This window comes from Papio anubis, chromosome 3, assembly GCF_008728515.1.
Source record: "Papio anubis isolate 15944 chromosome 3, Panubis1.0, whole genome shotgun sequence".
Lineage (NCBI taxonomy): Eukaryota > Metazoa > Chordata > Mammalia > Primates > Cercopithecidae > Papio > Papio anubis.
In genome coordinates, this window is record NC_044978.1 from 27,090,660 (window position 1) to 28,162,802 (window position 1,072,143).

General features: G+C 34.3%; 1 protein-coding gene across 5 annotated transcripts; it reads left to right on the forward strand.

The window, feature by feature from the left end:
- The first annotated feature begins 179,485 nt into the window (after positions 1-179,485).
- FSTL5 (follistatin like 5) lies at positions 179,486-974,926 on the forward strand. Of its 5 annotated transcripts, none has more exons than XM_021938124.2 (16): positions 179,487-180,244; positions 232,083-232,224; positions 314,776-314,809; positions 433,113-433,361; positions 579,923-580,119; positions 600,264-600,384; positions 713,152-713,318; positions 770,782-770,902; positions 824,871-825,032; positions 829,182-829,316; positions 855,712-855,738; positions 865,573-865,691; positions 885,417-885,566; positions 907,621-907,728; positions 911,828-911,952; positions 972,379-974,926. In XM_021938124.2, the coding sequence occupies exons 2-16, from the start codon at positions 232,099-232,101 to the stop codon at positions 973,079-973,081; spliced, it is 2,544 nt and encodes an 847-aa protein (XP_021793816.2). In that variant the 5' UTR covers positions 179,487-180,244; positions 232,083-232,098; the 3' UTR covers positions 973,082-974,926. The 5 variants fall into 5 exon arrangements, with proteins under 5 accessions (XP_021793818.2, XP_021793819.2, XP_021793816.2 ...); XM_021938125.2 differs by having other exon boundaries at positions 314,779-314,809; XM_021938126.2 differs by lacking the exon at positions 855,712-855,738 and having other exon boundaries at positions 179,486-180,244.
- The last annotated feature ends 97,217 nt before the right edge of the window (positions 974,927-1,072,143 follow it).

Consider the following 1,072,143-nt stretch of genomic DNA (forward strand, 5'->3'; position numbering starts at 1 on the left):
AAAGTAACTGCTAAATATAATGAAGCTTTTCATTACTTCTAAAATAAATATCAAAAAATAGCAAAAAAGATATACCACCTAAAGAAAAACCCACCTGTATCTCTTTCTCTAACACACACACACACACACATACACACACACACACACACACAGACATGCAATGAATATAAAATAACAGGCATAGTATGTAGAAAATAAAAAGGACCTCAGAAGGCTCTCTTGTCTTCTTTTCACCATCTGAAGATACTAGAAGTCACTGCCTGCAACTTGGAAGAGACCCCTCATCAAAACCCAACCCTGCACCATGCTGGCACCTAGATCTTGCACTTCTAGCCTCCCAGATTGTAAAAAATAAATGATTGTTGTTAAACCACCGAATCTATGGTAATTTGGCATAGGAACCAGAACTAAGACACATGAGAAACATCTATCTAAAAAAAGTGATTCAGAAATGAGAGAGAGGAAGGAAGGAAAGGAAAGTAAGAGGAAAGGAGAAAGAGGAACAACAAGTTATCAGGCAAATGGAAATACTACTAAGCAGACAAGTTTGAAGTCTTTCAGCAAACCAGGAAGCCCTCAGGTCTCGTTACATTAGGCAATAAAGTTTATGTATGATGCAAAATGATACAATTAACAATCAAAATCTATTAGACATAGATAACTTCATAGTAAGTAACATACGAACCACCTTTATACTATAGAACCTAAAGGATACAGAAAGATAAATAGAAAAAAAACACTTGGAACGTTTATCATTCTTTTCAAGTTTGTGTGAAAATAGCTGAAGAGGACAAATAAGTAAGCAAGCATATAGAACATATAATCAATATCAATAAGGTAGATAATATAGAGAAATATCAAATATTACATTCTGATAATAAAGAATATCCCTTTTCATGAGCAAATGAAACATACATGAAATGTACTATATATTAAAATGCAGCAAGAAGGCAAACAAATTTAACAAGATGGAATTTTTGTAAATAATCTCCAATCAGAATGTAATAAAACTAGAAATCAATAACAACATTGAAAAGATTCTTAACATGGAATTTAATTATTTTTATTAGGTTAGGTTTATTGTGGTATAATTAAATACAGTAGAATTGACTTATTTTAGGTATATATTTTCATGAAATTTTTAAATTTTAATTTTGATAAAAGTTAAATTTGATAAAGTCCAATTTATTAAGTTTATCTTCTGTGATTCATATGTTTTGCATCCTAACACCTTTTTGCCTAACCAAAAACTGCAAGAGTATTCTTTTTTTTAATACTTGCAGTCTAACATTTAGGTCTATGAATTCATGTTAATTTTTTAAAGTAATATAATGTATGGGTACAGTGTTATTATTTTTCATATTAACACCCTCATATTTCAGAACCAGTCTTAGAAAAGTCATCCCATTATCCATTGAATAACCTGGACACATTTGTCAAAAATTAGTTAAAGTAATTATACATGTGGGTATATATCTGGTGTGAGTCTCTCTTTGGCTCCTGTCCTTCTTGATCTCTCTTTGATCATGCTTTATAAGCATTAAGACAAAACCAAGTGACACTTTAACACCTTGCTAAGAAATATTTTTAGCTAGATCACTCAGATAAGTGAGTTTTCTACTTTCCACCTTACCATAGGTGACATTGTTGGCAAACATCCTTAACTATATTTAAAAAATCCAATTTCCTACAGTTTCCAGTAAGATTTTTCATACTTTTTTAAGCCCTCATCTGCAGTATTCTCAAAGCTTACAAAATTTTCAGCTTCTTCAAGGATCTTGATGCTTTCACATATACTTCCTTCAAACTCTTTTTGGTTTCTAAATCCACTCCAATATTGCAGGATTTGGATTTCTTTGTTTAGGTATGTGTTTTGTTGCCCTAACACCCACTCCCAGGATAAAAATAACTATTATCTAAAGCTGTGTAAACAAGTGCCTTAAAACATAGTGATTTGAAATAGAAAACATGATTTTTGCATATTGGCAAGTTGAGAGCCAAATCACAAATAAACTCCCATTCATAATTGCTGTAAAAAGAATGAAGTACCTAGGAATAAAGCTAACTAGGGAAGTGAAAGAGCTCTATAAGGAGACTACAAACCGCTGCTGCAAGAAATCAGAGATGACAAAAACAAATGGAAAAACGTTCAATGCTCATGGATAGAAAAATCAATATCATTAAAATGGCCATACTGCTCAGAGCAATTTATGGATTCAATACTATACCTCTTAAACTATCATTGACATTCTTCACAGAACTAGAGAAAACTACTCTAAAATTCATATGGAACAAAAAATGAGCCTGAATGACCTAGGCCATTTTATCCAAAATTTTTCTAAGCAAAAAGAACAAAGCTGGAGGCATCATGCTACCGGACTTCATGTAGTGTAGTAGCTATTATAGTACATGGTTTCAGTAACCAAAAAAGCAGGGTACAGGTACAAAAATAGACAAATAAACCAATGGAACAGAATAGAGAACCCAGAAATAAGACCACACACCTACAACTATCTGATCTTCGACAAAGCTGACGAAAACAAGCAATGAGAAAAGACTCCCTGTTCAGTAAATAATGCTGGGATAACTGGCTAGCCATATGCAGAAGACTGAAACCAAACCCCTGCCTTACACCATGTACAAAAATTAACTCAAGATGGATTAAAGATGCAAAACTCAAAACTATAAAAACCTTGGAAGACAACCTAGGCAATACCATTCAGGACATAGGCATGGGCAAAGATTTTATGAAAAAGATGCCAAAAACCAATTACAACAAAAGCAAAAATTGGTAAATAGAGTCTAATTAAATGAAAGAGCTTCTGCACAGCAAAAGAGACTATCATCAGAGTGAACAGACAAACTACAGAATGGGAGAAAATATTTGCAAATTATGCATCTGAGAAAGGCCTAATATCCAGCATCTATAAAACAAATTATTAAACAAATTTACAATAAAAAGCAACCCCATTAAAAAGTGGGCAAAAGACATGAACAGACTCTTCTCAAAAGCTGACATATATGTGGCCAATGATCATATGAAGAAAAGCTCAATATCATTGATCATTAGAGAAATGCAAATGAAAACCACAATGAGATACCATCTCACACAAAGTCAGAATGGCTACTATTAAAAAGTCAAAAAAACACAGATGTTGGTGAGGTTTTGGAGATAAAAGAATGCTTATACACTGTTGCTGGGGAGTGTAAATTAGTTCAACCATTGTGGAAGACAATGTGGTGATTCCTCAAAGACCTAAAGACAAAAATACCAGTAAACTCGGTAATCCCGTTACTGGGTATATAGCCAAAGGAATATAAATCATTCTGTTATAAAGACACATGCACACTTATGTTCACTGCAGTACTATTCATGATAGCAAGGACATAGAATGAATCTAAATGCCCATCAATGATAGACTGGATAAAGCAAATGTGGTACATGTACACCATAGAATACTATGCAGTCATAAAAAAAAGAGTGAAATCATGTCCTTTGCAGGAACAATGGATGGAGCTCGAGGACATTATCCTTAGCAAACTAACAGGAATAGAAAACTAAATACTGCATGTTCTCACTTGTAAGTCGGGGGTAAATGATGAGAACACATGGACACATGAAATGAAACAACTCACATTGGGACCTGTCAGAGGCTGGAGGGTGAAAGGAGGGAGAGGATCAGGAAAAACAACTCATGACTACTAGGTTTAATACCTGGGTCATGAAACAATCTATACAACACACCCCCGTGGCACAAGTTTACCTATGTAACAAACCTATACTTGTACCCCTGAACTTAAAATAAAAGTTAAAAAAAAATACACGAAGATTTCTGTGGGTCAACTATTTAGAAGAAGCTTACCTGGGTAATTTTGGCTCAGAGTCTCACATCTGGCTGCAGCTAAGCTGTTGATCAGGGCGGCAGTCATCTGAAGGGTAGACTAGGACTGGAGGATTATCTCCCAAGTACTCAACGGTAGTCGGCAGGAAACCTTAGTTTCTTTCCAGCCATGTAGGACTCTCCATGGGTCTGACAGGTCGCTCTCATGACCAGACAGCTGGCTTCCCACAAAGTGAGTGATCTGAGAGAAATAAAGGTGGACGCCATAGTCCCTTTCATGACTTAGTTTTGGAAGTGATACACTGTGACTTCAACCATATTTGTTCATTAAAAATAAGTCATTGAGTCCAGTCCACACTGAAAGGGAAGATGTTAAGCTTCACTTATCAATAGGTACAGCATCAAAGAATTTGTGGACGTATTTCAGATAACTGCAAGGCAGAAGGAATATTTTACATGCACTGCATATATTGAATGCTATGGCAGAGATTTCAGGGATATAACTGATTATAGTGTCATGATCATATAAACAAGAGTTAATTAGTTTACGAGGTGGCAATATTGATGGATACGGGCTTGGAAATTAGGAGATTTTTGTGTTAAGAAATGTAAAAGGATATTAAATAATAAACATTATTTATTGTAATTCAAGTTCTTAAAAAGATTTCAAATCCCTGAGATCATTTCAACTTGTTTGTGTTAGGAAATAGTCAGCTTGTGGCCAAGAGGAATATACATTTTCTCTGTTTCCATATTAGATTTTTCTTAAGTTTAAATGTATTATTGAATAAAAGAGTAAAACACATAGACAATGACATTTCAGAAACAAAATCAGTTGGGATATATAAGGTGTATTTTGATATAAACTGTCTTACACTTCTTCAATAAGTCTATGAACAGTGAAATAAATAAGATTATTATGGTTTGAGCAAAGACTGTACAAACATTTTCCATACATAGGGAAAATAATAATGATGATAGCAGCAAAGATAGCCTAATGTACTGAGCTGAATACTTATGTGCTAAGCACTCTGGTAAGCAGTTTATATGCATTGTCTCATTTAATTATCTCCAAAATCATATGAGATAGATGGAACAAGGAAGAAATTATTTTCCTTAGGAGAATTATGTTCTATATTAATATACATGGATATGAATCCAACTTCTCTGAAGCTTGTGGAAGTACTGGGTTTTCTTACTTACACTGCATCTTCTTATTGAAGTGTTAATTCACTCAAGGTCTGCTGATTATCATGATGATTATTGTTATTATTATTACACATTATCATGCTTTTGCATTCACCAAATCTCCCATGTTTTAAAAACAAACAAACAGTTTTCTCCAGTTTCAGGCCCTTAAAACTGAAACAATTATGCAAAATTTTTATACAATTGAGAACAAATTTTACTTTTCTAGTGCTTGAACTATGTGGTTTATTCATCTCTCTCTAAATTCATATCTAGTTTTCCCAATGTCAATTAATTTTATTGTTCTTATTATTTTTAATTCATTGACTAAAGCTTAGCTGATTTATCTCGAACAATTCCAGTGCAATCTTGAAAATAATGATGTTTTTCAATTATAGAATATATAGCATATATGAAAAAGTTTATAAACTTTAAAACAGTATTCAAATATAAAGCATTATCAAGGCATTATTCTAGTCCTGCTGTGACACAAGTGGGGAAATATGATTTCAATATTATTTTTCTCATGAATGGAAAATATGCATTATTATAGACTTCAGAAAATATTTTAAAAGGATCTCAACAATAAAATATCTACATATTAACATGGTTAACTATATCCAATAAGTTTTTGTTGTTGTTGTTGTTGTTCGAGACGGAGTCTCACTCTGTTGCCCAGGCTAGAGTGCAGTGGCGTGATCTCGGCTCACTCCAAGCTCTGCCTTCCGGGTTCACGCCATTCTCCCGCCTCAGCCTCCAAGTAGCTGGAACTACAGGCGCCCACTACCTCTCTCGGCTAGTTTTTTGTATTTTTAGCAGAGACCGAGTTTCACCGTGTTAGCCAGGATGGTCTCGATCTCCTGACCTCGTGATCCGCCCGCCTCGGCCTCCCAAAGTGCTGGGATTACAGGCGTGAGCCACCGCGCCCAACATATCCAATACGTTTTTAGTTACATCCATATCTAAACACATATTTCCAAATATATACATATATACATACACATTAATATATAACTATTTTAAAAATAAAATCATACAATGTAAAATTATTTCACTTAAGGTTGTTATCTAAAATATTCCCCTGTACCACTAAATATTTTTTCAAAACACAATTTAAAAACCTGTACAGCATTCTTAAAAACATATATACTGCATTTTATTTTATTCTTTTTCTATGGTTGAAATTATAAGTGATGAAACTTGATCACTTTAAACATATTGGAAATATATTTTAAAAGAATTCAAAGGGTTGATATATGAATGTGGTGGGATGTCTTCTTAATATATTCCTCAAGAGAATTCATCAGCCTTCTTTAAGATTGGCCTTCTACATCTCCAAGGTTCTATTTTTCACTTGGAAATGTTTTAATATCTAGCTACCAATTATAATGGCACTATCACTGTACCTGAGGCATTTAATCATACGTGATTCTCCCTTCTTTGCCCAACTATATGTGAATTATCTTGGAGAGAAAAAAATCGTTATTCTCCACGTGGTTGCAGTAAAACTAGTGGAAAAAAAAGTGATATAAAAATCAAGTAGAAAGTCCCTGCGAAGTGCAATAGAAATTGCACCTAGATTTAGGAGATTGGTTTCTACTCCCTGTTGAGAACTCAGATATTTTTGTGCCCTTGGGAAAGTCACTTAAATTTTCTAGACCTTTGACTCCTCAGTTGATAATTTATCTCAAATAGTAATTTTTGACTGTGGAATTTTTAAATGTTTCCTTAGAGGAAATAAATGTCTCAATAGATGCAATCTAATTTGCAGGTGATATGTCTGAAGTCAGGTAAAAAATTATACAAATTAATTCTATATACTTGGCTGAGTTTACCACTGAGGCTTTTATAATTAGAGTCTGAGTTATTTGGGATGATTTATTGTCACATGTGGTTAGAGTTCAGAGCATTTTTCTAAATGTTGTTTTTCTACAATTAACTTTTTTACCCCTCCATTCACCTCAACATATTTGTTGTAAAGTCTATAATAAATCTTAACATTAGTTTTCGTATGAACATTAGATTTATATTTTTATCTCTAAAACGGTCCATGTTATTGGTGAAAAGTGTATTTAAATTAGAAATTGCGTTGGAAAAAATGTATATTGTTGTAACACTCAGGCTCATAAGGATGAGATTTTAAAATTGCTCTGGAAAAAAGCATCTCCTAATATCTGATATTTTCACTTCTCACAAGATATGCTAAGCATGAAGAAGCTCGTTCTGCCAGTGTGGCTTGGAAAAATAAATGGATAAAACTAGCTCAGCTTATTGTGTATGAGCAGTGAAGTGAAAGGGAAACTGTCCTAACAGATATTAAAATATATGAAAAGGCTGTATTACTAAGACTGATATTGACCCTGGAAAAAAACTGAAACCAAAGAAACAGAAATCAAAATCTAACAACCAAAAAAAGACCAACATTAAAAGAAAAAAATTAAATACTCAAAAGTGAGATTAGGGCACTCATTAGGCATCGCATCTAAAAGTTATGTGCTTTACTTCACAATTTAACCAAAATGAATTTGATATGAATCAAAGTCAAAACAAAGCTATTTATGTAACCTAAAATAAAACACCATAATTAATAGAATAAAGTTTAACGTATTTTTATTACTATTCCTACCATATAAAATTTTTTTAGCAAAACATGGAAAATAAAAATCTGCATAGAAAAAATAGCAAACGTGACAGCAAAAGCCACTGTAACCAAAATGCAAGAAAGAAAATAAAGATAAAACAACAAAAACTGAAGAATGCAACTGCATCAAAGCCAGTACCACAGGAAAAGCAGTACTTACTGTCTTTAACAAATAAGGAGATTTTATAAGTCAATATAAAAATTTTACATGGGATAAGAGGGAAATGACATAGAAACTGTACGGATTAGGAAAAAAAGAAAACATACAAAAGGCAAATAAACACATATGATATATTTGACCATTTTCACCTCTTTTGTGATTCTTCACTTGCTTCAGGCCATCTGGATAAATATGTACAGGCTTGGGCTCAGAGACCTGACATATACTATTCACCCAACTTCCCCCAGTGATAAAATCACACAACTATAGTGCAATACCAAAACAAAGAAATGGACATTGATACAATCTGTAGACATTATCCACATTTTAACAGTTTTTATATACACTCAATTGTGTGTGTCTGTCTATAGTTTTATATAATTTTATCACTCAAGGTTCACGTGGCCACCACCACAATAAAAATGCAGAACTATTTAAGCATCAAAAAATAGCCTCCTTGTACCCTATAAAGGGGTACCTTTATAGGAAGAGGTATTATTTTAAAGACATGATTTCATTTACCAAATCAGAACAACACATTCTGCATTACATCTGACATTAACTGAAGCGTGCACTATTTTCTAAAAACCATTTAGTGCTTTCCAGACATTAAGTTTTTTAATACTTATAAAAATCCTATGAAGTAAATATTATACTCCCATTTAACAGTCAGTATATTGATGAGTGAATTGTCAGAATATGTGAGGTCCTGAATTCCTTAACAAACTGTACTATGCTGACTCTCTAAATAATAAATATATTTTAAAAATCCACTTTTGCTATATATTTACCTTTAAAGTTGTCCAGGTGTTGTGTTAATTTTAAATTAAAAGCATTATTTTTCATTACTATTGGTGAAATATTTTCTTATTTATGACTCCTGCCTCCAATCCTACATCATTTAGTAAATTTTTACCCTCAACCCTCCCAATTTTTAAAATAACATATACTTTTAAATGAACAATTACTTTGAAAAATATTAATATACATAATTAATAATTTTATCTATCCTAAAGGTTTTTATAATATTTTAAATTTGTGAAATCAGTTTATAAGACACTAATTTCAGGTTTTACAGTAAAAATTTAACCATCCATTTCCAACAAGCCAGGATTTATGGAAATAACTATAAATCAGGCAATTAAAATGAAATTTTAAGTTATTAAATATGTTAATTACAGAAAGTATTTTTGCCTTTATATAAAGACATTAATTTATAATTTAATGTGGAGAAATTAAAACATATAATTTCAAATGTATTACTGCCATTTATTAGAAATACCATATCTAAGTGAATTTCTTTTCTAAAAAAACCATAAAATAAATGATCTCTCTTGAGAAATGTCTGTTCATATCCTTTGCCCACTTTTTGATGGGGTTGTTTGTTTTTTTCTTGTAAATTTGTTGGAGTTCTTTGTAGGTTCTGGATATTAGCCCTTTGTCAGATGAGTAGATTGCAAAAATTTTCTCCCATTCTGTAGGTTGCCTGTTCACTCTGATGGTAGTTTCTTTTGCTGTGCAGAAGCTCTTTAGTTTAATTAGATCCCATTTGTCAATTTTAGCTTTTGCTGCCGTTGCTTTTGGTGTTTTAGACATGAAGTCTTTGCCCATGCCTATGTCCTGAATGGTACTACCTAGGTTTTCCTCTAGGATTTTTATGGTATTAGGTCTAACATTTAAGTCTCTAATCCATCTTGAATTAATTTTCGTATAAGGAGTAAGGAAAGGATCCAGTTTCAGCTTTCTACTTATGGCTAGCCAATTTTCCCAGCACCATTTATTAAATAGGGAATCCTTTCCCCATTTCTTGTTTTTCTCAGGTTTGTCAAAGATCAGATGGCTGTAGATGTGTGGTATTATTTCTGAGGACTCTGTTCTGTTCCATTGGTCTATATCTCTGTTTTGGTACCAGTACCATGCTGTTTTGGTTACTGTAGCCTTGTAGTATAGTTTGAAGTCAGGTAGCGTGATGCCTCCAGCTTTGTTCTTTTGACTTAGGATTGCCTTGGAGATGCGGGCTCTTTTTTGGTTCCATATGAACTTTAAAGCAGTTTTTTCCAATTCTGTGAAGAAACTCATTGGTAGCTTGATGGGGATGGCATTGAATCTATAAATTACCTTGGGCAGTATGGCCATTTTCACGATATTAATTCTTCCTATCCATGAGCATGGTATGTTCTTCCATTTGTTTGTGTCCTCTTTTATTTCACTGAGCAGTGGTTTGTAGTTCTCCTTGAAGAGGTCCTTTACATCCCTTGTAAGTTGGATTCCTAGGTATTTGATTCTCTTTGAAGCAATTGTGAATGGAAGTTCATTCATGATTTGGCTCTGTGTTTGTCTGTTATTGGTGTATAAGAATGCTTGTGATTTTTGCACATTAATTTGGAAACCATCATTCTTAGCAAACTATCACAAGAACAGAAAACCAAACACCGCATGTTCTCACTCATAGGTGGGAACTGAACAACGAGATCACTTGGACTCAGGAAGGGGAACATCACACACCGGGGCCTATCATGGGGAGGGGGGAGGGGGGAGGGATTGCATGGGGAGTTATACCTGATGTAAATGACGAGTTGATGGGTGCAGCAGACTAACATGGCACAAGTATACATATGTAACAAACCTGCATGTTATGCACATGTACCCTACAACTTAAAGTATAATAATAATAAATAAATTAAAAAAAAAAAAAAAAAGAAAAGGCAAGATCACAAAAAGAATTAAAGTTAATATCAAATATTAAAAAAATAATAATAATAATAATAAATGATCTCTCAAGGGCTAAACTTTAAGTTTCATTATTAGATATTGTTTATGTTGTATTCGAGCATGTACAGCTGATGTGCTGTACTGTGTATTTGGGTTTAAATATGTCACAAGAACTTTGCAATTAGATGTGTTGTGTGTGCCCAGGAGTGATCTTTTATTTTTATTGTTTCTTTTAGGAAATGATGTATGACAGAATGATCTGGGAGTGTTGGGTTCTAATATTGTTTGCTGTAAAATAGGGTTGTTTTGTTTGAAATTCTGATTATTGCCTATCAATTTTATACATAATAAATATATATTTTTGCTATAAATTTGATCTGCTATAAAAAACACTTTCGTTTCTGACTAGAAACTGACTAGAAGCAGTTAATGGGCACCTCTCTCCTGGAGATGAATCGAAACAGCAAGTAAATAATAGTACTTCAAGGAGATCATCTTAAAAAGTACATTGGAATCAACTGGAGAAGTGACAAGAACATGAAAAGCAGAGGAGAGTGAAGCCCGGTAGCCTGCTGAGCTGGGACCACCATGGAGCTCGGAGAGGCTTCCTAATGTGGAGAAGGGGTGAGCGATGAAGAGACCTCTGGAAGTGTCCACACTTCCGCCATGGACATTTACAGTCCCAGACACAGAGTAGACCCCTTGGACCTCACAGGCCTCCAGACCAACAGATAGCTGCTTGGAGACTCTTCAGAGGCACTGCTACAGCCTTTGTTGAACCCCACAGTAGTCTGATTCCTGAGCAACCTGGGGCCAGCTACTGCCACCCTGCCAGGGATGGAGCAAGGAAGCTGGGAGCTTTCATGTGCCACAAAAACAGATACTGCAGCCATTGTATGGAAGAGTACACAGACTACATACCACACAAAGCTCTGCCTCCCCTGTTCCTCACTAAATAATGTCTGCCCACTTCAGCATCAAGTCCCCAGCATAGCCACCTTGCCCCATGTGAGAAGTAGTGCTGTGGGCCTACATTATTCTGAAAGTTCAGCTCCCAGAAGCTGGTGATATACCCTTAGGCTCCCACGGTGCCTGCTGCCACTGCTTCAATTGTCCCTGCCAATCCTGGGCCAAGGAGGGAGTTAGTTGGTAGGCCAGGCACCTAAATGTAGCCCTAACAGCCCAGTGCATTGCCACTTATTCGGGGGGGAGTGAGTGTGAGCAATCCATTTACCTTGCAGCTTCCAGACTCCATAGTTCCAGTTGAGGTGACCCTGACTTTCCCAATGAAAGACCTATAATGCAGCTACCTTGCTCCTACCTGACCATTTCAGCTGTGGCCCAAAGCACTTCTGAGAGCCCAGCCCACATAGGCCTGTTATCACCTGAGTGTTCTGTCATTCTGCCACCAGCTAAGCATTCTGCCTGCCCCTGCCTAAGAGTTCTGTTGGTTACTTGAGGAATAGCCCAACCCTACCTATCAAGCCAGTACCTGAATTCTTGGGCCCTGAGAACAAGTCTACTATCCTGATATTTGTCTAGTCCCTTCAGGACTTGCACATGCTGTTCAGTTGGCCATCTAGGGGCCTGAGAATTGGAGTATCACCTAGCTCAGTCCAAGGTTGCTTGCACCTGATCAGTCTCTGGGGCTTGAGGATGGGCCAACCCAATCAGCTGAAATCACCACACCTGACACCCACCTGCACGTGCCAAAAGGTAGAGCTTCTTCAGTTCTTTACACAAAGTAGCAGTGTTACTTCATTGGAGAACAGGAAGTCACAAATATGCCTGTATGGGGCTGAGTGAAGAGGTCCTTGTCCCAAAATCATTTCTGCAGAGTGCCTCAGGGCAGTCATTTCCTATGGCTCTCATCTACACTGTAGCCTGGAAGTAGACAACAGTGTGTGTCTGAACCAAGAGCCAAAAGTCCTGGGACAAGGGTGTGTTATGAAAACAGATCATGTTCCTGACAATCTAGGATGTGGAGCTGGCACTGCCACCTCAACTTCCACAGAGACCTTAGCACATTTTTTCAGTAGCTTTCCCAGCTGCCCTGTCAGGGTTGGTGACTGTGCTCATCATTTGGGTATTCATATGCAAACCAGGTGGCCCAGCTCTGCAAAACCATCCCTACAACCCCATCACTGAAAATGAAGCTCAGGGCACCAGTCATTCTACTGTCCAGCCTATTATCTGAAAGAACAGAGAGCACCTCATGACTAACAAAGATCTAGTATATATTAATCTGTTTTTTCTATAGCTGGCTGTTACCCACAAGCACCACCTACTAGTTTGTCGGCTGAATAGCACAACCCAATACAAAACTGCCCAACAGACATGCAGGGGGCTATAGAAGCAAAGTCAAAATACTCTATCCAATATACTCTACTCTACAGTCACAACTTTATGGAGGGTTGAAATAAAATAAAATAAAATAAAGTAAAATAAAATAAAATAAGAAGGGAGGAACAAAACCAACCACGTGAATGTAAATTCACCAACAAGAAATGCAAGCCAAATAAAAAGGAACCAGTGTAAGAATTTTTAGCACCATGAAAAATCTGAAAGCTGTGACCCAACTAAAGGACCACAATGGTTCTCTAATAATGAACCTTAATCAAAAAGGAAATTCAAAAATAACAGATAAGGGATTCAAAGTGTGGATTGTAATAAACATCAACAGGGTTCAGGAGAAGTTTCAAAACCAACACAAAGAAACCACAAAAGCAAATCAGGAAATAAAGAGAGAGCTATCTTAAAAACAAACAAACAGAACTTTTGGAAATGAAGAATTCACTTATGAAATTTCAAGGTACAGTTGAAAGCTTTACTGATAGACTAGACTGAGCAGGAGAAAGAATTTTAGAGCTTTAAGACTGATCTCTTAAATTAACCTAGTCAGGAAAACAATAAAAAAAAATTTAAAAAGCAAACAATGCCTTCAAGAAATATGGAATTATATAAAGTAACCAAACCTATGACTTACAGGCATTTCTTGGGGATAAGAAAAAGTAAGACATTTTCAAAACATATGTAAGAGAGTAATGGATGAAGTTTCCTGATCTTGCTAGAGATGTAAACATCAGATATAAGAAATTCAGAAAATACCTGAGAGATACTACGTAATATGAACATTACCAAGGATAATAGTCATCAGACTATCTGATATGGTTTGGCTGTGTCCCCATCTAAATCTCATCTTGAATTTCCACATGTTATAGGAGGGTCCTGGTGGGTGGTAACAGAGTCATGGGGGCAGGTCTTTCCTCTGCTGTTTTCATATAAATAAGTCTCATGAGGTCTGATGGTAATATAAGGGAGAGTTTCCCTGCACAAGCTCTCTCTCTTTGCCAGCTGTCATCCATGTAAGATATGACTTGATTGTCCTTGCCTTCTGCCATGATTGTTAGGCCTTCCCAGTCATGTGAAACTGTAAGTACAATAAGCCTCTTTCTTTTGTAAATTGCCCAGTCTCAGATATGTCTTTATCAGCAGCGTGAAAACAGCCTAATACACTGTGCAAGGTCTACATGAAAGAATAAGTCTTAAAGGAAGCTAGAGAGAAGCAACAATTCTTCTATAAAGAGAATTCCATCAGACTAACAGTGGACTTTTCAGAAGAAGTATCACAAACCAGAAGGGTTTGAGTGCTTATGTTTAGCTTCCTTAAAGAAAAAAAATGTCAGACAAGAATTTTATATCCTGTCAAACTAAGCTTCATAACTGAAGATAAGTAAAGTTTTCCCCAGACAAACCAATGCTAATGGAAGTCGTCATGACTAGACCATCCCTACAAGAAATACTCAAAGGAGTTCTAAACATGGAAACAAAAGGATAATGCTTGCTAGCATAAAAGAATACACAAGTACAAAACTAACAGATCCTATGAAGTAATAACATCACTGAGACTCCAACGCAACTAGCTAACAAAACTATCAAAGTAACAAAACCTCACATATCATTATTAACCCTGAATTTAATGGTCTAAATGCTCAATGTAGTAAACATAGAGTGCCAAATTGGATTAAAAAACAAGACCTAATGATCTGCTGCCTAGAAGAGACCTATCTAATGGCTAAAAAAACTTTACAGATTCAAAGGGATGAATAAAGATATATCATGCAAAAGGAAAACAAAAATGAGCTGAAGTAGCTATTCTTTTATAAAACAAAACAGACTTCAAACCAACAACAGTTAAAAAAAAAAGACAAGACCATTATGTAATGATAAATCTTTCAATACAATAAGAAGATTTAACTATTCTAAATGTATATGAACCCAACACCAGAGCACCTGGATTTATGCACCAAATACTACCAGACTGATGAAAACAAATTGACAGGAATGTAACAGTGGGAGATTTCAGCACACCACTGACAACACTAAACAGGTCATTGAGCCACAAAATCAACAAAGAAAGTCTGGAATTAAAGTGGGCTATAAAACAAATGGGCCCCCAAACTGAAGCAAGTACATTTTTCTCATCTGTGCATGGAACATTCTCAAAAATTGACCATATGCTTGGCCACAAAGCGAGTTTTAAGAAATTAAAAAAACTTAGTCATGCAGTATTTTCTTGGACCATAGTAGAATAAAATTAGAAATCAACAGCAAGATTAACTGTCAAAACAACACAAGTACATGGAAACTAAACAACTTGCTCCTGAATGACTTTTTGGCAAAAAATGAAATAAAATTAATAAAGCAGCAATTTAAAAATAAATTAAATGAATGAAAATAGAGACACAACATACTAAAACTGAGATTCAACAAAAGCAGGGCTAACAGGAAAGTTTATAGCACTAAACACCTACATCGAAATGAAAGAAAGAACTCAAATTAACAATGTTGTGTCATACCTCAACAAACTATAAAAACAAACTATACCCAAATTTAGAAGAAAAAAATAATAAAGATCAGAGCATAACTAAACAAAATTAAAACAAAAAATGATATAAAGGATCAACAAATGAAACAGAAAGTCAAATACTGCACATTCTCATACATGGGGAATAAACAATGAGTACACGTGGACATAAAGATGGAAATAATAGATGTTAAGCATTCCAAAAGAGGGAAGGATGGGAAAGGGATGAGTTGAAAAATTACCTGTTGAGTACCATGTTCAGTATTTGGGTGATGGGTACACTTGAAGCCCAATCCCCACCAGTATGCAATATACTCATGTAACAAACCTGTACGTGTATCTCCTGAAACTAAAATAGAAGCAAACAAACAAAAAATACTTTCAGAATTAGATAGTTTGTGCTTGCTCAGGTAGTAGGTAAATTTTACATAATAGGATACCTTATGTGCTTTCTATTTATATGTACATAAAAATCTGAGATAGTAAAAGAAGAGTCTTAAAACATAGCAAGAAGAGTAGGACTAGAAAATAGTTAGATGATAAATTGTCATCAAGGAAATATAAAATTGATTCTGAATTTGGTTATGTGCTCTAAGAATATGTGAAATTTATAGAACTTTTAGTGCAAAATAATGGGATTGGGGGAAAAAAAATCCTAATTTCTGAAAATCCAAAACTCAATGATGAATAGGAAAATGGCCTTATGACTCTTCAATTCACCTACTAAGAGATGGCCTATTGAGGCCATAATGCTCACAATGTATGTACCCCAAAATATACCTTCCATGTTTGTCAGTTTCACGCATCAACAACTCATGTTTTAAAATGTGACATTTTAGATGAGTTCTGTACTTCACATGCTATCTCCCGTCACTACTCTATACAAGAAAATCAGTAGCCAGAAAAATTATCCTAGATATTGTCCAGATCCAGCAGTCACTTCTGATACCAAATAGTCTATAGTGAACCTAGGATGTTTGAAACTAAACATCTCTACCTAGGTTTCTTACCTTGTAATATTTTGTCACTTCCTAAAGGCAAACACATTAGTTTCCTCCTTTTTCTAGTTTTCTGATATGTTTATCGTCTGTTTGTTGTAACTCTGTATTTTCTAATACAAATCTATTCCTTTTCTACTTACCAGTGAAACAGTAAATATGTACTAAAAATTCATTTAATAATTAATTTGATTAAAGAGCAATTTGTAGAGGATTTATACTTTTTTGTTTTATTTAAGAAATTATATAAAGTAAAAGGAATAGATAATAATATAGTGAGTACCTGCATATTTACCAACCAAGTTAATGATAAAATGTTACAATTATTAGTTGAAGTTTTCTGAATTTTTCTTTCTCTCTCACAAAGGACATCATAAACCTTAATTTAGTTTTTATCATAATTATACACATTTTACACTTAGGATTCCCATGTGTATGAACTATGTAATATGCAATATTGTTTTGAATGCTTTTGAGATATAAATAAACTATGTCACACTCCACTTATAAGTTTGAGATCTTTCCCACCTGTATGTTAAGGTGAGTTCAAATTAATTGTTTTTTTTTATTGTGTAAGTATTTCTTTTATTCATTCTTGTTTTGGTGAACATATAGGTCATTTTCAAATTTTCCCTATTCTGAAATAATTGTTATAATAACAATTTTTATTCTAGCCTGACACGTAAAAAGCTAGAAATCACCATTGTGATTTCAGCAACAAAAGTTGAACAAACTGAAAAATCAACAACTCTTTTCCTGTTGGAGAGGTAGGGTCACAAGGCAAACAATTGCTTCCAAAATTGAAGAAACCAACAGGCAAATGTCATTTTGTGTTCTATTTCTTCCTTTGTCAGTTTGATAAAGAACTTTTACAGTTTTATGAATTATTTTTGAAGAAAATTATCTATTAGACTGAATGATTTTATAACTGGGCAATAAGTTTATCTTGAACTCTAGTTATATTTCTACTCACCATGGTTTTACAGTATGGCATCTTTCCTTTCTTAATTTCTATTTATGCTTTTTCTTTTTTTTTTCTTGATTAATGACTTATAAAGCTTATTTTTTCATTTGTTTCCATGAAACATCTTTTACCTTTGCTGATATTCTGTGTTCTAGCTAGATCTTAGGATTTACTAATTTATAGTCTCAAAAATATTTTCATATATTTTATTTATTTGAATATATCACATTAGAGTTTTAGAAATTGATTAAGCTGCATGCTTAGCTTAGTTCACTAACATACATATTTTTAAATCTTAGCCTTGGGCACTATGCATTTTACTTTCTGTACCAAAGACTTTACTAATCTCACAAATGTTTTGACATTTCATATTACAAATATTCACTTCTGATTATTTTATAAGCTACATCTTTATTACTACTTTGACTCACAAAATATTTAGATGTTTTCAAAGGTCTCAATTATAGAATTTTCTTTTCACTTGTCACATTTTTGTCCTCAAATTCTAATTTAAAGGCATAATTGTAACAAAAGTCTTAGTCTAAAATCTCCAGTTTTAATATATTTTGAGTCCTAGTACATAGTCAATATTTACTAAAGTTGCATGTGCTTGAAAAGCTTGTGTATTTTCTAATTTTGTGATTTAATTTTTTATATTTAACTTTTGGGTGATCAAGTTTGTTTAATTTTTGTTTTTAAAAATGTCTAAATTAAATTTACATTTTTGCTTATTTGATCTATCACTTAAAGAGAGCAGTGTACTGATATCTTTCATTATGAAGGGGAATTTGATTTTTAGTGGTATTTTTTCCTTTGTTACTTTACCTGTTTTGAAACACAAATATTAGTTAACAATATAATTGGTTATCATGTAAAGCTTGATATACCTAAAAATGTTCACTTTTCTTTAACTCTAAATTTGTCTAATGTATCAATTCATGCTCATTTTTGGATTTTGTTTGTTCCCCAACTAAATATTTTTTCTTTTTCTTTCTTTCTTTCTCTTTCTTTCTTTTTTTCTTTTCTTTTTTTTTTTTTTTTTTGAGATGGAGTCTCGCTCTGTTGCCCAGGCTGGAGTGCAGTGGCATGCTCTCGGCTCACCGCAACCTCCGACTCCTAGATTCAAGTAATTCTCCTGCCTCAGCCTCCCAAGTAGCTGGGACTAAAGGTGCCCGCCACCACACCCAGCTAATTTTTGTATTTTTAATAGAGACGGGTTTTCACCATGTTGGCCAGGATGGCCTCGATCTCCTCACCTAGTGATCCACCCACCTCGGCCTCCCAAAGTGCTGGGATTACAGGCATGAGCCACCGTGCCTGGCCAATCTTCTTCCTTATATAGACTAAGTGCACCTAGTAAAATGCATTGCTATTTCTCCCTCTTTTTAAATTTATTCAATTGTAATAATTTTGATCTTTAAGACAGACATTTAGACCATTTCTAGTATAGTTTGTCTCTTGTTATTCTTAGATTTCTTTTGTGCTTTCTGTTTACCTGATTTACCTTTCTGGAAGATATCCATTATCTTTCTCTTAGATTTTACATCTTAAAATATGTATAAGATTTCTATACTTAAAAGTTAATCACAATTTTTTTCTTTCATCTGAGTAAAATACATACCTTAGAATCATTTAAATGAGACCACTCATTGCCATTCAAATGTTAGGGTTTTCCAGCATTGAATTCCAAATTGTTTTGAGTAATTTAGTCATTTTTTATCTTACGTATTATCTGTGTTCAGTTTTCTTCTTCTAGAACATTCTTTAGAAGTTATTTGAACAAAAATACTATTTGTCCAAGCACGCCTTCAGCCCATTTCTTGTAGCTGAATGATACTTTGGTCAATTCAAAATTCCAGTTTGCCAAATTTTCTCAGAACTTTGAAAAACTTTATCTACTACACTCTAACTTCAATATTTTCTCTTTTAAAAGTTTTCTACACTGTATAATAGCAATTATTTGTGTGCCTCTAATTTTATTTTAAATATTTTATTTCTTTTGGATGTTTAGCAGTTTCATTTCAATTTATTTAGATTTGATTTTTTTCTTTATCATATTTGGAATTTATAAAAGTTCCTAGTATCTGGTGATATATGCCAGTTTTCTCCTGAATATTTAATTCCCTGCTCTCTTAAATTTTTCCAATTTTTAATTCCTTTATTTTCTATTTTGAAAAAAAAAGCTTTTATATCTATTTTCTAATGTACAGGAATCATTAAAATAATTTCCTTAATTGTCTCATCAGTTATATCTAAACAGGTGCTTAATGCCTGCATTCATTTTTTGAATTTCAATGATTATATGTTTTATAGGTACAGATTATATGTTTTTTTAATGTCTGGTACTTTTTATAGTATTTTACTTTGTCATGTTTTATATATTACTAACATTTAAAAATTATTTGGTATATTTATCTTTTTCATCTATAGTCAATATTTTTATTTTCTTGACTTTGACATTTATAATTCAGCTATTTCATGTTTACTCTGACTCCCTTTCATAGTGGTATGTTTTCTTGTTCATTTTGTAATTCAGAACTGTGATCTTATATTTTGTTGCTTTAATCTGTGGAAATCCTGTGAGGTCCAGTATAGATGTTTGTTTGCTTCTACCAGGTGATCTAGGGATCAACTGGTTTCTTACTACATTTTTATGTTAATTTGCTAGCTTTTTATTTGATTGATGACATGGGTGATATAATTTGTAATCCAAAACTCATTTGATGATAGGCTCTGTGATTTTGAACTCTTACTAAGACTTTTTTTTTTCTTTTTCTCACTAAGATCTCAGGTCAAGATAGACTTGCTTTAATTCCACTTCCCTTTTCTTTGTAAGCAAGTTTAATTTCTATTCCCTCTTTCACTGACCCAGTAGCTGTTGAGGAGCTTAGCTTTGGTTCAAGTGGTTCCAAAGCATTGTCTTCCATACCTGCATGGCCGTTACATTTTTCACACAGTCCCCAAGAGGCAGTTAAAATATTGTCAAGGATTCACCTCTATAATCTTAGCAGCTTTTTAATTTTTGATCTCTGGAATTTCACTTCTTTAGATATCCTACCATCTAAAATAGTGTTTGCCGTATATTTTTAATAGTTTCTGAAGTGTTTGGATACATTCTTAGCTGATACCTGGATCTCTCCTAATGAATTCACTTGCCTGCCAGTCGCTGTAGCACAAATTTTTATTCATTTTAACATATCTTGATTTAGAGTCACAAGAAAAAAATTCATTCATTTTTCCTTTTTAACCTGCTTCCTAATCACTACTTTTACAACTTCCTATTAAAGCTCTCTTCTTGGAGCCCATCCAACCTTGACAATGAAGCACTATTATTATTAATAATAATATATTCAGTCCCTAATATGAACTTAGGTGAAATTAAGTACGTTGCGCATACTGATTCACTTAATCCTAGGAAATAATTACTATTATTATGTTCATTGCAATAATAAAAAATCTGAGCTATAGAGTAGGTGATAAAATGAGTAAATGATAAATTTAACATTTGAATCTAGAGATCTGTCTTCAGAGCCCAACCTTATGATAACTATCCTACGAGATTTACTACTTCACATTCTACATTTTTTGATCTCCAATATTAATTTGATATTTAGCTTTCCAGTAATCATTTTCCTTTTAAAACCAACTTCTGCCATAATAACATAAATTTCAAAATATACAGGACAACTTCTCAAAAACACTAGAATAGCGTCCATTGACATTTTTTCAATAGCAGTAATTTTTACATCTAATTCACTCTATTACATACCTCAAAAATTCTACTCTGGACCTTAGTTGTTTCCTACATTGCTGCCCCTGGAATAATAAACTTCAAACATATTCTGCTATTCTTTTAGTGCTTTCAATATCTTATCCACAGCAAACCTCACATTTAAGATCAGAGAAACTTTCACAGGGAGAAGACTCATTAACTCTCCTTACCTCAGTTTCCTCATCTGTAAAGTAATGCTCCTTCTCCAAATGTTTTATAACCTAAAAAGGTAGTATGTATAAAACTGTAACATAAACCATAGAGAATGCATCTGATTCTGATTAAATTCCTAAAATGTATTCCGTTAAAGTCCTAAAATGAACTCTGATTAAAGTCCTAAAATGCACTAACTTGTCTTTCTCGTACTTCAGCTCTGCTTCATATTTCTTCTTTCATTGACTAATTCTGCCTGCCATAACTATTTAATTTATGTAATTGTAATCATTTACTTTATGTAATTTACTTGTTTATATTCTGACATTGCTGGCTCTCAGAGAAGTATCACAGTGTTACTGCCTAAAAAGCAATTGTACCAAACGGTTAATGAACGGAAAATGATTATTTGTGAAAATGTTTTTCATACTAGCATGAGAGATTTTATACTTATATGTTCTGTGTTTTACTCACTCTAGTAAATTATTGGAGGCTTTGGGGTTAAAATATAACACTTTATAATTTCCTCCACTTAAAATAATGATAAATAATATCTGGTTGGTATTTTTTGCGGTACATTTGTTTTCAGGAGCATAGTATTGATTTTAAAGTATTTGCCTGTATTTGAGAAAATACCAGTATGGTAAAGCAAGTCTACATTAATAAAACAAATGCCTTTGTATCTAACTCTTTGTATGATATCAAAAAAGACAATCATTTTTTTTATAACAAACATTTGGAAATTTGACAAGTATGAAACACTTGCCTTGCATGACCACTGGTTTTTTTCTTGCAATCAAGTCAAATATTTATAGCAAATATACCTTATAGTTTAAAAATAGTTTTAAATCTTTCTGTTCCTAGCATACAAATACTTGTGTAACATTAATCCTGTAGTTATTTAAATACTTTTTTGTTTTTGTTTTTTTGTTTTTTTGAGACAGGGTCTTGCTCTGCTGCCCAGGCTGGAGTGCAGTGGTGCACTCTCGGCTCACTACAAGCTCTGCCTCCCGGGTTCACACCATTCTCCTGCCTCAGCCTCCCGAGTAGCTGGGACTACAGGTGCCTGCTACCACACCCGGCTAATGTTTTGTATTTTTATAGAGACAGGGTTTCACCATGTTAGCCAGTATGGTCTCGATCTCCTGACCTCATGATCTGCCTGCCTCGGCCTCCCCGAGTGCTGGGATTACAGGCGTGAACCACTATTTAAATACTTTTAAGGAAAATAATCAAATTATACTTTTTTCTTGATTTTTTGTGGCATATTACTGACCTATTTAAAAATTTTGACCCAGATAATCTGTCAGTTTATACTAATTTTGAAAATAAGGATTAGATTTTATAATTGTCAATTACTTATGGTGGGAATTATGAAAGTGTTTTGGATAATAGAAGGAATTATCAGAGGATTTAAGGCTGTAATACTGATGTATTCATTTATCATGGAATTTTATTCTCATTTTTATAAAAGGATATTAGCTGGAGTGCATTGGCATGATCTCGGCACACTGTGGCCTTCATCTCCCAGGCTCAGGTGATTCTCCAACCTCAGCCTTCCAGCAGCTAGGATTACAGATGCATGCCACAACACCCGGCTAATTTTTCTATTTTTAGAAGAGACAGAGTTTTGCTATATTGCCCAGGCTGGTCTTGAACTTCCGGACTTAAGCAATCTGCCCGCCTCAGGCTCCCCAAGTTCTGAGATTATAGGCATGAGCCACTGTTAGTCATTTTTAATCCAAAAAGGAATATTAACATAATGGAAGTTTTGTGCAACATGGAGAAATTGTTTTTATCAATTATCAGGATGCATTTAAATCTACATGTACTCATATTCCAGTTTCAGTCTACTGAATATAACAAGTCATAGCAGAAATTCAGCACTTCCACTCAAATATCCTTTAGACTACTCTACTGGGGCTAGTAACATCAGCATTCCATCTATCTATCCATTTATTTATTTATCTGTGACTCTGGGAAAACATGATTCTTCACTTTCTAGGGGGTTTTATTTTGTGATATGAGATATACTTAGTTGCATATTTTACTTTTCCCAGAGGAAGAAGCTAGACTGATTAAAATCTTGCCTACAGTATTCTCAAGAATGTCATTTTTGGTTTGCTCTTCTCACAGTGTTGTGCACACACCTAAAGAAATACTTGGTGATTGATGTTTTTAAATAAAGTGTGGCTGTTTTCCCCCGTGATTTAAATGTGATAGTTTAATTCTGGTTTGTTTCTGTTGTAACTTAAAATTGGTCCACAAGTAATATTTCATTACTGCTGACATTGGTAACAGCAATGAAGAAGGTAGGATCCAAACTTTTTTGTGTTGTTTTTAATTAATACATTAAACCTAAAGTACCGGGAAGTATATATCCTGTTGCAATACAGTAAACTGTATTCAGATCAGAGTTATATAAAACTGCTAAGCCTGAGTTTACATATTTCTATACATTTTATCTATTTCCATCAAAGTTAGGACAATTTCAGGCTTCCACTGGTTTTCTGATAATGTGATAGAGTGGTATTTAGCCTAATTAGGTCTGTGGTCAGGCAGAGACCCATATTTATAATTACATGTTACGTTGTTACTGAGTTTTATGTTCCTAGCATCGGCTTCTTCAAGGCCCTGCAGATAGTTGCAAGAAAATAATGGTATTTGTTATATATCACAGGACTCATTGCTCTTCACTGGTTCCTTTCTTTAAATTCCTCTCAAGGTTTGGTTTATTTTAGAAATTGAGACAGGGTGTTGTAGAATATTTTATTTATAGATTTATAGTCACGACTTCATTTACCACCTACAGATGAATGACTTTTGTATTTATAACTCCACCCTAGATCCCTCTTCTGAATACGATACCTATATAGCCAATGGCTCCATAAACTTATCTCTAGAATATCTCAATAATTCTAACCAAATTCTATGGCTTCACCATAGCAAAAACTATACCAATGAATCAGGAACACCAAGAGAGTGCTTCTCACCTCAGTGAATGTTTCCTTAGCCAACTGTTTCTCAAGCTAGAAAACTTATAATCTTGATGATGGTCTGCTTATAAAATGAGCTGCCCTCATCAAGTCCACTCTATCACATTTATTAAATGCCTCTGAAATTAATCAACTTTGCTCTCCTTATGGAGAACTAGTTCAAAAGTTTCATCAAGGCAGATCTCCTCTTAATGCTATTAACCTCCTACCTAGTTTAGGACGTTACAACACATATCTTTATGTAACCTCCTAATAGGTTACTGAACATATCATTATCTGTTTTAACCAATATCATCATTACACTCATGCCATAGAGATCAAATGAAAATGTGAATCTGAACACGTCAATGTTCTTCTTTTAACTCTCAAAGCTTTCTCATGACTTACAGAATAAAAATGCAAACCTTTATCTTTATTCAGAACTCTGTATCATGTGGCCAATTTGGGTTTATTTTCCATATGCTCTCCTTTTTTTTTTTTTAATTTACAAAAACCTCTTAGAAATTTCTCAAAAATGCTGTGACCAGTGCAACTTCAAGTCTTTACAAATACATTCTTTACCTCCATGGCTGTAATCTATGGTTTCTCCCTCTGGTAATTTTATCCAGCCTTCAGTTCACAGCTCAAGTGTTGCATCCTCAAATGGGTCTTCACTAAACTTAGGACTGAAGCAGGTGCTCTAGTTACATGGCTACGTAGCTTCCTACGGTTTTTCTTCCTAGCTCTCATCATAGTTTACAATTTAAACTTGGCATTTTTAAATAACTCTGTTTATTATATGTGGCTTTAAATTTTCTGAGACCTGGGATTCTATCTGTTGTATCCACCGTTGAATTTTTGACTCCAATTAATTGCCTAGAATAAACGAATATGTGTTCACTGATAAATATTTTGCCTGAAAAAAATTCTTGAACTGTTATTGCCTTGGAACCTGTTCACAGCTACTTACATGACATAATATTCGTAAAATTAATGACTGCGGTCCTGAAATTAGGCATGTGGACCCCCAAATGACCTACAAAATGATGATTATTAGATTACTCACTTGTGATTGTGCCAGGTCAGAATATAATAAAGTGATTTCCTCTTTTCTCTCATATTGTTTCTTCCTAAAATTGGTGCTTTATCTCTTGTTATATCAGCATAGAACCATATGTGCTTATATGGTTCTGTAAAAGTTATTTTATATCTGATCTATTTCTTCTATTTAATTTTCAAAAGGGAAATACTTTGTTTAAAAAAGAAGAGGGAAAGAAGATGGGGAGTTGAGAAGGAATTTTTTAAAAGCACGCTACAAGTTTTGTATTCTATTACTTGATTAATATTCTTGTGAGATATTCTCCTCGATAATCAGATCCCAAACCAATTTTCTACATGAACTACACAGCAAAGGTCATAAGAAATGTCCTCAAAGCTCTACTCCTATCTCACAGTAGTAAAGGAAGGGCAGTGCATTGTGATGCAGATTTGCTGCAACATTCACCCTAGTTCTCTAGCAGACAGTTTCCAATGAATATCATTATCCTGCTCATAAAAAGAAGCACACCTAGTAATGGGCGAGAAACTACCTACAGTAAGATGAAAAGCCCTCCCAGCTAGGAAACCCAACCACCTGACATTTGAATGTTTGGAAATTACCAACAGGCACAAGGAAGCAAGACAATAAAGATATTAAATTACAGTTTAAGGAATCAGGAAGAGAGAGAGTTTTGTATTACCACTGCGAGGAGTTGAACTGAGCTTGGTATTTAACAAAGATTATAGATGTCAGAGAAATAATAAAATATGGAAGGCTATGGAAATGAGGATACTTTCTAGAAACATTATCAAGAAAGAATCTTAAGGGTCTCTCTCTAAGGAGAATACAGTAAATGAGGCAGTTTCATGTTATTATGGGCTTTCAAAAAAAGTATTGAAGTGAAAATGTATGTATTTTATACCATTTGATGTATATTAGATATTTTGCTAATTATTTTACTTACCGGAACATTATTCTGATATGAAGTCAAGAGTCTCAAAGATAGATTCAAGTTTAATTTGTAAGTGATCCTCAATGAAATGTATTTGTATAATCTAATGTTACTAAATAATAAACTTCAAGGATTTTTAACAAGTAACTTTTGACATCTCAAGGAAAATACAGTTTAGACTTAAAAATCTAGAATCATATAATGTTCTGAAGGATCTTGGTAATCTATTTGACTTAATGAACAATAAACATACAAGAGGCAGACTTACATTTTTTCTATGTAATTTCAAGAGGTACATCAAGATGGCAGTCTATATGTAATATTTTGTTATTGCCAGCATTCATTAGGTTTCTATCATTACACAAGAATATTAATTTTGGAGTCAATATCCTTTATTGATTTTTAAGAAATCAGTGATCACTTATCACTTATTTTAAACTGTAACTCTACTCCTGTCTAAAATAATAGTGTATTATTCCGATATTTAAAATATTACAATCATTTTGGATGACATACTAATTATAAACTGGAAAAAATGTAAAATAAAACTAATTGAGGGCTCTGAAGAAAGAATAAACACCGATTTTGGAGAAAAGTTAAACCTTAAATAAAATCACATGAAATGTGATTTTGGAGAAAAGTTAAACCTTAAATAAAATCACATGAAAAAATCGCATGAATATGTTTCCCGTTTTAGGACACGGGTGACTGGATGTCCTAAATAACAATAGAGTCAAGCTGTATTTCCAACTGGAAGAACCAGAGAAAGGAGCCCGGAGAACCAAGGTCACTAAAATGATCATGAAACCCCGGAAAGGAGAAAGCCCCAAGGAAGAAACTCCAGCAAGTTTGCCCAGATTGTATGCATATGCAGGGTAAACAGAAAACAGTCCGATTTGAGATCTCAGTTGCTACCTACCAAAGTTACAGCAGGATATTTTCTCTACTGTAGATTTCACTAGACAAAAACATCAACTTCCTTCAGAAAAACAGAAAACATTTCAGAATACCCACAATGCAACAGTCACAAAGTTGAGGATGTAATCCCAAATTACCCAACATAAGAAAAGCCAGATAAGTAGAATCATTATCAAGGGGGAAAAAAAATCAACAGACTTCAAAATGACCTATGTTGATGTTATCCAGACGAGGACTTTAAAGGAGATCCTAATATTTGTCATCAAGGAACATAAATTAAATATTGAAAAATATTATCAAAGAAATAGAAACAATTTAAAATATTTTACAATTGAAAATTTTAAATTTAAAAATGAAATTTCTGAAATAAAATCTTTAGAGTCAGAGTGTAATGGGAGAAAGATATGTCAGACAAGAGTTTCAGTAAGTTTGAACATAGATTATTTATGATAATATCCAATCTAAAAACGAGAGAGAAAAATTAATAAAATAGTTGGAGTCCCTGGAACCTGTGAATATTTTGTCTCCTGTAGGTTTTGATTATTGCATTCATTCATTTAATCTATAAATAGGCCACTGAAGGTCAACAAAAAGAAAAATGAGAGAATTGAACAAATTAAATGTTTCTGTAAACAATTGCTGAATATTCCAATATATGAACGAAAACAGACTTACAGACTCAAGAATCTCAATTAAGTCTAAACGGAAATAATTAGGAACATACACACACCTACACACACACACCCCTACACACACACACACACACACACACACATACCCCAACACATAAGGTTAAACTACTAAAAACCAACAATTCTTGAAATCAATTGGAGAAAACAATACATGTTAAATATAAAGAAGCAATGATTCTATTGATCTCTGAGTTCTCTGAAGAAACTACGTAGGCCAAAAGAGAGGGAAAAAACATTTGAAGTTTTTTAAAAAATAAATAAAGTGGAGGCTAGGGGTAGTGGCTCATGCTTATAATCCCAGCACTTTGGGAGGCCGAGGTGGGCAGATCACGAGGTCAGGAGATCGAGATCATCCTGGCAAACACAGTGAAACCCTGTCTCTACCAAAAATACAAAAAAAATTAGCCAGGCGTAGTGGCGGGCGCCTGTAGTCCCAGCTACTTGGGAGGCTGAGGCAGGAGGATGGTGTGAACCCAGGAGGCGGAGCTTGCAGTGAACAGAGATCATGCCACTGCACTCCAGCCTGGGCGACAAAGCGAGACTCCATCTCAAATAAATAAATAAATAAATAAAATGAAATAGGCAAATTTGAATAAAGAATGTCTAAGATAACTTATTGTTACCATACATACACTATGAGAAAAAAAGTTAAACTTCTTGACACTGAATTAATTATTTCAGAGGAAAATTATTATCTTCAGGAATGACCAATGAACATGACTTGTTTTATATATCTATATATACATATATGGAATATATATATAAATATGTATGTAATATATATAAATATACGCATACATATATATGGAATATATATAAAAATATATATATAAAATCTTATGTAGTGAAACTGTAAATAAGACCCAAAGCACTCCAGATGAGATGGACTACCTGTCATTGGTGAAGCCACCCAAATTTACGGAACAGAACCAAGTGGACATGGGGGTGGCATGTTGAGACAAGAGCAGTTGAGCAGTTGCATGACCTTTGTTCTCAGAAAGGCATCTCTGGACAAACTTTCTGCTTTATGCTCCTGGGTCAGAACAGTTCTTGTAACCAAAGCTAAGATAAACCAGCAAGAAATCCCCACTCCCCACAGCAAGTTGTTTGGAAGAAACATCTGACAGCGACCTCTGGTTTGGGACTTGGAAACCACCCAATCAGGGCTCAACTACTGTGACTAATTTGAATCCTTTATTTGCATAAACAGATCTGATTAAGAGCAGTGGTAGAAACTTTCTCTATTTAGGCCAGACTTTGTTCGTTGGAGAGCACACTTTCACTTGTCCTCACCCTCTTCAATCTGCAGATTTTTTTTTTATAGAAAATATGTATCTTCCTTTTTCCTCCAAAACCCACAGAATCTTTTCTTAACAATCCCAACAGAATAAAACACACCTTTTAAAAGTGATAGGTAAATTCAAAAATTGATATGGAAACACATAAACTTACAACTTAAAATCAAGAAAATGAATTTAGAATACAAGAACGAAGTTGGAGAAAAAAACACTACATTTGAGTTTAAGATAGAAAGTTACAGTAATCAAGGCTCTAGGTTCACAGAGGTTTTCTGAAAGGAAGCATATAATAAATACTTTAGATTTTTTTCATCATCTATACAGTCTCTTCACAGTTACTCAATTCTGTCATTGTAGTAGGAAAGCAACATGGACAAATGCATAAACAAATAAGCTTATTTTCTAATACAACTTTATTTATAAAAATTGGCAGCAGACCCAATTTGCCTATGGGCCATAGTTTGCTGCTCTTAAGACTGTGGAATTGACAAAAGTTGGTAAAAAATGTACAGACTCCAGAAGAGACCCACTCATATATAGTCAGCTAATTTTCAACACAGACACTAAAGCAATTCATTGGTAAACATTTGGTAGTAATGTCTCTATGTAGTTATATTTGCTTTTCCTAAGTAATGGTGTTGAATGCCACTTGTCTTTCAAGGACTTTATTGAAATATCTGGTCAGATCTATTTTCTTGGTGAAAATTTAAAGAGTCTGACAAGTCTCTTTACATATTTGATGTAGGTATGGAGCAACTGAAACTCTACACATTGATGGTACGAATGTAAACTATTGACTGTTTTAAAAAATGTTTTGGCAATTTCTTAAAATATTAACTAAAGACCTACTGTATAAGCTAGCAATTTTACACCTAGCTACTTACCCAAGGGACATAGAAAAGCTCTGAAACAAGCACAATGAGGATGAATGTCAAAACCATTACACTGACTGAAAGAAGCCAGATGCATATAAATTTCTAGAAAGTGTGATGTGATCTATAGTGACAGAAGGACAAGCAGTTGCTTATGACTTAGGCTAGAAGGAGGGTGGTTTGCAATGAGAAATAAGGGATTTTTTAGGGGTACAGGACATCCTCTACATCTTGTGTGGTGGTGGTTTTATAGTAGTAAACAAAAGTAAAATTCCTCACATTTTTCATTTTAAGTGGATGTAGCTTCCATAATATTATTTCTATGCAAATATAGTTTAGGAATATGGTAATAATGTAATTTGATGCAACATAGATAAACATTTTTGCAGTTATATCTAAGGTAGTATTTGAAAGAGCTCTTGAGTAGCAATCCAACAATTCATAGTGGAATAAAATTTGTTGTGCTAAAATTGTGAGTCTGGACTTTATTGATATCATTAGTAATAAAGAAGGTCCATTTGTGTAACAGTATGTGTCCAGGAAACAAATTCAGGAAACAAATCTGAGCATAATCTTCCCATGGTATTCACAGGGGATTGGTTCTAGGATACCTCATGATTATCAAAATCCATGGATCCTCAATCCCTTATATAAAATAGTGTAGTATTTGCATATAACCTATGCACATTCTCCTATATATTTTAAATCACTTCTAGATTACTTATACTAGCTAATACAATGTAATAGTCATTACACTGTATTGTTTAGGAAATAATGGCAAGAGAAATAAAGTTTGTCCATGTTTAGTACATATACAACTATCCACATTTTTTCTGAATGCTTTTGACACATAGTTGAATTTATAGATACAGAACCCAGAAATAGAGGTGGTTGACTGTAATTTGGAAAAGGAACATTTAATATAAAGAATATTTAGGTTGTAACAGGAAATTGGACTATTATTAACTAGCAATGTAATTCGTTACAAGGACAAAGAAACTCAAAGTAATACAGCAGTAGCAGTTATACAGAAAGAGCAGTGGGATCTTATAGAACAAGATCTTATAGAACAACAATCTGACGACAAGAATTTTCTGACCTAGATAGACAATAGAGTGTTATGCCAATTGTGTGATTAAAAAACACAGTTCAATTTTATCTTACATGAGAACTTTATCTTAATTGATTAACAGCCAGTCTTAGTTCTTGATGTAGTTTAAATATTTATCCCTTTCAAATCTCATATTAAAGGAAAATAGACTGCTAATACAGTTATTTATTTATAGTATTGCCATAAACAGAAGAGATAGACATTTAATAGCACAACATCTGATTTACAAATTTATGCACAAGTGCCTTGCTTTCTAGTTGTCCTTACTTATAGCTTATTCCGTTCTTATAGGCAGCCTTATATTTCTAGGTTTTTTATATTAGTTTACTCAGACCAAAAATATGTATCACTCTGTTACATGTTATTTTATGTACTAAAGTAGACAAATGGTTTGCTATTCTGGAGTAACAAAATCCTAACTGTCCTCAAGAAATCATCCAATGTAATCTAACATTTTTATATCATACACCTGATTCCGTGACATTTTTCACACACAACTCTAACCTTATTCTGTAATAGTCAAGTCTCCTAGAAGGGCTCCCTATTTCCATTACTCTGTTTTATTTTAAACTATCCTCTCATTTTCTACCTTATGTATGTTTTAGGAATTGTCACTTCATGTGCATCAATATTAATATTTGTCTGAAACATTGGTTAGAGCAGTGAATCGTTAACAATATTATGCCGTACACTCTAAATATTTTTTAATTCAAATGTTAAAAGCTCATTCATTCAATAATCTTTTATATAGAGCTAATTTTCACTTAGATCTGGTCTTAATAATAGCTATTATTTTTCATCTTTAATTTATAAAGTGCACCTATGAAATGCCATCTATAATATCAAGGTGAGTTCTTTAAGAATGAGTTAAAAAAATAATACTAATCTGATCAAACAAAATTGAATCATATATTTCATTAGACAGATAGAGCACTTGTTCATGAATATACTAGAGAATCATCTTGTATGACCTAGAGAATGTCAACAGCAAATATCAGTCAAATAGTAAATAATTATTGGTAAATATGGGAATGTCTTTTGAGTTGAAATTGTTTTTGAGAGTTTCTATGACTTTTCCAATTCCACTAGACCATTAACTAAATTGACCACTTATACATTTAATGCATCTCTGCAAATATATACACTTATTAGCTTAATGACCTAGAAAAAAATCACTTTTTTTTTTCCAATCTTCAATGTTTTCTTCTCTAAGATAAAAAGGTATAGACAGATGTGATGAAAACAAAACAGGTTAGTGTAGGGATGAAACACTCACAAATATTAATTTAAATAATTGCTAGCAATAACCTGTTTTTAGAAACACACTAAGGTTGTTTTCTGTTTTTTGTTTTGAGATGGAGTCTTGTTCTGTCATCCAGGCTGGAGTGCAGTGGCACGATCTGGGCTCACTGCAACCTTGGCCTCCCAGGTTCAAGCAATTCTCCTGCCTCGGCCTCCCAAGTAACTGAGATTACAGGCCTGTGACACCATGCTCAGTTAAGTTTTTTCTTTGTGTGTATATACACACACACACACATATATATTATACATATAATACTAATATATATACTAATATATAATATATAAAATACTAATATATATATACTACTAATATATATAATATATATATACTATATTATATATATAGAGAGAGAGAGAGTAGAAATGGGGTTTCACCATGGTGGCCAGGCTGTTCTCGAACTTCTGACCTCGTGAGCCACCTGCCTCAGCCATTACAGGCATGAACCGCCGCACCCGGACGGGGTTTTTTCTTTTTTTAATGATGATTATTGCAGGTAAAGGCATAGAGAGAAATGGTAAATGAGAGAAATGGTAAATGAGAGATAAATAAGGGCAATTGCAAATGTATCCAAGATTGGTAGAGGTGCAAATAAGAGGAGGTGGGAAAACAATTGGTCTTTAAGAATACATTTTTGATAGTTCTGAGGGAACTGTGGGAGTCAGCTTGAATTGCTCTGGTATTTTGTTAGTTTGTTTTGTATATTTTCTCTGATTTGGAAATAATTATGATTAAAGTCATAGGCATTGAGAAGAGGAGTTAGAAAAATTCCCTAGATATACAAAACGAGGGCTTTATTAAGTTGAGCTAAGAAAACTTTACTTAAGTTTAACCAGTGTATGTCAAAACTTTCAAATCATTGTGAGCATCCATTATCTTAAATACATAGAGTTAAATATCATAGACCTCTTTTTAGATACTTTTCTCTGGAAAATATCCTTCTCCCCTTTTAAAACACGTTATCAATATCATAATTGATATGGAAAAGATGAATAGTTAAAAATCCGTAGATAACTCATAATTCTGTTTTTAGAGAAAAGAATTTTCACATTTATTTCAGTTTCTTTCATATTAAATTGAACTGTTTTTATTTTCAAATTAATACATTCATACTCCTTGCTAGAGCTAAATACCTTGAGTCTTAGTCAGAAATTGCTCTTGGGTGATTTGTTTTATTTTCTTCACTTACTAGTTTGACAGTCAAAGTTTGGAAATTGTATTGGCTTTCATACCTCTTAAACTAATATTCACCCCTTAGAAAATAATTTTCTCCCACTTTCTCTGTATCAGACGGCATGGGACTACTAGGTGGGTCAGATCAAGTGTAATTGAGGCAAGAAAGAAATATTATTGGATAAATCTTGCACATATCATGCTGGGTAGGTATGTACTCAACAGTGGGCAGTAATTAAATCTAGAAAAATGATTAATGAATTTACTAAACAACTATATATAGACAGGCATGCACGTATCAGGTATTTTTCTGGATGCTGGGAATAAACAGGAAATGAAATACACAAAAATTTGTGTCTTTATGATGCCACAAAGGTGTTTTACTTTTATTGTTTTCTAAATCCAGGTTCACAAGGTAACAGGAAATCAAGAGATGGGAAATAGAAAATCTAAGGGAGTTTTAGGAAATTTAAACCAATTTTATGGAGCAAGGGTTTATGCAGGATGGGACAAAGAAAAATCCAACCCAAACAAATATTACAAGGTAAGAATTACTACTAGGCTAAAAATGCTGGAACGAGATAAAAGGGAAATGGGTCCTGTTCAAACAAGGAATAATGAACTGATGGAGAATATGGAATGCTCCATAACCTGTGCCTTGATCTTACTCTCCCTAGGAGGATGATAATTCAGAATAAAGTGTGGCTTACCATTAAGCTTCCTAGACAACTGAAATGGCTATTTGACCAAAGACAAAATCAGCTTGCAATGCTGAAAAGTAGAATAAGACAAGTGATAGACATATTTCTTTTAAGCCAACTTTAAAAAATCAATTATTCTGGACAGTGTCCATTTGAGAGAATAAACTTTTGATTTAATTTTAATAATAATTTTAGAAATTAGCAGAATTTGTCGAATGTAGTTTCTCTATCAAGCTATAAGTGACAGAGTACTAGCATTTATTTCTGCCTTATGTCAGAGAAGTCTAAAAGTACTAAGAAAGCAGAATAATCCCTAAACGATCACAGTTAAAGAAGCTCTGCCTTGGAGGTTTCAAGGTAAGGCAAGATTCACTTTGCCCTTCAGATTGTTTCTTTTGTACAAAAATGACATTTTGGTTGGAATTTGTGTTTGACAGCTCTATAATGTAATTTTCCAGAATGTATTGAAGTGGAACCAAATGTCACTGGCTTCATTCAGTATGTTTTCTGCCTGGTGAAATATACCATTACTATTCTATTTATTTTTACACCCGATGAAAAAATTGATTATTTTGATTTGTGGAGTTCTTTTACACACAATTTTCCAGAAGATAAAGATCATATATTAGCCTCTATACATGCCATAGATTGCACATTAATTGACTTTGACCTTTAAGAAACTGTCTATGTTAATTCTATTTTGGCATTACTTACACTAACAGTCAATAGGTTGTGTATTGGATTAGAGTATGAGTGGATGGTGGGAGAATTCTGTGTAATGATTTAAAGGGTGGTCATGTAAAAGCCATCCGGAAATGTTGAGAATGAAAAAGGCATTTTATAATAGAAAACCAACTCGTGGTTTGATAGTAGAAGTGAAGCTGAGTCAACTACAAGTGCTGATCAAAAACACTACAGTCTTGGACGCATTGCTTCTCGGAAAGAGAAGCGTAGATAAGGGCTAAAGTGTTAGAGCTACGTTAGAGTATTATACAGATTTGCTTTTTTCTAGACAGGAAACTAGCCTGGAAAATAAATGATATATAGGGTTTAAGGTGCTAGAATTAAGAGGCCCAGTCGGGTGCAGTGGCTCACGCCTGTAATCCCAGCACTTTTAGAGGCTAAGGTGGGTGGATCACCTGAGGTCAGGAGTTCAAGACCAGTCTGGGCAACATGGTGAAACTCCATCTCTACTAAAAATACAAAGATTAGCTGGGTGCAGTGGTACGTGCCTGTAATCCCAGCTACTCAGGAGGCTGAGGCAGGAGAATTGCTTAAGCCTGGGAGGCGGAGATTGCAGTGAGCTGAGATTGTGACACAGTGAGACTTCATCTCAAAAAAAAAAAAAGACACCCAGACAAACAGACATGGAGATTTCTATGTGGTTGTTACTGTTGTTTTTTACCACTATCTAAATTGAAATTAAAATTTTAAAGTAAAATATTGCTTAATTTTTTTATCCTATTAATCAAAGTAACATTTGTGACTCTACGGAATCCGTGGCTACTTGGAAAGAGTATTACTAGACACTGTTGTCATTTTTAAATTTTTTAAGAAGACATTTTGCTGCTTATCAATGTTCTATTCATAAAAGGAGGCAAATCCACCTCTTAGCACACAAATTGTAATTTTAATCTATCTACTTATCATACTGAATTTGGGAACTAAATAAAAAAATAAAGAAACTTTCTCTGTATAAAAGAAACTTAAAGTCATACTGTTTGTGATTTTAAATTTATAACTTAATTTCTTATTTGCTTTTGTTTTCCACCAATGCTTTTTGGCATGAAGATAGTCTATGTCAATAAGAAATCAAGATGCTGAAATGGTAGGTGGGTTATGCAATAAAATGCAAATCAAAACAGCAGCATAAAAGGCCATCATATGATATAACTGCTCATTTAACAGAGTGGGAACCCAGACATCAAGTGTTAGGAAAAAGGGTATTGTGAATCAGGTATGTGGGAAATATCCTGTGGACTCAGTCTATACCCATTATTTATAACATTTTTTCCTCTATTTTGCTGCCAGTCTTCAGGAAGCTTAGACACATATAAAAAGCTATTCATAGGAAGCCTGCTACAAATGAAGTAAACATAAACTTCTGGGCTCTGGGTCTTTTTAAAGAGAATAAAAAACAAACATTCATTCACTTTCCTTGAGTCAAAGCTGGCTTTGCTCCCTCCTTCAGACTGTTGTGTTATATGTGAACCGCTATCCCAGCTTGTCCAAACCTGTGAAAGTTACCTGACCTTCCTGCCTTAGCTGTCTCTCCATGGTGCAGCCTCACTCATTTCCAGCAGCTATACCATTTCTGCTTCCTAAAACTGAGTATCTTTGATGTGCCACTGGCAGACTATATTTTTTCAGTTTGATTTTTGACTTGGTTACACTACATCAAATCTACTAAGGCTGTCTTTTCAGTTACCCTGTTATGATCCCAGGACTACAGTCTTTCTCAATTGATTAGTTCTCCTTCTTGCATTCTACAACCTAGAGTAATCTAACTTGGTGATATCTTTTATTAATCAACAGTCTACCTCATGTCATTTCTATGAACATTAAATGAGAATGCAGTTAGGGGCACAGATATCTATTATAGTTATCTTGGTACCAGGAAATATGTTAACACTCTTCCTGTAACATAAAGTTTTATACTAGAACTGTCCATGATAAATCTAATGTGTCACATATGTAACTTTAATTTTTGTTCATAATATTAAAAACATGTACATAAGAAGGTGAAATCCATTTAATGATCTATTTGTCTTAACTAAACACAGTATATCCAAAATATAATTATTTCAGCATTTAATCAATATGAAAAATATAAATGAGCTATTTTACTTATTTTTGCTAAGTCTTCAAATCCACTGTGTTTTTAACACTTATGGAATATCTCAATTCAGAGCAGTATCATTTCAAGTATTTAATATTCACAGGTGGTTTGAGCCTACCATATTAGATAGCACAGCTGCAAAGGTATATGGATCTGAATTTCCTGCTATCACCAAATACTCATTTTTTGAATCACATCACTAAAATGCTATATCTTTTCAAATGACTCTTATCACTCTGAGATGAAAATGTAAGAATTATATCATTACATTCAAAGTTTTACATTGACTGACTCCTGTTAATTTCTTAACTGATCACCTGTCACTTTCCTTTCTGTCTGTATTTCTCCAGGCACACTGCCTTTCTTCCTTCTTTTCAAATATGTTAAATTTTTACCATCTCAATACCTTAACTTACTATTTCCTCGGTTTAGAATACCCTTTCTTCAGATTTTTCTTTTCTTTTTTTTTTTTTTTTACTACTATACTTTAAGTTCTAGGGTACATGTGCACAACATGCAGGTTTGTTACATATGTATACATGAGCCATGTTGGTGTGCTGCGTCCATTAACTCGTCATTTACATTAGGTATATCTCCTAATGCTATCCCTCCCCAGTCCGACCTCCCCTCAGATTTTTCTTTACATAAGTTGCTATACACATTATTCACATCTTTGCTAAAATGTCCAATCGTTACAGAAGATTTTTACAAATTACTTCATCTGTAATATCAAACATCTCTCAGTCCATATCCAATATTCTGTCCTTTCCCACTACTCCCATTAACATTACACGACATAGTTTTTCTTCTTTCTACTGTAATCATCACTGATTTCACATTTTTAAAAAATTATTTTTGTATTTCAGTAGGTTTTTGGGGAACAAGTGGTGTGTGATTACATGAATAAGTTCTTTAGTGGTGATTTCTGAGATTTTGGTGCACTCATCACCCAAGAAGTGTACACTGTATCCAATGCAATCTTTTATCCCTCACCACTTGCACCCTTTCCCCCAGTTCCCAAAGTCCAATGTATCATTCTTGTGCTTTTACATCCTCATAGCTTAACTCTCACATATGAGTGAGAACATACAATGTTTGGCTTCCCTTTCCTGAGTTACTTCACTTAGAATAATAATCTCCAAGTCCATCCAGGTTGCTGTGAACGCCATTTTTTCATTCCTTTTAATGGCTGAGTCATGTTCCACGGTGTGTGTGTGTGTATGTACATACATACAAATATATGTACCTATATACATGTGTATATATGTATATACACATACATATACAGGTATATACTCATACATATATGATGTGATATAAAATATATATTATATATATATCACATTTTCACACACACATACATATATATATCACCTTTTGTTTATCCACTCATTGACTGATGGACATTTGGGCTGATTCCATATTTTTGCAATTCCAAATTGTCCCACTATAAACATGCATGTGCAAGTATCTTTTCTGGTTTTTTTTTTTTTTTTTTTTTGGAGATGGAGTCTCGCTCTGTCACCCAGGCTGGAGTGCAGTGGCCGGATCTCAGCTCACTGCAAGCTCCGCCTCCCGGGTTCACGCCATTCTCCTGCCTCAGCCTCCCGAGTAGCTGGGACTACAGGCGCCCGCCACCACGCCTGGCTAGTGTTTTTGGTATTTTTTTAGTAGAGACGGGGCTTCACTGTGTTAGCCAGGATGGTCTCGATCTCCTAACCTCATGATCCGCCCTTCTCGTCCTCCCAAAGTGCTGGGATTACAGGCTTGAGCCACCGAGCCCGGCCTGTATCTTTTCCATATAATGACTTCTTTTCCTCCCGGTAGTGGGATTGTTGGATCAAACCGTGGATCTACTTTTAGTTCTTTAAGGAGTCTCTACACTGCTTTTCATAGTGGTTGTACTAGTTTACATTCCCATCAGCAGTGTAGAAGTGTTCCCTGTTCACTGTATTCCCACCAACATCTATTACTTTTTGATTTTTTGATTATGGCCATTCTTGCAGGCATGAAGTGGTATCACATTGTGGTTTTGATTTGTATTTCCCTGACAATTAGTGATGCTGGGCATTTTTCCATATGCTTGTTGGCCATTTGCACATCTCCTTTTGAGAATTGTTTATTCCTGTCCTTAGACCACTTTTTGATGGGATTGTTTGTTTTATTTCTTGCTGATTTGTTTGAGTTCTTTGTAGATTCTGGATATTAGTCCTTTTTCAGATGTACAGATTGTGAAGATTTTTTCCCACCCTGTGGGTTGTCTGTTAACTCTGCTGATTATTTCTTTTGCTATGCAGAAGCTTTTTAGTTTAATTAAGTCCCATCTATTTATCATTGTTTTTGTTGCATTTGCTTTTGGGTTCTTGGTCATGATGTCTTTGCTTAAGCCAATGTCTAGAAGGGTTTTTCCAATGTTATCTTCTATAATCTTTATGGTTTCAGACCTTAGATTTAAGTCCTTGATCCATCTTGAGTTGATTGTTGTATAAGGTAAGAGACAAGGATCCCATTTCATTCTTCTACATGTGGCTTGCCAATTATCACAGAATCATTTGTTGAATAGGGTATCCTTTCCGTACTTTATGTTTTTGTTTGCTTTGTCAAATATCCATTGGCTGTAAGTATTTAGCTTTAGTTCTTGGTTCTCTATTCTGTTCCATTGGCCTATATGACTATGTCCTAGACCATACCATCCTATTTTGGTGACTATGGCCTTATAGTTTAGTTTGAAGTTGGGTAGGGTGATGTCTCCAGATTTGTTCTTTTTGCTTAGTCTTGCTTTGGCTATGTGGGCTCTTTTTAAGTTCCATATTAATTTTAGGATTGTTGTTTCTAGTTCTGTGAAGAATTATGGTGATATTTTTATTGGAATTGCATTAAATTTGTATATTGCTTTTGACAGTATGGTCATTTTCACAATATTGAATCTACCCATCCATGAGCATAGGATGTGTTCCCATTTTTTCTTGTCGTCAGTGATTTCTTTCAGCAGTGTTTAGTAGTTTTCCTTGTAGAGGGCTTTCACATCCTTGGCTAGATATATTCCTAAGTGTTTTATTTTATTTTTTGCAGCTATTTAAAAAGGGGTTGCGTTCTTGATTTCATTCTCAGCTTGGCCACTGTTGGTGTAAAGCAGAGCTACTGGTTTGTGTATATTAATTCGTGTCCTGAAATTATTTAATTCCTTTACCATTTCTAGCAGCTTTTTGGTTGAGTCTTTAGGGTTTTCTTGGTATACAATCATATCATCAGCAAACAGCGACAGTTTGACTTCCTCTTTACTGATGCAGATGCCCTTTATTTATTTCTCTTGTCTGATTGTTCTGGCTGGCACTTCCAGTACTATTAGTATGTTGAATAGAAGTGGTAAAAGTAATTCCTTGTCTTGTTCTACTCTCAGGGGGAATGTTTTCACCTTTTCCCTATTCAGTATAATGTTGGCTGTGGGTTTGTCATATAGCTTTTATTGCCTTAAGGTATGTCTCTTCTATGCCAATTTTGCTGAGAGTTTTATATCACAAAGGGATGTTGAATTTTTGCCAAATGCTTTTTCTGTGTCTTTTGAGATGATCGTGTGATTTTTGTTTTTAATTCTGTTTATGTGGCATATCACATTTATTGACTTATGTATGTTAAACCATCCCTGCATCCCTGTTATGAAACTCACTTGATCATGGTTGATTATCTTTTTGATATGCTGTTGGATTTGGTTTGCTAGTATTTTGATGAGAATTTTTGCATCCATGTTCATCAGAGATATTGGTCTGTAGTTTTCTTTTTTTGTTATGTCCTTCCCTGGTTTTAGTATTAGAGTGACACTGGCTTCATAGAATGATTTAGGAAGAATTCTCTCTTTTTCTGTCTTCTGGAATGGTGTCAATAGGATTGCTACCAATTCTTTGAATGTCAGATAGAGTTCAACAGATCTGACTGGTTTTGCACTTTTTTCATTGGCATTTTTTTATTACTATTTCAGTCTCACTGTTTGATATTGGTCAGTTCAGAGTTTCTCTATTTTCCTGGTTTAATCTAGGAGGATTGTGTATTTCCAGGAATTTATCTGTCTCTTCCATGTTTTCTAGTTTATGTCCATAAAGATGTTCATAGAAGCCTTGAGTAATCTTTTGTATCATTGTCGTATCAGTTGTAATATCTCTCATTTGTTTCTAACTAAGCTTATTTGGATCTTCTCTCTTTTCTTGGTTAATCTCACTAATGGTCCATCAACTTTATTTGTGTTTTCAAAGTACTAGCTTTTTATTTTATTTATCTTTTTTATTTTTTTGTTTGTTTGTTTGTTTCAATTTCATTTAGTTCTGCTCTGATCTTCATTATTTCTTTTCTTCTGTGAGTTTGGGTCTGGATTGTTCTTGTTTTTCCAGTTTCACGAAGTGTGGCCTTACATTTCTATTCATGCTCTTTCAGACTTTTTGATGTAGGCATTTATTGCTGTGAAGTTTCTTCTTAGTACTGCCTGTGCTGTATCCCAGGGATTTCAGTTGGTTGTTTCACTATTATTGTTCAGTTCAAAGAATTTTTAAACTTTCATCTTGATTTCATTGTTTACCCAATGATCATAGGAGGAGGTTATTTGGTTTCCATGTATTTGCATGGTTTTAAGGATTCCTTTTGGAGTTGATTTCCAGTTTTTTTCCACTGTGGCCAGAGAGAGTATTTAATATCATTTTAATTTACTTGAATTTACTGAGACTTATTTGGTAGCCTATCATATGGTCTATCTTAAAGAATGTTCTATGTGCTGATAAATAGAAGGTATATTCTGCAGTTGTTGGGTAGAATGTTCTGTAAATATCTGTTAAGGCCATTTGTCGTAGGGTGTTGTTTAAGTTCATTGTTTCTTTGTTGACTTTCTGTCTTGATGACCTGTCTAGTGCTGTCAGTGAAGTATTAAAGTCCCCCACTACTATTGTGTTGCCATCTCTCTCATTTCTTAGGTCTAGTAGTAATTGTTTTGTAAATTTGGGGCTCCAGTGTTAGGTGCATATATATTCTGAATTGTGATATTTTACTGTTGAACTAGTCCTTTTACCATTATATAATGTATCTCTTTGTCTTTTTTTAACTGCTGTTGCTTTAAAGTTAGTTTTGTCTGGTATAAGAATAGCTACTCATGTTCACTTTTGGTGTCTATTTGCATGGAATATCATTTTCCACCCATTTACCTTAAGTTTATGTGAGTCCTTATGTGTTAGGTGAGTCTTGAAGACGGCAGAAACTTGATTGGAGAATTCTTATCCATTCTGCCATTCTGTATCATTTGAGTGGAGCATTTAGGCCATTTACATTCAATGTTAGCATTGAGATTTGAAGTAGGATTCTATTCATTATGCTATTGTTTGCCTGAATACTTTGTTTTATATTTAATTGTGTTATTGTTATATAGGTCCTGTGAGATTTATACTTTAAAGAGGTTCTATTTTTGGTGTATTTTGAGGATTTGCTTCAAGATTTAGAGCTCTTTTAGCAGTTCTTGTGGTGTTGATGGGTAGTGACAATTTATCTCAGCATTTGTCTGGAAAAGACTATCTTTTTTTCACTTATGAAGCTTAGTTTCACTGGATACAAAACTCTTGGCTAATAATTGTTTTATTTAAGGAAGCTAAAAATAGGACCCTGATCCCTTCTAGCTTGTAGGGTTTCTGCTGAGAAATCTGCACTTAATCTGATAGGTTTTCTTTTATAGATTATCTGATGTTTTTGCCTCACAGTTCTTAAGATTCTTTCCTTCATCTTGACTTTAGATAACCTGATGACTATGTGCCTAAGTGATGATGTTCTTGCAATGAATTTCCCAGGTGTTCTTTGAACTTCTTTTATTTGGTTGTCTAGATGTCTAGCAAGGCCAGGAAAGTCTCCTTCAATTATTTCCTTGAATACGTTTTCCAAACTTTTAGATTTCTCTTCTTCCTTGGGAACACAAATTATCCTCAGGTTTGGACATCTAACACAGTCCCAAACTTCTTGGAGACTTCGTTCATTTTTTTTTAAATCTATTTTTTATTTGTCTTTGACACATTGGGTTAATTCAAATGCCTTGTCTTTGAGTTCTGAAGTTTCTTCTTCTGCTTGTTCAATTCTATTGCTGAAACTTTCCAGTACATTTTGCATTTCTCTAAGTGTGTCCTTTATTTCCAGAAGTTGTGATTTTTTAATTTATGCTATCTATTTCACTGAAGAATTTTCCTTTCATATCCTGTATCATGTTTTTGATTCCTTTAAGTTGGACTTCACATGTCTCTGGTGCCTCCTTGATTAGCTTAATAATCAACCTTCTGAATTCTTTTTCTGGTAGTTCAGAGCTTTTTATCTTGGCCTGGATCCATTGTTGGTGAGCTGGTATGATCTTTTGGGGTTGTTAAAGAACCTTGTTTTCTCACATCACCAGAATTGTTTTTCTGGTTCCTTCTTATTTGGGTAGACTAGGTCAGAGGGAAGATCTGGAATTCAAGGGCTGCTGTTCAGGTTCTTTCATCCCACGGCATGCTCCCTTAATGTGGTGCTCTCACGTTACCCCTAGAAATGGAGCTTTCTTAAAGCCAAACTGTTGTGATCGTTTTTGCTCTTCTGAGTCTAGCCACCCAGCAGAGCTACTGGAGTCCTGGCTGGTACTGGGGAGTGTCTGCAAAGAGACCTGCGATGTGATCTATCTTGAGATCTTGTAGCTGTGGATACCAGCATCTTCTCTGGTGGAGGTAGCAGAGGAATGAAGGGCACTCTGTGAGGGTCCTTGGTTTTGTTTGTTTAGTGTACTCGTTTTGTGTTGGTTGGTCTCCAGCCAGGAAGTAGCGTTTTCAAGAACGCATAAGCTGTGGTCCTATAGGCAGGACGCAAACTTGTCCTAGGAACACTTGGTTAAGTATTGAAGTTTCTCAGGCAGTGAGCAAGGACATAGATTTCCTAAGAGATTATGGCCTTTGTCTTCAGCTACCAGGGCAGGTAGAGAAAGACCACAAGATGAGGGCAGGGATAGGCGCGTCTGAGCTCAACCTCTCCTTGGGCAGGGCTTGCTGCGACTGCTATGGGGGATGGAGGTGTTGTTCTGAGTCCAATGGAGTCATATTCCCAGGGGGATTATGGCTGCCTCTGCTGAGTTATACAGGTGGCCAGGGAAGTGGGGGAAAGCTGACAATCACAGGCTTCACACCGCTTCCATACAGCCGGCAGTGCTAACAGCCGAACTCCCTCCCATCATGCCCTCCCAACAGCACTGAGTCTATTTCCAGGAGCCAGTGACCAAGGCTGAGAACTGACTCCAGACCATGAGCCCCTCTGTTGAGAAAGTAAGCAAACTCAGTTTTTCAGCATCTCAGGAAGCCTGAAGTGGTGATCCAGTTCCTTCGAAGGGTCTGTGGATTCTCTTGGCTTTCCTGGTATGTTCCTGTGGTAGTTCTTGGAGCAAAGATGCATGATTTGAGTCTCCACACACTGCTCTGTCCATACAAGCGGGAGCTGCAAGCTAGTCCTGCCTCCTATCTGCCATCTTAACCCCTGATTCCACGTTTTTTAGATTAGAATTTACATTACAGAAATAAAATTATCTGCTTTGTTTACTGGTGAATCCCCAGTACCAGGCATAGCATCTGTCTCACAGTAGGTGCTCAATAATGTTTACAGAGTTGGCGAATGAATTACCCAAACACACACATACACACACACATTCTCACACAATACATACATATATGTAGACACACATATATATCTTTAAAACTGTAATCTTTAACAAGTGAGTTATTTATCTGTAATGCAGGTGAATACACACACACACAACCACAACCACAACCACATGCACAAAAATTACACACAAGTCTGTGGTGTCTGGAAAACTGTCCTAAAAGCACAATGTTCAAAGGTTAAATAAAAAATGAAAATATGCAAAATGTGTAGCTAAGTAGAAACTAGCTAAGTATTAACTTTCTTTCATCACACAATATTATATAGTAGTTTTTAAAAATATGAATGAGGTTATCTATCATTTGTACAAAGTGGTAAACAGTATTTATTTTTCTCACAGATTATTATAAATATTAGAATTTCTGAATCAAAAATGCTAGAGCATGATCTAATTTTTAAAGAATACATTTGACTTTATTACATGTTAACAACTTTTGATACCAGTGTGCTGATGCAGAGCATTTATTTACTTCTTAGGATTTTGTGTTTTCATTTTCTATTTTTCTTTAAGTGCTGAGTTCATTTTTGAAAAACTTTTGCTGAGTTTGCTGAAGAAATTGTATTTCATCCACATCCATGAAAATAAAATGGCCTCCTGTTGTGGTATGGATGGTGAGCACCAGATGCCATTTATTTGCTGTGAGTTTGGATGACACCCCGGCTGGTGTATAGCAACACTGTGGAGTTTTCCATTTGTTCAGTGGTATGGTGTTCAGAGTCCCAAGAAAACAGCAGAATTCAACTAACTTTCTTTCTTTCTTTCTTTCTTTCTTTCTTTCTTCTTTCTTTCTTTCTTTCTTTCTTTCTTTCTTTCTTTTTTTTCTTTTCTTTCTTTTCTTTCTTTCTTTCTCTTTCTTTCTTTCCCTCCCTCCCTCCCTCCCTTCCTTCCTTCCTTCCTTTTTTCTTTTTTGTTTTTTTTTATTTTGAGACAGAGTCTCACTTTGTCACCAGGGCTGGAGTGCAGTTGTATGATCGCAGCTCCCTGCAACCTCTGCCTTCCGGGTTCAAGCAGTTCTCCTGCCTCAGCCTCCTGAGTAGCTGGGATTACAGGTGCCCGCCACCACACCCAGCTAATTTTTTGTATTTTTAGTAGAGATGGGGTTCCACCATGTTGGTTGGGCTGGCCTCAAACTCCTAACTTCGTGATTTGCCCGCCTCGGCTTCCCAAAGAAAGAATTAGACTTTCTAAACAATAAACAACATCAACCTTATTGATTTTATTTTCCCTTAAATTATATTGACTGTTGTGATTCCATAAGATTTATACACTCTTTTCTCTCCCTATTTTTCAGCAACAAATTGCAAAATGCTTTTGTTTGTTCGTTTTTGTTTTGTTTGGTTAAAGCTTGTTATCATGCTGGTGAGGCTATGGAGACTGTCTGGATGGCTTGGAATGGTTTATTGCTTATGGTAAAATTTGCCTGATTTCTTATAGGCAGCTTTTGGAAACCTTTTATTATGCAGTTGTTTACATACTTATAAGTCTATAATTTAAAGACATGTACTTGAAACAAATGTTGTATTTGTTTCATAAGCATCTTCCTACAATCCACTATAAAATTGAAATTAAATATAGAGAATGTTTTAACAATTTTTTAACTCAAAATTTGTCAAACATTTTTAATAGGTCTTTTTTATAAAAAGAAAAAAGGAATTGAAGAACAGGCAGTAGTCCCTTTTAAAATTTATTTGCAAAACCCTTTAACTGCACTGTTGCTATTAGCTGCCTGTTCTAAAATGATAGTATTTTTATTGAAACACAAATAAACTTTTCTGAAGCATTTTATGGAATATAAAGAGACTTTAATTGTCTGACTTGTTTAAATTGGCACTGTTAGATTTATTAATAAAACACACATGGGCCTTTAAAAAAACAAACAAACAACTTTTCTGCTTGAAAGAACACCAATAAGGAAATAAAAATACAAGCCATAAACTAGGAGAAATATTTGCAAGTTGAATATTTGAGAAAATAATTTATCTGGATATTAATAGTAAAAAGATTAATAATACAATTAAAAATTAACCAAATACTTGAACAGGCATTTCACCACAGAAAATATATGTATGTTTGATAAACACTTAAAAAGATGTTCAACATTATTATTCATTAGGGAAATGCACATTATAAGGAAAACAATTACTATTTCATACCACTCAAATGGCAGTAATAACGAGGACAAACAATAACAGGTGTGGTGAAGCCGGGGAAAAGCTGGAACTCATCCGCTTCTTAGGAATGCAACATGGTGCAGCCATTTTGGGAAAGTATTTGACAGTTTTGTAAAAAAATAAAACATGTTTATCATGCCACCCTGTGATCTCACTCCTAGGCATTTGCTCAAGGGAAAAGAAAATATTGTCTGCAGAACTACATACGTACAAGTATTTACAGCCACATTATTGATACTAGCCAAAAGCTGGAAATAATACACTTGTACATCAACTGGTGAATGCATAAACAAAATACATGTACTGGGTTGAATACTGTCTCCTCAAAAATCCGTCTTAATTTGGAAACTTTGAATGTGATTTCATTTGGAAATTGGGTCTTTGCATATGTAATTACTTAAAATGAAGTCATACTCGATTAAAGTAGGCCCTAATCTAACGACTGGTCTCTTTATAAGAAGAGTAAACACAAGAGACACAGAGACAAACAGGAAGAATTGCCATATGATGATGGAGATAGTGATTGGAATGATGCCTTTGCAAGCCAAGGAACGCCCAAGGATTACCAGAAACTAGGAGAAGCTAGGAAGGAGTAAGGAAGGATTTTCCCCTTGGACGATCAAAGAGAGTATGATTCTACTGATGTTATGATTTCAAACATTTAGCTTTCAGAAACTGTGAGAGAATAAAGTTCTGTTTTCTTAAGCCACGAAGTTTTTGGTATATTTTTATGGCAGCCCTAGAAAACTAATAAAACGGAATACAATGGAATGCTATTGAGCATAAGAAGGAATACACTACTGATATATAATAAACCATGGATGATTCCAAAGTATAATGCTAATAGAAGCCAGACTCAAGAGATCATATATTCCATAATTCTATTTACATGAAACATCTGCTGCTAGAGGCAGAAAGAGGATTAGTGTTTTCCCGGGGTTGTCAGTGAGAAGAAGGATTGTCTACAAATGGTCAGCAAAATGTTATCTGATGTAATGGAAATGTTTTCCAACTAGATTGTTCTGATGATTGTACAACTCTGTAAATTTACTAATAAGTGTGGAATAGTATACTAAAATGAGTAAATTTTATTGTGTGTCTATTATACTTTAATAAAATTCTTTTTAATAAAAAGAAAAATGATGTTGTGAAGAAGGGTGATGGAAGCAATTCAAGTGAAATTCTTGTAGCCCTCAAGAATGCAAACATTAGCAATGGATTCAGAAAAAAAAAAGAATATGAAAATCCACACTTTTTATCATGAACATAGTTTCTGGTTTTATTCTTTATCTTTAAAAATACATTTTGTTGGCCAGGCACAGTGGCTCATGCCTGTAATCCCAGCACTTTGGGAGGCCAAGACAGGTGGATCACGAGGTCAGGAGATCGAGACCATCCTGGCTAAGATGGTGAAACCCCATCTCTACTAAAAATACAAAAAATTAGCTGGACATGGTGGCAGGTCCCTGTAGTCCCAGCTACTTGGGAGACTGAGGAAGGAGTACTGCTTTGAACCTGGGAGGTGGAGCTTGCAGTGAGTCGAGATTGTGCCACTGCACTCAAGCCTGAGTGACAGTGCAAGACTCCATCTAAAAAAAAAAACAAAACATATATATATACACACACACACATATAGATATAGTTTTTTATATGCATCCTATAATAGGGTCAATAGATTGGAGAATTATTTAAAAGCAATTACATGTCTGAATCTGCTTATGTGAGCACATAACTTGAATTCCAATGATTTGTATCCCAGATGCTTCAGGTTCCTGTAGTGCATTTAAAAGAATAATGGATATTCTCAAAGCACTTTCATTTCAATAAGCATAATAGAAATAACAAGGTTGTTACAAAGGCCACATTTTGTGCTTCACTTTTACATATTTATTTACTTTTGATTGCAATTATATTTACTTCATGCTGAGACATTTTTTTGGTGATTAAAGTTTCTATATGACATATGCTGTGATTCATAGAAAATTATTAAATTATTACTTGACACATGCTATTGTTCAATAAAAGATATGCTATAGTACCTAATATCTTGTATTAGAATAATGAAACAGAGCTTATGATGGTAAATAATTTGAAATTAGTTTGTTCTCATATTGCTATAAAAACTACCTGAGACTGGGTAATTTATAAGGAAAAGAGGTTTAATTGACTTACAGTTCTGCAGGCTATATAGAAAGCATGGTTGGGAAGCCTCAGGAAACTTACAATCACAGTAGAAAGGAAAAGGGGAAGCAAGCACATTTTCACATGGTGGCAGGAGAGAGAGAGAGAGAGAGCAAAGGGGAAAGTGCTACACAGTTTTAAACAACCAGATCTCCTGAGAACTCTACTACAAAAACAGCAAGGGGGAAGTCTGCCCCCATGATTCAATTCCCCTTCTACCAGGCCCCTCCTGCAACATGTGTGGCTTATAATTCAACGTGAGATTTGAGTTGGGGACACAGAGCCAAACTAGATCAGGAACCATTGGCTCAACTTTTATTTACATATTTCATTTTTCAAAATTTTTCTTACGGAGAAAGAAGAAATTTTTTTCATGAGAAAGAAAGATCTCCCAGAAGTCAAGAGATGTCAGAAGTTATGTATCATTTCTAGTGAGTTTCAATGTAAGTTTGATAATTTTTCTTTAATAGAAATATTTGAAGTTCTTGTTTGTTTGTTTTGTTTCTTGTATTTGATATCTTCTTAATTTAAACCATCTTCTGTATTCTTCAGAGTGTCAGTTAATAACCACAAAAGGAATGATGGTTATCTGTAGAGGTTTTGCTTGCTCCTGATAATACTAAAGGTAGGAATGTCACGGAATCATTTGATACCTATTCATACATTATTTAATACATCAAGTGTGTTGAACATACACAGAAAGAGAATAGAATTGATGAGCAATAAATACAGTACTGGCAACAAACTTGGACAAACAAAATTACAGAATCTGTTTATTAATATATTTTAACTAATAAACATAACTAACAGCATATATGTTTAGTATATACATTTTCAAATGTATGAATGCAAGTAAGGCCCCTGATTAATCTGTATACATAAAACGATTTATAAGCAATCTAAGCAAGACTTATATTATAACACAATTTTTTGGATGAAAACTTGCAGGATACAAACTAAAAATTATATGTTTTCGTGTTCAGTGTTTTATCTTAAAAATGAAAAAACATTATTTTCAGGTACTACCAAATTACTCTTACATATGGTTTTGTGTAGGATTTACATAAAAGATGCAAATATAGGCAGTAAGTTAAACAATATTTAAATATACTTGTGAAAAAATTATGAAATGACTTTTATAGCTTTCAAAACAAAGAGAAATCAAGAGAATATTTTAGCCATTTTTATTATTTTGGACAGAGGCCTTCCATTTATTATATGCTTATTTGCTGAAAAATCTGGAGCATAATAAAATCTGCGACATGTGAGGAGACTGCTCTGAGTGGTAAAAGTAATCACACAACAAGTCAGCTAGACAAACAGAAAGGGGTTCCTTCAGGTTATCAGTGTTAAATATGCAGCATAATTTGCATAAAATCTCAATATCCTTTGCCTTTCGGTCTTGTTTATATGATATGCGGCTGTTCTTCAAAATAGCTTCTTGATTCTTGCTTACTTTTAACAATCATCTTCTTCGAATGCAATCTATAAATTGGACTCAAATACAAATTTCACTCTATCAAGGCATGCCCTTCAACTCTACATTTTAGCTATATTAATACACAATACACATGCCTGTATTAGTCCATTGCAGTAAAAACTCGATTCAGTTTTGTAAAGATATACATTGGCCACATAATATTAATGTGCTGGCACTGTATATGATTATTTTTAGGAAACTCAATTGTATGACAGCATTTTAAGCATTTCAATCAGAATTCATAGTATGAAATAAAATAAACAAGCTTCTATTGTTAAAAAAGTGGTTCCTTAAAAAACATAAACACAGAATTACCATATTATTCAGCAATTCCACTTCTGGGCATGTAGACAAAAGAATTGAAAAAGGGACTAAAACAGATATTTGTACACCCATGTACAGAGTATCTATGCACAATAACCATAAGGTGGAAACAATCCAAATGTCTATTCCCAAATAAAAAGACATACAAAATACGGTATGTACCTACAATTGATTATTATTCAGCCTTAAGAAGCAATACATTTCTAATACATGCTACAACACAGGTAAAACTTGAAGACATTTAAAATAAACAAGACACTAAAAGATATTATGTGATTCCATTTATATGAGATACCCAGAATAATGGAATTCATAGAGACAGAGAGAACAGTGGTTACCAGTGGCTAGAGGGAGGGATATGAGGAGTTATTGTTTAATGGGTACAAAGTGTTAGTGTGCAATTATGAAAAATGTCTGGAAATGTATAGTGGTAATGACTGCACACCAATGAGAATGCACTGCATATCAATGAACCGTATACTTAAAATGGATAAAATGTGACATAATAAGTTATGAATATTTTACAATAATAAAACTTAATTCGTCAACCTGAGTTTGACTTCCTTTTCACGTCCTGCTTCCTGGATCCTCCCTAGGCTAAAATAAGGGATTTTAAAACATGGAACTCAAATAGCATGAAGGAGAGGTTGTTTTATTATAGTTAGGTGCAGGAAAGATTTAAGCTGGAGGTTTCAAAGATTTTAGATAATCTGTACTGTAGCCATGGCTTTGCCCCTTCATTTCCTCCACATGTCTCCCACTATCTAGTCTAAGTAGAACACAGAGTGATCCAAATACTACGTTACAGGCTGGACATGATCGAAACTGGGGTCTTAAAATAGAGCCTAGTCTTGCACAAAAATTTCATAAGAAAGGCCAAACATTCATTACGATATCTACCACATTACCAAACAATTTTTATAATATTAACAGAGTGATTTTTAAAATTTGTAACTCATACTCTATTATATTTAATTTTGAGTAGAACTTAGAGAATATATGTTGCCAGATATGCTTGTAGAATTTTCAATGATTTTTTAAATTTATGAATTATCTCATAATGCAATTTAATGCTGCAGTAGCGAGGGCTGTTTTGCACATAATGGCAACACAATTAAAGAACATTTCATACAACAGTTTCCACACACATAGGAAGGCCGTTTTGTAAAAGCATTCTGTTAATAAAGTAGAAATTAGCTACTCAGGAGGCTGTGGCAGGAGAATCGCTTGAAACCGGGAGGCGGAGGTTGTGATAAGCTAAGATGGCACCACTGCACGCCAACCTGGATGACAGAGCTAGACTCCATCTCAAAAATAAATAAATAAAATAAATAAATAAAATAAAGTAGAAATTAGAAGTCATGTTTTACTTAGAGTAGAAAAATTTAAGGACACTAATATCCGTAGAGAAAGAAAAGTTAATAAAACTACTTGGCAATGTGATTATAGTCTATAAACTGATGATTTGATGTGAAGACAGCATTCGTGTCACTTTACTGGGGACATCAAGGGGCCAGACTTGTTTTTATTCTACCTGGAGAAGAAGAAGGCAAATGACCAGCTGGCATCAAAGAATTTTAACAAGCACTCTTCGTGTGTGTGTGTGTGTGTGTGTGTGTGTACAGGAATTAGAAAGAAAGAGAGACAGTATATTTCTAATTTTATGAAGTTTGGTGTATTCTATTAAAATATATCACTTTAAAACGCACTATGACTTAGAGAGTACTTCCAGAAAAGAAAGTAATCATCATTTCATAATGTCTAAGGTCTCTTCTGGCTCAAAAAGTCTATAACTTCATGTCTTTTAATTGAACAAACTTTATTATTACATCCATATTTATATAACTACAAATATATATATATTTGTATACCATATACAAATACAAATATATATGTATACTTTTTGTATATAGTTTTGTATATTTGTGTATATATATAATTTGTGTGTGTGTGTATATATATATACACACCAACACACTTTGGATTTGATAACAGTTTTATTAATATACTTTTCTAGGTCACTAGGTTAAATCTCTTTTCAATTCCTCAAACATGGTCAAAAGTACAGCCACTATTTTAAGGAGTTTCTCTATAATGACGAAACAAACAAACAAAATACCATAATGAAATGGTTTAAATAAGAAACTTCATTAGACACTGTCAAGGAGACGATGAACTGAGAAAGTTTAAGTAATTAAATAATCACAAATTGTAGTTCATACAAAATAATCATTTGTATACATTTAGATTATGAAAAGTAACTTGAATTTGCATACAATGAAATCATTCATTAAAGTTGATGATATTTAACAAGAAATACCTCATTTGACAATGCTTACACAGTACCATATGACGGCATTCTCTTTCCCACTTATTTTACTACTGTGTGCCTTTGCATTTACTTCAGTTTTTAGAAGCTACAATTTAGAAAATGGTTGAGACACAGTAATGCAGGATCTAAGTAAATTAATTCTAAAGATTGAATTAGTTCTGTATAAAGCTCTTACCATTATTCACTATGTTAGAAATCTAAATCCTCTGCACTTCACTTCCTTAATTTTTTTCTGTTTTTGCTTATTCATGCCATGGAATACATAAGAAAAGTTTTTGAAATAGAGACAACAATTAATCTATTATTGCTTTATCTTGATCATTGTTCTTCTCCCAATCTCTAGCAATTACAATATAGTATGTTATTTATGTTTTGGGACAAAACATAGCAGTAATAAGCTTCATATATTTTAATTTTATTGTTAAGAACCCGAAAGTTAAATAGCAAAAACAAGCACAGCACCTACTCTACAACTGTGTTGTGCAACCCCTTTTCATATGCTTTCTCTTTACACTTGCAAATTGTATAATGCAGCTATAGGTATTTTGATAGCTAACTAAATGTGAAGATGTGTGATTATATCTCAGTTAACTACTACTATTTGATGAATAGTAGTAGTATTTTCTATCATCTAAAATAAGATGAGATTGGTATAATTTGCACTGAAGTACTTTAAATTCTGCCACTTACATACCTGATTTTATGATGCTTACAAAAACATTCTAATTGAAATTTCATATACATACACACACACGCGCACACACACACACACAATCAGCCCAAATACAAACATATATATACATGTGTGTTTGTATGTACCTTAGTATTTATCACTGAATTGAAGGCGTGTTTTTATATATCTCATTAAATGCTGGATCCGTGAAAAGTAAATAATGTTAGTTTGGAAATAAATTTGAAGGCCCTGGATTTTTTATTATTTTAGCCTTTGTCTTTTGTGAAATTACTGTAGAAAAAACATATTGTCAGACTTTTAGAATGTCTTGATCGATGAGAAAAATCTATCATTATTGCTAATTCAGTTCAATAATCTTGGGTTAGACACAGAGACCTTGAGTAATAGTCTAGCCTTCTGAGTTACAATGGAAGGTGAGATGCACATGACCAAGGGTGATGGAATATTAAAATATCCCCTAAAATTAGTCCAAATTCAATAGAATATCTTATATTTCTGACAGCCTATACTTTAACTGTGTTCTTACATCTTGCATTCCCCTATAAGGTTGATCATAAAATATTTAAAGATACAGCTAACATAAGATCATCACACAAAGAAAAGGAGGTGTTTTAAAAAGTGGGGCATCCATCAGGACAGTAACAAATGCATAATATAAATGCAGTATATGAAATGGACCACAGATTTGCCTGTAGTTTTTAGAAATCACAGCAAAATGAGAAACTGAGCAGACTGATAGTGTCCAACGACTGTAAAACATAAACCAAGGTGAGAAATTATCTTTTTCTCAAAGTTACCTACAAAAAAAGATGCTTTTAATTAGCAATGTCTTTAACAGCAGGACTACAATAAATACTGTTGCTTTTCTTCTAACTTCTCTCAATAAAATGTTAAGGAGGTTCATATTTTATTCAATAAAAACTTTTCCAAAGGGCAATCATACACGACGAAATCTGAAACTGTCTGCTAGCCTGGCTAAGTTCTGATGTGGACTTCCAGTTTACATCCATGAAGCATTTCTTCATAACCAGGGCTATTTTTCAAAACTTTCACATCCTTTAACCCACTTTTCTTAGTTTTCTGACCTAACGTTGGTTAAGTCATTCCCGAAGTGCCTTTGGAAAAGTGTCCACATGACTTGGTGATGTCTTCCGACTCCGCCATTTCTCTGGAGAGCAGTGATTGGTCTTAACCAGTCAATGTTCACATTCCTTTAGCTAAGAAGGGAGGTGCAGGAACAGGCATGTTTCCAAAGCAAAGCCCATGAGACTCTACGTGCTCCGAGGCAGAAAGAGTACACGTATTTTTATTGGAATCTCTTAATGTTTCTTAACACTGATCAATCTTAACACTAAGTAGTAATTTAAAAAGCATTTTACACATTTATTTTATGAGTCTGTATTTTTTTCCAGCAGAAGGGTAGACTTTTCTCCTCTTGAAATATCCTTTCTGTTCTACACAGTAGCAAGTTAAAGATTCTTTATAATGCTATTACAAATGTCTTAAGGTTATTCTTAGAAATTTTAACGTTTCCTCTTGTAAATAAGCATTGTGGCAAACAGCATTCTAAGATGATCACAATTATCTTATACTTTGTATAATCCCTTCTCACCTCCTGTGTGGAGCATGTGAGTATGATGAATCGTTACCATCATGATTTTATTACATTATATGGCAAAAGAGAGATTAACCTAGGATAGAAGGCCTGACTGATCAGATGAGCCCTTGAAAAGCAGAGAGTTTTCTCTAGCTGGTCACAGAAGGGGAAGGCAGACATTTGAAGTATCAGGATTTGGCACTGTGTTGCTGGTTTCAAGATGAAATGGCTCCTCAGATAATTATGAGGAACTGAAAATGGTTTCTGGCCAAAAGCCAGGAGGAACAGAGGGACTTCTATAAGTCAACTCCAAGGAACTGAACTCTACTAATAACAGGAATAAGCTTGCACAAGGATCCTGAGCTTTAAATGAGAATGGAGATAGCTGACCTCTTGATTTTGGTCTGAGCAGGGAAGCCAGTCATGCTGTGCTGGACTAACAAAGAAAAGTGCGAACTAATAAGTGGGTATCATCATTAGCCATAAAGTTTGTGTTAATTTGTTATGCAGCAGTAGAAAACTAACACAAGAATGTCCATCCATTTTATCTTTGAAGAGGTGGTTATTTGTTACATATTTCCAGGGACCATTCGTACCCAATTATCTCTCTTAATCACCTTATAATGAGCAAAAACAATTAAATTTCTTTTTCTTTAGATTTTCAGGTACACAAACATATCATCTGCAGATAAGAATGAGTTTGCCACATGTTCTCACTCACATATGGGAGCTAAAAATATTTGATCCCATGAAGGTGAAGAGTAGAATGATGGCTACCAAAGACTCAGGGGAAAGGACTGAAGAGAGATTGGTTGGTGTTAAATTAAACATTATGGTTAGATTATACATTAATCTAATGTTAGATTAAAACATACAGTTAGAAGGAATAAGTTCTAGCGTTCAATATCACAGTAGGGTGACTATAGTTTAAAATATATTGCATACTTCAAAATAGCTAGAAAAGAAGATTCAAAATATTCCAAACATAAAGCAATAATAAATGTTCAAAGTGATAGATATGCTAAATAACAAAGGTTTGATTATTATACATTTTATGCATATATAAAAATATAATACGCACCCCATAGAGATGCGCAATTATCTAACAGTGAAAAACTAATGAGTTTGTCTTTTCATTTTTTCCTCCTGTTTAACCATTTTGACTGTTATTACAAAATAACGTTACCTCATAAAAATAATTACAGGCATTCATATTATAGCAGATACTGTTGTCACAGTATCTATGATAAGCTTTTTTTTCTGGAAGCACCTGAAACTCTGCTTGAGAGCTTTCTCTGGCTGCAGAAATCAGTACAGTAATCGTGCAGAGAAGAACGTTTAAGTATGGGGCATTGTATTATTTTCCTATTGTTTCTATATCAAAATACTTCAAATGTAGTGGCTTAAATAATACAAATATATTATTTTACACTTATGCAGGTCAGAAGTCTGACACAGTCTCACTGTTTTAAAATCAATGTGCTGGCAGTATTATGTTCCTTTCTGGAGACTATGGGGCTAATCTATTTCCTTGCCTTTCCAGTTTCTATGGTTGTCTACATTCCTCAGCTCATGGCCTCTGTGCCCCATCTTCACATCTAGTAAGACTGGATTATGTCCTTATTACATCTCATAACTCTGACCTGACTGTCCTCTTCCACCTGCCTCTACTACTTCTAAGAATCCTGCTAATTGGTTACACTGGACACATCTGCATAATCCAAAATAATCTTCCTAATTTAAAGTAATGTGACTTAATTTCATCTGCAATTTTAATTATTTTTCATATAACTTACAATATTCCCAGATTAGAGGGTTATGACTTGGACTTTTTTTTTTATTGGTTGTGGGGAGCATTATTCTGCCTAGAAGAGGAATATATCCCAGCCTCCTCACCACTTAGATACACAACTCAGAGGTGTAATTTGCTGTCTCTCATAAGGTACAAGTAGGACTGAGCCTCAGTTGCATTTATTCATGTACTCAGTGTTTTCAGATAAGTGTTTAAGATCTTTCTCTTTTTTTCCCCTTTACTGGGATTGAAGGATTTGCCTAAAACGCTTAAGAATAGAAGTGGCTTTAGGAGCTAGAATCTTACAAAGAAATTGTAGAACTAGATTACTTACTCATCAAACGATAATAACAAACCCATTTATTTTATAACTGGGTTGATGATAATCCCTAATATACATAAGCATCACCATTTATTAAGATTTTTGCTTGAGGAGAGGATTAAAGATAAAAGAGGATGCACTGTTTTATGCAGTAGATTGAGAACTTGACAGTTATGGGCGACTTGTAATTATAAGCATTGAGAAATTGTTTGACAGTTGTTAATGGCCAGGTTTTTAAACTTCAAAGGAAGAAAGTAACAGTCTGCAGTCAGCAAACTATCCATCCAGGATGCACTGTGAAAGTTAAAAGGTCATGATGGCACTGTCTAAAATGACACTCATCTCCTGGAGGCAGGTGGGAGACTATGATGGAAATCTGGCCCAGGATCTGATAGTGAAAGTTGTGGAATTATAAAGGAAGCTAAAGTCTAATCTCTGGCAAGATTTTCATGCTAATATCTCATAGAAAAGAAGGAAACTCAGAGACCTAGAATTGGTATTTTGTGGGAAGTGCTTGAGGATCTCGAACTCACAAATTCTCTGAATCTTCTGATTTAGCAGAAATAACTCTTTCCCCCTTGCTAGAGGAAGCCTCTCATTGCCTGAAGACTATGCAAAATTTTCATCTGAGAAAGATGCCTTGCATGATTATGTTTATCCTCTTCAAGATTTTCCACTGCCTTCCTTCATTATTTCTTCATTAATGAAGAATGAAACTTCAGAATCATCAGGCCCCAAAGTACTGTCCCAGTTATAAGAAGAGAAAACCGTTTAAAAAGAGCTTCAGAGTGTGGTTAATAGGTACAGACAGGAACTGCAAGATAATGCCTGGGTAAGAATCTTAATGGGGCTAGACCGGAGAAGCAAGAATGTAAGACTGGAAGAAAGTTTATCAATATGGGACCACTTTCCCATGACTCAAAATTTAACTTATTGGCAAGACCTGAAGTATCTGGAATAACTATTTGAATTTTGGGAAACATGATGGTATACAGTAAATGAGTTGGAGCTGTCAGAACAAAATAGGTGAATAAAATGTCCATCAGTGACAGACTGGATTAAGAAAATGTGGCACATATACAGCATGGAATACTATGCAGCCATAAAAAAGGATGAGTTCATGTCCTTTGTAGGGACATGGATGCAGCTGGAAACCATCATTCTCAGCAAACTATCACAAGAACAGAAAATCAAACACCGCATGTTCTGACTCATAGGTGGGAACTGAACAATGAGATCACTTGGACACAGGAAGGGGAACATCACACACCGGGGCCTATTGTGGGGAGCGGGGAGAGGGGAGGGATAGCCTTAGAAGATATACCTAACGTAAATGACGAGTTAATGGGGGCAACTCACCAACATGGCACATGTATACATATGTAACAAACCTGCAGGTTGTGCACATGTACCCTAGAACATAAAGTATAATAAAAAAAAATAGGTGGATAATTAGGGGTTCAAATGCCTTTGAGGTGTGGCATGTGGAGCAAATTTGTTATGTAAGACGAGAGAACCTAGTGGCTGAGAATGATGTTTAAGATGACCCAGAAAGCACTCCTTCACAACAAGACAAGAAATGCACTAGTAAGGGAGATATTGATATATCTGAGAAACTTAGTGGGGCTGTCCTATTGGGCAAAGATTGATGGTAAGATATACAGCCTGAAATGTGTCTACCTAATGTCTACAAAGATATTAGGATTCTGGGAAAACAGAAGTTAGGGGTCAGTATATAAGCTCACTAGGTGTAAGATGAACTTAATAAAATAATCATCAGCAAGACCAGAATGACAATCATGCAGACTTTAACTATAGGCATTACTGACACAAGCCGAGAGACTATGTTGTTTCTTCTAGTGGCAAAATAGATGGGAATTCAATGAAATTATTGCTTGACATAAACAACCATAAAAGATGACAGGTGAATGAATGTGAGGAAAGTGAATGAAGAGTGAAGGCTGATGTTTAAATGTCATAATAAAAATATCACAATTTATCAAATGTTTTCCAGACTTAAACCGTTTTTCAGCCTAGAATCCATTGATTGAACTGGAACCCAGGTACTTTTGAGGAAATATTAATACAAATATGTCACAGCAAGTATATATAATCACTACTCTTATAAACTATCCCTAAAGGGAGATAAGCCTATTTTTAAGAGTAGCTATCCATTGGGAAAGGAAAATATTCAGAACTTTCATGTATTATCAGATGCAGAATACGCATTGACAATCTTAACAGAGGGACAAAAATAACACGATGCCCCTTCCCTATAAAATCCAGGTGACAGAGTCAATACACACATCGATCTCACCATAGAGCCTATGGGTTTACTGAAACACCTGGCAATTATTTCTCCAGACCCTGATTTTATAATAGGAATATTTATACTTAACAACAGATTTCTTACATGAGTTCCCTGACCTGTGAACTAAAACCTATCACAATAAAAAAAGGCCAATGGAATGGCAAAAACTGCAATTACTTTCTCACCAACCTAATATTTGGCCATAGTAGAGACTTTGATCTTCACAGGTCATTTGACAATGTACCAGAGTTGGCCATCATGAGTTGCATATTGTAAGACACACCATTTCATAAAATAGAGTACAAATAGCATCAATTTCTTGCAAAATGGAATTGGTGTATTCAGAGTAGAAATCAAGCAGGTTCAAAGACATAATTAAGCTTCAGAAATAAGAAGCCCAGATCCCACGATGCCTATCCCTGTTGAACAAATGCCTCTATTCTAGTGGTACCTGTTGTCTTTGTAGAATTTCCTATAACCAGAAAAGGAGAGTTTGGTTCTCAATATACCAAAATGAACTGAAAATGGATTGCTGTTCTTTTATACCCTTCACTCAGTGTTTGGCCCCAAAAGGTTAAGTATGAGGGAAAACTTCTCCAAATCTTTCAGCTACAGTAGGTCATCATATTTATAGGGAGAGAGGAGTAGTCTAGAAGAAGTATGTATGTTAACTACTGATTAGGGGGATGTTGCCTTTTTAGATTGTCAGGGATCCAAAAGCAAAGAGGTCTGGGAGGAGTTTCGAGGATGGACTCATAGAAATTAGCACAAATATAGTAAACTCCTGTGTCACTCATGAGAGTCCATGAGGCATTGCTTTTTCAGCTGTGACAGTAGCTAAGTCCGTTTTCATGCTAGAGAGCCACAGCAAATCCATCACCTTCTGTCGGGACCAGAATCTACTGCTGAGCCTTTGCTGTGGTATCATTTCTTAGGAGACCAATCAGCTCTTGGTGTGAAGTTGATTTTACTATACCTTGTCTATCATGGAGAAAGCAGGGATTCATCTTTACTGGGATATTCTAGATTTAGCTTTTCCTTCTTATTTGGCTTAAGCATTTTATGAAACTCTTAGAGTGTCTTCTTTAATGACAGAATGCTACATAAAAACACTTTGAATAAAGGGAATAAGACAGAGGAAATGTGACAATTGGCTTATGTCATCTGGATTTCTATATATATATGTATATGTATATAATTCCAACTTTTAGATTCAGTGGGTACATATGCAGGATGGTTACCTGGGTATATTGCATAATGCTGAGGTTTGGGGTATGACTGATCCCATCACCCAGGTACTGAGCATAGTACCCAGTAGTTTTTCAATGGTATCATTGCTGGCCCCCACCCCCGCTAGCAGTCCCCAGTTTCTATTATTTTCATCTTTATGTTCATGAGTACCCAGTGTTTAGCTCCCAATTATAAGTGAGAGCATGCGGTATTTGGTTTTCTATTCCTGTGTCAACTTGCTTAGGATAATGGCCTCCAGCTGCATCCATGTTGATGGGTTATTTCATTATTTTTTTTTATGGCTGCATAGTGGTCCATGGTGTATATGTACCACATTTTCTTTATCCAGTCCACCAGTGATGGGTGCCTATGTTTATTCCATATCTTCGCTATCATAAAGAGTTCTGCAATGAATATGCAAGTGCACATGTCTCTTTGGCAGAAAAGTTTATTTTCTTTTGCACGTATACCCAGAAATGGGATTGCTGCATTGAGCAATAGTTCTGTTTTAGGTTCTTTGAGAAATCTTCAAACTGCTTTCCACAGTGACTGAATTAATTTACATTTCCACCAACAGTGTACGGTCATTCCCTTTTCTCCACACACTCGCCAGCACCTGTTGTTTTTCCTTTTTATAATAGCCATTCTGACTGGGGTAAGATGACATCTCATTGTGGTTTTGATTTGCCTCTCTCTGATAATTAGTAATGCTGAGCATTTTTCTCATATGTTTACTGGCTACTGGTATGACTTTTTAAATTTAATTTAACTTCTGGGGTACAAGTGCAGGATACACAGATTTATTACATAGGTAAATGTATGCCATGGTGGTTTGCCACACCTATCAGCCAGTCACCTAGGTATTAAGCCTGGCATGCATTAGCTATTTTTCCTGATACTCTCTCCCCTGCCCCCATTCTCCCCCGTCAGGCTCCAGTGTGTGCTGTTCCCCTCCCTGGGTCTATGTGTTCTCATTGTTTAGCTCCTGCTTATAAGTGAGAACATACCGTGTTTGGTTTTCTGTTTTCACGTCAGTTTGCTGAGGATAATGGCTTCCAGCTTCATCCACGAGAATTTTAACGAGAATTGTTTGTTCATGTTTTTTCCCATTTATGAATGGGGTTATTTGTTTTTTTCTTGCTTAATTGTTTAGGTTCCTTACAGTTTCTAGATATTAGACCTTTTTTGGATGCACGGTTTGTGAATATTTTCTCCCATTTTAGAAAAGTTTGTTCTAATTCTGTGAGAAATCACATTGGTATTTTGATAGGGATTGCACTAAATCTGTAGATTGGGCATTAAGAACCTTTTAATGATATTGATTCTTCCAGTCCATGAGCAGGAAATACTTTCTTCATTTGTTTGTGTCATCTCTTATTTCTTTCAGCAGTGTTTCATATTTCTTCTTTAAAGATCTTTCACATCCTTGGTTAGATATATTTCTAATATTTTATTTTTGTAGCTATTGTGAATGGGATTGCATTCTTGATGTTATTCTCAGCTTGAATGTTATTGGTGTATACAAAGATAAATAAGATCAATAAATTAACAAAGAAAACAAAGAGAAAATCCAAATAAGCATCAGAAATGACAAAGATGACATTATAACCAATTTCACAGACAAACAAAAGGTCCTCAGAAATAACTATGAACCTTCTATGCACACAAACTAGAAAACCTAGAAGAATTGAATAAATTCCTGGTAACATACAATCATCCAAGATTGAATAAGGAATAAAGTGAAACTGAACAGACGAATATCAAGTTAAAAAACTGAAACAGTACTAGAAAACCTACCAACCAAAGAGGGCCCTAGACCAGACTAATTCACAGCCAAATTCTATAAGATGTACAAGGAAGAGTTGGTACCAATTCTACTGAAACAATTCCAAAAATCAAGGCGGGACTACTTTCTATCTTGTTCTAAAGAACCTGTATCACCCAAATACCAAACCTGGCAAGGACACAATAAAGAAAGAAAACTGTAGGCCAGGGGCGGAGCAAGATGGCCCAATAGGAACAGCTCCAGTCTCCAACTCCCAGCACGAGCGACACAGAAGACCGGTGATTTCTGCATTTTCAACTGAGGTACTGGGTTCATCTCACTGGGGAGTGCCGGACGATCGGTGCTGGTCAGCTGCTGCAGCCCGACCAGCGAGAGCTGAAGCAGGGCTAGGCATTGCCTCACCTGGGAAGCGCGAGGGGGAAGGGAATCCCTTTTCCTAGCCAGGGGAACTGAGACACACAACACCTGGAAAATTGGGTAACCCCCACCCCAATACTGCTCTTTAAGCAAACAGGAACACCAGGAGATCATATCCCACACCTGGTCGGAGGGTCCTGACGCCCATCGGCTCTCACAAGCAGCACAGCAGTCCGTGATCTACCGGCAAAGGCAGCAGCTGGTGCTGGGGAGGGCCAGCCATGGCTGGAGGCTTGCGCAGGTAAACAAAGCCGCTGGGAAGCTCCAACTGCGGAGCTCACAGCAGCTCAAGGAAACCCTGCCCGTCTCTGTGCAGACTCCACCTCTGGGGACAGGGCACAGTAAAAATAAATGCAGCAGAAGCTTCCTGCAGACGAAACGCACTCTGTCTGACAGCTTTGAAGAGAGCAGTGGATCTCCCAACACGGAGGCTGATCTGAGAAGAGACAGACTCCCTTGCTCAAGTGGGTCCCTGACCCCGGAGTAGCCTAACTGGGAGACATCCCCACTAGGGGCAGTCTGACACCCCACAACCTCACACAAAGTGGAGTACACCCCTGAGTAGTGAAGCTTCCAAAGCAAGAATCGACAGGTACACCTCTCGCTGTTCAGGAAATATTCTCATCTTCTGCAGCCTCTGCAACAGGGTCTGGAGGACCTCAAGCAATCTCCACAGACCTACAGCTGAGGGTCCTGACTGTTAAAGGAAAACTATCAAACAGGAAGGATACCTACACCAAAACCCCATCAGTACATCACCATCATCAAAGACCAGAGGCAGATAAAACCACAAAGATGGGGAAAAAAAGCAGGCAGAAAAGCTGGAAATCAAAAATAAGAGTACTTCCCCGCAAAGGAGAGCCGAGCTCATCGCCAGCAACGGATCAAAGCTGGATCGAGAATGACTTTGACGAGATGAGAGAAGAAGGCTTCAAGTCCATCAAATTTCAGAGCTAAAAGGAGGAATTCACGCATCTAGCTAAAGAAACTGGGTAAAAAATCTTGGAAAAAAAGGAAGAATTGATGGCCAGAGGTAATCTAATGCAGAGAAGGTCATAAACGAAATGAAAGAGATGAAACCATGACACGAGAAATACGTGACAAATGCACAAGCTTCAGCAAACCACTCATCAACTGGAAGAAAGAGTATCGTTTACTTGAGACTAAACGAATGAAATGTACAGAAGAGAAACCAAAAGAAAAAGAAGAAAGAAAATGAACAAAGCCTGCAAGAAGTATAGGATTATGTAAAAAAAGACCAAATCTTACGTCTGATTGGGGTGCCTGAAAGTGAGGGGAAAATGGAACCAAGTTGGAAAACACTCTTCATTATCATCCAGAGACCAAACCTAGTAGGGCAGGCCAACATTCAAATCCAGGGAAATACAGAGAACGCCACAAAGATACTCCCTTGAGGAGAGCAACCTAAGACACATAATAAGCAGATTCACCAAAGTTGAAACAATGGAAAAATCTTATGGGCAGCCAGAGAGAAAGGTCGGTTACCCACAAAGGGAAGCCCATCAGACTCACAGCAGATCTCTCGGGCAGAAACCTACAAGCCAGAAGAGAGTGGGGACCAAATATTCAACATTCTTAAAGAAAAGAATTTTAAAACCCAGAATTTCATAACATCCGCTAAACTAAGTTTCATAAGTGAAGGAGAAATAAAGAACTTTACAGATAAGCAAATGCTTAGAGATTTTTACCACTAGCCCTACTTGCATAAGAGACCCTGGAAGGAAGCACTAAAATATGAAAGGGAACAACTGGTACCAGCCATTGCAAAACATGCCTAAAATGTAAAGACCATCGAGGCTAGAAACGCATCAACCAATGAGCAAAATAACCAGCACATCATAATGGCAGGATCAAGTTCACACATAACAATCTTAACTCTTTAAATGTAAAATGGACCAAATGCTCCAATTAAAGACACACAGACTGGCAAACTGATAAAGATCAAGATCCATCAGTCTGTTGTATTCAGGAGACTCCATCTCACGCAGAGACAGCGCATAGCCTCAAAATAAAGGGATGGAGGAAGATTTACTAAGCAAATGGAGAACAAAAAAGCTGGGGCTGTAAATACTAGTCTCTGATAAAACACACTTTAAACCATCAAAGATCAAAAAGAGAAAAAAGAAGGCCATTACATAAATGGAAGGGATCAATTCAACAGCAAGAGCCAACTCTCCCAAATATATGCAATCCAATACAGGAGCACCCAGATTCTGCAAAGCAAGTCCTTAGAGACTTCTTACAAAGAGATTCTAGACTCCCATACACAATAATGTGGGAGACTTCAACACTCCACCGTCAATATTAGACAGATCAACGAGACAGAAAGTTAACAAGGATATCCAGGAATTGAACTCATCTCTGCAGCAAGCAGACCTAATAGGACATCTGTAGAACTTCACCCCAAATCAACAGAATATACATTCTTCTCAGCACCACATCGTAGACTTACTCCAAAATTGACCACGAATTGGAAGTAAATCACCCTCAGCAAATGTACAAGAACAGGAAATTATAATAACTCCGTCTCTGAATTGTGCAATCAAACTAGGAACTCAGGACTAAGAAACTCAATCAAAAACCGCTCAACTACATGGAAACGAACAACCTGCCCTGAATGATCAAGTTGGGTACATAAATGAAGGCAGAAATAAAGATGTTCTTTGAAACCAATGAGAACAAAGGATGTAACATACCAGAATCTCTGGGGACACATTTAAAAGCAGTGTGTAGAGGGAAATTTATAGCACTAAATGCCCACAAGAGAAAGCAGGAAAGATTCAAAACTGACACTCTAACATCGCACTAAAAGAAACTTGAGAAGCAAGAGCAACACATCTGAAAGCTAGCAGAAGGCAAGAAATAACTAAGATCGAGCAGAACTGAAGGAGATAGAGACACAAACCCTCCAAACATCAATGAATCCAGGAGTTGGTTTTTGAAAAGATCAACAAAATTGACAGACCACTAGCAAGACTAATAAAGAAGAAAAGAGAGAAGAATCAAATCGATGCAATTAAAAATGATAAAGGGATATCAACAACGGCCCCACAGAAATACAAACTACCATCAGAGAATACTATGTAAACACCTCTACGCAAATAAACTGAAAAATCTAGAAGAAATGGATAATTTCCTGGACACTTACACTCTTCCACCAAATCCAGGAAGAAGCGAACCTGAATAGACCAAATAGCGCTCTGGAAATTGAGGCACACTAATAGCCTACCAACCAAAAAAAAAAAGTCCAGGACCAGATGATTCACAGCTGAATTCAAACAGTGCAAGGAGGGAGCGGCACCATTCCTTCTTGAAACTATTCCAATCAATAGAAAAGAGGGAATCCTCCCTAACTCATTTATGAGGCCAGCATCCTGATACCAAAGCCTGGCAGAGACACAACAAAAAAGAGAATTTTAGACCAATATCCCTGATGAACATCAATGCTAAAAATCCTCAATAAAAAATAATACTGGCAAAACCGGATTCAGCAACACATCAAAAGCTTATCCACCATGATCAAGTGGGCTTCATCCCTGGGATGCAAGTCTGGTTCAACATTCGCAAATCAATAAAATACAATCCAGCATATAAACAGAACCAAAGACAAGAACCACATGATTATCTCAATAGATGCAGAAAAGGCTTTTTGACAAAAATTCAACAGCCCTTTCATGCTAAAAAACGAGCCAATAAATCTTCGGTATTGATGGAACGCACTTTTCAAAATAATAAGAGCTTAGCTTATGACAAACCCACAGCCAATATCATACTGAATGGGCAAAAACTGGAAAAATTCCCTTTGAAAACTGGCAATAAGACAGGGATGCCCCTCTCTCACCACTCCTATTCAACATAGTGTTGGAAGTTCTGGCTAGGGCAGTTAGCAAGCAGAAGGAAATCAAGGGTATCTAGTTAGGAAAAGAAGAAGTCAAATTGTCCCTGCTTGCAGATGACATGATTGTATATTTAGAAAACCCCATTGTCTCAGCCTAAAATCTCCTTAAGCTGATAAGCAATCTCAGCAATGTTCAGGATACAAAATTAATGTGAAAATCACAAGCATTCTTATACACCAGTAATAGACAAACAGAGAGCCAAATCAGGAATGAACTTCCCCATTCGCCACCGCTCGGAAGAGAATAAAATACCTAGGAACCAACTGACAAGGATGTAAAGGACCTCTTCAAGGAGAACTACAAACCACGCTCAGTGAAATAAAAAGAGGACACAAACAAATGGAAGAACATAAATTATTCATGGATAGGAAGAATTAATATCGTGAAATGGCCATACTGCCTAAGCAATTTATAGATTCAATGCCATCCCCATCAAGTTACCAATGAGTTTCTTCACAGAATTGTGAAAACTGCTTTAAAGTTCATATGGAACCAAAAAGACCCGCATCTCCAAGACAACTTCTAAGTCAAAAGAACAAAGCTGGAGGCATCACGCCACCTGACTTCCCAAACTATACTCATATTACAGTAACTAAAACAGCATGGTACTGGTACCAAAACAGAGATAGGACCAATGGAACAGAAGAGAGTCCCTGTGAAATAATACCACACATTCACAGCCATCTGATCTTGGACAAACCTGAGAGAAACAAGAAATGTGGAAAGGATTCCCTATTTAATAAATGGTGCTGGGAAAATTGGCTAGCCATAAGTAGAAAGCTGGAACTGGATCCTTCCCTTACCCTTATACGAAAATTAATTCAAGATGGATTAGAGACTTAAAATGTTAGAACTAATACCATAAAAATCCTAGAGGAAAACCTAGGTAGTACCATTCAGACATAGGCATGGGCAAAGACTCTCCATGTCTAAAACACCAAAAGCAACGGCAAGTAAAAGCGCCAAAATTGACCAATGATCTCTTAACCAAAGAGCTCTGCAATAAGCAAAAAGAAACTACCATCAGAGTGAACAGGCAACCTACAGAATGGGAGAACATTTTTGCAATCTACTCATCTGGACAAAGGGCTAATATCCAGAACCTACAAAGAACTCAAAACAAATTTACAAGAAAAACAAACAACCCCATCAAAAGTGGGCAAGGATATGAACAGACATTTCTCAAAAGAAATATCTCATACAGCCAACAGACACACATGAAAAATGCTCATCATCACTGGCCATCAGAGAAATGCAAATCAAAAACCACAGAGATACCATCTCACACCAGCGCTAGAATGGCAATCATTAAAAAAAGTCAGAAACAACAGGTTCTGAGAGGATGTGAGAAATAGGAACGCTTTTACACTGTTGGTGGATTGTAAACTAGTTCAACCATTATGGAAAACAGTATGGCGATTCCTCAAGGATCTAGAAACTAGATGTACCATATGACCTAGCCATCCCATTACTGGGTATATAAATTCAAAGGATTGATAAATTCATGCTGCTATAAAGACATGCACACGATGTTTATTGCAGCACCATTCACAATAGCAAAGACTTGAATCAACCTGCAAATGTCCATCAAAGGACAGATTGATTAAGAAAATGTGGCACATATACACTCCATGGAATACTATGCAGCCATAAAAGGATGAGTTTGTGTCCTTTGTAGGGACATGGATGCAGCTGGAAACCACTGCCTTGTGCAAACTATCACAAGAACTGAAAACCAAACACCGTGACAGCCCTCACTCATAGGTGGGAACTGGAACAATGAGATCACTTGGACTCGAGGGAAGGGGAACATCACACACTGGGGCCTATCATGGGAGGGGAGGGGGAGGGATTGCATTGGGAGTTATACCTGATGTAAATGACGAGTTGATGGGTGCAGCACAGCAACATGGCACACGTATACATATGTAACAAACCTGCATGTGATGCACATGTACCCTACAACTTAAGGTATAATAATAATAAATAAATTTAAAAAAAAAAGAAAACTATAGGCCAATATTCTTTATGAGTACATACAAAAATCATCAACAAAATACTAGCCAACAAAATCCTATAACATATCAAAAAGATAATTCACTATGATTAAGTAAGTTTTATTCTTGGGATGCAAGGTTTGTTCAATATATACAAATCAATAAATGTGATTCATCACACAAATAGAATTAATTACAAAACTGTATGATCATCTCAATATACAAAGAAAAAGCTTTCAAAAAAATCCAGCATCTCTTCATGATATTAAAAAAAAAAAGTCAATGAACTAGGCATTGAAGGAGCATACCTCTGAATAATAAAAACCTTCTATGACAAACCCACAGCAAACCTCATACTCAACAGGCAAAATCTGAAAGCATTCTCCTTGAGAACTGGAACAAGACAAGAATGCTCACTCTCAACACTTCTATTCAACGTAGTACTGGAAGTGCTAGCCAGGGCAAGCAAAAGAAATAAAAAGTAAACAAATAGGAACAAAAGAAATCAAACTATCTCTCTTTATGTACAATATAATTTTATATCTAGAAAACCCTAAGGATTTCACCAAAAGGCAGCTGGAACTGAGAAACAACTTCAGCAAAGGTTAAGAATATAAAATCAATGTACAAAAATTAATTATTTTTTCATTTAAGTAGACTGCAATTTGCTTCATCTGGAAGATGAAAGCCTGAAGAAACATTCTAATGGACACATAAAGGGGCAGGCAACTGATGCACAAGCGGGTGACACTTTTCATGAATGAGAAGGTGTATATATATATATATAGAGAGAGAGAGAGAGAGAGAATGCCTAGTATATGGTGCTATGAATCCACCAACTAAAATATACTTGACCAGAAAATCATTAAAAGGTAGAATTTTGTGTGGCTCTCTTAAACATCAATCTCAATAACCCACTTAGACAATTTGTACTAGAATCAAATTTATTGAATTATATGTTCTGGATCTTGGAGAGGGGATTAGGAGCTGGGGTATAGAAGCTTCAACCCTGCAACAGAAGTGGTTGCAGAAGGATGGGGTAGAAGGTTGGGGGAGAGTGGTAGAAGCTTTCATTCCTGAAAGGAAGGCGTATTTTATCACTGATATTGCTTAGAAATGCTGGTACATTTTGATAATAAAAGTAGACTAAATGTAGATAGTTTATTATTGTTTTTTAATTCTATACAGTGCACCCTCTTATTGCCTGAACCTAGAAATAAACAAGAGCACTCTACATCCTTCACCTTGGTGCACCATTGGTTAGCAGTAAAGTTTCCACCAAATCTAAAGCTAAGACTACCGCCTGATCATTTTGCAGTTTTTATGCCTATGGACCAGCAAGGATTGAAACCTGTCACTGTAGAGGCAGGAAAAATCAAATGTGAGTTTCATAAGGAGATATTAGTGAGCTCATAATGGGAGCAGAAGGGTGAACTCTAAAATTCAGGGCATTCACTAAGTACATGCCTCCTGGTGTTTTGTGTCCAAGAACAATCATTAACAGGCAAATGAAGCAGCCACATCCTGACAAGCAAACAATAGTCACAGGCCAAATACCTCAGGGATAGAATTCTGGGTTACTTACATGACCAATCTATATTAGAAAAAGTAGTGGTGTGAGTGGAAATCTAAAATGTGTTGTAGAGAAGGGTGTTTATAAGTGCTAGTTTTTGGAAACGACTAGATCAATGGTGTCTATAGCTGTAACTTTTATCTCTTATTCTTCTTTTGTAAGTCTTCTTTTTTTCTTTTTCAACTTTTATTTTAGATTCAGAATGTCCTGGTGCATGTTTGTTACCTGGGTATATTGCACGATGCTGAGGTTTGGGGTATGAATGATCCCAGCCCCCAGGCCCTGAGCACAGTGTCCAACAGTTACTTTTCAACCCTTGGCCCCCACTTTCCTCACTCCCAGTAGTCTCCAGTGCCTATTATTGCCATCTTTATGTTCACAAGTACACAATATTTAGCTCCCATTTATAAGTGAGAATTTGCAGTATTTGGCTTTCTGTTCCTGCATCAATTCACTTAGAATAATGGCCTCCAGCTGCATCCATGTCACTGCAAAGGGCATGATTTTGTTATTCCTTATGGCTGCATAGTGCTCTATGGTGTATATGTACCACATTTTCTTTATCTAATTCACCATTGATGGGCAATTAGGTTGATTCCATGTCTTTGCTATTGTGAATAGTGCTGCAATGAACATGCAAGTGCATATGTCTTTTTGGTAGAATGATTTATTTTCTTTTGGATATACACCCAGGAATAGGATTTCTAGGTCAATTGGTACTTCTGTTTTAGGTTCTTTGAGATATCTCCAACAGCTTTGGTCTGAGCTAATTTGCACTCTCACCAAAAATGTCTAAGTGTTCTCTTTTCTCTGCAGCCTTGCCAGCATCCATTGTTTTTTGACTTTTTAACAATAGCCATTCTGACTGATATGAGATGATATCTCATCGTGATTTTGATTTTCCTCTCTCTGATAATTAGTGATGTTGAGCCTTTTTTTTTTTTTTTCATGTTTGCTGGCTGGTTGCATGTCTTCTTTTGAGAAGTGTCTGTTCATGTTTTTTGCCCATTTTAATTTTTTTTTTTACTTTTTTATGTTCCTTATAGATTCTGCATATTAAAACTTTTTTGGATGCATAGTTTGTAAATATTTTCTCCCATTCTGTAGGTTATCTGTTTACTCTCTTGACAGTTTCTTTTCCTGTGCAGAAGCTTGTTAGTTTAACTATGTCCTACTTGTCAGTTTTTGGTTTTGTTGCAATTACTTTTGAGACTATAGGCATAAATTCTTTCTAAGACTGATGTCCAGAATGCTGTTTCCCAGGTTTTCTTCTAGGATTTTTATGGTTTGAGGTCTTATATTTAAATCTTTAATTCACCTTGAGTTAGGTGGTACACTGTGAACACTAAAGTTTCAGTTTTATTCTTCTGCATATGATTAGCCAGATATCCCAGAACAATTTATGGAATAAGAAGTCCCTTCTTCATTGCTTTGTTTGTTGAGTTTTTTGAAGTTTAGATGGCTTTAAGTGTGGAGCTTTATTTCTGGGTTCTCTATTCTGTTCCATTGGTTGGTATGTCTATTTTTGTGCCTGTACCATGCTGTTTTGGTTACTATAGGTTTGTAGTATAGTTTGACATCGAGTAATGTGATGCCTTGGGCTGTGTTCTTTTTGTCTTAGAACTGCCGATAAATTATTACTGGCTACTGACAGATCAGTGATAGAATAGAATAAACATATTGTGGGGCCAAAAGGGGATCTGAGATATGCAAAGAATGGAATGTAATGGATGATATCAGAACTAAATAGTTTCTTTCATGCCTCTTCTTTTTAATGCAGGCATCTGAGACTTTACACAAAATATTAATCTTGCTACAGGGTACATTTAGATACAGATGGGCCAGCATAAAATTGCCAATGAGTCATTATATTTAAGAGAAGTCCCCAAATAATTAGCCACTAACAGCCCAGAGATGTCCATATTCTAATCCTAGGAAACTGTGAATGTGTTAAGTACATGGCAGGGGGAAATTCAGGGCATCAATTTAAGTTGCTAAGTAGCTGACCTTACAATAAGGAGATTATTCTGAATTATCCAAGTAGGCCAAGGTAATCACAAAAGTACTTTAAGGAGGATGGCAGAAGGGTGAGTGTCCGAGTGATTAGATGTAAACAAAACACTCCTTGCTGCCTTTGGGGGTAGAAGGGGGAGAAAACAAAGAAATGGGGGCAGCCTCAGAAGCTGGAAAAGGTAAGAAATCAATTATCCCCAATAGCATCCCTAATTGGGAACACAATATCTTGATTGTTGTCCATTGAAACCCATTTTGGACATGCAACCTCCAGAACTGTAAGAGAGTACGTTTGTGTTTTCTTTAATCACTAAATTCATGGTAACACATTATGGCAGCAGTAAGAAACTAATACACTCACCCCTTTTGTAGGACGTTTATGTCCTTGGAGTCCCTGTTCTGAGGCACCACTTGTTACCATCCTCGATCCCTGGTGGACTGAACAAAGAGGGGTGAACGTGGGAATAAAGAAAAAGACAAAAGAGTATATTTGGAAGAAGGGGTTGGGGGCACCTTGCCTCTAGTGGATAAGGACCCACACTTTCTACAGCTCTTTGTATTTATTGGTAAAAGAGAGAGCAAGAAGGGGGAGTGGAAGAAGAAGTCAATTGCTCGGTCCAGAGTAGGTTTGCAAGACTGCATTCCTCTAACAATAGGCTTTAGATGTTCCAGTAGAAAACCTCAAGGAGCCTGGCACCAGGGAGTGACTGCCCTCAGCAAACCATCTGGTGGCAGGCGCAGTGTGAGTTTGCCCACATCCTGCATTCATGATAAACAGTTTGCTGTTCGATCATATGGCCTCCAGTGGAATGATGAGTTGGTCATGATCTCTTTGGTCTTTTTGGCTCCCAACAGCATGACAACTTCCAAGGCTTACAAATATCTCCTGTTAGTTCCATTGGGTAAACTTGCTCATTTCCTCACCCTCTATTAGCTCCCTTCTCTTTGCAGCTGTATTTCCATTCTGCACTATCAATGCTTTCCAGGGTTATCTTCTAAATAAACTACTTGCACCTAAACTCATGTCTCACGCATTACTTCTGGAGGAATTCATCGTAAAACACAAGTTTTTATTTTACAGTCCTTAATGGAAATCTTTCTGTTGTTTCACCCTCAGAATGGTGTTGGCTTTGTGGTGTAAGGTTTCTTTGTAACCAAATATATCCTCACTGAAAGGAGGATGTAAGTTTGTAAGGAACCAAATATATCCTCACTGAAACAAATTGTCATTATTTTGTGAGAGGCCCCAATTTGTGGAATTGGCTGAGTGAAAGATTTGTGAGAGAGCAGTCCTGGGAGTTGGTGAAAAACAGGTGGTTAAAATTCGAACTAAATGACTTGAGAATCAAACTGTCTGTCTACCCAGGTGGCAGCCATAGCAGACATGAAAGATAAAATCAAGATATATTGTATTGTCTGCTTATTGTGCCTTTCAGTAAAATGCAATGTGTGTTAAATTTTAGTTGAAGGAAAAGAGACCCAGACTTTGTCAGCAGTTCTCCACAATTTGAAAATCCTAAAAATCATTCAAACAATCTCTAACCATATGGATTAAAAAGTACACTGAAAAATGGGTAGGAATTTGAAGAGTCATCTTTCTGTTACCAGCTCATATCTGTTCCTGAAGTAAAGTGAATAACAGAGAAATTCTCAGACAGCAGATCTACAAAATCTGAAAGAAAATGTCTTGAAAGACATGACAGTGATCACTGTGTTGCTTCCCATTTGGTTTTTTCCTTCCCAAAAGGATCTTTTCACTGCAATCATTATCTTCTCTCTTCAACACAATGAGCAGAGTGTATATTCCAGAGTTAAGAGTGGGGTGTTGATTACACCTGGCATTGATTCATTGGTTGTTATATCTAGTTATTCATCAGTAAATCTATCTATATGTTATGGTAATCATTTTCTGTCAGTCCATTTCTTTTTTTCTGGAAAATCCCTAAAATAGACTATTTTAAAATTTTCTTTGCCTGAAGATGTAGGCTAATCTGAATGTCATCCTGTTTACGTTTATAATTTTAGTTATTTCTGTGGAAGTTTCTGTAATGAATAATGATTCTATCAATAAGAAAAAAGAAAGGTTTGAGGAAGTGGAGGAAAAAGTATGAAATAAACAAAATTAACTTTCCCTAACTGTCATTTACTGTACCACATTTAGCAACTGTAGGAACAATACAACATTAACTCTAGAATAAGATGTCAGAGACAGACAAGAGCTTTTTGGTCAATATACTTTAATACATATTTTATTTTAGAAAAAATTTGTACTACAGAGAGTAGTTGTTCAGTATTATTCTCCGATTCCAATAGATTACAGGATTCTTTGCTGTAGGCAATAATTATTGAAATTTGTTTCCTTCATGTCTTGTAAACACGACTTACTTTACAAGTCTCTTAGTACTAATGAGAACTTTTCTGTTAGAAAATATAAAAACTATAACATAACCTTTTAAATCATATTTTTAAAAGCCTGGAAGATATATGCAACTTTCTATAACAGATATCATTGTTTAGAATATATTTCTGTGAATTACACATTAGATCTGTATAAACACAATTAATTAGTGTTACATATTTTCACATTTTTATGCATTGAATTGAATACTACAGGTGGCATAAAAATGAGGTATTGTAAATAATACCTTTGTTTATCAAGAATCTAATTGTTGCCATTTACTATTGGTCTTAAAACTTGCTTGTAAAAGCTGTTTCATTTTACTATTCCTCAATTAATTAGCTCCTTTAGCTAAAAGCATTTCATGCACAAATAGAACATTACATAAATTCTACACCCCTTTTTTCATTGTTGTTCATAACCCTTTCACTTTCCCAACATTTCCTATTCATGAGCTATTATAGTAATGTCCATTTCTGAAACTGAGAGGCTATAACTTTCACAAAATGATAATATATGTAGTGATATTTAAATACGTATTACAGTATTGTAATAGACACTGGCTATTTTCTAATTAAAATAGAATCTTAATTACTGTTTCACTCTAAGAAAGTGAATTTGTGCAGTGAGATTACTGTCTCTGAAAATTCTAGGTTCTTTAAAAATCTATTGAAGTGACTGTGAAGAGACTGAGACAACCATTATCTTAGCTAGTTTTGTAGGATAGTAGGAGGCACGGCAACTAGCTGAGTGAATTTCTTAAATTTTCTGTCTTAGTTGACAGGTAGAAGAGAAATAAGTAAAATCTACCTTATGGTGATATTATAAGTATTTTTTTAAACAGTATATTTAAATCTCTGAGACATAAAGCCTGGCATGAAATAAGCGGACAAAATTTATTTCTTTAAAAAAAATTTAAATTATTATGGATAGACAATGGTTGTACATATTTATGGAGTACATGTGCTATTTTGATAGACACATGCAATGTGTAATGATCAAATCAGGGTAATTGGGATATTCAATACTTTAGGATACATTACTATTAAGATTATACTATTACATATTCTATATTTTATATAGAATATATATTTATATATTTTATGTAAATATCATTTTCTACCACTATTTATATTATATATAAAATATAATAATATAAATAAATGTTACAGAAAATGATATTGATAAAAACCTCTTGTCCTTTTCTGGCAATAAATATCTATCATGTATTTATGGTGTTATAGAAATTATGTATTTATGTCTAATATTTCATATTATAATATTAAATCAGATATAAATCTGATTATATTACATATGATTTGAGGAAAGAAATGGGTTTGGTTTAATAACATTTAATAATGATGTTTCCATTTAATAATGGGACAAACTGCACATGAAATTAAATTTCTCATATATTTTTGTAGATACTTATCCTAAGAAGTAATTACCTCACCAACAGATTGCTATGAAAAGAAAAAAAAAATCATCATACTTTTTAAAGGACTTTTCAAACTGAAAGCTAATATTAATTTGAAGGATAAAGAATGATAAATACAAGGAAAAATCTATTTTTGCATTTCCAAAAACAAGAAATCAGAGATCTTCAGATGTCCCTGAGTGGTAAAAAATACGGTGTGTGTTTGTGGTGATGGTGTGTGGTTGGGGGTTATCTTTTTTTCAAGATGCTGTTACTTGAAATGTAAGATAGATATTGTTATTTTAAAAAAGTAGGGGAGGGCAGCTGTAAAAATTAGACAGTAATTTTTTTCTTAATTTTTAAGTTCATGAAACCTTTGTGTGAATTAAATATTATATAAAAATCATAAACATAAAATGAGATAAACTTGAGACTCTAATGATTTAAGGCGGGATTGATGTGGTTAGGGAGGAAGCTCCTCTGTCATCTTCTCATCCTTTCTGTCTCCTCTTTTTCCAACTACACATGTCTATCTGCAAACACAGAAACTGGGACATAACTGAAATTAGCTGTTCAGAAAGTAGAATGATTCTGAATTACAGCGAACGTTAGAACAAAAAATAAATAAATTAGTGTAATTTCTGATCACTTTTTCGTAAGGTTCTCTTCCAAATATTTTTACTGTAGTCTACAAGAGAGATTCTGGTCTATTATTGTAAGTCTTGAATGGCTATTTACATCTTTTCAACTTTTCAAACACATACATACACACACACACACACACACACACACACAGGAACACAAATTTTCAGACTTATGCACTCTTGAATTTCTGTCTTGGATTTCTGAGATTATTCTGGCTTGCGTGAGTTAAGAATGTTTGTTAACTGGTAAGTTTTTCAGATCATTATTCTGCCTTAAAGGATAAGGCAATAAATCTTGCCTTCTCATCTTGTATTCCTGAAAAACAAATTATTCTCTTCCTGCGTACACTGTAAATCTCTAATCAGGGACAAATTTTCCTTGTTTCATCTGGATATCTTTGTAGTTCCTTGTTTAGTTTTTAATTACTTGGTGAAATTTCCTCTGAGGATTCCGAAATAGGTTTATATTTTGCATTTTTAAGGCCTACACTTAAAATGAATGATAAAATTGGACTAGGTGGTCTTTAAAATCTATTCTAGTACTAACATTGTATAATTCTGATTTTTAATATTATTTCATTGGAACAGAAAAAATATGTATTACTGTAAACTATACCATAGTTTTTAATGGTTAAAGAAATGTCTTCTCGTGAAATTATACTGTTCATTAATGTGTTTTTAGGGGGACGCCATTCATTTATCTAAGTTCCAAAAGTAGAAAAATATCGCTGCTTAGTATCAATGTTGTTGATCATTATTCGTGAACACCTTTTTGCTCAATCTGATACCCCTAATATAGGATTGGCATCCTACACAGGGGCAAGGAAGAGAAACTCTTTTGCCTGCCTATATTTTTCTTCATTGCTGCAGCCCCATTTGTATTCTAAGGAGTGAAACATTTTGGAAATCCGTATTCCACATTCCCATTTGTACATAAAGGAATTATTTAAAACCCAAGAAGTTAAAACCAGATTCATTTCTGGTGCCTTATAATGTGATACTCCTATTACGTTCAATGTCTAGAGGAATGAAGTAACAGACTGAACAGGAAAGTAGGCACTCAAGCTGTTGAAATTCAAATCTTAGCTTTGCTGTTTTTCCACTCAATAGCTATCTGTGTGTGGACGAGTTACTTATTAACTTTTTGCTCCAATTTTCTTATCCACAAACAGTGATAATGACAAGATCGACTTCAAAGCTTGTGGATTTCTTCCCCCATGAGAAGTAAATTAATTAATATAATGCACGTAGGCAGTTTCCAGGACATAGGAAGCATTCAGTAAATATGCAGCATTAATATCAACCCATTTGCCCTATGGGATTATAAATGTAGATTTTACATGAAAACTGTGCAAAAAAATTACAGCTTTTTTATTTTCTAAACCTAATCTTATTTTTCTCATGTAACGCCCTCACAATCCCCTATTGTAATTGTAATTGTAGGAAAAACAGAAATAAATATATGAATGTGTTGTTTCTTAATTAACTGTAGATATTAATGTTTTCTTAGTCTTTTATGACCTCAGATGGGCTTATTTAAGGAGCTAAATATCTTTAAAATATCAGTTTCCTTTTTTCTCCACAGATTATTTTCTTCTTCTTCCCTCTTCTCTCCCCTTCCCTGAATGGAAGGTGAGTATATGAAGTATTTATTCTGGTAGCAAAGGAGAGAGAGAGAGAGAGATTCTGATTGTGCAGGATTTTGTACTATTATCTTTTGACAAGTGTCTTATCTGTGATCATCTCTCTGAATTGTTAGCTCTAAGGTGCTAAGGTACAACTGTTTCCATCTGGTTTTAGTGCTGTGCTAACACCCACAAGAAGAGACATTGTCTCTTTCTTAGCCCCAGTGTGCCTAGCCATTTACAAGTCCACAGGCATTCAGGACATCTTCACATCCTCATAGAAAGGCAATCTGGAACTCCAGATCCCCTGAACATCATACACAGACTATTTAAAACTTTAATCAATCTTGTGCTTATGCTTACCTGACACATAGAGATTATTAGCACAGCCAACGCCAACACTCTTGGAGAGGCTTTGCAATCATTTCTATGAGTCAGAAAGCAGAAGTGTATTCTCAATATATTTTTTTCTCTATTTCCAAAGTAATCATTTCCAATATTTGCACCCTAGTGGAGTGACCAAGAAGTAGGTTGTTGGTGGTGAAGAAATTGACACCTTTTATTTCTGTAACACCTTTATTTCTTCTTCAGGATGTAACTAATATTTATTTTCCCTTTTTGGAAAGTACTTCTCCGTCATCTAGTCCTTTGTTCTTGGGTTGTTAAGACATAGTTTATATTTAATGGCAGAGTGGCTAATGAAGATGTAAGGATATATCTAAACATAGCTTTAACTTGGTCATAGTTGTCTCTGATACTCAAGATACCTCTGAAATAGTCTTCACTGGGCAATCCTTTTTTATACAGAAGGCACAGTATCCTATTTATTCCATATCACATATGTCTTTGCACTCCATTTGCTTAATTCTGCTCACATTTTCATTGCTATGTCACAAACCTGAGTTGGATCTTAACTATAATATTGCACTCACTCTATTGCCACCAATCCCCCTTACTTCCAATGTCTCTGCCTACTGAACAATGTGTTTATTAACTGACTTAACACCCTATCATGTACAGCAGGGAAAACTGATACAAATGCCAATAAGTGCCAGGCTAGTAACATAAATGAGTGATAAGATCCATGTGATAGAGAATGAGGAATGCACACTTCACCTAACAGAGTAAACATCATACAGCTCCTGCTGAAATATTATGAGAAAACAATGTTACTAGACCTTTTGATTTTTCAAGATTAAGATTGGCATTCTGATTTTTTGAAATAATTTCTAATTCTTAAATATTTGCCATAAATTCAAAAATTGTTGGACACCTTTGGTAAGTCAATGAACTGTCTGTAGCTAAAATTCAACTCAAGGATAAGCAGTTGTCAAAAATCCAATATACAGAAAAAAAGATTTAATCATTTAACCTGCCATTTGATGCATTATTCATTAACTTTGTTTTAATCTATATTTCCCAAACCTATCCATTCCTAATGTATATTCTACACATCATGGTTCAACTCAGTCATTTCCTGTTCTCATAACTACTTGCAGATATATGATATTTATACATATTGATCTTTTTGTCTATAGTGTATTACTCACTGAAGATTTCCTCTAATGTATTAAGATTGATATCAATGATAGTCTCCGTAGCTGTGTTAACCAGCTATTTTTCTGTGTTCCTAAGATAATTTTCTAGAAAGCTCTATTATATAACAGCACTTATTTGAAGAACAATTTAATGTTAACTTCATTGGAGGATGAATACACTTCGAGACAGAAACCTGCTGTATTCATTCATCTTTATTTCCCAACTTTCAAATAACATCATATAGAGAAGAAATGCTTATCCTGATAAAAGGAAGCAGATTCGCTATGATGCTTGAGCATGATAAAGGCATAGAAATACTACCATCCTTAGAGTAAGCCTTAACTTGCCCCACATGCAAATGCTGAGCCCAGGCTTCCCCTGTCCCCTGTGGGATTAGGTTGCAACTTTTGGTAATTTTTCATAATATGTATATATCCCATTGTTTGTTCCCAATGCCAGCACCCTCGTTTAGTCCCCAACTTGTCTCCCTTATTCCAGTCCGCTTTAGCTTCTAACCTCCTCCACAATATTGTCAGATTAATTAATACTATTTGTATCTATCTTGACTCTAAAATTATCTCTAATGAGACTTGAACTCATTGCTTTGTGACCTTGACCTTGGTCCAAGACAGTAGCGTAAAAATCTTACAGATTATGCTCTGCACAAAAGCGTCTGCCTAAAGTGGAGCGGGTAAAAGTGCAGCTTAGAGTGGTCATCTGAGAAGAATAACTTTTGCTAATTCGTCTGTGCAAAAGGGGTACCTTTATCTAACAACATGGGAAAGGGTGCTAATTATTATTTACCTATGGGGTAGGACACAATTATTAAATTTGTATAATGGCATAGCTTGTGCCAACCAGGGGAATCTAGTTTGACAGAATTCCTAGCATTTTTTTTACAGACGAGTATCTAACCTCTTCCCTGCCCCCACCCTCTTTTTTGAGTTATAATTTACGTATAATGAATGGTATACATAGTAAGTTAACAATTCAGTGAGCTCAGAGTCATGGATAAACAACACTTCAAGACATGCAACGTATCTGTCAACTTGGAAAATTCTCTTTTACTTCCTTCTAGTCAATTTCTATCTCCCACAGATAATCACTGTATAAATCAGGGTTCTCTAGAGGGACAGAACTAATGGAGTATGTTTATTTAGGTTTGCATAGGAGAAAGATGTAGACTGGGAGGCTAGGCCAGTCTCTCTTTTCAGATTTTTCTGCCTGCTTATATTCTAGCCTCGCTGGTAGTCCACCCAGATTAAGGGTGGTCTGTCTTTCTCAACCCACTGACTCAAATGTTAATCTCCTTTGGCAACATCCTCACGGACACACCCAAGATCAATACTTTCTATCCTTCAATCCATCACAATCATTATTCTGATTTCTATAGAAAACCTTTACCGGTTATTATTCTTTACTTAAAAATCATATAATATTTATCTTTAGGCTAGCTTCTTTCATTCAGCATATTTCTGAGATTGATCCATGTGGTTTCATTTATTAGAACTCCATTTATTTTGATTGTTGTGTAGTATTTATTGTATGAATATGCTTAAATTTGTTTATCTCTTCTTCTGTAGAAAAATATTTGGGTTGTTTTTAGATTTGGGTTCTTAAAAATAAAGCTGCTATAAACATTTGTGTGTGAGTATGTGAGTCTTTTGTGGACATATATTTTCATTTCTCTTGAGTAAAAACCTAGGAGTATAATCGCTGGAGTACAGAGTAAGTGTGTGTTTGTGTTTTACTATATAAGAATCTGCCCAACAGTTGTTAAGAGTTATTGAATCATTTGATATTCCCACCTACATTGTATCAGAATTGAAGTTCTCCACATGTTTACCAACATTTGACCTCAGTTTTTTCAATATTAGACACACCATGGGAGTGGCCGTGCAATTATGTTTTTAGCAGTCATTTGCCTGATGATTAAAGACATTATACATCGCAATACATTATACATCACAATAGTGTTTTGTAAATTTCAAATTACAAATAATTTATCCCATAAATGGCTTGCCTGTTTTTATGTAGTAACTTTTGATGGTGAGGAGTTTTTAATTAGAATGAGGTAAATTTTTTAAATTTATATTTTATGGTTGGTGCTTTTTATATTCACTCTAAAATATCTTGCCTACACCAAGGCTGAAAAATATTTTCTTAGGTTTTCTACTATAATTTTTATAGTTCCAGTTTTATGTTTAGCATAATGATCCATCTTGAATAAACTTGGTATATAGCGTGAAGCAGAAGTTAAGGTACATGTTTTACATATTTTTATTCGGCTTCTCCAAGAGTTTTTTTGTTTCTTTGATTTCCACTTTGTAGTTGTTGTTGAGAAAACCTTGGCTTTGAATGTGTAAGGCTATTTGGGACATTCTGTTTTGTTCCATTGATCTATGTCTGTTTATGCCAATAATTTACTGTTTTATCTACTGTAGATTCATGATAAGTTCAAATTTGCTACTCCTTAACGAATAGGTTAGGTGTTTTTATCTCTTCACGAATTGAAGTAATTCAGGAATGGAATATCAAACATTGTTCTTACAAACGAGAGCTAAGCTATGAGGATGCAAAGGCTTAAGAATGATACAATAGACTTTGGGGACTCCGGAGAAGCCTGAAAGTGGGGTGAGGAATAAAAGACTACACACAGTGGGTGCAGTATACACTACTCAGATGATAGGTGCACAAAAATCTCAGAAATCACCACTGAAGAACTTTTCCTTGCAACCAAACATCCCCAATAGTATTGAAATAAAAATTAAAATTACAGAAAAATTTAGAGTCAACTGTTAACTTTTATAAAAATAAAACGAAACTGTAGAGATATGATTGTTATTACATTGAATCTATGCATCAATTTGAGGAAAGCTGACCTCTCAATGATAGTTCATAGTCTTTTTCAAGAAAATAGAATATTTCTTAATTTATTTAGATTTTCTTTGATGTCTCTGAGTAGTGTTCAATGATCCATAGTTTTCAATTTTTGAATCTAACGTATTTTGATATACTTATTTATAATCATGTTTCAATTCTACAGTAAATAGTATAACTATATAATACTGTATAAATAGTATTATAATATAAATAGTATTATAGTAAATAGTATAACTATATAATACTGTATAAATAGTAAATAGTATTATAGTAATTTTTAATTAAATTTCAGTTGTTGCTTTAATAGATATCCAATTATTATTGTTGTCATTTTCTTGTTTTTATTATGTTCGTATATTGATCTTATGTGCTGTTACCCAGATAAATGAACTTATTAAGCCAGGAATGGTGGCTCATGCCTGTAATCATACACCTTTGGGAGGCCAATGCAGGAGGACTGCTTGAGCCCAAGAGTTTGAGATTACAGAAAACTGCGACTGCACTACTGCACTCTAGCTTGGATGACAGAGCAAGACCTTGTCTCTAAACAAACAACCAAATAACTTATTAGTTCAAGTAAATTTTTCTTAATTTTTTTCAGGAGGAGTTTTATATATACTCTTATTATCTGTGGATGAAGACAGTCAAAACTTTCTGTGTCTGTGTTTTTAATGTGCTTACTTTTCCCATATTCTATTGATTGAATTTCAGTTTAATGTGGCATGGAAACGGTGGTAACAGACATCTTTGTCTTTTTCCCCTTATAGGGGAGAAAGCATTCTAAAAGTATTCTGTATTTTATAATTAAGTAAGGTGTTGGCATTAGTTTTTGTGTTTTTTTCCTTTAAATGACACTCTTTATCAGATTGAGGATGTGTAGTTTCACCTTGAATGGGTAGCAAAGATTGTATTTTCTGCAGCTATTGAAAAGATCACTTGAATTTTCTCTTACATTTGTTAATGTGATAAATTACAGTGCTTCTCAATTTTAAAACAAACTTTAATTCCAAAGTAGACTCTACTTGGTCATGATATATATCCATTTTTATATATTGCTGAATTTTGTTTTGCTATGTAATTAAGGATTTTTGCCTCCTTGTTTATAAAAAATCTTGACTTATAATTTGTTTCCTCTGGTGTCCTGGTCAGGTTCATACTGCTGTTATATTACCTTCTTAAAATAAGCTTGAAAATTTTCCCTCCTCCTCTATTTTTCAGAGATTTTGTGTAGAATTAGTATTAGTTTTTCCATAAATAGTTAAAATACCACCAATGAAGCCACTTCGGCCTGATATTTTCTTCAAGAAGAACCTTTCTTTTTCTTTTGTTTTTATTTGCTTGCTTGCTTCTTTTAATTTGTAAATTGAATTTATTTTATAAAGCATATCAATTTCAGTCACTTCTTGTGTTCATTTTTATAATTTTGGTTTTCACTGAAATTGCATATTTCATCTAAGTTGTTAAATATGTTGGGATAAGATTGTCCTTAAGGTTCTCTTCTTATTCTTGTGTAACATACAGTGTCTCTAGAAAGATTTCTTCTTTCATTCTTAATATTAGAAAGAGATTTTATTCTATTCCTTAAGTAGCCTTTTCTAGTAGTACATCGGTTTTCTTCACCTTTTTAAAGAATCATCTTTTTGCTTTATTAATTTTTTCTTTGTTTTTCCCTTTTATGTTTCATTGATTTCAACCCTTATCTTCATTTTCTTCCTTCTAATTTCTCTGAGTTGAATTCATTCTTCTTTTCTTCAGAATCTTAAAGTTGAGGCTTAGATAATTAATTTTAGTCTTTTACATTTTTTCTAATATGAGAATTTCATTTAAAACTAAACACTTTCCTTTAAGCTCTGCCTTACTATATTCTATAAATTTTGGTGTTTTTGTTTAACTATCTGTCCACTTTGAAATAATTTCTGTTTTTCCTTGTGATCTTCTCCTTTGACATTTTATTTATAGAGAAGTATGTGGTTAATTTCCAAATACTTTTGGGAATTTTTAAAGATATTTTATTGTGATTGATTTCTAATTAATCGTGTTCTGCTCAGAGAATATGCCCTATAAGAGTTCAACCTTGTAAAATTTATGGAGGGTTATTAAATAGCCTAACATATGGTGTATCTTAAGGAATATGATTGCAGAGTGCACTTGGAAAACATGTATATTCTGTAATTATTGCATGTTATGTTCCATAAATATCAATTAGATTAAGTTTCAGTAGCTAATGTTGTTCAATGTCTACATTTCTACTGAATTTTTTTCTACTCGGTCTATCAATTAATGAGAGAAGGGTGTTAAAAATCTGAAATTGTAATTGTGGATTTACTTATTTCAATCTTTAAGTCTTATAGATATGTGTCCCATTTATTTAGATTTTATGTTATTATTGACATTTATATTAAGGATTATCTCTGCCCAATGGACTACATTTTAATGTTATAAAATTTTCCTCTTTTTTTTTTTTTTTGAGATAAAGTTTTGCTCTGTCGCCCAGCCTGGAGTGCAGTGGTGCTATCTTGGCTCACTGCAACCTCCGCTTCCAGGGTTTAAGCAATTCTCTTGCTTCAGCCTCCCGAGTAGCTGGGACTACAGACGCATGCCATCACACTTGGTTAATTTTTTTGTATTTTTTAGTAGAGACAGGGTTTCACTGTGTTAGCCAGGATGGTCTCGATCTCCTGACCTCATGATCCGCCCACCTTGGCCTCCCAAAGTGCTGGGATTACAGGCGTGAGCCACCGCCTGGCCCCTCTTTAATATGTCTTGTCTTGAAGTCTATTTTGTCTGACATCAACATTATCACACCAGCCTTCTCATGTTTATTGTGAAGGAATATATTTGTCTATAATTGGAAAGTGCTTACCAAAGTGCCTGGTGTGAATGCTATGTAAGTGGGTAAATAAACAAATCCATAATGTCCAATGACAACATTATTCCATATAAAGCAGTCTACATATTAGCTTCTTTATATGCTGTTCTCCCTCATAAAAGCTACTCCCCTTACAATAAGTGCCTTTTACTTCTGTGTTTTTTCTATTACCTTTTTCAATATTATTTTTTTTTTCTGCCTGAGAAGAGGAACTTAGCTTTCCTCTAAGTTCCTATAGCCCCTGCCACCTCTTTCTCATGAAACTTGTAATTTGCTTCCTTATAAAGCAAGTTAGGTTTTATGTTTCTTTATACTCACCATTAGGCCATATGTTGGGCTACACTCATATTTTACTTGTGTCCCTCTTTCCTCATAACAACTTAGGTAAATGCGTTTTGTGCTTTGGATCACTTACAGTTAGAGCTTCTCCTAAGAATTGCTGTTGGCATATGGAGTGGGACAGAATAGCAAAAGGGAACAATATGGCAATGAGTAACTGGACTCAAAGAGTCACCACAGGAGGAAAGGAGCTCTGACAGGACCCACTGCATTTTGCAGAAATTATCTTGGTCGGGCTGACTTGGAATAATTTTGATGGAGTAAGCTGCAAAGAATCAAGTATATGCAGAATCAGGACATGGAAGTTCTGGGGCTTTCTACAACAATTTTCCTGCTTCGTACTACAGCCAGTACTGATAATAATAATAATAATCTCCTATGCAACATATACCATGTACCAGGCCCTTTCTAAGTGGTTCCTATGCATATTAACACTTTAATCTTCATAACGATCCCATTGTTTAGTTTTTATTATTCGCTTCTTAAAGAGGCAGAAACAGAGAGACTGCAATACCAAGTAACTTGCCCCAAAACTGTTAGCTATTAAAATCAAAGTGAGATTTTGAACCAAAGTAATTACACTGTGGAGTAAATATGCATGAGTAGGAGTTATCTTTCTTTGATTTGTCACAAATATAGCAACAACATCTCTAATCCTCTAAACTTTCATGAGTAAGGTAGAGAGAGGTTAGTATTAGAGTTCTGATTTTTCTTGGGAGGCTGAAGCAGGTGGATCATTTGAGGTCAGGTGTTTGAGATCAGCCTGGCCAACATGGTGAAATCCCATCTCTACTAAAAATACAAAAAAATTTAGCGGGCCATGGCAGTGGGCACCTGTAGTCTTAGCTACTTGGGAGGCTGGGGCAGGAGAATCGCTTGACCTGGGAGGCAGACGTTGCAGTGAGCCAAGTTTGTGCCACTGCACTCTAGCCCAGCCTGGGCAACAGAGTGAGACTCCATCTCAAAAAAAAAAAAAATTAAAAATAAGAGTTCTGATTTGTCCTATTAACCTGCCAGTGCCTTCCCTGTGTCTGTATAGAGGAGATACAGCATTAGCCTAGCCTTTGATAACCACTACAAGCACACTTTTTAAGATAAAAGATAAATGACCAATGTAAATGCCATTTATGCATTAAAATTCTACACAGCACAGTATCTACTCATTATCGCAATGACTAATATACCCCAATGTCTTCATGTATATCATAAAACACAATAAAATAGATAATAGATATATCCCCCTTAATAATATTGCTGCAATTTAAATTCCTCTTTAATGACATAAAAAGGGGCACATTTCTGTAAAAGTCAGATTATAGCTCAATAAAGGACTGCATTATTATTTAAAGAAAAATTAATGAGTCATCCAATATAGTGTGTAATAATTTTTCTCATATCTGTTTTTATTTGAATTATTTCTTTCTACTTCAAGAACAAAGCCAGTATATCCTACATGCTCTCAGAGTAGATTTCCACTAGAATAGTAACAAGATATATTTTAACAAATTGTTACTCATAGATAATTTTTCATGATTCTGACATAGGACTCTCCATTACATTTTTAAATGAGCTATTAATGAGAGAAAAAATGTAGTATGATAAAAGTGGGAGTTTTGTGTTATCTATTATTTAACAACAAAAGGCCTTTTAGTTGTATAATATCAAAATCTACCACAAAACAGCTCTCCTAAAATGACAACCTAGTACAATACAACTTAGAGTTACTGCACTTCAAAAGATAAAATAAAAGAAAATGCTCACAAATCCCAAGTATGCTATCCCAGGGCAGACTTCATTCTGTTTATGTCTTAAATGGAACATTAAATGCGTATCTGCAAAAGAAATCCATAGCATTCAATCTAAGTAAAGACATTTTCTGGGAAGCATTATAAAATTGAGTGAAGCCTATTGCTATGAAGTCACCCAGAATGAAATAGCAAACTTTAAATATTGTTATGAAGTTTTTGTTGTAAAGCTTGGCTAATGGAATACAGGAATGTTTTACTGGTATCCCTCTTTCCTTCCTATGTTCCTGCTTATTCCAAGAAATGTTCCTAGTGCCTCATTAAATGCAGAATAAAATAAAGTCACTGACACTTCATTTCTAAATTTTAAGAATAGCTAAGTGTTTATAAATGCATTGGTAGCCATAGAAACATAGATAGTGTAAATATTTCTGCTTTATTTCTAAGTTCTGAAACTGAATATTACCTTTACTAGAACTAGAAATTAAACAAAATATATAGGTAGCAGCAAAATAATATACAACCTTGAAATTATTCTTTGGAGTATAATTGCTTGTGATTTGAAAACAAAGTAGGACTAATCATTCTCAAGGTCTAAGCAATTTTTAGACCTGATGACATTGTGCATATTTAGAGTCATAAAAAAAGTATTTAAGATCTACTTAACTGTCAGTTATGTTCTGTTTATTTTATATGAATACATATCTGTCAGACTCAGGCCTTCAGGATTAGTTTTTAGAGACTTTGGGGAAGTAACTTTTAACTTTTATTTTAACAGTGTCATAATACACACATTTCACTGAATTTTTTCTCTGATGTTTCATTTTATAAATCTGGATTGCATCTGCTACTGCAAAGATCAAATGGATAGAGATACAAATGGGGAGGTGTGCCCTTTCTGCCTCAAACTAACAAAAACCGAACTTAAAAAATAGTAAACATAATTTCCTAATTTCAAGCTTAGTCAATATGTCTGTACAGATAATTAAGAAAGTGGGTTTTATAGTGATCCTGAAAATTTCTTCATTAAAGAAACCTAAAGATACATGTAATAAAGACTTAAGTGCAAGACCTAAAACCATAAAAACCCCAGAAGAAAACACAGGCAATACCATTCAGGACATAGGCATGGGCAAAGACTTTATGACTAAAACACCAAGCAATGGCAACAAAAGCCAAAGTTGACAAATGGGATCTAATTAAACTAAAGAGCTTCTGCACAGCAAAAGAAACTATGATTAGAGTGAATAGGCAACCTACAGAATGGGAGAAAATTTTTGCAATCTATTCATCTAACAAAGGGCTAATATCCAGAATCTACAAGGAACTTAAACAAATTTACAAGAAAAAAAAACAAACCCAACTTAAAAAGTGGGCAAAGGATATGAACAGACACTTCTCAAAAGAAGACATTTATGCGGCCAACAAACATATGGAAAAAAAGGTCATCATCACTGGTCATTAGAGAAATGAAAATCAAAACCACAATGAGATACTATCTCACACCAGTTAGAATGGTGAACATTAAAAAGTCAAGAAACAACAGAAGCTGGAGAGGATGTGGAGAAATAGGAACACTTTTACGCTGTTGGTGGGAGTGTAAATTAGTTCAAACATTGTGGAAGACAGTGTGGAGATTCCTTAAGGATCTAGAACCAGAAATACCATTTGACCTAGCAATCTCTTTACTGGGTATATACCCAAAGGATTATAAATCATTCTCCTGTAAAGACACATGCACACATATGTTTATTGCAGCACTACCCACAATAGCAAAGACTTGGAACCAATTCAAATGCCCATCATTGATAGACTGCATAAAAAAAATGTGGCATATATACACCATGAAATACTATGCTGCCATAAAAAAAGATGAATTCATGACCTTTGCAAGGACATGGATAACGATGAAATCCATCATCCTCATCAAACTAACACAGAAACAGAAAACCTAATACCGCATGTTCTCATTCATAAGTGGGAGTGTAACAATGAGAACACATGGACACGGGGGTGGCAACATCACACACCAGGGCCTGTCAGGAGGTGGGGGGCTAGGGGAGGGATAGCATTAGGAGAAATATCTAATGTAGATGGTGGGTTGATGGGTGCAGCAAACCACCATGGCATGTGTATACCTGTGTAACAAACTGCACGTTCTACACATGTATCACAGAACTTAAAGTATATTTAAACATTTTTTAACATTTAATTAAATAGATTGTTTCTTTTCCCTATTTCTCAACAATATTGTACATGTTTTGCCTACTTTCCCCAAACGGTAAACATATATTGAAAGCTGTTAGGAAAAAACTCATTTTTTAATCCCACTCTCTTTATTTTCATTATGTTCAAATAAGTATGGTTTGTATTTTATATACAAATAATTCACTTTTTTAAAACATATACAAAAAGCATAACCCCTAAAACTTCATTAGGAAAGTCCACTTCAGTGTTTTTTGTAAGGAGATTGTTAGAAAAATAGCCCATTTAAATTGTACAGTTTTTCTAGTTCTGTATTGAGATCTGCACCCTTTGATAGCAATGCAATACTTTGATGATTTGTCATCATCTATTTTCAATATTCAGAGTGGATACGATATCAGTGATATTATTTCATAACACTAGTTGTGTTTTATTAAGACATGGTTGAACAAGTAAATTATAAAAGGTAATAGTAGTGAACAAATTGATACCAATGTCATCTAAAATCACCCTGTTTTCTCCTAAAAGCCATTCAGGAGCTCTATCAACGTGAAACCAACATTTATTTCTCTAGAATCCAGATCTGTTTACCAGGCAGTTTAGGTACTTGATTCTTTCTATATCAACTATGACAACATCATTTTTTCTCCCTTTCTGCCCTTCTGACCCTTACATTTACAGTAAATGACCCCATTGCTCTAGTGTCGTTGAATCCATAGAGGTCCTCGGCAACCTCGACACTTGCCTTCTCAATTCTTGCCTTCTTTGACTGAGGGTCATAAGGCAGAGTGAGAGATGGAGGCAAGTTTTAGAGCAGGGGTGAATGTTTATTAAAAAGCTTTAGAGCAGGAACCAAAGGAAATGAAATACACTTGGAAGAGGGTTAAGTGGGCGACTTGAGAGATCAAGCGCACTATTTGGCCTTTGACTTGGGGTTTTATATGTTGGCATGCCTTCGTGGGAGGTTGCCTCCCTTCTCCCCAATTCTTCCCTAGGGGTGGACTGTCTGCAAGCTCAGTGGTCTGTCAGCACTTGGGAGGGGCTGAGTTCACAGTGTGTTTACTGAAGTTGTGCGCATGCTCACTGGAGGCCATTCTCTTACCAGTTGCGTGTTCCTAGAGGAAGGTATACACAAGCTAAACTCTGCCATTTTGCCTCAGAGTATGCATGCTTGAGCCCACTCGCCCATTCCTGGGTTCTTGTAGGGAAGTTGCTGACCACCATCATGAGGTGTTTCTATCTATTAGGAGACTGCCTTTCCCTGGTGCCAATTGTGACCAATTATTATTTTAGAGAGGCAGTTTAACAATCACCTGACCATCCCCTAATGGTTGCCTGACATTCTTGGTGGGTGAGGGGCCCTCTCTTGCCCTGCTCATGTCTACCTGATTACTTACTGTAACATCAGAATTTTTTTATAGTATATCTTTTAATGACTATATCTTAAGTTAGGGAGCACCATTTCCATCAATACCCCGCAATAAAAATATTCACCAATCAGAATCACTCTAGGCAATAGTGCTGGGGTCCACTCTTGTGTCAGTGAGGCTTTCACTGGGAGATACTACACAAATCTCCTAGCGTGGGGAGACCACCGGGTGGGTTTTGTTTTTGACTTCAACTGACCTGATCCCGAACATATTCAGGAGACTTGTATCCTGCTGTTCCCCTGGAACGTGAGATGAATGGAGCAACACTTAACAAAAGAAAACATAAATCTCATTTCTGAACCCCAGCAGCTAGAATCATTTCTGTCCAATAGAGAAAGCTCAAAATGATTTAAAACAAAACAAAAAAATAAAATGATAACTCTCAGAGGATCCCTTGTCAGTAAATAAATGTTACCATATCAATTTTACAGATATGGCATTGGTACTTTTAACTAATTTCCTGAAAAGTCATAGAAAATTATGACTATTACTGGTACATAATGATGATACTCATGATAATATAAATTCTTATCTGAGATGAATAATAAAATATTATGTGTATGTACAGTTACATTAAACACCAAACTATTAGTTTTCATCTAATATTTAACTGTTTATGTATTATGAGATTGGTCTTCGAATATTTTTTCTACTGACAACTTAAAATAATTTTGTAAATCTATAAAGCCTGTCACACAGTTTTAAACTGACATCTGTATTTTTCATCATAAGTTTAAATAGTTGCAACATTTTTTCTAGCATACTTTCTGTCATATATATGCATTGAATGTATCTTCTTTGAAGCTGTGAAGCTGCAAATTTATCTTATACACCTTATAGATAATGTCACAGTGTGATTTAATTGGCAAAGTCAGTGCTTATTGTCAAACAAATCAGCCAAATCAGACTTATTTTTTTCATGAAAAAAATAATCTGAACTCATTTTCAATCCAAATAATCTTGCTAATAGGCTTCCCCTTAAACAATCATCTCATTTCTGAATTATTTCTAATATATGCCTCATCTTAAGTATGTAAATTGCATGAAATAGGTCACATACCCAGCACGAATGCTTTCTAAAACCTCAAGTACTCTTTTGCTCTGAGTTGGCTTTTAGTTTTGTGACTGGAACTTTTGACCTGCATAATGCATTTGAGCAAGCTTCTGGATGGCTAAAATATAAACCTCTTCTTCTGAAAAGTGGGGGAGTACCTACTGTAAAAAGTGGGAGAGCAAAGAAAACACAAATAGTAGAGTGGGCATATTATCAGCCAGGCAACTTTGAAAGACAGATAAAGTCCAGAATCTGGAAACTGATTATCTTAAGATAAGCTGTATACGCTCTGGAAGGTTTGTGTGTACCTTCATGCCTTTGCAAGCCCAAAAGCAAGGATCAGTGCATATAACATATCCAATGTATGTTTTAAATTTACACTACCATGAGCAATTTTAATTCTATTTAAAATGCTTCCTTCTAAAATTGTATTTTGTTTTCCCTCTGGACTATAATTATAGCCCAAATTTAGCATATTAAAACGATAACTGAACTTCGTTTACTAAATGACAGAGTTATGTATTTACTTGTGTAATTTCTTCGAATTATCAGACCAATTCTAAGATGTAAAATATGCTGCTTTTTAGATAAGGGGTTAGTTAGAGAAGTTATGCAACTTGGCAAGTTGCCTAAATTCACAAAGAGAGCAAGGGTTGAAGCTAGGATTAAAATTCATATTTGTCTTACCTTAGCAAATGTGTACAGTCTGTCCTATTTTTGAATTGATTTTGTTTCAAAACAAATAAAATTAAAGTACACCAACAATTTAATTTGAATATAATTAAAAATCTTTATATATTTACATACACTACCCATTTTATCAAAACTAAATTTTAATACAAATGCACATGATGTTAAATAAATTTCTGTATAAATGTTTCTAAATCCTTAGGATTTGAAGGTAAGTCATATTTTAAAATAAAACTAAATTAGAGTTGTATCTGGATTAGAAATTTTATCTGTTTATTATTAATAGAATAACTGATTTTTTATAGTTTTTTAAGATAATTATTACATATCCTTAATTCTTCATCTAAACCTAGACTACATTCAACCACAGTAGTGTACAAAACAGGATCATGCAGCTTTCCAGTTGCTGAATGGATGCAAAATTATAATACCTTTGTAAAATATCTCGTACTCCATGCTGAATTAATTAAATTAATACCTGTAAGTTGAGTGAAAACAAGGTATACTAATGAGAAGAGTTCAAGTGACTCTGGCACCTCAATGGCAGATAATTGAAACGGTGATTTATAAGGGCTGTAGGTCTGAGAGACTATGTAATTCATGTGCTCTTCCCTATGATGTATCAAAGATATGTCAGAAGAAAGTTTACAGAAGGTTGCTGTGAATATATCCTAGGTTGCAGTTACCTAAGAAACCAATACGGCATCAAACCTGGCCCTATGTTAATTGGTTTACACAGATTATAGAATCTGATTTCACCTTGAAATTAAATAAAGATTATTATAAACAGGTGTAGAAGACAAAACAAGGGAAGTGATGTGCTAGTACATTAAAAATAATGCTCACTCCTATAAAAGAGCCTATTTTTAGTGCTTTGCATGGTGTAAATACTCCTATCATAACCAATTTTAAGCCACTAAATGAGAAGTTGTTGAGAAATGTAAAGCAGTTCTCCATTATACAGCACTTCACTTTACAGATAATAATGGACTAGAATGACCTCAAGAGCTTCCCAGTGATACAGTGAAATGTTACATTAAAAATGAGGTGATGTATTTTGAGTATTTAGTTTTTGCATTTAACATCACTTATTTAGTTATAATTTTAAAATTGTTTCTATTAAATTTTTAAAAAATATTTTTTAAAACTGAGAAATAATAATTGTGCATATTCATGGAGTAGATAGTAATATTTTGATGCATATGGTATATAGTAATTAAAATAGGATAATTAGCATAGATATCATCAATTTTAATAATTACTATACTTAACCAGCTTGAAAAATTTCTGAAAAATTAACTATCTGTTCTCATGAACTGTATAACTGGTTTCAACACATCACTGCTTGGTTCATATATTGCACCATGAGTCAGTTTGCCTCCACTTATCTGCCTATGAAATAGAAAACTTTTTATTTATTTATTTATTTATTTATTTATTTATTTGCTAAGAACAGTTCACACATTTCAGTGGGCAGCCTAAAATATGGGTGGGTGGATGAGACATATAGCTTTAACTTGTGAGTTGAGGTTGACAAACATGAGTGATACTGAGAGCTTCACATTGAATTGATGTGACGTCTTTACCGGTAAGCCCTTTTAATCACATAGCCTTTAAATAAGGTGTTGCCAATATAAGAATGATTAACTAACATACACTGTAAATCAAATAACCTTTCAGCCGAGATAAACAAAATTAAAATCAGTGACAAAATAAAACTTTACAAGTACTGTGTCTTCACAGGTTCTTAAGTACAAATTATATGATTTTTAAAATTAAGATAATAAAATGCAAATGCAGCAGAAATTTCAGGCTCCAATTGAAGAACTGCCACGAAACACTTGTTCAGTCAACGCAAAATGCAAGCAAATATGAAGTGATAGAGAAAACCCTGGAGAAGTTACAAATCAGGCACCTGGAAACATGCTATTTAGCACAAGCACAAAGCGGATGGATATGTACCAAGAGAAAGATTTGTGAAGAGAGCTTCTCTGAAGAAACTTAGGCCTAGAAGAGTTCCCTTCAATAGGGAGAAATTAGAACTGCTTTTTCTGGGCCTTCCAGTAAGAGAAGGATTTACTGGGACTACTTTGGAGAATGTAATGTGAATGTCATGAAGTTCTTGTCAAAACTCACCAGAGAAACAAAACCAACAGAGAAAGAGAGACTGCAGAGAAGGCCTGTAACCTGGAGACTCAGGGGAGAACGGATGCTTCAGCTCAATTTCCAAGGTAGGTTGGAAGTAGAATGCCTTCTTCAGAGGAACTCTGACCTCAGTATTTTTCTTTTTCTTTTCTTTTATTATTTTTATTTTTATTTTACTTTAAGTTGTGGGATACATGTGCAGAACGTGCAGGTTTGTTACATAGGTATACATGTGCCATGGTGGTTTGCTGAACCTATCAACCTGTCATCTAGGTTTTAAGCCCCACATGCATTAGGTATTTGTCCTAATGCTCTCCCTTCCCTTGCTCCCCACCCCCCGACAGGCCCCTGTGTGTGATGTTTCCCTCTCTGTGTGCATGTGTTGTCACTGTTCAACTCCCGCTTATGAGAGAGAACATGTGGTGTTTGGTTTTCTGTTTCTGTGTCAGCTTGCTAGGATGATGGATTCCAGCTTCATCCATGTCCCTGCAAAGGAAATGAACTCATTCTTTTTTATGCTGCACAGTATTTCATGGTATATATGTGCCAGATTTTCTTTATCCAGTCTAACATTGATGGGCATTTGTGTTGGTTCCAAGTCTTTGCTATTGTAAATAGTGCTGCAATAAACATACTTGTGCATGTGTCTTTATAGTAGAATGATTTACAATTATTTGTGTATATACCCATTAATGGAATTGCTGGGGCAAATGGCATTTTTGGTTCTAGATCCTTGAGGAATCAACACACTGCCTTCCACAAAGGTTGAACTAGTTTTCACACTCTTTAGGCCTTCAACTGATTGGATGAAGCACCCCACATTATGAAAGGTAATCCACTTTCTTCAAAGCCCACTAATTTAAATGTTCCTCTTATTTAAAAAGCAATGTCTAGACTGATGTTTTGTGAAACATCTGGGTCACCTAGCTGAGTTGACACATAACATTAAACATAACAGACCTCAATCAAGAAAATCTTAAAACCAAAGTCTACTTCTCTCAGCATGTTCAAAGGAGATTTGCATGTATTGGGCAGCCTGCACTTCCAGAGTTTATCCCTGGAAGGAATTTGGGTATTTTCAAAATAGCAGCAAGATATAGTCTCTCATGAGTGAAAGGCTGGCTGAAATTTCTTAAAACTGTACCCAAGAGTATCACCTGGAGTGACCATAGGACTGTAACATAATTTCTGGGTAAAGTGAATTACCAAATGAAGCAATAATTGAAAAGGAGCAGGAAGCCAGATGAAAATCCTTGCTGATGTTATCCAGGAACAAGCCCTTTGAAGGGACGTGTCAGCTTTACTATTCTGCCAGATCAAAGAATAACCATTCAGTACAGGAAAGAACTGGTTAAGAACTTCCCTATTCCTCTTACCTGTCCTTCTCCCTTGCTCCATCCCAGATGGTCAGAGATCATGAGAAACCAAATGAGGGAGAAGGGATGGAAGCGAGACAGTAGGGAAACTAGACTGACCAAAGCAGTCTTGTAGATTTTTCTTGCCTGAAGCAAGCTCCATTTGCGTAAGGAGTAGCTACAGCATTGTATAAGGTTGAAAATTCTTGAATACTAAGTGCAACTGAACTCTAAGTACAAAATCAGTTCCATTTCTATGTTTTAAGCAGTTACAGACCACCTTGTATTAAACAAATGTGACCAGAGAAGGTATGAGACTACACCCAAGAAAAGAGGAAGAACTTGCTGCATTGAAAGTTAGAGTAGGAGACCAAAAAATGGTTTCTGATTGTATACTCTAAATTGTTTGTTCAAAAAAATAGAAATTTAAGTAAGGATGTTTTCTAAAGGGTGATGATGCCATATTATGCAATTTACAACTGCATAAAATAACTGATACCACTAAGGAACATGAGATTGGAAAATAAAGCTCTCACAAGAAAAGTTATAAAAAGCATTAATGAACCTTGCTCACCCACAAATAATTCATGAAATAATGTGTAAAGCAATTCTAATATTTAACCTTTTAAATGATTATTTCTGCTGACTTAATTATACATTAAATGGTTACCTATTTCTCAAAATATTCATTTGCCCTTTGGTATATAAAAACATAATTTAATATTTGAAATGAAATAGTTATGTGTTAAATAAATGGGACTGAATAATTTGACTGTAAGAATGTTAAAAAAGAATTTTTTTTGGAAATAACATGGTAAATTGTACTACCTAAAATTTTACCAATATGCTTTTCTTATCACATTGCACATTTTGCAATGTGAATTGTAATAATTTATAGACAAAATTGCAAACTTTTTAAAAGAAAACATGAAATAAAAGAAAAATAGTATAAACTTTTAGTATAAAATACTAGTGAAAACATGGAAATATGAAGAAAGAGACCCTATACCCCACATATCTTATCTTGGAAGAACATTATTGCTTATAATCTTCAATACCTCATATTATAGTTACCTTTTGTGCAATACTCTATGCCCGAACATTGTTGGACACAAAGTAATGTTTATATATTTCCAAAGAGGGAACATCAACTATGTAGAGAAAATACATACAAGTTTGAAAGCATCCCTGAGTTTGAAAATTGTAAATCTTCCTGGACTTTGTCCTTAAAAATCATCTTCCAGAATCTCATATGCCCTATCAGGATGTGATTATTCTATCATGCTGGTAAGATAAATGATTCCTATCAGCTTCAGTAAGTTCCTGCCTACCATTAGTCTTCTTGATTTCCACCTCCAATGCCAATGTGTGATGTACTCAACAAGCTTAAAATTGGTCAAGGTCACTAAATAAATGGTCTTTGGAGATGAGTGCTGCGATGGACAATTGGATTTTGACAGTTGGCAAATAAAGTACCTCAGACTTCTGACAAGTGACCGCTGTCCAAATAAAATTTTCAGGGTAGAAACTGCTGGAAGAGCATCATCAGCTGAAAATCTAATTTTGATATTAAGGTCATTATTATTACCTTCAATAGATGCAGTTCCTGCAGTATTAGTATGTGTCCACATCACAAGTTACACAACAATATTGAACTGGAATAGAAAACCTAGCATTGTTTTTATGTTATTTCTACCAAGCACTCACTGTAATGTGCCTTGTTTTATAATTATATATGTGCCTGTTTTTCTGAATAGAGTTGGAGGACCTAATAATAGTATATTTGTTCCACTTAGCTAACAAATATTGAGTACTCAATAATTGTACCTAGAGAAAAGGGATCCTTTGTATCTCTTGCCATATTGCTCTTGCATACACAATAAAGAGGGTTTATTGTGGAGTGATTAAAGGACATTCTGTCAGGCTAAACATTAGAGTATTACAACTTTTAACAGGGTTAGACTATCAGTGTTCATGAAATTGTTTCCTTTCACCATCTTGTTTCTATATGAGCAAAATTGTGAGTACCAGCACTACTCATAGACCAGGGTGATTTCTCAATATATACATATTTTATTCTCACTCTCAGCATCAAGACGTAGACACAGAAATTCTGCTGTGACCTGAGAAGGTCTAAAGGCTACAGTGTGCAGCTTCAGCCTATTTAGTGGTAGGCATCAAGGACAAATTGTGCTGTTATTGTTGCTTGATTTTTTTGCCAACTACTAGAGGATGTACATTTTCATGCTGCTAAACTGTTAATTTCTATTATATGAATTTCTATATTGATGATGGCATATAAAAACATAATTTAGTATTTTGAATGGAATAGTTATGTGTTCTGTGCCTTTAAATAAATGGGACCAAATAATTTGACTGTAAAAATGCTAAAAAAGAAATTTTTATTGGAAATAACATGGTAAATTGTACTATCTAAAATTTTACCAATACGCTGTTCTTATCACATTGCATATTTTGCATCACGAATTGTAATACTTTACAGACAAAATTGCACTGTGGTGGTGATGGGTTATGGATGCTCCAAGGAGAGCTGAGTAAATTATATACATGGATTAGTTGTTTTGGTATTTTGGTATTGAGGTTTGGTGCTGGATCCTCAGCTAACAAACTACCACCTTTCTGCTTTTCTGTAGTTTGTTCCCATTCACTTGGGAACAACATTGGGTTGGGAGGTGATTGGACCAACTTAGGTTTAGCGATTCCTGAATTTTCTGGCCCTTTAATACTTCATAATATGTTCTTAATTTTATGCCTTAATAACACCCTAGTATTACTTGAACAGCATCTGTTTTTTTTTTATTGGGACCTCTTCCTTAGCTAGTGGGAGTTTTTAACTTCCCTAGCTTCACTATAAAGTATATCTTTTTTATGATTTTTATATAAATTCAAAAATAACTTATCCTGTTATTCTAATTTATAAACCTCAAAGGATTTAGCACTTTTTCATCACCATAACAACCAGGAGTCTAGTCAGGGAGAAGGTTAACCATCTGAAAAACTTTCACCTGTACTTAGAGATATCTGTTGTAGAAGATTTTCTTTCTTTTCTATTTTATTTTTTCTCTTTGTGAACATCTCATAATTTCAGCTCAACATCTTAGCACTTGTTTTCCTCCCCTGGGTCCAAGATCAATAACTCAGAAAAATTCTCACAAACACAAATCTTTGTAACACTTAAGAAAAAGTGAAAAAGTTCAAAGATACTAAGGGTACAGGTTTTCTTGGAGTGGATCTATTTATTAATTTAAGAAATCCAAATTGACAAGTGTAATGCAGGAAAACAATGGGAAAAATATTTTATAAGGTCTTCTGTAACTTCAATCCATGATAATTTTATATCACTTGAGTTAAAATTGGGTCATTTCTATCTAAGCTATATTGACATCTATTCTATGCCCATGATCATGCTAAACTTGAGGAGGGAAGAGGGGAAACAGATGAATAGCTCTAATTCCTGGTATTGGTGAGAAAGATACAAACATTGACAGGCCATTTCAGTGTAACAGGACACTTGCTAAGAGAAAATAGCCAGAAAACAGGTCAATTCATGCAGCATGAATTATCATGAAAGGCTTCCTGTAGAAGTCATCACCTTGAGTGAGTCTATAATCACAGGAAGTAATTGCCCAGCCCAAGAAAGAGAGGGTTGGGAATGAAGGTAAAGAAGAAGGCAGAGACTATTCAAGAGATCAGTTGGCTGCCAAGTGCCTTCTTTCCTGTTGCCTGGGTTACCAGAGCCCTCTCATCTCATGATGATAGGAGCCAATTTTCCTAGAAAATTTGGTGACTCCTCTTCTTACATGGTGACCTCTTGGTACAAGAATCCTGGAGTGAAAAGGTGGTAGTCACAGCTTAACATTCAATATGATATTTCTGTATCTCCAGGTATAAGTAAAGTCACTCCCGTCTGGAAACCATGGTTTTTAGACATAAAGAGAATAAGCATGTAGGAGTAGAAAGCACATGTCACCAAGATGGGTTACTGGAGTGATGGTAGTTGTGACTACTTCTACTTTCAGTCTATGCATTCTATTTATTGGAGGCAAAACAGTAGGTAATTATGATTAAATTAGGATGTATACCACATCTTAAAGGATGAGAATCCCATCACTAAAGGATTATATCATCTGCAAACTGGTTCCTTGGATCTACATTTATTCTCTGTCAGGTTGGCAAATTATGATGCAGTGGTGCAGAATATGATACAATTGCCAGATTCTATTGTCATATACTTACTCCCGTCTTTTGTTGTAGAGTATTTTGTTTCAAGTCTAGTCTATGAATTTAACCTTTACAGTGTTTTATACATCCTTTAATGCTCAGATAATATTATTAAAGGACATACAGGCAGGAAAAGCAAACTCAATTCTGCCATATACACTGATTCCAGTCAAGACAAAATGCTGGCCCTATTGTGGTGTAAAATGATCAATGTCGGTACTTGTTACAAAGAGGAAGGTGGAATGTCTCGAGGTGTGGTGCTCTAGTGACTAGCGACTACGCAGTGTTGAATCCTTTTGCTGGTAGACTTGATATACAACAGTGACTGTAGTTAGAGTAATGTTGCTGTGTGGGAACACAGGCTATGCATGGGCCCACCTTGTTTTTAATATGTACACCCTGTTCCCTGGCCGCTATTATTTCAGGGTGCTATTTTTCTCATTGTTATGATATAACAAGTTTTATAATATTTCCTATCATCTACATAGGACAGCCATCATTGAGTTTCTTAATGATATATTTGTCCCTCTCATTAACACATTCCCCCATTGCTTTATAAATGGGGTGTAGTTAAGGTTTGGCTGTGACCCCACCCAAAATCTCATCTTGAATTGTAATCCTCATTTGTCAAGGGCAGGACCAGGTGGAGGTAATTGGATCATGGGGACATTTTTCCCCATGCTGTTCTCCTGATAATGAATGAGTCTCATGAGATCTGATGGTTTTATAAGCATCTGGCATTTCCCCCGCTTGCTTTCACTCCATCCTGCTGCCCTGTGAGGAAGGTACCTGCTCCTCCTTTGCCTTCCACTATGATTGTAAGTTTCCTGAGGCCTCCCCAGCAATGCATAAATTAAACCTCTTTCCTTTATAAGTTACCAAGTTTTGGACAGTGCTTTATGGCAACATGAGAATGGACTAATACAGAAAATTTGTACCAAGAGTGGGACACTGCTATAAGGATGCCTGAAAATGTGGAAGTGACTTCAGAATTAGGTAACAGGCAAAAGTTGGAAGAGTTTGGAGGGCTCAGAAGAAGACAGGAAAATATGGGAAAGTTTGGAACTTCCTAGAGACTTGGAGGGCTCAGAAGACAGGAAGGTGTGGGAAAGTGGAACTTCCTAGAGACTTGTTGAATGGCTTTGACCAAAACACTCATTGTGATATGGAACATTAAGTTCAGGCTGAGGTGGGCTCAGATGAAGATGAGGAACTTGTTGGGAACTGGAGTAAAGGTCACTCTTGCTGTGCTTTAGCAAAGAGAATGGCAGAATTTTGCCCCTGACCTAGAGATCTGTGGAACTTTGAACTTGAGAGAATGATTTAGGGTATATGGTGGAAGAAATTTCGAAGTACCAAACCATTCAAAATGTGGCTTGGATGCTCTTAAAAGCATTCAGTTTTATGCATTCACAACGATATTGTTTGGAATTAGAACTTATGTTTAAAAGGGAAGAAGAGCATAAAAGTTCAGAAAATTGGCAGCTTGACAATGTGTTAGAAAAGAAAAACCCATTTTCTGAGGAGAAATTCAAGTGGGCTGCAAGAATGTGCATAAGTAATGAGGAGCCAAATGTTAATCTCCAAGACATTGGGAAAAATGTCTCCAGGGCATGTCAGAGATCTTCCCAGCAGCATCTCCTATCACAGGCCCTGAGGCCTAGGAGAAAAATATGGTTTTGAGAGTCAGCCCCAGGGCCTTACTGCTTTTTGCAGTCTCAAGTCTTGGTGCCCTGCATTCCAGTCATGACTAAAAGGGGCCAATATATTGCTCGGGCCATTGCTTCAGAGAGTGCAAGCCCCAAGCCTTGGTGGCTTACATGTGGTATTGGGCCTGTAGGTGCACAGAAGTCAAGAACTGAAGGAGTTCAGAGGATGTATGGAAATGCCTGGATGTCCAGTCAGAAGTTTGTTGCAGGGGCAGAGCCCTCATGGAGAACCTCTGTTAGGGAAGTGCAGAAGGGAAATGTAGTTGGAGCCCTGACACAGAGCCCCCACTGGGTCACTGACTAGTGGAGCTGTGAGAAGAGGGCCACTGTCTTCCAGACCCCAGAATGGTAGATTCACCAACAGCTTGCACCATGTACCTGGAAAAGCCACAGACACTCAACACTAGCCTATGAAAGCAGCTGGGAGAGGGTCTGTATCCTGCAGAATCATAGGGGTAGAGCTGCCCAAGGGAGTGGGAACCTACCTCTTGCATTGGTGTGACCTGGATGTGAGACATGGAGTCAAAAGAGATCATTTTGGTGCTTTAAGATTTGACTGCCCACTGGATTTCAGAGTTGCATAGGGTCTGAAGCCCCTTTATTTTGGCCAATGTCTCCCATTTGGAACCGCTGTATTTACTCAATGCCTGTACCTCCCGTGTATCTAGGAAGTAATTAACTGGTTTTCGATTTTACAGGCCCATAGGTGTAAGGGATTTCCTTTGTCTTAGATGAGACTTTGGGGACTTGGACTTTTTGGGTTAATGCTGGAATCAGTTAAGACTTTGGGGGACTGTTAAAAAAGCATGATTGTGTTTTGAAATGTGAGGACATGAGATTTGGGAGGGGCTGGGGTTGGAATGATGTGGTTTGGCTGTGTTTCTACCTAAAATCTCATCTTGAATTGTAATCCTCATGTGTCAAGGGTGGGATGAGGTGGAGGTAAATGGATCATTCAGCAGTATCCCCCTTGCTGTTCTTGTGATAATGAGTGAGTCTCGTGAGATCTGATGGTTTTATGAGCACCTGGCATTTCCCCTGCTTGTTCTCACTCCATCCTTCTGCCCTGTGAAGAAAGTGCTTACTTCTCCTTTGCCTTCCACCATGATTTTAAGTTTCCTGAGGCCTCCCCAGCGATGCATCAATTAAACTCCTTTCCTTTATAAATTACTCAGTCTTGGGCAGTTCTTCATTAGTAGAAGTAATAGTACTTCATTAGTATTAGTATTTCATGCTGAAAATGAACTAATACAGGTGTCTTTCTGGATATATTATGGAACATACTTATTTAGTTGTTTTTCTGGCCTTATATGTTTAAATATTTATATTTAAACATATAGTATAAGTATATATTTTCTGTCCGCTTATATGTCTTTTGATTTCTTCCTCTATCATCTGTCTCAGCAGTTCTGCCATTTTTACTTCCTTAGGCGTGACCATTACTTCTTCAAGATTTCAAGAGCCATCCTAGAATGTCTGCTACTTCTGGGCTACTGTCATGATGGTAAATTATATATCAATGAAGAATGCTTCCATATAGATACACTATCATTTTATGAATTTTAAATCATAACTTCCTCAATCCAATATCCTGAAAATTCAGTTTTATTTATGTTTCCCTGGCTCTCATTCCTACATTGGCTAGGTCACACAAGTCCTTTGTGTAGGGCCATTTGTCTCTTGTAGAGTCAACACTTCTGTGACCAGGTTAAATTGTAAGATGCCTTTATTGGTCTGGCAGCCAGGAATGGGAAGTAAGGGCACATACTGAGGGGGAGATCACGTTTTCTTACAATTCATCTTCTCACATGAGGGGATCCACTAACCTGTAATGGGAATGGGTAGTCTACTTACGTAGATCCAGAACATTCAGGGCAGTCTAAGTATTCAAGAGTTGAAGTGCATATGTACCCATGCAAGTTTAGAGCCTCATACCTTATCAAACAGGAGCTCAGCCATGATGTAACAGACTGTTTGGCTGGAGAATTAAAATTTTTCTGGTAAAATGCTACCCTAATAATTAAGTCTTGGGCTTAATCTACAGTTGTTGTTTTTAACCCTGCAAGGCAATATATAAGAATCTCCTTATATATCACTTAAGCACTTAAGACATCTTCTGCTTTCACTCACATTAAATTAATATTTAATTACCCCAAGCTTTTCATCGTCCTTCTCCAGTGCATCACTAACACCCACAAAAAGCCATTTAATTTCATAGTCATTATAATTACTATTTCCCTCAATTCCCTGAAAGACATGAGATATTGTACTTCTTAGGACACTTCCTCCTTATGACATCCTGTATACCACCACAAGGAGATAGTTTATTGTGTCAAGAGTACAGCATGCCATCAGCACCCACCTTCCACCAGTAAAGGGATCTTGCTTGCTGCACGCGCGGTGGGTAACATAGCTACAGATCCTATTTTAGAAACTTTCTTAGGACCTGTTTTGATACCAAGTGTTTAAAATTGCTTCCAAGAATATTGTGTTTCCCAATTTATGAAACAGTAATTTGTTTGGAAGAGAGTTCTATAACGAATAAGACTCACGTAACAATGAGGGAAAAGGACTGGTCAGAGTAAAGAGTGTGTCTGGAAGCCTTTCACAACACAAACCAGCCAATTCCACAGGGAGCTCTGGAGCTGGAATGACTCTCCAGAGATTTTCTGAATCGGGGCAAGTCTTTTAACCTTTGTATTAGTGATGCATTTTGGCTTCTCACAGAGAGAAGTATAATCTTTGATGAGGCAGGTCTCTTTCAAAAAAATAAATTTTTAGAGAATGACTAGAATGTGAGTCATCAAAAGCCAACAGTCTCAAGAATTGGAAGAAGGAAGACCTAGGCACTGAGAGGTTATAAGGGTGCCACACTGTGGCATCCCTACATTGAGGGGGATAGGAAGAACAGATTTGAGGAAAAATAAACTCCTATTTCAGAGGAACATATTGCTTTTCATACTTCCTTATACTAGGTAAGTCATTTTTGGAGTTAGGATGCAAAACATTATTATAATAAATTGCAATTCATTTGTTTGAAAGGTAAAGAGAAAATGATGTTTGGTCCTGAGATTGTGTGAAAATGAGTAGAAAGCAAATTGATTTGCTTAAGAAAAAATATGGCATGCTAAGGTAGAAAACCATCACTCTTTTATTAGTTTATATTTTTATATTTTCTACTTTATACTTATGGCATATTTGAATTAAATTTATAATAGTTTTGAAATATACCTAAGGAATGTAGTCAAATATTAAAAATTACCTAACCCATGGGAAGAATTTTTTATAAGAGGTTGGTTATCTATAAAACTTGCAAAAATATTTTATCCATGTTTTGGATCATATACTTGAAACTTACTTAAACCATACTATTTATAGCTGTAAGTTATTTCCTGAACTGTAAACTCCTTCAGGACAGGATACATGTTAAAATCATCTCTACAGCCCTGCTAGCACATTCTTCAAAGGCATGTACTGAGCCATTCTTCACTCTTCTTATATTTTGAGTGAGAGAATAATAAAATGTATCATTTTTGCTAAATATCAAAGATCAACATCTGTCAAACATAAAAATAGAAAAATATGAAGACTACAATAACTCAACATACATGCAGCCCTTGAAAAATTATCTAGCAGTACATATTTTAAAATAAATTCAGAAAATCAAGTGATAAACAAAACTTCACGTCACTTCAATCAAATTTAATTTTTAAAAATCATGAATATTTCTTAAACAAAATATTTAAGTTGAAATTATACTTCCACAAAACTCTCAGTTATCTGAATGAATAGAATTATTTGCAGATCAACCGCTATCTAGCAGTACATATTTTAAAATAAATTCAGAAAATCAGGTGAAAAACTAAACTTCACATCATCTCAATCAAATTTAATTTTTAAAAATCACGAATATTCCTTAAAGAAAATATTTAAGTTGAAATTATATGTCCAGGAAACTCTCAGTTTTCTGAATGAATAGAATTATTTGCAGATCAACCAGCTAGTTTATTTTAAATTTGAAGATTGGACAGTGTGCAGTAATATTTTTAAGTGTGTTTTTAGGCACTACTGTTCAGTGAATATTTTTATGACAAAAATTATAAGCTAAGTGTGATATAATATCTATTTCTTTTAACAAGTCTAGAAAATAGCATTAGATGTTACCATCCTCATTACCATCCTAAGTCAGTCACTTCACGTTACTTTTTGCTCAGGTTGATGTGCGCGTTCACAGTCATTGCCACACTCCCATTACCACCTTCCCTGTCATTTATCATTAGTGTAGGATAGAAAGTCAAGAAGAAACTTAACGTGATACGGAATATATAAAAGAAATGTGGCAAATAAAATGAAGTGGTCCAAATAATATTCTTTGCATAGTCTTGTACATTGCAAGTTAGAGAATTAATATTATTTTTGTATTTCTTCCCTTTCTAATATTGTTATATAACATATATGGGAAATATGCTAATGATATATGATTGAACAACAAGTATGCAGAAATTTATAAATTAGTGAAGTAAATTAACGGTTGTCTTCTCATCCCAGTTTCCTTCTCATAATTCATGAAGAAGGCGAAAAGCACAGAATTATAATTCAAGGTTTTGTTAGATTACAATATGGGGAATTTGAGCTAGACCTACGCCACTGTCCATTGATGAGACCCATGATCCCAAGAGTGAATCCTTTCAGTTTATGAACTTCCTACCTGGTTCAAAACTGATTATTGAAAAACTGAAATATAGAAATGTTTTCTGAATATATATCAAAAGACTAGTTAACACTGTAAGCTCTTGGAAGTGGTCTATCATCATCAGGCGTATTGAACCAATCTGTCTTCCCAATGAAATGCTCTGCATTTCCGTACCTTTAGCTATCAATTCACAGAACCATGCAAACAATTGCTGCAAAACCAGCAAACTGGATTTGATAGAAAAACAGTAAAGTAAGGCAATGAATCACATAGATCCTCTCCTTAGAGTTGACAAAAAATGTCCATTAGATTATCAGAAAAAATCAATTCTACATAAGTAAGACGGGCATATAATGAAAGTAAAAACAGATTGAATTGTCTCAATTATATTTAGACTCTCAGTCATTGGTTGCTTGCATGGAGATGGTAACAGTGTTGTGTATACATCAAAACATGAGATTAATCACAAGCTCCTGACCTGAGAGGAGTACATAGTCAATGATATCGCAACTGGGATATAACTGGAATGTACCAGACAATTAGACCAAAGGCCAGTGTGAACCCAAGGCAAGATTGTTGCCAGTGCCTTTATTATTGATTAACAAAATAAAGAAATTATTCTAAGTATGTTTTTTCCCTCTAAAATGGAGAAAAACACTAACAACACTTTGCTGTTAGACTTCCTCCAACAGGATTTGTGAAAGGGAAAGCATTTTCCAGTAAATTAAAATTGAGACATTTTGATCATGTTAGCTAGGGTTGCTTAGTTCTTAACATCCATTTGTACCTCCTACATGCCTTGCTATTTTGCAGTAATGGCAAAGCTGAAAACTATATTTCCAAGAATCTCTTGCTAGATGTTCTAGATGCAAATTAAGTTTTATCGATTATAGGAACTTAAAAGGTTTACAAGATAAAAGAGAAGCCAACGCCAATTTACTGGTGTTTTTTTTCTTTATTTAACAAGAAAAGCCAAGCCTGTGAGGACCCAGGTGTCTCTCTATTTCAGTCAACAGCCTCATGGATGTGTAAGGCAATATCACAGATTCAGTTGCAGCTCCCTGATCCTGGTTTTCTTATCCTTAGATCAATAGATTCAACAGTGGCCGTGTGATTCTCACTCATCTCGCCTTTCCAATACTTTATAAAATTGTTGCAGCAACTGCCTTTCTGTTTAAAATAGCTAGAGGGGTTTCAATTTTTGGGACAAAATGTAGCTGTTGTAAGCAATAGAAAGTAGAGATGGGGAAAAGAGATTAGTTTGTTTCTTATGTCCAAAGCAATAGTAAGGCAGAGGTATCAGAATGTAACACAAAGGAAAAAGCCTTTCTTCAGTGTCCTGGTCTCATAATCTTCCAAAGTGACAACTATGATTGATGAATTCCCTAGGTAAACATTAAATCTGAAATGTCTTAATCATTGAGTGAACATTTGGAAAATGCCTTCAACATCACGTCCCGCGAGATCCATTCTCTAAGGATCAGCAAAAGAAAAGAAGCAGTTATTTAAACATTTCAGAGAAAAAATATATGATGTATGCACCACTGAAAAATTATTTTTAAATTTTTTATTTTTGGTGATTACAGATACGTAATAGTTGTACATATTTATGGGATATATGTGACATTTTGATAGAAGCATACAATGTGTAATGATAAAATCAGAGTAATTGGTGCATCCATCACCTCAAGCATTTATCATTTCTTTGTGTTAGGAACATTCTAATTCCATTTTTTGTTATCTAAAAATATAGGATATATTTTTTATATATTTATATATAAATATATAATGATTAATTATATTAACTATAGTTGCCATATTGTGCTATTAAATACTAGATCTTATTTAGTCTATCTAATTGTATTTCGGTATCCATTAATCATCCCATTTATTTCCTCTTCCCCAGTACCCTTTCCAGCCTCTGGTAAGCGCCATTCTACTTTCTATATTCATGACTTCATTTTGTTTAGCTACCACATACGAATGAGAAGATACAGTATTTGTCTTTCTGTACCCAGCTTATCTCAGTTAAAATAACTTGTATCCAAAAAAACTGGCAATGACAAATGCTGGCAAGGGTAAGGAGAAAGGAGAACCCTGAAACACTTTAAGGGGAATGTAAATTAGTACAGAAACTGTGGAGAACAGTATGGAGGTTCCTCAAAAAAACTAAAAATAGAACTACTATATAATTCAAACATCCTACTTCTGGGTATGTATCCAAAAGAAAGAAAGCATTATATTGAAGAGATATGTGCATTTTCATGTTTGTTACTGCACTCTTCACAGTAGTCAAGATATGAAATCAACCTAACTGTCCACGAACAGATGAATGAATCAAGAAAAAAAAAAAAAAATATATATATATATATATATGCACAATGGAATATTATTCAACTATAAAGCATGAAATTCTTTCATTTGCAGCAACATGGATGGGACTGAGGAATATAATATTAAGTGCAAAATTTGTTTTCTAATTAAAGAAACAGAAAACATAGCATCACTGATTTTATTCCTTACTTTATTAACTTAAGAACATATCAGCACTTTTCAGGGAAAGACACACAACTGTCAAAGATACTACCCTGATTTGATTATTACACAATTTATGTATGTATCAAAACATCACATTGTACCTTATAAACATATATAATTATGTGTCAATTAAAAACAAAATAAAACGTATTTTTAAGACAACATCATCATAGAAAGTTCTACTCAGACAAATCATTCAAGTCTGAGCTGATTGATCTTCCACCATTTTATTTGATCTTTCAATAGTTTCCAAAATGTATTATAAAATGCCATATAGGGAGTTATTGGATATTAAATAAATGCTCTGTTCAGAAAGTGACACACATTATTTTCATTCACAATCCTTGGCCAAAACTAAAAAAGGTTGTTACCTGAAAGATTAAGAAGCCCCAAGTCCTATCCTTCCATAGGATAGACACAGGCACAACAAGAAATATTTGGAAAACATGCAACATATTAGGAGGTCTGCGAGGCATAGGATTTTCTTCTACTTCAAGTACTCCCTCTAGAATTTACTTCAGTGTGGGCCTATTGCTGATGAATTTTCTGCTTTTGTCTGTCTAAGGGATATTTTCATTGGAACTAGAGTTCCGAGATGATCCTTCTTTCAGTATTTTGAAAACGTTATGCTTTGTTTTCTTTGGTTGAGAAATCAGATTCAAGCTAATTGTTTACAAGGAATTTTATTCTTCCAAATTTATTTACTTCACAAATTTCAAAGGGGTATAAAGCATATGGATACATCTTTGACTGCAATAGAATTAAACTGGAAGGCAGTGACAGAAAGATAGCTAGAAAATATTCAATGCTTAGAAACTAAGTAATATACCCTGATGGGTCAATGAACAAATCACAGTGGGTATTAAATAATATTTTGAAGTGAATGTTAATAAAAGTGCTTCATTCCAAAACTTGGCTGTTGCAGCTGAATAATACTTAATGGAAAGATAATCTCTTTAAATGTGTGTAATAGAAAGCAAGGCTGAAAATCAATGTACTAAGCTTTCTTCCTCAGATTTTAGAACAAAAACAGCAAATTAAAGTAAAAGTGTGAAACAGGAAATAATAAAGGAAACAGCAGAAATTAATAAAGAAACATACCACAGAAAGTTATTAAACCAAAAACTGGCTGTGAGACTCATAAAATTGATATATCTATAGAAACAAATCAAGAAATGTATAAAGTAGTTATACATAAACTAATACATAAACAATATTAGTATTTAAAATGTTAGCACTAATATAGAACCTATGTTTATTGCAATGTTAATAAAATAGTTCTAAAACCAACATTATGAAATAAATTTGAGCAATATAAATACAATGAACATGTTCTAAGAAAAACAATTTTAAAAGTGACACAAAAATAAAGGCTGAATGCACACACATACACAATACGTAATTTCTTGCAAAGAAAATTCAAGATTTAAATGGCATCATGGTGAATGCAACTTGGCATCATTTTATGACTTGAGATAAAGGAAACTCACAAAAATACTTCCCAATCCCTCCCACTCCCCAGACTTTAAGAAGAAAATTCAAATTCACATAAAGATGCTATAGGTCTAAATTAAGAAGCACAGCATGCTAGGCCAGGCTCTAATAAAGGCTCGGTGTTATATTTAAGTATATGTTATTTGGGAGGTATAAATGTATTTTATTATTACTGGGTTCACATGGAGTGAATATCATTAATAAATATAAATACTATCTCCAAATTAAAATCAATATTACTAGATAGCAATAACAGCATAATTATAATTATAGAACATTTACAACTTGACAGGAAATATACTAAGACAAGTATGAGGTAGATATTATTATCATTTTCACTATTTAAGTTAAGCTTTTCCACACTTAATTATTTCATTGACTCTGAGATTTGTACTAGTAATATCCACATTTAATGAGAAAGCTGTGTCGCTAGAAGAATAGTTAACACACCTAAGATTGCAAAGTTCTCAAGTGCCAAAGATATTAATCCCAGATTTCTCAGCCTCCAAAATCAGTGGTCTTATTCACCACCGCAGCATGCTAGCTTACCCACCTACATTATTGCTTTCCTCAGTTCATGGTAAGTAGGTACTAGCCTCAGGGATTTTGGTCTGGTCACTTGGTAGCCTTCTTTCTAGAGATATACACATAGCCAGGTGCGGTGGCCCACTCCTGTAATCCTAGCAATTTTGGAGGCTGAGGCGGGGGATCACTTGAGGTCTGGAGTTAGAGACCAGCCTGCTGTACATGGCGAAATGCCGTCTCTACTAAAAATACAAAATTTAGCCAGGCATGGTGGCACATGCTTGTAATCCCAGCTACTCAGGAGGCTGAGGCAGGAGAAAGGCTTGAGCCCAGGAGGTCGAGGTTGCAGTGAGCTGAGATTGCACCACTGCACTCCAGCCTGGGTGAAAGCGCAAGACTTTGTCTAAAAAAAAAAAAAAAAAAAAACTATAAATAAAAAAATAAAGATATATACATAAACACACACTTTTTTCTTTCATATATATTTATATATACATATTTTTATTTTATATATACATATTTCTTTTCTTTTCTACCTACTGTGTTATGTAGTGTTCTTTGAATATAATAAAACATACCAAATTTATTTTGAATAGTGAGTGATCTATTGCCTACAGGTGACCATGTGCACTCCCGTAGTTTAGGTGTAGCCACAAAGGAATCTGATATTTTTTGATGGCAAGCAAAACCCCAGGCATGATATTGTCATTTACAGATACTCTTCATTTAAGCTAATGCAGTTATGAAGCAGGGTCGTATCACCCTTGATTTATAAATAAACACATTGTGTTGGACAAAATTAGAAGAAATGACTAGGGCCACAGCCAGTTATTAATAGAATTACTATTCAAATCCTGCTTTAATCCAAGTATTTTTTCTGCTACTATTCTGTCATATATAGAAGGAATATGTATACAAGAGTCAAAACAATGTGCAGATTTTTAAAAAAGAATTTCCCTTGGTTTGTCTACTATTATGAATGCCTTCGAGAGAAACAAAACTTTCCCCAAGTGTGTGCAGAAAGCCATTGGTGACTTTCACAAACCCTGACTCCTTCCCGAGATCATCAGAGTCCAACAGTCCAAATTGCTTTTCATTACAAGTTTTGTCACAGCATTGTCTTTATTGCACCAATGGAATCACCTTGTGGCATACTTTCCCTGATTTTTTTTTGTCTATTTGTAGTTTACTGGAATGAAAAGAACAGCCACACAGGAGAGTGCCAATTATTTTTTATTGGTCTTTTACTCATATATCTTACTTTTAGACTAGAGGGAAAACAACTGGATCTGTAAACATCAAACTCACATTAGAGTTCTGCATTTTCTTCCAATTAGGGTTTATTTTCCTAAAATTCTAGTGATTCATATCCCTATTATGCACTGTTTACCAGCATCCCTCTCCTCGTTCTAATTTATTATTTAACCATCACCCACTGATACTATTTAATACAATTTAATATACTACTCCAGGTGTTGCAGATTGTTCCCTTCTTTGCTTTATTGGACATCGGATAAAATAACAAAGTTAAAGATATTTCCAAATTCTCAGCTTGCTCCTTCATGTGAGAGAGGGACTCGCACATGTCTGAACTATGCGGAGAGCTAATTTGTATTCCTTTTGTGCTGAGCAATTCCCTGCAGAGTCCCGAACAATCAATTGTATATCACAGCAGTGAGACTAGCAATACTCCTCCCATATCTGACATTCACTTGATTATCTCAAGAATGTCCTTGTTTCACTTTCTATTCCTGTTGATAAAACGTTAGACACATTGTGTCCCTGTTCCATTTGTTTCATCCTTTTTCTTCTTATTATTTTGATTAGAAACAGGGGATAACTTAAATTTGTTATGTAATTTACTCCTCCCTTGATTTTCCTCTTTAATATAAATAGCAAATGATCTTTTTCCTTTTGGTTGGAAGGTTTTTTATAGATGTATTTAGACTCTGTCTTTACTTGTGATAATTGTTTAATGTAATATGGAAAAAAGGATACATGTAAATAATTTCAGTTAGGCATTTGCACTATTAATACTTTGGGTAATTCTTTCATGGGATCATTTATTCTTCCTTTAATTAGGAAAGAAAATATTTTTAAATTGGTAACAACTGCAATTATCTTTCTGTGATCTCTCTTAACATCTGTTTACAGTTGTACATTAATATATCCTATTTAGATTGGAAAGCTTTTTACTTCTCTTGACAATTTGAATAAGAAGTTCAATATTATTTATGCAAATATATGTCAATTCATGTTTACAATGAGAAAAATATTCAACATTTCACTATTCAAGAATCATTCATTTTAATGAGATAGATATAGCTGATGCTGCAAATATTAAAATGAAGATGTTTTCCTACTTAAATATTAAATTACAGAATATTATACTATTTCATATAATTAGCATATAAACCTTTGAACATATGTTAAAATGGATGTTTTAAAAATTATACCATGACTATTAACTTCAAAATACTACAAGTCTGTTTACATGGTAAATTCAAATAATGAAAACATGAGAATTGGGAAATGACATTCATTCAGTCATTTACTAGAACTTACTGCACTGTTGTCATAAGAATATTTTCTTGAGAAGATAATTTAACAGCAAAATGCATAAACAACTTAATAGCTTTCGATTGTTTTCATAAATGATTGCATATATTTTCAAAGAAATGCATGTATGAGTGAATAATACCCCCTAAGAAAGTCATGGAAATTCGGCCAGGGTTAATAGTTGAGCTATGACATAGAGAATGTGAACAATGACAACAGTGAACAATGACAAATGTGAACAATGACAACAGTTTGAACAATTTCAAACAGTGAGCCAGAATCAAAGACATGTAAAGCACACGGTTGGCTTAGGAGTAGGAAAGAAAATCTATACTAACTTTCTAGGGTTGCCATAACAAAGCATAAAAAACTAAGTGGTTTCAAAACCACAGAAATTTATTTTATTTTACAGTTCTGGAATCTAGAAGTCTGAAATCAAGGCATGGCCATGCCTCTACAGAAGATTTTAGGGAAGAATCCTTCCTTGCTGCTTCTAGCTTCTGAAGGTTGCTGGCAATCCTTGGCTTTCCTTGACTTCCAGCTGCATCACTTTAATTGTTATGTTACATGTGTAATTGTACATAAGCTGCATATATATAATTAGGCCATATGTTAATATTAATTAAATATGATTTATTTAATTAAATATATAACTCAATATACATGTATATAGTTATATATATTAAATATGGGCCTTAATTAATGTATTATGACATATTAATATATCATGTAATAAGATACATGTATATATATTTACTATATATAGCTCCCAGAATCCACCATCCACTTACGTGGTAATTCAATTTCAGTATACATGTGTAATGGTTTCAGAATTGACAACCAATATCCCAAATATATATATAGTTGTGACATGATACATTAATTAAGGCCTACATATTAAATATCATTTGAGGCTTATGTATTAAATATTAAATATGGGTTTTATTAAATATTAAAGCCCATATATTAAATATTAAATATGGGCTTTAATTGATAATCATGTAACTATACATAGTCACACATATAATCATATATATATATATGATTTCCTCAGCCTTCCTCTAACATAGTTTTATTGTTCCAGGGTCCCATCCATAATATTAAATAATATTTGATGGTTATGTTTCCTTGAGCTGCTCTAACTCTAACACGTTCTCAGACTTTGATTATTTTTTATTATTTTGGCCATCTTGAAGAATGCTAGTAAGATAGTTTATAGACTACCATCTATTAGGATTTCTCCGATATATTTCTTATGATTAAACTGCAGTTACAGGTTTTGGGGAGGAAGACCTCAGAGATAAATTGCCATTTTCATTGCATCATATCAAAGGTCCATGCTATCAAAACGATGTTCACTGTTGTGATTGACTTTGATTGCCTTTCTGTGTAGTGTTTGCAGAGTTACAACACTGTAAAGTTACTTTTTCCCCCTGTAAAAACTTTATAAGAAACTCATATATACACGCTACATTTAAGAAGTATACAGTTCTGCTCTCTCTCCTTGAGAGCAGAATATCTATGTTAAATTTATACATAATTTTTCCATATGGGACATTTATCTCTTCTCCCCTTCTTATTTAATCATTATTTATATCAATACGGACTCAGTTGTGGGTATTTTTGAGAACACTCATACCTTCTAGCAGTACAAGGTGCTGCAGGTTCATCATATATTTCCTTCCTTAGTCCTAAAATCAACCATTTCCTAAGGAGCTTTCATTCCTATTACTTAAGAATAGTATTAGAAACCAGTTCTTGTAGCTAAGTATGCTCATCACTATGAAGTGTCACTGCTTTTAGGACCTCTCTGATGACATAGCAACAAAATATATGTGTGTATACTAACCTGTGTATATACACATACCTATAAGCATTATTTACGTAATTATGGGAATCTATATTAAGCTAAACATGAATTTATACCCAAAATCAAATATATTATTTTAGCCACCTCCCCTTGTTTTCCTGTAATCTTCCAATTTAACAATGAGTGACCTAGCTCCCACTCTTTACCATACATTTACTTGGTAGTTCAATTTCAGTATATATGTATCATTGTTTCAGAATTGTTAACCAATATCTAACTGAAAGCCATTGTATCAACTAGAGTACAGACTTCAGTCATATTTGAAGTTACTTAGGTTAGTACCTTTTCCCCATGCCCCCTCAGTGAAGTTCTTTAATACACTTGTACAGACTTTAACATTTTAACAAAAATTATAATAAAACAATTATTAAATTCATATATAAAGATTTTGTATTTTTACAGAAAAAAGAATTTTTTACAGAAAAAAAGAACCCTGGCCACATTTATTAATTGTCAGTAAGTTAGAATGACTGCCATAATAAAATGATCCTTTTTTTTGAAGGCAAAAGATACTTTTTACCTGTTCCTATAAGGTGCTTATTTAGTATTATTTTGAAATCATCTTTGACAGGGTAAGAAATAATGTTGTAAATACTGTACTAGGTAGGATTTATCCACATTATTTTTCAAAAATTTAGGGAATGCAATAGGGATTTAATATTTATGTTAAAATTTTTATACAATTCTATTTCTAAAGTTTTTTACAACTGAAAATGAAATGCCGACTATCTTGAGAAAAGCAAACCAATTTGTGATATCTCCAGGCAAATTTTACATATCCCATTTGTTTAGATTACCAGTCAGCATTTTGTACAAACTAAACCAACTAGGAATCTTCCGAGATTACATTAGCAAATTTAATTAAAGAATAGCTCTATGTGTACAAAGATCTCTCCTCCTAAACTGTTAGCATAGTCCTAAAGTTGAGAAGAGCAACAATTAAATATTGTACCATTTTATATCTTTAACTTATCTTTCAAGACTACTTTGAAACCAAGTATAATAACAATCTAGGCACTTGAACACATAAAGAAATTTGTTGGCTTCAGTAGCATAACATTCTTTCTCATCAGTGACCATATTTGACATATGCTTTTTAAATCCTGCAAAAACAACATCCATGGTATGATACTGAGGAATCGAACCAAAGTGTAGGAAGAAACATAAAACCATTTATCTTTAGTTGGAAAGACATGTGTCCCAGACCTAGAGTTTTAATAAAATTCCTTGTGATCTTGAGTGCTCCCCTTTATCTCTTTTCTATTTCTTTATTTAAAAGTTTATTTGCTTAGATATACTTCAATGAATCCTCTAGCTTTAATATAAAATGATTTTCTATTAAAAAAAAAATCACATATGACATTCCTGATCCCTCTAGCCATACCTGTAAATGTACATAACCTATAGCGTGGCTTCCCAGAAACAAATAATGTAGAAAGCAACTGAAAAAAAAAAAAAAAACTAATAATCTGTTTCATTTTAAAATTATTGTTCCTGAAATTTTATCAAAAACCTACAAAGGGACTAGTTCTGAATATGGATCTTATCATTAATCAAAATCTTATCCATAGCTGAGGCAACCCCAGCAACCCAAACATGTCTTACTGGGATGACTCTTCTTTCACCAGTATACATGTACTTCATAAAGGTGTTTGGAAATAGTAGGCAAGAGTTTCAGAGCAATTTAGTGAGAAGCGTCTCAAAAAATCATTGACGATTCTGCTCCCGACACATAGGATTTGCTTTCGAGTCAGCTTTTTACAAACTGTAGTTGAAAATATAGAGTATTCTCACTCTTCAACACTTAATTACATAGAAAATATTTATACCCCCTTGCTTAGCATCTGGTCCATGTCTATATCTTGAGGCTCGTGGCCTACTCTTCCTTATAGTCATCCATGCTACAGCCCTTGCCGATTACTTGTAGATGCCCAAATGGGATCTTCCATCTAATGCATCTAGTATGTCTTCATGCATGCTATTCTTCTCAATGTAATTTCCATTTCATTCTGTGTTCTATTTTCCATTTATTTCTGAACACTTAACAGACTCACACATTTTCTGAATCTCCCTACTTTTTAGAGTTTAACATAGTTGTTCATTTCCTGATTCCAAAGTCGAATTTTATGCATAGTTGTATGCACTGCAGTTTGTATTGTTGAGTTACTAGGTTTCTCCCTTTTGGATTGTACTTTCTTTAAGACCAAGGACAATGTCTTGTGTTATTTGACATTAGTAACATCTAACTAAATGGGGTAGTCACTCAGGAGATGCCTCCTGACTGAATCAGTGAAAAGTCACTCTTAATTTTCTTAAAATATATTTTTAAACATTCATAATAGGCCTACCAGGTTTATGAATATAGTCATTTGCAATTTACCTAATATTTTAAAGTTAAAACAGACCCCTACAAGAAAAGCAAAGGAAATTAACTTCTGATTCAGCTGAATTTGATTAATCTTGGTTATGGCCTTTTGTGAGTAGATTGACCTTAAATTGCTTACATTTTATGAGACTTAGTTTTTTTTTTATTTTAAATAATTGAATAAATATAGCTGTATATCCTATTATTAAGAAGTTTGAGCAAAATAAAGGACAAAAATAGTCCCTACTATATGCAAGAAATATTGTGAATAATAATTATATTCTTCATATGATTAATTTGAAGTTTAATTATTTTCTAAAAGATTTAAATAATGATGAGATCTGTATATAAGTCCCATAACCATGGAAAACTATCAGCCAAACAAATCCTTAGATATCAATTTGTTTTTTTATCTTAGAATTTGATACATCAATATTTTTGCAAGTTACAGAAACATCATTTTTTTAAAAAAACTTCATTTAACTTTAAATTAGTATAAAACTATTTAAGTAAATGACCAGGCAAAATCAGCAGGCATGTTGGGCATATTTGACTATCAAGAACATAATAAAGATAGTCAGTACTTGTATCCAGGGTAAATTACTGGCATCCAAATTTCTACTAGGCTCCAATTCACATTTATCAAAATTATATGCAAGGTATGAGTCCAAATGGGACTTAATTATATTAAAAAGTGAAAAACTAACAAAAAAAGAGATTATTTTCATCACGGTCAATATCAATATAGTGTGAAAGATATCCGCAGTTAGGAGTGATAAAATTATATCATATTATTAAGCCATAAAATAACCCATTAAAAGTGGTTGATTATTTTGTTAACAAAAACATTAGATTAAAACATCAGATTTCAAAGCTAAATTTATTTTTCTTCTATCCTAGACTTTTTCAATTATAGTCCTAGTAATAGATGATTGAACAGCTACGTCACTATGATTCATGCAATTAAATATTAAGAGAAAAATAAGTGACAATTATGCTGAAATTGAACTTTGTGTTGTTGACTTTTTAAAAATTCTAAACTAATACTTTGGACATGTAAAAGTAATTTCATGATATTAGTAAAATTCTAGATATTCTCAGGAAGATATATCTTACAGAGACCATAACATCTATAGTATACAGACACAATCTAACTAGAGCTATAAAATCATAGCAAATCCAGTTGGAAAATACGGATACAAGAAAAATACAGTCACTCCCTCATTGACGTCCTTCAGTCTCATGACTTTAAATACCATCTATACTAGGAGAACTCATAATGTACCTCTCCAGCTCAAACTTTCTTCTGAACTCTGTACTCACATATTAACTGCTTACTTAATATCTTCACCTAGACGCTTTGTCAGATTAAAGCAGAACTCGAGGAATCGGCGATTCCTCAAGGATCTAGAACTAGATGTACCATATGACCCAGCCATCCCATTACTGGGTATATACCCAAAGGATTAGAAATCATGCTGCTATAAAGACACATGCACACGTATGTTTATTGCAGCACCATTCACAATAGCAAAGACTTGGAATCAACCCAAATGTCCATCAGTGACAGACTGGATTAAGAAAATGTGGCACATATACACCATGGAATACTATGCAGCCATAAAAAAGGATGAGTTTGTGTCCTTTGTAGGGACATGGATGCAGCTGGAAACCATCATTCTTAGCAAACTATCACAAGAACAGAAAACCAAACACCGCATGTTCTCACTCATAGGTGGGAACTGAACAATGAGATCACTTGGACTCGGGAAGGGGAACATCACACACCGGGGCCTATCATGGGGAGGGGGGAGGGGGGAGGGATTGCATTGGGAGTTATACCTGATGTAAATGATGAGTTGATGGGTGCTGACGAGTTGATGGGTACAGCACAGCAACATGGCACAAGTATACATATGTAACAAACCTGCATGTTGTGCACATGTACCCTAGAACTTAAAGTATAATAATAATAAAAAATAAATTAAACAAACAAACAAACAAACAAAAAAGAAAAGAATGGAGAGGAAAAGATTGGGGAAACGAGCAGGGGTGGGTGATAGAGATCAAAAGTTGTTTTAAGACATGTTACATTTGAAGTATGCATCTGACATTTAAGTGTAGATAATATAGTAGCAGTCAGACCTGCAAGTCTGGAGCTTAGGAAAAAGTGAGGTTAGGAACAGAAGTATTAGTGGGAAGTCATCAGCATATAGACGATCTTTAGACTAAATGACATCAACCAGAAAAGACAGCTATTAATAGATTCTAGAAGACTGGACTTAAATCAAGAATAAAATGATAACTAGCAAAAAAAATGAATAAATAAAAAATAAAGCAGAACTCATTTTAAACCTTTTTATCCTACATTCTTTTCAAGTAAGAGGCAATATTGTCCTTCCAGCAGTTTAGGCCCACTCTTTGGACTCATCTTTGACTCTTCTTTCTGTATGTTCATACGCAACCCATTAGGAAAGGCTGACAGCCCTGCCTTTAGATATGTCTGCTATCCAACCACTTCCCAACCCTTTGGCACCAGCATTACAGTCAAAGTCATATTATCTTTTCTCTGAATTATTGCATTAGTTTTCTAATTGGTTTGCCTTCTTCTGCCTGTATTACTCCGGTCTACTCTTAGCATAATAGCCTGGATTATCCTGTTAAATGTAAATTGTAACTTCTCTGTTCAACACTGCCTAATCCCACCAGTGACATATTTTTAGTCAGTATTAGGTTTATCTAGTTTGTTGCAGCAAGAGAAAGTTCACATCAGAGGAAACCGAGGGAATCTCAATAAGACAGGACTTAAAGGGAGGACCTTATTATAAAATTATACAGAAGAATTGGGAAAGCAAAAGTCTGTTTTGGAGATATATTGTTAGTAAGCAGGGCAGTTAGCAATTAGTCAGCTTGGTATAATTGTTCAGAAGGCAAGAATAGTGTGAGGCTTAAAAGGAGCAGCAGTCACAAATAAGGAAAGCCACTAGTTATGTTGCAGCTGTGATGTAGCCCTGGCTGTGTCCTTTTAGAAACTTTGTTGGTGTTGTGATAAGTAAATGCAGACTGATTACCAGTAGGACTCATTTTCACCTTCTCAGAGCTCATGTATGTACCATCTCCTTTAGGAGAAAAAGAAAAAAGAAAAAGAAAAGAAGGAAGAGGAAGGAAGGAAGGAAGGAAGGAAGGAAGGAAGGAAGGAAGGAAGGAAGGAAGGAAGGAAGGGAAGGAAGAAACAGTATTATCCCAGTGAGCTACAAGGCCCATTAAATTTTATCACACCTCTCTGACCTTATTTATTCATACTACACTCACTGTTTTCTGTACACACTTGTTTCTCTGTGTTTTGTTTCACTTTTTGTTTTTCAACAACCAGGTACATTTCATCCAGGGACTTTACACTTGATCCTCTTCTGCCTAGAATGATTTTCTTTAGGATACATGAATGGGTTCACTTCTTCTCCATCTTCAGATCCTTTTAAAGGTCACATTCTTTGGGCTGCTTTCATTTTGACATTGTTTTAACATTGCAAATCCCACCCTAAACATATTCTCTATCTCACTTTTTTGCCATATTTTTTTCTTGAGAACAGTACACAATCTGGTTTACTATATATTTTATATATTTCCTCTGTTTATTGCCTGCTCAATTGTACTATATGCTAATTTTTGTGAAGGCAGTGATTTTTGTCTGTCTTGCTTGTTGATAAACTTAATGCTGAGAACAGTGCTGAGCAAAAAGTAGGTGTTTAATGAAGATGTGTTAAAAGAAAATAGTGAGTAGGACTTTTTTTCTCTGAGACTTAACCACAATTGTAAATTTCAGGAGGTTGAGATCGTTACTTTCCTACATCACTGCCCATGTCTGTGATCATTTGAACAATGATAGGCCTTTATCAGGATTATATTAATTTTGAAATTAGAGTGTCAAAAAGCTCAAAGTAAATACAAGTTTTAATAGGCTGTTATAAATTATGCTATAATTTAGTTTTTTATAGTTTTATAGAATTATTTTAGAGACATCTCTGAAAATTTAGAATGGAAGGTAGTACAGCATCTGTGGAGGCATGACAAAGAAAATTTACCCCATAAAAATCGTGACTTAAGACATTAGAAATAAATCAAGGCTGCTGCTTTAGGTTTGGAAGTGTAAACATATGAAATTATCAATTTAATAATCATAATAATATTTACTGTGACAATAAATCTAGCATTTTAAATATCCATATTTTTATATTGTAAAATAAAACATTTGTCTTACCTTTTTCAGCATTCCTAGAATGGAGCTTCTAAACTTTTTGCGTTTCTCCAGTAATAAGAGTGACTTTGTTATTGATAGTGGATGCCTAGAGATATGCTTCAGTTTACGCTACTAAAATGAGTCAGGGGCCCCTCAGTAGTTTCAGGATGGGGGCTAGGACTAGCTATGCTGGAAAGACAAAGTGTATGATTAGTGGGTTAGAGCTTTGAGCAAGATGACAAGATGATAGGAGCTTGACATTTGGTGAGGAAATGAGGGCTTGGTCAATTATTTCATCAATCAAGCCTACACCAAAAAAAAAAAAAAAAAAAAAAAGCCAAGAACACATTGGAAACTGAAGCTCACTTGACTTGTCTGGGTGGTGAAGGCATTGATGTGCCAGCAGAGCAAAGCATCCTGATTCCATGAGTAGATGATGCAAAAGTTCCATGTTTGGGGCTCTCTTAGATCTCATGCCATGAGTCTCTTCTTTCAAGTGGTTCTAATTTGCATCCTTTGCAGTAAAAGTGTAATACAAAGTATAGCACTTTTCTGAATTCTGTGACTTGCTCTTGTTAATTACTGAATCCGTGGGGGTAGTGAGAACCCCGGATTTGTAGCCAATTGGTCAGGAGTGCAGGTATTTAAAAATCTCTGGAGCTTGCAGGTTGTCTGAAGTGAGGAGAATCTTATACAAGGACTGTGCCCTTTTGAAGTCTGCGCTAACTCCAAGTAGTGTCAGAAGAGTATTGTGCATATTTATTCTTCATTCAATTTAGTATTTTATAACTGCCATATACAGGAACTATGATACACACAGAGGATGATACAAAGATAAAAATAGACATGATCACTGTTCTTGAAGAATGTATTGTTCAGTGATGAAAAAAGACTGTAAATAAATAATTGAATTGGCAGATGCAAATGCTTCCATTTCTTTGTAAACACACAAGGGCAAGTGACTTATCTTTTTTGGGAGGAGAAGAGAGTGAGGGCGAAGAAGCAAGCTGTGGAAAATGAGGAAGAGACGTTTAAGAGAAGTGATGTTTGAACTTGTTTTTGAAAGATGTTAAAAATTATAATCTGAGCCGGGTGCGGTGGCTCAAGCCTGTAATCCCAGCACTTTGGGAGGCCGAGAGGGGTGGATCACGAGCTCAGGAGATCGAGACCATCCTGGCTAACACGGTGAAACCCCGTTTCTACTAAAAAATACATAAAACTAGCCGGGCGAGGTGGCGGGCGCCTGTAGTCCCAGCTACTTGGGAGGCTGAGGCAGGAGAATGGCGTAAACCCGGGAGGCGGAGCTTGCAGTGAGCTGAGATCCGGCCACTGCACTTCAGCCTGGGCGACAGAGCGAGACTCTGTCTCAAAAAAAAAAAAAAAAAAAAAAATTATAATCTGAAATTGGGGAAAGATCTTTTAGGTAGAGGACATCATATATGCAAAATGACTTAAGGACCTCAATATGAACTTTGTAGAAGAGAAATTCTGGAGATTAATATGCATCTGGAAACTAAAAAACAAATCTTGATATGTTTTCGGTCTTTATTTAGTAGACATAACAATGGCCAGCCATTGGAGGTTGTAAGTGCAGTGATATTGTCTGGTATGAACATTTAAACTTTAAATTGGTAGCAAAATGTAAAATGACTGGAAGAGAAGAGAATGAGATAGCAGACAAGAAAATCAGGAGGTTATTATAATAAATCAGGATAATAAGAACTTATCAGATAATGCAAACATGATTTCAACAGCAGTGAAATGGGAGGACTTAAGATAATTTGGAGGTAAAATTTACTTTATTGGATTATTAAATATTAGATATGATAAAAAAGAAAGGGGGAGAACTTTGCCAGGTTAATAGATCAGAGCTCTTAACCTAGGTCTACGTAAGGGACAAACGGAGGCACCCGGGTACCTCTATATGGGCTTAGACATGTGTACATGAATGCAATAGCTTTCTATTTTTGGAGAAATGTCTGTAAGTTCCATTATTTTTTCAAGAGCAATGATGACCCAGAAAAGATTAGAAACCATTGCAGCAACATATGTGAAGTATTATTACATGAGAGAATGAATAAACAAATGATATCTTGTTTGGAATAGGAGAGATGGGGAGCAGGTAGGCAGAGATGATGCCTGCTTGTGGAGAGAAGTGTTTAAACTTCCCACAGAACAAATATTTTGAGGGTCATATATATTCACCAAAGTAAATAGAAGCATTAATCATATTAAGTGCATAAAAAGGATTAAAACTTGGCAATCATTGATGTACATGAATTTATTTATTCCCTGATATGGATTTTGATATGAATTTTGTGGATATTTACTTTATTATGTAAGTATACCATTGAGTAGGTTCCAAACGTTAACTTCCCTGTTTTTAACTGAAGAAAATATCTCCATTCAAGCACTGCATCACCCATTACAATATATTAAATTCTTTTTTTTTTTTTTCTTTTTTGAGACAAAGTCTCACTTTGTCTCCCAGGCTAGAGTGCAGTGGCACAATCTCGGCTCACTGCAACCTCTGCCTCCCAGGTTCAAGCGATTCTTCTACCTCAGCCTCCAGAGTAACTGGGATTACAGGCGTGCACCACCACACCCGACTAATATTTGTATTTTTAGTAGAGACGGAGTTTCACTATATTGTCTGGCTGGTCTCGAACTCCTGACCTCATGATCTGCCCGCCTTGACCTCCCAAAGAGCTAGGATTACAGGTGTGAGCCCCGGGGCCAATCCTTAAATTTCTAAGTACTTAAACATTTAAAAAATGTAATCACAAGACTTAAATGATTGCTCCTGCACTTTTGCACACTGATTTAATTCCTTCAGACTTATTGTGTCTGTGTTTTTAAAACTGAATGTGTGCATTTTTAAAATTCAACAACCTCATTTTTAATCTTTGATAAATTTGAACATGCTAACATTTGTAGCCTGAGAATGTATACAGGTAATTCACTAAGAAGCCTAATTCACATTATATCAAAGAAAGGGGGCAAAAAGGAGACTGATAGAAGACGCCCTGGCTTCAAGCTTTCATTACATCAACCCTGGGAGCATGAGAAGCTGAAATAAAGCCTTTAATATGTCAAATAAAATACCATCTCCGAAAGATCAATATGAGCAAAACACTCATTAGCAGGAACAAAATCCTAGTGTAAACAGCTTTAAATAAAACAGAAAGGGGCATCAAGAAACAAAGAAAGAAAAGTTCCATCACTGTCTTATATGGATCACTATGATTCTAATTTCTTCCTGATCAAAATGAGTAAATATGTCTTTTTATTTTTTCTTCTCTTTGAAAAATGTGTTCACATAAGCAGTAAGATATGCTTCATTTTCCAAATCCTCTTCATTTCCCAGGGTCAGCAGTTCTTTGATTATAACTTCTTTTTTTCTAACAACTTTATTGAGATACCATTTACATATTAGAAAACACACTCTCTTAAAGTGTACAATTCACAGAACTGTGCAACCATCATCACTATCTAATTTTAGACATTTTCTTTACTCCAAAAAGAAACCTTGTACATAAAAGCAATCCCTCTCCATTTTTTCCCTCTCCCGACCACTGGCAACCACTGATCTATTTTGTCTTGATAAATTCGCCTAGTCTAGATTTACCATATAATAGCACAATATGTGTTGTACATGGCTGGTTTCTTTCACTTATAACATTTTCCAGGTTCTTCCTCATTGTAGAATGTATTAGTCCTTAATTTATTTTTATTGTCAAATATTATTCTATCATATGGATATATCATATTTTGTTTAAACATTCATAAGTTACAAACATTTGGCTTATTCCACTTTTCAGTTACTATAAATAATAAATATGCTGATTTGAACAATTGTGTCAAATTTTTTGCTGAGCATAGGTTTTCAGTTTTCTTGGTTATGTTCTTAGAGGTAGAATTGCTGGGTCATATGGCAATGCTATACTTAGCTTTTTGAGTAACTGACAATGTATTTTCCAAAGCGATTGTGCACTTGACATTCCCATCAGCCATGCATGAGGGTTCAAATTTTTCCACACCAGCAACAGCACTTGTTGCCTAGCTTTCTTCTTTAAATTCATCCTAGTGGGTGTGAAGTGGTACCTCAATGAAGTTTTGATTTACATTTCACTAATGACTAAATATATTGAGCATCTTTTCATGTGCTTAAGGATTATTTGTATATCTACTTTGGAGGAAAGTCCATTTAAACCTTTTGCCCATGTTTGAATTGGTTTGTCTTTTTATTGTCATGTTGTCAGTGTTTTTAAATAATCCAGGGCTGGGTGTGGTGGCTCATGTCTGCAAGACAACATTGTCACCACCACGACGACATTGAATAGAACTGATGAAAGCAGATATCATTGTATGATTCCTTACTTTAATAGTAATACATTCAATCTTTCATATTAAGTAAGATGTTATCATTTTACAGATTACTATTATCAGATTGAAGAAGCTCCTTTACATTCCTAGTTTACTGAGTGTTTCTATCATAAAAGGGGTGTTGAATTTTGCCAAATGATTGTTTCTGACTCTATTGAGATGACCATGTTGTGTTTGCCTTTTGTTCTATTTGTAGGATGTATTACCTTGATTGAACTTTTATACATTAAACCTGTTGCATTACTGGGATAAATCCTTCTTGCTCATGTTATATAATCCTTTTTATAATCCTTTTATATTAGGCAATCCACTTCATTAGTATTTGGTTGCGGATGTCAGTGTCTATATTTATATTGTCTACTTGTTTTTAGTTGTTGTTTGTATTTCTTGTGAAATCTTTGTCCAGTATAAGAATCCAGGTGAAATTGGCATCATGGAACGAGTTGGAAAGTATTCCCTTCTGTTGTATTTCTCTCTTTTTGTGCATGAGTTTGTTAAGGATTTATGTTCATCTTTAAACATTTGGTGGAAGTCACCAGTGAAGTCGTCTGTGCCTAAACTTTTATTTGTGAGAAGTTTTATTTTTTTAATTAATGCACTCTCTTTGCTTGTAGTTGCATTCAGATTCTTTATCTCTTCTTGAGTCAGTTTTGGAGTGTGTCTTTCTAGGAATTTGTTTAGTTTGGCTTGGTTATTTACTATATTGGCATACAATTGTTTATAGCCTTATCTTATTTATAATCCCTTTAATTTCAGTAAAGTCAATAGTCATGTCCTCTCTTTCATTCTTGGTTTTAGTAATTTAAGTCTTCTTTCTTTTCTTGATTAGTCCAACTAAAAGTTGGCTATTTTTTTCTGTTCAAAAAACAAACTTTGAGTTTTGTCAACTGTCTGTATTATTTTTCTTTGCTCTGTTTCATTTTTTACTTTCTCCCTTCATTCTTCTTGTTTTGAGTTTAGTGTACTCCTCCTTTTCTAGTTTCTTAAGGTTGGTTGTTACAGCTGTAAATTCCTTTATAACCCCTGCCTTAACTGCAGCCTATAGGTATATCATGTTGTATTTTTCACACATAAAAAAGTATTTCACAATATCCTTTGTAATTTTTTAAAAATCTATTGATTAAATAGGAGTGTCATGTCATTTTCATATATTTAGAGTTTCCAAAATTTACTTCTATTACTGATTTTAGTTTAATTTGATTATGATCAGAAAATAACCTTTCTGTGATTTAACACATTCCCTTTAATATGGCTTTTTAAATGCCTAACAATCTGGTCTATCTCTGAGAATGTTTCATGTGTATTTGGGAACAATTTGTATTTTACGTGTATTTGGGAACAATTTGTATTCTGCTGCTTCTAGGTTAATTGTTCCATAGATTTCTGTTAAATCTAGTTGCTTTATAAAGTTCCTTATGTTTTCTATTTCCTTGTTACATTTCTGTCTGGTTGTTCTATCCATTATTGAACATAAGGTGCTATGGTTTGAATTTGTCCCCATTAAAACTCATTTTGAAACTTGATTTCCAATATGGTGGTATTGGGGTTATAGGCCAAGTAGGAGGTGTTTTGGTCAAGAGGGCAGATCTCACAAAAATGGCTTGATGCTGTTCTCATAACAGTGAGTGAGTTCTTGCTCTGGTGAGACTGGGTTAGTTCTTACAGGAAAGGATTAGTTCCCATGAGAGTGGGTAGATATAAAGTAAGGACGCTCCTCAGGGTTTGCCTTTCGCATGTGTCTGCCTCCTCTTTGACATTCTCCACCATGTTATGAAGCAGCATGAAAGCCCTTGCTGAAGCTAGGGCCATGACCCTGTAGAACACTAAGCTAAATACTCAAAGTATTTGGAATACTCTGTAGGTTTCTAAACCTCTTTTCTTTGTAAATTACCCAGCCACAGGTATTCTATTATAGCAACACAAAATGGACTAAGACATGAGGTATCTAAGTATCTATTATTACTAAATCATGTATTTCTCTCTTCAATAAATATTAAAGCTGAAATGATGATACTTCATAATGAATCAGAAAAATAAGCAATTATTGATATTGAGATATTACTATACTTCTTTTGTAGGACCAGGCAACTCTTTTCAGAAGATTTTCTGTATGCATTTTAAAAAATAATTCTCTAAATAACATTTGATACACTTTGTCATTTTAACCCTATATTCATCAGTTTGACAATACACTGATCATATAAATCTATAACTGTTGTGGCATAAACCTCATTTATAAAAATTATGTGTCTATTTTTAATAAGGCTATTATAACACCATACTATCTAAGAAAACAAACAAAACTCCCAAAACATGTAACCATTTTTTATTCATTTAAAAATATAGTTGTAATATTTGCTAGAACTTCATAATCACTCAACAGTCATTTTTCTTTCCCAAAACAGCAATATTTTTTTGATTCTCACAGAAGTAATTCTAAACTTCCAACTCGATTTTGAAATCGTTACATTTATAATAATGTCAATTGTTCTCACGTTCTTTTTAAGAAGTTGTATTATATTTGCCTGACATAATTTTTCTTCTAGCACTCCACATTGCCTCAAAATAACGAACATCCATTAAATGATAAATATCACTTGCAACTTCTTTTTAAGAATACTAGTGTGATTTTGTAAGTCTAGAGGCTTGATCTAATTTAGGAGAACTGGTTCTCTTTTATAACCCCTTTAAACCTGTCAACTTCAGGTCCTACTAATGTATATTAATTCTGCATTTTTTGAATCTTCATATCATTCATTGTAATTGAGAATATGGTCACAGAATTGGGGTTGAGAAGTAGAAATACTAGAGTTAATACACAGTGAAAATATTGAAAATCTTGCTCCTTAGACTTTTTCATCTGGACAACTTGGTGGAAATATTTTCAATGACAAAGTTCAGAAAAAAAGATGAATAGCTTCACTATTCTACAAAGAAATAGAGTTAAATGAAAAAAAAAGTCTTGCAAAACATTGAGGCCATCACCTTTTTAACTCTTCCTGGTTTTAACAAGGCATGAAACTGAGAATCACACTTAGATTTAAAATAACTAAAAAACATTTGTTTCCACATTATTTTTTAGAGTAGAATATGCTTAGTTCACAATCAAAAGAACAAATCTATTTTATGATATCTGTTGCATCTATAAAAATAGCTGCATCACTGTTTGGTTGATGCTTTTGATAGACAGGATTTTGTGTTGAAAAATTATTACTATCATACTTGAGAAGCTTGTCCTGAAAGCTGTTTAGCAGAATTCTTCAAATAGAAATGACATTATTTTTTAAAGAATTACATTAAATGTTTAATTTATCTCAAGTGGCTTACTTATACAGAAATACCTTATACAGAATATTTTAATAATGTTCAGTGATATTTTATTTATTTACTTTTGATCTACTAATCCCACTTCTAGGAATATATATTGAAGATATGCCTCTAAAATTACAAAAATGAAGACAAACATGATTATTCTTTGGCATACTTTTTGGGATTGCAAAATATGGGAAACATTCTAAATGCCCATTCATAGGAAAATGGTTGTGCAAACTATGCAACTTTTACACAATGGAGTATTATGCAGCTGTAAAACAGAAAGAGGAAGATTTCTGTGAACAGATTTCCAGTGATTTCTAGGATACATGGTTAAGTGAAAAAGAGCAGATCACAAAAAATATCTATAATCTATTACTGTCCATGTAAGGAAAATAAAAAAGGATGTGAAGAAAACATGTCCATGGACAGTTAGGTGGTTTTCACAGCTTGGATATTGTGAATAATTCTGCAGTAAACATGGGACTACATGTATCTCTTCAAGATCCTGATTTCTATTTTTTTGATATAAAACCAAGTATGAAATTGTTTGATCATATGGTAATTTTATTTTTAATTTTTTAAAAATATAAACTGTTTTCCATAACAAATGCATCACTTTACATTCTCACCAGCAGTGTATAAAGTTTCCAATTTCTCCACAACCTTACTAAAATTTGTCTTTTTATATTATACAAATTAACAGATGTGAGGCAATATCTCACTTGTAGATTTAATTTGCTTTTCCCTCATAATTAGTGATGCTGAACATTTTTTCATGTACCTATTGGCCATTGGTATGCCTTTTACAGAAATGTCTATTCAAGTCCTTTGCCCATTAATCAGTTATATGAGATTTAATGCTATTGATTTATAGGGCTTCCTTATATATTTTGGATATTAGCCCTTTATCAAATATATTGCTTGTAAATATTTTCTACCATTCCGTAGGTTGCCTTTTTACCTGCTGATTATTTCTGTTGCTGTACAGAAGCTATTTAGTTTGATGTGATCCCACTTTCTAATTTTGCATTTATTACCTGTGCATTTGGTATCATGTCCAAGAAATGATTTCACAGTTGACAGGATATAGGAGCAACCTAAATGTCTGACAGATGAATGAATAAAGAAAATGTAGTATATAAAATTTTGCCATATGTGATAACATGGATGAACTTGGAGGATATTAGGCTAAGTGAAATAAGGCAGTGTAGAAACAGAGAGTGGAATAGTGATTTCCAGGATCTGGGGGAGGGAGAAATGGGGAGTTGTTGTCCGATGAATATTATAAAGTTTTAGTTCTACAAGATGAATCAGTTATAGAGAACGCCTGTACAGTATTGTGTCCACAGTTAATACTATAACTGTGCACTTAAAAATTTGATGAGGATGGATCTCACGTTAACTGTTCTTAATACTACAAAAAGTATGTATTTACTTATTGTGCAAAATAATCAAAGGGCAGTATAAATCAGAAACTAAGGAGAAATTTTTACCTATGTGGGCTTGGTCATCAGAAAAGGATAGAAAAAAGGGAGTATAGGAACCTAATAGCAGGGATGAGTGGGGAGTAATACTTTTCTCAGTATACCTTTTTCCATAGTTCCTCCTCTGAGAATCATAGTAATGGTTTAGGTACACTACACATACTCCAAATACTAAACAATTTAAACCAACCAGAATACAGCAAGAATTCAAAATGAAATATAATCCCTAACAATTGAACCTAACCTTATAATAAATAAATAAAATATCCACAATGAAGGATTTGGGAAAGGAGAAAACTACTGTAAGGAACTTTGGAAAATGGGCCTTGAGTGAATGCGTTAAAACTAAAACAAAAACGAATAATAAATACTGCAATCTATAGGTAAATATGTCCATAGTTCTGAAATAATAATCTGTATATACTAGAATTGAACAAATACATAAATATATAATTGTAGATAATAAGAAATTGATTTTACAATATCAAGAAGTTGTACATTTAAAAAGGGATATGGGGGCTAAAATTCACCCTGTGGCATTAAATTGGTATCCAAGGTGTCAATATGTGTTGATGGTTTCAGATAGATAGATTGTTAGGCAGACAGACTAAATATCCATATATATCTACACACACAAGTACAGAAATATAGACGTGTGTATACATGTAGGTTAGCATATATACATATAATTCATATTCTAAACACCGAGAGGAATTGGAAGTGATAATTTCTCATAACAAAAGTCATGTTTAAGGGCCATTTCTGGTTATAAATACTATTCTTCAAAAAAGAAAAATGAACATCTGGCAGACGTAATTAAGTACAAGCCTGGGCAGAAAAAATACAAGTTGAACATGAAATATGTTGCAGTGCCACAAAAAAAGTACAAGAAAAGAAGAAAGGAAGGCAAATGAAGGAAGGAGGGACAGTGGAAGCAAGTCACTGAAAGAAAACAGGAGCTAACCTCAAACCCTTCATGACCAAAGATGGAAGAGTTTGACCCTCTAAAATAATTAAATACTAATGGTTTGGGATTATAATCCATAGAATAAAAAGCCATGAGCCCATACGCATACACATAATTACTTAAATAAAGGCACAGGAGAAGGACAGCTCTCACATGCAGTAGAATTCTAGTTACCAAATGTAGAAGAAAATAGAGAAATAAAAAAATTATTGTTGGGCAAGTACCTCAGTAATAATATTGTAGACAAGATCAAGTTATGGATACAAATGTCACAGGATCCTTAGAGTGTTGCTTCACCAGCCAGAAACCTCTGTGGCTAGCAGTGCCTTTTGCCTTAGTATTGCTTGCACTTTCGGGGCTTGTTTCACCCACTCGGCCCGACAGGCTGCACTCGGCTTATGCTATCAGCCTGGATCCCACACATGCCAAGGGTGAGCCAGGTGTGGAGCAATGAGGGGTGTGTGGGAGAGTGAGCGTGGGGTCCGGCCACTGCACACAGCCAGGTAGCTGGCTGCTGCAGCAAGGTAGGTTGCTCTAGGCATCAGCACAGGTGCCAGATCCATGCAAGGCTGCAACTGGACCAGATGTACCGCAAGCTGCTTCTACTGCGGGCATCCACATCTGGAGGAGGGGAACACCCAGAAAGCTTAGAGACCCCAGGAACTGCAGAACCCCAAAGAGGGTGTCACGGCCCTGGCTTGGGCAGCCCCTAGTTTTGGGCTCCCTGAAGGGCTGCAGCTCTTCTCTCCTTCCTCTCACCCACAACATCACCACGTTGGGGTAGGAGGGTGTGTTTCAGCCCTCTTTGTATTACAGGTAGGTTATCCCAACGAGTGTCCAGCTCCAGTTCTCAGTGGAGAGGACACCGGCAGTGGGTAGCTCTTTTCCACAGGCAGGTCACTCCTTTGTCTGTGAGTCTAGCTGAATCCGGGGTTTTTATGGGCTCAGTAGGGAGGCAGTGCGTGTGGATTGGTCCATGGGTGACCATGGGCGGGGTCTGGAAAAAGTGCCGTGAGTTCTCAGTCAGGACTGTGGACTCCACCCAGAACTGGTAGCCCAGTCCCCTGACTTCAGGCCATGCCTAGCTTGAAGGTAAGGTTTCAAAGGGGACCTGCCCCTTTCTAACCAGGAACCTTTCTGCCTCCCATCACCAACATGTCGTCCACAGTGCCCAGAGTATTCATGCCAAGGGGCACCTGCAGGCCCACGCAGACCTGCCCTCAGATCCTCCCAGCTTCCCTCCCTGAGCTCCTTGGTGCCCAAAGTTTAGGAGGAGTCTGAGGAAGCAGGGGGAGTTGGCTTGTCAGTGCCGTCCTGAGCACACACACCCAGTCAGGTCATAACAGCACCCAGGCTTGACTTCAACATTTCTCTGAAATCAGAGCAGGGACTGGGAGTTGGGGAGGAGCAGGAGGAGGCACTTCTGAGCCTGCGGAGGGAGGAAGGCTTCCTAGGCTCCAAAGAGCACAGGTTTGCCCGGGTTCGGAGCCATGGCTGGACAGCTGCAGCTGTGCCTGGGAGTGCAGGGCTCCCAACCCGCCAACTCAGTAGTGGGAGGGGCTCCCACCTATTCCTGGCTCCATGCAATGCGCAGACCCAGCCTTGCCTCCCCTACTACAGCTGGCCTCTCCATAGCAGCTGCTCCACCTGGGCCACTGCTGCCATCACTAACATTAGCAAACAATACTTTAAAGAAAAACAGCAATTTCATAATCATAAGGTATCTCCCTCAAGATATGTGTGAAATCAGTGGAGAAAGTTGGTAACTTTAGAGTGAAGAAACATAACAAAACCACTTCAACTGATTGATCAAGATCAACATCAACACACAGTAACAACAGGTACTGACACCTCAAACCTCCAGATATGATGCATAGAGGTAGGACAACACACTTTTCATGGCATTCCTATAAAAAATGCATAACCTTCAATGAATCATGAAAAAGTGTCAGATAAACCCAAATCAAGGAATGTCCATTACCTGAACAAAAGCTTTGAAGTATGAAAGATAAGAAAAGACTGGGAGAATGCTGTGGACTGCAAGAGGTAGTCTATAAGGAATGTGGAATCCTGAGAGAATCCTACAACAGAAAAAAGACAGTGAAAAAAATGGTGAAATTTACATAACGCTTTTGTTGGGAAATTAGCATGATTTTATGTCCCAGGTTCGGGTCATTGCACTTCAGTTACTTTAGATGTCAATGCCAGGGGTAGGTCAGTAAAAGATATATGAAAATTCTGCATAATTTTCTCAGTCTTCTGTAAGTCTAAAGGTAATTCAAAATGTAAACCTAAAAAAGATAAAATCAATAAACTAAATAACACGGCTAAACCATTGGTAAAATAATGGAAATCTGTGGCAGCCAGAAAGGAGGCAACACAAATCTAGGGAGGAAACTGCCATTTGCCATGGGTATTTGTTGCTGTCTCCAGGTGTCCTAAAGCCATGTCTTTAATGAGGTTTTACTTAAAAGGCACAAAATGGTCAGGTTAACCTTCAAAACAGGGGACAGATCAGATATTATATAATTAATAAAGGTCTATACCTGAAATGGGAACAGTAGATAATTTTCCATAGTACATAGGAAGATGGTGATACTTGGCTGTCTCTTTTTTGTTTGGGGGTGGACTGAAAAGCAAAACAATAAAAAAAAAAGAAAGAAAGAAAGAACAAACAACATAGAAAAAAGGGAAAAAAGTTTTCTTATTTCATGGCCACTCTCCTACTAACAGACAAATAACAAAGCAGAAATTTAAAGTGGTCTCAGGTTTGACATTATGCAAAGTTTATGGTACAACCAAATTTTTAAGAAAAATAAGTCTGAAAGATTTATTACAGATAAATGTATAGAGATCACACCAACCAAAACAAAATGAAGTAAAATTCACAGATGAACTTGGAAATGAACATTCTTTAATGAAAGTCAGCCAATACACAAGTAGAATATATCTTAAAATGTACACGTATATTTAATACGTTTAAAGACTGGAAAGATAGTATGAAAAGTATTATGAAGGAGGAAATAGATATCAAAAATGACAAGAGAATTAAAAAAAAAACCAAATCCAACTCTAGTAAATTGTAGCAGGACTGAAAATAATTACTTGAAATTGGAAACCCAATAGACTAGATAAACAGGAAGAGAAAATTAGTGAGCTGGTAGAAATTGCACAGGAAGAAGGTGATGTAATTTATTCATGTTAAAAAATAAACATTTAAGTCAAAGCCATGAAAAATTTTTCACAGTTTATGAAAAATAATGTTTCAGGAACTCCAGTGTAGCTGTCATATGCGGTTATATTGGAGGGTAAAAATAGCAAATGGAGTCCTACATCTTGTGGTCTACCACAGTAATGCAAACCGGAGGTAATGAAGGTGTACATTAGTGTAGTGACCATGGAGATGGGATGAATAAAAAGAAAGCAAAGCCATTTTGAAAAAGACACGTTACATGACAGTTTTTTGATAAGGTTTTCAGCATTTCCTTCAGATTAATCATCTGTATTAATGAAAGTAGAAAAACTTAGTGGACATTTTTTGAAACTAAAAATATTTTAAATCATATTCGATTGTATTTTAACAACCAGACTTTTAAGAATGTAATTTGCCTAATTCAATATGATTGTCTTGTTAAAATGCAGATACTATGCCATTTCATTTGGTCTCTGCAGCATTTCCAGGATGCATACATAATTTTGTTGATGTTCGGAGAAATGGGAAAATCACACATTCCAACAATGGAAGTTTAAACAATTCAACCATTAAGATACAAATACTCAAATAAACAGCACTAATACATTTTAGCTGAACAATGTACTCTGTGTGGTGTTTGGAATACAGTTTGGAAACAAGTTTATTTTTCCATTTGGGAGATAAAGCAAAGTCTTATTTATAATCAAAAGTAAAAACAAAAATCAGTTTTCTGAAAACTATCAAGTATGTATTCAGTGTAGGTTAAACATTGGTTGACTTCTTTATTGTGGAATGGAATATAATAGTTGGAAGGCACCCTTGAAACAGTCTGGGTTACAGACTGTGGTGTTATGATATGTGTTGGTTTTCATCCAGGGTTCCTAGTTCATAACTCCCATATCCCTTTACAGTATTTTGTTATAATGTTGGGTGTGTTAGGCCTCAGGAGCAGGCTTCAGAAAACAGAATCTCTCTTCTGCCATCCTTTCACCTGACCCAAGGCAGGACTTTAATCTTTCTCCACCTTTATGATTGTTAGTCTTAAGACCCTTCCCAGAGAGAGTCCTACCTTATACTCCAGGGGTAGAGGTAAGGAATGCTAATGTCATGAAGCTTCCATAAAAACCCAAGCGAGGCCAGGTGCAGTGGATCACGCCTGTAATCCTAGCACTTTGGTAGGCCGAGACGGGCAGATCAACTGAGGTCAGGAGTTCGAGACCAGCCTGGCCAACATGGCGAAATTCCATCTCTACTAAATTGTGAAAATTAGCTAGGCGTGATGGCACATGTCTGTAATCCCAGCTATTCGGGAGCCTGAGGCAGGAGAACCCCTTGAACCCAGGAGGCAGAAATTGCAGTGAAAAAATTGAAACCCAAACAAACTGAGTTTGAAGAGCTTCCAGATTGCTCCTGGAGTGGGGAGAACCCAGGGATGGCAAGGAAGCTCCCTACCCTTTCCCTCATATTTTGCCCCACACATCTCTTCATCTGTAGCCTTCGCAGTATCCTTTATAATAAACCAGTAAATGTAAGTAAGTGTTCCCCTGGGCTCTGTGAGCCGCTCCAGCAAATTAATCGAACCCAAAGTGGGGGTTGTAGGAACCTCAACCTGAAGCCATTGGTCAGAAGTTCCAGAAGCCTTGATTTGAGACTGGTGTCATGGGTGGGGTGGGAGTCAGTCTTGGGGACTGAGTTCCCAACCAGTGAGATCTGATGCTATCTCCAGGTCGATAGTGCCAGCATCGAATTGGAGGACAACCAGTTGGCATACACTGCATGGTGGTGGGGAGAAACCCCCATGGATTTGGCCATAGAAGTCTTCTGTGTAGGTGATTGTTGTGGTGCTGGTGTGAGAATAGAGGAAAATCCTGATTACATGGTTATTCTCCAACCACAGACTCTACATAACTTTCTTAGGATCACAGAAATAGAAAGTGGTAAAACAAGGTTTTAAAATATCTTAAAATGGCATAAAACTGTATTATTGTCACCGGATGATATTTTGCCCCCCTGGAAATTTGACCAAATCACAGCTAAATTTATACTTAGAGAATAAATCTACATTTCATGTTTGTTCTCATTGTGTTCTGATAGGCTTGAAATGTCAAGCACAATTTCATTTAACTTAAATTTAATTTCAAATGTAGAACATAAAAAATTATACTTCAGAATAACAAAGCCTCTTTTAACACTCTTCAAAAGGGAAGAAAACTAAATGGTTACATTTTGTCAGTGAATTAATATACAGCATCTAATGTATGGCCATTCAAAATTAGTTCCCAGGCCTTGCACGGTGGCTCATGCCTGTAATCCCAGCACTTTGGGAGGCCAAGGCAGGTGGATCACCTGAGGTCAGGAGTTCAAGACCAGCCTAGCCAACGTGGTGAGACCCTGTCTCCATAAAATATACAAAAAAACTAGCCAGGCATGGTGGCACATGCCTGTAGTCCCAGCTACTCTGAGACTGAGGCAGGAGAATCATTTGAACCTGGGAGGCAGTGAGCCCAGATCGCATCACTGCACTCCAGCCTGGGCAACAGAGCAAGACTCCGTCTCAACAACAACAACAACAACAACAAACAAATCATTTCCCAAACTAGCTTTTTCGTTTTATCCAGGGTCAGTAATGCTCATGTATTTCACAGTGAATTCATTTGGAATACTTAAACACATCATATGGTTCAAGGTTGGAAAATACTTTCACCTATTTCAGTCCTTTTTATATTACAACTGGTTTTTCTTTATGTATTAGGTCAATTTTCTAAATTTATTTTTTTCTTGCATTCCCAGGGTATTTATTAAGAACTTATCAAAAAACTATATCCCAAATTATTAATTTGTGCCAAGATACAAACAACGAACTCATGAAAAGTAAAAACTGTAAGTAGCCATAAATAATGTTGTCTTATTAGTAAACAAAGGAATGAAAATTATAACACAAAAAACACCAGTTTTTACCTACACGAGGGGAAGAAAATTTTAAGTCATTATGTTGATAAGAATGCAAGGAAAACAGTGATGATACTCTTATATAATACTGGTCAGAGTGTACACTGTCATCTCTTTTTTGGAAAGCAAATAAGTAATATGTGTAAAAAGCTTTAAAATATTTTGTCATCATTCATTATTTTTGGAAAAATAAATAATGGGAAACCAATCATGGTATATTGAAAGGTTACAAAAAGGTTTATAAAATATCCCAAAACAGAAAACAAAAACAAAAACAAAACCCAGAGAAACATTATTATCCATCATGTTTCATATAAATTTATGATTTGGGATATAGTTTTTTTTTTGATAAGTTCTTAATAAATACCCTGGGAATACAAGAAAAAAATAAAATTAGAAAATTGACCTAACAGATAAAGAAGAAATAGTTGTAATATAAAAAGGACGAAGAGAATTAAATAGCAAAATATTGCAAATAGAGCAAATAAATCACACACAAAAAAGCTACATGCACATGAGGATTCTTTTTTTTTTTTTTTTGAAATGGAGTCTTCCTCTGTTGCCCAGTCTACAGTGCTGTGATGCCATCTCGGCTCACTGCAACCTCCACCTCCTGGGTTCAAGAGATTCTCCTGCTTCAGCCTCCCAAGTAGCTGGGATTACAGGCTCCCACCATCGCGCCCAGCATTTTTTTTTTTTTTTTTTGTATTTTTAGTAGAGTCAGTGCTTCACCACGTTGTCCAGGGTAGTCTCCAACTCCTGACCTCGTGATCCAACTGCCTCGGCCTCCCAAAGTGCTGGGATTACAGTCTTGAGCCACCGCACCTGGCTGAGGATCTGTATATAAACTACTACAACCTGTATTTTCTTTTATGTTACCAAATAATACTAAAAATAAACATTTTTATTTCAAGCATTCCTGAAACTCACTTCATTGTTAGTTTTACTAAGGTGAAATAGCATAGATTTTATATTGTACATGTATCATAGAGGTGCTATATGGACAAAAACAGGCTTTTAGGGGCTAGCCCACTTTTTATAGATTTCTTTTAAAAATCTGATTTGTTTTTCAAATAAATGCAATTTTTAAAAAATACATTAATGTCTAAGACATGTTCATTATAGGCAATCTCCATTTTGCACATTAGTAATGGACTGTAAAAGTGACGACAGACTGGATTAAGAAAATGTGGCACACATACACCATGGAATACTATGCAGTCATAGAAAAAGGAGGAGTTCATGTCCTTTGTAGGGACATGGATGCAGCTGGAAATCATCACTGTCAGCAAACTATCGCAAGAACAGAAAACCAAACACCACACGTTCTCACTCATAGGTGGGAATTGAACAATGAGAACACTTGGACACAGGAAGGGGAACATCACACACCAAGAGACCTGTTGTGGGGTGGGGGAGGGAAGGATAGCATTGGGAGATATACCCTGAATGTAAATGATGAGTTAATGGAGTGTGACACCAACATGGCACATGTATACATATGTAACAAACCTACCCTTGTGCTATGTGCCCCTAGAACTTAAAGTATAATAAAAAAAGTGACCATCAAATTAAAGCCATACAAAGGAATCTTAATAAACAATGGGACAAAATATGACTCTTTAATGACCTTTATATATTTTTCATCAAAATCTTAAAAATTCTTATTTTCACTAATGATAAACTAAATAAACATAAAAATAAATTATTTAATATTCTTTAAAATATTACAAACATTGAGAATTAAAGCTTTCTTTGTAAAATACTTATAAAGTATAGCATCAACAGTATTTGCCTTCTTTTCATTGCAAAATGCACCATGAAGCAAGTATCTTTCATATGTCTAACTTTTTATCAGTTTTCAACACTATCTTTTGTGCTTTCAAAGTGGCAAAATATCTTCTGAAGTTCCCTTAATGTGAAGCTTTTGCCAGTGTCACTTCCTCTGGGAAATAGTCATCATTTTCATCACCATCGCTTTCCTCATAATGTCAACACGATCACCTTGACTAAGTTCCTCTGGCTGCATATCTAGATTTTCTTGAAAAGTGGCACTGCCAACATCTCCACACCCAGGTCTTTATCTTGTATAACTCCATTTAGGTTTGATTCAAATATCACTACCACTATTATCACTCTTCCAATTTTTTAACTTTTATTTTAAGTTCAAAGATACATGTGCAGGTTTGTCACATAAGTACACTTGTGTCATGGGGGTTTGTTGTACAGATTATTTCATCACCCAGGTATTAAGCCCAGTACTCATTGGTTATTTTTCCTGATTTTTTTTCTCCTTTCACCCTTTATCCTACCATAGGCCCCACTGTGTATTGTTCTCCTCTTTCTCTCTCTCTCTCTCTCTCTCTGTGTGTGTATATATATATGTGTGTGTGTGTGTGTGTATGTGTTTCCATCATTTAGCTCCCACTTATAAGTGAAAACATGCAGTATTTGGGTTTCTGCTCCTACAGCAGTTTGCTAAGGACAATGGCCTCCAGCTCCTTTTATAGGATGTGATCTCATTCTTTTTTATGATTGCATAGTATTCCATGGTGTATAGGTACCACATTTTCTTTATCTGGTCTATCACCGATGGGCATTTAGGTTGATTTTATGTTTTTGCTATTGTGAATAATGCTGCAATGAACATTTATGGGCATTTGTCTTTATACTAGAATGATTTATGTACCTTTTGGTATATACTCAGTATGGGATTGCTGGGTTGAATGATGTTTCTGTCTTTAGGTCTTTGACGAATCACCACACCTGTCTTACACAAGGGCTGAACTAATTTACACTCGCAATAACAGTGTATTAGTGATCCTGTTTTTCCATAACCTTGCCAGCATCTGTTATTTTTTGACTCTTTGGCAATAGCCATCTTGACTAGTATGAGATGGTATCTCATTGTGGTTTTGATTTGCATTTCTGTAGTAATCAATGATGCTGAGCTTTTTTTCTTATGATTGTTGGCTGAATGTATGTCTTCTTTTGAAAAGTGTCTGTTCAACAACCCACAGAGTCAGAGGAAATCTTCATAATCTATACATCTGACAAAGGACTAATATTCAGAATCTGCAAAGAACTCAAATAAATTAGTAAGAAAAAAACAAACAGTCCCATAAAAAGTGGGCTAAGGACATGAACAGACAATTCTCAAAACAAGATATATAAATGGTCAATGAACAAAAGAAAAATTGCTCAACATCACTAATGATCAGAGAAATACAAATCAAAGCCACAATGCCATAACACCTTACTCCTGCAAGAATGGCCATAATCATAAAATTAAAAACTAATAGATGTTGGCAGGGATGTGATGGAAAGGAAACACTTTCACGCTGCTGGTGGGAATGTAGACTAGTACAACCACTATGGAAAACAGTGTGGAAATTCTTCAGAGAACTAAAAGTAGAACTACCATTTGATCCAGCAATCCCACCTCTGGGTGTCTACCCAGAGGAAAAGAAGTCATTATACAAAAAAAGATACTTGCACATAAATGTTTATAGCAGCACCATTTGCAATTGTAACAATATGGAACCAGCCCAAATGCTCATTAGTCAATGAGTGGATAAAGACATTGTGATATATATATACACACACATATATATATGTGTGTGTGTGTGTGTGTGTGTGTGTGTATATATATATTACTCAGTCATAAAAAGGAGTAGAATAATGGCTACCTGGATGGAATCAGAGATCATTATTCTAAGTAACTCAGGAATGGAAAACCAAACATCGTATGTTCACACTCATAAGTGGGAGCTAAGCTATGAGGATGCAAAGGCATAAGAATGACACAATGGACTTTGGAGACTTGGGGAAAAGGGTGGGAGGGGGTGAGGGGTAAAAGACTATACACTGGGTATAGTGTATAATGCTCAGGTAATGGGCACACCAAAATTTTACACACCACCACTGAAGGACTTACTCATGTGACCAAACACCACCTGATCCCCAAAAATCTATGGAAATAAGAAAAAGGGAGAAAATGTTTGTTCATATCATTTTCTTACTTTTTAATGGGGTTATTTGTTTTCTTGTAAATTTGTTTAATTTCCTTACAGATGCTGGATACAGAGTTCCTTAGTTTAATTAGATTCCATTTGTCAAGTTTTTGCTTTTGTTGCTATTGCAATTCATGTGGAACCCAAAAAAGAGCCAGTAGCAAAAGCAAAAAGTGAAAAGAACAAAGATGAAGACATCACACTACCCAACTTTAAACTATACTATAGGGCTACAGTAACCAAAACAGCATGATACTGGTACAAGAACAGATACATAGACCAATGGAACAGAATAGAGAACCCAGAAATAAGACCACACACCTACAACTATCTGACGTTTGACAAATCTGACAAAAACAGGCAATGGGGAAAGGATTCCCTGTTCAATTAATGGTGCTGGGATAACTGGATAGCCATATGCAGAAGACTGAAACTGGACCCCTTCCTTACACCATATACAAAAATTAACTCAAGATGAATTAAAGACTCAAATGTGAAACCAAAAGCTATAAAAACCCTAGAAGACAACCTAGGCAATACCATTCAGGACACAGGCATGGACAAAGATTTCATGACAAAGATGCCAGTATTATCACTTTTTATTGTTTTGCTGCACTTTCATCTCTATTGGCCAATTCCCTTTTTTATTATTCATTTTAGGAAACTGTTACATGGGCTTTTCATCCAGTGGGTAGGAGACAACCCAACTAAATGCTTTGCTGTCTGTGTGAGAACTGAATAACAGATGCACAGAGAACAGTCTCAGACTTTGAAAAAAAGTGATTCAACTGGTCACAGATCATTATATACAGCTATTATTTGCTTAGAGATTGTGTACTGAAGAACTAGCAGAAAATTTTGCACTTTACTTTCTTAATCACAGTAAACAGACCGTAATAACTGAAAATGGAATCATCTTGTTAGGAACTAGTATTATTTAAACAAACCATGGTAGTTAAAATTCATGCAGATCGGAATCATTTAAAGTAAGTGCTGCTTGTAATTTCTACAACAGAAAAGTATATGAGATACAATAAAAGTGTTATTTTTGATGAACATTTTCTAATAGAGGTTAATAAGCAATATATCTGTAAGTCTTGGTGATATAGCTTTAAACATGTGATCTTCTGTGCCTGTAGAGCTCAGAATAGTGATTTTGAAGCCTTGATATAATCAACACTATGTCTTTTGATTATTTGACTTTTGATGTAAAATATTACTGTGATTCCTATCGGTGAAATATTACTAAAAATAATATGGTTTTGAATCCTAAAATAATATGGTTTTGAATCCTAAAAGTTAAAATTCTTGTTTTTAAACAACTTAACTTGACAAAAATGTGTAATCTGTTGCTATTGCATGGAATGTTCTGCACTTGGCTGTTGGGTCCATTTGGTCTAAAATATAGTTCAAACCCAATTGTAGTGGTTTGAAATCCTTATTGATTTTCTTTCTGGATGATCTAAAGTGGGGTATTAAAATTGCCTAAAATTATTGTGTTGTAGTCTATATCTCACTTCAGATTTCTTAATGTTTGCATTATATATTTTTGTGTTCTGATGTTGCATATTTACAACTGTTAAATCCTTTGGAAGAATTGACCACTTTATCACTATTATGACCTTAAGGGTTTTTGTTTGTTTGTTTGTTTTTTGAGACAGAGTCTTGCTCTGTCACCCAGGCTGCAGTACAGTGGCACAATCTCAGCTCACTGCAATCTCTGCCTCCCGAGTTCAAGCTATTCTCGTGTCTCAGCCTCCAGAGTAGCTGAAATTACAGGTTCCCACCACCACGCCTGGTTAATTTTTGTATTTTTAGTAGAGATGGGGTTTCCCCATGTTGGTCAGGTTGGCCTCAAACTCCTGACCTTGGGTGATCCACCCACCTTGGCCTTCCAAAGTGCTGGGATTATAGGCGTGAGCCACAGCACCCGACCTACTTTAAGTTTTTAAACTAAATTCCATTTTGTTTGAAATACATGCAGCTACCCTTATTTTATTTTGGTTTTTATTTGCATGGAATATTATTTTCCATCCATTTACTCTCATTCTATGAGTGACCCTTGGTAAAGTGAATCTCTTATAGAAAGCATATAGTTGGGTCTTTAGAAAAAATAGTTCTTTCAGCCACTCTATGCATTTTATTGGAGAACTTATTTCTATTCAAATAAATTATCGATAGATAAGTACTTACTAGTGCCATTTCATTAATTGCTTTCTGATTATTTTGTAGATCCATTGTTTCTCTCTTGCCTTCATTCTTCATAGTGTAATGACTTTCCGTAGTGGTAAGCTTTGTATCTTTTTATCTTTTTTGTGGTTTTTATGAGCTTTTATTTGTTGATTAGCTTGAGAATTACATAAAATATCTTAGACTTATAACAGGCTAGTATAGATTGATAACAAATTAATTTTGATCACATACACAAAATTTACATTGTTACTCATTCTCTTCCCACACTTTACGACTTGATGTCACAGTTTACAACATTTTATTATTTGTATTTTTTAAATTTTACATCAAACAGCAACAAAACACACATTCTCCTCAAGTGCATGTGAAATATTCCATAAGATGGATCATATGTTAGGCCAGAAAACAAGTCTTAATAAGTTTAAGAAGATAGAAATAATATCAAGTATATTTTCTGACTATAATAATATGAAACTAGAAGTCAATAACAAGAAAAATTATGGAATGTTAACAAATATGTGGAAATGAAACAATACGCACCTGAACAACTATTAGGTCAAAGAAGAAATTAAAAGGAAAATTTAAAAAATATTTATCTTGAGCAAATTAATATGGAAACATAGCATACACGAATTTATGTGAATCAAAAAAGCAGTTCTAAAAGAGAAATTTATAACATTAAATGTCTATGATAGAAACGAAGATACCTCAAGTAAACAACCAAATACTAGAGCTCATGGAATTAAAAAGGGAAGAACAAACTAAGCCCAAAGTTAGCAGAAGGAAGAAAATACAAATCAGAGCAGAAATAAATAAAATAATGATTAGAAAACAATAGAAAAGATCAACAAAACTAAGAGTTGGCTTTTTGCAAAATCTAAAAAAAAATTGTCATGCCTGTAATCCCAGCAATTTGGGAGGTCAAGGCAGGCAGATCACTTGATGTCAGGACTTTGAGACCAGCCTGATCAACATGGTGAAACTCTGTCTCTATAAAAATACAAAAATTAGTTGGGTGTGGTGGCGTGTGTCTATAGTCCCAGCTACTTGGGAGGCTGAGGCAGGAGAATTGCTTGAATCGGAAAGGCGGAGGCTGCAGTGAGCTGAGATCACACCATTGCACTCCAGCCTGGGTGACAAAGCGAGACTCTCTCAAAAACAAAAACAAAAACAAAAACAAAAAAAAGTGTTAAACCCTTACTAGATTAATTAAGGAAAAAATGAGAGTAGATTTCAAAAATACAATCAGAAGTAAATGAGGAAAAATTACAGCTGGTAATAGAAATTTAAAAAAATAGAATACTGTGAACAATTATTTGACAACAAATTGAACAATCTAAAAGAAATGGATAAAATTATTGAAAGCATATAATGCACCAAAACTGAATCACGAAGACATTGGAAATCTGAATAGATCAATAATAAAGAGATTAAATCAGTAATTTAGATCTTTCATCAAAGAAAAGCCCAGGGCCACATGGCTTCAAGACAGAATTTTATAAAATGTTTAAAAAATAATTAATATTCATTATTCTCAAACTCTTCCAAAGGATTGAAGATGAGAAAATAATTTCAAACAGATTTTATGAGTCCAGCATTAGCCTGATCCCAAAGTCAGACAAAAGCAGTACAAGAAAATAAAACTACAGGTTAATGTTACTGATAACTATATATGTGAAAATCCTCACAAAATACTACCAAACCATATTCAACAGAACATTCAAAGGGTTATTCAACATAATTGAGATTTATCTCTGTAATACAAGTCTGATAGTCACAAATCAATAAATGTGATTCACCATATTAAAATAAGGAAGGTCAAAACCATATGATCATCTCAGTAGGCATAGGAAAAGCATTTAACAAAATCCAACATCCTTTTATGATAAAAACTCTCAACAAATTATGTATAAAATATGTTCCTAACCACAATAAATAGCAAATATGACAGGCCCATAGCTAACTTTATATTCAACAGTGAAAAGTTAAAAGACTTTTCCTTTAAGATCAGGAAAAACACAAGGACGCCCACTCTTACCATAACTGTTCAACATACTACTAGAGGTTGTAGAGAGAGCAATTAGGAAAAAAAAAAAAAAGAAAGAAATTAAAGGCATCCAATTAGGAAAGAAAGAGAAGTGACAACACGATCTGATATGTATAAAATGCTGAAAAGGATGAGTTTGTGTCCTTTGTAGGGACATGGATGCAGCTGGAAACCATCATTCTCAGCAAACTATCGCAAGAAGAGAAAACCAAACACTGCATGTTCTCACTCATAGGTGGGAACTGAACAATGAGATCACTTGCACTCGGGAAGGGGAACATCACACACCGGGGCCTATCATGGGGAGGTGGGTGGGGGGAGCAGGGAGGGATTGCATTGGGAGTTATACCTGATGTAAATGATGAGTTGATGGGTACTGACGAGTTGATGGGTGCAGCACACCAACATGGCACAAGTATACATATGTAACAAACCTGCACGTTATGCACATGTACCCTAGAACTTAAAGTATGATACTAAAAAAAATTAAAATTAAAAAAATGAAAAAAATGCTGAAAACTCCATCAAAACCTGTTTGAATTAATAAATTCAGTAAAGTTGCCGGACACAAAATCAACTTACAGAAATAAGTAACATTACTACACATTAACAACAAACTATCAGAAAAAGCAATAGGAAAACAATCCCACTTAAAATATCATTAAAATGAATAAAATACTTGGGAGAAAATTTAACCAAAGAGGTAAAAAATCTATATACTGAAAACTGTAAAACCTTGCTGATAGACACTAAAGAAGACAGAAGTCAATAAAAAGATATCCTATTTTCATGGGTTGAAAGGATTAATATTGTTAAAATGTTCATACTACCCAAGATGATCTGTAGATTCAATGCAATCCCTATCAAATTTCAATGTCATTTTTTAAAGAAATAGAAAAAATATCCTAAAATTTTTATAGAACCATATAAGGTCTTGAATAACCAAAACGATTATGACCAAATAGAACAAAGCTGGAGGATTCACACTATCAGATTTCAAAATATATTACAAAGCTATATTAATCAAAACATTATGGTACTGGCATAAAAACAGATGCATCAAACAGTAGAACAAAACAGTAAGAACACAGAAGTAAACTCACATGCTATGGTCAAGTGATGTTTGACAAAAGTGCAAAGAACACGCAATGAGAAAAGGAAGTCTTTTCAAAAAATAGTGTTGGGGAAACCGGAAATCCACATACAGAACAATGATAATAAGCCCTTGTCTCACCCCTTTTATAAGAATCAACTGAAATGGATTAAACATTTAAACATAAAATGTAAACCTATAAAATGACAAGAAGAAAATATAGGAGGGAACTTCCATGACATTGCTCTGGGCAGTGATCTCTTGATTACGATCCCAAAGGCACAGGCAACCTAAGCAAAAATAGACAAATGGAACTGCGTCCAACTAAAAGATTTTTTTCAGAGCAAAGAAAACAATTAATAGTGTAAAGAGATAGCCCACAGATTGAGAGAAAATATTCGTAAATCGTACATTGGGAAGGGGTTAAAATCCAAAATGTGCAGAGAACTCAAACTACTCAATAATGGGAAAACAAATAACCCCATTAAAATAGGCAAAGGACCTGAATAGACATTTCGAAGTGAAGACACGCAAATGGCCAATATATGACAAAATGTTCAACATCTCTAATCATCAGAGAAATGCAAATTAAAACCATAGTGATATATAATGTAGTACCTGTTAGCATGGCTAACAAAAAATGATGAATGATAACAAGTATAAAACAATATATTAAAATATTGTTCAATAAAGACAGTGTTTCATTTAAATATAGTAGAATCAAACATGTGAAAACCATGTGTTATGGACTGGGGTTTGGGTTGAAAACATAATATGAGATTGCAAATAATATTTATAGAGAAAATAAGGAAGCTGAAAGTCAATACAAGAATGCAAAGTTTTTTAACTTTTTAATTATAACACAAAAGATGTGCAAGTGTCAAGAATTGCCATTGTACACTCAATAGACTTGCAGAAATGAACCCTTTTGTTCTACCTTCTTAGAGAAGAGGAACTTTGTCAGCAGGTTATATGTACACTACTGGGGCTAGACAGTCAGGGTTTAGAAGCCACCCGTTTGGAGTATTTTCCTGGGAATCACAGCTTCCCAGCACCTTTAATGTCTGGGAGAAATTACAGCCTCCATGGCCTGTGAGAATGAACCAGTGGCCCTATGGGATGAGTTGACTGCATCTTATTCTGGTGGAAAATTGGTGGGGCGGGGTAGTTCCAGCTGTTTTTGTAAATGGAGGCACAAAGGAGACTGAAAGGCAGGAGCAATTCCTTTCTTTTATTTTTTATTTTGTGTCCCTGTTAGCATCACTCCAGCACCATCATTTTACTCAGCATCCAGCTTCATTTAGAATGCGAAGAACTAGGGTTCCAATAGCCTTCAGAAGGACCATGGTTGGTGTTCTCTTTTCAGATGTATAAACCCCTTCTCCAAGGGATATGTCTTTGAAATCCTGACTTATCTCAAGAGTATTTAATCACTGAATTTTAATCTAATCAATACTATAATTAAAATATATTGAAAGCATAGAAACTTGTGTGTGTGTGTATATGTATAGGTTATAGGGTGAGCAATAGTAAGCTAAATCTTCAGCTTCCAAAGGAAAAGGTAAAATTTTAAAAAACTAAAACAGAAAGAAATTCAATAAATAACAATATAAACCTGTGTAGAGATGTAGAAATCAATAGCAAAACATCAGATTTTTTTAAAAAGAAATAAAATATATTTGATAAATTATAAGTAGAAGGGATACAGTGGATGTACCTTACTGAATTATTTAGCAGTTTATAGTAAATACGTTACAATTTGATAAAAATAAAAACAAACTATCAATTCAGAAAACCAGTTCTATATAATAAAGTCCATTACTCCAAACAACAGAAAACATTATATTAAATATTATGACCCTGAATTAATTTCCTTTACATTCAAGAAAAAGATACTAATAACAGTTTTCATTAATCTTTTCAGCAGTATTTTGGAGGACTTAGCTAGAACTTTCATAAAATATTTTTGAATGTGTATGCTGTGAAGCAGTAGATTAAAATCTGATTGCACATTATAATAATGGACTTTTCTTATCAGTCAGCCAAACAGCAGTCATAATGCAATTGCAAATGCTTATGTATACATCATGTCCAGAACTGTCTTTATCTGAGTGATGCTTTTGGAACCATGCATACCGCGTTTAATTGTCGTTTAATATACCTTGAAAAAAAGAATATACTAGGATTTGACATTGACACAAAAGTTATCTTGTACACAAAAAGGCTTGGAAACAGTAGTGGTGATGGACACTTAATATAGTAAAACAAATATTTGTTATTTGAGAAATGTTTACAATATCATGTTTTCTTGTAAAGGAGAAACACAATGGCTTATGGGGTCTCAGAAAAAAAGACACAGAAATACTCAAAGCTATGTTATATTTTGTCATTTATGTGTGGACAAAACATTTTCTATTACAAACCATGTAATGCCACTGTGGCCAGATAAATTGCTAAGTCCTTGGAATAGATGAAAATAAGTTTGAAGCAATGAAAGGCTGATTTGACCAATTTATGATTTGTGCATGACTCTCATCAAGGAAACAAATATCATGTTGTTAGAAACATCCTGCTCATTTTGAACAGAGACTACTTAACTTCCAGCAATACATGATCCAAATGAAGAAAAAACAAAATTACAATTTAGTCAAAAAGGAAATGCAGATACAACTCTAGTGCACTTCAACATGCCTAAAAAGGATGCAGTCAATCCTAAAGAGTCAAAGAAGTCAAGATCATCAGCATAGGTTGCAAAAACCGTTGCTTCATTGTGATCATATTGTCACACTTAATTTTAAACTGCACAAGAAAAAGGACATATCCAAAGATTTTATCATGAGGAGAAAAAAGTTTTTATAAAAACTGAAAAATAAGGGTAGAGACGATAAATGTAATTAGAAGTAAGCAATGATAACATAATTAGAACTCTATTTAATAATTGCATTTGTACTCAGAATATTTCTTACAATGAAGACTTCAGAAAAAGAAGATTTCATTGTTGAGTTCTGGTCAATATTTCAGGTTGTCAAAACATTATCCTTGGTCAAACTCTTAAAGTAGAAAGAAAAGAATACTAAAGCCATATTTTAAAGCCCAGAATTATCCTTTTTTCAATGCTGCAAACAACATTACAAAAAAATAAAAAGAAGGAAGATAGGTATCTTTTATGAACACCAATACAGAATCTTTCACTATGTTATAACAAATCAAATTTAGCAATACACAAAAGCATTATACAACATGGTAAAATGGGGTTTATTCACGGATTGAGAGGTATCTTGTGAGAAAATCTTACTTTCACTGACTACTTTAAAAAACTTTCAACAAAGTAGTAATAGAAAAATACATTCTTAATTTTCCAAAGGACATTTACAAATGTCCTACAACTAACAACATGCTTAATGGTACAAGTTGAATTATTTCCTCATAAGCTAAAAAAATGCAGTGATGTTTATCTTCACATCTTATATTCAATGATTAATCAGAAAAGTAAGTAGAATATCTGAATATAAAGAAATTGCAGATAACATGGTTGTTTACATAGATAATTCTAAATATATACACAAATGTGCTAAAAGTAATAAGTGAGTTTATCAAGTTCTTAGGATACTAAGTCAATATGCAAACATCTATTACATATTTATATATTAACAACAAACATTTGAAAAATAAAATCGAATAAAAAATATAGGTATAGTAGCAACGCTAAAATATATCCACACTTAGCTGAAATCTAATACAATTTAAGCATAATTTTATACTGAAAACTACAAAATATTGTTTCAAGAAATTAATACATCAGTAAATAGAGAGAACTAAATTTAGATGTCACCTCCAACTTGCTATACCAGCTTTGTGAAATTGGAGTTCTCATTCATTTTTCATGGGAGTGGGATTGTAAAGTCACACATACACACACACACGCGCACACACACACACACTTCTACCATATAAGCCAGCAATTCCACTCCTGGGTATTTTTTATAGGTCGAATTGTGCCACTCCAAAAAAAATATATGTTAAGGTCCTAACCCCCAGTACTTCAGAATTTGACTTTATTTGGAAATGTGGTTCTTGCCGATGTAATTAGTTAAGCCAAGATGAGATCCTACTGGAGGAGGGTGGGCCCCTGATCCAATATGATTGGTGTCCTTATAAGATAACTGCTTGCAACAATAAAGACACACAAGGGAAACATCATGTGTTAATAAAGGCAGAGGTTGGAGTTATGCAGCCATACATCAAGGACTGCCAACAATTGCCAACAAACTACCAGAAACTAGGAAGGGGCAAGCAATGATTCCGCTACAGGGTTCAGAGAGACCATAGCCCAGCTGACAGAACCTTGATTTCAGGCTCTTACTCTCTAAAACTGTGATACAATATTTCCATTGTTCTGAGCCACTTAGTTTGTTACAACTTTGTTACAAGTTTAACCCTAGAAAACTAATACAAATATGTCAAGAAAAAAAATAAAAATATATGTCAACAAACAGACTCGAAGAAGAATATTTATATCAGCTTTATTCATGCTAAATTTCAGAGGAGAAACAATATACAAAGGTAGTGAACAGAAGAATGGAAAACAAATTAAGATAATACACCTGCAATTGAATACTTACCCATCAATAACAAAGAATGAATTACAAAAACACTAATCAACATGGGCTAATCTCACAAAGATGGTGATAAAAAGAAGGCAGGCAAAAAGGATTAAATATTGATATGCACTTTAATACCACGCCTAAGGGAACTTTCTGACATGGTAAAAAAGGGAGAGCATTAGCACAAATACCTAATGCATGTGGGGCTTAAAACCTAGATGACAGGTTGACAGGTGCAGCAAACCACCATGGCACATGTATACCTATGTAACAAACCTGTACGTTTTGCACTTGTATCCCAGAACTTAAAGTAAATTTTTTTAAAAAAAGGTTTCTGTGTTGAGTGTTTCTGCTTCATCTCCCATCCTCCCACTTCCCAGTGCATCTCAGTTATCTCCTTCACTATACTCATTTCCTATACTCCCATCATACCAGCCTCTTCTGTTTCTGAAACTTACTAAGCAGACTCCTCCTCAGACCCTCTGCACTCACCATTCTTTCTGCATAGAACCCTTGCCCTCAAGAAATCATGTGGCTCCCTCATTCACAGCTTTTGGGTGTCTACTGAAATGTTTAATATTCAAGACATCTTCCCTCATTACTCTGTCAAAAATAATAATTCTTATAACTCTGTTTTTCTCTGCCTGTCACACAATAAGTTGTCAATATTTATTTGAATGACTAAACAAATGAATAAGCTCACTTCAGTGATTAACTTCTAGAGAAACAGAGAAAATATGTTTAGCTTTTCGGTTCATTCACTTGCTGTAAAGTAATCAGCCTTTAAAACCTTCTAGGTTATGGTGTTTATTTAGAAACCACAAGGAATCACGTGAAAATGAAACAAATTATTTTGTTTTATTCTTTTTTTTTAAACCAAAAGTAGCACCTTCTTGAATGTAGATACATAACTTAGCTCATCAAAATTAAAATAACACATCTCACATGAAAATTAAATTTAATTAAAATTCATTAAATAGAGGCCTGGAAAAAAAGTTTATTTGATTCCTCATACCAAAAGAAAAAAAAAATATATATATATATATATATTTTATTGTGATATATATCACAATAAAAAATAAGCAGGAGCAGAAATACTAATTATGAATATTTAATCTGATAATTTTGATTGCTTTAAGATACTCAATAACCTTGTGAAGAAAAATATTAATAGATTTTGAAACAGTAAAATTCAACCAAGCTAAAACTTTTCATTTAATATATGATTTTATACTTTTAAAAATCATTGCTTTGAACTTGCCTATGTCATGCAATTTTAATAACATTGTTTTCAAGAGGATAGCAACATTAATTCTATTTACCTCATATTCTTAGTGTTCCAACATTGCTAATAGAAAAATTAGAGAACATGTGATTTGACACACATATATACATATATGTATATAGTGATTTGACATATATATACACACACACACACACACATATATAACTACAACATGAAAGGGGCAGAAGAAGAAATAAGAAATAACTCATTCCTTAAAATATATGAGTTGTTTGATAAAGTGTAACCAGTACATTCAACCTAATTAGAAATAAATTTTTTTAAATGACCATTAAGCACAGAGTAATGAGTGATTAAATTTAAAATACGCACACATCTCAGGAAAATATTTTCATTTTTGGCAACTCAGAGTTTAAAGGCAATAATATTTGGAAGAATATAGTCCACATGCTTCTCATTTCCAGATTATGTAGAGGAAACATTTGTGTGTGTGTGTGTGTGTGTGTGTGTGTGTTTGTGTGTAAATAGGCAGGAGGCTCTTAGTCTCAGGCTGCTGAAACCTTACTTAGGAGTGTATAAATTTTTTATAATGAATATGTGGGCTTCACTCAGTCACAAACAGTCAAGATTCATCCAATCATAGGTAGCCAGTTAATCAAACCATACGGAAATAAAACAAATGCTTAGCTATAGCCAATCTGATGATTTCTCTACTTTGCTTCTGTGTTCACCCTATACAGGTTAACTTCTCACCTTGCTAGGTGGAGCTCTCTGAACCTTTTCTGGTTCTGAGTACTGTCTGACTCATGAGTAGTTCTTTGATCAAATTAACTTTGCTACATTTAATTTGCCTCAAGTTTTCATATGTGTGTGTGTATTCGCACACATACACACATATGTATATATGCATACACAAACACATATAGACTCAGATTTGAAGAAGTACAGTTTCCTATTAACCTTATGGGTCAAAAAATCATTTAAAGTTTGCATTTACTTGAGTTTAAATTAATTTAGGTTAAATTTACTACAATATATAAATGAGATTTTTTTTCATTACCCATGAACATGAAATTTTTTTTCTGTCATAACATGGTCTTTGCTGTCTGGTTAACTGTAAGTAGCATAGTACATGGAGCCATAGTCCATGGACTCAAATCTCAGCTCCACACTGACTGACCTTGGACAAATTAAAGGTTTTCTGACCTCAATTTCTTCATCTGTGTAACTAGAATATACCAATGACCACCAAAAAAGCATTCGTTCTTTCTAGGTTTAATTGTACACCTTTATAATTTTATTAAAATATTGCATTACTGTATTCTTTGTTCTTTTCTTTGACTGAGGGAAAAATTATACCTTCTTAGCTTAGCACAATGCTTAGAAAATGAAATGACTTTGTTTAATGTGTGTCTAATAAATGATTTATCATCTTTTCTGAGTATATTTGTTCTTAACACAAAGAAAAATGTCATCATTTGGACTCTGAATATTAGATACTAAGGACAGTGATAACAGCTCTCAGAAAATTTTGAATTAACATAAAGCTAATGTTTAAATGCAAGGTATGACCTTCCTACTCAGTACTACTCTCAAGTGTGGCAGGCTTGAAAGTGTGATTCCATGCACACAACAATGTGTACCTACCGTGACACATTTCTGCTCTAGTAAACAGTAACTCAAAATAAGAATATGTTAACATCAGCAAAGTGCAGACAAAGGTCATTCCCTTCCCAAGTCAAAACTTTTAATAATCACCTTGCTAGACAAATCACAAGGATTTCTACACATTTCAATAAAACACCATGAGATCATCAAAATTAATTAAATCTCACACAATAGACATAAAAATGAGTTGAAATATCAATAATTCTTTACACTTGAGTGAAAAATCAACCTACACTAATCAAATCAGTAATAGAATGGACATACTGAAAGCAAAAAGAACACTAATTTTTCTTCAATGTTGTTGGCCCATTTAAAAATCTTATTTTATTTTCAGGTAGAAAACATGTGTCTTGTATAATCCTTAACATCCTGAGTTACAATTCAATGATCTATGTGTGTTTTGTGTGATGAATGCCGTCTAATGTATAAAAATTGAGAATAAAAGAAATAAAAGTTAAATGTCTTTTTATTATTTTATAAGTGAAATCAGTATATGCCCATATTCTTTGACATTCTGAATAGTCAAGTCAGGTGTTACTTTTGAGCTCCAAGTCATTTCAGTTACTTTTTCTGGTTACTTCAATAATTACATTGAGAATTATCCAACAATAAACTACCTCGTGTGACCTTGCTCCTTGGCTGTTTAAGTAGAAGTTTGGATGGCCATACCTCAAGGATGTGGTAGGAAAACTTCTTCAACAAAGCATCTTTAAGGCACCTACTAAACCTGGAATTCTATAGTTTAATTAAAATAAATTTGTAGAACAAAACTTCACATTTATGTTTTGGCCAGAAACTACATTATTATGTACATATTTATTGTAATGATGATAAATTCTGGTGCAGAAAGTATAAGTGTCAAAAATTCTTAGTCTGAAAAGATGTAAGTACAGAATTCTCATATATAGTTCTAACTAATAAATTTCCAGGAAGTAAATATTTGTACTACACTAATACAGTTTTTAATACTAAATTAGACTATGACTTAGTGAAGGTGAGGTTTCAAGTATACAGTTTGACCCAAGGGATTTTAGACTTTTTAAAAATAAGATTACAAGGATCTAATCAATATTTAAAGCATCACCAATAACTTGTGATACTGCAGACAGAAGTGGGGTAAAGTTGCTTAGACACTCAAAGAAAATTCTAAACAAATTAATAGTATTCCAAAATTACTGTATGCAGTATTCAAATAGTTCAACTATACATGGTTAAGAACATTTTAGATTTTTAAAATATCAACATAATATTTGGCAAGAATTTATAACTGATTACACTTTGGGAAGCAAAGTACATTGTGAGTGAATTATAAAAATTAGCATTATTTTAAACAATATATACAAAATTTATTTATAATTCTGAACGTATATTTGAGGAAGAATATCCATCATGGAATCAATAATAATAACTCTTAAGTTAAAAATATTGAATAATTGAAGTTGAACCACAAAAATAAAAGAATTTAAATAATTTATTAAACATAACAAAATCCATAAAAATCTCTTTGTTGAAAATACATAGAATGTAATATCATTGGGGATTAATGCTCCAGTAATATGTACATCATATGGCAAAAATTAAAAGACTGAAAATAAGATGCTAGAAGTAAAGTTTATTCTGCTAGATTAAATATTTAAAGAAAGAAACAAACATGAAAAACTCACCATTAGTATCACAAAATTTATTTTGATAAATTGTAATACAGGAAACAGATTCTTGTTAATTTTATTTTAATCTATGGAGAATTATATCTTAATATAGGCCACATTCATAATACACTGACTCCAAGAGATCAAATTTATCTCATTGAAGACCATTTTACATATATTTATTCATGAATAATGAATTGCTTATAGTTTATATAGAAGAATATCCTTCTGACATATGCCTGAGACATTCTTGAAGACAGAGTTTACTTTCTACATCCTAATCGAGACATAATTTAACATTCTTGAGTTGTTCAATGAAGGGGACATCAAATGTCATTTCAAATTATACGGTAATCCTTCAAAAAACTAAAATTCTAAATTGTTACAGAAAACATGATATAACAATTTAAATGAAAAATTAGTTTTACCTTATGCATATAACACTGTTAAAATAATGATTGTGTGTGCGTGTGTGTATGTGTGTGTGTTCCAAAATATAACAAAACATTCAGAATGCTTTATAATAGGATTATGTGTGCATTAACCCAATGTTACTGTTTTATCTATCCAAATTTATATTTATCAATGCTAGCAGGGAAAAGTAAATAACAATTTTTTTGCAGAGACTTATCCAAAAAACTATAAGAAACATTTTGATTAATCAGTGTTTAACAATGTCAACAGATGCAAGACTACCAGCCTGATATTTATTGCCAGTGTTCTATGTTAAGAGTGGATATTCTGCATGTATTTTAATGACATTGATTAAATAAGATGATCAGAAATGTTCTTTGAGTGCCCAGTGTGTTCCGTGTATTTATATTATCTAATTTTATCCTCAAAAAATCTGAAAGTTATGAATCCACAATTAAATGATGGAAAAACTGAAGGGAGCAGTCCAGACATATAGTAATTCAGTTTGTATTAATGGGATTCATGAAAATTTTGGAAGAAATCAAAGAAAAGTTGCAGGAATGGGTGGAAGCCAGGAGAATCCTGGTTTGCACCCGTTGACTGAGAGTGATTATTAATCATGCCTCTTTCACTCTCAAATGTCTTCCAGTTTGGATGACAAATTATATGGTCACTGGAGCAATGGAAAACCATGACAGGCTGTTTAGTGGATGATGACATGATGTGGGCAATCCTTTAGAAAGATTAATCTGGAAGAAATGTGTAGAAAGGAATGAAGATAAGAAAGACCTGAAGCAGAGAAACCAATTAAGTGTCTACCTCAATCATCCCAGGAAATGTACTGAAAATCTGCACTAGGACAGGTACAATGGAAAGGAAAGAAATATATATTTGACAAGCTGATCAGAGCAATGTTACAGATATGTAATAAAAAGAGCTTGGGTGTTAAAAACTTTTTATTAGGAAGATTGAAGAATTTGTGCTTATTGCACAGTTTGAATTCTGAATGACCAAGAATGTCACAATGCCAATAACATGTGGAAAGTGTTGTGATTGCGTTCTTGGCCTGGAATCCTTCTTTTTTTTCTTTTTTTTTTGAGAAAGCTGCTTCAATTATTATGGCTTCTGTGATTTAATGCTTTTCGGGAAATTATTCCACTTTAAACATTAAGATGCCAATATACATTTATCTGCAAAATTTCCATCTATGTAGGCCACTTATGTGTATAGTTGGTTTTAAAAACTGTTAACATAAAAACCCATATTTTCCAAAATTTTCACAATTGATCATGCTTTCCTCTTTGTGTATATTATCCTGTATAACAACACCTCAACCTAGCACAAGCAATATTATAGTTTTTAAAACATTAATTATTATGGTGTCTATCATATTTTCCTATACAATCAACATTCTATATAACGAAAGTTATAAGTAATGAATGTCACTTTCCAGCACTTTTTTCTCCACCTTCTATGCTTACTATCCTTTTAGATAAAAACATTCTGTGGAAATCTTTCTTAGAGAAATAGAATATGACTAGACTCCAAAGATACTTTTTAGAAGTACCTTTTAATTCAAATTACTCTAACTCTAAATAAACCTCTATGATAGAAAATTAGTAATCAGTTAATAAATAAATAAATACTTTAAAGGCTACTGAGAGTGTGGTGAATATTTTTTTCTGCCCCTCCAGATGCATCTCTAGCCATCTCCACTCCACCCTGTGCCTCCCGAGGGTGAAACATGGGAGGATAATATCACTGGCTTTTCAGTTGAATTCATCAAGTAGGTGACTCAGAAAAGACACCTGTAAATGGGAACTGGCAAAGCCAATTTAAGGTATTTTTTCCCCATTCGACTTGAGAGGTTTCCTAGACTAGCTGCATCCCTCTAAGAAAAGTGTCACCTCCCTATAGTCTTTTTTTTCTGTAGGAACCAGTAACTTTTCCTCATCCCTCTGACTCTTCAGATCCGTGTGTTAACAGGTTCTAGGAATCCAGGCAGCAGTGTCTCTTGTGCTTTTCCTACATTGTTTGTCTTAGTTTGCTAGGGCTGTCATAATAAAATAATGCACATTGGGTGTCTTAAACAACAAACATGTATTGTGTTCGAGTTCTAGAGGCTAGAAGTCTGAGATCAAGTTGTTGGCAAGGTAGGTTTCTTCTGAGGCTGTGAGGGAGGATCTGGGCCACGCTTCTGATGATTTGCCAGCAATCCCTAGCATTTGTTACCTTGCAGACAAGGCAGCCTACATTTCGGATCATGTTCACATGACATTCTTTCTCTTCAAACAGTTTTGAATATAAGAAATGCCTATTTTTAAATCTAGGACTTTAAATGCTAAATCATTTATTTCTTATGTGCAATATGAATTTAGAACACAGATCACAATATTTTACATAAGTCAAGATACAAAAGAATTTCTCTTGGTTTAAGTTCTAAATTGCTTAACCAAATTTTATGAATTCCCAAAACAAAATTTATGCAATTTTGGAGTAGACAAAGAAGTGTGATTTTAGCCACATGAATAAAAATTCTTCTGTCTTAGGTATATTTATATTACATAAATTCCATTCCTCAGTTATTTTTGCATAACCATACACTGACGGACTAATGGGAAGCATCCATGTAATATCAGTGTTACAATTCTTATCCACCTTTCTCATTATTAAGACATTCCTTGCAAAATACATTAAACAGAGAATCAATCATTTAGCAAACATAAAACATGTGCTAACAATTGTATGATTCAGTTTTAACATGGCAGTAGTATGACAAATATGAGAAGGAGGGCAATGCCAAGAGTTTTGATGGAATATGATACTTCTCAAAGGGTAAGTAATTGTTCCAGTTAGGTTTTTAAAAGGAGAACTGCATCAGAGAGTAGAAGAGGTGACTTATACTGACAGAAATGTGTGTGGAGTAGAAGTAGAAGTAAAAATCATCCTAACGCAAGAAAGAAAAAAGGAAAGGAAGGAAGGAAGGAAGGAAGGAAGGAAGGAAGGAAGGAAGGAAGGAAAGAGAGAGAAAGAAAGAAAGAGAAAGAAAGAAAGAAAACAAGCTAGCACCCCAATGCATACTCTTTTCCATTTTTTGGTAATAAGATTTCTTGGGGGATTAAATAGATGATAATACATGTTGTATAATATTGTTCTTCCAGGACATTCAATATCTTAAAAATAAATACTAAATTGCATTATAGTTGTATACATAGGAGTAATAAAAAGAAGAAAGAGGTGTTAGCTTCAGACTCGGTTTTGCCAAAAATGTTGATGCTACATATCATTTTTTGGCATTATGAAAAAGGAAGGGTGTTTGCAGCCTAAATATTTGCAATGACAATAGGAGTGTCCTAATTCCTAGAGGATATCCATCATTATAATGCCATTTCCTATGTTTGCTTGTTTCAATACATGCTCAGGGAAACAGGAGAATGAGCATGTGTGAATGCAGAGGGGGAAATCTCCAGATAACAAGGTTGTGTGAGTAATAGTGGGATGCTAAAGTGAAGGTCAGGAGTCCATCAAAGTCATGGTTGAATCAGGAGAGAGAGAGAAAGCTACAATCTTGGACAAAAAGGAAAATATAACTTTACAACTTTATGGAGCAAAAGAGAGAAGAAATGAAGATAGGTAAGTTGGAGAATCAGATAAATTATATGTTAGATTGAGAAAAATTCAATGGAAAGAATGAATGTTAAATTGACAAAACAGAGTCTGATATGAGGAAGATGATGCTAAACTTCGGATACATGACTTTTTATTACCCAATAATTTAAATTAGGAGTTGCTTTGATCTTATAGTTGCTTATATTGTTAAGTCCTCATACACAGATCCATCAAAATCTGACATCTATTTGCCTGTATTTAGGAATCAGTCTTCACCAGAGCAGAGAATGTACCAATGTCACCAGCTTCTTCAACTTACGAGGTTGAAAATTACTTGTGATCCTCAAATCTATGTGCCGGTGATTCATTACAAATAAGCATATATTTGCCATCTGCAAAAGTTTCTGCTACAATACAGGTACCTATAAACCTGGACTTTTTTCTTGGAGAAAAAAGATTGAAGCTACCAGTATGGAAGGTGGAAAAATCAAGGTTGTTAGATTGTGGTAGGCAGATGTGAATTCCAGTTTTGCCCATTCCTAGTTACTATACTTTAAAATATCAGTTTGCATCTCTAAGATGGGGATAAACTTGAGCATGAACCTCTTTAAAATTATAGGTTAAATAAAACTATGCAAAAATTATCCTTTGAATCATTTTAATTTGTGATACAGTAGCGTTAACTCTATGTACATGGTTGTGTAGCAGATCTTTGAAACTTTTCCATCTTGAAAATCTGAAACTGCACTCATTGAATAGCAACGCTCCATTTTCTCTTCCCCCAGCCATTGGCAACCATCATTCTACCTTCTGTTTCTCTGAGTTTAAGTAGTTTAGATACCTCATATAAATGGAATCATACAGTCTATGTCTCTCTGCGAGTGACTTATTTCACTCAGTATAATGAATTTCACTTAGCATAATGTCCTCACAGTTCATCTATGCTGTAATGTTTGACAGGATTTCCTTTATTTTAAACGCTGAATAATATTCCATTGTATGTACATGCTACTTTTTAAAAATTGATTCATCCATTGATGGCCATTGGGTTTATTTCCACCTCTTGGCTATGTGAATAGTGCTGTAATAAACATGAGTATGCAATTATTTCTTTGAGATCTGCTTTCAATTCTTTTTATTATATACTTTAAAATAGAATTGCTGGATCATATAGTAATTCTATTTTTAATTTTTTGAGGAATCTCCATAGTGTTTTCCATAGCAGCTGCACCATTTTACATTTCCGCCAACAGTGCACAAGGGTTCCAATTTATCCACGTTCTAGCCATCACTTGCTTTCTTTTATATTTGTCTACTGTATTCCCAGTAACTATTACAACATCCAACCCAAAGGAGATTCTCAATACATATTTCTTTAATGATTAAAGTGATAAATACATGAAATTTCTTCTATACATTTCATATCAACCTCTTCCACTAAAATCTACAACTTGCTTATTTTAGTTTAACTTACATGACTATATTAGTTAATCTAATTTATGTGTCTGTATCAGGAAGATATACACGTTTAATTTAGAAGCAAATCCATTGGCAATATCTTCTTTTTATATTTAGAAAAATGGACTTGAAACACAGTTAAAGTTGAATTACTATCCAATAATCCATCTTTGTCAAAGAATTTTATGAAAGTGTTAAGTTGGAGCAAATGCAATGAACATTTGTAGGAAAAAAAATATGAACTTCTGTAATAGATGAGGTGGAGTATGTTGAGAATCTTTAGCTCTGGTTTAATTAGGATTGATTAAATGTTAAAATGATAATGAAACAAGGGAACTGGAACCATTAATTGAACATGAAGATAGGTAATAAGGCAGGTTATCTTTGAACTGAAACTGAGGAAGCAGCTTTGTGAAGTCACCTACGATTATTCTGGGACATCTATTGTGTAGCTAAGTGAACCTTGTCACTTGATCAGAGTCAGCATAAAACAGTGTGCCAGTAGCAGGGCATGATTTGAAGTAAAAATACATAAATAACCAAACAAACATTGCATTATGTGTGCACTGAGTTGTTGCATAAGTCTAAGGCATCTGATCATTTTAATGTTTTTCATAAATATTCTTTACTAGTCTTGATATTTTATGCTCAAATAGTAAACATAGCCAATAGAACATATTAATCTTCAAGATGAATTTTAAAATGTGTTATTTCTCTTTGTTTATAACTTTTAATTTCTTTCTTATATTTCACTGGCTAACAAAATGCTTTTATTTATTCAGTATAAAATGTCCTCATAGAACTATTTTCAGTAATTTAAGCAGCATTCTGTAAAATAAGTGATGCTATAAAACTTTTTGGGCTAAGGTTTTATGAAACAATTTAGTAACACTGTATTGTTACTCATAATTGCTATGTACCATTGAGGATAATTTAGATATGATTGTTCTTAATGTATCCCACCTATATTATATTTGTTCTAAAATCTTTTTCTACAATAATTACATTACTTTGATCTCTATTTTCAGGTGAAATAAGTGGAATTTGTACATAGTATTTAAACCCTATGGTACAAAATATTTATCCTATTTGCCACTGGTTTACTTAGGTAAAATATTAGGTAGAAATATTAGGCAAAAACCACAATTACTTTTGCACCAACCTATCCCTAAGTTACCCTTGTTTACATCTCTCTCCTACATTTGGCAAGGATAAGTATAGACTAAGAATCTACCAAGTGCTTTACAGAGTAAGCTGAGACACCTAAGTCACTGTTAGAAAGTTGAAACATATAAATCAGAGTATACATTGCTTACTCTCAGATAACAGATTTTCTAATCACACTATACCTAGAACTTGACATATATATTTTTGTAAATATTTATAAAATATTAAATTAACTATTTTCAGATAAAATTAGGAATAATTAAAATTCTAGTAATGCTAAGACATTGCTTGATAGAACAGACATTTAAAATGACTAGTGAAGATATAGCAAGCTTAGAACAAATTTAACAAATGATAATACTAAGATTCTCACTGACAAGGTTTAGGAATATTTTACGGAATGTTATATTTAGTGAAACGATATTTAGATATTCTTTCAGTAGTTATTTATTGGGTTTCTTCTACTTGCCAGTTTCTGAGTAGGAGATGAGGATATAGGATTGAATAAAAAATAAGTCCAAACTCTCATTCTGAGATAGACAACAAACATAAATAAGTAGATAGAGAGCAAAGACATAAATAAGTAAATATACATACTTCTAGATTATGTATTTACTGTGAGCCAGAAATTCACATTACATTATAGATATTAAGCTCATAAACTTTAGCTGTTTTCTCTGAAGTTATCACTATCTAGTGATTAGACAGAGGAATTGGAAAAAATCTTTAAAATCAGAATTAACATAATGATATAATTCTACAGTGATTAAAAGAAAGTGTCACAATCAGTTTGCAGATAGATAAAGCTCTGCGAAAGAAATAACATTCAATGTACTCTTTAAAAAATGAATAGAATCTTAAAAGGCTAAAAGGAATAGTACATTAATGCATTTCCAAGTTAATAAATGTATTTATTCAGTAAATATATATTGATCACTTATATTATGGACAGTTCTCTAAGCATTCAGAATACAGGTGTGAAGAAGTTGGGCCTTACACTCAATGATGTAGCATTTGACAAATGAATAAATAAATAATATTAAGTTGGTGCAAAAGTAATTGCAGTTTTTGCCTTTGAAAGTAATGGCAAAAACCGCAATTACTTTTGCATCAGCCACACACATTCATGTATCATTAGCTGAAGAAGCAGCATGAACATAATGGCTAAGAATTTGTGGTACGGTGTATTGGCAGGCAGGAAAAGCCACTTCAGAGAACTAAATGCTATGGTGTTATCCATGGGGAAGTCTGTGGAAACAATTTTGGAAGAAGAAACATCAAGAATATGTTCAAAGAGGATTACAATGATTGGAATCCAGTGAAGAGACAGAATGAATGGAATGTGATATTAAAGATATGAATACCTCATAGTAAAAGGATATGGAAAAATGGTAAAAATACCAAATGAAATGTCAAATTTTAGCAAAGAAAGGACATAATTTGACATTTAAGAAACTATAGCTGATGTGTAGAAAACAGTTTAACGGAAGAAAGAAAGTAAAGAGATCAATTAAATTACTAATATAGTAGATGAGGCCATAGATGATGGTAGGTTGGACTAAGGTGTGTAACAGTGAGAAAATAAGCTTACAAAGTTTAGCCAAATTTGTGCTGTCCAATTTTAATTGCGTGAGAAGTTAGTGAGAACTTGGGGCAACACCAGGAGTTTTTCCTTAACTTAGTAGAAAATAGTAAGTCCTTAAATATTATTCTGTTCTTGGTGGTAGTGGAGTTTTTGTTTGTTTGCTTGTTTTAATTCAGGGGTTACATCATATGCATTTTTGTTAGCTTGGTATATTGCATAATAGTGAGGATTGGGCTTCTAGTGTACACATCGCCCAAATATTGTATCCAATAGTTAGTCTTTCAATCCTCACCCTCCTCCGAGCCTCCCACACTTCGGAGTCTCTAGTGTGTATTATTTTCATCTTCATGTCAATGTGCACCCATTGTTTAGCTCCCACATATCAGTAAGAAGGTGTGGGTTTTGGATTTTCTGCTTCTAAGTTATTTCATTTAGAATCATGGCTCCAGCTCCACCTATGTTGCTGCAAAGGACATAATTTCATTCTTTTCATGGCTACATAGCATTTCGTGGAGTATATACACAATGTTTTCTTTATCCAATCAACCACTGATGGACACTTGGCTTGGTTTTATAACTTTGTTATAAAAGTTATACTGCTTTGTTATAAAAGTGAATACTGCTTTGATAAACATATGAATGCAGGTGTCTCTTTTATATAATAACTTATTTTACTTTGAGTAGACACCCAGTAGTTGGATTGCTGGGTTGAATGGTAGCTCTATTTTTAGTCCCTTGAGATATCTCCATAGTGTTCTCTCATAGACATTGAACAAATCTACACTTCACTAAAAGTGAACAAGCATTCTCTTTTCTCCAAATCCATGCCAACATCTGTTATGTTTTGTCTTTTTGATAATAGCCATTCTGACTGGCATAAGATGGTATCTCAGTGTGGCTTTAATTTGCATTTTTCTAATGATTAATAATGCTGAGCATTTTTTCATGTGTTTGTTGATCACTTGTAATTCTTTTGATAAATGTCTGTTTATGTCCTTTGTCCAGGTTTTGTTTTGTTTTGTTTGTTTGTTTTTTAGACAAAGTCTCACTCTGTTGCCCAAGCTGGAGTGCAATGGCGGATCTCAGCTCACTGCAACCTCCACCTCCCGGGTACAAGTGATTCTCCTGCCTCAGTCTCCCGAGTAGGTGGAAATACAGGCCGCGTGCCTGTCTTTCGGCTAATTTTTCCTTATTTTTTTTAGTAGAGATGGAGTTTCACTATGTTGGCCAGGCTGGTTTCAAATTCCTGCTTTGTCCAGTTTTTAAAGAAGTTGTTTGATTTTTATGTTGAGTTGTTTGAGTTACTTATAGATTGTAAATATTAGTCCTTTTACAGATGTATTATTGGAAAATTTTTCTCTTGTTCTGTGTGTCGTCTGTTTGCTCTGTTAAGTATTTCTTTGTTGTGAGGAAACTTTTTAGTTTAATTAAATTTCATTTGTCTATTTCTGGTTTTGTTGCATTTGCTTTTGGGGTATTCGTCATAAATTCTTTGCATAGGCTGATATCCAGATGAGTTGGTCCCAGCTTTTCTTCTAGGATTTTAATATTTAGGTCTCACATTTAGATCTTTGATCCATCTTGAGTTAATTTTTGAATACGATGAGAGATAGTGGTCCAGTTTCATTCTCCTGCATATGGTTAGCCAGGTTTCCCAGTACCATTTATGGAATAGCATTTCTTTTCTTCTTCTTCTTTTTCTTCTTCTTCTTCTTCTCCTTCTCCTTCTCCTTCTCCTTCTCCTTCTTCTTCTTCTTCTTCTTTCTTCTTCTTCTTTCTTCTTCTTCTTCTTCTTCTTCTTCTTCTTCTTCTTCTTCTTCTTCTTCTTCTTCCTCCTCTTCCTCTTCCTCTTCTTCTTTCTTCTTCCTCTTCCTCTTTCTTCCTTCTTCCTCTTCCTCTTCTTCTTCTCTCTTCTTTTTCTTCTTCTTCTCTCTTCTTTTTCTTCTTCTTCTTTCTTCCTTCTTCCTCTTCCTCTTCTTTCTTCTTCTTCTTCTTCTTCTCTTCTTCCTTCTTCCTCTTCCTCTTCTTCCCTCTTCCTCTTCTTCTTCCTCTTCCTTCTCCTCCTCTTCCTCTCCTCCTCCTCCCTTCTTCTTCCTCTTCCTTCTCCTCTTCTTCTCCTCCTCCTCTTCCTCTCCTCCTCTCCTTTTCCTCCTCTCCTCCTCCTTCTTATTCTTTCCTCCTCCTCCTTCTTCTTCTTTCCTCCTCCTCCTGCTCCTCCTTCTTCTTGTTGTTCTTTTTTATACCTGTTTTCCCTTATTTCTCCTCCTCCTCGTTATCATCAGAAACTTTGCTTTCCTCCTGCTTCTTCCCTGTTCCTTTCCCAAGACTTCTTCCAGATTGTTGTTTAGTCATAATTTCACCACTTAACAGATCATCCTACTACATAAAATACTCAATACAATAACTCTTGATTTAAAAAAATATTTCATGAGGGACATTATTAACCTTATTAAAATTAATTTCCATGGAGTTGTGTGATTGTTTTGAAACTTTAGTGAGGAATTGCTGTTGTTTTTCCTGAATTGTTCTTTGTTTATATATACTGGTGATAATCACTGCCTTTGTCATCTCTCTTATTATCTTCAGAGTGACTACTATATTTTTACTTCAGCTCCATACCTATTATTTCATCCTGTCCTTCTACCCCATCTTAAATGTGCACATCATGACTCCTCTGTTAAAAGTCATCATGTGGAAACTCGCAAATTCTTGAACTTGTCTAATCCAGTATATTTAATACAACTATCATTAACTATTGACTCTATGCTGTGAGATCAGTGTAAGTTAATGTTCAAGATCCAATAATGAAATTTCTCATGATACCTACTTTCATGGAGCTTACAGTGTAGGAAACAGGCTACATGCTTAAATATGTAATTATATAATAAAATGAATATGATAATTCGGGGAAAATTGAAGGTATAATTGACCATAATATTTGAATACATTATTAAGCATCCAGAATTTAGGTCAGGAGTTCTAAAATGTGACATCTAAGCCAAAATGCAAAAAAAAATTAAAAATACAGTAAGGTCTTAAACTTTAATTCTAATAGATGGAGGTGTCATTCAATAAGAAAAGGAATCTGAAAGGCAAATATTTCAGTAAGATACATGGATTCAATTTGGGACAGACATGTTAGGTTGGAGGTGCCTAAGAATAATTTCATTGAAGTTGGTCAATGAGGCACATGAGTATGTAGCACCAAAAAAGGTCAACAAAATATAGACAGTTGTGAAATGAGAAGACGAGAATTCCAAGGCAATATGTAGAATAAAATAAGAGTTGTGATCCAATCTCTGAGAAACAATGTATCAGAAGGCAGAGGCAAATGTGTCAAGACAGACAGACAGAAAGAACGAAAGAAAGAAAAAAGGGAAAGGAGAGAAAGTAAAGAAAAAAAATAAAGAAACAAAACTGATAATAATCAGGCAATTTAATCAAAGCAGGAGGTGTAATATCACAGATGCCAAATGAACAATGTGTTTCAAAGCAGAAGTGGTCAACAGTGTTAAGTGATTCTGAGAACTCAAGAAAGAAAAGGTGTCCTTGAGATTTATTGAAACAGAACTATTTGACTAGAGCAGATTCTAAAGAATGCTTGGAGCAGACACTTTAAAGGGAGAATATATAGAGAAGTAAATGCCAGAGGAGAAAATGAAGATAATTATTGGAGACAATGTTTTAAAAAGAAACTCTTGTTGTTTCTTTTGATTCTCTTCCATGAACCTCATGGAGCTTATGTTTTATATACTGGATTACTTTATAAACCATAAAACTAGCTCTTCCATAGTCCATTTCTTTTTTATTTTTTCCTGTGCCTGTAAGGACATTTTCTCTTTTGTAAAGTAATCCCTTGTTTCTGTAAATAAAATTGGTAGTCTTCTTACTCTTTTTATTATATCTCAACAAACAACTTTAAAATACAAAGGGTTATAGAGACATATTATGTTGGTAAGTGAAAAGATGTTTTGAATTAGAAAGGCTGGGATTAATCCTGGTGTCTTTCACTTTCTTGATCCTCCATATTGGGTAAGTTAATTAACTTCTCTGCATTCCTTCAACTGTAAACCAATAATAGCAATAAAAAGCTCATGAAATCATAGTGAGTTATAAAAGAAATAACAGATTTAAAGGACCTAGTAGTGTCTGATGCCACATATTTTCTCATTTAAAGCTAGTTCCCTTCTTTATAACTTTTCTTAGAACTCTGAATGAAATTCCTTATATATCTGTTAAATAGTTTGTCATAACAATTTAGGACTAGTACAAGTCTTGGAAAAGAGCAGTAGGATTCGACAAAATTGGATCAACTCACTACCCTAAAGAAGCAATGGAAAACAGTGTGTAGATTTCTTAAGGAACTAAAAGTAGAACTACCATTTGATCCAGCTATCCCACTACTGGGTATCTATCCAGAGGAAAATAAGTTATTGTAATAAAAAAAATACTTGTGCATGTATGTTTATAGAAGCAAAATTCACAATTGCAAAAATGTGCAACCAACACAAATGCCTATCGATCAACGAGTGGATAAAGACACTGCTGTGTATGTATATATTTATATATATACATATATTTATATAAGTATATAAGCATATATATTTTTATATATATTTATATACATACAGATATATGATGGAATACTGCTCAGCCATAAAAATGAATGAATTAATGGCATTTGCAGCAACCTGGATGAGACTGGAGACTATTATTCTAAGTTAAGTAACTCAGGAATGCAAAACCAAGTATCATATGTTCTCACTCATAAGTAGGAGCTAAGCTATGAGGATGCGAGGGCATAAGAATGACACAGTGGACTTTGGGGATTCAGGGTGAAAGCAGGAAGGGGATGAGGAATAAAAGACTACAAATAGGGGGCAATGTATACTGCTTGAGTGATGGGAGCACCAACATTTCACAGATCGCCACTAAAAAACTTGCTCATGTAACCAAACACCACCTGTTCTCCAATGATCCATGGAAATAAAAATTTTTAAAGAAAAAGCAATTGAGGCTAATTGCTGAATTCAGTCATCTGGATAATCACCATGTTCCAAAGAGAATGTGATTCAAACATGCACAGGAGGAAAGAGGGTAGTTAAAAGATGAGATTCATTTTATCTGATTCCAGGTAAATATGAAACGTATAGAATAAATAAGCCTTTGTCTTAGGAGATCAGTGTGATCTATCATGTAAGAAGCTACAGAACTCAGAAAACGTGAAACTAAGGTGTTGGTGAACGACTAGTGCATACACAACTATTTCAAAATTAGTGCTGTTGTTGAAACGTATCAATGTCTTTAATCTATTTATGCTGTGGCAACAGACCAACCAACTTCAAATCTCAGTGGCCTAAAACAAATTTCACATTTCAGTGACCTAAAACCATCAAGGTTTATTTCTTGTTCATGCTTTGTGTTTATAATGGGTCAGCAAAAGCCTCTAGGTTCATAGTTGTCCTTCAGGAGCCCATTCTGTCTAAGCAGTCACTATTTCAATTGTTGCCAATTACTTTGACAGAGATAGGAGTTGCAGGATCTTGCATTAACAGCTAAATTCTCAACCCAAAAGTGACTTGTGTCACTTCCACTCACAATTCTTTGTACAGAAGTGGGCACATGACTTACTCAACTACTGGAGACCAAAGCATTATTCAAATATGTGCACAGGTGTAGAGTGGCCATGACGCGGTAAGCAGCCGTGATAAATACAGAAGTATATTGTGAAATGCTAATCTGCTACATAGAATTGTTTTCATGTTCCTTTTTCAACAGTGTTTGCTTATTTAAGTTCAAATAATTTCTGCATAGTATCAACAAACAACAGCAATCAACATTTTAAAAGTGAGATTTTAAGGAAAGTAACATAAACATTTCTGTTGGGTCCCTTACCACATTTCCTCCCAAACAGTTCTAGTGCTATTCTTGGGTTCAAAAACTGGAACAGTTACTTTGAGTCATTTGGTTTGGAAGGATCTTCTGTATAGGAAAGGTTAAAAAGTATAAGGGAAAATTGGTAGTAATTTCTCACTTTGGCAAACTTTTCTTTACTTCACTTTGAGAATGTATCACTTCGTACCTGAGATTTTACTAATTTTGACCTGCTATACTTTCTCTATATTTCTAATACTTTTCATTTATAACTTACTTATCCTATAATATAATTTTACTCATAGAATTATTAATTTATGTATTATTACAGGCCTACAATATTTGTTTATTTTTCACATACGGATGCAAGAACTTAAATTTCAGATTTTTCTCCATCCTTTCTCATAGCTGTGGTTCCCCCTTCCCCCCCCCCCCCCGAAAGTACCTGTGATACTTGGGGACATATTACTTCTCTGTGTGGACAAATATGCAGATTATTTTCATTAGTAACATTATATTTCCTTACACATTATGATATTTCTGAACTCAAGACTTAAAGCTATGTTCTCTATGTCCTTTTACATTTTGCTGTCAAAGATTATAATGTAAAGCATGTTACTATGTGTACTTCTTTTGAAAGCTGAAAGAACAGATATTTTTTGTCTCTCCTATAAAAATTCAGAAGTGTGGCCGGGCGCGGTGGCTCACCCAGCCCTTTGGGAGGCCGAGGCGGGTGGATCACCAGGTCAGGAGAGCGAGACCACCCTGGCTAACATGGTGAAACCCCGTCTGTACTAAAAATACAAAAACAAAATTAGCCGGGCGTGTGTAGCGGGCGCCTGTAGTCCCAGCTACTCGGGAGGCTGGGAAGGGAGAACGGCGTGAACCCGGGAGGCGGAGCTTGCAAAGTGAGCCAAGATGGCGCCACTGTACTCCAGCCTGGGCGACAGAGCGAGATTCCGTCTAAAAAAAAAAAAAAATTCAAACGTGTACGTAAAATGGTGAAGCAAGTAATATGAGCAGTGACATATTAGATTCTAAAAAATAATTAACATACAATTTTTAAATGTTGAAATAGCCGATATCGAAACGCTTGTAAGACCACCTTCCATGCCATAAGTGTTTTATGCATTTGCTTAATACTTTAAATTCAACAATAGATATTACAGTTTTCCAACATAAATGTATTCATCAGCAGCACGTATTTTAATCTTTGTGAGCAAATATAACTCAAGTTGTGAGAACTGAAATTCTCATATGCAATACCAACATAGGCCAATAGATGCCCTAAGAGCTCTCTTAAACACAAGAACTATCTGAACATCAGCAAGTCTCATGCTTTTTTTTCATGGTTCAATTAAGAGATAGCACATAGTTTTAGATTCCAAAGACTTGATATTACTGAACTTTAAACTGCCTCACGAAGTACTAATTTCTATTCTATTAAAGTAATAGAAAAAAGAAAGGAAAACTGAGAAATTGAGTTGAAAATCTATTAATACAATGAAGGTAACAATACATCCGATTCACATAATTGATTATTTCTAATTTTATAAATGCAGTCAATAATATTATGTATTACTGTGGTACAGTACATAAATGTAATTCTAAGGTTAATTTAATCACAGAAGCAGATAAAATTGTGTTGTAAAGTATTTCTTGAATTAGCTAATACTTTTAGGGTTTCCTGCTTTTACTGTAATTTCAATCTTTTTTCTACAATATTGTTATTAGTAGAGTGTACTTAAAGGCCTATTAATGGATTATATTTTAATTATGGTTACCACTTCTAGATTTTTTTAACAGTTAACTTAATTCATAGAAAATAAAGGATACTTAAATATGTTTGTTATATAAATCTAGCAAAATAAAACTATGTTCTCATCTGGCCAAGTTTAGTTTATAAAAAATTACACTCAGATGCTTTTTCCTAAGCCAAGGAACAAATGATTTACTTATAGGTTTATGTCCACATCTAACATCCCTAAGGAGGATATCTCAAATTGTGAAGATACATCGCTCTATAATAATAATTTTTAATTCCTATTTAATTATACTTATTAAATTTTTTAATCAATTCATCATTTCAATCTATATCTTTATAGAGCAATTTTTTAATCCATTCATATGAGCTCAAAAACTCTGTGCATGGACACGTTGATAGATGCTCGCTCTTATTGAAAGTTAGTTCTCATTGTTTACTAGTGTGGGAAAAGCAAACATTTTTACCAAGCCAAAACAGAAAGGCAAAATACAGCTTTAGGGGAAACTCACAGTAGTATTACTTGGAAACCAGGATGAGTGTGTCTATGAAATTGACAACTAAATAAAAAAATATGAAAATACATAAAAACTAGAATAGTTAACACAAACCTGAGTCTGCTAAATCTGTATCTTAATGTTCATTCCCCACGATGTGGCTATATAAAGAGCGGGTTTTAATTCCCTTCAATTGAGAAGATGAAACTTATAACATTAAGAATCTATATTTATCATGGAGAATAAAACAGATTTATTTGTCTTTGCACCCTCAGGATTCATAGTACATCCTTTGATTATGCAGTGGTTCTTTAAGTGGCCAGTTACTATAATTCTGAATTCATTTTCACCCCAAATTATTGATGACAATGAGCAAATCTATTACTTAAAGCCAAACCTAGGTTTCTGTATTAAATGTGGTGGGCTTCAGCTTTCCAGTTAAGCAGCATTTATTAAACCATGTTCTATCTTTCTCCAATTAATATTACCTCAATAAATATTGACATCAAACAATTTCTTAAACCTATAACTTTTATTCATACTACACATTTGTCCTGGTTCTTGTAGAATTTGAGAAGCCTGTTTACACAGTGAGAATTAAAATTTATATACACATTAATCTGATAATTTGAGGAGTTGAATATCAAAGAGTTTAAAGTCAACTTTTAGGCGGTATTTCTGAAAAAGTTCACTACCATTATGAAATGTGCCATTTTGATGGTGAATTTATAATTACAAATGATAAAAATTGTCTCTCTTAGTGTATGTTTGTGTGTGTTAATGTAAATACTAGCAAGAAAAGACCTTTCACAGTAGTCTTGATTAAATTTAACAATCTTATCCAAAGTCACCAAAATGCCTATGTTGTTATATATAATAGAGAAAATGAAAAACAACACAATCTGAATTTTAGCATATATTGAGATTTGAGATAATCCCAATTAAACTAATTGAGATTGAGATTTAAAATTAAACTGATATAATCTCATGAAAATTGTAATTACTGCTTAGATCAACTACATGCGTGTGCATGAGGAAATAGTGTTCTTTAATTTGCAGCTTTATTTATTAGTAGTGAGTTTTTAATTCATATATTTTAAATTTTATTTCCATAATTTTAAGAAAACATATTTGAAAATTCTATTTAGTATATCCTACCTACATGCACACACACACACACATGCGCGTGCGCGCACACACATATAATGTGTTTAAGGTCACAGTTTGGAATTAGCTAAGAAATTTAATATAAATGAATTGTATCAACATTTCATTCAATAACAAAATACTATATTTAAATGTCCTTTACCACAGTAGACATATGCCTAATAGACATTTTAAATAGAACATTAAAATGAAATAAAACGTAGGTGGAGAGCACAACAGGCCCCAAGGGAGCAAGACATAGAAAGTAGGAAAGTAAGAAAGTAATGGAAGTAAAGAAGAAACATATATGTATATAAAATTTGGAATCACTATAATAAAGGTTAAAAAGAAAGAGCATAAATTAGTTTTTAGCCACACGATTGGTTCATAAGGTCTAATGGTTAAATGCAGCATCTACTCTTTAAAAAACCTTATGTATATATGCATTATCAGGAGAAAGCACAATCATGTATAAGCTCACATTTCAGGGATGTTGGGATCTCTATCTTAATTCACACGAATGCTTATGTTGAATCATTTCACTCTCTTTTATTTAAAAAAAAAAAGGTTATTTATAGCTCTCCGCTTTTTTTCTGGCCCTGCTTTATTTTGATCCCCAAAAAGTAAGCATGAAAATTACCTAGAAAAAGTGAATCTTTGCTTTTCAAAATAAGTATGTTCTCAATTACTAGCAAACCTTCTTATAATTGATTCAAAAAGAAATATTAACAAAACATACACTGTTATTATCCTTAGAGTATTTATAATTCTAAGGTAGTAAAAATACATTAAAATAATTATAATTTGAAAAGGAGCTTGTAAAATTTGATGATACTACAGAAGTCCCAAATATCCACATTCGCAAGACATTATAATGTGCTTCATAATTTCTGTGTATTACATTCTAATATGTTCATGTAAATTAACTAAATTAAAATCCTTCAGTAGATTTTGGTCATCCAGCTTTAAATAAATTTTCCTTAAGCATATTTGCTTAATTTGTAGTCATCTTTCCAGTGCCAGTTTGCAACTGAAAATCCATCTAACCTCTTCCGCATGCCTTAAATTTTATTGTTGCTTTACAATTACTTTAAATATCCTGAAGAGTAATTATATCTGCGACTAGATGAGAGATTATTGCAATATGCTTATATAATAAATGAATGCTTTAACAGGCCTATTTTGCCTTCTTTCAGTTCCAGCCTGAGTGGATAAAATTTATTTTTTTGGCCTCTCTTAGCCTCATAGTTGGTCTTAGCCTCTCCACACCTCCCAACCTAATTATATGAAGATATTCTTTTCACAGACTTAGTAACCAGGTGCCAGTTTATTTCACTTAGGGAAAAGTTCTTAAAATTTTAAATTATAATATAAAATTTTGAATTGTAATATAAAAATTTTTGAAGTCTAATATAAAAGTACAGAATGACAAGCATGTAATGAGTTTTGGAGATAGCAGGATAACCTACATATTTTAAAAATGATGAATGTGATGAAAAGGTCTAAATAGCTTGCCCTCAGTCACACTGCCATTTAGGGCAATACAAAATCAAGAATCCCCTAGGAGAATATTCTCAATGTTTTCTGCATATATTCATCTTTGTTCATGCTCGCCAAAATAGCTATTTTCCTTTTGTTTTCTTTTCTTTATTTCTTTCTTCTCTCTCTTTTTAAAGACAATGAGAAAATGATTTGGCTTTCCTTTCCATCTTTGAAAGGAAGATTTGTTTTCCAGTTTTATTCCCTCAGGCTTTTCAATAATATTATGACTGCTTTAATTGAATTCATAGCCCAAAACATTATGATCACTGGAGTAAACTGAAAAATAGTGTCCATTATCCAAACAACATAGGTCTTGGTGGAATTTTATAAGCATACGTCATGTACTCTCTACATTGCTAAAATGAACTATCAAGATTTCTCTGACATTTCAGCACATTGGCATGAAGCAGACCAAAGTGTGCTATGTGATGTTCCCAAAAGAAGCATATCATGCGCGCCATAGCCAGCCTAAGTTATTGTTGGCTCCATTGTAATTACAATTGTGCAACACCCATCTGCCCCCACAGATCATCTTTCCTGTCATATCATGGTGTCTGCCACCATTATTAAAATGACTTTGAGAACTGAAGAACTCATAATACATGCGTGTGTATCTGTGCAAAAAGTCATGACACTTGACACTTATAAATGTAAAATGTCTGAGAAAACAAAAACATTGCAGATTACCCAAAATGTGAAACTTACGGTCAAGGTGTGTTGGAGAAATAGTACTAGGGATTGTACGTTCAGAAAAGAAACGGGCCATTTCTGGAATAAAGCCATAGAGAAAGGTTTATGCGGGTGTGAATCAGAATAAAGAAAATGTTCCTTCCTTCAAGCAAAAATACCATAGTTTTTTTCCTCTGTTATCTTTTATTTTTTAAGTAACTAGAAAGAAGGAGTTTGGGGGTATGGGCCCACAAAGTAAATAGACTTCCTCAAAAAACTTCTTAATATCACAGAAAATAAAATTTATTATTTTTCCTGATGGAGGAATAAACAAGTGTATTCATTTTATTAGAGTCCTTGAAAAGGCTTGTGAGTGGATCCAGTGCTAGATGCTATCAGACTCCTGGAACATGATGACACATATCAGTATGTAGGCATTCTGATGGAAAACGATGTGTGAAATGCTATGATATTTTTTGAATAAACAATCTTTTTTATTAAACATGCTTTATCCAACTTAAGAAAATTAAGCTTAGTTTTAGATACCCACTTTTCTGTCCAAGTAAGTCATGTTAACTGTAGGTGGGACATATGCATGGAATGTGAATAATCACCCTTCTGGATGATTGATTACTTCAGTTCACTGAAAGTGTTTGTTTACAAGTTTAAGCAGTCCGTGGAATTTGGCTTGACAGGCCCCCTTTCTCTTGCCTTCAAGGCCGCTAGAGCTTCACTGGGACAAGAAATATCACAAATACTGAGAGAATTGCTAAAGGCTATGTAATGCTTCCAGCATACTCCATCTTTCATAGAACAATTGATATAGTAGACATAATAAATATTGCATAACCTTCAGAATTTTGGCAGTGGAAGTTGAAGCTGAGAACTTTCACTTTTTATTATTTATTTATTTTTTTACTGTGGAATCTCCAAGTCTATACAGTTTGAGGATATATTTAAATCATGATAATGAATAGGGAAGGTTCTGTAGGTTTTATTGGAACGAATATGAAGTATAATATATACTATGGAGCACTCGTAATTCTTTTTGTTTTTATTTTTAAGATTCTGTTTAGAAATGATGGCTAGCGCTGCAAGCTTTCACGTTTCCTCTCGCTGCTCAAGATTTTTTTTTTTTTCTTCCAGGCAAGTTTCTGCAGCAGCGACTCCCTCCAGCGGCTCCGTGAACCGAGGGAAAGGAGTAGGAACACCACATACGTATGCGTTCAAATAACCAAATAGCAGTGAGAGGCAGCAAAGTTTGGCCAGGAAGATCAAAAGGATGGGAGATGTTTTCAAGAACAGTTGAATCGATTCATTCTATTTCTCCGTCTCCTCCCCACCCGCCTCCCACTCGGTCCTCTCCGCGCTCCACTGCCCCCTCTCTCCGCCCCGTCTTCCTTCCAGAGCTGTGCCCGCAGCGATCTTAGAGTGCGCAGAAACGGCAGTCCCAGCGAAGGCAAAGGCTCCAGCACCGCCAAAGCGTTTAATTTCCACTGGACTGGTTGAGAATACATCTTGAAGTCCAAAGATGCCCACGCTGACTTTAAACCTGGATTTTGTAGCCTCGATTGCCGCAGCTGACCCTAGCAGAAGCCCAGTCAAGGGGGCGGCCCCTCACTTCTCGGCGAGTTGATATGCAAAATAGTTACGTCAGATGGTGGGGGCGGGGCACCCCCGGGTTGAGTGGCAGCAGCTCCTGCCTAGGGAGGAGGAGCGAGAATCAGCCTGGTTCAGTGACTGAGACAAACTGGAGGTGAGAGGAGCTGGTACTGTCCACTGTGCTGTCGGTGCTGAAACTGAGACGCGAACGGACCAGTTGCTCCAGCACCTGGAGGCAACGCCCTCTTGCACCCTCTGTGCCCTGTGGGACCCGCTTCACCAACAGGACCCATATCAACTTGACAAAGGAGTGTGGTATCGGACGTGGGAGAGACTCCTCTGCCACCTGGGCGCTCATTCAGGCGTGACTTTGGAGATTTCTATAGTTTTAGACGAAACTATTTTATTTATTTATTTTTTTCCCAGCTAAGACGATCTTCTTAGTGGTTTTTTTTTTTTTTTTTTTTTTTTTTTTTAAATTGTGATTTGTATTTCCACAGCGTTTAGGAATCTTTCTGGGGGACTTTTGTGACTGTTAAAATAAGGTAAGAAAAATAATATTGTTATAAATGATTACAAGTGGGGGAGACATACGGACTGCTACACAAAAATTTAAAAACAAGTTCTGTTTATTTTTACAATTTGAAACTGGACTTTTGGCAATGATTGCAAAAATATTTTAATAATTACTATTATTATTATTGCAAGATCATCTGTTAGTGATTATGCACTAAATTCTAGAGGGGAAGTTGAGAGCTTTGCTTTTTGTGAAGTTAATGTCATTATGTTATATCTTGCTTTATAAATATAAATATTTTAGAGCAATGCTTTCACCAGGGTTCAAAGGAACCATTCCAGAAAACCCTCCAAATATATTAGCAAATGATATTAAATAAATCAACCAACAAGTTGTTTAGAACAAATATAATCAAATAATTATCTGAATGGACTAATCCCTGGTTAATCAACAATATTATTTCCTATATCTAAAACATAGATTTCAAAGTGCAGAGCTCTCTTAACATTTTTTTGGAAGGGAGGAGGTAGGGATAGAAACATTTATATCATGCTGGGTCCATTTAGATGTGTTGTTATGCAGTAGATCCAAATAAAACTTGTGAAACTCAGTCTCTGAGCATTCCACACCCCAAGGTCATGTGTATTTCCAAGTTGGGGGCTGTTTGTTCTGCTGTTGACTAGCAAATGCCATCCCCTTGCCACCCCCTCAGGTTAGAGGTGGATGTAAATGGGAAGCTCTGATTTAATAATACAGTATTAGCTTGTATTATAGTCACTTGTGCTGTTGGTAATTGAATGGAACTGGGAAGCGTGGGCTGAGAAAATGTCTCACTATTTCAGCAATGTTTAACCTCTTGCATGCTTAACAGAGAGCTTTTCTCTACTTAGAAGATTTTCTTTTGAAGCTATGTTCCTTTTGTCAATTGGCAGTGTGTTCTGAGTGTGTCCAGAGAAATAATTCAGTGTGAAAACGACCGAACAGTACTTCTCATACTGAGCAATTATTAAATGATAGAAGTTATCTTGTGCTCTTTGCATTTCTTATTACTATTCATAACTTTGACAGGTGTGATGGTTTGCTTGATAAATGGAATTGTGGTCTCTCATTTATGTCATTTAGTGACATTAGATTAAGTATAAATGATGGCTGGAAAAGCATGGGGGTGGGGGATATTTCCTTTACATTCCAGAGAGGGAGAGAGAGAGAGAGAGAGGGAGGGAGAGAAAGAGAGAGAGTTTAGGTTGCAAAGTAGACGTCCAATATTAACAGGAATGAGTTAAATATAAAGCTGTTTCATACTTAATAAGTATTATTCACTGAAGAGAGCTATGCTTTTCAGCAGGAGTACACTGTTAGGTTTAAATATTTGTATATTTTAAAATATCATAAAATTTCTACTCTAGTTGTATTAGAGTTACTAGGATGAAGTTTAGCTTTAGAATTTCATGATGTAAACGAAATCCTCTAGGTAGAGATTTTTCATTGTATTTACTACACAGCCCTACAAGAGAGTGATTACCACAAGAAATGCATATTGTTGCAAATACTAGAGGTCAAATGTAAATCTTTTGAAGTTGTTCACATGTTTTACCCTAAACAGATATTCTTTGTAAGATTCACATCAGTCATGTGATCTTAAATTAAATATTCATACAAATTTTGAAAGCCCGGATTGGGTAGAGGGGCAAAAAAGAATATATAAAACACTGAGCTAGGAAGTTTATACAACATAATCTCCTTTAAATACACAAGGAATCATTCTTTCCACTACAAATTATGAAATTTTCTTGTTAAAACTAATTGTATTGATATAAATATTTAGGCTGTGAAATTTCTAACAGAATTACGGCTTATTTTATTTTCAATTTTGTTTATTATCTTGAAACATTAACATATATCTTAATTTTATAACTTATTTGAAAGGCAGTACTATATATAAACATTACATTTACTCAAAATGTACCTGAATGTGTCATTGACTTCCGTTTGCACAAAGTTTTCCAAGATGTATGTCTTTATTCAAGTATAAACATTTACCTTGAACTGCCAAAATATGGAATTCTTTAAGATGAAATTTAGTGTTTCATCTAACAATAACATAGTTAAACACTGAAGTCAAACTATGCTACTAGCAATAATAACCAAAGGTTGAGTCGATGAGATTGCAAATTTAAAATATTAGAAGCATTTTTTTTTCTGATTTTTCTACACTTTTAGCTTTTGTATCTTAGTCCTGAAATAAGGTAAAAGTAGATTCCCATCATAAGCCCAAATTTAGCATATAGGGGACACTATTTAAATACAGAATAACATTTCCACTGGAACTAATAAAAGTGCCAACTTTGAAGACACATATGAAAGATATTCAAATGTGGTGGCCCTTTATTAAGTCTTTGATCCACAAAGAAATGACCATATTTTGGAGTTATAATGAATTCATGTAAAACGTAAAGGATTATTCAGTAACACAACACTGGATGGCTTGTTAAGACATTAACTCATTTCATTACAGACACATGGCAAATATATGCAGCACTGTTTGCAGAAAAGTGACGAACTTCATAAAGTCTATAGAAAATTATTAAAATAATGTAATTATATATTACATGACATGCTCAATTTGTCTTTCTTGTTTCTCAACCTCTTAAGGGTCATCAATCAAACTAAAAATTGAGTCAAAAATGAAATTTATAGATAGATTGTTTCTCCTTACAAATAAAATGCATTCCTGTATATGTTTTGTGAGATTTAAGATAAGGGTGAATCAATTTGGAATTTTTATTATCAAGGCTGTATATTGCTTTCTTTCTTTCTTTTTTTTTTTTCTAGTTACTAAGATGGGCGATAGAGAAATACAAGTCATAATAAATCTGAAATACTCTAAAAAGTTTGAAAAAAATAAAAATACCCTTTTAAATGATATTTAAGAAGTTATTTGCCTAATAATTTATTGATAATTTTCTTTGAATAATGACCATTTAAAAAATAATATTTAAAGCTCATTTATCAATGAGACCCAAAGGCCTTGAATGACATCTTTCCATTAGTTCTTCATATTTGCCCAAAATTGCCATCGTATCTCTCGTATTTTTTAGTACTTTATATATTATGAAGCTCAAAAGACTCTTGTGAACTAATAAGCTAGAAAAAATACTTCCTGTTGTTAGCATTATTCTAAGAGTCAAGTGACCAATTATCCTTTACCAAACAGAGTTAATCACCTTCTGCTTCAACACCTCCAAAGTCTTTGGGGTATAGCCTACTTCAGATTAGCTGTAGAATAGCTTGTAGAAATATCCTAATTTTCCAATTAAATTGGTAACCACACAGCAAAGCAATTGGTCCCTCTGTGTTTTAAATCACCTTAGTATTGAGGAATTGATATTATTATAATGGATGGGACCATGTTTTGATAAACTCAGAGTTCCAATGAGTTTTCTGAAAGAGGATGAATTAAATAATAGTATAAGTATTGAGACAATTAGAGTGTGTGTATGAATGTATGTATGTACACACATATTTACACATATATGTATATACACATATATATGTAAATTCTACTCTACAATAAACATGCAAGGGGGATGACCTAGAACATGCAAGTTAAAGACATGCTAGCTAGTACAAAATAATTTAGATAATAAACTGTAATACAATATATAACTTTTAGTGGCAAATTTGGCTTCTAATTATTGTTATTTTTTATTTCGACTAGAATGCTTGTGCACATACCAGTTTTTTTTTTTTTTTTTGGCATTAAAATGACATTTAGAACCTCTCATGCTGATTGGCAAGGCAAGGAACAATTGAAAATGAATATTTGCCAGGAATAAAAAAATAGATGTGTGCATAATGAAGAGTTTATAGCACCACATTAATTATGAAAAAATATGAGTTCTGATAAAGGATTTGGAAATTACAGTCTATAAAAGTAAAACATCAAGTTTACTTCCTACAAATCTTCAGATAATAAGCCATACACCTCTGTAGAACAGAGCCTGGATATCCCTGCCCATAACATATTTTTATTCCTTGTGTATTAATGTTTTCATGCATAAATGTGGTGAAATAGGAGAACAGCTTCACTCTGAACTTTCTTGGTTTAAAATCAAGTAATTAATATTAATTTAATGTGGCTTTTGGTATCAAATTATACAAATCTGTAAAGCAAAGTGGTTGCTTAGTGAGTTCATTTGCATGTCAATACACAGGATATTATTTCAACTCATAACTAGTTCATTGCACAAGTAACAATTCTAAAGCAAAATATTTAAAAATACTTCTTCATTGAGTAGTGTTTAAATGTATATTGTAATAGACAAACTTACTTTACTGATGTATTTTCTCTGTGAATATAGCACCAAGGTGGCAATTAAGACATACATACAGTAGCAATTAAAACACACACCTGAACTATATTCCCCAAAGATGATGATGAAATGGAAATAATTTACCTTTTGTAGTTGGACCACTTCCACAAAACATATTAGATATTGCTTTATTGTCTCTGGAGTTATTATTATTTTTAAAATTCCAAAACCCTAAAAGTAAAAGTACTTACATGAAAACACAAATGCCTACCTGCCCTCTGTAGTTACATGCCCCTTTTCTCAAAGCCCCAGTAATTGCTTTGACTCTACTGTCAATCAGACTCTGAGCTGCCTCACTTAGGTTTATGGAATCTGGCCCTTCATATTTCTAAAGAAAAAGAGCCAGTGAGTTGGTGCTAGTAAAAACATTTGTTGCTTCATAATGGAGTGCCTATTGATATCATTTTGTCTTGGACCCTGGATTTGCTTTTTCATCTGGGAAGAGCAATAAGATAGACATAGATACCATTCAAAGTATTAATAGGTATTCATATATATTTTATTGATATCAGGCCATACACCCACATTAAGTAATGTAACGTTTGCATGACTTTGTAAAGATTGATGTTATTCATTTCTTAATTATTCATATTAATACAATAAAGCAGAAATTCACATCAAATCTCCATACCACTGTATCCTAAGGTCACGCAACTAGGAGTAGGTGAATTAGGGAATCAAACCAAGTTTACATGTTTAGTACCTCTATTTAGGTCAGAAGTCCAACTAGCTATGTCCTTTTCAAAACTCAGCTTTTTTACTATGATAATCTCTTTACTACATGTAAATGCCTCTTATTATTTCCCCAAGACTATTCCTTAATTATTAGGTCATTGAAATTATTTTATGGCATATATTCTTTAGTATACATACTTTAGAATGCATAATACCAAAGACCTTAAGGAGTTTTTCCTCTGTATTTCATGTTATAAAGATGCTACATTAATTGATCTCATAGAATATTCAAAATATTAGCAGCAGCCAATGTTTTCCTTGGTGCTTCAAACAGCAAAGGAAACAATAGAATAGAGTAGATAATGTTTCTTAGGAATTCAAGTTGTTTTTCTTTTTCCCTTAAAAGTCCTACTGGAGATGAAATTCAAACACTTGTTGACATTTAGACCATTTCAAGCAATCAGCATTTGTGGTATCAACTGCTACTCACACGTAATCCTTCAGATTAGTTAGTTACTAAAGTTTTGAATAGTCCGTGAGGTTAAATCAAGATTAAATAAAATAATCAAAACAAATGACTAGCTTTGAAGCACAATACCAAGGAGGTAATCTAAGGTGGGCTCTTGAAAGCTTTGGAAACATTAAATACTTTATTCTATTTTTTCTATCTAATTATATTTGATGTAAAGGGGAGTACTGGCCACTAGCTGTTGCTCTTCGTTTTCATATAGCATTTAGGGTGACTGAGAAAGAGAAGCGGTGACTGCTGTTTGCAATAATTATAACACAGCTCCCAGGTGAGCCAGAAAGTTGATCAGACTCCCTACTGAATCCCCATTAGACAAGTTTTTGGTTGTCTTTATTAAGTGGATCCCAAAGGAGATAGAAAAGTTTGATTTTCTTAAGAAAGTTTAACTTTAAAGCGGAAAACATATAGGGCCTTTGATTCTATATTTTACATATCGGTTAGCAATAATCAATGTTTCACTTTTGACACGAAGTCTGGCATAAACGTTTTTAATCTTGAAATGTTTACGAGATTGTGTATACTATTCGTGTAACTCATTGTTCCTCATTCTCTGTGGAGCCCTAGGAAGTCCATTCACTCCAGCAGCTACAATTATCATCTCTTCACAGATATCCTCCAAATCTTTAGCTCTGACCCAGATTTGAAGTCCATTAATGTATTTACAAAGGTCTGCTGGACATTTTAACTTTGATTTCATGGTGACAGCACAAACCCCATGAACTCATGATCTCATCCCTGACATGATCCCCTATTCTACTTTTTCTGCCAGTCAGTTCATGACAAATTCTCTTTCAATTTACTTTGGTCTAAAAATTTATAGATGTTTAAAAATTGCATCGTTCTTCCTATACAATATGCAGCAGGTACACAAGTTTTACATCCCTCACTTTATCATGTAGCTTTATCTGATTCTCTACTTTTCTCTTATCGTATTTACCTTGACTCAGACTGTCCAAACTGAGACAGAATTATTCTGATATTCTTTACACTAGTCTCCTTATTCTTGTTTCTTCCTGCTGTAATAATAATTGAGACAAAATTTCTGATGATTCATAATATCCCATGCATAGTCTTAAGCATTTATAAACAGAGTTTCATTTTATATGCACAACACCTTATAAAATAGATATGGGGAAACCATCTTTTAAAAAAAAAAAAGTTGAATTATTTTTCAACTGTCATTTTAGATCCAGGGGATATATGTGCATGTTTGTTACCTGAATATATTCCCTGATGCTGAGGTTTGGGGTATGAGTGATCCCATCACCCAGATACTAAGCATAATATCCAATAATTAGTTTTTCAGCCCTTGCCTCCCTCCCACCACTCTACTCTTGTAGACTCCAGTGTTTGCTACTGTCATCCTTATGTCCATGTGTTTACAATACTTAGCTCCCACTTATAACTGAGAACATGGGATACTTGATTTTCTGTTCCTGTGTTAATTTGCTTCGGATAATGGTCTCCAGCTGCATCCACATTGCTGCACAGGACACGACCGTATCTTTTTTTATGGCTGTGTAGTATTACATGGTGTATGTGTACCACATTTTCTTTATCCAATCTACCATTGATGAACACCTAGGTTGAATCCATGTCTTTGCTATACTGAATGGTGCTGCAATGAGCGTGCAAGTGCATGTATGTTTTTTGTAGAATGATTAATTTTCCTGTGGCTATCTACCCAGCAATTGCATTATTGGGTCAAATGGTATTTCAGTTTTAAGTTCTTTGAGAAATCTCCAAACTGCTTTCTTCAGTGGCTGAAGTAGTCTGTACTCCCACTGATAGCATATAAGACTTCCCTTTTCTCTGCAGCCATACCAGCATCTGTTGTTTTTTGACTTCTTAATCATAACCATTCTGACTGGTGGAAGATGGTGTCTTATTGTGGTTTGATTTGCATGTTTCTGATGGTTTGTGATGTGGAGCATTTTTTTCATGTTTGTATGTCTTCTGAAACCAAATCTTAAGGTATTACTTACAGAGCTGAGACTCAGACCAAGTTTTGTCTGAAGTCAACCGCATGATCAGGTCCTACTCTTTATGTCCTGCTGTTACAGATTTCATATCTTCTCTGGATTTCTCTTGATTAAAATATGCTTTATAATGCCACCATGTTCAAAAATCATCATTAGATCTCCAATTTTCACATTAAGTTGACACTGCTGCTTTAAAGATTCTTCTAATTGGTTCTACGCACTGCAAGTAGTCAGCCTGCATTCCCATTTTCTGATATGTGAAATGCACACATACAAAACAAAGATAAGTTAAAATCTAAACCATTACACAGTTCCTTATCTCTGTATAAACACGGTGTCCTGTCTGGACTGTTGTACTTTCAAGATCCCAGTTTAGGTCCCACTCCTCTGCATCCAGTCAAATGTTTTTACAGTTTAAGAGCATATTGTGCTCCCATGTGATTTTCAGAGTTGTTGTAGTTTTTGTTGCAGTAAATGTCATGTCAGTATCACTCTGGATCTCACCAAAATGTTCATGCTTTTAAAACATATGTATGTTTTCTGTTGTGACATACAAATTATCACAGACTTAGCCATGTAAACATTTATTATCTCCCAGTTTCCATGAACTATGAGTCTGGGTACAGGTTAGCTGACTCCTCTGCTCAGGACCTCACTGTCAAGGTTTCTGCCAGCCCTGGGTTTTTATTTGAGGCTTGGGATTCTCCAAGATCACCTAACAGTTGGCTAGAGTTGTTTCTTTGCGGCTCAGAACTCATGGAGACTTGTTGCTTCAAGGCTGGCACAAGAATTAATCTGACTACTTCTGTTTCTGACCTCTAACCCCGCTTTTAAAGACTCACTCATCCAGTCAGGCCCAGCTAGGGTAATCTCCCTTCTGATATACATTTAATTACATCTTTAAATCCCTTCCTTTTTGTCATATAATGTGACCACAAGAGCAATAGCACATTACCTTTGCCATGGTCTATTGGTCAAAAGCAAGTTATAGGTCCCGCCTACACACAAGGTGAGGTGATTGTACAAGAGTGTGTGTCACTGGGATTCAGGAAGCATTCTGCCTACTGTACCTGGTTGAAGTTTTACTTAAACCTTAGTCTTTATTGCTTGAATGCCACTGGGCTCTTCTTTCTAACCCTAAATTTATCATCTAAACTATGTAGTAGACAGTCTGGAGTTGCTTTTGGATTTGTTAATGTGTCATAGGCTCTTCTTCCTAATTAATCCTTTTATAGGAAGAAGCCTAGAAACTTCTTCTGTGTGTAAAAAAAACTTGCATAGTTTATGATTACTTCATATATATATAAATTAATTGATCCTCATTGGATTTTACTCTCTTTTTATGCTTGCATTAGTTTATGATTACTTCATATATATATAAATTAATTGATCCTCATTGGATTTTACTCTCTTTTTATGCTTGCATTTATTACATAATGCTTTGTACATTTTGAACTATAATAGATCTATGATGATGGATTTGGTTAATGTTTTTTGATATTAGAGTTTGGTCGTCTGCTGTGTTTTCTCATTTTTAACTTTGGTCTCTGACTAATTGAGAACCACACAAACTGGCCGGGCGCGGTGGCTCAAGCCTGTAATCCCAGCACTTTGGGAGGCCGAGGCGGGTGGATCACGAGGTCAGGAGATCGAGACTATCCTGGCTAACATGGTGAAACCCCGTCTCTACTAAAAATACAAAAAACTAGCCGGGCGTGGTGGCGGGCGCCTGTAGTCTCAGCTACTTGGGAGGCTGAGGCGGGAGAATGGCGTGAACCCGGGAGGCGGAGCTTGCAGTGAGCCGAGATCACGCCACTGCACTCCAGCCTGGGAGCACAGCGAGACTCCGTCTCAAAAAATAAAATAAAATAAAATAAAATAAAAAGAGAACCACACAAAGGATATTTTATTATGACCTTACTGCATGCAACATGAACCATTTTCATGCAAATCAGAAACTTGTATTTAATATTATATTTATGCTCCTTTACAGATAATATAGTAATTACATAGAAAGTGAACATGACATTTTACACTTGCTATTTAGGAAAAGTGCAAGAAATATACTTTAGATTCACTTTAAAAGAAAAACTTCAACATGTGAAAAAAAATGCCATGTTCAAAAGATCTTCAAAAAAGATTTATGTGCTATGGATCATTTTTTCTTGTTTATGCGTCTAAAGATTAGTAAATTATTGGGCAATTGCTTTTACTAACATTAATTGTACAGAAAAAAGCCATTTCACTTATATCTTTTATATACAATTAAAACAATTTTATCTTGACAAAAACTAAAGACAACTAACTAGTAGGTAAATTCAATTTTTCATTCTTTTATAAACAATACTTTAAAAAATATTATTAAGATAATAGCTATTTTGGCTGGATGCAGTGGCTCAAGCCTGTAATCCCAGCATTTTGGGAGGCTGAGGCTGGTGTATCACCTAAGGTCAGGAGTTCAAGACGAGCCTGGCCAACGTGGTGAAACCCCATCTCTACTAAAAATACAAAAAATTAGCTGGGCATGGTGGCAGGTGCCTGTAATCCCAGCTACTTGGGAGACTCAAACAGGAGAATCACTTGAACCCAGGAGGTTGTGGTTGTGATGAGCTGAGATCATGCTACTGCACTCAGCCTGTGCAACAAGAGTAGAATTCCATCTAAAAAAAGTTATAGTTATTTTAAGAGAAATAAATTAATTCAATAAATATATTAAATACCTACTATGTTTCAGGTACCCTTTCTGGTACTGGGGTTGAGTAGGAATAAGAGAGAGAGTACCTACCCTACCCTCTCTGTGACAGGGTAGACAATAAGCAAAGTAATAAGGCCAAAGTATAATATAATGTCTGGTGTTGATAAGTGTGCAGGTAAAAAGTAAAACAGGTAAAGTATTACTAAGGGACAAGAGTACTACCTAAGATAGGAATTATCATGGGTTCCAACTTCATGCCATTCTGAGGAACTCAATAAGTAGTTTCTGATTGAAGTTAATATTCCTTATCATTCTAAAAAGTGTGAATGTTTTTATCCATAATTATAATGGAGAAAACATGATATCAGTAAGCCCCGGGGACTTTAAGAAAGAGCTTATCATCCAGTAAGAAGTCAGTACGCTTAGGGTGGAAGAATGTTGAATACTGGAACATCTACTCACAAAATAGAACTTTATGATTATCAAGTATTGATTTGATATAATACCTTAAAATCCTCTTGAATGAACTTCAATTTGTTAAATTCTATTCAGTCTTAAATGTCAAATTCTTGGCAAAAACCAGAAGGCACATATCATGAAAAAAGTAATTACCTTTTGTGGTTTGCCTGTTAATGAAAATTAGCTTTCATTTTTGTTTGGCACTATAATGTATTTGAAATATGTTAATTCGGTTACTTTTTTTTCTTTCCACTTTTAAACATACTAGACAGAGCATGTTGCAACTAAATTCTGGGACATAAATCTAATTTCTGAGTATAAATTTAGACCCTTTTAGCACTGTGCACTTTATTTGTTCAGAACTTCACATTTTTTCATAGAAAATTTAAGTTCTCTAAAATGTATGTTCCTTTAAGGCAATGATTGAGTGAGCTGGTATTTATGTCAATGATTCATTATCCCAGACACTATGGCATTATTAGGGAAAGATAAATGCTTAGAATGCTTTTTGGGTTTGTGCACATGCTTGAAAAACTACAGTGATTGTTTGTTATTATGAAATTGCATTCTTTATTCAAATAGTGTGACATCATGGGACCATGTAGGAAAAAAAGCAAAAGAAAATAATAGTAATAAAAATACATCTATACATTTAGAAAATAAATGCAAAAATTATATGCACAATATCTCAATCCTTTGGCAGAATATCAAGAGTTGGTGCGCTTACAAAGAAAATAAGACTTGAAAGAAGTGCATGAATTGTGCCAAAGATTTTCCTGAATTATTTCCTCAGTGAGATTTCTCATAGAGCTATAATTAATAGCAGTAAAAATAATTAAAAACTGAAGAGAAAGTTTCTAGAAAATGCTTTGCATTTAAATTCCACTTATTTACAATTCATGACAACAACAATTTCAAATTAATACCCTCTGCAACTGTTTATTTTCTTTTAGCCAATGCCTTATTTCTCTACATGTCCTGAGGCCTGAGAAAGTCGAAGGGCTTTCATTCAGTTTGTTTCCCTGTCTGTGCACAAGTAGTACAATTTAATTGATAATGTCTGTAGTAAGACTGTGTGCCCAGCTGTGAAAACTGCTCCGGATGCTACTCTACTGGACTTCTAGTTAATTATACATGTTTTGCTGAACATCTCGGTTAAGCTAAAAACTGTCTAAAAATCAGTAGAGGGAGCTCAAGAAGGCATTAAGAATATTCTGATTCTGGCCTTCTAGTGCCACTTTGTTTTGTCCCAAAAATAGTCTTCAGGTAGAGCAAATAAAGGTATTTTTAAATGCAAAATAACTTTTTGAAGTTGCAAAATTTGGAACTGTTTAAATATTTGAAGAAGTCACACAGTTTCTCTTGAAATTGCTGTGTCCTATTTATTACTGGCCTTAAATGGATTTGATTTATAAATGGTTAGGACACTATGGAAACCCTGCTGTGTGATACTCAGGCTTTTACTGCCCCAGTTTTTAGATCTTAACACTGTGCTCTTGATCTAGAAAATAGAATATGACAAGATGCCGAGTATACAAGAGGCTTCTGTAAAGCACCAGCAGGCTTAAATTAATCTGTGATAGTTATTAGAATATGGCAGGTCATATCCTAAATTTTTTCTGTTAAGCTCAACTACAATGAACTTAAACATCACATTTTGTTTTATTTCAGAACCTTTCAAACTTTTAAAACTGGCACAAAGTTAGAGCATATCAGTCTTCAGCAACTGTTAAACAGACAGCATGTTTTCAGTTAGCAACTTCATACCAAGGATCATGTCCCATATTTATATACCTTACATATTTGAAAATAAAAACTATCTCAAGTTATTTTGATTGGGATGTTGCTACATGATTTTTAAACATCCTGCTCAAAATATAAAACGGCTAATTTAAAAACTTTTTCCAATTGTTTTTTTTCTTTTTTCTTTTTATCAGAAAGAAAGAGTATCATATATGCCCTAATGATTCAGTTGAAAACTTCCATTGGAGCATTCTGGAAAAAGAAACAAAACTGTATTTCTAATGATTTAACATAGCTTCACGTGATAGTGTTATTCATTCCTGATTTCATACTAAATTAATTGATTTCTCTATAATGGCATTTTTGTAATTAGTTGATTTTTCCTATATGAAATTTAAATTTAATAGTAGCACATGTGATTTATTGAGAACACATTAAAGCCAAATCTTAGTAAAATTTGCTGTTATTTGGCATGCAGTGTTTATGTAAATGTCTAGTGATCCACAAACTTTTGAAATGTATATTTGAAATTCAATTATGCTTTTATTTCTATAACATTTCCCCAGAAGTTGAATTACTTGGTAAAATCACATGATCACTTTTAAGTAAAAGGAATAGGCATTGTCATATTATTTTCTATGATGATTACATCAATACATTCAGACTAGAAATGGTTGAAATATTATTTAACCATAGAGTTTGGTGCCATAATTTTGTTAAGAGTAAACATGCACTCTGGATTTTTATTTACATTTGCTTATTAGTGAATGTATTAATGATTTTTTATGGTAGTAATTCTTCTATTGTAACATTTCTTTATGTCTTTGAACATTAACTTAAAAGAATCTCAACTCGATTGTACAGAGCCAATGAAACTAGATGCCATAGAATAATAATAATTGTTTACTGAACAATTATTGTGTCTCAGACACATTTCTAGACACTATTCATTTATTTTGATAAAACTTTAGAAGAGCTTTTAAGGTAGAACCAAGCTGACATCAAGGTTTCTGGGAGGTACAGCCCATACTGTCTCAGACAGCACACATGTTTCTCTCTGGTTCAAAAGGCCCCAATGAGCTCTGTCTTATATTAAGAACTCTGTGGCTTTACTGTTATATGTTCCATGTAAACTGATTTTTCCTCCATGTCTAAAGTCTTCCTTTAAACATATTAGGCCCAGTGTGTCTTTCTAGGAAGCACTTGGCCTTCTCAAGTATGTAATATTTCTTCAAAATAACTTATCTCTTAAATATCTAGGATTCCAAACAAAATATATTATTCTGATATAATCCTGATTAGCCAATATTCTTTAAGAAGTTCTAAACTGTTAGCAAAAACCAAAAGCACCACTAATTAAAAATTTCCTTAATTTAGAGGAAAAATAAAACAAATTTTATTAGTGTGGTTATGTATCTGTTTTTCATTCAAGTCTTACCACTAAATAGAGCAATAGTCAAACTTCTATTTCAGGCATACTCCACATGTTTTATCTTACTAACAGATGTCAAACTGAACATAGTATTGAAACTAAGTTACAAAGTAAGTGAAATCATAAGGTAGCATTTCTACCAGGAACAAAAATATTTTTCAGAAGCCTGTTATATACATATATATACACATATACAGATACACACACATATACTTATACACACATATATACATACACACACATATGCATATACACACACAGATACAAATATATAGACAAATTGAAACTACATTGACTTTTTTATTTTTTATTTTTTGAGAGACAGGGTCTTACTCTGTCACCCAGGCTGGAGTGCCGTGGCATGATCACAGCTCACTGCAGCCTCCACCTACTGGGCTCTAGTGATCCTTGGGGGTGCTAATCCACATTAGCCCTTCAAGTAGCTGGAACCACAGAGATGCAACAACACACAGAGCTAATTTTTTTTTTTTTTTTTTAAATTTTAGATTTCTTTGTAGAGATGGCGGTCTCTCTATGTTGCCCATGCTGTTCTTGAACTCTAGGCTTGTGAGCCACCTCAACTGGCTAATTTTTTTTTTTAAATATTTTTATATTTTGGAGAGATGGTTGGTGGGGGGTGGGGGGGCAGTCTCTCTATGTTGCCCAGGGTGATCTCGAACTCCTGACTCAGCCTGGATTACAGGCTTGAGCCATCAAAGTGCTGGGATTACAGGCATGAGCCAACGCACCCAGCACACATAGACTTTTAGTGGGAAGAATCTTTTGTATGGGTTTCATTTCAATTACTCAGCATTTCCAGATTTGTTGATAATTCTAAACAGATAACATACAGACACTTTGGTTTTGGGAGTGTTTTCAAAATAATTTTTGAATATTAGAACTCTGTGGGCCACAGAGCCATGATCACATGGTAAATGACACACACATACAAAAGATTTTGGTTTTGAGCTTGCAGTATTTTTCCTCAAACAAGTTTGGCTAGAGTAATCTCACATTGTTTTATTTGATTGCTTGGCTTGTTTTATGTATATTCCTTTCAGGCTGCCTACTAAGTCTGGTGTTTCTGAAGAGTTTACCCATTGAAATCACTATAGCACTTAAAATTCATTTAGAATTATAGATGCTGCATTCATTGAAAAATGGTTTGATTGATCACTTCTTATTGCAATACAGGTTAATAATGCCTGACTCAGAAAATACAAAGTATAGTAATAAATCACATGCACTTTGGAACATTTCATATCATATTTAGAAGGCATTATAAAATAATGTTACATGTGCAAGATTAACACAATAATCTTTTTGACGATATGAACTACAAAGATGATAATTTATTATTGACAGTGGACACTCTAATCATGTTTATTTTGAAAACCGATTTTTATAACATATAAATGTATATATACATCACCTTTAAAACTTTTAATTAAATCAATAGGTGTTTTTAGACCTATTAACATGCAGATAAGTACATTTTCAATAAAGCATTATGTTGATATATTAAAATTTGAGGACCCACTGGAATTACAAATATATTAGATATAATGATTGAAAATGCATTAAAGGTCAAATTCAAGACATAGAAGGAATTTAGGGTGACACAATAATTATCGCACTAGAAAATATGAATAGTGCATTGTCTTCTCAGTTTATTTTGGATTGTGTTCAGTGATTTTTCAATGACAGACTAGTTGAGATATTCAGAAGGAAGATTTGGTCAACCAGTTTGGAATCATCTAATTTATTCACCAACTCACCTAATATGGGAAGGTTCAAATAGCTTCAATGTTAATGTATTTATTTATTAGTTGGAGATATGAAATTTCACTAAATATTGACTAGTGATCTGCCAGATTCAAGGTAAATCAGATTGCGGCTTAAGTAAAGGTGGGTTGGTTGGCTAGGTATAAATGTCTTTCATTTACCTGAGTACCCTGAGTAATCTTCATATTTCAAACTTTAATTTTTTTTTTTGGAGGTGGAGTTTCGCTCTTGTTGCCCAGGCTAGAGTGCAATGGCGCAATCTCAGTTCACTGCAACCTCTGTCTCCTGGGTTCAAGTGATTCTCCTGCCTCACCCTCCCGAGTAGCTGGGATTACAGGCAACTGCCACCACGACCAGTTAATTTTTTGTATTTTTAGTACAGACGGGGTTTAACCAACATCTGATCTCGAACTCCTGACCTCGTGATCCACCCACCTCGGCCACCCAAAGTGCTGGGATTACAGGCATGAGCCACCGCTCCTGCCCCAAACATTAATTTTATAGATACAAATGAATAATAAGTAGAAAAACTAAGGAAACAATTCAAACAATAAAAAATGTTTCTGGAAAGTCTCTTCAAAGAAAAAACAGTAAGCTGATCTCAAGGAGAACTGTAACCTACAGAGTATACAAAAATGTGACTTTTATGAGGATTTATCACTCTATTTTGTATTTTCTTATAGCAATAGAGTGATTATATAATTCTGTACTACAAATAAATCTTACAGCTTTTGTTATTGGCCATACTTTAAAAAATCAAGCATGAAAGAACAATTGTAGATTTAAAATCTGCCTTTTGCCTGTTGTGAAGACAGCTTCTTGTGAAATGCTTCTTGATGTTGAACTTGTTTGACTTTTTTGAAAAGCAGTATTTTTATGTTAAGTTAGGGAATGTTAACTAAAGAGAAATAGGAACTAAACTTAGAAACTAATTCCCAGATAAGAATATTTATAAAATTTTGAAGGAAATAAAAATAAGAAAACAAGTGAAATCATAGTTAAGAAGAGCCTACAGAAACATGATAACTAAATTTCATGTTATGTCCTGAATGGGATCTTCAGAAACAAAAGGATGTTAGGGCCAGGCGTGGTGGCTCACGCTTGTAATCTCAGTGCTTCGCGGGGCCAAGGTGGGCAGATCACTTGAGGTCAGGAGTTCAAGACCAGCCTGGCCAACATGGTGAAACCTCGTCTCTATTAAAATACAAAAATTAGCTGGGCATGGTGGCATACGCCTGTAGTCCCAGCTACTTGGGAGGGTGAGGCAGGAAAATCACTCGAACTTGGGAGGTGGAGGTTGCAGTGAGTCAATATCCCACACGGCATACCTGGGCAACAGAGCAAGACTCCGTCTCACACACACAAAAGAGAGAGAGAGAGAGAAAGAAAGAAAGAAAGAAAAAGGACATTAGGTAAAAAACACAGAAACTCAGAATAAGGTGTGCCTCAGTTAATAACAAGGTATTAGCATTGGCTTATTAGTTGTGACAAATGTATCCTACTAATATGAGATTTAACAATAGGAGATATTAGTTGTTGGCTATATGATAACTGATATATAGTATATGTACCATCTTTGCAACTTTTCTGTAAATCTAAAACTATTATAAAATTTAAAAAATGAGTGAGATATAAAAGTATGTTATAAAAAGGCTTTTTTAGCTATAGATACAGTGATAGGTCAGTACGGTATTAAGGAATTTACTCTAGAGAGGAAATTCTATATTTGATCCTTCTGTTAGAATAGATTCACTCTAAAGTGACATGGGTGTTTCAGTTAAAAGGGAAATATTCTTCAGATGGATAGACAGATAGATGCATAGATTCACAGATAGATATATAAATACATACATACGGATGTTATATTTATATAGATATCTCCATTCAAGTGTTAGAAAGAAAACAACACTGGGTGCTTAATAGGTGAAGCTTTAGGTTCCACAAAAATCACTATTTTTCCTTTATTATCATGCATATAAATAAGAAATGATCAAAACAGGAATCTTTTAGTTATAAAAAATCAAAATCTTAACTAGTATTATGAAACTGTGAAATATTTTTGGTCTATCTCCTCCTAAGTAAAAATATTGTATAAACTACTATTTCACGATCTGGTCACAGAGATTAAGTGAAACACATTCCCACTTAAACAAATCACTTTTTCAAAAAAAGTTTAGGAAATTTAAAATAGTCTCACCACTGGCCTTGAAGAATCATCATACACATCAGGATAGTCTAAGCTTTACCACATTAAACTTCCTAAAGTTTGGTAGTAATTATTAATACTCACCAATGTTTTTGATTCTTTAAACTAAGCATATGGAAATGCTATCCTTTCTAATTATTCCAGTGTTAGGTATGGCCATGCGACTTGTTTGTTCAGTAAAAGAATCGAAAAGACAGAGAGTATTTAAGAGCTGATGCATGATTTTCTGTTTTTTCCCCTTATTATGGCATATCCTCATGTCCATGTTGAGACAGGGCTGTCATGAGAAAGGCTACTCTTCATCACTTTGTTTTTAATAACTTCATGGAAAGATTTTTCCTTGCCAACCTTCAGTGCATATGTAGGGAAAGCGAGAAATACACTTTTAGGTCCCTGAGATTTGGGAACTGCTTGTTGTATAAAATAGAAAATTATCACTATAAATATTTTATGGAAACCTCTTTAAACTTGCATTTTGTAGATATTTTGAAAATAGAATTGTATTTCTATCATACCTGTCAGTAACATCCCACTGACACTTTGTGTGTTTTTAGATATATATTTTGATTCTTATTTCTTAACGCTCATCATGTTGAGATAATTTAGATATTTCCTTTTCACTACTTAAAAAATAAATTCTCATATTTTATGTGTTTATGGCTATCTTTATGCATAAATATATGCATGCCTATAGAGATTTATATTTGTGTATGTGTGTGTGTACTGGTAATAAATATGTGTGTATTCAGCATGCTATTGTAAAATATGGAAACTAGTTTTTTTTTAAATTTAGGGGGGAGTCTCACTTCTTAATTTGCCACCTACAGGAATAATTTTATGTGAATGTTTACCATTTAAAAGTAGTTTTACATTAGACAGCATATGTTTTTATAAAAATTTACATAAGAAAATTCCAAACAAAAAACAAATTTAAAAAATTTAATGAACCACATTATAATTATATGTATACACCATATTTCACCTAATTCTCTTTGCTTTTCTGTGTTGGTATCTTACTGTAATATGTATTCACTTTTTTATGGATCATTATATTTGTCTAATCAATTTTTGAAAAGAACCATGATGTTCTTGATGTTTACAACCTCATCACCAAGAAGCACTGCTTTTGTATTTGGTGTCATCACGCAGAGCTGACAAGGTGGTTTAAAATATTAAGTTGAGTTTGATTCCATACTAATCACACACTCAGTATTTGAGCGATTGCATGCACCATAGCATACTCTGACATGTTTGACCGTAGTGAATGGAAAGAAGCTCAAATAGTAACTTAGAAATAAATTTCCATTTGGAATAGCTGTGTACGAGAAGAGTTCAAATTAAATCCTCTTAGTGCATTAAAATGCAAATATAAGAAGGCAATCCAATTGAGTTACATCGATAATAGAACATATAACACAAATGGAAATTCCTCCCAAATAATTAAGTTATAGCTATATAAATCACTGATGTGTGCATTTGAATTTTGTTCCTTGCGTGCATGCTTGAAAGTTCACTAACTTTGGATCACATTAGAATATGCTTTGTTTATCTCCCGCAGACCAGTCTCTAGGCAAGCTCTTTTCTCCACCGAGGCCAATGAAGGCTCTTCCCTGTTCTTCACAGCATTTGCTGTGCTACAACTAAAGCTTTAGACTCTGACAGCAGGTTTTGCTTTAGACATAATTATGGAAGCTCTTTAATTGGGCCATCACCCTGGGAGGTTCAATGTTGAGCTTTTTCAGTAAATAATTCTGGCTCTAAAATATGCATAATCATGAGAACAATAATGTTTGCACTTTAGTTATATAATCTTGGAGGGAAAAAACAAAAAACTTGAAAGATAGTTCCCCTTGGAAACTCTGCAAAGGTAGATTTTTTCCTGGGGTGTGTGTGTGTGTGTGTGTGTGTGTGTGTGTGTGTGTGTGTGTGTTTAAAATCAGATACAATGTAACCTTTTTTCCTGGGGGGGGGGTGGTGTTAAAGTCAGATAAAATGTAACCTTAGGTTTTAGGATTTAGGATTCTAAGCCTTAGTGTTTTAAACAGTTTGTAATGATTTAAAGATCCAGATGCCCTAAAATATTCAGCTTATAACAATTGCGGAGGGCAATTAATATTGCAGTAAAAAGAGAAAAACAGAAAATAATATGCTTTGGACATTTAAATTGATAATGATGCTAATTTTATATGCAATTAGCATGGAGCATTAACAATGATATTCAACCCTAAACATATGAAGGATTTCCTTTGGTCTTGGAAAACAATCATTTGCTTTCAACTTTAAATTATATAAGAAATACTGGTAAGTGATAGCATACATCCATAATTAAATATTAAAATAAAACAAAATTCAATTAAATCAAATGGAATTTATTTAAATTTAGAACACATATTCCAATGCCTAAATATAAATCAAGGTAAAGTCAATAATCTTTAAAAGTTAGTTTTTATCATTGTAATTTAATATCTGTACAAGAAACAAAATGACCTAAGTAAATAAAAATAGCTAATTATGAAAGAAGTAGAGGTATTGTTTGAGTGAATTTTTCTAATGTTATCTATAATCAGATATCAGCATTTTTAGCAGGAGGTATCTCTCTTAAGATATTGCTACACAACTACAGACATAACATTTAAAGCGTTAAATGATGATGACAATCAGAAATATCCCAAGAACGAAATAGTTGATTTTATCATTAAATAAGAATGATAGTAATAGTTGTCATTATTTGAGAGCCTGGTGTGTGTCAAAGTGATGTATTAGGTATTATGCATGCATAATCCTGTTTAATTCTTAAAACAGCTTCATATGAAGGAGAGATTACACAGATGAAAGCTGAAGTAGAAAGACTAAATAATTTGACTACAGTCACATAGCTAATAATTGACAGTCAATAAAATTCATGCAGGTATGCATGTTTATGACTGAGAATGCTTATTCTTTCATCTTTTACCTTTCATAAAAATTGGAGTATATCAATACCTATATTACATCTTCTCTTAGCTACTCAAAGGCATTGCTCCAAGGGTCCCCCACTCTCTTTCTTCTTTATCAATTTGTATCACTATCCTGGGTCATTTTTATCAGTATGAAAGAATGGTGCTATTTTCCCTGTCTTTAAGCTCAACGAACTAGCAAAACTCTCTTGATCATGATTATTCTTCATCTGTCATTCCTTTTCTCTTCTTTATTTTATGCCAAAATTTATTGAAAAGCTGTCTTTATCCACTGTCTCAAATTTCTCTTTATATATTCTCTCTCAAATCCACTAGAACATTTCCTGAACTCTATTTCCATCAAGGTCAGTAATAATCTACAGATTATTAAATACCTTGGGGTCAATTGTTAGCTCTCAATAATGCTTGAACTATTAGATGATTTGCCATAGTTGAGATAACTTTCTCATCCTTCAAACATTTCCTTTACTTGCCTTTCAGGACACCACAATCTCATTTCCTCCTGACTCAGTCCACATCAATTCAATTTTCTTTGCAAGATCTTTGCCCCAACTTCAAAGCCAGGTTTCTTAGCAAGGTTTCTAAATTTGGCACCACTGAGATTTTGGGTGGGTAATTCTTTATTGTGGGGGTTGCTCTACACATTGTAGGACATTAGACAGAATTTCTGACCTCCACCCATTAGATACAATAGCACCCTCATTTCCCATTGGAACAACCAAATATTCAGGACAAAATCACCTTTGGTGGAGAACCACTGTTCTCAGTGGTGGAATACTCTCAAGCTCTTCTTTCTACCTGTGTATACTTCCTCAGTACTCCCATTCATGGCTTTCAATACCTGCTATTTGGGACTTGACCTCCCTCTGCACTTCCATATTTGTATATGGAACTGCTTTCTTTACATATACATTTGAATATCTGTGAAGGCCCTGGAACTTAAGTATCACAATCTGAACTGGTTATCTTCTCCTCTTCCCATCACCACCAAAAAAAAAAAAAAAAACGCTTGCCCTGCAGAATTCTCTGCTTTTCTAAATACTTGTCTTAGTTCATTTGCATTGATCTAAAGGAATATCCGAGTCTGGATAATATGAAGAAATAAGGTTTATTTGGCTCATGGTTCTACAGGCTATACAAGAAGCATGGTGCTAGCATCTGCTTCTGGGAATTATCTAAGGAAGCATATAATCATGGCAGAAGACAAAGACAGAGCAGATGCATCACATAGTAAAAGAGGGACCAAAAGAGATAAGGGAGGGAGGTGCCACACTCTTAAGCAACCAACTCTTGAGTGAACTAATATAGCTAGAATTCACTCATTACTCCCATTGACTTCCAATTTGAATGGCCATTCTTAAGAGATCTACCCCCATGACCCAAACACCTCTCACCAGGCCCCACCTCCAACATTAGGGATCAAATTTTTTCAATCTCAGATTTGAAGGAGACAAATTGGAACTATATACTTATGTTAACATCTTGGGGTCATATTAACCTCCTTTCTTTCTTCTACTCCTCATCAGATTCTTCAGCAATTCTTTAAGGTTAATATCAGAATACATGTCAAACCTGGACATTGTTTTATCACCTCCACTGCTGTTACCTTTGAGCATGTCAGTGCTATTTCTACATTGATTATGTTACTCTTAAGACTAATCTCCTTGTTTTTTATCTCTCTCCTTAATGTATTATCAGTACAACAGTCTGAATGATCTTATGAAACCTAAGTCAGGTAATTTCATTCATGTGTCAGATCCTCCAATGTCTTCCTATTTTATTTAGAGTAAAAGCCAATGTTATTAAAATGAGCCGCAATGACTTGCTCAAACTGGTCCTCACCCCTGTTAACTCTCTGACCTCAATGGATTCTTTCCTTATGATGACTCTTGTAGTTTTCATACATTAGTTTTTACTGTTGTAAAGATTCCATTGTAACAAAAAAAATCAAAGTTTCCTTATCCACTAAATTAGTGATGGGCTCTTGGGTTGTTACTAGCAATTTACTATTAAAAAACAATGCTACTATAAATATTTGTGCATATATTTCCTTGAATGCATGTGAGAATTTCTCTAGGGTATTCCCACAGGAGTGAAATTGCAAAGTAGGCGAATGTTCAACTTTACTAGACATAGTAAGTAGCATTTTAAAGTGATTGTGCTTATTTACAGTCCCATCAGCAATATGTAGTTTTTTGGTTGCTTCCCACTAATACTTGATATTATCATGCTTTTTGAAAAACAAATGCCAACTGGTTAGAGTGTAGTAATATATTTCTAATATTTATTGGCATTTACCTAAAAATAGCAAAAGTGAACATATTTTTAGATATCAATGAGGTTTTTTTAATCATTTTCTTTTTTATAAAATTCCTACTTATGTCTGTTGTCCAATTCCTCATGGAGCTTTGTAATCTCATGCTGTTGATACAAATTCTTTGCTGATGACAAAGATAAAACAAAGATCTTCCAGTTGTACCATGTCTTTTTACTCTCTTCGTGCATCCTTTGATGTAGTGACATTCTTATTTTTGTCACAATATAATTTGCAATCAATCTTTTATGATGTGTGGCTTTTGTTCCTTGTTTGAGAATTCCCTCCTTACATACATTATAAGGAAATTTTGCTACATTATGTTTTAAAAGTTTCATAGTATGGCTTTTCATATTTAATAGATGAAGACTAGATTTTATACCTTGTGTCAGAGAGAAATTAGTTTTTTTCGTATAGCTATTCAATATTCCTTGCACAATTTGTCAATCACATAATTCATCTTCTGACATTTTTGTGCAAAGTCTGCTCAGGAAAAAGATAAAATTTTATGTATGCTGCCTCTAACTTTTGCCTAATGTGGTGTATACGTGTATGTGCATCTCTGTGTGTGTTTATGTGTGTGTGTGGGTGTGTGTGTATACTCTCATGATATGTCTTGAAATATGGTTTGAAAAATCCTCTCCCTATTCCTTCTTCAGGAATTTCTCAGATGTTCTTGGCCCTTCCAATTGTCTTTGCAATTAAAATCTGCATATCATAGCCTAGAAAGAACTCCATTAAGGCATATGTGGCCATAAAGATAGAGATAATGGATACTGGGCAGTCCAAAATGGTTTCCAGGAGTTGGAAGGGAGGGGAGCGTTAAGAATTATCACCTGGGTACAATGTTCATTCTTTTTCTGATGGGTACACTAGAAACCCAGACCTCACCATTACACAATATATTCATGTAATAAACATGCACATGTACCCTGGAATCTAAAATTTAAAAAGCAAGTAGCTGAAAAGATATAGGGAAAAAAGAAACCTATTAAGATTTTAATTGGAATTGCACTAATTCTATAACTCAGTTTGAGGAATATTGATAAATTTATTACAGAGAGCTATTTCCAAATATTTCCATTTATTTAAGTATTATTTAATGTTTTCAATAAAATAATTTCTTGCATAAAGGGCTTCTATGTATTTTTTATTGGCACTCTGTCAATTGAAAATACATCAAATACATTTTCTGATGGAATATGGTAAAGATTTTTGATTTTGTGCTGCATGTCAGATTTCTCTTCTTTTGTTTCATCAAACTTCTTATTCTAATAACAAAAATACATTTAGGATTTTCTTTGTAAACAAGCACTTTACTAAAAATATACAGGGTTTTGTCTCAACTTTTCAATTATTACAGATTTTATTTTATTATTTTTTTAACTGCACTGATTAGGACTCCAGTACAATCCTAAACAGAATGGGTAATAGCAAGCATTTTCTTTTGCTGCTGGTCTTATTAAAATTTATCTCAGTAAGTATGAGAGTCTTGATATTTTTTCTTTTTACATTAAGAAAAATAGATGTCTTTTTAAAGATTAAGCATTTTCCTTCTATATTCTTAGTTTGATAAGAGTGTCTATCATACATTGACCTTAATTTTATTAAATGAATAGTATCTGCATGCAGTGAGATGTGCTCTAGTATCAGATTCACTGTCCTTTAATCTGTAAATGTGGTAAATTACAATAACTATCAATCAAATTAATTAACTCAGCTAATTACCTAATGGAAGTTCTGTAACTCTGAAGAGTTTTCTCCATCACACTGTAATTTCTCTAAAACTGCTTGAAATTCAGAATGGAGCTGAATTATTGAACTTCACATATTACCTAGTACTTTGAAGAGCAAGGAGGCTTATGTAGATAAAATATAAGTAATACTACACTTATATATATTTTACTTTCTTATTTCTACTTTCATAATGTTGCTTTTAGGCTATCAATGACTTAAGCAAAATGTTTAAAGCTTGCTGCAGGTCTTATCTTCGGCTTCTGTTTCTCATACCCCACCTTTCTACCAGCTCTCTGAGTACCCCTTGGAACACAGGAGTCCCCTGCTTGCCAGGACACTATAGTCACTGACATATGTTTCACACTTCCATTACCTCTAAATGTACTTTTCATCCTCCCTAAAAGCTTAGGTTAATTGACCTTACTTTGTTAACGAATGTATTAGTTTATGATATGCTAGCTATTATATTGCTTTTTGATAGAAATATAATAGTATCATACAGTTATTATTAGCAACACCTCTGGAAAACAAAAGCATTTTTTTTTTCTGTAAGTTGTGAACATGTTGGTAGACAAGTTAAACCTTTTCCAAATGCTATTTGTTCCAACTTTTTCTTTTTTGTAAATTTGTAAATAATGCAGATGTCTACTGCCAAAGAAGGACAATGTATTCAATCCATCAGTTAATGAACATTTGTTGTGACAAACTGAACTAGTCATTTGGGCAAAAAAGGTGAAGAACACAGTCTCTTATAAAGAAATCCTAATGTAGTGAAGGGACAAATTTCAGATGTGTTCAGGGGACAAATTCCAAATGTTAAGACAGATTTTGGTATGTGTGTGTGTGTGTGGTATGTGGCCACTAGCCACTTTGTTCACGTGTAGCTGAAATTCCTTGTTCCTAAAGTGAATACTACCTTCTAACTATAATCTCTGTAAATAATCCCCCAGGTCCTGGTATACTGGGTAACTAAGCAGTCTTTAGACTTTTAATTTGTGGACTTTGCTAAGATGTGACCTAGGATAGATGTGGCTGATAGAGATTTGACGTTAATAAACTATTAAATGTGCATGTTGAGATATTTTGGTACATATTAAAAGTATTTATTTTGTGGAAAACATTTATCAGTTTTTGTTTATTTCTTGCTCAGAGAATTATGATGATGACTATTGATTTATAGCCAACGTAGGAAAATAGCTGAGAAAAAGTTAAAGAATATTTGAAACATGTATTCTCTCGTTTCGTATGGTTCATTCTGTTCAGTTTTGTTTTGCTTCATACCCACTATATGAAACTGGGTTGCCTGCATATATTTATAACAATCTCAAAGTTTGATCACAGGTCTATTTATCCCTTAATTTGTTCTTCTTTTAAAAAAGAGAAATTTGTGTTAAATATGTTTAAGAAACTCTGTATACAACAGCTTCCTTTTGGTGTTTCCAAAACATGTTATCATACTAAAGTCTCTGAGAAATGTTTCAGGATTTTTCTTTTAATCTCAGCATTTCCAATCCTTATTTAACCATCTAAGTCTGTTTTCTTTCTATATAAACACCCAACTAATACATCACTAGTGTTCTGCAGAATACACTTTGGATAATATAGTTATAGGTAAGAAATGTATACTATTGCAATAATACTTTAAATTGAATTACTTTCTTTTGGTATATGAATGGCTATATTTACAAGCTGGGATTTGGGCATGGATTTACAGCCTTTTTCTCATGTTTTGGGCTCAATGATCCACTACTATAGAGTTCTGTCTAGGTTTCTGAGTTAATGCTCCAACCAAGTCCCCATCTCTATTCCAATTAATTTTGCAGGAACCCTTATATCTACAACTCCCCCCTTTCTAAAGATGTAAAATCGAAATTTGACACACTCTCAGTAAGTAATTTGGTTTTCTTGTGCATTTACCTCCAAAGTATTTGTCATGACCCTGTGAATCCTTCAGACTGCTCTTCAATTCCTCTCCTTTTCCTCTGATAACCAGGTTCTCTTCATCCCTTCCAGTCTTGCCCACTTCGGTATGACTATTCCTAAAGATCTCACAGCAAGATGTTAAATATGCATGTTGAGATGTTTGGGCACATATTAAAAATATTCATTATGTAGAAAATATTTATCCATTTTTATTTCTTGCTGGGGGAATCTTGGGGTGTGGGAGAGAGTGTATTTTTTGACCTAAGACATGTTTCTGAGATATGGGTGTATCACAGTGGAAAACTACAGACTCAGTCACATTTCTGAATCTGGGGAGAGAAGATCTGTAAAGGATTTTGATTTAGGAAAGATAATCTATATGGCAACCAGAGCCACAAGAGTGCATGAAAAGCCAGGTAGAATGTGAAAGATGAAGATCTAAAACAGAAACTCATTAGCATAAAATGTGTATAGAGAACAAAAGAAAAATGAAAGATATTTTGAACATCCTTCTGATAAGTAGTAAAAAATCCAAAAATTTTATTGCCATGAAATAAAATTCAGATATTGTTTTAAAATTAAAGACTTGATCATTTATTCAACAAAATATCTGGAAAGCCATTTTATCTGCCAGGTACTACACGGGTGCTAGACTACAAAGATAAACAATACAGTTACAATCTCTGACCTCATGGAGCTGAAAATACAGCATACCCAAATATTTGGGAAAAGCCAAGACAAATGAGAAAGTATTAAGAAGGGGCATTCATTAACCTTAACAACAATGAGGCTATAATGGACCCAGGGAGATAACTTTTTATGGAGCAGAGGTGGAATAAGCCATATTGAAATTGATTGAACAGTAAGGCATTTTTATTTTAGGTTATATGTATGAAGAAAAGATGTAAATATACCAAACTATGAACTTTCATTGCCTCTAGGCTGTGAGACTGCAAGTTATTATAGTTTTTATCTGTATTTTTCTCACATGTATTTTATAAATTCCTACAATGAAGGCATATCCTTTGCATAAAAAGAAAAATAAATAATTTATTATATTAACAAAAGAAAAAAGAAAAACTACTTTATTGAAATAAATTATTGTGATTTAAATATAAATAAAATTGAGGTATAACATTATAGATTAATAGTTTGATAAACATAATGAGTTTAACAAGTGTATTCAAACAAATAATAACAATGAGAAAACTTGAGTCAACCCATTTTGAGGACCTCATTGTTCTGACTGGCTCCATAATGAGCTAATTAAGTGGATAATTGCAGAAACTCCACTGGTACTATGCTGACAATTCACATCTACCAAACTAAGAGCTGGTAGAAGTTTTTAAAAAGTAGTAATCAAAGCACTGATTTATGTAGTTTCCAAGTTAGCACATGCAAATGCTTTCAAAATGTAGAATAGCTTCAATTCCCACCAGTTTAGCAGCTGACATGATTATGTTCATGAATCCTCTAGGAAATTGAGGAAACAGTAATAACAACCCTAGTTAACAAGAGAAGAAAAGGACTGCCTGACTGACTGTATAAGTCTCCTATGTTAACACTGATTATAAACATCGGTGGTGGTAAACACAGCCATTGCATGAGATTGAGTTGTGAGCATTTATGGGAAAATGAGATCCGCAGCCATGATTCCATTCTATTAAAACAACTCCTCCGAGAACTATGTAAGATAATACCTTTGTTGTTCTCTCTTCCCTCTAGCAAATGAATGGGACTACGAAATTACTATCTCCATGAGCTAAATGAGAAAGGGTTAAACGGTTAATTTTTCTTCCAATGGTATTGTACTGTTTAAAAAATATACCTTGGAAACCAACGAGTTATTAAGTTGTTTCGTTTTGTTTTCCAGATATATTTCATAAACAAATGAAAATATTTTTGAAATATTCTCAGGTGGTCTCCCATGTCATTTAACAGAAAATAGTGTGTAATTGCTAGCCTGAAGCTCATCAACCAATTACACATTAATATGCAGCTTCTAATATATAAGACCGCAGGGGCAGTGAAATCACATATTTTAAAACTGATTACTTTGAGTTACTCAGTACACCTCTAGGTCCCTCTGACAAAAATTATTCTCCCCCAGGTCACTTCCACTAAGCCTCCATGGCCTGAGATACCACTGTGCTTAAAATATTCAGGATGATTCTTACTCCTCAACATTTTTCAATGCAGTAGCCCAGAGATGGAGGTGAAAGAAAATAAACTGGATATAGTAAAAAGGAAGAATCATGGAAAGTGTCATCTAGAAATCAGAGCTCTAAGAAACCATGGCGATCATCCATTCCAGTTTTTAAAGTTGACAGACAAACACCAAAACAATTTCAGTGATTTACCCAGTGAAGCACAAAGTTGGGGCCAGATCACAAGTCCTTCAGCTCTAACACTAATTGCCCTTCCAATGGGAGCACCATGACTGTAGTTGTTGAGAGAGGCAAGGTCATCAGAGAATCTCAGAGAACAACTGGTTGTTATTGGCTATCCAGGTAAGAGAGAATCCTTACTGAGATGAAAAGAAGTTGAATTTCTCTAAATATATGCTAAGATCTCTATCCTTTATCATTATAAAGCTGCTTTCTTAATGTTCTTTAAAAACAGAAACAGAAGACATGAAGCATCATTTTATGGCTCCAATAATAACACATTTAGGAAGTTTTGTCATTTTATGATAGACTTTCATTCATTCACTTATTAAATATATATCAAGAGTCTACCATATGACTGTCACCAGCTGAAACACTCACCTCACATACAATAAGAGCTATATTTTAAAGTGTCTGAATGTTACCAGTATTTACATTAAACAAAAATCTTACATAGAATGCCAAAACTAAACAAAAACAAAACAAAATGAAAAACAAGACTTAGGCGTGAAGAGAAAGCAAGCATTGAAAGTTAAAGAAAAAGCCATTAGTTAACAATGACTGCCTGTCCTACTTGGTGTGCTGTAAAAACATGAGTAGGAACCAAAAGAGCTGAGTTTTAGGGTGACCTTGTAACATACTGTCTGTGTGACCGTGGAGAAGGTACTCACCGACTTCAGCCTCACTGGTGCAATCATTTACTGCAGACTGGACTTTTTGGTCCTCCCTCATTTTCAATGCCATTTAGACTCAGAATAGTTAGAAGTTTAAATGAATATGAAAATATTTGATTGAGTTCAACACTACAACCATCTGAACAATATTAGAACCATACTGGCTAACGCGGTGAAACTCCCTCTCTACTAAAAAAACAACAACAACAACAACAAAAACAAAACAAAAAAACAAAAAAATTAGCCGGGCGTGATGGCGGGCGCCTGTAGTCCCAGCTACTACGGAGCCTGAGGCAGGAGAATGGCGCGAACCCGGGAGGCGGAGCTTGCAGTGAGCCGAGATCGCGCCACTGCACTGCAGCCTGGGCGACAGAGCGAGGCTCTGTCTCAAAAATAATAACAATAATAATAATAATAATAATTACTACCACTTTTTCTGCTAAATTTTGAAGTGATTTTGATCTATTTCTAATAATTAACAAAGGTTCAACTTCTAAAAATCAGTTATAATCACCTAATACCATGTAATCCAGGCTGACAATCTTGGGAGCCAAACAACCTCCTCCTGTAGAAGATAAAATGGAGGTAGCGCCACCTGGAGAGCAGATGGTAAAAATTCAAAGAGAAATTCAAATTATCTGCAATTTTTTTGAGTGCAGCTTCTTCTTCATGCTCTGAAGATTATTTCAAAAGGCAGACAGTTCGCACATCTATTCAATAGGCATAGATGTCCTATTGCCAGACTCTGAGGAACAATGTGAAATGTAAGTATTTTTAATGCCACTGACAATTGCATCTCAGTTTAGAAGGAATGGATTTTTAAAATTCTCAAGTGTGCAATATTTTGACTCTGATGGAGTACTGTAGTGCCTACATTTTTTTTCTGGCCTCAACCCTATAAATGAGGGTATTTATATAGATAACAATTCTGCCTGCCCCTGTTTAAGTAGAGAAGAAAACCTAAACTTAAATACCGAAATCACACTGTTTATTTCTTAATGTTCTAAGAATGCTGCATAGTCACCCACAGATAATCTGCTAGACTTTGGTATAGAAATTTTAATTCAAACGCTTTGAGGTTAATCTATTCTTCACCTGAGTATAGCAGATATGATAGAGCAGTGTTTCACAAGTGTGAGGCTTGCTCCACCTATATGGCAATCACCTGAGATCCCTGTTTAAATTGTAGATTCTTGAATCTCATCGAAGACCCCTAGAATCAGAATATCTTTGGTCTGGCCTAGGAACTTTTATCAAACACTCTCTACGCATAATTTTCTTGCCCACCAAAACCTGATAACTGTAAATATGGTATAAGATATGCTGGTCTATGACTGCAGAAAAAAAGAAGGCAAGCTAGGAAAGTCAGTGAGATGGAAACTAGCATCGAGCAGTGTCATTTCAGACACCAGTGGGCTCTCACTTTGTGGCTGAGGCTTCTGACTCATTCTCATGCTTCTTACGTCTTTCCAGCCCAGGGAATCTTCTCTCAGTGAGAAGCCCCTGCTGCAGTAGGTACTCTCCAATTGCATGGAGTAATTTTATATCATTGTGCCATTTGATTACTATAATCTCTGTAAATAGAGTTGAATCGTTTAGCCACATCCTCCAGAGATCCAAAGTATATCTTTTGGAACGTGAATGCAATTTGAAATGAAGCCACCAGATGGCCAATTTTAGAAATGATCAATGAACTTGTTCCTAAGTGGACAACAGGTCCACACACTTTAAAATTTATTTTTTTATATTAAGCAACTTTGATACTTTTATACTCACAATCCATACTTAATCCATACTTTGTCACCATGTGAGTATAAACAAATATATTCATTTATTTAATATAAAATATGTATAGGGCTTTATTAGTGGCTCATAAGTGACAAGATGTCCTCCAATGAGAAAGCATGTCCTATGGGCACTCAAATTACTCAAATAATATCTGAGATTCTAATTCTATTCAATTTAAGGGTGACTGTTTTAGAAAAGTATTTTTGCTTTAAATATATTCTTAAATCTTCTAAAGGGATTATATTACAGCTTACAAAGCAGACAATGATCTAGAAACCCATAGGCCCACCACATTTGCAACGAGCATAATTTAAGTTGTGTTCTAATTCAAATGACATGTTTACATAGGCTATAAGTATTTGGGCCAGAAAATGTGACTCTCTAAAATAATATGTGATTAAAAGTAATTTTTATTTTCATTTAATATTATTCACATATCTAATATGTTCAATGTATTATTACTGGCCATATTTAATATATTATAAAAATATTGATAAAGTTAACATTTAAAAACTATATAGCCAGTACCTATTCCATTGTGAATTGTAGTTAATTAGAACCTCTTGATTTTTGGTCGTCGTGAATAACAATGATCTAAATATTTTGTCATTGAGTTAATCTTGGGCAAATCACTGCACATTCCTCAGCCTCAGCTTTTTTTGTTGCTGTTATAAGTTTAAGTTGAATTATTCATATAAGCTATGTAATATAGAGCCCCAAATAAGGTAATCACTCACAAAAATGTTTGCTATTGTCATTATTATATTGTTTTTACTCTACAGGGCTTGACATATTTGGAAAAGATTTTCCTACAGTTTTCTTTGACCTAATGCAGCTTATATAAACACAAAAAAACTAGGAATAAAAAAATCACTTGTACTTGAAGTTTTTTCTTATTTAATATAGACTAATAGTCATTTGAAAAAATACGGCTGTAAGGATAAGCTTTTGTTCACATAAGGCATGGATATTTAGTTCATACACCTTTCTAATCACTTGCATAGGAAACACAACATTCTTGTTTGATTGAGCTTGTTTTAAAAGACTATATGCAATTTTCAAACTCATGAACCTCTTTATTATGCATGTGATAAGGGTTAAATGTATAGTTATAATGAAACATTTAATGCCGTATTACTAAACCTATGGGTTTAGGAATATTCCTCGCTCCTAAGAATGAACCCACATAGACAGTGAAAACAAAAAAGAAAGTTTTTCCACTTTCAGACACAGGATTTTTTTCCTAAACTCTTCATCAAGTGTTCAGGGATGGCAGACTACAATCATTTTACAAGACCTTCACTTTGTTGCTTAAAATGGCAGGGTGATTTCAGAAAATGAAAAATGCTCAATATCTGTGTGGACTTTATCCCTCTAGGCTTTTTAGAATTCCATTGCTTTATATTTGTAATCTCACTGTGTTGTCTTCCTAGGATATATTTATAGTGCTAGCATGTTGCTTCTTTAAAAAGGGCACATTTAAAATCTTGTGATGAGTAAATCTAAAAGAAATGATGCCTCTCTTGGATTAAATCTTTCCTATCCTTCTTTCATATTATAGATATTTCTGACTACTATCTCTAAAGCTATACAATTTGGAAAATTGTTTTGATTACTTATTTACATTTAGCATCTGCATACAATAGACAGAACAAAATCATTTAATTTACGTTGAATTATTGTGTAAGACAAATTCGAGAGGATTATTTTTTCATTTTGTTTTGTTTTCAACATGGAGCTGTGAGATGCCTTCTCTTATTAATAGTGCCATAATATAATTTGGTGACAGTTTTGGAAAGTTTCACCATTTCACAGCAAGGCTTAAGTCCTTTCCCTGGGGCAGATTGTAAACAATGTTCTCTTGCTATTTTTGATTAATATGTGTTTATTGATTACTGTGCTTTAATTAAGAACTTGCTATGTAACATCAAGTATATTATCAAAGTTCTTTCTCACGTTATCTTTTTGTAAAGAATATGACAATTTGCAGAGATTTGTTTGGAGATATTAAATTCCAGATGAGTTTTCTGGGAGATATTGTTTTAAAGCTTAAAACACAAATGATATGCAGTAGGTTATCACTATAATATTTGAAGGATTACACTTTAGGTAAGGTGTGGATTTGAACAAAACTAACAAGTTAATTAATCATAAAAATTGATAGTCTCAAACAGTAAGGTATTATAGCTGAAATTAACTTAAGATAACATACTGCCAATATGTGACCTATATGTTTTATATAAAATCTTTTACAATGAGAGTCATTTTAAGAAAAATATGTAATTTGCAAACAGCATTGTAGACATATGCATACTAAATAACGAAATACATAGGAAGATTGGGAAAAAGAAAATACCAACAGCTTTTTTCTATCTTCTTAAGCTTTCTTCTACATCTTTGATATTGGAATAATCAGGTGGAATTATTCTATTAGAATCTGTCTCAGTCCACTTAGGCTAGTATAACAAAATATCATAAGCTGGGAAGCTTATAAATGTCAATAATTTATTTCTGGAGGTTGGGAGACCTACGATTAATGCAGATCTGTTGTCTGGTGAGGGCCTACTTTGTAGTTCAGAGAAGGTGCCTTCTCCCTATGTACTCACATGGTGGAAGGGGCAAGACATCATTCTTAACCCTTTTTCATAAGGGTACTGTTCCCATTCTGAGAGCTCTGCTCTCAGGACCTAATCACCTCATCCCAAACCCACCTCCTAATATTATCACCTTGATTGTTAGGATTTCAAAGTATGAATTTGCATGAGACAGAAACATTCAGACCACAGCAAAACTTCTAGTGAAAACTTGAAAAGACTCTGGGATTTAGAAAACTTTATATCTAGACATATTACTCTACAAATATCTAAAAATACTACAGACATATTACCAGAAGTAATTATATACAATCAGAGTTTAGTTCATCATGCTGATTCTTTTTATTTATCTTTGAGAAAGGTCTTTGGACTCTATAAATTCTAAGGTGCCTTTCAAATACATGTAAAATTCTAGTTTTACATGTTTCATGAATTGGATTTATGTTGACACCAAATTAAGTTTAGCATATTAAGTATTTGCACCACAGTTTTTGAAAATCTGTACAAATAGTGAGATTTCTTTTAAAAAGAAATGTCTTTAATAATAATTCCCTTACTGAATAATTTGAATTATTTATAGGCTGTGTATTCCATAAATTAATGATCTTCCAATGTTATCATCAATTTTCTTCACCCAAGGGTTTCTGTTAGTGTATATTTAAAATAATCAAGTCAACCCTTGTTTATAAAAGATCCCATTCAGATTGGCATTTTTTTTCTTTTCTGTCTTCCAGATTTTCATAGTAATGTCTCAGTTCTATCCTTAAACTGTATATGTAATTAGTATTTTCAGTTCAAATTTGCATGTAACAAAACTCATGAATGCACATAAAAAATTACCTACTTCACTTTTATCATAAGAAAAATTTATGAGAATCCTATCATCTAAGTAACTTCGAAGAAACAAAGGTTGCAACATATATGTTGTCAACTAAATGCCTTACAAATGGTGTTTCTGGGAAACTTAAAAAAATGCTTGAATGACTTTTATTTTTGGGCTCTACCCAGTAAATAGTTAATATGTCATTCATTCTTGCCGGTCTAATAGATACAAATGAATTACAGTGTGAGCATGCCTCAGGTACACCAGCAATTTTATAACAGAACAAAACGTACTAGTTACTTTACTTAGACTTTGAGGCTACTACAAAGCATAAAATATAAAACAGTAATAAATAAAATATAAAAGGGGAAATGAAAAAGGCATAGCTTTGTAGGGGTGTGCGAGGCGTAACTGGCAAAAGTCAAGGGTTTCCGAGAAAGTAGGAAAGGTAGCCTGGAGATTTAGCTCTTAGGGAAAAATGGGAAAGAAAACTTTCCATTGCAAGTTCTTGGAAGCTGCCACAATCAAACCAGTCCCTCAATCCAGGGACTGGGATAGTACTGATTTGAGGTGGGGTAAGAAGCTGGTCAATGGTGTGGCTTAGCTAAAGCTGTGTGTTGAGAGAGGTGGATGCTTAAAAAAATCATGGCAATCAGGCAAACTGACCACTAGGCTGGTGACTGAATCTGCAGTGCTCTCAGCATAGTCAGATGGTGGAAGACAAAAGTCGCCAGTGTCAGCATGGGAAGTAGACTTAAAAACACAGACAAACACGTATCCTCTGTCCGGCACACATGCACATCCACAACCACCAAGTAAATATATAAGTGTGTAAGATTATATTCCAGAAGAAATAAAATTTTGTAAAAGCCTGAATTTTAAAAAAATGCATAATTTCCAAAAATCACAAGAAATTAAAAAATGAATCAGAATAAGTTAAATATAAAATAAGTTGGTACTTTTAAAAGACAAAATGATGTAAAATCTTGACGAAAAACATCTGTAGACATTTAAGTAAAAGTTAAATGGAGAGGCTACACATTAGATTATAAAAGGAAAAAATGAAGAATTGTAAATACTACTGGAAATTTCATCAAAATAACGTGCTAGACTCCGAAGAGAAAAAGTTTAATAAAAAGGGTATTAAAAACTACCAAATAAAAGACACATTGCCTTCAAAAGAATAATAATTAGATTAACAGGAGACATCTCATCATGTTGTAAATGCCACAAGACATTTAAAAGTGTTGGGAGAAAGTTCTAGAATTATTTACATAGCCAAGATTTTAATAAAGTTATTATTTCAACTAATAATTTTAATATTAAGGGCTAGTCAAAGACTTTAAGATACAAAGAACAAGACATGTTGCCTCTTATTGGCCCACATTGAAAAACCATAGAAAGGTTTATTTCAGCATAGAAATAACCTATCAGAAATGTATGGAATACAAGGAAAAATGGCAAGCACAGCAGTTAAGTAACTGTTGATTTTAATGGTAATAAAAATTGATTTCTTATATTTTAAAGTTAGAAGTATTATTCTTATTAATTTCATGTTTGTAAAACATTTTTAAAGCTTAACATTTTGTCTTCTTCTAAAGAAAGATACATTGAATATTTTAGACTTTGTAGGCCTCTACAAAGAGAAAAAAAGAGATATACTGAAAATGTTAACAAGCCAATATAAAGGATGAAAGAAAACAAAAGAATCAAATATATACAATAGTAAACACACTTACACAGGCACAAAAGTACTTGTAGAAATATGTCCAAATATATTAGCAAACTTAATAAATGTAAATATACTAAATTTATCTCTTAAAGATAAATTTTTGCTATAGTAAAAAACCAACTTTATACACTGCTTAAATAATAAACACGTAAAACAAATTACATGAAGGATTAAAAATAAATGCAAATCGAATATGAATTACAATGTCTGATGAAGAACTGTATGTGTTCATTCTAAAATGAATATGGAAGAGAAAAGAACCAAGAATTTTCTTATTGAATATCAAGAATTATTATCAAACTCTAGTAGTTAAAAGCTGTGGTATCTGCATAGGAATAGATAATTTAATGGAAACAGAGAATTTAGAAACATAACCACAGATACAGGTAAATCCCACATCTAACCAAAATAGAATTATAAATCATATAAATTTTCCCAAAACCATAGTTTACTTTCTACAAGAATAAAATAAAATCTTGTCATTATACTGTGCCTCAAAATTAATATCAGATCAATTAAAAATTCAAATGAAAAAATTTAGATACAAATATACAATAACATTTTTGTAAACTGAAAAAGTAGTTTTTCTCAAACATGACAGCTTTATCACAAACCATTAATTCAATGAATTGATGCATTATAATTAAAAGTTGTATATATTATAAAGTAAAAATTAGAAATATAATTAAAATTTCTTTTTTATAAGATAAAAAAATGTTCGGAAACCAAATTGATAGAAAGCTGTGTCCCCTGGGCTAGCGTCCTACATGCTTTATATGCAATTCTACTCCCTAAGGGTTGGCCTTAGCTATTTTTGTTTGCCATAGGACAATCAGTGGGCTGAATCAAACTTGCTTTTTAAAGAAAAGTAGTGAAGGTCGGGCACGGTGGTTCACGCCTGTAATCCTCGTACTCTGGGAGGCTGAGGCGGGCGAATCACGAGGTCAGGAGATCGAGACCATCCTGGCTAACACAGTGAAACCCAGTCTCTACTAAAAATACAGAAAAATTAGCCGGGTGAAGTGGCGGGCGCCTGTAGTACGAGCTACTGGAGGCTGAGGCAGGAGAATGGCGTGAACCCGGGAGGCGGAGCTTGCAGTGAGCCGAGATCCCGACATTGCACTCCAGCCTGGGTGACAGAGCGAGACTCCGTCTCAAAAAAAAAAAAAAAAAAAAAAAAGTGAAATAAAAGAAGCTTTTGAGTATGTTTTCATAGATTCTCCAGCCAGCGCTCAGTATTATTTTGACTGCTCTCTGACTGTTCAAAGGCTCATTTTGCAATAGATTATCTCATTAAAGAGACATTTCTCTCAGCCTCCACCCAGAAGAAGTCATTATGCTTTCTGGTTCTAGTCCTTGAATAGAGGAAGGGAGGTACACTTCGCTCTCAGTCTGGGCCCAACCAGTTATATTGGAAATTTTATATTCATTACCTAGAGAAGAGGAGAGAATGGAGAAAGAAAGCTGCTAAAAATTATTGGTGGTCAGGGTTACTGTGGACTTTACAGAATTACAGCGGTTCTGAAGCAGGCCATAAATGGGTTGGATGATGCTACTAAATTTTTTATACCTACCATCAGTCTAGAAACAGCATCTTGATGGAGTTGCATATAAATTCTAATTCTATGTTGGTTAAATTCAATGTAATAGCTATCTCTAAATTTAATTAGAGGTGTCATTTCAAAAGTTCACTTGTGTAAGATTCTCAGATATCATACTAGTACCAATGCCTTGTCTTTATTATCTGTTAAAAGCATTTATTTCAAAAGACACAATTTTAAGTGTTGTTATAGATATATTTTCTAAACTCATCTGAGTACTCTACCTAAATTACGGTATTTTGTGTTGACAGATTATCAAGAATTTGAAAGCTCATGGTGTAACTATGACTGGTACACATTATATATCCAATAAGCACTTTTTATTGTTATAAAACACTATGTTACTGCTTTATTTTCACCTTTCTTCAGTTTTTTTCTTCTTTCAAAATCTGATACAATTTAGTTAAAAAAAATATTTTACTTGTTGCCTCTTTTTCAAACTTGAGACACTGGTCTAAAGTAAAATGTAAGTTATATGTCTCTTGCTGAAAACAAACTCAATATCTGTTATGTTATTTGCTCATGACTTGGGTTCTGACCACTGGCTATGATTGGCCACATAACCAGATGAAATAGTTCCAATAGCTTTAGAGTTTTCTTGCAGGGTTTCAGCTCTTCCTGTCTGCTTTGGTTTAAACCACTAGGAATGTGCTCAGGTCTTCAGTTGACTGAGCTAACGTTCATCCAAAAGCATAGTTTACTCTCCACTTTCTATATGTTCTAAGAAAACATGGAGATTTTGATTCTGAGAAACTTTGTGAGAATCTTTATGGAGCAAGTAAGCATTAACCTATCTTCCCTCTTTCCCCTGCACACTAGGGTGGTCATATCTCTCCTTCCGGGATCTCTCCGGAAAATATCTTGGGCCTCAATTACTTCTACTAACTGTGGACTATTCTCAGACTCTCCATAGTATTCTGGGAATGAACTAGAATTCCTCTGAAACTTAGCTGACCCCAATGAATGGGCAAGTTTTCCCCACGGCATTTCAGTTTTAAATACAGAGGAAATTAAGTTGTTCCTTGTGCAGCACTTCATTGTTAAACAGTGACAGATTTTTTTTTCTTGTACAATAAATGTAGTTCCAGATTTAAAGAACACGGGCTGCTGGAGACCTTGGTATGGAACAGGTTGAATTTAAAAATCTGTCTGACATTGACAAAATTGCAATGATTTTTTTTTAATAGCAAATAAAATGTGTAACATAGTACCTTTGGGATTTTAAGCAAAGTCAGTCCTAAGAGTTGTATTCTTCCTTAATTTACATTTTAAGTGCTCATCAAGGTAGAAGGCAATGAGTTCAGAAGACAGAGCCTATAATAATTTTCCCTTCTCTTGAACCAGGGAAAGATCTTCAAGGTCATATCATGTATTATTACTTTCAAACTTTTAAAACATCATTTTTCCACATTACACTATGCAAACTTAGGTGTAGCTTACATACAAAGTAAGGCAATAGGCCTTTCATGGCTTACACATACGAAATGTGCAATAAAGTACATAAAGAGTGTTTAGGAGAAAAAGTAAAGCTAGGATCCATGTGATCGGGTAGTTTTAGTTTGCATGATAACATCCAGTTGCTACCTACTTTGAGAAGTAATAAAATATGTTTTCTTAACTTTCAGCTTGTATTACTATGACATATAAATGCTGTTCCTTAAATTTTTATTGAAGATAGTATTGAAAATAATATAAAAAAATTAAACATTATCAGTCTGATTATTTCTGTTTTCAGAAATTTAACATAAGAAAACTGTAGTTTTAAGAGGGAAGGTGAGTAAAGGAAAGTGGAAAAAGAAACTACAAAACCATGACTACAAAATGAAATGAAATCAGGAGAATATTGTTTGTGTTTGAAGCTAAAGGGAGGAAAGATCAAGTACAGCAGTGACCTCCAAAGAATTCAGGTGGATTAGTTAGTGGTAGAAGCAGGGAGCAAGTGGGTAGAGAATGTTAATGCAAGTGTTAAGAAAATCAGTTTATGAGCCCAGCCACAAGTAGAATCATGTCTTTTGACTTTCAACCTATTGTTCTTTCTACTATAATATGTCGCTGCTGAGTAGTAAAAGTACTTTTTCTGAACTGGTACAGTTTTGAGAAATAGAGTTAGCCCTTGAATGACACAGGGGGTAGGGTGCCAACCCTGTAAACAGTCTAAAATTCAAATATAACTTTTGACTCCCCCAAACTTAACTACTAATAATGTGCTACTGACCAGAAGCCTTACCTATACCATAAACAGTCAATTAGCATGTACTTTGTATGTTACATTATTATATGCTATATTCTTAGAGTAAAGTAAGCTGGAGAAAAGAAATGTTATTAAGAAAACCATAAGGAAGAAAAACATATTTACTATTCATTAAGTGGAAGAGGATCATTATAAAGGTCTTCATCCTTATCATCTTCATGTTGAGTAGGCTGAGGAGGAAGGAGAAGAGAGGTTTGTTTTGCTTTCTCAAGGGTAGCAGAGGTGGAAGGAAATTTGTGTATAAATGGAACCGTGCAGTTCACACCAGTCTTGTTCCAGGGTCAATATTGAAGTCACTATTTTTTTTAGATACTGTCATATATAAACAAAGCTGATACACAGTGGAGAAGAGCTAGGTGCAGCACACTGAGATAGATCACATTATTTTGGCCTCTTAGGACATCATTTTAACCAGTCATTTTACACCATGATACAGACCTCAGCTTTCAGCAAGGTGGGAGACTGATAGTCTATTCTTTGTGTAGACAATATTATTATTTTTTAGTTTTGAAAATGGACATGTACAATTAATTTCAATTGAGGCAATATATAATATACCTTTTCACTATTGAATCATGAATATATTACAATGAAATCCAGGGACCTGTTTTGAGAGGTAAAAAATGAGTCACTGTATGTTGTATTGCTTTTTTGGACCTAAATTTGGGACATTAGTATATAAGATTTGAAGTCCCAGCCTACTGTATTATTATGCAACTTAAAGAAATTTCCTGCCGGGCACGGTGGCTCAAGCCTGTAATCCCAGCACTTTGGGAGGCCGAGACGGGCAGATCACGAGGTCAGGAGATCGAGACCATCCTGGCTAACACGGTGAATCACCGTCTCTACTAAAAAATACAAAATAACTAGCTGGGCGAGGTGGCCTGCGCCTATAGTCCCAGCTACTCGGGAGGCTGAGGCAGGAGAATGGCGTGAACCCGGGAGGCGGAGCTTGCAGTGAGCTGAGATCCGGCCACTGCACTCCAGCCTGGGCGACACAGCAAGACTCTGTCTCAAAAAAAAAAAAAAGAAAAAAGAAAAAATAAATTTCCTTGGCTAAGTTTTATTAAAGGTTTACTCTGTTTCAAAGTTGTGAAAAATGCTTTAAAGTATATATGCTATACTATATATAACCATCTCTGTATAGCTATAATTAAAAACATCTATATGTTTATATATCTATATATCAATAACTAAATGTATATTTATATACAAATTCAAATTTATGTATTCATATATAACTGTAACTGTAACCATCTCTATATATAACTAGAACCATAACTATATATAACCATACTCTCAGTGAACATCATTGTGAGAAATCAAATGTATGAACCAAAAACTCCAAAACTTGTACTCAAATAAATGATTCTATAAAGATGGTTACTATGATGTCCTTTCAGTTGACTTTAGAAATTCGAGTGAGTAAAAAAAAGAATTTTACTATTCTTCACAGAGACATAGCTGTTAAAAAATTTCTTAGACACTAAGCACTTGTACGTGTGTGTTCTTTCTTTCCATAGTGAAGAGGTTACTGTTGGGTATGCCGTAGTATTTTTAAAAATACTATGCTAGGAATAAGAGACAGCTGTATTCTAGACCCACATTTTATCATAAGCATACTGTTAACCTCACTTTTTGTGATAACTACAACTTAATTTCACTTCACAGTCAATTCAAATATTTTCTATTATATAAAGAATAACAAAAATCACTTAATGTATACCTATTATTTCAAATTAATTGCACTGGTTCTCATTTACTTCAAATATTAAAAGAAGGGGTTGGACTAGGTCTCTAGTATGGTTTTCAGTTTGGTTCTCTTGTGTTCTATGTTGTATTATGTTGTTCTTAAACATTTTGCTTTAAAATGTGGTTTTGTGTACCAGAGGAGTTAATATAACTACAAAATAGTTTTTCAAGGTGTGGATGGTTTTGGACAACCAATATTTACCACATAACATGCTTCTAATAATGTGGAGCTTCCGTAAGTACCATTTGTTTAAAGCAGAGTATAAACATTTCCTTTTGGCCGGGCATGGTGGCTCACGCCTGTAATCCCAGCACTTTGGGAGGCTGAGGAGGGCAGATCACGAGGCCAGGAGTTCGAGACCATCCTGGCTAACACGATGAGATCCCGTCTTTACTAAAAATACAAAAAAATTAGCCGGGTGTGGTGGCGGGTGCCTGTAGTCGCAGCTACTCAGGAGGCCGAGGCAGGAGAATGGCGTGAACCCAAGAGGTGGAGCTTGCAGTGAGCCAAGATCGCACCACTGCACTCCAGCCTGGGTGACAGAGCAAGACTCTGTCTCAAAACAAAACAAATAAACAAAATTTCTTTTTGAAACAAAAAGAATGGAACTAACAGTGATACTGTCGCCTAATGCAAGCTCAAATTCCTATACATTTTACATCTCAGTATTTCTAAAATAGCAATGTAATTATTTTATCTACATTTAGCCTCAAATTAAGCTGGTGATTGAAAGGTATAATTGATTACAATTTGGAAAGTTTTTTCCTCCAAATTAATGACTGAGATGCAACTGAAAAAAAGTTTCTCCTTTTTTGAAAGGGTAAAATTAAATTAACGGTCATAATTCTTTTTATTTATCATTTAAAATTCTATTCTTATCCCACATACTAAGAAAAAAAGTATACTGAGTATGTTGTAATCTTTCAACATAGAGCACTGCATTGAAAAATGTTGGATATTTTCACAGTATGGACCAAGAAGACAAATAATTTAAAACTAAAGACGGAGGATACTAGAGCCTGGGAAGGGTAGGGATAAGCCGGGACAGGGAGTGATTTGGTAAAGGACATAAAATTAGAGCCAGGTGGGAGGAATAAGTTCTAGTGTACTATAGCACTGTAAGATGATTACAGTTAACAGTAATATATTACATAGTTTCAAACAGCTAGAAGGAAGTTATTGAATATTCTCAACACAAGGAAATGAATGTTTAAGGTGATGGATATGCAACTCACCCTGATCTAATCATTCTACATTGATATTAATATTATGCCTATACATTAAAAATGTACCCAGGTACAATTATTGTCCTAATTTAAAGCAAAAAGTCCTCTGTAAAAAAGAACTGAAAAAATTACCATGTTTGCCTGTGTTTTCATATAGATTTGGAAGGCCTTTCACATACAATCTGGACATAGCAGTCACATAGCTATTTGCATTCATCATCACAGCATTTGTTTATCTTGTGTCTTTACTTACCTTGATCTAAAGCAAATGTAAGTGAAATGTTCCCTCTTCCAGAAGTATTTGGTATGAATAATTAGTTGTTTTTTCCTGTGTAGATAGTTCTTGTACAGGAAGTATCTTTTTAACTGCATCATTGTGTGCACCTTTTTTTCCTTTTTTTTTTTTTTTTTTTTTTTTTTTTAAGAGAGAGAGGATCTCACTCTGTTGCCCAGGCTGGAGTGCAATGGTATGATCATGGCTCACTGCAGCCTCAAACTTCTGGGCTCAAGCAATCTACCCACCTAAGTCTCCCAAGTAGAGTAGCTAGGACTATAGGTGCACACCTACATGTCTGGCTAATTTTAATGTATTTTTTAGAGAGGGGGTCTTGCTATATTGTCCAGGCTGGTCTTTAACTTGAACTTCTGGCCTCAGGAGTTTCTCTCACCTTGTATGTGTGACTTAAAAGTAGTATTAAATAACCAGAATGAATCAGATTTTATTATAGTCAGCCTTGCTACTAACTTTTTAAAATTGGACATTTCATATCTCTATAAGCTTTTATTTTTCTTTATGGTAGTCATATATAGGCAATAATACTTATTGAAGATATTTTTGGAGAATTAAATACCATCTGGTACCATCCTACTATATCTAATAGGATATATAGGATCTGTTTTTCCTTTCTTGCTCTTCCTTATGGATATACAACATGAAAGGGAGTAATTCCTTGTTTTTGTTGTAAATCATGCTGGTTAGAAAAAAGTATTTGCACCTGGTACAATGATGTGGCACATCCATTGCTCTGATGAGGAGAATGTGCTGCTGAATGGAGAAAATCCACTTCTCTGAAAGAGGGAATCCATTACTCTTATAAAACTGGACTTTTCTCATGCACTTTGGGAGGCCTAGGCAGGCAGATCATGAGGTCAGGAGATAAAGACCATCCTGGCCAACCCCGTCTCTACTAAAAATACAAAAAAGTAGCCAGGTATGATGGCGGGCGCCTGTAGTCCCAGCTACTCTGGAGGCTGAGGCAGGAGAATGACGTGAACACGGCAGGCTGAGCTTGTAGTGAGTGGAGATTGCACCACTGCACTCCAGCCTGGGCAACAGAGTGAGACTCCGTCTCAAAAAAAAAAAAAAAAACTAGACTCTTTGGAGAATGCTTTTTCCTAAGAAAAATATTAAATTAGAATTCAACCACAGAGTTCACAGTAGTAGGTGTGAAGTTAAAGTGTCTCAATAGATGAAAATAACTGCTACAACAAACAGACTTGCCTGATAGATGTTAGGGAAGCCACTCTGGTCCTTCCAATTCCGGTTAAGATAAGGAATAAAAAGTTTTTCTGTCCCGACAAGGGAGGTTTTCCAAAAGAACTTCCCATTTAAAGACTAGTTTTGATCGAAGTGTAAAAGAAAAAGCTTTCTGTGATAATTGCAACTTAATTTTTCGACTCACTTCAGTCAATTCAAACATTTTCAATTACATAAAGAATAATAAAAATCACTTAATGTATACCTACTATTTCAAATTAATTTTTATCATTAATTTATTCATTATTTTATTTACCCAAAAATATTTATTGAGATTATACTGTGGGCCAAGTACCACTTTAATTTACAGAAATGATTAACATAGTTCTGTCTTTACTGAGTTAATTTTGTGGTTGGATACAGAGAATAAACAAGTAAGCCAATAGCCATGTAGCAATTCAGATGATGAGGAGAGCTATGGCTTCCAGTCATTCCATTTGAATAAAATTTTTCATCTATTATTTTTCTAAATTTACCATTTCACTATTCTTATTTTATAGAAATACATACCGCGTTTTAACTAAACTTGCCTGACGGCATAGTCTTTGAACCTCTTCTCCTCTCTAATCACATCCTCCTCCTATCTCACACCTAGACTGGGTGATTTATAAATGCTAAGAACCCCAAACAGGTATCTCTAGCCCATATCTCTTTGCTAAACTGCAGGTTCCTATATCCCAATGCTTAGTTAATATCTCCATTTGGTCTAACAAAAGGCACCTCCAAAAGGAAAATGCCATTTGCTCTCTCAAACCTGTTCTTCCTCCTTTCTCTTCTCCAGCTTGATAAACCTAATCAGATGGAATAATCCAGTACAGGTGCTACACTATATTGGCTTGTAAATTCCCTCTTACAGATAGGACCCACCGAGGCTAATCGGTTTTACTTAGGTTGCACAGTAAGACCCAAGGCAAGTTAGAAGTCAGTTTTCCTGTCTCATAGAATTCTAGGATACCAGAAAAGAAAAAAGGCACTAGTGAGCATTTATAGCTCTTTTCTGCTACATAATAGAGCTAGAAGTCTGTGGAATGTAAGAAACTTGCTAGACTGTGGGTACTAGTTTAGTACATCTAAACTACTTTCTTCTACATCTTTGTAAGAATGATAGCCTTCCTAAAAGCAATAGCCACGGTGCAAGGTGCAGTCATAAGGGAGATACAGAAGAATTGCAGCAGAGAACAGAAAGCCTGGGTAATGTTAAGGAAGGTCTCACAAAGAATTGGGTTGGAGTTACCTCTGGAAAGACCCACAGGAGTTTTCTAGGACGGGGTGAGGAGTTTTCCATTACGGAGTTGGGGCAGGGTAAGTAAGGCTGCGAGGCCTGCCGTACTGATGTCTCCCTTGTGTGAAGCCCCGCGGGCCCTCTTCCCTTGCACTTTCCTGCATCAGCCCCTAACTCTTACAAGCAACTGGTCCTACAGGATAGCAGCAGACCACCAGATGGCTACAAGTTCCTGATATCTAGTACTACCTGGAAAAGAGAACGAAAGTCCCTTATTTCTGACGTAGCACCTCCCCCACCTCCACCCCCAATCTCCAGCCAATTAGCACCAAAAGCCCAAGAAGCTATTAGTTACAAATTCCCGCCTGGGGGTGGGAGTTGGGTGGCAGGGGGCAGGGACTTCTCTGAGGTCTTGCATGCACAGCTAAGCTCAAGATTTAACTTATAGTAACCCTTTCCTCATTTTAGTAGTAAAAAGCCCACACCTACGTGGAGATTTTATATGCTAATGGTACATGCGAAGAGCATGTAGATACTGAGCGCATGGGCCAATTAGAGGTCAGCCTTTGCACACGTTGCCTCACCAGTATTTTATGAATATTCACGTACAGCCCCCATACAAGAAATTCCTTCTAAGGCACTAGATGCAGCCTCACCCTTTGAGCAGCCTGCTCTGCATCTCACAGTGCACTGCTGCTTTGCGATAAACTTCTTTGCATACTCTTACTTTGAACTTGCTCTCAAAGTCTTTTGTGCCATGAAGTCAAGAACCCAAGATGGCCCACTCGCAACAGAGGGAGAGGCAGGTGAGGATACTTAACCTCTCTGCAACGATTGATAATGTTGGAGATTTTGCTTCATCTTGACACTCTTTTCATTCAAAGGCATGCTACGACAGTTTTCTACTCCATCTCAAATGCTGCATTTTATTCTTAAGGCAAAGCTTCGATGGTCTTAGTTTTCCAAGTGATTAGAAGTGACATTCTGGAGAATAGGTAAACAAATCAAAATCCCTCAAATTTGAATCTACTAAATAACATAATTAGTCTAAATCCTACCCCCCTGCAAGCAGCATGGCATGATTTGCCAGGCGGAGAAAATACAAATGGCTTGATTCAAAGAAACATATTATATTTTGAAGACGAGAGATCTCTGCCCACCCCCTCACCATTTTAAAGTCTCACTTTGTTAGATCTGAAGTTAGGCAGATATTTTTTAGATACGCATGCATTTTGTTTTCTTCAAGTTAATAATGAGGTTGTTTTCTGATGCTTTCCTGTGAACATGGGGGTTACAAGGAAAAGTCACAGGATCATTATTGCACCATCTGTTCCAGCTGGTTTGTTTTAGTCACGTGCTTTTCAGTGTTCTCAGTGAGCTGTCAACAAACTGCCAATTAATTCTGAAAACCTAACAGGTTGTCAGAGGTTACTATACTGAAAAAGTGAGATTACGACACTGTTTATCATGGGATTGATTACTGCTGATTTACAAACAATTTCCAGAACACTTTCTGTGGATGAGTGAACTTTTAAAGATATAATAATGATATCTTTGGATTCTGTATCTAAAGAGAAATAAAAAGATGATCATGATTCTCTGAGCATACATCGAGAAGAGCCATTCTTTTTATTTTGGTTACTGTTTGATAACTATATAATTGGATTCAATTGGTTTTCTTAGTGATATTTCAAAGAAGAAAAAAATTACAAGGTCGTTGTTTACAAAAGATGAGCACAGAAACTAGGTTTTGTTCTTTCTCTGGTCTTTTTTGGCTGTTACCTCTATACGACTGAGCTCAAATGCCTATGTGTAATAGAAATCAGAGTTTTCCTAAGGAAAACTGACTTCTGACTATCTGACTTTTAGTATTAGTTCTGTTTAGTTTTATTTGTGATATCAGTAAATCAATCCAGCGGTGTGATAAATTTTGCTGAGGCAAAGCATATATGTATATTTATTTTTGTGTAACTTTGTATTACTGAGAGATTTGGGACTTGGACATCAGGATTATCAATGAAAACAATTAATTATGGTTAATCATATAAGAAATGTAGATGAAAATAGCACAAATAGGTTGCATATACGGCCTTGAAGATTCACATACTGACTTATTTTTATTGACTTTTAGTGAAATGTAAGGCAGATATTTCTAGCTGATTGCCTTTGGGCAGATAAAATATTTCAGGATAATGTTGATCTAAGTCTGAATGCATGGAATCTAATAGAAGCTTTATAAGATTTTTAGTAACCTATTAAAATTCATTGTTAATTTGCTCTATATTTTATAATGCGTGAAATATTTGTAGTCATATAGAATATGTGTGTGTGTGTGTGCACGTCTGTGTGTGTGTCTGTGTCCACACACAAAAAGAAAGATGAGAGGGAAGAAGAGAAAGAGAAAATGAGAGGGAGGGCAGAGAAAGAGAAATCTTAAGTGAGCACTTTAAAGAGATTTCTAACCTCACTTGTACGCAGAGTCCGCATGGAAGGAAGTTGTTTTCATGCCCCTTTCTTGACTCTCCTGGTGGACAACAGAAGCAGCAGATGTATTCAGAACCTTGTGGAAAATATCTCCTAACTTGAGCTGGTCCTTTTTGCTTTATTCTTGGCTCTATCTTGGATTTAATATCTTCCATCCAGATGTCTTATAAACAAATATTCACCTCTGAGAAAAGGATTAGGCTATACATCAAAATGACAAAAAAAAGGGGGGGAGGACAGGTTGCAAATGAAAATATTTAGTTTGCTCAGGTTAGTTTTCAGAAGCTTTGTGGCATCATTGGAAATAGGAATTGCATTAAACATTATCAGAATGTAAGGAAACGTGATCTTTATTTTATCCTTGAGTGCAGAACATTTATGCATTCGTTTATTGTTCAGTAGGTGCCAGGCTGTTTCCTAGGCCCAGGAGATATAATGCTGAAGAAAACAAAAATAAAAGCAAACTATTTCCTGCATTAACAAAGTTTGGAGAAAAAAAAAGATATATAATCTAATGGAGAAGACCAACATTTTTCAAATAATCATGGTTATGATTTATAATTACATCCCTGAAATGAAGGAAGATTGATCTATGGGAATAAGTAACTAGAACAAGTCACTCAAGGAAGAGATTCTTGAGAGAGATGTCTGATGTGTGAAAGTTTTTTGGTGATAAATGGGGCAGGGGGAAAGGGCATTATTTCCAGTGGAGAAAATACCTTACCAAAGCCTTATAACAGAGACAGGCAAAATAAGTTAAAAAAACTGAATGAAGTTTAGTGTCACAGGAGAGGATATCTAGAGGGAGAGAGAAAAACATAGAGCCCCGACACTGGGAACTTGTCAGCTAGGTCAGGGATTTTGGTTTTTATCTTAAAAGTACATGAAAATATGCTAAAGTTATTATTGAGTACAATTAACATGATCACTCAGGCTCTCGTGTGGAAAGTGGACTTAAGATGCATATATAGAAATTTGGAAGACTAACAAGGATGTGGTTAGGGCAGTTTAGGTGAGAAGTGTCTTGACAGCTTGCAGTAGAGTGAGGACAGTCAATATGGAGAGGAAGCAAAGTTTAGGAATATATTTAGAAGGTAGATATAAAAGAATTTAGTGACGAGTTTAGAGGGTAAACAAGAGATATCAAAGAGGTTTCCTTGGTTTCTGATTTAAGTACACAGATGAATGAAAATTTGGGAAAGTGTGGTGTTACGGGAGGGTGTGCGTACTATGAAGGGCTGTTTTTGAAACATGAAGGTGGAACTGTTGAGTAAGCAAGCTATACCATTCTAGAGGTTGAATGTGAAGCAATATAAATATAATTAAGACCAGAGATGATGTTAAGATAACCTGGGCTGAATGAATGAAACAGGAATATAGGTGGCTAGCAATGAGATTTGATAATCCACAATATTTAATGGCAAAATAAAGCAGTAGGCTGAACCTACTAAAGTACTGAGGAATTTTCACAAAATCTACAGAAACAGAAGAGAGAAATGTTATAAATACCAAAGAAAGTGACAATTTCTTCCAAAAAAAAAAAAAAAAAAAGGAATGGCCAGCATATGTCTTGTAAGAGTGCATTAGGAATGCCCACTGGTGTGTGTTTGTGTGTGTGTGTGTGTGTGTGTGATTGTGCTGGTTAGCTTTGAGAAAGCTAAAAGTCAGTTTAATGGCCTGATGAGGTCAGAAGCATAACTGAGTGGACTAGGGTAAAAAAATGGATGGAAGGATGTATATAACTATTCCAGAAATTCAAAAAGTAGAAGAGAGAAATTACTTTAAAACATAGGCCATTTACATCTGTCTAAAGATGGAAGAAAATAATTGAGAAAGGGAGTTGAAAATTCAGTCAAGAACCAGACTCAGTGGCTCATGCCTGTCACCTCAGTGCTTTGGGAGGCCACGGCAGGAGAAGCACTTGACACACCAGGAGTTCAAGACTAGCCTGGACAAGATAGTGAGACCCTGTCTCTGAAAAGTAAAAATAAAACATTAACTGGGTCTGATGGTACACACTTGCCATTCTACCTACTGGGGAGGCTGAGATAGGAGGGTCATTTATGGTGCCATTGCACTCAAGCCTTTGAAGCAAAGTAAGACCCTGTCTCTAAAACAAACCCGAAATACAGCATAGAGCAATGTTAATCAATTGATTACGTTTCTCAAGGAGTCAGACATAACAGATTGACTTTGACAGAAGAAAAACTCCTCTCTGTCACAGTAAGGAAGGAGGTGTGTTGGCGAAAGTGATAAAGCAGGAAATACGTGAACTCAAAGTTTAGATTTGTATGTTTAGAAAGGACTTAGTATTTATACAATAATAAGTTTATGCCATTTTACAACTTATTTATATACAAAAACGTAGAAAGGCTGAAGTAGACATAACGCTTTTAGTTTAAAGCACTTGTAAAGCAATTTTCTAGGAAATGCCTTTTTAAATACTGAAAAAGTACATTAGTAACTAAATATAATCCACCTGCATAGCTTCTGTTGTCCTCAGTTAATTTATTAAGTACTGCCTATCATAGACTATCTTATTAACTTCTCATCAATATTTACCAGTGAATTATAATAACTATGTCTATTAATATTTGTTCATCAAACATACTCAAATAAAAGTTCAATATTTATATATTAATAATTGTATTCTGTACAGATAATTAGAAAATTAAGTATAATGCAATATTTTCTCTATTTCCCCTTTTCTTTCAACCTTTTTTTATTAACTCTTTTCTTACCACATTTTTATCAGTCCCTATATTTCTTCTTATTTCATATTTTGTCTGAATAAAAAAAGTATTTGTTATGATCAAAGGAATAATCTGTATTTGGAGATACTTACTTTTCATTTCCCTTGGCAACTACCAGCAAGTTTTCATTAGGTTAATGGAGATTTATATGTGATATTAAATATTTCATGATACATGTTTTTCAATATATAATTCATTTTCTCTGATTCCTTGCAATTTTAATTTTGACAGGTGAAAAGCAGTAAGGATGTTTAAGTGCTGCTCAGTTGTCTTGGTTCTTGGATTCATTTTTCTGGAATCGGAAGGAAGGCCAACAAAAGAAGGAGGATATGGCCTTAAATCCTATCAGCCTCTAATGAGATTGCGACATAAGGTACAGTCAATATTCTGCATCTGCTCGTAGTGCCTGCCAATTATAAACTAAGCTATTCGTTTTCTGGTTTATTATTCACTTAGGTGCACTTATTTGAGAATATACTTTCAGTAGTTTCCATATGATTTTTAAAATGCACATTTTAATACATGAAATAGCAGTAAATTTGGAAATTTACAATTTCGAGATCTACTTCTTAACAAAGAATAGAGATGGACCATTAAAAACATAATTATTAGAATTTACATAGAATAATACTAATAAATTTATAAAGAAGTAAATATAAAACCCAATCTACCAGATAATTTATATTACTCCCATATTAATTGTGATTTTAGAAGATTTTAAACTAAATAAATGTTATGTCCTATGTTTCGCTTTGTTATAAGATAAACACAAAGTTATCTACACCGTCTGAAGATATATAGGTTGGCAAAGGATTTGTTTCCATAGAAATTATTAGAAAATTTCATAATATGGGGTTTTCTAATGTTGGACAAATACTCCACTTTTTATGTTAAATGTTTTGAAGTATAAAATAAACTGATATTTAGGCATATAATAAATTATAAACATTAAATACTTATGATAAATTAAGCTAGTGTTTTATTTTAATAGCAGTCCATGATACTGAAAATAATATTCTAAACTTTTTATTAAATCACATAACATTTTATAATACATTTTTGAGTTTTAAGAAAGTAGGAAAAAACATCAAAAATAACATACTAATTATGGGAGAAAACTTTATATATCAGTAACATTTCTTATTCAACTTGTCTATAAGAAAGACTTTTGAAATAAACAAATAGATTTTTTTTTTTCCTTTGGAATTAATATATGCATTTACGCTGCATATATTTTTGCTGAAATTATTTTGTAAGTATCAAATATTTTGATAAAATAGCCAATCTTTACTGGGACTTTTGTGTACCAGACATTAAGCTAAGCTCTTCAATGTATTATCTGATTTAATCTTCAAAACAATCTTATGAAGAAGTAACTATTTTCATTTTATAGGCAATAAATTAAGTCATAGAAGGGTGAAGGAATTTTCTAAATGCACACATTTATTAAATATATTAATTGGCACAAAATGAAGGATAGATTTGATAGCCAACAAAAAAGGAAGTATAATGTAAAAATATACTTTAATGTCAAAATCATTGTAAAAATTCAGTTACATGTGAAAATAAATAAGTTTTTAAAGTTTCTAGTCTTGACACATGCAATTGGAGAATTGCCCTTGACCTACCACTTTTCAATTATCATTGCTTTCTCCTACCTCATGGACTAATAATCAGTTTTATCCCCAGCCGAAGTTTAGAAATAAATAATCTAATGTTCTCAGAACACATTATCAATACAGCAATTTGGTACATATTTTTATGTACCCATTGAATATTTATTCTGTGCTGTTTGTCTGCCCTAAGTTATATGTCTTGAAATGAGGAATTATGCTTTACTTTCACATCCTTTTATTTCTGGTGCCATGAACATAAAAGACACTGTTTAATTAAGTCAATGGCGGAAAAATGACAGGTAGAATGCATGATGATGCTTTTCTGATTATTCTCTTGCTAAATATCATACCACTGGTTTTAATGTGTTAGTATATACATTTATAAACAAACTATTTTCTATTGAGTTTGGATGCTAAAGAAAAACTTAAGTGTTGAGATTTAGTAAAGCTTTAAAGAAATAACACACTGAGTTAAACTTGTTTGAGAAGTGGTAATACCTACCAAAAATCATGTAAGTCACCTTCTACTCTTTTATGTATCTACATGTCTTTACCACTAAATCGTTAGAAATAATATGTGACTGTTGGCTTTAAAAGCAGAGACAGAGAATGCCTGTTCATACCTAACTTTCAAACAACTTTGAACAGAGATGAGATTTGGTGAATGTGTGTGTGTCTGTTTGTGTGAGAAAGTGGATGTTTCACAGGAATGACTAGGAATCCTGGGTTGTAGAAGTCCCTGTAAAAACCCCATCTGATACTTTGTACTCATTGTCAACCCTCATATTCAGCCCTCAGGAATTACCTTCTTTTCGCTGACACCTTGAGGATTGTATTAGAGCTTTTATTTTTGTTTGTGTCAGTCAAGACCAGGATCCCAGAAATTCCTGGCCTTCCTTTTCCCACTGATTCCCATTATGAACCCATTGGGTTCATACATCACCTTATTGGTGAGACCTTACCAAACCCTGATTGAAAATGGAAAGCCAAAAACATTCCCTATCAATTTCTTTGATTTGTTTTCGTCCACAAAACTCAACGCCATTTGTCAAGACATATATTTTACTTATTTTTTAGTTTGTTGGATGTTTTCTTTCATTAGGATGTGAACTACTTTTCATCTTGCTCCAGAACAAGGATAGTATTGGGCACATGGTATAGGTTCAATAAATATATGGCGAATGAATGACTTTATCAGATGGCTATAATAAGACTGAAAACAAGATAACATGTGTATCATATATACATATATATTTTTTTATTTATATAGTTATTAATTAAAATAAGTAAAATTTCTTATTTATCAGAATAAAGTCAACAGAATACTTCAAATTTTTAAAATAAATTATTTTAATAGCATCATATAAATTAATTTTCTCCTATTCATTATTTTTAACCTGTATGATTTATTTAAATTGCAAAAATGTACATATTTATATTTTTAAGACAAATAATGCAAAATCCATTTGGATTAGATTTTGCTAATGTTAAATATTACTTATAGACTAGAAAAGTATGAAATAAATAATACACAAAATAGATCTCCAGGTCTGATAAATCATGTTTTACATTTTTCCTAGAAGAATGTAAGTACTTTGAATCTAAACGAATAGAAAGAGAGCTCATTTTTACCAAATACTTGTGTGGCAGCCATATAATGAATCCAATTTTGGAATCGAAAAGGAAAATATGAGACCTGTTTATCAGATTACATTGAAATATTGTAGATACAAATATAAACATATGCAGGCATATCATTTACAACTATAAACATAAATGTAATTGAAAATTTGTATCTTGAAATAAAAATGAATGATACAACAATGTATCATGCTAATTATAGAAGTCTTACTTATAATCCACAGATAAGAGAGGAAGCCAATCATATGTTTTATCCCATGTGTTTACTCAACAAGCATGTATGGAATGTCGTATGTTGGAATTCATTCACTCTCTAGATTTGTAAAATGCAATTACCAAATCCAAATTCCAAAAGAGGATTTTATTTACCACTTTAACTTAAACATTGCATACTCATATCATGCTAGGTGGTTTTATATACATTAATTGTTATAATTTATGTAATAATCCTGGGATGTAGGGAATATTATTCCTGTTTATTCACGTGACATTATTAAAACCCAGAGAGGTAAAGTAACTTTCCCAAGGACAAGAGAAAACGACAGAACTAATGAGATCATTAAAGGCAGGTAAAAGCAAAGGTAGGACAGACATAGGGAAGAAAAGGCCAGAAAAGAAATAAAGATAATGATGATAGTAAAGCAAAATGACATTGACCTCAGGAGAAATATCTTATGTTCTTTCAGTTTGTTTCTCTTGTTCCTCCATAAGCACAACCATAGAATCCCCATGTCCATTTCTGAAATGAATGTCTTCTCCTGATGGTTGTGCAGTCCTCATTTAGGCCAACCTCCCAATGAAGACTCATTGGGAAGCAATACTTAACCATCCTCATTGCAGGTCTGTGACCCAAACTCTGTGTGTGAGCACAGTATAGTAACTATTGACAGTCTTGTGCATTTGTGAGAAAGTTCCTTGGACACTCACAAATTTTGAGCCGTCTTTAGAATGAGTGTGCTCAGAGCAGCCATGATGAACTTGACTTAACATGTTGCCAGGCACTGACTGTAGAGCAGGTACTCTGTTAGCTATATTCCATATATTAGGTTACTTAACTATGTGAATATTCTCATGGCATAAGTGATTTTATTGCTATTTTTGTAAATGGGGAAACTGGAGTTCACAGATATTTACTAATTACTTAATGTCACAGCTGGAAAGCCAGACAGCAGTATCTGGAAATACACAGTCTCAATAACTTAATCGAGGTTACAGAATGAGTATGTTTGTAGTAATATGGCCTGTATGCAATGTATTTCCTGTTCTCCCCACATTCATGTGATAGTAACATAGGCTTACATGTCTTGGCACTTTTGTGCTTGGATAGGACATGTGTCTAGTTCTGGCCAATGAGTTGGAAACAGAAGTGCCATGAAGTGCTTCTGGGCTGAATTATATCATAATTCACATTGGATCACAATTGTAAAATCTTCTAGAACTCTCTTTTTTTCTGAAGCATTGCAAACAGCATCTGGTCAAGGTGGGGGCTACTTAATTATTCCAAACGGCCTAAATAACTATTATGAGTAAAATATCCTGACAATTGGAGATTGTCGTGGAATAAGAAGTGAAGGGTTTCAAATCATTTCACTTTGTACATCATTGAGATTTGGGAGTTGTTGGTTATTTCTTTAAAACCTTAGCTTTGTCTGCAATCAAGACAGAACTAGAACTTAAACTCACATCACCTTATTACAAACCCTGTGTTCCTTTTTTCTTTACCATTTGGGGTCCCTGTTTCATTTCTACTCTTGGCCTTTTCTTATTCTCATTTCTCCATTAACCCTTTCTTCTCACTACTTGCTTGGTTGTAATTTTCAATCCCAGTTTAACCTCTGGCTATATTTATAATGATGTAATATGTATGTATTAATAGTTCAGTGTATTAACATGTATCTAATTGGTTGCTGGTAAATCCTTTTGGGGTCAGTAACATAGCTTACAACCTTTTCTCTTACCTACAGTGCTGATCATACTGCTGCATTGTTTGCTGATGATTATAATCAAAGTCAGGCTTGAGGGAAGATCTTATGAGGACAGACAAGAGTGTTCTTTGAGTATACCTAGTGGCACCAGTTAAAGTCCTTAAAATGTTTTTATCTCTATTTAACTAGACACTACTATGTCCAACTTTGTAGTGCAGAGCTACCCCTGCAAATCTAAATTGACTTATGGTTCCCTGACTTACTAAAACAAAATGTTTATCTGTGAGGGTAGCTACTGAGTAAAAGGGGCAAAGAGTGTACATGATTTAGTAATTCCTAAGAGGGTTGCTATTTATGATAGTACAGTATAATTCAAAGAATTCCTTTGTGGGATGTGACTTTTTTAACTTTTGGTATTAAAAGAGTGATAGATGTGGATTGTTGAAAACTGGCACTAGAGAACTCTAGGGAAAGAGACAAACATTAAAGAAAACATCAAAACTTGGACTGCTTAGAGGCTGTGAACCTTCAAGCCGATTCAGGAGCATTAATTCCTGACAGAAAAAAAATTTGCTATCCCTTCTGAAATATGTGATTGCTGGCAGCATATTCAAGAAAGGTCTTTAAAATGTTAATGTATTTTGCAGAGGTCGGGAAGCAATGTGGACCACCATCTGAGAGCAAATATGTCCATGGTGAGAGGAGTTAAAAGAATATTAGTTAAAGAATTAATTAACTAAATAGTAAGGATTATACCAATTAATACATTGATATGTTTATTCTGTATATACCAAAAAGGCTGAATATTATTGATAAATCTCATAATTTTTCTGATAACATAAATTATGTTTGAAAAATTTATTTTTTTCTGACAAATTATATCTCATTATTAAATGACACCATCCTATCCCTATTTTTGTGATTGTGCAAGAACTATTGAAGAATAATGAAAAAATCAGAGTCCTAGGTTAACAAGATCAAAGTGCACATAATAGTCCCATATTTTTTATAGATGGGAAAAATGAATCTAAGAAATATTTGAGTTTCAGCAAGAATGCTTTCACGGTCATTTAAGAGGCCTAGGCAAAAATCTAATCACGAGGATGTTTGAAAAAGTTTCAGTTATGCAAGATGAATAAGTTCTGGATATCTAATATACAGTATGGAGGCTATCATTAACACTACCGTATACTTGAAATTTCTTAATAGGGTAGATCTTAAGTGTTCTCACCACACAAGCATACAGAAAGAAAATAAATGGTAAATACATGAGGTAATGGATATGTTAATTGATGGTGATGATCATTTCAGAATCCATACGAAACATCAAGTTGTACATTTTAAATATATACAATTTTCTGTCAGTTTTACTTAAATAAATCTGGGGAGGGGAGAAAATATTAAAAGCAACTCGTTTTATTAGAAATGCTCTCTACCTGGATTACCCATAGGCTAGATGCTTTTTTACTGTTAAAATTATCATGCTAATTGCCTGAAAGGAACTCTGTATTATAATGATGATTCCGTTGACAAGGGGTAGTATTGTTTTTTAACTGAGCTCCTCTGTCCTCTTTTCACCTTTCAAGCTCTAGTCAGGAAGGGAAACACTTAAGCAAGCTTTACTTCAGTGAGTGACTGAATAATATCAAGAATTGTGAAAGGTCTGAGATTTTAATCCTCTTTGCAAGCTCTTAAAATAGCCTGTCACACATAGTTTCATCAGTAGTGATAGAAAGCAAAAGACTCCTGGGTCAAAGACAAAGGGCAGTTCATTCTTCACAGTAGTAGCGGTAGCCAGTGTCATCATTTGGGCTAGTTTTGTAAGCCCAGTTTCCACAGGGCAATGCAGGTTACACTAGTGCACACCATAGAGTATGTTATACGAGAAGATCTGTGAGTTGAAGAACACCAGGTTTGTTGTATGAGCCTGTTTGTTCTTTGCTCTAGAGAAAACCATTCTCTTTATTATAGGGGACAGTAAGTGGTCATTTCCTTTGTTCCAAGTGGAGATACAATTTCCATCTTACAAGGCTGTGAATACAGTAGCCTTTTGCTTAAGAGAGAGACATTTTCTGTATGTTCTAAGACTTTGCTATATAAGCATCCTGGAACAGAGAGATGGTCCAGAACAAATGGAGGTTACTGTCTCTGCTCACAAGATGTGCAGAAACATTAGAGACCCATAGAGAAGTGGCTACCAATACACATTGAGAGTACCACCTATTACATACTGGAGGTCACAATTGCCACTAAATACATTTGCTTAAGGCCAAAGCTAAACGCTGTGTGCACAGAGTTAATCTGAAAACCAGGTATTTGTTTACAGCTTCATTCTACCTTTTACCTAGTTTTGTCCTTTTAAGAGTTTTAAGAAAATGCAAAGTTTTGTTGACCTTTGAATGTGTTGTTTGCATGTTTATTCCTTCAGGACAACTTTATTTGCTATTCTAGAGAAAACTGGCATTCAGTGGACTGAACTGCTTTGCTTAACTAAAGCAAGTAAATAAAGGGATATATCTGACTTCTAAAATTCTCAAGATAAAGACCTACTACAGAAAATGTCTTTTGATCTTTGACAATGTGTTCCCAAAACAATATTATTATTATAGTTCTGTAGGTGGTATGCAAAAACAGTTGCTCTTTTACACCTTTATAACCCTACGTTAAATATTTTGCTTAAAGCTTTAAAAGTAACCATAACTTGACAAATAGAGCTGCTTTCTTTTGTAAGTTTGAAGTTTTGAAATGCTAAAAAAGTGTTGCATTATCATTCTATTTACATCTATTCAACACAAATAAGTCAAAGTAGGCAAATAAAGTCAAATGTGTATAGTATATTAAAGCCAAGCTTCTCAGGAGTCCAGAACACTCCAATTATGTGCCAGCCTTTGGCACATATCGTGTTTTCTACCACCCAAATACAAATTTTCAAGTGACCTGAAACACAACACTTTCTCTTACCCCACTCCCTCTTTCTATATTTTATATGTGTGTGTGTGTGTGTGTGTGTATATATATATATATATATATATATATATATATAAAAAAAACACAAAACATACATAATTGTTTCAATAGTTGAAAAACTATGTGGATTTACCCTTGTTTCCAGGAAGAGTCACTGATCCTTTTACATATAAAGAAGCATCAGAATATTAGGACGTAGGTGAGTTAAGTAGGTTACTGTTTAATTATTTTTTTTCTGTTGGACTTCCAAAGTCTTTTTACCATTAGATCTCTTTGTCTTTTCTCCCAATTTCTGTGGAAACAGTAGTGCTAGATCATAATGATTAGCTAAAGAAAAACCATCAACACACCCAAATCTGCATTAATTAAGCACTTTGCAAAGTGCTTCCACTTATTCAAAAAATAAAATATAGGTGTGGTTGTTTTCAAGAGGCCTCTATGTGGATACTCCAAACACATATATGTAGGAAAAAGGGTTATGAGTTAAAAATAGGTGAATGAATAAAGATATGTTTTCTAATCATTGATATTGATCCATTGGCAAGTTGGCATTTGCTGTCACTCCTTCAATGTGTGAATTGATAAGTTATTTTCTGCATGTTTTATTATTAAAAATTCCATTGTGACTTCAATTAGCAAAGCTCTGTGTTACAAATGAAAAGAAATGTTCTGGTTTATGAGCTTGACATTCAGCATGTTTTAGAGATTATAGTACACAAGCCAAACTGAAAGGGTTTTATTTGTAACTAATATTACTTATTCCATTATTTCTTACCTTAGTTCCTTTGCATATGAACTGAGTTTTATAAAATAGTAGAAATATTCCTTTAAAAAAAATGTAATACAGATGGGAAAACCAAGAGCCTGAGAGACAGAGATTTTTAAGTTGGTGATGACACAGCCAGATACTTTTCAGCTGAGAATAGAACCCCAGATTTTCTGTCTTCCAGAACCATTATTTTCCTTTAAAGCTCTCTCCCCAAATTAACGCTTTTCTTTAAGTTCAGCTTTTAACAATGAAAAATGCGCATTCACTCATTATTTCAGCAAATATTTATTAAGTACCTACTACTCATGAAGTACTGAATAAAACAGTTCAAATCCAGTTCTTAAATACACAGCTTGACTTGCACTGATTGCTGTTGAAACAAACATCTCCAATGAATTGACTGAAAACATACTTCAAAACCTTATTTAGATGTGCAACAGAGGGATAGTTCTTCAGGGGGAGCCAATGCAAAGTTTGCTTTATACGAGGTAGTCTACAAGAAAATAAATGCCAGTGATTAAGTATGTTTGCCAGACTGGTACAAGAAAAGCATGCTTAGTCTAAGACGTTGAACTAGCCACCTGGCTGTCTGAAGGCAATTGTGTGTTTATCAGCTGTGTGGGTTAAAACCATGGCCCCTTTCAAAGGTGAGTCTGTTACTCATAATACAGTCAGTAAGTAGAAACACCCGACAATAAATATCTATTTCCAACAGGCTGTCAAAATCATGCTCTCATCTGTTATCAGAAATGCCAGCAGTTTGGCTTGTTTTCTCTTGAGTTAAGGGCCTCTTTGCTCTTTCTCACTGTTTTTTCTAAAACAAAGATTGTTTTTAGAGAATTTTAGGTTCACAGCTAAATTGAGCAGAGTACAAAGAGTCACTCTATACCCACTCCCCCACACATACACAGCCCTCTCATTATTAACATCCTGTATCAGAGTGGCACATTTACAGTCAATGAATCTACATTGAATACACATTATCATCACCCAAAGTCCATAGCTTGTAATAGGGTCACTCTTTGTGTTTTATATTCTAAGGATTTTGACAAATGTATAATGACATGTATCCACCACTATAGTGTCATACAAAATAGTTTCATTGCCCTAAATATCTGTGCTTTGCCTCTTCATCTTTCGTTTTCACCAAACATCATATAGTTGGAATCGTACAGTATATACCTTCTGAGACTGTCTTCTTTCATTTAGTAATATGCATTGAAGTTTTCTCTATGTATTTTCATAGTGCAATAGCTCATTTATTTTTAGTGCTGAATAATACTCTATTTTCTGAATGTACCGCAGTTTGTTTTTACATTCACTACTAAAGGACATCTTGTTTACTTCCAAGTTTTGCCAATTATGAGTAAAGCTGCTATAAACATCCCCATGCAGATTTTTCTGTGGACATACGTTTTTAACTCTTTTGTGTAAATACCAAGGAACATGATCGCTGGATCATATGGTCAACATACGTTTAGTTTTCTAAGAAACTGCCAAACTGTATTCTACAGTGGCTGTACAATTTTTCATTCCTACTAGCAATGAATGAGAGTTCTTATTGCTCCACTATCCTCACCAACATTTGATGTTGTCAGTATTTTGTGTTTTGACTATCCAAATAGTGGATGCTATAGTTTTAATTTTCTATTCCCTAGTGACATAGGATGTTTAATATCTATGAAAACAGAAAATGTATTTTGTCAATTGTGTATCTTTAATGATAGTGTCTGTTCAGCTCTTTTGCCCATTTTATAATTGGGTTGTCAGTTTTCTTTTTGTTGTGTTTATCAAGTTCATTGTATATTTTGGGTAACAGCCCTTTATCAGATATATCTTTTGCAAATATTTTTTCTCAGACCGTAGTTTGTCTTCTCATTCTTTTGTCAGTGTTTATTTCTATAGAAGAAATTTTTAATTTTAATGAAGTCTAGCTTATCAATTATTTCTTTCATGGACTGTGCCTTTAGTGTTATATTTAAAAGGTTGTTACCATACCAATGGTTATCTAGATTTGCTCCTACATTATCTTATTTTTTGTGGATCATAAATTTGTTGTGAATACATTCTTGCCAGGGCAGGCATAACATTTTTATTGAAAAGTGTTTGTATTCTATTTTAACAATACAAACTATGAATAATTCATTTAAATTAATGCTGAGAACTTCAAATTTGATTCTGCCTGAAACAGTAGTTTTATACAATTGGACATTTTATACACTTTAATATTTCTTCAATTATTTTCCTTTTCTTAAATCCTTTGGATTTATGTAGACACTTAGTGTGCTATAGTTAACAATAACTTATTGTATGTTTCAAAATAGCTGAAAGAAAATATTTAGAATGCTACTACACTAAGAAATGATACATGTTCGAGATGATAACTATCCCAGTTATCCTGATTTGATTAAGTGTTGTATGCATGTATCAAACTATAATATGTACCTAAAAAATTATACAATCATGTCCTAATAAAGAGAAAAAGAAGCAAAAGATCTTCTATTTTATCATCTTTAAGTTTTATAGTTTTGTTTTTTGCTTTTAGTTCTATGACCCTTTTTGAATTAATTTTTGTGAAGTATTTAAAGTCTGTGTGTGGATTCTTTTTGTTGCTGTTTTTGCATGTAGATGTGCAGTTGTTCCAGAAACATTTGTTGAAAATACTATCTTTGCTCGATTGTATTGCTTTTGCAATTTTTTCCAAGATCAGTTGGTTATATTTATGTGATTTTATTTCTGACCTCTCATTATGTTCTATTGATATGTTTGTCTGTTCTTTCACCAGTACCAGACAGTCTTATCTACTATAACTTTATATAATAGTAAGTCTTGAAGGAGAGTATTGCTAGTCCTCTGATCTTGTTCTTTTCTTTCAATATTGAGTTGACTATTCTGGGGGTTTTGCCTGCCTAACCTTAGAATCAGTTTATTGATATCCACAGATAACTTTCTGGGGTTTTGACTGGGATTTCATTGAATCATTTTGCATTAACTCATTGCATCCCAATCATTTTTCATACAATGGACAGCCCAGATGTGACATGAATATTCTCTCAGTCTTGAGCAAAAGTGTATATTTTTGCAAAATACATCAATATATAGATGCATGAAGATATAGAATATCATCATCCCCTCAAACATTTCTCTCAGGCCTTTTCTCTGTCAGTCCCTGCTTCCATTTCTTCTAAGGCAACCCATGTTCTGATTTTTTTTTTTTAACTGTGATAAAATTTTATCTGTTTTAAGATTTTCATGTAAATGGGATCATACCATATAGCAGATTTATGTAATATATTTTTCACTCAGAATAATATTGAGATTCATCTATGCCATTTTGATTATCAGTAGTTCATTCCTTTTTATATATCCAGTTAGAAGACTACTACCCAGTGTAGATAACTGCACTTTTTGTTTTTTGGTTATTTTTGTCTTCAGTTCCTTTTACTATGTTGGAAACCGGATTGGGATTCTTATAAATAAAGCTGCTATGAACATCCTTATGCAATATTTTTGTGGTTATTGCAGTTTCCCTTGGGTCAATACTAGGAGTGGATTGCTGACTCATAGTGCAGGCATTTTTACTAATAAGAAACTACCAGAACTTTTTCTATAGATGTACAATTTTACATACCCAATAGCAATGTATGAAATTTCCAGGTGGTCCACATTTTTGGCAATATTTACTGTTTCGGTCTTTTTAATTTCAGACATTCTGGAGATTGTGTAGTGTTATCCATTGTAGTTTTAATTTAACTTTCTTGTTAACTAGTAACTTCAAGCTTTTTTCTTTCGCATTCTGATTTTTCATAAATTTTCTTTTGTGAAGTGTCTGCTCGAATCTTTTGCCATTGTTGTAAATTGTTTTCCTTTTCATTTTTAACTTGTTGAAGTGCTTTACATTTTATTAACACTACAAAGTATATATAATTATTTATAGAAATGCTTATTTTATATCATTGTAAAATTGTAAGCTAATTAAAGCTACTGTTTTCCAGTTTAATATAATTTTATAGAAAACAGTGTTGATTATGACAATAAAAGGTCCATACTTGGACAGAAATTTTAAACATTTAATAATAAATTAATTGAAAGTTATAACTTGATACAAGTTACATATGATTAAAATAATTGTATATCTTATTGAAATCACTTAAATATTACATATACACACAAATATATACATATACACACATAGATATACACACACCATATTTATTTCACTAATGTTTCATTGCTAAAAAAAGTAGAAATTCCTCTTCTCTATTGCAGTCAATTTATCAGCAACTAAGGATAATCAGTTACACCCAATTTAAGATTTAAAACATACTTCCCTTATATATTATCGCTATAACTCATTTATCTGAGAAGATTAACTATACGCAAACTAGAAATGGCAGAAATAACGTTGAAAAAAGTAAATTAAATCTCTAGGAAAAGCAATAGTAAAAATAGATGTAACTGTTGTAATGAGAAGATATCTCTTGCTTTATCATCTTGTATTTTAGATTTTAACAAGTCTTAAAAACGAACTGCTATTTCATCTTAAAGAATAAAACAAGAAAGGATAACCAATCCTACTGAGTTCTACATTTCTGTAGGTATGATGGGTGGCAAGTGTTAATATAGATTCAATCATGTATCACTCATTGTATCACTTTCATTTCATCAATTGAATGTTGTTAACTTTAAAAAATTTTTGTATTAATCCTATAACTTTATTTTTTATTTATAGTTATATAGGAGATACATGTGAATATCTTTTATAACCTATAGTAAACTTGTTCATACCTAAGCAATATTATTTTGGAAAAAAATTAAAGCTACATTACTTGTCCACAAAAACTATTTCTTTCCTTTGAATGGAGAACACACATTAGTCAAGTTGTAGAGATACTAAGGGAAAGGGTATGTAGGCATCTATGAGTCACTGCACCAGATTTCTAGTTTTCATTCTGTTTTATGTTGAGCTTTAAGGTTACTTGGGTATGACCAAGAAATGATACAGGAAAATGCAAGACAAACAGAAGGTTGAGCAGCAAGCCCTTTTGATTGCCTACTCCCATTTCACTTAAGCTTTTCTGATTATATGTCTATTATAATATATATGTAATAAATATATTATTTATATTTCTATATTGTGACTCATGAGTTTTGTTGGAGGAGAATGTTTTCATTGCTTAAGAAAAGTTGAATTATTGGATGATTGGTCTTAAAGTTCTCCTACAACAACCTAGTGATTTGTGAATTTTGATTTCAAATGGATTTTAGCTAGTTCCATAAATCAAGTTTGTCTTCGAAGGATGGAGACTTACAACAAAGAAACATATTTTTAAAAATTGAGGATGATTCAAAAATTATTTTCTGTATAGCAAATTAAATATTTGGAAGCACTATTGCATTAATTTATAAAACCACTACAAAAGCATCACTGAAAGTTAAAGTTGAAATGTAGCTTATCTGACTACAAGGGTAATAGCTTCATTTTACTAATGAAAAATTTAAGTCATTATATGCACATGTCTGGGTTGCTACAATCAGATAGTAGTAGACTTGGGAATAAAACTCTGGTCTTCTAACAAAGGATAGATAGAGATTCCACATATTAGAGATATATTTTTCTAATGTATTTGTTTAAAATGCTCGATTGTCGTACTTATACATGTAACATTTGTGTGTATTTTAAATACATACATTTCTACTGCAAGCATATTTCTATCAATTCTACTAGAATTTCAGTTCCTATATTTTCAAAACTTGATGTTCTAAATAAGTGTGTGTTCTCCAAAAGTAAGTACAGTATCTTTAATTCTCCCCATGAAATTTCAGCCATTGTTTAAGTCCATCGTTATAATGAAAAACACCCTCTTCAAGAACATAAATAAAATTGGTTTATGTTGCTACAGTTAAAAACCCATTTTTGTGCCCAGTGTCCCTCTCTTTGAAAAACTGTTCCTCAAGATTTTATGAATTTTTCTTTTGATTGATACAATAAAGTCCCTTATTCACCTCCTAGGAGTCGACATTCATTGCTCCAGAGAACATTATTTCTGTGAAATATTCTATTGAAAAAGGATTCTAATGACTAAGTCATTTGGAGAAAACTGCATATTATGCTTCTGTGGAAATCCACAATGCACAAGAGCATATTAAAGTCTGAGAAACATTATCAACTTTGCTTAACCTAGAATTTCCCAGCTAAATGGACTAGAGAAATTTTTGAATACCTTCTTACATTCTGGGAAACACAATTTGGGAAAATCTGCTCTAGGCTTTAGAATTAACTGTTGCTGTACATATCAGCCAACTTGGCCTGTCTTGAAATGCACAATGTTAAAGATCTTATTAACTGTCATTTTTAGTTATAAATAATGAAGTATAATAAACTCATTTTTTCTTTTGTTATTAATCTATATTTTAAAGTATTTTTTTCTGGTAAGAGAATGTTGATGCTGGTTTTTTTAAAGAATTGTAATAGAGAATTTAAATCATGTGCTGACCATGTATATGAAATGCCATTTCTGAAAATATTGCTATCAGTACCCAGATTGTATGACTAAAGAAAAATGTTAAAACATATCAATTTTTAAGTTTTAATTGAATTTATTTATTTATTTATTTATTTCCTGCTCCTTCCTCTGAGGTAAAATTGAAGTGATATAAAGTGCTTCATTGTATACTTCAATCCATATTTCGATTTGTATATACTTACAGTACTACCACTCAGATTATGACACAAAGTATCTCCTGAACTTCAGAAGTTTACTCTTGCCACTTCTGACTAATTACTATATACTGTTGAAATACCATCTTCTAATGGCAACTACTCTTGTATATTTCACTATGAATTAGTTTTGCCTTTGAAATTTATATGAATAGAATAAGTAGAGTCCTACAGTAGGTATTCTTTCATGTCTGTTGGTTTTATTTTTTTTTTAATTTTTTGCTTAATATTATGTCTGAATGTTGCAGAAGCCTATTGTTTTTGTTACTCTGCAGTGTCCCATTATACAAAATTCAGTATGCAATTTATTATCCACTCCACTATGGATGGAAGTTTGGGTTGTTTCTGGTTTGGTGCTATTATGACATTCTCGTGTATACCTTCTGTTGGGTATTATGTACTCATTTCTCTTGGAGTTAATTTTAGGTCATAAAGCTGACATGTTTAGCTTTAGCAGATAATTTTTTTTTCTTTTTCTTTTTCTTTTTTCTTTTTCTTTTTTTTTTTTTTGAGACAGAGTCTGGCTCTGTTGCCCAGGCTGGAGTGCACTGGTGAAATCTCGGCTTACAGCAACCTCCGCCTCCCGAGTTCAAGCGATTCTCCTGCCTCAGCATCCCGAGTAGCTGGGGTTACGGGCACCTGCCACCATGTCCAACTAATTTTTTGTATTTTTAGTAGAGATGGGGTTCGCTGTGTTAGCTAGGATGGTCTTGATCTCTTGACCTTGTGATCTGCCTCCCTTGACCTCCCAAAGTGCTGGGATTGCAGGCATGAGCCACCGTGCCCAGCCTTTAGCAGATAATTCTTAAGAATTTAACAAAGTGTTTGTGCCAGCATACTTGTTTTTATAAAATTTATTAAAATGGTTCTTAATAATTATTTTAATTTGAGCTTTATTTTGTCTACCTAGAAAAGATGAGATGTAAGCAAATGATATATTATTGCTGCTGTGGTCAAATGTTGAAGAAGACACAGAATGATTCATGATTGAATGTTTATAATCCAAGTGAAAAAATACTAATATTGACTCCCTAAAATGTCTTATAAAGTTCTTTTTTGGATGGTTTATAAAATGCAAATTAGTATGCAATATCTAATTTAGAACAAGAGTCATTCTTCAATTGTGAATTTGCGCAAAATGATAAATAAATCACAGAAATTTGTGATTTTTTTTTTCTTAAAGACATTCCCATCTTTTGATATGTGAGGAAACATAGTGATTATCAGTTTAAGCTTCTTATAGTTTTTGTATAAAAAAATACACACCAAAGTACCTAACATCTAATTATTTTATATAAAAATAGTCTCTCAGGTATGGCATTTCATATTTGTATTTTTTTTAAAGAAGGAATGTGAACCAGCTTTTATCTCTCCTTAATCCCTATCAGGATCGACTCCAATATTGTGTTTTTGCAATATTTTCTGGTAATTGGTACAATAATATTTTACTGTGGAAACATTTATTCCTTCTGGTAGAGATTATGCCACTGGAAAACATAGTAACTTTATTTCAGAGAAGTGTTGGGATTTGCCAACAAACATTTGACCTGTTATCTAGTATTTTTTAAATTAGTTAAAATTTTCTGGAAGTGAAAAATTCCTGAAAATTCGAGATTACTATAGCATTTAAGATGTAAAGAAAGTATAACACACAAAAATGAGCACTGCTGTACTTCAGTGGTTTTTCTTTGTATCTGTTGGAACACTAGTCTTATACTATCACCACTCTTCTCATTTTCCATTCTAGTTTATCTCAGTGTTTAATGACACTTGAAATTCACTTGGTCCTGTACTTTTCTTGTAATTTCATCATTATTAATTACAGACACTTGCTGTATCTAGGAGTTCATTTCAATTACCTATGCTCATAAGGTATAAACCCCTATACCACTGGAAGACAGCCTCAGCTATCTTTTTTTTTTTTTTTTTTTGGAGACAGAGTCTCGCTCTGTCACCCTGGTTGAAACACAGCAGCATGATCTTGGCTCACTGCAACATCTGCCTCCCGGGTACAAGTGATTCTCCTGCCTCAGCCTCCTGAGTAACTGGGATAACAGGTGTGCACCACCACGTCTGGCTAATTTTTGCAGTTTTAGTAGAGACGGGGTTTCACCATGTTGGTCAGGCTGATCTCAAATTCCTGACCTGGTAATCCACCTGCCTCAGCCTCCCCAAGTGCTGGGATTGCAGACATGAGCCACTGTGCCCAGCCTCAGCTATCTTTTCCCGTTGTTAGAATTTTTGAGTTTCTAGATAAAGCTAATGTAGCTTACTTCTTCTACTTATCAAATTTTAGGAAAAGGATCTCAAAATGAGTTACTTTCAGTGTTATATTATTGCTATTCTGAGGAATGTAAGTCAGGTGAAATAATTTCTAGCAGCAAAATGATCATCTGTTGGGAAATTTATCTCTTACCAGTTATAAATAATAACAAATACTGCTGGCTCCCAACAGAAAAATTTTATTTAGTATCCTTATGGTTAAACATTATGTAAACTTGTAGAAAACTATTTTCTTTCAAACTTGTTTCTTTTTAATGATTTAAGAATATTTCAAGGAAGGAATTCCAGGTATAAAATGACTTTAAGGGCTTCTAACACAGTGGTTATCAATCTTGACTAGACATTAGCATCACCTGGAAACATATAAACATGAAGATGCCTGGTACATTTCAATAAAAAATTATATAAACACTTCTGGAACTGGAATCCAGCATGGGTATTTTATAAAAGTTCCTAGATTAAAGAGCTATCAGAATAGACAACCATTGTATTAATGTACCTCAGGTTTGAATATTAAAAAGTCATGAAAATATTGATTTGTGTGTAAGTGTTTTAAATGTGGAAACATTACACATTTTATATATAATATAGAATTCTATATTCCTCTATATAGATATTACATATATTCTTCTATAAGGTAATCTACAAGTATACATATATTGTCTAAAATATAATATAAAATATACATATATTCTATAGATTACCTTATAGATAACCTTATAGATTATCTTATATATAATTTCTCTCTCTATATAAATATAACTAATAAAAGTAGTTTCATATAAAAGGAAACCCACTTTTATGAGAACTTTGTGTTGATTATAATTTTTTTTAATTGATGTAGTTGTTGGAAGACCAAAGAGAATAATAGTGCAACAACGTTGAGTAGAGAGAGAGTCAACTTGCGGTATATGAGACGGGATGACTACAATATGTACTTACATTAGCAGAGGACAAACAAACTTAAAACTCATTAGGCCACAAATGAAGTCTTGGAGGATGAAGTCCAACAAGTAATAAGAACAGTACTTCCAGAGAGAATGTTTGGATCGTATCTTTCATTAGCAATTAACCTGTTTGCCAGGTTAACTGGAGAAGGAGGGTTGGAAATGTTTAATGAAAACTTGAAGTAACCCCCCACCCCAAAACCCAAGACACTTGTTCAGACTAGGTTGGGTCTACTCCTAAGAGAAAATATTTTAGTTTAAATCACAACTGATAGTAAATGAAGATTATGAAGTGAGATGCCTATCTGAAGTTTAGATATTTAAAATTTCCCAATGCTAAAATACATTTAAGTCTGTAGTAGTGCACAGATTTCAACAGTATATTAGTCAGGAAAATGGATAATCTATCAAGCAAGAATCTTGAGGTCATTGCAGAGTGCAGTGGAGCATATAGGATGATCCTCAATCTGGTCTTAGGGAGCAGAATGGCTGAAATGACAATTTAGCTGAAACCTGAAAGAAATAATTTTGGAGTTACTAAGAAGAAGGAGAAAATGTATTCTAAGTGGAAGGCAAGACTTATATTCACAAACTGGATAATCACTTCAATATCATCAATGATTAAAAGTATTTAACATAGAAGAAGAAGGCAGAGGCAGTGACTCAGTTTAAAAACATGAGGAGCAGAAAGGTGATGGAGGGTACAGTAAACAAGAGTACAACTTTTAGATCTTATCTACGATTGACAAGGAATCTATGGAAAGGTTTTAAGACAAACAAATGTAAAGATGTTGGTAAAGTTTTTTAATACTGCTATTAAAATGTATGGTATCTCGTGTGTGTGTGTGTGTCTGTGTGTGTATATGTCTGTGTGTGTGTGTGTTTCTGGCTTTGTTGCTCTGGTTGGAATGTAGTGGTGCAATCTCGGCTCACTGGAACCTCTGCCTCCCGGGTTCAAGGGATCCGTGCCTCAGCCTCCTGAGTAGTTGGGATTACAGGCGTGCACCACCACGCCCAGCTAATTTTTGTATTTTTAGCAGAGACGGGATTTCACACTGTTGGCCAGGCTGGTCTGGAACTCCTGGCCTCAAGTGATCCACCTGCCTCGACCTCCAAAAGTGATGGGATTATAGACGTGAGTCACCGCGCCTGGCCTTCATTGTGGTTTTGATGGGCATTCCTCTAATGCTTAGTGATTTTGAGCTTTTATTTCAGATGCTTGTTGGGTACATCCACGTCTTTTTTTGAGAAATGTCTATTAATGTCCTTTTCCCGCTTTCTAATGAGGTTGTTCATTTTTCTTTTATAAATTTGTTTAAGTTCCTTATAGATGCTGTATACCAGAACTTTGTCAGATGCATAGTTTGCAGAAGTTTTCTCACATTTTGTAGGTTGTCTATTTACTCCGCTGACAGACTCTTTTGCTGTGTAGAAAAACAAACAGCCTCATTTTAATTGGATCCCACTTGTTAATTTTTGCTTTTGTTGTGATTGCTTTTGGTATCTGTCATGAAATTTTTGCCTTTTCCTATGTGCAGGATGGTATTGCCTATGTTGTTTCCTAAGGTTTTCATAGTTTTAGGTTTTACTTTTAAGTATTTAATCCATCTTCAGTTGACTTTTGTATATGGCGTAAGGAAGGGGTCCCGCTTTAATCATCTGCATATGGCTAGCCAGTTATCCCAGCACGATTGACTAAATAGAGAGTCTTTTCCCCATTGCTTGTTTTTTGTCAGTTTTATTGAAAATCAGAGGGAAAAAATATATAATAATAAAAATAAAATATGTATCCACAAATATTTTTTAAAAAGACATTGGTAATTTTGTAAACTTTGAAGTTTAATAACATATGTTGCTGATTTTTCATGAAATGTAATTTTATAAAGAAGCAAATTTTTATCAAGCATTAGTTAATAATACTTTGGAAAGACTAGTCATTTTGCACAATAATCTGGAATTCAAACTGTACTGTTCTGTAGGCAGAAGTTTAACTTGATTTTTAAGTATAGCAATGATACTACAAACCCAATTTCTGTGTTTTTGAGACAGTCTTGCTCTGTCGCCCAGGGTGGAGTTCAGTGACTTAATCTCAGCTCACTGCAACCTCTGCCTCCTGGGTTCAAGCGATTCTCCTGCCTCAGTTTCCCGAGCAACTGGGATTACAGGTACACATCACCACATCCGGCTATTTTTTATTTTTAGTAGAGATGGGGTTTCACCATATTGGCCAGGCTGTTCTCGAACTCCTGACCTCAAGAGATCCACCCACCTCGGCCTCCCAAAGTGCTGAGATTACAGGCGTGAGCCATCACACTTGGCCTACAAACTCAATTTCTTAAAGCAGTGGTTCAGAAAATGTGGTCCCAGAAAAAGCTCCATCAGCATCCCTTGGTGTCTTAGTTGGTTCTGTTTTGCTATAACAGATTACCAGAGACTAAGTAACTTGAAACAAATTTCTCACATTTCTAGATACTGGGAAGTACACTATTAACGTGCCAGCAACTAGCAACGGCTTCTTGCTGCATTATCCCATGGAAGGCAAGAGAGCATGAGAGGGTGAGAGAGAAAGAGATATGCAACTATTCCCCTAATAGGAAACCCAGTCTCACAATAATGAATCCGCTCCTGTGATAACATCGATCTATTCATGAGGGCAGAGCTCTCATGGCCTAATCATCTCTCCTTAGATCCCACTTCCCAACACTGATGTATTGGGGATCAAGTGTCCTACACATGCTTTCATGGGGATACATTCAGACCATAGCACTTGGGAAGTTGTTGGAAATGCATATTATACCTATTAAAATCAGTCTTCCTAGTAATTCTGAGTAAATTTGAGAACCACTTAAACATTTGAGAACCGCTGCCTTATGGGAGAAAGCATCAGACAAAATGTTTCAGTTTTCCTTACTTAGAGATTTTAACATCACAAGTAGTTACTTTACTTTCTACAAAATTAAGTCTGTTTCTAATAAATATCTCAGTGTCTATATCATAATTCTTCCTTCTCTCTTACGTAGCTAACTTACAGTTATGTATTTTGAGTGTGTTAAAAATCATCTAGTCTATGAGATGATTGTTTCTATTTTGACTGAATACTCTCAAATATGCGTGGAAAATAGTCAGCTTATAGTAAATTACTTTGAGTAACTTATTGAGGATGAAGTAAAAATGTGGCAGTTTTGTGTCATTTTTCTGATCCTAAGTCAATGGCTTTTTTGAGAAATATTTAGATATATATAAATACAAAATGACATTTGAAAGAAAATTTATAATTAAGTAACTTCAAAAATCTTGAAAAGTGAATACTTGAGTTATAATTATATACATTTCTTTATAAAAAAGATGAGTGGGGCACACAAGGTAACCTAATATTCTATTACGCACCAAAAAAATCTAGATTTAAAAAATTATATATTATTAATTCACAATTTGCCACATTTGATATATCTTGTGATTAGAATCTTGTTGCTAAACTTTAACTTGCTTGTAATGGCACAAATGTTATTTAAATATCATAATTTGGGTAATTCACAAAAAATGGGGGTGGAAGAAGAAAAATAATCTAGAAGTTAATCAAAAGTGCTACTCATGTCTTGAAGGCTTTTTAAAAACTAAGTATTATTTTTTGAGTATTTCCCTAATCCATTCACAATAAAGAAACTGATCACTGAAGTGTATCATAATCCATAATCCAAGAACAACTACAACAACTATGACAAAGCAATTTGTTTTCGTACTCAAAATGGCTGTAACCTCAACTGACTGTATCTCATTGATTCATACATTTAAATAGTGATTCTGTCAAGTACACAGTTGATTCATAGGTAATGTGAGCTCTGGGATTGTGGGTTTGAACAGTGCAGTGGTATTTTGTCACCTCCAAAGCAGCATTGTGGTAGGAAGGTCCATAGTAACTCTGAAAGCCTTGGTTAGAGTATGTCGACAACTATCTACAAAGCTGAATGATGTTGGCATATTTAACTTGTGCTTATTACACAAATGCCCCAGAATTCCAGTGGCTCTCATGATTTCTACAGTAAGTGAGGGCAGAGGGTTAGAAGATTAGTTAACTTTGTAATCAGAGTGTTAGAGAACCTCTATTGGTACTTTTCTTTCTTTTTCCATTAAATACACTGTATTTTTAAAAATCATTTTTAAGTATAAGATATATTCACCCCTGTATGTTTTCTCCTCTTTCCTCTTTATTCTCTCTGTCATTATAAGAATTGAGAATATTTACATAACACCAAAATTAAGTTTCCTGTGCTGTATAGTTTGATACAGAAAATTATAAACCCATAAATCGTTAAACATTTCTTTGTTCAAACTAACTTTCATTAATTGAAGTAACCTTATGTAAGCCCCACTCAGATAAATTGCAGTGTTTCATTTGGGTGAAATTTGAATTACTTTTTTTTTAATTAACTTTTTCAAAAATAATTAAAGTTTGCTTTATTTCCTTTTGGCGGAGATAAGGTAGTCGTGTTGGTGAAAAACACTGAAAATCTAGAGAAGGTGAGAAGGTTTCTGGCATCTCTCTCAATGACTGAATTTGCTTGCATTGCTTTATAGATTTTCTCAAATTTGACTCATCAGTAAATTAAGATTTATGGCTATAAATAAAAGAAAATGTTTATCATCAGGTGAAGGTTATCTCTTTTAAATATTCAAATAGTCATATTAATATTCACAAGATCATACGTAATTGTAAAATATTATTTACACACTTGGATTTAACCAAAGAATCAGATATGCTTGATTTCATTTTCCTTAACTATTGAACATTACCGAAGCATTAACTTCTTTCTAAATCTAAAATTTTGTTATTTTCCTAAATAGCAGTTCAATAGAAGTTTGTTGAGTATCTAGAAATGAAGTTTTAAGCTCTTTCTAAAAATATACAAACCTATAGCTCTCAGATCAATAAACAGTATGAAAGACGTAGAGAAACCAGGAGAGGAAAAATAAATTCCCCTGGCAAAGTACATTTGAAATAAACTATAAATTCGGCATTAAAAGAGTAATAAAAAAGGAAAAACATTTTAGATGGCATCAATTTTCCAATGCATCCCACAGAGGTGTAAGCCTTGATGATTAAAAAGTAATGGTAGCACATCACATATTCATTATGCTAGAACTGAAGGTTTTATAAATATCATATATATTGTTAATGTTGCCATGGCATACTAGGTCAAGACATAATCAAGAAAATAAATTTATTATCAAAATTGAAGTTTGAGGAAGAATAGCAAAAATAAAGGAGGGAGGAAGAGAATGAAATAAAGAAAGATAGGAAAAGGGATAAAGGAGGGGGTAATGAGCATGAGAGAGAATATAAATGCAATGGCAATAATATGTGGGGTGGAAATTACATAAAGACATTAAGAGAGTGTATTTTTTTCTAATCTAAGTTACAGAAATTTTGGATTTAGCCTGGTGCCTGTGGAAATTAGATATTTAAAGAATGCATTCTAATAATGGCTGATTAAACAACACATTAAATGTATTAAATATTAAGGGAAAGAATATTAAATATTACATGTAGCTCCCACATTGACAATGCCCTGTGGCTACCAACAAATTCAACTTCAGAGACTACCTGCTTCATGTGCTGTAAATTTTTAAAACGCTGACTATATTTACATTTGTTTTACCTTGCTCAGGAGTCCCTACTTAATGTAACTGTGGCAGTTTGTGATGTAAATTAAATTGTGACATTGGTTTGGAATAAAATCACATAGCATAATAGTTGGATATCTCAAAGGTATCAAATCCAAAGCTCTGCATTTTAGTATCTAAGAGACTGAATTCTTGTAGGTATAGTGAAGCACCATGCAAGTGACAGAACTATTAAATGGCAGGGCTACCATGACAAGGAAGGAATTCTGGGTGTCCAAGTTCATACTTCTTCAAGTATCATTATCTTTATTTTTCACATCCATCTCAATAACATTTCTTGTTAATGAAACTGGTTATTTAACACCTGGCTAATGATTAGATATGCATGTACCAGATATGTATTGGATGCTGGAGGTGTCTTCATACATATAAGTGTGTGTATATAAACACATAAACATATATACACTCGTATATTTGAAATACTGGATGATTGTAAGCAACTGAGAAATATATATTTGGTTTTTTTGAAAAATTATTATAATTAAAATTTATTTCACTCAAACTTCCTTATACTGAAATAGAAAAAAATTCCTGATTGTAAAGTACTTTTTTAGTGATTTAAAGAATTTATATTTGTTGGGTAATTGAATTTTCTTTGTGATTTTTCACTGTGGGAATATTATCTTTTATAACTATATAACAGTACTTGATAATATATTGAACACATTAACATTTTAGTTCTAGTTATTAGAAATTTTTTACCAGACTATTCCATAGCCTCAAAAGATTTTAGTAAATAGAATATTCAGGATGAAAATGTAAAATATTTGTTGGGACAGAATAAATTATTTTATATCTTTAAAAATATTTTGTCTTATTTGTATGGGAAAGTTTCCCAATTTTTTAAACAACTTGTAACAGCTGTTATTTAGTATAGATTTTTTTCCCCTCCCTATACTGGAAATGTGCTAAGGACAAAATTCCATTCTAGAATATTTATCCTAGAAGTGATATGGTTTAGTAATTTACCTTTGCATTTAAAAGTTTAAATATGCATTCTATTATACTTTAAGTTCTGGGGTACATGTGCGGAATGTGCAGGTTTGTTACATAGGTATACACCCGCCATGGTGGTTTGCTACACCCGTCAACCCGTCATCTACATTAGGTATTTCTCCTAATGCTATCCCTCCTCTAGCCAAATGCCCCCCAACAGGTGCTGGTGTGTGATGTTCCCCTCCCTGTTTCCATGTGTTCTCATTGTTCAACTCCCATTTATAAGTGAGAACATGTAGTGTTTGATTTTCTGTTCTTGTGTTAGTTTGCCGAGAATGATGGTTTCCAACTTCATTCATGTCCCTACAAAGGACATGAACTAATTCATTTTTATGGCTGCATAGTATTCCATGGTGTATATTTGTCACATTTTCTTTATCCAATCTATCATTGATGGGCATTTGGGTTGATTCCAAATCTTTACTATTGTGAATAGTGCCACAAACATTTGATTGAAAATATATGTTTTCATTCAAAAAGTTTTGTGAAATTTGTTCAAAGTGTAACAATGGATAAAATAGTATATTGTTCCTGACATGAATATTCTTATTATAAACTATTTTCCAAAAAAAACAAACTTTTCTCTCAAAGCACTTGCCACTGAGTATGCACTAAATACTGGCAGCTGTGTATGCCCATCTGCACATACACATGCAAAAGTTTGTAATACATTTTGTTGTTGTATTTTTATACTGATATTTGGGTCATGAATCTTTATTTCTTTATTTCTTTTTTCCAAATGATTGACTGTTTTTCAAATGTTATTTATAAGTGGGTTGTAATTTGTTTCAACCTTTTAAAATACTATTTAATCATCAATTAAATAAACCTGACTCCAGAAGATGATATTCTGAATGTTTAACAATAAGTATAGTATAGACATTGACCAATCAGGATTATTTTGTGTTTATATCAGCTAACAATCAGCTCTACAAAACTCTGGTTCTGTAATTTATAATTTACACCACTGATGCATCTGTTCATTCTAGCATAAAGGCTATAATTTTATTTGTTATAACTTTAAAATATATTTTAATATTTTAATGGGCATGTATCATCCCTGTTAGTTATATTCTCTAAATTCATTCTGCCTATTTGATACTCTTTTTTTCCCACAAATATACATGGAGATAATGTCTAAATTATAAAATGATTTATTGTTGCATTGCATTAAAATTATTAACTTGTTCTTGCATCAAATATTCATTGGCAGTCATGCCAGTCAATTTTACATTAAGAAGAATCATCTTATAATAATGAATTTAATTTTTCCCTTAAAGAAGTCTTTCAATTAATGTTTTCTTTATGTTTTTCAGTAGTGTTTCATACCTTCCCTAATATTGATGCTGCCTATTTTGTTAGGTTTATTTCTTAAAGTTTTACATGTTCTACTATTATATAAATTGATGTTTTGATAATATGTGAAATTATTCCTTGCAAGTATATTAAAAGTCCCTAGATTTTGTAACCAGTTAGCAACATGGATTTTCCTATTGAAAAATTATATATTTTCAGTTGAAAATCTTGTTTTCCAGGGAGAAGATCTCTTCCAAAAGAAGGGATTTTTCTAAATTATTTCATTTTCTTTTAATAAAGCTGTTTAATTTCACAAAAACTTTTTGAATGAAAACATATATTTATCTAACCCAAAACTCTGTATTCTTAAAGAGAGTCAATATTTTACACCCTAAAGTTGAACTATCTAATTTTTTCATACATATCATTCATCCCTGTGAGAATTAGAGCATAGCATGTGGTAATGATTGCTCATTAGTTTTTATGAATTTAACCTTGTGAATACTTTCATTACATTTTCTTAGCCATTAAACACAAAACAATCACAAAGTGTTAGCCCTTGTATGTTCTCTGCATGTTTCCAATAAAACTATGTTAAATCAATATTGTAAAAGAAAATGTTCAGCCATTTTGTTCAAAGTGTAACAATGGATAAAATAGTATATTGTCTCTGGCACGAATATTCTTCTTTTAAACTATTTTCCAAACAGATGTCTCTCAAAGCACTTGCCACTGAGTAAGTGCTAAATACTGGCAGCTGGTTTTACTGATATCATTCATTTAGCAAGCTTATAAAATCTCAGTATGAAGTGGCTTCAAAATTACCATTCAAATTTGTATTGATATTGATTTAGTATGTATGGAAGCATTTTTTTCCGTGATTAGTTTCTGAATGTGTTTGGATGCCCCTTGAGATTGAACAGGTAAGAGTATTTATTTTATACCTCATCTGCAAAAAAAAAAAAAAAAAAAAAGAAAAGAAAAAGTTTGATGTCCTTCCTTAATTAAGTACTTGTATTTGTGGGTTAAATTTAGTATGATCCTGATATCAGAAGATGTGTATGTTTATATTTAATATATAAACATATAATATTTATATTTATTTGATGTGTTGATATTTAGAAGTTATAAATGCAATAAATTTAAGAACCAAGAAACATAAATAAATGAATTGGGTCTAGTGAATGCTGTGAGAAACTAGAAAACATAGAGAAAGAGATATACACTTAAATGTCTTCATCATCAAAGAATTTGAAAAAAAAAATAAGAATTTGTTTATTCTCAAATTGAACAAAGAATAAATCAAATAAAATCAGGAATAAGGAACTAATAAAATAAAAGCAGACAATAAACATTAATTGAACAGGTAAATAAATCCCAAAACTCTTTTGTTAAATTACCAATAAAATATGTAATTTTCTTTTAAGCCTAACCAATAATATATGTGAACAATAATAGGAAATACCGGCAAAGGGGAAAACAATCATAAGCAATTCTTACAGCAATTCAATTGCAGCAATTTCAAAATTTAGACAGAATGAGTAATTTCCTAGAAAAATGCAAACTCTCAAAGTCAAACCAAACGAAAGTGGAAATGTTATTCTCCAACTACTATAAAAGCTATTGGAAAGGAGATTGGAGATCAACACCGATAAAGCCACAACAATCAAATGATTCCACAGCTGAGTGTTATCTGTCTAAATCCTAAAAATCAGATAATGCCAATTGTATTAAAATAATTTTATTTTTAAAAGAGAAGCCAACATTTTCATATTGGTATGAAATACCTTAATTTTTAAACATTGGAATCACTGCACGTTTAAAATCCTATGTGCTCTAGGTGATTTTGAAGAATCCATTGGTCACTTGTTTAAGATGTTTTATTAGGATTAAGGGCTGATTTTTGGTTTCTGAGCTCTGTTTAGAAATCATGGAAGTAAACATTCTTATAAATTTTGTCAGCTTAAGAAGGGGTGTGTGTGAGAGAGAGAGAGAGAGAGAGAGAGAGAGAAGGAGAGAGAATTTCTGGTTCTATTTTCATATTATATATATTCTTTATTTTACAATATCTATGAACAGGGTGTCATACTATAGATGAGATTTTGTTTGCCAAATTACTATATAAACTGTATGTTGGTGTTAAATAATAACTGGAATACTTTTTGCAATGCCCTCTTTAGAAATAAAGGAATACACTAACCATTTTTCTATGGCTTGATTCCAATGGCAAAAGCATGAGCTCTTTCTTTCTTACCTATGTCTATCTTGTCTTTGAAGACAAAAATTTGTGCTAATTATTTTATATACATATATTGTTTAATTTATCAGGGCTTTGCTCACAAACAGAATCACTTTGCAAATTGGCCTTTGAGTAACCAAATGCCAGGCCAGAAATAAATGAGAATTAAATAATTCTGACCAAATTTTTGCCTTTGATCTGCTTCATTAGCAAAGGGCCCTCCCCTAGTGCCCCTTGAACTCCTAGTTTCACTGCGATCCATTGTATTGTGTCCGTTCTGATCAACTCTAATGAGGACTGCTTGTTAAGAGCATTTTGGTGCTACTGACTCTGGAAAACTCTGATTTTGTATAAATCCCAATATTGCTAGTTTTTGAGAGAGTGGTATTATATGAAGAGTGATTAAATAGTCTTCATTAAATAATTACAATGCTTCCTAAAGTAGAGTTTATTTAGAGGGCGTGGATAAAAATATGCCCTAAAATGAACTTTTCTGCTCAGTTAACTGAATGGTCTATTTCAAACTTGGAAATTTCAATTATTATTTTTGGAAAAAAATAAATCCCTAGAGAATAATTTGCATAGAATAATACTTTTAAAACCAACACAGCTTATTAATGCTTAGTTCACAGCAATAATTTTAAACTTCATCAATTTAAATATACTAGGATCCTTTTAGTCCATTTATTGAGGATTTGTCTGTTATGAAATTGTGCTTTAGAAGCACCTGTATTTAATCTACTGCCTAGTTTGCTTCTCAAACTCACATCAATAACTTCGATAAGAAAAAGAACACATGAGCAAATTTGAGGGTGTGGGGGCTTTTGTCCAGATTTAGTTTCAAAATACTGATACTCAAACTGAAAAGCAACATTTTAGAGATGAGATAATGAAATCAGAAATACATCATACAAGAAAATAGTAAAACTTTAAAAATGGATTGCTTTACCACTAATTTTAAGGAAAATACCAATCTATGGTACATTTATAAATGGCACAGTTTATAAAACTTTGCAAGTATTTCTAGGATTAACTTCTCACTTAGAAATTTCCAGAGAAGTTTTTATGTAAGTACCTACTGAGTAATGGACATCAGATTCTTTCTTTCTCTGTGTGTGTTTTAATTTGTCATTACACAGTTTTGTGCACAGAAGGAGCATACCTCCTTAAAACCCTCTAGCAATCAGCTTATGCCCTGCAGCATGAGGCTTAATTATTCATATCAGTGTTAGAACACACATTTAATACATTAAGCCAGAATAAATCCTTACACAATTTGTCATAGAAAAGTAAATGTTATAAAAATGTAAGTGAAATTATTTCCAAAGCTGATTGAAATAAATTATATTGAAAGAGGCACTAGGCATCCATCAAACATACAATAATCTCACTACTATGTTGTTTCAAGGGACGTTGCTCATTGTGTGATAGAAAAGGCAGAATTGTTAAAGGTTATGTGAAGTAACACAAAAAAATATCATTCTGGGGATGCTGATACACTTTTCCTGATTGCAGTAGGTATCATAGTATTTTGGAAAAATTTATAGTACCTTCAGGCAAGTACTCAATTGCCTTTTCTGCCAACTAATATTAGCTTTGGCTTGCCATAATCCCTTCATTGTTGTTTTCCTGAAGTGTATACTATTTTCCTGTAGTATACACTTGACCAATCTAATATGTTCCTATAACAAACAATAGTTTCTTGCTCCTCATACCACATGCTAGCATTACCTTGAATCCAAATTCCACTTTATTATCCCAAAAACTCTTTCCAGTTTGATGTGATTGAATATTCTGATTATGTAGTTTTTTTCTTCTATTTCATTTTTCTTGACTGAATTGAGCCTTCCTAAATCCTTCTCCTATTCTCATTATATGACTTTTTTCACTTTGGAAATTAAAGTACTTTGAAGTTGCTCTGATCCTACCCTGAAGAATTGTATCATATTTTGTCAAATTCAAGGGATTTTTACTATAATCAAATATTTACATATGTGAGTTTAAGGGCAATATATAAAAATCCTTCCTTATGTATTTGTTATTGAGTTTTTAAAACTTTTAACACATAAAACATACAGAAAAATGTACAATAGAAACCCACATGCTCATAACCGTTTTATAAATATTAACATTTCCCATGTCTTTCTTTTTGTAAAACATGAAAAAGAAAGAGATACAGCTAAAACCTTCTGTCCTTTCCTCTTCCCTTCTCTACTCTATCTCCAGAAGTCATGTTTCCATAATGATATGCCCAGAAGCAGACTTGTAGACATGCTGAGCTATATCACTCACGGAATGCGTCTCGACAGGATATTCATTGCACTAATTTTGTTAAATAAATTCTCCCTGATATGCTCTAACCTGAAAACTAAATTAGAAAGCTAACCACCACCTACATATCTTATGTAAACCCAGAGGAGAAAAGTAGATTAATATTTTTCAAATGGTTGATATTTGCAACAGGTATAGAGTAGAGGAAAGCGGAAATCCAGGTGGTCTCCATAATTTATAACTCTCAACTGGATCATAAAACACCCTTCCTCCACTAACCATTACATGTGAGAGAATACCTCAACCATTGGAGTTTTCTTATTGTTGTTACTGATGTTTTCTGCAGTAGAGCATGAACAAATTTCTCTCCTGAAATTTGTCCTGGGTGTTTAGTGATTTTGCTTGTATTAAGTTTCTCTAACCGTCCATCAATATTTACCAACACATGCAAAAATGTCATGAGTTAGTCCAGAGAACATCTTGAGTTTCAGACAGATGTTTTGTGCCTGTGACTTGGTTCCCTTGACACTCATAGTCAGTTTCCTTATCTACTTCCAGTTTCAACTGCTTAAAGGTGTAAAATTGTCAAGTGGCTGTTTCAACATCCAGGTCAGTGGAAAGTTTCTTTGATCCCTAAGTGGGAGCATTCCTCCTTTGGATACTAAAGTAACAAAACTTGAAGCTGAAGGAAAAATGAGCAAAATTTGAGAATAGTTTATTAATGTAGTAATGAGAAATACTTCCTCCACTTCTACCACTTCTCTCTGTTTCCTGGCACTCTGGGAGAAGGGAGAACAGCATCATGTATTGGTTACCTGTTTATAATATCTATCCCATACCATGAACTTACAAGCAATTATTTCCTTCCAGATGGCAACATAACTGAATCCTAAATAAATTAAACCATTCCACTTATTGGTAAAGTCAGCCGCTTCTAGGTATTGGGATTCATGGTAAGAACAGTGAATTTCATTGTCATATAAACCACTTATCTTACCTAAAAATGAGTTATTTCCTCCAGAAGCAATATTTTATGGTATATATAGCTGTACATGAAGCACTTGGTAAATCCCAAAAAGGAGACAGCTTCAGAAATGTTACCAACAGGAAAGGTATATCCACATGCAGATTACTGTCTATTCCAGTGTGGAAAATTTCTACCAAATGCATGATGGAATGTGACCCATGTAATCAACCTGCCTAGGAATTGGCTGGTCCATCTATGTACAGGTGCTAAATCAAACATTTAGAGTTGATTTATCCTGTTAACATAACCACCATGGTTTTCAGGGATGCTGGTGATCAATGCACCTATGCCTTTATAAAGATTTTACTGTCTAGTATTTCAAGAGACATTATTAAAGAACTTGAGTATGTAGCTAAAGGCGAATCTATTCTAACTTGACTGTCAACTTGAGTGGTTTATTTAATATATTGTAGTATATTAAGAAAGTTTAGAACTCTCAATATTAATTAATTTAGGGCACTGTTGAGTTTTATTTTGGTTAATAAATCAAGCAAAAGAATCCATTGTTATATTCAGAAATTAGTCTCATAAATCCAGAACGCTCATAATTATACCTATATTGATAACTATGGTCTAATCTAAAGTTATTTTTCTTCCTCTATAGTTATTTTTTAAGTTATCATCACATATGTTCTTCTGGGTTTTATTGATACAAATTATCAAAATCTTACAAGTATTTTGGTGTGTTAGTTACCTTCTCCTTAGTCAGGATTTGTATTTTCCCCACAGGCCATGCTGAATCTGACACTGAGGAGTAAGAATGGGGAGAACAAATATCAGCATATGATTGTAAGATATCCACATTAAGAGAGGTTATTACAGTGTGTCTAAGCAAGACAGAAGTAGTTTGATTAGACATATTACTATGGTTTGAATGTGGTCCCCAAAGTTTATGTGTTGGAAATTTGATATACAATGCAATTTTCTGAGGAGGTGTTTGGGTAATGGGGGCACCACCCTCATGAATGGATTAATGCCAACATCGTAGCAGCAGGAGTGGGCTCATTATAACAGGACCAATTGGACTCCCTCTTTCTTTATCTCTCCCTCACTCTCTTGCCCTCTCGTGCTTTTCTCCCAGGGGAAACCACAGCAAGAAGGCCCTTGAAAGCTGCCAGCCGCTTGATATTGGACTTCCTAACTTTCAGAACCATAAGCCAACAAACATATTTTGTTATAAATTACCTAGTTACAGGTATTCAGTTTTTAACAACACAAAATGGATTCAGACACATGTATATGCAACTGGTTCTACTGGCAATGGTTCTACTGTATGCTATATTTCAAGGAATCCAATTAGATCCATTCTAATTTTCAGAGACTCATTTTTCCCCAAGTGGTACACTAACTCATATGTAAGAGAAATACCTAAGTTATAAATTTATGTTCAGTTTCAGCAACCTATATGGTTCAATTGTACAAGTGATTTTTTTGATACATGAACCCTGTGTCTGTAAAATATAAGACATAATTTTAGGGCCATTACAGAATCTGTTTGGGCCTCTCATCTGAGCATATGAAGCCCTTAGCTTATAATTTTCTGTATTACAGTGCCGATTGAAGCAGCCATTTCCCCACCCTCATCTTTGTATTCTTTCACATCACAATGTTGGATCCCAGCATCCACTTTATCCACAGAAGTCCTGCCTTCACCAGCACATTATCCCAAATAACCTCAGATGATAATCTATGTAACCATATTTGATTGAATAATTGTGAGTTTGTCTCACAGCTGAATTACCCAGAGCTTAGAAATCCCGAATCAAATTTTGAAATAAGCTGTAGCAAACCTATTGAAGGTTTACCTAAATAAATGTAATGCAGATTATCTTTATTATACGGAAAATCAAACAAACCTGCACTCTCCCCCAGATGTAAATAGTATCTTTATCTTCCACAACTGTGCAGTATGCAAAGATTCTTGACAAGACAGTTTGGGAAAAAGAAGGCAATTAATGCTTTGCTCAGAAAAATGTGCAGAAACGTAAGAAACACTTGGAGAACTGTGTCCCAAAAACAGACTCTGAAATCTTAGCTATAGCTATAGCGCCATGATAGTTCTGAGCTGGTAGTTCAGTTGTGGCCTCAGACTTTTATTCCTTTAGCCACCTCAAAGATTTTGTAAGCATCGGATACCAGTATTCAAGTATTTGTGCTTGAGATTCCAAGAATCGTTTCTATTTTCTTCCATCTGTAGTATATGCCTTAAATTGGTTTCTCAGAAACAGAAGCTGAGAAAGAGATTTGGATTCAGATGTCTTTTTGGGAATACTCTGAGGAAATCACTTTTATGTAATGAGAGAAGCAGGAGGGTTTGGAGGAAGGAATTAAGTTACAATGCGGTTGCAACAGAGATTCCAGCCGCCCCCACAGGGAGTTCTGAAGCTGGGATAATCTTTCCAGAATGACTCAACTGACACAATTGTGACAGCCTTTGTACTCAGTTTTTAACTGATCACCGCTTGTGGCTGTCCCTAAGGAAAGTGGGCAGCATCTATATGGGTGTGTCTTCACTGCCTTGGTGTAATGATGAGACATTACCTCAAAGGAGAAAATTAAGCTTTCTGCTCCACTATTAGTAATAAAGTCATTTGCCTATGATCCAGGAGACTGGTGTCCTCTATCAGCATCCATGAAACTGTGCAGACTAATTCGCTAGTGTGTAAGTAGTGTAAATCTTCAGATCCTCCACTTAACATCAGGAAGGTATTGGTGCTCCATCACAGCTGACTCTCATACTCATGAACATGATGACCAAACACTGGAACATAGCATCTATCTCTACCCCTGCCTCAGATCCTCATGGAGCTGACACCTGGACACTGGAATGCTAATTCAAGCCACAACTATCTCTAACACTCATTGTTACTGCATTGTTTTCTGACAGCAGTAGCATCAGGAAGATGGCCTCTGTCTCAGTGACTCCAAATCTTATGCAAATTCATCTAATTGGAGAAACTCAACTCACATCCAAACCCTTGAGGAAAAAAAGGAAGTTTGGGAAATGTGAATTTTACCCTCTCTCTATCCAAACAACAGAATGGACAAGGGGTTAAGAAATCAGGAAGTTGAGAAATGCCATTGATGGGACACATCCTAGGGAAAGCTTTGGCTTTGAGTCTACATGGGGCTTCAGCTGTACATCCAGTTGGCCAAATTGTATATTAATAACTTCCCCTGGGTTTTCCTGTGGCACAGATACTGCATATTTAAAACTACCCTTGTGGGCTTGGGGTTGTGGTTATAAGTTGTGTTTTTCACTTTCAGTAAAAAACAGTATTCAATAAATGCCATGAGATATTTAACACTTTATTATAAAATGGGCTTTGTGTTAGATGATTTGGGCCAGTTGTAGGCTAATGAAAGTGTTCTTAGCACATCTAAGGTGGGCTAGGCTAAGCTATGATGTTTAGTAGGCTAAGTGTTTGGTATTAAACACATTTTCAATTATGATATTTTCAGCATATATTTATCAGTATATAATCTCATCGTAAGGTAAGGAGCATCTGTATGTGAGGTAATGCATATGTTAATTAGCTTGATTCAGCCATCCCACAATGTATACATATATCAAAACATCATGTTGTATACCTTAAATACATATAATTTTTATTTGTAAATTGAAGTAGTAGAAAAAAAAAGGTCTGAGACTTGCTTACAGAAAGTTCATATGATTGTGGAACAGTTCCACAGTGAGTACATAGTAAGTGGAACAATTACGTCTGCTATATTCTTGAAATTTAATGTGTTAATAAATTTGATAATATATTTACTAATGTCAATTCAAGATGATTATTAAATTCTTGGTACATAGTACCACTGGTATCCCATTTTGAAATATAGTCTTTAGTGAAAAAATTCTTTGATCAAAGTTATAAGTTTAAAACTGATAAACTTAGGAAGAAACAAAAGACTCAAATTAAAAAAAAATAAAAACCTGGCAAACATTATTAAGCATGTCATAATTTAAATAATAATAAATATTCAAAGAAAAATGCATATCCATGATTGTAAAAAAATAATAACTGTATCTAACAGTAAAAAATTTTAAGACTTTTTTTCAGAAAAGGGGAAAACGACAAATCTGTAAGTTACTAAGTGGTGAGCAAAATACTTCTGTCTTGGGAATTACTAGGTCACTAAAAGCAGAATTCAAAATAACCTGAAATTGGAAAGTGGCTATATATAATCCAGCTGACTTTGTGAAGGGCTAATTGTGCTGAACTAATTTAATTTCTTTTTATAGTAGAATAAGAGTTTTCATGAACAGTGAAACAACTGAGAGATGTGAAAATACAAGGAAAAAAATTTGGTTTTTATATGTATTACTTCCTCATTGCCAAGCTTAAAAGTATAAAGTGCGCCGGGTGCGATGGCTCCCGCCTGTAATCCCAGCACTTTGGGAGGCCGAGACGGGCGGATCATGAGGTCAGGAGATCGAGACCATCCTGGATAACACAGTGAATCCCCATCTCTACTAAAAATACAAAAAACTAGCCGGGCGAGGTGGTGGGCACCTGTAGTCCCAGCTACTCGGGAGGCTGAGGCAGGAGAATGGCGTGAACCCGGGAGTCGGAGCTTGCAGGGAGCTGAGATCCAGCCACTGTTTAATTTACTTTTAAAATGTATTGGCCTGAAGATGTTAATGACAGCATCTGTATTGCTGTGGGAATCACTTGTGAACAATACAAACATTTTCTTATCAATGCTACCTTATTTCTGAAAAGGAAGAGTACTCTAAGAATATTCCATTTTATATGCAATTATACCAGAATAAGTAGATATTCCGATTTAGAACTATTAATTTCCCTACAATTTTACGAATTAAATATTACCCTGACAAAAATTAACTCACTGAAGTGAACTATAATCACTGTACAGTAGATATTTTTTATACTTGCTGTTATAGTTAAACATTATCTATGTTATTTTTAGTCAGAAGCATATTTTCAAAATATAGCTGCATAGAATCTACAATTTTCTGCTTCTTGAGACATTTTTTGATGTAAAGTTTTCCTGTTTTTTGCAAAGATTAAAGGTATATCACAAAATATGTGATATTTTATGATATCTATTCCTTATTGATATGTGTTTGACTTTATATAAAAAACTTAACTGTGGTGTTTGCAATTTATCAATCAGATAATTTATTGCAAGACACATATCAATAAGAAGCAGATGTTTCCTATACTGGTCAATTTAAAAGAAGTTATCTTTTAAATCAAAATAATATTATATTGAGTTCATACCCATAAAAATATACAAACACACACACACACACGATAGCACAATTTACTAAAAACATATAGTTCTATAGTGAAACATATATAGTAAGATAATGGGATGTAAATATGTATGTATATGTATGTCTATATACATATGTAGATATATAAAAATATTTATTGTAAGAATTGGCTCACACAGATTAGAAGCCAACCATCCTAAGTGCAATAAGATGAATCACCAAACTGGACACCAAGGGTTGCTGACGGTGTAGGTTTATTCTGAAGGCTGGCTTGCTTGAGACCCAGGAAGAGTCAGTGCTTCAGTTCAAGGTCAAAGGCAATAGTCAATTTCCTAGTTGAAAGGCAGTTAGGCAGAAGAAACTCTCTTACTCAGGGGAAGATCAGCCTTTTTTGTTGTATTGAGGATTTAGTGTTTGCTTGAGGTCCACCCCCATTCAGGAGAGTAATCTGCTTTACTTGGTCTACCGATTTATATGTCAATCTCATTCAAATACACCCTCACAGAAACACTACCCAGACTGATATTTGACTATATAGTTTAGCACCATGTGACCCAGTCAGTTAGAACACATAAAATTAACCATCACACATTTAAATTTTGAAATGCTAAGTAGGCTATAATTAAATATATCTTAGATTTTAAGTGTTTGCTATTGTAATAGAATGAAACTACTTTGTTAATATTATTTTCACTGAGTGGTACCTGTATTTGTTACCTAACTATAAAACTTTGTTTGAATAACTATTCTCATACTTAGAAACAAATTAATGTAGTATATTTATTTATTAAAATAGTGGTAGATAAATAATTACTTGTGAATTCATTTGTTGATATGTTTTCCCTTATAGTATTCCTAATAGATTTCAGAACCTTGTTATTTTCCTTTAAAATTACTTTGTTTTATATTTCATTTCACCTTTATAGTTTGGAAGAATAACAAAATGAGAATTCTCTTGATATGATTTTATCTTTGTTCTGTGTGTTGGTGGTGGAAAGGAAAGATATGCTTAGTAAATAAACACACTTTGGCTTTGCAGATGTGAAGGAAAATTGTGAACTCTGATTAGATATTCCTTTATTAATGGTGTATTGTTTTGTACATTAAACTAATGTCAATTAAACTGACTTTCATCAATGGATAACAAATAATTATATATGCCTGCCATTTGATTTAAAACTCCAGCATATTATCTATTAGTATCTCTTTGCATCAAACTTTCACTGATCACTTACTGTAGATATTTATGTTATATCTCAATGACACATCTAATATATAAGCAATGATATCATTTTATCATAACTGATGCCAATTAGCACATAATCTTTGTGTTAAAAATCTAATATTAAGGAATTTTTTATTTTCCTATTAATTTCTTCACTGACCCATTCATTATTAAGGAGCATGTTGTTTAATTTTCATGTGTTTGTGTATGTATTGCACAGTTTTCAAATTTTTTATTATTGATTTCTAGTTGTATTCTATTGTGGTCTGAAGATGTTTGATATAATTTTGATCTTTTAAAATGTGTTGAAACTTCTGTTGTGGCCTAACATACGATCTATCCTGGAGAATATTCCATGTGCTGATGAAAAGAATGTGTATTCATCAGCTGTTGGATGAAATGTTTTCTAAATGTCTATGGGGTCTGCTTGGTCTATAGTGCAGTTAAGTTCAAGGTTTCTATGCTGATTATCTGTCTAGATGACCTGCCCAGTGCTGAATGTGGGGTGTTGAAGTCCTGAATTGTTATTGTACTGGAGTCTATTGCTTCCTTTAGCTCTAATAACATTTGCTTTATATAGCTGGGTGCTTTGGTATTGAGTGCCTATATATTTGAAATTGTTATATAGTCTTGCTGAATTGATTCCTATAGTATTATATACTACCTTTTTGTCTGCATTTGTGTTTTTTTACTTAAAGTCTATTTTATGTGATATTAATACAGCTACTCCTGCTTGCTTTTCATTTCTATTTGCATGGAATGTCTTTTTTCCTCTCTTTACTTTTAGTCTATGAGTGTCTTTCTGGGAAGAGAATTTCTTATAGGCAGCATACAGTTGGATCTTGTTGTATTTTATTTTTTATTTCACTTTTATTAATTCAGCCAGTCTATATTTTTTAATTGGAGGAATTTAAATCATTTGAATTCAAAATTTTTATTCATAGTTGAAAATTTACATGTTTCATTCTGTTAATTGTGTTCTGGTTGTTTCATACAGCCTTTGTTTCCTCTTTTAATTTATTTTTGTGGGTTGATGGATTTCTATAGTTATAAGATTAGATTCCTTTCCCTTTCTCATTTGTGTAACAACTCTATTAGTAGTTTTTTTTTTTGTATGTTTTCATGACAGTATGTATTATCCTTTTTCTTCTAGATATAAAACTCACTTAAAATTTTGTGTAGGGTTAGTCTAGGGATTTTGAATTTCCTCAGGTTTGCATGCCTGAGAAATACTTTATTTATCTTTTATTCCTAATTGATAACCTTGATGGGTATAGAATTCTTGGCTAGCAGGTTGTTTTCTTTTTCTTTCACAACTTGAATACATTATCCCATTCTTTTTTGGCCTGTAAGGTTTCTGCTGATAAATCTAATATTAATCCTTCAGAGATTTCCTTATACTTGTATTTTCAGGCAACTGATTTTCCACAAAGGTGCCAAGAATATACATTGGAGAAAGAACAGTCTCTTCAGTAAATGGTCCTAGGAAAACTGGACATATATATGTCAAAGAATAAAACTAAACTCCTATATCCCACAACATACAAAAATCAACTTTAAACACTTACATGTAAAGCTGAGAACTATGCAACTTGTAGAAGAAAACATAGAGAACGTTTTTCAGGACATTGGTCTGTGTGAAGATTTTATGAGTAAGGCTTCAGATGAACAGGCAAAAATAGACAAAAGATATTATATCAAACTAAAATCTTTTGCACAGAAACTATGAATTGATTAAGGAGATAACATGTAAAATAGGAGAAAGCACTTGCAAAGAGTTTATCTAATAACAAATTAATATCCAGAATATCTAAGGAACTTAATGCAACAGCAAACAGAAACAACAAACAAACAAACAAAAATGCCATTAAAAAGTGGGCAAAAGATATGCATAGTCATTTCTTAAAAGAAAACATACAAATTCCCAGTGTCACTTATCATCAGGAAAATGCAAACCAAAACCACATGAGATATTACCTTGCCCAAGACAGAATAGCTGTTATAAAAAAGACCAAACATAAGAAGAGCTGGTAAGGATGTGCAGAAAAGAAACTCACAGAGCGTCAGTGGAAATGTAAACTAGTACAGCCATTATGGAAAATATTATGGTAGCTTCTTTAAAAATTAATATAGGAATATAATATGATTCATCAATCCCCTACTAGATATTGACTCCAAGAAAAAAAATAGTATATCAAATAGATATCTGCATTCCCATGTTTATTACGGCACCATCGACAAAGGCTAAGATACAGTCAACCAGAGTATCTGTCAGTAGATAAATGGATAATGAAAAAGTGACATATATGCATATTGGAATACTATTTAGCAACAAACAGGAATGAAATCTTGTCATTCTTGACAACATGGTTAAGCCTGGAGGACATTGGAGTAAGTGAAATGAGTCAGACACAGAAAGGTAAATACTGCTTGCTCTAACTCACATACAGGAGCTTAGTATGTTGAGCTCATGGAGGTAGAGAGCAGAATTGTGGTTATTAGAGGCTGGAAATGGTCAGGGGAAGGGGTGGATAAGCAGAGGTTAGTTAACAAACCAAAAATTACAGCTAGTTAGGAGGGATAAGTTCCAGTGTTCTTCAGAACTGTGGGTTGACTATAGTTAACAATAATTTATTGTATATTTTTAAATACCTAATTTTTTTTAAATACCTATTTTTTTAAATACCTATTGTATATTTTTAAATACCTAATTAATGTTAATAATACAAAGAAATAATACATGTTTAAAGGGAAAGATATGCTAATTACACTGATTTGGTTGTTACATGTTGTATACATATATTAAACTATTACTCTACACCCAATAAATATGTACAATTATTATGTGCCAATTTAAAAATAATTAAAAGGAAATTTAAAAATAGAATATCAAGGGATGATGCTTTAATGAGTACAGTTCAGTTTAGATGTGTTACAGAAAATCAAAGGACTAATGATCCTAGGTCTTTGAGGAATTACCACACTGTCTTCCACAATGTTTAAACTAATTTGCATTTCCACCAACAGTGTAAAAGGACTCTTATTTTTCCGCAGCCTCACCAGCATCTGTTGTTTCTTGACCTTTTAATAATCACCATTTTGACTGGCGTGAGATGATATCTCGTTGTGGTTTTGATTCCCATTTTTCTAATGATCAGTGATGTTGAGCTTTTTTTCAAATGCTTTTTGGCCATGTGTCTTCTTTTGAAAAGTGTATGTTCATGTCTTTTGCCCACTTTTTAATGGGGTTGTTTGTTTGTTTTCTTGTAAATTTAATTAAGTTCCTCATAGATTCTATATATTAGACCTTTGTCAGATGGATAGATTGCAAAAATTTTCTCCCACTCTGTAGGTTGCCTGTTTGCTCTGATGAGGGTTTCTTTTACTGTGCAAAAGCTCCTTAGTTTAATTAGATCCCATTTGCCAATTTTTGCTTTTGTTGCAATTGCTTTTGGTGGTTTCGTCATGATATCTTTGCCTGTGCCTCTGTCCTGAATGGTATTGCCTAGGTTTTCATCTGGATTTGTATAGTTTTTGGTTTTACATTTAAGTCTTTAATCCATCTTGAGTTAATTTTTGTGTATAATGTAAGGAAGGGGTCCAGTTTCAATGTTCTGCACATGGCTAGCCAGTTCTCACAGCAACATTTATTAAATAGGAGGCCGTTTCCCCATTGCTTGCTTTTGTTAGGTTTGTCAAAGATTAGATGGTTGTAGAGGTGTGATCTTATTTCTGGGTTCTCTATTCTGTTCCATTGGTCTATGTGTCTGTTTTTGTACCAGTATAATGCTGTTTTGGTTACTGTAGCTTGTAATATAGTTTGAAGTCAGGTACCATAATGTCCCCAGCTTTATTCTTTTTGCTTAGGATTACCTTGGCTATATAGGTTCTCTTTTGTTTCCATATAAAATTTAAAATAGTTTTTTTCTAATTCTGTGAAGAAAATCAGTGGTAGTTTAATGGGAATAGCATTGAATCTATAAACTACTTTGGGCAGTATGGTCATTTTCATGATATTGATTCTTCTTATTCATGAGCATGGACTGTTTTTCCAATTTTGTGTCCTTTTTTATTATTTCCTTGAGCACTGGTTCATAGTTCTTCTTGAAGAGGTCCTTCTCTTCCCTTGTTAACTGTATTCCTAGGTATTTTATTCTCTTTTAGGACTTGTGAATGGGAGTTCATTCATGATTTGGCTCTCTGCTTGTCTGTTGTTCGTGTATAGGAATGCTTGCAATTTGTCCACATCGATTTTTATCCTGAGACTTTGCTGAAGTCACTTATCAGCTTAAATGCTTTTGGGCTAAGACAATGGGCTTTTCTAGATATAGGATCATGTCATCTACAAACAGAGGCAATTTGACTTCCTCTCTTCCTATTTGAATACCCTTTATCTCTTTCTTTTACCTGGTTGCCCTGGCCAGAACTTCCAATATTCTGTTGAATAGGAGTGGTAAGAGAGGTCATCTTTGTCTTGTGCTGGTTTTTAAGGGGAATGCTTCCAGATTTTGCCCATTCAGTATGATATTGGCTGTGAGTTTGTCATAAATGGTTCTTATTTTGAGATATTTTCCTTAAATACCGAGTTGATTGAGAGTTGACCCAGCAATCCCATCACTGGGTATATACCCAAAGGAATATAAGTCATTCTATTATAAAGATACATGCATACATGTGTTCATTGAAGCATTATTCACAATAGCAAAAACATGGAATCAACCCAAAAGTCCATCTTTTAAAACTCAACAATAAGAAAACAAAGAATAGGCCAAGTATGGTGACTCATACCTATAATCCTAGCACTTTGGAGGCCAAAGCAGGCAGATCACTTGAGCCCAGGACTCTGAGACCAGTCTGAGCAACATGGTGCAACCCTCTCTACAAAAGAATACAAAAATTTGTTGGGTGTGGGGGCATGGCCTCATAGTCACCTGTAGGCCCACCTATTTCGGCAGGTGAGGTGAAAGGACTGCTTGAGTGTGTAGGACACAAAGGTGGAGGCTGCAGTGAGCCATGATCGCAACAGTGCACTCCAGCCTGGGTGACAGCACAAGATCTTGTCTCAAACAAACAAACAAACAAAGGAATTAGTTCAACCATTGTGGAAGACAGTGTGGCGATTCCTCAAGGATCTAGAACTAGAAATACCATTTGACCCAGCAATCCCATTTCTGGGTGTATACCCAAAGGATTATAAATCATTCTACTATAAAAACACCTGTACATGCATGTTTATTGCAGCACTATTTACAATAGCAAAGACTTGGAACCAACCCAAATGTCCATCAATGATAGACTGGAAAAAGAAAGTGTGGCACATATACACCATGGAATACCATGCAGTCATAAAAAAGAATTCGTTCATGTCCTTTGCAGGGACATGGATAAAACAGGAAGCCATCATTCTTAGCAGTCTAACACAGGAACAGAAAACCGAACACCGCATGTTCTCACTCATAGGTGGGAGTTGAACGATGAGAACACATGGACACAAGGAGGGAAAATATCACACAACGTGGCCTGTTGTGGTGCGGGGGAAGGGGAGGGAGAGCGTTAGGACAAATACCTAATGCATGTGGGGCTTAAAACCTAGATGATGGGTTGATAGGTGCAGCAAACCACCGTGGCACATGTATACCTATGTAGCAAACCTGCTACTTCTGCACATGTATCCCAGAACTTAAAGCAAAATTAAAAAAAAAAAAGTTAAAAGATGAAAAAAGGAAAAAAAAAAGAAGAAGAAGATAGTAGTAGTAGTAGTAAAGGAGGAGGAGGAGGAGAATTTGCCTAAAAATAGGCAAAATTCTTAATAGATACTAACCAGAGAAAGTCAACACATGACAAATGAGCTTACAGAAATACATTCAATAAATTCAGAAGGGATAAAAGAGTGGAAAGGAATCAAATAACAGAAAACACAAATGCAAAAAGATAGCAAGATAATAGATTAAAAATAAATATGTTAGTAATCACATTAATATAAATATTCTAAATCTTGTAATTAAAAGGCAGAGATTGTGTGATTTTATAAGAAGCCAATAATAATATGCTGCCTATAAAAATATATTCAAATACAAGAAAAGTTTGCAAGGAAAAGTTATAAGATGGTAACCCTAATTTTAAAAAAATTAGATTAGCAATGTCACTATCAGACAAAGCTAATTTCAGAGTAAAGCATATTACAAAGGATAAAGACAGTCATTTCATAACGATAACATAATCAATTTTGGGTTATTTTTATACTTTGGCTGTCGTGAATAATGCTACAAGGAACATAGAGTTGAAGATACCTCTTTTAGATATTGATTTCATTTATTTTGGCTATGTACCCAGAAGTGGAGTTGCTGGATTGTATGGTAGTTCTATTTTTAATTTGTTGAGGAATCTTCACACCGTTTTCTGTAATGGCTGTACCAAATTACATTCACATCAACAGTGTATACCTTTTCTTTACACTCTTTTCTCCATACCCTTGCAAATGTATTATCTCTTGTCCTTTTGATAATTGCCATGCTAGCATGTACTAGGTGATATCTCATTTTGGTTTTGAATTATATTTATCTGATGATTAGTGATGTCGAGTACCTTTTCATATACCTATTGGCTATTTGTATGTTTTTATTGGAAAACATGTCTATTCAGGTCATTTTCCCATATTTATTAAGGTTTTTGGGAGTCTTTCTTGCTATTGAGTTTTGTGAGTTACTTATACATTTTGGTCGTTAACTTTTTATCAGATATATGGTTTGTACATATTTTTCCCCATTATGTAGGTTGAATTTGCATGTCATTAATTGTTTCCTTTGCTGTGCAGAATATTTTTAATTTGATATAGTTACACTTGTTTATTTTTGCTTTTGTTGCCTGTGCATTTGGTATGATACCCTAAAAAATTATTGCCAAGATTAATGTCAAAGAGATTTTTTTCTAAGCTTTTGTTTTTCTAGGAGTTTTATAGTTTCAGATCTTACAAGTAAGTCTTTATTCCATGTTAAGTTAATTTTTGTATATAGCGTAAGACATGGGCCAAATTTCATTCTTTTGCATGTGGATGTTCAATTTTTTCATCATCATTTATTGAAGAGATGTTCCTTTCCCAATCGTGTATGCATGGCACTCTTCCCAAAGATTAGTTAACTATATATTCATGGGCTTATTTCTGGGATCTCTATTGTGTTTATTTAGCCTTGAGGTCTGTTCTTTATGCCATTTTATGCCATACTATTTTGATTACTATAATAACAGAGTAGAATGATGGTTTCCAGGAGGTGGGAGGTGAAGGAAATTGGAAATATTGGTCAAAGAGTACATAATTTCAGTTATATGATGAACAAGTTCTTGGGATCTAAAGTATGGCATGGATGGTATACCCATAGATACAGCTCGTGTGTATATATGAAATTGGCTCACATAATTATAAAGGCTGAGATTCCCTAAGATCTGTTGTTGGCAAGCTGAAAACCAGAATTACTGGTCTGTAGTTGTAGTCTGAAAGTTGGCAGGTTCAAGACCCAAGAGAAGCCAATGTTTCGGTAGGAGGTTGAAGGCAGGAAAAGACCAATATCCTTGTTCAAATAGTAAGGCGAAAGAAACTACTTTTTAGCTTTTTTCTTCCATTCATGTCTTCAATTAATTGGATGAGGTCCATCGATGTTAGAGAGAACTATCTGCTTTATTCAGTCTACCAGTTCTCACAGGCACACAGAAAATGTTTGACTAAATGTTTCAGTACTCCACGGCCCAGTCAAGCTGATGCATAAAATGAATCATTGCATATATCATTTTTGATAAAAAATTTCACATCCCTCCTAGCAAGTCACCACAGATGCAATTAGCAAAATATAATGCAGGTACCAAAGGTTATTTTTGGTAAAAATTCTTATCAGTAAATATTAACACTATTCTAATAAGGTAACAAATGGTTTTAAGGATGAGCAGAAATGCATACAAGCATAGTACAAACTGTTGAAGAAATTTAATCAGGGAGACTAAGAGAAGGTAGATGAATATACCAAAGGAGAAGCAGCTAAATAATCAACAGAGAGAAGCCAGAAAAAAATGTAATTATGGCAACTTCTGGCCAAGAGAAGAAACAGAAGTAAACTGTATTTCTTCATATGTTTGTCTATTTTTTAAAATCATCCATGCCAAATAAAAGATGGATTTAGAAAATTTACACAAGTCTCTGATAGAATTCCTATAGGAGAGAATGAAACATTTTCAAGGAGAGCTTACTTTTAAGAATTTGCTTTATAAGTAGCAGGAATATCTTGCTAGAAAAGTATTAGGAGATGGAGACCTTTATTAATTCAAGGGAAATGATCTCAAGAAGCATTATTGTCATAATTCAAATCGCTCAAAATAAGGAGTTTGTTGTATGTTTTAGGGAAGCACAAAAATTGAATTTCTAAGGTAGCTTTGATCAAGCAATTATAAATCAGCAGGAATTTATGGAAAACAAATCAATGATTTAACTGTCCAGGTCAAATTTAAGATAGCACATTCTTATATGTAATAATGTATGCTGATTTTCTTTTAGAAATAATCATATGAATTTAGGAATTTTCACTATACAATGTAAGATTTGAAAGAATGGATTTTACCATGAGCTTTCATTTCAGTACAAAGAATTTTAGTTGATACAGCATATTGATCAATACAAGCTATCAATAAAACTTAGGAAGTAATTAAAATAGGCCTTTTGAAATTAAAATTGAATCACTGTTTTGTATGTGGAAAATGAATATGCCAATTTCTTTTGTATAAGAGAAGTTTATAAAAACTTCATTGGAAAGGGGCTTTATTATTTAAAACTATGTATATTTTTGAATAAAAACAGATGGAAAACAAGTACTTCAAAAATAGTTTAGAATGTCACAGATGAGACGAAACAGGGAAGAGGGAAAATCTAATGAAATGAGACAATGACAACAAATAATAATAATAAACATAATAATTGAAAGGCTAAACTCAGAAGGGTAAGGTACATGTGAATTGATTAAATAATGTTGAGATGTCACAATAGATTGAGGAAGTGAACAGGATATTGAGATAAGGTATTCAGAAAATACCTTGAAGGACAGAGGAAAAAAGCACAATTGAAAACAGTAGCATATAATACAAATAATAAATAAATGAATTATTTGAACCTAAGGCAAGAAACCATGAATATTGTTTATAAAATACTGGCTATATTTCAGAAAACACAATATTTTGTTTATATAGAAATTTGATTTCAGGGCCCTTTGCAATATCTTTGAGAAGAGAATCGTATGACTTATTATTCTGGGTTTTTTGAAAAATAAAACGTAATGAAAAAATTTGAAAGTATTGCTCAGAGTGAGCAAAAAGTGTGTGTAAATATATATATATATATTTAACATTTTTAAAGTAAATTTTATCTTACTCTTTAATTTCAACTGGAAATATGAGAAAGATATTTAAAATATTATTAAATAAGTATAATGACTAAATCAATCCTAAATTGGATTCTCATTTACAAGATGTTCTATAGGGATATGAGAATGGGAAATGTCAGGCCTGTGAATGTAAATTGTTCCAAGAAGAAATGTAAGAGGGAAGATAAGTAAAGGGTTCATTTGTTACCTTTTCTAAGGCAGGAAAGCAGGTACTCTATTGAATAGGAAAGACTAGAATTATTTTAATTTATTTTCAGGAAATTCCAATAGAAATTGAACTAAGAAAAAAGCAGCATAAGTATCCCGAACCTCCCAACAAGTACACAATGTTAGGAATTTCTTTTTCTGTATATACAGATGGACTGGCTAGTATGTGTTCATATTCAAAATGTGACTATTCAACTGCTGTTTAGAAATCCATCCCATGGAAAAGAGTAAGCTCATAATAAGGTACAAACTTTGTTTTAATTTTATTAATCTCTAATAAAACATCACCAACTTTGTATTAATGTTGCTAATCAGAAATGTTTGTCATACATAAATTATTGTCATATATGTTATATGTAAATTTTGACATCATGGATACAATTCAGATCGCTTGGAAAACATTTCTTGAATAAGTAGTCCTTTTGATAATTAAACTAAAAAAAATAAGATCTTAAAATTATGAGTCATTTATTTAACACTTTAAAACATATTTAATAAGAGAGATGCTCTTAGTACATGCACTATTTACATTTTTTATATAAAAGGAAGTTCAAAACAGAAAATTTAAAAATTAAACTTTCAAAAAGCTATCATACTTAGTAAATATAGGAGTTACAGAAAAGTGATTACATATTTAACGACAATTTCATTATGCTAGTAGTACTATATCATGTATGTCCCTGTGTGCTTAAGCATGAATCATCTTCAGGTAGGGCTGCCTTTATGCATGTGTAACTCATGCATTTCCGTGAGGACCTGAGTTTAGAAGGGCTGCATGCTTTGGTTTAAAACCCTGCTGTCATCATCTTAAAAGTTTTAATTTTTGAACAAAATGTGTTGCATTTTCATGCTGCACTGGGTCCTGCGTGTTATGTAGCTGGCCCTGTTTCCAAGCCACAAATACTGCCTTTGGTTATTTCTGAGAGTCATCAGAGTGGGAGTAGTGTCTGCCGCTTTTGCCTTTACATGAAAACAGAAATGAAGATACTAAAAGTATTGTCGCTTGATACTCCTAACACCATTTCCAACACTTTGGGTGTATGAGGCATCTTATCCGCTGACCTGGAATGGAGAGAATGAGTCATTGCACACGTCACTTGTATTCCAAAGGACATCAGAGTCTCAGAGAGTTGCTCCTCAAAGCAGCTTCTTTAGATTCAACATTCCCTTTGTCTTCATCATTCCCTATGTCTCCACTGGCGAGGCTTGGTAGGGAAGTGACTGTCTTTACATCTCTTCCATTGTCTTAGTGGCTCCTTGTCTGTCTCTCAACCTATCTCCTATTAATATCACATTCTCAGGTACTGGCTTAGCACTATAACTCATCTCTTTTGGGGGGCACACAATACAATGAATAACACAGCCAACATACATAAAGAAGGAAGAAATTGAAAAAAGTTAAAAATACATTTTAATACCTTATTAGGATGTGGACTTGCCCTTATTTTAAAATAAATCATGGGTAAAAAGAAGTAGAGGTTTACAAATATAGCGTCAAATGTTTTGTCTTTCTGGTATCTGATTCATAATTTTGATTTTGAGAAACTGAATTTGGTTATATTGAGAGAAAAGTATCTTTTGCAGAAACTTCCCTATATTAAGACAGTTGTCAATAGAATAACCCTTGGTTTTTTTCATGATGTCAAAGTGTGGTTCAATATGTTGAAAAATATTTTTAAATAAATCTTTCTCAAAAATTATGTCAAAGGTTTTAAACAGGATACATGATATATCACTTGGTAGAGTATCTCATAAATTACAAAACCAAGCAATAAAAGTGAAATAATAAAAGTTTCTGAAAATAATAAAAATCAAATAACAATCCAGAGAAGTTCAACAATGTAGTAAGAGGAAAGCTAGATCAAAACGGACAAAAGTAACCAATATCAGAATATAATACATAGAATATATTATAGAGGAACAATATTAGAATATGAAAACTGAAGTAAATAAGTTGGTTAAAAAATTTTAATTTTTAATTTTGAAGCTCAGATAGACTCATACTTTATTAAACAAACTTTATTCTAATCATAAAAACTAAGCAAAATGCTCTAAAATTATATTAGATAAATACAATCACCATTTCACAACTCAAAGGAAATACTGTGGTTTATAGAAGCTCTACTATGCTATGTTGGCTTTAGTTTCACCATTGAGTCACTGATTTGAGTATAAACCTGAGACTGCTATTATTTCTAAAATTTTACAATAATATATCTCAACTATAATTTTTAAGAAAATTATTGTATCATATTATGGAAGATAGAAGTGTAGAGATAAGAGAAATGGCAGAACTGAAAATATGAAACTAATTTAATCCCAAATAAACACAAACCAACTGATTATAAACTTCAATTGTGATGTGTGTTTTTGATTCCTTATTTTCAATATAATTTTGAGATCAGTGATAAGAAAGGGCTCCTATGATGTGTTTATTTTTAAGATATTTTGGACAGAACATTGAATCAACTCATTTCTCTTCAAGTAGAATCCAAGTCGGCAGTTTAACAAGTTCCCTGGTGATTCTTATGCACACTAACATTTGAGAAATTCTGAAAGATTTTTTCCAGACCTGCGACCTTTATCCAAAAGTCAGACATCTGTGTGTCAGTTTCTGATCTCATAACCTTGATCTTCTTTGCAGTCCATCTTTTCCCACAGAGTCCACTTAAATTTTGAGCATGATCCTGCCCTATCTCCTTCATGCTTATAAACATAACTGTTTCTCATTTGTATGAGTTATAGATTATGCTATTTATAGACTATTATTAACATTTCTATTCCACTGTGCCTTTGGACTTTCCTGACCTTTGTGATTGTGCACTGGTTTAGCAGACTACTGTGATATTACCGTGTTCTGAAAGGAATGAAATGCAACGTGGCTTTCATATCATCCTTGAAACTATTGATGATATTACGTAGTTTTGATAAACAAAAATTGATATTAGATTTATTTCAATTTTCTTCTCAATTCTCAGTAGGATGGTATAATTTAGAGCCTCAGACCTAACTTCTGTTGCAATCTAATTTTTATTTGACTCTGAAATAAGTTTAAAATTTGAGTGCTTTAACCTAACCACAATATTAACATGTTAAAATGTATGCTTTCTACCATGCATGATGTCCTATGGCTAATTTTTCAGTTTCAAGAACTGAAAAATTTTGACTATCAATAGGTATGAGAAATTAGTACATGATTGCCGTGTTTTTCTTTTTCACTTGTATTGTATCAAAAATATCAGCCACCTAACACTTGTTGGGATAGAAATATCACATAATTTTAGGTTATCTCAAACTTATTTTGATACATACTCAGACTTTTAGAAATTTGTATTATTTAAAAGATATGCCTGTGGCCCTTTAACTATTAATCATTTTAAATGTTGTGAGATTTCTGCCGTATTTATTGAAGTTTTCTCCATTATTTTGAAATGGTATTTCTTTTCTAAAATTTGAAATTAATTGAATTACACTAGTCCAAGAGTAAAGAATTAGTGAATTTGCATTTTCAATACAATTATGCCATTGCTTTAGATGCAATTATGAATTATACAATTGAAAGTCTTTAGTTTATTGTTTTTTTTTTACTAATTGTGTGAATAATTTAAATACGGTTCATCTTTGATTCAGAGCAAGTACTATATCCTCCTTGTTTTAATTTTGAAATCTAACTCCACTTTAATTGCACGTCAACCATAAAAATTTCTAATTGAATAGATCAGTTGCTGCCAGGCATGGTGGTGCACGCCTGTAATCCTAACACTTTCGGAGGCCGACGCAGCCATATCACTTGAGGTCAGAAGTTCGAAACCAGCCTGGCCAGCATGGTGAAACTCCGTCTCTACTAAAAATATGCAAAATTAGCTGGGCATGGTGGTGCGTGCCTATAATCCCAGCTACTTGGGAGGCTGAGGCAGGAGAATTGCTTGAACCTGGGAGGCGGAGGTTGCAGTGAGCCGAGATCATGCCACTGCACTCTAGCCTGGGGGCAGAGCGAGACCCTGTCTCAAAAAAAAAAAAAAAAAAAAAAAAAAAAAAAGAGGAAGGAATTGATTAGTTGATCAGAATTATTCTCTCTTTAAAAAAGCTAACATCACAGGCTAATCTATTTCTTGTCATTTGATATCCTTGCTTTCCTATATGGCCAGAATATAGTGGTTTCCAGTTGAAACCTTCTATTCCTATTCCAGCCTTGTCCCTAACTCTTGGAAATTGAGTTTGCTTCCTCATCACTGATGTCAAAGAACAGATCATTTGAATTTGCCTCTAATATCATACTCATCTTCAAGTATTTCATTACCCACACTCACCCTCATAACCATGTACATACATCTTACTAGCCCATTACTACAAATGGAATCAATTAAATATAATAAATTAGATACTAACATTTCCTTTTAACATATTACACTATCCTTCAGAATGTGTGTGGCATACTATCTTGCCATTGTCCAGTATTATGTCTTCTTCTTCTTCTTATTATTATTATTATTTTGAGATGGAGTCTCACTCTGTCACCCAGGATGGAGTGCAGTGATGTGATCTCAGCTCACTGCAACCTCTGCCTCCCAGATTCAAGTGATTCTCTTGCCTCAGCCTCCTAAGTAGCTGGGACTACAGGCGTGTGCCACCACACCCAACTATTTTTGCATTTTTAATAGAGATGGGGTTTCACCATGTTGGCCAGGCTGGTCTTGAACTCCTGACCTCAAGCGATCTGCCCACCTCGGCCTCCCAAAGTGTTGGGATTACGGGCGTTAGCCACCACACCTGGCCAAAATATATCTTTCAAATATAAACATGCATTAAATATATAGTTAAATTAAAACTAACTTTTAAAGAGCAATGATAGGAATGCTTAATAAATTCACAGGTGAATTTTTATTGTCTCTAAGAAAAGTAGTGAAAGCAATTGTAAGTATACTTATCTTTGCATACTGTACTGCATTATGCCCAGTGCAAAAACTGTATAAAAACAGGAAATATTAATTTTTAAATCTGTTAAAATACCTTTAGCTGTATGAGTAATTGCTAAGTTATCCTTAGGCACTGTTTTGTTTTACTTTTAGCTCAGGGGATTTTCATTTCAATGTTGTAATGGCAGGGAGACGGAGAGTTTATCAGAATAGAGCCTTCCATGAGTAGAGCTCTTGAGAGAAACCTAGATTAAAAAGGAATGAGCAGGGGGAAAGCTTTTACAATCCTACTCGAAAGCTATGATTTAGTGAAATGAGGTTCCTGGAATTTAAAGATTAGATAAAAATAGAAGCTGCTTGTCAGCTCCTTTCAGCCACAGTGCTAATCGGGCAGATGGGCCACATACTCCAGCTGGGATGTGCCGTCCCCTCAGGACCTGTTTTCAACCTGCTGCACGCAGGCCTTTCTGTGTGAAACAGCAGTTTCAATCACACTCCTGTGAAGACACACAAAATCAAATGTCTCCATATAACAACACATTCTCCTCTGTGATAATGAAATTCACAACAGATGTCTGAAGTTAAATAATAGTATTTTTATTAGTTTAAGGTTGGAATTTGGCATTTACGTGTACTTCCTTTTCCTTCCATTTACTGTAAAATATTTCAGATATGCAATAATATGTATAAAGAATTTAATAAAACCTTGTGAATCCAATAGAAAAGTAAGAAATAAAATGTTGACAATGTTGTTTAAGTCTCTATCTCTCTCCAGTTATATTCCTTACTTGACCACTGTTCAAAAATAAAACTTTTAAAAAATTTTTTGTTAAGCATTCCCATTATATTCTTTGTATGTTTGATACGTATGCAAATGCCAATAAACAATGAATAGTGATTTTGCATGATATAAAATGTTGTATAATTGGAACATATTTATGCATATTGATTCCAATAGCTTTAATTCATGTATTTCCTCTATAATATCCCATTTACAAACATACCACATTCATCATATGAAGGACAGAATGTTCATACAATGCTGCCAGGACCATTCTTATACATTTTCTCAAGTGTATGGAAATTACCCTAGGACACACCCTCAAAAGTGGATTTGCTATCTCCAAGAATACCTGCATGCTAACATATAGTTAGTGCTTACAAATTACTCTAGAAATGGGTTACTGATTTTCTCCAACAAAAATATTACTCACCATCTGATGAAAATCATCAGCGTTGATTCTAGTTTCTTTCTTGGTTCTATTCATGTATGTAACCCATTTTTGTTACCACTGGATTCTTTGTTTCTAAATTGATTTTTAGTGCTTTATATATTCTGAGAACTAAAGCTTTATTAGTGACATTCATTGCAAATTTTTTTTTCCAATGTATGCTTGTCTTTTCACATAATGAATTCACACATATCTTTAAATTTGGTAACTATCAATATTTCTACATGGTTTTATTTTTAGCATTTGTTTACAAAATTATTTCTTCCTCTTTGGTCATATAGAAGCATATATTATCTTGCAAAAAAATTAAGAGTTTTGTGTTTTATATTTGAATCTTTGAACTAAATATAATTACTATTCTCTATTGGGTTATGCAGAAGTCTATTTTATTTTTATCTATATGAATATATAAAAGTTCAAGTGCCATTTGTTATATAATTTATTCTTTCCCCAGTGACTTGCAGTGCCACATTTGTAACTTGCATATGCCATATTGTATTTCTTGTGTCTCAATTTTAGCAATCTGTCTATCTGCCTATTCACTGTAGTAAAAACTATAAGAAGTTTTGATACGTAGTAAAGTAAATTTCTCTGCCTTTTTTCTTCAAAATTGTTTTGTCAGTTCTTAGTCATCACACTTCCAAATGTTTCAATGAAAAAATTAACATTCTGATTGAAATAGAGTTGGATTTAAGGAGAATTAAGATGCTTATATTGATTTCCCTACAATTTGTCTGTCTGTCTATCTATTTATCTATCTATCTATCTATCTATCTATCTATCTATCTATCTATCATCCTCTATCCTCTGTCTATCTATTTATATATATGGGTCAATAGACACATTTTTAAATATCTTTCAATACCATTTATTATACGTTCCATAAAGAATATTTTCACAGTGATATTACAGATAATTTGCCAAATATATTCTTGTATATAGTATTACTATTGTAATGGTATTATATTGTCTATCTATCAATTTATCTATCTATCTATCTATCTATCTATCTATCTATCTATCTATCTATCATCCTGTGTCTATCCTCTATCTATTCATATATGAGTCAATAGATTCATTTTTAAAAGTCTTTCAATGCCATTTGCTATACTTTCCATAAAGAACATTTTCACAGTGATATTATAGATAATTTGCTAAATGTATTCCTGTATATAGTATTAATATTTTAATGGTATTGAATTGTATTAAATATATACTTTGTATATAACCACGTAATTCATTTGCATATATTGATGAAATTGCTCTTTGAATTATAGTACTAATTATGATAATTGTTAAGGAAATATATATATTTTTAAATATCACAACCTAGCAAAGCTCTATAAAAATTAGGAGAAAAATAAGTGGTTTTATTATTAAATAAACATTAAACAACAATTTGATGCACATCATAGGCAATCCACTAACACATGAAAATGCAGAAATAAAATTTACCCTTTTCTATAACCAAGCAGATACAGCCCATCTCACACATGCTCTCCACAAAAACAATAACTAGTTCTCAAGTGATTGGATTTGACAGCACCATTTGTCACAGAGTTAATCCACAATTCAATTGGTGACTACCTGTGTTAACTAATTGGCTTTACTAAAAGGAAACATTAATTTCTTATGTCTTTATGAGAAAAGGTAGTTTTGCAACTTGTAATGAAGTTAGACTCCTCCTCTCCCAGAGAAACTGGGATACAGGTACACTCTCTGCCCTAACCATTACATTTCAGACACATGTTACCCAGGTCCTTGAAAAAGATACTCCTTTGTCTTCAAGCTGGCAAATGACTTATTTGGCTTTTAATAAGGGTGGTACACACTTCAAAGAGACACCAAAAGAACTTATGATTACAAGTTTCTTTAAAGTAAATGCTCTAACAAAAGAGAGTGATGGGAAATCTGTACCTTATTTACAACAGGGAGAATTAAGCCTCTTGTTTTCATTTTTCACTTTTACTCTTACACTTAAATTTTAACTCTATTTTCTATATTAACGAGTATATACTTTCTCAAATAGTGGTAGTGTCAATCATTTTTTTCTCTGTCCTTACACTATTTATTTATTTATTATCATTGTAATGTTTGAAATTGCCAGCAAGTTGTTAATGGAAATATGGATTGTGAATATCATGACCAGATTCTTGATTTTAAGTGGAATGCATCTAATGTTTCATCACAAAGTGAAGTGTTTTCTGCAGGATTCTATTCACTAGTTGACAAATGTTCTCAATAGAGTGTTACTAGTTTGTTAATTTGTTCATATTTTTCAGTGAGCAGATATTTACTTATGCATATTTGGGCATATATTAATATGATCAATTTCTTTTTTACATGGTGAATAGTAATACTAAATTTTCTAATATAAATGTATCCTGAATACTTATAGTTAACCTAAGATTGATGTAGGTGTGTATGCATATTGTGCTCAAATGTGTATATCAGTGCATTTATTTTGCTAAATATTTTATCAATTTTGCATCTATTTTATAAGTAAATTGATCCATTAATATTTTATGTTGGATTTTGTTACTTTAATACTAAATACTAGATTCATCAAATGACTTGAGGAAAATTTGGCCTTCTTGTTTTTTTCTCTGAAAAAAAATTTGCATAGAACAGGAATTATTTTTTCAATGATTTATTGAATTATCTTGGGTACATCTTAGGTATTTTTGAATTTTTGGATAGAATTTTAAAAGAATGTTCACTGTTAAAAAATAAAGATAAAGTTATATTGATAATCTATATCTTCTAAAGTTGGATTTGATGTTAAATATATTTTTCTAGAATATATCTTTTAAAATGAATTTTAAAATGTGTTTATTTTCTTTTTAAAGTTTTTTTTTTTTTTTTTGAGATGGAGTCTCGCTCTGTAGCCCAGGCTGGAGTGCAGTGGCCGGATCTCAGCTCACTGCAAGCTCCGCCTCCCGGGTTCACGCCATTCTCCGGCCTCAGCCTCCCGAGTAGCTGGGACTACAGGCGCCCGCCACCTCGCCCGGCTATTTTTTGTATTTCTTAGTAGAGACGGGGTTTCACCGTGTTGGTCAGGATGGTCTCGATCTCCTGACCTCGTGATCCGCCCATCTCGGCCTCCCAAAGTGCTGGGATTACAGGCTTGTAAAATGTGTTTATTTTCAAACTATCCTAATCATTCATATAAAAAGATTTTATACCTTGCATATAGGTTAGTAATCCTCTGTATCTCCTTAAACATTTTTCATCTTATCAATTCATATTCTATATTCAGGAATTTTAGTGTTTGAAATTTGGGGGAGCATAGTCTGTTGTTGAGTCCACCGCCATTCATTCTAGTAACTTGTTATGCACATATGTTTTATACATTTGGACTCTGAAAATGTGTTTTTCTATTTCTCTTTGAGAATTTTGTGAGGCATGAGTCCTGAACACAGATTCTCAAAGATGAAGTGCTTCTCTGCTGCAAAAGACCTTAAGGCACTACCAGAATAAGACAATTTTAACTTATTTTTTGAGTTTTTGCGACTATATCAGCAGTATAAATTTGCACTGCAGCCCTTAAGAGGACATACTTGTGGTTACGGATACTCTGAAAAATACTCAGGAAATACTACACCTAGAGCACAAGTTGAAAATATACATTCCCGTGTTGTTTCTATTTGCCAAAAAATTATTTTTAAACAATTTTATACATGTGTATCTCTATATATATCTCCCATTCGAATCCCAGACACAGATAAGTGCCTATAATAATTAGCCTTTCAAAATTATTTTTTTACTTTATTTGTAACTATTTATCAACCATTCCGCCCATCTATTTATTACTTTTATCACAATTCCCTATGTAACTCTTCTTCCCATTGTCAACTCCATTAATTTGTTTCGTGACTTATTTTCATTAGTACTATTATAAAACATATTTTCTTGTTCTGTATGTGTGCTTTTTAACAACAATTAGGGTGAATAAATTCAAGAGATCTACTATACAACACAATGACTATAGTTAGAAATAATATGTTGTTTACTTGAAAACTAAGAGAGTAGATTTTAAGTGTACTCACCACAAAATCGTGTGTGCTTTTATGCTGTTAATTCACATAATATCATGGTTTTTATCACATGCCTTTGCTTAATTTTTCACTCAGCAATGTGTTCTTGAGATCTTTCTATGTCGTTTGATTTGTGCTTCTAATTGTTGAATTTTCCATTGTTACAAATCAATGACCACGTGAATTGCCACAGAAAACTCTGATGATCATCCTCTCTCTGGATCCCTTATGGAACTTACAAGAATTTCTAAGCTTTCATAATAATGGGTTGCAGAGGATTATTCCTACTCAAATGCTCTAGTCTCACACAAACAGCAACATATATTTTGCTATTTTATGTTTTCTCAAAAAATACTATAATATAGAAACCATTTATTTTCTGACTTTCTGATTATATTTTATAATAAAATATAGAAACCGTTTATTTTCTGAAATCATCTACGAAAGTATTTGGGTATGGCCATGAAAGATAGCCATTTAAGACTTTTTTTTGTTATTTTTGTTTTTTGGTTTTTTTTGTTTATTTTTTATTTTTTCAAATTTTACTCACCTATGTAAGTTTTATTTTTCTTCTTGTCCTATGTTGGCATTTTGTGTTTTTTCAGAAATGTATCATTTTACATGTAGAATTACTAGCCTAGACTTACTAGAATGTAATAACTACTCTTTACATTAAGTCTCCATTGTTTGTATTTCCAGTTGTATTCATTCTGCATTTTCTTTATTTTAAAATTCTACTTTTATTTTTTAAATTCAGACTTGCAAAAGGTTTGGCTAGGAGATTTTATTAATGTTAATGACAATAAATTCTAATTCAAATTTTGTTTATATTTTTATTTCTTTTTGTTCACTCTTTTCCTGACGTCTATCCTTTTTGTTTTCTTTTGCTAATGTTTTTACTATCTTGAAACCTCTTATGCCAGATGAATAGTTTCTGTTCTATAACCTTTCTTGTTTCATGATAATTAAAGCTATAAATTTCCCACAAATACTGTTTTTTTCAGGGCTCCATGAATTTCATCATGTGGTGCTTTCCTTTGGTTCAATCTAAATATTTCATAATCACGTTATGATTTCCTTTTAAGGTTATTGAGTAATATTATTTAGTTTCTGTTTGTAGTGTGCTACTCTCAGCAGCCTACTGATATTTATCCTAATATTACTGATTGATATCTGGTAAAATTATATGTATAATTTCTCCAAAGGTTTTTATGAAGCTCTCTTTATGGCCTAATGCATTCATTTTTTGTTAATGTGTGTTTAAAAGAATGTTATTTTTCTAGTTATTCTTTGTATGTCTAGTAGGGTTTTCTACATTTTTTTTAATATTTCAAATAATTCAAGCTACTTCCTTTTCATATTGTTTATATTTCAAGTGATTCTTCTCTTGAACTTTTTGTTTTTTTGTGAGATATGTTAGATCACAACACCATTTGTTGATCTATTTGTATATCTATCTGCATATCTATCCATTAATTTAATTTATATAATTAACTTATATATTAATTCAATGTTAAATCTCTTATTAGATGATTATATGTTGATGATGCTTGTATCTTTCTGTTCTATGATACCTGTTACAGATATATCTTCACCCTAATTTTCTACAATATTTTAAATCAACATTTTATCTGAGATTTTAGTATTGCTACACCAAATTTATTTTGTTTCCTATTTGAACTAAATACACATACATGCCTTCCCCGCCCAACACGCATACATTGTTGTCCTTTTGTTTTAAGTATTTCTTGAAGACAACACATTTCTAGACCATATTTTTGACCCATATAGGAGGTTTAAATGGTAAATTTAAGCCATTTGCAATTATTATTATTGTTACATTAGGTTTTATTTATCTCTGCTACCATGTATATTTTTACTATACTCTTTTTTTTCTATTTCCTGCTCTCATTTTATAGACCTAATTTCTTCCAGTTAATCTACAAATACAGTTTTTCTCTTTATTAGTTTATTAACTTCATTAACATTTATATCTTCCCATCAAAGGACAAAGTTTTAGATAAAATTCAAATTCCTTTGTTTTCTACTCCCCCAATCCCAAACATGCCTTTCCAATTCCCTTCTTATGGAACTAGTTTGTCTCTTGCTCTTTTTGTTTTTATGCTTTCTGTTTAAGTAAAATATATCTGAAGTAATAAAATTATTTTCTTGTCAAATTCTCCTGGAGTTTTTTTTTTAATAAAGTCTTTTTTCCAAGGGTGATTTTCAAGGTGAAAGGCAAAAATGGTTATGTAATAATTAAATACCAAGTTATTACATTTATTAATTATTATTAAATTATTTAAATAGAAATAGTTCAGAACTATCCTGAATTATTGACAGTCCATAACATTGAAGCTTTTTCTTAATCCTTTTATTACTAAGGATATTTATATTATAAAATGACATATGAAAGTTGTAACATTTAACTGCTAATCTTAAAATATTCAGTTGTCATTATAAGCATTTTGCTTTTGAGAATCTGATGTCAATATAATTATTTTTCCTGTATGAGTATTATTTTTTCCAGAATTAAATATACATATGTATTTTTAATTAGTCCCTTTAAATTTTGTTCTGTGCAAGTATTTGTGAATTTATTCTTCTACCCTATTTGCCATTTAAAAAAACTTTTCAATTCTAGATTGTGTATTCACTTGTGGAAAATTTATTTTACAACTTATTTAACTCTTTTCTACTTTCTATTTTTATGTTTCTATTTTTCTGGAGTTCTTATGAACTGTTAATGGATCTGCTACTTAAAAACCTATATCACTTACCATTTCTGATATATGTTCTTTCTTTCCAGAATTATTTGCCTTAATTCAATCTTCTTCTTTACTAATAATTCAGCTTCATTTATCCTGCTATTTAACTCCTATCTCATATTCATTATGTCAACTATCATTTTCTCTTGCCTGATATTTTCACTTAGGTTTTCTTTAGTTTTTCTTGGTCTTATTTTATTTTGCTAAACTCTTTTCTGAAGTATAGTCATCATGCTTATTTTAAAATTGTAATTGTTTCAGATGCTTTATGTTGTTCATGTTGCCTTTGATTTCTCTAGTATGGAAATTGTACTTCTGATTGGTCTAGTTATTTTCATCTGCAAGGTCATGTTTCACAGAAAGATTAGCTATTCTTCCTTTGTAGCGGCATGGCAGATAGTCAACCAGTGTTCCTTGTTAATCTTAACTTAATTCAAGAGAAAGGAAGAGAAGAGACTACAGGGTTGAGACTCAAAGGCACCACAGAACCACCTCCGATCTCCCACATGATGCAACTCTCCTACTGAGAAGTTTACCTTTGAATTCTTTCAAACAAACAACATTGTGAAGATGTAATGCTTTTAGTTTGTAATCCATACACTTTTGTTATTTTGAAATAGGGTAGGTGGAAGAATACATGAGCACGTACATGTAATCAGCCAGTTCACTCCAGCTAGGGATTCGGGTTACACTAAAATTCTCTTGCTAATAGTGGGCTTTCTTTTGCAAACATATATGTTACATTCCTGATGTAAAGAGCATCCATTGGTAAAACATTTAGAGTTGGGTAGATGTTGAGTCAAAAGCAAATCTTCAAAGCTTTCTCTCACTCTGGTGTTCAACCACTTCCTATTGGCTAGCAACACCACTTGCGAAGATCTTTTATCTTCCCATAAGTTTATCACTGAATTTATGATAATCCCCTTACTTGCATGGAAACACATATCTATATTCTTTTTACTGATTTATTGACCATATATGTGTGTGTGTGTGTGTGTGTGTATATATATTTCCCCAGAGATATAAATTTGTAGATTTTCAATAAATTACCATATGATCCAAATATACCCCTTGAAGAGTTTCAGCATCATGCCAACATCTCAGCTCCAAAACTTCAGTTTGCACTCTCTTAAGACCCTTTGTTTACCCTCACTTTATAGGATATACTGAGTTTAAAATGTCCAAAGTTTCAGCATCATCTGACTGCTTCAATTTTCAGCTACCTCTTTTAATTTGGAACCCCAGAACTCCAAGAGAATATCTTCTTCAGAATATCTAATTTATAATATTACCATAAGCCAACAGCTCCGACGCTTTCCATCATTTATTATTATTTCTTATTGACATCTTTGCATCCATTTTCTTGATGACTTTATTCTACTTGAAAGCAGCAAAAGTTCTGGAATAATATAAATTCAATCAGATTTGTCTCATTCATGTGTGTGTGTGCGTATAATGGTATTAAATGTACATGTGCAGTAAGTCAACATCTTCCTAAACAGGAAGAAAATAATACTGATAATAGTGAAGATCTTAGATGACTGATTTACCACCATAATTATATCTTTGTTTATAACAGGTTCTTGAGTGTTACCAATGTAAATTATTCTAGGGTTTTGTTTTTTCTAAATCTTGCAATATATTTTAGTCCTTAGAGCACATTGTATGTTTTTCAAAGGAAAAGGTGTTTTTTTTCTGCTTATTTGTTTCTGTTTTTGATACTGAGTCTTGCTTTGTTGCCCAGGCTGGAGGCTGGAGTGCAATGTCACCATCTCCACTCACGGCAACCTCTGCCTCCCAGGTTCGAGCAATTCTTCTGCCTCAGCCTCCCTAGTAGCTGAGAATACAAGCGCGCGCCACCACACCCAGCTAATTTTTGTATTTTCAGTAGAGGTGGGTTTTCACCATGTTGACCAGACTAGTCTCGATCTCCTGACCCCAAGTGATAGTCCTGCTTCAGCCTCCTAAACTTCTGGGATTACAGGCGTGAGCCACTGCGCCTGGCTGGGAATAGGCTTTAACATGAACAATTGTAAACATAATGCTCCAGGCTCGCTCAACTTTTAGTTAAAATTAGGCTGAGTTAAAAAGGTTATATGATAACCTTTACTACGTACCTGCCAAAGCAGGAATGAAAATCCTGACAAATATTCTTTTACTTATTTTAAAGACATACTATATGGCGAACTCATAGTTTTTCATTGTTTGCTTTTGTTTTTGTTTTTGTCTTTTTTTTTTTTTTTTTTTTTTGAGACGGAGTCTCGCTCTGTCACCCAGGCTGGAGTGCAGTGGCCGGATCTCAGCTCACTGCAAGCTCTGCCTCCCGGGTTCACGCCATTCTCCTGCCTCAGCCTCCCGAGTAGCTGGGACTACAGGCGCCCGCCACCTCGCCCGGCTAGTTTTTTGTATTTTTTAGTAGAGACGGGGTTTCACCGGGTTCGCCAGGATGGTCTCGATCTCCTGACCTTGTGATCCGTTTGAGACGGAGTTTCTCTCTTGTTGCCCAGGCTGGAGTGCAGTGGTGCAATCTTGGCTCACTGCAACATCCGCCTCCCAGATTCAAGCAATTCTCCTGCCTCAGTCTCCCAAAAAGCTGGGATTGCAGGCCCCCACTATCACGTCCGGCTAATTTTTGTATTTTTAGTAGAGACGGGGCTTCACCATGTTGGCCAGACTCGTTTCAAACTCCTGACCTCAGGTGATTCACCTGCCTCAGCCTCCGAAAGTGCTGAGATTACAGGTGTGAGCCACCGCGCCTGGTGGAACTCATAGTTTTTTAATGGAAATTTGACTCGTGTTTCGCTCTACTCACATGAACTCACACTTGGCTTAGAAATGCTGCTCTGCCATAGCACAATAGTCATCCCCTGAAGAACTCCATGAACCCTCCAGCTGTGAGGGCGAAAGCAGGGAAAACTAGACATGATTTTTGGGCATCTTAAAGGAGATATAGGTAAAGAACTTAAAAATTGCATGCTACATAGTAAGAATGATATGTGTTTTCATCTTATCATTATCATTTTTATTATTTCCCAACTAGTCACAACATTATTTTCATAGATCTACAACCAATTCTCGGTCTCCCAGGGTAAGCCCCGGTTGTGTGTCTGTACTGAGACTCCATGCCATTGACTTACTTTGTGCTTATCTCTTTATGAAGAAGCTGAGTTGCCTGTGCCCAGAGTGTCTTGTGTTAGTTTGGGCTTACCTAAGGGTATCAAGAAATAAGTCTTTATATTTTCTATATCACAGAGTATAGTTATTTTTGTGTAAAACGTATTTTCAATAATAAGTCTTATTTATTTGTTGTCTGTCTAAAATTTATATTACTAGATAAGGCATACTCTACTCTCGGTCACTGGGAATTCATAAACCAAATGGTTAGATTCCTATGACAACTCTTACTTATGGACTGTTTGCAGACCTAATAAATTAGAAACCCAAATCTATTAAGGGATAAACATATTGAAGGAATTCCTACATATGTGTACATGTCTACATTTTAAATCATACAAATTCACTAATTTTCACAACCAAATCATTAATTCATGATTTATATTTCCATTAATTACAAATATTTTAATTAGTGATTTGTTTTTAAAAATCATCATTATTTATCACACTCTAAAAATACACTGAAAAAGCTGTCATAATAATTGGCATGTTTATTTAATTTATGTGGCTCTTTACCAAATAGCTTCAGCTATAATATTTAGCCAGGCATAAATTTTCTCCTGGAACTAGGAGAAAACTGTCTTGAATGTATTTTTATATAATCCTCATGTCCAAAGAAGTATGCAGTTGGCTATGCTTAACTGTTCACAGTTCCTCCCAAAAGATTAAAGAGTTTACAACTCTGTGCCTTTGAGCAGCTTAATGCTCTTTTCCCCCAGTAAATTACTTTGCCATCCTTTAATTCTTAGCTCAAGTAACAGTTTCACTTGGAGACTCTCCCTTTGCCCCGGTAACTCAGCAAATGCAATTGCTCCTCACATCCTTGTTTCCACATCACCCTATAAATTCTTTAACATTGTGTTGTAAGTAAAAGCTATTTGTCTTTCCAGATAGAATATGAACTTCAGAGATCAGACATCTATGCTATTTTTAGTTAACCCCTATTTTCTAGCACAGTGCTAGACATGTACATTCCAAATAAAAAAACCCGTGTTCAAACAGTGAGTGGATATTTAGTGTGTCAATAGCCTACTAAAATGGCAAGATGATAATAAGAAACTTAATGTGTTCCAATGATATTTCAAATTTCTTCAGACAAAAATGAGATAGAATGTCTAAAAGTGAGTTAGTCAGAATGTTTTATATATATGAAAAATGCTGCCTTCCTCATTATCCTCTTAAAAAAACTCATAAAATATTGTAAAATTAAATAGGTATACCCTTTAAATGTTTCCAAGTTAATTCTTTCACTAGGGAATATTGCCTAAGAATACTAACAAAAATTGTCCAGTCGTTTAAAAAATTATTTAATTTCCATTTCAGTTAATAACTGGAAAAGAGGCCTATTAGCAACAAGCACACGTCTTTATACTGTACCTTATCTGATTGCACTTTGCAGACACTGCATTTTTTACAAATGGAAGGTTCGTGGTAGCCTGGTTTTAAGCAAGTCTGTCGGTGTCATTTTTTAAAAACAGCATGTGCTTATTTTATATCACTGTGTCACATTTTGATAATTCCCACAATATTTTGAACTTTTTCATTATTATTATATCTGTTCTAGTGATCAGTGATCTTTTTAAACATTTTTAAAATTTTAAATTATTACAGGTACATAATGTTTGGGTATATTTATGGAATACATGTGATATTTTGACAGAAACATGAAATTGTGATGATCAAATCAAGAAGAGAGCTTGATGCTACCATTGTTACTGTTTCGGAGCACCATGAACTGCACCTTTATAGTATATTGAAATTAATCTGTAAATGTGTATGTTCTGACTGCTCCACCAGACCAGCTGTTACCATGTCTGTCTCCCTCTCCTCAGGCCTCCCTATTCCCTGAGATGCAATAATACTGAAATTAGGCCAATTAATAACCCTGCAATGGCCTCTAAGTGTTCAAGTGAAAGGAAGAATTGCATGTCTCTCACTTTAAATCAAAGGCTAGAAATGATTAAGCTTACTAAGAAAGTTATAACAAAAGCTGAGACAGGCTGAAAGCTAAGCTTCTTGCACCAAATATTTAGCCAAGTTGTGAGTACAAAGGAAATGTTCTCGAAGGAAATTAAAAGTGCTACTTTAGTGAATATGTGAGTAATGAGAAAGTGAAACAGCTTTATTTCTGATATGAGGAAAGTTTCAATAGTCTGGCTAAAAAATCAAAACAAGCACAATCTGCCCCCAAGCCAAAGCATAATTCGGAGCAAAATTCTCAGTTTTCAATTCTGTGAAGGTTGAGAGAGGCGAGAAAGCTGCAGAAGAGAAGCTGGAAGCTAGCAGACGTTGGTTCACGTGGTTTAAGGAAAGAAGCTGTCTCTATAACTTAAGAGTGCAAGACGAAGCACCAAGTGCTGATGCAGAAATTGCAGAAAGTTATCAAGAAAACCTAAGATAGTTCATGAAGGTGGCTATACTGAAGAAGAGATTTTCAATGTGGATGAAACAACCTCCTATGAAAAAAAAATATGCCATTCACCACTTTCTTAGCGAGAAAGAAGTCAATATCTGACTTCAAACCTTGAAAAAACAGGTTCACTCTCTTGGTAGGGGCTAATGCTGCTGGGGAAGCAGCATTCAAGTTGAAACAAATGCTCATTTACCATTCTGAAAACCCTGAGGTCCTTAAGAATTATGGTAAATTACTCTGCCTCTGCTCTATAAATGAAAGAAGAAAGCCTGTATGATAGCACACCTGTTTACAGCATGGTTTGCTGAATATTTTAAGCTCATTATTGAGAACGACTGCTCAGAAAAAAGATCCCTTTTCAAATATTACTCCTCTTTCACAATGTACCTGGTCATCCCATAAGGGCTGATGTAGATTTATAAGGAGACTAATGTGCTTTCATGCATGCTAACAAAACATTCATTCTGTAGCACATAAAGCAAGAAATAATTTTGACATTCAGTTCTTATTATCTTAGAAATATATTTTGTAAAACTTTAGCTGTCATAGACAGTGATTCCTCTGATGGATCTGGCTCTGGGCGAAGTAAATTTAAAACCTTCTGGAAAGGATTCACCATTCCAGATCTCATTAAGAACATTCATGATTCATGGAAGGAGGTCAAAATATCAACTTTAACAGGAGTTTTGGAGAAGGTGATTGCAGCCTCATAGATTACTTCCCATGATTCCACCCTTCACTGAAGGAAGTAACTGCAGATGTTGTGGAAATAGCAAAAGAACTAGAACTAGAAGTGAAGCTTGAAAATGTGACTAAATTGCTACAATCTTACAGTAAAATTTGAATAGATAAAGACTTGCTTCTATGAATGAGCAAAGAAAGTGATTGCTTGAAATGGAATCTACTCCTTGTGAAGATGCTGTCAACGTTGAAATGACAACAAAGGGTTTAGAATATTACATAAACTTAGTTGACAAAGCAGTGGCAGGCTTTGAGAGAATTGACTCTAATTTTGAAAGAAGTTCTACTCTAGATAAAATCCATGAAATGCATTACATGCTACAGAGAAATCTTTCATGAAAGAAAGAATTAATGCAGCAAACTTCATTTTTTTTAATTTTAAGAAATTACCACATCCACCCTAACCTTCAACAACCACCACTCTGATCAGTCGACAGCTATCAACACTGAAGCAAGACCCACCAACAGCAAAAAATTGTGACTCACTGAAGGCTGATATGATCATTAGCATTTTTTAGCAGTAAAGTACTTTTGATTAAATTCGGGCATTGATTTTTACACACAATGTTCCTACGCACTTAATAGACTACAGTACAGTGTAAACATAACATGCACTGGGAAACTGCAAAATTCAGGTGACTCACTTTACTGCAATATTTACTTCATGGCAGTGGTCTGGAACTGAACCGGCAATATGTTTGAGGTATGATTGTATATTAATTTTAGATTTCCCCAATAGTTCATCTCAAAGCTTAGTAGTACAAAACAATGATGTTGTAAGAAGGATGTACATAACTTTTAAAATCTTCTATCACACATTAGAAAAAAGAACATTTTCTTTTCCATAGTATTTTTCAAATCCTCAAATTAGCATACATCGAGAAGTAAATAAGTTTCTAATTTATTATGGAGAGGAGTGCCTATATGTGTGGGTACCATGGAGAGGTTTGTAAAAGTATATTATATAATTGCCCTTTTCACTATTTCAATTATCTATTATGCTTAATATGAGACTATGTGTTATTTTCTAACATATCTCACTACCTGATCCATCCCTTATCCATGCTATATTTTCTGCCCTAAATGGCTGCAATTCCTTAACCCAGCCCATGCTTTTCACTGTGTGAAAGTCAGTGTGTTTATGTCTTTCATGAGTCCATGAATCGAAGATGTCCATTATGACACTGGGAAAATTCTTAAAGACTTTATTCAACACCACGTGTATTGATTTGATTAAGTGTATATGTCATATCCATTGGACTTGAACATACATGATCTTGGTGAAAAACAAGCAAACAACAACAACAATAAACTTTCTCATGTTTACAAATACGTCTAAACTATGAGTAATATTTCCCATAATGGGAAATATATTTTCCTATTATTTTCAATTTAGACACACATGAATTTGCTTCATATAACATCTTTTTTTTTTTTTTTTTTTGAGATGGAGTTTCACTCTTGTTGCTCAAGCTGGAGTGCAATGGCGCAATCTCAGCTAACCACAACCTCCGTGTCCTGGGTTCAGGTGATTCTCCTGGCTCCGTCTCCTGAGTAGCTGGGATTATAGGCATGCGCCACCAAACCAGGCTAATTTTGTACTTTTAGTAGAGATGAGGTTTCTCCATGTTGGTCAGGCTGGTCTTGAATTCTTGACTTCAGGTGATGCGTCCTCCTCGGCCTCCCAAAGTGCTGGGATTACAGGCATGAGCCACCGAGCCCGGCCTGCTTCATATAACTTCTAAATATAGTATATAATATCAGAATATGTATGCAATAAAATAACAATACAATTTTTTTTTTTAATTCTAGTGGTAAATTCTGTCCTAGTTCGATTTTTTTTTTTTTGTCAAGTGCATGTTGTTATCTTGTTTGCGTTCTTTATAATTTGGGGCAATACTGAGAATATCTCAACCCAATCACAAGTTCTCTCTAGATTTTCTTACTGAAAATTACATAAACACAGCAAATACAATATAAATATACAATAAGAAGCAACTACAATGTTAGCATTGGAATGAATACCTTTACATCAAAATATTAAACCAAAGGAGAAGTTGGTTGACTGTTGACTGACATTCTATAACTTTTCCAGGTTGTATTTAAATATATATTCATTAGGCTACTAATAAATCTAATGACATTTCTTACCAACATAGGAAAATTACTTTCATTTCTCCATGAATCCTTGAAACATACTCCTTGCCCAACCTTGTTTAGTAACTTAACTGTTCCAACTCTGCACTACTGCAACAACACTACTTGCTGTTTTGCAGTCTTATCACACACTCTTTTGAATCTATAACTTTGTCTATGCTATGTTCTCTAGATAGAATGTGCTTTTTCACTTTGCTGTGGAGATAAACTACTTTTTTTTTTTTTTTACCATCTCATCTTTCTTTGTAAATTCTTTAGTTCCCGGCCTTCTCACAGCTCACCTTCAGCTGCCCAAGCTAAGAAAGAATACATTCCTCTCTGGACTGTATTATGTAGATTTGATACATAATTCCACTATTGAATATCACATTTTATGGCATATATTTGTGTGTGTCTCTGCCTATCCCTCCCTCTGACTATTGAATTCTGGAGTTTGAAGACTCTGTTGGAAAAGTGTGAACTGGAATATCCTCTAACACATTGAGGATATGCCACTTGAGACTGCAGAATACCTTTCCTCATGGAAGATACAATCCAGTGGGAGGAACAGACAATGGGCAAGCATACATTATTCTTAGAAGTAGTGACTTTTGTGAAACATGAAAAAAAAGAAAAACCAGTTAAATAATAATGGAGGCGCTGATTTAGATAGAATGTTCAGGGAAGGCCTTGTTGAGGAGGTTAAGACTGGATCAGGGACATGATTCAAATTCTAAGAAAAAGCATTTTAAATAAAAGATGATAAGATTTTGATTAAAGAAAATAGAACTGAAAATTAGCTTTATAGTTTACTGATAATATATGTATGACTCCAAATTTGAGTACACTTGATATAGTGGATTATGAGTGACAATATCTCTATTTTTCAGGCATTTTTTTTTCTATGCCAACCGTCTCCCCTCCATTTTCCTGGCATTTTTATAATTTAATTGCCACCACCAAAGTAGATAGTTTTGATAAAATGTGTGCATGTGTGTGTGTACCTATATGTATGTGTATGTAAGTGACTTTGGGGAGGGAAGCTCACATGTTCATGAGTATTCATGTGTCAGAATAGCACAGAATAAATTTGTTGTGGGATTTTTGGAGACTGGATCTATGAGACATTCTCCTATTCTCAACTTCCAAGAATTTACAATCCATATTACTTAGTAGATCTAATAATAACTTTTAAAACACCTAAATATTTTATCTTCTCCCGTGTAGCACATGAGAACAAATATATGATGAATGTGGGTCTCTGCTGCAAATTATCACTTTTAAAACTATTTTGAATTGGTAGCATTTGTCTGGGAAGTAATAATTACAATCAGAGAGAAGGGAAGAGTTCTGAGAAGGAAATTCAACTAGGCAGCCTGCTAAAATTAGTAAGGTTTACTCATATGTATATTTCCCACAAAATTTATATTTTTATATACTTTATTTTTATCCATTGACTATTTTCAGTGTTAGGATCTATTGACAATTATTCATGAATTTAAAATCACCCACTCACACCTGAGCACTGAAGTATATATACATAAGGACACTTGGTGAATTATATCATCAGTTTAATGTAGGAAGAACTATGGATAATATGGATTGATAGAAAGATTACTTTAGCTAGAATACATCACTTTTGACTACTGCAGAATTTATTTCTGTCTTTTGCTAATTTGTAAATTTTATGTTTATTGATTTATTTTCAGCTTCATTCGTTATACCAGTAAAAGTCTTCCATATATTGGACTTTTCTCAAATCCCATGAGAGAAATTAACTTATTTTCAGCATATAGTCAAGCTAAATACAGCTTGAATGTGCTTTATTGTACATATTAGTCAAAGAAAAATCATAAATACGTAGTGCATTTTTTCTCTTGGACTTCATAGTTTCTCAACTTATGCCACCTATTCAACTGAAGGAAATCCTATGTTTGCGTAACAGGAAATTTCTTAAAAAGAAAATAACTTTCCAATATTGCTGCAGTGAGATGGAAGAAATTTTCACAGGGATTTTCCTTTTAATTTTGACTTGTTTTTAAAAATAGTCATGTTTATTCTGTTAATTATCTAGAATAACATAGTCTGACTATACGTTTTTTATTAATGACCAAATGCAAACAAGTCACATGGGGATAAGGAAAAACAATAGCAAACTAGATTTTTTTTCCTCATTACTCCCATGTTAAAAGGGAAAAGAACCTTGCCTTATATCTCCTTGATATCTTCTGCTTCCTTTTTTTATATAAACAAGTTATTTTTATGTATAGTGAAAAGGACTATGTATACTCTCTCAGAGTCAGAGAGCGTCAGTTTCACTCTTTAGGGGACCAACTCAATTCTGTCTGCATGTGCTTCGCTCTTAGGTCCCTCCATGTGAAAGGAAGTCTATAGTATTCTTGGTATTGACCAGAATGCACATGACTAGTCTCATTCATGTAACATCATATGTATATACATTATAAAAGAGTACTCAAGGGTGTTATCTGTGTGGCTCTCCCTTCAAATAATTTAAGCTTATAATCTGGAAAGGGAGGACAATTCATTGATAGTCTAGCGTTTACTACCTCAATGCTGTTACAGTGGAGATGATGCACTTAACATTTAGCATTTAGATGATTTCTTCACTTTCCAGAGAGCATTTGCTTCTCAGTAAGAAGGAAGGAAACAGGTAAATTATGTATGAAGATATTATAGCCAGGTATTCTTAGTGTTTCATCAGGAGAAATCCATTTTCATGTTATAATATAGCCATCATCAAATGTTAATAATCTTTATGTCATAAATCCAGATACTGGATAAGAAATATCCTTAATATCTCCTAGTGTGGTAATATTTGGCCCAGTTAAAAGACTAGCAACATGGTGTTTTGGTGTGGTTTGCTAAACCCCAGTTTGTTTAGATGCTTTAGAACCACTTATAGCTCATTTGTACAACTACTGTGTATCCCAATTTGACTTAATTTTACATTGGTTTAGTTACATTGCATTTACTTTATTTCTGTTTAAAAATATTTAAGATACCATATTGTTGACTCTTGTATTTATTGTAAAGCCATACTTCTTCCCATGTTGTCTTTGCTAATCTTTATCATACTGTCTGCTAGAGCTTTTAGCCATCTTACATTACTGGACTGGATTTCATGAAGTATGCTGATGTAATTAATACACAGCACTTTGGAATTCTTCCAAGAAATAGCATAGTACAATGTAAAACATAAATAGTTTGCTATTATTTAGCTTTGACACATAACCAAATATATTTCTTATTTTAAGTCAAATTTACTTTATTAGAAAATATTTTGAAAGAATGTTAAAATTAAGTTATAACTAGAAATATAAACATTCTGCTATTATGGACAAGACCTAAGTCTTCCTAACGTAAGAACGTTTTTCAAATGAATTGTGTGGACAGAATAACTAATGTTTCTGATCACTCATAAGTTCTCACCCAATTAAATAATCACAATTTTCTTTATAATGTTTCTTCATTTAAAGTACGTATTTTGAACATGAAGTTATAGTTTGTAAAATAAAATTGTGGAAAATCTATATTGCCATTGTAAATAAGGTAACATTAAAGTAGTAGAAGCAAATTGGAACAGTTACTATTTGCAAATCCTAAATAAGTCTCTAGTGAAAGGGGTTTATACAACTTCGACAGTACTGCAGGAGTTTACCCCTAAGTGTCCTTCTCACTTTGCAAATCTATTGTCATTCATTCCAGTCCACTAATTAATTACTAGTTTCCCTTCTCCAAATTCATGCTTCTTAAATATTTCTTGTTTATAGAATATTTAGGCAGATTTGCTTTGGTAATTTATAATTATATAAAACTGTATGGTAGAGAACTTGATTTTAGAAAACAAATACAATGCAATATAATATCAATAAAATGCCTATTCCACTATAGGTAAACTAAGCCTAAGATTGTTACAAATTTATGATGACAAAACTCAACTAGGATTGGCTCAATCATACTAACCTATATGTGTGATTCTTCTCACCTACTCTTGCAAAAAGCAATGCACTTAAAATCTTCTCTATCTTCTCAAATTTCAGACAAAACACTAAACTTCCAGAATTAGCCAACCACCTTTCCTTCTATTACATAAAGAAAATAAATCATCAGAGATCGAACATGTTTAATTCATCATATCAAACCTAGACACCTCCTCCATCTATGACTAAGCCTTCCTGTTCCCATCTGTTCTATTACAGAGACTGGTCTTTCTACTTAATTTTTGTCCCCAATTATATATATTCTATCACATCCAACCTTTCAATAACCTTATACAATCAGTCATGCTCTCTCTTCTTTTTATCCTAATCCTCTCATTTTCTACTATGTATCTTCCATCGTTTATATATTCTCAAATCTCAGTGATATAAATAATCATATAGTATTACAAAACTAAACAAAATAAAGCAAAAAGTCAATAAACAACAAACCTATTACCTCTATGGACTTTAGTTTCCAGCTACACACCATAACAGGCTTTTTATTCCTAGTCGTGTTTCCATCATGTAATTTTTCCCACTTTGTACATATCTCAGTCACCCTCTTCTTCTTCCTTAGATAACTTGAATTGGACTTTTAATCCCATATGAGCACCAAAAAATGCTTTATCTAAAGTCAGTGATTCTATCTATGTCAATATGATGAATGGGCATTTTCTTAGACATAATTGTACTTGACTTCTCAGAATAATTCTATGCTATTGAAAATTTCCTTCTAAATAATATGTTCTTTGGGATTTCATAATTCCTTGATCTCTTGATTTTTCTCCTTTTTTTAATGCTTCCATCCTCTTTTGTTGGCTAATTCGACTATATTTTTCTTATACGTTTTACAATACTGTTATAGATCAGTGAGCTCTACTCTATGTTCTAATTTATAGAGTGATAATTTATACTATGCTAGTGGCTTCAAACTTTATGTATCTGGTTGAAATATGTCCTATGAGTTTTTTTTTTTTTTTTTTTTTTTTTTTTTTTTTTTTTAATTTTATTATTGATACATTATGTAGGATTGTAGGGTACATGTGCATAGCGTGCAAGGTTTGTTACATATGTATACTTGTGCCTTGTTGGTTATTGCTGCGCATCAGCTCGTCATTTACATCAGGTGCCAACTCTAATGCAGATCCTCCCCCTCCCCCTCCCCATGATAGGCCCGGTGTTAGTGATGTTCCCCTTCCGAGTCAAGTGATCTCATTTGTTCAGTTCCACCTATGGTGAGAATATGCGATTGTTTGGTTTTCTGTTCTTGTGATAGTTTGCTAGAATGATGGACTCCAGCTGCATCCATGCCTCCTACAAGGACACAAACTCATCCTTTTTGATGGCTACTGAGTATTCAGAGATTGTATGTATTGCCACATTTTTCTTAATCAATCTGTCACTGATGGACATTTGGGTTGATTCAAGTCTTTTATTGTGAATAGTGCTGCAATAAAGCTTATCTCGTGTGCATGTGTCTTTAGAGCAGCATAATTTATAATCCTTTGGGTATATACCCAGTAATGGGATGGCTGTGTCCTATGAGTTTTATCTACCTACTTCGAATCCTTGGAGTTATAGTCAAATTAATTTCAAAGTCGAAATGTTTAAAAAATCATACTAATGAAAATTTGAGGTTTATTATCTCTTAAGAGACAGAGTAACACAGGGTGACACTAAGGATATGCACAACTAGAAGATAAGGTTATCTGAGGCTAAGATGAAAGTGGTCCAAGTAGGGATGTAAAAAGACAGTTGAATATGTGAGTCTGATGTTCAATGGGGAGGTTGGTTTAGATATATAAATCCTTAGCAGTAGAACCAAACTTAAGGCTAGGAGATTAGATAAGATTGCTAAAAGAATGAGCTATACGGAAAAAAGACCTCAATGCCTAGGATGCTAGTGCTTAGGAAAAGAGGAAGCAGTAAAGGAGACTCAATAGGGGTAGGCAGGGAACTAGAAGCAAATCTCAGAGAGTGTGGCAGTGCTGCAAGACAGGTGAAGAAGGAATAAGTACGTATTTCTATGCTTCTAGCAGCTCAGACCCTTGGAGTCATCCTTGTTGGCTTTCTCACAGCAAAATTTTAATCTATAAGCAAACCTTGCTCTAAGTAGGTATTCCAAATACACTCCTACTACATTGTTCCATGTTTTTGTCATAGCCGACCTGGATTACTGCAATACTTTCTTTAATGGCCTCCCTGACTTTGCCCTTGCCCTTTCAACCTATTCTCAATAGACAGCCAAAATGATTCTATTTAAATGTAATCCAGATAATGTTACCCCCTGAGAAGAAATGTTTATGTTTTCTCAGCTATGTCAGAGTAAAAACCAAAGTCCTACCAAATGCCCCAGGTGCTTGTCTGTCTGGCTCCTATTACCACCCAGATTGTATTTCCTACTAAATTTCCTTCCTTCAATCCAGTCCACACACAGTGGTCTCCTTAATATTTTTGACAGTGCTAAGAACTCTTGCATGTGACTGAGGACATTTGAAATTTTTTTCTCCCCTAGGACCTGTTTTTCACATATATATGCTTGGATCATGTTCACCTCATTCAGAATTTTATTCAAAAATGAATTTATCCCTGTGGCTATGTGTATAATTGCAGACACTCTACTCCAACACTGTCACCTTCTGTAGCATATCTTTTCTGAATAAAATGTATACAGTCTGCTCCATGAGAACACAAATTTTTTTTATTTTGTTCATCCCGTATAGTCTTATCACCAGGAATAGTGTCTGGCACATAAAAAGTGATCCATACATATTTGGTGAAATAATGAATGAATAAATAACTGACCGACTGAATGAATGAATATTAATAGAGGAGAGGGAGGGAGACAGAGATTCTCATTAACAAATGTTCTTTCGAAAAAGAAGAAAAAGAAATGAACAAAGCCTGCAAGAAGTATGGGATTATGTAAAAAGACCAAATCTACATCTGATTGGGGTGCCTGAAAGTGAGGGAAAAATGGAACCAGAAGTTGGAAAATGCTTACTCTTCCAAAGAGTTATCATCCAGAGAACTTCCCCAACCCTAGTAGGGCAGGCCAACATTCAAATCCAGGAAAAATAGAGAAGCATACAAAGATACTCCTCGGGAAAACCTTTCCAGACATAGTACTTAGATTCACCAAAGTTGGGAAATGAAGGAAAAATCTTAAGGGCAGCCAGAGAGAAAGGTCGGGTTACCCACAAAGGGAAGCCCATCAGACTAACAATGAATCTCTCGGCAGAAACTCTACAAGCCAAGAAGAAGAGAGTGGGGGACAATATTCAACATTCTTGAAAGGAACACTAAACCAGAATTTCCATATCCAATGACTAAGGTTAATAAGTGAAGGAGAAATAAAATCACTTTACAGATAAGCAAATGCTTAGAGATTTTGTCACCACCAGGCCTATCTTACAAGAGAGACCCTGAAGGAAGCACTCAACATGAAGGAACAACGGTACCAGCCATTGCAAAACAAAGCCAAAATGTAAAGACCATGAGGAGAGGCTAGGAAAGCGGCATCAACTAATGAGCAAAATAACCAGCTAGTATCATAATGGCAGGATCAAAGTTCACACATAACAATATTAACCTTAAATGTAAATGGACTAAATGCTCAATTAAAGACACAGACTGTGGAAACTGGATAGGAGTCAAGACCCATCAGTCCTGCTGTATTCGAGGAGACCCATCTCACACGCAGAGACATACACTTAGGCTCAAAATAAAGGATGGAGGAAGATTTACCAACAAATGGAGAACAAAAAGCAGGAGTTGCAATACTAGTCTCTGATAAAATAGACTTTAAACCATCAAAGATCAAAAGAGACAAAGGCATTACATAATGGTAGGGATCAATTCAACTCAGGAAGAGCTAACTATCCTAAATATATATGCACCCACCCAGGGCACCCAGATTCATAAAGCAAGTCCTTAGACACTTACAAAGGGCAGGAACTCCCATACAATAATGTGGGGCTTCAGCACTCCACAGTCAGCTGTTAGACAGATCCAGCAGAGACAGAGGTTAACAAGGATGTATCCAGGAATTGAACGCTCACATCTCTGCAGCAAGCAGACCTAATGAACATCTACAAGAACTCTCACTAGATAAGCAGGTATACACATTCTTCTCAGGACCACATCGCACTTATTCCAAAATTGACCCACATGAGTTGGAACTAAAGCACTCCTCAGCAAATGTACAAGAACAGAAATTATAACAAACTGTCTTTCACACCACAGTGCAATCAAACTAGGAGCTGGGACTAAGAAACTCAAAGTAAAACCCACTCAGCTATGGAAACTGAACAACCTGCTCCTGAATGACTACTGGGTACACTTAACGAAATGAGAGAGGCAGAAATAAAGGTATTCTTTGAAACCGATGAGAACAAAGATACAACATACAATCTCTGGGACACATTTAAAGCAGTGTGTAGAGAAATTTATAGCTAAATGAAAGCAGGGAAAGATCTAAAATTGACACTCCTTCAACATCACAATTAAAAGAACTAGAGAAGCAAACGACATTCAGGCTGGCAGTGGGCCAACTAGAATCAGGCAGACTGGGAAAGGAGACAGAGACACAAAAACCCTCCAAAATCAATGAATCCAGGGAGTTGGTTTTGAAAAAGATCCAACAAAATTGAAGCGGACCGCTTATAAGACTAATAAAAGAGAAGAAAAGAGAAGAATCAAATAGACTCCAATAAAAAGATGAGGGATGATATCACCACCGACCCCACAGAAATAAAACTACCATCAGAGAATACTATAAACACCTCTACACAAAATAAACTAGAAAATATAGAAAGAAATGGATAATTTCCACCGGACGCCTCTTTACAAGACTAAACAGGAAAGAAGTTGAATCCCTGAATAGACCAATAGCAGGCACACAAGAAATTGAAGGCAATAATTAATAGCCACCACCAACCAAAAAAAGTCAGGACAGATGGATTCACAGCTGAATTCTACCAGAGTACAAAGGAAGAGCTGGTACCATTCCTTCTACAAACTCTTCCAATCAACAGAAAAGAGAATCCCTCCTAATAACTCATTTTATGAGGCCAACATCATCCCTGATACCAAAGCCTGGCAGAACACAACAAAAAGTACAGACCAATATCCCTGATGAACATCGATGCAAAAATCCTCAATAAAATACTGGCGGCAGAATCCAGCAGCACATCAAAAGCTTATCCACCATGATCAAGTGGGCTTCATCCCTGGAGATGCAAGGCTGGTTCAACATTCGCAAATCAACAAACATAATCAGCATATAAACAGAACCAAGGAACCAAAAAACCACATGATTGATTATCTCAATAGATGCAAGAAAAGGCCTTTGACAAAATTCAACAGCCCTTCATGCTAAAAGCGGCTCAATAAATTCGGTATTGATGGGCGTACCTCAAAATAGTAGAGCTATTTATGAAAATAGGCAATGAATATCATACTGAATGGGCAAAACTGGAAAAATTCCTTTGAAAACTGGCACAAGACGAGGATGCCCTCTCTCACTACTCCTATTCAACATGGTGTTAGAAGTTCTGGCTAGGGCAATCAGGCAGAGAAAAATGAAATTCAGTTAGGAAAGAAAGAAGTCAAATTGTCCCTCTTTGCAGATGACATGATTGTATATTTAGAAAACCCCATTGTCTCAATACAAAATCTCCTTAAGCATTAAACAACTTCAACAAAGTCTCAGGATACAAAATTAATGTGCAAAAATCACAAGCATTCTTATACACCAGTAACAGACAAACAGAGAGCCAAATCCTTGAATGAACTTCCCTTCTGAAATCGCTTCAAAGAATAAAATATCTAGGAATCCAGCTTACAAGGGACAAGAGTTTCAAGGAGAACGCTACAAACCACTGCTCAGTGACTAAAGGACACAAACAAATGGAAGATCATGCCATGCTCATGGATAGGAAGAATCAATATCGTGAAATGGCCACTCTGCCCAAGGTAATTTATAGATTCAATTTTCATCCCCATCCAAACTACCAATGAGTTTCTTCACAGAATTGGAAAAATTTCTTTAAAGTTCATATGGAACCAAGGTACATCTCCAAGACAATCCTAAGTCAAAGAAGAACAAAGCTAGATCATCCAAACTACCTGACTTTAGAAACTATACTACAAGGCTACAGTAGCCAAAACAGCATGGTACTGGTACCAAGAAACAGAGATATAGACCAATGGAGACAGAACAGAGCCCTCAAATAATACCACCATCTACAGCCATCTGATCTTTGACAAACCACAAGAGAAACAAGAAATGGGAAAAGGATTCCCCTATTTAATAAATGGTGCTGGGAAAATTGGCTATTACATAGTAGAAAGCTGAAACTGGATCCTTTCATACTCATATACGAAAATTAATTCAAGATGGATTAGAGACTTAAATGTTAGACCTATGCCATAAAAAATCCTGAAGAGAAAACCTGGTAAGAGTACCATTCAAGGACATAGGCATTTAGAACTTCATGTCTAAAACACCAAAAAATCAACAGCAGCAAAAGCCAAAATTGACAAATGGGATCTAATTAAAAGAGCTTCTGCACAGCAAAGGAAAACTACCATCAAGAGTGAACGAGCAACCACAGAATGGGAGGCATTTTTGCAATCTACTCATCTGACAAAGAGGCTAATGTATCCAGAACCTAGAAAAACTCAAACAAATTTACAAAGAAAAAACAAACAACTACCATCAAAAATTGGAGCCCAAAGGATATGAACAGACATTTCTCAAAGAAGACATTCCATACAGCCAACAGACACATGAAAAAATGCTCATCATCACTGGCCATCAATGCAAATCAAAACCACAATGAGATACCATCTCACACCAGTTAGAATGGCAATCATTAAAAGTCAGGAAACAACAGGTGCTGGAGGATGTGGAAATAGGAACACTTTTACACTGTTGGTGGGATTGTAAAGCTGGATTCAACCATTATGGAAAACAGTATGGCGATTCCTCAAAGGATCTAGAAGTGAGTAGCACCATATGAGTAGCCATCCCATTGCGGGTATAGCAAAAGGATTATAAATCATGCTGCTATAAAAGACACTTACGTACACCGTATGTTTATTGAGACACTATTCACAATAGCAAAGACTTGGAATCAACTAAATGTCCATCAGTGACAGACTGGATTAAGAAATGTGGCATATATACACCATGGAGTGCTAATGCAGCCATAAAAAGGTTGAGTTTGCGTCCTTTGTAGGGACATGGATACGGCTAGGCTCGCCATCATTCTTAGCGACTATCCTTAAGAACAGAAAACCAAACACGCATGTTCTCCTCATAGGTGGGAACTGGTGCAGTGAATGCTTGGATTCAGGGGAAGAGGAACGCTCACACACACACCAGGGCCTATCATACAGGGAGGGCGGAGGGAGGGTACGTGTGAGTTATACCTGATGTAAATGACGAGTTGATTGGTGCTGACGAGTTGATGGGTGCAGCACACCAACATGGCACAAGTATACATATGTAACAAACCTGCACGTTATGCACATGTACCCTAGAACTTAAAGTATAATAATAATAATAATAATAATAAAACAAAACAAAAAAAACCACAAATGTTCTTTCGGAAACCTTAAGTCTGCTAGTTACATAATTATAAAAACTAATTATATTAGTATTTTTAATACAAGTAATGCACATTTAAATTTTAGTTTACGTGACCAACAGATACTCTAAATTAAACAATAAAGAGCAGAATAGAATTCAAACACAGAGGTTGGGTGAGTTCGGATGAGAGAATTAAAACACCAAGTTTTAAATCCTAACAGAATTATATCACTAGGTTAGCTTATTCAATAAATACACATTTGTCATTATGCATTTTATTCTCAAATTCTAAATCTTGGATTAATGTTTGCAACAAAATCAGTTCTTTATATTTTCTTACTCTTTTGCCAAAATATATTGGCATTCATACAGTTCTGCATTTCAGTTTATATGTCATTGTCATTTTTTTCTTAGAAACATATTTCAAAGTTATTTTCAGTGTGAGACCCTGAAACTTTTAGACAGCGTAAACTGTGTTTGCATATTAATTGGGAAGTTAGTGCACAATATCCACTTTAAAAGTTGAAAGCAAGCTAATTCTTTTGGGGTTGCTTGGTAACTAATAAGGAGAATGTCAAACTGAAAGACAAGTTTGACTGGAGCAGCTTTTGAATAAATAATAGAATTGTTGTCAACTTTAGCCTTAAAGAAGTGAGACGGGGTCCAATTCTAAGTTAAACTAAAGCAAAGACAGTTGAAAAGTCTTTTGTGTTTTCTTAGTAAAATTCTGCCCTATGTTTGTGCCTAAACTTATTCCTTCACCAACAATTTATGATTAATGTAGAGCCATTGAAAGCAAATTCTGAAGGTATTATTTAATATCTGTTAGGATTAAGTGGAATGGCCTAAGGCATTTGAGAAGCATGATTATTTATTATTCATTAACCATTTGCTTATTTATTTATAAATCCATATTCATGCAATTTAGTGATTTCTTAGAGAACTATATGCCCACCAAGAGTTATTACTTCTCCAATAAAATATTTTACATAAGATGGGGTATAGGGGCTCAACCCTCTAATCTTAGCACTTTGAAAGGCTGAGGCGGGAGGATTGCTTGAGCCTAGGAGTTCAAGACCACCCTGGGCAAAATAAGGAAGCCTCGTCTCTACAAAAAATAAAAAAGAAATTAGCCTAGAATAATGATATGTGTCTGTAGTCCCAGCTACCTAGGAGGCTGCAGTGGGAGGATCACTCCAGCCTGGGAGGTCAAGGCTTCAGTGAACCATGTTCATGTCATTGCACTCCAGCCTAGGCAACAGAGCAAAATGCTCTCTCAAAAAAATTATACATAAATATTTTTAAAGGTGAGAATCATGTTCCTGGGAATATGTACAAAAATCATTTTGATCCTTCTATAGTGAAACTTTATATGAAACTGTTGATCACATATTTACTTACATATTTTGACCTATTTTCTGTTTTATTTCCAGCAGGAAAAAAATCAAGAAAGTTCAAGAGTCAAAGGTAAGAAATGATTGCTTTAAGATAACAATTACATAAACTCATAAAAGAAAGAAAAAAGAGATGTGATGCTGCTTTGAATAAAAAGTCAAAAACGAGAAAATAATGATAATTAAAAATATTCAGTGTGATTTTACAGCCATTTTGAGCCTTTTGAGGATTTTGGGTATTCTTTCATGATGTTTTCCACCTTCATACAGTGCTCTTGAAAACGTCAACTTTATTTTATTTATTCCCTATATTGTAGTGATTGAACTACTCCACCAACCATTTTTCCTACGAGTTGGTGTTGTGTCTCTTCTATGCATTGGCAAATGGACTTCCTCAAAATGTGTTTCATGGAGACCCGACTATGTAGTCACTGCCATCTAGTTAATTTTCTACAAAAAGGCTAGAACATATTTATGCATTAAAAGTTGGTGATAGCTCCTAGTATGCTAATAGGCCACATTATTCTAATGTTGGAAGACTCTTTTCTCTATAGTCACATTCTTAAATTTTGAAGTTTACTCATCGAGATAATAAATTAGTCTATGTAGATTGTCATCCTTCAATAAAAGGCTTCCATTAACTTGTGCTTCTGCTGATCATAATGATGGCACATCACAGACTTTTCTTAGGTTGTTCCCTCTGGCGTCTCCATTCACGTGTTGGCTCTTCTTAGTCTACATTTTGGGCTTCGTTGCTCACGTTTCCCTTCCCAAAGGCATCCCAACCCCAAGCCTGTCTAAGGAGTGAAGCACAGTTGTCCAGTTTTTTTCCCTCCTTTTTGAATAGAAAGATACGTTTACTGTTTTTACCTTTTTCAATGTTCTACAAAAATTTAAAAATGAACATGAAGTAGTTACTAAGCTTACATGGTCTTCTGAAATGCTGAAAGGGTAGTTACACTTCAGAGGCTCTCTAGATTGTCAATACAATCTTGCTTATTTATAACAAGTCCAAATAAAATCCTCTCTGCACATTTCCCCACAACTGACTGACTTTTACAATGTATTTTTTTCCATATTGGGTCATCTGTGTGTCTATATTGCTGAAGAATAAAAAACACATGCATTTGTATTTTTAAATAATTTTGCAAGATATATTTTGTTCAAATGAATTATGTAAGACTGTTCTTCCAGGGATTCCCAAACTATTTGTGTGCATTTTCAGCAAACTGAAGTATTGTTTGTTATTTTATATGTGAAATTATTACACTTATTTATCCTCCAAGCACTCATATTAACTCCAAGTTTTATACTTTTGTGTTGCAAAGGGGAATTTTTACTTCAAGATGTGCTGTATGATGTGCATTTAAATGATACATGCATTTTAAGTTTACTGAGTACGCATCTTCCTTCTTATGAAGGGTTTCAGGGTTTCAGGTTTATCTTAAATCATATTTGTATGCTTTTATAGTAAAATAAGTGTACTGTAACTTTCTTCTTGATAATTTATTGCCTTGGGGTATATAAATCATATCATCTGAAGTAGTAGAAATTACGTTTTTCCAACTACTCTCTAGGAGCATGTTTTCTTTTATAATGCAATAACGATTTCAAGATGGTGTTTGTCACTCCTTTCACTATTAGTAGCTAGCACATGGTTCAGAAATTTCACACACATTGTGGCTTTTAGACTACTAACTTTGTTTTTTTTTTGAGACAGAGTCTCTGTTGCCCAGGCTGGAGTACAGTTGTGTGATCTTGGCTCACTGCAAGCTCCGCCTCCTGGGCTCAAGGAATTCTCCTGCCTCAACCTCCCAAGTAGCTGAGATTACAGGGACCTGCCACCACGCCCAGCTAATTTTTTTTGTATTTTTAGTAGAAACAGAGTTTCACCGTGTTGGCCAGGATGTCTGGATCTCTTGACCTTGTAATCCTCTCGCCTAGGCCTCCTAAAGTGCTGGGATTACAGGCGTGAGCCACCGCTCCCGGCCCTAGTAAATCAGAGATACGTGTTCACATGAGGACTTGTTGCTTGTCTCTACTTTGAATAGCACTACATTTTTCTTGACTATTTATGGGAATCATCTTGAAACGTTATTTTACTAGAAATTAGGAATGACCTCTTAAAAATGTTTTCAGATGTTAATATTGAAAGATAAAAACCCATTTCGAACCATGAAAGCTATAGCTTACTCATTGGCAGATGACAAAAATTCTGAAAATCAAATATTTTATATTCATTGATTACTAATTATTGAAATGTGAGCTATGTTCTCATTTGATATTAATAATCAATTATCAGCTAGTAATTCTTTGAAGTTCCTGACTAATTGTTAACCTCATTTATTCAAACACATTTATTACATTGTGAGGAGTATGTCTAGAAGTATTATTTTCTGCATTCTGTGCCTATTTCTGCTAATGACAGCAACCTCAATGTAATGATACCAGTGCCCTGAACTTTTATTAATATATAAAATGTTTGTTAAAGATAACCTTCCATAAAATTGCACTGAAGATTATAACAGAAAAATGAGATAGTCCTACAGATTTGAAAGAAAGGATCAACTACCAGGCAGCCATATTTAGTAAAGTGTTCTTCAGTAATACAACAGATAAAACATGTTAAATATTGTACATTAGTGCTTAAAATGCATTGAGAATTTTATAACTATTATTAGACAATGTTTTCCTTTGAGGAACATATCTAAAATAAGAAACACAATAAATTAGTTCACCCCTAATAATTTTTAGGAAGTATTTAAATTTATGGTTTCTTTATTCACTTATATTTGAGAGCATCTCTCTAGAGTTCTCAGAGAAAATGGTAATAGACTTTGAGATTTAAGTAACTATTGGTTTACGAATAACTTACAGAGTCTGTCAACTTAATAAAGTTTTTAATTTTCAAAATAATGTAAAAGATTTATGACAACCATAATGATAACATCCTTTGTGGAAAGTGCCTGTACTACTGCACTCTTGCATGCTCCTCAGTATCAGCCTTACCCTTGCTCTGTAAATACAAGGATGTTGGACTGTCCATCCACCGAAAAAGTTCGGTTGCTTTTATTGCAAAATTATCTCCTCCTGTTTTTTTCAAGTGTACACTCTTGCCTTTACGCATTCAGAAGTGATAAAAATAAAGTATGATTTTTTTTCATTTCCAGTTATATTTTGGTTAAGACTTTGCAATTAAGAGACACTGAGCTCTAAAGTTACTTCCCTAATGAGCACTTCCATATAATATATTTTAATACTTATATTTTTGTAAATATCCATTAGATTTCAGACACTGTATTGAGTTTTCTACATATATCATCTCATTTTAATCTTCAAACACATATTATTAAATAAGACTTAGCATTCATACACGCTAGAATTTTGAGAAATCATATCCAAAGTATATAATTCAGACAGGGCATAGTGGCTCACACCTGTAATCCCAGCACTTTGGGAGACCAACGAGGGTGGATCACTTGAGGTCAGGAGTTCAAGACCAGAAGACCAGCCTGGCCAACATAGTGAAAACCAATCTCTACTAAAAAAAAAAAAATTAGCCAGGCATGGTAGTGCATGCCTATAATCAGGAGGCTAACGCAGGAGAATAGCTTGAAGCCAGAAGCAGGTTGCCGTGAGCCGAGATTGTGCCACTGCACTCCAGCCTGGGTGACAGAGCAAGACTCTCTCTCTTAAAAAATAAAAATAAAAAGGTAAATAATTTAGATCAATATTGCCATTTTTGTTCTTTCCTAAAATAGATCATGTTTTATTTAACAAAATTACCAATTGTACATTAGGTAAATTTAGCATACTGTTATTAGTGATACTTTTTGTTATAAATTTTATAGACATGAATTTTATTATTTATGTATTATTTTCCTTTAATCGTGTGGTTATAAATATTGACTCTCTTGCAAATTTACATAAATACTGTTCAGTGCTTCATAACTTTAAGAAAAAAAATCGATGATGATAAACACGTCACAATAGTGTTCTAAGAAAGTATCTAGGACTTGTGCCAGTTTGTTTACTAAATACTTATCTTTGAGAAATGACTTAACCTCCCTTGATATGATTCATCTTTTTTGGTAAATATTAGCACAACATACCCATGGTATTAAAAGTCCTTTACATATAAGATATTCTAAGGCTTATAATTTTAGAAGGACATTAAACAATGGTATTATTATAAACATTTATCTTTCAAAACTCTATAATCCTCCATAAGCTCCATGAGACAAGTATTATGTCATATGTATCAGTGAACATGAAAAGGGGAAGCCACACACTTGTTCTTCCTATAAAGCAAATGTTCTTATGTATATGAAACCACAGGAAAATATTATGCTAAGACTATATCTAATCAAATTAAAAGTGTGTATTTGGGACAATTAAAGGTATTATGGCACCTGCAAGCTACACACACATACACACACACATACATATACACACACACACACACACACACTCTTACGTACATATACATTACTTTCAGTTTATTTTTATGCAGCCATATGTTCAGATTCTCCTTTATTTTCTTTATTGTATATTGGCACCTCAGAGCACTGAAAATCACCTAATGTATCCAGGGATATATATTTATATCAATCAAGTCAGAGGGGTGTTGCTGTGAGAATGGAAATAGGGAACTCCAAATCTAGAATGCCTGAATATTCAGAGCTCTTTCTAGTAGATTAATCTCACAGTTTCTGAGGTTGGTCACTACTTCAAGGTGAGGTAGCCAGTCAGAAATGGTGAATAGATAGAAATGGGCCTTCAGATTCTTAGTATTGAAAGCCATTAGCTATATTACATTGACCGATTAAAATGTCATGTAAAACTGAAAGATGGTAATTCATGTATTTTAGCCCTATATGAGACTCTGTATAATTATTGCATGTCTTTATAAAATACAATATAGCCAGTAGCATAAGTAATACCTGAAATGGAGTTTATTACAATTTCATGAAATGCTTAGTCACTGTATTTTTAGTGAATTGCAGTACATGCTTTATTTGTTTGTTTATTTATTTATTTATTTAGACAGAGTCTCACTCTGTTGCCCAGGCTGGAGTGCAGCGGCGAGATCTCGGCTCACTGCAAACTCCGCCTCCCGGGTTCAAGCAATTCTCATGCCTCAGTCTTCCGAGTAGCTGGGATTACAGACGCATGCCAGCACCCCTGGCTAATTTTTGTATTTTTAGTAGAGACGGGGTTTTGCCATTTTGGCCAGGCTGGTCTTGAACTCCTGACCTCAGGTGATCCATCCTCCTCAGTTTCCCAAAGTGCTGGGATTACAAGCATGAGTCACCACACCTGGCCAATACATGCATTATTACGAATGTTATGTTTGTTAATATTTAGTCCAGGAAGTTATTTTTGGAGTTAATCATTGCTTGTAAAATTTATGAAAATTGAGTATTTTTGTCTATTATACTCAATACTTATAATCCTCAAGTACCTAGAAGACAAGAAAACTTACTCCTTGAAAATATCAGTCAAGGGATTCATGATTTATTTTCTTGGTTTTTAGCAAGCAGTAATGCTGAACAAATGTCAGACAATTTATATATGGTAGACTTGTAATAATACTTCTTAAAAAATAATTAAGTGTTGTAAAAGAATGTGAGGACAACAAATGGTTTATACTGTAATTTTTATGCCATAGCAATTGCATTATATGAGAAAAATTCTATTTTCTCGGATTTATTTTATTAAAACTCAATTTTCAAAATTAAATGAGAGTAGAATGCATTCTCATGAGTAAGTATTGGTTACCTCACAGCAAAATATCAGTGTCACATATACATAACTTGATAATAGATGATTAATTGGCAACTCTTTAATTACCAATAAGAGAATCTAAAATATGTCAAAATACTTAACTTTATACTCGACTTAACAATACGAATGCAAATTGTTGACTAATAAATAAATTAAAATGTAATTCTCAATTATAATGAGCTCATTGAAATATTTTCTGATTGTCATTAGCTGGCATCTGTTCCATTTATGATCTTTACTATTTAAAAAATGTCATGTCTTTATGTGAGTGAGATTTATGTTTTTGTGATAATGCAAGTTTTCAAAATAGAAATAGTAAAACACTGAGTACAAATTCTGAAAGCCATTACACACATAAGATAATAATTGCTACTTTGAAAACCATTCAAAAGCATAATTTCAGTTCTAATAAACAATTCTATAAAACAATGAATAATTAGTGACTATTCAAAATTAACAATTCTATAAAACAATAACCAATTCTATGAAAGAAAATTAAGTAAATTTTAACCTATTCACTATAAATAATCTAAATGATGCCATCAAATGCCTCTCTAAATTGCTTTCCTGTAATACAGATCTCAGTGTAAGTAGTAACTTTTTCTGGGTATAAGGGTAGTATTTATTCTCCATCCTTTAAAAAACTCATTGAAATAAATTGTTACAATTTAAAATGATATTGATGGATGTCCTTCTGCCACAGGAAGCAGGGAGAAGAACATCCTTCTCTAACTAATAATCCCATTTCCATCAACCAGAAGAGTTTTCAAAAAGTAACTGGTCATGTTTCTTGTTTATTCTAAGAAGGGCTCAATTCATATTATGCCAAACCACATAATCTTTCTCTCCCCATTTTGCAAATATCCTCTAGTTTTCAAAAGTTTACCACCAATACATTTTCTTATCCGATGGATCACTTGTCTGGGTTTCAGAGTCATTTATTTTGCAGCTCATTTTGCCCACCAGAAGGCAGTGCTGTTAAAAAGATATCAACACATTAGCGATGTTGGGGAAAACAACACAGAATAAATTGATTTAGGTTTTTTTGTATTAATAATAAATAATGAATTTGTTGAAATCTGCATTGGATATAAAATGAATGGTATTCAGAAGCTTAAGTAACTTTTATTTGCATAATCCAGTATTGTCTTAACCTACACACTAACATCTCAATATTGTTCTTTTCTTTCAATCACCAAAACAAGATTTCTTGATTTCCTGATTCTAGACTTAACAGAGAGCTAAATGCTTTCTAGTGCAAGTTTCATAAAAAGAAGTACATATAAGCTCACGCCTGTTATTCCAGCACTTTGGGAAGCCAAAGCGGGTGGATCACTTGAGGTCAGGAGTTTCCTAACAGCCTAGTGAACATGGTGAAACTCCGTCTCTACTAAAAACACAAAAATTAGCCAGGGGTGGTAGTGGGCGCCTGCAATTCCAGCTACTCAGGAGGCTGAGGCAGTAGAATCTCTGGAACCTGGGAGAAGTAGGTTGCAGTGGCCAAGATTGTGCCACTGCACTCCAGCTTGGGCGACAAGAGGAAAACTCCGTCTCAGAAAAAACAAACAAACAAACAAACAAACAAAAAAACATTAACTGTCTCCTGAAATAGTTGAATGTCATGTTTCAAGAATATCAAGTAATATTAACCAAAATGTGTTTGATGGCTTAATTTATTTAGCTTGAAGGAATAACTTCACTTACCTAGAATGGTTGGCCTTTAATGAAAGAGCAGCTCTTGAAATGTTCATATGAATATTGCCTTTTTTTCTTACGAAAATCCCTGTTTTATTTGTCAATACAAATTATACAATCTATCACATTTCCTTTTTTGCTTTGTTTGTCCAGGAACTATAAACATGAAATTTGGCTTTATTAAAGAGAGCATATTTGCTTGGAGTTTTTAGAATATGTATTTCATCCTTCTTACCTAAGAACCTAGCATTTAGTTAAGTGCATTTTAAGTATTTTTATGTTATTTGAAATATTTTTTAGAATTATTAATATAAAAATTTCATATAAAAAGGTTTGCAATTCTGTAAGTGGTATTATACCCAATGACTTCTATGATACTAAGTAGATAGATGGGTTTTTTTGTTGTTTAAATATGATACACTATTTAGAGTTTTACCTATTATGCCAAAAAACAAAAAATATCCCTTTTAAATAATTATAAGATATATTTCACAGCTGCAGCTCATTATATGGGTAATAACTTTTTGAATTACTTAGATAGTAATAATGTCATTCTACTAAAATTTATGTCATTGCTTCTTAAATTATTGGGGCATGGAATCATTATCCATAGGACACTTGAATGGAAATTCTGCTCGAATATGCTCTGTACTATTGAAAAATTTCTATGTAATCCTTTATCCCAGAATTCAGACTCTGAATACTAGGCTCAATTATTTATCCCCCACTTAAGATTTCTTAATCTCCCTTTCTAACCTGTAATATAAATATAATATGCCACAAAGTGCTGTTTGAAGTATTAAATGAAGTTAACTACATAACCCTTTTGAGTAAAATGCAAAAAATCATGATTTAAGTACATCCATGGTAGAAACATATATATCAAAAGCCTCAATTTCATATAATGTTAAAATTAGAGATCAAGAAGTGTTGACTTCTATGTCGAACCATTATTTTACAAAATTTTAAGTTATAATTCACATATTTTCCAAACTTGAAGATACCTGACCTACTGATATTAAGTATCCTCTAGTTGTCTAGAGGATACTTATTTTTAGACTAACACTATACTTACCTTGTTTTTCCCATGATGCATGGAGCACCATAATGAAAAAAATACAGTAGACAGTACTTTGACCATAAATATATATAAAAGATGCTTTCCTTATTTGGGGTGAAGTAAAGCATTATTCTCTCAGAATACGAATTTGATGTTATAATAATGGCATATATTTAAATTTAGGGCCAAGTTGCAGTGGCTCATGCTTGTAATCCCAGTGTTTTGGGAGGCTGGAGGATTGCTTGAGGTCAGGAGTTCAACACCAGCCTGAAAAGCATAGTGAGACCCTGCCTCTAAAAAAATCAAAATAAATAAAAGAATTAGCCTAACATGGTGGCACGTGTGTAGTTTAGCCCCTCTGGAGGCTGAGGTTGGAGATCCCTTGATCCCATGAGTTCAAGGCTGCAGTAACTATGATCATGCCACTACATTCTAGGCTGGGTAACAGAATGTGACCCTGTCTCTAAAATAAATAAATGAATGAATAAATAAAGGAATTTATCTGAAATTCTTAAAAAAAAAAACAAGAAACAAACTTAATAACTTAAACTATTGTTTGTAGTTAACTACTACTACATTTAGAAACAACTGCTGTGTGCCCCAAATTTTGTAGTAATGTTAGCTTGTCAGAAGAATTCAGGAAAAAAAAAAAAAAAAAAAAAAGATAATGGTAAGCTCAGCTGCAGCAGATAATGAAGGTTATTTAAACAAATATGTGTTAATTTAAATATTAGAAACAGTGTTAGGTGCCAGGGAAATAAAAAGTAAAGACAAAATTTCTGTCAGGTCCTCTGCCAAGTGCTTTTCAAGTTCTGTGTTACTTTATATAACCCTCAGAAGAATTGTATATATTCACAAGAAGGTAAATATTGATGATCTATGTATCATCTAAAAATGACAATTGTTACCATTTTGGTATATGTGAATTCGGAATATTTTTACATATGCAAGTGTATTTGTGAAAAACTTCCAGTATTGCTTTAGAAGTGTTAGTGAATATCCTTTTTTAAATAAAGTTTGCATATGCTCTGTGGTGGATTCTGTGAAATGGTTCACTTAATAACCATTTCAAACACCAAATGGCATGCTTTCCTTTTTATAGACTTTTTGCAGGGTCTAGTATATCAAAAGCTACATTTCCCAGATCCCTTTGCAGTTAGCCTTCTAGATTTGCTTGACGTTTCTCCTATCAGATTCATGCAAGCAGGGCCTTTTATGGAATGACTTACTGAAAGGCCAGCCCATTTTTGTGGGATACCCATTTTCCTTTCACAGATAATGGCAAGGGCCGTGTGGCTCTGAAGCCCGAAGCCAGCAGGTAGGGAAAAGTCTTCCTCTATGGTTAATTCTGATGATGCAGAGGTAGCAAATCCTTTCATGTCCCAGTTCTATGATGGACCTTTAAAAACTGTTTCTAACAGCTCACTCCACAAACCTTTTCTTCAACCCTATCAGCTATTTTCTACAACCCTTAATAAATCTCTGTTACTTAAATTAAGTAGTGCAGATTCTGTAGTCTGGCACAAAGATCTTTGATCAATGTATCAGTTCATTCTAGAACTAAGAACAACTAAGGATCTGGTATGGAAATGTAAAGTACCAAGGTATGATCAGACATTGATAATACCTTGTTCTTTTGGGAAGATTCTGGGAAGCAAACTCATCTGCAAGGCTGATGCAGGCAATGACAACCAGGAGGTACAGGAGCCCAGAGGGTAGAGGAAACATATGTATGGTTTAGGCACATATAAAACCAGAGGGTGCAATCTAACTTGCAAGCATAACTCTAGGAAGTTTTTAACTTAGATGCAGTAATGCTTCAAGCAGTCACTTATTCAGACTTAGGTGTTGAACACCAACTACATGCCATTGTTTTGGGCACTGGAGATACACTACTGAACAAAATTTAAAAATTCTTTCTTCCTAAGTCTTAGATTGCAGGTCCTAGGAAATCTTAGCATACCACATGAGAGTTAATGTTTTCCAGAAAGCAACTCAAATCACCTAAAAAGATCAGGTAGCTTTTCTTGTAAATCCTGAGAACATGAGAGGTCTCTTTAAAAAAAAAAAAAAAAAGTACAAATGTATGGGGATACACGTGTAGTTTTGTTACAGGCACAGATTTCATAGTGGCCAAGTTGGGGCTTTTAGGGTACCCACCACTCAGATAATGTAAATTGTGCCCATTAACTAATTTCTCATCATACCCCTCCTCCCATCTTCTAACCCTTTCGAGTCTTCATTACCCGCCAATCATTCTATTCTCTACGTCCATGTGTACACATTTTTTAGCTCTACTTAAGAGTGAGAATATGTGATATTTGACTTTCTTTGTTTGGCTTATTTCACTTAAGATATGACCTCCAATTCCATCTGCCTCTTAATCTTGTCCCTAAAACTCTTTCCAGTGGTTTAGAATCATGGAGATTAAGTCATAATTGTCATGATGTAATTTGCATGAATTCATAAAGGGAAAGGGCTCTATGTCACCTGTTGGCCCTATTTGGAGTTTGTAAACATTTTATTCTCCCAGGGATATGAAGCAGCAATGACTTTAATGGGATAGACTTAGAACACAAAGGAGCCTAACTTATGGTTTACCCTAGAAGATATCATTAAGTTTTTTCTTTCTTTATATGGCAATCTTTCTAATTTGCCATACAAATTGCTATCCTTTAATGGATAGGGTAGAACATTATTTTCTATTATAATTTTTAATAAATTGTGTTTTAAGTTTCTTTAAAACTCTTGGTATGGAGGTTATATGTAAATTATATACAGTGTGAATACAAAATATTAATATATGAAAAGCAATCATAGATTATATGACATATCATGTTTAATATATTATGGAAATAACATGTAATTAATACAATTACAATATGAAGTTATGATGTGTTTTTTTAATTACTTGTTTACATGTAAAAGGCAGAAATGCTGTTTTGTTAGATGAATATATTGCATAGTGATGAAATCTGAGTTTTTGGAATAGCCATTAATCTAAATAGTGTACATTGTACCCATTAAGTAACTTTTTTTTTTCCTCTGAGACAGAGTATTGCTCTGTCACCCAGGCTGGAGTGTAGTGGTGCAATCTTGGCTCACTGCAACCTCTGCCTCCCAGGTTCCAACAATTCTCCTGCCTCAGCTTCCCAAGTAGCTGGGATTACAGGCACCCACCACCACACCCAGCTAATTTTTGTATTTTTTAGGAGAAACAGGGGTTTCACCATGTTGGCCAAGCTGGTCTCGAATTCATGACCTCATGATCCACCTGCCTCGGCCTCCGAAAGTGCTGGGATTACAGGTGTGAGCCATCGTGGCCGGACGTACCTTCTTATCTCTTACCCAGAAACCTCCTACCTTTCAAAATCTCCAATGTCTATTATTTCACACTCTATGTCCATGTGTACACATTATTTAGCTCCCACTTTAAGTGAGAACATGCTGCATTTGACTTTCTGTTTCTAAGTTGTTTTCCTTGAGGTAATGGCCTCCAATTCCATCCATGTTGCTGTAGAAGACATGATTTCATTCTTTCATACTAAGGCTGGGTAGTATTCCATTGGTTATGATTTACCTCTGTGTGTATTTATGTTTCCATTGTGTGTTTTATGAAGACTTTAAAGGAGAGCTAATATTTATAAATCTCTTACCATGTTTCACAAACCTATTGTTTATTTCTTCATCTTATTAAATCTTGAAAAATATCTCTGGGAAGGAGGGATAATTTTACATATAAGACAAATGAGTCTTGGAGATTAAATACTTGGCCAAGATTATGCTGTTAATAAATGCTTGGAGCTAAGTGTAATTAACTGTACTGTGTTTACTTGAGATTGTCACTCTTGAAATTATCCCTATGAATCCTATTTCAATGCAATACAGTTAAATCTTTCTATTTTGAGATATACCTATATATAAAAATATGTTTATTTGCAGTTGCCTAGTAGTAGCTAATGTAGACTATATTGTATCCATTGCAATATGGGAAGTTTTGTCTTCTCAACATTTGAATAAGTAGGTTAATAATTTAGATGCCAGGATTCAATTGAAAAATGTATTCATCACAACAAATAAAAATGTAAACAGCTTGCATAATATAAAATGGGAGACGGACTTAAACTTTTTCTACAATACAAGCAATAAAATTGCTATTTGATTTAAACAAACAAAAGATTAATTTTACTCACTTTTATAGCAATTTAAAAAATTTAAAAAGTAAAATTAAAACATGAAAGGACCTTTTATGAGGTGGCTAATAATGCAATAATTATTTGGTTCAATCAGCACAAGGCACACGATATTTGCTGAAAAATCATTAATATTTGAAATGCTTTGCTTGTTTTTGTTGTTTTCTGTTTTTTCTTTTAATTAAAAATATGTAACTTTTTTCTGTTTTTTTTTTTCTTTTAGTTAAATGAGAGGTAACTTAATTTTCATCTGCCTGGTTAAATAGAGTCAAATAATTCTGCTATGTGATGAGTAGTCAAATGGCCAACTTGGCTTTGACATTCTCTAGCCATGTGACTACAGGCAAGATACCTGATTAGTCTAAGACTCCATTTTCTCTTCTCTAATTGAGAGCCAAACATTAGTCCCCATCTATTGAAGCTATGGTGAGGGTTAACTATGATTATCTACAGAAGTATTTGAAGCAGTTTTTGTTTCATAGTTAATACTTAATAATTGCTAACTTAAATACTATTGTAATTTATTGAGTATCTTAATATGTGAACTAAGACTGAGGGAATCATTAAATAACTATTAGGGAATCATTAAATAGCTGTGAGTTTCCATGAATGGTAGCAGACAGGTATCTGTAGCAAGGACATGAATACCTTTCATAATGGATATCATTTGTAGCATTAAACTAATTATCTATTTTTTTAAATATTGAGGTTAACTGTCACCGAACAGACTTACCTTGAATCCATTTTGTTCAACAACTTAAGTATTTAAATTTTGTCCATAGCATAAATTTATCCGTGGGGCCTGTGTCCCATGACCCTGGTTAATCAAGGCATGAAAGTGCAGTGTCATTTATTCAAATGGATAATCATATATTTTTTCATTTGCTATAAACTTTCTCATTTATAATTTGAAGATTTTTTTGGAAATGTTTTTGTGAGGCTCAAATAAGATAATGAATGTAATAATATATGAGACATTATTTAGCATATTACCTGGAATCTTGTAGGTACTCAGTAGATGCTTGTTAAGTCTAAATTGAATTGCAGTTTGTGAATATCTATCTTTCATTTATATGTAAATTTATATGTATACATTCATATTAAATTCACAATGTCTCTAAAGTTTTGTAAAAATAAAATATTATAAAAATAAATGCATATATACTTATATATGCTTCTATTTGTAAATATATAAAATTAATTTACTTTCCATCTTTTGAAAAGCACATCATAACACACACACACACACACACACACACAGAGAGAGAGAAAGAGAGAGAGAGAAAGAGAGAGAACCAGTTTATTTAATGGCTAAAACCAAGAAATCCACTTTTGTATCTTTATAAACACTCTGACATGTGTCTGCTTCATAAAAGATATTGAGAATATATTTGTGAGTAACTGCTGAGTGAAGGAGTAAGATGTGTTTAAGTACAAAATGCCATTATACAATCAAATGAAAGTATTTAATACAACACACCATGAATTATACAGGATATTTCTAAGTAGAAATGATACATTTTTTAATCAAAATTAATTACATTCTACTATGTTCTATGCATAAATAGTAGCAAATATATTCTCTCATTCATTTTTTATAGGGTATAATCCAAAAAAACAATGTAGCATAGACTAATGTTAACTTTTTACATTTGTTGTCATCTATAACATTTCAAGAATTGAGGTTGCAAATCTGGAAGTACACGTTTTCATAATGAATTGAAAAATGAGTTGGTATCTAGATCATATGATTAGCTAGAGTTTTAATGGGTAGCATACATATATTGTGATTAGTGCAAACTATTTTTATTTCTTAAGCAGCTTTAGGAATTACACATGTATTACCAAAGCTTCATTTCCCTCAATTGAGGAAAAAATGTGTGCCGTATCACACAAACTACCACATTTCAGATGCAGGGAGAAAAAATATTTCTTTATAGATGACTGACAAAGTCAAACGTATAGTCCCAAATAACATGAATAATATTATCAAAGGGCTGCAGATCCTGCAACATGACATTAAGTATTTTATTAGGATAATGTAGTTTAGTTATCAGTGGATTGGTTACTGCAGTGACACTATAAATAATATATGGAAAATTTAGACTTCTAATATTGTTTCCAAAGTTTATAATTAAAATGTATGCAGCATGCAATTGATGGAGATAATGAATGAAGAAGACAGATCTGTCTAGACTGAAATGCAAGATAGAAAAATATGTAACTCCTTTAATATAAAACTATTAACTGTGGCATCTGAAATGCAAGATAGAAAAATATGTAACTCCTTTAATATAGAACTATTAACTGTGGCGTCCCAGAAGAGCAGGAACTGACTTGGGTCTTATTTAGGGCACAGTGTTTTCTCAAATTTTCTGGAACTTGAGAAAAAATACTGAGTTAGCAGATGGCACTGATTTTTTTTTTTAATTAAAGAAATGTAAAGCTATTGGACACAAAACACAAATATTATGTAGGCAGACAAAAAAGTTATGACAAGTAGGCTTTATTGCCAACAATGGTGAAGGAAGAAAGAATCTAAACTAATATTACCAGTAAGCATTTGGTAATTATTAAATAGTTACTCTTACACAATATGCTGCAAAATAAGGAAATAATTATTTACAAATTCAAAGTGTTATTACCAATTAACTACAGTATTAGGTATCAATAGGGTTTTTGACAATTTAATGGAAAACAATATTCTAACACTGTAAAACTTATGCTGTTTGGGTAAAGTATGCTAACTTACATAATCTTGTTTAATACATTCTTTAACCAGGCCCAACTCTAAAAGTGGTGAGGCCTGAACCAAGAGTACAAATAAGGCATTCCACCTGCCCACACACCTTGGTTTGCCCTACTTCTCTTCTTTACTCCTAAGCACATGACCTTTTCTACCATTTACCCCCTAGGAAAATTAAAAACAAGCATTATCTGAGAAGGGGCCTGTGTAGGACCTGGAAGCAGGCACAGGGCTATTGTCAGGGAAGTCGGGGGTCTAATTACATTGAACAAGACCCAGAGGAGGGCAACTCACAGAACTGGACTTAGCCCCATGAACTGCTTTCTTTGCAAGGAGGGGAACAGACAAAGTCGGGCTGGAGTGGTTCTAGCAAAGCAAGGGGCTCAAGACAGGAAGCCACAGCATAATCCCGGGCAGCAATGCATTAGAAGGTAAAATGAGTTGGACAATATGATCTAAGAAAGGTAAAAGGAGTCGGGAAATTTGCATATAGGGAAGTTTAAATAAGGGACTCTGGAAGAACCATGGCTTACACGAGATAAAACTACATGCTGAAAATCTTGAGTGTGATGAACTTGTTATCAAACCTTTATATATTAGGAGAAAGTGCCATCCATTTTGTGGTCTCATTCTCAAACATATTTTAATATTCTGCTGACCCCATTCTCCTCTAATTTTAATATGCTTAGTGGTCTGCTGAAAATATGAAAATAAACAAACAACATGAAAGCCAGAAAATGATATGCCTTCCAGTTGAATATTCTGCATTGTTGTTTGAAAGTTAGCCTGCTTTAAACTACTCTTCAAAATGGCAATGGAAACCCTGTACTGAATCATAATACTTTCTGTTGTAAATTTAACACATCTTCCTCCTTATATGATCATCTCATAGGTACCAGATAACATTTATAATAATTTTAGTGTGATATAATAGAAATATCAAGAACCAGTCTGTCAGAGAACAATGCATTTTATTTTAGGGCTTGTATTAGTCAAGTAATTTATCTGAAAAAACAAACTTAGGTAGAGATGTGGTAAAGAATTTGGCTTTTCTCTGGTTATTCTGAGAACATGCTGGCAGATAATCTACATGATGATAGCATTCAGCCCATCTGTTATGTGGTCTGCACACCACAGGTCCGACGATCATAACTACAGCAGGACAAACCTGCACAGAGTAACCACAGGGGTACTTGCAAAGACTGACTCTAAGAGAAAATTACAGAGAATAAGTGCAGAGGGAATGTCTACGATCTTTATCCATATTTTTTAAAACTTTACTTTTAAAACATTTAACTAAATTATTAAGCCTATGTTTAATCTTCAGTGTGATCAACCTCCCTGGAATCTATCAGGACAGTTGCAGGACTTCGTAAATTTACAAATCCTTTTCAATCAAGACTACAGATATGCTGATGGTTAGTGTGGATATGTGTCTCCAAAGATGCTGAAATGGATCAGAAAAAAAGATAGCTTTAACTCTAAGACTACTGCCTCCAAATTTGAAAATCTATTCTAATTTTCTTTGATTTCCCAAATTATGTCCAGTCATGTTGTGAACTGTAATTCATCGAAAGTTCTATACTGATGTAGTATAACATGATAAAGATGCTCAAAAATGCCAGGAACATGGAGATACTCCAAATATAATTAGAAAACTCATTCTTATTTGAAGCCTGGGGAAGCCATTACAGAAATTTAATAAGAAGACTAAATCCCCACGTAAGTTAAAATCTAAAGACACTAAAGTTCAAAGGAATTAAAACTAAAAAAAAAAAAATCCATTATCAAACTCCTTTAAGTCCAAAGAAAATCAAATTTTCTCCATTTCTTATCCTGCTCAGAATGAGCCCTAGGGAATATCAGAGCCTGGTTACAATGTTGCTTCCTTCAGCAGCTGCAGCCCAGCCAGCTGTTTTCCATAGGGTTGATGTGATTCTCTTACAACCTTACAATTTGAATTACTTCAATACCAAATTTTGTGTGCCTCTTTTTCAGAGAGTCCAAAGATTATCAGTCTATTCTTATCAAGAAAGTTTTGAAAAGAAGCTTATTTCCAAAACCTAGACAAAGTTATTCCACTCAAAAGTATGCTTCTAGAACCCAGAATTTAGTTTTGACCAAAACCATAATAGAAACTCAGTGCTATCTGAGTAAATAAGGCTAGAGAATGAGAATATACTTTATTTCAGACACTTTAGGATGCCTGTAGGTGGATGCCAGTTACCCAAATTCATGAGCTTTGAGAGTAAGTTGATCAGAGAAGACTCCCAACAAGAGGTTAATTATGGCAGGCTATTTACTGTATCTGTGAAAAAAGTAGTATCTAATGAACATTCCCTCCTTTCTCAGAGAGTGGCTAGTGAAACCTGACTACTTTATTTTGAAATTGAAGAAAGTAGAGTGAAAAACAGCCTTGCCAAATCTTTCTTTATGTAGTTTTCCTTCTCATCCAGCATATGAAACTCCTTTTAATCTCCTGTCTCAACTGAACTTTCCTTAAAACCAGAGACTTTGGAAAAGCTTACGTGCTATTTTATGGCAAGTACAAACACAGAGATTGAAGAGTAAAGAAAAAAGTAGAAAGGAGGAGAAAGTTGAAGAGCCATAGATGCAGTGCTTTACCAACCTGGCCCTCACAGTTTGCGACTAGTTAGTTATTTGCTTTCACAGGACATTTTTAACAAAACTGTCTGAAGCTACTTGGTCAGCAAATAGTTTATCCATCATAAGGAAGGGAGAAGAATTAAATTGAATTTATTCACCACCCCCATATTCCATTAGTCAAAACTTGCAATACAGGTACTAACTTTCCCACACCACAAAGTTGTGTCTGGGTTCAGGCTAAGTTATATCTGTGCTTTAGTGGGCAGTGTGTGGTGTGGCATGACACGTGGTGTGACATGTGGTGTGACATGTTACTGGGGCATACTCATGAATATCGGAGAAGAAGTGCATATTCCAGAAACTATTTTGAAAACGATGGAAACTTTTTGATTTGGCTCCATGACTGAAGTAACAGCTCAGTTGTGATTTGAGTCATACAGTCAGGAATCAAACCAAGTAAGCAGATCTGGAATGATAAGTGAAACGGAATCCATCCCACTTCCCTTTTTTCTTGAGTTCTGTGTTTCTGCTACACTAATGTTGCAATGCATATGACTCTTCAGTGACCCAGCCTCTCTTCCTTCATGTGGACTAACATTTATAGCCCCTTGCCAGAGTAGCTCATTATACTGCCTTATTGTGGGACACTTGTTCATGTCTGTAAGTTCTACCTCTGTGGGAAAGTTTTATGACATTTTTGATTGTAAAATCACTCTGAGAAGATTTCTAGATTTATCGAGTCATTGATACTTCTGAAAGTTTGCACTAGGAACATAGTGAGGGCTATCGATCTGCCGTGGGTTTTTCAAGCCACTATCTCTCCTCAAATTTTGAATGTTTCAACCTTGAGTAGCATTTCTAGCTGCTGTTTTCAATGCAATAATGGAAAGGAACTTATCTTACTTTCCTACTTTCCTTCTTCTTCTTTTTTTTTTTTTTTGAAGCCATTAGTAACCTGTTTATAAAGTTAGTCTCTTCTCTCCTATGTAAAAAGATAGCTATTTTCTGTATCTAAATGCCTTGCTTCCCTTAACCATCTTATATTTTTATCTAGACTTAAAAAAAAAGATTTTAGAGTCAATGTGTTCTGAACCTGTCAAAGGCATCCATTCAAACAAATCATGTTCACCTTCACTTCCTTGACATAGATAATCTCACCCAGGAGAACCATGGCATGGACTCAGTCTACCATCAGCCCAGCTGCCATATTCTGTCATATCCCTTTTTTGTTATGCTTTCTTTTTTTTTTTTTTTTTGAGATGAAGTCTCGCTCTGTCACCCAGGCTGGAGTGCAGTGGCCCAATCTCTGCTCACTGCAAGCTCCGCCTCCTGGGTTCACGCCTTTCTCCTGCCTCAGCCTCCCAAGTAGCTGGGACCACTGGTGCCCGCCACCACACCCAGCTAATTTTTTGCATTTTTAGTAGAGACGGGGTTTCACCGTGGTAGGCAGGATGGTCTCGATCTCCTGACCTCGTGATCCGCACACCTCGCCTCCCAAAGTGCTGGGATTACAGGCATGAGCCACCCCGCCCGGCCTGTTATGCTTTCTTTTATGGTGTCAGTTCCACAAATTTATCTGACATATTCTCTCATGGCACAGGAAATTCTTGAATGGCCAATTAACTATAACATAATCATCTAAATTAAATTATTATTTTTCAAATCTCTGAATACAAGCTAAGTTCTTTCACCATTTCCTTTTTAGCCCCGAATGCAAAGTGGAATTTGAAACATCAGATTCAAGCTTGACAATAATACATTTAAAACCAGAACCTCAGTAGTAGTATGTAGCATGCTTGGACTCCAGCTGTTTTGAAGTATAAAAGTCATTCCTTTTAGACAAGGCTGAAAAGCACATTGCAAATAGCAAATAACTGTTCTGTTCTTTAAAATCTAAGTGGTAGGTATATAGGAAGATGCTCTTTTCCATACAAATGAATTCTTGATTCAGATAAACCTGATGACTCCAGCCTCTGCAGCTCACTAGTGGTATCTCCTGAGCCTCCCACTTGCCTCCACAGATGGAGGGTGGCGCAAGTCCAGCTTCTACAGACTGCACTGGAGAGCCAGCACACCCCAGACCTCCAGGCCTGCCCCTTTCCTCGTCTGTGAAGGCTCTGTGAGTGATGTGACATTGGCTGCCCTCATACAGTGCATTTTGGCTCCTGAGATCCATGAGGCTCTTAGTTTGCTTAAATCTAGATGTTCAGCACCTTTATCAAGCTCAATGCACTTTTGCTTAAGGCTTGAGGTTTGCAGGCATTTTTTTTTTTTTAAATGTCTATGGATAAGTTTTTCAAATGCCACCATTACCAACAGAAGTAAAAAAAAAGTCACCATACATATTTGATTTAGGTTGTAGACAGCCTCAAATTTATTTACATAATTTAATCTAAACCTTTAAAAAACAAACAAAAAGACTGAGTTACTAGTGTTGCTTACTAATGTGTGAAGTCAAGCCATGTGCCATGATCCCAACCTGTAAAACCTAAGTCATCAAGGCAGGGAAGAATAATCTTAGAACAACATCAAAGGACCTATGGAGAATAAGCCTAGCTTCTATTTTTCCTTCCCAAATTATACTCTCAGAGAACTCCTGCTTTTTCCTTTAGAAATAATGTGCTCTGCCTTCCCAGGGGCATCTATAAACTATTTTGGTGTTCCTGGATTTTATTTTGCTACATAACATTCCTCAAAAACTTTCTGTAAGGAAACAGAAGGAAGGAAACATCAGGAGAGGAAGAATGTTCTTCCATCTAATCTACACTTCCTGATCTTCAACACTGTCATTCCCAAAAACCTGGGTGAATGGACTGAATATTGAAATGATCTTGAGAAATTAGTCAATTGTAATAGACATTTGTGAAAGTATACTGAATTTTTTTTTTTTTTTTTTTTTTTTTTTTAAGACTGAGTCTTGCTCTGTCTCCCAGGCTGGAATGTGCAGTGCAAGATCTCAGCTCGCCTTCTGGGTTCAAGCAATTCTCCTGCCTCAGCCTCTCAAGTAGTTGGGATTACAGGTGCATGCGACTATGCCTGGCTAATTTTTGTATTTTCAATGGAGACAGGGTTTTACCATATTGTCCAGACTGGTCTGGACCTCCTGACCTCATGTGATCTGCCCACCTTGGCCTCCCAAAGTGCTGGAACTACAGAAGTGAGCCACGATGCCCGGCTGAGAAGTTGTATTTTAATAAGTAAATTTCATAATACTCTAAGTTTCAAAAATTGTAATGAAATATAATATATAGAGGAAGGGGCAAAAAACATAATTTTGCAAAAAAAAGTTTCTCAGACTCCTTCAATATTATACTATTAAGCACTCAGATATTTGATTTTCTCTCAACATGCATTTCATATGTCTAAATTTCTTCCTTATATAATTTAACTAAAAGCTATAAAATAAATTAAAGCTTTCTATGAGAATTTCAAGTATTGGCAAAGGGGGATATTTTTCTACCAAAAATCATTTGGCAGGGTACAATTAAAATTCATATGCTTAGGATTATTTACTTTTACTTAAAATTTTTCCATAGATTTTATTAATTGAAGAAATAATTGGAATGTTTTGAACTATGGTTGAATTGAAATTTGGGTTATATTATTTCATTTTTCACTGTAATTTTCTGTTCAGTAATAATCCATGTTTACTTGAATAATTTATATATTCTCTTCAGATATCTAAGGTTACATCAATGCAAAAGAATAAAATTCTAATAACCTGAACAGTTGGAATAATGATTATTAAAATTCAGCATTTTTACTGCTGAATAAGTATGAAGATTTCTGTGGGAGCATGTTCCTCAAAATAAACTATATTTTTTCCTTGTCCTCACCTGAAAGGTGACATTTGACTTTATGTCTCATCTCTGTCTGTTGTCCTGTAGGGATACACACACAAAGGGTTTGCAAAAGTTGTGTTTAATTTTCAGATATTAACTAGACAGTATATTCCCGGATATCACCCTTGGAACATAGTGCATCACATGGAGATTTAGAGCTGTACGCACTTACTGAACATCAAGACAGTGCAAAGTGCTTGCCTAGGTATAATAAGAATATACAATTATGAAATACATCACCTGTTCTCTAGAAGCTTGTGAATTGCTAGATAAGTCAAAAACACACACAGAGAGAAATGTAATGACAGAATAAACAAGACTCTAGAGAAGAATAATAAATAGCAGGTTTTAGGAAGACTTTCAAATGAATGAGATTTGATGTGGCACTTGAAAACAAATGAAACAACTGAAACCAAATATAAAGGTTAACAGAGTAAAATGATGGCCGGGCGTGGTGGTTGACACCTGTAATCCCAGCACTTTGGGAGGTTGAGGCAGGCAGATCACCTGAGGTCACGAGTTCAAGACCAACCCGGCCAACATGGTGAATCCCCATCTCTACTAAAAATGCAAAAATAATTAGCTGAGCATGGTGGCAGTCGCCTGTAATTCCAGTTACTTTGGAGACTGAGGCAGGAGAGTCACTTGAACCTAGGAGGCAGAGTTTTCAACGAGCCAAAATTGCACCACTGCACTCCAGCCTGGGCGACAAGAGCAAAATGCTGTCTCAAAAAAAAAAAAAAAAAAAAAAGAGTAAAGTAACGCGCACAGGTTCCTTGAGAGGGCTGGACAGAGAAGAGTCAGGAAACACAGGAAAAGTATGTCTTCCAATTTTAAGAAAAATATGATTTTTGTTACTGTTAGACCATATGTTAAACCATATGCTCTGGTTTTTGCTTTGGGAAATCTGATCTTGGGAGTAGGGGCAATTTGAATTCCAAAAATTCAAGTAATATCTTCTGGCATATAACTCAATATGAGCCTGGGAATGAAAATCTTAATGGTTTTGTGATAAAAGGAGCAATGACTCAGCAGAAAAATACCACTGGATATGTGAGTGTTCCCCTAACTCCAAACCTACAACCTTCCAGGCATCGTTGCACTCTAGTTTCACTGCCATGCACACTTCTCCTAACAATTAGAGGCAAATTTAAAAAAAAATCAGATGTGTTCTGCCTTCATGGGGCATCTATAAACTGTTCTGATGTTCCTGGATTTTATTTTGATACACAGAATTCTTCAAAAACTAATTATCCTAAACACAGAATTACCATATAGCCCAGCAATTCAACTTTTCGATCTATATATATATAAGAGAAATAAAAATATACACCCACACAAAAAGTTGTACATAAATGTTCATAACAGCATTTGTAATAAGAAAAAAAATGAAAACAATGAAATGTTTGTCAACTGGTGAATAGTTAAGCATATATGACATATTAATGCAATGGTATAATATTCAGTAATAGAAAATGAAGTACTGACACAGGTTACAACTCAGATGAACCTTTGAAATGTATGAAGTGAAAGAAGCCAAATGCAAGAGGCTACATTTTCTATGGGTTCATTTACATGAAATGATTAGAATAGGCAAATCTGTAAATACAGAAAACATAACAGTGGTTACTAGGCCTGAGAGTGGTGATATAAGGTAGAAGAGAGAGAGAGACTGCTAATGGGTATAGGGTTGCTTTGGGGATTATGAAAATGTTCTAAAATCAGATTGTGGTGATGGTTGTGCAATCATGTGAAAGTCACTGTACACTGGAAAAGAGTGAACTACATGGTGTGTGAATTATTTCTTACATGTTCCTCCTTCATTTTTTTTTCTTTTCAGCATGATAATTAAATTATTATTTAGGACAATACATCCTATTAATATTTAACTTCTCTGTGATCTTTAAGAATCAAATGTATCTCAATTACATTTTAATAATTTTCTTCAGTATGCTTTTTGTTTTTATTTTCTCTGCATTTTTAAAATTTTATCATCTCAGAGTGCTTTAACAAATGTCTAATTTCATAGGTATCCCAATGCACTAGAAAATGGAAAGAAAAGAGTTTGTGATATATTGCCTGATACAACCTTGTTATTTTGAAGTAGTACTGTCTCCTGAACTCCTAAGTTCAGTGTGTTGAACTCTATAAAAAGCAAATTAACCTACAAGTAGAAACAAAGCATCAAGAAATCATTCAGAATCTCTACTTATGTTCATAGTGTGTACAAGGAGATAAGAAAATTCTGTAAAGGTTAATAGGTTCTATTTTTTTTTTTACAAAACAAACAAAACAAAAGCAAACAAAAAATAAGCTAAGAGACTTTAGTTCAAATTGCATGTCACAACAAAACACCAACAATTGTATGCTATATTTCATCTTTATAGCTTGGTGCCACTACACGTATTTGTAGAAAATTGATTAGAAGTTTATTGAGTTGAAAGATTATTTACATTATGTACATTGGAAGAAACACGAAATACTAAATGATGTTGAAATCTTTATGCATTCATAGAATAATATAGGAATGAAAATTAATAATCCTTATTTTCTTTGTAGAGCAGTTTTATTATTTTCATTTTATGCCACCTATTAGCTTCGAGTCTATGAGTTAATGCCTTTAAGTGTTATTAATTATATATTAAGATGTATTATTTTCTCTTATATTGTCCATTGGTAATTTAAAGGGCAATCAGAGCTCATATAACCTTGAAATATGAATCCAAGGAGTGCTTTTTGGGGTGGCATATTTTATAATTGTAGCCTTTTGCATTATGCAGGTTCCTACTGAAACAATTATTGTATTCATTTTGTGCTTTTGCCTTTTCATGGAACTGCAATGTTTCATTAACAATTAAGGTCATGTTCTGATTCTCTGTAAGACCACTCCTTTGCCCCTGCCCCAGATCCTAGCTTGCTATTAATAGTGCCAGCTCTGGTTAACATTTATATCAAAGTTGAGAAGACATATTACAATGAAGTGCAAGTTAAAACCTGCTAAAATGCTGCTGCTAACCATTATACTGGGGCACTAGCACATTTTCCCTTTATTTCAATGGGTCAGATTAACAAGGCTGCGTGCCGCTTTATCCTAAAAGGTGGACCGAGCTGTCAGTTCTGATTATTGTTGGAAAAAATGCCATGTCTAAGAAGACTTTGCTAGAAGGGAACACAACTATTACTAACTGGTAGTTTAAATGTATGTAATTATTGGACACTTTTTGTAGGACGTTAGGAACTTATGTCAATCAAAGGTTAATTTTTAAATTTCTTCTGTTTTATTTATTTTTAATTTTGAACTTAATTTGTCTACACAATTAAGTATCTGTATGTAAGCTAAATAGTAAGAAGAGAAACATTCTTACATTTTAATAGCTTCTTGAGTAACTAAGTCTGTTTAATTTAAAATACCATAAAGCAAATTGCTATCCTAGAGGAGTACCATGTAAATGAAGCCCAAGTTTAGGCAATCATGCTTCATATTAAATATTTAAAAAGAATGACCTAAAGTCATTTATGCTAAAGGAGATCAGAGCCCAGCAGTTTTTTATCTAGTTCATTGTGTTTTTCATAATGGTGTCTATCTCCTATAACACAGATAAAAACTCTATGTAATAACTAATTATTTATTCCTGAATAATATGAGCTCAGGGATTATGTCATTGTTTCTACAGAAAAAGAGCATCAAATCAGATTTTGTCAGCTGCCTCAGGAGAGTGGTGCATGAATAATAGACCATCTCCAGATTAAAAATTAAAATAAGGCGATTTCCCTATTGCATCCTCCTTAATCAAATAAACATCCTTTATTAAATAGCAGTCTTTCTTATCAACATTAGATGGGCCTAAGCAATCTGAAATAGTAAAAGGTGCTTTTGGAAATAAGTATAGTAGTAGATCTTAACATTAGCTCCTAACATCTTCTATGATGCCTAAGTCTATGGTTCTTTGGCTTACATTGAACTATTATTATAACTCTGTTATTTTATACAGTATCTTTAAGTTTTGTAAAGATCAAGATGAAGACATGTTGGCAAGAATTGTTCTCTCATTCATGGTCATTACATTAATTTGGGCAAACAGTTTAAATTTCAGAATGTCTAGCAATATATATACAGCAACTTTCCATTTATATACAATTTTCATTATTCCTTTTAAAACAGAAACTTTATACATACATATATATGTATATATACACAAATATACTAATATACATAGTATATTTTATATAACAAACAAATTATAAGTATATACTTTGATATATGCCATATCATTAAATAGAAATTTCCACACTGTCCAAAGTTCCTCTTATACTTACTAGTATTACCCATTCCCTCCATCACTGGAAACTTCAAAAGTTAACTACTATCATGACTTCTGACAACTAGTTTAGATTGACCAGTTTTCACTGTATATATATATATATATGAATAATGTAATATAGATTTTTTCATGCTAAGCTCATCATTTCATAATATTTATGCACGTGTTACTTTAAGCTGTAGTTTGTTCATTATGTTTTGCTAGACAGCATTCCATTGCATGAATGTGCCATAATACATTTACCCATTGTATGGTTGTGCAGCATTTGCCTATTACATGGCAGAGAGTCGCATCAAATTTTGCTAATCTTCTGACACTGCACTATTTCTACTATGCTTTTTTTTTTTTTTTTAAATAAGTTGGTTATGATGAAATACTGTGTTCTGGTTGCTGCAAAGTTAACATAAAGAGAGATATGTAAGCACAATACAAAATTTACCAAATGACATAAAATGTATTAGGCCTAATATTTTCTCTAAAATCCAAGTATGTAAAAAGCCGCTGTTTATACATATTTTTATCATACTTTTCTCTATTACATTTTTATGTGAAAAATACATTTACTTGATTTTAAAATATTTTGCTGTTATGCTTATACATCCTGTAATTACTTGTAGCTCTTTTATGTTAATAACTAAACATAGAATGTTAATTACAACTCAACATCTACCTAAATAAATGCTGGGCTTTGATCTCCTTTAGCATAAATAACTTTAGGTCATTCTTTAAAAATATTTAATATGAAAGAAGAATTGCCTAAATTTGGGTTTGCTTAACATAGCACTCCTCTAGGATAGCAATTTGCTTTATGGTATTTTAAATTAAACAGCTATCTTTTTAAAATTTTATTTATAACAACTTATATTTTATCAACCACTGATAAATTCCTGGTAATTGTGGACCTGGCAACAAGTCACAGATGAATATAACCACCTTCTTAAATCTCTTAGTGCCCAACCATCTAATAAGATTTTGATTATCAGAAAGTCACAATATCTCAAGAACTAACGTGGAACGTTAGCAGATGCCTTATGCATCTAGTTTTTAACTTAACAAAATAGTATTTTCTGATCCAACAATTTAATGACTTGAGCAATCCCTATCCAAAACCATGTGACTATTTCATTGTTTTTGCAAATATTCATTATTTGAAAATGTCTACCACAAAATTAGTAAATTTGGAGCTGGTTTATATTTTCTTTGTGGTATTGAATAGAGTCCATTGTAACAGAATTGTCAAAGCAGGAAATACTACTTGGTAAACAGTGCAGATAAGGCAAAATAAAAGAAATTGTGTTGGTTAATTAAATATTTAGCTATTTAGAGCAATGAGTAATACTGGGGATTTAGAAAAATTGAAATTTTTCTTGTTACTAAATGGATAATAATGCTAATTATTGAATCTTCATTCCAATGTAGAAATGTTGGAAAGTTGTCATTACTGACAAATTTGTTTTACCTGTATAACAACATATAAAATTTCTTTACAAGAAACATAGAACACATGTATTGCCTATATTTCCAATATCACTCATTTATTTATCTGTTTATCATTTCCTTAGTATCACAAGGCATGCATATTTACCAGTTCAATTTTCAAAATTGAAAGGAAGGTGATTATTTTTAAAAGCTCTAGTTTTACTCATTTTCTCTTGAATTCACAAATGATCTAGGTCACTAGGTTTAGAATAAAACAGGGAAAGTCCTTTTATACACTTACTAAAGATATACATGTTATTAACAAACAATAAAGTTGAATGTGTAATAAAAGGGTAAGAATCTACCCAAACAAGTATAAAGCATAAGCAAATTAAATTTTTGCTTTCATATCGAGACACTGAAGCATCTCATTATCATTTGTATTTCTTATTTATAATATTTAGAAATAAAAGCCTATGTTATCTGATTTATGCAATGAAAGTTGATAACATTTAAGATGTGTGTATAACTGCCACTAGTTAATTGTAGGGTGAGGGGAGAAGTGAGGTAGTATAATGTGTGTGCATACACACAATTTGAGACCAAAGCATGAAAACAGCACACTGGTAGAATTAGAATTTTGTAAATATGTAGTAGCAGAAGAGGCAGTAAACAAAGGAGTAAGAAAGTGGTTTTCTGTGTTAATCAGCCACTTACTAGAGTTATTTCCTTGGAAAGCTACTGAATCTGTTTACGCCTTGGTCAAGTTGTAAAGAGTGCTTATGCCACAGTGTCATACTGAGAATGAAATGGAATGGTGTATAGAAAGGGGTCAGAATTGTTCTTGACACATCACCAGTATCAATGTACTTCAATTTACCAAAACAGATGGAATAGAGGAAACAAAAGAGAAAGGAGCATGAGGCTTGCAGTATTCTCTTCCCCTAATACCTTTGTTTTCTCTCCTTCCTCTTGGTCTCTTTCAGTGGTTTTACATTCCTCTCCAACTCTAAATTTTCTTGGGATTCCATTCCCGTCTCACTGGTTTTCCCATTTAACTCACATTCTCTGGCATTCGGCATTCTTATTCAACCACATGGTTTTCTCCACCACTATCTATTCAATAATGCATAAAATAATGCAATAATATAGGTGGTGGGGGGAACTACCAAAGACACAGGAGTAGAGACAACATAACTAATTCAAAGTATAGTTTAGCAAGAAAGAGAGAAAATAAACTTGTAAGCAGAGGGTGCTATGGGAACATTAAACCTACGGGCATAACCTAGTCAGAGAACGAAATGCTTCCAAGTGCAATTTGAATTTCAAGTTGTGTCCTAAATAATGAGCAAACGATTGCCTACAGGAACCAGAGCTAGGAGTTGGGAATACTTTTTTAGGCAGAGAGAACAACACAGGTGAAAATACAGAGGAAGGAAAAATGGGACACAATGGAGCAAGAGAAATAGGCCAAGGCAGCTAGAACAGAGATTTCTAGTAGGGATACATTACATTATCTTAGAGAGACAGACACAGCAGCTGGCAGGCTATTTTGAGGAGTTTACAAATTTTATAAGGATGATACAAAACACGTAGCTGACCTTTCAATGGAGTGTGGAGCGTGGTTTGAAAAGCCTCCCTTAGTGTGTGAATTGGATGGGGCAGAAACGAAATCATGGGGACCAGTTGGGAGGTTGGTATGGAAATCAGTAAATATTTACCGATGTCCACTGTGTGCCAGGGACTGTTGTAGGCACTGAAGTTAGTCACATAGTGATCATTACTGCTTTTATAGAGGTTATTTTATAGTGTAATGAAACTGAAATCAATAACTAAATACCCAAATAAACTAGTCTACTTCAAGTAGTAATGTATCCAGTGCAGAAAATAAAAATAATTTTATTTAATAAAAAGTCTGGGAAAGAAAGCAAAAATGTGAGGTGGTCTAAAGAATGTGGTCTGATGGTAACTACTTGACATGATAATATTTGAGTAGTTCTAAATGATAAGCATCTAGAAGGAGGTGTGGCCAGTTATAATAGCAAGCGCAAAAACCCTGAGGCAGGAATGAACTTAAAGTGTTCAAAAGATGAAAAGAAGACTGATGTGATTGGATCACTTTCAGTAAAGTGGAGGTTGGAATGAGGTCCAAGAAGTAAGCCCAGATGATTATGCTTGAGTTGTGGCAGCAGCCATAATAGTAAATTGCAGTGGCCAGATTTGAATTTTGGAAGCAGAGCCAATGGGACTTAGTAATGGATTGGTTGTAATGAGTGAAAGAAAATAGTTAAGAATAGCTATTATACTTTTGACTAGACAATGTAGGAGGACATTTCTCCATTGGCCACACAAAAGGAGGAAAATGTTTAAAGAGAAGAACACAAGTACAATTTGGAGTGTTTGAAGTTGTGCTGCATGCTATCCATATGAATAGGGAAATTTAATACCTGGACCTAGAGTTTAGAAAACAATAGAAATATTCATTTCTATAAAGAAAAGAACACAATATGGAGAGGTTGCTTAACTTGCCCTATTATGAATCTATTAAGTGGTAGAGAAATAAAGAAAACAACATTTTTCTGACTTATGAATTAGGTCTAATGCTAGTAGTCTTAATTCTGCTACCTAGATGCTTTTAGAAGACTCCCTTCATCTACTCAGGATTATCCTCATTTGCCAGATGAGCACAATCATGCACAAACTACCTATATGTATAATTTGTGAGGAAGTAAAAAATGAAGCAATGTGGGAAAGAGCCATTTATTCACATGAAATGTTAAGTGAATAAAATACATAACTTGCACATGTATCATTGCATTCAATCGTTTATTTTTGTGCTTAAATATATTACATTTATGCCACCTACTATGTATACATACATATTTACAATATATATTTCCACACAAAAATAACACTACATTGACCATTCCTATGGATGATAATTACACTATTTTTTTCTATTTTCATCATGGCATTCATTGTGAGTAAAACACTAACCTTTCCTCTCTACCTTCCTTTCTCCCTGGCTGCCTTGCTGTGTTCTTTCTTTCCTTCATTTCTTATTTTATTCCCTCCTTTCTGTGCTATTTTCCATTATTTATTTAAGCATTTTTTTTTATTATTACAAACTCTGCTGAGACTCAAAAATATAATGATTGGGAGTTCCAACTTCAAAGCCAGGAAACTAGGATACATTAGGAATGGCTTTTGTTGCTATGACTTGGTTACCCATCTCTTCAATGGGAATGACACAACTAGTCTCATAGTACCACTGGGTAATGGAATGAGTAATGCGCATAGATCAGCATCTGGCACACAGAAAATGTAATGGAAATGTAAGGGTAATGCATTATTATTCTAGTCAGAAAGTATGATAGATATGAATTAAGTTGAGATAAATAAAATAATAAGTGACCTCTGCTAATTTCTAATAACCCAAGGTCTATGGAAGCAAAGTCAGAGTCACACATGAAAACAAATAGCAATAATAATAATCAATGTGATGTTTCATTACCAATGTCGCTAAAAAATGCAGTAACGTAGAAGAGAGGCTGTTTAATATGATAGGAAAAAAGGTTCACAAAAATAAATATATTTGGGTCTAGGTAGTAGATTGCAACTGTTGTTTTATCTGACTCTACTGGAATCTCATTGTAAGTAGAGAACTAGAAACTAGTATTCCCCATATGACTACCATGAAACATAGCCTGAAGCAAGCTAGTAATACATTGAATTTTGCATTGTTAACCATTTGTTCAGTCAATAGGACTGCCAACAAGATATATATAATCCCACAATTAAACTGAAACTAATGACTGTAAACAAATAACAGGATAAGACAAGATATTGTGGGCAGCCTAAGAGGAGTTCCTAGCCTATGGAGCCCCAGTGCGGTGATTAGATTCAGTTCAGGGGGAGCTTAGAAAAAGTAAGTTTCATCTGAGACCTGAAATATAAATGGAAGTTAATTATAAGATTTAAAGCTGGGTTTAGGGGAAGACATTTACAGATTTTGAAGTAAATCCCTTTCTCTGATTTTTTTTTGAAACTGAGTATTTTTGTGTTGGTGTGCTAATTGTAGCTATGCTACAAAGCATGTATTTGCATTAGTTATAAAGGTTGTATATGAAATCATAGAATATAAATCTCTTTCAGTTTATAGTAGAGTCCATATTTATATAGTAGGTCCATATTTGGAGAGTTTTTATGTAATCAATTAGGTACAATATTCCTGTGTGAAATACTAAACTTTTAACTCAACTAACCAAACAAAATAATGATACTTAAAAAGAAAAAGTAGACAGGTTCAATCCTACCTTGCAACCTTGTATCATTTAGGACTAGGTTTTCTCTGTATAACTCTTTGAACCATCATGATGCCTGAAATGAAATCCCTGATTACAAATAGAATTTTAAAGAAAAAGGAGAAAAAAAATCTGTTTTTGTACTCTGTGTCAAAGCAGTAAGAGAATGAGAAGCTTGTGACTTTGGCCCCAATGTGCTGAGAGCACTGGCTTTAGCATAAACAAAATCCTGGGTTTGAAGAGTGGCACTAACACTTAGTAATAACACTACCATCTTTTACTGTACTAAACATGTATAGCATCATTAGTTGAATATTACACATGTATATACACTCTTACACTTATACACATAAACCAGTAGATAATGCGTGTATCATAGCAGAAGGCAGTTTTTGTATATTATCCAACTGACAACTCACAACATATAAATCTGCTCACTATCAGACCTTTCATGTACAATGAGGAGAACTAGGTCTCATAGAAACAATATTGTCTAACATCTAATGGACAGAAAGTAATTAAGTTGTGATTCAAATTCATGACTGTGTGACTAACTACTACTCAATGATGCCTCCTTTTCACAGTCTTTACTAGCTGCTAAATATCTCCTCAATTTTACTCTCTAGATAGATAGATGGATAGATAGGTAGAGAGAGAGAGAGAGAGACAGATGGCTATAGATATATGATGTTTCTCTATCTGTACAACAGGAAATAATACCAATTACCTTATAAGACTGTCATAAAAATGGAATGTGATAAAGATATAAAAGACAATATTCAGTTACTGGCACATAGCTGGTAGCTGCTAATTTTTATTTGTTTGCGATTATTAAACTAAATGTTATCAAAATGACAAGAACTACAGGGCTTCTTGTTTCGTTGTGCTTCTTTTTTCAAAACCTAATTAAAAACTGTTTGTTCTGGTCCACTTAGTTTAAGATGCATACTTTTTAAGAGATCTGGATCAGTGAGATATCAAATTCCATTTCATATACGTAATTAGATGATACTTTTAGTAATGCATTGCCAACACTTACAGTTTTAATACCTTGGCAAATTTGCCAAGCATTCCCTCCCTCCCTCTTTTTTTCCCTCCTTCCCTCCATCCCTTTTTCTCTCTCCCATTTGGTGCTTTCTTATTTTGTGCCAAGGGCTGTAATTCTTATTTTGAGTCTCCTTCCCCAACCCATGTGAGATAGTTTATAATTATGAGCTTGTTGTAGAAGATACTAGCATTTCTTTTAGTAATACAACTTCTCAATCCTCCCATTAGATTAAAAGGTCATTGTACAGAGGTGATTTTGCACAACTATCCAAGTTTTAACCTTTTAACCTTCGTTTTTATCATTATATAGATTTTTTGTTGTTGTTGTTGTTGTTTTTAGACCAAGTTTCGCTCTGTCGCCCAGGTTTGAGTGTTGTGGGGTGATCTCAGCTCACTGCAACCTCCACCTCACTGGTTCAAGCAATTCCCCTGCCTCAACCTCTCGAGTAGCTGGGATTACAGGCACCCACCACCACGTCCGGCTAATTTTTTTTTTTTTTTTTTGTATTTTTAGTAGAGATGGGGTTTCACCATGTTGGCCAGACTGGTCTCAAACTCCTGACCTCAGGCAATCCACCCGCCTCGGCCTCCCAAAGTGCTGGGATTACAGGTGTGAGCCACCGCACCCGGCCCATTATATATATATATATATATATTTAAACTTCTAAGATATATATATATATACACGTGTGTGTGTGTGTGTGTGTGTGTATGTGTAGGAAGTCTAGCATTTTCAATTTTTAAAGACTGTAAGTGGTTTAATAAAAAAAGAAAAATATTCAATCTGCAATTTTAGAGCATAGACTATTCAACCTTATGGACATCTGCATCTTTGTGCCTAGCAGGCATGAGTGTAAGCACAAAGTTTTTGGCTGATTTTGCCAGAAGTCAAACCTCTTGACAGCTTTTCTCCTGATAGCCCTTAAGCAAAATAACCTCAAATCCAATATATCAGATTAGGCCATCAAAATCAATTTCAATCTTCAATCATTTAGTACAGGCTGACCTTATGATACCCATAGAATTCAGCAAAAACTGTTACTTGTGTTTAAAAATCTGCTTGTGTTTTACTTGGGAAATCAGAGCTGAATTTGACCTCTGAAGTCTTTTCTAACTTTTGAAGAGACTAGAGATGACTCTGATGGTTTTCATGCGAATCGTCCAAGGAAGCATGGTGGGAAGTGTGCATTATATATCATGATTTCATGTAGTGTATTCAATTTATAAAATATATAGATTGTACTTGAATTTTTTATTTCTAAAATTAAGGGATAATTGAGATATAAATGAAATTTATTGGCTATCATGGTGACAATTTAGCCACATCAAACTCTCTTATTTAAATGATTATTTACATATATATAAGGTATTGCGATTTTTCCAGAAGGTGATTCTTTTCTTATTAGACTTTTATAGACACTATATTTGCTGATGAGTACAAATATGTTAGTGACACCATGAAGTGTTTATTATACATAGTTAATTAAAAAGAGATTTACTATACATGAAAGGATATTTCAAGATAAATTAATATGAATCTGTTTTCTTTTTTAAAAAAATTTTTAAAATTTTTAACAACTTTATTTAGGGATAGTTTATATACCACACAATTTACATTATAAATGTACAATTTGATTATTTTTAGTAACATTTATAGTTGTTCAAACATTACTAGAGTTCAGTTTTGTAACACTGCTGCCACCCCCAAAAGTTTTCTAGTTACAATTTGCAGTCAATCCTTGCTCCCCGCTCTGACCCCAGACAACCATGGACCTTCTTTTGGTCTCTACATCTTTGTCTTTTCTGGAAACTTCATATACATGGAATAAGACAATATGTATTATGTACGTAGTCATCTATGTCTGGCTTCCTCACTTAGCATAATGTTTTCAAGGTTCATCTATCTTGCATATATCAGTAGTTTGTTCCTTCTTATTGAAGAATAATATGTCATTGTAAGCAGTTACCACATTTTGTTCATCCACTCATTGATTGATGTACATTTGGATTGTTTTTAGTCTCTAGCTGTTTTGAACAATGCTGGTGCAAATGGTTGTGTACAGATTGCTGGTTCTCGTGGTAAAATTTTCATTTTAAGAAGTTTCTAAACTGTTTTCCAAAGTACCTGTACCATTTTACACCAGCCAACATCAACCTATGATTGTTTTGATTTCCTCACATACTCAACAACATTTGTTATTGGTGGTCTGTTTAAAAATAACCACTCTTGGATATTGTGTGATGATATCATTTGTAGTTTTACCTTTCATTTCCCTAATGACTAATGATGTTGAGCAAGTATTTATAAAAACAAACAAATGAAAACATAGAGAAAAACCCTCTAATAAAGCTATTTGTATACCTGCTTTGTTGAAGTATGTGTTAAAATCTTTTACATTGCACATTTGGGGGAAATGGTTGTAAGATTATAAAAAATATAATCTGTATACAAGTCATTTTTCAGATATAACATTTGCAATTTTTCCTATCTATAAAGTATTTATTCATTTTCTTTTTTTTGGATATTATTATTTTATTTTATTTTTTTATCATACTTTAAGTTCTAGGGTACATGTGCACAACGTGCAGGTTTGTTACATATGTATACATGTGCCATGTTGGTGTGCTGCACCCATTAACACGTCATTTATGTTAGTTATATCTCCTAATGCTATCCCTCCCCCCTACCCTCTAACCACAATAGGACCCAGTGTGTGATGTTCCCCTTCCTGTGTCCAAGTGATCTCATTGTTCAATTCCCACCTATGAGTGAGAACATGCAGTATTTGGTTTTTCTGTTCTTGCGATAGTTTGCTGAGAATGATGGTTTCCAGCTGCATCCATGTCCCTATAAAGGACATAAACTCATCCTTTATTATGGCTGCATAGTATTCCATGGTGTATATGTGCCATATTTTCCCAATCCAGTCTATTAGTATTTTAAGTAGACTGGATAGTTTATAACTTTGGGTTCACATGGCATAGCATTTATCCACATAATTGGAGAATATCTATAATATATTTTTATAGCAGCATATAATATTTCTCTAAAATAACTAATTTCTTATTTATTTCAATGTGGAAGTAAAATAAATTAATGGCTTAATTTTTGAACCAAAAATAAAATTCTAGCTCCTCATGTGACTGAATGTATCCTACTTTTGGCCCTTGGCCTACTTTCCCTTAGAAACCTGAAAAACTGGTATAGACCATGATTGGAAGGTGGGGAGGTTTAGACAAGCCTTATTAGACCCTCCTCCCTTTGGAGTTTAGGCACAACTAACCAGCATTACATTGAAACAGAGATCTTAAGACTGACAAACAGACTGTGAAGCAATAAGATACCAAATTCCAACCTGACTCAAGTGTGTGTGTGTGTGTGTGCATGTGTGTGTGTGTATGTGCGTGTGTGTGTGTGTGTGTGTGTGTGTTTAACTACTTCACCATGGAAAGGCAAATAGATGATCAAATCTTTCTATGCAATTCCTTTTGTATAGTAGGAGATATCAATGACCTAACTATTTAAGTTTCCATCTGCATATTGAATATCTTAATTGAATTGATTGATTATTGAACCCAAAGCAATTCAATCAAATTCTCTTTCAACTATGTATGTTGAATACCTATTGTAAAAGAAAAATTGTACTAGACACTTGTTAAAAATGTCAAGGAACACTTCATTCAATATTGTCGGAATAGGAGTGATAAATATATTGAAATAAGGAAGCGACTAAACTCAACTCAAGCTGAAACAAAGGTGAAGGATTTTAAATGCTGAGATCAGTTAAAGAAAAAGTTACAGGAGAGTCTTCACAAAGGGGGAGAGTGGTCAATATGATCTGGGCCCAGTGTTTAGTAATTGCTGTTTTTTGAAGGTAGGAGGGGTACTATCTTTTTTGATGGTTGTATTTCAAATGAATAGTTCCTGGCTCCTTGAGAAAACATCCCTGGCTTGTGGTGGGGTTACAACTCAAAGAAGAAGAGACAGTATTTACAATAAAAAGTTAGTTGAAGCAAATGTTGTAAAAAATAAAAAGAAAAGAAAGAAGGTCAGGGGGTATACAGTTAGGTGAAAAAACTGTTTAAAGTTTAGTCAAGCTAAGGGAAACCTTAAGGCATTCTTGGTCACTAAGATGCATAGAACCTTGTAGAAATTCTAAAGCAAAGAGTAGACAGAGTCTTTTCCTCCGTGTAGCTTTAGATGAAGTATTGTTACAGGCATACAACTCTATTTCTTGTATTCTTCTAACTGGTGGCTTTAGTCTTGACTGTCAGAAGCAGGTTACAGATATTATAATCCACCCTCTCATTCACACACCTCTATATATTCATATATATAACATGTACACACATATGCACATTCATACTTCATATAAAGACTTAAAACTTGTCATTTGTAGTAAGGTGTATTTGATTTGTATTCAATTGAAAGGAATGTGCACTGTAACATGTATATATACCATCTATTTTAGACAGTACTGGTACATATGGAGGAGATAGTCAAGTATTATGCATAGATTGCCTACGTTCTTTAAGGTGTGATGCTAGTTATGTGTGTATCCCATGTTTCCTCCTCAATTCTTGATATAAGTCATTCTTTTGTCAGTTGTGCCCATTTTTGATATACATCTTAAGATATATTGGAAAAACAATAAGGAAAAATCTGGTAAAACATAAAATTTCTATAAGAAAAATTAAATTGTGTTTAATTAAGTTCTGTGATGAAAATTGTGTGTCTAGATGTATTTATTTGTCTAACCTTTGAGGAACTTATTAGTTCAAAATGTTGCTAAACATTTAATTTAGCTACTTCATTTGCCCCTCACCAAGGTCATAATAAAAAGTTAAATAAAATGTTGTAAAACAATAAAATAAAAACAATATACATCTGTCTCATTCCATGAAATATCTAATTAGCATATGTTTTGAGTATATTCACATAAATTTCATTGGAGTGGTGATTTCACACTTCAAATATAATTCCCCACTAAAATGCAGTACATATTTTCAACTATAAAAAAAGATTTCCCTGTCATAACATCTATCCCAAGAGAATGAGTTTTGCAGCTTTAAAAATATTTTTGAATTAGCAATAGATATTATACTTAAAGTACAGATGGATCCCTTATTTATAACCAAATATTCAAGACATGCAAAAATATAGCTACATAGAGCAATAACTGTTGGAAGCAAATAAAGTTGGGAGACTTATCAAACAGTCCACTGGGCCAAGGGTTCCAAAATGGAAAAAGTGCACACTAGGTGGTGCAAAACGCGACACAACTGAAAGCAGGAAAAATATTAGGCTGTAGGCGAAGGCTATTGAATGACGTTAAATATGATCAGTTTTATATTTCAGAAAGAATGCATTGGCAGCAATATAGAGCATGGATTGAATGAGGGAGACAAGACAGGCAAGGGGAGCTTACGAGAAATATGCATGCCTAAAATTATAGCAATGACAATGAAGTTTGAGTGGTGGGGGAGATTTGGGATACGTGAAGGAATTAGAATTGATGGTGAACATTTGGTTGTGAGAGGAAAGGAAGAGATGTAGATGACTCACAAGTACCTAGATATTTGTTATGTGTTGTGTAGAAGAATCCAGAAAGAAAAGCAAGTTCTGCAGAGCAGAGTATTTCACTGGTGAGCAACCTTTGTTTTAGATGCCTGCAGCCACCCGCTGGAGTCAGATAGCTTGTGGCTAAAATGGGGCTTTGCCATGTGCAGAATAGATTTCTTTGGACAATTTACTTAATGTCTTTGAATTTCAGTTCCTGTTGTAGAATGGAGATTGTAATAGCTAATTCATTCAATTATTCTCCAGATTGAATCCATTAACAAAAGCTATCTTTTCCTAGGAAACAGGCTTTACCTCTCTGGTTTGTCTGGGCCTTATAAAATAGTTCTGTAACTGCATTAACTCCAGTTTTCTTTTATTTTGCTAATAAAGAACTTTGTATCCTTTTAGGTGATGGCTGTTTAAGAGTATGGCCTTTTTAGGACACTGATGGTACTTTCAGGTGAATAACAAGATTTAAGTTTCTGATGGGTGATCTGAAGAGTGTGTAGGCCCCCTGAGAATTCTCTTAGTTAACTCAGAGAAGCAGGGTGTTTTCATTAGACATTGAAGAGAATATAAATTCAATCATTAAAAAAAAAACTCATTATATGTTAATAGATACTTTAGGGAAATGTTAATTTATTCAGGGACATATTTGGAGAACAGAAATTAATTATTTATTAATTAACAACTTAGTGACCCATATCCTAATGTATACTTCTGATGGGATACAGTATCTATCCTAGGCAAGCACTGATGCTGAGTGCTAATTATTTGCATTCCTAGGTGCCGACAAATGAATAACCCTGGTCCATCTGCTTAAGGCTGATAAGAACAATCACAATTTTTCCTTTGTGTACTTAAAGGGCATTTCTTCAGAGAAGGTCAGTCACCCAAAGGATATAGGCGATACATAGAGATTTGACATATTAATATCAAGCCAAGCGCAGGCTCTTACGTCAGACTGTCTGGTTTGGAATTCTGATTCCATTGCATCTTCACTATGTAAAGTTTGGCCAGTTACTGCACTTCTCAGTTTTCTTATTTTTAAAAAGGTATAATTTCAGATTATCCAGTACAGTAGTGCTAAGTAACTAATGCTATGGACATACAAACATGCATAATCTAATGCAATTTGTCTAATATATGGCATAAAACACCATTATTAACACTATCATTTTTTAACTACAAAATAAGCATTTCATTCCCCTTCATAAACTTGCATTCTATCAGAGTAAACCTCTACTAATAACCTGAAATCTGGTTAGCCATATGCAGAAGATTAAGCTGGACCCTTCCTTACACCATATGCAAAAATCAACTCAAGATGGATTAAAGACTTAAATGTAAAATCTAAAACTATAAAATCCCTGGAAGACAACCTAGGCAATACAATCCTGGACATAGGAATGGGCAAATATTTCAAATGACAAAGACACCAGCACAATCGCAACAAAAGCAAAATTTGACAAATGGGATCTCATTAAACTTAAGAGCTTCTGCACAGCAAAAGAAACTATCAAGAGAATAAAACAGACAACCTACAGAATGGGAGAAAAGTTTTGCAAACTATGCATCTGACAAAGGTCTAATATCCAGCTTGTAGAAGGAACTTAAACACATTTAGAAGAAAAAAGCACCTCATTAAAAAGTAGGAAAAGCACATAACAGACACTTTTCAAAAGATGACATACTTGCTGCCAACAAGCATTTGAACAAATGCTCAGTATCACTGATCATTAGAGAAATGCAAACCAAACCACAGTGAGATGGCATCTCATATCAGTCAGAATGGCTATTATTAAAAAGTCGAAAAATAACAGATGCTGGCAAGGATGTGGAGAAAAAGGAACACTTATACATTGTTGGTGGGAGTGTAAATTAGTTCAAACATGTGGATAGCAGTATGGTGATTTCTCAAAAAGCTAACAGCAGAACTACCATTTGACCCAGCAACCCCAGTATGGGGTGCATACCCAGAGGAATATAAATCATTCTACTACACATGCATGACTATTTATTACAGCACTATTCACAATAGCAAAGACATGGAATCAACCTAAACGCCCATCAATAACAGATTGGTTAAAGAAAATGTGGTACACCATATACACCATGGAATACTATGCAGCCATAAAAAATGAGACCATGTCTTTTGCAGGAACGTGGATGGAGTTGGAGGCCATTATCATTAGCAAACTAACATAGGAACAGAAAACCAAATACCACATGTTCTTACTTATAAGTGGGAGCTAAATGATGAAAACTCATGCACACAAAGAAGGGAACAACAGACACTGTGGTCTACTTGAGGTTGAAAGCAAGGAGAAGCGAGAGGAGCAGAAAAGATAACTATTGGGCACTAGGCTTAATACCTGGGTGATGAAAAAATCTGTACAACAAACCCCCATGACACATTTATCTATGTAACAAACCTCCACGTGTACGCCCAAGTTCAATATAAAAGTTAAAAAAACAAATTGAAATCTTTCTGTGAAAATTGTCAATATTTTTAGTGAATCATATATTCCACATTAGACAACTATTTTTACACACAGACACAGACACATTGACAAAAACTAAAAATCAGATAAAAATAACATTGATGTTACTTTTATTATATTAACCTTCACTTCCCTCCAGCATGCTAGAAACGTGTCTTTAATTCAAAATCAAGGTTTCTAAAAGTCTTTCTTTGTGAGCCTGTAACAAGGGATAAGTCCTATATTTTAAAACTTTTGATTTCAATATATACCCAAAGCATGAAAGTGTATTATATGCATATATCAAAATACAACATGTGCTCTATTAATATGTACAATTGTCACATATTCATTAAAAATACATTGTTTTCCATTTACTTTTGAGTAATTTGTATTATCGTGAAAGTCATACAAAAGTAAAAATCATACTTTTCAAAAGGATATACATTTCCAGTAAACTATTACATTCTAATTTTTCAATGATTATGTGCCCTTATTATATTTCTTATAAACGTTGCAAATATTTTATCTTTTTCTTTCTTAGTTGATCTTGTTATTCAATTACAATACTAATTTACAAGCCTTGTCATTTTAAAAATGAAGCACGATCTATGAATGACCTTTGAAAATGAGTTTAGTTAGATGACAGTATTGTGATGTTTTTGATTTGCGTACAACCATATCCCTGAATTATTAAAAAGATAAATAAGTAGTGACAAATAAATGTATTTTTAAAAATCCTTATTTATATTTGATATTCAGAGCCATGGAGTGACCATTCAATATGAAATAAGGCATCATGTGTTAATAAAACAAAAGGAAACAATATGCCCCTGCCAAGCCCCTCCCCCTTGTGCAACCTATTGAAACATATCACTACTTGTCTATCTTTTTATTTATTTATTTATTGTTTTGAGACAGAGTTTTGCTCTTGCTGCCCAGGCTGGAGTTCAATGGCATGGTGGTCTCAACTCACTGCAACCTCCACCACCCAGGTTCAAGTGATTCTCATGCCTCAGCCTCCTGAGCTCCTGAGTAGCTGGCATTACAGGCGCGCACCACCACGCCCCGCTAATTTGTGGTATTTTTAGTGGAGATGGGGTTTCACCATGTTGGTCAGGCTGGTCTCAAACTCTTGACCTCAGGTGATCTGCCTGCTTTGGCCTTCCAAAGTGCTGGGATTACAGGTGTCAGCCACTGCTCCCTGCTGCCACTACTTGCATATCTAAAGACCTCTCACACCTTCCAAAGCAGAATACTTGTTCCTCCCACTGTCTTTTCCTTCTCAATTAATGGTTACTCCTTTCCTTCCTTGTGCTCAGTTAATTCTTGCAATCAGCTTTGACTCCTCTCTTTCACTCATCACATTTCCAGGAAATCTTAGACTCTACCTTCAAAATATATTCAAAGCTCTAGGTTGTCCCACAGTTTCTGCTTCTACCGCTTTAGTTCAAGCTGCTTTAGTTCAAGCTGCTTTTATCTCTGCCTAGAAGAATATCCCATGTAGTTTCCTTGTTCCTGCACTTTTCTCCCTGGAGATTCTTCTCCACCCAGCAGCCAGAGCCATTCAGATAAAGTCACTCCTCTGCTCAAACCACTCTCTTTCAAGGCTCCTACTTTACCTTGCATGAAATTTGAAGATGTTAAAATCACTAGCAAGCTTCTGCAGGATGTGTTCCTGTCTTTTAATCTTTCTGACCTCAATCAGTACCACTTTCTTTTCATTCACTTTTTTCCTGCCACACAGCCTCCCTGATGCTTGTTGAACAGGAACACTGCAGGTGGCCTCTTCCTGGGATTTTTGCACTTAAGACTCCTTCTGCCTGAAAGTCTCTTTGCCCAGTGGTCAGCGTGGTTTATTCTCTTATATCCTTCATATCCATTCTGAAAGGCCATCTTCTTTGTAAGGCCTACCCACCTATTTAAAATGGAAGCCTCTCATTCTCCTAGGACTTCCTATCCTCTACCCTTGCTTTCTCCTTCATCATAGCCTTATCAACTTCTAACAAACTATATGCAGTCATCCCTCCGCATTTGCAGGGGATTGGCTCCGGGACCCCTGCATATCCCCAAATCCACACATAACTCAAGTCCCACAGCTGGCCCTTACACCCTGTACCTAGAATATTTTTTGGCACATAATAGATCTTTAATGCATATTTTCAAATGAGTTAATAATGTGGAGGCTTGACTTGTATTTATATTTTAAAATGTTAGATAGACTACGTGAGTGAAGTCTTCCGAAGCACTGTCTTCCAGCAGAAATATTGACCTTAGTGAAAGGAAAAAAAGACTATAAAATAGTTGATGCTGCAATGACCAAATAACTTTATGATTTTGATTATTTCCTAAGTCTCTAGAAGCTCAGTTATTTTTGCTTTCAAATTTAGTCATTTCAGATATAAAATTGTGTGCATAGCATGAAATGACACCAATTATTCAGTAGGTGCTAGACAAACCAATGAGTTATGTGAATTAATTTACATTAAAATGAAATGCAAAGTTATATGAAATTAAAACATGGTATTTTGAGTTTCACTATCTTAATAGTCCTTTCATTTTTATGTCGATGGTATTTCTGAATCAATGGTAGTATAATAAGTGTTAGGAAATTAGTGTTGGGATTTGGTTCAAATCTAGAGAATTTTTTTAAATCCAAGTCTATTACTATTTGCTTACTTCTGGGACTCCATTGCTAACATCTTGCTAGTAGCTGCTGTGTTTTAATCTCCAGGTGAGTGGAGACAGCAAGTTTGGACATGCACACCCAACACCTAACTAGAGAGAGTCATGATTAGGTCTCCTCAATTCAATTTAAAATTGTGTGTGTTGCAGTGCATGTATTTCATTTAATAGAAAGAGTTCAGGAGTGAACTGTTTTAATCTATTTCTAGCTAAAGTTATTATGCTTCATAGAGAATTAAACTGAAAATGTTTACCCCAAAACCACCAAGATTATACCTTAAGATAAATGCCAAATATCCTTATAATGTAGAGTCTCTGTTCTTATCAAACTATAAATTTTCATATCTAATTGCATGTCTGCTTGTATCTTCTTAATGCCTTTCAATGAAAATAAATTTATATAATGGTAATATAATTTATGTGCATATAAGTTAGTTAACTTTTTAAGAGAATAATTGATATATTTTATATTTTCAGTTATATATCACCATAGTTTTATCCTTATACATATTATCTAAAAGGTAGTATTCTTTAATAATTTATTCATATTTAAAAATGATTTAAATCTTTTTTAACTTTTTGTAAGATTATAAAATTTGTCATTTTATTTGAAGATGCAACAAAATACTTTTGAAAAGCTATCGAAATTGAGTAGCTTTTGTTTCAAGGGTGTTTAGATAAGGAAGGCATTTTGTTAGAGTCTAATATATTTTTCCAGTGTATCTGATTGTCTCATTGTGATATGAGGGAAATCATACAGAAACTGCTTTAATATTGGTTGTATAGTCTAATTTTCTAAAACAGAGTGGACTATTCAAAAACGTAGCACAGCTGGTTTAGATAGAATTTACTAAGCTGTGTAGTACCTCAATTTGATCTTGTTGGGTGTTTAAATTTACATTTAACTTAAAATGCTGGAAATAGATTTTACAAAGTTATTTCCTTTGCATGTAAATTTATTAAACACAAGACAAAAAACAACTTTATTGAGGTATACTTAAATTGTAAATGTCCTAGGAGTTTGGGCAATGTATTCACACATGCAACCACCACCAACAACATAATCAAGAGATATGCAAACAGATATTTATTTTGATCTACACACATGCACACACGTATTCAATTTCATATTTTCGTATATAGTTCTGTGAGTTTTACGACCTATTTAGTATCCTGTAATCACCAATACAATAAGGTTACTAAAGATCCATCATTGAAAAAAATTCCCTAATTCCTGTCCTTTATAGTCAAAGCTCCCCACTGCCAGCCACTCATCATTCTCTGTCTCTATACTTTTGCTGAGTATCATATGAGTGGACTCACGTAGTATGTAACATTTTGAGACTGAACTGGCTTCTTTTACTCTACCTAATACATTTGATATTTCAATAAAGTAGCATTTGCTTTTAATTTATTAGGATACATGCATAGAATTCAATTTACAGTCAGTCATCTTTTTATTTAGGTTTGATTCCATAGCTATGCTTTGTCTAGTATTTGAAGCATGATTAGTCTACATTCATCAAATATAAAATATGCTGTAATATTTTTTGATATCTTAATTGAAAGTACTAAGATATTTTCATTTTTAAAATATTAAGTAATTAAATCTAAATTGAGTGTTATATTTCCAAAGCATATTGATTACTGGGCATACAATGGGCTGACCTTTCCTATTCTCCTCTCAGCTTACTCAGAGGGAGGAAGTTTTTCATGTGCTAGTTTGTCTTTTTGAGAAGTCAATTGCAACCTGAGGCTTTCTTGCCTTGGATCTCCAGAGAAACATTATGAGACACAAGGCCTGTTTATTTCTTCCAAGCTTTTATTGTACTGGCAGAGACTGCCCTTTTCCAGATGTCTATTTTATTTCTCAAGTTGTGGAAACTGTTTAAAGGTTAGCAAAATCAAAGATTTAAGTAGAATACATCCTTGACATAGGGGGCATGAAGTTCATTGTCACATTCCACAAAATGATTACAGTTTCCCATCAGACACTTTTTCAATCTGCCCCACTTGCTATCAGAAAAGTCAATATTTGCATTCTGTTGAATATGCATGACCACTAGTGTTTGAAGAAAGGGCTACTTGATATATGCACTTCTATGATTATCTTGTTTGCATTCACAAGAAATTATCTGAAAATCCTCTAACAATTCAAAGACTTGCTGTAAGGGGTTATTTCATTATTAGAATTAGTTCTACTGAAACTTTAAATTAGACTGACTTAGCATCTTATATTTCTTAACTTAAAATAAATCACCAGAAAAGGGAAAAATTAAAATATGTGAGAAATAACTTCTTTGCTCATAAAGCATTGGATTATATGTGTAAATACATTTTCAGTTTTGTTCATCATATTTCTGATTTATTTAATCTCTGAAGTGTATGCATTCAAGGATTTTATCTTCCCTGGGAGTTTCTGATATTTTAATCAAATCCAACTAGCTTCAATTGAAAATTGTTTAATGTGAAAGTTTTTAACTGATTAACAATTTTCTATATTTACTTTATACAGAAATTTCTTCTCTTTAAAATTTTAGCATCTCTTTGAGAAGTATTGACTTTTACACATATTCTCCTTTGCTGTAGTTGTCTTTCCTGTATCAACTTTTATTTAATGATCCATTTTCTGTTTTCAGTTATTCTGTTACCTTACTTACAAACAAAGATGCTTTCATCACATTGCCTATCTGTGATTTTCCCATTTGAACCCTCATGTTTTGTGATTTCCAGGCTATGAAAACAAATAAATCTTGCTAAATAAAATGGGACAAAAAAACTCCTGCACTTCTTCTAAATCCCATTTACCTTGCCAGTTTTTCAAAATCAAAGAAAAGGCTATAGCTTATCTAGTATTAGAGACATTTTTCCTCTCCCATTACTTTTCTCTGTTTTTGGGGGGATTTTTTAGTCCAATCATTTATTCTCTCACAATGAAATTTGTATTTTTGGTTTTTGTTTTTTCAATTTGAAATTTTAAGCTGAAATAAAGTAAGTTTCTTTACCTCTCTGAGACTCACTTTCTAAGTCTGTAAAATAAAGAAGTTGGACTGAGATAAAACCTAAGTTTTATTATTCGGTAGACTGTGTCTTAGTGGTCTCTTGAAGTCAAATAAGATGGCAGATCTCTAACTCAGGTGACATTTGAGTTGAAGGTATGCCTAGGCATGGTGTTGTCCTGCATTCCTGCATTGGGAACCTTCAGCCTGCAAGTTAGCATTTGTTAGTGTCATTTGGTAAAGAATACGCCTCATGATTTTGGATTCCACTTTTAGTTTGGTAAGGTCACTGGATTTCATTATATGTATATATTTCAATGAAGTGTATATATACTTTCATTGTATACATCTATTATATATATTTCATTATATACATTTCAATATATATTTCATTATATATATTTTATTATATATATTTCATTATATACATTTCAATATACATATTTCATTATATATATTTCAATAAAGTATATATACTTTAATTATATATTAAATAAAGTAGCATTTGCTTTAAATTTATTATGTATGTGTATATATATATAAAGTGAGTTGTTAATTAGGAGTTATGAGCCCATGCTTACAGTTGTAGTTGAAGAGTTTTTTCTCCTTGCCCATCATTCTAAAATATCTTCCCTCACCTCCTTATTAACTATTTTTGAAAGCCCATTATAAGAGATACATTTGTTTGGGTTATAGAAGTGTTTGTGCTGAAAACAAAGAAATAAAAACAGCCACCAACAGAACAAAACCTCTATAAGCCATGAGAAAGTAAGGCATCTTAAATAATAAAAAAGGAAAGGGACGAGGATTCTTTTAAAATCCTCCCCATGAAAGTAAGTGGATTAGGTTTGATAAGACAAAACTAGAGGTCCAGAAAGGGTTAGATTGGGACAGGAAGGGGAAATGCAGGGAATGTGTGGCTGTCTTGGAGCTACTGTAGATTTAGGGGAAACTATGGCTTCGGTTCAGAGTACAGTGAGAAAATTATGAATATGACCAATAGGCCTCTCCTTCCACCGTGGTCAATTTCACAACTTCTAGTTTTGAATATCATACTTTTAGGATTCAGTTTTCAAGGTTTGTGATCGATCTGTGGTAGTTTTCCCTAAACCTCAAGTGCTAATTAAGCCTAATCCTTGTCTTCAGCGGTTATCTGAGCAGGAATTCCTAATGGCAAGGACTAGAGCCATCAGCTTCAAACATGGTGAACTGTGCCACCCGCTCTCCTCGCTTCTCTGACTCTAACACCTCCTGCCTCCTGCTTTTCAGAAAGCTGTTAATTCACGAGGTGAAAAAATTGGCCTATTTTAGAAACTAATATTTAAATAATAAGGTGCATATATTTGAACTAATTACGGAATCTCTCTTACAAAATGCATTTAATCTATATACCTATTCCTCTACTTTATTATTTATTTATTTTTTGAGACAGAGTTTTGCTTTGTAGCCCAGGCTAGAGTGCAGTGGCACAATCTCGGCTCACTGCAACCTCTAGCCCCAGGGTTCAAGGGATTCTCCTTCCTCAGCCTCCTGAGTAACTGGGATTACAGGCGCGTGCCATCAGGCTCAGCTATTTTTTTGTATTTTTAGTAGAGACAGAGTTTCTGATCAGGCTGGTCTCTAACTCCTGACCTCAAATGATCTGCCCAGCTCGGTCTCCCAAAGTACTGGGATTACAGGCATAAGCCACCGTGCCTAGCCTATATTTTATTTTTTAAAGAAATATATATTATTTACTATATACCATGTTCTTCAGAAAATACTGAAATTACAATTGTCAATTGTCAAGGGTCCCTTTCCCTACCCTCAAAACCACTACATTCTAAGAGAATGAGTTGTGCAGATATGACAATGTGATGTAATTACTTTAGGTATAAGGGTCTGTGGGAACATAGGAGAATATAGTCACATTTCCCATGGAAAGTACCTCATTCCGTGTATGTCTACATGGAATTTATATATAGTGTACAAAAGCTTTATAAAAAATGCAGCTTATATAAATTGTGACAGTTACACATGATTATGCCAGGTGGTCACCAAAAGTAGTTCCATAGAGGACTCCACATTTCAAGGAATGCAATCAAAACAATGCCTGTTTCATATGAATAAGTATGTACTATTCAAATTATCAGATATACATGGAATATAGGTATTTGAGTAATGATAAATATCTATGTATGTAAATGTTCAACTTTGCCTTATTTAATTTTAATACTTAATTTATAAAAAGGAAAGTATAATGTTTCATCAAAAACGAAGTAGTATTAAGTATTTACATATAAGTATGTGGGTATTTAAAGTATAAGTATATACACAAAGTATATTAAGGTATAAGTAGGCATATAAGTATATGAATATTTAAATAGGCAAATTCAAAATTAAATTCAACTATAGGCATTGAGCTTGTCCTTATTTCAGTGAAACTTGGAGACATTGTATTTTTAAGAAATGTATCTTGGTTAAAAACAGATTTCTTTATGTCAAGAACTGAAATCTGTGATGAAACTATGTAATATTAATAGATGGAATAATTGGGTAAATGACAAATTTGTCTTATTAATAGTATAAACTTTTCAAAAAACAAATTCCGCTTCTCTAAAGTGATATAACTAACATATTTTAATAGAGTTTTTTATGAAGTTTCATGAAGAATGTTAATGTCCTCAATAGTGAGACTGAAGACGCTTACAATTTTTTTTTTAATTTTATAAGGAAATATAAAACAACCAAATCAACCCTGATGTCATTTGGCTTGCAAGTCATCTTGGGTAAATATAAACATTACTCAGAGAGGTAAAACCCCGCCTTCACTAAAAATATGAAAATTCGCTGGGCATGTGGCACATGCCTCTAATCCCAGCTACTCTGTAGGCTAAAGCACGAGAATTGGGGGAGGCGGAGGTTGCAGTGAGCCATGATCACACCACTGCACTCTAGCCTGGGCAACAGAGTGAGACGGTATCTCAAAAAAAAAAACAATAAAGAAAAGAAAAAAAACTTATTCAGATAACACATTCAGGAGACAGCAAGACATAAGAAAAAGAGATTCTAAAGCCCATTTCTAGAGATTTTGATTTAGTGGTTCTGACTAGGGTCAAGGAATCTAAATTTTAAAAACTATCCTGGTCATGCTGATATATAGTCAAATTTGTACCACTGCTATACTAGTAAACACAGTACAAATATTTTTACCTTAATTTTAGATATTCAAATAAGCACACATTGATTATTGTTAACATCATTGTAATCTTTTGGAAATGACTGATGATTTGTCAGCTAAAGTAAATTAAAAATAATGGAACTGTACTGGGGAAGCTACGCGGGAAAGATTGCTTGAGCCCAGGAGTTAGAGAGACCAGCCTGGGCAAGAAAGTGGAATCTAAGTTTCAAAAAAATAATAAATAATGAAACAGCATTATAGAAACCTGATCTTAAAGTGAATGGAATTATTTCTAATGTATTTTTATACCTTCTTATCAAGATTTACCTGCACCAATTTGGAGAATAAAATAAGTACATGTATAACATTCATGCAGTGGGTGCTGATAAAGTATTTTTAACATGAATGTAACATATATATAACATATCTACAAAAGTAAACTTAAAGCTGCTGCAGAAAAACTTATAGCAAAGAAAGCAAAGATCTATAGCAGGTAAACTTGACAGCTAATCAATTTCTAATTGATTTCACTTTACATATTACTCTGTTAGAAAAAAATCTTAGTAATTTTGACAATAGATATAAAAAAGTATAGAGAAACACATATTTCAAATAGCATGACATGAAAGATAAAAGGAACGTTAAAGTCACTTTGCAATCGTTAGAATATTGTATTTTGTAATATTTTAACTTAATTATGAAAGCATCAGGAGAAATATGTTTATCAGATTAAGTATTTAAAAGATTTAGGACTTAGATATTGTCTTCAATAAAAGTAAAAGATAATAGAAGGGAGCAATTTTGTATAAAATTTTTTTTCAGGAAAGTTTTTTACTGATATTGTATATTTCATGGAATCCTATGAGCAGACATGGAATATTTTTCAGGATCTAAAAATTCAACATAGAAATTCAACATTGGAAACCAAGAAGTATAATATCATGTTTATAGGATCCAAAATCATGAGAATTTTATTTAATAAGAATCATATAATTTTGTGTTATTTGGTTTTAAGAAGTTTTATTTGCATGCCCTAAGGTTATTTTGGTAAGAGACATATTGAAAAACATATATTCATAAGATATGTCTGTAATGTTTGATGTATAAATGAGTGTCCTGGGCTTTATTTTAATCCTTCCTTTGTCATTTTCATGAAATGCATGATCTTTAAAATTCTCTTAAGGGAAGACACATATTTCATATTAATGGTAAAATAGCAAGTATAAATCTCAAACCACAGACATAAGCTTTAAAAAATTATTCCTCTAATTTATACTTCAAAGTAACTGTTACATTGGGTTGGCAGGAAATACAAGTTGTTCTTGCTGTCTGCCAGCAGTCTGTATTTCTGCTTTTGTCCTTAGAGGCATCTAAACTAACTACATAACTTGACTGGTTTACCTTTGGAAACAAAAGCCAGGAAGGGAAGAATATTACAGGCAAATTTTGCTCTCTTGACTGCCTCAAAAGTCCACTGGGACAAGTAGGCACAGCTTGCTACCTGCCTGAGTGGAAGTCATAAAAGATGGAAACGAAACATTTCACATAGACACAACCCTGACTTGGCAGAAAATTATTCTATCACGTTCTAATGTACCACTTATAATTGATGTGAATGACATATGGTTTCCTTAGGAGTTCCTATTTCTTTATGCTGTAAAAACCTTCTTGACAGTGTTTTTTCTCCTGGTTTGTCCTAATTTATCAGTGCAATGCATACAAAAACTGGAACTTTCCTCGCTTTCTCTGATTAACTTATCACTTGCTCTAATGATAACTTCATTTTTTGAAGATTAAAATACTGAAGTATAGTATGTGGGTTGGATTTAAATATGATAATATTGTAGAAGTTTCCAAAACCTAGGAAATGCATTGTATATTTTGATGGTAATTAAGTTCAATATTTATGTAGTATTGTATCCAGTGTCATGATATAACTAAGATATTATAGGCCTTATCAAAATCTTAAGTTCAAAAGAATAATATGTAGACCTAACAAGGAGTTCATGAATATTTTTAGTAAATCAATGAGTGAAAACACTGGTAGTTTCTTTTGTAACTTTTCTTAATTTACTATTAAAATAAACCATAGTCAAAAGGACATAATTGCTATGCATATACATGAATACCATCTTCAATGTTCATATGTTAAGTCAAATATTCAAACATTATTCATGTATTCAAAACTACATGAGATGAATTCTTTTATATGTATATAGATCGTTTTTTGTTTTCCCCAAACAAGGAAATATGTAACACAAGTGTGGCCAGGAATATATGAAGAAATTAGTAGAATTCAGCAAAAACACAAGAGTGGGAAAATATTTGTGTTTCCAAGCATAACTTTGTTTCCCTTACCTGTAACTATATGTTTAAGAAAAATGTCACTTATACATAGAGAACCATTCTATTTTCTAATTGCTAAGTGCCTCTTTATTCTTACAACATACATTTTTACAAGTTTGGTTTCAATTTCCTATGAATACTATTGGCAAGAGGAGGGTCCACAGCAGTTCCCCAAAACAAGTCTTGATCCCAAATAAACAATCAGTGGGGCGTATCTTTTTTGTGCAGCTCATTCTCACAGGGTGACCTCCTAACCCAGACCGTCATAACACAGACCAGGTCTCAACAAGTTGCTATTTCTGTTATTTATGAAGCCATGGGTCATACTTGAAAATCAGAGCCTAACCCTCAAGTAAATTGCTGCAGCTCCAATTTAGTCTTTAGGACTCACTAGAGTCAGAAGCATAACAAATTGGGCTCTAAGATTCCATGAATCAAGAAGAAATAAGAATTAATGAAATTGATTTTTTGAGAATTTTATAATAAACTTTTCCCAAAATATTATCTATTCCTAACAGAAGAGAACTTTGATTAATTTAAGGTAACTGAAGTTATTTTTATAAAAATCAATTATGTTCACCATTATTGTATAAATGTACAGTTTAAACATGTAAAGGTAGTATATTAATTTTAGGAGTTTATTTTAATGTCAATATTTACAATACATATGCTGGAATAAATGCTAAACTGAAAGAACTGTGCTTAAACACTAAAATATTAAATTGAAGAGCAAGTCCAAGAACCAAAAAGGCAAAATCCAAACTTACATTTCAAAGTACATTTACAAAGTACCTACATTTGCAAAGTATCTGAACTAGGCATGTGCTGTGTGTTGAGAATATAATCATATGTCATTACAGAAACACAAGAAAGTATAATGCCATTTTCACTAGGGTAAAAGAGGAAAATATGGGAGAAATAGGGTCAATAGACATGTAAATTTCAAAATTACAAGTGGTATTTTATACCAGTTACCGACACCTCCAGAATTAAGGTCATGAAATGGTGAAAATTTTACATATCTGGTTGCAGCATATCAAAAAACACAGAGCTTTGCTAGATAATCCCTGGAAGTCTTTTCATTACTCTGCTTTCTGACTGGAAAGTTAGTATAAAATACATGATTATCATTATAAGAGCAAAGCGTTTTCATTATCTTTTAATGGATCTAACTTCTGGTAGAGACCGTGTGTTGTGCATGCCAGTGGATTTAAATTGAGAAAGCTAGGATTTTGTACCTGTGTTTCAGCAAGGCAGGAGCACATGACATTTACTTGTTTGTCTCATCGAATCTTTTCCTGTACTGACTTTTCAGCAATAGGTACCTTAGAACCATAAAGTGTTCTTTTGCATTTGGCAGAAAAAAAGAGTGAAGGTTACATATATGCTGTTTTGCAAAAATTACTTGAAGAGCTGCTGGGTGCAGTGGCTCATGCCTGTAATCCCAGCACTTTGAGAGGCCGAGGCGGGCAGATCATCTGAGGTCAGGAGTTCGAGACCAGTCTGGCCAATATGTGAAACCCCGTCTCTACTAAAAATACAAAAATTAGCCAGGCATGGCCCCAGCTACTTAAGAGACTGAGGCAGGTAAATCGCTTGAACTCAAGAGGTGGAAGTTGCAGTGTGCCGAGATCGCGCCATTGCACTACAGCCTGGGTGAGAGTGAGACACTGTCTCAAAAAAAAAAAAAAAAAAAAAAAAAAAGTACTTGAAGAAAGTACAACTGAGTTACATTTATTATTAAATTTTTTTTATGTTTCCCTATGTTTAGGAGAAGAGATTGGTCTCTCTAGTAGATGAATTTTTAGATCAAGTTAGAAGATAAAAATACTACTCACTTTCCCTTAATTTCTACATGATACGCGTTAAAAATGAGATGCAAAAGACTAAGTTGAGGATTATAGGAATACAACAAGGAAGAAAGAATATGAATATGTAGAGAGAGAATTACAATAAGGAAAAACAGACAACTGGGAAGGAAAAAAAAAAGCAAACTGCTGTGTTTATGAATAAGGGAAACAAAAGAACATGTGCCAGAGTAACATAGATACAATTTGTCATTTGTTCCTTGGTCTTAAGCAGCTGCTACTTCTTTCTCAATTTTACTTTTCAAATCCTTCTGTCTTTTGATAGTTTATTCAATTCCATAAATTATCTTCTTTCTTTGCCTGCCTGCCTGCCTTCCTCCCTCCCTCCCTTTTTCTCTCTCTCTCTTTCTCTTTCTCTCTCTCGTTTTTTTTTTTTTTTTTAATTTTTATTTTTTTTTGAGACGGAGTCTCGCTCTGTCACCCAGGCTGGAGTGCAGTGGTGCGATCTCGGCTCCCAGGCTTATGCCTTTCTCCTGCCTCAGCCTCCCAAGTAGCTGGGACTACAGGCGCCCGCCACCATGCCTGGCCAAATTTTTGTATTTTTAGCAGAGATGGGGTTTCACCGCGTTAGCCATGATAGTCTCAATTTCCTGACCTTGTGATCCGCCTGCCTCGGCTTCCCAAACTGCTGGGATTAGAGGCGTGACCAACCGTGCCCGCCTTTCTCTCTCTTTCTTCCTTTTTTCCTTACTCCCTTCCCTTCCCTTCCCCTCCCCTCCCCTCCCCTCCCCTCCCCTCCCCTCCCCTCCCCTTACCTTTCCTTTTCCTTTCTCTGCTTCTTTGTCCTCCTCTCCTTGTCTGTCCTTCCTTCCTTCCTTCCTTCCTTCCTTCCTTCCTTCCTTCCTTCCTTTTCTTTCTTTCTCTTTCTTTTTCTTTCTTTTTCTTTTTCTTTTTTCTCTTCCTTTTCTTTCTTTCTTCTTTCTTTTTTTCTCTTTCTCCTTCCTTCCTTTCTGTCTCTTTTTCTTTCTTTTCTTTCTCTTCTTTCCCTCTTTATCTCTCCTTCCTTCCTCTTTCTCTTTCTCTCTCCTTCCTTCCTCTCTCGCTTTCTTTCTTTGTTTTTCTTTCTTTCTCTCTCTTTCTCTTTCTTTCTTTCCCTCTTTCTTTTTCTCTTTTTTTTCTTCCATTTTGTATTTTTATTTTTTAATTTTTTTCGTGGGAAATGATTTGAGAATTATAGTTCTTTAGATAGAAGAAGATACATGATGTTGAATTTGCACTGGAGGCATCTCTATTAAATCATTATATATATTCCTTAAGTCTGTTCAGTCTGTCCCCCAATAAGACCAAGAAGCCATCACTCGTTATGGAATTAAACATGCGTAGAATACATTCCTTGGTTTTTAAGTACCAATTCCCACCAAAATGTATCAGATATAATTGAAAGAATGGTTGATTTCAGGTTTGGGCAGCAATATATATGTTATCATAGAAAGTAAATAAATACTGAGAAAAAAATGACATTATATCAAGAGAACATAATAACCAGTGTTATGGGAACTCCTTTGTACAACTTGATATTATTTACATTTCAAAAAGAATAATGATGAAAATATACTGTAAGATATTGAATAAACTCAAGTATCACTCATAAAAATGAGGACATGAGAGAGAGGGAGAGAAGACAGAGAGAGAGAGAGACATAAAGGAAAGGTGGGAGGAAGATTTTGTTTTTAAGACAAGCTAATAAATGGAAAGAGGACAATATCAGAAAATCATTATTTTGCAAATCACAAAATAATAACCGAATCAAGTATCATATTCCAGTCTTATACATTCTTATGTTGTGGCATATACAAAGCACATTTATTTTTCTCTCATATATCTGTGGGTAAACTGAGATTGTGATTTACTCCAGGCTGCAAATTGTGTTCAAATCTATGCCACATGTTTCTGATTCTTCTTGAATAAGTGTCTATCACATCAAGTCATATTCTTCGTATGGTGAAAGGAAAGAGTACAAACGAATAAGCCAAAATGGGCAAGGCCATTTCAAGCCTCTGACATCCCATAGACCAAAGTAAGCCACATAGCCGTATTCAGATTCAAGAAACAGGGATAAATACTTCTCTCATGATTTAATGCATTAGCTTGATCTAATCTGTATAATAGTCTGATAGTGTTTTGGACATTAGGATATTCACATTTAAATTATACCCTATGGATGAGCTGTTTGGTTCAGAGAGAAAAATAATGTTTTTATTCCATGAATAAATCTTGTATTTACTGTTTAAGTGAGAAAACTTAGAATAATAGTGATTAAAAAGATGATATTACATATCTCCTGATATGAGACAATAATACCACTTCTGTAGTAATCTTGCCCCAAAATAATTAACTTTAAATTTAATGATGAGAAAACAATAGGCAAATCTAGACTGTAGAAAATTCTAGAAGACAAGTAGCTTTATAATCTCCAAAACACATACTGAAACGCAAGGGGATTATACTACAGAAACTAAGGAGCTGTAACGGTGAAATTTAAAGTGTATTGTTAAATCAATATGAATTTTCTATAATGTTATAATAATACTGTATGTAGAAGACCATCATTATTCTTAGAAGATAAATGCTGAAATATTTAAGGGCAAAGTTCATGACATTTGCAGCTTATTTTCAAATAAATTGAAAAAATTTGGTAAAATTTAAAACTATTCTTATGTTGTAAAATAATAAATAAAGCAGCACGAGTGACATATTTTTCATAAAAATAAAGCATATTAATCAATTTAATGTAAATATTTAAACAACAACAAAAAGTTATGTCTAAATAACCTAAATGTCCGGTAAAAAGGTTTTTTGTTTTGTTTTCTTTTGTTTTGTTTTTCCAGTTGAAGTTATTTTAACATTTTAGAAAACATCAATATCTTATAATCAGTAAGTTCACAAAATATATAAAGCACATATACATGTAAATATGCATTTGGATATTTCATATTGTACTTTACTTAAATGAGACATAAATAATGTTAGGTCTAGAAAATTATTATGATTTGTGTATAAATAATAGGAACTCTTATAAGCCATTAGTTTGGCTGTTATATACAAACTGCACTCTGCAGGCACAGTGACTTGCGTCTGGATGTTTACAATTTAAATGAAGGTGGAAAGGCCAATACTATTAGTATCATTTTGATATTGTCAGTACAATGACATGAGTAAGAAATGAATTTTGCATTGCTATGACAGCATTAAGATAAATTGCAGATTTTATATGGTAATTTATTGTGGTAATATAAACAGCTGCATAAGCATTATAAATTATCAGTCCCTGGATTGGCATATAGATCAATATAGAATATTGCACCAATGGAACCTTTTGGTCAGTCCACTTCTGCTTTGGTGAATTATGGCTGATTATAAAGGGATAGTGGGTTCACTTATAATTGGATTTGAATTCCAATTTCTTGTTATCAATCCCGTGATGGGCTCAAAATAACTTGATAAAACAAATTATTTTTAGCCAATTAAAAAAATTGATTATTTTTAAATTGTGGTAAAATATGCATAACATAAAATTAACCATTTAAATGAATTTTGAATGTAGAGTTCCAAAGTGTCACATATATTCATTTTTTTTCTTTATAAAGTTTGTAACCATGGTGGATAACATTTTCAGTTGCAAACTTGCAGCAATCATAAAATTTTGATCTATCATGTCCCATTTCTTCTCAGGGATTGTAATTCCTTCTCAATTTTCAACAATAACATGTCATGAAATATTTGTACAATATCAGTGAATTTTCTTCCCATTACTTTATAACTGTTCTCATCTGAATGGATAAAATGAAGATAGCCATTATAGTCACCATGGAAAATAGTAAAGATGCCATACAGTTCCAAAGAAAATTGGTTTTCTTGATATCAACAAAGTTTCAATCATAGAAACTTAGTCTTTATAGAATTTGTAATTCTCATTTATATAGAATACTTTCCTCTTCTGTTCTATAGGTCTGGGGGGGTTGGCTGGGCTCCTAGACTTATAAAAACTAACTGCATCTGGCCAGGCGCGGTGGCTCACGCCTGTAATCCCAGCACTTTGGGAGGCCGAGACGGGCGGATCACGAGGTTGGGAGATGGAGACCATCCTGGCTAACACGGTGAAACCCCGTCTCTACTAAAAATACAAAAAATTAGCTGGGCGTGGTGGCGGGCACCTGTAGTCCCAGCTACTCGTGGAGGCTGAGGCAGGAGAATGGCGTGAACCCGGGAGGCAGAGCTTGCAGAGAGCCGAGATCGCACCACAGCACTCCAGCCTGGGCGACAGAGCGAGACTCCGGAAAAAAAAAAAAAAAAAAAAAAAAAAAAACACTTAACTGCACCTTAAAATCACCTGATAAATATTTAAAAATGACTAATGCCTGGGTCCCACACCGAGAAATTTTGATGATTATTAATTGGGAGAAAGTATATCTTAATTTTCCTTTACCAGCTCTTACGCATATCTTGAATTAATCACTCTCAATACAAGGATCATCAAGGAGAGATCTTCATGATTTGATGTAGTGAAGAAAGTCAGATGTAGCAGCACTAATTCCCCGTCTCCGTCTCCGTAATCTACTGTCTTTCTGCCAAAGGAGAGCAGGCTTGTACTCTGAAGTTTCCCACTTGAGATGAAACATGAGTGGAGATGAAATGCTTAGAGTTAATCTTTAAGTGACTCTGACTCGGCCCCTGCCTTTATCTGATTGTTCAATAGTAGAAGCTGGGTCTCACTGCAGCACACACAGTTAAGATTTTTCCATGCTCTTGTCACCAGAATTGACTGTCCCTTCAGTGATGTAACTTTCCTAACATCACCGCAAGTGGGAAAATTTCTCATGAGACTGAATTACATTTTGAACATTTTAAAAAACACTCTGTAACAGGCATAAAACTAAGTGTTTTTCTGCTTTAACTCATTTAATCTTTCTTATAATCTTATGGCATTATGCATAAATACAGTTAGTTAGCATTATTTCTATTGCTAGTGAAGAATTATTCACTGTTAATGAAGAAACTGAAGCACGGTTTTGTTGGTTTCAACTGTCCAATAATTTGAAAGGCTTAATTATTCCATATATTAACTACCCTTAGTGTTGTGCTTTCTGCAACTGAAATGTGTATTACTTCTAGTTTCTCTTACACTTGTGATCAAAATATTTAACAGAATGGAGCTATCATAGAGCTCAGCAATATTTACAGACCTCACAGCTTCATTCGATGCTATTTAAATATACCCATTTCACCTTTCTTTGTTGAGTTAAATCTGTTCAGCTAAAGCTGTCATGCTACACCTGTCACTAAGTAATACAAAAAACATGAAACACTTTGCCAAATACTGATTTCATAAATAATAAGGGAATCTGAAGAAAAACAATCCCTAAGGAGAATGATGGGAGACTGGAGAGTTAAGGGCCATGCATGTAAATTTTTTAGGTCATAGTAAGAAGATATCAATTCCTGAGAGAATGAATGAGAAGCCATTCAAGGAAATATTTTAAGCAGTATTTGCAGTTGAAAAATAGAGGCAGCGATATGATTGTTTGCATTTTTTTATAAACAACTGTGTAAATTGTGGTGAATGTTTTAGACGGTTGTCAGAGGGGACACTATATTAAAACAGTAGTAGTCCATATGAAAGTGATGGCACTCTATTTTCTATTTCTGGTAATAAATTACTACAAACTTAGATACTTAAAACACATTTATATGTAACAGTTTCTGTGAATCAAAAGATGTGGCAAAGTTTAACTGATCTCTTTGCTTTGGATCTCTCACATCCAAGGTGTTAATCATGGCTGGGGTTTTATCTGAAACTGCAACCGGGAAAGAAGGCTCCACTTAGCGGCTCAGTTGGTTGTTGACAGAATTCAGTTTCCTGAGGGCTCTGGGGCCTGTTCCACTAAGGGCCTTGGTTCCTTGCTGGCTGTTGGCCAGAGGCATTCTCAGTTCCTTGCCACATGAGTCACTCCATGCAGCAGCTCACAACATGGGAGCTTGCTCCAGCAAAGCAAGCAAGACAAAGTCTGCTGGAAGACGGATGTCAGAATATTATGGCATCTTATTACCTTTTCTAAATTGCATTATTAAAGAATCACGTCAGGCCGGCATGATGGCTCATGCCTGTAATCCCAGCACTTTAGGAAGCTGAGGTGTGTGGATCACCTGAGGTTAGGAGTTCGAGACCAGTCTGGCCATCACAAAAAATAAAATAAAATTAGCCAGGCGTGGTGGCAGACACCTGTAATCCCAGCTACCACCTGTAATCCCAGCTACTCATGAGGCTGAGGCAGGAGAATCACTTGAATGGGGAAGCAGAGGTTGCAGTGAGCCTAGATCACGCCACTGCACTCCAGCCTGGGCGATAAGAGCAAAAAAAGTTAAAATAAAAAAAGAAGCATATCACAATTTCTTCCCAAAATTAATCAGAGAAGTGGAGCAGTGGCCAGAAGGAATTATGCAAATGAGTGAATACCAGCAGGTAGCAATCGTTAAAGACCATCTTAGTGTCTGTACACCACAGTAACTTTGACTTCGTATGGTTGTTGGTGGTAGAAAGTTGATGGACATTTGAGATAATTAGAAAGCATAATCAACTAGGAAACAGACTGGATAAGGTAAGAATGAGAGAATAATTTTGATACCCTACAATCAACTGGAGAAAAGATGTTAGTATTTACTAACACAAAATCAGTATTTATTTATCTTATTGTTTGTTTGGATTGTGGGGATATGTTGAAATTAATATGTCTACATAGTCTATAACTAGTGTCTTTTGCATTATGCCAGCTGATAGACCATGACTGATGTCATTGTGTACTGACATTTAAGCTCAGGAAATTTATAGTTTTTAAATAATTAACCCATATTACATATTTAAATATTTTCCCCAGGAATGTTTAGGTAATTACAATTCATATTTCATATTCCTGGTTGCCTCCTAGTAGTAATGCCTTGCAATAGATCCACCTCTTCAGAGGGGAGAACTTCAAGTATGAGGATGTATTCTCTGAGATTGTTGGAGAGAGGAAACATGAATATAATTAATAGATGTGAATATAAGCAATCAATATTATATTAGTCTAGGATTAAATGAAATGTGTTTGAATTTTTAAAACATGTTCTAGGAATATTTTAATATGAGATTTGTAATGTAAATTTCTGATATTTTAAAGTAGAACCATATAAAAATTTGAATATATCAATGTTTGTGACATAATGAAAAGGGCAGTTTTATAGGGTTCAATGTGATAACACGTTATCAGAGATGACTGACAATCTGCTATAAAAAGTCTAATTTGAGAACTCTCCATTGATTTCATGAAATCTTCAATCTGTCATTTTATATGAATGAAATATACAAAACTAAGCATTGAATATTTGCTATGGCTGTTATGATATGGCAGTAACTGACATCTGCATTAAGTAGGAAATCATTATTGTTTCCTAATAAAATAATTTATATACCCAGATGAAAAAGTAATTTCTTAATGATAAGCCCAGTTTCCTTTTATGTAATTATATCACATAAAGAGAGTATACAAATGAAATAGAATCCGTATCAGGTATGAACTCTAATTTCTGCATGATTCACTTGAAATTCATTGTTCAAATATAACTGATACAGTTACAATTGCCTAGAATACAAATTAATTTTCAATCATCTATTGAAATTTTTTTTTTGCAGTTCAGAGATTATATTCTGAATACATGTGTACTTTCCCATGGGGATTTTATTTCTAATCTTCTGTTTTTAATGGCCTTTTTTTGGAACAAGGATTACATTTTTATACCTTTTAGAAAACGTTCTGTGTAGCATTCTAACCTCAGAGAGTTTTTGTGCAGGATGGAAAATCTCTGTTTTCCACTGCACAGATGTCTTCTCCATAAGGCAACATTTTACTTTTTTCTCTCAGTTCAATCTGGACACCAGATTCTTGAAATTTGTAATATAATTTTAAGTGAAGTAAGGCTTTTTAAAAATTTTTTTATTTAACAGATGTAGTATGCCCTAATGACACTTTTCAGTATTGCATTTCAAAACATTACATACACATCACAAATCTGTATTCCTCCCCATAGCTCTTTTCCTCATAGACCCGAACTCTTACAGATATTCAGAATCAATTAAAGTGTTTCCATATTGCAATGGCTCCCTTATAGTCCTGGAAAATATTATTACTGATATATCAAGATAAACTTGCTAAATATAGAATAAGTCCTGTGATTTTAAATCCTTAGCATTTTAAAATCTATCTCTACCTTTTCATTCCTACTTCAATGATCTTACCTCAGGTCCTCATTACCTTCATCTGGACTATTTTAATAGTGGAAACAAGGCTTTAATTCCACTCTTTCTTCCTGAAAGACACCTTCTATTATGATGTGTTCTTAAACAAATCAATCAAAGCATTACATAATTTTCCTTAACGAGAAATTTAGTGACTCCCCATCAAATCCAGTTCAATTTTTTTAGCCCAGAACACAAGAGTCTGGTCCTCACCAACCTCTTCAGCTCATACCCTTTCACCCTCTGCATTGACTCCTGTGCTACAGTAATACTAAAATAACTGCATTTTTCAAACACATGCCATATTTTTTATCTTCTCGAATGCTCATTTCCTCTGCCTATATTATTATCATCCCTCATTTCTTATTCACCTTTTTAAATTCATTTTTTTAAAGATTGGGGTCACAAATTGGTTCCTCCAAAAAAAGATTCTTATTCATCCTAAGTTCTGTTTCTTCTATTTCCCTGCAGCATGCCACAATACATCTATATTAGCAGATTTGATCTTTCTCTTTTGCACAGGAAATAAGTGTGTATTATACAACTGGTTGCATTTTGTGTCCAGTGGAATACAGGATAAGTTTGTTTGTTTTTGTTTTAGTATTTTGAAATATATTTTGTATCATTGTATTTTTTTTCTTAAGAACTAACTTCCCAGCCAGGTGGAAATATGATAACTTGATTTTTTTGAAAAACCAAATACCTAAATTGGTATTTTGACCTCTATATCTTTTCTAACAAATTCTGCAACTTATTTTTGCACATCTAATTCTTTTACATGGTTCTATAGACAGATCGCTGCTCTTGCCTATATTGTCTTAATTTTCACTTTTCATTTCCTTAAAATGCTGAAAATCAGATAAACCAGATAAAATATGTTATTTTCAACACTTGGGTGGATAAAATAACTTGAAAGATGTAGGGAAAGGAAATAGTAAAGTAATAGAGACAGTATGAATTAAACATACTTGTCTATAGTTAGTAGATCATATGGCAGAAGAGATAAATCAACTAAAAACTGTACTCTCTACCACAACTAAATATGGAGTGCATTTTTCTTTTTCACATCTAGGTGGGGTATATAATTCCGAAAAATAAAGCTCCTCTAACCTGTACAGTGGAATCCAGTCGATGCGGTAAAAACTTTCATGGCCAGGTCATAAGTTCATGGCCCTTGGAAATTTCTTTGAATAGGGACAAGGCCTTGTGTGTGCGCACGCGCACCCGTGCGTGTGTGTGTGTGTGTGTGTTTGTGTGTGTGTGTTTGTGTGAGTGTGCGTGTGTATGTGTGTGTCTTGGGTGGTGGTAGCAGGGATAATAATCATCTTTGCTTCTGAAAGTCTTTTATGACAAGAGGTATTTTCCTGTCTTTTAATGTCCAAAAAGATGAATAAGTTGAGGCTGAAGTGACCATATTTGGCTTAATGTAAACCAAATATTAGCTTTGAATGATCAAGATGCTTGAGGCAATCTTGGCTGGCAATATGTGGTGTTACTTGTCACAACAGGTGTTCAAACATACATGGAATGATTGCTTGGCTAGGATACTGTTGAGGAGATTAAAATATATCAAGTGAATGGTTGTTTTAGAACATCTCTGGGATCCCTTCTAAACTCCAGGTTACCACATTTTTAAAATGTCTTCTTCCAAATGTCTAGTTTAAATATTAAATGGTGGCGTTCTGTCCCTGATTTCTTCTATGAGAAAAATAATGTAGTATGTTTATCCATATAAGAATGTGCTGCACTGCATATAAAAGTAAGACAATTATTTGATTTATAAATCTACTGCTTTTCAACTTTGTGTGTTTTTATCTCTTTTATAGACATACTTATCACAAAGATAAGGATGACTTTTTTTTTCAAAGACGTTGCATTTATATTGTCCATGTGTATTTAATTTTATCCACTTTAATAATGAAGACGTATTTCTCTTTCAACCAATTTTTTTTCTAACATTCTTCTGCCAAACACTGAATTTTGCTTGTATTATATCATTCAGAACAAATTTGCTTGTATTTCACATTCAGAACAATACGTTTTACAGGTGAGGAAATTGATGTGTAGCATAATAAACTGATTACCAATAGTTGCAAAGTTAATAAGTATAGGACCAGAGTATTTAACAAAGTCAGAAATACACCGAAGCTCTTGTTCTCAACAACTATAATCTATTTAAAATAAACAAATTAAAAAAAAAAACAAAGGAAATACACGAGTATTTATTTTCTTTTTGAAATATCTTTAAGCACAGAAGATGTTAAAGGCAAACTCTTGGGAAAAATTATCTGATTTATTTTGGACATAAAATATTATCACTTTCAAGATTTGTTTGTAAGTTATATTGAGACAGTTCTTTAAATATGATGTTTGGGATTCCTCAGTCAGCATTTTTAATCACTTTTATTAGCTTGAAAACATAAAAAATGTAAACTTTTTTTTTTGAATAATACAGAAGACTCTTTAAACCCAGTAATATCAATGATAAATGACTTTAGAAAGAAAAGCCAATTTATTCTACAGAAACTATCACTCCAAATTGATAGTTTCAGAGGATGTTTTTGTCTGCACCTAATTTTCAGAATATTTTCAATATAACACAAAAAATAGGTTTTAGGTTATCTTTACATCATTTGACAAGTCAACAACTTACAAAGTTATTTCATATTATTGAATATTTTTCTCTTTTCCTTAAATCTAGGCACTATCCTTTTATAAACTCTCCTCTTCATAAGGTTTTGTTTCATTTTGCTTAGTATTTTTTTTATTTCCATTCTTCACTTTTTTTTTTTACTTCTTTCTTTCCTTCCTTTTTTTTTCTTCTATTTTTGTGGTTTACTTTTGTTGTTTGTTTTGCATTGAGTAAAATATTGGTTCTTTTCAGCATTTAGGAAGGTAGGTTATTTTCTTGTTTCCAGCTCAATAAACCTTCCAGATGAGTCAAAGAAAATTTTGTGAAGTGGAGTTTCTCAACAGTTCTCGACAGGGATATGTCAAACCCTTCACCAGCTGTGGCTCTAGCCTGGACAATTTTAAGATGATATAACAAGGTTACTATCTCAGCGAAACTAAACTGAAATTTAAATTTTCATCAAATTGTGATTATTATAACATTTTATTTTTATCAGACAGTTTTTGTGAAATATAAATCCCAAATTATTTAATTAGTTAACTTTATGGTGAGAGGTTTACCAAGTTTGTTATGTTTAAGTTGTGACTAAGTCCATCTTGCATAAAACATGTTCCCTGTAAAAGATCGAGATTTTTTTTGCATTTAAAGCAAAGTTGGTCATTAATTTGAGTTAACTAAAGCATGATTTTAGAAAGATGGAATAGATGTACCCAAGTAGAATCATGAGGGCAAGATTAAGGAAGCATCTCCATGTTTGTTTGCTAGGGCGACCATAACAAAATACCAAAGGCGGGGTAACTTAAACAACAGAAATCTGTTTTCTCACAGTTGTGGATGTTTGAAGTCCAAGAAGGATGTGTCAGCAGGGCTGGTTCCTTCTGAGGGCAGCAAGAGAAGGATCTGTTTCGGACTTCTCTCCTTGCCTAACAGATGGCCATGTTCTCTCTGCATCTTCACATCAAGATGATATGTACATTATTTCTTATGTATATTATTGTGTTCAAATATCTTCTCATAAGAACATGAATCATATAGAATTAGCATCTATTCTAGACCTCATATTATCTTTATCACCTCTGTAAAGACCCTATCTCCAAATACAATCACCTTCTCAATCCTGGGGTTTTGTATACTGCACATTTGAGGGATGCAATTCAGCCAGTAAAATCCTTTTTAATAGAAATTTCCTTAAGTGTCCATGAAAATGTCCCGTAGAAGATTTCCAGAGTGATTTCTTTAGTGTTTTTTTCTTAATAGTTAGCGGTACTGAGTAGGAATTTAGTGAAACTGAAAATAGACAGCGAGAGATCAACAAAATCAGGATGGATGGCCTCCAATTGTAGAGTCCCAAGCCAAGTTTCAGTATGAACTGAAATTTAGATTCTACAACCTCACTTACTTGCTCATGCCTTATTAAGAATCTAACAATGAATTAAAGAAAATACATTGTTTTCTTACTATAATTCTCTGTTTCTTACCATAAAACTTCATTGCAGCCAAGTTGTCTTTGTGGCAATAAGAAAATTATATAGATATATAAACAAACTCACATATTCTCACACAAAATTAGAAATTTACACACATATTCATGCATACTCTGATGTACTAAGTCCCAGCTGTTTTAAATATCATCTATCTTACCTGGGTAGTCAATAGTCCTTAAGTTTATCAGCTAAGTATGTAGGAACTTTATAAACCTTGACAGATTACCCATACTCTACTGATAAATGGTGAAAAGAGAAAACTTCCAAGGAATCTAGGTTGAATTTCTAAAACACTTACAATGGGACACTAGTAGATAATGACATCCCTGCAGTCTTCTCACCCATTGAGTGCCTCAGCCCAGCACAGCATGAACAATGGCCCAGTGAGCACTATGTCCAGTAGTAAACAAGTGGTGATTTATCACTTTTTGATACATTTAAATATCATTTCTAAGGATAACAGGAAGGAAAGAAACCAAAATATGATAACCTCCACTGTAGATTTGTAGGTCACAGTCCTTCCTGGTTCATTTCTACTAGGCATGAACACCCGTGTGTTAAGTCAAATTCTGTCAGCTCTTCCTGGAAACTATCTGCCACCACATAGTTTACTAACAATAAATACTTAGCTGAATAAATAATTACATCAAAAATAAAAGAGAGGAGACACAGATCTATCGTCACCCCTTCTCTAGTCCAGAAAAAAAATTCCACTTACTTTTCCAAGGTGAAGACACCAAAACTCTTTGAGTCTGTCTTGGGCTTCTTCCAAAGTGGGGTTGCTGGATGATACATGTACGTAAGATGTAGAAGGGGTATAAACATTCTCTAGTCCTATGAATTTGGAGCACTTGTAAGAGTGTCCAGAGAGTGGTCATGTGCTGGAGATTTTGAAAAGAATTTTAAAACAAGTCATGGATATTGAATGGAAGTTTAGGTCAAATATTGGAGATATAAAGGATATATAGATATAAAGGTATAATAAAACTTTAGTATTCACATGAATAAATATGTGCCTTAGAAAAAATATTGAAAACAATGTATGCTTCTGAATCATCAGTTCCCTTTTAGCTGTAACGATGCTTTAGGGAAATCTTAATAGTTTTATATTAACTCTAGATGCTTTCTTGATAATTAGGTAAGCATTATCTTGCTTTAGAATAAAATAAAGCAATGGAATGATAAACCAACAATGAAGGAGAGTCTAATGTGTTACAAAGAAAGTATTGTACTTTTCAAGAAGCTCAGGAAAAAGAAAATAAGGAATTGTGACCATATGTGTTGTAAAATTAGGAAATGTTTTATTCCAAAATGTAATGGTTACATATAGAAGTCAGAAATCATGTTTCATAAATTTCTATTACTATCATGCTGCGTCCTAGAAGGCAAACACAGGAAACTATTAATATTTATAGACTAAGAATGAAGCAAACATTATAAATTAAATATGACTTGTTTTCATAGAAGAACACCATAAACCGACCAAAAATCTGATAGTTGATTTCCTATGGTAACAGAAAAAGAAAAGCCGTGGTCTTTAAAACAGTTAACCTTTGATATTAAATCTCCCACTCAGCTGTATTTAAAAGGTTTGAGATTTTCTGAGGTAAATAATAAACAACTAATCCCTGGTATTTCTGCTAAAACTCCGTATTCTTCAACAGAATGTAGCCTCTTTGCACTATGTGATTTTGAAAAGAAAATTTTTAAGAATCTACATGGTAATTTGTAAACCATGTTTAAAGAGCTGCTGCACCGCTCTGTGGAGTCTAATAGAGAATTTGACAAATTGATTGTTAATTAAATAATCTAAAACCAGTATCAGCGAGCTGAAGTGTGAAGATGTCATTTTCTGCTAGAGGTGAAATCTGAGTGGAAATTTTCCACCCCAGGCAGATGATGGCCAATCCAGAACATACTCTCAGAGCCATTCTTAATATTACCGTAAAAGCCACCTCAATTTAGTGTCTTTATTTATCGTCTGTCATATTTCAGAGTCACATCAGAATTCAGCAGAGGTTCAAATCATTACAAGTGTGAAGAACTAGTATTTAGCATTCGTAAAGCCTGAAGAAATCTAGAGAAAAAAGGGTATTACTTAAAATTACTTTGTATTATATTATCTGAAATCTTTGTTCCAGTAACTCAATTCTGTATATAACCTCAGAATTCATGGAGATATATTTCTAAATGTAAGTATTCTTATAAGATCACTATTAGAATCAGTTTCTGAAGTATTTTCATAGTTTAAGAAATTACTTAGGTCACTTCTCAGTGTATTTTACAATTATACATGTATCAAGCATGAGCAGGAAAGATGCCTTCTTAATTTGTTTGGCACAGCATAGTGTCATATCTATACTTATCCAAGACCATTAATTGGTAATTATAAGTATGTACATTATGTTGCAAGCAATAATAATTGGGCAAACTTTTGTAAAAAATAAATATTTAAGAACTCTTTGTACTGAATTGCATCAGTTACTCAGAAAACAAGAGAGTGATTAAAAGTGAAGAGTACATAGAAGCATACAGGTTAAAGAAATCCCATAATTTTTGTAACGATTTTCTTTGTTTATATAAGTGTTCAGGCACAGTCTTGAGTCTCTTGAAATCTGAGATATATTAGAGGAAAATCACATTATCTGTGATACAGGAACCAAGGTTACTGTAGTATTTCAGTTGCAGCAACCATTATGCACAATAGATAACCTTGCAATTGAAGAAACTAGCTAAGAATGCTTTAATTGCTTTGATTTATAATTTTAAAACTTCAAAAACCAACTCTTAAAAATACTCATCTTGTAACTATATACAATATATGAGGGATTTAAAAATGTATTATTTTAACAAAGAATATTTTTGTGTCTTAAGAGTGAGTCTACATAAACTTGCTAGAACAAAAGGAGATTATTTCATAGATATTTTGAATCAAATTACAAGAAAGTGAAAAAAAAAGCAATAACTACTATCCATGGTATTCTTATTTTGCCAGGTGTTTTGCATAGTATTTAACTTAAATACTTTCATTTAAATTTATAGCAAATCTGTGAGCTATTGTATACATTCTGTATTAGTTGTAAATTTGAACTAAACAAAATACAGCTAACAAGCGGCATAGCTGGAATTCAAAGTTAGTTCTGACCCCAGAGCCTGTGCTTAGAGGGCTGATTGGAAGAAAGGAAGCATGGATTCTGCTCTGAAAATCATGAATCGAGCATATAAAAATTTTACATGAATTTTCCTCATCTACAAAATGAATATATTTAAATTAGTCCTTACAGTTTCTTCAAAAATAAAGTTCTTTAGTTCTATGAACATGCCTGAAACTTCAATTAGTAATTATATAGTGGCTTAAACAGTATTAAGAGCTAAGTTAATAAGCTTCCTCAGTGGCAAAATTATATTTAATTCATGGTGTCTGCCCTAAAGGAACTTAAAAGATAGGGCATCAACTTTTGAAAATTAAATGACTGATCAACACTGAAGATAGTAATGGAAGATGCTATCATACAATGCCTATAATTCCATTTTCAAATGAGCAATATGGGCTCATTAATACTCCGATGAATTAAAAAAAAAGAATCACAGATATATTAGCAGCAACTACAAAAAAAATGCTGTGAGGAAGTATTATTGCTTTCAAGTTCATAGGAAGGTATAAATTAGAGGGTTCCAGAAGGTTATGATAGAAGAAAAGTGATTTGCAGATGTCACAACAAGAACCGTCTTGCCTAAAGTAGCAAACACAGATCATTTTCCAATTCATACCAAAACAATTATACATTGAGAACTATGCAAGGTTCGGGACAAAATAATTGAAAAGGTAACCAGAATGATATTCTTATAGCGCTTACAATCTTCTTACTAATGTTTATATAAATAGTCAAAATGTAAATCTGGACCTTTCTTAATCCTAACATATTAAATAATACTAGGAATAGTTATTAAATGTGATAATAGAGTAGAAAAATACTTAATACTTACTTTATTGTACTTATATTTAACATTTCTGTGAGTGCTTGGGAGTCAACTTTTGTGAAATAAAAAATTATTTTTTAACAAATTATAATAGTTATACAACATTATGTGATAGTAATATATTTATAATAATATGGTCAGCATGTAACATATTTGCATATGTCAAAATAATTGATTCTGCTTAAATTTACATAGATTTACCCATTTGGGTCAATAAAACACATTTCATAATTTCAATATCTTCTTTCTAATTTTTTGTTTTCATAGCTTAGGTCATGTAATAAATATAAGGACAATGATACAATTCAAATTAACTCACATTGGTAGAAATGAGAACATTTAAATGATTGTTCAGGTATTAACTAGGATTTGTAATTTTTAAAAAGCTAACACCAAATTTTCAACTTTGGAGAAATTGATATTGATCTTTTTTTCTATGGAGAAATCTATTGCTAGCAGTAAGTTTTTGGATTAAATGGAGAATGTCTAATTTTAAAGAATTCCAATTTGTTATGAAATGATGTTTAATATAAAGAAAGGATGCTCTTCAGAGCTCAATTATTTATATATATGCATATATATGTATATGTGTATATATACATTTTTCTTTCTAGAGTAATGTGATGTATATAACATTATTTGATTACTAATTACTTCTTTGGGACCAAGTATACCATTTCAATTAGTCATAACGCAGGGATATTTAAAATTTTAAGATAAACTGGGCATGGGGGCCCTTGCCTGAAATCCCAGCAATACAAGTGCCTGAGGTGGGAGGATCAGTAGAGGTCAGAAGTTGGAGACCAGCCTGGGCAACTTAGGGAGACATCATCTCTACAAAAACAAACAAAGAAAACTTAGCAAAGTGCAGTGGGCACACCTGTAGTCCCAGCTACTAGGGAGATTGGGGTGAGAGGATCAGCTGAGCCCCGTAGTTCAAGGGTGCAGAGACAGTGTCATTGCACTCCAGTGTGGGTGACAGAGAAGGCCTCATCTCTTTAAAAAGAAAGAAAGACATAATCAAAGTTATCTATTCTCAAATTTACTCTTCTTTTGTGAATAAATATCTAAATAAAACAAATTTAAAGCATATATAATTAAAATGGTATAAATTAAAATTCTTAAATGGTTATATTTAATGAGATATATATTTAGGATGAGAATTTAAATTTTAAACTTTTCATATTCACTTACAAAGGAACTCACTGCATTTCCTAATTTATTTGCATTATGGCTCTTGATTCTTCTAAATCCTGACATGTTAATTTATTTTCCCATTTTTATCTGATCCTTTTGATGTAATTATTATTTTAAAGTATCTTTTTTGGGTCTCCTTACTGTTTTAATGCTATCAGACTTGTATTGATGGAGAACAGTTTAATAGGAGTTTTCACTTCCGTCATGAAATAAACAGTAAGAATTGACAGAAGTAAATCAAAACTATAGTTAAGAAATTTGAAATAAATTATTATAAAACAACAATGAAATATATCAAATTTAACATAAGTTGTCTTTAGCCAGTTATATAATATAAATGTTTCTACACAACAAGCAAACATATTGCATATCAATCAACTAGACACATCTTAATACTCTTTAATTTGGTAAGATTTATACATATAATTTCATTGGTTAGAATTATATTAAAATGGCCAGGTACGGTGGCTCACGCCTGTAATCCCAGCACCCAACACTTTGGGAGGCCGAGGCAGGCAGATCATCTGAGATCAGGAGTTCGGGACCAGCCTGACCAACATGGTGAAACCTCATCTCTACTAAAAATATTTTTTAAAAAAATTAGCCAGGCATGGTGCCACATGCCTATAATCCTAGCTTGTTGGAAGGCTGGGGCAGGACAATCTCTTGAACCCGAGATGCAGAGGTTGCAGTGAGTCGAGATTGCGCCATTGTACTCCAGCCTGGGCAGCAAGAGTGAAACTCCATCTCAAAAAAAAAAAAAGAATTATATTAAAATTCTGGTTTTCTTCATCTGTTTATTGATTTTCAGCATAGAAATAAATATCAAAAAAGCAAACAAGCTAATGAAGCTGTTAAGTTCTGAACTTATTTTTATTTAATAATATTGTATAGATAATAAGCATGTATCTATCTTATTTTGCTCGAATTGGTGTTTTAACATGATTTTAGTTTGAGGTCTGAAAATGCTTTGAAATACTTGCTTTGTCTTGATAAGGAGACGCCAGAATTGGTCTTCTGTGCAAACTGCTCCCAGAACATAAATTTGAAGCATAGTTCATTCTTCTAGGCAACCAAGACACCACTTAGTAAATTACTGTTTGTATTAAAGCCTAATTCAATAGCACACCTCTGAATTAACTTTCTCCAATGTCCAATTCTCACCCAATAAATTGTAAAGCACAGAACTCTAGAGGGCAGAGACATTATTAACACAACAATGCCCAAAAAAGTCTGTAAAGCAAAAAACATCTCTAGTCTAAATATATAATACTTCTCACACATATGTTATTTTTCATTCATGCAGTTAAAAATTGCTTATATTATTAAAATACATTAATTTAAAAGCATGACTAAATGTCCTGCTATCATTACCATTATCTCAATTAACTGTTAGTAGGACTTCTGTTATATAAGAGCTCTACATTTTTAACATGAAAATGTAGTCATTATGCATTAATTCATTAGAAACTATTTACTTAAAGCATATGTAACTATCTTAGGTAACAAATTACACTGAATGTAAAATGATGCTAGCTGGAAGACTTTATTTTGGTACTACAAAATAAAAACTAGCATCCTAAAATTAGCATGTTACACCTAAGTTAAGACATGGGAAATATGTATCTTAAATCAATAAAATAAATATATGTCTTTGAAAGTTACAAAATTTTGCTCATCATAGCACAATAAATGTTCTTGTCACCTTTTATGTAATAATGGTTTTACAATAAGAAAATGTCAAACTCTATTAAACATGGAATATATTCTTTCTCCTAACAGAAACAACTAAAATGTCAGGATAAAGTACTTAAAACATTTTTTTAAAGACATTAGGTATCAAGGAACAATGGACAATGATCTCTGAGAAACATACAATCGTCAGTATGTATCTATGCTTTCCTCAGGTCATTGACGGGGGAATTTCAGACTATAATATAGGAAGAAGAATCCTAGAAAGAGCACAACAGTCTCCCTGAATTGAAGAGAGAGAACTGAAAATCTAGGAAGGCTAAGACTACAGTTCAAAGGACAAAATACTGGAAAGGAGAGTACTACACAGCAAAAAATACTAGACATCTACAGAAATTATTTCTCAAGTCTTCAGCTGAGTCTTCAATGGCTTTACAGTTAGCAGTCTTTTCCTCTGCAGGATTTGATCTACAGTCAACCCCTCCATTGCATTACACAGCATAAGCATGTGAGAAAATTATCAGAGGTCAGAGAAAAAAAGATCAGTGAGAACGGTTCCTGGAGCTCACATAGGGTTAGGAATGCTTTTTCCAGCATCCAGCATCGAATACTTCATAATTCAAGAAGCAAAAGATTGGAGAGAGTACCCAAAAGGGTCTTGCCTCATTAGTGGGCCAAATTTACATTGTTCTTGTTCCCATTAATAAAACTTAAAAAGTAATATACATAGAGACCAAATTGTGTCTATGCAACTTAATTTCATTCCAGAAAAAGCCCTCAATAATATTTATAGAAGTATGCAAATATGGAATACCTAAGAATGTAAAATTTTCAATTCATTCTATCAAATCAAAATTCAACAGACATGCAAATAATCAGGCAAGTATACCACACAATGCGAAGAAATACCAGTAGTTACAATGAACATAGACATGACAGCAATGATAGAATTAGTAGATATGGACATTAAAAAATATTATAACTTATTTTACATGTTTAAGAAACTACAGAAAGAATTTAATATATTGATTAGAAATATAGAAGATACAACTAAAACCCCAATTGAACTTCTGCTGCTGAAAATCACATCTGATAGGATAGATACAATGGAAGAATAAATAGCAGATCAGACACTGTAGAAGAAAAAATTGGTAACATTGAAGACATACTAATAGAAACTACCTAAAATAAGGATAAAGATAAGAATGAAAAAAGATAGTATCAGTGAGTTGTGGGACAACTTCAAGCAGCTAATATATATATATGTAATAGGAACCCTGGGAATTGAAGTTAAGGTGGACAGCAAAAATTATTTTTTAAATTTGAAAAATCTATAAATCAACATGTCCATGAAGCTCAACAATACCCCAAAGCAAGAGGAATCAAGATAAATGTATATGGATCTCAACAACTACGCTTTAAATTGTAACTTTACCATTTTTAAAAGGCTGCAAAAGCTTTAAATTGTATACTTTAAGTTTGTGTAGATATGTCAATTATGCCCAAATAAAGTTAATACAATTTTAAAAAAAGAAGAATGAGGATTTTGCATAATGCTTATCTTAAATATGTTATTTAATGGAGAAGGACTCCGTTTGACTAGTCTAGGATGACTCTGGCTCTTTCTGCATGTCTGCCTCCTGCCTTCAGCAAGCTGTTCTGGGCATATTTCCATTTATTAAGAAGTGAGAGTAGCAGGAGAACAAGAATTTTTAAAGTTTCTTCTATCCTGATTTCTAACATTCTATTAGCTACAGAAAATAACAGATGAAAGACAACACCCCACTTCCAAGGAGAGAAGCAAAGAAAAGAATGAACAAAACATATTACCTACTTATTTTGTGACTGACAGAGTATAGTTATTATAACTGTGATTTATAAAATGAGAGAATAATAAAGTTTGTGTAGGAGTGTAATATTTAATTTACATTAATTCAAAAATTATGGTGTTATAACTTTGAATTGATAGGTACTTATATGTAGAATATATAAATTATATTTGCCCAAATAACCAAACATTGAAAAAAAATCACTATATCTTCGCATTCAATCCCAACCATGTGTTTCCAGGGTTTTAAATAAATACTGTCATTTTATAGCCCAAGGATCTTTATATCTTTGCACATTGGTATATAAAAATTAATTTATTTTTGTTAACATCTGCATGTTTTACCTAATTATCCTCTTTTCCATAGTTTAGTATTAAAAACTGTACTGCAATAAATAGCCTATGCCATGCTAATGTAGCTGAACTATTTTTTCTTTCAATAGCTTTTTTAAAAGTATGCTTATAAATTTTATGTATTTAAAATTTTGCAAGGTAGTACCACATCACTGTATTAAAGAATACCAACTTAAATGTGTGTTATCAATATCCGAGATATTTTAAATATATTTTCTAAAGCAGTTACTGTTAAAACTTTTGAAGCTTTAGCCAATCTGTTAGGTCAAACATCAGTTTGCATTATTTTGTGTGTATCTTTAATAGAGAGTTTCAGCTTTTTTTACATTAACCCGTGTCTCTTCCTCTATCAAGTATTTTCCCAGAGACATTTATATCATTTTCCCCAAGTTAAATGCTGTCATTTGTTTGTAGAAATCATTCATATACTGTTTTAGGTCAGTACGAAAGTATTTGTGGTTTTTGCCTTTACCAACCTAATAGATACTAATCTTTTGTGTCTTTAGTGTGTTGCAAATATTTTCTCTCTGTTTCTGAAATTTTTGAAGTATAGAGTGACAAAAGTATTTGTAGTCAAAACTCTCGGTATTGTTCTTTTTAATTGTGGGGCTTTGGATAAGACTTCCATACCTTTACACAATTTGCTTTTTAGTATTTTTATAGAATAGGTGTAAAGCCATTTTTGTGTCACATATGCATTTTTCTGTAACTTATTAGCATATATTTTCTTTGATTTATTTATCCTTATTTCTTAATTGGGCAATCTCTTTCCTTACATTTTTAAAGAACCAAATTTGGTTGTAATAATTCCATTTACTTTTGAAATTCATTTATCGCTATTTCAGCACTTATCTCTTCTTTAGTTCTACTGTATTTAGTTGACAACTTGTAGTAGAAATCCTGCACAGATTTAAAGAAAAATTAGGTTTTTAATTTGATTTTTTCATCATAACAAGCAAATTGGGTAACTGGTACAACAGCTTCACTATGACAATCAATTTCCTATGCCCTTACTTTCTTTCTCTGCCATCAGTAGCATGTGATTCTCATTCTTACAATCTCGGGACTATTGCATGTTTAGGCATGTCTCAGTGTTCCAAGTATGTGGATGGGTAAAGAACAAGTGTCAAAAAAGCAAAAATTAAAACAAACAAAAACAACCTCTGTCTTTGAAAATAATGTCCTCTTCTATTTTATTGATTAAAACTTCTAATTCTCTTAATTTTACGTTAGTTGTTATTAATCAAACCCATGTCACATGGTCACTGAAACTTCAAGGGTCACAGATGCTCAATGTACTAGGCTAGACTCACTTGTGCATTCCAAAGGAAGGCTCTGTTTGCAAAGAACAGGACAATACATTTTAACTAGGCTGCTGGTCATGTATCATACCACTATTATCTTTTGATGTATTTTGTTGCTTAGTTTTTTATTTGTTGTACTAAATGCTAAGGTTAATGTAGTTCAAGAGTTCTGCTTAGTATTGAAACATTTGAGAAGATGAAAAACGTCTTTTCTTCATTGGCGTTTCTGCATCTATAAGTATTGGATATATTGATACTGCTTTGGACTGATTTCTCAAAATTCTTATTTTAGTTCTTATTTTTATTTGGCACAAGATTTACTTAAAACATTTCTGTTTGTTCACTTTAAACACTTTGGAGTTATTATTTTGTTATTTATTTGATTTTTTGTTACATTAAGGTCAAAGTATGTGGTATGGAAGAGTACTGTTTTCTGGCTTCATTGAAATTTCCTCTGTGTTTAGGTACATAATCTATTTTTGTTACTGTTCCTTAAACAGAAAAGAAGGATGTCCATTCTCTGTAGGGGACATTGTTTTTCCCTCAGTTACTCTGTCTCTATCTATATAAGCATAGAAATAAATATTACCTATAGAAAATTATATATTTCATAATTTTTCTCATAAATTATATAACAAGTCATTTTTATATCAACATGGCACAAAAGTCTTATAAGAGTAAAATCTGGGGGTACAATTTGTTGTTTCAAATGTTTATATCTCTCAGTAAATTTCCCTCAGGCATTTTATTGTGTTTTCCAATGAAGAAACATATTGTCCTTATTACTTTATTGTATATTACAACTTTTATCATTGAATTTTCCTTGTTTTCCCCTTTAGTATCTGGCTTTAAATTCCACATTATTTTTCACATTATCTGAGTTTATTATGACCATCTTCAATTTAGTTTATTATATGGTTATTTATTTTTAATTTGCTAAGGCATTTGAAACACATTTTAATGTTCTGTGTTTAGTGATTTTGGTTCTGAGAGATGCATGCAGTGTGTTTGATACAGGTGAATAAAAATGTGATAAAAGAAGGAAGGAACAAAGGACAAGCTTGCTTACTGGAATATGAAACCAAGTATAGCATGATGATCGATGATAGATAGATAGGTGATAGATAGATAGATATGTATGTAAATACATACATACAGACATACATACTTAGAATGTAAACATATATTTTACAAACATACACACATGCACACATACTTTACAGGTATATCCCAATATGCAATGTGTGTTCTGAAGGGATGAATAGAAATAAAAGTCTACAGGCACTAATTTCCAACTAGTTCGTACAATTGTCTGTGCTAATTATACATAGCAAAATACTGGAGGCATTTTGTCCATGATTTTTTGCGGAAATTTTGAAATAGCCTCTTAAAAACATTTTAATAGTTTTATATGTATTTTGATTCTTAGGGTGTGAATATCTTTACTCTCATTTGAAAAAGTTACTAACATCAAGAAAAATTCCACTTGTTTTTCTCTCTTCAGAATTTGAGATGACACCCTAATTATTAATGTATATGGTGGATGTGTCCCTTAGTGATTCAAATCCTCTAAAAACTTTATTTGATACATCTTCATTTTTTGTTTTAAATGTTGTGCTAGGGTTTGTCTATAATAATAGCTGAATTTTATAATATATTGCAATATTTGGCAATATTATCCTCTAACACATAGTACTTTGTTGAATAATGAAGGCTTATTCTGTGGTCCATTTAGCATATAATATCTCAGTATATTATGTTGTGTAGTCAATCAAAAGTTGTTTCATTTGCATTTGTGTCTTTACACAATGGATATAAATTACTCTTTGGCAAAACCAATTTTGAATTTAAATGCATTTTTTGGAAGCTGTTACCAGAATTTACCAAGTTATCTAACTTATAATTATACAGGAACATTTGAAAGTCATTGAAAAGAAAATTCTCCGTGGGATAATTGCAGGGTCTGAGATATACAAACTGAAGCTATTTTGTGTTTTTGTTCCCTCTGGGTTTAAAATATTTGTTCTCATTGCAAAAAAAAAAAAAAAAAAAATATGTGCTTGCTAATTCTATGGCTAACTAAAATTGTGTAATCTTATTTAAAATAATGTAAAATGATTATTTGCCTTTACCAAGGCAAAGATAGCTTATCTACTAAAAAGAAGTATGCAAATTCTATGAAATGTGTGACTAATCAGTGAAATGAGTTTACATTTGGTTACATACAACTTATAAAGTAGCAATCTCTATTATGTATTTTCTATATGCATGAAACAAATATCTTGCCCATAAAGCAAGTTGTCCTATATTTCATAGTATTTTTTCCAGGTTATTTGACCATAACTCATTACAACTTAATGGCATATAGAATTAAAATTTAAAGGTATACATTTAAAAATTTTATAATATTTATAATATTTTATAGTTATCTAGTCTTACTAAGATTTAGATGAGCTAATTGTAAAGTTAATCAGACATTCAGTACTATTCTTGAAGTTATGTATGAGAGTTGAATTCACAGACTTGTATAGTATATTGCAGAATACAAATCTTGTAATACAGAGAGCAAACAGACATATTTTAAAAATATGCTCTGAAAAGACCTACTTAGATTGTGTGAGATAACTGTTAAGGGGAGAAAAAGAACTAAAATAATCCTTTGATCCAGCCATCTATCTTCAGGGCCTTCAGGAACATAAATGTCTAAAACATTTCTAAGAATTGTGTCTTGTCTTCATGAAGATAAGGAACCATGCCTTGAGCCAATAGTAAATGATCATATAATTTAATGTATGCTTAGTTCTCTACACACCCATCATATTTTCGTACCTTCTGAATGTTTGTAATGATAAATTTTATGTCTTTAAGAATAAAATGATATTTCTTAAAGTTATTACTATAATGACTAAAGTTGAGTTACATAATGATAATTTCAGAAGCAATTAACAGTGAGATTTCACTTACCTGGCCAGATAGAAACTAAAAGGTCTCAATTAATACCCTAATCATTATTTTATTCTCTAGTCTAGCACCATACTTTGGCATCCTTTACCTATTTGTTAAATAAATGAATGCATTTGATTAATGTATTGAATTTAAATATTAAGGTAAAACACGAACCGTGTTTATTTTCAAAGCCAGGTGGCGTGCCTTCACTACATAACAATTTTGTGAATCCAAAGAAGACACGATTTCTTACACTTTTTAACAAGCTATCTGATACCTAGATTAAAGCTTAACTAGAAGTTTCAGACATATTTTGAAGCTTTGGCTAAAGGTACCATGCAGTATTATTGTTCTCACTATTATACGACGAGTTACACTATTTTCTGCTGAACTCAAATTAGTCTATAATGATTACCTGAAAACCACTGCATCCTATTCTACCTTCTTTATTTCCCCTGTCCTGATTTTTATCTTCTCTCTCACTTTTCATCCCTAGTTCCCTTGAGGCATATTTTTCCAATAAGGTAAAAAATAGAGCTATTGATTGTGTTTGACAAGTGTCAAAATTTTTTCTATCAAAAAGAGAGAGAGAACACCTAACAGTCTGATCAAAGCTGGTGAGACAGATGGTGTCACATTAAAAAGAATGATCCATTATTTAACCACTTATAACTCTTAAACTCCCTTAGTTATTTGTCGAGTTATATTCCTGGAAAGCTTTCTTCTTTCAGAGATTATTTTTAATCATATTATATCAAGATACTTACATTTCCATTAACATCACTGAGTAAAGACACAATACCTTCAAGAATATTTCGAGGGAGTAAGGAATCAATGAATTTGTTTATAGTACATCTAAATCTTTCTCATAAAATGTGAAGCTGTTTTTATCTATGTACTTGAGAATTATGCTAAGATATTCATACAAAAATTTGTTCATATAATGATATAATAATATATGGAAATTCATATGTACAAAGTAGGTAACTTTAAAATCTCAAAGTACATTTCAACAATTTTGCAGCAAAATATAATACAAAGCTTTTTAGTCCAAAGTAGTAGATCTTAATACATTTTAATATTTGACATTTAAAATTTATACAATTATGTAAAATATATGTAATTGCTCAAATAATTTAAATATTAATAACTAGGTTAATTTCAAAGCTGTATCTTTAGTTCAGGATTAGTACACATTTAGCATGAAGCATTACAGACTTCTGCTTCTAAGATCTAGAACATTGCAAATAATAGTACTTTTTACTCTAATAATGATAGAAAGACAGATAAGTGACTATATCATTGTTAAGAAAACCCAGCAGAGGTTTGGGGGTGTAAAACACCTTAATGAACTAAAATCCTTAAAGAGAGAAACTCTTTTTAGTAGAGAAGAGATTTCTGACTGCTTTTGATCCTGGGGGAATAGTTGAAGGAGGAGAAATTCACCAGAGAATAGGGTTAAGAGGAATGAGTTAAAATTAAAATAGAAGCAGTAGTAGTAGTGGTGTATTAGTCTTTTCTTACATGCTAATAAAGACATACCCAAGACTGGGTAATTTATAAAGAAAAAGAGGTTTAATGGACTCACAGTTCCACATGGCTGGGGAGGCCTCACAATCATGGTGGAAGATGAAGGAAGAGCAAAGGCATGTCTCACATGGCAGCAGGCAAGAGAGCGTGTGCAGGGGAACTCCCCTTTATAAAACCATCAGATGTCATGAGACTTATTCGCTGTCGTGAGAACAGCACCAAAAACACCGGCCCCATGATTCAATTACCTCCCACCAGGTCCCTCCCACAACACGTGGGAATTATGGGAGCTACAATTCAAGATGTGATTTGGGTGGGGACACAGCCAAACCATATCAAGTAGTAGTAATAATAACAACAACAACAATAATAATAATGGCCAAGTATCTTCTGGCATGATTGTTTAGAATCCTGAAGCGCCCCGGTCTCCAAGCAGATGTGTATCTACCTGACAACTCTTTCCAAATTCTTCACTGAATTACCTGGGTGGTAGCCAGCAGGCCAAAAGACAAAGTAGAAGAGAGGATAAAGAGACCTTCCCTGAGGCACTTAGAACCCACTGTAGGCTGAGAACAGGGCAGGGTATTTGAGAGGAACCAAACTGAGGCATTCTGGGCCTTCAGTAAGCTGTGGTTTCAGAACACTGAAGGGAGAGCAGAATTCATGGCAGGTAAACGTCCTGATCCCTGGGAAATAGGAGGCCTGGCTACTACAGGCTGTGCCACAGCAGATGAGCTGGGAAAGATGCCTGGAGGCACCTGGTACTTTCCAGAGTACGAAGCACTGCAGCACCAAGGATAAGGGCAGGATAGGACGGTCGAGAGGAATTTTCCTAAATCTTTTAAAGCTTTCATTGAATGTTGAACTGCGGTCCTTCAAAGGCATAATTGCTCAGGACAGCAGGACAGAAAAAGAAAGCACCTAAATGCCATCAATTGAGGAATAAGAGTGGACAGCAAATAGAATTCCTCAGGAATTAAAATAGGTAAGAATTAAGTCTCCCATGTTAAAACATTCTAAAGAATGTTGGCAGCTGTACTGTAAAGCAAAAGGAAATTCTTTGAGTATCCTGAGCACTAAGACCCCAGGTCCAGCTGAAGAGAATGTACCTCATGAGCACTGAATTCATTCTAACTGAATCAGTAGTCCAGCTCAGAACTCTTTCAAAACAGATATATTGACCGAGAAACTCACATTTTTGCCCCAAAAGAAGAATGAATGTGCCATAACTGAAGATAATGTTATTTATCTCATTAATTTTTAGAATTTTGAGACTACGAATGAGTCATAAACGTTAATCATCAAGAGACAAAACAATTAATAGAAGCAAATGTAGAAATATCTTAGATTCATCAGATGGAGAATTTTAAATATCTGTAATAAATATGTTAAAAGATGTAGTAGAAATGAAACAACTTGAGTGGGCAGATGAGGAATTAAAGCAGAGAATTCCAATTATTGTTTTTTAAATCCAAATGTAAATGTTATTTTAAAAAAAAAAAAACCGTTTAGCTTGGGCTTATCAGAAACATGAACACAAGAGAGGAAAGAATCCCTGAAATTAAATACTGATAAATAAAAATGATGCAAACAAACATATAGAAAAAATACATAATAATTACTATAAACAATACGTTTGAAATCTGCGACACAATAAGAAATGTTCTACGATATGTAAACTGAAGTTCAAAAAGGAGAAAATAAGGGGATTGGACCAGGAAAAAAAATTGAAGACATAATTGCCAAGATTTTTAAAATCTAGTAAAATGCAGAAAACTATTGAATCAAGAAGTTCAGAAAACCCTATATAGAGGAAAATAAAAAAGAAAGCCACACTCAGGTATGTTGAAGTAAAACTAAAGAAAATCAAAGATAAAGAGAAGATTTTTTTGAAAGCATGTGGTAGACTTAATAGTAGCTCCCGAAAGATGTTCCTCTCCGAATTCTTACGTGCCTGAAGGAACTCTGCAAATGTGATTAAGCGAAGGATATGGAAATGGGGAGATTATTCTGGATTACCCAAGTGGGCCCAATGTAATTACAAAGGCCCTTATAAGGGAATGAAGGAGACAAGAGAATGACAGCCAAAGAAGGAGAAAATGAAAGCCGGGGAAGAAAAGAGAGCATTTGAAGGTGCTATGCTGCTTTCCTTGAAGACAGAGAAGGAACCACACACAAAGGAATGCAGGCAGCATGTGGAAGCTGAAAAAAGTAAAAGAAACAGATTCTTCCCTAGAACCTCCCAGAAAGAACACAGCCCTGACAATGCCTTGATTTCAGTCTAATGAGACCATTTCAGTCTTCTAACCTCCAGAACTGTAGGAGAATCAATATGTGCTGTTTGAAGCCATTGCATTTGTGGTAATTTGTCATAGCATCAACAGGAAATTAATACAAGCTGTGAGAGAAAATAGCCACAGGGCATACTGAAAATAATTTTAAAAATGGCTAAATTCTCATCAGAAAGAATGGAAGTCAGAATATGATGGAATAAGATCTTTTAAAGAATAAATAAATTATACATGAATGCAAGTTCAATAATTAAATTCTGTTCTTCGGGCCAGGCACAGTAGCTCACTCCTGTAATCCTAGCACTTTGGCAGGTCAAGACGGGCGGATCACCTGAAGTCAGGAGTTCAGAACCAGCCTGGACAACATGGTGAAACCCCGTCTCTACTTATAATAGAAAAATCAGCTGTGCGTGGTGGCGGGTGTCTATAATCCCAGTTACTGGGGAGGCTGAGGCAGGAGAATGGCTTGAACCCAGGAGGTGGAGGTTGCAGTGAGCTGAGATCATACCTTACCACTGCACTCCAGCCTGAGTGACAAAGTGATGAGACTCTGTCTCCAAAAAAAAAAAAAAAAAAAAAAAAAAAGAGAAAGAAAAAGAAAAAGGAAAATTCTGTTCATGTAGAATTCAAAGTGTAGCAAATGTCCGTCAGAAATTGGAAATGAAAAAACACACACACTTTCAAAACAACAAGAGCTGAAAAAATTTCTCTTCACCTGACTTGCCCTATAAATATTATTAAAATAACAATAATTTAAAAAGCTGTACAGAGCCAGGATTCATCACTCTTTTTCAATTTTTTTTCATTTGTTTTAGGCACAGGATCTTGCTCTGTTGCTCATGCTGGCATGCACTGATAGGATCACAGCTCACTACAGCCTCAAACTCCCAGGCTCAAGCAATCCTCCAGCTTCAGCCTATCAAGTAGCTGGGACTGTAAGTGCACACAACTACATCCAGCAGCTTTTTTTTTTTTTTTTTTTTTTTTGAGACGGAGTCTCGCTCTGTAGCCCGGGATGGAGTGCAGTGGCCGGATCTCGGCTCACTGCAAGCTCCGCCTCCTGGGTTCACGCCATTCTCCTGCCTCAGCCTCCTGAGTAGCTGAGACTACAGGCGCCCGCCACCGCGCCCGGCTAGTTTTTTGTATTTTTAGTAGAGACGGGGTTTCACCGTGTTAGCCAGCCAGGATGGTCTCGATCTCCTGACCTCATGATCCACCCGTCTCGGCCCTTTTTTTTTTTTTTTTTTTTTTAAATTTTCTGTAGATACAGGGTCTTGCTAGGTTGTCCAGGCTGGCCCTGAACTCCTGGACTCAAGCAATTCTGCCACCTTGGCCTCCCAAAGCTCTGGGATTACAGGTGTGAGCCACCATGCTCAGCATTCTATTTCTTTCTTGATTAGAACATAAAATAAGGTAAAATAAATTTAAAATGGCTTTAACATCAAATACCTAAATATAAGTATAAGAAAAGTTGTTAAAAGATCTCTCTATGGAAAACTTAAATAAGTAGAAAGGCACACCAAATCATGGATTTGAAAACTGAATATTGTTAGGTTGCCCTTTTGTCACAAATTGATTATAAATTTAACTGAATTTCAATCAAAATTCTAGAAGACATTTTTTTTTTGTAGAGCTTTCAATATGATTCCAAAAGCCATGGAAATTCAACAGATGGAGACTAGCCCAAAGTATGCTGAAAAACAAGTAATGAAGAAATAAAAGAAAATGCTTTAACCCTCATATTATCTGACTCCAAAACTTATTACAAAGCTCCAGTAATAAAAAATAGATATTTATTTGAGAAACAGTATGAGGAATCTGAAAATAAAGCTATACATTCATAACTTTGGGCCAATGCACCAACCAATCACATGGGAAAAGGGAAGTATTTAAAACACATGTGTCTGGGTAAGATGATTATAGGGTGAAAAAAAAATTTCAACCTTTCAACTCACTCCTTGAATAAAAATTAACTCAAAGGCCGGGCGCGGTGGCTCAAGCCTGTAATCACAGCACTTTGGGAGGCTGAGACGGATGGATCACAAAGTCAGGAGATCGAGACCATCCTGGCTAACATGATGAAACCCCGTCTCTACTAAAAAATACAAAAAACTAGCCGGGCGAGGTGGCGGGCGCCTGTAGTCCCAGCTACTTGGGAGGCTGAGGCAGGAGAATGGCGTGAACCTGGGACGCGGAGCTTGCAGTGAGTTGAGATCTGGCCACTGCACTCCAGCCTGGGCGACCGAGCGAGACTCCGTCTCAAAAAAAAAAAAAAAAAAAAAAACAACTCAAGATGTATCATAGTCTTAAAACATAAAGTGTGGAATCTTAAAGCCTCTAGAAAACAGCATATAAAATTAGCTTCACAATTTTGACATAGGCAGAGAAATCTTGCACAGCACACAAAAAGCAATATCAATAAAAAACTAAAAGAACTTTAAAAAATAAAATTTCTGCTCATCAGAAGGCTCTGTTGAGGAATGTAATAGGCATAGGCAAACCACAAGCAGTAACAGAATAAGATGCACACACACACACACACACACACAACATATATCTGCCAAATGTCTATGTAACAAACTTCTAAAATTCAGTCTAAAACGATATCAGACCCAATAAATCTGGACAAAAAAGACGTGAACTAAAACTTTGAAAAATGAAAATTTAAATGTCAATCATTACATTAAAAGGTATTCAATATAATTGTTCACTGGGAAAATTAAAATTAACTGTCTTATGACCCAGAAATTCCACTTCAAAGTGTTTACACAAGAATAATGAGAAGATACTTCCATAAAAATACGTGTCCATGAATGTTCCTAGCAGCTTTATTCATACTATCCCCATGCAGTAAACAACTGAAGTAATTATTAACAGGAGAATTGGTAAGCAGATATTGATGTTGTCATACAATGGAATAATGCTCACCATGAAAAATAAAAAAGCAACATGAATCATCGTTAGCCACATGATGTTGAATGAAAGGTGACAGATACAAAAGAATACATATTGTGTGAAAGATTTCATTTACATAAAGTTCAAAACAGTCAAAAGTTTTCTATGGTGACAAAAATCAGGACTGGATTATGACTTTGCGATCTCTAGGCATCATTGCCTTGATGGCATCCTTTCCCCAAAGGCAAAACAATAAGAATAAGAATAATTTATGACTTTCAGTATAATGGCAAACATAATTATATTATACATTATAGATGATGTGGATTTGCTCACTGTTTAACATAACTTAATAATTTTGTTAAAGGTTTATATCTTCGGAAGCCGTAATAACGGAAGTAGGTGGGAGAAGGACAGCAACTAATGGATACAAAATTAATTACTCTGACTCAAAGTTGACGAGTCACCAGACAAGACTGGAGACCATACAATTCAGAATCATCACTTTTAAAAATGTTAATGAACGAACATATGAGACTGGCTTATAACTACTCTGACAAAGAAATTTGAAATATGGTTTACTTTCTAGTGTATAGGAAAAAATAGTGGTGAGTCAATAAAGAAACCATAGACAAGCTTATTTCTTATTTTTTGTGGAACTATATACAATAAGTTATTTTATGCAAATGAATATGCCTATTGTTGGTATTGGTCAGAACCAGAAAAAGATCATTAGGAAAATTTAAAATTATCATTATAATAAGAAAGTTTTCTAAAGAATTCTGATTTTTTATTTGTGCAAATGTATGGGATACATGACAAATTTTTACATATACATATAAATGTGTAGTGATCAAGTTGGATATTTAAGGTGTGCATCACCTGAGTACAATACATTTTTTAAGTATAGTCACCCTACTATGCTACAACACATTGAATGTATTCCTTCCTTCTTTATTTTTCGAGACAGAATCTTGCTCTGTCGCCCAGGCTGGAGTACAGTGGCGCCAACTTGGCTCACTGCAACCTCTGCCTCCCAGGTTCAAGCAATTCTCCTGTCTCAACTTCCTAAGTAGTTGGGACTACAAGTGCATGCCACCACACCCGGCTAATTTTTGTATTTTTAGTAGAGATGGGGTTTTACCATATTGGTCAGGCTGGCCTCAAACTCCTGACCCCAGGTGACCCATCCGCCTCAGCCTCCCAAAGTGCTGGGATTACAGGCGTGAGCCACTGCACCCGTCCTTTTCCTTCCTTCTTACTGTATTTTCATACCCTTTAACCCACTTCTCTTCATCAACCCCGTTACTTCCACTCACCCATCCCAGTCTCTGTTGTTTATTTCCCCACTTTCATTTGTTCAAATTTTCAAAAGTCTTCAGAGCATTCTCTGTTTTCCTCTCCTTCTCTCTTGCTCTCTCCCTGTCTCTCTCTCTTTTCCTCTTTGACACCTTCTTTCAGAAGTTTATTTTTTCTTTGTTTTTTTCTGTCTCTAACGCTTAAGAATTTTGTGTCATCCTGTTCCAGGATTTTCTCATTTCTCTTTGTAGTTTATGGAATTGGGAAAGGAGAAAACAATGAGAATAGAAGTAAGCCTTATATAAGAGATAAAAAATGTGCAATTCTATTATTTGACCATAAGTGAATTGTATCAGGAACATATTCTAGATCTACATAGAATTTAGTATTTGGCTTTAGAAAAGAATAGGACATTGTCACTAGTTTGCTAATCAGAAGACTTCAGCCTTTGCTGAGTTATTTTCATAGCAACAACTAAACTTTTTCATGCAATACAGAATAGTTATCCTAAATACAAATAAAAGAATCACCTCAAGTAAACACTAAAGAGGAGGATGTTCTAGTTCTCTGAATTCTACAACTGAATGCTTGGGAGCTTTCTATGTAATTTTCAGGCTACTGACCTTGTACCTACCTTCCAAAAATACTCACATTTTCTTATCTACTTGGTCCCAAGATGGCAAACTAAGAGACAAGTAAATAAGCAATGAAAGCAGAAACCTTTATTGCTTCATATTCTTTTCAGCATGAGTGATAAAAAAGAGTCAATTTGAAAGTTAAGGTTAATAATTTGGGGGAAAAATTGGAAATAAAACTTATACAAAATACTGAGTTAAATATGTGTATGATGTATTTATATAATATATATTATAAAATTAAACTGTTTAAAAATAATTTATTTGTTTATTGAGATGGAGTCTCCCTCTGTCACCCAGGCTTGAATGCAGTGGCTTGATCCCAGCTCACTGAAACTTCCGCCTCCCAGGTTCAAACGATTCTCCTGTCTCAGCCTCCTGAGTAGCTGAGACTACAGGAGTGCACCACCACGCCCGGTTAATTTGTTTTTGTATTTTTAGTAGAGGCGGGGTTTCACCATGCTAGTGAGGCTGGTCTTGAACTCCTGACCTCAAACGATCCACCTACCTCCACCTCCCAAAGGCTGGGATTACAGGCGTGAGTCACCGTGCCCGTCCCCCAAAATAAATTTTTGATTCTGCTGATACAATCTAAACATAGAAATCAGCACTTAGAAATGTATGACCTTTTTGCTCTGTTATCTAGTGTCGCATTGGCTTGTTGAACTATGGCCTTCTGTACCAGGCTCCTTTATGCATTTACTGTTTATACTTTGTCAAGAAAAATTTCAAAACTAAACATTTTTTCCCTTTGAGCTAAGTAATTTTTCCTTTACTGATTATCCTCCACTGAATTTTGTATTTTAACATATGGAATACCTATACTATGGAAATTGTATGAAGACCTTATTATCTATTATGGGGTATGAATATCTTTCTTACAAAAGATCTTCAATTATGCCAACTTCTGGAGAATTGCAGTTTCTTTCCTTCCCTTGTATTCTAAAAATCCCCAAAGAAGGAATCTACTGTAGTTTTGTGCTGTTTATGTTGTTTTCTCCAATCTCATTGATAAGAATACCCAGGGAGTAAAATGCTTTTATTTTTGAAATCTTTTTCTCAACTTTTATTTTAGAAACATGGTGTACATGTGCAGATAAGTTACATGGGTATATTGCACGCAGGTAGTGAACACTGTATCCAATAGGTAGTTGTTAGATTCTTCTAGTAATTATTATTATTATTTTAGACTAAGTCTCGCTCTGTTGCCCAGGCTGGAGTGCAGTGGCAGGATCTTGGCTCACTGCAATCTCCGCCTCCTGGGTTCAAGAGATTCTTCTGCCTTAGCCTCCTGAGTAGCTGGGACTCCAGGCATGTGCCACCATACCCGGCTAATTTTTGTATTTTTAGTAGAGATGGGGTTTTACCATATTGTCCAGGCTGGTCTCGAACTCCTGACTTCATGCTTCGACTGCCTCAGTCTCCCAAGGTGCTGGGATTACAGGTGTGAGTCACCTACATCTTCTTTCATGCTAGCTCAATAAAAGGACCTAGAGAAAAATCTGTGATAACATATCAAATCCTTATATGCAGTCAATCCCTAAATTATTTATAAATAGAGTTCTCAACTATAGAATGCAACATATAACACATGTTTTCACGAAACAACTTTAGAAGTTGCAGTTAGATCTATATGGAGCTTAATTCACAAATGATTAGCCTGAACTTTTGTATAAATAGTATTTGTCTGGACAGTGGAAAAAGAGAGCAGTAGGAAGAAGAAGTTTTCCTTTTTTGTGGCTGATAGCCAGTGCAAATAAAACTTACATAGAATTATTAAAAGTAGACTGAGATGCTAACTTTTTAGCTTCTATTCATCCAGTATTTACTACCTGAGATAATAAAACACTGTATGAATCTTCTGCTGTCATGGATTTTGAGATTATGCACTCCTAAAAATTTTCTAGGTAGATTTTCCCAAAATGAATATAAAATATAAATATTACTTTATAGATTAAAATTATTAAGGGGTGTTTGAATATTATACATGTTCACCTAAATTATCATATTTTAATACAAATCAATAGCTAATTATAAACTTCATATATGAATAACTATTCTAAATTTATAAAAAACAAACAAAATTATAAATTAAATACTAACCAAACTATAAAACCAGTAATATCAAAAATTACATCATCTTACCTTAACAGGTGTTGTTTTGCTAAAACCAAACAATTACTTTAAATGTATGTATGATACATGTTACTGTGATAAAGATATTGAGTTTAAAATATACATATACATATATAGAGAGCAACTTTTTATAATGTAATTTTCTATCCAGTTTCTCTGTACAACTCTGTGATAATATTATAGCATAGTTAGACATCATTTGACCTTGCTTGGCTAAAATGTATAGTATATTATTTATGTCTGCTTGTATTCTTTTCTTTTTCTGTATTGTACTTTAAGTTCTAGGGTACATGTGCACAATATGCAAGTTTGTTACATATGTATACATGTGCCATGTTGGTGTACTGCACCCATTGACTCGTCATTTACATTAGGTATGTCTCCTAATGCTATCCCTCCCCCCTCCTCCAACCCTATGACAGGCCCCAGTGTGTGATGTTCCCCTTCCAGTGTCCAAGTGTTTTCATTGTTCAATTCCCACCTATGAGTGAGAACATGCAGTGTCTGGTTTTCTGTTCTTGCCATAGTTTGCTGAGAATGATGGTTTCCAGCTGTATCCATGTCCCTGCAAAGGACATGAACCCATCCTTTTTTATGGCCGCATAGTATTCCATGGTGTATATGTGCCACATTTTCTTAATCCAGTCTGTCATTGATGGACATGTGGGTTGGTTCCAAGTCTTTGCTATTGTGAATAGTGCCTCAATAAACTTACATGTGCATGTGTCTTTATAGCAGCATGATTTATAATCCTTTGGGTATATTCCCAGTAATGGGATGGCTGGGTCAAATGGTATTTCTAGTTCTAGATCCTTGAGGAATCACCACACTGTCTTCCACAATGGTTGAACTAGTTTACAGTCCCACCAACAGTGTAAAAGTGTTTCTATTTCTCCACATCCTCTCCAGCACCTGTTGTTTCCTGAATTTTTAATGATTGCCATTCTAAATGGTGTGAGATGGTATCTCATTGTGGTTTTGATTTGCATTTCTCTGATGGCGAGTGATGATGAGCATTTTTTCATGTGTCTGTTGGCTTCATAAATGTCTTCTTTTGAGAAGTGTCTTTTTATATCCTTTGCCCAATTTTTGATGGGGTTGATTTTTTTCTTGTAAATTTGTTTGCGTTCTTTGTAGGTTCTGGATATTAGCCCTTTGTCAGATGAATAGATTGCAAAAATGTTCTCCTATTCTGTAGGTTGCCTGTTCACTCTGATGGTAGTTTCTTTTGCTGTGCAGAAGCTCTTCAGTTTAATTAGATCCCATTTGTCAATTTTGGCTTTTGTTGCCATTGCTTTTGGTGTTTTAGACATGAAGTCCTTGCCCATGCCTATGTCCTGAATTGTATTGCCTAGGTTATCTGCTAGGTTTGTTTTTTCTTTTTTCTTTTTTGGTTTTAGGTCTAACATTTAAGTCTCTAATCCATCTTGAATTAATTTTTGTATAAGGTGTAAGGAAGGGATCCAATTTCAGCTTTCTACATATGGCTAGCCAGTTTTCCCAGCACCATTTATTAAATAGGGAATCATTTCCCCATTTCTTGTTTTTGTCAGGTTTGTCAAAGATCAGATGGTTGTCAATGTATGGTATTATTTCTGAGGGCTGTGTTCTGTTACATTGGTCTATATCTCTGTTTTGGTACCAGTACCATGCTGTTTTGGTTACTGTAGCCTTGTAGTATAGTTTGAAATCAGGTAGCATGATGCCTCCAGCTTTGTTCTTTTGGCTTAGGATTTTCTTGGCAACACAGGGTCTTTTTTGGTTCCATATGAACTTTAAAGCAATTTTTTCCAATTCTGTGAAGAAAGTCATTGGTAGCTTAATGGGGGTGGCATTGAATCTATAAATTACCTTGGGCAGTATGGCTATTTTCACGATATTGATTCTTCCTATCCATGAGCATGGAATGTTCTTCCATTTGTTTGTGTCCTCTTTTATTTCCTTGAGCAGTGGTTTGTAATTCTCCTTGAAGAGGTCCTTCACATCCCTTGTAAGTCAGATTCCTAGGTATTTTATTCTCTTTGAAGCAATTGTGAATGGGAGTTCACTCATGATTTGGCTCTCTGTTTGTCTGTTATGGGTGTATAAGAATGCTTGTGATTTTTGCACATCGGTTTTGTATCCTGAAACTTTGCTGAAGTTGCTTATCAGCTTAAGGACATTTTGGGCTGAGACAATGGGGTTTTCTAAATATACAATCATGTCATCTGCAAACAGGGACAATTTGATTTCCTCTTTTCCTAACTGAATACCCTTTATTTCTTTCTTCTGCCTGATTGCCCTGGCCAGAACTTCCAATACTATGTTAAATAGGAAGGATGAGAGAGGGCATCCCTGTCTTGTGCCAGTTTTCAAACGGAATGCTTACAGTTTTTGGCCCTTCAGTATGATATTGACTGTGGGTTTGTCATAATTAGCTCTTATTATTTTGAGATATATTCCATAAATATCGAATTTATTGAGAGTTTTTAGCATGACGGGCTGTTGAATTTTGTCAAAAGCCTTTTCTGCATCTATTGAGACAATCATGTGGTTTTTGTCTTTGGTTCTGTTTATATGCTGGATTACGTTTATTGATTTGCATATATTGAACCAGCCTTGCATCCCAGGGATGAGGCCCACTTGATCATGGTGCATAAGCTTTTTGATGTGCTGCTGGTTTCGGTTTGCCAGTATTTTATTGAGGATTTTTGCATCGATGTTCATCAGGGATATTGGTCTAAAATTCTCTTTTTTTGTGGTGTCTCTGCCAGACTTTGGTATCAGAATGATGTTGGCCTCATAAAATGAGTTAGGGAGGATTCCCTCTTTTTCTATTGATTGGAACAGTTTCAGAAGGAATGGTACCAGCTCCTCCTTGTACCTCTGGTAGAATTCGGCTGTGAGTCCGTCTGGTCCTGTACTATTTTTGGTTGGTAGGCTATTAATTATTGCCTCAATTTCAGAGCCTATTATTGGTCTATTCAGGGATTCAACTTCTTCCTGGTTTAGTCTTGGGAGAGTGTATGTGTCCAGAAATTTACCCATTTCTTCTAGGTTTTCTAGTTTATTTGCATAGAGGTGTTTATAGTATTCTCTGATGGTAATTTGTATTTCTGTGGAGTCAGTGGTGATATCCCATTTATCAATTTTTATTGCATTTATTTGATTATTCTCTGTTTTCTTTTTTATTAGTCTTGCTAGTGGTCTATCAATTTTGTTGATCTTTTCAAAAAACCAGCTCCTGGATTCATTGATTTTTTGAAGGGTTTTTTTTTTGTATCTCTATCTCCTTCAGTTCTGCTCTGATCTTAGTTATTTCTTGCCTTCTGCTAGCTTTTGAATGTGTTTGCTCTTGCTTCTCTAGTTCTTTTAATTGTGATATTAGGGTGTCCATTTTAGATGTTTGCTGCTTTCTCTTGTGGGCGTTTAGTGCTATACATTTCCCTCTACACACTGCTTTAAATGTGTCCCAGAGATTCTGGTATGTTGTATCTTTGTTCTCATTGGTTTCAAAGAACATCTTTGTTTCTGCCTTCATTTCGTTATGTACCCAGTAGTCATTCAGGAGCAGGTTATTCAGTTTCCATGTAGTTGAGTAGTTTTGATTGAGTCTCTTAGTCCTGAGTTCTAGTTTGATTGCACTGTGGTCTGAGAGAGAGTTTGTTATAATTTCTGTTCTTTTACATTTGCTGAGGAGTGCTTTACTTCCAACTGTGTGGTCAATATTGGAATAAGTGCGATGAGGTGCTGAGAAGAATGTATATTCTGTTGCTTTGGGTTGGAGAGTTCTGTAGATGTCTATTAGGTCCGCTTGGTGAAGAGTTGAATTAAATTCCTGGATATCCTTGTTAACTTTCTGTCTTGATCTGTCTAATGTTGACAGTAGGGTGTTAAAGTCTCCCATTATCATTTTATGGGAGTCTAAGTCTCTTTGTAAGTCTCCAAGGACTTGCTTTATGAATCTGGGTGCTCCTGTATTGGGTGCATATATATTTAGGATAGTTAGCTCTTCCTGGTGAATTGATCCCTTTACCGTTATGTAATGGCCTTCTTTGTCTCTTTTGATCTTTGATGGTTTAAAGTCTGTTTTATCAGAGAGTAGGATTGCAACGCCCGCTTTTTTTTTGTTTTCCATTTGCTTGGTAGATCTTCCTCCATCCCTTGATTTTGAGCCTACGTGTGTCTCTGCATGTGAGATGAGTCTTCTGAATACAGCAAACTGATGGGTCTTGACTCTTTAGGCAATTTGCCAGTCTGTTTCTTTTAATTGGACCATTTAGTCCATTTACATTTAAGGTTAATATTGTTATGTGTGAACTTGATCCTGTCATTATGATATTAGCTGGTTATTTTGCTCATTAGTTGATACAGTTTCTTCCTAGCATTGATGGACTTTACATTTTGGCATGTTTTTGCAATGGCTGGTACCTGTTGTTCCTTTCCATGTTTAGCGCTTCCTTCAGGATCTCTTGTAGCGCAGGCCTGGTGGTGACAAAATCTCTAAGCATTTGCTTGTCTGTAAAGGATTTTATTTCTCCTTCACTTATTAACCTTAGTTTAGCTGGATATGAAATTCTGTGTTGAAAATTCTTTTCTTTAAGAATGTTGAATATTGGCCCCCACTCTCTTCTGACTTGTAGAGTTTCTGCCGAGAGATCTGCTGTTAGTCTGATGGGCTTCCCTTTGTGGGTTACTTGACCTTTCTCTCTGGCTGCCCTTAGCATTATTTTCTTCATTTCAACTTTGGTGAATCTGACAATTATGTGTCTTGGAGTTGCTCTTCTTGAGGAGTATCTTTGTGGCGTTGTCTATATTTCCTGAATTTGAATGTTGGCCTGTCTTTCTAGGTTGGGGAAGTTCTCCTGGATAGTATCCTGCAGAGTGTTTTCCAACTTGATTCTATTCTCCCCGTCACTTTCAGGTACACCAGTCAGACGTAGATTTGGTCTTTTCACATATTCCCATATTTCTTGGAGGCTTTGTTCATTTCTTTTTACTCTTTTTTTCTCTAAACTTCTCTTCTCGCTTCATTTTGTTCATTTGATCTTCAATCACTAATACCCTTTCTTCCAATTGATCAAATTGGTTACTGAAGCTAGTGCATTTGTCACCTCGTTCTCATGCCATGGTTTTCAGCTCTATCAGGTCATTTAAGGACTTTTCTACATTGGTTTTTGTAGTTAGCCATTCGTCTAATCTTTTTTCAAGGTTTTTAGCTTCTTTGTGATGGTTTCAAACTTCCTCCTTTAGCTTGGAGAGGTGTGATCATCTGAAGCCTTCTTCTCTCAGCTCATCAAAGTCATTCTCCATCCAGCTTTGTTCCATTGCTGGCAAGGAGCTGCATTCCTTTGGAGGGGGAGAGGCACTCTGATTTTTAGAATTTTCAGCTTTTCTGCTCTGCTTTTTCCCCATCTTTGTGGGTTTATCTACCTTTGGTCTTTGATGATGGTGATGTACAGATGGGATTTTGGCATGGATGTCCTTTCTGTTTGTTAGTTTTTCTTCTAACTATCAGGACCCTCAGCTGCAGGTCTGTTGGCATTTCCTGGAGGTCCACTCCAGACCCTGTTTGCCTGGGTATCAGCAGCTGAGACTGCAGAAGAGTGAATATTGCTGAACAGCAAATGTTACTGGCTGATCATTCCTCTGGAAACTTCATCTCAGAGGGGTAGCCAGCTGTGTGAGGTGTCAGTCTGCACCTACTGTGGGGTGCCTCCCAGTTATGCTACTCCAGGGTCAGGGACCCACTTGAGGAGACAGTCTGTCCGTTCTCAGACCTCAACCTCCGTACTGGGAGAACCACTACTCTTTTCAAAGCTGTCAGACGGGACATTTACTTCTGCCGACGTTTCTGCTGCCTTTTGTTTGACTATCCTCTGTCCCTAGAGGTGGAGTCTACAGAGGCAGGCAGGCCTCCTTGAGCTGTGGTGGGCTGCACCCAATTCGAGCTCTTCAGCCACTTTGTTTACCTACTCAAGCCTCAGCAATGGCGGGTGCCCCTCCCCCAGCCTCGCTGCCGCCTTGCAGTTAGATCTCAGACTGCTGTACTAGCAGTGAAGGAGGCCGCGTGTGCATGGGACCCTCTGGGCCATTTGTGGGATATAATCTCCTGGTGTGCCATTTGCTAAGACCCTTGGTAAAGCGCAGTATTAGGGTGGGAGTTACCCCATTTTCCAGGTGCTATGTGTCACAGTTTCCCTTGGCTATGAAAGGGAATTCCGTTCCCCCTTACGCTTCCCAGATGAGGCTATGCCTCACCCTGCTTCACCTCTCACTGGTCGGGCTGCAACCACAGACCAGTGCCAACTGTCTGACACACCCCAGTGAGATGACCCAGTACTTCAGTTGAAAATGCAGAAATCACCTGTCTTCTGTGTCGCTCACACTGGGAGCTGGAGGCTGGAGCTGTTCCTATTCAGCCATCTTGGGCGCGCCCCAGTATTGCAGTCTTAATATTTACTCTTCAAATCCATGAGCATAGGATTTTCTTTCATTTTGATAGGTAATTTGATTTTTTATGCAGTGTTATAATTTTCAATATACAAGACTTGTACCTGCTCATTTAAATTTATTCCTAGATGTTTTATTCTTTTCCAAGCTACTGTAAGTGGGATGGTTTTCTTAATTCCATTTCCATTTTGTATTATTTATCGCTAGTTTGTAGAAATACAATAGACTTCTCAATGTCAATAATGTGTTCCTCAGCTTTGCCGAATTGGCTTATTAACACTAATTGATTTTTATGGTTTATTTAGCATTTCAACATATAGGATCATGTCATAAGTGAATAATGACAGTTTTACTTTTTCCTGTCCAATTTAAGTGCCTTTTATGCCTTCCCTCTCCCAATTGCTTTGTCTAGATCTTTTAGTGCAGTGTTTGCTAGAACTGGTGAAAAATGGACAAGAATGTCTTAGGTAAAAACATTGAGATCAAGAACAAGAATTAGGACTTGTGCATTTATATTCATAAAGAATATTGGTCTGTAGGGTTTTTTCCCCCTGGAATTTGTGTGACAGTTATTCTGGCTTCATAGTATGAGTTAGGGCATATTCTCTTTTTTTCCATTTTTGGAACAGTTTAAGAATTGAATAATTATTCCCCATAATTGGTGGATATAGCAGGAGCAATCATGAGCTCCTGGGCTATATTTGGTTGTGAGGTCTTTGATTACTGATTTAATCTCTTTTTTGGTGATTTCAGTAATCCTTTTTATTTCAGTAAGATTATACTAATGATCCCACTTTGACTTTTGAATTTAATAATTGGATTCTTCTTTTTAATTTTTTCTCTTAGTGAGTCAAGCTAAATTTTTGTCAATTATGTTGATCTTTCCAAAGAACCAACTTGGGTTTAATTGATTTTCTCTATTTTTTTTCTATTCTCTGATTTATTACTGTCCTCATCTTTATCATTTCTTCCCACCTACTGAATTTGGTTTTGTTTCCCTTTCTCTAGTTCCTTAAGGTGTATAATTAGGTTATTGATTTGAGATCTTCTTCCTTTTTAATGTAGGCATTTACAGCTATGAGTTCTTAGTTTTCTCTCTCTTCATCTCATAAAATTCAGCATGTTATGCTTTTATTTTCTTTGTTTCTCAGTATTTCCTAATATCTCTTTTGATTTCTTCTTTTAGCCATGATTGTTTAAGAATATGTTATTAAATTCCTATATTTCTGAATAGTCCAGGTTTTTCTCTTATTTATTTCTATTTTATTTCATTGTCGCTGAGGAAGATACCTTGAATCATTTAATTTTTTAATTGAATATTTTAAAATACAAGTACTGAGATTTGTCTTGTGGCCTAACATATCCTGGGAAATATTTTCCATGCACTTGAGAATAATGCATACTCTGCTGTTTTGAGGTGAAGTTTTTCTTACATGTCTATCAGGTCTATTAGGTTTATAGTGTTTGGAAAGTTCTTTATTTCATAATTATTTTTGATATAATTGCTCATTACAATTTTCAAAGTGAGGTATTGAAGTCTGCAACTAGAACTGCAAAGTTCTGTCTTCAATGCTGCCAAGACCCCTTCATCTACTTTAGGGCTCTGAGATTTGGTTTATGTATGTTTGTAAGTATTATATCTTCTTGGTGAATTGATCCTTTTACCAATATATGATGTTCTTATGTGTCTTTTGTAACAATTTCAGATTTATTGTCTGCTTTGTCTAATAATCATATAACCATCTCACCTCTCTTTTCATTATTGCTTACTTACAGAGAATGTTTGCTCATATTCTCACTTTCAGCTGATTTTTTACTTCAACCCAAGGCAAACTACTTGTAGACAGTATATAAGTGAATCATCATTTTTATCCATTCTGTCAATCCCTTCCATTTGAATGAGACTTTAATCCATTTAGATATAAAGTAATTAATGGTAAGGAAGAGTATGCTTCTCTATTTTTCATACATCTTACATATTTTTGTTCTTTAACTTTCTCCATTATTGTCTTATTTTGTGTTCAATTAATGTTTACAGTGTATACTGTTTTCATTTGTTTCTCATTTCCTTATATATATATTTTTAGATACTTTCCTAGTGCTTCCCCAATTTTAAAAATTAAACTCTTGCATTTATAACAATTTAGTTGAATTAATATCATCATAGCCTTAATAGTATACCAAAATATTTTTTCTTACAGCTTCATTCCTCTCCCTTTATGTTGTTTTCACAAATTATATCTTCATATATTGGATGCACATTAATATCGATTTAAAATTATTGAGTTTTACTTTTCATTAAGATATAATGAAAAACAAAAAAGAAGCTACTACTCTCAGTACAATAATACTGGTTTTGTATTTACCTGTGTAGTTTCCTTTACCAGTGTTTCTCTTTATTTATTATTATTTTTTTTATGTTGCTTTGAGTAATTGTCTAGAGTCCTTTCACTTCTGCCACAAAATCTCCCTTTAGCACTTCTTGGAGTGAAGGTCTACTAGCGTCAAACTCCCACAGCCTTTATCTGAAAATGTTTCCTTTCCATTTTATTTTCACAAGGTAGTTTTATCTGATATAGAATTATTGGTGGACATGATTTTTATATCAACACGTTAAACTTATCTTCCAGCTACCTCTGGCCTCCATGGTTTCTGCGTAAAAATCAGCTGTTATTTGTATTGAAGTTTTTTTTTAAATATATATATGGCAAGTTGTTTCTGCTTTCAAGATTCTTCCTTTATCAACAGTTTTATTATAATTGGGCTCAGTGCAGATGTTTTTGTGTCCTTCTTAAAGTTCATTGGACATATAAATTCATGTATTTTATCAAATTTGGGGAGATTTTGCTTCTTATTTTTCAAATATTTTCCTCTCTTTTTTCTCTTTCCTCTTCTGGGACTACCGTTATGCAGATAGCATATTTTAATGGCATTCCACAGATCTCATAAGGCTTATTCATTTTTGTCAATTTTTTAAAAATTTTATTCAACAACTTGGATAATTTCAATTGACTTACCTTCAAATTTTCTAATTATGTTTTCTGTTTGCTAAAATCTGCTTTTAAAATCCTGAAAATAATTCTCAGTTACTGAAAACTTTATTAGAGGATAGAAGTTTTTAGGAATTCTGGCTCTTACAATAACTGGTAATAATTTTCAGCTATTGTAAGAGCCAGAATTTCTGAAATCATGGGCTCATATCTTCAGCACCACTGCTGAGCTGGGAAAGGTGGAGTGCTAAGGTAAGTAAAAATGCAGCAAAGTTTTTCTACCATTTTTAATTTGCCTTTTTCTTGACTTAGCATTCTCTTAGTTTGTTAGCAGTTTTGAGTATTTTTTGGAGCTATCTAGAGATTATTCTGACAGTTTATGCTTGACTTTTTGGTGTTTCTGTGGTAAGATAGGGTCTTGGAGCTACATCCTGTACTAACATCACTGATATCATTTTGGACATAGCTTTAAAATAAGCATTTTTGATTCACTGTTATCCTCATGTTAGTGCTTGTTTGGTAATTCAGAACGACACCTTATTTTCTGTCAAATGGAACTAAACTCTCTGAATTGGTAATAAGAATTCCTGTACTTTTCCCTTTTGTAACAAAATTCAACTCCTCCTCTACAGTCCTTCTCATTATTTGATCATTTTCAAGCCTGAGTTATGAAGTGTGTCAGCCAGCTTAATGAGCCTGATTACAAAGTACAAGGGAATCAACTACAGGTTATCAAGAAGAAAACACTAAAACCATTGCCTAGATAACCTTAAAACAGAAATAAATCTTATTTTAATTATTTGGGACTTAAATAAAGAAAAATATTCTAAAGAATGTAATATACAGAGACTGAAAAGAAAGTTCTTATATTTACAAATATTTCAATATGATTTCAAGTCATAAGTACCATAATATAAGCAAAAATATGCCTTTTAATAAATCATTATATTTTTTGCTCATTGTTCAAATTTAATACATGGAGATATTTTTAAATTATTTATTCTAAGAAAATCAGAGAAGCTTATTTTTTTTAATTAATCTTCGTTATTATTGAATGTTTTTACAATTTGCTTGCCAATATAGAAAATAGTGGCACTTAGTGAAGTATAGTAATTAAATTATTTTATCAACATCTTTTGCATTTGTTGGATGGTGTAACTAATGGTATCAGTTAAAACTAGAAAAGTGATATACTATACTCAATGTCATTCTCTTTCTCTGTGACTACATTTTATATACATTTTTATGCCCATTGCCCTTTTAGCTGAGGACTAAAGCAACAAATATGATTTTTAAATTATTGATTAATAAGCTAATTAACATTAGATGCTGGAAACCTGTTTCATGCCTTATGTCACCAGTTAAAAAAAATACTAAGTTAAGGATAAATTAAGGATAACCAGTTCTCTATACAGGAAAGTTTAAAATAAAGATAATATTTATTCGTAAGAATACAGCTAATAAATTATTAAAAGGATCTTATAACCAACTGCTCTGACAAAGTAGAAATCAAAGGCAATTATTTTGATATGTAATATGCATTCCAGTATTTCTTTAGGATGCCAAATTTTATAAACTACATATTATTTGACCAGTTTATTATTTTTCAGCATTGGAAATTTTACTATTCCAACCTCCCAATTATATCTGTTTTAATTAACCATCATACATAAAAGATGAAGGTGTGCACCAGTGTTTCTTATGACTTATTTTTTTACATAATATTTCTCATAGAAATAATTTTCTGCCCAATTTATGGTATTTTAAAAGAATCATTTTTGCTGAATATCCATATCTACCTATATGTTTATATATAACTTTTAAATGGCATACATATATAAAACCGTAAAGTATTTTAAATTTTGGTGCGATATGATAATACATTTTTATTGTTTTTGCATAAAATAAATAAATTCATGTATGAAGCATTTACTTATGCCCTTATCAAGATCACCAGAGACTCTGCTAGTTCCTGATGATAAAGTTTTTGAACAAAAAGACAGAACGTTTGCTCTCTTGGAACACAGATTTATTGAGTGTTAATAGTAAATAAATATTTAAACTAGTAGCTCTCTAATGACAATTTTTTAGATGTCATGCAGAAAAAATACAGAGTGAATAGGAGTGGTGAAAGGGATCCACTTTAATATTAAAGTGGTGTAAGGAAGAGTATAAAGGAAAGTGTAAAAGAAGGTCTCTTAAATGAGAGGTCATGTAAGATGAGAACCAAATGATGAGTGATAGTGAGACAAAGAAACTGGACATATTGGTAGAAATGTCAGAGGAAAACCTCATTAGAATATCTTAAAGTTCAGGAATATTTCAATAAGCAGGGCAACTGGCAGGGCTGAATTGTGGACCAGACACCAAAAAGAACAGCACGTGTATATGAGGAGAAGAGATGGTGATCTTTGGCTTCTAAGTTTGCCATTGCTTACCTCCAATGCTGAGGAGCATGCTAAAGCAGATATACCTCTTTGGGGAGAAAAATGTATTGGTAGCTGACTCAGAATCAGGGCATGAAAAGGAGAACAAGGTTAGGGCCATAATCGGCACAGAATGTTTTCCCTCAGAATTGTGTACTGCTTTATGGCCTTCTAGACTTCCCTGTTGCTGCTGAAAAGTCAGAATCAAATCTAATTCCTAATCCATTTTGTGTGATAGAGCATTTTATTTTTCTTTCTGGAGACTTGTAGCAAATTCTTTTTGTCTTCAATATTTTTAAATTTTACAGTGTGTCGTGGTATGTGTCTATTCTAATTCATTTTACTGGGCACTGGGTGAACTCTCTCAAGTTGGCAATTCATGTCCTTCAGTTCTGGGAAATATTTTAATAATTTTATTAATTATTTCCTACCATCTGTTTTCCTTCCCTTTCCATCTGGACCTTCTATTATTTGGACTTTGGAATTCTGGAAGTGATATCTATGTTGTTTTACATTTTTTTCTCCTATCTGTTATATCATTGATTTTATAAAGTTTCCTTTCATTTTTATTTCATATATTGGCTATTATCTCATTTCTCTGAGGATATAAATTACAGGTTTTGTTCTGTTTTGTTTTTACAGTAATTTTTTCACTGCATTGACTAATTTCACATTGTTTTAGTCTGTTTGTTTATTTTGGTCTTATCTTTCATGTTAGAGGGTTTACTTATATGCCCAGTTAATGCTGGCTTTTTGTTCTTGATTAAGAAAAGGACATCAAAAATCTGACTTAGAATTTCTGAGCACTGAGTAAGGTTTTTCAACCATCACCTTTCCTGTGAGTGACCCGGGTGAATCATTATTAGGGAACTCCCAATTTTACATAAAAATTCTTCAAAGAAGAATCTGGATAATCTGCCTGATGGCTAAGATTACGGCTTTCAACATTCCTGCCAGGGGCTGGGGTGGAATGCACTGTGGTAGACGGCTGCTTTTTATGGCATTCAGCTTCCAGTACTCTCCAGATTCCATATGGTTTAGCTGTGTCCTGAAAGAATAAACCTCCAGGTTTCTACCAGGATTGCATAAGGGAGGGGATCTGGCAATTTATTGACGTTGCACAAAATTTTCAACAGGCCTCCATATTTTAGCAATGACTGTCATTTTCATTTCAATACTGGTATTGCTAATTTATCTGAGGAAACTGTGCATAAATAAGGTTTGCAGCTTTACCAACCACAAAGTTGGGATTCAGCTTGCTCAGTGCCACCAAGTCAGTTCCCACCTGTCTATAGTCTTACAAGGTTCCAATATTTTGTTGTTGTTTCCTCCAGTTCTCTTCATCCTTGCAGATCTATTTTAAAGTATTTTTAGTTGTCTCAAAGGGTTTAAGAAGATAACAAATAATGTTTATATCTTCAATATATCATAGTAAATTAGGAGTTCACTTAAGAGGAAAACATGTGTATAGTAGCATATACACATACATACACACACTAAGATTATGTAAATTATGTATATGTGTAGATATACGCAAAATAACTTTCATTGCTTTCTTAATTCCTTCAATTCCCTACATTCACAACTATTAACAAACTAATCTCTATTCCTTTGAAGGAAGCTCTGTATTGGCTAAAAGAGTTGATTTCAACTCATTGCAATCTCTGCCTCCCGGATTCAAGTGATTCTCATGCCTCAGCCTTTTGAGTAGCTGGGATTACATGTATGAGCCAGGCCCAGCTAATTTTTGTATTTTTAGTAGAGACAGAGTTTCACCATGTTGGCCAGGCTGGTCTCAAATGCTTGACTTCAGGTGATACTCCTACCTTAGCCTGTTAATAATAGCAGACATTAAGGTGCTGACAGACACTATTTTATAGTCTGTCATAATGTCTAACATAGTAGTCATCATGTCTGGCAGACACTATTTTAAGGGATTTGCATACATTGATTTATATCTGTGAAATCAGTTCTATTAATATCTCCATTTTACAGATGAGAAAACTAAAGCAAAAAAGAAAGAAAGAAAAAAAATACCCCTACAAAATTCTAAGATTACACAGCTAGTTACTGATGGAACCAGGTTTCAAACTCAGGCAATAGAAGGTCAGATCCAATGGTCCTAACCACTTCTGATCATATGAGGTTTTTAAAAAGTTACATATGAGTTATTTCATGACTGAGGGCAGTCTAATTTCTCTTGATAAACTATTTGAAAGTCCAGTTGCTATACTTCCCAACCTTCTTTCTATAAATACTTTCTTTTCTTCTGTCACATTCACTCATGTCTTCACCTGTAATTTTATATACAGCGATGTCAAACTATGATCCCCTGATTTTCTACTGTGCTGAAGTTTTACATTTCAATTGTCTGTAATAAATATCTTCTATATTGTTTTCAGGAACTATAAACATTGATAGGGAGAAAGCACGGGCAGAATAATGTAATGGTTAATAGTTCAAGGAAGCATAAGTTTGAAGCCTGGCTCCATCACTTACTATGCTTAAGCTAGGACATGATAAGTAACTATTTGGAGCTGGTTTTTTCCTTATTTGTAAAACAAGAAACAAATAGCATTTAAGATTGTTACAAAGATCAAATGAGGTAAAATGCTTAGGTCAGTATAGAAAAATGGTCGTTATTAGTATTAGAAGAGAGACTTGTTTGGGAGATATGTTTTCTTACTCTCCCTACTTTAGTACTACCACTGAAAGAGCCAACTACATAGAAAAGGTGATTTCAGTGCTGTTTTCAATGTAAGCAAACATATGGTAAATAATAATTTAAAAATCAACTAAAAAGAGACACAGTAAGTTTTGCTAGGTTTCCTTTATTGGGACAACTGTACAGATTGGCTTATCGATTTAGAGAATTATCACTCTGAAACCACTTGTAAGGGCAATATAAAAATGATAGAAGAGTTGAGGGTTAGGGGACAAAGATGATTGGTTTTCTGTATTTCTGTGCTCTTCTTTTCTAACCAATTTCCACCTTCAAAATCCTAATCATTAAAACAATCCATTATCCAATCTGAGTTCTATTAGGAAGCTTTATTTTTTTTTCTTTCAAAATAGATGTTTTTCTCCTACAAAAATTTATGTAATTCTGTATCTCTCATGTGACAACCTTTTTAACTTATGAAATATTTATGTTTTAACTATCTCATATCATTACTAAAATATAAGATTCTTCAAGGCCTAAGCACATGACATGCATCTTAGTATCCTTTTCAGTGCTTAGGTGATTATTTTTCTGTGGAGACTTTTACAACACAACCTTAACATAAGCCAGAAAGGAGAAGGTGGGCAGAGGAAAGAAATAAGGACAGTCACCAAGGTTGACACACCATGAAATAGCAATCCAGTGGGATCCTGTGGCTGTGCTGTCTGAAAGGCATAATCAGAGAAAACCTGCAAAGACCAGCAATGTCCAATACATTGGCAGGGTAGGGAGAGTGAGGTGCCAGACCATGTCACGCTCTCCTCTAAATATACACCTAACCCGCCATGCGTGTCGTCCAACAACGTAAAATGGACAGTAAAATAGCAATGTTATTATCTAAGCAATTTACACAGGATATAAAAGCAAGTGTAGAGAAGATTATCATATGCAAACTGAAATGTTTATGAGAAGATAATTTATTGATGCATTGTATTGTTTAGCTTTGTTTTATTTTATAACTTGTAGAGAATTTATCAATAGCTTGAATGTGACCAAAAGCTAGTGATGGGAAGAACATTCAAATATTTAAAAGCCTAGGAATTTCAGCTAACCAATAACATTAATAAAATAATATTTAAAAATAACTGGGAAACTTTTACTTTGGATAAGCAATGAGTTTAAAGATATTAATTTTATTTTATGAATGAGTGAAGATTTCAAATATGCAAAAGACATAAATATGGAACAACTTGAAAAATCATATTGGCTCATCAGAAAAGTATGAAATAATAAGCCAAGTGGTATAGTTCAAAAACAAAAGTTACAGAGCTATAGGATATAAATAAATCAATAAGACACAAAGATGGAAAAAATCACAGTGGTCTATGGGCTACATGGGATTTTAAAATACAAACATACATATATTTACATACATATGTGTGTGTATATTTATATACACACATTCTTATAGAATAGCCATTATTATTGTTAGGACAATTTGTTTTAAGACCCTTAACTTATATATATGCAATGTGGAGCTTAATTTTCAGACATATGAGGAAGGCAGATAAGTATCAAAGCTTATGAATACAAAGATGATAAACAGTATCTAACAAAAGACTAAAGACCTTGGCAATTTTAGATTTAAAAATAGTCTCTTGTTATGGGTGGAAAGAAGAATTTCTTATTTTTATATATTAGAGAACCGTCACAACAGATCGTTGCTTCAGTTGAAAAGAGTATGTTGGACTTAATTCTTTTACTGTAAGTGACATTAAAATACCAAAGCAAATTGACATGCAAGAATTTGAAAAACTATGCATTTTTTACCCAACTTGAACCCTTTTTTTGTACCCCGTCTGCGATACATTTTTTCTTAGTTGCTTCTGCTTTTTATTCAAATACTTCCACTACACCTGACAATTAGAACCATTACTCTAAATAGTCCCATAACCTTACTTCTCTACCATCATACTTGAAATGATTGAGTTTTGCTGAAAAATAACATTGTAACTTGGCACACTGGTACAACTGAAGATATTTGGACTATACCATTGGGAGTGATGACATGTTAGTCCATAGCCCGTTATTTATCTTCTTTGTATTAAAAACGACTATTTTAGAATGTTGTTGCTCTTAACAAATGACTTGTCTTCCACGGGAGAGAGAAACTTACCATCTACTGCAAAGAAAGCATACAACATGAAGACTGAAAACATGCACGTTTAATCAGTCAGACCTATCTGACTTTAAGGCTCAAATCTGGCACCCACTTTCTTTGCAGTCCAAAAACTTAAAATTTCTGACCACCAGTTTATTCATTTGAAAATGTGAAAATAAGATTTTCATATTGGTATGCTATTAAATTAAATAATACATGTAGACCCACATAAAATGCTCATTAAGCAATAATATTATCACATTGTTACTATTGTACAAGAATATTGAGTCTACTGGTCAAGAATTTCCTCCACTTCTCACAATGCTGCTTACAAAAACTGTCTTTATTTATAATCACTCTTAACTCCTTTCCTTTTGTGCAAAATTACCCTCTTTGGCTCTTCCGTTTCCAACGCATACTATATTGCTCCATACGTTGATTTCTTAGAGCTGTTCTTGTTTGACTCACACTATTTTCACCTAGACCAAGGTAGTGGCTTCCTGACTCTTGTTTTTTCTTTTCTATCCTCCACAAACTCCTTAAAACTATTAAAGACCAGCTTCTACTGTCCTAATGACACATCCTAAACATACTGTCCAAGGCTGCCTATTATTATCTTCTCCCTAATTCTCTAACATCTTCTAAAAATCATAATCAAAATCACTCCCCTTTGGTAGCATTAGATCAACCTGCTCATATATTCAAAGCTTTGCTGAAAATATCCTTTTACTCGTCTATTGTCCACATCCCTAATTTCTATGTAGTGCCAGACTTCTCTTCTTTAGAATGCTTTCTGGGACCCCTACTAGACAGAGTTAAGTTCTCTTCTTTTATCATGGTAGTGTTAATACTTTTGAGGTAGTATTATATTATTTCCCCCTTTGCCTGTGTCTAATTCATACAGCAGATTGATTCTGTGTCTTTTGCTCCAGGAAAGGAGTACAAGCACTTGGAAATCTGAAAAAGCTTGCAGTTTTTCCAAACACCCAAGCGAGGGGAAATGAAATAATTCAAGGGATAAACAAAGTTTTTGGAGAAATTAGTTATGAAATAGGTTTAAAACACATCTGTTGGAGCAGAGAGGCAGGGAGTTGAAGCAAATGAGTTTAAGAGAGAGAGTGCTTTGCATCCTAATTTTTTTTTAACTACCCAAGGAACTTGAGTGATCATGTGACTAGCAACCAGAATTGTATCAGTGGTGAATCCTGTGTTCTGAACCTGAAGACACTGTATTTACTTCTTATGCTTTGCTATTTAGAAAATGCTATTAACATTGGTGTAAGTCCTCAAAAGAGAAAAAAAGTTTTAAAAATAACTGATATGATATTTTTAAACTTTCTCATGGAAGAATCGTGCTTCATATATGGTAATAAGTTGATTCTTAGAAAATAAGGTTCTCTTTTATTTCCTATGCAAAAGTTTGTTGAAGAAATTAATGAACTAGTCAGTACTCTCAACCATAGAGGGGTTTTGGGAAGAAAAAATTGTTAAACATTGACTCTGTTTAGATTTATGCCAAAACTAAGAATTTAGCTTTGCTGGAGCTGGCTTATACTGGTTTATGAGAGCTGGCTGCCTACATCTCTTCTTAAATTCAGATGTGAGGTCTTGTTTGTAGCTTCAAATCAGACACAGTGGGAGTATTTTACAACACAGAAACCAGAGAATGCTACAAACAGTGCCTTTTGTTACACACTAATCACTACATCACTGATGATGGCTCAGGGCCAGAAAAACTCAGGAATTTAAAGGATCTTTCCCAAAAACTGATGTTAAGGCAACTATTATAAATATGGCTCTTAAAAAAATCTGACATTGTTTCTAATGCATTAGGTATGAAGAAAATGTGGAGTAAAAATAAACAGTCACACATCAAAAATTATAAATTTGAGGGAAAAATGAGACATCATTTAGTCCAGCACTCTGTAGAAATCCTGGATTTTTTACTTTTTCCTTACTGGATGTCAGAGAGACTAAGGGAAGCCATGTCTGGTACTCACTCTCACCCCTGCTTTAATCAGAATGGTGACACTTTGGATTATTTTATGTATTGGGCTTTTACACTAGATTTTTTTTCTTAGCTATAATTTTCAAGTTTGAACTATGTACACACACACACACACACACACACACACACACGCATACATGCCTACCTACATCTGCTAGAGTGGTATTTAAGATTGTGATTGAGTGCATTGTTTCAGTAATTAAGTTCACTGGCAACATTTAAAGTCACTTCCAGTTATGTACATTCTACAAAAAAATTCATAAAAATAAATATTACTCAATTGAAAATCCCAGCTTACTTTTTGGATATGGACAAACTGATTCTAAAGTTTATATGGCAAAGCAAAAGATTTAGACGATCTGATAGAATATTGAAGAAGAAGACAGTCAGGCATATTGAGCTATTTGACTTCAATATGTACTTTAAAGCTGCAGTAGTCAAGACAGTATGGTGCTGGAAAGACAAAGAAAGAGTGATGGAACAGAGTACAGAGCCCAGAAACAGACCCACACCATTAGAGTTTACTGATCTCTGACAAAAAAAGCAAAGCTAATTAAATGAAGAGAGGATATTCTTGTAAACAAATGGTGCTGAAGCACTGGATATCCATACTAAAAAAAGGGAAGGGAAGGGGAAGGGGAAGGGGAAGGGGAAAAGGAAGGGGAAAGGGAAGGGAAAGGAAAGAAAGGAGAAGAAAGGGAAAGAGAGAAAGGAAAGAAGACAAATCTAGTCACAGACCTTACATAATTCAAAGAAAAATATTCAGCTTGAATCACAAGTTTAAATGCAATATGCAAAACTATAAAACTCTTAGATGATCTATTTGGAGGACATCTAGGAGGCTGAGTTTGGTGAAGACATTGTAGTTACAATAACAAAGGACAATAAGTGAAAGGAAAAATTGATGAGTTGGGCTTAATTATAATTAAAAATTTCTCTGCAAAAATCACTGTCATGAGATTGAGAAGATATACTACAGATTGGGAGAAAATATTTGCAAAGACACATCTGATAACAGACTAGTACATAAAACATACAAATTCTTAAACCTTCGCAATAAAAATGGGTAAATACTAAAAGCAACACCTCAGTGAAGATGATTTGCAAATGGTAAACAAACATATGAAAATATGCTCAATCAATCTTATGATTATGGAATTGCAAATTAAAACTTCAAGATACCACAACTACCTAATTGAATGGTAAAAATCCAAAACATTGCAGACACTAACTACTGATGAGGATATAGAGCAACGAAAAACTCTCGTTCATTGCTGGTGGGAATGCAAAATAGAACAGTCACTTTGGAAGACAGTTTGGTAGTTTCTTATAAAACTAAATATGACCTTGCCACCCGATCTATAGTAACAATAGTACATTTTGGTATTTACCTAAATGAACAGAAACTCTATGTCTTACACAAAAACCTGTACATAAATATTTATAGCAACTCACTTTATTTACAATGCCAATCTAAGAAGCAACTAAGATGCCCTTCAGTAGGTGAATGGATAAATAAACCATGTTAATCCATACAATGGGATATTTTCCAGCAGTTAAGAGAAATAAGCTATGAAGCCAGACATAGACATGGAGGGATTTTAAATGTATATCATTAAATGAAATAAGTCCATGATAAAAGCCTACATATTATATAATTCCAACTTTATGATATTTTAGAAAAGGCAAAACTATTATAGAATCATTAAATATATCAGCGATTGCTGAGGGTTCAGGGTAATGGAGGGATTGACTAGAGCTCATAATCTGGAAAAATTGATTCGTGCATATTAACGATGTACCACACTAATTCAGAGTGTTAATGATGGGGGAGGTTGTGTGCTTATGTGGGAAGGGAATATATGGGATCTCTGTACTTTCCATTCAGTATGGCTGTGAACATTATATTGCTCTAAAAAAGTCTCTTAATTTAAAAAAGTAAATATCATTGTATTACACTTTATCAAAAAGAAAAAATACATCTCTTAAATGCATGTTTGCATTTTGATACTTAATTTCTTTAGAAAATCTAATTCTTTATGAAAATCATAGTTTTAATGACTAATATTTACTTTTTAATTTAATAAACTATTTGGTTTCAATTTTACTCTAATAAAGGAAAAAATATATTGTAAAAAGATAATTTACTAGAGTTGATTTTAAAGTTAAAACTTAAAAATATAATATTCCTTTTCTAGCAGCCATTTATTTTTATAAATATAACAGAAATTACTGTATCTTCATTAAAAAATATATTAACCATATTGCTGTACTGACTCTAACAATAAACATTATAGTCTGAAATTTGGCTGGACAAATCTATGCATCTATTACAATGCTTGACCTTCACTTAAATATTTTTAAAATGCTGTTTAATATTTTTAAATCATTGCATAAAATGCCTTTCTTATTTGAGAATATCTACCTACTATTTTAAATTTTAATAAGAAATAAGATATTTTTTAAGTGTTGGGTTTATTCCAAAGCCTGAAATATTTTAAGTCTCTCAGATGATTTAGCATATGCCTTTTCTCTCATTGCATAGATTTATATAAAATAAAATGCTATTTTTATTTATGTTAATTGGTTTACTTTCTTATTTATTATCTAGATCAACATGGTTTATAGAGGAGAGTGGCAGCTAACTATTGAGCAAAACAATTTACTTTTTTCTGAATGTCACTCAAATAATTTACTGAATTAAAACATTTTAGAACAAATATTTTGTTTCTAATATTCACAAATCTTAGTTATCTAAAAGAAGACCTTAAATATCATAAATTCACATATGGTATATGTGTCTTTCTGTCTCTATATCTACCAATCTATTTATAATGTTATAGTTCTAAGGGAAACAGTGAAATTTCTTTGGCTTCTAACCAACTTATCATCTAAATAAGTACTTTGAGCTAAAGTGTATAATGATAAGTATGACTAATTTTTCAATGGGATGGAGATATTAAGATAATTAGAGAAATCACCACTTTAGATAGAACTTAGAAAGGAAACAATTAATAATTAGAAAAACCGTTGTGGAATTTGTTATCAAGGTTACACGTTGAGGTTGGAAAGAGTGTAAAATTGTATCACACTCTGTTCTGCTTTCAGAATTATCACACTTCAGTTGAGAACATCAAATAAGAAATAACTGTTTCCATATTAGGTACTGATCTCAAATCACTTAACTTCTTGAAATGACACATCAAAAATTATATCCCCTAGCAAACATTCATTAACATGAAAAGAAATTATAACTTGGCTGGATGCAAATTACCTGGATCTCTGGCTTTTTTCTACTTATTATTTTCATACTGGCCTCTTCTTAAAAAAACAAAAACAAACAAACAAACAAAACCACACCTTCATCTGTTGCAGAATTACATGAAGAAGCTTGCAGAAGCAATGGATTGTCAAAAATAAGGTAGAAAAGAAGGGTTCAAACTCACTGAACTACAGATTATGTGACTGTTCAAAAGGATTGTCGTTCAAGAGTAGCACACTGGGCAAACTTTCAGTCAGGCAGCCTTTTTTGACCGACTTCGCAAAACAGCAGCAGGAAACACACATCCCAATTATTACAGGTCATGAAAAGATCATACTGTGCTCAATCTTCTGTGGGCATTCCCGTATTTACTTGAACTGCCCCTTGCCATAAAGTGTGTGAGGTTTGAATGCATTTTTGTTAGAATTTACAGTGTGCAACAGGAAATTGTTATTTTTTATGTAATAGAGAGTTTCACAATTTTTCCATTTGTGGGTAGCAAAACATCACCAAAATATTATACTTAATTCTAAATCAAAATATTTAATTGTATAATGTAATTTTGAATTTTTCCTTCTTCCTTTTTTTCTTTTTGCAGCTGAAAGAAATTCTTATACAGTGAATGTCCATGAAAATTTTTAGAGTATATTTTGGGAACACACATGCTGTAACACTCCCCTAAATGCATTTCCAATGCCTATAATAATAACAAGAGCTGTAGAGGCAGTCATTTATTTAATTCAGTGATTCTAAGTCAATATGTTCTATGTACCAAATCTGTAATAAATGATAATTCTTAATAACAGTAATAAATACATTCATTAAGCAGATATTCTATACCAGGAATTTTCAGTGCATCATTCAATTTAATATTCTTAACAACCACATGATATTATTACTACGATAATTATTATTATCTTCATTTTACATATTCATGGAAGTAACAGTTACTGAGTTCCTACTATGTTCTAGTTAAATGGGAAAACTGAAGTTCAGAGATTTTTAACTAACTTGCCTAAAAATTATACTTGTAGTCAAAATACAAACAGAGGATTCTGATTTTTAAACCCAAATTGTAAAAACCCATTGAAAGTAATGGCAAAAACCACAATTACTTTTGCACCATATTAGCATGAAACAAAAAGTAAATCAAAATCTTAGAAGAGTAATTTAGAAAATCGAAGTCAAAATTCTCCTGTATTTTGCATAGCTGAGGCTCTTTCTAGAGTATGTAAATATGATTTAAATTAGAGAAGTATATGATTGTTCAAGGCAGGTGAACTATAAATACTAGACATTATAGAGAAAACACTAAATATACTCACCATACAGTAGCTTTCATTAGAACTGCATTTTGCTGAGCATTATTAAATTAAAGGATTTTTTGGATGAGAGCAAATCCAAAGATAAAGTGCCGGTTACCTCTTATTTTACTACTAGAACAGAAGGCCCAAAGGGATTGCAGCCTGGCTGAGGTCACACCACCAGAGTATAATGGAAAAGCAAAGACTCAAATTCTGTTCTACGACCAAAATCTGTTATTCTTTTTAACAAATAATTGTTAACATAATACTTACATAAAACATTTTATGAGTTAATGAGCACCTCAAATAACTTGATGCTTTAAAAACAACAATATATCAATATTCCACAATAATACTTAAAGACAGCTAACTTCAAAATCTGGTTCTTTCCTCTTTCTTTTATTATTGTTTTAAATCCTGCATCTGTCTCTATTCCATGCCCTGTATACCCTCTTATCAGCCATTGGACTCTTAACTCATTCTTTAAACAAAACCTCAATTGTTTGTATTACATGGTACATTGTTTGTGAGGTCTCACATTATCTCAATCTCCTTTGTGCCCTTAAATGTCCCCCTATATCTTAGCCTCTCTACTTAAGCATGTTCAAGTCCTGTCCTATGCTCTTTGTAAGCCACTTGAAGAGTCAAGTGTCAATGATTGTTCTTTTTATGTATCCTATACCAACCAACATACCACCTTGCTCATAAAAATAATTGTATTTTATTAAAATTAAAGTTTATTTCAATTTAGATCCACTCTATACATATCAGCTGATATATTAGATATACATATAGACAAGAATATAAATATAAATATATATTTTAAGATAATTGTATTCATTATTGAGAATCTGATAATGCCATCTTAGAATAATAGGGAATTATTTTGCTATTGCTTGATATGTTTAATCTTTTAATATTTTATCTCTTTTTAAATTTGTGGAAGTTTTGTAATGTTCTGAAGGAATAATACTTATAAAATATGAACTTGTTGAATATATAATCCTTTTGGGGAACAAATGCTATTTTATCAAGCTATAAGCTACCAGGATATAAGTTCTTGATTAAAATTCATTTAGTGTGTTATCTGACTGAATGTACTTAGAAGAAATCTTTGACACGTTGATCAGATTAAATTGATTTAATCTCAGCTGAAACTTAAGTTCGGCATTAGTCATGGATAATTACTGTCAGAAAGGGTATGTTCTAGCTATTCATTTACATAATATGAGCTTTCTTTGGATTGCATATGAATTAATTAAATTTCCTTTAATTGTAGCAGTTACATGCAACACACAGCTTCTAGCTAGTGTAAAATAGTTCATTAACTTCTACAAAATGGAAAATATCCTAATTCAAATCTCTGAACTAGAGTACAGGCTTTAAGATAAAGGATTTAAGAGAAAATACGAGAAATATTGTGACCAACATATGTATGGTAGATATGACATGTTATAGTGGAGCATTCCTCTAAAATTGGGAAATTACACTGATTCAGAAAGCTACCTCAATTTGTGACTAAAAAGTAAAATGATCAGACTTTTAAAACATTAGCTCATTCTTCAATTCTAAAATAAACAAAACACTCTCTTGAAAAATCTTAACTCATTGTTTGACAGTAAAAAAAAGACATACAATTATACAAAATATAAGTATGTGAATCAAATTTCTCTATTATAATGGCAGCCCCATTTAGACTCTATAAACATTAAATCAACAATTTGCTTAATTCAATACTGGCATAAGGACGGGGAAATATTTTTCTATTTCAAAATCAGTATTTTTATACTTTACATTATTCTACTTTATTTTATAGTAATAATTGATGTAATTTTGGACTTTCTTTTAGCACATTAATTTTTTTTTAAAGTTCAGATAAATTAAATTAAACGGAATTTGTTTGCACAAAGAACAATTCAGCAATCTGGCAGCACTCAGGACCAGAAGAGATTCACAAAGCTCCACCTAGTGGTGAGCTATTATAGGTCAAACACAGAACCAAAGTAAATGAAAGACCTGCTTGGCTACCACCAGGCATCTATGTTATTTGGCCATGGTCGGATGAAGCATTTGCCTTTTTTGGAACTGATCTGATAAATTGGCTTCCTGTGATTGGCTGAAACCTGGTTGTCTGTTACAAAAATATATTCCTAAAATTAGTTTTGGCTTGTTTACATACTGATAAGTTAGGGTACAGTTTCTTACTTAGGAACTCAAAATACAGAGACAGCTTCAAGCTAATGGACTCCTGCTTATTTAATTTAGCATATCGAACATTAAAAAGCAATCAAGTAAAAAATAGCAAAACTTGCCCAATACCATGTCAACCTTGCTAATCAACTATGTTCATTTTTAAATTTCTTTTCCTAGTATCTTCCAAATAATTGCATTATTTTATAAGGTTTTGATTATAGCATTAGCTTCTCATCTTTTTCCACTTAAGAGCATTTTAAAATTATTCACCTAGTCTTTCCCTTAGTGTTATGTATTTTAATTATGAGTTAGGATTTCAGTAAGTCAGTGCACTAAAGTTTGGTCCTGGAAGCAGCAATATCATCATCACCTGGGAACTTGTTAGAAATATAAATCTTGGACTAGACTCGGGATCTACTGAATCAGAAATTCTGGGGTGAGGTGGAGAAAATAATTTGTATATTAATAACTTCTCTGGGTGATTGTAAGCATGCCAGAATTCAAGAACTACTGCATTACATACATTTTCCAAAATTGATTTTTGTACAATTTTTTTTAAATTTTAATTTCAGGGGTACATGTACAGGTTTGTTACATAAGCAAACGGGAGTCATGAGAATTTATTATACAGATTATTTCATCACCTAGGTATTAAAATATTTCAGTGAGTTATCAACATTTAAAATAACATTGGAGATACATCGGAAATATCTTTTCAATAAATTATTTTTCCATCTATTTGTTTTAAATTTCATGGAATGCTTCATCAATAATTATAGTATTTTATCAAAGAGTGAAATAGTTTGAAATTTTTTACAAGTAGATTTGTTCTAATTTTCACTGCTATCAGAAAATCTAAATTAGTTTTTTAAAAAATATGCCATTGGTAGTGTTGATCTTTTTGTGTAATTTTAATTTTGGTGATTTAAATTCCATTAGAAAATTCATGCATAAATATGAAAATAAAATTAATGTATGAGCTTCCTTTAAAAAAGAATTAAATTGATTAAATACATTTCCATTCACATATTTATGTTCTTATCAAAACCAATTTTTGAAGAGCTGATAATAATAATAAGTAACACTTACAAGGAGTTTTATATGTGCCAATTGCAACCCTCTAATCTTGACAAAACTATGGGGATACAGTATTGTTATCCCTATTTTACAAATGAGGAACCTGAGTTATATCTGAGTTATAGATGTGTTAAGTAGCCACCTGGGGCCCTAAAGCTTGCAACTAGGAATTTAAACTCTGGATCAGAATCCATGTTCTTAATTATTATGATGTTGTTATGTAGCGACGGCTTAAACAAACAGCTGAAAATATTAATATATACTAAATACTCAAAAAATTACTATAAGTAATGCTTGTAACCTTTCAAATATTTACTTTCTTTTTTGCAATACATAAGTGTCATTGATACTAAATATATATATACATGTATATGTGTATACATATGTGTATACATATCTATGTGTATGTATGTGCATATGTATATTCAATTTACTGCCATTTTTCATTTTCTAAAATTCTCAAAGCTAAATCTGCCTAGAGAAGCATAAGGAATTGAAGTTGCTAATTTCAGCCTTAGTACAAGACTGCTGGATTCACTTAAACGTTTCTGATGCAAATTGAGTTTATTAGACTATATAAGTAACAAGAAAATATAATTCTTCATGATTTGTTGATTTAATCATGATATGCATCAGTGATTGTCAGATGGCAAAGGTCAAAACAAGAAAGGATAATTATATCAAACAGTTTTCAAGAGACAGTTATTTTCCACTCCTGTCTCGTTACATTTTCTGCCTTGTATATATACATTTACTTTCTCCTATCTACAATTCTGTTACTGTAAAAGCTAACATTTATGAAACATCTATCATGTGCCAAGGATGTGCTTTCTATGGATTATTACGTGTAATAGTTTGAACAACTCTAGAGATGGTCCATACTATTATTTCCATATTACAGATGAGACAACTTGGCACAAGGAAGGAATTTATCCAAAACATAAAGCTAGTAAATGGTCAAGCCAGGATTTGGTGTCAGGCAGTTTAGCTTTACAGACCTTGTCGCTAAGTACTACATTCCTCTGGGGAAGGAGAAGAGAGCTCAAGGAGAGGAGAGGAAGAAGGGAAGAATGCTGAAAGCATTTTGAGAAAGTTCGTGTGCAGTTATTTATGTAAGCATCTCCACCACTGAAAATTGAGCCCTGAATACATGATACTATGCTTTTCTTAGAACACTTGTTTTCCATTTGAGACTCTGAAATGCATATATTATTTGGACAAATGAACCAAAAGTTTTTCAATTTTTTTTTTTAATTCTTCAGGATTTATGATTCAGGATGGCCCTTTTGGATCTTGTGAAAATAAGTACTGTGGTTTGGGAAGACACTGTGTTATCGGAAGAGAGACCGGGCAAGCAGAATGTGCCTGCATGGACCTTTGCAAACGGCACTACAAACCTGTGTGTGGATCTGATGGAGAATTCTATGAAAACCACTGTGAAGTGCACAGAGCTGCTTGCCTGAAAAAAGAAAAGATTACCATTGTTCACAATGAAGACTGCTTCTTTAAAGGTAAATGCAGGGTGAACTTTAAGTGTCACCCCACTCTATTTCTTTTCTTTCTCAACTAGTGCCTTTAAGATTAAACGCTAGCAATTGTATATCAGCAAGGGTCTAAAAAGGAAAAGAAAAACAAAATAGCCTAAATACTCCACTAAGTAGCAGTGTGTGGAAATTTACATGGAAACAGTTCTGATATTCAGTTATAAGAATAAAGCTGGCCAAAATATGACTCAAAATTTAATATAGATTTCAGCATTGCACCATATGGCTTCCCAATCATGAATTATCTTAGGGACACAGGGTGGCCAATTCAGTCTACAGGCCAAATTCAACCAGTAAAAAGCACTTGGAGTGGAATTGAGGGACTAGTGAGTGCCAAGCCATGCTGTGATAACATTTCATTCCTTCCTGATTAAAAATGATGGTTTCAGTTTGCACCACGTAATTCAAATTATATGGAACCGGTAGATGCCCACTGAAATAACTAGAAGACCTCATGCTAAATCTCATTAGTGAATCAGAGATAACCATGGTTTAAAAATTTTAAAGTACTGGTATTCACTTTCCTGCATTTGAAAATCATTGGTTTATAGAAAAGTACTGAATTTGTAATTCAATACATTATTTTTACATGCCATATAAATAAATCATTGAACAGTTTTAACATCATTCAATTTTTATACATTTATTTGTTGTTTCCTTGTTCATGCTGTTGGAAATATTTTCTCATTTATAGTCATGACTCAGTCTGAAATTCTAGAGTTAAATGTGTAGAACTTCCATCAATAACTAATCTGATTTCTAATCTTTGGTCAGTGCCAAGTCTCAGTTTTTCAGAATATTTCTGAAATGTATTTATACTTAAAAACCTATTTAATATTTTTATTCCTAGCTTAAATATATGGCTGAAAAATAATTTTATTATACTCCACTCATCCACCTTTTAAGGTAAATTGTATAATTAAAAATTATCCTTTTTCAAACTTACTCTAACACAATATTATTTCCGACATGTATTTTAAAATGACATGTAGAGCTTTTCAGATGATGCAAGATGCAATGCTCTGTTATTGTTGCTGCTAGAAATCCTTTAACACATTTGAAGTAAAACTAGGATAATTTACTTACCATAGTGTACTGTGTGCCTCTTATATACATGTGCAGAGAATTTTATGACAGTAAATTCCCTTCTTTATCAAAACGATAACAGATACTTCGATTTCAAGTTTAGTTCAATTCCCTTTTCTATCAAATCTATTTTACAAATACTTAATGTTTGTAAAATATTAGAGAATTTTTTTTCTGTCATTTTGACACAAGATGGTACAGTGGAAATTATACTATTGCACTGATACCTGACACTATGAAATTATGTACATAATATATAATATGTAACTATTCAAATATTTTAACTTAGCATCATATTCTCAAATTGAAGATTTGTTCACCTGACATCCATATGGAAACACATAATATTAAATATCATGTGGGGGCCGGCACAGTGGCTCACGCCTGTAATCCCAGCACTTTCGGAGGCCGAGGTGGGCAGATCACCTGAGGTCAGGAGTTCATAACGAGCCTGGCCAATGAAACCCCGTCTCTACAAAAATACAAAAATTAGCTGGACATGATGGTGGGTTCCTGTAATCCCAGCTACTCTGGAGGCTGAAGTAGGAGAATCTCTTGAACCCAGGAGGCGGAGTTTGCAGTGAGCCGAGACTGTGCCACTGCACTTCAGCCTAGGCAACAGAGAGAGACTCTGTCTCAAAAAAAAACAAGTAAATAAACATATATAGTATCATGTGGGAAAAATAGTTTGGTGTATTTAATGTTCTGTTTTGTAGCTGTATGCTTAGGCATAATACCATTCAATGTCAGGATAGGATAGATGAACAATAGATTGATTTTATTATAAAGTAAACATATAAAGTAATGGTTTGAAGAACTTCAGTCTTATACTAAACATATTTATTAGATCTATTGTTACTTAAAAATACTTTCTCATCATGTGTAGTATTAAAATTTCATTTCTACTGTCTGGGTTATTTACCAAGGGTTAGCATATTTTCCAGGTCTCAGAAATTATGGATCTTTTTTTCACTTAGGTACTTAACTTGGTGTTTTGCCTAATATACAACTAACTCATAAAATGACTTTATTTCATCAGAAGGCAGTAAATAATATCAACCAAAACAATAAATTGCCTGTCTTATTAGTGTGCATTGGGCCAAGTTTTGATTGTAAAGGAAGATTCTGTAAAGCTGAGGCCTGATATTAATTTGATAGCTAAAATTAATCTTATAATTGTGAATTATATTTTTTGTGGAGTTTCAGCAAGTTATATTGCTTGCTATAGTGGCCTAGTGGGAGAAGCAAATCAAAATATTAGGTTAAAGAACTGCAAAACTGTATATTCATTTAGGTATTTTTTAAAGAAAAAAATGAAAAGGTAAATTAAAAAAAACAGAAAATATATTTGCTACTTTTAGATTTTTTAAAGTGATTGTGAAAACCTTAGAATGTTAAAAAACCGTTGGCCAAATCCAGTTCACAATCTGTATTTTTCTGTAAAGTTTTATTGAAATACAGCTACACCCATTGGGAAAGGAGAGTTGAGTAGTTGCAATAGAGATCTTACGACCTCTAAATGCCAAATATCTTCTTATGTGGATCTTTTCAGAAAAAGTTTGCTAACCCCCTGCTGTAAAAGATTTTTGGTACTTTAAAATTCATTTAAAAAATTAGTAGCAGATCTTTACTTTTCTGTATCTTCTTGACTATCTTGATGAATACAGAGACCTACATGTGGTAAAATTAAGTAGAATGAAATATATATGCAAATGGTGGAAATAAAACAGGAAGTCTTAGTAAGACCTAGGCATAGTGGTAAAGTCAATATCCTGATTAGGATATTGTACTCTAATAATACAAAATATTACCTTTAAGAGAAACTGGGTAAAGATACATGGGATATGTCTGTATTATTTCTGACAAATGCATCTCATGAAGAAAAGTTTAATTAAAAATTCCTGGAAAAATATTGGAAGATACGTAAAAGTTTTTAAAGAAAGCAAGATTTGCATTATTCCTTACTGATTTGCACTTTAAGGTAAGTCCTGTTTGTTTATATCAGATTTATATTTGGCATTTATGTTTAAACTTATTAAGGCTGGGCACAGTGGCTCACACCTGAAATCCCAGGACTTTGGGAGGTTGAGGTGGGTGGATCACGAGGTCAGGAGTTCAAGACCAGCTTGACCAACTTGGTGAAACCCTGTGCCTACTAAAAAAATACAAAAAAATTTGCTGGGCATGGTGGCAGGTGCCTGTAATCCCAGCTATTTGGGAGGCTGAGGCAGAGAACTGGTTGAACCTGGGAGGTGGAGGTTGCAGTTGCAGTGAGCAGAGATCATGCCACCGCACTTCAGCCTGGGTGGCAGAGCAAGACTGTCTCAAGAAAAAAAAATTATTAAAATAATTCATTTTGTAGAATGGGGTGTATTGATGCATTGTTTTAAAGTTAAAATCTGTGTTAAAAATCTACATTTCTATATAAAGTATTTTTATGTATACCTATACCTGTATATCATCTTTCTATTACTTGAGTTACATATTGAAATGCCTCTGTGGTAATCTCAACATTTTTTATCACTATTGACTTTTAAATATACATGTAAATTTACCAAGAACTTTTTAGTGATTTATGATTTGTAGAACTATAGATAAAATAAACAATATACCTATGAATATAATATTTTTATAATTTATTCCTATTCACATTTATTTGATCATGAAATAGCTGGCTATAATCGGATATAGAATATTGTAGTATTTGTTTATTGGCATCAGATACTTTGTGATGATGCTCAACGTAACATAAAACATTCTATTTTTATAAAATGCCTAGCTGTTCATTTTTGTGATGAGACAGTTCTGCCTTAAAGTCATTTCCCTCACAAAGGGCTTTCTAACTGCAGCAATTCACAGCATCCCTTAAAGCAAGCACAATTTCCTCTCACCCTGGCATCTGGTCATTCCCTCATACAAAACATCTATACTACTGAGAGTATAGATGTAAACTGGAGTAAGAAACTCAAGATATAACCTATGCCAAAATGAACAGGGATTCAAACCTTTTATGAGAGTCAATTGAACAGAAACCATTCTGCTATTTACTGTGCTGAGAATAAAACTGCCATAAAGGCAAATGTTCTGTGCACTTAAATGTGTATCGCAACAATAACAACTTGAGAAATATGGTTGTCACAGCTATCTGTGCACGATTAGCATGAGATCTGACATTGTTTCCATTTTTGAGACATAATCTGAACAGACTTTTGTATTACATATTTAAATTAGTTATTTTACCTGATTTTTTATTTTCTTCTTTCTTTTTTTTTTTAAGAAGGAATTTGTAGATTTTAGGCTAACAAACTGGCTGCCAGATATATTTTAAAATATATTAGTAAATGTCATGTGCTAATCCACATGTTTTTTTTTTTTTTTTTTTTAAGTAAGGGCACCTTTGTAAAGCTTCTGTTTTATGTTAATATAGCCTTTTATACCATTTAAACAAAAATAGCAGCCTGAATAAATCTATATACACTGAAAAATGATATCCAGATTTTTGTTTGTTCTGTTTTTTTAGTCAGTATTAGCCAACTGAAACTGCAGGTTGATGATGAAATACATGATTTGGACAATAAGAAATGTAGGTAAACTTTTTTGAGGCCAGAATACTGGCACACAGTGTTTCCAGTTCCTCTGAATTCACTTAGTACCCACAACATCAAAACCAATTTTATTAATCCTTTATGTTTGGCACATCTATGTTAACCTTTTTAAATTCGGTGATGTGAAACCTTACATATTTGATATGTTTACCTGCCATTTATAAATACATAGTAGATATATGATAAATGTTTTATATATTAATAAAATAATCTAAAAGAGGTGATTAATACTTAGGCAGACTCGTCAATCATTTTGGGATTTTGGGATATTAGACATTAGGACTATTCAACAAATGTTACCAGAGAGTGGGAAGGTGGGAGAAAGGGAGACAAATGGACAAATGAAAAAGAAAAGAAGAGAGACAGGTAGGGAAAGGGTGAGGGGGATTATGAGGGGAAGAGATACAAAGAATGGCAGCAGGAGTAGAGATAATAATAACAAATTGAGTATTATTTATCTCAAAACACTTTCATAAATGTTAAATTATTAATTAATCATTTTAACAAGTCAATATACTACAGTGAAGGCAACAAACTTACAGTTTTAAAAATGGCCTGTCAACATTCTCACAGTAAGTTAACCTGAACTGGGACAGGAACCAAGGGCAGAGGCTTCCCATTTAGTGCATGTTTGTTCCAAATATGTCTGCCTAAGGCTACAATATTGTAATATCTCACTTGCCTATGTTTCTTAATACATTTTACTTTTAATAGTGATTTCTATATGAGTACTTGACATCATTTAGAAGCAACCTGCCATCTATGGTATCAGTGAAGATTAAATCATGCATTTAACGTAGTTAGTGACCAACAGAGGAACATAATAAGAAATTATTATTGGGTTTAAGACTAGAACTTTAGTAAATGACACATTTGATTATAATAAATTTTCAGACTTGAGTCTGTGAAGTCATACATATTTTCTTTTGAGTTTATATTGGGTTATAGTCTTATATCTGGTCAAATTAACATAGAAATGAGTTTACAAGATTATAATAGGCTAATTGGTGGTGGTCAATTTTCTGATTTTAGATAATTATATTTAAAGAAAAAATAACTACAGTGAGTTTGGAAATATATTTGTTATTGAGTGACATTTATAAAAGTTTAACTCCTTGTCATCTTTCTTACTGATGATTTATTGCAGGTTAATTTTGTTTATCTTTTATGACAAATAGAATATCTATCAGATCTATAACTTAATATTATTTTACCACCCCACTACATTTCCCCCCTAAAATAATTTTAGTGATTATGCAGTGGGTTTATTACTGCATTTAATTTCTGTCAAATTTTCCCCTATAACGTATATATAAGAATTAACTTTAACATTCAAATACTTAGTCTTATCTTGTTTTTATACATTTTCATGCTGTTTCTTTTTTCTTAGTTTCAAGATGTGAAATATGTGTTTGAGCTTACTATTTTATTTTGTGTTTTTTTTATGGAAGTATGGATATTCCACTACTAGTCATGGGCACAATAGTCAAAAGTGACAGAAAAAATCAAGAATATTTCGTCAGTTCAAATAGTTTTTCTTCTACTTTGTCTCTCTCATAGCACAAAGTAGAATGGAATTTTACATGGAATTCTGGGAGATACAATTCAAGTTGTGATTTGGGTGGGGACGCAGCTAAACCATATCATTCCACCCCTGGTCCCTCCAAATCTCATGTTCTCACATTTCAAAATGAACCATGCTGTCCCAACAGTCTCCCGAAGTTTTAACTAATTTCAGCATTAACCCAAAATCCACAGTCCAAAGTCTCATCTGAAACAAGGCAAATTCCTTCCACCTATGAGCCTGTGAAATCAAATGCAAGCTAGTTCCTTCCTAGATACAATGGGGGTACAGGTATTGGGGTAAATACAGCCATTCCAAGTGGGAGAAATTGGCCAAAACCAAGGGGTTACAGGGCCCTAGCAAGTCCAAAATCCAGCAGGGCAGACACATTTTAAATATCCAAAATGATCTCCTTTGACTCCAGGTCTCACATCCAGGCAGGTTCCCATGGTCTTGGGTAGCTCTGCCACTGTGGTTTTACAAGGTACAGACTCCCTCCTGGCTGCTTTCATGGCTGGCATTGAGTATCTGTGGCTATTCCAGGTGCACAGAGCAAGCTGTCAGTGGATCTACCATCCAAGGGTCTGGAAGACAGTGGCCCTCTTCTCACAGCTCCACTAGGTGGTGCTTCAGTAGGGACTCTGTGTCGGGGCTTTGACCCCACAGTTTTCTTCCACACTGCACTAGCAGAAGTTCTTCATGAGGGCTCCGCCCCTGCAGCAAACTTTTGCTTGGGCATCCAGGCGTTTCCATACATCTTCTGAAATCTAGATGGAGGTTCCCAAACCTCAATTCTTGACTTCTGTGCACACACAGGCTCAATACCACATGGAAGCTGCCAGGGCTTGGGGCTTCTACCCTCTGAAGTCACAGTCCAGCTGTATCTTGGCCCCTTTCAGCCATGGCTGGAGTGACTGGGACACAGGGCACCATGTCCGTAGGCTGCACATAACACAGTGACCCTGGACCCAGCCCACCAAACCACTTTTTCTTCCTGGGCCTACAGGCCTGTGATGGAAGGGGCTGCCATGAAGGTCTCTGACATGGCCCGGAGACATTTTCCCCGTGGTCTTGGAGTTTAACATTAGGCTGCTTGCTACTTAAGCTAATTTCTGTAGCTGGCTTGAATTTCTCCTAAAAAATGCGTTTTACTTTTCTACTGCATTGTCAGGCTGAAAATTTTCTGAACTTTTATGCTCTGTTTCCCTTTTAAAATGGAATGCTTTTAATGGCACCTAAGTCAGCTCTTGAATGCTATGCTGCTTAGAAATTTTTTCCACCAGATACTCTAAATCATCTCTTTCAAGTTCAGAATTCTGCAAATCTCTGGGGCAGGGGCATAGTGCCACCAGTCTCTTTGCTAAAGCATAAAAAGAGTCACCTTTGCTCCAACTACCAAGAATTTTCTCATCTCCATCTGAGACCACCTCAGTCTGGATCTTATTGTTCATATCATTATCAGCATTTTTGTCAAAGCCATTCAGAAGTCTCTAGGAGGTTCCAAACTTTCCCACATTTTCCTGTCTTCTTCTGAACCCTCCAAACTGTTCCAACCTCTGCCTGTTACTCAGTTTCAAAGTCATTTCCACATTTTCAGGTAGCTTTTCAGCCATGCACTACTCTACTGGTACCAATTTACCATATTAGCTCATTTTCACACTGTTGATGAAGACATACCTGAGACTGGGAAGAAAAAGAGGTTAATTGGACTTAACAGTTCCACATGGATGGGAGGCCTCAGAATCATGGCAGGAGGTGAAAGGCACTTCTTACATGATGGTGGCAAGAGAAAAATGAGGAAGAAGCAAAAGCACAACCCCCTAATAAACCCGTCAGATCTTGTGAGACTTATTCACTATCATGAGAATAGCACAGGAAAGACTGGCCCCCATGATTCAATTACTTTCCTCTGGGTCCCTCCAACAACATGTGGGAATTCTGGGAGATACAATTCAAGTTGAGATTTGGATGGGGACACAATCAAACCATATCACCTCCCATAGACATTTCACTTATCATATTCATTTTCTCAGTATCCTCTTGTCAAATGCTGAATGCAATATTTCTGTAACTTACAAAATATTGAAAAGCAAAGAATGCCTTTTACAATTTTTTTCAATATAATTGATTTTTCTTCTATATTTCTGTGCAAAAACACAGTGATAAAAAAACTTTTCATTGATTACATTTAGAATATGTAATTGAGGATAAAATGTTCTAGAAAATACAGTTGAAAAGTGTTCTCTATTAGTCTGATTTATATTTCACTTCTGAAATTCTTTCTGAAGAGCACCCACAGATATTTCAGAGAGCACAGGAAAACTTATTGATAAAAATTTTAAAACGAAATGAGAAAAGTGCAAAGCTTTGCATCTTATCATCCAGATAGTTATGTGAAAAAAGTGTTTGGATGGAATTACATTAAATAAAGGAAATTCTGCACTTTCCAGAATGATGAAAAAAGCATTAATAATTAACAATATTGCTCTTTTCATACAGGTTAAGCAAAGTTTAAAAAACCGTCTTCAAATCAATTTTTTGAAAATTTAATTTAATGCAGTAATATGCTAATTGTTTTAGTTTAAGACATCATATCATCTTGCTAGAAATTATTTATCGGCCCTCTGGTTGCGATAAAGCATTCATATATTGACTGCTATGTGTTCCAGCAGAAGCTTCACATGTCATGTCTTTCTTTCTTTACGTGACAATCACTTTAAGAACTTGTTTCTTTAAGTGCCTTTAGTCAGTATGTGAATTTCTAGTAGTTAGTACAATATCTCTCCAAAAGCCCCCCTGAACATGCATTGTAATCACATTTTTTCAATGCTTTTTGCTCATCACCATAGCTAAAGAGCACACAAATGATTGCCAAAGTTCTTGAGTAGATGTACTCTCCAGACCAAGATGAAATAAAGTCTTCAATATGTAGAAACAATATTGAACCATAATTAAGTTATAATTTGAATATGTACCCTGAATAAGATGTTTAGCTCCAAATCTCCTCACAATTATACACGTAGAGAACAATTTATAGAGAAAAGACTATTAACAGATAGTTCTAGCATAAAACTTTGTGTTAAGGGTGGAGATACTGAATGGAAATTTTCACTTTGCTTATTTCTAACATAAATCAATAATGACTTTCAAAAATCCATAATAATTTTATATAGAGATGTAATATACAAAGTGATATCATGGTTGATTCAAACAGCTGATACTTATTTCCAAACCTTCTTTTCCAATTACTGTGATTTGAAGTTCACAGGCAAAAGTGTGGAAATACATCTGTAAGTAATGTTTAAAGGATGAGGATAACAACTTGGTTGCTATCAAGTGACAGATCAGGAAAAAGATCAAAATGTGGCAGTCAATTCATAATTTATATTTGAGTTCAGAATAATACATTAAGAATTGTGGCAGATTTATAGAAAAAATAAATAAAGTGTTTTCCTTGTAGTCCGGTTAAGTGGAAAAAATTTGCCAAAGCTGGACATAAATTATTTCTATGTTTAGATTGTATTAGAATTCATTAGTATGAAGAAGCAAGCTGGAAGAGGGAAGGTCGATTTGGGCCTTTTTGTGATTGTCCAAAAGAGATATAGAGATGATGACAATTTCATTTAAGATGATGGAAGTGCCACTGATAAAATGTTTTCAGACTATCTGACCTAATTTGCCACAGATTGAGTATGGAGTTCATGGTAATTAAAGAAACTAGCTAAGCAAACAGAAGATTGGGGAGCTATTTACTGAAATGCAAAACACCGGAATCTCTTTGTTAATGTATGCAGAGAGAGTATATATACAGGTATATGGTGATTTCAGATTAGTCTTTTAGACAAGCAAAAGAAAGTGTCATTTGTGCAGTTGGATATTTGTGTAGAAATCAATACAGTTTGGATCAGGAAGGCATATATTTAGGAGCTGTAAGTATGACAATAAAGGGAAAATGCCAAGGGACTGTATAGTTAGGATAAAGTAAAGAAATAGTGCAGATTGAGAAGAATGAAGAGTTGAGGATGGAACTCTGGTGCACTTCAATCTTCAGAGGTCATGAAGAAAAGCAGAAGCAAGCACAGGAGACAGATGCATAGCCACCAGTGTTGCAGAAGAAGAACCAAGGCAAGGAAAAAAAGTCGTAAGGAGAATGGAAGATTGGGCTGAATTAATTGCTGCTGAAATCAAGTATGATGAAGATTTGAGAAATGAGCATTGATTTGGAAACTTTAAGGCCACGGTAAACTTTTGGTAAAACAGAAAATAAGAGCTGAGGAAATGAGAGACCAAGATCATTAGAAAATTTTTATTCTAAAAAAATTATTCCCATCCACCTCTTCCTCCTGATAACTACACACATATATTCAATGTTCAGTGTTCAGTATTCAATATATGTGTGTAATTGTCAGGAGGGAGAGGTGGATGGGAATAAGCAAACATAGAAGGAAAAATTATCCAGCAAGAGGAACAGGGCAATTGCAGGAGTAGAGCCTCTGGATGTGGTAGAGAGGATGAGACCCAATACACAAGTGGCAGATTTAGCTTTCGATGAGAGCATGGCTTATTCCTTCATTAAACAGAAAAAAAAAGAAAAAACAAGATTGGATGCAGGTAGCTGAGTATATTTCATGGTATAAATATGTGTTATTGTCATCAGATTGCTTATATTTTTCTCAAAGAAATAAGAAATGAAGCATCAGTTGCAAGTAACAGAGAAGGTTTGGGAAATTTTAGGAGAGAAAAAAATACGAGATAACAGAGAAGAAGAAAAGACTGCTGGTGTAGTGTAGGAATTCTAGCAGTGCTGAGGGAGTATGATATTGCTGTCCACAAAGTTAAAGTCACAATGGACCTCCATGGTGGTGTTCTTGTCTCCAAATAGAGTTAGCTGCTTAGATTAACGCACTGACTAATTGAAGAATTCGTTTTAACCAGGAGTTTTATTTTTCTAGGAAGAAAATCTAATTAAAGAAAGGATCGAAAGCCCTATTTTTCATCTCTCATAGGGGCAGTATTATTTTGTTATGTCTGCTTTATTGTAGAGACTCTAGGATCCAGAGAGCTCCTGATGGAGTTCTTCAGCCTCAGCTTGTGTATGGACCAAAATGAACTCCCCAGCCAACTCTACATCCTGGAAATTTTATGACATATTTTTGAGATAACTTCTTAATGCTGGCATTCAATTTACATCTGCACCTCTTAGTTAAACCATTAGTAATGGATTCTACTTAGGCTGGTAAACCAGGACACACCTTTCCTGGGTATTTGGAAAGCATATAGACATACTGTTGAATTTCAATGAGTTTTCCACTTCCGGTCAATGAGCAGTCACTAAAGTAGGCATAGGACAAATTATACAAACTTTGTTTATTTATGACAAAAAAGGAGATTGACAACTCTTCAAAACATGGTATGGATGAACAGTTACCTTGAAACATATCTAATACTATATCACTTTATCACTAATTCCATAGGCAAGCTATAAGTAAACATTATTGAGACTAGCCATTGTTCTGTGGTTAAACTTTGGCAAATGAAACTGCTTTGAGATAAACAAAGCGTATAAAGTTTTGGGCAGCTAAAACATTTTCAACTTAATTTTTCTAAGTTACGCATATTTTAATTTTGTGTATGTTTTAATCCATCAGGCTTGTAATCATGGAATACAGATTGACTTAGTCAATGTGATATTTGCAGGGTCGTTGGCATTTACTTTATATTTTTAATAAATTTTTTCCTAAAATAAAAGTGCTATTATAAAAATTGAGAAACATAGATGAACATTGAATTAATTTAATTGAGCATTATTATAATTAATTGAAGGAAATAATATTATATCTTAATTTTATAAATTGATTATTTTATAAATGCTCAAAGTGCTACATGCTTGTCAAAAAGATTTTAGGTAGTAATTCATGTAATATATCTAGAAAGATAAAATATGTTCATATGTGTATCATGGACAGATATGTATGAACAAATATGTTTTTTTTAATTATTCACTGATAATCACGTATTGGAACTAATCAGGTGGCGGATCTATTCTTAACGTTCTCTGCAAAGATAGAAATAGAACACGGTCTTAGTTTTCCCAAATTGGTAGAGGTGAGTGGTGAGATAAATCAATTCATGGCCAATGATATATATTTTTTTCCATTGCAGGAGACTCTCATTCTTTTAGGTTAGATTAACATTGGTCCCTGATATTCAGGGACATTGAAATCATTCTATGTCAAAACAAACCTATCTGCCTTTTGTAAATGAAACTTGTTCCCCATAGTATATATGTGCCATGTTATATCCAATCATTATTCATGGACATCCAATTTTTTCTTTTGCCAGTTTATTATTACTAAGTATGAGACGTTAAAAGATGGAGCAGAGATCCATGAGAACCATATATATAGCAGCAAATGAACTACTTAAGAAAACAACAGCATAGATGTTAGAACTCAAAAAGAACGTGTGGAGAATTAATTACACCTTTTGTCATGCACGTTACCCTCCTGCAGCTTTGAAAGATACTGCATATTGTTTTAATAAGTAGGCAGTCTGCCTTAAAAAGTCCTCATCATCAACCTTACTAAGTTTACTCTGAAAACCTAAAGAGATGCTGTTCACTGACTCTGACTTTCAGACAGTAAGCGGTAGTATCAGCACCCGTGTATACAGAAGTTTATACACACATTAAAAAATTTAGAAAACCATGTCTGGTGAATAGCAGATTTTGACTACAGTGAATATTATAAGGAGAAAAACTTCTGGAACTTCTCATTTGCATTGTATCTGTCTGGTCATTGTGCATTTATCTAGTCCCAAAGGCAGAATATTAACCATACAGCTGTAGCCTTGAGGTGGAGTTTTTATGCCCATCAAAACCCATAATGTCTTTTGCTTATCCTCACATTTACATATTTTCAAAATAAAATCGTATGTGTTAATTCTCTGTATAAGGCCATAGAACCGATTCTTGTTTAACTTTTACTTGAAAAAGGCATATAGACCCATATCAATTGCACTTTTAGTGAAACATAAAAGAGCATGTAAGTTTGTATAGAGTGTGTTTTCCATATTCAGAATAATAACTATGGCATTTAGCTGTGATGACAGTCTGCAAAACATTAGAGTGGGATTTGGGGATTTAATTAAATTTATGTCAAAATTACTTTAAAATCCTAGGGAAAAATATGCCTGAGTAACATAGCACATGTTTTGGCCTTTAAAGATTTTAACAAGTGGAAACATTTACACGACACATTGGCACAATCTCTGTAGCTCAAAAATAACTAGTGTATCACACAGCAACAGCTTTGTTCATTAATTCCATAGTAAGTATGCATACCAACCTCCGTATAAATTTGTTACTGCTGTGTCTACATCTACTGGAAGCAGCAGGCATGGAAACAAATTCCATTTAAATATATCTATAAATTTGTAAAATAAAGAGTATGTCATGCCCTTTCCATGTAATTCTAATTATTTCAGCAACAGGAACAAAAAATAAATAAATGAAGAAAGAAATACAAATCTTATCTAGACATCTAGACATTATCGTATGAGCCATATTTGCTGTATTTGACTCCAGGTCATCATAAATATTTATAAAACTTTCTTCCAAATACTTGCCTTTGTTATTCAGAGGCAAATCCCTCCCTCACTTCAGTTTCCCCCTCACCAAAGAGAAACCATTTCATCGGTCTTTGAGACTTAAAAGCAGTAACCCTGACAGAAGTACATCCTTGCAGAGTGGTTTTTTGAAGAGGCTGGGCAGGGATGCCATTTATAACCAAATCTACTGACTTCTTTTTTTTAAAGAAAACTTTAAGACTCAACTGTTAAGCACATAAAAAGCAGCCATTTTCCAACCTTGTTTCCAATCAAATTAGAGCAACTGAACAATTTTAGCGAGCCTCTAGCTATTTCAAAACATATCTTTTCACCAAACTACTTGCCCTGAATCTTGTTCGGGTCATTCCAATGGTGCCATTGTTCCTACCTCTGGAGACTGGTGAATTTCTTTAATTTAACCACCAATAACTAGTACTAAAGAAAGAAAGTATGGTTATTATTCCTGATATCAGTGAAAATTTGATTCCAACTGGTTTCTTGTAATTTTCATGGGAGACTTAGGTGTGTCTTTTTTCAGGGCACTCAAGTCTCTTTCCCACTCTTCTATCCTAAAATTTCTGTCTTTTATAGTCACTTGGGAGTTTGGAAGTTTTGATTCTGAGAACTTACCACAGATTGAAACATATTGCACATTAACTTCAGAATTCGTATGTCAAAATCTTAGATTAAAACATCGCTGCTTAAAGGTGAGGCCCAGAGAAGCTTCCAGGCTTAGCCACATACTGAATCAGAAGCCCCATACTGGTCAGAAGAAATCATTCTCACGAATCTGTCCTCTTCCGCTTAGTTGCACTTTGAATGTTCAGGGTCTTCTGTCAAGCAATCTCAGTTAGGTCCCTACTGGTCTGATTCGCAGAGTTTCCTTAGCTTTGAACATCAGTGGCAAAGGTTATGCTCTTTATTCTTACCTACTTGTGAGTCCCCAGAGTCTTCACATCAACAGAATAAAACCAGTATTTTGTTTCTTGAATTTTTTTTTCTAAGCAAATAAATAAATAAATGAACACATATTCACAAAATTTGGTCATAATCGTTTTCCAAAATAAAAAGTGGCTCATCCTCTGCTTTATAGTGATATTTTTTAAAGAGGCCATTCAAGGAACTTTTCTTTCAACACAGAACATCTGCAATGAGGTAATAACATCTCTAGGTAAGCACAGAAGTTCAGTTACTTTTAACTAAACATCAACTATAACACATGAAGTGCCTTGCAGATATAGTCTATTGTTAAGCAAAGACAATATTGTCCAATGTTGTTTATGAAATAGTATATAAATTAAATCATTTTAAAAATTTCAAAGAAGCTATAATGTGAAAGAACATCTATGAAATAAAATTATTTAGCAAACTGATAATTTTTCCTAATTTACTTTAGTATAAAGTATGTTTTTATATATTAGGTTTGTTAAAGTATAATATCTTCCAACTGCCCGTTTATATGATAGTTGTACAATGAAAAATTCATATTAGGCTTATTAAAGCATAATGCCTCCAACTGCCCATTTATATGATAGGTGTAAAATAATAAATTCATATTAGGCAAGATTTAGGTAATTCATAAATATACATTTAAAAATATACACATACATAGATTTACATGAAACTTAATAGTAATATTATTAAGTTTTATTTTCTCAAATATTATAACAACATACCAATTACTTTTTTAAGAGCCTGGCATTCATGTTACACTGATATGTCTTCATAGTTGACTGACCGAGGGATCAATGATTTTAATATTAAAGAACAAATTAAATAAGAAAGCACATTTATATTGGTGTTAATTCTCCAATCATTATTAATTTTAATATTTTTTCTTTACTAAGTAAAGATGTGTACATATTTTTGGGTTTATTGTGATTTTTTTCTGTTTCTGTTTTCTAAAAACATGAATATCTTTCATAATCTGAGTTCCTGCTGAATATGTCTTAAAAAAATACATAAAGAATTTTCATGGAAATTGTACACTACCAGTGTGGCTTTCATAAACAATTTGGAATAAATTTCAATAGTACATTTTCTTATTCTAAAAAAAATAAATGAATTGGATAATTTATATATTAATTCTTAGCACTAATCAATATTGGGTTGCATTTTGAGAATAATAGAACATTCCATTTCTAATTACAAACTCCTAAAACAGTTGAATAAGTGAAATTAGGAGCCATTTTAAGAAATGATCCTCGAGTCCTTAGCTGTTTCAAGATACAAAATCATCACATTCATATTTTGCGCCTACAATTTCATGCTAAGATTTATATTCAAGGGCCAAGTCCTGTGAGCTTAAAAGTAAGTGCTAGAATCCATGAGATTTTTTTTTTTTTTTTTTTGCTTGTGAATCTCTGTTATTAAATCTGAGAATTCTAAGAAAAACTGAGAAAAACTATTCTTTAGAGTTTTAGAATTTGAGTCCATAGAAAAAAAAGTTTTCCTCCATGTATGGCTATTTTAAGGCATTTTAGGATATTCAAGGATATTTTTCTTTTTACTAATTTTTTTCTCACTTAATAGGCTTGAGTTTTTCTAATAGTGTAGTTTTTGTCACTTTTATAAGTTTAGGTTTTTTTTTCTGCTACAGTTATATCATTGAAACAAGAACTGAAGACTTGAAAATTCGTAGGGGCCCCAGAGGAACAGAGTAAGGGTGGCCAAGACATTCAATCTTTGCCTTTCAGATATAATTGATCCAGGCATCTTATGCTTTTAGAGAAAAACAAACAAACAAACAAAAACACTAAATGTACTTTGGAAAATTCATATAATATCCCTCCAAGTGGTTTACTGTCTATAACTAAATATCAAAAAATGCTCCATGGGCCTCAATTAAAAAACCTATGAATGTCTGATTTGGGGGAAAATCTGATGAACCTCCCATAGTTGAGTTGTCTGACTTTTGTTAAGAATTTTTTAACAAAGTCTAGGATTTTATACATAAAATTTATGTTGTAAGACCATAATAGTTTTTAAAAAACCACTTTTTATCAAAATTCCAATATAATTATAATAATGATATTTTATTAAACTATATTTAAATTGGAGTATAGGTAGAGAAGAAAATCAAGAAGTGGTTTTATGCAATAAACTTGAAGAAATAAATGAAAAATAGTGTTTCTTATTTTCTTTTTATTTTCATGGGAGAGAAGTATAATAGTTTTTGATAGGGACTAAAGAAAGAAGGTTTTTAAAGTATATCTTTGTGCCAGAAGGAAATGAAAACTATATTTGAATACAACACTTAGGGACAGTCACATCGATAGTGTCCTTTAAAATGTGCTAAAAGAGTTGGCACATAAAATATGGAGACTGATTTATAAAGGACTTAATAAGCTAGCTAAAAAAAAAAAAATGAATGGATGACACGAAAAGAAAAAGTTAAAGCTTAGAATTTGACATCCTGTAGGGATAGCACCTATTAAAGGGATACCATTTCAAAAGTGTTGAAAAGATGTTTAATATAGTCTACCTTCAACTGTCTCTAGTATGAGTAGACTTACTGAGCTGATTAATTAGACTTTACCATTCAAACATCTAAAAGCAGTTATGAAAATCTTAATATTGGTGGGTACGTTAACAACGTAAGATAGCAGATATGAGGGTAGGAAATAATTAAGTATTCCCACAAAAGTTTTTATTTTAGAAATTATTATTATTATTTTGAGACAGAGTCTCGCTCAGTTGCCCGGGCTGGAGTGCAGTGGCGCCATCTCCGCTCACTGCAAGCTCCGCCTCCCGGGTTCACGCCATTCTCCTGCCTCAGCCTCCCGAGTAGCTGGGACTACAGGCACCCGTCACCACGTCCGGCCAAATTTTTGTATTTTTAGTAGAGACAGGGTTTCATAGCGTTAGCCAGGGTGGTCTCGATCTCGTCATCTCGTGATCTCGTGATCCGCCTGCCTCTGCCTCCCAAAGTGCTGGGATTACAGGCGTGAGCCACCGTGCCCGGTGGAAATCATTTTTTAAAAGGTAAGTATTATGTTTTGATCCATTCATTCTCATTTTAAAAAGACACATTCAATGAAGAATTTCTAAAAAGTAGAATCACTGATTTATCCAAGGTTAGCCCTATTGCTTTTATTATTAAATGTGTGCATATGCCCTTTTCTGATAATTTAAAACATTATGTACTTTACAAAACTAAACACCTCTCTTTACTACTATAGCAGAAAAAGAAAGATAGTTTGGATAAGTCTTATTACTACTTAAAATCATGTCAGTGAGATTCTCTTATTTTCAACTCAGTGAATTAATATAAATAAATAATTGTTTGATAGATTAGACATAAATTTACATATTGACCTGATTTTACAAACTGCCTTTTGGGTAGGTACAGTCTTCATTAAAGTAATTCAAAACTAGGCAAAGTATCCTTATAGATAATTTATAATATAAAATTGGTAAGTATGTTAAGGAACCTAGAACAATGAAATATCAGAATACATGTAATGAAGGATATCTAGGTAAAGAAACTAAAGAAAAAGATGAAATCTAAAATGTTCCCAAAGTATACTAATCTTTGTTTGGCTTTAATTTTTATAAACTCAATCTTTTTTGTATGTATGTATGTATGTATGAATGTATGTATGTATTTATTTATTTGTTTATTTTTATGGAGATGGAGACTCGCTCTGTCACCCAGGCTGGAGCGCAGTGGCGCGATCTCGGCTCACTGCAACCTCTGCCTCCTGGGTTCAAACAATTCTCCTGCCTCAGCCTCCCAAGTAGCTGGGACTACAGGTGCACGCCGCTACGCCTGGCTAATTTTTTGTATTTTAGTAGAGACAGGGTTTCACCACGTTGCCAAGACTGGTCTCGAACTCCTGAGCTCAGGTAATCTGCCTGCCTCAGTCTCCCAAAATGCTAGAATTACAGGCGTGAGCCACTACGCCCGGCCTAAAACCAGTCTTACCTTTGTTTTTTTCTAACCACGCAAACATTTCAAGGATATGAATACCATTTATAAAAGACATATACGATTATCTAAGTCTCCTTCCCAAAACACCAAAAGTAAATTTTAATACCCAAAACGAAATTCATTTTGTTAATCACAGCTTAGAAGGTTTCATATGATCTGGCCAAAGCGGTATCTTAGATCACTCTCTTATCACTCCCCCTCTCTGCTCAATCTGCATGATAGGAATCAGCTTATCTTCCTTTACATCAGTACCAAAACCACCTCACTCCTACCTGAGGCCCTGTGTGCTATCTGTAGATGGTCCATCTTCTCACTTCACTCAGGCCTCAAATGTCTCATCTTCACAGGCTACCCTATTTAAAATAATCTTCTATACGCTCTTTCAAAATTCTTACCAAAAATGCTACTAGTAATTTAGGTGTTCTGTTTGTTTTGTTTTGTTTTGTTTTGTTTTTTGGTCTGGATTTCCCATTAAAATGTAAATTCAGTCAGGGCAAGGACATTGTTGTTATAGCTCAGCATCTAGAATTGTGGTGGCAGCTCAGGAAAGATGTGATGAATGAATGGATAAACAAAAATTGAAAAGTCTATTAAAATACCTTAAAATATGATAATAAAAGTGGTTAAAAAAACAGTCACAGATTACAAATAAATGACTGAGTTTACTAAAGAGTTAAATAGCACCTCCAGGTGGATGGTGTAAATAAAAAAATAATTAAAAAAGAAAACAAGTTAAACAGTACTGATATTTACGAACACATTATTAAACATGTTTTACTATTGTAAAAATCTCTCCACAATAAAGAGTTGGTGTCTTCTAACCAAGTATGACCAAATAAGTGCCACAGTTCTACTGTTTTGATGTGCTTTAATCTTCTCATGCTTCGAGGTATACTTGGGCACCTTGGCAATGACTTTACGTCTGCCATTCCTTTTTTTTCTTTTCTCTTTTTTTTTTTGGAAATGGAGTCTTGTTCTGCGACCCAGGCTGGAGTGCAGTGGCACCATCTCGACTTATTGTAACCTCCGCCTCCTGGGTTCAAGCGATTCTCCTGCCTCAGTCTCCCGAGTAGCTGGGACTACAGGTGCCCGCCACCACACCCGGCTAATTTTTGTGTTTTTAGTAGAGACAGTGTTTCACCATGTTGCTCAGGCTGGTCTCGAACTCTTGATCTCAGGTGATCCCCCCACCTCTGCCTCCCATGTCTGCTATTCTTATTAATAAGTTTCTGTTCTTGCTGAGAACCCGAGTTACTAACCACTTCCTTGGTTGTTCCTGTTGCTCTTTGTACTTCATTCACTGTATTAGTTTTTCTGTTTCGATGGTGTCTTTTGTCTCCAACATTACATGCTTGTTCAGCTACTCTGTGAAGCTAAGGTCTCCTCCCCTCCCCTCCCCTCCCCTCCCCTCCTCTCTTCTCTCCTCTCCTCTTCTTTTCTTTTCGAGATGGAGCCTCGCTCTGTCGCCCAGGCTGGAGTGCAATGGCATGATCTTGGGCTCACTGCAACTGCTGCCTCCCAGGTTCAAGCCATTCTCCTGCCTCAGTATTCCATGTACCTGGGACTACAGGTGCATGCCACCACACCCGGCTAATTTTTGTATTTTTAGTAGAGACAGTTTTCTCCACGTTGGCCAGGCTGTTCTCAAACTCCTGACCTCTGGTGATCCATCTGCCTTGGCCTCCCATTTTGCTGGTATTACAGGAGTAAGCCACCATGCTTAGTCAAAGCTAAGATTTTCTAAGTTCACTTTACACCCTCAGTCTTCCAGTCATGGGCTCAGAACTTCAGAGATACTGCTGGTTACATATTCACTAAATACAACCTGTTAGATGTAGTTTGCTTTGGTGTTTTCTTCACAAATGTCTGACTGTACTAGAAGGAGTTCACTTTGTCTTTGGTTTACTTACTTGGCAACATATATTGTCTCTCTTTCTCTGTCTCCCCTCCCCCCAAAATGGCATTTCAGGGGATCAGGGCTATTATTTGATTTTTCATCACCATATTCTCAAATCCTAGAACAATATCTGACACATAGCAGATATTCAGTTAATAAGCACTAGCTTAATATATTATTGAATGAGTAGGAATAGAGCAGCTCCCTGGAAGTTCACTAAGACTGGCAGAAGAACTGTAGACCTTTTGATGATACTTGTGTGTAAATGTATTAGTCAGCAGATTGACATTGTAGGTGACATGAAGTTCAATAGATTGAATTAAACAAAAAGTAGGATAGTTACTGGTGCATATAATTAAAATGACAAGGGTAGAGTACAGCTGGGCACTGGGGCCTATATAATATCCTATGAATGTGTCTTCTGTCCGCATTTCTCCTTCTTTCCTTCTTTTCTCCTCTGCACCAGCTCTACCATCGGGATGATATTTTTATCATGTACCCACAGCACCCTGTGGCTTACTTTTTCCCATGTCTCTGTCTCGTGGAAAAACTTCTTCTTTTTCACACAAATTCTAATTAGAATCCCATGGTTGACACAGCTGGGTAGCATGTCCATTCCTATTCCTTTGCCTATTGACCCCACGGCCCCATCCCAGATCTCCTTCAAATATTGATGATGGAGTTACTCTATTCAAGAGGATATGGTATGAGGGAGAAGCATCTTCCTGAAAGAAAACTGTAGTGTCCTTACCTATAGGAAGGAGATGGAGACAGAGGAGTGGTGAGCATCTCACTAAAGAATATATACAGATGGCAGTCTGGGCGCGGTGGCTCAGGTCTGTAATCCCAGCACTTTGGGAAGCCAAGGAGCGCAGATCATGAGGTCAGGAGATCAAGACCATCCTGGCTAACGCGCCGAAACCCTGTCTCTTCTAAAAACACAAAAAATTAGCCTGGTGTGGTGGCGGGCACCTGTAGTCCCAGCTACTTGGGAGGCTGAGGCAGGAGAATGGCATGAACCTGGGAGGCAGAGCTTGCAGTGAGTCGAGATTGCGTCACTGCACTCCAGCCTGGGCGACAGAGCAAGACTCTGTCTCAAAGAAAAAAAAAAAAAAAAAAAAGAATATAATACAGATACCAAATATATGTATGAAAGAGACTCAAAATTTTTCGTTAGGAAATTGCAAATATATAAATGACAATGAGATACCAAAACACACCTAGTAGAATGGCTAAAATAATAATAATAAATGGACAATACCTAATGCTAGTAAGGACACAACAGTTTGGCACTTTCCTATGAAGCTAAGCATAATCTTACCATATCATTTTTTCTTGCAGGTTTCACACAACTGAGTTAAAAATTTATGTGCACAAACAAAAAAACCTGCACTCAAATGTTTTTAGCAGCTTTATTCAAAATTATCTTAAATTGAATGAGATGAAGATGTTTTTCCGTAGGTGAATGGGTAAATAAACAGTGATATATTCTTATTATAAATACATACATGTACAATATGAATGTTAAAATAAAATATAAATATAATGTGTGATAAATTAGTATTTCAAAATATATGTATAATATACACATAAATATCCCTCTGGCATATTGAATATATTTAACCTTATGTTTATAATATTAATACAGTCATAAAATAAAATAAATATATGATATATAAATATAAGTAAATACAATAAAAAAATGAGCTGTCAATTCACAAATAGACATGGAGAGACCTTAAATGCATGTTGGAAGTCAAATAAGCCATTCTGAAAAGGCTGATTCCAATTATATGACATTTTAGAAAAGGCAAAAGTATTGAGACAGTAAGGAGATCACTGAGTCTCAAGGTTTTAGGTAAGGGGATGAATGAACGGCTGAAACATAGAGTAGTGTTAGGAACCTGAAACTATTCTGTATGATACTGTGATGGTGTGTATATCACATTATACATTTTTTAAAATCCACAGAACTAAATGCACAACACAAATAATGGACCTTAATGTAAACTACAGACTTTAGTTAATAATGTACCATCATCAGCTCATTACTCGTAATAAATTTACTACATTAATTCAAGATGTGAATAATAGGGGAAACTGGGATTTTGTGTGTGAATGAAACTATCTGAATTCTCTGCATATATATGTGTAATTTTTCTTTTTTTAAATTTTGGGACAGAGTTTTGCTCTTGTTGCCCATACTGGAGTGCAATGGTGCAATCTTGGCTCACCGCAACCTCCGCCGCGCAGGTTCAAGCGATTCTCCTGCCTCAGCCTCCTGAGTTATCTGCTCATATTTTTCTATAAACATATTCTAGGAATTAAATTTTATGAAACAAAAACTCCCCTTTTTTGAGATATAGCAAGTTGTTGGTATCATATCACAGAGAACTCAGGAATTTTAGTGACCTAAAAGATAAATATAAAAACAGTGATGAATTACTTTAAAATATATATGTACCATTAGATTTTTTAAATCTCTTAGTATTCCCTCCAATTACCTATTATAAATATGTAAATTAAATTGAATAAAATATATAATTTATTTTCTCATTTCATGAACAGTATGATCTAGTTTAATTTTGAATATTAGGTTTCTTTTTCTTTTTAAAGATATCTAATAATATTATATATTTTTTATTTTGTGTGGTGGGTGTCTGTAATCCCAACTACTTGGGATGCTGAGACAGGAGAATCGCTTGAACCCAGGAGGCAGAGGTTGCAGTGAGCCAAGATTGTGCCACTGCATTCCAGCCTGGGTGACAGAGCAAGACTTCATCTCATAATACAAACAAACAAACAAAAAAATGCCTTGTTTATTATATATGCCAATGGTATTTTTAGTCACCTAAGGAAAGAAAACTCTGCACTTTGCACTATATAAGATAGATTTATTTATCTATGCTTTTAAAAGGAATTAAAAATGTAGGATATAAGTATATACAATAAACCGATATATTTTCCATGAAGTCTTAAGGGAATAGAAACACCATCTTTTGAATTTGTATAAGAATTTTTCCTATGTAATTATGTAAATGTCTTATTAGACAAATATAATAGTTCTTCACAGGTTTAATATATTAAAGATGTCTTCTGATATCAGCTTCTACAGCTGTAGCAATTTTAGATGTATACTGCATTTTATATATTTTAATCATTGCTATTTATGGAGGAATAGTATATGAAACAAAATTGAAGACATGAACTTTTCTCAGTTCCATTAAGCTACTTTAATACGATCTAATGTAGGGGTGTGTGTATGTGTGTGTGTGTGTGTGTGTGTGTGGAAGGGGGGGGCATCTCTCTAGCATTAAAGTTAAAATTTCCATCTAAAGTATTAATACATTGATGTAGGTAAATTAAGGAAAGTATGACCTGCTAAGCAAGGATAGCATGATCATTTCTGGAAATAAAGACTATTAGTTCAGAGTATAAGAAATTGCTAGCATTTAGCCACATTCATGTGTAGCACAACTATTTCATGTGTTTCCTTGAACATGCAATTCATCATTTTTACCATTAATTAAGGAATGAACTATTTCAGATAGCAAAGCAATGAAGATACAATAAATGTTTAAGTAGTTATTGGCAGTCATTTTGAGAGTTTAGAAACATTATGGAATTCAGAAATAATTACAACATGTCAAAAGTATGAAGGCTAAACTGATATTTGATAGATTAATTACCTAGACATATACTGATTCCATATAGCAAACATCTATTTCCATGATCACGTTGGTGGAAAAGGAGACTCACTCTTTTGTCCTGTGACTTTAATAAAGCCCAGTATCATCAGATTTCTAATTGAAAATAATATAGGAAGTAAAGCAGTAGATATGCCCCCCTATATTTTTGTCTGTGCTGAATAAACAGAAAGTGTAAGCTCTGGAATCCTGAATACTGATTTTGAATCCCACCACTGCCACCTAGAAACCAGTGGTCCTCTAGTCACTCATTAACACATGCAAAAATATATTGTGATATGCAAAAAACAATCCTAATAGTTTTTTGTGAGGATGACATGCCACATGTATAAATGTTTTTTTCTCACAGTGGTTGGCAGAGTTAAGTGCACTCTGAAATAAATTGTAATCATTGACATTATTATTTTATTTTCCACTGCTTGCCATGCTATTTTTGCCATGACATATCATTCATAGCATCAAAGCTACAACTGCTGTGGATAGAGCCATAGCAGACGATTCCAAAAACTCTGAACCTAACTCCAAAAAAATCTGAGTATAAAATCAGCTTCATTTTTCTCCTATTGAAATAGCTCTGGGCTTCAAATCAGAACACTGGCCTCAATATCTGTTCCTGTTATTTACCAACAGCATGGCAAGTCTTGCAATGTAATTGAGCACATCAGTTAAATGTGAATCCTAAATATGATTTCAAAAGTAGTTTTGATTAAAAAAAGGACATTTGCATTTTTAAAATTAATGTTTTCTGGGAGGTAGAAAGAACTGTAAACATAGATTATTTTTTCTTTATACAGAAGAAAGGGCATTTCTCATATTATTTGGAAATATAATAATTAAAAGCAGTGTAGTTAATTGGTTAAAACAAGGGGCACTAGAGTAAGTTTAAATCTGGTTATTGTGTTCCTGCTACTTATTAGCTGTGAGACTTTGGGCAAGTTATCCAAACATTCAGTTCTGAATTTTCTTATCTAGAAAATGTATAACAACAATAGCTACCCCACAAGGTTGTCGTGCTGATTGAATGTTCTAAAGAATGTAACTCCCAAAGTGCAGTACCTGCGACATAATAAGTAGCATGTGTATGTTAGCTATTATAATGATTGATTTTTCAAAGCGCTGATTTGCTTTTGACAAGTGTGATATAGCTGAGAGAGCTTTACTAAGTAATGTGCACATTCTTGAAGAAAATAATTCCCCGTCTTATATAAGCTTCATGTACAATATGGGATCTGGTATAAATATGCATCAAACATAACATGTGTATATGTGTCTACATAAAAACATTTTGATTGGGACGGGCATGGTGGCTCACGCTTGTAATCCCAGCACTTTGGGAGGCCAAGGCCAGTGGTTCACTTGAGGTCAGCCTGGCCGACATGGAGTCCCTTGTCCCTACTAAAAATACAAAAATTTCCCAGGCATGGCAACGCATGCCTGTAATCCCATTTACTGGAGAGGCTGAGGCAGAACCGCTTGAACCTGGGAGGTGGAAGTTGCAGTGTTCCAAGATTGTGCCACTGTATTCCATCCTGGGCAACAAGAGTGAGAATCCATCTCAAAAAAAAAAAAAAAAAAAAAAGGAAAGAAAAGAGAAAAAAATATATATATATAGAAAGAAACATCTGTGTATTTTTTGACAGGTCAACCCACCGAAATGACCGACAGAGGTTTTTTGTTTGTTTGTTTTGCTTTTAGGTTTTCAAATACAACACAGAGATGGACATTGGTGGTGATCCTGTAGGTTATGTGAGCATGAACTAAAATCAGATAGTATTGAATTTACAAATTTTGTACTTGGTTTTTTTCATGCCAAGACTAATACCATTATCACGTAATAGAAAGGAAATGAAACTCTGGAGTCAAAGAGGCCGGACATTAACCTGTGCTCCACCTCTTACTGTATGACTTCATCCAAACTCTCATTTAAGACTTATATTTCCTTATCTATGGACAAATGTTAAATTAGAGAAATTGATAATACTCATTACATTGAAAATTATAAAATGAGAACTGTATACCAGCCCCTAACTTCGATCATTTTATAAAACAACCTGTAGAAATTGGATAAAAACCATACCTATGTTTCTACAATGGGCAAAATTCCAGGTCTTCAGGCATTCCTTTGGAAATCCTTACAATAAAGTTTGCAGGAGTAAAAATTTGGTTTTACCTGCCAGTCTGAAACACAGTGAAAATATTTAGGCACCAGGATTGTTGAATCTTTAGGGAAAGGAAAGAAAAAGTCAGTTAATAAAAACTGCTGATGTCAATTTAGAGAACTGAAAATTCTTAAGGGTGATTTTTAAGGGATTACTGCTGACACTGCAAATCAGTCAGCAATGCGCTGTGCTCATTTGTTCTGTTTTAATAGACCTTATATAGCTATTTAGGAATTACCCTATTAACAGAGACTGCAATAAATATCCAATGTTCAAAAAACCATTTTGAATTACCTGATGAGAAAACAAAAGAGTATGTCTGTTCATTTTTCCTAGGCAAATGACATTTAGTGACTTTTTTCTGTCGTTCTATTTGATGGGAAATAGTATAAAGCATTCTGATAGTGCCAGTGGTTTAGCTGTTAAGGATAATGTGATGGCTTAGTTTATATTGATGAGGACATTAGAAAAATGAAGCAAAACCACAATCAAAAAATTATGGTAAGATGACAAGTTTAAAATATTAGAATGGAATATAGAACTTGAAAACAATCTTTCTAGTGTTAAAAGCTAATTATGACGTTGAAGTTCCATTATCTGTCTTAAATTTAAAACAACTGCCAAATGGATCATTTCTTTGTTATTTAGCCATTTGAGCTTCTCTTTGATAAAGGTCCTTGCCATCCAAATGGAACATAAAGTTTTTATTGGTCCCTAATGATGCCAACTACAGCTGTACAATCATCATTTTAGAGTCCAAGCTCTGTCTGCTCTTAGATCTGTTGTCACTTGATCAGAAAAGCAGAAGTATCTTTAAGTATATTTGCTTAACCAGATGGTAAATGGCTACACAGGAAATACATCCATCTTTTTTACTGTATGACTAAGTGTTAAAACAGAAATTTTAGCTCTGGTGGGAAAACACTCACTTGTATCATTCTAAAAGTAGCATTTTTCCTTTATTGCAAGGAAAAGATATGAACATACAAACTAAGAAAATACAACATTATGGCAAATATTTTTTGAAATGTGCTTATAACTATTTGAATGATAGTTGTAATTAAAAGGTAAGTAAAGCATTGACTAATGTGTAAAATACTCAATTTCTGACATTTCTTTCAAAAGAGAACCTGAAGAATATTCACTTGCTATATTTTTAAACTACCAATTAAAATAATGATATTCAGAGGTACTTTAATTTCCAATATATAATTAATGATATTTTACATTTGTAAAAGTTAATACATCAGATTAAACTATGATGTGGAAATTATTGAATTTTTATGGAATACTTTGAGTTAATTTGAGAGTTGATTCTTCAAGTTTGAAATCCTGTGAAGAGTATTTACAGAGATACAGTCAATATATATTTGAACCTATAGACTTCTACAAAGTTTACACATTTAGAGAAAGTTGGGATCAAAATGCCTTTTGCAAAGAACTTTGGTGGTGTTCCTATAGTAGTGAGTGTGAACTAAGAAGAATTATAAAATATAAAATTAACTAACTTTTTCTCTGTTTTGTTGAAACTGCAACTAATACAAATATAGTATATTTGGTAAAAATGACTTCATCTTAGATTATTTTAATCACGAATACAATTTAACCTTAAATAACAAAATGGGCATTTGGATTATATGCAACTGTCACTAAGAAAGGAAGCCAATGAAAGCAGGTTTAAGTTGAAAAGTTAGCAGAAAAAAGCAAGTTATTGATTGTCATATGGAGGTTGAAGCTGGTAATGGTTCAAAGGATGATATGATATTATTTAAATGAGGTCACAATGATTTATATCATAGAATACTGGATTATAATATGTTTGACACAAGTACATTAGGAAAACATAATTCTAGATTCATGCATAAACATGAAGAGCTAATATTAATTGAAAATGAAACTTTCCATATATAAAAAAGTTAAAAAAAAAAAATTGAAGCAAAACTGTCAAAGCTAGTCATTCATATGGATTTCTATGATGGCAAAAACTTATTTTGAAGAGAAAGATTAATATAAGCCTCAATAGCTGTAAAGAAAATGAGTAGGATGTCCACAGAACAATAGAAGAGTCACACCTCTGTTTTCTTCTTGATGAGCATTATAAGATCTGTAATAGTCCAGGCCATCTTATTCGCCTTTCTCTAACATTACCTAAAGTGATGCTTTAAAAGTTGGACATAATGAGATTCCAAACTGGATAAATTATGTGACATGGGTGTACTAGGCAATCTTAATCTACTGCTAATTCAATCATAGTTATAACTGGTATAAAGATGAAATATTTATTTCAAAATTTTCCCCAAAGTAAATAATATTACATTCGTCACTTACTGATTCCTAACTCTACACTAGTAAATGTGATTTAGCCAAAAATTCAAAACATTGTAATAGACTAGGTACTAATATCCACATTTTACTTATGAGATATTATTTTATTTAAATTAGAAAAGAACATCAGCTAGTAACTAGTGAAATGTATATTTGAAACCAGATGGGTAAACTATCTTTGTTTATTCTACCAGACTATGTTTTTTACCAACCAAATTGTCTTTCTGATTGTCCAAATATTCCTGCAAATAGAGTAACATTTGTCTTAAAGGAGAACAAAGGACAGAGCTTTCTTTTGATCCTATTCTGGGTATGAAAAAGAACAATAGCAAAAGTAAGGAAATAAGATTCTGAAATAAAGAGTAAATTTCCTCAGGAATGACATGAAGCAACAATGAATGAGTTAAAACAGGAGATTTTTAACCAAATGTGACAAATAAGGATCAAAATAGGATAACATAAGAAAAAAATTAATACTTCAGAAGTAGCAAAATACACAGTTGACAACTGGAAATACAAATAATAACGTGACAATAGTTAATGAATATAAGAAGTCAAATTGATTAAAGGAATTAGAAAACTATAGAATTTTTGACTGACAAGAACATTGAGTTCTAGGGAAAAGAAATCAGGCAGAACCAGCTAATTTTTTTTTTTTTTATGAACTCAGTAATATCAGTGTCTTTATTTGAAACTAGTTGTCTTTGAGTTAGAGACAGCATATAATTTTAACGTTCAATTAAAAGAGGCAAATGGGGAGAAAGAGATAAATGGACACAGAAGGTGAATAGTAACACTTTTTTATAACTTTGATTTTCTTATGGTTTTCATTAACTGAATTTTATGAATATTTTTACTAGTTCCAAAGTATTTCCACATATTTTCCCTCATTTTATACAAAATTACAAGAGAAAAGAGAATAGACACTGTTTTCTTTTTTCTTTTTTTTTTAGACAGAGTCTTGCTCTGTCACCCAGGCTGGAGTTCAATGGCACAATCTCGGCTCACTGTAACCTCCGACACTCGGGTTCAAGCGATTCTCCTGCCTCAGTCTCCTGAGTAGCTGGTGTTATAGACACATACCACCATGCCTGTCCACTTTTTGTATTTTTATTAGAGATGGGGTTTCACCATGTTGGCCAGGCTGGTCTCAAACTCCTGACCTCGTGATCCACCTGCGTTGGCCTCCCAAAGTGCTGGGATTACAGGCGTGAGACACCGTGCCTGAGAATGGATACGTTATTTTTAAGATGTTTTGTTTTACACTATAATTAATAGAGGAAAAAGGGACTTACACTATTGTCCATCCAAATTTGGATTCGTGCTAATTTAACATGGATAATTTGACATCATCCTGCATCTAAAATTCAATGTACCATCAACCCAACATTTAATCCTGTGTACTCATTAGGTACCAACCAAGCAAATTATGGCATATGAACTTCTTTTCTTTTATACCTATTGCAGTTTATTGAAACTGATTTTAAAGATGCTATATAGACTGACTCATTTACATTCACTGACACAGATAGAAAAGAGGAATAAAAATAAAGATGTACTAATTTTGTAAATCTTACATGATTCAGAACCATATCAGACAGATGGAATCTCCTCCCAATGTCTGCATTATTGGCACTGATTTTTCTAATCTTCTAGTGTTTTTCAAAATTATGATACCATATTACAAAATATTATAACATTAATTAAAATGGAAATAACTTTTGTATTTCTTCTTATCAATAAATCTTATGGTTTTAGGAGAGAAGCAGTATAAAACATAGAATGTTTATTAGAGAAAAATTTTTGTAGGAAGGTGGATAAAGATGGCCTGTATTCTTTGGCCATTTAACTCACAAGTTTCTATTGTGTTTCAACTAGCTGGACTACAGTCACGCACATCAGAAACTGGAGAAGAAGCAGTTTATTTACGATGCAAGTGAATTTACTTACATTTCCAATAAAGTTATAATAATTCATGCCATTTATTCATTCATTCATTCATTCATTCATTCGACAGAGTTTCAGTCTTGTCGCCCAGGCTGGAGTGCAATGGCACGATCTTGGCTCACTGCAACCTCCGCCTCCTGGGTTCAAGTGGTTCTCCTGCCTCAGCCTCCTGAGTAGCTAGGATTACAGGCATGCGCTGCCATGCCCAGCACATTTTTGTGTTTTTAGTAGGGACGGGATTTCACCATGTTGGCCAGGCTGGTCTTGAACTCCTGACCTCAGGTGATTCGCCCAACCATGGCCTCCAAAAGTTCTGGGATTACAGGTGTGAGCCACCACACCCGGCCTATTTTATGCATTTACAAGCTGTTCAAGGATAAACATGGATTACCATTACCCTGCACTTCTCACCAATCAAATCATATAAAAGTATCCCATAGTATTATAATAAAATAGGATCTTCTATCATTAAACAAAACTAAATATTGTTTAAAGCGGAATATTCAGGCCTCTATTTTGTGGATGATCATAAATTGCTACTCAAAGTTTGGTTGACTCTAGGATATTTAGACTGCTATTCTAATTGTGAGAAAAAAAGAATACATTTTTAAAATAATTGTTCATTTTTCTCAGTTATACACATAAAGTAACATATATTTTGTATATATATATCAATAAATGAATTCCTAATTCCTAACACACCTGATATCAGAAATCCAAGTAATAATTTATAACACTAGAATGTCCATCCTCCTGCAATGTTTTGTGAAATGGTTAAAAAATAAAAATATAATATGTTGTATCTATAGATGACTCATGAAGAAATCTTGAGTTAATTCTTTAATAAAGAAAATATGAATCATAGTTTTAAAATTAATATTTATTTTAAATTTAATAATTGAAATTAATCATCACTGTCATGATATTTTGAGTATTATTATTTAGTTAAAGTAATTAAATGAGGAAGAGACAGAATCAAATAATGACTTCCTAAAGTACAAAAGTTGATTACTGATATCTAATATATATTAAATATAATTTCAAGTTCTTATCACCCATTACCACTAGAATATTCATTATGTTTGAATAAAGATAGCATTTGCATTAATGAAAATGTCAGTGAAATTACTGATAAAACCCTCTTCTGAAAATACCAAGGGTACAATTGCAAAATAACATATGTGTAATACCAATGTAAGTTTATTAGTCAAGCATGCTACTTGCTGTAACAAACAATTCCTAACTCAGTCATGATGTAACACAGCTAAAATGCTATTTCTTGCAGTCCAGCATTTGTTTTCCAGGTTTGGTTGGGCTCTATGTTGTAGTCAGAAACCCAGGCTTCCTTGGTCTTGGGACTCTGCTTCATATCAAGAACTATGGGTCTTCTCCATTAACCAAGTGAATGGGCAAGGGAAATGAGGATCACTCCTACAAGGCTTTTATGAACCAAGCTGGAAGTGGCACACATTACTCTATCAATTTTCACTGGCCAAAACTCAGTCGCATGGCTATATCTAACTTCAAGGGAGGCTGGGAAATGCAGTCTAGTTTTGTGCACAGGAGGAAAAGATGGGCTTGGGAAATGTATTAGTCTTTTTTCACACTGCTATAAAAACATATCCAAGACTGGGTAATTTATAAACAAAAGAGGTCCCACATGACTGGGGAGGCCTCAAGAAACTTACAATCATGGCAGAAGGGGAAGCAGACACGTCTTACATGGTGGCAGGCAAGAGAGAGTATGTGTAGGAAGTGAAAAGGGAAGAGCCCTTTATCAAGTCATCAGATCTCATGAGAACTCACTCACTAACACGAGAACGGCATGGGGGAAACTGCCCCCATGATCCAATCCACATCCCACCTGGTCCTTCCTCTGACATGTGGGGATTACAATTCAAGATGATATGTGGGGACACAGAGCCAAACCATATCAGGGAGTCTTAGTTAGTCTCTATTGTAACTGTCATACATCTTTATTTCCCTAGAGAAGTACTCTGACAACTTCCAGTTGGACTTTGGTGAAATCAATGCGTTAATGGGGGAAAAAGGCTAAAGGGAAAATAAACTTGAGTGATATTGCACATGGGGACTATATGAATCCTGATTTGCTTGGCAAGGTGTTATTCTTTCTAGACTTCAGTGTCCTTACTTGTAAAATGAATGAATTATACTAGGTGTGGTCTCTACTGAGCATTTTCCTATGGAAGATTAACTGTAGTTCCTTAAACTTAAGAAGACTAGTCTTAAGGAGAAAATGAATTAAATTGTAAGACTAGCAGTTGAATAAGAGAAAATATTTGATCAACAAAATGTATTGCTTATCTATGAATTATACTTACATATTTTAGGTAGAAAAATCACGGGACTAAATCCTAAAAAATAGGAAGAGAGATGAATTTAAGAAAAATTATAAGATGCTAAAGGTACCATTAAGGATATTGTAGACAAATATAAAAGAGCTGAGAAACATTGAAAATTTAGAAAGTATAGAGACTCAGTGGTGTAAATATTATAGATGATAGAAGTAGATAGACCGATAGACTGATAAATTATAGATGATAAGTAGATAGACAGATGATAGATAGATGATTGATAGATAGATAGATAGATAGATAGATAGATAGATAGATAGATAGAAATAGTACAACACAGAGATTCAGAAACAATAGAGAATTATTTTGCTTTCTAAGTGGTCCTAGAGATGTGACTGAATTTTGATGAAACAAACTTAACATTAGTGGATGTAACAACTTTTTTTCTGTCATGGTGTCTGCTATTATTTTTTGTTCTTTTCTGGGCAGAGGTCTCAATGTTTAATTTAATGTATTTGTGCTTAAATAACTGGTTGGTACCTTTGAAAACATGTAACATTAATTTAGTTTGAAATACTATGGGTGTTCCCTTCCAATGCTATTATGTGATTTGAGATTTGAGAATTTGTTACACAGACTTTCTTCAGAACCATTAAATATTGCATTTCTTGTGAACTACCAAAGCAATAAAATGTTACAGTTATAAATGTAGCTATTTTAAAGCTTAAGTTGACCAAGCTTGAAAAATATATTTAAACAGTGAAGTTTTTAATCAAGGTTTACAATCATTTTGTAGAGGATCACTTATGTCAGAATTCTGTTGACATTGCAGAGATTCTTGAATTGCTATAGAAGTATTTATGATGTATTTCAATATGGTATTTAGCATGTGCATTTTCTAAAATGAGGAGTGTGCTATTTGTTTTTCTGTATTGGGAATACAACACTAGAATATATTACAAACCTGGTGAACCTTTCCGAATATACTAAGCTTTCTGATAAATGAATTATTAATGTTGACTTTCTAATACAGATAAAGGTAATGATGATATGGAAATGAAACCCTTTGCTGTGGTCTACTCTGTAGTCTATTCAACACTTTGAAAGTACTGACTCCTTTTGTATCCAAATATGATTGAAGAAATATGGCAGATGTTTATCTAATGCCTTTTATTTATTTAAATCAAGTACATTTCTTCTAATGTAGAGCTCTTTCCATCAACGCCTCATGAATATGAATTCGTGTGGAGAGTGCTGGACTTCTAGCCTCTGAAAATTACAGTAGTTCACTGAAGAAGACTCTAGTTTATATCACCTTTTAGAGAATGATGTTATGTAAAAGTTTATTCTAAATTACACACATACTGCAATTTGCTGTCTGTCTCCTAGCAGCTTTTCCTATGCAACTGCTATTCATTTCACTTGAAATGTCCACACTTTGAGAAAGGCTTCACTGAACTCCCAGGTTTGAGTTAACCAATTTTTCTGTGAATTGTAATGACACAGGAAGCTTCTCCCTAGGACAATTTCAAATTGTGTTGTATTTGCTTGTCTCTCTCCCAAATCAGATAGTAATCTCTGCGTAGGGAGGAATTCGATAGTATTGCTAATTGCTTCAGTAGTGTCTGGCTCAGGATCTGATATGCAATGTGTTTTCCTTCTTTTTATTTTTTTAAACAAATAATTGTTGATTTGTTGATTAAAGAAAAATAAGATCTAGTTAAGTCTGCTGTCAGTTAAGTCTACATCAATTACATTATTTTTAATTCCTTTCAGTAACTCTTCATGTCATTCCTCTAATACAGTTTTGCCAGTTGTCTATCTAACCAACCCAAATCTAAGGATTTCTGCCAAAAGGAAAACCATACACACACAGTACTATCTCCCAAACCACACATTCAAACCATAAAACAAGGAAAGAGGCAAAGAAAAATGAAATCACTATGCAGGGTCTGCCCACAGTGGCTCTTGCCTGTAATCCCAGCACTTTGGGAGGTGCTGGCAGGTGGACTGCTTGAATACAGGACTACCAGACCATTATGGGCAACGTGATGAAACCCTGTCTCTACTAAAAAAATACAAAAAATTAACTGGGCATGTTGGCACAAGCCTATAGTCTCAGCTACTCAGGAGGCTGAGATGGGAGAATTACCTGAGCCTGGGAGGTTGAGGCTGCAGTGAGCCAAGATCGTGCCACTGCACTCCTGCCTGGGCAACTGGCTCAGCCCTGTCTCAAAATAAATAAATAAATAAATAGATAGATAAATAAATAAATTTAAGAAATATGAATGTAGTAAGGCTTCTTTTGCCATTGTATATATACACTTCTTTGTATACATACATTCATTCCTAGAATTTAAAATGAAAAGTTAGATTTCCAAAACAGAGTATACCATCAAGAATGTATTGAGGAAAGCAATGTCTAAGTATCTTCTCTTCACTTGATTACTTTTATTCATACTCCAGTTTATGTAAATATTAATCAAATATGATTTGTGTTTATTTAACTTTTAAAATTTCTGGCACAGGACAATTTAAGTGGCAAATTTTATGAAGAGTTATTTAGTGTGTATTTAAATATTTTGTTTTTAGACTACTCTACACCCTTCGAGTTCTAACACCAAATAATTTTTTATAATATCTATCTTTTTACTTTGATCATTTTGGGGATTAGCTGTCCACCAAGAAATGTCTCCCTAATGGTGAGTTACACCATTCGCTCTGATGGTTTTCTATCAATAATAGGAACTATTTAAATATCTAAAATTGAGATGAAGAGCAATGACTACCACCAGAATAATTCATCTAAATTTTCCTGATATTTCTCAATTTTCAATTGCAGAAATTGAATTTGGTCTATGAGATCTCAAAGCAAGACAAACATCAGTTTCAGATTTTTAAAAAGCTGGGTAGTCTCCTATTCATATAACTGAGCGAAAGACCTCTTGTCTTTATGACTATCTTTGACAAATATAACTGCCATAATATTAAATTATTAGTTATAAATTAAAGCTCTATAGGTTCACATCAACAGTCTGTTTTGTTTATCACAGCAGCTCTCAAGCATAAAGGTAATTTAAAAAACAAAAGGAAATATAAACCCAAATTTTAGTTTCAATTTCTAACTGAAACTTTGTAAATCACTATAGAAAGTCTGTATCTTTTCACTGTTGTTTTGCAGATTTTTGTGTGTGTGTAGTTTTCATAACATACTATTTCTCTTTAAAAAAAAAGTGCTTAGAAACCTAATGAGAGATAGGGAGGAAGACCTTTGTTAACCTTTTAATACGTGCAGTATTCTGTTTTCATAGATATATTAATTCCTTACATTTGTATAGTGGAGGATATGTAGTTGATAAGGACCCAAGCAGTGGTGTAGTGAGCACTCCTGAGATTTTTAATTTAAATGGGAAACACAGGTTTGAAAAATGCTGAGGCAGGCAGATCACGAGGTCAGGAGTTCGAGACCATTCTGACCAATATCTCTACTAAAAATACAAAAAATTAGCCAGGCGTGGTGGTGCACCCCTATAGTTCCAGCTATTCGGGAGGCTGAGGCAGGAGAATCACTTGAACCCGGGAGGCTGAGGTTACAGTGAGCTGAGATTGTGCCACTGACTCCAGCCTGGGCAATACAGTGAGACTCCATCAGAAAAAAAAAATAATTAAATTAAAAGAACAACTAAAAAGATTTAAAAATCATAAATTCAAAAGAATGTATAAAATTCTGACCCCTAAGCATAACTTCACAGAAAAAAAAATATTGAATACATTCTCAAATATGTAAAATTTTCTTTGGAAAGCATTAAACAAATCTCACAGAGAATATTCAAAGAGTTGAGGAGATGATTTTTTGTAAAGAACATAGAATAATGTATCCTCGCCTGTTAGAAAACTGTCAACTTTTGAGTTTTCTGCTCTGCGGTAACATCATTAGATGAATTAAGGGAGAATCTCAGACATATGAAGCTCTGGTCTCTGATCTCAGGGAGCTTTATATTTTCCTTTACTTACTGGCACTTTTTGTAACCAACACATTAATTTTTATATCAGTTTTCTTTAGTTATTAGAAATAGGTTCCCGATAAAATTTTATTTAAATAAAATGGTAACATAGCCCAGGATTATTAAATCTGAGATTAACCATATTGAAACACTTTTATTATCCCAGAGGGCTCATTTTGCTTTCCCTACTTATTGGAGTACTTATCAGGGGAGATTTCATTATATTTGAATTTTAAATTACTTAGTAAAGAACTGCATCAGACTAAGATTGACACTGACAGAGTTAATGTGACATTGAGAAATGTGATGAATAAAAGACATAATTTATACATCATTATTATAACAACATACATTATTGATAAGTTAGGCACGTAGAGAATGTTTTGTTAAAGAATGGTTTTGAGTGAATAGGGCTTGCTCAGCCGAATGTTCTTCACTCTGTTCAGATCAAAACAAACCCTTCCTGACAGTCTCAGCAGGAGTTGAAGAGTTTATGGATTAGAGATTACAGTATTACAGGTGTGTACACTGATGCTGTGCTAGAGTTTGTTTTTATCTCTGATTTTCATACTTTAATCTGCTGGTTTATGAAGGAAAACAAAATCACACTCCCCAGAATATTATATGGTTTGCAAACATCCTAAACATATCTTTAACTAACGCGACACAGAATTACACGAAATATACATTTTTCAGCAACGATCACTGAAAATCAAGAATTCACTATTAATCCCAATGAGATAATATATGAACATGTTGGAGAAATGTCTTTTGGGGGTAAAATAAATCCAAACGATTCATACATTTCAATGAAACTTTTAGCAATCATTTTCCTCCATGTATCACCAGAGAATGCGACTGCTAATGCCGGTTAGTCTACTATGTAAGGGGTCTGTGGCTCTCTCCTCAGCTGCAAAGACGACTCGAGTTCTGTAAAATAATTATTCCACTGTAAATGGAAATGGAAATGTGGTGTAAAAGAGAAAAATGCAGATAAAATATGTTTTAAAAATCATTTTACTTGTTAGTTTTAAAAATCCATTTAAATGGAACATATTCTAGATGTATGATTCTTAGTCATCATTTGAAGTTTTTATTTTTCTTTAATAAAGAACTTGTCATGGTTATTTTGAATTTATGGATAATACATTGTTTCTGAATGTTTATTCTGGATTCGAAAATAATACCATTAGAATAACCATGTGTAAAATAACAAACAGATAAGAACAGAAAATCTTTCAGTTAAGAGAAGTGGCAAAAGCTGTTTGAATGTTTCAGTTTTCCAAGTGTTAAAATTTTGCTTTGGCACAACAGATGAAGTTTCCCAATAATCCACTGTGTCGGGAATTAGTTGAGGATTTGTGGTTTTCAAGTAGTAGGTCAGCAATGATTTGAGAAAATCCTGAATTAAAAAGAAACTATTTAAGATAAGACGGGTGATCAGCTTAAAGTCCATTACTGCTGGCTTAGGTCTTAGAGAAGAAAAAAAAAAATGTTACACTGTAGTGCTCACAGAATCTGGGAAGTGGTTGACCAGAGACTAGGAAGAAAGAGGAAATAAAAAGGGCTTTAATATATTAGACTATTATTCAATCAAATATTAAAAGAATATTTTGATCATTTGCAAGGCTATTGTATATTTTTGTCTTACACTGCCTCATCAAATAGAAATCTTAAGTAATCAGAAGAAAACAGTCTGACCTCTTTGGAACTAACCTCAAATTTCAGTTTGAGGTCATTTTATAAAATCCACTGGATGCCTGCTGACATGGTTAATAAATATCTTTGAGAGTTAATGCTAATTAACATTTAAGAAAGAGAATCAGGGAATCAGGCAAGAGAAACAATTCAAATAGAGAAAAAAGTCTTCTAAGGCCCAAATTGTAAATGATCACAAAGTATTATGCTGCACATGTAACTTCTCTTGGGACTGGAATGGAGCCAGATGGCCTCAAATAAGCCTGTGTTAAGGAAAGTAGATTTTTTTTTTCCCCATAAAAGCAAAACAGAACAAAAGTGCAGTGACCTAAGTCCTTTGTTGTTATTAGTAGAACGCACTTTCTTCACCGGAGTTTGTAGAGCATCAGGACAATGCTGACTGTTAGAAGAAAAATAACAATCAGCAAGAAACGTGCTGGAGTTGAAATCTCAAGAAAGAAAAATCAGCGTTAGTTTAAACTGTGATTTCGATAATTTAAATACGAATAAGGGATAGTTGTGTGTATGCCTATTTTATTTTCATTTGTTTTTTCTTGTATTACTTGGTGACAGAGGTAATTAGTTTGGCATGTTCTTAAAACTCTAAGGAATATTTCCCAAATACCCTTGCATTCTCAAGTCCTAAAGTTCATTGACACAACTGTAGTATCCAATTTAAATCCACTCCAAAAAAGAAAAAGGAAAAATGTGTGTGTGTGTCTTCAAAAAACAAAATGATGAATTGAAATACAACTCTCAAATGATCAACTAGATTTCTTAAAATATTAAATATATTTATATTTTTAAAATGTTAAATAATATTAATATTAAAAATATGAAAACATTAAACTAAAATAATTTGCTTTCACAAATCAAATTTCTTGTAATAAAGTTTTGTTAATCAAAATATCACAAATTACTATATCATGTAATACCTGGAGATGATTTTTTACATTTATATACAGTAAAATTTACCTTAATCACCCTTCCAGTGTACAGCTCTAGTGCGCTTTCTTATATGTATAGATTTGTGTAACCATTTCCTACGCTGAGGCTTTATGGTCACTTCTTCTCTTTGTTACTACCTCATGGCAACCATGGATCTAATCTCTGTCCCTATAAGTTTGCCTTCTCCAGAAGCCATATGGATAGAGTCGTACCGTATGGGGCCATTTGAAAGCGGCTTCTTTCACCAAGCATAATGCATTTGAGATTAACTTACAGTGTGTGTCTACCAATAATTTGTTTCTTTGCATTGTTGAGTGGTATTTCACTTTGTGGAAGTTGTACAGTTTATCCATTCTTTTGTTGAAGGACAGTTAGGTTGCTTCTCTATTTTGTCAATTAGGAGTAAAACAGCTATAAACATTCATGTACGTGGTTTTGTGTGGACATAAATTTTTATTTGTCCAAGATGAATGTCTTGGAATGTTTATGCTAGGTCAAGAAGGTGTACATTAAGGTCATAGCAAGTTTAATTTATTGAGGAACTGCCAAACTGTTCTCCAGAGTGTCTGTACCAGTTTCAATTTCAACAATATATGACGGTTTGATTTTTTTATAAATAACAAATATTATGTAGATGGAACTCTAGGTTCTGTTATATTTAATATTTATGGTTTCTGTTTAATGAGTGTGGTAAATGGAATAATGTTAGATTTATTAAAATATTAAACATATTAATATTAATATCAAAATATTAAAAATGATTTAAAAGCTAAATCATTTTCTTTCAAAATCAAATTTTATGAAGTTTCATTCATCAAAATGTCACAAATTAGTATATCATGGAACACCCAAGGATTATATATTTAAAATTTATATGCAGTAAAATTTACCTTTACCATTACCACCACTCCAGTGCCCCCTTTTTCTCCCCCACACCCAGCCAAATATACCTAGGACTTAATCACGGAAAGTGTGAATGTATGGAAAACATGGAATATCTCAAAAAAGGGACTTGGCTGCTGTGACTAAGCATCTTGAGAAAGATGACTGCTGATATGAGTAACAAATCACCTGTAAGTAGTAATTCAAATTGACATTGAAGAGACTAAAATCAGTGAATCAGGTGAGAGAAAAAATTCTGTTGCTCCCATGGAGCTCTCAATCTAGTGAGAGATAATAGATTTAAGGAAATATTATAGATAACTATAAAGTATGCTGGATAGCGGTAAGTGTAAGCAAGGGGAAATGATAGGGATGTGTCCCAGGGTTGGAGGAGGAAGATAATATTTGTAGTTCTCAGACAGTCCTTCACATAAGATGACACTGGAGCAGACTGAAGTGAGGGATGCTAGTCAGGTCACATACAGGAAAATAAAGTTCAAGACGTAAGGCAGAGGGCTTGAAAAGGTCCTGAGGTGGTGTCATATTGGATATATTTGGAGAATAACTACGTGTCTGTGTGGGACAAGAGTAAGGAAGGAGAGATTGAATGGAGATGGTGTTCCAGAACAGACAGAGACAGGCTCCTGCGGAGATTTACATACTTTGGTATGAAGTCTAGATTTTATTTCTTTATGTGAAAGAAAGTCACTGGAGTGCTTTGCCTGGAAAAGCATTCCAGTGCTTTGCCTGGGAAAGTATTGTGAAGAAATTCAGTCTTTAAAACAATTGTTTGTATCCTCTGTGATGCATGATTTGCAGATTGAGGAAAATGAGTGAAACGGCCCGGGTAGGAAGCTATTACAGCGGTTGGTGTAGACACAAGGTGAGAGATGAGGCTGGTTTAAAGCAACATTATAGCAGTGGAGGTGTGAAGAAATTCTTGGTTTATGGATATAATTTGAAAGTAAATCCAACAGGATTTGCTGCTGGTCTAATGAGGCAACAGATAAGACAGAGAGATGTTGGTAATATCACCAAGGTTCCAGATCTTAGAAACTGGCCATTTATTCACGTAAGTAAGAAAATGAGAAAACTCAAGAGAGGGAGAAAGACATAGTTTGCTTTTGGGAGTGAGTATTAAATAGTTAAGTGGAGATTTTGGTGAGAAATATAAGATGACAATTTTACATTTAGGGGACAGGTCATGATTGCAGACAAAAATTGGGAATCACCAGAAAATAGAAATTTCTGAGCCCAGTAGCATCATATATAAGCTTGGAATGATAATATTCATATTAAACAATGGATGGAAAAATAAATTGTGATTTTATATAGACAGAAAATTTCTAGAATTTGCTATCGTTATCATTAATTATATTTAAATATAATAACCATAGAAATGGGCATTTAATTTCATTGAAATGTGATCTTTTCAGGAACACTAATATCATAGTAATTTTTAATACAGACATATATACGATATTGCATATGATTCTTGTTTGTAACAACATTGTGCACTTTCTGTAGTAATATATAATAGGAAATAATGAAATTATTATTACAAAATTAAATGAAATAAATCCTCTATATTTTTCTCTTTTTTATAAGAGACAAGATCTTTCTCTGTCACCCAGGCTGGAGTGCAGTGGTGTGATCATAGCTCACCGCCTTGAGTCCCTGGGCTTCAGCAATTCTTCCATTTCAGCCTCCCAAGGCACTATAGGCATGAGCCACCGCGTGTAGCCAAAACCTGGTGTTTCACTTTTGCTGTTGGCTACTAGGGATATTGTGTTTTATTTTACAATTCATAATCAGACCTTATTACCCTTATTTTTTCTTCCTCTTAAATTTCAGAATTCTAACTTTGTATTTTTTTCTTATTATTTTTAAAAATATATCTTTTAGGATATTAAATGTAAATAAACAGAGAAGATGGTTTCCTTTATACAGTTTAGGTTATTATCTGTTTATCAAAATCAATAGGTCCTATAATCATCTGATCTGTGGTATTACATGAACTAGCAAATAAAGAATTGGTGAAATTACATACACTATTAAAGCAAAAATAATTCCCAACAATATTTGCAAAGCTCTTGGATTTGAGCTTCTCAAAACATCAAACCATAATGCATGTGTATATTCATTATCATTCTCATAATCACAGCCCAAGTAGAACAGAGAAGAGAGGAAAAAAATTATAATATTATTTGTGATTACGGAAGGACAAATAAACTGTGACTCATAATTTTAAAAGGCAGTTTAGAAAGTATAACATTTCTCATTTAAATGGTTAGTATTCGAATAATATCTAAGTACTATTCCAGATGTTATTTAGTTCCATAGTTTGAATATATCTCTGTTTATTTTCTTTCAAGAGCAGAACATTTTGTAATAAATTTATGTGAAAGAGATTCAAGTGTTTTGCTGTACTTTAATTTGTGCTTTAAGACACACATAAATACATTCGTAAATCTATATAAGTAAAAGAAGATTTTTAACATAAATATGTGTACTTAACAGAATACTGGATTAATTTTTAATAAGTTATATAAGTCAAAAATATTACTGAAGTTTTTTTTTAAATTGTGAACTATGCAAAATTTAAATATATATTATAAGAATGGTTAAAATATTTTTCCACTTAGTAAAAATATTTTTTCTACTATTTTATCCGTAAAATATTCTACTATATTATCACAGTAATTTTTAATATAAATATAAATACAATATTACATATGGTACTTGTTTATGACAACATATTATATTATAATAATTTTTATATTATCATAGTAATTATATGTATACTATATTCTACTATACTATCCTAATAATTTTTACTATATCATAGTAATTTTTCTATATATTTTCTACTATATTATCATAGGAATTTTTTTTTTTTTTGAGACAGAGTCTAGCTCTGTCGCCCAGGCTGGAGTGCAATGGCACAATCTCGGCTCACAGCAACCGCCACCTGCTGGGTTCAAGTGATTCTCCTGCCTCAGCCACCCGAGTAGCTGGGATTACAGGCATGCGCCACCACACCTGCCTAATTTTCTATTTTTAGTAGAGACGGGGTTTCTCCATGTTGGTCAGGCTGGTCTCAAACTCCTGACCTCAGGTGATCTGCCTGCCTCGGCCTCCCAAAGTGCTGGGATTACAGGTGTGAGCCACCGCGCCCGGCCTATCATAGTAATTTTTAATACAGACATATATACGATATTGCATATGATTCTTGTTTGTAACAACATTGTGCACTTTCTATAGTAATATATAATAGGAAATAATGAAATTATTATTACAAAATTAAATGAAATAAATCCTCTATATTTTTCTCTTTTTTACAAGAGACAAGATCTTTCTCTGTCACCCAGGCTGGAGTGCAGTGGTGTGATCATAGCTCACCGCCTTGAGTCCCTGGGCTTCAGCAATTCTTCCATTTCAGCCTCCCAAGGCACTATAGGCATGAGCCACCGCGTGTAGCCAAAATTCTTGTTTTTTAAAAACACAAGTTACTGTAATACGAAGGTTTGATTAGCCGTCTTTAAAAACAAGAAATTTAAAAACTGCATTGTAACAAAATAACTTTTTGTGAGGAGTTATTTTCATATGAATAGCTGTCAAAAAGTGCCATTAGCCCGACATATTTAAGTATGTTACAGAGGTATACAGTGCTAATCTAATAATCACTTGAAATTTTCTTCTTTACTTAATGTTTCTTCATTGTAAAACATAATTTAATGTTTCCTTTTGATTGTAATGTAGAAAATACAGTCAAACATTCATTTGAATGATGTAGGCATATTCTACAACATATTCAAAATACAGTGATAAAGGTTGCCTAAAATATGTCATTGGGGCATTTTGACAATTTATTTAATAAATTGTAATCCACTTTTCACATTTTAATATAGCATTCAAGGAATGAGAAGGATATTTTTGCTTGGATTTATGTCTGATAAATATGCATTTTTATTGACATATTTAATTTGCAACAAATATATAACAAATTTATATGTCTACAGCTTTATGAGTGTTGTTGTACTAGAAATGAGAAGATATGCATGGATTAAAATTTTTCTAAGGTTTAGAAAGAATGACTTTCATTTGTGACTGTATGCTGCAGTTGATGAGAAACAATAGTCCAGATAAAAACCTAATGCCACCTAAAACCCAAACCACTTTTGTAGATCAATCAGATTGCATAAAAAAGCATTAACCAAAAGCAAAGTAATAGTGAGAATTCAAAATTGTAAAAAAATCTCTGATGCCCCCAGCATTGGCCAAAGCCTGGTGATACTGAGCCAATCAAGTTAGGGGAAAAGACCATGTAAAAAGAAAAGCCAGAAAAAATCAAGAGTCATACCATTAAGAATTGGTCAAAACATCCAGCAAACAAAGAAAGAATGAAGCAACGAAGAACAAAAGCAAGGATTTATTGAAAACGAAAAGTATACTCCACAGTGTGGGAGCGAATCTGACCAGTGGCTCAAGCGCCCGGATACAGAATCTTCTTCGGTTCAAATATCCCCTAGAAGTTTCCCACTGGCCACTTCATGTTCACCTCATGCAACTGAAGTGGTAGCCTACAATCAGTCTGATTGGTTGCAGAAAGCAGCCAACCGGAAGCTGAAGTGAAGTTACAAAGGTCACATTCCGGTGCAAGCATCTGATTGGTTGCAAAAAGCAACCAACCAGGCCGGGCGCGGTGGCTCAAGCCTGTAATCCCAGCACTTTGGGAGGCCGAGATGGGCGGATCACGAGGTCAGGAGATCGAGACCATCCTGGCTAACACGGTGAAACCCCGTCTCTACTAAAAAATACAAAAAACTAGCCGGGCGAGGTGGCGGGCGCCTGTAGTCCCAGCTACTCGGGAGGCTGAGACAGGAGAATGGCGTAAACCCAGGAGGCGGAGCTTGCAGTGAGCTGAGATCCGGCCACTGCACTCCAGCCTGGGCGACAGAGCAAGACTCCGTCTCAAAAAAAAAAAAAAAAGCAACCAACCAGAAGCTAGGGTGAAGTTACAAATTTGCAAAGGAAGACTCTACCCGCAATCAGTCTGATTTGTTGGGGACAGCCAATTTCCTATCTGCTCTGCGTAAAAAGTAAAAGGGAGGAGACTCTGGCCCTTTTGTTACTTAGGAGTGTAAAGTTAGAGTTTCCTTTCTTTTTTTTTATTTTATTTATTTTTTATCCTTTTTTTTATTTTATTTTACTTTAAGTTCTGGGATACATGTGCAGAATGCGCAGTTTTTTATTTTTTTATTTTTTTATTTTTTATTTTTTGCACGTTATGCACATGTACCCTACAACTTAAAGTATAATAATAATAAATAAAGTAAAAAATAGAGTTTCCTTTCAATTTAGTTCTAGGAAGTTGGCCTGAAACAGCCTTAGGTTCCCTGCCTCCAAATAAAAAAAATATATATTCCAAATACTAAAACGAGAGAATCTGAATGGGAACAAACAAAACAAGGGAAAAAGTAATAATATCTGCAGATATACAATATCACATGTGTACTTAAAAGGTTTTTAAAAATGTGATGAAAGAACAAAAGTCTGTAGAAATAAACCAGTAGTTTCAAATTAAATAGAAACTCTAGAATTTGTAGATGGCGAGTGTGTGTGTATATATATATAACTCATAGTAAGAAACTAATATAAAAATAATAGACAAATATTCAACACTTTCTGGCTTGAATAATGAATATGTTCATTAGTTAGCTTCACCAATTATGAATTCATGCCTGGGAATTTATGCCTAAAAAACATTAATTTATTTGCATTATTTATGGGATGCATACTATAATTAAAATAATAAAAAAGTTAGTGAAAAGGTTAAATGGCAGGTTAAACACAGCTGAAAAGAAGATTCATCAACTCAAATGTATACCCCAAGGTACTACCCTGAATGTAGCACAGACAAAGAGATAGAAATCATCAAAGATTCTGAGAGAAGAAAAATAGAATAAAAAAGTAAAAGAAATTCTAAAATATATTCTGGAAGGAAGCTGTGGCAAGCATGAGGGAGATATAATATTCAGAGATAAAATGGCTAATTTTTTTCCAGAATTTAGGAAAAGCAAGAATTATCAGATTCCGGTAGTGCAGTATCCTCCAAAAGAATTGATAAATGAGATCTGCCCCAAAACACATGATTGTGAAAATGCAGAAGAAAATATAGAAGTTCTAAATGCAGATAGAAATATAAAACATATTATTAACCGAAACAGAACAGCAATTAATATTAATACGTAGACTAATGTCTCAAGAGTAAAAGTAAAGCTAATTTTTAAAAAGCCTTAAGAGAACTGAGAATTTCAAATTAGAACTTGTACCTGGCAGAATTCTCTTTTAAATGGTAAATTTACTTAAAAGTACAATGTAAGATTTCCAGCTGTTGGATACCCTAAAAGTTCTGGCTTTACCACTATGCAATCTGTGCGTGTAACAAAATTGCACTTGTATTCCAAATATTTATGTAAAAAAGTTAAATTTATTGTTGGTAAATTAGTGTAGCTGGGTAACTGAGAATGCATTCTTAGGTGTCAATAAAATCTATAATTTATATTTCCCTGAAATACATATACTGCTATTACAAAGAGTGATGTTGCCAATAGACAAAGCATTCACTTCTCTATAACATTAAAAATAGCAAATGTTTGAGACAATATAGATTAATGATAAATCATATTCACTGCTGTTAGGAGACTAAATTAAACAATACCTTTAAAACATAAGTTTGTATCATCTAATATATTTAAATATATTCATACTCATTAACACAATGGTACCATATCAAAGCATACAGTACAGAGAATGATACCTTCCATATACTAAGAGAAATAAGCAAGAATGCTTATTCTAAAATTGTGTATCATAACAACAACAATCTAGAAAGAATCCAAATGTAATTTCACAACACAAAAGACAAATAAATTACAATATAGTCACTCAAATAAAACTCTATACTGAAGTGAAAATAAATGCACTATAGCCACATTCAATAAATGAATGAGCAAAAAAGTGGCAAACAACAAAAATATTGTGTGGTATGATTTCTTTTCTATAAAGTTAAAAATGCAAAATTAGAACATATCTACTATATTTTTGTAAGATAAAGTATAAATAGAAGCAAACAAATTAAAAATAATTGATAATGCAGGCATTGAGATGCTTCAAAATATAGGAAATATTCTAAAGTTCTGTTGTTTAAAATAAGTAGTGAACATATGGCAACTTGACTATACATTTTATATATATATTTAAATATCTGTTAGGGAAAAATGGAGGAAGAGAGGAAGGGAAGGAAGGAGTATGGGATGGAGGGAGGGTGGAAGGAATGAAGGAAAGACGGAAGGAAGGAAGGAAACGAAGGAAGGAAGAAAGGAAGGAAGAAAGGAAAGAAGGAAGGAGCTAAGGAAATAATTTTATTTTTATAATAAAATTATTACAATAATTTTATATTTGAGTTGGTAATTTTATATGTTGCTCTTGTTTATGTCTATTTCTTTTCTTTTTGACTGTTAACCCTAAAGGACATACTGATAGTAGATTATTTTGGAGTTGCTTCTAAGGATGTGTGTGGCTATCTTTTGCCTCTTAACAATTAGACTCTCAGAAAAATTTAGAAGCCTGCAAAAATAATCTGGTGAAGCACACGTTTTGTCTCTAGCCCCAACTTTTTTCTATAGTTCCAGAATATTTTTGTCTTTAACATTCCTATATGAATTTCTAACACATGTTTCAAACATAGTGTGTTCAAAATAGAGTTCTTTTTTCCCTCTCGTTCAAATCTATCCCATCTTCAGTCTTTATTTCAGTCAATAAAACAGAATCATCAAAGTTTATACATGTACATACAATTATTGTTTGTCAAATAAAAAATAATCCTTATAGCTTTTGTTCCTCAATTTCCCTCAAACTTCAAGTCTTTTATTAAACTTTACATGCAAACAGTAGCAGACATCTATATATTCTCTCTGTTTAATGACTACTAAGCTGGTCTCAGCCCTTTATCTCTCACCTAACCTCAGTCTAAATTCGTCTTCATCTGTCACTCTTGATACTCAATACATTTTGTCTTCCTTATTTGCCACTCTTATCATAAGTGCTGAAAACAGTGCCTGGCACGTAGTAAATGTTCCATAGTATTTGCTGAGTTATGAATGAACCAGGTAGTTAAATAGTATTAATATAGCCTTGGTCAGTACTTTCTGGATCAAAAACTTTTGGAAAGGAGTCCAGAAATGTGAACGTTTTTGAAGGTCTCTAGAAGACCATTAGGCATTTTTAAAGCTACTGCATTAGGGTGTGAAAGACACTTCTAAAACTCAATACATTTTATTTTTCAACTATGCAATATATTCTGGTGCAAACAAAATACGTTGTTGTGAAATTTACAAACAAAATCAGTTTAGCACTTAAAAAAGTAACTTTAGGCTGGGCACAATGGCTCATGCCTATAATCCCAGTACTTTTGGGAGGCCGAGGCAGGTACAGCCCAGTAGTTCAAGACCAGCCTGGACAACATGATGAATCCTTGTCTCAAAAAAAAAAAAGAAAAACAGCCTAACCGGATGTGGTGGTGTGTGCCTACAGTCCCAGCTACTGAGCAGGCTAAGCCGAGGTCACACCATTACACTCAGGCCTGGGTGACAGAGCAAGACCCTGTCTCAAAAAAAAAAATATGTGTATACATATATTTTATTATATTTTTGAATTAATAATAGCTTTCATGTCTATGCATTTATGATGTGTCAAATGTGTTTCTGTGCTTTCCAAGAATCCAATGATAGATTTCATGCAAACACCTTGTGAGATAGACACTATAATTATCTACCTTGAGGTATGGTAAAGTTTATTCCTTGCCCAAAGTCACACAGTTAATAGACGCAGGAGCTATGATTCAAATCTATTGCTTACTCATAGCTTCAGTACACATATACTTATTATATTTACAAATAAATCAGTTTGGAAGAGAAATAATCTGTCTGCAGATGGTCAAATTAGCCTTTGATCAAACAAGCATTTGTTCAACATTAAATAGCTGATTTCTTTCCTTGAAAATGAAGAACATTAATTCCTATGTACCTCCTAATATATTGTGAAGTATCATGAATATTATATGTGGTAATATATGTAGGTTTCTGTTACCCATAACACGAAACTAGGTACGTATTTGGTTTGCTAGTTTCCTTTTTGAAAATCCAGAGAAATTAACAATTTTGGTTGCAACAAGTATTCTGATAAAATATGTGACCAATAAAAATACGAAATGCTGAAATTTCCACAAATTAATAATTAATTTATCTACAAAACAAACTAAAAAACTACCTCTAATCTTGAACATTTTAAATATGCAAATAAGTCTATGGAACAGTTTTTTTCTAAGTGCAAATATGTACAGACTGATTGGCTTTTATCTATGTTATGTTCTGTGTTAACTATGTAAGGTAAAACTGTATTAACTTCAGTAGTCAGTGCTAATAAAGCATGTTATACAAATTCTTTATAAAACAAATAAACTGAAATAGAGTCATAAAGTATTTGGTTTTATGAATTAAACAATTGTGCATTACTTCTTTAATAGACTGATCAGATATTCATATAACACGTATTCAATTGTTCTTCACCTGGAAAAAATATGAAAGTAGTATGTGTTTACTAGGTCTGTGGTTTTCAAAGAAGTGGCTATATTTTTAAATATATAAATTAAATTACTGATTTAGATGTATCTATGTATATTAAGGAATCTTTTTGCCTCAACAAGCTTTATTCTCTTCCCTACCTGTCATTCCTTTTGGGTTTGTTTTCATTATGCTGGGAATTTGACCCATTTAGTACACTTGATTAGTATCCAACTCTCTGAGATGTGTCGTTGCACAAAAATTATTTGGGAGAAAAAGAAAATAAATTAATATGTATTGAACATTTGTAATGCATCCAACACTTAGCTTACTTTATTTAATTGAATCCTAATACAACCTTAAGGTCAGTATTATTAAAAATTGTAGCTCCTAAAAGGTAAGTGATATTTACTCATTCATTAAGAATTTATTGAGTGTCATTAAGAATTTATTGAGTGCTAAGTATATGCCAGACTTTCCTTATTCTGGAACTTGGAAAGCATTGCCAAATAGAAAACAAATCCTGCATGCATGGATGACACTATGATGTGATATAAAATAGACAGGGTCAAGATTAGAAGCCAAGATTAAATTAGGGTATTATTCAGATATTTTGAACTTCCACTATACCATGATAGTCGTTTTGTCTTTTTTTACTTTCTCTGCTCGCTCTCTCTCTCTCTGTGTGTGTGTGTGTGTGTGTGTGTGTGTGTGTATGACTGAACAGATATTTGATCTTTGTGATGGAAAAGGGAAAATTCTTAAGTAACTTACTCTTGTGAAAAGACAGACACAAAAGCAAAGCAGAAGAATAATTATTTATCATTTAGACATCACTATCACTTATATATGCCATATACTGTGTTATGCACCATATGGTGAACAAATTATACATGTTTTATCTTATGGGGTTTGTAGTCTAGCAAGGGAGATAGTTGAAAAAGAAACCAACACAGTAATCAAGTTCCAATACTCATTCTATCACTTTCTCTGTTGTCTCTATTACAACAGATTTACCTTGCAGTCTTAAGATGACTGTTGATATTAATCAGAGCTACAGTCCTTTTTCTTCAGTTTCAGTGGGAGAGTAGAAAATGGGGAAAGTGAGATAGGACGAGGAAAGGAGAGGTAAAGAAATTGAAGGTGGGAGAAGAGTGGTGAAGACAAGGAGAGAGAGATTTTAATCTTGAATATGATTTCTGCATTTAAGTCCAATTATATCAATGTAAGACACATACACCCCGGACAAATACCTGTCTGTAGGAGAATGCCATATGCTAATGTATTAACACTGGCACAGTGCCTGGGACATTCATGCTTTGTTATTAGACCAAGGTTTCTCAACATTGGCACGACTGATATTTTCAGCCAGAGAATTCTTTGTTCTGGAGGGCTTCCCTATGCACTGTGGAATGTGCATCCGACAGCGACCTCTACCTATTAGATGCCAGTAACACTCACAGTTGTGACAATCAGAAAGGTATTCAGACATAGCTGAATTATCTCTAGAGGACAAAACTCACCTTTGCTTGAAAACCGCTGAAATTAGCATAATCTCTACCTAGAGCTGGGGAAGGTAGAATGGGTGGCAGGAGTCAGCCGTAATGTCAACAACAGTGATATTATTCTCATTTTGCTGATAAAGGATCTGATATAGATTAAGAACCTTATTTGTGGTCGCACAACTAGGAATCTGGATCTGCCTGAATGTGAAGCCAATATTCTAACAAGTTTAATATACTTTCCCTCCTTAATAGTTACTGTCACCCACTGAGTATCTTATATTTAAAAGAATTCGCATACATTACTACATTACATTACTACATTTTTTCTCATAGATATCATAGATGTTCTCTGAGATATGCAATTTTTAATTTTTTTTTTCTTTTTCTTTTTTTTTTTTTTTTTTTGAGACGGAGTCTCGCTTTTTCGCCCAGGCTGGAGTGCAGTGGCGATCTCAGCTCACTGCAACCTCTGCCTCCTGGGTTCAAGCCATTCTCCTGCCTCAGCCTCCCAAGTAGCTGGGACTACAGGTGCGTCCCACCATGCCCGGCTTACTTTTGTAGAGACGAGGTTTCACCATGTTGGCCAGGCTGGTCTTGAACTCCTGACCTGAGGTGATCTGCTTGTCTCAGTCTCCCAAATTGCTGGGATTACAGGCATAAGCCACCGAGCCCAGCCTTTTGTTATCTTTTCACAGTAACAATATTGCTGCATTAGATGACTTAGTATATAAGGATATGGCTTTCTAACTATGCCCAAGAGGCATAAACAAGATGGTTAAAGAAGATGATAGTTTATGAGACTAGAGGAATGAGAATGGCCTGGAACATATCCAAGGATGGCACATCAAATAACTGGTCTAACTTTTACAAATAAAACTGTGAGATAATGCAGCATTAAGAAACTACAATGATTTAGGTGTTATTGTGGGTAAAGTGGCTGGAAGTGACAGAAGGTACAATCACTTATGCTAATGGGTGTATATACAGTCGACAATAAGTAGTCATTGAAAAACTGTGGCCAGAACAATTAATAGTAGTACAAATTTGTGAGAAAGATAATTCTGATAATATTCTGGAGATCAAATTGACACAGGGTGAGGAGATTACTTGAGACAGAGAGATGAGTTGGCTCGGGCAAGGCTGGGTGAAAGACGCGCACCTAAACTAAAACAGCAGCTTGAAAGGGAAAGTCAAGTTCCGTAGAGATTCAGCAAATGAGACCTACAAGAGATGTTAGCTGATTTGAAACGGTGAAAGGGAAGGTAACAACCATATTTTTGTCTTGGCAATTTGATTAGTACAATACTGATAAATGGAAAGTCAGGAAAAAAATAAAAGGAGGAAAGGTTCAAGAGAGTGTAGGGATTGTAGATGATGAACAGAATGAAGAAATGGTAGACTAAATTCGACAAGTATTTCTATTTCATTTCAAAGCTATGTTTATTTATTTCCCTAATTTTTAAAAAGTCCTGTTTTAGTTAAAATTATGCTATTCCTCAAACATTTAAATATTTAATTAAATTCCTAGCCGGGCGCGGTGGCTCAAGCCTGTAATCCCAGCACTTTGGGAGGCTGAGACGGGCGGATCACGAGGTCAGGAGATCGAGACCATCCTGGCTAACACGGTGAAACCCTGTCTCTACTTAAAATACAAAAAAAAATTAGCCGGGCGAGGTGGCGGCGCCTGTAGTCCCAGCTACTCGGGAGGCTGAGGCAGGAGAATGGCGCGAACCCGGGAGGCGGAGCTTGTAGTGAGCAGAGATCGCGCCACTGTACTCCAGCCTGGGTGACAGAGCGAGACTCTGTCTCAAAAAAAATAAATAAATAAATAAATAAATAAATAAATAAATATTTAATTAAATTCCTAATTGGTTATCTTTATATTTCTGATGCAGCTTTTATCTATATAATGCAGCTGAGAGCATACTGTAGATACATTTGTATCATGCTTCTCTCATTTTTAATTTTTTATGTGTTCACCTATGTTCTTTTTACACAGACATAACTGAATGTCTCCATAATATTCTATTAAACTAACCTAATTGAATTAAACCCTTATTGCTCAATAATCAATTATCTATAATTTTTTATTAAAAAACTCTGAAGGGACCATCTTAGAATGTGATTTTTTTCTCTATATTTAATTTTTTGGTGAGAATAAGTTCTTGTTAGTTTGTTTATGGAATCAAAGTTTATGAATATTGAATGCCCCTCTTGGGTGTTTCTTTCTTCCATGATGGACTTTACTAGATTATTTTTACACAAGTAATATTTAAGTATGCTAGTTTACTTGGATCTTGTCAAACATTAACACAATTATTTTTCATTGCCCATATAATATGAAAATAATGATATATGTAACCTTCATATAATTTTGATGTATTTTATTAGGTCAAAAGTTAAGCATAATATTCATACACATTTAAATATTTGCATTTCTTTGTTTTTATATTGCCTATTTATGCTTTGCCTCAAATATCAACTTGCATCACACAGAAAGTGTTTATTTAATTGATTATTAATTAGTAATTTGAGATACTGATAAATATATTAATACCTTGTACTACTTAAGGCATTAACTTTAAGAGAGTAATATAGTTTATTTAAAGAAGCAATTTTAGTCAAAAGACAATTTCAAGATAGTAGGTAAACATGCAAATATAATAATATTGTGTAACCTGCAATACATATGTGCATGAATATAAAATGTATATGTATGAAACTGAACAAATTTGATAAAAGCCCTTAATAGATGAAGCAGGGAGTTGGAATTTGAACTGATGCTCCAAATATATCATTCTATTTTACTATTTGAATTAACAATAAACCTAAATATTTCCATAGGCAAGTATGTGAGAAAGAGAAATCATTTCACTAGCCAATTACAAATTACATTTGATGCTGTCTTTCCTGCTTTTCTCTTGTGGAAAAACTTAAGGATAGGGTGAAAAAGTTACCACTTAATTGTTGGATACAAATTAATAAATGATAAAAATCATTTATTTCCTTATTCCTCAAGGGTACTTACTTCCAAATGAGTTCATCTCTCATTAGTCTTATAGGGCAGAAAATAACAATTCTATTTTAGAAAGCAAACTACAGAAAAAAATTTAATATGCAGAAAAATGTGTATGTATTTCATATATTTTATATTTTAATTTGATCGATAATTTAATCAGAATAAAATATAATTGTATTAAAATTATAATTGTTGTTAAGGCTACACTGAATAATTCACTCAGTATTTAGGTAATATGTGAGGGCTAAAATATTGAAAAGACTTAGTCCCTATTTTAAGGAGTTGATACCGTAGTAGGAACCTGAGGCAGGAGTTTTGGAGAACTGAGTGAAGAATTGAAACCACACACGCGCGCGCACACACACACACACACACACACACACACTACAGCTTAGAACACTATGAAACATCCAAATGAAAAATTTAACACCTAATGATGCATCAAATCAAAAGACCTAGGAAATGTCTCAGCAGGCATACAAGTTCTACAGACATCTAAGCCTGGAGAGAGAACAAAGGAAAATTAGGAAAGAGATGTATCACAGACACCAGGAGAAGAAAGAGTTTTTCCGAAGAGGCAAAAAATATATATATATATATAGACATATATATATGTGTGTGTGTGTGTGTGTATATGTGTGTGTGTGTATATATATATTGAGTTTCATAAAAATAAATATTTCTGGTGAAGTTCCAGAAAGTAATTTCACAAAAACTGTCTAAATCTTGGGAATATTGTATTGACAATGTTGAGTCTGGAGTGTAATTTTTAAAAGGGAACCTTCATTCTGGAGATAAACTAGTAACAACTGCTAAAATACCTTCCAGGTAAGATGTGAGCTAGAAGTAAATCCTTACTCCAGTAGCCAGGAAGAATTTCTGGAAGCACTTATAATACTTAAAGAATTTACACCAATGCGCAGTTCTGCTCCCTCTTTTCTAACTACAATATTTTCTGTGACCTGTACATTTTGTGTAGGATAATTTCTTTGACATAGCTGGCTAGGAAAAATATATGCAGCAGCTGGAAAGAAAAGTCCACTAAATATTCTTGTAAAATAATTCTTGTTTACATTTCCAACATGTTTCAAGCAATAGCAGCAAAGCAAATTAAAGTTTTTTAAAAATTGCTATTCTAGAGATAGTGAATTTCAATATAATATAGAAATCTAAGGAGAATATGCAGCCCAATAGGCCAAACCAGCCTATTTTTTTTTTCCACTGTAATTAAAATCAAGGCAGAAGGCCTTTAAGACTTTTGAAAGATTATGGAAATGTCTTATAAATAAAGCAAATCTGAATATTGGAACGTTATTGGAACATTATAGTAACAAGGTAATATTTCACTGCTTCTATGTCTTATCATGATTTTTCTGACATCCCAATGTATTATAAGTAGGAGCTTTCAAAATTATACTGTGGTTGGAATATGATTAATAAATGAGAAAAAATAGTATGTGTTTTCATGCATATCACTGATTGCATGTTTTTATTTACTTTTGTATGTACTTCATGGTGATATTCTTTAACCTATGATTTCCTTCAAATTATTCTGCAACTGACTTATACATCGAATAATAATCTTTGCAACAACGATTAATTTTAAACTGGATAAGGGATATGTAAACTTTCCCCTTATAGTGTTTGCAATTATTTCTCTGTGGAAGTATTTAAAACTCTTGGTCACTTTTTATCTCTGGACAATCTCTGATTGTTTTCTGCCATTTTGTGGTTGTCTTCTGAACATTGTGTATTTTATTGGGTCTCTTCCTCTCTTTTCACTTGATACATACAAGTGCTCTCTAGGGAAAAAAAAGAAAAACGGACCTTGTTTTCATGTTGTGCTCTATCCTTTGGTCCATTTATATAAATGTATAGGTTTTGTTTTTATCACTCTGCTTTTCTATGTAACTCTGTGTATCTCTGATTATTACAACATTTCTCCCTTTACACTATGTCCCATAGCTAGGTATCTATTCCACTAACATTATAAACATAATACAGTCAAAATTGCACTCATTATTTTTCACTATCATTAATGCTTTTTTTTTTTTTTTTTTTTTTTTGAGACAAAGCCTCGCTCTGTCGCCAGGCCGGAGTGCAGTGGCACAATCCCAGCTCACTGCAACCTCTGCCTCCTGGGTTCAAGCGATTCTCCTGCCTCAGCCTCCCGAGTAGCTGGGATAGCAGGTGCATGCCATCATGCCCAGATAATTTTTTTGTATTTTTAGTAGAGACGGGGTTTTACCATGTTGACCAAGATGATCTCAATCTCTTGACCTCGTGATCCTCTTGCCTCAGTCTCCCAAAGTGCTGGGATTACAGGCGTGAGCTACCACACCCATCCTCATTAATGCTTTTAAAGTAATTTCACTCTAATATTGCACCAGCTTCCCAACTTTCCCACTACATTTAGCTTGGCTCCTCACATTATTAAAAACTGCCTTTAATTTAATCTATTTTCCCAGCTCTAGACTAAGTGCTACATTTATTTTTATGTTATTTGATCCCTGCCACAACTGGCGAGGTTAGTCATAATATTCCCATTGTACAGATTTATAAACTGAGCTTCACAGGATTTAGATACATTGTATCTAACCACACAGCTCTTAAGAATCAGGGATGCTGTTGGAGCCCTGATCCACCTGACTCCAAAGCCAGTGAATAAATTATAAACCTGGCCACCACTACACATTGCTATGAGAATGAACCTGAAATGTGTTAATGTTACTTCCTTCATAACATCCTTTGTGGCTCCTCTCCAGATGTTAGTATAACTCCTCGGATTACAAAATATTTCAGGATCGAGCTTGATGTATTCTGTTTCTAAAGGATACGTTTAAAATAATGTGTCCAATGCCAAACTAATCCACAGGTCCGCAGAAGAAACAAAAGTTGACACTACTCTTGGAGCTTTATGGAGGTTTCAACTAAATAGAACACCTTGAGTTATAACAAATGTCAACAAAAACATTAGACAACTACAAGAACAAACAAGCACCTTTTTTTTTTTTTTTTTTTTCCACTGATAAAATCAAGGTTGGAAGACATGGCTCTAAATTTTTTAGCCTATCAGCCTCAAAAACTCTGACTGCAGAAGTGGCCAGAGCCCGCCCAGCAGTGCTGAAGTCCTTCTCTAGAAGAAACAAGGCTCCTGGAGAAATGGCTGTTGGCTCACTGGTGGCAGGTCTGCAGCCCTCAAGGGAAAGTTAGGCAGAGTTGTGGCAAGGTTATCAAATTATACTTTGCAAATTTTCAAACAAGGTAAATAACTATTAAGTGTGGAACTTAACAGTTGTACAAGTGAGGGAGGGTGAGGAAAATCACTTCTTGTGGAAACCAGGAACTGGAAAAGGCAAACTCTTTTATGCTATTTACACAGGTTGAGTTTGTGATGCAGATATTCTCTTTTCTTTGCCCACATCATATGCAGTCTGTCAATTCTGCCACCATCATGCCTGTCAATGTTCTCTATTTCTGTTATTGTAACTATTGCAACAAACTGATTCTCCTGCTGCTTTATTTTCCTTTTTGTGTTGACTTTCCCCATGACCTGAATAAAAACATTCACCCTCCTGCATATCTTTGATGATAAAACCTCCCTTGCCTGAAACTAAACAGAACGAATATTTTACTGTATATAGTAAAAAGTAGTTGGCAACACAAGCTCATCTGCCCTCTTAATTAAACCTACCTTGTTCATCATGATTATACACTGTTTACATCTAACAAGATCATTTGCCTATCCCTAAGCAGAACCATCAATTTCCTAACACCACACTCTTATTTTTCTTCCTTTATACCTGTAACAATGATAGCTATAAATAGAACGCGTTTGTTCATTGAAATATGAATGCTTAAATGTTACAACTGATAGAAAAATGAAATGTTCACTGTTACTGATGAGTAGAAATTTCTGCAAAAAAATGGGCTTTCCATATATTTAAGTATTATTTTATATTATTTGTTGCCAATTTGATCAAATCAGACTGCAATGTTATCGCTGATATTTGATGAGGAGAATATTTTATACTTGATGGAGAACTAGCAATACATATATTTTTTACTCATACATTTACAGCTTACATTTTTCAGATAGTTTGCATTATAACAAAAGTATATTTGTACATTCTTAACCTTCTTTTAGAAAAGAGAGAAAGTACAACTGTTGAGGATTTCTAGGTTCTTTATCATTTCTTTCTCTATTTTTTTTTTTTTTTTTTTTTTGAGACGGAGTCTCGCTCTGTTGCCGTGCTGGAGTGCAATGGCGCGATCTCGGCTCACTGCAACCTCAGCCTCAGGAGTAGCTGGGACTACAGATGCGCACCACCACACCCAGCTAATTTTGTATTTTTAGTGGAGATGGGGTTTCACCATGTTGACTGGGATGTTCTCTATCTCTTGACCTGGTTATCCACCCACCTCAGCCTCCCAAAGTGCTAGGATTACAGGCATGAGCCACCATGCACGGCCTTCTTTCTGTCTTTTAGTGACTTCTTGTAGATCATTCCAGCCTACACTGCATATGGCATCATTTCCAATATCAGGACTTTGCTTGCCTAATTTTGGTAGTGATGTTATTATTGCTTTAAAATTGAAATTGTAAAAGCAGCTCAATCTTGTATATTTTGCTATAGGAAAACCATTAATTGCTGAAGTATTACAGGCTCACAGTCTTTCTTATTTACTCATAAATACAATAATTATTTATGTTGGTTTAATTATTATGTTGGCTTATTACATCTTATTTTAACAACTAAAAAGCAATGGTGAAGTATCACAAGTTAGTAAAAAGTATTTATTAAAAGATTATCAAAGACACTTTATAGAGTTTTAAAAATGTTTTTCTACAGTTTATTTATTAAATTGCAAGTATTAGCACAAATAATTCATTCCCATTGAGGGTTAATTTGATCTCAATATTACAGTTTCTCCCAAAGAGGGAAACTGAAGTCTCTTGAGTATGCTATGTCAGTTTTACAAGGTGAGGAAAGAGTAATGATGTTACATTACTTTTCAGTGAGATGGAATGAACTAAATTTGCATCAAGGGAAAAATGATTTCTTAGCCACAGACACATGCATTGATCAGATTGTCTGTGAGTAGTTTATCCTGTGTATTTATACATTTTCTTTCCATCTTGCTGTCAACTATTATTATGCCACATTTATCATCAGAGAATTAAAGTGAAAAAGCAACTTCCAAAGATTGCTTGAAATAAGTTGAACCTTGCCCAGTAAACTCTTTAGCTGCTTCTCTAGCAAGAATCTGAAAGAGAGTCAGCCTCTACCTATCAAAAAATATAATGCTACCTGGATTTTTTATTTTACCCAAAATTGGCCTGTTGGATCTTTGTACCATATTCAAATGAGGATCAATATCAGAATAATTCCTGTAATTTGAGTGATATTACTCAACAAGTATTTAGTATTTCTTCCCCTCCCTTCCCTTCCCTTCCCTTCCCTTCCCTTCCCTTCCCTTCCCTTCCCTTCCCTTCTTGCTCTTTCTTTCTTTCTCTTTGATGGAGTCTCACTCCCAGGCTGGAGTGCAGTGGCACTATTTTGGCTCACTGCAACCTCCACCTCCCAGGTTCAAGCGATACTCCTGACTCAGCCTCCTGAGTAGCTGGGATTGCAGGCACGCACCATGAGAGCTAACTATTTTTTGTATTTTTAGTAGAGACCGGGTTTCGTCATGTTGGCCAGGCTGGTGTCGAACTCCTGACCTCAGGTGATCCCTCCATCTCAACCTCCCAAAGTGCTGGGATTACAGACGTGAGCCATCACACCTGGCTGCATTTAGGATTTATGAGAAGAAAAAAAGGATATAATACACTCTAGTAGAATAATATCAATACAAATATTTACAATATGTAACACACAATTCACTGAATAAAGATATGTAAATTATGTTTTAACGTGTTTTCTTGTAAAGAAACACAACGTATTTTCTCATAAAGGTTTTTTTTGTGGAATATATGCTGTGCATTTTGTGTGTATGTGCATGTGTGTGTGTGAGAGAGAGAGAGAGAGAGAGAGGGAGAGAGACAGAGGGTGGCGGTGGGGGGAAGTAATACTTGTCCAATATCCTTCCAAAATTTATTGGGCTATGAGGTGAGCACTTGCATTACAGGGTATACACCTAGGCATTTACCCATAACTAATCAACACTTTGTTCAGCATTTCTTGCAATGTGGACCATGTAAGTATAGTGTTATGAGATGATCTATAAAAAATAAATAAAGGCTTTACTCCCTTCTTAGAGAATCACCAAATAGAATATAAATGTAAAAAACTAGGAAAATGGTTAAATTAATTTTTATATGTCCATAGCATAGACAGTTGTAGAGCTCCAGTGTCTATACCTAGATGTGTGTTACCATCGCCTGTACATAGATTCCTCCTAATTCAGCAACTTGCTTTCAGTTTTAAGCCTCTGGAAACTTTCTCTACCCTGGAAGCAGATTGATATGAAAAGTTTAAGTCTGACCTATTACCTTTGGATTATTCAAAGCTTTCCATGCTTCCGTTATAATACCCAAGTTCCTTAAAATGGCATATGATAACATTTTTACCAATTCAACTGAATCTCTCACCCATATTTATCATTAGCTCTATGTTTCAGGCAAACAAGATTTTAAATTCCATGCTCACTTTTACCGCTGAGAAAAGCATTGTGTTCTCCCTACCATGTCTCTTTCCATTTAATACATTCATTTAATACTGTAGTCCTTAATTTAATTGTTACCTAATCTTCAAAGCCTTCCTTGAAACCCCACCTTAACACTTTACTCTGAGTCCCACTTCCTTCTACCACCCTCCAGCTGCCCTCTACACATGAACATAATAGCACTTAATACATGGTATTCAACTCTCTGCTCCCTCACATGGGTTGCTATACCTCCCTTCTATTCCTCTAAGATAGAAATAAGGCAGTAGGGATGTAGTGATGGTAAGGAACAGGCTTGCTTGATTCATTATTTTTTTCCAGCAGTTAGTGCTATAACTTTTACATAGCTGACCAGTTCGAATTCACTTTCCAAAATTTTGGAAATTGAGCAAGTATAATTTTTTTTTAAATAAAGAAAGCTGCAGAATGTTGGGAAAAATAATATATAAAGTAGTTCATATTTTAGAATAACAGTTATTACCATTGAGTTATGTCTCAGAGAGCTTTTAGCTACCAGATGAAGAAATTGGAAAATACACTAACGGCTTAAAGAAATTTTTGGAAGTCTTTGGAAGTGGATATAACCCAATAAAATGGGGTTTTCTAAGGCTAACCTGGTGGTGAAATGCATAACAAACCTAAGAGAAAAGATCAAGTGCTGGGAAAGGTTTGTAAATTAGCACTGGTTTAAACCATAGGAGGGTGATAGGATGTGAGACATAGTAGAAGTTCCCATCTATTCCTCTAAGATAGAAATCAAATAAGTAGGGAAGTTAGTGACTATACGTAACTTTCCAGGCACTACAGTACTAAGTCAAGGGTTTCATTTTTGATAGAATAAATGTTTCTAAAAGTGGAAGTACTATCATCTGCTAAGGAACTAGGAAACAGTACTAAGAGAGCTGCCTGGAGAAAATGGAAATGGGAGAGAGAGCTGACCAGGACCACATAAGAAGTCTACTGAGACGTTTTCCCAGTGAAGGTGTGAAACCATAAATTGCAAAGCCACAAATTAAGACATATGAGTTTTTTTTCCCCCCAGCAATATTGAACTATCCTCATAGGCATAGAGAATGCAAGATACATAAATGTATTACAGAATGGAGTTTAACAAAAGTTTGTGGCTGAAAGGAATTGTTAAGGGAGATAAAGCTCTAGGCAAGAGAGAGGCTCCATGGAATGCCAAGGAAAGAGACAGGAAGGAGTAAAGGCAGAAGCCAGACGCGCATTTAGAAATAAAAGACATGGTCATGGGTTGGAGTCTCTGTATTCACAGTGCAGAGCTAATATAATGAGAATGGAGCAAGAGTCAGATTTGTAGTCTGAGGAAAAGAATTAGAATTACCATTTCAAAGGTGGAGAAGTTCAAAATAGTATCTTTAGAAGACGTTAGCTAAAGTGGACTGAAGATAAGTGTATTTTATGGGATTGTAGGATTGATATCTGTCTCTTCCATTGGATTTTGATTTGCATAATGGAGAGATCATGTCTGCTTTTGCTCACTACGTTATCGTCAGTGTCTATTATCGTACCTGGTTATAGGAAGAGCTCTCTAAGTACACCTTTCATGAATTTAATGATACAAGTAAGTCAAGGACCTTCAGGGTGGATGTCTTAATCTATTCAGGCTGCTATAGCAAAATACTATAGTCTGGGTGGCTTATAAACAGCAGAAATGTATTTCTCCCAGTTCTGGAGGTTGAAAAGCCCAAGATCAGGTGCCAATACGGGCCAGTTCTAATGAGGGCCCTACTCTGAGTTGCAGACTGCTAACTTCCCATTTTATCCTCACATGGTAGAAGAGGATAGATAAGGATCTCTCTGAGGCCTCTTTTATTAATATAAGGGCCCTTATCCTGTCCATGAGAGTTCTTGTCTCATGACCTAATCATTTCCCAAAGGCCCCACCTCCTAATATTATCACCTTTTTGGTTAGGATTTCAACATATGAATTTAGGGTGGGAGACATTGACATTCATATTTTAACAGCAGGGTACTCAGATTGTTGCGCAGAACAACTTTGAATTTCGTAGTTTGCCAAAAGTTAGGCTAAAAGTCTCTTCCCCTCAACAATTAACTGACTAGTAGTTAACCAAAATAGGGAAAAGCATAAGGTGACGAAAGAAGATTATATAAACCCCCAAATAAAGGACTGGGGAAAAAAGAGACAAGGAAGAAGAAAAGAATTAGCTACTCAATAAAAACTTACTCTTTCCATAGTCTGCCAGGTTGTAGTGGTACAAATAATCTGTGAATAAAACAGACATAGTCTTTGCCCTTCTGGAGTTTTCCTAATGGGGATGCAATAATTAAATTAATAAACTTAACGTTAAATAATTAAAATTGAGATAAATTTGTTAAAATCTACTCATGTAGGCTTGATGGAAAGATAGTTTATACTGAGTAACAAAGAATGAGTAGCAGTTAACTCCATGGAAAGGCTGAGTGATAAGCTGGAAGGGTAGCATTCCAGCCAGATAAGTATAAGGTAGCAGGTAAGAATATTACAAATAATTGATCCCCAAGAACTGTACTTTGGTGTTAGAAAAAAATTAATTCCAAATGGATATAAATACATTTTCACTTGGTTACTCAGACTAAATCACAGACAATACTGATTTCTCCATTCTTTCCCTCCTATTTCACATGCAATCTGTCGGCAAATACTGTAGTCAACACCTTTAAAATGTATATCTGATTTGAGAATCTGATCAATTCTCAGTATTTTCCCCATGATCACCTAGTCCAAGTCACTTCCACCTCTCACCTTTTCTTATGATGCTTATTACTATACATATTTACATTATTTGTTTACTTGCTTGCCATACACATATACATATACGCATATATATATACACACACACACAAATATGCAAATAAATGAGTCACAGATGTAAATAGAAATACATTTTCTTCTCTATTAAAATAGAAATTCTATAAAGAGAGACAGGCATTTGTTTTTTCACTTTTGTATCTCTAGGTTGAGAAGAGTGCCTAACAAAATACATGCCCAATAAATGTTTGATGGTTCCATATAAGTAAACCATAGTATTGCTTCAAAATGGCTTTTTAAATATGACCACACTTTGATGCTATACAGATGCTCTTAGAAATCATTATTTATTTAATTTTATAATTAAATTGTTAATATTTCCCTTGAAAAATATCATAGAAAACTATAAACTACTTGTTTGTGATATTTTCTACCCTTTTTTACAAACACATTTGCCCTCCTCTATGCCTTTTCTCATGCTGTTTCTTCTATGTTCAATATCAACAAATTAAGCCCAAGTGGTCATATTGCTTTGGGTACACAAGAATTGTCTAATTTTCAAAATTGAACTAGGATCACTGTTTCCTCAACTTCAAAATATTACATTCTTGCTTCCATTGGTAATTAGTACTTGATATTATTGATATATTGCTAATTATGGTTTATATTTTATCCCTATATGACTATAAGCTCCTGGATGGCATGATGCATATAAACCCTTAAAAATAATAGAAACACAAATAAAGAGCAAAGTTTTAAACATCTTGGTTTTATTCCTTTTCCTTATTGCTTTTTCAAATTTAGATGATGTTTCTTTAGTGATTTTTCCTCCCCTCCTTTGAACCAGTTTTTCCAACTCAGCCCGAATAGTATGCACTCTTTTAATACAGGTTGGAAAAAATGTCCAGTAACATTTTTTCTGGGATTGCAAATCTCAGAAAAACAATTAATGCAAACACTGGGATTGCATTTAAGTCTGAGGTATGGTATTTTACCAGTCAAAGTGAGAAAGCTAAATGTTATAAAATTAACTTTAGTGCAACATGATTTGTTTCTCTAATAGTACAGTATTAGATTCCATATAAAATGACTTAGCTACCATATGAAGAAGAAAAAAGCCGACAATTAAACAAGATTCAGAGAAGGTGGATCTTCTTACTTTTTCTGTAAATTTCAAGTATAGTCCAAGGACCAAATATGATACCTACTTATCTGTCTCCTGCACTTCCTATATTTTGGGCGTTGATATAATTGAATGCTTAATAGCAAATTTCTATCTTTATGTGAATTTTCAGTTTAATGATAAATTCTGTAACAAATTATTATTTAGTATTCTGATTGCAAGCAAGAACACTGACATTATATTGAAATAAATGTGTCTGTTTTATGATCAAAGGAGAAGTTTGTTTTGTTTCCGTGTATTCCTATGGACCTGAATATATAATTTTCTTTTCTTGTGAAATTTCAATGGAATACAGAGTAGCTCTGAATGTGCCAATTAGAAAACTCTCCAAAGACACCTTATGGCAGTATTGCCCCATGTTTACACAGCCCAGAGCATAAAACTTTGCTAATCTTAATTTTTATAGTTATTGCAATATAATTAATTTACCCCTAATATCACAATTAGAGCTTAATCAGACTTTCTTCTCTTTAATATTACCACCCGGAGCCACATTTCTGAGTATATTCTCAATCTTTGTTCCCAAACTGTAGAACTTAATGGTAATAAGGCTAGAAAGCCAATAAATAAATAAATAAATAAATAACCTCTCAACCATATTCCTCAGAAGAAATGTAAAGATTGACTTAACCAATATTGTTGTACACATACTATGATTAGGTTTATATTTAGATAAAAATGATTTTTTAATATTATTAAAATAACTTTCTGAGTTTGGGTAATATATTTGTATGAATGTACGGTAAATATATGTTTAACCTTAAAAAAGTGTATATATATTATATAACACATACTGAATTTTGTACGTTATAGTTTATATAGTTCATCCCTTATTCTGTATTTTGTACATTTCTCATGACTCCTCAATTTTCATGAAGCCAGCTACTTCTTTGCACAGTAATTTAACCTGCCTTATTTATTCCTGACATTTCTTATTTGTGTCACACTCTCTGACTAAAGAATCTACAAAATTATTTTGTTCTTGTTGTTGGATTAACAGCAGTAATCCCTATGGATAATTAAAACCCCATCACCCAGTATGTAATAATGTATCTTTTGTTTTCTTGGGCTGGTGAAGATATATGTAATTGTTCCAATGATCGTGAATGCTTACCATCAAAACCTCTGTCAAGAGGCACTATCATGTAGGGACTTCACAGTAGTTCACAACACTCATTGAGATAACTGATATTACTCTTTCCTGTGTAAGCAGCCTCTATGCCAAGTGCTCAGTTTATCTCCTGGAGGACTCATTGCATGGCAGAAGCCCTTTCTAAGGACAGAATATACTTTACTGAGCAATGGTTCTCAGTTGGGAAGTGGATGTTAGTCATCTTTTTTCTTTCCTTAATGAAAACTATAACCGATGAACTCATCACCAGAAGTCCTTCCTAAGATTCCAGTAGAAAGCTTTCCCTGTTCCTCCTGGGCAGTCCTATACTCCTCCAACTTTGAGTTGCAGAGTAAACTTGCCTTTAAAGTTATTACTACAAATCAATATATATAGGTTATGATCTACATATATAAACAGATGCTGTGATGATAGCTTTTACTATTTACTATGGTGGTAGATGAATTCTTTTAGTCAACCGTGAACCTGAGCCTATGAAACAGAGATTATCATCTTTGTTTTTTTGGTAAGCCACGTGAGTCTAAAAACCACAACTTATCTAGTTTTGCATAGCAAGTGAGTGGTAGACTCTAGATAGTCTTATCTAATTCCGGAATGCTAATGTCCCCCTGTCTGTTTTCTGTCAGAACCTGGGTAAACCATGTTTAATAAATAAGAACATCTGAAATCAGTTTTACTGTATTTTTTTCTGATCAGGATAAAGAGGAGTAAATACCTACCCAAGAAAGGTTAACATTTTTCTCTTGGTTATGCCAGTAGTATCAAACTATTATGGTATGAAAATTCTAGCAGAAACAAACATATATCCAAACAAAAAGCAACAAATAAATAACTAACTTTTAGGAAAGTTTAAAACTTCCCCTTTTAAAAGTGATATGTTCATTAAAAAAAAAATTTTTTTAAAAAGTCACTTGAGAGGCCAAGGCAGGTGTATCACCTGAGGTCAGGAGTTTGAGACCAGCCTGGCCAACATGATGAAACCCTGTCTCTACTAAAAATACAAAAATTAGCTCGATGTGATGGTGAGTGCCTGTAATCTTAGCTACTCATGAGGCGGAGGCACAAGAATCACTTGAACCCAGGAAGCGGAGGTTTCAGTGAGCCGAGATCATGCCACTGCACTCCAGCCTGGGCGACAGAGTGAGACTTCGTCTCAAAACAACAACAACAACAACAACAACAACAACAACAACAACCACCACCAAGTCACTTAACATTTATTAATCTACATGATCTACGTGATTACAGCTTTCTTTACAACTTTCCTGTGGGATAATTATATAATACTGATATTATTTTTAGAACATAGATAAACTCAACAAAATAAGACTCAAGTATTTCTATGTAATTCTTACGGGAGGCTATTAGGAAACCATTTTTGCTCAAGTAAATGATAAAATAATACCTAAATGAAAAATGTGAGAGAAGAATAAGGCAAGAAATTCTTTTTTTCCCTTCAACTTTTATTTGAAGTTCAGGGGTACATGTGCAGGTTGTGCAGGTTTTTTATGTAGGTAAATGTGTGCCATGGTGGTTTGCTGCCCAGATCAGTCAATTACCTTGTTATTAAGCCCAGTATCCATTAGCTATTCTTCCTGATGCTCTCTCTCCTCCCATGCACCCCGACAGACGCCAGCTCCATCTATGTCCCTGCAAAGGACATGATCTCATTCCTTTTTATGGCTGCATAGTATTCTATGGTATATATGTACCATATTTTCTTTATCTAGTCTATCATTGATGGCCATTTGGGTTGGTTCCATGTCTTTACTATTGTGAGTAGTGCTGTAATAAACATACACATTCACGTATCTTTATAATAGAATGATTTATATTCTTTTGAGTATATATGCAGTAATGGGATTGCTGTGTCAAATGGTATTTTTGCCTCTAGATCTTTGAGGAATCACCACACTGTCTTCCACAATGGCTGAACTAATTTACACTCCCACCAACAGTGTAAAACCATTCCTTTGTCTCCACCACTTCACCAGCATCAGTTGTTTCCGTGTTTGTTAATAACTGCCATTCTGACTGGTGTGAGATGGTACCTCATTGTGGTTTTGATTAAGGCAAGAAATTCTTAATTTCACCTTGTTTATTCTAAAGAGTAGGATGCATGCAATGGTTTGTTTACTTTTTGAATTTTTGTTATTTATTTGTTAGTTTTTCAGTAAATTCCATTATCTTTAAATATGCTATTTTAGATCCTTTAATAGTTGGCAGTCATTTTCCTTTAGAACTTAAATGTATGATTTCAAATAAATATATATATTTTATATCTACCTATGTTGAAAGAGTGTATTCAATTAGTACTTTGAAAGGGTGAGGGTCAGTGTCACTAACCTCATTTAACAAGATGAACTGTGGTGATCCTTAAACAATAGTCTTCTGGAAGATGGCATAAGTAAACTAATTTACAATGCATTTTCTGATAATGTTATGACTTACAAAAGTAACCAAACTGTCATGAAGATAATTACTAATTAAATCAAAATGCAATTAAATTAAATGTGATAAAATGTGTTTACTTGTGTGTGTGTGTGTGTGTAGGGATGAGATCAACTGGGTTTTCCTTTATTCTATTTTACTTTAACATTTAAGATGGTTGTAGAATGAACTGAAATTATTCTTAACTTACATAACTTTAAGAGAAGCCAAAGTTATAAGTAATATATTATGCAAAGAAAAATGTATTCTCTAAATAACAGAGGAAATATCCATGAGTCTAACATTTATTTTCAGAGTTATTATAAAATTTCCTATTAACAACAAAATATTCTAATAGTGTTTAAACATCCAGAAATAGATTATTTCAGATGTGGCAAAATATAACAATGTTATTAATTATATATACACATATTTCATGCATATCTATTAAATGTATGTATATACGTATGTGCATATATTTAGTGCATATAGACACATACTTTTTGTTTCATTTTGACAGTTTATCATTATGAAAGATACCTGAAATGGTTTCCCAAATTGGTTGTATGATTACGTGCACCTGTGTTTGTGTCGTCAGGTAGTTAACCAGACACAACTGAGAATAAACAACTGAACAGATTAGTCTAGTAGTGGCACTATAATAACAACACAAACTCTGAAAGAAACCCACATTTAGATTTATGTTGTAAAGTTTTTGTAGAAAGTAGCTTCTATCTTTGTATATTTCAATTAAAAGAGAACTGTGGTGTCAGGATAATCAACTTCCAAATCTTGGCTCTGATTAGGTATTAGCTAATTACCATGACCAAAAAATTTAAGTTTTCTAAACTTTGTCATGTGTAATTAATAGGAATAATAATTACTAGAGAAGACCAGATTTTGCTTAAATCCTTGTTATCTTTAGAGATATGGGGAAACTTAAATCAAACCTCAAAATTTTTGTCCTTGTTTCTGACCTTATTTGCTTACAGTCATCTTTGTCTACTTTTACGTTAGTAGATAGATGCCATTGTGGTTTGTTGCACAGATCAACCCATTACCTTAGTATTAAGCCCATTTGCTATTCTTGCAGATACTCTCCCTCCTCCTACCTACCCCGGCAGACCCCAGCTCCATCCATGTCCCTGCAAAAGACATGATATCATCCATTTTCATGGCTGCATATTATTCCACAGTGTATATGTACTGCATTTACTTTATCTAGTCTATCATTGATGGGCATTTGGGTTGATTCCATGTAATTGTTGATTCCAAATGAAAATATTTTTTCTTATGTAACTTAATCCTTGAAGATCTGCAGGTTAATGGAGAGAAAAGTCACATTATGGGATGCACAATCAGCTCCCATCAGGCTTAGCCAACAATTCCTTTTTGTTATCTAGTGATAATCGGCTGATGCCCCACACTTTGCAAATGTGTCTGGGCCGGAAACATGATTCTTCTCCACTGGGAAGAATATTGCTAACTCACCCTCTTTGCCCTCACCCAGCATACGCGCACCTGCATATGCACAAGCGCACATATATCTTTTGCACAAGACAATTCAACTACGCTAAAAACCAGTTTTCAGTACCTTGTCTTATCATGCTGAATGGCTACTCCAATCATTAAATGGCTGAATGTCTTAAAAATCCATGACAGTACACAGTAATACAATCAAGGAGTTTTAGTTTCTTCCCTTTCGACATTGCAATTTTGATTCAACAGTGCTGATTCTAAAAACCCACAGTTATTGTTCTGTATAAATAGTAACTTCTACCAGTTTCTGGCTAAAATCCCTCTAAACCTTAGCATCCTTTCCCTAAGTTATAGGCTACTTTTTAACTCTTTGTTTGCTGGAACTAAGAGATTACATGCTTCAAAATAATGATAATTAGAGACTTCATTTCGATAATACATATTTTTCCCAGTCCTCAAAAGGGTATAAAACTGTACCATCTTTCATGAACTATTAACATTTCCTTTGCGATCTTGGTAATATCAAGCAATTCCATTTTGATGGAACAAAAAAGTACATATTTGTTAAGACATAAATGGATTTCCTTGATTTTGTCATGTTAAGACCTAGAAGATCTGATTTTGCCTAGAGATTATCTATGACAGCAGTGGTGCTATCAAAGCAAACAGCAATACCAATTTCATAATCTTTAAACAAGAAAAGCCCTAGAAGGTTATAGGTTATATAAGTTAAATGTAAGTAGATTGACAGTATCACTAAAGACATTAAGACTTCATATTTTTCGTTATTAGTAGATAGTATTTGTCTCATATTCAGTCTCTACTTGGAACATTTTTACTCCTAAAATTTATATAAAAGAGGTTATCTAATCTATTCACACATTGAGTCATTAAATATTGCCATTCATTTTTTAGCAAAGAAGATGAACAAAAAAGACAGGGAAAATATCCAATAGAATTTGAGAATTCTATGTATGTGTGTGAGAGTAGGTCGAGGGCATTGATGAAACATTTAAAGAGGTTTTGAGCCATTAATAACCATTCTGTAGTGTTTCTCAGCCACAGATACTGCTAACATAGAAGATATGCCAAAGCTTTAGAGTCTTTTTTTTTTTTTTTTCCCCCGGCCTTAGAGGCTTTTTTTTTTTTTTTCTGGCAGTTTTAACCAGTGTGATTCGCTTCCATGGTGTTGTTATGGCTAGCTAACACATAAAATTCAGTGTATTGATAAGGACTCAAATAGGCCAGACCTTGTACCAGCTGATACCATAGGATGTGCAAGGAGGCAGAAAACCAAAAACACAATCATGCCAATGGTGGTTATTGTTGCTTCTTTCTGAAGAAATACTCTGGTTTCTACTTAGTTTCAGATTTAAAAGTGAGTGGGCAATCTTTTTAAAGATCTGCCCAAGAAAATTTATTTAATTTTGAAGTAATTTTACTTTATTTAAAATTCATGTAAAAATGTTTATTAGCAACTACTATGTTCAGTAAAGTAAATTATTGGCACTAATCCCTTTGTAGAGACCATGATAGATCATAATACTTTTCCCATTTTCTCATTCCTTCCCCAAGGGAGCCATATTCGCCCCTGCCTCACTTATGGCAGATTTTACCACGTGACTTGTAAGACCCCTCAAGTATAGATGGCTGTATTTTCCCACCCTAATGAACTCAGGGTGCCTATATGACTTACATTGGTCAATTGAATGCAAGCAGAAGTGAGATGTGCATCCCTTTTAAGTGTAAGAACCAGTTGATGGTTTGTCAAGACTCTTTTCCTTCTTTCATGAGGATCAGAAAATTTCCAAGTAGAGGCAACGAAAACAGGTTGACTCTCCAAATGACAATGATATGGAGTAGAGTTTGAACCAACACATTGTAAAAGTGTAGCTAGGGCTACACTTTTTAAATTATTTGCATTGCAAAAAAAGTATGCTTTCTTGATTAATCCAAGAAAAATTAATGCTACATATAATATGCAAATATGCAGCATAATATATTAATTTCCTGAAACTTTATAATATATGTTATCATATTAAATATTAAGAATTATTTAAGCACTGTTTATCAACATCTTTTAGAAAACATTATAGAACATTACTTCTTTTTTGGTAATTCTCATGACAAAAAATGAATTTAGGAGACTATTAGTTTAGAAGAGTGATAAAAGACTTAAATAGTGACAATATAATTTCCAAAATAGCAACCATCTCTCTCCTAAATCAAAGCTAAAATAATCAAGAAATCAGCCTCCTGAAAATTATAAGGCTGATGATCCTTTCATTGTAGCTATTATATTTATGAAAAGCCTAATTATGTCTGAGATGATTTTTATGGATTATTCTTGGAAAATCATACGCTTCTGATAAACAGTTAGTCATTTTAGTATTCTGAAATTACTGTAAGTTTGCAATTCTTCAGATGATTACCTTTTCTTAAAACAAGACATCACGAAAAAAATTCATGTGTTGTTCGGTATGTCTTGAATTTTTTTTTTTTTTTTTTTTTTCTGAGATGGAGTCTTGCCCTTGTCGCCTAGGCTGGAGTGCAGTGGCACTATGCCAGCTCACCGCAACTGCTGCCTCCCGGGTTCAAGCGATTATCCTTCCTCGGTCTCCCGAGCAGCTGTGATTGCAGGGACGCACCATCACGCCCGCGGTAATTTTTGTATTTTTGGTAGAGACGGATCTCACCATGTTGGCCAGGCTAGTCTCAAACTCCTGACCTCAGGTGATCTTCCTACTCCGGCCTCCCAAAGTCCTAGGATTACAGGCATGAGCCACTGCACACGGCAGTGTCTTGGATTTTTTTAACTAGAGAGTGATTTTAATATTATGTTGAAATTAAAATGTTAAGGTTATAATTACAAATGCTGAAGTAAACTTGAAAGTTATTGTATTGTTTACTAGAACTCCACTCAAAGAAAGAGGGAAAAAAGACAAAAGCAGAAACAAAACACTGGAAACTTACCTTTTGAAAAAACAACTACAGGTGATTCTAAAGGTGCCTTCGCTCTAAAGATGCAGTAAATTGTGCTCCGGAGAGCCAGCTCTGGAGCTTTGTTAACCGGCATTAAATCTCAGCTCTTCCACTTTAATATATATGTGACCTTGAGCAAGTTACTTAACCAACCCATGTATGCTTTCTCATCGGTAAAATAGGGATAGTAATGGTTTCTCTCTAATCAAATTGTTGCATTGTATTCATTAAAAACGCTTAGATAATGCTTTTATATTGAAAACACTCAACAAAAGTGATTTAGTGTTATTATAAGAATAACCAATTTATCTTTTTCTTTCTATAATGATCCTTTATAAAACTTTGAATCAAACTTTGTATGGAATATTTGGGTTTATTTTACCCTGATATTGATTTTTTCTAAAAATTATATTAATACATTTAACATGTGACTTAAACGCAAATAAAATATAACTATTCTGACATTAAATATTATTTATTTTTCTCTGTTTTATATACTATCATTTTAAGGAGACAATTCTATAATACTATCATGTAACTCCAAACACTTACTTGAAATAACAGCAAAGTCAAATATAGATTATTAGAACATCACATGTGGTCTAGACTTAAGGGTTAAATATATGGTTTGTATTATATTCAAATTACATAGTTGCAAACATATGCATATTTATCAAAAGTATTTATTTTTTTTCCTAATCAACTACAAAAAAAATCATAGTAAATGCTTAAGTCAGTAATACATGACTGCATGGTTGCACAGAGAAGTGGTAATGGTCCTGGAGCAGGTCATATGTTGGTTCTAATCCTCCATTCAACTTTGACAAACCTTTTGACCTAGATAAATGCGCTAACTCCCAGTGCCTCAATTTTCTTATCTGTAAAATGTCAATGACATAAAAACGACTTGATACTGTGGTTTTAAGAAAAAGAAAAATGAAGCAATGACAATAAAATCATTGGTAGAGTGGATTGTGATTGGTTAACGAACATGCATTCTCTTCATAAAAATTTATAGAGTGAGTTAATATTCATGTAGTATTTTCTCATGTAAACATACAGCATTTTAAATAGTCATTACTAACATTTAGGTACCTGTAAAACTGTATAATGCCTCAAGAAGTTATCTTAACTAGTAACTCTAAAAAATACATTCAAGAATTATTACGTCACTAATATATTGTCTATTATTTTATTAATGAGAAGAATTTGTAACACAAATCTAAGCACTAAATTGTTGATTGTATGATTATAGAATTTTAATATATGGCAAAATTACATAATTTTGAACAAAGAAGACATTTTGAAAATACAAATATGTATACAAATACATACATTTATTTTTTAATATTTCCCTTCATTATAGAAAATAATTTAAAGATTACCCAAACAATAATAATATTATAAACCAGAAATGTCTCATCCTTTGGTTCAGTACAAGCGCACACACTTGTGTGCACATGCACACACACACACAAATACACATACAATTCACAATTCTTTTTCTTTTTTTTTGATATGGAGTCTTTCTCTGTTGCTCAGGATGGAGTACAGTGGCATCATCTCAGCTCACTGCAACCTCTGCCTCCCGAGTTCAAGCAATTCTCCTGCCTCAGCCTGCTGTGTAGCTGGGAGTACAGGCACCTGCCACCATGCCCAGCTAATTTTTGTATTTTTAGTAGAGATGGGGTTTCACCATGTTGGCCAGGCTGGCCTCGAACTTCTGACCTCAAGGGATCCGCCTGCCTTGGCCTCCCAAAGTGCTGGGATTACAGACATGCACCTGGCCCACAATTCACAATTCTTGACATCAGATAAAACACTTAAAGATACTTGCTAAGAATAACATTACAAATTTGTGAAGCAATTAAGTAATGAGTTACATTATAAACTAATATCAAATGTCAAATGAAAATCTAAAGGTGTTGACATTTCTGAAAACATGTCTTGAGCTTCTTTGTAATTACATTTGTATTCTAAGGCAAAAGTTTCCAATGTATTCAGAGGTTGTAAATATGCTGCTTTGAAGGCAGAACTCTTTCATGTCTAATGAATAAAATGAGTAATCAACCTTGATAATATCACTTACAGTAAGAAATCCAGTTGTCTATTAAACAGTGAGATGGATTTTCCTGTGTGATAGTAAACTGATTCTGAAGGCAGCTCCCAAGTACTCTGAAGCCTGAAAAACAATATCCATGCCTGTTTTAAGAGCCTGTTATATTTCTGCAACAGGAGAGATAACATAAGTAGAGAGAAGCAACAGTACTAGTTGAAACAAAACTCGAACGAAAAAAACGTTTTATTTGGTTTTAAAAATATTTAGCAATCAGTTATCAAAATTGAGAAGAGTACATTAATCTGACATCCAGTAATACTAAAGTACATTTTAAAAGTTTCTTGGGTATGCAATTGGAAGATCTGAACAACTCAGGAAAGAAATAGTGTAGCATAGTGGAACTCATAGAACATTGTTGTTTTCTGTTCTGTTTTGTTTCTTTTTATTTTTAATACCAAATCAAGCAATAACTTCCCAGGTACACTAGTATCACCTAACTTTTTTTTAACTCTTTGTTATTTTTATTTTAATTTTTTTTTGGTGTAGTTTTAAAATTATTATTATACTGTAAGTTCTGGGATACATGTGCAGAACCTGCAGGTTTGTTACATAGATATACACATATCATAGTGGTTTGCTGCACCCATCAACCCGTCATCTACATTAGGTATTTCTCCTAATGCTATCTTTCCCCTAGCCCCTCACCCCCCGACAGGCCCCAGTGTGTGATGTTCCCCTCCCTGTGTCCATGTGTTCTCATTTGCTCAACTCCCACATAAGAGCAAGAACGTGCAGTATTTGGTTTTCTGCTCCTGTGTTAGTTTGCTGAGAATGATGGTTTCCAGTTTCATCCATGTCCCTGCAAAATGACATGAACTCATCCTTTTTTATAGTTGCATGGTGTTCCATGGTGTATATGTGCCACATTTTGTTTATCCAATCTATCATTGATTGGCATTTGGGTTGGTTCCAAGTTGGTTCTTTGCTTTTGTGAACAGTGCTGCAATAAACATACGTGTGCATGTGTCTTTATAGTAGAATGATTTATAAACCTTTGGGTATATACCCAGTGATGGGATTGCTGGGTCAAATGGTATTTCTGGTTCTAGATCCTTGAGGAATTGCCACACTCTCTTCCACAATGGTTGAACTAATTTACATTCCCACCAACAGTGTAAAAGCATTCTTATTTCTCCACATCTTCTCCAGCGTCTGTTGTTTCCTGAGTTTTTAATGATTGCCATTCTAACTGGCATGAGATGGTATGACATAGTGGGTTTGATTTGCATTTCTCTAATGACCAGTGATGATGAGCTTTTTTCATATGTTTATTGGTTGCATATATGCCTTCTTTTGAGAAGGGTCTGTTCATATCCTTTGTCCACTTTTTGATGGGGTTGTTTTTTTCTTGTAAATTTGTTTAAGTTCCTTATAGATTCTGGATATTAGCCCTTTGTCAGATGGATAGATTGCAAAAATTTTCTCCCATTCTGTAGGTTACCTGTTCACTCTAATGATAGTTTCTTTTCCTGTGCAGAAGCTCTTTAGTTTAATTAGACCCCATTTCTCAATTTTGGCTTTTGTTGTAATTGCTTTTGGTATTTTAGTCATGAAGTCTTTGCCCGTGCCTGGGTCCTGAATGGTATTGCCTAGGTTTTCTTCTAGATTTTTTTTTTTTTAATGATTTTAGGACTTACGTTTAAGTCTTTAATCCATCTTGAGTTAATTTTTGTATAAGGTGTAAGGAAGGGGCCCAGTTTCAGTTTTCTGCCTATGGCTAGCCAGTTTTCCCAACACCATTTATTAAATAGGGAATCCTTTCCCCATTGTTTGTTTTTGTCAGGTTTGTCAAAGATCAGATAGTTGTAGATGTGTGACGGTATTTCTGAGGCCTCTGTTTTGTTCCATTGGTCTATATATCTGTTGGGTACCGGTACCATGCTGTTTTGGTTACTGTAGCATTGTAGTGTAGTTTGAACTCTGATTCACAATTGCTACAAAGAGAGTAAAATACCTAAGAATACAACTTACAAGGGATGTGAAGGACTTCTTCAAGGAGAACTACAAACTACTGCTCAAGGAAATAAGAGAGGACACAAATGGAAAAACATTCCAAGTTCATGGACAGGAAGAATCAATACTGTGAAAATGGCCATACTGCCCAAAGTAGTTTATAGATTCAGTGCTATCCGCATCAAGCTACCATTGACTTTTCTTCACAGAATTAGAAAAACTACTTTAAATTTCATGTGGAACTAAAAAAGAGTCCATATAACCAAGACAATCCTAAGTAAAAAGAACAAAGCTGCAGGTATCATGCTATCACCTAACTTTTTAGAACCTGTGACAAGGAGAATAAGTAGCATAGCAATTTATATGAATAATGTGATGGTTATTCAATCCTGTATTCACAAAATATGTAAATAAAGTCTCTGGAAAAATGATACTGCTCAGCAAACAATAAAGAACAGGTCTTATATTGCAATAGCTTAACAATTTAAGAAAGAAATACTAAATCACATGAAATAATTTACAAATGTTAAAAAATATAGTGGGGCAAACACAATCAAATTAGCAAAAAGGTATTCTAATTTTTCTCATTTCCTTAAGGTAATAAAAATTATTTATTACCTTAGAGCACCAGTAATTCTTTTGGAGAATTTGTGATGAAGATCTCAAAGGATTGTCATGTCTTATAAAATATGTCGATGTTTGATACTTATAACACTTGAAATTCAGAGCAGAGAAAATTATTAGAATAAATAAAATGACTACTTATTGCCTACAGAAAGATGATATAATATTTAGAAGCCACTTATATTTGCCAAAAATCAATAATAGCAGATTGCATATTGTTTCTTTTTGACAGGATGACATTTTGATAGAGAAGATAAATAGACTATTTTTTAAAGATTTTGGGGACATAGGAAATTGTTACAGTTACAATCATTCAATTTAGTGACATTAATTAGGGGTAAGTTTATAGCTAGACTTAAAACAGATGATAGACTTGAAGTAAAATGCATGGTAATTATTAAGTAGTGTAATGTTCAGTAGCATATTTATCCCATATAAAGAGATACTAATTTTAGGTGAAAGTGTTTGTGCTTTGTTATTGGAGCATTTGTAATTTGAAAAATAATCTGAAAGAATGATTATACTGGTGTTCATTTTTAGAAGATCACTCTTAGTCTCATAGTTTGCCATAACTGTAAAATGAACTGTATAGAAGAACAGATGTTTGAAATTATATAAGCAAGCACGGGGGCCAACTTGGTACAATCATAGGTATGGGCTGGAATGAGCCTATAGCATTTATAATGCAAACAGCCTTCTTAATTACACACAGAAAGGTTCACAGACTGTACCTTCAAAATACAATAATCACCATCACATTTCAGTTCAAATTTAGCCACCTGTTTTTGATTACGCGGTACCAGCTGTCAATTTGCAGCTATTTATATTGATGTCACAAGGTGTCCTCGCTCTGCTGGAGTCCTTCAGCCAACACCCTGCAGAAGCCCTACTAATGTTTTCCCTGAAGCTCACTGTAAAGACAGCCTCACATCCTTCAATGGCAACACACACTCAGATCTGAACAGACAGGCAGCCCAGCTGGGAGCAGATCTTAAGGCCCATAGAGAGGATGCCAAAGCCTCATCAGCATCAAGAACAGTTGTTAAAGAGCCAACTAGTGGAATAAACAGTAAAATATTAATTATGCTCTGATTCACTATGCAACTACTGCACGGGCCCCCTTTCTACTCCTAAAATAACTTCTTTAAAGAATTAGGATCAGCAATTAATACTACCTAATTAGACACTTAACACTACCAATGATTTTTATATATTTATTTTTATCTATTTGTTGCCTGTCTTCCTTTGCCTCAATATAAGCTCTGTGAGAGTCATGGCTTTGTCTGTCCTGTTTAACAATGTATTTTTATCTCCTAGAAAGCTACCCAATAAATATTTGTCAAATAAATAAATAGCATCCCACATGTCCATCTATGCGATTTTGGTTCCAAATATTATATAAGGAGCCTTAAAGCACATTTTGCATGTACCTAATGGGACTGAAGAGTTATTTTAATATCATCAGACGAAGGTGCATACATTCTACTATATTTCCTGTGACCCTACAGATATGTATTATCAATATATTTTGTACAATACTTTTTATGAGACGTGGCTAAGAAATTGCAACAATAACATATGGTTTTCCTTTTCTATTTCATTTAGAATTTTTTAATCAATGAAAGAGGTGAATCAATCAGATTCTGTCAGGAAAAATAAATGGTGCATGCACTTTGAGCAATTTCATGAGAGTTTAAATAAGGAACTGTTTTTAGAGGTGTGAACAGAGTCTACTAACAGTAAGGTCCCATTCTCAATTTTAGGCCTGAAAAAGCTGAAGAAAGCAGCTGTTATCAGAACACTGAGAAAGAGAGACATGAGAAGAGCACCCTTGACAGGAAATGTGATGTTAGTTGAAGGGATGCAGCTGACATCCAGTAATGCTTCCAGGTGTTGAGGGGACAAATAGCGCTATCTCTATCTAATTCATATTCTATCTGTATCTCTCTCTATCTATTATCTATCCCATCTCACTATCCCTCCTCCTTCGATTTCTTGCTTATTTCCTTGCATGCTGAACTCTACCAGAAATCAAACGAAAAGGCAGCTTCTTGAAGTCATTTCATATATACAAGTTAATAAAAGATCTGGAAAAGGCCCCAACTTGGGGGATAAACACATCAATTGCCCAGTTTATCCTGTACAGTAATTTTAGGAATACGTTGAATGAAATTTACAACATTTGGTTTACCAGATATCACAGATGAGGCTGGAGTGAGATTAGTTGAGGAGAAATATCCCGGAAGAGATAGAGCAGCTAAAATTAAATTTGAGGGTTGCCCAAACAGTTCTCACTTTTATTACTGTTCACGTCTGTAGATATCAACAGGGTTTGGGACTACTACCTGAGGATTAGTCTTGAGAATGAAAATCTTGCCATTCATGCTTTTCAATTTTTATGCAAATAAAATTATATTATACATTGAGAAATAAGCACTATAATATAACCCTCTAAACAGAGTATAATGGTTGTTTTAGATATGCAGATAAAGTATCGAATCGAATTTCTTCTAAATTTTTCTCAAGTCTGTTTCTTTTTAAAACGTCTCTCTTCTTCCCATTTGAATTAAGTCATTTGAAAACATAAATTCCACTTTTATCTTCACCCTTTTCACCCTTCATTTCCCAGTCACACCTCAATGCTGTGTTATTTGACTTGTGCTACTGAGAGTACATGAAATCACTTTCCTTTCGATCAGCCATATCTGCCAAACGCAGTAACACTTTTCATTCATTCCCTAACAGGGCTTATACAAATAACAGATAACACTGGTGAACAATCAGAACTACCAACATTATCAACAGTATTAAAAAATCTATAATCCCCTGGCTTTAGTAACATCATACTTTTCCTGTAAGTATATTTTGAACTCTAAAACATTTTTAACAGTCTACCTGTCACTCAAAATTCCAGTCTTCGCTTAATGCTTTTCTTTCTACCTGCTCTCCTGAATCAAACTCACTCACACTTATGTTGTGTGAATTTCTTTTAATCTATATGAACTTAACAATGACACATACACTAGCTTTAAGTGTTTAGTTCTTTGAATTTTAGCAAATGCATACACTATGTAATCACCACTCCAATCAAGATATAGAGTATGACTATCACCCCAGAAAAGTCTTTCATTCCCTTTTTTAGTTAAGCCTCCTTTCTCAGCCAAAAATACCACCACTTTTTAAATGTTGAGCACTTAAAATAGATTATGTTTTTCTACATTGGAATTTCACATAAATGGAACCAACAGTAAATACGCAGTTTTTGTCAGAATTATTTTATTTAAGTATTGTTTGTGAGATTCACGTATGTTTGTGAGATTCACGTATTTTTGAGTGCTTCCGTAGGTTTTACCCCCTTTTATTGCTGAGCATTAGTATATTGTATGATTATACCACAACTTATTACTATTCACACATTTGTAGACATTGGGTTGTTTTCCATTTTAAAGGATTAGAAATTAGATCTTTGGCAAAAAACTGGTTCATAATAGTACCTTATCTGAAATGTCTATATAGTCTGTAGAGCGTCTTCCTTCATTTAATTACTAAATATTATTAAGTTGTGGTCACTTTCTCTCTTTCATTAACCCTGTAACAGAATCAATCATTGCATTAATGTTTTCAAATAACTTTTGACTTTTAAATTATACTGCATGTTGTCTATATTTCTGATGTTTGCTTTTGTCCTTATTATACCCATTCATTTTTCGTTTTTATTTCTAGCATCAGAAAATAAAATTATATCATTTACATTAAATCTCTCATTTATTCTTTTATAAATATTTAAATATCCAGTTTCCTCCCATAATCACTACTTTAGCTGCATCCTACATATTTTGTTTTATCTCCATTATCATTTAGTTTGAAGTTTTCTCATTTTGCTTTTGTTTTATTTTTTGACCTGTGTTTTTAATATAAAACATAGGTCAATGTTTAATTTATAATTATTTAAGAGTCTTTCTATTTATGTTATGTTTAATGTTTTCCAGTATAATTCCATTGCATTCAGAGTAAATACTTGCTATGATTTCTGGCTTTTAAATTGATTGAGATTTGTTTTACAGATCAACATGGTTTCTTTTGATGAATATTCTATGTGCTCTTAGATATAAGTTTATTATATATAGCATTCTTAAAATGTTTAATTTGGTCAGACTGTCTCTCTCTCTCCCTATATATAAATACATTATATATATAATGTAAATATATAACATATAAGTCTATATATCCTCATATAAATACAGCAATATAATTTATATATAAAAGATATAAATTGTATATAAATATATAATTTATAATTATATATTATAAAGTCTATAATTTTATATATATATAAAGTCTTGCTCTGTCACCCAGGGTGTGGGTTGCAGTGGTGAGATCTCGGCTCACTGCAACCTTCACCTCCCAGGCTCGAGCAAATCCCCTGCCTCTGCCTCCCGAGTATTAGGGACTACAGATGCGCACCAGCACGCCCAGATAATTTTTGTGTTTTAGTAGAGATGGGGTTTTACCATGTTGTCCAGGCTGATCTTGAACTCCTAACCTCATGTGATCCACCTGCCTCGGCCTCCCAAAGTGTTGGGATTACAAGCATGAGTCACTATGCTCGGCCTAAGATACATATTTTTAACTTTCGATATTTCAGCATTTGGGGGCTTTTAAAATTTTAAACAAAGTTATTTATCTATAATTATGTAGATTTGGTTATTACACATTTCATATATACTTCAAAATGTTTTATTATTGCATACCATTACTCAATAACTATTATTTTGACTAGCTATGTTATCAGTTTTTGAAAGAGAAGGTGTTAAAACACCCAGCTATGATTGTTGTTGTCTATTTTTACCTTTGTTTCTGACAGACTTTGCTTTGTATATTTTAAAACTATTGTTCGTGAAATATACATTAAGTAGTGTTATACTTTTCTTCTTAGTCTTGTAATATTCCTTGTCTTGAAATCAACTTGTTTTATATAAATATAAATTCACCAGATTTCTTATGCATACACCTTATATGTTACAACCTTTTTCTATATTTTTACTTTCAATCTAACTTTCTCTTTGCATTTAAAGTTTTTGTCTTGTAAATAGCAGGACTGTGGCCTTGATTCTTTAATCAACCCAGTGATCTTTTTTGGTTGTTGTTTTTTTAAATTGGAGTGCTTAGCCCATTTATGTTTAATATAGTATTTTAAGTTTGTGTGCAAGTCTACCATTTTGTTTTTTGTTTTATAATATCTCATACATATTATTTACTACTATCCTTTTGTGACATTTTTTGAGATTTCTTTTTATTTCTTCTATTGGCTGTTTCACTAAACCTGTATATTATTTTCTGTTTAGCCTTGGAATTTCAATATACATCTTTAACTTATCACAGTATACTTAGAGATAAGATACTACTATGTATAAATGTAGAAATTGTACAACAGTAATGGTTCACTCCTTATAGTTATATCATTATTATGTTAACTAAATTAGACATATTTGGTAAATAATAATACAGCTATATATATACAGCTATTTTTATATTTGACATGTTATACAGCTATGTATAGCTGTATAATTACATATAAATATGTTTATGTATATATATAAACCCATATACACACACACACACACGTATAATGTTGAAACACACACCACAAAATTATTCATTGTCTAGAATTCAGATTTAATTGACTACTCTTGTTTATCCGGCAACCTTATGTGTATGTTCCATTCATTTATATATTGTAACCTACAATACTTTGCAGTCTTTTGTATAACCCACAATAAAAACAATCTTTGGATTGCAGAAATGTGAAGATGAGAAAATTAAAGTTAGCCAAGGATTTTCATAGAGAAATTATAAAAATGTTACAGAAATTAATATTAATTATAAATTACCACCTTCTATTCCTATAATCATCACTCTGATTAAATTTGTAATACCTTACAGTTTTTAGAGTAGCATTTCCAAAACACCTCTGTATAATTCAAAATCTATTCTACTCTTCTGACATTTTAAATTTATCTGATATTTTTAATTCAATTTTCATATGCAGATTTTTAATTTTTCTAACAAGTCTACAGTGTTTTTTAGAGGCAACATTATGCTTTATATTACATTTATGTTTATATTTGGGCACCTAATATTTGATATAGGTAACGCTAGTTTCAAAGAAGGATCATAATGTTCATACATGCCAATCTTTGATACTCTTTTCCTATATGTATAAAATTTAAGAATAAGAAAACATTCCAGGCTGGTCACGGTGGCTCACACCTGTAATCCCAGCACTTTGGGAGGTCAAGAGGTCAAGACTAACTTGACTAACACGGTGAAACCCCGTCTCTATTAAAATACAAAAAAAACTAGCTGGGCGTGGTGGCGGGCGCTTGTAGTCCCAGCTACTCGGGAAGCTGAGGCAGGAGAATGGCGTGAATCCGGGAGGCAGAGGTTGCAGTGCTCCGAGATCGCACCACTGCACTCCAGCCTGGGCGACAGAAAACATTTTAATATAAATTAAAATGTTTACTTTTAATATATAGAGGTAAAGAGGTACAAACACCAAAACATATACAATTTCTTACCTTTGTCCTTATTTTTTAACACCAGTGAGTCAGTATTATTTTAGTGTTTTGATTTGCTGTCTCATTTTGCTTTAGCCTTATTTTGACTTTTTGCTTCAATAATTAGCTATCATTATTGTTTATTCATATGTGTGTGAAAATTCTGGATATATCTTGTTGAATCCACCTTTACTTGTCAAAATAGAAGAAATACATAGAACTCTAAAATAATACAATAAAGTCAGCTCTTTAAGCATAGAAACCCATTAAGTCAAATGGTGATCATTACATGATTTCCTTAATGATTTACTAACATTTGTATTATTGATCCTGAAAGTCAAGTATATATATTTTATAAATAGAGGTATTCAAAATTCCAAGACAGTCAGCATTCCTTTTATGAGTAAAGGGTATTAAATGCATAATAGAGAAGATGCATCCACTTCATGGGCCATAAATTTTATTTTTGAACTTATTCCAAGCCTTAGTAAAAGCTAATCTTTATAAAGCATTTTGTTTTTATTTAAGTATATCAAATATTAAGGTTTGTTCTGTAATTGGATTTCCTTTTGCGTGAATCATGAACGGGTTATGATAGAAGACACCTCATAGATTAACTAGTATATTACTTTTCTTTTATTAATGATTTTAAAGTGCTTCATCTAGTTGAAAGGCCTTGCTTAATTTCATTATTTTAAATTTCTTGCTGTCTTTTCACCTCAAACTAGTGGAATGCCCTCTCCTCAAAAAAATTCACTGAGACACTTTCCCCTAATTTACTTCCCCTAATTTACTCCCCAATACTTACCAAATATAATAGGCATATTTTCAGAATTTATTTCATTTAACTTTTATAGTGTTTGAGATTTTCATGCTTTCATATATCTTTAAATTGTCAATAGTTTTGTTTTCTAGATTTCCCTAACACTTGTTAGTCAATTTCAAGGACTCCTCTTTCTCCTTAGTCAATTTCATGGAATCTTCTTTCTCTTTAATTGTTTTTAAGAAAGTGTCTTTCAAATCTCATACTTAGTTCTCTTTTCTAAAATATACTCCCTCTTTTGATGACCTCAACATCACTTCTCTTGATGTTCTAAAGAATTTCCATTCTTTTTAAACCCTATTTTCAATATAAATACTTTTCTATATGACTTCAACTATCACTACATTTTAACAAACTCTTAAATTAAAAACCTGTTCTGAGCTTTTAGATTCATAGGTCCAACTACATGTTTAGTGCCTTCAATTGGATGGCACATAGATGTCTCAAACTTAATACACCCAAGCCTAACTCATTACCATTTCACAAAACTGTTCTTCCTCTTTTTGTTCCTACCTCAAAGAATGAAGTCAACATCCACTCAATTATTCAAATGATAAAATATGAAAATAGTCAAGATTTAAAAAAAAATTTTCTGCCCTCTTAAATATCTATTCATATATCTCTTTTTTTACATCTCCATTCTTGCCCTCTATTTTAATATTTAAAAAATTTATTTTTAATACAAAATTTTACAATATCTTTAATTTTGCTCTTCAACAACCTATCCTCAACATTGTTTTCAGAGTGTTCTTTCTAATACCCAAATTTGGATTTATAATAACCTTCCTTGAAACAGCTTCCCTAATACACTCCAAACTCTTTAAAAGAGCATGCAAGAGCCTCCATGACCAGCTCATCACCACTAGGCCCCTTTACCAGCCTCTCCCTGAGGGATGCTGCACTGTGTGTTGGTGCAGGAACATTTCTTACTTACAATGAACTCCACGATTTCTTGCAGTTCTTGCTATCTGGAAGGATCGTCTCACCTCCCAGAAAATACCACTGCACTGTCCTATTGTACAGCTCATTCATTTGGTTCAGTTTTCATATCATCTGTGAATTCTTCCCCTGTCCTTTCCCTGGGAGCTTCGTTAGTCATTGTTCATTTGAAGAGTCCTTGAGTCGTATAAATGTACACCACACATAAAACTATCATAACATTTACCATGCTGTAGGAAAATGGTTAATAGGTGAGAATTTTCTGTAACCTTCTTTCAAGCATCCCTCATCTCTGTATTACCTGTCCCTAGCACATAGCAAGAAACTGTTCAGTGAATTCATGGTTTTAACTGGTCAATATCTCTTACTAGTATCTGAATCACTTAATAAGGTTAAAAAGCCACAAGTCATTATTTTCATTGATCTTGTGAAATATAGTTTTCAGCAAATTTTCTCTAAAATATTAAGAATAAAATTAAAAAATTAAAAGTCTTTAAATTTTTCATAATGGCATATATATATGCAGTTATGTATTATTATGATGTTCAGAAATATGGTATATTACAAATACAACAGAAATTATTTAATGAGTGACATTATTTTGAGAGGTATTCCTAAAAAGTTCTTACTTTTTAAAACTAAAATCTTGTGGAAAAATATATTAGAATAAAGATTCTATTTAATTTCAATAGCAAGAAATTGAAATTTATTTAATCTCAAATACATATAATGTAACACTTTGAAACTGGGAATTAAAATTGATGAGCATGATATGTTTTTATATTTTATATGTTTTTAATTTTTTTTTCCAAGCGAGTAACCTTGGATATTTAAAACTTTCAATTTTATTTCTAAGTTTTATATTACTGCCTCCTCAAAAATGCCACAAAAATGCATTCGGGTGATGAAAATGTCAATTTAATAACCAGGCAGATGGTGTTTGCTTGTCCTATCAGATACATAATTTGAGGTATGTTTCATATGAGAAAAACTTAAAGTTTAAATATCCAAAGGAAAATTTACATTATATCTATAAATTGGATTTTTTAGAATGACTAAAGAGTTAAAAATTGCTTTAAATAAAATTTGTTGTATAGATTTAAGGTATACAACATGATGTTATAAAATATATATATATGATAAAATGGTTACTATAGTGGAAGAATTAACATAGCCATCATTTCACATAATTACCAATTTCCCCCACTGTCACGGCAAGAACAGCTATGATTTACTCATTTACCAAAAATCTTGAATACAAAAATATTTCTAATGTGAGGACATGAAAGTTTCATTTCAGCTTCTAGGAGAACATCTGAGCTGTGATTTTCAAGTATTCTAAGTGTCATAGCTAAATATCACTAATAGGGACCCACGTCATTTAATACCACTATTAAAATAACAATGGGGTCGGGGAGATGGCAATACATTCTAACTCTACCACCCTCCACCCCCAATTTTTTTTTAGTATATTCTGATCAAACAATTTCAATAAATGCTGGTTTATTTATCTGTTTTCATATTTTTTGTTTTGCTGCAAAATTCTTTGACATGTTTAATATTCTGGGGGTCACGATGTCTCTTTGTTGAGAGGCAATAGAATAACGTTCACAAGCATTTCATCAAGGGACACTTTTCATTTAATTGTATGTTTTGTTAAACAGGTAAAAGCATGTTCAGTTTGCAATAGTAGTAATACTTATGATAGACAGAGAATCTGAAGTCCCAAGATGCTGAGTATCTTTCCTAGGCCACAACATAAATGAATAGAGGAACTAGGATTTTTCTTACTCATAATAAAAAGTTCGATAAAAAGTATGCCTGCAAACATACTTTCCTTTTTAATCAAAATCTTTAAGTAAGGCAGTGCAAGTTTGATCAACTTAAATGTTAAAAAAAGAAAAACACTCATTTAAAAATCCAATTATAAGTATGTTTACTGTTAATCCTTACTATCCACATAAGAATTTGGAGATTACATCATAACAGGAAGCAAAATCTCTGGAATTTGTTGACAGCCTGATCACTGACTGTTGAAATGTACCCTCTTTATAACATGCCAGGTGTTCCAGCAGTGCAAAGAAAAAAATGTGTCTGATAGTGATTGGCCAATTGTTTTGTATACCATAAGTGAAGACTTTAAGTAACTATAAAACATTTTATTTGCACAATGTCAAATATTTTTACCTAACAAAAATCCCTTTGAATTTTATTACAAAAGCCAGGAAGTCCATATTTTTTTTTGTTGTTTCTTTAATCAGTTATTTTAAAAACAGTAAGATGATTCAGATATTCTACTGGATCTTTGCATTCTAGTATATACATCTCAAAAAATGGTTCTGATTCTAGTCTTTCCTTGTTAAAAACTTAAGCGTTGTTCCTTCCTTACAAACAAAATTGCAAAATGTGTTTGTTCCTTGTCATTGATACATACAATCCTTTAAGGAAAATTGGCAGGATGTGTCTGAGATTTTGGCTCTGTGATTTGAAGACATTCTGCGTATGCTTGTGTAAAGGCAGGTGGCAAAATGTGAATCCAAAACTATATCCATTATGTTCATTTACTTTACCATTTAGAAAGCACAGATGTTAACTATATAACAAGGTGGTTTTTATTGTAATCACCTGCTGTTAGGGTCCCTCTTGGCATAGTAGCCAAATAGATTCTTGTTTCCTTCTCATTTACAAAGTGTTTGCTATTTGATGGCTCAAAACAAAACTGGAAATTATTTTTCATTCCTAAGAACTACTTAAAACTAGACAATTTTGAAGTGAAATGATTATAAATTTGAATTGCATACTATTATAGGTAAATATATACATTAATTATAATATGATATGTGTAGATTTTTAGCTTAAAAATCTGGTTTTCCAGTAGTTTACTTTTTGATTTACTATTGTTTAAGCAGAGCTCCTTCTATTCACTGAAATCTTGAAAAAAAAATTACTTCAATTTTTTTTTTTTAGTTTTTACCCATAAAAGGAAATAGTTTAATATTTTTCTATTTTTGCTAATTAAAATTAAAACTTTAAGAGTTTTTCCTCTTGAATATCAGATCATATATTTAAATATACACTCAGATGAATGTATTTATATAACATAGACTATAGTTTATATATAGTGTGAGTGTGTACATATATATATTTATATAATGTGACTGAAGCCCTTTTAACTTTGTTCAATTTTTCCTCTTTGGAAAAATTACATTTATCAAGTATCACCTAAATTCACCACAATTGACCCATATAAAGCCCCCAGTCTTAAAAGTTAATTCCTTGAATAACTTAATTCTTAACCTGACACTCAGTCAAAGACAAAACTCCATGTTTGCTTTACTACCACAGCCTTGGAAAAAAAAACTTCTTTAGTGGTTTTATACCTGTTTGTAGCGGAGCAAATCAAAATAGTTACCTCTATCTCTATGTTCTTTCTTTGTAGGCAGGTTGCATTTATAAAACACTGTAAAACTAATAAGCATGTGTTGTACTAATAATATGTAATAAATATTATAACTGAAATTTAGAGACAAAGTACATACATTTATTCAAGTGTTTAGATCATCTATTATTTATTAAATATCATAAAATCCTAGCCTAAGTTAATGATATTTGACTCCATCCCCAGAGGAAAAAATATAGTAGAAGAATTAAATTTTCAGATACTGTTCTAAAACATCAATGACATTTTCCTATAATTAAATAATAGCTTTTCTGAAGTATAACACTTTAAAAAAATATGAATCTTAATATGATCCAAAAGAACTTATCAGACTACTGAGAGAGTAAAATGGCGGATAGAAGGCAGGACTGAACTGCAATTCCCGCTGGGACAGATAGAGCAACATGTGGAAACACATAGGTCGTGAACTTTTACTCCAGGAACTGCAGAAACACACCAGGAAGGCTAAGAGAATCCACAGACTCTTGGAAGGAAGTGGATTGCTCCTGCAGGAGACAGCCCCAAAACTGAATGCTCACTCAAAGTTTGAAAGTAAAAGTGAGATTGTCCACCCCCAAACACACACTCTCACTGCGGAACCTGGAGGTCCAGATCATGGAAAAAGGATTTGACCTTACCAGGAGCTGAGACAATTTTAGAGAGCCAAGCAAAATACAGTGATAGAAGACCCGACGGGAAGCCCCCTTGTGGGCTCTCTCAGTCCCCAGGGAAGCCATTTCTGACTTCATCTCACAGAGGTCCTCCGGGAGGGCTACCAGAGGAACTGGGAAAAGACCACAGGAAAAAGGAAACTTCCAGCTGAACTTTGTAACAACTTCGACTGAACTCAAAGATTCCTGGACAGAACTCAGGGGAGAATGTGAATCCAGAGTGTAGACACAGCACAGAAGCTGCTGCAGGCAGGGTGGTGCGAAATCTGAAAACCCCGCTCGCTTTCACAGCTGGGAGGCTGGTGGCATGGGGCAAGTTCTCAGCATTCCCGGAAACAAACTCTATGCTGTTGTGGGGAGAATGATGGGAGTGAGACCAGTCTTTTGGGCTGTGTAGAAGCTGGATGAGGCCTGTAGCTGCCAGCTTTCCCCCACTTTCCTGGTAACCTGTATGGCACAGCAGACACAGCCATAATCCCCCTGGGAACATAACTCCATTAGCCTGAGAACCAGGCCTCCATCTTCCACAGCAGCCACAGCAAGCCCTGCCCAAGGAGAGTCTGAGCTCAGACACGCCCAACCCTTCCAGAACCTGATGGTCTTTCTCTACCAACCTTGGTAGCTGAAGACAAAGGTCATGTTCTCTTGGGAGCTCTAAGCCCCCACTCACCACCTGATCCTCCCTGTGCTACCACAACTAATGCACTCTTGAAAGTGGCATCTCCTGGCAGGAGGCCAACCAGCACAAAACTAGTGCAATAATCAAAACTACAGCTAAGAACCTTCACAGAGTTTTCTTCATTCCTCTGCCACCTCCACCAGAGCAGATGCTATTATCCATGGCTGAGAGACCTGAAGACGGTTCACATCACAGAACTGTGCAGGCACTTCCTAGAACCACCCCCGAGCCTGGTAGCTCTGCTGGGTAGCTAGATCCAGAAGAGAAATAATCACTACAGTTCGGCTCTCAGGAAGCACCATTCCTAGGGGGAGAGGGACAACACCACATCAAGGGAGCACCCCGTGGGACAAAAGAATCTTAAGAGCAGCCCTTGAGTCCCATGTCTTCCCTCTGACATAGTCCACCCAGCACTGCAAGAACTGCTAAAAGGAGCTCTAATTCTTGAAACAAATCCTTGAAATACACCAAAATACACATCTTTAAAGCATAAATCTCACAGGACCTATAAAACAAAAACACAATCAATAAATCTAAAAAAAAGTTACTCAGGAAATAGAATGATGAATAGAATAGTACCTCACATCTCAAAGTTGAACATAAATGACCTAAATCATTTAATTAAAAGACAAAGAATGGCAGAATGGATAAGAATTTACCAACCAAGTACCTACTGTCTTTGAGGATCACCTAACACATAAGGACTCACGGAAACTTAAGATTAAGGGGTAGAAAAAGATATTCTATGCAAATGGACACCAAAAGTGAGCAAGAGTAGCTATTCTTACGTCAGACAAAACAAACTTCAAAGCAACAACCGTTAAAAAGACAAAGAAAGACATTATATAATGATAAAAGGACTTGTCCAACAACAACAGCAAAATGACAATCCTAAATATGTATGCACCTAAACATTGGCACTCCCAAATTTGTAAAACAACTGCTACTAGACATAAGAAATGAGATAGATGGCAACACAATATTAGTGGGGGACTTCAGTACTTCACTGACATCACTAGACAGGTCGTCAAGACAGAAAGTCAATGAAAAAAAACAATGGATTTAAACTATACCCTAGAATAAATGGACGTAATAGATATTTATAGAACATTCTACTAAACAACTGCAGAATATACATTCTATTCATCAACACATGGGACTTTTTCCAAGATAGACCATATGATAGGTCATAAAATAAGCCTCAATACATTTAAGAAAACTGAAATTATGTTACTCTCTCAGACCACAGGAGAATAAAAGTGGAAATCAACTCCAAAAGGTACCCTCAAAACAATCCAAATATATGGAAATTAAATAATCTGCTCCTGAATGATAATTGTCTCAATAATGAAATCAAGATGAAAATTAAAAAATTCTTTGCATTGAGCAACAATAGTGACACAGCCTATCAAAACCTCTGGGATAGAGCAAAGGTGGTGCTAAGAGGAAAGTTCACTGCTTTAAATGCATACATAAAAAAGTCTGAAAAAGCACAAACAGACAATCTAAAGCCACACCTCAAGGAACTAGAGAAATAAAAACAAACCAAAGACAAACCCAGCAGAAGAAAAGAAATAATGAAGATCAAAGCAGAACTAAATGAAATTAAAAAAAATACAAAAGATAAATGAAACAAAAAGCTGGTTATTTTAAAAGATAAATAAAATTGACAGACCATTAGTGAGATTAACCAGGAAAAGAAGAGAGAAGATCCAAATAAGCTCAAATAGAAATGAAACAAGGGATATTAAAACAGATACCACAGAATACAAAATATCATTCAAGGCTACTAAGAACACCTTTATGTGAATAAACTAGAAAACCTACAAGAGATAGATAAATTCCTGGAAATATACAACCCTCCTAGATTAAACCAGGAAGATATAGAAACTCTGAACAGATCAATAACAATCAGCAAGATTAAAATGGTAATAAAAAATGCCAACCAAAAAGAGTCCAGGACCAGACAGATTCACAGCTGAATTCTATCAGACACTCAAAGAAGAATTGGTGCCAATCGTATTGACACTATCCCACAAGATAATAAAAGAAGGAATCCTTCCTAAATCATTCTATGAAACTAGTATTACCCTAATACCAAAACTAGGAAAGGACATAACACAAAAAGAAAACTACAGACCATTATGCCTGATGAATATAGATGCAAAAATCCTTAACAATGTGTTAGGTAGCCAAATCCAGTAGAATATCAAAAAGATAACCCACTATGATCAAGTGGGTTTCATACTAGGGATGCAGGGACGGTTTCATGTACACAAGACAATAAATGTGATACACCACATAAACAGAATTAAAAGCAAAAAAATCACATGTTTATCTCAATGGATGCAGAAAAAACAGTTGACAAAATCTAGCATCCCTTTATGATTAAAACACTTAGCAAAATTGGCATAGAAGGGATATACTTTAATGTAATAAAAACCATCTATGACAAACCCACAGCCAACATTATACTGAATGGAGAAAAGTTGAAAGCATTCCCTCTGAGAATTTGAACCAGACAAGAATGCCCACTCTCCCCAGTTCTATTCAACATAGTACTGGAAGTCCTAGCCAGAGCAATCAGACAAGAGAAATAAATAAAGGGCATCCAAATAATATACCTAGAAAACCCAAAACACTCATGCAAAATGCTCCTAGGACTGATAAATGAATTCAGCGAAGTTTCAGGATACAAAATTAATGTGCACAAATCAGTAGCTCTGCTATACACCAATGGTGACCAAGCTGAGAATCAAATAGAGAACTCAATCCCTTTTACAATAGCTGCAAAAAATGACAAAATAATTAGGAATATACCTAACCAAGGAGGTGAAAAGCCTCTAAAAAGAAAACTACAAAATACTGCTGAAATAAATCATAGACGACACAAACAAATAGAAACATATCCCATGCTCATGTATGGGTAGAATCAATATTGTGAAAATAACCAAACAATCCTAAAATTTATATGAAACCAGAAAAGAATCCATAAAGCCAAAGCAAGACTAAGCAAAAAGAACAAATCTGAAGACATCACATTACCTGACTTCAAACTATATTATGAGCCCATAGTCACCAAAACAATATGGTACTGCTATAAAAATAGGCACATAGGCCAATGGAACAGGATACAGAACCCAGAAATAAAGCCAAGTACTTATAGCCAACTGACCTTCAACAAAGCAAACAAAAGCATAAAATGGGGAAAGGAAACCCTATTCAACAAAGAGTACTGGAACAATTGGCAAACTACATGTAGAAGAATGGAACTAGATCCTCATCTCTCACCTTACAAAAAAATCAACTCAAGATGGATCCAGAACTTAAATCTAAAACCTGAAAACATAAAAATCTTATGCAATAACATCACAAAAATGCTTGTAGACATTGACTTAGGCAAAGACTTCATGACCAAGAACTCAAAAGCTAATGCAACAAAACAAAGATAAATAGATGGGACTTAATTAAAACAAAAACTTTCTGCCCAGCAAAAGAAACAATCAGCAGAGTAAACAGACAACCCATAGAGTGGGATAAAAAAAATCTTTGCAATCTATATATCTGACAAAGGACTAGTATGCAGAATCTACAAGGAATTAAAACAAATTAGCAAGAAAACACAAACAATTCCATCAAAAAGTGGACTAAGGACATCAATTCTCAAAATAAGATATACAAACGCCAACAAACATATTGATGGCAGCAGTGGCCCATCTGGAGCAGCTGATGCGAAGACACCAGCTGCAGCAGTGGAGTCGTGGCTGGAGTTTCATGCTCTGCGATGCTGGTGGGAGCCCTGCTCCTACCAAGTTTGCAGAGTGGGAACCCCATGATCCTGGGTACAGTTGCAGCCACCCAGCCATGGATCCAGACTTGGGCATCCCTGCACTCTTGCAGGCCTGCGAAGCCCCTTCCCCTGCAGGCTTGGATGTCCCTGCTCCCAAGATCTGGTGTCTCCCCATTGCTGAAACCTGCTCTGTAGTAGAGCAAAGTTGCGGCTAAGCCTGGATGTTGTCGTAACCTGGTTGAATGTACATGAACTCCGGGTTGTGCTGACATACCAGCCCCACTGCTGTCTCAGTCCCCTCTGAAACTTTTGGCACTGACGAGCTCAGGGAGGGAGGCCAGTGGGCTCTGAGGGCAACTTGGCGAGAACCTGCAGACACCCCTTGGGATGAGCAGCTTGGGCTCTGTGGATGGCATGTTGATGTTGCCAGGAAGCCAACAAGGTCTTCGGTGAAAATGGGTGGGTCCCTGTTGAAACAGCACCTTCAAGTGAGGGACAGCCTAAAGCCTGGGGGCTGGGCTGCCATTTCTGGGTGGAGTCAGTGAGCCGGGGTGAGAACTTATGGTGCTTTTTTTTCTGGCCTGCCAATGCCCAGTCATGGATCAGTCAGCATCCACTTCCTCCCTTCTGAGACCATAAGAACCCCAGACTCAGACAGATGTCGGGACAACCAGCTGTGGAAAGGAGCTACCCACAGCAGGTCTCTTCTCTGCTGAGAAGTGGACACTCATCAGGATGGCCTGCCTATGGTAAGGAGCTACCCACTATAGGTCTCCTTTCTGCTGAGAGCTGGACGCTTATTAGGACAACCTGCCTGCAGAAAGGAGCTAACCACTTTCGGACTCCTGAGAGCTTTTCTGTCACTCAATGAAACTTCTCTCTGCCTTATTCACCCTCCAGTTGTCCATGTACCTCATTCTTCCTGGATGTGAGACAAGAACTCAGGACTTGCTGAATGTGGGCCTGAAAGAGCAGTAACACAAACAGGGCTGAAACATGCCCCCCCATCCCCCGTTTGCCACACTGTGAGTGACAGTGAGAGAAGAGAAGGAGAGAAGAGCTATGGCCCTTTGGGGAGCCCAGACCTAGAGCTGGGCCAGGGCTGTGACACCCTTTTTGCGACTCTGCAGTTCTTGGTATCTCTAAGATTTTAGGAGTCACCTCATTCTCTGGTGCCCACAGTGGAAGCTGTTTGCAGTACACTTGGTCTAGCTGAAGTCTCACATTTAGCCAGTTCCTGTACCAGTGCCTGGAGCTGCCTGCCCTGCTACAGCCAGCACATCTGGCTGTGCATAGTGGCCAGACCCCACGCTCACTCACACACCTCTCATCACTCTGCACCTGGCTCACCCTTGGCAGGCATGGGATCTGAGCTGGTAGCGTGAGCCAAGTGCAGCCTACTAGGCCTGTACAAAACTCAGGCAAAGACACCACCATCCACAGAGGTTTCTGGCTGGAAAAGCAACACCCCTAAGGATCTTGTGACATGAAAAAATGCTCAATATCACTAATGATCAGAAAAATGCAAATCAAAATCATAATGCAGTACCACTTTACTCCTGCAAGAATGGCCATAATGAAAACAAAACAAAACAAAAGTAGTAGAAGTTGGCAGGGATGTGGTGGAAAAGGAACACTTTTACATTACTGGTGGGAATGTAAACTAGTACAACCATTATGAAAAACAGGGTGGAGATTCCTTAGATAACTGAAAGCAGAACTACCATTTGATCCAGCAGTCCCACTGATGGGTACCTACCCAGAAGAAAATCAGTCATTATATGAAAAAGATAGTTGCACTTGCATGTTTATAGCAGCGCAATTTGCAATTGCAAAAATATGAAATCAACCCAAATGCCTGTCAATCAACAGGTGGGTAAAGAAACTGTGGTATTCATATATATATATACAACACAGAATACCACTCAGCCATAAAAAAGAATGAAATAATGGCATTAGAAGTGACCTGGATGGAATTGGAGACCATTATTCTAATTGAAGTAACTCAGGAATAAAAACCAAATATTATATGTTCTCATTCATAAGTGGAAGCTAAGCTATGGGGATGCAAAGGTATAAGAATGATACAATGGACTTTGCGGATTTGGGGGTAAGTGTGGGAGGAGGGTGAGGGATAAAAGACTACAAATTAGTTACAGTGTATACTGCTTGGGTGATGGGTGCACCAAAATCTCACTAAAGAACTTATTCATGTAACAAAACACCATGTGTTCCTCAAAAACCTATGGAAATTAAAAAATAATAATAAATACCTTTTTTTTTAATCAAATAAGAACTTAGTATGGAATCTTCTCCATGTAACTTGTCATTGTCCTTCAAGAAAACCTGTTTTTGGCCATGTGCAGTGGTTCACACCGGTCATTGCAGCAATTTGGGAGGTCGAGACAGGCGGATTGCTTGATCCCAGGAGTTCAAGACTAGTCTGGGTCACATGGTGAAACCCCTTGTCTACAAAAATTACAAAAATTAGCCAGACATGATGTAGTGTGCCTGTAGTCCCAGCTACTCGGGAGGCTAAGGTGGGAGGATCACCTGAGCTAAGGAGTTCAAGACTGTAATGAGCCATGTTTGCACCACTGCACTCTAGCCTGGGTGACAGAACGAGACTCTGTGTCAAAACAAACAAACAAACAAACAAAGAAAATTTGTTTTTAATTAAATACCATTTTAAAAAATTACAAATATATACATTTTTTATTTGTAAAGAGTTTGTTTTTTTTTTGACAATCAATCTTTGAAATCTGATTAATAATTTTTGAAATATTATTGTATTAATTAAAAAATGCTAAGTGTTGTAACAAACATACAAAATCATTTTTATGGTGCAAATTACCATTGGCATCTTTTTAATGCTCATTTAAAAAACCAAAACATATTTCTGTAGAGCTGGTGCATCTCAAGTAGTAATACAGGGACTCAGATTCCATCTTCTGGCTCCTTTGTTCTCAACACATGATTTAAAATCTCCCCTATTCATCTATACCAAGTCCATGAAGGAAATGAGCATTGAGAATCACCTCTGGATGGCTCTTATGGTCCAGGCCTTCAATTTTCATGCATCACTACTGCTCATTTTCCATATGTTAAATATCTGTGATTTGACCATACCCTACTATAAGAAACATTGACAAATACACATTCACATTGATCTAGGAAGAAAAAGAAATGGATTTGGTGAGCAGCTATTCATTCTATGTTTCAATGACATATTTTTCAATTAAAATTAGTATATGTGTATATATGTGTGTGTTCACATACATGTAATATCAGAGTGTCTCTATGTTGGAATTAATCCTTAAAATATACCTATACCTATTTGAATTCAGCAGTTCCCTGGAAGTTCTTAGTGGTAATTTTGAATTCTTACATTTTTCTCCCCTCATTGTTTCCATTTGTATTTAACTTGAATATAAGTGGAAAATATGGAATATATGACTTCCTGTAATCTTTGTCTTCTAATACTACATTCTAGCTTATTTTTATTTCAATTAGAAAATATTTCTATCAATTGCTATTTCTTGAAATTGTAGACAATGCAAAAATAAAATTCTAGTGAATTTTGTGAATGGGTTACTCTTCTGTTATACTGCAAACAAATTTTGGAAAACATCATTGGACAAATGTTTTCCACTTAAAAACTTTGCATAATAAAGTAAAAGTTTAAAGAAACTAAAAAGAGTCTTCAACATATTTTAGAGAAAATTACTGAACAAGTTAAAAAAACTTAATTTTTTAACTTTTTCCCATTATGTTGTGGCAAAACCCAAAATATCAGTTTTTGATATAGGCATAATATTTTGAATAAAAATACTTGATACAGAAGATGTCAACAAAATTTTCCTTGGAATTACTATTACTAAAGATCAGTTACTCATACATTTTTTACCCCAGTTTTATTAGAATATGCTATTTATGCTTAAATTTCAAAGGAGCTTGCAAAGGAGATTATTTAAAATGATCAAGCTGATTTTAGGTTTCATTCATAAATTTTGAGGTGGATTGTTTTTTCTAGCCCCAAATTTTCTTCATTAAATTAAAGAACCATATGATGCAATAGCTTGAAAATTAGTTATAGTATATCTGATTGATGCACTTCTGTGAAAAAGGTCACATTCTATGTCTATTTCAAAATACAGACACTGCATTTTGGTAATGTTTTAAATCCACAGAGAGACAGTTAGAAGGTGAAAACTGGAAACTGAAGAATAATTTTAAGAATGCTAAGCTCTCTGCTTTATTTATGTAAGTTACATGACATAAAATCGCAGAGAAGTGTTTTGACTATTACTGTACAAAATAGGAAAAACCAACTCAGTGAACAAATTGCCTTTTGTTTGCTGAGTCAGTTATTTTACAAAGAAAACTATTGCTTATTTTCAGTAGACATTTTTAGCTTTCCATAAATACTGAAAAATTAAAGTCTTTAAGTTCTGATCATGAAAAACAAACAAATTTATTACACCAAAAATATTTTCAACTTAGCTGTTATGAAACATATAACTTCACATATTAAAATAGCAGAAAAGTAAGATTAATGATATATTGTATTACATTAAGCAAATTAATGCATATATGCCATAGGCATGAATATTTAGAATGTTTAAATAGCACTACTTTTAATCATTTTATTTATTTCAGCTTATGAATTTTCTTTTACTTACTATCAGAAATTAAGCATTTATTAAAACTCCAGAGAGTAAGGATCAAAGTTATTAAGATGGATTTAAAAGGAAAATAAAATTACACCATTTTAAAAAGTCACAATTTATCTAGTAAACCAAATACATTCAGAAAATCATAGCGCAAAAACACTTTTTAAAGGCACCTATCTGTAGATGCAGAAATCATACTGTGAAGGTTGCTATAATTGCTGAGGAGAGGTTTTTTTTCAGTATGGAAGTTTCCCAGTAGTTCAAAATACATTAAGTTATAGAAGCCTCTTAAAAGAAATCGTTCCTTGAATAGTAATCAAAAGTATTATTGAAACGGGAAAAGATCCCTTGTCTCCCTCGCAGTGCGTGCAGTGGGGGTGTGGCTCACTTCTTCAGTGCCCCACTGCTCAAACCTCTAGGGGAGCATATAGATAGGTAGGCTGTGGGGCTCCCAGCCCATGGTGATGTCTAGAAGTGGATGTTCACAGCTCCTGAACCCCCACTGGGCATGCGTTACAGGGTGCTCTTTCAGTTTTACAGTCTATAGGCGGCTTGCGTTGACCAGCTGAGTTAGACCCTTCATCTTGCTGCAAGGACAGAGGACTTTCTGTATCCCGGGTTCTCGCCTTGATTATGGAAAGAATCGGATCACATGTGGACTTGGAGAATGAGTGCAAGGTTTTATTGAGTGGAAGTAGCTCTCAGCAGTTGGGGGAGCCGGAAGGAAGATGGTTTTCCTCCTGAATCGGGTTGCTCAGCGGCCTGGGCTCTCCTCTGACTGTCCCAGTCAAACTCCGTATCTTCTGCTTCTGTTGGTCAGGTGGCCTGCCAGCGTGCTGGTGCCTGTGGGCCTGCTGGTGTCCCTCGTTGCATTCGTCTTGACGTCCAGCTGCTTATGTGTGCTCCTCCCCCGATGTGCTCCTCTAGACATCCAGCTGCCTCTGTCTCTGCCTTCCTAGGGTTTCAGGTTTCTTTTTAGGCACAGGATAGGGGCATGGCAGGCCAGGGTAGTCTTGGGAAATGCTACATTTGGGCAAGGCATGCCTGTCCTCACTTAGGTCCGTAGGGGTGGACCCCTAGCCAGGGACTATGCCTTTCTCTACCCAGCACTTCCTTTCCCATCCCCACTTCCGTATCGTTTGAAGGGACCACGCTGTTCCCTTCCCAGTACTTCTATATCAATATTACTCTGAGATTTACAATACAAATTAAGATCCAATTGTTTGAAAGAATTGCAATAACTAAAGAATGCTTATGATCCCACATATTTTAATCTGAAAATAACACACATGTGTGCATGCACCAGGCACACTTTCACATACGTGACTTCACAATCACGTCTCAGGTATACTATATGACTATCAAAATTGAAATCTCTGTAAAACTTAAAAATTGTGCGATAAAAATAGTATTAAATACTCAAGAAAAAAATAAAACTTCTAAGAATTGTTGAGGGTAGTTTGGCAAAAACGAGAATGCAAACCATGAGAATACAGGGTGATTTTTTTTTTTTAACCCTGAGGCGCCATTAATTTATTTTTCTGTAGCTGAACAACACACTTTAACTTTTGTGCAGCCTCTCCACCAGTATATTGAGACCCTTGAAAGAACAGCTCAAGGACTGAATTTTCTAATTAACTTTTGGATTCCAAATTTGTTCTTGGCTTTGTACTTCATCTTCCACATTTTCCAACTTCATCATTGCCCCCAAATGTATCTTATCTTCCTTGTTATGATATAGGCCTTTGACTTAGTTATTCAACTTGTTGCATGTGTTTGACTTTTGAACTCTTGCTTATAACAATGACACACTCATGTTTCAGCTATGAGTTTTCCACTATTAAAATATCATTATAATTTTGGCTTGTCTTCTTACATGACTACTCATATTTGGAGAGCCACAAAGTTAGAGCATCATCCCGGACAGTTTAGAAGCTTTAAAATTAATCATTGTTAGTATATATGTGATATGTCAATTTACTTACTTGATCCTGCAATATACTTGATAATTAACATTATTTTTTTTTTTGTTCAGCTCTATGAAAAGTCAGTCAAAATGTATTTACAATGTTCAGTGCTCTAAAAGGCCCTCTGAGGGGAAGAAAAGGAGGGAGATAGACACAGATTAATTACACAAAATATAAGAAATCACAAATAACATTGGACAATGTTGTTGCTAGCAATTCTCCCTTTTCATCAGCCTTTTCATAACTGTAGCTCAAGGAATAGTTTGGGGTCCCTTGAAATCTGGAGACCAGTTACTGCCCTTTGACTCTTGTCCCAGGCTTTATCTCTCTCTGTCCTGTTTGGAAAGGATGACTCATTTTCACTTGGTTTGCCTTTTTAATTTCTAAAATTGTATTTCATCTGATGTCTTTTAGTCTGGGTCGAAAATTTTTTAAGTCTTATTCACATTTAATTTCTCAGAAAGAGTTCCTTGAGCTTTTAACCCTTTGTGAAGTGGAACCAAGTAAGGTGAATGATATCAATTTTAGATTGTACTAGCAAATTTATAAGCCACCAAGTAAGTTTAAAAGAAGTCTCTATATGATTATGCATAGATGTTACATTGTGTGGTAGGGAACACCAGATGACTACTTCAACAGTCACATGAATTTTTATACACGAAGATATAAAACTATGAAAATTAAATTTTAAACATTAACATCAGTAGCATATTTAAACTTGTTTTTCACCTAATGAAGAAATAAATATGTAATTAACTACATAGTGCTTGGTAAAATTAAACATTCTATAAAGCCCAAATATGAAACATTTCAAATAAGTGCCCATCTTCATCTGCACATTAACTAATATCTGTACCTGTGTAGAAGTGAGTGACAGCCTTGTGGTATGGTATTATCTCAGTTTATTTGCCAGGGTCCAGAGTCAGAGCCCACCCTGAAAGTTCTTCTGCCATATTTAGCCCTGCACTCAAGTGGATGCATGTATAAGAAAATAATTCACATTAATCTAGCCCACAGGACTGATGCCAATTTTCTAATGTTCTGTGTAATTAACTGTGTGTTCCATATAAGCTGCTGCTTCAAGTAAAGCATCTGCTTTCAAGACACTGTATTTTTTATTTTTAAATTTTGGTGGGGCAGAGGGAGAGAAGACTTGCATTTGACTTACTTATCCTTATTCAAATTAATACATTTAACAAACTATCCTTCAATAGCATATGAAGTAATTGTAGCAAAGTCAATAAATAATGAAATTTAGTAATATTTTAAAACTGTTATACATATAGAAAATACATTACTAAGGATTATGCTAAATTATTCACCGAGTATACCGTATCTACCTTTTAGAAATGTGTAAACTATAAAATGACGCCTGGTCAGGAAATTATTTTTTAGTAATACTGATTGTATAACTACTGACTTAACTTATGTGGGTAGCTGAATAAAGAGTCACTTAAATTAGGATGAAAATAGGTGATAAATAGATCTTTCTTTGGCAAAATCAGATTACCAGGATTACAAAATTTTTAAAGTGAGAAGACAATTAAGGTCTGTATTTGCAGAGTGAAAATTCTAGACAAATATTTTGCTGTACATAGAATAATATATAATTGAAATGGCTATTTTCATTTTTAGGATATAAATATTTTCCTAATTAAATATTTTCTCTCTCTCCAAGTAGGTATATCTCATCAATGAAAATGGGCAACACACTATTTTCCAGATATTTGAAAATAAATATCAGCTGAAATTATTATCACATAATATTGTGAACAATATGCTGTCTATACCATTCTATTTATAGTATCCAGTATTTATAATACCGTAATATGTGTGATTATTTAACAAATTCTATACAATAATATATCTGAATTTAAATCTTAAAAATATATTTAAGAGCTTAGAAATGATATGGACTTGTTGACCTTGAATTTTAGTATAAAGATTTTAAAAATATAAGCTGTTAGATATAATCTAAAACTTCTTCAGACAAATAATTTTTAAGATGCCATTCTAACATATTGCACGATGGCAATGAGTATCTGCAACAGCAGTCTTTAAATTAAAAAAAATAAAATTCAGTCAGAATTGTATGATCCTATAAATGTATAGTTGGCGTCTATGCACCTAGATGATAGTTATATGTATTATAAACCTACCAAAATCAGGGCTATATCTTCTTTTTGCATTGAGACATTCTACAGTGTTAGAAATATACTATCTCATCATGGAGAATTAATAAAGGCCTATCTTATAAAGTGGATAAAGTATAGAGTATATATTTGGCTCAAACCTACACATTTTTTGGCAGTAGAGTATGAGATATTATGCTAAACATAGGAAGACAAAGGCTATTAAGGTGGGAAGTGTTTCAACATTTTAATCCAGAGATTGAAACATTTTATCTTTAGAAAACCAATGCCATATGTACCAAAAATTCCATTATATAATGTAAAGAATTCTATTGCACAGGAGTCCATCACAGGCTAAAGTTCATTGTGAGGTTTTATCTTAGTTTCCAGTTGTTTTGTAGAAATAAAACCTGAAGCTGAGATTAATTAGCACATTACATACATTTAAAATAAATAATGCCAATGTAATCAGTTCAAACATTGAAATGTTAATGAGCACAAAAATGTATCAAGAACTGAGCTTAAGAACTTCCTTTTCAGGGCAGTTTGAACCCTTCCCTGTATTTGTTCCATGAATTGTAGGAGAATAATCTTGGCTGTAATTTAGTTGAAGAAATTTATTTATACCAACTTGACCTGAGACCCAAGGTTTCAGGATTAATTGTTTAATCAGACTTTCATAGAGCAGCAAATGTCCTGATGTTTTATGTACTTGCTAATTTTCTCTCTACTTTCATTTTCTTATCCTTCTCTGTGTAATTTCTTCCCCTTCTTTCTGTTCATCTTCCTGCATATTTATGTCTTCCATCTTTCTCTTCCCCTAAGTTTTTACTGTCTTTCCCTCTCACACTTACTTTCATTTTGTTAATGGAATTTGCATTTTCTCTTTTCCTCTATTCTTTTTTCTTACTGATTCACTTGCTGATTTGTTTTTCATCTTTGAATTCCTTCATTAAGTCTCCATTACACAGAAACACATTTCCTTATTGGTTATGTTTATAAAATAAAATTTCCCTTTTCTATTTAACTAAAATTTAAAAAAAGAGACACAGAACTATTATAAAATATGCTCTGTACTTCATCTTTCTTTTCATTTCTAGTTTTTGTTGGAGTTAGAGAACTTTGCCAAGAACATGTTCTTTATCTCCCAATTTATCATATAGAATAATGAAATAAACATAATTAAGAATATGCTATCTTCTCTGTACTCTGCTAGCAGTAATTTTCAAGGAGATCATTTAGATAAAATAACTAAGGCAAAGAAGTCAATTTCTAGAGATGCTCTGTTTTTGAAACGTAAGCCTGTGGCCGTACAACACACCAGTACATAGCCCACAGAATGCTGACTGTGTGTAAAGGAGAAATGTCAAGTAACATTCTCACAACAGACTGAAATTGCAAGTTAGAATTCAAAGAAATTAAACAGCTTTTCCATGATCACTTCATAATTAAGTGGCTGCTTCAGAATTCTACATTATCTTTCCACTACAACATGCTGCCCCCCAAAATATTTTATTTATTGTAACGTTTTTAAATTATTACCAGGTTAGTATGTTGATTAAATGTGGCAATAGAGTTGGTCTATGTGATTCTAAAGAATCTTTCAGCCATATGCGGTGGCTCACGCTTGTAATCCCAGCACTTTGGGAGGCCAAGGCGGGCAAATCACGAGGTCAGGAGATTGAGATCATCCTGGCTAACACGGTGAAACCCTGTCTCTACGAAAAATACACACAAAAAAATTGCTGGGTGTGGTAGCACGTGCCTGTAGTCCCAGCTGCTTGGGAAGCTGAGGCAGGAGAATCACTTGAACCCAGGAGACAGAGGTTGCAGTTAGCCGAGATCGTGTCACTGCGCTCCAGCCTGGTAACAGGGCAAGACTCTGTCTCAGGAAAAAAAAAAAAAGAATCTTTCATAGTCTCATGTACCCATTCCCTTAACTGCCAGAATCTCCATGATTTATGTACATGTTATCAGTGACCTGAGAAGAGATTTCTTACTGACTCTTACTTATTCTTCTAAAACATAATCTTTTTTTTTTTTTTTTGGTGGGATTTAGTATCTTGTTTGGATAAAATTGGTTCCTTATACCTTAAAGATTTACCTCCACTTTCAGTCAATAAATACCTAATCAAGGTTTCAGAATGGGTGGCGTAAGGAATAACATATACAGAGCTAATATTGTTGAAAATATAGACTAGGATAGTGATGAAATGTGCTAAACTGGCACTTCCCTTTGGAAGCCTGCTCAGGAGAGGTTATCTGAGAAGTCAGTGACAGCAACCAACAATTGATGGGGCCTTCCTATGTTCCAAATACTACTTTAAAGCCTCAAAATACTACGTTTTAGTCTTATTTAGAACCACATGTGGTAGTTTTATTTGTTTCATCTCTGTGTGTGTTTTTTTTCTTAACTACAGATGGGCTATTGAGACATAGAGAGGTTGAGCAATTTGTACAAAGTCACACAGCTGAACAATGGCAGAGATGGGATTTCTCCCTAGTCAGTGTGGTTCCAGAGTTCATTTCTCAGACACTTCTCTGCAGTACTTGCACAGGGGACTATACTTGCACAGGGATTGTGATCCTATACATAAAATGGGAAAGGTTTCAGCTAAGTGATTCTCTCTTGAAAATTCACAGTGCTTTTTTAAAAGATCTAAATATCTCTAAGAATGTTTTCTTCAGTATTTCCAAATACATTTGTCCCACAAACTATTTTTTAAATGAAACATCTGTTAATATTTTATAGAACTAATGTTGCCTAAAATGCAATTCGGGGACCAATATCTATAACCTCTATTGAATTTCCAGCTACATTGCCATTTTACATACTTTAATATAAACAGAGGTTGTGGGATTCTGGGAGAAAAATATCTCTCATTAATATTTATATATATTCACATATTTCCCAGCTATTATTGTCAAGTATTACTTCAATGCTTAACCCATTGGTTAGAAATATTTTTTGAGTAGCAGTAAAAGTCGTTTTGGGAATAGTGATCCTCGAACATTCGATGTGCATTCATTCATGCAGACCTGAGATCCAATTGGAAATGGCTGCTTATCTGAGATAAATTCTACTTTATATTTAATTCCTAAGATAAATATTTGGCACTAAGGCACACTGAATGTAATATTAAATATTTAGATCAATTATTGTCCATAAAATTTTCTGATTTCACACAGAAGAATGGCATCTCAGTACAGTATTGTGTTTTTAATGGTTTGATCGATTTAGCCATGATTAATTACACATTTTTTATTTTTTTCAAGCCCTGTCTATATAATCAATAAGTAGGCTTTTGGGTAAACTATTCACTTGTGATTTCATTTCTATGCTTTCAGACATATTGTACACTGTGCAAAATCCACTCACTCCCTTCTCAGTAGAATCATTTTAAGATTAACTCCAGCTTTTTTCAGTGAAAGTTAAGTGAGGGAAATTTAGATTCAATTTTGATGTGTGTAGAAAGTCCGTTAAAATGCTGTCACAAGGTACAAGTCACTCAATAATTCAAATGCTTGGTGTCTACATGAAAGGAAAACATTTTAAAATATCATTATAAAATAATCTTATAGTTTGATTATCCAGCAAAGCAAAGTTGTATGATTTGTATATTTTTAACTCTCTCTTGCTTTGGCTTCCATGAAATTGTACTTCTGTATTCCTCCTTTGGCACTCTGGTTGTTTCTTCCTTGATTTTTTTGTTGTTGTTGTTCCTCTCACTTTTCCTTTCAATCAACAAAAAGGTGTTCTCCAATGTAATGCCACTTTTCTCATCTCTTCATTTAATCACTTTGTTTATATTTGTTTTTATTTATGTTTACTATTTATATAGTCACTATCTATAATAATGGTAGGGGGTTGGGAGCAGAGGGATCTCCCAGAAGTTTTTGGAAGGTTAAAGGAGGAAATTCATGTGAAACATTTAAGGCAAGGCTGACACATAATTACTTTGTGAGTGCTCCTTGCCTTAAAAACAATAGATCTTATCGGTGGTGTTACTCTTTTGTTTGTTGCTGTGGTTGCTTTCATTATTGGATGCTTAGGTATAATATCTATGTCACCTGATTTTAATAATAATGACTATTTTTGTTATAGCTACAATGCCTGGATATCCTCTATATGTTATATATCAATTATATAATGTTTAACATAATTATAATTAATTATATAAACAAACTTCAGAACAAAGCTATGAAGTAAGTGTTGTCTTTCTCACTGAGACTTTAAGTAACATGCCCAAGGTCACATTGATTGCAGAGTTGAGTTAAAGTCATAATCTATTTCTTCCAGCTGCATAGCCTAGCTTTGTAGGAAATGAAAACATTTTATTGTACCAATTACCAAATTAATGTCTCTTGTCAGGAACTTTCTCTCAAAAGGTGGTCGTCAATTCTCAATTTCCTGTTCAACATTTCTACAGCCTTCCCGGCTGCTTAAAGTGAATATACTCATTATCGTAGCCATCTTTTATAACATTCATTTTTCCCCTCTTGCATTCTCTAATTATGTTAGTATTTATTATAATCTTACTCATCATTGACCTTAAAACTTGAAATATTAGTAGTAATACACTAATCATTAAATTTTGATGATGATTTTCTGTGTGCCACAACTTAGGCTATATACTTCATACATATTATCTCGTTCTATCTCACAATACTGTCATGATTTAAGTTTTAATATTGTTCTTATTTTAAAATGCAGTAACTGAGTCTTTTTTGCAACTACTCATTTTTAGTGTTTTTTTTAATATACTTGTGATGACATTTCATCACAACTACAGGTTCATATAACCATCATTATAATTAACATCTAAAATTGTTCCTGTCTTAATGAGACTATTTAATTTGTCTAGGCTCACCAATTTGTGAGCAATGAAATTTTGATTCAAACCATGATATCCTGACTCCAGAGCCTGTTACTCAATGACCAAAATATTCTGTGATATAAGTACATTTACATTGTTGTGTGACTATCATCACCACTCATCTTCAGAGCTTTTCATCTTACTCAACTGAAACTCTATATCTATTAAATATTCATTCCTCATTTTCTTTCCCCCAGCTATCCTAGCTGCAACCATTGTACTTTGTCTTTATGAATGTGAATTATTCTTGGTAGCTTATATAATTGTAATCATACAGTATTTATTCTTTTGTGAATGGATATTTCACTTAGAATAGTGTCATCAAGACTTTTCCGTGCTGTAATGTATGTCAGAATATTCTTCTATCTAAGGCTGAATTATTTACCATTGTATGCATATACCACATTTTGTTTATCCACTGACCCACTCCCATTGATTGCTTTCATCCTCTGGCTGTTGTGAATAATGCTACTATAACTGTGGGTATACAACTATCTCTTTGAAATCTGCTTTCAATTTTTTTGGAAATACTGTATGATCAGAAGTGAAATTGCTGGATCAAATAGTAGTTGTATTTTTAATTTTTGGAGAAACCACTATAGTGTTTTCCATAGCAGCTTCATCATTTTACATTCTAATATGCGTGTACAATGACTCCAAGGATTCCAATTACTTCACATTCTAGACAACATTTATTATTTCACCCCCCTTGAAAAATAGTGGTCATTCTCATAGAATTATAATGGGTGTGGTGTTATAGCTCATTGTATTTTCCATTTGCATTTTGTTGTTTTTGTTTGTTTGTTTGTTTTTTGTTTTTTGAGACAGAGTCTCGCTGTGTTGCCCAGGCTGGAGGGCAGTGGTGCGATCTCGGCTCACTGCAAGCTCCGCCTCCCAAGTTGACGCCCTTCTCACACCTCAGGCTCCCGAGTAGCTGGGACTACAGGTGCCCACCACCACGCCCGGTTATTTTTTTTTTTTTGTAATTTTAGTGGAGACGGGTTTCACTGTGTTAGCCAGGATGGTCTCGATTGCCTGACTTCATGATCCTCCCGCCTCGACCTCCCAAAGTGCTGGGATTACAGGCGTGAGTCACCGCGCCCAGCCTCGATTTGTGTTTCTTTAGTGGTTAATTTGTTGAATACCTTTTTATAAGCTTGCTGGCCATTTATATGTCTTTTCTAGGGAAACGTGTATTCAAGTCTTTTGCTCACTTTTTAAATCAAGTGGTTTAATTTTGTTTTTGTTCTTGAATTGTAAGACTTCCATATATATTTTGGATATTAACCTCTCATCAGAGAAATGATTTGCAAATATTTTCTCCCATTCTGTATATTATGTTTTCACTTTATTGACTGTGTCCTTTGATGAACACACGTTTTCAATTTTAATGAGTTTCATTTTATCTTTTTTTTTTTTTTTTTGGCCTGTTTTTAGGTGTCATATGCAAGAAATAATTTCCAAGTCCAATGTCACGCAGGTTCTTGCCTGTTTTCTTCTAAGAGTTTTACAGTTTTAGCTCTTATGTTTACATCTTTGATTCATTTTAAGTTAATTTTTGTTTATGGTGAAGGTAAAGTCAAACTTTTTGTTTATTATTCCATTAATGGACACAGGTTTTTCTCTTTTGGCAATTGTGAATAATGCTATGAACATGAGTGTACACATACCTGTACAGGGACTCTGTACAGTTCTTGCTTTCATGGTGTTTTGGAGGGTAATGTATGTTTAGAAGTGGAGTTGCTGGATCTTATGGTAATTCTATGTTTGATTTTTTTTTTTTTTTTTTTTAGAAATCCCTGACTAATTATTTTTATTTTGCAATCATACATTGGCCATCCATCACTCAATCATCTATGTATCCTATTGTTATTTTCTGTCAACAATATTTTAATTTTCTCACAATCTTTTCTCTAAAAACTGTATCACTTGGTTTCTTTTTTTCTACATTGCCCTCAAAATATTTTATCCTTTACATTTGTTGAAAATTGCTATAACCTGGTCTCAGTATATTACATTTCAGCCAGTTATTTTTTCTTCTTTTTCTTCTACTCAGTAACTACCATACCACAAATGTTATTAGTGCTCTTTGCCTTTTAATTTCTCTGATTTCTCTCTTCATTAGCTTCCTGACTTAACTACGTATCATTCCCAGGATAGTCTATCCAAAATGGTTTAGGACTTCAAGCACTATTTTTCCATTATTTTCAACCACCATTTCTTCTTACCCAACCTGTCCACTGACTGGGAAATTCAAACCAGGGACAGTCCAAGTATCTCTCTTCTTTATTGCAACCAAACGAATATACATTCCTGCAGTCCAGTATCTGTAAACTTTGGCTTATGGGCCAAATCCAACCAATCATTTATATTTCTAAATAAACATATTTGAAACATAGCCATGTACATTTGTTCATTCATTTATGTATTGTCTATGGCTACTATCATGTTAAAATAACAGTTGAGTACTTGCTACAGAGACCTATGACCCACCAAGCCTAAAATATTTACTGTCTAAAATTTACAGAAAATATTTGCTAAACTCTTCATGCACAGTATTACAAATACTGGAAAAAAATAACATCATAATTTCAGCCACAACTTGAATCTCAATTCTATCCAGCAATGATTCTACATTTTTCAGGTCAACTCTATCTCCCATACTTCACAATGACTATTTAAAACATTCTCCTGAGCTGGGAACCACGGCTCATGATTATAATTCCAGGAGTTTAAGAGGCTGAGGCAGAAGGATTGCTTGAGCCCAGGAGTTTGAGACCAGGCTGCGCAATCTAGTGAGACCCTGTGTGTGTGTGTGTGTGTGTGCGTGTGCGTGTGTGTGTGTGAGTGTGTGTGTTCTCATGTGTTCTTCAGATAGTCTTAGTAGATGGCGTTGATTTATCATTCAAATTAATCAACTTTATGTCTTTGAAAAAATGACCAACCTGTATCCAGACCCATTTATTTAGAGTACCTCTTATTGTAATAAAAGATATTCCTCTAGCTCATGCCCCTTTCTGGTTGTTTATATGCTTTACTCATTACTGTATTCATTCATTAACTTTAACTTCTTCTGTTCTTCTTCCCATTAATAACCAAACATGTAATAGGTTTTTATGGTTATTATGGTTTTCATCTATCTATCTATCTATCTATCTATCTATCTATCTATCTATCTCTCTATCTATCTATCTTTCTATTTATCTAATCTACATGTATGTGTATGTATGAGAACTTTCATGAACCTACCTCTCTATTGCCTGTCAAACTCTTTTTCTTTTACTTTGCAGTCACACACTGATTTTATCTATCTTTCTATCTCTATTATTATTATTCTGTCCACAATATTTTAATTTCTTAACAATTCATTCTCTGAAAGCTATTTAACTTGATTTCTTTTTTCTCTTCTGTGTTGTAAAAAGCATAATTTCCTAATTTTATAGCCACTGTCTTGTGTTTTTACTGACTAACTCAGGGATAACTTGAATTTAGCTTTACTTAGACTACCTAGGCATTTTTATTGTCAACAGTGACTTGCTTATTGCTGTATCTGACAGCCATTTTCAGCCTTTTTCTACTTGTACTCAAAATATTTGCCCTTCATTGTTGGATAATTTTCTTTTGCACTTATCCCGTGAATTTTAATTTAACACGTGTCTCATTTTTCCTCCAATTCCTCTTGATCCTTCTTAGGGTGCTTGAGGCACTATATGCCCAACAATGCTATATTGTTAGGAGAAATGGACACACTCCAAGATACTCTGCAGAAAGATTCTATGTAACTTAATGGGAAGGCTGTTTATCCAGGTGCTACCATAACTTACTCTCTAACTCAAACAACTCTCTCAACTTGTCTTTGACTCAGTTTTGCCATTTATAAAATATTCTTTAATAATTTAACCTATCTCATTTTTTAAGACTAAGTGAATTAATGTGCATAAAGTGCTACAACATTGCTGTGCATGTAGAAAAGTAGTCCTTTCTTACCCATGGGGCATACGTTCCAAGGCCCCCAGTGAACGCCAGAAACCCTATGTGTACTGTTTTTCCCTATATGAACATACCTATGACAAAGTTTAATTTATAATTAGGTATGCTGAGAGATTAATAACAATAACTAAAATAAAATAGAATTGTAACAATATACTATAAAAAAGTTATGTGAATGTAATCTGTCTCTGTCTCAGAATATCTTATTGTGTGTAATATTTTTGGACGGGGATTTACCATGGGTAACCAAAACCATGGAAAGGGAAATGATAGGTAAGAGAGGACTACAGTAATAACTATATACTGTAAATGGTAGGAATGGTCTCCAAAACCTCCCTCTGAGCACTTCCAGGTCAATAGATCTTAAAGTTTCCATATTTTATGGTGATAATTCTTCCATCAATATTTTTAGTTCAGTGACATGTATTGCCTCTGATGGTATTGTGAAAATACTGTCCTGATGCCCCAAACAGAGCAAAGCCAAGCTTGAATTCATCACCTGCTGCTACAAGGTTGCCTCATTATTCTGTCATTCTCCCAGTTGTCTGAGGAAGGAATCTGGATGTCATTCTTGTCTTGTTTCTCTATATCAATGCAGTTACCAAACTCTGCAACATTTACGTGTTACATATCTCTAAGATGCATCTCTTTTCATCTATTACCATAGTCATTCTCCTCTATGGACAAACATTTCTTTTTAAATTTATTTATTATTATTATACTGTAAGTTGTAGGGTACATGTGCATTAACGCACGAGCTACATACATATACTTGTGCCTTGTTGGTGTGCTGCACCCATCAACTCACATTTCATACTCTCTGTGTATATAACTCCCAATGCAACCTCCCCCTCCCCTCCCCATGATAGGCCCCGTGATGTTCCCTTCCCGAGTCCAAGATCTTCATTGTTCAGTTCCCACCTAAGGAGTGAGAACATGGTGTTTCTTGTTCTTGTGATAGTTTACAAGAATGATGGATTCCAGCTGCATCCATGTCCCTACAAAGGACACAAACTATCCTTTTATGGCTGCATAGTATTCCATGGTGTATATGTGTCATATTTCTTAATCCAATCTGTCACTGATGGACATTTGCTGATTCCAAGTCTCTTTGTTATTGTGAATAGTTGCAATAAACACACGCGGTATGTGTCTTTAGAGCAGCATAATTTATAATCCTTTTTGGGTATATACCAGTAATGGGATGGTTGCTGGGTCATATGGTACATCTAGTTCTAGGATCCTTGAGACCGCTATACTGTTTTCCATATAATGGTTGAACTAGCTTGCCAATCCCACCAACAGTGTAAAAGTGTTCCTATTTCTCCACATCCTCCCCAGCACCTGCTGTTTCGACTTTAATGGATCGCCATTCTAACTGGTGTGAGATGGTATCTCATTGTGGTTTTGATTTGCATTTTCTCTGATGGCCAGTGATGATGAGCATTTTTCCAAAGACAAGAACCGCCACGGTTATCTCAATAGATGCAGAAAAGGCTTTTGACAAAATTCAACAGCCCTTTCATGCTAAAAACGTCAATAAATTCGGTATTGATGGAACGTGACTCCTCAAAAATAATAAGAGCTATTTATGACAAACCCACAGCCAATATCATACTGAATGGGCAAAACTGGAAAAATTCCCTTTGAAAACTGGCATTAAGACAGGATGCCCCTCTCTCACCACTCCTATTCAACATAGTGTTAAAGTTCTGGCTAGGGCACTAGGGCAAGAGAAAGAAATCAGGTATTCAGTTAGAAAAGAAGAGTCAAATTGTCCCTGTTTGCAGATGACATGATTGTATATTTAGAAAACCCCATTGTCTCAGCCCAAATCTCCTGTTGATAAGCAACTTCAGCAAAGTCTCAGGATACAAAAATTAATGTGCAGTAAAAATCACAAGCATTCTTATACACCACAGTAACAGACAAAACAGAGAGCCAAATCATGAAATGAACTTCATCTCACAATTGTCAAAGAGAATCAAATACCTAGGAATCCAAACCGACAAGGGAGGTGCTATCTCTTCAAGGAGGTCTACAAACCACTGCTCAGTGAAATAAAAAGAGGACACAAACAAATGGAAGAACATACCATGCTCATGGATAGGAAGAATCAATATCGCGGAAATGGCCATACTGCTCAAGGTAATTTATAGATTCAATGCCATCCCCATCAAGCTACTAATGAGTTTCTTCACAGAATTGGAAAACTGCTTTAAAGTTCATATGTCCAAAAGAGCCCGCAGATCTCCAAGACAATCCTAAGTCAAGAACAAAGCTGGAGGCATCACTACCTTACTTCAAACTATACTACAAGGCTACAGTAACCAAAAACAGCATGGTACTGGTACCAAACAGAGATATAGACTACCGGAACAGAACAGAGTCCTCAGAATAATACCACACATCTACAGCCATCTGATCTTTGACAAACCTGAGAGAAAACAAGAAACGTGTAAGGATTCCCATTTAATAAATGGTGCTGGGAAAATTGGCTAGCCACAAGTAGAAAGCTGAAACTGGATCCTTTCCTTACCCCTTTATACAGCCAATTCAAGATGGATTAGAGACTTAAATGTTAGACCTAATTACCATAAAAAATCCTAGAGGAAAAACCTAGGTAGTACCATTCAGGATGACATAGGCATGGGCAAAGACTTCCGTCTAAAAAACACCAAAAGCAACGGCAGCAAAAGCCAAAATTGACAAATGGGATCTCATTAAACTAAAGAGTTTCTGCAATAAAAGCAAAAGAAACTACCATCAGAGTGAACAGGCAACCCACATGAATGGGAGAAAAATTTTGCAATCTACTCATCTGACAAAGGGCTAATATCCAGAACCTGTACAAAGAATCTGCCAAAACAAATCTCATGCTGAAAAAAACAAACAACCCCATCAAAAGTGGGCAAAGGATATGTGAATAGACATTTCTCAAAAGAAGACATTCATACAGCCAACAAACACATGAAAACATTTCTCTTATCTGGAATGCTTCAGTGGTTTTCTAACTGCGTCTGATTTTATAATCTTCCTTTCTTGGAATAATTTTCTCAGCAAATAAATCCGATCAGAACACATTTTTCTTTAGAATATCTTGAAGTATTACTATTTATGTCTTAGTTATTGTTTCTTGGAAAGTTTTCTTGCAAACTCATGTGAAAACTGTATCAGGAATGCCCTCAGTATAAAGAAAGTAACTATTGACATTGGAAGGCATTGAAGTGTGAGTCAAACACGTTAGGTGAACCAATGGTGAGCTGCTGAAATGGGATGGTCCTATATAATTGTACAGTTTTGAGGCACAGGGCATGGGACTTTATTTTTCCATGCTATATTCACTAGTCATTAAATGCAGGTTGCCTCAAAAGAGTATGTGTTCTGGGATGACATATCTGTCTTTGGCAACATATAATTCTTAAAGAAGTAGTTAACTGAAAAATCAGTAACAGCATTTCCAGGGGGCTGAGACATTGTTGTTTCAGACCTTAAAGATCATATTGGCCAACTATATCATCCACAACAATGGCAATTTAGATAATGTTCAAAATATTTTAAAGGTCTTAATAGTCCCTGCATAATTACATACATTTCCTTCCCCAGTCTCATCTTGTCGTTAACTGAATATATGATTAATCTTTTTATCTCAAGAACTTGAATTTGATTTTTAAAATTTTCATTTAGCACATCTCCTCAAAACCCTCCTTATTAAATTTCTATTAATTTTAATTTAAAAGATAATATAAATCCATCCATATTTTAATAATTATATCATAAATAGGGAAAGTATCATAGTTTTTTTAACTTTGAAAAAAATGGTTGTACAGAACATATTTGATCATATAACAAATTGCTTAACATGTTTTGCACACAAATTTTTTAAGAACATCAGAGTTTCACTGGAATTTGAAAGTAAAATGAAATTGAAATAACTCAATATTAAGAAAAATAAGATATGAAAATAACTCAGAACACATCTGTGGTAGGCAGAACCTGTCTCTCACTCCCAAGGATGTCCTTATCACAATTCTTGGTATCTGTTAATACGTTATATTACATGGCAAACAGGCATTGTAGATAGAGTTACAGGTAGAGACCTTAAGATAGAATGATTACCCTGTATTATCTGAGTGGGATTAATCTAATCACAAGAGCTCTTAAAAACAAAGAGCTTACTCTTGTTGAAATCAGAGAGATGTGACAGAAGGGAAGGTCACAAATATTTGAAAGATGAGAAAGATTTGATGTGCAGATACTGCTTCTGAGATGTGCCACGTGTAAGAACCGCAGAGACGCTAAGGATGGTCCCCAGCTGATAGCAACAAAAAGAGACTCCACAGCGAAACAAAGGGACTTCAGTTCACAATCTCAAAGACTGAATTTGGATAACAACCAGAATGAGCTCAGGAGAAGATTTAACCCTGAAGTCTCTAGAAAAAAAAAAAAAATGCATCTCAGCACATACCTTAATTTAACTTTGTGAAGCTCAAAGCAGAGGACCTGGCTGTGACACAGTGCAGCAGACTTCTGACCTTGAGAAACTGTCAGATAATACAATTGAGTTGTCTTAGACCAAGCGAGCAATAATTTGTAGGGCAGTAATTAGAAACTAATAAGCATCTAGTTATTACAATTTTTGCATAAGTTTTGGTCAGTATCTTTACATATAGAAAAAGTCTGTGCAAACTTAATGTAGTAAAAGTGATATTTATCACTATGAGTATTTTGGGTAATCAGATAATACAGTGGAGTTGTCTTAGACCAAGCTAGCAATAATTTGTCGGGCAGCATTTGGAAACTAATAAACATCTAGTTATTACAATTTTTACGTGAATTTTTGGCCACTATCTTTACATATAGAAAAACATCTGTTTGCGTAAACTTACTCGATGCATAAAAGTGATATTTATCACTGTGAGTATTTTTAATATTTCAAAATGGGAAACTTTGAAATTATGCTGAGTCAGTAGAGAATATATTATCTTCAAAGTTTTGTAGATTTATAGATATTAAAGACAATATAGATTGTATATTATTTGTCTACAAGAACCTGTAAATGCTTAAATGCCAATTTTTAAATACGAATCTTTTAGATATAGTCGTAGCATGAACCTGAACCTATTATGCTAGAGGATAAATTTTACCCAATTAATAAATCACAAAGCCAGTGATACACACTGAGTTAGTACCATGCACAGAAACAGAATAAAAGTTTAAGTAAGTTTTGGCCTTATGCAGAAATCATGTAGTGTTTGTTTGTTTGTTTGAATGCAGCAGCAAATTAATTCACTTTTAAAATTTTAAACCAAGTGTACTAAATTCCAGAATCCCAAAAAGCTCAAGATGTGTGTTTTAGATCTTAATTATTTCTGTAGTTTTGTATCATAATAATTAGATAAAATTACTTTTCAAAGACAGTAGATTACTGTTTCAGAAATTATTTTCAAGTGATTGCATGAAATATATCCAGCTCAACTATCTTCAAGCGCAGTTTCAGGAGGCATTCTTTTATTCTATAGCATAGCAAATGCTGTTATTGATGCAACAGAATAATTTTTTTCAATCTTGTCATCCCATATAAATGGAGCTCCTCTGTTCAATAGCCGATAAATATTCTTTGTCTCCTACTTTTAGCAGCAATGATAAATAAATTGAAGATATTCCGAGACATAACACCTGCCAACCATTAAATTGTATTCAAAAGGCAGAAGAGCATCCTAGGTATTAACCTAATACTAAATACAATTAATTCTATGGGATTGGGAAGGATGAAATATACAGACTTAGGAAGGCTGTACCTATAGTAATGTGTATTATCCTTCTTTCCTTAACTAGATGAATGTATATGCGAGTAGAACAGAGTTCTACGTCAGTTTCCCTGAGTGCATTTCCTATCTCATCATTTGCCAGTGTCCTCTGGATTGGAGCATTATAAAGGCACTCACTGTGCTAGATTCAGACAAACATACATGCACAAACATATACCCCCATGTATATTACCTTTATATTGACTGGTTAGACAAATGTAATAACTAAATGTAGTAACTAAACTAAACTAGATGTAATAACTAAATTGTAATAACTTAGAGTGGTTATAATCAAAGTCCCAGAACTAACTCTTATGGGAGATAGTTAATTTTCTTTCATTCCATGACCAATGACTGCACCTATTTTAGACATAACTGAAGCAACGTAAGTATGATGTGGTTTCATCTTCAGGTACATGTGAAGGTAAATTCAAATAATTCATTGTTTTTCAATGGAGAAAATACTAAAAGAAATCAAAACAGGCTTCTTTTCATGAACAGAATAGCACATTACTTAACTATTTTTAAAAGAATACAGAGACATGAGACTTTACAATGACTAAATAATTCTATCCACTGTCGTGGCTTGAGTATCATCATAAAATTAGATTCGATTCTTAAATACTGTGCAGACCAGAAGAAAGACATTTTCAAATAATTCCATATTCTGCAGTTTATTTGCTAAGAGAAAGGAAGCATAGTAGTAATAGAGACACAACTGGAATCTCCTTTTAATGTGTCTTTCATACATTTCAATCACAACTCATCAGGTGTTCCAGAAACTTGATAGAAAGCCTGCTACGTAGAGAAAATTTCCTCAAAAAGCTTTATTATTATTATATGTATTAGTTAGATAAAATGCTTATAAATATTTATATATCACACAGAAATAAAATAAAATATTCACCTACAGTTTTACAAGAATGTATCAGTCATCTTGAAAATTCTAATTAGAGTGTGATAGTATGTCTAGGGCTACATAAGAGATAAGAGATTTTAAATGTATGACCTGAATTTCTAAAAAAGAGGATTTTGCTTTCCCATTATGAACATAGAATGATAAAATAGAAGGCTTTCTTGAAATTGCCAAGATGATTCTTTCTCATACTTCTCTAAGGAGATTTTTCCTTAAAGAAAAATCCCAGAGCACACGAAGGCATTGCTGAGAACAACTTTGTCAGGCCCCATTCGTTCTTCTACAAAATAAATATGCATTGAATGAATAAATAAGCCTAAATACAACCCTATTGTTTGCCAATTATGCTAGATACTAGCCACGAAAAGATTAAAGAGAGAAAACCATATAGTTAATATAGGAAATATATAGCTTTGTATTATTTTTATCCTCCCAGAACCACTTGCCCCCTTACAATGAATGCATGAACAACAAAAATGCAGACATTGAGACACTTGCAACAGTATTTTTTAAGACTGAGATTGCAAATGCTGTTTTATTAATCTTTTTATCTTCATAATATGACAAGTGTAGCACTTTTTACCATCTAATACCAACCTCTAAGCTGCTAGTGAAACATATTTGCTATCATTTATCATCATTTTGTAATGGTTCTTAGTACTTCCAAACTCCCATTGAAGGAAACTGATATTAATCTATTCACATAGACTATGACAAACTTATCAACTACTTAAAATATGACCTAAATATATTTCATAATACTCACCTGTGGGCTCTTATAAGAATTCATAAAAATATTTGTTCATATGAAAGATATTTATATTTCCTGAAGCACACTCTATTATAACTACTTACACAGTTTTTAGTTCATAGTTTTTAAGATAACAAATTTCCTGGTACTTTCTGAATTAAAACGTCACTAAACCTTAATAGAAATGAAATTCCTACCTTTCCAATTACTGTTTCAGTCACTTAGAAGGGGTAATTTATGAAAACTGTAACCTAACAAAATCTAAATTAAAAGTTAGCTTTACTTAAGAGGTAAAGAAATCAGGGCAATTCTATCTCAATTGAGAACAAAAGGAGGTCTTTGTATATTCATTTCCATCTGCCAGCTTGAGGAAGATTTTCTCTTTTTAAAGATTCTTTAAAAAATTAAATTTAGACCATATGAAGACTCTGAAATGTCCTTTGACATAAATATTGAAAGGTGAAAATTGGCCAGGCCATGTGGGGAAAGCTGCTGATAGTGACAGTCGTTGTAATTCTTATATTCTAAAGGAGGCATTAACTGTCATATCAAAATTTTTCTCTCAGTCTGTTCTAGACATGCTTCTCTCCGGTTTGAACTGGTTTTGTGTGTCTGTATTTATCCCATTATGTGAAATTAATCATTAGAGGCAAGATTTGTAACTTAGGTTCTTTCTAATCACTTACAGAAAAATAAGAGATCACCTGTTTCCAGATCCTCAGAGACTACATATGGAAATTAAACATAGAACCAAACAGTCAGGATGAAGATGGGAAAGGAATCTTACCACAGTGTTAAAAAGAAAATGTATAATGAGTGCCTTAAGAGAGGACAACACTATTTGAATAATCAGTTAGCTAAATGTAATCTTAGCATCCATGGCATTCTGTACCACATCTGTATGATGTGGTAATCTAAATTTGAACAGATGCCCCGCATGTTATGTCAATATTTGAATTGCTATTATGGCTATGAGTCAATATTTCTTTGTAAACATCCTTATTTCAAGTGGCTTGAATCGCAACCCCGTGGTTAAATAAACAGGCTCTAGTTTAACTGCCTGATTTCATAACCAAACTCCAGCATTCACGAACTATATCTTTGGTTACTTACTCAACAACCTATTGTCATAGTTTTTACACCTTCATAAAAGAAAAGGTAGCCATTGTCTTATAAAATGGTAGTGAGGAATACATATATTAATGCTCTGCTTGAACATTAATTTTAATTGGCTGTTATTTTCTTGTATACATTAGATCTTGCTTTCCCATTTCTTTTTGGAGTCAGGCAAGTCATATAATACATTAAAATATAGATGTCAAGTGAAAAATAGAGATATAAAGTAAAGTAATTTGAGTCAAAAATCTCTTTGCTTCTGCCATCAAAACAGTTCAGGCAAAAATCTTTTATTTTTTTTCATGTGTTTTTCCTTTGCAAACATCAGAACATCATAAAGGGATATCTTCAAACTGAATTGATATCACTTAATATTAAACTCAAAACAGTTGTAAGTAAAATATTAATATTTTATTGGATCTCTCATAACTCACTCATCGCTATGGTGATGTGTTATGTTTACATCAAAAGGAGGATCTAATGCTTGAGGGCAGGGAGGGGACAAACTAGCTATGTGCCATAAACTGTGGCAAGCTTTTCACATATAATTTCATCATTTCAAAAATGCATGAACCAGGTTTTGATATCACTGCATTAAAACACCATGTCATGGAAAGATCAAATGACTCCTCCACACTTTCACCACTAGTATGTATTACAGTTAGTTTCTAAATCTAGGGACCTTGCCTTTTGGTAACTGTGAACAATCATTTAATAATATGTAGTCGATATCAAAACTAATCTAGGGTTTACCTTTTGATCTTTCAGTAGGGCTTTACTATAACGACTTCTTAGCCCCTCATAATTTCCCTCGGGCCTCAAATGTGTCTAAATTCCCCCTCACCTTTACTTTTCTTTCCATTTCACCCAGTTTAGAAATTCTAATGTTTTAGGTTTTTCTTTTCCTTTATTAAATCCGATTATTAAAACAAAACACTTTGCGTTTGGCATGAAATGCTAAAAATTAGGCTTGGCTCATCTTTAAGACAGTTAATTTTTTTTTAGATTTCCAAATCGGTCCTATCACCAGGTTTTACTGTTGGAAGTAAAAATCAGTTGTTGTCAAATTTGAGTGTTCACCTGAAGAGCTTTTTAAATCAGTGTGTTGGAGCAAATACCAGGAGTCTGTGATTGATTAAATCTTGATTGGGGCTGAGAATTTGCATTTTAACTATAATGTGAGAACTGCAGATGTAGACCGATATTCCAGATTTTGAAGATAGTCTCAATTTATGTTTTCCCACAAATACTAAATATTTTTTTAAAAAAGTATTATAATGGGCATTTCTTTATTTTTTAACCCTGCAAAAAAATTCTAAACTAACAAAAAATCTATAAATATAGGGGTTGATAAACTTTCCATATTAACTCAAGTGTTTGTTCTTTCTACATTTTTTAGTTATATTTCTGTATTTCATAGACTAGAAAGTATGTTTTTGTGGAACAGGAGGCTGTAATAGAAATTGTAAGTTACAATGATTAATATTGTTCACTCTCCCTTGGCAAGCTGGAAAGTTAGCCAAACTACCTACTTTCAAATTCTAGCTCTATCATTTCTTAAATCTATCAACCTATGATTAAATTACTTAACCTATATGACATGACTTTTTTCATCTGAAATATAGAAATAAGAATAGAACTATTCCATTAAGTCATTTTAGTATTATATAGGTTAATATATTGAAGACACTCAGAGAAATAACTCAAACACAGCAAGGGATAAATGAGGTCTAACTTTTAGTTTGATGATGAGCATTACGCTTTCCACTATGTAAATGTTTTGCTTGGTGGGTTTATTAACTGATAAGATGTGATGGACATAACATTCACGGGTCAAAGTGAAATTCAAATTCTGGCTAAAGATATTTTGCATTTATTTCATATATTTTAGTTCAGTTATAATATTCCTGGCTGCTTTATAATTGAAATATTTCTAATAGAAAATCTTCAAAAATACCATATTAATGAAACATCAAATAGACTGCTATTTATGAGAAAAATGATGTCTCATTCTTACTAGAAATAAATTTGAATCCTTTAATAAACAGAGGACTTGTGAAATAGCCTACAGAATCCACCTGTGTTTTTAAATCCATTTTTAATAGTGGTTCATGTACATTATAATTGAAATATAATCATCAGAATAAATCAATTGTTTGACTGCATATATATTTCAATTTCTAATTTTGGAGAATACTTGTCATTTTTCTGCAAGAATGGCTAAGACTACAAGTGTAGTAAAGACTAATGTTTTAAGTGATTAAAATAAAACCAATATAAACAAACTAGGAAGATTAAATGCTGTACTGAATATCAATAAGCAGTTTTCAGAATGTTATGTTTCTAATATATTGTAATTGTATTTTGTGTATGACCATTTAACCCAATTGAGAGAAACATACTTAATATGAATCTTCAATATTCTTTTTGTACCATAGATAGGAGAACATCTTTGCTAAAATAGCCAGTAAACAAAGTCAACCCTCAGAAATCTCAAAGCATTTGAAATAAATACATTAGAAATAAAGAGATAGGTAGTTGTACATCCTGTGTTTATGTTCAGAATTAATATAGAAAGGCATGGTGACCCATTCAAAGGTTTAAAACAGAAAAGAAATATTCTAAAGATGAATTAGCAATAATATAGAAATTAGGTTGAAGTTGGCGAGACAGAAAGAAAGGAGTTAAGAGTTTCACAGTTCAAAAATTAATGTTTGAATCAGATGAGGTATAAAAGAGTCCTGAGTTAACTTATTTAGTAGCAATATAGATGGAGAAGAAATACAATAGATATTAAGATAGCAAGATAGAAGACCACAAACTGAAATTAAGGATTTACTTCCCCACCTTACGACTTCATAAAATGAGAGTATTAAAGAAATCAAAGAATAACATGTATTTCTATAATAAATATGTATAACAAAATGTTCAAGGTATGCATTAAAGTAAGCAAAAAAGAGCACATAAATTTCAAACTGGTTAATAGAAAAATGAGGAATTTTTAAAATAAATGAAAAAAAAATGTCTTTCTGGAAAGGAACATTAGAAAGACAACAGCAAACAAAAGTACACAAGTAAAAACAATTCCAAAGATATCAATAATCAAAATGAATATAAATGGACTAACTTTATCAATTACAAGACAGAGAAGCTCAGATGTTAAAAAATCTGTTTAGGATTAAGATAACACAATTTACATGATAGCAATATATTCATCATGTTTTCTCACCTTACACAATATCCTTCATATTATATATGCCTCCTTTCACATTTAGACCTCAAAGTATAGTCAACCACTGAGAAGACTTCCTAGGGAGTCTTGGGATTCCTTCCATTCTTCAATAAAATTATTCATCTTTCTTTTTAAGAACAAGAATTTGTGCTGGTCAAGGAGTTCGGGTGAGGGAAACTTTTGACTAAGTTTAAAGGGGATTTAGAAAATATATGCTTTACCATTTAGTTCTATAACATATTCTACTTACAATTAAATCCAAACTTGAATGAGTAATTTAAACAAACCATTGTTGAGTTTGGTGTTAAAATAAGGTAGAGGACTACACATTTTCAACTATTTCCTCAAGAAAATGACCTGTGAGACAAAATTGATTTTTGAATGAAAAAAATCTGATATTGTATTTTTGCTGTGCATATGTAGGTTTACAAAGAGGGTTTACAACACAAAGATTTCTAAAATTTTTATGGAACCAAAAAATACCCTCAAAAGCCAAATCAATGATGAGAAAGAAAAATAAAGCTGGAAGCATTACACTTCCTAATTTCAAACGATAGTATAAAGCTTTAGTAATCAGAACAATATGGTACTGGCATAGAAACAGATACATAGACCAATTGAACAGAATAGAGAACTTAGAAATAAATTCAAACATATATGGTCAAATAATTTTTGGCAAGAGTATCAACATGACACAATGGAGAAAGAATAGTCTCTTCAACAAATATTGCTGGGTAAACTGAATTTCCTCATGCAAAAGAATAAAATTAGGCCCTTATCCTACATCATACACAAAAATAATTTCATATCTGTGTGGGATGATGGATCGTTTATTTGCTTGGCTATAGTACTGATTTCAGTATGTGTATATCAAAACTTCATATTGTACACATTAAATATATACCATCTTTTTTTAAATGGAAGGAAGAAACTGGTCCACTGACAGGAAATAAAATCTCTTTATTTCATTCAGCTCAAGAAAACAGTAGGGTTCTTCCAGGCCTTCCTCTCATGAAGTGCTTAGCCTGTTGGTGTCTCTTTTCTTGGTATTATTTCTGGTCTTCAAATTACTTAGCCCTTTTGAATACAGATAATTTAGTGCCATTTTAAATAAATTTAGACAATTTAGGGCAGATAAAACAAGGATTGTCAGATGGAATACAATGTAATTTTGTGAAAACTTTATACTAAAAAATTTCTCATTGTTTATCTGAAATTTTAAAATGTCTTCCATTTTTATTTTCTAAATCTGACACCTTAGCAATAAATGAAATGCTCATTTTTCTGTATTCTTTTAGTCATTTGTATTCTTCTCTTTTAAAACTACATATTAAGGTATTCAATAAATATTTAATAAGAAAATAGGTGCCTGGCACTCAGATAAGTATTAAAAATACAAATATATTGTGTATATATATGTACATAAAATATATATTCATGGTTATATACATAGATGATTGATAGGTAGATACAGATATGGGTATAGTTTCTTCAATAAGCTAGTTAATATGTTTATGTAAGTATAATAATATAAATAGATGACATATGATGAGAGATTAGAGAAAGGTGTAATGGTTTTTTATCTTGGTATTTAATTTGTGACTACATATTAAAACTTGAGTACAAAATCCAATTCAAGAAACTGCATATAATATATAAATGAATCATAAATGGTTCTTACGATTAACATGTCATGGTTTAAAAGAAGGGGAGCACACGTTTTAAAAATTAAAAGGTAAAGACAGAGAGAGATGAAATGTGATTTAGGAAAAGAATTTTAAAGGGAAAAACAATGTGTTGCCCTCTGAGCTCAAATGGAGGGGGCCACTGACTGGTTTGTCCCTATATATATACAGGCCATTAAAAGTGGATGAGATCTGTGAGGCAATTCATTGATAAAACCATATTTTTCTTCAACTCCTCTAATTTAACTCAGATTTACAGTTACTTTAATATACACAAATAATAAGCCCTAAATGCTCAAGGCATGTTTTGCTACATAATCTACTAGGCTAATGTGAATGAGGAAGCAACCGGGAAATCGTGGTCTAGATTTAACAACCAAACTAATGTCAAGTCTCAGCTTTTCCTCTTATAGGGAAATGACCTGAATCAACATATTTAAACTCTGAAACAGTGGGTTTCCATCTTGGCTATACAAATAAACCATCTAGAATGCTTTGAAAAAATACTGATGCCCAGGCCCCACCACAGATCAGTTAAATCAGCATTGCTGGGAATGCAGCCAAGGCATCACTAGTTTTAAAGCTCCTCAGGTGACTATAATGTGAAACACAGGCTAAGAACCACTGCTTCTGAGAGACCTATTTTCTCATCAGTATGCCTTTAAAGCAACTTCCAACTGTGCCCAAAATACTCTTTGTGGTCTGAATTTACCTGTTTGTCTTACTTTCCTGACCACTCTCACTAGGTAACTGATAGGCCTTTCTTATATTTACCAAGTAATGTAATATCCATATTATATCCATATTATAAATGGCTTCTTGGCCAGGCACAGTGGCTCACACCTCTAATCCCAGCACTTTGGGAAGCCGAGGCGGGAGGGTCACCTGTGGTCAGAAGTTCGAGACCAGCTTGGTCAACATGGTGAAACCCTGTCTCTACTAAAAATACAAAAATTAGCTGGACACAATGGCACGCACCTGTAGTCCCAGCTACTCGGGGGACTGAGGCAGGGGAATCGCTTGAACCCAGGAGGTGGAGGTTGCAGTGAGCTGAGATGGTACCACTGCACTCTAGGCACTCTAGCCTGGGCAACAGAGTGAGACTCCATCTCAGAAAAACAACAACAACAACAACAACAACAACAACAACATGGTTTCCCCAAAAGCAACCTTATTTGACAAAATGTTATTTCAATAAAAGAAAACAATTCCATGAATTCTTTCATCACATTAGAGAAAAATCAGTGACTTTCCCAGGATATCAGTGTTACATCAGCCCTCCTTTGTTCTGACACTAATATATCCTGAATTTACATAAAATATTAATTTCTTACAGTATATTTGAAATGTATTTATATGAAAAAGTTTAAAGTGTTACAGGATAATTAGAATGTTACTTCGACAGCTGAAAACCTCTGTGGTCATGGTTTGCTCAGACCTGCTAGGCTTGTTCCACCCACTAGGACCAGCACACTTCCAGCTTGCATCCCATACCTGCCAAGGGTGAGCCACGCGTGGAGTGGTGAGGGGTGTGTGGGTGAACGAGCGCAGGGTCTGGCCCCTGGGCACAGTCATGCACATTGGCTGCTTTCAGCAGGGCAAGCAGCTCTAGGGGCTGGTCCAGTTGCCGGCTCCGTGCAAGGCTGCGGCTGGACCAGAAGTACTGCGCACAGCTTCTGCTGAGGGCAACTGCATCTGGATGAGGGAAATGCCATAGCGCCCAGAAGCTTGGAGGCACCGGGAACCGCAGAAACCCAAAGACGTTGTCACAGCCCTAGCTTGGGGAGCTCCTATGTCTGGGCTCCATGAAGGGCCACAGATCTTCTCTCCTTCTTATCACCAGCAACGTGGCAAGTGGAAGAGGGGATGTTTCAGCTCTGTTTGTGTTACAGCTCTTTTAGTCCCTCCATTCGGTGGGTCCCAAATTCTTGTCCCACATCCAGGAAGAGTAAGGTACATGAACAACTGGAGGGCAGGCAAGGCAGAGAGTAATTTCATTGAGCAGCAGCAGAATTCTCAGAGGAGGAGAGCAGGAGTGGGTAGCTGCTATTCACAAGCAGGTCATCCCATTGAGCCTGCAGCCCTTAGGGCAGAGGAGACCCACAGTGGGTAGCTTCTATATGCAGGCAGGCCTCCCTCATCTTCTTGCGTTTGCCTGAGTCTGGGGTTTCTGTGGGCTTCAGAGGAGAGAAAGTGTGTGCTAATTGGTCCATTGGCAGCCATAGGCAGACCAGGAAAAAGCACCATAAGTTCTCATTCTGATCCATGAGACTGGCATCCCAGTCCCCAGGCTTCAGGCCATTCCTGGGTTGAAGGTGGCGTTTCACCTGCCTCTTTCCACCCGGGAGCCTGCCTTTTGCTGTCATCAACCTGCCATCCATGGTGTCCATGAGCCCAGGCTATTCATGCTGAGGGACACCTACAGTCCCATGCCAAGTTGCCCTCAACCCCCCATCCCTACCAGCCTCTTCCCTTGCTTGTTGTTGTCCAAAGTCCAGAGGGGGCTGAGGCAGCAGGGGGCTGAGGCAGCAGGGGGTTGATGTGTCAGCACTGCCTTGGACATGCACACACCCAACTGGGTAATGACAGTGCCTGGGCTCGGCCTCAACATTGCTCCAAAACCATAGCGGACACCCAGAGTTGGGAGAGCCCAGGCAGCAGGAGCTGGCATTTCCAAGCCTGTGGGGGATGGAGGAACTTCTTGGGTCACCAAGGGTGCAGGGATGCCTGGGTCCACAGCTCTAGCTGGGTGACTGTAGCTGCACCTGGCAGGGCGGGGCATCCAACTGGCCATCTTGGAAGGGGCCCTGGTTCCTGCCTGTTACCGGTTCCCACTGGCTCTGTGGAGTGCGCAGCCCCTGCCTCACCTTCTCCATGCAGCAAATGTCTTTGCAGCTGCTGCTCCAGGTGGGCTGTCGCTGCCATCAAAAGGATCTTTTCAGTCAAGACAATAATGAAAGCAATGCTGTCTTGGAATTCAGCATTGAATGTATCTATAGCTACATGATTTTCACTCATTCTCAGAAACTGTACTTAACATGTCAGCAAATCAGATCAGACTGCTCCCACCAAAGAATAACCCAGGAATAATGTTAATGAATTTTATACTGATACCCACCGATGTCCTACCATTATTATATAAATCTGAGGTCAGAAGACTGTGCTATTGTAAATAACCTATTATTGGAACACAGCCATGCCCATTGGTTTATGTATGATTGATGGCTGTTTTTGCCCTACAACAGCACATCTGAGTAGTGGTGACAAAGACGATGTGGGCCAGGAAGCCTAAAATATTTACCCTGTGATCCTTTACAAAAAGTATTTGCCAAAACCAGCTATAAATTTGTTTGCGTTCCTTGTAGGTTCTGGATATTAGCCCTTTGTCAGATGAGTAGATTGCAAAAATTTTCTCCCATTCTGTAGGTTGCCTGTTCACTCTGATGGTAGTTTCTTTTGCTCTGCAGAAGCTCTTTAGTTTAATTAGATCCCATTTGTCAATTTTGGCTTTTGCTGCCGTTGCTTTTGGTGTTTTAAACATGAAGTCTTTGCCCATGCCTATGTCCTGAATGGTACTACCTAGGTTTTCCTCTAGGGTTTTTATGGTATTAGGTCTAACATTTAAGTCTCTAATCCATCTTGAATTAGTTTTCGTATAAGGAGTAAGGAAAGGATCCAGTTTCAGCTTTCTACTTATGGCTAGCCAATTATCCCAGCACCATTTATTAAATAGGGAATCCTTTCCCCATTTCTTGTTTCTCTCAGGTTTGTCAAAGATCAGATGGCTGTAGATGTGTGCTATTATTTCTGAGGACTCTGTTCTGTTCCATTGGTCTATATCTCTGTTTCGGTACTAGTAAAAGTGGGCAAAGGATATGAACAGACATTTCTCAAAAGAAGACATTCATACAGCCAACAGACACATGAAAAAATGCTCATCATCACTGGCCATCAGAGAAATGCAAATCAAAACCACAATGAGATACCATCTCACACCAGTTAGAATGGTGATCATTAAAAAGTCAGGAAACAACAGGTGCTGGAGAGGATGTGGAGAAATAGGAACACTTTTACACTGTTGGTGGGATTGTAAACTAGTTCAACCATTATGGAAAACAGTATGGCGATTCCTCAAGGATCTAGAACTAGGTGTACTATATGACCCAGCGATCCCATTACTGGGTATATACCCAAAGGATTATAAATCATGCTGCTATAAAGACACATGCACACGTATGTTTATTGCGGCACTATTCACAATAGCAAAGACTTGGAATTGACCCAAATGTCCATCAGTGACAGACTGGATTAAGAAAATGTGGCACATATACACCATGGAATACTATGCAGCCATAAAAAAGGATGAGTTTGTGTCCTTTGTAGGGACATGGATGCAGCTGGAAACCATCATTCTTAGCAAACTATCACAAGAACAGAAAACCAAACACCGATGTTCTCACTCAGGTGGGAACTGAACAATGAGATCACCTGACTCAGGAAGGGGAACATCACACAATCAGCCTATCATGGGGAGGGGAGGGGAGACCACTGGGAGTTATGCACTGATGTAAATGACGAGTTGATGGGTGCTGACGAAAGTTGATGGTGCAGCAGCCAACATGGCACAAGTATACATATGTAACAAAACCCGCACGTTATGCACATGTACCCTAGAACTTAAAGTATAATAATAATAAAAAATTTTAAAAAAAATAAAATTAAAAAATTAAAAAATGTACAAACAGGACCCTCTTAAAAAAAAGCTATAGATTAATTTTGTTTTAATCTGTAATTTAAGATACTTAAAATTTCTGATTGTCTCAAATTTTTCTTTACCAGTATGTCTTATAAACAAAGGGAGAAAAACACATTATTTGTGAAACAAGTTTATTCCTTAGTGTGTAGATTATCTCTTTTGCTCACTTTCTTTTCTCTCCATCACCCTCCCTTCATTTTTCACTTCCTTTTTTTTTTTTTTTCTTCTATGATACAATTTTCCTATCTCCTTAATTCTTTGGACTTCTCAAATCCTTGCCATCTTTTCACAAATTTAGTGCTAATTTCACAAATTTTTCTTTGCTTCTCTGGGACCAAGTCTGGGAAAGATCATTTAAGGATGATTTGTAGGGTCGTTAAAATATGATACAAATGCAGATCATGCCTCATGTATCTTGCTGTTTTGTCTCTAGATCTGGCAAACTTTCAAAAAGATGGACTCGTGCTAGGGACATGGTCATGAGTCACATACTGAGTATTAGCCCGAATACTGTCAGTTTTTTAGGGTGCCATGATCAGATAATAGCAGGAATTAGTCTGTGGGATCAAGTGCTCCTGTCTTTAGAATGTTAGTACAAAATGCATGCTATGAATGAGAAAAAAGTGAAATATACAAAAAGCACTTTCATAAGTCAGCACGATATTGACTAAATCTGACACCATTTCCATTTAAACTGTGTCTCTGGTTTACTTGTCTAGCAATTTTTTTTTCTTTAATAATTGTTTTAAAGCAGGATGTTCAGAATATTTTCATTACTATTTTAAATGTTGTTAGCTGATCTCTTTTCATTAGCTATGCAACACTATGGCACAATAATATATATGGTCATATAAAATATTAGATGCATCCTCATGAAAAAGCCCTCATTAGAATTCATAATAAAAAGCTTTCTTCCTAGTATGAAAATGATGAAGGAGGATTACTGTAACACTGTACACTATGCAAAGGCACCTGGTTAAGGCAGCACATAAGTGGCGCTGCAATCCAGGCTGCCCTGCACTTGTCAAGCTAGACACCCTAGGGTAGGGTTGTATTCACTGGAAGGTAGCAATGCTTTCTTCTTTCCTCAAAGGCTGTACTTGATCCCATAGCTTTGGACCCAATGTTGTGTGGACTCAGGTGGACACCTTTCTTAATTCACAGGAAGATGCTGTAAAGTCTTACCTACCATGTTAGAAGTGCATGGCAATTTGAAAAAGATATTTTGAATCTAAACAATCAAAACATTGTGTCTTCAGGAAATAACAGAAGCCAGATCCTAATATTTCTGTTTACTCTATGGCCTTGTAAAAATTCCTACTTATTATTTCTCCATCATAACACAAAGTGACAGCATTTTCTCCTTGAGAGGATGTTGCAATAATAAAAATAATAACATCCTGTTTAATATAAACTGCTAGTATAAATATACATGTTTAGAAAGGTGGAAATTAATTCAATTACTGAGCTGCACTTTTTTGAAGCTTATTTTGTGTAGTAATAAAGAATGAAAAAATTAAAACAAAAGTGTGCTTTATATGCTTTCTATCTGGATTACTTTTTCATTTTACATACTTTGCTGAACTTATTGAAAGTATATTCAAATTGATCTTTGTGAATTCACTTCTGTACATTTACTTATATATCATGTAATAGCAGTTTGACTATTAGGCCTTTGCTCTTTTCTTAAACAAAGGAATGATGTATTTAGAGTGGCAAAGAATAATTTTTAAGGAAAATCATGACTATCATGTGGATACAAAGAACACACGTTAAATATTAAATTTGCTCATTATTTATAAAGCAACTAGGCAGATGTTATAATCAGCTCAAAGAAGGCAAAGAGCCACAAATGTATATGGAAAAAATAATTGTGGTAATGAATTTCCAAATAGATATGAACCTGGCTTTTTCATGGAGTGAGGGAGAGAAAAGTCAATCGAATTTCTTCCCATCAGAATTTGTTTGCTCATCTATAGACAATAATTTTTTTATTTCTATCTGTTATTTGAAATTTATAGGGTAATAAAATACCTCAAAGGCAACAAAAGGCTAGAATGGGAAAACCCAGAAAGCCATGCGATAAATAATGATTTTTTTTTTATTGGCAACACCTAGTCATCGCTTCGCTTGCTCCAAACTTATTTACCAAATACTAAGAATCAGTATATGATCTAAACAACATTCAACTAACACAAAATGACAATCATAAGCTACCATATGTTATTTTAATTATAGAGCCTAAGAAGAAAAAAATGTAATTTAAGAAAATAAAAGATTACTAAACTATGTATTTTTGTATTAGTGTATAGATACAAATACATAAAAAATAGGTATATGAATATTAATCTGTCATCTTCAAAGATAAAATATTTTGTTTCCACTGTTCATAAACAGGTAACTAAATCAATAAATGAAATTAAATAACAATTCTGGTGTATATGTGAAGAGAAAATCTTACTTTTTCTGTTTCCTCAGAAACTTTTGAAATCCAGGCATTGTTTTGTTTTTGTTTTTATTTTTGTTTCTTTTAGAGACAGGGTATTGAACTGTCACTCAGGCTGGAGTGCAGTAGCACAATCGTGGCTCACTGTAACCTCAAACTTCTGGGCTCAAGTGATCTTCTTACCTCAGCCTCTTGAGTAACTTAGACTACAGGTACACATCACCACAGTCAGCTAATTTTTTTTTATTATTTTATTTTTGGAGTGACAGGAGCGGGGTCTCACATTATTGTCCAGGTTCATCTTGAACTCTTGGTCTCAAGAGATCCTCCTGCCTCTACCTCCCAAAGTGTTGGGTTCATAGGCGTGAGCTGTGATGCTCTGCACAGGTGTTGTTTCAAAGTGTTTTTATTAAATAATTCTTCAACTCACCTATGGAACTGAATTACTAACAAAGGCTTTGTCACAGAAGACAAAATACTGCATGTTCCCTCTTATGTTATCCTTTAAAAATTGAGCTCATAGAAGTAGAGAGTAGAATAGTGGAATAGCTATCAGAGGCTGGGGAGCATCAGGCTTGGAAGGGAGAGAGATGGGAAGATTGGTTGATGGGTATAAGTTACAGATAGAAGGAATAAGTTCTGGTGTTCTATTGCACAATAAGGTGACCATAGTCAGCAATAATGTATGGTATACTTCAAAATAGCAAGAAGAGAGGATTTTGAATGTTCACATCATAAAGAAATGATATGTTTTTAAAGTGATGGATATACTAATTACCCGGATTTGATCATTACACAATGTATATATGTACTGAAACATACCCATAAAGATGTACAATTATTATGTGTCAATTAAAAACCAATAAAACTTAGAAAGAGGCTCTGCAATTCATTTTCATCTGACAACATACATTGAAAGGGCAAATACTTAAGTAATTATCCTCTACTGTTGATACACAAGGTGAAAATTAGAAATTTTGCATCTCCCTACTGACATTAGAAATTTCACACATTTTAAATGAATGTTCTTCTTAAACATATTCATAAGTTGTATGCTTTTCAGTTGCAACAAAAGTGACTTGAGAAAAGGCAAATTAATGAAAAATCAACTATTCATAGTACAAGTTATCTTGAACCTATCTTTGTTAATGTAGCTTATAAACTATTTCTGAACATGTCAATACCATATCAAAGGAATATATCTCTACATGAACTGTCACTACTATTATTAGCATAACCACAGATTTTGTTCTATGTATGTATGCACACACAGGCACTCAAACACACATCCTTGCATATGGTAAAAATCAAAATGTCAGCTAGATTTTACAGAAAACATGTTTTATTTCAAAGAAGAGCAACATCTCTTTTCATCATATTTTTCCATCTAATTTGCAATAGTTATATGATATTTTTCCTTATCAAGAAATAGACTTTAGCATCTAAAGTTAAACAACTAAACCATCTTCATTTCTTCTTCCGTCAAACTAATCAATGTTTTAGCAACCTCTTTTTAAGTAGTCTGTGGAATATTACTCCTTATAAAATGTGCATGGTCATAATTTAACCGTAATGACCTTCACTTCACACTTTACAAATGTTCTCTTTTATCAATCTCATTTACAATCATGGCTTCAACTGTCAAGCACTCACCAATTACTCACAAATTCAATTCATCAAGCACTTCCTTTCTTCTAAACTAGAGCTTCAAAGCTACCAAATTATATTTTCTGTTCTCTTATCAAGGCTTCTACCAGGATATTCCACAGTTATCTTAAACATCTCACTTATAAATTAATGTGTCATTTTCATTATATTTATCTACTGAATATATATTGAATATCAACATTAGAAACTGAATTTCTATTGATGGCATCACAGTCATTTAAAATAGAAAATGTCAAGTATCAATTTACTCTATCTCCTATTATTCACCTCTACCTTTTCTACTTCCTTAATATCTTTGGTCAAGGTCATGATAAGCTATTGTTAAAACATGATGCATATTCATAAGAAAGTGCACAATTAAACATTTATTTGTTTATCTTGCAAGTGGGTGAATAAAAAATATGAAGTATGCAATGTGAAATACTGATGTGTAATACTGATAAATTAATGTTGGCATTTATAACCTTCTAGAAAAAAAGTGATGGACATTGGCAGATAGGTTATACACACTAGAGGTTCTTAATACATAGTATTTGTATGGGTAGTGTTTGAAATTTCACAGGAAAATAGAGGTTATTTTATTTGGAAATATTGCAAAGAATCATCCTATAGTAGAGAATGGTAGATACATGTCTAGCGGAAGAAATCTGCTTTTGACAATTTAACTATATACCAGAACCAAGTCTTACTTGAGAACACTGAATAACCCTCTTTTCTGGAGGGACACAGATTTGTAGAATTACTTGTATTTATTTGGTTGTTTTGGGGACAATTAGGAAGAATTAAGGCTAGTATCCAGGCTATGACTGATTGAAATGAAAACTCTCACAGGACTCTTACAGGACAATGTCTCTCAAAGGTTGACTGTGCTTAAGATAAGTAATCACAGTTAACAAATAGTTGTGACAACCTAAGGGACATGGCTGTATGCAGGTTACATCTATTCAGATTGCTCATTTATATGTTATTATTGAGTTGGTATAAGGTCTGATAAGGCAACTTTGCCCACTTACATACAAGATATTTCTTCCCACTGTAACATGCTATGAATTGTTATATATATGTTAACCCACTACAAATATTGAGCCTACATAAAAGCATCTAACATAAAATAATGACAATGCTATGAATGTTGATATTATGTTTAATATGATATGCTAGTATTTTAATATTTACAATTATATAGAATAAAATAATGCATTTTGGAAATAATTGTTTTGGTGTTAAATCTGATTGAATAAAGACAAGGCCAGAGGTCAATACACATTCATAAATATGTTATCTCTTGTTTATTTGGCCAAAGAGAATGAATGGATAAGGAATATAGACGTATAAACTGTAGAGGAAATCCTGTATTTCATGATCACTTTTGCATTTTTCTTGTGATAAATGAGACAAAGCATGACTGAGATATTGAGGCAAGGCACATGTAAACTCTTGACAGATATATTCATTGACAAGAAAAACAAAATATAATTTTGTTCATAAGCAGGTACTTTTAACACCAAACTGGCCAAAAGTGCCAGAGCTTTGGAAAACACTTCAGAAAAAAATTAACTTGAGCCTCAACCTTTAACTATATATAAGGTCAGCATTAAACTTCATGCTTAAGGAAGAATGTAAAAGTACATTTCTGGGTTTAGTATAAACCAAGGCATTATGCCTTATGGCTGCTTGATATACATTTCTCATATAGCTGCATTGCAGTTTTCCTCTATGGCTGTCGTTTATCAAACTTGCCTTGTAATTGTGTCATCATTTGATTTACAACTTTTGAAGCTATAAATTATATTGTTAGATGAATACAAAACCATGAGATTTAGACAGTCTTGTTGAGTCATCCCTTTCATTATTATTTACTTGCTCTAATAATTTTTGGAGAAATTAAAAAAACCTTATCAACCAAAATGTTCTTTCTGTTCCAATGTAGATTGATAGAGAAGATGGGATTTATTGTTGAATATGCATATCAGATTACATGTAGGCAGGCTGTCCTCCTGAAACTGAATCCTGGACAGAATTTCACGTAAATTTGCAGAAAAAAAAACAACAGTAAAGCTCTACTTTCACGCAAGACCAATGGATGCACTTTGTAGCTTCCGTACCTCATGAGAAACTTTTGAATTTATTTTTGAGATATGTGCTTACGATTCTATGGTGAAAAGTTCCTCAGATCTTCATGTAAAGTCAAATGTTGAGTCTATTTTGGGTCTATTGTGTTTTCAAAGATATGCTATGGCAAATGACATTTACTTCTTAGTCTCATAAAGATTAAATGAGTTAAAATCTGTAAAACACCTACATCAGTGGCGGCAATATGATTACTGTGTAAGTATTGCGTTAAAAATTTGTTTTATGCCTATGATTTCATAGATGTGGATAGCATATCTTTTTCTTTTTTTCTTTTTGTTTTTTGAGACGGAGTCTCGCTCTGTTGCCCAGGCTGGAGTGCGGTGGTGCAATCTCGGCTCACTGCAAGCTCCGCCTCCCGGGGTCACCACATTCTCCTGCCTCAGCCTCCCGAGTAGCTGGGACTACAGGTGCCCGCCACCATGCCCGGCTAATTTTTTGTATTTTTAGTAGAGACAGGGTTTCACCGTGTTAGCCAGGATGGTCTCTATCTCCTGACCTCATGATCCGCCCGCCTCGGCCTCCCAAAGTGCTGGGATTACAGCCTTGAACCACCGCGCCCGGCCGGTGGATAGCATATCTTCTATAACATGAATAGAAATAATAACTTTCTCATTGGCAGTCACATATTTGAATGATGTGAAAAATTAGTGGAGAAAATAGATTATTTGGTGTTAAAGAGCACTAAGAGATTTGTTCTTAATAGAATCACATGCATCTTTTGACTATATTTGATGCTGTCATAGATTTACTTTTTTGTAATCTGTTTTTTCTTAAAGGTCAAATTTATTTTTTAAAAAAGTATTTCATTTATTTTTACTCCCAAAAGTAATATAAATTCACAGAATTACAAATCAACATTAACAATGTATATAAAGCACATGCTGCTACAATCAAAACTGTTAAGTCCTATGAAGCATAATATAAAAGACATAATTGGCAAGGCATGGTGGCTCACATCTGTAATCTCAGCACTTTGGGAGGCTGAGTGGGGCGGATCACTTGAGATCAGGAGTTCGAGACCAGCCTGGCCAACATGCAAAACCCCGTCTATACTAAAAAGACAAAAATTAGGCTGGCATGGTGGCATGTGCCTGTAATCCCAGCTACCCAGGAGGCTGAGGCAGGAGAATAGCTGAAATCTGGGAGATGGAGGCTGCAGTGAGCCGAGATCATGCCACTGCACTCTAGCCTGGGTGACAGAGTGAGACAGTATCTCAAATAATAATAATGATAATTAGCCAGGCATGGTGGCACACACCTATAATCCCAGCTACTCAGGAGGCTGAGGCATGAGAGTCCCTTGAACCCAGGAGGCAGAGGTTGCAGTCAGCCAAGATCATGCCACTATGCCACTGCCCTCCAGCCTGGGTGACAAAAGTGAAAATCTGCCAAAAGAAAGAAAGAAAGAGAAAGAGAGAGAAAGAGAAAGAGAGAGAGAAAGAAAGAGGAAGAAAGAGGAAGGAAGGAAGGAAGGAAGGAAGGAAGGAAGGAAGGAAGGAAGGAAGGAAGGAAGGAAGGAAGGAAGGAAGGGAAGAAGGAAGGAAGGGAGGGAAGAAGGAAGGAAGGAATAATGTATTTAAATTTTACCAGCAATTGTAGTATTGTGAGAAGATGGAAGGCCTTGCATGTCATGTGCAAATTATTTATAGGTAGGTTACCCGGAAAAAAAAAAATAATTATTTAGGGAAATCACTTAATTTACAAACTGCTTAAGAGCATTAGCTCTCATATATTCTATAAAAGGCATATCTTTTCATATGAAGTGTATTATATTTTCCTGAGTTTTACTCTAAGGATAAAGATTTAACAGACTATTAAATTCACTAAACGTTAAAATAATGCATTTGACCAGTTATGATAGCTAATATGTTAAATTGTATTTTGGTGGGGGGGGGATAAATTTATGGTTTTTATTTAGGTTGCTACACATTCTAGATCATCAATTTCACCATTTTATCATGCTTTGTTTTATTTTGTTGTGTTTTCTGCTAATGTTCGCTGCATCTTTATGATTTGCTTTTGTGTTTGTGGCAGTGGTGGGAGGGGATGAAGAAAGGAAGTAATAGCTAAGCTGCACGTATGATCCAAGTGTGTTGCATTTGATGAAAATAATTGCAACCCTGAGAAACATTTTAATTAACATTCTCTCAGGGTTAAAAGAGCAAAGTCACCTGGATACTAGAGCATCTTTATTGAAATTCTAATACATAATCACATTTGCTGAACTAGAGTATCAAACTATTTTTTTTACTACTGCTTAGATAGATTGGGAGACAGTTGCCAATTACCATGTGGCATATAATTGACAAGTTATATCCTAAGTAGCAAAGTGTTTGGGGAATTAATTTTTAACTCACAATACTTCCCTTTTATTTCCAGTAAGATTAATTCCCAAAATTAATCAGTAAGCATGTCAATTAAATTAATCATGTTTTCACTCACTTTTTATTTAACTATTCAACAATGCTTAAGGCCATAATAAATTAAGTCAAATCAAATGTTCTGTGGGTAGAAAGCGAGGGCAGGATAAAGGAACTTAGGTCTTGTAAAATATAATCACTTACAAACTAAAATAATCCCCTCTAAACAAAAGGAACTACCACTACACACTTATTAGACTGATGAAAACCCAAAACACTGACGACATCAAATCCTGGCAAAGATATGGAGCAATAGGAAGTTTCACCCATTGCTTGCTGGAATACAAAATGGTACAGCCACTTTGGAGGAGACTTTGACAGCTTCCTACAAAACTAAATATATTCTTACCATATCATGCAGCAATCATGCTTTTTGATGTTTATTCAAATGGGTTGAAAACTTAAATCCATACACAGAAACCTTCACACAGATGTTTATAGCAGCTTTATCCACAATTGCCAAAACTTAGAAGCAGCCAAGTTGCCCTTCAACAGGTGAATGGATAAACTGTGGTACATTCATACAATGGAATATTATTCAGTTCTAAAAAGAAGTGAGCTATCAAGCCATGAAAAGACATGCTGGAAACAAACATTCATATTACTAAGTGAAAGAAGCCAGTTTGAAAAAATCTCCATACTGTATGATTCCAACTATATGACATTCTAGAAAAGGTAACACTGTGGAAAACATAAAAAAAAATCAGTGGTTGCCAAGGGTTACAGGAGAAGGAGTGATGAATAGATGGAGCACGCAGGATTTTTAGGCCAGTAAAACTGTTCTGTAAATTATAGTATAATGGTAGATAAATGCCATTATACAATTGTCAGAACCCGTAGAATGTACAACACCAAGAACTTTAATGTACTTAAAGCATCATAAGTTGAACTATGGATCTGGGGTGATAATGGTATTCAATATTTCTTCATCAACTGTAACTATGATGTGGGATGTTGATAGCTGGGGAAGATCTGCATGTGTTGGGGGAAAAGGGTCTATGGGAACTCTATAATTTCTGCTCAATTTTCTGTAAGCCTAAAACACTAAAAACCAAAGTCTTTTAAAAATGCCCCTGTATTTACAATAATCATGGCTCTTTAAATGCACTATGTTCTAATGTGGTGTGTGTAAGTGTGTTTGTACCAGTGAATATCTAGAACTAGACTAGTACCTGAAAGATAGGAAGCTTACATTACTATATATAACTGTAGTACACTTAAGTAAAGTTCAAATAACACAATACAATTGACACTTTTTATCTTTTTGAAAATTAGGTAGATATCACAGTTTAAAGTTTTTTTTTTTTTTAAATTATGTTCAGGCTACCTTTAACCAAGATAATTTGGATTCCTTTGTATATATAGTTTCACTACTTATAATTAATATAAACATGATAGCTTTCCACATTGAATTTGATTCATATATGCATATTACATATGCATATTAAATACAACTGAAGTTTTTACATCTTTTTTATGCTTTAAATACAAAATATTTGTCTAAAATATTTGTGTTTATTAGCAATTATTGAATAGTTTGAGGAAAAACAGTTTCTACATACATTATAATATACAAATGGAATTTATTCTAAATAAAAACAATACATTTTTATTCTTTGAGTTTCTAAGATTTCGGCTTATATTGGAATCAAACTAATCAAATTCTAAGAATAAGTGTCAAAAAGATAAAACATGGTTTCCTTTTATGCTTTTGATTGAATCTTTTGTGTTGGAGGGAATTGGTACTTTTTACTGGAGGATAGGAGGAAAGGATAAAAGTGTAATTTCAAAGAGATAAGAACAAATTGCAGCCTTTACAAAAACATATTATACTAAGCATAATTGATATAATCTATAATTTTTAGCACTTATCATGTACTCAAAACTGACGGTTGTACTCTCAGATGTGTAAGATGTCATTGTTCTCAGTTCTGTGTGACTTGGAGAGGCATTGCCAGCTACACAGGTGCAGGCATTTGGGCGTCAGTGATTCCGCATCCTTGCAGGCCCTACAAGGCCAGATGAATTTTCCTTGCCCTTAGAATGACTCTGAGTCAAAAGTCAGCACAGCCCTAGTGACGCTGCATCCATGGGAAGAAAGATAATGTACAGATACCATTAAATAAGGATTTTGGTCACGTTCCCTAGTATATTCTTCGTGTCTAGAACAGGAACAGCAGAGGAGATTTCACACTGTTGTCCCAGAGCATGAAGTGAAATAGTTTCTTTTCTTTAGCTATGCTAATCTCATGCTGCCTGTCAATTAACTTGAGAAAATGATTCTATCAAAGTAACCACATAAACAAACAAAAACTTATTCCCTTCCTGCTTGCTGCTATTTTTGGACTTGGGGAGGGAGCACAATTTCTAAATGTCTACTCTTCTGTGTTAACCATGCTAGTTGTTTTCCTTTTCTATCAATAATTATTAAAAGGGTAATACATATTTAATATTTCTAATTTGGAAATTAGAAATTATTTAATAATTTAATATTTAATAATTATGTATTACCCTACACAACCCATTGTAATGTAAAATTTGCACCATTTAGTTACTAGCATTTTTCTTTAAAGTTTAATTTTTTTCTTTAAAGTTACTAATTACCTCCAGTTTAAGGACTCCAATGGACATGTTTTGTTTATCTTGCTTTTACTCTCAAGTGTTTTACATTTCATCACACTCTGTTTCTTGAAAAGTTCTCTCCCTTTGGCTTTCTATTCAATACATTCTGATAGTTCACCTGTTACCTCTTAGATACTACATTTGTGTGTGTGTGTGTGTATGTGTGTTCTTTCTCCTGTAATATAAACAGTGATATTGCCTAGATTTTGTTATTATATCTATCTCTCACTTTACAAATAATCATTAGACAAATTACAGAATCCATGCAATATTTAATTTTAACTATTAAATAAAATAGTTAAAAAGAAAAACTCAGTTCTGAAAATGAGAGAAGTAAAGTTAGTGGATAAAAGGGAGATACGGCACGTATGTAAAAGTAAATCTGCCCTTCTAGCTCTATAACCTTGAACAAGTTATTTCACATCTCTGTGCCTTAGTTCCTCATCTGTAAAATGGTAGTAATAATAATGATTTTCTTTTTGGGTTGTTGGGTAGATTCAATAAGTATAAAATGACTTAATATGTGTAAAGTTTCTGACACATGGGAAGCCTTCCTTACATGTAATCTGTTATTAATAACAGATATACCTATTTATAACTAAAAATTCTATGACAAAAAAAACTAATAAATTTTTACAGAAATTTAAATAATTGCATGCACATTGTACATATTTATAGAATATGAATGCCTTAACTGCAATGATTTTTATGGTTATATTATTTGGATTTCCAGCAACTACCTCAATTTCTGGACTGGAGAAGAAATTTACAACTATTTGGGGAATGAAAGCATTAATGAGAGTGTTATGATGATCACACAGATTAGATTAGGTCAAAATTAGAGTGGGGCAACCCAAACTCTATCCCTTTCTCTAGTTTTAAATATTAGTTAAAGGTTTTCAGTGTTTAACTCCTGTTTCCCATCCATCTCTCGCCAACATTCAAATCTCCCCATTGCCATTGGTCTAAAGGTCAGCCCCCAGTTTCATATGGCATCCACTGGCAGTTGATAGAAATGAAGGCACTACAGACCCAGGGTCATATACAGAAATCCAAGGAAAGGCTATTGGAATGGTGTATGATCCTTTTCAGTATTTTTTTCATCACACATTTCTCTCCTTCCTGATGCACACCTGTACACACAGATAAACACACGTTCACTATTTGAAGGCTCCCTTTGTGCTGCTTTCCCCGATACCAAAATTGCTAACAATGGCTACGGATTTGATTACTTCTCTCTTTTGTCAATGAGTTTCTTGCTATAATGAAAACATATTCTTCTTCTTATTCTTTAGTGAGAACAGAATGATACAAAATTGACTTAATCTGCAGCACAAAGTTTACATTTTGTTGTGAAAAAGAACTTGTTGACAGGATTGCTAAAAACCAAAGTGCTGAACAGCAATAGTAATTTCACTGCCTTTGAAAAATAAAGACAGTCTATCATCTCTTTGGAAGAGATTGTTTTCCATTTTGTCTCAAAAGAGAATGAGATTCAAATATTGTTTTGTAGCCCCATGCTTCTCTGACACATATTTAAATGTCTTTAGACATTTTCTTTTAACATTGTAGATGCTCTTAAGCCTAATTGTCAAAATTGATCATAATTATAAAGTTAGGATTTTTTTCCTAAAAATATGTAATAAAAAATCTCAACTAATATAAAACCTATTATTTAATTTTCAAATTATTTATGCACTGAATTTTTGTATAATATATTTCATATCACATTTGCTATCAGCAATATGCATACCATTTCAATATGGCATTTATAAAGATCTCATCATGAGGCCATTGTAAGTAAAATTATTTCTTCACGTAAAATAATTATGTGAAAATATTAGAGAATTTTTTCTTTTTTCTTTTCTTTTCTTTTCTTTTTTTTTTTGATGCAGAGTCTCATTCTGTCATCCAGGCTGCAGTGCAGTGGTGTAATCTTGGCTGACTGCAACCTCCGCCTCCAGGGTTCCAGTGATTCTCCTGCCTCAGCCTCCAGAGTCCAGAGTAGCTGGGATTAGAGGCACGTGCCACCATGCCTGGTCAATTTTTTTTAGTTTTAGTAGAGATGGGGTTTCACCATGTTGGCCAGGCTGGTCTTTAACTCCTGACCTCAGGTGATTTCCCCCGCCTCAGCCTCCCAAAGTGCTGGGATTACAGACATGAGCCACTGAGCCTGGCCGTTATTTACTTTTGAGAGACAGTAATCCAAGAAATTATTTTCACTAACTGTGATGTTCCCAGTATTGTCCTGGTTATTACATGGCAGATACTAAATATCTGTAATGCAATCTTGCTTCAGTAAGCTTATGATTTAGCTGTGGAGAGGCAAACGTAACACTGTAAAATAAAAAGTGCAAATATATATCACATTATATACCAGGGGCCCTAAACAAAGAGATGAATGAATATCAGAACAGTAAGAAAACACTATTAGAAGAATACTAATATGATTTTAGTGTTATTAAGAAGTCAGAATTAAGAAAATGCATTTATTTTTAGTTTTTTGAGATGCTTCATACTGTTCTTCATAGTGTTTGTACTAATTTACATTCCCACCAGCAGTGTACAGGCAATCCCACTGCTGGATATATAGGCAAAAGATAGGAAATTAGAATATCAAAGAGATATTTCCACTCTTATGTTTATCACAGCACTAGTCACAATAGTCAAGGTATGGAATCAACCTAAATGTTCATCAGCAGATAAATGGATAAGGAAAATGTGGTTCATATACACAATGAAATATTAGTCATAAAAATGAATGAAATCCTGACATTTGCAACAACATACTGGAACTGGTGGATATTATGTTAAGTGAAATAAACCAGAAATAGAAAGACAAATATCACATGTTCTCACTCATATATGGGAGCTGAGAAAAATATTGGAACTCAATGGCTTTAAAGTGATAGTTACCAGAGGTTGGGAAAGAGTGGCGGGGGTGATGGCGGGAGAATAAAGATGGGTTGGTTAGTTGGGTACAAAATACAGTTAGAAGGAACTGGCCTTCTAATATGATCTAATATTTAGTAACAAAACAGGGCAATTGTAGTTAACAATAATTTATTGTATATTTCAAAATAATTAAAAGCTGGGTTTGGAAAGTCCCTAACCTAAAGAAATCATAAATGTTTGAGGTGATAGATGTCCCAATTACCCTGATTTTAATCATTGCATGTTGTATGCCTGTGTCAAAATACCACATGTAACCCATAAATATGTGCAGCCATTGTGTATTTGTAACAACTAAAATTTTTTAAAAATAATATAGATGTAAATATATATGTGTGAATGTCATCAATGCAAATCCAAATCTCTAAAACATATTTCAGATTTAAAATGTGGTATCATCTCTTGGAACCATATATATACACATATATATATATTTAATATATAATATACGTTTAAACACATATATTTCTTTCTTTCTTTTTTTTTTCTTTTTCCGAGACGGAGTCTGGCTCTGTCGCCCAGGCTGGAGTGCAGTGGCCAGATCTCAGCTCACTGCAAGCTCTGTCTCCCGGGTTCACGCCATTCTCCTGCCTCAGCCTCCCGAGTAGCTGGGACTACAGGCGCCCACCACCTCACCCAGCTAGTTTTTTGTATTTTTTAGTAGAGATGGGGTTTCACCGTGTTAGCCAGGATGGTCTTGATCTCCTGACCTCGTGATCCGCCCGCCTCGGCCTCCCAAAGTGCTGGGATTACAGGCGTGAGCCACCGCGCCCGGCCCTAAACACATATATTTCTATATGTATTTCTATATACTTATTTCTCTCTATATATATGTTTAAGTACAAAATGCAGCACAATCTGATCCTTTGCCTTCAGCAATTGATGTCACCTCCTTATATCTCATTTTCTGCACTTGTAAAACTATCTAGAGAGTTTTATAGAGGCTTATCTAGAGACTTATAAAGAGATCTAGAGTAAGAATAAAAACTAAAACAATACATTTGAGCTTTGAAATAAGTTTCCAGCTGGAACTATCATTTTTGTTATGTCTGTCATAGCATCTATACCTTTCTCATAAACAAACCACACAGAAATATGTTGTTATCAGATGTAATAGAGATAAAAGTTTTCTGTCCCATCATGGAAATAGCCCATTTCATTTTTCTTGTACAAGTCGTAAATTGTGCAACACTAGAAAAGTAAAAATTATGTACATAGAATGTTATTCATAAAATAGCCTCTAAACATGAATTAAATAAACTATTTCTTTTCAATAATATTGCTTTGAAAATAACTAGTTCTTTTGTTACAGGAGATAAGTGCAAGACTACTGAATACAGCAAGATGAAAAATATGCTATTAGATTTACAAAACCAAAAATATATTATGCAAGAAAATGAAAATCCTAATGACGACGACATATCTCGGAAGAAGCCATTGGTGGATCAAATGTTTAAATATTTTGATGCAGACAGTAATGGACTTGTAGCTATTAATGAACTAACTCAGGTATGATTAGTGACTATATTAACAAACTTACTGAAACATAGCATGCACAGTATATTTACTTTTTCTGAATTTACTCTATAATGAAAAAAATGTATATTTGATCCATATTATTGAAAAGTATGTGAATAACAACATTTTATAACAAATTTGACTACATCATCAGCAATATTAATTTCAAGTAACATTATATGGTGTTTCAGAGTTTAAAAAGAGATATCTACTTCTGGTAGATATATATACCTTAAATACCTAAAGGAATTACAAGTTCTTTATCTTGTAGAATTTATATTCTCAGATTATATATTCCTAGTATATTCTGGAGCTCACACACTGTTTAACTTTCTATAAGTCAATAAAAGCTGATTTATCCAATATTCATGGGCACTAATGAACAATAATTGAGCACATTTATAACAAAGTGTATATAAATAGTTTAAGATAGTGTTGAGTCACTGATGTATTCCAGTATTTCTTCAATAATTAAGGACCAATTACAGCATATTCAATTTGGTTTAGTAGTAGAAATATAAAATAAGAGACATGGGATTTCTTCAAAACTATGCACTGATTTTAGGGAATAATGAAGAGAGGAAGCCCAATTAGGCAATAGAACAATGATGACAGCACTGATGGATTTTGCTGACTTCTTGATGATCCCTGTGATATATCTTGAGGTAGATTTTGCTCCTACCCTTAACAGTGGGATATAGGTTTGATATTTTTATAATATGGTATGCATTTTTTTTTCTGGTTAATATTACCACTTATTTAAAAAATCTGGCATTGTCGAGTATTGGTCTTCTTAAACAAGTATTTCTAAGCTTTGCAATAGTGTAACTTACTTTAAAAACTTTATCTCAAAGTAACATTGTGAGCAAATTGATGATAGGTATCATCATTCAAACTAATTAAAATTCATGTCATTTTTATTGTTTTTTCTAATGCAGCCTCACATTTATTTTGTAGTTACTAAGTCATAGGCATTAGAATTTAAGGAATTCAGAGTAAAATTGGAAGATACTTTGATTAAGATATCTATGCTGTCATACACCTCATGATTTATTTTTTAAGAATAAAATTTATACTCTATAGTAATAAGAATACATAACTAATTACATTAAAATAAGTTTATAATTTAAGCATGCCACTTTTATCTATGTGTGATTAACATATATACTGTTATTTTGAGGATTTTCTTACTTTTTATATTTTTAATTTTTATCAATTTTTTAGTTGTTTTTGTTGTTGTTTTAGTTTTTATTAACCTATCTGCATATAGCCACTGATTGAATTTAGAAAAAGAGATCAGATCAAGTCGATCTGGTCTGGATTTGGACATCTAAATCCAAAGGAAAGACTGCTAGTTACTGGTGAAAGACAGTACACAGCACTTTACTCATACATGTTTCAAGCTTCTGCCATGTTCAAGTTTGTATTAGTTTCCTAGGGCTCCCATAACAAAATACCACAAACTGTGTGGCTAAAACAACAGAAATGTATTCTCTCAATCCTGGAAGCTGGAAGTTCAGAAACATGGTGTTGACAGGGCCATGCTTCTTCTGAACTTGGAGGTTGGGGTGAGAGTCGGGTCCTTTCTTGCTGCTTTCAGCTTCAGGTGGCCCTAAGCCTTCCCTTGCATTTGTGGTGTTGTAGGAAAATCACTTCAATCTCCCTCTATAGTCCTCCTGTTGTCCTCTCTGTGTGTTTATCTTTATCTAGTCTTGCCTCTTCTTATAATAACACCAGTATCATTGGATTAAGGGTTCACCCTAATCTATTAGGACTTCATCTTAAATTATCTGGTTACATCCGCAATGATTCAATTTCCAAGTAAGACCGAATTCTGTGGTACTGGGGCTAAGGACTTTAAAGCCCCTTTGGGAGATACAATTCAACCCCTAATAAACTTTATTAGCTACAATGTTAGGTTTTGTTTCCTCAGCTATCTCTAATTTGACTTGAATTATATCTGAAAAGTATCCTTTCAATTCATGTGAAAGCTATGTTGTTGTGAGAGCAGAAAATGTCTTCATAATCATATTTATGTTTTGGCCAACCAAGAAATACATGAAAGTAACAGTCTGGGAAGGTTATGTTTAGTGACTTCCTTCTGCATACATCCCATTCACCTACAGAGGGCCATTCTGATTACTTCTAAGTTTTGGCAATTATGAGTAAGGTTTTTATAAATGTCCATATGCAGATTTTTGTGTAGAGATAAGCTTTTAACTCCTTGGGATAAATACCAAGGAGCATGACTATTTAGTCATATGGTAGGAGGATGTTTAGTTTGGCAGGAAACCGCCAAAATGTCTTCTGACGTGGAAATACCATTTTGCATTCCCGCCAGCAGAGGATGAGAGTGTTCCTGTTACTCCACATCTTCATCAGCGTTGACGTTGTCAGTGTTCTGGATTTCGGCCATTCTATTAGATGTGTAATGATATCTCATTGTTGTTTTAATTCTCATTTACCTGGTGAGATGATGTGGAGCATCTTTTCACATGCTTATTTTCCATTTATGTATCTTCTTTGATGAGTTATCTGTTAAGGTCATTAACTTATTTACTGATTGGGTTATTATTATTATTACACTTTAAAAGTTCTCTGTATATTCCAGATACAGTCCTTTATTAGGCGTGTCTTTGCAAATATTTTCTCCCAGTCTGTAACTTGTCTTTTTGATCATTTGATGCTGTCTTTTATGGAGCAGAAGTTTATTAAAATTTCAATGAAGTCCAGCTTATCAATTACTTCTTTTATAGATCATGCCCTTGCTATTTTATCTAAAAAGTCATTGCCATACACAAAGTAATCTAGGTTTTCTCTTACTTATATTCTAGGAGTTTTATAGTTTTGCATTTTGAAATTAGGTCCATGATTCATTTTAAGTTATTTTTTGTGAAGGATTCAAGATGTATGTTTATATTTACTTATTTTTATATGTGAATATCCAATTGTCCTGTACCATTTGTCAAAATAACTATCTTTGGTTTTTTTAATTGCCTTTCTGCCTTTGTCAAAGATCGGTTGACTGAGTTTATGCGGGTCTCTTTCTAGGCTTCCTATTTTGTCCCATTCATCTGTTTGTTCATTATTTCACCAATAGCACAGGGTCTTGATTACTGTAGCCTTATAGTGAGTCTTAAAGTCAGGGAGTGTTCATCCTTCAACTATGGTTTTCTTTTAATATTTTTTTGACCATTCTGGGTATTTTGTGCCTCCATATAAACTGTATAATCAGTTTGTTGAGATCCACAAAATAACTTGCTGGGATTTTAATTGAAGTTGCATTGAATCTGTAGATAAAATTGTGAAGAACTGACGTCATGACAATATTTAGCCTACCTATCCATGAACATGGAATTTCTCCCCAATTGTTTAGTTATTTGATTGTATCCATAACAGTTTTTTAGTTTTCCTCATGTAGATTATATACATGTGTTATTAGGTATATTCCTATCTCATTTTGGGGGTGCTAATGTTAATGGTATTGTGATTTTAATTTCAAATTCTACTTGTTCATTTATGGTACACAGAAAAGCAATTGACTTTTGTATATTAACATTATATACTCCAAACATGCTGTAATTGCATATTAGTTTCAGAAGGATTTTTGTCAATTATTTTATATGTTCTACATAGACAATCATGTTATTTGTGAACAAAACAGTTTTAGTTCTTCCTTTATAATCTGTCTTCCTTTTCTTTTCTTGTCTTATCTTATGACATTAGCCAAGATTTTAGTACAATGTTGAAGAGGAGTGGTTAGAGGAGTTACCCTTGCCGTATTCCTGATTTTTGTGAAAAGTTTCAAGTTTCTCACTATTAATTATGATATTAACTATAGGGGTTTTTTGTAGATATTTATATCCTTTATCAAATTGAGGAAATTCCCTTCTACTGCTAGTTTCCTGAGAGTTTTTGTCATGAATGATTGTTGAATTTTGTCAAGTGTTTATTCAGCATTCATTGATATGATCATGGAATTTTTCTACTTTAGGCTGTTTGTATGATGGTCACACTAATTCATTTTCAAATGCTGAAACAACCCTGCAACTCAGGAGAAATCCCACTTGCTCATGGTGTAAAATTATTTTTATACATTGTTAGATTCAATTTGCTAATATTTAGTGAGAAGTTTTACATCCATGTTGATGAGAGATGTTGGTCTGAAGTTTACTTCTCTTGTAATCTTCTTGTCTGTTTTTGAAATTAGTGTAATGGTGGCTCTACAGAATGAGTTAGGAAATATTCCCTCTGCTTCTATCTTCTGAAAGTGATTGTAGAAAATTGATACAAAGTATTTCTTAAAGGTTTGATGAAATTCACCTATAATCCCATCTGTGCCTGGTGCTTTCTGTTTTGGAAAGTTATTAACTAGTGATTCAATTTCTTTAAGAGACATAAGTCTATTCTGATTGTTTGTTTCTTATATGAGTTTTGGAAAAATGTGTCTTTCAATAAATTGATCCATTTTATCTAGAATATCAAATTTGTGGCATAAAGGTGCTCATAGTATTTATTTATTTTTTGTTCAAAGTTCATAGGACTTTTAGTGATATTCTTCTGCATCCATCCCACACCACACAAATCACTTATTCTTATAGCAGTATATAATAGAAATGTCAGTATCTCATCCTTCAGTAAGAATTATGGAAAAAATGTAAGTCTTTAATAGACACCCTGTGAAACACATAAAAAATTTTTGGATATTTATAGCAAAAATATTTTTGACTTGTGAGTTTTTATGTTGCAGGTGCTTTTTTAAAAACCTTGTGTTAGATATTATAAATATTAATACTTATAATTTTATTTATAAACTTGAAAATATATCATAATTTAATATTATATTTTTATTTCAATAGGTTTTGGGGGACCAGATGGTGTTTGGTTACATGAGTGTGTTATTTAGTGGTGATTTTTGAGATTTTGGTGCACCCATCACACAAGTAGTGTACACTGAACCCAATGTTTGGTCTTTTATCTCTCAACCCTGCCATCCTTACCCCTGAGTCTCCAAAGTCCATTGTATCATTTGTTTGCCTTTGCATCCTCATAACCTAGCTCCCACTTATGACTGAGAACACACAATGTTTGGTTTTTCCACCTGTGAGGAGTTACTTCAATTAGAATAATGACCTCCAATTCCATCCAGGTCGACATGAATACCATTATTTTGTTCCTTTTTTATGGCTGCGTAATCTCTCTCTCTCTCTCTCTCTGTATATATATATACAGAGAGAGAGATGTATGTGTGTGTATATATATATACACACACACAGAGAGAGAGAGAGAGAGAGAGAGAGAGAGAGACTCTGTTTACTCTGCTGATTGTTTCTTTTGCTATACAGAAGCTATTTAGTTTAATTAAGTCTCATCCATTTATCTTTGTTTTTGTTGCATTTGCTTTTGGGTTCTTGGTCATGAAGTCTTTGCCTAAGCCAATATCTAGAAGGGTTTTTCTGATGTTATCTTCTAGAATTTTTATGGTTACAGGATTTAGATTTATGTCCTTGATCCATCTTGAGTTGATTTCTCTACAAGGTGAGAGATGAGGATCCAGTGTCATTCTTCTCCATGTGGCTTGTCAATTATCCCAGCACCATCTGTTGAATAGAGTGTCCTTCCCTCACTTTATGTTTTTGTTTGCTTTGTCAAAGATCAGTTAGCTGTAAGTACTTGGCTTTGTTTCTTAGTTTTCTATTCTGTTTCATTGGTCTTTGTGACTATTTTTATACCAGTACCGTGCTGTTTTGGTGACTATGGCCTTATAGTATAGTATGAAATCAGGTAGTGTGATGCCTCCAGATTTGTTCTTTTTGCTTAGCCTTGCTTTGGCTATGCAGGCTCCTTTTTGGTTCCATATGACTTTTCGGATTGTTTTTTCTAGTTCTGTGAAGAATGATGGAGGTATTTTAATGGGAATTGCATTGGATTTGTAGATTGCTTTTGGAAGTATGGTCATTTTCACAAAATCAATTGTACCCATCCATGAGCATGAGATGTGTTTCCATTTGTTTGTGTCATCTATGAAGTTTTTCAGTAGTGATTCATAGTTTTCCTTGTAGAAGTCTTTCACCTCCTTGGTTAGGTATATTCCTAAGTATTTTAATTTTTGCAGCTATTAAAAAAGGCGTTGAGTTCTTGATTTGATTCTAAGGTTGGTTGCTGGTGGTATATAACAGAGCTACTTATTTGTGTACATTAATTTTTGTATCCTGAAACTTTGCTGAATTCATTTATTAGTTCTAGGAGCTTTTTGGATGAGTCATTAGAGTTTTGTAGGTATACAGTCATATCATCAGCAAACAGTGACAGTTTGACTTCCTCTTTGCCATTTGGCATGCCCGTTAATATTGAATTTTAAAATAATTTGAATTAGAATAAAAAGAGAAAGGATCTTAACAGTGTCTGTTAATAATTTAGAAACTATTCTTAGCAAAGAATATAATATTTAACTGTAAGTTACAGCCAGTCATAAGTAGAAGTTAAAGAATATAATTTTTCCCTGGGTTTTATAAATGCAGCAGGAAAGCTGGCCGCACACATTCTATACTTAGTCCACATAATGAAGATATATTCTTGAATTTCTCTTCAAGATTTTCAAGTAAATTAGAACCTAGAGGCCTGTCTATTTGAGAGAAAAAAAGACATAAAAAATCAGTAGATAAAGGAGGTAGGCTCTTTAGAATCACAGCTAGCAGGTTGTCATAGCAAAAAGGTCTGCTAAAATGAACTGACCAGTTATAGAAATAGATCTCATTCAGTCCACCTCTTCATCATTCCAGCTTGACAGAATTGTCCATAATTGCACAGTTAGTCTTTCAGTCTGAGACCTATTTTTGTGTTTGGAGAATATCTAACATAAAATGCAAATGTATATCAAAGTGAAATTTAAACTCCCAAAGTGCTAGGATTACAGACGTGAGCCACAGTGCCCAGCTGAAAGTTTAAACTCTTACAAGAACTGTGTTCTATGATGTTGACGATATTGATTTTAAAACACTTAGTATCAATCCAACATATGGAAGAGTTAAAACCGGTTATAACTGAAGAAGAGACATCAACAAAGATTAAGATAGAATATACATTTCATTTTCAAGACCAAAAGGTAATGTTTCAAGCAGCAAAAGAGTAGTGGCCCTAAATTGATGAAATCCTAGGATATTTTTTAAAAGTTATCTTTTTGATGATCACAGCATAGTGGTTAAGAACTTTCATTGTAAAGCCTGTGTTCAAATCACATCTCTACTACGTTCCAAGTAGTATGGCAATTTACTTAAAGCTTCTGTGTCTTCGTTTCTCTCTATATAAACTGGCAATGATAATAGCATCCAGTACATAAATTTCATGTGACACTATCATTGTTTAGAACATGTAAGCTTACTGGAAACATTGCTAGCACATAGAAAGAATGATGTACTTGTTAGTTATAATTATACTTTCATATCATTTGTGAAGATGTGGTAGATTATAATAGAGATAAAGGGAAGACATATTCTTGAAATAGTGGATAAGTGATTGACAAATATTTTGTAATGCTCATAGTTGGATAGTAGGTAAGAATAAAACAAATGCTGTAAGCAGCCATTATAACCCAGAAATCTATGTGCACAACTTTATGCTAGTAAAAACTTTGACGTTGATTTTTATAATAAGATAATTGTCCTGCCGTAGAAAAGGGATAATTTTTCTTATTTCAAGAAATTAGAAAAATAAATGATAGTATGATATTTGTTTTGCTCATCTCATTTAAGGAGCTTATCTACCTGTCTCAAATAGCCAGCATGAGTGTTCCTAATCCTAAGAATTCTCTCCTAGAGACAACTAAACATTGACATTCTGCAACCACTGTAATATTGGGCTGTTTCCCCCCAGACAACATAGTGTCTATGCCTTTATAGAAAAAATGTTAAGTTGAACTGAACTTAAATATTACATATATTGTGTTTTAAGATGCTAATAAATATTACATTATATCTACATATATTGAAGTATTATATACTTAAATTCATGCGGTTTTTTTCTTGCCCATAAAATTAAGTTTTAAAAATAATGAAAACATGGTCTTGAACAAGAGGACATACGTATGTGATGAAAGAAACAATACATTTTCATTAATTATATTTTACAATTTAAATACTTTTTTTTTTCTTTTTCTTTTTTTTTATTATTATACTTTGAGTTCTAGGGTACATGTGCATAACGTGCAGGTTTGTTACATATGTATACTTGTGCCATGTTGGTGTGCTGCACCCATCAACTCGTCAGCACCCATCAACTCATCATTTACATCAGGTATAACTCTCAATGCAATCCCTCTCCCTCCCCATGATAGGCCCCGTGTGTGATGTTCTCTCGAAGTCCAAGTGGACTCATTGTTCAGTTCCCACCTATGAGTGAGAACATGTGGCTTGGTTTGTGTTCTTGTGATAGTTTGCCAAGAATGATGGTTTCCAGCTGCATCCATGTCCCTACAAAGGACACAAATCATCCTTTTTTATGGCTGCATAGTATTCCATGGTGTATATGTGCCACATTTTCTTAATCCAGTCTGTCACTGATGGACATTTATTGACTTCAAATTTTGCTATTGTGAATAGTGCAATCATTACTGGGTATATACCCAAAGGGATTATAAATCATGCTATAAAGACACATGCACACGTATGTTTATTGCAGCACTATTCACAATTTAAATACTTAAACATCTGGAAGTCCTCAGGTATGCATGACTATAATCAAGATTCTGTCACTTCTTTTTATTTATTAATTTTTAATTTTTGTGGGTACATAGTAGGTATATATACATAAGGGTTACATGAGACACTTTGATATAGGCATGCAATACATAATAATCACGTCATGGAAAATGGGGTATCCATAACCTCAAACGTCTATCCTTTTTGCTACAAGCAATTCAATTAAACCCTTCTAGCTGTGGAAAATGTACAATATTATCATTGTCTATAGTCACTCTGTTGTATTATAAAATACTAGTTCTTATTCATTATCCATTGACCATCTCCACTCCTCACCAGCCTACACCAACTACCCTTCTCAACCTCTGGTAATCATCATTCTATGCTCTATCACTGTAAGTTCAATTGTTTCCATTTTTAGCTCCCACAAATAAGTAAGAATATATGAAGTTTGTTTTTCTGTGCCTGGATTATTTCGTGTAACATAATGACCTCCAGTTCCATCCATGTTGTTGCAAATGACAGGATTTCATTCTTTTTTGTGGCTGAATACTACTCCCTCATGTATACAGGTCGTATTTTCTTTATCCATGCATCTGTTGATAAACACTTAAACGTTGCTTCTAAATCTTGGCTATTGTGAATAGTTTTTTGGTGGAGTCTTTAGGTTTGTTTTGAAATATAAGATTGTATCACCTGCAAACAACAGTAATTTTACTTTTTCCTTTCCAAATTTTCTTTCTCTTTTCTGATTGCTCTGGCTAGGACTTCCAGAACTATTTTGAAAAGCAGTGTTGAAAGTAAGCATCCTTATGTTCTAGATCTTAGAGGAGAAAGGCTTTCAGTTTTTCTCCATTCAGTATGATGCTAGCTGTGGCTTTGCTGTATATTTCTTCTATCCCCCGGTTTTTTATACTTTTTATGATGAAGTGATGTTGAATGTTATCAAATACTTTTTCAGCATCAAATTGACATGATTATATGGCTTTTGCTCTTATTTCTGTTGATATAATGTGTCACATTGATTTATTTGAGTAAGTTGAACCATTTTTGCATTACTGGGACAAATCCCACTTGATCATGATGAATGATCTTTTGAAGTTATTGTTGAATTCACTGTGCCAGTATTTTGCTGAGGATTTTTGCATCAGTTTTATCAGGGATATTGGCCTATAGTTTTCCTTTTTTTGATATATCTTTGTTGTCTGGTTTTGGAATCAGGGTAATACTGGCCTCATGGAATGAGTTTAGAAGTTTTCCTTCCTTGTCTAATTTTCAGAATAATTTGAGTAAGATTAGTATTAGTTCTTTAAACGTTTAGTAAAACTCAGCAGAGAAGCTTGGGTCCCAGTCTTATTTTTGCTGGAGGAATTTTTATTACAGCTTCAATCTCATTACTTGTTATTAGCCTGTTCAGATATTGGATTTCTTCCTGGTTCAATATTGGTAGCTTTTATGTGTCTAGAAAGTTATCCATTTCTAGATTTTCCAATTTATTGGCGTATAGTTGCTTATAGGAGCATCTTATGAACCTTTGGATTTCTGCAGTATCCATTTTAATGTCTAGTTTTTCATCTCTGATTTTATTTATTTTGGTTTTCTTTCTTTTTACCTTAGACTAGCTAAAGGTTTGTCAATTTTGTTTATCTTTTTAAAAGACCAACTTTTCATTTTGCTTACCTTTTGTATTGTTTTCTTTCTTCAACTTAATTTATTTCTGTTCTAATTTTTATATATTTTTTCTTCTATTGACTTTGGGTTTGATTGGCTTTTACTTTTCTTTGAGATTCATTAAGTTCTTAAAATGCTTTATAGGTTGTTTATTTAAAGTGTTTCCACTCTTTTGATGTAGGCACTATTGTTTCTTTTGTACTTCCCTTTGAGCTCTGAAAAAAAAAAATCCATTTGCAAAATGGCATGGATATTTGATTGAAGATGTACAAGAGAGATAGAGGGTGGGTTTACATTACATATTACACAAATCACACATTGAAATGCAGTTTAGATTGAGTACATCCTTTATATTTTATTTCCTTGTATTCTGTATAGAATGAGCCTTGCATTCTTTATACCCTAGATATAATGGATAAGTCTGTCTCTCAACTCTAATTTCTGTACTTTTCCTGGGGCTCTTATTATGCCAAACAATATGATTGTATTTTAGATCCTCCTCCTAAATTTGTATAACCAAATATATCACATTTCACAGTTATCAACATCTACCTTCCCTGAAAACGAATGGCAAGGTATATATTCTGTAAGTTGCCATCCATTTTTAAGGAAGGTAGAGTTGATAACAATATCAAGATTAATCGCAGTATCTATCATAGGCTTCCCAAAGGGGCACAGATATCTGCAGTTCTAGAGGCTAGTGGAAATTCCTGGTCTCTGTCTTATGCCATATATTTTACATCTTCAGAGCCAGGTAAAATCCTCATATTTTTCGGGCAGCGCACAGTGGCTCACGCCTGTAATCCCAGCACTTCGGGAGGCCGAGGCGGGCAGATCACAAGGTCAGGAGATTGAGACCATCCTGGCTAACACGGTGAAACCCCGTCTCTACTAAAAACTTCAAAAATCAGCCGGGCGAGGTGGCGGGCGCCTGTAGTCCCAGCTACTCGGGAGGCTGAGGCAGGAGAATGGCGTGAACCTGGGAGGCGGAGCTTGCAGTGAGCCGAGATCGCGCCACTGCACTCCAGTCTGGGCGACAGAGCAAGACTCCGTCTCAAAAATAAATAAATAAATAAATAAATAAATAAATAAATAAATAAATCCTCATAGTTTTCAATTTCCTCAAGTATGTATCTCACCCACTTTTACCCCTCTCTTGAGGGGTTCTGCCTCTCCAAAAAATAGAGCCTTACATGATAAGATAGGGCGGGGTACTTATCAAATGTGTTTTTTGCAGGAATAGAACAGAACTGTTCTCTCTCACATATGTGCCTTAATTACTATCTGAAAAAGTTAAAGTTTTACACACACAGATTTTTTTTTTTGTTTGTGTGTCTTTGTTTTCCATTGCTTATTTTCTCTTTATTGAAAATGCATGTATGATAATTTGATCCTTTAATTCTGAGTGGCTCTCTTTTTTGTTGTTGTTGTTTAAACCTGTGCTATATTGTCTGAATACTATTCAGAATGAGGATGTGGAACTCTGAATCGTCCTATTTCGTCTACCAGTAACTGATTCTGGTACTCAAAGAAGAAGCAAAAGTACTTGCTATTCCATTTGCGTAAGGTGTGAAATCTCTACCTTAGTTTTTCCCTTTAAAATATAAACAGGTGTCTGAGGTTTGTCTTTATTATCTGGATCTTTGTATTCCTTCTCTTAAGCCATCTTCTCTGACAGTAAGAATTCAGTATTCTCTTTGGGGCTGTTGTAAAATCTGAGCTTCAATAATGCTTGCTTAAGCGAAAATTGTGGTTGAAAAGCTATGGTCTAAATTGACTTAATTTTACAATGTATGTCTCAGAGAATAAATCCCTGAAAAGCCTGGACAAACATTTAAAGAACTTTCTTTCTTGAAAGAATGGTCACAAACTTGACTAAGGCATCTTAGTTTCTCCCATAAGTATTGTAGGTATGTTTACTGTCATCAGCCAGTTAGCCACACAACACATTTATGGTTTCAAGAACATACATTATCACTAAAATAGACGTGGATGTGCAATTCTTGAAAACAAAATTCTGAATGATATAACTTTAGGTATAGGAATATTCTTTCTGACAGGCTGACATGTAGAAAAAAAGTCACTTCAAGAAAGAAGGTTAATGATAATTTCTTATGAAAAGGAGCATAGAGCTCTTCTGGGTGGTTTATTCACATTATTATTTAAGTCTCCGGGAATATTGAAAGACTATGGGTAGACAGAAATACTGAGAAACAGGAGCTAAACTTTGGGGAGAGAATAGGAGAGTCATGTAACTGAATGGCCTGAGATTCAAAGGAGTGAGGCCTATCTATCTATCTATCTATCTATCTATCATCTATCATCTATCTCTATCTATCCATCTATCTACTATATCTATATATTTCTGTTTATCTATGTGGAAAACGACTTGCTTGGGAAACATAATCCAGAAGTGCCTATACAGCAGTTATCTACACGTTTCTTACACTGAAGTAGAACAGATATGAGAAAAAATAACCTCTGATTAAATTCATTAAAATTACTGAACGAATAATTTTAAGGCGCAGTCAGATTTTTCTAAAGTCAGTATGGTGAAGAAGATATTTGTATGAGAAATTGAGGACAATATAGACTTTTCTGATCAGAGAGCAGGATTTCCAGAGGACACAATGATGGGTTTAGGTTGGAGAAGCATGGGTTTGGGGCCACACTGGGAACTATGCAAAGCAATATGGGGAGCCATAGATTTCACTGGGTCACAGAAATAAACCAGGGTATGAAATACAAAAGCATTTGTCCAGAGTGTTCCTTAGAGGAACACAGGCAACTATTTCTGGCATTGTGGCCCTGTATACTTGGTTCACAGTGTCAGATGAGGGGAGGCACAGCAGGCTTCACTTGGTAGAATGGAGGCCTTACTTTGTCAGCAGCACACAGAGGACTTGAAGTAAAATGGTGCTAACAACATGGAAAATCTGCTTCTTAGCCCTTTCCCCATTTGATAAAATAACTCTGATAGAATTTAAGTGAGCAAAGTCATTGCCTTGTGATTCTGAATTTAGATAAGCTGCTGTATTGAGTATATTGATTTAGGTTTTTCTCCATTTAGATTCTGTCATCTTCATAAGCTGATTTACATTAAAAATGCATATTAGGAGCCGGCGCGGTGGCTCACGCCTGTAATCTCATCACATTGGGAGGTGGAGGTGGGTGAATCATGAGGTCAGGAGTTCGGGACTGGCCTGGCCAAGATGGTGAAACCCTGTCTCTACTAAAAACACAAAAATTAGCCGAGAACAGTGGCAGTCACCTATAATCCCAGCAACTGGGGAGGCTGAGGCAGGAGAATCACTTGAACCCGGGAGGCAAGGGTGCAGTGAGCCGAGATTGCACCATAGCACTCTAGCCTGGGTGACAGAGTAATACTCTGTCTCAAAAAAAAAAAAAAAAAAGAAAATGCATATTAGAGTAAAATACTTCCCTTATATACATGTATGTCAGCTGTTTATTAAAATAATGAAAAGAACTACTTATTCACAGGATTTAGATTATTATGTTATACATATTTGATTTTAAATACCATTTGATCACTGACTGCCATATGTGAATATACTTACAGAATTAAATTAAAAGTGAGCATAAATAAGAGTGTATATTTTCAAGCTTACAAGATGGGACTGCCAATGAGGTTTTTGCAGCATGTGTACAAATTAAGTATTTTTCTTTAAAAATCATTAGAAATGTTACATGGGGAAATGAACAGTTGATCTTTCATTGAGTTCATAAAGTCTTTCACAATTATAAGTATTTCTAAAAAGGTTCTGATTTAGTCAACATACTTATTTGCTATGAGATTTATAATAACCATTTTATCTCACAGATAAAATGCTGTTTCAGTGGGACAAAGTAAATACAAATAAATAAACACTTGTATGGATAGAAGATTGAGATTAAGTGAGAATTTCCAGGGAATGCCATGGTAATTAATCCTATTTAACATCAGCGAGTATAAAGAACAACGATATTTGTCCAGATCATCCCTTAGAGCAGAATGGACAACTATTTCATGCATTTAAATGCCCATAATCCCATCAGTAATACAAAATAAGGCAGCAGAAACCAGGTGTTTGACTTAGAATGACATTGTCAATGCCAGTATGTGGATCTTAGTAGTGCTGGCAATTTCCTTGCCATTAGCTAAAGATTGGAGAATAATAAGAGGAACAATGATCACTTAACAGAGAAAGATAAAGCCTGTAACTGTTGCTATGTGCCCAGTTCAAAGCCACAATTAAAAAATTAGTGCTTTCAATTGTACCTGAAAATGTTAGTAACTAGTTTCAGTTATTTTTTAAGTGTTGTTCATAACATACACAAGATAACTATAGTATTAACATTTAGGCTTTAAAATATTAAACATATTGTTTGTAGTATCTTTACATTGTCAAGATGCATTTAAAAACTTGGTATTCATGTTCAGAAAATCTTTGTGAGCCATGTAGGATACCTTAAAAATAAAATACTTTTCTTTCCACCAGTGGTTTAATAAAAATAATGATCTCTCTTCAACTGGTCTTTCAAAAGAATTAAAGATGACTATATTGATTTGTTTTAAATGTTATATTAGGCACTTTAGAAAATCTAAAAGAAAATTTAATTTAATTATTTCCATTCAAATCTTTTAAGAAATACATCTCCAGGCCAGATACAGTGGCTCACACCTGTAATTCCAGCACTTTGGGAGGCTGAGACGGGTGGATCACCTGAGGTCAGGAGTTCAAGACCAGCCTGGCCAACATGGTGAAACCCCCGTCTCTACTAAAAATACAAAAATTAGCTGCGCGTGGTGGCAGGCGCCTGTAGTCCCAGCTACTCACCTGGCTGAGGCAGGAGAATTGCTTGAACCTAGGAGGCAAAGGTTGCTGTGAGCCAAGATCGCACCACCGCACTCCAGTCTGGACAACAAAAGTGAAATTCCCTCTCAAAAACAACAACAACAACAAAATACATCTCTTGTAGGATAGCATTTGTTATATATAATTAAACACATAAAATGTGCAATATTAGTTATTAACTCTCTGTCCTTTCACATGATCTATTTTTTAGAGTACTGCTGATAATATGTAATTATCTCACTTAACAATTAGATTTCATGTTTTCAGTCATTGTCTCTAGAATAAAAACTCCATGAGAGCAGGGACTGTGTCATTCTTATTAACTCACCTTTAGTACTTAGTATAGTTTGGGGCATATATTGATTGAAAATAAGGGAAAGGAAAGAGAGAGGGAAGAAAGGAAAAAGAAGAGAAGAAGAAAGGGAGGAGACAAGAAGCTGTTCAGACCAAGTAGCCCAGGAACCAACTTATATTGACTGTATGAGAGAAGCATACATCTAATACCTGGAAATGTACATTCTTACCATAGGGATATACTTATTTTCTTACCTTTGGTCTTTGAAGTAATGTACATGTTTGCAAGTAAAGTAACAATATATCTTCCTCTCCTCAACTTGAATAAGACTCAAATGGGCTTTCTCTTAATTAGAGGAGCACTGGACACTGAACATATGACTTCAACATGATCATGATTAGTTTGGGGAAAATATTTTTGCAAAAGATGGAGAAGAACTCAAATAACTTCAACTTATGAGTGGTGCATTGCTCCTGGGGTTCACAATTGCTATTTCTCACCTGAACCCACCAAAGAGTAAATAAGTGAACATAGAACTAGAAGATCCTACTTTTCTGTCCTTCTCTCCCCTACACCCATAGCTTCATAGCCATGGCTTGCCTTCACATTATCGAAATCAATCCCATGTCTTGTATATCTTCCATGAAAGTCAGCATAATAATCCTGTACTTCCAAATCTTCCCCTAATCCTAGAAATCTAACACCCATACCTCTCTACACTAGGGAGACAGTACATTTACATCCACTTCTGGCACATTCAATTTTTCTTCTCAGTTTTATTTATTTTTATATCACTTTTCATTCTATGGCAAAATGTATATATATTTACTACTGTATTTCTTTGCTCTCCCTTCACCAGCATATGAGTTTCATATGGAAAAGATTTTTGTCTGTCTTGTCTGCTGTATTTTCAGGGTTGTGGACAATGCCTGACACATAGCAGGCAGTCTGAAAGAATTTGTTGAATGGATGATTAAATAAGTGAGTGAAGGCGAATAGTAAAAACAGTAAAGAGAATAGTTCATTTTGAGGATGTCCAAGTTTTTTTTATTGTTTATTTTGGAACAAAAGAGAATACAGTACCAAGACAGTGAGTCATTCCTGATTTGTTACAGTCCTTGTGCAACTCTGACAATTCTATTACATTGAAGTTCAAAATATACTCCCTCTTCCATGCTGTGTGTCTGAGCTCCCCTGAGGCCATCCATTCTGCTAATACTTCTATTTTTTCACACTGAACCAAACCATTGGGAGGCCCAAGAGTCATATAACTTGACCTCTGACCAGTGGGAAAAAAGTGTAAAAGATTTTATTTTGATTGCCTTAAGGCTATCCAACTCCTTAAGGAGTTTACCAACTTTGGTAGGTTTGGGAAACATCCTCACCATTTTATCAGAGGTAACAAGTGAAAATCTGCTTGGTCTTTTTGACCAATCAAGATCATAAGATGGTATCTTGTTACCTCTTATACCACTTATTATCTCTTATATCATTTTATAAGAGGTAAAATGGTATGAGATAATGAATAGCATGAGATCATGAAGTATCATCACAAGATGTTTGAATATGTATTCAAATATATTTAGTGAATCTGGCAGTGTCATGAATTGCTAGTCAAGGAATAACATGTGCCTTTTGAGATGTCTACAATGAGTTTTTTGGAATCAGTGTCAAACACTAAATGAAAGAAGTGCAAGGAACTATGAAAGTCCTACAAGTTTGGATCCCCCGTGCCAAAGAGTGGTTACTGTGGACTGAGGAAGGAAGTCCACTTGTATAGTTTTTCATACTTTCTTTCTGACCATCAAACACTCATGACTGTAAAGCTATAACAATTCTGGGTATCCGGGAGGCAGAGGTTGCAGTGAGCCGAGATGCGCCACTTCACTCTAGCCTGGGTGACAGAGCAAGACTCTGTCTCAAAACAAACAAGCAAACAAACAAACAAAAACAAAAACCAACACACAGACAAAAATTCGGGATATCTAAACCAATTTTTCCATGCTGATTGAAATGTCCTATAAACACATAAAACATTCCACGTTAAATATGTGCCATTTTTATATCAATTATACCTCAGTAAACATGTGAAAAAAACAGAAAAGAAGAAAAGTCATAGGAAAGTACCTCCCTCACTAGTAAACACCAGAATGTGACAAAGCTTCCCATCAGGACACACGAAGGAGAGAAATAATTACTAAGAATCATGTTTTAAGTGGGGTATTTCATTGACTACTTAAATGAGACAAATGAGCAGACACATATTTGAAATATTTAGAATAAGAAAATTAATCTGCTTTGTCCTATGCATGGATACGCTTCAGTATAGATGATAAGGGCTTAAAAAAATAAGAAGTTTATTAGCCAGGGCCGGCTTCTCAAGGTCACACGCATTAAAATGGCCTGCCCAGTGTAAGCTGTATCATCATGACCAAGTCAAGGCCAAGATCAAATCAAGATCAAACTAGTCTTATGCAAGAGCCAGTGGTAAGTATAAAGTGAGAAGTCCACTATCTTGGTCTAATACATTAAGTTTGTAAAATATTAAAACAGAAATAAACATGAGACAGAAAATGACAAAAGCTTTGCCCCCATCTTTGTGCTCCTCTCTATTTACAAATAAATAAGAGACTAAAAGTCATAAAATGTCTGAACAAAGTCTGGTGCCACTGCATCCCAAATATTACAACGCTAACATTGCACATCTTTAATGCATAAAGGGATAGAATTGTGCACACTGCCCCTACTCCTAGTCCCCAGGAAAAGTCAAAAGTCATTTTCTATGATCTAACCAGTAACAAATGGAGAATGACTGAGAGCTCTGTTGCTTTCTAAATAGAAAAATGGTTATATATATATTATATATATAAAAAACATATATATATATATATATATATATATTTTATTAAGCTTATAGAAGAGATGGCTTCAGCATTAGGTAGTTTTGTTAACCCAACCAGCTGGACTGTGCAAAGGTTTAGGGCTTGCCATCTACAAGTTCTATGTATATGAGTCAGTTAAACCAGGTAAGCTTTTTGCCTTTTTTCTTCTTCAAGGTAACAAATAATCAGCTTAACCAATATAATTTTAACACTGGTACATACACAAAAATAAAGAACTCACTGAGTTGCAAAAGTTCTATTTAGCACCGCATGTGCTAACATTACATATCACTGTTTAGCTGGCTAGAGAGGGTGCTGGAGGCTCCTGTGACCCAGATGCTTAGCTCCATTTTCAGAGTTATCTCCTCAGCCTATCTACACTCAGACATCATGAAACGTTCAACACAGGAGTGTTCCAGAAAAGGTGAAAAAATAGCTCAAAAGCATCTGAAGATTTTTAGAAAGTAGCATCGCCAATCTGCCTTTGCTGTACTAAAGAAAGTCCAAGACATTCTGCTCCACCAAAAGAAACGATAATTCATTGTGAATGTGCAACCATAACATGCACAAGCCAGTGTCTGGAAGTCTGCAGTGAATTATTTAAAGAAGCAATGCATTATGTAAAAATTACTATTTTTAATGTTAAATGATCACTTTTGAGTATATGCTGTATGTTACGTCTTACACCTGACTCTATGTGTGTGTGTGTGTAAATCTTCACATTCATTTTCTAACTGAGGAAAGCTTAAATGATTTGCCAGAAATTATTGAGGTATTAAATGGCGTTGGCAGGTCCCGAACCCAGAGCCACCTGATTTTGCAGCCTTCGTTTTCTGATTATACTGCACTACCTTTCAAACAAACCAACCAACCACTGTGATGCACAGCTTCAAGCAATACAAACCCCTGCCTTTGTATGTGAGAGAGTATGAAAAACCACGGACACAGCTATGCAGCTACCACAATAGAAATGTCTGAAAAATCTTGGGAAGCTCTGTTATATGACAGGAAATAGTCAAAATCAGTAGAGTACCAAAAAGCTGCAGCCACAGTCCATAGACTAGAGCACAGACTAGAAAAGAAGTTTGATGATTTTCTTCACTCACGCCTGGATAGATTTTCATCATCAATTGGTGCATTAATTCTATCTGGCTCCTGGAAACAGTCATTTGCTTAATAGCTCTTTTGTGACCGAGGGAATTCATGCACAATCTCAAATGACTTAACTTCCAGCTGGGGAGGAGTTTAGGCAGAGAAGAAAAAAATAACCTAACTTCATTATTTTACAAATCGTATGAGGAAAAAAGTTGGAAAAAACTGTCTCACTATTTCTGTTGGGAGAGACCGCTGTTTTATTTTGACATAGGTCACCGAGACACAGGAGGCAATTTTCATACAGAAGTATTTCCTTGAGTCAGTATAAATGGAGCAAAGAAAATGCATGAAATACAAAATGTTCTTTAAATGTTCAGATGTGTTGCATCTCACTGTGAAACTTTTATATTAGAACATTTGAACAAAATTGTAATTACCTATTTTAACATCATAACTTTATATCTTTGAAAAGGTTAAAAATAATTGTTCAGTAACTAAAAACCTGGATTTTTCCAAAATTGAGTTCTTTGCCCTGCTGCAGACATGAAATGATCTATTATGTGATTATTACATATAATAAATTATATTATAGAAATTTTAAGATACAAATATAAAGGTATGGTTATAATTTTCTTGTTAGGTGATAAAACAGGAGGAACTTGGCAAGGATCTCTTTGATTGTACTTTGTATGATTTATTGAAATACGATGATTTCAATGCTGACAAGCACCTGGCTCTTGAAGAATTTTATAGAGCATTCCGTGAGTACAAGATTCATTCTCCAATTTCTCTTTGTTCTTTTTCCTGTTGCTTTACACAATATGGTCTGTTTGCTTGCTCTCATAGTACAAGCTGTTTCTTAAGAAAAGTTATATAATTTAGTGAATTTAAGTTTCAAGTTGTATTGAAACATAGAGAAAAGCTAAGGGATTCAGTAGTTCTGAAATGAACAGTTAGAAATATTTGATAACTATGAATATCATCAATTCTCATTGATTATAGTTTAAGACTTTAGGTTCTCAATGCTGCTTCCAAGATTATTTTAGAGCAGGAGGAGCTTTTCACCAGTTATCACCATGTATCAAAAACAATTATTTACACAGTCAAATTTTTTAACTTCATTGGAAAACCAAAATGGATTAACAGATGTAGTTTGCATGTATTTGAAGGGCAATGATTGACATTCGAATGAAGAGTTTTATTTTTATTAAAGTACTTTGGAAAAATTGATACATGTTTGAATTGCCAAAGTGTGTCTTCAGATTGACTAAATGTGTTTTTTAGAACAGTGTCATAAAGATGACTTGATTAACCAAAATTACATACCAGGTTATTCTTTAAAAATAATTCAAAGAGGCCACTAATGGGTGGTTTATGCCTGTAATCCCAGCACTTTGGGAGGCTGAGGTGGGCGGATCACCTGAGGTCAGGAGTTCAAGACCAGCCTGGCTAACATGGTGAAAACTCGTCTCTACTAAAAACACAAAAATTAGCTGGGCATGATGCCACATGCCTGTAATCCCAGCTACTCGGGAGACTGAGGAAGGAGAATCACTTGAACTCAGGGGCGGAGGTTACAGTGAGCCAAGATGGTACCATTGCACTCCAGACTGGGTGACAGAGCAAGACTCCATGGCAATAATAATTAATAATAATAACATAATTGAAAGAGAAAGGACTAAGAAACAATCAACAACAACAACAACAAAAAAAACAAGGATTTAGAAGCTATGTGTAAAAGAAAGACAAGTAAATTTACTAGTTGGTATTAGAAAATCACCAAAGGAGGAAAATTAAACAGGATTCAATTTAATTCAGAACTTGAAACCAAAATTCTTTTTTTTTTTTTTTCCAGAAAAGATAGGAAGTAGAATATGTACTTGCCAGTAAATGGTCTTTTTTGAATTATGCCCCTGACATTTAGCCATTTATCAGCTGTCTGATGTTGGAGAAGTTACTTAAATATATTTTTCTTCTTAAAAATTCATATAAATAAAGATAATATTTTTACTCTATGATAATTTTTATTAAAGCACTGTATTATATTTTATGTGATCGTTTATATAAGCAAAATAATATATGAAAAATAGTTGTAGCTTATAAATTTTTAAATCATGATAAAAATACACTCTTTGGATATGGTTAAGTTGTATTTTCACTTTAAGTTACTAAGCAGAATACAACACAGGATGATCCGGTAAACTGTTAGTTCTTTATAAGGGTATTGTTAGGTTAGGTACTTTTCAAAAATGATAAAATGAAAGCAGCATTGGCAGGATGTGGTGGCTCATGCCTGTAATCCCAGCACTTTGGGAGACTGAGGCAGGCAGATCACCTAAGGTCAGGAGTTTGAGACCGGCCTGGTCAACATGGAGAAACCCAGTCTCTACTAAAAATAAAAAAATTAGCCGGGCATGGTGGCAGATGCCTGTAATCCCAGCTACTCAGAAGGCTGAGGCAGGAGAATCGCTTGAACCCAGGAGGCAAAGGTTGAAGTGAGCCAAGATCATGCAATTGCACTCCAGCCTAGACAACAGAGTGAGACTCTGTCTCCAAAAAATAAAAAAAATAAAAAGAACGCAGCATTATTATTCTACTTTATATAAAGGAGGTGAAATACACAGAAATTAACAAATAGGTGACTGAGTTTCTAATCAAACTCATGTTGTCCTAATTATGAAGTCTATGTGTTTTTCCCTGTGCTTCCTGCTGTAGTGGGCATTCTTTTGTGTGCTCATGATGGCAGGATAACAGGGAGAAAATGTGGTTTGTCAGGGAAAAACTTACGTGTGCATATAATCATGTGTGTGTGTGTGTGTGTGCATATGTCTGTATGAATGATACTATCATACAAGATAGAAGGGAATAAGTGTTATTTAAAAAGCCTATAAAATATTATGTAAGTTGAAAATATGATATTTAGTTTTGGAAATCAGGGATACCTTATGAAGGTGGTGGAAATTAAATAATTAAATTAATCTTAAGGACAAGTGAATTTAAACTTTTGGAAATGAGCAAAGGGTAGTGAACAGAAAGAATAACATAAATAAAAAGGCAGATATTTGATATATCAGAGTATTTAGAAAAAGCTAACCCAACTGCACTATCTGTTGGAGTTTGAAATTTTATGAAAATGCAGAAATTATTTTGGGCATTTTACTAAATAGTTTTAATAAATAAGCAGTCTAATCTCCTAACCGCTACCTCCATCTCTCAACAGAAAGATACATAGACTTGACTAATAAAAGTAGTCAAAATCTACAGCCATGCTTGGAAATCATTTCAATAGTATATAGTTTACCCAGCATCAACAAGAGTATTAAATGGATATGTTTGTGTAAGATATTTATTCAAAATAGAGTTATTGTTGGTCGTGTGATAGTGGAAGAGAAACAATAAAAATACATGAATGAGTAATATGTTATTTTTATGATAGCCAGCAAAGACGCTGAAAAGCGATCCCTGGCCCTATCAGTAAAAATAATCTTGCCTAGAATACTACTGCTTGCACCTGTCAAGGGGAAAAATAATCCTGTGTTTTTGGATGTAATTTGATGTTGCTAAAGAAATAAGGTACATCAGAACATTGTCCTTATAAATAACATTTTACAAGTCAGAAATCTAAATAATCAATAAAAAGCTTTGATAAAGATATAGTAAAACACATTACATATAAAGTACTAGGGAATATTGAATTTGGATAGAAGGCAACCTATGTGGATTTCATTAACTATTAGAAAGTAATATGCTAAAAATTTTATGGAAATTATTTGTAGTAAATACAATGAATTTAGTGAATATAGTAATGATTCTACCATTAGGTCAAATTTATGTATAATACGAAAGGTCTACATTTTTAGTCATAAAGAGATGTTAGTTCAGTAATGAAATTGCTTGGCAATCAGCAATCATGAGATTACTTTTTCTTTTTAGATAATCAAAACCATTCCATAACAATGATAAAATGATGTTCACAACATCATTTAGTGGAAATAATGTTTTTCTAAGTAATGCTGCAATTACAGGAAATATTTTAATATTCTTTTTGGTCTCACCAAGCAAACTTCTTCTAAGGTATTACATTTTCAGTGCTTCACCCTTATTTAAACTAGGCATCAAACTATATAGTGATTCCTCAGAGATACAGAACTGACCTGTGTGGATTGTGTCTGCATTAGTGAGAAAATATTTATACTTTAATGAGAATTATAAACACATCCATTTCTTTCTCTCCCTCCATAAAACTACCTGATAACTAAATCCACTTGGGTTTTGTGAAGTTTAGTGACAGGCTTTGTATAATGACATGATTTTACAAAATTGTAAAATACTAAGGTATCATGAATAAAAAATGTATAACACTAATGGGAAAAGGAATCTATTCAGAAATCATGTATTATGTACCTTTGTGTATAGGGTGTTGTGATAGTCACAGCTACTTACAAAGATAAGTTTCCTTTCCCCTAGGAGTATATAATCTCAGATGGACAGTGATCAAAATGACAGATGTAGTAAGACTAAAAAGGAGACATTTTTTCCATATCCAGGATGCATTCCTCCACATACTTTATAAAAAGAAGCTCAGAAAGCTAAAAATGTCTTAAGTGAATATCTAGAGGGATAAACTAAGGCAGAAGAAGTTAGAAACCTATCATGATCTATTAATTGTTTTCTGGTGGATACAAAGGTAGACAGATTTCTTGAGTTCCAGGTTCTTACTCTCTGCCATGATATAAAATGGAAGATAGTAAAGGGTAATCTGCAAACAGGAAAAAGTTAATGGCAAAAAAATACCACATTATCAAGTATTCTTATATTATTGCAGTGTTATTACAGAAGATATAAGGTGTTTTTCAAAAATACCTTTTTTCTTTGTGGATTAGATAAATTATTTTACTATTTTACCATAGGTATTGAATGGTCAATTATTTAATTTTTCTTCATGTTTTTGGTATTGTTAATAATTGTTAAAAATTGATTTTTACTAACATATTTAAAATAAATCCTTATAGTGTGCTTCAAGTATTTCATATCATGCCTTGTTTGATTAACAGACTTGGAAAGCTATTTAATAGGATCCAATAAATAGTAAGTTTAGTGACATGCTTTTGTATATAGAGAGGAAATACCAAATTCTCTGGTAAGATGGGAAGGTGGTGTACATCCTTCACCCTGGATTTTGTTGTCATGAGTATATTCAGTAAAGTGTGTTCATTTTCCGGTGCAAAAGTTTCTCGTAGAATTAAAAATGAGTTAATAGTGCTATTATTCTATACCAAGTGCTAAATATTTCCTTGTCTTCCAATTCAAATTTAATCGAATTATAACATTAAGTATGATTTGCATGGGATACTATACTTTTGACTTAAATCTGCCAGTAAGTACAAGTGATTTGCCATCACACAAGATGACCACACACTAATTGAGGCATTTAACTTCAGAAGTGATGTTCAAAAAAATGCCTTTATTTGCTTAGGTTATGAAACTCAATTGAAATGATGAAGTGATGTTATATGCTTATTGCTTTTAGAAATGAATTACTTCATTTAGAGTTTCTAGATAATCAAGAGTGGTATAATTGACTACTACACAGAGAAAGAATTTTTGTTTTGAAACTGCTTCCTATGTACTTCATTTCCTGAGTTAAATAATGATTTCTTTGACTGTAGTACTACACCTTAAAATTGTGTGAAGTCTTATGAGGAGTATGAACTTTTAAAACTGTATGAGATGTTTTGGTAAATGTGATATATTTTTGAAGTGTTATTAAACTGTTCTAAGTTGCAGCTCCCAAAACCGTATACATATATATGTACTTTAGGATGTGTATGTGTTTTTGTGTGTTCAACTTCTAATGTTAAACTATTAAAAATTTCTGTTAATTCAACATGATCTTTATATATACAAATATCCAAAAGAAGATATGTTTCTAGTAGGCATAAAAATAATTAAGTTTTTGTCAGTAAAATGCATCAATTGTGAACATCATATTAACATTAATTAATATGACATTAATTGTATAAGAGTTCTATTGTTCTTTCTTTAAAAGAAGTAACTATAATTCTAAAATTCTAAAATATTTTTAAAAATTTTAAATCACCTAATTATTAATGCTTGTATTCAAAATGTTATCACTCTATATGAAACACTTCTTAGTGCAATATAGATTTGATAATGACATTATGAGGAAAATAAAACCCATTTTCCAGGGAAAGCAGAACTGCTACACTAAACTATTACATATTGAAATCTTCTAATAATTAGAAAAATAAAAATGAATATTACATTACCATTCATAGATATTAGATCATTAGTATATGAAAACCTTTATTTGAGAAAAATAGCAGAGGTTAGTGAACAAAATTAAGATGTTGCACTAATGTAGGCTAAAAGTGATGATGAGGCCAGAACCAATGAAGCAACAGTAAAAACGAAGGAATGTGACCATGTCTGCGAAATAGCTTATAAACAGAATTAACTTGAATTGCTGAGTGATTAGATATACATGACAGGGAGAGGACTTGAGTCAAGGATAATGCCCAGATTTCTAGCTTGCCTACTAAGGTGAGTGGTGTTTCTGTTTATTAAAGCAGGGGTCACAGGAAGAGATGCAAGTTTAGGGAAAGACATTGAGTTAAATTTTGGACATGTTGGTATATTTTTTAAAAATACACAAACTTCTGTTTGGAGAATATTGTGGTTCGAGTAGGTGACCTCAGCCAGAAATAAAGATAGGGAATATACAGATAGAAACTGAAGCTCTGTCAGAAGGCTGGGTAATTCAAGATGAGCATGTAAAGAGAGAAAGAACAAGCAAAAGTGGAGGAGTTGAGAACCATCTTAGTGGCTATCATAACAAAATATGGTAGACAGGTGGCTTCAGCAATAGAAATTTATGTCTCATAGTTCTTGAGATGGGGAAGTCTCAGATCAAGGTACCAGTCAATTCAGTGTCTGGTGAGGGCTGTCTTCCTGGCTTGTAAGCAAATGCCTGCCTTCTTGCTGCATTGTCACCGAAGAGAGAGAACGCTCTCTGATGTCTCATTTTATAAGGACACAAAACCTATCAGATTAGGATCCACCCTAATGACCTCATTAAACCTTAACGTTATTTTAGGTCCTATCTCCCAATATAGTCACATTGAGGGTTAGGGCATTAACATATGAAGTTGGAGGAGACACAATTCAGTCCATACCAGAATTAAAACTGAAATGCATTTTAACAGGTGGTGTCCAAAGCAGGGCACCACCGTGACATTTTACTAAGGAAGAATTGATGAACATTTTTCAAAGCTGAGTCCAAGGCAAAAAATAGTGAATTCTTCTTGGCCACTAGGTTTGGCAGTAAGGAACTTAATGGTAGCTTTGGAATGAGACTTTCAATATAGATGTAGGGGCAGAAGCAAAAGTGCTGATGGTTGAGAGGTTGGATGTAAGAAAACTGAAAAAACAATAATGCTGGATAAAGGAGCAGAGCATATAAGCATCCATCAAGTATGAATGTATTTAGGTAAAATCCAAAACAGCTAAAACTACCTAGGTAGTACCATTCAGGACATAGGCATGGGCAAAGACTTCATGTCTAAAACACCAAAAGCAACGGCAGCAAAAGCCAAAATTGACAAATGGGATCTAATTAAACTAAAGAGCTTCTGCACAGCAAAAGAAACTACCATCAGAGTGAACAGGCAACCTACAGAATGGGAGAAAATTTTTGCAATCTACTCATCTGACAAAGGGCTAATATCCAGAACCTACAAAAAACTCAAACAAATTTACAAGAAAAAAACAAACAACCCCATCAAAAAGTGGGCAAAGAATATGAACAGACATTTCTCAAAAGAAGACATTCATACAGCCAACAGACACATGAAAAAAATGCTCATCATCACTGGCCATCAGAGAAATGCAAATCAAAACCACAATGAGATACCATCTCACACCAGTTAGAATGGCAATCATTAAAAAGTCAGGAAACAACAGGTGCTGGAGAGGATGTGGAGAAATAGGAACACTTTTACACTGTTGGTGGGATTGTAAACTAGTTCAACCATTATGGAAAATGGTATGGCGATTCCTCAAGGATCTAGAACTAGATGTACCATATGACCCAGCCATCCCATTACTGGATATATACCCAAAGGATTATAAATTATGCTGCTATAAAGACACATGCACATGTATGTTTATTGCAGCACTATTCACAATAGCAAAGACTTGGAATCAACCCAAATGTCCATCAGTGACAGATTGGATTAAGAAAATGTGGCACATATACACCATGGAATACTATGCAGCCATAAAAAGGATGAGTTTGTGTCCTTTGTAGGGACATGGATGCAGCTGGAAACCATCATTCTTAGCAAACTATCACAAGAACAGAAAACCAAACACCGCATGTTCTCACTCATAGGTGGGAACTGAACAATGAGATCACTTGGATTTGGGAAGGGGAACATCACACACCGGGGCCTATCACGGGGAGGGGGGAGGGGGGAGGGATTGCATTGGGAGTTATACCTGATGTAAATGACGAGTTGATGGGTGCAGCACACCAACATGGCACAAGTATACATATGTAACAAACCTGCACGTTATGCACATGTACCCTACAACTTAAAGTATAATAATAATAAATAAATTTTTAAAAAAAGAAGTTAATATGATGGTAGCTTTTGCAAGAAAGGAAAAGGAATGGGATGAAAATATCAGGTCATCTATGGTGCTGGAAATCTATCTATCTATCTATCTATCTATCTATCTATCTATCTATCTATCTATCATCTATCTATCTATCTATCATCTATCTATATTTAACATCCATAGTGGTTTCACAGGCATCCTTACTTTGTTCAAATGTACTGATTTATACATCATAATGTGTCACTATTTTGTATCTCTGCCATTTAAAAAATAAAACAACAAAATTTTCCAGGGCAACTGAATTCACCTCTGGCATAGAGCTCATGAATTATCTCTGAAAGACCAAACCTTGCATTCAAACACAAAGGCATCGATAATTCTAAGCTTACCTTGATTTGGGAATCATTGTGTTAGATGTTATAGCTACTACAAGATAATCCCATATATACAGATTATCGTAATATGAAATCTTGCAGCAATTGAATCACCTGACATATTTGGAGAATAACTCTTCTATTACGTAGTAGCATTACAAAATTAATAATGTGCACGTTGGTTTGCATGATTATCCTTTTTTTTTTTTTTTTTTTTTTGAGCTAAGTTTTCCCTCTGTCACCCAGGCTGGAGTGCAGTGACACTATGATAGCTCACTGCAGCCTTGAGCTCCTGGGCTCAAGCAACCCTCCCATTTCAGCCTCCCAAGTAGTTAAGACTACAAGAGTGTGCCACCTCATTTGGCTAATTTATTTATTTATTTAGTAGAGATGGGACTTTTCTATGTTGCCCAGCCTGGTCTCAAACTCTTGCCTTCAAGTGAGCCTCCCAAAGTGCTGGGATTACAAGTGTGAGTCCCTGTGCTAGGGCTGATTATAAAACATTTTATGTCAGAGTTCATAGCTATTCCCTGGCTATTTTGGGAAATACCACTCAGCATCATTTCCTTGCTTTCCACTCTGTGTTGCTGTTGCTATCTGGGTTCTTAGGGAAAAGATTTTCCAAAATGATTGCTGAGACCCAGCCTATAGACATGTATTCCAAAAGGACAGTTTTTTGCTCCTAAACATAGGAAATTATTTTTATACGCCAACTGTAATGGAAAGAGAGAAAGAGAAGCGATACCAATTTCAACTAATTTTTTTTTTAAGTTTTAGGTTTTCCCATTGTAAAATAACCCCATCCTTCATTATGTCCTTTGATCTCCCATTTGTAAGGTTATCTTAATGGGTTGCCGCTATTGTGCCTTTAGAGTTCTTTTTTTCACCTATAGTATCTGGCATTCCCCACACTCTGATCTCTAACTGGTACATTTTGCTTGCTAATGTAATGGTTTATAATCCTAAAAGCAGACACAATTAGACAGTTCAAGTGAAACATTTATTGTATTTATTTCTTTAAGTATTTACTTATTTGTCATACACATATTAATAGAGTAAGGTCTTTTCTGACTCTAAGTGTAATTGCAGTACAATAAAATGAGAATTGACCAATCATTCTTATTTTCCACACTGTACCATATATTGTCAGTCATAACTTACTGCATCTAACCTAAAATTGCTTTCCACTGATGACAGTATAGTTATCTTAGGTAGGATTTGCCCGAGGATTATGTTTCAGACCTTTTTAGATTCCACATATAAGTGAGACCATACAGTAATTTTTTTAACTGCAAATGAATATCATCTTTTAATGGCTGCCATTGTTTGAACGTATCATAATTTTTAAAATTTTGAAGATAATACTCTATTTATTATCATGCCCAAACTATCACTTTTATACCGAGAGAAACACTGTCTATTGAAACATAATACAAACAAAAAATGCTGGCCATCCTAATAATTTGACATTTTCTAGCAGTCATGTTAAAAAAAGAAAAATCAGGCAAAACTGATTTTAATAACATTTTACCTCCTTAAACACGTCCAAAATATTATTATCATATCAACATGAACATTAAGTGTATATTATTCATTCTTTTTTCTTACCAAGTCTTTGAAACCTGGTGTATATTTGACATTATTACAGTACAACATATCTCAATTGGATAAGCCAAATGTTCAACAGCCACATGTAGTTAATTACTGGCTACCCTGTTGGACACTGGAATATTAGAGTGTCAAATGATAACAACTTCCCTATCTAAAATTTTATTCAAATTATTTTAAATATGAATTTAAGTGCACATTCCATTTGTACATGAATAACATGGTGTGAAGTTTGTATTAATATTTATGTTTCAGAAATTCAGAAAAAACATATATTAAAATGAATGTAATTTCATCTAAGGGACAAACATACTTGTATATCTTCTCAACATAAATAGAATATTTACTTTAGAAAGAGTTACATCAAATGTATTTATTGTACCGTATTTTTTGGATTCGGAGATGTGTTTGTCACATGGGTATATGCTGTAACGGTGGGGACTGGGCTTCTAGTGTACCCGTTACCTGAAGGGAAGATTTTACCAAAGAAGTAATTTTTCTACTCTCACTCCCCTCACACCCTCTGAGTATATTATCTTTCTCCATTTTTTTTTTTTTTTTGAGACGGAATCTCGCTCTGTTGCCCAGGCTGAAGTGCAGTGACACAATCTCAGCTCACTGCAAGCTCCGTCTCCCCGGTTCACGCCATTCTCCTGCCTCAGCCTCCCAAGTAGCTGGGACTACAGGAGCCTGCCACCACACCCGGCTAATTTTTTGTATTTTTAGTAGAGATGGGGTTTCACCATGTTAGCCTGGATGGTCTTGATCTCCTGACCTCGTGATCTGCCCGCCTTGGCCTCCCAAATTGCTGGAATTACAGGCATGAGCCACCACGCCCGGCCTGTTATCTTTCTCTTTATGTCCATGTGTACCCATTATTTAGCTCCCATTTATAAATGAGAGCATGTGATACACGATTTTCTGCTTCTGCATTAGTTTGCTTAGGATCCAACTCTATCCATGTTGCTGCAAAGGACTTGACTTCATTCATTTTTATGAAATATTGCATAGTATTTCACGGTAAATATGTACTACATTTTTTTAAATCCAGTCAACCATTGGAGGACACTTAAGTTGACTCCATGACTTTGCTATTATGAATAGTGCTGCAATAAACATAGGAATGCAGGTGTCTTTTTAATATAATGATTTCCTTTCTTTTGGGTAGATAGATACCAAGTAGTGGGGATCATGGGCCAAATGGTAGTTCTACTTTTAGTTCTTTGAAGTATCTCCATACTGCTTTCCATAGTGGTTGAACTAATTTACATCCCCACCAACACTGTGTAAGTGTTCCCTTTTCTCTGCATCCATGCCAACATCTGTTGCTTTTTGACTTTTTAGTAACAGCCATTCTGACTGGTGTAAGATGGTATTTTATTGTGATTTACATTTGCATTTATCCAATGCTTAGTGATGTTAAACATTTTTTCATGTATTTCTTTTTTTGCCACTTGTATGTCTTCTTTTAAGAAACATTTTTCATGTCCTTTGCTCAGTTCAATAAAATATATTTAATGCCACCATGTACAAGTTTTTTCAATAAGGGCATTTTTCAAATGCCCTTATTGATAGTCATTTAAATCATATACTTTCTGTCCATGGTTAGTACCTTAAAAATAACTTTTCTAATTTTTAAAATAATCTTATTTTAGTAACTAATGACTCATGTCTTTCCCTTCCTTAAAAGAAATTCACCAATCATGTAAGTCTATTGACGTGAGATACTGTTCAGTCTGAGAAAAAAAAAAAAAGTGTTTCCTTTCTGCGTTATTTCAGTCCCGCAATTAACAGTGAAACAGCTTGTAGGGAGCTTGTACAACCTTATATACCATGTGGATTAATGTTTTACGTTCAATGTTTTGAAGTTTTACAAATAGCTCTAGAATATTCTTACCTCTGAGAACTCTAGGGAAATTACTATGATACATGAAACTTAATAATTATTTACAGATTTGAAAAATGCTAAAATACTTTTTCAGGGTCATCACAGTAAAAATAAATATATGTACATATATACATATTTATATTTAAAAAGGTATGTTCAAAATACTTTTAACATGTCTTATAGTAATTCAGTGCATAATACTTTTTGTGGCAATTCCTTTTGTAGGTATTTCAAAAATAACAAATTTGTTTTTAACATTTTTTACAAGGAACAGAATAAATTGTTAATGCACATCCATCTTTATACTTTTATACAAGTAATTAGTTTGATGATTATTAACTATTTATTGCATATATGCCTGATACTACTCATCAGTACTCATCAATGTTTTGATTGTTTTATTCTATTTTGTTAATAAACAAAGTTGAATTTCTTAAGGATATTATATTATACATTCTCTTTTTAATTTATAATCTACCTCTATCCATGTAGTGTTACTGGGTGAGTAAATTTTTAGAACCATCTACCATTGCTATCATCCTTAGTAAATTTGGAAATAATTTTTATATGATAACAATTATATTTATGTTAAATTTTCAATATATATTTGTTATATCCTTAGGTGAAAATTAAAAATAGATTGAAGTTAAATAAACATCAACAAATATAGAAACCAACTGTGTACACCAAGTGCTGTGTAGTTGCCTGAGTGAGGATTTTGTAAGGGCCTGAGTGCTGTATATCATCTGAAATGCACTCGTAAAATGTGTTCTTCCTAATGGAAATTGTTGCTATAACAAGGAAGGAAACTGCAGTAAACTTGGTACTAATCATTCAAGTAAAGTAAACAGACCCTGTTTACCGCTGTTGTTACCGCTGACCATATGGGACAAACAAAAAGCATCTCTGATGTTTAAAGTTTTACTGAAGTTGCAGATTACAAATCACATTGAGAGGATATGCACATTTGTAGGTACTGTCTAGAGAACTTTGCAAGATTACCCTCTTTCTTTTCAGTGTTGCTTAATTAATATTAATGATAACACTTTATTGAATAAACAAGTAAATCAGACATTTTAGTATATGACATATTGTACTTGTCTATTCCAAAAGAAGGAAACTTTTCAAATAAAAAATACACAAAGTGTGTTGGAAAGGTGGGGAGAGACAGAGAGAAAAGAGAAGGAAAAAGAGGGATTGAAGAGAGAAGAAAGACAAAGAAGAACAAATGTGGTATATTTTATGTAGTATTTTGAAGTTTAAAATTTATCAGCTGTGCAATGATCCACTTACATGATTTTACCCATTTAAATTAATATTTCAAGTCACATTTAACTTCATAGTAAACAATCAACATTTGTTATGTTCTTATTACATGACATTATTAAGGCTAGTTGCTACAAGTACAAAGATGGATAAGAAATCATTTCTGTTCTTTACTCTAGGAAATTAAACAGTAAAAGGCAATTACAATATAGTATCTCGAGGGACAATTTAAAAGGACCACCCACAGAGATGAATTCTAAGCAGAGATAACTTTTGAATTACATATGCCCCTGAGTAAGAGTCCTTGGGGACAAAGTCCAAGAGGCCAGGTGCTTTTCTGCTAAGGGGAACCCATCAGCAAAGCCTAAAGTGTGGGAAATTGCAAGCATTTGGGGGACTGAGAGGGAGACAAAGGTGCAAACTAGAAATTAGTGAACAAAGAGGCTTCGGAGGGAGGGGTTAGAGTTCGAAACTTAGTGAGCACAATCATGAGAAACTGGGTCATTCACGTAGGTATAAGCAAGACACTGACAGTGATACAGGGATTGTCATTTACATTTGAGAGATCATTTATGAAACTGAGTGCAAAATGCCTTAAGAAATAAGATGAGAAGCAGAAAGAACTGTAGATAGTGCAATCAGTTGTATTTTGGGGTCAATGATTTCATTTTCAAGAACTCTGCTATCATGTTGATGTCACATTAGTAACCTGAAATTGGCCCATGGTGGGAAACTTTACAGCACAGATATTGTCAAATGCTACAATCACGTCCCTTACCCCAACACAGTACCACCACAGCTTAGAGAGCTGGCTTGCAAACATTCACCAGGGCACTACTGACACAGGCTGCAATTCTCTAAGTGATAAAATTTTCAGGGATTGAACAAGGGCATTTGGGTAAATCAGAAGTTATGGATTTAAGGAATATTTAGGAGAAAAGACTCAACAAAATTGGTGATGGGTAAGGCTAACAATTTCTAGAAAACATTCTTAGAATATTTACATTGTGCAATCCAAAGCAAATTCAAAGTTAGAAATAATCCTGTCAACAAGTTTGTTGTGACTTTTGAGAAAGCACCTAAATAAATTGGTGACAACTTCCAACCTCAAATTTAAAAATAAATTCACACTATCTCCAGAGATTTTATTTAACAATGTATTATAGCAGAAATAATTTATATATGTGATGGGATATATTTTAGTAAATAAAATAATTTCTGATGAATTTGTTAGAAATTTTCTGAGCTACTCAAGGATAAAAAATTGAATTCGTCAAAGGTTTTAAAGTTAAAATTTAACATTTTTTTTTTTTACTGATGAAAAACTTAGATTAAAAGAATATCAAAGTTAGTTGAGCAAACTAAATATTCGAGCCTCTAGTCATGTTTAATGGTGTCTGTACAACTCATATTTCCATTGACCATAATTCATTTTATTATAATCATATTTTATAAGAACTATCTATATTAGCATTCTGAAAATGACATAGGTGACAGCTCAACATGTTTTTATGATTACGTCTTTGCTAGGATACATAAAGTGATAATGCTTCTGAGATCAGGAATTTATCTTATTGCTACAATGAGTGAGTTTGTTTTCTTTTTTACTTACAGTTTGACACATTTCTTTTAGAAAGAATATAATTTTTGTGGAGTACCATTGAAAATGTAGATCCTTTTTCTGCCCTTTGTAGACATTTTACACTCAACTAAAAAAGTGTAATTAAATATTTTAACACATTTTAAACATGTTTAAACAACAGGTGAAAATGCTATATACACCACTGCCTATATATTGCACTGTTTTTATCACCCCATTCTAAACAAATTTATCCTAATATGATGTTAGAAAAAGATTTTGTATTAGCACTGTGTTTCTGGTATTTATATCTAAGAAAGTAGCACAATTTTCTATATAGTTACAGATGTTCAGAATAAAAAATGCCAGTAAAAGGTATTCATATAAGATCACACTGCCTCTTTCATCTGTGTTTTCTAATCCTTTGGGATGTATGAATATTTTTAAATGTTGATTTCAAACTGAACTCATCAAGTTATTACTTGCTGAAATATTAGAATTTTTAAAGGCATTTTTTATAGTTTATGGAGATAGTGGAATTTATCAGCTTCAATCAAGATTATTTCCCCAAAGCCAGGCTATATTGTCACTGTTTTTTGTTGTTGTTGTTGTTTTTCTTTTTTGTTTGTTTGTTTGTTTGCCTTTTTAGGAAAGTATTTCTTTTTTTTTCCCTCCAGAAACTATTCACTTTTGCTTCTGGATCCAATAAAGCAGAATAAATTGATTTGAGATTACCTATCCCTAAAACTCGTTTTATAATTTGTATTACATGGCCTTTTACCATTTTTCAATGCATAGACAGACACTGAAAAACTACTAACACCTGAAAGCATTAAACTTTGGTTCTATATTATGTAACTGTCACCACAGAAACAAAATATCAGTTAGGAAAGTGTCTTCATATTTGCATGATAATATAATTCTAAAAGTGTTAGTTTGAACCAAAAAAAAGTTTTCTGAGCAATTTTATCAGGCTTTTCCTCTGACTTAAACTGAGACATGATTTCAGCGTGTTGAGAACTGATCTATGCCAACTTAGTCATTAAGAGCCATTAAGTTCCTTTTAGTGACTATTAGAGACTATAGATAGTTAGCAGTGGATGAATTCCTTGTCACATCCCCAACAGAAACTGCTTCTGCTGCCAGGTGGTATTATATGAATATTTACATACGGTAGAATTAGGTGTAAGACTAGCCTTTCTCATTTACCACACCTTCGTAAGTATATAGACATAAAGTTAGGGAAAGATGTATACCACTATTGGTGCTAAGCCATCTTATAGTAAGTTATAGAAAATACAATTCAACATTATAACAATGTGGGGATGGTACAACTCATCTCAGCTTTGGCTTTACCAGTTCATTGGGCCCTGAAATCTATGTATAAGGGTTGAATGCATAATTAAATCATATTCATAAATTTGTGGTGCAGATAGATTTCTTAAGTTAGCTGGACGGGAGCCTCAGAGAATGTTACTGTCCAAAATAGTCGTCATAGTGATGTGTTCATTCCTTATGCATCCCTGACCGTACATACGTTCAGTATTCTTGCTTGTAGTGTGCACAAAGGATCTATCTTTGAAAAAAACAGGATGATTAAAAAAAAATCACCTTGTATTGTTTATGTTCTTCTAATAGTGTTAGAATTTGCAACTAGTTGAGCATAACTGATTAAATGTTTCTGAACTTGTCAGCAATCTAGCAAGTAAACTCATATTGAATTCTACTAGAAGGAAGAGTGCAAGCATATTTGAATCTAAAAATTCTGCCACATTTTGTTTAAAATAGGTTTCAGCTAAAACACGATCGCAGATGCAACTGCATAATTCTTCCTGTTGAAAACTTGTGAAGCTTATTATACTCATGTCTTAGCTTAAAATGATCTGTGAATATATAATTTTATGACCAAAGTATATTTATATTATTTTTAAATTTGTAAGCATCTCTGATCTATGCCAATTTTTTATTTGTAAGCATTTTATGGAGAAAGAAGCTGCAAATGTGGCAGATTTAAAATATATCTGCAAGACTTAATATTTTAAAATGACAATACTATTCAACATAATCTACAGATTAAATGCAATCCCTATCAATATCCTAATAGCGTTTTTTCAGAAATAGGAAAAAAAAAAAATAAAGTTCATATGGAATTGCATGGACTCCTACACAGCCAAAACAATCTTGATAAAAGAAAAACAAAGGTGGAGGGGATCTCATTCTTTCTTATTTTAAAGGTTAGTACAAAGCCACTGAAATCAAAACAGTATGGTACTGGCACTAAAACACATGTAGACCAATGGAATGGAGTAGAGGATAAAAGAAATTCTAGAAATAAAACTTCCTACACATTGTCTAATAATTTTCAACAAGAATCTCAAAACCATTCAATGGAGAAATAACAATCTTTTCAACAACTAGTGCTGGGAAAACTGAATATCCATTTGCCCCCAGAACCAAAAACAAAACCCTTAAAAATCGATCAATGACCAAAAAGTAAGAGCTGAATCTATAAAACTCAAAAGAAAACATAGGAGGAACTCTTCATAACATTGTCTTTGGTAATGTTTCATGGGCTATAACAACAAAAACACTGGTAACAAAAGAAAATATAGATACATTAGACTTCATCAAAATTAAAAACTTTCATGCATCAAAGAACACTATCAACAGAGTGAAAAGACCACCCAAGGAATGGAGGACACTGCAAATCATCTACATAATAACAGATTAATATAAAAATTGGCAAGGTACTTAGATGTTTTTTCAAAGATATACAAATATCTTCATTTTATATACTTAAAGATATATTAATATATTATTTGAATATACATTTTGGTCATCTACCAAAGAAGATGGCCATTGACTTTTATTTTTATTTTTTTCTATTTCTGCAAAAACACCACTAGGATATTTTAGGATATTTGAAATAGGTTGCAGCTAAAATATGATGGAAAATGCAACTGCATAATTTTTCATGTTGAAAAGTTTTGAAACTTATCATACTCATCCGCCAGTCTCTTCAACCCATCCTTGGCCCACTGGACACTCTCACGTGGATTCTCTTCTGGCGCTTCACTGCCATTTGTTCAAACCTAAACTCACTGTTTACCACATTTCAAAGACTACTCATATTTCTGTGTTTCTAACTGAGAGCATTATATTACCCTATTTATACCCAGTTGCTACAGCACTAATACAATTTTAAAAATTCTCTCCCTTGACTTCATTTCTGGAGGAATGAAAAGTACATCTTGAATCTTTCCCCTTAAGAATTTAAAAACTGGTGCCCTCTCTCTGTCCTCAATATGATTCCTCATAGTTCAGCCCAGCATCATTTCTAGTTAATAATGCAGCTTTGTACATGATCCCACTACGTTCATTGTTGTTGACTCTTAATCCAGTCCCTTTACAGGGCAGCAAGAATATCCTTCCTAAAATGCAAAGCTCAACCTGAAATCATTTTAATGGTCCTTCAGTCCCCTCAGGATATTAAGTGGACCCTCCTTAACAAGTTTGTCTCTCAAATAACTAGTAGTTTATTTCCTCAGTTATTTTGTTTGCATTTTTTTTTTACTCACAAACTACAAACTTGCCATACCAAAGTATCCAAAAATGCCACATTCCTTCTTGCTTTTTGATCTTTTTACCAGCTGTTTACTCACCTTAAGTCATAACACTAACTCACACTTTCCATAAGATACATTCTTCCTTCTGATTTCACTTCCTTTTCAGTCTCTAGGCTGCATTTAATGGACTTGTCTAGATATTCTTATTAAAAAATCATACTTCTTGGGCAACACGGTGAAACCCCGTCTCTACTAAAATACAAAAAATTAGCCGGGCGTGGCAGCGTGTGCCTGTAGTCCCAGCTACTCAGGAGGCTGAGGCAGGAGAATTGCTTAAACCTGGGAGGCAGAGGTTGCAGTGAGCCAAGATTGCACCACCACATTCCAGCCTGGGCGACAGAGTGAGACTCCATCTCCAAAAAAAAAAAAAGATCATACTTCTCCACTCTATCACTTACGACAGTCTTTTGTAATTTCCTGTGTATTTTGCCGTATTCTTCATTAGGTTGGAGGATTCCTTAGATCTGGAATGCAATCTGTATTCACTCTCAGTTGCTACCATAATAAATTTCTACCTTGGCTTAAAACAACACTAAGTTATTAACTTAGAGGCCTTTAGGTCAGAAATAAGATTAAAAAAATCAAGGAGTCAGTACCAGGGCTGCATTCAGCTTCTGGAGGCCACCACAGAATTACTTGGCTCTACCCTCTACCTTTAAAACTAGTAACATTGTGCCAAATCTTCCTAAAACTACTATCTTTCTGGTTCTCTTCCTTCTGCTGCCCTCTTTCACTTGTAAGGACACTTATGATTACATTTGACCCACCTAAATAATCCAGAATAATCTCTCCATCTGAAGGTCAGTTAATTAGCTGTCTTAATTCTATCTGGTAAGTTTAATTCCCCTTTGCTCTGTAACCGCTGTTTACAAAGATTCTGTGGACATCTTTTGTTGGGGGTCATTATTCTTCCTACCACACTGCTATGGTCTGAATGTGTTTGTCTCCACCAGATCCATATATTGAAACTTGATCATCAGTGTGATGACAATAGGAGACAGGTCTTTTGGAAGGTGATTAGATCATGTGGGCAGAACCCTCATGAATGGGATTAGTGCCCTTATTAAGGAAGTGCCAGAGAGCTGCTTTGGCTCTGTCATCATGTGAGAAGACATTGAGAAGGAGCATCTATGAATCAGGAAGTGGGCCCTCACCACATGTTGAGTATGTCAGGACCTTGATCTTGGAATCTGCAGCCTCCAGAGCTTTGGGGAATAAATTTCTGTTGTTTATAAGCTTCCCCATTTATGGTGTGTTGTTACCACGGCCCAACGGACTAAGACATACGCTATTTGAGTACACAATATGATCTAAATACATATTTTATGAATGAAAAAATAATTACTGAATTCCAAAATTATGTCAAATTTATAAGTGTAAAACTTAATGTTCATTCAGTATTTATGAAAATTATTGCACAGACATAGCTTTACTATGTGTCAATACAACGTGATATAGTATAAATAACATGGAAATTCAAAGCAAGAGATACATTTTTGTCTCAACTATGCTTCTCACTGTTCTTTCTTTCTTTTTTTTTTTTTTTTAATTCTTTTTTTTGAGACGGAGTCTCGCTCTGTCACCCAGGCTGGAGTGCAGTGGCCGGATCTCGGCTCACAGCAAGCTCCGCCTCCCGGGTTCACGCCATTCTCCTGCCTTAGCCTCCCGAGTAGCTGGGACTACAGGCGCCTGCCACCTCGCCCGGCTAGTTTTTTGTATTTTTTTAGTAGAGACGGGGTTTCACCGTGTTAGCCAGGATGGTCTCGATCTCCTGACCTCGTGATCCACCCGTCTCGGCCTCCCAAAGTGCTGGGATTACAGGCTTGAGCCACCGCGCCCGGCCCTCACTGTTCTTTCTTTGAAGCGTTTAGTTCTTGAAGAATCATGTTTTTTTTTTTTCTTTTATAACATGGGGGTTGAAATAGGGTCAGATATATTTATCTTATAAAAATATACTACTCAAATTAGGTAGTATATAAAAATTATTCTTAAACCTCCACAAGCAATTAGAATATTGTCAATCAAATACAAAAAGCGATATTATAGTATTTTAGGCCAGGTGTAGTGGCTGACACCTGTAATCCCAGCACTTTGGGAGGCTGAGGTGGGTGAATCACTTGAGGTCAGGAGTTTAAGACCATCCTGGCCAACACGGTGAAACCCCGTCTCTACTAATAATACAAAAATAAGATGGGCACGGTGGCACAAGTCTGTAATCCCAGCTACTCGGACCACTGAGGCAGGAAAATAGCTTGAACCCAGGAGCCAGAGGTTGCAGTGAGTTGAGATTGCGCCATTGCACTCCAGCCTGGGCAACAAGAGCGAAAATCCATCTCAATAAATAAATAAATAAATAAAGTGATACTATCCTATTTTGAACACATTAATTACTATCTGGGATTATTTATCCTCAAATTACCTTTTGGACTTAAATATAAGGATGCTTTAAGTTTTAGAATAGTCTGCAAAAGAAACCAGATATTATCTCAACAATTTTTTTTTTTTTTTTTTTTTTACTTCTATGGAGTCCAATTATGCCCAATTTTAAAAACAAGTGTATTCATCTGGCTACTCATGTTTTAAACTTGCTGGATACCACAAAACAGAGATAACTTTTACATATTTCATTCTACTGCCATTCCTCCCCTCCTTTCACATTTCACTGGACATCTTACTAGGACGTTTACCTTTGCCTTTGGGTTCTCATCCTGGTGTGTTCCTAGAATCACGTTGGGCACCAAGGAGTCCTCAGTTTTTGCCCTCTGCTGTATACAAGTAGTCCCCATATAAGACAGCTTTGTCCAAATATTTGATTCAGTGCGTAGAAAATATGCAGTTCTGGCCGGGCGCGGTGGCTCAAGCCTGTAATCCCACCACTTTGGGAGGCCGAGACGGGCAGATCACGAGGTCAGGAGATCGAGACCATCCTAGCTAACACGGTGAAACCCTGTCTCTACTAAAAAATACAAAAAAACTAGCCGGGCGTGGTGGCGGGCGCCTGTAGACCCAGCTACTCAGGAGGCTGAGGCAGGAGAATGGCGTGAACTCGGGAGGCGGAGCTTGCAGTGAGCTGAGACCTGGCCACTGCACTCCAGCCTGGGGGACAGAGTGAGACTCCGTCTCAAAAAAAAAAAAAAAAAAAAAAGAAAAGAAAAAATAGAAAATATGCAGTTCTACAAATGTTCTACATTTGTGGAACATTTTAGTGATAAAGGGATGCAAGCAAATTGTATTAATTTGCTAGGGTTGTGCCATAACAATGTGTCACAGACTGGCTGGCTAGAAATTCAAAATAAAGGTGGGTTTCTTCTAAGGCATAAGTGAAGGATCTGTTCCAGGCATCTCTCTTTGACTTGTAGGTTACCATCTTCATGTCCACATGGCATTCTCCTGATATGTGTGGCAAGTTTCTGTGTCCAAATTTCCCCTTTTTATAAGGAAATCAGTCATACTGAATTTAGGTGCACCTTAATGACTTCATCTTAACTAATTACTTCTGCAACAACACTGTTTTAAATAAGGTCACGTTCTAACATACTGGAGATTAGAATGTCAACATATGAATTTGGGGAGGAATGTGTTAAACATGTAACACAAGTAGTCACATTAAACATTTTTAATAATTGAAACAGGAATTATGTGTACAAAAATAAGATGAAACAATTGATGAAGTTTTCCTTTACAAATACTGTCTTATAAAAAATTGGACAAGAATATTTTTCTTTGTAAATTTCAGAAATAATAGAACACTTAAAAAAGAGCTTGATTGCAATCAGTATAATTAAGAAATTGAGCAAGTGATTTAACCAAAATATGTAAATATGTGAGAATAGCCAGAAGAAACAATGAAAATGCTTTTAAGTATTATCAAAAAATGTGAGTAAGTAAAGATTTATTTTGTAGTTTAATATTCTGTTAGGCCAAACAGTTTTGATTTCCCAGGCAATTTTCCAAGTATGTGAAGCATTATTATTTGAGTTTCATCAACACCGATTAATGTGGTTACCCTTCAACTAGGTGTCCCTGTTATATCTTTATTTATTTCAAAAAGCTTTGACATAATCCAAGCTACAATTTGATCACAGTTTATTATATTAATTTTCCTGGTATCTGGGTCATTTTCAGTGCCAGCTTTTCTGATTTTTATTTTACTCTTATTTATATAATGCATTTTTTCAGTTGCTTTTTTTGAATGTTTTATCTGGAAGAATGAATGAACATCCTTGCTCTATAACCATTCTTAACCTTCTTATTTTGTCATTGGGAAAAATTATTACTAATTATAGGATGAGCAATTATTTTGCAATTATTGAGCTAAATCATATGTATTGTAAAGGCTTTTCAGGCTTCTTAAGCCAGCACCATAAGATGATGCATTGTTAGGATTATTTATAGGTTAATGGCTACTTCTGAGCACAAGAACTTGGTTTAATGAGCCATCTCCATTTTATTTTCTTTATGTAAAATTGACACTCTGAAGAAAATTAAGTGTTGCACAGAAAATGTAGTTTATTAATCATAAAAGAAGATACATTCCTACTCAGTGCAAGAAGAGAAAATGTGCAACATAATTATTATTAGACAATAGTCATCCTCTTTAAGTTATTGTATATATATTCACTCGGAAAAAACAGTAACAGATGGACGTCCCCATTTTTATTCATGATCTTAATTTATATGATCATCCTGCTCGTTCTATCTTCAAAAGCCCTAAAACTCTGAAAAGTGTTGGTCTTAAATTTTTGATTCTCAAAATGCGTAAGAATTCTTACATTGAAATACATATTTGACCATTTAAAAAATTTAAGTTATAAATCTTACTATAAAGTAGTTGATTCAGTAAGGTCTGAAAACTGCTCCCCGAACCTTTTTATTTCTTTATCTCTAAAATCTACACAATAAATGGGGGTCAACAGTGGAAGTTATCCAACATAAGGAACTAAAGGTTAATGGTGTTTCTCAGTTAGGAAATGATTTACATACATAGATTTTGCTTATTTGTGAAGTTAAATTGTATTTGACTGTTGATTTTCCTTTCACTCTTAATTTAATATGAAATACGTCAAAAATAATGAATGAGAGCTACTTCATATTTGTGCTCAACTGGTGAGAAATGGGCATTAAAATGTTGTGAATTAAGATTAATATATATATATTTTGAAATGCACATTATTGTTGTACAATAAAGTTATAAAGTAACATAGTTGATCTAAAGAAGGTCAACTATGTGATCTTCTTCCCCACATTATGTGGTCCTTCCTACTTTTTCTGATCTATTTTATAGTATCAAATTTCCTTTTCAGCTCATCATTACAATTGCATGTACATTCCTCAGTACGAGACCACAATGATTGTGGGCCAGGTTTTATTTCCCTTTCCTCTCCATTTTCCTCATTTTCCGTAAAGCTAAACCACCCTGCTTTATGGACATGTCAGATATTGATAAAGGGTTAGGTTTACTAAAGAGAACTTTGCACTGGAATAGAAAAAGCAAAAATCTGAACTTTAAATTTGACATTTCTCATAAACCAAAGCTAAAGTACCTGGAGTAGATTCTTTCATGGCTTTCCCTTATCATTACCCTTCCTTGCTTTTCCTGTTTTCTAACTGATGTCTCTCTGGAAAGTTTCTTCATTCTTCTGAGATCCGTTTTGTTAATCCTCACTCAACATGTGGCAATCTACCTTTCAAATATCATCTAGGGTAAATATGGACATTGCAAATCCAAGTTACTTAGAGTATTGCTCATTAATTTGAGGTACAGATATGATTCTTTTTTTTTTTTTTTTTTTGAGACGGAGTCTTGCGCTGTCGCTCAGGCTGGAGTGCAGTGGCGCGATCTCGGCTCACTGCAAGCTCCGCCTCCCGGGTTCACGCCATTCTCCTGCCTCAGCCTCCTGAGTAGCTGGGACTACAGGCGCCCGCCACCTCGCCCGGCTAATTTTTTGTATTTTTAGTGGAGACAGGGTTTCACCGTGGTCTCGATCTCCTGACCTTGTGATCCGCCCGCCTTGGCCTCCCAAAGTGCTGGGATTACAGGCGTGAGCCACCGCGCCCGGCCAGATATGATTCTTTATTATTTACAGTTGTCAGGAGTAGCAGTTTAATTCAACACACACCCACACACCCTAGATAGACATACAGAATCACATATCCACAGACATCTCCTGCAAGTACAATTTAACCCCATATAGAGGAATCTATTTTTAACTGCCTCTAGTCTGCAGGATAGATTTTCATATTATCCCTCTTCAGATTATGCAGCCCCCTCACCTGGCTCTCTAGAAATATTAAAGGAGCTCTCATAAGGACAGTTCCCAAGCTACATACCAGAGAAAAATGGAAAATAAATTTGCATGATCATTCTTCTTTCTGTTTACTCCTGGATGGCAATGTGAAGTCACTTTTTCAGTTACATTTGATTATCCAACACTAAAATATCATCTACAAGGTTTAGAAAGGCAATAAAATGTTTGTATTTTATGTAGTGCAAAATGTATTAGACAGCATTAATAGAGTCAAAATTGCTTCTTAAATGGTAGATTTACTTCATTAAATAGCTGTTGTGGGAGCTTCATTTTATTACTCTAAATTCAAATTTAGAGTAAATTTATGTAATAATACTACATTTTCTTAAGCAAGAAAACTTAATAATGTGTGCTTTTATTAATATAAAATGGTAATAAAACAATGAGCTAGAAGACATAGTAAACTATCTTCTAAAGAGTCATATAGCATTAAACATTCATTTTGGTAATTAAGAAAATAACATTCTGTAATCAAATGTGCAGTTACAAATATTGGGATAGGATTCAATTCTGAACTTAAAATATGTTTAATTTCATAAATAAAGTCACACATACTCATCTAATAAGCTTACTGAGATAATGTAGAAGTTTGACCTCTATGATTCCAGAATATGAAAATAGAACAGCCCATAAACAGTTTTCTCTCTCAGTTTACACTGATTTTCTTCTCTTCTCTTTTTTCTCTTCCTTTTTCTTTCTTTCTATCTTTTTTTACAAAGCTGTTTTGATTAATCTATTCTACTCAAAAATAAAGTAGTATTAAGGAAAAAATAAGATTTATAATCTGCACTCTTTATCAATATATAATACCACATAAATCTCACTTCATTGCAAAGTATCCTGAGGAGTCTGTACATTTAATTAAAGGTAAGCACAAACAAACTACAATCTCTTAAGTGTTCATAAACCAGTAGTTTAAAAATATCTTCTGATTTTTTTTACTGAAGTTATATGTGCATTAATAACAAATGAAAGTATTTATACTATATGAATGATAAATTCTGAATAAAATGTAAAATTTTCTTAATTAAAACATGTCTGGTATTAAGTGATCCAATTAGACCTTAGCTAACTGATCTCAGAAGAATCAGATGATAATGGAAAACAGGATAACCTCCTGGCTTTTAAAATTACGTATTTAGCTTCATTTATGTAGGTTTAATTTGATAGACTACCTGTCAAGGAAAAGCCTCTGGGGAGGAGAAGAGGGGCTAAAGCTCAATTTGATCACCAATGGTCAACGTCTAATTAATCATGCCTCAATAATGAAGTCTCCATAAACACTCAAAGGCACAGGGTCAGGGAGCTCATGGATAGTCAGACACTGAATGTTCCTGGGGAGTGGTGTGCTTGGGAAGGCATAGAAGCTTCTCGCGCCTTCCCCATACCTCATCCTATGCATCTCTTCATCTGCATACTTTGTAATATCCTCTATAATAAACAGATAAGCATTAAATAAATTTTTCCCTGAGTCATGTGAGCTGTTCCAGCAAATTAATTGAATCTAGAAGAAGGTTATGGGAACCCGGATTTATAGCCCGTAGGTTAGAAGCCCAGGTAAAACAACGTGGAACTTATGATTGGCACTGGAAAGTGGGGGGCCGGTCTTGGGGAATGAGCCTTCACCCTATGAGCTCTGCCACTGTCTCCAGGTAGGAAGTGTCAGAAATCAATTGAGTTGGAGGATACCTGGCTGGAGTTCACAGAGTTGCTTGCTCCTTTGGTACATGGGGAAAAGCCAGTAGACATTGGACACAAAGGTCTCCTGTGTTGATTGTTGTGGTGTGACAGCAGGGGAAATAGTTCGTTGAAGTGTTTTTGTTTTTGTTTTTTGTTTATATTGTCCCATTTAGACTCAAAGGATCAAAAGGGATTTAGCTTATGGGTAATAAAACAACCACATTGATTTGAGGTACACATTAATGTATATTCTTAAGCTGTCTAATCAGAGATTCCAAAAATTTTGAACCAAAACATCACTTACATTGACATCTCTATTAAAATATTTTCAAAAAATTAAGTCCCAGAGATAAGAGACATGTTGTCCAAGGCTTCAGAAGGCATTAGTGTCAGCCAGTGAAACTTGATTACAGCTGTCTGGACACTAAGCTCATCCTTTACTTTGATACTACAATATGGCTTCAATGTGGTGTATATTTTACATGTTTCAATTATAAATTATATAAGCTACAACTGCTTTGAAAATATTTTATTTCCATTTTTAAAGGAACTTTAAGTACTTGGAGCTACATTTTTGACATCTAAATTTTACTTATTTTTTTATTTAAACACAGTGTGTTTAAAACAAAAATTATTTCCCACCTATTAAAATGCTTTTGTATTAGCATTATTTACTTCTCAAAGATCTTTTCATACTTTCCCATTGAATATGAAATGTAACTTAGTAAACAGATTAAATACATAATTCAAAAATATTATTCATGTATTTTAATGAAAGGAGGAAATGAAGAAAGAAGAAAATTCTGTATATCTACTTTTTAATTTTGACTGACCTAGAGACAGTCATTTAAACAAACTGGAAATCACAATCCTATTCTCTAAATATATGGTTTAGACTAGATAACTCCTACAACTCCCTACATTTCAAAAGGATGTACCAAGTTTATATACCAGAAAATATAATCAAATATTTTAAGGTTTTTATTATAAAAGTAAGTAAATACAGCAAAATATTTTATAATTGTACTAAAGTAATAAATATAAAAATAATTTTAATATGTCAACGTCCATTACTGATATAAAATGTCAGCAAACTTAAAAAAGGAGAAAACTTCTTAACTTGTTAAAAGACATCAAAGCAAGACTTTAGAAATCGTTATACTTGAAGTTGACAAACTCGATACTTTCAATGACTGAGAAATAAGCATCTGTTCTCACCACGTGTATTTAGCACTACAAAAAGTTCTACAGTACAAAAGGTTTAATAGTGCAATAAGAAGGCAATGAAAAGGGACATGAAAAGAATACAGATTCAAAATTAAGCAAAAATGTTTTTTTTTTTTTTTTTTTTTTTTTTTTTTTTGAGACGGAGTCTCGCTCTGTCGCCCAGGCTGGAGTGCAGTGGCGCGATCTCGGCTCATTGCAAGCTCCACCTCCCGGGTTCACGCCATTCTCCCGCCTCAGACTCCGAGTAGCTGGGACTACAGGCGCCCGCCACCACGCCCGGCTAGTTTTTTGTATTTTTAGTAGAGACGGGGTTTCACCATGTTAGCCAGGATGGTCTCGATCTCCTGACCTCGTGATCCACCCGCCTCGGCCTCCCAAAGTGCTGGGATTACAGGCTTGAGCCACCGCGCCCGGCCGCAAAAAATAACACTCTTATCCCAACAAATCTACAAAAGAAAAGCAAAATAAAAAGCTACTAGGAATTATAAGTTCTGCAAGAGCACAGAATATAATGCCAATACAAACATTAATTGATTTCTGTAAACTGTCAGCAAACAACTGGAGTTAAAATTTTTTAAAGCACCAAAAAGAACACAAAAAATGTTTACAACAGCAACAGAAATATAAACTATATTAGGACAAATCTGACCAATGATGGGTAAAACCAGTGCAATACAAAGGCCAATTTTTATGAGAGAAATTAAGGAAGAAATAAATAGAGAGTAAATCATGTTCAGGAGACAGAAGACTCAATGTTATTCAGATATCAATTCTACAAAAAATAATCTATGGATATATACAATTTTGAATAAAACCCCAGGAAGTTCTTCAGCAAAAACAAATGCTCTGACTATAAAATTACATGGAAATAAAGAGTATATAAAATAGCCAAAGCTATTTTTTAAAAAAAGAAAAGCTGAATAATTAATATTTAATTTTAAAACATTATAAAACTGCAGTAATAAAAACTGTGGTATGTACATGAAGATAGACATATAGAATAATAGAAGAGACTAAAGAGTTATTAAAAAAACAAATAAGGTCAGTTGATTTTGACGAAAGTGTGAAGGCCATATAATGAAAAGGGAGCCATCTTTTCAACAAATGATACTAGAACAAAATGACTATGCATAAACAAAATAAACAAACACACTTTAATCCTTACTTCACATCATAAACTAAAAGTAACTTGAAGGAAATTATAAAACTAAATTCAAGAACTAAAACAATCAAACTTTTCAAAGAAAATATAGAATACAATTTTGCTTGCCTTTTTTGGGCTAAACTTTCTTAATTGTATATAAAAATTACTAACTATAGACAACAAAATTGTTCAAATGTATTTTATCAAAATTAAAACTTGTTTATTGAAAAGCATCATTATAAAAGTGAAAAGGTCCCTCATAGAATGAGGGCACATTTTCAAACCATGTATCTAACAAAGTACATTATTTAAAAAAGAATAAAGAATTCTTCCACCCAGTAACAGGGGAACAAAAACACTTAATTTTAGAAATGAGCAAAAAAATTAAAATTTTTATAAATAAGCTATTCATAAAATACGTGCATATAACAAAATTCTCAACACCTGTATGTATTAAACAATTGAAAATTAAAACCACAATGAACTATACAATCCTACTAAATTACATATTGGCTATACCTTTTGTTGGCAAAGATATGAAGCAACTGAAATTATTATGCACTGGTGAAGGGTGTAAAATGGAATAACTGCTTTGGAAAACAGGTAGTTTCTCAAAAGTTCAGTATAGAACTGCCCCATGACACAGACAATCCATTCCTAGGATAATGAAAGAAAAATGAAGATGAAAAATGAAAGTAAATATCACACAAAACATATGTTTATAGCAGTTTTGTTTTAGTCAAAAACTGGAAATAGCTCAAATGTTCCCTAGATGTTAAATGGATAAACAAATTGTGATACATCTTTACAACAAAATGCCACTAATAAAAAGGAACCAACTACCAATGCACACAACAAAATGGATTAATCAAAATTATTACACTGAGTAAAAGAGGCCAGACAAAAATTAGCACATACTTGATTCTATTCATAAAAATTCTTTTAAAATGCAAAGTAAACTATAGTAATTGAGAAAGAGTCAGTGTTTTCATTAATCTATTGTCATAGTGCTGTAAAGAACTACCTGAGACTGGGTAATTTATGAAGAAAAGAGGTTTTAATCGACTTACAGTTCTGCAGGCTGTACAGGAAGCATAGCTAGGAAGCCTCAGGAAACTTACAATCATAGTAAAAGTGAAGGGAAGCTAGTACATCTTACCATGGCAGAGCAGGAGAGAGAGTAAAGGGGGAGTTGCCACACACTTCTAAACCATCAGATCTCGTGAGAACTCATCCACTATCATGAGAACAGCAAGGGGGAAATCTTCCCCCACCATCCAATCACCTCCCATCAGGCCCCTCGCCCAACACGTGCGGATTACAATTCCAGATGAGATTTGGGTGGAGACACAGAGCCAAACCATATCAGTGTTTGTCTGGGAGGGTGTGAGGTTGGGGATAAATAGTGCAAGGAAAGGATACCTAGGGGCACAAAAAGCTTTGGTGTGACAGATTCATCATCTCGAGTGTGTGACGTTTCATAGATATGTATACACACCAACATTCATCAGCTCATGCCTTTAAACATATGCAGTTTAGCCTACATCACTTTTGCAACCTAAAGGTGCAAAATAGGTATACTGATTAAAAATAAACAGAAAAGCTCATTTGGTAGTGACTGGTAACTATAAGTGTTTTAAAGATCTACAACAAAAAATACATAGTCTTAAATACTAATTTATAGATTTATATTTATTGCCTTTGCATGGGCACTATCAATCTGTTTTTGTTTGTTTTGGGAATAGATACATCCCAATGAATTCTCAAATTATACTCTTTTGATAAAAGAGTATTCATGTTTTTATTAACAATTTCCACTTAGCATGCATGAGATAATTCGTGTTCCAATGTTCATCTGTAAATCTAAACTACTTTCAAATCTCTATGCTTTAAATATTCAGCTGCAAGCAAGGACATGTAGAATAGTGTTGAATCAAACTATATGGTCAGTAGAACCTGCATTCTGGGTAATGGGCACTGTATCATTTCAGAGAAAGGACTAGATTTGTGAGAATCTGGCTAAAAAGGGAAGTGAAAAGTCAGCAGTTGAACAGAGATTCCAACAGCAGCAAATGTTCTGATGTTCTGTACTAGCTTTTCATATGAAGAGTAGAGGCCATTTACTGTAGACACCATTGCAGGAAAATCTTGATATGTTCAATGCATTTTTATGCAGCATTATTTAAAATATATAGTAAGCAAATAAAATTAAAAATAATTTTAAATAAATAATTCTATGTTAAATAAAATAAAAGACAAATAAAATAGGAAATACCTTCTTATATAAAATATTTTTGATTAAATAATAATACTTTCTATTTCATATTTGTTGTAAATGGGTTCAGAAGAGTACTGTATAACTGAACAGTGGATCAAAACAACTCATATTTGTAATTTCTTTGATACTATATTTTATTACCAGAGTTTCCAAAATAATAGATGTTCGCCAATCCTCAAAGGAAAATTACTTTCATTCAAAGCTCTTCTGTCATATGATTTAATGTGAAAACAAGCTTAAATACACACAGAGAAGAGTTGAAGTCACAAGACTCAGAAACTTAGACATGCATATGACTGTCATGAAATACAAGCATTCATCTTTAAAAAATGAATAAAACACACACACATACACATGTGCAATAAATGCTATTTAGAACGTTCTACGCTGACATCACCTATACTTTCATGAGTAATATATATATGCTTATATGTTTATAATAATAAATTACTACAACTTTATATTTACACATAGACGGAAGTAGTGATCAGCATTGCCTAGTATGTATTACACTGATGGAGTCTAGCTGCAATTTTTCTCTTTGAATCCTCTGTGAAGTACAGAAAAGCATACAACACCCCTCCATCTTTGCCATCTTCCTGTACCTGAAATTCCTTAGAGTTCAGTTTTAACCATAGCTGACTGCTATTGTCCACCTTCATCGTAAACACCTGTGGAAGTCAATGAATAGTTGTACACAGAAGGGTCAGATTTTGCTTGCTTTATTTCAAAGCTGAGGGAAGTAGTGTCTTTCATATTTTTCAAGAGATTTTCATAATTCAGAATCGTTTTTGCTTAAAATATCTACTTTTGTTCTTCCTTCCAAATCTTTAACCCACTGAAAAGAATAAAAAGGAGACAGAAATCATGTATCACTGAACATGATGAAGTGGTAATTACCATCTTTTTTAAGACTGCTAGGCTAGAAAGGTCAGGTATGAGGGCAGAATCATTCAGAAGTGTGTGTTTAAAAACCCATAAAGCTTAAAACTGGACATGATCAGCATCATAAAATGTTCTCATCTGCCTATGCATCTTGCTCCTGCACACTTCCAAACTCACAGAAAAATTGATGAGAAGAAGACAGTATGACATTTATTTTATGGGAATTATTGAGGGGGTTCTAATAATGGAGGTTGTGAGCTAGATTATGCTCTAAAACTTTCTTAAACGTAAATTGAAAAAAATCGTTTGTTATTCTGGCCAGACTCTCTAAAAAGATATCTTGATTTGTAGGGCAGGCGGCAAGGCTTCAGTGTTACTGAAAGTAAAACCACAGGAAATAACAAGTGAATACATATGCTGGCCTTTGAGTTGAGAACCAAGAGGGAAGAGGCTCAGCTGGCCTCAGGAAAAGTTGGCCTCCGTTGCAGTGCTTCCAAAAAGTAATCATGGGTGCACCCTGCTTTTGTGATGGATTTTCAGGGCTTTTGAGGCCATTCTCAGATTAATGATAGGGTAGCTACATATGGTAGCCATTAATAAGTTGTAGAAGTGGTAACGTTAACTGCAGGTGGTAGCGGGATCTTTCATCATCTCACAATGTTAAAGAAGACTTCTAAAATAATACTTATTAATTTGAAAATTTTCATTGGGAGATCTGAAAAGACATGATGTACCATCACATACCCCTCATATTCTACTCACTCGCAGGGAAGTTCTCCAAGTCTTTATTACATTGTCACATCTTAATTACACCTAAAATTTTAATTTTATTATATAATTTTCCTAGGAAATAACTTTTGCCTGGTGTACATTACTATATTATGTATTCAGTATTAGGGTTTAATATTGATTATCTTCTTTGTCATCATATATATATATATATATATATATATATGAATCCTCATATATATATACTCAAATGATCCTGTAAACATTTTAGCTCAAAATAAATCAACATTATCATCACTCTATGCTGTCATTACTTCCTTTGTTCCTTTATTAGGTAAGCAACAATTTTCTGGGCCCAAATCTTTGCACAGCCCTTAATGTCTTTTTCTCCTTACCTTTTACAATTGGTTATCAACAGTAAAATTCTACTTAGCTAAATATCACTCCAAATGCCCCTGTTTCCATCTACATTTTTACCAGCTGGCTAGATTTTGAGCGTTTTTGTCTTTATCATTAAAAACACTCCATATTAATATTTATGTTTCAAGAATTCTCAACTTAATTTCTATTCTTTAAATTGCTAATCTGGAGATATTTTTAAACTTCAAAACTGTTAAGTTATTACTCTTTATATATCTCTCCATGGATCCCTATGACTCTGGGAATCAAGCTCAGAGTTCTTATCATCTGAATTCTGCTAACCTTTGGATCATCACTTTGTTTTTCTTTCTTATTTATAACATTTTCCATCCTCATAAATTTTGATTCAATACATTTGGACCTTTCCATGTTTTTTTGTTTGTTTGAGACAGAATCCAGCTCTGTCGCCCGGGCTAGAGCGCACTGGTGCGACCTTGGCTCATTGCAACCTCTATGTTTTGTTTGAATCCATGGTTTTAAGAAAGCCCCTCTTGAACACCCTTTCCTCTCCTTTCTCTAGTTCTAGTTGGTGCAAAACTAAGAAGTCACCTTTCCAGAAAGCCTTCTCTTATATTTACACTTTTTATTTGTTGCCACTTTCCTACTGCTGCTTTCTTTAAGGTCAAATAGAGGCATTTCATACAGAAGTGTGCAATGGTAGGGGTGTAATTGTATAAAGGCTATGTTTCCAACACAGTAGAAAATACAGCTTATATTAGGAAAAAATGGCACCAAATTCCCTAAAAATGCAGGGTTAGGGTCAGGGATTAGAGCTGGTCAAGGAATACATGAAAACTTTGAGAAGCCTCTTCAGCAATTTTGCAGGTTAGACATTCAGTAAAATGACTAAGGTGAAATGGTGTTTGGCAAATTGACCAGCTTCACTCTATTCAATGATTTGCCTCCCTTTTAAAACTACTGAAGCAGAATCATAGCTGTCTGCCTGGGAATATAGAAATATATCTGATTCTTGTTGAATCTAAATTAGGAGTAGATTAACACATAATGTCCTTGCTCTCTCATTTTGGCTCCCTACTTGTGAAGGACTAACAACAATTCAAATCATTTTAGAATATATTCAGACAAAGAATAATGAAATGAAAGGCAACTCTTACCTCAAAGAACTTAGTCTAGTGATAAAAATAAGGAAGTCAGTTGTCAAAAAATGTGTATAAGGTCAAGCAACAGCAGGATTCTTCACCTGGGTAAATGGTCAGCCATTGTAATTTTCACATTTGATGCAGCACAATAGAGATATATTTCTTTCCCAGTTCAGCATCATCATCAGCCGATGCTGCTGCTGACCATCAGAATCTATCTTTAAAATACCTCATTTTTCTGAAAGTTTTAAACTAATACTTGCACATGCAATTTTAGAAATTATACTTTTATTGTATTTTAATGCTTTTCTTTATCAGTAGACAATGTAAATTACATATTTTTTTTTTCTCTTTGTGATATCTTGCTAGAGCATTGAGTGACTCTTGATAGGTTAGAATCTCTTAATCAATAATTACTGTACCTTAATCTGAAAAATTATTAGGTTATCCACTTTCAGAGGAAATATATATATATATATATGTATATAGTTAGTAAAGTTGTTAGCTAATTATTTGTTTTCAAATAATGTACTTTTAACATTTCATATAGTGAAAGGGATTACTATACCTTTTAGTCTTTGTAATAAAATGGTGTTTTACATAATAGTCCTATGTGATGCAAATACAGTAACCTCTGTAAATATTTTCTTCCAGTTAATTTTGTGTGCATAATGCACATGTGATCTTTTTTCAGAACTAGGTTTATGGTATTGAGGGTTTCATCTGGGCCAGGTGCCGCAGCTCACACCTGTAATCCCAGCACTTTGGAAGGCCAAGGCGGGCGGATCACTTGAGGTCAGGAGTTCCAGATCAGACTAACCAATATGGTGAAACCCCATCTGTACTAAAAATGCAAAAATCAGCCGGGCGTGGAGGCATGCGCCTGTAGTCCCAGCTACTCGGGAGGCTGACACAGGAGAATTGCTTGAACCCGGGAGGCGGAGGAGGCAGTGAGCCGAGATCTTGCCACTGCACTCTAGCCTGGGTAACAGAGTGAGACTCCGTCTCAAAGAAAAAAAAAAAAAAGAGTTGCATCCTAATTTTTTTCCAAAGATCGTCACATCAACACGTTTCATGTTATAATAAGGTTTTTTGATTTGAATTCATTGTAGAAGCAGGATAGCTTAGTGCACTGTGGAGCCAGATAGCTTATGTTTACATTTTAATTCTGCTCCTCACCAGCTTTTTTACCATAGGCTAAGTTCCTTAACCAATTAGCATTCCTCTTTCTTTAGCTGTGATATGGGGATTTTTATATTAGGTTGATGAAAAAGTAACTGTGGTTTTTGTCATTAAAAATAATGGCAAAAACCTTTCATCATTAAAAGTAATAGTGAAGATGGCCGAATAGGAACAGCTCCAGCCTCCAGTTCGAGCAACACAGAAGATGGGTGATTTCTGCATTTTCAACTGAGGTACCAGGTTCATCTCACTAGGGAGTGCCGGACAATGGGTGCTGGTCAACTGCGGCAGCCTGACCAGCCAGAGCTGAAGCAGGGCGAGGCATCGCCTCACCTGGGAAGCGCAAGGGGGAAGGGAATCCCTTTTCCTAGCCAGGGGAACTGAGACCCACAACACCTGGAAAATTGGGTAACTCCCATCCCAATACTGCACGTTACCAAGGGCCTTAGCAAATGGCACACCAGGAGATTATATCCCACACCTGGCCGGGAGGGTCCTCCGTCTGCAGAGCCTCTCTCATTGCTAGCACAGCAGTCTGTGATCTAACAGCAAGGCAGCAGCGAGGCTGGGGGAGCGGCGCCCGCCATTGCTGAGGCTTAAGTAGGTAAACAAAGCCGCTGGTAAGCTCAAACTGGGTGGAGCCCACTGCAGCTCAAGGAGGCCTGCTTGTCTCTGTAGACTCCACCTCTGGGGACAGGGCACAGCTAAACAAACAAACAAAAAAGCAGCAGAAACTTCTGCAGACTCAAACGACCCTGTCTGACAGCTTTGAAGAGAGCAGTGGATCTCCCAACATGGAGGCTGAGATCTGAGAACGGACAGACTGCTTGCTCAAGTGGGTCCCTGACCCCTGAGTAGCCTAACTGGGAGACATCCCCCACTAGAGGCAGACTGACACCCCACACCTCACACTGCAGGGTACACCCCTGAGACGAAGCTTCCAAAGCAAGAATCAGACAGGTACACTCGCAGTTCAGCAGTATTCTATCTTCTGCAGCTCCTGCTGCTGATACCCAGGCAAACAGGGTCTGGGTGGACCTCAAGCAATCTCCAACAGACCTACAGCTGAGGGTCCTGACTGTTAGAAGGAAAACTAACAAACAGGAAGGACACCCACACCAAAACCCCATCAGTACGTCACCATCATCAAAGACCAAAGGCAGATAAAACCACAAAGATGGGGAAAAAGCCGGGCAGAAAAGCTAGAAATTCAAAAAATAAGACAGTATATCCCCCTCCAAAGGAACGCAGCTCATCACTAGCAACGGATCAAAACTGGATGGAGAATGACTTTGACGAGTTGAGAGAAGAAGACTTCAGTCCATCAAACTTCTCAGAGCTATAGGAGGAATTACGTACCCAGTGCATGATTGGGGTGCCTCAAAGTGAGGGGGAAAATGCAACCAAGTTGGAAAACACTCTTCAGGATATCATCCAGGAGAACTTCCCCAACCTAGTAAGGCAGGCCAACATTCAAATTCAGGAAATACAGAGAATGCCACAAAGATACTCCTCAAGAAGAGCAACTCCAAGACATGTAATTGTCAGATTCACCAAAGTTGAAATGAAGGAAAAACTGTTAAGGACAGCCAGAGAGAAAGGTCAGGTTACCCACAAAGGGAAGCCCATCAGACTAACAGCAGATCTCTTGGCAGAAACTCTACAAACCAGAAGAGAGTGGGGGCCAATATTCAACATTCTTAAAGAAAAAAACTTTCAACCCAGAATTTCATATCCAGTCAAACTAAGTTTCATAAGTGAAGGAGAAATAAAATCCTTTACAGATAAGCAAATGCTTAGAGATTTTGTCACCACCAGGCCTACCTTACAAGAGACCCTGAAGGAAGCACTAAACATGGAAAGGAACAACTGGTACCAGCCATTGCAAAAACATGCCAAAATGTAAAGACCATCGAGGCTAGGAAGAAACTGCATCAACTAACGAGCAAAATAACCAGTTAATATCATGATGACAGGATCAAGTTCACACATAACAATATTAACCTTAAATGTAAATGGACTAAATGGTCCAATTAAAAGACACAGACTGGCAAACTGGATAAAGAGTCAAGACCCATCAGTGTGCTGTATTCAGGAGACCCATCTCACATGCAGAGACACACATAGGCTCAAAATAAAGGGATGGAAGAAGATCTACCAAGCAAATGGAGAACAAAAAAAAGCAGGAGTTGCAATCCCAGTCTCTGATAAAACAGACTTTAAACCATCAAAGATCAAAAGAGACAAAGAAGGCCATTATATAATGGTAAAGGGATCAATTCATCAGGAAGAGCTAACTATCCTAAATATATATGCACCCAATAGAGGAGCACCCAGATTCATAAAGCAAGTCCTTAGAGACTTACAAAGAGACTCAGACTCCCATACAATAATAATGGGAGATTTCAACACCACACTGTCAACATTAGACAGATCAATGAGACAGAAAGTTAACAAGGATATCCAGGAATTGAACTCATCTCTGCACCAAGCGGACCTAATAGACATCTACAGAACTCTCCACCCCAAATCAAGAGAATATACATTCTTCTCAGCACCTCATCGCACTTATTCCAAAGTTGACCACATAATTGGAAGTAAAGCACTCCTCAGTAAATGTAAAAGAACTGAAATTATAACAAACTGTCTCTCAGACCACAGTGCAATCAAACTAGAACTCAGGACTAAGAAACTCAATCAAAACCACTCAACTACATGGAAACTGAACAACCTGCTCCTGAATGACTACTGGGTACATAATGAAATGAAGGCAGAAATAAACATGTTCTTTGAAACCAATGAGAACAAAGATACAACATACCAGAATCTCTGGGACACATTTAAAGCAGTGTGTAGAGGGAAATTTATAGCACTAAATGCCCACAAGAGAAAACAGGAAAGATCAAAAATTGACACCCTAACATCACAATTAAAAGAACTAGAGAAGCAAGAGCAAACATATTCAAAAGGTAGCAGAAGGCAAGAAATAACTAAGATCAGAGCAGAACTGAAGGAGATAGAGACACAAAAAACCCTCCAAAAAATCAATGAATCCAGGAGTTGGTTTTTTGAAAAGATCAACAAAATTGATAGACCGCTAGCAAGACTAATAAAGAAGAAAAGAGAGAAGAATCAAATAGATGTAATAAAAAATGATAAAGGGGATATCACCACCGACCCCACAGAAATACAAACTACCATTAGAGAACACTATAAACACCTCTACGCAAATAAACTCAATAATCTAGAAGAAATGGATAATTTCCTGGACACTTACACTCTCCCAAGACTGAACCAGGAAGAAGTTGAATCCCTGAATAGACCAATAGCAGGCTCTGAAATTGAAGCAATAATTAATAGCCTACCAACCAAAAAAAGTCCAGGACCAGATGGATTCACAGCTGAATTCTACCAGAGGTACAAGGAGGAGCTGGTACCATTCCTTCTGAAACTGTTCCAATCAATAGAAAAAGAGGGAATCCTCCCTAACTCATTTTATGAGGCCAACATCATTCTGATACCAAAGCCTGGCAGAGACACAACAAAAAAAGAGAATTTTAGGCCGATATCCCTGATGAACATCGATGCAAAAATCCTCAATGAAATACTGGCAAAGCGAATCCAGCAGCACATCAAAAAGCTTATCCACCATGATCAAGTGGGCTTCATCCCTGGGATGCAAGGCTGGTTCAACGTATGCAAATCAATAAACATAATCCAGCATATAAACAGAACCAATGACAAAAGCCACATGATTATCTCAATAGATGCACAAAAGGCCTTTGACAAAATTCAACAGCCCTTTACGCTAAAAACTCACAATAAATTCGGTGTTGATGGAACATATCTCAAAATAATAACAGCTATTTATGACAAACCCACAGCCAATATCATACTGAATGGGCAAAAACTGGAAGCATTCCCTTTGAAAACTGGCACAAGATAGGGATGCCCTCTCTCACCACTCCTATTCAACCTAGTGTTGGAAGTTTTGGCTAGGGCAATCAGGCAAGAGAAAGAAATCAAGGGTATTCAGTTAGGAAAAGAAGAAGTCAAATTGTCCCTCTTTGCAGATGACATGATTGTATATTTAGAAAACCCCATCATCTCAGCCCAAAATCTCCTTAAGCTGATAAGCCACTTCAGCAAAGTCTCAGTATACAAAATTAATGTGCAAAAATCATAAGCATTCTTATACACCAGTAACAGACAAACAGAGAGCCAAATCATGAATGAACTTCCATTCACAATTACTTCAAAGAGAATAAAATACCTAGGAATCCAACTTACAAGGGATGTAAAGGACCTCTTCAAGGAGAACTACAAACCACTGCTCAGTGAAATAAAAGAGAACACAAACAAATGGAAGAACATACCATGCTCATGGATAGGAGGAATCAATATTGTGAAAATGGCCATACTGCCCAAGGTAATTTATAGATTTAATGCCATCCCCATCAAGCTACCAGTGACTTTCTTCACAGAATTGGAAAAAACTGCTTTAAATTTCATATGGAACCAAAAAGAGCCCTCACTGCCAAGACAATCCTAAGTTAAAAGAGCAAAGCTGGAGGGATCACGCTACCTAACTTGAAACTATACTACAAGGCTACAGTAATCAAAACAGCATGGTACTGGTACAAAACAGAGATATAGACCAATGGAACAGAACAGAGTCCTCAGAAATAATACCACACATCTACAGCCATCTGATCGTTGACAAACCTGAGAAAAAGAAGAAATGGGGAAAGGATTCCCTATTTAATAAATAGTGCTGGGAAAATTGTTTAGCCATAAGTAGAAAGCTGAAACTGGATCTTTTCCTTACTCTTTATACGAAAATTAATTCAAGATGGATTAGAGACTTAAATGTTAGACCCAATACCATAAAAACCCTAGAAGAAAACCTAGGTAAGACCATTCAGGACATAGGCATGGGCAAGGACTTCATGTTTAAAACACCAAAAGCAATGGCAACAAAAGCCAAAATTGACAAATGGGATCTAATTAAACTAAAGAGCTTCTGCACAGCAAAAGAAACTACCATCAGAGTGAACAGGCAACCTACAGAATGGGAGAAAAATTTTGCAATCTACTCATCTGACAAAGATTTAATATCCAGAACCTACAAAGAACTCAATCAAATTTATAAGAAAAAAACAAACAACCCCATCAAAAAGTGGGCAAGGGATATGAACAGACATTTCTCAAAAGAAGACATTCATACAGCCAACAGACACATGAAAAAATGCTCATCATCACTGGCCATCAGAGAAATGCAAATCAAAACCACAATGAGATACCATCTCACACCAGTTAGAATGGCAGTCATTCAAAAGTCAGGAAACAGCAGGTGCTGGAGAGGATGTGGAGAAATAGGAACACTTTTACACTGTTGGTGGGATTGTAAACTAGTTCAACCATTATGGAAAACAGTATGGCAATTCCTCAAGGATCTAGAACTAGAAGTACCATATGACCCAGCCATCCCATTACTAGGTATTACTATACTACTCAAAGGATTATAAATCATGCTGCTATAAAGACACATGCACACGTACGTTCATTGCGGCACTATTCACAATAGCAAAGACTTGGAATTGACCCAAATGTCCATCAGTGACAGACTGGATTAAGAAAATGTGGCATATATACACCATGGAATACTAAGCAGCCATAAAAAGGATGAGTTTGTGTCCTTTGTAGGGACATGGATGCAGCTGGAAACCATCATTCTCAGCAAACTATCGCAAGAACAGAAAACCAAACACCACATGTTCTCACTCACAGGTGGGAACTGAACAATGAGATCACTTGGACTCGGGAAGGGGAACATCACACACCAGGGCCTATTGTGGGTGGGGTGGGGGAGGGATTGCATTCTGAGTTTTACCTGATGTAAATGACGAGTTGATGCGTGCTGACGAGTTGATGGGTGTAGCACACCAACATGGCACAAGTATACATATGTAACAAACCTGCACGTTATTCACACCCTAGAGCTTAAAGTATAATTAAAAAAAAAAAAAAGTAATAGCAAAAAACGCAATTACTTTTGCACCAATCTGATAATACCTCCTACCTCATAATGTTGTAATGAAAAATAAATGAATTAATATATAAGGTTTTTAGACCATTGCCCAATGCATTCAGCAACCATAATCATTATTACTATAATTGAGGTGATCTTTCTCCTTGAATATCCAGATGACTCGCAGGATTAAAGAATTGACTCTTTCATGTTTTTTAGTTGATGACTTGTCTTTTTACAAATGCACTGAATGACAATACTAAAAATGATTGCTGTCACTGAAGCTTATGAAGAAAATATATTTTTTCAAAAATATGTTTATGTCAATTATATCTAATATTTTTATATATTTCATATTTTATTTATATATTCAATTTTCCCTTGCAAGTAACTTTTAATATAGTAAATGTTTTAAATTCTATATTTGGATTTAACTATTTTAAAAAATTGACAGTATTTAAAGACAGTCAAGTTATTATAACATTCTCAAACTAGATTTTCATTTATTTTTAAAACCTTAATAACTATATGCACATTGTACAAAATCAATAATACTGAAGAATTTGTAGAGTCAATGGTATTGAAGAGTTTTGCCCTTAACCCTTTTTCCCAAATGATAATTCACCTTCCTGGAGGCATCCACTTTCAAGCCACTTAGTAAATTTTCAGAGTTACTTTATTTTTATTTTTATTTTTTGAGATGGACAGGCTGGAGTGCAGTGGTGCGATCTCAGCTCACTGCAACCTCTGCCTGCCCGGTTCAAGTGATTCTCCTGCCTCAGCCTTCTGAGTAGCTGGGACTACAGGCATGTTCCACCACGCCCAGGTAATTTTTGTATTTTTAGTAGAGACAGGGTTTCACCATGTTGGTCAGTCTGGCCTCAATCTCTTAACCTGGTGATCTGCCCGCCTTGGACTCCCAGAGTGCTGAGATTACAGGCGTGAGCCACTGCATCTGGCCAATTTTCAGAGTTATTCTAAACACACCACAAGCAGTTATGAATTATGAGCATATGAAGTATAGGGGTTTATATCTTGATTTTTGCATTAAGTGTATTGTGTAGATGTTTTGTATTAAATCATATGTTTCTTCCTCACTTAAAAAATGCTCAATATTCCTTTGCCCAAATGACTAAGCATTTAATTTTGATTTATGCCATTTAGCAAGGGTGCATCTTTAAAAAGCTTTTATAGCTAGGACTTGTGATTGATATCTTTCCTGAACAATTGTGTATGTGTGATTGTCTTTCTGTTGTGTTCAGACATACAAACTAAGGCAAGCAAAGAAACATGAAGATATAAAATCATACATCACAGGCATAGTATACACATCCTTCAAAGCAGTCCAGAAGAAGTCTTTAGAATGATTCATAATTTTATTTCTTCATATTATATATTCCTTCATATACATGTACAAACATTTTGTATATATACATGTACATTTATGAGTGAATGTTTTGGTTATATGTCTTTTTAGTCACTCTTCCATTTATTTTGACTAGAACATGATGCATATTCTTTATCTATGTACATAGGCCTATTAATTCCAGGAGATCTTTTTTTGCTATTAATAATGGCATTAATTGCTAACAATGCTAATTTTATTATTCTGGTGTTGGCTCAAGAGCAGGAATAATATATAACACCTGTTATCATTATCTATCACCTCTCTTTGTGTGCATTTTCTTTTGTTTTTTGTAAATATTCAGAAACATTTTTGTCATTTTTCCTCAACATTATTTATTTGAGTTTTGCATTACCAAATCTATTCCTGTGCCTTGCATACAGTTTTTAATCTACTAATACGATTTAGCTCTTTCTGTGATCCTTTCTTTCTAAGACCTTATTCATTTTAATCTCATCCAGTTGTACTGTCATTTTACCTTTTTATCCTTTCAAAAAGACTTTATGCTTCTTATGGCTTTCAACATTTAGTAGTTTTAATATTAATTTAAATTTCATTGAGCATCCCAAACAGTACATTTTTTGTGCAGAATTATTTTCAAACATGTGTTTCTTCTTCTTGGGTATCTCTTCCCACTTATTAAATACCTTTTCTCAAATCTGGTGTTGGTTTGTTTTCTTTTAGGTTTCGTTCTTCAATTTACTCTTCTTAATGAAAACATCTGTGTAGATATCAGTCCTGTGCAATGGCACTGGATAGTGTTAGTTTCCATTTTCAAATCAGTAGGTGTACACACTGATCTCCACAGCTTTAAGCATACTTCTCAGTTTGCTGGCATTGTTCTAGTTCTGAAGACATTCCATCTCCTAGGATGCAATGCACATTTAATATTCCTCTCCCCAAATTTCTACTTAATGCATTTTTAATGTACCTTTCATAAAGGGATATAGAAATATGAATGGGGAGCAAACGAAAATAAAGTCTAAATATTCAGGTTGCCCTAAAGACATTGTGCCCTGCCTAATATTCTGTTCAGTGTAGACTGTTGATGTCCTTGAGGACAGAAAGTGGGAGAGCAACCAATTGCCTATTTTATAAAAAGCCTAAGTTGTTCACTGATGGTTTTTTTTTTTATTTTTTTAAATCAAGGGTAATACATTTATAGTTAATGAAAAATTCTTCCATACTCTGACAACAAATTTCTTATTAGTGTAAGTTTTGATTTAGATAATTTTAACTTCTCAAATATTTTAGTGGATGGAGAAAGTGTCTCATCAAATCAATTTATAAAGCCTGACTTTTAGCTAAAACTCTTTAAAGATATCCATACATTCCCTCATTTCCTTACAAGTAGCATCTCAGCAGGCAAAAAGTGCCTTAAATGTGCACATTAATTATAAAGATGCATTCTTATTTCAGAAATGTACTTTCTGGCTGGCCCCTTAGATTACTTGGCCTTGCCGATTTCTGCTCTTTTAAAATTGTATATCCTCCAGAAAGAAATGTAGCTGGTCCCCTATAAATGTAAGGGTGACATTATAAAAAACCACATATAGCTTTCACTGAGTACTTTTAATAAAGACATGTTTCAACAATAGTTATTCAAGGCCCAGAAGTCTCAGTGGCAGTCTTAGTGGCCCAAAAGTATTATCATGCCTCCGTGAACCTTCTAGTGACATTTAGCATATTTAGTTTCAAAAGGTAATCAATCATGCCCTATGAGATATGCCATTTAAAAATAGTTTGGCTAAGAATATAATTCAATGTATTTAAGGGAATAAGAGCTGTGAGAATGATTAAAATGGAAATTATCTAGATTAAGGAAATAGCTAGTTACGTGCCACAGGGTTAGTTCTGCATATAGATAGATCGGCAGTGCCATTATAAGGAAATACATCATTGCAATTTACATATATCAGAATATTCAAAGGTGCTAGAAACTCACGGGTAGGGTAAATCACCTAAAATAAGTGAACTGAAAGAAGATATAGAAAATGTGAGCTGAACATCAAGTGAGATTTATCTGTAGAGTAGGATTTAAAAAATTAAAATTCAGTAATGTGATAGCCAAAGACAACCTGGAAATAATCATTCTGAAAAGACTTAGATGACCTCACTCTTTATTTTGAATCAGATCCATGTTGTGAATTAATTAAAACTTAATGACAAATTTTGAATAGTATTCAACATTAAAACAAATAGATGCAAGAGTTTTTTTACAAGAGTAGAAAGAATTCTGCTAAGGAAAATGTTTGCATTTGCATTTAATTCCCCAGCTGTGTTTTCACATCATTGAGAGGATGAAAATAAAGTAATATTAACATTTCTGGGAACTAATCCCAGACATACACATAATCCTTAAGGCAAGGATATAGAAGCTAGGCATGTAATTCCAGAGAGAAATGAAAGAAAAAGACATCTTCAAAGTATTTTTTTTTCCATTTGTATTTGCATTCATATTATGTATAAGAAGATGTTATCACTCTCCAATTATAATTTAATTCACCAGATATCCTTTGTGTCATTTTACAATTTCAATTACTTTGACCTCTGGTCACCACTACAATGATACCTGGTTATGCTTCTTTAAACTATCCCTTTGCAAACTATTTTAAAATTCACTCACTAATATCTTGTATAATCTTTACCAAAGGGAGCGTTTGAAGAATTTCTATTAAGTTAAGCAGTGTTATTCCAAAGAAAAGCTTGCCTATATGGGATGGTGTCTTTAATTCTTTCTCTCACTTCATTTTTCTGACACAGTATGACTTATATCCTAGCCCATGAGGTCAAGATTTTCAAAATTTGATCCCTGGAGGCCTTGCATTACAAGGAAAGAATGAAGTGGTTGACACAGGAAGTAGGGAAGCCTGGCTTGTGGGGTTTGGGCCCCTATCTTCTGCCTCAATCTGAGCAGTTCAGCATTTTTGAAACCTCTTTTTCATGTATGATTGACATTCAAAAAAACTGTATGTATGTAATATACACAACATCATGAGTTTGGAGATAAGTATATATGTGTGTAACCCTCACCATAACCAATCTCATTAATATATTAATCAACTCCAAAAATTTTTTTCAGGACCTTTTATTTATCCACTTGTATTTATTTAAGTATTTTTAAAACCTTTTGTGATAGGAACACTTAACATAAGATCTACCCTCTTAGAAAAATTTTAAGTATACGGTGTAGCATTGGTAACTATGGGTGCTATGATGTACAGTACATCTCCAAGACTTATTCATCTTGTATAACTTAAGTGCTGTACCCTTTGACCAATAACTCCCTGTTTCTTCTTCCCCACAACTCTTGGCAATCACTATTCTACTTTCGGCTTCTATGAGTTTGACTATTTTGGGTTTGTGTTATAAGTGGAATTATATAGTATTTGCCCTTGTGTGTCTGGCATATTTAATGTAGCATAATGGCCTCTGGGATCATCCATTTTGTGGCAAATGGCAGGATTTATTTATTTATTAGGGTTAAATAATATTCCATTGTAAGAATATACCATATTTTCTTTATTTACTCATCCATAAATGATGAACATTTATATTGTCTCCATGTCTTGGCTATAGCGAATAATACCACAATGAACATAGAAGTACAAATATCTTTCCAAGATCCTGATTTCAATTCCTTTGGATATATAGTGAGAATTGGGATTGTTAGATCACATAGTAGGTCTATTTTTAATTTTTTGAGTAATCTCCATGCTTTTTCCTAGTGACTACACCAATTTACATTCCTACCAATAGTGTACAAATGTTTCCTCTTCTCTATACCCTTGCCAACACTCTATCATTTTTAAAAAATATAGTGCTATCAAAACAGGTATAAGGTGATATCTCATTGTAGTTTTGATTGACATTTCCCTGATGATTAGTGATCACAAGCATTTTATTCATATATCTGTAGGCTATTTGTATGTCTTTTAATTGGATTTTTTTTGCTATTATGTTGTAGGGGTTCATTATATATTTTGGATATTAACATTTTATCAACTATGGGTTTGCAAATATTTTATTCCATTATTTACGTTGCCTTTTTCTATTGTTGATTCTTTCCCCTGCTTAGGGGAACTTTTTGGTTTTATGCAATTCCACTTGTCTATTTTTGCTTTATTGCCTATGGTTTTGGTGTAACAGCCAATAAAGTTTTGCCAAGGCCAATGTCAATAAGGTTTTTCCCTGTTTTCTTCTAGGAGTTTTAAAGTTTCAAGTCTTATGTTTAAGTCTTTCAGTCCATTTTGAGTTAATTTTTGTGTTTTGTGTAAGATAAATTTCTAAAGAGTCCCAAAAACATTGTTAGAATTACTAAACAAATTTAGTAAATTTGCAGGCAACAAAATCAACATACAAAAATTGTTTGCATTGCAATACACTGACAACAAAGTATGTGAAAGGGAAATTAAGAAAATGATCCCCTTTACAATGGCATTAAAAAAATAAAATTAACCAAGGAGGTGAAGGACTTGTAAACTAAAAACCATAAAATACTGATGAGAGAGATCAAAGCAGTCACACATAAATGGAAAGGAATCTTATGTTCATGGATTGGAAGAATCAATATTGTTAAAATAGCCATACTACCCAAAGTGATCTACAGATTCAGTGAAATTTCTATCGAAATTCTAATGGCATTTTTTATAAAAATGGAAAACACAATTCTAAAAAGTTCCTAAATAGCCAAAGCAACTTTAATCAAGAGCAAAGCTGGAAGTATCATACGTCCTAATTTAAAATTCATTTCAAAACTACAGTAATCAAAACAGTATGGTCTTGGAATAAACCCACGTGTATAGGCCAATTAAATAAAATAGAGATCTCAGAAATACACCCACAAAGTTGTGGTTAACTAAACCTCAACAAGGCTGCCAAGAATACACAAGGAAGAAAGGATGTTGTCATCAATAAATGTTGTTGAGAAAATGGGATATCTGCATGCAAGCAAATGAAATTGGATTCTTATCTCATGCATTTACATAAATTAACTCAGGTTTTAACCTTTAAAATTTCAGAATTTTGTTAGATGAAACTACAGATGAAAGTTTGTACATTAATTATTTCTATCAATATATCCCAACTGTTACCAATGGGTTTCTAGTGGTTTCCAAACAATTTTGAAGAGTTTTCTTCTTCCCATTTAAAGCAAAAATTGTGACCTTTAATTTGTTTATCGAGTAAATATCTGTGTTAGTTAAAATAAAGTAAGTATACAATGATTCAGATCCCCCTTGACATTTTTGTTTTTTTCAGTATAGTTGCTGTGGTGTTAATACATTAACATGTTGTGACTTATATAATATATATAGTAACACTTATACTTTAGTTAAGCTCCATAGTTTATATTAAAATGTGTATTTCAGGCAGGGCACAGTGGCTTACACCTGTAATCCCAGCACTTTGGGAGGCTGAGGTGGGTGGACCATGAAGTCAGGAGATGGAGACCATCCTGGCTAACATGGTGAAACCCTGTCTCTACTGAAAATACAAAGAAGTAGCTGGGCATGGTGGCACGTGCTTGTAGTCACAGCTACTTGGGAGGCTGAGGCAGGAGAATTGCTTGAACCCAGGAGGCGGAGATTGCAGTGAGCTGAGATCACGCCATTGCGCTCCTACCTGGGTGACAGAGTGAGACTCCGTCTAAAAAAAATATATATATATATATATATATTTATCATTTTCTCCATCTCTACACACTCCATGATCTAAAGTGAAAATTAATATAAAACAATTTAATGAATAATATAAAAATGCTAATAATTCTTCCAAATTGCCCCAAGATGCTGTTCATAAATTAGTAAAAAATATTAAGAAAAATTAATTCTTTACTTAGTATATAAAACTATCTCTTAGACTTCAAACATTACTGACAATAAACTGAGAGTATAGTGAAGATCATTTCTAACTTCTCTTTTCAGTTATTGAGTTATAAATTAGTCAAATTATATGTAAAGAAAAGTACTTTAAAATGGTAGTAAGAATTTTCAAAATTTATATTATTATTTACAAATAAAACAGGAACATTATTGTAAAAGTAGGCCAGCTGAATTTTATAGACACAAAATGCAATCTTTTCAAATATTAGGTGACAAATATAAATTACTTTTTCTTTTTGACTCCATAACATACAGTAAGAGACTGCACATATTACAGAATGATTATTTCCCAGACTTAGTTGTGTTGCACTATCAAATATGTGATTTTAATAACTATAACCCATTGTATAGGAAAAAATGATATATCTTTAAACATGTAAATATTATGTCATTGATTAAATAAATAACCTTTATGCAAAAACCTAATTATAATTACTTTATATAAAGTAATTTTTATCAAAAATGATGTGATTTATCAATATCATTTCATGCTAATATTTTGGTTTATAATGAAAACACATTTTAAACTTCATATTAAGAACAAAAAAAGATTGAGGTTTTTTTTTACATAAAAGTTTACTTCACCCACATCTAGCTGAGCACAAGAAATATATCCTTCCATCAAGTGGACACTTTTGCACAATTCAAAGACCCCAAAGATTCAGCCCTCTCAAGAGGTCAATCTTGTTTATTTGATCCTACTGGAGTTTGGATGTGAGGATGACAAAAATGTCTTCATTTATGCAAAGGGTATGGTTTTTAGTGTTATGGCAGTTGACTTCCAGGCCCTATCTACTGTGGTATACCCCAGAGTTGCGAAAGCCCACTGCCACTGGAAACTCTAAATTAACATAGACTTGCCACTGACACTGAAACCAGCTATAGTTTCACCTAATGAAAAAGAGATGACCTTTCCTATTGATCTACTCAGATGTGGGAGCGCCACAGTCAAAGTATTTCACCCAGTCTAAATATTTGCTCAGGAAATAAAATCTCCAAAGAAAATATAATCTGCATACCTGTAGATTTGCCAATTTCCCTTAATAAAAAGACCGTTTATCTTTTCAGTTTGAATTAAGGGCATTTGGGTCTTGTCATGTCGTACATTTGTGTCTTAACCAAGAATCACTGGCTACCAAAAACAATTATCTAAAACAAAAGGAAAGTCTGTCCCCTTCAAAAATGAATTGAAATCCCAGATAAAAACAAACAATATTTGTATATCTAACCGAGGAGTTTTTCTCTTGTCTAATCATAAAAATTTTCAAGCTATTTTTTAAGTCTGTATTGAATCTGATACACAGATATTTTTATCCAACCACTTCTCTCTATCCCTGCTGCCCTGACCGGGGTAAAATTAACGTTATCTCCTTTCTAGACTTTAGCAATCATCTCATTCATTCATTTCGTGAAGAAATATTATGCCTTAGTCACTGTCCAGGTTTGTACTTGGCACTGAGGATAAAAGAGTCAATTAAATACATAAAGTCTCACATTCTACGGGAGGGTGGAGAGCGTGAAAGAAACAAATAATCATGTACAAGATCATGTGGAAATAATATGAAGAGAAATAAAGTAAGGCATTTGAGAGTGATGGAAAGTGTTATTTATTATTTATTTATTTATTATTTATTTTATTTTTTGAGACAGGATCTCACTCTGTTGCCTAGGCTGGAGTGCAGTGGCATGATCTTGGCTCAATCTCTGCCTCCTGGGTTCAAGCGATTCTCCTGCCTCAGCCTCCCTAGTAGCTGAGACTACAGGCACATACCACCAAACCCAGCTTACTTTTGTATTTTTAGTAGAGACAGGTTTTCACCATGTTGGCCAGGCTGGTCTTGAACTCCTGACCTCAAATGATCAGCCCACTTCAGCCTCCCAAAGTGCTTTGATTAGGGTGTGAGCCACTGCGCCTGGCTAGAAGTGCTGTTTTATATAGAGGAATTGGGAAAGGCCTGTCGGAGGTGGAGACAAACAGAGCTGAATGCTGTGAAAAAAGCCACACACACATCTAGGATGTTGAGGAGGAGACAGCATTATCAGATAAAGAGAATAACAAGTATGAAATCCCTATGGCAGGATCCATTCCCTGTATTCAAGGATCTGCATAGTGAGGGAGACCCATGCACCAAGGAGGGTGGTGGGGGAATTTTGTCAGAGAGGTGGACAAGGCATAGTGTTATGGGAGACTATCGCAAGGGTTTTGGATTTGATGCTGTGTGTAATGAGTCAATTATTTACTTTTTATTGTGGAATTTATTTGGCTGTAATATAAAGAATGCAGTCCATGGAATAGGGAGAGAGCAAGATTGGCAGTGAGCAAGCAAATGCTGGTTTTCGGCACTACTCCAGGCTAGAGAGATTATTCAGATTTTTATTTCAAAGGCAGAACATATCTTTTGATTGGATGTAGAATAAGTAGGAAAGGAAAATGAAGGATGACTTAGAATTTTGCTCTAAACACTTGGATGAACATAGCTTCTGTACATCACGGGAGGCTAAGGAAGGAGCAAATTTTGTATCTATTATGTTCAGATGCCTATCAACATCTAAGTGGAGCTACTGAGATGGAACTCGGTTATAGGAGTTAGGGGTTCAGAAGAGGAATTGACATTGGAATTCTAAGTTCGAAACTTATAATTCCTTTACGGGTGATAAACCATGGAACAGGAGACAGTGGAGGGTGGAGAGCTCACAAGCTTATTCTCAGATGTGAGTGCTGCTTCTCTCCACTGTCTAAAAGTCAGGAAGATGAAAAGCACCCAGCAAAGAATATAGGCTAAGTGACCACAGAGACCGGAAACAAAACGACAGGGTGTGTCATTTAAGAAGCCAAATAGAGTATGTTATTAAAGAGAGAATGATCCACTGTTATCAAACATTTAGCCATTAGACTAATATGCTTTGATTTCTGAACTATGTGAAATTGCCTTTTTTTGTATATGAAATATATGGGCATACATCAACAGTATTGCATCGTTCACCTTAATATACTTTCTGCACTTTGGTTTCTATGTTCAAATGGAGTGTAAAACCTACATATATGGTAAATGCTTCACAAGTAGTGTTTATTCAGTATTTTTTTTCTTCTTTTCCCTCATCCCCCTCCTCCTTAAAACATGTGTTTCTCATCATAGCAATTTTGGCTTGATTCATAATATAGCCCCTGTTATTATTTTAAATAATCAAAAATTTTTAGTTGTTCAAATATTTCATATGGTTTGTTTTATATAAAATAGTCCTGCTCTAAATTGAGTAAAACTTTAAAATTTACTATTTGTTAAATTAACTTCAAACTTTGAAAGAAAAAAATGTATATTAAGATTGATACTGAAATGCTTACTTTTTATACCTAGTATATATTGGATAGAGAAAATAACCCCGGGCTTTTATGAAAAAAAATCTCAATTAATCTACTAAAAGGAAGCTGTGCCTCTTTGCTTCTATAATCAAACCAGTACAAAATAAAGTTTCTTTCTGTGCAAAAACTATGACTTATACGTAAAAAATTACTTTAAAATGAGCTGATATATTGCTGTTTGCTTCTTTCTAGAAGAGACTGGTTAGTATGTAAAGGTGACATTGGGGTAACTATAAATCTAAGCAGATGACAGTGTCAGACTGAAAGTAGGAAGCAAGCATCCAGTTAGCAGCACAGCAAATCCAGCTTACAGAGTGAACATTCATTACAAGAGACAGGCTAATGGATTAGATTTGTTAAAGGATTAGGAGATTTGAATCCCATTTTTAAAATTATTTTTCTATTACTCACAATAGCTCTCCCTGTGTATATTATTTCTGGAATGTTTTATGTCTGAATATTAAGTAGAAAATAGAAGCAGAATTAAGTAAAATGGAGTTCGCTTTTAACTGAAACAAACAAAACTCATAATACAATACTCTGATGTGCATACTGGTTCTGAGTAAATGAATATGAATTTCAGGTTTTGATTCACATTCTCCTTGTGTGAGAAAGTGTGTCATGAAGTGACCTCAGATCCTTCTGCACACTTTAATGAGTTTCTGCATGTCCTCTGAGTCATCTAGCCAGATGGAAGACTCCCGAAACAGCTCTTCACAAAGAGTGTTTTGAGAAAGGAAACAATTCAAAAAGTAAGAACATAAGTGACCAACAAACAGGAAAAGCTATTAGCTTACGAGTAAACAGTGAAAGAAAATGAAAAACAATGAGATTGTTTCAAATATCTACAAATATAATAGGTTTTAAAAAGTGGCAGCACAGGTTTCACAGTTGTGGGTAAAGAATATTAATTGGGAGTGTAAAGGGCATATTTTTGAGCAACAATGTGACAATAGATGTCAAAGAATTAGAATGCAATCACTTTAATAAGCAAAGTCTAAGTGGAAAAATGTAAAACAATCCAAGTTTCATCATTAATGAAGTAGTTAAAATATATTGCAGAAACCTATGAGGCTACGAAAAATGAAAATATGATCACAGAAAAACAAGCCTATTTTGTAATGTTAACAAAAAAATTAATTATAAAACACCATATAGAGAATAATGTAATTAATACAAAACCCTAAATATACATAGAGTTACCTGCAGGGGTGCGTGTGTGTGATTTTGAATGGATAATACATTTTTTTGTCATTATTGTGTGATTTCAGGTAATACTTTTTTCATTCCTTCTGGAGGGCATGTACTGTTTTTGCAACCTGAAAACAATTAAAATGTGTTCTGTGAAAGAAAATTTTATGATTATATGTTGTACACCATCACCTTCTTAGAAAGTTATGGTGAATATTAGCTTTTCAAAGTAAAGTCACAGTATGAAAACACATTTTACCTTGTGTTACCCAACTTTTTCCTATGTTACTTAACCAGGAAACTCCTTGTAACTTACAACTGTTTCTGCTGAGTATGGACTGGGAAACACTCTCTTAGACACCTCCATTGTTTATGCAGTGCCCAGCACATTTCCAGGCAAAATTATTAATAGCATGTATATGTGTAAAACATGTTTTAGTATTTTGTTTGTCTGTCATACTATTAACTGTTATTGACAATTCTTTTTGTAGCAAGACTAGAAAGGAGACATTCATTTAAATCACAAAGTTATTTAGGAAGAACTCGGACTTACTACCTGTACCTGGATTAATTAACTATGCCCTCTACCTCTAGACACTTACTTTATCTGAACATAGCAACTGTGTTAGTCTGTTTGTGTTGCTATAAAAGAATACCTGAGACTGGTTAACTTATAAAGAAAGGAGGTTTATTTGGCTCACAGTTCTGCAGGCAGTATAATAAACATGGCACCAGCATCTGCTTGTCTTCTGGTGAGTCCTTAGAAAGCTTACAATCCCTCCAGCTTTGTTCATTTCTTTCTTCTTTGTTTAAAAGTAACTATCTTAAGAACTCATGTTTCTTTAATTATTCCTAATTTGTAAAATAAATAATACACAAATAAAAAAAAAAAAAAAAAGAAAGCTTACAATCATGGTTGAAGGCGAAGGAGGAAACAGAGTACCATATGCAAGAAAAGGAATGAGAGAGAGAGGGCGGGGTGAGGGTCAAGTTCTTTCAAGCAATGAGATCTCCCGTGAACTCACAGAGTGAGAACATATTCAGTAATGTGAGGACAGCACCAAGCCATTCATAAGGAACCTGCCCCCATGAGCCAAACCCCTCCTGCTAGGCCCACCTCCAATGTTGAAGGAGAAAACATCAAAACCATCTCAGCAACTGTGTATCATTTGAAAACAACATTTTCAAACTGTTTAAATATCAATATAGGCAACTACTTTGCATTGATTACCTGATTTTGTCATTCAAACCCCCTTAGTCTTGATTTACTTCCACAGATTAGACCTTCCTTATTTTGTGAAATTGGTACTTGCTTTTAACAGAGTCACTACTGGGAGGGTTAATCCAATGGTCAAATTTGACCTAGGTGAATTTCACAATGTTTACTAGCATTAATTTTTTTCTACATAACAGAAGGTCTTATCTCTATGTTATTTATTCTTTTTATTGTTTATTGTTTTTAAATACTTTTATTATTTGATTTACATAAAATTGTATTCACCCACAAGAAGTGTACAAATTCAATGATTTTTAGTATATTTAGGGTTGTGCATCCATTCCTACAACCAATTTTAGAACATTTCTACCCCCACAATGGAAGTGCCTTATGCATTGACAGTCACTCCCCATCCAACTCAACCTTGCTATAATATGGAAGAGAGGTGGTGACAAACACACGTTTTCTCTTATTCTTGATCTTTGGAGGAATGCACTCAGCCTTTCACAGTAAGCATGCTGCTGGCTTTTAGTTGTTCATAGACGACCTTTGTCAGGTTTAGGAAGTTCCCCTCTATTCCTAGTTGTTGATTATTTTTATCACAAAGGTTTTGGATTATGACAGATGCTTATTTGGCATCTACAGAGATAGTGGTGTACTTTTATTTTTCAGTTTATTGATATGATACACTATATACTAATTGCTTTTAAGATGCTGACCCAATGTCAGATTTATGGGATGAATCCCACTTGTTCATAACATATAATCATCTTTATATATTTCTGATTTCACTTTGTTTGTATTTTGTTGAGGATTTTTACATTCATATTCATAAGGGATGTTGTTGCTAAATTTTCTTTTTCTTGTGTTGTCTTTGTATAGTTTTGGTATCAGGGTAATATTGACTTTATAGAATGAGTTAAAAATAGCTTCTAAAGAATTGGTGTTAATTCTTTAAAATGTTTGGTAGAAATTTTTAGTAAAAATATCTAATCCTGGGCTTTTTATTGTATGGAGTTTTCATATGACTAATTTAATCCCTTCACTTTTGATGGATCCATTGAGTTTTTTTGTTTCTTAATTGGTCAGTTTCTGTAGTTCAAGTATTTCTAAGCAATTGTCTATTTCACTTATTTATCTAATTTATCGGCATACAGTTGTTCATAGTACTCTCCAGCAATGCTTTTTGTTTTCTTTAAGATTGATAGTGGTGTCACTTCCTTCTATTAGTGGCTTGAGCCTTTTCTCTTTTTTTCTTGTTAAGTCCAACCTAAAATTTATAAACGGTATGGATCTTGTTTAAAAAATTTTGTCTTAGGCCGGGCGCGGTGGCTCAAGCCTGTAATCCCAGCACTTTGGGAGGCCGAGACGGGCGGATCACAAGGTCAGGAGATCGAGACCATCCTGGCTAACACGGTGAAACCCCGTCTCTACTAAAAATACAAAAAATTAGCCGGGCGTGGTGGCGGGCGCCTGTAGTCCCAGCTACTCGGGAGGCTGAGGCAGGAGAATGGCGTAAACCCGGGAGGCGGAGCTTGCAGTGAGCTGAGATCCGGCCACTGCACTCCAGCCTGGGCGACAGAGCGAGACTCCGTCTCAAAAAAAAAAAAAAAAAAAAAAAAAATTTGTCTTAATTTTTTCTCTTTTTTCCACAGCTATATTATTTATATCCTCTTTATTCTAATTTCCTTGTATTTGTCCCCTTGCCCCCCAGGACCTTTAGGCAGAATATTAGGTTATTAATAAAAAATATTACATATATAATATGTATTTCATCAGCATTTTACAAATATAAATTTCTCTCTAAGCACTGCTTAGATATCATCTAACCCATGAGTTTGATATGCTGTATTTTTGTTTTCATTCATCTGCAATTGTTTTCTAGAAATGTTTTTTTGATTTCTTCTTGAATGCATTATCTATTTAGGACTGTGCTAATTTATACATATTTGTGAATTTCTCAAAATCCCTTATGTTGTAGAGTTGTAATTTAATCCACTTGTGTTCAGAGACCATATTTTGATAGTTATTGATTGTTCTAAGGCTTATCATATACATATTAATTAATCAGATTATACTTCAGTTTTATAACTAAATTCCAGTAAGATAGAAGCATTGCATTCTTCCTCCACAATGATGGGAACATGACTCAATAAAAGCCAGAGGAACAATGGGAGATTTTTTTTCTTTTGCACAATTGGAAGAAAGACAAATGTTGCTTTGACGCTGAGTCTTCTAACACTAAGAATACTATTAACCTGGAATGGCTGACACTGCCTAGTTCTAGGCTGACACTGCTTAATGATGCCAGATAATGCAGATAATACAACAAAAAAGGGAGCCATAAAAAGGAACAACTCAGATTAAATACCATGGTTTAGAACCTTTGAACATGCAAAATCTAAAGCCAAACCAGATCTCATCCTGACCTGCTTTGTAAAAAGCAATTCTTCCTATTTTTATATGCCATTTTGAGTTAATTCCACTATAGAATCAAAACTGATATGCTGATGTTCTTAACCTAACTAATCATCTTTTACTTGTAATATTCTAAAAAGCATATTATTTAAACTATCAAAAGTAGCTCATACCTGTAATTCCAGCACTTTCCAAGGCCAAGAAAGGCAGATGGCTTAAGCCCAGGAGTTCAGGACTAGCCTGGACAACATAGTGTAACCCTGTCTCTTCAAAAAGATAAAACTTAGCTGGGCATGGTGGTATATTTCTGTGGTCCCACCTACTGGGGAGACTGAGGTGGAAGGATTGCTTAAGCCCAGGAAGCAAAGGCTGCAATGAGCCATAATCATGCCACTACCCTCCACCCTGGGCGACAGAGGGAGACACTGTCTCAAAAAGCAACTACCACCAGAAAAATGTAAGTTTTCCAAACATGGAATACTAAAATGGTCTTTGCTATTACTCCCATCAAAATTCCCATTTAAATATTAATACTCTTTTTTATTTTGTGTTCCACTCTAGAAGTTCAAAAAAGTAAATCAATAAAATACCAACTTTTAAACTTTTTAATTTTTTTATTTAATTTATTTTTTTTAAACAGGGTCTTGCTCTGTTCAGGCTGGAGTGCAGTGACGTGATCATGGCTCACTGAAGCCTCAACCTCCTGGGCTCAAGTTATCCTCCCACTTCAGTCTCCTGAGTAGCTGGGACCATAGGTGTGTGCCACCACTACTGGCTAATTTTTTGAGTTTTTGTAGAGATGAGGTGTCACTATGTTGCCCAGGGTAGTGTTGAACTCCTGCATTTAAGCAATCCTCCTGCCTCGGCCTCCCAAAGTGCTGAGATTATAGTTGTGAGCCACTGCACCCAGCCAACTTTTAAACTTCATATGCAAGAGTATCATCATTTCAATCATATCTATTTGGGAATTTATTGTATCTCTCACTTGACTTTTTACCTCTTCTGAATTAATACCCCATGAGAAGAGCTTTAAACAAACTAAAACTTTTAAAGTTTAAATAACTCATTTCATAATTCAATATGATTATTTTAGAAATAGAATATGTCCAATACAATTCCCCAAATTTATATTCACTTATGCCTTTGAAATTATGTATCAATATTGAATTTTTAAATTTATGTCATACATGTTAAGTATTAAATGATTTTATATAAAATAACAAAAGAAGAATAATTTTTTATTTACAAAATAAAAGTTGCCTCCAGTCCACTAAAAGTGTTCCAGCTATGTAATAAAAATAGCACCACTAACATAAGTCCACTATATTAGGTCCATTTAGGACCACTAAAATTATTCAAGCTATGTTAGAGGCAAAATAATACCAACTTTTGTGTTACTTTAGAGTTTAAACAATCAGTACATATTAGATTTTGCATAAATTTAAATGGCGTTATAACCATTATGATATAAAACACTAAAGCAGAAAAGTATCAAATTAGTGGCATTTTATTTGACATTTCCCTAATATTTTGTATATTATGGGACTGTTTTGTAAATGCCTCATGTGAAAAATATTTTTAGAATAAATACCCCAAACATATATTTTCATATATCTAGAACTAGCATCACATTTGTGCCTGGCAGGCAAACACTAAGATAAACTAGTGTTTTCTAAAACATAATTCATCTTTGTCGCTCCAATTATTAAAACAATGTGTATTCACTAGAAATGGGTAAAAATATCATGCAACAAAGTCACAGTCATGGAAAGGAGGGAAAGATAAATTGAAAGTTTTTTTTTTAATTTGAAAAGTTCTTTAAACAATTTATATAAACAACTTTAATTTAGTATAAGTAAAGACTGAAGGTGCTAAATGATGCATATAACATGAAACATGCTTTAAGGGGGATATCCAAAAATAGAACTGTTTTCCCCTGACTCACAGTGCAGGTTTCACACTTGTTCAAATGTTTGTGGATTTTTATTTTTGATTGTCCATGTATTTATTAAGGTATTTGATTAAAGTATAGCTATGCATTACGGAAAATATACTGAGGTTATTTTAGAAAATGTTGAGTGTAAAAATGTAAACTATAAGTGCCTCTCATTTTCTGTAAAATGTAAGTAAAGAAGTGAGACAGGGCAGGGGAATAATTTATTTTATAAAAGCTTTAAAGTAAAGAGAACTGTGGTTTTCAGTGTGAAACAAACGAAGGTGGAAAAAAACATAATAGAGAAGAGTTCTTGGACGTCCTACAAGGAGACAAGATTTACAATGTTTTATTTGCCTCTTATTTAGGGACAGGACACTGGGTACCTTCTTTGCCTAAGTTTTAACAGAGTAAAGAAACATCCAGCTTTCCACATTGCATATAAAATTCCATATTGTAATACATGTACTTACTAGAATCTTCTACAATCTGTACCTTTGTGGGCAGTCATTCAATTTCTATAACTGATAATCAATGCCTTTATAAAATGTGGAAGGTATTTTGTGGGGAAAAATGAGTATCTGTTAATTTATAATATTTTCTCCTTTTTTGTTTGGTTTGTCTGTTTTAATATTATCAGATTAAAATCCCAAATATCAATGAAACGAACACATTATCTAGAGACCAAATTCTGTTAGTTTTGTTGTTTTCTCTATTCATGATGTATCCTATATTGTGTATCACCATTAAAGGATGATTAGTTATATAACAAAAATTAAATTTACAAAACAAGAGGAAAATGTCCTAGCAAATTAAGTATTTGTTTATATCAATATATTTGGCAGAATAATACTAAAATAGCAAGATTTTGTGATGAAAATTAAAAGAAAAATTTTAGAATAGACATGTTAAATGCCTTCAGTTTCAGTAGTAAGCTTCGTTAATTTATAAAGAAGTATTATATATAGTGCATCCTCAGTTTTTATGCCATAACAAATTTTGTGTCATAAAGACGTTTGTAGCATAATAAATGATGGATGATTTCAAAGTTTTATCATACTTTCTCTTTTGAACGTATTTATTTTCTAATAAAAGCATCACGCTGATTTTTACATTTTTTAATAATAAAATAACTTATGCATTAATTGCATAAAAATAGTTTCTCAATAGTGCATATCTTGTTTCTATAATAGGAATTTGTCCAAGAAACTATATTTAAATTTCATTTCAATGTTCTCATGATATGTGAAAATTAAAAGTGAATGCTATCATGTAACTCTTAATGTAATTCTTTATACCAATTATAAACAATTTGTATTTCTAGAAAGATGTTTCTCTCTGAAAACATTATTTTATAGAAAAAACAAATTTATGTTTGATTTAGATTTTTTTCCTGAAATAAGTGCATTACAACAGGTACACAGTAAAATAAGTTATATTGTAACACTAACTACAGTCTAAATAAAAGTAATGGTAACTTAAGAAGAGTTGGCAAATAGTTCTACATATGTAAATAGTTTGCTGTTATTTCATGGCACTTTTCAATGAAATATTGTCCTATTAGTTGGATTATGTTGTTAATGAAATTATCCCAATCAACAAAGACTACTTTTGAGAGCATAATTTAGAATCTAGAACTGGATTACTCTGAAATATGATATTAACTGTACAATTTCAACAATCTAGTTCATGCAGCTTTCTCTTTTAAGTAGTGATAACTGCAATCTCCTAAAAGGTCGCTAAGTGTACATTTTCTTATTTAACTCTAAAATATCACTTTTGTTAGAAGAGAATAAATATTTATAAACTGCTTTTAATCTACAGAAATATTCAAATGACATACATTTAAAGGAAGAATAAAAGAAGAGAACACCTGAGTATTAACAAATATCCTGTAACAGCTTTCATTAATTTTCCTTTCTGGATTGTTAGAGTTATCCTAATGAAAAAAGCATTCGATAGGCAATTGGACATTTAGTTTCCAGTCTTCTTTCTAACACTTATTAATTCTGCAAGCGTGGATAATTCAGTAACATTTTTACATGTAAACTCTACTATTAATATGAATTAAAATATTGAGGATAAATTATTTCTGCATCTAAAGTTAAATAATTTTGTTAAATAATAAATGACTTAAAAATCATGACATTTCCCTCCTTTTTACCTACAAAAGGAAATTATTATCAACTGCTTTCATATTTAAAGCATACAGACAGTGGCTTCCTCCTACTTACTACAAGCTAATAGGTAAGTTCTAACACTAATGTATTTGCTAAATGATTTTATAGAAATGCAGTTAAGTCTCAACAGGCACCAGTGACGTGAGATATATATTTTTTACTTGTTCTTCCTTGTTTGAATCCAAATTAAACTCAACTTATTGGCATAGAGTCAGTGGTATATGCTAGATAGCTCCATAAACCTATTATTAAAATGTAAAAGGTATAGTCTGTGTGTGTGTGTATATATGTATATATGTGTGTGTGTATATATATGTGTGTGTGTGTATATATGTGTGTGTGTGTGTGTGTATATATATATATATTTTTTTCTTTTGGAGATAAGATCTCCCTTTGTCACCCAGGCTGGAGTGCAGTGGCGTGCAGTCTTGACCTTCCCGGGTTCAAGTGATCCTCCCAAGTTTACCTATATTACAATAAAATTATCATTATAGTAACCATTTTAAAATATTTTATAATGATGAAGTCTTTTCTGTACCTTTTAACTTTTGGTATTCACAGTAACTCTGTACGGAAGATTGGTGAACCAGTTATTAATAATTTTTAGGCGAGCAAACTGAAATTTAAAAAGGAGAGTTTGATCAAATCACAAAGTACAGAGTAGCGCAGGCAGTAGGCACTTGACCCGGAATTCAGACCATCTTTTGTATTTAAGCAAAAAAGAAAAAAAGAAATTTCCTTAATGGTTGTCTAATATTGTGCTTATTCTCCTTTCCAATTTGAACTGAGGCTACTTTAAAACACAGATATTTCTTAGAAAGCACTAAGGACATATTTTTCCTCTGATTTCCTAAAAGGCTTCTCATTTCTTTTAAATTCAAAAATCAGTGCTACTGTTATTTTTTGTTGACTTTTTTTTTTTTTAGGAAAAATATTTCCCAAATCTCCTCATTAAAATAAATATGTCATCTTCTCTAATCAGTTGTCATAACCGGTTTAGTCCATTTTAGTGTTTAATGTCTACTTAAAATAGACTACTTTGTGTTGATGTAGTTGCCAATATAAATATAAATACATAAATGTATATGTACATTTATAAACATAGAATTGCAAATATGAATAAGATGTTATTCCTGTATCGGAGGACTATATAAACTATTTGGAAATATTATTTCAAAATAATATAATTTTAGAATGAAAACACAATATTTTAATTACTATAATAGAGACATAAATATGATGCTATTAGAGAATACAGATGTATATACCCAATCTGGACTCCACAGGAGACTTTTTTAAGTAACAGATGTCATGGTTTGAAAAATAAATCATATATGAATTTTAGGAATAAAAACCAGTAAGGCAGAGAAGAAAAGTGCCAGAGGGAATAATGTGAGCAAAACACAGAGGAATGCACCTCTAGTGGCTCATAACCGGAAAGAAGATGGTCTCAAACCAGAGAAAGATAATGTGGAATGGACCTCTGTTATCTCAGTATTAACAGTCCCTTCTAGGAAGTAGGTAGCGTTTCTGAAAATAGAGTGAAGCAATTGACTGATGGACTTAATCTTTAAACTGCTTAGGTAACCATCAATCTGTAATGAGCTTAATACTCTTAACTAGGTGCTATTTTTCGTGTGTGTTACTTTGACAGTGTTTTTTAATCATCCTTTCTTTCTACGAAAAAGTCTTTATCAGAAAAAGAAAAAATTGGAATGACCTTTCTTGGAAGGTGGCCCCTTGTTGCAAGTTTGTGATCAAATGTTGACAAGAACTAGTAATCAATTCTTCTAAGAATTTAACATTCTCATAGTGTGTTTTAAGAGTGATAACCCTGAACAGCTGAGACAGATCTCAGTTAATTTAGAAAGTTTATTTTGCCAAGGTTGTGAATGCACACTTGTGATACAGCCTCAGGAGGTCCTGACATGTGCCCAAGGTGGTCAGAGCACAGTTTGCTTTTATACATTTTAAGGAGACATGAGATGTCAACCAACATATGCAAGATGAACATTGGTTCAATCTGGAAAGGCAGGACAACTCGAAACAAAGGCAGGAAAAATCAAAGCAGGGAGGAGGCTTCCAGGTAATAGGAAGATAAGAGACAAATGGTGGCATTTTTGTGAGTTTCTGATTAGCCTCTCTATCAGAGGCAATTAGATTTGCGTTTATCAGTGAGTAGAGGGGTGACTTTGAATAGAATGGGAGGCAGGTCAGCCCTGGCAGTTCACAGGTTAACTTTTCCCTTTAGCTTAGTGGTTTGGAGGACCCAAGATTTATTTTTATTTCACAAGAGGTTGTTAAAAAGTAATATGTAGAGATGCGGTCTTTATGGTTGAATATGCTTAAAAATTATATGTTGGATAAAACAAAGTTTATTTTCTATGAAACTTTATTTATGTTTTTAATGTACAAAGCTAATGCTACATTTCCATGTTCAAAGAAAAAGATGAACTATAAATGGAATAAAGGTAGAGCTAGATTATGGTATATATCATATGTCCCAATATTATAGCAGGTAAATAAAAAATTAAGAAATTTTATGACTGTTCTATAGACTCATCAATGAAATATTAAAAGTTGTATATCACTTTTCCTATATGTTGTTAAGCAACATTAGATCTGAGATTTTCAGAATCAATTTCATGGTTGGAAAACGGAGTAATTGCCAAATGTGAGTCATTGTCCCATAAGGCAATTCATAGAAAGGCTGTTATTATAAAGGTCCACTACATCAATGGAAAGTGAGAGAGAGTGTAAGTTTTTGGCTTCAAGAGGATTTACCTGAGCTCAAGGGTAATTTTGAATCTCAGGAATTGGATGATAAAGCTCATCTCTTAAAGACCACCAAGAGCAAATCTTGGATCAAACAAATTTAAATTTACTAACTTGGTGCAACAAGGAAGAACATAGAAGGAGAACTACAAAGCATCTAAGTTAAAGGTAGAGAGGCATGAGTGGTGAGGTTTGGACTTAGGATGAATGATTCTGGGAACAGGCTTGGGAGAGGCAGGGATCAAGTATTGCAAGTTTGCTAGTGCTGTTGTAACAAAATGCCACAGACTGGGTGGTTAAAATAAGAGATATGTATTTTTCTCAAAGCTCTGGAGGCTAGAAGTCCAAGATCAAGGTATCAGAAGGTCTGGTTTCTCCTGAGGCCTCTCTCCTTTGCTTGTAGATGGCCCTTTTTCTCTGGGTCCTCACATGGTCCTTTCTTTACCTGTGCATATCTCTGTTGTCTTTTGTTATGTCATAATCTCCTCCACTTGTAAGGACATCAACCAGATGGATTAGAGCCCACCCTAGTGTCTCATTTCAACGTAATTATCCTTTTTCAAAGCCTTTTGTCCAAATACAGCCTCATTCATGAGTAGTGGGGATTAGGACCTTAACATATAAATTTTGTAGGGGACATAATTCAGTCCATAGCACTCGTTATCAGTTGTTTCTTGAGTAGGGAGAGGGGAAGTGGAGCTCAGCTTTGTACTAATTGCTGTCATAAAGGAAGGGAGGCTCAGCAATAAGTGAAGTCAATAATCTTTTAAGGAAAACCAGAACACTACAGTGCATCTGGGGACATGAGTGCTATGACAGGAGAAATCAATCAATAGAAGGTAAACACTTATAATAGCATTCTACAGCTGTGGCAACCGGGGGGAAAAGTGTGCATTTGTTAGCTTTGGAGCTAGTTATTATCACAGTGATCACAGTCTGATGAAGGCCAGGCGGTAAAAACATTCTGAGTTTACACTAAAGTGACAGCCTGGTATGGCACCCGTTTTTGGAGGATGACTTATGGCTGCCAATAGAAAAATGGCCATTAATGTGCCATTATCTATGGAAACCTCCTAAAAGTCTCCATAACTATGCTTAAGACAGAGAAATTAGAGTTAGAAGGAATATCTTCAAAGACATTTCAAATGAACTAAATTGACCTGGTAATAATTTTAAAATGTGGTTATCAAAATGCAATGTTCCATTGACCCTTCCCTTCATCTTCATGCAGACCTAAACCTTCATTTGATTCAAAAGATTTTTAAATTTTAATGTGGTTTTACTTACAACTTGAGTTTCACTAAACAATTAATTTCAATGACATAAAGTAGCTTGTGTTTCATGTTGTAAATCAAGAAAAAACCTTAATAGTTTTAAGTAGGAGAATGCTATGGTTAGATTTTTACGGTCCCATTAATGGTACCTATGTCAGAACATATTTATATCCCTTTGAAATGTGTTGAAATGTGTTGAACTGTGTAGTAAATAAGTACATAATAAGATATAATATGAATAAACCACATCATATTTATAAAAAGTGTATCATTATAACGAAGTAAAGTAACATATTTGTATGTAGGTAATACATGGAACGATATAAATCTAATAACACACCATTGCAACTGACTATATCAAGAATCAAAACATAAGTAAAACCATTTTTGAACTGTTTCATGACATTTTGTTTTTGAATACACAATCAAACCTAGTTTGAATGTAGTATCTGAATAAACCACTTGACAAATATTTAAGTGAAATCAGGAGTCTTCTAACTACACGTACGTTTGCCGAGACCAGTTTGGTTGGGGAGACCATAACTCAGCGGAGCTAGAGGAATTAAAGACACACACAGAAATACAGAGGTGTGAAGTGGGAAATCAGGGGTCTCACAGCCTTCAGAACTGAGAGCCCCAAACAGAGATTTAGCCATGTATTTATTAACAGCAAGCCAGTCATTAGCATTGTTTCTATAGATATTAAATTAACTAAAAGTATCCCTTATGGGAAACGAAAGGATGGGCCAAATTAAAGGAATAGGTTGGGCTAGTTAACTGCAGCAGGAGCATTTCCTTAAGGCACATATCTATCAGGCTATTGTTTGTGGTTTAAGAATGCCTTTAAGCGGTTTCCCGCCCTGGGTTTAAGTGGTTTTCCGCCATGTGTTCCTTGCCCTCATTCCGGTAAACCCACAACCTTCTAGTGTGGGCATCACAGCCATCGTGAACATGTCACAGTGCTGCAGAGATTTTCTTTATGGCCAGTTTTGGGACCAGTTTATGGCCAGATTTTTGGGGAGTCTGCTGCCAACATACTTTTGACAAAATCTTTAACATATTTTGAATAATAAGGAGCATTTGTTTAGAACATTACCATTGGTCAGGATGAATGGTCACTACATAAATACAGATATTATTTAATAAATTGGTCATAAAAGTCACACTTCATTTTATCAAAAACTTGTTCTGACTTTATACTAGATTATCAAATTGTAACTAACTGGTTTCTTTTCAATTCTTACAACCAGATATTAAGATAGTTCTATTTTCTTTTTAGGGAAAAACAGCATCCTTAGTTTTACTTGTGAAAATTACTTTGGGAAGATGTTTTAACCTATATTTACTATCTTCTCTAAGTGAGAATAACATTTTAGAGAATGCAAAATATTAATTTCAGTGAGTATCAAGTATCTTTGTCACCCACATGAATGAAAGTGAAGCCATTGAGAACCAATATTATCTCTTAAAGTACATATTATTATTTTTTCTTTCTTGATACTTGAATGCATCAAAATGCATCAAATTATGCATAGGCATAGGATGAAATACTCATTAAATGTGAAACATAGGCTGTAGACTGAAGGATGTTTTGTGTGGGTTTAAATGCTGATTGCTTTGAAATTACATTCCAAAGAGAGAGAAAGAATAAAAGCTTAATTCAGTTTTAATTTCAGATATAAAGAATATGCCTCCACAGTTGTTATTAGTTTAGACTTATTAGTTTAGAATTTCAGCATCATTTTTGGGAAAACTGTGAGCCAGAATTTGAAGAAAAACGAGAAGCTCCAAACTACATTATTGTTATGAAAACATATAATTGAAACATATTTTGAGTAGAAATCTTTCTGTCTTAATGATATTGTAATTTGTAAATGCTATATGCATTATAAAAATACAGACATAAAAATGTACCAATTAAAATAAGCATATATTATTGTTCTCTACAGACATTCAGTATAATTTTTTGAGTTCATCATTACAAATTCTTAGTAGATTGTCTTAATTCCTGCTGCAGATAAGAAAATTTTACTCTTGGCCAGGCACAGTGGCTCATGCCTTTAATTCTAGCACTTTGGGAGGCACAGGCGGGTGGACTGCTTGAGACTAGGAATTTGAGACCACCCTGGACAAACATACCAAAACCTCATCTCTACCAAATATACAAAAAGTAGCCAGTCACGTAACCCTGTCTCAAAATAAATAAATCGATAAATATTTTTTTTGATTACAAAAAGAAAAAAGAAAAAAATTACTCTCATTCTCCCCCCAGAAAAATGAAGATATTTGACAAGTAGGCATATAATTCTTTTTTAACACTTGATTTTATATTATTATTATCATTTATAGGAAAAGAGGAATTATAGCCTAGTGATGATGAGCACAGACTCAGGAATTGGACTACCTGGAATAGAATTATGGCTTCAGCATATATTAGATGTGTGTGACTCTGGGCAAGATACTTTACCTCTCTGTGCCATAGTTTCTTTATGGTAGAATGAGCATAAGTGTAGACCACCTTGTCAGCATCATTTTAAGCATTAGATATATTGACTTTTATAAATATTAAAATAGTAACTAGCATATAATAAGTAATATATACTCATGAGGTATTAAATTAATACTTTTTGCTCCATGCAACAAGAACTGTGTTGTCAATGTTTATGAAAAATTCCATAAAGTGTCATAAAGATAATGACTCTGCTGATAGAAACTAGAAAAATAATTTAGGAACTGGAACAATTAAACAGATAACAGAAATCCAGCGATCATGATTCTACTTAACATTCTGAATGTTGGTAGATTTTGACATTTTTAAAAACAACATAGAACATAAAAAAGAGTAATAGAGGATCTTGGTTGCTGTTTCATTTTCTGTTCTAGCTTCTAAATCATTCTTTGACCCCATCAACTCTGGCATCAGATACAAGCCCCAAGTCCCACCAAAACAATACGTGGTAACACCGTGGCAATGCTCTCAGGATACGTAGTCTGGAGTGAATAATGCAAAACTAATTTTATCCTAACATTTAAAAATTTGTATTTTATGCCCAATTAGAAAATGGCAAAAAATACATTCTCATTATAATTCTTAAATGAAAGTTAATTAATGTGTATCTTATAGTTTAATTTTCTATGAAATAATGAAAAGCTGTACCTGAAAATAGCCTGCAATTCATACAACAAATTCCAAGGTATCACAACACAGGCTGCTACTTGTGAAACACAGTGGTCTCTAGAAAATACAAGGAATGGAAGTCGTTGGAATCTGAACACAGGCTGATTTCGTCTTGTTTTTGGGCTGAAAAGACTATGAATCCATGTGACTAGTGAAAAATAAGACATGTTCAATGTTCAGCAAATGTTAAATACTATAGAATTGATAGTGAAAATATTTCTACAGCCATTTGCATGAAATCTTTTAATGTATACATCATAGGTTTACAAAAAGGCATAATTTAATAGGAAAAGTTTTTTAAAATAATACTTTTGATTTTTATGATTGTAAATTTCAAAATTTTAGAGGTAAAAAGAATCATATAAATCATAATTACCTTATTCTAAAAATAAAGAAACAAAGTGTTCAAATATTAAATGATAAGTCAAAGTCACCCAGATAGTTAATTGCAGGCCCAGGAATTGAAATTATGTTTCCCTTTCATTTCTCTATGCCTCACGCTTTTCACTTTTTTTATTGCTGGTAATTAATTTATTCATCAAATTATTTCTCTTGTTTTGTTTTGTTTTGTTTTGAGACAGAGTTTCACACTGTCGCCCTGGCTGGAGTGCAGTGGTGTGATCTCGGCTCACTGCAACCTCCGCCTCCCAGGTTCAACCAATTCTCCTGCCTCAGCCTCCAGAGTAGCTGGAATTACAAGCACATATCACCAGGCAGGCTAATTTTTTTTTTTTTTTTTTTTTTTTTTTTTGTATTTTTAGTTGAGACAGGGTTTCACCATGTTGACCAGGCTAGTCTTGAATTCCTCACATCAGGTGATCCACCCGCCTTGGCCTCCCAAAGTGCAGGGATTACAGGCGTGAGCCACCGCACCCAGCCTTCTCCTCTTTGGATTCACTCTCTCTTACCCTCCACCTTCTCCAAAACTTTCATTAATGTTGTGAATTTCAATTTTTAGGTTTTGTTATCAGCTATTGTTTCTCCACACAACTTTCAAAACAGCCCATCACATCAAATCACTCAGCGTTTTTCAAGAATACAATACATCATCATTGACTATAGTCACAAGTCTATGTAATAGCTCTGTTGAACTTATTCCTCCTATTTAACTGTAATTTTGCATCATTTAACCAACATCTCCCCAACTCACCCACCAGCCACTCCAGTCTCTAATAATCACCATTCTGTTCTGAATTTCTATGAGATCAACTTTTTGTTTGTTTGTTTGTTTTTGGCTTAAACGACAAACATTTATTTCTCACATTTCTGGAGGATAGAAGTCCTAGATCAAGGTGCCAGCAGATTCAGTATATGGTGAGGGCCCACTTGTTTCACAAACGGCCATCTTCTTGCTGTGTCCTCACATGGCAGAAGGCAGAAGGGGTGACAGAACTCTCCAGGGTGTCTTTTATAAGGGCACTAATGTCATTCATGAGGGCTCTGTTCTTATGACCTAATCACTTACTAAAGGCCTCATCTCCTAATGCCATCACTTTGGGGGTTAGGATTTCAACATGTGAATTTTGGGAGAACACAATCACTACATAAAACACACACACACACACACACCTTCCCATATTGTGTAACTCAATGGACAGTGTCCTCATTCTTGATAAATGATGGCAGCAGGGGTTGCGGGGGCAGTCATAAACTTCAAACCAAAGAAACTCTAAATAGGCTCTAGAGATTTGTTTCATCAGAAGAGATCAACCTTTTTGACTTCCACTTATGAGTGAGAACATGTGGTATTTGTCTTTCTTATTTTACATAAATAAAGAGTCTGGCTTATTTTACATAACATAATGCCCTCCAAGTTCATATACATTACAGAAAATGACAGGATTTCATTCTTTTTATGGATGAATAGTATTCCATTGTGTTGATACCACAATTTCTTTATTAATTCATCCATTGGCAGGCACTGACGTGGATTCTATAACTTACCTATTGTGATTAGTGCTACAATAAACATGGGAATGCAGACATCTCTTTGATATGTTATTCCATAATGCATATATACTTCAAAACTTTATGTTGCACACAATAAATATATACAATTGTGTTTGTCAATTTAAAAATAAATAAATAAATCTGGAAAAAATAAATGCCCGCTAAAATGTCACAGAAGATGGTGAAGTACAAATCTCCTGTAAATATTTTTTACCCTGAAGCAGATATTGAGTTGACAAGAATTGTCAGAATCATCTATCTCACAACTCCAGAGTCTATTGTAGTGATCAGGACAGGGCTTGATTAAAAAAAAGTCTGGTAAATTTTAAGGAATTTTGGCATTTCTGATAGCAGTTCCCATCCCCATTCCTCAGTCCCATGGCAGGCATTGAGGATGGCATTGCACATTCCTGGTGTGACTCACAGGTGTCTAGGTGGGCAACAGCACTTTGTGTTATGGAGATGAGTTGTGTGTTGATAGGGATGTTTGTTTGCTGATGCAGAGGCTGACTTAATGGCTTCCTAGGCAGCATTTGTAAGAAACAATTGAGGAAATCCACCCTCACCACTTCTCTTCAACATAGTACTACAAGTCCTAGCCAGAAAAATCAGACAAGAGAAAAAAACAAAGGGCATCCAAATCAGTAAAGAAAAAGTCAAACTGTTGTTGTTTGCTGATGAGAGGATCATTTACCTAGAAAACCCTAAAGACTCCTCCAGAAAGCTCCTAGAATTAATAAAATAATTCAGCAAAGTCTCAGGATACAAAAGTAATGTACACAAATCAGTAGTGCTTCTGTACACCAACAGCAACCAAGCTGATAATCAAATCAAGAACTCAACCCCCTTTTACAATAGCTCCAAAAAATATAAAATACTTAGGAATATACCTAACCAAGGAGGTGAAAGACCTGTGCAAGGGAAACTATAAAACACTGCTGAAAGAAACCATAGATGACACAGACAAATGGAATCACATTCCATGCACATGAATGGGTAGAATCAATATTATGAAAATGACCATACTGTCAATAATTATCTATAAATTAATTCAATTCCCATCAAAATACCACCATCATTCTTCACAGAATTGGAAAAAATCCTAAAATTCATATGGAACCAAAAAGTGCCTGCATAAACAAAGCAAGACTAAACAAAAAGAACAAATCTGGAGACACAACATTACCTGATTTCACACTATACTATAAGGCCATAGTCACCAAAGCAACAGGTTACTGTTATAAAAATAGTCATAAAGACCAATGGAACAAAATAGAGAACCCAGTAATAAACCCAAATACTTACAGCCAGCTGATCTTCAGTAAAGCAAACAAAAATATAAAGAGGGGAAAGGACACCCTATTCAACAAATGGTGGTGAGTTAATTGGCAAGCCACACATAGGAGAATGAAACTGGATCCTCGTCACTCACCTTATACAAAAATCAACTCAAGATGAATTAATGACTTAAACCTAAGACCTGAAACTATAAACATTCTACAAGATAACATTGGAAAAACCCTTCTAGACATTGACTTAGACAAAGATTTTATGACGAAGAACCCAAAAGCAAATGCAATAAAACAAAGATAAACAAAGACTTAATTATACTAAAGAGTTTTTACATGGCAAAAGGAACAGTCGGCAGAGTAAACACACAACCCACAAGATGGGAAAAAATCTTCTCAATATATACATCCAACAAAGGACTAATATTCAGAATCTACAAGGAACTCAAACAAATCAACAAGAAAAAAAATCACATCAAAAAGTGGGCTAAGGACATGAAGAGACAATTCTCAGAAGAAGACATGCATGGCCAACAAACATATGACAAATGCTCAACATCACTAATGGTCAGGGAAATGCAAATAAATCAAAACCACCATGCAATACCACCTAACTGCTGCACGAATGGCCATAACAAAAAAGTCAAAAAAACAATAGATGTTGGTGAAGTCATTATACGAAAAAGATACTTGCACATGCATGTTTATAGCTGCAGAATTTGCAATTGCAAAAACATGGAACCAACCCAAATGCCCATCAATTAACAAATGGATAAAGAAACTGTGATATATATAATATATATATAATATACATATTAAATAATATATATAATATATATATTATATATACACACACACACATACACGCACACATACACACCATGGAATACTACTCAGCCATAAAAAGGAATGAATTAATGCCATTCACAGCGACCTGGATGAGATTGGAGACTATTATTCTAAGTGAATTAACTCAGGAATAGAAAACCAAACATCGTATATTCTTACTTATAAGGGGGAGCTAAGCTATGAGGATGCAAAAGCATAAGAATGACACAGTGGACTTTGGGGACTCAGGGGAAAGGCTGGGAAGGGAGTGAGGGATAAAAGACAACAAATACGGTGTAGTGTATGCTGCTTGGGTAATGGGTGCACCAAAATCTCACAAATTACCACTAAATAACTTACTCATGTAACCAAACACCACCTATTCCCCGATAGCTTATTGAGATTAAAAAAAATAAAAATAAAATAAAAATAACAATATGTGATAAAATTTAAAAAAATAATTTAAAGAGAGAAAACACATTTTTTCTATTTTTTTAATAGGAGCTATGCATTTAAGAAAATCTCTGTCAGGTTCATTGGTTGACTGCAGTGATAATTGAATAAAGACTTCGGTGATTACATGTGACAGGGAATACTACACCTTTCTGCAAAACAAAACAAAAAATAATAAAAGCATTTAGGAAACTAACACTAAGCAAATGAACAACTGCAGCCATTAACAAGAACACCAGCAATCCCCGGGAAAAGAGAAAAATTCGATTTCCGGAGATACCACATTACAAAATTAAAGATGTTCTGTTGTTTAAAAAATTATAAAACATAGAAGAAACATAAAATTAATGCCAATTCACAGGGGAAAATAACAAAAATCATCTTTGAGAAAGCCTAGCTATTGAATTTATTAGATGAAGACTTTAACATTCTTAACTATTCTAAAGGTAACCATGAATAAATATTTTCAGAGCTTAAGTAAACTATGGATATATAAATAATGAAAAGCAGGCTATAATGTAAGAATAAGCAGAGAATATCAATAACAAATGGAAATTTAAAGAAAAAGAAAAACACAGAAATTCTGTAGTTCAAAATACAATGCCTAAAAGGAAAAATTTACCAGAGTGCTTTAATAACAGATTTGATCAGGCAGAAGAAAAACACAACATTCACTGGGGAAACAGAAAGAAAATAACAAAGCGTAAGTTATCTGCCATCAGATGTATTAGAGTAAGATTTATAGGAATTTCAGAAAGAGAAGAAAAGATAAAGGGGCAGAAAACATTATTTCTTTCTCTATATAGTTCTAAATACCTACATTTAAAAAGAAAATTCTCAGTTACTTAACTTTACACCTTAAGTAAGTGGAAAAGAAGCAAGGGAATAATTAAGATTAGAGAACAGATAAATGAAATACAGAACAGCAAACAATAGAGAGAACAGATAAATCTAAAAGTTGGTTCTTTGAAAAGATTAATAAATTAGACAAACCTTTAGCTAGACTAAGAAGAAAAGAAAGCAACAAATAACTACAATAAATAAAAATGGAGACATTACCACAAAACCTTTACACAGATTAAAAGGATTACAAGAAAATACTACCAACATTTGTTTATCAACAAAATAGACAATCTAGATGAAATGAACAAATTTCTAGAAACACACAAATTACTAAAACTGACTCAAGAGGAAACAAAATTATCACAGATCTGTAACAAGAAAATTTATTGAGTGAGTAATCATAAATCTACCAACAAAGAAATGCCAACGCCAGATGCTTTCATTGTTGAATTCTTCCAGACTTTAAAAGAAAATTCTCCCCAACCTTGAAAGAAAAATGATCACCAGACCTACTCAAAGTCTTACAAAAATATAAGAGGAAACACATCATAAAATTTTCTATAAGACTAGAATTAATCTGATAAAAAAGCCAGATAAAGACATCAAAAGAAAAGACAACTACAAGTTAATATTCCTTATGAATGTAGGCATGGAAATCTTTAAGAAAATAGTAGCAAACCAAATTCAACAGCATGTTTGTACACCATGAACAAGTGGGATTTATTCCAGGAATCCAACGGTGGTCAAGGTTTGTTAGAGCTGCCATGATAAAATACCATACACTGGGTGATAAACGAACAAAAGTTGTTTCACAATTCTGGAGGCCAGATGTCTAATATTAAGATACAAGTGGCTGGGCGTAGTGGCTCACACCTGCACTTTGGGAGGCCAAGGCAGGCAGATCACGAGGTCAGGCGATCAAGGCCATCTTGGCCAACATGGTGAAACCCCGTCTCTACTAAAAATATAAAAATTAGCCAGGTGTGGTGGTGCATGCCTGTAATCCTAGCTACTTGGGAGGCTGAGGCAGGAGAATCACTTGAACCATGGAGTTGGAAGTTGCAGTGAGTCGAGATTGCGCCACTGCACTACACCCTGGCGACAGAGCAAGACTCTGTCTCATAAATAATAAATAAATAAATAAATAAATATGTAAATAATACGAGCAGTGCTGATTTCCCCTGAGGCCCCTCTACTTCACGTACAGGTGACTGCCCTCTTGATACCTCCTCGTAGGGTTGTACGCCTGGACACATCCAACCACGGTGTCTTTCTTTGTGTCCTAATATCCTCTTTTTATAAGTACACCAATCAGATTGGATTAGGGCACATTCTAATAACCTCATTTTAACTTACTTTTGTAAAGGCCCCTTTTATAAAGGTACTAAGGGTTAGGGCTCAAAAGTATGAATTTTAAGGGGATATAATTTAACCCATAAAAGGCGATACAAGTAAAAGAATAAACCAATGTCATACATTATACTAGTAGAATTAAGGGAAAATACACACACACGCACACACACGCACACTCCATATCTCAGTAGACGTGGAAAAAGCATTTGATAAAATTCAACACACTTTTATGATAAAATACCCAGCAAAATAAGAATGAATGAGAACTTCCTTAATGTGATAAAGAATATTTATGAAAATCCCACAGTTAACATCATACTCGGTAAAAGATTTAAAGCTTTTCTCCTAATGTCAGAAAAAAGACAATTATGCCCACTTTCACCACTGCTAGTCAACATTATACTGCAAGTCCTACATGAAAACAGTCAAGAAAATAAAACATACAAAAGTAAATAAATGACTATTTCTCTATTTTTGAGTGATTTGATTATATATATGTATTTTGTATGTATGTGTATATGTTTATTTTGAATATACATATTGTGTATATAAATATATGTGTACACATATAGTCCAAAGAATGCGCGCGCGCGCACACACACACACACACACACACACACTGCTAGAGATAATCAACAAATTCAGCATAGATGCAGGATAAAAGAACAACACCCAAAAATTAGTGGTGCTTCTATACACCACCAATGAGCAATCCACAAAAGAAATAAGAGGATTCAATTCATGGTAGTATCTAGAGGAATAAAATATCTAGGAAATAATTGTATACAAAGAGCTAAAAGACTTGTATGCTGAGAACTACAAAATACTGCCCAAAGAAATTGGAACACTACCCAAAGTAAATGGGAACGACATCCACTGTTTATAAATTGGAAGACTTCAATATTAGTTAAGCCCAAACTAATCTGCAGATTAAATAGAATTCCTATCAAAATCTCAATTCAATTTTTTTCCAAGAAAATTATTCAAATTCATATGGAATGTCAACATTCCACCAATAGCCAAAATAATATTGAAAAGAAAAACAAACTGGGAAGATTCACGTCTCAATTTAAAAACTGCAAAAATATAGCAATCAAGTGTGGCATTAGTAGAAAGAGAGGCATGAAGAACAATGCAACAGAATTAAAGGTTTAGAATGAACTGAAATATCTATGCCCAATTGATTTTGAACATGTAAGCTGAGAGTATTCAATAAGAGAAATAATTGTCTCAATAAATATTTCTGGGACAACTGGATAGGCACATGTGGAAGAATGAAGTTGAATACCTTACCTAACTTAATATTCAAAATTTGACTCAAAATGAGTGAATGAACTGAATAATAAAGTTAAATCTATAGAACTATTAGAAGAAAACATAGGGGCAAATATTCCTGACCTTAAATTTCACAATGTATTATTTGATTTTACATAAACAGCATGAGCAATAAAATAAAAAAATAGATAAATTGGAATTTGATAGACTGGGTAAAGAAAATGTGGTACATAAACACCATGGAATACTATGCAGCCATATAAAAGAATGAAATCATGTGCTTTGCAGGGACATGGATGTAGCTAGAGGTCATTATTCTTAGCAAACTGATGCAGGAACAGAAAACCAAATACTGCATGTTCTCATTTGTAAGTGGGAGCTAATAATTAGAACACATGGAAACATAGAAGGAAAAACACACCCTCAGGCTTTTCATAGGGTGAAGGGTGAGAGGAGGGAGATGATCAGGAAAAATAACTAATGGGTACCAGGTTTAACACGAGGGCAATGAAATAATCTTTACAACAAACCCCCATGACACAAGTTTACTTATGTAACAAACCTGCACTTGTACCCCTGAACTTAAAATAAAAGTTATGAAAACCTAAAAATCCTTTAATGATCCAATGTTATTAAGACAACCTGCAGAAAGGGAAAAAGTATTTACAAATCACATTTCTGATAAGTTTTGTATCTAGAATATATAAAGAATTCTTGCAGCTCAACAACAGAAAGACAATCAATCCAATGAAAACATGGGCAAGTGACTTGAATACTTGAATAGAAATTTACGAAAAGAAGATACGCAAATAGTCAACAAGCATATAAAAATATGCTGAGCATCATTTGCTATTAAAGTTCAATTCAAAACCAAAATAATGCACAACTTCACAAGATGGTCAAATTTATATGTGTGTTTTACCTCAATAAAAATTAAATAAAGTATTATCTAACAACATGTTAAATACAAGAAGAAAACAGAACATAACAAGTATAGACAAGAAGGTAGAAAATTGGAACTCTATTGCTATTGGTAGAGTAAAATGTTACAGCCACTGTAGAAAAAAGTTTGGTAGTTTGTTAAACATAGATTTACCATATGCTCCAGCATTCGGCTTCCACTCCAAAGAATTAAAAACAAGAACTTAAGTAAATACTTGTTTATGTATGTTCCAGCCAAAATCTGGGTATAAGCCAAATTTCCACCCATCAGTGAATGGAAAAAGGAATTGTGGTATATATGCAGAGTGGAATATTATCCAGCCATGAAAACAAATGAAATACTAATATGTATTACAACTTGGATGAATCTTGAAAGTATGATAAGTGAAACAACAAAGACAAAAAGGTCATATATTGGATGATTTCTTTTATATGGAATATCCATAATAGGTAAATCGATAGCGACATAAAGCTGATTAGTAATTGCCAGTTAATGAGGGAATTGGGAAATAATAAATAGTTGCTTAACGGATACAGGGTGTTCTTGTCAAGTTATACAGAATTTTTGAAACCAGAGTTAGGTGGTGGTTTCACAGCATTGTGAATATAGTTAGTGCACTAAGTTGTATAGTTAAGATCATAAATTGTATATTATATGGATTTAATTTCAGTAAAAAAATGTCCTCTAAAATAGTGCTGTCAAATAAAACTATACTGCAAGTTGGAAGTGTAATTTCTGATTTTCTAATAGCCATATTAAAAATGTAAAACAGAATGTATGAGATTAAATTTAAAATGCATTTTACTGAAACCCACATATCAAAAATTACTTAGTATATGATTAGTATAATAATTTAAATAAGATTTTTATATTTTTGTATTGTCTGTACAATTAAGTATTTATTGTATACTCACAGCACATCACAATTTAAACCAACCACATTTCAAATGCTCAGAGATTTGAGCTATTGGCTACTGTCCTGGATTATGCAGCAATAGAAACTAAAATCCCTTTCTACAGAACTGAGCAAAAGTCATCTCCTCATAAAGAAAAAAATGCTTTGTTTTGTAGAGTTTGTTCTGTATAAAGTTTATTAAAAATGGAAAAAGAATAATCCGTCCTTCTATCCCAGGAAAGTGAAGAGGGCTTTCTTAAGCAAACATTTCTTTTTCCTACTCAAAATAGTATCTCCCTCTTTCTATAGTCTTCACTTACAAAATACCAAAAAGGGTGTTGTATGAGCAGAATATATACAGCTGTGTATAGCAACATAAATGCTTCCCAACAAAACTTAGTGCTGCATGAAATGAAGTAATTCATGACTTCAAGTAATTTGTTTGTTTTGAAATTAACTAACCATAATAGGACTAATAAAATCAGTCAGAAACAAGGGCAGAAAAAGTCAATTATTATTTGCAAATGATGTAATTGCATATTTAGAAAACCTAAAATTCCAATTAAAAAGGATTATAATTGAGAAGGCTGTTGGTTTCAAGGGGAATAAACAAGCAGTAGTATTCCTGATTCTGGCAATAAACATTAGAAAACATAATGAAAAATGCTATTCATTGTATAAAGAATATAATTAAATGTTTTATATTAAGTTATCCATAAAAACATATTAACTATAATAAGAAATTTAAAATTCTGTGGAATTGTAAGCGTGTAGTAATATTTCTATAAATGAGAAACCATAACACACTTTTTAAAGGCATGGTGAAATGTAAATGGCCCTAATCTCTTTGCCAACCTTTCTTTCCAGAGGAGTAGTATATTTCTTTTTCCATTGAATAAGGGCTGGCTCTGACCCACAAAATGTGGTAGAAATGATTCTACATAGCTACTAATGCCAAGCCTTTAGAGAACTGCAGTTTTTGTTTTCATCTATTTTGTGCTGTTATAACAGAGTATCACAGACTGGGCCAGGAAGCATGGTGGCTCATGCCTGTAATCCCAGCACTTTAAAAGGCCAAGGCAGGGGGATCACTTGAAGCCAGGAGCCTGAGACCAGCCTGGGCAACAAAGCAAGATTCCATCTCTATAAAAATTAAATATATTAGCTGGGTGTGGTGGCACTCACCTGTAGTCCCAGCTACCACGGAGGCTGAGGTGAAAGGATCACTTGAGCCCAGGAGCTATAGGTTGCAGTGAGCAGTGATCACTCCTCTGCATTCCAGCCTGACTGACAGATGGAGACTCTGTCTCTTAAAACAAAACAAAAACAAAAATCACAGACTGGATGATTGATAAAGAACAGAAAATTATTTCTGACAGTTTAGGACATTGCAAAAGATCAAGGTGCCAGCCTCTCCTTATGGCCTTCTTATTGTGTCTACACATGGCAGAAGAGCAGAAGGAACTCACTTCCGTAAGCCTTTTTATAGAAGCATTAATTCACGAGGCGCTGCCCTCATGACTGAGCCACCTCCCATTAGGCCCACCTTCCATCTCTGTTGCATTGTGGATTAGGTTTCCAACATGTGAGTTTTGGGGAACACATTCTAACCATAACACTTTCCATCTGTTGATATTCTCCTTCTTGCACAACAAGCAAGGTGTAAGAAGTCCAAATACTGAGAGATCACTCTGTTGTGAGGAAGCCCAAGGTAGAGAGAGAATGGCTCAGTGGAAGAGCAGTGAGGGGTGACACACATGCCCCCATTAAGATGTGAGTGAGGCTTTCCTACAACTTCCATGCCTAGTGTATTTACCAATAAAATGCTACAATGTGAAAAAGTTTAAAGTGAAATAATTGCCTAGTTGAATTGAGGCTGAAATACTGACTTACACATTCGTGAGTGGATATGTTTGCCTCCATAAGTCACAAGTTTCAAGGTGGTTTGTTATGCAAAAATTATAATAACTTTAAAAAGATATTTTTTTGTCAGTTAAAAAATAAATTTATAAAAATACATGCATAAGGATAATAAAAATATTGAACAGGAGAATAAAGTAATTAAAGAAATATTATAAAGATGAGCTTTATATGAGAAGACCATCAATGGACTAAATCCTGAAGCACATATGTTAAGTGAATTGCATTTTATTAAATATGATTGTATAGTATAAATGAATGACAAAATTATTTGTGATATTTAGGGCAGATAGATAAATGTCACTAGACATTGTACTTAAATCATCATGGATGTAATATAAATTATTTAACCATTATTACGTCTTTGTATATTTATTTTCAGATCTTTTATTTTAAGAAGTAATGCAATGAGGCACAATTTTTCACTTATTTAATTGTCAAAATGTATGTGTGTGTGTGTGTGGTGTTTGTTGTTTCATGATATTACACAACGTTGGCAGGAGCCAGATAAACATAGGATCATTGTCCAGTTTGTTAAACATTTGAATTCATTTTAACAGGTCAAGTGTCAAATATAAATTAAATCATTAAATTTGGCACAAAATTTGTTTCACATATTCTACTTTTAGGAATTTAATCTATAAAAGAATTGTATTTTAAAATTGTGCCTATTGCACACAAGTTACAATTAAGTTAGAATAAAATGTAATAGAGATGGAAATGAGAAAAATACCAAAAATATGATATTGATTAAATAAATTACAAATATTTTGCATATACAGAAGGTAATATAATGCAGTTATCAAAAGAGGACAAAGAACTCTTGACAATGATACAAATATATGTCAAAGGAGAAAGAGGGAATCCCTCCTAAATCACTCTATGAAGCCATATCATCCTAATACCAAAACCAAGAGAAGACATAACCAAAAAAGAAAACTACAGACCAATATTTCTGATGAACATAGATGCTAAAATTCTTAACAATATAATACCAAACCAAATCCAAAAACATATCAAAAAGTTAATCTATCATGATCAAGTGGGTTTCATACCAGGGATACAGGGACAGTTTCACATATGCAAGTCAATACATGTGATAAAACATATAAACAGATTACGAACAAAAATTACATGGCCGTCTCAATAGATGGTGATAAAACACATAAACAGATTAAAAACAAAAATTACATGACCATCTCAATAGATGCAGAAAAAGCATTTGACAAAATCCAGCATTTCTTTATGATTGAAACTCTCAGCCAAATTGGCATACAAGGGACACACCTCAATATAATAAAAGCCAACTATGACAAACCCACAATCAGCGTAATACTGAATGGGGAAAAGCTGAAAGCATTTCCTCTGAGTACTGGAACAAAACAAGGATGCCCACTGTCACCACTCTTCTTCAACATAGTACTGGAAGTCCTAGCCAGAGCAATCAGACAAGAGAAAGAAATAAAGGGCACCCGATATGGTAAATAGGAAGTCAAACCATCATTGTTTGCTGATGATATGATTGTTTACCTAGAAAACCCTAAAGCCTCCTGCAAAAAGCTTCTAGAAGTGACAAAAGAATTCAACCAAGTTTCTAGATACAAAATTAATCTATGCAAATCAGTATCTTTTCTATACACCAATAGCGACCAAGCTGAGAATCAAAACAAGAACTCAACCCCTTTTACAATTTACAATAGCTGCAAAAAATAAAAAATGAAATAAATAAAACACTTAGAAATATACCTAACCCAGAAGGTGAAAGACATCTACAAAGAAAACTACAAAACACCACTGAAATAAATCATAGACAACACAAACAAATGGAAACACATTCCATGCTCATGGATGGGTAGAATCAATATTGTGAAAATGACCATACTGCCAATAGCAATCTACAAATTCAATACAATTCCCATCAAAATACCACCATAATTCTTCACATAACTAGAAAAATCAATCCTAAAATTCATATGGAACCGAAAAAGTGCCTGCATAAACAAAGCAAGACTAAACAAAAAGGACATATCTGGAGACACCACATTACCTGATTTCAAACTATGCTGTTAGGTCATGGTCACCAAAACAGCATGTTACTGCTATAAAAATAGGCATAAAGATCAATGGAATAGAATAAAGAACCCAGTAATAAACCCAAATACTTACAAACCAAACCAAACCAAACAAAAACAAAAAGGGGAAAGGGTCTATTCAACAAACAGTGCTGGGATAATTGGCAAGCCACATGTAGGAGAATGAAACTGGATCTTCATCTCTCACCTTATACAAAAATCAACTCAAGATGGATCAAGGACTTAAATATAAGACCTGAAACTATAAAAATTCTAGAAGATAACATTGGAAAAATCCTTCTAGACATTGGCTTAGGCAAAGATTTCATGACCAAGCAAATGCAATAAAAACAAATATAATTGCTGGGTCCTAATTATATTAAAGAGCTTTTGCATGGCAAAAGGAACAGTCAGCAGAGTAAACAGACAACCCACAGAGTGAGAGAAAATCTTTGCGAACTATGCGTCTGACAAAGGAATAATATCCAAAATCTACAAGGAACTTAAACAAATCAACAAGAAAAAAAACAAACAATCACATCAAAAAGGGGGCTAAGGACATGAATAGGGTATTCTCAAAAGAAGATGTGCCAATGGACAAAAAATATATGAAAAAAAATGCTCAGCATCTCTAATGATCAGGGAAATGCAAGTTAAAACCACAATACTATTCAACTTAACTCTGGCAAGAATGACCGTAATCAAAAAAATAATAGACGTTGGCATGGATGTAGTGAACATGGAACACTTCTAAATTGCTGGTGGGAATGCAAATTAGTACAACCACTGTGGAAAACAGTGTGGAAATTCCTTAAAGAACTAAAAGTAGAACTACCATTTGATCCAGCAATTACACTAGTGGGTATCCACCTAGAGCAAAAGAAGTCATTATACAAAAACGATACTTGCACACGCATGTTTATAGCAGAACAATTTGCAATTGCAAATACATGGAGCCAACCTAAATGCCCATCAATCAATGAGTGGATAAAGAAACTGTAGTATACCATGGAATACTACTGTATACCATGTATACATGTATACCATGGAATACTACTCAGTTGCAATAAGTGATGAATTAATGGCATTCACAGCAACCTGGATGAGATTGGAGACTATTATTGCAAGTGAAGTAACTCTGGAATGAAAAGCCAAACATCGTATGTTTTCACTCATAAGTGGGAGCTAAGCTATGAGGATGCAAAGGCATAAGAATGACATAATGGACTTTGGAGACTCAGGGAAAGACTGGGAAGGAGGTGAGGGATAAAATACCGCAAATTGGGTGCAGTGTATTCTGCTCGGGTGACGGTTGCACAAAAATCTCACAAATCACCACTAAATAACTTACTCATGTAACCAAACACCACCTGTTCCCCAATAACCTATGGAAATAAATATAGTTAATTTTAAAAAGTTACTAGCCTGTAGGTAAAATGTTACTCATGTAAGTTTTATATTATATGCATGCATGTAATGATACAATTGTTTATACTCACACACATACATTTAACAAAATTTAGATTTTTTAATATAATTTTTATACATATATATCAAAATATTTCGGTAGAGGATTATCATCAGTAGATGACCTTTTTTAAATGTAGATTATTTTTCTGTTTTTTTTCAAGTATTATAAAACTTATATACAGAGAATATTTAATTTATAAAATTATTAAAATGCTAATGTGGAAAAAGTAATAAATTTGATTAATACTGTCATTCCTAGGGAAAAATAAATAATGCCAACTCCAAAATCACATATATATATGTCATATATTATGTTTTTTGTATATGTTAATATCCAATCATGCACCACATAACAATGTTTCAGTAAATGATGGACTGCATGGACAGAGGTGGTTCCTTAAGATTACCAGGGATCCAAAAAATTTCTAGCCCCTAGTTGTGCATCGCAATGCATTACTCATGTGTTTGTGGTGACATTGTTGTAAGTAAACCTACTGTGCTGATCATGATATGAAAATATAGCACATACAATTACGTATAGTACATAACACTTCATAAAGATAATAGATATATTACTGATTTGTGTATTTACTATACTTTTCATTTTTATTTTAGAGTGTACTTCTACTTATTAAAAAAGAAAAGTTGGTTGGGCACGGTGGCTCAAGGCTGTAATCCAAGCACTTTGGGAGGCTAAGGCAGGCGGATCACGAGGTCAGGAGTTTGAGAACGGCCTGGCCAATATGGTGAAACCCCATCTTTACTAAAAATACAAAAATTAGCCAGGTGTGGCGGTGCGTACCTGTAGTCCCAGCTACTCGGGAAGCTAAGGCAGAAAAATTGCTTGAACCCAGGAGGAGGAGGATGCAGTGAGCCGAGATGGCACCATTGAACCCCAGCCTGGGCAACAGAGTGAGACTCTGTTCAAAAAAAAAAAAAGAAAGAAAGAAAAGAGAAATAAAGAAAAGTTAACTGTAAAACAGCCTTAGCCAGGTCTCTTAGGTCGAAGAAGGCGTTGTTATCGTAGGAGATGACAGCTCTATACCAGTTTTTGCCCTTGAAGACCTTTCAGTGGGACAAGATGTGAACATGGAAGGTGGGAAGATGGTGATAATGTTCCTGTTCCTATGTGGACCGAGGCTAATGTGTGTGTTTGTTTCTTATTTTTTAACAAAAAGGTTTCCGAATTTTGAAAGTAAGAATAAAACATTTTAAAATTAGAAAAATGCTTATAGGTTAAAGACATAAATAAAAAAAATATGGTTGTACAGCTGTACTATGTGTTTGTCTTTTAAGTTGTGTTATTACAGAAGAGGCAAACAGTTTAAAAAAATTTAAAAGTTCATGAAGTAAAAAGTTACAGTAAGATAAGGTTAATTTATTATTGAAGAAAGAAATTTTTCATCAACTTTGTGTAACTTAAGTGTATTGCAGTTATAAAATCTATGGTAGTATACAGGAATGTCCTAGGCCTTCACACACACTCACCACTCACTCACTGACTTACCCAGAGCAACTTTCTGTACACCAGCTCCTTTCGTGTTAATTTTCCCATACAAGTGCACCATTTTTAAATATTTTAAATCATGTTTTTATTGCTTCTTTTCTATGTTTAGAAATATTTAAATACACAAATACTGTCCATTGTGTTACAATGGCCCACAATAGTAGTCGTTACCATAACATGCTATGCAGTTTTGCAGGTTAGTAGTAATTGGCTATGCCATCTACGGTAGGTGTACAGTAGTCTGTACCATCTAGCTTTGTGTAAGTATACTCTGTGATGTTCACACAAAGATGAAATTACCTCATGTTGCATTTCTAAGAAATGCTGACATTAAGTGATACACGACTAAACATAACACCTTCCCGCAATTATTTTTCTTTTGTAAAGCAATTTGACAACATATACCACGTCTTAAAATATTCTAAAATTTAACCTTTCAATTTATCTATTTTATTAAATTAAATCCAGGTGACATAATATGAGGAGAAAATATAGTTATAAGCATATAACCTGTTGGATTATATTTATTGCACTAAAAGATAAATATTTAAATAAATTATGTATATTCCTTACAATATGTTTCAGGTATTTTTTAATGATGATTATGAATAAGATTTCAATGTTTGTGTAAATCCTGATTACTGCCAGGGCTATTAGGGAACTGGCATGAGCAGACCTTGGAATATCCTTTGCACTGCCTGTTATTGTTGGTCAGTGTCAATGCTGTATATATGTTTAGTATACCCCTAATTATAATCATGGAAAATAACCACAAACATATTTGAAACCTACAAACATCCATCCCGTTAAAAAATAGATAGAAAAAAGTTGACAAAATGCTAGTTATGCCTGCTAACTTGTTTCCTAATTAGATTTTATATTTCTCAATTTTTCAGTGATGTCGTTTTTTGTTTTTGATTTCCCTCTTACAACAGAGAAAACAACAAAAACCAATGGTGATCTAAGATGTCTGTTTTCAGTCACAGTATTTAAACATGTTTAGTTTAATAATTTATGTTTTATAAGATTATATTCAAATCACACACTCACATGCACATTCAGAGGCTATTTTTCTCAATTCACATGACCTAGGATTAAATTTATCTGCTTCATTAATTGATTTCCATAGCTACTCTCTCATGTAATGGAACTTTTGCTTTGACTCTAATTCAGTTTGATTTCTAGACTGTATCTTCACATCATTACCATTTGCAGTGTTACACTTCACTGAACTGAATGATTTATTATGTTTTCCTTTAATGCCAAAAAGGAACTTACAAACAGTAAAGAATAGAAAACATGAAATTCATTTGAATCTTGCTAGTTTCAGTCTTTTAATGTGCCATAGATTTTTAAGCCTCCATAAGGCTACTGTTACTGTGTGTTATGAAATGTTTACTTAATCTTTCATCAATTTGTTACTTGACAAAATGTTTTCCTGATATTTTCTTGCAGGGAAAATTTAGAAGGACATATGAAAAAATATATTTTACTATAAGTGTTTCTCTAAATTATTCCTTATGTAACAGAAATTAAAAAAAAAAACACTTAAAAGAAGATCCAACTCTAATCTCTTAAGAAAGGTGGCATAAATCATATCGTTTGGGAAATGGATGTGTATACCACATCCTTGTTCTTCCAAAGAAAGCTAACAGAGGGAGAAAGACAAAAACAAACGAACAAAAAGAGAAAAGTTAAAGTGGTTGTCACTTTGTCTCAAGTGCTTTGGTATAACCCTTTATTAAACAGATAAAATAATAAGTCAATCTAACCTTAGTGGACCTAAAACTGAATAGGGAGATGGAAAGGTTGTAGGGGTGAGGAAGTGCATAAGGGAAGTAATAAAGAATAGCTTAGATTGAGACAAGATGACTAGGTAATCCCAACACTGATCTCGTTAAGCAGATTCAGAGCTCAGGATGCAATGTAACAAGCAAAATACATGACATTGCACTTTGTATCCTGTTAAGTCAAATTAACTTGAATTTAAAAGCACTAGGTATTTAAACTGAGACTTGGGTTATACTCATTTTTAACATATTATTTTATTCTATAAACAAATAATTATGTAAACAAACGTACAAAAATTGTATCTTTTAATTATCTTTGGTATAATAATAGGCTTGACTTTACATCATGAAATTACGTTTTGATTTAAAGATAACTGGAAGAATACAATTAAGAATAAAAGTGCAAATGTTTAAGACTCAGTTTAATATTGTTTTGTACTTTTTGGAATATAAGCTCAGTGAGGGCATAACCCTTCACTGTTTCACAAAATGGATTCCACATGTCACAAGAGTACCTAGCACATACTATGTGATCAATTAATATTGTCAACTGAATGAAGAAAGAGATCAGATCAACTTATTAGTTTTAGTTTCTCAATGAGATATTTATCTCAAACTTTACCTAATTCACATAGGTTATTTTCTATGTAGTCAATAAATGCCTATTAACAATTATAATGTGTACCAAGCTCATGTTTTCAATAATCCTAATTTTTCCTATTTTTATTTCTATACTTGTATTCTGCTTTATTTTTTCCCCTTTTCCAATACAAGAGCCAACATAGTGTAGGAATAACTAGCACATATTCATGGGTTTGGACTGGCAAGTGTGGAATTAGAATCTCTGCTTTACCACTTAATAGTTATGTGACCTTAGGTAAGTTACATACTTTTTTTTTTTCCTGCTTCAGTGTATCTACTATTAAAATAGAATAATAATCTTAATTCATATGATTTTTTATTATTAAATAAGTCAAAACCTGCAAAGCATGAAAAAACAGTATGTAGCTTATAGTAGATACTCAATGTATGTTAGCTATCATTGTCATTTGTGAGCATTGTGTTTCAATGAAACTCTTTATTCCCATATATTAATTTCCAATGCTTTTGCAATATTCATTTTATTTTTTCTTCTTTAAGTTTTACCCTATAAGTTTTCCAATTTTGCATCATCCATGATCCTCTCTTTATAATTGTACAAACTTGAAAAATTACTTAAGATCTTTAAGATCTAATTCTCCATCAATAAAATAGGGATAATAAGAGTACTTGCTTCAATATTTACTAAGGTGTTGAATACTAAGATAAAGAATTTAATATATCTAGCACATATGTAGTGTTTAATACATTTTTGCTATTATAATTACTATTGCTTTTAATGATATTGCTGCTTGATAAAAATAGACCCTAGGTATATAGATTTAAAAAATTAATACCCCTTCATATGCTAGAACTAATGTTTTATTTAGCATTTACTTCACTCTCAGGTATCAAAATTCTCTCCCAAAATAATCTACAATAAATCAAATGATGTTCTCTTAACAATACTCTTCAACTTGGTTCTTTCTTTTGGCATTCCTTCTGTGTATTACCTTACATTTATCTATATTAAATCTCATCCTGTATTGCTGCTTTCCCATTTCTCACTTTTCATCATGCTGAAACTTTTTCCACCTTCACTGAGTTTGCAGTTTATTTTGAAAATATATCTGCAGCTGCGACAAATACATACTCTTCTTTCTGTTGATCAAAAGTGATGATAGAGCTCCCTCTGAAATCCAACTTGACTCTTTTAACTGTAATATTCTCTTTCTATATTTTCCGTAATTTATTTGTGTAGATTCTATTATCAACAGCAGTAGTAATGCTGAAAACAAAACTTGAAAGAATGTGGGCCTTAAAAACCACAAAGATTATTTCACTCTTCTTTTGTCTCATTTCTCGAAGCTAAAATGTCAAAAAAATGTTTGACACTATATTGTGGGATCTGGCCAGCAGCCTGCAATGCAACGGGGCTCTCTCTTTGTTCCCAGGCAGATCGGCAGGTCGAGAAGTAATAGACACACACAAGATAGTGAAAACTGTGTCCAAGGGGGTCATTGCCTTCTGATCCCATGGTGCCACCAATGCACTGGATATGCCAGCATTTATTATTAAGTTTAGTGAGGGCGGGGGTAGGTTAGTGAGGGATTTAGGGTCATTTGATTATGAGGTGAGATGGTCACATGGGGATGAAGTAATTCTTTAACATAACATCTGTATGCAGAAGTACAGTATACAGAGATACGAATTTACAATATAGTGTGTGCATCAGTAATTTCTAACAGAGCCTTAAAACAGAAACACCGTCTTTCCGTAACCTATGATTAGTAAGATATTAATCAGCAGTAACAGCTGCAGCAAAAGCTGGTTACAAACAATCCATAGTAACAGGATGTGAAGCTAGACAACTAGTTAGACCAGGAATTCTCAGAAGGGAGTATGCCTTAACCCTAAAGAGGCCTAGAAGAGCCGTGGCAAGATGAGGGCGTTTATAGCCCTATTTTATCCATATGGACAGGCGACCCCATGCGTCCATTTATAGGCTCTCCACGAGGGTCACATTCCATTCCCAGAGCTATGAACATCTGCTTTTCTGGGATAGGAATCCTGGTGATGTGAATCCTTCCTGACTGCACATCAGTTCATAGGCTCTCTGCAGGGGGAAGCACATCACATGCTGTTGGCTCATTCTGGCAGACCAACCTGGCATTGTCTTTACACAATCCTGCATGCAATTTTGTATTTACAATAATGAGGAGCATTTCATTATTTATTCTGTAGCAATAGTTTCAGGGGGTCTCCCTAAAACACTATTCTGTTATTCCTGATGAGGGAAAAAGCACACCTTTAATTAATTTAATTGTTTTCTATGAGGGTGGACTCTGTGAGCTTGATCACTGGGGTTTATTTCTAAGTGCACGGACTGTGTATGTACACATACACACATATGTGTTTGTACATTTATATATTATATAATAAGTATCATATATACTACATAAAATATATCACAGAATATACATATTTATATGTATAATATATTAAATTATTGCAGTCATCACAGATATGTATATTTACCAACATGATTATGAAAAATGAAGTTTTGGTTTATTATTTTTTCATCATTCCATTGCAGTCTTCTTTTGAGGAGTTAATATTTTAAATTAATTCTCATGTTTTAATTGACAAACAAAAAATATATATCTATGGTGTGCGGCATGATATTTAGACTATGAATACATTGTGGAATGGCAAAATGAAGCTAATCGATATATGCATTAATTCACACTTTCTGTGGTGAGACTGGGGAGGTGTTGGTCAAAAAATACAAAATTTTAGTTAGGCGAAATAAGTTCAAAAGATCTATTTTTTGTACAACATGATAATTGCAGTTAATAACAATATATTGTATACTTGAAAATTCCTAAAGAATACATTTTAACTGCAGTCTTCTTAGTCTTGAGAAAAGTAAAGTGCAAACTGTAATGTCAGTTCTTTAGAAAAGGGGAACACCCTTTTAGTTCTCACACGGAAGCAACAAGGGCCAGAGTTTAGCAGTGATATCCTGGAAACTTTGTAGCTAATTTTTTTTTTTTGTCCTGTGATTATCCAATAGTAGTAAGATCATGAAGAGAAGGAATAAGATTTCCAAATGTGTGATACACACAAACATGCAGACACTCAATACTTGTTAATTAAATTATGGCCATTAAAAAGAAATAAAAACAACATAGTATAAAGTGGTACCTATTGATTTCAATCTTAGATTATGTATTTTTCCCTGAGATGCCATGCTTTGTTCATTCTTGTTTTCTTTTACTCTTCTAACTTCTTCTTTCTCTTTGTCTCTATCTGCCTCTCTCTGGCTCATTCCCTCTTTCTCTCTCTGGCTCTCTTTCTGTCTCATTGTATTATTTCTTTACTTGGAAATACATGCAAATTAAATGTTATAAATGACCAAACATTTCTTAAAAGAAATATTCTGTAGTTTCAAAAGAGCATTTTGTAATTTTGTGATCAAACTTCAGTGTCAGTTACATATAAATCCCCTAAATTAGGATCATTTATTTTAATTCAAGGGATGTTTTAAAATTTATAAAATTGTATTATATGCAAAGAAAGAAGAATTGTACATATAGATTCATTCAGTAAAAATATATTGTTATTTTTAACAATTTACTTTTAATGTGTTTTAAAAATTGCTATCGTGATATAGTTTTAATATTAAAAAGTATTTTAAATGTTTAATGTTGAAATTAATATGTGGAATAAAAAGTGAATGAATTGATGTATGGTTATTGATATTCTTGGAAAGCCTGAAAATAACCTTAAAAACTACATTGATCTCAAGGAAAGCAATTATTTTTATATATTACTCTGTGTGTGTGTGTGTGTGTGTGTGTGTGTGTGTATTTTCCAAATACTGATGTGAATAATTGTAAGTTTGTTTTTTTTTTTAAGGGCCTTTAATTTATTTATTTTATCATTTTTTTTAAAATTATTATACTTTAAGTTCTGGGATACATGTGCAGAATGTGGAGATTTGTTACATAGGTACACACGTGCCATGGTGGTTTGCTGCACCCATCAACCGATCATCTACATTAGGTATTTCTCCTCATGCTATCCCTCCCCTAGCCCCCCACCCCCGACAGGCTCTGGTGTGTGATGTTCCCTTCCCTGTGTCCATGTGTTCTCATTGTTCAACTCCCACTTATGAGTGAGAACATGCAGTCTTTGATTGTCTGTTCTTGAGTCAGTTTGCTGAGAATGATGGCTTTCAGCTTCATCCATGTCCCTGCAAATAACATGAAGTCATCATTTTTAATGGCTGCATAGTATTCCATGGTGTATATGTGCCACATTTTCTTTATCCAGTCTATCACTGATCAGCAATTAAGTTTGTTTTAAGCAAATAAGGTGTCATAACATAAGACTGGAATTACTTGGATTGGTAATGTTCAGTAGTTTAATCATATTAATAACTTTCTGTTATTTTTTGTTTGTGGAATGCCTACTAAACATTTTATATTAATCAAGGTTTCTATGATATAGCTATTACCATTACCTTTAGTTTCCAGATGATGAAACTAAGATTCTGAAACTAGGAAGTAATAGAATTTAAATTCAGAATTATACTAGAAGCCAGCTTGCAATTATCTGATGTGATTTGTTTCCTACAGTTGTATCACACAAATTAGTTTATATTGGGTCATATGCCACATTGCAAGGTAATATCTCATTTATAATAATAATTAATGCAGTTAAAATCTAGTACATCCTTTGTAATATTTCTTTTTCTACAAAAATATGACTTTTTTAATCCATATAAGTTATACATTAACAATTTTTAGAAAATGTCTATGAGATAGCATCTCATTAGCATAAATTATATTATGGTTCCAGGTTTAAGTAAAAAAAAAATTTCCTTTAAAGCGCATTGCAGAAGTATTTCTTAGTAATGTATTAAAATCTAATTATGAAACATGCCTTCAGGAGAAAAATACAGTTACTTGTCTAACTAGAATTTTAATATTTGAATTCCAGAGTAAATTAATGCATCCAAATGTATGCTTTCATGATAATACAGTACTTCTCTGTTTTTTAAAACTACTAAATGAGAATTTTGATAAATAAAAAATGAATTATATAAAGGTATAATTTCTCTGAACTCAATATGTTCTTAAGTTGTTATTTTAACAAAATGGTGAACTTAATATCTGAGTGATAAAATATTAAATTGATAATTAAGCATATTAATAAATATTGTGTTGTGTGTTCATTTGTATTATGATTTTTAAAATAAATAGAATATTAGCTGATATGCATTTATTAATAGAAAATATCATGTTATACTTTTTATAGCCCAAATTCAAAGATAAAATAACAAATGTATGTATTTATCACTTTTATAGAAAGAATAACACTAAATATGTTCTCACATAATTTTGTGTGATATTTCTTAATGAGAACGAGTAGTTAAATAATCATTGATCAATTCTTACGTTTTTTAGTTTTTATTGAAGTGATTCAAAGGATTCCCATTAGAGTCATGCCTATCTGGTGAATTGAAATGCTTATGAAGTATCCTGCTTTATCTATATTCTTGTTTTTTTGCCTTTATGTCTATTGGTATGCTATTAGTTTTGTAATTGATGTCTCAACTGAGTCAATCCAGAGTATAAAGCCAATCTCAGATACTGATCCATAAGACCTCCGTGTGGAAGAGAGGGTCTCCATCCCCAGTGGAGCCCCAGAAATGTGGCAACACTGCACATGAAAGCCCAGGAGAGTTCTCCCGGGGAAAGAATTTATATGCAACTCTCTGCTAAACAGAGTATGGTATGTCTTGACTGAAAAGCATCTTCTTCGTTTTTCTCTGTGGCTACTGCACATTGACAGACTTTGTTACATTTTTCCTGATAAACTGTTAAGTTACAGACCTTAACTCCTAGCATGGTCATTGCACCTCTTAAATTTATAATGTCCCAATCAAACAAGCCAATTCCAGAGACACTTTGCAGTGTGACATAGTCATATGACTGCAGTGTCATGCCTCAGTGGGACTAGAGAACATCCAAAATATGTTGATAGACTATGCAGTTCTGACTGTTGAGTCTTGGAGTGTTTTTCTTCTTTTCTGCCAAGAAGGGATGTAAATGTAAAAGTGATGCAGACAATCTATTATGTTTAGTATGTTTTACATCAAAGACCAGGGCAGCAATGGGGAAAAGGAACCAATGGGTGATGTGATCCTTCACAACATATTTTTCTGTCTTTTATTCTTGTGTGATATTTCTTAATGAGAATGAGTAGTTAAATCATCACTGATCAATTGTTATGTTTTTGAGTTTTTATTGAAGTGATTCAAAGGATTCCTATTAGAGTCATGCCTATCTGGTGAACTGAAATGCTTAGGAAGTATCCTGCTTTATCTATATTCTTGGTTTTTGCCTTTATGTCTATTGGCATGCTATTAGTTTTGTAAGTGATATCTCAACTGAGTCAATCCAGAGTATAAAGCTGGATATAAAGATATTTCTCATTAAGAAATATCTTGTACATAACTTGCATTGAATCTGCTGTATCAAATCTTCCCTTTTCTCCCCCTCATTTCTATTCTTTCCCACGTAGACTTTCTTGGCAAATATTTTCTGTTCATTACAATGTAAATGCTTTAAAACATTAAATTTTAGCTTCTTGCACATGTATGTGTATATATTTGTGCTTTTAATATGTTTTTACATCTATATATCTATGCTTTTAAAGCTTCTTACTAAAATATGTTTTTAAGTATATTATCAAAATATGTTTATAAAAACACTTCTATTAATAGTGAAAATCTATATTGTTTATATTTTGCAGTAACCCCTCTGTTTCCCTTAATGGTATGCTGAATAGTACCTAGCCCAAATAGAGTCACTCTTATTAACAATTTTATATGTAATATAGTGTTTGATTGTGTCTTAAAATGGCCTTAATTTTAAATGAGACAGATTACAAAGTTTTGAATGCGTTTTTATTGACATTTTATGAATTTATATTGAAATATCCTATTAATTCTACATGCACTGTATCATTTAAAACAAATTTTAAACATTTGTATTATTAATAATTTAACATGAATATTAATATATATCCTGAAAAATAATCATTTAAAAATGTAAACAAAATCTGTTTGGTATAATAAATTATGTACTCCGTATCACAAAATTAATAATACAAACTCAGGCTTAAATATAAAAATAATGATATTTGACACTAGAACTACACTTTGTTAACATTTATTTATTACAAAAAGAAATTAATATAGTGTCAGAGGCTAGAATGGATCTGCATGTGAATTGTACTCATTCTTTTGTCTACTTAACTGAAAATAACTGTTTGGTTTGTTTTTCATAAGATGCTGTAACTAGTTTAGATTTTTGTTACTCAAGGATTACTACAATCCTTTTGGATTTGTCTCAGTAACTTATTTAAGGAAGAAATATATTTAATTTTTCTAATAAATACAGTTAACAAAATTACTTCAAATGAGCAGGATACATTACCATAGTAAAGTATTTATGAAATTGAGTAACTTACTACAACTATTGAATTAACATAAAGTTTGAAAACTTTTACATGCAAGAAAAAGACACAAAATGTCAACGCCCAAATGTATTGTACTGAACTCCTCTTCTAAATGATCAAATGTCCCATAGAAAATCTGAGATAGGTACAGGCAGAATCATGTGAATTATAATTTATATAAATATATTTTCAATGCATGTAATTTAAATCCAGTACATTATTTTTAGCAATAAACATACAGAGCATTTTTCCCATTGAGTTAACTGCATAATTGTTCACATGTCTTCTTTGTTTTAATGATAAAGATAAATTGCCCAAAACCTGAGTTCTCAGGCATTTGTATAGCACTTAATTTCATGGAAATCTTCCAGTAGTACTGTATTACATAGGATTTTTAAAGACCTGCAGTTTCAAGGCAGTGATATTTTTAAAAAATTATGTCTAGAAGATGGTAAGAGAAGTACATATTTAGAGTAATTAAAAGTCTATTCATTTTCAGAAAAGATGCATTTCTGGCCTTATAAGTGATATAAAATGATCACTGTATGGCAACAATTGTAGGCTTAAGAAATGCTTAGTTTTTAATTTAAAAAATTATATTAAATCAATCAACATCTTACTTGGTTTTTTTAGTTTTTTGGGTTTTTTAAAAATTTCTTAGATAAAATCAAGAGAAAATTTTATGTTTATGGCTTTTTACTTTGGGACAGGTGAAAATAAAGAGAGGATAATTTGTATTTTTCTTCACCTGCAGTGTCTCTTTAGAATTATAAAACCATAAGTAGGATGTTACTATGGTCTCATATTAATACTTTGTACTTTTTTTTTTTCTCATCCTTTTTTTTTTAATTTTATTTATTATTATTATACTTTAAGTTGTAGGCACATGTGCATAATCGCAGGTTTGTTACATATGTATACTTGTGCCATGTTGGTCTGCTGCACCCATCAACTCACATCAGGTATAACTCCCACGCAATCCTCCTCCCTCCCCACCCCAGTGTGTGATGTTCCCTTCCTGAGTCCACAAGTGATTCATTGTTCAGTTCCCACCTATGAGCGGAGAACAGTTTTCTTGTTCCAGATAGTTTGCTGAACATATAGCCAGCTGCATCCATGTCCCCACAAAGGACACAAAATCATCCTTTTTGCCGTGCATAGTATTCCATGGTGTATATGTGCCATGTTTTCAATCAACGCAATGATGACATTTGGGTCGATTCCTGCCTTTGCTATTAGAATATGCTGCAATAAACATACGTGGTGCATGTCTTTTATAGCATAATTTGCAACTTTGGGTATATACCCAGTAATGGGATGGTTAAATACATGGTGTACATCTTAGCCTCGTAGATCCCGAGGAACGCATACTGTTTCTTCCATACGCTGACTCTAGTTACAACCCCAACAACAGTGTAAAGTGTCTTTATTTCTCTCCACATCCTTCCAGAAAGCATCTGTTGTTTCCTGGACTTTTAATGATCGCCATTCTAAATTCCTGCGGAGATGGTATCTCATTGTGGTTTTGATTTTGCATTTCTGATGGCCAGTGATTAACCAGGAAGAAGTTGAATCCCTGAATAATAGACCAATAGTAGGTCGAAATTGAGGCAATAATTAATAGCCTACCAACCAAAAAAAAGTCCAGAATCGAAGGGATTCAGCTGAATTCTACTGTACTTCTGAAACTATTCCAATCAATAGAAAAAGAGGGAATCCTCCCTAACTCATTTTATGAGGCCAACATCATCCTGATACCAAAGCCTGGCAGAGACACAACAAAAAAAGAGAATTTTAGACCAACTCTCTCTTAAACATGAACGAAATGAATGTTGCAGAAATGCAAAATTTGGCCATTCTTCCTACAAAAAAACAAAAACAAAAAGCTGATTTCTAATTGTGTTTGTTAATTGGCACCTGGTGAATTTAGGCTTCTGTGCTCTCACAGAGACTGAGATGGGGCATTATTTTCCTTGTTGACTCCCAGCACTCTTTGAGAAAGGGATTCCTGGGTCTTAAACTGTCAAGAGGCTGGGTGAAGATTTATATCTTAAAGGGGCACAGAAAGTATTTATAATTGCACATTTTGTAAACTAAATACTCTCGGAGGTCAGAGGGGCAAACCTGTCTGAAGTTGAGTCAGGCAGAGGGAGACATTTAGGCAGTCTTGGTCAGATCTAGGTCCCTCTGATTTCTTGGAGAGAAAGTGGTGGCAAAGAGTTGACAATAATTACTTGGTAGATTTCCTTCTCAAAAGTATTACTGTGTAAGCAGTTTACTGGTTAAAGATACATTTGAATTAAAATGTTCCCTATTAAAATGTAAATACTCTCTTGAAGAATCAAACTTATTCACGGATTAGTACTGTGAATGATGTACATGGGATAATCAGATTGCCTTCCTTCTGGCTGAGAATGTGCCCTGAGAATTCGTATTTTGATTGGATGTTAAACAGAAGAGAGAAGGAATGATAATTCTTCTACATGACAGACTTAGGAAGTCAGACCTGGTAGGATGCTACTGTCACGGACTAGAAATTCCATTTGGACAAGACAAACAGTACATACTTTTTCATGTTGTTTTGGATTCTGGGTGTAGCAACTGTTATAGTTGTAGAAATTCATCCTGTGTCATTATTTGCGGAAGTCTCAAATATTTATTTTTTTAAGTGGTGGGGTGGTTTATGAACTCACTCATATCTAAATGAGAGCAATTTTCATGCACTCTCTATGTAATTATCTTAGGTTTAGCGTTCTGAACCAAGAGAATGAGCAGAAATAAACAGATCATATTTTTAAAACTTGCATGTGTCTAAGGAACGTAAAAGCAGCAAAGTAATGTTTCAATGAATAGGCAACTTTCCATAAAAACCCGGAGAGTAAATATTTTAGGTTTTGCGTACCATAGGTCTTAGTAGTAACTGCTAAGCTCCGCATATATACAGCAGAAAGCAGTCATAGACAGCAACAGAGGCAATTCAGTAAGAAATGGGTATGGCTATGTTCCAATACAACTTTATTTTCAAAAACAGGTGGCAGAACAGATTTGATCCAGGGGCATAGTTTGCCAAGCCTAGGTCCATGGGAGCCTTTGCTGATGTAAAGAAGGTTCTAATATACTTAACTCTTCTGCAATCTACCTGAGTTAGTGCTCTAGTTGCACACATATGGTGATATGCGCAATGTGAAAAAAGGAGCTAAGAATTTGTCAATAAACTTGAAAGTGACAAGAAAAGAAAGGCTCTCCAGACAGAAATGTCTTTAGAGTTGAAAAGGGCAATTCATTAGCTGATTAGAGCTTGACTGCCTTGAGAATAGCCAACTCTCTTTTTTGTAATTTTCTGTTCATCAATCCTGCAAATCTTTTGACCTGTGCATTAGAAGGAAGATTCCCAGGCTCACAGCTGACATTCATTACTAAACCTGATGCTTTTCCCATTGTAAATGAATAAATTGGTATTCCAGTATAAACAAAGGTATCCTGTGATTCTGATTAGCTGAGTTAATCCCCAGTAGCCTAATTAATTCTGGATGAATTGTTAAATTTGTTTCTAGATTTGCATAGCTAAAGCCCAGTCTTTGGACCCTGTGAAGAATTGCCAAAATGAACAGCCAGTGTTCAATTTCCCGTATTTTACATCTGTTTGTTGCAACCTGCTAAAGCGACATTCACTGTAAAACTTCATAGTGAAGACAAATTCTCTGGATCCTAGTTTCAGTTTTATCAGTAGTAGCAGTGTGTTATTAGGCAAATAGCAATCTCTTTTAGCTGAATTGTTTTAATTAGGCAAACAATATTAAAGTCTTTTTTAGTCTGAAAGGCCCAAATTCTATTACACATGGAGGGATTACTTCATTAATTTAGCTTTGACTAACTGTCATCTAAACCATAGTGAAAAATGTTCAATTTATTAAAGACAGAGCAAATAATGTGTCATTTGATTGACGCCAGCATTAATTTCCTGGGGTTTCCTTGAGATAAGTTGAAGAAATGCACACAGGTTAATATTCTTCTCTTATATCTGTAATAGCTTTTCAACATGGCACTGAACACATTTGTTAACATATAGGAAATGGGTATTGATTAACTGATTGCTTTATCCTGACTGACAAATGAAAATTCACAGTGAACTCTTCTGATTAGATTCCTTCTTTCATATGTATATGCAATTTCTCTTCCCAATCTACCACACTGAATTTCATTAGTAAGTGAAAATACCAAAACTTAAAAAATATATTAAAGATAGTAAGTTAATTCTGTATTTCATGCATTCAATATTTCACAAATTTAGAATATAATGTCATTTTTTTTCAAATCAAACATAGTATTTACACCAACAAATCATACAGAAAAACATACCTGACATTTTTTAACATTTAGTTGATATTTTTGTAAGTAAAACAGTGATCATCATTATGTTTGATGTCTTTTTTTTCTTGTGTACATATATTTAAATACAACCTTAAGGACACTTAATTTTTATGTAATAATATAACCAAAGTATAAACACCTTATGATCTACCTTACCTGAGGTTTATAAATGGTCTTGGTTTTCCTCTTGTTATTAATTAGCATCTATGAAAAATAAACCAGTATTATTTTGTGTATGTAATATATGATCATCACCAAACCTAAGGTCATTTAGTTTTCTCCAATTATCATCTAGGATTTTTATAGTTGTCTGTTTTATATTTAAGTCTGTGATTTAGTTTTAGTTAGTTTTTCTGAATGTGTAGGGCTTTTGTCTAGTGTCATTTTTTTTTTAATGTGAATATTTATTTGTTTCAGAACAATTTGTTTAAAATGTTACTTTTCTACCTTGCATTGTCATTTCTCTTTGTCAGAGATCAGTTCACTATATTTATTTGGGTCTATTTCTGGCCTCTCTACTCTGTCCCACTGATCTATTTGTCTATTCTTTCACCAGCGCCACACTGTCTTGATTATTGTAGCTTTATAGTAACTCTTGGAGTCAGGTAGTATCAGTCCTCTAATACTGTTTTTCTCCTTCAACATTGGTTCATGTTGATCTTTCGCCTCTCTAGACACCTCAGGATTCGTTTATTGATATCCACAAAATGACCTGCTGGAATTTTGACTGTGATTGCATTACATTTATAGATGAAGTGGAGAAAAACTGGCCTCTTGGTAACACTGAGTTTTTGTTTTCATGAGCATGGATTATCTCTTCTTCTTCTCCTTCTTCTCCTTCTCCTCCTTCTCCTTCCTCATCTTCCTCCTCCTCCTCTTCCCCCTCCTCCTCCTCTTCCTCCTCCTCCTCCTCCTCTTCCTCCTCTCCTCCTCCTCCTCCTTCTCCTTCTTAGACAGAGTCTCGCTCTGTCACCCAGGCTGGAGTGCCGTGGCACAATCTCAGCTCACTGCAACCTCCACCTCCTGGGTTCAAGCAATTCTTCTGCCTCAGCTGCTTGACTGGCTGGGATTACAGGTTCGTGTCACCATGCCTAGCTAATTTTTGTATTTTTAGTACACACGGGGTTTCACCATGTTGGTCAGGCTGTTCTCAAACTCCTGACCTCGTGATCCACCTGCCTTGGCCTCTCAAAGTGCTGGGATTACAGGCGTGAGCCACCACGCCACCCTCTTTATTTACTTCTTTAATAAATTCGTCCAAGCTTTAAATTTTTTTATATAAATCTTGCACATGTTTTGCTTTCTTCTTTAGCTTGTTGATGTGATGAGTACATTTAATTGATTTTAAAATGTTGATTCATTCTTGAATACCTGAGACAAACACCAAAGTGTCATAGTGTATAATCATTTTCATATGTTGTTGGATTCTATTAGCTAATATTTTGTTGAGATTTTTTGCATCTATGCCTAGAAGAGATTTTTTTCTGCAGTTTTCTTTTCTTGTAATGCTATTGTCTGGTTTTGGTATTAGGGTAATAATGGTCTCAGAGCATGAGTTAGAAAGCATTTCTTCTTCTATCTTGTGAAAGAGATTGTAGAGGATTGATACAATTTCTCCCTTAAATGTTTGGTAGAATTCATCAGTGAATCCATCTGGGCCTGATACTTTCTGCTTGGGAAGGCGATTAATAAGTAATGAGATTTCTTTTATAAGTATAAGCCTATTCAGATTGCCTGTTTCTACTTAAATGAGATTTAGCAGAATGTGTCTTACAAAGAATTGGTCCATTTAATCTAGGTTATCAAATTTGTGGGCACACAATTTTTTGTGCAACTTTTATTATCCTTTAAATGTCTATGGGATCTGTAATAACACTGTATTTTATTTCTGATGTTGGTAATTTTGCCTTTGTTTCTTTTTTCTGAGTTACTCTGCTTTGAGGCTTATTGGTTTTATCTTTCAAATAACCAACTTTTGTTTTCATTGATTTTCTGTATTGATTTTTTGTTTTCAATTTTATTTCTTTCATGTTCTAATTTTCATTCTTTCTTTTTCCCTGCATATTTTGGATTTAATTTGTTCTTTTTATTTAATTTCCCAAAGTGAAAGCTTAGATGATTGATTTTCAATCTTTCATCTTTGTTGATATAAGTATTCAATGCCTGACTCTTTTTCAAATGATTGTTTTCTCCCTTCTCACCTATTATAATGAAGGACTTGAAGTCCTTCCATCTTTGCATTTTTCGTCTCTAATGCGTTGAGAATGTTCCCATTCATGATCACAAGATGGCTAATAAAGCTTTAACTATCTCTTCTTCACGTGAGAGCATCACAGGTAGAAAAATAAAAATAAAAGTCAGAATCAGTATCTACTTCATAGGGCAGTTAGGAAAGTTAAATGAATCAAATGTTTGGAAAATGCTTAGCAGATGATATGTATTCAGTTAATACTCACAATTATTTTCTTTTACCTATGTCCTACAAGGAGTAACTCACTTATAATGAGGTTTTAAACTTAATATAACAAACCTTGCAAAGTCAATACCTTACTATTCCAACCTACATACTTGTAATGTTAAAGTCATTCTGTTATCTGCATCCTTGAATTTTTCCAACTCATAAAGTTAAAATTAACTTGACCACTTTAAGTGGCCACCCAATTCTCTCTGTTAGTACAGTTTTTGTTAGGTTAGGTTTCACATGGAAACTATTCTGCATAAAAAAGAATTGTTTTCCAAGTTGTGTGTGTCACGCATATCACTGAATAAATAGACTGCTCCTTTATTATTTTAGTTTAAAATTCAACTTTATATAATTCATTTGAAAGAGAAAAATTAAATGAAATTTAACAGAACCCTGAAAGACAATTGTATATTTATAAGACCACTAAAAGAATGTCCAAGTAATGAATTAAAAAAGAAAGTGAGATTCAGTATTGTCAATATGTAAAACTGCTTGAATTAATATCAAAATATAGTTTTGTCTGTAGTATTGTACCATCTTTATTATAGAAAGAGACTATAATGACAATAAAAAAAAACAAAATTTCAATTTTGCACAAGAATTTTTTCTTCATTGTTTTACAGAAAAGCTTTCATTGAAAAGTCTTTTATTCATATATTTCTATAACTTCTCAATCTCACTAATAGCATAGGAAGAAACTACCATTTTGAACTAGTTGCTAAATGCTTTTATTTATATTTGTGATTATAAGTTCTTCTAATTACTTTCAGAACTTTTGACAGAAATAATTATTTTCTCAATTTTATATTCAGAACTTTTCTTTCTGCTGGCCTCTTTTCCTTAGACTAAACTCCAGATTCTTTTATCCTATTTCTTATCATACTGTTTTCTCACCATATAGGGCTCTTCTCTTTTCTTCTCTGTCCTGTATATTAAAGGTGTCTTTAAAAATTACGTGTTATTATTTCTGTCATCTCTTTATAACAGCTAAACTCTCTGCGTTTTCTATGTCATAACTCTAAGCTTCTGCAAGGGATGTGGCTAACTTGGTCCTTGGAAATGGGTTGGCCAGGAAAGGTTGCTAGATGAGGCTTCCTTTACTAATGGAGCAAGTTTATGTATACATTTACACTCTTGTTCATGAGTGTGTAAGAATTTATATATACATAAATTTCACATATAAGAATTTATGTTGCTTTGCATTTTTCTCAACAGTTATTCTCATTAGACTTTTAAATTCAAGCCAGTCTGAAGGGTTTTGGCTTAAATTTTCATCTTCCTAATTGCATAGTTAGTTCAGCAATTTTCAGATTTTTCTTAGCCATATAGACTAATTCATAAAGCACTTGTTCAAGTCTTTTATTGATTTCTTGATTGATTTATTAATAAGTTGTTTAAATTTTTCTTAGTAGTGTGTAGAAGAATTTATTTGAAATATAAGATTTTTGTCAGTTTTGTGGGTGGCAATTATCTTCTGCTTGGTGACTTGTGTTTTTGGTTTTTCAATAGTATCTTTTGAAGAATAGATATTTTAAATTATAATGTAGTCAAAGTTATAAATCACTTTCTTTATAGTGAATTCATTTGTATCTTGTTAACAAAATCTCTACCCAATGTTATGGAAATAAAATTTTATATTATTTAGCATTCTTGAACTATCAAAGTTTACTGTTAAACTTTAACATTCATATTTAAATACTTTCTTCGTCTTCTTATTTCTTCTTTTTTATTTTATTTTATGTTTTTGCTTTCCACTCCTTGCATCTGTGAGTGTTCATCTGGAATCATTTTTCTTCTGTCTGAAGAACATTTTTAGAATTTAAGGCATGTTTCCTAGACATGAACGTTCACTCTTCTATTTTTTGTAAATATGTTAATTTTATTATAATATTTATGTATTTCTATAAAATTCTAAGATCAGTTTTTATTTTGTTGCATAATTTCCAATATATCATCCTACTGCTTTCTTGTTTCTACTTTTGCTGATGAAATCAGTTTGTGTCTAACTCTCCTTACCATATAGGCAGGCTATATCTTTTAATTTGCAAAACTTTAAGATTTCTCTCTGTCTTCGATATCCTTTTTAAAAAACAAACAAACAAACAAACAAAAAACTTTTGCTTTAGGTTCAGGGGTACATATGCAGGTTTATTACATTGGTAAATTGAGTGTTCCTAATTTTCTTTAATTTCATTGTTAAGTGACTGACTGACATGGCTTGACTGTGTCCGCACCCAAATCTCAACTTTAATTGTATCTCCCAGAATTCCCGTGTGCTGTGGGAGAGACCCAGGGGGAGGTAATTGAATCGTGGAGGCCGGTCTTTCCCATGTTATTCTCATGATAGTGAATGAGTCTCAGGAGATCGGATGGGTTTGTCAGGGGTTTCCACTTTTGCTTCTTCCTCATTTTCTCTTGTGCTGCCATGTAAGAAGTGCCTTTCACCTCCCACCATGATTCTGAGGCCTCCCCAACATGTGGAATTGTAAGTCCAATTAAACTTCTTTTTATTCCCAGTCTCAATTATGTCTTTATCAGCAGCATGAAAAGTAATATGTTAAATTGGTACCAGTAGAATGGGGCATTGCTGAAAAGATACCTGAAAATGTGGAAGCGACTAGCACTGGGTATCAGACAGAGGTTAGAACAGTTCTGAGGGCTCAGAAAAAGACAGGAAAATGTGAGAAAGTTTGGAACCTCCTAGAGACTTATTGAAGGGCTTTGACAAAAATGCTGATGGTGACATGAACAATAACATCCAGGCTGAGGTGGTCTCAGATGGAGATGAGGAACTTGTTGGGAGCTGGAAAAAAGGTGACTTTTGTTATGTTTTAGCAAAGAGACTGGCAGCATTTTAACCCTGCCCTAGAGATTTGTGACACTTTGAACTTGGGAGAGATGATTTAGAAAATCTGGCAGAAGAAATTTCTAAGCAGCAAAACATTCAAAAGGTAACTTGGGTGCTGTTAAAAGTATTTCATTTTAAAAGGGAAACAGAGCATAAAATTTGGGAAATTTGCAGCCTGACTATGTGATAGAAAAGAAAAACCGATTTTCTGGGGGAGAAATTCAAGCCAGCTGCAGAAATTTGCATAAGTAGCAAGGAGCATAATGTTTTTTCCGAAGACAATTGGGAAAATGTCTCCAGGCCATTTCAGAGATCTTCAAGGCCACCCCTCCCATCACAGGGCCAGAGACCCAGGAGGAACAAGTGGTTTCCTGGGTCAGGCCCAGGGACTCTGTGCTGTGAGAAGCCTAGGGACTTGATGCCCTGTGTCTTACCGGCTCCAGCCATGGCTGAAAGGGGCCAATGTACAGCTTAGGCTGTGGATTTGGAGAGTGGAAGCCACAAGCCTTGGCAGCTTCCATGTGGTGTTGAGCCTGCGGGTGCACAGAAGTCAAGAATTAGATTTGGGGAACCTCTGCCTAAATTTTAAAGGCTGTGTGGAAATGCCTGGATGCCCAGGCATAAGTTGGCTGCAGGGGCAGGGCCCTCATGGGGAAACTCTGCTAGAGCAGTGTGGAGGGAAAATGTGGAGTTGGAGTCCCCCCCACAGAGTCCCTACTGGGCCACTGCCTAGTGGAGCTGTAGGAAGAGAGTCACTGTCCTCCAGACTTCAGAATGGTAGCTCCACTGACACCTTGCAACATGCACCTGGAAGAACCGCAGAAATTCAATGCCAGCCTGTGAAAGCAGCTGGGACGGAGGCTGTACCCTGCAAAGCCACAGGGGCTGAGCTGCCCAAGACCATGGGAACCCACCTCTTGCATCAGCATGACCTGGAAGTGAGACCTGGAGTCAAGGAGATCATTTTGGAGCTTTAAAATGTGACTGCCCCCTCCCGCGCCCCCCGCCCCCGCCCCGCTGGATTTTGGACTTGTATGGGCCAAGTAACCCCTTGGTTTTGGCCAATATCTCCCATTTGGAATGGCTCCATTTACCCAATACCTGCACTCACACTGTATCTAGGAAGTAACTAGCTTATTTTGATTTTAAAAGCTCATAGGAGAAAGGGACTTGCCTTGTGTCAGATGAGACTTTGGACTGTGGACTTTTGGGTTAATACTGAAATTAGTTAAGACTTTGGAAGACTGTTGGGAAGGCATGATTGGTTTTGAAATTCGAGGACATGAGATTTGGAGGGTCCATGGGAGGAATAATATGATTTGGCTGTGCCCCTACCCAAATCTCATCTTGAATTGTATCTCCCAGAATTCTCATATGTTGTAGGAGGGACCCAGGGAAAGGTAATTGAATCATGGGGGCTGTTCTTTCCTGTGCTATTCTCTTGATAGCGAATAAGTCTCACAAGATCTGATGGGTTTATCAGGGGTGTCCGCTTTTGCTTTTTCCTCATTTTTCTCTTGCCGCTGCCATGTAAGGCATGCCACTCATGCCTTTCATCTCCTGCCATGATTCTGAGGCCTCCCCAGCCATGTGGAACTGTAAGTCCAGTTAAACCTCTTTTTCTTCCCAGTCTCGGGTATGTCTTTATCATCAGCCTGAAAATGAACTAATACACTGACTCAGTGTGAATTAGTCTAGCTTTTTGTTTGCTTTGCTTGAAATTTGATGTGCTTCTTCAATCTATTGATTGGTGTCTTTTACATTTATGGAAAACTGTCAGCTGCTATTTCTTCAAATTTTACTTCTCCTCCATTTTTTTTTTCTGTTTTCTCTTTCTGGGATTCAAAAGAACCCTGTTTTCATTAAACTTATCTGGTTTTTGCTTTTTATTCTGTAAAGTTTCATTTAATCTCTTTTCTAGCTTACTATTTCTCTTTTTTGCTGTGTCTAATCTGACCTTAAGTACATACATTTAATTATTAATTTCAGTTAGTATAGCTTTTACTTTTATAATTTCTAGTTGATTTTTCACAAACTTTTAATGTTTATAGTTCTATTTTTTATGGTCAAAATTTCTAACCTGGAATTTTGTTTTCATAAACATAATACACCTTACAATCTTATTGGATTATTTTTACTCTTATGTGTTGTTTCTGCTCCTTCTCATCATGCTGTCTTCTCTTTTGGTGGGCCATATTATAGTTTATAGTTTTCCGGGTATTATAAATACAAAATTGTTTATAGCAAGTATTGGATGAATACAATGATATGAACTTACTCCAGAGAGATTTTGTTTAAGACATCTAGGTAACAGCGTGCTGCAGTCCATATATTCAGTTGTAGACGGTGGCATCTTAAAGTCCTAGCACAGAGATGGACACACTCCATTATTTTCCCTATCCCATATGCCTGGAAAACAATAAGCCACATAATAACATCTAAGTATTACTGTTATCTCTTCAAAATGAAAAAAATCCTCAACGGAATGTGCAATTCCAGGTGTAATCTCATCTCTCAGTTACAGTTCTCTTCAGAACATAGACTGGGCAGTTACTCACTATCCTGATATTTCTCTAATGCTTTTAAGAATAAATTATTTGTATTTAGTTCATACTGTTTATGTGTTTGTTTGCTGTGGTGTCACTTCTTCTGTGAGTGTCCAATTTATCCAGTCCATTGTTACCAAAACAAAATTTCTAGACTTTTTAAATTTTGTTTTGTTTTAATTTTATAAGACTAATTATAATAAAAGCATATAATATTTAATAAGTAGATACTTTGTCTTGAAGATTCTAAGCATTTCATCATAATAACTTTGTGAATATCTTGACATGTCTAAATTATGTAAGCATTACCATTTATTTTGAAGTCACCTATTTCCTGACAAAATATGCCATCAGAATTTCCTTGTTACTTAAAAACCTTGTTATTAAGTAATTGTGGTTATCTTATTATGAGAATAATTAATTTATTCCATTTCCACTTTCTAAGTGATTTTCTTTTTTTGATCTATTTCTGGCTTAATATTGTATTAGTATATGCATTTAATTAGTAATTTCTTTACTGAAGTAGAGAAAGGTAAAGTACCCGTTATTAGGAAACATTACTGACAAAATTTATTCTAGGCTTCATTCCTATAATAGGAATAATAGGCGTGATGAGGATAATAAGATGATGAGTCTAGTGTTTAAACAGATTTAATGAAATATTTAACATAAGTCTATAGTTAGGGACTTCAAAGATGTTGATATTTATTTATTTATTTATTTATTTGAGACGGAGTCTTGCTCTGTCGCCCAGGCTGGAGTGCAGTGGCCAGATCTCAGCTCACTGCAAGCTCCGCCTCCCGGGTTTGCGCCATTCTCCTGCCTCAGCCTCCTGAGTAGCTGGGACTACAGGCGCCCGCCACCTCGCCTGGCTATTTTTTTTTTTGTATTTTTTAGTAGAGACGGGGTTTCACTGTGTTAGCCAGGATGGTCTCGATCTCCTGACCTCGTGATCCGCCCGTCTTGGCCTCCCAAAGTGCTGGGATTACAGGCTTGAGCCACCGCACCCGGCCAAGGTCGATATTTAGAAGAGCAGAATCTTGGTTATGAAAAGCTTGCTCTTGCTCTTCTTATGATTTTAAAAGGTATCTTTAACCAAAGTTTCTAAAATCATCCTTTTTAAACTAGTGGTTCACAAATATTCATAATATTTCACTTTTTCTATATGTGTTAAAATCACATAATATTAGGTATTTGAGGAATTGCCATACTGTCTTCCATGATGGTTAAACTAATTTACACTCCCACTGACCCAGCAATCCCATTACTGGGTATATACCCAAAACAATATTAATTATCCCGTTACAAAGACACATGCACACGAATTGAAGTTCATTGCAGCACTATTCATAATAGCAAAGACATAGAATCAGCCTAAATCCCCTTTAATGATACACTAGATAAAGAAAATGTGGTACTTAAACACTATGGAATACTATGAAGCCATAAAAAAGAACAAGATCATGTTCTTTACCAGGACATTGATGGAGCTGGAGGCCATAATCCTTAGCAAATTAATGCAGGAACAGAAAACCAAATACCACATATTCTCACTTATCAGTGGGAGCTAAATGATGAGAACACATAGACACATAGACGGGAACAACACACACTGGGGCCTATTAGAGCATGGATGGTGGGACGAAGGCAAGGATCAGGAAAATAACTAATGAGTACTAGGCTTAATACCTGAGTAATGAAATAATCTGTACAAAAAATCCCCATGACACAACAAATCCCCATTGACCTATGTAACAAACCCATACATATATCCTTGAACTTAAAATAAAACTTGAAAAATATTACATATTTTTACCCAAATTTATATTACTACTGGTAGGATCTAGTTGCTATTGAAATCAATGCCTTATAACTACCCACTAATCATGCTGCAAGTTGTACTAAACTGTACTTGTGTCTTTGGCTTCAGATTCTTCTAGCAGACACTTCAAATATTTCATTCCTTTAAAGCAAGCTCTTAGTTTTTCTCTAAGCCAAGTAGTAAAAATGAGAAAGCATAGAGAAGCATTCACAGTGTGAAACTATTTTACTTGCCTCTTAACTTCCCTAAGTAATCAAAAACAAAAGCTGGATTAAAAAGGTAGTAATAGTCCTCATAATGTGAGATCAGGAAGAAAAAAAAAATCATTAAAATTTTGCTGTAAATACTTGAGAGGGCTTCCAAGAGGAGGCAAAGTTTATAAAGGAAAGAAGTGCTGAAGTGTATCAAAACACTCAGTACCGTATGTTATACTTAGCCTATATGTTTTTACCTTTTGCTAGGGCACCAGGTGACTCTCCACACATGATACATGTTGAGGTCATTAGAGCAGAAAGAATGCAGAGGAGTATAAAATGATTGGTGCTATTTGTTGCAAAGATAGTTTCTGTACATAACTAGCATAAGCTGTTTGCATATAGAAGGCTATAAAATGAAACAAGTCATTATTAATGTATATCCAAGAAAACATGGATTAACTATAGTTAATAAAAGATTGTTTTCAATATTTTGTTTCAAAATTCTTGTTTTTAAAGTAGCAACTATAGTCACTCCAATGCACACACACACTCAGAAGCAATTTAAAATAATAGATATAAAAATCATTTTTAAATTGGATTATAGCTTGATTCATAGTTATTGTTTTACATAGTAGTGCATTTCTAGAAATAATGATCATGTATCAATAAAACTTATAATTTTAGCATTTTATAAGCATTTCACTCAACATTAAAGCATTCTTGATATAATTTAAGAATAAAAATGTTTAACATTTTTAACTTGTAATATTAAATCTGTGCTAATCTGTGCTTCTTAATAACTATTACAAGACAAGTGAAGATGGGGATGGCAATTCTGTAGCTAAAATAAAATGCGCTGCTAAATTTATTTCAGGAAAAGGCCATTTGATTTTGAGATGTAACCAGTGAACATGATTGGCTTGGTGTAGTTTTTCTATACAACATAGTAGTGAAGAGGTGAAACATACAGCATGAAATATGCAGAAAACAAATCTAAGAAATTATCAAATATATAGTTATTTAATAAGTATTACCAAGAAATATATTTAAAGTCATTTTAAAATGTAGCCATAAAATTAAAAAGTAAGTTTTTCTGTGCATGTTAATATTCCTAGTGAATAATAATCTTTATTCTAATTACACATCTTCTAAAAAAATACATTTTAGAAAGATTGCCCACATAATGTTATGCCAAATCTCAGCATTTATTCTAAGATGATTATATTATCTAATTACCATTGTAATATATAACTATAAAAAGCACAACTAATTCAAATGGCCTAGGACTTAATAACAGATGCGGAAGGTTAGTGAAGAGATTCCAGGGTAACTTAGTAGCAATTGTATTTCTAAATGGCAGAAGAGCCAATGTTCACATGCTGTTTTTAGAACCAGATGTCCCATTATCTCCTCTGTAATTTAATGAGGAACCAGAAGCTGAAATTCAGGAATGTAAATGGGAAATTATTAATAATTCTTACATGATACTCTACATGATGCCATTACTTTTATAATGTTCTCATTTTCTGTTAGTTTGTAACATTAAACAAAGACATAAACACTGTGTCTGCAGATTTCAACTTTTAGTGTTTCGAAGTAATTGAATAATTTTTAACTTATTTACGTATATATATATATATATCTGTATGAGTGTATGTGTGTGTTTATGTTTCTGTGTGTGTGTATGTGTGGTTTTATATGTGTACACCTATGTGATGTGTAACAGAGACATGTCGTATGTATATGACAGAATATATATTAATCTAAAACAGACTGAAAATATTCCCCATTTTTTTTTTTTCTTTTTTGAGACGGATTCTCACTGTGATGCCCAGGCTGGAGTTCAGTGGCATGATCTTGGCTCATTGCAACCTCTGCCACCCGGGTTCAAGAGATTCTCCTGCCTCAGCCTCCTGAGTAGCTGGGACTACAGGCATGTGCCACAATGCCTGGCTTTTTTTTTTCTATTTTTAGTAGAGACGGGGTTTCACCATGCTGGCCAGGCTCGAACTCCTCACCTCAAGTGATCTTCCCGCCTCTGCCTCCCAAGATGCTGAAATTACAGGTGTGAGCCACCGTGCCTGGCCTTCCCTATGTTCTTATTACTCAGGAAGCATTGAAATAAATGGTAATATGGATAAATCTGATTCAGGGTTAGATTCTCACACAAAGGAATGGACAAGATGTGTGTTACCCATTTCTGTCTGATTTTCTGTCTGTATTTTGGGTGATGTAACAAACCAAATAATGAATCTGGGCCGAGTCTTTCTCTAGTAGAATTTTACAATTTCAAGAGCATTCCTGTTCACTTTGACAACACAAAACAACGATAACTTAAATAAGCGTGACTTTAGGTTTAGAGATGAGATGCTATATAACAGAATAGGAGTGTGAGTATATTTCTGTTTCATTTTATCAGATAATGAGGTGTCAGCCAGTGGTGATAACACCCCAAATCACTCAACATTTAACGTGTGTGTGTGTGTGTTGATGGGGTGGTGGATTATATGTTTAATCCAGGCCCTTAATCCAAACACATATGTCATGTTTGGCATTGCAATTTGTGATGATACCAAAAACCAAATAACTCTTTATGAGATATTTATGTTCTATAACACTCACTTGATTGGCATCTAAAAGGGAAGACAGGATTAAGAAATAGAGACAATGTGGTAGAATGCTGAGAGGGAGGGAGGGGGCTTTCTCAAGAAGAATGCAGTCGTTGCACATGATCATATTAATTACAAGTTAGGGCACCACTTTCCTCACTCAACCCCAGGGACAAATATCACAACCTTAACAAGGGGACAAAGGACAATTATTTCACTCCTCTACATCGACATTTAAGTCAGAAATTGTGGTATTTCTAACGTGGTCAAGACTGTAAGCAAAGTCAAACTACAAGACTCAGATCATAATGTAGAAAACTTCGTGTCTGTGAATGTCAACAGGAAACAAAAGGGCCGTTTTTACATGGATGCAGAATTCATAGACATTATTCTAGTCATCTCTCATGAAAATTGACAATGATACAGTTGATAATTCTCCTAGTTGGTAAGGATTATCTGAAAACCAAAAAGGAAAGCCAGATCCAGATTTCAAATAATGTTGTCCAGCAATAGACAGAAATGTGTACATTGGCAGAAATTATCAGCAGAAATGTGTATACTCATTAGTTAAAATATGATATTTAACTTTAAGAATCATGAAATAACTATTCAATACCAATGCGATCTGGTAAAGACAGCTGATAGAATTCTACTTAATTGCTGTTTGGTCGGTGGACTTCAGATTTTTACTTCTTCAACTTCCCAAACAAATCTTATGCCTTCAGAGTCAACATGTTTCCCAGCATAAAGATGCCTTTTACCCAGTCCGCTGTGCTAGTGTTCTCTGAAGCCAGCCAGCAATGATCTCACCTAACCTACAATATAAATCTATCAGTGAATAAACAGCATCATTTTTATTTCAATGCCAATGACACACTACATGTCGATTTGGCAGTTAAATAATTTATCTCTCTTTTGGGTGCAATCTGCCAGGCTTATTATAACTCTACTTGTGATATTCATTTCATGCTTAATAGTTCTGTGCCTCATGAGGATGCTTGTCAATCAATTAAATTGAAATGTCATTCTGACCTTTTATTGGAAACAATTTTCTCTTCTTTCATTTCATCACAAGCTTTTTTCGCTTTTATTCAAATTAAAAGCCTTAATTACTAGTATTCAGTAGCTTTATACTACTTAACCTTACAAAACTACATGTTCATCAACATTACTGACACTTATCTTCACAGAAGTGATCCAGTTGAGTCTGCCGGAAGATCAGAAACTAAGCATCACTGCAGCAACTGTGGGACAAAGTGCTGTTCTGAGCTGTGCCATTCAAGGAACCCTGAGACCTCCCATTATCTGGAAAAGGAACAATATTATTCTAAATAATTTAGATTTGGAAGACATCAATGTGAGTACATAAATAGAGTTGCTTTATAATGTATATATTTCATATGATATACGCTAGACTTTGTGATGTCAGGGGAGCTTAATGAAGATTGGATGTAGAGTAAAAGAGAATTATTGGAACATTGCTATATCTAATCTACTGACTGAGAGGTTTACTATAGGTCCTTTGGACTTATATGTGTGTTCAAGTACATATGTATGAAATTGTTCACCTTCACAATTTTGTAAAAGGAAAAATTAAGATGCCATCAACAGGAAATGTGATTGTATGTATATGTTTGTTTTTATGTAATAGGAATCTACAGCCATTAGAAATCAGTGAGGGGGATTTATATGTGCTAACATGAAAATATAATATTTACATGTGTTTATATTAAAATATCCTATTATCTTACAGAATACTTCTATGAACCTAAAAATGTATGTTGTTAATTTGTAGAAAATTTCTAAAACTATTTATATGAAATAATTCACAGTGTTGGTTCTAAGGATAAGGATAGGATCAAGATAGAATTAGACTTACTTCTAATAGATACTCTTTTTCACTTTTTGCATTTCTGACATGTGCATATATTAATTTTCAATAAGAAAGGATTTTAAAAACTAATACTTCACATAGTTACTTACTAATAATGTTCTAATACTTACGAAACAGATTCTAGAAAGATCACAGATTTGTATGGCATCACGTAGCTTTCACTGAAATAATTACAATAAGTACAAGAATGTAATTCTCTGATTGGTCGATCTGGGGTCATGTGTTCACTAGGCAATAGGAACTATACCAACTCCCATGAAATCATCTATATTATTATTAAGAGTTGGATAGTTTCTCAATAAATGAGTAGGTCAAGAAAAAAAAAAGTGCTCAGAAGCCTTTGTACTCTACTACTCTTGGTTAATCATCTCTGAAAATAATGTTTGCAGGTCAAAGGTCTGACTGTCAGAATATCTATAATTATCAATAATATCTATTTGATGCTCTTATAGTTGAGAAACAGCCTATAACTTGTGAAAAATCAAAAGACAATAAAGACACTTTTTGCTTTCAACATGTCATAATGTATTAGAAATGAGAAATATTAATCAAAGCAAAAATATATTTTCCTAGCATGAAAGAACATGTTTTTCTACTCAGGCTCATTTTTAGAAATTCGGAATTTAAACTCAATTCAATAAAGTATAGCTTCAAAAGTGCAACAAAAACAGAAACAAACTCAAGGGCAATCACCTGTTCCTTCCATGCTTCTGTTTAAAGTGAGCATCAAAAAGTGAACGTTATCCTACAAGATGAAAAGTAAAAATTGTGTGCTTATGGGGTATCTGTGGAAATGAGGTGGGGCAATCCCTGGCTTTAGTGATTTTGAAGTTTTATGTTCTCTTTCATGTTTTTTATCCTCATTCAAGAAAGCCATCACTTGTCCTCTTATTCTTGGCTGCTTCATAAAGAACCCCTAAAACACAGGCCTGAGATGGAAGCCCAAACTCCTATTGGTTACATCTTCCTAATGTTTTTGTTTAATGTCCTAGAATATATCAAAAACACAGAGCTTCTTCAATTTTTATCATTTCTTATTTTGATGGAGTTTTCTGAGTTTGCATATATGTGGAAACTTTTCTCAAAGACTATCTGGAGAATAATGCTTAATTCTCTAAGATGCCAAGAAGATTGAGCACATTTCTCAGGAGCATTTAAGATACTTTGAGAGGAAAAAGGCCTTGACAGAATCATTGTGGATTTGCTTTATGGATTGTCATTTCTACACTGTATCTTTTCTTTTTTTTACTGCCATCCTTACTCTTAATTAATAGGCCCAGGGTATTTGAGGGTGCTGTGGTCTGAAAACCGTCATTATAAACTCCTTTAAATTATTTCAAGAATAATTTGAAAGTGTATGCTATGATTGATGTTCTCTGGCCAACTTGCAAAAGTGGACACATTGTTGTAGATGGATCTGAGAAATTCTTTTGTTTCCGTCCTAATACTTCACTCTGTTTCAGAAATTCAAAATTTTTAGAAAAATGATCACTGGATAAGTTAGGTCTCTAAAACATACATAAATATTAGATAAGTTCTCGCAAAATACATTTATTGGATAAAGTTATTTTGTATAAACTTTATAGAACAGATACATTTTGAGAATTTTAAAAATGTTTTCAATATTTAGAAAGTTTCAGTTTCATTTTGAGCCATATTTAGTTAAGCTGAACAAACATTCCTAATCTATCGCGTACATAGAACTATCAGCTTCTCAAAATTAAAACAGCAGAGTGCAAAGATATCTTTCAAAGAGGAATATTTATTCAAATTTCCAGTATATTCCTGGTGTCTTTGTTTAAGTACTATAGTTTCAAAAGTCAAATTATGAAAATATATTTTGATGCATGTTTCAATATAACTATATAATGTGACAAATGTAAAATACCACTTAAACTGTCTTTCATTTGATATTTATGCTTAAAATATGCTAATAAGGACTTTACTATGTAAATAAACAACATACATATATATATATATTGATTTATTCATTTTTCGGCACTGTCTAGTGGATATCTGATGTGTTTTCTTGTTACCCAACACCTTTTGAACAGCCCTTCAATGTTTTGGCAATTCTTACCCCACTATTTTTGCTGGCTAAGTTGGAAACCAAAAATCATACTTGTTTAGCCCTCCTTGTAGTTAGGGAGCAGATATGTAAATAAGGCTGTAACACGGAAACCAAAGAACAAGATTTCATTTCATGAATAGGAACAGGAAAATGCAGGTGTTCTATAAAATTTATTCTTCCCACCATTCTTCCTGTGACAGAGGACACTATTTTCAAGGACAACAGTGACAAAAGCTGTGGCTTTTTCAGTGTTCAGCTACAATGGGGTCTCCAATAGGCCAATTTCAATATGTGCCTTGGGCATCTTTGCTGGCATTTTAGACCCCAAGCCTGATACTCAGATCTCTTGAATGTTCTACAAGCTTCCTAGTAGTCTTTATTAAATTTCTTGCCCGCTTAAAACTACCTGGAATGGGTTCTGTTGTTTGCCACTAAGAATATTGTCTAATTAATTTTGGGATTTAGTTACATTAAGAAATATCTATAATTCTATTTGCATAAGATGAGTTTTTCATTGTTTGATATGGATTTCTGATATGCTGAAAGACTTTCAAAAAGGTCATATGTGAGTCAGTTTATATACCCTGTAAGTACATTATCTATTTTTACAAAAATGAATTTAATTCCCATTAAATTATATAACATTAAATTAATAAGTGCCTTTCATGTCAAAGGAAAGCAATGACAATTTTCAATACCCTTTCTGACTTTTGAATATGTATATTAGGTAGGATTAAATGTATAGTCACCTAGACAATACATAAATACATTCTAATTGCAAACAATTAAAATAATATAGATGCATTTTAAAAACATAACTGCACCTCATTTTTATATCCCCTCATTTTCATATTTGCTATATTTAATTAAAATATATTTTTATTTAATTCTTGAGTGCAGAAGAAATCACATGTGTATACATGTACACCTTTCACGCACTGCATATATAATTTTATTTCTTTAATAGGATGGGTTAATATTACCTCATTATCTCACTAGCCCTAAGAACAACAACGCTATGAAACAGGGAATCTTATGCTCATTTACATGAGTGAATTTTTGTTTGTTTGTTTGTCCTATAGATGGTCTGGCTCGTTGTCCAGGCTGGTGTGCAGTGGTGGAATCACAGCTCACTGTAGCCGTGAACTCCCACCTCAACCTCCCAAGTAGCCAGGACTACATATGTGAGCCACTGCACCTAGCTATTTTTTAATTTTTTTGTAGAGATGGGGTTTCTGGGTTGCCCAGGCTGGTCTCAAAATCCTAGCCTCAAGTGATCCTCCTGCTTTGGCCTCTCAAAGCTCTGGGTTTATAGGCATGAGCCACCACGAAAATTGATGATAAAAGAGATACTTAACTGTTTACCCAAGGTCTACTGAACTAAGTGATATCAGGTGCTGGGATTTTTACATAGCCCGATTGCCTCAAGAGCAGTTTAACCACTGTGTGCAAGTGAGGTAATCCAGTTTTCTGGTGCTCTTTGAACTCTAACCCTTATATGTTACAGCTAGATTTGCTCTACTGTGCTCTTATGTGTGGGTCTAGTTGATATTCAATTGATGCTTGAAGGTTTTCATTTTGTCTGTTTTATATTTTGCATCAAATGAATAAAAGCATACCGCCAAACTACAGGAGCCATTATGACACTGGTTTGCAACATGGGCTGTGGATTCAAACTGTCTGGATTCCAATTAATCTTCAGTCACATAGGAATGATGTGATCTCAAGAAAATTATTTAAACCCTCTGTGCCTCAGTACCCTCATCTGTAAAATGAAGATAACAGTAACATTAACTCATATTTTTTGGTGAGAATTAATGAGAAAAAAAAAACACTTTAAATCTGTTAACACCGTATGAGGCACATTGCAAGTTTTCTATGAAATGACATCTGCATTTTCTCTTCTCTTTCTTTCCCTTTCTTCTCTTCCTCCTTATATATGTTTCAAGGAGTACATATACCCTTAACCTACCTAAAACAATAGGAATTTACTATTAGGTTACATATACTACCAAGAAAGATTGGAAATTCACAGGAAATGCTGGAAGCACATTTTATCTAGTTATAATAGCCACTGGAAATGGAGACATGGAGGAATTTCTTTCTTTTTTTTTTTTTTTTTTTTCAGTTCAAGGAAGGTTTAGGAATCATGCTATCTTTTCTCTTGATTAGCAATCTTTTATCAATCCCTGCTCTAAAAAATCTGCCATTATGTTCACTCAGCTGGATGAATCTGCCTGTATCTGTGTCCTCTGTATGCCCACATTTCTGAAAAAGCTAAACGCCTTATTTTGATTTGGTTCCTGGTTTGTGAGTTCCTTTGGTAAAGGAAACTGAATTAAGCAAGCTGAGGCGAGCATAAAGACAAATACAGAGTATTCAGAGAAACCTGGAGAGGAAATAAAATAGAATTGGTTGTCAGGATTGGCAGTCAGGAGTGAAAGAAAAAGAGAAGTTGAAATGCGGAACTGTTTTGGATGTGTTAACGTGACCAAGAAAGTTGTCAGGAAGGAGTTGCATGGCAGAAATTGTTTTGCTTTGTTTGTTTTTACTTGAGAGAAACCAGGTCTAAAAATTTTAGACATTATTGTCTACATTATATTTATAATATCTATAGTTGCTCACCGTTCAGTAGCTCATATAAAGTCTAGTCTAAATTCAACACATAAGTCAAATTATGTCATATTAAACTATATTTCAATTTTAGTTTTGCCACTTCTTAGCTACATGCCTACAATGGATTTATAAAATAAATTTGAACATTAGTTTCTTCATTTGTAATAAGGAGGTTGTCATAAAATTCAGTGGTATACCATGTGTTCAATGAAATGTATGTCATTTATTCTATTCAATATGGCATTGTTGATCATGTTCGATACCAAATGTAAAGCTCCCTAAAATATTATTTCTTTGAAGAAAGCATTATGTAATTTATATTATTATAACTCAACCACTTTACAGGTAGGGTTGCTAGACAAAATACAGAACTCCCAGGTAAATTTGAATTTCAGACATACTATAAATATTTTTATTGTATTATACACTTTTACAAAAATCATGTTGATCTGAAATTCAACATTAATTGAATTTTCTAATGCTGTATTTGGTAAGTCTGGCACTTATTATTTACATGAAACTCAATGGTTTGAAAACTGTGTATTTTAAGCAACTTTCGTACCAATTTTAATGTGGCTTATACCATTGGGATCAATTGTTTGAATTGTTAAGATATCATGTGAATTTTATCTATTATGTTTGTATATTTCTATTGTTTTCTTATTGTTCCTCTTAGTATTTTCTTCTCTCCATCTATCTAAACTGTGTTACTATTAGCTTCCAGCAGAGAGTGGAATAGATTGGGGGAAAATAAGTTAAAGTTCTAAGACTTCACTGTTTTATAAAACATACTGTATACAGCTTTCATTATTTTTGTTCCATAAAGCACCTGGATCTCAATTACTTATCTTTTTCTCTAGCATTCCAAGACCATGGCTTCCATCCACAAGGTAATCTCAGGGTTCAAGCGGGCTGCTGGAGCTCCAGCCATCAAACTATATTCCATCAATTTGTATTCTAGTTCCATAGCAGTACAAAGCAGGTGAAAGATAAAGGAAACTTATTGTTGCTCTTGTAAAGGGTCTTCCCGGATATCCCACAACTATATATAGATCTCTGGCATGCAGTAACTACAAAAATCATAGCAGAGAGGTTAGGAAATATAATCATTTAGTTAGGCACACTACTCAGCATTCTGTTACAAAGGAAGAACAGAAGAATGACTATTTGGTGACAACAAGCAATGTTTGCTACTTTATATGAGGCCATCTAAGACAGTATAAAATGTTCTTATTTGTATTTTTCTGAATTGATTAGATATGATTATCCATTGTATTTCAAATTTAACCAACTCTGCATATCATTTTTATACTTTTGGTAAACTGAACCAGCCTTCAGTTTGTTTGTTGTTTGTTTTACTTTTAAAGGCCTTTTCTTAATTATACTTTATTTATTTGTTTATTGACATTCAGATTGATGTGTTTTTATGCCGAGCATTTCTTTTTGTAAAGATTGAGTTTATTTCTGCTGTCAAAGAAGAAAAATTCAACAGGTTTCATAAGAACCTCAACCATCTTAAAAAGAAGTATAAACATCAGTTTCGTAAACAGTTTGAGAAAAGAAAATTTGCAGGCACACTAATTTAAAATTGAAATGCTGGGTCCGCATGTAAGTTACAAGATCCTGAATTATCTTTCCCGTTATATAGGTTTTAAGAGTTGGAATTAGACCAAATTTTTGCCTCTAGTCATCTGAACATCTGGTTCAGGTGTTCAGTTGTGTAGTTGTTTGGGCTGACTGTTAACAGGTCAATACAGTTTGCATTAGAAATTTTGTTATTTGCATATCTGACTCTAGTAGCTATATTTTACCTGCGCTCATCAGCTTGCACCTGTTGATTTCTCTGTGCTTATTGACATTTTCCACAAGCTGTAGAAGATCTGAACCATTGCCCGAAGAACATGTTCTTCTTAGTTTTTGTCCATAAAATGTACTGTTATCTCCACATTCAGGAACCAATTAGTATCTGAAAAAGATGCGGCATGTGTGAATTTAGACCCTCACTTTCCAAGAAGTCATATCTCTAATACCATAAGACAGGGAGCTTTTTAGTATTGCTAATAGAACCTAAATTCAGGGCCCTTTGGTGCACAGATTGTACATGTCACAGGAGGGGCACTAGCAACTTTGTATTCAAAGTTTTGCATTATTTTTCTTAAAGAGGACCAAACCCAAATTGTGTAACATTAGACCTGACAAATATTGGATTTATTCCTGTCTTACAGAAAGTTATTGTGTACTAGGTGCCGTTTTTAGAACCATGAGAATCAGTAAATTCATGAAAGAAGTACTAAAGGGATGTCTTTCTCCCCAATTCACTTCTTCTTTCCTTTTTAAAAATTGAGATAAGAACACTTAACATACTTTCTGGCCTCTCATGAAATGGGAAAAGTTCCTTTGTCCCCTTCACAGGGCATGTGATGGGGCTGTGGCTCACTTCTTTTTTTTTTTCTTAGTAATTCCTTTTCTTTTATTATTATTATTATTATACTTTAAGTTCTAGGGTACATGTGCACAACGTGCAGGTTTGTTACATGTGTGTACATGTGACATATTGGTGTGCTGCACCCATTAACTCATCATTTGTATTAGGTATATCTCCTAATGCTAACCTCCCCCCTCCCCGCTCCCCACAATAGGCCCCGGTGTGTGATGTTCCCCTTCCTGTGTCCAAGTGATCTCCTTGTTCAATTCCCACCTACGAGTGAGAACACACGGTGTTTTGTTTTCTGTTCTTGCGATAGTTTGCTGAGAATGATGGTTTCCAGCTGCATCCATGTCCCTACAAAGGACATGAACTCATCCTTTTTTATGGCTGCATAGTATTCCATGGTGTATATGTGCCACATTTTCTTAATCCAGTCTACCACTGATGGACATTTGGGTTGATTCCAAGTCTTTGCTATTGTGAATAGTGCTGCAGTAAACATACGTGTGCATGTGTCTTTATAGCAGCATGATTTATAATCCTTTGGGTATATACCCAGTAATGGGATGGCTGGGTCAAACGATATTTCTAGTTCTAGATCCTTGAGGAATTGCCACACTGTTTTCCACAATGGTTGAACTAGTTTATGGTCCCACCAACAGTGTAAAAGTGTTCCTATTTCTCCACATCCTCTCCAGCACCTGTTGTTTCCTGACTTTTTAATGATCGCCATTCTAACTGGTGTGAGATGGTATCTCATTGTGGTTTTGATTTGCATTTCTCTGATGGCAAGTGATGATGAGCATTTTTCATGTGTCTGTTGGCTGTATGAATATCTTCTTTTGAGAAGTATCTGTTCATATCCTTTGTGTGGCTCACTTCTTGATGCCCTGCCGCTCAAACCTCTAGGGAAGCATACAGATGGGCAGGCTGTGGGGCTCCAACCCCTTGGCAGTGTCTAGGGGTGAATGCTTACAGCTGAATCCCCAGTAGGCATGTGTTACAGGGTGCTCTTTTAGTTTTGCTCTTTTATATTGCAGTCTATAGGCGGCTTGTGTTAACCAGCTCAATTAGACCCATTACTTTGCTGCAAGGACAGAGAGCTTTCTGTATCCTGAGGTTCTCGCCTTGGTGTACTGGAAGAATTGGATCACACATGGGCTTGGAGAATGAGTGCAAGGTTTTATTGAGTGGAAATAGCTCTCAGCAGATGTGGGAGCCAGAAGGGAGATGGTTTTCCCCTGGAGTCAGGTCATTTGGCAGCCTAGGCTCTCCTCCAATTGCCCCAGCCAAATTCCCTGTCGTTCTGTGAGTCGGTAGCTGCTAGTGTGCTGGTACCTGTCAGTGTGTTCCTCTCGACGTCCAGCTGCCTGTGTTTCTGCCTGCTGGGATCTAGGGGGTTTTTATAGGCACAAGATGGGGGGATAGCAGGCCAGGTGGTTTTGGGAAATACAACATTTGGGCAGGAAAACAAAAATGCCTCTACTCACCTAGGTCTGTAGGAGTGGATCCCTAGCCAGGGACCACACCCTCCTCTACCCAGCACTTCCTTTCCTACTTTCGGTATCATTTAAAGGGACCATGCTTTTCCCTTCCCATCACTCTCATATCGTTAACACATTTTGAAGTGCACAATACAATATGTCAATTATCAGCATCATGTTTTATAGTAGATCTCTAAAACTTATTTATCTTGCATCACTGAAACTTTATACTCATTAAGAATAGCTCCCTGTTTTCCCTTCCCACAGCCCCTGGAAACCACCATTCTACTCTGTTTCCATGACTTTGATTTTTTTAGATTTCTTTTATAACTGGAATCATGCAGTATTTATTTTCTATAACTGGCTGATTACCCTCAGCATTATATCCTCCATGTTCATCTATATTGTCAATTATGGCAAGATATTCTCTTCTTTTTTAAGACTGAATTATTTTATTATATATAATATATATATCTCCATCTGTTGGTGGACATTTATGTTATCTCCTTTGTTGACTATGGTGAATAATGCTACAATAACGTGTGTGTAGATATCTCTTTGAGATTATGATTTCAATTATTTTAGATATGCTGGAAGTGGGATTATTGGATCATATTGTAGTTCCACTTTTAATTTTTTGTGGAACCACCATACTGTTTTCTACAGTGGATGCATAATTTTACATTTCCAACAGTGTGCATATCCTTGAAAACACACATACTTGCACACACACACATGCACATGATAACAAGTGTTTCAAATAGAGATAGATAGATAGATAGATAGATAGATAGATAGATAGATAGACAGATAGATAGACAAATAGATAGATATCCCTTCTAACATGTGAGGTGATATTGCACTGTGCTTGGGACTTGGTTCCACTGATAATTAGTGATGTTGAACATTTTTTCATACACCTGTTGGACATTGGTATGTCTTTTTTTAGAGAAACGTCTATTCAATTCTCTTACTCCTTTTCAATTGTTTGTGTGTGTGTGTGGCTGCTGTTGACATACAGAAAAGGCATTTGACAGAATGCAATGCTCTTTCACCATAAAAACTCTCAGCAAACTAGGTATAGAAGAAATTAACACAATGAAGTCATATATAAAAATCTCTCCCCTAACATCATACTTGATATTGAAAAATAAAGCTATTTTTCTATGAGCAGGAACAGGGCAAGAATGCAACTCTCAACACTTCTATTCAACATAGTACTGGAAGTCTTAGCCAGATCAATTAGGCAAGTAAAAGAATTAAAAGGCATCCAAATTATAAAAGAAAAGCTAAAATATGTGTGTTTGCAGAAGACATGATCATATGTGTAGAAAACCCTAAAACTACACCTGCATCCCCCCAACTCATTAGAGGTAACAAATGAATTCAGTCGAGTTGAAAGATACCAAATCAACATATATCAGTTGCTGATTTGAGTGAATCTATTCACTATCAATTATCTAAAAGGAAACTAATCCATATTTTCCAAAGCAATGTACAGAACCAGTTTAATCCTTACCAAAATCTTGACATTTTTTTACAGAAATGAAATCAACAATCCTGAAATTTATATGGAACCACAAAGAACCCCGAATAGCTAAAGTAACAATGAAAAAGAAGAAACAAAGCTAAAGTATTTCATTTCCTTATTTCAAAACTTACTACTAAGCTACAGTATTTAAAACAGCATAGCACCAGCATAAAGACAGATATATTGACCTATGGAACAATATACAGGGTCTATGCATAGATGTTCAATTGATCTTCTAGAAGGGTGCTAAAAATACACAATGGAGAAAGTATCATCTCTTCAACAAATCTTGTTGAGAGGACTGGATATTCACATGCAAAAGAATCATGTTGGACTTTAGTCTTACACCTTATACAAAAGTCAACTCAAAATGAAATAAATACTTAAATAAAGACCTGTCACTGTAAAATTCCTAAATGAAAACATAAGAGAAACTCCTCATGGCATTTGTCTTGGCAGGGATTTCTTGAATATGACATCCAAAGCACAGGCAACAAAAGCAAAAATAGGCAAGTGGGAATACATCTGCATAGTGAAGGAAACAATAAAGTGGAAAGGCAATGTATGCAAGTAGAGAAAATATTTGCAAACTGTATATCTAATAAAAGGTTACCATTAAAATAAATAACTCATACAACTCAATTGCAAAAAGAAATAAAAATAGTAATAATAAAAACACTAGTAACTTGATTAAAAGATGATCATTTGTACGATAATTCTCTTTCTGAAATTTATGTGGAGTGGCTCATTGCATATACAGTTGATCTCTATTTAGAGCAAAGTATTCTGTTGAAAAGAAAAACACAGACAGATAATATACAATTGAAATTATAATTTTAATTCAACCAGAATTCAATTGCAGGTGTGGCAGCTTGCCATATTTTTGTTTGTTTGTTTGTAAAAAGATTTTCTACAGTGCATAGCTAGCAAAATTATCAATGTGAGAAAATATATCAAAATATAATAAAATTTTCATACTATGTCTGGATTTTAAATGTCATTACAATCTTAATAGAGAATATTATATCTTATAAAAAAGATTTCAGAATACATACTATACTTCAAAAGTATAAGTAATATACTCAAATCATATCTAAATTTCAGAGACAGATTTTAATGGTTGAGGCTTCTAACTAAAATACTGAATTTTTAATATTTAAAGTAGTGAGAAAATACAACTTTTCTACTTAAAAGTATAAAGTTAAAGTGTATACACATGCAAAAATATATGTAATATATGAGATATATATTATACAGAGAAACTAGAAAAATATATATAATATATGATATATGTTATACATGATATATATTATATATAATATTTATTGTACATGATATATTTTTTATATATATGTGTATATATATGAGAAAGGGTTTTTGTTCTTTAGGCTATTCATTGCTAACAGAACCCAAATTTTATATCATTGATAAAAATAATTTAATCTGCAAAATTGTTTTTTAACACTTTAGAAAGCTAGAGTGTTATTTTTTAATATAGTGTATATTAGAGGATACTATCAAACTCAGATATTTAAAAATATAGCTATTGACTTTTTTCTTCTCAAGACTATAAACAATATACTTCTTATTCCACTTCAACTAAAAACTTAGAAATTTAATATTTTTAATAGAATACATCATTCACCACATAATTTTTATCACTGATTCATTTTTAATATAGGCCTAAGGACATTGTGGCTCTTAAAATCCGGGTGGAATCAGAGAATATTTATGATCTGAAAGCTTCTAAGCCAAATAAAGCAGGGAGCATTGGCATAGCTGAGGAAGTTGGATTTCTTTCACAAATATAAAACATGGAACATGCATTAATTTTCTGCCTAAATACAGAAAATTAACACAGGTCATGTAGGTTCAATAGTAATTATTAAATTAGAGACATGGCATGTAATCATAAGTATTGTCGAACAGTAAACTGGTTTAAAATGAATATTCTTTCTAAATAACATTTTACTGCTGATTTATTAGAGTACTGCATATTGTAATTCACTTCACAAACAAGTCTCAAAATCAGTAGTTTAAAACATATTTTTAAAAGTCTTTATTCATATTCTTTTGGAACTTATTGGTGGGATAACAATATATAAAAATACAATGTTCATGTGTAAGTGAGTGACAGAAATATTTACAAAGGAGTTTGTCGTGTAACTGGTAATTTTTAGTTTCTAAAATTATTTTTAAAAATATTATTTACATGTTCATAAGGAATATTAATATAGAAATATCATTTTACCATGACTTTCTTTAAGAATCTTGGCTAAATATGTATTCATATTTATTTTTAAATGTATAAAGCGTGTGTTTTTAATTTTTTTTTTGGCATCATCTTTCTAACCTCATGGCTACAACTGCTATGTTTACCTTGAGAAATTCCAAAGTTAAGTTCTACTTGCAATTTGCCTTTTGAGTCTCAAATTTTTTTATTTGAATATGCAAAATTACTAGAAATATTTTTATCTTTTTTTTTTTTTTTTTTTTTTTTTTGAGACGGAGTCTCGCTCTGTCACCCAGGCTGGAGTGCAGTGGCCGGATCTCTGCTCACTGCAAGCTCCGCCTCCCGGGTTTACGCCATTCTCCTGGCTCAGCCTCCCGAGTAGCTGGGACTACAGGCGCTCGCCACCTCGCCCGGCTAGTTTTTTGTACTTTTTTTTTTTAGTAGAGACGGGGTTTCACCGTGTTAGCCAGGATGGTCTCGATCTCCTGACCTTGTGATCCGCCCGTCTCGGCCTCCCAAAGTGCTAGGATTACAGGCTTGAGCCACTGCGCCCGGCTGAAATATTTTTATCTTAAAACCTATATACTTGCAGTGTTTCTTAGTTAATGTAGACATAGCTAGAAAACCAAGTCTGGCTAAGTTTTAACCCTCATTTATTCCTCAAATCTAATCTGTCATAAAACCTTGTGAAATTAACTTTCATTTATCTAAAATTTATTATGTCCTCTTATTTCCACTGTAGCTGCCTTAGTTTAAGTCCTGTCATTTTCACCTTCAAACTTTATCCTTGCCTATTGAGATTACTCCTTCACTTTCAACCTGCACTTCGTATTATAACCAGAGAGGTCTTCATAAACTTTACATGTGACCATTTCACGTTCCCTTTAAAATCCCTTAATGGCTTCTTCTAACTTTCTGAGAAAAAAAATAAAATCTTTAGCTCATTCTGGAAAACTTATTTTTCTATTAATTCTTCCTACTATTCTCCCATGTTCACACTTTACTACAAGCTCTCCATAACACCAGCGTTCTCTGATTGCATTGTTTTATTACTACTGTTCTTTTTTTTGAGACAGAGTTTCATTCTTGTTGTCCTGCCTAGAGTGCAATGGTGCGGTCTCGGCTCACTGCAACCTCTGCCTCCTGAGTTCAAGCGATTCTCCTGCCTCAGCCTCCAGAGTAGCTAGGATTACAGGCATGCACCACCATGCCCAGCTAATTTTGTATTTTTGGTAGAGATAGAGTTTCATCACATTGGCCAGGCTGGCCTTGAACTCCTGACCTCAGGTGATCTGCCCTCCTTGGCCCACCAAAGTGCTGGGATTACAGGCGTGAGCCACCACGCCCAGCCATAACTACTGTTCTTGAATACATTCTTCTCTCCCTCTCTGTTGAAAAACCGCTTGTCATTTTTATCTACCTAAATCCAGTGTGTCCTTTAAAAGTAAACAAACACCTCTTGTGCCTGAAGTTGCTCTTGTTTTTTTTTAAGTTCTTCATCAAAAAACTAGAGTATTTGCTGCATCAGAATAAAACTATTACTGTTCTCACTTTTCTTCTCTGGACTACAAACTGTGCAAAGTACCTTTACCAATTCAACTTTGTGTTATGTTGCTTGCACTGTACTGACACATAGTAGGTACTCGATATCTTTTAAATGTGCAAATAACAAATCACGTAATGATGGTTCTTATATTTGCAATTATACATTGTTGAATTTTTGCAGACTATTTTATTTAAAATTTTGCTGAAGATTTTATTTTCTTACAGTAGCCACGTGCAGAATTATCAATCAGCTGATGTTTATTGGCAATCAATCATTTAAACCTAGCACAGCTCAACAATTTCTAGATTCAATTTCTTTAATAGCAGTTTTCATTAAGCTTATTGATTTTTTACTACACTTTCAATTTAATCTCCCATCATATGCAATAGAGTAGGCAAGAAAAAGATGAGGGGAAGTACATACATGATCATTGTTTAATCTTCATGCATTTAACAAATATTGATTTAACTGCTATGCTTTTCTAGGCATTCAGCTAAATACTAAAGATATAACTGTAAGAGATAACATTCCAGTCTTCAAAATCTTACTGGCTAAAAAATGAAAAAAAAAAAAAAAAAAAAAAAAACAACTCCATTACATTTAATAATGCAATATAAAATAGTTTCAGAAATATATACACTATGAAATAACCAGAAAGGGAAGTCAAATATAAATGCTGAAGGCCATAGGACACTTCTAAGAACACACTGGTCTTTCAGTTTAGGTGACAGCAAGGTGAAAGAGTGTTCCCGGTAAAGGGAACCGCAGACTTGAGAGGGAAAGGTACATTCAGTGGAGTTCAAAGTCCCTTCTTATATCTAAGAATAAGCTAAGATAGTGGAAAAAGAATGGGCTTGAATATGAGAAATAAACTCATTTTTGCATCTGAGTATTGAATCGTACATTTATATTTAAAATATATAACATAATAATAGCACTTAATGAATACTTATTTCTTTTCAAACATTGTAAATTGCCATTTAAAAAATATTTACTCATGTATTTAGCAAAACAAGACTTATATAAACCAACATGTTTATACCCATACACAAGATGAGGTTTAAATTGATTTTTTCTAATTTTTAAATTGTGGTTGAATACACATAGCATAAAATCTACCATTTTGTCATTTTAATGATAGAGAACAGTGTTATTAAATACATTCATAGTGTTACACAACCATCTCCAGCATTCATCTCCATAGTACTTTCCATCTTGTAAAACTGAAGCTTTATACTCATGAAACACGAATGCCCCATTCTATCTTCCTCTCCACTCCTGGCAACTACCATGATGCTTTCTGTCTGATTTTGCATATCTAAGTAGTTCAAATGAGTAAAATTATACAGTATTTATCTTTGGGTACTTATTTCACTTAGCATAATATCTTCAAGATTCATCCCTGTCTTATCAAATATACATATTTAATTGTATCTCCTTACTGTATTGAAACTTTCACTAAAATATAATTGTCTTCCTTATATATTGTAACCTTTGTAAATTTAATGTCTGTTTTGTCTGATATTAGTATATCCATCCTGCTGTATTTTGGTTACTATTAGCATATCTTCTTTCATATTTTCATTTCCATGTATTTGTGTCTTTCTAAAGTGAGTCTCTTGTAGAAGGCATATGTTATCATGATTTTATACTTTTGCCAGTATTTGTCTTTTGATTGGAAAGTTTAATTCACTTCCATTTAAGGTAATACTTACATAGTAACGGGTATAAAATTTTACTTATGCAAGATAAGTTCTGGAAATCGTTTTTGTATATTGCCAGAACAATACGCTTACAGTTAACAATATTGTATTGTATACTTAAAATTTGCTGACTATCTTAGCAAAATTTAAGAGGCTTTATGTGATCTCACTACACACACACACACAAATAGTAGCCATGTGAGGTAATGGATATGTTAGTTAACTTGATTGTGGCAATATTTCACAATGTATACATATATGAAATCATCAAGCTGCATCCCTTAAATATATAAAATTTATATTTTTAACTATATTTTTGTAAAGTTGAAAAAATTACTGGTAAGGAGAAACTTTATTTCTTTCATTTTGTTATTTGTTTTCTATATGCCTTAGAGCTTTTTTGTCTGTCATTTCTTGCATTACTATCTTTTTTGTGGGTAATTAATATTATGTAGTGCAAAGTTTAAATTCTTTTCTCATTTTCTTATATATGTGTTCAATGGTGTTTCCTTGTGGATACCATAGGAATTCCATTTAACATCCTCAACTTGAAACTCTCTAATTTGAGCCCGGCGTGGTGGCTCATGCCTGTAATCCCAGCATTTTGGGAGGCCAAGACTGGTAGATCACGAAGTCAGGAGATCGAGACAATTCTGGCCAACACAGTGAAGCCACGTCTCTACTAAAAATACAAAAATTAGCTGGGCGTGGGGCGTGAGCCTGTATTCCCAGCTACTTGGGAGACAGACAGGAGAATCACTTGAACCTGGGAGGTGGAGGTTGCGGTGAGACGAGATTGCACCACCGCACTCCAGGCTGGCGACAGAGTGAGATTCCGTCTAAAAAAGAAAAAAAGAAAAAAAAAACAATTCTAATTTGGATATTTATCAACTTCAATAACATATAACCTTCTGCTCCTTTAACAGCTCCACCTACCCTTCTGGTTGTTGATGTCATAAAATCACATATTTTTACATTGTGTACCCCAAAATATAAACTCATGTTTAATTCAAATGAAGTAGTCTCGATAAATTATATGGAAAACAAAATGTGGAGTTACAAACCAAAGTTATAATAATTCAGCCTTTATCATGTAGAAATTAAAAAGTGGAGCGACAATGCCCTTCCATTTACCTTTATTGAGATTCTTATTTCTTTATATAGCTTTCAGTTACTGTCTAGTAACCTTTTTTCACCCTGCAGAGCTCCCTTAGGTATTTATAGCAGGGCAGGTGAACAAGTATCAAATTCCCACAGATTTTGTTTATGTGAGGATGTCTTAATTCTCCCTTAGTTTGAAGGAGCTAAGCCAGATATAAGATTACTGATTGGCAGCTTATTTCTTCTAGCACTTTGAATATATTAGCCTACCACCTTCTGGCCTCCAATGTTCCTGATAAAAATTGATGCAAACAATTGTACTAAGGATCTCCTGTATGTGATTCATTGCTGCTCTCTTGCTGTTTCCAAAATTCTCTCTTTATTTGGCTCTTAAATGTTTGATTGTAATGTGTTTTGGTATGTGTCTCTTTGAGTTCATCTTACCTGGAGTTTGTGGAGACTCTTGGGTGTTAAGATTCATGTCTTTTATTAAATTGGGAGAGTTTTCAGCCATTATTTTTTCAAATATTTTATCTGCTTCTTCTTCTCCTTCTGGAGATCCCACAATGCATATGTTGGAACCCTTGACAGTATTCTAAAAATCACGTGGACTTGGTTCACTTTTGCTCAATCATTTCTCTTTTATTCCTGAGGCTTCATGATTACTACTGTCTTAGGTTCAAGTTCACTGATTCTTTTTTCTTCCTGTTGAAATCTGCATTTGAATCCCACTAGTGAAATTTTCATTTTAGTTGCTGTATTTTCAGCTCCAGAATTTCTTTCTGGTTTCTATTTAGGTTTCCTAATTCTTTATGGATGTTTGTTTATACACGCTTTTCTTCACATTCTTCACATCTTTCTTAGTTCTTTGAGAAACTAGAAAACATTTGTCTAAAATCTTTGTTGAACAGATCTTATATCAGGTCTTCTTTAGGGACAGTTTCTGTTGATTTACTCTATTCCTTTGAATGGGCCAGGCTTTCCCATTTCTTCATATACATGTTAAATTTTTATAGAAAACTAGAAAGTTGAATCTAATACTGTAACTCAAAATCAGATTCTCTTTCTTCCCCAGAATTTTCTTCTTTTTGATGTATTTATTGTTTTAGATTTATTTATTGTTGTAGGTGATCTGTGTGCCAAAGATCTGAGATGTAAATTTAAGATTTTCTAAGAATTTTTCTGAACTTGTGCATTCTCCTAGGCACACCCAGTCACTTTCTAGTTTTCTCTGTATGTAAATTTCCTTTGAAAATTCTTATCTTTAAAGTCTTGTTCCAAAAAGGTAAAAAGGAAAAAGGAAAAGGGCACTGACCCTTTAAAGTGTCTGCAAATCACCTTAGCTGAGGAAGGGGGAGCTTGCAAAACAGAGGGAACAGTGGCCATCCACTTCTTCATCTGAACCTGTGGGATCAGAAGCACCAATCAGAGTACAAATCCCCAATATTTCAATAACAGGATCCCCTTTCCCAGCCATGGCTCCTGTACGCTGTGTGCAAGCTGCTCCTACTAGAAATGCTCAGCTGCCTGCCAGGGAACAGGTGGCTGCTCTGACAATAGTAGCTGCAATTGACTGAAATTCATCTCAAATTGCCTTCCAAGCCTTCCATAGACTCTAGAATTTACAGTTACATCAGACTGAGGCTGCCCATGCAATTGTTGTCTAGGTGTATAGACAGGTTCCTAGTGCTTTGTACTCCACCATCTTCTCAGAATCCATTTAAATTGATTTTTAACTGTGTAATTGCAACAATAATTTATGTTTTTGTAACTTATCTTCCTCTAGATACTAGGGTCATATATTTAGATGAAAATGTAATTAAATAAATAATACACCTATAACGTCTTAAGCAACTTTTCGGTTCCCTGTAACAGAACAGCAAGCACCATGGGAGGATATGTAGCAAAGTGATCTTGCCAGTCCCATCAAGTACGTAATAATCATTTCACAATAGACTTTTCATTACCCTTTAATTACAGTTAGCTTTCTGCCTCACATTTTTAATAGTACCTAGATTGGAAGAGATGTATCTGCTCCAACTTTTTTTTTCAGAATTAAGAGGAAAATTATAGTGGTTTAATTGCTTAACAACCACCAGAATTCAAAAAGTCAGAATCTTCTCACATGAGTGAAGGGGCAAGAGATTATGGATAATGTTTAATATAGGAAGACAACCAATTACTTTGACAGTTATATTTGATTCTTATTTGCCTTATCTTGCTCCTTTGGGTACAGTTTGACTCAAAATAAAGAAACAGTTTCATAGATTTTTATGTTCTTTAACAGTATCCATATACACCATTAACAGTATAATTCTGAGTGTTTGATGCTTTGAAATATTATAGGTGATTAATCAGAAGAGAAAATAGGTTATATAAAGACATCCAATTTTACCTTTCCTTCAAGGATTTTTTTTTTCTTTTTTTTTTTCTTTTCTTTTTTTGCTGTCGATTAGCAGAGTTTTGGAAGACATTGGATACTATCATATCTTTTCTCCCTAATTACGTATGTTACTAAAATTACACAAGGGAACAAAAACACAATTAACAGAAAAAAGGGTTGTTTTTCCCAGTTAAGGAATTGGTTGATGCAGAGGTATGTGAAATCAAAGTTGTATTAGAAACATGTTTGTTGGCAACTGTTTACAAATGACTGCTTTTTACTCCTGAAAATGAATTTTATTTACAGTGGATATATCTAGTAAATGTTCTCAAGTTATAGCCAATATTCAAGCATCTTTATGCTGACATTATCATGATGCATAACATTTCTTTCAATGGAGAAAATGCAATGATTTTGTCACAACTTTTGTCTAAACATAATGAATCAGTCGTCGTTCACAAGAAAGATAGCCATCCCTCTTTTACTTATTTCTATTCTACCATGCTGTAGTTAATTCTAATGAGTTAACTTGAATGTATGTTTTAAATAACTTTACCAATGAGTGTTTACAAAGAGTCAACAGATATGTAGAAGTTTATGGTGTGGGAAATATTTTGTATTATATGATGGTAGATTTGCTGGATGGATTTTTTTTTTTTTTTTAATTTGTAACAAGAACAACTTCAACATCAAAAATGAAGCTAATCTTCATGGATTGACATTTTGTGTAGGAGGTAGATATAATTTTTCTCTTTTTTTTTTTTTTTTTGAGACAGAGTCTCACTCTATCGCCCAGGCTGAAGTGCAGTGACGCCATCTCGGCTCACTGCAACCTCCACCTCCCAGGTTCAAATAATTTTCTGCCTCAGCCTCCTGAGTAGCTGGGATTACAGGGACCCACTACCATGCCCAGCTAATTTTTTTGTATTTTTGGTAGAGACAGGGTTTCACCAGCTTGGCCAGGCTGATCTTGAACTCCTGACATTGTGATCTGCCCACCTCAGCTTCCCAAATTGCTGGGATTATGGGGTGAGCCACTGCGATGGCCAGTAGATATGATTTTTAAGAGAAAAACAAGCTGAAACAAACCTAGTTTCAATGACAAGATACTTTTTCAGCTTTATTGAGATATAATTGACAAATAAAAATTGTAGTATACATTTATGACATACATTGTGATATTTTGATACAAATATACATTGTGAAATGATTACCACAATCAAGCTAATTAACATATCCATTATCTCACAGAGTTACCATTTTGTTTGTGTGTGATTATAATAATTAGCATATTCTCTTAATAATTTCAAGTATACAATAAAATATTATTACCTATAGTCACCAATCTGTTCATAGGCTCTCAATAATTCAATCATCCTGCATAATAGAAACTTTGTACACTTTGAACAATGTCTTCCCATTTTTCTCATCCCCAGTGCCTGACAACCACCATTCTACTCTCTCTGATTATTGGTTCAGCATTTTTACATTCCACATATATGTAAAATCATGGGGTATTTGTCTTTTTGTATCTGACTTATTTCTCTTAGCATAATATCTTCCAGGTTCATGGATATTGTCACAAATGGCAGGTGTTCCTGTTTTTTAAGATTGGATAACCTATCATTTAATATTTATACTATATTTTCTTTATCCATTTGTCAGTTGATGGATATTTTGTTGGTTTCCATACCTTGGCTATTGTGACTAATGCTGTAATAAACATTGAGGGTGCAGATACCTTGTCAAGACACTGATTTCACTTCCTTTGGATACAAATTCAGTAGTGAGATTGCTGGATGATTGATTTATAGCTTAGGTTAGAGCAAATAGAGGGCTATCGTTTGGCTAATGCCTTAAAGTCAATAGCTCTAAGTAATGTATCTCCCTTTCTTTAGGAAAGGAGGTCTTGATTCTTGAAGGTTTTGTATTATTATCTCTCTTGTTCACCTGCAAATGTTACTAAGAAAACATCACCACTTGGAAATGAACAAAAGGGTGACAAAGCTTTCAAAGTCATATTAGAGCATGGTCTAACATTCCCATCCAGAAATTATTTAATTGTCCGGGATATAGTTTGTTTAGACATTAACTTTTGATTGGGGAACAGATTCTGTGAATAAAAATGTTGATTTGTGTATACATTATCTAACAAAGATTTAAATGATTCCTATTCTGTAGAAAAGATAACTCCAAAATAATTGTTACATTGTCCTGTAGAACATTAACCAGCTTTGTGTTTAACGTAACAAACTTATTTTAGCATATATTTTTCAAATTACATACATCTCTGCTCCTCAAAAAGACTTTGAACTAGCTTTATTATCTTGCTAGTGTTCTGATTAATAAATTAAATAAACTGTTGTGTTATGCTTATTTTATATTTGCTTTGCATTAGTGTTTTTACTGTTTTAAAATTTCACTTCAGCAATGTTTTCAGCTCCATACATCTACAGTTACTAAACACTCTAGCATGATATTTTAGAAAGATATATTTTATGCTTCCTGTAGTTTAACTGAATAAAAGGGCAAGCTAGGCTGGGCGTGGTGGCTCATGCCTGTAATCCCAGCACTTTGGGAGGCCGAGGCAGGCGGATCACGAGGTCAAGAGATCGAGACCTTCCTGGCCAACATGGTGAAACCCTGTCTCTACTAAAAATACAAAAATTAGCTGGGTGTGATGGTGTGAGCCTGTAGTCTCAGCTACTCGGGAGGCTGAGGCAGGAGAATCACTTGAACCCGGGAGGCAGTGGCTGCAGTGAGCCGAGACTGTGCCACTGCACTCCAAGCTGGTGACAGAGGACAGAGGGAGACTGGGTCTCATAAAAGACAACTAAAAACAAAAGGTGGGGGAGGGTGGAAGCTACATAGTTTAGTAATAAAAATAAGTATTGGGAATAGTTTTGAGGGATGCTAAACATTTTTACTATTTTAATGCATTTGGAGACCCCAGCGTGATCCCTGGCCTAAAAGAGACATGCACCCATGAAATACCTATATTAGAAACACTGTGCTATCATTTGCTAGGTAACAGGATGCTAGCAAAAGAAACAATCACTCTAGATAACAACCTTCTTACTTATAAGGAAAACAAAATTCATTCTAGCAACTTGCCTTAGAGATTTGTGAACAAAAAATCTATTAAATGAAACATACATCTTTAGAATAAAATCAGGTAAATAGTGAAAATTTAATAAGATTTAGTTTTCCATCCCTCATAAGAACTTTTACTCTCTTTCTTTGGTCCTTGTTTAAATTCCCTTCTTTATTTTCTAAGAGTTTAACCTATTATATTTGAATATTTTATTAATGAAAACACTAACAAATCAACTTGTAAGCAAATTAGAAATAGTGTATATAACTCCAATATATATTTCAAAAGAATGTGGAATATTTACCTTCTAATTAAAAACACAGAAATCAATAAAAAAAAAAAACTCTTTCTTTTAACTCAGACTATTAGTTTTAGAGAATATATATTTTATTGACATAAATTCACAGAGTTGAATGTACAAGCTATAATTGTAGAAGAATAGTCAACAAAATACAATTGCATTTACAGAAAGTTGTATGTGGCCAGGTTATTTACTTAGAAAGCCATGTTATTGGCCATTAAATGATAAATATTTTTAAGACTTTGAAAAACTACACACCAATGTCTAAATGTATTATTGCCCCCATGTTAACTTGAATCTATTTTTCTCTCTCTCTTTTTTTTTTTTTTTTTGTTTGTTTGTTTGAGGCGGACTCTCACTCTGTCGCCAGGGCTGGAACACAGTGGCATGATCTCTGCTCATTGCAACCTCTGCCACCCAGGTTCAAGTGATCCTCTTGCCTTAGCCTCCCGAGTAGATGGGATTGCAGGTGCCCGCCACCACGCCCAATTAATTTTTTGTATTTTTATTAGAGACGGGATTTCACCACGTAGGCCAGGCTGGTCTCGAACTCCTGACCTCATGATTCACCTGCCTCAGCCTCCCAAAGTGCTGGGATTACAGGCGTGAGCCACCTTGCCCAGCTGAATCTATTTTTCTTTTAAAAAATTAGTTCTGTGCAGTGGAAAAGTCACTCAATTGAAAATAATAGGGCCGGGCGCGGTGGCTCAAGCCTGTAATCCCAGCACTTTGGGAGGCCGAGAGGGGCGGATCACGAGGTCAGGAGATCGAGACCATCCTGGCTAACACGGTGAAACCCCATCTCTACTAAAAAAATACAAAAAACTAGCCGGGCGAGGTGGCGGGCGCCTATAGTCCCAGCTACTCGGGAGGCTGAGGCAGGAGAATGGCGTAAACCCAGGAGGCGGAGCTTGCAGTGAGCTGAGATCCGGCCACTGCACTCCAGCCTGGGCGACAGAGCGAGACTCCGTCTCCAAAAAAAAAAAAAAAAAGAAAATAATTGTTAAATTTGGAGTTGATCTTTCTATATGCTAAGTTTTACATGAACCAAATATAGCTTCAGTGTACTTCTAAATTGAAGGAACTTTAAATTAGAAATGGTAGGAAAATGCTTTACTTGAGTTCCCAGATAAGTAATATACTAGAATTTCTTATAGAATGTCATTTAATTACCAACTCTAGGTACTTGTGCAGATTTGAAACTATTTTTCTTAAATGAATAATAAAGATGTAGTTTAAACCTTTTCATTTGTTATTACTGTTGTCCAGTCAAAATTTTGTAGTAATTTATGTGTCAAAGGAGGTTCTATGACACCCTGGATACTAGTCATATTACTAAATAAATTTAATAATATAGCATCAAGTGCCAAATTAGTTTTATGTGTCACCTGAATTATTTGTTTGTTTATTTATTTGGAGACAGAGTCTCACTCTTTTGCCCAGTCTGGAGTGAAATGGTGCGATCTAGGCTCACTGCAACCTCTGCCCCCTGGGTTCAAGTGACTGTCTTGCCTCAGCCTCCTGAGTAGCTGGGATTACAGGCACCCGCCACCACTCCCGGCTAATTTTGGTATTTTTAGTAGAGACGGGGTTTTGCCATGTTGACCAGGCTCGTCTTGAACTTGTGACCCCAGGTGATCCATCTGCCTTGGCCTCCCCAAGTGCTAGGATTACAGGCGTGACTCTGCCTGGCTGAGTGAATTATTAATAGAAGAACAGATTATGAACTGGGAACTAAAATATTTAATGAAGAAATTCAAACTTTATTCTTGAAAGACGAGGAGAGGTAGAATAATTCTAAAAGAATATGAGAAAACTCTAATTTTAGGGTGTTGTTATGAAGGTAGAAATGGGCAAATATTAGTTGCAGGGCATAGAATCAACAATTACATCACTGTAGTGGCTCTTGGTATAAGGCACCAGTGAAGAATAAGTATTCTTGAACCTAAATCAATACAAAAAAAAAAAAAAAATGCCTGGTACATTGAATCAATTAACATGGCATATGATGAATTAATTTGCTTATATTTTGCTTGATGGTTTATTATTGAAAAATTACATTATGAGAATATTGGAAAAATGCAGAAGAGCATTTGCATCAGATTCCTGTTAAGAAAACAGACAAAGGTTATAAGAAAGAATTTGTTTCTATGACAAGTTCATATAAAGCAAAGTTCTGTCAACAGATGAGGACAAAAGTAGACACAAAATACAAGTAAATATTTTGAGGCCGTGTGACTTAAAGAATGATAGCACCATTGGTAGAAATAGAAGAATTTTGTTAATTGGTTTTCTGTTGGAATTATAATATAGTTTTCCTACGCATATGTTGACTTTGAGGCGATTGAGTAAACCATGTGTATCTTGAAGTCATAATATTTATTATTCATCTTTGTAGAGACATACTTAACCAATATTTAAAGTTATTGATATAGCAAATCACTGTCATTAACTCTTTTTCTGATCCTTCAAATTTCCAGTTACAATTGTGGTTTTGAAATGACTACTATTCAGTGCCAGTTTTAGCCTAGGAAATTCACGTATATCATTTGTTATACTAATGATGAGAAAGTTATTGCCGTCTCTGCTTCACAAACAAGAAAGGCTCATAAAAGCACATAATTTCAAGGACTTGAGCTGACCTGGACAGAACTGTACTGCCAGGTGCCATAGTAGTTGATAGAAACCACAAACCAAAACGAAAGCAACAGTCAAGACTGTGATCACTTAGTACAAAAATATGAGCCAGAGGCTAAATGAGAGCTGGCACTAACTCACCCCACTGTTCATTTTCCCACATGAAACAGCACCAGTAAAGGATCAGCTGCATTAGCACAAACATGGTGAGTCACCTCACTGCATAGTGAAGCTGAACTGAAAGGCCCTGCAGTTTTATGGACCTAGAGTGGAGTGGCGGAAAGGGGAGGGGAAGAAGGAGTAAGGGCTAGGAAAGAAAAAGTACTGAAACATTTTGGAGTAAAGTGTCTCCTAGTTCTCCCCCATTCCCCCATTAAGAGGCCTCGGCTGAGGTGTCTGAGGAAAGACTCCACCATAGGCTTCTGGGCTAGAAATGAAGCTATGCATAAGAGAATGGCCAGCCAGGAGGTCTGAGGCTCTGATTGCAAGTCCCATCATAGACTGCCTCACACAGGCTGTGCACCAACTCTTTTGTTCAGGGGATAGTTTCCTATCTAAGACCTGCCAGGTAAAGCCTTTGTAATTGCCCGTAGTCAGGCCTAAAGGTTCACACACGAGTAATTGTCCAGGAGCCCAAGAATTTTGGGCTGATAATAATTTTGGTGTGAACTGACTTAGCCAAAAATATATATAGATATGACTTGGGGGAAAAAATCCCATTTTCTTCCCTCCAAGATGCAGATGCTTCTTTCATTAAAAACATTTTATGGGCCAGTCGCTGTGGCTCGCGCCTGTAATCCCAGCACTTTCGGAGGCTGAGGCGGGTGGATTACCTGAGGTCAGGAGTTCAGAACCAGCCTGGCCAACGTGGTGAAACTGTCTCTACTAAAAAATGCAAAAAGTTAGCCAGGTGTGGTGGCAGGCGCCTGTAATCCCAGCTACTTGGGAGGCTGAGATAGGAGAATTGCTTGAACCCAGGAGGCAGAGGTTGCAGTGAACCGAGATCATGCCGCTGCACTCCAGCCTGAGTGGCAAGAGCAAAACTCCGTCTCAAAAAAAAAAATTATTTAATTTACCATAACTTCATTGATTTTCATTTTGTCTCTTGTGTTTTTATTCTTCCTTATAATAAAATGTATGTTTGGAAATGTTCATTGTAACTTGGAACAGAAAATAGAGTTGAAGTTAGAGTAGTATGCGGTACTAGGTCAGTCAAAACATGAAGGAAGCAGAAACAGCTTGTGATGAGACTTCTGTTGAACAGCCACAGGATTCTGCTGCCTGTGTGTACCATGAAAACCACTGCTCTTCAGGGACAAAGCAAACTTAGTATTGATGTCATTTATTTCTACTTTGTCTAACACATATCCATAGATGTGTTGCTTGAGCTCCCCCACTAAATCTCAGGCTCTTTGAGAAATTGTAACCCCATAATAAATACCACAATGATACATGTGTAGAAAAATTTTAATAAATATTATTGAATTGAGTATGCTAACCAATTAATAAAATATATAAACCTTTATTATTCGTGGAGATCAGTGACTTTGATGGTATAGCCAAGCAGCAGAATTTCATGGCTGTCTATTAGTAGTCTGAATCTTGACATTAGAAATGAGCAAGTGAAAAATTGTGATCAAGGGAATAAGATTGGCAAGGCCAACCTGATAGGAAGTTAAAAGGAATAAATTACCAATTAGTAATGGAGGTTTCAGATTGAGATGCATTGTAAAATTCAAACCTAAGTTTCATTGGGATTTAATGTTACACTTAACAGGGTAAAGTGATCTCAGATGTCCTTTTTGGCATCTCTCTGCACATTAAAAGTAATATGACTATCATTCATCTTTGGTTAATCTGAGAAAGTAAAATAATTATACTCTGATATTATGTTTTATATATTAATTTTTAGACATAATTTTAAAAATGGAGCTGCAATTTGTGTGTTTCCTTTAAACAGTTTTTATCAATGCTGTCATATTTCTGGTTGGAGTGTAACATATTCGTCTAAGACCTTTAGACTAATCAGGACCACACTGATACTTTAATTTCAATTTTTTCTTGCTTTTTAAAATAATTTTCTACAACTAGAATAATCTACACAAGTAAAAATATAGAGATTATAGATTTTTCAATTAGATCTGTATAAAAATATTAGAAACTTATGGGGAAGAGAATTAACATTTTTGAGTGCCTATCACATGCCAGACACAGTGTGAATATGCTATATTAATTTGTTCATTTAATTATCATACAAATGTTGTATGGAAAGGGACATCTTTCCCCATTTATGTCTGAGAAAACTGAGGCTCAGGGACTTATTTAACCAAGAGGAAAGCAAGAGATAAAACAAGAATTAAAAGCTATATTTGTTGTTTCCAAAAGTGTACTATTTTGTCTGTGTGGGAATGTTTCCATTCATGGCTAATTCTTTTATGTGTATTGGATTTAAATTAAAAATGAGTTCTATTGGCATATGTTACCATCATAAAACTATTCCAAAGTCTATGTCTGTACGACTGTAACAATACAAATCAAAATTCTTCTTAATAATAATTTTATATCAGAGGTAAAATTATATGATTTTTAAAATTTTATTTATAAAATAAAATGCTTTTATTTTAGCCAACTTTCATTTGAAAATTCCAGAAAAATATTTCATGATATTCAAAATTATCATATGGGAAATTATCTGGTTGTACACTACTTTTGACTTATGCAATATAGTAATGGGTAAAAATATATGGTAAATTATTAAAAGTTAATATTATGTAATAAACCATTCAGGTTTTTGAGTTTCTGTACTTTTGTAAAAAGATATCTAACAAAAATACATTTTCTAGACTTTCAGGCATACCTAGGAGATCTTGAAGGTTTGGTTATAGACTGTCCCAATAAAGCAAATATTGCAATACAGAGAGTCAAACAAATTATTCTGGTTTCTCAGTGCATATAAAAGTTATATTTATACCATAATGTATTCTATTAAGTGTATTAAGTATAATGGCATTATGTATAAAATACAAATGTAAATGCTTGAATTAAAAGTATGTTATTTCTAAAATGACTGACAATCATCTGAGCCTTCAGCAAGTCATACTCCTTTTGCCGGTGGAGGGTCTTGCCTCAGTGTTGATGACTGCTGACTGAGCAAAGTGGTGGAAGCTGAAAATTGGGGTGGCTGTGGCAATTTCATAAAATAAGACAACAGTGAAGTTTGCTGCATCAATCGACTCTTTCTGAAAGATTTCTCTGTGGCATATGATACTGTTTCATAGTATTTTACACACATTAGAACTTCTTTCACAATTGGAGTCAATCATCTTAAACCCTTTATCAACTAAGTTTACATAATCTTCTGAATCATTTTCTGTCATTTAAACAATTTCCATGCATCTTCCCCAGTAGGTTGCATCTCAGGAAACCTCTTTGCTCATCCATAAGAAGCAATTAATCTGTTCATCTTTTATGGTGTGACTCTAGCAACTCATTCACATTTTCAGGTTCCACTTCTCATTCTAGTTTTGCTATTTGAATCACATCTGTAAGTCTTGAACCCTTTGAAACCATTCATGAGGATTGGATGATTTTCTTTGGTGTTAATATTGTCACCAAATATTATTGTCAACTTCTTCCAAACTCCTGTTAACATAAATATTTGACCTCCTGGCATAAATCATGAATGTTCTTAATGACATCAAGAATGGTGAATCCTTTCCAAGAGGTTTTCAATTTATCATGCCCAGATGTTTCTGTGGCAGCTGTAGCCATACAAAATGCATTTCTTAAATAATAAGACTAGAAATGAGAAATTCTTCTTGATCCATGTGTTGCAGAATGAATGTGGTGATAGCAATCGTAAAAGCAAGATTCACATCCTTGCACATCTCCATCAGAGCTCCTGGATGACTAGGTGCATTGTCAATGAGCGGTAATATTTTGGAAGGGATTATTTTTTATTTTTTTATGAGCAGTATGTCTCCTCAGTAGTGGGCTTAAAATATTCAGTAAGCCATGCTTTAAACAGATGTGCTATGATCCAGGCCGTTGTTCCATATTTAAGAAGCACAGGCGGAGTAGATTTAGAATAATTCTTAGGGCCTTGGGATTTTCAGAATAATAAATAAGCATTGGCTTCAATTCAAAGTCACCGAGTGCATTAGCCCTTAATAAGAGAATTGGCGTGTTTTTTAAAGCTTTAAAGACAGACATTGTCTTCTCTCTAACTACAAGTCCTAAATGGTATTTTCGTTCAACACAAGACTGTTTTGTCTACATTAAAAATATTTTGTATAATGTAGCCAGTTTCATCAATGATCTTAGCTAGCTCTCTTTGAGTTTGCTGCAGCTTCTACATCAGCATTTGCATCACTATGCCCTTTTATATTATGGAGGTGGCTTTTTTCCTTAAACTGCATGAACCCACCTCTTTCTTACAGAAGAAACGCTTCCAAATTTTCTCTGCACTTTCTTATGTCTCAGCCTCCATAAAGTTGAAGAGATTTAGAGCCTTTCTCTGGATTAGTTTTGTCTTAGGGGAATGTTGTGGATGGTTTGATCTTCTATCCAGACCACTCACACTTTCTCCATATCATCAATAAACCTGTTTCGTTTTGTTATTTTTTGTGTGTTTACTGAAATTGCACTTTTAACTTCCTTCAAGAACTTTTCCTTTGCATTTAAAACTTGGATGTTAGGCAAAGAACCCTAGCTTTTGACCTGTTTCAACTTCCAACATACTTCCCCCACTTACCTTCATCATTTCTAGTTTTTGAATTATTAAATTTTGAATTTTGAAACTCATTTTGAATCTCATTAAAATGAGAGGTGTGGGACTCTTCCTTTCACTTAAGCACTTAGAGACCATTGTAAGGCTATTGTTGGCCTAGTTTTAAAATTGTTGTGTCTTAGGGAATAGGGAGGCCTGAGGAGAGAGAGAGAGATGAAGTATTGGCCAATCAGTGAAGCACATGTTTATCAATTAAGAGCACACACAACATTTATTAATTGTTTGCCACCTTTTAGGTGTGCAGTTCATGGCAGCCAAAAACAATGACAATATTAACACCAAAGAAAACTGATCATCATAATATAATAATAACAACAAAGTTTGAAACATTGTGAGACTTACCAAAATGTGAGACAGAGACATGAAGTGAGCACATACTGTAGCAAAAATGGTGCCTATAAACTTGCTCAAGGCCGAGTAACCAAAACCTTTTGTTTGTAAAAATTGCAATGTCTGTAAAGCATAATAAAGCAAAGTAAGCTTGCACAGTGAAATACTGATATTAAACTAGTACATATAGAAACATTGTTAATTTATTGACTGTAAATTTGCATATGATTAAAAGGATCTTTTTGAGTGCTATTGTTCCATATGATAGATATTTTGTTCTGTTATCCCATTAGTGAAAAATACCGTGTACTATTAACCATCATAGAATCCTAGAATGGCAAACTGGTATTTCCTAATACAACACCTAGTTCAACTGCTATTGATGCTGGGCAAAATGGTCCCCAAAAAAGAGTTTATATATTGTTCACCTTAACACCTGCTTCTCTGCTGCTTCCGGTAGGACTTTTGTATAGAATCTGGAACTAAAGTTTGGCATACAGCAAATATATCTAAATTCAACAGTATCTACAAAAGATATACTGATTGATAAAGATAAAAATACATGCACTAAAATGCAAAAATATATTAGAAAAGATAACACTTATTTTAATCTTGGAATAGTATCGTTCTTGCTTGTTCTAGATGCTTAACTTATTGCAGAGTGGTAGATAATATTTTATTTTCTCAAACAGCATAAGATTTTATATTTTGAAATGGAGTATTTTAAGGTTTTAGATATAAGGAGCATACAAACATAATAAATTTACACTGATGCAAAAAGATTTTAGTATTATAATTTAAAAATATACACCTATAATCTGTAGCTCTATATATATAAAGCAACTTGTAAACTATGAATGATAAATATACATTTAATCAAAATTGTCAAATTTTAAGTTTACATAATTTTGTGTGTTCTCAAATTTTTCCCTGAATTATTATTCAGAAGACATCCTAAGCTCTAATTCTTAAAATCAAATTACATTATTATCTATGGATACATACATAAAGGGAAAAAATAAAATGTCAAGAAAAAGTGATCCTCTTTGGTTTTTGGAATCAGAAGTCACTTAGGTTTTCAAATTTGGCGTGTATTTCTATGATATAAGAAATTGTAATAATAAAGGAATGTTAGGGCAGTACAGTGTAGAGGTCCACACTTCAATTTGGTAGGCAAGCAAAATTCAGACTATGAATAAAGTGACTGTTGTTATTCTTTACTAATTGCTTCAAATGTAATTTCTTAATTGGATATAGCTATCTTTTCTCTTATGTGGAAGCATTTTTCTCCATTGTCTTTGTCTTATGAAAACAGTATATAGACAGTATTGGAAATTTTTACTTTCATGCATTCATTAACATGGTGTTCTAAAGTTTGCCTTGCAAATGTAACTGCTAAGAATTATATAAATTCCTTTAAAAATAATTAATAAATGATCAAATGTATAAGCAAGTCCTGGAAGTTTTACTATGTCAAATATTTTAAGTATGCTAAATTAAAACATTTTGAATTAAAAAATGCAAGATATTTCACACAGCTCTTCTCTGAAGTGTGGATGCTACTTAATGAAAAAGCAGTAGGTTTTTTAAGTAGAAATAAACAGATATTTATCACTGATTTGAAGTATCATATCATGCCAGAAATAGTTTTAGATAGTAAATACAATGCCATAATTTAATTTTTTTTCTTTCATAAACAATGTGTCACTTGTTTATGAAATATAAAATCACTGATAAAATCTAAACCTAAACTTAATCTAGAGTAAAATGTCATCAAAGATTACATAGGACTGACTTCATTGAAAATATATCACTTCATTGTATAATAAAATTCTAACAAATAGGAAAATTATTTAACCAATATGAAAATTATAAATACTATTGACAACAATAATCATAAAATATTTTATAGAGTACCACAAATATTTCATTAAAAAATTAAAATATAGGATAATTTATGTAATCTAATTAAACATAAATGTTGAAATAAAAATTGCAGTAAACATGTGTTTTTAAATAGTGATAACATCTGCCAATACTAATATGGTTGTTTCTTGCCTGTCTCCATAGTTTTATTTATTTTCCTTGACTTACTGTGCCACCCAGAAAATCCAGTACAATATTGAATGAAAGTGATGTTAATGGAAACTTTTTTCTTACATATCTCAAAAGTAAGCTTTCAGAGTTTGTCCATGAAGTATGACATACACTTTAGATGTTTTGAATATACCTGTTGGCAGATAAAAGATGTTTATTTTATTCCGAGTGTGCTAGGATGTTATCATCAATGATTCTTTTCTATCAAAAGCATAATTTTTTTCAGCAGTCATTGAGATAGTTTGTGACTTTTCTAGTCTTTTATTGTAGTTTATTATTTTTATAATACAAGGCAAACTTGGTTTCCTGGATGAAAATGAGAAAGCCTCACATCTGTTTCCAGCTTTATATATTTATTATTCTGATGTCCTTCACAGAAATGTCAAGCATCACAATGTGAGGGGTGGGGCGTACAAATTATACTATTTAAATACACACACGTATACTCAGGTGTAATGTGGAGTATATCTGGAACTGACTTTTAAATAAAAATTTTCTAAACTTTTTGTCCAGCTTTTTGTTTTTATAATGTATTGAATTACATAACAGATCATATCAATGAAACACCGTTATCGAATTGTTTGCCTTCATCTGCTAGTGTAGTTAAATCATGTTCTTAACTTAGAAGATTAAATTGTACAGTTTTCAAGGATTAAGCTACTTTTCACCTCAAAGGGTAACTCCACTTGGTCATAATATGTGTGTGTGTCTGTGTGTATATATATATATATATTTACTCACATATTTTGGTGCTTTCAATTGCTAGTATTTTATTGATGACTTTTTTTTCTGTATTCAGGAGAGTTATTCAGGAAGGTCTATAATTTTCTATTGTAATATGTTTGTTATGTTTTTATATCAAGGTTTTATTGGATTCACAACATATATTCAGAGGTGGCCCTTCTTCCTCTGTTTTACAAAAAAAGTTGTGTAACATTGGTATGAATTAATTTCTTAACCTTCGCAGGATTCACCAGTGTAAACCTCTGAAATTTTTGTGGAGAAAGATTTTGATAATTAATACAATTTATTTAACAGATAAAAAGCTGTTAAGATTTTGTATTTAACTGCATGTTTATTGGTTTAACTTGAACTTTTCAAACAATTTGTCCATTTTTCCAAATTCCTGTTCACAAATTTATTGATATGAGTGTTTATACCATAAATTCATTATCAACTTCTAATGTTTTTAGCATATGTAGTAATCACACCTATTTCAATTCTAATACTAATATTTTTGTTTTACTTTATTTTATTTTATGTTTTTGAGAGGGAGTTTTGCCCTTGTTGCCCAGGCTGGAGTGTAATGGTGCAATCTTGGCTCACTGCAGCCTCCACCTCCTGGGTGCAAGGATTCTCCTGACTCAGCCTCCTAAGTAGCTGGGAATACAGACATGCACCACCACAGTCGGCTATTTTTCTTTCTTTCTTTCTTTCTTTCTTTCTTCTTCTTTTCTTTTCTTTTCTTTCTTTCTTTCTTTCTTTCTTTATTTTTTTTGGATTTTTAGAAGAGACAGGCTCTCACGATGTTGGCCAGGCTGGTCTTGAACTCCTGACCTCAGGTGATCCACTCGTCTTAGTCTCTCAAAGTGCTAGGATTACAGGTGTGAGCCATTGCGCCTGGCCTGATATTGATAATTCCAACTGTCTTAATGTTTCCTTTATGAATCTTATGGGAGTTTATCAATTTTAACAATCTTTTCAAGTAAATAAATTTTGTTTCATTAACTTTTCTGTTTTTATTCTATTTTGTTGGTTTCTTCTATTGTCATTGTTATTTCTTCTTCTGTTTATCATGGGGGTTAACTTGCTGATTTGTTCTAAAACTTTGTTGAGAAGCGATCTTAGCTATATATGTAAAATATATATAATATATATTTTTTCTTTTCTTGTCCTCACTTCCTCTGAGACCTTGGGCAAATTATGCAGATCATCCGTGTCTCAGTTTATTCTCTCATAAAATGAAGAATGCTGAATTGAGTAATGTTGCCATTAATTATATATCCATCTTCTATAAGCTTAAGATCTAATTGTGGTGGCCATTTTACCTTATGAATGAGAAAAGGGGCTTTGGAAATTAGATATAATAGCTTTGAGAATCTAGATCTAGCATAGTCGATTTTTTGTTGTACCTGCACCTGAAATTACCAGATAGAAATTATGGCACATAAAATCTCCACAGAAAAACTCCATCAACAACCAAAATATAAAAAAAAAATTAAAGGGGAAATTGACTTAAGTATGTTAACAGTTTCATATCAATGTGTCAGCAGGCTCCCTTTATCATTTCAAGAAAGAAATTTGCAGCAGAGTCCTAGTTTTCAATTTCAACATCTCTCCATTTGATTTTTAATTTAGGTTTCCACAGGAGAAGGAAAGTGTTGCCTGTGCTGAAATGATGCTCCCCACTTTCTTGTTCAGCTCAATCTTGCATTAGATCTTAGAAACCCGGGTTTTATATATTGGCCTTGGTCATGCAATCACCACAGATTCCTCAAATTTAAAGCAAAGTTAAGCTATAACTTTGCCGTAGCAAAGGGATAGAATCAGTTTCCTTCTTAGGCCATCAACACCTGCTGGGAATGAAAAAGCAATATAATTGATTTTCATTGCTATACACAGTGTGCCATTTTTGACTAAGTCATCTTTATCACCGTTGCTAGCTTAAAGATTCTATAATAAAGACTACAGTTTTGTGATTTACAGCATGCTTAATTTTTACACATACAACAGGGCACTTTACAAGTTTGTGCAACATATTGCAGAAATATAATCTGAAAGAAGTAAAGCCAACGTTCAATTTTTTAAAATCTTATATATTGTTATCCTTTTTTTACTAGCAAGAAGAGTTTCAATAATTCAGTATAAAATTTCTTTAGTACAGTATTTAGCAGGTTCAAATTTACTCTATTGAACTTAAAAATTTTAATTGACACATACATATACTATTAAAGTGATTATTCCAAAGTATAAACTGCAAAATTTACATTAATGTCAGAAGAGTACATTACAAGACAAATTTCTCTGAGTCCCTCATGTTTTTGCATGTATGGTGAGCAGAGCATTGACAGTTTTAGTTCTGGACCATATTTTTGAGAATATACATGTAGCAAACAGTCTTTGAAAACAAAAATAGTATCTCCCTGTGTAACAGAAGACAGGTTTGTTTACTGTCTGCAGCATTCACCTGAGCTGTTTGCATCGCCCCAAAGGGACTTAGGGGACAAAAAGAATGATACAAGTATGAAGCACATGCTGCTTGCTGTACCTTGTCTCTGATCCATGAATCTCGTGTCTTCTTCTAGTATTCATGAAACTGTGTCAGGATGAATTATTAGCTTAAAAGTAAAAAATAAAATTAGAACATTCATGTTCTTGACAATTTGAACTGATTTAATTTGGAAAATTAACCGTGTGAGTTATTAAAATGCAATTTAATTTGATAATGATCTCTAAATAAAATGTTTGCTATATAATCCAATGAAATACATAATTTAAGTGTTTACATATATTTTTTGGTTTGGAAATTGGAATGCTGCAGCATGGTATTACATAATAATACAAATAACCACATACATCTATGGAGGTGTTATCCAAGGAAGTCTGATAAATCTAAATGGCAAAACTTAATGATGTATCACTTAGTAATATATCTAGTCAAAGATAAAAATAGGCTTATTTTCAGCATTATGTATTTTTAAATGTTCTTAAAGAATACTTTTTCCAAATAAATCCGTGTGAGCTAAAACAATAAGACATTATAATTAATGTATTCATTAATTTGTTAAAATTCCCATTGAACACTGTGTATGTGCCAGGCATTGTGCTGCATGCTGAGACTAACACAGTGAACTAAACAGCATCTACCTGCATATATAAGGCCTTCGAGACAATTAACAAATAATCACACAAAATTTAAAAGTTAATGTAATTATATTAAAAATAGAATAAAATTATAGGTTAATATGATAAAATATACAAAAGGGACCTAATTTATGTTAGGCAACAGGAGATTCAATATAATATCACAAGGACGTAGAAGATATTCTGGAATGTATATACCAGGCAACAGGTATGAAAACTGCAATTTGGAAGACTGTGGCTAGTTGAAAGATTTGACAGAGACCACTTTGGGTGGAGCCTACTTTCAGGAGAAAAGTCTAGGGAGTCATCAGATATGTTTTTTAATGTGAAATTTAAAACTCTCATATGACATTTCTATTATTACACCACATATACTCTCTTCTCCTTCAAACATTAAGCTGAGGTGTAAAATATTTTTATAGATATTTACATTATTGTGGATTATACTACATTTACTCTAGAAACCTATTATATTATTTTTAAAGATTCATAGTCATGATTTTTCTTCATCATTTTTTGTAATTTTAGAAATGTGTGGAAAATTTCCAAACTATGAAATATAACTTATTTACAATTACTCTTTTTACACATTTTTCTTAACAAAGAAGGTTTCTGAGCCTGTTTATTTCCCCCCCCAAAAAAAGACAATTAAAAAATAGTCTTTTCATGTGGAAGCAAGAATATCCACTTTCACTTATAAAAGAACTCCAGAACATCTTAAATTTACCGGTCACATTAAAGAAAACATGTTGACCATTGGGATTGAGGTGAACTGTTAGAAGCAATTATCAAATGTTACCCCTTGTTACTTTAACAAGTTTATTCCCATTGAGAAATTTCTAATATATGCAAATTAGATGTGCTGATATACAAGTTATTCATTCCTTATGATTAAGAGTCTTCTGCTTCACATTTTATTGTAATTTACAAAGCATTTTCCAAAATATCATTTAATTTACTCCTGATACCTACTTGTGAGGTAGAGTGAGCAGATGTTTTCATTTCCATTGGGCATATTTGGAAATTGAAGCTTAGAAAAAGGAAATAAACTGCTCCAATTTTTAAAAATGGGTCAGTATCGAAGCTGAGTTTCAGATTCAAGTATTTTCAAATACTTGATAACCTAAAAGTTTATATTTAAATTGTTATAAAGGTAACAAAAGCAACAACGACAATTCTTTAAGAAGCACAGTATTCTTTGGGAGACCGAGGCGGGCGGATCACGAGGTCAGGAGATAGAGACAACCTGGCTAATACGGTGAAAACCCGTCTCTATTAAAAACACACACACAAAATTAGCCGGACATGGTGGTGGGTGCCTGTAGTCCCAGCTACTCTGGAGGCTGAGGCAGGAGAGTGGCGTGAACCAGAGAGGCGGAGCTTGCAGTGAGACGAGATTGTGCCACTGCACTCCAGCCTGGGCAACAGAGCAAGATTCTGTCTCAAAAAAAAAAAAAAAAAAAAGCACAGTATTGATGGAAAAAACATTATGCATTATGCACATATGCACATGTGGTTATATAATGTCATCCACTATAGCTTAAGGCAGCATAAAGAATAAGAAAATAAACATTTAATGATGACAAATATTCAGCATCCAGTGAATACCATAGATAACTTTTGTTTGACATAAGCATATATTGAACTGGTGAGTTGACTGATTTAAGATTAGAAGCGGCACAAGAACCAGCTTTCTTTATTCAGGTTTTCAAAACCAATTATATCTTTCTCTCTGTTATTAGTTAAAAGAAAATTATCCATTCCCGTAGGACATCTGAAAATATAGCCACGCAGTCTTCATTAGTGACCAGTAAAGAACAGGTGCCCAATAAACATTTTCTGACAAAAAGCAAATTGTGTTAGAGAAAGTTTTTAATACTCTACATTTTTTAAACTTTTAGATATTTTTATCTCGAGACAGATAACATAAAGATGAAAAGAAGCCATAGTTTTATAGTATGATATATATTTCAGCTGTCATGTGTTGCAATTAGCAAAGCAAAACTCCCAATTCTCTCCTGACTTAAAAATGGCAGCTGGGTCAACAACAGCAGTATCATCTAGCTGCACGCAGAAAAAAAGAATTGTAAAATTTAGCAATATATTGCTCATATATAACATATTTATGGACTAATCATCACATCTTAAGATTTTTTTCTCTACATTTTCATAATAATGGAGAACATGGATAGTACAGTTTTCTGCAGCTGTTTATCATTGTTACCTAATTGACAGTCATCAAACTCATTATATGACTAATAACTTGTGGGTTAGCACACTCTTTGTGAAACCAACTGTCAGTATGTATACATTATTGAGTTATCACCTTTTTTGTTGTAAAACATTTCTGAATAACCTTCAAATCATTTCATTTAACTCTTGCAACCTCTCTTAATGAGGAAATTGAATAGTGTTACTTCAACTCTTATTTTTTAACCAATTATGTCATTTAGTGGACTCAACTTTTATAAAGTTTTAAATATAAATTTTTATCTCTTCCCATATAACCCTAAAAGTTTATGGTACATGATATTCTGTATTTTGCTTGTAATGCAATTTAGATTCACAATCTTCCATTGCTGGTATGAAGAAAAATGGTCTCCAGATATTCAGAAATCCAACTGACCATCTCATATTAGAATCTTAGGTTTTGGTTCTTAATTCAATTTTCCAATGCAATGACTCCTGTGAATTGCTCTGAACATTATTTCTTAAGAAAACGAAACAAAATTTAATACAAAACTAACTTTTAAAAAGTGATCAAGTGAGAAAGAAAACTCAGCTCAAGGTAAAAAATGTACATTAGTTTTTGCTACATACATGACACATTACTTCAAAATTTAGTGATTTAAAATCACAGATAATCGAGCCGGGCGTGGTGGCTCATGCCTGTAATCCCAGCACTTTGGGAGGCTGAGGCGGGCAGATCACGAGGTCAGGAGACTGAGACCATCCTGGCCAAAGTGGTGAAACGTCATCTCTATTAAAATAAAAAAAAAAAAAATACACCTGTAGTCCCAGCTACTCGGGAGGCTGAGGCCAGGGAAGCACCTGAAGCCAGAAGGCAGAGGTTACAGTGAATCGGGATCGCGCCACTGCACTCCAGCCTGGTGTCAGAGTGAGACTCCGTCAAAAAAAAAAAAAACAAAAAACAAACAAACAAAAAAAACACAGATAATCATTATTTCTGGAAAATTTAGGGGTCAGCTTGGAGGTTCTGCTGATCTGGATTGAACTTCACTGATCTTGGCCGGGTTTACTCATTTACTCATTCCTAAACTGATGGGTAACCTATGAGCCAGCTAGTCTTGGATGGCCTCAGCTGAGATACCTTTGCTGTACTCCACGTGGTTTCTCATCTTTCGGTAAGCTAGTCTGAATTGATTTTCATGTTGATGGCAATCGTCCAAGAGAGAGCAGGCCATGTCATGCAATAATAGAACAAGGAGAAATGCACACTTTTCTTTTTCCAAGTCTCTGCTTGCATTACATTTGCTAATACCACTTTAGCCAGATAAATTAACACAGCACAGCACATAGTCAAAAAAAAAAAAAAAAAAAAAGACCGGAAAGTTACAGAACAAATGACATGGTTTAGAAAAGCAATTAAGACCATCAATGAAATCAGTCTACCACAAAAGGTAATTCATTTGTTCACAACACTGTTGAAAAGACTTATCTTTGAAGACAGGAAATGATTCTCCACTGAAGGGTGAAGACATTTCAATTTTCAGTTATTTGGGGAAGAGTTGGATCTCCAATGAGTAACTTTCATGCAAGGACAAGAACTTAGAAATGAAATAGAGGTTACTTGGTTTTTTATCATAAACTAATTAATAATCTTGGAGGCAGTTTCCTCATAGCATTTATTATGGCAATTGTGTTCATGTACAGGCAAACTGAGAAACTCTAAGATGTTTTTGGAAAAAAAAAATTTTGAAAGCTTGCAAATGTTAACTTCCACAATAGATATTCTCTTCAATTTTTTTTAACAAACATGTATTTAAGATCTACATATCTTTAGGGCCTAGAAATAAAATTATAGGCAATTAAATCATTGCAATTAAATAGACAATTACACCATAAAGAAATAAGTATATCACTATGGCTCAGTTCATGGATACTGTGGAAGGCTATGTGCTATGGCATGTTTTACTTTACAAGTTTTTATTTAAGTATAAAAACAATACAGTCATATGAATAAATGAATTTTCACAAATTGAAAACACTCATGTAACCAGCTCTGGCATACTTCTGAATTTATTTTCTGTATGCTAATCCCTTTTCTGTCCCCTTCTTATTGGTGGATGAGTAGGATATAAAATGAGTACAGAGCAAAACATGTGGCCTGCAGTAAACCACATAGTTGACCATTCGTTTTCTTAACTTGGCATTTTCCCTGCCATGTACTGAAAATTTAGGTACTGGTTATAATGCATTGCCTCTATTCTCTAAATCACCTTGAAATAACTCCTATACAGTAATATGTAAGCATAGATTCTGTAAATATTTCACCTATTTAACCATGGATGAGGAAAGGAGTTTCTCTTTCTGGTTCTGCTGTGTTCTTTTAGGCAGGCTCCCACACTGTGTGCAACTTCCTCAATGCTCAGGGTTTCCCAGTGAAGGGTTTCCAACGGGGCTTCTCCCATTAAAAATGTCCTCCTGTACCACCTTGGGTGGTTTTGTAACCCCAGTGACTTTCTCTACTGTCCAGTGAGTCATAGATATGCCCACTCTCATCAAGGAAGCCTGGATCTCAATAGTGCTGGAGAAGAGCCTGTTCCTTGGGAGTTCTATGTCATTCCAAGGGGTGGTGGTTTGCTGTATATCTGTTATTTTTATATTTTTTAGACTACCCTTTACTCTTTAGTAGATAATTTTCCATTATTCCAACTCTCTGTTATAGTTAATAATTTATTTTTATTTAAAATTTTTATGTTCCAGTTACTGTGTGATTTTTATCTTCTGATTGATTGGTTCCTAAATGATGTGCTTGCTTTACTCAGGGCCCCGAGTTCTTCTGATTCAAAACTGATGATCCATGATAACAGTGCTAAGAGTAGGTTTTTGCATGATAATATATTTATAATTTATTCCATGACCCTTAAAATATCTATTAAGAGAACTGAATATTAAAATCAACCCAATAACATGTTGAAAAGATGATTATCAAAATGAACATTGAAGCTAAGAAGCAAATACTATAAAAAATGAGAAATTAAATTATTGGAGCACAAATATCAAGAGTTTGTTAGTTTTATGATTTGAAGGTATAATGACATCAGAATCTGATTATTTTTAAAATTGCATTTATTTGTTATTGATCTATTCCTGTACAATTAATTAATTGATTGACTAGTTTTTACGAAGGCTATAGATGACCGAGTGTTCCAATTTCCCTTAGCCAGGTAAAAAATACATTATACTGGAGAACTGACATTGTTGTCCCACATAGTGATTTTTTGTGGCATATCATTGCTTCTTCTAAATTATAAGCAATATTTTTCAGGTATGTTGACACCTTTGCTTTGGTTATTGTCTGGGAGACATTCTATCTTTTGAACATGATTCTGAATTCTCTGCGTCATCCATGTTGTGTATATCGCACAATCTAAGTGCAGTTCTCTCATTCTTCTCTACACTGAAAAATACTTTAAAAAACAAAGGTATTATCTTAGCTTGAGCTGCGTAACAAAATAACATAGACTTGGTGCCTTTAATAACAGGTCTTTATTTTAGACTTGGTGCCTTTAATAACAGGTCTTTATTTTCTCTCAGTTCAGTAGGCTGGAAATCTTAGATTAGGGTGCCATCATATTAAGATTCTGGGGAGGGTTCTTTTCCTGGATGGCAGAAAGCCACCTTTTCTTTGTTTTTTCACATGGCCTTTCCTTGGTGCTTGCAAGTAGAGAAAAAGAGAGAAAGAGAGAGCTCTTCCTCTTGTTATAAAGCCACTACCAATCCTATCCGATTGGGACCTCATCCTTATTTTTAAACGTAATGCTATTGTGTACTTAATAAACTATCATATAGTGCAAACATAACTTTTTATATTCACTAGGAAACCAAAAAAAAAATTGTATGGATCTCTTTATTACCATATTCACTTGATTGCAGTGGTCTGGAACTGCACCTGCAATAACTCCAAGGTACGCCAATGTGTGTGTGTATAATTACTATTTATTTTCATATACTATTCCACATGAAGTGACATGTCAGCTCCTTAGAACTCTGTACCCTCAAATACTTCTCTCATCTTTTTTCCTGTTGTTGTTATGCATTTTACTTTCCCATTGATACAGGTACACAACTACCTTTTTTTTGTTTAATATAGTAAATTATAAATATACCAAAAAGTGAAGTTGTTATTTATTTGTACACATCCAACTTTCTTTCTGGTATTACATTCCTTCTTCCTGAAGGGTTTCCTGTGGGATTTTTTACAATGCAGATTTGCTGTTAATGAATTATCAGTTTTTGGCTGAACAAAATTTTATTTTCCCTCATACTACAAAGGTCCTTTTGCTGTATATGACATTCTGGACTGACAGTTCCTTAATTCCCCCCATCCCTGCTTCATCCATACACTAGCAGTTTAAAGATGTCAGTCTTTATTGTCTTATGACTTTTGTAACTTCTGATAAGAAGCCTGTTGCAATTTTTACATTTGCCCTTCTGTATGTAATGTGTGTCTTTTTTCTGGAAATCAAACATTTCTCTTTATCTTTGGTCCTCTGTAGTATAAATATATTTCTGGCTTTTTAAAATATTAATTTTTTTAAAGAAAATTCTTGACCATTCCTTATCAAGAATTTCTCATCTCTAATCTCAAATATTCTAATCTCTATTCTTCCTCTTTTGGTGATTCCCATTGTACTTATTTTAGACTGATATTGACTGATTTATTTTGGATACCCGGTTCTATTATTTCCCACTAATTTGCCCTTTATGTTTTAATTTCAATAATGTCCATTCACTTATATTCAGGTTCACTGAGTCTTTTCTTCAATGTGTCAGGACTACTGATAAGTCTTCCAACAGTATTAATGCATTAATCCTCTGTGTGTGTGTGTGTGTGTGTGTGTATGTGTATATGTGTGTGTGTGCACATGCTTTTTTATTTCTTTTTTTTTTTCTGTGTGTGTGTGTCTTATTTATTTATAGCATGTCTTTGAACACTTTTTTGCTTTTTCCATTTTTCTGCTAACATTACCCATCCATTCATGGATTTCTTCAGGCCTTTCCGTTGGAAATATTAACATATTAATAATAGTTATTTTAAATGCACTTTCTAATCTTTTTCAACAATAGGATTATATTTGAGATTAGTTCCATTGATTGTTTTGTCTCTTAACAGCCTATTATTTTTTCTCTCTATTTTGTGTATCTCATAATTTTTAGTTGAAATGTACATACTCTGTGCAAGGTAGAGGTGACCAAGTTTAAAGTGTTTATGCCTGGAAGTAGGCATGCCTCTTTTTCTGGGAGATCTTTATTGAGAAGCTAAGCTTGTTTTAGTTTTATTAGCCACTATGATTACAATGTACTTACTCCTTTAGTGTTACTTTGTGCTTGTGGTGGGAGCTGTATTGATTGATCAAATTCTTCATTGTGCCTGGTCCATCCTCTGTTTTAAGTGTTCCCTGTGAGCCTGCACCCAAGAGAGGTTGTTTCTCATGCTCTTGTCCCTCTACCAGCAGTAGTTTGCTGTTGCTTGTTTGTTGGTTCTTTGCAAGCATGGGTGGTGCAGGACAAGGGGGTATTATACATTTTTTCACTCAGTATCAACCTTAGGTAGTTATATGCCTCTAAGCCTTTTGAGCAGAATTTTCTCAGTGTTCCTACTTTGTTCATGTTGGTAAGGGTTTTTTTTGTTGTTGTTTTGTTTTGTTTTGTTTTAGTTTTCTGGAACGAGGAGGGTCTTTCTCTTTTTTTAAAACTCAGTGGGTTTTCACCTGTGTTTTGAAAGGGACAGGATTGACTGCCTTTTTTTTTTTATTTTTTTAAGCGGTTGAATACTTTATGTCACTAAATGCAGGTAAGAATTCTTTTTTCGTTTTGTTTTGTTTTGTTTTGTTTCTCACCTCAGCATCAGCTGTTACTCAACACCAGGCCTGTATCATGAGGAATGCCTCTCTTGCCCCCAGTCTTTCTGAAGAGAAAATTGCAAGGTCTATTAAGAAGAGACTGCAAAAGTGACTGTCCTCTATGTCTGTGCTCCCAGGGTTTTATACTCTTACAACTTGTGCAAGTTCAGCTTTTAAGCTATTTTTAAAAAATTCGTTGTTTTTTTTTGTGCCTACTTGCATGGTGCCTTGTTTTCTTCCAGTGCCCTACTGTAGGTGGATAATTGCTGGTGTCTTGTCTCTTTTTAGAGGCTCCAGGGTTCCTTGAATTTGGGGATAGTTAGTTGATCTGCAAATTTAGCACTCAGATGGATTCCAGAAAGAAATTATTATGTAGATTATTTAGCTTCATCTCATTGTCTGGATAGAAACTCTTTCCATTTATATACCAAGATAAGGCCAGAACTCTGGAATCTGTATTCGTTTACTAATGATACAAGAGTTACCAGGATTTTAGGTTCTTTGAGCCATTCGGTTAAGAATATTTTTGATGAAACCAAAATAAAAGTGTTCTCGCTTTCAAAACATGGCAAAATATAGTTTAAAACCTAAATGAGATTTTTTTGCATTAATTTTTAAGAAGTACAATCTAAGTTGATTTAGGAAACAAGAAACTGGGATATTCTGCATATACATAGGGGAAGCTGTTCACTTTGAGATACTTATGTAAAGCTTACTTTGATTTTTTTACTAACTCAGTTTTTTTGCATTTCAGTATTATACAAAGGGTTTATGTAGGTCCCTTACAATTAAAAAAATGATACATCTAGATTTTACGACCATTTAGAAAATATGCCCTTACCAATGAATCTGAAGCCTCCTATAGGCTTCTCTTCATTATACTCTCCTTCTTCTCCTGTGCATATGACTCCTACTGTGAATTATATGTTAACCCTTTTTTTGCTGCTCTTCATCTTTTTACCATAAATGTATATATCCCTAAGACATACAGTTTATTTTTTACTATTTTTGGATGTTACATAAATGGAGGCATACTGTTTGTGTGTGTGTGTGTTTAGTGACATTGTGTTTGGGGATTCATTCATATTGATGTCTCTAGCTATGTAAATATGGAATTTCAGAGCGTGAAATGTAGAGCTAAATGACCTAGTTTTGAATTTTGTGCTGTGAACTTAACCTTCATAGGGAAGTTACTTAAACTTTCTGAAATTTGTTTCTTTATGTATAAACTATGGTAGTGTCAATACGTAAATAATATAGATAGGAATGATTCAAGGTTATATGGGTCATCTTGAATTTTTTTTTTTTATTATTATACTTTAAGTTGTGGAGTACATGTGCACAATGTCCCCTACATTTTGGAGAAAGAATACAAATTATAAATAACAGTTAGCTATGTAAATGGATATTTACTTCCAAAGAGGAAAGAAATTACAGCAAATCATAAATGTATTTGCAAATTTTACAGAAATATATGGCCATGTACACACATTGCAAAGCTACTATCAGATCTTTGGAATGGGCTTGTCCAAATGAGGAGCTCTTAATAAACTTGGACGTTATTAGCTTCATGGCAAATCTGACTCTGCATATATTTAAAACACTTGGAATAGTGGTTTTGTAAAAGCAGTGTTATTATTCACCATGATTGTGTTGTGTGATTAATCTGTTATACTTGGGAGTTATTTCCAGATTTTTATTATTAAAATGGATGCTATAAACATTACTATAGCAAAACTTATGTGTGTACATTCTTATGTCTGAGTTGTAGAATATGCTCATATTTGAGTTTATATTTTACAGACTGGTTTTGCCAATTTACAATTTCACTATGAGTTTATGCGACTTTCCATTGCTCTACATGTCAGTCAGCACTTGGGATTAGGCATTTTAGTTTTGTAAATCTAATAGATGTTTAAATGGCATCCTTGTTGTTGCAGTAATTTAATTGTAATATTAGTAGTGATACCGAACATCTTTTTACAAATATAAGTGATATTTGTGATTTCGTTTTCAGGACATGACTTTTCACATCTTCATTTTTCTATTGAATTGTCAGTCTTTTGTTTTTCCCTTTATCAGTCACAGATAATGGGTTGCTTTGTCCAATTATGGCTTGTATTTTCATTGCTTTGATAATGTAATTTTACAAATAAGAATTCCTAATTCTGACATAGTTTAATTTGTAAACTACTTTTAAAATGATTTCATTTTGTCTCTCAATTTAAAATGTCATCCAATATCCAAATACCTGAGATTATAAAGATATTTTCTTACATTTTATATGAAAATATTTGAAGTTCTGTCTTTTGCATATTTGTACTGTTTCCTTTGCTCTTGATTTTTGTGTGTGCTGTGAGGTAGAAGTCCAGTTGAGAATTTTCTGTATGGCTAAACTTATCTAGTTGCTTCAGCCCTGTATACTTAATAGACTAATCTTTCTCTGCTAATTTGCCATGCTGTGTCTGTCACATATCATAAATGTGGCATGGCTATCTATCTGTCATCTATATACTTGTCATTTATCTATTTCTTGGGACAGAGAAAGAAGAGAGACCTGAGAATATTGGTTGTTTCCAGAGACGCTTTATCTGAATACACCACTTCATCTTAGTTTTAATCTTGTAGATGAGTCTTGATATATACTAGAGAGAAGTCATCTTTGTTTTCTCTTTCTGTTTCAGGATTGTCTTGGCTTTTCATGCTCTATTACACTGTCTTACAAATCTAAATCAACTTACGATTTCCTCAAAAAATGTGTTTTTTGTTTGTTTGTTTGTTTTGAGACGGGGTCTAACTCTGTCACTGAGGCTGGAGTGCAATAGAGCAATTTTGACTCACTGCAACATCTGCCTTCCAGGTTCAAGCTATTCTCCTGTCTCAGCCTCCCAAGTAGCTGTGATTACAGGTGCATACCACCACACCTGGCTAATTTTTGTATTTTTAGTAGAAACGGAGTTCTGCCATGCTGGCCAGGCTGGTCTCAAACTCCTGACCTCAGTTGATCTACCCACCGAGGCCTCCCTAAGTGCTGGGATTACAGCCATGAGCTACTGTGCCCAGACAACATGTTGATTTTTATCAATTGAAGTTGTGTTGAAATTTTGGATTAATTTAGTAATAATTGATACCTTTAAAATATTGAGTTCTAGTCATGTTTTCCACTGAGTAAGATATTCTTTAATACCTTTCAGTAAACTATTATCATGTTCTCAATGAATATTGTTCATGTTGTATGTTGTATTTGTGAACTTTTTGTGATTTCATAGCAATTGTTACAAATCCTACTATTCTCATTTTGCCTACTCTACTTTCCTTTACCTTCTCCACGCTAGAATTTGAGGGACACCTCTTACCCACTTTGTGTAGCTTTTCATAACCTATGAGCACTCCATAACCTATTGCACTGGGTCTACATATTGTACAAGTGTCTACTCAGGACAACTGCCATAGGCTTCTTCTGCTTGTCTTCTTTTTATTCTAACAAGAGAAATACCTGCAGGTCATTTTACTCCATTCAAAACTCTTTCAAGAGTGACTGTAGAAACTTCTATATTTCTAGGACCCTTTTACTTTTAACAAATTACATTGTATTCCAAACCGCATTTATAAGACTTCATGAAACTTGACAACCATTTAGAACTTGTAGGCGTTTTCATTAAAGTTTCCCTTTTCCCTGATTATTCTGAGAGGTAGTTATTCCTAAATTATTATACTAACAGTAAGGAATTCTGAAAACTGTGGTCAAGAAGAGAACATATCAATTAATTTGAAGATATTAGAACCTTTTTGCAGGATTATTTTCTTAAGTTTAAAAAATAAAATTAATTATTTTACATTTATTATCTAATAATATTTTTACACAAAGTTCTCATCATTTTGGTTTTGCTTTTCATACCAGAGAATGCAGCTGTTTTATTTTCATTTACTTAATAATTTTAAGCAATAGTTTCAATCCATGTTGGTTGACATTTCTTTTCTATTGCATCTTTTTAAATTGATTCATGAAACAATTTACTTTAAGGAAAAGAGTTTTTAAAATGATGTATTTACCAAATTAAATGTATTTTATTTATTATATCACAGTGTTGTTTACTGATTCTATGTTAAGCATGTTAGTAAATAGGTTACTGAGAAAAATCCGTAGTTTCTAGAAAATCTTATCTACTGTGAGATAATACTACACTAGTCAATCTCAATATGTAGAAGTTTGCTTAAATTTATTTTATTGTTATTTTATGAAAATACATTTTGTTTACATAAAAAGCTAGGAAAATAGCTTTTACGGTATTGCAAAGTAAACGCATGTACTAGAAAACTCAGAATTTGAAACGAAGTTACTTTAATGTCAGTGTATATCAAAACATGTATTTTATACAGAAAACTGTATTTAAAGTGCAAATAATATTGGTAGCATACAATTTAGAACTATAAGGAGGAACATAATATGAAAAAGAAAGTGGGCTAACATTTAAAATTTATCATTTTATAACAGATGAAACATCTTTTAGATTGAAGCAATCTAAACAATATGATTAAAAACATGTGGTTAAATACAGGCCTGAAATTCAGCTGTTATGTATTGATATAATCAATACCTGGTTTTTACTGCCTTGTACATTCTGATTAACCAGTGCTCATCATCTATAGGTTGTTAAATGTTTTGTTATTCTTACATAATTGATTATAATCAATTGGTAGTCACCATAAAAATTTTCACAATTTTACATACGTGCTACAGGTGTTCTTTTTTCCAAAGTTCCCATTTACACTACCTTGAAAAATATATAAGCAATCAACTCAACAAAATAAATGATTTTGTGTTTTTTTTCCTATAAACTCTTTCCAGACATCAATGCCTTAAGGCAACTCTGTAATGGTGTAGAAGCTCATAAAGATTTAATCGCTGAGGAAATATTTATGGAGTGTCTATTGGCAGTCAGATTATAAAGGTGTAACAAGGGTTCGGAATAAGTGGAAGATTTTGTCCCTGAATTCACGTTGTCTGTTCTAAGGCTATAACTCTCAACTATGGCTGAACCTCCACATCACACATTTGTTTTGATCTATTTAAGATTAGAAAACTGCTGAGAAAATAAAAGATCAGAAATGCTGTATCAGAATGGAGGTAAAGAGTAGGTTTGATATGTCTTTATACATGTAACAAAACTCAAAGTACAAATTTGAGGCTTGGCTAAAGTTAATGGAGAATCTAAAAAAAAGAGAATGTGTTAAGAATTATATAAAAAGAACAGCTAAATTCTTCAGTCTGTTTGGATGCTAATATGAGACCCCTCACCTTGTTTGGTGACCACAACCGAGTTATTCAACAGCAGTATATTTTAGTTTTCTTATCTGCAAAATGGGATTAATAATGGGGCCTTTTTGACAAAGTTGTTTAAATGATAAAATTTCATGTTTCGTTTAAATTGTTCAGCATAGCACTCGACATATTTACATGCTCAATAAATATTTACTATTTATTTTAAATAGACTGAAATATAGTGTTTTATTTTAAATATATTGAAAAGATATACGCTTTATTCAAACTGATAAGAGGATATTAAAGTCTAGCTCATTCAAAAAGCTGCCTGAAAAGGTGTTTATAAAATTGTGTATTAAAGAAAACTTTGGCTGGAATATTTTAATTCCATTTAGAGGAAAGAGATAAAAATATGAACAAACAAATATAGCTTAGAAATGGTCATGGTAATTTAGATATGCTGTTTTAGAAAGAAGAGCAGTGTAACTAAAAGAGATTTGGTGTTATGGAATAACACAGATTTCAATAAAACACCTTGAAAGTTGTAGTCTTGGATAATTTTTACACCATTGGGTGAAGGAATCTTGATTATACTAGAAAGGGAAAGACTGTACTCTCTAGGTAGCTCTATAGGACATACGGAAAAGTTGTTTATTTCAGGTTTTCAATAAATTTTAAAAGAATTATCTGAAAATACACATTAAAATATTAATATACAGTTTGGCATATTTGAACATAAACATAATCACAAATACCATCCACATATATTCAGAATTTTCACTATTGTTTTAAATTATTCTTCTCCAGTGAACTAATTCTTTGTTGTGATCCAGTCTCCATGATATTTTCTGGTTGTAATGAGTTTTACACTTTCTTGCCCTGCATTTATGTCTATGTTATGCAGACTAGATATCGTGCTATTATATTTCTAGTCATCAATAATTATTTTTTTGCTCAAAATCTTTCTAAAAATACTCGACTCTAATCTTTCTCAACTAATTTATACGAAAGTCTGGCATTCCCCCATTATACTCTACAACATGTCAAATATCTGCTTACTGTTCACGTGGGGTACAGTCTTTTGTCTTTTCATTTAGCATTTCAGTTCCCTAACAGTGTTCTGTCTGTATGACCCCTGTTTTTAATGGTAGCCTGTGGTGAAAGCTGGAGTTATATTGTGAAATTTGTATCAATAGTTACTTTTTGTGGAGGTTCAAGCTCCAAATCCTCTCCGATTGTGTAGCTCATAAGGCTTTCCCTCATTAAATCAGTGAGAGTAGCACCATGACAGTTTCCTCTGGGAGTTGTAGAAATGTGGTATGATTGATCTTATATAATATGATATTGAGGATTTATATTTTATTGAGAGTTATGAAGGTTTATTCAGTTAAACCATATGACAGCCAGAGTGTACAATATGTTTCCCCTTCCCTCCTTTTCCTCCCCTTCTGCCTCCCCTCTCCTCATCCCTTCTTCTTTGACTCCTCCTCCTCCTTCTCCTCTTCTCCCGTTTATCTTTCTCTCTTTCTCTTCTCTGATCTTTTTTTCCTTGTCAGAAGATTTTTATCATTTTCAAGGCCAGATTCAGTAGCTCCATAATCATTTTCTTGTTTTCAATAAATCTGTAGTGTGTGTCAGTTTGAGGGAAGCTATTTTTAACAGAAATTCACCTAGCATAAATATAGGTAAACTCAGAAATTATATCAGATATGGTTTTGGAGTACTATCATGTGAACTTTGGTAAGTCAGTGGATACTATCATATTTTAAAGATATAAATATTTTTTAAAAATCACATTTCAGAGGGAAAACAGTTTCTTTACCAAAAGATACTGAATGAAGTGAAGATAAATGCTCACTTTTTATTGATAAATATTGTATATAACATTTAAAACTGAGCAACACATTAAAAATTTAGAAATAAACATGAAAAATTCTAAATCCAAAATTAAAATTGGGAAGAGGCAATGAACAAAAAACTCTTAGAAAGTAAATCCTCAGAGTAAATATCTGGGAAAAAAATCTTTAAGACTATTTATAGTAAAGTATATTCAAAATTTGCCAATCACATCTTAAAAAGCTGGAGAGGATGTGGAGAAATAGGAACGCTTTTACACTGTTGGTGGGAATGTAAATTAGTTCAACCATTGTGGAAGACAGTGTGGTGATTCCTCAAGGATCGAGAATGAGAAATACCATTTGACCCAGCAATGCCATTACTGGGTATATACCCAAAGGATTATAAATCATGCTACTATAAAGACACGTGCTCACGTATGTTTATTGCGGCACTATTCACAATAGCAAAGGCTTGGAACCAACCCAAATGCCCATCATTGATAGACTGGATAAAGAAAAGTGGCACATATACGCCATGGAATACTGTGCAGCCATAAAAAAGAAAGAGTTCATGTCCTTTGCAGGGACATGGATAAAGCTGGAAACCATCATTTTCAGCAAACAAACACAAGAACAGAGAACCAAACACCGCATGTTCTCACTCATAAGTGGGAGCTGAACAATAAAACACATGGACACAGGGTGGGGAACATCACACATTGGGGTCTGTCGGGGATTGGAGGTCTAGGGGAGGGATAGCATTAGGAGAAACACCTAATGTAGATGACGGGTTGATGTGTGCAGCAAACCACCATGGCACTGTATACCTATGTAACAAATCTGCGCATTCTGCATGGTATGTATCCCAGAACTTAAAGCATAATAATAATAATAATAATAATAATAATAAAAAGAATTTTCTGTACCAGCACCTCATATCCTCATTCTCTGCAGCTGAGAAAAGGGGTTGAATACAGGGGGGTTGACATGTTTTACAATGTTGTCTTTTGACTCAAACTTCAGCGTATCTACCCAGCCTTTCTTCTATGGGCACATGCACTCTCACTACATTTCCAGCCTTTTTTCTTCAAATCTGGTAGTATATTTTACCTTTTTTGTTTTGAGCATTTTTTTCTCAAATTTCCTCTTTGTTCTCTCTTCCTGTTTTTATCCCCGAGTTCAACTTATGATTGACAAGGAAGGCAGTGTGTTGTGGGAGCATGAAACACAGACTCTGGAGTAAGCCTACCTGGTTTCCAATCCTAGCTCTGCTAATTAGAGGCCAAGCGGAACTAGTAGCTTACTTGACATCTTAGCATCCCTGGCTATAAAGTGGGAGAATATTACTAGATCTTATTTTATAGGTTTAATATACAGATGAAATGTGTCCATTTTTGTGAAGTGTTTACAGTAATGTCTGGCATACTGATAACTGCTTTATAAATAAAGATTAAATGCATTGAGTTTTGTCTCGATAATTTGTGGTTAACTAGCTTTCTGTTGCTGATAGCAATGTTTTGGAATGCAAAAGTGTTTCTTCTTCATATAAATACGTCAATTATTCTTTCTTTTTTGATTTCTAATTTTTTTCATACTCAGTGAAGATTTCATTAACTAAGAATATATATAGTTTTATTATGGCATGGTTTTTTTTGTATTTAAGTATTTCATATAGATTTTATTTTAACAACAGCTTTACCCTGCTATTCTCCACAAACCATAAAATTAACCCATTCAAAGTGTGCAATTCAGTGTTTTCTACTATATTAGCAAAATTGTGCAGCCATCATGGCTGTCAAAGTTTAGAATATTTTTATCCCTCCAAAAAGGACTTCAGACTTATTAGCAGGTATTTCCCCCTCCCCCATCCCCTCAGTCCCTGGTTACCACAAATCTGTATTCTATGTCTATGGATGTGGTCATTCAGGACATGTCATATAATCAGACTCAGACAATTTGTGGCTTTTTGTGTCTGGCTTCTTTCACTTAGAATATTAATTTCAAGATTCATACAAAGGCCCTAAGGCTGAAAAGAAAGGTTTATTCATGTTGCAGTATATATCAGTACTTTATTCCTTTTTATTGTCAAATAATCTATACTCCATTGTATAGATATACTACATTTTATTTATCCATTCATCCATTGATAGACATTTGGGTTGTTTTCACTTTTTGCCTTTTATGAGTAATATAGCTATGCACATTTGCATACAGAAAGTATCAGACATGTTTTCAGTTCTTTTGGGTATGTACATAGGAATGAATTGCTAGTCCTAGGTAACTTAGTTTAGCTTTTTGAGGAGTGACCAAACTGTTATCCAAAGCAGAGGCACCATTTAATATTCTCACTAGCAATGTGTGAAGGTTCCAAATTTTCCACATCCTCTCCAACATCTGCAATTGTCTCTTTTTTATTTTAACCAATGTAGAGCATATGAAGTAGTATCTCACTGAGGTTTTTATTTGCATATCCTTAGTGACTAGTAATGCTGAACGTGCTTTCATGTGCTTATTGTTCATTTGTAAATCTTTTGAGAAATGTTCGTTTGAATCCTCTGCCCGTTATTTTAACTAGACTATTTGTTTTATTTTGTTTTGTTTTGAGACAGAGTTTGACTCTGTCACCCAGGCTGGAGTGCAGTGGAACGATTTCGGCTCACTGCAACCTCTACCTCTTGGGTTCAAGCAATTCTTGTGCCTCAACCTGCTGAGTAGCTGGGATTATAGGCATGTGCCACCATGCCCAGCTAATTTTTGTATTTTTAGTAGAGACGGGGTTTCCCCATGTTGGCTGGCTGGTCTCGAACTCCTGACCTCAGGTGATCTGCCTGCCTTGGCCCCCCAAAGTGTTGGGATTACAGGTGTGAGCTACCATACCGAGCCTATTTGCTTTTTGATTGTTGAATTGTAATTACTCTTTATATATTCTGAATAGAAGATCCTTATCAGATAAATTTTCTTCAAATATTTCCTCTTTTCTACAGGGTATCTCTTTACTTTCTTCATGTCTTTTGAGCAGCAAAAATTTTTAATTTTTGTAAAGCTGAATTTACCTATTTTTCTTTGGTATGTTGTGTGTGGCTGTTGAGATTCACTCTTAGTGGTGAGCTAACTATTGAACAGGGATTTAATTAAATGCCTTGCATCAGTAAGTCTCCCAGGCTTTGCTGAGGTTCTCTATCTCTGTTTTGTGTTACAATATGAGTGTTCCTATATAGTTCACGACTCTGTCTTAGCCTCCAATTTCTGCTTGTGTAGAGCCTTATGTGCAGCTAGAGATGAGAGAATAGGGATTCACACGTCTCTGCTGAGCATGCACACAGTCCTGCACATTTGTGTGGCCTTGTAGACTCCTAGGAATTTGTGGAACTCTACAAATTTCCCTGCGGAGAGTCCGTTCCTCAGGTTTATCTTGTAATGTTTATTTAGTCAAACACTACTGTTATCTACAACTAGTATCTCTGTTGCAGAAAGTTGTAATGTTAAACAACTGCTGTTGTTTCCTTTCAATAAAGACTTTAGGGGGCAGGTGTGGTGGCTGATGCCTGTAATCCCAGCACTTTGGGTGGCTGAAGCAGGAGTTCAAGACCAGCCTGGCCAACATAGTGAAAACCGAGTGTCTCTACTAAAAATACAAAAATTAGCTGGGCGCAGTGGCTCACTCCTGGAATCTCAGCAATTTGGGAGGCTGAGGCAGCTGAATCACCTGAGGTCAGGAGTTCGAGACCAGCCTGGCTAACATGGTGAAGCCCTGTTTCTACTAAAAATACAAAAAATTAGCCAGGCGTGGTGGCACGCACCTGTGGCGCCTGTAATCCCAGCTACTCGGGAGGCTGAGGCAGGAGAATCGCTGGAACCCGGGAAGCAGAGGTGGCAGTGAGATGAGATCATGCCATTGCACTCCACCTTGGGCAACGAAAGCGAAACTCCATCTCAAAACAAAACCAAAAACTAACCAGGTGTGATGGCGTGACCCTGTGCTCCCAGCTACTCGGGTGGCTGAGGCAGGAGAATTGATTGAACCCGGGAGGCACAGATTGCAGTGAGCTGAGATCATGCCACTGCACTCACAGAGCACTAGGGATAGGGATGGGACTCTTTACACAGAGTGAGCTTTAAGCGTTGCTCAAAGCTCAAATAAAAAGAAGTCATGACAATGTACATTTTTGAGGAGCTGCTAATCTATCCAACAGGTACAATTCTCTCAGGATGAGGTCTTGGAGGAGCTTCTGACTTGCTCTTTCCCTTCCAATGTCTTCTAGGATGATGATTTTCATAGCTGGCATAATTTCAGGGAGCCTAGTTCAAGGCCACCATGCGGCTGTGGAGAGGTGTTGAGGAAGTAAAGTTAAAATGCCACATAAATTTTGCCATTCTTATTAGGAGCCAGCCACTTTTTGAATAAATACTCTGTGGGCTATTGTGAGCCTTTCGCTATTTCCAGAATTCTGAAAAAAAAAAAAAAAAAAAAAAAAGATTTTGGCAATTTTTGCCAGAATAATCATTATTGTAATGGAAGAGAAAATTTTCTGATCTTTGCTGTTCTGGAGGTGCTTCATGGATTTGATTTTAACAGTGCAAGTTTATTTCCTTTCTTTTTTTTTTCAAAATGGTTATGCATTTACCTCCATTATTTTGAAGTGGTATGGTTATTTTATGCAAATGTGTTGATGGTATCTGGGCTTGGAAAATAAATGCTATTCTATGTTATGTCTATAAATGTTATCACCGAGATCACACTGCTTTAATAATTATTTTTATTGGTAAATATATAATTAAGTAATATAGAAGTAGTAGATAACTACCAGGGTGAAGAATGCAGTTAACAGGCATTTGTTTTAGCCATTCATAAGAAGAAAACACCTTATAGCTGTGCTAATCTTTTTTAAAATTTTTTTAATTTGTAATTATTTATTTATTTAGAGACAGAGTCTCACTCTGTCGCCCAGGCTGGATTGCCGTGGCACGTTCTCAGGTCACTGCAACCTCTGCCTCCCAGGTTCAAGCAATTTTCCTGTCTCAGCTTCCTGAGTAACTGTGACTACAGGTGTGTGCCACCACACACAGCTAATTTACGTATTTTTAGTAGAGACATGACTTCATTGTGTGGGCCAGGCTGGTCTTGAACTCCTGACATCAAGTGATCCACCTGCCTTGGCCTCTCAAAGTGCTGGGATTACAGGGGTGAGGCCACTGTGCCTGGCTGGCCTGTATTAATCTTGAACATGGGAACTAAATTAGAACACATATGTGGAAACTAACTTACTTTATATATTAAACACACATTTCAAATAAATATTTAAAAGCTATATTTATGAGTTGAGATGAGGCTTTTTAAACAAAACATATTGTTAGAAAATTATAATTACAGATCCTTTACACTTATACACCCAACAATGCTCATTTTGATAATTTTAAAACAATATTTGAGTCTATTTGTTTTGCACCTGAATACGCCTTTTAAAAAATGAAATTGTTGCAATTAATTCAAAATGCAAACACCTTGTTTTATTTTATTTTTTAATAGGATTTTGGAGATGATGGGTCCTTGTACATTACCAAGGTGACCACAACTCACATGGGCAATTACACCTGCTATGCAGATGGCTATGAACAAGTCTATCAGACTCACATCTTCCAAGTGAACGGTAAGAAATGATTTTGTTACCCTGACTATTCAAAGAATACCATAGTTTACTAGGAAGGGAAGCCTTCTATTTTTTTAACTTTGCAAGGTACTAATAATATTTCAAGTTTTGAGACTCAATTGATAATGTAAAAGTTTTTTAAGTGAAAAAAAAAAAAAGGTTTCCAAGTGAATAAGCACTATAAATTAGTCCTATTTTTGTTATCATAAAATGTTAAAGTAACTCATTTTAATTGGAAAATTAGAACACAAGAAATTTACATTATTTTTTAGTTTAGAATATTAACAACTAGGCAAGCATAAATTTTTAGAAACAAAAATTTTAAATAGATCATCTCTTTAATTGATTGCATTAATGATATAGATTACTATTATTCATGTATAGCAAATGTTATACTCTTGATGGTTAATTTACTGGCTGTCTATGAATGTGGACCAGGTGGGCTGATATCACTCCTACAATCAGAGCTTTTCTTTTTTTCTTTATTTCTGATTTAATTTAAATTGTAGTTATTCACTAGCATTAATACAGGATTGCATATGTGACTTATTAGTAAACATTTCATTTCCATAATTTATTGTAATATATATGTTAATATACTCTATGATTTATAAAAAGGAGGCAGAAACTTACTTGGCTTTCTGTAGGAAAAGCAAGATGGCTAGTGTGATGAGCATGAATTTAGAGGAGAGTGGCAGATAATGAGCTTGTAGAGGTAGCCTTGGGGCAGATCACATGGATCCCTGTGGACCTAGGTAAATATTTGGATTTCCATTCTAAATATAAGGGGAAGCTATCGAAGTGTTTAGTATATGGGGTAGCACATTCTGATTTTTTAAAAAAACAAATGAATAGTTTAAAGACTATTTTAGTGTCCAAGTAAGAGATAATGGTAGCTTAAAATATAGTCTTAATGGTGGAGTTATAAAGAAGTGGTCACATTTGGAATATATAGAAGTACTTCTGTGAGTATCACTGAGGAATAGCATGTGAGTGCGAGAGTTAAAAAATGATCTTAAGGAATCTGAAGGAAACAGTTAAGTATATGGGTGTGCCATTTACTGCTTTGAAGAAGGAACACATTTTGGGATTGGGTGAGATTAAATTTTAGGATAACTTAAATATAATTATCGATGGAAATGTCAAGTATTCAATTGAGGAACATGAAAGCCCAAAGTTGTATGTTCAGGTAATATCAATATGTATAAATTGCAGTTAAAGTCATAAATCTGAGCTTAATTAGGTCACGTTAGAAATAAGTATAGATGGATATGAAGTCAGAGGATTGAGCCTTGGATCTGAGGTTAACAAGTGGAGAAGACTGAAAAGGAGAACCCTGTGATGAGAAGTACGTGTACCGGAAATCAATTAACAAAATGTTCCAAAAAGTTTGAACATATTGGGCAATCTAACTATTGTTGACACTCCAAAGGAGCAGATCTAGTTCTTGGTTTCTGGTGAAAATATAGTTGGCATCTAGACATAATCAAATCTTTGAACCCAACTTTCCATGAAACCAGGGAAGAAAGCAGGCAAGACGCAAAGTTGATTCATGCTGTTCCCAGTGGCCTCAGATGTTTGGAGATGGACTTTCATATATATAGTAATTATACCTGCTGATACACAATCTTGAGGGAGTAGGACAAGTGTGTGCTGAGGATGCTCCTCCCTCTATGTAAATGCTGCATTCATGGGGAAATTGTTCTTGCACATCTGGCCCTCACTTTCTATTTTGTGGCGAATGCTTACTGACTGTTCACCTATTCAACAAGATTAGTGTCCTGCCCTTTATTTTTATTTTTTTTCAACATTAGAGAGAGAGAGTCTCCAATTTTGTTTTTGGCTAACAATTAATTCTGTCTTTTATCTCTTATCCTCACTCCCAGTCCTAGTTCTTTCATGTAAGAGTTCCTAGTAGTTTTTAGAGTGTATGGTTCATGTTCCCCACCTGCATCAGAATTGTATAAAAGAAAAGATCACAAGTGCAGAACCCTGGCCTTCACCAGCACTCTCAGGAAGTCTGATTTGAAATCTGCATTTTGAAAAGCGTCTCAGGAAATTATGATACGTGGTAAAGTGTGACAACTATTCTAAACGGCTGCTCTTTAGGAGCTGCTGCTCCTCATTCATGTCTGATGTAGGTTTCTTACATAACTTACTCATTTGCCATGTCCCAGCTGAGAAACCCACGGAGGAGACTTTGAGCCAAACTGTGGGCTTTCATGTTGCAAGGTTGCACTGAGCAGCACTGGTGAAGGGCAGCTTCCCTATTTCATCCCCTCCCGTGAATGAACTGCTTACTCTCTGATCTCAGGTTTTTCTGAAGACGGAATATGGGAATAAAGAAATAATGAGGTCTCAGAAACAGAGTGCTCCCCATCAGCCTTAGCATTATGAATTAATGAAAAGGAATTCAATATTAGCAGTGATTTCTTGTGCTGAACTCCAATGCTTTTCCCTTTCGAGGTACAAGGGTCCCTGAACCAATATCCCACAGGGAGCAAAACCAGTTTCTTTCCATTACGTCCCATAACATTTAAACTGCTCTGACTTTCTTGGTATAAAGATTTTCAGGAAGGGATGGGGTTTGGAGAGAAAACCAATGATATTATCATTGCTGAGAGGGCAAACAAGATGAGGAGTATAATTTAAGCACTAGATTTCAGTACTTGTGTGCAATTATTAACCTTTCCAAGACCAGCTTTTGCCAAGTATCGGTGATAAAACTATGATTATAGTCAATTCAAGAGAGAAAGGAAAGTGAAAAAATAAAGAACACATCTATCATTAACTCTTTTAAAGGAGAACATTTGCTGAAAGTTAAGAGAGAACTTTGCAGTAGCTGCAAGGCGCCTGCATTCAAGGGAGTGGATTTTATAAAAGTTATAGATGTGATCATCTTTTATGCTGATGGGAATAATCCAGTAAAAATGAAAAGCAGATAATTTATAAGACAAAAAGGATAATTATAGTAACAAATCAATTAAATTTAAAATTGATGTGATCTAATTCACAGAAGGACGGACTGATCTTTGGAAGATGAATAGTTCCTCTGTTGAAACACAGAGAAAGACACACTGTTTGGGAAAAGATTCACAGTGCAGGAGCATGAGGACGTCCTTTTTGCATTACCTGAATTTTCTTCAGGGAAATGAATAATACCAATGGTTGAAAGTGAAGAGTTTATAATAGCTTTAATGGTTGTGGGAGGGAAGGAAATGTCAAATAATTATCTTGCAATGCAGGAGGGTGATTGAAATAACAATATGTAGTTGGTATGTTGGGGAGAGCTTGTAGTATTCATGAAGTATGTTTTCCTTCTGTTGTGGTTGACTGTAAAGTAGCCATGAGAGAAAAAAAAAGACTTTGATTTAGCGAGCGTTTGTTTGTCAGGTGAGTAAGTGGGGGATAGTTAGGAGTGAAGAAGTTAAATAAGTTTACAAGGGAGTGATTACGGTAGGTCACAGACTAAGTGTGAGATAAGGACACAGGAGAGGACATGATAAATGTGACATGAAAATTGACTGGCATTCCCAAGGATCAAATATTACTAGAATAAGGTACTAGAGAGGAAGATATGCAATACCCTCACTCGAAGCATTTTCAGATTCTAAAAAAATGTTTCTAGTTAGGTCAAGTCTATATAAAGGACTCTGTGGACCACTAAGGTTTGCTAGGGTTTTAAGCAGCCCAAATGTCCTAATCTAATTTGCCACTTCTAGTCTTAACCACTAGGAGAAATAAGGTATAAAATATCACTGATTTATCAAATTCAACTATCATTGATCAAAAACTTGTTCTGCTGCATTTATATCAACAAGGGAAGGCAATAAGTTTGTTTCAAAGTTCATTTTATATTTGTTTTTAACAGTGAGGGATTAACTTTAATTGCTATAACATAGACCCAAAAGGCCAGGGGCTCAAAGGAGATACGAGTGTATTCTTCTAACATATAAAAAGATAGGGCGGTTTGGGGATGGCAGATCTATAATGTCTTCGGTATCATAAGCTTCCCCTATTATGATTAGCAAACAGTTTCTACCCTCAGTCTCATCCTCTGACTTCAAAATCGCTGTGAAAATTCTGTAGACCTTTCAACAAGGAAACAGGAAGAGGCAGGAAGGAGGAAATGACACCTGGCACATGAGAAATAACTTTTTTTTTTTTTTTTTGAGACGAGTCTTGCTCTGTTGCCCAGGCTGGAGTGCAGTGGCGCGATCTTGGCTCACTGCAAACTCTGACCCCCGGGTTCAAGCAATTCTCTGCCTCAGCTTCCCCAGTAGCTGGGATTATAGGATTACAGGTGCCCTCCACCACTCCTGATTATTATTTTTTCTTTTTTTTTAGTAGAGACAGGTTTCACCATCTTAGCCAGGCTAGTCTTGAACTCCTGACCTCGTGATTCACCCTCTTCGGCCTCCCAAAGTGCTGGGATTACAGGCATGAGCCACCGCACCCAGCCGAGAAAGCACTTTTTAAAAAGGTTTTAATGAAAGCACCAGTGGTAACTTCCATTGATCCTCCCTAAACGAAAACACATGGCACAATATATTTTTCTGACTGTGATGTATTGCCACCCACAACAATATAAAGATTATGTTATCTAGAAGAAAAGGGAAAATAAATATCAAGTAGGTAACCATCCACCTTATTTACAAAGTTTCTGATCTATCAAAATATTTCGCCAAACAAAAACTAGAATAATGACACTTTATAATAACATATCTAGAAAGGGTGGGATAAGTTACACAACCACAGCCCTAAAATGAGTACTGTCTCTTTTTTGGGGTGTTCCCCTCCTTTGGTTTTATGATGTTTTGTATTTGGCATAAGAACTTTAAACGCATGTTTTTTATGTCAAGAAGTATAGCAAACTTGGGATTACGCAAGTGTTATCAGTCAATAACAACAAACAGTAGTTGGGAATGAGGAATAATACTGGATAAAATACAATCAAAATGCAAGAAAATGCAAATTATCTATCAAATAGCACATTTATGGAATCCAATAAATCTCTAACACTGGTTTAACTCATCTTATATTTTTCATTCACTTTTAGAAAAGCTTAAAAGCACCTTTAGAAAATCAGGTTTTCAGAATTTAAAATATTTATCTTAACAATTTGTCAATTTGTAATAAAAATAAAATATGTCATTGATTACCATAACAAGCCCTGAAAATACCACAAGTTATTGGAATTAGTAAAAGAGTCTTTTTGAAGTTCAAAGTCTATTTGAATATCCTAGGGCATAAGCCAAATAAAAGTCTATCTATAGCCCTGTTCCTTTTCAAATAATGCAAAATTAGATTATTGAAATATGAAAGTGCTTCTGTGCCGTTGTCTGAAGAAACATTAGGTATAAATCAAAGTAGCTTGACTCTACCAGTGGATTTCATTTCATGCTTTTCCTTCTCTTTTTACATAAAGCAAATCGTTTTTAGATCTTAAGCGTACAGAATGTTTCATACAGAATGTTTGAAATTTTTAAAAGTCATCAGTGTTTACACTCCCCTCTGGGCAGAAAGCGTGTCCGTATTCACAGTAAAACTATATGCATACTGTTACTTCTCTCTCATTCAAATTATTTAAGCCCTCATACATAATATTGTGTGGATGTTTTTTCTACTGAAATAAGAAAACTTCTGCATAAAATGGTTGTTGTTTGTCGGTTTTACAAGATGTCTATATACAACACCCCGATTTTTCTCCTTCAAAGTTGGAAACATCTGTAAGAAAGACACAAGAATCAGATATACAGATATAAAGCATGACCTTCATTACTGAAAAAGCTATTATTTAGAAAACCCAGCTTCCTGAGTCCAAGTGATCTCATTGTTCAGTTCCCACCTATGAGTGAGAACATGCGGTGTTTGGTTTTCTGTTCTTGTGATAGTTTGCTAAGAATGATGGTTTCCAGCTGCAACAAACCTGCACGTTATGCACATGTACCCTACAACTTAAAGTATAAAAAAAAAAATAAAAATAAAAAATAAAAAAAAAATAAAATAAAATAAAATAAAAAAAAAAAAAGAAAAAAAGAAAACCCAGCTTAAGTCTGGGGCAACAATAGCTTTCTTTTTTGCATCATAGAATTCGGCTTCCTCATTTGGTCATAGGCAACACTGGAATATCTGCCCTGGGTCTGCTAAAGCTTCCTATCTAAGTTTGGCCAGACTGCAGAGAAATCTAGAAAGTGAGACAGTGAGATCTACAGAGCAGGAAGTAAGAGGTCTCCTTCACCCTCTCTTCTCCTCCCACTGAGAGTTACTACACGAGAGAGTGAGAAACTAGAGGGTTACCCTTGCTCACAGATTGTCAAACTGTGGTTCGTGCACAAGGAGCAACAGCAACATGTTTTAAAGGCAAATTCTCAGGGCTCATCTGTGGCTACAAATCAGAAACTCTAAGTAGGGTGTAGAACAATGTGTGTTCTAACAAACATTCCTGGTAATTCTGAAGATAAATTTTGAGAACTACAGTTTCCCTCCTAAAAAGATAACAGGTGGGAACGTTTCCCTTCTTCATATTCTTCAACTCTTTTTGCTTTTAATTTTGATTTAAAACTTTCCGTTGCTTGTCATCTAGGCGATTGGCTCTTGCTTGGCGGGTGGTATTGGCCATGTATCATTTCAGTCTTTTGCCACATGAGGCCCCACAGCAGACAGTATTCATGTCTTGCTCCACAGCCCACACAGGCCTCCTCATCTATGGTGAATGTCCCTTGATAACTACTTGCTGCCAAAGCTTGTCTGTCTGTCACTGTTCCTTAAGATTTTATTTATTAGGTAGGTTAGTGCAAAAGTAATTGCTTTTTTTTTTTTTTTTTTTTTTGGCACTTACTTTTAATGGCAAAACTGCAATTACTTTTGCCCCAACCTAACTGCACAAGAATCTTTATCAACTACACTCAAGGCAGCCCTACTATGCCAGGGATTTGATGTCCTCAGGAATCCTCATTAACCAATGAGGGACACAAATCAGTGAGTAAGAAGCACAGCTACCCATTCACTCAATGGGAAACTCCTGAGGGGCATTCAACATTGTTCAAGGGGTCCACACTAGAATCCAGTCCTTTTTTCCCCATAGTTATGAATCTCATGAATGCATCCCCCTTTTCCTCTTACCTTTTATTGTAGTTTTCCTTTCCATTGTCTAACTTTTCCCATTTTCACACTTGTGCCTCCTGGGATCACTTCTCAAATCAAAACTAGTGGAACCTAGGGTCTTTTCTCAGAGCTGCTTTTGGAGATATTCATATTTTAAATAAATTTCAAGTCCTTAACTCAATAGCAATTGCTTCTCTATTGTAGCTTCCCCTAAGAACTACTAGTGGGCACTATGTTTGTTTACAGAAGACTTTGAACTATAATAAAACAGTACATTAATTAATTAACTTCAAAGCCTCAAAATTCCCTCTATATGCTGTTTCTCATGTTAAATTATGTTCAGTTACACTGTTCAATAGAGTTCTTCAGAGGCTCTGTGATTAAATTAAATCATGATGTCAAGATACTTCAATTATTCAATAGCAAGAATTTGGACATGTTCAAAAATTAACACATAAATATTCTAATTATTAAATTCCCACAGAGAAATAAAACTGAAGAAATTAAAGTTCCAAAAAATTAGTCCAGAGTAATTAATATCTAAAATTAAATTATTCTGCCCTTATAATTTAACATCTAAAAAAGTCCAAAAGTTTAAACTACATGTAAATTCCAAAGAGCCAAGTTTTTCCCTGATTCTTTATTATGGTCACTTTCAGGAAAAGAAGTCCTTGAAAATTGATGACTTTGGGGTAACTTAAACATTTATATCCTGGGCTTATTCTCACTGGGGTTTGCAATTCATTTTCAAATGATCACATCTATGTTTTCTTTCTTTCTTTTCTTCCTTCTTTTCTTTTTTTTTTTTTGAGACAGTCTTGTGCCACCACCCAGGCTGGAGCGCAGTGGCACGATCTTGACTCACTGCAACCTCTGCCTCCCAGGTTCAAGCAATTCTCCTGTTTCAGCCTCCCAAGTAGCTGCGATCACAGGCGCTTGCCACCATGCCCCACTAATTTTTGTATTTTAATAGAGAGGGGGTTTCACCATGTTGGCCAGGTTCGTCTCAAACTCCTGACCTCAGGTGATCTGCCCACCTCGGCCTCCCAAAGTGCTGGGATTACAAGTGTGAGCCACCATGCCCAGCCTCATTCATTCTTTATTCAATATTTCCTTTTATACTGACCTCTGGTGTGTTCCATAACATTTAGAATGCCATTTTATCTCTACTACTGACTTATTAGTTATACCTTTTTAAAAATTTTTGTTAGACATTGCTATAAGCCACACATGCAATATGAAACTTAACATATTGTCATGTATTTTAAAATAATGTTTTACCACTTCATGTATAAAGTAAGAACCTTAAAACAGCATTCCTTGATCTCTGCCATTATCATCCTTTGTAATAATATTATCAAACATTTAACTTCTACATATGTTATAAAACACACAATATGTTGTTCCATTTTTGCTTTAGAAGTTAAATATCTTTCAAGGAGGTTTTTAAAATTAGGCAAGAGAACAAAACAACTGCATTTCTGATCCTCCTCATTCTCTCATGTAAAACTGAATTTCTGAATTTTCATTTACCCTAATAAACATGCTTTAATAATTTCAAGTTCAGATCTGCTCCTAATACATTTTCTTGGCCATTGTTTGTGTGAAGGTATTTTTACTTTTATTTTTTAATTGAATAATATTTCTGTTGGATATTATTATTATTTTTTTTTTTGAGACCGAGTCTCACTCTGTGTCCCCAGGTTGGAGTGCAGTGGCATGATCTCGGCTCACTGCAAGCTCTGCCTCCCAGGTTCACACCATTCTCTTGCCTCAGTCTCCTGAGTAGCTGGGACTACAAGCGCCCGCCACCACGCCCAGCTAATGTTTTTGTATTTTTAGTAGAGACGAGGTTTTACCATGTTAGCCAGGATGGTCTCGATCTCCTGACCTCTTGATCTGCCCGCCTCGGCCTCGCAAAGTGTGGGGATTACAGGCGTGAGCCACTGCGCCCACCCTTAGAATATTGAATTTCAAGTAGATAGTTTTTGGTTTTTGTTTTTCTTTCAACAATTTATAGATGTTCTATTGTCTTCTGGCTTGTACTTGCATGGTTTCTCACAGGACATCTCCTATATTTCCAGTATTTCTAGTCTTTTTTTTTTTTTTTTCATTTATCTGACTACTTTTAAGATTTTCGCTTTATCATTGGGTATCAGTAATTTATATATGGTAAGCTTTGGTTAGTTTTGCTTTACTTGGATTTTTTTCTGCCAGAGATAACACAGCTACTTGGAATTTGGGATATACATTTTTAAAACCTTTGAATAAACATTTCGCCATTATTTTTTCAAATAAATTTCTGTTTTCTCCATCCATTTGGATTCAAATTATGGGCATGTGTGTATGCTTGATATTTTCCCATAAACCACTGAGTTCTGTTCCTTTTTTTTCTCTGTGTATCTTCAACATTTTTACTTACTGTACTTCACTTTCAATAGCTTTTATGCTCTGACTTTAAGGTCATATTTTTTTCTTTTAACTGTATGTCTAATCAGCTGTTATTCTCTACCAGAGGTTTTTTTGCTAAATTTATTTTAGATATCATATTTTTCCATGATATAAATTCTATTTAAAAATAATTTTTACTTATTCTTTCATTGTATTTGTGTTTTCCTTTAAAATTTTAAACATATTTATACTGGCTACTTAAAGTCCTTGCCGGCAAATTTTATCATGTCTGAAATTTATTGTCTCTTTGTATTCACTGACATTTTTCTTGCATGAGTCATATTTTCCACTCCTTCTCACATCTGTTAATTTTTTGATTGAATGCTGAACATTGTTGACAGGATAGATTTGCTGAACTCCTTTGAGAAGTGTTGAGTTTTGTTTAGGCATCAATTTAATCTTTTTGAGACTTTAAAAAAAAAAAACAAAACTGTATTTGAGTCTGTCTAGAGTAGCCTTTACAGTGGGATTTGTTTCACTCTCCTTCTGATATGCAGTATGAGGTGTTTTATGAAATCTCCCCAATCTGCTTTTTTCAGTTAAGTCTCTCCACTCTGCTTAATCTAACTCATATGGCACCCATCCTTGTCTAAGCTCTTGTAGCTTTTAAGCGTAAGCTCCCTGATTGTAGTTGTTTCCTTAGTCATAAAATTTTGCCTGATTTTGAATAGTTTCATCCTAGGCATTAAGCCAAAGCCTCAGCAGATCTGTATTTAGATTCCCGTAGCTGTCTCTGCAGAGTTCTCTACTTTATGCTTTTCTTCTCTACAAATTCCAGCTGGCAACTTTTTGAAATTCCAACTTCTCTGATCCTTAGTTCAGTGAGAACCTTCAGTTTTCTCTTTCTGCATCAATGTCAACGGATGCCGCCAAGAAGAAAGCCAAGACAATTATATGCCTCATCTTTCTATTGTCTTTTTTTTTCTCTTCTTTCAGGGATTGCCATCCTTTGCTGCCGGTTTTCCAACATTTCATAACACTCGTTTCCTATTTGTTCTGTTTATATATGGCAGATGGCTTACAAGTTTTAAGTTACAAGTTTTCCACCATAACCTTCTCTATCATGTCAATTTTTCTTAAAGGTCTTGAAGTTGTACGGGTTAGAGGAAAGTTTTTTAAGACCTTCATTTGTAACAAGTTCTGAAAGTTAGTACACATGACTAATATTGACAGCATCAGCTCTATATACAATAAATTTAGAAATTTTAAGTAATACCTATTTTGTTCTCTGAGTCCAGTACGTAATTCTGTCAAAAAAACCATAGCAAATACTCACTAGAACAAGAAAGGAGAATGAATTCCTATTCTAAAAAGAAGTGTTATTTTTGGCTGTGCTAAAATATCGATTTCCTATAACAATTGCACAAATTTAAAGAACTTATATGAATGGATCATAACTTCTCATAAAAAGGTTAGTTTTGTCACTATGTATGGAGAAAAGACTATTTGTGGTCTACCACATAAATGTTGATAGTTTTCCTCAGAAACTGAAGTTCAATATTAGCCAGGCTATGGACACCTACCTAAAGATTACCTTCCTCAGTCCTCCTTGAACCTTTTTACTGTGACAACTTTTTGACCAATGGATTGAGAAGGTAACTATTGTTTTTCATATCTCAATTATGATGATAGAAAAGATATATGTCATCTACTCCTCTTTTTGTTTGTTGAAAAGTGAATGTGATGATGATAGTTGGAGGAGCTATTTTGAATTTGAAAATGGTTAGTCTAATGTGTAAGAAAGGGATCCAGTTTCTATTTTCTGCATATGGCTAGCTGGTTTTCCCAGCAACATTTATTAAATAGGGAATCATTCCCTGATTGCTTGTTTTTGTCAGGTTTGCCAAAGATCAGATGGTTGTAGATGTGTGGTGTTATTTCTGAGGTCTCTATTCTGTTCCATTGGTCTATATATCTGTTTTTGGTACCAGCACCATGCTGTTTTGGTTACTGTAGCCTTGTAGTATAGTTTGAAGTCAGATAGCATGATGCCTCCAGCTTTGTTCTTTTTGCTTAGGATTGTCTTGGCTATATGGGCTCTTTTTTGGTTCCATACGAAATTTAAAGTATTTTTTTTTTCTAATTCTGTGAAGAAAGTCAATGGTAACTTGATGGGAATAGCATTAAATCTATAAATTACTTTGGGCAGTATGGCCATTTTCATGATACTGATTCTTCCTATCCATGAGCATGGAATGTTTTTCCATTTGTTTCTGTCCTCTCTTATTTCTTTGAGGAGTGGTTTGTAATTCTCCTTAAAGAGGTCCTTCACATCCCTTGTATGTTGTATTCCTAGGTATTTTATTCTCTTTGTAGCAACTGTGAATGGGATTTCACTCATTATTTGGCTCTCTATTTGTCTATTGTTTGTATATAGGAATGACTGTGATTTTTGCACATTGATTTTGTATTCTGAGACTTTGCTGAAGTTTCTTATCAGCTTAAGGAGTTTGGGGGCTGAGTCAATGGGGTTTTCAAAATATACAATCATGTCTTCTCCAAACAGAGACAATTTGACTTCCTTTCTTCCTATTTGAATATGCTTTATTTATTTCTCTTGCTTGATTAACTCAAGATGGATTAAAGACTTAAATGTGAAACCCAAAATTATAGAAACACTAGAAGAAAACCTAGGCAGCTGGGCACAGTGGCTCACACCTGTAATCCCAGCACTTTGGGAGTCCATGGTGGGTGGATCACAAGGTCAGGAGTTCATGACCAGCCTGGCCAAGATAGTGAAACACTGTCTCTACTAAAAAATACAAAAATTAACCAGGTGCAGTGGCAGGTGTCTGTAATCCCAGCTACTCAGTAGTCTGAAGCAGGGGATTTGTTTGAATCTGGGAGGCAGAGGTTTCAGTGAGCCAAGATGGCACCACTCTACTCCAGCCTGGGCAACAGAGTGAGACTCTGTCTCAAGAAAAGAAAAGAAAAGAAAAGAAAAGAAAAGAAAAAAGAAAAGAAAAGAAAAGAAACGAAAAGAAAAGAAAAGAAAGGAAGGAAGGAAGGAAGGAAGGAAGGAAGGAAGGAAGAAAACCTGGGTAATACCATTCAAGACATAGGCATAGGCAAAGACTTCATAACTAAAACACCAAAAGCAATTGCAACAAAAGCCAGAATTGACAAATGGGATCTAATTAAACTAAAAAGTTTCTGTACAGCAAAATAAACTAATTAAAGTGAACAGGCAACCTACAGAATGGGAGAAAATTTTTGCAATCTTCCCATCTGACAAAGGTCTCATATCTGGACTCTACAAGGAATTTAAACAAATTTACAAGGAAAAAAACAAACAACCCCATCAAAAAGTGAGCAAAGTATATCAGCAGACACTTCTCAAAAGAAGGCATTTATGTGGCCAAAAAACCTATGAAAAAAAGCTCATTATCACTGGTCATTAGAGAATTGCAAATCAAAACCACTGTAAGATACCATCTCATGCCAGTCAGAATGGCGATTATTAAAAAGTTGGGAAACTGATGGACATTTGGGTTGATTCCAAGTCTTTGCTATTGTGAATAGTGCCACAATAAACATACGTGTGCATGTGTCTTTATAGCAGCATGATTTATAATCCTTTGGGTATATACCCAGTAATGGGATGGCTGGGTCATATGGTACTTCAAATGTGGCACATATACACCATGGAATACTATGCAGCCATAAAAAAGAATGAGTTTGTGTCCTTTGTAGGGACATGGATGCAGCTAGAAACCATCATTCTTAGCAAACTATCACAAGAACAGAAAACCAAACACCGCATGTTCTCACTCATAGGTGGGAACTGAACAATGAGATCACTTGGACTCGGGAAGGGGGACATCACACACCGGGCCTATCATGGGGAGGGGGGAGGGGGGAGGGATTGCATTGGGAGTTATACCTGATGTAAATGACGAGTTGATGGGTGCTGACAAGTTGATGGGTGCAGCACACCAACATGGCACAAGTATACATATGTAACAAACCTGCACGTTATGCACATGTACCCTAGAATTAAAGTATAATAATAATAAAAAATAAATTAAAAAAAAAAAGTTGGGAAATAACAGATGCTGGCAAGGCTGTGGAGAAATAGAAATGCTGTCACATGTTAGTAGGAGTGTAAATTAGTTGTTCAATCATTATAGAAGACAGTGTGGCAATTCCTCAAAGATCAAGAACCGGAAATACCATTTGACACAGAGATCCCATTACTGCATATATCGAAAGGATTATAAATCATTCTACTATAAAGACACATGCACATGTATATTTATTGGACGATTATTTACAATAGCAAAGACTTCAACCAACCCAAATGCCCATCAGTGAAAAATGTGGCACATATACACCATGGAATACTATGCAGCCATAAAAAAGGATGAGTTCATGTCCTTTACAGGTATATGGACGAAGCTGGAAGCCATCATTCTCAGAAAACTAACACAGGAACAGAAAACCAAAAACTGTATGTTCTCCCTCATAAGTGGGAGTTGAATAATGATAACACATGGACACAGAGAGGGGAACATCACACACTGGGACCTGTCACGGCTTGGGGGCAAGGGGAGGGAGAGCATTAGGACAAACACCTAATGCATGTGGGGCTTAAAACCTAGATGACGGGTTGATAGCTGCGGCAAACTACCCTGGCACATGTATACCTGGTAACAAACATGCATGTCCTGCACGTGTATCCCAGAACTTAAAATAAAAATAAAAAAAAAAATTAAAAAGAAAAAGAAAAGTCATATATTCTAGTAGCAGAAAAAGACAGAAGGTGCCTAGGTGTGGTCTGGTGAATAGTCTCTCCAAAAGATATCCACATCCTAATTCCTGGAACATGTGAATGTTACCTTATATGGCAAAAGTGGGGGACTTATACATGTATATAATTTAAGGATTCTGAGACAAGACAGTTATCCAGGTTAGTGATAAATATAATTATAAGGGTCCTCATCAGATGAAGGCAAAAAGGCAAAAGAAGGAAGCAGAATATGTGATAACAGAGCAAAAGGTTGGAGTGATTTGATGAATGAGTCATCAGCCAATAAATGCAGACATCGTCAAGAAGCCAGAAATTGCATGAACATGAATTATCCCTTGGACTCTCCAAACCCAACTAACTCTACCCACACCTTGACTTTAGTTCAGTGAAACTGATTTTGGTCTTCTGGCCTCCAAAGTGTAAGAGAATAAGTTTGTGTTGCCGTAAGCCACTAAATTTATGGTCTTTTTTTCTCTTCTTTTCTGCCTATTCTTTTCTGTCTTTTCTCTTTCTTTTCTTTTCTCTTTTCTTTCCTGTCTTTTCTTTTCTATCTCTCTTTCTTTCATTTTCTTTCTTTTTTTTCTTTTTTGAGACAGAGTTTCACTCTTGTTGCCCAGGCTGGAGGGCAGTGGCGTGATCTTGGCTCACTGCAACCTCCTCCTCCAGGGTTCAAGTGATTCTCCTGCTTCAGTCCCTGGAGTACCTGGGATTACAGGCATGTGCCATCACGCCTGGCTAATTTTGTACTTTTAGTAGAGACTGGGTTTCTCCATGTTGGTCAGGCTGGTTGCGAACTCCCAACCACTCTCCTTGGCCTCCCAGAGTGGCTCACTGTGCCCGACTTTATTTTCTTCTTTCTCTCCTTTTTTTTTTTTATTTTGACAGAGTTTTAGTCTGTCAACTAGGCTGGAATCAAGGACAGTGGTACAATCAAAGCTCACTGCAAACTCCACCTTCTAGGCTCAAGCAATTCTCCTACCTCAGCCTCCCAGGTAGCAGGGACTACAGGCATGTGCCAGCCCATTTGGCTAATTTTTGTATTTTTAGTAGACATGGGTTTTTGCTATGTTCACCAGGCTAGTCTGAAACTCTTTGACTCAAGCAATTCACTTGACTCGGCTTCCCAAAATGCTGGGATTCCAGGCGTGGGCTACCACGCCTGACCAAATTTGTGATATTCTTAAGGCAGCATTTGGAAACAAATACACTAAGTTATGCAATCAGATCTAATTACTAAACTGTCCTTTGCCCATCTCTAAGGGCTGGTTTACTGGCATCTTGTTTAGGCCACCCTTCTAAGGGTCTCTTGGTTATAACAGCTTACCCCATACCCACACCATCAAGCCACCATACCACTTTTTGATTGATGTCGGGATTTATGTCTTTTTAATGCTCTATGTTTTTACTTTCTTTATTGTAGCAGTTTAAACCATATCCTACCTTTATATGTCAAGTTTATTTCTCACTTCTCTTACAGTCTGATTGTGGGTTGGTAGAGTTCTGTTTCATTCAGTCACCCAGTGACGCAGGCATCTTCTCTCTTGAGGTCACAGTATCACATAGGACAGTGCCATGCCATGTTCTTGCTCCAGTCTGTGCACTCCTTGTTACCTGTACATGAGATAAAGTATAGAAATTATAAGCTTTAAAAATTTGTTAGAAAGTTTATATTGCTATAGTATCTATGTAAGTCATCTTATTTTCTGGTAACTATAAAAATCAGAGGGAAAAAGATTCCCACCACAAATCATTTTAGCCTCGCTTCTCTAAAGCCTTGGAGCCCTTCGGTGAGTCTTCTGTGACTGTTTGGAAGACAGCAGAACAGTGTGAAGGAAGGTGTGCGAGGTTTTATTAGGAAGACTCTGTGACAGTCAACAGCACTTTTGCCTCCTTGTCAGAGGTCGTAAGCAGTGCATTCTTCTTCTTTTTCTTCTCTTTCTATTTTTTTTTTTTTTTTTTTTTTTTGAGACAGAGTCTCACTCTATCATCCAGGCTGGAGTGCAGTGGTGCAATCTCAGGCTCACTGCAACCTCCGCCCCAACCCCAGGTTCAAGCGATTCTCCTGACTCAACCTCCCGAGTAGCTGGGAATACAGGTGCCTGCCAACATGCCTGGCTAATTTTTGTATTTTTGGTAGAGGCAAGGTTTCACCATATTGGCCAGGCTGATCTCGATGGTCTTGAACTTCTGACCCCTGGTGATCCACCCGCCTCGGCCTCCCAAAGTGCTGGGATTACAGGGGCGAGCCACCATAGCTGGCTCATAATCAGTGCATTCTACTGCAAGAGAGCTAGTTGTGTATTTAAAAAAGAAGAGGAGATATGCTTATTGTGTCTCTAGCCTAATTTTGTCACAAGATCACAATGCTCAGAAGCCTTTTGGCGGAAGGAAAAATTATGCACAGAGTCAATTATCTGAGAAAACATTAAAGACACTCATGATGCCTCTTGGGAACCGTCAATTTTGGACCCAGCACCACAATAGAATTACCTGTGTTTACGAAATGCAGTCCACAGGGATCTCACCAAGACTCCACATTGTTTCAGTTGCCATATAATCTTTAGCTGATTCTGAATCTAAAATTGAGATTAATGTTTCTGAAGACTGTATCCTCCAGGAGATCCTGCAGACGTATACCTCACCAAGAAGTCGATAATGCATTATTTCCTCTATTTATAAAGGTTCGCAATCTTGCACAGTATTCAGTTTTTTGTTACATTTTCCCCCTCCTTCTAATGTTGTATTTTTTCTTAATTGTTCCATTCTTTGTTTTGGGAGAATTCAGTCACTTTCTAACAGTTTAACCTTCTTTTTGATGTGGACTTTTTCCTTGTTTTCCTTTGGGAGGGTGGTCTGCTAGACCTTTGTCTTCCTTTTTATTTCTCCCTGCTTTCTGCCACAAACATGTTTGTTCTCATATATTCTCCTCTATATTTTTCTATGGAGTTTGTCACAGTGAGAGATATGAAAATATGATCTCTGTCTGCCAAAACCATCCACTGTTCAAATATTTTCCACCTTTTCCTTAGTGATTGGGCAGATCCCACCTAGGGGCTTTTCTCCCATTAGAGAAACATCTAACTTGTGCCTTGAGATAATCCATTACTTTCTTCCCCAGATTATTTTTACTGTGTTTCATCTTGGCTGCGTCTTCTCTCGGAGTCTGTTGTTGTTGTTGTTGTTGTTTGAAACAGAGTGTCGCTGTCACCAGGCTAGAGTGCAGTGGCATGATCTCAGCTCACTGAAACCTCCGCCTCCTGGGTTCAAGCAATTCTCCTGCCTCAGCCTCCCAAGTAGTGGCTTGGACTACAGGTGCCCGCCACCACGCCCGGCTAATTTTTATATTTTTAGTAGAGACAGGGTTTCACCATGTTGGCCAGGATGGTCTCGATCTCTTGACCTTGTGATCCACCCACCTCGGCCTCTCAAAGTGCTGGGATTACAGGTGTGAGCCACCACGCTCAGCTCCCTTGGAGTCTTAACTCCATAGATTTCCTGGTCATATGCCTTTAGGTCCAGAACAGAGCTGCTCGCTCACCTGCAATCACTGCTCCTTTGAAATACATTCAGAGATGCCATGAGAATGTTAGCATTCTTTGTCTTTCTTACACAATTTTATCCACAATGTTTGTAAACACTTGATAGAGATCTCTGAACTCTATTAGGACTTTTTCTTAATTATTCTTATTTTTATGTGTCCCCAACTTCATGCTTATGAAGTCAAGTCACATCCCTCCTCTACTTAAAATCCCATTGACTCCCAATGTCTCTCAGATTAAAGCCAGCCTTTGAATCCCTTAAATAACCATAAATGTTCTGGTTTCTCAGTTTCCGTGGTATTTTCCTACCCTAATTCTCTTTCCTTTTCAGAAAAGAAAGGGTAATCCAGCTGCATTCAATGTACACTTCCTTTTGGACCTTATACATAACAAGCATTTGCACTTGGCTATTTCCCCCGCCCAGAAGATTCTTCGCCAGATCTCCATAAGTCTCAGTTTCAAACTCTTTCAACTCTGCTTAAATGTCACATTTTCAATGAAGCTTACCCAGACTATACACTATTTACAATGTTAACTATGCCCCAACCCGGCTCTTCACTCACTCACTGTCCTGCCCAGTGTTCTCCACAGCACAGTTTTTTCACCTTCTACAAAACTGCACATAACCTAACATACTCTTTACACACTATTTTTCTTCCTGTATTAATGTCTTTGGAATAAGGATACATTCCACTGTGTTGTTACAAAAAAACAAGGGTATGTGTTAAAGAGGCAGCATTTTTAAATGCACATGAGTAGATAAATAGATGTTTCTCATTAGCTCCTGGTTCTGGAAAGCTTTGACATATCCACCTTCTACTCCCTGAGTTTTTTCACGTTTTCCTGCTGTTAGATTGCTAGGCCCCATCTAAGGTTTTATTCACTAGACAACTAAAACATTTCCTCATTTTCTTTTTTTTTTTTTTTTTGAGACGGAGTCTCGCTCTGTCCCCCAGGCTGCAGTGCAGTGGCGCGATCTCAGCTCACTGCAAGCTCCGCCTCCCGGGTTCACGCCATTCTCCTGCCTCAGCCTCCTGAGTAGCTGGGACTACAGGCGCCCGCCGCCTCGCCCGGCTAATTTTTTGTATTTTTAGTAGAGACGGGGTTTCACCGTGGTCTCGATCTCCTGACCTTGAGATCCGCCCGCCTCGGCCTCCCAAAGTGCTGGGATTACAGGCGTGAGCCACCGCGCCCGGCCTCATTTCCTCATTTTCTAAGGATATTGTCCTTAAAAGAAATTAGTCCTTGGGGGTACTCTGTGGTGTGTGTGTGTGTGTGTGTGTGTGTGTGTAGTGTGTGTGTTGGACTTAAAGATCTCATTTTCCTTTTCATATCTGGCTGCTATGTCCTCCAAGATGTCCTCTTAAATAAACTTTATCCAGCATAATCAGTCTTTCTTCCTGTATTTTCCTTTCATTTTCTACTATGTATGTTGTGATGGAAAATCAAAGGTGTATGTTTTCAAATCACTTCAGTTGCTACTTGGTATCTTGAGCAAACCCAATTCTCAGAGACAGGGGAGGAACAGAAATGTAATTGCTGTCTTAGGCTTTAAGTTGGCAACACCTCCTTTTGGTTGTTTTTCTACCCCACCCTTGAAATTGATTTCTCTAAAATAAGACACTTTTTTCTTGGTGTAATGGTTTGAGACATTCCTTGGCTTAATGGTGGCCTTCAAACTTCCATGATGTAATTCTTGTATTTGAAACAGGTAACCCTTGGGCCCAGATCTTGGATACCAAGAAATGTTTATAGCAGCCATGGCTTTTTACTTTGTATTTGTTCATTAATTGCTCATGCTTGTAATCCTAGCACTTTGGGAGGCCAAGGAGGGAACATTGAGGCTAGTTTGAGACCAGCCTGAGTAACATAGTGAGATCTCATCTCTACTAAAAAATAAAAAAATATATATATATATATCCAGGCATGATAACACACACCTATGTTTCTATAGTCCCAGCTACTAAAGAGGCTTGATCCCAGGAGGTTGAGGGTGTAATGAAATATAATATAATATAGAATCTTTCTTTGGGTGAAGACACATCGTAGAAAGTCATCATAAGAAAATACATAAATAACATAACCGGGGCACTTGCTACCTTTGAACAAGCCTCTCTTTATAGAAAGTTAACCCTGCAAGATTCCTTCTATATAACTAAAGATAGTATATGTAATTTTGTTAGTCAGTTTAGTACTGCTTAGCTATAGCTGCTATTAAAAATTTAGAGTAATAACCTATATTTTTGCTTTGTATTACTAATGGAAATTAGCTGCCTATGCATTAGGTAAACAACAACAACAACAACAACAAAACTGCTTACAGACCTGGTTAAGAAACATAGCAAAAGTCATTTACTGATACATAAAATAACTTATCTCTGCCTTAGCCTTGATTTTTAAACCAGACCAAACTTGATCTGTGTCATTCAAAGCTGAATAATGACAGCTCCTACATAGGGTGACCTGCTTACTAATGTGTGTATCTGTGAGACACAACTCTGCCTGCATAAACACAGCTATTCATTTATAGGGAAAAGTTACCCAATAGGATAACATTAAATTATGCCATATTTAATAAAGCTTAAGACCCAAAGCCACCTGCTGAGCCTGCAGCATATAAAAGCTAACTTCCCTACTATAAAAAAAAATCAGCTCTAAGGCATATACCATCAGGGCTGAGTTATCCGCTGAAGCAATTTCAAAAGCTTTGATTCCTCCTGGTGTTACTGTGTCAATTGCACTTTATTCTTTGTAAGTTTCTAGAGAGTTCTCAAAGCATCAAATGTTGTGCATATAGGAGATGGGTAAAGAACACCACTCTCTTCTTCCTCTTGATCCTTGTCTTCAGCACCAATTAAGAGAAAGATGCAATAGTGCTTGACATAAAGGACAAAATATTACCTGCATTGTGGGCAAAGCTGCCTAGAGAAGGTGGTTGAGATACATGGCAAATGTGGACTCCAAAATTTACCAAGTCATGGGCATTGCTGGGCAACCCTAGACTTCAGCATACAGAGACAGAGCCAACACTGCTGATCTTGTATTGCCAAGAGAGCAGAAGAGAATGCATCCTCTTTTCAGGCAGATTCAACACGTGAGAAAGGATGAGTTCCATGTGCTCAGTCTTTCTAAAAACACACCAAGCTGATGATTCTTTCCTCTTCCTTCCTTGACCAAATGGGGAGATCATTTTAGAAATTAAGTTAGCAATAAAAAAGAACATCATTTGTGAGGGTTGAAGGGAGAAACAGTCCTCTACATGAATCAAAGTCATGTATAGATTCTCTTGTTTATAGGAGCAAACCTCAGATAGGTGACTCATTCTCAGTTACTATTATTTTGTATTCCCCTATGATTGACTTAGACTTAAATTCATTCAGCTAGAATTCTTTTACATAGGTAATTGAATGTACTGCATCTTGTTTTTGATATTACAAAGTTGTTTTCTTCACAAAATTATAATTTGGTTATATCTACACATAGATATTTAACTTAGCATGGTATGTTTTACTGGACTAGGAGTGATATATCATAGATTACTTCTGTGTATACAGGTACTGGGTAATGTTACAAAACACTCATGAGGTGGCCAGCACTTAAAAAACAGTATAATGACTAATTAATGTAATGACACTTGTATAACAAGAGAGTGGAAAGAAGGTTAATGTGATAATGAGGCTTATTTGATCTTAAAGATTTAACATGAGGGCACTCTCAAGATAGCTTAATTAGATTTTAAGCACCTTTTGCATGTGTACTTGTTAATCCATATGTTTTAAAAATAAATTTTACTTTATTTAATGAATTTATCCAATCTCTTTCTCCGTGTTGTTTTACTGCTAGATGCTTTCTCAAATCTTTATTGTGTGAAATTTATGATTATTTCTTCCATATTATGTTTAAATTGTAGTTCAATTTAAAATAGTACAATGACATTTCTAAAGTTCAAAACAATAGCTTCAGATGATTCAGGCAGTGGTCACAAGTTATGACTAGAATTATCTAATTAATCTTTATGTTATTTAGCATACTTTATTGTATCATGTAATATATAGTAAATTTGATTTCATTCATTGACATCTGTGTCATTTTTAAACTTTACCAACTGGGAAAAATGTTTCAGAAATTAACAGTAAAGCAGAGCATCATATATAATAGTAATTCAGAAAATAATATGCTGCCTCTAGGTGCACTGGGAAAATGTAGAATACATTTTCACATGCTATACATAGGCTTTTATGAGTTCTCCAGATTAATACGTTTTAACACTTTTCTTATACTTATGAGTAATTATTATAATTCGTTTCCTTGATTTTTGCTATTCCCTCCCTCCCTCCATGGGATACGAAAATATGTTCGTCATCACTAATCATCAGAGAAATGCAAATCAAAACCACAATGAGATACCATCTCACACCAGTTAGAACGGCCTTTGTTAAAAAGTCTAAAAACAACAGATGCTGGCAAGGCTGCAGAGACGGGAATACTTACACACTGCTGGTGGGAATGTCAATGAGTGCAGCCACTGTGGATAACAGTTCGGCGATTCCTCAAAGAACTAAAACTTGAACTACCGTTCAACCCAGAGATTCCATTACTGGGTATATACCCAAGAGAAAATAAATTGTTCTGTCAAACGATATATGCAGCCCTATGTTCATTACAGCACTATTCACAATAGTAAAGACGTGGAATCAATCTAGGTGCCCATCAACTCTGTATTGGATAAAGAAAATGCGGTACATGTACACCATGGAATGCTATGCTTAGCTTCCACTTATAAATAAAAATGTGTGGTATTTGTTTTCCATTTCTGAATTACTTCACTTAGGATAATTTCTTACAGTTCCATCCAAACTGCTGCAAAAGACATTATTATGTTATTTTTTCATGGCTGAGGATCATTCCACTGTGTGTGCATGTGTATGTATACATATATATACACACACACACACATACATGACATATATATATATATATGACATTTTCTTTATCTCTTCATTGGTTGATGGACACGTAGATTGGTTCCATATCTTTGCAATTGTGAATTGTGTTATGAAGAACATATGTGTGCGGATGTCTTTTTTATATGATGACTGTTTTTCTTTGGGTATATATCTAGGAGTGGGATTGCTCGGTTGAATGATAGATCTACATTTAGTTCTTTGAGAAAGCGCCACAGTTTTCCATAGAGGTTGTACTAATGTACATTCCTACCAACAGTGTATGAGCGTTCACTTTTTACTGCATTTGTGCCAACATCTATTGTTTTGTTTGTTTGTTTTGGACTTTTTAATAATGGCCATTTTGACTGGAGTTAGTATCTCATTGTGGTCTTAATTTCCATTTCCCTGATGATTAGTGATGTTGAGCATTTTAAAATAGGTGTTTGTTGGCCATTTGTATGTCTTTTAAAAAAGTGTCTGTTTATGTTATATGCCCGCTTTTTAATGGATGAGATTTTTTTTTTTTTTTCTGGCCAATTGGTTTGAGCTTCTTGTAAGTTCTGAATAATAGTCCTTCGTCGATGTCTAGGTTTTGAATACTTTCTTCCATTTTGCAGGTTGTCTATGTACTCCATTGATTATTCCTTTTGCTATTATAGCACACTAATTCTTAAAGTTATCAGGGCACAAGTATTGGCATGTGTGTTTCACTTTCTCTGGCCTAAGTAAGGTCATTTTTGAAGGCCCAAAATGTATGTTCCATGTTTTACCTCAAGACGCCAATGAACATGGCAGTTCATGGTAATCTATTCCACCTCAGACATCTTGCATTACTAGATCCTTTTCCATTAGTAGTAATTAATTTGATAATCATGTTACCTTTATCAGGTTTTTAATGTATATGTAGTCTTAATAATTAGATTTCCAATGTATCATAGCCATATCTCATAAATTTTTGTTTTATCTCATAGGTTTGATTTTGTGAATAGTAGAAAGTAAACAAATGTTTAATGATCTACTTTGTTTATTAAACTGGAATTTAAAAAATATATATATTAAAATGATTAATTAAATGGTTTATGGATAGGTAGAAGTTGGCCATTCTACATGAAACCATTGCATTTATGTCTCAAGTTATATTACCCTCACAAGAAGGAAATCAGCACTGAGACTAATCTTATAACAGGATAGGTTACCAATTAAATGTTTTCATGCCATAGCAAAGATATTGTTCTGACCCACATAGGATTTTTGAAATTTAAGGTGTCAGGCAAATAGCAAGCTGTGTGTATATTGCAAAAGGAAAACAGCCTGAAAAGGTACCAAAATTTCATTTCTGGCCTGCTTAAATTTTCTTTTAATAATCAAGATTGCCACTCATGTAAGATAAATAATTATATATGAGGATCAGAGAGAAAAATGTTTTAATGCAACTAACATTTTTCCCTCAAAAATCTATATACATATTTATTTCAATATATTTACTAAGATTATATTAAGTTTATGTGGATTTCCATTTACTTGACATTAACTAGGCAAACCTATTTCTAAGAATTTAATGCCAATCAAAAATTTCATATTAATCAAATGCAAAAAGATGTTGTTCTTACAGCTAATTATAATAAATATGATGATGATGGTGATAATGATAGGTAAGATATGTCAAATGAATCCCAGACATCTGTATAGATGGGAGGGCTTTGATTAGTTTGATGTTAATAAGGAGGCCTGAGAGGCACTTATGAATTCTTTGCTTTCAGCCCCACATTTTCAGCTAACACAAATCATTTTAAGTAAACTTTGCCAGAGGATAAGTAGAAGGTTCCCTATACTGTGGCTTCTATGATAGTGATTTGGGAGTGTGTTTTATAACAAACTACATACAATTTTGTCCATCATATAGTTTTATAAAATATTATCAATAGAAAATACATCATTTGTGACTATCAGTGTTCTATCACTATTATAGATCATTTATGCTAGTGAATTGGAAGTTTCCTCCAGCTCATTTTTTTTTATTTAACACCAGTGAAATTTTAGAATAAAACCAAATAATATGCAAGTAGAACACCTAGTGATAACACCACTCCTGACACCCGCACTAGGCATCTCCCCTACAAATGCTACTCTGAGTTAGAAGGCCTTAAATAATAATAATAATATGTCTTAGAAAGTATCTAAAAGTGTATAGGTAATAAAAATGCATTTAACAGTAATTATCATGTATTAATAAAAGATTAAAGATTATAAGTATCATTTTGAAAGTGAATATTTACATGTGATACATTACTATGTCCAGAAATAGTAAATTGTTTATTGAAAGCAAGGTTTTAGGAATAAAAATTAATAAATTAATTATATGAGTTAATTAAATAAGTTATATTAGTTATCAATTAATATATTTCAGCAAATATTATTAAATTTTAGCAAAAAAATAGTAAATAGTAGTGCCATCTATTGATAAAACTAAAAACTGCAGTTTCTCCTTAAGAAAACTTAACACTTTTTTATTTATAGGAATGCAATTCCAAAACTAATGATTCCTTATTGTCATGATTATTATTATGTTATTATAGGATCAGGTCAAATACTGGAACTGTGTTAAAAATGTATGTGTGTGTACATGCATGTGTAAATATGTATGTATACACTATATATGATTTATAATTTGATGGTTCTGATAATATACATCAGGTATTGTTATAGAATTAATTAGGCTGGTTGCGATTTATCTGAATAATGTAAATTTGAATACAAATATATTATTCACTCTGAAGAAAATTAATATCAAATGCTTATAAAAAGTCTAGACAACAGATACCCGTGTGGTGGATGAGGAACATAATTTTACTTTTATTCTTTTTATTATAATATGCAGATAATATTTAACACACAAGCATTTGCGTATCTTCTTTTTAGCCTCCTACTATGACATTTTTTGTGTTGTTTTTTCTTTTCATTTTCACTTAATTACATATAATAGTGAGCTACTACTTAGAAAACTTTCAAAACAGGTTGGCACTTCCAACCAATTTAGATTATAGTAATGTTATTCCCAATAATTCTAAATTATACTGTAACTTTTCCAAATTTGCCTTGGTATACCTAACAAGAACAATCTGTGCACTGTCTGGCCAAATTGTTGGGGAGAGATAAAGCTACAGAAAAGACAGGAGTAGAGAGCAGTGGTAATATCCATTGACTCCTATGGTGTGGTTAGATTATTTGTTGCAGGGACATATATGCCACAGCATTAACAGGTACCATGGAGGAAGCAATAAGATTGACAAAGAGCAGAAATAATAATAAAGAAGCACAGGCTAAATAGTGAGGCACAAAAATAGAGGCTGACATGAATTAGAGCCAACTTTGAGGTATTATGATGGTGACTATCATAACATAAAGTGGTTGTCAAGATCTCATTCATTCACTTACACATCTGTAATTTATTTTCTAGTACATATTTATTTATTATCTACTATACTAGATGCTGAGGATCCAATAATGGACAAATATTATTATAGTTGCCCTTACATATTAGTGGATTCCACATCCATGTGTTCAACCAACCACGATTCTGAAATATTTTTAAAAAATGGAAGTTTGTGCCTGTACTGAATATGTACATATATTTTTCTTGTCATTATTCTCTAAACAATACAATATAGCAACTCTTTACATAGCATTTGCTTTGTATTAGGTATTATAAGTAATATAGAAATGATTTAAAATACATGGGAGAATGTGCATAGATTATATGCAAATATTATACCATTTAATATCAGGGACTTGAGCATCCATGGATTTTGGTGCTGAAGGTGGAGGGGTCTAGAACCAATTTCCCATGGATACCAAGGAATGGCTTTATATTCCTCAAGGAGCTTACTATAATTCTTGCTGCTAGCCCATCCTCCCATATGTTTGAATAGAAACTACCTTTTCCTCAAAAAACTTTGCTGTCTTCAGTCAGATATTATAATAAATACACATATTTATGGTAAACAATAATATAAGTGGGACTTTTAGGTTTGCAAAGTACACAACCTGCACAGCCATGAGTGATGGTTCTGCTTGGAAGTGAGTAGGAGAAAGATAAAAGGACAGCTGACCAGACATCAGGACTCAGGGGAGACATAGACAAGGGAAAACCAGAGGAAATTTATGCTTTTAGTCAGGAAAGGAATGAGATTAGGGTTGTTTCCACCAGAGGGTGCAGCATATACAAAGACTTAGCATCAAGGAAGAGTAGGAGAGCAGAGACAAGAGGCAAGGCATAGTAAGGAATACAGACTGCAAAAGCGCCAAAGAGAAAGGAGTAATAGACTAAAAAACACGAACCATATGATCATCTCAATAGATAAAAAATTTGACAAAATCCAATACGCTTTAATTATTTTTTTTAAAAATGCAACAAACTAAGAATAGAAGGGAACTTTCTCAACCTAATAAGAAACATCAACAAAAAACCCACACACTGTGGTTGAAGACTTCATAGTGAAAGACTGAAAACTTCCCTCCTAAGATCAGTAACAAGACAAGGATATCTACTCTCACCAACTCTAGTCAACATTTTATTGGAGGTTCTAGCTGGAACCTCCAGTTAGGTGAGAGAAAGAAATAAAGTCATCCAGATAGGAGAGGACAAAGGAAAACTTTATGTATTTGCAGGTGACATGACATTTACAAAGAAAATACTAAGTTATCCAAACACAAAGAAACTATTAGAATTAATAAATGAGTCAGAAATTTTGCAGAATACATACAGAAAGCAATTGGATTTTTAATACCTGAAACAACGTAGAAAAAAAAGCTGAAGGATGCACACATTCTGATTTCAAAACCTACTAAAAGCTACAATAGTCAGAACAGTATGGTACTGGCATAAGGATAGACATATACTCCAATGAAATAGATTAGAGTGTTCAGAAATGAACCCCTGAATATATACTTAAATGATATTTGACAAGGGTGCCAGGACCATTCAATGTATTTTCAACAAATTATCCTGGGGACTCTGGATAGCCATATGCAAAATAATGAAATTGGACCATTTTCTAACACCATTAAAAATTAACTCAAAATGGATCAGAGGCCTAAATGTAAGACCTAAAACACTGCAACTTTTAGAAAAAAAAAAAAAGGACAAACTTCATGGTATCAAAATTGGTAATCATTTCTTAGATATGACACCAAAGGCACAAGCAAAAAAATAAAAACTAGGCAAATTGGACTGTATGAAAATATACAAATTCTGTGCATCAAAAGATATTACTAATAGAGTAAAAAGAAGACCCACAGAATGGGAGAAAATATTTGCAAATCATTTTTCTGTTAAGAGATTAATATCCAGAATGTAGAGAGAACCTCTAAAACTCCACCACCAAAGCAAGTAAACAACCTAATGCCAAAATGCTGCTTGAATAGATATTTTTACAAAGAAGATAGAGAAGTGGCCAATAATCACATGAAAAGATTTTCATCATCACTAATGATTAGGGAAATGCAAATCAAAACCACAGTACAATACCTCATGTGTGTTACAATGACCACTATCAAACAAACAAACAAAGCCCAGAAAAATAGCAAATGATCAGAATGTGGAGAATTTGGAACCCTTATTCACCATAAGTAGGAATGTAAAATGTTAGTGCTTCTGTAGAAAACAGTACATTTATTTCTACAAAAATTAGCAATAGAATTGCCATATGATAAAACAATTCCACTTTTGGATATATAGTCAGAAGTATTCAAAATAAGATCTCAAAGTAATATTTTTACACCCATGTTCATAACAGTATTATTTACAATAGCTAAAATATGGAAGCAACTCAAGTGTTTGTTGGTAGATAAATGGAGAAGTAAAATGTGGTATGTCCAGAAAATATATTTCCAGTTAGGGGGAGTCATATTTAATACTGCTCATGGTTTGGAGGGCAGAAAGAAATCAAAAGCCACTTTTGAATGCTGGGGCACAGCCACCATGTGACCATGTAGCCCACACATATTGCTGCTAATCTTGGGCTCATGTTGTTGTTACATCATTCAGACTTAAAATAAGACCATTAAGCAATATGCTACAACATGTATGAACCTTGAGGACATTATGCTAAATGAAATAAGCCAACTACAAAAGATAAATATTGTGTAATTCTATGTATATGAGGTACTTTCAGGAGTCTAAAATCATAGAGGCAAAAAGTAGTTATTGTGTAGTAGTTACGGAATTTCAATAGCAAGAGTTATGGAGATGGGTGATAGTGATGGTTGCACATTATGAATGTATTTAATACCACTGCACTGTATACTTAAAAGCAGTAACAGGGTACCATCTTTTACATTATCTCTTACTTTTACTTCACATTTTGTATGTTTAGATATATAAATACGATCATGTTACAATTGCCTACAGCAGGGGTGTCCAATCTTTTGGCTTCCCTGGGCCACAATGGAAGAAGAATCATCTTGGGCCACATATAAACTACACTAACACTAACGATGACTGATGGGCTAAAAAAAAAAAAAAATCACAAAAAAATCTCATAATGTTTTAAGAAAGCTTACAAATTTGTGTTGGGCTGCATTGAAAGCTGTCTTGGGTTGCATGTGGCCTGAGGGCTGTGGGTTGGACAAGCTTGGCCTACAGTATTGAGTACAGTAAGATACTCTACAGGTTTGTCGCCTGGGAGCAATAGGCTTTACCGTATAGCTTAGGTGTGTAATAAGCTATAGCATCTAGGTTTGTGTAAGTACAGTATGAACTTCCCGTGATGACAACATCACCTAACAATACATTTCTCAGAACGTATCACCTGCGTTAAGTAAGGCATGACTACATTATACATGCATATTATATATTTATTATGCATAATTGTAGATATCAGTTTATAAATAAAATCTCCTTCAAAATGCATGAGAAACCATTAACAGTTGTTAAGTTGCTTCCAGGAAGAGAAAGAAGTAGAAAACAAGAAGATAGAGATGAGAGGGAGACTTTTCACAGTGTACTTTTTGTGTGTTTTAACTTTTCAACCATGTGAATGCATGTCTGTTCAAAAATAATGAAATTGGAAGTGAAAATTTTAAAACTAAAACATACATTTAAAAAGTGGAAAGAGTAGAGGATGAATAAAGAGATAAAGGACAGTGAAGAAAAGTAGGGAAAAAAGAGAAGAAAAGGAAAGAGAGAGAAGAAATAGGAGAAAGCAAAGGAGAAGAAAGAACAGGGAGGAGGACGGAAGGAAATAGAAGGAAACAAGAGTTATTTTAGGAGTCATCAGAAACTTAAGAGTTATTAGAAAAAGAAGTCTAAGTAGGAAGAGAAAAAAGGAGAGGATATAGACTAGAAACGTCAATGGAGGTTTTTATGAAGGGAATCACCATATATAAATCTTGAGAGGCTAATGCAGACCAGATAATGAAGGATATTTTAGGTTGAGTAGTTTGGATATTAATCTGAAAAATGGGAAATTCAGTAACAGATTTTAGTTAGATTAGTTGCAACATCATACTTTCAATTTTAAAATAATTTTGTCAGCAGTATGAAGAATGGATTTGTGCAGGGCTGTTGAGAAGAAGAGCAGTTTACAGGTTTTGCACAAAGGCTAGAAATAGTGAAGCCCTAAACTGAAGGAAGAAAAATGTGAAAAATAGAGATAAAATTGAGAATAAATATGTTGCCATAAATAACTGGATTGGGGTTGGTTGTGAGAGTTACTAATGAGTTAGAGTGAAAAGTCTCAGGGGGCTACGAGTTTTCTAGTTGGGCTAGATGAATAGCGACTTCACTGCTTTCAAATGAACTTATAGGAAGCATGCTATTTTTAACTAGAGGGTGGCATATTGAGAGATGACCTCTATGAATTGTTGGTGCCAGCAGCCACTTTTCCACTAGTAGTGAGGAAAAGCAGTGAACTATATTAAGTATAATCAGAGGGAACTGGAAGGGTGTGGATGCAGAGAGTATCTAGGGACCAGGAACAGAGGATTGAGTGAGAAAGTTAGAGTAGCATTTTGAGAGTTCCAGTGGAGTGACGTTTTTCTTTGAGCTACTCAGGGTGAACTTCTCTTTACTACTGATATAAATCATGTTTCTTTAAAGTAGACCAAAAACATTTAATTACATTTTAATTTTGAGATAACTGTAAATTCTTATGCAGTTTTAAGTAACAATGCAGAAAGATAAAACTGTAGCATGTTAGACCAACATATTGACATTGATACAGTCAAGTTGCAGAAGAATTTCATCACCACAAAGGCCCTAATGACACCCTTCTGGAGCCACACTGAGCTCTCTCCTACTCCCACCCACTCATTAACTGCTGATAACCACTAATCTGTTCTTCCTTTCTATCGTTTATTATTTCAAGAATATTACATAAATGGAATCATACACTGTATATCCTTCTGGGATTGTTTTATAAAACGTTTTTCACTCAGCATAATTATCTGAATATCCATCTGTATTGTTGCAAATATCCACAGTTCATAGCTTTTATTGCTGTGTAGTGTTATATGGTATGTATGTAAAAGAGTTTGTTTAACCATTTATTTACAGAGGAACATATGGGTTTATTCTGGTTGTCTTTTATAAATAAAGCTGCCCCCCAAAAAACTTTGTATGTACAAGCTTTTGTGTGAACACAGATTTTCATTTCTCTGGGACAAATGATCAGGAGTTTAATTGCTAAGTGGTATGGTAGTTGCTTTTTTTTTTTTCTTTAGAAACTAAAATACCTGGATTATTTCACATTACGCTAGTAATGTATGAGTAATTCGGTTTCTCTACATCCTTGCCAGTATTTGGCATCATCTCTGTTTTATTTTAGTCATTCTCATAGGTGTGTGGTGATATGTTATTGTCATATATTTTACATTTGTCTAATAGCTAATGAAACTGAACATCTTTTCATGTACAAATTATTTGCCATTTGTATATCTTCTAGGGTAAAATGCCCCTTCATCACTTTTGGGCATTTTCCAGTTGGATTACTTTTTTATTTTTTTTTCTGTGAGTTTTGGGAGTTATTTATATATTCTAGATACTACTCTTTTGTTGTATATGATTTACAAATAATTTCTCCCACTCTGTAGCATGTCTTTTGATCTACTTCATAGGGTTTTTTCCAAGACAGAAGTTTTTAATTTTGGTGAAGTCTGTTCATCATTTTTTTTTTCTTTAATGGATAGTGCTTTGTTGTCAGTCTGAGTCCTTTTTTTTTTCTTTTTTTAAATACTTTAAGTTCTAGGGTACATGTGCACAATGTGCAGGTTTGCTACATATGTATACATGTGCCATGTTGGTGTGCTGCACCCATTAACTCATCATTTACATTAGGTATACCTCCTAATGCTTTCCCTCCCCCTCCCCCAACCCCACAATAGGCCCCAGTGTGTGATGTTCCTCTTCCTGTGTCCAAGTGTTCTCATTATTCAATTCCCACCTATGAGTGAGAACATGTGGTATTTGGTTTTCTGTTGTTGCGATAGTTTGCTGAGAATGATGGTTTCCAGCTGCATCCATGTCCCTACAAAGGACATGAACTCATCCTTTTTTATGGCTGCATAGTATTCCATGGTGTATATGTGCCACATTTTCTTAATCCGGTCTATCATTGATGGACATTTGGGTTGGTTCCAAGTCTTTGCTATTGTGAATAGTGCCACAATAAACATACATGTGAATGTGTCTTTATAGCAGTGTGATTTATAATTCTTTGGGTATATACCCAGTAATGGGATGGCTGGATCAAATGGTATTTCTAGTTCTGGATCCTTGAGGAATCACCACACTGTCTTCCACAATGGTTGAACTAGTTTATGGTCCCACCAACAGTGTAAAAGTGTTCCTATTTCTCCACATCCTCTCCAGCACCTGTTGTTTCCTGACTTTTTAATGATCTCCATTCTAACTGGTATGAGATGGTATCTCATTGTGGTTTTGGTTTGCATTTCTCTGATGGCTAGTGATGAGCATTTTTTCATGTGTCTGTTGGCTGCATAGATGTCTTCTTTTGATAAGTGTCTGTTCATATCCTTCACCCACTTTTTCATGGGGTTGTTTGTTTTTTCTTGTAAATTTGTTTGAGTTCTTTGTAGATTCTGGTTATTAGCCCTTTGTCAGAGGAGTAGATGGCAAAAATTTTCTCCCATTCTGTAGGTTGCCTGTTCACTCTGATGGTCATTTCTTTTGCTGTGCAGAAGCTCTTTAGTTTAATTAAATCCCATTTGTCAATTTCGGTTTCTGTTGCCATTGCTTTTGGTGTTTTAGTCATGAAGTCCTTGCCCATGCCTATGCCCTGAATGGTATTGCCTAGGTTTTCTTCTAGGGTTTTTATGGTATTAGGTCTACCATTTAAGTCTCTAATCCATCTTGAATTAATTTTCGTATAAGGAGTAAGGAAAGGATCCAGTTTCAGCTTTCTACATATGGCCAGCCAGTTTTCCCAGCACCATTTATTAAAGAGGGAATTCTTTCCCCATTTCTTGTTTTTGTCAGGTTTATCAAAGATCAGATGATTGTAGATGTCTGGTTGTCAGTCTGAGTTCTTTGTTGAGTCCCGGATACTGAAGAAGTTTGTCTATATATTCTCTTAAAAGCCTTATAATTTTGCAGTTTGCATTTACATTTGTAATTCATTTCGAGTTTTTTTTTTTACAAGGTGTGAGACTTAAGTTAATAACTTTCTGATAGAAAAATAACATATTAACATTAACAAAAGGTAAATAGAAACTTATATGCATGAGCATGACCTTAGGAGTAGAAGCAGTAAGACAATGGCTCAAGTCTGTATGGCCACTTATAATCACTTATTTACCTCAGACAACTTGTAGACCTCAGTTCTGATCCCTAGTTAGGCAAGGAAAATAAAAGAATTCCCTGGTCCATATCATGTGATTGAGCCAGAGTTTTTGCTACTTCTGTTTTCACTATATATATACTTTAAGTTCTGGGGTACATGAGCAGAATGTGCAGATTTGTTACATAGGTATACACGTGCCATGGTGGTTTGCTGCACCCATCAACCTCTCATCTACATTAGGTATTTCTTCTAATGCTGTCCCTCCCCTAGCCCCCCACTCCCTGACAGGCCATGGTATGCGATGTTGCCCTCCCTGTGTCCATGTATTCTCATTGTTCAACTCCCACTTGTGAGTGAGAACATGTGCTGTTTGGTTTTCTGTTCCTTTCTTAGTTTGCTGAGAAGGATGGTTTCCAGCTTCATCCATGTCCCTACAAAGGACACGAACTCATCCTTTTTTACGGCAGCATAGTATTTCATTACGTATATGTGCCACATTTTCTAGGTTTTAAAAGTGGATGTGAGGAACATTAAGTGAGAAAGCAAAGATATAAAACTCAATTCTGGGTTGAGATCGTCTCATATCTTTTGTGGAGAGTAGCTGCTACTTAATTTCTTAATATAATTTAAAAATTAAGCTTTTATATATCATAGTTAAAGAGGAATTACACAAAAGCAGAATTGAAAGGGAAGGAATAGGAACTTTGATTGGAAAGGAACTTTTATCAGTGCAGTATAGGTAAGAAAAAGTAAATAAAAAGAATAGCAACAATGTAAACTACATTATGAACATAAAGTACATAAAAAAAGCAAATATATTTATTATAATTTATATATGTGGTTTGAATTTCCTCCTTAATTAAATGATTGGATTAATTTTTTTTTTTTTTTTTTTTTTTTTTTTTTTTGAGACTGAGTCTCACTCTATCGCCCAGGTTGAAGTGCAGTGGCCCGATCTCAGCTCACTGCAACCCACCTCCTGGCTTTATGCTATTCTCTGCTCAGCCTCCCGGTAGCTGGGACTACAGGCTTCACCACCACTTCGGGCCTCTCGGCTAGTTTTTTGAGCTTTTTTTGAGACGGAGTCTCATTTCTCTGTCGCCCAGGCTGGAGTGCAGTGGCTTGACCTCAGCTCACTGCAAGCTCCGGGCCCCGGGTTTACGCTTTATTCTCCTGCCTCAGCCTCCCTGAGTAGCTGGGACTACAGGCTCACCCTGCCCGCTAGTTTTTGTATTTTTTAGTAGAGCTGGTTTCACTGGTTAGCCAGGACGGTCTCGATCTCCTGACCTCAGATCCAATCTCGTCTCGCCTCCCAAAGTGCTAGGATTACAGGCTTGAGCCACCGCGCCTGGCCTGGATTAAAATTTTTATGTGATATTTATCAAAAAATATCTAAAAATAAATGAAAACTATTGGCAATTAAATGCTGGGTCAATATACATGGAAAATACATGAAAAAGAATTAATAGTAGTATATGGTCATGCATCACATAATGAGGTTTCAGGCAACAGTGAACCATGTAATGGTCCCATAAGGTTATAACACTGTATTTTTTGTACTTTTCTTATGTTTCAATATGTTTACATCCACAAATACCATTATGTTATAGTTGCCTGTGGTATTCAGTGCGGTAATATGTACGGGTTTGTAGCTTGGGATCAATAGGCCATATCATATAGGCTAGGTATGTAGTAGGCTGTGGTATCTGGGTTTGTGTAAGTCCACTCCATGATGTGCACACAATGCAATCTCCTAAGGACACATTCTCAAAAAACATCACCATCTTTAAGCGACACATGACTGAACCTTAAGGTGTACCTCTATATAAGTTATATGCGCACATATAACACGTATGCACACGTTAGTTTCTCAAATATGGGCTCATTCTCTATAAGTTACTCGGGATTTTTTTTCTTTTAAGATATCTTAAATTTATTTTTGGGCAATATATGCAATATATGTAACTTAGCTCATTATTTTTAGTTGTTTAATAATATTCCAGAGTATGATAGTATGATAATCTATTCATCATTTTTAATATTGATGATTCAGATTTCCCAAGTTACTATTATACACAATTGTGTACATAATCATCCTTGTACTTACATACTAGTGCTTTAATTTCTTTAGATTAGCTTAATCAAAGAAGAATCTCTACATTAAAAATCACACACATTTAAAAATGGGTAGATAATGCTATATTGCTATGCTAAAATTTTATAGCAAATTATTCTCCCAAAATTAAGAAATATATGAAAGTTCATTTTTCCATAAACTCACCCAAAATACCTTCTATTAATCTTTCTTAATTTTGAAAAATTTTTCCTCATTAAGACAATTAATTTCACTGATTATTACTTGAGTATGTTTTCATGTACTCAGCCATTTTGATGTATTCTTTGAATTGATTGTTCATAACCCTTGTCCAATTTTTCTTTTCATATGTAGCAGTACTTATTCTAGTGGAGAAATGTACAATGATTCTTTATTTCACATATTTTACATATGTTATCTAATATATTTCTGTTGAATAATCACAATGCAGAATAATTTTATTTAATGCCACTTATCAAACATTTCTTTTGTCCCACTGAACTTCTTGTCTTACTAAAGAAATATTAACCCCAACATCCAAAGTTGTAGGAATACATTCCCAAATAATGAACTCTGAATGTTGAATGTTCATTTTACTTTTGCATAATTTTGTTTAGAATTAGGTTACAATCTAATTTACAATCCCTTTGCCAGTAAGATTTATAACATTTTTGCATACTGTGTTATAAAAACTAATCTTATCTAAGTAGCGTTGACTATTTCTCTCTCTTTTTTTCTTTTCTTTTTTTTTTTTTTTTTGAGATGGAATCTTACTCTTGTCACTCAGGCTAGAGTTCAGTGGCATGATCTCAGCTTACTGCAACCTCCGCCTCCCAGGTTCAAGCGATTCTCCTGCCTTAGCCTCCTGAGTAACTGGGGTTACAGGCCCGCAACACCATGCCCAACTAATCTTTGTATTTTTAGTAGACATAGGGTGTCACCATGTTAGCCAGGCTGGTGTCCAACTCCTGACCTCAAGTGATCCGCCCTCCTCAGCCTCCCAAAGTGCTGGGATTACAGGCGTGAGCCACCGTACTTGACCTATTTCTCTCTCTCTCTCTCTTTTTTTTTATTTTATTAAAATAAAATTTTAATAATATTTTTGAAATTTTATTTTGAGCTCAGTGGTGCATGTGCAGGTTTGTTATATAGGTAAACTTGTGTCATGGGGGTCTGTTGTACAGATTATTTTCAACCAGGTATTGAGCCTATTACCAATTATTTTTCCTGATTTTTGTTTTCCTCCCACCCTCACTGTACAATAGGCCTTATAGCCTGTTGTTCCCCTCTGCATGTCCATGTATTCTAATCATTAGCTCCCACTTATACGTGAGAACATGTATTTAGTTTTCTGTTCCTGCATTAGTTTGCTAAGGAAAATGGCCAACTATTTCCTACATACTACCCAAGAATAAAATGATATATTCTCCATAGTTTGATATTCTCTTTTCATCACACATTATATGTAATATTTTAATAATCATTGTAATATTTTATTATATATCTTATGTGTTTATTTTTATTTTCTGTCTTATATACAATTATTATATGTTTATATATGAAATAATTTTACAAGTGTACAAATCGCATCCATTTCTGGTATCAATTCTATTAACTCCATAGATCTGTATCATATATTTTGGTTAACATCGCTTTAAAATAAGTCTGAATCCTTTACAACAAATGCACTCAAACTATTCGTTCTATCAGTTTTTTTAAGTACTTTTCCCACATTTATTCTTTTTTTAGAAGAAAATGTGGGCAAGCAGAGAGAAAAAAGGGAAGAAGAGAGAAGTAGGGAGGAAGGGGAAATGGAAAATAAAGAAACAAAGGGGAAAGGAAGGAAAGATAGACCCTATTTTGGTTAAAATTGCATTAAACTTATCATTTAAGAAAGTGTGCAATTATTTTAAATTAAGACGTATGCCACTCACAAAACACCAGTTGATCCATTATTTTATCTAAGACCTTTAATATAATTATAGTTTTAAAAAATTGGAATCTGGATCTTTCTTGCTATTTTGTTCTTGAATTTTTATTTTGCTTTTAATGGAAAATGTATGTTTTATATATACTCATAGATAATAAAGTCTGTGAACCCTAATTTGCTTTTGGTTAAAATACTTTTAGATTTTGGTCTTCTGGGTTTCAGAAGTAAGCCATCATGTCATCTGCAAATAAACTCTTGCAAAGCTGTCTCTTATGCAATATTTATATTTTTAAACTTCAAAGCAACTTTGAATAATAGTGAAAATTGGTGGTAGGTCATAACCCTGTTTCGTCTTGTTTTAATGTTTAAAAAAATTCTTTTTTAAGCTTTTATTTTAAGTTCAGGGGTAGAAGTGTAGGTTGGTTACATAGGTAAAAGTGTGTCATGAGGGTTTGTTGTAGAGATTATTTCCTCACCCAGGTATTAAGCCTAGTACCCATTAATTATTTTTCCTGACCCTCTCTCTCCTCCCCTCCACCCATCAAAAGGTCCCAGTGTGTGTTGGTTCCCTCTATGTGTCCATTTGTTTTTATCATTTAGCTCCTACTTATAAGTGAGAACATATAGTACTTGGATTTCTGTACTCGTACTAGTTTGTTAAGGATAATGGCCTTCAGCTCCATCCATGTTCCTGCAAAGGACATAATCTCATTCTTTTTATGGCTTTATAGTATTCCGTGGTATATATGCACCACATTTTCTTTATCCAGTCTATCATTGATGGGCATTTAGGTTGATTCCATGCCTACACTATTGTGAATAGTACTGCAATGAATATATACATTCATGTGTCTTTATAATAGAATGATTTATATACATTTGGGTATATACCCAGTAATGGGATTGCTGTGTCAAATGGTATTTCTATTTTTAGGCGTTTGAGGAATCACCCAGGGTCTTCCACAATGGCTGAACAAATTTACACTCCCAACAACGGTGTATAAGCATTCCTTTTTCTCCACAACCTCGTCAGCATCTGTTGTTTTTTGACTTTTTAATAGTAGCCAGTCTGACTGGTGTGAGGTGGTATCTCATTGTGGTTTTGACTTGCATTTATCTAATCATCAGTGATGCTGAGCTTTTTTTCATATAATTTTTGGCCACATGAATGTCTTCTTTTATAACGTGTCTGTTTGGTTCATTTGCCCACTTTTTTATGTTTTTTTTTTCTTTAAATGTCTTTTATCTTATTAGTTAGTATTTTAAAACTAAGCATCATAAAATATAGCTTGATTCCCTTTATATGTAATTTAGAATTTTTAAGAATGGTAGCTGAATTTTTTTCAGATACTTTTCAGTACCAACTATTATGAAATTGAACAAAACCCCACTCTTACTGGGACCAAATATGAATTTTAAAATGAATAACATGAGATCACTGGTATAATAGCCATCCAGACATCTGTCTATCTCTAGTGTATCTCAAACACACTGACTGAGTTAAGATCTTCTTTATTCTTGCTTAATTCTTAATTAGTTCATTTGTTAAATTCTTTTTAAAGCATGTATTAAAATCCTCACCATTGTTACAGTTTCAATCAGAAATCCTTCAGCTTTTATATTTTGCATATGAAGTTTTATTCTATTCATTGGGTACATACTAGTTTTTGACTTATATGTTCTTCATGAGTTATTTACTATAGAAAAATATTTTTCTTTATTCTTTACAATGGGTTAGAATAAGTAAAACTTTAGCAAATATAAATATATTTGCATATTAAAGGATTAAACCTGGTTATTTCCAAATCTATGGTGAAGGAAGACAATATTTTATGTAGTCTATATTATGTATTTGTAACAAATATGAGATGCCTTGAGAAATTAATAACATAGACATAAAAAAAGAAAAAAGTGATAACCCACATGAATAATTTCACTTTTCAGCATCGTTTTAATGACTTCTCTACAAGCATGATTTGTCTTTTTTTTTTCCAACTATCCTTAGATTACTGTTATTATACTGGCTTTATGATAGTTTATTCAGACTCAGAAAGCTTAGGAAGTTTCCAGGTGTACATGACTGAACTTTCTAAGGCTAAATGTTCTAAGCTTTCTGAGTTTGGACCTCCAGCCTTGATTGGTCTGGCTTCATGTGACCCATGATTTTAGATGAAGCAATGACATATGCTGATCTTTGCCTCATGCCTCTATAAGATGATAAAAAAATACTATGTTTTGATTAGGGAAAATTAACTATGCTAATGTCTGTCAATTTAGGAATATTCTAAACATTTTTAATTTTACTAAGTGTAAAATAACAGCATAACTCTCCTCTATTTAGCGTTAGCCAGTTTAGTATGCTTGTCATGAAATTTTCTATAGATTTGAAAACTTAAGATGAAAAGTTATAGCATTCTTAATAATAAAAAATGAGAAAAAATTACATAATAAATTGTGTAAATAAGGTGCAGAAATATTTTATCTTTGTTTAGCAACTTTTAGGCTTATTATAATTTATACGTATTTTTAAGGCTGCTCTTTTATTTGTAGTTTTGTAATTTAAAGATTTCTTTTGAAAGTTGTTTTTGATTAAAGTATGAAGTGATGATACTCAAACAAGGGAACTATTGCTTTATTTAAGAGTGCTTTCTCAAAAATTATTAATACACATGACTTTATTAAATTCATTTTATAGTTCGGTATTACATGACAACTTCCAAGTACAAGTAGATTTCATGTACAATTCCCACTATGAAGCTCATTCTGAAATTAGGAAATTATATTTATAACTCTCAGCTGATCAGTTTATATAGAAATTGTTCTAAGACAAATTAGGCAGTTTCTAAAGAAATTACTTCATTTTGATAAAATGAACTTAATCCAGGATAAATAGAATATATAATCTCTTACAGAGAATTACAAACTAAGTTTGTATAAATATGGATGATATAACCCACTAAATCTTAGGGGTTTTTTTTGCTTTTTTACCTATGTTAGTTTGCAATAAAACTTCCTGAGTAAAATTATCTAATATTATTAATTTTTATCATTTACTCTGTTGAAAAGATCTTCAACAATATTGTTGTGAATTCATTTCTATCTGCATAGTATTTTATATTTTAAAGTGTTGTCTTATTTTTTCCTCCTAATGTTCATTTTACAAATGAGTAAATAAGCACCCATAGAGTTAGAGTGAGTGTCCCAAAATCACATAGCTAGTCAGTTACAGGTTTTAACCAAAATCTTCCTCTTGAGTAATCCTGTCTGATTCATGGCATGTTATATTTTATAGTCTTACATGTTGTTAAAATTATTCTGTTTCTTATACAAATGGTGGTAGAAGATAAGGCTAGCTAGAGAAGTAGCTGTGAGAAAAATTATAAGCAAAAGCTTCCAGAATCATATATATTTTGCAACACATTTTAATATAATATTGAAAGACATTTTTTTTTGCTTAAGCCCTAATGCAATATTTTCATTACCTTCTAGTTTGCAAACATTGCCTATGTATAGGGTATATATACACATGCACACTACTGAGGTGCAAATGTGACTAAAAAAGAGTTGAGAAGGTGTTTGATCTGTTTAAAATATGTTTAGATACAGTTTTGAATAAATCTATTCCTACATTGTATTTAGATAGGGTTTACATTTACATCTGGAACATTAAACCAGTTTGGAATATATCATGCTTCCACTTCCCTCCCTCTAGTCCTGATAGACATTGCTGATCAATTATAGTTTTCTTTCCTGTTGAACCAGTTCATGGGCTTAGGCAGTTTCAATTCCCATCTCTAAGAAGTTCATTTCTACTAATCAGTTGGTATTGACAAGTGAAATTAAACACATTTTCCATTCCTCTTATTAAATCTTAGACATTCTCTGTGTAACTGGCAAAAAAAAAAACCAAAAACAAAAACAAAAAACTTGTATTTTCAAAAACAACAAAACATGTGAGTAGACACCTAAGCTTTGCTTGCTGACTCGTGCCTAGCAATGGGCTGGGAATTTACCAGAGAGTGTTTCCTTTAATCCATTTAATCCTCGGAAGAGTTTCACATTTTCCAAATGGAGAAATCAGGACTCAGAAATGGGATATTTTATCCCTTACAGCATAGCAGAAAGTGTTAGGGATGCATTCAAATTTTCTGCTTAGGAGGAGGTTACTGTAATATATCAGCTACACAACTCCTGCCTCAAATAATCACTTTGAGAATTCCTGATCTCTAAATTAGATATACATTAAATAAAATTAAATAAAATCTGTCAAAAAAAAACCAGCATCCAGCATGTGCCAGGCTATGTTTTTGTTTTTGTTTTTTTCCTTATTTATTCTTTCTTTTCTTTAGATTTAGAGAAACAACATCTTATGTATTATCATCTTAAACGCTTTTGTTATATTTTCTTTTGTGTTTCAGAGAGAATTTCTTAAAATGGTGACTTCTGAGACTTTAAAATTGAGGATTAAAAAGGCCACTAACTTTAAAGATTAGTAAACTCCAACTAAGTTAATTAAACTAGGGTGAACTGTCTCTTTTAAACTAGGTTAAAGTATTGTCATTTCTTACAATGTCATAGGATAAATAAGAAGACCCGATAAAACAACTCACCAAAGTTTATGACCCTGAGAATGTTGCTCTTAATTTATATTTTGTCTCCAACATTTGTTGCATCCTCTACACTTTCATGAAGATTGCAATAATGTGATCAGAGAGTTTTGTAATATTGACGAGAGGTAGTGTGAAAATCATGAATATAAAAAGACTGCTTTGGGACAAAGTTAAAGAGAAATTGATGGCTTTAATAATGTCAGAGACAAAAGGCATTGGACAAGCTCAGTAGCATTTAAAATATTTATTAAACCGAGTCTGTAATTTTTCATAGGAAAGTTGCTTTAATGACAAAGGAAGTCATAATACAAACAGAACCATCCAGCTGCTGCTGTGAGTCAGCACTACTTCAGAGACATTTATATTCTTACCCTCAAGCTTTCTTAGAACCTTTTCTAACAGTTGCAGCTGTGTGAATAATTTGTGGAAGAGCCATGATAGAATTCTTCAAAAGAATACAAGATAATAGCACCAAGAAAAAGGAAAAAATAGTCAGTGCTTAGTTGTTTACTTACCAGTGACCTGACGATTCACCTTAAATTCATTTTTGTTTTCAGTTAGAATGAAGTCACTGTATTGGGTCAGTGATCTCTATCTCTTGACTAAATTCAGGCATCCAAAACAGCCAGGTTATGCTGTCTCCATACTCTCCAGCAATAATGCAGAAACTTCTAAAGAAAGATCAGTGTATGAAGGTATGCAGAATGAGAAAAAAGTAAGACAGCCTTACAGAGATTTTTTTTTTCACATTAGAATCTTCCTAATACTGGATCAGAAGCATAGTTACATTAAATGAATTCTATTAGATCCTTCCTAAAGTAGATAGAAGTACTGGTTTAGTCTAATGCAGTTAAGTTGCTATGGGCCTTTGAGAAATATGTATCTATCTACCTTTCCTTTTTTTCCCTACTATCATCATAAAACACATAATGGTTTTCGGATGATAAATGTTTGCAAGGATTCCATATAAACACAAAAGTTTCCAGAAAGAAAACCCTGTGTAAATGTAAATATATTTTATTTTATTTAGTTTCCTCCATTTTCAATTTCTATTTTTTTTTAAGTATCAGAACCTCACCTTCATTTCTAAATTTGTGTAACGTTAAAATGTACTAGTCTTATGTATTATTAGAGCAATTGGTCATCTATATATAGTGTCTGGTTATTTACATTTGATGCTCTAAGAACCATCAGATGAACTAAATAAAATTTTATTAGATTTGTTTGATTTATTTAAATGGTGATGTCATTTTTAAACTGAGCAATAGTTCAGTTTCCTTGAAAAGTTACATATATTTGAGATGCATTATTAATACTGCTTTGAAATACTATAAATGCACTAATTTATTTGAACTTTACTTTTAAAATATGATTTTTTCCAGTATCTCTGATGTGCCTTATGTATTAGAGCTAACAATCTAATTCATAATTTAATGAATGTGGATGCCAAGTAGTCGAATTCCAGTAGATACTTTCATAAAGACATTTATTATACTATTAGGACCATCTGAGACAATTTAAGCTAAGAATGTATTTTTTTTTCAATGCTCCACTTGGCTAATTTCAACTTGAACCTATCACTCACTGGATGTGTAATATAGAAAAGAGAGCAAGTGAGTGATGGAGAAAGTTACCAGTACAATGTACTGTGCTCATGAGTTGCTCAGTGAATAGCTATATATTATTATCTTAAAACTCAAAAATAAATCAAATTTTATACTTCACCTAATTTTTGAATAAAATATATACATTTACATCCTTTTGTATCTCCTTCCATTTTAGGTAATGGAAGTTTACTTGATTACATTTTTGTAGAATAAATTATAATATGTAATGTCAACTTTTTATAATGTTTCTGTATTAATATATACATAATATTATATTATTTGATGTTTATATTATATGATTGTATTGGATATTATTATATAAAGTAACCCAATCAGTTTAAACTATTTAAGTTGAAGGCATTTCCTGAGCTGTGTTAGCAAGACATCAAATACCATTTGGAATTATTTAGTGTATTGCTTATCTTTAAATATCACCTTTTTCATAAAATATTAGGAGCCTATTTAAAGCTTTTCTTGGTAGTCCATGCAAATTGGATCCTAAATCCAATGTGACAACAATTTGGTAGTCTTTATCAGTTTCTTTTTTTTCATGCGTTGCCAATAGAAAGAAAAAGACAAGTTTATAGAGTGCACTTCCTAACTAAAAATGACTGTAACAAATGGTTTGAAATGTTCTCTGGAGGATTATTGACTTTTTAATTCAGGCTGCCATCAATCCTCATTTATATTTCATAATATGTATCCTGGGAAAACGAAGCTACTTTTAAATGTGTAGCTTGTCACTGAGGTTAAATAGTTGTTATGCCAATCACTTATCTTTCAATTCTATGTGAGTTAAGAGACACTTTTCAGAAAATCACTTAACACCAATAAACTAAGTGAGACACATGTCAATTACATAAAAGTATTATTTTTTCATATATATAATCTATATGAGAATTAACGTTTCATGTGACAAAATTATTATTCACTAGTTTTCTTTCTGTCCCTTCATAAGTACATCAATAAAGTAGAAGCAGCTTGGAATGCAGAGGAAATTGAACATCTTATCTAAAAAGGTTTCCTTTGGGGAGTATCAGTGACAATATAAGTGGCCCATGTAATATGTATATTTCCAGTATGAATAATGTGTCATCTGTTGCTCTTATTGAGGTGATTGATGTGCTTCCTTCCAAATTAATTCTCAGATTTAGGCTGTTTCAATTTTTTGCTACTCCAAAGACTGTTGTAACAAGAATTGATCCTTACAAATCCTGTGGCCAGACAAACTTTTTGTCTTACTAAATATTTATTGAGAGTTGTTATTAATATCTATTCTGATTCCCTGTATGTCTTTTTTAAAATCTCATCTCCTAACTCTAGTTGTTAAGAGATTAGAGATTAGTCAGATTAGTCTAAATATTTTCAAGAGTTTTTTTACTCCACCCCTTACAGTGCCATAAGTACATTAACATATCTCTTTAAAAAGTTATTTGTTTTAACCTTCAATAAAATAAAATGCTGCAATAACTACTCTGTTTTAGATACATCAGGAGAGCCTAAACATGTGCTTTATGTCACCAGGAAAGCAGGCACAGAAATACTAGGAGAATCATTTTTGAAAGTGTATTTAGTATTTCCAAAAAAAATCATTTAAGTAGTCCTCAAGGACAAGAATAAAATCAGAACTTGGTTTTACCCCTTGTCACTGTGCAAGCATGTGTATATTGTAACACTTTTGAATGAGGAATGGCAGGAAGGGTGCAGCAGATTTCTTGTTGTACTTAGAGCTTTGAAAGTTTATTATTTTTCTGCTTCTAAAAATATTAAAGGCGATGTACAGGATACAGACCCAACTATGGACACTAAGGGTTATTGGGGCCTTTCTGAAGACACCTTCCTCTGCCTCATTTTTCTCTGTGTAGTTAACATGAATCTAATTTAATATTTCCAGAGTATAGCTGGGAAAGGGAACTAAGAAGCCAGTGGGGTGATTGGCTGTAGTCCTGATGTGGTGGCTTTAACTAGTCTTGGTTTGCATTACTTTTATAGTTTCAGTAAATCTGGAAGATTGGCACTTATTCAATAGTCAATTAAATTTGTATATACAAAGGATCCTCCAGACAATAAAAAATAAGAGTGGTGAAATTAACTTTGCACTATATTTGAATCACCAAATAGAGTCTCAGATTGTTTTTGGACCTTCTGGTTTTTTATTGTCATTCTGATGGCTGAAAGAAAAAGATATCAGATAGTTTAAAATACATGCATTAACCAGAGAGCAAATGGTCCAGGTGAACAAAACTTTTATGTCCTGTTCTTGTCTTTTGATATCTCCTGCAGAAACTTCTTTGACAGAGAACTAGAGTCCTCTACTTTATTTACCAAGTCATAGTCTTATTAAGGACACTGTGTGTTACATATACTCTCATGGCCATTCTAAATAGCAAATGCTAAATTGTAAATCTGAGAAAGGAATCAGTGTGATAAGCCTGTAACATACATCCTGTGAAACTTTTCTTCATGATCTTCATTACACCAGTCACTCAGCTACATCAGGGAATTTAATGATTAAATAAGGCAAAACCTCTTCTCTCAAAGAGCCTATTATTAATCATATATATCATATCCTATATTGCTGGATGATATATATTGTTTGACAATATATATTGCTTTGCAATATACAACTCTTTATTTTTAAGTCAGGAAACAACAGGTGCTGGAGAGGATGTGGAGAATTAGGAACACTTTTACACTGTTGGTGGGATTGTAAACTAGTTCAACCATTATGGAAAACAGTATGGCGATTCCTCAAGGATCTAGAACTAGATGTACCATATGACCCAGCCATCCCATTACTGGGTATATACCCAAAGGATTATAAATTATGCTGCTATAAAGACACATGCACACGTATGTTTATTGCAGCACTATTCACAATAGCAAAGACTTGGAATCAACCCAAATGTCCATCAGTGACAGATTGGATTAAGAAAATGTGGCACATATACACCATGGAATACTATGCAGTCAAAATGTCTTTAAATGACAACAAATAAATGTATTTTCATTAGCAGGGAATGTTCCAAATCTGAGGTCTAGAATTCACTTGAGGAGCACTTTCATAAAAACGATATGCATTCTCAATATTAAGTACGGAAAGGTAGCACTCTCTACAATTAAGAAAATTCAGCTGTCCAGAACTATTTGCTTTCAATGTGAATAGATTTAATATTTATAATAAAGATAGCTTGCTATTTTTTCTTGGAAAGGACAGTATGCTTTTTGATATTGGAATTAAAATGTCTAAACCATTTGTTCAAGTGTATTCAAATTCTTATCTAACCTCAAAAATTTACATAGCATGAACATCTGAAAATTATACAATTAATAGTCCATCATTGCATAATTCCTGAATCATTTCCTACAGAGTTTAGTACATTATAATGACAATTATAATGTTCTAGGAATGCCTGGCACTTGTAGGTAATTGATACATGTAGATTTACTGAATGAATGCAGGATTTCTCTCACAACTTTTTTGGTGGTAAACTGGGTAATTGACTGTCCATACAATTGCATGTGACATATATCTAACTACCTATGACATAACTCAAGTTCAAGAAGTATACACTCATTGTAAAAATATAAAAGATTCAGCATGGTGCATATGCTGAAAATGTGTCTCCCACAACCATATTCACTACACTGCATGTCATACTCCCCTAAACACTTCAAAATTCAGCTCATTTTCCTTTAAAGCACTTTGTGTTGATAACTCCGGTTTTTCTGTAACTACCACACCTCTTTCAACTCTATTACAGGACATAAAGTGTTCTGTTACAATTATTGTTTCCTGGTTTTCATTATTGAACAGCACATACTTTGAGAGTATGAGACATATGTTGTCCATCTGTGTCAACCTAACAGTTTACAGTTTATCACAGATATTAAGTAATCAATATATGACTAATTAAATGAACAAAATGAGCATTTTGGTAAGTGGTACTGTATTTGGATTGTTTCTACAAAGATGAGTTTTACCAATTTTGTGGAATGGGAATGCAAATGAAAAAAGATTTGATGGCTTAAATTAATATAATGGTAACTAGAGGCAATAATAACTAAAGGTACCATGAACATGGTTTATTATTCCATTGATTTTAGTCTTATTTCATTTTTATCAATCACATTTTAAATAATGTTTCAGAATGTTTTATAAAGGGTTTGAGCACCATGTGTTAAATATATTTATAGTTAATATATTTGTTCCTTTATTAAACTTAAAATATTTGAAATGTTTTGTTACTGTTATTTACAAATATGCGAACTTGTGTCATGCAAATTTACCAAATTCCCTTATTATCACAATTCATCTAAAGAATCTTTTGTATTTTAATTTACTCTATGCCATCTACAAGTGCTTAAGATAACCCTTATCATAATAAAGAAAATATTTTCTTTTTTTGTTTTCTAAAAGTAAATGAGTTTTCTGCAATTATGGAAAATATCACACAATTTTACTTCTTTAAACTGTTAATATGGTGAATTAAATTCAGTGATTTTTTGAATGTCTATAATTAACTCAATATATTATGGTATATTACCATTTTAGTATTTTGATAAATTTTGTTTGATAATATTTTGTACGGGAATTTTTCATCTATTTTCGTAAGTGACATTGACCACTAATTATTCTTTCTTTTTTTTTTTTTTTTTTTTTGAGACGGAGTCTCGCTCTGTCGCCCAGGCTGGAGTGCAGTGGCGCGATCTCGGCTCACTACAAGCTCCGCCCCCGGGTTCCCGCCATTCTCCGGCCTCAGCCTCCCGAGTAGCTGGGACCACAGGCGCCCGCCACCTCGCCCGGCTAGTTTTTTTGTATTTTTAGTAGAGACGGGATTTCACCGTGTTAGCCAGGATGGTCTCGATCTCCTGACCTCGTGATCCGCCCGTCTCGGCCTCCCAAAGTGCTGGGATTACAGGCTTGAGCCACCGCGCCCGGCACCACTAATTATTCTTTCTTCGAATGCCTTGTCACATTTCGATATCAAGTTTATGCTGACTTCATAAAAAAGCTGGGGATTTTATTATCTATGCTGCATAATAAATTAGCTAAAATATTAGTGGCTTAAAACAACAAACATTTATGCTCTTAGAGATAACAGGAAAATCGAGATGTGCAGTAATAAACAGGGAAATGATTTAAATAATTAAAAAATTTATTTAAATAACCAAATAATTTGAGAACAGTTTAGCTAGGTGATCCTGGCACAAGGTCTTTTCTGAGATTTCAATCAATATGTTGGTCAGAGCTGTAGTCATCTGAAAGCTTGATTGGGGCTGGCATATCTACTTCTAAGATTACTCACTTACATGGCTATTGGCAGGAGGCCTTAGTTTTTTGTTGGCTGTTGTCATGGGGCCTCTCTGTGCCCCTTGGTATACAAGCATCCCCATAAGACTGATTCAGTATCTTATGACATAGCAGTTGAATTCCACAAGAGCAAGAGAGCAATGAAAATATTGCAATACCTTTTATGACCTAATCCTGGATATTATGCACCATTACTTTGCCACAGCTCTGCTCATTAACAGTACATCATTAAATCCAGCCCATAGGTCCCATGTGTAACGTGAGAACAATTAGCCTCTACCTTTTGAAGAGAGGAGTGTCAACAACTGATAGAGATATTTTAACACTACCAAAGAGATGCCTCTAGCCCCGTTTTATTCTCTAAAAGAGTTTGTATAAGATTGCTGTTACTTTTACTTTATTTTGGGAAAGTTCTAAAGTTTTCTTCGATTAAAAGTTTTTAAATAAATTAAATGTATTTAAATGTTATAAGACTTTTTAGATTTTGTACTACTTTTTGTGTAGGTTCTGCTAGATGCTTGCGTTTCCAGAAATCTGTTCATTTTATTTAAAGTTATGTGTTGGCATAAAGCTGTCTATAATTTGTTCTCTTTAGTTTTTACCATTTCTGTAAGAATTTAGCTATCAGTCTGACTTTCTTGGTATGCCATTTTGTTTCTTGGGGTTGCTTTTTATGATTTGTCTTTTTTTCTTTGGTATTCTATAGTTTTGCTGTAATGTCTATATATGGCCTTTTTTTAAGAAAGTCCAACATCTTTAGGCTTTTGGAATCACTGGTTTGATGTCTTACACAGAACTGAGAATATCACAGTGGTTACCTCTTCAAATACTGCTCTCTTCTTTTACTTCAGTAAGGTATTCTTAATCTATTCTGTATTCACTTACTCTCTCATCTGTATTTTCTGTGTTTTGTACCTCTGTGCTTTATTGTGGATATGATTTTTTTCTGACTTAACTTTCTATTCGTGCCTTTCTTCTTCAGCTGTATCTAATCTGGAGTTAAATACAAACATTCAGTTTATAATTTCTGTTTTTGTCATTTAAAAATATTATAGCATTTCTAGTTGATTTATTTTAATTACAATATTATGTTGTATAACTTCCTAACTTTTTATGTTTAGCTATCAACTCTTTAAACACAGGAAGCATAGATGAGTAATAACTCCAGTTACCAGAATTTGGTGGCTTTTTAAAACTTGACTGTTGTTTTTATTTTTACTGGTTAAGTTTGTATTTTCTTGAGGCAAGCCTTGAGATATTTTGTTGCATTCAGCAAACTTGATTTCATAAACCATTTTCAAAATTATTTTAATTATAAAGATAATAGGTTCTTTAAGAGCGGTATTCCATCTATGACTGTCAGGCACTGGGAGGTACCAGAGATCTTGCAATGAATCTTTGGACATTTTGTGGCCAATTAAATACAATGCAACTAGTGACCTAGTACAGAGAAACTGTTACTATGCCAGGATTTCCAGCCACAATTATTGTGGGACCACAATACTAAGCCCATTTACTTTACTTGAGACTGCATACCAGAATCAGCTGATTCCCTGATATTGGCATGTATTTGTAAACCATAAATAAATACATAATCCTGGCTTCCCAGAAGTTTTGGGGTCTGGTGAGGTAGAAGAGATAAATCACTACATTTGATTCAATGTAGCAACAGGGCCAGATCTTAAAGAAACACACACTGAATTAATTAATGGCTAAAAGAAAAAAAATACAAAACCTCTCAAGATGTCTTATTATTTTTTAAATTACATGTGCACACACATGCATATGTGTATATACATGGGAGAAAAAGACAGAAATAAAATACCCTTGATTAGTAATCAACTCTGACTTCAGAATCTTCACCTGCTTTGGAAACTACTCTTGAGGGAGAAACAGCTGTAGCTCACTTCCATGAACCTTAAAGTTTCTTCTGTACTCATTCTGCCATTCCTCATTTTATCCCTAAGTTACTTATGGTTTCTGAAAACGCTTTCCGTAAACTTTTCCAGGATTTTAAGTCCTAGTCAGGAAGATAATCAGAATCAATAATTATCATTTTTTTCAACATTACTAGAAAGTTATCAATTAATCCACACCTCACTTTTAATTGTTGAGTGTTTCTATAATTATGCCTAATGCTGTATTTAAGACATCTCATTTTAATATCAATGATTTTATATATATATATAAAAGATTGCAAAAAAGTTTAAGATTGTATTCATCACTAGTTAATTCAGTGAGTGACTTCTATAAAGAAAATTATTTTACCTAATCAAAATTCAATTATCAAATCAGCAAATGTAACATTAGTAGTGTCTCAGTATATAATACAGGGACTATATATATATATATAAAACATATATGTGTTTGTGTATATATATATATTTTTTGTTTTGTTTTGAGGCGGGAGTGCAATGGCACAATCTTGGCTCACTGCAACCTCCACCTCCCGGGCTCAAGCGATTCTCCTGCCTCAGCCTCCCAAGTAGCTGGGATTAGAGGCATATGCCACCATAACCAGCTAAATTTTTTGTATTTTTAGTAGAGACGGGGTTTCACCATGTTGCCCAGGCTGGTCTTGAACTCCTGATCTCAGGTGATCCACCTGCCTCGGCCTCCCAAAGTACTGGGATTACAGGCGTGAGCCACTGCACCTGGCCAATACAGGGACCATATTTAAATTTTGTCAATTCTCTTAGTAATACACTTTATAGCTTATTTTTCTGAGTCCAGGACCCAATATTGATTTGCATATTTTATTTATTTCTTATAACTCATTTCTTTTAGTCTAGAGTGTTTCATTGGCCTTCTTTGCCTTTCCTTTTTTATTCAGATAAAATCCACATGCCATTTAACTGTGCCTAAATGAACCATATAGTAACTTATAATATATTTACAGTGTTGTGTAACCATCACCACTTTCTAAGCCTAGAACATTTTTGTCACCCCCAAATAAACCTCATATCCATTAAGCAGTGATTTCCCATTCCTCCCTTTCTTCAGTCCCTAGCAACAACCAATCTGCTTTCTGTCTCCATGGATTTGCCCATTCTGAAAGTTTTATAAATGAATTAATATAATATGTAAACATTTGTGTCAAATTCCACTCACTTAGCATAATACCTCCAATATTCATGCTGTAGAATGCATTAGTATTTAAAAATGCAGTAGAATGCATTTTTATGGCGTGGCTGCATCATTTTATATTCCCTCCAGCAATGTGAAAGAGTTCTAGTTTCTCCATATACTCAACCAACAACATGTTATTTTCTGATTTTTGTTTATTGGTTTAAATAGCCATTCCAGAGGGTGTGAAGTGGTAACATGTAGTGGTTTGGATTTGCATTTCCCTCTTTTTCATTTTTTTTTAAATTTTTGAATCTTTTCGTGTGTTTATTAGCCATTTATATGTCTTCAGTGAAGAAACGACTATTCAATTTTTTTGTCCCAAATTTTAATTGAGTTGTTGGCTTTTTAGTTCTGATTTGTAACATTTCTTTATATATTCTGGATACCGTCAGACTTTTCAAATATCTTTTCCTATTTTGTGAGTTGTATTTATACTTTTTTAAAATAGTGTCCTTTGATGCACTACAAAATCTAATATGTTTATTTTATTTTTCTTGTTGCTTGTGCTTTCAGGTCATGTCTAGAAGAAACCATTGTCCACTCCTAGATCAGAAACATTTATTCAATGTTTTCTTCTGAAAGTTTACTGTTTTAGCTCCTATATTTAAGTATGTGACTTATTTTGAATTCAATTTTTTTTTATGGTATGAGGTAGGAGTTCAGGTCTATTTTCTTGCATGTGGTTTTCCAATTGTCCCAGCATGATTGAAAAAGAAATTGACCATCAATGTATGTTTATTTCTACACTCTCAAGTCTATTCCATCTTTGTGTTAGGATTGCACTGCTTTGATTACTGTAGCTTCATTGCATGTTTTGAAATCAGCAGGTATGAGCCCCACAGCTTTGTACTTTTTCAAGATTTTTTTTCACCACTTGGAGGTCTCCTGTAATTTCACATTTATCTGAGGATAACTTATTTAATTTCTTGAAAAAAAAAATGCAGTTAGAACTTTGATAAGAATTACCCTGTACCTTCGTTTTTCCTTTATTTGTCTTTGTCAACTTAGGAGTATGATCACTTTACCAAAAGCCTTTGCCAGTTTGTACCATGTTACCAATCAGTTCTTTCAATCCAGGAATACAAGGTGTCTTTGGATTTATTTCAGTCTTCTTTAAATTCTTTCAACAAAGTTTCATAGTATTTAGTATGAAAGTTTTGCATCTCTTTGGTGAACTTTATTCCTAAATACTTTATTTTTTAATACTATTGTAAATGGAATTATTAATTTCCTAACAGGCTATAATAAAAAGAGTTTATTTTCCTTCCATTTTATACTCATTCATTTATTTATATAACTGAATTCATAGTTTTATTTAATTCCTCATACTCCCTTGTAATTACTAATTATTTCAGTGCTCAAATTGTCCCATATTTAGCAAATTGGAGTCTCTTTTAACTGGTTTTTGTATCCTTTTGGTATGCCTCATCATTCTTTGAGGACTTCTTTAATTTCTGAAACAAGGTATTCCAGGCACACCTTATATTTTCCCTAGCAAAATCCCAGAATAGTTGTTATCCAGTTAACACTGGTACATTTCAGTGAATAATACTATTTGGAAACTACAGTCTGTAGAAATGTATAGCATCATTAAAATATATAATATATTATTTATCTTTTTGCAATTTTTGTTTCTTTTGGAAAATTAAATAGAAAATATGAATCACTTTCTCTTTCATTTTTTCCTTCAGTTCCTCCAGTCATCCGGGTGTATCCAGAGAGTCAGGCTAGAGAGCCTGGGGTAACTGCCAGTCTTAGGTGCCATGCAGAGGGCATACCAAAGCCTCAGCTTGGCTGGTTGAAGAATGGAATTGATATTACACCAAAGCTGTCCAAACAACTCACGCTTCAAGGTGCCTTTTACTTGCATTTTTTTTCTCTTAAATGACCATGTTGAAAATTTATACTAAAATTTATAACGTTATCTGGAAAATAAAAGAAAAGTGAGTGTTACTGGCAACAGAATGTCACAAACATGAAAAAAATGCTTATGTCTAAGAAATTATATGGGAAAGACTCTTTTAACATTTTAATGTTTTTAATAATAGTCTTGTCATAATGATTAATTGTGTCATTATTTTGGTGATAAGTAGAATATTAAATTATGTATCTTTAAAATACTTGTCCTGTGAATTATAGCAGTTATGCTGAACAGAATAATTGGATCCTTTCACTGAAATTCATTTCTGAAGTTAATTTTTAAATGTTTAAGTAAAACCTTGAATGTGTATTATAGAGGATTTCAATACAGAATTTTTAATGAAATTTTTAGCATATTTTCTAAATGAAGGGAGAAAAATATCAAAAAGTTACTAAATGTTTTCTATTTACATTTTCAAAGTTTTGTATTACATTCTAATATACAAAATATTGTACATATTCTAATATTCTAATGTGTAGACATGAATAAATTACTGTATATTAGATAATAATAATCCCAAATATGTGGAAAATAAATAAAAGCAGGCAAGATTTGTAAGATCAAATCATTTAAATAGTCCAAAAGCAGTTGCATATAATATATTAATTATATTAGCGTTAAAAAAAAGCACAAATTTTTTTTCATTGTTGGGGTAACACACAACACTCATTTTACTGTATTATCTTCTTCGTGGGCATTATAGTTCTTATTTTATAACTTTAATTTTCTTTAATTTATACTATTAAACATGAACATACTTTGTCACTTTATTACATAGATTTCTATTATTATTCCACTTTAATAATGGATATATATAATTATACATTTTTAAATAAAACTTTTTAAAACTTTTACTTATTCTTGCAAGTCAATAGAGACATGTCTGTGAAACTGTCCTTAAACTTTAAAAACTTTAATCCTAGAAATCACTAATGTGCATACATAGGTCAGACACATTTGCACACATATCTAGTGATTACCTCGAGAGGTCTATAATGTAAGAGGAGAAGACTTATCTGATTAACAGAAATGAAATGAATAAAAATCTAAATAGCCTCTGACTTTGTCTCTTGTCCATTTAATAGCAATAAACCATATTATAAAAGTATGTCAAATTTTTCTCTCAGGAATATACATGACAACGCATTTTTGAAGTTGTTACACTCCAGACTGCAAAGAAATTACTGTCAGTTTTTACAACAGGGAAAAATAGCTAAAGTTTTACGAGAATATGACAAAAAATGAAAGGAGAGAAGAGATAATTCTAAGCACATGGGGTATAAACGCCATGTGGCTTAATAACTATTTAATTATCTACTTATTCATCAGATGCTTCTTTAGTGTTTGTATGTGAAGTCCAAGTCCAGACACTAATTTAATATCTATGGCAATGGCTGGGATAATATGTGAATTAGAGAGAGTAAAATCCTAAGAAAGCACATATATTTTATTAACAGACAAGTGAAGAAAACAATAGAAAGAGACTAAAATTCATCAAAAGACAGGAAAGTAGGTGATAGTATGGAAGAAGAGAAAGTTAAAAATAAAGAGTTTGACAATGGCAAATGCATAGAAAGTTCAATAAAAGACATTGATAAGTGTTTACTTCAAGTGATGAGCATGTTCTTGTGACATTTAGCAAAACAGTATCAGTAACAATCAGTTTTCAATGTGTTTAGAAATGAAAAGGAGACAAGAAATACAAAAATCTTTTTTTGGCAGCTCCTGGTGGGGAGGCTTAGAACTGACAGAGATATTTCTTCTTGGATAATTCATCAATCTGAGAAGGTTCAGTAGGGAGAAATGAGAAGGATGAAGGCTGCAGGAAGAGTCATAGAAATCAATAAGAAATAAGGGGAGATTTGCCTTGGAAAGAAACAGAAAATTTCCTGTGAGAAGTAAATCAAGGTGAAACTAGGAACAGAAAGTTTTGAGGCTGCTTTCTGATCACTTCTATTTACCTCACGATTGAAAGATCAAAATCACTTGCTGAGAGTGAAGTTACTATTATGATGGGAAACATCAAACAAAGTATATAAAGATTTGAAGTAAAAGTAGAGGTGGATATGAAAGGCATCTAACTGGAAAGGTCAAGTGAAATGAATAGCAAGTAGTTTTGAATGTCCTAGAAATTGAAAACTGTGAATCTGAAAATTATAAACTTGCTTATGCAATAGTCTCATAACTTACTCAAAGAACTAGGTGCAGGGACACCAGATGCAGAGATGGGTTAGCTTACTCTAGTTCTAGAAGTTAGGAAGGCAGATGTGTCAGGATGGTAAACAGATAAAGGGATTGGTAGTTCTGGCAATAGAGTGGCAACATCTAGGAATGCTAGATCACATAGGAAGAGAAGGAAAGACAACGGGACATATAGGTTAGGAGAACATGTAAAAATTTTGGGAGACAGCATTTTAAGAAGGAAGAAATTTATTTGATATTTCAAAACAAAACCCAGAGAATTTAGGCTATTAAGTGTGTGGATCCTGAGGAAAAAAAAAAAATAGGTGTGATTTTGGAGGAGGCCGTATCTTATATAAAACAAGAAGGTGAAGCAAATGTAAATACATTGTTTACTATCTATCTTTAGAGCAGGTTCCTATAAACTAAGACCCACAGACCATATCTAGATAGCTGTCTGTTTTCTGAAATAAAGGTGGGTTTTGTTTTTGTTTTTGTTTTTGCTTTTTTTTTTCTCCTTGTTGTTGTTGGTTTGTCTTTAGAATACAGTAGCACTCATTTTTCAAAACATATTGTGTAGCTGCTTTAATGCTGCTATGGCAGAGGTTAGTAGTTACCGCAGAAACTGTGTGGCCCACAAAGCCTAAATTATTTACACCTGGCCTGTTGCAACAAAATGAAAACCTGCCAATCCCTTTTTTGGAGTAGTGATTCTCAATGAATGATGCGAGGAATGAGGGTGTGTAGTAAGCATTTGCAAATAAAGAAAGAAGTTCAAGTTATTCAAATGATTATCTCTCTCAAACATCCACATCCACTGCCTCTCCATATCTCACATCCCTTGGGAGCTACTGGGCTCCTAGCAATGGCAATCAAGCTCTTTTCTCATTGGCTTTCTACCCTTGTTTTCCCAAACCACACTGATTATGTTGCCTTCTGCCTGTCACAGATAGTCATGTCCCATTCTACTGTATGTGTGGTTCTTGTAACTGAACAACATGGAACACACAGACACAACTATATACACACACACACACACACAGGCATGCACACACACATACACACAGAAAGAAAACAAAGAAAAAGAAAAGAAAGAGAAACTTAAACAAATGACTACAACAAACACTCAACTGCCGGGTGTGGTGGCTCACGCCTGTAATCCCAGCCCTTTGGGAGGCCAAGGCAGGCAGATCACCTGAGGTCAGGAGTTCGAGACCAGCCTGGCAAACATGGTGAAATCCCATCTCTACTGAAAACACAAAAAATTAGCCAGGGGTGGCAGTGTGGGCCTGTAGTCCCAGCTACTCGGGAAGCTGAGGCAGGAGAATTGCTTGAACCTGGGAGGCGGAGGTTTCAGGGAGTCGAGATCGTGCCACTGCACTCCAGCATGGGCAACAGAGTGAGACTCTGTCTCAAAATAATAGTAATAATAATAATAAGCTTGATGAATGGCAATAGTATACCTGTATGATTTAGCTCAGTTAATTACTCTTTGAAAACATCTTTCATATGTATTTACCTGCAAGCTAATCATATTGCTATTATTAGATTTCTGAAAAAGCTTAGGGGAATGTAGGTTCTGAATATTATAAGTAAATATATAACTGAAATTATACTTATCAATATGAAATACCTCATATACAATGTAGAATATAGGAAATGATATGAAACATAAAATATGCATTCGATATAGAGTATTGGGCTGTCTTATAGAATGACAGCACGGTTTATGAACACTTGCATGCTTCTGGAATAATTTGGCATGCCTTCAAAGTATGGAAGTAGGAAGGGAAACAGTTTAATTAGGACAAGCCAAGAGAACTGTTTGACTGTGTAATCAGAAAGCACTGTTCCAAAACTGAAATTGTAGTTTACAAGTTTCATTTCCCTTCTTTTTCAGCAAATGGCAGTGAGGTTCACATAAGCAATGTGCGCTATGAAGATACTGGAGCATACACTTGTATCGCAAAGAATGAAGCAGGAGTGGATGAAGACATCTCTTCTCTTTTTGTGGAAGACTCTGCTAGAAAGACCCGTATGTATTGAACCGCCCCCCGCTAGCAGACACACACCATACTCAACATACATTTTTACAGCTTTTTTTAAAAAGTAAATGCACCAGAAAACTGTGAATTGCACAATGCATTATAACAAATAGATTTTATATGTAGGAAGGATAAAAATCTTGAAATACTAAAAGCAGATTTAAAGATGAAAAAAAGTTGTGAAATTTTCATTACAACACTAGATTTTATTTTTTTGCAAGTACATATGGTGTTTCAGGTCCTGTCTTCCCATTTGCTCTTGGAGGAATTTATATCTCTTGCAAAATCCCTCCCCTCAATTAAATGTGAGGAATTCAAGGCCCCCAAATGTATCCAACATGTATCGTCTAGGTAGAATACATTACTATATTTCTTTTCCTGTCAGTTACAGTGAAGTCACTGGATTAAGACCTGTACAGCATCCTTCTCTACAGAAGGTTCAGTGGTAACTGCCACTCCAAGGCACTCACTGCCCCGACACAAAAACCACACTGTGGCTGTTCTTGGTTTAGTGCTAAAAATCCTTTGCCATCATGGTTCATGCTGTCTGATTGTCTCCTGGAGTTATACCCAAAATGACTTGTTCTCTTTTATTTTCTTTAATTACTTGACAAAAGGGATACAGATAGGGTGAGGATGCTGAGGATGGATTGCTTTTTATGATAGCTGAATTGTTTGGAGCTCAAACTACTATTACAGCATGTATCAAGTGCGCTCTTTGCAAGCAAACAAACAGGCATTTTCTTCCCTTGGTCCACACATGCCACAGTGTGACTGTTTTGGGATAGGGTCTGGATGTTCTTGAAACGACTACTTCCCTTGCTCTCTGCTCTTCAATCCGACTTGTTATTAATATACGTTTTGCAAGAGTCTGATGTTATTGGACCCTCTAACTTGACAGGCCCATTTTTCTGAATCCAGTGTTTGAACAAGGTTAAAGCATTGACCTAGCCAGTAGTCTTCCTATTCTTTCTTAAGTCACTTAGTGCATATTGGCATGAGTGGATCCGTTAAGAAAGGAGGACCTTACCCAGGTCCCAACTACTAACGTATCATTATCTTCATTTTTTCTGGTTAGGACAACCATCATTATAAAGAAATATTTAAAAAAGAAAGTCTTTAGGTAGAAAAAAGAAAAAAAAAGCTGGATTTAATGGCCTGCATAAGGTCCACCATAATTCCCTTACTCTATTCCTTTTATGTGGTATAGCCAATACTAAGTTGGAATTCACTTTCTGTGAAAAATTAATTTTAGGCGGCAAGGAATTAAAAACGTTTGCTTTCTTTGTCCTTATGATGATGTTTATGAAACAGATTTTAATATCAACTCTATATTCTTACTTTATTTTAATGTTTGTTATGTACTTTTAAATTTATTTCCCTAGTTACAACAGTAAAACACCTAGTCAAAGCTCCCTTTATCAACTATCATATAACTTTTTAGTGTGTGAATTCTAGGAAAATTTTAGGAGAAGATTTAACACGATTAAGTTTTCAGCAAGGTTTAAATCTTGTTGAAGTAAAAGTGCCCGTTTAAAAAATAATAATGCACGTAATTAAAATCAGGACAATACTAAATAAGTAAACCGAGTAGAATATTAGCAACTGCGGGAAAGTATAAACAGAAAATGTAATAATGTAATAATAATATTATTATGTAAAAATGTAATAATGTAATAACTTGACAGAAGACAGTTTCCCTTAGGCTGCCTCCTAATAGTTAGATGCCAGAACTCTGTATAACAAAAGAAAACCAAAATCTGGTGGATTTCATAGTAGTGAAAATTACCACCTTTTGTAACCCCCATCTTAAGGATTGTGGATCTGCGTTCTTTTCTAGTAATTTCGTGGAAAGAGACCAATACTAGATATACATGGCACATTTGTATTTTGGAATGCTAGATATTTTCCTTCTTTTTTAATTTTATTTTTTTAATAATTTCAAATTTTATTATAAAGAGTGCATGTGCAGGCGTGTTACATGGGTATATTGCTTGATCCTGAGGTTTTTGGTACAAGTGATCATATCATCCAGGTAGTGAGCATAGTACCCAATAGAATGTCTTTCAGCCCATGCCTTCTTTCATACCTCACTCCTTTAGTAGTCCCCAGTGTCTCTTTTTCCCATCTTTATGTCTGTGTGTATTCCATATTTAGCTCCTACCTATAAGTGAGAACATGTGGTATTTGGTTTCTGTTCTTGCATTAATTCACTTAGGATAATGGCCTCCAGCTTCATTCATTTTGTTGCAAAGACTATGATTTCATCCTTCTTTAAGGCCACATAGTATTCCATGATGTATGTGTACCACAGTTTCTTCAACCAACCCACCGTTTATAGGCACCTAGACTGATTCCATGTCTTTGCTATTGTGAATAGTGCTGCAACAAACATGCAAGTGCATGTGTCTTTTCGGTAGAATGATTTATTTTATTTTGGATATAAACCCAGTAATGGGATTGCGGGGTCAAATAGTACATCTGTTTTAAGTTCTATGAGAAATCTCCAAACTGCTTTCCACAGTAGCTGAACAAGTTTGCCCTCTCACCAACAGGATATAAGCATTTTCTTTTCTCCATAGCCTTGCCAGCATCTACTGTTTTTTGAATTTTTAATAATAGTCATTCGGACTAGTGTGCGATGATATCTCATAGCAGTTTTGATTTGCATTTCTCTGATGCAAATCAGAGTGGTGATGTGGAGCATTTTTCATATGTTTGCTGACCATTTGTATGACTTCTTTTAGTAAGTGTCTGTTCTTATGCTTTGCCCATTTTTAAACTGGATTATTCGATTTTTGCTTATTGATTTGGGATCCTTGTAGATTCTGGATATCAGACTTTTATTGCTTGCATAGTTCACATGTATGTTCTCCCATTCGGTAGGCTGTCTGTTCACTTTGTTAGTAATTTTTTTCTTTTCTGTACAGAAGCTCTTTAGGTACTCTTGTCAATTATTATTTTGTTGCGATTGCTTTCGGCGACTTAGCCATAGATTCTCTGCCAAAACCAATGTGGAGAAGGGTATTTTCCACGTTTACTTTTAGAATTCTTATAATTTAAGGTCTTACACTGAAATCTTTAACCCATCTTGAGTTAATTTGTGTGTACGGTAAGAGGTAGCGGTACAGTTTCATTCTTCTGCATGTGGCTAGCCAGTTATCCCAGGACCATTTATTGAATAGGGAGTCCCTTCCCTGTTGCTTTTTTTTGGTCTATTTTGTCAAAGATAAGATGGTTGTAAGTGTATGGGTTTATTTCTGGGGTGTCTGTTTCATTCCATTGCTCTTTGTGTCTGTTTTTATACCAGTACCATGCTGTTATGGTTACTGTCTCCCTGCAGTATATTATGATGCCTATGGATTTGTCCTTTTTCCTTAGGATTCTTTGGCTACTCATGCTCTCTTTTGGTTCCAAATGAATTTGAGGATAGATTTTTCTAATACTGTGAGATATGACATTGGTATCTTTGTAGAGACATCTTTTAATCTGTAAATTGCTTTGGATAGCATGGCCATTTTAGCAATATTGATTCTTCCAGTACATGAGCATGCAATACTTTTCCGTTCATTTGTGTCATCTCTGATTTCTTTCAGCAATGCTTTGTAGTTATCCTTTTAGAGATCTTTCACATCATTGGTTAAATAAATTCCTAGGTATTACATACATTTTTAGCTATTATAAATGGAATTGTGTTTTCAATTTGGTATCAACTACAATGGTATTGGTATATAGAAATGTTGCTAGTTTTTGTACATTGATTTTGTATCCTGAAACTTTACTGAATTTGTCAGTTCCATGAAGCTTTTTGCAACATCATTAGGGTTTTTTTTTAATGTATAGGATCATATTCCCAGCAAAGAGAGATACTTTGACTTCTTCTTTTCCTATTTGGATGTCTTTTATTTCTTTCTCTTTCCTGATTGCTCTGGGTAGGACTTCCAGTACTATGTTGAACAGAAGTAGTGAGAGTGGGCATTCTTTTCTTATTCCAGTTCTCAAGAGAAATGCTTCCAGCTTTTGTCCATTCAGTATGATACTGGCTATGGGTCTGTCATAAGGTGGTTCTTATTTTTTAAGATATGTTCCTTTGATGCCTATTCTGTTGAGGTTTTACCCTGAATGAATATTGGATTTTATCAAAGGCTTTTCCTGCATCTATTGAGAGATCATATGATCTTTGTTTTTAATTCTATTTATGTGGTGAATTGCATTTGTTGATTTGCATGTGTTGAACCACCCTTGAATTCAAGAATAAAGCTTACTTGATCATGATGAATTAACTTTTTGAGGTTCTACTGGATTCAGTTTGCTAGTACTTTATTGAGGATTTTTGCATCTGTGTACATCAGAGATATTATCCTGAAGTTTCTTTTTGGTTGTTGTTGTTATGTCTCTGTGAGATTTTGGTATCAGGATGATGGTGCCTTCATAGAATCATTTAGAGAGAAGGCCCTCCTCCTACTAAATAGTTTCAGTAGGATTGGTATCAGTGCTTTTTTGTGTCTGGTAGACTTCGGCTATTCATTCTTCTGGTCCAGGGCTCTTTTTGGTCGGTACATTTTGTATTATTTACTTACTCAGTTTCCAAACTTATTGGTCTGGTCAGGTTTTCACTTTCCTTCTTGTTCAATCTTGAAGGGTTATGTGTTTCCAGGAATTCATACATTTTGTCTCGATTTTGTAATTAATGTGCATAGAGGTGTTCATAACAGTCTCTGAGGATCTTTTGTACTTCTGAGGGATCATTTGTAATGTTATCTTTGGCTTTTCTGATTGCACTCACTTGGATCTTCTCTTTTTCTTTTCCTTCATTAATCTAGCTATTGGTCTATTGGTTTTTTATTCTTTTAAAATAGCTATTGGCTATTGGTTTTTTATTCTTTTAAAAAACAAACTCTTCCTTTCATTAATCTTTTGTAAGGACTTTTGGTTCTCAATTTTGTTCAGTTCTCTCATTCTAGTTATTTTCTTCTATTAGCTTTGGAATTGGATTGCTCTTTTTTTTTTTCTAGTTCCTCTAGGTCTGATGTTGGATTGCTAACTCGAGGTCTTTCTAACCTCTTGATGCAGTTGTTTACCACTACATACTTTTCTCTTAGCACTGCTTAAGCAGCATCCCAAAGATTTTAAGTTGTGTTTCTATTTTCATTAATTTCAAAGATTTTTTTATTTCTGCCTTAATTTTATTGTTCACTCAAGAGTTATTCAGAAGCAAGTTTTTTAATTTCTCTGTATTTGTGTTGTTTTGAGAGATCTCCTTGGTATTGATTTCTATCTTCTTTGCAATGTGGTTTGAGAGGGTGCTTGATATTATTTTTATTTTTTTTGAATTTATTAAGACTTGTGTTACAGCAAAGCATGTGGTCAATCCATGTGCAAATGAGAAGAATGTATATTCTGTGGTGATTTGGTGGAGTATTCTGTAGCTGTTTATTAGGACCCATTGGTCAGTTGTCAATTTTAAGTCCATAATTTCTTTTTCAGTTTTCTGCTGCAGTGATCTGTCTAATGTTGTCAGTGGGGTGTTGAAGTCCCCCCACTATTATTGTGTGTCTGGAAACATATTTTCAAAAATGCCAAAAGAACCAATCAAAGACCCATTAGTAATAAATATACTCTTCTTATTTGCACATATTAGGAAATTATTGACTTGTATAAATCTACCAAAAATAATTTTGGAGATTGTTTTCAGTAGTGATAGGATACAATTTTTAAATGAAAAAGCAAATTGTTGTAACAGAAGAGTATAAATTTTTTTTTTGCAAAATTGGGTTGGAATCACGCAACACCTCTCTGATGTGGGGGTACTGCATGACTCTCTGAGCTTTAGTTTTCTTATCTCTAGTATGAAATAAATACTAATACATCAAGAGATTTCTGTTTAGATATTATATATAAGGCACTTGTCATAGTGTGAGACATAAAGTAGCTCTTCCTCTGACTCACATTTGTTTTCTAAAAATAATTTCTTGCTGCTAAAAACATTGACAAAAATCTATTCCTCAAAGGCCTAGAAAACCCAATGATTGCTAGAAATCAGAGTTTTATAATAATGCATATAAATATTGATAACATAGCTATAGGTAGACATGAGTATGTAGGGGCATCTATTTTTATGCATTCAAATATGAAATATTATCTCTTAACATTTAAAAAATGGACTCCACTGATTGAATATACATTTTATTATTAGTGTAGATATTAAGATACTTTAAATAAATTTCAAAATCTTTTTCTAGAGTTCACTTTTGTCACAATCAAAGCAGAAGCTACACTTTAGTCCCCTTTACATTGAGTCAATTTATACTTCTATTATATATTAGAGAATTATTCTGTAATGCACTTTTCCTCTGTTTTTGAAAGATGCAGAGGAGAGAGGTATTGAATCCCATGTAGACAGCAACAAAAATGGGGAAAGATTTGTAACTTTGGGGGCAAATGACACAACAAAGACTTACTTTGTTTGGATACAGCTTCGGAGTAATCATCCAGCTATTTTTTTCATAATGGAGAGCTCAGAATAATATGAATCACATTTTTTCCTACACTACATTTGCCAGAAATATGATACTATTGAGAGAACAATTCATGCAAAGCATCATATGGCTAAGGAGTTTGTGTTTTGCTTCTACCCTAATCTTTGAAGTGGGAAACTTTGATTTACAGTGTCTAACTTTGTCAACAAATATCAATGGAAGTTTTCTCATGTGAGAAATTGAACTACAAAAAAATATGTGCTTCAAAATAATATACTCTACAGCTACATTAGGGATAGGTTTTCATAACTAAGATTTAATAGAGTGATATACAGAGAGAATTTAAATGCAAAGAACAGTAGAAGTGGACCATAGGGGATTGTGTGGTTGCTCACAACAGGGAGTAAGAGAAGATATAAATTATGTAAAGGGATTTAGATAATGGTAACACATTATTTATTCGAAAACGTCTTGTACATAGCATAAGCACTTGACACATTTTCATTCCCAAGGGAAGTCAGTTCCCAGGTAATAATGATTCATCCTCAATATGAAGGTAAATAAAAAGTGGTGTGAACATAAGCTTCTATAGAAAGCTTTTAAGCTACTGGCTGCATTAAGTGCTAAGAACCGACTGACTCATACCTTGCTATGATTTTAGTAAGGAATATGACTAATCCAACTGTTTGAGAGTATCAGAGTATATCTAAATATACTATAATAGAATTTTATAGTCTAAATATAATAAATATACTATAAGGCTAGATACACCATTTTTAAATTATTGTCACAAGCAATTGGAAATATTACCTTATTGTAATAATTCTTACTTTAGAATTAGCTCCAATAAATTAACATTAGTTGGCTGTATGTCTAAAAAATTAATATTTTGATGGTTCATAATTTATTATAAAATACAACAATTTGAAGATTTTTTTAAAAACACGTTTCAAATGGCTAAAGTCTACAAGATTATTCAGGAGATCGAGACCATCCTGGCTAACAGGGTGAAACCCCGTCTCTACTAAAAAAATACAAAAAACTAGCCGGGCGAAGTGGCGGGCGCCTGTGGTCCCAGCTACTCGGGAGGCTGAGGCAGGAGAATGGCGTGAACCCGGGAGGCGGAGCTTGCAGTGAGCTGAGATCCCGCCACCGCACTCCAGCCTGGGCGACAGAGCCAGACTCAGTCTCAAAAAAAAAAAAAAAAAAATTATTTAAACAATATTTATGTATGTTAATAATTATTATTAAAATGAAATAAGCATAATTGCTAATACTAAGATTTAGCAATATTGTAAAATCCAGCCATTTGTTTCCTACTATCTTGAAAAGAAAATTTGAAAAACATATGAATGGTTATGAGGTATCTTCCTATTTCAGAAGTAGAAAAAAGGGTCTTAAAATAGATTAAAATGTGGTCTTTTTACCTATAAAGATAGCATGAATATGACTATCATAAACTTTAGAAATAGAATAGATTCTGATAACATAAACAAATTAATTAATCTCTTTAGTCTTCATTTACTTTCTATTTCTATAGAATGGAGAAATACTTCGAAAGGCAGGTTGCATGGATTTAATGAGACCACTTACGTAGGATCTTATTAATCTCTACAGAGGCTAAGAAGATAATATAAACAGTTGAATAATATAGTGTATAAAGAACTATACATGAAGTCAAATGCAAAAGTCATCAATTAGTAATTATTTCTAGACTCAATCAATATTAGGTGCAGCAGTCATCAGATTAATAATTGTTTTGTTTTGTTTTTACACTCAATAACTGTGAGATAGGTAGAATAATAACAGACACCAAAAATCCATAAAGATAAAGTGCAGATTTCACAGCCTGATAGGATTTTATCCTGATAGACATGAGCTAAGAGCTAGAGTCAAATAGAACCAAATAAAAACAAATATTTATGGAAAAAATAAATTAATGTTTAAAAATATTAGTTTTCATATATTTTATTAAATATAATTCAATAGAGGATATATACTAATTATAATTTAAATCAGAAATTAATAATTTGTATTTCTTTTTGAAAAGCCCCAAATTACTTGTTTAATATTTGATATAGACATTTATGTAGCAATAAGGTTATTATGAAATAAAATGTCTTAAGATGAAGAGTCATCTCGAGGTTAACCATGCTTGATAAGCATTTACTATTTTATAAGCTTTAATTATTTATAATAAATTCCAATATTCATGCGTCTCAATTTGGTCAATGTCATTGTCACACCCTGTGAGGTAACTTGTTCTGTAAATCTTTTCATCTTTTGACCCAGAACACACTGAAAATACTTGTCTTGTGATTTCTGTATCTGAAGACTATAGTTTTAAAATAATACCCTTCAACGTCATAAAATAGATCTGTTTCTAACATGTCACCACTTTTTGCACAAAAGCAGAGCTTTATTATCTAACAAGATGCTATGTGATCTGAATGTCACTAAATTGACAGGTTTTCAGCAGCCATAAACTATTGAGCATCTTTATTGTCTATACAACAAGATAAGAAGTAATGCTTTCTTTTTTTTTTTTTTTTTTTTTAATTTATTTATTATTATTATACTTTAAGTTGTAGGGTACATGTGCATAACGTGCAGGTTTGTTACATATGTATACTTGTGCCATGTTGGTGTGCTGCACCCATCAACTCGTCATTTACATCAGGTATAACTCCCAATGCAAACCCTCCCCCCTCCCCCCTCCCCATGATAGGCCCCGGTGTGTGATGTTCCCCTTCCTGAGTCCAAGTGATCTCATTGTTCAGTTCCCACCTATGAGTGAGAACATGCGGTGTTTGGTTTTCAGTTCTTGTGATAGTTTGCTAAGAATGATGGTTTCCAGCTGCATCCATGTCCCTACAAAGGACACAAACTCATCCTTTTTTATGGCTGCATAGTATTCCATGGTGTATATGTGCCACATTTTCTTAATCCAATCTGTCACTGATGGACATTTGGGTTGATTCCAAGTCTTTGCTATTGTGAATAGTGCTGCAATAAACATACTTGTGCATGTGTCTTTATAGCAGCATAATTTATAATCCTTTGGGTATATCCCCAGTAATGGGATGGCTGGGTCATATGGTACATCTAATTCTAGATCCTTGAGGAATCGCCATACTGTTTTCCATAATGGTTGAACTAGTTTACATTCCCACCAACAGTGTAAAAGCGTTCCTATTTCTCCACATCCTCTCCAGCACCTGTTGTTTCCTGACTTTTTAATGATTGCCATTCTAACTGGTGTGAGATGGTATCTCATTGTGGTTTTGATTTGCATTTCTCTGATGGCCAGTGATGATGAGCATTTTTTCATGTGTCTGTTGGCTGTATGAATGTCTTCTTTTGAGAAATGTCTGTTCATATCCTTTGCCCACTTTTTGATGGGGTTGTTTGTTTTTTTCTTGTAAATTTGTTTGAGTTCTTTGTAGGTTCTGGATATTAGCCCTTTGTCAGATGAGTAGATTGCAAAAATTTTCTCCCATTCTGTAGGTTGCCTGTTCACTCTGATGGTAGTTTCTTTTGCTGTGCAGAAGCTCTTTAGTTTAATGAGATCCCATTTGTCAATTTTAGCTTTTGCTGCCGTTGCTTTTGGTGTTTTAGACATGAAGTCTTTGCCCATGCCTATGTCCTGAATGGTACTACCTAGGTTTTCCTCTAGGATTTTTATGGTATTAATGCTTTCTTATTTTGATCTATTGCCTAAATTTTCTCCGCAAGGCATTATATACCTTTAATGGACCTCCTATCTCATATTACACAATGCCAGTGTGACTAATTTATTTTAGGATAAGTTGACAATGGTGATGAAATTTTATTTATATAAATTTAGGCATGTGGACTGAATACACTTACATATAGCGACAGTGCTGAGTATACAATCTCTAGGAAACTTAAAAATATTTACATACTAGCGTTGTATTGCTTGTGTTCAGGAGAAAATGTTAGGACTCTCTTTGAGGTTTTATAATTCCAAAGGTTTCAAACCTAGTTAATTCTTTAACAAATAACTGTGTTCTTAAGTTTAACAAAAGTAGAATTATCATTGCTTTATGATTCTCTTAGTGTTCTCTGTTATAGGAATTCGGTCAGATAATGGCATAAATGTTCAAAGAGTTAACGAAACAAATATATCTTTGAAACGCCCAGACTCTGGGGTAAGGGGGTGAAGTGAGGTGTTTTCTCAAAGTTTTGTGAAGTCTAATTTATGCCATATATTTTTATTAACTGTGTGCCAACAGCCCAGATTATACAACTGTGTTTCCTTTGTCCTGTTTACCCAAATACCTGAATTCTGATAAAGGCTGACTGTGTCTGAATGAGTTAGATAGAGTAAGTCAGACAGTTTGATTCTTGTTCTTCCTCCTTATTTGCTTTATATCCCAACTATATGTGCATTTTATATTTATGTTAAATATGAAATGTTGTTAAATAGGAAATGTCTTTAAAGTTACTTTTCTATCTCATGCAGTAAAATGGTAGGCCCATTTGAATATCTTTCCCCTAAATTAATGTACTGTCTGTTTAATACATATGGTCATACTCAACTCTGGTATAAAGAATAATACCTTTGGAAACATTCTACAGTAGTGAAATTTTAATAGAATCAGATTATTAATGAATAAAATATTTCTACTTTTATCTCAAATATGCCCTAACAGGTCAAAATGTGTTTGTAAATATAATTTCTTACTATAAAGTAAGGATTCTGTGTGTGTATAATATACATAGTTCAGCCATTATCGTGCAAGTTATAATTATACTAATATTAATGTCAAAATGTAATTTCAGAGTTATGTTTCACAATGCAAAAGAAAACACCAGAGGACCCTGTATGATTAAGAAGTTATAATCCTAAAAATTTGCCTAAAGTTATTGTCAACACAAATAACTGACAGAAACTCATTATCATAAATAAATAAAGTCAACCCCCCAAAAACTAGCCTATAAGTTTAAGAAGGCATTTCAAAGACAAGGAAAAATGAAGTATCACTACGAATTATGTAAAGATGCTAATCCTCGTTAATTATGAAGAAAACATACCTTAAAATAATAGAGAAATATCTAAAATACTAGAGAATGCTATTTCACATCCACTATAATACCAAAAGTTAAAAAGTTGCATATTACCAAGACTTGGTGAGATATGAAAACATAGGAATTGTCCTACATTGCCAGCAGTAGTATTCGTTTTACTGCCCTTTGGAAAGCATTTTGGCATTATCCATTAGAGTTAATTTTGCCTTTGCCTTGAGAGCCGGCAATCTCACACATTAGAGTCACATTATATTCCCATACATACAGAAACTGTTTAGGAAGAACCTCCCATGGATTGAATATTTTGCTGTATATTTTTTTTGTATTTGAATTGAATATTTGTATTGAACCAAACTGATTTAATTTCATGCATACACTTCGAAATGGCTATAATTATTTGACTTCTGTAATTCAAATGTGTGTAAAGCTAGTTACCTTACAAAGTAAGTGAATACCAAGGGAGTATTACCCTTGACTTAACTATTTCTTAATTGTACATTAGAAGAGAGTAATTTACATCGTTTGGAAGGTGACTAAGAGCTTTTATGGTTAGGAGAATAAAAATTCTGCAGAGAACAATGGGTTTGTTCATTTATGCTTTCACCTTTTCAGTATTTCTTGAGGAACAAAGAAACAGGTGGCTAGCATGTGGTCAACACTGAATACATCAATTCTCTATTTTCAGAAAGTCTTGAAGTCCTTCTTTCAGAAAGGAAGTTGAGTGCAGGTAGGAATGAAGGGCAACAATAATACATAGTAGAATAAAATAATTGCTGTTATATGCACATAAGCGAAGCGAGATGAGACTGCAGACACAGAAACAAGTAGTCTCTATTGAGGTAATGAACATTGAGCTGATCTTTGATGTTTGTAGTGACACTTCCATAGCTGGAGATTTAAGAGAATATCGAGCCTAGGAAAGATCGAGGACATTTTTTTTTTTCTTTTTTTGAGACAGAGTCTCGTTCTGTTGCCCAGGCTAGAGTGCAGTGGCATGATCTCGGCCTACGGCAACCTCCCCCTTCCAAGTTCAAGCGATTCTCCTGCCTCAGCCTCCCTAGTAGCTGGTATTACAGGCGTCTGCCTGCCACCACCTCCGGCTAATTTTTGTATTTTTGGCAAAGACGGAGTTTCACCATGTTAGCTAGGATGGTCTCGATCTCCTGACCTCATGATCCACCCATCTTGGCCTCCCAAAGTGCTGGGATTACAGGTTTGAGCCACCACGTCCGGGCCAGGAAATATTAATACATGATGGGTTTGGTTAACTTTGTGTAACATATGATTATAAAAATATTTACAATACTAGACGAGAATGTATTGTGATGTACAATCTGATTAAGAAAGACATTGAAGTGTATGAACGAAAAAAAGCCAAATTAGAAAACATATACAAGCTATATTTCTCTGTCAATGAAAAGAGTCAAACTCTGTAAAATATTTGTAGAGATTTATTCTGATCTAAATATGAGTGACCATGGCCGTGACACAGCCCTCAGGAGGTCAAGAGAACATGTTCCCCGGGTCATCAGGGTACAGCTAGGTTTTATACATTCTGGGGAGGCATGAGACATCAATCAAACACGTTCAAGAAATACATTGATTTGCTCTAGAAAGGCAGGACAATTCAAAGTCAGGGTGAGGGGGGTGGGCTACCAGGCTATATAGGTAAATTTAAACATTTTCTGGTTGTTGGTTGAGTTTGTCTAAAGACCTGGGATCAATAGAAAGGACTGTCTTGGTTGCGATAAGACGTTTTAGAGACCAAAGTTTTACTATGCAGATGAAGCTTTTAGCTAACAAGCTTCAGAAAGAATAGGATGTAAAATTTTTCTTACTAGACTTAAAGTCTGTGTTGATATTAATGTCAGAGGGTTAATATGAGGCATGTTCCATCCCCACCTCCCATCATGCCCTGAAACAGCCTCTCAGGTTAAATTTTAAGAGTCCTGGCTGAGGAGGAAGTCCATTCAGATGGTTGGGGACCTTCGAATTTTATTTTCGGTTTACCCTTCAAAGGTAAAAGTTATTTTCTACATATTCATTATTTAGTTTTTATCCTGGAGATACCACAATAAGCATTTTTATGCTGGATTTTATTTTTTACATATAGTAGGCATTTGAGTATTTTATTTATTACCAAGGTAGGTTTAATTCAAATTTCAATTCCCAGCAAAGTTTATAAGACAAATTGTCTTGTAGTTTACTATTTAATCTTAAGGGGAAATATGTATTGTGGAAACTCATTACACCATGCTCCTGGAATTCAGTTAATATGGGTTTTCAATTATCTTCCTTTATCCATCTGTTGAATATTATTTTGCACAATAGAATTTCCTAAAAGATAGTGTTACCTGGCTTATCAGCCTATGTGAATTTCCAGGAATAAAAGCAGTGCATTCACAAAATCTTATTTTTCATAGTATATGATTATATCAAAATAAAGACTAAATTATGCCTTAGGCCTCTTATGCCTATTAAATTATAAGCATTAAATTGGAGCAAAACTGACACTGGAAAGAACTTATTATAATAGATAGAAGATAATCTGCTGTCCGTTTTTCATGCCTTTGTGGTTCACTGAGCATCCTTTCCTTCCTGCCTATATATACATAAGATTGGTACAGGTTTGGCCAGAAAGACAATTTTGGCTACAGAGCCTAACCCGAAAATATTTCGTGTAGTACTTAAAAAAAGTAGATGTTCTGCTTGTCAATTTACTTTTAGAACATTATTATCTTACTATACCGTGTTTGATTACTCTCTTATACTTTTTAACACGTGCTTGCTTTATTTTGCTTTTGTATATTAAGCTATTTTAGAAATTAACTTGATTAGAGACATTTATACAAGTGAAATTTTAGTAGACCCAATGTTCTAAAATACTTGGCAATGTCTAGCACAAAATGAGGGCTCCATAAATGTTTCTTCTAGTTATCATTATTGTTATTATTCCAGGTCGATGATTATTAGCTTTAAAATTTTCTCAAGTGTATTAAATAGTGGATAAAACATATTCAAATGGGTAAAAATAATAGCACAATATTCTAGATATAGGACTATTTTAGAAAACATAATAAATGAGATATTTTATGTTTGTATTTAATGTAAAAATATTTTAAACTTCAAATATTTTAGGAATCATTTATACTTTTATTAGCACTATGACAACCAACTGCTTGACTGTTTATTCTTGTATCTAGGTATTATTTTACAATGTCACATTCACATGAAACATTTCATCCTCAAGTTTGAAAGATTCTCCAAGAGCCTAATATCTATAGTTTTTTTAAATCTGATAATTTTTCTTTGCTGTTTGTCTTGTATAGTAAGTGTGGGAAAGATATGTTTCAAGGAAATGTTAGTAAAAAAAATTATATATATACACAATATATAATTAGTTATATATATAAGCAAAATATATTTTTATTAGTAAAATATATATTTTATTAGTAAATATATATACTTAATCAACATTACATAATACAGGAGGAAAAGCCTTTTTATATCCTATTATCAAAGTCTTTCTTGACCACATTTTATTTTCAAGAGTGAGCAGTAATTAAAGTTTACATGTGTGTGGAGTCTCTGTGATATCAGAAGGTGTCAGCTGGAAATGCTCTCACATTTCAGTGCCTACGTTCATTCTTATCACAGCCACAGTTGGCTACACTGCTGCTACTTGGCCTAATTTTCTTGCTATCTCTGTCATTTCTCTGCTGAGCATCTTTGACCCCATTCTCTTTTTCTCTGTGCCAATAACTGCAGCTGCTATCTGTTGCTTGTTCTGCCCTTGTTTCAGTGTTGACAATGGAAGGAAGAATAGCTGGCATCGCTCTGTCTTATTAATATAGTAACCTTATTGTATGGGAGTGGAGACTGAAATGAAGGGGAGAGAGAGGGAAGGTAGGACTAGGGGAGAACAAGCATATTTGTCATATTCCAGTATGTGTTTCTCCATTGTAACAATTTGAGTTAGTGAGACAGCCCTTAGTAGGAGCAATAATGTTTCAAACAAAGAAGACAAGAAATGATAAAATAATGTTGGCAGTACCTCCAAATTCATAACCTGTTTTTCTTTGACCAGGCTTAGATATTGATGTTACTTTTCTATGCTTTAATTTTTCCTTCTAAACTAAAGAGAAAAATTGTGATTCTCAAACTGGTTTACAGGCACTTAGGAATATGAAGAAGACTTAAGGCTTGTGACAGAATAGAGATTTCAAATCAGGTAGCATTATGACCAGAGGATTTAATGTATTAATATTAATGTAAGATGCATGTGAGTAATTACAGGAAAAAAAAACACTGTGGATGACTCGAGACATTTTTATAATTTCAATATTTTCCTCTCTCTTTAAAAATATTGAACTGATTTGTAATATTCAAATCACCATGAGTTTCACTTAATTCATCTAGCAAGATAGGTAAATTATACTAACTACAAGCCTATCCACCAAACTTTTTAGGAGAACAGATACTCTAAGTGGTAACACTGAAGAGTTGGGATCAAAACATCTAGAGCTTAGTATGTAATTTTAAGCAGAAGCTGCCATTCCCTCCCTACTAGTGCAAGTAAAACAAGGAGACTAATGTTTTTTTGAGTAAGTGCTACTTTCAAAATTGAATCACAGAGAAGGAAAAAATATCCAAGGATAAAAGATTTAGAGACACCCCAGGCTGAAGATGAGTTGGCCAGTGCCAAATACTCTAATTCAACAGGATGACTTAACAAATAAATAAAATAGCAAATTAATTCTACAATTAATCCATCTTCTTGGGATCACCAGGATACATTTTAATTCAAGATCTTAAATTCTGCCATGTTTAAACTTTGTTTATGAAAGAAATTATTGTTTTGTAATTCTTTAATTTTTGATATCAAAATTCTTACTGCATAACACAGATGTCTGGGTTCTCTATCACAAACTTGTTCAAGAACTAAGATATATTTTAAGTACTTTAAAGAAAACTTCAGTTCTAGGTTAGTTTTTCCTTTGTTCCAAGCACATAGAATTAGTTGGTATGGTAGAGTATAGGATGTCTTTACTCCTCTATGTCTTCAAAGATAAGCCAATTTAGTTGAATTATGAACTATGTATTTACCCAGAATACCTACATAGCAGCATACACAATATATTTGATGTTTTTTGTTATAATTTATAATTTCCCTCACAAAATATCTAGCAATTTTTCTTAATAAATACTGTTTTAAAGTAGTCAATTTCCTTCAAATATGGGCTATTTTATTTTATATTATGAATACAATTATATTTATATGTTAACCTTATATATATTATATATTTCAAATGCACTTAAATAAATATTAAACAGTGAGGAGCTCAGAATATGTAGTAGGAATACAATTATTTGAAATAATGTCCTTAAAAAAAATTTTGGTATATTACAGCAACTTTAAAGAAAGCTTTAAACCTTTACCATCTTAATTTTTTTCTTGAGCATATGCTAATTAATATCTAAGTAGCTTTCTACTTCTCTAATGATTATGTTCTCTGCAATGATAAGGAGAGTTCTCATATAGCCCTAACTAAAGGTTAAGGTGTACTTTTTTTGCAATGTTTTATTTTGGATACTTTTCTATTAATTTAGCTTTATATGTATGATCATCTTGAGTTCCACCTAGGATATATATGGCTGCATAACCAACATCTATTGAACAACTGATTATGTGCCAGGCACTTAATATATATTATAATCATTTCATTTTTAAATTGTCTTATCCCTATGGTATATTTTCTAAATGAAGAAGTTAAACCAAAAACAGAAGTTATTTTACTTTGCTTGCCACATACTTAAAATAATACAGTATAAGTGAGTCAGAAGGCAACATTTCTTCCCTATTTATCTGCAGCTAATTACCCACTATTCTTTTATTATGTCACTGTTTATCATTTATTATGTAAAAAAAAAACCACACACATTTGTGTGAATAATTATCAAAATCAAGTCACTTTCTGAGAGTGGTAGGCTTAGTATGTATATATAATGAGAAGTTTAGGTGTTGCCAATCTGGCTAGGAGGATGTTAGCTAGAAAAGTTGTTTGGAAGGTTATGTTTTCTTATTAGCAATTTCTTACTCTAAGACTATGGTGTCCAAGATTAACTAGTTACCATCATCTCCTGCAATACACACCCTTGCAATGTCTTCCCACATTGAAACAGTAAATGTCTCTATCATACATAAAGCAGGATGGAGATGAAGGTGACTTTCTTCTGACACCAGGTCATAAAGGGCATGATGGCCTCTGCCTCGATTTTTTGGATCACACATTCTGGGAGAAACCCAGTGACAGAATGTGAGGACACTTAAGCAGCCTTGGGCAGAAGCCCAGGGAATAAAAAACTGAGGCCTCCTGCTAACCACCAGCACCAAATTGCCAGTCATATAAATGAGCCCCTTAAGAAGTGGATCTTCCAGCCGAAGACAAGCCTTCAGATGAATGTAACCTCATGAAATACACTGAGAAAGAACCCTCCCAGCCAAGCTATATTCGCGAAGACCATAAATGTTTATTGTTGTTTTCAGCCACTAAGTTTGAGACAATTTGTTACATACTATGACATAACCACTGCATACTTTCTGTTTGCTTGGTTTGTCATCGGAAGGAAGGAAAGATGGATGTTGTTTTTATTTGTTTATTTCTGTGGTGGCTTTAGTCTTTTGACTTAACAACAATTCTTACCTTGTCGTGGATTCAATGAGACTAATTTGATTGTCAGGAGTAGACTTATATTGTTTGATTAAGTAATGGATTATTTGAAAACTGAGGTGAACTTGAAACTGGCAGTGTGAAGCAGTCAGAGATGCATCCACATTCAGAACATGGAAACCTGCATTCCATAGACAGCTTCTGACATTTCTTGCCTCTCTCCTGGGTTGCGTGGACTCTTCTTCCATGTCACACCTTCTTGAGTCACAAGTTATCATAGTCCTGACTATACCACGCTATCGTGCCTGTTGCTATGCATTCTTAATGCTCCTGTTCCCTCTGATCTCTGCTTTTCAGGTGTCATTTCTTGATTCCAGTTACCTCCCAAAAGAATCTGATTATCGCATCTCATCACTTTTTCAAAACTAAAGCCACAGTTTTCTGGCTAATTTCTGTATTGCATGCCCTAATGTAAGCCAGGCACTACAGCCTAATCAGCTTATGTTAAGACATTAGGTTAAAACCCTGTGTGGTCACAGGGGGAAACCATCTTCAATTAATTTCCAAAGAATGACAGGTTCATTTGAAAGTGGCTTTGAATTTGGCATATGGCAGGCAATGTACTTGACATATCAAATGTTGTTTCTAGCCTAAAAATAGCATAGTTTAAATGTCTTAGTTCATTCTCCATATGTATATTCAAAGAAATTTCAACTACCATAGCACTATCCATACGTTTTTTACAGATTACACTTTATCCACATTTTTCTTTTAAGGTTGCCCTTTTTTATTTGCCTGCTGAAATTAAGTCAGTTTCTTAAATCCAAAAAGAAAGCAGTCAATAAAACGTCTACTTTAAATGTTATCATTATATAAATTCACTTTATCAAAAAATGATTTGCAATGGTGAAAACCTGAAACTTTCAGACAAGGAGAAGCACAAGCAAAAAAATATATATATATATTTAATATAAAATTCAGACAATTTACACATGAATAGCCAAGAAAAGTAGCTCTGCATAGTACAGCATGCTGTTATATAGGTAACTACCTTATTGCTGTTGCTTATATAGCATCATTCAGCTCTCCACATACATTTCTTTACAGTGAAAGCATATTTAATATGAGATCTATCACTTTGAAAATAAGTGTAAGATTCTAACATAGAAAATAAGGCAATTTACTGAAAAGCACTAATAAAGATTTCAGTCACTCCTGTCAGCCACCTATTCCACTGAGCCACATTTTCATTATAAGGTGTATATTATCTTCAAAAAAAACTTTACATTTCAGTTATGTAGTGAATACATATTAAATTAAGTGGTTTATAACTTTGACGGTTTTATTGTTCAATTATGAATAAAAGATACCAAAGCAGATAATTTTTATTGCATACTGAGTACATTAGTTGTTTCACAGAGCTCCATGTGTGAAAGGAAAAGTTATTTAGTCCAAAGTCTTGGTCCAGACAAACTAACTATAGTGTGAAAACTAAGCTGGGTCGGCCAGGCATGGTAGCTCATGCCTGTAATCACAACAATTTGGGAAGCTGAGGCAGGCAGATTACCTGAGGTCAAGAGTTCGAGACCAGTCTGGTCAACATGGTGAAGCCCCATCTCTATGAAAAATATAAAAATTAGCCAGGTGTGGTGGCACACACCTGTAATCCCAGCTACTCAAGAGGCTGAGGCACAAGAATCGCTTGAACCTAGAAAGTGGAGGTTGCATTGAGCAGAGATCACGCCACTATACTCCAGCCTGGGCAACAGAGCGTGGGCCTTAAAAGGTGACTGGAGAGAAAACTAGGTGGAGATTTCTGGTAAGGATATCCCTTAAAATAAAGAGATTCAAAAAGTCTTGATGTTTGGAATGTGAATTGAAGATGACAAGGACATATCATGGAAGCCCCTATGTGCTATACTAAGGACATTGAGGAAAAAAACAAGTGTAAGAGTGTGTGTGTGTGTGTGTGTGTGTGTGTGTGTATGTATGTATTTACATATAATAAATTCACTATATATATATACTTAGTGTGTGTATATATAATTTATTATATATAAATATATAATTTATTATATGTAAATATATTTTTATATATGCGTAAATATATCTAATAAATTACATATAAATTCACTATACATATATACTTAGTGTGTGTATAAATACACACACATACTAAGGACATTGATAAAAAATATGTAAATACATATATTTACATATAATAAATTAACACACATATATATATCACAGTAGTGGCATATTTAAGCCTGAATTTATTATATGTAGCTGTTTTTATTGTCTGAAGGATAAATTAATGTGGTGAAACAAAGCCATTCCAATATATAAGCAACTGTTAAAAATGTAAAATGTATATGGCAATACTCTAATAGAAAACAAGGAGCTGAGGACATAAGCAGAAGGTAAAAGTTTTCTCCAAATATTTCCAAATATATTCAATATCACTGATAACCAACTAATATATATTTACAAATGTAATATATAATACATTATTATTTTAATTTATATATATATTACATATATATATTCACATTTAGTTAACTTGTTCACACGGTCATGCACACACACACATGCATACAATAATAGTTCACCTGAAGTGTTTGAAATGAATAATTTCACAGATCACTAGTGATGCTGGTGACAATCTTTTGGAAATCAACCTGGCGTATATCAAATGTTTTAAAGGTTCTCATACTGCTTGCAGGGACATGTACTACTGGTAATAACTACTTAGCGGGATGGTCATCACAGTGATCACATACACACACAAACACACATACACATACACCTGTATGACTGATAAATGTCCATGATATTTATTGAGCTTCTATTACTTATGCTAGCCTCTGATATTGGTACTAGGTTAGAATTAATGAAGAAGTAAATCATAATATTTTTAAAAAGCAGAAATTCATGTGATGAAACTATTTAAACCATGTATAAAGGCTGGATTAGGTATGTTATAACAAATGAATAAAAGGCATGGAAAATTATATTTATATATCATATATTTATATATTTTATCAGCTACATTTCCATATATGTAGGTATTTATATGAAAATCAGAAAAATAATGAAAAGACATGAAAAAATGCATTATATGCTTGTAATCCAAGCACTCTGGAAGACCAAGGTGGGTGGATCACCTCAGGTCAGGAGTTTGAGACCAGCCTGAACAACATGGTGAAATCCCGTCTCTACTAAAAATACAAAAAAAAAAAAAAAAAAAAAAAAAAAAAAAAAAAAAAAGCTGGATGTGGTGGCAGGAGCCTGTAATCCCAGCTATTCGAGAGGCTGAGGTAGGAGAATCTCTTGAACCCAGTGCATGGAGATGGCAGTGAGCTGAGATCTCGCCATTCCACTCCAACCTGGGCAACAAACAACCAACTCCCAAACTAACAAAGAAACAAACAAAGAGAGAATGTATTATTATACCAGGGCAATTAAATTTGAGGTTTTTTTAAATTTAATACACGTTCTAACTCTGTATATAAAATGGAATATGTTTTAAAAAGACAATAACAATATGTATGATTTTTAAGTTAACTAATTGCAGAATACATTTTATCTACACAGTATTTGTTGCCTTCATCTAGGAATAGTTTATATTCCCATCTAGCTTATTTTTAGTGGCTGTTACATTTAATTTGCTACAATTTCTATATTCTAGTAAACCATCAATATATTATGCTTTTAAGCTATTGTAAACAAAATTTTATTTTGCGTCTTATTCTTACAGAAGAAAAATATAGAAATTGGATATTTATCTTGTATCTTGCTAAATAATAGATCTTATGAACTTCATTTGTACTTTTACTTTAATCTTTTGTGACTCATTTTGACTTCAAATTTTGATTGTCTTCTATTTATACTATTTATACAATTTATATTTGTTTCTTAGATTAATTGCTCAACTCATGAAAAATTCATTTCAAATAATCATAATTCAATATTTTGATTCTCCATTTAGTAATTTATCTATTTTAAAAAATTCACTTTTATAGATTTAGGGAGTACAAGTGCAGTTTTGTTACATGGATTTATTGCCTAGTGGTGACGTCTAGACTTTTAGTGTAACTATCACCTGAATAGTAAACATTGTACCCAATATGTCACCTTTTATTCCTCGCCCACTTCCAACCCTACCACTAATGTCTATTATTTCTTTTTTATGTCCATGTGTACCCATTTTCTAGCTCTCACTTGTAAGTGAGAATATTCAATATTTGAATTTCTATTTCTGGGTTATTTCGTTTAGGATACTGGCCTGTGGTTCCATCCATGTTACTGCAAAAGACAAGATTTCATTTCCTTTTATGACTGAGTAGTGTGTGTGTGTGAGTGTGTGTGTGTGTGTAATACATTCTTTATCCAATCATCCATTGATGATCACTTATTTATTATTCTGGCATATGTTAGTTTTTTATTAATTAATTTATTAATTTAAATTCATTATTTAAATTAATGAAAAAACTCTATTCTTAGTTTATTAGTTTACTAAGAGAATTTATATTATACTTAGTAATATGCTATGTATTTTATCAGATTGCATTTTTATTTGGTTAAATTATATTGACAGTCCTTAACTGACAAACTAATATGATGTATTAAATTAATTTCTTTTTGTTAAAATTTTAAGTTCAGGGGTACATATTCAGATTTGTTACACAGGTAAATGTGTGTCATGGGGATTTGTTGTACAGATTACTTCATCATCCAAGTATTCATCTAGTGCCCATGAGTTACTTTTCTTTATATGCTCCCTCCTCCTATCCACCATACTCCAATAGGCCTCAGTGTGTTCTCTTTTATGTTTCCATGTCTTCTCACCATTTAACTCCCACTTATAAGTGAGAACACGTGGTATTTCTTTTTCTGTTCCTGCATTAGTTTGCTAAGGATAATGGCCTCTAGTTCCATTCAAGTTCCTGCAAAGGACATGATTCCATTATTTTTGATGGCTGCATAGTATTCCATGGTATACATATTCCATATTTTCTTTACCCAATCTACCATTGATGGGCATTTAGGTTGATTCCCTATCTTTGCTATTGCGAATAGTGCTGCAATGAATCTATGTGTGCATGTGTCTTTATAATGGAATGATTTATATACATTTATATACATTTGGGTATATACTCAGTAATGGGATTGCTGTGTCAAACAATTTTTTTTTTTAAAGTCTTTGAGGAATCACCCTGGTATTAAGCCAAGTACCCATTAGTTATTTTTCCTGACCCTCTCCCTACTCCCCCCGACCCATCAAAAGGCCCTCTTTCTCCTCCTCCTCCTCTTCCTGTCTCTCTCTCTCTGTCTGTCTGTCTTGTTTGGTCAGTAGTGCTTCAGTTCAGTCCATGCATTATCCTTTTTCTAACACTGTTTGGGCCCACATGGTTAATTTTCTTTTTTTTGTTGTTATGTTTTATATAAATTGTGGTTATATTTGGTTTTTAAAAATATTCAATTTATTGATGAATTTTGTGGGTTTGAAGATTTGCATATTTGCATGTTTACTTTGTTGTCTGAAAATGCAGAAACAATCTCTGCTTATTGGAACATATTTGCAGAGTAGAACCAGGCTTTTTGTTTTGTAGTTTCCTTTGTGGCCACCCTTGTAGATCTGTCAATAAAATTGGCAAATGCTTTCTGTTTGTGTAGTAAAACAATCATTGTAAATACCGTAATTCAATGTTGATAATTGTATTGTTGAAACTTTGTCTTTATTTTTCTTCATTTTTCAAATACTGAGAGTGATATGTTAAAGAAACAGACCATGATTGTGGATTTATTTATTTTACATCCAACCTTAACAGTTTCTGCCTCCTATTTTAATACTATGTTTCAGCTTATGTAATTTGAAATTCAGTATGTAGTGACTTGAATTTTATCTTATCTGATATTAGTATTACAAAGTCTGTACTTTTTGGTATTTATTCCTAAATGACTGCCAATCTTAAAAATGTCTCTGTCCTTAGTTCTAATGTCCTTACTCCTTTAAAATAATGGTGCTTTGATATGCCACTAGAATTTTTCACATGCTTTTTTCCTATCTGGAAATTGAATCATACCTTCCACTTAGTTTACTCTTACTTACTTCACCTTGATCATAATTAGAGAAGTTCGCCCTGTTTAACAATGTCTAATCCACCCAACAAATGCATTCACATTACTATGTTTTTCTCTTCTGTAACACACTAAATTCATAACTTTGAATTTTTTTCTGTCATCATTTGATTACTTTTTGTCTGCCCAATTAGAATATAGACTCTATGGGCCAGAGATTGCCTGTTCTAACCTGTGTATGGTAGTGCTGAATACATCTAACACATGCTAGGTACTCAATTGGTACTAAGTGAGTGGAGGGAGATATAAGGAAATACATGCTTTGTTGTTTTTTTATAGGCCAGAGAAAGAAGTATAAGGCTAATCATAGTTCAACCTTTCCTAAAACTACAAAAAAGTCCATTTCTTTTGCATTGTGTGTGCAGACTTACTTGATGTTATCATGAATAAATTATCCAGCTTTATCTTTTTAAACCAATCTTACACGCCAAATATACCAAATTACTTGACACATTCTCTCAATATGTTCTGATGTTTCTGGTTGATATACCTTGAACATATTTTCTTTTTGTCATGTGTGGAATAACCTCTCTAGCCCCCTACACCACACAGCACTCTTGAAAGCTTTGGTAATATTACATTTCTTGTGCATCAGCATCTCAATGAAGCTGTCCCTCCAGTATCCAACCTCTTTTCATAGATGATCATTCTGTCTTGTCCACATTTGCTGAATTTGAAATTTGCTTCTTCCCCCTCATTTATTAGATGTTTGTTTCTATTTGTTTTCATGGTTCTCTTTCCTCCTGTGTCTATAACCTCTCCTTGAGAATAGGATTTGTCCTTTTGTCATTTTATAACATATTTAGTTGACAAAGATTGAATATGTTTAAGATGAAAAGATGATGTATATATTATGTAATGATTATCACAATTAACACATCCATCACCACCCACATTGTACGTTACATGTTCAGAACTTATTCATCTCATAATTGAAAGTTATACTTTTTCTTATTTGTTCAAAGTGCACTGCAGGCATAAGAACAACAGCACAAAATGTGCTACAGGAATGCACACATCATGTATTTAAGTTTGGATAAATGTCATTAAGGAATTAAAAAACTAAAAATTGTAAATGTTTACCATTGATAATTAATGTTTTAAAGAAATATAGCAGATGCTGAAAACTGCATGACTCGGGCCTTAAGCCTAAGTGAGGAGTGCTAGACTTCATTCTTGGCTCTGAAACATACACATGTGGGTTCAGTTGAAAAAAAAATTCATTAAGTTTTAATATGGTCAAAATGCTGGAAGTAATTGCTGTGTATGAGATTTTCTATTAGTTACACTTTTATGATTTTGCTTTAAGAACTTATAGTGTTATTGTAATTTTGAATTATTAAAGAGGCAGGCATTTCCTTCACAATAATTTCAATTGGATTTTTTTTCTTAATTTCTATCTTAATATATTAGCTCTTTACTGATTAAGTCGCTATATAATATTTTTAAAACCTGTTGTTCAAGGACAATTCAGTATGTACTGAAAGAAGCAAAGCATACTTAGATCTATTTCTGTCTGTTTTAAAACAGTAAAAATATATACTCCTTAAAAATAGTCCAATTTGGTGTTCAAGATCTTGGATTTACAAGAACTCTTCTTGTTCAGGAGTATTTCATATTATGTAAAAATATTATATATTGTGATTATTGCAAAATTTAAGAGTATAACTTTTTCTATTAGTAGCTTAAACTGTCAGCCTAATAGTTTTAACTACCAAAACTTGCTCTAAAAATACATTTCAATTAAACTAACTTAAGCTTCCTGTTTTTTTTTAATGCAGAGTAAAATGTTCTTTGTTTATTAACAAAATCTGTATTCCAAATAAGAATTGTCTATATCAAAAAATGTACAAAGCATTATTAGTTAATTCCAACATGCTATTGTTTTGTTAATTTAAAGTAGCTCACTGAATTAACTTCACTATGTTTATATACACATTCTATCACAGATACTTTGACCTCTTTAATAATATTTATATTACTATATAGCAAAAGCTCTCTTTACTCATTTTTCTTTTTCTTTTTCTTTCAACATGCTGCAGTAGCTAACATATTATGGAGAGAAGAAGGTACTAAGTTAAATTATTTTTACATTGTGACAATTTTGCTTGATTATTATTAGATTTGTTGATTATCTTTTCTATCATTAATTACCTTTTTTATTTTGATTCAATATTTCAGTTGATGGTATTTCAATATTCTTGTGTAAGCCTACTACCATTACACATTTATCACTTCTCATCAGCTTGATTAATTACTGATACATAACCAGAAAGTTTCATTGTGATATATTGAAATGCTTTAAGAGTATAAAATTACATCAAAGAAATAAAAACAATCTCAGTTAAATATAATTTACATAATAAACTCTGATTAACTTACAGTAAGAATATTTATAAAAACTGTGCCTTATCAAGGGAATATAATAAATTATATTAAAATCTGGGTTACATTTGAAGGGCCTGGATTCAAATGTAGTCTTTCAAGTTTACAAACAATAGGGCAAGTTACCCTGCACAATCTTCTTATCACAAAAAGGAGTATAGTAGTTGTTAATACTCAGTAGCGTTATTATCAGTTCTTTAGTTATTATCAGCACTCAATAAACAGTATCCATTTTCATATATTATTGCAATTGTTATTGGTTTTCTTCATCTAGTCACAAAGGCTGGGAAGAATGCGTTTGCCCAGGTACTTAAATAGTCCATCAATTGTGGTTAAATGAAATTAAGAGAAAAATGTCTAAAAGTCATCATTACACTCCTGGTGAGCAATGGCCAAAAATTGTCTTCACAACCCACCTTAGACAAAATTTCTCTTCCCTGATTATAGCTTCCTGTAGGAACCCAAGTCACTGTACCCTGTGAAAGCCAGTCTCAAAGCCTCAAGTAATTCTGGAATTTAGCCATCTCAATTCTGTACTCAAGGATGAAGCAGTCCACTTATTTTCTTTTTTCTCTCTTAGAACTTGTTGCTCCTTAAATATTTTGCATGAGCTCCATTAAAACCTGGGTTTATTAAAGAAGTTCCAGTGTAACTATACCCTCCATTTTTATCCCACTTCAAATATTTCACCTTTAAATATAATAATTCAGTCGTTAATGAAAGTAGTCTTGACGTATCAGTACTTACTTATTTATATATTTCTTTATTTGAGATGGAGTTTCACTCTTGTTGCCCAGGCTGGAGTTCAATGGTGCGATCCCGGCTCACCGCAACCTCCGCCTCCAGGGTTCAAGCAGTTCTCCTGCCTTAGCCTCCCGAGTAGCTGGGGTTACAGGGCCCGCCACCATGCCCGGCTAATTTTTGTGTTTTTAGTAGAGACAGGGTTTCACCATGTTGACAAGGCTGGTCACGAACTCCTGACCTCAGGTGATCTGCCCTCCTCAGCCTCCCAAAGTGCTGGGATTACAAGCGTGATAATATCTATTAAACACATTTAATTATATTGTCTTCCCTCTGGGCAAGAGTTCTCTGAGCATTTTAAAAATTGATTTTATTTTATCATTGTAATGGAAGGAATAACACCTAACGAGTCAGAGACCAAATACTACAGATCTGGCTCTGATGGTTAATTGCTGGGAAAATTTGGATGAGTTATTTTACCTTGCTGAGTCAGATGCTTCCAATACAGTATTCGAAATAGAGTTGGCACTCACCTCACAAATCTGTGCTATGTAAATCAATTTAAAGTATATGGAACAACTTTTTCTTATGTATTAACTTCGATAACCACCATGAACATTATTAGTTTGTAGTAATTTTTAATATGTAATAACAACACTCCAGGCCACCCTCAAAAGTATAGAATAGAAGCTTCCAAATTAATTAAAATCATGATGAAATTCATTATATAAAACCACATTATTTTCTCTTTAAAAAGGTATTCTATTAGTTTTTGGAAATTTATACCCTCAATAATTATTCTCCATCAAGAATAATGTTCTTATGAGTCACTGTTTCATTTGACACATAAAATGTGCTTGACAAAAATAGATATATGGTATATTTTACAGATACTTTAAGTCACATAAAACAAGTGTGTGTCTTTGGGTAAATTATTAAAGTCTTTTTTTCTACATACAGTTATCATAAGAGTACTTGTTTCTTGTAATAGGAAGCATTTTAAAAATAGATTAAAGAAGACAGCATATTTGATTTCGATTCATAGACATCTGTAAGATATTTTATAATGCCGCAATTATTGGCAAGGCATTACAATAAAAATGATTGCATGTACTAATAGTAATAATGGTGACCAGAGAAAATAGACTGGCTTGAGGAATCATGGAACCCCATCATTGGGTATAAGTATCTCATACAAATAATTAAAATTATAGGTAACTAAATTTTCTAAGAAAATTCTCTCCATTTTTATAATTTAGAATAAAACAAATATGAACTACGTATTTCTGAGATACACTTTTATTTTCATTCTAGCAGTGTTTTATATTTATATATTTACCTCTTTACCATAGCCAAGAAAAATCTATCTCAGAGAGAACAAATTATAGAACCTTAGAATGTAGGTCGTTTGAGGCCAATAATGGAAAGAGTTGAAATGATCATTTCTTCCATAATGCCATTTAACTCATCTATAAATGGTAAACCTATGTTATTTTTACATTAATAATTATAAAATTATTTTTTAAAACGAGCATCAGAATCTAGTGAAGAGTTTGTAATCTAAATAAATTTAACTGAATTTAATATGCATTGTCTTACCAATCTCATCAATATATAATCTTGGAACGCAATGTCCTCTACATCTCTGGGTTCCACCTTCAGCTTTTCTACTCATCTTTATGTTTTACAGGAGTATAAAATGACAATATTAATAGAGGAAATATCTCACTTACTTGTTAACAAATGTTTTAAAGAGCATATTAAATTAAAACACTTTGAAAACATTGGAAATTCATCGATGAATAAGATCTAATATCTGCTCTAAAGAAACTTTCAATCTAGAAGGTTCAAGCGTGAACCATTCTTACCGAAAAGTAGTTTTACTATATATTAAATAATAGATATAATACATATAAATATACATGCATTAATATGTATTTTACATACACATTAAAATATTCAGTGTGATTGGTTTTCATTTTCAGTATATTTATGATATTTATAATTAAATTTAATTTAATAAAGTATTTTCTAATGTTTATTTTGTGGGTAATTAGTTTATGTTATGAGGTCTAAGTTTATAATATATGTTTTGGATCATATAGGCACTGAATGACACTAATTTAAATTATTTGATTCATTGAAGGATTTAATAAATTTTACATATGCTAGTTTCAATCTCCAAAGAGAGGTTTGGGATGAGTCAGTATATAACATGGAATTTTAAAAATTTATTAGCACATGAATTACTTTGATGAATATCCCCAGGATCAATATTGAGTAGAATATAACATACTTTGGGAAACACTGGCTTCATATATTTGAATAACTTAAAGGCAGAAAAAAAGTTTCATATTCAGGAAAATTGCCTTTTTATTCTTTATAAATATTTATGTATCTATTCACACAAAAATATGTTATAGAAACATTTAAAATAAATCACTATTTAGTTGGGCTAACACTGAACCAAAAAAAATACAAATAGAAATGGAGTGAAATTGTACAACAAAGTTAATACATTACATTACACTTCGTGATTAGTTTCATAATCTGTAATACAAGGTTTCCAGTGTCATCCAGTTGGGGGAAAACAGATTTAAAAACAGGCCAGCTTAGCTTCTTCAGCCTAAAATTATTTAAAAATTTCATTACCCACAAAAAATTTCATTACCACACTGCCAGGGAGGTTGGGAAATACAGAAGAATATACGGCTACTAAGTGTGGTTCAAAAACCTCTGGTATAACTATTTTTTTACAGAAAAAGAATAGAAGACTACAAACTGGGTTCAGTGTATACTGCTTGGGAGATGGGTGCACCAAAATCTCACAAATCACCACTAAAGAACTTACTCATGTAACCAAATACCACCTGTTCCACAAAAACCTGTGGAACTAAAACAAATAAAACAATTACTACCTCAAAATAATACTGAAATAATATTTAAAATAAAAAAGGTCAAGATGTGGTGGCTAATACCTTTAATCCTAGCAATTTTGGAGGCCGAAGAGGGAAGATTGCTTGAGGCCAGGAGTTTGAGAATAGCCTAGGCAACATAGCAAAAACCTGTCTCTACAAAAAATTAAAAAAAAAAAAATTAGCCGGGCTTGATGGCTCATGCCTGTAATCACAGCTACTCAGAAGACTGAGGTGGGAGGATCTCCTGAGCTCTGGAGCTTAAGGCTGCAGTGATCACTCCACTGCCCTCTATGCCACCCACACCACTCTCCAGATTGAGTGACAGAGCAATATCCTGTCTCAAAAATAACAGAGTCTACAAAAGTAATAATATAAAATAAATAAAAAGAAAAATACTTTTTGCAGAATAAGTCTTCTGAATACATGAGATTTAGTCATAGCATTTGGGGGGAGGGGAAGACTATGCTTTCTAATGGCTAGTACATGATGCCAGTTAAATTAAATCACAATCAATCAGTTGTTATTTCCACTGGCCATTTCACTAACCTGTCTGCTAAAAACTTAAGTCAATCTAAGCTTTCTAAATCATTTTACAATTTTTAAATAAAAAATGTGATCTTGCAAGAGGTATCCATTAGCAGCGATATCTATACATGTGCACATGTACATACAGGCATATGATGACATTGGCTTAAATTATATACATGCATGTGTGATACACATGGTGTGCATAGATATAATTATGTATGATTGCAACCAATGCCATTTATAATACAAACAAATATTCTATTATAACATTTGCCCTGCTAATTAGTGTGTGAAGTTAATAATGAAGATGTCCATTCAGTTTTTTTCAGTACACCTTTAGAAGTTAAGGAGATTGTATATTTACTCAAAAGGACTGGTTTTAGATAATATCACTCTGGCCAATATACATAGTGGTCAGATGGTGCCCACTTCCTGGATTAACAGGGCCTAAAAAAGAGCTTGACACACTCACTCCCAAAAAAATTTTTTAGCAAGAATGAAAGGATAATCTAGTTTTGTTATAGTTGAACATAATATAAAGACTTTATTGTGGTGCAATGATATGATTTTGCTCTGTGTACAAAGACAATTTTATCTCCAAAGTCAGGATATAGTGAATGAGAACTTTCATGAACCAAAAATCTATCCGTGCTGAGTTATTCAGTGAGAAATGCAATGCAGACAATCTATTCTTGCCTAAAGAATATTCTTTATCTAAAGAGGGGAGATTTCTTCTATATTTTAAAATATGCATACCTTTAGGATCACTTGAAAGTAAAAAGGATAATATCCACCAATGAAGGATTTTGTGTAACACCATAATTTATTGAAACACCTTTGATTGGCTACCAAATCACTACATCATACTTACAACTTCTCATGGACTATAACATGAATGCAAAACTAATGACAATTAAGTCAGAGGAAGAAAAACATCACAATAAAATCTTTTTTATGATGCACATAAACATGCATCCAATAATCAGAAATTAATCAAATTGTATTGCTGAAATAAATTACATGGTATATATCCACTGTATATAATAAGTAGTATAACTATATTTCACAATACACTACTGTTTATATCCATTTTTTTTCAGTCCATTTCATGTATTTAAGGGTACAATATTGATTAGAAAATCCTCTGGGAAATACTTCTGTCTTATAAGACTGCAGGAGTAATTCTTGCTTATGTCTTTTCTGTGTATAGAAAGAAAAACCAGAAGGAAAGCTCTCAAGGAACAAATAAATTATGGATAACATCTGGAGTCACTATACTCTGTTAGATTAACAACCCCCGCCCAAAAAAAAAAAAAAAAAAAAAAAAAGTGTTTGTGTCTGCCTTCACTAGAGCCTGAAATAGACAAAAAGTGCACATATTCCCGATCTTTACTGTGGCTAGAGTAGTGTAGAATCTTTCACTGAAGTCACTGATGTCTGTAATATAATTCACCACAATGCATTCATGAAGACAGAAGTAATGTTCACCACTACTCAGACTGTTTGAGACTCAGGATCCCTTTACACACTTAAATATTGAGAACTTAGAGACCTTTGTGTTTGGCGGGGGAGGGGGCATTTCTGTCTACTAATATTTAGTATTAGAAATGCAAATAGAAAAATTTAAAAGATGCATTTATTAACTTGTTAAAATAGCCCTAATAAACCCATTACATGGAGCCATAAATAGCATATTATCATTTTAAAGCTATGTTTTCAAAAAGCTTAAAGGTAACACATTGTTTACATTTTGCAAATCCTTTAACTTTCTGACTTAATAGAAGATGCTGGGTTCTTATATCTGCTTCTGCATTGAATTGTTGTGATATCTTACATAACATTATACTTCATGTAGCCTGTTGAAAACTAAACCCTACATTTAAAAAAATAATAATGCAAGAAAAACTGTGAATGACATCTTAGTAGTATTAGGAAAACGGTTTGGGCTTGGCAGACTCCCTAAAAGGGCCAAACTTAAGAAATGCTCCACAAGAAAATAAAGCTGATCTTCTAGCTGGCTCAAGGATTCTGGGAAAACAGAACTTAACATTTTATATCATAGAAAATTTAAATAGCATTATATTCCACAGCATGGATTTGAGGAGAAGTGAGAATAGTTATCAAATTCTGGTTATATACCATGTCACCATTTGCTTTTTTCAGTAGTGTTATAAGGAATAGATATCCACAAAAAATAAATAAATAAATAAGTTACCATTTCTTTGAAATCTTGCTGTGTGCGAGTTACTCTCCTAAATATTTTACATTCTCTACCTAATTGAAAGCTTACAACAGCTGCATGACATAGTATAATTATTATCTTTAAATTTGATATGGGGAATTATCACACAGTCTAATTAAGATTCTCACAGTAAAAGCGCAAGTGCTAGAGCTATGATTTGCCTCTGATCTGTCTGAATGTGAAGAATGAAATTTCTCATCTCTCTTTGTCTTATTTTCTTATCCGTATACTTGTCAAAAATATAATATATATAAATTTAGTAGTTAGTAAAAATATATACAAATATATTATTTTATTTTTACACATAAAGCTAATGAATGTCCCAAATGAAAATGTGCATACTTGTCTTCAGTTTCCAACATCTCCATCATCAGGTCATTTATATTCCTCTTTGCTGAGGATAATCTTAATAAATTTATGTGTGCACAATATCAAAGCAGCAAATTGAAAGATAAACATATCAGGTCATATGTTCAGATCATAAATTCTGCTGCAAAAATTCTAAATAAAACTTATGAGGAAGAAAATAATGCCTTGCAAAAATGTAAATGGCAAAATACCAAGTCTTGTGAATGAGTCTTATGAAAAGTTTTATTTCATAGGCTGAGTTACCAATATATAGGCATTTATTTTATAATTGCTATTTTAATTAATCTAGTTGTATTTAGTAATTTGTTGGCATTACTGTTTCATAAGCACTAAGAAGTTATAGTCTCATTGAAAAGAGTCAAATAAAAAAACTAAATCTTAACTAATAGTATCTGTATTTCTTCAGTAACTTTTAACCTGAAAAGTGGTTTATGCTTTGTAAAACTGTTCATGTGTAATTCATATTTTAAAAAGCAAGAAAATATACTCTAGAACCTGAAAGAGTGATTTAGATGGATTAAGTGGTATTTAGTGGAAAATATAGCTCACAAATTCCACCAGTGCAACAAATTATAGTGGAATCCCACTGACTCTTTTCTGTGTAGAATACGGTAAAAAAAACTAATAAAAGTATGCATAGCAGTAAGGGAAGGAAATATTTCAAGAAACATGACAAACAAGCTGGACTTTAAAGTAGCTGTCAGGCCCAAACACATTCAAATTCATAATTGTCGAACAGTATTTTGGCGAAGTTAAAGAAAGGTAGTCACATTCACTGAAAAATGTTAAGAGCTTAGTAATAAAAATCAAACATAGTATGTAACAGACACAAATGAAAATCAGACACCACATTATGGCTTTGTTACATTTATAAGTTTCAACAACAATATTCAGAAACCAATAACGTTAAATTGATAGTTATTGATTTGTTAGTGTTTGCATGAAGGCTTTGCTGATACAAATGAAAAAGCTTTTGCATAAATACTTAGGTGCTCTGTTTCGGCTTTCTCTTTTGTGCATATAATATTTATATTCCTTTAAACAAAGCTATGATTATAAATAATAGCTGACTACTAAACTTTATTTTATAAAAAACATGATGAGTTTAGTTCTTGCCACTTCTGCTACTGTTCAGGAATATTCCATCTTTATGTATTGCTCTCTGGAATTATAATGGATTATTACCTATTAAAGCTTACATCTATTAAAATAGAAGTACTGAGAATTATTTATAAAATAATAAGGTATATCAAACAACCTGGAGTCATTTAAAGTATATATGTATTATTATAAATAATTTCATGTGCCAAAAGAAAAATTGTATGCAGACTATGTATAAACATGAATGAAGTAATAGTTCAGTTTGTATACATTTTTCTCTAAATCTTAGGAATATATGGATACATAGTTATATGGAAAAATAAAATAAAATTTAGTAGTCAGCTATTATTTATGATCATAAGTATTCCCTAGAAACATATAAAATGTAAGATGAAATATGACTTAAGTTCAATAAACACATATGTTTTACAAATCAACAAACTGTTATTGTGTTTATCAATAGATGGAAAGCCCAGGCTGAACCTTGCAAGAGATCACAATTGAAAAAAATAATAATAATGCTTAGAAAATTATTTTTTATTTAAATAAATTATCTTTCCCTTTACAGATGTTTTTAGAATGTAAACATTGTAAGCAACAATGGTTTGATTTTCCAATCAAGATTTTAATATTATTGTTATCTTTTAAAGAAAACATGCTATCACTGAATTAAGTAAGATATAATCATATTGAATAAATTTGACTGTGTAAACCAATACAACAGGTCAAAAGAGCTATATAGGCGAGGATCAGAAAAGGAAGGATTACAAGAGCTCAGGACTGACCACATTGGAACAGAGAAGAAGCAGAGGAAACAGAGAGAACAGATGTTCATGAGTACGCAGAAGTTCCCTGGGCTCAGGCTTTAGTTAACCTACACATGTTTCAAACTCGCCTCCTGCACCCATTTAGACATGGATTTAGAAAGTCGGGGGAGATGAATTTCTGCGATACCACACATCCAGATCTGTGGTGTGAAAAAGAAAAGTGTGATTTAAACATTAAATTAAGATTTTTCAAAGACCTTCATTTGGTTTAAGGTATAGAAATAGACCTCCCAAATTGTCAATATTAAAACTAATATGTAAGATCTCTATTTAGAATTATTTTAACAAAAATTAGTTTAAGAAAACATCTCTTCTACAAAATCTAGGGCATTTGGTCTTTTTCTTCCTAAAAATCTTTATATAAACTAAACTCCTGCAAAGAAATTAAACTTTTCCTAGTGAACTCTAATAAAAGTAGTAAAATAAATTTGATTCTTCAGAAAGTGCTTTTATTCCTTAATCAACACGTACATTAAGTGGGGAAGGTATCCAACATAATCTATGTATCAAGAGTTTATATCCCTATTTATAATTGCTTTAAACTATGAAACATTTATTTAATTATATTAAAGAAACCACTGAATTGCAGCTGACGAAGAATGAAGTGTAATGTCTGCGTAATATCATGAAGTGGTGTGGGTATACAGTGAGGGTCCCATATGGTTTGCTTTATTAACATCACACAACTTCGAAAACTGATCCCCTGATAAAGATATGAGAGGCACTGAATTTTGTTTGTAAAGGTTTATGATAATTATATTTTGAACATTTAAATGTGTTTTTATTCCTAAGGTCTGGGAATTGGGAACATGTTCTATGTGTTTTATGAAGATGGAATCAAAGTGATACAACCCATAGAATGTGAATTTCAGAGGCACATTAAGCCTAGTGAAAAGCTCCTTGGATTTCAGGCAAGTATCTAAAAAGTTCCTTTGACATTTCATGCAGAAATTTTGTTAAGTAGAATTATATTTTGGAAATATAACAAAACCTATACATATATGAGACTTGTGTTGGAAAAAAATTATGAAACCCGTGATATTCGGTATTATTGTTTTTAGGTTTTATATCTGAGGAGGAAAATAATATATTATGTATTCCTAAATATTTGCTTGTAATTAAAATGAAAGTAAGAAAAGCGAAATAACAGGATGAACACGACCTGCAATAGCTTTGCCTGCTCTCCAGTTTAGAATACCTCCTGTATTTATAGGTAATATTTACTTCAAGAAAATAAAAGAAAATAATCTGGTGGGAAGCTGGTGTGTATTAGATGCTTTATAAATGTAAAACCATTTTTATTCTTAATCTCATTCTTCATGAGGTCCCAATGGAATGGACAATTCAGATAAATAAGTGAAAATATCAAATGTTTTCAACTCCTCATTTCAGCCTACCAGTAGGCAGTGTTGCTGTCATATGCTCATACATGGAGACAATAATTTATACTGTAAATCTATGCCCTAGAATGAAAAGAAGGAAAAAAATTATGAGAGGAGATAATATAGGTCAGTTTCCTCCTAGATATTATGTAGGACAAACAAATATAATGTCCTTTTATTTAAAAATATTTCAGCCATAGGCTAAATTATTAAGTAAAATTCTTACCATTTTGGTTAAGTAATAACTTAATTATACATACAAAATATCTTAAATTGCACATTTTATTTTATTTTGTTTTATTTTTATTATTTTATTTTATTTTATTTTAAGACAGAGTCTTGCTCTGTCACCCAGATTGGAGTGCAATGGTGCGATCTTGGCTCACTGCAACCTCTGCCTCCTGGGTTCAAGCATTTCTCCTGCCTCAGCCTCCCAAGTAGCTGGGATTACAGGCATGTGCCTCCACACCTGGCTAATTTCTGTATTTTTAGTAGAGATGTGGTTTCAACATGTTGGCCAGGCTGATCTTGAACTCTTGACCTCGTGATACATACTCCTTGGCCTCCCAAAGTTCTAGGATTAGAGGCGTGAGCCACTTCACCCGACCCTATTTTTTTTTTTAATAATCTTACGTCGTTATTAAGTCAGTCTTTGAATAAGTTGTGTTTTGTGCATATATGTATGCAATACATAAACACATGAATAAAAACAAATTATTGCTGATAAAAGAAATAATTTAAGCCACACTCATATTTTTACAAAAACATTCTGAATAAGAAATGTAGACTAACATGCAGATATAGGTAGTTTGGTGTTCAATATAAATATTATTATTTAGATCAGAACAAAATAATTTTATAGGAGAGTGTTTCTGATTTCTACAGGAATAGCAGTTTTTCAGCTAATAACACATATGTCTTGGCTATATCACAGAATTTGAAACTTCGGTTACTAATACTAATAAGATAGGCTGTGAAATTCATACTTTTCATCACAAAACTATCACTTCAGGTATTTGATTTGCAAATTTAGAGACAAAGAATGTTCTTCCTGCGCCACATGTGTGCTATTTCAGGGTATCAGTAACTGCTTCATTACTATGTGACTCAAGTCTTAAAGAGCATGCTTTGCTTTCCCAGAACATTTCTTGACAGCTCTGGGTGAGTTAATTTAATAACTTGGAATCTCAAGTTAAAAAAACAAGCTCAAATTTGATGTGACAGTTTTGTAACATGTCAGGGCAACAAGGATGTGAGCGTTATTTACTTGAATTTCTCTCTCTTTAAAGCTTTATAATACTCAGATGTCCTCCTAAAACAACTAAAGAAAAACAAGGTAGAATTGTGTATATTTATTTATCTATGCATACACGAATTATTTCTCTATGTATCCAATTAAATATGTATATTTGTCTATGTATACATATATATGTATATGTATATACACATACATAGAGACATAGAGATGTAGGACAAAGCAGTGTGATGTATACAGCTCTCTATGTATACATATATATTTATGTATACCTATATAGATAAATAAATATACATAATATATAATAGATACAGAGAAAAATTACATATACAAACTATGTATAATTTTCTGATAAGAAATTAAATATTAAAGAGGAAATAGAAACCAAATATCAATGATGACATCTTTAACTTATTTTCTTCAAACAATGAACCCTTATCCACAAACATACACCAACAGTGACAAAGCAGGGATAACTAGTTACTAATAACTAATCTGCTATATCAGATTATATCAGTCACAGCCTCTGGAAATCTACAGTCATATTGTGTGTGAGACAAATATTAGGGAATATGAAGTTATTCTAGAAATGTATGCTTCTACATAAAACTACATGCAAGGATAGAAAGTTTGCATTCCTATACTATATTAAAAAGTTTATAAAGGTTTCTGTACTCTTATGGAAGAGTAATGAAAGGAGTAAAAAAAAAAGCATGTTTGCATTTTTAAGAAGGGAGAAAACTATCAAATAGTGTTTTGGTTTTGAAACCACTTGTAACATTTTTACTGCATTGGATGTTGAAATTAAAATACAGCTCAAAATTTAAGGTGACCAACATTTTGTAAAGCACCAAGAATAATATAAAAAAGGGAATTGTTATAACTTATTTCTGCTTATGATTTTTAAATACAAAATATATGGAGAAACACTCATGACATAAAAGAAATATATTTCTTATGTAATTATTATATGCCATATATATATGAAAAGAGGCTAGAGTAAATTAAATTCCTTTTATATTACTCTGCCATTTTTCATTCCTTAATATAAAATAAGCTTAAATAATTGGAATATATATATACACACAAATACTGTCATGTACATACAAGTATATCCTAATAGAATGAGAAGTGCATTGATCATGTTATGTTTTGAGAATAAGTGTTGAAGTAAATAATTTTTACTTGAAGGTAATATTTTCTACATTTAAAAACAAGATAGATGGCAATTTCAGAGTATGGAGGCTATTTGGTGCTACATTCTCTTAAGAATATATTTCTAATTACAAAGTAATTTCATGAGAAATTTGTTGAATATTATGCAATCAGAAAATATTTATCCAGAAAAACAGAATCAATAGGCTCTCCATTTCTATCTCTATCTCTACTGCTACCACTACCTCTACCACTACGTTTCCCTCTATTTCTGTCATTTGATTTCTATCTCTATCTCTATCTTTTTCTCTATCTATCTCCTATATGTTTTATTTTAAGGAATTGGCTCACACAATTGCAGGTGGGATATGTCAAGTCCAAAATTTGTAGGGTTTGCCAACCAGAAGGAAATTCAGATAAGAGTTGATGTTGCAGTCTTAAGTCCAAAATCTACTGGTCTGACTGTCAGTCTGGAAACTTACACAGGAGTTAAAGTCATAGTCTTGAATCTTAAATTCATAGAGCAGGCTGGAAACTCAAGCAAGATTTCTATGTTGAAGCCTTAAGGTAGAATTCCTTCTTTTTAAAAAAACCTTAGTCTTGGCCGGGCGCGGTGGCTCAAGCCTGTAATCCCAGCACTTTGGGAGGCCGAGACGGGCGGATCACGAGGTCAGGAGATCGAGACCATCCTGGCTAACCGGGTGAAACCCCGTCTCTACTAAAAAAAAAAAAAAATACCAAAAACTAGCCGGGCGTGATGGCGGGCGCCTGTAATCCCAGCTACACGGGAGGCTGAAGCAGGAGAATGGCGTAAACCCGGGAGGCGGAGCTTGCAGTGAGCTGAGATCCGGCCACTGCACTCCAGCCTGGGCCACAGACAGAGCGAGACTCCATCTCAAAAAAAAAAAACAAAAAAACAAAAAAACAAACAAAAAAAAACCTTAGTCTTTGCTCTTAAGTCCTTCAACTGATTAGATGAGGCCCATAAACATTATGGAGGGTAATCTGTTTACTTAAAGTCAACTAATTATAAATGCTAATCACCTCACAAGCATCTTCACAGCAACATCTAGACAAGTATTTGACCAAACAAATGGGCACCATAGTCTAGCCATGCTGACGTATAAATCAACCATCACATCTTCCTGTCCCTTGTAGTCAAGGATTAAGTTTGGTTAGTGTTTGTATTCTCAACATGCTCGGTACAATGTCTTACATATGACAGTCCAAGAAACATTTGTTAAATGAATTTAACAAAAATTCCATTGCTTTAAGCCTTAGCTATTCATTGTTTTATGTATTCTCTAAGTTTAAAAATGTATACATCTAATTCTCTCTCTACCTTAATACTTCTCCTTAATTTACAATTGCCATGAAACAATATTCTTCTTTCAATGTGTTTGTGAAAAATGTTTCATAGAGTAATTTACCATTGAATTGTTTCAGAGTGACTATAACCTCATGGATCTATTAATTCAGGATCACGTAGTGATAAGTTCCTGTGTAAATGCACTGTATATGAGTTTTTAGTACTGAAAAAAGCACTAATGTGTTTCCTTTTAGAAGACAGATTTCTTGAGTACCGGTGGTGGAAATGAGTCTTTTGGAATCATTTTTTCCCATGAAAAGGGATTAAATATGAATATAATATTTTTCAAATTCATGGTCTCCATTAAGAGACAGCAGCAGTGTACTTCCCAATATAACTCATTGATCAATAAAGTTTAGATAAGACCTGATATATTTAGAGTATAGAATCAAATCTCTCAGAAAATGGTGTTGTGCTTGCTGAAATAAAAACTCAATTTTGGTATAATGTCAGATTATGTTAGGTTTCAGGTTTTGATAGTGAGTTGGTGAGGATATATACAACAGACTTTTAGTTATTTTTCATCTTTTTTCCATCTTGTTATGTAGCTTTACTAGATACGATTATTTCTATATTTATCCCAGTTGTACACATGATTTCATCATGTCACCCAGAGTATGAACTTCAAGCAAATAGAATTATATTTCAGACTTCTGGATTCAGGACTCAAACTGAAAAGGAGTTTGGAAATATGTTTAAAATTACAGGCTCAAAAACAAGCTTTCCCAAGATCACCAACTTGGTTACTCTTCTGGTTTTCTACCACGGTTCCATCCTTATCTATTACTCTTTTATTCTTTGACACTTCTTCATTCAGCCACCTTCTTTGCTTGTTACAGATCTAACTGCTGCTCTTCACATATGCCATGGTATTACTTATTATTTAATGGATCCTGAAATAAGTTTAAAGAAAACCATGTGTCTTATTATGCATATGTCTTATATTGTGGAACCTGAAAGATCTATTACTGATTTGTTGTTGTTGTTGTTGTTTTGTTTTGTTGAAACAAGATCTCATTCTTTCACCGAGGTTGGTGGACCGTGGTGCATTCATAGCTTACTGCAGTCTTGAGTTCCTGGGCTCAAGGGATCCTTCTACCTCAGCCTCGTGGGTAGCTGAAATTACAAGTGCATACCACTGAATCCGATTAATTATTTTCAATTTTTTGCAGAGATGGGGCCTCACAAGCTGCCCAGGCTAGTCTCTAATTCCTGGGCTCAAGAGATTCTCTTGACTTAACTTCTGAAGCTCTAGGATTACAGCCATGAGCCATCTCAGCCAGCCTATACCTGTTTTTAATGCTAACTTAAATTATACTGAACTGTAGAACTGAACTCATTATACTTTACACAGGGAGTCTGATGTAAGTCTCCTCTAAAATGTCTGTTATCCAGGTTTGGAGTTTCCACAAGCCAAAATTATTTTACCTTTATAAACTACTGTTACCAGTCTGTTAGAAAAGAATTCTTGCATAGGAACAGGTTGTTTGTAATGTCCAGAATACTTACGTTTCAAGAAATTGAAACTGAAATTAGAAATTGGGAAGCTCAATGGTCCACATTTCTGCTATTGTTGACCTTTATCTCAAGCAAAGCAACCTTCAGGGTGTTCATCAGTTCCCTTGCTCTGTTTCTAGTCCAGTTATACTTCTGCAAACTTGGTCCTCGAAAATAGTCGTTTGAAATACCAGCCTCTTTACATGATGCAGACAATCCATTTCCCCATGAAGCCAGTGAGTAACCTTTTGAATACAACACCATCATCTTTCAGAAGGGGAATCAAAATGTTTCCCCACTTATTTATTTATTTTTTTTCCTCAGGGTGTCTCTTTTCAAACCTGACTTAACTTATAGAGTTATAGAATGATAACAACGTGAGCCTTAGTCCCTTTGTGGTTACAGTGATATCCTGCAAAGAGCTTCCTGAAGAGAGGAATGTAAACTACTTCTAACTATTCCTTAGAAGATTATTCTGTAGATTTAAAAAGAAATGAATTTAACAAATCAGTGCTTGACATCGTAGATGTAAAGAGGTCTTATAAAGCTTCCTTAATAATCACACTGTTTTATAATTCTCAGTTTGTGTTTCTGTTAAGCTTTAATATGTAAGCCTAAAATTGGGGAGAACAACAGTGGAAAGCTCATAAATGTAATGGAGTTGTATAGCATTATTAAGTGGGCCAAGCAGCATATGAAGTCCTTTCAAGAGATTATCGCTAACAAGTAGCCAAGGTATTTGGATGAATGTGATCAGAATGATGTGTGTTTCAGACAATCCATCGACAACATTTTTATATGATTAATAAGGACTCCCTTACACACATGTAAAAGTGCATTCCACACACTTTACAAATAAACGTGTTTAAGGTTATTTAGATTTTTCAATAGAAACCTCTTAAAGGTAAAATTGAAGATTTTGACAGAAAAAATATTGATACAAATATATTTAAACATCAAAACCTTTTACTTGAGATTTACAAAATCACACAAATCTATCATATTAGATGTGTCTTAAAGAATACTTAGTCTTTTCATATAAGATTTATTTTAACACAAAAAAAGAACCTATTTTTTCCAGGTAATATATTTTCATGGCAAATATAAAATAAAACAAAATATTTTATTATAAAATACAATATATTATTCCTTCATGTTTCCCTATGTCTAGTGCCAGCTGGATCAATTGCTACATTTAATCACTAAAAAAGGTAGTTAGCGATGGTATTTCTTGAATTATCAATATTAAATATTGTCTGTTGGTGTTCTTCTATGAAAGACAATAATTTTGCTTATACAATTCTAATAACTTTTTCTTCCTAAATATATTGAAAATTATATAATTATTTTGCATACTCATGGGTTAGATTTACAATATAATGATTAAATCTTTAGCTTTTATTTTTCTCAACATTTCTAAAAATTTTCATTTAACTATAAGTTTCTGAATACTGGCTTCATTTCTCACTGTTTACTTTTGATATTTCAACAATAGTTCTCACAATTTCAATTTAACAGTGAAGACATCCATTTCTTTAAAATTTTTTTCCATATTTTAAAAAAGTCACAAATATCAGTCTGGAGGTGGTGAGGGAAGGAAAGTATACTATGAGAAACTGTGTTTCAATTTTATTTTACTAAATGTTTCTATTGGTAAATATTAAAAATTAACTCTTCAGTATTTAAAAATACATTTACATTTCTCCATGTACTATATAATTATTTTATATACCATGTTGTCTGCATGGAAATTAAGAAAGAACTATATAATAAGAATTACAATGAAAACAGCTTAAACTTCAAAATTATCATTCATATTTTAGTGTGTAAGCTGCCAACTTATTGCTCATTATAACTCATTTTTTTCTATCTTAGTCATTTATTTTCAAAATGTTGTTGATCCCATTTTAGAGGACATATTATGGGTTGCTTGGCAAATTAATGGCAGAGTCAATATTTCATCTAGAACTTGCCAAGCAAAAACATAGTTGCACCATGAGCTATGCTGTCCACCTATTTTTTAATTTTAGAAAACAACAGAATTAAAGCAGCTGCTGTTTTCATGTAAACACATATTACATATATATGCATATATACATGTTAACAGAAAGGTATACTAGAAGTTATGTTCTGGCTATATTTTAAAATAAATATTTCATAGTATGCCTCTACAGTAGTTTATAGATGAGATCTAAATTTGACCCATTTAATATTGACTTCCAAATTATCACTCATGCACGGAGGTTTGTTTACTTGTTTATCCGTATTTGGAATTTGCTTTGTGTCAAGCATTGTGATAGGCAGGGGAGAGAAAATAATAACATAACAGATACAGAAATTTTAAGCACACTCAAGTGTAATGGCTGCTCTTATAGACAGATGTACACTGAGGGCACAAAAAGAGAAATAATACTACTGAATTTCTCCTAATTTAAATATTTTTCAAAAGATCAGGAAACTAGGCTGTCTTAAAGATATAGAAGGGTAAAAGGAAGATGAAATTGATATGTGGCTGCATATTGTGTAATCCTATTATAAATCTCATTTGTATAGCTTTAAAGAAAATTTAACATAAAACACATTTCAAGGGTGCAACTACTGGCAGCATAACTGTATTGCTTGAAAACTCTACCAAGATGTTTCTGCTGGAATGGGGAATGGGATCTATTTGTTGGCTGTCTCTCTCTCTCTCTCTTTTTTTTTTTTTTTTTGAGACAGAGTCTCACTCTGTTGCCCAGGCTGTATTTCAGTGGCGTGTTCTTAACTCACTGCAACCTCTGCCTCCCGGTTCAAGCCAGTCTCCTGCCTCAGCTTCTACAGTAGCTGGGATTACAATCACGTGCCACCACGCCCAGCTAATTTTTGTATTTTTAGTAAAAACGAGGTTTCACCATGTTGACCAGGCTGGTCTTGAAGTCCTGACCTCAGGTGATTTGCCCACCTATTTCCCAAAGTGCTGGGATTACAGGCATGAGCCACCACGCCCGGCCTGTAGGCTCTCTCCTAAGTGTTATTGCTTCCACCCTGAAAAAGAAGCAATCAGTTCTATCCCATCTCTATTTTAAAGTAAAAAATTAACTCCTTATGATAGGAGCAAAGGAGAAAGATTACATGTTTAAAAATGTATATATCTAGGCCGGGCGCGGTGGCTCAAGCCTGTAATCCCAGCACTTTGGGAGGCCGAGACGGGCGGATCACGAGGTCAGGAGATCGAGACCATCCTGGCGAACACGGTGAAACCCCGTCTCTACTAAAAAATACAAAAAACTAGCCGGGCGAGGCGGCGGGCGCCTGTAGTCCCAGCTACTCGGGAGGCTGAGGCAGGAGAATGGCGTAAACCCGGGAGGCGGAGCTTGCAGTGAGCTGAGATCCGGCCACTGCACTCCAGCCCGGGCGACAGAGCGAGACTCTGTCTCAAAAAAAAAAAAAAATGTATATATCTAGTATCATTTACATTCAAAACTTAACTCTGTAATCTGTGATTTTCACTAAACAGTAGCTAATATAATTTCACAAAAGATATCTAATAGCTGATAGCTCCCTTTTGAACTTACTTGAAAAATTAAAAGATAGGATTAAATAATAGCATACTGATTATATAATCTGTATATATTTCTAAGGATTTACACTGAACTAAATCACCGGGTCAGGTTTTGTGAATTCTCAATATTGTTTTCAAGTTGTTACTCTGAAGAATTTTCCTAAAATGGATAATGTGGCCTGGAACCCTATTTAAATTTTCAGTAAAAAAAAGAGGCCAGATAAAAAGTAATATTTTATAAATATGATAATAAATGTATAGTTATCAATGTAATGGACAAAGATAATGTGCTTTTTATTTCTATGTTTTCATCTCAAATGAAGGTAGGTACAGAGCCAAAGTCTTTAAGTAAATGATGCTTTTTAAAAAACAAATCTTTTGGCCAGGCGCGGTGGTTCATGCCTATAATCCCAGCACTTTGGGAGGCCGAGGCGGGCGGATCACGAGGTCAGGAGATTGATACCATCCTGGCTAACACGGTGAAACCCCGTCTCTACTAAAAATACAAAAATTTAGCCAGGCGTGGTGGCGGGCGCCTGTAGTCCCAGCTACTTGGGAGGCTGAGGCAGGAGAATGGCGTGAACCCGGGAGGCAGAGCTTGCGGTGAGCTGAAATCATGCTACTAGGAGCAAGACTCGTCTCAAAAAAAAAAAAAAAAAAAAGTCATTTTTATGGGTTTCCTTTAAATGATAAAACATAGCAATAGTATACATATATAACAATCTTTGTCCAATATTACTTTACCACATAACTGTATGAAATCAAATGCAAAGCTCTTTTAGTCATTCTTATGTAGCACAAATTTATGTGTGAATTACAATAACGCTTAAAAATTAAACACATATAATTATCTCTGTAAAACATTTATAGTTTTTAAAGATAAATTGATTTCATTTCAGAGTAATTTTTTCAGTCAATTGTAGTTTTGCAAACCCTATTAAGCCTTTGTTCCATGTAAGGCACTTCTGTACCAGACAATATGGAAAGTTGAAAGAACGAAGCATCAGCTGTATTGTGAGATTATGTGCCACAGGGAAAAAAAAGTTTAATTCCTAAGTGATATACTGTACTGAATCAAATGTGGATAATCCAGCAATCATAAAATCCACCTGATTTATCCTTCCATGTCAACATTTTTTAGTTAGTAAACAGAGTGAGATAATCACAGGGAAAGCCTACATATGCATATCTAGAATAGTAATTAATAAAATCTGTCTCACTCCTCAATTAAGTTTCCCAAAAATAGAAATTGTACAATATGTGTTATCAGAACTCGTGTGTCATTACTAAAAGGAGAGAGAAACATTTAAGAGGGAGAAATGAGAACTTGTATTATATCAGATGTTCCATCTTCAAACTGTATGACACTTTTCCTTAAAAGTTTGTTTTTGATTATTTTATGAATTTGTAATAAGAAATAATGAAATTAATTCCACAATAATATTAGAAATTCAGAGGATCAGAGTAAATTAAATCCAACTAGAATTCATATAAAATGTCTTTTAAAAACTAGAATTTTTATTTCAACAGAATTCATGTCTCTATTTTCTGGTCATATGAATAAAACGAATATAATGCAGATTTTGAAATTTAAAAAACCTATTAAATGAAAAATCCGGCTGAGAAAATGAATTCTACATGATAGGACTGAAGTACAAAAACAAACCAAAAAAAATTACATTTTAATTCCTGCAGCCATGTTTTAGAAGCTGCATTAAGAAAGTATCCCAAACTCCCTCTTTTCAATGTTTAATAAAAAGGCTGGATATCTATTGTCAGGAAAACTGCACAGAAAGATGTATACTTTTGGCACTTAAAACAAATATTTTATTGACTTTTTCATGATGAGAATTTATTAATCAACAGTTAGTGGTCACTTAACTTCATGTGTTACGTGGTAATTATTTTCTTTAGTTTTATTTTTTTCTCCCTCACTAACCAACCCACTAACTGTGCTGTGTGCCACAAGTTAAAGAAAGAATATCACTGCTCCTATACAATTCAAATAGTCATCATATCGAGGAAAGTTTAAACACATCTAATTCTTTAATTCCAACTTACCCATACTAGGTTTAAATTAGTTTGATCCATAAACCCTCATTGTTCATACAATTTGCAATTACCAATATCCATCCAGTCATTTTCTATTATTTTTGCTTTAATATTGTTTCAATTCCAACACCTTTTTGTCAAGCTCTATTTACTATTTTTTTGATCTAACTCTAGACCTTTTGTCTTGATATTTAATTTGCTTTCCCTACTATTCAAATATATGCCTTTCCCAACAGACATTAAGTGCCTGCCTGCCTCTCCTGTTCTCAGTGTCTAATGGCACCTGGACCTTCCCCCTAGCTAGGATTTCAGCTCCTTTACAATAACTATAAAAGCCAGAAAAGCTACCACCTAGTCCTACATTCACAAAGCATCTAGAATTTGGTTTTTATGTTCTGTAAGCATTTGAAATTTAACACCCTACAGTTGTGTCTTTTTAAACTAGCTTTTCTTTTCTAATTCAATATTTTTATAAACCACTATAACATTTCACATTTAAGCAGAGTTGAAATAATTCAAATAAATTGGTTTTTCTTTTCATGAAAAAAAAAATTGACAAACTTCTGATTTAATCCTCTCGATTTTCAGGTAAAGAAATGAGAAAGATCAAGTGATTTGTTCAGTCATGGAACTGCCAAACGCCAGATAGAACAAAATTCTTCTTGCCCTATATGCAATAATCATGCCACATTTAAAGTAGCTCTCTAAATCTCTTGAACATGCACAGCAAACTTCCTTCCAAAACATTTGGTAATTTTTTTTTTACGTTTGCATCAAAAACATGTAGACTGTTACAGTTTTTGTCAAATGTAGCACATCGATAATTTTCTATATGAAAATAGGAGGTAACTTTTATTGATCACTTGACCTTTTCAAATATGATTGTATGTACTTCTCACAATAACTCCATGTGATAGCTAATATTATTATACCCAATTTACCAATGAGGTAACAAGCCTCAACAGGTCTACTTGCACAGACAATATAAGTACACCTTTGGACATTACACTGAGGTCTCTTTGGCCTCAAAACCTGTTATTTTTAACCTCTCTAATATGCTATCTGTAAAGAGAAAACAATGCTTAGCTTATGATAGCATAGTGTTATAAGCTTTGTTTTTATTGTATTGCTGAAAGACATAATATATTAAAAGAAAGAATAAACAATTCTGTAATGTAGCCTTTGGACCTTGATATCCTAAAGCAAAATCATGCTACATAAGTGTGTCCATGTAGCACAAAGTAGGCAAATACAGCCCCCAAGTTACCATGACTACCTATATTCTGACTAATATGAGAAAGACCGCTTATGATATTATAAATGAAATCGGAAATTGAATGGGATAAATTTAATATATCTCATTTTAGAAAAAATATATTGCTTTGGTTATAAGCAATTTAAAAATTACTGAAAGTATTTTATCCTCAGTGCTTTAAAAAAATGGTCAAATGAGGAGACTATTCAATGCTACCAAATCATTTAATGCATTTTTGTAAGATTGATTTTTTCTAATATTGCAAAGCGATATTGAAAGGAATTTATATCTAGCGTATTCACAAATAGTTCAGTCTTGATCATGTGTGTATATAGACAAATATTTCTACATGACTATAAATATATCCTAGGAATCCAAACCTGAATATTCTAATTCAGTACAAAAGTAACTGTGTTGTATTTGCCTTGATTTATGACAAACTGAATAAATCCTCATTCAGAATAATTATTTATATTCCTTGCATTTGACAAACTGAACATTTTTTCTCCAAGTATTTTATTATTCACTTTCAAAATTTACAGCAATAGACTCAGATTGTGACAGCTTCATTAAAAATATATACTTAAAAGAAAGACTGAAAGAGAGAAAGAGAGAGAGCTACAATAAAAACGCATGAAATCAGTGCTTCCTAAACTCTGTGGGAGAAAAAAGATCACTGAGTTTTGCTCATTCTGTTTTTCTCTTGTAAAAACCAGTGGATAGTTTTCACTACATGAAATCCTCCAGGCAAATTTGACAATACTCAAGCTGGTTTAAATACTATTAAATTAGATAGGTCTACTGATCACATACAGGGAAATTACGGCAATGTCAAATTGCTATAAAAGGTTCTCAATGGTTAATTTCAATATCTATGCAATCCTCAGCTTGGTAGCAAATTGTATGTCAACTGGCAGCAGTTTACAGACCACATTTTGATTAGTACTACTCTAGAATTCAGTTTCTCAATGATTCTGCATGACATTGCATAGTGTTTAATATAATGATTGAGTAACATACACCACTTCTTGACTTTTTTTTTTTTTTTGGCTATTATAAGTGACATTTAAACACGTATTTACTAAGCAAATATTGTACCTTCAGCATTATGTTTGGGAAATGTAGAAATACAGGAATAGCAAAGGCTAACATTTTAATTGGAAATATAATATATGATTCATTGCCAAATTATAAGTCACAAAATAAAAATTCTGTGAAAATTCAGACAAGAAGAAAATCAGTGAAACACCTCGAAGCTAGGAATGAATTATGTAGGTGTTGGAAATTTGGCTGCCAAAGATAGGTTGAAAATAATTTGACAAAGTATTTTGGAGTGCTTTTCAATAGCTGTGGAAAATCATTGTTTTTCACGAAATATTAAGTAGAATGTTCTAGCTGATGGACAGGACATTTGTTGATGAACAATGGATATAAAAGTTATACATTTGTAATTAATTAAAATTCATACCAAAATGTATTAATTATTTTTTTACAAAAGAGGGGGTACTAGGAAAGAGTAACTAAAAGAAACTCTGTAGAAAACAGAAAGGATTATGTTGACGGCTCTATTTCCTATGAGGCAATCTTATACATTATTTGTGGCAGGAAGGTACAGAGACAGTGGTTAATTTACACACATCGGCAACCAAGAGAAAAATCCCAATTCAATTTTCAGTTACAAAAAGTGGGTAGGGACTCTCTGCCTGTCTTAGGAACCTGATTGGTAGAGAAGCATAAAAGTAAAACAATGCGAAACTATCATAACTACTAACTAGATCAGTGAGAGACCCAGGCCTGCAGTGTTTCCAGAAGTTTTCAGACTTAAGTACCTTTATTTAATGATATATTAAGACACCAAACCCTTTCTCCCCTCCTTTGTCTCAACATCTGTTTTCTTTCAGTACTTGTCTAATAGAGTCTACATAACAAACATGGGTGGATCTCCAAGGCTCCCTAAATCGGGACTCAAGTTGTATATATACATGTTAGACCACCTTATTTACCACATTTGTATTTCTGCGTTCTTCATGATACCAGCGACAGTTTGTTTTTATTCACATAAATTACAGAATGCATTGGTAATCCAAATTATGCAGAGAACCAGATATTTACTGGGTTTTTTGTTTGTTTTGTTTTCCTTTTTTTGAGGCGGAGTCTTACTCTGTCGCCCAGGCTGGAGTGCAGTGCTGCGATCTCGGCTCACTGCAACCTCTGCCTTCTGGGTTGAAGCCATTCTCCTGCCTCAGCCTCCTAAGTGTCTGGATTACTTAGGTCTGCACCACCATGCCCTGATAATTTTTGTATTTCCATTTTTAGTAGAGACGGAGTTTCACCATGTTGGCTAGGCTGGTCTTGAACTCCTGACCTGAAGAGATCCACCTGCCTTGGCCTCCCAAAGTGCTGGGATTACAGGCCTGAGCTGCTGCGCCCAGCCTCATTAGCATTTAACTAATGGCTCTTTCAGTGCTTTAGTTTCCCATCTTCCAAAGTCCATACATTTACTTTTTTTTTTTTTTCTAAAAGACAAGACATTTGACATATAAACTATACTTATGTTCAATATATAAGTTTGGAATATTTGTATTGTGAATTTTATTTTGTTACGTTTCTATTCAATAGTCTCCTACTATATAGAACTACTCAGTTTTTTAAAACTTTTCTAATACAAATCACTTTCTTTGTGTTCAGGAATGCAAGTATTTCATCCTTTCTTTGGTTTATTTCTTTCATTAAGTTTTGGATCAACTTTAATACTTCCTTTAAGATAGTATACTTTTTTGTTCTGCATTATCTCTCTGTTTGAAATCACCTGTTCAACAATTTTCCTAGAAGAAGACAGCAGAGGAAAGTCTGGTGAATGACAAGGCCATAGATTAGTGTCTGGGTGTTACCTGACCATGATAGTAATTAGGCAATCAGAATGGATGAGTTTTCAGAGGAATTTAATGTAAAGGAAATAGAGCAGAAAACTAAAGTCTGAGCCTTGACTTTTCTGAAGCCACATCCAGGGAACCGAAGATAAAGTAGCCGCCACAGGCAGAAAGAATTTAAATAATATGACAAAAATGATAACTAAGGTCAGAATGTATACTAAAATGGGATCAGCAACTTTTTTTCTTCTGCAAATGGCCAGATAGTAAGTAAATATCTTAGACTTTTCAGGACATATGTCTGTCATTATAACATGAAAGATGCCATAATATTTAAATGAATAGGTATAGTTGGGTTATAATACATCTTCATTTCTGTAAATTTGAATCTCATATAATATTTACTTGTCATGAAATTGTACTCCTTTTTTTATTTTTTTTCAACCATTAAAAGATAAAGAAAACATTCCTAGTTTCTGGATCATACCAAATTAGGCAGTGGGCCAAATTTGGCCTGCGGGACCATTATTTGAGAATCTCTGCCTTGCAAGAATGAAAGAACATTTTATGACAAATCAAGTGTCTGAAACAGGTAAATGCAGCTGAAATTACAAGCAACTTGAAAGCAAGCATTCTCTCATATTCATGTTTTCATTTTCAAGCATAGCTTTGCACAACATTCTTCACATAGTAAGGTCTCAATAAATGCTTTCCAATGAGAAATAAAGGATAATAATTGGAAATTCTGAGGCCACTGGTGACTTTGAAAATGTATCTTTTAAAATAGATGATGTCATGAAAGCCTGTTTGAAGCATGATCAGTTTAGAGTGAAAGGTTGGGAAATGGAAGAAAGGTTGTTCAAAAGTCTGATGGATGATTGAAATGGAAATATTAATTCAATTGAAGCTGTTTTATGAAGTGTTTCTTAAATTTATGGGGCAATGTTAATGTCTAAATAATTGAATAGTTAAAATTATAAGAAAAATTGAGGGCAGGTCTTTCTGAAAGTAAGGAGTAGTGGACATATCTTTTAAGATTAGATAGAAGGATGAGAGGAGGTAGTCCTGACAACAACTTATTGAGGTGGAAGCAAGGAAAATAGATGTGTTTGTGAGAAATATTTGTCTTTAGAAATGATGCAGGATGACCTGAGAAGGAGAATATGAAGAGGAAGGAAGGAAAGATTGGAATTTAAAGATTTTAAGGCAAAGTATTTTTAATAGGTAATTAGTCTAATAAATGAAAATGGCAACATCCTAGTAGAAGACAAGTGTATATATGATTCTGTTTGATTTACCTTGGCTTAGCAAATCAGATATTAGTAACATTATTTAAAATGCTAATTAAAATGTGTACCATCAGTAGTGATATAACTTGTACTCTTTAACATTTTGGGAAAGTATAATACATGTGTAGGAAATATGTGATTAAATATGGAAAAGATCCAAAAGAAATAAATTCTAAATATACATTAGAAATGTCTTTTCCCGGACTCTCATCTCCGTTAGTTTATACCTTATTAATTCTGTTCACTCTAAATGTTAGTATACATTTCTGTAAAAGTGATTTAATAATACTCTTTGATATAATCCCTGGCAGCTTTCCTCATCAGTATGTATTATCTTAATCTTATTTTTCATCTCTGGATTCTGTGTCTCCTTTTTGTCCCATTAAATCTCTAATTCATGTTAAAAAAACATTCCTCTACTATTTTTCTTCCATAGAAATAAATATTAATATGAGAAAATAAAAGAGTGCTATCATAAAGTGAGAAATAATATAATTAGAAATAATATCATAAAGCAAAGCAAAGAAAATCCAGGATTACTGTCAGGAAACTTTTAATGGCTTTGTAAAAATGATTGTAAGTCTGGTCAAGGATGTCTTATTGGGACAGCATCCAAATAGAAACTAATTCCCAGCAGAACAGTTTATTTTACTGTTGAATAGTTCTGTAGCAAACAAAGGGGTGGAAATTGTTCGTGGTTCAGCAGTTGTTTGGCTGACAGTTATGTGTCAGGTCGCTCACACTTTTCATTACTTTGGCAGGTTTTACACAACAGCGAAGAATTTGTGAACAATTTCCCTGTATTCAGAGCCTTTCACCAACCTTAGTTCCCACTTTTTTCCCACTTCTTCATGCCTCTCAAGTACATATTTTTATCTAGTGTTTGTTTCTCGCAAAATAGATTCTTGTCCTTGACATTAAGTATACTTCTGAAGAAAAGGTTGTCTTAGAAAACAGTGTGTCAGTAGGAATTGGTGAATGAAAGTATAATACTGCATTCTAAGCACGTAGTGAAGACAGACTTCTGCCTCCAGGTTTGGGTTACCTCCAAACCTTCTGCCTCCAGGTTTGGGTTACCTTAAGAGTGCCAAGGACTTTACTCAGGTTGACCTCCCGAATAGTCACCTGTAATGGCCGTGGTACACAGAATTAATTTCATAAATCCAGGACTACCTGAAACACCATACGATACGTGCTTCATTTTCAGTCTTTCCGCTTATGCCTTAGAAGCTTAGAACAATCTCTGCTGTTTAGAGGAGAACACTATTGTTTTATGTTCCTAAACCATGCAACACTGAACCAGATCTTAAAAATTAATGGACACTCCAGAGCCTTCCCGAATTAGATCTGACATTTGGAGAACATTAACCGCAGGCCACACACTGGATGTCTCATTGCAAAGTGCTTTGATATTTACATTAATTACCAAATTTTATGCAAAAAGGAAAACCACCTACAATGATTATGCAGCCTGAGAAAGGTTACATTTTTTAGTTGTTCAATGTGGTTACTCAATGTCAAATATGGTATACTGCTAATAAAAAGGCCTTTAGAAATAAATGCTTTAATGATACTTGATAATGAGGAATAGAGCATTTTTATTCTGAGATATTAAATACATATACTGAATGGTATCTCTGTTGAAAAACGAATGTTTTTATATAGATTAGAAAAAATAATCTTATTGTAAGTTAGCTTGGAGATAATAACTGGAGTATACAAAATAAAATGAAATTATAATAGCTACAATTATCACACAAAGCACACGGGAATAATTGTCATCATTACATTACACATATAACAACTCTTCTTACTGCACACAAGACCTTTGAGATAGAGTCTCATTTTATGCTGCCTCCCAGGCTGAGTGCAGTGGTGAGGGTCTCAGCTCAATGCCCCCAGGTTCAGGCTGCCTCCTGCCCAGCCTCCTGAGCAGCTGGGACTACAGGCACTGCAGGTTCAAGTGACGAGATGGAGGGAGATAGGTTTCACTCTTGCTGTTATGGAGGGATGATTCCTTGACCTCCCTGACTTGATCTCCTCACTCTCTACTCCTCCTAGGCGGGATTGAGAGATAAGCTACATTTACACTCCGGGCTCCTGGGTGGCATACCGCCATGTACATTTTAACCAGTCTCTCTTATTTGTGGTTTTTCTAACTGTAATAGAACAGTGCGTAAAAGAAAACCCGAAAACACTTCATAACACTTTTACTTATGCTATGACTCCCAGGATAAATCACAAGGGCTTGCGTATCTCTTCCACAATCATTTTTTGACAATATGAAGGAAAAGAGGAAATAGAGGGAGGGGCTTTTTTGGCCTCATTTACGGTCATCTAACACAAAGTATTCAATCTTCAACCAGAAGGCAGTTCTAGGGTAAGGAAGCAGAATAAGAAGCTTTGGGAATATTGAAAGATTTTATAAAATTTGACCTTGATTGAAAAATAAAACAACCATTGAGAATAACTACCTTATTATAATTTATTTAAGCTTTGATTTACTAGAAATTAAACGAATCCTGAAATCTTTTCCAGAAGATTATATGACTTAACAAAACTATGAATTTGCTATGAGGACAGCCACTAATGTTGTGAAAAACTCAGAATATACTTTAAGTGTGACATTTATTCTGTTAAAGAAACTTGAGACTGGGAAAATTTGGGGAAAGATGTTGGACTTTTTGAAGTTGCTGAGTTATAACCAAGTAGGAAAAAAATGAAAGAACTGCATTTTACTAGAAAAATAAGTAATTAAGAACATAAAATTACTTTTAAGGAATCTCATTTACATTGCTTTCCATACATATTTAATGAACTGAAATATGTTCTATTAATTAAACTTTATATATATATTTAACATTTGATGCTGAAAGTTGTAGAGAATGAAAAATTAATTTTACCCATGATATTGTCAGGTATGTGTTATAATTTAAGATATAAATTTCATTTTATCTTTCCTAAATTACAGGATGAAGTCTGTCCCAAAGCTGAGGGAGATGAAGTTCAGAGTTGTGTGTGGGCATCAGCTGTTAATGTCAAAGACAAGTTCATTTATGTTGCACAGCCAACTTTAGACAGAGTCCTTATGGTTGATGTGCAGTCCCAAAAAGTTGTTCAGGTATGAATAATTACTACTTGTGGAAAAGTAAATCTTTAAAAAATATTTATATTATTGCAGTAATCTTTTCCAGGTAACTTGATTGTCACTGATAATATGTTTCCTTACTTGGATAACTAGAAAATTTACGCAATTTCTGCAAACTCTTCTCTCATTCTGTTCCTTAAGCCTAATGAATTCAGGAGATAATTTAAGTTTTTTGTCTTCAGAAATTAAATCCACCAACACTTCGTAATATTAACCTGCCTAGCTCCACACAAATCTCCCTCCCAGCTGCGTATTCTATCTAGAGCAAGTAAGGCACAGTCAGAGCAGGCAGAGGCCAATTAAGACATTCCTGCTTATCATTATAGAACTGGAATGGAGGCCTCCTTATTTTATTCTTAATAAAGATCAAGACAATCGTAGGCTTCACTAGATGACAGTAACCTAGTAGAATTTGCTAGGTAGTAGTAAAATAAATAATATGTAAGTATGTTAGACATAGAGAAAGCAATCTATAATAAACATTGCCATGGTCATGCTTTCACAATTCTCTGAATTCATACTTCAAGTTTGAGCCACTAACTGTTGCAGCCCATGCTCTTTACCTGAAATCAGTTGCAGAACAACCAAGGTGAAGTGCAGGGTTGATGTCCAGTCAGTCTGGTCCCTTAATTATTTTCATCTTTTGCTTCTCAGCTCAGAGAAAAGTAAGTTAACTAGCTTTATGAGATATGTACAATCTGTTAAATGGGAATAATAAATATATGTATCTTGTGAAGTTATTTTAAGAATTACATGAATAATGCATGTAAAGTATTTATAGTAGACCCTGGCATGTTGAAGTGCCATATGCCTGTTTCCTATCAAAATTTCTCGGGAGATTGGACCCAAAACATTCCTTCATTTACAGAGAATGTTTTCAGTCAATATTGGTTTGAAGTTAAACCTCTAATTTTGATTTCTGTCTAGCACTACAAAAAGTGTTAAGATGTTCAAAGTAGGTCTACACATTCTAAAAGTCATTAACAACTTCACATGAATTCATTCATTCATCCATCCATCCATCCATCCATTCACCCATTCACCCATGTAGCACTTCATCCATATATTCTGTATTTATTTAACAATTGCTTATTATGTGTTTCTTATTTCACAAATACAAACATGAAAAATATTTCTGCTATGAAGAGCTGGCACTTCCAGGTTTACAAATTGACAGTAAATAACTGGACTAATGGTTCACTTTCTAATATGAGAATGAGCAGTACAATCATGAGTAAAAGGATGAATAGTTACTCTAATAGAAAACCCTAAGGCCTTAAGGTTACACATTTATTATGAATATACAATCTAATGGTCTGATATTTATTGTGAGAAAAAATTTTGCTGTATATTTCACTTCTTTGTTTCTGATTTTTGAGACTGTGGGATTTTGACTAGGCTGGATTTTTATTTCAGCTACAACATAGGCCAACACAAATTACAAGCATTCGATTTGGAATTATCAAAACTCCTTGCTGGATTAAAATTGGAAATATATTTTAGAAATAATCAGGCTGGTTTTTAAATTGAGTTTTCAAACTAGAGAACTATACTCACTGAATATAAATTATCTAAGTGATGTTCAAAAGTGGGAAGAGCTAACATCACTTATTATTCATATAATTCCACCTTCAAATAATGGTGAAACATTTAAAATAGAAAAGATTAATAAAAAATGTTCAAGTGATATGGTAATTACATAAACTGTATTATTTTTCAAAATGCCTATTATTACTATGAAATATTAGAGGAACTTATAAAACTTCACAAAATGAAAAGCAGATAATAATATGATACAATCATGATTGCAGAGATTTTTCAGCTTAGTATCTAACACATTTTTATAGGTTGATAAATTGGGGCACAGTTCAAATGCATTCTCCTTATGACCATGTTATTATAATAATAATTACTTATATTACTCATTCTAGATACTACCTATTTGAAGGAAATTATTATGTAGATTTCTATTACCACATATAAATATTGACTGATTTTGAGCATAAATGGATATATATGATATTCATGATCTGAATCTGGCTATTTGTGCTTTACATTATGATTGCAAGATCATTTTGTTCGTAGCTGTTGCTAGTGTAACTCTTTGTTTTATTGCTGTGAAGAAACTGATTACAGTTGATTCTCATTGTTGTGGATTCTGTATTTATAGTTACCTACTTGTTTAAATTTATTTATAACCATGGCATTTTATGGTCATTTGTGGGCATACCTAGATGTGAAAACTTTTTTATTGCTAAATATACACATGCCCCTCTGTATTTGAACAAGAAGATATTCTGCCTTCTTGTTTTAACTTTCATACTATAAATGAATATTCTTTCCATGCTCAATTTAATACCTTTAAAAAAAAAAATCCGTGCTTTTGACAATTTTGTTGTTTAAAACCGCCTCCACACATAGTGTTGAAGTGCTGTCTAGAGTTCCCAAGTACAAGAAGGTTGTGATGCGCCTAATGGTAAGTTTTGTTCAGGCATGAGTTGTAATGCTGTTGGCCGTGAGTTCCATCTTCATCGGTTAACAATGTGTATTAAATAAGGTGTCTTTAGACAGATACATACATAAAGCAAGGTGATGTATTGATTGGTTGATTCCAATAATATGAACAAAAGCTCAACAGATCATAACTCTTCACTTCCTTTATGAAATCAGTATTCAGTAATTCGGTGTTAGTGATGATTTATAGAGGAACTATCATAAATAATTAGAATTTACTATATTTGAGTATCAGACTTGTATTTATCCATTCTACTGCTAACAGACATTTAAAGTGTATTTAAATTTGTACTATAGTGAATAATACAATTTGCTACAATTTTGTACACTTTTTGTGTGCAAAATATGAAATTCTTTTCATATATACATATATGAGTTGAAATGTGAGACCAAATATTACATGTGAGTTTATGTGTGTGTATGCATGTTAAGCTATCCAAGGTGCATCATTTTCCAAATGATTATATTTAACTTCCAAAAATAGCATATGTGACTATCAGTAGTGATAAATTTTTAACTAATATTACATTTAATCTACTGATGAAATTAGGGAGCTGTGAAATATTTACACTATTGAGACTTTTTCTATATTTCTGCATTGATGATCATTTTGTCTGTTAACATTTTACTTTCAAGTTTTATAATAACCCTGTATTTCTCGAATAAATTCTTAAAATTGAAAAAGCCAAAATATATCTTCTAAAAATTCAAAGTGAATTATTAAAATTTAAATTGCTATGTATATGTTAAACAGTAGTTTAAATAAAAGAGGAGAATGATTAACTAAGTTCAGAGATAGACCTGAATTACAAATAATGCAGTCAATCAAATAATGCAGTGTATTGCGGAAAAGAGAAGGAAAATATAAATGAAGAATTAAGACATAAAGTCAGAATTAACATATGTGTAATAATATTTCCTAAAATAGATAATAGAAAGAAAAGGGAAAAGTTAATATTTCGGTCAAAATTAATAATAATTGCATAAAGTATAATAAACTATAATAATTAATAATTTATATAACATGAAACAATATAAAACCACTTATGTAAACCCTCAGATTTAGAAGGACAAGGAAACTCAATTGGAAAACAAAAAATTACACTTTAAAAAGGCAGTAATTTATCTGCCTTTTTAAGATTTTCCTTTTTCCTTTTGGTTGTGTCACTTCAAAGAGGAAGATCTTAAAAAGGTGGATAAATTACTATGAGATGGTAGCAAATTTCTCAGTGGAAATAATGAATATCAAAATAAGGTTACATATTACAAAAAGACTAAGTGGAAATTTAAAAAATAATTATAAAACTAGGGCACAATTTGTTTATTGTGTCAGAAACACAAAAACATAGACTTTATCACCAATGTAAATGGAAACAACATGGAAACAAATTGTTTACTTCAGGAATCAGGAAAATTAGTTGTAAGTTTGATCTGATAATGAGTAAGGGAATTGATAAACATATGATCTATTAAAATATTAACTGTAGAAAACAACAAAAACAGGAGCAGCTTGCATGCAGAATGCAGGAGCCAAGGTGAGCCAAAAGGATCCTGTCCTTTAAATTTGGGGTATCTGTTCTTTGATTGTTGATTGACACTTCTGATTACAGAGCTACAGACAGAGGTGGGTGAACATTGTTGTTACACCTTGCCCATTGTTGCAAGCTTCTTTTCCTTTGGTAAAAGTGACTTCCAGGACGTGTAAAGCATAGTGCCTGTTTATACTCCTCTTTCATTTTTCTCCAGTTCTTCATTTTAGAACCAGATATTAAGTACTAGTTTATTCAAAAACAAGCGCATATAGGAGAAAAATTAGAAAGTGACCAGTTGGTGCCCAGAGGAAGGCTCAGAAAAATACCTTAAAAGACTTTAAGTTTACATTAGGCTGAACCTTGGAACAGAGACAGCCTACAGTAATAAACAAAAGCAAAAATTGCAATTAAAAAAACAGCAGTGACTGGGCACAGTGGCTCATGCCTGTAATCCTAGCAATTTGGGAGACTAAGGTGGGTGGATCACCTGAGGTCTGGAGTTCAAGACCAACCTAACCAACATGGAGAAACACCGTCTCTACTAAAAATACAAAATTAGCTAGGTGTGGTGGTGCATGCCTGTAATCCCAGCTACTTGGGAGGCTGAGACAGGAGAATCACTTGAACCCAGGAGGCAGAGGTTGCTGTGAGCCAATATCATGCCATTACACTCCAGCCTGGGCAACAAGAGCAAAACTCTGTCTTAAAAAAAAAAAAAAAAAAAAAAGGCAAACAAGAGGAAGGGGAAGAATCTGATCTCTAGAATTATCACAGTTATTAGATTTGAATGTCTAGTCTTCAAAAACAAACAAAAGAAAGGTCACAAGGTATACAAAGAAACAGGAAAGTATGGTCATTTAAATAAAATAGAATCCCAGCACTTTGGGAGGCCAAGGCAGGTGAATCACCAGGTCAGGATATCATGACAATCCTGGATAACATGGTGAAACTCCGTCTCTATTAAAAATACAAAAAAAAAAATTAACTGGACGTGGTGGTGGGCACCTGTAGTCCCATCTACTCGGGATGCTGAAGCAGCATAATGGTGTGAACCGAGGAGGCAGAGCTAGGAGTGAGCAGAGATCATGCCACTGCACTTGCACTCCAGCATGGGTGACAGTGTGAGACTCCCTCTCAAAAAAAAAAAAAAGAAGAAAAGAAAACAAAAACAGAATCAACAGAATGTATTCCTGAAAAAGACCTGAGGCAGATTTACTAGATAAAAACATTAAAACAACTATCTTAAAGATGCTCAAAGCACTAAAGATAAAAAGAAAGTTGAGGAAATAATGTAAAAACAAAATGGAAATATTGAGAGGGGAAGCCAGCTGGGCTTCTGGATTGGTTGGGGACTTGGAGAACTTTTCTGTCTAGCTAAAGGATTGTAAATGCACCAATCAGCACGCTGTGTCTAGCTAAAGGTCTGGAAAAACAACAGTCAGCACTCTGTCAAAATGGATCAATCAGCACTCTGTAAAACGGACCAATCAGCACTCTGCAAAGTGGACCAATCAGCTCTCTGCAAAATGGACCAATCATCAGGATGTAGGTGGGGTCAAATAAGCAAATACAAACAGGCCACCCAAGCCAGCAGTGGCAACCCACTCTGGTCCCTTTCCATGCTGTGGAAGCTATGTTCTTTTGCTCTTTGCAATAAATCTTGCTGTTGCTCAGTGTTTGGGTCTGTACTACATTTATGAGCTGTAACACTCACCATGAAGGTCTGCAGCTTCACTCCTGAAGTCAGCAAGACCACAAACCCACCAGGAGGAATGAAAAACTCCAGACGTGCCGCCTTTAAGAACTGTAACACTCACTGCAAAGGTCTGCAGCTTCACTCTGGAAGTCAGGGAGATCATGAACCCACCAGAAAGAAGAAACTCCAGAAACATCTGAACATCAGAAGGAACAAACTCCAAACACACTATCTTTAAGAATTGTAATACTCACCATGAGGGTCCGCGGCTTCATTCTTGAAGTCAGTGAGACCAAGAACCCACCAATTCCAGACACAATATTAGTAAATAATAAAAAATCTTTAAAAATTTGGAAGATGAAAAGTTACAATAATTGAAATGAAAAATATACTAGAGGTATTCCAAAGCAGATTTCAGCAGATAGAAAAATCAACTAACTTGAAGATAGTGCAATTGAATTACTGAATCTGGGAACCAGAAAGAAAAACAGTTGAAGAGGGGTGAACCAAGTCTAAGGGACCTGTGAGACTCAGTCAAGTGTACCAACATATGCATTGTGGCAGTCCCAGAAGGAGAAGAGCAAGAGAAATGGACAACAGAATATGTGGAGAAATCATGGCTAAAAACTTTCCAAATTTAATGAAAAACATGAATATAAACATACATGAAGATCAACAAAGTCCAAGTATGATAGATAAAAGTGACTGACATCAAGACACATTAGAATTATACTCTCAAAAGCCAAAGCCAAAGAAAGAATTATGAAAGCATCAAGAGGGAAACAACTTTACGCATACTGTGTATCCTCAATAAGATTATCAGATTTATTATTAGAAACTATGGAGGCAAGAAGGCAGTGGATCCATACATTCAAAGTACTACAAGACCAAATTTTAAAAAGTCAATCAAGGATCCTATATCAAACAAAAATTGTCCTTCAAAGGTGAGGTAGAAATTAAGACATTCCCAGATACACAATAGCTGAGTTTGTTGCTATTAGACTTATTCTGTAAGAAATGTTCAAGGTAGCCCAGCAAAGTAAAAAAACATAGGAGTAAATCAAAACAGTACACAGGCCGGGCACGGTGACTCACGCCTGTAATCCCAGCACTTCAGGAGGCTGAGGTGGGTGAATCATGAGGTCAGGAAATTGAGACTATGCTGGCCAACATGGTGAAACCCCATCTCTACTAAAAATAAAAAAAATTGGCTGGATGTGGTGGCAGGTGCCTGTAGTCCCAGCTACTTAGGTGCCTGAGGCAGGAGAATCACTTGAACCTGGGAGGCAGAGGTTGCAGTGAGCCAAGATCCTGCCACTGCACTCCAACCTGAGCGAGAAAGCAAGACACCGTCCGTCTTAAAACAAAACAAAACAAAAACACTAGATAGTAACTTGAAGTCATATGAAGAAATAAAGATCTTTATAAAAGCAAATACATGAACAATCACAAAATCTAATGATTATAGTAAAATTTGGTAACTTCACTTTTTGTTTCTTACCTGATATGAGAGTAATGCATAAATATTATTAGTCTAAAAGTTATTGTAACTTTGTTTTGCAAAAACCCTTTTGTTTTCTACATAATTTAAGAAAATAATGCATTTAAAAGAATTATTTATTTTTTTGCCACATGGTGTACAAAATTGTAATTTGTGACATAAACACCTAAAAGAGATCAGAATGGAGCTATTAAAGGAGCAAAGTTTTGTATGTTATTGATGTTTAGCTATTATAGAACTGCTATAACTTTAGGCTATTAAGTGTAATCCCCATGCTAACCACAAAGAAAAGAGCTGCAGAATATAGACAAAAGAAAATGAGAAATTTAAACATTTCATTGCAAAAAAATAACTAAACATGAATGAAGACAATAATGCAGGAAATGAGGGGGGAAATCTGTAAGGCATATTAGAAGACATATACCAGAATAACAAAGGTAAATACCTTATCACTAAGTACTTTAAATATAAATGGCTTACATTATTTAATCAAAAGACAGAGATTGACAGAATGGATTAAAAACAGGATCAAACTATATGCTGTCTACAAGCGGCTCACTTTAGGTATAATTACACTAAAAGTTTGAAAGATAAGGGATTGAAAAAGATAGTCCATGCACTGAGTAACCAAAAGGTAGAGGTAACTATACTAGTATATGTCTCCATAGACTTAAAATATCACAAGGGCCTGGTGTGGTGGCTCGCACTTCTAATACCAGCACTTTGAGAGGCCAGCATAGGGGCAGTGTGTGGCCCCAGGTGTTCAAGACCTACCTGGACAACATAGTGAGATGGTGTCTCTCTATATACATATTTTTTAATATGTTGGGTGTGGTGGCACACACTTGTAGTCCCAATACTTGGGAAACTGAGTGATGTGGGAGCATCACTTGAGCCTGGAAGGCAAAGCTGCAGTGAGCTTTGGTTGTGCCACTGCACTCCAGCCTGGGAGACAGAGTGGGACCCCGGCCCAAAATAAAAATAAAAATAAATTACAAGAGACAAAGAGGGAGATAATTTATTAATAAAAAATTCAATACAGCAATATAGCAAGCAGATTTAAAAATTATAAAGGTGCATATACATAATACTAAACCATCAAAAAATATGAAGCGAAAGCTGACAGAATTGAGAAATTTAGAGTTCTACAATGATAATTGAAAGCGTCAATTCCTCACTGTCAACAATTGGTAGAAATACCAGACAGAAGATAATAAAGGGAGTAGAGACCTTATCACAATAAACCAACAGATCTAACAGACAAATACAGAATACCCTATCCAATGACAATAGCATATATATTTTTTTCTCTCAAGAGCTCATGGAACATTTTCTAGGATAAATGATATGCTAGGCCAGAAATTAAGTCTCAATAGATTTTAAAGATTAAACATGGCTAGGCGCGGTGGCTCATGGCTATAATCCCAGCACTTTGGGAGGCTGAGGCAGGTGGATCACTAGATCGGGAGATCGAGACGATCCTGGCCAACGTGGTGAAACCCCCTCTCTACCAAAAATACAAAAATTAGCCAGACGTGGAGGTACACTCCTGTAATCCCAGCTACTCTGGAGGCTGAGGCGAGAGAATTGCTTGAACCCGGGAGGCAGAGGTTGCAGTGAGCCGAGATCGTGCTACTGCACTGCAGCCTGGCGAGAGTGAGACTGTGTCTCAAAAAATAAATAAATAAATAAATAAATAAATAAATAAATAAATAAAGTTACATATAATAAAAATTAAGCATAAAGGTGTGGAAGTAGAAATCCATAATAGAAGTAAAATTGGAAGTCTTTTTAAATTGTGGAAATTAAAACAACCTTAAACAATCGATAAAAAAAAAAAAAGAAAGTCACGAGGAAAATTAGAAAATACTTATAAGTAAATGAAAATAAAAGCACAACAGACCAAAATTTATGGGATATAGCAAAACCAGTGCTGAAGGATGCGAAGGGAGTGGAATTTAGAATGATAAATACATTTTAAAAAATCAAGGAGTATCTCAAATCAACGACCTATCAAAAAACTGAAAGAAAAAGAAAAAGAAGTAAAGTCAAAGCTAGCATAAAGAAGGAACTGATAAAAATTACACAAAAGATAAAATAGAGAATAGAGAAAACTATTGAAATCAAAAGTTAGTTCTCTAAAAAGATCAAGAAAATAGCCGACGAGGTGGCTCATGCCTGTAATCCCAGCACTTTGGGAAGACGAGACAGGCAGACCACAAGGTGAGGAGATTGAGACCATCCTGGCTAACACGGTGGGACCCCGTCTCTACTAAAAATACAAAAAATTAGCCGGGCGTGGTGGTGGGCACCTGAAGTCCCAGCTACTTGGGAGGCTGAGGCAGGAGAATGGCGTGAACCCGGGAGGCGGAGCTTGCAGTGAGCTGAGATCGCGCCACTGCACCCCAGCCTGGACGACGGAGCGAGACTCCGTCTCCAAAAAAAAAAAAAAAAAAAAAAAAAAAAATCAAGAAAATTGACAAGCTATTAGCTAGATGGGATAAGAAAAAGAGATTTTAATTAATAAAATAAAAAATGAATGTAGGGCCATTACTATTATACCAATGCTTTAGAAATGCAAAGGGTTATAAGAGAGTACCATGAACAATAGTATGTTGTCAAATTGGATAACCTACATAAAATGGATAAGTTTATGGAAACACAAAATGCAGCAAGACTAAATTATAATAAAATAGAAAAAATAAATATACTTACAAATGCTAAGAAAATTGAATCAGTAATCAAAAATAGCTCAACGAAAAGCACTAAACCTGATGATGTCACTGCTGAATTTTACCAAACATTCAAAGAGAACTAACACCAATATTTTTCAAATCTTACTAAAAAAATTGAAGAGAAGTAAATTCTGCCTAACCCATTCTATGAGGCAAGAATTGCCGTGATACTAAAGCCAGACAAAATTGCTACAAGAAAATACACCTACAGCCCAAGATGCCTTATGAACACTGATGTAAAAATACACAACTAAATATTAGCAAACCAAGTTCAGCAGCACATAACTACATCATACCCGTGACCAAGTAGGATTTATTCCTGGAATGCAAGGATGATTCAACGTATAAAAACAGATCATTGTAATAAACAACCTTAATAAAATGAAAAAGAAAAATTACATGACCATCTCAATTGATGCAAAAAAGCATGTGATAAAATTTAACACTCTTTCATAACAAAAATACTCAAAAAACTAGGAATGGGAAGAAACTATTGCAACATATAAAACCCATGTGGGAAAAACTCAAACGTGAAAGACTGAGCTTCTTCTCTAAGTTCAGGAAAAAGACAAGGATGTCCACTTTTGCCTCTTCTACTTAACATTGTATTGGGCTTCCAGCCAGAACAGTTCGGCTAGAAAGATGAATAAAAGCCTTCCAGTTAAAAAAGAATAAGCAAAATTATTTGCAGATGGCATGATCTTACATGTAGAAAACCCTAAAAATTATGCAAAACACTATTAGAACTAATGAATGAATTCAGTAAAGTATCAGGATAGAAAGAAACATACATGAATCTGTTGCATTTCTATACACTAATAATAAACAAATTGCAAATAGAATTATGGAAACAGTTCAACTTGTCATAGCATAATAAAGAATAAAATACATAGAGATTAATAAAGAAGGTGAAAGATATACAAGGGAAATTACAAAATATTGCTGAAAGAAATTAAAGGAGATGTATAAATGGGAAAACATCCCATGTTCATGAATTGAAAGACTCAATATTGTTAAGATGTCAGTACTACTCAAAGCAGTCTAGAGATTCGGAGAAATTCTTATCACAATTTCTTCTTCAGAAATTGTCTCAATAGATTTTAAAAGTTAAACATGGTGAGGCACGGTGACTCATGGCTATAATCCCAGCACTTTGGGAAGCCTTATCAAAATCGCTAAGGCTTTTTTTTTGTTTTGTTTTTTGACAGAAATAGAGAAGCCCATTATTTCCTAAAATTCATATGGAATCTTAAGGGACCCTAAGTAGCAAACATAATGTTGAAAATGAAGAACAAAGCTGGAGTACTCTCATTTTCTTATGTCAAAACTTACTGCAAAGGCTACAATAAACTGTAGTACTAGCATAAAGACAGGCATACAGAATAATGGAATGGAATGGAAAACTTGTGAATAAACATATATAGTCAATTTTTTTTTTATAAGGGTGCCAAGACCATTCAGTGGGGCAATGGCAGTCTGTCTACAAGTGATGCTGGGAAAACTGATGTCCACATGCAAAAGAATGAAGTTGGAAACTTACATAACACCATAAATAAAAACGAACTCAAAATTAATAAAAGACCTAAATTTCAGGTGCAAATTTTAAACTGTTAGAAGAGAGAGCAAAAAGTTTATGATATTGGATTTGGCAAGGATGTCTAAGATGTGACAACAAAGGCACAAGTAACCAAAGAAAAATTACATAAATTAGACTTAATAATTTTTTTTAATTATTCATTCACAGATAATAGTAACAGAGTGAAAAGTAAAAGGGCAACCCACAGAGTAGAAGATATATGCAAACCATGTATCTGTTAAGGGATTACTATCCAATGTATATAGATAATTCCTAAAACTCAACCACAAAAATAACCAAAACTGGATTCAAAACTGGGCAAATGTAATCCCAGCACTTTGGGAAGCCGAAGCGGATGGATCACGAGGTTAGGAGATCAAGGCCATCCTGGCTAACACAGTGAAACCCTGTCTCTACTAAAAAAAACCCAAAAATTTAGCCGGTCGTGGTGGTGGGCGCCTGTAGTCCCAGCTGAGGTAGGAGAATGGCATGAACCCGTGAGGCAGAGCTTCCAGTGAGCTGAGATCGCGCCAGTGCACTCCAGCATGGGCAACAGAGCGAGACTCCGCCTCAAAAAAAAATGCGCAAAAAACTTCGATAGACATTTTTCAAAGATGTTATACATATAGCCAATATGCGTGTAAAAAGATGTCCGATATCAGTAATCCTAGGGAAATGTAAATGTGAGTCAAAACTACAATGAGATGGCACCTTATACTGATTAGGATGGCTACTACCAAACAAAAAATAAGTTTTGGCAAAGGGTTGGAGAGATTGAAACCCTTGTGCACTATTGTTGGGAATATAAAATGGTGGAGCTGCTTTGAAAGACAGTTTGGTGGTTATTTAAAAAATTAAAAATAGAATTATCATGTGAAAGTAACTCAAGGGTCTGTTGACAGATGGATACATAAAATATGCTTTATACATGCAATGGAATATTATACAGCCTTACAAGGGAAAGAAATTCTGAAATACGCTACAACATGAGTGTAATCTGAGGACATTATGCTAAGTGAAATAAGCCAGTCATAATAAGACAAAAACTGTGCGACTACATTTATATGAGGTAATTAGAGTAGTGAAAATAATGGAGACTGAAAGTAGAGTAGTAGTTTCCAGGGCTAGGAAGAGGCAGAATTGAGGAAGTAGTGTTTAATGACTGTAAAGTTTCCATTTTACAAGGTAAAAATAATTATGGAGATTCATAGGGGTGATGATTGCACAGAATTATGAACATATTTCAGTACACTTGAAAATGGTTAAGATGGTAAATTTCATGTTAAATTTATCTATCAAAGTTTTTAAAAATGAATAAAAAATACTAATTAAATAGATAAATCTGGGAATTTTGGCAAACAACAAGAACAAAAGTCACAATTAATACTATCAGAATTGAATGAAAAAGAGATATACACACAGTCTTACAGAGAATAAAAGCAACTAAGAAAATATTAAGTTAAAATCATGCTGGTAAAATTTGAAAAGAGTATGAAAGACCAAATTAAAGAGAAAATATAAGTTAATGACATGAAATACAAGAAGAAATCAAGAAAAAATGATTTTATGACTGACCAAATGAATTAGGAATAGTGAAACAAAAAACACTTATCATGTTAATCTAAAAATGTGTATCTTCATTAACTAAGCAGTTGATTTCCCATTTTTTCTCTCCACATGCTCTGGGAATAGCAGTACATTCCCAAGTATCCTGAGGAATATGCTGGCTGACAGCAATCTAAAAAGCCATTGTAGACCTGCTGCTGTAATTCAGGTTTTTCTAATAGTCACTGTATATTCTCAGATATTCTACTATCAAAGACAAATCCTAACCTTTTCTTGATACATTTTGTCCCATGCCACCCTTTATCAGCCTTATTGCCTTACTTTCTATAGCTGCCCTCCATTTGGAGAACAGAATCAAAAGCAACATATCAAATATGTTCCAATTGTGGGGAAAAAAAAATGTAGGCACTTAATCCTTGGAGCAAAACACAGAGGCAGCAGTATGTAGTGGAGGTCGCTCACTCAGCTCTGGAGAGGTATATGATGGGATTATTACCTGTCAATTGCAAACAAGGGTTTTCAATTATGAGAGCTATTAAATACCTTGCTACAAAGAAGGAGAGTGAAAGAGCAACTGCAATTATGTGGGCCATTCTGGACAAACTATTCTACAGAAATGTAGTGATCACCTGAGTATATGGAATGAAAATTTCCATACTGGGTACATCTATGCAGTATTCTTTCTGAGAGGGAAACTACTTTTTGCGTCATGTTGTTGACTATAAATATCTACCTCAAGTTTTATATATATGCCACCAAAATACATACATTTATCTTCTAAAAAATATAAGTTTTGCTATTTTTGAATTTACCTAAGCCTTCTTTTTTGCAGCCATGTATAATTTCAGCCTGTGCACCTCTTTAGATAATGAGTTCCATAACTCTCCTACATGCTGGGTGAAATAACAGATCCTTATATTTGTCTTAACATTACCTTAGGAGTATGTGAATTTTAGTCCTCAGAGCGCATGCTTAAAGTTGAATTATGAATATGCCAATGACTCCATTTTTATACTTGAAAATAATTCATCTTTTAGAATTTTAAATTCTCTTGAGGTTTTTTTTCTAATTTAAAACAATATGTAAAATGATTGATTTTACAGACAAGATATCAACTTTTGTTTTATAAATTAATCATCCTAGTAACCTAAGTGTATAAAGACATCACACATTTACATTTATGGTGAACTGCAAAGTACAAAGTTAATTTTGTAAAAAGTAAAGCATTGATTCTCAATTTGACCATTTTTGTCAAATGAGCCCAGATTCAAAGTTAGAATTTTTTTGTGTCCAAATGATGTTTTACTTCTTTACTGTATGATGTGCTTTTATTTACCTATTTTTTCTAATCTGAGCATATTATACAGAGGCAACTAAGAATACTAATTTAATCAAATTTTAGTTAATTTTTCCTAAGCATTATAAAATGGTATACATTATACATAGTGTGGATATAGAAATAAGGCAGTGAAATCCAAAAATCAAAATGCCTTCTTGAAAAAAACAACAGTAAAGGAGATAATGTTACACTTATTGAAATTTAAACTTTGAAGTTTTCTTTTTCAGTCCAGTCAAACTGAGCACCTAGTATTTCATGCTATCCTCATCCATGAAATTATATTTCTGATTTTTGCGTGTATTTGACTGTGTGGACTGGTATTAAATGTGTATTTGGGGACTAAACATTCTTTAAAATTTAAACCGAATATTACACATTATTATTAAAATGATAAATATTTTCATGACAATATAAGATTTTTAAAACTATAATAAATTATTAGCATTAGGAGATCGTTGGGATATTTGTTTTCAGTAAATACATCAATATCATTTTTATCTGCAGCTAAAAAGTAAAGGTCACATTTTTTAATGGAATCTATAAACTTGGTGTTGCTTTAAATGTCAAATTGTTTCAATTATTGCTTTTCACACCATCAAAGTTTTTGTAAGAATGTTATACAGGTGATGTTTTGTAGTATAAAAGATTAACTAGTAAACAACTGACCTCATTTTGTGGTCTATGGAGTACGATCAAGTTCTGCTTGGATACGGAAAGGGCTTATTGTGACATCTTGGGAGTATTCTTAAGCATCATCAGCAGTCTTCTCCAGTCATTAGTGTATTATCTTGAGAACTGCATCATTATTTTAAATTAGGTTCACTTAATTAGCCAGCTGGTACTTTCCTTGTCAGACTGATAAACAAGCTGTGCTTCACTGTTCCTTCATATCAAGAACAAACCACAAGTTCTGTGTATCTTTGTTGCTATTGTCAGTATTTCATGTTTAGAAGTTGATACAACTGGTCCATGACTAGGACATCATGTGTTTTAAATTTGTTTTATATGCACCCCCTCAAGAAATATGAATTTTTTAATACTATGTATGTTGAGATTGTGAGGGAGTTAAGTTTAGACAGCAACAAAAGAAATTTTAAAATCTCATAATGTAAGTAAATTGAGTATCCTTCAACAATGTTTTAAAAATAGTAAAGAAAAAATGCTTTTATCAATATGTGTATAACTTTTTATTATTTATATATTTTATGTTAACATATTACACAAAGCAATAAGGTAAAAAGTTCATTCATCATGACAATATAACACTGACAACAGTACTTGCATGAGAAACTGAGAAATGTAGATTCTAGAACTCATATATAAATCACGACTATTGATTGAGTACAATTTTAAACATTATTATTTGAAACATTTTTTTGAAAACGTTTAATAATTCAGTAAAACTGCAGAAGAGAGATTGTAAATTAATAATGTCAATATCACCAGGTTAAGCAAAGGCTACTGTGTGAACAACATTTATTTTAGTGATTATTATGTAGGAGAGAAATTTCCAATATAGAATTGGAAGCTATCACTTAAATAAAATCTTACAGAATCATTCAATAGATGCAAACTGATCCCCTTTGTTCTGTTATGATGGTTCCAATTGCCAGCTACAAGTAAGTCTCATTTCCATAGGCTTCTCAATACAGTTTGAAAACAACTTTTCTAGCAAAATAAATTTGGGTAGTCAAGTGTAAATTACACTGCTGTTTGTGGTGGCACTTGTCTGTAGCTACTTGGTAAACTGAGGTGGGAGGCTTGCTTGTGACCAGAAGTTGGAGGCCAGCCTGGGCAACTAGGAAGATCCCATCTTTATTTTTTTAATGTAAATTACAGTAAGCAATACATGAGCATTATATAGGTTAATTTTGAAATAAAAGATGAGCACATAACTAATGCTTTTTCCTAATTACATATTCCTGAATAATGAATTCGCTTCATGTCATTTTTCCTAAATTAAATGAATGGTGACTGCATAAACAAAAAATGTGCACACCAGTGGTCTCCAAAGTGGAGCATGTGAAACCCAAAGAACTTACAGGTGACTAGTTATGGGAAGAGAATCCTGTGACATCAATTCACAATTTTTTCATCTTAAAAACATCATATTGTATTTAATAAAAAGCTACTATAAGGACCAATATTGAAGGCCTGAATTTATCTGTATGTTGGATGGTCAGGTAAGATATAGTGAACTCTAGTGTCTTGAGAAGAAAGTGGGAATTTTACAATATGAAGGGATCAACATTGGTACTCTTAGTCTTCTGTTTACTTTTATCCGTATAAAAGGAATAACAATAGTGCATACTTCAACAAAAAGATTGTTATGAAAAGTAAATTTTTAAAATTTGTGTCTCGCACAAATAAGGTCTCTGTAAAATACCTCATTAAAAGAGCCAGGTTGTATAAGCTGAGTGCAGGAGTACAATTATTTTTGTTACATAAAATAATAATCTCAATTTCAACATCAGAGGAGAAATTTTTTAAAGAAAATAAATAATAGCAATAATGATCATGATCTTAATAATAATAATTAGCTGCCATGCTACAAAATGTTGCAACTTACTTTTTATAATTAAGTAGACTTAGAAGTTTATTAATTATAAATTGAGAATACTATTTCACTAAGTATTATTCTAAGTGCATGGTTTATATCATTGATCTAAACAAACACAAAAAGCTTAACTTCTGGGAGCGTAGAATCTATTAGATGGAGGCAGATGATAAATAAATATAGTAAAATACAAATTATGCCATATGTAAGGTGGTAAGTGCTTTTGGAAAACGTAAAAATGCAGAGCAAGGACAGGAGGGCTTGGGAAAGCTGAGGAGAAGGGGTGTGCACACAGGGAAGGAGGGTTTGATCATTAAATAGGGTGATCAAGCTGGCCGTGCTGAGAAAGTGAATTATGAGCAAAGATCTTGAGGAAGCAGGCATTGGGATTCTACGGAAAAACTTTTCAGGGAAAGACCCTCCAAAAGGCAGAAGCATGGATGACATATTGGATGAACAGCAATGGAGGCCAGGAGATTCTGTATCAGAGATATCGAGGAAAGTATAGTTGATGATGAAGCTGGAGAAGACTGGGGAGGTGTCAGTTCAGGTAAGGCCAGGTGGTCATTATAAAGACTTTTGGCTTTCAGTCTAAAAAAAATTAGAAGATCCTGTAAATTTCAAGAGTATCTTAGCAGGTACTTTGTAAAATCCAACACAAAATTTCTCTCTTCCAGAAACTGATATTTTGAAGCTGATTACTGTCATGACTTGTCTGATGCTTAAAGAATGAAAAAAAAAAAATCACTCAAACAAATTTGTGAGAAAGACTGATGAGTATAAGGTTAGAAGTTAGACACCATGTGATAATGATAATGGTGACTGTGTTCATGGGGATAGTAGAGCTATTGCAAAGGGATCATCATTTAGAAGGTAGATTCAATTGCATTTCCTGAGGATGTGAAGTATGGGAGGAAGATGGCAGTCAAGGATGACAGAATCTTTGCAATCCTTTGCATAACAGGTGAAGAACCATTTCAACTCTTTCGTGACAAAGAAGTTCAGAAGTTGTCTTGTGGCAAAAACAAAATTTCTTACGTGTCAAAAATATTTCCCTTCTGTTCTATAAAAACCAATTGGTCTAAATTTACTAATTCTTTAAAGTCAATTTCAAGAGCATACGAGCAGGTATTTTGTAAAATCCAGCACATTATTTATTCCCTTGCCAAAGCTGATAGTATTAATAGTAACATATCTGCTTTTCTGACTGAAAATTGGGTCATGAAAGTATTATCCTGAAGGTAGCCATTTGGAAATATTTTTATCATTAATGTATGATTCTGTTGATGAAAATCATATAAATGTTTCCTGTATAAAATGTGTTATTTTATACTTGAAAACTTATAAATTTTCTTAAAATTGCAATTTTTCCGAATAAAGTATGTTACATTACATTTTTTAATTTTGATCTGCATATATTTTTCAGTTCTGGTGAACTTTTATAACCAGACAGCAAAATAACTGAATTTAGTGCAAAACTTTTGAAAAGCTGAAACAAAATGTTCAAAACTTTTAGAAATCATTGAGTAGACATTTTTCAAAGTCCAAAGTTATTTTGAAAATTGGCTGATATTTTTCTCCTCCAAATACATATATCCTAATTTGTTTGAAGGCAATTCATCATGAACTGCCTTCTGACACTTCCTGTAAAATATTTCCATAAGTTAACTTTTAAAAACATTCTCTTTCCATTCATAAAAATATTCGTTCTTGAAGGCTCAATGAAAGCCTTACCTCTTTTCCTTATGTTTTATCCTGCATTGTACTGCTTCCTCTGAGCTTTCGTAGTGTGTGGTCCTTTTTATTTTTATTTTTATGACACACATCAAGTTATTTTAAGTGCTCTTTTCACCCTCTAGTCTGTAAATTCTTCAAGGACAGAAACGGGTTTATTTTCTCTTCTAGTCTCAGTTCTTTCACTTACATGAGAAAACATTATGATGCTAACAGTCACTAAATCATCTAGCTCAATTAGTGTTTCTAATGGAAGTAGTAGTAGTAGTATGAGTGGTATTTCCATGGTACTTAATACTCACCAGGCACACCCTAAGTACTTTACTATCTCATCTAATACTCACAATAACCCTTTGAAGTAGGTATTACAGTCTCCATTTTATTGTAGAGAAAACTGAGCCATAGAAAAATTTAGTAACTTCCCAAGGTACTATTATTATTGTTGTCATTATTATTTTAATGTAAGTGAAAGAATTAAAGTTTGAAATTGGCTTCAGAATAAATGCTCATAAACATGATCTATACTGACTTACAGTGATTCTCCATTAGGACTGTATTGCTTGCAGAGATGATGGCATGTATTTGAGCCCCTTAGGTTTCTTTTTAACCTCCAATAGAGGAAAAAGACCCAAAGCAATGTTTTTTATAAATGAGGCATAAATAAGAAAGCAACATATCCACACATTCCCAGGAATAACCAATCAACTAAGAGGGAGTGTCTTTCACATGCAGAGAGGTTCCCACATTGGAAAGGAACACAGACTGTCAGATCCCATCTGTCCTTGTTATTGGCTGGATGACCACCAAGGAGTCTGATTCCGTTTCCTTATCCCATTAAATGTGGGTGTTAGCCTAACCTATGGTTTGTAGTATGTCTCTGTAAGATAATACTTGTGAAAGACCTGGTGAAAAGAAAAGCAATTTGTGAGAGCTGACAAACTGGAAATTTTCATTCAAATTGTTCCCAGATCCTTACCGTTACTTACAGACCTTTGATATATTCTTACAATTAAATAACAATGAGTTTTTTTTTTTTTTTACTGTTGCTTTTGTATTTGTGTTGACTATCTTATCTTTAACATTTTAAAGATCTAAAGATTATTCCATTTAAAGCTGCATACAGGCCGGGCGCAGTGGCTCACATCTGTAATCCCAGCACTTTGGGAGGCCGAGGTGGGTGGATCACGAGGTCAGGAGTTCGAGACCATCCTGGCTAACATGGTGAAACCCCGTCTCTACTAAAATTACAAAAAAAAAAATTAGCCGGGCGTGGTGGCGTGCACCTGTAGTCCCAGCTACTTGGGAAGCTGAGGCAGGAGAATGGCGTGAACCCGGGAGGCGGAGCAGAGCTTGCAGTGAGCCAAGATTGTGCCACTGCACTCCAGCCTGGGCGACAGAGCGAGACTCAGTCTCAAAAAAGCTGCATACAAAATAGGCTATTACATTCACACATAGATTAAGTTTAACATATAAAGGGAAAAATATGAAAAATCAAAGGAATCTTATGGCTTTGTCATTAGTGTATTGATTAATGATGACTTTTTAGGGCTATATATGCACTGAAATTATTGATTAGTACATGAAAAAATTTAAATGAAACATCTGGCATTCTAACACAATTAATAGAATCCAGATTAACTGTTCCTTAAACAATAAAGCTATGTAATTACCTAAATAACATCAAGTCTGGGAATAGCTGTTCTATGTTTGTGTAACAATTCAAGGTTATAAAGAATTCAGTTTCCTTTTATTTTTCTCCTCTGCACCCTCAAAGTATTGGGTTTTCCTCTTAACCTAATAGCTTCCTGGCCTCTAAATGACTTTGGAAACCAGAGGCTTAATATCCTCATAGGACAGCATTCAAAGTGGGAAATAAGAGAACATGTGGTGGAAGGAAGCCTTCTATTATCTCTGTTGATGGAATGGAGTATTATTCTCAGAAATCATGTTAATCTTTACAATACAGAACTAAAATATGCAATGTGACCACTCTTAGCCTCTGAAGAGTCTGGGAAACTCAATATCAGTCAAAAGGAAATAGAATTAGTAATTTCCTTGGATCTATGGTGCTTGCCAAGTGAGCTACCTTCCCTGAGGACATTGCTGTCCATCTGATCCCCAAACAGTATACTGACTCTCTTAGCCAGGAAAAAAGGGGTAAAAACACTAATATAAAAAATGTTTAAGTGAGTTTGCTCCAAAATCCAATAATTATTCCCGTAATGCAAGAATATTGAGAATTTTAAATAGGCAAAATGAAGGGCATTATTTTATAAAAGAGATGCCTTAATAAGACTTAATTGCTAACATTTAATTTAAAATATGAATTTCCATATTTCCAACCACAACTATAGTTTACCTGTTACTAATGCACTGAGAAGAACATTGCATTATGGGTAAGTACTTAGAAAATTCTCTAAGGATAGTTAATAGAGCTTTGGGAAGAAATGCTTTCACTATTGGATAAAGTTTGCTTTATTGGATACAATTTGTTTTATGTTACATAGTTAGAAAATATATAAGTACCTACTCCTGGAGATTAATTTTAAATGGTGTTAGCTTGTAATATGAATAGCATAAAATTAAGGTGAGTGAAATAACTTCCTGGCATCAATTTGTTTTCTGAGATTTTTATTTTAAGTAAATGCTAAATATTATAAATATTAGCAGAAAAACACATTTTCATACCACACATGGTGCATAAAAAAATAATTATTTTTTCTTCTGTGGTTTTGAATTTCTCATTAAGGAAACTTAATTAGCTGATCATTCGTTAGAATTACAGCCATATATCAGATTGTTGGCATTTTAACATTACAGATAGCAAAATCTCGTAACCGGAATTGGGATAAAATAAATCTAATAGTGTAAACATAGTTTACATTCAACACTTAATTAAAATGGATATATTAATCTTTTATATCTTGAGTTTCTAAATAGCTTCTCCCACCTCACAATGTGCATAGGTAATAAATGAACTGAAAGCTATGTACAGTTGTGCAAATGATAAACAAAATGTTTATCATGTATATGATAATTGTGATCATGATAATCATATATTATAAAAAATTTAGAAAGATAATACTTTATTAATTTATATGAATGTGTATGAATAAAGGATGATATTTTCAAATATCACATAAGGGCTTAGGAAATTATATATTTGGCAAATTAAGTTTTTAATCTGACATCTAAATTAGAATCTTCATAATTTCTGGCCTAGCTTTAAACTAATAGTTTAGTCTAAAACATTTTTTTCAATTCTTCTTTATTGTAGGCAGTGAGCACAGACCCTGTCCCAGTTAAATTACACTATGACAAATCGCATGATCAGGTCTGGGTGCTAAGCTGGGGTACCTTGGAGAAGACATCACCAACACTACAAGTAAGTGCATCTCTGTGTATTAGAGAAAATAAAGATCTTTAAAGCTTTCAACATTTTATTGGATATTTGTGATCATTTAACAATGACATTTTTCCATCTGAAGACTACAGCTTTAATCATAACTAGATAGGCACAGAAAAGGGCAAAAAAAAAGTTGGCACTCATGTACTCTTGGACGGAGAAAAATCGTAGGTTATATGTATTAAAGGTTATATTTACATGCAAAAAGAATAACTTATAGTGACAAAGCTGATGCCATTAGGAGGAAAAGAAAGTCATAATTTACTTTTCAACAATTTTGGTAAAGCATGTGTGATAGAGACAAAGAGAATTCGACAACAAAAGCCTCAAAGCCATTTCCATTTTTCTCTAATCAGGTAATATTCTATTATCTGAGGAAAGGCTTATTTCTAAAGGAAGAATAGAGGTGTTATTCTTAGGGATTTTGCCTCTGCCTTGAAGTTGTTTATGTGAGAACTTGACAGATACAGAAAAAGAAAAATCTGCATTTTGGTCATGACCCTTTGGAACAGTCTTTAGACTTTTATAATCACAAGTTTAAGCAGAAACAGAAAGGGAATGGGAATGAGTGTTTGGTCCTGGAAATGTGTTTTATATTACAGTATTTTTCAAAATGCTTTCCGATTTTGCTACTGCCTCTCTTGACCCCAAATTATTAACTTTAGGACATTTTAAAATAAATTCTTTTAAATGAAATAATTTTATTTTTAATCAGTTGTCACTACCAAGACTTTTAATGTTTCTGAGTTATTTTCGGTATCGCAATATTTACCTTACAAATGACACTTTTATGTAAATAGAATATTTTAATACAGCTAGCATAATGATGGATCATTTTATATTCACTAGAAATGTGTCATTTGAAACATTGAAAATATATTATAGTATTTTAGTTATTTAGTTGCAAATCAATCCACTCTCAAAATTTGAGGTCTTAAAATTAAAGGATGACTCACAATTCTGTGAGTTGGCGACCTGGGCAGCTCTGCTGATATGATCTGGCAGCACTCATGGGCTCCAGTTATCTGATAACTTGGCTAGAGGTGGAAGGTTCAGAATGCCCTATAGCTCTTACGTCTATCGCATGGTGGTAGTGCTCAGCTGGATGCCTTGTGTCCCATGCATGCGACGCTCACCCTGCCTCTTCACAGCATAATGGTTTTAGGTTACAAAAGTGGAAGCTACAAGACCAGCTGAGGTATGGGCTTCAAAATGCACATAAAGCCAATTTTGCTACATCGTATTCATCAAAGCAAGTCACATTGCCTACCCAGATTCAAGAGGATAGAATGATAGAGCCAATTTCTTGATGGACAAAGCACAATCTTCACAAAGGGCAACCTTTAGAATCATCTATCACAATATGGTATTAGGTGCTTGTTATTTGAGATTTTGTATTCATGCATACTCTTTGCAAGATGAATAAAACAGGTCAATATATATGATTTTTAGAAAATATTATTATAAATTATTTTAATACACTATTAACCTTACAATTAGCATAGCTTAAAAGTTTAATTTTTTTCATGTCTTTCTTTTAAAAAACTAAAGCTGCATATATTTTTATTATACAGTTTTCTTCAGAATTGATCCCATCCTCTCCCCTTTGATTCATGCTACTTGGATAGATTAACAACTTTCCCAGTGTTGCAATGCTGCCACAAAATAGTTTAGACAAATTCCTTTGACACTGTACACAGAAAAAAGCCTTCTGGAGGTGTTCTTCACACACATTATTCAGCCATCTAAAAATGGGTTCTTCATTTTTCTCTGGATGCCTAATAAAAATATTTTGTGCGAATAGAATATGGTAAATTTTAAAAATATTTGCTGGTTGGGAGTAGAAGGTGTCACAACTGAAAATATAAAATAAAGTGTAGGAATTGAGAAATATCCTTTAAAAAGATATATACAAGAAGATTTATTTACATAAGGTTTATGTGTGTGCATATTATATGAATATGGATATAAGGCTGATTAGATAGATAGGTAGATGGATGGATAGATAAATAGATTAGATAGATAGATAGATAGATAGATAGATAGATAGATAGATAGATAGGCAAACAGTAGGAAACCCAAGATCTCTGGATCAGAGAACAGGCCATTTCTCACTCATGGAGCGTGTTAGTGTTTATGCCCCAGCCCTAATCAACTTTGGGTCACGTGGAGAGCCTAATGCTGCCCTGCATATTCAGCACAGTTGCATGAACGAAGTGGTACCCTAGAATTATGTCTCTACGGTTTTTCAGGCTGCTGTCATATCAGCCTATCCTCTGTCTGGACAGATAATCATCATTACTCTAGAATGTATGAAAATCTTCCCCTGGAAGAGGAAGAGTAGGTCATTTCCCTTGAATGTCAGTAAATGGTTCAAAGGAGATAATTCTCTAAATCTCTCAGGAGCAAGACACTATCACTAGTCTCCAAGGCATTTTTGCTGTGCCATTAGCCTTAAACCAAGTTTGCCAATACTCTTTGCTGTGAAAGACCTGACTCTGCAGAAATGTCAAAATATTCGTGGATAATCGTCTCCCAAAAGATTATCAGGAAACATTCACAAAGGAAATAGAAGTCAAGACATGCTTCCTTTGGAGAAACTGAATTCACAAAACCAAAAATACGGGCAAGCCCTCACTTGCCATTTAGTGTTTCCCATGCCATCATGTTGAAAGATTAGGCTGGAAGAGAAATCGATGCTGAAGTATGTTCTCAAGGATCAGAAAATTATACTTATCTTTTTCTTTGTGTTTTAATTTTTATTATAATTTAATCCATACATCTTTGTCAAATATACAAGCAAAATATGTATTTTCTGAGATATTTATAATAAAGACTAATGTCATAATTGTAGATATATGATAATATTTTCCAATTCATGTCCTCAGATGGATTCTCAAAGATTTATCATAATTTATTTTACTTTTAAAAGTCATATATGTCTTATAAAAAATTCAAAATACTGCTTTAAAAATTATAATGAGTCTATAATCCACAAATTTCACAATTGAAATATAATTGTCTTATCAAATGCACAATAATTAAAGAAAATATTCCCAGGAAATAACTTGAAATAGAGGCCTTCCGTTTCGCTATTGTTCAGGAAGTGGGCCCCAGCCAGGAGGAATTCCGATGGAACTCAATGGAAGTATATTCAGTTAAATGAAGAAAAATTACCCTTTGGGAAAAACAAACTAACTCTAAAACTAAAAATGATAAAATAAAATCTTGTCATAAAAACCAAGGAGAAGTTTTAGTCATGAGGGAGAATCACTATTTAACTTAGTCAGTAGTTTAGGAAGTTATTTTGATGGCCGTATGTAGAAAGTATTTAAAAGGGGATAAATTAAAGGCAGGAAAAAAGCCCTTTAGAAGGCCACTAAAACAACGGTTGTGCAGTAGGAATGATGAAAGGTAACAGGAGTGTAAACAGATGTAAAGAACTAGTAGGATTTGGTAACTAACGGAATAAGGGAAATACACTAGTTTAAATGTAGTTGACCTTTTCTTTAAAGGACTATAAAAGTTTTTAAAAAATTCATTATGAAAGATGAAATCTCTTTTATTAAAACACTTAAACCCGTTATTTTTCAATGATAGGAGGAAAACGTTTTAAAATATGGATTTATATATTCTAAGATTTTAAAAATTTAAAATATTTCACATGATTTAATTTGGAGTTTTCAAAACTATGTTGTCAGTTATGTTATACTGAAGGGATTTTGTCCTAATATCATGCATTACATGTATGTTTGCATTTATTTTTCTCATTATAAGATAATTAGGATTTTTATAATAAATAAGTTGCTTATATGCCTATTTATTTTATATTTTAAGCTGAAATTGTTCAAGACAAATATTTTTCTATTTTTTCTTTATAGAAACAACAGTTTCTATATTGAAAATAAGCAAAACATCACCGAATTGTAATTTGTGTAATAATATATTAATTTTGAGGATGGCATAAAGTCTATGCAAACAACTGCCAGAAACACTTATTTCATCTCTAAATGAAATTAAAACTTACACTACGAAGTGACTGCCTTGTTGAGGTCTAACCGAGGCGTGTTCTGTTTAGGTAATTACCCTGGCCAGTGGTAATGTGCCTCACCACACGATCCACACCCAACCAGTGGGAAAGCAATTTGACAGAGTGGATGATTTTTTCATTCCCACCACAACACTCATTATCACCCATATGAGGTAAGTGCTAAGTTGAATGATTGACTTTTTAAAGATTTATCCCCAATTTAATAGAAAGCCATGTGAAATCATAAAGAAACTTAGTTATAAAACAAATACACTTGTACAATTGCACTCGCTTTAGCTTTGTCGTATCGGCTTACTGAACCTTTGTTTATCAACATTAGTGATGAGTTTCCCATAAAATCTTTCTCTTTATGTCTAATGGAGGTATGAATTTGTGAAAATACAGTTTTATTTTTAAAAATTACTTTAACGATGTTTTTGCAAATTGTCATTAAGATTTTTCTGACTGGGCTCTTACAAAATGCTGGCATATCCCCCAAAAATAAATAATTTAGAAGATAAAATCACTTCTCAAATGGAGAGAATGTTAATTGAAACTTGGTATGGAGAAGCAACCACAGTCATAGAAATATATTCAATATAAATATTTTATTCACTCTCATGTCATTTTTAGATCATATTGTAATTAATACAAAATTGTATTAGGAAATACAAGAAGTTGAAATGAAATGTTTGAGGTCTACACTTTGAGAAAAGATGCTAGTGTGTTTTATTCTTGATGTATTTACAAGAGGCGAAAAAGTAATATTAACTTCTACTGATAAAACTGCAAAGCTTTATAGAAGAGATTTAAATGCTAAAATGAGGAGAAGGTTGGCATATCATGGTATTTAGTATTATGTATCTTTAAAATCTATTGAAACAATTTTAAAATATTTGCTTAGCAATGTTAAAAATGAATTTGGACAAACAAAGATTTTGTCCTTTTTCTCAAGTGAATTCTGATGTGTGGGAACTGCTCCAGCTAAGTTATGTGAGCCATTATTGGATTATTGTGCGTATTTGTTTCCTTATTTAAATTCAAAATTGTATCATCTAAAAATTGCAGTTGTGAGAATTATGAAAGACTGCATAATTCAACTTTGCAAAAAATAAAAAGGGGGATTAATAAATCAGAATTGTAACTCAAAGACAGAATAAACTATTCCTTGCAAAGTCAAGTATATTTTCAAAGCTTGATATATTTGTCAATCAATTAGCCATTATTTTCAGAACGCCTATTATGTGCTCTGCAAAAAAGTGATTAAATAACATCATGTGCAGGCGGGGCATGCTGGCTTACCCCTGTAATCTCAGCATTGTGGGAGGCTAAGGTGGGGGTGTAGCTTGAGTACAGGAGTTCGAAACCAGCCTGAGCAATATGGCAAAACCCTGTCTCCATTAAAATTACAAAAATTAGCTGGCACGGTGGCGCGCGCCTGTAGTCCCAGCTACTCATGAGGGTCAGGCAGGAGGATTGCTTGTTCCTGAGAGGTAGAGGTTGCAGTGAGCTGAGGTCATACCTTGTGCTCCAGTCTCTGTAACAGAGCAAGACCCTGTCAAAAATAATAATAATTATTATTATTACAAATGTGTATGGAAAATAAATTATTGAAACTACAGACTATCTGATGAAATTAACAATTTTTAGGTTCTGATTGTAATAGCTCAGGGACTTAAAAATCAGAGTTGTACTGAAATGGCACCACTTAAAATGATATCTGAAAAGTATATGAAGTTTTTATACATATTTAATGAAGATAAAATTTCATTTAATTGTCATTGGGTGTTATGACTAATAAATATTCCTTTGTTATTTTCAAGTTATTGACAAAGTATTAATAACCAATAATTAGATATGTAACCTTTGTTTTTATCTCACTTGCCTATTACCGTATTTAATATACTATTATCAATCCTCCTTATTTTTTTTAAATGTACTATTAATACAATTTCTTTGAGAAAAGTTTTAGTGTGTATGACACCGCTAGGTATAATTGTGTATAGTTGGGAGTGTTTTCATCCTATAATATGTGAAGTTATCATTATATTAAAATACCTACTGGGGTCAAGAGGATAGACTTTGGTGGCATGCAGTAAGTACTATTTGTAATTCTGTGTTTGTAGATATAATTTATATTTTGTCAGACCATAGTGTCTCTTTGGGTTCTAAATGATTACCTCAGAGCTGGAGGTGGAACTAATATTAATTCAAAAAACATCTCAATATTGTGAAGAACTGAAAGGCACACATTTATTTTAGTTCTATATATTATGAAAAAGAATGAAAAGTATAATCGAGGATATTTTTAAGCATCTTTATATTCTTTCAAAGAGTGTGCAGTGAAATGCATGGGTATTTTGTCACTATTTATATGTATTTAATTTAGTAAGAGTAATTTAGTAAGAATAAAAATTAAATTATGGCAATTCTACCTGCATGTAGAATCTCATTTTAATGAACATGGATGATCATCAAATTTCTTAGTGCAGCTTGAAGTAATTACTCATTTTACTACAGTGAATGTGAGGAGTAAAAATTAACATGTGTTTCCAAAAATAAACTGTTAACTATGTAAGGTAGTTTCAACATAATGAGAATTTATTCCACATCAGGAACTTACCTAGTGATTTGGATTAATAGTCTTTCCACTTGCCGGGAGTTCATGGTTCCTTCCTCTTCCTTCTTCCAGCCTTCCTTCTTCCCTTTGCCATTGCTTCCTTCCTTCCTTCCTGCTTTCTTTCTTTCTTTCTTTCTTTCCATATTTTCTTTCTTTCTTTCCTGCTTGTACCTTTCTTTCTTTTTCTTTCTTTCTCTCTTTCTTTCTTTCTTTTGAGGTGAGTCTCCCTCTGTCGCCTGAGCAGTGCAATGTCAGGTACCATCTCGGCTCCTGCAACCTCCACCTCTGGTTCAAGCAGTTCTCCTGCCTCAGCCTCCCGAAGTAATGGATTCTTCAGGGTGCCTCACCCACACCAGCTAATTTTTCATTACAAGTGGGGTGATGCCATGGTCAGGTTGGTCATGAACTCTGGGCCTCAGGTGATCCACCTTGGCCTCCCAAAATGCTGGGATTCACAGATGTGAAGACCACAGTGCTTGGCTCCTGCATTATGCTTCAAAGCCATTCAGGCATAGTTTAATCCATGCTGAAAGTTAGTCGTTGAATTGTGGCAGGAATTTCCAGGCACTACTTTCTGACTGTTGAACCCCAAGTAGATATTTCCGTACCAGGCAGAGGGTGTGAAACATATGTGTTGAATTAATATTAGTTTTCTTTCTCTGACTCTACATCACATTAATCTGCTTTTCTCTCATGCTGGTACACTTATTTCATATAATTTATATCTTCAGTGTCTGAGAAGCTTCTGGACAAGTGTCAGGCTTTTATATTCTTAGTGCCTAAAAACCACTGGACGCTTAATTTATGTTTCTCATAGGAATGGAAGTAAAGAAGGAAGAAATTGGTACACTATTTTCTAAACAAGATTATCTGGTACTGAGGGAAGAACTGTGTTTCCCATATATGGATTTCTCAGCCTCCAACACATTATCAGCGTTAAGCAAATGCTGTGTTCAGAGCACACAAATTGTGTGGAACCAGTAACTACGGTAATAAGAATTTACATCTGCTGTCAGACAGATCTAAGCCTGAATATCCCAGCAACACCATTCACCATTGACTCTGGTGACCTTAGCCAATTTACTTCATTTCTTTCTAAGGACTGGAATAAAATAATGCTTGAGTATTCAGTTGCTCACTAGTTGTTGTCCAGACTTCATAATCTTCACTGGGACACTGGCTCCCCATGGATTATTTACAATTTTCCTGAAAGTCTGTACTTTTCCCTGCCTGGCTTCATCTCATTTTTTCCTCCAGTTTTTCTGTTTCTGTGCCTATGATTTTCAGGCTTCTTTAATCTTTAAGCATATCAGATAAGCATGCAGTGTCATAAAGTAAATCATGACTGAGGAATTTAAGAATACCATTTAAGACACATTTTCAGACTTGAAGTTAGTAAAAAATTTTCTTTAAAAATTTAAACTTAAGCAAGAAGTTAATAAATCATGGAAGCCATAGTTTTAAAGTTGAAGAGATTATGCAGTGCAAACGGAGTATATTTTGGAATGACATAAGAAGTATAAATTCGTTATAGGACGAATTTCAATTTAGATTTTTATTTCTATAAATAAACATATACAGATACATAAAATTAAAAGTGACTGTTAAAAATGAAGATGAATGTAATTCTCATAATAGTCAATTATGTCTAATAAAATTTGAAATGATAATACGTTACCTTCAAAATCAATTGTAGACAAATATAAAGCAACGTTTCATTATGTGTAATTTGTATCCAAAAAAACAAGTTTTATAACTCAGTTGTCATATTAAATTGAAATTACAATATCATTACATGTAACTATATATATTTGAATATTTGAACAATATTGTAATTCTACTATTGTTAACTTTTTAAAAATTTCATGGCTAATGCATAGGAGATTTGGTGAGTTTTCACAATGCTTGTGTTAAACTTCAAAACAAGTAATTCTCATAAAGCATGAGGATTTACATAATCAATTATTTTATTTTTGATGCCATTGTGAAGAGAAAAATTAAATATCAGTTTCTTATGTGTGAACATTGCAGCTTGCTGTGCAGGTGCAAGTAGGATTTGCATAATAAAGAGCAATAGGTTTGGCAGTTACATGTTATATTTTCTTTTATACGTAAAGATTCTAGAAAGGTAAGGATAATTGAGAAAAGAGGAGGAGAAGCTAAGAAGGTGGCAGATATTAGGCAATGAGTAATTTCCATGGAATTTTTCCATGAAACCTCCCTGAAAAAATCTTCACTAATCCTTCCTGAGAATTATTTGTTTGGGGCAGAAGGGGGATGAAAGTGAGAACTACATGGAGACCAATGTGGTGCAGAGCAGGGAAATATAAAAAATCTGAGTGCAGGATACCAAGAAGGCCCGAAAGTGTACCCTACCAAAATGCAAGAATTAGCAGAAGTCTTTCCTAGAGCTTTTGACATAGCAGGAATAAAATGTGTTGTCAAGAGAATAACAGCAAGATATCTTCACCTAGATTGCAAGGGAACAGCTAACATTTGGCTTATTTGGTGTTATAAGTAGAAATCCTTTAACGTTCTCACTGACTAAAATAATACCTTTGATACAATTTAAAACAAGCGCCAGTTGATTAAAAAAAAAAAAAAAAACAGATGTATTATAACTGGCCCTTTGTAGCACCTGCAAATCATTCTTTTCCCATTTCTTCTCCTATCTCTCCCAGTTAGAGTTCAAGTACAAACACATTTAATCCAATCTCTCTGAAACATGCTGATGTCAATTGGCACACAGCGCACTTAGAGTAAATTCAAGGAGATGACTTACGATTTATATGTCCACTCCAGGGCTAGTCCTGTGAATAATAAGAGAAGGCATAAACTCAAGTGATGTTATTTGAGATATCTTGAAAGGCTTACCTACTCTTGAAACCATCCCCCCCAACCCAAACTACTATTTGATTATATTGTTTGGAATTTCAAACCACTTCTCTCATTTTTTGGGTTATATTTGTATAGAAATCAATCTCTAAATTGCTCTTATTTCTTGAGAGGAAAATGCAGCAGTTAGGAAATTGATATGCTTATTATTGCCATTTTTGTCTAGGGGTTGATTGGTTGATTATGTAGTGTCTTAAAATGAATGTTTGTACTGGGGAGGGTGTGCGTGTATGTGTGCATGCACATTTATTTATTTCAGTCAGTGATTACATGATAAGCAATAAGATGAACAGAGATATTTGTAAATCACACTGACAGGGAGACTTTAAGCAACAGGCATTTGTGTAAAATCCTGAAAATGCCAATTCCCACAACTTTTTCCTCCTCTGTTAGCTTGGTTCATTTGGCATGACTTGACCTGCTAAATGAAACAAGTAAACAAACAACTAGCGTTCAAAAAGTTTCCTTATAACATTTCTCCCCTCCTCAGCACCACACCCCAAGATGATATTGGTTTGGATTTGAATATCATAGGGTAATTCAGGAATTCAGTGAAGTGAACCTCAGTGTTAATCTTCAATTTGAATGTGCTGGAAAGGACAAGGGTAGCTGGAAGGCACTCCTTTAGGATCCTCAACAGTGAAATAAGTGCTAAGAGTGCAAGAGTACTTGGAGCCAAATGGGGGTAGTAAGGGGTAAGGATTTGTTGTGTTTCTGATCAGTAGTAATCTCTGCACGGCCAAAGGCTATGGCTCTTCTACACAGATGAAGTAAGATGAGAGAATAAGTAGCGGACACCACTCTGGCAGTCTGGAGAGTGGTCTATAGCACTCCTTTTCCATCATAAATTACAGCAAGGAAATGATTAAGAAGGGATTTAGTTTGATATATGTTTCCTTAAAGCTCCTCCAAGGGAAAAATAAACATTCTGTGAAAGTGAAAGTTAAAGTATATCATTCTCCCCCATATTTTATCAAATCCGTTAAAGTAAAAATTATATATATGGCTAACCATATATCAAGACGACTCATCTTATGACTTGATTCATGGACAGGCCGGGTGTATGGAGATACAATTTTAGCACTAAAATGCTGTGGTTCCATTGAAATCCTAGCACAGAAGAAATTGAAAATACCTTTTGTTCCATGGCATTTAGAGAAAAGTACAATCTTGGGATGATGAGCTGCAATTAACATTGTTTCAAAAAATGTTTTGCAGATGAAAATCTCACAAAAGTCACAATTCAGTGAGGTGTGTTTTAACTCCTTTCATCCTCACATGCTAATTCCTCCCACAAAGAGAAATAAACTAACAGAGAATTCTAAATATCCCAGGAGCCAACTCTGTCTATACTCTCTCAAAAAGTGAATATTGAAATACACATAAGTTCTGAAACTGTGACCTTCCCTTTCCACAGTTTCTCTTACCTTCTTTACTCCCCCTCTTCACTCCAAACAAATACAAACTGTATTTTCAGAACCTGTTATCTCATGGGATCCTTAGATCCCCAGAGCTACTGCACTATCTGAAAGCAGAAGATATTCATAAATTATCAAAGTATATACATATACTTTTATATATGCCTGTGTGTATACATATGCAAACCATTGTTAGCAAACCACCCAGCACTCTTATATGTGTGCAAAGTTTCATCTACATAAACACTGGATAACTTTCCATAATCTTATTTCTAGTGAAGTAAACACACTGTACCCATCAAGCTTTGATCTATAATGCCACTCTTTCTTTTTCATTGTGGTTACCTGGTTTGCTTTTATTTTAAGCAATATGTTCAACTTTGTTTAGCATATTAATCCAGGCCACACATTGAGTGTAAAATGCTTAGACAGAAAAAACAGAGTGCTTTTCAGTGTGTTACCTTTATTATTTCTTGAGTTAGAGAAACCTGTCTGCTACCCTTCTTAGTCTATGTTCTGTGTTAACTGTGCTCTGCTCTGACACTTGTAAGAAAGGAGTCTTGTGTCTGAAGTGGGTGAACTCTGTGAAAAGACCTGCACCTCTTTTCACAGAGTATTTTGTTAGTCATGTTCCTAGCCCACATTTGCTATGTAATGTTTTTGTTGTATGGGTGAATGAGATTGGATTTAAAGAACAAGTTATTTTTAACATATGCATATGTAATTATTTTAAAAAGGAAGAGTTTTTATGGGTATTATTGGTAGACTCTAAGCTCTAGAATTTAATAAAGACTCTAAATAAACTTATGCTACAACAATTTTTACTGAAGAAATCAATGGAGCACTAATAACACATAATTTAGAAACACTCCACATTGCAGATTTGACTCTTGAGTTTTATTATGCAAAGTAAAATAGCTCTTGCTTCTTCTCTCAGAGGTCCTTATGCTAACTCATCAAAGTGTTCAGTAAAACAGGATTGTTGATCTCACAGGATCCAGTATTCTCTTAAGAGACAGCTGTGGTATACATATATAAGCGAATATATATGCATATATAGGTACTTTTTTTCTTTATTACATATGATTTTGGGTTTGCTGATAATGGTAAATCACACTTACTTTACCCTAAACAAGTCAATTATGTGGTTGCAGAGATTACTCTGTTTGCTCATTAGTAAAAACACTCCCAAATATGAATTAAAATGCATAAAGAAATATGTCAGTAGTTAAGACATAATGAATACATCGAGAGAGGGGCAGAGTTCATTGTGAGAATTTAAGAATTTTCTTATATGAATTTAAAGTGTACATTGCATGGCCTATTAATACATATATCTAATACATACAATATTTTGAATCAATCATACATAGCATTAGCTAGTTCTCATAAAATTTTGGTAAAGAAAAAGATAATATACATTGAGGTTTTTAATTCTTTGTATCATTAAGTGAATATATTACTTTTCTGTCAAAAGAAAAGGGCACATTATATATTTTATCATAGCATCTTATTTTATGAATTTATATTTTTCTTGACGCAACTGTTATTAAAATGATAAAACTTCAAATACAGGAGTATATAACTTAACAGAAACTCTTAAAGCATTCTACTGTGGCTAAACAAAGCAACACCATTAAATAAATAATTTTATCTTTGAGAATACATACATAAAATAATGGTAAAACATTTTGGAAACTTTCTGTGAATGCGACTAAATGCTTATTTTATATACACATCACTTTTTATTTTGTTTGACCATAAAAGCAAGATTAATTTACATGTAAAATTAGTGGTGGTGACTGTGGAGGCAGTTTTGGGTGGGCATCAGTGATGGCCCTGATGTGCTGTATCTTCACAATGTTCAGTGGCTGTAAAAATTATTCATTGTGAATCCAACTGAGGTAATATTTTGTATCATATTATTTGAGTTTTAAATCTGCTGATATATCTTCACTATAGCTATCCATGTACAATAAAGAAATTACTGGTTATTTTGAGTCAAACAAATAATATTCAGACAATCACATTCCTGTTTTCATTTAAATTAAATTAAATTTTTATTTTATTTAATTCAGGCATTATTTCACGTTTACTTTTTCTGATACAATGTTTTATTTCTTGCTTTTCCTTTTGAACAAGAAATAATGCAGTAAAATGTCAGGTTTTAGAGTTCTTTAAGATATGGTTCAAACAAAAATGAAGTACATGAAAAGGATGACACTGAGCCTTTAAAATGAACCATAACAGGGAAATCCAGCAAAGTAGTGGATATGTGGAGAAACTGTATTATATCTAAATTGTCATCTGTCATGGATGAAAATGATGTGTTGATAATACTTTTGATAGTACTTTTGATAACACTACAGATCAATTTTAACAGATACATTTGAAATTGATGTGTTTTAAAATATCTTAATATTTTAAAATACTTGAGAACAGTTTTTGGAGTATCATAATATTTGGCTTACGGAAGGAGAATAAACAAGGCTTATTCTTATTAAATTCATTGTCAAAATTTCAAATTCATTAGGGAAACATGTTTTCTTACTATATTTATGCAAGTAAAACATTAAAAAATTCATTTTTTATTTGAAGTCTTTAAGGTAAATAATTGAAAGAGATTAACTTTTATTATGGTAAACAGTGACTTTATAAGTCAAGAATATAAATTTTAGTAAGAAATAAATGAATGACAATTTTAAAGAAAAGAGAACTAGCTATATGAGAAACTGAAAGCAGAGGTGCTATACTACCATTTATTCATATGGTCCAACATAGAGTTTCAGTAATAATTTCTAACTTTCCCTTTGTCCTATGCACAATAATCATTTGTAGTGTTTCTCTATAATTTCCTTATTTTAATATTGATTTTAAAGTCTGAATTTATAAATCAAGTTCTAGTTTACCATACCACTTCCATGCCTTCAGGCTGTATTGCTCAATTGTAGATTTTGTATTTATTGCTAAGGTTATTATATATGTTAATAGTGATTAACAAACATTGAGTACTTACTCTACACCAGATACTGAGCTAAGCAATTTTTATGCTCTGTCTCATTTAAAACTAGCAGCAACATAAATTTGTATTCCTATTCTATAAATGGTGAGTCATTTCATATGTATTAGAACCAGCTATAAACTCAGTTCAGTCCAAATTTAGACTTACCACTCAATACATTCTAGAATTGAAGTTATTTCCTCATTCTTGGGGTAACACCTAAAGATTGATGCACTCTACAAGTTATCCCAACCTTTGCAACACTCCCTTTTCTCCCATTTACCTGCTATTACTACAACAAAACTTCACTCCTCACAACAGATCTACACCATATTTTTGTGCCTATCTGTATTTACTTGCAGAAAACTTTGTTTCTTTATCCTCTCCCTAATATTAATAAATCCTTCAAGGTCTACCTTAAAGCCACTGTTCATAAAATTTGTTGAAATTTCCCTAATTGAAGTCTTCTTGGCATTTTGAATTTTCATTATTTTTCATTTGTATGAGATACAAGCAGAAGCGAGAATTTGAGATCACACAGACCTCGGCTGGAAACTAGATTTCCAGCTCCTTTGAGACCTTTAGCACAGTATTTAATATCTCTTCGATCAGTTTGATTTTCCTCTTCCAAAGGTAAATGATTTCAGAAGGGAGAGAGAAAAAAATATAGTGTTGTGTCAGTGGTCCCTGCAGACCCTGCAGTAATCTTTGCTGTCTGCTCATGTCTAACTTCATAAAGTCTGTTCATTAATCTATTCTTCCCCAGTCTCACAGACACAGCCCTAAGCTGAGGCCCCTTGCCTCTCAACTTCTAAACACAATTTACTCTTTCCTGTTTTCTATATTTATCATTTTCTCCATACTTCAGTTCACCAAACAGAGAACCACTAGATTCCTCTTTCTATGTTAGATCTAGAATGATATAATACTCCAAAGGAAAGAAAAAAAAAAACCTCAAAACTCAGATTTTGTCTTATTTTGCTACAGTGCTATATAAATAATATTATAGTTTTTAAAAAGTTTAAAAATAAAAGATTTTTTTCTTGTTGCTTATAGATAATGTCCCAACTACACCAAAGCTCCCTCTTTCAGCAGCCTTATATTCTAATGTTGATATGTGCACATCATATGATCCAGCCAAGAATAACCTGAGTAGCTCCCGTACTTTCTGGCTTTCACATCATTACTCATTTTGTGTAAAGTGCCCTTTCCTATTCTGATTTAGATCCTCTCATTATCAATCTGCTGACCAAACTCAGTATCACTTTTAACTCATGCAACTTTCCTGCTCCTCTAGTCATTTAAGACAGCACCCCCCTCAGAAGTTACTTCGTGTTGAAGGCATTCAACCTTACATCAGTTGTAAACACACTTCATTTATTAAATAAGATTGCATTAAATAACCAACTTTTCAAATACCAGACACAATGCCAGGCTCCAATAGGAAATGACATACAGATTTTGTCTTATTTTGCTACAGTGCTATATAAATATTATTATAGTTTAATAGAAGTTTAAAAATGAAAGATTTTTCTTAAACTCATACTTTGGAGTAATACGGATATAGATCCAAATTCATGTTCTGCCACTTACTACAGTGTGATTCCAAGTAAATTAAACTGTGGAATAAGCTTTAAAAAAAATTAGTCTGCTAAGGATTCACCCTCCTTCTTTGCAGATGTGTCTTTTGCATAAGTTTTTTCACTTATCAAATGAAGGAGAGCGCCTGACATAATCCTAGGCAGATTTGCCCTTGAACTCTCTCTGACCACAATGAGTAGTTCAGGCATGGGCATCTACTCCATTCAGAGACCGAATGTTGAGTCTTTTACTGGGACTTTGGGAAAGAAACTTGCTTTTGGTGTTTACTGCCCTAGACCCTCAAAAGATGGCAATCTAGAGCTGAATAGCTATTTTCACAGCACTTGAAGCCTGACTTTGAAGCTAACATTGAAAATGCAGGAGCCATTTTTTTCCCTCCAGATTAAGAAAAAAATAAGTTATGATTACATTACTGTAGACCAAAATTCATCTATGATTTAGCTAGTCCTAACTCCAGAATTTCCACCGGTGAGCCCCAAATTCCATTTGGCTTTAAAAAGTTTGGAATGGATTTCCTATTATTTACAAGAGAAAGAGTCTAAGATTAGTTTTTCATATTTCTAAAGCATGCATATTATCCACTTCACACTTGTTTGGTTTGATTGCATCCTCTTGTACAGTTCCTGGCACACAATGAGTGATTAACAAATGCTATTTTCCTTTTCCCTTGGAATGATGAATTGTCATCATAGTATTTTTCCTATAGTGGTTATAATAATTAGCACTCAGTGAATTTTCATCGAAAAATAATGTACCTAGGAAAGTTTCTCTGAATATCTGGCTAGCATGGTAATTCTTCATAAAAGAAAAATTTACACTGAGCCAAGTCCCACTTTTTATCTTACAGAAAACTTCGCCATGACCTTAGGTGTTGTGGACACAGAATTGCCAGTTATCAGCCACCTGAATAACACCATATAATGATAGCTCACTTTGAAGATATTTGTGGCACTTGAGTTACCTCAAAAGTAACAATTAAACTAAGATTGCAGTTTTAGAAGTTTTTTCAGTGTCTTTTAAATTATAACAGTTATTGACGGGGCCACAGGTTTACTTAATCTGGGCATCCATCTTTATGGCATATACAAATTCACATTTTCTATAAACGCTTTTAAAAGGTAAACTGAGGCACAATGAAATCTTTAAAGAGTTTATTTAAGCAAACGATGAATTAGGAGGCACCAAACTGAAGGTGGTTTTTGGCCTCTGCTGAGGGAATTAAAAAAAAAAAAAAAAACTTTTTACAGAGTGAATGAGAAGCAAAGCAAAGCAAATACATGATTGGTTACAATTATTTAGTTACCTTTTTGGTCTATCCCATTGAAAGTCCCTAGTTACATAACTACAGATTAGTTGGTAACTATAAATTAGTTGGTTAAGCTGAAGTTTCACTTTTCTTTAATATAAGAAAGCATTTACAAGAACTAGCTGAAGTTAAGTTTCACTTATGTTAGCGAATAGCCCTAGTTAAGTTGTGCTTATGTTTGCAAAACGTCAAGGTTGCCTCCCTGGCTTAACTGGCCATAGTCTGCTCAGGGGATTCACCCTTTTATTGTAACAGTGCTACCAAGAAGAGAAAGTTCACTAGGACTTTCCTCAAAGGGAAACATTTTATTTCATTTAGGATTTGATTGAAACTTTTGATTCAAAAAGCTTTGAACCCTGGGAGTAATAAAATTCTTTTAGGGTTTAGACAATCTAGTTTTTCCTCAGGTAGATTTTATTTTAAATTTCCTGAATTGCTCGTTCAAACTTTGTCTTTCACTCAATTCTGAAGATGCCCCAGAGACTTTACTCGGTGAAATTTTCCCTGGTTCAAAGCCATGTATATTGAAGGGAATATTTCATTAGGCTTCTCAGTTTTTATTTAGCTTTAACGTAGTTTACAGAAGTATTTGTTAATTGGTGAAGTTTGTAAGTTGGAACCTCAACCACCTCATGGCTGATATTTCTGCACAAACTATAATGCTTTTTTTTTTAAATTGAACTTTATTAAATTGTAACATTAAAGGGCAATATCATCTGCAGTTGACATTAAATATACGTATTAAGTGTATTAAGTAATTTATAAAGCTCAGGAAGCCTTGCTCATTCATTTTTAATTTGGAGTTGTACTACTGGTGTTGTAGAGAAAGCAACTCACAGTCTTCAGCAAACAAAACCTGGAAGAGATTCAAAATGTTGGATAGTTTTTGTATGTCTGTTTGTCAGTCGTGAGCACTGATGATTCACACCACTCCTGGGCTGTTCCTTAGCTCCACTGAGTGCCTTATATCTTACCAGTAATATTCAGAGAAAAAATATCCTGTAACAAAGATGAGATGGAAGGTTTCTAAATAAACAAATATTAAATGGAATGCTGGAGGATTTTTTCTAAATGTCAGTAATCAAATAATAAACTTGTATGCGTATTACCTTATAAGTATCAGGCAGGCAAATGTTTAGACCCCCAAAATTTATTAGGCAATTTAATAGAAATATCAATATGCATGCAAAATAAATTAGTAATGGACTTCACAATGATTTCTATCATGCTCAATGAGTGCCACTGGTCTAAAATGTAAACATCAATCCTATAGTGTAATTTATCTCAGCCCTTTGAGGAAAAACACCCTCAGAGGTTGAAATCATAGCTGTGATGGAGAACATCGTTTCCTCAAGGCCAAAAGGAAAATGTAATAAAAACAAAAATGTCTAAAATAAGAAGTCATTGAGATGTGTGATATCTGACAAATCCAGAAGCAGGTCAGTATTACCAACAGAACAACCAAGTCAGCATCATAGTAGGTGTTCATTAGGAAAGTCAGGAAAGCATGAGGAGAGCAAGACAGAACCACATTCTTCTGGAAAATGAAGTTGTCAGAGACTTTCTGTAGGTGTAAAACAGCCGTGCCCAACCCTTCGAATGCAGGACTTTTTTGCTTATCTGTTGTAGTAGATATCACAAAAATTATGCACAGACTTTTTTTTTTTTTTTTTTAGCTCATCAGCTGTCATTAGTGTTAGTGTATTTTATGTGTGCCCCAGGACAATGCTTCTTCCATTGTGGCCCAGGGAAGTCAAAAGTTTGGACACAGTGGTGTAGGAGGAAAAAATACTCCATCGAGTCCAGATACGTGATATTGGTCTCATTATGTTCTGTACAAAAATTAATGAAACTAAGCCCTGTATGTTGATGAATCTCTTACATGTTTAATGATGATATGTCCATTTTTAGTGCCTTTTGTGGAGGATTAAGGCTATTCTTTTTTCTGCTCAAAAGGGAAAAATAAATAGTAGCATTTTGTTGTGAGGTGACTTGTAAAGTCACCTTATTCTTCTCTATGACTCTAGTAATACTATCAGATGTCGTATTGTTTGGCATTATCTGCTTCTGACAGACCCTGCAACTTCTAGAAATGGCAATACTCTATCTTCAATTACTTATAGAAAATGTGCCTGACCAGGGGATGAGAAAATGCTTAACTCAGACTCCACTCACTTTGTCCGTTCAGTTGGGGAACTACCTAAAACAATTCTTAGATGCACAAAAATGTACCTCTGTAACTTGATATCTATATAACTTAATTTTGAGTAAAAAAAATTTTGAAAGTGTCAGTTGATTTCAAATCATGCTGTATACACATATATTTGTAGAAAGGCACACGTGTGCGTGTGGGATGTGTGTGTGTGTGGGTATTAAATAATCAGGGCTTGTCATAAGCGATGTATACCAGATTTTCAAAGATTCTAATTCTTGGTGCTTGCTACCTATCAATGGTCAGATCCTTTTAATATAACGTCACAAATAACTAGTCATAATTAAGTGCTTTATCTGTGTTTGTAATGATGATGTTGTTTATTCTTTGCATATTTTAGCCCATTTTTAATCATAACAACCATATTAATCATAGCAGTCTATTTTATGAATTAGAAAACAGACTCACAGATAAATTAAAATGATTCACACAAGAGTATATGGTTACTGAATTGCGGAGCTGGAAAACAAACCATAGTCTGGTTGGACTGGCGCACGTCAGTCTTCTAAGGCGCTTGGCTCTGCTGTGGGTACTACATACCTTCAACTCACTCATCCACAAATACCAAACATACACACTCGCCACCATTTAAAATTTGCCTTTCCTTCGCTTACATAGCCACCATTTGTTTGTTCTGTGGAGCCATGTTGAAACTATTATTTGGTAAGATGTATTTCTGAAATGATGGAGAGGCTTTTGAGATCTGTCTATTATTAATGTGCAATAAATATTACATCATTTTACAAGACACCAACTGAATAAAATTATATTGATTATGTGTTTCATAATAATTCAGTAGTTACTGTGTTCTGGTATTTTCAATGCTTATATTATTTCCAGGAGAAAATAAGCATGCTCATTCATTATTTTCAGTACCATCTAAGAATGTCCCTTACAGTTGTCAATGTGTTAAAAAAAAAAAAAAAAAACTACAATCATCAATATTTGTACTCACTTTCATATAATACCAGCATAGGCTTTAGAAGAAATATAATCTACACTTACATTTTTAGTATAAGGGAGAATAATAACTGTAAAATATATTTTCATTTCTAATCTAGTATATCAGAGTATATTGCTTGTCTCTTTCAAAATGTTACTTCATATATAATAGTTTGTAAAAAAATTAATCATTTGCAATATCATAGTTACTTCATTATGTTCGATTCATCAATTTAATTTTACTTTTGAATCCTTGTGCAGTATTGATATACTTTAGTTCAATTCAATTATATATTGTTCATTTACTTTTATGAGTTATAGAACTGAAAATAATTTTGGGTGTTCTTTAGAATTTTATAAATACTTTTATCATGAGAAATTGTAAAAACATCATTCTGTAGCTGTATGAGAAGCTAATTGGACAGCTTATTTTTTTATCATCAGCAAGAGATAAAAGGGAAAATTAAAAGGCAACAGATTTTAGATAAAATACTTTCATTGAGTGGAATATTCATTTTCACTATGAGTGCGTCTAGTACAATGAGCTGCTCACTTATTTCTAAGTAGCAGTTTTTATTTTCTCTCTTGTATATGAAGCACATAAAAGAAAAAAAAATGGTAAGAATAAGCTTTGGCCCACTTATAGATAAATAGGAAAACCTCAAATGGCCAGATGGGCTCATAGGCAGAGAATCACTTCAGATGGCTCAACATTATCTCACTTTTATAGACAGCTATTTAAGTTAAATTTCTTTACATCCACAGCCTTTTCCCAGTGTATTTCTTCACCCCTCCTGCCTTTAATGAAATCCATTCTTCTTATCGAAGGCTTCCTTTTGCACATATGCCTGGTATTCTTTTCTAAGCAGCTTTGACTTGTGCAGGAATGAGGGGAGGAATTGTTTGCCTTGCCCATCTTTGCCTACACTGTCATTTATAGACCATTAATCCTCTGCCAACATGAGAAAAAGACAAAAGCATCCTCTTTAGAAGAGCAAGTCTTCGTCTCAATTGTATCACTCCTGGCTCTTCTTACGTCTTGTTATCTCACAGCATCCGAGCTACCCCTTTTAAGGAAATCCTCTTGAGGACTTCAGGAACTTCCTTTTTCTCTATGCCAAGCCCTGCCAAGTGACTTCTGCTTCCATGTGGAAAATTCATCCACCATCTCACTTCTCACATTCAGAATATTTCCAAATGCGAACAATTCTATCACCAACATGTACATTTTAATTTGTCGAATTGCCTTATTGCTCATACTGCATTTGTAACTGTCATTGCTTCAAATATGATAAAGTGTCCATTCTCTTTAAAAGAAATAACAAGATACTTTCATGGGATTAAGACCTTTTCTGACCTCGTTGTTTCCTTTCTTCTTCTTCTTTTTTTTTTTTTCACGGAGTCCTGCTCTGTTGCCCAGGCTGGAATGCAGTGGCCCGATCTCGGCTAACTGCAAGCTCTGCCTCCTGGGTTCACACCATTCTCCTGCCTCAGCCTCACAAGTAGCTGGGTCTACAGGCACCCGCCATCAGGTCCGGCTAATTTTTTTGTGTTTTTAGTAGAGACAGGGTTTCACCGTGTTAGCCAGGATGGTCTCGATCTCCTGACCTCGTGATCTACCCGCCTCAGCCTCCCAAAGTGCTGGGATTACAGGCGTGATTCATAGCGCCTGGCCCGTTGTTTTCTTTTCTTTCTTTTTTTCCCACCCTCACTAGCTGTTACCTCCTACTGTCAAACTCGCAGTGATCTCTCCTTCCACCAAACTGCTCACAGTGCCTCTACCATGCCAGGCTTTCTTATGTTCCAATGTCTCTTCTCCTAGCCTTGCCTCCTCTGTTGAACCTGTTCCAATCCCTCCAATTTCTATTTTAATAGAATTATATGCAAGCTTTTACAATAGCGGAACTCGTTCTTTCAAACATTTGTTCACAGATTTGTCTTCATTATGAGAATGAGGCCCTTAATAACAAAATTACAATCATTGTATTGTTTTTCCCAATACATAGTTTATTGCCTGGCATATGGTACAAATTCAGAATGTTAAGTGAAGGAATTATTGAATATACTCAGTAGAAGTTACTTGCTAACTTCTTTGAAAACTTTCCCCTGCAATCTTAAAACTACTAAAGATTTTCTTTTGTTTTCTCTATTGCAGGCAAGAGCTGATAATCATAATTATTACAAATGATACAGATGTTCCCAAGTTGTGACAGGCTCAATCTGACCATCTGCAGGCATAGATGGGACATAGGCATAGATGAAGGATTTTGATACAGATATAACAAATACCTATATTTTAGTGAATATTATCCTTCACTATTAAAATGGCTTAATACATAAACAGAGTTTAATACATTATGTTTTGTTATAATAGATGTATCAGTGAGACACTTCATACAGAAGTGAAGGGGGGACACATTCTGGAGAAGTCAGAAGAAACGCAGCTGAAGCAGTGATGCACAAAATGGATGTTGGAGAAATGGAAGAAAGTGAAACTTGGCACATGAAAATGTCAAGGGATAGTTTGCCAAGAAAATTGAACATTAATTCACAAGTAAATACTCAGGAGTGATTATGGTTTTCACACATTAGGCAGGCAAGCAAGCAACAGCCAAAACCTCTCTAAAAGTTAGAAGAAACTAGGAAAGTATGTAAATCTCCTGAGAAGGGGAGGAAGAAAAATGTGTTTAGATTTTTTATCCTATTTAAAGGCTACCATGAGTAGTTGGGTGCTTTTACGGGGACTTGAGGGCTAGTAAAATTACCCCTCCAATTGGAAGTATTCTGCTGTGTCCCCTGCCTGAATTGGTGACTACACAGCGATCTCTTAAATATTTGGCCTCCGTTAAAAGAATAAGTATCTTTTGCTTGGTTCTCTTGGAAAATTTTTACTCTATGACAACCACAAAAACTTGCACAGTAATAGATTGTCAGTCAATCAAGGCAAGAAATGTGAGGAAACTCATAGGTAGAGAAAGTAACACATATAAAGGCTGGTTTAAATGAAAAAGCATGGTGGGCTTACTTTATAATAAAATAAAATAAACTTTAAAAAAAGATTTGGTTCTTTGCAGGGAGGGCCAGTTGTTTCTTTGTGGTAGAATTATAAGTGCTACATTTATTAACAAACCTGACTAGTGTTTTTGAGAGTTGCCAAGGGACCGTCTGGTTTTGATTGCTTACTATGAAGACTCAACTCCTTTTACAAAAATATTTTTAATTTTTGTGAATATGTTTTATATATATATGTATGGAATTACATAGATAATATGTACATATATATGGATTACAGGAGATTTATTCATACAATGTGTAATAATCACATCAGGGTAAATGGAGTATCCATCACTTCAAGCATTTGTCTTTTTTTGTGTTACAAACAATCCAATTATACTCTTTTAGTTATTTTTACATGTGCAAGAAATGATTGTTGACTGTAGTCACCCTGTTGTGCTATCAAATACTAGATTTTATTCGTTTCAACTATATTTTTGTATATACTAACAATCCCCACTTCTCCCTCTTCCTCTCCCCAGTTACATTTTTCGGCCCCTGTTAACCATTATTCTAGTCTCTATCTCTATTAGTTTAATTGTTTGAAATTTTAAGTCCCACAAGTAAGTGAGAACATGTGATGTTTGTCTTTCTGTGCCTGTCTTATTTAACGTAGCATAATGACCTTCAGTTACATCCATGTTGTTGCAAATCACAATATCTCCTTTTTAAACAGCTGATTAGTACTTCATTGTGTATATGTACATTTTCTTTATACATTTGTTGGGAGATGAGCACTTAGCTTGTTTCCAATTCTTAGTTACTGTGAACAGTGTTGCAAAAACCATAGGAATGTAGATATCTCTTCAAAATATTGGTTTCCTTTTTTGGAGGTTATATACCTAGCAATGGGATTTCTGGATAATATAGTAATTCTACTTTTAGTTTTCTTGAGGGACCTCCAAACTATTCCCCACAATGGATTTTCTAATTTGCATTGCCACTACCTGTCTACAAGGGTTCCCTTTTCTTCCCATACTCACCAGCATTTGTTATTGCCTGTCTTTTGAATAAAAGCCATTTTGACTGGAATGAGATGATATCTCACTGAGGTGCTGATTTGTGTTTCTCTGATGATCAATGTTAGCACCTTATACTCCTATTTGCCATTTGTATATCTTCTTTTGAGAAATGCATATTCACATCTTTTGCCCAGTTAGTTTTAACTGGATTATTAGATTTTTGTTTTCTTATAGAGTTTTTGAGCTTCTTATATAGTCTGGTTATTAATCCCTTGTCAGATGGGTAGTTTGCAAGTATTTCTCCCATTCAATACATTGTCTCTTCACTTTGTTGATTGTGTCCTTAGCTGTGCAGAAGCTTTTTAATTTGATGTGATCCCATTTGTTCATTTTTCCTTTGGTTGCCCGTGCTTATCGGATACAAAAAATCTTTGCCTACTTCAATTTCTTAGTCCGAACTCAACTCCATTGAATTTCCTCAATGTTTTATTGTAGTAGTTTTATATTTTGAGGTCTCATGTTTAAGTCCTTAATCCATTCTGATTTGATTTTTGTGTATGGCAAGAGATGGGGGTCTAATTTTATTCTTCTGCATGTGGATATCCAGTTTTCCTAGCACCATTTATTGAAGAAACTATTCTGTCCTGAATGTATGTTCTTGTCACCTTTGTTGAAAATGACTTTACTATATATATGTGTATGGATTTGTTTCCGGATTCTCTATTCTGTTCCATAGGTCTATGTGTCCGTTTTATGCCAGTACCCTGCTGTTTTGGTTACTACAGCACTGTGGTATAATTTGAAGCCAGTTAATGTGACTCCTCAAGTTTTATTCTCTTTGCTCAGGATGACTTTGGCTATTCTTGGACTTTTGTGGTTCCACACACTTTTAGAGTTTGTTTTCTATTTCTGAGAAGAATGTCATTGGTATTTTAATAGTAATTGCATTGATTTTGTAGATTGCTTTAGGTAGTTTGGAGGTTTAAAAACTATTGATTTTCTCAATCCATGAACATGGACAACCTTTTATTTTTTGTGTCCTCTTCAATTTCTTTCATCATTGCTTTACAGTTTTCATTGTTGAGATCTTTCATTTCTTTCATTAATTCCTAGATTTTTAATGTTATTTGTAGCTATTGTATATGGGATAATTTTCTTGATTTCTTTTTCAGATTGTTTGCTGTTGGTACATAAAAATGCTACTGATTTTGTATGTTGATTTTTTATCCTGCAACTTTCCTGAGTTTGTTTATCAGTTCTAATAGCTTGCTGTGGAATCTTTAGGTTTACCAAATATAGGATTATATCATCTGCATACAAGGATAATTTGACTTTTTCCTTTGCAATTTGGATGTCCTTTATTTCTTTCTCTTGTCTGATTGCTTTAGCTAGAAATTCCAGTGCTATATTGAATAACAGTGGTGAAAGTGGGCATTCCTATTTTGTTTCAGCTCTTAGAGGGAAGGCTTTACGTGTTTCCCCACTCAGTATGATGCTAGCTGTGGGTCTGTTGTATGTGGCTTTTATTATGTTGAGGTATGTTCCCTCTAAAACCAGTTTTTTGAGGGTTTTTTAAATCATAAAGGGATATTGAATTTTATCAAAAGCTTTTTCAGCATCAATTACATGATCATATAATTTTTGTCCTTCATTCCATTGACATGATGTATCACACTAATTGATTTACATATTTCTGGGATAAATCACACTTGGTCGTGTTGACTAATTTTTAAATTTATTATTGAACTTACTTTGCTCATATTTCATTGAGGATTTTTACATCAATGTTCATCAGGGATATTCGCCTGCAGTTTTTTTTTTTCTTTTTAATGTGTCTTTGTCTGGTTTTGGTAACAGGATGATGCTGGCCTTATAGAATGAGTTTAGAATTATTTTCTCATCTATTGATTGGAATAGTTTGAGTATGGTTGGTATTAGTTCTTTCAATGTTTGGTAAAATTTAACAGTGAAGCTATTAGGTCCTGGGCTTTTCTTTGCTCAAAGACTATTTATTACAGCTTTGGTCTTATTGTTTGTTATTAGTATGTTCAGGTTTGAATTTATTCATTGCTCAATCTTGGTAGATTGTATGTATCCAGGAATGTATCCATTTATTTTAAGTTTTCTAGTATACTAGCATATAGTTGCTCACCGTAGCCCCCAATGATCCTTTGAATTTCTGTACTATCAGTTCTAATATCTGCTGTTTTTTAAATCTCTGATTGTATTTATTTGGGTCTTACAATTTTTTTTTCTTAGTCTGGCTAAAAATTTGTTACCTTTATTTATATTTCAAAAAAAAAACAATTTGTTATTTCATTGATCTTTTCTATGTTTTGTTTCAATTTATTTCTGCTCTGATCTTTATTTTTTCTATTCTACTAATTTTGGATTAGGTTTGTTCCTGCTTTTCTAGTTCTTTAAGATGCATCATTAGTTTATTTGAAGTTTTTCTACCTTTTTTGATATAGGTATTTATAACTATATACTTCCCTCTTAGTACTGTTCACATTGTGGATTTGGGTATGTTGTGTTTTCATTATCGTTTGTTGTTCCAAACATGTTTTTAATTTCATTCTTAATTTGTTCATTGACTCACTGGTCATTCAGGAACATATTGTTCAATTTTTATGCGTTTGTTTAGTTTCCAAAATTCCTCTTGTTACTGATTTTGAATTTTATTCCATTGTGGTCAGAGAAGATGTTTGACGTTATATCAGTTTTTTTTAACGTTTTAAGACTCATTTGTGACTTAAAATATAGTCTCTCCTTAATAATGATCCATGTGCTGAGGAGAAAAATGTGTACTGTGAAGGCATTGGATAAAATATTCTTTAAATATTTATATTGTGCTGTGGCCTATATGACAGATAAGGCCAATGCATTTTTGCTGACTTTCTGTCTGGATGATCTGTCCAATGCCGAAAGCACAGTGTTGAAGTCTCCTGCTATTATTAGGGTCTATTTCTCTCTTTAGATCTAATAATATTTGCTTTATATATCTGGGTGCTTAACTATTGGATACATATGTATTTACAATTATTATATGCTCCTGCTGAATTGTTCCCTTTATTATTATATAACAGTCTTCTTTGTCTTTTATGGTTTCTGTTTTGAAACCTATTTTATCTGTCATAAGTTTACCTACTGCTGTTCTTGTATTGGTTTCCATTGGCATAAAATGACTTTTTCCATCCCTTTATTTTCAGGCTATGTGTGTCTTTATAGGTGAAATATGTCTCTTGCAGGTAATAGATTGTTGAGTCTTGTTTTCTTCATCCGTTCAACCACTCTATGTCTTTTGATTGGAGAGTTTAGTCCATTTACATTCAATGTTACTATTGACAAGTAAGAATTTACTTCTGCCATTTTATTATTTGTTTTCTGGTTGTTTTGTGGTCTTCTCTTTCTTCTTTCTCCCTTTCTGTCTTCTTTTTAGTGAAGGTGATTTTTTTCTGGTAGTATGTTTTCATTTCTTGATTTTTACTTTTTGTTTCTCTGTTGTATTTTTTTTTTATTTGAGGTTACCATAAGGCTTACAAATAATATATTTTAACCCATTATTTTAACCTGATAACTATTTAATACTGACCACATAAACAGTCAAACTAGCAATCGTAGAGAAAACTAGTAAAAGCCTTACATTTTAACTTTGTCTTCCTTTTTTAAAAAAACTTTTTGTTGTTTCTATTTATATCTCATTGTACTATGTCTTGAAAAGTTGTTGTGCTTATTATTTTGATAGGTTCACTTTTTTAGTCTTTCTAATCAAGATAAGAGTAGTTTATACATGACAATTACTCTGTTACCAAATTTTGTGTTTTTCTGTGTACTTACTATTACCAGTATAGCTTGTTCCTTCAGATGATTTCTTGTTAATATCCTTTTATTTCAGATCAGATAACTGTCTTTAACATTTTTTGTAGGGCAGGTTTGATGTTGATTAAATCCCTCAGCTTTTTATTATCTGGGAAATTATATTTCTCCTTCTTGTTTGAAGGATATTTCTACTAGATATATTATTCTAGGATAAAGCATTTTGTTTTGTCTTTTTCCTCAGCATTATGAATACGTCATGCCACTCTCTCTTAGCCTTTAAGGTTTCCACTGAAAAGTCTGCTGCCAATATATTGGAGCTCTACTGTACATTATTTGTTTTTTTCTCTTGCTCCTTTTATAATCTTTTCTCTATCCTTTTCCTTTGGGAGTCGGATTTTTTTTTTTTTTTTTTGACGGAGTCTCGCTCTGTCACCCAGGTTGGAGTGCAGTGGCCTGATGTCAACTCACTGCAAGCTCCACCTCCCAGGCTCACACCATTCTCCTGCCTCAGCTTCCAGAGTAGCTGGAACTATAGGCACCTGCCACCACACTGGACTAACATTTTGTATTTTCAGTAGAGACGGGGTTTCACTGTGTTAGCCAAGATGGTCTCGATCTTCTGACCTCATGATCCACCTGCCTCGGCCCCCCAAAGTGCTGAGATTACAGGCATGAGCCACCACGCCTGGCCGGGAGTTGGATTATTAAATGTCTAGAGGTAGTCTTATGTGGGTTAAATATGCTTGGTGTTCTATAACCTTTTTGACTTGAATATGGATACCCTTTTCTAGATTTGGAAAGTTCTCTGTTATGATGCCTTTGAATAAACTTTCTAACTGGATCTCTCTCTCTCTCTCTCTCTACCTGCTCTTTAATGCCAATAACTCTTAGATTTGCCCTTTGAGGGTATTTTCTAGATCTCATAGATGTGCTTCACTCTTTTCATTTTTTTTCTTTTTGCTCCTCTGTGTATTTTCAAATAGCCTGTCTTCAAGCTTACTAATTCTTTCTTCTGTTTGATGACTTCTGCTATTAAGATACTTTGATGCATTCTTCAGTATGTCGTTTGCATTTTTAAACTCCAGAATTCCTGCTTGACTTATTTTAATTATTTCAATCTCTTTGTTAAATTTACCTGATAAGATTCTGAATTCCTTTTCTGTGATATCCCGAGTTTCACTCAGTTTCCTCAAAACAGCTATTTTGAATGATCTGTCTGAAAGGTCACATCTCTGTCTCTTCAGGAGTGGTCCCAGGTGACTCATTTAGTTTGTTGGATTAGAACATTTTTTTCCTGTGTGGTATTCATACTTATCGATGTTCTGGGCATTGAACATTCAATGCAGTGTCTGGGCATTAAAGAGTTTTATATTTATTGTAGTTTTCACAGTCTAGGCTCTTCATACTGCCCTTCTTGGGAAGGCTTTCCAGATATTAAAAGGGACTCGTGTGTTGTAATCTAAGTTTTTGTTCACTGCAGCCATATCTGCATTAGAGAGAACCCCAAGCTCAGTAACACTGTGGCTCCTGCAGACTCAGAAAGTTACTGCCTTGATAGTCTTAGATACGGTCCTGAAGAATTATCTGATTACCTGGCAGAGACTCTTTCTTCCTTACATTCTTCCAAACAAAGTCTTTCAGTGCTGAACTCAGTGGAACTGGGGGAGGGGTGATACAAACACCCCTGTGGCTAACACCACTGGGACTGTGCTAGGTTAGAGCTGAAGCCAGCACATTACCGGGTCTTGCCCAAGGCCTGTGGTAAGCACTGCCTAGTTAGTACTTATGTTTGCTCAAGGCCCTTGGGCTCTACAATCAGCAGGTTGGAAAGCCAACAAGGCTTATATCCTTTCCTTCAGGGCAGTGAGTTTCCCCCAGCCCTGGGTAGGTCCAGAGATAGCATCTGAGAGCCAGAGTCTAGAGTGGAAATCTTTAGAAATCTACTTGGTGCCCTATTCTACTGTGACTAAGCTGCCACCCAAGCCACACACAAAAAAGCCATTCCCACTCTTCCCTCCCATTTTCACTCTTCTCCCTGTGGTCCCCATTGCCCCAGGCCTGCAAGGAGCACTGCCTGGCTACACTCAATCCCAAGAGCTCTTCAGTAAGTTTGTGGTAAATGCTGCTAGACCTGGGACTCTTACTTCACAGCAGTGGGCTCCTCCCTGGCCCAGGGCAGGACCCTAATGTCATCCAAGGACCAAAACCTAGAATCAAAACCTCCAGAGCCTGCTTGGTGCTCTGCTCCACTGTGGAGGAGCTGATCCCCACGCAGCAAAACTAAGTCCCCTTTACTTTTTCCTCTCCTTTTCGCAAGCATAAGGAGTCTCTCCCTTTAGGCACCACAGCTGGGAATGTGCTTGGTCACACTTGAAACCAGCACATCTGTGAGTGTCACTCTGAGCCCATGGTGAGTACTGTCCGGGTATCGCTGCTGATTATTCAGGACTCAGTGTCGCTTTAGTCAGCAGGTGATGAGTCTTGCCCAAACTGGGTTCTTCCATTTAAAGCAGTGGTTTCCCTTCTGGCCCAGGGATGTCATCCAGGAGCTAGGGCCTGGAATGGGGGCCTGAGAGCTCTGCCCATTGCCCTGTCCTACTCTGGCTGAGCTGGTATCCAAGTTACAAGACAAAGTCCTTTTTAATCTTCTTTCTCCTCTCCTTAATTAGAGGGAAGGAGCCTGTCCCAAAGCTGCAAGCTGCACTGCCTGGGGTTGGGGAAGGGGTGGTACAACCACTCCCTAGGCCGCATAGGCCAGTGTCTTACTAGGTCACATGCCACCCTATTCTGCTGGCTCCAAGCCCAACACAGCACCCAGACTTACCCAAGAGTTGCAGTCCTTGCAGCCTAGACTGCCTTTCGAGTTTATGTAGAACCCCAGAGCCCTTTAGCCCATGGGGATGAGATTTGTGGAAACCCAAGTTCTGACCTCTGGGATGGATGAAATACTGGGTTCAATGGTCCCTCCATGGGTGGCATCTGTGTTCTGCTTGGTGTTGCTTTCTGCTCTGACAGAGCAGCACTGAGTTCCAATGCAAAGTCCTAAAACCACAGAACTCTCCTTTCCCAAGAACACTGATTCTCTCTCTGTGCCATGAGGCTGCTGCTATGGGATGAGGAAGGAGCTGCCTTGGAATTCAAGACTGTCTGTTCTATCCTCTTCAGTGCCTCTAAAAGTAGGTAGAGTGATCACTCATCGGATTTTTGACTTTTATGAAGGTTGTATTTTGTATTGATAGTTGTTCAGTTTGGTGTTTCTGTAGGGAGGACAGTTGGTGAAGGCTTCAAATCGGCCATCTTGCTCTGCCTCCTCAAGCTGATTTCAAGCAGTTTATTGAGGGACACGTCTTTTTGAGAAAAAAATGGAGAGGAAGCTGAATAATTTTTGGGGAGTTGTCTGACTATGGTGCCAGTCTGACCCTGAGTGAAAAAGATGGTAACAAAGGAAGTTAGTTTGGGTGAAGGCATCTTAGACTGACATAGAGTCTAAGAAATATTTAGCAATGCTGTTGGAAGCTCCAGAGCCAAAATCCTTCTGCAGTGAAACCTCACATCATTCTCTGCTTTAGTATCAGCACTAGATTCAGCCACTGGCTCAGAGCAGCTTGTGAAAAACAAGGTCATTTCACAAATGCAGCTATAGGTTTCAAAGCAAAGGTGTAGGATCCTTGTCAAATTAAGCTCTCCAGAGGAGAAGATCTGTTGGACTCATTCCCATGGCTGCCATAGCATATAATGTGGCTACTACAGAAGTTAAAATTTGGCAGAAGTTTAATAAAATAAAGTTAATTATACTGAATTAAAAGTAAGAATAAAAAGAGAGAGCCTTTTCTAAAGAAAGTTATTAACATCTGGATGAAACTGTAAAGTTAACTTCTATTACGAAACAGTGTCTAATGTAGAAGTTCTCTAACTCTAGCTAAATTCTGTTTTGTACACTTATAATATCCGCATATTAGTAACACTTGCTTTTCTACGTTAGATAATATATTATTTACATTTTAAGCTCAACAATTGATTCGGACCATTAAAATCTGTTGTCATAGTATTGATATAATTTATATTTAAATGATCTTTGGTAAAAAATATGTGTATTTTGTTGTTTTCTCTGAGACAGTTGGCAAACGTTTTAAGTGTGGCTAGAGACCATTAGGTAAACAAATAAATATACATAAAATTATTTTAAAGTCACTCATAGCAAGAGATCAGAAAAAGTAAGGTTGTTTTACTTTTCTTCACAGTTCCTCGGGAGGCTAAGGCAGGAGAATCACTTGAACCCGAGAGGCAGAGGTTGCAGTGAGCCAGATCGTGCCACTGCACTCCAGCCTGGGCAACAGAGTGAGACTCCATCTCAAAAAAAAAATAAAAAATACCTTCTATTAGATGATTTGTTCCCTTAAGCTTTGAGAGGAGGAGGGGCAAGTGGCAGAAGTGGACTCTGAATGATTTCTGTACCAAAACACTCACCTTCCTATCTGCTATCTGCTTACAAGCTCTGTCTTTTATTTAAAATTCACATTGAATCATGTCTGTTAGTTCTGAGAATCTTTCCAGATTTCTCCTGTACCATTGCCTAGCTACATCTATATTACCTTGACTCTTTCTTAAATTCTCAAGACTTATTATGATTACAGCTATTGCAGCATTTATCATATTGTTTATCTTTGCACTTGTTTAGATATTGAGTTTCTAGGTATTAGAATTTGTTAAACTGTTCACACGGTGCAATAACTAGCAGACAATTATTGTTAAATAAGTGTTATTTGGACAGAATTACTACATATAATTAATTCAAAAATTTAACCATTATATATAGTGAATAATATGCAGACACAAAAATGTTTATGAATTACACAACATAAATAATATTAAGCAAGTAGCATGGATTGAGATATAAACTAGAAGATGTTCATTTTTTTATTAAGCATTTTTTCCAACCCTTTTTAAAGTTTAGAACCTTTGATAAACTCCCAAATAATCTGTCCATTTTTTCTACGTACTAATTTAAAATAATAATAAAAAAAAATCCTTATAGCACCTTTAAGCTCTACCCTTGACTGCCTCACTACTGAGAGAGAAAAAGAGAGAGAACAGCATTTGGGAACATAGGATCTAATCCAAGCTCTTCAGTAAGTGAGCTGTGTGATTTCAGGTATATCCTTTAATCTCACTGGGTTTCAAGATTTTCATCTGTAAAGTGAGAGGATTGAACCAGATCATCTCCAAAAGTCTCTCCAGCTCCAAAGAAAACTCCAGGGTCTTAAGATTGCCTCAGACCAGAACATCCAGCTTTTTGTGCTATTCTTCACTCTAAATGCCTTGTGGTAGTGCAAAAGAACGATTAAGTGTTGGTTATTCTCTTAAAGGAGGCAACAATTCTTCAGAATAGCAATTTCCTGGGAAAAAAATAGCTATGAAAATGTGATACACGAATCATTCAAAAATCTACTATATCTAAAATATAGCTCTATTCACCATACTGCCAAGTGTACCCTTAAGTATAAATAAATTCTAGGCTCTGTAAAATTGTTCTATTGACATTCTGCCAGAGACCGACACACCCATATTCTTTGGATCTGGCATCTAACATGCCTCGATATGGCTAATATCTAAATATAGAAAACTTGGACATTAAATCAAGATGGTATATTTTCTGGAGACCTATATATATATTCTTTCCTAGCTCTCAGTTTATCCTTAACTTTAGTGTCAGCCTCTGAAAACTTTTAACAGCATATAGTCTTTTTTAAAAAAATTCTCAAAATTGAAGCTCATTTGCGGTGTGTTACTTGCAAAGATCCAAAGTAGTATTCTACCACAGTCTGACAATTTCTGTAAAAGACAAAGTTACAACCAATTTATTTATAGATTTAATGGCTTTTATTTGCCGTCATGAATTGAGGCTGGCTCCTTCCAACAAAATGTAATGAAGAGCTCACACTGGGCAATGACAAAACAGTGAATTTTTTAAGGTGGGAACAAGGAAACAGAACAATGGGGAAAAAGCCAGTTGGTTAACATTCAGTTATTTGAGTTTGCTTTTCTTTGTAAGGGTTAAAGCAGAGAGGACTCCCTTATTATACTGACTCTGATTTCAAAACAACTGGTTTGTTCTGAAATCAATCTATTTCCATAAAGTTTGAGTTTGATGATCTGACATTTAGTATAAATGACTTCATTTTCATTTGGACTGGTCTGCTAGGACCTAGTACAAGAGCTCAGTCCAAAATAATGGCCTCCCAGAAGTTTTCTTTAGCATTTCCAATCTCTCCATTTTGAGTCTGGTTATTTGCAAAATCTTACCATCATAATGAATTTTAGAGAAAAATAAAAAGCAATATTCCCTTTCTTTAGAAAAAAATATAAAAAGAGATAGATGAGGGAATATTACAAAAGAAAACCATTTTTTTTTTAATTTAAAGAAGGAAAAGGAGATGTCAGCTTTTATTTAAATAAACAAAAACGCAAGTCTTCTACAGGAAACATTTAAGAAATTCTCTTCCCGCTCCTCAAAAAATAAAACCTTAAAAAAAATAAACTAATTGCCTTCAAAACATTATATCATTTAACACTACGCCTTATGTTCCCACTAAACAGTAAATGATTATTTTAATGAAATGAACAATATATATCCAAAGACAAAATAATTATATTAAAACCACTTCAAGAGTTACTCTTATTACATGGATAATCTGAGCAATCTTTCAAGGTCGGCACAAACCCATTTCCCTTCCCACTGCGATGATAAGCAATATAAAATACTAGGAAAGGGCCGGGCGCGGAGGCTCACGCCTGTACTCCCAGCACTTTGAGAGGCCGAGGAGGGCAGATCATGAGGCCAGGAAATCGAGACCATCCTGGCCAACACAGTGAAACCCCGTCTCTACTAAAAATACACACAGAAAAAAAAAAAAAAAAAAAATAGCTGGGCGTGGTGGCAGGCGCCTGTAGCCCCAGCTACTCGGGAGGCTGGGGCAGGAGAATCGCTTGAATCCAGGAGGCAGAGCTTGCAGTGAGCCCAGGTCACGCCACTGCAGTCCAGCCTGGGTGACAGAGTGAGACTTCGTCTCAAATAAAATAAAATAAATAAAATAAAATAAAATAAAAATACTAGGAAAGATCAAGCCTTGTCCACTGCCTCAAGCCACTTTCAAGTTGGCTTTGGATGAACTGCTGTTATTTCATTTGCAGGACTAATACATCACCCTGGAAGAAGGTATTTTCATTATGTCCTGTATCTGTCCAATTATCTCAATGATGAAATGCACAGTGCTTTATTTCAGTAATGTCTCAGTCTCCGGAAATTCAAGCTAATACTGAATGAAAAATATAGTAGGCCTAAACAAATAAAGTCCGTAATTAACTTTAAAAAAAAAAAATAGTGAGCTATCATGCCAAAAAAAAAAAGATATGAAGGAAACTGGAATGCATAAGAGAATTATCAGAGAATTATCCCATTTCAAAAAACATAAAGAAAATTTTTAAAAATCAAAAATTCAAACACATATAGTCAATGAAAGCAATTGAGAGGATTTTTCTCATTAAAGACTCAGTTAGTTGTTACTTTCGATAGCCAGCATTTCTGAGATAAATCACAATGTATTTTACTAAAAATTACTCTTCATGTGATATTTTAGAAGACTATTTCCAGGAAACATTTAAGGAAGGATCATAATACTTTATACTAAACTCAACACTGTTTTTATTTATTTTTTATTAGTCAAGTCATGAACTTGGAAAGAACTTTCCGTATGATGGAAATGGTGATTGTCCCATATGCTTTGAAATCTGTTTCCTGTAAAGAAATGGAGTTTTAAGCCTCATCAATTTTTAAACATAAAGGAAGTACTTGACATAATATAGTGAAAAAAAGTTATAGTCCCTCATTATTAATTCACAGATCAGCTGTTCAAGCAAAATTGTTTCTGAATTTATAGCAAACTAAAAGAAGCATAAAAATTATTTCTTCTTGTGGTCTCCATAAACAGCTTTTAACAGGTACTAGGTAATAAGTGCAATATAAATGCCTTTCCAAATAGATAAGTGAAGCTGTGATCGGGTTGTATTATGCCGTAATGTGTTTTCAGTCCATAGGCCCATTGCAAAGCAATGCTGACTTCTTTTGTATTCTCTTTTGCTAAGGAAGAAATGTGATACATTGTGGTATGATTTATCTCAGAAAAATAAAGCAAATTCCCTAGGGTACTTTGAAGAGTGGTATTTAGGTGTCCTGCAGGGAATGCTTAAAGCACTTGCTATTTTTGGTGTTGTTACACACAGTCTGCTAGAAGAAAGCCAGGGTTAGCAATACAGACAGCCCTAAGGTCCAGCGTAGATGCTCAGGTTCTCTGAGACATGCTAGCACTTCCATGCTTTTAGATCTCTTGGGCGCTGTCATCACCTTCTCTATGATCATTCCAAAACTTCCTAGTCTCCAAAATATTTAAAGGTAATCAAAATAAGAAAATTGGTACTGGACTTTTAAAAATATTCTCATTAGCTCAGGAGAATCTGTTTTTCTGTTTAGAAATATCATGACTCTCATTAGAATATCATATCAATAGTAGTAATACTAGATGCTCTTTACATCGAAAGACATTTAAAGATATTTTTGAAACACGCACAGACACACACATTATTTTGTACTAGGCAATCTACTGGGTACTTAATTTATAACATTTGCAGTGTTCTAAACAATCCTTTGCAACAGAAATGTATAGATATTAATAAAAAATGAAACATGGAAATTATGCAATGCCAACTATATTAGTCTGGCTTCTCTAAAGAAACAGAAGCAATACCATATATCAAATATTGTATATATATCATGGCCTATATAATATACATAGTAAATCTCTTCATATATTCAATACATGAAAATATATATGCCATATATAATATGCTTAGCACATATAAGGTATTGAATATATGAATATATGAAGAGATTTATTATAAGGTGTTGGCTCATGCAATTATAAAGGCTGAAAAGTCCCACAATCTGCTATCTACAAGCTGGAGACCAAGAGAAATTGGTGGTATAGTTTGAAGGCCTGAGAGCTAGAAAGCTGATGGTGTAGATTCCAGCCATTTTCTAAAGATTTGAGAATCAAGAGCATTTATGGAAGTAGAAAACCAATGCCCCAGCTCATGCAATCAGGCAGAAAGCAAATTTAAGCTCCCTCCTCCTTTTTTGTTCTATTCAAGCCCTCAACAGATTGGACGATGCCCACCCACATTAGGGAGAGCCATCTGCCTCATCCAGTCCACGAATTCAAATGTGAATCTTTCAGAAACACTCTCACAGACATCCCCAGAAATAATATCCAATCAGATATCTAGGGATCCTGTGTTCCAGTCAGGTCAACACATCAAATTAACCATCACAGATCCACTCCTTTTCAACTTGGAACCCATACACATCTCCTTAAACCCTAATCTCCAAATAAAGGCAATAACAAAGTCCCAACTCACCTGATACAACTATCTTGTGTACAACTGAAAATGTAGTAACCTTACCCTAGAAGAAGAGATAATGTCCTTGATACATGCACATTGTTTTGTGCTAGGCTATCTATGGAGTACTTTCTTTATAACATTTACACTGTCTGTAATAATCCTTTACAACAGAAATGTATAGATATTAATAGAGAATGAAATATGAAAATTATGTAATACCAACTATATTAATCTTGTTTCTCTAGAGAAACAGAACCAATACCATAAATATATGTTTATTTATCTATATTTAATACCATACATATAATATATATATTATGGCCTATATAATAGATATAATAAATCTCTTCACATATTTATATATTCAATATTCATATATTCAATACATGAAAATATATATGCCATCTATATAATATTATGTATAAGGCATATATATGATATTGAATATATTCAATATGAATGGTATTCATATACTCAATACATGAAAATACATGCCATTTATATAATATTGCATATACAGCATATATATGGTATTGAATATATGACTATATGAAGAGATTTATTATCAGCTATTGGCTTTTACTCTTCCCCTTTATATTCTTTAACTCAAATACTATACTGTGATATAAAATTGACAACACTTAAATACTTAATATTGTAATAAAGTCAATATATCTTATGTTGCATGATAAGGAAATAAGAGAGGAAATAAAACAACCCTCTCTTTAAATCAAAAGATATTTAAAGATATTTGCTTCACATACACACTCACACTCACACACACACACACCTTACATACACGCACATTTTCTTAACAAACTAAGGAGGAGATACTTATGACAATTGATAGTCCTTGTTTTTGTAACTGGTCACATGGCTGTAGCTAGTAATTATAACTACCTTCTTCCACTAGTCATTCTGTATCCCCTTTGCCTTCAGTAAGTACCTTAGCTGGTGTGGTTCTTTATCTGGTAGGGTTACCCAAACTTCGATTCCGGGAGAGTCTGCATCTTTAGTATGCCTATCAGGAATAAATTGTACTTTTCCATTGACCTTAATCTTAGGGTACTGTAATACTAAGGGATGCCCCAACGGGTCCTCTTTGTTCCAGGATTACTCTTTCTTACCTCCATTGCAGAGTAGCAGTTTCCTGTTGGTGATCAAACTCAATTACCCCAGCCAACACCGTAACTCTCTTCTTTGCCTGTTGATTCAGAAGCATGAGGAACTCAAACTGGCCTTGTGACAGTTTTAACTTCCTCTTCAACGGAATGCTTGTTGTGTCTTCTGGTGGAAGCATTCTCCCCTCTGCAATTAAGACCTCTAGGCCAGTAGTGCATAAAGCTGCAGAAATAGGAAATTCTGCTAATGGATCACTGGTATAATAGTGACTGGGGCCACTCCTATTTCCACCACTTGATTCTTGAACCTATGAATCTCATCCTTAGAGTTAGGAGATGACTTTGGAGAGACAGGGCCAGTTGCATTTTATTCTGAGTGAGGTGAAAGCCATTGGAAGTTTTGATCAGAGATGTGATAGAATCTAATTTTCATTAGAAAAGTGTCATTACTGCCGGGCGCGGTGGCTCAAGCCTGTAATCCCAGCACTTTGGGAGGCCGAGACGGGCGGATCATGAGGTCAGGAGATCGAGACCATCCTGGCTAATACGGTGAAACCCCGTCTCTACTAAAAAATACAAAAAACTAGCCGGGCGAAGTGGCGGGTGCCTGTAGTCCCAGCTACTTGGGAGGCTGAGGCAGGAGAATGGCGTGAACCCGAGAGGAGGAGCTTGCAGTGAGCTGAGATCCGGCCACTGCACTCCAGCCTGGGTGACAGAGCAAGACTCCGTCTCAAAAAAAAAAAAAAAAAAAAAGTGTCATTACTGGTTGTGGCGATTAGATTCTCAGAACACAGAGGATTGGCCAACTGTAAGGTAATGTAGAAGTCGAAATCTAAGGACAAGTCCTCAAGACAAGAGATTCCTTAAGGACATGGTAGTGAGAAACAGTATTCAGAAACATATCTCTTTTCTTTAGGAGTACTTTCTTCATTTTTTCTTTCTTTTTTGGTTGGTGCTTTGCCTGTTTATCTCACTACTTTTTTTTAATGTCGTTATTTAAAGAATGCTATGCGAAAATACATATGTGATTGTTAGGAAAATCATGTTTGTTGCAACTATTGGGCAAATATGTTTGATTTAGACAGACAAAAAATGACTTAAATGATTACAAAGGCTGGGCAAATAATAAGGAGGACAGAAACTATGATAAAATATGACTAGTGCCAGAAGAGAGACTATGACTTCAATGCCATTGGTAAAAAACAACAACTGAAGTTCTTCAGTCTGTTCTTCTTTTGAGGGATGATGTGTGTATTGTAGGTTATCCTGGAAGCCCTACATGAGATGGATTGAAATGTGATTGAGAAGTGTGTTTAAGATGTGTAGGAAGCTGTTTTAGGAATAATGCATGAGATGGTGAGTGACTCTTATATTAAAGCTCTGTGTTAGAGACTACAAGTACTACAGATGGGCTAGCCGAAGACTTATATCTCAAGGAGCTTAAAAACAAGAATGAAATACATCTTTGCTGTACACATTTCACTTGTATAATGCAAGACAACTTGTATTTGATATTACAGACTATGTTGCCTATTTTGTTCCCAACATTTGGATGGGTTTTATCCTTTTTTTATCTGACTAATGTTTTTCAATACAGTAAGTCTTTACCATCATGAATAGTTCTTGGAAATTGTGACTTTAAACTAAATAACATGTAAACTAATGACATAAACCCAGTTTTACCATAGACAAGTTAATATAAACATCACCAGTCTTCTAAATAAAAACCCAAGACACTTTTAATAATAAACATTGTATTAAATGTGAGCTATACATGAAGATTAATAGAAAAGAGCAATATAATTATTTTATTAAACTTTTGGTGAATTAGTGAGTGATCACTGTCATAATGGTGGTGAGTTAAATCAAGAAATAAATATTTGCAGAGCAAAAATTATGAGGAGCACCACTTCCCACCTTGCAGTAAAAACCAAGCCGTAACAAATATGGTGGGCTCACTGAGTGCTTTTGTACTGTATCATTTATTGTCGTGCATTTGTATGATTATCATCTGCTTTACAAATTTTGTCAATACTTTATATTCATTCATTTATTTACTTTCTAACCCACTTATTCAAGTTCAGGGTCATGGTGGACAGAGATTTTCCTGGCAGCTTGGAGTGTAAGGGAGGAACCAGCCATGGACAGGATGCCATCCCATGGCAGGGCACACTCACACACATGCACCCACACTCACACTTAAACTGGCGCCATGTAAACACACCAGTGAGCCTAATGTATGCATCACTGGGCTGCAGGAGGAAAACAGATGAATTGAGCTAAACCCACCCAGACATTGGGAGCATTTGTAAGCTTCACATAGTCAGTAGTCCTGGCTGGGAATTGATTTTTTTTCTCATCAATTTTATAATGAAACGATGTTGGACTAAACAACATTTTTGAAGGACCTGCTGTACTTAATTTCCTCCAGAAAGGCTTTCATAATCTCCATCAGTCTGTGTAAAGTGTTCATGTTCCAGTGGAACTTCATGACTAATCCTAACACCAAGTACATGGTACTAAAGTAATTTATGTATGCATTAGCATCTCTTTTAAGTGTTTATTTAGCAAACAAATGTGGAAGTATGTTCAAGATGCTGTTTAATTTTTGTTATGTGATTTAACTAATTTCATCTGTACAAGACCCCCGTGAGTAAATGTTATTAATATTCTTATCTTACAGATGAGGAAACTAGATCCCTGAGGGATATATAGTTAGTATTTGGTAGGATTTGAAGGCCGGTAACCTGGCCCCCGGGCCCAATTCTTAATTCTTAATCAACTGTAAATTCCTCAAGCATAATGACATTTCACACACAGTGACCTATTTCTAGTATCTAGACTGTTTTATAAACAGGACACTATGAAAAGAAGAAATTGTAAATGCCAGGAAAGGATAAAGCATATTAAATAAAATAGCAACTTTATAAATGTAGCTGAAATGTAAGGTGACATTACTGCAAATTAGTATGAAATAATACACACAAATCATTTCATGGGTGGCACGACTACGAGAGGGAGTAGTGCGCTCAGTTTGCATTACCAGGAAGAGTTATTGGTTGTGCAAAATTAGCTAGAATTAAAGCAAACAGACAAAAACACTTAAATATCGATTCCATATGCTACTTCAGAATTAGGCTACTCTTGAAGTATAAGATGGTGTTATTTATGCTTGTTAAATAAGCAACATAAAAAGAGGCTTTTGAATGCAGAGATTTTAGTATAGCATACTGCATATGTGACTTTAAACTAAATAACATACAAACTAATGACTTAGACCCAGTTTTACCATAGACAAATTAATATAAACATCACCAGTCTTCTAAATAAAAACCCAAGACACTTTTAATAATAAACATTGTATTAAACGTGAGCTATACATAAAGATTAATAGAAAAGAGATAGGTAGAGATAAGGTTCTTTTAGAATATGGTCAATTTATTTACATAGAGTAGAAATTGCATCAATAATGGGTAATGCTTTTATGCAGAACTTTTTTTTTTCTTTGTCTTTTTTTTTTTTTTTTGAGACGGAATCTCGCACTGTGGCCCAGGCTGGAGTGCAGTGGCATGATCTTGGCTCACCACAAGCTCTGCCTCCCGAGTTCACGCCATTCTCCTGCCTCAGCCTCCCGAGTAGCTGGGACTACTGGCGCCTGCCATCACACCTGGCTAATTTTCTGTTATTTTTAGTAGAGATGAGGTTAGCCAGGATTGTCTCGATCTCCTAAGCTTGTGATCTGCCCACCTCGGTCTCCTAAAATGCTGGGATTACAGGCATGAGCCACCATGCCCGGCCCATGCAGAGTATTTTTAAAACGTATAGAAATTAATTCAGAAAAATGTGCTGATGGACTAATACATTGTATGTGTCTGAAGCTCTCATGATGACAGAGCAAGTAATGATTTTATTCATATTTAAAATAAAATAGCCAAATAGTAGGGAAAGAAAATCTTGCACAGAGATAAACACAACAAACAGAAAAAGCCTGTGAAAGGTATATTATGACTATTTTAGAGTTGTTAATGGCACAAATAAATTAAAGAACTTGAATGAAAGGTCACTGGCTCTGTCAACTGTCTGAACTAAATTGTTTATTCTGATGAGCCATGGCAATCTGACAATACATTTAACCTTTCATACTCATCAGAGGAAAAGAACAGCATTTGGTGACCCATCTATCACATGGAGCCTTTTAATTTTCTCTTGGGATAATAATGATAAAATTATGTGTTGTACTAGATCATTGTGCTTTAGGGAAAACACTTGCCATTCCATCTATATAGGTTGATGAATTGGCCTCAAAAAGCTCATCAATGAATAAAGATGTGGAATTAGACATAAAGTAAACATTGTCTTATATATTGACTGCTAAGCAGAAATATTTCTCCATATGGCATTTTTAAAAATCTGAGTGCTGTGAATAAAGAAATGTTCTACGCAGGCTATCATCACTCACTTACCCATTGTAGACATAAATTAAAGAACAATGTCAAATAGCAGCTGGTGCTTTGAAATGCTCTCTCTCTCTCTATATATATATATAGCATATATATAGCATATATATATCCCTTATAGGTTTGCTATATATATATGTATCCCCTATAAGTATGCTATATAGATAGATAGATATCCCCTACAGGTATGGTGTGTGTCTATATATATCCCCTATACATGCACGCTCTCTCTCTATATATATATATGTGTGTGTATGTGTGTATATATATCCCCTGTAATACAACATATCTCTTTTTGAGTAGGTAAAAGATGAGAAATTATTTTAAAGCCAAAGCAGCTAAGTGAGGCTCAAAAGTGAAAAGACGGCCGAGCATGGTGACTCAAGCCTGAAATCCCAGCACTTTGGGAGGCTGACGTGGGTGGATCACCTGAGGTTAGAAGTTCAAAACCAGCCTGGCCAACATGGTGAAACACCGTCTCTACAAATCTACAAAAATTACCTGGGCATGATGGTGGGTGCCTGTAACCTAAGCTACTCCGGAGACTGAGGCAAAAGAATCGCTTTAACCAGGGAGGCAGAGGTTGCAGTTAGCCGAGATTGCACTATTGCACTCCAGTCTGGGCGACAGAGCAAAGCTCCATCTCAAAAAAGAGAAAAAAAAAAAAAAAAAAAATGAAGAGACAAACAATGGTGGCCCAAGCGGGGGGGCCAGCATTGTATATTGTAACTCTTAAATATATTTATGTATTTTATTTTCTCAGTGATATGATATAAAGCTTTGAAAAGAATAAACTTGAGTGATCTGCATTTTTGTAATTTTAATGTATTTTCTTGACATCATACAATTATTCTTAATGGTAATAGCTATAATTTACTAAGCACCTATAGTATATCAGATTTCAAACATATCTTTCCCTAATTTTCACTGGTTATGCATTAGTAGAAAGGAGTCAAAGAAACATTATTAAGAGAGAAACAAAGAAAAGCACTAAAGTTCAGATAAAGTCACTTACTCAATACGTCACAAACTAAGACATAGGAGACCAGGACTCAAATCCAGACCTAACTCCAGAACATGTATTTTCACCACACAAAGAATCATTAGAAACCTGAGTCAGAGTATTCTCTTTTGATATTGGAATTCATATCATTATTTTTAAAAAGAAAGAAAATAATAAATCTGTTAATTTTTTTCCAAATGCAGAAGGAAATGAACTGCCAGTTAATTTGCTTTTGGGATTGCTGGTTTGTTGTTGTTATTCTCATCTTTTATGTTTTTCTGAATCCTGTCTTGCTTTTGTTGCTTCTCTACCTGTAATTTTTTAAACATTTTTAATGGGTTTAAATGATAAATACTTTCATCTAGGTTGGACCTACATTGATTTTCCTATGTAAATTGTTAAGGATAAAAAGATCCACGACGCTTGACTGATGTTCTAGTGTTAAATAAATGACCCCTTTGAACTCAATACTAAAATTGCACCAAAGATTCTAGAGACATGAGCCTTTGACGCTGGTAGACTCAGAAGATCTCTAATGGCACACATTTTAATTTATTTTAATTTATTTCAGGTGAATGCTCTAAATTGTATGAAAAATATTTTGTCTCATTTTATTTCTACTCCTAATGACTATTACGGTCTTCTACAGATGATTATGGTTTTTTTAATCTATTAATTAAAATTAAAGGTGGATTGAAGATGTGGTAAAACTACTATTCAAATGTGCCACAAGACAGAAACAGGGTTCTACATCATCAGTGTTATCTTGAGTTAGAATTGAACATTGATTTCTACTTGCTTTCGCTATGAATTAGTTTTAGCTTAATCATTAATTAATATTTAAAATTAAATTATTTAATTTTTTATATTGAAGTGAAATTCACCTAACACAAAATTAAGCATTTTATTTATTTTTATTTCAATGTTTTATTTTAGATACAAGGGTTATATCTACAGCAGATATTTTACATGGGCATATTGAGTGATATTGAGGTTTGGAGAATGGGATCCTGTCACCTGTAGCTAGCATGGTACTCAGTAGGTAGTTTTTCTAACCTACTCTTCCTCCTTCCACCCTCTGGTGTTCATCAGTGCCTATTGCTCCTGCATTTATGTTCATGTGAAATGCTTAGTTACCACTTACAGATGAGAACATGCAGTATTTGATTTTCTGTTTCTGGATTAATTTGTTTAGGATTATGGCCTCCAGCTACATCTATGCTGCTGCAACGTACATGATTTCATTGTATTTTATGTCTACATAGTATTCCATGGTTCATATTTTCCACGTTTTCTTTATCCAATCTATCATTGACGAACACCTGGGTAGCTTTCATGTTTTTGCTATTATAAATAGCACAGTAATAAACGTATGAGTTCATGTCTTTTTGGTATGATTGATTTATTTTCTCTTGAGTATATGCTCAGTAATGGGATTGCTGGTTAAAATGGTAGCTCTGTTTTAAGTCTTTTGAGAAATCCTGCTGGACTAATTTACATTCCCATAAAAGGTATATAAGCATGCCCAGTGGCTGGACTAATTTACATTCCCATAAAAAGTGTATAAGCATGCATTTTTCTCCACAACCTAGCCAGCATCTATTGTTTTTTGGCTTTTAAATAATAGCCATTCTGACTGGTGTTAGATGGTATCTCATTGTGGTTTTGATTTGCATTTCTGTGATGATTAATGATGCTGAACATTTTTTTTCATACGCCTGTTGGCCACTTGTGTTTCTTTTTCTTTCTTTCTTTCTTTTTTTTTTTTTTTGAGAAGTGTCTATTGATGTCCTTTGCCCATAATTTTTTTCCTGTCGATTTGTTTAAGTTCCCTATAGATTCTGAATATTAGGCCTTTGTCAGATGCAGAAGTTGAGAGATCTTCTCCCATTCTGTAGGTTTGTCTGTTTGCTCTGTTGATAGTTTATTTTGCTGTACAGAAGCTCTTTAGTTTAAAAAGATCCTACTTGTTTTTGTTTTTATTGCAATTGCTTTTGGGGACTTAGTCAAAAATTGTTTGCCAAGGCCAATGTTGAGAAGAATATTTCCTAGGTTGTTATCCAGGATTTTAATAATTTGAGGCCTTATATTTAAATCTTTGATCCATTTTGAATTAATTTTTGTATATGGTGAAAGTTAGGGATCCAACTTCAATATTCCGCAGATGGCTAGCCAGTTATCCCAGCACTGTACATTGAATAGCAAGTCCTTTCCACGTTGTTTTTTGTTTTCTTGGCCTTGTTGAAGATCAGGTGGTTGTAGGAGTGTGGGTTTATTTCTGAATTGTCTGTTGTCTTCCATAGATCTATGTGTCTCTTTTAGTGCCAATACCAAACTATTTTGGTTACTGTGTTTTTTTTTTTTTTAATTATACTTTAAGTTCTGGGGTACATGTGCACAACCTCCAGGTTTGTTACATAGGTATACATGTGCCATGTTGGTTTGCTGCACCCATTAACTCATCATTTACATTAGGTATTTCTCCTAATGCTACCCCTCCCTCCTCCCCCTACGGTGTGTGATGTTCCCTGCCCTGTATCCAAGTGCTCTCACTGTTCAGTTCCCAGTGTGAAGTCAGGTAGTGTGATGCCTCCAGCTTTGGTCTTTTGCTTGAGATTGCTTTGGCTGTTTGGGCTCTTTTTGGTTCTACATGAATTTTAGATTAGTTTATTTCTAATTCTGTGAAGACTGATATTGGTAGTTTGATTGGATTAGCACTGCATTTGTAAATTGCTTTGGGTTGTATGTCCATTTTTATGACATTGATTCTTCCCATCCATGAGCATGTAATGTATTTATATTTATTTGTGCCATCTCTGATTTCTTTCAGCAGTGTTTTCTAGTTCTCTTTGTGGAGGTCTCTCACCTCCTTGTTTAGCTGTATTCCTAGATTTCATTTTCTTTTTGGCTATTTTAAGTGGAACTGTGCTCTTGATTTCACTCTTAGCCTGGATGTTGTTAGTATATGGAAATGCTACTGATTTCTGTACATTGATTTTGTATCATGAAACCTTAATAAAGTTCTTTATCAATTCTAGGAGGTTTTTAGTAGAGATGTTAGAATTTTCTATCTGTAGAATCACAACATCAGTGAAGAGAGATAGTTTGAATTATTTTCCTGTTTGGGTGCCTTTTATTCCTTTCTTTTCATTCTCTTGCCTGATTGCTCTGGCTAGGACTTCAAGTACTATGTTAAATGGTAGTGGTGAGAGTGGGCATTCTCATCTTGTTCCATTTCTCAAAGGGGATGGTTTGAGCTTTTGCCCTTCAGTATGATATTGGCTGTGTTTTGTCATAAATAGCTCTTGTTATTTCTAGGTATGTTCCTTTGTTGCCTAGTCTGTTGAGGGTTTTTAATCATGAAGGGATGTTAGATCTTACTGAAAACTTCCTCTGCCTCCATTGAGCTGACCATATGGTTTCTGCTTTTGATTCTGTTTATGTGGTATATCACTTATTTATTTGCATATGTTGAAGTAGCCTTGCATACCAGGAATAAAGCCTACTTGCTCATAGTGTATTAACATTTTGATGTGCTACTGGATTTTATTTGCTAGTATTTTGTTGAGGATTTTTGCATCTATGTTCGTCAGAGATATTGGTCTTAAGTTTTCTATTTATTTTTTTTCCGTCTCTGCCAGATTTTGGTGTCAGGCTGATGCTGGCTTCATAGAATAAGTTAGGAAGGAACCCCTCCTTCTCAATTATTTGGAAAAGTTTTAGTAGGATTAGTATCAGTTCTTCTTTGTGCATCTGGTAGAATGTGGCTGTGAATCCATCTGGTCAGGGGCTTTTGTTGGTTGGAGGATTATTTTCTAATGATTTAATTTCAGAAGTTGATATTGGTCTATTCACACGTTCAACCACTTCCTGATTCAATCTTGAGAGATTGTCTGTTTCCAGGAATTTATTCATTTCTTCTGGAATTTCTGTGCATAGAGTTATTCATAGTAAGCTCTGAGGATCTTTTGTATTTCTGTGGGATCAGCTGCAATATCATCTTTGTCATTTCTGATTGTGCTTATTTGGATCTTTTCTTTTTTTCTTTGTTAATCTAGCTAAGGGTCTATCAATCTTATTTATTTTTTCAGACAACCAACCCTTGGTTTCATTAATCTTTTATATGAATTTTTACATTTCAATTTCATTAAGTTCTTTTCTAATTTTAGTTATTTATTTCCTTCTGCTAGCTTTGGTCTTTTTTGTTTTCTTTTTTCTTCATTCCTTTAAGTGCAAAATTAGATTTTTAATTTGAGAATTTTCTAACTTCTTAATGAACATTGAAGACATTTTAGAGCCATAAACTTTCTTGTTAACACTCCTTTGGTGACATTCTAGAGATTTTCATAAGCTGGGTCTCTATTTGCATTAATTTCAAAATTTTTTTTCATTCTGTCTATTTTCTGTGTTCACCCAGAATTTCTTCAGGAGAAAGTTGTTTAATTTCTGTGTTTTTATGTAGTTTTGACAGATCTTCTTGGTATTTATTTCTACTTTTATTTCACTGTGATCCAGAAGTGTGCTTGTTACAATTTATATTGTTTTGAATTTGTGGAGGCTTGCTTTATGACTAAGCATTTTGTTTATCTTAGAATATGATCCATGCACAGATAAGAAAAATGGATACTCTGTGATTGTTGGGTGGGGTGTTCTGTAGATACCGACTAGGTCCAGTTGCTCAAGTGTGAAGGTTAAGTGCAGAATTTGTTAAGTTTCTTGCCTTGGTGATCTTTTTAATGCTGTCAGTGGGGTGTTCAGGTCTCCCACTCTTATCATAGGGTTGGCTAAGTCTTTTCCTAGGCAGAGTAACATGTATGAATCTGGGTGCCCCAATGTTGTTTGCATATATTTTTAGAATGGTTAAGGCTTCCTGGTGGATTGTACCTTTTATTATTATGTAATGTTCTTCATTATTATTCTTAATTTTATTGGTTTAAAGTCTGCTTTATCTGATATAAGAATAGCAACTCTGGCTTTTCTTTTGTTTTCTGTTTGCATGGTAGATCTTATTCCACTCATTTACTTTTAGCCTGTGGGTATCATCAGATGTGAAATGGGTCTCTTGAAGAGAGCAGAGGGTTGGGTCTTGTCTTTTTATGCAATCTGCTACTCTGTGTCTTTTAAGTGGCCATTTAAGTAAGTCCATTTACATTCAAGGTTAGTATTAATAAGTGATTTTGACCCTGTCATGGTGTTGTGAGCTGCTTGTTATTTAATATATAGATGTGATTGTGTAGTTGCTTTATAGTGCCTATGGGCTATGTGTTCAAGTGTGCTTTTGTGGTGGCTGGTTTGTTCTTTTGAATTCATGTTTAGCACTCCCCGAAGGACCTCTTGTAAAGCTGGTCTAGTTAAAACATATTCCTGGCTGGGTGCCGTGGCTCATGCCTGTAATCCCAGCACTTTGGGAGGCTGAAGTGGGTGGATCACGAGGTGATGAGCTCGAGACCAGCCTGGCCAACATGGTGAAAGCCCATCTCTACTAAAAGTACAAAAATTAGCCTGGTGTGGTGGCACGCGTCTGTAATCCCAGCTACTCGGGAGGCTGAGGCAGGAGAATAGCTTGAACCTGGGAGGCAGAGGTTGTAGTAGGCCAAGATCATGCCACTGGACTCCACCTAGTGACAGAGCAAGACTCCATCTCAAAAAAAAAAAAAAAAAAAAAAAAAAATCCCTCAGCATTTGCTGTCAGGGAAAGGCTTTATTTCTCCTTCTTTTAAGAAGCTTAGTTTGGCAGGATGTGAAATTCTTGATTGAATTTCTTTTCTTTAAGAACACTGAAAACAGGCCCCAGTCTCTTCTAGCTTATGAGGATTCTGCTCAGTGGTCTGCTGCTACCCTGATAAAGTTCTCTCTGTAGGTCTCCTGGCCTTTCTCTCTAGCTGCCTTTAAGATTTTTTTCTTTTGCATTGACCTTGGTGAATCTCATGACTAGGTGCCTTGGAAATAGTCATCTTGTGTAGTGTATGTTTGGGATTCTCTGTATTCCGTAGGTTTGCATGTTGACCTCTCTGGGGAGATTAGGGAAATTGTCATGAACTATATCCTCAAATATAAATTACTTATTATTTCTCCTATTCTCTCAAGAATGCTGATGTGTCATGGATATGGTCTCTTCACATAATCCCATATTTCTCCGAGGTTTTGTTCATCTTTGTTAATTCTTTTTTATTTTTGTCTGACTGAGTTGATTTGACAAACTGGTCTTCATGCTCTGAGATTCTTTCCTCAACTTCTGCTGCTAATACTTCTGATTGTATTACACAATTCTTGTAGTGTTGTTTTTAGCTCAAGAAGCTCAGTTTGGGTACTTCTTAGAAGGGAAATTTTCTCTTTTAGCTCTTGAATTATTTTACTGTATTGATTGGCTTCCTTGGACAGAGTTTTAACTTTCTCCTTGATCTCCATGAGCTTTCTTGCCATCTGGATTCTGAATTCCATATATGTCATTTTAGGCAATTCGTAGTAGTTAAGAATTATTGCTAGGGAGCTAGTGGGCTCATTTGGAGAGAAGGAGATACTATGACTCTGAATTGTCAGCATTCTTGTGCTGATTCTTTCTCATTTGGGAGGACTGGTATTTCTTTAATTGTAGTTTAAATTGAGTATCATCTTTTGACATACTTTCTGAATGTTTTCAGAGGACTAAAGGTCTGTACTGGGTCTTCACTGATTGTAGAATTCTTGTTCTTGGTTTTGCAGGAGGGAGAATTAGTAGGGTGATTTTTGGTGTTGAAGTTTAGGCTGTGATGCAATATATACTGATTGAGAGCAATGGGCAGTAGACAGGTTCTTACTCAGTCACATGGTTCCTTTGTATGTCTTCGCATTTGAAGTTGTGTTCTGTGGTGTGAGGAGAAAAGAGGCGAACTTCTCACCAGGTCTGTTCACGGGCCTTGGGAAAGCTACCTCCAATGCCACACTGTTAGCAAACAACCCTGTGGAGGGAGGGACAGTTAGGTCCCACGCCAGCCCACGAACCTGTGTGACTCAGTCCTCTCAGTTTTCTGAGAATGGGGGCTCTTCTTCAAGTGTCAAGCAGAGCTCTGAGTGAGGCCCTTCTGAGCCACAGGCCACAGCTCTGGAGTACTAGGACCTCCTCATGGTTACCCGCTCTGGCTGCTCGGGACTGGGTTCTTTGTGTGGTGTGAAATCTGAAGGGTTCTTAAGCCGTTGGAACACATTCACATGGAGCAAAGCACTCAGGCTGGGCAGTGGAGGCTGCACTATACACATGTTCTGATGAGGCAGCCAGGATCCAGGGAGGGCTGGAGGGTAGGTGGGCCTGTGGGATAGGTGTGTCCCAGCCCCATGGGGAAGTAGGCCCTACTTTCTCCCTGGAGGTTAGCTGGGGCTAGAGCCTCTCAGAGATAGATGGTCAGCCCTGGCAGGTGACCACTTATGGGCAGGCTCTGCTAGAGCTGACCTATGCCTAAAGGTCCCTGCCTCTGTGCCTCTGCAACTCTGTCTCCCCATCTAATGTCCAGGGAGATCCCCTTGCCAGTTCATAGGTCTGTGAGGGTGTGGGGTCCCTGCAATAGGATTCCGGAGGTCCACGGTGAGAGGAGGCAGTCCTCCATTCCCTTCACTCACCCCTTTTCCAGGCACTGTTGAGGAGGGGAACTAACCATAGTGTTCAGGTGTCTCATGGTAGGTTTCCAGCCTCCTCTCTCTTCAGGATTGGCGACCGCATCTCTCCCCATCCTCATTCAGTGTTCTCTCTCTAAAGATCTGTTCAAATTATGTTGGTGTAGTTGAAATCTCTCTTTTTGTGGGAGCAGCACTTCCTGACTGCATCTACTTGGCCATCTTGCTAAATAATACAGTGTATCTGCTAGACCATCATGTGGTCTCCTTCTCCAAGGAGATTCTGGAGGGCATTGTTGTTAAGTCTGAAATCCAAAATCAAAAATTTTGAAGTGTACAATTCATGACAATAACACATTCACAGAATTAGGCAACCATCATCTCTATCTAGTTTCAAAATGTTTTGATTACCTCCAAAGGAGGACCTGTATCAGACTAGCAATTACTTCCCATTCCCCCTGCCCCTAATTCCAGGAATTTACTACACAAAAGGCAATACTGGAGGTGAAAGGAGGAACAAAAATGGCATTAGACATATGAAAAACAATGAATATAAATGAATTGAACACTGTAATAGGCAGATATTTACTTGTTCCAGAACCTTAAAAGAAGCAGGTATGGGCAAAATTGATTAAAATTAAACACACTAGCCACCCTATTCTATGTATAAGAAGCTGACATTAGATGTAAAGACATAAATAGGATGAAAAGGAAAAGATGGAAAAAGATATTCCATGCATATAGTAACCACAAAAGAGATGGTATGGCTGTGGTAATACCAGACAAAATACATTTTAAGTCAAGACTGTTAAAGAGTACTAAAATATGTCAAGCAAATATTGACAGCATTGAAAGGTGAAATAGACAGCTCAACAGGAATAGAGACTGCAATACCCTTTTCGATAATAGATCAAAACTCCAGACTGTTTTTTAATAAAGACATAGGAGACTTGAATGACACTATAAGCTAACTAGACCTAACAAACATATTTAGAAAATTTCATCCACAAAACAGCAGAATATACATTTTTCTCAAGAAAATATGGAACATTCTCCAGGATAGAACACTTATTAAGCTACAGAGCAAGTCTTGATAAATTTTAACAGATTGAAATTACACAAAGTATCTTCTTCATAAACAATGGAATGAAAATAGAAATCACTAACAGAAGGAAAGCTGGAAGATTCACAAATAAGTAGAAATTAATACACTCTAAGTAAAAAATGAGTCAAAGAAAAAATCAAAAGGAATTTTGAAAATACTTCAAGGCAAGTGAAAACAAAACACAACATAATAAAACTAAAATACAATAACATTGACTTCATTTTTTATCCACGTAATTACATTTACATGTGTTTTTATATACTCATATTGCTTTACATGAATAATATAAGTTTGGGAGTTTCTGTTTTTGTAGGATTTTGTCCAAATTCTATCGAGTGTCTTTTCACTTCAGTCTTCAGGACAGCTTTAAGAATTTTTATGTGGTAAGTCTAGTAATGTGAAATCTCTCAGTTTTTTGAAATCTGAGAATGTCTTGATTTCACCTTAATTTTTGAAGGATGGTTTTGTGAGTTATGGAATTCTTAGTTGACATATCTTTTCTTTCTGCACTTTGAAATTATCATCCCATTGTTTTCTGGCCTTCAATGATAAATGTGTTGTTACTCTTGTTTAGGATCCTTTGTTCATGATGAGTCACTTCTTTTATGGTGCTTTGATGATTCTCTCTTTGTCTTTAACAGTTTGGGTTATAAAATGTTATCATGTGGATCCCTTTGCATTTATTCTTCTTTGAATGTTTGAAGTTCTTAGATGAATAGATTCATGTATTTTAGTAAATTTGGAAAGTGTTGGCCATTATTTCTTCAAATACGTTTTCTGTGATCTCTCCTCTCTTTTTGGAAAACTGCATAACTGGTATTTTGGTACACTTGTTAGTGTTTCATAGGTCTTTTAGGCTCCATTTATTTTTCTTCTTCCTGGTCTTCAGAGTAATTTCATTTACTTCTGCAAATTTGCTGATTCTTTCTTCTGCCTGCTCATATCTGCTACTGAAACCTTCCAGTAAATATTTCATTCCAATTATAATTTTCAACTCCAGAATTTTTGTTTTACTCATTTTTATATTTATAATTCTTTTTTTATTTATTTTTTTTTTGTATATCATTCTCCTAGTTTCCTTTAGTTATTTTTTGTTGTTCTTGTTGTCCTTTGATCCATGTTTTTCTTTAGTTCTATGAGCAATATTTTCTGGGTTTTTTTGAGACAAAGTTTCAATCTTGTTGCCCAGGCTGGAGTGCAGTGGCATGATCTCAGCTCACTGCAACTTCTGCCTCCCAGGTTCAAGCGATTCTCCTGCCTCAGCCTCCAAAGTAGTTGGGATTACAGGTGCCCACCACCACACCCAGCTAATTTTTTTGTATTTTTAGTAGAAACAGGGTTTCACTGTGTGGTCAGGTTGATCTTGAGCTCCTTACCACAGGTGATCTACCCGTCTTGGCCTCTCAAAATTCTGGGATTACAGGCATGTGCCACCACACCCAGCTAGGAACAAATTTTTAAAAGTCTGAGTCAGCTTTTGTCTAGTAATTCCAATGTTTGTTCTTCCTCAGAAAGTTTTTGTTAATTTCTTTTTTTTCTTGGGTGTGGTCCAGACTTTCCTAGTTTTTTACATATTGCATAACTTTTTGTTTTAAACTCAACATATTTAATATATAATGTGGAAACACTAGAAATAATTTTCCCCTTCTTAAAGTTTATTGTTATTTTCTGTGGGTTATCATTGTTGTTTGGAGTTTGTTTGTTTTTTTTTTTTTTTTGGTCACTTTTCTCAAACACTTTTGTAAATTTTTTTTTTATAGTTACACATTGTCACTTAAATCTTAGTTTCTTTAGCTTTTGGCCAGCTTGTGGTTTAACAAAGGTTTTCTATATGCCTGAAAGCCAACAAATAAATAAAACAAAAAAATCGTCTGCTCTGCTGGCCAACACAGGATTGGCCCTATGTTGAGGCACTCTTTCCACTGTTAGTGGAAAACTCAGAATGCTTCCTTAGCCTTTACTTCCTGTTTACATGAGTCTACAGGTTATTGGGAGATAAAAGCTTAGGACTTTCGAGGTCTCATTGAACACGTGTCCTGCGTCATTTATCTGGGATCCCCACTATACATTAAGAATTCTCAAAGCTTTTATTTTTTAAAATAATCCTCTCCTGAGAATTTTTTGTCAGGGCTTCCAATGTGTCTACTGATTGGCCCAATTGTAATCAATTGATCCAGGCTTCAATAGCTTTTTCATTTGCCTCTTGATATTTTTCAGTAATACCCTCTGCTTAGCTCTTTTTCCTCATTAAGAGAGTTCTATTTTGGTGAGCAAAACAGAGGCAAGCACCTTGGATTATTACTTCAGGGAACTTCAAGACTAGTAAAAATGCACAAACAATCATTTGGGAACAAGTTCCACTCTGCAAACTCTGAAATCAAGTAACCACCCTGGGAATGTGGGCTTCTATTTTCAAGACTGCTACTGCTCAGGAGGAGGGGTGAGGCAAGGCTAGGCTAAATTGAAATGCCACAGAGTTCACTTAACGTGCTTAATTAGCCTTTTTCTTGACTCAGTACAGGCTTTGTTGCTGTCAACCTTTGACTGTTTACCCAGATTCCAACAAAGTTGACTCTGGCAGTCTTTGTTCCATTTGTGTGCAGGGATAGACCCTTGGCGTTCACTACCAGATTGTTTTTGCTGGTGTCATTTAGTGGAATCTGTAGATTTCTTTTTTAAAAATGGAATGAGTAGTGATGTGCATTTGCTTTAGCGGTATTTTTGGCATATGATTTTTCCAATAACTAGACCATTGAAAAATGCTTTGGCTCCTATATAGGTTATGCATATCCCTCTTGCTGGAGAAGACATATGTGCAGTTTTCTATTATAAAACCTGAATTATTTTTCTTATAAGAGAACAAAAGGTGGAATAAATTCTATTCCCAAACACAGATCAACTATAGAATAAAAGCAGAAAAATTTCTGGTGAACACTATAGGAAGGAAATGCAAGAGACTAGCCTCATTTGGATACATTTCCATAGTGATAAAGTAGTTCATATCTACTAGATTAATTGGTAGTTCTTTAAATTTTTAAAAGCCTTTTCAGACTTTTTATTTTTTAAAAAGATTCCTCTTGTTTTTCATTAAAAAACAAAAACGAACAAACACACACACAAAAATGGCGTTAGTCTTGTGAAGGCAGCAAAAAATTCTAGTGCCTCAGAAGTTTGTAAATCAGGAAATCCTATAGGAAGGAATAAGAAAAATGGTAGTGATTTTTATGGTGTTCAAGTATTTAAAGCTTTAAGTCAATATTTTGACTGTTAGTACTAATTATTAATAGTTCTAGGAGGTACTAACTACTATTTTGATGTTCTCAGAAAAACAAATGGGTTTCAAAGAAGTGCTAAATCCCTTGCCTATGATTGCATGGTAGATGGCATAGGTGGGATTTTAATCTACATCTTCAAAGCTCTATAAAAGGTCGTGCAACTGCTGTAAAAGTGAGAGCAGATCAGACCAAGTCCAAGGACCTAACACTGAGTGTGTCGTGTATGTATAGCCAACACAAGGAAGAACACACGATTGAGAATATAAGCAAAGAGAAGCTCAATAATTTCCTTACAGAAACAAACCTTACCAAATCCCATCACTCAAAGCAAAAGGAGTTACATAATCTATAGATGCTACAAATAAATTCTGAAAAGAAAACACAATGTGGCATTGTTTCAAAAATGCACTGCTCAGCTCCTAATATTTTGAGTATTATCCAGTAGAGCTCAGCTATGTAGATCCTTCAAGGGAGGAATTAGTCCAAAGTGATGAATGATTTATATTATTAAAAATTCAGATCATTAGTGATAATTAACATATTATTTTTTATTTGAAATAACTCTAAAAATATGTTTTACACATAATTCATTAAATGATTGCTTTTTGTTGCAAATGATGCATCTGAAGTGTGTGTGTTTGTGTTTCATTTTCTTTTCTGCCAGGCTTCCATCATAAGTGTTAGCTATATCCCTCTAGCTAGATCCCTTCTAGTAACAGTTCCTTTGTGACTTTCATCTACATTTAATTGACTGATGGCCATATAGAGATAGGAAAAGCACTTTACACATCCTGTGGCTAAATGAAAAGATCAAATCTAATAATTATAAGAAATTTAAAATCAATTAGCAAAATAAAAAAAAAACTTTCATTATTGAGTTTTAAATTAATTAACATTGATTACGTATTTTAAACATGTAACAGCAATGTAATTTCCATCCAAGTGAACTGCAACCAATTTTCAGTTTGCTTTTATAAACAATCCAGGTATAGGCCAGGTGCGGTGGCTCACTCCTGTAATCCCTGTACTTTGGGAGGTCGAGGCGGGCAGATCATGAGGTCAGGAGATCGAGACCATCCTGGCTAACACGGTGAAATCCCTGTCTCTACTAAAAAATACAAAAAAAATACAAAAAAAAAAAATTAGCCGGGCATGGTGGCAGGCGCCTGTAGTCCCAGCTACTGTGGAGGCTGAAACAGGAGAAAGGTGTGAACCCGGGAGGCGAAGCTTACAGTGAGCCGAGATCGGGCCACTGCACTCCATCCTGGTTGACAAAGCGAGACTCAGTCTCAGATAAATAAATAAATAAATAATAAACAATCTAGGTATATGTACTTTTCCATTCATAGAAATGTTATGATTTAAAACACTGAGATTCTTAAAACTAATTTATTATCTGAGTGTTCTCGGATTTAGCATAATCACCATTATACACACAAAAACCAAACCAATGAAATTATAGTATTGAGGTAGACTTACAATGTAAGTATCATCAACATACTTTGGCTTTTCTATTTCCACTTTCTTCCTCATAAAATTTCTCAACATGTTTCTCTATAGCATCATTGTGTTAATTAAAAAAGTAGTCATCAGAGAAAGGCTACTAAATTTAATAAGATTAAGTTTTCAAGCAGAATTGATGAAGTAGCTATAAAATTCAACTACTTCAACCTTGTTTGTCCTCACCTCTGTATTTTGTATGCTTAGTTCAGTCTCTAAAATAACTATGCCTTTTCATAAGTCTTCAATAAAACCACATTCAATGTTGAATTCTAAAGTTGTCACTAAATTGCACATGATAAAATTCAAAATGGAAATCATCAAATATTGTTGAAAATGAGAGTCAAGACAATTATCAAAGGTGTTATTTTGAGTACAGAAGTTGTGAAAAATAATTAGTTAATGCGGGTTGGAATTCAAAACAGATTTTCAAAGACAGGATAGTTTAGGGAACTATAAAAAATTATCTCTGATTAACATAGTAAAATAATGTCCTCAGAGGAGTAATAATTTATTCCAGTTTTACCATAGAATTGTTTTCTCATGTACACTTCTATTTACTAAAATAATAGCTGCAAGCATTTTATCCTGGCAAACATTTAGTGTTATTGTACTACAAAAATTCTTTGATGATATTGTATAATAGATTATAATGCTGTCAGTGGTTCCCTATGTAATATTTAGTAACTATGCCCTTTTTTATACCATTTACTTATAGTTGTATCATTACTTCATTGATTCATTTATACTATAAGGAATCTTTTTATTTACAAATATTTTTTATTAAGTTTTATATCTAAACATATCCTGATATTTTTAAAATGATTCATCATGTCTATCTTGGTCCCATACTTCCTTGAAGATGGGTCTTTATATGGATGAATCTTTTTATTGAAGCATCAAGTACAGTCTGTAATTACATCTGGATTCTTAGAAATGTATATTTAAGATTAAAATGATGATAAGCAATTCTTATGAGAACTATCTGAAATTTTTATCTAAAACTCATATATATTTTTATATACCTACTCATCTATTTATGGACCTATCTATGTATTTTTTCTCACTACAAAAGTAATTTATGTCCACTGAACAAAGACTGCAAGTGTAAAGCAAACAAGACAAAATGCACTTGACCTGAATAATACAGGTTTGCACTCCATGGGTTCACTGATTTCCTTCATAAATATATTGAAATTTATTTTGGAGATTTGGACAATTTGAAAAAATTCTCAGAACAACCATGTGGTCTAGAAGTATGAAGAAATGAAATAAAAGTTATGTATATTATGAAGCATATAATATATTTAGATACTAGCTTATTTTATAATTTACTATTATTAAATATACACAAATCTATTATAAGAAGTTAAAATTTATCCAAACTTATGCACACCGCCACTTACATACTATACATAATGCCATTCACAGTCCAGAGAAATGTAAACAAACCAAGATGCAATATTAAATTATAACTGCATAAAATTAACTGTCATACATACTGTACTACTTAATTGCCACCTCCTATTGCTCTTGCAGTGAGCTAAAGTGTTGTGAGTATCCTCATAAAACGCAATCATCTCCACTCCATGTGAGCAGTTCGTCTCTCCAGTAAATTTTATATCACAGTAAAAAGTGATCATTCACGGTGCTCAAGTATTTTTGACCATGTTCCATGCAATGCCATAAACTTTGAATAACAATTTGAGACACATACAAAGTACCACTAAGTGGTGTGGAAATGCTCCCAAGGATCAGAATAAAGTCACGATATTAAAAGAAAAACTTGGTTTGCTTGATATGTACCATAGATGGAGAATAGCCTGTGGTTTATTTTAGCTTCTTCAACCTCTGCTTTGGAAACAGAAAGCTTCAAAGTACTGTCATTCCTCAAACACATCTAAGCATTAAGAGCATTCAGAAACTGTCCTTGCTCTTGTAATAAATCTTTACTAAATGTGGCAGTTCTAGTTCTTTCTGCTTCCCCTCTCACAAACATGAATGTGACCATGCTTTATAAACAGGTATGTTTTACTGAACTATTTATGTGATGATGTTCAGATAAAAACTAAATCCTCTGGTACTTGAGTAGGAAGGGCATTCCATCTTTTCTTACAAGGGTTGGTGTGGGATAATATAAAAAACTAAATATAAATTCCTTTATGTTCGTTTATTCATAAACAAATGAATGATAGCTCATGTCAGATTTATGGTTTATGTCTGTGAAAATACTGTGTCAGCTATAACATAATGGAAGATGTCATTGAAACAGCATATTGTGAGCGGGTTTACTTATTAATTATGTGTAGGGGAAGAATTATGATAACAGTATCTTATATGTTCAGCATTTCTTACCTTTCAGTTAGAAACATGACATTTATAATCCAATTAGAAAAAAAAAGAAAAGCTAGATATTAATAATCCTACCCGCACTTATTTATAAAACACTAACCACTTAATCATGTGTTTTGGATTTAAGCCTTCACAAGTACAATTCCTGTAATACAAATTCCTATGGCAGTTCAATTTCTGTGGTTCTGGAATTTTTTTTTTTCAAAGAATATGACTTTAATAATTGGGACATCGGAACAACTTTCAAAATGCTTTTGTTTTAGAGGCGAATTGCAGCACAGTTAGTTTTTATAACAGGATAGAGTGTCTCGCTAACCCATTGCTCAAATACAGCCAATCACCACTCACTACTTTTCATTTGCAAAATTTAATGTGCATGCGAAGGCTTGTTTTGAAATCTGAGGTGGTGTAGATGATGGGGTTTGAGGAAGAAGATCATGTAGGAATGGAGAAGAATCGTTTGGTCCTTTCCCAGCTATTTGTGTGGAGATTGAGCCTCAGTGGTTAAACATTGAAAGTCAGTAGTAAGAACTGTTGAGATGACAAGTTCCAAGGACTCTGGAGACAGCCAGTGCTATGTTAAGCCAGGAGACAGAATACTTGTTATTCTGCAAATCTTACAGAGTTCTTGACTTACGAGCTTTAATGTATCTGGGACCATATGAGGACATTGCTCTTGGTGGTGACCATGACGAATTTACACATGGAATTGCTTGCAATCATGAGATTTCTTCAGTAGCATCTCAGGTGACTACTTTGAAAAGAGAATAGGAGCCTTATAACATGCAAGTAGTCTGGTGACAATGCCTGGGGAATACTGTTTTATGAGACTATGTGACCAGGGACTGAGTCAAGGACATGGGAAACCATTCATTACTCCATTGCAAGAATTGCTGCCTGGCTTTTGGGGATGTAGAGACCTTCAAGCACTGACTCTATCAGGCTTTGTGGTTTTCAACCATGGATCCCTAAATACTGTTCTCTTCCTTCCTCTGCCAAATAACTTCCCTTACAAGTCTCCTGAATTGCCGTGACATAAACGCTAACTGCAGCTCTCCATATCTTTTGATATCCAGGTCCTAAAGTAAGCTAGAACATTTTCTGTGACTTTTAGCAAAAATTCTTGGGTCAGCCAAGGATGTATTTCAAATCCCATCATCTGTGCCCAGCTCAGGTTCACCTAGCACGCCATAGCCTACTGCTCCATATTCTCAGTAAGTACTGAAGCAGTGCCGCTAATGAAGGTGGAGGTAGAGTGAGCTAGGCTGTCTTTATTTTTAACAATGTGAGATATTTGGTGATAAACCAATATGTGGACTGGAGATAGACACTGTTGGTACAAGTGAGAGCAAGAATAAAAACATGTATTTTTATTGTCAATGTGATCTCTCTAATATACATGAATGGAAAATCATAGCCACACTTGGGTAACACTATTTTTAACATTGTGAGAATATTATCTGCACAGAAAAATTGATAATAAGTTTATGTTGTTTTTCTTGTCCTTGGGGTATAATAATCTGTTGTCCCACAGAAAAAGTTTTATGTGATTAATAATTGGAAAAAAAATGCTACTCAAGGTGTAAAGGACTGGCAATTTCTATTTATTGAGAATCTACTGCATGCCTGATAATATACATGCATTTACTGTCATCCTCAGAGCAAGGTAGTACTTTTATCCTCTTCCTGTTGATGAGGAAATTGGAACTCATGGAAGTCAAGGACTTTACATAAGGTCACATTTACACAAGGTCTATTCTTTTGAAAATCTGGATCATGAAAATAAGTTAGCTTGGAATAAAAGCCCTTACTTCATCCAAAACAAGTCTCTTCATAAGAATCATTTCAGGATCTTAGCTTAAATCATAAAAGCAGTAATTAAAGTTGAGCCTTTTTATGAACTTTGTAATAAACTACATTGATTAGACATTCAGAAAGAGAAAATGATTTGGAAAGAAAAAATTACTATAACTCTTTTCACCAAATTTGACAATCCATACAATGCTATGCTGAGAGCCCACACTTTTCTATTGGCATTAATTTCTTAGAAAAAGCAGTAATTTTGAGAGTCAATTTTAACTCTCTTATTTCTCAGTCTGCAACTTTCTGTACGTCTTCTGACAAATACTAGACAAACTATGTTAGACCTAATACTGTGCAGGATTTTATTATACTAAGCAGGCATGAAAGTTGAGAGCCTCGTAAATATTAATCAGAGACTAATGAACAGTGGGAGACTTCTGAATATCAATCTGTACTAGGGGAAATTTTGAATTAGAGACATCACTTCCTAACCAATAAATCAGTGGTGAAAAATTGCAGGCGTTCTCATGCATCTGCTTATGTAGCTACATCTCCAGTCCTAAAGGAGCGTACAATGCATATGCCAAAATAGATGTAATTTTATCACCCCACACAGATCTTCTGTATTTTTAACTGGACCATTTTTAAAAATTTTTAATTACTTCCAAAAGTAGCTAGATTGTATCACAGAAAACTTGAGTACATTCGGTAGTATCAAAGTTAAAATTGTTCGGGAGTAAAGAGAGCTTGTCTCATTCTTCCTCATTAGCATTCGAAAATCTAGCTCAAAGGGACTAGAAGACTCAAGGTTAAGAGGAGAGCTGAAATGTCAAAGCTTGATCGGCTCATTGCTTTTTTTCAGTGAGCCTAGTACTGCTTTTCCTCTGAGCTCATGTACAATTTATAACAGAAAGATATTTTTCAACATAATTCATAATTTTACAAAGAATACAAATATATTTACACACCTATACGTCCTTAATGGCTGTCCATTAATAGAAAAATACTATATTTTTATTTATAGTAAATGGAGTTAGTTATTTTTTCAGGCAAATCTGAGATTACATAGTGATACTTACGATGTTTATGATTTTTTTGATGCAGAGACACAAAAATATGGGACTCAGTTGACAGTTTGAAGCTTTTTGATTCCTTACTACTCAGATAGGATTTTAAAACTACACTATGTTTATATACCAGGCATTAATATTTTAATGAAAATATGTATAAATAATTATCAACAGTATGAATGTTTCTTCATACCATCATAATCAAGACTGAAAATTTATCCTGAATGGATATGGTATGAGCTGGGTTTACAGAAAGTACACAAACACCTTTATTAAGGATACAGAAAAAGAGAAAGAGTTAGTAAATAAGCTACAAGTGGTGGGCGTCATTCAGAGATACACTCAAAATATTATTTTCAAGTATATTGCTTTATGCCATTTCGAATACAAGGAACAAGAAATAGTTATGAAATTAGGTAATAGTATAGCAGAATGCTATAATCAAGCTTTATTCACTAGCCCTGTTTCACTTTTTTATCACTCAAAATGTCTAGACTCATTAGAGACAGGGAAAGTTATGTTGATCTGCAATATATTCCCAGTGTCTTGTGTGTAGTAGTTGTTTAACCAATATTTAAGAAAGCTTTATAAAGGAGTAGCTATACATTGCGAATTTTCTTTCACATAAAAGAATTTGTACTCTCTCTAATCACAGCAAGTAGTCTCCTCATAAATTTTAAATATAGCTAAAATTATAATGTGGTTTGTCAACTATATTTAATGTAAGAAGAATGGAAGCAATTATAATTTTATGTCTATTTTCATAAAACATCTGTGCTTAGGAACTCCCTTTCTTTTGCAATTGCAAAGCAGGACTGATTTTGAGAATATTTATTTTATTTTTCTATGATATTTAATATATATGTTTATTTATATTTTTGAGCCTGCTAAATGCTTACATTTAAAATTTTAAAGAGATATTACTCTGATTGCACCATATTTTGTACTATGTGTGGAAATGGTCATTTTTTTACATAAAAAAAAACTATGTGTGATAATTAGCATAAAGATAATTACACAGGTGATGATAACATAATTGGCTCTCTTCAGAGTTTTTGTTTTGCTTTGTCTTAATACTCATAATAAGGTAATTTCATTATATTACTTATGAACACAGTGAATGGAAAAATATTTCTCTTTATTATGAGCTTTTAGAACTATTAGGAGGTGACAATCAATATTATTAATGCAAACATAAATAAAAGTCCTTTACAATTCTATTGGCCAATATCTACTTTGGATATAATTTTATTTAATAGTTTCTATCTCATTGTATCTTGTTTAACTTATCTTTGCTAGAAAGTTGCTTGTGTTCTAGGTGAGTTTAAAAGTATATTTATACTTGCCACAGGTATCACTGATAATTCTCAAGCAATATTTAGCAAATATGCTTTGAAAAGTTCTGAACTAATTTAAGGTCAACAAAACAAATAAACAAAAATTGTTTAATTGGCTTTAATATAAAAATAAAGTTCTTTATTCAATATAGGATAACAAATAAAATGCAAGCATATCATTAAAAATCACAATATAAATATGGAAAGGTTGAAAAATGTTATACTTAAGTTTATCTAAATAACGATGAGTGTCAGATTCATTTAATGGTCAAAAAACAATATAAGAAGTAAGTGAAATGAGTGAAACCAATATATGTTCAACTCTTTTACTCTTGCTGGATTTGGCAATAGTTAACCAAGCTTATTTAATATCAGATGGTTTAGAGACGTACAGAATAATGTATACTTCTTCTTTCCCTCTATGTGAAAAGCAAAATTTGTTGCTGCAATTAACTGGATGTATTGTTTTTAATTATTTTTCTTTCTACAGCATGAGTTATGATGATTTGGATACAACAAAAAGAATGACCTAGAGAAAGAAGGAGAGTGGCACAATCTACAGACTAATTCTAGCACAAGTGTAACACAAATTGCTGCCTTGCCTGACAATTAGAGCCTGGGCTTGTGATGGACCTTTCCACCTGTATCTATGGCTAAAAACTCCATTGTTTCCAGTCTAACTCTGATTTTCATTTCTTTCAGGTTTGGATTTGTTCTTCATAAAGATGAAGCTGCATTACAAAAAATTGATCTTGAAACCATGTCATACATCAAGACAATTAACTTGAAGGACTATAAGTGCATTCCTCAGTCATTGGCATATACACACTTGGGAGGCTACTACTTCATTGGCTGCAAACCTGACAGCACCGGAGCAGTTTCCCCACAGGTCATGGTGGACGGTGTAACTGACTCAGTCATTGGATTCAATAGTGATGTGACGGGCACTCCATATGTTTCTCCAGATGGTCACTACCTTGTCAGCATTAATGATGTGAAAGGTCTTGTAAGGGTTCAGTACATTACCATCAGAGGAGAAATACAGGAGGCTTTTGATATTCACACAAATCTGCACATATCTGATCTGGCATTTCAACCATCCTTTACTGAAGCCCACCAATATAACATCTATGGTAGTTCAAGCACACAAACTGATGTGCTCTTTGTGGAGCTCTCTTCTGGGAAGGTCAAGATGATAAAGAGTCTCAAGGAACCACTCAAGGCAGAAGAATGGCCTTGGAACCAGAAAAACAGGCAAATCCAGGACAGTGGCTTGTTTGGTCAGTACCTGATGACACCTTCCAAGGACTCTCTCTTCATCCTAGATGGACGACTGAATAAATTAAACTGTGAGATCACTGAAGTTGAGAAAGGAAATACAGTCATTTGGGTTGGAGATGCCTAAAAACCCTATGATACAATTATTGGATGAAGCATTTTACAATACATTGCACTTAATCCACTGTTTAAATTTACAACTTAACTTTCCAAGTTTATATCCTAGTCAGACAAAATTTACTTGGTTGGCCCAAATAAAATAAGTTGTTTTTGACTAAGACATACACAATTAAGAATAGTGGTTAATTAGAAATACTTAGCACACTATTGAATGAGAAATCACATCAGTCACAAGAATCAAATGTGTAAATTATGCTTTAAACAATAAAGTAGGATTTAAATCATTTAAAAAACTAAACTGCAGGGAATTTCAGATGACGTAAGCATTATTTCATTTTGAGGGTAGTTTATTTTTTTCTCTGTCCTTTTGGTATGATTAAACAAGAAATAAAAGGTGTTGTGGAACCTTAAAATTCTTAATTCAAAATATTCGGTCCTGTCCACTGTTTATAATATTTTGTGCCTTGAAGGGAATGTCACAGGAGGAAAAGGAAGACTAAAACCTGCATACTAAATGCCCTCATAACTATAAATCTCTTGTTGTTAAAAAACATCTCTTGCGCCAAAACTTGCCTTCAGGCTTTTGTTTAACCCTCAGTGAACTATCAATTGAAGGCATAAGTTGGCCTTAACTTGTACACAGGTGTCAACCTCTACTTGACATTTACTGTATAATCTGCAGCATGCTATAGAAAGTGGGAAGGAAGGGAGGAAAATAATTACAGTCAAAATATTTCCAATCTATCTGCTCATTTTGCTTTCAATCACTAGAGCGCATTATATTTTTAATGCAAGTTTGTCTGGGATGTCAACTGCCTATAGATGTTTATTACTAGCAGAACAGATTATTTATTAATAGATTGTTTCTTTTCATATAGTCCAATGGTTCATCATCAGGAACTTTTGGTTGTAAAAAAAGAAATATTACTTCTGTCTGCTAAAGTAAACCATATATAGGGAAATTAACACCTAGGAAAAGAAAACTGGCAAGAGAATTGATGAGATATTAGTGGCTTAGAAGAATTAGTAATATAAGTTGGGAATAAAGGGGTAGCCCCATAGTGGTAAGTAAAGATGTAGTTCTCCATTGTTTTTGCTATTTAAATATAATGTATCAAAAACCTTTATTCCAAATAATTTCCCCAAATGGTTTATTTTATTCATATCCTATGTAATCCTAGAAGCACCTTCTCACTATGTGCTGTAGTTTGAAACCTAACTAATCCTCCTACTTGAGACACTGTAGAGAAGTAAAAATTGTTGCTTCTCTTTTGTTTTAAGAGGAAATGAGAAGGCCAGCAGAAGTAGATTAAAACTAGAGAGCTGGTTTATTAAAATAAGCAGATAATTACCCAGGCTTAAAGTAATAGCTTACATGTTTTGAAAATCTTTGTACTTATTTTTGTTTTTATTGTTGCAAAAAATGTTAATGGGCTGTTGAAATGACCTCCATTTACTTAAGGTAATCCAATAAGATCTTTTTTAAATATACAAATTTTACTCAAGTTTAAATTGTGTAAAACTGCTTAGAAACCTGAAATTTTATAGTGTGTAATATCTTATGTGTATATAGCATCCTGAGCTGTGTGATACAGTAGATTTCTTCTTAGCAGAAACATCATGCGAGGTGGATTTAATAAACCACAAAAATCAGCTTATGTTTCTACTTATTGAATCTGCTTTACTTTTTAGTAATTTTCTTCCTTGTGAACATGAACCATATAAAGTGTCTGTGACTTAATGATTTCATGTAAGTCTTTCGCATACATCCTTCTTTTGTAACTTACACCATGTGGATGCTCTGTCTGTAGACATTGCTTGATAAAAGGAGAATAAACCTCTTACATTTTAACCCTTGAGAGTTCAGTCAATGATTTAATATGCATACCATTTTTTAAAAATTCCTCCCAATGCTTCAGATATAGTGTGGTGCTCTGCATTATTCTGAAAGTGATGAAATCAGGTGAAGGTAAAGTAAACTGAGATCAATCAAGGAAAGAGAAGTTAGTTTGTCTTTTTATATAAAATCTAAATTGGATATCCCTTGATTATTCAATATTTGCAGCAAGGCATATGTTCTTTACATGATGTCTCTTTTTATAGAATACCTTCTTTTCTTGTGTATTCAATGAAAATATTGGACTGGAATATCAAAATTTTACTCAAAAGAGTAGGCTTTCCTTTCCATGACCTTACAGCATTAATCACACAAATACTGAGTCACTTTTAAAAACATTCTGATTGTTAAAATACTGATATTTGTGAGCTTTAAAAAAATCAGATGAATATGTATGTTACAATTATATCTGAAGTTGATATTTCTTCAAAGACAAGGTAAAAGGTTGAGTAAGAAATAGCATCCAGGGAATCAGTATGATCCTATGCATACCCTGATTGAAGTGTACTGTAAATACTCATATTAGCAATAATGTGGGTGTGTATGAAAAGTGAAAGTGAAGAAAAACTAGGATAAAATTACGAGTAAACTGCTTTAAAAACAAGCTATAGGCTGGCTCACACCTTGTAATCCCAGCACTTTGGGAGGCTGAGGCAGGCGGATCACGAGGTCAGGAGATCGAGACCATCCTGGCTAACACGGTGAAACCCCGTCTCTACTAAAAATACAAAAAAAGTAGCCAGGCGTGGTGGCGGGTGCCTGTAGTCCCAGCTACTGGGAGGCCGAGGCAGGAGAATGGCGTGAACCCGGGAGGCGGAGCTTGCAGTGAGCTGAGATCGCGCCACTGCACTCCAGCCTGGGCGAAAAAGTGAAACTCTGTCTCAAAATAAAACAAAACAAAGCAAAAACATGCAAAACAGACCGGGCGTGGCAGATCACTTGAGGTCAGGAGTTTGAGAACAGCTTGGCCAACATGGTGAAAGCCCATCTCTGCTAAAAAAAATAAAATAAAATAAAATAAAAATTAGCCAGTGTGGTGGGTGCCTGTAATCCCAGCTATTTGGGAGGCTGAGGCAGGAGAATCGCTGGAACCCGGAACCCGGGAGGCGGAGCTTGCAGTGAGCCAAGATTGTGCCACTGCACTCTAGCCTGGGCCACAGAGCGAGACTCCGTCTCAAAAACAAAAAACAAAAAACAAACAAACAAAAAAATTTAAAAAAGAAGCTATAACCCCAAAGAATAGATTTGTTTTGTTCGTTTGTTTTTGTTCTGTTGCCAGGCTGGAGTGCAGTGGCGCAATCTTGGCTCATTGCAACCTCCTGGGTTCAAGTGATTCTCCTGCCTCAGCCTCCCCAGTAGCTGGGATTATCAGCACTCGCCACCACGCCCGATTAATTTTTGAATTTTTAGTTGAGACAGGGTTTCACCATGTTGGCCAGGATGGTCTCGATCTCTTGACCTTGTGATGCAACCGCCTCAGCCTCCCAAAGTGCTGGGATTACAGGCGTGAGCCACCGTGCACGGCCCCAAAGAGTATATCGTTAACACACAAAAGAAAAAAAAATGAAATTATATCAATGACAGGCACGGAATGAGTAAAGGTATGAAAGCAAGCATGGAAATACGATGTGGGGTGGTCATAGAGCAAAAATGAAAGATGTAAATTATTTATTTTTAAAAATTGTTGATATAGGTAAGACAAGAAAGTAGGTTGTAAACAGTTTTTAAGGGAGAGAGGTGAAGATTGAAACTAGTTTAAAAACTTGGAATTAATCCAGGCAATAGAGACCTAACCAGAATTTTTCACTGCTTCTGTAGATACTGAATAACGAACTTCTAAAAAGAGAAATGATAGTGAAAACAGTATTTTTAAAATTTATGATCCTTTTAGTGGAATGAAAATTTAACTGAAGACTAGGGAAACTGAGGGAAATGGAATTACTTAGGTAACTTTTGCAAAAATGTGAGTTTATGATCTTTAAGTCACGACGATTAAATTGAAAGCATAATAAGTCTTGTTAAGGAACCATACCTGAAGTGGCAACTGAATAAATATGGATCATAAAAGGGACAAAAATGATAAGACTAAAATATGACACCGTTGATAGAAATAAGAAAGCCTTGAAGGAGAACTAAATTCGGGTGACCGAATGAAGATCTGGATAAGGGACAAACTAAATGGAAATATAGGGCAATGGATATATGCCCAGGGAAGTGTCATCATATACAGCAAATAATGTAGTTTTTAGGGGTCATTCTACCTTCTGTCTAATTATATCCATGTAAAGTTGAAGCGCTTAAAATATTTGCGATTTAAGGCCTAATAACCTTTCTGATTCCCACTTAAAAGTTATTCACAGAATTTTACTTTACAACATCAATTCAGTTGAATTTTACTAATCAAGATTTTTACATGATAAAACAATATGTTTAATACTACCTGACAAATTATTATATTGTGTAAATATCTGAAGACAGAAAAAAATGAAAACAATATTGATATTCAGGAAAACATCTTTGTATGATGTTTTCACTATTTATGAAAACCAATAAAATGAAATAAAAATGTACAACCCAATGTTACAATTTTAAGAACTCTTAAGGGGCTCTTCTATTTTCACTTGCTACATTTAGCATGTTCCGTCATGAACGGGCAAAGAGAACAAAGGAAGCACCTACCAAATATCTATGTCTACTTTTCTTTCAATCACAGTCTAATATCATTTACCTCTCCTGAGAAACTTCAGAGGCAGAAATGTATTCTGAAATTAATGCCATAGAAATTCTCATCTGCTGTCTTAAGTCCTGGTAAATTTTTCTGTCTTTCTAGAAAACTAAATCTTCACCATATGAGCATAGCTTTTTGTTTGTTTGCCTTTATAAATTGCATAGTCCTGTTGGTAAATGGAAAAGCACTTAGCTTTTCAGTAATATTCAGTGGCAAAATGAACCTGTCTCTGTGGTATTTAGTGGATACTGCACAGCTATTTTACCGTAATTTAAAGCTAAAGTTGGTGAACTGGAAAAGTTTTAACAGTTGTTCTTTTATACTAGAGTTTACGAATAATAAAATTCTCTATTTTGGAACTTGTTTTCAAGGCTGTAATTAAATTTGGCTGAAATTGGCAAAGAACACATAAAATACTAAACATATTGTTTTGATGTTTTGTAAATGTATTGAAAGACTGTCTCTAAATACACATTTTCCTGCTTTTTAGAAGAAGAATCAAAATCACCTCAGTGTCAAAAGAATATTGATATTTCAATTGGAAAAATGTCCACATTATTTAAGTGGACAACTAGTTATTCAAATATTCAATAATTATTCAAATATTCGTTATTCAAGATACTTTTTGTATTTCAATTAAAATGAACAGTGTTATTTTACACCTGGACCCATAAATTTGTTCAAAGTTACAAAGTCCAAATAAAATATCTCATGATAATCAAGGCAGATATGTGAGAAAATATAGCTCTTTAAAAACGGTTAAATATGGCGGGATGTGGTGGCTCACGCCTGTATTCCCAGCACTTTGGGAGGCCAAGGCAAGCAGATCACAAGGTCAAGAGATGAAGACCATCCTGCCCAACATGGTGAAACCCGGTCTCTACTAAAAATACAAAAATTAGCTGGTCGTGGTGGTGCGAGCCTGTAATCCCGGCTATTTGGGAGGCTGAGACAGGAGAATAGTTTGAATCCGGAATGCGGAGGTTGCAGTGAGCCGAGATCACGCCACACCACTGCACTCCAGCCTTGTGACAGAATGAGACCCTCTCTCTTAAAAGAAAAAAAAAAAAAAGGTTAAATATTGACATACTCTGCTCATACAGCTGTTTTTTTGTTTTGTTTTGTTTTGTTTCTGTTTTTGTTTTTGTTTGAGACGGAGTCTTGCTCTGTCACCCAGACTGGAGTGCGGTGGCGCAATCTCGGCTCACTGCAACCTCTGCCTCCCAGGTTTATGCCAGTCTCCTAACACAGCCTCCCGATTAGCTGGGACTACAGGCATATGCCACCACGCTCTGCTAATTTTTTTTTTTTTTTTTTGTATTTTTAGTAGAGATGTGGTTTCACCATGTTAGCCAGGATGGTCTCGAGCTCCTGACCTCGTGATCCGCCTGCCTCAGCCTCCCAAAGTGCTGGGATTACAGGGTTGAGCCACCGCGCCTGGCACCACCTGCTTTTAAACTGCTTCTGCTCTTCAGTTTCTGTCCTTTCAGAACTATTAACAAAGAGTACCCAAAATATCAACATTTGATCTTATAAAGTATAATTTATCATTTTATCTTTATTAATAAACATTATCTTCAAACATTAATTATTCTGTAGGGTAATTGTTATAAGTTAAGCAAGAGTGAATATATTGATAAGTTACTAACACATAGCATGTTAATTTTATAGCATTTTTAAAAGTTGCTTGCTGATAGAAATATCATTTTTAATTCATCTATTTCAGTGCAAATCTGCCATATGCCATGCAGTTCTCCACTTTAAAGCAAGTAAACACCTAACTGGGGGTGTGTGTATGTGTGTGTGTATGTGTGTGTTTTAATTTGAGCATATAAAAGTGAAAATACATCTAGGGACATTGGAGGATGAAGCTTTATATATTCAAACATATCCCATTAGTATTTTGGAATGCATATTAAATCTAGAACCATGATAGTGAATTACATAAAAATTATTATAATATAGGATTCCTGTATAAATTTGTAGAATGACTATGAATCACAGGATCTCACATCTCTCATAGAATTCAAATAGATAAAAACACAGACTACCAATCTTGGTAAGGAGAAATCAAAGAAACACAAAGTCAGTAGATCTTCACTCTGGAGATGCTGTAAGATCAAGTAAATTAGGATGTGTACTTATTTACAGACTCTCAATAATGTAATACTGAGTTCAAATAAATATACATATACATACACATTTATGCATTAAAAGCACTTCCCTGATATATTTCACAATTACTAAAATATATTTTAAATCAATTACAAACCCAAATTCAGTAAAGGGAAACTAGAAATCAGTCTCAATTCATCAGAATAAACTGAGAAAAATTTCAATTACTTAACAAGTAATATATATGTGAACAAATATATAAGCATGTATATCTAAGAAATATTAACAAATGTCACTTTAAAGATGAAATCAAATTGAGATCTGTACAATCTGCAGATTCTCTAAATAATGAAAATGCTAACACTATGCTGCAAAAATAATACAGAGATTCTTACATTGCTTAGAAAGAACAAAGCTGCAAAGAAAGCCGTGCCCTCCCCCATACACACACACTCTAGCAGAAAAAGCTGGAAAATCCACAAAATCATATTGTTACTTGAGCCTCTTTAGACAGGTGGGGTTACAAGTTCACCGGGTAAACTAATTTCCAATGAGGGACAAGGAATAATTTCACCCTTGGCATAGCACAGGAGAAAGAAGTGGCCTACATAAATGAATGTAAAATGAAATCAGCTAACATTTTAAAAACTTCTTCAAGGGAATGTCTAGGCTAGCTTATCAGTTTGGAAAGACTAGGGACCTCAGACACAGGAAGAGTTTATACTCACAAAATGTTTTCCACGGATCTTCACCATGTGCTTAGAAAAAGGCAGGGTGGGAGACCAGAAATGGCTAGCTTCGTTGGTAGTGTGGTGTGCAAGTGGGGATCAGCTGCTTTCGGGAGATGGGTCTTGTCCCCTTGCCCTTACTCTTCTGTCCTAAGAAGCAAAAATGTTAAGTAGCTAGAGTATGGGCAGTCACCTGTCTCACCCCCAGGGAACAGGCAAGGTTCCATTGCTTCTAGGAGGAGTAAAAGCAAAACCTGTTGCTTCTGAGGAGTGGATGGCAAATAATCTCATCTTCATCGGCAAAACATACATCAATATACTGCTGCCAAAAGAGAGTAAGACTCTCACTGCTGCAGGAGGGGCAGTGAACCATGTCTAGTGAAATGTGAGAAAAAGTACAGCACTTACTTTTAAAGAGATACACTTTAGTAACACTTTTTCTTTTTATTAAGTCTAATTTGTCTGACATTACCAGAGCTACTCCAGCTTTCTTACAGAAGCTTTTTGCATAATTTTTTTCCTTCCTTTATTATCTATTTGAATTTTTCAATCTGAAATTTGTCTCCTTTAAACATCACATATTTGGAGCTCTCTTTATACTCTCATCAGACTATATCTGTATTTTGATTGTTTACCCCATTTACATTAAATGTATTATTGCTGTAGTTGGATTTAAATCTTCTATGCTATTTTTTAGAGGCCTCATGTGTATCCTGTTTCTCTATGCCTCATTTACTGCCTTCTTTGGAATTAAGTGAATATTTCCTGGGGTAACATTTCAATTCCTTTAATGATAATTTCACTTTTTAAAAATTGTTTTTGTAGTTGTTTCTCTGGGGCTTACCATGTACATCTTAACTTATTAGAATGAACTTCAGATTTGTACTAACTAAATTCTAGGGAGATACAGATATGTTAGTCCTATGTAACTCTCACTACTGTTTCCTTATTTTGTGCTATTTTTGTTATATTCGAAAAAATGCCTAATACTAATTATTACTTTATATAATTTTGTTTTTCTAAATAAGAGAAAAAAGGAGAAGTACATATATTTATTGTTACAAAAAATGTCCTTATTTACTATTTCTGTTTGTCTTTATAGGTTTCTATGGTTTAATGCTTTTTCTCATTGCAATACAGGGACATACTTTTCGCTTTCATTGTCAAATATGTTGCATAACTATATGTGGTAGGTCTGCAATAAAATACACATTTTAAAACAAATTATTTTATTTCAGTTAAAAAGAGGAAAAGAGAAGATATAGGCATTTACAATGTCTTCTTAATTGCATAATTATCATTGTTGACATTTTGTGTGCACCTGTGTGTGTGTGTGTGTGTGTGTGTGTATGTATGTATTGAAATTTTTGCTATGGTCACTAAAGAAATTTGTTTAGCATTTTTATAAGGTGGATTTGCTATCAAGAAATTCTCTCAATTTTTGTTTCTCTGGTAAGGTCTTCATTTCACCTTCATTTACGAAAGATGAAGTTTCTGAATGTTAGATTGTTGATTGAATTTTTTTATTTTAGCAATTAGAATATGTCATCCCATTACCTATTAAACTTCATTGTTTTTGATGGTAATATGATAGAATTCTTACTGAGATTCCCATAAATGTGATGTGTCAATCTCTCACTATTTCAAAATTGTCTGTTTGGCTGGGTGTGGTGCCTCACGCCTGTAAACCCAGCATTTTGGGAGGCCAAGGTGGGTGGATCATTTGAGGTCAGGGGTTCAAGACCAGCCTGACCAACATAGAGAAACCCTGTCTCTATTAAAAATAAAAATATTAGCCCAGTGGCAGTGGCATGTGCCTGTAATCCCAGCTGCTTGGAAGCTGAGGCAGGAGAATTGCTTGAGCCTGGGAGGTGGAGGTTGCCGGTGAGCTGAGATTGTGCCACTGCACTCCAGCCTGGGCAACCAAGTGAGACTCTATCTCAAAAAAAAAAAAAAAAAAGTCTATTTGTTTTTGTCTTTTAATATTTTTACTATGACATGCCTGGGTTTTGATCTCTTCTAGTTTATGTAACTGGGGATCATTGAGCATTTTCAATGTTTAGATTATTATTTTTTATTAAGTTTGGGGAGTGGTCAGCCATGGAAATTTTTAATAAATTTTCTGTTCCTTTCTTTTCACTTCTTCCTCTTCTATGCTAATGAATTATATGCGTGTTAGTATAATTAAATGTGTGTTAGTATGTATGTGTTAGTATCTCACATTTTTCTGAAGTCTATTGCATTTTAAAAATAATTCTTTCCTTTGGATTTTGGATTCTTTATCCATCTATCTTCAAGGGCATTGATTCTGTCTTCTAGCAGTTCAAATCTTCTGTTGAACTACTCCAGAAAAAATATTTTTCTTTATTATGATTTTAAAACCCAGAATTCTATTTGTTTCTTTATATCAATTCTACCTTTTTACAGATATTATATTTTTGATAAGCCATTGACCTCTTGTCTTCCTTTAGTCTTTAAACAATTTCAATTAATTCTTTGAACACATTTATAATGGCTTCTTTGAAGCTTTGCTGATTAAATGTAACAACTGGACCCTCTAATAGGTCAGTTGTTTGGGCTGCATGATTTTTTTTCTTGTATGGGACACATTTTGTTGTTGTTGTTTCTTTGCATGTATCATATTTTTTGTTAAAAATCAGGTCATTTTGGATAAGACATTGTAGCAACTCTGAATATTCTCTCTCCCTAATCCTTTTGTTATTATTCCATTCCTGTTTATTTGTTTGGTGACTTTGCTGGATTACTGTAGTGAAATATAAATCCCACAAGTTGTGAAACCTTGGTATCACACCTCAGTGAGCACAGCATTGGGCATGTGTATAATAATCCTGGGATGACATTGGTTTTAGAAGGGCTTTCTTTGACTATTAGTTTGCCTGATCTTTCTGTTAACCTGTCTGTCTCTTTGACATTACACCCACCTGTTTGTCTCCACTAATTGCTGACTGAATTTGTTATTGGTTTCAAGAATTTTACTGTTATCCCAGACCTGGGAAACTAGTTTCTCCACAGTATGCTCCAGTTAAATTCAGACTCCTTTGCAGATATCATTTTGGTCTCCGCTTTACAGATTTGCTCTGACCTTGCTTTATTTCACTGTCTCTTTTTCTGCTTATCTCTGGCAAATTGGCTGCCCTAAGATTAAACTTTTTGCCCGCATAGAGCCACCAGCTTATTTTCACTTGACTACCACCAGAATATCTACTGTTTTAAAGCGATCATCGTAGGCTTGAATTTCTTCACCTTCTGTTTCAAATAAGGGTTTTTATAAGAATAATCTGAGTTAACTCAGTGTTTTTATAGGAATAATCTGTTGCTTTTGTTTTTTCTTATGACTTACTTCTCCCTCTGTTATTATTATCTGCAAAATATCTGATCCACAGCTCTTGAGCTGGTGGTGAAGATTGTTGCCTTCTACTCTTGATGTGTTGCTCTAGTTTTACAAGTAGGACAAGGTAGGAGATGGGAGTCTCCACTTTTCTGGGTCTACTTCTCTGATTATAAAACCTTCTTAACATGGTCTCGACTGGCCGTGGTGGCTCATGCCTGTAATACCAGCACTTTGGGAGGCCAAGGTGGGCAGATCACCTGAGGCCAAGAGTCTGAGACCAGCCTGACCAACATGGTGAAACCCCGTTTCTACTAAAAATCTAAACAAACAAACAAACAAATAAACAAAGAAAAAAAACCTGGGCATGGTTGCAGGTGCCTATAATCCCAGCTACTCCAGAGGCTAAGGCAGGATAGTCACTTGAACCCAGGAAGCGGTGGTTGCAGTGAGTCGAGATCGCGCCACTGCACTCCAGCATGGGCGGCAGAGCAAGACTCCATCTCAAAAAACAAAACAAAACAAAAAACTCTACATGGAACTATATGGTGTGGCATCCCGTTAGTTCTCCAAACACCCGATCACCTTTCTTGCATCTTTCTCCCTCACTCATTTCTTTCCAGTTATGTAACTTCCCTTCTCTTCTCTTAAAGGAACATACACACCCCTGACTTTTATATTTGCTGTTTCTTCCACTGAAAATACACATTCCCTAGATATCCTCATGCATGATCTCTTTACCTTCTTCAAATGTCTGCTTACCAGTGGGAATTCCTGTTACTTTATGCAAAATTGGAAATCACCTTCCACAATATCCAAAATATGCCTATTCAACCGTGCTGCTTATTCATGTCCATATTTTATAGACATTTAACATGTTATAGGTTTAATTTTATTACCTACATCACCCCATTCAACAAATACAAATAATGCAATTTAATAAGATGGGATTTTTGTCTGTTTCATTTATACCACATCCAGAACAAGGCTCTGCATGTGGGAGGTACACATTAGGCAGTCACCAAATATATGAGAGATGATTGAATTGCTATTTTTTTCAACTCTTGCCCTCTTTTTTTGTTCTCTATGTTTAACTTTTTGAGATTCTCAAATCATGGCAAATTGCATGCCTTGAATGTTATTAAATGTTATTAAACTGTGATAATTAAAAGCAGAAACATTCAGGCAGGTGTTTTCTATTTAATATTCCCTAATTCTCTAATGTATTAGAGCTAATAGACACATAATGAATATTTGAATAGATAATGTCTTTTTAAAATATTTGCCATTTCAATGTAAATGTAATTGCTTATGTAAACATGATGTTTGCTATGTTAAAAATTAATCTTTCATATATTATTAAACTCTAAATTAATATACATAGTCTTTTAGTTATTTATAGAGATGGTATGTTCTTTACATATTAGTCTTACCACAAGAAGCATGCTTTTATGAAATAAAGAATATTGTATTTATGGTATCCTACAACAATATAGGATGATAATTCATATTTCTGTCTTGAGATTAATTCTTCAAATAAGAAGTATACTATTCAATGCTGAAAATAACTACAATTTCATTGAAACTTTTTGAATTGTTTGATGAATTTCTACTTCCCACATTATCTCACACGACATCTTTATCTTTGAATTCTCTTACTCTAATGTATTATGCATAAATTGTACATTGTGTTATCCAATTCTATCTAATCTCTCCATCCATTATTGGCCAATTTTCTATTTTTGCTAATATTATTAATTATAGTTATTTGGACTGAGAATCAACCACCATGAAAATCATACTGCTTTAAAGACAATCATAATGGAAAAATGAATGCATTTATTGTGGTTGTAGTGCTGATGTATGTCATTTAGAATTTTTTTTGAATTATCTCAGAGACTTTCTTAGTTGAATTTTTGTTCTTTAAAACATTTATTGTTTTAAAATCCTCCTAAGATTTTTGTTTATAAACCTGTTATTTTTATCTGTTCTTTTAATTTTTAAAAATCAAATGTAGCTAAGTTTATTAGTCAAAGTCTAGAAGAATTATACATAGAACAGAAGATTGTGGGAGAAGTGAGTAAAGTATGAAGGAAGGTCACTTATAGAAATTTAGGTAAGTAAATTTAAAGTTCAGAGCATACTGCTATAAAATTTTAAAATAAGCATTGTTAATGGAATAAGTTACTTCATTTTTAATAGAATGAGGTAGTAATGTGATTGATAAAAAGTCCAATTGACAATATCAGGTGCCCTGCTACTTCACTATTAAACCAGGCTGGAGTACAGTGGATAGATCTCAGCTCATTCCAACCTCTGCCTCCTGGGTTCAAGCGATTCTCCCACCTCAGCCTCCCAAGTAGCTGAGATTACAGGCACGTGCCACCAGGCCCAGCTAATTTTTGTAACTTTAGTAGAGACAGGGCTTCACCATGTTGACCAGGATGGTCTCGAACTCCTGACCTTGTGATCCACCCACATTGGCTTCCCAAAGTGCTGAGATTACAGGCGTAAGCCACCACCCCTGGCCTTACTGATAATTTTTGCATTGATGTTCATCAGTGATATTCACCATCATTCTTAGTAAACTAACACAGGAACCGAAAACCAAATACCACATGTTCTCACTTCTAAGGGGGAGCTAAATTATGAGAACTCATGAGCACAAGGAAGTGAACAACAGACACTGGGTCCTACTTGAGGGTGGAGGGTGGAAGGAAAGAGAAGCAGAAACAATAACTATTAGGTACTAGGCTTAGTACCTGGGTGACAAAATAATCTGTACAACAAGCTTGTGTGACACAAGTTTACCTATATAACGAACCTGCACGTGTAACCCTAAACCTAAAATAAATGTTTTTAAAAAGATAAAAAAAGAATTCATAATTTAAAAAAATCCTGAAAAAGCAATCTCCAATCTCCAGGCCAAAATGTTTTCAATGGAGAATTTTACCAAATATTCAAAGAATTAACAACAATTTTGCTAATGTCTTTCACTATGCAATAATGCATAATGCGTTCCTCTGGCCCCATTTTATGAGAGATCAGAATTATCCTTGGACCAAAATCAAAGGCAAAGAAAAGCAAAATGAAGCAACAATGAAAACATTCAGAACAAAATCTGGCATGAATTCAAATCTCAACTTTTTATTTTATTTATTTATTCATTTATTCATTTACTTTTTGCCTTTTTAACCCAGCAATGTACACAAGGAATAACATACCATGACTTAGTGGCCTTTATTCCATAGGCATGACAGGTTCAGAGTGTGAAAGTCAATCAAGAGTCATTGTGCAAATAATTGTATTAACTTATGTAGACAAAAATGGACAAAATTTCTCATAACTCTCAGTAGAGGCTCTGAACACAATTTAATAAAAAGAATCTACAAAATTCTATAGCTAACATCATACAAGTAGTAAAAGGTTAAATGCCTTATCTCTAAAACAGTGAAGAAAGCAAGAATATCTGCCTTTACCATCAGTCAACATATTATTAGAAGATGTATAGAAAACGATTAGGTAAGAAAAATAAATGAAAGGCATACCGATTGAAACAGAATAAAACTCTATTTGCAGATGACATGATGTTCTATTAAAAACTTCCAAGAAATCTACAAAGAAAGTTTCTAGAACTAACAAATTAATTCAATCGGGTCATGAGATACAAGACCAACACATATAAATCAACTATATTCTTATGTAAAGGTGCAAATAAATTTAAAATGCAAACCGTTTATAAGTGTTCCAAAGAAGATTAAATAGTGGATATAAATTTAACTGAAAATATACAGGATCTGTATGATGAAAATCGCACAATATTTAAGAAAGAAATCGAAGAATCCCTAAATACTTGGGGAAGCATACTGTGTTGATTGACTGGAAGGCAAAACATAGTAAAGATATCAATTCTTATATCGGTTTGTGGGCTTAATGCAATTCTTAAATCTCAGCAAGAGTTTTGTAGGCACAGACAAACCTACTCTAAAATTTCTATAGACATTCTCTAGGATAGATAAAACACTTGAAAAACAAAAGAATAAAGGGGGAGGAACTATTCTACACAATATTATGGCTTATTTTAGAGCCAGAGTAATCAAACCAGTGTAGTAGTGCTGGAAGAATAACCACACAGATCAATGAAACAGAACAGAGAAACTAGAATTATTTGTTGACAGAGGGTAAAAAACAACACAATTTAGGGGGATAGTATTTTCAACAAGTCGTGTTGAAGCAATTGTACAATTATTGGTAAAAAATGAACCTGAATCTAAATCTGACACCTTATAAAAATTAACTCAAAGTGAATAATGTATTAAATATAAAACTTCTAAAAAGGTAGGAAAAATATTTAGGGCCTAGGACAAGGTAGGGGTTTCTTAGACTTAGCACCAAAAGTATGATCCATAAACAGAAAAGTAGATAAATTAAACTTATGAAAGTAAATCATTTTGCTCAGTAAAAGACCCTAAGATGAAAATACAAATGATAGACTAGGAGAAAATATTTTCAAATCCCACATCTGACAAAGGACTCATGTAAAAGGCGTAAAGAACTTATAAAATTCAATATTAATAAATCACTCAATACAATTAGAAAATAAGCAACATACATGAAGAGACAAAGCAGGAGGATCGTTTGAGTCCAGGAGTTCAAGAGCAGCTTGGGCAGCATAGTAAGACACTGTCTCTACAAGCAATAATTTTTTTAAAAGTTAGCTGGGCATGGTTACACATGGACGTACTCCCAGCCACATGGGAGGCTGAGGCAACAGGACTGCTTGAACCCAAGAGTTCAAGGCCGTAGTAAGCCCTGATTGCGAGCCTACACTCCAGCCTGGGTGACAGAGTAAAACCTTCTCTCAAAAAAAAAAAAAAGAAAGAAAGAAAAAGAAAAAGAAAAATACATTTAAAGCACAATAAGATATCAGTACAAACCTCATACCTATCAGAATGTATAAATTTAAAGATGATGATAACACCACAAATGCTGTCAACAATATGTCAAAACTAGGTGACTCACACATTATTAGTATGGATGTAAAATGGTACAGCAACTTCAGAAAAGAGTTTGACAGTTACTTTTAAGACTAAAAAGAGTCTTAACATATGACCCAGGAATTGCACTGTTGGCAAATATCTCAGAGAACTGAAAATTTTGGTTTGTTTGTTTGTTTGTTTTTTGAGACTGTCTCTCGCACTGTTGCCCAGGCTGGTGTGTAATGGCGTGATCTCAGCTCACTGCAACCTCTGCCTCCTGGGTTCAAGCGATTCTCCTGCCTCAGCCTCCCGAGTAGCTGGGACTACAGGCACGTGCCACCTCGCCTGGCTAATTTTTTTCCATTTTTCGTAGAGTCAGGATTTCACTATGTTGGCCAGGCTAGTCTTGAACTCCTGACCTCGTGATGGGCCTGCCTCGGCCTCACAAAGTGCTGGGAATACAGGCGTGAGCCACTGAGCCCAGCCTGAAAGTTTTTTACATACAGTCACTTATACATAAATGTTCATAGCACCCTTATTCATAATTGCCAAAAACAGGAAACTCTTAGAATGTTCTTCAATGGGTGAATGGTTAAACAAGCAGTGGAACATCCAAATCATGGAATCCTCCTCAGCAATAAAAAGGAACAAACTATTGACACGTACAACTTGGATGAACTTCAGGAAAATTAAGATGAATGAAGAAAGCCAATTACAAAGTGATACATATTGCATGAATCCATTTATATGACATTTGTTAAATCACAGAATTATAGAGACAGGGACAGAATGGTGGTTGCTGGGTTGGGGGCAGGCTGGAGAAGACGTGGCTATAAAGGAAGAAGCATATGAAAGTCCTGTGACAGTACCATTAAGTATCCTGATTAATGGAGAGCACATGCAATTGCACATGTAATAAAATTGCACAGAGCTCCATGAGCATGCACACACACCTACACACGAGCTCATGCATAACTGCTGAAATCTGAATAAACTCTATATTTTGAATTTCTAGTAATTTCCGGGTTTTGATATTGTGCTATCCTATGCAAGATGTTAACACTGATGGAGGTTGGGTGAAGACTACACAGGTCATTACCACATATATTTTATAATTCCTTGAGTCTATATTTATTTTAAAATAAAATATTTTTAACATTTGTATTTATATTGAAACAGAATACTATATTTATATTCACATCAGGTTTTGTTTGTTTGTTTGTTTTGAGACTGAGTCTGGCTCTGTTGCCCAGGCTGGAGTGCAATGGCGCAATCTCGACTCACTGCCACCTCTGCCTCCTGGGTTCAAGAGATTCTCCTACCTCAGCCTCCCAAGCAGCTGGGATTAAAGGTGCCAGCCACCACGTCTGGTTAATTTCTGTATTTTTAGCAGAGACAACATTTCACCACGTTGGCCAAGCTGGTCTCGAAATCCTGTCCTCACCTGATCTGTCCACCTCGGCCTCCTAAAGTGCTTGGATTACATGTATGAGCTACTGCGCCCAAACTAATGTCAGTTTTTATGAATGATATGGATAAATAATACACTTGCTAATTATGGCAAATCTGTTTTATGATCAAGTTCTACAGATCCTTACTTTGTGATTTAACTCTGGATGTGTGTCACTATGTGGAAAAATATATATGTATATTTATTATATTTTCATATACACACACAAGTGCACACACACCCATATATATTAAATATATATAAATATATATTATATATAAATATATATGATATATTTATTAAATATATAAAAGTATATATATTTAATATATGTGGGTATGTGTATATTTAATATATATTATATATACCATATGATATATATACCATTATATATATAAAATATATATATTAAAGTCTATAAGAAATTTTATAAGTAACTCTTGTGGGTTGAATTTTGTCCTCTCAAAAAGATATGAAAAATTCTAATCCCCAGTACCTCAGAATGTGATCTTATTTGAAAATAGGATCATTGAAGGTACGGTTCGTTAAGTTGAGGTCATACTAGTGGGGTGGGCCCTTAATCCAATATGACTGGTAGCTGAGATCCAGCCACTGCACTCCAGCCCGGGCGACAGAGCAAGACTCCGTCTCAAAAAAAAAAAAAAAAACAGAGATGAAGAGGTACAGACAGAAGAGAAAAGAAGACTATGTGACAAGGGAGGCAGGGGTGTGAGTAAAGTGTTACAACTGCAAACTGAAGAATGCCAAGGATTGCTGAGAACTACTGGAAACTAGGAGGAGGCATAGAATAAATTATCCCGCTACAGGTTTCAGAGGCAGCATGGCCCTGTTAACACCTTCCTTTTAGACTTCCATCCTCCAGAACTTTGAGACTGTATTTCTGTTGTTTTAAGCTACTCAGTTTGTGTTATTTTGTTTTAGTTGCCCTAGAAAACCAGTGTAACAACATACCATAAACAATCAACTAATGCAAGATAGATCATTTATAAGCAGGATTATGGGACCATCCTAGGAGAAACAGAAACAAAGTCAAACAGTTACTGTGATATTAAAGTATTTTAAAATCATTTTTATGTGAAATTCTATGTGGAAATCAAATATATGATGTTTGAGGAACGTGCAGAACTACTTAATACTTTGAGATGAGCATGAAATCGAAAGCAGCAATTACTGGCAAACAAAATCTTAGAGGTGTGATGCTCAAAATTGCCTTCTGCACTAATGGGAAAGTTCTGTGCCTTCCCTATCCTGTATTTAGCAAATGTCTAGTATGGTTATTGGAAATTTGAAATGTGGTTAAGGTGACTGAGGAATGGAATTTTAAATTTTATTTAATTAATTTAAAATTAATTTCAATTACATGACACTAGTGTCTACCATATTGAACAGCACCAGACTTCTCTAGGTTCTAGTCTGAAAGTCTTTAATTTAGAGGAAAGTATTCTTTTAATCTAACACACAGGATGTATGACTTCTAATCCACAGTCTTATTCTTACCACTTCTTATCTGTGTAAAGCTGATTAGACCATAATCCCCTCAGAATTATTTACTTATCATTGAAATATATTAGAACAGTTTAAGATCCCATGTTTCTATATATTATCTCACCTCCCACTGTTACTGTTTTGTTTAAAATGTGTATGTCTGCTATGTTGCCTAATGTACCAGTCTCCCCAGTCTCAGTTGGATCATATCGCTAATACTTTTCAACACAAATCAAATTGTAGCCCAAGGGACTGGAGTACAAGGTTTTCTTCTTGTCTGGAAGCTGTGCTCTTTTAGAAGTGGTGCTTTCCTAAATCAATTGATTGAATCATCAGAGGTATAAATGCTTTTTCTCTGACAAAGCCACCGTCCTCTGAGAAGCTGACAGGCAGTGGGTGGCAACAGTTGTCTGACAAGACACATTTGCAGTGCAAGCCTCAAGTGATGGGATTATATAAAGCAAAACATTTAAAAAAATCAAATTAGTGTCAATGCAACCGTTCTTTAAAACCAGAGGAAGAATTTCCTAATGTTACCTGTTTTACAGATGATTTAACAACATAACAACACTATCTTCCTTTGTTTTCACAGATTAGGAGAGGCTTTACTTGATCTACCAGGATGTATGTTTTGCTGAGAATGTTTCTTGGGATTCAGTTCAATTAAATTAATAAATGCACGGCTACTCTGAATCAGATAATGCGAACTACCAGGGAACAAAGATGAATGAGATACTGCTGTACATAAGAAGTTACTAATCCAGCAAGAAATAAACAACCAAATTAAGCAAATATTTTTAAATTGTTGTTTGATAATGTTTTAACTTTATCACTTCAATCATTTACATTTGTGTTTTGCAGCACTGTTAGTTTGGGCAGTTGATAAGAAGGTATTATATGAGTGTGATTTTATTGTGCTTTACAGAGTGAAGCTTACCCCAAATTAATACATATTTCCTATAGGAATGAGGGGCATTTCCTATATTAGCAACCAGACGCTTTTAGCAGAAGAGTTCTCAATTTACTTAGCTAAGTCGATCCTCTAATCTTCAAATTCTGCTTTTTCTGTGCTACTTTTGTTCTCTTGTTCATTGACTTATGAAATATTTACTAAGTAGCTATTGTTAGGCTCTGCTCTAGGTGCTGGTTGTATAGGAACAAAACCCATATGGCTGCTTGTATGGGAACAAAAGACCTCCCTTTAACAGAGCTTACTTTCTAGTGGGGAGAGAGGCAAGGAGACAGGAGGAGAAACTTCCTGCTATTCTTGTCTCCTAACTCTTTCACTGTACTCCCTGCCCCATCCCCAGTGTATTCGCAGGGGTTTCAAAAGCTGTGCTTCAGCCAATTCCCATTTCTACTTTCTGTGCTTTGTTATTTACCCCTTTACCAGGTGATTCTATCATCCTTCTTCTGTCAACCAGTGCACAGGGCTCCCTGAGGAAAGGGATAGAAGAAGGGAGACACATATATACACAAATGTACTGCTGCTAAGCTAAAACATAGAGAAAGCATGACATTTCACAAAGCTAGCCTTGGCACTTTTTTTCCAGCCACTAATAATCTCTTTATCAAGATTGTCATGCCACTGTAAATTCAACTTAGAGTCACTGAATGTCTTCTAAATGCAAATGTCATAGTCATAGTTCATTAAAATCATCACACACTAATATGAATTTCCATCTTTTACTCAATTTTCAGAAATCACAGCACAAAGATGTCATTACAAAATAATTTGATAAATATATGGCTAAGAGTCTGGACGGTTTACTTGAGCATCCTGGAGATCTGATATAATTATCATGTTATTACTCCCTCAAGCAGATGAGAATTTTTTTTTTTCTTTTTTTTTTGAGACGGAGTCTCGCTCTGTTGCCCAGGCTGGAGTGCAGTGGCGCGATCTCGGCTCACTGCAAGCTCCGCCTCCCGGGTTCACGCCATTCTCTTGCCTCAGCCAGGACTATAGGCGCCCACCACCACGCCCGGCTAATTCTTTGTATTTTTATAGAGACAGGGTTTCACCGTGTTAACCAGGATGGTCTCGATCTCCTGACCTTGTGATCCGCCTGCCTCGGCCTCCCAAAGTGCTGGGATTACAGGCATGGGTCACCGCGCCCAGCCTGAGAACTTTTAAGTTTTAGAACTTTGTACCATGTTTTTTCCTTTTTTTTTTTTTTTTCTATTTTGTAAAGACAGGGTCTCTCACTATATTGACCAAGCTGGTCTCAAACTCCTGGCCTCAGGGATCCTCCTGCCTCAACCTCTCAAAGTACAGGGATCACAGGGTGAGCCACCATGCCTAGCCCAACATTATATTTAATAATTCTCAACATTCCTTATTTTTACAAGACCAAGTATCACTATTTCTTATGAAGAATAATGATTTTCTCTGTCACATATCTTCACTGCACTAACTTATGTATGTATAGTTTAGATGAATTGCTATGGAAACTATAGACCATTTAGGGCAAATCTCAGTAGAAAAATTCCACGGTGATAAAAGGAATGGAGGTGGGGAAGAAGAATGTAATGCTTGGTTGGACTGATGAACTCCTTTGACTCAGATATTAAGATATATCATGACAAGTAGGATTCCCAGTGGAGTATGACAATTACACTCATCTCTTAGGGGTCTGGCTCATTAGATTACATTACAATTTATAAAAGAAAGAATTATTGCATTCCCCTGGTTACTGGTGACTGATCCGGAGAAGATTGAGACAACACAGTTTGCACAAATACCATGGATGAAACTTCTGGTTCTGTGGTTTATGCCATTATTTCTAAATTGTGAGATAAGGCACTTGTTGTAACATTTGACAGATATAGGGTTGTAGTAGTGAAAGGTCAAAGATGATGACGGGAAATTTACAAAGGTTTAGCATGATATCTGTTCTAAGTGGCATGGTGATTATTATAATACAGTCATGTGGAAATTACAACTAAATGCTAAAATTTCGCTGACGTATAGAGTCCCTGCCACCTCTCAGGTTTAAGTTGTAAGATTAGTAGAAACTTTTGATCTTTTTTACTTAAGCTAAAAGCAATGGAAAATCTTAAACTGTATTTGCTTTCAGATTGACCTTAGGAAATATGACTTCCAATTAAAGGAATAGTATATACCAAAGTTTTGGGTATAAGAATAATAGCAAACACTTACTCTTTTATGTTTCCAGGCTCTCTATTACACATTTTACACGTTTTAACTTTTTTAATGCTCACAAAAACCCTATGAAGTACATATTATTAAAGTTCACTTTATTGATTAAAAAAAATAAAGCACAGAGAGATTAAAGAATTTGGCCAAAGTCACACAGCTAATAAGAGGTGGAGCTGGATTTTGAATCTACAATGTCTGATTCCAGAGTTCATGCTTTTAATCATGAGAGAAGTAGAAGTTCAGTAGACCAGAGGAGTAGAATATACTGTCATTAATCCTGCTGATGCTCGCTTTTCCACTCTACTACAAAAGATAATTAGAAAGTTTACATTTACTTGGGGAAAAAAGCAAAATATCTTAGTATGTCATCTAGCAATAGGTGAATTCTACTTCACTGGTAATAATCATTATCATTAGTGATAATGATAGTGATTTAATGATAATAACACTGTATGAAGAGGAGTAGTCTGTCAGGAAAGATCATGGCAGTCACTACCTGTACTCTGACAAATTGTATTGATGACTTAATGTACAAAGAGAAATGATTTTTCAGTTTGCTAAGACACACGACCTACTAAGATAGACTATTAAAAGAAAAAAAGGTTATTTTAAAATCTGTCCTCACTTTTATCAAGAAATAAAATTATTTGGACTTTGGTAAAATTATATACTTTAACTGGATATAATTTGAGGACATATGTGTCAAGTAACACATAAAAAGGATGTTTTAAAGATATTAATAAAAATTCATATTTGCTCTGTGACATTTTAAGTGTCAACCATAAAGAGTTTCACAGAAACAGAAGCCTCTGGAAAAACTTTCAGAAGTTTCTCTGTAGTATCCATAATTTTTGGACACAGTGATTATACTTGTCATTTATTCCCTTTTTGAAAGATAATTATTAGCCAGCTGCTTGGCACTGGGCGAGACTCATTACTGAAGAATATCAAATAACTCTATGAAAAGAGGTCCCAAGACTGTACTTGGTGATATCTCAAATGCATTTAAACAAGAAAGTTACTACTCAACAGAGCCAATTGTTTACATGGAGAGAGTACATGAAATAATATGATAAAAAGGGCAGAGGAAAGATCCAAAAATTCTAAGAAAGTGTAGCTGGATACCAGCTCTTGACAACCATTGTTCCTTATCCTCCCAGAGTCTGTGCCCATCGGAGATGACCCACATGAAATACATCAGTGAGCACTCAGCCCTCTGGTATCCACTGTGAGGAACCAGAATATGATAGAGAAAGCAGGAAGAGAGTAAAGTCAACATTATTTTGCTGGCTCCCCGTCTACTGCACCACCGTGAAATGGTTCAATAACTCCATCAAAGTACAGAACTTAAGCCAGAAAGGCTTCTCCATTCAGCTCTCTCTTAAATTCCAGTGAATGTACCCTGCCTTGCTCCTACAGGCCCAGAGTTAGTGACAGTGCCCTAATGTTGCTACAGCTAGAGAACTCTCCATCTCTTCAAGCTGTTTTTAAACCCTGCCCACACTTTTTTAAATGGTGCAAATTATTTTCAAATTATACTAAGAAATATTTGTTTCTTAGCAGTATCCTGGCTAATATTACAAATGTATTAGGAAATGGCTCAAGGAAAATAGAAAGTCAAGATGAAATCCTAGGTTGGTCTTCCTCATCTCAATAGAAATAATAGAATTCTTGAATGGAAACTACAAAAAAAAAAATCCTCAAAACATTAGTTAATTTTATTATCAGCAAGTGCTTTTACCCAATTTACCAAATAAAATAGTTGCCACAGGAAAAGACATTATGGTTTCAAAGCAGGGCAATAATTCACAATACTTAAAATTAAGTAGTAGACATCTCTGTCCTTTATGAACCATAAATGTCACAACTTTCCAAGATCACATGTGATATGACAGTATGACAGAACTGGTATTTACATGGGTATTCCTTCCCTCCTTAGAGGAGAGTACACTAGACTTTGGTACTAGAAGCAGACATAGTTAGAAATGATAATATTAGACCTTTAATTTTAGGATTGAGTTGTGTCTTTCCATGGATATTCTCTTCAAAATGTGTGTTGGCAGTACTTGTGGTACAAATTTACACTACATATGCTTTTTTAAAATTGTTAATGTTTATGAATATATAGTAGATAGATATATATATATATATTTATGATGTACATGAGACTTTTTGATACAGACATACAATGTGTAATTATCATGTCAGGGTAAATGGGGTACCTGTCACCTCAAGCATTTATCATTTCTTTGTGTTACGAATGTTTCATTCTTTTCGTTATTTTAAAATATACAATAAATTATTGTTGATTATAGTCACCCTTTTGGGCTGTCATACATTAGATCTTATTCATTATATCTAATAATATTTTTGTACCCATTAACCATCCCCACTTTTTCCCTCTTTCCCTTCTACGCTTCCCAGCCTGTGGTTACCATCATTCTACTCTTTATCTCCATATGTTCAATGGAAAATTATTCAACTGTAAAAAAGAATGAGATCCTGTCATGTATAACAGTGTGGATGGAACTGGAGGATGTTATATTAAGTGAAACAAGCCAAGTACAGAAAGACAATCTTCACAAATTCTCACTTATTTGTGGGAGCTAAAAATTAAAACAATTAAATATATTATATTACATTTTATCCCTGAAATCTGGCAATTTACAACTCAGACTATTTTCTTTATATCTTTGTTTACTCTTTCTAACATAGCGTAGTTACTCATATTAATTCTGCAAATCATCAGCTATGAAATCTACATATTTAATTTACTGGTTAATTGCATACTTATGCATTGGCTATTATATCTATAGCATGGTATTTTTAACAATCAGGGAATATAACAATAAAGCAGATCCTCTACTTTCTACTAGTTTACAATCTTGGTGGTGAGAAAACTGAAGAGGGACATTTAATACTAAGAAATGGTGTCCCAAGTGCTCTAATAACTGTGTAAACAAAATTCTGTGAGTGGCATAGAAGAGGTGAGATTAAAGGCCTTATAATTAAATAGCACTCTGTAGATTTCTTGGCACTGTCACACACATTCGTTTATTTAATTCTTACAACTCCTCAATGATGTAGTCAATGTAAATATTACTTTTAACACTTTACAAGGAAAAGAAATGCTAAGTGTTAGAAGTAGCAAGGCTCTGATGATGGAACCATATTGAATCTCTTCTGATTCCTAATAAAATATTTGTTTATACTTTTAGTTTACCTATCTTAGTTTATCTTTAATATCTATATTTAAAGCGGTAGAATATTAATGTTAGATCAATTTAAAATAGAGGGTAGTATTACCCTTGGTCATGTGAATATTTACAAGTAACAAACAAATGATCCAAGGTAAGCATTCTATTTAGGGAGTGTCAGTAAGCACCAGGTACACAGCTTTGTACAACTACTTTTAAGTTTAGAGCAAAGAGAAAATGAACACTGGATCTCCAGAACAATATTAGAATAAAATCTGTCCTGGATAGTTTCAACATGTGCCTGCGTGAAGGCAAGAAACTAGAACAGATGATCTCTGATATGGTTTGGCTGTGTACCCAACAAAATCTTATCTTGATCCATAGTTCCCATAATCCCTACATGTCATGGAAGGGACCAAGTGGGAGGTAATTGAATAATAGGTGTGGTTACCTCCATGATGTTCTTGTGATAGTGAGTGAGTTCTCATGAGATCTGATAGTTTTATAAGGGGTTATCCCCCCACTTCACTCTGCGCTTCTCCTTGTTGCCACTATGTGAAGAAGGACATGTTTGCCTCCCTTTCCACCATGATTGGAAGTTTCCTGAGGCCTCCACAGCCCTGTGAAACTGTGAGTCAATTAAACCTCTTTTATTCATAAATTGCCCAGTCTTGGGTATGTCCTTATAGCAGTGTGAGAATGAACCAATATGATCTCCCAGAATTCTTTCTAACTCATTCTGTTATTCCTTTTCTCTGGTACCTTAGTCAGGCCCTATAAGTATTTTTGGCATCAGGTACATAATTTTTTTTAGTCACTTGGGTTCTGTTTTGAACATTATTCACGCATTGTAGGTGCTAATGTTCTTCTCTAAGTGCCTAATTCACTGTCAGTCAGGGACTTGAGTCCACAGAAGAATAAACTTGCGGCTAAAACTTTTAGATTCATTCTGATAATGGAGTGATGGTAAGTTGTTTTTTTTTTTTTTTTTTGAAGAAAAAAACAACTAAAAGAATCTATACAAAATAATAAGAAGGAAAAGAGTAAACTATACTAACAAAGAGTTCATATTTTTTATTATAGTCTAGAATTTTTTAAAGTGGTGATTAAACAGAATAAAGTTACATTTTGTATAAAGTAAAAATGGAGGAATGAATTTTAAAAACTTACATCTACTTTTACAGTTATTGAACATATATTGACTTATTAAAGAGAAATTCACAACCTACCAAAACAAAGAAAAAGCTTTCAAAAATACCACAAAAGGAGATTTTAGAGAAACATCTTAACATAAAGAATAAAAATTAGAGGTCAAAATGTATAAATTTGAAAGGACCTTGTGGGTAGAATAGGAATGGTTTGAACAGTGACTTTGAGAAAGTTTCAATACAAGCCTTGTGATATAAAAGGGACTTTTGAACAAGAAAATTGTCAAAAGATAATAATAGTGTTTGTAACTCAAAACTGCTGGATTTGTAGCCACAAGATATGTGAGATATAATCATGAGAATATAAGATTGAGCATAGACATGTTTTTGTTTTGATCACAGATATTTACCAAATACTTTGGATTATATTCTCTTACAAAAGGTTTTACAATGAGAACTCTAGATCTTTAAAATATTTTGTGCTAGCCAAGGCACACTAGAAAAGTGCAAATTTAGTACTCCAAATGGAAATAACCTAATGAGGTTATGGTTTTTGTATTAACAAAATGAAAGTTTAAAATTAATAAGGTATTTACATACAAAGGTTTTAATGTTCATGGTGAAGATTACAAATAAATGTTTATTACACACATTTTAAAAGAAAGAAGGTTATGAAATCTGTTCCATAATAATTGACCTAAGACATCAATATTCTGAGTTATCAGGCAATAACTAACCTAGATTGTATAAAACACCTTAAAGTTTCACCTTTAGATGTTAGGATCACCACAGCATCAATCTTAGGGTTAGAAGATGGTATGTTCTATGAGAAAAAAACATTTAGAGCAGAGTGAGGAGTCAGAGTCTTGAGAAAAGTATAAAATAAAAATTAATTAGCCATATACAAATATTCCATACAAGATACATTGATACAATGAATAGAATGTAACCTAGAAGGTAAAGTTGGCCATTGATATATAAAATGTTTAAAAAACAGTATGGACTGATTGCAATAAACACATATGAACTCAAAACTAACTCCACTTCCCAACTAGAAATCATTTATTTATAGAATAGAGAAAGTAATTTTTTTTTTGGGATGGAGTCTCGCCCTGTTGCCCAGGCTGGAGCGCAATGGGGCGATCTTGGCTCACTGCAACTTCTGCCTCCCCGGTTCAAGTGATTCTCCTGCCTCAGGTTCCCAAGTAGCTGGGATGACAGGTGCGTGCCAACATGCCCAGCTAATTTTTGTATTTTTAGTAGAGACGGGGTTTCACCATGCTGGCCAGGCTCTTCCCAAATTCCTGACCTCGTGAGCTGCCAGCCCTGGCCTTCCAAAGTGCTGGGATTACAGGCGTGAGCCACCGAACCTGACCTGAAAGCAATTTTGTTTTCGAAACGTTAGTTGAGATGTGGGGTGAACCTGAGTGTAGACAACAAGATTGAACCTGGGTATAGACAAAGATTTCTGTATACTTTTTAAACTAAACTCGCAGTTGAATGACCAGAGAGGCAATATAGTGGATAGAAAGCAGAATGTTGAAAAATCTTGTTCCAGTTATTTTCCTCTATCCACTAATAAGGTTATGGAAGTCTGTTGTATTGAATTAAAATTTCCTTCTTTATTAAAGTAATTTGATTGCAGAAATATTATTCTAGAACCTGATCTCTCAATCTTTAAGTTTTATAATGATATTAACTGTGCTTTATATTATTAATCATTAATATTATAACTGAAATTAGGCATAAAAATCATAAAAATATTTTGTAAGTGTTGCAATTGCCTGTATACACATGCAGGATGCTACGTGTTTTAGAACTGTCTCCTTAGGAGTGAAACAGTACAGACACAGTAAAGACTATACCTTACTTTCTGGGCTTTTCGTCTATTATTTCCTAAAGCACTCTCTTTTTTTTGAGGATGTCAGTCTAGGGAAACTACAAGTGTCTATACTCCCACAAATTTCTATTATAAGTGTTTCAAACGACAGTCTCTAAACCTCCTATTTCTGAAAATTGAAGCTTCTGAAACTTTTAAATTCCATCCTTTCTCAAAAATTCAACATGATTTATCTCTAACAATAGCAGTAACATTTGATTGAGCACCCATTGTTGCTCAACCACTGCCTTTGATATTTGACTCACCGGGATGACTAAGACCACACTTGTATGTCCCACATAATAGCCTGTGAAGTGCAGGGATAGAGAATACTTGGCAATTCCTTAACGCCAAGAGAAGGAGACGGAAACTAGATTGAGAAAAGAAATATCTCATGACAGTTTCAAGTAGAAGACAACCCTTGAGCTTTGAAGCTAGCAGTTAAGAGGAAAATGGAAAGACTCCCAGGCACAGAGAGGAGTAGAGGTGAAGAGATTGATGAGAAAGATCAGGTTATATTTTTAAAACTGCAAGAAATTTGAGCTAGGTTCAGATTAGAGTGTCTGTGAGGGCAGTAATAGAAAAGTTGGAAGAAACACAGCTAATTGCTTGAAGTGTATTCTATGTGAAATGTGAATTATTGTAGAAATAGATTTCAGATAGTAATTACACACACACACACACACACACACCAATGTACACGTACTTTCTAAGAGTCAGGGACAGGCAAATAATGATATTCATTATTTAACATTGATTTACTGTTTTTTTAAAAAAGCTACCTAAAAATGCTTATGAGTAATTTTGCACATAAGGACTTCCTCAATATCCGTGATATTCATTACTATCACTTTACCACTATTAGCACATAAAAACAGAAAAGTAGATTGGAAAGCAGAAAAAAAGACAGGCATCAGAGGCAGAGTGATCAGAATCTGAATCTCACTTCATTTCACATTTTTTACTCAGGATATACCTAGAAAAATTAACTATTTCCTTTGAATATTATAAAAATGCTACTCATATCTATAACAACATTGGCTACAGTAGTATAATTACTTCAGTAAATCTTTCATTAACCTATATTGTATTATTTACTGAGTAATATTACTGATTTTTTTTTCTTTTTCTTTTTTTTTTTTTTTTAAGTGGAGTCTTGCTCTGTCACCCAGGCTGGAGTGCTGTGGTGCAATCTTGGCTCACTGCAACCTCCACCTCCTGGGCTCAAGCGATTCTCCTGCCTCAGCCTCCTGAGTAGCTGGAATTAGAGGAGCAGGTCACCATGGTGGGCTAATTTTTGTATTTTTAGTAGGGACGGGGTTTCCCCATGTTGGTCAGGCTGGTCTCAAACTCCTGACTTCATGACCCGTCCTCCTCGGCCTCCCAAAGTGCTGGGATTACAGGTGTGGCCTACCACGCCTGGCAAATATTACTGAATTTAAGCCAGAACCAAAGCAAATATTACCTGAAATAATGTAAGCTCATAGGAAATAAATATGATTGTGTGGTCAAGATAGCCAACTAGAAGCAGGTGGTGTGCATCACCCTCACAGAGAAGAATGAATGGGACAAGTAAATCCAGCACCTTGAACTGGAACATCTAGGTACATGCAGTGGGATTAATCAAGAAAACAACTTGATTCATGAAGAATGCAGACAAGTAAGGGAGGACAACAGCCCACTGGGGAATGACATGGAGCTGGGGAACCTCCCCCAGCAAGGGAAGCAGTGAGTGAATGTGTGACCTTGGAACTCATGCTTCTCACATTGATTTTTGCAACTCTCTGGTTAGGTGTTCCCCTTGTGAATGCACTCCACCAGGGCCCTCCGTCTGACACACCGAGCTACATGGAATCTCAGCAGAGCAGCTATTCAGGCACACTCAGAGATTCCGAGAACTTTAGATTCCCAAGCTTCCCATGATTCCCAACAAAAGCAGCTGCAGCTCTGCCAAAATGGAAGGTTAAACTCTTGCACATAGCCCTAGGAAAGGGGCTGAATCCACTGGCCCGAGTGGCGACAGTCTGCAGGGCCCCTCACAAAATGAGGTGCCTTGGAACTCCAGCCAGCCACCCGTAGCAGCATCTCACTTCTCTGAGATGGAGCTCCCAGAGGGTGGAGCAGGCTGCCATATTTGCTCTTTGGACAACTTAGCCATTCTAGCCTTTGGCCTTTGGAGACTCCAAGGCAACTGAAGGCTGAAGTGGTCCCCCAGCACACCACAGCTGCTCCAGGAAAATGTGGCTAGGCTGCTTTTTAAAGGCAACCCTTGATCCCATTCCCCCTCACTGGGCAGGACCTCTGAACCACGGTCTCCAGCCACCCCTCTAGATGTGCTCCAGCCTATGAAGATTTCAAACCTCCCTGGGACAGAGCTCCCAGAAGGAGGGGTAGGTTACCTCTTTGCTCTCTAGGTGACTAATGCCATTCTGGCCTTCTGGTTTTGGAGAGTCTGAGGCAACCAGGTGCTGAAGTAGACCTCCCGAGAAGCACTGCGGAGCTGCTCTACAAAACTGTGGCCAGACTGCTTTCACAAGTGGGTCTCTGATCCTGTTCCTCATCACCAAGTGGGACTTCACAACTGAAGTCTCCAGTAAACCCCACTGGTGTTCTCCAGCCAACAGAGATTTCAAACCTCCCTGGGATGGAGCTCCCAGAGGAAGGGGCAGGTGGCCATCTTTGTTGCTTGGCTGACTTAGCCATTCCACCGCTATGCCAGCAGAGTGTAGTGGTTTTACAAAACCATGGTCACACTGACTTTTTCAGTGGGTCCCCAATCCCATTTCCCCTTTCTGGGCACGACCTCCCAACCAGGTCCACTCACCTTCTGCAGGTGCATTTGGGCAGGTAACAAGTCTGTACCTCCCTGGGATGGAGCTCCCAGAGGGAGGGGCAAGCTGCCATCTTTTCACAGCCTTCACTGGTGATACTTCCAGGTACGCACAAATTCAAGTTGACTAGGGACTGGAGCAGACCCCTAGCATACCACAGCAGCCTTGTGGAAAAGTGGCCAGACTGTTACGTCAGGGCCCATTCTTGTATCTCCTCACCAGGCTGGTCCCCAGGCCTGGGCTTCCAGCCACCTTCCATCAGAGCTATCAAGCCAACAGAAGCTCTGTAATGCAGTGAACAAAACCCCCAGGGGCAACTAAAAGCCTCTCTGCCACTGCCTCTTCTGTGGAACTGCCCTTGCTAGCCCCAGACTAAGAAAAGAGCAAAGACCCAAAGGGCCTTATCCAAGCCAAACTTCAGTCAACTCAAGAAAATGAGTTTCAGGGGTTCCATCTACCCCTCCAACCTTTGTCACCAAACAAGGAACCCCCAGCTTAGGTCCAGAGCACAGACCTTCATTTTGTGCTGGTTACACTGAGCAATTGCTGGCCTGCATCTCTCTGGGGTGAAGCCCCCAGGAGACAAGGAAAAGACCATTGGCCACAACCACTACTAAGATCCCTTCCTCTGCTGCCTCTAAGTTGAAGAAGAACATAAGCCCTGAGATCAGCCCAGAGCTGTAGTGGGCAGCCCAGAAGTGCCAAGCTGCCATCTACAACTGGCATTCAAGGGGTTGAGGGACCCACACTTTCAGAGCATTGAGAGGGAACACAGTTGAAACTGTGAGGAAACATAGGGGTGCCACACAACCAAGCAAGTGTCTACCAACTGACCAATATGCCTACAAGACACCTACTGGATCATATCCCAAAGCTTTGACAGCAGAAATACATCACTAACATACCTCCCTTTAAAACCAAAGATGTCAGCTTCAAATAAAGACCCTACACAGATGGGCGCGGTGGCTCAAGCCTGTAATCCCAGCACTTTGGGAGGCCGAGACGGGCGGATCACGAGGTCAGGAGATCGAGACCATCCTGGCTAACACAGTGAAACCCCGTCTCTACTAAAAATACAAAAAAATAGCCGGGCGTAGTGGCGGCGCCTGTAGTCCCAGCTACTCGGGAGGCTGAGGCAGGAGAATGGCGTAAACCCGGGAGGCGGAGCTTGCAGTGAGCCGAGATCCGGCCACTGCACTCCAGCCTGGGCGACAGAGCGAGACTCCGCCTCAAAAAAAAAAAAAAAAAAAAAAAAAAAGACCCTACACAAAGCCTCAGTCCTGTGAAAACATCCAGAAAAGAAGTCTATGACTGTACTCAATCTACACTGCAGTTAACAGAACACCCACATGCAGAGATGAGTAAGATCTACTGCAAGAACTCAAATGGCCAGTGTCGTATGCCCTCCAAACAACCACACCAGTTCTTTGACAAGAGTTCTTAACTGGGCTCAGCTGGTTGAAATGACAGGCATAAAATTCAGAATATGGATAGAAATGAAGATCACTGAGAGTCAGGAGAATGGCAAAACCCAATAAAAGGAAACTAAGAATCACAATAAAACAATACAGAAGCTGAAGGATGAAATAGCCAGTATAGAAAAGAACCTAATGAGTCTGACAGAGCTAAATAACACAACATAAGAATTTCACAATGCAATCACAAGTATTAACAGCAGAATAAACCAAGTGAAGGAAAGAATTCCAGAACTTGAAGACTGGCTCTCTGAAATAAAATAGACAAAAATGAAGAAAAAAGCATTAAAAGGAATTGATAAAACCTCTGAGAAGTGTGTGATTATATAGGAGCTAAAGCTGTGAATCATTGGCCTCCCTGAAAGGAGGGTTCTTGTTTAACTGAACCCTTTACCATTATACATTGCCCTTCTTTGTCTTTTTTAAATCTTTGCTGGTTTGAAGTTTGTTTTGTCTGAAATTAGGATGATAGCCTTTGCTTTTTTCAGGGGAGGGGGAAAAAAGCAAAAAATTGGAAAACATATTTCAAAATATCATCCACGAAAACTTTCCTAACTTTGCTAGAGAGGACAACAGTCAAATTCAGGAAATACAGATAACTCATACAAGATTATACATAAAGAGATAATCTCCAAGACATAATCATCACATTTTGCAAGGTCAAAATGAAAGGAAGGATGCTAAAGGCAGCTAGAGAAAAGTCAGGTCACCTACTAAGGGAACACCATCAGGCTAACAGCATACCTCTCAGCTGAACCCTAACAAACCAGAAGTGACTGGGGATCTATATTTAGCATTCTTGAAGAAAAACATATTCCACCACAAATTTTATATTCAGCCCAACTAAGCTTCTTAAGTGAAGGAGTAACAAGGTCCTCTTCAGATAAGCAAATTTTCAGGGAGCTCATTACCACAAGACCTGCCTTACAAGAGATCTTGAAAGAAGGAATACATATGAAAAGGAAAGTCTGCTACCAGCTAATGCAAAAACATATTTAAATACACAGACCAGTGACACTATAAAGCAAACACACAAACAAGCCAGTATAATAACCAGCTAACAACACAATGACAGGATCAAATCCATGCATATAATACTAACCTTCAGTGTAAATGGGCCAAATGTCCCCACTTAAAAGGCATAGAGTGGCAAGCTGAATTTTAAAAAAAGCACGACCCAATGGTGTGCTGTCTTCAAGAGACCTATCTAACATGGAATGACACCCACAGGCTCAAAATAAAGGGCTAGAGGGAAATCTACCAATCAAATGGAAAACAAAAAAGCAAAGGCTGTAATCCTAATTTCAGACAAAACAAACTTTAAACCAGCAAATATTTTAAAAAGACAAAGAAGGGCAATGCATAATGGTAAAGGCTTCAGTTAAACAAGAAGACCTAACTATCCTAAATATATATGCACACCAAACAGTGCAGCACCTAGATTCTTAAAGCAAGTTGTTAGAAATATATAGAGACATAGACTCCCACACAATAATAGCGGGAGACTTCAATGCTCCACTGATAGTATTAAACAGATCATCAAAGATATTTAGGAACTGAACTCAACATTGGACCAAATGGATCTGATCGACCTCTACAGAACTTTCCACACCAAAACCACAGAATATACATTCTTCTCATCACCACATGGAACATACTCTAAAATTGACCACATAATTGGACATAGAACAATTGGCTGAGGACAACAAATCCTCAGCCAATGCGAAAAAACTAAAATTACACATTAAAACTAAAAACACATTCTTGAACTACACTGCAATAAAAAGAGAAGTGAAGATTACAAAATTGCCCCAAACCATGCAATTATGTAGAAATTAAATAACATGTTCCTGAATGATTTGGGATAATTAATGAAATTAAAGCAGAAATCAAGAAGTTCTTTGAAACAAATGAGAATAAAGATATAACACATCAGAATCTCTGGGACAAAGCTAAGGCAGTGTTAAGAGGGAAATTCATAGCATTAAATGGCCACATCAAAAAGTTAGAAAGATCTCAAATTAACAACCTAACATCAAAACTGAAAGAATTAGAGAAGCAAGGAAAATCAACCCCAAAGCTATCAGAAGACAAGAAATAATCCAAATCAGAGCTGAACTGAAGGAAATCAAGACACACACACACACACACACAAATTCAAAAGATCAATGAATCCAAGAGTTGTTTTTTCTTGAAAAAATTAGAAAGATAGATATGCTGCTAGGTACACTAATAAAGAAGAAAATATAGAATATACAAGAAAATACATTTAGAAATGTCAATGAGAGAAATAAAAATAACCATCAGAAACTATTACAAATACCTATATGCACACAAACTGGAAAACTTGGAAGATATGGATAAATTCCTGGACATATAAATTTTCCCAGGAATGAGGCAGGAAGAAATTGATCCCCTGAACAGATCAATAACAAGCCTCAAAATTAAATCTGTAGTGAATATCCTACCAACAACAACATCATCATCAAAAATGCCAAGACCTGATGGATTCACAGCTGAATTCTGCCAGATGTATAAAATAAAGCTGACAATAGTCCTACTAAAACTATTTGAAAAAATTGAGAAAGATAGACTCCTCCTCACCTCCTGATACCAAAACCTGGCAGAGACACAACAAAAAGAAAACTTCAGACCAATATCTTAGATGAACATCAGTGAAAAAACCTCAACATAATACTTGCAAACTGAATCCAGCAGCATATCCAAAAGCTAATCCACCATGATCAATAGACTTCATCCCCAGGATACAATGTTGGTTCAACATGTGCAAATCAATAAAAGTGACTTATCAAATAAACAAAACTGAAGACAAAAAGCACATGATTATCTCAGTAGTGGCAGAAAAATGCTTTCAAAAAATTCAACATCCCTTCATGTCAAAAATTCTTAATAAAATAGATATTAAAGGAATGTACCTCAAAATGATGAGAGCCATCTATGACAAATCCAAAGTCAACATCATACTGAACGGGCAAAAGCTGGAAGCATTCTTCTTGAAAACTGGCACAAGACAAGGATGCCCACTCTCATCACTCCTATTCAACATAATACTGGAAGTCCTAGCCAGAGCAATCAGATGAGAGAGAAATAAATGTCATCCAAATAGGAAGAGAGGATGTCAAACTACCCCTGTTTGCAGACAACATGATTCTATATCTAGAAAACTGCATAGTCTCAGCCCAAAAGCTCTTTAAGCTGATAAATGACTTCAGGAAAGTATCCTTTACAAAATCAATTCACACTCTTGTATACTAACAACAAAGTATCAGATATAAAATCACTAACACTCTTATATACTAACAACAGTCAAGCTGAGAGCCAAATCAGGAAGGCATACTCATTCACAATTGTCACAAAAGAATAAAATATCTATGAATACACCTAACCAGGGAGGTAAACATTCTCTACAGGAAGAACTGCAAAACAAATGGAAAAAACATCCCATTCTCATAGATAGGAAGAATCAATATTGTTAAAATGGCCATACTGCCCAAAGCAATTTATAGATTCAATGCTATTGCTATCAAACTACCAATGGCATTCTTCACAGAACTAAACAAACAAACAAACAAACAAAAAATATTTTAAAATTTATACGGAACCCAAAAACAACTCAAATAGCTAAGGCAATGCTAAGCAAAAATGACAAACCTGACTTCAAACTATACTACATTCTTCACAGAACTAAACAAACACACAAACAAACTGTTTTAAAATTCATATGGAACCCAAAAAGAACTCAAATAGCCAAGGCAATCCTAAACAAAAATAACAAAACTGACTTTGAACTATATGACAGGGCTACAGTAACAAAAACAGTATGGTACTGGTACAAAAACAGGCATATAGACAATGGAACACAATAAAGAGGCTAGAAATAAGGCTGCATACCTGTTACCACTGATCCTCGACAAAGATGACAAAACAATGGGCAAAGGACTCCTTATTCAATAAATGGTGCAGGGATAACTGCGTAGCCCTAAGCAGAAGATTGAAGTTGGATCCTTCCTTACACCATAAACAAAAATCAACTCAAGATGGATTAAAGACATAAATGTAAAGCCCAAAACTATAAAAATCTTGAAAGACAACCTAGGTAATACAACCTAGGAATGAGCAAAGATTTCATAACAAAGACACCAAAAGCAATTGCAACAAAAGCAAAAATTGACAAATGGGGTCTAATTAAACTTAAGAGCTTCTGTGAAGCCAAAGCAACTATCAACAGAGTAAGGAGACAACCTACAGAACTGGAAAACATATTTACAAACTATGCATCTGACAAAGGTCTAATATCCATAGTATTTAAAAAACTTAAACAAATTTACAAAAGGAAAACAACTCCATTAAAAAGTGACAAAAAGGCTGGGCGCGGTGGCTCAAGCCTGTAATCCCAGCACTTTGGGAGGCCGAGACGGGCGGATCATGAGGTCAGGAGATCGAGACCATCCTGGCTAACATGGTGAAACCCCGTCTCTACTAAAAATACAAAAAACTAGCCGGGCGAGGTGGCGGGCGCCTGTAGTCCCAGCTACTCCGGAGGCTGAGGCAGGAGAATGGCTTGAACCTGGGAGGCGGAGCTTGCAGTGAGCTGAGATCTGGCCACTGCACTACAGCCTGGGCTACAGAGCAAGACTCCGTCTCCAAAAAAAAAAAAAAAAAAAAAAAGTGACAAAAAGACATGAACAGACACTTTTCAAAAGAAGACATACATGCAGCCAATATGAATATGAAAAAAATCTCAGTATCACTGAGCACTAGAGAAGTGCAAATCAAAACCACAATGAGATACTATCCCACACCAGTCAGAACGGCTATTATCAAAAAGTCAAAAAATAACAGGTGTTGGCAAAGTCGTGAAGAAAAAGGAACATTTATACACTGTTGGTGGGAGTCTTAATTAGTTCAAGCATTGTGGAAAGCAGTCTGGCAATTCTTCAGAGAGCTAAAAGCAGAACTACATTTTACCCAGCAATCCCATTACTGGGTATATAATCAGAGGAATATAAATCATTCCACTATAAAGACACGTGCATGTGAGTGTTCACTGCAGCACTATTCACTATAGCAAAGACATAGAATCAACCTAAATGCCTATCAATGACAGGTTGGATAAAGAAAATATGGCACATATACACCACAAAATGCTATGCAGCCACACACACAAAAAAGAATCCAATCTTTTTTTGTGGGAACATGGAGGGAGCTGGAGGCCATTATCCTTAGCAAACTAACCTAGGAACAGAAATTCAAGTATCACATGTTCTCACTTATAAGTGGGAGCTGAATGATGAGAACTCACGAATACAAAGAAGGGAACAAAAGACACTGGGGTGTACTTGAAGGTGGAGGGTGGGAGGAGGGAGAGGATCAAGAAAAGTAACTATCAACTAATAGGCTTAATACCTGGGTGACAAAATAATCACTATAACAAATCCCTGTGACATGAGTTTACCTAAATTACAAACCTTCACATGTACCCACGAACTTAAAATAAAAGTTAAAAAAAAGAAAATAGGCCGGGCACGGTGGCTCATGCCTGTAATCTCAGCACTTTGGGAGGCTGAGGCGGGTGGATTACGAGGACAAGAGACCGAGACCATCCTGGCTAACATGGTGAAACCCGGTCTCTTCTAAAAGTACAAAAAATTAACCAGGCGTGGTGGCGGGCGCCTGTAGTCCCAGCTCCTCGGGACTGCATTCTCCTGAGGCAGGAGAATGGCGTGAACCCAGGGAGTGGAGCTTGCAGTGAGCCGAGATTGCACCACTGCATTCCAGCCTGGGCAACAGTGCATGACCCTGTCTCAAAAAAAAAAAAAAGAAAATAGAAAATAAATATGATTGTGTGCCTGCATATCCTACACGTAAGAGTTATTTATGAAGAAAAATGTTTGATGAGTGTGATAAAATGGTGTGCTAGTTATAATGCAGTGTGGTCCATTAATAATTAAAATATGTTAACTGAATTCAGTATATATGTGTATATCTGTGTATATTCAAGAGACTACACACTATTCTCACTTGTTATGTCAACCTGAAATTATAACAGAAAATCTTTCCTTCCCTTCACATTAATTAGGATGGAACTGTGTGGAAGAAAATTAGGAAAAAAAAAAAATTATTAAGGAAACATATCCAAGAGTCAAATGTTATATTCTGAACACTTTTTCTAAGAATAAACATTAATGTTTTAAAGTGAATAAAGTCACATTTCCCTTAACTCGTCATTTATATTTGTATACTTATTAATGAAGAACTTGTCTAAGAAACATAGTTATGTTAGTTTCTAATTAGCTCCCACAGGAATGGCTTTGAGTAGATAGCACAGACATTCTATTCAGGGCATTTTGAGAGACATGGGCGTATTACATCACAGATTTTCTCAAGCAGCACATTCTCTAGTAGAGCGAGAAGCACGAAGAGTAACTGACAATCCGCAAGGCAAACCTTTGTGTAATTTAGTAATCGGGAGCTATAAAATAGCAAAGTATTAGAATGGTGGAGGCGGTGAATGTTAATCAGGACTTCAGTGACATTGGGATTTGAACATGTAGAGCACAGAAAGCTTAGCACTTCAATCAAGCAGTAGGTCACAAGGAATCTGGTCTGAATAATGACTAGGAAGGGCGGAGCTATTAGGAAAGTGGGTCCACAGCATAGAGAACTTTAAAAGACTAGCTGACAAAGTTAGATTAAATGTGATAGAAAACAGTGGGGCAGATTACAATGTGTGAGGAAATGCCTTAAGAAATTCGGTGTGTTTTCCTGGCAATGCTATTCAGTATGGATGGAGGCAGGAATCAGCGTCCAGAGTCCAGACAAAAGCGCTCTCTAAAAAACAAAAACAAAAAAAGATCTAAGCCCATTATGATTGTTAGTAGTCATCTAGGAGCATATAGCTTGAGAGATTGGCAGTTCTTATATAAACACAATTTTTTGTCTCTACTTCCAAGTTTACAGGATATTGTTTTTCCTTATTGCTTACCTCTAACAATGTTTACTTCACTCTGCTACAGCTTTGCTATTTTGATTCTGCCTGACTCAAGTTTTTATTCTTAGATTGTAAGCTTCAGGGCAAAGACTATCAACTTTTCATTTTCCACAGCGTTCTGTGCACTGTATTCCAGTGACAAAAAAGAAAAAAGAGAGAGAGAAAGAGATAGAAAGAAACGGAAGATGTAAACTAAGTGAAAACTGAATTTCACCTTCCAAAGCATCACAAATCATTACTTTTTGACACATATGAAAAATAAAAAGTTTATTTTAATTCATTAATATAAAAATAACTATATTTTGTTTACTGCTATCAATAAAGTAAAAGATTATTGTTATTGGGAAAACGAATGCATGCCCCATAAAGACAGTAGAAACACAGTGAGAGAAGGATCTCCAGAGACAGATTTTCTAACTGAAAATGGAGAGTATGTTTAACCAAAACAGATGGATGAAAAACTAAAAATAAAGAAAGTAAATAAAGATTTTCTTGCAAAGTGACTAGTTCTGTGTAAGTTTATAATTTGTCATTCTTTCCCCCTTAATAAATTGTACATATCCATTAGCAACTCATTGCAGTAGGACAGATTTAAACCACAGTATGTTTTGCCACGCAGAATGTGTTGCTACTTTTATGATTCCAAAATGTACTGTGCCCTCAGAACTGCAAATGTTGTCATATTAAAGCAGTTGTCATTTGGATTTGCTGAAACAATAGCTTTTGCCAGAATTTGCTCTTTCTGGAAATGATTGCCTTTTAGGAGTTCTCACAAATAGATTTATTAGCTTTCACACTGAATAAACAACCAAGAGTTTGCTATGCAGATCAGCCCCAGAAGCTGTTATAGAGGATATATTTCCAACTTTTATGGCAACATCCCTTACTTTTATGTTCTACCCTCTCTTGAATTGATAAATTGAGTTTTGTTTAAAAAATACAAGAAAATGTAACAGAATGAAGCAGGACAATTTCTTTTGTTTTTTATAAAGCTAACTCTTGCAGTTCTTTGATTTTAATATATACAATATTTTACAGGAGCAGAAGTTTTTGTTATAATATTTCTAGAAATGGAGATTCAACAGGGATGGATTGAGGCAAATGTAGAAATTAGTAACAAACAAGAATTTAAACATCATTTAGGAACGTAGCTTCCCTGTAACTTCCTCTTCCCACTGGTTTTTGTTTGTTTTTCTTTTGAGGGTGTTGGTTGCTGTTCTTAAAAAGTAAGTAAGCATGTAAAAATTTTATATTTTGGGAGAGCATGCTTTTTTGTCAATTAAAATATTATTACATTTCATGTGGAATAAAAATACACTTAAAATACAGAGATATTGTTAGATACGTAGAGAACAGAAGAGGAAATCAGTGAGAGAAAGAATGAAGACTAGAGAAAGGAGAGATTTTTAGGATCATGGTAACTGATTTTCACTGTGAAAAGGAAAGGGATGTTAACTCCAGTGATGATTACATTTCACACCAGAGAAAAATGCAGGTATTAATAAGTCACATTGTGATATTATATGTAAGTAGGTTCCATACATATACCTCTTCACACTTCACACTTTTTTTAATAACTAGGAGGAGTCAGATTAACTCCATATGGGAGCACATGTGATACTTGCCCTTCACGTACTGTGTTGTCATAGCTGTGTGCTCCATGGCATAGCTCTGCTCTGAATTAGAAAGGCTTTTCATGACTAGATATTGATGGCCCTACTTCTGCATGTTTTATATTTCTCTGCAATATATTTTCCTCAAGGATAATGTAGCACACTCAAGTAACTATTTTCCATATTTTTGGTTGAAAATGTTTCTATTTAAAAAAAAAAAAAGCAGTCTCCTATTATTAGGATCAGATTGGCAAAGTTGATTTTTTAAATGTTTTTTCTCTGATCTCTGTTTTTCCACACTCAAACATCACAACAATAGTCATTCTGAACTAAATGTTCATCATTCAAGAAGTCTCTGATGGAAGGATCTGCACAGAAAATGGGGAAATATGAAAAGCCCCTTTTAACCTGAATTATTTGGATCCAATCTTACAGGATTAAGAAAACGGTCTAAATAAAACAAATATAGCATTTGTAGTTAATACGCTGTCATTTTCTACAAGTAGTATGAAAACTATCCATGCCGTGGGCATCTGCCTTCACATTTTTTCTGAAAACATATGGGACTGATGAAATGAGGGGTATAAAGTTGAAGGAAGTGTTTTCACACTTCCTTTGACCTGAGGCACTCTCTTCTCCCAAAGTGTGAAATAGTAAATGAGTTAGTTCTACCCACTAGTAAACCAAGCATAAGGCAAAAATTTGATAAATTTATACTTTCTATATTTTTGAGCAAACTCTTTATAGTTTGAGGACATTTTCTGCATGTGTTTTAGAGTACACTTTTTTTTGTAGTTCATATTTCTTCAGGCTATGGAAGTCTAGGGTACAGTATAAACAATAGTTGACACTCATTTAGTAATTGTCATATAATAAATCCACTGTAAGCATTTTACGTTTATTAACACACTTAACTTTACAATAATCTTTGAGTTGGATACTTTCAAAATCTCCATTTTAGAGATGAGGAAACTGAGACACAGGGAGTTTGAGTAATTTATTCAAAATTCAAGGACTAGCAAATGACAAAGCCAATTCTGTCCACCTGTCCAGTGTGGTTAAGTCACATAGTTCAGCCAGGATGGACTTAAAATTGGAGATTACCAGGCATGTGGGACCACCATCAACACCCCCGTCCCCCAACACACACAAACATGCACACAGACACATTTGCTCTCACTCTGCTCTCTCGTCTATCTATCTCTCTGCCATATCATAATAATTTGCTATCTTAATGTCTCACAATGGAGTCGCTCATGTCCAGCAGCATGTTAAGTTCACAGTGAAGTTGTTTCCCTCCTCCATAAAACAATAAACAGCCCTGTAATAGACCGAGCTGACAACACCTGCAGCTGCCTGGTACCATCCTAGACCTGAAATGAGCCCACAGCCAGTGCAAGGTGGCTGAGATCATAACAGACCCACCTGGGAGGATCATAAAAGCAGCCAGGACCCGGCTGTGTTCGTGATGCCTTCAGAGGGTCTGCGCGTGAGAACTCCTGAGCCATAGCTTTGGTGTGTTAACCCCCTTTAATAACTGCCAGTATATGTTGAATACCAGTTGCATGATTTGGTGCTGTGTAAAGGCCTCTCAATAAACCGCAAATTCACACATTGCTAATTGGCCACTGAGTCATTCTGAAACCTCCAGGGTTTGGAGTTGGCATATCAAGCCCTCAGGAACGCAATTAACATAACACACACACTCTCTCTATTTGTATGAGTTAATATGCTTGGTAACGCCTAACTTCTTTTAAATCTTAGACATGGGTTCAGATTTTTAAAATAAAATGACATGGAAAGGTAAGGAGTTGATGCAGGGACGGCAGATATTGGCATAATTTAGACTGATGGAGAATTGCACTTTTGAAATATATTAGCAGGTTCTAAGTACAGGTAATGCTGGTCAGAACCCAGGAGGCCAAAGACCACACAGAAATGAGCGTGTGGGCATGCTACATACCCTTTCTAGCTGGCATGAACCTTGGCACTGTGAGCTGTCAGGTCACTCCCATTACTTTGTTGGTTGTTATTCTTAGCCAGGATATCAGAAACATTTGCCTTTGTTTATACCAATAATTATTCAAAATAGCATACAACATACAATTTACTTTTCACCACACAAGGTACTTGAATCAGGAGTTCTAACATTAAAACGAAAGAATGGTGTCACATGTTTGTAATTCCAGCTACTGAGGAGGCTAAGGGAGGGGGACCTCTTGAATCCAGGAGTTCGAGGCTTTAGTGATCGATGATCGGGCCACTGCACTGCGTGACAGAACAGGACACTGTCTCTAAAAGTAAAATAAAATAAAATAAAAAGAAATGAACCAAGAGAGTTTATCAACCAGGAGGCTGGTAGGGAAGACAGAAATCCTACTATATTTGAAATGAAGGAATTTTACAGAGAGTTGGTTATATAAGTGCTGAATAAACTAAATGAGTAAAAAAGAAAATACTAAGGTGAGTCAGAGATAATAATTTCCAGGAGAATCTATCACCCTTAAATCTGGGGGAGTAAAGAGAAAAAGTTTAGATTATCGTAATGCAGATTGTCAAAAGAGTGGTCCTGCAGAGCTGGAGATCAGACCTCTAAGGAGGGAGTGTGAACCGATTGCTACTCATTCCAGGAAAGGTTTCCAGGACGCTGGTGCTGGAGAGCAGAAAGGATCTGGAGGCTAGAACTAACTGCTAGTGCTGGGGTGGACTGCTTTCGTTCAGGTGATGGTGACAAGAATAGAAAGCACACAGGAAAAAAAAAAATCTTTTTTTCTTTTGTTTGCCTTATAGTTTATTTCTTGTGTTACCATCTATTGTCAGAATGTAATAAGAAGTCAGTTGCAATGAGAAATGTTTGCAGAGCTTCAAACTCAGGATCGATCGTAAAATAGATTAGCAGGGTAGACTTGATATAATGAGACACTAGCTTAATAACCAGGAAAATAGGCCAGTAGGTGTTAAATTTCATTATAACTCAGTTTTCTTATTCATGAGCTTTGGAATTTAACAGCATCCACCTGAAAGTGATATTATAAATATGTAATAAACATCTATATCCTTAGAGCAATAATGGTATATAGTAAGTGCCCAATAAATGTTAACTATTAAAGTAATTTTTATTGAGTTATCTAAAATACATGAAGATATGAGAGAGTTAAGAAAGACAAAAAAGGTTTAACTGACACTGTAGAAAAGGAACAGATCAGTATTAAAATTCTAAGCAAACTCACAAAGAAACTTTAATCTGACAATGCCTATAGTGAAGTAATTAACCATCTTCCTACATGTGAGTATTCAGCCAAGACATCAGAAAAATCAAATGTATGAAATTTGTTGAGCAGACATTTCTCTGGTATTATTAATTCCTGAAGGTTCTGTTAAACTCCAGGACGAATATTTACATGACATTCCTATTCAAGTGACAACTCACCAATTGTGCCTCTGATTATTTCTGTTAATTAAAGTTTGAATGTGGAACTGACACTATGTTTCATACATATTATATCATAGATAAGAATGTTATACATAATATAAACCCTATTTTCAAATACTGCCAAGTTCTTATTAGAAAAAATAATATTTCTTAATATTTTTCATTGAAGGTCGACTCCAGGATGATGAAGAAAAACAAAAGAAAACAGAACATTCTGGTTCACTATCATGCATATTTGGAATGAACATGTGGCTTACAAATATGAAAAGCCACAACTATAACAAATTAGTCAAGTGGTTTTACTAAACACATTAAGCCATATTTAAAATAAATGCTTTAAAATAAAGTACTTATTTAGTGTCTCTAGTAAGCAGGGAAGGCAACTGATGTTTATTATGTCTTACATTTTATATAAACTATTGCATTTAATAAGTATAACCACCTTATAAAATAAGTGTTATTCCAATTTATAGATTAAAATTGGTAACTTACAGAATATGAGAAAATTTTTACAATCTAACCATCTGACAAAGGGCTAATATCCAGAATCTACAAAGAACTTAAATTTACAAGAAAAAATCAAACAACTCCATCAAAAAGTGGGCAAAGGATATGAACAGACACTTCTCAAAAGAAGACATTTATGCAGCCAACAGACACATGAAAAAATGCTCATCATCACTGGCCATCAGAGAAATGCAAATCAAAACCACAACGAGATACTGTCTCACACCAGTTAGAATGGCAATCATTAAAATGTCAGGAAACAACAGGTTCTGTGGAGGATGTGGAGAAATAGGAATACTTTTACACTGTTGGTGGGACTATAAACTAGTTCAACCATTGTGGAAGACATTGTGGTGATTCCTCAAGGATCTAGAACTAGAAATACCATTTGACCCAGCCATCCCATTACTGGGCATATACCCAAAGGATTATAAATCATGCTGCTATAAAGACACATGAACACGTATGTTTATTGTGGCACTATTCACATTACCAAAGACTTGGAACCAACCCAAATGTCCATCAGTGATAGACTGGATTAAGAAAATGTGGCACATATACACCGAATACTATGCAGCCATAAAAAAGGATGAGTTCATGTCATTTGTAGGGAGATGGATGAATCTGGAAACCATGATTCTGAGCAAACTATCGCAAGGACAGAAAACCAAACACTGCATGTTCTCACTCATAGGTGGAAATTGAACAATGAGAACACTTGGACACAGGATGGGGAACATCACACACCGGGGCCTGTCGTGGGGTTGGGGAAAGGGGGAAGGATAGCATTAGGAGATATACCTAATGTAAATGAGAAGTTAACAGGTGCAGCACACCAACATGGCACATGTATACATATGTAACAAACCTGCACGTTGTGCATATGTACCCTAGAACTTAAGTATAATAATAAAAAATAATAAAATAAATTAATAAAAAAGAATTTGAGAAAGAAATTTTTCCAGGGTAATTATTATTATTATTGAGATGGAGTCTTGCTCTTTCGCCAGGCTGGAGTGCAGTTGGGCAATCTCGGCTCACTGCAACCTCTGCCTCCTGGGTTCAAGCAATTCTCGTGCCTCAGCCTCCTAAGCAGCTGGGCCTACAGGTGCCTGCCACCACACCCAGCTAATTTTTGTATTTTTAGTAGAGACGGGGTTTCACCATGTTGGCCAGGATGGTCTCGATCTCCTGACCTCGTCATCTGTCTGCCTTGGCCTCCCAAAGTTCTCAGGTGTGAGCCACCTCACCGGCCCAGTGTAATTATTTTTAAGTGACAAAAACATTTACAACCAAAATTAGTTATCCTCTAGTTTATTCTGCTGTTGATGCTAGATCATACTGTAATATATTTTATGTTACCAATCAATAAATACTATCTTATGAAAGTAAGTAACTAAAAGTCTTAGCTATTGAAACTCTAAATTTTTTGAGCCTTGAAGTCTCATGATAGACAGCTATAACCAAGGAAGCTGTGAACTTTGTCTGATCGCAGAGTAATCTTTCTCCTTTATCTGTATCATCTTGTAAGATGTAAATGACTGAAGGGTACCAGGGAAGGCCCCCTTCCTTCTACATTTTTTACCTTCATAATAGATTAAACTCCCTCTTACGTTTCTCACAGGAAGACTTAATGGCTATCACATTGTCTTAGGGTGAACGATAAATACACTCTTTAATCTGGAAAGAGAATGAAAACCAGCTGTCAAGAAACAACTGGTAGAGAAAAGAAAATGAACTGTAACTAATTTGTTGCAACTCTTAAAGCCACCGTGTCTAGGAAATGATGTAATCCTGTTAAACATCTTTGTTTTCTGCCAATATAAGCAATAACTTAACTTTTAACTTTGGGGCACTGACCCCATTTTACTGGAGTTTTTATGTCCCGGGTAGCCATTCCCAGGTTTTGCTTGAATTAACTCTTTAAAGTTGGATTCTGACCCTTTTTATTATTTCAGGTTGACAACTTGAACGTGTATTCATTTTCTATGAATTGATATGCTGAGAAATTTTAAAAATTTAGGCTTCATTGTATTAGTCCATTTTATGTTGCTATAAAGGAATTACCTGAGATTGGGTAATATTATCAAGAAAAGAGATTTAGTTGGTTTATGGTTCTACAGACTGTACAGGAAGCATGATACCACCATCTGCTTCTGCTAAGGCCTCAGAAAGTTTCTAATCATAGCAGAAGACAAATGGGGAGCAAGCATGTCACGTGGTGAGGGGGAACAGGAAGCAGAGGGAGAAGTGCCATGCTCTTTTAAACAACCAGCTCTCATGTGAACTAACAGAGTGAGAACACATTCATCACCAACGGGATGGCAGCAAGCCATTCATGAGGGATCCACCTGGATGACCCACAGACTGCCCAATAGGCCCCGTTCCCAATATTGAGGGGTCACATTTCAGCATGAGATCTGGAGGGGACAAACATTCTAATCATATCATTTATTCTTTGGAAGACGCATTTCTATTTTTGAGAAGCTATGCCATCTAACATAAAGCTAAGTAAACATTTAATAAAACCATTTAATTTCTAATACAGATACAGTGTATTGTCAGATAGTCTACAGATTAGTGTTTACCAAATCTTGTAGTATGTAGTCTGCTTATAAAGAAGAATTTGAATTAAATATAAAATATAGATTGCATTTGATATATACTACTAAGGAGGGGAGCTCTCAATGAGTTCTTGTTAATTTGTTTGCAACTACACCTTTTGAAGTATAGAGATCCTTGCCTTAAGTCTGAAAAATTTTTATAGTGTTTTTCATACATGCTGTTCAGACATGTGGAGGCTAGTGAATGACACTCATATTTCTTGGCTATCTCCTGGACACACTGAAATACAGTGCCTAAGACATGTGGACTCATATATAACATCAGTTTGGTTACAGAGAGAAAAAAATGGGCAGAATTGTCTGGGCTATATGAGGTCCGCAGGCAGGTCCAGAGAGACATCAGTATGAGACTACAGTCATGCTCCTGGTACCCATGCCATGGGCAATTGTTTAAAGCCATTTTGTTCCTGACCAGCTGCCTCACCTATTATCTTCACGGTCCTGGAATGTGTGATACAAAGAATGTAGAGTCAATAAATAGCTTATGTTATTTTAATACAAATTCTTGGTAAATAACTCAGGAACTGCCTTGTCTTTGCCTTTAAAAATCTGCTTGTAACTGCCACTAATTAGAGTGTATATTCAGGGCAACTTGAATCTAGGATCCCTGGTTGCAATTCTCAAGATTGGCCTATATAAACTCTCTACTTGCCGGGTGTGGTGGCTCACACCTGTAATCCCACCTCTTTGGGAGGCCAAGGTGGGCAGATCATGAAGTCAGGAGTTCGAGACCAGCCTGGCCAACATGGCGAAACCCAATCCCTTCTAAAAATACAAAAATTAGCTAGGCATGGTGGCAGACGCCTGTAATCCCAGCTACTCGGGGGGCTGAGGCAGGAGAATCATTTGAACCCAGGAGGTGGAGGTTGCAGTGAGCCAAGATCGCATCATTGTACACCAGCCTGGGTGACAGGGCAAGACTCCGTTTCCAAAAAAAAAAAAACTCTCTATTTATATTAATTTTTCCTCAGCCTCCTCGATTTAGGTCAACAGGATTATCTGGTGTAAGTCAACAGGATTCACAGAGACTCCTCCTGAAAACCTTGTGTTTCTCTGAAATTGGGGCTTGGTACCAGCAGGAATTCTCCATCCTCAGAAGTCCCATGGGTTGTTTTGGGTGAGTTATCCTGAATTTGGACCTCCCACTCTTTGGCTGAAGGTCTAGACCTTATTTGGACTGTTTTTCAAACCCTATATTTCCTTTAAGAGTGAGGGCTTCAGTCTCTGTCTTTGAACAGGAGAATGAGGTAAAGGTCTCCGCAGAGAACTGCCTCTGTTTCCACCTTGGTCTCACAGCAGAGGTTCCAGTCAAAGGACTGGCAATTAGGCATTGTTAGTTTTATTTTATACAACATTCTTTTATGACTACAGCTGTTTTCTATCGCTGGAAAATTCAGACTTAGTTTTTAACTTGTGACCCATTCCTGTTAGTTCACAACTGAAATGTGTACCCTGTTTTTTGCTCTTCTGGAGACGTATAATATTGGGGTCTTATCCACCATACTTTGAGCACTCTGCCACCACTTGGCAGTTAGACACAGTCTGAGACATGTCACACTTCAACCCGAAATACGTTCCCAGCCTCGATTACTTTCCCTAAATTATGGAAAAAGCAAGCCTTAAAACCTTCACACTCTTTGTAGAAACACCAGATGGATTTAGGTATACCACTTATAAGGCAATCTCTTGTAAATATCTAGGAAAGTGGCCCTACCCAACCTGGACAGTCACAATCAGTAGTAGCCAAAACAGGGATTCTTTGAAATATTTAAAATAATCCATTTGCATGCATAATTTTTAAAAAAAGTTGTTTTAGAACCAGGAAAACTAAATGAGAAACCTACTTCCTGTTTGTCCTTGCTGAAATCCAGTAAGTTGAGATTTGAAATGATTTCTTTTTAGAGTACTGTGGCCAGAGGTCAGCTTAATTAAAAGTTGATACTTAGAATATCATAGATAGATAGATAGATAGATAGATAGATAGATAGATAGATAGATGATAGATAGATAGAGATCTTCCAAATGTCAACTTTAAATACATATATTTATTTAAATAATGAGATAAATGCCAGGATCCCAAAGAAGGCCTTAAATATATTAAAAGCCTTCTTAAATATATTCTTGGTAAACAATTCCGGAACTGCCTTTTATTTCTTGAAAATTCTACTTGTAACTGTCACTGATCAGAGTGTATATTCATGGCAACTTGAATCTATGGTCCCTGACTGCAATTCTCAAGCTTGGCCCAAAACTTTTTTTATTTTATTTTATTTTATTTTATTTTATTTTATTTTAATTTTTTGAGACAGAGTCTCACTTAGTCGCCCAAGCTGGAGTGCAGTGGCGCCATCACAGCTCACTGCAGCCTTGACCTCAGGTGATCCTCCCACCTCAGCCTCAGGTAATCCTCCCACCTCAGCCTCCTGAGTAGCTGGAATTATAGACATGCACCATCATGCCCAGCTAATTTTTGTATTTTTTGTAGAGAAGGGGTTTCACCATCTTGCTCAGGCTGGTCTTGAACTCCTGGATGCAACTCAGCCTCCCCAAATTTTGGGATAACAAGCCTGAGCCACTATGTGAGGCCTAATATTTTCTTATCCATAAAAGCAACAGGGACACTGGCCAAAAAAAAAAAAAAAAAAAAAAAAAATTAAAACTGATTTTTTCAGATCTCTGGAAATTTGCCAAAAACTTTAAGCAATCTGGTGAGCATTTATTCAAGGAAAAAAAAAAAAAAGCTGAATCAAAAAAAAACACAACTAGCTTTGTGATGTTTTAACTTATCCTCGTCCCAACTTCCCCTTCTCATCTCTGGTTACTTTGAAAAAAATCAATGGATTACAAGCACAGTAAAAGCCAGTAGCCTGGCATCCACTAGAGGTTATAAAATTGGATTAGAGCTCCTTCAAAACCGTATTTTAAGAGATTTTAAAACCTATTTTATATGTCTAATGCTCTCTGGAAACTCAATTCACAAAGCTGGCTTTATTTAAACTCTCTGAGACTTTTCTAGTGCTAACAAGCTGGCGGCAATATGGCAGCTGCCCAAAGTGGTGAATAACAGGAGGGGAAACAATAGGCTGACCAACGTGTTGAAAAGAAATACACAGGGAATTGAGTGTAAGAATCACTAACTGCTCTGGGACTCAATCAACTGGAAGTCTCTCCTGGTGGACAGAGTCCATGAATGTAATTAAACCGTCTATGCAGAGTTGGGGATGAGTACGGCAGAGGAGAAGACTCTTGCTTTCATGGACAAAATAGCCCCAGTGTTGCATCCCATGCCCCCTCCTCCAGATGTTCCAGTTGACCCCATTGCCACCATCTTTGATAGAAGATCGTTGACATTAGGAAGGTGTTTTATCTCTTCAGTGACAGAGCTCTGTTGCAGTAATTCATCAGGTCTAAATTAGTAAGGTTAGGACACCTGGGATAATAGAAACTTCTATGGCCAGAGAGATGTCCATTTGTGATATACAGTGACATAGTCATCATGTTTACCTGCAGGATTAGGCAAAGGTGGCATCCAACAATTCATCAAATTCAGGGTGGTGGTAACTGTCTAGAATAGGCAGACCAAGAAATTTGGCAAGACACATGTTACCTGGGCTACCTGTCCTGTGGGAAAGAGAGAAGAAATGTTTGATTTATTCTTTTCCCTCAGAGGTGAGCTCTTCGGTATGAACGTGCTCGTACCCTATCAGCTGGTTGGGGTGGGGATTTTCCCCACTGACTGTGATGTGGGCAGTCTGTCCTGTACCCTTTGTAATGAGAGAATCCTTGACCTAACCTCCAGGGTGGCAAATTCATGTAATTAGGCTTACATTCTCTTATGTATTGCACAGTAAAACTTTCTGTTTTATATATTTGCCTCATGGGGCTATACTGGGAAAAGTGTAAGGGCCACATTAAGGAAAATGCTTAACTAGGGCTTTTCAATATACTTATAGTGATATAAATTTTTGATTACACAGTTTATTCTAAATAGAAAGGGGCCTCAAGTTGATGGTCTTTATTTTTGTAGTCCATGTGAAAAAAAAAAAAAAAAAAACCTATGCCATGCACCTGGGGGTAAATGAAGAAGGAGTTCATTGTCTCCCACCTTGTAGACAAAAACCTATGCCTTGCAACTGGGGGATAAATAAAGGAGTTCATTGTCTACCACCTACTGCTTTTTAATGTCCATCCTGATCTCCTTTCAGCAAGGGGCCAAATGTAATAGAAAGTCCTTACAGAGTACCCCATGGAGACTGAGATGTCAGTAACTGTGAAAGAATGATGTACAAAATGAGGAACAGGGACGACAGCCTGATCAAACAAGGGGCACAAATAAGAATAACTTTTTCAGGGAATCCCTGCTTTGAGATACAAGGACGCTAGCTTGAGATGTGTAGTTCAGGCCATGGTTATCTCATTCCCTCTTAGCAGCAGCTTAAAGCCTGCCCTTCAATTTTTCATTCACATGTTTAACTATACCTTTTGCTTGAGGATAATATGGCACATGTAGAATTCATTGTATGGCCCATGATTGGGTCCAATGTTGTGTAGCTTGAGCTGCAAATCTAGGGCCATTATCCGACAATAATATGCTCAGGGCACCCGAATAGGAAGTAAATTTGGCCTTGTAGGACCTGGATAATTTGGCCCCAGTCAGAGGACTATAGAGGACTGACTCTATCAATTCTGGAAAATTTGTCAGCTGCAGTCAAGACGCAGTGAAATCCTCTGGATGGGATTCAGGGCCCAAAAAGATCTATCTGTGAAGAATGCCCTGGCCCACTGGCTGAAGTCATTTTTTCCTTGGACTGTATCTTTAGCTTTAGCTAGGTTTGCCAGGTGGGACTGGTTTTTCATGCTGGTTCAGCATCTTCTGATGACAGTATCAGTCTGTACATGTATTCTTAGCCTAGGACATTGTCAGAATATCTGTGGCCTCTCTCTCACAGATCTAGAAGCTATGGCTCTAAAGGTGTACTGCAACGCATTACACATCCAGCCAAATTGATCCTAATCATTTAAGTGCAAAGAGATGTCAAAATAGTGCATTTGCAATATCAGTGGCTGCATACCAAGTTCTCTCAGTTTGGGCAAAACCTCCATAGAGTCACAATATCAAGAGCTGCCAGTGCTAAAGGCAGGAGAATAATGTTGAACTGCTAAAATCAGTGGTGGGTCTCCAGATACTCTATGCATTGCACTGAGGTCAGACAGGACTATGGAATGGAGAATAAAGTAGATAAAAGGTAATTTCACATCAGAAGGAATTGAGTAAATTATTGTTATTATAATTTTTATTACATTAATTGTGTATGACTATGTTTTACCCTAATTTAATCATTCATATCTTATTGTTGTTTTAAATCAATGAAAACCCCTCTGATGTTAATGATAAGCTTTCAGTTTGAACTTTAAGTTAAAAAGTGGTGGACGTTTGAGTTGGGTTAACTTAATCTGTAACGAATGTGCTCATGCTGGGAAGATACAGAGATATTTATACAACACAGCTGCAAACTAAGGAACTGAGAAATAAGATGTGCTTCTATAACATTATAGTGCACAACCAAATAAAGAATGAGCATTATTATTAACATTTCCCTAGTGAAAGTGGCACCTTTCTAGAATGAGCAAAAGTAAGTATTTTTTAAATATACGAAAATTTTTGGTGACTTATTGTTAAATTGAAATCTATTTGTCAGATATAAACCAACCTAGTAGCCAACCAAACCACAAATTTAGATGATATTTACTCCTTGCTAATTAAAGGGTTAAGTGTGTGTGTATCTATCTATATATCTATATATCTATATATATATCAGTCTCGTATACATTCACATTCACAATCACCAATCACACAACTCACACTCACAAAAACATAATTATACTCATAAACAAACTTAATAGTTAAATATCCACACAGAGACACACATGCCTATGTCTTCTATGGAAGTAATCTGAATAAGAATTACTGAAAAGTTAGATTATTATTGAAAATATGCTTATTTATAGAATATTGATTTTTTTTCTGTAAAGAGCTACAATATAGAATTTCATATATGGAATGAAGTTAAGAAAGATTTCTTACAGGATTTTTTCAATATACTTAACAGTGGTTTAAATTTTTGTTCGCGCAGTCTATTATAAATAGCAGGAGGTCAAATATACAAAGAATGAAATAGAAAAAAAAAGTATCTTGAGAGATGAATGATAATACTTCTAACTGCAAATATTTATTTTTCAGAGCTTTTTTGGCCTAATGTTCAACTAGGTAAGAGGCATACTGATTTGCCCAATGACATAATCTTTTATGTAAAGTAAACTCTAATAGTCAAATTTTACTACGACAACATTTAAAATCAATAATTATTATAGTAATCCTTTCAGACACCTCATTCAATTTCTTTCATAGAAACATATTTGCTTCTAAAAGGGTTTTTATTTGAAGCATACCTTCAAGAACATATATAAACAACACATAAAGTACAAAAGTTAGAAAAATATACAGCCTGTTTAGATAATAAAAGCATGATAAAGTAGTAAGCTCTGTGTTATAGCTACATTAGAAAATATTGATTAGGATGAAAAAAATTTACTCTGATTTAAAACAAGAACAGATGTGACAGACATGTTGTTACTGGAACAACTGTTACTAAACACAAAACTATTTGCTTTGGCAATTTTTAATGTATGAGAAGAAAAGTACTGGTTATAAAGAAATAACATATTGAAATAATCAAACACAAAGACAAGTAAAAAGGAAGTAAATATCAAAGTGGAAAAAAGTTTCAGAATGTTTAAAAACATTTTCAAGTGGGGCACAGTGGTTCACGCCTGTAATCCAGCACTTTGGGAGGCCGAGACAGGCGGATTACCTAAGGTCAGGAGTTCAAGACCAGTCTGGCCAACGTGGTGAAACCCTGTCTCTCCTAAAAATATAACAATTAGCTAAGCATGGTAGTGCGTGCCTATAATCCTAGCTACTCATAGGCTGAGGCAGGAGAATCACTTGAACTCAGGGGCGGAGTTTGCAGTGACTGAGATTGCGCCACTTCACTCCAGCCTGGGAAGAAGAGCAAAACCACATCTCAAAATAGTAATAATAATAATAAAATTTCATTTACTTTAATAAAACTCAGTATTTATTGATGTAAGAAAAATGACACAGTGAAGATTGCTTCTAGGAACTGTAAGTAGAATATCACACACAAATGGCCCAAGCCAGTGGTCAATGATAAGAGCTTGGAGACATCTCTCCCACATGGCCAGCTGGGCTTTCCCATCACTTCCTTTAAATGGACCATTCAAGCATTTGCCCGTGAACTTAGAGTGACCTGCACCCTGTCATATACTGCTAGTTGCCATGGGCATTTTATCTCTTTTCTCTCTCTGCCTGACTTTTCATTCCTGCCTCATGTGACCCGGATAGAAGACTATCTTTCTTATAATTATGCCCTCCCTGTCCAAGATCTGTAAGTAAAAATCTTTGCACTTGTTTCCTATTGTGGTGATGTGTTGAATTTGTGCCTTCCATCTGAACAACCTGGGGATACCCCAAGCTGAATTTTCCCTGGACTTACGGATCGAGGAGACAAGACAAGGCTCCTCACACCAGAGCCATGGTCAGTTAGGCTTAAACCGGTTATGGGTAGACAAAAGCTATAAACACATCTGCCAATATAAACAAGTTACCTGGTCAAGGACCCACTGGTCACTAGTTACACTACTATCCACTACTAGGCATTAGACTGTCCACTTGATAAAAAAAAATATATCCCACATAAGGCACACAGTAAAACACTCATATCTAGTTCTCTTTTATTTTCTGTCAGGGCAGGTTGCTAGCCACTCTGATACTGGAACCCCAATTTGGCTGGGTGCTCTCAATACAACTGAGTACTGAGATAATTTGTGAGAGGCAAATGAAATCACCATCAGTATAATTCTGACTTCAAGTAGCTTTCTGTTGGGAAAGAAGTTCCATGTGAGTTTCCTAATGATAATAACAAGAGAGCAATTAGAGAATGTGAGAGAGACAAAATCCTAGAGGCCTTCCTTCCACAGCTAAAGACCACATTTTAAAGGATCTGGAAGACCTCCAGAAGGGAGTAGAAAACTAGGGAGCGTCTGAGATCTTACACTACCTGCAAGTTAACAAGTGGGCCTGTCACAGTTTTATATAGATATACTGAGAAAAACTAAGAAATCTGGGTCACAGACAAAGACCAGTTATAACTCATGATAAAAGCATCAAACAGAGCTATATCTTCTTGCACTTGTTTCCTATGTTCCAATTTCCACACAGTGACCCAATGAGGAACAAATGACATCCACATATGCAGTAGGGTGCATAAGAGGAACTCAGAAATTAGGAAAGCTAGCAGTCTGCTCATATTTGCCTCTAATGAGATAGTGAGTCTTTATGTTTACTCTGAGAGGTGAAAAAGGATATTTTACTGTCTTGGAAAGGTTGCTGGTAGACATTGTCTATCATTGTTCTGCTGATATGAAGCAAATGTCCTCTAATCTGGAAGAAGACACTGTATCTAGCTTCCAAGAAAGATTTTCCATACCCTTTGCTCACTGGAGCCAGGCCATGTACAAACATGAAATATTCATAAAGTATTGTCTCCCAAAATAGATAGAAGTTGAATTGGCTAAAAAAATGGAAAGCATCTTCAGATGTAAGATATCCTTTGATTTAAAATATTCAGTCATGCAAGACAGAAATGCATCTATTCAATTCATATAATGTTGGTTTACTCAACTGGGTTAGCTAGTAGAAGAAGACAAGAGGTAGCTGGAACACGCAGAGGTGACAATAGAATGAGGATTTATGCTTGTACTAAGGATTCTGTCTTGGTCTGATGGCTCTTCTACTTCGTATGGTTTCAGATATGATTACATTGAATTTAGACAAATGTCTAAATGTCTGGTATGAATTGAAAATGTCAGTCTGAAGTTTGAATAAAAATTAAGATTAAGAGATACAATTAAAATCTTTCACATAGGAGCTATAATTTGGTATCTGGTAGTTGATCATGAGGTTCTTGAGGCAAAAATTATATATATATCAAGGCCTATTAGATAACATGACATTAAATGGAGACTTCATTGACAATAAAGTTGCTGCTTCTGAGTGATGAAAATGTGTTATTATCAGTGGAATCCATGAGCACAGTGTCATTGCCAGATTCTTTTGCAACACAACATGATTCCTGAATATAAAGGACACTGTGTCACACAACAAAGGAGAGGATGAGGGATTATGATGCTGGCAGAAGCCCTGTGGAAAGGGGAGGTATGTTCTTATCTGGAATATTTTTCCATCTCTGCAGGAGGACAGTAATGTTCATCCATGATAAGAGAGCGTCAGTATAATACAATGATACCGGGTAGCCCTCTGGAACCCTATCAGAAGCTCAGTGGTGGATTGTGTTCTTAGAAAATTGTGCATTCATGCAATAGCTTTGGTAGACCAAATAGTCTCCTTCAAGGGAAAAGTCTGTCACTTGTCTCTGATAAAACCTCCATTCCTGCCACAAAAGTCATGCTATTTATGATGAGTCTTCTTGTCTGTAATTAAAGCCAAGAGAGTATTCTCCACAGGGGATGTCTTCTAGTGGGCAATTATTATGTGACACAAATATCTACACAATCTGCCTCACCCAAGAGGCCGATCAATATACCTTTTCTCAGACATATTTTCCACCAACTTTTCAGTTTTGTTCTTTCAAATTTCTGTCCAATTAATTATTGGATCTACACTAACTAATAGGCAATGGCTATTTGATGATAGATATTGAAATTAATATTTGGAAAGTTTTTTTTTTAACTCAGTCACTACATTAAAACTTTTCCTGTAATACTATAGTTTATCCTCATAAGTATTCGAAAGGATGCAAGAGAAATGATATTTCATTTTATAGAAGAGAAAATTGAAACTCAAGGTAATCAAATATTTTACTAAGGCCAAACATTGAATAGATGGTAGAAAAAGAATTTAAATCAACTTTTGACTCCAAGTTTCATCTTTCTTCTATAACCAACTGCCTTTAAGTGTGTTGAAAACTAATCTATTGAAATTCTTATTGAGCGTGCATGTGTATATATGCCTATGTTCTGGTATACAGAGAAGCAGGCTCATACATATTAAATGCATTAATAACATGTCCTTTTGTTGTAGTATCTGCTGACATTGTTTTTTGGTTCAAATTGTATCTTAGGGAATAAAAAACGATCTGATCGTCCTAATACTTCTTTTTTATTTTAGAATCTGACTGGCCTACATGAGAGTCAAAAGTAGAAAAAAAATATATATATATATAAAATAAAAATAAGGAATTATAAGTGCAGAGCCAGGGCTAAATGCAACTGTCTGGGTCTAAGATTTGAATGAGTAGAAGTCTGTTTTGATGCACAGTTAATCTGTGCACTATTAACTCTAGATTCATTCTCTTTAATTTACCACTGCATGACTGTTACTACTTCCCCAAGTACAGAGAGACACAACACTCAAACACACAAGTTACAGGTGGGCTTATTACTTACAGATTTTCAGCAACAGACAACAGAAGGATTCTGGGTAAGCTGGTCATCCACAGCTCAGGAAAACTGCCCAGGCAGATGGAGTCTTGTCTACAAATTCCTCACTTGCACCACAGATGAGGAACACTGGAGAGCAACCTACCTGGCTTTTATACTGTATTAGCCCATTCTTGTATTGCCATAAAGAAATACCGGAGACTGGGAAATTTATAAAGAAAAGAGGTTTAATTGGTCACAGCTCCACAGGCTGTACAGGAAGGGATGTGGATGAGGAGGCCTCAGGAATCATGTTGCAATCATGTTGGAAGGTGAAGCTGGAGTAGGCATGTCTTACATGGCAGGAACAGAAGCAGGAGACAGAGAGAGCGAAGGGGGAGATGCTACACATGACTCTGGTGCTAAACAACTTGATCTCATGAGAACTCACTCACTATCATGAGAACAGCACCAAAGGGACGGTGTCAAACCATTCATGAGAAACAAGTCCTTGATCCAATCACCTCCCAAGAGGCCCCACTTCCAACACTGGGAATTACAATTCGACATGAAATTTTGTTGATGACACAGATCCAAACTATATCATATAGCAAGGGGCAAAACGATACACTGGGCTGAAGCACTGAAAAACATCTTGTTTTGGGAGGGACGGAAACGGCGCCTGAACTATTCTAACCACTCCCTATCTCAAGATGTTGCATTCCCAGCACATTCTACAGTTATTCTTAAGAACTTTAAGTGAGAAAGGGAAAAACACTAGATTGGTCCAAGGCCATCTGGAGAAATGTCCTGTAATAATCACGTTTTTATTCACTAAACAACTATATACAAATACAGGTGTTCATAATCCATACCATATTTATGCCAGGCCAGGAGCAAACATCTATACACCCTCTGAGTTTGTGCCCTTGGTGAACTTACAATCATATGGAAAAAGCTTTTAGTAGTAACAAAATACCCTGTGGCTTTTCTGAGCTGTTAATATATCCACAATAATCAGCAGTAGAAAACTACATGAATTTATGTTTTGAAGGCTCTTAGTCTTTCTGCAAAATACTAATTTTAGCACCACTTCAAAAATAAAATTAGCATACATGCTTTTCCAGCCAAAATCATATTTGGATCTTCAAAGATGTACTGGTAAGTTGTTTTAAGATCTGTTCATCTTCTTGGGACATTTTATCTTTTGGCTATATGGTACTCCATGTAATTCCAGAAGAAAAATCAAGAATTCTCTTTTCTCCTACTCACCTCCCTGGCGACTTCTCTATACCACTCGCTCTTACCTTCTTTACATGAAAAACCTCTACTCAATGTTAAAGTGTTGAGTTAAAAATTCCTTGGCACAACACAGTAGTCAAGCCCCTAACATTTCAGCCTTATTTTCTTCCTCTTCTCACCTCGCCTATTTTAAGTTCTAGTAGATGCAATTCATTTGAGGTCACCATTCAGTGTTCTGAAAATTTCATGCTGAAGCCATCTCTTTAACAGGCAAAAATATGCTAACTCCTTCCAATATATAAGTGACATGGAGGCAAAAGCTCTCTAGTTAAATTAATGAAAATGTGTTGGCCATATAGTGATCCTATACCCATAAATGTCACCCAGCAGAGTAAATTTGTCACAGAAAGTGATGTTACCTTCTCCAGTTTCCTCCTAGTTGCTCTTATCACCCATAATGGCAAACCTCTATGAAAGGTGGAGAAAAATTTCTTTTGCTTATTGCACAGGGTTTTTCTTTCTTTGCCATTTCATGTTTTGTAACACCAAATATGATCAATGGGCAACCTTCTAATGACTTCATGCCATACATCAAAACTTTAAAATTACCTAGATATGTTATACCTAAATAGAATAATACTCTAATTCAACTCCCCTCAAAAAATATTTTCTTACCTTAGCAAAAGTGTTCATATAATATTTTTACCATACTTTTCTAAAACAATAATAAAAAGGAAAAAATCACAGCAAAGCCTTTTACCATATGATATAATACATTAAGCAAATGGTATTAAACACATTGAGAACGGAGACAGAAAAAAGATTCTGAAGTTTTCTGTTAAGTTTATTCCAATCCTGCCTGAATATTAGCTATCTTTATCATCACTATTAAGTTTTTTGACAGATCATACCTCTTCACACTTAAGTTGTTAATACTCCTTTTAGACACTGTTCTTTCATATGCAATTTTGCTTCAGCACAGACTAAATTCTCCTATATTTTGCTCCTTTCCCTTCAAGCTATGTGTTCGTCATCTTTTAGATTCAGATTCAATCACATCCTCATGAAACCTTATTTTCTTGCAGGTCGATTTTGTCTTACAACGAATATTTATGGGTTATCAAATACGTGACAGGCATTGTACCACATCTTGAGGATATAAATACTAATAATGCAGACTGTGTACTAAAGGAGCAAGGACACAGTAATCACAATGCCATATGCTAAATTCGGTGGCAGGCTCAATATGAGACAGACACAGAAAAAAGTAAAAAGAAAAATCTTACTCTTCCTCTATCAAACAATATTTTAATAACTTGTTTAAATCTCTATGTTGTCTTATGGTACAAGTAATATCTTACTCATATTTATGTGCCCAGCTTCACACAACTGTTGATGAATAAAGCTGTGTTTAATAAAAAAGGAAATGAAAACTGTTTCAGTGGAGGTCCTGAAAGAGTGTCAGGATTACTTATAAAAGATACTGCAGAGAAGACCTTTGTAAAGAATAGATTTAAAATTAGGTGATCTCTGGATTTTTACAATTGTAACAATACATGGTCCCATTTCAGAATTAACCTTTTCCAGGTAAGTTCATTTTAATTGCCTACATTGAAAATTGTCTGACAACTTTTGTGCATGAAGGTGTAGTTTATCAGATCTCCAAAAATATTCTCAAAGCTTATAATTGCCTTAGGAGTAGTAAAAAATACAAAAGTCATTAGAAACTTTGCCTTTATTAGATTTGTCACTATATGTTTGGAACTAGAAGACTAAACAAAGGCAGACTGTAGTTAATGCCAGCTGTGGTCTGAATGTGTCCCCCAAGAGCATGTGTGGGAAACTTAATCTCAAATGCAACAGTGTTGGAAGGTCGGGCCTAATGAGAGGTGATTAGGCACGAGGGTATAGTGAATGGATTCAGGCTCTTATTAAGACAATTGCTTCCTTAAAAAGGAAAAGTTTGCCTTCCTTTTTTGCCTCTCCCTCTCTCTCACACTCTTTTGCTCTTCTGTCTTCTGCTATGAAACAATAAGGAAAGAAGGCCCTTACCAAGTGGCAGCCCCTTTATCTGGGAATTCCAAACCTCCAAAATGTCAGATAATATATGTCTGTTCATTGTAAATTACTTAGTTTCAGGTATTCTGTTATGGCAGCACAAAATGGACTGAAAACATTGCCTGTCACCGAAACCCTCTCTCAAAAATCCTTGCATGGTAGAAGTTAATCTATTGTTAAGTTGTAGCTCAAAAGTTATCTCTTCCATAATATATTTTCAGAGATTTCAATTTTATTTGATCTCAGTTTTCTGTGTTATCAGTACAAATTATAGGAGATGCCATAGATTATAAATATGCTCAATAAAAATACATTTTACTAAGTATGCTGTTCCCATATCTATCTTCTATCTACAATGGCAGCTTCTTGAGTACAGGTCTAATTTGGTTGGATTTCCCTCTCTCCAATAATTTCTCATATAGGTATGTATATTTGGGAGTAAAACAGTCACATAATTTATTCAGTACAGAATAATATGTATCCTCATTTAAAGTGATATTCATACCATCTCAGGAAAGACAACACTAAATATGAAAATAAAAACAACCACCATAATAATGAAAAGGCTGAATGTTATTAATAAAGTCACAGATTCAAAAAACAAATGTCTGGAGGATGTCTGTCAGTGAAAAAAGGAGACTTTAGAATGGGAGGAAATTGTCATGATGATATTGTTTCATTCAACTCCACTAGCTCTCACTGTCACTTGATAAATGAGGCTCAGCAAAGAAGAAAGTCCTCAACAAAATCACTCAACATGGTTAGCACATGGACCTCCGTCTTTTCATTCTACATTGATTTTCTTTTTCTATTATACAAAATCAAGTTTGAGAGAAGACATAAAAGAACTATTACTCTATAGTTCAGGTAATAAATAAAAGCTGGTGCCCAAACGAAAAATGAATGTTTACAACACGGGTAAGGAAAACATTAGTGGATGAATATTTAATAGTAGTTTATTAATTTATAATAGGGCTATTTGGACATCATTTTAACTTCAGAATTTAGCAACATCTTATAAATAAAAAATTTATAATTATAACACAAAAATTGATGATTATTCTAAATGTAATATAGTCATCTTTAAAATTTGTGGTATATTTCAGAATGTATAATTCAAAGACAGAAAGAATTGGAAACAAATCTTGTAGTGAAAAATAAGAAAACTATATTGATGATTGTAGTTCTCAAAGCAGTTTCAATTACTATGCCTTGAAGTTAAATAAGAACAAAGTACAAAGTGTGACACATAGCTTTCTAACTTTCATATTTTATTTTAAAATATAATAAACATTCATAATATTCATACTTTATACTAGTTTTTAAAGCTACAAGAGTTACTTGCTGAATCTCGTATATTCCTGCAATCTTATATAATCAGACACAGTGTGTTCATATACTGTTATTTTAAAAAATTGGACTTAATAAAAATGCTCAAATTATAGGCAACTCTACTGACGAGATATAAACAGCTATCTACCTTCCATATAGAGATCTCTTTTCATTCATGAGAAATAGAGATTGCAGAAATTTCCGCGAAAGATAGAACTGAGAAATGTCATTATTTAAGTACATATTATAGATGGAGGATCCCCAAATACAGAAATGCAGTACTTGAAAAAGCATATTTCGATAATAATAAATATATAATGATACCTACTAAAGAAATAAATAAGTCATGAAATATTGTAGGACCACATAAAATCAATAAATATTAATAGTAAAACCTTTCTCCAGTATTTGGAAAGAGAGCATTCAGACAAGGAGAGAGTCAGTACAGTTCTGCCTAAACTATCTGAAAATATTCAGATAGCTGCATTACATAGGATACATTGTATTTAAATTCTTAAATGTTTTCACGTGATATTAAATAGATCTATGTATGATAAGACAAAATTAATTGATGTACTAAGCATACTTTCAGTGCCGTGTGTGGATAGTTTATTTCATGACATATAATTCAAACATGTATAAGACTATTTTTACTTTCCTTTAATTACTAGATTTCAAATCAAAATACTTGCTAGCATTTGCTGCAATGGAAAGTTCACTATTTGTCTCCATTTCCTTAATGCCTTTTAATATGAGGATTTTCTAAACACATATATTGTACCATCACTACATTTACCAAGTGTCTTAACCCGTTCCTGATGCTGTAACAGAATACCACAGAATTTATAATTTAAATATAGTAGAAATTTATTTCTCCAGCTCTGGAGGCTACGAAATACAAGATCAAGGCAGCAGTAGATTCTATGTCTGGCGAGGGCTACTCTTTACTTACAAGATTGTACATTCCTGTTGCTTCTTCATGTGCCAGAAGAGATAGGAGGTCCAGCAGTTCTCCAAACCCTCTTTATAATGGCATTAATTCCATTTTTGAGGTCAGAGCCAAGAGACCACACTTGCCAAGAGACCCCACCTCTTAAAACTATCACCTTGAAGTTTAAGTTCCAGCATATGAATTTTGGAGAAACACGTTCAAACCATAACACCAAGTGTATCTAATCAGTAGCCTTGTTCATTTTAATTCTCATCTCACAGGATAGACAGAAAAAAACTGCACTTCCATTGATTTGCCCTGGAAGATATTATATGTGAAAATAAACAAATCTGCATCACATTCAGAGTAGATCATCCTGAACTACAGTATAAGTGATAACATGGATGCTGACTGGGATGGTACAGTGTGGTGATAAAGCTAGCATATTTCAGGGCTGATAGTAGTAAATAACATTCACTGGTGATATTTAATGTCTCCAGCAGTATAACTGCAAATGGTCAGAAATACATAATTTTATACTGCTACATTTTAAAAGATGTATTTTGGTAATCTTTGATATTTTCAATGATTTAAGGACAGATGAATGAATAATACAGTATTAAATTTACGCGCAAACTATTTCAGTTGCATGCATTTATAATGTTGATTTTGAGGATGTCAAAAATATTGCTTTACAGTATAATATATTGTGTTAAGTTTTTATGTTGTTCTCTATGCCCTTGGTGTACCCATTTCTGGTTCATAGCTATTTTCAGTCAAAATCAATTTCTGAGTTCCAGAGCAGCTTTAAAATAATTCTGTTTAGCACTTCCACAGTACTAATATGTAATTCTTCTTAATACATCCAAAACTTAATTCCAACTCCTGTTTTCCCTAATTCAATAAGTAACATCATGCCAGAAGCCAGAAAATCTTAATTAATTACATCCCACTATGAGCATGTTTATCCATCAATCATGAAATAAACAACCTCATCTTATTGATATTTCCTCCAACTCTTGAATATGGCTACTTTTCTTTTTATGAAATATTCTTATCTTACTTCAGACACAAATTCTCCTGCATAAAAATGGTTCACATTTTTTTGTATCCTGAATTCAGATTCAATTCATTACATTTTTCTATTTAGGCTGCAGTAACAGAATACCATTGTGTGAACTGATTATAAACAAAAGACATTTATTTCTCAAAGTTCTGGGAGGCTGGGAAGTCCAAGATCTAGTTGCTAGCAGATTGATTATCCGCTGAAGGCCAGCTTCCTGGTCCCTCAAGGCCATCTTGTTTTCACTGTGTCCTCACGGAGTGGGAGCAGCAGGGAAACTCTGTGGAGTTTCTTTTATAAGGGCACTAAACTGATCTAATCAGCTTCTGAAAGTCCTACGTCCAAATACATCCCATTGAGTGTTAGGATTTCAATATAAGAATTTGGGAGAGACATAAGCATTCAGTCTATAGCACCCATTTTGGTCCTCTGCAAAATAGGTTTACTATGTCCTGGCTTCTGGTTTGTCTGAGGTCAGTGAGACAGACACACTCACATGCAACAAGTTATGTGAAGCCAGTTTATTTCTTATAGATAGGGCTGTAAGGGACAAAATCATCTTAGGATCCATTGTGAGCTGGTCCCCCAAGGCTCCAGAAACATTCCCAGTGTGAATACAGTTTGTCACACATATCACATATGACACTCCAGCCATAGATGCTCAATCTCCACCAGTGCCCAGTAGTGAGCAAGGAGTTAACTTTTCAAAAGCTAATTCTGGCTGCCTCAGGCAATTTATGTGTTTAAGTTCAAGAGGCTTGTGCACCCCACTGGATGTTTTGTGTTGCCACAGACTCTAATCTGCAGGCATGGGGATTGCAGACATCTGTAATTTTATTGGGTTAGCAGCCTCTAAAAGCTTTAAAGGGAGTATCTGGACCACGGCTTGTTGAATGCTTTCAATACCTGCTGCTGCAAACAGCCCCGTCCAAAGTTGGTGGTGTTGCTGGTAATCTTGACAAAGGGGACCAAAGGAACACTCAGGGGCAGTATATGCTGGGGCCAGTACCCAAAGGGGCTTTCCCACTGTTGGACCTCCCTTTTATTAGTGAATGCTGTCAGAGTTAACCAGAGTTAAACATTTTATTTGATTGTATCTGGAATATTTTTGGCTTCCCATCCAGATAGCCTTGGCATTCAGTCTATAACAATCCATTGTCAGTCTCCATGGCCTGAAGACCTTTTTGACTAGTCAAACTGTACTGTTATGCTATGACAGAGTCATTTGTATCAAGTCCTGAGTTAACAAAGTAATGTCTTTCTCTCCACTTAATATGCAGTACCACTTTTGTTGAATAACCCTTTGAGTAACTTAGATGGAAGACAGGAGTGGATTTTCCCTGCTGTTACGACTCAAATTCTTACTTGTTAGGGGACACTCAGGTGGCAGTGATGTTCTGTGCCACCAGTAGCCAAAATGTCAATGCCTATGATGCACTCAGCAGTGGGAACACATGGTTATTGACACCTGAAATGGCCTAAAGGGCTCCACCTACTGGCAGATAAGGACCACAAGCCGGTAAATATCATGGGTCACACGTTCATCCCCAAACCTCCAGTTGTCATCATTTAATTTTTTTCTCAAAGGAGACCTAGATATAATGTCATATGTATTCCCATATATAAGAACCACAGAAAAGCCTCATTTTCTTTCCTTTTCCCTTTTCCCTTGACAAGAATATATGGTCCCCACCAGGCGCTGGGTTCATGGAAGACAATTTTTCTACAGACTGGGGTGAGGGAGATTGTTTTGGGATAATTAAACACGTTACATTTATTGTGCACTTTATTTCTATTATCATTACCTCATTGATATGGTTTGGCCATGATCACACCCAAATCTCATCTTGAATTGTAGCTCCCATAATTCTCTCGTGTTATGGGAGGGACCCAGTGGGAGATAATTGAATCATGGGAGAGGTTTCCTCCATACCATTCTTGTGATAGTGAATAAGTCTCATGAGATCTGATGGTTTTACAAGGGGAAACCCCTTTCTTTTGGCTCTCATTCTCTCCTCTCGTCTGCCACCGTGTGAGATGTGTCTTTCACCTTCTGTCATGATTGTGAGACCTCCCTAGCCATGTGGAACCGTGAGTCCATTAAACCGCCTTCTTTTGTAAATTGCCCAGTCTTAGGTATGTCTTTATTAACAGCTTGAACATAGAGGAATACACTTGCAATATATAATGAAATAATTATATAACTCAGTATAATGTAGGTTCAGTGGAAGCCCTGAGCTTGTTCTCCCACAACTAGTTGGTCCCATCTGGAGGTGATGGGAGACAGTGACAGATCCTCAGGCATTAGAGCCTTATGAGGAGTGTGCAGTCCCCCTCACATACACAGTTCACAACAAGGTTCACACTCCTATGAGAATCTAATTCTGCTGCTGATCTGATAGGAGACAGACTTTAGGCGGTAGTGCAAGCAATGGGGAGCAGGTGTGAAGTTGAAGTTTTGCTAACTCACCCGCCACTCCCTCACTTGCTGTTGTGTGGCCCAGTTTCTAACAGGCCATGGACAAGTTCATGGCCCAGGGATTGGGGAACCCTGGTATAGCCTATTGCTCCTAGGCTGCAAATCGGTACAGCATGTTACTGTACTCAATACTGTAAGCAATTGTAACACAGAGGGAAGTATTTGTGCATCCAAACACATCTAAACAGAGAAAAGGTACAGTAAAAATATGATATAAAAGACTGAAAATGGTACACTTGGGTAGGGCACTTTCTGTGAATAGAGCTTTTAGGACTAGGAGTTGCTGTGGATATGTCAGTGAGTGAGTGGCGAGTGAGTGTGAAGGCCTAGGACATCACTGTGCACTACTGCAGACTTTCAAAACACTGGACACTTAGTCTGCATTAAATTAATGAACACTAGTTTTTCCTTTCTTCAATAATAAATTAACCTTCACAGACTGTAATGTTTCTTTTACTTTATACACTTTTTAAGCTTTTTAAATTTTTGACTCTTCTTGTAACACTTAGCTTAAAACACAATCACATTGTATATTGTACAGTTATACAAAAAGATTTTCTCCCTTTATATCTTTATTCTGTAAGTTTTTTTTTTTTTTCTATTTTTAGTCTTTTTAAAAAATTTTTTGTTAAAACGAAGACACATTAGCTTAGGCCTCCATAGCGTCAGGATCATCAATATCACTGTCTTCACCTCCACATCTCACTTCACTGGAAGGTCTACTTGCCCCACTGGTAGTAACACCCATGGAGTTGTCTTCTCCTATGAGAACAGTGCCTTCTTTTGGAATACCTGCCTGAGGCTCTATTACTGTAATATTTTCTTAAAAAAATAATTAGAAGGAGTATACTAAAAAAAAAAAAATTAAAAAGCATAGTATCACAAACAAGTTAACAGCAACAGAGTAATTTATTAGCAATACCAAGTATTATATACAATACATAATTTTATGTGCCGTACTTTTTTTTTTTTTTTTTTATGAGATGGAGTTTTGCTCTTGTTACCCAGGCTGGAGAGCAATGGCGTGATCTCGACTCACTGCAACCTCCACCTCCCAGGTTCAAGCGATTCTCCTGCCTCAGCCTCCTGAGTAGCTGGGATTACAGATGCCTGTCACTTCGCCTGACTAATTTTTTTTTTTTTTGTATTTTTAGTAGAGACCAGGTTTCACCACATTGGCCAGGCTGGTCTCCAACTCCTGACCTCAGGTGATCCACCCTCCTCGGCCTCCCAAAGTGCTAGGATTACAGGAGTGAGCCACCACGCCTGACTATGTGCTATACTTTTATACAACTGGCAGCATAGTAGGTTTGTTTACACCAGCATCATTACAAATGTGTGATAATTGCACTGTGATGATATTATGATGGCTATGATATCATCATGAGGGGACAGAAATTTTTCATCGCCATTACAATCTTATGGGACCACCATCATATATATGGTCTGTTAATCATCAAAACATCATTATGTGGTGCATGACTGCATTTGCCTAAGTTCTTCTGGACCATAAGTTTCTTCAAGACAAGATTATTGTCTTATTCACTGGTTTATCTCCAGTAGTAGCTCAGCATCACTCATAAATGGTTACTCAGAGCTATTTGTTTAATTGAGTGAATTAAATTGAGATGATCTGTGAAATAACAAACTGATTAAACCTATAAATAAGAGGCAGATGTACAAATTATGTGATACATGCATAAATTATATCATATTGTTATGTGACCTATGTCTACCCAATAAGATAAAGCTGGAAGATTGCAAATAAACTCAAACATTTAAAAAGGTTTATTTTAAACAAGAGTTACATTTTGTTATGGATTAATTTATTTTTTGAATCCTATAAAGACTACTATGGGTGTTTCTCTGAGGGATGATTCAAAGAGCAAGAAAATACCATCTTTTAGGTCAATCATCTTCAACGTGTGGTTTTTAAAGTTGCTATGCTTATCTAACTCAGCTGGCAGGGAAGAAAAATCGTGAAGAGACTACACAGGAAGTTTGAAGTTTTTAAAAGCTGGTCCTAGGAGTGGTTCACATCAATTCTGCTTATCGTCTATTATCTATAATATAATTACATACAAATGCTAAGGAGGCCAGCATATATACTGTTCCTGGATCTCCAAGAAGAGGAGGTAGTTTTAGTAAACACATATCTTGTCTCAGCAACAGTCAACCAATCTAGTATTTTCAGATAAGATAAACCAAAGTCCTGTTCAATCACTGCACTCAACTCAGCATTCAAGATCTCTAGGCCATTCCCTTGATGTCAATGGGTTCCTTATTGTCTGAAAACCTATAAACCAAAAGACATTCTGTCTATCTCCTTATATGCCTCATTTTATATCTGTACACTTCTACAAAGAGAAGGGGATGAATAACCTTGATAGAAAGTCCCATTTGGCAAAGTGGAGAATGATAAGCACACTGAAATCACTTTTCCAGAATAATAATAAAATGTTGGAGTCCAGACATTATAGGAACTCCTACTTTGCTGGAGAAACACCTTAATCAGACTGTCCTAATTTTCCCTCTTCATGCATTGTTCTTTGACTTCTTTTTTGTCTTCTCAGATATTCCTTCTTGTTTGTTACACTCTATAAGTATATTTGAAGTGAGTGTACTTTAGAAGGAAAATGACCAGTTTGCTGGAGTAGAGTCTTTATTGTGCTCTTCTTACTTGTGCAACTCTAAACACAAAGGATTGAAGTAAAAACATCCAAGTGTTTCTTGTACTTGATTTGTTGCTTCTTTGACAAAATAATTCCCTCAAAAAAAAAAAAAATGTAGTAGGTTTCTGATCTGTTTGCTGCAGGCATTTCAAAAGGTCAGTAAAATCCTACAAAGTTTTCTTCATAGATAATTCTCAGGTGGGCTTTATTTATTTGATTCTTAGAGCTTATGCTTTTCTTCCCACTTAATTGTGGCTAATTTGTGGTAGAATGCAGAAAAATATTCAGGTGGAACAGTATTAGCTTCAAAGATGTTTATCTGAGGATTAAGGCACTTCTTTAACTAAGGAATCTTATTATTTTGTATTTTTATTTATTTTATTTTGGGGATAGAGTTTGGGGACAGAGTTTTGCTCTTGTTGCCCAGGCTGGAGTGCAATAGTGCCATCTTGGCTCACTGCAACCTCCGCCTCCTGGATTCAAGTGATTCTCCTGCCTCAGCCTCCCAAGCAGCTGAGATTACAGGCGTGCACCACCACGCCCAGTTAAATTTTTGTATTTTTAATAGAGATGGGGTTTCACCATGTTGGCCAGGATAGTCTCGAACTCCTGACCTCAGGTGATCATCCCACTGTGGCCACCCAAAGGCTGGGATTACAGGTGTGAGTCACTGTGCCCATCCTGTTTTTATCATTAAGTCTTTTTCTGTCTCCCATCTTCTTAGTTGGATCCAGAAATGGCTGGTGGCTTTCCCAACCCCGTAACTTTCTTTATTTCCATACTCTCCCTATTTTTATCTATGTTTGAAAACCAATCAATTCTTGCATGATCTCATTGCTTTTCATATTTTGACTAAAAGCTGCCAGTCATAGCTAATATACAGCATGTTTGCTTTAAATCCCTCTTTCTGAAGTCAGTCTCAGTAGACACATAGTCTGTTTTCAAAATTTTCAAAATCCTTATGGGTGACAGTTTTACTGAATATTTCGGTCATTGTTTAACAGATATCTTAAGCTTTACAACATATAAGATCTATTTTCTTACCACCTGTCCTCCAACTCCTGGGCCAATGCCACATACTTTAGGTGCTATAAAGGCAGCAAGCCATTTCCAGTTACCAATTCTATTACAAAGCATGTAGTGCTAGTTGCTATACTCAGTAAATGTACAAAGGACTCAAACGTGAGAGAAGTTCATTTATCACACAGGTAAATTCCAAATCTAGTGTTCCTAGCTGGCTTGTGGCTCACGGTGGATTTACAGATCTGGGTTTCTTCAATTTTAAGCTCTACATTTTTCAGCATTTGGGCTTTCATGAATATTGGCTTATGTCCGAAGAAAAGGAAAATAAAACATGAATAATTTTGTAGAGGAATTTTCACAAGTCAAGCTGAGAGGTAGTGTCCAACACTTGACATTCTGTTGCTCACTAACAGTGCAAAATGATGTACAAAATCATTGTAATAATCTAGCTGTGGATACAGGAAGAAGAATAAACACTATGTATCCATTTTCACAGCAGTCTCTTATTTAATAACATAGTTTTATTTAATAACATAGTATTTAATTAGAGAGGGATTCTACCTCTCTAATAACACTCTTTTTGTGTGATACTGGGGGCAAAAGCCTGAAAGTTTGGAAAGATATTTTTATGTTATAGAATTGATGCCATTTTATATAGCTGCTCTCTGACAAAGAAACTAATAACTGGGAATATTTGGATAAGTGCTGATAGACATGTAAATTACATCCTTCAGCAAGAAAGTGTTCCAGGAGAATCAACATACTTTTCTAATATGGCTTTACATTAAACATGTCAATTCGTCTGGATATTTTATTCTAAAAAAAGTTTTAAAGCATTAATTGAGGGGAAAAAGGGGCATATTTTTGGATAAAGCATACTCAATTTGGTTTAAGAACTACTTCTTTCTCATACACGGAGGTGGTTTGCTAAGTTGAAGATGGAATGAGTAGTTCTAGACTTTGACTGAAGTAAGTGAGTGATGGAAAAAAGTGTGTTGAATATTGTAACATAAATCATCCAAAACTTTAAACTTTTATTGATTATATATTTCTCAAAACTGCAAGGTGGGAACGGCATGGGAAGGATTAATTTAGAAGAATATTTTCCAGACTAACACATTTAATTAAATCTTTTTGGGTCTGAAATGCATCCCTCTTCCAACTCTACATCTAGGTAATGTCATAACTATGCACATTTAAAATTTACATAACTATATTTATGCTTCAGAGCTTTTCATTTGCTTTTATTATTACTCATTATAATTTTCAAATCATATCATTTAGCAAATCATTTTAAATTAAAAAATAATCAGTGGCAAATGATTGTGTTTTCTGGTTCTCAAAATAATATCCAAAGGAGAGTAGTTTTAAATATAATTAACTTTGGGTTGCCCAAGAGAGTAAGAGATAATTAGTTCGTATTGTTTATATTCCTTTTCATATATGCTATATTTTAAATACTGTTTTATCTAGGCACTTTTCATTAGAATAAATATGGCTAGTTTATTCTAATGAATAAATGGCTAGTTTTTAAATATGGCTAGTTTTTAAAGTTTAAATTTCCTTTATATGCATTTAGAATTAAAATATATTTTGAATTTAATTAGGAGATAGAATAACTACCTTGTCATTATAGCAGTTTCTATTATTATTATTTTCAAGTTGGAAAATAAGCAATTATTAGAAACTTGCTTGTTTATAGGACAAATAAGGTTACATAGTCAACTGCTTCCTGCTTTTATGTTTTTAAAGTTAGTTTTTATTGGCACTTGGAAAGAACATGACAATGAAAATTAAAGTCATAAATGTAAGCCCTGTAGATTTCAGAACACTTGGAAATAACACGATAGATCAGAACTAGCTGAGAACAGGGGAAGCAAACTCTTCCTTAGAGTGTCTTTAAATTGAAGGGAAACAAATACATAAACAAGATAAAGATAATGTGGTCCAGGTTGTATAAAGGATTCTAATATTTTGATATTTTAGAACAATTTGAGGAGCTATAATATTTTTTAAAAAGGTCCGTCATTTTGCAACCTGAAGACAAACCATCTTAGAGCCGAATTTTGTCTGGTAGCCATCTTCCCTAAAATTTATCCTTTTTCCTTTACAAAAAAGAAATAAGTAGAACAATCTCATGGTTAGGAATTTGCAATAATGGTACCAATTTTGCCAGCCTAGGCACTAAAAGGTACTTTATTCTACCCCTTAGTGGTTTTACCATCCTTTTTAAATCATTTCATTTTTGCTATTTGCAGGCTTACAGGCTTTTAGAAGCTCAGTATAACTGGCATTTTGTGACATTCTTCAGAGTCTACAGCAATGTATCTTCATCTCTTCTATTGGAAGGCTACACAGCTGAAATTGTTAATTTTCTTTAGCAAAGTCCCTCTGTCAGCAGATTTATCCTTGGATTGTTTAGAATGTCACACCAATAAACAATTTTTAGTCAGTTGTCCTTTCAGCATTTGAGAGTTAAATGACACAATTGATGTCATACTAAATCTAATAGTTAGCGTACCAAATTGTAAAATAACTAAAGGAGGGTGGAAACGAGGCTTTTGAAATATACAATCTTGATCACTGTCAAATGATGCCCAGAGTTCAATCATCAAATCGTGATTTTCATATTAATTGATCTCACAGCATTTCTTAACAACTTCTTCCCTGTAATACATTTCCAAAAAGAAGAATAAGAGATTGAAAGTAACAAGATTATGTTTTGCATTAAGATTTTTTCCTTGATTCTTTGTCTATTGATTGATAACAGATCATATCTATAAAGAGAATTGAATCATGCTATTGTATCACATTTAACTAGTTGTATCATACTAAATTGCATCATATTTAACTATGTCCTAAATATAAATTACAAAGTATTTCATGTCTTACTCAATAAGAGTTTTCTCCAGAACTTAGGAGGAAAAGCTGAAGCAATGTGAGAACACAAACTTTGCTAATTTTAGGAAAATACAAATAATAAAAATTGGGGTTCATGATAGATTTCACATTTAAATTGAAGTACATATGTGTTACTCTAAATGCCACAATTAGACAAAACTTATCCTATAGAATTTTATCTTGTTTCATATAAAAGAGTTATTTATTATTGCACTGTGTCATAGATAATATTAGCGTATGAGAGTAAAAAACAATTAATTAAAAATAAGATGTGCATAATAGAACAGCCATGATAAAGAATAGATGTGTACTGATTTTTTTATTCTTATACAATTTTAAAACACCTCTGTTGTTGAGAATAGTTTCTAAATAGTAGATACACACAATATATATAATTTAATATAATGTATGCAATATAGTATGTGTTATTTTAAGTAAGTGCATCTTTGCATACTGACACATTCTCATGCACAGTCAAACATAATACATATGAAAATATCTACAGTTCCTTAGTGAAGATTGACATAGATAGCAACACTCAAAAATTGTATATGTTGGCATGATGGGCACTTTATTGTGGCAATAAGTCCCTGATGTTTACTGTAATAGAACTAGCAATATATTTTATCCTCAGGAATGGAGTATTTGTGGTAGGCAGAATAATTACACCCTTTTCCCCCAGATGTTTCTGTCTACTCTCTAGAACCTGCGTAATGTTCTAGAGACAAAGGGGAATTATGGTTGCATGTGCAATTAAATTTGCTCATCAGTTTATCACAAAATACAAAAGTTATTCTAGATTATCTGACTGAGCTCAGTGTAATCACATAGGCCTTTAAAGTGAAAGACAGTATTGGAATTAAAAACAAGAGCTGTCAGTTTGCTGTCTCTGAAGATGGAAGAATGAGTCCATAAGCCAAGGAATATGTGCCACCTCCAAATGATGGATTAGGCAAGGAATCAAATTCTCTTCTGGAGCCTCCAGAAGGAACTCAACCCTATGAACACTTTGGTTTTAGTCCAGTGAGACTCATTTCAGACTTCTGACCTATAGACTATCAGATAACAAATTATATTGGTTAAGCTACTAAACTCATGGCAACTTATTACAGCAGCAATAATAAACGAATATAGATCTGGACACTTTTCTACTCGGACATTTCAAAGTCCTGCTCTATTGAAACATTTGTGGCCATGCTATTTAATTTTCTCAATAATATACTGTAAGGTCAAAAAATGTCAAAAGATATTAACTTTTTTTGAGCCACTGCAGATGAATCAATTACTTATCAACTACATCTAGGATTTACACACCCAGTTATTATCTATGAACTTTCAGTTAGCCTTGTTATTTATATCCAGGCACTGAGAGCTAGTATTCCTTTTATTAAATAAAGACCATCATTTGAAGTGAAATTATATAGAATTTTAGACTGTATTAACTATTGAAACTTATTTACATTTCAGATGCTTATATTCCAGGTTTATACTAAACACATTATATATCCCAGTTTATCTAATTCTAACAACGATGTTTTAAGTGTATTTCTATCCCCTTTGCTTAAAAGAAGATCCTGCAGGCCGGGTCCTGTGGCTCACGCCTGTAATCCCAGCACTTTGGGAGGCCGAGGCGGGCAGATTACGATGTCAGGAGTTGGAGACCAGCCTGCCCAAAATGGTGAAACCCTGTCTCTACGAAAAATATGAAGATTAACCAGGTGTGGTGGTGGATGCCTGTAATCCCAGCGACTGGGGAGGCTGAGGCAGGAGAATCCCTTGAACCCAGGAGGCCAAGGTTGCGGTGAGCCAAGATAGAGTCACTGCACTCCAGCCTGGGTGAAAGAGTGGGATTCCATCTAAAAAAAAAAAAAAAAAAAAAATCCTGAGAACTTAACCAATATTATTCAATTAAAAAACAGTGGTGTTAAGAATTAAAACACAGGCAGTCTGAATCCAGAGTCTGACTGACTCCCCAAAGCCTTACCAACTGTATTATCAAGCAATTACTGTGACAATATTTCAGCTCAATGGCATACAACAACAAATATGTATTTTTCTTGCTTATCAATCTGTCGGTTGGCTACCGTTTGACTAATCTCTGCTGGACTTACTTGATCTTAGCTAGACTCCAGGTACTCTTCATTCCAGGGACCAAAAGTTAGCTAGAGCATATTATTTTCATAGAAGGTGGGAGAAGCCCCAGTGACTGAGTCGAACAACACCCATTTTGAAATCTCTGTTTATATCACATCTGTTAATCTTTTGTTTTCCAAGCAAGTGACTTGGTCAATGGGGTGGTCATATATACTATGCCTGCTCCACTGAGGCCTACTGTAAAGCCAAGTGGCAAAACAATGTATATGTATCACACATTATGGAGAGATAGTGAAGAATTGAAAACAACTACTAAATTTATTATAAAGTCTCCCATTAATTCTATTTTTACTTCTGACATTTTAACTGTTATTCTCTATGTTTCTTTTTTTTAAAAAAAATAAGATTTCATTTTACTCACAAAGGAAGAAGTTTTAAGCTGAACACTTGAAAAATACGAATCTGAGGTTGTCTTTACTCAAGTCTCAAGGGAGTATAAAAACTCAAAAGTGTTTTATTGTTAGACTCCTCACAGGAGCAATATAGATCCTTCTATTACGTATTTGCAATGAGGCAAAAGAAAGTATCCTTTATATTCATGTCCTGTATCAGTTTTTTAATAAAAGTCAACAGCTGTTAAAATGTACTTATTTATATTAAATTTCCTTACATACTGAGGTTTATATATGCTATCATTTTATACTTGGTTCTTTTAAATAATTAATTTTCACCATAACTGCTATTTTGAAAAACCAACACAGAAGAGAGTAAACTATTTTTGGAGAGAACATTAGTTATACTAACAACCTAATTTTAGCCTGACCATTTGAAACTTAGCTCTTCTTGTAGCCATCTCTAGTCATAGAAAAATAAAACAGAGGCCACATACGGTGGTTCACGCCTGTAATCCCAGCACTTTGGGAGGCCGAGGCGGGCAGATCAGGAGGTCAAGAAATTGAAACCATCCTGGCCAACGTTGTGAAACCCAGTCTCCACTAAAAATACAACAATTAGCTGGATATGGTGGCACACGCCTGTAGTCCCAGCTACTTAGGAGGCTGAGGCAGGAGAATCGTTTGAACCCGGGAGGCAAAGGCTAGCAGTAGCTGAGATTGCACCACTGCAATCCAGTCTGATGACAGAGCAAGACTCTGTCTCAAATAAATAAATAAATAATTTGTAATGAAAACGTTTTGAGAATTTTTCTAGGTTGTATGTTAATAGAAATTTATTTTTATTTACGTGTTTATAATTTATGTGATTTTTCCAAATGTTTACATCAATTTATGTATGTCATTTTTCTCATAAAATGTTTTAAAAATCTAAATGCAATTAAGTCATATGGTTAGCATTTCTTACATATTTTACCATATAAAATATAGTAAATAAATTTGCTGTTTAATTTTCCAGTCTTGCTAATATTTCCTTAGATGTTAAATAGAATTTTGCCTCTTTTTGTAAAGTGGAAACACTTAGTGAAAAGTAGCTTTCCAACTCTGTTTCAATGTCTGTTATATCAAAGAGTGCTCAAGGGTAACCCCAACTAGAAGTAAAAAAATGTCTTTCAAACCATAACTTAGAAGCAGAAATGGAAAGATATAATTCTGAATGAGAAATAAATATTCATGCTAGAATGTTTTCTAGTGTATGCTTTCTAAGGATATTTTTAGTATGTGGTTACAAGAACAACATATGTTTCCATGAGAATGTATTATAATAACTTTATTTAATTACAGAAAAGACTTTTCTTCCTACGTGTACATCAGAGACAGAAAGAATAGCAAGGTATCTGCTCAGTAAATGTTCATAATTGATTATTTGATTTAAATGTTTATTTATATTAATATTTGAGGTCCTGCTAAGCATGCAGACTTCGAAGTCTCAGGAAAGTATCTGAGTGTTCTTTTAGTTGTCTTATATTGCAAATTAGGGACAATACCCTCTATTTTTTATTTAGTTCACTGTCTAGGTTTCTCATAGGAAGAGAGATATTAAATTTGACATCATATGTGCAGAAAAAAAGGTGTTTCAGACAGTTAGGCCCTGAGCAAAAATAAAGTCCCCTCAGGAAAACATTCAGCATGACAATTTGAGAGCTCTGCTTCTTGTTTATCCTAAAAACTATCTGAGAGACTTCCTTTCCCTAGTCATATTTAACTAGCATAGGTGTTATGATAGACATTCTTAAATACTCAATGGAGCAAGCTGTTCGAGTTTATTTCATCCCAGTAATCCTTTCTTAGACACTAGAATTATGATAGGCAGAACTCTTTTGGTTTTATATGAAAGCTCTAAAAAATACCCTGTGTTGGCTGCTTCTATATATTATGAAAACAAATGTTAACTTTTACAAGTTGTAGTAGACAAGATATGTAGTGCTACAGTATTGTAAAGACTAAACATTAATTTTCCTAAGCGAATTTTAATTTTTATTTCAAAATAGCATTACTGTTTGTAATAATCAAGACTTATAAATCGTATAGGTGTGAATGTAATTGTAACAATAATGGGAGCAATATAAAATAACATTTTATATGTAGATAATCCTAGAAAATCTGACACAATTGGTCATGAAAATAATATTTAGTCTCTTTAGGTTATTAATAAAATAAATTTAACCTAAATAAGATCGAAATTACAGAAGTTCAAAAGAGTTTAGAAACATATGTATACACACACACACACATTTTATAGTGATACCAGTCTCAATTCTGAGTATGTTGTGTAGAGTTAAATAAACAACACTTCAGGTAGACTCCTTCATAAGTTTTTGTTTGTTGTTTGTTTCTTACCAAGGAAAGTGATGGCTCAGAGAAGTTAAAATAAGATTACTCAAGGTCAAAATTTATCGGTGTTGAAGTTGGTCTTAAACTGAGGCTGCTGGTCCTCTTTAAATTTTATACACTAGACAATGTTGCCTCTCATTAAAAAAGAACCCAAAAGTAGTATTTAAAATAATTTTCATCCTTGTCCAACATTTTGTCTGTATTTTTTTTAAAAAGAGATCAAATGATAAGTACTGGTTTTTGTTTTATTTTTTAAGTAGGAGAAAAGGCATATACATTTACTTAACATTTATACACGAGAGCCTCAGAATGAAGAGCCAAATTCTCAATGAGTTATAGAACCTTATCTAGCATCTTGAAGTTACAGAAATAATGGGTGGCTTAAATTATGGTAAAACAGGTTGTGAGAGTGGTGGACAAAAAGAATTCTCTTGCGGGGCAATCAATTATTGCTATGAGGAATGACTGAGTCGGGAAACTGAGATTAACTTGTAAATAGTTGATATGATTAGGCTTTGTATTCCCACCCAAATCTCATTTTGAATTGTAATCCCATAATTCTCATCATCCCCATATTAAGGGAGAGACAAAATGGAAGTAATTGAATTACGGGGATGGTTTCCCTCTGCTGTTCTCCTGATATTGAGTGAGTTCTCACAAGGTCTGATGGTTGTATAAGGGGCTCTTCCCCTCTTCACTCAACACTTCTCCTTCCTGCTGTCTTGTAAAGAGGGTGCCTTACTTCCCCTTTGCCTTCTGCCATAATCATAAGTTTCCTGAGGCCTCCCCAGTCATGCTGAACTGTGAGTCAATTGAACTTCTTTTCTTTATGAATTACCCAGTCTCTGGCAGTTCTTTATAGCAGTGTGAAAATGGACTAATATAACAGTATTAAAAAAAAAAAAAAGTACTTATCATATGACCTGTTTTTCTTTTTTTTAAAAAAAAAATATAGACAAAATGTTGGACAAGAATGAAAATTATTTTAAATACTAGTTTTGGTTTCTCTTTTAATAAAAGGCTACATTGTGTAGTAGATAAAATTTAAAGAGCAGCCTCAGTTTAAGACCAAATTCAACATTTTTTTCTTTGGAATTTAAATGATCCTTGGAAACAATCACTATACTCATAAAAAGATCCACTTAGGTGTGGTCACATCTTGGTCTTCTTCTCTGCTATACATAATAAGATAACAAGGAGGGTAAATGAAAAATTATTCTCTTCAGTAGGTGTATTAGTCTGTTTCATGATGCTGATAAGGACATACACAAGATTGGGCGATTTACAAAATAAACAGGTTTAATGGACTTACAGTTCCACATGGCTGGGGAGGCCTCACAATCATGGCGGCAGGCAAGGAGGCACAAGTCACATCTTATGTGGATGGCAGTAGGCAAAAAGAGAGAGCTTGTGCAGGTCAACTCCTCTTTATAAAACCATTAGATTTCGTGAGACTTGTTCACTATCAGGAGAACAGCATGGGAAAGACCTGCCTCCATGATTCAATTACCTCCCATCAGGTCGCTCCCACAACACATGGGAATTCAAGATGAGATTTGTGTGGGGACACAGCCAAACCATATCATTCTACCCCTGGCCCCTCCCAAATCTCATGTCCCACATTTTAAAACCTATCATGCCTTCCCAACAGTCCCCCAAAGTCTTAACTAATTTCAGGATTAACTCAAAAGTCCACAGTCCAATATCTCATCTGAGACAAGGCAAGTCCCTTCTACCTATGAGTCTGTAAAATAAAAAGTAAGTTAATTACTTCCTAGATACAGTGAGGTACAGGCATTGGGTAAATACAGCCTTTCCAAATGGGAGAAATTGGCCAAAACAAAGGGGCTACAGGCTCCATGCAAGTCCAATATCGAGCAAAGCAGTCAAATCTTAAAGCTCCAAAATGATCTTCTTTTACTCTCACATCCAGGTCACACTGATGCAAGAGGTGGGTTCCCATGGTTGTGGGCAGCTCCACCTCTTGTCATTGCAGGGTATAACCTCCTGTCTGGCTGCTTTCATGGGCTGGCATTGAGTGCCTGTGGCTTTTCCAGGTGCACAATGCAAGCTGTCAGTGGATATACCATTCTGGGTTCTGGAGGATGGTGGCCCTCTTTTCACAGCTGCACTAGGCAGTGCCAATAGAGACTTTTTGTGGAGGCTCTGGCCCCCCATTTCTCTTCAGCACTGCCCTAGAAGAGGTTCTCCATGAGAGCCCCGCCCCTGCAGCAACCTTCTGCCTGGACATCCAGGCATTTCCATACATCCTCTGAAATCTAGGTAGAGTTTTCTAAACCTCAATTCTTGACTTCTGTGCATCCATAGGCTCAACAACATGTGGAAGCTGCCAAGGCTTGGGGCTTACAACCTCTGAAGTCATGGGCCAAGCTGTACCGTGGCCCTTTTAATCATGGCTGGAACAGCTGGGATGCAGGACACCATGTCCCTAGGCTGCACACAGCACAGGGACCTTGGACACAGCCCACAAAACTATTTTTTCTTCCTAGGCCTCTAAGCCTGTGATGGGAGGGGCTGCTGTGAAAAACTCTGACAAACCTTAGAGACATTTTCCCCATTGTCTTGGCGATTAACATTTGGCTCCTTGTTACTTATGCAAAATTCTGTAGCTCGCTTGAATTTCCCCTCAGAAAATAGGATTTTCTTTTCTATCGCATTGTCAGGCTACCAATTTTCTGAACTTTTATGCTCTGTTTCCCTTTTAAAACTGAATGCCTTTAACAGCACCCAAGTCACCTCTTGAATGTTTTGCTGCTTGGAAATTTCTTCTGCCAGATATCCTAAATCATCTCTCTCAAGTTTGAAGTTCCACGAATCTCTAGGGCAGGGGCAAAATGCCACCAGTCTCTTTGCTAAAATATAACAAGAGTCACCCCTGTTCCAGTTCCAATTAAGTTCCTCATCTTCATCTGAGACCACCTTGGCCTGGACGCTATTGTTCATATTACTATCAGCATTTTTGTCAAAGCCATTCAACAAATCTCTGGAAAGTTTCCTACATTTCCCTGTCCTCTTCTGAGCCCTCCAAATTGTTCCAGCCTCTAGTACCTAAGTTGCTTCCACATTTTCAGGTATCTTTTCAGCAGTGACCCTCTCCCAGTACCAATTTACTGTATTAGTCTGTTTTCACACTGCTGATAAAGACATGTCCAAGACTGGGCAATTTACAAAAGAAAGAGAAATGGACTCACAGTTCAACATGGCTAGGGAGGCCCCACATCCATGGCAGAAGGCAAGGAGGAGCAAATCACATCTTATGTGGATGGCAGGAAGCAAAATGAGAGAGCTTGTGCAGGGGAATTCCTCATTACAAAATCATCAGATCTCTTGAGACTTGTTCACTATCATGAGAACAGTAGGGGAAAGACCTGCCCCAGTGATTCAATTACCTCTCACCAGGTCCTCCCACAAATTCAAGATGAGATTTGGGTGGACACACAGCTAAACCATGTCAGTGGGTCTGGAACTTAGGCAGATAAAGGAACTTGGGCTTCTTTGGGAGAGATATTGTGTGTTGGAGGGGGATGATTAGAGACCTTGAGGGTTTTTTGGTTCAGCATTTCAAACACCATATTTTGACATATTTGTATCTGAGCCCCAACATTCCCTGTTTGAAACTTCCCTAGAAGTTTCACACACTAAAAACTGAACTGGTGGCCGTGGAAGAGAAAAACTGAGTTAAAAGCTGACTGGAAAAGGATTCCAGTTAACCAACCTGGGAAAAGGCAAATTCCATTAAACAACTGCATCTGATTTAGGAGACAGCATTGCAGATAAGCTTTAAAACAGAAAAAAAAAAAAAAAAAAAAAAAAGTTAGTATTGGGAACAATGTATAAACCAGTTTCTTTTGAGGCTGGAGGGCAGTAGTTTGAGGCTGGAGGCCAGGTGTTAGACTCAAACTGGCTTTAGGAGTTATAACAATTGTCCAAACTATAGGCTTTAAACACATTTTCTGGTTTGGAACATGTGATAAGGAAAGAAGTAGTCTCTCCTTTTTTTTTTCTTTTATTTCTTATCTGGTAAGGTTCTATAAGTAATATTGATGAATCAGACAAATATTGTTTCTTGATATCATTAATACTGGCAGAGTTAAATTAACAAGTTTGATTGTCCTATCAATAATAAAACAACTAGGTCATCTATATTTATTTTTAAATTTTATATTAAACTTAAATTTTCCTTTAAGTTATTAATTTTTACAGAAACTTTTCATGAGTTTTAACATGCACAACTTATTTAGCATCACAGGATAGCCCTAAATGAAAGAATATTGCTATGACATGCCAACCTCTGAAATGAAAATGGAAAATCCACATGTTGTTTCACAGAAATAATATTATATAAATAGAAAGATAAGACTTAAAAAGGAAAACTACTAGAATAAAACATAGAAAAAAATTATTGAGATTAGTTTTGGCAAAAATTATTTTTGATATGACTCTAAAAGCACAAGGAACGAAGCAAAAATAAACAATTGGCATTGCATTAAACTAAAATCCTTGTGTACAGCGAATGAAATAATCAATAGAGTGAAGAGACAACCTCTGAAGAGCTTGGAAGAAAATATTTGCAAGCCATACATCTGATAAGGAGTTATTAGCTATATATATATATGAAACTCAAACAACTTGATGGCAAGAAAAAAAAATCCAACTTAAAACATGATCAAGGGACCTGAATAGACATTTACTGAAAGAAGATATGTAAATGGTCAAAAGGTATATGAAAAATTGCTCAACATCACTAATTACAAAGGAAATGCAAATTTAAACCACAACAAGGTATCACCCCACAATGAATTAACTGAAAAGATAAAAAACAACAAGTTGCTGGTGAGAATCTGGAGAAAAGGGAAACCTTGTACAATGTTGGTGGGTAAGTAACTGGTACACTTGTTATGGAAGATAATATGGAGGTTTCTTAAAAAATTAAAACTAGAACTACAATATGATCCAGCAATTCCACTTCTGAATATATCCAAAAAGAGTGAAATCAATATGCTGAAGGAATATTTTCATTTTCATTTTCATTGCAACATTATTCACCAGAGCCAAGATAGGTAATCAGCCCAGGATAAATAGATGAACAGATAAAGAAAATATTGTGTATCTGCACAATGGAATACGATTCAGCCTTAAGAAAGAAATTGTGACATTTGTGACAATATGGATGAACCTGGAGGACATTATGCTAAGTGAAAATAGGCCGGGTGCAGAATGACAAAAATGGCATGATCTCACTTATATGTGGAATCTAAAACATCTAAATTCATAGAAGTAGAGATTACAATGGTGCTTACCAGAGTTTGGCAGGGTGGGGAAGGATGAAAATATGTTGAAGGGTTTCAGATAGAGAGGAGGAATAAATTCTGCATATCCATCACACAGCATGATGACTATAATTAATAAAAATGTGAAATTGAAAATTACTATTAATGAAAATGTGAAATTGAAAATTGCTAACAGGCTAGATTTTATTTATTTATTTATTTATTTATTTTGAGACGGAATCTCACTCTTTTGTCCAGGTTGGATTGCAGTGGCACCATCTCAGCTCAATGCAGCCTCCATCTCCCAGGTTCAAGAAATTCTCCTGCCTCAGCCTCCCAAGTAGCTGGGATTACAGGTGTGTGCCAACACATCTGGCTAATTTTTGTATTTTTAGTAGAGATGAGGTTTCACCACACTGGCCAGGCTGGTCTCATACTCCTGACCTCAGGTGATCCATCCACGTTGGCCTCCCAAAGCACTGGGAGTACAGACGTGAGCTAACAGACTAGATTTTAAGTACTATCACCACACACAAAAAAAGGGTAAGCATGTTGGGCAATGGATATGTTAATTAGCTTAATTCAATCATTTCACAAGGTACTGCTATATCAAAACATCATATTGTGCCCCATAAACATATACAATAAAAAAGTAAACATGAATAAATATAAAACTTCTTTATAAAGAAAAAAACAAAAAGAAATAAGCATCCTACATTGTTGTTATCCACAAGCAGACTCTTTTTCTGTTAAAGTTATGATATGGTAAAAAAAAAAACTGTGAAAATTATAAATCAATGACCTCGAGTTATTATGTTTTTTCAGGATACTTCTAGTTGATATAGAATGATTGGAAAGTATAGTCTTTCAAGTTTGTTTTACCAAGTTTACTTTAAACTCTAGGATTCACCTTACTAGCTCTCACTATTATGTGAGCTGGAATGATTTGCCAGTGATTGATGTGGATCCTCACTGAGTGTCCTGCTGTCAAAGTCTCTTGAAGAAGACCATTCAAAATAGCTGCCTGAACTACAGAAACACTGCCTGTAAAAGATTCCACATATTGATTGTTGAAACTCTGAAGAATTTGATTCATCACATCAGTTTTGTTCTTGAAATGCTTGTTTGCTATAGATTTTTATTTAGAATCCATGAAACCTGTCTTTAAAAAGTAACAAACCGGCAACAGACGGATCAACGAGTAACTTTATTTTTATTGAAATATTTAATTTGAAAGTGCTTGCCTTATTTATTACTTCTTGGTTTTTGGTATGGCGTTTGAAAGTTAGTTTTATTTGTATAACTCACCTATCTACATTGTTTCTATTTTGTGTAAGATATTTGGAAGTAATTGAATATGCCTTATGTTCTTGCCGTCTAAGTTGCTTAAGGACAGCACTGATCGGGGAAGATGCAATTACAGCTTTATGAGAATCAGGTGAGGGAAGACCAAGGAAAATACAGAAAGCAACCCTGTAAGTAATACACAGTTTGCATTTAAGACTTTCTACTTCCCACCCTAACTTCATACCACCAAGGCAAATCTGACATCTTTAAGTAGCTCTGAGACTCCAAATATTCAATAAGAACAGCTCGTAACTTTCTTTTAAATGTGCTTCTTCAACACTGATGGTGTCAAAGATAGCTTATCACATAAAAGTAGTTTAAAAATATAAATTTAGTTCTGAATAACTGTTTTTCAAAAGGATTATCACTGGTTTTCTTTTCCTAGATGACTTCAACATGATATTTTAAAAAGTTTTAGTGCTGCTTATATCAAGCAACGCATCCATGTAAACAATTTTTTGGCTGGGGTAAGGCACCACTCCTCAAGCTATATGTGACAGTTAATCCTTTCTGCCTAATTCTTCATAAACTAACATGCATTTAATAGTTCAGTTGAAATGCAAGACTTCAGTGATCTATAAGGTGATCCGATGTGGACTTTTAGATCTATCTACTGAAAACTTCTGCTAACACCATCACCATTATATTTGACAACATATTTTCTGAAATAACAATTCTTTGCTCATCAAAAAAAGAGGAGCATACATTTGTATAATGGAAAGAAAAAAATGATCAGGCAATTTATGTAACTAAATAATAAAGCTAAACTTTATAACTAAATAAGTAAACATCTAACAATATAAAAAAGTAGGGTATATTAATTTTATTCAACCATTTATTTAATACACATGTATTAGCACCTACTTAGTTCTAGGCACATTTCTTAGTGATGAAGATACAGTGCACAGCAAGATTAAATTGTGCCAGACCCCAGACATTTAAATAACTGTGTGTTGGGAGAAAACAAAAGAGACAATAAACAAAGAATTATACGAATTCTGGTGAAAGGTGCTATACAGGGAACATAAATGAAGTTATATAGATTGAATTTTTGGATAAAGATCTTGTGCAGACCTATCTTAGGAAGGGACACATGTGAACAGAATTAACCTATGAAAGTGGACCAAATATGTAAAGAGTTCACTATAAAGTATTCTAGATAGATGACAGAGTACGTAAAAATGACAGGGACAATGTGTCTGATACCAGCAGGAGGCAACTGATTTTGAAGAGTGAAGAGAGGTTGGCAGGACCCAGAGCATTCAGGACACTTATAAACTGCACCTGAGCATGTGCATATGTATGTGTTTCTGTGTGTAGAGATTTTTTTTTTTTTTTTTTTAGATGGAGTTTCGCTCTTGTTGCCTAGGCTTGAGTGCAATGGCACGATATCGGCTCACTGCAACCTCCGCCTCCCAGGCTAAAGCAATTCTCCTGTCTCAGCCTCCTGAGTAGCTGGGATTACAGGCATGTGCCACCACACCACGCTAATTTTGTATCTTTAGTAGAGACTGAGTTTCTCCATATTAGTTAGGCTGGTCTTAAACTCCCGACCTCAGGTGATCCACCCGCCTCAGCCTCCCAAAATGCTGGGATTACAGGCCTGAGCCACTACGCCTGACTGAGAATTTTTGTTATATTATTTTTGTAATTAATAGTTTTATTAAAATCCAACAAATATTTATAATATTAATGTTAATACCATGTTCAAGTTACCGTTCCCTCTACATCAATGGTATAATGTATGAAGGTGAGATTTTTTTCCTCCTGAAACAATGAAAATGAACATTTATTTGGTGTATACCAGTTGCTAGTGTTCTAAATTGTTTTACATGTTTTATTTAACTTACTACTCATGAAAACTCTGATATAGCCGTTATCATTACTCATTTTATGCATATGAAAAAAACACACAGAAGAGTTCAGTAACTCACCTAGTTACCACTGGAAGTACCAACGGCGGAATGTGAACCCGGAACCCAGACTGTCTGGCTCGAATGTTCCTGCTCACTCTCCTTTTTCTTCTGTTTCTTCCTCTTCCGCCATTTTTTTTTTGTAAATATGCATAAAAAAGAATGCATAAAATGCCTAGAAATATTTTGAGACCTAGTAATAAAATAAATACCCATAGCAGCCAACAACCTTGATTGCAATATTACTATTACAATCAAGTTTTTCATTGTCCGTGGTCTTCCTCTTGAGAAAGACAATCACTATCCAGAAATTCATTTACCATGTATTATTTCATAGTGTTACAGTATATGTATGTATCTTTACTAACTTCAAAATTTTATACAGTTGATCATTATTTCAATGTAATTATGCATACTGACTTTGTGACTTGAGTTTTACATTAAATAACTCCTTTAAAGTTCATATATGTTGAAGAATATGATGGCAGTTCATTACTTTTAACTGCTGAATATTTCATTGTATGAATTTGTAAAAACCAAATTGTACATTCAAATACCAATAGACATTTCATCTTTTGTGTTGTTTTATTTCTAGAAATAAAGCTATTATGTGCATTCTTATACATATCTACTACAGATGTGTGAGAATATTTCTAGGAATAAAATTGCATATATTGAACTTCACCGGGTAATCCATAATTGTTTTCAAAAGTGTTTGTTTCCATTTATATTCCACTGAGAGTATTGTTCTAGCCATTATTAATGCTTGGTGTTTCTCCAAGTTATTAGTTCCGGGTGCTTATTGTTTTGTTTTTCAACCTGGTAAGTATGAAATGGTATTTAATTGTGTATTTAGTTTCTATTTTTCATATTAATAATGATGCTGAAATTTCATAAAATCTTTATCAACTAGTTTTATTTTTTCTTCTGTGAAATATTTGAACATGATTTTACCCCAGTATTTTGTTGTAGTGCTTGTGTTTCTTATTAATAGATAGGCACATTTACATATTCTGAACACTAAAACATTTCTGGCTGTATGTGAAGTAAATGTTTCCTGCCAGTTTTTCCCTTTCTGTTTAGCCTTTATGTTATTATTTTTAGTTGTATAAAGATGTTCTTGATTTAAATGTAGTCAAATTTATTAGCGTTTATTTTTATTATTTGAACATTATGTTTTCTTAAGACATTTTTAGAGAAGTTTTAGGTTCAGAGTAAAAGGGCAAGGTATGGAGATTTCCCCCATGCCCTTTAGCTTATCATTATCAACGTGCCCCACCAGAGTGGTACATTCTTACAATTATGAGCCTACACTAACACATCCTAATTACCCAAAGCCCATCGTTACATTAGGATTCACTCTTGATGTTGTACATTCCATGAGTTTGGACATATGTAAAAATGTCCATTTTACATTAGTCTAATGTAAAATCCAACATTAAACTACAAAGCAGAGCACTTTCACTGCCCTATAAATCCTCTGTGCTCTGCCTATTCACCATTCTCTCCTCCCTAATCCCTTGGAATGACTTATCTTTTTCCTCTCTGCATGGTTTTGGCTTTGTCGTAATGCCATGTAGTGGGAATCATACAGCATGTAGTCTTTTCAGATTAGCTTATCTTGGTAATATGCATTTATGATTCTTCCATGACTTTTTGTGGTTTGATATCTTACTTCATTTTAGTGCTGAATAATATTTTATTTTTTGATGCACCACAGTTTGTTTATTCATTCACCTACAGAAGGGATCGTAGTTGCTTCCGAGCTTTGATCATTATAAATAAAGATGATATAAACATCTGTGTGTGGATTTTTGTGTGGACATAACTTTTTAACTTCTGTAGGTAAAAATCAAGCAGTGTGATTGCTGGGATATATTGCCAGAGTATGTTTCCTCTGTAAGAAATTGACAGTCTTCCAAAGGGACTATATCATTTTGAATTTCCTCCAGCAATAAATGAGAGTTTCTTCACATCCTTGCCAGCATTTGGTGTTATTAATGTTTCAGATTTTGGCCATTCTACTAGGTGTGTAGTCATATCCAATTGGGTTAATTTGCATTTTCCTGATGATATATAATGTGGGGCATCTTTTCATATGCTTATTTGTCATCTGTATATCCTTAGTTGTCTGTTAAGGTCTTTGGCGCATTTAAAATAAATAGATTATTTGTTTTCTTATTGATGAGTTTCAAGAGTTCCTTATAAATTTTAAAAAGCCTTTATTATATATGTCTTTTGCAAATATTTCCTCCCATTCTATTATTTTTTATTCTCCTAACAGTATATTTCACTGGACATATTTTTAACTTTAACGAAATCCAACCTATTAAATTTTTCTTTTAACGGATTCTGTTTTTGATGTTATATCTCAATTGTCATCACTAAACCCAGGGAAGATTACCTAAATTTTCTACTCTGTTATATTCTAGGAGATTTATAGTTTTTTGTTTTACATTTAACTTAAATGACCCATTTAAGTTAATTTTTCGAAAAGTTTAAGGTCTGTTTCTAGATTCCTTTTTTGCATGTGGATATCTTCTTTCTCCAGACCATTTGTTGGGGGTAGGGGGGAGAAAACCTGTCCTTTTTCTACCGAATTGCATTAGCCCCACTGCCAAAGATCAATTGACTATATTTCTGTGGGTCTATTTCTGGGCTTTGTTCAACTTCATTAATTGATTTAGAGCTACTCAAATTTTCTTGTGCGAGATCTGGCAAATTTTGTCTTTCAAGAAATTGATCAATTTTATATTGGTTTTCATGTTTGTGGACATAGATTTATTCATAGTATTCTTTGACTTTCCTTTTAAAGTCCATAGAATCTGTAGTGATGTCTTCTCTTGATTTCCAGTAATAGTGATTTGTGTCCTCTCTTTTTTTAAAATTACCTTCAATTAAGGTTTACCAATTCTATGATCTTTTCAAATAAGCAGTTTCTACTTTTATTGATTTTTTTCTACTGATTTCTTATTTTCAACTTCATTGACTTCTGCCCTAATTCTATTTTTTTTTCTGCTTACTTTGAAATTAACTTTTTTCTTCTAGTTTTCTCAGAGGAAACTTTGTTTCTTATTTTCTAATATATTTATTCAATGCTGTAAATTTTCCTTTAAGTATTGTCTTTTGCTGCATCCCCCAAATCTTGATGTTATGTTTTCATTTTTATTTAGTTCAAACTTTTTTATATTTTCTTTGATATTTCTTCTTTCACTTGTGTTACTAACAAGTGTGTTGCTTAATTGCTACATATTTTGTGATTTTTCTGTTATCCTTCTAACACTGATTTCTGGTTTAATTCCATTATGGTCTTAGAGCAGACACTGAATGATTTCTATCTTATAAATTCGTTAAGGTTTGTTTTATGGTTCAGAATGTGGAATACATTGGTGAACATTCTTTGTGAGCTTGAGAAGAATATGTATAATATTGTCCAATGAAGTAGCCAATTGATGTCAATTATATCCAGTTGTATGATGGCAGGTTGAATTCAGCTATGTCCATTCTGATTTTCTTCCTGCTAATTTTGTTCATTTCTGATAGTGGAGTGTTGAAGTCTCCAATATGATAGGGTATTTATCTATTTCTCTTCGAAGTTTTTTCAGTTTAATGTTCTGCTTTTACACACATACATATTAAGGATTATTATGCCTTCTTGGAGAATTGATTCTTTTATCATTATTTAATGCCCTTCTTTATCTGTGATATATATATTTTTTGCTTTAAACTATGCTCTGTCTGAAATTAATCTAGCCAGTCCTGTTTCCTTTCCATTAGTATTATTACGGTATATGTTTCTCCATCCATTTAATTTTAATGTATAAGTGTCATTACATTTTGAATGGTTTTTTAACAGCAGTGAATCAAATGGGTCTGCGGCAAACTCGATTCTTGCCTCCTCAGAGAAAAGAATTCAGCTGCGACGTAGAAGGCACAGTAAGAAACTAAGGTGAAGTTCAGAGCAGAAGTGAAAGTTTATTAAAATGTTTTAAAGCCAGAACAATAGGAAGCAAAGTACACTTGGAACAAGACCAAGTGGGCAACTTGACAAATCCAAATGCCCCATCCAACCCTTGACTTGGGGTTTTAAACATTGGCACCGTTCCAGGGTTTGCATTTCTTTCCCCCCGATTCTTCTCTTGTAGCAGGCTATCTGTATGCATAGCGGCCTGGCAGCACTAGGAAAAGGCTGCATGCCCAGTGTATTTACTGAAGTTGTGCGCATGCTCACTTGAGGCATTTTTTTTTTTTTCTCTTACCAATTGAGCATCCCCGGAGGAAGGTTATACACCAGTTAAACTCTGCTAGTGTGCCTCTTAGTGTGCATGCTTGAACCTGCTCGCCCAACTCCTGAGATCTTATCAGGAAGCTGATTATCAGCTTCAGGTGTTTTCTTTCTTCTCTTTTTTTTTTTTTTTTTTTTTTTTTTTGAGACGTAGTCTCACTGTGTCACCCAGGCTGGGGTGCACTGGCATGATCTCAGATCACTGCAAACTCCGCCTCCCGGGTTCAAGTGATTCTTTTGTTTCAGCCTCCTGAGTAGCTGGGACTGCAGGCACACGCAACCCTGCCCAGCTAACTTCTTTTGGTGTTTTTAGTAGAAATGGGGTTTCTCCATATTGGTCAGGCTGGTCTCTAGCTCCTGAACTTGTGATCTGCCTGACTCGGCCTCCCTCCCAAAGTGCTGTTATTAAAGGCAAAAAAATTTGTTATATTATTTGTGCAATTAATAGTTTTATTAAAATCCAACAAATATTATAATATTAATGTTAATACCATGTCTAAGTTTCATCACAAACATGCAAATTAACACAGTTAGATACCACTACACGCCTACTAGAATGGCCAAAATCTGAAATGTTAATAACACCAAATGCTGGTAAAGATGTGAAGAAACTCTCATTCATTGCTGGAGGAAATTCAAAACGAGATAGCCCCTTTGGAAGACTGTTTGTCAATTTCTTTAAAAAGTACATATCCTCTGACAATATGATCCAGCAATCACACTGATTGATTTTTACCTAAAGAAGTTAAAAAGTTACGTTCACATAAAAAATCCACACATAGATGTTTATATCATCTTTATTTATAATGATCAAAGCTTGGAAGCAACTAAGATTCCTTCTGTAGGTGAATGAATAAACAGTGATGCATCAAACAATAAAATATTATTCAGCACTAAAATGATGTAAGATATCAAAGCACCAAAAGACATGGAAGAATCACAAATGCATATTACCAAGATAAGCCAATCTGGAAAGACTACATGCTGTATGATTCCCACTACATGGCATTACGACAAAGCCACAACCATGGAGAGAGGAAAAAGATCAGTCCTTCCAAGAGGTTACGGAGGAGAGAATGCTGAACAGGCAGAGCACAGAGGATTTATAGGGCAGTGAAAGTGCTCTGTTTGGTAGTATAATGTTGGATACCTGCCATTTTACATATGTCCAAACTCAAAGATTGTACAACATCAACGGTGAATCCCAATGTAACTATGGGCTTTTGGTAATTATGATGTATTCATGTAGACTCCTAATTGTAAGAATGTACCACTCTGGTGGGGCACGTTGATAATGATAAGCCCGCGGGTATAGGGGAAATCTCTATACTTTGTCCTTTTGCTCTGAACCTAAAATTTCTCTAAAAACGTAATAAGGAAACATAATGTTCAAATCATAAAAATAAATGCTGATAAATTTGACTATATTTAAATCAAGAACATCTTTATACAAGTAAACATAACAACATAAAGGCTAAACAGAAAGGGGAAAACTGGCAGGAAACATTTGCTTCACATACAGCCAGAAATGTTTTAGTGTGCAGAATATGTAAATGTGCCTATCTATCAGTAAGGGACGAAAGCACTACAACAAAATACTGGGGTAAAATCCTGTTCAAATATTTCACAGAAGAAAAAATAAAACTAGTTGATAAAGATTTTATGAAATTTCAGCTTCATTATTAATATAAAAAATAGAAACTAAATACACAATTGAATACCATTTCATACTTACCAGATTGAAAAACAAAACAATAAGCACCCCAAACTAGTAACTTGGAGAAACACCAAGCATTAGTGATGGCTAGAACAATACTCTCATTGGAATATAAATGGAGACAAACACTTTTGAAAACAATTATGGATTACCCTGTGAAGTTCAATATATGCAATTTCATTCCTAGAAATATTCTTACACATCTGTACCAGTAGATATGTATAAGAATGCACATAATAGCTTTATTTCTAGAAATAAAGTACCACAAAAAATCAAATATCTATTGATATTTGAAGTTGGTAATAAATGACTACGTTGCTGGTTTACTTATTTATGATACTATGCTTTTTAATCATTTTCTTTAATTTCCCTCTCCCTCTACCTCTCCTTCTCCTTCTTCTGATGGAGTCTTGCTCTGTTGCCCAGGCTGCAGTATCTCAGCTCACTGCAACCTCTGCCTCCCGGGTTCAAACGATTCTTCTGCCTCAGCCTCTTGCGTGCCACGACCCCCAGCTAATTTTTTTTTTTTCCTTTTTGTATTTTTAGTAGAGACTGGGTTTCACCATATTGGCCAGGCTGCTCTCGAACTCCTGACCTCATGATCCACCTGCCTCAGCCTCACAAAGTGCTGTGATTACAGGCGTGAACCATTGCACCTGTCCACTTCAGGTGTTTTCTATGGATTGGGAGACTGCCTTTTCCTGGTTCTGGCTGTGAAAAAAATATTATTGTAGAGAGACAGAGTTCTGGTGGTGTTCTTCTGCCCTGCTCATGTCTGTCTTGCTACCTACTCCAACAGATTTCTAGTAGATAATATATAGTTGGGTCTTGTATTTTAATCCACTCTGACAATCTTTATCTCTAAATTGGTGCACTTATATCACTGATGCTCAAAGTGATTATTGAGCGGGGCATGGTGGCTCATGCATATAATTCCAAAATTTTGTGAGGCTGAGGCGGTAGAATTGCTTGAGCCCAGCAGTTCAATACTAACCTGGGCAACGTGTGAGACCCTATCTCTACAAGAATTTAATTTAAAAAATTAACCAGGTGTGGTGGTGTGCACTCATGATCCTAACTCTCAGGAGGTTTAGGCAGGAAGAGCCATTGAGCCCAGGAGGTCAAAGGGCTGAAGTGAGCCATGACTGCACCACTGCACCCCAACCTGGGCAACAGAACAAAACCCTGTCTCAGAAACAAATGAAAAAAAAAAAAAAAGAAAATGATTGTTGACATACTTGGATTAATATCCACATTATCTGACATATTAGTTACTATTTTCTATTTATTTTTTCTTTCTTTTCTTTTCTCTCTTTTTTTGTTGTTGTTTGTTTGTTTTGAGACAGGATCTTGCTCTGTTGTCCAGGCTAGAGTGCAGTGTGATCATAGCTCACTATAGCTTCTAACTCCTGGGTTCAATCAATCCTCCTGCCTCAGCCTCTCAAGTAGTTAGGAATACAGTGTGCACCACCACACCCAGCTAATAATTTTTCATTTTGTAAGTGGTTGCCCTAGAGATTGCCATATACATTTATAATTAATCCAAGACACTTTCAAATAACCGTATACCACTTCATGGATAATTTGAATAACATAATAACAGAATAATCTTAGATTTAATGACAAGAAAATCCCTCAATTTTTGTTTGTCTGAGATAGTTTTCATTTCTCCTTCAGTTTTTGAAAGATAATTTCAAAGGATATATAATTCTAGATTGATGGTTTTTATTTTTTCACTCAATGCTTTAAATATTTCACTCCACTCTTATTGCTTGCATGGTTTCTAAGAAGAAGTTGGATGTAATTATTATCTTTGATTCTCTATAGAAAAGGTGTTTTTATTCTCTGGCTTCCTTTAATTTTTCTTCATCATTAATTTTATATAGTTTGAAATAATATGTCTTGGTGTAGCTTATACTAGCGTTTATTCTTCTTAGTGTTCTCTGAGCTTCCTGGATCTGTGTTATGCTGTCTGACATTAATGTGGTGAAATTTATAGTCATTATTGTTTCAAATATTTCTTGTGTTCCTTTTTCTCGCTCTTCTTCTGGTGTTCACATTGTGTGTATGTTACATCTTTTGTAGTTTTTTCTTGGATATTGTGTTTTTCTTTCTCAGTTTGTTCTTTTTACTTTTCATCTTTGAAATTTCTGTTGATAAGTTCTCGAAGTCAAAGAATCTTTACTTGGCTAATGCTCAGTCTACTAGTAAGTCCATCAAAGGCATTCTTTATTTCTGTTACAGTGTTTTTGATCTCCAGCATTTCTTTTTGAATTTTTATAGGATTTCCACCCTGATTATATTGCTTATCTGTTCTCTCACACTATCTACTATATCCGTTATAGATAGTCTTAGCATATCAATTATAGTTGTTTTAAATTTCCAGTATCATAACTTTAACATCTCTGTCATATCCAGTCATGCTTGCTCTGTCTCTTTAATTATTTTTCCTTTTGGCATGTCTTGTAATTTTTTCTTGGTAGCCAGACATGCTGTACCACATAAAAGGAAGTAATGCAAATAGGTCTTTAGTAATGTGGTGGTAAGGTGTGGGGTAGGGAAAGCATTTTATAGTCCTATGATTAGGTCTCACTGAGGCTTTTAGTGAGTCTATGCCTCTGGACTGTGAACTTCACAAATGTTTCTGCTTTTTTTCTCTCCCTGTAGGTGGGCCAGTATAGCTAGAATGGCTGGAGTTGGGTATTTCTCATATGCAGAAAGTTGCAACTGAACGGAGTCAGGCATTTTCCCTCTAGAGGTCAGTTAATCTCTCATAATATCCCAGCAGATTAGACTCTGGTTAACTTGTTTCACCTGAGGGCAAGTCCTGTTAGGAATAACATAGTACTCTTGAGTATTTCTGTCCGGGCTTGGTGGTTCACACCTGTAATCCCAGCACTTTAGGAGGCTGATATGGGTGGATCACTTAATGTCAGGAGTTTGAGACCAGCGTAGCCAACATGGTGAAACTCTGTCTTTTCTAAAAATAACAAACAAACAAACAAACAAAATAGCCTGGTGTGGTGGCAGTTGTGAGCACTGGGGTAGCAGGTGATAGAGACTAGTGACAAAAATTGTATTTAGGGAGGATATGTGCCTAGTCTGAGGTCTTGAAAGTGAAATAAAATAATGAAGCCCATGGAGGGCATGACTGAGCGAGGAGGACAAAAAACTTCTGTTTCCTAGTACAAATTATCAGAATACAAAATCCTTATTTATAGAATGAGTGGCAGTATCCACATACGAATTTCAATTTCTTGCTTACTATTTAATTCTTTAGATTTCTATCATGCTGAATTGATCTCAGAATGTTTCTCACATAGATTCAGAGAACTTTCAGCCATAATTGAAATAAGTTAATATAAAATAATTATACTAAAAGTTGTTACATATATATGCTTAAATATTTATAGTTTATATGTATAGTATAAATGAACTCAGGGAAATACAAAGTATGTGATTTTTATAGAACTAAAAAAAATTATAATGCAATTTATAAACATGAAGAGATTATCCCTATATTCAAGAATGATTGTTAAAGAGTTGTTGATTTTACAGTTAGTAATCTATTGCTTGAAAATTTTAGAATTAAAAAATAGAAATACGTGAACCATATGCTTTATTTACTGTATTAGACTTTAGATTTGATAGTTATTTGAGTTTATTTTGAATAATTAAAAAAAATCTCTGTAGATTTGGACATGACTATTCTAGCTTTTGAAATTGTGAAACTGTGGTACTAGAAATATTATTATCTATACACTGAACTAAAATGCTGTGTATAACCACACTGTGGTATCTACAGTTCAAACTTCCATCTCTGTTCAGCCTCTTCATCATTTGCATTCAAAATGTAGTGAAGATGCATGTTATAGTAACCTTCAATTCAGTAAAACTCAATTCAAACTGTAGACTGTTTGTTCTATTAATTATCATTGACCTTATCTCTTTGCTAATGTGCTATTTTAATCTTACCAATGTCCTGTAATACAAAATTTGTAATTTACACATCTGTGAGAGTTTCACACAGTCATATATTTATTTGATGCAAGAAATCTCAGTTCAAATAAATACAATCAGATAGTCAAACAAGATAACCAAATAAGCTATACGGGGTCAAGTTCTCTCAAAAAGAAAAAAACTCAAAGAAGATCTGACTGACAAAAAGAAAATGGTCATGTTTATTTCACGAGAAATTATCATTCTAATGGGAGTACCTTATCTCAAATGAGTAGAACAGAATTTACCAGAGTGTCACTTTTACTCATTGTATAATGAACTGAACTGAAATTACAATATACAAATCTAAATGTAACAAGCCTTTATTCTGGAGTGAGAATAAGCGGTCAGATTGAAATACAAAGAGCGTTCCATTTGAAGAAAACCAGCGTCTGAGGAGGGGTTTCAGTAATGTCATGTAAGACCTTCCTGAAAAAATGCATAACTGTGTATTAATGGTGAAATAAGAAGAGTTTGGATAGAAACTATATCGTGAAATATCATAATTATTTTATTTTGAACTCAATAGGTAAGAGTGGGTAAATATTGACTGTATTTTTAGCAGGATAGGCATATAAACAAAGCTAGAATTTGGAATTATTTACTGGATCAAAAGGAACAGTTGTTATTATATAGACCTGAAAATATATTTTTAAAGGGCAGACACATAATAAAGAACTGACCTGAACAAAAGTTGTTTACCATTTGACCCAGCCATCCCATTACTGGGGATATACCCAAAGGATTATAAGTTATGCTGCTATAAAGATACATGCACACATGTTTACTGCAGCACTATTCACAATAGCAAAAGACTTGGAATCAACCCAAATGTCCATCAGTGACAGACTGATTAAGAAAAAATGTGGCAATATATACACCATGGAATATTATGCAACCATAAAAAGGATGAGTTCGTGTCCCTTTGTAGGGACATGGATGCAGCTGGAAACCATCATTCCTCAAAAGCAAACCATTGCAAGAACAGAAAACCAACAATCGCGACAGTTCTCACCTCTATAGGTGGGAATTGAACAATGAGATCATTTGGATACAGGAAGGGGAACATCACACACTGGATCCTATTGTGGGGAGGGGGAGGGGGGACGGATAGCATTAGGATATATACCTAATGTAAATGACGAGTTAACAGGTGCAGCACACCAACATGGCACATGTATACATATGTAACAAACCTGCACATTGTGCACATGTACCCTAGAACTTAAAGTATAATAAAAAAAATTACAAAAAAAAAAAAAAACAAACAACAAAAAAGGGAGATAAATGAAGGAATAATTTAAATGAATGTTCACAGAAAAATATACACATACAGGAAAGAAGGTGATGTTTATTTAGCAACTATATGCTTATTGTTTTACTAATAACATTATATACTTTATCATATCAAATTTTCATAAAATTCATCTTGCTAGATATTATGTCCATTTTAAAGATTAGGAAATTGAGATAGAATACATATATGGGTACCAAGTTGACAAGAAGTAGACTCTGATACTTGGTTTAGTGTGTCAATTTGGCTAAGCCATAGTGCCCAGAGATTTGGTCAAACACTAACGTGTGTTGCTGTTAAGGTATTTCGTAGACGTAATTAACATCTACAGTAAGGTGACTTTCAGTAAAAAATATTCTCTATAATATAGATGAGCCTCATCCAATCAGTTGAAAGCACATAAGAGCAAAATTGGGGATTTTTTTTTTTTTTTTTTTTGAGATGGAGTCTCGCTCTGTCGCCCGGGTTGGAGTGCAGTGGCCGGATCTCA

What these genes read in the sequence shown, in the direction of transcription:
- FSTL5 (XM_021938124.2), top strand. Translation starts at nt 232,099, where the DNA reads ATGTTTAAGTGCTGCTCAGTTGTCTTGGTTCTTGGATTCATTTTTCTG. An exon ending in TGAAGACTGCTTCTTTAAAG is followed by an intron (nt 433,362 to 579,922) that starts GTAAATGCAGGG and finishes CTTTTGTTACAG; the next exon opens with GAGATAAGTGCAAGACTACT. An exon ending in CTATTAATGAACTAACTCAG is followed by an intron (nt 580,120 to 600,263) that starts GTATGATTAGTG and finishes TTTTCTTGTTAG; the next exon opens with GTGATAAAACAGGAGGAACT.